The sequence below is a fragment of the Kogia breviceps genome, chromosome 9, assembly GCF_026419965.1.
Source record: "Kogia breviceps isolate mKogBre1 chromosome 9, mKogBre1 haplotype 1, whole genome shotgun sequence".
Taxonomy (NCBI): domain Eukaryota; kingdom Metazoa; phylum Chordata; class Mammalia; order Artiodactyla; family Physeteridae; genus Kogia; species Kogia breviceps.
The window spans coordinates 76,265,891-77,419,323 of NC_081318.1; the positions used below are offsets into that span (position 1 = coordinate 76,265,891).

The 1,153,433-nt window shown below is 39.1% G+C and overlaps 7 protein-coding genes, 1 long non-coding RNA gene and 2 pseudogenes across 32 annotated transcripts; 5 read left to right on the top strand and 5 right to left on the bottom strand.

The window, feature by feature from the left end:
* Positions 1–13,936: 13,936 nt before the first annotated feature.
* Positions 13,937–14,751, bottom strand: LOC131762543 (small ribosomal subunit protein uS5 pseudogene; annotated as a pseudogene).
* Positions 14,752–19,796: 5,045 nt separating this feature from the next.
* On the top strand, positions 19,797–140,599 carry ABCB1 (ATP binding cassette subfamily B member 1). 6 transcript variants are annotated; one of them, XM_067042687.1, is made up of 29 exons: positions 19,797–19,960; positions 20,522–20,595; positions 26,042–26,102; positions 37,710–37,881; positions 53,750–53,801; positions 57,280–57,471; positions 57,893–58,064; positions 67,932–68,056; positions 83,509–83,680; positions 85,301–85,414; positions 85,548–85,658; positions 85,841–85,966; positions 86,067–86,270; positions 86,945–87,115; positions 89,478–89,639; positions 90,723–90,899; positions 91,416–91,562; positions 93,858–93,965; positions 97,894–97,971; positions 100,856–100,939; positions 107,396–107,599; positions 113,743–113,843; positions 115,106–115,246; positions 117,697–117,853; positions 118,347–118,544; positions 124,999–125,205; positions 128,844–128,990; positions 129,781–129,954; positions 140,536–140,599. In XM_067042687.1, the coding sequence occupies exons 2-29, from the start codon at positions 20,528–20,530 to the stop codon at positions 140,569–140,571; spliced, it is 3,861 nt and encodes a 1,286-aa protein (XP_066898788.1). In that variant the 5' UTR covers positions 19,797–19,960; positions 20,522–20,527; the 3' UTR covers positions 140,572–140,599. The 6 variants fall into 6 exon arrangements, 5 of the variants coding, with proteins under 5 accessions (XP_066898788.1, XP_058930133.1, XP_066898791.1 ...); XM_059074150.2 differs by lacking the exon at positions 140,536–140,599 and having other exon boundaries at positions 129,781–130,395; XM_067042690.1 differs by lacking the exon at positions 140,536–140,599 and having other exon boundaries at positions 19,842–19,964; positions 20,490–20,595; positions 129,781–130,395.
* Positions 140,600–144,902: 4,303 nt separating this feature from the next.
* Positions 144,903–231,003, top strand: LOC131762377 (phosphatidylcholine translocator ABCB4). 9 transcript variants are annotated; one of them, XM_067042693.1, is made up of 29 exons: positions 154,327–154,350; positions 155,251–155,441; positions 156,832–156,920; positions 161,240–161,294; positions 163,328–163,478; positions 170,099–170,156; positions 171,398–171,589; positions 172,896–173,067; positions 174,669–174,793; positions 177,724–177,895; positions 180,373–180,486; positions 181,537–181,647; positions 181,870–181,995; positions 184,404–184,607; positions 184,961–185,131; positions 194,256–194,417; positions 197,660–197,821; positions 200,203–200,349; positions 202,688–202,792; positions 205,237–205,314; positions 206,872–206,955; positions 208,002–208,205; positions 211,689–211,789; positions 213,517–213,657; positions 216,463–216,619; positions 218,383–218,580; positions 220,018–220,224; positions 223,459–223,605; positions 230,750–231,003. In XM_067042693.1, the coding sequence occupies exons 3-29, from the start codon at positions 156,838–156,840 to the stop codon at positions 230,951–230,953; spliced, it is 3,831 nt and encodes a 1,276-aa protein (XP_066898794.1). In that variant the 5' UTR covers positions 154,327–154,350; positions 155,251–155,441; positions 156,832–156,837; the 3' UTR covers positions 230,954–231,003. The 9 variants fall into 9 exon arrangements, with proteins under 9 accessions (XP_066898796.1, XP_066898793.1, XP_066898797.1 ...); XM_067042692.1 differs by lacking the exon at positions 155,251–155,441 and having other exon boundaries at positions 154,307–154,350; XM_067042696.1 differs by lacking the exons at positions 155,251–155,441; positions 230,750–231,003 and adding an exon at positions 224,991–225,057 and having other exon boundaries at positions 154,307–154,350.
* A 4,116-nt stretch (positions 231,004–235,119) lies between these two features.
* Positions 235,120–299,683, bottom strand: CROT (carnitine O-octanoyltransferase). 7 transcript variants are annotated; one of them, XM_059073952.2, is made up of 18 exons: positions 299,189–299,683; positions 298,853–298,937; positions 296,188–296,323; positions 292,277–292,401; positions 290,648–290,829; positions 290,352–290,476; positions 282,658–282,766; positions 266,417–266,510; positions 265,653–265,778; positions 263,712–263,813; positions 259,246–259,329; positions 258,737–258,844; positions 258,380–258,510; positions 251,388–251,511; positions 249,810–249,888; positions 249,627–249,720; positions 249,386–249,505; positions 235,120–236,108 (listed from the first exon to the last, which is right to left on the bottom strand). In XM_059073952.2, exons 3-18 carry the CDS (start codon positions 296,300–296,302, stop codon positions 235,988–235,990), a joined length of 1,839 nt encoding a protein of 612 aa, XP_058929935.1. In that variant the 5' UTR covers positions 296,303–296,323; positions 298,853–298,937; positions 299,189–299,683; the 3' UTR covers positions 235,120–235,987. The 7 variants fall into 7 exon arrangements, with proteins under 7 accessions (XP_058929935.1, XP_066898807.1, XP_066898808.1 ...); XM_067042705.1 differs by lacking the exon at positions 235,120–236,108 and adding an exon at positions 246,253–248,569 and having other exon boundaries at positions 299,189–299,660; XM_067042704.1 differs by lacking the exon at positions 235,120–236,108 and adding an exon at positions 247,305–248,711 and having other exon boundaries at positions 299,189–299,660.
* Positions 299,684–316,063: 16,380 nt separating this feature from the next.
* Positions 316,064–318,073, bottom strand: LOC131762432 (heterogeneous nuclear ribonucleoprotein K-like; annotated as a pseudogene).
* A 13,772-nt stretch (positions 318,074–331,845) lies between these two features.
* Positions 331,846–353,834, top strand: TMEM243 (transmembrane protein 243). Of its 2 annotated transcripts, none has more exons than XM_059073567.2 (5): positions 331,846–332,039; positions 332,588–332,876; positions 350,270–350,320; positions 351,586–351,690; positions 353,220–353,834. In XM_059073567.2, the coding sequence occupies exons 2-5, from the start codon at positions 332,799–332,801 to the stop codon at positions 353,340–353,342; spliced, it is 357 nt and encodes a 118-aa protein (XP_058929550.1). In that variant the 5' UTR covers positions 331,846–332,039; positions 332,588–332,798; the 3' UTR covers positions 353,343–353,834. The 2 variants fall into 2 exon arrangements, with proteins under 2 accessions (XP_058929550.1, XP_066898811.1); XM_067042710.1 differs by having other exon boundaries at positions 331,853–332,416.
* Positions 353,657–396,058, bottom strand: DMTF1 (cyclin D binding myb like transcription factor 1). Of its 2 annotated transcripts, XM_059073564.2 has the most exons (19): positions 395,877–396,058; positions 386,311–386,433; positions 385,911–385,979; positions 384,998–385,114; positions 383,767–383,889; positions 378,280–378,374; positions 374,897–375,011; positions 373,936–374,012; positions 368,826–368,983; positions 367,674–367,706; positions 366,671–366,780; positions 364,376–364,604; positions 363,174–363,325; positions 361,642–361,851; positions 358,580–358,665; positions 356,744–356,899; positions 355,819–356,196; positions 355,093–355,240; positions 353,657–354,942 (listed from the first exon to the last, which is right to left on the bottom strand). In XM_059073564.2, exons 4-19 carry the CDS (start codon positions 385,104–385,106, stop codon positions 354,833–354,835), a joined length of 2,289 nt encoding a protein of 762 aa, XP_058929547.1. In that variant the 5' UTR covers positions 385,107–385,114; positions 385,911–385,979; positions 386,311–386,433; positions 395,877–396,058; the 3' UTR covers positions 353,657–354,832. The 2 variants fall into 2 exon arrangements, with proteins under 2 accessions (XP_058929547.1, XP_058929548.1); XM_059073565.2 differs by lacking the exon at positions 385,911–385,979 and having other exon boundaries at positions 395,877–396,020.
* On the top strand, positions 395,169–661,214 carry ELAPOR2 (endosome-lysosome associated apoptosis and autophagy regulator family member 2). 4 transcript variants are annotated; one of them, XM_067042702.1, is made up of 22 exons: positions 395,169–395,324; positions 573,809–573,929; positions 589,689–589,884; positions 596,063–596,210; positions 598,992–599,078; positions 601,309–601,414; positions 602,472–602,624; positions 603,248–603,336; positions 615,133–615,313; positions 617,007–617,135; positions 622,567–622,657; positions 623,263–623,365; positions 626,336–626,473; positions 627,971–628,234; positions 628,966–629,139; positions 631,180–631,369; positions 632,667–632,763; positions 633,314–633,415; positions 642,533–642,659; positions 647,097–647,275; positions 648,281–648,446; positions 657,817–661,214. In XM_067042702.1, exons 3-22 carry the CDS (start codon positions 589,721–589,723, stop codon positions 657,874–657,876), a joined length of 2,748 nt encoding a protein of 915 aa, XP_066898803.1. In that variant the 5' UTR covers positions 395,169–395,324; positions 573,809–573,929; positions 589,689–589,720; the 3' UTR covers positions 657,877–661,214. The 4 variants fall into 4 exon arrangements, with proteins under 4 accessions (XP_066898803.1, XP_058929542.1, XP_066898802.1 ...); XM_059073559.2 differs by lacking the exon at positions 395,169–395,324 and adding an exon at positions 473,965–474,345; XM_067042703.1 differs by lacking the exon at positions 395,169–395,324 and adding an exon at positions 540,883–541,040.
* Positions 661,215–666,264: 5,050 nt separating this feature from the next.
* Positions 666,265–910,125, bottom strand: GRM3 (glutamate metabotropic receptor 3). Its single transcript, XM_059073561.2, has 6 exons — positions 909,171–910,125; positions 770,983–771,594; positions 749,769–750,624; positions 691,042–692,108; positions 680,391–680,565; positions 666,265–666,828 (listed from the first exon to the last, which is right to left on the bottom strand). Exons 2-6 carry the CDS (start codon positions 771,448–771,450, stop codon positions 666,755–666,757), a joined length of 2,640 nt encoding a protein of 879 aa, XP_058929544.1. The 5' UTR covers positions 771,451–771,594; positions 909,171–910,125; the 3' UTR covers positions 666,265–666,754.
* On the top strand, positions 908,920–911,678 carry LOC136794863 (uncharacterized). The gene is made up of 3 exons (XR_010842273.1): positions 908,920–909,285; positions 909,762–909,887; positions 911,148–911,678. It is a non-coding gene; the product is annotated as an uncharacterized lncRNA (long non-coding RNA).
* The last annotated feature ends 241,755 nt before the right edge of the window (positions 911,679–1,153,433 follow it).

Genomic DNA, 1,153,433 nt, shown 5'->3' on the forward strand with positions numbered 1-1,153,433 from the left:
ATTTCCAAACCTTTCTCTTCGGTAAAGGTGTTTTGCTCTATGCGTAACTAAACATGATTAATTTGTACTTTTGTAACTTTTTTTTTTTTGGCCACGCCACATGGCTTGCAGGATCTTAGTTCTCCCACCAGGGATTGAACCCAGGCCATGGCAGAGAAAGTGTCAACTCATAACCACTGAACTGCCAGGAAATTCCCGCTTTGTAACATTTTTATATACAAAGAGTCATAAATCAAAAATTATTCTTTCGTGTATAATTATTTTATTTATAAATAAATAAAATAAAAATGTCCTGGTTTTTATTTGCAACATGTACACAAAACTGAGACTCAAATCTATATAGAACGGGGCTTCCCTGGTGGTGCAGTGGTTAAGAGTCCGCCTGCTGATGCAGGGGAAACGGGTTCGTGCCCCGGTCCGGGAAGATCCCACATGCCGCGGAGCGGCTGGGCCCGTGAGCCATGGCCGCTGAGCCTGCGCGTCCGGAGCCTGTGCTCCGCAACAGGAGAGGCCACAACAGTGAGAGGCCCGCGTACCGCAAAAAAAAAAAATATATATATATATATATATATATATATTAATGCACTATTTTCTTCATAGTCTCAGAAAGATGGGAATCTTTTAACTTCATTGAGTCTTAGTTTTCTTATCTTTGAAGGAATCTTTTTGAGAATGTCAAATGAACGTAGTGATGCTTTCCAGCTAAGATCTTGCAGTCTTGTTCTGCAAATGTGGAATGATGATTCAAAAAGAGAAGTGCCCAATATAATGAGAGAAAAAGCAAGGGGATGAGCAATGATATTAATTTAGTCATTCCTTCATTCAGTAAATATTTACTGAGTGCTCACTATGCTTCATTTGCTGGGAAACAGAAGAACAAAGCAGAAATGGCCTCCCCTTATAGAGCTTATATCTCAATGGGAAAGACACATTTTGTAAGGAGCAAAAATTGCAGTTGTGCACGGGCTTTCTCTAGTTGCGGCTAGCCGGGTCTACTCTTCATTGCAGTGCACAGGTTTCTCATTTGGGCGGCTTCTCTTGCTGCGGAGCACAGGCTCTAGACATGCGGGCTTCAGTAGTTGTGGCACATGGGCTCAGTAGTTGTGGCTCATGGGTTCTAGAGGGCAGGCTCAGTAGTTGTGGCACACGGGCTTAGTTGCTCCGCGGCATGTGGGATCTTCCCAGACCAGGGATCGACCCCGTGTCCCCTGAATTGGCAGGTGGATTCTTAACCACTGCACCACCAGGGAAGTCCCATATGTGCATTTTTATGAGTTACTTTGGCAGTTGTATGGAGAGTGAATTAGAAATGTTCTAGAATGGATATGGAGAAACTAGGTAGGAAGCTTTCATAGTAGCCCAAGTAAGAGAGTACAGTGGTTATAATGGTTTGGACAAGGCTATTATCACTGTTGAGAAGAAAATGGATTCAATTCTGACATAGAAAGTAAGGGAGACGGTGTGTGTGTGTGTGTGTGTGTGTGTGTGTGTGTGTGTGTGTGTGTGTGTGTGACAACGTTGACTCCTCCCCTCTCCCCAAGTTTCTGATACAAAGTAAATGGTGGTGCTGGGTACTCATATGCCCATCTGAAAGAGAAGCCAATCTGGGGACAGGATCAGTTCAGGGCTCAATGTGAGATGAATTGAGCCACCCAGGGAGCAATTCTAAAGCATGATCCTTAGAATTTATTGTCTTTAAGACTAACAAAAATGATGAAGAGTGAGAAAAACTGGACTTAGGATAGCAAGAAGGTTTGCCTTTGACCTGTGATGAAATGGTAATAGGATAATATGCTTGGCTTGGGTGAGCACTATTTGACTGTAATGCATAGTAAAATAAAAGGAACAAAGCTAGAGGTGATAGCAGAATATTAATTGCAAATTAAATTTCCAGTTCCCGGAAAAGAACACTGCAGTATGATGGCAATTAAAAGCAACCCAATAGGGGCTTGCCTGGTGGCGCAGTGGTTGAGAGTCTGCCTGCCGATGCAGGGGACACGGGTTCGTGACCCAGTCCGGGAAGATCCCACATGCCGCGGAGCGGCTGGGCCCGTGAGCCATGGCTGCTGAGCCTGCGCGTCCGGAGCCTGTGCTCCGCAACGGGAGAGGCCACAGCAGTGAGAGGCCCGCGTACCCACCAAAAAAAAAAAAAAAAAAAAAAACCACACAATAGCTACAAGGTCATGGCATGCTATGTCAAGCAACAGAGAAAATACAGTCAAATGTTTGGCAGAATTACAGAATTTCTCACTAGGAAGGACTAAAACAAGTGAAACCACCTAAAAGATAAGAATCAGAATTCATCAGTGTCTCAAGGAAAGGTTATGCGATAAATTACAAGTTTTACAATTTCTTTTACACTAGTGTGCTTAACATTATGTCCACATTTTCTAATAATATTAGAAATGTTAATATCATTTAAGGTATTTTAATAGATAATTTAATTATGAATTACAACAAACATGCAACTTGTAATGAGCAATATTTCTTTCATGCATTTTTAAGTATGCACAGTAAAATAAACCCTGGGTCTCAGTCGGCCAGCTTTAGAATCCCAGATAATTGGACTTCAGACAGTACTAAGGCAAATAGATAGAGTGAGGACTTCTCTGGTGGCTCAGTGGTTAAGAATCTGCCTGTCAATGCAGGGGAGATGGGTTTGATCCCTGGTCTGGGAAGATCCCATATGTCGCGGAGCAGCTAAACCTGTGCGCCACAACTTCTGAGCCTGAACTCTAGAGCCCACGAGCCACAACTGCTGAAGCCCACGAGCCCCAACTACAGAAGCCCACACACCTAGAGCCCGTGCTGCGCAATAAGAGAAGCCACCACAATGAGAAGCCCATGCACTGCAACGGAGAGTGGCCCTCGCTCGATGCAACTAGAGAAAGCCCACACACAGCATTGAAGACCCAAAGCAGCCAAAATAAATAAACACACAAACAAAAAAGTGTACTCTAGAACCTATAGGTCTTCTCCTGGGTCCTGAAAAATGATGATTAAAACAGGCAAGTCTATCTGAGACAGGCTGAGACCTGGGACCTGGGACACTTTGCTGCAGTGTTTGCACCTGGACAAACATCTTCTTGAGTAACAAAATACTAAGAAACTATAAGGGACTAAAAATAACTGCGTGCATGTGCAGTTGGGGTAAATTACAGACAACATGATACAAAGAGACCAAAAACCCATCTGCCACTTCTGAAGGGTAGGAAGCAAAAGCAGGGTACTATGCATGCCCCCTGCATACAGAGCCACCAAAGGGGTGGGCAAACTACCTAAGCCACCCCTCTGGCCCACCCCTGGACCCATCCCTACCCTCACCCCATGTAAGGAATAAACTCCCCCCACCTCAGGGAGCAAGCAAGCAAGCAAGGGAAGCTGTTACTTGTTTTCACTCCCCTCTGTTGCATCATGAGCTCCAATAAAGCCCCTCCTGAATTTCTTTCTTTTTTTTCTGTTTTTTTTTTTGTGCACTTGGGCTCTTCGTTTTGGTGTGTGGGCTTCTCTCTAGTTATGACGCGCAGTTTTTTTCTCTCTCTAGTTGTGGCGCGCAGGCTCCAGGGCACGTGGGCTCTGTGGTTTGTGGCACGTGGGCTCTCTCGATGTGCGCATGAGCTCAGTAGTTGTGGCGCGTGGGCTTAGTTGCCCCTCAGCGTGTGGGATCTTAGTTCCCTGATCAAGGATCGAACCCACATCCCCTGCCTTGTAAGAGGTGGATTGTTTACCACTGAACTACCAGGGAAGTCCCTGCTTGAATTTCTTGACGGGCCTCTTATCAGTTTCTATTGATTAAGGAGGGCAAGAACCCTGGTTGATAACATATCTGGTCAAGGACAAAAATAAAATCAAAGTGGAAGAAACTTCACACAAAGCTGAAGTAAAACAGCTAGAGTCTGATTGCACCTGTCCCACTAACATGTATCCCACACTAGCCAGTCTGAATCCTCACCGTTAGAATTCCCTTTCAGTATGATAGAAAGAACAGCAAAGTCAGTGTCAGAAAACCTATGTTGTTCTGAGTATACGGACTTCAGTCCAGTTCCTTAACATTTCAGAGACTCAGTGTAATAAAAGACCTGCATAAGATGACCTCTAAATTCTCTTATAAGCCTAAACATGCATGAGTCTAGAAAGAAACACTGGAGTGTGAAAATTACCCTACAGTAGAACCTATTTTATAGAAATAATTTTAAAAGCATTCATATTCAAAGATTCCCAAGATCTTAACTTCATCACTGAAAACCTTCCTCAGCTTCATCCTGTCTCGGTCACGTGAGGTCATCCTATTTAAAATTCTAATCTTTCCCTGACTGGCACAGTCTCCTTCCTCTGCTCTGTTTTCCTCCAAAGCATCCACCTTTTAACATACTAAGTCACTCATTTTCTATGCTTTTGTTGATCTGTCTACCCCTCCACCAAATGTAAGTTTTACCTGGGAAGGGATTTTGTTGTTGTTCCTGGATGGATGCCAAGCACATATAATACCACATGACATACAGAAGGTGCTCAGTTAATATTGTTGAATGGATGCACGAGTGAATTTTCAATACAAATGTGAAATGAAACATTTCCTAACTTAAGTTACAGTTGCAAAATCAGATCTAACCAACTACCATCAGTCTATTAGCACCATGTTCCTTCCATGTGGAAGTATATTTTAAGTAGATTTATCTTTTGAAATAATACAAAACCTTTTTGAAAAAATAAGTGAGTGAACATCAGCTTGTTGAACTGATTTGACCTTGTTCCCAGGAGAGAGTTCATTTAAGATCACGCAAGTTCAAAGTCAATGAATCATAAAGTAATTAAAAAACTATAAAAGAAATGACATTTTTTATGAACTCTGCAAGTTCAAAAACCATTTAAGGTAACATTATTATTGTGTTAGGAATTCCTCAGCACTGATGTCTGAGGGCAAAAGCTTTGGCTATAGAGTAAGAGAATGATTAAATGGATATATACTAGGAGTAATTCAACCAAATAAGCACTGAACATTGAAGGGATTTCCCTTTAGGAATAATCTTCAGAACAAATTTGCTAAGCATACAAGAAAATTGGGCTCGTTACTTTATAGCCATATTTCATTTTTAGCTGAAACTTCTCTCAAGGAAGTCACCTATTGGCCTACTAATAATGAGCATAACAGAAGTAAACATTCTGAACTTAGACATATAGGTACTAAGCTAACTGCTCTACATTCACTGTCTAATTTTAAAAATGAGGAATTTCCGTTGCAGTAAGAATACATACATTGTCCAGTGTCAAATGACCTGTTCTAAAACTTAAATTTATCAGCATAAGACAATATTTGCTACTATTGAGGACATTCAAAGCATATGCCAGTAGAATCTGAAGACAAATCTCCCCAAAAGTTCAAACAATGTTATTTCTTGGCAGGCATCATTGAAATTGGTTCATAGTCTCCTTGGGTACCTACTTTGAAGAGGATAGTGGTCATTTTCAATGTAAAAGTTCCGTTTTGTTTGTAAAAAACAAAAACAAAGCATCCGTCGTGTATACTAAAATTATGCCAATAAATTTCACCCCTGGAAACACACGTACACAACTTGAGGGACTCTGTGCTCCTTCCCTTTTCCATCACCAGCATCTAGCAAAGCCCCGGCCACACAGTGCTCAATACAAATTTTAAGTAAAGAAAAGAAGACTCAAGAAATAGATAGTTGTTCCAGTTAAGTCTATCTTTATTTGTTTGGATATGTTTTAAAATGTCAAATAGGGACTTCCCTGGCATTCCAGTGGCTGGGACTCAGTGCTTCCATTGCTGGGGGCACAGGTTCGATCCCTGGTTGGGGAATTAGGATCCCACATGCTGCTCAGTGCGGCCAAAAATTTTTTAAAAGACAAACCGAAAACCAAAAAATAAAAAAAGTCAAATAATGCTGTTAATGGGGATTTCTCTAAGTCCATTCAACAGACAGAAATTGAGTACCTACTATCTGTGCTGTGCTTTGTACTAGGCAGTAGCTGTATGGCATAAAACAAATATTCAATATCCTGTGATAAGCCATAATGGAAAAGAATATATATAAAAAAGAAGGTCTGTATGTGTATAACTGAGGGACTTTGCTGTACAGCAGAAATTAACACATTGTAAATCAACTATACTTCAATTAAAAAAAAAAGACACAAGACTTCTACCCTCATGGAGCTCCACTCTTCAGGGGGGAATGACAATTAAGTCCCTAAATCGTCTTTCCTCCTTATTACCTTCCTCAGGTCAAGGTATATGGTGGTTAGTTGGGAAAAGTAACTCTAGGTCTTTGATCTTCTCCATGACTTGATGTTGATAGTGAAGCAGCAATTAGATAAAATGTAGCCATGTTACATAGAGTGGATGGCAAAACCAAAGCTAGAATCCAGTTATTTCAGTCTACAATATGTTTTCTTACCACTTAAATAAATATCTCTCCATTTTCACCTTTATCTTTCTCCCTTGCCCCTTTCTCTCTTTCTTTAAAAACATTAAAGGAATTTTCAGAAATAGAAATTTTTGAAGAAATGTAGAATACTGGGAGTTCTCCATGTTACTTGTTTTAGCCAGTTAATTTTGCCCTTCACTAAATGTGGCTGTTTTCTCCTTAATAAACAGCAACCCCCCCTGAAAGATGGATAACAATAGCCAGGGTCCTGGAACCTCTTCTTTATTCCCATCTCCATGCTTTGCACAAAATACCACTTTTTTCATTGTAAAAATAATACACTTTTAGTATAGAAATTTGTAAAATACTGAAAAGTTTAAAGAAAAAAACTGACATAACTTTCATCACTATGAAACAACCATTCTTCACCTTTTGAGGTATGTTTTTCCAATATTACATCAATTCACTTCTTTTACATAATTAATATCATGCTGTCACAATTTTCCCCTGCCATTTTCTTTGCATATTAACATAGGTACTTTCCAATGTTATTGCAAATTTTTGAAGGTACATTTTTTTTCTTTTTTAAATTATTTTTATTGAAGTATAGTTGCTGTACAATATTATATAAGTTGAATGTGTACAATATAGTGATTCACAATTTTTAAAGATTATACTCCATTTACAGTAATTATAAAAATTGGCAGGCTTCGGGCTTCCCTGGTGGCGCAGTGGTTGAGAGTCCGCCTGCCAATGCAGGGGACACGGGTTCGTGCCCCGGTCCGGGAAGATCCCACATGCCGCGGAGCAGCTGGGACCGTGAGCCGTGGCCGCTGAGCCTGCGCGTCCGGAGCCTGCGCTCCGCAACGGGAGAGGCCACAGCAGTGAGAGGCCCGCGTACCGCAAAAAAAAAAAAAAAAAAAAGTAAAAATTGGCAGGCTTCCCTGGTGGCGCAGTGGTTGAGAGTCCGCCTGCTGATGCAGGAGACATCGGTTCGTGCCCTGGTCCGGGAGGATCCCACTTGCTGCAGAGCCGCTAGGCCCGTGAACTATGGCCGCTGAGCCTGAGCCTGAGCGTCCGGAGCCTGTGCTCTGCAACGGGAGAGGCCACAACAGTGAGAGGCCTGTGTGCCGCAAAAAAAAAAAAAAAAATTGGCTATATTCCGTGTGCTGTACAATATATTCTTGTACCTTATTCTATACCTAATAGTTTGTACCTCTTAATCCCCTACACCGCCCCTCCTACTTTCCCTCTCCTCACTGGTAACCACTAGTTTGTTCTCTGTATCTGTAAGTTTGCTTCTTCTTTTGTTATATTCACTAGTTTGCTGTATTTTTAGATTCCACATATAAGTGATATACAGTACATGTCTTTCTCTGTCTGACTTATTTCACTTAGCATAATGCCCTCCAAATCCATCCATTTTGCTGCACATGGCAAATTTTCATTTTTATTTTTGGCTGAGTAGTATTCCATTGTATATATATACCATATTTTCTTTATCCATTTATCTGTTGATGGACACTTAGGTTGGTTTCATATCTTGACAATTGTAAATAATGCTGCTATGAACATTGGGGTACATATACCTTTTAGAATTAGTGTTTTTTGTTTTTTTGCTATATATCCAGGAGTGAAATTTCTGGGTCCTACGGTACCAATAGTTCTATTTTTAGTTTTTTGAGAAACCTCCATATTGTTTTCCACAGTGGCTGCACCAATTTACGTTCCCACCAATGGTGTACAAGGGTTCCCTTTTCTCCACATTCTCAGTAACTTTTGTTATTTATGTTCTTTTTCATGGTAGCCATTCTGGTATGTGTGAGGTGATATCTCACTGTGGTTTTGATTCGCGTTTCCTGATGATTAGCAATGTTAAGCATCTTTCTCATGTGCCTGTTGGCCATCTGCATTTCCTCTTTGGAAGAATGTCTATTCAGTTCTTCTGTCCATTTTTAAATTGGGTTGCTTGTTTTTTGATATTGAGTTGTATGAGATGTTTATAAATGTTGAATATTACCCTCTTATTGGTCATATCATTTGCAAATATTTTCTCCCATTCAGTAGGTTGTCTTTTGTTTTCTCAATGGTTTCCTTTGCTGTGCAAAAGCTTTTGAGTTTAATTAGGTCCCATTTGTTTATTTTGTTTTTATTTCCTATACTTTAGGAGATGAATCCAAAAATATTGCTGAGATTTATGTCAGAGTGTTCTGCTGCTCTTTTCCTCTAGGAGTTTTATAGTATCCAGTCTTACATTTAGGTTTTTAATCCATTTTGAGTTTATTTTTGTATATGGTGTTAGAGAATGTTCTAATTTCATTCTTTTACATGTGGCTGTTCAGTTTTCCCAGACCACTTGTTGAAGGGACTGTCTTTTCTCCATTGTATATTCTTGCCTCCTTTGTCATAGACTAATTGACCATAAGTACATGTGTTTCTTTCTGGGCTCTCTATCCTGTTCCATTGATCTATGTGTCTGTTTTTGTGCCAGTACCACATTGTTTCGATTACTGTAGCTTTGTAGCATACTCTGAAGTCAGGGAGCGTGATTCCTCCAGCTCTTTTCTTCTTTCTCAAGATTGTTTTGGCTATTCGGGGTCTTTTGTGTTTTCATACAATTTTTTAAATTGTTTGTTCTAGTTCCATGAAAAATGCCATTGGTATTTTCATAGGGATTGCATTGAATCTGTAGATTGCCTTGAGTAGTATGGTGATTTTAACAATATTGATTCTTCCAAACAAAGAACGTGGTATATCTTTCCATCTCTTTGTGTCATCTTCAATTTCTTTCATCAGTATCTTATAGTTTTCTGAGTACAAGTCTTTTATCTTCTTAGGTAGGTTTGTTCCTAGGTATTTTATTCTTTTTGATGTGATGGTAAATGGGATTGTTTCTGTAATTTCTCTTTCTGATAGTTCATTGTTAGTATATAGAAATCCAGCAGATTTCTGTATATTAATTTTGTATCTTACAACTTTACTGAATCCATTGATGAGCTTTAGGAGTTTTCTGGTGGCATCTTTAGGATTTCATATGTATAGTATCATGTCATCTGAAAACAGTGACACTTTTACTTCTTCCTTTCCAATTTGGATTCTTTTTATTTCTTTTTCTTCTCTGATTCCTCCAAAACTATTGCTTCTCTCCAAAACGATGTTGAATAAAAGTGGCAAGAGTGGGCATCCTTGTCTTGTTTCTGATCCTAGAGGAAATGCTTTCAGCTTTTTACTGTCGAGTATGATGCTAGCTGTACATTTTATATCATATTTTCTTTAAGTGAATGCATCATAATTTGCTCAGCCATTCACATGTGGCTAAGTACCTAGGTTACTTATCATTTTTCACTGTTATCAAATAAAGTAGCAATTAACATCTTTGTGCCTGATATTTTTCCTGTACTTTGGATTTTTTTTTAAACTTGACACTACACTTTATTTTTTCTTTCAATATATATTTATTTTCCTTTTTATTTATTTTTTTGGGTTGCATAGCATCTTAGTTGTGGCACATGGGATATTTGTTGAGGCATGTGGGATCTTTTTGTTATGGCATGTGGTCTACTTGGGCTTCTCTCTAGTTTTGGTGTGAGGGTTTTCTCTCTCTAGTTGTGGTGCATGGGCTCCAGGGCACGTGGGCTCTGTAGTTGTGGAGCATGGGGTCTCTCATTGAGGTGCGCAGGCTCAGTAGTTGTGGTGTGTGGCCTTAGCTCCCCTGCTGCATGTGGGATCTTAGTTCCCTGACCAGGGATCAAACCTGCATGCCATGCATTGGAAGGCAGATTCTTTACCACTGGACCACCAGGGACGTCCCTGGATTATTTATTTAGAACAGATTTCCTAAAATTGAATTGAGTCAAACATTTAGAGTATATATTGCCACATTATTTCCTTATTCATTTTAGTAATTTTCATTTCCAACCTATTTTACTTCACTTGTGTGAACACTTGATAATCTCATTTTTCAAAATATCTTTGCTGTTTTAATTTGAATTTCTTTGTAGTTAGTGTGAACATTTAACTATGTCCTACTTTGTTCACCAAAGTACTTTGTTCACCGAAGTATTATTGCCTTTCTGTGTGTGAATTGCCTATTTGTGTATTTTGCCCAGTTCTATTTGGGCTTTTGAATATTCTTATACACTTATATGAACTCTTTAAATATTAAGAGTATTGATCCATTGTGATATTTACAATGAAGAGCTATTTGGTTAACTGTCGCCTTTAAATCTGAATTTATTCAAGATAATTTTTGTTTTTCTAGCTTTATTTCAAACAATTATTTATAATTATTTCCATATCATTATTTACTCTCAATGTCCATCACTAGCCCTTTTCAGACATTACACTTTTACTCTCAAGTTGTTAGTTTTTATTCCTGTTTTATTCCATTTATCATCTTTATTAGGCTATCTGAGTACTAATACTACTTACTCAATACCAAACACTTTTCAAGTCTTACCCAGTTTACTTCTTACAAAAACCTTAGATGTCTTCTGCTATTGTCTCCATTTTAACAACGCACAAATCAAGGTTTGAGTAACCTGTCCAAAGCCAGTCAGTCAACAAGTGATGCAGTTAGAATTCGAAGCCTCCTGAGCTTCACTTGATTCTCATCTTTCCCTTGATCTTACTGTCGTGTCCTCTCTCCCATTAATTCTGCAATTCATTTAAAAAATCTTCTTGTGCTATTAAGGGAGGTTTATTTTAATAGAAGACACAGAGGGATGATTCACTAATGGAGTTTTAAGGATGCCACTAGAGGCTGATAAAGGCTATAGAATTTTCAAAGCACCAACTTAAGCCATTGACCCACTGGTCTGATTTCTATAAAGCTGTCTCTGACATCAGACACTCAACACTTACTGGTCTCAACAAGTATGTGTTGAATCTTTATTTGTGTAAGTTGCTGTGCTATTAAAATATAAAAAGAAATGCCTAATCATATAAAACAGTAGTAATGAATACCAAATGAGAGGTATAGATAATTAGCCGTAGAATGGGGGTGGGTAAAAATCACTTCTGGTTACTATAGACAGAGAAGGGTTCTCAGAGGAGTAAAATTCAGGCTTCTATTTGTCATTGACTTGATACATGGCTAAATCACTTAGTTTTAAATTTATTTATTTTATTTTATTTTTATATTTGTCTTCATTGGGTTTTCGTTGCTGCATGCCAGGTTTCTATAGTTGTGGCGAGCGGGCTCTAGAGTGCAGGCTCAGTAGTTGTGCCGCAGGGTCTTACTTACTCCGCGGCATGTGGGACATTCCGGGACCAGAGCTCGAACCCGTGTCCCCTGCATTGGCAGGCGGATTCTTAACCACTGCACCACCAGGGAAGTCCAGTCACTTGGTTTTAAATTGAGTCAATTCGTTATCTTCTGATCACCATTTCACCCAAGTTAAGCCTGTTGCAACCATTGGTTAAACAAGGTCAGGAGAAATAACTTCCTTAGCAATATACTCACATTAAGAACTTCTGTTTTAAGTGCATGCATGCATAGAAACAATCTGATGTAATCCAGTGTGAGTTCAGGTACAATCATTCAATGTCCCCTGTCATTAAGATAGTCATACATCCTTTGTACATGAAGTTAATTACACATAAATGGGTGGAGAGTGTGTGGATCCTTGATTCTTGTTGCCACAGCTGTCATTGTCTTGCTCTTTGTACTGAAACTTCAGGTGTATTCTTTCTCCGGCTCAGGTCAGTGGAGTTCATCAACATTAATTTGCATTCTTTTTTATAGACTAGTGAACCTTGATTTCAGACTCAGATTGGCTAAATAGAAGAGGTGGAGAAATAGGGGAAATGAATTATTGGAGAGACCAGGGAAAGAAAAACACAGGATTTACAACAAAAGAGTCATGGGAAGAAGAACCTCCTGAAGAATTAAAAATTCTCTTCTTAGGAGAAGAAGGAAAAGTAGGTGAAAGCATAATAGATAAAATGTGAGTGGCTTGAAAAGATAATGAAGGTTTAAGGGAGCTAGGATATAAATGTTCATCTAAATATACAACCAGAGAGCCTTTACATTCTTCAGAATACATTTTTAGTCAATACTGGTTGATTGATAGAAACACATGTAATGGATTTTCTATTAATGGCGGAATTTAAAACTTCTGAAAATTCTACATTAAAGAAATAAAAATACTTATTAACACATTTACAGAAATTAAAAAGCAAGGAATTGGAATTAAGATTCATTTGTGAGTAGTTTAATGGGCTGTAAGATAAAGAGAACTAATGAAAGTAGCTAAAATACTGGTGGTTCCACATCTAACATCTAATATTTCAACTCACTGAGAGAAACTCACCATTTATGGGACTTATATGGCAAATACACTTTACATTTAAAATTGAATTGTCTGGAAATGTTAGTGAGGATGTGGAAAAAAGGGAACCATTGTGTACTACTGGTTAGAATGTAAATTGGTGCCATCATTATGGAAAACAGTATAGTGGTTCCTTAAAAGATTAAAAATAGAACTACCATATGGTCCCAGCAATTCCATTCCTGGGTATTTACCTGAAGAAACCAAAAACACTGACTCAGAAAGATATATACACGCCCATGTTCGTTGCAGCATTATTTACACTAGCCAAGATATGGAAACAACCTAAGTGTCCATTGATGGATGAATAGATAAAGAAAGTGTGGTATGTATATATATATACAACTCAATATTACTCAGCCATAAGAAAGAATGAAATCTTGTCATTTTTGCCAACATGGATGACCTTGAGGGCAGTATGCTAAGTGAACTAAGTCAGACAGAGAAAGACAAACACTGGATGATCTCACTTATATGTGGAATCTTAAAAACAAACAAAAAAACAAGCTCATAGATAGAGAGTAGATTGGTGGTAACCAGAGGCAGGGGGGTGGGAGTGGAAAAAAATGGGTGAAGGGAGTCAAAAGATCCAAATTTTCAGTTATAAAATAAATAAGTCATGAAGATGTAATGTACAGCATGTTGACTATTGTTAATAATACTGTATTGCATATTTGAAAGTTACTAAGAGAGTAAAGCCTAAAAGTTCTTATCACAAGAAAAAAAAACTCTGTAACTAAATATAGTGACAGACGTTAACTAATTGTGGTGATCATTTCACTATATATACAAATATTGAATCATTATGTTGTACACCTGAAATTAATACATGATGTGTATCAATTATATCTCAATAAAAAAAGGTTGAGCTGTTTGGTAGATCTTTGCATATTGTTTTGCTTGACGTAGGGTAAAAAGGTATGCTTCAGAAGAGGTTATTTTTTTTTTTTTTCTGGCTTCATTCACTTTATACTTCTCATATAAAACTATGTGGTCGGGCTTCCCTGGTGGCGCAGTGGTTGAGAATCCGCCTGCCGATGCAGGGGATACGGGTTCGTGCCCCGGTCCGGGAAGATCCCACATGCCGCGGAGCGGCTGGGCCCGTGAGCCATGGCTGCTGAGCCTGCGCGTCCGGAGCCTGTGCTCCGCAACGGGAGAGGCCACAACAGTGAGAGGCCCGCATACCACAAAACAAACAAACAAACAAACAAACAAAAAAAACTATGTGGTGGCTATAGCTGGAGCCTGGGTCCTCTGCACGGAAATTCTGGTGTGGGTCTTTACAAGATGGTCAGTGAATTCCTGATACGGAGACTTGGTAAACACCATCTCTCTCCAGAGATCAGGAGTGAGATAACTGTAGGTCTTGGAAATGGTATTAAAAAGTTGCCCAGGGTGGTGGTGCAGCCCCTGGCAGAGGTGTAGCTGTCATCAATTCCGGCCATCATCAGTAGCTTCTTGGGCACAGGGGCTGAGACGATGTCAGTGCCCCTGGGGGCAGGGATGAAGCACACCAGCACACAGCAACAGTGGCCAGTCACCTTGCAAGGGACGGTATGGGACTTGCCAATCTTGTTCCCCCAGTAGCCTGGCTGCATGGGGACGATGCAGAGCTTGGCCAAAATGATGACCCCACGGATGGCAGTGGCTAACTCCTTAGAGCACTTGACACCCAAACCAACATGTCCGTTGTAATCCCCAGTGGCGTCAAATGCCTTGAACCTGGTCTTCTGGCCAGCACGGGTCTGCTTTTGCCAGGAATAATCTTCAAGCCTCATCCTTGAGGCATGCCCTCCAGGAAAAAATCAATGATCTCAGCGTCCTTGCTGGGCAGAGAGAGGAGATAGATCTCCTCTAGGGACTTGATCTTCATGTCCTTGACCAGGCGGCCCAGCTTGGTGACAGGGAACCACTCCTTGTCCTCCGCCTTGCCTCTGCAAGCTCCGCGGCCTCCTCGGAAGCTACCGCGGCCTCCCATTCCAGGCCCCCTCGCCCCCACCTCCGGGCCCTTCCCCAGCACTGGCTTCATCCACCATCTGCTGTTTTTAAGGAGGAGAAGAGCGAGGTCAATGCTACTTTGGATGGCAAACAGTTTCAAAGAAAATAAGGCAACTAGCCTGACTATGGTATTTATGATATCTCTGCCACAGGAATAGCACTACATGAACTGCAGTACAAACAATAAAACACACAATCCCAGTCTATCTGGGCCAGAAGAACTTGTATAAATAAAATAATCTACAATCTCCCTGAAGGCAGAATATAATGTCTACACCATCTGTCACTACAATTTAGCACAGTTTTTGGCTTTTGGCAGGCACTCAGTAAATGTTTGTGGAACAAATATTGACTGAACTGAGGCCCAGAATTATGAGGAAATATCCCAGTAAGTATAAGCATAAATAATTTTTAAAAATTTAAGCAGCATAAAAATAAGACCCAAAAGCCTTTATATAATTTTATACTTAGTCCACGTTTTTCTGAGTCAACCTGCTCATTCATTTTTTTCTATTCCCTTAAAACATGTTTACTGAGCATTTACTATGTGCCAGACACTGTTTCTAGGTTCTGCAAACAAAATAGCTTGACATTTGAGTAAAGACCTGAAAAAATGAAGAAATGAGTCTTATGGTACAGCTAATTTAAGGGAGTCAAGACACACAAAGGGGCTGCTTTCTAAGGGGTTTCACTGGAAATTAATGAGGCTCAAAGAGTAAGTGTCTACTCCAGCTCTTTATTACCAGAAGTGGCTGGCAGTAATGTGAGATAGGAGCCAAAGTCCTTAAAGTCAAGGACTGTGGCTTGGGAGTACTTAGAACTACTACAACGCCCGGAGGAAGAAGCATGCTTGGATGATCAAAGAACAGAAGGCTGATAAGACTGGAAGTGAATAACCCAGGAAAGAGTAATAGGAGATGAGGTCAGAGGTGAGAGGGGGCCAGGTCTTGGAGGGACTTATAAGCTATAGGAAGTACTTTGGATTTTACTCTCAGTGAGAGGGGAAACCATGACTTGACCTACTCTTAACAATAGACCCTGGGGAGGGGAAGGTGGAGAGGGACTGTTAAAGAGGGTAAAGGTATAGAATTGTGCATTTTTTGGATTTCTTGAGTTTCTTTTCCTCGATTTACATCTTTGTTTTTATGGAGCACATTTTCCTCTTTCTTCTGAATAAATAGCACACGGGAGATGAAAAAAATAGGGGTAAAGGTAGAAATAGAGACCAATTTTGAAGTTATTGCAATATTTGTGGTGACAGATGCTGGGGAAAGTGGCAATAAAGGTGTGAAATGATACTGTATTCACTCATTTTCTTTATTATTTAGGTACTGTTTTTTCCCCTCTTTTGCTCCTTTGAAAGTAACAGGGAATAAATAAATGTAGCTACATACATGTGGTCTAAAGAATGGCAAGGAAGGGCAAAAATAGACTGAGAAGGGGATTTTATTACTAATATATAGCAATTGTTGGGTGTTTAACATGTTTCAGGCACTGAACAAGTCTTTTAAATACACAAATCACTTAATCTTGCAATAACTCTATGAAGTACCACTACTATTTTCTTTTCACCAAAGAGGCAACTCAGGGACTGGAAAGTTAAGTAACCTGTTCAACCTTACACAGCAAAAACAGCAGAAGTAGTACTCGAATGTAAGTCTGGGTTGTTTGTGGAGTCAGGTACCAAAAAAGAAAATTGCTGTAAATTAATTTAAAGATTTACATGTGGAAAAGCACAGAGTGAAAGAAAGAGCAAATCATCTGAGAGGTGAGTTGGGCTGAAATGGAGTGAACACCCATGGATGTGTTGGGGGCAAGGGAGGCAGTGTAAGGAAGTGAGGTGAATGAAGATATATAAGAGACTGTGCTACAGTCCTTAAAAGCCAAGGGGAAGGGCTTCCCTGGTGGCGCAGTGGTTGAGAGTCCGCCTGCCGATGCAGGGAACACGGGTTCGTGCCCCGGTCCGCGAAGATCCCACATGCCGCTGAGCGGCTGGGCCCGTGAGCCATGGCCGCTGAGCCTGGGCGTCCGGAGCCTGTGCTCCGCAACGGGAGAGGCCACAACGGTGAGGCCCGCGTACCGCAAAAAACAAAACAAAACAAAAAGCCAAAGGGAAACTCAGATATGATACAGTTTGTATTAAGGAGCCATTGCAGGATTTCTAAGACGGAGTCATAAGATACAAATGTTTCACAGGGTGGGGTGGGAGGCTTGAAAAGGCGGTGTATGAGAGTGTACTATAGCAGTGTACCATGGTGTACGAGTGGTTAAGAGTGTATTTATGAGGGCTGGGAGCTGAACTGCTTTCAAGTCCTGGGTCAGCTGCTTACCAATTGTGTGACTCTGGGCACACAATGTCAACCTCAGTTTCTTTCACTGTAAAATGTTAGTACCAATAGTAGTACATACGTCAGAGGATAATTGTGGGGATTAAATGAGTTAATCTCTTTCAAGTGCTTGGGATAGTTCCTAGTACATGGCCAGTGCTTACTTAACGTTAGTTATTATTATTCCCACAGGTATGTACAGAATAGACCGCTGAAGGGATGCAAATCTTGAGTGTTGGGAGAGTAGTACAGACAAGTTGGTGAAAGGACTACTTGCCAGTGGAGGGCAGGAAGGTACAGAATTATGGGGAAGCACACTTCAAAAAGGAAAAACAGCTGCTTGTATGAAGGTGTGTGAGTCAAGACTTGCAAAGGGGCTGCTTTCTAAGCGGTTTCACGGGAAATTAATGAGACTCATAGAGGAAGTGCCTAGTCCAGCTGTTTGATATTACCAGGATTGGCTGGTAGTAAAGTGAGACAGGAGTCAAAGTCTTTAAAGTCAAGGCCTGTGGCTTGAGAGTAGCTAGAACTGTCCACTGTTTCAGGTCCATTGTGTTTTATGTCCATATCTTCATGTCGGTGGAGCAAAGCAACTAAAATATATACATAACATATATATATATAGTAGAAAAACAGAGCTTTACTAAAAATTCTCTGGGCTATTATGATCCTTAAACTATGTATGTCCTTGATAGAAATTTTCACTTGAAATTCAAGCCTGTAGAAATAGTGCAATCAGCATAATATATGTAATACTTTTAAAAAATCCTGTTAGCCATAAAAAAGAATGAAATAATGCCATTTGCAGCAACATGGATGGACTTAGGGATTATCATACTAAGTGAAGTAAGTCAGACAAAGACAAATGTCATATCAGTTTTATGTGGAATCTAAAAAAATGATACAAATGAACTTATTTACAAAACAGAAATAGACTCACAGACATAGAGAACAAACTTATGGTTATCAAAGGGGAAGGGGGAGAGATAAACTAGGAGTTTGGAATTAACATATACACACTGTTATATATAAAATAAACAATGAAGACCTAGTGTATAGCACAGGGAGGTATATCCTACATCTTGTAAGAACCTATAATGGAAAAGAATCTGAAAAAGAGTATATATATGTAACTGTAATGGAATCATTTTCTGTGCATTTGAAACTAACACAACATTGTAAATCAACTATACTTGAATTTAAAAAAAAATCCTGCATTGTTTTAGGGAGGATTTAGGGGGGATTTATTTTCAAGGGTACAAAATATATAACAAGATCACATAAACTAAAGGTGGGACAAGGTAAAACAACTGGAAACAAAGAGCAGAGGCATGAATCAGATTAAAAACACATGGGAAGGGCTTCCCTGGTGGTGCAGTGGTTGAGAGTCCGCCTGCCGATGCGGGAGACGCAGGTTCGTGCCCCGGTCCGTGAGGATCCCACATGCCGCGGAGCGGCTGGGCTCGTGAGGCATGGCCGCTGAGCCTGTGCGTCCGGAGCCTGTGCTCCGCAACGGCAGGAGCTACAGCAGTGAGAGGCCCGCATACCGCAAAAACAAAACAAAACAAAAACACATGGGAAAAAGAGGAACTCTTCATACATTTGCCCCAGGTGGAACACAGGGTTGGTGTTACGCCTTTAAATAGTTGGGCCAATGCTGTACACACATATATACAATTAGAACACAGAGAAAATGAGTGGCTTGTTAGAGGGTGTAATTAACAGTTTGTAAAGAAAGAAACCTTATCGCATAGCTAAGAAAAAAAATCAAGGCAAGGAAAATCTGGAATAAAGGATGGAAAGAAAATTATGGCTTTGAAGTATGAGTTACTTAAAGTACGGAAAATACACTATGCAGTAAAAAATAAAAGGATTTTCTTCTTTTACACTTTTGCAGCGATCTGAGAGTAACTCCTGTAACTTGGAGACCGCAGACCAAAGGTTACAACATCCATTTCCCCTGGTTGATAAGTATGAAAAGCTCCGATGTGAGTTAACGCTGCTTTATGAATTTGAATTGTGAAGATTGCACTTACTTTTCAACAACTTGAGGAAAAGAGGACCAGAAAAAACTGTAAATGGTAACAGTAAATATGGAATTAAATCACCACTAACGTAATATGCTAAAATACACGATACTTTAAGAATCCGAATTAAAATATAAGAGTTTTAAAACGCCTTGAGAAAAACATGGGCATTCCCCTGATGGCTACAAGCCGAAAATATTACATTCTTTTAATTACATTTCCACCCTGAAATGTCCGTTTCGACTTATATGTTTTTTTAAAAAAATCTTCCTACTTCTTTCTATTTCTCTTCAAATAAACAGATACACCTTAGAAACTGTCTAACATACTAAAGAAAGACCTGCAGAAAAATTTCACCTGGCCTTTTTAAAGGTACTGCTTGGAAGGGAATTTTAACTCGTTCTAACTACAGAATGGGCAGTAGTATCTACTCGAGCCACAAGGAGCGAATTGTATATTCACATTTATATCTATCTATCTACACATACTTTGGTGGATATGGAGACTTGTTTGGACTCGTACAGACAGAACCCTATAAATGTGCAAGTCCTTGATGAGTCAGCTGATAAGCGTTCCTCTACTCGTCCTTTTGCTGAGGGGCAACAGAAGCGACGACATTTCTCAGGCAATTCCAATCTGTTTCGTAACTTGTGGAACAATCTGCGTTCAATCAAGCGGTCCCGAGCGGTCCTGCTGATTGGCTGGGGAGCGGAGCACCGGGGTGTGGTCTGCGCGCTCCCTCCTCGCTCCCTTCGCCACGGGAAACCCAGGCGCATTCGAGCAGCGGGTCCTCTAGGCTCGGCGGCGGAGCGTCCGCCGCGACTTTCCGCTGGAGTCTGAATCTCTTCTTCCAAGATTCACGTCTTAGTGGACGTTCCAAGAGAAAGCCCGAGGTAGGTAAGCGCAAGGCTGGGGACTAGAGGGAGACGGTTCGCGAGAAGGGTGCGCTCTCCAATTTCCTGAGCTTGGTCCCTGTGGGAAGAGGGCTTCGGAGGAGAGGGAGGGGGAGGTTCCACTTGGCAAGTCCAAGGGGACCAAGTGAGGTGAGACTTATTCTCAGTCGGGGAGCTCCTGGGGCACCCCTGCCCCTAGTTTTCGGTGCTAGCCACGCGTCCTGGAGTGTGCTGCCCTGGGCCCGCAGAACCAGCGCGGTGTCGGAAGCTGGGCCCTGAGCCCGCGGGCTGGTGGACGGCGAGGCGAACCACCGGGAGTCAGAGCCGCAGTGGAGGCGGGCGAAGTCCGGGCCGCGCCGCACCCCTTCAACTCTGCTCGCCTGCGGAGGCTGGATGCTGGGCGCGGAGGCAAGTTTCTGAGGGGACCATCGAGCCTACGAGCGGCTGGAGTATCAGGGCGAGGGCTCCGCCCTTCCGATCCTCGCGCGGGACTCAAGTTCAGCCTCACCTCTGCCTTCTGCGGATCTAGCGTTTGGCTGATCCGCTGTGGTTTCTTCTCAGGTCGCGATGGATCTTGAAGAAGGCAGCAGTGGAAGAGCAGGTGGGGAGAACTTCTTGAAAAAGGACAAGAAAAGGTAGTCTGTTTCATTTTCAAACTTTACATGGCTTGAGAGATTTGGGAAATTTGTTTCTAGCTTCCAGCTCTGAAATAAATGATCAGCTGATGATGATGATGATGTTTATCTTAAATGCAAACAGTTGCAGAAGTTCGCTGGCTGAGTTGAGCACAGCGTTTGCATGGTGAGCTTCTACCTCAGCTTTCTGGTCCTATACAGGCCAGTGCTCATTTTCTTTTCGGTGTTTTATAACCTTCTGCTTTACAAGTGATGTTGGTCGCCGACTAGCCTGAACTATGTGCTCCTTGTGTTCTGCTTTGTGGTGGTCCTTTGTTCCTTCTGGTAAAACAATTACATAAACATTGCATGTTTGTGGCATGGCAGATGGGACAGGAGGCCACAACTGCATTTAAGCATTTTTTTTAAATTTTAAGGCAATGAATAGCTGACCCTTGTAGAAGAAATTGTGAGAGGAGTGTACTACCAAAGAAGTTACTAGAATGGTGTGAAATTATCCTGATTATATATAGAGTTGGTACTGTAACCACATAGGTAAAATAACTATCTTAAGTGGATTTTGATCACAGTGCAGTGTCTGTACATGAAATTTAAAATTTTGCTCAATAAGCTTTTTGTTAGTAATAAATTGTAAAATAAAACAACTTAGTAAATATATTAATATTATTAGAAACCAAGCTTTTCAGTGTAAGAAAAGAGAAATACAAATGTCATGAAATAAGCTTTTTAAAAACAATGTTAAATTTGAATTAGAAACTTCAGTGTGATTTCATGATTTTTTTTTTTTTTTTTTTTTTTTTTTTTTTTTTTTTTTGGTATGCGGGCCTCTCACTGCTGTGGCCTCTCCCGTTGCGGAGCACAGGCTCCGGACGCGCAGGCCTAGCGGCCATGGCTCACGGGCCCAGTCGCTCCGCGGCATGTGGGATCCTCCCGGACCAGGGCACGAACCCGTGTCCCCTGCATCGGCAGGCGGACTCTCAACCACTGCGCCACCAGGGAAGCCCCATGATTTTTTTTAATAGTTCAGTTTCTGTCCACTGAAAGGATAGTGGCAAATTGCACACTTAGTGTCAGATCTTGGTTTCTCAATATTGTTCATTACAAAAAAGGAATCTGAGCCCCATAGAGAAAGGGCTAATACCAATTGAGCCTGAGCCTGGAGTAGCTTTGTGGTACCTGAAGACAGTTAGTGGAGTTCAGGGCAGTTGTCAAAAAGGACACAGGAGCTGGCTTGAAGGGGCTTCCACTGGCCGAATCTGGGACAGTTTGAGCGTCAAAAAGAATAATGACTGTACTTGATTGTGAAATACTGAATAAGTGAATTCTTAATAAAATTCTGAGAGGAGGAGGAGGAAAACTAAGGGTGAGACAAGTAGAGAGAGAGAGAAAAAAAAAACTTCTTTACAGAAAAATGCCAGCTATCATATTGAAACCTGCATTGTTATAATTGATTCGGGCAAGGATTGTTAATGGATCCTAAAGCACTCAGAGAAAGGCTGAATCTAAGAATTAGCCACAGTTCTTAATTGGAAAAAGGAAAGTGTGGTTTTCCACTGGAGAGATTTTGCGATTAGGAACCTTAACCAAGTGATCAGACCTGGCCCGGCTCATGGTGGAATAGACTTTAGTGACACGGCACCACCACGAAGTATGTTTGCAAATCATTCAGTGAATCCAATCAAGCTTCCAGACTAATGCTGTCCAATAGAAATATAATGTGAACCACATTTGTAATTATTAAGTTTCTAATAGCAACATTTAAAAAGTTAGAAGAAACAGGTGAAATTAACTTTGAAAATATATTTTAGGGATCCAAGTATATACAAAATATTATCATTTCTTCATGTAATCAGAATTATTAACAAGAGAGTTTACATTCCCTTTTTCATACTAAGTCCTCAAATCTGGGTATTTCATACTTACTGCACGTCTCAATTTGGACTAAGTTTGAAACAGACATATCCAAGATGTGGGACATTTTATAAGACATCTGTTTTTGTTCCTATAAAAAGTCAATGTTTGGCAGGGGTAGGTGGTGAGGAGAACTTCTAGATTTAAAAGAGAGACTAAAGAGACAAAACCACCAAATGTGATGTGTGAGCCTTTATTACATCAGTTCCAAAAAAGGAAAAACCTATAGAAAACATTCTTGGAAATTTTGGATGTGGATTGGATATTAGATGATATCAAATTGCTGTTAATTTTATTATATGTGATAATAGTAGGAAAACATGTGAAGTGCCATGATGTTTGCAGCTTACTTTCAAATAGTTCAGCAAAATTTTAACAGTTATATATTTTGTTATGCAGATAAAGAAAATATGGTCAAAATGTTCACAGTTGTTGAATCTAGGTGAATTTTTTATGGGTAGTCTTATTACTGTTCTTTGGATTTTTTTGGTTTATTTGAAAATTTGCATAATAAAAAATTCCCAAATAAACAAAAAGAAAATAGATTACAAAGAGTGGAAGGTATTTCCCATTTTGTTTTTTTATTATTTTTATTTTATTTTAATTTTTTTTTTTTGGTACGCGGACCTCTCACTGTCGTGGCCTCTCCCGTTGCGGAGCACAGGCTCCGGACGCGCAGGCTCAGCGGCCATGGCTCACGGGCCCAGCCGCTCCGGGGCATGTGGGATCTTCCGGGACCGGGGCACGAACCCGTGTCCCCTGCATCGGCAGGCGGACTCTCAACCACTGCGCCACCAGGGAAGCCTCCCATTTTGTTTTTTAAACTTGGTACCTTAAACAGCTATGTATTTTTGACGCAAACACTTAGGGATATTGGAGTAAGAAGTATTAAGGGTATGTGGAAGGAAATGATAGACATTTGACAGGTTGGTGGTTTCCAGAGGTGGAGGAAAGCGGGGCAAAATGGGTGAAGAGAGTCAAAAGGTACAAATTTCCAGTTATAAAATAAGTCATGGGGACGTAATGTACAGCATGGCAACTATAGTTAATAATACTATATTGCATATTTGAAAGTTGCTAAGAGAGAAAATCTTAAAAGTTCTCATCACAAGAAAAAATATTCTATGACCTGTATGATGACAGATGTTAACTAGACTTCTTGTGGTGATCATTTCACAACATATGCAAATATCAAATCATTTCGTGTACACCTGAAACTAATACAATGTTGTATGTCAGTTATACCTCCATTTTTGAAAAAGATGTTCAGTAAATATTTGTGGGACATTTACTTATATTTATTCTTCAGAAAATAAAAGAGCCCATATTTTGAAAAACAAAAAAGATTTGTTTGAGCCTGCACATACCTTCATTTTATTAATGATTCTTATCATGGCCTATAGACTTTTTTTTTTTCAAACTAGAAATTGTTTTTTTGGTTAAGTAGCTCTTATTAAATTGTGCTCACCATTACTGATTTTAATTTGTTCTTAATAAAACTATATATTTACATATATACAGTTTATTGAGTTTTGAGCAGTTTTATTGAGATATAATTGACCTACAACACCATGTAAGTTTAAAGTGTACAGCGTATGGTTTGGCTTATAAATATTGTGAAATATTACCACAAGTTTAGCTAACGTCCATCATCTCATATAGATAAAAGAAAAAGAAAAATTTTTTCTTATTGTGATGAGAACGTTTAGGATCTACTCTCTTAACTTTTATATACATGTATATATATATATATATATATCATACAGCAGTGTTAACTGTAATCATCTTCTTGTACATTACATCTCCAGCGCTTTTTTATTTTAAAACTGGAAGTTTGGACCTTTGGACCAGCTGCCTCTCATCCTCTCTCCCCCCTCTAATAACCACAAATCTTATTTCTTTTTCTGTGAGTTTTTTTTTTTAAACTATATTTCAAATTATAAAGAAGCACGTGGCTTTGCTAATAGGTTTAATGCTTGGGTAGTAGTACCATTTGGCATATTTGTATTTGTCAAGATTCTTTATTAAAATGAGGCTTGATAAGCAGCTTTTGCCATTTGTCAGCACTGTATTTGAGCGGATGGGGATAAATGAGTCTTCTAGGAGGGGTGAGAGTAAGTTTATATGTGCATTTCCTTGCAACTGAAGCGTCTCAGAATTCTGAGGTTGCACCAGATAGCCTGGTGTTTGGGAGTTAGACTTTTCAGTTTCAATCTTGGCTTTGTTCTAGTTGTATGACCTTGGACAAATTAGTTAACTCTTCTCACCTGCAGTCCTCTTGTCTTTAAAGGAAGGACAAAAATGTGCCTGCCTCACAGAGATTAAGATTAAATGAGGTCCTGTATGGGAAGTGTTTACTTAGCCAGTGTCTGGAACATTATAAATTCTTCAGAGTAGCAGCAGTTTTAGAGAACGAAAAAATAAATAAAAAGCTTAGAGCTAAAGCTCAATTATGTATGGCTATTTTTTTCCCTCTCATCCTGATTTCAGGGATACTGAAACCACACCTTTACTGGGAATAGGGTGGAACCAAATCTGAAGAGTTATGTTTGTGTATTTTGTGTGTTATGTCCGTCGAACATTACTCCAAAGCCAAATATGGGGTAGACGCTGGATTTTTTTTTTCTTTAGAAGTTGCTTCAACTCTTTGACTTTGCTTAGCGTAAAGAACAAAGATGAATTTACTTTTTGAACTTGAAAAGCTGTGTAAAAATAATGTAATTCTTCCCTGAAATAGTCTTTCTTTTATAAATATGAAAATGTAGATGCGGAGGCTAGTTTTGGTTGGTTTGCTTTCATATGCTAGGTGGCAGTTACATAGAATAGAAAACTAGTTGTAGAGTTTTGAATCTGCGCTCAAAATACTTGACCTTCCTATGTCTGCCTGAGGACCGCTTTTTTGCAGTTTACAAACCATCTTTTTTGATGGTAGTTTTTCTAGATTGTGTTTATTGCCTTAATGGTCCATTTAGGGCTCCAGACATCTTTTCAGAATTCGATTTACTCAAGGAAAGTGATTTAATTACCTTTCTCAGGGTAATTTATGCCCTGAATCTGTTTGCCACTGCTCTCCACTAGGTAAAGGGAACGAATAAGGATAATATCTAGGTAGATAGACTAGCTATCTGCTGCTAGAATTACTCAGGTAATAATTAAGGGGATTAAGTCTGGAGAGCATGAATGATTTTCTTATTAGAAGAAAAACAGGAAGCTCTCCTTTTTTAGTTTATTTTTTCTAATTGCAAAAGTCTTGTGTCTCTGTGTATTCACCATAGAAAATTAGGAAATACCAAAGGCACAAGGAAGAAAATATTTTGGTAGAAATCTCAACACCCAGTGATAACCACATGTATAGATTTCTAAGGTATATGTAAACATACTTAAACTTCATAAATGGGATCATATTATAACCTGTTTTTTAATAACATTATAGACATGTTTCTTTGTCCTATTTGTTATTAAATATAAGCTCTATATTAATTGGGTAATTAAAAATTTATATAGTTTTTAAAGTTTTATGTAATTCTATTGCTAGGTTTTTCAGTAAAAAAGATGAGAAGAAAGAAAAGAAACCAACTGTCAGTACTTTTGCAGTGGTGAGTTTGAATGTATTCACTATTCAAAGTGCTTTGGAAATTTGACTTCTGATATAGAAAAGAGGTATTTCATCTGGTATAATACTTTCTTGGAGAGAAATTTGTTTGTATTTGTTAATGGAGAGGTAAAATGAATTTGTTTAGTTTGTTTTCAGGGGAATGCCAATCATAACTTGCTGTGTACAATGAGCCTCCAGACTCACCCTTCCTAGCCTGGATTTCAGTATTCTCCTAGTTAGCTATGTCCCCAGTGATCTGTTACCTATGCAAGCACTTCTCCCAATGATGGTCTCAGCCCTCTAGATAGAAGAAACCAGCCACATGGAGTGTGGATCAAAGAAAAAACGGGGTACCCTGTCGACAAGGGCTCTAAATCCTGGCAGGTTTGAGGTCAAAGTCCCCCAGACACTCATATAATAGAAGTTAGCAATTATCTATTACTATGACTTAGTACATGTCATTATTCTTCTGTGCTGAATAACTGAAGATCTGGAATTTGAAAACCTTAATATAATTAATTCTTTATCTTATTTTCTGGTTTCACGGAATATAATTAATTATCTTAATTTCTGGTTTCACGGTAGTTGCTTAGAAGCTTTTCTTTAATCATATTTGGATTAAGACAGGCTGGTTGATGGTCTCTCTCTACCTGGATCCTTTTTTTTTTTTTCCTGAGAATACAGATTTAGGAGAACTGTGCAGGTAGAACCTGGAAGACTACTGAACCAGTTACGTCTTGTAGCGCACACTTTATAATTCAGGCATAACACACCAGACAATTCCAAAATGTGTGTGTGTGTGGTGTTGGGGGGGGTAGTCCATCTTGTAAAATGAATATTAGTAAATTGAACAAAAAAATGCTTATAGGCAGGGAAAAAGTGTTGCCTTTTACACTGAGCACTCTGGTTATCTTATAAGAACTTCATCTTCCTGCACTGCAGTTGCTCTTGCTAAAGTTCCACCTTTGAGTCTGTTTCCACTCTCTTTGGAATTTTGGGGAAATGAGGCTATGCACTTGGGTCATTCTTAGAAAGACTACTTGAATAATCAAGTGACAGTTTTTATTTGTTTTAGATTTCATTCTGATATTCTTGTACTAAAAGAAGCTTTGATGTTAAAATAGGGTTTATTGCCAAGACTTAATTTCCGTTCTATCGTTTGGAGACCAAAATATTTCTGTCTTTTGTAATTTTGTTTTATAAGTAACTTAAATTAAAAAAATTAGTCTTGGGCTTCCCTGGTGGCGCAGTGGTTGAGAGTCCGCCTGCTGATGCAGGGGACACGGGTTTGTGCCCCGGTCTGGGAGGATCCCCCATGCCGCGGAGCAGCTGGGACCTTGAGCCATAGGCCGCTGAGCCTGCGCGTCCGGAGCCTGTGCTCGGCAATGGGAGAGGCCACAACAGTGAGAGGCCTGCATACCGAAAAAAAAATGAAGTAAAATAAAATAAAATAAATAAAAAATTAGTCTTATGTTTTAGAAAATTTAACAGACCTAATATGTGGAAGTAATACTATCAATACAATTGAGCCCACAAAAGAATAAACATCTGGAGTTTGAAGGCTAATAATTATAACATAAATACAGCTCTTTATGCCATGTGTTGCAATAAGTACTTCCTATATGAATGAATTTAATCTTTACAACTCCCTTGAATATAGGTACTATTATTATTCTAATTTTACAGATAAAGAAAATGAGGTGAGACTTACTAACTTGCCCAAGAATCCTCAGCAGGGCCAAGATTCAGACCTAGGAAATTCATGTTGTAAATCACAGTGCTCAGGATGGCATAGAAGGAAAATATTCGAAGCCTTTTGAGGAAAAGCTGTACTATTTAAGTGGCTTTTTCTCATGCCTTTTTCTTGAAGAGCTGACATAGTTAACTGTGAACTTGTGTATAAAACCCATATAGACAGGGACATATTAAGAACATTTAACAGTAAAATGCTGATGCTATTGGCATTGCTGATTAATAAAAATTTCCAGCTAAGACAAAAAGTGATATGTGTTGGGGGTTTCCAAGAACCCCAGGTTTGTTGATTCACCTGGAGGACCCACAGGACTCAGCATATTGCCATACTTGTGGTTAAGATTTATAGCAAAATCAGCAATGGGCAAAGGAAAGAGGGAGAGGTCCAAGAGAAGCCTCCAGTGTCTCGTCCCAGTGGAGTCAACTTTATTCTCCCAGCCATGAGTTGTGACAACACGTGTGAAATGCTGTCTGTCAGGGAAGCTCATCAGAGACTCAGTGCCCAAGGGTTTTTGACTGGGGGCTGATCATGTAGGCACAGCGTGTACCAAAATTCCAGACTCACAGAAGGAAGGCAGACGTTCAGCATAAAGCACATTGTTTGTACAAATAGTTTGGCCACTGTTATCAGTGAGGGTGATGGTTACTCTCCCCAAAATGCAAATTCTAGATGCCAGCCAAGGGCTAACCTTGAATGCAGTCTCAGACTTGCAACGTTCACTGTTTTCTGTACACCATCCCTGTTAACTTCTTTCTAGTAGAAGACTTTTTGGCAGTCTTGAGAAAATGATGAAAAAGAGGTAAGGACTAGATTCAGATTTTTCTACTGGTTTTTATTTTATTTCTGTCAGGCTTTGTTTCAACATTTACAGAAACACAAAAGTAGGATAAAATCTAAAGCAAGTGAGGAAACGAGATGACTGGAATTAAGGGTGGGAACAATATAAGTTGGACTACAGTTCTTACACAAAGCGCTCCTTAAAGATTAAACACTCTTAAAAAAAAGATTATACACTCTTGCCGCAGATTCAACTCTGATCTTTCTACTTTATGTATCTTATTGAAACATTAATTTTTTTTTCTAAGTAGAGAATAGGTGGCAATGTTAAGTGCTTCCTCTGTGCCAGGCATCTGTTAAGCACCCATGTGTATTATTTAACTTTATCCTCACAGTGACCCTGTGATGTAGGAACTTGTGTTATTCTTATGGTCCAGATGACGGAACAGACTCAAGAGAGGTTTAAGCGATGTCTTCAGTCACACAGTCACATAGGTAGTAAGGGGAAAGGCCCAGAATTTTGCCAAGATCTGCTTATGCTACGTCCAGAGCTTTTAACAACTTTAATCATTTATGATAGTATATGGTTGGTTAAAATTTTATTTGCCTGGAATTGAAGGGTTCTTTGTTGATGCTATTATCTTCTGGCCACTTGGTCATTCTTCATTGGAGACTTTACCACCTTGTTCAGTGTCTCCCTCTCCACCCCTGATACTCCTACTATCTTGGGTGACTTTTATGGTGTTATAAGGATAACCACTCTTTGACCTTCACAGCGGCAGTAATTTTTCCCTCCGCTTTATTCCAGCCCCCCACTCACATCCTGGATTTTGCTGTTACTTGAAACTGTCCTACCTCCAAAGTACCATTTTGAAGCAGCCAGATTGAATTAGCCAGCCATCTCCTCTCTCTTCAATCTGCTCACTGTTTCCCTTGGATCTTGAGTCCACTGACCCATCAATTGCCCAGTCAGCCCCTTCCTGTTTCCATTCCCTTTCTTATCAGTTTAGAGCAATGGTCGTCACTTTAGTTTTACTCTTGCCCGAAGTATAAACTTCCTTTCACCTGTCACTTGTCATGCCCAGGCCAGGCAAAATCAGCCATCTGCTTTCTTGGTGCCTGAACCCTGACATCTGATTGGTGCTGGAGAAAAATCTCACAATAGGCTGTATCCCACACAGAAATCCTATTCCTCCTCTTCTCTCTGAGTATGTTAAAACTCTACTCAGATTTCCCACTTCTCCCCACCTAGCCCCAACTCTTGGTGGATGACCTCCCTTTTTATTTCACAAACCAAATGGAAGCCACCTGACAGAAGTTCCTCAGCTCTTCTCTCCCAGTCTAACAAACATACCTGTACCTGGATCAGTTGCTTCTTCCTTCCCTCCTATTGTAACAGGAAGCATTTGGTTCCTAAATCTAATCACCCACTTGTACACTGTGTTTTGGCTCCTATATCCTCTGCCTTCTCGAGGACCTTACGTTATTATTATTATTATCCTTTCTCTTCTGTATCCTCAATCTCTCCCTGTCAACTGGGTCTTTCCAGTTGGTATTTACATGTCACCTGTCTTTAATGTCACCAATGCCCTCCTTAAAGCCATCTCCTCTAGCTTGCTTCACAAATAGGAGCTGCCTTTGCTCTCTGTTTCGCCTCCAAATCACTTCTTAACATATTATAATTTGGCTTCTATCTCCAACACTTACCAAATTCAGTGGACAGTCTATCCTGACCTTTAAGCAGCACCTGACACTGTACCGTTTTCATTCCTCTTGTTTGCATCTGTGATGCCACAGTCTGCTCATTTTCCTCCCAGTTCTTTGGTTCTTTTCTTGTGTCATTTTTGCTTGTGAACTTAGAGTTCTCAGCCCCTAATCCCAGGGGCCAGTGATAGTGTTGGCAGTTCTCTAGTTTCACATGACCATTTCCAAATTGTTTTCATTCAAAACTCCATCCCTGTTTGAGTTTGGTTGTGGACAATTATAATATCTTCTATCCATTTTCAGTGATACCCTCTACTAATTTCTAGTTACTTTTGTACCTCCATTGAGGACCTTGTCATTTGATTGCTTCTACTTCCTTCGCCTATGCTCTCATCATTCTTCTATTTTGGTAACCTTATTAATGCCTCCTAAGCTCCACATTCTTTGACTTCTTCAATTCCAACAACCTTCATCCCTTCCTTCCTTTAGTAAATTACACTGTGGACAAAGACCTTTGGTTTATCATCTGGGTGGACTCCCACCTCTAATGCTGTAAACTCAAATGGATGTCTTCCCCCACCGCTTATGATCCTTCTTGCTTGGCCATTGTTCCTTATTATCCATTTTTTGACATTGTGTATTCATTTTCTATTGCTGTCGGAACAAAATACCGCTAACTTAGTGGCTTAAAACAACAAAATGTATTATCTTATAGTTCTGGGGCCCAAAGTCTCACTGGGCTAAAGTCAAGGTGCCAGCAGGGCTGGATTCTTCTGGAGGCTCTAAGAGAGAATTTGTTTGCTTCCTTGTTCAGCTTCTACAGGCTTCCTGCCTTCTTGGACTCGTGGCCCCTTCCTTCCTTCACTCCACCCTCTTACTTAGCATTTCTCCTACTACTGACTCTGATCCCCCTGGTTCCCTCTTATAAGGACCCTTATGATGACATTGGGCCCACTTGGGTAATCCAGGATAGTTTGCTCATCTCAATATCCTTAATGTCTGCAGAGTCATTTTTGCCACGTGAGGATACATATTCACAGGTCCCTGGGATTAGGACGTGCACATGCTTGGAAGCCGGAGCATTTTTCTGCCCTCCTATACCTGGTCAAGACTTCAGTCTCTCAACCACTCTCTTACCTCCTACGCTCCCCCTCCTCCACGTTTGCGCTTCTAAAACTTATTCTACCCACAATAGCCACATCAGATCACCTCCGTTCCATCCTTCAAACCCTCGAATGCCTTTCCTTTACACTTAGCTGGGATGTTGACAGTAAAACCAAACTTCCTCCTCTGGCTATAAAATACCCTCCATAATCTGACCTCTGTCTCATCTCTGGTTTCAGGGCAGGCAGATCTCCTTCACCCTCTTCTTGCCACAGTGGTAATTATGTTTGGTCCTTGAAACACACTGAGTTTGTATTCACCCCAGGACCTTTGCATTTGTTCTTTCTGTCTGGAACCTCTGTCCCCAGATTATCACATGACTTTTTCCTTCCTGTCACTGAGGACTCAGCTCAGATGTTACCTTTTCATGGAGATTTTCCCCGCCCAGCCAATCTGAGCCCGTTGGCGCTGCCTGTCACTGTGGCATATCACCCTGTGTGATACGTCTGCTGAGTACTTAACCACTGTCTGATTTCTTGTTTATGTTTGTCTTCTTTCTGAATCTAAGCTCCATGAGGGCAGGTGGTTTTGTGTGATTCCTTCCTTGCTGTGCTCCAAGTGCCTAGAACAGTGCCTGGAACTTTAATAGATACTTAGATATTGAATGAATGTTGACTGTGTCTATTCCCTCTTGTACTGTTTGCATACTAGTAAAATGTAATGTAAGTTTTATGATGACAGGTAGCTTGTCTTACTCAAGCTACCTGTGCTCATAAAGCTTGTCTTAGCTTGTCTTACTTGTTGCCAGTACCTAGAACCAAGCTTGATCCCTATTTGGTGTTTAATAAATATCTTTTGAATGTTGCATGAATGAATGAATGAATGAATGAATTCGCTGACTTCTGCCTCCACCCAGGCACCATAGTAAGATCATGTTTGCCCTCTTGCCTGCTGAATATTACCTAAACCACTCCCCTGCCAGCACCTTCTACTTCTTTGCCTTGGCAAGTCCAACCGTTGGCTTTCAGTGCTGAGCATCCTTCCTCCTGTGTGGTTCTGGTTCACCCCCTCTCTTCCCTGTCAACATCTGACCAAACATTTTCCATTTCCTTGTATTTAAAGGGCTGTGATTATAATGAAACTCCTGTTCTACATTTCACCTGATGTGTTACAACATTTTTTTTGGTCGACCTGCTCCCTCACTGTAAGCTCCTGAAAAGTTTTATTAACTTTTATGTTTCTAAAACCAATAACAGTACGTGCTTGTGTTGTATGTTATTATATCCTGTGCCTAATAAGGTTTCTTTTATTAAGTATCGTTTTTAGCCTCATTACAGCTATGTGAAGCTTTCTGTGTATATGAGTATTTTCCTCATTTTATAAATGTAGAAACTGAAGCTCAAGGTTATTAAGAGATTTCTTTTCCCCAAAGTCTCCTTCCTGGTATATAACAGAGGTGGGACATTGCACTGAGGTTTTTGTCCTACTCAGCATTATGTTACCACTTTCCTCAAATCTTCTTGCCACTTTCCCTCCAGAAATCAATCTTGCCTCACCTCACAAATAAGTATGAGGTTTGAACTGTCTCAACTTTGTCCTCATTCACAACCACTTGTTTGTACCTGTGTTCACTTTTAGCTCATTTCTTCTAGCCTGAGATGAAGAGACATATCTTTGCCTGTTGGAGAACCATCCTGCTTTTACAAAGTTTTATTTTGATTCTGCAAACGTATAGAAAGGTGCAGTAGTAAAATTCATATATAACCATTATCTATAACCAATAATGGTTAACATTTTGCCACACATTTCACCTGGAATTAGAGATTTCATGATGTTTTGTAAGTAACTACCTCTGTTTATATCTCTTAAAAATTTTCCTACCAAACATTTTCCTCTAAAACATAATACAATGATCATATTTAACAAAATGAATAGTAATTCTGTAATACTATCTAATAGTCAGTTATATTCACATTTTTCCAGTTAGCTCCCCAAAATGTCTCTTACAGTTGATTTGTTCAAAACAGGATCCAGTCAGTGATGATATTTGAATACTGTGTCTCCTGAGTCTAGGTAGAACACTTTTCTCCTCTTTTTTGGCGGGGCTGCACTGCACTGCTTGTGGAATTTTAGTTCCCCGACCAGGGATCTAATCTGGGCCCTTGGCATTGAGAGCCTGGAGTCCTAACCACTGGACTGCTAGGGAATTCCAAAGTTTTCTCCTCTTTTTAAATGACATTGACCTGTGAAAACGATGGTACCGATAGTCCTATAGAATGCTTCACTTTCTGGATGATTTTTATTACTTCCTTATGGTGTCATTTAACTTGTTTTTCCATACCTTGCATTTTTTATATGCTAAAAGTTAAGTCTAAAGGTTTTAATACACTCATGTTAAATATTTTTGGTAAGAAATTGTATAGGGGATGCTGTGTACTTCTTGTCTCATCACACCTGGAAACATCAAATGTCAGGGTATTCTACTTTTCTATGATACCAAGTTTGATCACTTGGTGAAGGTGATGACAGATTGGATCCCTCGACTGTAGAAGGATCTCTATCCCTTTGCAACTATGTGGGGTCTTGGGGCATCAGAGGATATCTTGTTTCTCTTAATAGTTATCCTGCCCATTGACGATCCCTCACCCCAGGTTCTCGAAATAATTATTTCTCTTATTTTCTAGGATGTTACTCCATCTCAGTTTCCTTCCTGTGTTTTCACCAATGGTCTCTTTGACTGATTTACCTATAAATGTGTATATGATTTCATCAAATAGTTCTCCCTTGACATTATATCCCCCCTCTAGTAACCATTCTCTCTCTTGATTTTGTCCCAAGATCATGAAAAGGACAGTCAGCATGCTATCTACTTTACTTCATCTCCAAATTGTTCTTAATCCCACTCATTTCTTGCTAGATGATCTTGCCCACGCCCATAACTTCTGCTACATATGCTAGTGTCACAAAAGTACTCCTCAAACTCAATTGTCTCCACGTATTCCCTGGATGGGCATGAAACAGGACCAAATGAGATTTCTCTGCCCCTTCTCTGTCCCCTTTCCCCCATATCTTTGCCTATTCTGGTTCACCCTGTCTCAGTGAAGGGTACTTGGTCAGTTAGCTTCTTCATGCTGCTTCTACACCTTACACCCCAAGCTTGGGAGACCCCAGTCTTCTCTGGGCACACTGTGATCGTTCTTGCCTCAACTTACCGTCCTTTCTGGTTAGAATGCCTTCCTCCTTGCTTTTAAGCCCTTGCTAAACTGTTAAAGCTGGGAGGAAGCATCACCTCTATGAAGCTTTTCCACAAAGGAGGGAATGACCCATTCGCTCAATTTTGTATCTGCTCTACTCTGTATACCATGCTGTCAAGGCATGCAGAATATATGTATTGAATATACTTTTTTTTTGCTTTGCCTTCATCCTTTAAACACTCTGGAAGCAGGAGTTGTAACTTTGGTTTTTATTTCTGGCTTTTTCCAGTCATTGAGTAGGCATTTAGTAAATATTTATATTTATGGCCTGCTTGCTTTTATTATAATAGCCAGTGTTATTCTTATATGCTAAAAGTTAAGTCTAAAGGTTTTAATACACTCATGCTAAATATTTTTGGTAAGAACTTGTATAGGGGATGCTGTGTACTTCATGTCTCATCACACCTGGAAACATCAAATGTCAGGGTATTCTACTTTTCTATGATACCAATTTGATCACTTGGTGAAGGTGATGACAGAGGTAACATGTCCTGCGGGGTTGGTGATGAGGGAAATCCTTGTGCATCAACCATCTTCTCTTCCTCTACTGAGGAATTTGATACTTTATCCATTTTATAGTTTCTGATAGAAGATACTAGATACTAAATGGTTTCTGCTCATCTCTAGCTCCTTTTTTTTTCCCCCTTGGGTGGATGAATGCTTAGTTAAGACAAAGTAAATAGTGGCAAAATTTAGCCAGTGTTTCAATGAAATATGAAAAAAAGGCAAAACATATTCTCCCTTAAAGGTTTTAATTTGTAAATAGGATGTTTTTAGATTATGGAAAATACATCATTAATTTAAGCTCATTTGATTACAAATCCTTCTTTCTTTCCTTCCTTCCTTCCCTCCCTTCTTTCTTTCAATTTGCCTGCAATTAAAGAGATTATGCACATTTGTACTGGTCTCTGGGAAGCATGCATCTAACTCATTCCTTTCCTTTTCCTTCTTACCATGGAGACCTAATTACATTAACATCCTTTCACATTTGTGATAATGCTGTTAGGCAGCAGATCTTTGACCCAAGCCACTTTTTAATTTATTTTTTATTTTTTATTTTTTATTTTTTTGCAGTACGCGGGCCTCTCACTGTTGTGGCCTCTCCCGTTGTGGAGCACAGGCTCCCGACGCGCAGGCTCAGCGGCCATGGCTCACGGGCCCAGCCGCTCCGTGGCATGTGGGATCCTCCTGGACCGGGGCACAAACCCGTATCCCCTGCATCGGCAGGCGGACCCTCAACCACTGCACCACCAGGGAAGCCCCAAGCCACTTTTTTAAAGCCACAACACATGTTTCCTCAATGGTGATTTTTCTGGGTTGAAAAATCTTGAGCTGAAAAGTCGCTTCCATTCTTGGAAATCAGAGTCACAAACACTATCTTTCTGTTATTGTGCCATTATAGATTTTTGTAATTTCCCAGAATGTCCCATGCTTCTCATCAAACGCACATATGTAAGAGAAGAAGGCAGATGAAATCAGGCATGTTCAAGGTGGTATGGCTGTAAATTGGTGCAGCCACTATGGAAAACAGTATGGAGGTTCCTCAAAAAACTAAAAATAGAACTACTATATGATTCAGTAATTCCACTATTGGGTATAGATCCAAAGAAAACAAAAACACTAATTTGAAAAGATATATGCATCCCAGTATTCTTAATAACATTATTTACAATTGCCAAGATATGGAAGCAAACAAACTAACTGTCTGTCAACAGACGGTTGGATAAAGATGTGGTACACACACACACACACACACACACACACACACACACACACACACACACACACAGTGGAATACTACTCAGTCATAAAAAAGAATGAAGTTCTGCCCTTTGCAACAACATGGATGGATCTAGAGTGTATTATGCTTAGTGAAATAAGTCATACCTGAGAAAGACAGATACTGGATATTATCACTTACATGTGGACTCTAAAAAATACAACAAGTAAATATAATAAACCAGAAACAGACTCACAGATATAGAGATCAAACTGGTGTTATCAGTGGGGAGAGGGAGGGTAGGAGGGACGAGATAGGGGTAGGGATTAAAGAGGTACAAACTACTGTGTATAAAATAAATAAGCTACAAGGATATATTGTACAACACAGGGAATATAGCCAATATTTTATAATTACTTTAAATAGAGTATAATCCATAAAATTGTTGAATCACTGTTGTACACCTGAAACTCATATATTGTAAATCAAGTAAACTTCAATTTAAAAAAAGAAGACAAGGGGCTTCCCTGGTGGCGCAGTGGTTGAGAGTATGCCTGCCGATGCACGGGACATGGGTTCGTGCCCCGGTCCCGGAAGATCCCACATGCCGCGGAGCGGCTGGGCCCGTGAGCCATGGCCGCTGAGCCTGTGCGTTCGGAGCCTGGGCTCCACGACGGGAGAGGCCACAACAGTGAGGGGCCCGCGTAACGCAAAAAAATAAAAATAAAAAAAGAAGACAAGACTGAGTCCAATATAAAGAAGCAGGTCAGAACTCAAAAAAAGAAATGAATGCCTATTTCTTTTCTTTTCTTTTTTAAAATTACCTCAACACATTTTTATTTATTTATTTATTTATTTTTGGCTGCATTGGGTCTTCATTGCTGTGCGTGGGCTTTTCTCTAGTTGCGGCGAGCAGGGTCTACTCTGTTGCGGTGCGCAGGCTTCTCATTGCGGTGACTTCTCTTGTTGCGGAGCATGGGCTCTAGGCATGTGGGCTTCAGTAGTTGTGGCACGCAGGCTCAGTAGTTGTGGCGCACAGGCTTAGTTGCTCCGCGGCATGTGGGATCTTCCCGGACCAGGGCTTGAACCCGTGTCCCCTGCATTGGCAGGCGGATTCTTAACCACTGCGCCACCAGGGAAGTCCCAAATGCCTATTTCTAATTAGGTTATCAGACCAAGGTGGTCACAGTAGTAGTCTGAGAACTGTTTAGATTTCAGATATATTTGGAAAGTAGAGCTAACCATCCACGAAATTGTGCTAATTGTTCCTCTTCTCTGTATTTTCTCATTTTTTAGTTTCGCTATTCGGATTGGCTTGATAAGTTGTATATGGTTTTGGGGACTATGGCCGCCCTCATCCACGGAGCTGGACTCCCCCTCATGATGCTGGTTTTTGGAGACATGACGGATAGCTTTGCAAGTGCAGGAAATTTAAGAAACCTAACTATTTCAGAAGTAACTAATGGAAGTAAGTATTGTTTGCTGTACTGATTTTGTTGGAATCTTTGCAGAAAAATCATTCGCTCAGAATGAAGTTTGTGGAGCCCTTACTACGTATGCACTAGTGTGTTTAGTGCTGTGGAGGGGTGTGAGCTATAGCTCATATTTGTAATGAAACCCAGAAGATAATATTCACAAGCATTAGAGTATACAGTGGAAGTGCTGGTAGAGATATATAAAAAAAGAGAAAGCTCTGTGAAGTCAGAAATATCCCAGGCAGCTTCTGCAAGAGGTATAGGAGCCTAATCTGGACTTTGAATGATAGCTAGGAATCAGTTGCGAGATTCTCTGACATATTAGATGTGGGTATAAGAGACAGGAGTTTAAGATGATTCAGTAGTTCTTAGCTGGAGAAACTGGATAAACTGAATGTAGTTACCATCAGTTGAGATGAGAAAGATGGAGGGGAGAGTATTTTGGCAGTAAACACCAGAAATTTAATTTTGGACATTGCCACAGCTTAGGCTCCTTGTTTTTTTAAAAACTGTTTATTTATTTGGTTGCACCAGGTCTTAGTTGTAGCCTGCGGACTCCTTAGTTATGGCTTACCAGCTCCTTAGTTGTAGCATGTGAACTCTTAGTTGCGGCATGCATGTGGGATCTAGTTCCCTGACCAGGGATCGATCCCAGGCCCCCTGCCTTGGGAGCTTGGAGTCTTATCCACTGCGCCACTGGGAAAGTCCCAGGTTAGACTCCTTGGAAACGTGAAAATGGAGAAATGAGGACAAGAGAAGTTGTGTGTGTGTGTGTGTGTGTGTGTGTGTGTGTGTGTGTGTTTTATGATGAGAGAAATAACAGCTTGTTTATATGCTAATGGAAATGATCCAAAAGAGAAGGGAAAGTGATGCTCTGCAAGAAAGGAAAGAAATTTGTTTGAGTGATAGCCTTGAGAAAGGATGGAATCTTATGCTCAAGATGGAATACTTGCTTGAGGTAGGAACACAAATAGTTCCCCCACAATGACTGGTGGGAAGAGAGAGTATTTGAGTGTCAGTGCCCAAAGGTGGGTAGACGAGGACATGAGAATTTGTGGAACTTTTCTTCTGATAACTTCAATTTTCTCAGTCAAATAAAAAATAAGATACTTGGCTGAAAAAGAAAGGAGACCAAAAACAAGTTTATGGGAATTCCCTGGCAGTCTAGTGGTTAGGACTCTGCGCTCTCACTGCTGAGGGCCTGGGTTTGATTCCTGGCTGGGGAACTAAAATTCCATAAGCCTTGTGGTGTGGCCCAAAGAAAAAAATTAAAACAAGTTTCTTAGGAGAGTGAGAAAGTGAATGGACTAGGGTGTCATGCACACACACTTTCACACTCTCAAACTTGATTGAGGAGGGACTGGTGGATAGCTGTGAGCTCCCAAGTCACCTTTGGTCAAGCATACCTGAAGACTTGCAGCCTGCTGTGCAGTCAAGGAGTAGAAACCTTGATAAGGCCTGTTTGAGAACACACCGGAGAATAAAGTGGTGTAGCTTTTGCAGGATCTGTAAGTCTCTGTTGAATACTGTGAATCCTTTCCCCCAGAAAATATGCATGCCAATAAATATGCATGCCAATTGGGGGTATTTATGGATCCTCTGATACCTGTCTGTGGATCCGGGGAACTCTTTTTTGTGGTTCTGAAGAGCACATTGTTTACCGTGAAGGGGGGACTGCTTCAGTTCTGTGAAGACACGTAATGAATTGGGCCAGAAAATTTTACAGTATGTTTGAGCTCTGGAAAATTCTTACTCATTTATTATGCCCCTTCACAGCTTTCAAAGGGACCTGGCAAAAGATGTTGTACCACGTTTGGACTAGCACCTTTCTTTCATACCGTTCACCAGAAGGAAGCACTTGGTGCTCTCTGAGTTCATTGGTTCCCAGGCATGCTATAATTTAGCAATACTCTTTGGAGTTGGTTCTCTCACTACTTTTCAGGGCTCTGTGGTAGCTCAGCTGACTTTATATGTACATTTATGCCTCCCACTCCTCCACCCCTATATTGCTCCCACACACACTGGTAACCACTAGTTAGTTCTCTGTATCTGTGAGTCTGCTTCTCTTTTATTATATTTACTAGTTTGTTGTGTTTTTATTTATTTATTTTATTTATTTTTGGCTGCATTGGGTCTTCATTGCTGCACGGGGGCTTTCTCTAGTTGTGGTGAGCGGGGGCTACCCCTCGTTGCGGTGCGCGGGCTTCTCGTTGCGGTGGCTTCTCTTGTTGTGGAGCACGGGCTCTAGGCACTCGGGCTTCACTAGTTGCCGCATGGGGCTCAGTAGTTGGGGCTCGCGAGCTCTAGAGCACAGGCTCAGTAGTTGTGGTGCACGGGCTTAGTCGCTCTGTGGCATGTGGGATCTTCCCGGACTAGGGCTCGAACCCGTGTCTCCTGCATTGGCAGGCGGATTCTTAACCACTGCGCCACCAGGGAAGCCCTGTTGTGTTTTTTAGGTTCCACATATAGGTGATAATGTCATACAATATTTGTCTTTCTTTGTCTGACATTTCAGTTAGCGTAATGCCCTCCAAGTCCATGCATGTTGCTGCCAATGCCAAAATTTTGTTCTTTTCTGTGGCTGAGTAGTGTTCTATTGTATATATCTACTACATCTTCTTTATTTATCTGTCAGTGGGCACTTAGGTTGCTTCCATATCTTGGCAATTGCAAATAATGCTGCTGTGAACATTGGGGTGCATGTTTGACTAGCCTTTTTTTAAAAAAAAAAAAAAACAACCAAGTACATTAACATATACATACATTATATCTCCATCACCCAGATGTTAATTGGCCTTTACTCTCATAAGAAAATAATTGATCTCTTTAAGTAGAGAAGTACTGACGATTCCTATGTCTTGGTGTTTGTTACCTGGTCTACCTTTAGACATATGAGTTGGACAGTAACCTGTCTTAGTTACCCAATAGCATACATAAGTTCTCAGAACGGTCCAGCTGTGGAGACTAGCTCCTCCTAGGCCTCCGCATTAGCTTGTAAGCTGGTGGTTTGTACTGCATCTTCATAAATGTCCGGATCATAGGGTTTCCAACGGGGGGGAGTAGTTGATGTTGCATTCCTTGCCAATCCTTCCCATTCAGTGCCCTCTTCCAATTTTGGGGAAAATTTAGATAACTATTTGGAAGTTTTGTCTCTGTCTGTGTCACCTTCTTGAGAGGTACTGTATTCAGTGGTTAAAGTGCAGGCTCTGGAGTTGGACTGCCTGGGCCTGAAACCCCACCTTTGCCCCACTTTTTAGTTAGGTTTGGGGAATTTTTTCATGCTTTAATTTCTCAACTTCAAAAGAAAGTTGGATAACAATACAACCTACTTCATAGAATGGTTGTGAAAATTCAATGGATTCCTCATTTAAGGCTCACGGAAGAGGATTTGGTCTTTAAAAAGTACGCAATAAATGTTAATTATTGTTACTATTATCAACAGGAAACTCATACTTCCATGTTCCTCCCAAATGAACCTTCATAACTTGCAGGGATAATTTGGTTCCTTATCTCATTTCATCTTTATAGAGCTCTGCGATACTACCTCAGTTTTCATATTTGTTGAAAGGCATAGCGCAAATCACTCAGTACCTGTGTTAGATGTGAATAATGATCCCTTTCAGCAGCATTTCTTTAGTAACTGTGGACTGCTAGGCAGGCCTATCAGGGAAGGCAAGGTCCTCAAACTATGGCCCGTGGGCCATATCTGGCCTCTTGCCTCTTTTTATGCCACTTGTGAGCTTCGAATGATTTTTTACGTTTTTAAATCACTGGGAAAAATTGAAAGAAGAATATTTTTGTGACACATAAAAATGATATGAAGTTGAAATTTCAGTATCTATACATAAAGTTTTAATGGAACACAGCCATGCCCATTCATTTGAGTATTATCTGTGGCTCCTTTCACAACACAGTGGTGCAGTAGAGTTGTGACAGAGACCATATGGTCCACAAAGCCTAAAATATTATCTGATCCTTTCAGGAAAGGGTTGCCAATCTCTGAGGCAGGGCATTGAGTAGGAGGTTATTATCTTCGATCAGTCCACCAGTGAATATGTACTAAAGCATTCTGTGAGCCAGCCATAGTATGTGTCCTAAGTATTCATTCCCAACCCCCAAGAAATTTAGCATAATGGGCGGAATGGACAAGGGAGCCAACAAATGCAGTTGGATATGATTAGTGCTATGATACAGAGATACACAAACTACTTGGGAAGGAGCGGATGGGTGTCTGGCTCCATCTAGGAATCATGGCAGGCTTCCAAGAGGAGGTGATAACCAAGTTTGGTCAGATGGTACCTCTCTGATGCACAAGGTAGACATGTTCTATGTGACAAGTGAAACCATTTAAAAACAAATATTAAATTAAAAAATACAGTTAATACCCTTCTCTCACCACCATTCCTGATTGCCACTCCCCTGTATATCCTTCTGTGTCTTTTCAAGGCTCCATGCTGTCTCTGTTGTAATTTTTACTCTAGAACACTCAGTATCTTGTCATAAATGTGTTTGTTTGTAGGTTCAGACTTCCAAATGTTCTGAAAGCTGCCTAGATGAGGGGAGTGGATGGCAAAGGTTTTGATGCTGGTCCTGGAGCCAAGGGCAAATGAGCTCTCTGATGCTTCTGGTGGGAGGGCCAGCCTACTGGGGCCTCAGACACTCTCAGACCTTTCTTCTTGCCCTTCCCCGGGTGGAACCTCATGACCTCTCTGTGAGGGTAGGCTGGGTACCAGAGCCTCCTTGTTGGACAGGAAGTATTCCTTCCTTCAGGAGACTTAGATTTGCTAAGGCTCCTGAAAGCCTGAGAGTTTTACACTACACATAGGATTTAACTAGACAGTTTGAAAAACTTTTTGAGCAAGCAGATCCTTTTATGCTGCTGTAATAGACCCCTCAACGGCTTTCTCTTCTCCCAACGCCTTTCTCTGATTATCAGACAGCAGCCTTCGTCCTGTTCTTTTTGTTGTGGATCTGATTTCCTGACATCCTACTCCCTTATATCTCTATCTTGTTAGGTTTTGCCTTTGCCTTAAAATCTCTGATGACTTGGGCCTTGCGAGGTCACCTTTGTGAAAGAACTTAACCACTGCTGAAATTCTGTAGTATTCTGTGAATTCTCATCTTCCTCATCAGACTATTCACTGCCTGCAAATGAGCCTGAAAAAAGGTGCTTGTGATTTTAGACACATTATGTTAAAGGTGACAAGTTGGGTACAGTGTAAATGGTAACCAGGCAGTTTAAGAAATGAGACTGAATCTTGGCATAAAGAATTGGACTAGAGATTTGACAACATTTGAGTTGAAGGAATGATAAATCTCCTGGGATAGGATATGGAGAAAAGTAAAAGGAATGGGGAGTTCTAAGCCTTGGGGAAGACTCAATTTTTAGCAGTAACTAAAGCTAATTTTTATTGAGCATTTAATATGTGCTGGGCACTATTCTTAGTGCTTTACATATATTAACTCCTTTATTTCTTTCACGGACATAAGGTTGATACTATTATTATCTATACATTACAGATGAGGAAACCAGGGCCCAGAGGGTTGAGTATATTTAAGTTGCCTGAGGTCATAGAGTTGGTAATTAGTCAGTATTTGAACCCATGCAGACCAGTCCCAAGTCCATGCACTGAAGGAGACAGAGGGACACCCAGAAAGGAAGACAGTGAGGATTATGTGTTAACTGAGAAATGAAAGTACGTGGGAGAGATCTGCCATGTCTCATTATGGGTAACACTCAGAAGTACTCTTCACATAAAATCTTCATTATTTATTGTCTCTGATGGTTCAGTTGATGGTACATCGACATGAATGGCTTCTCTCTTTCTCCATAACTATATCATGGTTGGTTCTGTTTAATCTCCTACCATATTGTGGGCTGAGGAATGGTGCAAATGAGATACTCAGATTCTAGTACAAGTTAATAATTAAGAGAAAAAGGGGAAATGTGGAAATACATTTATATTTATATGATATTTATAACTTATATTTATCATTTACCATTTCTGCTCTCACTTCTCTGAAACCCATAATGAGGAACATGGAAACTATTTGTAAAATGCCAGTTCTCAAAAATAATATCTATATTTTGCTGCTTAAACTATGAGCATATATATCATATGCAGATCTTGAATGTGTGTTTCAAGACTTTGGTGTTGTAAACAGAAAACATTGCCATCTGTGTCCTCAAGCCTAGCATTATGAGTATTCTCCAGACTAGAATGTTAGTTAATACTTCACTTCTAAGTACTTCATAAAAATTTCTGTGATGGATATTTTCTTTTCATTTGCTCAAGGCTTTCCTCTGTTGCTAACCATTTCATGGGAAAAATTCTGAGAGATAAATTTCTGGAGAATTGAGTACCAAATAATGACAGAATATTTAGAAGTGTATTGTTTAGTGTGGCAGTTTATTTATTGCATTATTTTAAAAATTGTTTATTTATTTATTTATTTGGCTGCACCAGGTCTTAGTTGTGGCACATGGGATCTTTAGTTGCCGCATGTGGGATCTTTAGTTGTGGTGTGCAGGATCTTTTAGTTGTGGCATGCAGGCTCTTAGTTGTGGCATGCATGTGGGATCTAGTTCCCTGACCAGGGACTGAACCCGGGCCCCCTGCATTGGGAGCGTGGAGTCTTAACCATCAGGGAAGTCCCAGCGTGGTAGTTTATTTTTAAGTTTGAGTTAAAACTTAAAATATGACAAATTTTTCTGGAATAGTAGTAGTAGTGTAGTATGGTCAGATTTTTTTTTTTCTCTTTTTTGGTTACTATTGGGGAAATGTTTCTTCAAACCAAAAAGTAGATTACTTAGAATGTAATCTCTACAATACATTATAAAAGTCAGCAAAAAAAAATGAAGATAGACAACACCTGACCCATTATAGATGCTTAAGAAGTGGGAGGAATAAATTAAAGATAGAATCACAGAATTTTGTAGGTGAAAAAGAGCCTAGAAAATTATCTGGCGCAAACCCATAATTTGATAGATGTAGAAACCAATGCTCAGGAAGTTGAGACAAAGTGACCAAAATGGAATTGCTTGTTAGTGGACAGAGCTGAGTTCCTGGGTCAGGAATCCTGCCTTTTATTCTGGTATTTTTCCCACTCTACTTGTGGTTTCAAACTCTGCCTAAAATTGAAGCAAACGCTAGTACTTTTCGCTTGGTCTTTTCTCTCCCTAAGGTGCCATCCTGTAGACTTACGTATTGGTATATCAAGCAGGTCAGCCCCAAGGCACAGCTCTTCACATCAGTGTGAAAGCAGCACACGTGAGGTGCCTGTGACTCCCAGAGTCACCTCTGTGACCTGCAGTCAGCTCAGCCACACTGAGTGTCAGGCAAGTGCCAGAGGGATTGATCTAGGTAGAAGGTCCAAATTCCTCTTGCTTGTGGTTTTTTTTTTTTAATTGGAGTATAATTGCTTTACAGTGTTGTGTTAATTTCTGCTGTACAATGCAGTGAATCAGCTCTGTGTATGCACGTACCCCCTCCGTCTTGGACCTCCCTCCTCCCCTCCTCCCCATCCCACCCACCTAGGTCAAAACAGCACGGTGCTGAGTTTCCTGTGCTTTATAGCATGTTCCTGCTAGCTATCTATTTTACATATGGTAGTGTATATATGTCAGTCCTAATCCTCTTGCTTATGTTTGATGGAGTTTCCTGCACAAGACTGGGAAAACTGGAATCCTAGCATTCTTGAGCTAAAACGGACCTTGCAGACTGTTGAAATCAGTGGTTTACTAACGTCTTTAATCAGGGAGTCCCTGGGTGAAAATTACATCTGTCGTGGATGCTTGCCTGGTAAAACAGCAAGTTTGCAGCATGCGGCATCTTTTAGTTGCAGCATGCAGACTTCTTAGTTGCGGCATGTGAACTCTTAGTTGCGGCATGCGTGAGGGATCTAGTTCCCCTACCAGGGATCGAACCTGGGCCCCTTGCATTGGGAGCGTGGAGTCTTACCCACTGGACCACAAGGAAAGTCCCTTACTTGGTTTTAGAAAAGGCTTTCCTTACCCCAGGTAGTAAGGTAGTGGTCTGCTCTATCTCTCTTTAATTCTACAACATGTGAGACACATACACAAAATAAGAGAATGGTTGGTTGGAATATTTTCATAAATGGTCTGCGTGTGTGGTAGCTCTGTGAAACCTTTGTACATCTTTGGGACAAGCTTGCGTACAGCAGATAGAACAGGGTGTGCACCGAGGGTACAAAGATAAATGTACCCTCCTGTTTTCTAGGAGCTCACACCAATGGGAATGGAAGGAGATGGATATAAACCATGGTATGTCTATTCTAGTGTTGATTGAGTAAATTGAATCATGTGTCAGTTACTCTGGAATCCTGTGAGTCACCCTGTTTGGGGGTAAGCCACTTGGGAGGAGGTCATATTGAGCTCATTCATGGAGGAGAGGTCTTTTCCAGGAGCAAGATCGTGGTAAAAGGGTAGAGAGAGGAGAATGAATAAAGGCTTCGAGGAGGAAAGCTGTCATCCCTTCTCTACTGCATCTTGTCTTAGTATGTGGAAAGTAGTTTTTAGTCTAAAAGGGCGGAGCTTAGTCTCATGAAATTTAAGCAAAATATTTTGTCGTGCCCAGTTTCCTCTCTAGCTCCCAAGGGCAAAGGCTTCAGGAACACAACAGTCAAGCAGAGACTTGGGCACTGTGTTCTTTTATGCTGCAGCTTCCCCGACCCTGAGATGGTGACTGTGCAGTGCCCTGGCTACCGGGTTGAGGAGATAGGTGTGGGGTTAAAAATCATCTGGAAAGTCACTGTGTGAGTTATTGTGGTAAGATTGCAAAGGGACCAATAGGACATGTGATGGATCTTGGACTTTATCCTTCATGCAGTGGGCTGTCATTGAAGGTTATTAACAGAAGCAATATAATAATATTCTTGTTCCCAAAGATAAAATCTGGTGGCAATATAAGGATCTGATTGGAATAAAAAGACCAGTTAGGGGGCTCTTGTTAGAGCAGAGGTAAAAGACGATGGAGACCTGAACCAGAGCACTAGCCATGAGGATGCAGAGCATTTTAGTGGCTTTAGGACAGATGCAGGAGTCACTGAAGCTGCAGAAGTGGTTGAGGTCATCCTGGGAGTGAGCATAAAATTCTGGGAAACACCAGCATGCAGAGAGGAGGGAGAACATGAGGAACCGGTGAATGAGACCAAGAGAGAGGAATCAGAGTGGTGGGAGAGCCAGGAGAATGAGGTTCTGGAAGCCAGAAGAGGAGAAAGTGGTCAAGAGTCTAACCACGTATTTGATTAAAATAAAAGCTACACTGAAATGTGTGCCTTTTCTTGTTGGGGGTGGGGTGGGGATAAATTAGGAGGTTAGGATTAACATACATGCACTACTATATGTAAAATAGAGAACCAACAAGGACCCGCTGTATAGCACAGGGAACTCTACTCAATATTCTATAATAACCTATATGGGAAAAGAATGTAAAAAAAGTACATGTATATATATATATATATATATATATATATGAATCACCGTACTGTACACCTGAAACTAATACAACATTGTAAATCAACTATACTTCAACTAAAAAAAAATTTGGTTTTAGGATTAAAAAAATTTGGCTTTTCTCTACTGATTATTTGGCTGATGTTGTTATACAGCCCAGAGAGTTTCTGGATTTTCTCACTGACAAATAATAATAATTTTTAGATACATTTCCAGTATTTTTCTTTATAACGGTTGGTCTGGGCAGTAGCCCTTTGACATCCATACAGGTAAAAAGTTATTGGACTATATGATCTTTAAAGTCATTTCAGCCTGAAAGTTTTGGTTTTCTGAAAAAAAAATGCCTCAGGATAAGAATTTTATGAGAGGCTCATAGAGGAAAGAAAAATCTCTGGGCCAGAGAGCTCTTAATTAATAAAAGTTGATGGGAGGAAAAGAAAACTTGATTAGAGGGAGTCTAAAGAACATATCTTGGGCTTCCCTGGTGGCGCAGTGGTTGGGAGTCCGCCTGCCGATGCAGGGGACGCAGGTTCGTGCCCCGGTCTGGGAGGGTTCCACGTGCCGCGGAGCGGCTGGGCCCGTGGGCCATGGCCGCTGAGCCTGTGCGTCCGGAGCCTGGGCTCCTCAATAGGAGAGGCCACAACAGTGAGAGGCCCGTGTACAAAAAAAAAAAAAAAAAAAAAAAAAAGAACATATCTTTATTTCATTCTTTGGTGAGTAGAGATCATCTCTGTCAGAGGACTTGAATGGTCCACTTTTTAATTTACTGGTGCACTTTGACACCACCGAAGCACAAATAAAAGGTACTTGGTGCAAGAGTTGGTTTCTGATGACTGAAATTTTATATATACACACACACATATATATACACACACACACATATATATATATACACACACACACGGAGAGAGAGAGAATATTGTACACATAAACATAAAGGACTCAGTTTTGACCTTGAACATAATTTTTACTTTCTGAGCTGAATAAATGTGATGGTAGACCTAGAAGCCACCATTGCTAAAGAATGTTTGTTCAAATTCTCTTGGTCCCTTATCTCTAGAATTGAGAAAACTGGTCGTAGCAATGAGTAGAAAACAGCGAGTTAGACTTGAAAATTTGTGTTGATTTGGTTGTGATACACACTATTGACATTTCCTGCCTAGATCATCTGCAATGAGAGATCTTCTGAGACTGATTTGGAGAAAAATCCTCACCCAGCTATCAATATTTAATATCCTGGTTTATCTTTGAAAATATGGAGCAGAAGCAATCTCATAACTGATGAGAAATTTATCTGTACACTTATTCCAGTTGCCATAAGATGGAAGCTGCGGAGTTTCTGTGCTGCATGTTTTGCTACATCTCTGCATCTCTGTATGACTTACTACTTTCTCTATTACTCTTTTTTTTTTTTTTTTTTTTCCGGTACGCGGGCCTCTCACCGCTGTGGCCTCTCCCGTTGCGGAGCACAGGCTCCGGACGCGCAGGCTCAGCGGCCATGGCTCACGGGCCCAGCCGCTCCGCGGCATGTGGGATCCTCCCGGACCGGGACACGAACCTGCGTCCCCTGCATCGGCAGGCGGACTCTCAACCACTGCGCCACCAGGGAAGCCCGGGAACTTGATTTTTAATCAACAGTATATCTGGGATTCTTCCCGTATCAGCCTATCTAGATCTACCTTATTCTTTTAAAGGGCTGCTTAGATTTTTATAGTATGGATAAACCATAGTAAATAAAGTAAAATAACTTTCAATAAAATTGAAGAAAGCAAATTACTTTATTTTTGAGAGAATAAACTATATTTTTTTAGTCTAGAGTATGTGAGCTTCCAAGGGTTTCATATGTGAGAAGATGCCCTGTATTTACATATAAGGAAACCATGTCCAGAGAGCATAAGAAACATACCGCAGGTCAAACAGTAAATTGTGTGCCGATGTCCTGTATTTGACAGCCTCCCATTTATGTCAGCAATGTGTGAATAAATTTGACTGAATTAAGGATGGTATAAAAGAAGAGATTTTTGAGCTGAATATATAGGTGTGATGAAACAGTATTTCTGATTAAGGAAAAACACACAAGTAAATACCTAATAGAGGGAGTTCCCTGGTGGCCTAGTGGTTAGGATTCTGGCCTTCCACTGCCAGAGCTCAGGTTGGATCCCTGGTGGGGGAACTGAGATCCCACAGCCGTGTGGAATGGCCAAAAAAAAAAAAAAACCTAATAGATATTATGGAATATAGGTTGTGATTGGTATTAAAATGAAATTGAATCATGAATGAATCCTTAAGTGACTATGACAACATGTTAGCAATTACCCAACATATGTGCAGCTACATTGCTTGGATAAATTGCCATTTTAGTGGCAAATATATATATATATGTATATGTATACACACATATATATAAATCTATTTAAATGATCTGCATTCCTTTTGCAAAGGATCGAACCCAACAAATTTTTATTGAAAATTATAATGAATGCTTCTTAATTCCCTATGATTAATATCTAAAGACACACTTTAGAGCCATGAAGCCCCCCCCAAAGGGGTAGGATATGTATATCCACAGTCCTTTCCCTTCCTGTCTGCTAACAAGATTCTGAGTCTGCTAGGTCGGCTCCTGGTCCTTTGCTAAGCTTAATCGGGGTAATGGTTAGAAAAAAAAGTAGATAACAGGAGTGGTAGATTAAATTGGAAAGGACAGCTTTATTTCTGGAAGAGAAAAGTAATAAATTCATAAAGGAAGGAAAGAGAAGAAAGTTTTTAAATTCTTGAAGAAAAGACAGATTTTTGTGGGCAGCTTCTGTGTAAATGAGGTGGGAAGATGGGGAGGAGTTTTTGCTGTACATTATAGGTGGGATCTCTCTTTGCCATTTAGAAGAGATTTTAGTATAGATTGGTAAACTTTTTATGATTTTTCAAATATGAAATTGGAGTCATTAAAGAATAATTTGAAAAATAGATTGAATTTGCCCAAAAGTATTTAGCATGCTGTATGTATAAGGGTGTATTAAATTGAACAAAACATCTTAAATAAACAATCAAAAAGAAATAGCAAGAACAGAAACAAAGTATTGGAAAAAGAAATACAAATGCATGAGAAGCCATAAAATATAATAAATACCAGGCTGAGGAGTGTCAGTTGGGAGTAATGAATTTTTAAATACTTCAACATGAAGGAAAAGGGCACATGATGAAAACTGAATTGTAAAAGAGTGAGTCTTTGAGCAAGGTACAGGATAGATGTAACTGAAGAGAAATGGAAACCATATAAGAATGTATTACCATGGAACAGGCATGATTAACTAATAAAGGGTTAACTGTTTCCTACAGGCATTATTAAATACTAACACTTTAAGATAACAGGAATTTAACTGAGTTTCTGACCTAACCTAAATTTATTAATTTCTGATCTAACCTAAATTATTAATTTACTAATATTTCCTGTGAGAAATATTAAATGTAAGGTAGAATTCAAAATATTATATGTAAAATGGGATTAGTAGTATATCCTAATGTATTTTTGTGGGTTTTTTTTTTTTTTTTTTTTTTAAATTTTTGGCTGTGTTGGGTCTTTGTAGCTGCGCGTGGGCTTTCTCTAGTTGCGGCGAGTGGGGGCTACTCTTTCTTGTGGTGCGCAGGCTTCTCATTGCGGTGGCTTCTCATGTTGTGGAGCACAGGCTCTAGGTTCGCGGGCTTCAGTAGTTGTGGCTTGTGGTCTCAGTAGTTGTGGCTTGCGGGCTCTAGAGCACAGGCTCTGTAGTTGTGGTGCAGGGGCTTAGTTGCTCTGCAGCATGTGGCATCTTCCCGGACCAGGGCTCGAACCCATGTCCCCTGCATTGGTGGGCGGGTTCTCAACCACTGCGCCACCAGGGAAGCCCATCTATTACTCTTTTTTTTTTTTTTTTTTTGTGGTACTCGGGCCCCGCACCGCTGTGGCTTCTCCCATTGCGTAGCACAGGCTCCGGACGCGCAGGCTCAGCGGCCATGGCTCACGGGCCCAGCCGCTCCGCGGCATGTGGGATCTTCCCGGACCAGGGCACGAACCCGTGTCCCCTGCATCGGCAGGCAGACTCTCAACCACTGTTCCACCAGGGAAGCCCCCATCTATTATTCTTAAATGTAGTCTTCCGTGGGGTGCTGTGCTTGGTTGTCATGTCCTCCCTACCTTCCATCCTGTCCTCACAGGTGAGAAGAGATGGCTTTCTTTCTTTCTTGAATTTAGCTGTGACCTCTAAGACGTGAGACTCCTACATCTTAAGACCTAACTCTGTCTAGAACTGGAGGGCCACAGTTTGAATGCTTGACATCTTCAATAGAATGTCCCAGGTACCACAGAATAAGGATCTTCAGAACTGAACTAACAATCTGCTCACATCTGCCCAGATCTCGTCTTTTTGCTGACTTATTATTTCCCACCACGACATCACCCTTCTCCCGTTGCTTAAACTCGAGGTCTTGGTCCTTTTTTATTATTACTCTTGCTACTTCTGTTCCATCGGTTGCTAGAACCTGTAACTTCTCACTTTCTAAATCTTATGGGTACTTTGCTTCTTTCCTAGTCTCATTTCCATCTGTCAGTCTCCCCCGTTCCAGTTAAACTTACACATTTCTGGTAGCTAAATCATCCTAGGCCAAACCTCTACTCTTGTCCTTTTCTGCTCAAAACCAGGGAATGCCTAACTAGTTTTTATACACCATACCTGTGGAGCCTAGATTATCTTTCAACCATATATCCACCTCCTTCTAGGCACACAACACACCCACAACCCCGCCAAAGCAGCTTATTCATTCTTCAAACATGCACTGAACTTTTGTCTATGATGTTCCCTTTGCCAGAAAAACTTTTCTTCCTCTCTCCCGCACCTGTCAAAATCACACTCATCTGACCCAGGCTTTCTCACGTTATACTGTAACTTTTGAAATAACTACAAGATTTATAGTGTGCCTCCCTATTGATCCAGTCATCTTGATTATGACAACTTATCCTGCAAAAATATTCACCATATTTAATATATATGTTCAGGTTTAAAATGCAGCATTGCTTGTAAAAGTAAGATATTGGAAGCAACTGAAATAGATGCAACTTAGAAAAAATAAAGATACACATATATACACACATACTGACATGGAAAATCGGCCAGAGTGTGGACTGTGATTCTCCCTTTTAAAATAAGCATGTATGTGTATACTTGCTTACAGAAAAGAAAATCTGAAAAAAATTCACCCCAGAATAATGAACAGTGGCTAGTGCATGTGTGTGTGTGTGTGTGTGTGTGTGTGTGTGTGTATTTAGGTGGGGATGTTAAAGTTTTAATGTACCTTGTCCCAAAACGTTAACATTTGCTAATACTGCATGATAAGCTGACTGGTATTTATGACATTTTTCTTTGTATTTTTTATATATATATATATTAACAATTCTTTTATTTATATTTATTTATTTAGTTGCGGCTCCCTGGCTCCTTAGTTGCGGCAGGTGGGCTCCTTAGTTGTGGCTCACCGGCTCCTTAGTTGTGGCAGGTGGGCTCCTTAGTTGCAGCTCGTGGGCTCCTTAGTTGCTGTTCACCAACTCCTTAGTTGCGGCCAGCAGCCTCCTTAGTTGTGGCAAGTGAACTCTTAGTTGCAGCATGCATGTGGGATCTAGTTCCCTGATCAGGAATCGAACCCGGGCCCCCTGCATTGGGAGCTCAGAGTCTTAACCACTGCACCACCGGGGAAGTCCTTGTATTTTATATTTTTTAAATAAAAATAAAAACTGGAGGGCTTCCCTGGTGGCGCAGTGGTTTAGAGTCTGCCTGCTGATGCAGGGGACACGGGTTCGTGCCCCGGTCCGGGAAGATCCCACATGCCGCAGAGTGGCTGGGCCCGTGAGCCATGGCTGCTGAGCCTGTGTGTCCGGAGCCTGTGCTCCGCAGCAGGAGAGGCCACAACAGTGAGAGGCCCATGTACTGCAAAAAAATAAATAAATAAAATAAATAAATAAATAAAAACTGGAGAAATGCAGTGTTCTATTTGAAATACTAAGTACTTTAGTGTCAAGTCTGCACTGATATTTATCAGGACAAAGCGCCTAGAAAAGATTTTTCTCTATGTCATCTTGCAGTGATATTTCATAAAATAATTTAATCCTGGGACACTGGGACTGACAGAGTCCTTCTAATCAGTGTGGCTTTCTTCTTGCAAATAAGCTTCATTGAATTTAGTGTGTGTGTGTGGTTGCACAGAGCTGGTAGTAAAAGATTTGAATGGATGCCGTGGTGCTTACACATAATTGAAATTAAATCAGTTTGACCTATTTTTGTGTAAATTGTTGTGACACAAGTTTGATTCATTTTAAATGGAAAACAAAGAGACATAATGATATATGCTTTGTGGTGATCTAGGTTTTATGGACAGTACGTATTTCGGCAAAAAACTGGAGGACGAAATGACCACGTAAGTAGATGTTTTCCTTACTATTGCTAAGCATTTCAGTCTCAATCCAATTGTAGCAATGTTTAAAATTTTGCATTATTTATAAGATTCAAAGTTTTGAGGAGAGCAACATCATTGTTTCTAGGAGGATACAATGTAGGATATTTTTTTTTTTAAGAAAATAATTTGCAGCATAAGATGTGCTAAAGTTGAGGTTAAGCCTGAATTAGACTGATGTATGCATTGGTAAATATGGAATATCATTTATAGGGAAATTAAAGGAGTTCAAAGTGGCCTTATTTATTTTTTATTTATTTTTGTATTTATTTTTTATTTTTTATTTTTTTTAACATCTTTATTGGAGTATAATTGTTTTACAATAGTGTGTTAGTTTTCCCTCTACAACAAACTAAATCAGTTATACATACACACATGCTCCCACATCTCCTCCCTCTTGCATCACCCTCTCTCCCACCCTCCCTATCCCACCCCCCCAGGCGGTCACAAAGCACAGAGGTGATCTCCCTGTGCTATGCAGCAGCTTCCCACCAGCTATCTAATTTACATTTGATAGTGTATATATGTCCCTGCCACTCCCCCACTTCGTCACAGCCCACCCCTCCCCCTCCCCATATCCTCAAGTCCATGCTCGAGTAAGTCTGTGTTTTATTCCCGTCCTACCACTAATCTCTTCATGACATTTTTTTCCCTTAGAGTCCATATATATGTGTTAGCATACGGTATTTGTTTTTCTCCTTCTGACTTACTTCACTCTGTATGACAGACTCCAGGTCCATCCACCTCATTATAAATAACTCAGTTTCATTTCTTTTTATGGCTGAGTAATATTCCATTGTATATATGTGCCACATCTTCTTTATCCATTCATCTGTTGATGGACACTTAGGTTGCTTCCATGTCCTGGCTATTGTAAATAGAGCTGCAATGAACATTTTGGTACATGAGTCTTTCTGAATTATGGTTTTCTCAGGGTATATTCCCAGTAGTGGGATTGCTGGGTCGTATGGTAGTTCTATTTGTAGTTTTTTAAGGAACCTCCATACTGTTCTCCATAGCGGCTGTATCAATTTACATTCCCACCAGCAGTGCAAGAGGGTTCAAAGTGGCCTTATTTAAAATGCAGTTAAATTAGGAATCACATTATTTGCAATGGCTCTGTAATTATTAGTTTGATTCCTGGATATTTTTAGTCATGATATGATGAGATCAGTCAACAGGATTTTTTTTTTAACACAGCATCTAATTCTAAACTATGAAACAAGGCATTCCAGAATAAATATAGTCCTTTTAACTTTAACTCACCTTGGGGAAGCTTTCATTAATGATTTACTTATCTTGGAGTTTGCTCTCAGAACAGCTTATAAAACATGTCCAAAGGTATTAGTTGGTGATTCAGAAGATATTGATTCCACATTATCCTATAAATTGTTCCATAGGTTTGAGGAAAATGGAGATATTTGTCCATATTTTGAAAGATGAGAATTACCTCCAAATATTCCTATAGAGAGGCATTTTAAAAATATTGGTGGAAAACAGAATGTCTTGTAATCATCTTATAAATGCTTAAACACAGGTGTGTTTTGAGTAAACATAGACTGACGGCCTACAATACATTAATTCATTCTCAAAGCACGCATTCTACTTCTTAAATGAGGTTTCTTTTAAACTATCTCTTGCTATATGATTAACACTTGGATAATAATTAAATATTGTTATCTATTAACTAAAATTTAGTATTCTAATTATACCTTCCCTGATAAATACATTGTAAATTACCAGGTATAGCTTGGGGAAGATATGTTTATACCAAGTTGCAAACATTGACATCAACTATCTGGTTATCACACTGCCATATTTTAAAAATTCAATTTAATTAATTTATTTTTTAACACCTTTATTGGAGTATAATTGCTTTACAATGGTGTGTTAGTTTCTGCCCTATAACACAGCGAATCAGCTATATGTATACATACGTTCCCATATCTCTTCCCTCTTGCGTCTCCCACCCTCCCACCCTCCCTATCCTACCCCTCTAGCTGGTCACAAAGCACCCAGCTGATCTCCCTGTACTATGTGGCTGCTTCCCACTAGCTACCTATTTTACGTTTGGTAGTGTATATATGTCCATGGCACTCTCACTTTGTCCCAGCTTACCCTTCCCCCTCTCCATATCCTGAAGTCCATTCTCTAGTAGGTCTGTGTCTTTATTCCCGTCTTGCCCCTAGGTTCTTCATGACCTTTTTTTTTTCGTTTTTTTTTTCTTAGATTCCATATATATGTGTTAGCATACAGTATTTGTTTTTCTCTTTCTGACTTACTTCACTCTGTATGACAGACTCTAGGTCCATCCACCTCACTACAAATAACTCAATTTCTTTTCTTTTTCATATTGCCATTTTTATAGCTTCTGCATGGTTTATACAAACATTTTTCTTTGAGGGTGGCAAGTAGTGAACTTTTAAAAATGGGAATTTTGGAATCTTGTATTTCATTTTAGCATGTTTGTCTTTACCTAAAATGTAAGTGCTTAGTGAAGCACATGAGTTGCTTGCTTTTTTCAGCATGAAGACTCAGATGAGGAAACACAAATTTAGCATTTCTAGATGGTCAAGGGTCTGGGTTTAGAAGATGCTCATGTTCTTTATTTTTAGAATTTAAACTGGAAGGACTGCTACTTGATTCATTAAGCATTTCAGGATAACTTATGATGGCCAGTTGGGCAGATGATATAAAAATACTTTTCATTTTCAATTGTCTCGTGACATCTAAGCTTTGCCAGATGAATAACCCAAAAGATCAGGGGCCCATTTCCATCTCTTGGTTCCACTTTCTGGCAAATTCTGTCACTTCTTTCCCTTCTCCAATGTGCAGAAACCACCCCAAGTGCTCATCAGCTGATACGGAGGTAATTCGAGTAGGCAGGATGACAGTGGTAGATTACCTGATGCCGTGATGCTTCAGGCACCACACAAGTCTTTCACAATAACGGGCATTCTCTGGGTGCTAACTATGTGCTGGGCATGGGCCCAAGTGTATTCATACTTTACTGTGTAACAGTTTTTTTTTTTTTTTAAGTGGCCGTGTCTCGCGGCATGCGGGATCTTAGTTCCCCAACCAGGGATCGAACCCGCGCCCCCTGCAGTGGAAGCGTAGAGTCTTACCCGCTGGACCTCCAGGGAAGTCCCACTGTGTTAAAGTTCTTATCTCCATTTTACCAATCAGAAAACTGAGGCTTAGAAAGGTTAAGCAAGGCTACACAGCAGTTAAGTGAAGAGCGGGGCTTTGAGCCGAAACAGAAACCACACTCTTAAGCATTACACTGTAACAGGGCAGCCATAGTTAGATGCTGACCATCAACTCTGCTTGTGAAGGAGGTCAAGATCGCCAGGTAACCAAAAAAGGCAGGATGAATGGTCTGTTGTGGAAAGGTGCACTGATGAGAAAGCAGGGCATGTGCAGTTTTCTTGTCGTTTTTCAGGTACGCCTATTATTACAGTGGAATCGGTGCTGGCGTGCTTGTCGCCGCTTACATCCAGGTTTCATTCTGGTGCCTGGCAGCAGGAAGACAAGTATACAAAATTAGAAAACAGTTTTTTCATGCTATCATGCGGCAGGAGATAGGCTGGTTTGACATGCATGACATTGGAGAGCTTAACACCCGGCTCACAGAGTAAGTACTTGGGTTTATGTCGAACTCCAATGTGCTTCGTACTCTGAAAAAATGAAAGAGAAGTCATCAGACTGTTAGGAGACGTTAGTGCATCACTCAGAAGTAATTATGAAATGAAATTCCTTCTGAGCCGCCCATCGTGTCTCACGCATCTTTTCATTCCCAGAACCCTGGCAGGGTATGAGGGGACCTGCGTGACTAGCAGTGAATGAGGTGTTGGACTTGCCAGACTCAAGAAAATCCTCTGGGAGCGTGCATTAGGGCAGCAACATGATGCTTGCTGGGGACATTACTGTGCAAGATCCTAGATGTAAACTAATTTACCCCACACTGAAACGAACAAAAAAACCAGCTAGATTCAGGAGAAAAGTTCTGTGTTCACAATTCTGATGTTTATTTCTAACACTGTCTCTTCTTTTAGTGACGTTTCCAAAATTAATGAAGGAATTGGTGACAAAATTGGAATATTCTTTCAGTCAATGGCAACATTTTTCACCGGTTTTATAGTAGGATTTACACAAGGTTGGAAGTTAACCCTTGTGATTTTAGCCGTCAGTCCTGTTCTTGGTCTGTCAGCTGCTATCTGGGCAAAGGTAGGTGAAGCCTGTGAATCCAGATTTTAAACTGTCTCTACTCCCGAAACACCCCATAACTCCACGCAGCGGAAGGCTGTTTTTCTCACTTGATGTCCCTGACTCTATATTTGATACTTGGTTTCGAACCTTCTCTTCACAATCAGTGGGAATAAGCAGGTGCAGTCTCACTGAGTCTTATACCTACCAGGACTCTGTGCTGTCCTTGCCCTGCAGTTATTTGGGGAAGGGATGAGAAAGAAAGAAGTAGCTGTCCCATCTCATCCTCTGCCTTCATGTAAAAGGCATGCTCAGCTTTTGGCGAGCTCTGTTCCCTGGTAGGCAGTTCCATATTCATAAGTAAAGATTCAGGAAGAGCTTCAAGTTCAGTGAACAACACATAGGTCCCATTCAATAACCATTATTGATTTGAATGTTTTTGTAGATTTTATTTAATTTGGAGTTTGAACAGTTTTGTCAGCATTATAAATAACTGTGTTTATACATACTTAAATCCCTTGGTGTGAAAACAATTTTTTAAAAAGAGCTATCTTCTAGTCCCATATGCATGTAAATCCAAAGTCTACAGTTCTTTCTCCCAGTCACAAAGGCAAAGCAGTACAAATGGCCCTCCGCACCTCCGCACACAGGCCTTTCTCTTTCAAGACTGGGTGTGGTGTTCATTTTAAACTGATTTCATGTAAGTGTGGGTGGCAGTGGAGAGATTGGCCCAGTACGTAGTTTCTTAGAGGAAGAAAAATTAGAGAAAGCACTACACATCCATGTGGCAAAAGGTCATAAAATAACGGAGGGCCAACCAAAGCCAAGCCTAACACAAAATAAATCAGGCTGTAAGTATTAAGAAATTAAAAAAACTTAACCCTGTAGGGTGGATATTGTTTTGTTATTGTAAACAATAACTGCCATGTTTTTAGTATCTACTGTGTCAGGCAAATACATATTTTTCTTTTTAAAAAAACTTATTTCATTGAAGTACAGTTAATTTACAATGTGTTAATTTCTGCTGTACAGCAAAGTGATTCAGTTATACATATATATACATTCTTTTTCATATTTTCCATTATGGTTTATCACAGGATATTGAATATAGTTTCCTGTGTTATACAATAGGACCTTGTTATCCAGATCCCACTTTTTAGGTTAAAAAATATCAGGGAATTTCAGAGAATAAAATAACATATTTTAATCTCCCCCAGAATTAGCAAATGGTATGCCTTTTGCAGTATTTAACTGTAATATTTTCTATATATGAAGAAAGAGGTTATAGAATATTACAGAATATTTTTCCCCTCACTCTATCATATTATCTTTTCTTCCTCAAAGGCATGAAATACATATTTTTCTGAAGTATAGATATTATCTCATTTAATGGAGGAAGAAATTGAAGTTCTGAGAACTCTGTTACTTGTTGCTGAGACTTACACAGTGTTTAAGTGGTGTTCCTGGTGGCTAAATTGTATCTCTGCATTAGTCTGTTGAAATATTTGGCAAAAGCTTTTGTGTTAATTGATTTTCCTGTTTACTAGGATATTAAGCAAGTCAGATGGCAGATGCTTCATATCAGTATTTGTTGAAAAACTTAAAAAATATATTCATGTTTGTTCTAGTTAAGTTATGGGAAAAAGCAGTAAGTTAATCTCTTAATAAGTAATTGTGTATTGCTTCAGATAGTATTTATTTAATAAATGGAGCCCTAGGCTTATTGCTGGAGACCTAAGTTCACTCTGCCATAAGCTTTTGGTATGGTTTCAAACAAATTTCTTAAATTATCTGGTTGTCAACTATATTAAAAAAGAAATGTGGCCCAGTTTAGGAAGCTCCTGTGAGGCTGAGGCTCTCTTCTCTAACCCAGAGGCACCAGTTCAAGAATGTAGAACAGGAAGGGACTTAGTCCCAGCAAGCTTCCTACTCCAGGAAGCCTCTTTTGATCTCTGCTTGCAACTCTCTGACCCCACCCAGAGACACTGGGTCAGCTAGAGGGCACAGGGAGGGGAAGCTACTGTATCCTGCCCCTACAAGGGATACCTGGTGGTCTGACCTTAAGAAACCACTTCCACTCCCTCAGGTAGCAGAAGCAGGGGCCCCAGCAACTCTAGATAAACCATGCTGGCAAAACATAATACCAGAAAGACTCTGAACGTAAAATTGCTCCTGGAACCACAGCTCACAAAAGTACATCAAGAATTGCATGCTAAACCCAAACAGGGTAACTGCTTGCTAAAATAAAATATTTATATAGGACTCAGAGTCTCCTAACATAATAGACAAAATGTCCAGGATATAATAAAACATCACTTTTGTCGTACCAAGAAAGAAAATCACAGCTTGAATGAGAAAAAAACAGTTAACTGACCACTCTTGAGATAATTCGTGTGTTAGAATTGTTTGGCATGGATTTTGGAGCAGTCATCATAAAAATGCTTCACTAATCAATTACAAATTCTCCTGAAACAAAAGAAAATAGAAAATACCAGCAATGAAAAATAAGTTATGAGAAAAGGACAGAATGAAATTAGAGAACAGAAAGATATAGCAGCAGAAATAAAAGTCATGATGGCTGGGCTTAATCTTGTTGAGTGGAGATGACAAGAGAGAATCAGTATACCTGGAGGTAGAACAATAGAATTCACACATACCCCCACCCCCACCCCCAAACAGAGAAAATGAGAAGAGCCTTAAGCACCTGTTGGACAATAACAAAAGATAGGATATTTGTTACCGTCAGAGTCCCAAAAGAAAGGAGAAAAGTAAGGCTGATGGAATATTGGAAGAAATAATTGCTGAAAATTTCCAAGATTTGTGAAAGATAAACCTTCAGGTCTGGGACTTCCCTGGTAGTGCAGTGGTTAAGAATCTGCCTGCCAATGCAGGGGACACGGGTTCGATCCCTGGTCGGGGAAGATCCCATGTGCTGTGGAGCAACTAAGCTCATGTGCCACAACTACTGAGCTTGCGCTCTAGAGCCTGTGAGCCACAACTACTGAAGCCCCTGTGCCTAGAGCCCGTGCTCCACAGCAAGAGAAGCCACTGCAATGAGAAGCCTGCGCACTGAAACGAAGAGTAGCCCCTGCTCGACACAACTAGAGAAAGCCCGCATGCAGCAATGAAGACCCAATGCAGCCAAAAATAAAAAAACAAAAAAACCAAAAAACACCCTTGAGATTCAAGAATCTAAGCTAACCTCAAACAGGATAAACTCAAAGAAATCCATGAGTAAACAAATCGTAATTAAATTACTGAAAACTAAAGACAAAGAAAAAAATTAAAAGCAGATAAAGAGCAACAACACGTTACCTACTAGGGAACACCAATTTGAATGACATATTTCTCATCTGAAACCACAAAAGACCAGAAGGAAATGGCAAAATATTTTTCAAGTGATTAAAGAACTGTCAACTGAATACTTGGTAAATGTATTTTTCAGGAATGGTGGGGAAATAAAAACATTCTCAGATCATGGAAAACTATAGAAGAACCTTCCATTAGCATACCTACTATTAAAAACTGGCTAAGGGAAGTTCTTCAAACAGAAGGGAAGTGATATAAGAAATATTGGAGCATCAGGAAGGGAAAAGGAGCAACAGAAAGAGCAGAAATGTGGGCTTTTTTTTCTCCAGGAGATTTCTAAATCATATTTGATGATTGAACCAAAAATTATAAGTGGTAAAATATTGATTTTTGTAAGTCACATATGAATATTTTAATATCCAGAACAACCATTACAAAACCTAAGCAAAAAGATATATTCAAAAACACTACAAATAAATCAAGATGGAATCCTAAAACTTGATCAAGTAACTCTCAGGAAGGCAAGAAAAGAGAAGCAGAGGAATGAGAAACAGAGGAAATATATAGAAAACAGATACTAAAATGGTAGACTTAACTGCTTACATATTAATTACCTTAAATGTAAATAGTTAAAATATACAAATCAAAAAAGAAATTCGCAGAGTTGATTTAAAAACGATGACCTACCAAGTATCTGCTGCTTACAAGAAACTTCAAATTCAACAACATAGGTATAGGGAAGTAACAGGATGGAAAAAGATATACATGCAAACATTACTTTCTTTAGGGAATGGCTATATTAATATCTGATAATATAAACTTCAGAACAAAGAAAATTAACTACAAAGAAGAGGAGCATTACATAATGATAATAGGGATCATTCCACCAGGGAGACATAATGATCCGAAATATGTATGCAACAAATAACAAAAGCCTCAAAATAAATGAAGTAAAAACTGTGAGAACATTGAAGAGAAAAATAGAAAAAAACGCAATTATTTTGTTATCCTTGCTCAGCATTGATAGAATTACTAGACAGAAAATCAGCTAGACTATAGAAGATCTGACCAACACAGTCAACCAATAAGATCTAATTGGCGTTCATAAAACATTGTACCCAACAACAGTAGGATACGCATTAAACATTCATCAATATAGATCATATCCTGGGCCATAAAACAAACCTCAACAAATTTAAAAGAATTGAAACCATCAAAGTGTTTTCTATGACTACAGTGGTGTCCCACTAGAAACAAATAACAACACTGAGAAAGTCTCTAAATATTTGGTAATTAAACAATACATGTTAAAATAATCCATGGGTTGTAAAAGAAGTTTCAAAGAAAAAAATAAATATAACTGAATGAAAACAAAACCATAAAATACCAAAATATTTGGGTGCAGCTGAAGAAGTGTTGAGAGAAATTATAGCATTAAATATCTACATTAGAAATGAGCAAGGATCTAAAATCAATAATGTAACTTCCTACCCCAAGAAACTAGTAAAGAGAAGAGCAACATAAAACCAAAGAAAGCAGAATAAGGAAACAATAAAGGTAAGAGCAGAAATCAGTGAACGTGAAAATAGGAAAGTAATAGAGAAAATCAAGGAAACAGAAAGTTGTTCTTGAAAAAAAAATCAATAAAATTAGCAAGACTGACAAAAAGAAGACACAAATCACAATATCAAGGTGGAAATACGGAATATTACTACAAATCCCACAGACATTAATAAGATAAAGGAAATATTACAAAAAACTTTATATTCATAAATTTGAAAACTTATAGATCAACTCCTTGATAGCTGCAAACTACCAAAATTCAACTAAGATGAAATAGACAATCTGCATAGCCCTATAATCATTAAAGAAATTTATTTTGTGACTTCAGAGCTCCTGAGAAAGAATTCTCCGGGCACGGATGATTTTACTGGAAAAATTTACCAGACATTTAAAGAAGAACTCCCCAGAAGAAAGAAGAATTTTTCTTCTTTCCCCCCAAAGCAGGAATGTTTCCCAGCTCATTTTATGAAACCAGTATTAACCTGATACCAAAACCAGACAAAGTTAATACAACAACAGCAAAAAAAGAAAATGGCAGATCAGTATCTTTCATGGGCTAAGAATAAAAATTCTTCAATAACATATTAGCAAACTAGATTTGGCAATATATAGAAAGAATAATGTACTATGACCAGGTGGAATTTGTTTCAGCTATGCAAGGCTGCTTCAACATTTGAAAATCAATCCATGTTATCTACCATATCAGTAAGCTAAGAAGAAAATGTGTGTGATCATATCAGTTGACAGAAAAAACACTTGACAATATCTAACACACATTGATGATGAAAAAAATAACTCTCAGGAAGTGAAGAATAGAAAGATATTACCTCAACTTGATGAAGATCATCTGTAAAAACTCTACAGCTAATATCATGCTTAATAGTGAAAGATTGAATGTTTTCCCCTTAAGACTGGAAATAAGGAAGATAAGGAAGACCATGCTCACCACTGTTTCAACAAAGTACTAGAACTTCTAGCCGCTGCAACAAGGCAAGAAAAAGAAATAAAAGGCATATAGATGAGAAAGGAAGAAATAAAACTGTAGATAATGTAATCTTCTAAGTTGAAAATCTCAAGGAATCTACAATTTCCTAGGACTAACAACTGAGTTTGGAAAGGTCAGAGGATACCAGATCAATTGCATTTCTACATACTAACAATGAACATGCATAAACCAATATTTAAATGTTAAATTAAAATTAATACCATTTAGAGTCACTCCAAGTAAAATGAAATGCTTAAGTGTACATTTCACAAAACATATATAGGATCTGTATGCTGAAAATTATTAAATGTGATGAAAGAAATGAAGGCTAAATAAATGGAGAGACATAGTGTGTTCATGGATTAGAAGACCGAACACAGTAAAATGTTGATTTCTTTTTTCAAACTGATCTGTAGGTTTAAGGCATTTCCTATAAAAAATTCCAGAAAGGTTTTTTGGTGGACATAGATAAGCAAGTTTATTTTAAAATTTATATGGAAAGATACAGGCTCTAGAATAGCTAAAACAATTTTGACAAAGAATAAAGTGAGAGGAGTATGTCTACCTGATACTAAAACTTACTGTATAGCTATAGTATATTGGTAGAGGGATAGACACTTAGATCAATGAAACAATAGAGAACCCAGAAATATACTTACACAAATGCCCAGCTGATGTTTGATGAAGGTACGAAAGCAATTCAATGGCAGAAGAATGGTCTTTTCAGCAAATAGTGCTGGAACAATTGGACATGCAGAGGTTAAAGAAAAAAAGACCAAAACTTCACAGTCTACACAAAAATTAACTAAAAATGGTTCGCGGATTTATACGTAAAATGTAAAGCTATAAAACTTGTAGAAAGAAAATAGGAGAAAATCTTTGGGATCTAGGCCTAGGCAAAGAGTTCTTAGATTTGATACTAAAAGCTTGATCCTTAAAAAGAAATTATAAATTAGACTTCGTCAAAATTTATAACTTTTGCTCTCTGAAAGTCATGTAAAGGGGATGAAAAGACAAGCTACACACTGGGAAAAAAATAATGTGAAAATCGTATATCTGACAAAGGACTAGTATTGACTATAATGTAAATATAAAGAATGCTCAAAATTCGATAGTTAAACAAAAAACCCAAATAAACCAGTTAGAGAATGGGCAAAGGACATGAACAGACATTTCATCAGAGAGGATATACACTTGGCAGGTAAGCACATGAAAGATTGTTTAGCATCATTAGCCATCGGCAAATTAAACTGCAATGAGATATCATTATACATCTACCAAAATGGCTAAACTGAAAAATAGTGAAACACCAAATGCTGCTGAGATGCAGCGAAACAGTGTCACTCATAGATTGTTGGTGGGAATGAAAAATGGTATAGCAACCTGAAAAATAGTTTGCAGTTTCTTATAAAACTAAACATGCAGTTACCATACAATCCAGCAAATTGTACTGGACATTTATCTAAGAGAAAAGAAAATCATGTTCATGTAAAAATCTATAGTCAAATGTTCATAGCAGCTTTATTAGTAATAGCCCCAAACTGAAACAACCCCAGATATTCTTCAACAGGTTAATGGTTAAACAACTGTGGTGCATACAAATTATGAGTACTATCCAGTGATAAAAAGGAAAGAAGTATTGATATACACACATCAACCTGGATGAGTCTCCAGAGATTTGTACTTGGTGAAAAAAGCCAATCCCCAAAGGGCAAATACCTTATGACTCTATTTATATAATATTCTTGAAATGATGTAATTGTAGATAGAGCAAATTAACGTTTTTCAGGGCTTAGGGATGGTGGGGAGGGGAGAAGTGAGGAGTAGGGAAGGAAGTGGCTGTGACTACAAAAAGTGGCACTGAGGGATCCTTGTGATGGAATTGTTCTGTATCATGACTGTAGTCATATGAGTCTACATAGGTGATAACACTGCTTGGAACTAAACACACACACACACACGAGTGCATGTAAAACTAGTAAATCTGAATAACGTTGATGGATTAATGTTAAATTTCTGGCTGTGATATTGTTCTGAAGTTTTGAAGGTGTTATTATTTGGGGAACACTAGATGAAGGGGGTATGGGCTCCGACCGTATCGTTTCTTATGACTGCTTTTATGCCTACAATTATCTCAAAAATAACAAGTTTAAAAAAATAAAGCATGTTTAAATTATCTCAAACAAAATAAAATAACCTACATTGAGAATTGGAAAAAAGGGACAAAGGTGAAGGTCAAAGCATCTGTGGTCAAAACTATTGCTTCTGACTATATTAGTTTGAACAATATAAAGTGGCCTATATTAGATTTTAACTTACAGGAATAACAATTTCATGTGTCTTGCACTAATACAATTAGGCCTTGTTAAGAAGTTAACAGCCTTTGGAATAAGGGATGAGTTAGTGATATTTTATATAGTTTATGTGGGTAATTGTGAAGTATCACCATTCTATTTTTTTATATTAGAGGAACAGCAAGTTGGCTTTCCATATCCCTGAGAATATTTTGGAGGTTATTTTCTTTCAACAGGCATGATATCTTAAAAAACAAAGAACAAAACAAAACACTTACTGAAGATTCTACCATAGTCTTGCCTAATCATATGCTTATAGTTATGGAAGGTTGTAGAGAAGCCAGGTATATTGAATCAATTGGAATGGTACTTGATTTTTTTAACAATAAATTAAAATGGCATGTTTTGAAACTCTTAATTCAAAAATATTTCGAGTAATCTTCCTGTTGTCAGCTGCTTCTGGTGTGGTTGATAGTTGTGGGGTGAGGTTTCAAAAGGAGCAGAGAAAAATAGCCAAAGCATATTGTATGCACCTCTTGCATTATGCAGACCTGTTTGTTCAGGAATAACAATGACCTCCCTGACTCAGCCCCAGCGCTGTGAGTGATTCTGGCAAGTGTGCTGGGGCAGCCCTAGGCAGGTCACTTCGAGAGGTCGGGAAGGTTTAGTGCATCAGTGGGTTGTTGTTTGGGATACCTTCTGACTGTTATTACGTACACAAACGAGTCCACAAATGCTGTAAATTATTTTTTGAAAGAATGTAATACTGTTTACTCAGAATTTTATTTGAGTTGCTCGTGTGTAATATTTAGTTAGGTGGTTGACTAGTCAGGTATTCCAGGTTAAAATATTAACCTTAGTCCTTTGCCCCTGCCAGTTGATCCAATTTTTATCACAGGGCCCTCTGGGATCCCAGAGGGGTCCACATGTCAGTGGCTGATTTTAGAGAGATTCACTCCAGTAGCTGTTAATTCATGCTTTGAAGCCTTGAATCCTGGATATTTCACATATTAGGAAATGACTTGACCTCTTCATCCCTCCATTTCCTCATGTGTAGAGTGGGGAAAATAATACCTACTTCACTGCGCAAATGAGAAGAATCAGTGAGATCCTGTGTATGTAAAGGACCCAGTATTGTTCCTTCCACAGAACAGATGCTCAGGGACCAAAGAGAAGGATCAAAGCACATCCATAGAACAGAGACCTCCCTGGTGGCTTAATGTATTGCTCAGAAACATCAGCAAAGAGAACTCTGCTTCCCCGGCATGTGAAACCTTCTTGAAGTCCTGTCACTACTCAGTACTTGGTCCCCTGCGTTCTTCTGGCCTCCTACCTTGATATTTCTGAGCTAGAGTACAATTAGCAATTGCTGTGTTGAGTACACACCCTATTTCCTTGATGTACTGCCCCTTTTGCTATATTGGTTTATGTTAATACTATACACCTCCTTCTGAGATTTAAAGTCCCAGATTTATTTATTTATATGAGGATCCATGAGGTATAGTGAGAAAATAAAAATGTTAATTTAATTTGTTTTATACCATCTCAGTCCAAAAAGAATTTGAAGTGGCTTATAATATGTATACTAAAAAGTAGGACATGATGATCAAAGATGAGTAAAAGATTTATATACAGTAACATACAAGCAGCATTTGTGTATATATTTACTTTTTCTTTACAAAAGATACAATTAACTTGTTAAATTTTAAATTATCTGCAATTGTGTTTTTTAAACAGATACTATCTTCATTTACGGATAAAGAACTCTTGGCATATGCAAAAGCTGGAGCAGTAGCTGAAGAGGTGTTAGCAGCCATTAGAACTGTGATTGCATTTGGAGGACAAAAGAAAGAACTTGAAAGGTGTGAGTCTCTTTTTTTAAGTTGGTAGAGATGTTAAATTCTGTCATCTTATATGCCCTGCCGGTTGACGGTGATGGCTATAAGAGTACTCTCTGATATATGTGTTTCCTTAAGTAGCTTCATGGATATGTTACGGTATAGTTAATATTCTGGAAAAGTGGTAATTCTAATTGTACTCTTCTTATATCTGCTTATTCAAAGCATTTTCTAGAGTCTTCTAGGTCATTAGTGACATAAAATAATTCCTTAAGGCTAAAACATAGTAATTCTTGATTCTCTAAGAATGAATGAGTATTTTGTGTTAGATCTATGGTGTCATTAAGTCAGAATAATGGTTACCTCTGGGGGAGATGAGGAGTTGGTGATAAGATAGGAACACAGGGCTGGGGGCATCTGTGGGTCTGATGGTTTGCTCAGTTGTGCACAGTGACCTCAATTGTGCTTACGTGGGTGTTCACTGTATATCCTTTAAACCGTACATATGTGTTTGGAGTACACTTTGTTCATATGATATATTTCATACCCACAAAGATATCCTCTGAGAATAATTTGTGATGGCTATGGACCTACCATAGTTCGAAGGAAAGTGATATCTGTGCTCTATCTCAATTTTTGCTAAGGTTTTTGCTTTTGCCTTAAAATATGTCTGACTAATAAAATGTGAAGTCTTGCTTAACTACCTGGCAAACATCCAATCAAATGACGCCCCTCTTCTCTTGGTGGTGGAGGCGACAGGTACAAACAACCACAAATGAACAAAATATCTAACGTACCAGTTGGGGTAGGTAACTATTTGGGGAAATGAAATACTCTATGAGAGTCATAGGGGGGTCTTTACTATTTAGAGAGATTATTCAGCAAAGTCCTTTCTGAATAGTTAATGTTTGAATAGACAAAGAATGAAGGTTTTTTTGTTTTAATAAATTTATTTATTGATTTTTATTTAGTTTTGGCTGCTTTGGGTGTTTGTTGCTGCACGCAGGCTTTCTCTAGTTGTAGTGAGCAGGGGCTACTCTTCCTTGCAGTCTGCGGGCTTTTCATCACCGTGGCTTCTCTTGTTGCGGAGCACGGGCTCTAGGCGCACAGGCTGCAGTAGTTGTGGCTCGCTAGAGCTCTAGAGCACAGGCTCAGTAGTTGTGTCGCACGGGCTTAGTTGTTCCGCGACATGTGAGATCTTCCTGGACCAGGTCTCAAACCCGTTTGCCCTGCATTGGCAGGTGGATTCTTAACCACTGCACCACCAGGGAAGCCCCAGAATGAGGTTTTAAACTTGAGATTTGTTTCCAATTTTCCTCAGTGGAAAGGTGGACCAGAAAAAGAATGTGTCCACCAGCACAAGGAGACAAACAAAGCCTATCTGCTTCTGCCTAGTTTTTGAGCTGGGGGAAAGCATCTCTCCATAGAAATCAAAGTCTCGGGCCTCACCTTCAGGCGCTGCTAGAGTCTGAATTTATAATACTCTGTGGACTTGGGAGCTATCTCTTCCTAAAACTGAGGATTTTGCATTAAAAATGAATCCAAGTCCAGTGCTACCACTAGGGTGTTCGGTAGAAGAAATTTTTAAATTGCTGAAAATTAATGAACCAAACAGCCAAATTAAGGACTTAGAAAAAGAACAACAGAGAAAAGGAAGTACAAGAAGGAAATAATAAAGATAAGAGCATAAAAATAATTTAATAGAAAAAAAGATTAGAAAACAGAGTTGACAAAAATCCATAAACTAATTCTTTGAAAACACAGTTAAACAATGAAGTAGTATTTTGCAAGTTTTAAAAAATTAATTAAATTAATTTTATTTATTTATTTTTGGCTGTGTTGGGTCTTCGTTGCTGCGTGCAGGCTTTCTCTAGTTGCAGCGAGTGGAGACTACTCTTCATTGCGGTGCAGGGGCTTCTCATTGAGAGGGCTTCTCTTGTTGTGGAACACAGGCTCTAAGCACGCGGACTTCAGTAGTTGTGGCACACAGGCTCAGTAGTTGTGGCTCGTGGGCTTTAGAATGCATGCTCAGTAGTTGTGGCACACGGGCTTAGTTGCTCTGCAGCATGTGGGATCTTCCCGGACCAGGGCTTGAACCCGTGTCCCCTGCATTGGCAGGTGGATTCTTTTTTTTTTTTTTTTTTTTGTGGTACACGGGCCTCTCACTGTTGTGGCCTCTCCCATTGCCGAGCACAGGCTCCGGATGCGCAGGCTCAGTGGCCATGGCTCACGGGCCCAGCCGCTCCGCGGCATGTGAGATCTTCCCAGACCGGTGCACGAACCCATGTCCCCTGCATCGGCAGGCAGATTCTCAACCACTGCGCCACCAGGGAAGCCCTGGCAGGTGGATTCTTAACCACTGTGCCATCAGGGAAGCCCTTTGCAAGTTTAATGAGGAACAAAATAAGAATGAATAAGGAAAAAATTGCTACAGATTTTTAAAAATCTATTTTAAAAATTAGTCTTATACCAATAAATTGTAAAATCCTGATGAAATAGACAATATCCCAGAAAAATATAGGTTAAAATTCTCTTAAGAAGAAAACTTGAGTAGAACTATAATCATTAAAGGAATTGAATCCAGTTTAAAATCTCCATCCCTTGCCTTTATATATACATACACACCAAGTAGAAACCATCAGGTCCAGATAATTTTACAGATAAGATTTTAACAAAACTTCAAGCAAGAGATAACCCCATCTTACACAGATTGTTTGTGAGAATGTAAAATATATATAGAAAGTTGTGAGTTCATTTTAGGAGGCTAGTATAACTTTGACACCATACCAGACAGCAGGTATATGAGAAAGGAAAATTGTAAGATAGTTTCACCTAAAACATAGATGCAGAAAATCTAGGTAAATTATTAGTTAAATGAATCAATGTGAAAAATATCATCAGATTAAAAAAAAAATCCTGAACCTGGTGGCTTGATCCCATAGATGCAAAGATGATTTAACTTTAGGAAACCTATTAATATAATTAACCACAGTAGCAGATTGAAAGAAATAAACATTTTGTTTTGATGGATGAGGAAAAAGCATTAATTGCATATGATTCTTGACAAAAATTTTCTTAATCGGATAAACCAGATACCTACAGGAAACTTTGTATTAAATGGTAAAATGTTAAAAGCATTCCTTTAAAATAATGAATGAAACAAGTATGTCCGCTAGCATCATTTCTATTCAGGGTTGTACTGGTATTACATAATAAAATGAAAGAAAAAATAAGAGTAAGAATAATAAATAAAAATAAAATGAAAAGCTCTAAGGGTTGGAAAACAAAAAGCAAAACTGTCATTATGTACAGATGGTATGATTGTCTACATAGGAATTCCAGTAACAGTATAGTAAGGTCTGCAGACCAACAATGTATGGTAAAGTCTCTGGGTACTTGATGACAATTCAGAAAAAAAAATGGCATTCCTGTGAACAATTAGAGAATATGTAGTATTTCATCAATTCTAAGATGCACATTTTTCTCTCATCTCTGAAATTCAGATAAATCCTACAGTCAGAGCCATCTTACAGCTGCTATGGGACTGAATTGAGAACTCAAGTACTGAGGGAAGGATTTGTGTTTGCTTCTGCCATTGACTGGGGGCACTATTAACCTGAAACCGATTTTGGGTCCCAGCTGTATATGGAGTACCCTATTAAACTCTTTTTTTTTTTTTTTTTTTTCATTTACTTCTCAGTGTGTGAGATTTCTTTTTTTTTTTTAAACATCTTTATGGGAGTATAATTGCTTTACAATGTTGTGTTAGTTTCTGCTGTATAACAAAGTGAATCAACTATATGCATATGTATATCCCCATATCACCTCCCTCTTGCATCTCCCTCCCACCCTCCTTATCCCACCCCTCCAGGTGGTCACAAAGCACTGAGCTGATCTCCCTGTGTCCTGTAACTGCTTCCCACTAGCTATCTATTTTACACTCGGTAGTGTATATCTGTCAGTGCTATTCTCTCACATCGTCCCAGCTTACCCTTTCCCCTCCCTGTGTCCTTAAGTCCATTCTCTACGTCTGCGTCTTTATTCCTGTCCTGCCCCTAGGTTCATCAGAACCATTTTTTTTTCTTTAGATTCCATATATATATGTTAGCCTACAGTATTTGTTTTTCTCTTTCTGACTTACTTCACTGTGTATGACAGACTCTAGGTCCATCCACCTCACTACAAATAACTCAATTTCAATTCTTTTTATGGCTAATATTCCATCGTATATATTTGCCACATCTTCTTTATCCATTCATCTGTCGATAGACACTTAGGCTGCTTCCATGTCCCGGCTATTGTAAATAATGCTGCAAAGAACATTGTGGTGCATGACTCTTTTTGAATTATGGTTTTCTCAGGGTATATGCCCAGTGGTGGGATTGCTGGGTCCTATGGTAGTTCTATTTTTAGTTTTTTAAGGAACCTCCATACTGTTCTCCATAGTGGCTGTATCAATTTACATGCCCACCAACAGTGCAAGAGGGTTCCCTTTTCTCCACACCCTCTCCAGCATTTATTGTTTGTAGATTTTTTTGACGATGGCCATTCTGACCAGTGTGAGGTGCTACCTCGTTGTAGTTTTGATTTGCATTTCTCTAATGATTAGTGATGTTGAGCATCCTTTCACGTGTTTGTTGGCAATCTGTATATCTTCTTTGGAGAAATGTCTATTTAGGTCTTCTGCCCATTTTTTGATTGGGTTTGTTTTTTTGATATTGAGCTGCATGAGCTGCTTGTATATTTTGGAGATTAATCCTTTGTCCGTTGCTTCGTTTGCAAATATTTTTCCCATTCTGAGGGTTGTCTTTTCATCTTGTTTATAGTTTCCTTTGCTGTACAACAGCTTTTAAGTTTCATTAGGTCCCATTTGTTTATTTTTGTTTTTTTTTCCATTTCTCTAGGAGGTGGGTCAAAAAGGATCTTGCTGTGATTTATGTCATGGAGGGTTCTGCCTATGTTTTCCTCTAAGAATTTTATGGTGTCTAGCCTTACATTTAGGTCTTTAATCCATTTTGAGTTTGTTCTTGTGTATGGTGTTAGGGAGTGTTCTAATTTCATTCTTGTACATGTAGCTGTCCAGTTTTCCCAGCACCACTTATTGAAGAAGCTGTCTTTTCTCCATTGTATATTCTTGCCTCCTTAATCAAAGATAAGGTGACCGTATGTGCATGGGTTTATGTCTGGGCTTTCTATCCTGTTCCATTGATCTGTATTTCTGTTTTTGTTCCAGTACCAGACTGTCGTGATTACTGTAGCATTGTAGTATAGTCTGAAATCAGGGAGCCTGATTCCTCCAGCCCCGTTTTTCTTTCTCAAATTGTTTTGGCTATTCGGTCTTCTGTGTTTCCATACAAGTTGTGCAATTTTTTGTTCTAGCTCTGTGAAAAATGCCATTGGTAGTTTGATAGGGATTGCATTGAATCTGTAGATTGCTCTGGGGAGTAGAGTCATTTTCACAATGTTGATTCTTCCAATCCAGGAACATAGTATATCTCTCCATCTATTTGTATCATCTTTAATTTCTTTCGTCAGTGTCTTACAGTTTTCTGCATATAGGTGTTTTGTCTCCATAGGTCGGTTTATTCCTAGATTTTTTTTTCCTTTTGTTGCAGTGGTAAATGGGATTGTTTCCTTAATTTCTCTTTCAGATTTTTCATCATTAGTGTATAGGAATGCAAGACGTTTCTGTGCATTAATTTTGTATCTTGCTACTCTACCAAATTCATTGATTAGCTCTAGTAATTTTCAGGTAACATCTTTAGGATTCTCTATGTATAGTATCGTGTCATCTGCAAAAAGTGACAGTTTTACTTCTTTTCCAATTTGTATTCCTTTTATTTCTTTTTCTTCTCTGATTGCCGTGGCTAGGACTTCCAAAACAGTGTTGAGTAGTAGTGGTGGGAGTGAGCAACCTTGCCTTGTTCCTGATCTTAGAGGAAATGCTTTCAGTTTTTCACCATTGAGAATGACGTTGGTTGTGCATTTTTCATATGTGGCCTTTATTATGTTGATGTAAGTTCCCTCTATGCCTACCTTCTGGAGGGTTTTTATCATAAATGGGTGTTGAATTTTGTCAAAAGCTTTTTCTGCATCTACTGAGATGATCATATGGCTTTTATCCTTCAGTTTGTTAATATGGTGTATCACATTGGTTGTTTTGCATATATTGAAGAATCCTTGCATTCCTGAGATAAACCCCGCTTCATCATGGTGTATGATCCTTTTAATGTGCTGTTGGATTCTGTTTGCTAGTATTTTGTTGAGGATTTTTGCATCTGTGTTCAGCAATGATATTGGCCTGTAGTTTTCTTTTTTTGTGACATCTTTGTCTGGTTTTGGTATCAGGGTGATGGTGGTCTCTTAGAATGAGTTTGGGAGTGTTTCTCCATCTGCTATATTTTGGAAGAGTTTGAGAAAGATAGGTGTTAGCTCTTCTCTAATTGTTTCTTGTGAAGCCATTTGGTCTTGGGCTTTTGTTGGAAGATTTTTTATTTTGCAGTACGCAGGCCTCTCACTGTTGTGGCCTCTCCCATTGCGGAGCACAGGCTCCGGACGTGCAGGCTCAGCGGCCATGGCTCACAGGCCCAGCCACTCCGCGACATGTGGGATTTTCCCAGACCGGGGCACGAACCCGTGTCCCCTGCATGGGAAGGTGGACTCCCAACCACTGCGCCACCAGGGAAGCCCCTGTTGGAAGTTTTTAAATCACTGTTTCAATTTCAGTGCTTGTGACTGGTCTGTTTATATTTCCTATTTCTTCCTGGTTCAGTCTTGGAAGGTTGTGCTTTGCTAAGAATTTGTCCATTTCTTCCAGGTTGTTCATTTTATTGGCATATAATTGCTTGTAGTAGTCTCTTAGGATCCTTTGATTTCTGCAGTGTCAGTTGTTACTTCTCCTTTTTCATTTCTAATTCTATAGACTTGAGTCTTCTCCCTTGTTTCTTGATGAGTCTGGCTGATGGTTTATCAATTTTGTTTATCTTCTCAAAGAACCAGTTTTTTGTTTTGTTTTGTTTTTGTTTTTTTTTGTTTTTTTTTTTTTAAGGTACGCGGGCCTCTCACTGCTGTGACCTCTCCCATCTGGGGCACAGGCTCCGGACGCGCAGGCTCAGCAGCCACGGCTCACAGGCCCAGCTGTTCTGCGGCATGTGGGATCTTCCCGGACCAGGGCACGAACCCGTGTCCCTTGCATCGGCAGGCGGACTCTCAACCACTGTGCCACCAGGGAAGCCCCAAAGAACCAGTTTTTAGTTTTATTGATCTTTGCTATTTTTTCATTCGTTTCTATTACATTTATTTCTGCTCTGATCTTTATGATTTCTTTGCTTCTGCTAACTTTGGGGTTTTTTTTCTTCTTTCTCTAATTTATTTAGTGTAAGGTTAGGTTGTTTATTTGAGATTTTTCTTGTTTCTTGAGGTAGGATTGTACTGCTATAAACTTCCCTCTTAGAACTGCTTTTGCTGCATCTCATAGATTTTGGGTCATCGTGTTTTCATTGTCATTTGTTTCTAGGTATCTTTTTAATTTCCTCTTTCATTTCTTCAGTGATCTCTTGGTTATTTAGTAACGTATTGTTTAGCCTCACGTGTTTGTATTTTTTACGGTTTTTTTTTCCTGTAATTGATATCTAGTCTCATAGCGTTGTGGTCGGAAAATATACTTGTTATGATTTCAATTTTCTTAATTTACCAAGGCTTGATTTGTGACCCAAGATATGGTCTATCCAGGAGAATGTTCCATGAGCACTGGAAGAAAGTGTATTCTGTTGTTTTTGGATGGAATGTCCTGTAAATAGCAATTAAGTCCATCTTGTTTAATGTATCAGTTAAAGTTTGTGTTTCCTTATATGTTTTCATTTTGGTTGATCTGTCCATTGGTGAAAGTGGGGTGTTAAAGTCCCCTACTATGATTGTGTTACTGTCGATTTCCCCTTTTATGGCTGTTAATATTTGCCTGTGTATTGAGGTGCTCCTATGTTGGGTGCATAAATATTTACAATTGTTATATCTTCTTCTTGGATTGATCCCTTGATCATTAGGTAGTGTCCTTCTTTGTCTCTTGTGGTAGTCTTTATTTTAAAGTCTATTTTGTCTGATATGAGAATTGCTACTCCAGCTTTCTTTTGATTTCCATTCGCATGGAATATCTTTTTCCATCCCCTCACTTTCAGTCTGTATGTGTCCCTAGGTCTGAAGTGGGTCTCTTGTAGACAGCTTATATATGGGTCTTATTTTTGTATCCATTCAACCAGTCTATGTGTTTTTTGGTTGGAGCATTAATCCATTTACATTTAAGGTAGTTATTGATATGTATGTTTCTATTACCATTTTCTTAATTGTTTTGGATGTGTTATTATAGGTCTTTTCCTTCTCTTGTGTTTCCTGCCTAGAGAAGTTCCTTTAGCATTTGTTGTAAAGCTGTCTTGGTGGTGCTGAATTCTCTTAGCTTTTGCTTGTCTGTAAAGCTTTTGATTTCTCTGTCAATCTGAATGATATCCTTGCCGGTATAGTAATCTTGGTTGTAGGTTTTTCCCTTTCATCACTTTAAATATGTCCTGCCACTCCCTTCTGGCTTGCAGAGTTTCTGCTGAAAGATCAGCTGTTAACCTTATGGGGATTCCCTTGTATGTTATTTGTTGCTTTTCTCTTGCTGCTTTTAATATTTTTTCTTTGTAGTTAATTTTCGATAGTTTGATTAATATGGTTCTCGGCATGTTTCGATTTGGGTTATCCTGTATGGGACTCTGCACTTCCTGGACTTGATTGACTATTTCCTTTCCCATGTTAGGGAAGTTTTTGACTATAATTTCTTCAAATAGTTTCTCAGACCCTTTCTTTTTCTCTTATTCTTCTGGGACCCCGATAACTCTAATGTTGGTACGTTTAATGTTGTCCCAGAGGTCTCTGTAACTGTCCTCAATTCTTTTCATTCTTTTTTCCTTTATTCTGCTCCCTGGCAGTTATTTCCACCATTTTATCTTCCAGCTCACTTATCCATTCTTCTGCCTCAGTTATTCTGTTATTGATTACTTGAAGAGTATTTTTAATTTCAGTAATTTGTGTTGTTCATCACTGTTTGTTTGCTCTTTAGTTCTTCTCGATCCTTGTTAAATGTTTCTTGTATTTTCTCCATTCTGTTTTCAAGATTTTGGATCATCTTTACTATCATAACTCTGAATTCTTTTTCAAGTAGGTTGCCTATTTTGTCTTCATTTATTTGGTCTTGTAGGTTTTTACCTTGCTCCTTCGTCTGTAACATTTTTGTCATTTAATTTTTTTTTTTTTTTGATGGGTAGTGCTGTACTCCTGTCTTACTGGGTGTTTATCCTGCATCATCCAGCACTGGAGTTTGCAGGCAGTTGGATAGAGCTGGGTCTTGGTGCTGAGATGAGGACCTCTGGAGGCCTCTGATTGATATTTCCTGGGTTCTGAGGTTCTCTGTTAGTCCAGCGCTTTGGAGTCGGAGCTCCCATCGCAGGAGCTCGGGCCCAATCTCCTGCACGGGAACCAAGATTCTGCCAGTTCATGGCACAGTAAGAAAACAAACAAACAAACAAAAAACCTTGGCTATTGGGTGTGGAGTTTAGGCGGGGTAGAACTTAGGCAGGGGTGGGGTTTAGGGTGGGGTCGGACCTAGGCGGGTTGGGGGGTGACGTTTGAGCATTTGATAGGGCCTAGGTCAGGCTGTGTTCAAGCTTAGGGCGGGGCCTCTGCTTAGGACCTGGTGGAATGGGAGAGGCATCACCCAAGGAGGGCTTCTGGACTGTGGAGTTCCGGAGTTTGGAGGTAAGGCCCTGGTGAGGGTGTGTGGGTGGGGTTTAGGCCAAGCTCCGTTGGAGGGCGTCTCTGAGTGTAGAGGTAGGGCTCTGCGTGGGGGTGTAGGGGCGGGGCTTGGGCTCTTCGTGGCAGGAGGGAGGCTCCGAGGGCAGAGTATTAGGCCCAGGAGCTCAACAGGCTTCCCGGTGCTTAAGTGGACAGGGAAAACGCTGGCCCTGTTACCTTATGTTACTTCACGGCCCTCCCCCACTGTCTCCCCCCGGATCTCCCCCATCACTGCTGGACCCCTAATGGTGGGTGGGTCCCACTGGGTGTAAGGAACTCCTCCCTTCCCCAGCCGCCCCTCAGGGGTGCTGGTCCCAGAGTTCCGGCCTTTATTTTTGCTCTTCCTTCCCACTCCCTCAGGACCTGCACAGCTGGAGGGGGCCTAGGTGTGCAGAGGATCAGGCTCGTGACCTCAACAGGTTCCTGGGGGTCCAAGTGGCAGGGGAAACCTGGCCACACTCCCTTTTGATCCTCTGCCCTCCCAGTGGTCCCCCATTTTCCCCTTTCGGGCGTTGGATCCCTTCCCCTCCCCCAGCTGCCCCTCAGGGGTGCTGGTCCTGTCCTGCCTCCACTTCTCCTCCCCCCTCACTCCTCTCATGCCCCACATCCTACCCAGTCGCAGGGGGTTCCTCCCATCCCCTTAGGTGTCCATGGTCCCCCAGGGGTGCCTGGTAGGTACCCTTTTTGTAAGGAGATGCGAATTCTGCGTCCTTTTAGTATGCTGTCTTGACTCCACCTCCTATACTCCTTTCTTAAAGCTATATAAAATAACAAAATTATAATACTTTTTATTTTTTATTTTTATTTTTTTGGCTGCATTGGGTCTTCATTGCTTTGAACCGGCTTTCTCTAATTGTGGTGAGCGCAGGTTACTCTTTGTTGCAGTGTGCCGGCTTTTCATTATGATAACTTCTCATTGTGGAGCACGGGCTCTAGGCACACAGGCTTCAGTAGTTGCAGAACGTGGACTCAATATTTGTAGCATGTGGGCTCTAGGTTGCGCAGGCTTCAGTAGTTGTGGCTCTCAGGATTCAGTAATTGTGGCTCTTTGGCCTAGTTGCTCCACAGCATGTGGGATCCTCCCGGACCAGGGATCGAACCCACGTCCCCTGCATTGACAGGTGGATTCTTAACTACTGCGCCACCAGGGAAGTCCCTATAATACTTTTTAAATTAATGGCATCCAAAATTTGAAGAACATAAGTTGAGAAGATATTATTATTAACGATGAAAAACGATAATGTATGTGATGTAACCTGGGTAAGGATGGAAAGGGCATAATAGGAGTCAAGTTGAAAATTCAGAACTTAGATAAATCTGATCATTTTAGTTCACTGAAATTTTTTTTCTTTTTTTTTTTTTTTTTTTTGGGGGTACGCGGGCCTCTCACTGTTGTGGCCTCTCCCGTCGTGAAGCACAGGCTCCGGACGCGCAGGCTCAGCGGCCATGGCTCATGGGCCCAGCCGCTCCGCGGCATGTGGGATCTTCCCGGACCGGGGCACGAACCCGTGTCCCCTGCATCGGCAGGCGGACTCTCAACCACTGCGCCACCAGGGAAGCCCTAGTTCACTCAAATTTTAAAGGAATTGAGGTTTTTTTAAATGGAGTGCTTTAAGTAATTAGGTAGAAATTTTTTTGTTGTTTCAGAGAAGATTTTGATCAACTTTTTATTATAAGAATAAGCAAATGGGCTTACACAGGTATATTCAGATTCATTTTAGGTGTAGAATCATTTCTTCAGAAGATATTAGTTATTGGAATGTATCTTTGAAAGGTCATTCTCCTCTAGAGACCTGGAAGTTAGTTTTGCCTGAAGATCAAGAGTAGACTGAATACTACAACCTGATGGCCTAAGGTTCTTTCCAGCTTGGACATTTCTTGAAAGTTCAATTCATTCAGCAAATTTATCCAGCATCTAACACACCCCATGCACTGTGCTAGGCTCTGGGGATATTTGCCTTCGTGTGATCCCCAGTCAGAACAGTAAGGTGAAGAAAAGGGAAGGAAGGGAGGCAGGAAAGTAGTAAGAAGATAAGAAAGAAATCATCAAAAGACATGAATTAAATCATGAATCTTTTAAATGTGCTATGAAACAATCAAAGAGTGTGCCCATGAGGGTAAGGAGGGCAAATTTACTTGAACAATGGTGGTCAAGGAAGGCATGGTGGATGTTTGAGGTGGTTTCATGGAGGCTGGGACTTGAGGGATGAGGAAAATCCTGCTTTAGTAGGGGTAGGGATGGTGGAGTCTTCCAGATTTCCTGAGGTGGCAAAGACTTTGGTATATTCTAGAAAATATCCTAAGGCTTGTGTGACTGGAGTTCAGTTGAGTGAGAGGAGATTGAGATGAAGAAAGGCTGTTGAGGGTGGGTGGGGGCCGGAACAAGGGGACTTGCAGACCCTGGTGAGGAGTTAGGATCTAACTCTAAGGGCGCAGGGAAGCGGTTGAGGGTTTTAAACAGGGAGTGACCATCTACATTACATTTTAAAACCATTTCTCTGCCTGTAATTGGTCTGGTGAATGTATGCGAGCCGTCAGAGATTTGCTCGGAAGACTGTGGAAGTAGTCCAGGAGAAGGGTGATAAGCACCTAGATTGAGGATTTAATTTGAAAGTAGAATTGTTAAAATTATCCTTAGACCAAGTATAATTCTTCAGTTTTCTTTCCTAGTTCTTGCTCTTCCCTTCTCTGCTTCCACATAGACAAGTAATTAAGGTCTTAGTCTGATTTTCTCTTGAAATTAGCAGGTATAGTAGGATCTCTCAAAGTCTCTCAGAATTTAGAGTGCATTTAATTCAGTAGTATATAATAGTTTTATTCTCCTTCATTTAAATATATTTTTCTCTCTTGTGTATCTTGCATATGTTGACCTGTTAGTATTGATTTCTCTTTGCTTAGCAAAAATTGTTCCTTGCTCTCGTAAGGGGCTATTTGCATCACTGATATATATTTTCATATTATTTAAGAATATTTTTTAATGTCATTGTTTTATTATGTAACTTTGTCCCTTTTAGGAAATCCTACATTATCATTTTCATACTAAAGCTTATAATGAATTAATGATTTTAATATCTGGTGTTATATGTGTATCAAAGCCTATGTGAAAGTAGTATTGTTTGTTTTTCCTTCTTCCTTACCCTCTTCTTTTCTTCCTTTATCTTTTCTGGCATCTAAATGATCTTCTTCCTTCTTTCTTCTGCCTGTGCAAAAGTTTCCTCTGGCTGCTTGGGACACAACATATCAGTGAAATGATTTCTACGTTAGTCTTGGTAAGCAAGAACTGAAATAAAGGAACTAACAGGGGTGACTCATAGCATTAAAGTTACTTAAATGTCATCATGTATAATTTATGCCTAGTAATACTTTCACATCGAATCACCTCGTAGAGTGGGAGGGATATGTATCAACCATTGAAATACATTTCTCAAAAATAATTTTTTGGTCAAAGATTATGACTGGCAAGTTTGGGATTTACATTTTTGAAGGGAGAAACTCTAATAATATATTACCATTTTATCACTATGAAGTTCTGTTTAAATTTGATCTTTAGGCAGTAGTCATGTAAATTTCATTTAGCCATGCTTTGGTAACTGGTTATTGGTGAAGTAGTTTTGTTTTTCTTTTTTTGTTTTGTTTTCTTTGCGGTACGCGGCCCTTTCACTGCTGTGGCCTCTCCCGTTGCGGAGCACAGGCTCCGGACGCGCAGGCTCAGCGGCCATGGCTCACGGGCCCAGCCGTTCCGCGGCATGTGGGATCTTCCCGGACCGGGGCACGAACCCGTGTCCCCTGCATCGGCAGACGGACTCTCAACCACTGCGCCACCAGGGAAGCCCGTGAAGTAGTTTTTAAAAGTCCTGCAGGCAAGAAAGAATGCATGCTCATATCTGAGTAAGGCTTGACCTCTGCTTCTACATTCTAACGAATGGGACAAATGCTCCAAAAAATAAATATAATACTGCATAATATTTACATAGTCAAGTGTTTATGGATCAAAGACCTCAAAATATACATTCTGTATGGAAATAAATTCTTTCATTTCAACAATTGCGAGCGCCTGTTCCTGCAAGGAGTTGTGATTAAGAGGATAAGGACAGATTTAAGGCTCAATTGTAATCTGTCCTATTTCTCTAATAATTTTACCATGATTCTATATTTGCAAAGATCCTTCTTTTTCTTTAAATTAGGGCCCCATTTACTTATCTCCACATCTCTCTTCTTAAGGAAAACCATCTGCCATGTTCCTTTCAAATAAAGGTAAAGTTACAGAGGCTATCTCCTTTACTTACCTTGAATATCAGAAATTAGCCAGTTTCCCAGAGTGTAAAAAGTACTTGAATTGCCCTTTGGGAGTAAGTGTTAAGTGATTAGAAAGAGAGAGAAATATCTGTCAATGGTCTCTAACATTGCTTTGGTTTTTGTTTGCTTCCTTGCTTTTGCCCTCTTTTGTGTAATTCCCTGTATTTGCTGGAAGAATTATTAACAGGTGTTCTCCAAGTTTGGCTAATGTAGTCCAGATTTTTGTGCTATGAACAGATTACAGGGTTATAGTACTGAGATCTTGATTTTCTCCGTTCTTGAGGCAGCCAGAAGGCCTTGAGTGGCCCAAGCCACCAGGGAGAGAGAGCCCCTCCCTCCAGCAGTGAGTAGCCATGCATGACAGGACCAATGTTGGAAGCATTGACAGAGGGGATGGGTAGTAGGCAATGTATAGAAAGGCTGAGGAGGGGGACACTGATATATAGTGATGGATTATTATATACTTTTAAGCAAATAATTTTTTCAGGTCAGTGATTTTTAAAATAAACATCTGTGGAAGTGAGATAAACTAGACAGTTTATTTACATCTAAAAAGTCTTAGATGGCAATTCAGAGCTCTTAAAATGCTCTCACACATGTATTTTCTCATTTGGTTCTTCCAGCAGGCTCAGGGGGAAGCAGGGCGGGGAGCAGACTTGATGTTCAGAGGTTTAAAGGACTCACCTATATTGAGCACTTTCTAGCATTATATCTTCATTTTATTAGTACATTTAAAACACATGCAGGGCTTCCCTGGTGGCGCAGTGGTTGAGAATCCGCCTGCCGATGCAGGAGACACGGGTTCGTGCCCTGGTCCGGGAAGATCCCACATGCCGCGGAGCAACTAAGCCCGTGAGCCATGGCCGCTAGGCCTGTGCGTCCAGAGCCTGTGCCCCGCAACGGGAGAGGCCACAACAGTGAGAGGCCCGCATACCGCAAAAAAAAAACAAACAAACAAACAAACAAACAAAAAAAAACACATGCAGATTTTAAAGGGAAAACACAAGTGTTTTCATAGCTTCTGTTTTGTCTTATGTATGAAATGATGCAAGTTCTGGAAGTTCGTTAAGTATTACTTCATTTATTTCACTATTGCTAAAGTCAGAGAAGGTGCTTTTTAGAACATTCCTCGACAAATTACTTAATTTCCCTAAGGCCTCAGTTTCGTCTTCTACAAGAAGGGATTAACATAATACTAACATCACAGGATCAGTGTGTGGACAAAAGGAGAAAATACATGTGAAACACCTCCCCCAGGCCGTGGCACATCCTGTGTACGTAATAACCATCATGCTGTATTGACCTGTTTCATAAGATTTATAGGTATGTGTGCTAATTTTTGTTACTTCTTCCAGGTACAACAAAAATTTGGAAGAAGCTAAAAGAATTGGAATAAAGAAAGCTGTTACAGCCAGCATTTCTATGGGTGTTGCTTTCCTGTTGATCTATGCATCATATGCTCTGGCATTCTGGTATGGGACATCCTTAGTCCTCTCAGAAGAATATTCTATTGGACAAGTACTCACTGTAAGTGATGTTATATTAAGAGATGACTCACTATTAAAATGGCAATGAAATTTAGTAGTGTTGGTTTGACTGTTGGAGAATATATTTTCGAAGAATTATTAAATAATGCAAAGAATAGCAAGCAAGAGCCTGGGATTTAACATCAGGCCATCTTGGTTCAAATTCCGGCTGTGCCACTTAGTAGCTGTATGATTTGGTTCAGCCACCTAGACTTTTCAAGACTCTATTACCTCTTCTGCAAAATGGAAGTGATAGGAATAAGGTGCCATGATTTTTAGTGTTGTTGTAAAGGACTAACCGAGAACATGAGTATAGAATCACTTAGCAAAATTCCTTCTATGTAAGTTGTTGGGTAATATAACTACTGTGTGATTTAGAAAGAAATGAATAGTGACATTAGTTCCCTTTAACCCCTGAAGAAAAACAGTATCAAGTCTACCAATAAGAAACTGATTGGGGCTTCCCTGGTGGCGCAGTGGTTGAGAATCCGCCTGCCGATGCAGGGGACACGGGTTCGTGCCCCGGTCCGGGAAGATCCCACATGCCGCGGAGCGGCTGGGCCTGTGAGCCATGGCCGCTGAGCCTGCGCGTCCGGAGCCTGTGCTTCGCAACGGGAGAGGCCACAACAGTGAGAGGCCCGCATATCACAAAAAAAAAAAAAAAAAAAAAAAAAAAAAACTGATTGGGCAAAATGAAAAAAAACAAACAAAAATAAACGGTTCATCAGACCTCAAAGAGAATACAATCTGCTGGAGGGCAGAAAGACTCCATCTGATACAGAATGTGTGCTTTATACTTCACAAAATGTTTTCATATATACCGTTTCACTTGATACAAGAACACTAAGGTTGCCCGGTAGGGGAAATAGATAGAATCTTGCCTGTTTTTGAAAATAAAGAAATTGAAGCCCAGAGATCTAGGAGAATCACCTGAAGACATAAAGCCAGTCAGTGCTCAATCCAGGATTCAGACTTTGGGCTTCTGACTCTCATAATAGGGTTTGTTTCCACTGTAGCCTACTGATGACCTAAACCAAAATTCTTGGCCATTGAAGACATATAAAAATATTCTAGTCATATAGAATTTATTGTTTCACTGAGCCAGTAAGACTAATTCAGCATTCTAAACTGAAAAGTACTTGAACCCGGGAATAAAACACAGACCTACTAGAGCATGGACTTGAGGATATGGGGAGGGGGAAGGGAAAGCTGTGACGGAAGTGAGAGAATGGCATGGACATATATACACTACCAAATGTAAATTAGATAGCTAGTGGGAAGCAGCTGCATAGCACAGGGGGATCAGCTCGGTGCTTTGTGACCACCTAGAGGGGTGGGATAGGGAGGGTGGGTGACGCTAGAGGGAAGAGATATGGGAACATATGTATATGTATAACTGATTCACTTTGTTGTAAAGCAGAAACTAACACACCATTGTAAAACAGTTATACTCCAATAAAGATGTTAAAAAAAAAAGTACTTGAACTTTAAAAATATTTTTAACAGCCAGTATTCATATGTTGCCTTTGCCATTTAAAAATTTAATTAGCGATGTTAGAAGAATTATGAAAAAATGCACTAAACACTAAGTAACTTGATGTTTTTCTTTCACATTCCTCAGGTCTTCTTTTCTGTATTAATTGGGGCTTTTAGTGTTGGACAGGCATCTCCAAGCATTGAGGCATTTGCAAATGCAAGAGGAGCAGCTTATGAAATCTTTAAGATCATTGATAATGTAAGTCTGGGCTGGCCATTTATCTATCTGTCTAAAAATTCAATTTTCTTTATCACTTTATTCAGCTCTCCACAGATGTCACTAAAAGTAGTTATTGTAACCTAGTCATCTTCTGAAATTTTATTCTGTTTAGAAACCAAGCATCGACAGCTATTCGAAGAACGGGCACAAACCCAATAATATTAAGGGAAATCTGGAATTCAGAAATGTTCACTTCAATTACCCATCTCGAAGCGAAGTTAAGGTACAGTGATAAACGGTTAATCAGTGATTCAACAATGTATTGGATGAAGAGTTTCTGATACTTCCCTTTAGAGATTGTTTAAAAAAAATGTGTATTTAAACCTAGTTTTGAATTGAACTGTCAGTTCATAGTCTCAAAATCTGTGTATTGCCTTTAAGTTTATTCCTCATTCATCATGATAGATCTTGAAGGGCCTCAACTTGAAGGTAGAGAGCGGGCAGACGGTGGCACTGGTTGGAAACAGCGGCTGTGGGAAAAGCACGATGGTCCAGCTGATACAGAGGCTCTATGACCCTGCGGAGGGTGTGGTGAGATGACTCTTGCTGAACTAGATGCTGCGGCACTGAGTTACCTTTGCAGATTATACGTCACACGGTGTGTGAATATCACACCTACTTTTTATTTCAGATCAGTATTGACGGACAGGACATCAGGACCATCAACGTAAGGTATCTGCGGGAAATTATCGGTGTGGTGAGTCAGGAACCTGTGTTGTTTGCTACCACAATAGCTGAGAACATTCGCTACGGCCGTGAAAACGTAACCATGGATGAGATTGAGAAAGCTGTGAAGGAAGCCAACGCCTATGACTTCATCATGAAACTGCCTGATGTAAGTCCTTCTCGATCTTTGTCATGCTAGAGGGTTATAAAATGCTGGCCTGCTGCATAGGAAGTTAGGAAATGACTATAAATTGCAGGAGCCTCCTAAGAAGGGAAATCAAGATGACTTCAGATTTTAAAGCTCTAGCAGCATCAACTAGTAGTAGACATACATATTTTTTAAAATTAGGGTTGGTTATTACTAAGTTTAAGGAACTGGACCATACTGCCTGTGAGGCTTGGGTTGTTTATGGGATTGCTTGCCATCCTTTTATTGATTGATTGATTGATGATTGATTGATTGGCTGTGTCGGGTCTTTGTTGCTGTGCACGGGCTTTCTCTAGTTGTGGCGAGCGGGGGTGTGCAGTCTTCTCATTGTGGTGGTTTCTCTTTGTTGTGAAGCACGGGCTCTTGGCACGTGGGCTGCGGTAGTTGTGGCTCGCGGGCTCAGTAGTTGTGGCTCACAGGCTCTAGAGTGCAGGCTCAGTAGTTGTGGCGCACAGGCTTAGTTGCTCCACGGCATGTGGGATCTTCCCGGACCAGGGCTCGACCCTAGGTCTCCTGCATTGGCAGGTGGATTCTTAACCATTGCGCCACCAGGGAAGTCCCTGCTTGCCATTTTATAATCTGAGCTGAGATAGCTTATTCTGTTGCTTAATCCTCCTGTGGTTTCTGTGTTGTAGAAATTTGACACCCTGGTTGGAGAGAGAGGGGCCCAGCTGAGTGGTGGACAGAAGCAGAGAATTGCCATCGCTCGGGCTCTGGTTCGCAACCCCAAGATCCTGCTGCTGGATGAGGCCACCTCAGCGCTGGACACTGAGAGTGAAGCGGTGGTTCAGGTGGCCCTGGATAAGGTGGGCGAACCTCATTTCAAACCTAGCTGATTTGTAAGCACAAGAACATTCCATTGTTAATTCTTCTTAATATTAAAAAAAAATCTCTTCTAAAGTGATTCTTTAAGCTATTAAAACCATCAGACCTCTTTGGGTCTGTTTGTTTAATTTCTCTTTATTTCTCTGGTATTTTTTAGGTAGAGATGAATAAGCTCTCATTGAAAGATACTTGCAATTTGTTTTTTTCTTTATTTTTGGCTGCATTGGGTCTTCATTGCTGTGCATGGGCTTTCTCTAGTTGCAGCGAGCGGGTGCTACTCTTTGTTGTGGTGCGTGGGCTTCTCATTGCAGTGGCTTCTCCTGATGCGGAGCACGGACGGGCTCTAGGCGCTTGGGTTTCAGTAGTTGTGGCATGCGGGCTCAGTAGTTGTGGCACACAGGCTTAGTTACTCTGCGGCATGTGGGATCTTCCCGGACCAGGGCTCGAACCCGTGTCCCCTGTGTTGGCAGGTAGATCCTTAACCACTGCGCCATCAGGGAAGTGCCTACTTGGAAATTTAAAAAATTGAACAGTGAGAAATAAAGACTCAGATGAGAATTGGTCTTCGTTGTGATGTTGAAAACTTATTAGCCTTAGCGATGACCCTGTTATTTAGGTTTTGTGAGTTTTTGCTGTTGTCAACGAGAGGAAGGTTTACCGTTTCCAAGATGTTAGATGCCTATTGAGACTCTGTGGGAAATGAGAAACCTATTATCTTCAGGAAAGTGCCGGAAAGCTGCCGATGTTGGAAACTTACCTGAGCCGTGAAATGTCCTTGACCATCAACAGTTTGACCTTCCAGCAGTTCTCGAGTCTGTGTGACTCATTCACCAGTTTGGACTTGAGTGCTCGTGCTGTGCCAGGCAGTGTGCTTGGTCTCTGGTGTATGATGGTAACCAGGCCAGCTCTGTGAGGACAAGGAACGGGGAAACCTTTTAACCCATAAGTGCTCTGAGTTGAAGTGTCCCAGTAGAATTCAAAGATGAACTCATATTTGCTCCTGTTCCTCCTCTCTGTAATAACAAAACAACGCTGTTTCTCTAAACATCCTGTCAGAGTGCGTAATAGATTGTTGAGAGAAGAAAAAAAGCAGGTCACTAAAACTTCTGTGAACCAAAACAGAAAGAGATGGGATTGTGGCTGCGTTTCCCCCCTTCACTTTGCTTATCTATAATTTCACATCTGTATTTTCTTATAATTCTACCATGGCACTATGTATTAAATTATAAATAAAATGAATTTAGAAATTTTGCATTTAAAAATACCTTTTCTTTAGCATGCACATTTGCTGGGGGAATACCACATCCCCAACTTTTGAAAACATCCATGGAGCTGATCTGTTGTCTTCTCTACTTTCTAGTTGCTACCACCTAGAGAGTATTTTTCTGACATGTATTTTGTTTTCTTCTCAGAGTTTTTCACTTCTCTTTCTCATACTGATCCTGATACCTTTTTTTTGTTAGTTTGTTTTGAGAATTTTATTGCTAGTTCCTGGAGAGAAATATAGAGTAACAAATATAAGCTCTGGAAGAGTTACAAAGGTTAAAGAAATCTCAGGCAACTCGAGTTCTAATTCTCTGGCTCTGTTCCATATGAAAATAAAAATGAAATTGGGCATTTAAAACATTTACATAGCTCTTCAGTTTTTCCATAATGCTTCTCCCTAGGAATAAGCATCATTTATTAAGCATTTACTGTGCACGTCACAGTGCTCCCTGTGCATTATTGTATTTAGTGATCACAACTACTCTAAAAATTAGCACTCTATTATTATCCCCATTTTATATATGAATAAGTTGAGCCTCACACAGGTTAAAAGATTTGTATAAGATCCTGGAATTCATAAATGGCAGAACTGAGATTTGAGTTCAGATCAATGTAACACTGAAGTCTGCGCTTTGTTGCTGCACATTTATTATTTGTCTTGATCATCCAAATGTCCTGTGAGGTAGGACGTGGTGATTCCCAGGACTGATGCTAGCTCATATTCACCAGTATAGCAACTGGCCTGTACCTGCTCTGATTGACCAATTCTTGGGCTGTAGGGTGTTGTACTTTGTATGAGCCCCTGATTATTACTATAAACAGGCTATGAGAGGTTGAGTAAAATACTTAGAGGCTTACATCATATTAATATGAGACTATCATATTTGTGTTTATAGTTATAATAGAACATCATTTTAAACCACTAACTGTACATTTACTGAAGGCAGAGACTATCTTATATAGCTTACATAGTTTTGCAATGTCCAAGGCATTGGTGGTCAGTAAATATAACTTGAATTAATGAATTTTTCCATATAGTTGTTCATGTATTCCCAAACCAAATTTTTTTCTCTTTAGGCCAGAGAAGGCCGGACCACCATTGTGATCGCGCATCGTTTGTCCACAGTTCGTAATGCTGATGTCATTGCTGGTCTTGATGATGGAGTCACTGTGGAGAAAGGCAATCATGATGAACTCATGAAGGAGAAAGGCATTTACTTTAAACTTGTCACAATGCAGGTATAGTCTAACTCTAGCATTTTCCTAAAGCACAATATGTTAGGCGTAAGCTGATTTTGCTGTGTTCAGTGCTATAAATAAATGTTACCGTTGATTATCTTGAGAAGAGGGAAAAAATACTTGCGTGGGAAGCTGGGCGATTCAAGATCTGACCAGTGTTTTTAAGAGGTTTTTTCTTTCTCTTGAAAGGAGGGAAAATAAAGAAGGATAATTAGAGAAAAGTAAAGTTAAAAAAGGCTTAAAAGTGAGCTATCGGGCTTCCCTGGTGGTGCAGTGGTTGAGAATCCGCCTGCCGATGCAGGAGACACGGGTTCGTGCCCTGGTCCGGGAAGATCCCACATGCCGCGGAGCGGCTGGGCCCGTGAGCCATGGCCGCTGAGCCTGTGCGTCCGGAGCCTGTGCCCTGCAATGGGAGAGGCCACAACAGTGAGAGGCCCGCGTACCACTAAAAAAAAAAAAAAAAAAAAAAAAAAAAAGTGAGCTATCCACTCAAGTAGCCACTAGCCACACGTGGTTATTGAGCACTTCAGCAGTGGTTAATCTGAATTGAAGTGTTTGTAAGGTGAAAGTGCATACCAGAGTCCAAAGACTTAGACTTAGTCCACCAAAAAAAAAAAAAAAAAAAAAGCGGGATATCTCAAAAAGTCTTTACACTGATTACATGTTGATCTAATACCTTGGATACATTAGGTTAGATAAAATATATAATAAAAATTGATTTTACCTCTCTTACTTTTTTAAACATGGCTACTGCAAAAGATTGTGGCTCACAATATGGTTTGCACTGTATTTCTGTTGATAACGGTGGTCCAAAGCAAATATGATTGAGCCAAAAACACCCACAAAAAGGATATGACTAGATACATGGAACGGATGCCATGTTGTTTCAGCATATTTTATGGGAATACTCATTTAGTGGTTTTAATTTTCAAATATAATCACACCAGAAAATAGCAGTTTAACTTTATCCTTTTCCTATATAAGGACTTAAATTGCCATTTCCTTGATATTTGCTGTTAGGTGATTAGTTTTTGTTGGTTAACTGAGCCTAACCAGCTTATGCATATTTCTTGTTTATTTTAGACAAAAGGAAATGAAATTGAATTAGAAAATGCAGCTGGTGGGTCCCAAAGTGAAATTGATGCCTTGGACATGTCCCCCAAAGATTTAGGATCCGGTCTAATAAGAAGAAAATCAACTCGCAAGAGTATCCACGGACCACAAAGCCAAAACAGAAAGCTTAGTACAGAAGAGACTTTGGTATGGTGGAGGCTGCGGACTTATGTCTTCACCAGTGGGCTAAGGCTGGGATACGAGTGGGAACAAGAAATGGTTATCCAGAATCCTCCTGTCCTATCCCCTAGCCTGTTCCACAAATCCAAATCTCAACATTTTAGACTCAAGTTGGAATTTATAGGACAAGAATTTTAGAATTAGAATTTATAATGTAAAGAGATAGATTATAGTGGGTCTTCAATTACAAACATTTCTGTTCTTTCATTCTTACTTATAAATATACTTGTCACATTCCAACTGTCAGGTCAGACTTAAATGTTTATGGAATCATCATTTATTTCTTAAGAAATAAAGAACAATATAACAGAATCTGTCAGCACTTTTTTTTAAAGGTAAATAGCCATCAGTTGATAAGGAAGTAGGAATAAGATATATTCATTTAAAAATTTTTGTGCATACAGAAGAACTGTACATCAATAAAATCAGTTAAGTATCAGTTCTTTTCCTGACGAGTGTGTTGTATTATTTTGTGTTCTCCAGGATGAAAATGTACCTCCAGTTTCTTTTTGGAGGATTCTGAAGCTGAATCTAACTGAATGGCCTTATTTTGTGGTTGGTATATTTTGTGCCATTATAAATGGAGGTCTGCAACCAGCATTTTCAGTAATATTTTCAAGGATTATAGGGGTAAGTGTTTATGTCCATTTTGGAGATTTACTTGTGAGCCCTGACTAAAGAATGAACTGTTTGTATTTGTAACTTTATGTAGAATCCACAAAAACATGCAGCTCACCTTCATATGACACTAAGCAGCTTGTAGATGTAGGAATAGAAGTCTTGTTTGTGATAGGAAAACTAATTTTTCAAAGCTTCCTTTGTCGTGGCAGTTGGTTTCTATCCTAGGGCCCTGGGAACGAGATCCCTGAAAAATAATCAATGAAACTGACTAGGTGACTGCCCCCTACCTGCCATCATTGGACTCTGAGTCAACCTCAGGACCGGTCCTGTCACCAGGGTGTGAAGAGAGTTCCTCGTATGTTCATCACACTGGCTCAAGAGAGAGCTGTTCTCTGACTCATGTGCTTGTCAGGACGTGAGCAGGCCGAGCGCTTGGCCTCTGTGAGATGTCCATCCCACGTGTTAAGATGAAAACAAATGGGATGGCTTCCAAAAGATTGAGGCTGACAGATGCTGGTTGCACCTGCTTTCCATTTTAGCATTTTCCACAAAAAAGTTACAATCCAGGCAGGAGTGCCCTCTGTTAATGGCAGATGTTCAGACATTAAGCTGAGGACACCTTTGCCATAACTGCTAGAAACGTTGTAGAGAAAGAGATGGATCACTACACAAAATATAGACCAAATGCTAACTTTTGATTATACTAAAAGATACATAAATATGCCGGTCCACCTATGCCTGGCTAACTTATTTCAGGTTGGCATTCACATGTTTGATGTAGTCCTTCAGGGAATATCTTCAGTGTCTGCTTTGTGCCACGTACTGTTCTAGGTGCTGAAAAAGTACCAGGAAAGAGAGGAAGTGTCTGATTCCATGGAGCATATGTTCTAGGTCAGGGGTTAGCAAACTTTGTCTATAAACGCTAAGAGAGTAGATATTTTAGGCTCTGCAGGCCAAATGGTCTCTTTTGCAAATGCTCAGCCTTTCCATTGTAGTGCACAAGTAACCATTTTAGAAGCAAAGGAACATGGTTGTGTTCCATAGCCACCATAGATTGGCTGGGGCCAGTCCCTGTTTTAACAATTGTCTTGCAGGCACAGAGGTAGACAGTGGCATCATCAGGGAAAAAAAAGGAATTGGATTAGTTAGGAAGAGGTTTGGCTGTGTATAACAAAAACTTACAAATTTTATGTTATCCTCATTCCTCATGTAACGATAGACCTGGAAACAGGTGGTCCAAGGCAGACACATTAGCTCCTAGATATTGGGTAGGCAACAAGCTCTCTGCCTCATTAAAGGTTTGTAACACAGAATTTAGGATTGTGGGCTCTGAGTTAGATTGCTTGGGGGTATAGCCTTGGGTCATCCCTTGGTGGCTGTGTTACCTTGAACAAGTTAATTAACTTCTCTGTGCTTCAGTTTCCCTTTATGTAAAATGGTGATGATAACAAACCTCAGGAGGTGGTTGTGGGGGTAAAGGGTAGTATACATGAGTTTGTTTAGAATAACGCCTGGCACAGAGTAAGAGCTCACTGGTTGTTAGCTCTTATTTTTGTTAGAATGACTAATCAAGAAAAATTAATTTAACTTCTTCCAAAAAGCTTTTTTTTTTTTTCCCTTTATAAGGGATAAAGTTGTCTGGGTTGGCTTAGGAATATGGCTGTCACAAGACTGATTGTGGCCCACTGTGAAGGGAGGTGATTTTCTTTCCCTGTGGCATGGTTATTGTCTGTTCTTCAAGCCCAGGGCATCCTGTAAGCTCTTCTAACCCAGGTCTCCACATGTGGTTCTAGGTCAGCTGGCTGCAGTTCCCCACTGGCTATCTAACTGGCCATCCTACAGAGGCTGGCTCAAAGAACCTCCTTTCTTTGGAGAGGCCTCGGGTGAATGAAAGAGCACCTTTCCTGGGTTCACCGAAACCACATCAGCAGATGTGTCTCCAGACACCTTGGGACAGTTGAAAATGTCCAACTTGTAAAACAACAGATCACCGTACAGTGTAGTTTCCCATCAGAGGAAGCAGAGAGTATTTGTTCCCAATTCTGCTGTGGTGGGTGTGGCGCTCCCTTTTGGCACTCCTTACTCCAAGAAGGAGTATGGAAAAAGAGCTGGATAGATTGATGAATGACAGGCCCACTCTTGGTCTCCAGGGAAGGCAGAATATGTCCCCCTTTAGGGAAGCCAGCCTGACCTCCACATACTAAGGCTCCCTTGACCCCGAATACTCTGCTAGATGCAAAATGGGTCAGACTTTGAATGATTTCTTCAGTGGTACTGAAAACCCTTTAAATATTTTCTTGACAGGTTTTTACCAGAAATGACGATCCTGAAACCAAACGACAGAATAGTAACTTGTTTTCACTCTTGTTTCTAATCCTTGGAATTATTTCTTTTATTACGTTTTTCCTTCAGGTAAGTGTCTACATTTTCACTTTGAGAAATGTACCATTGTTCAACTGGGGAATTTATTAAACATCTGTGTAATAACTTGCTTTTTAGTAGAATTGCTCCTCTAGTTGCTGGGCTGTTAGCAGCCAGTCGCTTTGACTGTTTTTTTTTTTTTTTTTTTTTTTTTTGCGGTACGCAGGCCTCTCTCTGTTGTGGCCTCTCCCATTGCGGAGCACAGGCTCCGGACGCACAGGCTCAGTGGCCATGGCTCACGGGCCCAGCCGCTCCGCGGCATGTAAGATCTTCACGGACCGGGGCACGAACCCGTGTCCCCTGCATCGGCAGGCAGACTCTCAACCACTGCGCCACCAGGGACGCCACCAGGGAAGCCCAGCTTTGAGATTTTTTAAAACAAACATGTTTTGATTCCTCTGGCTCCCTTGCTTCCTTCCTTCCCACCTTCTCCTCCCCCAACTGGAAATGTTAATGAGGTCAGAGGGAGAAGAGAGTATTCGATCTAATCTGGTGATTGGAGATGAAAGCTGGTGTTGACTTAAAAAAATGCACAATGTGAGAGTTGCGAGTTAAGTTTTTTTGGCTACGTTGGGTCTTTGTTGCTGTGCTTGGGCTTTCTCTAGTTGGCGTTGAGCGGGGGCTACTCTTCGTTGCGGTACACGGGCTTCTCATTGTGGTGGCGTCTCTTGTTGTGGAGCACGGGCTCTAGGCGCACAGGCTTCAGTAGTTGTGGCATGCGGGCTCAGTAGTTGTGGCTCACCGGCTCTAGAGTGCAGGCTCAGTAGTTGTGGCACACAGGCTTAGTTGCTCCGTGGCATGTGGGATCTTCCTGGACCAGGGCTCGAACCCATGTCCCCTGCACTGGCAGCCAGATTCTTAACCACTGCACCACCACGGAAGTCCCATGTGTTAAGTTTTATTTGGGGCAAAATGAGGACTGCAGCCAGGGAGACAGCATCTCAGATAGCTTGGAGAAACTGCTCCTAGGATGGAGAGGGGAAGGTCAGTATATATGTGATTTTGGTGAAGGGGGAGTACATTGCAATCAAGCACATATTTTTTTGCAGGTTTCTGCTAGTCACGAGGAGCAGTTGTCACCGTGAAGGGTTTTAGTGCTTTTCTAGATATGAGGAGATACAAGAATTGGGCTCATAAAATTGGCTTCTGAAAATATCTATCTGAAGACATGTTCTACCAGTTTTTCCCAGAGCACAGAGTGCCTCCTTTCTGCTCTCCACCCTGAACTCCTTTCAGGGGGTGTTGAAAGTCAGCAGCTGCAGCAGCACATGATTTAATCCTTGTAGAGGTAGATGGCAAGTACCAATTTGTTGCTGACACTAGGCTCTAAAAAATGGGATTTAGGGGAGCCTTGGACATATGTTTGGATATAAGTACTGTCAGTCAGTTTAAATACTTAAAGAAATGTCTTCCAGTGTTCTAAAAGCAACAACAAAACCCAGAACCCCATAAGCCAGTTACACTGTTTTTGAAAACGTTTGAAGAGTTTATCATTTATTTTTTGCTAAAGGAGAAGGAAGGCTTTTAATGATGGAAAAATGTCAGTCTTCAAACAAAAACTGTAGGAAACATTTGTAAAGAGTCAGATTTTACAAGTTGCAAACCATTTGGCTGAGATGAAATTGCAAGGAATTAAGTGCTCTAAAAAGCTCAGCATGGTAAGACAGTATGGGCTTTGGTGTTAGGCTTAGGGTCAAGTATGAGTTACTGCAGTTGCTAATTTTGTGTCCTTGGGCAAATAAGTAACTTAAACTGTGTAAGCCTCAGTTTCCTCACCTGTAAAATGGGGATAATGGTAGCTGATGCTTGATGATTAAAAGAGATGATAAGACTAAGTTCCTAGGTCTGTGTGAGGCAGTTGTAAACATAATCACTTATTAAATGAATGAAAGATTAGTCACATGTAATTTTTTAAGATAGAACTCTCAATAGGTCTCTTTATTTTACGTGGTGTAAGCATGTATTCGTATTTTGAACAGATAGAACACTTTTCTGGACATGATAGGAGGTCCAAAGCTCTGGACTCTTTTGTTACTGAGTACTTCAAGTCTCTTTGGGGAATTTGATCATACTAGAATAAATGTGACATATGTGAGATTGACTTACCAACCATTAATGCCATAGGAGTTGGGAGAAGGTAGAGATTGCTGAGGGTGCGGTTGGTTAAGAAATTTGGAGGGAGGTAGACTTTGAGCTGGAGATTTGAATTGGTGAAGCAAAGGCAGTTAAAGTGGTACCTTTGTCACATAATGATGCTCGGAGAAACTGGAGCCTGGTTTGCTTGGCAAACCAAGGTGAAAACAAAGGCTCTGAATTCCAGGACCTCAGAAGTGCAGAGGTGGCACAGTGCCTCACGGTGATGTTAGAATGCCAACTCCTCATTTAGAAATGCAAGGAAGGCGCTGACTGGGGTGAAATCCCAGGCTCTGGGTTCTCATTCTGGCTAAGATTCTTTTAGACGAAGATTCAGATTCCAACTCCGCCACCTTAGAACTTGAGCCTCTGGCAATTTACCAGCCCCTCTAAACCTCCATTTCTTCTGTATAGTGGTGATTATAGGTTTGTCCTGAGGACTTACAATGTTTGTGAAGTACTTAACAATGAAAGTTCTCAACAAAATAACAACAGTAATATTCCTGTAGTGGGCAAGATAGTTCAGATTTCATTCAGTCTAATAGCAGAAACCTTCATCTGGTCATTTCCAAGTAAAGTTGATCATTTTGGTAACTTCAGGCGTCAACTCAGTTGACCCAGGGTTTCTCCCTCTCCCCCGTCTCCCTGGATTGGTGTCTATTTTCGCAGAAGGGTTATGCAGCATTACAGCACTGGGCAGAGGGTGGTGGTCTGTGCACCTCCCCTGCCCCCCTGCCTCATGACCCGAGGGGCTGGTGGCCTTCCTTTACGTGGTGCAACCTGTCTTCCTTGGTCAGGACCGTGTGGAAGAGTGCCCTTTGCACATGTTTCTTCCCGCGCTCTCCGTAATGTCCAACACAGTAGGCTGTTATTAGGGCTTCTCCTCTTCTGATACACCATCCAGCCATTTCCACTCTGCTTTCTCCAGGCAGTTGTGCGGCAACTGCCAGTTCATCCGTGAACTGCCCCTCCCAGCGCTGCAGATGGAAAGGGGAGCGTTGCTTCCTTCTGGTCCTGTATCCCCAGACTCGCTGGGACGAGGGTCCGTCTTCGCTGCTCCCCAGCCAGGGCCCAGCATGGCCGTACAATCACGTCTTACTTTCTTCTTTCCCGGAACGCTCTTCTTTCCTCCCAGATACAGATTATAGGGAAAGGGGAAGGGCAATGCAGAACATTCTCTCTCAGTCAGTAAGCCTTCCTTTCCAACTATTTTGCTCCTAGACGTTGGCTTTTTTTTTTTTTTTTTTTAACTTGGAAACTAAGAATTTGATATCTTTGTTGTCTGTATCTTTTATGGCTGGGGTGGCTGTATATTCTTGTTTTCCCAGGTTGCACCTCGGGTCCTGGTGTAATTATGATACATCTCCCCTCCTCACGCTCAAAAATGTTCTCGTTTGGATGATACGTAATATAAACCCCCGGTTTAGAGTGCCTTCTGCCTTGGGAACAACTCCCCAGCTTCCTGAGTGACAGACCCTGGTTCACGGGGAGAAATAAGCGGGAGGGGGAACGGGGGACAGAGAAACCACCTCCTAATAAATCCCCGACGGGCCCACCAGCTGGCTGGGGAGTGGCGGTGTCGATTTCAACTCTCCTGGCTCTGCCAGCAGTGCGGCTACGCACCATAGCGCACTGTCACCGAAAGAGAAGCCAAGCCTTGAAATCGGGCTCTCCGACTTTGTCTGGTGTCCTGCTTTAGCGGTGACACCAAGTTCCCCTCCTGTTGTGTCATCAGCGGCTGGGTCTCTGACAAGTCTTTTCCCTCGGGGCGTGTTATTCTTCACAGGGCTTCATGTTTGGCAAGGCCGGAGAGATCCTCACCAGGCGGCTCCGATACATGGTTTTCAGATCCATGCTGAGACAGGTATGTCTGTTGAGGGCTGTGCCTGGACTATGCAAAATTCCCCGCTGGGCCCTGTGGGGAATCAGTGGGGCGCTGTCAGCTTACTCACAGCTCCTGTATTGATCTTCCTTCAATCGCATATCAGAGATGCTGCTGAACCGCCCACCAGGTCGGGCTCAGAGCCCTGCTCTGGGAGGTCTCCTCCTCCTCGGGGGGAAGACTGGGGTCTCTGCGAGACAAATGGGAGTCTCCAGGGCAGATTTAGCTCCAGCCTCTGTTTCAGCAGCTGTAGGGAGGGTACGTGGAAGCGATCTTCCATGCTTCTCATCCCTTTCCTCTCTTTCCTTCCTTCTTTCCCCTGGGAAACCCAGGATACTTGTGTTTCTTCCCACCAGGAAATGCCTTCTGTACCCTTTCTTTCCACAGATCAAATGTCATGCCCATGGCCCATTCCCTGCTGCTCAGTTTCTTCGCTGGGGCTAGACTGATAGATTAATTCCAGCTGCAGTGTTGCTAGCGGATGATTTAATGGAATGTGTCTCACACGCAACACCTTCAGAACCCTAACAACAGACAGATGTGAATGTTTTTCTGGGGAAAGGGGGAAGGGGATTCTGGACATGCAACCCAAAGCAGCCCAGTTCAAAGGGGAAAGTTTCTTTAACAATCATGCACATTTTGTCTGTGACTTTATAACTTTCCATTTTAAACTCACTAATACTCTGATGCCCCATCTGGATATCCCGGATATGGTGGGCGTACTTGAACCCTGGCCGGGGAACACCACTTGCCTGTGTTGATTTCTAGATGACATTCACATTTTCCCAGCTGTCTTCCGTTCTTCAGTCCTTTCCTACTCCTACCTCTGCCACTTAAAAAGAAGACATATTTATGGGGATTGCTAGCTTGTGACTGACAGAGCCAGGACTGAATCCAGTGAGTGAAAGAGCACTGTTTGGTGGAGGGCCCTGTGCTAGGATTTTCAGTCAAACCATATTTTATAAGTGACATTCTATTTAGAGTCAAGGCTTTGGTCCAGGGCTAAATGCCCCATTGCCCCTCCAGCCCCCAGGCCACCTCCTAGGTCCATTATTCTTTGGAAGCTGAGCTGATGATTTGTGTAATGCCCTCTCCATAAATTATTAAGTCCAGCCATCATGCATTAAGGGCCTTCTGCTTACAAGGCATAATACTAGGTATTGTAAGGCCTTCACATCAGAATGGTCCCTAGTACACGGAAGTTACATTTCAGTGGGGGAGGCACTTAAGCACTGAACAATTTTTAAAAGCAAATGGATACATACTATAAGAAATTATAAAGCTGTGGTATTTTCCTTCAATATTTTTGGGGAAAATGATAGATACTGCTTTAATTGCACATCAACCGTCGAGGTAACTTCTTAGGACCATAGTTATTTTTGTAACAGACATAAACTGGTACTTCAAACTCAAGTCTTTCTAGTATTTTTGTATTGAAAAGTGTAAGTGGTTTTCCAAAGAAAATCCTCTTTTATGTTGAATGCTAAATTTTAATCTAGATTTCTTTTGTTGATTTTTTTTTAAACCCAATCGGTTTATGCTGCCCTGAACCACAGTTATCTGTTGATTCGACTTCTCTATGTGAATGTCTGTTAAGCATTTCACACCTAATATTTCCAAAATTGAACTTCTGACTCTCCCCTCCCCGCAGGGCTTGCTCCTTTCCGAGTCCTCCCCCATATCAGTAAATGGCACCTCCATTCTACTGGTTGTGCAGGCTAATGACCTTGGAGTCGTCCTCGACTCCTCTAGTTTGTTTAATATTACAACAGCCTCCTAACTGGTCCTGCTACCTCCATCCTTATCCCAGTCCAGTGGGTTCATCGCCCAAGAGCCAGAAACATTCTTCTAAGATAAAAAGTCAGATCACCTCCGTCTGCCCCATACCTGCTGAAAGCTACCCATATCTGTCAGGGTAAAAATCTGGACTCTTTACTTTCTTTTTTTCTGTTCGCGCCGCACAGCTTATGGGATCTTAGTTCCCTGACCAGAGATTGAATCCGGGCCCTTAGCAGTGAAAGTGCAGAGTCCTAACCACTGGACCGCCAGGCAAGTCCCCAAATCTGGAATCTTTACAGTTACCTCTACGGTCACACACGATGTCGTCCCCACTACCTCTCAGACCTCATCTCCTGTAGCTTCGCCCCCTCTCCCACGCACAGTCTACTCTATACCCATTGGTTCATTGCATGCGGGTATGAGAGGAGGAGTGGGAGAGCCCAGTGAGGACAGAAGTCTGTCCAGAGGGAGAGGCGGCTTTACACATTCCCACAGAGGTGCTTTTAAGACTGGTGGCAGTCCTTAGTGCTTTCTTGCTTGTATGTGAACAGATCAAATATGCCTTTTCCTCAGGGCCTTTGCACATGCTCTTTCTTCCTTGTCTCATATTCTCATCCTTCTCTTCAAGTCTCTGCTCAAACGTCACCTGAGAGAGGACTTCTCTCTCCCCTTCCCAATCTATAAAATAGTGCTCTCCCTCACCTTTTTTTCCTTCTTACCCCAGTCTGTTTTTCTTCCTACCATTTATTATCACCTGGCGTGGTATATAGTTATCTGTGGTTTCCATCACTAGAATCTGGGCTTCATGAAATCAGCGACTTTGTCATTTTTGTTCACTGTTGAGTAGATCCAACACTTAGACATTATGTTTGGAACAAAGTAGACACTCAAAAAATTTCTTTGACAAATGAAATGGTCTCTTTATGACTTTGTCTGTTAAGTCCCTTTCTTGTCTATTCAGTATCAAATCCTGAATGCTTAATGTAGGAGGATAAGTGATAAATAAACCTGACCCTGTCACTGCCCTCCGAGCTGAGGGTCTCATGCATCGGGCTTTAAGACAATGAAATCATTTTCTGTGTCACAGGATGTGAGCTGGTTTGACGACCCTAAAAACAGCACGGGAGCCTTGACGACCAGGCTTGCCAAGGACGCTGCTCAAGTTCAAGGGGTACTGACTGCCTCCTTTCTGCTGTGACTGTCCTCATGGGCCATTTTGAATTTCAGCATGAAACTAATTTTCTCCCTACAGTTAATTCTCATCATCATTAAGAAAATGTTCAAACTTTAACCTATGCAATATATCATGTGCCTTATGGCAAAAAATGTTAACTATTTAAATATCATGTACTATATAGTGTATAGATAACTTATAAGCTTTGTTTTGTTATTTGCCATCTTATTCATGCTATTAACAAAATACATGTGGAAGGATAATTATTTAGAAAAGGGAAGTATTTATCATCGTATCATGAAAGTTCAGTCTGTGTTAATGCTTTGCTAATCCCCAGAAAATTATAATAGCTACTGAAAAAAAGAATGTGTGTAGTTACTGTAAGAAAGTTAAGGGGCACTAAAGTTCAGGGGAGAGCAAAGAGAATCTTAAAAAGGTTGAAAGAACAGATGAATAGATAAAGAAGATGTGGCACATATATACAATTGAATATTATATTACTCAGCCTTAAAAAGGAACAAAATTGAGTTATTTGTAGTGAGGTGGGTGGACCTAGAGTCTGCCATACGGATTGAAATAAGTCAGAAAGAGAAAAACAAATACCGTATGCTAACGCATATATATGAAATTTTAAGAAGCGGTACTGATGAACCTAGTGGCAAGGCAGGAATAAAGATGCAGATGTAGAGAGTGGACTTGAGGGCCTGGGGGTTGGGGAGGGGGAAGGGTAAGCTGGGACGAAGTGAGAGAGTATCACTGACATATACACTACCAAATGTAACATAGATAGCTAGTGGGAAGCAGCCGCAGAGCACAGGGAGGTCAGCTCGGTGCCTTGTGACCACCTAGAGGGGTGGGATAGGGAGCGTGGGAGGGAGACGCAAGATGGAGGGGATATGGGGATATATGTATACATATAGGTGATTCACTTTGTTATACAGCAGAAACTAACACCCCATTGTAAAGCAATTATACTCCAATAAAGATGTTTTTTAAAAAATTGAAAGAAATGAAAAGAGCATGAAAAAATTGAAACAAGGGTAGAAGGAACAACTCACTCAGACTGTAAAACTTGAATTCTGCTATCATGTGAATCTCTTTAAGGGATATAACTAGAAACTATTGAACCAGCAGATTTTGATTTGTGGATAAAGTGACAACTTCTTCTTTAACTACAACTGTTTATGACAGAAATCTACAGGATGATGTGGAATTTGGGGTCAAAAAAGCATGTGATCTCTGCCATGTCTTTCCCTCCCTTGAACCTTAGCAATCTTTAGCTTTTAATCTTTCTGTAAGAGTACTATGATTACATTTCTTATAACTAATATATGGGGCTTCTGTAAAAATAAATTAGATTATGAATGTGGAAGGAGATACAGTTATAAAATCTCTATAAACCTTGAGCTTTGTTGCTTTAATACTTAAAGCAAACAAATCAACAGAAATTGAGGTTTAGCTCAAGCTGTGCAGAATCTAACAGAACAGAACGTACACTGCCTGAAATAACTTGGAACTTCCTAAAAGAGACAACAGCCATGCCCTTCCTGAGCCCTTATGGGATGTCAGATTGTCCTAAGAGCTGTGGAAGAAGATGGCAGCAGGATATGCTGGTAGGGGCTTGCTGGTTGTGAGGGAAGGAAGGCCGCAATCTCGATGATGCGGCAACATATTCAAGAGGCATGAAGGAGGGAAAGATGCCGGCCCTATAGATGTCTATGGTGGCACATTCTGAACAGAAGGTTCAGCGAGTGCAAAGGCCCTGAGGTTGGAGCGTCTATTTCTACAACTGTTCCCAAAACAGCAAGGAGGATAGTGTGGCTGGAATAAAATGAGTGAAAGGGAAAGTCATATAAGAGTTGAGATCAACATCATATCTGAAATTATATGAGAAACCATTGTAGGATTTTAAATATAGTAGGGACGTGATCTGAAATTTTTAAAGGCTGCTGTGTGAATAGGCTGAAGGGGTCAGGGAGAGGCAGGGAGTCTATTGCAATCATCCAGGGGGAGGGAAGATAGTGTTTTAGACTAGGAGATTCATAGTGAAAGTGATAAGAAGTAATCAGATTCTGGGTATAGTTTGAAGGTACAGCCAACGGAATTTGTTGGCTGGCTGAATGTGGTATGACATACTAGAGAAAAGGGATTTAAGGATGACTCCAACTTTTTGGACCTGCACAACTGAAAAAATGGAGTTGCTTTTTAATGAAACTGGGAAACCTGTTGAAAGAGTTGTGTCTGGGACATGTTGAGTTTGAGATGCCCACAGTAGACATCCAAGTGGAGATGTCCAGACCGCAGGTGGATTTGCAAGTCAGGAGGTTAGCAGAGAAGTCTGGTCTGGAAAAACACATTTGGAGATTTTTCAGCACACAGGTAGCTTCTAAAGCCACGAGGCAGGAGGAGATAGCCAAGGAAGCGTGGGAGGATAGAGAAGATGGCAAGGTCTGGGCCCTGAGCTCAGGGCTATGAGATGACCCAGTGAAGAAGAGCGAGAATAAGTGGCCAGTGAGGGAGAAGGGCAGTGTCCAAGAACAACATGAAGAAAGCATTTTTAAGGAGGGAGCAGTCTAGGATCTCAAATACCGCTGATAAGCTTGTAAGACGAGCAAACATTGTACAATGCTGTAGCCACCCAGGGGTGCTTATGGTTCAAACAAGAACTGTTTCAGGGGTGTGATGGGAACAAAAGTCTGATGGGAATAGGTTTGCGAGAAAGATGGAAAGAGGATTAGGACACAGTTGGACAAATCATTATAGGATTTTCTGGTAAATGGGGCAGAGAAATGGGTTGGTAGGTGGAGGAGGACGTAAAGTATTACTCTTTTATTTTGTATTTAAATTAGCATGAGAATCAAGCTTGGGGTGAATCCATTCAGCTAGCTCCCTGGAAGAGCCTTTCCTGGGGATAGTGATCACCGGGGACAAACTGTGTCCTGAAATTTCCTCAATCCTGAATTCCCTAGCTAAACTTTGCTGTCATAACTTTAGTATCCCTTTCACATAGACCTTGTCTTGCGCATTCATGTGCTTTCACCGACACACACATCCCACATCCCATTTAGCACAGGGGGACACGTCCTGGAGGAAACACACTAATTCAGCCCCTTGCAGCCAAACCCTGAGCAGATGCTGTTTGGACACTGTGCACTGGCAGTCAGGCCTTCATAATTCCTCTAAGTCGTGTCTTTCCTGTGTTTGTAGAATTAATGCTCAGCCTTTCCCCTCTGCAGTGTTGTTTGTGAGGCCCTTGACCATATCCAGGAACTCCGTTCTGCTTAATTGCCTATCAGGGTCAGGTATCTGCTTCTCGCTTGTTTCCTCAAACTCCCACTTTCATGGCCCCAGTAGCACGGAGGACACCTGCACACCTTGTATGAGCCACTCTGAGTCAGAACTGTTCTCCAGAATGTAAAAACAGTGGCTAAAAAAGAGAGACCAGGGAAGAGGAGGCAATCAGATTGGGGAAGCATCATTGGAACCAGGAAAGCCCAATATAACTGTTACCACACATTGGCTGAGAGAGGACAGTTGAATCCCCTTTATGGCACCGGCTGACCTGTTTATGATAGTGGATACATGTGTGTATGTATATACATTTATACATATATATATATATATACACATACACACATGTGTGTATCTATTTCATAGTAGGAAGTAGTGTAATTTTTATATATATAAATACCTAAGCCAAGCAGTCCTGTCAAAGGTCATTGCCACCTAAAATAGGATGAACTCAAATCTGTGTGTACATAGTTAGTGATGATGTTTATCTAAGTTAAATTTTTTTCATATTTTACCATCAATGAAACATTTTCTCCAATGTATTTTTGAGCAAGTAGTTTAATCCTGCTAACCATAAATCAGAAGAAAATATATTTCAGTATTTTGCTTATGAAATTGTGGGCTTTTAAATTTAATTATTTTCATGTAAGGATTAGAATTCTGAGAAAAAAGCGAATGAGAGCCATATAGGAGTCAAAAGCAACTATGCATTAAAAAAATTTTTTTTTTCCTCTGGGAAAAGGTATTTGAGGAAAAGATGAAGTTAAATGTTCTTAATTTCAAAAGGAGTTTCAGGAAATAGGCTTTTTTTTTTTTTTTCCCAGTAAGCAAGCCATACGATGGTCCTTTGAGGAGGAAATAAATAGCCAGAGAGGCGGAAACAGGGAAATATGGGGAGAAAAATGAGTGGGAGTGGAAGTGTTACCAATATGTGATAGCACAGTGGGATAAAGACATTGTGAGGAGAGTCTTAGTGGGTTTCAGGTATTAAAGCATTTTGTCTTACCTTGCTTCACTCTTGGACTCTGGTTTTGGAGTCTTACCTACTCTCATTCTTACTTTCAAAATGAAAATAACCTGGCTACTACTAATAATCCATGCTCTCCCATGGAGCATTCTAGAGACACCTTCTCTGTGTGAGGAATAGAGGATGGGACAGTGAGTGTCAGTCTTTATTTTTATTTATTTATTTTTTTAAACATCTTTATTTGAGTATAACTGTTTTACAATAGTGTGTTAGTTTTTCCTTTACAACAAAGTGAATCAGTTATACATATACATATGTTCCCATATCTCTTCCCTCTTGCGTCACCCTCTCTCCCACCCTCCCTATCCCACCCCTCTAGGTGGTCACAAAGCACAGAGGAGTGTCAGTCTTTAAAGATTGGTAACCAGTGCAGTGTCACTGGAAGCATTAAATCACATTAAGCCAAGGGGCTTACTTTCCCTCCAGCTTAAGTTTCTAGGTCTTTTAGATCATCTTTCATGTACACTAAAGAAGAATTTGTCATCTATGATACATTTTACTTATTTCTGTGGCCTTGGCTACCATCCACAGCTGAACATTTATATCTGTGAAACCTTAGGTATCGGGGTAATTTGTCTGCTGTGAACTTGGGGGATGTTCTGAGTGCTTCTCTCGGGGTAATTCGTCTGCCATGAACTTGGGGGATGTTCTGAGTGCTTATCTCAGTCAGGTGCTGTGGGAAGTGAATTCTGAGTAGGACTTGTACATACTGAGCACAGGAACACTCTCGATAATCTCTGTGCCACAGACTTACTCCAGGTTGTAATCTTTGAGATTGAAAATGTGCAAAGACAGAGAGCTGGCTTTGAAGGCCACTGTGCTCTTTGACTTACACCAAGTTTGGCTAAGCATTCCTTTATTATAAGCGCAGTGACTGCATCAAACAAAAAAATACATGCTTTGTTATTTATGCTGTTTCTTTCAGCTCTGGTGCAGTTCCCTGGTACGGAATTTAATGTGTAGAGTTACTGGTAGTTTATTTTAACAGCGTTTTCCCCTAATTACTGGTTTGGTGTTTATATCAACATAGGTGTTGAATGATTTCAGAGGGTTGATATTGAGACAGGGGGCTTGTAAAGAATTCTGTCTTAAAAATTCAGAGCTGACAGAAGCTTTAGTTATTAATCAACGTACCTGCTCATTTTGGGGTTGGAAAGAATTTGTCCAAAATCACAGAGGTGGCAGTGACCATTCTAGACTGTACTCCATCATAATCTTTCCCTGAGACTGGCCCCCCTCGCAGAGGACATTTGGGGAGTGGAAAAAACATGGGCCATTTCCAAAAAAGCAGATCGGGGGGCCAGGGCAGGAATTTGGGAAGGCTTGAGGGCATGGGGTGTTTCCAGGGTAAAGGAGAGAAGTATAGAGGAGTGGAGTGAATTGACTTTATGTTTTGACTTCTGGCTTTTGAGTTGGAAATACCTGCATGCTCCTGAAAATCATGCTTCAGGCTCCCTCTGGCATATAAGCTGAAGGTTCTGATGCCTGCTTAATATTCTAAATTTAAATTCCATAACTTTCAGCTCTGTGTATTTTTTCTAAACACTATAAGCATCTCAAATAGGCCAAGAGATGTTGGGTTGGCCAAGAAGTTCATTCAGTTAGTGAATACATTGTTCAGTAAAGTTCTTCGTGAAAATGAAAAATGTTTTTTATTTTTACTTAAAGCTGAACGAACTGTTTAGCCAACCCAATGTTTGTATACCCTCAATGACAAATCCTAGGCTTAAGTTATGGGTAGTTATGTATCTATCTAACACTGGAAATTTCCAGCAGTCCCAGTTGAATATAACTGTCAGACTGTTTTATCCTGCAAGTTTGCAGAGCTTTGCATTAGGGAACACGGTGTCATTGTTTAATGAAAATTTTCTTGGTATTAAAAAATCAGATGAGAGAGAAATTTGTAATTGAACTCTGAATTATTGATCTACTTTTAGTATGTATTCTGAAGTTGTGGAGATCCTCATTTTAGAAACCAAATAGACTCACAAGTAAACCTTTACTTTTTATTTTATAACCGAGGAGATGAGATTTTCACAAAGCTGAATTATCATAATCCTTAAAAAAATATATAAGCATGGATTTTAAAGATAATATGAAAGTGTCTCTCTGACAGTGTTTTGTTTGTTTTGCAGGCTATAGGTTCCAGGCTTGCTGTAATTACCCAGAATATAGCAAATCTTGGGACAGGCATTATTATATCCTTAATCTATGGCTGGCAGTTAACACTTTTACTGTTAGCAATTGTACCCATCATTACAGTAGCAGGAGTTATTGAAATGAAAATGCTGTCTGGACAAGCACTGAAAGATAAGAAAGAACTTGAAGGTGCCGGGAAGGTGAGTCAGACGGAGTATAACTGCTGACCTAAGTAGAGTAAAATATTCTAATCAGTGTCTTTCTGTTAAGACTACTTCCTAAGCTCCGAGACTGTTTTTATAACCATTCCTCAAAGCGGTCTTATCTGACGCTTGTTCAGCGGGTTGAAAACTGAAGAAAAGTAGCAAAACAAATTCTTAGACTCACGGACTGACAACTAATTTTGCCAGGCTTTTCTAGTTTCAGCCAATTGTCTTCATACTCCTCTCCCTCCCTCTTTCTGTGGAGCAAGCAGAAATCCATTGCTTTATTGAGGAAAGGAGGCCCATTTAATTACATATGAGGGGGGAGATTAAAAAATGGAAAAGACTTAAAGGTATTTATTCTATCTGGCTTAAAATATTATCTTTCTTTCTCTTTCATACACCTCCTCCCTTCTTGTTATTTCTGTTTACCCTAACCCTAATACGTTTTCTTTTGAGGGGCGGTGTTGCATACTTGTCTGTCTGTCGTTGTTGTTGATTTGCATTTTGCATCTCCCTTTACTTTTTTTTTGTGGTATGCGGGCCTCTCACTGTTGTGGCCTCTCCCGTTGCGGGGCACAGGCTCCGGATGCGCAGGCTCAGCGGCCATGGCTCACGAGCCCAGCCGCTCCGCGGCACGTGGGATCTTCCCGGACCGGGGCATGAACCTGTATCCCCTGCATCGGCAGGCGGATTCTCAACCACTGCGCCACCAGGGAAGCCCTCCCTTTACTTTTTAAAGAATTTTTACTTTACACTGGAGTATAGTTGATTAACAATGTTGTGTCAGTTTCAGGTGTACCGCAAAGTGATTCAGTTATACATATACATGTTATCTTTTCTCTCTCAGGTTCTTTTCCCATTTAGGTTATACAGAGTATTGAGTGGAGTTGTTGTTTTGAACAAATGCTTATATGGCAGTTGCTTTACTTCTCAGGGTGACCCTGTGAGATGGGTTCTATTATAGCTCCTTTTTCAGGTGAGGCTGAGGCACAGGCAGGTAATGCCACCAGTGCCTTAGAGCTCGTGAGTTGTAAGTTTCAGAGCCAGGATTCAAACCCAGACGGTCGTGTTCCCAAGTTGTGCCTCTGTGAAGAAAGGAAGAGGTCTGCAGATGGCAGAACATAATCTGATACCATGTGATCTGTATCATTGTAGAAATGAGTGGTCAGAGCACCTCCAAAACTGGGCCTACCATCTAGGATAGGGATACATCTATCAGTGGACCCTTCAAGGTTCCCAAGAGTCAGGGCAGGGACCCAGGCAGATCCAGTGGCCCAGGTGTCTGAGGTACTTTGCCTCTGGACCAGGCAGCTCACGAATAGGATGATGGAGGGGGTCCTGGAGGTTGGTTATTACCACTCACACTTTGTCCTCCACCGCCCTGCCATTTCCGCAGACTTTTTACCCTGTGTCTTTGGGATTCCTTCAGGAAACTCCCCTGGACCAGCTTTAGTGCTTCTCAGTGATTGCCAATGACGGAAAGACCTCACGTGAAGTTTCCCGTCAGGCTGTCAGAGGCCCAGTCCTGAGATTCAGCAGGATGGTGCCCGCCCCCAGGTGTCTGGAGTCCATCCTGTAACTAGTTACTTCATTTAATCCTGTACTTTGTTGGTTTCTCCCCTATGGTGTTGACTCTTCATCTGATGAGAAGATGGAAAAACTGTGTATAAAAAGAAAGTGCATTACTGTTTTATAGTGTCATTGTTTACTGAGGTGTTCAAAATGTCCCAGAAAGGAGTCTTAGGTTGTTCGTAGGAAGCAGATGACCGATGGGAAGTTAATTCACTGCAAACCACAGATTGGCACCTTTGAAGTGGTGCATCAGGCTTAAGAATCTGGGAGTTCTGTCAGAGGGGACAGGGGAAGGGGTGCCGATGGAAATAGATACATGGGAGTGTGACAGGTTTTCTGGGTAAAGGTTGGGGGTGAGGTAAATGTTCTGCTCCATTGGTGGCTCATGAGAGAGGAAACAGCAGGTAGGGAAAGTGGTGGCTGCTGTACCAGCTGGTCCATGAAATAGTAAAAATCAACTCCCACCTGATCACCATTCTCAGGTTACCATTTATTGCCTGTTTATTGTATACCAGGCATCGTGCTAAGAGCTCTACATGCATTACCTCATTTGACACTCTCAATAACCCTTTTAAATTATCCCTGTTAGGTAATAAAACTCAAGGTTCAGAGAAGTCAGGTAACTTGCCCAAAGTCACACAGCAGCAGCCTAACTGATGTGTCTACTTTCTATATTCCTCTTACAGAAGCCACACTCATCTCTTACAAACACAAACAAAATCATGCTAACCTTTAACTCCTCCAGTGGCTTCTTTTTTTTTTTTTCACACACACACTGTATTTTATTTTTGCAAGAGATAAATGGACACCAAGCATTATAAACGGGTGACCACAACAAAAGCAACAACGATTGCAATTACCAAACACGAAACACACTCATACTGTCATAATATTGACATTCAGTCCAGTAATCCTCCACTGTAACAGCTCCTTTACTTTGCAGTGAAAATTGATTTGTATATTTTTTGCCTCTGAGTCCTTGTGGGATTTTTATTCAAACAGAAAGTCACAAAAATTATAATCATCCTCATCAGTTCGCTCAGTCCCATGTAATTAATTTTTTTATCTCTATCTTTTGTTAGCACTTTTATGAGTTCATCAGTTTTCCATTAGAGTTCTGAAAATGCTTATTCATTCAGTTCAGCAGTATAGTCAGTTACCAGAAACCTGTACTTGTCAGAGTCTTTTCCATGAATTCCTTGAAGATGAAACCCTTTTATAGGAACATTTTTGCAAAAGCATCAGAGTACATCCAGAACTGTCTGTAAATGACAAAAGACTTAAAAATGACCACGGTTAAAGATTTGATGAAAGTTCATAATAATGCAATTGACAAGGAAATTTAGTTATTTCTGAGATATACATTTTCAAGTAATAACTAGCATTATGACTTATAACATTATACCAGTGCATATAAGATTTTTAGAAATTTCATGTAATGTCTGGAACATTTATATTAACATATTTCCATACAAATAACCCAAAGAAAGTTTAGTATTAGTTGTTTTTTTGTTTGTTTGTTTGTTTGTTTATACTGCAGGTTCTTATTAGTCATCAGTTTTATCCTCCAGTGGCTTCTGATCACACTTGCAATAAAATCAGCCCTATTCATGCAGAGTTGGTATAAAACTCTGCATGAATCAGCCCCTGATGACTTCTCTGACCCTGTCTTGCGCTAATGTCTCCCTCACCCACCCAGCTCTGGCCTTATGGGCCTTCTTTCAGTTCCTAGAACACTCCAAGCCGGTTCCCTCTGGTCTTCATATCTCAGAATTATTACTCTTCAGAGAGGTCTTTCCTGGCACTTGAATTAATTCCTGACACTTCTCAGCACTTTATTTCTTTCCTATTTCTTTATTGATTAATGGTCTGTCTTCCCTACTAAAATGGGGGCCAGGACCGTATCTGTTGGTTTGCCTTTAGAGGGGCAGAGCAGGCCCAGTATTCCAGAGCAGGATTGTGTGATGTCAGAGCCAGCTGATAACCTTTACCTTGCCTGTGATCTGTGTTCCATCCACTTGTCACGTTATTATTGACGAATGAACATTTTTATAGAATAGATGCTTTTTCTTTTTAGAAATAAAAGCTGTAATCAGTTTATTTGAGGGTAGGAAGAGAAGTGTGAGTTTTTTCTAGAAATATATGTGTATTTTTTCCTTTCTTAAAAATTATTTAGTACATGATCGTTTCTGAGGAAAACTCAGTGCTATTTCCTGTTCTTGAATTACAAGTTCTCTCTCTTCATAGTGGTTACTGAATCTCTGTTTAAAAGTCTTGGAGCAGGGCTTCCCTGGTGGCGCAGTGGTTGAGAGTCCGCCTGCCGATGCAGGGGACGCGGGTTCGTGCCCCGGTCCGGGAAGATCCCACATGCCGCGGAGCGGCTGGGCCCGTGAGCCATGGCCGCTGAGCCTGCAAAAGTCTTGGAGCAAATGAAGCTGCGAGAATGCAGAGTACTAATTAATCCTTTTCCTAATTGCTTCATCGTGTGGCAAGATAAAGACAGCTGTTTAGTGATTATATTGTTTTACTCACTTTTCAAGGTCTGTAACTCATAAACTCTCATTTTTATTGGGCTGTTCACTCTAAAAAGCAATGACATTTACAAACCAATCACAAACAGAACAGACCTGCCTTAGAAGAATGTGCACAGAAAATATTTCTTAAAATCATTACGTTGAAATTTACAGTAAAGTCTGTTTTTCAGCAGACATTGTTATAGTTTGTTGAATTTTCTTACTAATGCAAAAAACCTCTATGTTTGAAGCCTTATAATTGAAAATATTTCTACCATGGGTCTGAACAAGGATTGTCTTTGGGGGTTTGACTGGAGGTTAATTTCCTCTAACTTTTTGCTTTATGCACTTTTAGCATTTTCTAAAAAGAGTATATACTATTTTTATAATATGTAAAGAATTTGTAAAATATTTTGACATAAATTGAATCTGGACATTTTCCTGTATTGTTAGTAGCTTATGGTAAACATAGTACAATCTTCTTGGACTGCTGGGTCAGAGTATAATATTTTTAACTTTATTTTTTGAATATGTTTTTGTTTTGAAGATTATGGTATTAATTTTTTTCTTCTAATATTTTTTGCATTAGTCTTTAAAACCAACAATGTCATATCAAATATCCACTATTATCTTTGAAGTTAGGTATTTGTGTACGGTAGGATTCAGTAAAGAATAAGTAAGATTTGGGGTTTGTGATTTTTTTATGCTGTAAATCACTCTCATGTAATTGAATGTGTCTGTATTAGAATCAGTTCCGACCAGTATAGAGGCCAGAGAAAGGAAGAACATCTTAAACAATAAGGATAATTTCTCTTACTGATTTATAATTTATACTTACAATTCTAAAAATTATTTCTCTTGGAATTAGAGTTAAAAGGGACTTCAGAGACCCTCTTGTTCATCCTCCTCATTTTACAGATGAAGAGAACGAGATAGAAGGGCATTTCAAGGTCTCATGCTGATGCAGGCTGAAATCTCATTTTGTACACTGATGTTTTTCGTATTTTCCATAGCCCTTTTACCCAGACTCCAAAAGGTGGTAAAGGATGTATTTGTCCTAGTCAAATAGACTTGTTGGAAGTTAAATTCAATTAAAATATAGATAGAAAGTTTCTGGAAAACCAATTGTTAATATGTGCTGTGCTCCTTAAAAAGTAGTTTATTCTTTTTGACCTAGTAATTTAACTTTTTAGAACTTCTCCTAAGAAAATAGTTCAATATGGACAAACATTTATGTATGAGGATGTTTATCACAGAATTATTTTTAATAAGAATTGAAAGCTTTGTTTAGTAATAAAGGACTGCTTAGCTGGCTGAGATAGTAAGTGGCCCTTTAAACATCCCGTTGTTAATGTATATTTAATGACCTTTGAAAAGTCTCTTTATTTGTTAAGGTAAAAAATAAGGCTATGAAGCCAAACATAGAGCTTGAGTCCAATTTTGTTAAACAGGTATAGTTTAGAAAATAACAACATGTAAGCTATTATGTAAAATACACCAGTATGTAACTTCTCATTACCTTCTCTGTCTTTTCAATATTTTCCAAATATTCTTTAGTTGTCTCAAATGACAATTATATAAGAAAAATATAAACATTACACTTTATAGGTATTTTAATAATATTTTAATTTAATGACATTATAATAACTTTTTAATATATATATAACATTATAAACTTAAAATGTGACCATCATAGAAGAAAGGGCACTGCAATGGAGATAAAATACTGAGTTCTTAGGTTAATTTTGCTACTGTAAAGCCATGTAGCTTTAGGTAAGGGCCTTCATCTGTTGAAGCTTCAGTTTCTCTTTCTGTAGAGAGAAGTTTGAATTAGCCCATCTTCCTTCCAGACCTAAATCTCGATTTGATAAATCACTTGGTATCCTTTTCTATAGCAAAGACGCTCAGGAGTCATAATAAATATTATTTAATATGTAATATGTAAATAATACATATTAATAAAATTAATTTTATGAATCTCCTATATGGAATTCAAACTAATTGCCACTGTTGGCCTTGGTGCCTTTAGTAACGGGGCATTCTCTGTTACAGATTGCCACGGAAGCAATAGAAAACTTCCGAACTGTTGTTTCTTTGACTCGGGAGGAGAAGTTTGAATATATGTATGCCCTGAGTTTGCAGGTACCATACAGGTAATAACCACGGAAGAGTGGGAGGGGAGGATGGGGAGTTTTTCAATCGTCAGATTTGTTTTCAGGAAGATTGCTTTGGCCAGAAGGTAGGGAACAAGTGGAGAGACTTCTAGAAGGGAACCAATTGGGAAGCAATTACAGTTAATCCAAGAGAGGAATCACAAGACCTGACCTAAGGCAGGGACATCTCTGAGGCAGAGCCTGTAAGAGCAGGTAACTGAGGGGAGGGGAGGGAGAGAGGGTGTTGAGAATGACTCTGATGCTACATTTGCATGATGATGCTATTACATGTTCCCACTGGGAATGAGTTTTTTGTGGAACATGAAATTTGAGGTATCTGTGGAGCCTGAGGGGGTGGTCTTCTTGGGTACACCCTTCCTTCTTCTCTTTACCCTTCTCTCGTGCATGACCTTCTGTTCTTCCTTTAAAGAACTCACAGGGAGGGCTCTAGAAAGTGATGTGAACATAAGCAAGCCCATCCTCTCTGAGTCTCCTTTCTTCTTTTATCCATGGGTTTTCAAGGTTTTTAAAATGAAAGTAGAGTCTTTTTTTATGGAAAAAAAATTCACTTGAAATCCCAGTATGTGAAACAGATAATAGCAGAAGTTGATCTGATTGAAGCAGGCATAGGCGGCCCATTCACCAGCCTCTCGCACCTCCACATCGCCCAGTTCCATGTGGATCAAAAAGTCCACGTGTTAACTCCTTTGCAGAGCCTCCTCTAACTCCCCTAGAGGGTTAGTGCTTCTCCTTTCTTCCTTTAACACGTGATTCATAAGGTACTTCCATTGCATAAATAACAATCCAGCTTGACTCCTGGGTCCCCAAAGGCAAGAACATGCCTGCTTCCTTTGTGTTGGCCCTTCACGGTCCCTCCAGCTTGTGGTGTTGGGTCAACGTGTGTTGAATGAATGTTTACTATAGATAGAGTACATATGTATTATATGTCCATGGGTGGGGGAAAGGGAAGGAATTTCTTAATCCCTAACAATCTCTTCTTGTTGTCTTTGGCTTATATTAACTTGACCTCAGTGCTTTGAGGTGTGGTTAATTCTCCATTAAAGATGAAGACACTGAGGTTCAGAGACTAGGCATTTTCCTAAATTCTCACAAGCGGTGATGTGAGGACCAACTTAGTGTTTTGGAGACGAAACACATTTTTGTCTGCTACACCTCCATACCCTACTGCTAACCCACGAAAGGTTACGTTTTAAGGACTGATAATTGAAAGTCAAGTAAGTTTCGGAATGCCTTCTTTTCAGAAACTCTTTGAAGAAAGCACAGATCTTTGGAATCACGTTTTCCATCACCCAGGCAATGATGTATCTTTCTTACGCTGGCTCTTTCCGTTTTGGTGCCTACTTGGTGGGACGTGGCATCATGGACTTTCAGGATGTTCTCTTGTAAGTATGGGGGTCGTCTTTACAGTTAAACTCTAGAAATCAAACCAAGGCGCATGTTTCATGCCTGGATAGAAAACCTTACTGTGAAGCTTCATGAAGAGATTTTGGTGATTCAGAAAACGACATTTTGCCTTTGAGTCTCCTTGTATTATCCTGGAAGCACCTCATTTCATTTGGGGAATCTGTGTCTACCCTTCTCCCCAATGCTGACTCACACATTTGACCTTCTTGAATCCATGTCTAGCTGGGGTAGTGATTCAATGAGGAGTTTCCAGAAGGCCTGGGTGTTTGGGAAGAAGCCTAACCCAGAGCTAAGTACCTGGTTCCTTTTAAAGGATTCTAAACAGGGCGGCCAAAGAATGGGTGTGAAGCACTGAGTTCTGAGAGCCCTGGAAGATTCCAGGATAAATTTGCTTTCTTTCATAAGAGAAAAGCAGTTGGAAGGTAAGAGCTGGAGAAATGCAGAAATGACAAAGGAAAGCTCGATTGGAGTATCTGCTCCATCACTGTGAATGCAGAAAACTGTACCTCAGTCAGGAGAAGACAGACCTGGACTTAACTTATATTTCTAAAACACTAAAGTATGCAGTTTGGTAGTGAAAAATACGTGTAATTTTTCTGAGTGTCTAGGTTAGGTGATGGCTGAGCTGCCCTTTGATACCATACCATAATTAGTGGTATTACATTTAAAGCAGCAGCATCGAAGCCTGGGAATATGTGTTAGTATAATATTTCCATCCTATTTAGACATTGACTTGTGCGTGCATTTCAGTTTTCTCAGGATGACTCCAACAGAAAATTTCCACTCAGCATCTTTCTGATTATTGTTATGCAGGTGCTATTTATAACTATAACCAAAAGATCAAAACCAGGCATCATTGGCATTGGTGCTTTGATTAGATAATTATTTGATATATTGCTTTACTCCAAGGTTAAGGTATTCAACTGATGGAAATTGCTGACTCTTGGACTTTCAGATTCGGAAAATCCATCTTCCAAGTAAGGGATAGGGGAGACCTGGCTGAAGAGCAGTCCATTTTAAACAGATTCCACAGGTCTAAATGATAACAAGCCCAAGATGAACCATCTGTGTGATTTATTTAGAGCTATTAAAAAGAAAAAAGAAAAAAACACTGTGCTCCATTAACTCAGGAATAGAGTCCAAAGGAATGGACCTGATGGACTCATGGCATTATTCTGGGAGATTCCTAATATTATGTCAGTTCCCGGTCCACTGTTTAAAAAGGCATTTTGATAAACATGTCCATAGAAGGGCAGCTGAAATGTTGAAAGTGAAGGGAGTTACCAAAGATGCAAAGGGTTTGAAAATAATATTCCAATACTTTGTAGGGATGTATTCTACAAAAGGAAGTACATTTTTCTTGGTTTGAAAAGGAACTTTTTAACAATAGACTTCCTCAGTCAAACTTCCTCTCTCCTAAAACCAAGGATGGAAGCTAGCTTAGGGGATGTGCCCTGGCACAGGCATCGAGAGCTGGACTTGACATTCTGCGAAGTCCTTCCCAACTTTAAGCTATGACTCCCATGTCATAGATTAAGAATACCGATGCAGGGAATTCCCTGACGGCCCAGTGGTTAGGACCTGGCGCTTTCAGTGTGGTGGCCTGGGTTCGATCCCTGGTTGGGGAACTAAGACCCTGCAAGCCGTGTGGCATGGCCAAAAAAAATAGAATGTCGATGCATCTTGAGAGCAGCATGATACCTGGCTCTTTAAGGAACTCTCTGCAGTACAGTTCACAGGTTTTCTAAGAATCTGATGTAATCCAGCAAAACGCCTAAATCCGTTATTGATTGCCACAAGTAATGCTGCATGACAACCACCCACTACCCCCCAGTGGCACACGATAATAAACATTTATTTTTGCCCTTAAGTTTGGGGGTTAGCTGGGCAGTTCTGCTGATCTGGGCATAGTGGATCTCAGCTGGGCTCGCTCTTGTGTGCAGTGAGTAACAGGCTAGTAGACTGGGGCCCACGGCACTCTTCTATCTGGGCCTTGTCCTCCCAGCAGCTGGGTGGGCTTGTGGTAGTGGCGGGGAGAGAGAGAAGCATGCAAGGCCCTCTGAGTCATAGGCTTGGACCTGGCAACAGTCACTTCCACCACATCCTGTTGGCTAAAGCAAATTCCAAGGCCAACCCAGATTCAAAGGGTAGGAAAACAAATTCTACTTCCTCAGTGAAGGAGCTGCAAAGTCACTTACAAGAAGGTGAGGGCACAGAGAGAGATGAAACATGGGGTCATTTTATAATCAGTCAGTTACACCGATATGAACTTATAAGGAAAAGTGTTTGTTTTTTGTGTTTTTTTTTTTTGAAACTTTTTGAGTAACGTGTTGTGACTCTTTGAGACAGTGCTCCCTGGGTGTAGGAGTGTCCCCTTTCTAGCATTGCAGTCCTAACTCTTTGCACGTTTTGTCTTTGTCGTTGGCAGAGTGTTCTCAGCCATTGTCTTTGGCGCGATGGCTGTGGGACAGGTCAGTTCATTTGCTCCTGACTATGCCAAGGCCAAAGTGTCAGCAGCCCACGTCATCATGATCATCGAAAAAACCCCTGTGATCGACAGCTACAGCACAGAAGGCCTAAAGCCGGTCAGTTTGATGTTTTGATTATATGATCTGCTCCTAACTGATGAATTTTAGTATTCTAAGTGGAAGTTTAATAAAATCTGTGCTTTTTTTATTTGGTGGTAATAAAGTGGAAGTTTCTCTGTCGTTTTAGTTCATTTTAGTAAATGCTGATAATACACGTTAATGTCTAGTACTTTTGTAGAACAAAGCCACACAGATGTAGAAATACTGCCCATTTTATACACAAATCCTACTAATCAGGTTTTATTATATGTAGGTTACCCTATTCTTGGGGAACAGATTTGAGTTTTCACATTTGTATTGTGTTAACGAGACATGCTGTGGAAACACTGACCCTTTTAGATCTTATGTATTTTACATTTTAGCAGTTACAAATGGAGGCTGACTGTAGTACAAGTTCACTACCTTCTGATACCTGGCGGTAGAGAGGGTTGGCTATTGTGAATTTTCAGGATTGCAACAATCAAATTTACTGTTATTGTTCTGATTTTAGAATACAGTGGAAGGAAATGTGACATTTAATGAAGTCGTGTTCAACTATCCCACTCGACCGGACATTCCAGTGCTTCAGGGGCTGAGCCTCGAGGTGAAGAAGGGCCAGACGCTGGCCCTGGTGGGCAGCAGTGGCTGTGGGAAAAGCACGGTGGTCCAGCTCCTGGAGCGGTTCTACGACCCTTTGGCTGGAACAGTGGTGAGCACACTTTTTTTCTTCTTTTAAAAAAAATTTTATTGGAGTAGAGTTGATTTACAGTATTGTAAATCACTCAGCAAAGTGATTGAGTTATACATATACATATATTCATTCTTTTTCAGATTCTTTACCTGTATAGGTTATTACAGAATACTGAGTAAGAGTTCCCTATACTATAGGGAACATATACAGTAGATCCTTGTTGGTTATCTGTTTTATATATAGTAGTGTGTGTATGTTAATCCCAAGATCATAATTTATTCCTCCCCCACCATGTTTCCCCTTTGATAACCCTAAGTTTACTTTCTATGTCTGTGAGTCTATTTCTGTTTTGTAAATAAGTTCATTTGTATTATTTTTTGAGATTCCACATATAAGTGATATTATATAGTATTTGTCTTTCTCTGTCTGACTTAACTTCACTTAGTGTCATAATCTCTAGGTCCTTCTGAGCACACTTTCTTATTCAGCTCATTTCAGTTTTTTCATCTTCTAAATGCCTAGATGTATTTTATTTTTCAGATTTTTTTTTTTGATGTGGACTGTTTTCAAAGTCTTTATTGAATTTGTTACAATATTACTTCTGTTCCATGCTTTGGCCTTTTGGCCGTAAGGCATGTGGGATCCCAACTCCCTGACCAGGGACCGAACCCGCACTGGAAGGCAAGGTGTCAACCACTGGACTGCCAGGGAAACCCCCGCCTAGATGTATTTAATTCTCAACTATAAGCCATGGCTTTACAAACTTTTAAACAGCGGTCCCACTTAAAGTCTGACATCCTAGATATAGTCTCCAAGCTGTGTCCACTGCCACAGCCAACTTCTCCAGCCTTTCCCTCAACCCTGCTACTCTACTTTTCTCTGCAAGCAGCCTTTTTACCAGCCATCCCCCCTCCCTTGGTTAGGTCTCAGTTTACATGAGCAGATGCAGGAAAAACAGCCAGAAAGACAGAGGAGGGGTGCTAAGAGAGACTAGTAAGCTGGAAGCCAGGGATGGGAAGGGTTTCAACAAGGAGAAGGTAGTCGGCACTGACAAATGCCACGGAGAGTTGAGGTAAGACGGAGACTGAAAACACATGGGAGGATATGACAATTAATGGGCTGCTTCTGACATTTCATAGGCTTCTCAGTGAAGTGACGGTGGTAGGAAACAGTTGAGCATGGCTGAGGTGTGGTTGAGAGGGGAAATTTTCTGTGAATTCTGACTTTATGCTTCAATTTTGTGGTTAAAGTTTGGACAGAGAACTCTCAGTGAAAACCTTGCTGACACATGAAGCAATCAGAGGAGGAAATTTCAGCTCTCAGACACTGATCGTGGTCCTTAAGAGACATTTATTAAGCAGTGTGTTAAATGTTGAGCTCTAATGAGTTATAGGGGATGGTGTCTGTCCTCAAAGATTTCAACTGAAGAGATGGGACATATCCTTCCATGAGTTCTGTTAAAGAAGAAGATAGGCCTAGAGCTACTTCTTAAGGGGTAACTGAAGCTGGTTGCATAAAGCTGTAAGGGTGAGCAATCAAGACATCGTTTGATGAAAGAGAGAACGTTAGCTGTGGCTGATGATTGATTTGTTCCCAATGTAGCATATAGGCCAGTTTGGCTGAAATAGATTGAATTAGAGTAATGGTTCTCAAACTTTTTCGATTATAACCCACTTAGGAAAGACCAAAAGAATTCCCCCCACACACACCCATATTACTCTCACAGGCACTGTAGTGGGAAAAAACACTTGGTGTTAATAGTGTTGGAGTGGAAAACAACAATGGTAAACATACGTGCAGTAATTAGACAAGAAGAAAGTAAAGACATTAATGATTATTCTCCATGTTCATAAATTTAAAACATGGACCGTATCAGTTATGGTTCAGTGTAGGAAACAGAAACTGCTCTAGGTATTTCAAGCAGATACATATTCAATAAGAGGAATTCGGTGCTTACAGAATCACTGGAAGGGCTGGAAGAGTGAAAGTAAAAGTAGAAGTCAGCACTCCCAACATTCAAATCACAGCATCTCAGCTGGGGTCCTGTGGCCAGGAGGTTGTAGGAAATTATGCCAGTGTCACAGCAGCTGCAAACCTGAAGTCACAAGACCAGAGTCTGGGTGTTGTAAAAACTCCCGTCTGCCGAGACACAGGTGTTAGTTTACCACGGCCTCTGTCTCCCAGATTTTGCACACTGCATCTCACTGGTAGAACCTCAGTTACTTCTAGAACCAGAAGCGAGCTTGGGAAACAGATTTTAGTCCTCCACTCCCTTGATATGTGGAAGGCCAGACACAGAAGAATATGGAATTGAATGCTGAGTGTATAGGACAGTAACCATCTCAAGACAACACTGATCATGCCCTGAAAACAGTGTCCTTCTCCGTTACAGGGAATATGATGATCTGCTCCTGTGCATTTACACTAGAGCTTCGAAATACTGCCAAGTGCTCCACAGCAGCCAGACTTCTTAGTGGAGGTGTCCTCAATAAACATTAGTAAATGTGCCAAGTTTTTTTTATGAATGTCAATTAGTGACCCTGAATAACTCAGTTAATAGGTTATTAGTGATTAGTTCTTTTTTTTTTTTGGCCACACTTTGTGGCATGCAGGATCTTAATTCTCCCACCAGGGATTGAACCCCCGCCACACACACCCCTTGCAGTGGAAGCTTGGAGTCTTTTTAAAAAATACATTTATTTATTTATTTATTTGGTTGGTTGCACCGGGTCTTAGTTGTGGCATGTGGGCTCCTTAATTGCAGCTTGCCAGCTCCTTAGTTGCAGCATGCAGTCTTCTTAGTTGTGGCATGTGGGCTCCTGAGTTGCGGCATGCCGGCTCCTTAGTTGTGGCATGCATGTGGGATTTAGTTCCCTGACCAGGGATTGAACCCGGGCCTCCTGCATTGGGAGCTTGGAGTCTTATCCACTGTGCCACCAGGGAAGTCCCAAAGCACATGGAGTCTTAACTGCTGGACCGCCAGGGAAGTCCTGCGATTTGTTCTTGTTGCCATAAAAAATGAGTCTATGCATTTGAGCATCATTTGATCATCATGATCATTTGAAGCAAGAACTTGACCCTGAGGGGTCGGGAAATCCTCATGACCATCAACGAGCCTCGAATCACACTGAGAAACATTGACCTGAGCGGAGGTTCTCAAGCTGGCATGGATCGTAATGGCCTAGAGAGCTAGTAGAGAACACAGCCACCCCGGCTCATTTAAGAAGGTCAGGGCCTAACCTTTTCATTTTTCCCAGGTGATTCTGATGCCAACCAGAGATGGAGAACCTCTGAACTGATAACTTTAAAAGGTTTAGATCAAATTGTGGCGAGTCTTGCAAAACCAAACTATGGAATTGTTCAGAGAGTGGAGTTTCCAAGTTTGGTGGGGCCTGAAAGTGGTACAATTTCAGGGACTCTACTTGAAAGAATACAAAGTTATGAACACACAATTAGATATGAAAGTGAATATTTCCTTCAAGTGAGAAAAATTCACAGCAAAATATTAAAACCTTAAAGATTCTGGTCCCTCTCCTTTTTAGGCAGGTTATCCTAAATGCTTACCCAGAAGACCTGGGCTCTCTCCCATCCAGAACACTGGTCAACTCCCAGCATTTGCCTGCAAATGGGCGTCCTTGAATCTTAAGTTCATTAGCTTCACTGAGACTCACTCTGGTTTGAGTCTTCCCCTGACCTTTCCTTTCTTCCCTTGCCAGCCCATGCTATGCGCTGCCACCAGAGTCCTCTCTCCCCCTTAGGACACAGTTAGCAGCCTGTTGTCTGGGTATTACCCAGTGGGTGCCTGGGCTAAGATGGAGACATTGCTCTTTTGAGGGAAGACAGAAAGTATTTTTCAATTCTGAGACACTGTGTTGCTAAGATCCAACCTGTACTGTGTAGATCCGATCCGAGCTCCCTCAATCACTAAGAGTGTGACCTTGAACAAGTGACTTAACTCTGCTCATGTCCTCATCAGTAAAATGGGGATTAAAGTCACATCTACCTTGCGAGCGTTGTCGTGAATATTAAATGAGAGAGGGCATGAGGTGTACTTACAACAGGACCTATGATATAGTCAATGCTCAATATTTTATCTATGATTACCATTTCAGAGTAAATACATACAGCAGGATAATACATATTTAACATCTGATGGTGCTATTGAAATCAGGTAGTAGATTTAAGTTTAGAATAGAGATAGCTTGTCATTTTAATTTAGCCTTTCATTGTTTTTGTTTATTTGTTTGTTTTTTGGCCTTTCATTGTTGTTGTCAATGTGTTACTTTAAGTTTTTGTTTAGGCCAGTATCTTTTTCTTTTCTTTTTTTTCCGCCGTGCCACACAGCATGTGGGATCTTAGTTCCCCAACCAGGGATCAAACCTACAGCCCTTGCATTGGAAGTGCAGAGTCTTAACCACTGGATTGCCAGGGAAGTCCCAGGACCAGTATCTTTTGAGCAGTGTTCACTGACTCCCTGGACTTCCTTGGTCTTCCCTCAGACGGCCACCCATGCCTCAGCCAGAGAAGCTCTGCATTGATCTTTTTACATTTGGTCTTCTAAACGTGTTTCCCCTAAGGAAAGGATTCTTTAGCAAACACAGGTTTTAAATAGTTTTGGTTGCTGTGTATAGCGTGGGGATGAGGAGGCCCAAGTGTCTTCTTGTATGCAGTGTGATGGAGAAACTCATTAAAACTTGCTGGGATCAGTCATATTTGTCTGACTGTATTCATTTGATGGTGTCTATTTTTTCTCCCAGGGGTATAAGCCTGGAAAAAAGTTTTTTAAAAAACTACTCTTTCTTTCCTCAGATTTCCGTTTTTCACACTGTTCCATCTAACAAGATCTGCTGTTTCGCCACATCCTTGTATGGTTTTTCCTGCCTCTCTTCACTCTCTACTTTCCACCTTCACTGAACACTGTGAGGAAGCCTGGAGCATAGATGCTTGGAGTAGTCTCCATGGCAACCGGGCTCGGTACTAATAAGGTCATGGGTGTGTTTTCCATCCATCCTTGCACCTGCCAGCTTCACAAACAGAAGCTGTCTTCCTGCAGCAAAGACTGTACCCTACCCCTGGCCAGCTGTCTCCCAGAGGCACCCAGCCAGGTACACGGGATTCAAAGTGTCTATATAGCTCAGAACATACTCATCACCACTATTATAAAAGCTTGAAGCTGAGTCACTGATGCCTTCTTCAGCGAGAATGAACAGCTCTCACTTGAATGCCAGCGTTCTCTTGCAAAGTAGATCTTTGGGGCAGACACGTCTGCATCAGAGAGTAAGGATTTTTATCGGCCAGGCTGTATGGGTACGCCCCAGGCTTCTGCAGGATAATCCAAGGGGAGACAGGTCACTAGAGAAAGGGCGGCCTCTCCCTCCTGCTCCTTTGGGTCAGCATCTAAATCGCAGACAGTCCTTCACATACCCTGTGCCCAGCACTATGCTCAGTAGGGTTCATACATGACTTCATTTAATCCTCAATTCTGTGACTTTAGGAATTATCATTCCCATTTTACACACAAAGAAACTAAGAGACGTTAATTCACATTCCTAAGATCAACAACGATTTAGAGATATGACAGCCACCTTCCGACGCTGGCTTCTGTTTCATTTAGGTCCTCAAAAACTTGATCCTAACTAACAGGTCAGATCAGAAACGTGACCTACAAACCTATTATATGGTATAGCAGTTAGTTCTTTCCAATCTAATGGTGGCTACTTTTCTTGTGAAAAATCAATACATAAGAATAAGGAGGTCAGAATACATCCCAGAATTAGAATGCATTTTATTAGTTTCCTGTGGCAGCTATAACAAATTACAGCAAATTTAGTGGGATAAAACAACACAAATTTATCTTAGAAATTCTGAAGGTCAGATGTCCGAAGTGGATCTCACTGGGCTAAAGTCAAGGTGTCAGCAGGGCTCTGTGCCTTCTGGAGGCTCTAGGGGAGAATCTGCTCTCTTACCTTTTCTAGCCCGTGGCCCCTTCCTGCATCTTCAAAGCCGGCAATGGCCGGTTGAGTCTTTCTCATATTGCTCCACTGTGATACCCACTCTCCTGCCCCCCTCTTGCACAGTTAAGGACCCTTATGATTATGTTGGGTCCACCTGGATAATCCAAGGTAACCTTGTCATTTTGAGGTCAGCTGATGAGCAACCTTACATCGTAATTCCATCTACACTTGTGGATAGCGTCCGCAGGTTTCATGAATGAGAACATGGATGTCTTGGATGGAGGAGAGGTGCATTATTCTGCCTACCACATGCATAGGGTTAAAACAGAAGAAATATGATGGTTCCTCAAAGCATACCTTCATGACCTTATTCAGTTAACCCTGGCAATCCAAACTGAAAACATAACAAAAGTCTCATAATAACTTGGCAATCTTAACGTATGCAATAACGATATTAATTTTGCTAAATTCAAAAAATGCGCTGGTTCTGAGGATGATCTGTGATCCCTTGTTTTCAGCTAATTGACGGCAAGGACATAAAGCACCTGAATGTCCAGTGGCTCCGAGCACACATGGGCATCGTGTCCCAGGAGCCCGTCCTGTTTGACTGCAGCATCGGCGAGAACATCGCCTACGGGGACAACAGCCGGGTCGTGTCACAGGAGGAGATCGTGCAGGCAGCCAAGGAGGCCAACATCCACCCCTTCGTCGAGACACTGCCTGATGTAAGTCTCTCTCCACATAAGGTGCCTGGGAGCCTGTGGCAGCCCCCCTGGCCTATGCTTGTGACTTCTAAAGGGATGGATCCCAAAGGTGAAGTGAGCAACTAAAACACACACCCACCTGTATACAAGCATCTGCCTGCACTTCCCATCCCCAGTGGATGTGACGTTTACCTGATCGCCTGCTTCACGCAGCCTGACCGAAATGTACATATGCCTGGGAGGCCTTTCCCTCTAGGTCTGGGTGCAGGGCCCACAGAAGCAAGAGTGACCCTCCCCCACCATTTCTCTCCCAACCTTCCTTCCTTCCACCTCCTTGCCGCTCTCCCCCAAGCCTCAAACCTCCCTCTGTGGAGTCGGGCCAGGCCAGGGAACTGGCCCCATGCCAGGAAGAAGGCTCTGAGTAAGGCTGAGCCATTGGATTGTCATCTCTCACCATTGCACATTCCATGCGCCCCAACCTCTGCTTGTAGGGCTGATTATTGAAACCTTCCCTGGGCTGTTGTCCCACGGATGCCTTCTGAATTCCTCCCGGGAAGTTAGGTAAATGGAACCTCTTGCCCTCTCTTAAGCCTCTTAGGTCCTGTATTTTGCATTGCAATCTAGACCTATCTTCTCGAACCCACCCGCCCCCATTATCACAAGTTATGTTCTTTATTTTAACGAAGTGTCCCCCTAAAGAATAAAGCTCAGTAGCCTGAAACTGGCAGAGAAGGTCCTCTCCTCATGGGGAAAGATGGCAATGCCTTATGGCCCCAACCCTCGCCCACGATTTCCTTTTCTGGAGGCTCTTCTTTGGATAACTGCTGTCACCACACATCATAGGCCCCAGGGAAGAGGCGTTGTCCCCTCCCCTCCTTTAACCTTCTAGCCCATCTGTGGATAATTGGCCCTTCCCAAGGCTAGAACATTTAAAGCATATAACTTTAATTCCCTTTACTCATGGCGAGGTCAGTGTTCTCAAAGTCTGGGCGTGGGCCAGAACATCAGCGTAACCTGGGATCTTGTAAGAAATGCAGATTTTCAGGCCTGACCCCAGACCTGCTGAATCAGAAACTTGGAGGTAGGATCTAGCAATCTGTGTTTTAATATCCCAGGTGATGCTGATGCAGGTAAAGTTTGAGAACCACTGGGCTAGGGGTTAACAAAGGCAAATACAGAGAGTAATTATTATCTAGCATATGAAATATACCTTGCCCCTCTCACATTTGTCTACCACTGGGACCTACCTTTCTGGGCTCTGTCTACAGAGCACACCTGTAGACATCATAATTCTTTCCCTCAATGTCTAGACCTGGAAAGAGAAGGCAAAACCACTTAAGTCCTATTTTCTGTCCAAGGACCTACCTCTTCACCTGAGTGGTTCACACTAGGATTTACCTCACCCTGCAGGGGGCTGCTCTAGTTTCCTCCTCTCAGGGGTACAGCCCTGCCTTTATCTCCCTCAACAAGATCGATACTGTGGCAGTGCAGCCTGGCAACCTCTACACCCTCATGGGACTTGCTCCAGTGCTCTGGCCTCCCTAGTGGCTGCAGTTCTGGGTTGGGCCAGTCCCTACCTAGCATCTGCTGGAACCTCCCCTGGGCTCGCTAACTCCACCTGCAGGTGGAGAGCTCTATGTTGAGTGCCATAGAACTAAGGTTGCCAGAAATATTAAGTAAAAACAGGTAACTCTACATAGAATGAATTTTTTTTTTAATTGAAGGATAGTTGATTTACAATGTTGTGTTAATTTCTGCTGTACAGCAAAGTGATTCAGCTATATATATATATATATACACACACACACACGTGCGCGTTCTTTTTTTAATATTCTTTTTCATTATGCTTTATCATAGGCTACTGAATATAGTTCTCTGTGCCATACAGTAGGACCTTGTTGTGTATCCATTCCATATACAATAGCTTACATCTGCTAACCACAGCCTCCCACTCCATCCCTCCCCTCCCCCCTTCCCCCTTGACAACCACAACAAGTCTGTTCTCTATGTCTATGAGTCTGTTTCTGTTTCGTAGACAGGTTCATTTGTGTCATATTTTAGATTCCAGAAATAATGTATAAGTGATATCATAATGGTATTTGTCTTTCTCTTTCTTTCTTTCTTTCTTTTTTTTTTTTTTGCGGTACGCGGGTCTCTCTCACTGCTGCGGTCTCTCCCGTTGCAGAGCGCAGGCTCAGTGGCCATAGCTCACAGGCCCAGCCGCTCCATGGCATGTGGGATCTTCCCAGACCGGGGCATGAACCCATGTCCCCTGCATTGGCAGGCAGACTCTCAACCACTGAGCCACCAGGGAAGCCCGTCTTTCTCTTTCTGACTTAACTTCACTTAGTATGATAATCTCTAGTTGCATCCATGTTGCTGCAAATGGCATTATTTTGTTCTTTTTATGGCTGAGTAATATTCCATTGTATATATGTACCACATATTCTTTATTCATCTGTCAATGGACATTTAGGTTGCTTCTATGTCTTGCTATTGAGAATAGTGCTGCTATGAACAATAGGGGTGCATGTATCTTTTTGAGTGATAGTTTTGTCTGGATATATGCCCAGGAGTGGGATTGCTGAATCATACGGTAATTCTATTTTTAGTTTTCTGAAGAACTGCCATGCTGTTTTGCATAGTGGCTGCACCAGCTTAACATTCCCACCAACAGTGTAGGAAGTAGAACATGAATTTTAAAGTCAAACTCTGGATGTCAGAATCAGAGTCCACAGTTTGACTAACATTTCAGCCTGGCAAGGGCCTGAAAATAAAAATATAATATGTTTTTTTTAGGTTACACATTACATTTCTGCTCTCCCCTACATACCCTATTAATTCCTGTCCTTATTGTCATATTGGATACTTAGTGGGCATTATCTACTCTGGGAAACAATATGTGAAAAATTTCAGGAGAACTCTGAAAACAGAAGTAAATCAGGAGATTTCAGCTTTTCAAGTTAGATATCAAATAGAGTTTCTTAGCATCCATTAAAATTGTTGAAGCTTTGGAGATAGTCTTATAAAAACAGACAACAAAAGGCTAGCATCCCAAGAATTTCTTCCCTTCCTCACTTTACTTTTTTTTAAAGGATATTATCATAATCAACATTTTTTTTAACATCTTTACTGGCATATAATTGCTTTACAATGGTGTGTTTCTGCTGTATAACAAAGTGAATCAGCTATATGTATAAATACATCCCATATACCCTCCCTCTTGCGTCCTTCCTCACTTTAAAATAATGCAGAGAGCATCACCTGCTGGTTATAAATAAAATGAGTTTCAATTATTTTATTATGCATAGCCTGTTAAAATCAAATTTCCTTCCTCCTACCAGTCTTTGTCCCAAATGCAATGAAACCAGAAGGCTGGAAGAGCCTCACATTGCAACAGTCATCTTCCTCATAAATATGTTGACCTGTCTACACTAAAGCATAACTTTTAAGACCCAAACGTCTGTTTTCAAGAAGAGAGGTTAATCCTGCCATTTAGAGCTATGTTGTTGTAGTTTAACTCTTCTTCAACCCATTCTTAGCTTCTGAACCTAAACTTTTTTGTGTATATGGAAGTGGTTATCCTATTTTCTGCAAGCAAACTCTCTTTCAGAACTTTATCACTTCTACTTTTCATAATAACAAAACCCTATTTACAGAAATATAACACCAGAGTAGGAGACAAAGGAGCTCAGCTCTCTGGTGGCCAGAAACAGCGCATTGCAATAGCTCGTGCCCTTGTTAGACAGCCTCATATTTTGCTTCTGGATGAAGCTACATCAGCTCTGGATACAGAAAGTGAAAAGGTAAGAATTTAATGTGGACTCATTCACACTTGAAGCAGTTGTCTCTTAAAAGGTTTAAATTTATGCTTCTACCTTCTATAGTAGAGAACAAAATTTAGCCAGATACTGAGTTTTGTTACTTTCAGTGGAATTTAAACACTTTCAGTAGCTGTCATTCAAGAGAACTAAGATGAAACAAGGCAGATTAGTCTTATAATGCTTGTGCTCCAAAAATCAGCCCCAGATCACTTTGTATTGATCTAAGAAGCTGCATTCAGGAGCCATAGTCCCATTTCTACTGGCAACATCTCCTCAGCAACTATATAAAAAAGTGGAAGCACAGAACAATGTTAAAAGCTGACTGTACTTGAAGGTAAATACTAGCAATTGTTTTCAGTTTGAGAAAAAGTTGAGTGTTCAGGTATCTGAAAGATAAACTCATTCTGAGTTTTTTTTATCTTAAAAATACCAAAATTCAAGGAGGCTGTGTTTGGCCTGTGCTCAGGCTTCCTGTATTTACTGCAGTGCTAGACCAGAAGGATGCCACAAGGCTGGGCACACTACTAAGTGCTTCTAAATGATTGCATAGGCTGTATTTACAGTCATAACTTCGAGATAAACCAAATTAGGATTCATTATTCTTCTGGTATGACAGATCCCTTGCTTTGTAAAATCTATGTTATATTCCATTGACACCACTGTTAGAGAAGCATGTATCGTTGGAGAAATTAATTGTGATGCTTGTTATGGAGGAGAAATTCAAGGGAGTGGATTATTATGATCAGAGTTAATTTGTGTGATTACTGAACAGGTTGTCCAAGAAGCCCTGGACAAAGCCCAAGAAGGGCGCACCTGCATCGTGATCGCTCACCGCCTGTCCACCATCCAGAACGCAGACTTGATAGTGGTGATTGAGAACGGCAAAGTCAAGGAGCACGGCACACACCAGCAGCTGCTGGCACAGAAAGGCATCTATTTCTCCATGGTCAGTGTCCACGCTGGAGCAAAGCGCTAGGGAACTGTGACCATACAAGCTATTAAATATTGCCTAATATTTGTGTTAAAATATGGCATTTAATCAAAATTTAAAAAGTGAGCACTTCCTGGGAAAACTATGTAGAGTTACTTATTTAACATTTCCTGCTGCAGTGGAAGATCATTCCACCCAGTTCAGAGTCTTCAGAGACTATAATTGAAGGAACAGAAAGAAATAGCATCAACTGGAGAAAAGTAATGGTTTTAATTACATTATAAAATTTATAGAATCATTCAAAGTAGATTTTGTTAATAAAGTGTATAATTTTTGTTTATATTTTCTTATTCAGACTGTAACTGACTACCTTGCTAAAAGATTATAGAAGTAGCAAAAACTACTGAATGTTTGCATAAAGTGCCTATAATAAAACTAAACTTTTATATGACTGGAGCATTCTTTCTAAAGTGCCTGTAAATCTATCATCTCCCAGTTGGACTACTGAAGATCATTTCTGCACTTTAAAAAAAGGACTTCTTTAAAAACTCTCATTGGGCTTCCCTGGTGGCGCAGTGGTTGAGAGTCCGCCTGCCGATGCAGGGGACACGGGTTCGTGCCCCGGTCCGGGAAGATCCCACATGCCGCGGAGCGGCTGGGCCCGTGAGCCATGGCCGCTGAGCCTGTGCGTCGGGAGCCTGTGCTCCGCAACGGGAGAGGCCACGACAGTGAGAGGCCCGCGTAACGCAAAAAAAAAAAAAAAACAAACAAACAAACAAAAAAACTCTCATTAACTTTTGTAAGAATGGTTGAACAGTGTAAGAATTCCTATTGTACCTATTGTATATGTCTCTTCATGTTGGGTTCTACAAAGCCATCTGGCTTCATTCTTCTTGGACTTGATCCTGCCGATTCTTGCATTTCCACTTTATGCTGGCTGTCAAACCCACCACATAGATCAATACAGGATTTTAGGGGCTGAGATGGGGCAGAGGATGGACAATTGTGAAGTGTATACTCTGATGTACGTCGAATATCTTGCATTGCTCTTATAAACGGCTCTTACAGGATTTTAATACTTTTGCATTTTAAAAAATATAATTCTTTTTCTGTTTTGATAATGCATCACTTTTCCCAGTAATTGGTCTCTTCCAAAGTTGATCCTTCTGGTGGCAGGTGATTAAAATGTGCCATAAGTTTAAATACATCATCATGAAAACATGATGAAAAAGGAAACTATCACCAGAAAATGATACTCTGACTATAAAAAGACAAGCCAAAAAGCACTATAAACATGATTGAAAGTCACAAGCTGGGAGCAATATTTGCCATATTTATTATAAATAATTGGTATTGTTAATATATAAAGAATTTTAAAAGGAAAAAATGCCATCACCTCCAAGGAGAAATTGGCAGAGGACATGGTCCAGTAAATCCCAAAGAAGAAATTCAGGAGAAAGAAAGTGCACACTCTCAGAGAAATGTAGATTAAAACAACAAACCCTTGAGGGGTAACATCAGCCCCATGGTGGAATAAGACATCCTTTGTTTCTCCCTCAACGACATAATTTGGCATCCAAGCACAGACAAAAGTACCTTTTTTGGGAGCTGTGGGATCCAGCATCATATGCCAAGGGACCTAAGAGGAGTCTTGCTTCCCCGTGAGTCAACTAATAGGGATAAAGACCTGGGTCCTGGCTGTGGACCCTGCAGTAGCCTGTGAACTGGCTCCAGCCCCCCTTGGCCTTGGTCCAGGAGCCCCTGGAAAACACTGTCTAAGACAATCACCCACAGTCCATAGAGGCTTTGTACAAGTCCCGGTTTCCAGATGAGAAGTTCCAGCACACCTTTGGAGCAAAAATACTCTGAGTTTGGAAGCATTGAGAGGACGAGAGGAACAGCTTGACCTGACTTGCACCACCCCTCCCCGCAAGGGGACACAGCTTAGGGCCAAGAGAGATCTCAGCTTGTGATTTCTCTCAGGGAAAGTGAGAGCCTGGGAGTGACACGTGGCTCATGGGAGGCTGCCAGAGGCGCTCCTTTCTCTCTCCCCACATCCAGAGTGCTGAAACATGAACTGCATGACTGAGAGGCAGGAAGAGATGGAGAATGGCACATAGCTCCCTCAGAGGGTGTTAAAGGGACACAGAGCCTGCTAACCACATTCAAGAAGTCTGCCCTGAAGCCGCTGGGAATGCCTCACCTGCAGATCCTCCAACGGGTGCAGGGGTGTTCCCAGCGGTGTCCCCAGTGCTTAGTATGCCTCACCCACACAAACCCCCTGACCCTGTGGCTGGCTCCCTGTGTGTGCTCCCAGCAGCAGTGGTGAGAGCAAGATCTGCAGATGGTGTGAGTGATATTCAAGCCCACAAAGAATGCAGGCTTGAATCTGCAGGCCAGGGAGAGACCACAAATGAGCTTTAGGGCCACCTTTGACAAATAAAAGGGAGGCAGCCAATACATGGCTTGGTGCATTGCAGATCAAGGGAAAGCATATAAGCTTAAGGATTCTGCCACAAGAGGGAGCAAGAAGTGTGGATCAGGTGTAACCAGAGAAGGCCTGAGAAAGCCTCAGAATCACTAGCAGGGCTGATGGAAGATACTTCTCTCCTGAAGCCAGTTAATAAAGACAGGAGGAGGTGACTTTAACTTCAGATGGGAAGACAGCAATGCAGAACTTCAAGGAATGTGAAAAATCAAGGAAACAAGACACCACCAAAGGGGCACAGTAATCTTCCAGTAACCAGCCCAAGACATGGAGATCGGTGATTTATCTGGTAGTGAATTCAAACATGCTGTTTTAAGGAAAGTCTGTGAGTTCAAAGAAAATACAAAGACAAGTCAACAAAATTAGAAAAACAATACACAAACAAAATGAGAAATTTAGCAAAGAGATAGAAAATACTAAAAGGAACCAAACAAATTCTGAAGCTGAAGAATACAGTGAATGAAATGAAAAATATAATAAAGAGCATCAGTAGCAGAATAGGTCAGTCAGAAGACAGTAGAGAAGAACTTTGAAGTTACCTAGTCAGAGGAGAGAACAAAGAAAAAAGAATGGAAGAGAATGAGAAAGCCTATGTGATATATAGAGTACTATCCAAAGAACCAATTTGTGAATTATTGGTGTTCTGGAAGGAGAAGAGAGGACAGAAAGCTTATTTAAAGAAATAGCTAAGAATTCTCTAGACCTGGGCAGAGATTTAGATCTCCAAATTCACAAAGCTTGTAGGCCACCCAACAAAATCAACCTAGAGAGATCCTCTCCAATACACATTATAATAAAACTGTTAAAAATCTAAAACAAGGAATCTTAAAAGCATCAAGAGAGGAAAAAAGCTTATAACTTTCAAGAGAACCTGCATAAGGCTATCAGTAGATTTCTCAGCAGAAACCTTACAGGCCAGGAGAGAGTGGGATGATACATTCAAAATGCTGAAAGGAAAAAAAAAAAAAGGCCCTGCCAATCAAGAATACTCTGTCCAGCGAAGTTGTCCTTCATAAACGAAGGAGAGAGAAAGACTTTCTCAGACACACAAAAGCTGACAGAATTCACCACCACAAGACCTGCCTTACAAGAAATGCTGACAGGAGTTCTTCAAGCTGTAATGAAAGGATGCTAATTAGTAACATGTAGTCAACTTCAGAATACTCTGATACTGTAATATGGTGCTGTATTAAAAGTTATAGGACAGTATAAAGGTTAAAGGACAAGAGTATTAATAATAGCTATAGCTACAATTTATTAATAAATACACAATATAAAGAGGTAAATTGTGGGCTTCCCTGGTGGCACAGTGGTTAAGAATCTGCCTGCCTGCCAATGCAGGGGACATGGGTTCAAGCCCTGGTCTGGGAAGATCCCACATGCCGCGGAGCAGCTAAGCCCGTGTGCCACAACTACTGAGCCTGTGCACCACAACTACTGAAGACTGCACGCCACAAATCCTGAAGCCTGTGTGCCTAGAGCCTGTGCTCCACAGCAAGAGAAGACACCACAATGAGAAGCCCGCGCACCACAACGAAGAGTAGGCCCCACTCGCCACAACTAGAGAAAGCCCGCGTGCAGCAACAAAGACCCAACGCAGCCAAAAATAAATAAATAAATTTTTTAAAAAGAGGTAAATTGTGACATCAAAAACATAAAAGGGGGGAGTAAAAGGTTAGAGTGTTTGTATGCAAAGTTGTTTTCAGTGTAAAATAAACTATTGTATCTGTAAGATGTTTTATGTAAGCTTCATGGTAACCACAAAGCAAAAGCCTACAGCAGATTCACAGAAGAGAAGAGAATCAGAGCATACCACTATGGAAAATCATCAATTCACAAAGGAAGGCAGCAAGAGAGGAAGAAAGGAACAAGGGAACTACAAAATAGCCAGAAAGCAATTAACATGATAGCACTAAGAAATCATTACCTATCAATAATTACTGTAAACATATGTTGATTAAATTCTCCAATTAAAAGGCATAGAGTGGCTGGATAAGACCCAATTATATGCTGACTACAAGAGACTTACTTCAACTTTAAGGACACACATAGGCTCAAAGTGAAGGCATGGAAAAAGATACTCCATGCAAGCAGAAAACAAATGAGAACAGATCTAGCTATACTTATATCAGAGAAAATAGACTTAAAGCCAAAAGCAATAACAAGAGACAAATAAGTTCATTATATAATGATAAAGGAGTCAATTCATCAAGAAAATATCACAGTTGTGAATATATATGTGCCCAACATTGGAGCACCTAAGTATATTCAGCAAATACTAAGAGATCTGAAGTGAGAAATAGACAATACTGTAATAGTAGGGGACTTCAATATCCTACTTTCAACAATAAAGAGATCATCAACAAAGAAATGTTGGATCTGAACTACACTTTAGAACAAATGGATTAGCAGGCGTGGGGAACATTCCATTCAACAGCAGCAGAATACACATGCTTCTCAAGTACACATGTAAAATTCTCCAGGAGAGATCATATGATAAGTCACAAAGCAAGTGTTAGTAAATTTAAGAAGATTAAAATGATACCAAGTATCTTTTTCAACCACAATGATAGAAACTTAAAATCAATGACAGGAGGAAAGTTGGAAAATTAACAATAATATGGAAATTAAACACTCCTGAACAACCCATGGGTTAAGGAAGAAAACAAAGGGGAAATTTTAAAAAATATCTTGAAGCAAATGAAAATGGAAACACAACATACCAAAACCTATGAAATGCAGCAAAAGATGTTTTAAGAGGGAAGTTTATGGAGATAAATGCCTACATTAAGAAACGAGAAAGATCTCAGAAAAGCTACCTTTACACTTCAAGAAACTAGGAAAAGAAAAATAAACTAAGACCAAAGTTATCAGCAGAAAGGAAATAAGATCAGAACAGAAATAAAGACTAGAAAAACAAAAGAAAAGAAGAATGAAATTAATAACTTTTTTTGAAAAGATAAGCAATATTGACAAAACTAGCTAGAAAGGAAAACAGATAAATCAAATAAAATTGGAAACGAAAGAGGAGAAATTACAACTGATGGCACAGAAATAGAAAGGTTCATAAGAGACTACTATAAACAGTTATACACCAACAAATTGGATAAAAACAAACTGATAAATTCTGAGAAACCTACACCATACCAAGACTGAATCATGAAGAAGTCAAAAATCTGAATAGACCAATAATGACTAAGGAGATTAAGTCAGTAAACCAAAACCTCCCAACAAAGAAAAACTCAGGGCCGGATGGTTTCACTGGTGAATTCTACCAAACATTTAAAGAAGAATAACACCAATCTTTCTCAGACTCTTCCAAAAAATTAAATAGGAGGGACCACTTCCAAAGTCATTTTACGAGGCCAGCATTGTCCTGATTAAAAAGCCAAGTAAGAACATTACACGGAAACGACAGACAAATATCTGTGATGAATATAGATGCAAAAATTCTTGATAAAATGCTAGCAAACTGAATTTAACTGCACATTAGAAGGATCATACAGCATGATCAAGGGGGCTTTATCCCTGGGATGCAAGGGTGGTTCAACATATGCAAATCAATAATTTATTAATAAATTAATTTTATTAAATAAAATTAATAAAATGAAAAATAAAAATGAGATCCTCTCAACAGATGCAGAAAAGAATTTGACAGAATACAACATCCTTTCATGATAAAAACTTTCAACAAATTGGTTATATAGGGAATATACCTTAACACAATACAGGCCATATATTGTAAGCCTACAGCTAACAGCATACTCATTGGTGAAAGGTTGAAAGCTTTTCCTCTAAGATCAGGAAGGAGATAAAGAGTCCCCACTCCCGACTCCTAGTCAACATAGTACTGGGCATTCTAGGCAGAGTAATCAGGCAAGAAAAAAAAATGGCATTCAAATCAGAAAGGAAGAAGTAAAATTGTCTTTGTAGATGATATGATCATATACACATACAGAATGTCCTAAACTTTCTACCAAAAAATGTGTCTTTCTCTGCCTGGCTTATTTCACTTAGCATAATGCCCTCCAGGTTCATTCGTGTTGCCACAAATGCAGGATTTCCTTCTTTTTATGGCTGAACAGTATTCCATTTTACGTATATACCACATTTTCTTTATCCAGTCATACTTTGATGGATACTTAGATTGTTTCCAAATTTTGACTACTGTGAATAATGTGGCAATGAACATGCAGTGCTGATTTCATTTCCTTCAGATATATACCCAGAAGTGGAATCGCTGGATCACGTGGTAGTTCTGTTTTTAATTTTTTGGGTAACTTCCATACTGTTTTCCATATTAAGCCACCAAATTTGTGGTAATTGGTTACAGTAGCCTTGATATAGGCTTCAAATCAGGGAAGCTAAATATAAGGCTTTATTTTATTTTATTTTTTTAAAAAGGAGTGTAATGAGGCTCTGAATTGGGCTAGCGAAAAGAGAGAAGAATGGGTGGCTGTGAGAAATATCCATAGTCTAGATGTGAAAGGTGGAGGGAGGAAAAAAATTGGCTAGGAAAATGCTGTGACATTGATGGAGGTGAGGAACTCTTAGGAGGAAGATGATGTGTTCATATGGCTTGAGGGTGACATCATAGTAGAAGGTTTTGAAAAGTGTGGCCCTTGGGTACTAACTAAACACAGATGGGTCCCCTGTGTGCTGTTTGCTTGAATTCAACTCTTATTTTCTTAGTTCCATCCTACAGTTCTCCAGCTCTGTCCAACTCTAAACAATGATGGTGGTTTTGTTCACCAGAACGAACTTCTGAATTCAGGCCAAAGTGTGTTTCTGTTTCTTGACACAAAAAGCAGCCACTTGTTTCCAGGTCTCAATAATAAGAAGTCTTTTTTTTTTTTTTTTTTTGCTGTACACAGGCCTCTCTCTGTTGTGGCCTCTCCCGTTGCGGAGCACAGGCTCCGGACGTGCAGGCTCAGCAGCCATGGCTCACAGGCCCAGCCGCTCCGTGGCATGTGGGATCTTCCCGGACCAGGGCACGAACCTGTGTCCCCTGCATCGGCAGGCAGACTCTCAACCACTGCGCCACCAGGGAAGCCCAAGAAGTCTTTTTGATTCATTTTTCATTTTCACATCTTCATTTCAGATGCCTGCTTCTAATTTGTGAACCTTTTGAGCAAAGGATTATGTCTTTGCATCACTTTGCTCTTTTGTCTGGCAACATTCTTAGTATATACTTGAGGTTCAGTGTCTGCTCTTTTGCCAATTTTTTTTTTTTAATCTAGTATGTACATTCCTCTGGGTCAATTTGGCTTTATCAAAAATTAACATCTGAAAAGTCATTTGTTATTATAAGATATATTAACAGTATTCTTATCTAAGGCCATATAGTTTTACATAAAAAATAGGGAGGGGAGCTCATCATTACCATAAGACCTATGACCCACCTTTACCTACTCTGCCAAATAAAAGGGAAAACTGTATGGGAATTGTGTCCATAATTTTGTAAAAGAAAAAAATGTTTTTAAGAAGTTAGAGTAGTCTGATAACAGTATTTTTTTTTTAAATTTTATTTATTTATATTTATGGCTGTGTTGGGTCTTCGTTTCTGTGCAAGGGCTTTTTCTCTAGTTGTGGCAAGCGGGGGCCACTCTTCATCGCTGTGCGCGGGCCTCTCACTATCGCGGCCTCTCTTGTTGCAGAGCACGGGCTCCAGACGCGCAGGCTCAGTAATTGTGGCTCACGGGCCCAGTTGCTCCGTGGCATGTGGGATCTTCCCAGACCAGGGCTCGAACCCATGTCCCCTGCATTGGCAGGCGGATTCTCAACCACTGCGCCACCAGGGAAGCCCTGATAACAGTATTATACCAATGCCAACGTCCTGGGTTTGATTTTGTATTATAGTTACTACCTGCTATCATTCAGGGAAGCTGGATGAAGGGAACACAGGACTCAGGACTCGACAATCTTTGCAACTTCCTATGAGTCTGATTATTTACCAAGAAAAAGTTAAAAGAGAAATAGGAGAATCATATGGTGAAACTTTACTTAGAGACTTGCTGCTCTTGGAATTATCTCGCAGTCCAGTGGTTAGGACTCTGCGCTTCCACTGCAGGGGGTACGGGTTCGATCCCTGATCAGGGAACTAAGATCCTGCGAGCCACATGCCGTGGCCAAGAGAAAAATAATTGCTGCTCTTGAAGTGATAATAATTTGTGCTAAAATCTGAAAAATGAGGAGTTACCCAGGAAATGGTGTGAGTGTGGAAGACAGGACATAGGGATGAAGGGACAGCATTTCAGGTGGAGGAAACAGCCTGTTCCAAAAGGATTTGAAGTACAGAAGGAAGGATGTTGTGGTTGGAGCTGGCTGATCAAGGCGGAGAGTGGCATGAGACACTCTGGCCTGCTACCTCTCGGAGCCCTGCCTGACATAGTGGAGTTTGGGTGTGTTTTACCCCTCCCTCTCAGAACGCAGACACTGTGCCATAAGAAGCAGCCCGAGTTACATGGGAAAGCCACTTGACTTGACTCAGCAGAGCCCCCAGCCCACAGCCAGTATCAAGTGCCAGGCACGTGAGTGGGTATCTCAGACATCCAGCCCAGTCAAGCCTTCAGATGACTGCAGCCCCAGCCAGCATCTGACCTTAACCTCATGAGATGAGAACCACCCAGCTGAGCCCAGTCAATCTGCAGAACCATAAGGGATCAAAAAAAACATTATTTTAAACCAATTGATAACTAGAATGAGTAATTACCCTTCTAGTTGCGGAGCCTTTAAAGGATTTTCGCTTGCCTTAACTCTCTTGATCTTCAAAAGTATGCTGTGGGCTGTAATGTCTTGGTGGGCATCTGGTTCACCGTTGTAATCCAACACCTCCATCAACGTCCTCAATAAAAATCTTTGTTAAATGAAAATGAAAAAAGATTTGTCAGTCTTAAAAAAAGATGAGACAAAAGATTTTCTGGAGCACCGTCTGTAACTGTAGTCCTTTGTCCCACTTGGAACTTCTAACACTAAGGTGAAAGACCTCTGCCCTTGGCGTCAGGAGAAATCAGAATAGCAAAGAGAAGAGCAGCAGTGCTTACAGATATGTGCAACAGGCAAAGATACATGATGAAATATTTTTACCAGGACTCTTTCAAAAGAGCCAGTTTTGGTCATAAGGAAAAGTGACCTTTGAATTGGAAACTGAACATTTTTGTTTTCGGCACTAGGCAGCAAAATTTAAATGTTTTCCCTCTTATTGATTGTTGCTTGTTATGTGGAGAAGCACCAAGGCGCTCCAGCGAGAAAACCTGGGTTTCTCTTCTGGCTGCCTGTTTGTTACACATGTGATTCTTTGGGCAAGTTACTTATTTTCTCTACACCTTTATTTCCTCACTGGGACTTAAGGAATTTCAATAGCTACCTCATTGGATGACTTGAGCACTAAATATTATAATAAAGTATTCAGGACAATACTCAACGGATAGAATATAGCAAAAGAAAAATGTTGGTTGCCTTCACTTCGTGTGTTTCTTGCTCTTCAAGGCCACCAATTCTCATGAAAAGGAAGTTCCTCATGAAAAGGAAGTTCTGTTTTATATTTATTCACCTAAGAATTATCTTAAGTGCCTGTGGGCTAGATATTAGCAGCCCAATGATAAGACAAGGAGCCACGGTTTAAGGAGACAGGAAATAAGTTTAGTAATGTGTGTAGGTGTCATAACACAAGACTTCTTGGGAAACTAAGAAGAGAGCCATCACTTCTCCTGGGAGTGCTTTGAGGGTTTAAAAAAAACTTCCTAGAGGACTGAGAATGTACTTGTCAGATGACCAGTAGACAAAATCTATGCATGTGGAGAGCAGTGTAAACAGCCTGGAAGGCTGGATCAGAAGTGACTGACGATGCTCAGTTTCAGGTGTTGGGTTTTGGGAGGAGTGGGTGGTGGCCACCACAGGGATGAGGCTGGGAAGTCAGCTAGGAACCAAGCCTGAAGGGTCTGGTGTGCCAGAATAGGTGTATTTTTATTCTTGCTGTGGTTTATTTGAAATAGTGAGAGAGTTGACATATGCCTTACTTTTGAGTGTGCACATTCCTACAAAGGTACCTGTGCAGTAAGATTTTATAAAATAAATCACATTTAACTTCTTTGATTTCTGTTATGCAGATGGACATATCACCCTTTTACAAACTCCTTAAGTAAAGGAAGAAAAGAACCCACTTTAGAAACCTACCGTGTAACCCTTGCACACGTGGGAAACCTGCAAGAGAGCTTCTGCGACTGGAGTATTTCAACCACAAGCATCAGGGGCCCCAACATCCTAGCATCTCAGGCCAGAAATCACACTGTTCTTTTTGGGAAGGAGGGGAAAAGCCAAGGTGAGGGAAAGAGGGGTGTTTTTTTTTTTTTCTTTTTAGTGAAGAGATAGAAAGAGAAAGCTAAATGATGTTATCGAGTCATACTTCTAATATTTATTTCTGTCATTAAACAGTCAGCATTTGAGGCTTTCCTGTTCTATCAGAATTTGAGTAGGACAGTTTTTGCATTTCCCAAAGAGTTCATTGTCCCTGTTCAATTCCCTCTTATGCAAAACATGTCTGTCAGTGTGGGCAATGACCCCACTACTCCCACTCTTTAGAGTTTAAATAGATGACTCAGGCAATGAGTCATTTTTCCATGGATTGTCTATGCTGCTTGGAAAAGTGGCAGTTCTAGCCAAGCTATGGATGAGACTACCTGAATTATTTGGAAAACACTATGGCCACAGTAATCTGCCTCCTTAGACTAAAAAAAAAAAAAATGGTATAAAATTCTTTGGGATCAGGGAGCCCAGGTCTGGAACATGTACATATAGATAAGACCTGGAGAGCAATATGCTAAAGGGAAATGGTTGGGTTAAAGTGAAAAAAAAACAATTTTATGGATTCCTTCTGTGAGAACAAATACTTAAAAGAGTGTCAGAGGCTAAATACAAAATACTGCATGTTTCATAAAAGTTTGCATTCATGAATAAGTCTTTTGCATATATTTCAATTCTGAAAGTGATTTTTTGTAGAAGCTAATTTTTTTATTGGCTATTAATAGATGAAATTAAATTTCAAGTACATTTTCTTTTTAAATTTTTAAAACAATTTATTTATTTTATTTATTTATTTTTGGCTGCGTTGGGTCTTCATTGCTGCACACGGGCTTTCTCTAGTTGCAGCAAGCAGGGGCTACTCTTCATTGCGGTGCACGGGCTTTTCACCGCGGTGGCCTCTCTTGTTGCCGAGCACGGGCTCTAGGCATGTGGGCTCTAGAGCGCATGGTCAGTAGTTGTGGCGCGTGGGCTTAGTTGCTCCGCGGCATGTAGGATCTTCCTGGACCAGGGTTCGAACCCGTGTCCCCTGCATTGGCAGGTGGATTCTTAACCACTGCGCCACCAGGGAAGCCCTCAAATACATTTTCAATTTTCAAAATTTGCATTTACACTGGAAATTCTACTTTGGCCAACAATTTTAGCCTTGCATATCAAGGCCAAGGTCATAGGTTAGCTATGCAGATTCTCTGCACCAAGCTCCCATATACTTTCTATACCTCTTCAAGTTTATGTTTCACACTATATTTCAAATATTTGCTTATTTTTTCTGTTTATAGGTATTTTATATACCTGAGGGCAAAGTCTTTATCTTGTAGTCTATACATCTTTTCTGTGCTCAGGGCAGTATCTTGTCCTAGCATGTGCCCTCTTCAAAAGTGTTGCGAGAATCATGAATAGACACAGCTAGGCAGGAAATGGTAGAGTTGCCAGTTTCCAGATTCTTCCACCTTGAGACGTGTCAAATATCTTCCTTTTGCCCTTCCGTATTTACTCTCCTCCCTTCTCTCCACACTACTCTCTGCCCTGGGAGATTGACTTCTGTGGGTTCAACTAAAGGGAAACCTGGGGGACAGTTGGAGGGGATCACTGTCCTTTTCAAAGCAGTTTTCTCTACATGACACTCATAAGGGTGCGGGGAGGGAGAAGTTCTGGTAACTTCTCCCTCCCTGCACCCATGCTGGCCTAGGAAAGGCAATGCCCCCCGACCCCACATTTTTGTGGCTCCAACATACTACACTATCCATTATGGTGTATCCACTATACCCTATGTTCTGCCCATACCTTTGTAAATAGTCACTTCATTAAATCCTCCTTGAATATCCTAATTCAGATGTGCCTTTTCTCTCCTCCTGGGACTTCAACTGATAAAAGACAGTTCCAGTTATTTCAAAAAGAAGCCACCATTCTTGACAAGGTAATGATTGCTTTCTAAAAACCTTCTCAATTATGTCTGTGAGTCTAGATTCCTCCTTAATAAAACCTCTCACATATCCCACCACATCCTTCCTTATCTGCCTTTTGCCTCAAATGAAGATCATACCTCCTTCCAGGGCTCCACTCTTCACTTTTATCTATTTTTTGTATTATTTCCCTGCTTTTGGACTTTTAGAATTATTTCTCTTAGATGTAACTTCATATGTGAGATTAGAGAATACGAATTTTGTATTTTCAATGCGTACTGTGGGCTGGGAGTGGAGGGAAGAAACAGACCTAAAAAAAGTTAGGGCTTCCCTGGTGGCACAGTGGTTGGGGGTCTGCCTGCCGATGCAGGGGACACGGGTTCGTGCCCTGGTCCAGGAAGATCCCACATGCCACAGAGCGGCTGGGCCCGTGAGCCATGGCCGCTGAGCCTGCACGTCCGGAACATGTGCTCCGCAACGGGAGAGGCCACAACAGAGAGAGGCCCGCGTAACAAAACAAAACAAAAAAGTTAAATGGCCTTGTTACTATAGAGCTCTCAAAGAGTTTGATGTGCCTCATGACCTTTGAGAGAGCAGCATGGTAACCAGCATTCCTCAAACTTATTTGGCCATGGAACCCTTGTTATAGGAACTCTTGTTATCTAAGAACCTGGTGGTACTCCTCAGGTCACAGTTTGGAAAAGCTTGCTCTTTAAAATCCATCCTTCTCTTCCTCCATAAATATTTCATAAACAAATGAACAAATATTGACAAAACTGGTCAGAACTCTAAGAGACGGGGCATGGGAGACAGGTTCCACAACCCTTTCTTTTTAATCCTTCGGTGACTGTTGTGTCAGAATCTTCAAAGATGTGTGTGGTGGGGTGGGAGGTAGCTAGCACTTGCTGCAAGATCTAGTTTGAGGTTCTGATTGATGGTACTTGGATATTCAATTAGAGGTCTTCTCCTAGCCTAGATTAATTGCGGGTGCAGTTTCTCCTTTGGGCTTTCTGCCTTAATTCCTGAACTAGCTGGGGGTGGGAAAGAGGTGGGAAAGAAGGTAGAGCAGAATGTTTATCAGGTGTTTGCAATGTGCCAGGTACTAAATTTAGTTCATCCCCTTTCTTTTTTTTTTTTTGCCGTGTGTGGGCCTCTCACTGTTGTGGCCTCTCCCGTTGCGGAGCACAGGCTCCGGATGCGCAGGCTCAGGGGCCATGGCTCACGGGCCCAGCCGCTCCACGGCATGTGGGATCCTCGTGGACCGGGGCACGAACCCGTGTCCCCTGCATCGGCAGGCGGACTCTCAACCATTGCGCCACCAGGGAAGCCCCATCCCCTTTCTTAAAGGAGCTCACAGTCTAGTAGGAAGAAAAAGATGTAAGAATAATTAATGCAGTATAATATATAATATAACATAACATAAGGCTATAATGAATAAAGAGCTTATACCCTGGTTTCTTTAGTGGTACCTCATTATTCTGTGGCAAGGTCGATAGTTATGGCATTTGACTTTATTCTTTGTTGCAGAGTAAGTTTAAGGGCAGACTGAGACAATGTCCACCTACCTGCATGTCTTACATAGAAAAACACAGATTTTTTTTTTTTAAAGACAGCAATTGTACTTGAATATTTGTTACTTTTTTAAAAAATTATTTATTTATTTATTTATGGCTGTGTTGGGTCTTCGTTTCTGTGCGAGGGCTTTCTCTAGTTGTGGCAAGCGGGGGCCACTCTTCATCGCAGTGCGCGGGCCTCTCACTATTGCGGCCTCTCTTCTTGTGGAGCACAGGCACCCGACACGCAGGCTCAGTAGTTGTGGCTCACGTGTCTAGTTGCTCCGTGGCATGTGGGATCTTCCCAGACCTGGGCTCGAACACGTATCCCCTGCATTAGCAGGCAGATTCTCAACCACTGTGCCACCAGGGAAGCCCAACACAGATTTTTATAAGTAGCCATGATCTGTTGGAGGTTACTAAGCAGGTGACAGAGTGTGGAGGAGGGGAATGAGTAGATAAGTTAGAGAAATGTTTTTATCTAATACTTCACATCCCTTTTTCTGTTGATGAACAAATACAAATATTGGCTAATTTGATTTTAGAATCTTCTTCCTTTGCCTCGGCACCCTATTAGAGAAAATGGATTTTTAAAATCTGGTAGCAACTTCCAAGAAGATGGAGTAGACATATTTTTCCCTATTCCTCCTGCTAAGTACAACCAGAAATACAGAACGTTATTTATAAAACAATCATAAGAGTACTCTGAAAAGTGAAGAGAAGAAGACAAACCAGCTAAGGACCTTGGAATCTAAAGAATGACATGGTGGTGAGTTCTTCCTTTTTGTTTTTGGCCTGTGGGTTTTTTTTTTCTTTTAATTGAAGTATAGTTGATTTATAATATTGTGTTAGTTTCAGATGTATACAGGAAAGTGATTTGGTCATACATATATATGTATATATCTATATTCTTTTTTCCATTATAGTTTATTACAAGATATTGAGTATAGTTCCCTGTGCTATACAGTGAATCCTTGTTTCTTATCTATTTTATATAGAGTAGTGTGCATCTGTTAATCCCATATTCCAAATTATCCCTCTACCCTTTCCCCTTTGGTAACCATAGGTTTGTTTTCTACGTCTGTGAGTTGGTTTCTGTTTTATAAATAAGTTCATTTGTACTGTTTTGAGATTCCACCTATAAGTGATATCATATAGTATTTGTCTTTCTCCGTCTAACTTACTTCACTTAGTATGAGAATTTCTAGATCCGTCCATGATGGTGCAAATGATGTTATTTCCTTCTTTTTTATGGTTAAGTAACATTCCATTGTATATGTATACCACTTATTCTTTATCCATTCATCTGTCAGTGAACATTTGGGTTGCTTCCCTGTCTTAGCTATTGTAAATAGTGCTGCAGTGAACATTGGGGTGCGTGTATACTTTTCTTAAAATTAATTAATTTATTAATTTATTTATTTTTGGCTACATTGGGTCTTCGTTGCTTCACGCGGGCTTTCTCCAGCTGTGGCAAGCAGGGGCTGCTCCTTGTCACAGTGTGAGGGCTTCTCATTGCAGTGGCTTCTCTTATTGCGGAGCATGGGCTCTAGGCGCACGGGCTTCAGTAGTTGTGGCATGCAGGCTCAGTAGTTGCGGCTCGTGGGCTCTAGAGTGCAGGCTCAGTAGTTGTGGTGCACAGGCTTAGTTGCTCTGCAGCATGTGGGATCTTCCTGGACCAGGGCTGGAACCCGTGTCCCCTGAATTGGCACACGGATTTCTAACCATTGCGCCACCAGGGAAGTCCCTGCATGTATACTTTTGAACCATGGTTTTCTCCAGATATATGCCCAGGAGTGGGATTTATGGATCATATGGTAACTCTATTTTTAGTTTTATTAAGGAACCTCCATACTGTTTTCCATAGTGGCTGCACCAATTTACATTTCCACCAACAGTGTAGGAGGGTTCCCTTTTCTCATTACCCTCTCCAGCATTTATTGTTTGTGAACTTTCGAAAAAAAATTTTTTATTGGAGTATAGTTGATTTACAATGTTGTGTTATTTGCAGACTTTTTGATGCTGGCCATTCTGACCAGTGTGAGGTGATAACTCATTGTAGTTTTGATTTGCATTTCTCTAATAATTAGTGATGTTGAGCATCTTTTCAAGTCCCTATTGGCCATCTGTATGTATTCTTTGGAGAAATGTCTCTTTAGGTCTTCTGCCCATTATTTGATTGGATTGTTTGTTTTTTTGTTATTGATTTGTATGAGCTGTTTGTATATTTTGGAAATTGAGCCCTTGTTGGTCGCATGGTTTGCAAAGATTTTCTCCCAGTCTGTAGGTTGTCTTTTTGTTTTGTTTATGGTTTCCGTTGCTGTACAAAAGCTTATAAGCTTGATGAGGTCCCATTTGTTTATTTTTGCTTTTATTACTATTGCCTTGGGAGACTGACCTAAGAAAACATTGCTACGATTTATGTCAGAGAATGTTTTGCCTATGTTCTCTTCTAGGAGTTTTATGGTGTCATGTCTTAAATATAAAGTCTTTAAACCATTTTGAGTTTATTTTTGTGTATGGTATGAGGGTGTGTTCTAACTTCATTGAATTAATTGTGGCAGTCCAGCTTTCCCATCACCACCTGCTGAAGAGACTGTCTTTTCTCCATTGTATATTTTTGCCTCCTTTGTTGAAGATTAATTGACCATAAGTGTGTGGGTTTACTTCTGGGCTCTCTATTCTGTTCCATTGATCTATATGTCTATTTTTGTACAGGTACCATGCTATTTTGATTACTGTAGCTTTGTAGTATTGTCTGAAGTCTGGGAGGGTTACGCCTCCAGCTTTGTTATTTTTCCTCAGGATTGCTTTGGCAATTCTGGGTCTTCTGTGATTCCATATAAATTTTAAAATTATTAAATTGTTCTAGTTCTGTGAAAAATATCATGGGTAATTTGATAGGGATCACATTAAATCTGTAGACTGCTTTGGGTAGTATGACCATTTTAACTATGTTAATTCTTCCAATCCAAGAACATGGGATATCTTTCCATTTCCTTGAATCATACTCAACTTCCTTTATCAACGTTTTATAGTTCTCAGTGTATAAGTCTTTCACCTCCTTGGTTAGGTTTATTCCTAGGTATTTTTTAATGTGATTTTAAACTGGATTTTTTTTTAATTTCTGATATTTCATTATTAGTGTAAAGAAATGCAACCGATTTTTATATATTAATCTTGTATTCTGCTACCTCACTGAATTCATTTATCAGTTCAAATAGTTTTTGTGTGGAGTCTTTAGGGTTTTCTATATAGAGTATCGTATCATCTGCATATAATGACAGTTTTACCTCTTCCTTCCAATTTCGATACCTTTTATTTCTTTATCTTGTCTGATGTTTTGTCTTGTTTTGCTTTATTCTTGCCTCGTACATCCCATACTTGGAGCTGAAGAAGGTGAAAACCCAGAAATGCCAATGTGCACAAAAAACAAGGAGCCCCAACAAAAGCCTGCTCTCTCTAACCAAAGGACCAGGAAAGGGGAAGCACAGCAAGACAGAAAATGTTTAGACATTTTCTAGCCTCTCTACTCTAGCCAAACATCATAGGAAAAAAACTATAGCACCATCCAGGCCCACGCCTGAAAAGGCTGAGTAGCAAGCGTTGACTTCTACCCTTGCGAGGCTGTAACAAGGCACCCTAACCTCACCATCTGAGCCCCACCACGGTGGTGTCAGAGAAAGCCAAGCAGGGAGCTGACTATTTATCCCCACCACAGGGATGAGGTACCACCTCCCCTCTCCTCTGGGATGGTATTAGAGGGGGCATAGTAGACGCTCAGGACTTTCCCTATTCAGCAGTAACAAGGCCACCTCCGCACCCCTGTGGTGTCAGTGAGACCATGTGGAGAGCTGTAACAATGCACTCCCACTCTGCCCAGCTAGGAAGGTATCAATGGAGTCTATTAGGGAGTCAGAACCCCCGCCTCTGCTCGGCAGTAACAAGGAGGCCCTCCCACCTCAGGGGTCAGTGGAGACCAAGTGAGGAATCTGGACTTCTACCCTCACTTACAGTAATGACACCCCTTTCCCTGGTGGATCAGTGTCCCCAAATCAAGGAAAATAGAAGGTTTAACTAAGATCTAGAATCTCACAACATAATACCTTAAATGTCCAGGTTTCAAGGGAATATTACTCAACAGACCAATATCCCTTATCAATTTGGACACAAAAATACAATATATTACCATTGGGGAAACTAAGAAAAGTGTACATCTGATCTCCCTGTATTATTCTTACAACTGTATGTGAATCTGTAAACATCTTAAAATTTAAAATGTAATTAAAAAGAAGACAGCAAGGGAGCAGGATAAAGAGAATTAGAGATTCTACCTAATATTAGTAGCGTTCCATAAATAATGCACAGATGATTGCAAACCCAAGTTAATTTTGCTTCCGTAGATTTCTGAACATTTCACAACACTCTTTAAAGTGATTGAAGAGCCCTTAAGATGCCACAATTTTAGGCCTGGGAAATAGTGCTGTGAGTAACTGAGAACCAACATCAAATGCCAACATAACATTCCTGTTCTTCTTTGTTATATTATCTATAGATATTTTAGTATGATATGAGCAAATATTTTAATCTGTAGCAAAGTACGTACAATGTTTTGAAAAGGTACGGTTTTAGAATAACCCTAAGAGTCAACATTAATGACCTAAAGCACAGTGACCCCAGCTGGTGCTTTTTCATTTAATCTCTGACCTTGGCACCCTTCAGCCCGTCCTGTCCACCCAACAGTTACCATAACTTTCACAGAGCACAAGAATTCCATTAGACAATGTGACCTTGGAACTCTCAGTGTGCCATTACTTTATCCTGGTAGAAATGATACGACACTGTGATTGATAACAAACTCTTCCCAACTGCTTTAAATTTTGTCGTGATACCTTTGCAAGCCTACCCTGGTTTAAGAGGGTATAAGGAAGAGTTCATTGGAAAAGTTCATTGGAACTATCAGTGAAAACCAGTTTCATTGGAAATCAGCATTACCCTCATCTTCAACATCTTATGAATGCCTTCCAAAGTGCTGGGGCCAAATTAGATGAGTTTTATAATGAGGAAAAGAAAAGTGAGACCAAAAGGAAATGATTTTTTAGGAGATAAGAAGTCAGAGGTGGAGAGGGATTTTTGTTTTGTTTTTCATGCAGGTTAAGAGGGTTTTGAAAAGAATTTGGGGAGAAAATTACAAGATGTAACATGGTTTGAAGGCCGTGAAGACAGGAGAAATCAAGATCTATCAACTCTGAGAGGAAGATGGAAGATTTAAGCAGAGGTATTGGTGGCAGAAAATTTGGAAACAGAATGTAGTAAAGTGTGGCAACATGCAAATATAATAGTCAAAGATAGCATCTAACCATCTCTCTTCAGAGATGAAAGGTCAGGGAATTGTTAGCCACAAATAAAATATAGTGAGAGAAAGACCAGAGAGCATATATATTACCATCAAGCTAAAGGTCAACTGGACAGAGAACTGAGTCCATCATTCTCCCTTCAGAGAAAACTGTTGCAAAGTAATTTATATTTAAATATAATATAAAATATATAATACAGTATATTCAATTATTATAATATAATATTACACTATAGAAAATATTAAATATTTTAAAATAACTTTGGTAGGTAGAGTTTGTTCTTCCCTTTGGCCCTTACTTATAGTACACTCTTTCTTACATATAAATCTTTTATGCTACAGCTTGAAACTATTGATCTATTCAGTACACATTTAGTGAGCCTCTAGTGCTGTGGGTACTAGATCCAGAGATAGGCATGGCCTCTGCCTGGCAGCAGTCTTCCCCAGGGTGTCCTAATTCCACCCACTTACTTTTTAGGAATTCCAGTTTCCACACCTTTAAACCGAGAATGATACCGCCTCACTTGTTTTCCTTAAACATGCTTCTTCTTTTGAGATTTGAATGAGGTGATATATATGTGTGACGGGCTCTATAACTTAATAAACACTATACAGATCTGATTTTTGTGCTGGCTTATTCTGAGTTCATTTTGAGGCAGGAGCTAAGCCCCATTTTTCTTCATATCCTCAAACCCTTGCACAGGGTCTGGTATATAGTTAAGTGTGGGCAGCAAATGTTGGATATCTCATTGAACAAAACAGAGGAAAATGTCTTTATTCTGGTGGGTCTTACATTACTAATGAGGTGACAATAAACAGCAAACAATCATTTCATAAATTGTATAGTATACTAGAAGGGGTAAAATGGTATGGGAAGAAAAATTGGGGTAGAGTATGGGGAATTGGGAGTCCTGGGGATAAGGGTTTTGTTTGTGGAACATCCAAGAAGCCAGTTTGGCTGGCAGGGAGAGAGGCAGGGAGAGAAGTAGAAAACGAGGTCAGAGAAGTTACGCGAGGGTGAGCCACTGCGGGCCACGGCTCCAGATGAAATGGGGGCCACTGGGGAATTGTGAGCAGAGGCGTCACGTGATCTGACTCACTTTTCAAAAGAATCACTCTGGCCGCTGCTTTGAGAATGGACAGAGGCAGGAGAGGAGGTAAAGACAGGAGCAGAGAGACCATTAAGAAGCTCTTGTAGTCAGGTGAGAGATGAGAACGGCTTGCACCATGCTGGTAGAACTGGAGAGAAACAAGTGGTCAGATTCTGGATATATGTATCGTTTTTAAAACTTTTTTTTTTTAAATGTGGACCATCTTTTTTAAAGTCTTTATTGAATTCGTTATGATATCGCTTCTGTTTTATGTTTTGGTTTTTTGGCCGTAAGGCATATGGGATCTTAGCCCCCCGACCAGGGATCGAACCTGCACCCCCCTGCGTTGGAAGACAAAGTCCTAACCACTGGTCTGCTAGGGAAGTCCCTGATTCTGGATCTATTTTTTTTTTTTTTTTTTTTTTTTTTTTTTTTTTTTTTGCAGTACGCAGGCCTCTCACTGTTGTGGCCTCTCCTGTTGCAGAGCACAGGTCCCGGACGCACAGGCTCAGCGGCCATGGCTCACGGGCCCAGCTGCTCTGCGGCATGTGGGATCTTCCCGGACCGGGACACGAACCTGTGCCCCCTGCATCGGCAGGCGGACTCTCAACCACTGTGCCACCAGGGAAGCCCTGGATCTATTTTGAAGGTAGAACCAATAAGAATTCCTGACAGAGTGTGGGCTGTAGAAGAAAGAGAAGAATGCAGGATGACTCTAATATTTTTGCTGATCAACTGGATGGCTGGAGGTGCCAACTGAGAAGGAGAAAAACCTGCTGGAGGGGCCAGCTTGGGGGAAAGGTCAGGAGTCAAGGTTGGGCACATGAAACATCCAAGTAGAGACGTCAAAGATGCAGTTATATTGATATATATGAGCCACGAAGTCAGGAAGGAAGTCTAGACTGTAAATAAAACATGAGAAATTGTTGGATACCAATGGTATTTAAAGCCCAGGGAGACTGGCTGAGATTACAGAGGGAGTGAGAAGAGACAGAGAAGTCTGAGCAGTGAGCCTTAGCACTCCAATGTTGGTTGAGAAGCTGAAAGAAGAGGAACAACATCAAAGAAGACTGAGAAAGAGTGACCAGTAAAGCAGAAGAAAATTCAAGAAATATGTGATGTTCTGGAATTCAAGTGAAGAAAATGTATCAAGGGAGAGAGATAAATTTGTCAACTGCTTGAATTTGTCGAGTCAGTTAAGGACAAAAAATTGACCTTTGGATTTAGCAACGTAGAGGTTATCAGTGACTTACAAAGGCAGTTTTGGTACTGTGAAAGGGTCAAACGCCTGATCAGAGTGTGTTTAAGGGAGCACAGGAGGACAGGAAATGGAGAAAGTGATAGAGATAACTTTTTAAGAAGTATAGCTGTAAAGAGAAGGAGGGAAATGTGATAGTAGTTGGTAAGAAAAGTGAGGTCAAGAAGATTTTTTGTTTTTAAGGTGGAAGAAATAACAGCATGTGTACCAGCAGGGCTGGGACAGAAAAGTTAACGATGCAGGAGAGATGGGGAGTAATGGCTCCTAATGAAGTCATTTTTGAGGAGGTGAGATCCATCGTTGACAAGTACAAACACAAGGACTGCCTGCATATAGACACATGGATAGTTCATTTAGAGAAACAGGGGGAAAGGCAGAGTGTTGGGTGCAGCCGCTGGAAAGCGGGCACATGTCCAGGCAGGAGACAATGGCAGTTCCCTTCTGAGCACCGCGATTTCCATCAATGAAGTAAGAAGCATGTGACGATATGGAATGTGAAGCAAAGGTGAAGATATGGAATGGATGATAGACGTTGGAGTAAAGAGGAACTATGAAATAATGATCCAGGAAAGTGGAAGAGTAAATGCACTAAGGAAACATTTGCTGTTGGGCAGCAAAGGTTGGGATATACTAGTGTATAAGACAGAAAAAAACCCCTTTGTTCATAGGAATCTTGCATCCTGCAGAGTGGACAATAAATAATATGCATAATAAATACATTAAGTATATAGTAAAGGGCCATTTAGTTTTGTGGTGGGACCATTCAGATGGTTTTGTGTTTTTCTTTAGCCATGTTCTGTTGCATGGTGGAAGCTTGTAGTAGTTGGATAATTTAAATAAGCAGGGTTGTAGTTTTACCAAGCAAGCCTGGTAAAGAGAGAAGGCAAGGGAGTTGCAGATGTTTGCAAGATTGGTGGACACAATACACCAAAAGAGTGAGGAAGAGTTAAAAGGTGATAAGATCGATGGATTGAAGGAAGAAGATGTCTAACCATCCGATACATTTGATCCATCTCCTCTATCCCCACTTCCCTGCCCTAGTTTAATGTGGTGGCTAAGAACAGTGCCAGGATTAGAATTCTAGCTCTGTCAATTACAAAATCTCTATTCTGTTTCATTTTAATTTTGTTTATCCCTGTCCAAAACACATTGCCTTAATTACTATAGTTTCATAATAAAAGTCTTGATATCCAGTAAGGCAAATCTTTAAATAATTTTTCAAATTGAAGGTGAGATACATTTTCTCAGCTTTTTTTTTTCCCTGAAAATTTATCACCAACTTAAAGGAAACACAGAAATGTTCTTTAGGTAAAAGGAAAGTGATCCAAGATACTGGCTCTGAGATGCAGGAAGAAATAAAGAGAAAGAAAATGATAATAAATATATAGATAAATCTAAATAATATTGACTATAAAGTAATATTCTCATTAGTGTCATAAAAGAAAAAATTAAAGTACATGACAATAGTAGTGTGTAAGTCAGAGATGGATAAATGAGGTTTGAGAATTCTAAAGTTCTTGCATTGTCCTGGAAGAGGAAAAAGTACCACTGATTAGTCAAAGATATGTCATAATCTCTAGGAAGGAGTTAACTGTTAAATAGAAAAAGAGAAGAATATATACTTAATAAATCAAGAGAAAAGAAACAGAAAAAGAATAATTAATTGCTCCTAGAGAGAACAAAAATTAAGATTAGAAAAGAAAGAACTAGTGGAACATGTAGAAAAAGTAAGACAGAGTGGGGGGAAGGACATTAACCCGACATCAACGAGAGCAAAGCAGAAGTATCTCAATATCCTACCAACAAAAGAAAGTTAAGACTTCTTACAGCCTGAGTATCACTGAGAAATCTCCAGTGTATCATAGTGGCTTAAATATTGTTTTTAAATGAACAACCAGCTGGATGCACCAGGTAATGTTGTTTTATTGTTATCAAATAAATATAAAAGTGGCCCTTGGAATGGGCTGTAACACAGGCAAAAACATAAACAGTCATGTGGACATGGCTCCTCTCTCCCCACAAACATGCCTCAGATGCAGAATACACGTGATAAACAATTCTTATAGGGACAACTTTGTGAATAGACTCTGAGAGACAGACAGACAGGCACACACATCTTATTCCTGGGTCCTTTTGTTTGTTTTTTTGTTTTCGTTTTTAGTTCAGAAGCTTCCTACTTTCTCACGTATCCGCCTTTTCTCTCCCTCAAGTTGTCTTTTATAGAAACTGAACAGGCTACCATCTCCTTATAGGCTCTGGAGTTTTATAATGTCCTTCAGTCACCACCAAGCTTACTTTCAAGCTAAACAATTCCAATTGCATTTTTAATCTCAGAGTATATTAACCTAGTGATCTGACCACCTGTTAGACTTGTGAAGAAGAGGGATTCTGGTTGATCAAAGAAGAGAATCCTCATGATTGTGGTAGACGGGATAAGAAGAAAAAATATTTTGAGGACAATCCGTAAGTAAATTCCTTTCTAATAATTCCAGAGCATGCCATAGTTATTTTTTGTTTGTTTGTTTTTTAATTAATTAATTTATTATTTATTTTTGGTTGCATTGGGTCTTTGTTGCTGCGCGTGGGCTTTCTCTAGTTGCGGCGAGCGGGGGGCTACTCTTTGTTGCAGTGTGCAGGCTCCTCATTGCAGTGGCTTCTCTTGTTGCGCAGCACGTGCTCTAGGCGTGCGGGCTTCAGTAGTTGTGGCTCACGGGCTCAGTAGTTGTGTCTTGCAGGCTCTAGAGCCCAGGCTCAGTAGCTGTGGCGCACGGGCTTAGTTGCTCTGCAGCATGTGGGATCTTCCCAGACCAGGGCTTGAACCCATGTCCCCTGCATTGGCAGGCAGATTCTTAACCACTGCACCACCAGAGAAGTCCAATGCCATAGTTTTAATCCACTCTCAGCATCTCTTCAAGTCAACTTCTGCCTAGCTCAAGTTAACAGGCAGAGCAGGATGGAGATGAGTGGCATATTTTTTTTTTTTTTTTTTGCGGTATGCGGGCCTCTCACTGTTGTGGCCTCTCCCATTGCGGAGCACAGGCTGCGGACGCGCAGGCTCAGCAGCCATGGTTCACAGGCCCAGCCGCTCCGCGGCATGTGGGATCTTCCCGGACCAGGGCACGAACCCGTGTCTCCTGCATCGGCAGGCAGATTCTCAACCACTGCGCCACCAGGGAAGCCCCGAGAGTGGCATATTTAAGTGAGTGCTAGAGCTGCTGGCTCCTATCTCAGTCTCTCCTCATAAGCCTCTTTTGATCTTTTAACTGTTAATGCTAGTTATCATTTATAAGGTACCTCCTATATGCCAGGCACTTTGCACACATTATGTCTAATCCTAACAACACCCCTGTTTTATGGTTTCAGAGACTGAATCAAGAATTAAATAAACTGCCAAAGCCCAGACAGCTAGTAAGTGGTAGAGGTGAGATTCATTCCAGGGTCTGCTGACAACACCACCTCTTATAGGATGCTCTGCCTTAAGGTTCTCTGGGAACCCAAGAAAGCCATGGGATGACTTTGTGTTAATAAGACAGAGCAGGAACAAGGACCAGCAGGTAATCCTGCTACCTGGTTGGGAGGAAGGAAAGCCATATTTATGGAGTGTGTTCTGTTTTAGGCTCAGTACTAGCTCCTTTTACCTTCTTAGTTCATTTATTCCTCACAGTGACCTGGAAAAGGAGATGTTTTATCTTTATGTTACATACGAGGAAACTGAGGTTTAGACAAGTGAGAAAGTGTCCAAGGTCACATAGCTAATAAGATGTGAAGCTCTGAGTTTGAATCCCACTGGCTTCAAAGCCATGATAACATATTGCTCCCTGTTTTAGATTCTTCCTTTGCAAAGGAGTGCGGAGAGGTCAATGAAAAGGGACAAGAAAACCACACGGGGGACTCAAGTGCGTGCTAGGTGTAGAGATAATTTAGCACAGGGAGAAGTCCAAGATCGGAGCAGTATGCCGCAGGAGGACACTGGAGACTGGACCCTGGTCTCGAGGATGCAGCCTCAGGCGGGACTTAACCTCTCTGGGCATCAGTTTCTTATTGTTTTTGTTTTTTTTTTTTTAAAGCGGGTTTTGAATTAGACGATCTCTAAAGTCCCTTCCAGCCCTAAAGTTCTGTGTCTCTAAGAATTAAGAGGGCACCGACAGAGAGAAGCTTAATGTGATGACTCCAGGTGGCCCTGCCCAGCTCTCGTCGTCCCTGGAGATGGTTGGGTTTGGTGCCCCGGGGACCAGACCTGGGGATGCAGAAGCGGGAGGCGAGCCTAGGGGTCTCTCTTGGTCCTCGACTGTCCCATGATTAGTGAGCGTCTAGAAACTGTCCCCCGCATGGGTTTAAAAAGAACACTGAGCGCCGAGGGAGTGTGACAGTCACTTTGGAGGGCTCGGGTGGCCCGCCGGGCGAGGCTTTCGGAACACCCGGCGGCACCGGCTTATCAGCAGCAGCTGGTGCAGCGGGCCCGGGGCTGGCTGCTCGCCCGGGTGGGCGGCGGCCGGCGGGGCACCTCCGGTGGCGGCGAGGGCGGCGTGCCGGGTCCTCCTCCGCGCTTGGCCCGCCGTGTGAGCCGGGCGGCCGGCGGGAGCGGCTCCTGCGGCCCGGGGGCCCTCGCCCGGGCCCGACGCGCGCGCGGGCGGTGGGGTGGGCGGGGGCGAGTCCGCCGCGAACAAAGTCCAGGCCCCGCGGCCGCAGCCCTGGGGCGCCCAGCAGCTCGGCCAGAGACGCGCGAGGTCCCAGGTGAGGGGAGCTTGAGCGCACCGGCTCCGACCGGGGGACTCCGGAGACAGTGGGCTCCGGGCGGCGGCAGCGCGACCTCCACGCGGCGTCCCCGGGCCCCGCGACCTGTCGGCCGGCCCCGATCCCTCGGGCAGGGTCTGCGAGGAGGCTGGTCGACCTCCCCGTGCTGGGGTGGGTGTTCTTGGACCTGAGACTGGGGTTTCTCCCTAGGCTGAGATGGATCTAGAGGCGGGAAGGCTCGCAACAGTCCGGACCCCCAAGAAAACGGAGGACGAATTGGAACGTGGCAGCAGCAGCAGGTACATAACCCGCAGCCGCCGCTTTTCCGCGACACGTGAATCAGCAGGGCCAAATCTGGATGAGGGAAGAAGTTGAGAAAATCTGATGATGCCTTTGGCCTTTGTTTTGGAGCTTCGTAGAGTCTTGTCTGAGGTTCTAAGTTTCCGTCCAGTCTTCAGCCAAGCTCTGTGTCAGTCACACACATGCACACATTTGAAATCTTGGAGTTTACACTGAGTTGCCCCAGCTCTGGTTCCCCTGGCTGCTCTGCGCCTTAGATCCCCTTTGCCCTACCTGGTCTGTTCTAGATGCCAGGGTTGGGGGAGGTCAGGTCGGGCCTCTGCCTTGGGGATGGGAGTGTGTTTTATTCTCCTCAGCTTGTTTTTATAGCTCTCCTTTGGGCTGGGGAGAGGAGGAGGGAGGGTCTGGATCTTTTTCCAGAGCTCCGTTTAATGTCTGTTTCCATGCTATGGTTGCATTTCTGTTTTCTATGAATGAGTCTGCATTCAATTAAAGAAACAACCAGGTGCAAAAAAAAAAAAAAGGCTCAGGAAGAAGAGGATGTGTTTAAAAGTGCCCGCTTCTCTTTGTTCAGGGTGACTCGATGAATATGTGGGGCCTAACATTCCTTGCGTTATGTAACTCAAAACTTTTCCGAAAAACTTTCATAAACATCATTTGATCTTTTATGCTTGCAGAGAGCATCAGACATCTGTCGTTGATGGTTGTGCTGTTTAAACAAGCATAGTGAAGCAGAAACCTCCTTCCTCCCCCTCGTTATTCCTCTTCCTCCTCATTTTACCCACCCCAACCCCTCCTCCCAGCGCCAGGCTGTACCCTCTTTCTCCCCTGTGGGTGGTGAGGGGTGAATGGGGGAGGGGGACCTGGAGCAGCCTCATTCCTCCTAACCTGTGCTTCCAAAGAAATTTTTGTTCAGATGCAAGGGGGGAAACCTCTTTCTTGAACGTCTTCCTTCCTGTGATGGCTCTTCGGTTCCCAAAGGCCCTTTTTGTTGCCCACACTTCACGGACCTTAGTAGGGGCAGGAGCAAACCAGCCAGTGACATGTTGTCATTGTCCCGCTTTCACCGTGGAAATAGTGAATCACTTTCGCCTTCAGCCTCGGTTTATAAGGCTGTTGTGGTCTCTGAGTTCCTGCCAAGCCACCCAGAACGAATTGACCTGTGTCATCCAGTGATCACCCCGAGAGACAAATTTTATCAGGTTCTGTAGTGTGTCCTCAAGCTGCAAGGGACCTGATTAGTCAACGGAAAACATGCCTATCTGGTGGTTCAACTGAGGCATTATTTTTGTCTGTTAACGTCTTCATACAGTGATCTTGCCATATTCCTTCTACGTACCATGGTGTTCATTCATAGAAAATTTGGCGTGCCACATAAAATTGGTATTATTTCTGCTAGAAAATAATTGATATTATTTCTACTAGAAAAATGTGGGTTTCGTCAGCTGACAATTTAGACTGGGATTGACTGTCAATCTATAAATAGATGGCATTTTCTGGAAGAAGGCTATTTATGTATTGCGCTGGCTGAACATTTGATGAGTGTACAGAGGGGTTTTCCTGCAAAAGATGCAGTGACATAACAGAACCCAAGGAAGTTCTCAGAAGTGGAGCTCACAGCCTTGTGTTGGAAAGAAGACAGTTCAAAAGAGAAATACAAAAAGCTAAGCATAAGTTGAAACTGTAAGACTATGAAATTAAGTGTAAGGAGACAAATATTTTTAAAAAGCAGACTAACGCTTACACATTAAAGGAAGTTTAGCTCACTTCAGTTATCTAGGGCAAATTGAGAGTTAGTTACATGCTTGTTCCAATCATGCTGTTACTGCCTATGGCACATTCTTTTGAACATATTTCATTGCAGATGTCTGTCCTTTGATTTTAGCGAATGTTCTAGATAATTTGGGATCGAGTCCTATGAGTAAAACTTTGTCACCTACCTGGACATCTAAGCGAAATAAATTCATTTTAGGTTTGAAAAAAAAAAAAAGCTCTCCTAGAGTTTGCATTTATCGTATGGAAGATAGATATAAATAATACATATGCTGAATATGTAAACTACAGCAAATGTTAGAAGGTAATGAATGCTATGGAAAAGCATTAATCAAGGCTAAAGAAATCAGGAGTGCAAAAAGGAAGTCGTTTGCAATTTTAAGTAGGGTGGTTAAGGGAGGTCTTATTGAGAAGGCAATATCTGAGCAAGAACTTGAAAGAAATGAGAGAGGTGTGTAGCATCTGAGGGAGACCATTCCTGGCAGAGGTAGTAAAGACCCTGCGATGGGAACATGTCTGGAATGTTCACAGAACAGCGACAACAGAGACACCAGGGTGGCTGGAGCAAAGCAAGCAGGAGTGGGAACGGGCACTGTGGTCAGAGAGGTGGCAAGGGAACATCATGTGGGGCCTTAGAGCTTGAGAAAGGTGGAAGCCATTGTAAGTCTTTGAGCAGAGGAGTAGCATGATACGAATTGAGAGTTTTTAAAAAATCTGCGTTATTGAAGTATAGTTGATTTACAATGTTGTGTTAATTTCTGCTGTACAGCAAAGTGATTCAGTTAAACATATATATGCATTCTTTTTTTATTCTTTTCCATTATGGTTTATCACAGGATATTGAATATAGTTCCCTGTGCTCTACAGTAGGACCTTGTTGTTTATCCCTCCTATATGTAATAGTTTGCGTCTGCCAACCGCAAACTCCCAATCCTTCCCTCTCCCCACAACCCTTGGCAACCATATGACTTGAATTTTTAAATGATCACTCTGACTACTGTGTTGAGGAAAGACTAAAGTGGGCACAAGTGGAAGTGGAGAAACAAGGCAGGAGTTCTCCTGGCTATTGGGATAGCCATAAAATTGGTGAGCAGTGATTGAATTCTAGATGTATTCTGAATGCAGAGTCGACAGGATTTCCTGACACCACTCCCTGTAATCATTCAGAAGGGTGGCCTTTCTAATTTTATTTTATTATTTATTTATTTAATATAAATTTTTTAAATTTAATATTCTTTATTTTTGGCTGCGTTGGGTCTTCGTTGCTGCGTGCAGGCTTTCTCTAGTTGCGGCGAGCAAGGCTACTCTTTGTTGCGGTGCGCAGGCTTCTCATCGCGGTGGCTTCTCTTGTTGCGGAGCACGGGCTCTAGGTGCACGGGCTTCAGTAGTTGAGGCTCACAGGCTCTAGAGCTCAGGCTCAGTAGTTGTGGTGCACGGGCTTAGTTGCTCCGTGTCATGTGGGATCTTTTGTGATCAGGGCTCAAACCCGTGTCCCCTGCGTTGGCGGGCAGATTCTTAACTGCTACGCCACCAGGGAAGTCACGGCCTTTACTAATTTTAGATCAATATGTATGATTTTAGCAAGTGAAGGATTAATTGATCTGGAGGACATTGTTTACACAGTCATCTTCCCTCTGTGCATGAGCTCTGCAAGACAGGTGACTATCTCCCGGTTATCCAGAGATTCCTATAGTAACTTGGATGGTTACCTTTGCACTTGGTGATTGCCTTGCAGTCGAAACTGGATAATTTCAACAATTTGTGGACATCACTATTTTATATTTGAAAGTATAATGTTGATATCCTGAGAAAACCATAATTCAAAAAGAGTCATGTACCACAATGTTCACTGCCACACTATTTACAATAGCCAGGACATGGAAGCAACCTAAGTGTCCATCGACAGATGAATGGATAAAGAAGATGTGGCACATACATACAATGGAATATTACTTGGCCATAAAAAGAAACAAAATTGAGTTATTTGTAGTGAGGTGGATGGACCTAGAGTCTGTCCTATTGAGTGAAGTAAGTCAGAAAGAGAAAAACAAATACCATATGCTAATGCATATATATGGAATCTAACAAAAAAATGGTTCTAATGAACCTAGTGGCAGGACAGGAATAAAGACGCAGATGTAGCGAATGGACTTGAAGACATGGGGGCGAGGGGGAGAGGAGGCTGGGACAAAGTGATAGAGTAGCACTGACATATAATCACTACCAAATGTAAAATAGATAGCTAGTGGGAAGCAGCAGCATAGCACAGGGAGATCAGCTCGGTGCTTTGTGACCACCTAGAGGGGTGGGATAGGGAGGGTGGGAGTGAGATGCAAGAGAGAGGGGATATGGGGATATATGTATACGTATAGCTGATTCACTTTGTTATACAGCAGAAGCTAACACCCCATTGTAAAGCAATTGTACTCCAATAAAGATGTTAAATATATATATATAATATTGAATATGATAACTACTCAAATTTATATTAAATTGAAATATTTTGTAACAGTTTTTAAATTCAGTCAATTATATTTTTTTACAGCAAACAAGATAAGGAAAAAACGAAGAAAGTAAATTTGATTGGACCATTAACATTGGTAAGCTGTGAAATATTAAATATGAATAATTCCTGCCTTCATTTAAATTTGATGTCTTGGATCCATAGTTATAGCAGTACTTTAAGACTGTCTGCAGGCAGCAGTAGGTTTTCCCTGCTGCATCTCTGCTGTCCTGGATTGGCTCATTGTAGTTAATGGCCCACATTCTCAATATGGACTTGTGTTCGTAGCAGCATACAAACCAACTGATTTCAGGAAAATGCATCTCAGCACTTGTTTCACAAAAAAACCCAAATTTAGTTTAAAATAAGCTTGCATATAGAGATTGTTAACTACAGAAAATTGTAAATGATTAAGAAATTTATTATGTTCATGTTGGCTTCCAGGAAAATTGATTAAATACGGAGTTACTATTATGGACTCAGATATGTTTACAATAATTCTCAGTGGTTTTCTGCTGGTCCAAGGCAAGCCAACATACTTTTGGAAGAAGTTGAATCTGTTTTTCATTTGTAATATGTCTTAGAGAGGGGACCCATGAAAGTGTTTGCCCACTGTTGGTGAATATGATGTGTTTCAAACTATGACGGCCATTTTTTGATAGCTGAGAAGTTGGTATTAAGAAGGCATGTCAGGGCTTCCCTGGTGGCGCAGTGGTTGAGAGTCCGCCTGCCGATGCAGGGGACGCGGGTTCATGCCCCGGTCTGGGAGGATCCCACGTGCCGCGGAGTGGCTGGGCCCGTGAGCCATGGCCACTGAGCCTGCGTGTCCGGAGCCTGTGCTCCACAACGGGAGAGGCCACAACAGGGAGAGGCCCGTGTACCGCAAAAAAAAAAAAAAAAAAAAAAAAAAAAGAGGCATGTCAGCTGAAACCTCCAACTTATTAAGTAAAGGATGAGAGGACACCAAAACGTCCACACTCTGGAGCATTGCTGCATTCGTCTCATGTCGCCATAAAGCCCCTGTTCATTCTCTTCTCCCTTATGCTTGTGATGTTTTTGTTTAAAAGTCTCAGTAAGGGTAACATTTTTTCAATTTAGTACTTTAGAGAATAAATTGTTTGTGAAACTAAATCTGGTTTTAATGCATAGGTTCTATTTTTATTTATTTATTCATTTATTTTTATTTATTTTTGGCTGCGTTGGGTCTTTGTTGCTACACGCGGGCTTTCTCTATCTGCGGCGAGTGGGGGCTACTCTTCATTGCGGTGTGCGGGCTTCTCATTGCGGTGGCTTCCCTTGTTGCGGAGCTCGGGCTCTAGGCACGCGGGCTCAGTAATTGTGGCGCACGGGCTTAGTTGCTCCGTGGCATGTGGGATATTCCCAGACCGGGGCTTGAACCCATGTCCCCTACATTGGCAGGCAGATTCTTAACCACGGTGCCACCGGGGAGGCCCTGAATGTCTTTTTAAAGGACATACTATGTGTGTGTATGTAAATGTTGTCTACCCCTAGCTGCTTTGTGTGTGTGTGTGTGTGTGTGTGTGTGTGTGTGTGTGTGTGTGTGTGTGTGTGTGTGTGTGTGTGTGTGCGCAGTACGCGGGCCTCTCACTCTTGTGGCCTCTCCCGTTGCGGAGTACAGGCTCCAGACGCGCAGGCTCAGCGGCCATGGCCCACGGGCCCAGCCGCTCCGCGGCATGTGGGATCTTCCCAGACCGGGGCACAAACCCGTGTCCCCTGCATCAGCAGGTGGACTCTCAACCACTGCGCCACCAGGGAAGCCCTCCCTAGCTGTTCGTAATTCACTACCTCAGGAGCTCTGGAAAATCAAACAATATTTCTTAATGGAACCAAACCTTCTTCCCTTCTGATTATATTGCACTTATCCAAATAAGATAGTGATTAAATGGAGTTAGATTGATTTCCTCACAGAATACAAAATAAATAGAATCATGAAATTAATCTGTCAGTGATTGGGTTGAAATTCTTTCTTCCCTAATACCTTTATTTGCAACCGTTACAAAAGTACTGACATTAAATAAAAATCCAAAGAACATATCATTGTGAAAAAAGAGAAATCCTGTTATACAAGCTAAGTATTCTTATCTTTTCTTTTCTTTTTTTTTTTTTTAGTTTCGATATTCTGATTGGCAGGATAAATTATTTATGTCCTTTGGCACTATCATGGCCATAGCTCATGGGTCAGGTCTCCCCCTCATGATGATAGTATTTGGAGAAATGACTGACAGATTTGTTCATATTGGAGGAAACTTCTCCTTTCCAGGTAAGCATTTCTCTATTTAAAAAATATATATGTATTTTATATATATGTTTAACTTAGTGGAAGATTAGAAATTGATTTTTCTATTCATCATCTACTTGCTTCATGGTTCGGACATCTGGGTGACTCCAGATATCACAGAAGGGGTTGTAACATTCTGAGAAAACTTCCTCAAATACTCATTTAAATTTCAACAAATAGGTGTATGCTATTTGACTTTAAATATAGAATAAGCAAATACCCATCTCAGAAAGTTTAGCATTTAAATAAAGTAAGGAAGTCAGTCTACGTGAGGACGGTGGAACTATAACAGAGTATGTCTGTGCAGTATCCACCCCATTAGTGATTACTGATGAGCTTCAGGATACATCAGTTTGCGTGGTGGTACTTCTTAGCTATGCTCAGCTTGTAGGTCTGTTTCTGGTTTTCTTTTTTTATCTCCACCCATCCTTTTGGCTAAAATTAGACCCGCTTTCTGTCTCTCTCTCTCTATATATTTTTTTGTGGTATGTGGGCCTCTCACTGTTGTGGCCTCTCCCGTTGTGGAGCACAGGCTCCGGATGCGCAGGCTCAGCGGCCGTGGTTCAGGGGCCCAGCCACTCTGTGGCATGTGGGATCTTCCCGGACCGGGGCACGAACCCGTGTCCTCTGCATCGGCAGGCGGATTCTCAACCACTGCGCCACCAGGGAAGCCCTGTCTCTAATTTTTGGATCAACAATGTTGACTGTTACTTGATGGAATACTTTACTAAAGAGTGAATGGACTCAATGTGATAATGATGTGCTTTGAAACTCACCCAAAGGACTATGATTACTGAAGAGCCAAAGGAGTCCCATAAGTTAGTGTCATCTATGTGAGAGGCTGTGTCAACAGCATTGGAGTGAGGTTTCAATGGACAAAGTTATTTTCATATTAGCCAGATTTAACATAGAAAGGAAGATGTTCATGCTTTCTACGAAGCATGATAGCTCAGTTCCTCCCAAGAGACCTGTGAGTACTAGGCTGGAGAAGACCAAGTGAAGCTTTACTGGCACACAGATGGTGGAATAGAAGAAAAACAACTGATAAAAGAAAGGCAGCTTTCATAGTAAAGATACCTGAGAAAAAGTGGACTCTGTAATTTAGATGACACACAGTAAGAGTTTTCAGTGTTCACTGATTGAGAACTACATATTTAGTTAGCATTGTAGGACTTAATTGTAATTACCTAAGAGAACATGATTGCTTAATTTATACAACAGGAAAAAAAGCTGTACTTTACACAAATATTGATGAATATTAATGCCTTTTAGAAGTCTAGTAAAAGCATCCTTCGAAAGTTAAATCAAGATCCTACAAAAAAAGTTTTTTTACTCTCCAGTACTATTGTCTCTGAGAAGAACCTCTTTATAATAAAAATAGCACCAATAATAGTAACCTTTCATTGTGTGTATCATGTGCTAGGTCTTATTTCCCTTAAGCCTCACAAGAACCATCCCACACAGTAAGTAATATTATTTTCTGTGACACATGAAGACACTGAGGCTTGTCCAGAGTTATACAGTATTAGGGCAGAATTCAAACCCAGGTCTTTCTGCCATCCCAGGCATGCTCATGACTATATAGATGATCCTGCCAATGTAAATAACTTTCTCCTTTAAAAAAATGTGTTTGGGAAAGTTTTTTTTTGTTTTTTTTTCATGGTACGCGGGCCTCTCACTGTTGTGGCCTCTCCCGTTGCGGAGCACAGGCTCCGGACGCGCAGGCTCGGCGGCCATGGCTCACGGGCCCAGCCGCTCCGCGGCACGTGGGATCCTCCCAGACCGGGGCTCGAACTCGTGTCCCCTGCATCGGCAGGCGGACTCTCAACCGCTGCGCCACCGGGGAAGCCCTGGGAAAGTTTTAAATGGATTACTTATGCTTGACCAGTGGCCAAAACTTCAACACAAACACCATAAAGGTAAAATTGGAGTAAGGTAGGATAGTTTAAAAAGCCTTCAAGGAAATGAGGAATTTTCTATTTGTTTTCCTTTTACTTCTTATAAGGTCTATAGATCTGTAAGACACACACACACATACAGTAGGGTGATGCCTATATTCGAACGCATCAATAAAAAATTGGTTTCAACCTAGGATTTTAAAAAATCAGATTAACAAATGAGTGGATAAACAAAATGTGTTATATACATACAAGCGAATATTATTCAGCCTTAATAAGAAGTTCAGACACCTGCTACAACATGGTTGAACCTTGAGGACATTATGCTAAGTGAAAAAGGCCTGTCACAAAAAGAAAATTATTGTATTATTCCACTTATATGAGGTGTCTATAGTAGCCAAATTCATAGAAACAGAAAGTAAGATAGTGGTAGCAGGCTTGGGGGAGGAGAAATGGGGAGTTGTTGTTTAATGGGCATAGTTTCAGTTGGGGAAAGATGAAAAAGTTCTGGAGATTGGTTCTACAGCAGCGTGAATATATTTAACACTACTTAACTATACACTTAAAATGGTTAAGATGGTTTTGTGTATATTATCACAATTAAATTTTTTTAAAAATCTGATGCAGCGCTCTTATCACAGGGGAGTTGGCGTTTGGTTTGGTTTTATTCGTCCTATCTTTGTTTTTGCTAACACCAGAGTAATTCCACAACTTTCTTATTTGGAGCAGTTTGCTTGTCTTTTCTGTGTTTCTAATTATTATGCAACCATATTGCTTTGAAGCTGGAATGGCAGACAGGGGCCATGTACTGTGCCCAGGGCTAAATTCAAGGTCTGTCTGGGGAATGGCAGAAGCAAGTCACTTACAGACCTGTAGTAGCTGGGGTGATAAACTCACCCGAATTGCCAGCTTAGTTTCAGTGGCCTCCAAATTAAATGACACTCGGTCCTCTACAGCCACATATGTCATTAGGCATATTAGCTGTCTTGGAGGGTTTGGAATGGGAAGTCCCTCAAATGTTATTAATTCCAATGTCCACTCTTTAGTAGTGTGTACAAATAATATTCCCATGCCTCTTTGGAGAAGATGAAATTGTTATATTTCATACTCAGAGAGCTCATTGGTATGTTTACATTTGTAGAGTTTAGCAAAAATCCTGGGGATTGAGAGGAGATAGAGTATTCATTCAGCTGTACTTAGCTGAGCTCGCTAGCTCATCTCATAGAGATGATGTTTATTTAGAGTCTGTTCTTTAGAATCGTTGGATTCTTGGACAGCTAGACTAAATGGGAGCCAAATAAGAAGGGAATGTTAGAAGAAAAAAAGGTTTAATTACAAGAGGGCCTGACAGTGACTTACTGTGAACAGAGCCCATCCTTGTCAACAGAATAAAGGCTCCGTGACAAGGTTGTTCCCTCACAATGACTCAGTTGTGCAGAAACTATGCATAAAACATTCCTCATGCAAACCTTAAGAATGGAGTCATAGGAAACAGTTTTTCTGCAGAGTATTAGGACCCTGATATTTTATGCCAAGTCTATGTGACTGTAATAATGTAGGAGATTCTGTGGAGAAATCGATATACCCTGCGTGCCCTTGCATTGCCACAGAGATGAGAGGAAAAGGCAGTTTTGAGCCCCAGTTACCTTAATTAATTACCCACACTGCCAAAGCTGCCTGGACATGCACCAACTCTGTCCTGTGCTGAGTGTTTCTATATAATAAAAGAAGTCCTGGGCAGAATCAAGGAAGGCAGACATTGATTTACTTTAAGACTCAGTGACCTTATGTCATGTCTCCCCATGTAATCCTTAAGGTATACATTTATTATTTAGGCCCTTCCCAGCTTATGACTTTGGGCAAATTACTTAACCTGTATAATTCCTACTGTTCTCACCTTTGAAAGGTAGACTTACTGATAGAATTAAATGAGACAATTTATGGCAAGTGTCTGGAACATAAATATTGGGGGAACACTAGCTGTAAGAACTTGGAAATGAAACAACCACTCTAAGATTCTGTTTCCCCATCTATAAAGTGGATGAATTGTATGGGAGCCCTCTAAAATGAATAGGCGGCTTCTAGAATTCCCCATTTCCTCATTATGGGAGGCATTCAGGCAGACTAGAGTAGGAGTTCTCCATCCTGGAACCTTAGAATCAGTTGGGGACACTTTTTAGAATTATGATCTAGACTCAGCCAGAGGTTCTGATTCAGCTGGTCTTGGATGGAGCCTGGGCATCTATATTTTTTCACGCTCTCCACGGGATTCTAACAGGCAGACAGCATTGCGAAGCCTTCAACCACATAACTACTTAAAGACTGTTTAGGAGACTTCAGCCTAATAGGTAGCATCTCAGAAGACAAAGTCGAGGCCTTTTCCAGAAGTAATTCCATGAGATTTCCAGGTTGAGAATTCCAGATTTCGTTCCATGACTCTTCCAGGAACGAGACATCAACACACATTTGCCTCACCTTTGTCGTCAGGCAGCAGAAACTCTTGGTTTCCTGAGGGCTTTGGGGCTCCTACGGTTACTAACCCAGAATTAGATTGCCATTCTTGGCCTGGGACTCTGAGAAAGGAGCAGATCAAACTTGGAATATTTGTAGATTCTTATTTCCTAGGAGGGAGGGTCAATCTGAGTTGTAATATTGGTGTTGGAGGAGAGTAAAACTCATTTTAGGATTTCACCTGATTTCTACGTTCAGGGGGAAAAAATAGCCAGGTACACATATATCTGCAGGTTTTCTGTGGTTTTGAACAATGGTTTCTACAAATACCACAGCTTTAGGATAGCTTGTCTGCCTCTAATTCGAAACATGGTTCCAATGTGGCATATCAAAGGTGTCAGATTTATGAACTCAGGAAGGAAATGAGCATGCAAAACTGAACGGATAAGAACAGAAGTAAAATACGGTCTGATTCCTCAAGGATCTAGTAACTGATAAAGAGCTAGACTAGTAAGCAGAAGCACTTCACTATGAACATCGTAGAAAGAACAATCCTGAGGGAAAAAATTATGCCACCATCAGGGCCACATGCCTGGTAACTGATCCTGACAGTAGTTTAAAATAAATTTCTACCTTATTTTCCTTTGGAGGAAGTTAAGAATGATAACACAGCACCCCAGAAAACATGATCTAAGGCTAGAACAAAGACTAGTTTCTCTCCTAGCATCATTGTAAATGGGAAATGCCTACCTTGGTGTGTTTTCTCATCAATGCTGTGGTGACATTTTATCCTATTATTTTGTGAATGCAGTAGATGTGGGCTGCTTTCTTTTTACTTTTTTCACTTTGTGTTTTTGAAAAAGTGAAAATAAGTCATTACCACATGAATCAATCACTGTAGTATAGTGTCAGGAGCTGTATGGTATAGTGTTAGGACTCTCAGCCTACTTGCTAGCTGTGTGACTTTGGGTAAGTTACTTTATCTTCCTGTGCTTCAATTTCTTCATCTGTAAAATGGGAATTTATGAAATAGTCCTACCTCATAGATTTGTTGTGAAACTTAAACGAAGTAATGCATGTAAAGTAAAGTGTTCAGAACAATGCCTGGCATATAATAAATGCTCAATAAATCCTAGCTATTACTAAAACATGTAAACCAGAAAAGGCACATTGACATTTTTACCAAATTAGTTCAAATTAAAAGACAATTTCTGGGCTTCCCTGGTGGCACAGTGGTTGAGAGTCCACCTGCCGATGCAGGCCACACGGGTTCGTGCTCCGGTCCGGGAAGATCCCACATGCTGCGGAGCGGCTGGGCCCGTGAGCCATGGCCGCTGAGCCTGCGCGTCCGGAGCCTGTGCTCCGCAACGGGAGAGGCCACAGCAGTGAGAGGCCCGCGTACCGCGAAAAAAAAAAAAAAAAGACAATTTCCTTCCAGTTAATACTGCTTTAAAAATACCAAAATACAGGACTGCTGATAACCAGCACAGGGGATGCAGGATGGTGACTGATTGCCAGTGATCCACTAACTTGTCTTTGAGCAACTCAGCTATTTTTTTTTTTTTTTTTTTTTTTGCGGTACGCGGGCCTCTCACTATTGTGGCCTCTCCAGTTGCAGAGCACAGGCTTCGGACGCGCAGGCTCAGTGGCCATGGCTCACGGGCCCAGACGCCCGGCGGCATGTGGGATCTTCCCGGACCGGGGCACGAACCCGTGTCCCCTGCAGCGGCAGGCGGACTCTCAACCACTGCGCCACCAGGGAAGCCCAGCTATCTTTCTTTTCTTTAACTTTTCTTCCTTTGCAATGAATGTAATTCAGCCTTTTTATTAGTTACGTCGTGAGGAAGCATGTAAGGGAAAACACACACATATAGTAAAGTAAGGGCAAAAGAAGCAAGTATGTGGAAAGTGCTTTGCACCACTAAGAAAAAAAGTGCTCCTTAAATCTTGTGTTTTCTATGTGGACCATTTCTTTTTTCCTCCTCTGCCTTCTGTATGCCCTCATCAGCTCCTCTCTGCTGCCTTAGGAAGCTGCTTTGCTAAAAGGCCCAAGACCTCTAGGAAGGGGGCTGAACCTGGGAGGGCTTCACTTCCCCCAACTGGACCTTAAATGCACCTAAACCCTTGGGCCCTTTACATGAGTCAAATGAAAAGAGTGACTTGAGAGTGAAAAGGAAAGAGAAAAAAGATTTTTAAAACCTGGCAGTGCCTTTCAAAAATGTCTTATTTTTGTTTTGTTTTGTTCTTATTTAGTGAATTTTTCCTTGTTAATGCTAAATCCCGCCAGAATTCTGGAAGAAGAAATGACTAGGTAATTGGCTAATATATGTATATATACATATGTACTTCTTTATGGTGTACTTTTAAAAAACATTTTATTTGAAAATAATTTCAAACTTATGAATAGTTTTAAGAATGTACAAAGAGTCCCTATATACGCTTTACCTTCTGTTAGACTCTTTAACCTATTGTTTTCATTTACTCCCCCTCCCCTGCCATTTAAATAAGCTGCACAGAGTATGACCCTTTACTCATAAATTCTTCAGCATGGTTCCTAAGAATAGGACATTGTCTTTACAACCCCAGTACAGTTATTAACGTCAGTACATTTAATATTGATACAGTACTTTGATCCAACCTACCATCTGTATTCCAATTTTGTCCATTGATCCAGTAATGTCATTTATGGCATTTTCCCCCTCATTCAGCCTTCTTCGTAGAAATCCCAAAAGCCTGTCACATAGCAGGCCTGAAAGGCTTCCGTCTGGCAACAGTTTGTAAAATGATGTAGAAAATATATTTGAGAGTATTGAAATTGAATTTATCACTTTTAAAGATAGTAACTTTTGAGACTTCCCTCATGGTCCTGTGGTTAAGAGTCCGCGCTTCCAATGCAAGGGGCACAATTTCCATCCCTGGTAGAGGAACTAAGATGGTACATGCTACGGCGCGTGCCCCCAAAAATAAAAATAAATTAATTAAATTAAAAAACAATAAAGATACTAACTTTCCTCTAATTTAGTTAAGACTTCACTCCAAATTGGTTTGAATTCATGACAGTTTAGCATTCTATTTTTAAAACACCTTTCAACTTCTGCCAATTAAGAAGAGGGTTTTTTGTTTTTTGTGTAAACAATACGGGAAAACTTATACTAAGAACCATTTTGCATGCTCAGTCTGTTTAGTCCCGTAGTTGCAATGTGGTGCACTTTTTAAGTACGTAAGATATGCAAGTCTAGAATATGAATTGTGAAAGAGTCAAATTGTGTTTACAAACTGTCAATATCAGTTTAAAAATGGTTCATGAACACCATTATATTTTTGCAGTTAACCACAAAACTTTATTTTACCTTTGGCTGATAATTCAAGTGGATAGATATGCCATTATCCTCTTATAATTTAAGAAAAGAGAAAAAAATTAATGTGTGTTTGTTACAATGTCCTACACGGTCTTTGTGATCTGTCTGTAAATTTACTAATTCCCAGTTCTGAATATTTCTCCCCAAAGAGATAAAGACTATATTTAAAGGAAACTTTTGAATTATTTTCCAGATATGCATATTATTATTCAGGATTAGGTGCTGGAGTTCTTGTTGCTGCCTATATACAAGTTTCATTTTGGACTTTGGCAGCTGGCCGACAGACTAAGAAAATTAGGCAAGAGTTTTTTCATGCTATTCTACGACAGGAAATAGGCTGGTTTGACATCAATGACACCACGGAACTCAATACTCGGCTAACAGAGTAAGTATATTGTTAACACCACACTTTCATAAAGAAATTAACTGCTAAGTATGTGAAAATTTGTCAAAGGAAGATTTTAAATGAAAAAAAAATTTTTTTTCCTAGATTAAGCATTTGGTGTGTATTGGGAATAGATCATCTGATAGCCATCTTTAGCAATTACAGCCTATGCCGAAGTATATTTTCCTTATCTGTTAGGTTTTTTTTTGCCTTAGTTATGTAGTAGGTGTATTTGAGGAATGAGCTTACATCCTTTACTTGTTTATGTCTCATGGAGATAAACAGATATTTATCACAGGTCTGACAGATATTAAGATGACCCTTAAGATGGATGAATGAGTGAATCAATGATTGAATGAATTCACAAAGAGACTTGTCTTAGTACTTGTTGACTCTTCACTTATTCAACAAATATTTGAGGGCCTATGATGTGCCAAACAGTGTTCTAGATGTTTGTGATATACCAGTGAATGAGACAAAGATCTCCATCCTCTTGTTGCTTATGTTCCAGCAGGTGGAGACAGAGGATAAGCTTTTTCTGACTGGAGGTCCTGGCAAGAGGGTAGTGAGCATATGAGATCCAAGAGGAGGGAGGATCAGATCATGTAGGGCCTGGCTGGCCTCAGCTTTGCCACTGGGCATTTTTTTTTTTTTTTGCGGTACAAGGGCCTCTCACTGCTGTGGCCTCTCCTGTTGCGGAGCACAGGCTCCAGACGCGCAGGCTCAGCGGCCACGGCTCGCGGGCCCAGCCGCTCCGCGGCATGTGGGATCTTCCTGGACCAGGGCACGAACCTGTGTCCTCTGCATCGGCAGGCGGATTGTCAACCACTGCGCCACCAGGGAAGCCCGCCACTGGGCATTTTTGATCTGAGGAGTAGCATGTTAGATTTCCATTTTCAAAGGATCACATTGGCTGCAGTATTGAGAATAGAGTGGGTTGAAAATATCATCAAGGGTAGAAGCAAGGAGCCCTTCCTTATTCCTGTTGCAATGCCCTTCCTAGCTCCTGCTTGGAAAGGAATTGACTCCTACGTTCAAAATGCTAATGTTCCTCTAACAGGATTAACTAATTGAATAGCATCAACTTTTAATGATATTAACTTCTTAGAAGCGTGAACTAATCCTGAATTTCTTCCTTTGTATGGTATTTAGGTGGGGAAAAATGTCATTCAAGAGGCTAAGACTGTGAAAGAGGCTTGCAGGAGTCTGAATGAGTGTTGCCTGTCTCTGTGTTTGTTAGATGTCTGCTTCACCTTTCTGACTGAAGACCTCCTGCCTGTAACCACTTAGGTGTGATCTTTTTTAGTGACGTCTCCAAAATCAGTGAAGGAATTGGTGACAAGGTTGGAATGTTCTTTCAAGCAGTAGCCACGTTTTTTGCAGGATTCATAGTGGGGTTTCTCAGAGGATGGAAGCTCACCCTTGTGATAATGGCCATCAGCCCTATCCTGGGACTCTCTACAGCTGTTTGGGCAAAGGTATGTGAAACGTGGGCGTTTCCATGTGTGTTAACCCACGCAGACAGAGTTATTTTCAATATGCAGGATTCTGGTACTTGTGCAGATCCATGTTAAATGTCATTTGAAACCACATCCAGGAGCATGTTGTTAATCTGGTGCTCTAATAAGGAAGATTGTTTTTAATGTGATTCAAAATGTCACAGTTATTACCTCAGTTACATTTCGTTTTTGGAACTGTTACTACTTTAGGTAAATCTTCTGGCATATTAATTTAAATTATATAAATGGTCATGTCCTTATTTCAGAAAACATAATTTAAAAATATGACATTCCTTCAAACTATTGCATGAATATAAAACATTTAAATAAGTTTAGATTTGTCCTATTTATTTTTAATTGTTACCTGTGACAGTTAAATGGCACTCTGACAATTTTGCCTTGCAGTAAAATCCACAAAACCTGTTCTATTTCAACCAACACTCCAGAGTTGAGAAACTTTACTGGCAATTTTTACTCATTCTGGGGTTGATGATTTACTTAGTAGACTCTGGCATCTCTTTTGTTTCGATTCTTCCTTTGCTGTTCTCCTGCAACATCTTGTTTAGCCATCTTATTCAGTAGAATGCCTGTTGAGTAGGTCTGGAAGTATGGTTGTCAAAGTGATTAAAAATCATGACACAATTTAAAAAAAGGATGGTGAATCCTTTCCAAGCAGTAAGGTTTTATTTTAGTTTATTTTTCAATTAACAGAGAAAAAAACAGTTGTAGATACAGAACTGGACACTATTCCCAAAAACACTATATAGAGAATTACGAGTGGATTTCCTTTTGCTGACTCTGTTACGGAATGAAGTCTGGCTGCTGCCGCTTAAAAAAAAATCAATACTTGCAAAAGTTGGTAGAAAGGAAAGTTACTTTTAATCAGAATGCTGGCAGTCTGGGGAGATGGTGGACTTGGTGTCCCCCAAAAGCCATCTCTGAAGATTCTGTTCAGTCTCGAAAGCTTTTCAATGGAAAAGGGGAAGTAACCTCAGTTAATTGTTGAGATAGGGGGTCAGAATCATCGCCCTCCTCCACTGCCTGCAGGCTTGCTGACCTCTTGTGATCTTTCTTTAGATGCTATCTTGTTCACACAGTTTGTTCACGAGATTATTGAAGGGGAAGCTAGGGAAAAGATCTGGTCATCTTACTTATTCTGCATTTCTACATCTTTGATCTATGGAAAGAACCAACAAGTTAGGCAAAGTATTGTATGATCAAAAGATCTGAAAGGTGTGCTAGGACCCGAGGTGAGTAGAGCATGGGGGTGCCTGGTTTAAGGTTAGTGACAAGACCAAGGGGCCTCCTGCAGAGAGCTCTTTCCTGCAAAGGGTGCTTTCCTGCCAAAAGCTGCTTAGGACTCCTCTTGGGGAGCATATCACCAGGGTGGATCAAATCCGCCCCTTGTAGGGAGTGGAAGCAGCCGTTGGATCGGGTACAGTGAGTGTGGTTTGCTTCATATCTACAATGTTTGATAAAGGACAGGGTTCGGGAAGAAAAAGTAAGTGAAAGAGTTGATCAGACTGTCTTTTAACATTTTTCCCCATACAAAAGGCATGCATGTTTTCTCTTTTTTCCAGATACTCTCAGCATTTAGTGACAAAGAACTAGCTGCATATGCAAAAGCAGGTGCTGTGGCAGAAGAGGCTCTGGGGGCCATCAGGACTGTGATAGCTTTTGGGGGCCAGAACAGAGAGCTGAAAAGGTCAGAAAGGTTCTTTGTCCACTAGTTCAAAGAACCCACTTTTACATTTTGTTACTTATTCTTTTGTGATATGTGTCTACTGCTTTCCTTTACCTACTATTAACCCCTCACCCACAAAATATAGGCACCCTTTACTGATGGCTAGAGTTTAACGTCAGACTTTACAGCAGGGTTCTGACCTTTTTATGTTCCATGGACTTCTTTGGCAGTCTGATGAAACCTATGGACTCCCTTCTTAAAATAATGATTTTCAATGCAGAAAACAAAATACGTAGGATTACAAAGGAAACCAATTATAGTGAAGTACAGTTATCAAAACTTTTAAAAACTGCCATGGTAATTACATATCTCTATTCTTAACCTATTAAATATTAAGAACTAAATACGGGTCACATATTTACTGTAATTCAAAGTAGGGTTGCAGGTAAAAGATACTTTAAGACATCTGTAACAATTAGAACAGTGGTATGAAAATGATCTAGGATTTCTTTTGGCAACAAAGTCACAGTTACCCCTAACCATACAGCAGTTTGTTGCCTGCCTTGAGAATTGAAGGAAAAGCTAAATTCCGGTTAGAGGTTAGTGAAATTAAATATGTAAATTTTTTCCCATTCAAGTTCCTTAACCAGGGATTCCAGGTGGAGTACCCCTGCTCTAAAGGAACTTGATCGACAAAAACCTATATGCCAGAACAAAGCCCCCTAATAAAGGCTACTCTGCTCTACTTAAATGCCCCAACCAGTTTTCTTTAAATAATAACATCCCCTAACATAGCTGAAGTATGACTCCATGTGAAGTATTTTCTTTTGCCATTCTATGGGACTCCTGATACCCACAACTCTTTGAAAGAGAAATTCTCTGGAAATTCTCCAGCCTTAAAAGCAAAGGTTCCCCACTCTCCTCTTCTTCATTTTCTGTTTTTCTGTTCCTTAAGCCCTCTTCAAAGCCAGCCTATGCCTGGTTCTCTAACTCTTCCTTTTTCTCTCTCACTGCTGCTTCCTGTGCACAGTAGCCCACACATGTCAGGATGAGTGTAATCAGTGTCTCTCCATTAGCAGCAGTAACTGAGCCGCCTCAGTGAAGGTAATTACAGCATGTCCGCCGCTGTCCCTGGAGCCCTGTGTCACGCTGGGGCTGACGTGCCCGCACCTTGTGGTCGGGCCCCCTGGGACTAAGCACAGTGCTGGGCATGGCGAGCTGGCTGTCTCCCCGGGGGCTCAGCTCAGCTGAATGTATGCATCGTCCAACACTGAGGAAACAACACTGGAGAGTAGGGTGCTTTAAATAATTGAAAGACATGATTTTTGGTGGCAACGTACATTTTAAAAAAATGAACAAATTCTCAACATCTTATTTGGTTAAACTGAAAAAGATATGATGTTGTTTATCTTTTGTTAGAAATGGAAATGCTCTAATGTATGTGGTATTTTCTCTAAAGTCTCATTGTATATCAGTGGATTTTTATTTTCTGATTTTAGGGAGCCAAAATCAAAATTTGTAGACTCTTTGCATCTAGCATGGAAGGCTTAACTGAAATTGATGGAAAAAATATTGTTATTTGACAGAACCATTCTAGACATTTATACCTTTATGTCAAATCCTAGAAGGCAGTAATATGAATTTTAATTAATATTCAAAAATATGACAATAATAGAATGAGTGATATTTAGGAAGACATTAAATTCTAAAACAATAGTAATAATAATAGGAATTGTCAGGTTTTGCCAACTATGCGCCAGCACTGTACTAACAACTTTCTATCATTATCTGTCAGCCTCATAATTGTCTTGCAAGGTAGGCATTAGTAACTCCATTTTATAATGCCATTTGCAGCAACATGGATGGACCTACAGCTTATCATCCTAAGTGAAGTAAGCCAGACAGTGAAAGACAAACATCATATGTTATCGATTATATGTGGATTTTAAGAAAATGATACACGTTAACTTATTTACAAAAGAGAAAGAGACTCACAGACATAGAAAACAAACTTACAGTTACCAAAGGCAAAAGGGAGGGGAGGGATAAATTAGGAGTTTAGGAATAACATATACATACTACAAATATAAAATAGATAACCAACAAGGACCTACTGTATAGCACAGGGAACTATACTCAATATCTTGTAATAATCTATAAGGTAAAAGAATCTGAAAAAGAATATATATTTTATGTATAACTGAATCACTTTGCTGTATACCTGAAACTGACACAACATTGTAAATCAACTATACTTGAATTTAAAAAAGAGTAACTCCATTTTACAAGTGATGAAACTAAAATCTAGAAAAGTTGAGTAAGAGCCTATATCCCATAAGTAGAGACCACTTTATAACCTTGTACCCAGGCTTGACAGTTGAAGGTCAGCCTGATCAAAACCAAAACATAACAAAAACCAAACCAAAGCAATACAAAAAAGCAAAAGGCCAAGTATAAGTACACAAACATGCAAAATTCCTGTCCCTCACCCAATGTGGCTGTGGAAGGAGGGTTTTCTCTGGAGAAGACAAATTGGCCTGTGTTAAGAATCTGTTTTAAGAGACCCAAATAGTATTTACATTTTGGCGTCATTCCTGGTTGGCTTGGCTTGGTTTCTCTTCTTCCACCTTTACCTTGACTTGTGATGCTGGCCATGAAGGGATGGTGAGGTTCTCCCAGGGATGGGAGTTCAATCCTGGAACAGCTATGGGAACATTGGTGGGGCTGGTAGGGACCACGGGAGATGGGTCCAGGCCAGTAAAGAAAAGGCTCAGATGGGTTCTAGTCCTGGCCGATCCTGAATTGGTTGAGTTCCCAGGAAGCTGGGTCTCACCAGGGGTTTCTGACTTTTATGGCTTTGAGCCTTAAACCTCCAACTATCAAGGAGGTGGATATGGCTCAGATTATGGATTGTTTTCTTTTTATCATGTTTTCCCCTCATTTTCTGGTAGGTATCAGAAACATCTAGAAAATGCCAAAAAGATTGGAATTAAAAAAGCTATTTCGGCGAACATTTCCATGGGCATTGCCTTCCTGTTAATATATGCATCATATGCGTTGGCCTTCTGGTATGCATCCACTCTAGTTATAGCAAAAGAATACACTGTTGGAAATGCAATGACAGTAAGTTGTTTTCCTAATATTTATGAAGAATCTGAAAATGTTGTTTATCCATCTACCTTTTCTTTCATTCTCCTCCTTTTTGAAGGATGAGCCATGGTTATAGGCTTTTTTCATTCTGTAAATCTTTGCTCTGTCCTGTGGGCAGAGCTGACCTTCTAGAATACACAGGGCATAACATGTAGATAGACCAATTGAGAAACATAAGGAGCATATACATTTTAAAAAATGGAATGAATTTATGAATGAACAAATATGCATTGGCGCCATCCTCATTCTGCCTTTGAGTTTCATTGTATAAGAAAGTAGGGCTTCCCTGGTGGCACAGTGGTTGAGAGTCCGCCTGCCGACGCAGGGGACACGGGTTCCTGCCCCGGTCCGGGAGGATCCCACATGCTGCGGAGCGGCTGGGCCCGTGAGCCATGGCCGCTGAGCCTGCGCGTCCGGAGCCTGTGCTCCGCAACGGGAGAGGCCGCAGCAGTGAGAGGCCCGCGTACCCACCAAAAAAAAAAAAGTAAACATTATTATACATAGGTCATACTATGAGAGAATGTTAAATTTACATGATATAAAACATCAGCTATCCAAATATAAGATGAAAAGTTATTTTAGTTTCTTTTTCTTTTACAAAATGAAAATAGCTTCATTTTTTGATTATAAAAATATATACTAGTTATACAAAGAATTAGAATAATTTTAAAAATTAGAAATTACTTATAATTAGAATTACTTATGATCTAATAATCCATATATACTTAATGATGACTTTTGGTGTATATCTTCTGGGTTATTTTCTATATGTGGATTTTTTTTCCTTTCAAAACTGGGATTGTATTATGCATACCTTTTTGTAAACGTTTTATAAACTAGCAATGTATTGTGACCTTCTTTCCACGTTAGTGACGGTCAGGGCAACACATAACCATTCAACTAGCTATGTTTTAAAATCTACACTTCCCTTTCTTTCTAAACAGAGGACATGGAGCACTGTTTGACCCCTTGATGCTGGCTTAGGGACATTATGAAAATTTATCATTTCAAAATGTTCTCTAGGGTGGTACCTTCAGACTGCATTGACGTTTGGAGGGCTGTTTGGCTGGCTGAGCTTTCATCACTGCTTAGTCTGTTTTTTCTCCTTTTGGTCTCCTCTCTGGTTGTCAGCTCGGAAGCTCTCCACCTCTCTTTACTTCCTCATTTGCTAAATTTTATGAAGAAAGGAGATTGAACCCTGACTCTGCCATTCACCCTTTGTGATGAGTGTGCCCTCTGTGCCCTGGTCTCCCCATTTGTACTATGCAGACAGTGACTTCTCCCAAGTAGGGCTACAGAGTGATACCCGAGATGCAGGGAGCCCAGCGATGTCCTCTGCATAAAGACTGAGAACTCTACTGCATTGACTTCATAGCATTGCTTTTGGTAGAGATGGTTTCGCTCTCTTACTGGTCTTTCTCTGTATTGCAGATAGTGGATTGATATTTGAGTTCTGGGTATGTGAAGTGTTACTGTTACTGTCTTCTGAGAAAAGACAGTAAGTAGATGTTTCAGCATGCCCAGAGATAAAGGAGTAATTTCTCTTCATTTATGTTTTCTTCAGTTAACGTTTGTTGATAATCTGGATTGCTGAAGCTATAGTGTTGACTTTTCTATATCAATTTATTTTCCTAGTGATAAAAATATAAAGGAAAATGTGTTTTGTGTGCTATAGTACAGAATAATTGTATAACGGAATTATTAATCATTGCACACAGGTGTGATTTAGTGTTTTATAATGTGCGAACTATTACTTTTTATATTAAAAGTCTTACATAACGTAGTACTTTTTTTTTTTTTTTTTTTTTTGGTACGCGGGCCTCTCACTGCTGTGGCCTCTCCCGCTGCGGAGCACAGGCTCTGGACGCGCAGGCCCAGCGGCCATGGCTCACGGGCCTAGCCGCTCTGCAGCATGTGGGATCTTCCTGGACCGGGGCATGAACCCGTGTGGCCTGCATCAGCAGGCGGACTCTCAACCACTGCGCCACCAGGGAAGCCCCCAACATGGTACTTTTTAAGGAAAATTTCATGGGGCCAAAATCTGTTTTATCTTGAACATTCTGTGTAATTCCATGCATAGTTAGAGAAAATCATACAGGACTGAAAAATACTACTGATGGAAAATGTTTTCCTCTGGTGACAGTAGCTTCAGAATCAAGGAAATAGGTTTGAAAAATCTTTCTGACTTTGTCTAAGTCCAGGAGAACAGCAACAGATAGTTTGGCAAGCTAGACAAAAAAAAAAAAATATTTTTGAGATTGAAGAAACCTGTTCATGCAATAAAAGGCTATAATAACCTTGTAAATTTTGCTCTTTTGCCAAAAACATTTTAAAGGGATAAACCTAATCACGATCCTTTGGGTAGTGTATGTTCCAAACAAATCATATTTGAGATGATGGTGGACTCCAGAATAGGACTTATAACTTTTCCTTGTGTTCTTTTTGCTCAGGTCTTTTTCTCAGTCATGATCGGAGCCTTCAGCATTGGACAGGCTGCTCCCTGTATTGATGCTTTTGCCAATGCAAGAGGGGCAGCATATGCAATCTTTGCTATTATTGATAGTGTGAGTCATTTATTATTTTAATGCCAAAAAATTCTTTGAGGTCTGGCTAATTAAATCTGGCTTTCAGTTAAATGTCATATGAAAATTATGCCAAGTGAACAACCTCTCCTTAGTAATGAATGAAATCAAATGCCTCTTATTAATATTTCTGAAAGTTTATCTTTAAATAATCAAATAGCACTGATCTCATTTTGGGAAAGTACATCTGCACTAGTGTGTTATTATTAGAGTTCAAAGCAAAGATGTTTGTCTTCCTAGTTTTCCTCCTTTTCTCTTTCATTTTGTAGCCAGACTAAGAATATTACGATTTGTATACAGGATGAGTGGATGGAAAAATTACTGGTGGGACCAAAATTGATAGTATTCTTTGCTGTGGGTTGCCCCCTGTAAAAAAAAAAAAAAATCACTGTGCATATGATATAATTTTGAATCAACTATATTGCATAAGTTGTACTGACTGCAGTGAAATAAAGAAAATCATTTTGACATAAGTATGTCACTGCATTTACACAGAGAAAATGCAAACTAGGTAACTGAAATGTGATTGTTTAATCCAAGCAATTCCTATTTCATTAATCTAAGTCATGAGAAAATTGTTCAGCTTCTGCATATATACAAAATTTACATCGTTCCTAAATAACTTGGCTCTAACCAATTGTTCAGTCTTCTCAACCCAGTCCATTACATTTGTTGTTTAGGAATAAGCTTATTTTCACTAAATGGTGAAATACCTGGATATATCCATGATAGTATGTTTTTGTTATTGCAGCTATAGGAATGTGCATGTTTGACCATTTAGAAAATTTATGAGGATATGCCAGAAACTTAACGTGAAATATCGTATGAAATGAAACGAATATATCCCTTACGTACTTTTCAAGAAAAGCTTATTTTCTGAGAAGGAATATTTCCTTAAACACACAAACACACACCGTCTTCAACTTGAGATGCCATTCTGGGTCCTATTTTTGGAATTTGCTGAAGCATATTCCTTAAAAATGCAGTTATTTGCCCTGTGATGGAATAGTCATTGAATTTTGTTTTATTTAGAATCCTAAAATTGACAGTTTTTCAGAGAGAGGACACAAACCAGATAACATCAAAGGGAATTTGGAGTTCAAAGATGTTCATTTCTGTTATCCAGCTCGACCTGATGTCAAGGTATTGTAAGTAATATTTATAGGAATTCCTAATTCAGACTGATTGTTTAATCATCTTAAGGAATCCGTAGTCTCTATTATTTTGATATGTATGTGCTTTTTTCCTTTTCAGATTATATTCCCTTATTTGATACTTCTTTTCCAAATTTAAAATTGAATCAGATTACTCCCCTTTTAGGCTTCTGTTGTGAAGTGTATTCTTTTTCTCTCTTTTCCCTCATAGATCTTAAAGGCCCTCAACTTGAAGGTAGAGAGCGGTCAGATGGTGGCCCTGGTTGGGAACAGTGGCTGTGGGAAAAGCACGGTGGTCCAGCTGATACAGAGGCTCTATGACCCCACAGAGGGCATGGTAAGTGGGAAGAGCCATGTTCTCCAAAGTGGGAAGCTGGATACCAATTAGCCCTTTGAAATTGTTTTGTTTGTTAACAAATTTGCATGTGAATCCAATTTTGGTAAAAAGACTATAGAATTGCAATGCATCTGGATAGTGCATTCAAAACCTTGAGCTGTTTTAACAAAAGTATTCAAGATGATAAAGGCCAAAGAAGCTAAACAACACTCTCCTCTGTTCCAGCTAAGCTTTTCATAACCCACTAGGTCACTGGAAAATGGTCATCCAAACCACTGGGAGGACTTACTAAGTTTGGTCAAAAATATTCCATATAGCAATTATTAATAACCTTGTGTTCAGGATGACAAGAAGTCTTAGGACAGTAATTAAATTCATCAAAGGCAGTTGAGTTTTCTTAAATGTTGGAATATCTGAAGGGGAAAGTGGGTTAGTCTTTAAGAAGCTTCTGGGGACATGGGGAACAGTAATGGCCTAGGGAATATTTTTTTGGCCTTTAAAAATTTTGTTATTAAATTCTAACTTATTTATATTTATTGGAGTATAGTTGATTTACAATGTTGTGTTAGTTTCAGGTGTACTGCAAAGCAGAATATATTTTCTGAGAAGAAGACATTCTCTTACATAATCACAAAACAATCATCAAAATCAGTAAATTTAATGTTAATACAATACGAGCCCACAGTATATATTCAGATTAACTCAGTTGCACCAACTTTTGGACGTTGAGTTTACCTGACATTGAAATGTGTTATAATTCAATAATAATGAAAACAGAAGTTTACAAGTTACAAAGAAAAACAAAAAAAACCTAAAAAGGCATTGAGACAGAACAGAGATTGCAGGAATGAATACAAAAGTTTTCTAGGATACACAAATTATTTATTTATTTACTTTAATAAAATTAACAAACCTTCTTTGAAAAATCTGATACACCAAGGAGGAACATAGGGCCATCCTCATTTCCTAAAGCAAACTCTAGGTTGGTTCAAGTGTAAACAGTTTTATTCATTTTTTAAAAAGAACATAGTAAATACTAACCATTGAGGATAAGCATTTGAAAACATCTTATTTTTAAAATTATTATTGGAGTAATACATTTTTTAAAGAAAACACACGTCAGCAGGGAAAAAAGTCTTCAGAAATTCTATAACTCAGAGATATTCACTGTTCACATTGTGATTTAGCAATTTTATTACTGCTGAAATAATAGAAAAAATGCCCAGTGGTACAGTTGACTGACTCAATTTTTCCTTAAATCTCTCCCTGTAAAAATCAGTAAAACTGGGCTTCCCTGGTGGTGCAGTGGTTGAGAGTCTGCCTGCTGATACAGGGGACACGGTTCGTGCCCTAGTCCGGGAAGATCCCACATGCCACGGAGGGGCTGGGCCCGTGAGCCACGGCCGCTGAGCCTGTGTGTCCGGAGCCTGTGCTCCACAACGGGAGAGGCCACAACAGTGAGAGGCCCGCGTACCGAAAAAAAAAAAAAAAATCAGTAAAACTATAATAAAAGAAAGCAATAAATTGGAACAAATAATTTATGATATATGTGGGAAAACTATTATAATCACTCTTTTAGAAATTAATGTGAATCTATCATAGGATATGAACATGCAAATCTTCCAAGAATAAATGTAGATTTGTAAAAAGTTTAAAGAAATGTTCAACCTCACTTATAATTGTATATGAATTAAAATAAATATAAGCTACCACCACACACTTATTAATTAGAAGAGATTAAAATGATAAAAGCTAATAAATTACAATAAAGCAGATATTTATATATTCCTGCTGACATTGTAAATTATTAAAAATCTTTTTAGAGGGTTGTTTATTCAACCTTTGATCAGCAAATAATAAATGCCCAACATATGCCAGTCATTGTATAAGTTAAGCAATTGTTATCAGAGAAGAAAAAATTAATCATACTCTTCGGCCTGGTATTTCTATGCTTTTACAATGATTGTCCTTCAGTGTTCCTTGAAGGAAGCCAGATATTCAGCAGGCGGGAAATGCTGAAGTAAATTATGGTATATTACATACAGTGAAACATCATAATGCCATCAAAATGATATGTAGACTAGGTAGGTAAAGGGACATTTTTATTCAGATTTAGTAATGGTAAGCAAAAATAATAGTTATGCCAAAAATGTATAACTGAATATATAATCACTTATGGAGAATAATCCATCCATAAAAGAACTGTATATGTAAGATAATAAATATCAAAAGAGAGAATACACTTTTTATTTTTAGTCATCCACAATGCTTTATTTCCAATTCTCATTTCTAACCACTGAAATAAGTTAAATATTAGCTAAGGCTTTTTTGGTAACAAATTAAAGAGTCTTGATACTTTATACATCAGAAGGTTTAAAACATTCAATGGAAGTATTTTGTTTTTTCAGATTACCATCGATGGGCAGGATATTAGGATGTTTAACGTAAGGTATCTGAGGGAAATAATTGGAGCGGTGAGTCAGGAGCCGGTGCTCTTTTCTACCACCATTGCTGAAAATATTCGTTATGGCCGTGGAAATGTAACAATGGATGAAATAAAGAAAGCTGTCAAGGAAGCCAACGCCTATGAGTTTATCATGAAACTTCCACAGGTAAAGCCTCTGTTAATGTAGTTGCCCTCAAAATGAGAATTTCAACTCATGTGAGTTCTCTCTTCAAAGGTTAAGCTAATAATGTTTGAGGTAAAAAGGTTGTCCAACTTTGCTAGGTAAGTCCCTTGAATTATCCAGTTGGAGCGTATAGCTTGGTACATGACGCATACAAAATTTTATACAGAGTATTTTAGTAGTTTGTCAGAATTCGATATTATTTATTTTATTATAATTTGTGACTCATTACGATGGTCAAAATGAAGCTCCCTGATGTCTTCATGAATTTCTAGACTCCATAGCTTTTTCTACTTGAAATACTTCATGAGCTCCACCATGCTTTCTTTCTCTTGTAGAAATTTGACACCCTGGTTGGAGAGAGAGGGGCCCAGCTGAGTGGTGGACAGAAGCAGAGAATTGCCATCGCTCGGGCTCTGGTTCGCAACCCCAAGATCCTGCTGCTGGATGAGGCCACCTCAGCGCTGGACACTGAGAGCGAAGCTGAGGTACAGGCAGCTTTGGATAAGGTCAGTGGACCCTAAACACCTGAAGGCCAGCCAGTTGAAACTTTTTTGAAAATTCTTGCCAATGCTTTGCGAGTCTAAGTTGAAAAACATAAACATAAGAGCAAATGAAGCTCTCCCGTGGGGCTTTCTTGGTTTCTCCTTTCTGTCAAGGCACATTGAAGAGAGAAGTGGGCAGCCCATTAACTGGCTTGCTTTGACCAAGGTGCAGTGAGCCCTAATCAAACTTGTGCAGTGAGCTGCTTAGCTTTGTTTTTTTCTTGCACATAGGCTAGGGCTTTGATCAAAAGTAGCTGTGGTAAAATGTACAAAGAAAAATCTGGTTACTTACGCAGTGGTCCAGCTGAAAACCAGTTCAGATATTTGCCTTATTTTGTAGGCAGTACATCGTCTTTATCTATTCATGAAAATGAATGGATGCTTTTCTGGAAATAAAGTTCAACGTGCATGTTTTTCTAAGCATATAAATAAGCAACACTTTTTTTTAAAAATTATTTATTTATTTTTGGCTGTGTTGGGTCTTTGTTTCTGTGCAAGGGCTTTCTCTAGTTGCGGCGAGCGGGGGCCACTCTTCATCGCGGTGCGCGGGCCTCTCACTATCACGGCCTCTCTTGTTGCAGAGTACTGGCTCCAGACACGCAGGCTCAGTAGTTGTGGCTCACGGGCCCAGTTGCTCCGCGGCATGTGGGATCTTCCCAGACCAGGGCTCAAACCCGTGTCCCCTGCATTGGCAGGCAGATTCTCTCAACCACAATAAGCAACACTTTTTTTTTTTTTTTTTTTTGGCGGTACGCGGGCCTCTCACTGCTGTGGCCTCTTCCGTTGCGGAGCACAGGCTCCGGATGCACAGGCTCAGCGGCCATGGCTCACGGGCCCAGCCGCTCCGCGGCACACGGGATCCTCCCGGACCGGGGCACGAACCCGCGTCCCCTGCATCGGCAGGCGGACTCCCAACCACTGGGCCACCAGGGAAGCCCTAAGCAACACTTTTTAAGGCTGCTGAGCTCATGGGCCCGGCTCAGAGTTTCTAAATCTCTCACTGTTATCTTTACTAAACTAAAGCTTCAAAGGAAGAACCTTATCTTTGGACACTTTCAAGGTCAGTGCTGAAGTCATGTGTAATAACAACACAGTCTTAAAACCAGAGTCAGATGACATCATGTAAATGGGTTTCAAACACATAAATATCATAAATATATTTTATTTGAGAAAGTTTAGTAATAAAATATGCAAGTTACTTAGTCTATCCAACCTACCTCTTGAAATTTTATTTTTTTGAATTGACCTATGTTATTTTATTTTTTGATTTTTATTGAAATATAGTTGATTTACAATATTGTGTTAGTTTCAGGTATACAGCAAAGTGACTCAGTTATACATAGTATCTCTCGTCTTGATATTTTAGACATGAACTGTATGAACCTTATTTTCTCAGGAAAATTTATACCTGAATCCTAAGTAAACACAGTTGCCTTGTGTGCTATAAGCTGTAGTTAATTCATGCTTCCTGGTTTATCAGATTAATATTTTGGCTTATCTTATATAATGTAATTTAATAATTTATGAAAGATTATGATAATTATTCCTCACAAATTTTTATACTCAATTACATTGCTTTCATGTATATTAAGTCTCACTATTAAGGAACCAAAATATAATACATAGGAGAATTATATTTGCTTAGTTAATTAGAAGTCACTTAAATGAAGAAATCATAAAAATAAATACATGCATAAATTAAACAATTAATTTTAACTCAAAACACATAAATGGTCATTCATGTGTCAATATAGACTTTTTAGCATAAAGTTAGGTAGGATAAGAGAGATATTTATGTGAAAAAAAAGTCCTATTCAGCCCTAGGACCCATGTCCCAATACTTTGTAGGTTACAAACATTCAATATGTTAGCCCTTGCTGTGCTAAATGAACAGAATTACTAGAGATGTTGTTTTTCATGATATGAATTCTGTCAGAAAAATTATAGCCTTGCAAGTTTTAATTCATTTTTGGACAGGTTACTTCATTCAGTTTTAGCAATTTGTGTTCTGTAGGATTATGGCCCACTCCTCAGTTGATAACATTTTACATATTGACTTTAAAAATAGCTGACGAATCACTCAGTTTTTTAAAAATCTCCAAGAAAAGCCATTAGCAGCTTGGGGTGGTGCTTAAGGGCACAGGTTGTGGTGCCAGGCAGGCTGAGGTGGCAGTCCTCTAAGCCTGAGATATTGCAGAATTAATTGGGGTGGGGGGCAGGGCAAGAGATAATGTCATAGGATGATTGAATAGATTAAATGAGATACTGCATGTAAAGTTCTTAGCACATACCTTGCCCATGAGAAATAATGCAATTATTCTGGTGATTACCATTACCATGAATTTTTTTTTTTTTTTTTTTTTGGTACGCGGGCCTCTCACTGTTGTGGCCTCTCCCGTTGCGGAGTGCAGGCTCTGGACGCGCAGGCTCAGCAGCCATGGCTCACGGGCCAAGCCGCTCCGCGGCATGTGGGATCTTCCCGGACCGGGACGCGAACCCATGTTCCCTCCATCGGCAAGCGGACTCTCAACCACTGTGCCACCAGGGAAGCCCTACCATGATTATTATTCCCTTTCTTGATTGCTGAATCAGTTACCTCTTGCTGCATAACAAACCCAAATTCAGGCTTAAAGCAATACTTCTGTAGATTGGCTGGGTGGATCTTCTGCTGTTTTTACCTGAGCATATGGCTGTATTTACCTGGAGGGTTGACTTAGCTAAAATGGTCCAAGATGGCCTCACTCATGTGCTGGCTGTTGGTTGGGCATCTCATACTCATGCTTGTACTCACTCATACAATAGGCTAACCCAGCTTCTTTACACAGAAGTCTCAGGCCAGTGTATCCAGAGGCAGAAGCTATAAGACGTCTAGAGGCTTAGACTCCAGAACTCACACAATGTCACCTTCACCATATTCTGTTGGTCACAGAAAGTCACAAGCCTAGCCCAGATTGAAGGAGTGAGGAAATAGATTCTGTTTCTTGATGGGTGAGCTGTAAAGGATCTATGACCATATTTAATCTTCCACAGCACACTCTCTGCCATAATTATTTACATTTCTCCCAAGTGCAAAATAAATCCACCTCTTCCCAAGACCCTCAAAATTTTCATACAGTTATGAGATCAGGCTCAAAGTCAGTATCTGAAGACGTGTATGTGGTCCAGACATGGATGAGATTCTTCATGTTAAGCTCATCTTGATCCAGAGAACTATGAACTAAAGAGACGTTATCTTCCACACATATACCCACCATGTAATGGTGAGGCAGGGACAGGCTAATTATAACAGACACTCCTATTCAAAAAGGAAAACAGGAAGCACATAGCAGTTACTGCTCCATAGCAATTTTGAAATGCAGTCAGATGCATGTTGCCAATTACCCCACTGCTCCAAGGAAAGGAAACATTCCTTGATTAAGGCTCAATTCTACCCTTAGTAGAATGGGTTCCCTAGTGCACTTTTTCTGCTTGGTTTGGGGCTCCAACCTCTGGGCTCTCAGATTCTCCCTCTGGGAGCTCTTTCCTTTCCCGTAAGAAAGGGCCTATGTCTACAGCTGAGTAAGTTTCTCAGCATGCTTTCTGCTCATAGAAATTTGAGACCCAGAGTCCTCTTTACATTTTTAATTTTCTCAGTCTCTTTTAGTCCAAGCTGATGGATTCTCTTAAAGACTCTGTGAGTTTGCTTAGAATTTGACTGTAGTTTGCTTAAGCCCCAAAAGTTACATCTTTAATTTTTTGTGGGGGCAAGCCTCTCTCTACTTTGGGCTGTATATGAAGCTGCCATTAGAAAACCCTTTAGAACCTTAGAAGCCCTTTTATGTAGCAGAGAGTGTCTACTAGAATTTGCCTTAAATTTTTCAGAGATTTTAACAAAAAAATCTCACACCTACACCCTGATTTGATCTTGGTCTCATTTGATTGGATGATTAACAATTCTTTTTCCAACCCAGCAAGTACTGGGTCTTCTTTGTAGCTTCTAAGTTCACCTTGCAAACCAAATGGCTTCTTCTTTAGCTCATCATTCTCTTCTCATACCTTATCATATACAGCCTGGCACTTTCAACATTCTATTTAGAGATCTCTGGAATCTCCTTAGTCAAATGTACAAGTTCATTAGATAAAATATCTTTCTTCCAAGTTACTACAGGGAACAGTTTTTCCAGTTATCCTAAGGTTATATAACACAGGTCACTGTCTTTCCAGCCTCCAATAGCAATTTTCTTACTTTTCTTCCAGTCTCCACTAACAGTATCATCACCTCCCTTCTAGTCACTGCCTGCCACTCAGATCCCAGCCCCAAAGCCAATGTCACATGTTTTAGGGTTTTGTTACAGTAGCATCCCAGTCTAATTACCAATTTCCATATCAGTTGCTTTAATCCAGCACTTAGTGGGTTGGCTGGTGTGATTCCTCTATTGGTTTCGCCTAGTCTCCCCATGCAGCTACTCTCAGCTCAGGGTTAGCTGGGCTGGAATGTTCAAGATGGCCACCCTCATGTGCCTGGAAATTGGTGATGGCTGTTGCCTGAGGCAGCTTGGTTCTCCTCTAGTAGGCTTCTCATCTTCAAGTAGACCAGACAAGCTTCCTTTCCAGGTAGCTTTCAAAGATGGCAAACACACAAGCTATAAGGCCTCTTGAAGTCTGTGCTTCAGAAATTGCTCAAGCATTAATTCCTTCATATTGTTGGTCAAAGCAAGTCACAAGGCCTGCCCAGATCTGATGAGGTGGAAAAATAGACTCCACCTCTGAAAGGTAGTAGCTGCAAAGTGTTTGTGACCATGTTTTATCTACCGTAGTTGCTGCAAATAGTTCATAATCTACCCAATTGACTCCATACATTGCAAGATAACTAAACTGATATGTTTTGCAGACTATAAACTGTGTCTTTAAAAGGGAAATCCTTCATTACTGTACTCCCCCCAATGATACTAGTCCGTCAGTTGGCTGGTCCATCTATTTATATACCACCTCTCTTTTAACAATGAAAAGTTGAATTTTGTAATTAATTATTTTTCCTCTGAGGAGCATAAGGATATACTACTATTATAGTTATTGTTTTTCCTCCCTTATTACCTAGCCTGGAAGAATAATATTTTCCTCTTGTGGATCCTTTATACATTTATCAATACCTCTTGTGGCACCAAGTTATTGTAGTTAGCTATTTATTTATATGCCTCCTCTCTCTTAGAAAGAATAAACCCCCTAAAAGGCAGAATTAATAAATGGTTCATGTTTGTGTCTCTGTAACACCTACTCCAGTGCCTTGCCCATAGTAAAGCCTAAATAAATTTTTACTGAATTGATTACCATGGCCAAGTTCATTGAGATAATACATGTCTACATTTAAAAAATTATTAATGACCATTTCTGCTTTTGGCTCAATAGATAGCAGCTATTCATCAAAATAAATAATAGGTTTTTCCAATATAAGATCTTAAAGAATAGAAAAGCAGACTTGATATTTTGATTTTTTGAAGAAAGTCAGTAATCACAAAGTTTCATACCTACACACACTCTCCTACTCATAGTGTTTCCATACTGGAGGGGCAAGAAAAGAACCAGAGTAGTGATTTAATGAAATGATCGCCAAAAGTTTCATTTTATGCTTTTTTTTTCAGAAGTTCCAGAAAGGCTCATGGAATAGTACTTCCTTTGTTTGGGCCTGCCTTTCATTCCTACACATACAAAATTAGTAGAAGTTCCAAATTTCTTAATAGTTGGTGTCCTTGAATCTAGGGTATTTATTTGCCAATGTTTTGCTCATCACTGGGGTGTTTGAAAATAGCCCTTTGTGTCAGATCTCCTCTACTCTGGCCAAAGAATCTTGGGCAAGGGTGACAGTTGCTAATTTTGAAATTAGTAACTTTGCATACTTTGTTTCTCCTGCACACCAGTCGTTTACTCACAAGTCTGACTCCGATTCCTCTGTTTTTTTTAAGTTGATATAGCATCAACCTGTTATTATCATAATGATAACCCAGTCACTGTCAGCAGTTTACTCATCACTGTTAGTATTATGAATATAATTAGGTTCAAAGTATTTGAACCTAAGTATTTCCTCTATGCCTTATTCAAAGTATTTCCTCTATGCCTTATCATACATGGACAAAGCCATGCAGCTTCCATATCAGTAAAGCAGTAAATATTTATGAATGTTTCTTTGGGGCCCATATGCTAAAAATCAAAGAACAGTCTTAAATGTTGTCCAATAGTTATGCCCTAGTCTCTCTCTCTTTTTATGATGTAACTCTTTTATATTTATTTAAACACAATTGATTCATCTGGTTATTTTAGAGTAAGGACTGAAGAAGAAAGACTACATTATTTTTTTCAAGGTGGCTACAAAATTGGCTCCACAGTCCACCTTCTGTCTATGGAGAGACAGCATATTTATTCATACTATCATACTAATTCTTAAATGTTTCATGTCTATTTCTGGACTCTCTATATGGTTCTATTGATCAAATCGTCTCTTCACATGATAGCTTCCCCTGGAATTTACTATTTCAATTGCTGTAGCTTTTTTTTTGGTTTTAATTTATTTATTTTTGGCTGCATTGGGTTTTTGTTGCTGCCTGCGGGATTTTTCCAGTTGTGGTGAGCAGGGGCTACTCTTCATTGCAGTGCGTGGGCTTCTCATGGCGGTGGCTTCTCTTGTTGTGGAGCACGGGTTCTAGGCGCGCGGGCTCAGTAGTTGTGGCTCCTGGGCTCTAGAACGCAGGCTCAGTAGTTGTGGTGCATGGGCTTAGTTGCTCTGCGGCATGTGGGATCTTCCCGGACCAGGGCTTGAACCCGTGTCCCCTGCGTTGGCAGGCGGATTCTTAACCACTGCACCACCAGGGAAGCCCTAATTGCTGTAGCTTTTTATGTTTTAGTATCTGGTGGAGATATTACCCAGATACTTATTAACTTTTTCAGAATTTTCATGGATGCTCTTTTTAAAAAAATTGAGATATAATTCAGGTACCATAAAGTTCACCCTTTTAAAATGCACAATTCATTGGTTTTTTTCAGTATATTCACAAGATTTTGCAACCATCAGCACATCTCAGTGCAGAATATTTTCATCATCCTGAAAGGAAACCTTGTACCGATTAGCAGTCACTCTCCATTCCACCCTCACCCTTGCTCTTGGCAACCACTAATCTGCTTTCTCTCTCCATGGATTTGCCTATTCTGGACATTTCATATAAATAGAATCATACAAGGCATGGTCGTTTGTGACTGACTTCTTTCACTTAGCATAATGTTTTCAAGGTTCATCCATATTGAAACACGCATCAGAATCTCATTCCTTTTTCTGGCCCAGTATTATTCCATTGTATGGATATACCACCTTGCGTTTATCTTTTGATCAGCTGATGAACATTTGGATTGTTCTCACTTTTTTGCTCTTGTGAATCTAGTCTTTTTTTTTTTTTTAACATCTTTATTGGAGTATAATTGCTTTACAGTGTTGTGTTAGTTTCTGCTGTATAACAAAGTGAATCAGCTATATGTATACATATATCCCCATATCCCCTGCCCCTTGCGTCTCCCTCCCACCCTCCCTATCCCACCCCTCTAGGTGGTCACAAAGCACTGAGCTGATCTCCCTGTGCTATGTGGCTGCTTTCCACTAGCTATCTATTTTACATCTGGTAGTGTATATATGTCAATGCTACTCTCTCACTTTGTCCCAGCTTACCCTTCCCCCTCCCCGTGGCCTCAAGTCCATTCTGTACGTCTGTGTCTTTATTCCTGTCCTGCCCCTAGGTTCATGAGAACCTTTTTTTAAATTTTTTTAGGTTCCATATATATGTGTTAGTATATGGTATTTGTTTTTCTCTTTCTGACTTACTTCACTCTGTATGACAGACTCTGGGTCCATCCACCTCATTACAAATAACTCAATTTCGTTCCTTTTTATGGCTGAGTAATATTCCATTGTATGTATGTGCCACATCTTCTTTATCCATTCATCTGTCGATGGACACTTAGGTTGCTTCCATGTCCTGGCTATTGTACATAGAGCTGCAGTGAACATTGTGGTACATGACTCTTTTTGAATTATGGTTTTCTCAGGGTATATGCCCAGTAATGGGTTTGCTGGGTCCTATGGTAGTTCTATTTTTAGTTTTTTAAGGAACCTCCATACTCTTCTCCATAGTGGCTCTATCAATTTACATTCCCACCAACAGTGCAAGAGGGTTCCCTTCTCTCCACACCCTCTCCAACATTTACTGTTTGTAGATTTTTTGATGATTAGCCTCTCATTTCTGTCTTTTTAACTACTTAGGTGAATTGGGCTATACTCTAATAACCATCCTAAGGATGTGGTTTTATTGCCTCAGAGTAGGAGTGGTCTTAAGAAGTTGTTAGTCTTGATAGGGCTAATGAGTATTTAAAAAAAAATAACCATTGTTAATGACATAACATGAATAGTTTGATGGGCATTTTGCAGGTTGTAAATGCCCGTTCATAAACTCACCAAGCCAACGACATGTGAGTTCAGGGAACTACTTAGGGGGGTGATTTGTAGAGTTCAACATCCATAAAAATCACCTGAAGCACTTGTTAAAAATCATAGTTAATGGCCCCACTCCAGGGTTTGTAATTCAGATGGTCTATGAACCATAATGTAAACCATCCAGATCCCAGGGTATGTTTTCACCTAAGCTGCCTGCATGTAGTCCATTAGAATTACAGTCAAAATCAGGCACTTCAAAAGAAATCCTACAGAAGTGCTCTGGAGAAGACTGTATGTGGCAACAACTTCTGAACATGCTTCTGCTAAAGTCTCTAGCATATCATATAACTCAGAACAGGGCTCCTCACACAGATATGAAAACATTTGAGAAGGGTTGTAGACCTCCAGAGTTATCCATCCTTATCCTGGAGGGACTGACCTCCTGTCTGGTCCAGAACTTAAGTCTCCTTTTAGCCATTCACAGGTGAGTGATGCCTTTGTTCCCTAATCACACGGGGATGGTGAGCTACTTTTGCATCGTCCACAAACACCTCCATCCAAGTGCTTAATTGTGTGTTAATTGACAGTGCAGGACATTGTAACCCTCCTGCCCTACATGTTTGTCCTTTTCCCCTTTAGGCCAGGGAAGGCCGGACCACCATAGTGATAGCACACCGACTGTCTACAATCCGAAATGCAGATGTCATTGCTGGGTTTGAGGATGGAGTCATTGTGGAGCAAGGAAGCCACAAAGAACTAATGAAGAAGGAAGGGGTGTACTTCAGGCTTGTTAACATGCAGGTATCTGCTTCCTGGGAAGTTTTTCTGCTGTTTTCTCCTCAATATAGTATTCTTTATTTATTAAAATATCACGTAGCTAATGCCATGTTGAGAAGACGTTTTCAGGAAGATGCCTACAATATACATCTGAGACTTTAATTCAGAGTTGTTGAAAGAATCTCTAAAGAGAAAGGTGAGGGGGGAGGAAAATAAAGGAAGGTGCCCAAAACATTTTGAACTTATTCTTTAGGACAGAGATTCTTTTTTTTTTTTTTTTTTTTTTTTTTTGCGGTACTCGGGCCTCTCACTGCTGTGGCCTCTCCCATTGCGGAGCACAGGCTCTGGACGCGAAGGCCTAGCGGCCATGGCTCACGGGCTTAGTTGCTCCACGGCATGTGGGATCTTCCCGGACCAGGGCACGAACCCGTGACCCCTGCATCGGCAGGCGGATTCTCAACCACTGCACCACCAGGGAAGCCCTAGGACAGAGATTCTTAATTGCCTGGGGAATGAACTTCTGGAGCAACTTTGCAAAATAAATAACCTAAAAATATGTTATTCTGTAAACATGATTCTTATATTTGTAAAAGTATATACATTTGCTTTGATATAACTGTAACTAGTATGTACATAATTTTGTTCTTTTTTCTTCACATTTCAGATACACATCATCCAGATTCTATCATTTTAATGGGTCCTCAGCATCTTTTCACATGTTCCTTGGCTGTTTGTATATTTTCCTCTGTGAAAGTGTCTGTTCCCGTATTAGGCTGTTTTCTGTTGAGTTGTTCATGATATTCTTATTGATTTATAAGAACACCTTGCATAAAAAGGAAATACACATTTCTCTTGCATGTATTGGAAGTATTTTTCCTGCTTTGTTCTCTCAACTTCACTTTGTTGTTTGTTTGGCTGCCATAAAAAGAGCTTTAAAACTGTATGTAATTAGATTATCATTTTTCGTCTCCATGTCTTCAGGATTTGGGGTTGTTCTTAGGATATTCACCCATATTTCCTTTTAACATTTATTGGGTTTTTTTTTTACGATTGAATATTTGAGGCAGCTGAAGTATATCCAGGTGTAGGAAATAAGGGCTATTGGTTTCAAATATATACCTTTTTTTTTTTTTTTTTTTTTTTTTTTTGCGGTATGCAGGCCTCTCACTGTTTGTGGCCTCTCCTGTTGTGGAGCACAGGCTCTGGACGCGCAGGCTCAGCGGCCATGGCTCACAGGCCCAGCCGCTCCGCGGCATGTGGGATCTTCCTGGACCGGGGCACAAACCCATGTCCCCTGCATCAGCAGGCGGATTCTCAACCACTGCACCACCGGGGAAGCCCCAAATATATACTTTTTATCAACTGGTGAAAAGTGGCCATCTTGGCTTTGGAGCTCAATGACCTCAGCCTGCAGTAAATGAGGGCTTTAGGTAAGGCACAGAAAAGTATATTATGAGATAGAGAGAGGGATTATACATTTGGTCATAGAAGAAGTCTAAAATCAGAATGGGCTTATTGGAAGAACTGTTTATTGAGATAGCATGGACAAGATGACAAAAGGAGAAAAAGATAAGAAAAGGATTGATGAGAAGTGGTTCAGTCTGACTTGCCATGTGCTAGAATTTGGGGGAGCCAGGCTTGAGCATGTGGTGGGGAGCCGTGGAAGATTGTTGAGCTGAGGTGTGATTTGAGCAGGACTGCCCTTCAGGAAAGTGACTCTGATAGCAGTGTGGGAGTGGATGGAAGTGAGGATGTGGGGACCAGTTACAAGACTAAGTCTCTAAGTTAGGTTGTTTTTTTGTTTTTTAATAAATCTATTTACTTATTTATTTTCAGCTACATTGGGTCTTTGTTGCGGTGCGCGGGCCTCTCATTGCGGTGGCTTCTCTTGTTGCAAGGCATGAGCTCTGGGCACACGGGCTTCTGTAGTTGTGGGTCACGGGCTCTAGAGTGCAGGCTCAGTAGTTGTGGCGCACGGGCTTAGCTACTCCGCAGCATGTGGGAACTTCCCGGACCAGGGATCGAACCCGTGTCCCCTGCATTAGCATGTGGATTCTTAACCACTGCGCCACCAGGGAAGTCCCACTAGGTTGGCTTTTGTTGGGAGATGGTATGAAACCGTTCCAGTGGGAAACAAGGAAGTCCACCAAGCAGAGCGTACCTGCAGTGGGGTTCAAGGCACAAGGGCAATATTCTGTCAGGTGCTGAAAGCACAACTGGAAAGTAGGATCAGATTAGATCCAGAGCTCAAGATAGACAGCCTTTGTGGGTACAGTAAGGCACTAGCCAGATAATTGCGTTTGGGGACAGGACCTGAAGGGAAAAAGACAATACCACAAGAACTGAGGTCCTGGACAAACCATTAAGATGTGGACTCAGACATGGCCGAAGCAAACAGAGAACAACGTTAAGACTCCAGGAAGGTTGGGTTGATAGTCCCTCATCTAGCATTGAGCTAAAGGTCCTTAAATTATCCCTCTCCCTGACCCTTTAAGGAGACAGTTGATCCCAAAGTGGGCAGTGAGGCTGAACCTGCAGGACTGTTCCCCTGGGGGGAGGTGTGGATGAATCTTTGCAGGACTCTGAGGAAAAAGATGATGGTACTCAGCCAGATTAACAGCCTCCCTCAGGCAGTGACCAGTTTTTCCTTGTTTGTGAAATTGAGCCCTTGGTAATATTTCTGTTTATTCTGCTGCCCTGTGGTGGTCTCTAACTTGTTCTCTGGATCCTGGCGTATTGAAGAAATTCCCAGTTACCTGCTGGATAGTGAAAACTTTGCCTTTTAATTTTTAGAGTTTTTTTGTTTTTTGGTTTTTTTGCGGTACGCGGGCCTCTCACTGTTGTGGCCTCTCCCGCCATGGAGCACAGGCTCCGGACGCGCAGAATCAGCGGCCATGGCTCACGGGCCCAGCCGCTCTGCGGCATGTGGGATCCTCCCGGACCGGGGCACGAACCCGCATCCCCTGCATCGGCAGGCGGACTCTCAACCACTGCGCCACCAGGGAAGCCCCTTTAGAGAGTATTTTTATATTCCAGGTTTCATATTGTTCAAATTGAATTTAACCTTTCTGTCCTTTGTAACCTCTTTTACTTCCATGTGTTGATATACTTCTTGACACTTTGCAGCTAACTTTGACTGAGAAGCTGTGATGGAATCTGAAAGTCTTGACACGTGATATTCAAATGGCTGTATGGTTCTAAATTTGGAGGTTATATCCATCTGGACACAGGTGCACACACAATTCAATGTTTTGTTCTTCTTTTAGACATTAGGAAGCCAGATCCAGTCAGAAGAATTTAAAGTTGCACTAACTGATGAAAAGCCTGCCATGGGTTTGGCTGGTGCCATAGTTAGGAGTTCTTTTCATAAAAGCCTGAGGAATTCACGAAAGTATCAGAATGCCTTTGATGTGGAAACCGTTGAACTTGTAAGTTGTTTTTCACTTAAATCTTTAGTTGTTTAGTTTTGCTGTTGAAATTCTTAGTCTTTCAAGTATATTGCAGGCACAGAGGATTCCTGCCATGAGCCATACTCTTCTTAAAAAAAGGAAATATCACATTTTAAATGTATTTGTCAAAAATTGAAATCAGTTCCAATTAAAATTGGATTTCCAATGAAAAAAGATCCAAAAACATAGTCTTTGTGCTTAGATGCGTAAAATTAAATCTAGATATTCCACTTATTTTTGAGGTCCAGAGATAAATAAGGCTGGTCTAAAGTAAGAGGCCCTGATATTTGCATGCTCTATTAGGTAGGATTACTTTTGATTTCTATGCTAGGAAACTCAGATTAATATCAGTTTAAGAAAATAAGAGGTTTTACTTCTCTTTCACATAAAAACTTAAAGGTGAGAAACCCAGGGCTAGAATGGTGACTCTGCCATGGTTACCACGGATTCAGGTTCCTTTCATATTTATCCTCACTATCCTGGCATGTACCTTCCATTCTCAATGATCAAAAATGGCTCCTGAAGTTCCAGCCATCACATCTGTGTTCCAAGCAGCAAGAAGAAACAAAGATTTTTCCCTAAGTCCGATACAGTACTTTTATTTATATGTCACTGGCCATAGCTTAAACACATGGCGCTACTTAGCTACAAGGAAGGGTAGATAACTGAATCTTTTTGCTATATGCATTGCTACTCTGAATAAGATTGGAATTCTCTTACTAAGAAAAAGAATAACCAGAAATAGCCAAAGTGTACATTCTTTAACGTTTCTCACCTGAAGACTTGGGATGTTATTAATTCAAGTTAACAGAAGCTTTTATAATATTGATAGAAAGGGAATCCATTCCAAGAAAAGATATTTTATGATTTTAAGAATTGGTTTGAGAATACCTTTTGATGGTATTTATTGATAAAAGCTGAGTTTATTTTTACTTTTGTGTTGGCCTGAAGACACTAATCCTACCGAGAATTCACTGCATCTGTTTTTCTCTGCCCACAAGGTTATTTACTGCAGAGATTACGAGGGCTCTCTCAGAGGTCTCAAATCTTGGTGTATTTATGGAAAGAGAATAACAATTGAATTATTGTGGAGCTGCATTATCATACCTAAGATAAATAATTTCCCCCTTTTGGCTGTGGAAGTATTTACTTCTCATTTCCTCATTTATCTGGACAGTTATGCTGCTAAATCTTTAGAGTCTGGTATTTTAGAGGAGCACTTGTCTTGGAGAAATGCACAGAGAAGAGTGGGAGTCAGAAAATGCCACATCAACAAGACTGTCCTAAGTGCCATCATAGAGGGATAAACGATGTGCCCAAGGAGCGGGGGAAATTAAGTCTGATTAGAAGGGCCTGAAAGACCTGTTGGCGTGTGAAGAGCAGCCTCAGCTCGTTTAACAGGCTGGAGACCAGGGCTAAAAGATGTTAACTAGGGAGGAAAAAAAAACCCTAAAACGCAGAGAAAATGAGTGGCTTGAAAGAAGAGGGCTGAATAGAAACTATTCCCATGTTCTCTTTTTCATAGAGACGCAAACATGACCTATTTAAACAACTGTAAGGCTATGGGATTCCACAGACACCTTTTGTATCTCGTTTACTGTTAAACCACCTCTGTAGTCAGAATATTCTCCTTTAGGTGACCTAAATCCTTCATGCTTGACCAGACATTGAGTTCAGCATTTGCTGAGAACCTGATGTGTGCCAGGCATTGGGCTATTTCTAGGGATATAAAGACATAGTCTTCACCTTAAAAACAAACAAGCGAGTCATGTAAACAAACGGGGTGGGGGGATCACAAAACAAGCTAAGCTATGAAATAGAAGTCCGCAGAGGGAACAGTGGTGAAAGAAAAGGGGAGTCGTTACTTTAGTTTTGTGAGTTGGGAACACGTCACAGAAAAGGCAGCGCTGGGCAGGGTTCCAGGGTGAGGAGACCAGGCCCAGGTCCTCAGGTTAATCATGGCGCCTTGTGTTGGTGAGGACACTTACCTATCTATTCATGGGTCTTGTCTCATGTGACCCCAGCATCATGCCGGAGCTGAATTGGACTTGAATTCGAGGGCATTTTGTGCCCAGATCTTCTGCCCACTCTGCTGAGGCTGGAATAGAGATGGGCTGGTCACACCATGAAGATCGCTCCTTGGGTGAAGGACTCATACTCGTCTTATGCTGTGTAGTCAATGGACATAGTTAACATTTGATAACATCCTGTCCAACCCTCTAGTAGTTTGCTGTAGCCTGGTCATTCTCTGCACCTAGTTTGCAAGTTCCTTGAGGTTGATGCCAGGCCTTCTCTATGTCCATACACTCCAGTGACGGTAGTGTTGTCACCTTTTTTGTCTTGACATGTACGTGTTCTAGGATGAAACTGTGCCGCCGGTGTCTTTTATGAAGATCCTGAAACTGAATAAAACAGAATGGCCCTACTTTGTGGTGGGAACTCTGTGTGCTGTTGCCAACGGGGCGCTTCAGCCGGCCTTCTCGGTCATCTTCTCAAAGATTATAGAGGTGAGTCTGAAAACACCACTGGACAGCTTGAATGAAGTCACTTCACCATTACATCAGTTCTCATGCCACCCTGGTCCATTTTGCAGTAAAGCAGCCTCAAATTAAACTAAGCCCAAGGTTGTAATTCCCTTTTGAGGAAAGCTATGAGGCAAAAGAAAAAATAGGCAAGTATGCTATCAATGAAATTAGAAACTGTAAAGTCCCTGAAGAAGGCATTCTGATTCCCTCTCTTCATTTGGGTGAACTGGTGTCAGGCAGTGATCACCATCCCGTTTGTGGAGAGGAGATGCATGTCTCATTGGGTGGCTGGGTGGTGGGGAAGGGAAAGAGTTCAAGTCTCAAGTGTTCAAGAGGCCAGGCTCTGGGGACAGACCGGCCTCATCACTTAATCGCTGTGCAAATTGGGCAAATGCTTTCCCTTGCTGTACCTCAGTTTCTTCATCTGCAGAATAAAGCTACCTCCTAGGATGGCTGAGGATTAAGAGATGATTTAGGTAACTGTTTAAGAGCGTCTGCCTGGAAGTAAGTATTCAAAAAGTTGCTACATCATTGTTTAGCAATTGTAGCAATGTTTAGCATTGTTTAGCAATTGCTACATCATTGTTTAGCAATCCTTACAAGGCTTGGGGAGGCTAAGAAGGAAAACCTACACTATCCAGTTGTTAAATTCATTGGGGGATATTTATCAGAAGTGATCAGAAATATCTAAGGCTCCATAAAATCCAACATTTATATTTTATAACCTTAGTCAATCTCTATTGTTATTGGAGAGACTTTTTTGTTAAAGATGAATTATTCTCCATCACATTACGACTTTATCACGCTGCTTTTTTTTCAGCTTGTTTTCTATCTTTATTTTTTGAGCTTCATATAATGTATTACCCTTCAAAGTTTTATTTTATTTCTTAATTTTTATTGGAGTATAGTTGCTAAGAGTATATTATGCTTGTGACTTTGAACATTGGTTTAAGACCACAAGCTAAAAAATAAATTAGGAAGAACCCTCCAACTGTTCTTACATTACAAAATAAGGCAATCCCTGGCTCTTCTGCAATTCAAGAGCTGTGTGGATTGTATTTATATTTGGGGGCATCTCCTTTGTGTCAAATGCTGATTTTGGAGATCAAGCAGCAAACAAAATAAACTAAGTCCAGCCCTCCAACAGTTTACCTTCTACTGGGACAGACACAGAACACAACCAAACAGCAAATATGTAATGTGTCACAGCATAGCAAGCATTTTAAAAGCAGCGTCTGGCAGTGCAGGGGCTGGAGCTGGAGGTGCTGTTTCATGCGGCTGGGTCAGGAGAGGCCTGTCGGGGCAGAGGCCCCGTGGAGTGGAGGGTGGTGAGCAGGTAGGGGGCAGGGTGGAGTTCAGACAGACGGAACAGCAAATGCAGAGGAAGAGGCACAAACACGGAAATGTGCAGCCACACACAGTCCGTAGGCAGTGCTTCAACCCATGTTAATAACTGCAAACAGTAAGTCCACTACGTACGAACTTTCCAGTTGTGAATGCACGTGCCAGCCCCTGTATGCCAGCTGCTGTACTGTACTACTGTACTTTTCAAAGTACTGTACTGAAAGATTGAGACTGTTTTCTTTATTTTTCGTGTTTGTTTTTTATGTATGTGTGAAAAGTATTATAAACCTATTACAGTACAGCACTATTGATATATACCCGATTATGTTAGTGGGGCACCTAGGCTAACTTTGTTGGACTTACGAACAAATCACACTTACAAACGCGCTCTCAGAATGGAACTCGTATTGTATTCCTCCGATTCATAGAGACAGGAAGTAGAATGGTGGCTCCCAAATGGCTGGGGGAGGGTCATGGGAGTTACTGTTTAATGAGTACAGAATTTCAGTTGTGGATGATGAAAGAATTCGGGAGATGGATGGCAGGGAAGGTGGCACAACACTGTCAGTACACTTAATGCCACTGACTAGTATACTTAAAATCTACCATTTAGCCTTTTTTTTTTTTTTTTTGCGGTACGCGGGCCTCTTATGGTTGTGGCCTCTCCCGCTGTGGAGCACAGGCTCCGGACGCGCAGGCTCAGCGGCCATGGCTCACGGGCCCAGCCGCTCCGCGGCATGTGGGATCTTCCCGGACCGGGGCACGAACCCGCGTCCCCTGCATCGGCAAGCGGACTCTCAACCACTGCGCCACCAGGGAAGCCTAGCCGTTTTAATGTTACGTATATTTTACCACAGTTAAAAAAAACACGTATTCGAAACCTAGTTTTTAAAATGTGATGCCCAAGCCATTGTTTATGGGAGGAATAAACAAAGATCATGTAATCCAAGTGGGTGTTTTAAATGTTCTTTTGTAGATTTTTGGACCAGGAGACGATGAAGTGAAGCAGCAGAAATGCAACATGTTCTCATTGCTCTTTTTAGGTCTGGGAATTATTTCTTTTTTTACTTTCTTCCTTCAGGTAGGTACCTATGATTTGATCTTCTCATTGAGTCTATATTCAGTTAGAGAATATAGATTAATTACCTATTAATTAGATTTTTGTTAATTATCTGTTAATATAGATTAATTATTGATTAATCAAAATCCAATAAAAGAAACAGGTGATCAAAACCTTAGCTTTGGTTTGGAACTTCCAAGTCTTAGATTGAAATGAATTGCAGACACAGTTGGCACAAGGCTCTTTGAGAGGGCAGTGTCCTAAGCAGGGGGAATTGTGACTTCCCTGTGTGCTAAATTACGTCATGTTACAGATTGGCCCTCAGCAAACATTCATTACCAAGGACAAAAGAGACGTGAACTCACAGGACAACATAAGTCCCAGTTAAACTCCACTAGTCATAAACTGGAGAAAAATCAGTACAATAGCATTCTCTCTCTCTTTTATAAAAATAAATTTATTTATTTTATTTTTTGTCTGCGTTGGGTCTTCGTGGCTGTGCACATGCTTTCTCTAGTGTGGCTGCTCTTTGTGTGGTGCACGGGCTTCTCACTGCAGTGGCTTCTCTTGTTGTGGAGCACGGGCTCTAGGCGCACAGGCTTCAGTAGTTGTGGCTCACGGGCTTCAGTAGTTGTGGCGCATGGGCTTAGCTGCTCTGCGGCATGTGGGATCTTCCTGGACCAGGGCTCGAACCCGTGTCCTCTGCATTGGCAGGCGGATTCTTAACCACTGCGCCACTAGGGAAGCCCAGCATTCTCTTTTTGTTACTCTTCATATAGTATCAAGTAACTTCTCTGATATTTTCTTCATTAATTGATGAACTGTTTGAAAGAATGCACATTATGCTGCATTTAGGTATTGTAGACCCGGACAAAATGAACTAGTAAACTGCTCTGGTTGTACTTGTCTACCTAGACTTTTACCAAATTTCTTTTGTCTCTAACTCACTGCCTTTCCAGTACACACAGCCCTTTCTAGTACAATCCATTGAGGCCACAGAATATTTCCTAGTCATGCCCAGTGTGCTTCTCTTTGATTATTGTTGAAACAGTGGTAAAAGTAAGCCTCACTTTTTATTTAGAAATCAGAGCCTTGCTCGTAGCAACTCAATGTCCAATGCAGCCGCAATCCCTGGCGTGTTAGGGAGGAGGGCATACATATGCTGCACCAACAGTGGGGCTGATAGACGGAGCTATGGAGCCCTCACGGGCCTTGAGCAATCTGCCAGCAAAGGCGGGAGGAGACCAAGGCAGTCTAGGCCTGGACCCCTGGGGCAGACTCACCCTGAGCACTGACCACCGATCCTCTTGGTTTAGTGAAGACCTGGGATGCATCCTCCCCAGAGAGCACCCCACGTGCCCACCCCAACACTCCGCGTGGCTGGAGGCTCACACCCATGCCAGTGCCTGGGAAGCAAACCCAGCTGTGGACATCTGGGCTGGTCTCCAGTTTGAACAGGGTAAAATTAGAAAGAGGGAAAGCGTCTGGCAAGGATGCTGGGGGAGGAGGAGTAACCTAATTGTTCGTTAATCTGATAGCAGGTGGAGCTGTGATGGGCAAGCTGCAAACGCATCTGGAGCTTGATACCCCAGACATCCTCCCTCCCTCTACACTACAGGAGCCAAAACGCATCCCTGCATAGAATTTTATTACTTCTTTTGGAGACTGATTTGCTTAAAGCATTAGGAACACACTGACGTTGTAATTAAGTACAGTATTCTTCTCACTGAGATGCTGTCCTTGAGAGTTTTGAAAAGGAAGTCTATTTAGAATGCTTCAGGAGCCAGAATTGGATACTTCTAAGGATTTTGGTCTTAGGATTCTATTGTATACCAATGATTTAGAAGTATATGAATTAGGGCTTCCCTGGTGGCGCAGTGGTTGAGAGTCCACCTGCCGATGCAGGGGACACAGGTTCGTGCCCCGGTCCGGGAAGATCCCAAATGCCGCGCGCGGAGCGGCTAGCCCTGTGAGCCATGGTCGCTGAGCCTGCGCATCCGGAGCCTGTGCTCCGCAACGGGAGAGGCCACGAAAGCGAGAGGCCCGCGTACTGCAAAAAAAAAATAATAATAATTAGAAGTATATGAATTTTAAAAAATTTTTAATAGAAGTATAGTTGATTTACAATGTGTTAATTTCTGCTGTACAGCAAAGTGATTCAGTTATACATATATAAACATTCTTTTTTTAATATTCCTTTCCATTATGGTTTATCATAGGATACTGAATATAGTTCTCTGTGCTGTACAGTAGGGCCGTGCTGTTTATCCATTCCATATATAATAGCTTACATCTAGCAGGACATGAACTTTAAGTTGGGACTTTGAATTAGTATCTGGTCATAGACTTTGTTATTTGAATAGTTGATTCATAAATAAATATTATAGAAATCCATGCAAATACACCCACTTTTGTCAGAACGCTTGTGATCATCAAAAGGGACAAAAGCCTTTCTTCTCCCCCAGGGCTTCACATTTGGGAAGGCTGGCGAGATCCTCACCACAAGGCTTCGGTCCATGGCTTTTAAAGCAATGCTGAGACAGGTAGGTGTGTGCTCGGGAGCAACTCTTTCCTTTCAGGCCTCTTCCTGTTCTGGCTGGTGTGCTGCCCTGCATGTTGTGTGTCCCAGGTGTTCATGCAAGTACTGGTCAGGGCCCTGCTAATTGTCCTGGTCCTTCAGTATCCAAAGACCTCTCAGGGTTTTCGTGGGAGTAGGCTTAATGTAGGTCACTTTTTTTTTTTTTTTTTTTTTTTTTTTTTGTGGTACGTGGGCCTCTCACTGCTGTGGCCTCTTCCGCTGCAGAGCACAGGCTCTGGACGCACAGGCTCAGTGGCCATGGCTCACGGGCCCAGCCACTCCGCGGCACATGGGATCTTCCCAAACAGGGGCACGAACCCGTGACCCCTGCATCGGCAGGCGGACTCCCAACCACTGCGCCACCAGGGAAGCCCAATGTAGGTCACTTTTGGGGCTTATTTTGCAACTATCTCTATCCCTGTGGATACTGTCATTTCAAGGACCTGTATCTGTTTTCTGGATTCTACGCAGGCCCTGGTGAGTCATTTGAGACTCCAGGATGCCTTTCCACAAAGGAAAGGGTGGTTGGCAGTGTTCCTGTCCCACAATTGACCATACTAACTATAGGTTTTACCAAATGTTGGTAATTGAGTTTGTTAGAGCTCTGCTTTCACATTAATTCACTTGTTAATTCACTCAGTCATTACCCACTAGGTACCAGACAGTGTGCTGGTAGCTGGGCCTATAAAATGCCTTATCTGCCCTCTTGGGAAGGTCACAGCCCAGTGCGGGACATGCGGGAAAATGTGCAAACATGAATTCTCTATTTTTATAGAGAAGGCTTAAGAGAGGGCCAGAATATTGTCCAACCAATTGATAGGAATTGATTACATTTCCTGTTCACAAAAGGGCACAGAGCAGGTATCATATTATGTGCAGCTCTGAATTTGCAGACCTCTTTCAGTGTCTTTTAAACTGTTGCTATGGAGGAAAAGTTACTTTATATGAAGCTTAAAGATGCTGTGGATGAGTGGCTTATAATTGAAATCATATCTAAGATAGACTCTTTTAATCCTTGCTTCAAACAAAACAAAACAAAAACGTGGTGAGAAACCAGGGCTCATGATCTCATGCCTAGAATTTGCAAGAAAGAGCCGTGTCCAGTACAACTCCACCGTGTCCAGCACAACTTTGTGAGAGACACCATCCCATCAGGATACTACGGAAGTGTCCGTAGTACAAGTTGTGAGGACTGGGTGATGGACCCACGTGCATCCACAGGCTTGAGCTTGGGCTTGGGGGAAGCTGGCAGCGAGCACAGCTGCAAACTGGATAAGCCCCGCCCCCCATCAGTGTGCTTTCCTGGCACAGGTGGGGATGGAGCTTGCATCCTGGTGGGGCTCCAAGGTGTATGCTCAAGGCAGGGACTAGAGCTCCCCACTGCATGGGAGGTCTCCCCTCAACTCCATCACCCAAGTTAAGTGTGGATATTTCCTCAGCATTGAATGTTTGGGATGTTTCATCTGATTTTCTCTGCTTGTTTTAATTTGGAATGAATTTAAAGGTGTATTTTGTGTCGTAGGACATGAGCTGGTTTGATGATCATAAAAACAGTACTGGTGCACTTTCTACGAGACTTGCGATGGATGCCTCCCAAGTCCAAGGGGTATGTAGACTGTACTCTACTACTGTTTTTCTTTAACATGTTTTGGAATAAACATACAGCATAGCTGCAACCTTTAAGCTCCCTTCAGCTGCAAGTAACAGAAAAGTCAAACTAGACTAAACAATAAAGGGGAAGGTTGGACTTCAGGGTTGATGGATCCACTGGCTCACAAGTGGCCCGAAGGACTCAGGCACCTTCTGTCTGTTGGCTGTGAGTGGCTTTCAGTCCTCAGGGTTGGCTTCACCCTGAGGCTCATTCCCTCATGGCCACAGGGCGGCTGCCAGGAGCAACCATAGCTACAAGCTTCCTTGTTTCCCATCCAGGGAAAGAGAGCGCACAGCTAGGCCTCGACTGCCAAACAAACACCCTTCTGTTACATCTAATTAAGACTAGTTTGGGTCACATGCCCAACCCTAACCAATAACTGGCTCCAGGGAGTGCCGCCGTCTTCCTGGCTTCCTTCCCCAGTTCTGGAGCTGAGGTCTGTTACCTCAGAACTCACTGCTTCTCCATAGTGCAGGAGAGCAGCAAGTCCCCTGCAGTGTCCCCGTGAGAGCCCTCTTTTTCTGACTGGTGCAAACAGGACTTCATCTTTATGCATGCTTTACGGGGCGGGGATGGTCTCTTAGGATCTGTACCCTTGGTAACAGATGGTCTCTTGGGGCTCATGAATCTCCCTCTTACACATTTGAAGCGAACAGGCATTAAAATGAGCGCAGTGCCCGGGGTGTGTTCCTCTTTGAATGTTGCCTTCATGAAAAAGTGTGCACCCCACAGCCTCTCCCCAAAGCAGAGAAGCTGATGACTTGCTTCTGCAGTGCTGAATCCGTATGGGCAGGAGAGAAAGGAGAGCTGAAAGGCACAAAGAAAAACCTGCAGAGCCTCCCAAGTTACCCACAGGTGTCTTGGGTTTATTGTAACAAAAGGGAGCAAATGTTAGTACAGGCGCAGATCCCTCTCTTGTGGTTCTGACCCGCAGGCTGAAGGCTGCAGCTCATGGATTTGCAACTTAAAATACAGCTGCCTCTCTTCTTTTGCTCTTCCAGGCCACTGGGACCAGGTTGGCTTTAATTGCACAGAACACAGCTAACCTTGGAACTGGTATTATCATAGCATTTGTCTACGGTTGGCAATTAACCCTTTTGATGTTATCGGTTGTTCCAATTATTGCTGTATCAGGAATTGTTGAAATGAAATTGCTGGCTGGAAATGCCAAAAGAGATAAAAAAGAACTGGAAACTGTTGGAAAGGTGAGTCAAATACGGCTTCAGTTGGTATAAGTATGGTTTTTAGACATGGGTTTTATTTGATTGATTCATTACAACACGCATGTTTTAATAATGTTAGTGCTCCTTACAACTAATAGTGGTCAACGCTGTGTATGAAATATTTTACTGTGTCAATGCCTAGAACTTGAAAATGGGATAATTAATGTAAAGTGTTTATCCTGTAGAAGGTGTTATATTCAGAAAATTTCTGAATTTTCAAAGTTCATTTTACCTTTTACTTTGTATACCAATGCCATTATTAGGACAAAAGTTACCCCTGTTTTACAGATGAAGAGTCCTTAAGGCAGAGAATTATAAGTGTATTGTTCAAAGTAGGACATTTGCCAGTACTTAAAAGACAGTCCTGTTCTTCTTGGCTGTGATTTCTATAGTTAATTGAGCTAGGCAGCCACCAGAGGACAGTAATGCTCTGATTTCTGGTTCTAATTATAATGGCAATTGGGCACACACTTAACTTTGTGCCAGTTATTGTTGTATTTATATGTACCAACTCATCCTCATAATAATCCTATGAGGCAAATACTAATGTTACACCCGTTTTACAAATGTGGAACCTGAGAATGAAACAAGTTAGAGGCATGGCTGGGATTCAAGTCCTGGTCTAATTTCAAAGTTCTTTACTATATTACCTCTTCATATGGGTTTAAATGTGTCTAAATCTCCATATAAACATTTTATTTACACGTACATGTATTTAAATGTTTAAATGTAGATAGCAGCCGGGAATTTTTTTTACCCTTATTTATGTAAATATTATACTATATTGAAACATTAGGAGGTGAAGCAGACAGTGTATATAAATTGTGATAGTTTCTATAGCACAACACTTGCAAAGCCCTTTCACAGACAGTACTGCATAGGCCTTAATACAAATTATGGTTACGCCAGGTGGGACAGATAGTATGTCTCGCTCATGGGTTAGAAAGCAGTTAGCATGATTCCCACACTTAAGCTCTGGTGTATCCAGAGTCCTTGAAGATCCTCTTGGCTGCTGGCCGTGGGTACTTCAGGGCAGCGGTCCCCAACCTTTTTGGCACCAGGGGCTGGTTTCGTGGAAGACACTTTTTCCACGGAGAGGGATTGGAGGGGTGGGTAGTTCAGGCGGTAAAGCTAGTGATGGGGAGAGGCAGATGAAGCTTTGCTCCGCTTTCCTGCCGCTCACCTCCTGCTGTGCGGCTCGGTTCCTAACAGGCCATGGGCCGGTACCTGGTCTGTAGCCTGGGGGTTGGGGAACCCTGCTTTAGGGCATCATTTCCTTGATTTCTTTCTTTTTTTTTTAAAAATAAATTTATTTATTATTTTATTTTATTTTTGGTTGCGTTGGGTCTTCATTGCTGCACGTGGGCTTTCTCTATTTGTGGCGATCGAGGGGCTCTCTTCGTTGTGGTGCGCTGGCTTCTCACTGCTGTGGCTTCTCTTGTTGCAGAGCACGGGATCTAGGCACGCGGGCTTCAGTAGTTGCGGCACATGGGCTCAGTAGTTGTGGCTCGCGGGCTCTAGAGCACAGGCTCCGTAGCTGTGGCGCACGGGCTTAGTTGCTCCACGGCATGTGGGATCTTCCCAGACCAGGGCTCGAACCCATGTCCCCTGCATTGGTAGGCGGATTCTCAGCCACTGTGCCACCAGGGAAGCCCATTTCCTTGGTTTCTGTTTGTCACAACTAACTACTGAAAAAACACCCTGTAGTGTTCGTTTCCTTTCTCCTCCTGAACCCTACTGCTTTTCACATTTCAGAAGGGAAATTGTCAGTAGGTAGAATGAAGATCAATTTTTCTTAGACTAGTCACATGAAAGAAAACATCTTGAGTCTAGTTAAGATAACAGGATCTTAATTCTATTAAAAATGGCTAATGACACTGAAAGCTGCCAGAGTTTTGGCAGGAGTAGGGCAGTTAGAATGGAGGAGCTTGACAAACAAAACACCACCTTAGACCATCCGTCCTGGCTTTGCGGCTGCTCAGTATATCATGCTGGAGAAGACCTCCCACTTCTCTGGTCTTCACTTTCCACTTCTGTAACGTGAGAAGTTGTACCAGATGATGTCCCGGGTTCCTTTCAGCTAATACATTGTCGTTCCAGGGATCAGAGAATGAATAACTCAGACTGATCAGTCTGAAATATTTTTAGTAACTACTTTAACCTGATAAGGGTTTGTATTTTTTAATGAGAGATTGGAAATTTTAAATGTTAATTATCAGCAATTCAATCATAGTTCAATTTTATTTACTCAGTCAACTCCTGATTAACCCAAAATGAGGGTTAGAAGGGTCTTGGATACCACCACCCCCCCCCCCCGCAACATCACTGTTTGTTCAAAAAAAAAAAAAAAAAGTTCTCATTGACCTGGGTGCAGATTAATCATGGTACAAGAACATGAGGATTTGGGATAACTTCCCATTTTCATTTTCCGGAAAAGGCTTAGTAATGAGGGTGTGATTGCTGGGCTGGGAGGAGGGGAGGGAGGCTGCATAATCACCCTCTTGACTCAGGCCCTGCCTGATGACTGAGATTAGGGGCCTGCTGAACCAGAATTAACCCTCAAAGCACTTAACCCGTGATCAAAAAATCAAGAGTTGAGTGTAAAGTCCTAACAACTAGTTTCTCCGTGAGCAAATTACAAAGCAGGGGAAGCAGAAGAGCATAATGGGTTAAGAACATGGACTTGGCATCAGATAGCCGTATAGGGATTCTATCCTGCCTGCTTATTAACTCTAGAGTCTTCGGCAAGTCACTTCACTTCTCTGTGCCTCGGGTCCTCACCTATGCAAACAGGAATAAGAACTAGAACCTCACAGTGTTGTCAAATGAGGTAATACCTGGCACAGAGTAAAAGCCAATAAGTACTCTCTAGCCTGGCTATAATTACTGTTAGATGTGTCATTTATAATAAAGATAGGGGGCTTTCCTGGTGGTGCAGTGGTTAAGAATCCACCTGCCAATGCAGGGGACATGGGTTCGAGCCCTGGTCCGGGAAGATCCCACATGCCACGGAGCAACTAAGCCCGTGTGCCACAACTACTGAGCCTGTGCTCTAGAGCCCGTGAGCCACAGCTACTGAGCCCGTGTGCCACGACTACTGAAGCCCGCGTGCCTAGATCCCGTGCTCTGCAACAAGAGAAGCCACTGCAATGAAAAGCCCGCGCACTGCAAAGAAGAGTAGCCCCCGCTCGCCACAACTAGAGAAAAGCCTGCACGCAGCAACGAAGACTGAACGTAGCCATAAATAAATTAAAAAATTTTAAAAAGATTTTTTTTTTCAGTTTTTTCATGGAGCTTGTCTTGAAGAACACATTATGCCTTTGCTTTCCAAATTTTAAAGGAATTGAAAACCTGTCAACATAAGCTTTGGGCTTCTTTTGACAGAACCCTAAGGCTCATATATTTATTTTTATTATTTCAGAAGTAAAAGTCCCACTTCTAATCATGATCTGTTCTACATTACAGATTGCAACAGAGGCAATAGAGAATATTAGGACAGTTGTGTCCTTGACCCAGGAAAGAAAATTTGAATCAATGTATGTTGAAAAATTGTATGGCGCTTACAGGTAATGAGAATATGATTGTTATTAAGAACCTAGTGTTTTCCTAGGCTGAATAATTGATTCCAATTTTTGTTCCTGCTGCAAACAATGATATGATTGTAAGGATGACATTTTTTCCAATAATTATCTCAGTGAAAATAAGTAACTTTTTGATGCAGCTGGACCACAGGATTGGATTTTTACATCTCTTATAAAAAACAGTAAGATTGGGTCTCTAAGAGCTAAAAGGTACAGAGGGCTGCACAAGTATTTGTTCACCACTGCAGGCGACATAAACAACCCATCTGGTGATTCAGGATGAACATTCTTTTAGGGAATCGCTCAAACCTTTATTTTTTTTGCATTGTGTAGACTGAACCAAAGATGAGATTTGTTGTTGGTTTAAAATGTTTCCTTTGTTCTCTGGGTGAGGACCAGATCTGTCCTACTCTGAAAACAAAGACACAGAGCCTATTTCATTGGTTTATACTTGAGCAATTCGACAAACCTCCAGCACCTATTTGCCACTTGTTTCCAACCAGGGCCTGTCCTTATAAATGAATATGTTTTAACACTAACAAAATTGAACACAATTTGAATTACAACTCCGTAGACTAGAACAATGGTTTTGAACACTTACATATTTGAACAGGGATAATTGAATTTCTCAGTGTATCCACCTTCCTAGTTATGCATACTTCATGCAGCTATTACATTTTTCTGGTCACTTGATGTCTGACATATATCTGTCAGTAGCATTGTAAATTGTTCTGTAACATTAAGTATTGTAACACCATGCTCACAGCACAGGAGTTAAAGTATCCAGATCAGTAATACTTTAAATTTTTCCTCTTGCCAAGTGCCTGCCTTCTAATCTGAAAATAAATAAATTAATGTTCTTCTGGAGGATTTAGAATAATAAAGTAGGGCTTCCCCGGTGGCGCAGTGGTTGAGAGTCCGCCTGCCGATGCAGGGGACGTGGGTTCGTGACCCGGTCCGGGAAGATCCCACGTGCTGCAGAGCGGCTGGGCCCGTGAGCCATGGTCGCTGAGCCTGCGCGTCCAGAGCCTGTGCTCCGCAACGGGAGAGGCCACAACAGTGAGAGGCCCGCGTACCACAAAAAAAAAAAAAAAAAAAAAAAAAAGTAAATAGAATAATAAAGTAAAATAAAGTAGCTAAACTAATAGAGGACAGCAAGAGGTCTAATTAGAAATGGTTCAAAACAAATTGTGTTGGGGTTGGTGGGATCTAGCTCCAGGAAGAACTTCTGATGTGTGTCTAGATAAACCTCGGTGACCCTACTTTTCTGAATCTGAAATGTGAACTTTGATATGAGAGACTATAACTCATCACAGAAGACAAGATAATATTACACAACTGAATTAGACAATTCAAACTTTAGTCCTAACTTTGACATCCTTTATTTTTGATAACAATCATGTTTGAGTTCCCAGATATTCCTGTGTAATAATAACAGCAACTATCATCTGAGCAACCACTATGAGCTAGGTACTGTGCTAGACATTTGTATTGTCTATTTAGATCTCAAAACAATTTTGTATCATACTGGCTATCCCCCTCTTACAAGCCAGAAAACTGATGCGTAGAGAGGTTAAGTCACTGAAATTAATTATAACTGGGGGCAGAATTTAAACACAGGTTGACTAGACGTAGAAGCTGTGCTCTTTGTACACGCCAGTGCTAAGAGAGGTTGAAGATAATGGTTACAGATATACTGATTTGCTTTTCAGGAATTCTGTGCGGAAAGCACACATCTACGGAATTACTTTTAGTATTTCACAAGCATTTATGTATTTTTCCCATGCTGGTTGTTTTCGGTTTGGTGCCTATCTCATTGTGAATGGACATATGCACTTCAGAGATGTTATTCTGTAAGTAACTTTTAATTTATTGAGATTATTCCATAATAAAGTTTCAATAGGTCTATGCAAAGGTTTGGAGTAGACCGAAAAACTAACTTGTTTTATGATGAAGTCAGAGAGTTGAATCTACCCCAGAAATCGAATGTTGTCGGTACTCCAAGGACAGTTTCATTATCCGAGTGGACTAAAATCAACCAAGCTCATGAAAATGATCATAAACCATAATTTCAGTAATACATAGAAGGACAGGAGGACAGCAAATGTTCTCAATGCAGAGATAAATCATAATTAGAAAACTGCTGGCGACCATGGACCCAAAACAGAGGTTATAATAGCTTACTATTAACGGGCAACCAAAGATGGCCTTGACAGTGAGATGGGAACACTTGACTGACGTCTGGTAAACACTCTGTTCCCTAACCAGCCCTGGGATGACCCTGCCAACTTTTGCCTCTTAGCCTTTCCTATTTTCTTGGTTTCCAAGCTAACCAACGGTCTTTCAAAATATGCTAAATACATTCAATTAGGTTGCAGTCTAGTCTTGCCAAAGAGAAGCCATTCTTTAAAGATCACTTTGGTGTATTTCTGCTCTGATGGGATGACTTTTAAAAAGTAGCGAATAACTCTAAGAAAAACCACCCAGGGTCAAGACGGACAGAGTGAAAGTGTTTAAAAGCTGTCCTTTTGTTTTCATCCAAAATTAAAATAACCATGAAAAAAGAATATATATCTTTGCATCAGTCAGGATCCCAGCAGGGAACAAATGGCCCTGCATATGGGGGAATGGAGGACAGTTTGCTAAAGGGTCTGTTTATAAAGGTGTGAGAAGTATTAAGGTCAGCAGTGCCCAGCTAGGCACCACTAAGACCTTACTTAAGCCTAAAGGGCAAGAGGAGGGAAAGATTTTCAGAAGCCAGCGCAGGTGCTTTCTGTGGTCTTTGGTGGAAGGACCCCAACACCACAACTTTCCAACACAACAAAGAGACCAACACAACAGACGGCCTGGTCCCACTCCTCCAGCCTCCTTCCCTGCTATGCTTTTCCTTGCCAAACCCCATCAGGAGCCAGAGGACCAGAAAAACCCTTCGATGCAGACCCTGAAGGTCAGCCTGTCAGGCATAGAGGAGGATGGTATAAGATAGAGATGGGAGAGTAGAAAGTGTTTTTGAAGGGACAGATGGAAATAGCCAGCTGGGAATTACCACTTGGAGACATTCATTGTCTAGAAAAATACCAATGAAAAAATTGGCCCTGCTTGTTTTGTTTTTATCATTAAAATGTTAAATTCTGGATAATTGGAAGATAGCTTTTAAAATCTTTCATACTAAAGCTGCATTACAGGCTGTACAGGAAAGCTAGGCAGCTAGCTACATGTGAGTTGTTCATCACTCTTCTAAAATTTGATTTTTGATAATTAACCTCATCAAATATTTAAGGGAGAGCCTTAACTCTACCCACCATTTCCCCCACCCCCGTGTACTTAAAATACATTTTAATACCTTAGATTTACACTTTGCTGCACAGCAGTAATTAATACAGCATTGTAAATCAACTATACTTCAATTTAAAAAAAAGAATTTGGGCTTCCCTGGTGGCGCAGTGGTTGAGAGTCCGCCTGCCGATGCAGGAGACACGGGTTCGTGCCCTGGTCCGGGAAGTTCCCACATGCCGTGGAGCGACTAGGCCCGTGAGCCATGGCCACTGGGCCTGCGCGTCCGGAGCCTGTGCTCCGCAATGGGAGAGGCCACAACAGTGAGAGGCCCGCATACCGCAAAAAAAAAAAAAAAAAAAAAGAATTTAAAAAATAATGTATTAAATTACAAAACAAGGAGCCAAATACCCTTACACCCAATCCAGAATTATTTATCTGGTCTGTATCAGGGATACAGAAGCAAAGCAGAAAATATTCAGTGCATGGAACTTATTTGATTTAATTTTTTCAAACTTGTGGAACTTTGGTCTCTCTTGTTTGAGTGTTGCTCAGAGACCAAAAAAAAAAAAAAAAAAAATAGTTTCCCCCAAAAATCTTAGATTTAGAAGTTTGGGGGAAATTGTTTAAAGTTCTCTATTAGAGATTTTCCTACCCTCCCCTCTCTCTAGGGAGCTCTGGTGCCAGAAGTAAATAGCTTTGTGGAGGCGTAAATCTCAGAATCTTTAGTTCCTCCTAGAAGTTATAATCCATATCCATTCTTTTAATTGGAGAACAGACCGTTAGCTTAATGTTTTTTCAGGGTCATAGCAATAGTTATTTTACTTGTAAGAGAAAAGCTATTTGTAGTAAAGGCTTATTTTGCTCAGTAAGAATTCTTTAACCACAGTGACAATGATTATTGTTTGTTCGGGGCTGCAGAAGAAACCACACTCTGGAGATCAGGGCTGTAGAGTCAGGAGGCAACCTCGCTCCTTGTCCGGTACTGATCAAGTCCCTTCAGCCCCTAGAGCTTCAGTTCTCTCAAGTCTAAACGGGGTATGTGGCTTGTTACTAGAATTACCTGAGATCACAACTCAAGATTCTGTTAGCAGATGCTTCCTGAGAGAGGAGAGCTTTACAAAGTTACATGAAATCTAGGAAATGAGAAGCTCTGTAAGGAAGCCAGAAGGCAGTAGAAAAAAAGGAAACCCTCAGGCAGTGGGTGCCGCCGCCCCTCCCGTCTCCTTTGGTCCTGGAATTTTCTAGCAATGTGTGGGGGAGGGAGAAGGGGGATGAGTAAGGGAGTGAAAACATCTGTACTGGCCAGCAGTAAGTCTTTGGGCTTTGAGACATCTCGGGGCTAAATTATATAAATTAATGTTTAAATTTCTTCTCCCATCTAGAGTGTTTTCAGCGATCGTGTTGGGCGCCGTGGCTCTAGGACACGCGAGTTCCTTTGCTCCAGACTATGCTAAAGCCAAGCTGTCAGCAGCGCACTTATTCAGCCTGTTTGAAAGACAACCTTTGATTGACAGCCACAGTGAGGAAGGCCTGAGGCCTGTGAGTTCTCTGCTGTCTGATCAGCACTTGGTTAATTTTTTCCTAAAGGTTTGCTGTCTGCTGCTAGATCATGTCGACCGGAAAAAAAAAAAGGCACAACGTGAGAGTTGTGAGTTAAGTTTTATTCGGGGCAAAATGAGGACTGCAGCCCGGGGGACAGCATCTCAGAGAGCTCTGAGAAACTGCTCCTAAGAGGGAGGCAGAAGGTCAGAGTTCCATAGGATTTTAGTGAAGGGGGCACGTGCAGTCAAGCACGCATTTTGGCAGAGCCTTGCTACTGGTCACAAGGAGCAGATGCCCCCATTAACGATTGTAGTGCTTTTCTAGGTACGAGAAGATGCAAGAAATTGGGTTCATAAAATTTTCTCCTGAAAATACCTAACTATCTGAAGGCCTGTTCTGCCAGTTTTTCCCAGAGCACAGAGTGCCTCATTCCTGATCTCCACCCCCAACTCCTTTCAGGGGCCGTCGTGCCGCAGTTTGTGACTTTGTCCTTGTAGGGGCAGATGGCAAGCGGCAATTTTTAGTTGGCAGTCGCAACCACAGGATAAATGTGTAGTGATTACACTGACATTCACTTCCCTGGCTTTGTGATAGTTACAAGGCTAATAATATTTGGCCAACTTTCCTGGCATTTTCAAATTTCATAGGGGGTTGCAAGGATGAGCACATCAAAAGTAAAGCCTCAAACCCAGATGTACTAGAACTGAATAATTTCCATGAAAATTGTGAGTCATTTCTGCATGGAAGGTATGTGCCTGTAGCCGTGTGTGTAACTGCATTAGCAATTTGGCTTTCATCACATGCTGTCATCACAGCGTTACAACTGGTGAGAAGGCCACTTTATTCAGGGTAGGAGGAATAATCCTTTACTATCCCCAAACTTAGATCTCAGTGTTCTTTGTGTTCCTTGCATAACACAAGCCGCTGCACGTTTTAATGCAGGCAAAGCAGCGTGGGTAAAGCGATGGGGACTTAACACAACCGTTTTGGAACTTCACCAGGTATTTCCTGTTCTGAGAAAATAGCTGTGCCCAGTGAGGGAGATAAAGAGGCCACCAGGGCTGCAGGCAAGGGCTGTCCACTGAGATGGCAGGTAGAAACTGCTCTAAATCCCCAAGCCTCTGAGCCTTGGGCCATGGACTTGGCTCCAGCCGCAAAATCATCAGTTGGGAAAACTAAATATTTGTCTTCAATGAACCAGAAATTTTGAGTTAACAACTCTGTAATATGACTCTCTTTAATTAACCTGTACCCCCGCCTCCCATCTTCATTTTGTATAACAACTTGCTACCAATACTAACTGGTGCCAGTACCTGTACTGAATATGAATTGTATGTTTCTCTGCTACAGTGTTTGGTAAAGCTTCCTTGAAATTATACTTTTATTTTTTAAATTTATTTTTGGCTGCACTGGGTCCTCATTGCTGCACACAGGCTTTCTCTAGTTGCGGTGAGCAGGAGCTACTCTTCGTTGCAGTGCACGGGCTTCTCATTGCGGTGGCTTCTCGTGTTGCAGAGCACGGGCTCTAGGTGCATGGGCTTCATTAGTTGCGGCTCACGGGCTCAGCAGTTGTGGCGCACGGGCGCAGTAGCTCCGCGGCATGTGAGATCTTCCCAGACCAGGGCTCGAACCCATGTCCCCTGCATTGGCAGGCAGACTCTCAACCACCGTGCCACCAGGGAAGCCCTTGAAATTATACTTTTTATTCCAGTCATTATCAGACCAATTACAATAGCAACATAAAAATACCTATTTTTTAGGATAAGTTTGAAGGAAATGTGACACTTAATGAAGTCGTGTTCAACTATCCCACTCGACCAGACATCCCAGTGCTTCAGGGGCTGAGCTTCGAGGTGAAGAAGGGCCAGACGCTGGCCCTGGTGGGCAGCAGCGGCTGTGGGAAAAGCACGGTGGTCCAGCTCCTGGAGCGGTTCTACGACCCCTTGGCTGGAACAGTGGTGAGCACACTTTCTTAAATTAGTAACTTGACTTAAGGCAGTATTTCAAATGGCTAAACCAATATTTCCATAGCAGAAAAAACTGGGTAAGACCTATAATCCTAACTGATACGATGACCCCATTCTGTAAACCCCAAGGTGGCACCCATAGTCAGACAAATATATGGGGACAGTAGGGTAGAACACCAGGAATTGAGTGTAGTTCAGAAAGTACTGAGTATGAAGTTGATCTGTGCCCTGCCCTGGGCCTTCTGAGCCAGCTGGAGCCTCCCGTGTGAACACTCACTCGCTTCCTGGGTTATAAAGGTAAGCCGCCCAGTCCTGCCAGAGTTCTGAGTAGACTCCCTCCCCTCCTCCTCCTGCCTTGCCATCTCTCTCTAACCCATGCTCCAGCCCTCTCATATTTGGCTTTCAGTACTGAGGTGGTGGTGTCTAGCCCCTGGCCCTCTTCCACGAGTGGAGACTTGGCTCTTACCGATAATGGCTGCACTTCCCATTACCTCGGGATGGTACCCACTGACCTAGCCCAGGAAGCCCACCCCCACTCAGACAGCCACCAGAATGTTAAACCTTGTTGTTTCTTTGGGGAAAATCTTATGCTTCCACTGTTACAATTGCTCTAAAGGTATGAATATGGGCAAACGAGCTCAACAATACTCTGTAGGTGTGCTGTGCTAATACTACAGTGGGAATTTCTTTTTCTAGAGGGCAAGACTGTTGGACTTGTATTTCTTCACCGTGCCCTTTGCATTGCTGGAAGCTGTATTCTCAGTTCGCACATCACAAGGCTCCTGCAGAAGCATCATGCCTCCTGCTTACAGCAAACAAAAAAATAATCAAAATCACCATCAACAAAGCCAGTTTTCCAAAGATAAAAGATACTGCCCTTTGAGCTTGTCCACTTTTCATTGAACTCTTGTCCTCAGTGCTATCAAGGCTGGTAGTTCTCAAGTGAAAGAGAGGTAGAGGTAGGAAAGGAGATAACCAACTTTCAAAATCTGGGGCCATGCTGCTGATCTGCTTTTTTTCCCTGGTGTGCCTGGAGGAGGGGGATACAGTCTAGGTGAAAGGTTGCAGTTGTTCAGGTGACAGCAGATATGAGCAGGACACCTAACTGCATACTTGTTAAAGGCAGAGGACAGTACGCTTGCCTGGATGAGGGCAAGTAGGAACAAAGAAAGTAATGTGGAAAGACAGGGCCAAACGTGCCACCATTTTTCCAGGTAGAACAAGAAAGGGATGGCCTAGTCAACATAAAAAAAAAAAAAAATCATTTTGTTGGCTGTGTTGGCCTCCAGCAGTGTAAGAGCTTACAGGCTGTGAGGGTTGGTATTTCACAAACTGCTAATGCCCACGTGCAACAGTCCTCCTAAGTAACTTACTGTTTAGTTATTTGTTTTTAAGCCCTTCTTATAGTTTGTGGACTTTGCTTATCAGCTCCTAGATGGTCAAGAAGCAAAGCAGCTCAACATCCAGTGGCTCAGAGCCCAACTCGGAATTGTGTCCCAGGAGCCCATCCTGTTTGACTGCAGCATTGCCGACAACATTGCCTATGGAGACAACAGCCGGTCTGTAAAGATGCCTGAAATTGTGAGTGCTGCCAAAGCAGCCAACATCCATCCTTTCATCGAGACCTTACCCAAAGTAAGTGAACTGGTGGCTTCCTAGGCTGATACCAGAATCAACTGCAAACTGTTTTCTTCCTCCAGCAGTTCCCAAAGTTATAATTCAAAGTCTTGTAACAGAACTTGCCTCTGTACTAGCACTGTGACCTTGGACAAGACACTGAAGTCCATGATACCAAGTTTCCTTACTGGTAAATGAGAAAATTAGGCGTGGTGTCTACTTCATACAAATGTCCTGAGAAGCAAACGAGGTGATGTTAAGTCACCTCAAACTGGTGGTTGAGGGCTGTGTTCGTACTGTAGCCATGTTTGCTTTCTTTCTTGTGGTACTTTCTTCTTTTTTTTTTTTTTTTTTTTTTTTTGCGGTACGCTGGCCTCTCACTGCTGTGGCCTCTCCCGTTGCGGAGCACAGGCTCCGGACGCACAGGCTCAGCGGCCACGGCTCACGGGCCCAGCTGCCCTGCCGCATGTGAGATCTTCCCGGACCGGGGCACGAACCTGTGTCCTCTGCATCGGCAGGCGGACTCGCAACCACTGTGCCACCAGGGAAGCCCAGTACTTTCTTTTTTAATTAAACATTTTATTTTGAGATAATTATAGATTCATGTGCAGTTGTAAGGAATACAGAGATCTTGTGTACCCGTGACCCAGTTTCCCCCAATGACATCTTGCAAAACTAATAGGGTATTGCAACCACGATACTAATTCTGATACAATCCACTGATCTTGCTCAGACTTCCCCAGTTTTATTATACTTGTCTGCATTTGTACACGTTTGTAGTTCTATGCAACTGTACTGCGTGTGTAGACTCATGTATCCACTACCTCTGTCAAGATATGGAACGTTTTCATGACCAGATTCCTCATGTTGCCCTTTTATAGCCACACACCCCTCTTCCCTGCCCGTACTCCCCACGAGCCCTGGCAACCACTAACTGTTCTCCATTTCTGTAATCTTATACTTTAAGAATGTTATGTAAACATATGTACAGTATATAACCTTGTGAGATTAGCTTTTTCCCTCAGCATAATTCCCTGAAGCTGTTGTGTATAACTGTAGTTCATGCCTTTTCATTGCTGAGTCGGATGGATCCATGGTCTGGATGGCCCGCAGCGTTTTACATTTTTATTGGGGTATAGCTGATTTACAATGCTGTGTTAGTTTCTGGTGTACAGCAAAGTGAATCATTTAGACATATACATTTATCCACTCTTTTAGATTCTTTTCCCATATAGACCATTACAGAGTACTGAGTAGAGAGTTCCCTGTGCTATACAGTAGGTCCTAATTAGTTATCGATTTTATATACAGTAGTGTGTATGTGTCAATCCCAATCTCCCAATTTATCCCCCTCCCCTTACCCGCTGGTAACCATGTTTATTTTCTACATCTGTAACTCTATTTGTTTTGTAGAGAAAAGGGAACTCTCTTGCACTGTTGGTGGGAATGTAGATTGGTGCAGCCACTATGGAGAACGGTATGGAGGTTCCTTAAAAAATGTAAAAATAGAGCTACCATGTGGTCCTCAGCTTTTTTAACTAGTCACCTGTTGAAGCACATCTAGGTTGTTTCTGTTTGGGCTATTAAGAGTAAACCTGCTATAAATACTTGTGTACAGGTTTTAGTGTGACCCTAAATTTTTATTTCTCTGCGATAAATGCCCAGGAGCACAATTGCTAGACCATATGCTAATTGCTTGTTTAACTTTATAAGAAACCGCTAAACTGTTTTCCAAGGTGGCTCTGCCGTTTCATTTTCCCACCAGCAAGTATGAGGGATACAGTTGCTCTGAATCTTTGCCAGCATTTACTGTTGCCACTATTTTTTCTACTATCCTGATAGGTGTGTAGTGATATCTTACTGTGGTTTTAATTTGCATTTCCTAATGGCAGAGGATGTTGAACATTTTTTTATATAGTTATTTGCCATCTATATTTCCTCTTTGGTGAAATGTCTTTTCATGTCTTTTGCCCATTTTCTAATTGGATTACTTTTTACTGTTGAGTTTTGACAGATTTTTATATATTCATGTTACTAGTCCTGTGTTGGAAATGTAGTTTGCAAATATTTTATCCTAGTTTGTAGCTTATATTTTCATCCTTTTAACAGGGTCTTTTTCAGAGCTCTGGTTTTTAATTTTGATGAGGTCCAATTCATTTTTTCCTTTTACAGACTGTGCTTTTTATGTCAAGTCTGAGAACTCTTTGTCTAGCCCTTGGTCCTGAAGATTTTTCTCCAGTTTATTTTCTAAATTTATGGTTTTACATTTAATTTCACACTCCATTTTGAGTTAATTTTGGTATAAGGTTTTCTTTAGTGTTTTATTTGTTTGGAGAGGACCTGTACTCTTCAATTTCCATGGTCCCCAACACTCCCTATTTATTACCTCATTATAGCAGCTATGACTATAGCCAAATTTCAGTGAAATCAATATGAATTTGAAAACTAAGAGTTCAGCGAAACAATTTCACAGTGACTAGTAACTTGATCTTATATTGAGTGCTGTGTATTCTTTTTCTCTTGATTATATATTCCTTAAGTGTAAGAACAGAGACAAATTCATTTTTATACTTCCCACAGTTCTGGCATAATAGGTAGCTCAGAAATATTTAAGTGAATGAATGAGTTTTAAAAAGGCTCTATGTGGGTCACTGGGCTCCATGTGGGTCATGTGAATATTTCAAATTAAAAATGTTATACCTTAAACATTAACATGGGCTTCCCTGGTGGCACAGTGGTTGAGAGTCCGCCTGACAATGCAGGGGACACGGGTTCGTGCCCCGGTCCGGGAGGATCCCATGTGCCTCGGAGCGGCTGGGCCTGTGAGCCATGGCCGCTGAGCCTGCGCGTCCAGAGCCTGTGCTCCGCAACGGGAGAGGCCACAGCAGTGAGAGGCCCGCGTACCGCAAAAACAACAACAACAATAACAACAAAAAAAAAACATTAACATGTAACCATTTTAGGACTCCAGTGACAGCAGATCAGCTGACATTTTGATAACGGTAGGAACTGGAGAATTTGTTGCAGCATACCATTGAAAACTAAGGTCATTAATTTTCTAGTTTGATTTTGAAAATGAATGTCCTGTTAAAATTAAATAGACTACTTGGTAGTTGTTAAAGAAACTTTTTAGTGATTCTAAGAAATTTTTCTTATAATCAGAACTGTCAAGTGTTAAGAAGTTTATTCAATATGTCATTAGAATTTTTCTGAGCTAGAACTTTATTAACTTTATTAATGGCTAACTTGCAGAAATATGAAACAAGAGTGGGAGATAAGGGGACTCAGCTTTCAGGAGGTCAAAAACAGAGGATTGCTATTGCCCGAGCCCTCATCCGACAGCCCCGAATCCTACTCTTGGATGAAGCTACATCAGCTCTGGATACTGAAAGTGAAAAGGTATGGCCTCCTACCTCATGTCCCATTTAATTTATAAAATAGAACTTTTTTGTGCAGTCAACCATGAAAAAAATAGATAAACACACAAACAGCTCATACAGCTCAATATCCAGGGGGAAAAAAAAAACCCAATCAAGAAATGGGCAGAAGACCTAAATAGTTATTTCTCCAAAGAAGACATACAGATGGCCAACAAGCACATGAAAAGTTGCTCCACATCACTAATTAATGGAGAAATGCAAATCAAAACTACAGTGAGGTACCACCTCACACTGGTCAGAATGGCCATCATCAAAAAGTCAACAGGGACTTCCCTGGTGGCACAGTGGTTAAGAATCCACCTGTCAATGCAGGCAACATGGGTTGGATCCCTGGTTCTGGAAGATCCCACATGCTGCAGAGCACCTGAGCCCGTGCCACAACTACTGAAGCCTGTGCACCTAGAGCCCATGCTCTGCAACAATAGAAGCCACCACAATGAGAAGCCCGTGCACCGCAAGGAAGAGGAGCCCCTGCTTCCCACAACTAGGGAAAGCCTGCATGCAGCAACAAAGACCCAACACAGCCACCCATACATAAATAAATAAAACATTTATTTTTAAAAAAGTCTACAAATAATAAATGCTGGAGAGGGTGTGGAGAAAATGGAACTCTCCTACACTGTTGGTGGGAATGTAAATTGGTACAACGATTATGGAGAACAGTATGGAGGTTCCTTAAAAAACTAAAAATAGAACTACCATATGACCCAGCAGTCCCACTCCTGGGCATATATCTGGAGAAAAACATGGTCTGAAAGTATACATGCACCCCAATGTTCATTGCAGCACCATTTACTATAGCCAGGGTATGGAAGCAACCTAAACGTTTGTCCATTGACAGACAAATGGATAAAGAAGATGTGGTACATATATACAACGGAATGCTACTCAGCCATAAAAAAGAACAAAATAATGCCATTTGCAGCAACATGGATGGACCTAGAGATTATTATACTAAGTGAAGTAAGTCAGAGAAAGACAAATACCATTATGATATCACTCAAATGTGGAATCTAATTTAAAAGTGATACAAAGGAACTTATTCACAAAACAGAAACAGACTCAGAGACATAGAAAACAAACTTATGGTTGCCAAAGGGGAAAGGTGGGGAGGGATAAATTAGTCTGCTTTTAAAATGTACATACTACTACATATAAAATAAATAACCAACAAGGACCTACTTGTATAGCACAGGGAACTATATTCAATATTCCATAATAACCTATATGAGAAAAGAATTTGAAAAAGAATATGTATATGTATAACTGAATTACTCTGCTGTACACCTGAAACTAACATACCATTTTAAATCAACTCTATTTCAATAAAATTTTTTAAAATAGGCAAGCACAGGGCTTCCCATGTGGCGCAGTGGTTGAGAGTTCACCTGCCGATGCAGGGGACATGGGTTTGTGGCCCAGTCCCGGAGGATCCCACATGCCGAGGAGTGGCTGGGCTCCGCAACGGGAGAGGCCACAACAGTGAGAGGCCCGCGAACTGCAAAAAAAAAAAAAAAAAAGGCAAGCACAGAAATAAATGTAGATAGTGGTTATTTTGAAGTAGAATATTTTTATTGAATCCCTTCCAGCATTTTCCAATTTTTCAAAAATGACCATGTATTACTTGTATAAACAAAAAAAAGTTATTTTTTGTACTTTTCATTTGCTTTAGCACATTAATAATGGAAAAACTGGGAAATAAAATACTCAAAACTGAAGTAGTTAAGTTTAAATCATTTTGTGACTAGTGTGAGAATCCATTTTTATTATAAAGAACATAACTATATGCAAGAGGGATTATGTAGCTACCCACCACCAGTCCCTCCCATCAGGAAACTTGCACAAGCCTCTTAGATAGCCTCACCCACCACTGGGCAGACAGCAGAAGCAAGAAGAACTACAATCCTGCAGCCTGTGGAACAAAAACCACATTCACAGAAAGACAGACAAGATGAAAAGGCAGAGGGCTATGTACCAGATGAAGGAACAAGATAAAACCCAGGAAAAACAACTAAATGAAGTTGAGATAGGCAACCTTCCAGAAAAAGACTTCAGAATATTGATAGTGAAGATGATCCAGGACCTCGGAAAAAGAATGGAGGCAAAGATAGAGAAGATGCAAGAAATGTTCAACAAAGACCTGGAAGAATTAAAGAACAAACAAACAGAGATGAACAACACAATAACTGAAATGAAAACTATACTAGAAGGAACCAATAGCAGAATAACTGAGGCAGAAGAACAGATGAGTGACCTGGAAGACAGAATGGTGGAATTCACTGCTGCAAAACAGAATAAAGAAAAAAGAATGAAAAAAATGAAGACAGCCTAAGAGACCTCTGGGACAACATTAAATCCAACAACATTCACATTATAGGGGTCCCAGAAGGAGAAGAGAGAGAAAAAGGACCAGAGAAAATATCTGAAGAAATTATAGTCGAAAACTTCCCTAACATGGGAAAGGAAATAACCACCCAAGTCCAGGAAGTGCAGAGAGTCCCATACAGGATAAATCCAAAGAGAAACACGCTGAGACACACAGTAATCAAATTGGCAAAAATTAAAGACAAAAATTATTGAAAGCAGCAAGGGAAAATCGACAAATAACATACAAGGGAACTCCCATGAGGTTAACAGCTGATTTCTCAGCAGAAACTCTACAAGCCAGAAGGGAGTGGCATGATATACTTACAGGGATGAAAGGGAAGAACCTACAACCAAGATTACTCTACCCAGCAAGGATCTCATTCAGATTCAATGGAGAAATCAAAAGCTTCACAGACAAGCAAAAGCTAAGAGAATTTAGCACCACCAAACAAGCTCTACAACAAATTCTAAAGGAACTTCTCTAAGTGGGAAACACAAGAGAAGAAAAGGACCTACAAAAACAAACCAAAAACAATCAGGAAAATAATCACAGGAACATACATATCAATAATTACCTTAAACATGAATGGATTAAATGCTACAACCAAAAGACAAAGGCTTGCTGAATGGATACAAAAACAAGACCCAGACACATGGTGTCTACAAGAGACCCACTTCAGACCTAGGGACACATACAGACTGAAAGTGAGGGGATGGAAAAAGATATTCCATTCAAATGGAAATCAAAAGAAAGCTGGAGTAGCAATACTCATATCAGATAAAATAGACTTTAAAATAAAGAACGTTACAAGAGACAAGGAAGGACATTACATAATGATCAAGGGATCAATCCAAGAAGAAGATATAACAATTATAAACATATATGCACCCAACACAGGAGCACCTCAACTGCTAACAGCTATAAAAGAGGAAATCGACAGTAACACAATAATAGTGGGGGACTTTAGCACCTCACTTACTCAAATGGACAGATCATCCAAAATGAAAATAAATAAGGAAATAGAAGTTTTAAATGACACAACAAACCAGATAGATTTAATTGATATTTATAGGACATTCCATCCAAAAACAGCAGATTACACTTTTCTCTCAAGGGCACATGGAACATTTTCCAGGATAGATCACATCTTAGGTCACAAATCAAGCCTCAGTGAATTCAACAAAACTGAAATCATATCAAGCATCTTTTCTGACCACAACGCTATGAGATTAGAAATGAATTACAGGGAGAAAAAAAACGTAAAAAGCACAAACACATGGAGACTAAACAATACATTACTAAATAACCAAGAGATCACTGAAGAAATCAAATAGGAAATCAAAAAATACTTAGAGACAAATGACAATGAAAACATGATGATCCAAAACCTATGGATCAGTTCTAAGAGGGAACTTTATAGCTATACCAGCCTACCTCAAGAAACAAGAAAAATCTCAAGTAAACAATCTAACCTTACACCTAAAGGGACTAGAGAAAGAAGAACAAACAAAACCCAAAGTTAGCAGAGGGAAAGAAATCATAAAGATCAGAGCAGAAATAAATGAAATAGAAACAAAGAAAACAACAGCAAATATCAATAAAACTAAAAGCTGGTTCTTTGAGAAGGTAAACAAAATTTATAAACCACTGGCCAGACTCTTCAAGAGAAAGAGGGAGAGGACTCAAATCAGTAAAGTTAGAAATGAAAAAGGAGAAGTTACAACAGACACCACAGAAATACAAAGCATCCTAAGAGACTACTACAAGCAACTCTATGCCAATAAAATGGACAACCTGGAAGAAATGGACAAATTCTTAGAAAGCTATAACCTTCCAAGACTGAACCAGGAAGAAATAGAAAATATGAACAGACTCATCACAAATAATGAAATCGAAACTGTGATTAAGAATCTTCCAACAAAAAAGTCCAGGACCAGATGACTTCACAACTAATTCTATGAAACATTTAAAGAAGAGCTAACACCCATCCTTCTCAAACTCTTGCAAAAAATTGCAGAGGAAGGAACACTCTCAAACTCATTCTATGAGGCCACCATCACCCTGATACCAAAGCCAGACAAAGATACTACAAAAAAAGAAAATAAAAGACCAATATCACTGATGAATATGGATGCAAAAATCCTCAACAAAATACTAGCAAACACACTCCAACAACACATTAAAAGGATCATACACCATGATCAAGTGGGATTTATCCCAGGGATGCAAGGATTCTTCAATATACACAAACCAATCAATGTGATACACCATACTAACAAATTGAAGAATAAAAACCATACGATCATCTCAATAGATGCAGAAACAGCTTTTGAACAAAATTCAATGCACATTTATGATAAAAACTCTCCAGAAAGTGGGCATAGAGGGAACCTGCCTCAACATAATAAAGATCATATACGAAAACCCACAACAAACATCATTCTCAATGGTGAAATACTGAAAGCATTTCCTCTAAGATCAGGAATGAGACAAGGATGTCCACTCTCACCACTATTATTCAACATAGTTTTAGAAATCCTAGCCACGGCAATCAAAGAAAAAGAAATAAAAGGAATACAAATTGGAAAAGAAGTAGCAAAACTGTCACTTTGCAGATGACATGATACGATACATAGAGAATCCTAAAAATGCCACCAGAAAACTACTAGAGCTAATCAATGAATTTGGTAAAATTGCAGGATACAAAATTAATGCACAGAAATCACTTGCATTCCTATACATTAATGATGAAAAATCTGAAAGAGAAATTATGGAAACATTCCCATTTACCAATGCAACAAAAATAAAATACCTAGGAATAAACCTACCAGGGAGACAAAAGACCTGTATGCAGAAAACTATAAGACACTGATGAAAGAAATTAAAGATGATACCAACAGATGGAGAGATATACCATGTTCTTGGATTGGAAGAATCAATATTGTGAAAATGACTATAGTACCCAAAGCAATCTACAGATTCAATGCAATCCCTATCAAATTACCAATGGCATTTTTTACAGAACTAGAACAAATCATCTTAAAATTTGTATGGAGATACAAAAGAGCCCGAATAGCCAAAGCAGTTTTGAGGGAAAAAAATGGAGCTGGAGGAATCAGACTCCCTGACTTCAGACTATACTACAAAGCTACAGTAATCAAGACAATATGGTACTGGCACAAAAACAGAAACATAGATAAATGGAACAAGATAGAAAGCCCAGAGGTAAACCCACGCACCTATGGTCAACTAATCTATGACAAAGGAGGCAAAGATATACAATTGAGCAAGACAGTCTCTTCAATAAGTGGTGCTGGGAAAACTGGACAGCTACATGTAAAAGAATGAAATTAGAACACTCCCTAACACCATACACAAAAATAAACTCAAAATGGATTAGAGACCTAAATGTAAGACCGGACACTATAAAACTCTTAGAGGAAAACATAGGAAGAACACTCTTTGACATAAATCACAGAAAGATCTTTTTTGATCCATCTCCTAGAGTAATGGAAATAAAAACAAAAATAAACAAATGGGACCTAATGAAACTTAAAAGCTTTTGCACAGCAAAGGAAACTAGAAACAAGACGAAAAGACAGCCCTCAGAATGGGAGAAAATATTTGCAAACGAATCCACGGACAAAGGATTAATCTCCAAAATATATAAACAGCTCATGCAGCTCGATATTAAAGAAACAAACAACCCAATCCAAAAATGGGCAGAAGACCTAAATAGACATTTCTCCAAAGACATGCAGATGGCCAAGAAGCACATGAAAAGCTGCTCAACATCACTAATTATTAGAGAAATGCAAATCAAAACTACAGTGAGGTATCACCTCACACCAGTTAGAATGGGCATCATCAGAAAATCTACAAACAACAAATGCAAAAAATTTCTAAAAATCTTATATGTTCTGGTATAATGTTATAAGTCATAATTCTAGTTATTACTTGAAAATGTGTATCTCAGAAATAACAATTTCCTTGTCAATTGCATTATTATGAACTTTCACCAAATCTTTAACCGTGGTCATTTTTAAGTCTTTTTTGTCATTTACAGACAGTTCTGGGTGTACCCTGATGCTTTTGCAAATGTGTTCCTATAAAAGGGTTTCATCTTCAAGGAATTCATGGACAAGACTCTGACAAGTACAGATTTCTGATAACTGACTGTACTGCTGAAATGAATGAATAAGCATTTTCAGAACTCTAATGGAAAACTGATGAACTCATAAAAGTGCTAACAAAAGATCAAGATGAAAAAACAACTACATGGGACTGAGTGAACTGATGAGGATGATTATAATTTTTGTGACTTTGTTTGAATAAAAAAAAATCACACAAGGACTCAGGCAAAAAATATAGAAATCAATTTTCACTGCAAAGTAAAGGAGCTGTTAACAGTGGAGGATTACTGGACTGAATGTCAATATTATGACATAGTATGAGTGTGTTTCGTGTTTGGTAATTGCAATCATTGTTGCTTTTGTTGCTGTCATCCATTTACAATGTTTGGTGTCAGTCTATTTATCTCTTGTAAAAATAAAATACAGTGTGTGTGTGTGAAAAAAAAGGATTATGTAAAAACATGCATAAAGCTAAAGATTCAACATGAGACAAGAAAGGTAATTTTCTTTTGTACATATGGTAAAATATTTAGATTTCCTTTACAGTTAAAACTTATTTCTACAATTTTTAAGATAAGGCTTCTGTTCTGATTTATCAACAGATTGTCCAAGAAGCTCTGGACAAAGCCCGAGAAGGCCGTACCTGCATTGTGATCGCTCACCGCCTGTCCACCATTCAGAATGCAGACTTGATAGTGGTGATTGAGAACGGCAAAGTCAGGGAGCACGGCACACACCAGCAGCTGCTAGCACAGAGAGGCATCTATTTCTCTATGGTCAATGTCCAGGCTGGGAAACAGAACTGATGAACTCTTGTTATAGTGTATCTTAAAAATAAATTCAAATCATTCTACAACTTTTTCTGATTTAGAGACTTCTTTTCTAAGTCATCATAAAATATAGGTATATCTTATTCCATGTCAATTTAGAACATCCAATTTGGGGTGGGATATTACAGCATTTGAAATTTAGGACTTAAAAGTAACATCTGGCTTAATGAAGTATGAAAACAGCCTAGCTCTGAGTTACCAAAAACATGGAGAGAATATCACTCAACCATAAAAATGAATGAAGTAACGCCATTTGCAGCAACATGGATGAACCTAGAGATTATCATACTAAATGAAATAAATCAGAGAAAAATACCAAATATCACGTATATGTGGAATCTTAAAAAAAAATGATACAAATGAACTTATTTACAAAACAGAAAAAGCTCAGAAAACAAACTTATGGTTAGCAAAAGAGAAAGGGGGGGAGGGATAAATTTGGAATTTAAGATCAACAGGTATGCACTACTATATATAAAAATAAATAGCAAGGATCTACTGCATAGCACAGGGAACAATATTCAATATCTTGAAATAACCTATAATGGAAAAGAACCTGAAAAGAAATATATATATATAAAACGGAATCACTTTGCTGTACACCTGAAACACTATATATCAACCATACTTGAATAAAAAAATTTAAAAATCATATGGAGGGGGGCTTCCCTGGTGGCGCAGTGGTTGAGAATCCACCTACCGATGCAGGAGACACGGGTTCGTGCCCTGGTCCGGGAAGATCCCACATGCCGCGGAGTAACTAAGCCCGTGAGCCATGGCCGCTAGGCCTGCGCGTCCGGAGCCTGTGCTCCGCAACGGGAGAGGCCACAACAGTGAGAGGCCCGCATACCGCAAAAAAAAAAAAAAAAAAAAAAAATCATATGGAGGAAGTGAAGAGCAGAATTTAGGAATATAAAAATGTAGAATTAAGATTCAATGCGATCCCTATCAAATTACCCATGACATTTTTCACAGAACTAAAATAATCCTAAAATTCATATGAAACCATAAAAGACACAGAACTGCCAAAGCAATCCTGAAGAAAAAGAACCACCCAGGAGGCATAACCCTCTCAGACTTCAGAGAGTCCTACAAAGCTACAGTAATCAAACAGCATGGAGGAACTTCCCTGGTGGGGCAGTAGTTAAGAATCCACCTGCCAATGCAGGGGACACAGGTTTAAGCCCTGGTCTGGGAAGATCCCACATGCCACAGAGCAACTAAGCCCGTGCGCCACAACTACTGAGCTTGCGCTGTAGAGCCCACACGCCTGGAGCCTGTGCTCCACAACAAGAGAAGCCACCACAATGAGAAGCCCATGCACCGCAACTAAGAGTAGCCCCCACCTGCAACAAGAGAAAGCCCGCCTGCAGCAATGAAGACCCAACACAGCCAAAAATAAAAATAATTTTTTAAAAAATACTTAAATGTAAAGGTTTAAAAAAAACAGCATGGTATTGGCACAAAAACAGACATATGGACCAACGAAACAGGATAGAGAGCCCAGAATTAAACTCACACGCCTATGGTCAATTAATCTTTGACAAAGGAGGCAAGAATATACAATGGGAAAAAGACAGTCTCTTCAGCAAGTGATGCTGGGAAAGCTGAACAGCCACATGTAAATCAGTGAAGCTAGAACACACCTTCACACCATACACAAAAATAAACTCAAAATGGCCTAATGACTTAAACATAAGACATGACACTATAAAAATCCTAGAAGAGATAACAGGCAAAACATTCTCTGACATAACTTGTATCCATGTCTTCTTAGGTCAGTCTCCCAAGGCAACAGAAATAAAAACAAAAATAAATGAGTGGGACCCATTCAAACTTACAGGGTTTTGCAAAGCAAAGGAAACTATAAACAAAATGAAAAGACAAGCTGCAGAACTGGGAGAAAGTATTTGCAAGCAATGTGACCAACAACGGATTGATTTCCAAAATACACAAAGAGCTCATACAACTCAACAACAAAAAAACAACGTAATCGAAAAATGGGCAGAAGACCTAAACAGACATTTCTCCAAAGAAGACATACAGATGGCCAACAGGTACATGAAAAGATGCTCAACTTCACTAATTATCAGAGAAATGCAATTCAAAAGGACAATGACGTATCATCTCACGCTGGTCAGAATGGCCATCATTAAAAAGTCTACAAATAACAAATGCTGGAGAGGGTGTGGAGAAAAGGGAACACTCTTACACTGTTGGTGGGAATGTAAACTGGTACAGCCACTATGGAGAACAGTATGGAGGTTCCTCAGAAAACTAAAAACAGAGTTACCATATGATCCAGCAATACTGCTCCTGGGCATATATCCAGACCAAACTCTAATCTAAAGAGATACATGCACCCCTATGTCCATAGCAGCACTATTCATAATAACCAAGACATGCAAGGAACCTAAATGTCCACTGACAAATGGATAAAGAAGATGTGTAACAGATATACAATGGAATACTACTCAACCATAAAAAAGAGCAAAATAATGCCATTTGCAGCAACATGGATGCAACTAGATTATCATACTGAGTGAAGTAAGTCAGAAAGAGAAAGACAAATACCATTGTTATCATTTATATGTGCAATCTAAAATATGACACAAATGAACCTATCAATGAAAAAGAAACATAATCATGTACATAGAGAACAGACTGGTGGTTGCCAAGGCAGAGGGGGTTGGGGGAGGGATGGAGTGGGAGGTTGGGGGTAGCAGATGTGAGCTTTTGTATACACAACGGATAAACTGTCCTACTGTACAGCACAGAGAACTATATTCAATGTCATGTGATAAACCATAATGGAAAAAAATATATATAACTGAATCACTTTGCTGTACAGCAGAAATTAACATTGTAAATCAACCATACTTCAATTAAAAATTAATTAATTAAATAAAACTGTAGAATTCGAAGAAGCCACAGACATAGGGAAAATTCTTATGGTCCTGATTCATTGGGTAGATAATAGGGTAGTTTGGGAACAATTTTCCTTGTTACAAAGTTAAAATATATTGTTCAATAGCATACTCTCTTCATTGGTAAATTTTCAAGTTATTCTATTAGAGAATTGAGGTTTTAAAAAACGGAATGTATTCCCAGCTTTATCATCAAATTCCAAGAGAAAATGGAATTGTCCTTAGACAAGCTAACTGTAGGCACACATTTGTTCCATATAAAGCAAGAAAGAGGCATATTTTTTAAATGTTTAAAACATATTAATAAAAACTGTACATTATCTCAGTGCAATTTGAAACATTTGAAAGAAACATCAATAAAATGCTGTTTCTATAGAACTGCATTACTTTTACAAATAATTTTATTTTCCCAGAAGATTAATCCACTTCAACAAGAAGGAATATGTTTAGATGGAGACCAAAAAGAAATATTCTAGGCAGCCCTTGGAAGCTAACCACTTTGAAATGTTTTTTCCTTAATTTACTGCAGCAATAACCATTCTCACTGCTGTGAAAGGTTTAGGTCAGTAATCTATCCAAATCAGGTCTTCCCTATGTAATAAATCATATATACCAAGGAATTTTTCAAATGTAACCATGTGTAGCAGTAGACTGAATTTCAGTTAACCAAGAGAGCAGTGGGGCAAAGGGTACATTACCACAGTGACTCAAGGTGAGAATTCAACCTACTCTTATGTGATTATTCTCAAACTTGCCTGATAAGGATCATGGGGCATTTGCTCCTAGAAATTCTCATTCAGTAGGTGGGGGTAAGGCCCAGGAATCTCTTTGTAAAAAGCATTCTTAACTTCGGGCCGGTAAGAGGAACATGTTAAAGCATGAGTGAAAAAAGGTTTCTCTGCAGGAGGTGATCAGCTTCTAAAATACCCAATTCTTTAGATATTATTTGAAAACAACTAAAGAGGCCTTACAACTTGTACCTTTCACTCCTGGGACATTCCCACTACCCAGTATGAAGTCCAGGCTAGAATCCTGAATGATCAAAGACCATGCAGAGAGAGTCCCAGCCAGTAAGTCCCCAGGTGGTGGTGAGGCTGTCTCAGACTTCCCAGCCTCACCCAGCAGCCTGGTGACAGCAGCGGCATACCTCACTCCGGCAAGACAGAAGCAGAGCCATCCAAATGGGCACAGTCAATGGACACAGTCATGAGAAATGATCATAAGACAGTACATTTTGCATGGTTTATTACACACTACATAACTGATCAGAAAGTACAAGGTCAAACAAGAATGAAGCACTTACTAAAACACTAAACAAGAAGCTATATGACTCTGAGAATTTTATTTTCTGAGAATAGAAACTACAAAACAGAACAAAGGAAAAATAAATCCTGAGAATCTGATTTAGTGTTTAATCCTTTTAAAGTCACTGATTTTAAATATAAATGCTTTAATTTCATATTCACAAAACTCATTATAACAATATACTATAATAAATTTTTTAGGGTTTTTCATGTATGTCAGAGGGTGTAAACCTCCTTACTACAACCAAATTCTTTTGTCTGTTCAACATAAACTTTTTCTTAGACTAAATTGTAGTGGTTTTTCCCAAACATGGTAGACTTATAACCCTGTGTTGAATGTGGAATCATTGATTTCAGGGAAATTAGCATCCAATCATGTATTTCATATCCTTTGGCAACTAGAAAATGTTAAAGTGCTTGAAAGATAGAGTCTAGGATGATGTTCAGAGAGAAGATTTATTACCTATAGAGTACCAACAAAGATATTTAAAAGTTAGATTTGCATTGTTAAAATCTGTAGATTTGCATTGTTGAGGCTAACCTTCAAGTTTGCATAGTTCTATAGTCATATCATAATTTGCATTGCTGCTGCATCAGAGGAAGCTTAAAAATATTTCTACTTTCTATGTCAGAATAAATTTAGAGAGCATAATTCTACTAATTTCTACATTCAACAACTTTCCTTCAGTCAACATCCCTTCCTATCTCACATCACCAACCCACACCCAGCATCCAGTTTTATGATATGTTTTGTTAAGTGCTTACTAAATGATTAGTCTCTAAAGACGAGCAATGTCCATCAGTTGCATCATATCACTGAAAGCACGAAAAGTCTGCTGAACTAGTTTTTCTGCATCAGTTTCTGGACATGATTTCCAGGCTGTACAGGCCACAATAAACCTGTGAAGCACAAATAATAAATGATGAAGTACAACACAAAAATCAACACAAAAAGGCTCCAAATAGTGATGGTGAATAGAGCCATGACCTTTATTCCATCTGGCTGTTCACATATGAAATATGATTTATTGCTCACATTAGGTAAATGTAACCTGACACAATAGAAAGTATAGCCATATTTATAATATAATGCTAGGAACACTTAATTTACTACGTGACTAGAGCCTAAGGACAAAAAGGAAACAAAAAACTGGCCAGAGCTCAAGACTGCTCTGGAGTCAGGTCTTATTGTGTTAAACAAACTCACCTCTTCCCATAAAAGACCTTCCCAACATGCCTCAAATGGAATAAGTGAGAATATGAATTCATGCCACTGTCTGCAATAAAATGTGAACTATTTTTAAAGAAGAATATAGTGCTTGAGGAGAGTAAAAAAATAATGACAAAATAGAGAAAGAAGAGGAGAGAAAGGCTGTTTCTAGAAAAACTAGAGAGAAACTCTCCTGAAACCAAAATATGCCTTCCACCACCATGTCCTTCTAGATCCTCCTGATGAAGAAATCCCCTATCTGGCAGGTGATAAAAGTAGTCCCAAGAAGCTGAAACAAACAGGAAAGAAGCGTGGCTTCTGGTGGGCTCAGAGCTGAAACCTCACTACTAAAACTTTTGGAACTAGCCTTCCCCTTTCCAGACACACAAATTTTCTACAGCAAAACATGCATTATGCTCAAGTTAAAATCAAAGTGTTGTGTAATGTAAAGCTTGTGGATGACCATGCAATTTTCACATCACTAAAAATTAAGACTGGAAAGTACATATCTTTGACATGTACCTTAAATTAAGCAAAACAAAACAAAAACATGTTCTGGTCCAGTATATAATGATGAAACCAATGTTTGAGTGGATTATATTTGCTGAAAGATACACAGCAACCTACAGAAAGTCCTGCCTTATTTTCACGTAGTGATGCATGATCAGTAGGCATTTTATAGCTATGTTGCTTCTCAAATATTTAGCAAGCCCTAAATATTTCTTTGCAAAGAGTAATGATTTCTATTTATGTGTTAAATTTTTTAAAAATTCAGTTATATTCTTAAATTATAGAAAGAACAATCATTCCTACATGAACAATTCACAAAGAATATACACAGATGCCAATAAACAAAGAGAAAATGTTTTGCTTCATAAGAATTCAGGTTAGGTTAGTTTTCCCTATAAAATTTGTACAGACTACTTTATAATGTCTAAAGCTGGCAATGATGTGATGAAATAAGTAAAGATATATTATTATTTGTAATGAGAAAAACTGGAAATAGTATAGAAGTGGTTAAATTATGAAATCCGTAAGACTAGACATTACTCAACCATTAAAATATCTCAAAGGATATTTAATGGCATTGGGAAATGCTTGAAGTAATATTAAGTGAGAGTGCAATTCACAAAAAGGACACTAAAATATTTACAATATGACCTAAATTTGTAATAATTACACACACAATCTATGTATATTATGGATTAGAAAGATAACAGTCTTATGTTTTATAATGGTAATGTTAACTTTATTTGTATATTTTTCCATATTTTAAAAATTTTTTAACATTGAGCATGCAGTACATTTCAAAATAAAATGTTGCACTCCCTCTTGCAAGAGTACTGGAATCACAACTAACTGATGAACAATCATCAACAGGAAGACACTGGAACTCACCAAAAAAGATACCCCACATCCAAAAACAGAGGAGAAGCTGCAGTGAGAAGGTAATAGAGGCACAATCACAATAAAATCAAATCCCAGAACCGCAAGGTGGGTGACTCACAAACTGGAGAACAATAATACCAAAGAAGTCCACCCACTGGAGTGAAGCTTCTGAGCCCCATGTCAGGCTTCCCAATATAGGGGTCCCGCAATGGGAGGAGGAATTCCCAGAGAATCAGACTTGAAGGCTAGTGGGATTTGATTGCAGGACTTCGACAGGATTGAGGGAAACAGAGGCTCTACTCTTGGAGGGCACATGCAAAGTAGTGTGTGCATCCGGACCCAGGGGAAGGAGCAGTGACACCATACGAGACTGAACTAGACCTGATAGTATTGGAGGGTCTCCTGCAGAGGTGGGGGTGGCTGTGGCTCACAGTGAGGACAAGGACACTGGCAGCAGAAGTTCTGGGAAGTACTCCTTGGTGTGAGCCCTCCCAGAGTCCGCCATTAGCCCCACCAAACAGCCAGGTAGGCTCTAGGGCTGGGTTGCCTCAGGCCAAACAACTAACAGGGAGAGAACCCAGCCCCACCCAACAGCAGACAAGCAGATTAAAATTTTACTGACCTCTGCCCACCAAACCAACTCCCAGCTCTACACATGACCAGTCCCTCCCATCAGAAAGCTTACACAAGCCTCTTAGATAGCTTCATCCACCAGAGGGCAGACAGCAGAAGCAAGAAGAACTACAATTCTGCAGCCTGTGGAACAAAAACCACATTCACAGAAAGACGGACAAAATGAACAGGCGGAGGACTATGTACCAGATGAAGGAATACAATAAACCCCCAGAAAAACAGCTAAATGAAGTGGAGATAGGCAACCTTCCAGAAAAGAATCCAGAATAATGACAGTGAAGTTGATCCAGGACCTCAGAAAAAGAATGGAGGCCAAGATGGAGAAGATGCAAGAAATGTTTAACAAAGATCTAGAAGAATAAAAGAACAAACAGAGATGAACAATACAATAACTGAAATGAAAAATGAAAAATACACTAGAAGGAATCAACAGCAGAATAACTGAAGCAGAAGAATGGATAATGACCTGGAAGACAGAATGGTGGAATTCACTGCTGCGGAACAGAATAAAGAAAAAAGAATGAAAGAAATGAAGACAGCCTAACAGACCACTGGGACATTAAACACAACAATTCATATTATAGAGGTCCCACAAAAGGAGAAGAGAGAGAGAAAGGAGCTGAGAAAATATGTGAAGAGATTATAATCAAAAACTTCCCCAACATGGGAAAGGAAATAGCCACCCAAGTCCAGGACACAGAGAGTCCCAAGCACGATAAACCCAAGTTGAAACACACCAAGACACATAGTAATCAAATTGACAAAAATTAAAGACAAAGCAAAATTATTAAAAGCAACAAGGAAAAAATGACAACATACAAGGGAACTTCCATAAGGTTAACAGTTGATTTCTCAGCAGAAGCTCTACAAGCCAGAAGGGAGTGGCACAATATATTTAAAGTGATGAAAGGGAAGAACCTACAACCAAGATTACTCTACCCAGCAAGGATCTCATTCAGATTTGATGGAGAAATCAAAAGCTTCACAGACAAGCAAAAGCTAAGAGAATTCAGCACCACCAAACCAGCTCTACAACAAATTCTAAAGGAACTTCTCTAAGTGGGAAACACAAGAGAAGAAAAGGACCTACAAAAACAAACCCAAAACAATCAAGAAAATGATCACAGGAACATAAATATCGATAATTACCTTAAACGTGAATGGATTAAATGCTCCAACCAAAAGACACAGGCCTGCTGAATGGATGCAAAAACAAGACCCATATATATGCTGTCTACAGGAGACCCACTTCAGACCTAGGGACACATACGGACTGAAAGTGAGGGGATGGAAAAAGATATTCCATTCAAATGGAAATCAAAAGAAAGCTGGAGTAGCAATACTCATATCAGATAAAATAGACTTTAAAATAAAGAATGCTGAAAGAGACAAGGAAGGACACTACAGAATGATCAAGGGATCAATCCAGGAGGAAAATATAACAATTATAAATATATATGCACCTAACACAGGAGCACCTCAGTACATAAGGCAAATGCTAACAGCTGTAAAAGAGGAAGTCGACAGTAACACAATAATAGTGGAGGACCTCAACACCTCACTTACACCAATGGACAGATTATCCAGACAGAAAATTTAAAAGGAAACACAAGCTTTAAATGACACAATAGACCAGTTAGATTTCATTGACATTTATAGGACATTCCATCCAAAAACAGCAGGTTACACTTTCTTCTCAAGTGCACACAGAACATTCTCCAGGATAGATCACATCTTGGGTCACAAATCAAGCCTTGGTAAATTTAAGAAAATTGAAATCATATCAAGCATCCCTTCTGACCACAACACTATGAGATAAGAAATCAATTACAGGGAAAAAAATGTAAAAAACACAAACACGTGGAGGCTAAACAGTACATTACTAAATAACAAAGAGATCACTGAAGAAATCAAAGAGGAAATCAAAAAATACCTAGAGATAAATGACAACGAAAACACGATGTCCCAAAACCTATGGGCTGCAGGTTCTAAGAGGGAAGTTTATAGCAATACAATCCTACCTCAAGCAACAAGAGAGGTCTTAGATAAACAATCTAACTTTACTTTACTCCTAAAGGAACTAGAGAAAGAAGAACAACCAAAACCCAAAGCTGGCAGAAGGAAAGAAATCATAAATATCAGAGCAGAAATAAATGAAATAGAAACAAAGAAAACAACAGCAAATATCAATAAAACTAAAAGCTGGTTCTTTGAGAAGGTAAACAAAATTGACAAACCTTTAGCCAGACTCATCAAGGAAAGAGGGAGAGAATTCAAATCAATAAAATTAGAAATGAAAAAGAGAAGTTACAATGGACACCGCAGAAATACAAAGCATCCTAAGAGACTACTACACGGAATTCTATGCCAGTAAAATGGACCTGGAAAACCTGGAAGAAATGGACAAATTTTTAGAAAAGTATAACCTTCCAAGATTGACCAGGAAGAAATAGAAAGTATGCACAGACCTACCATAAGTACTGAAATTAAAACTGTGATTAAGAATCTTCCAAAAAACAGAAGTTTTTGGACCAGATGACTTCACAGGTGAAATCTACCAAACTTTAGAGAAGAGATAACACCCATCCTTCTCAAACTTTTCCAAAATATTGCAGAGGAAGGAACACTCCCAAACTCATTCTATGAGGCCATCACCACCCTGATACCAAAACCAGACAAAGATACTACAAAAAAAGAAAATTACTGACCAATATGACTGATAAATACAGATGCAAGATGCAAAAATCCTCAACAAAATACTAGCAAACACACTCCAACAACACATTAAAAGGATCATGCACCATGATTAAGTGGGATTTATCCCAGGGATGCAAGGATTTTTCAACATACACAAATCAATCAATGTGATACACCATATTAACAAATTGAAGAATAAAAACCATATGACCATCTCAATAGATGCAGAAACAGCTTTTGAACAAAATTCAACATGCATTTATGATAAAAACTCTCTAGAAAGTGGGCAGAGAAGGAACCTACCTAAACATAATAAAGGCCATGTACGACAAACCCACATCAAACATCATTCTCAATGGTGAAAAACTGAAAGCATTTCCTCTAAGGTCAGGAACAAGACAAGGATGTCCACTCTTATTAAACAGTTTTGGAAGTCCTAGCCATGGCAATCAGAGAAGAAAAAGAAATACAAGGAACTCAAATTAGAAAAGAAGAAGTAAAACTGTCACTGTTTGCAGATGATATGATCCTGTACGTAGATAATCCTAAAGATGCTGCCAGAAAACTACTAGAGCTAATCAATGCATTTGGTAAAGTTGCAGGATACAAAATTAATGCACAAAAACCTCTTGCGTTCCTATACATTAACAATGAAAGATCAGAAAGAGAAATTAAGGAAAGAATCCCATTCACCACTGCAACAAAAAGAATAAAATACCTAGGAATAAACCTACCTAAGGAGGTAAAAGACCTGTATTCAGAAAACTATAAGACACTGATGAAAGAAGTCAAAGACGACACAAACAAATGGAGAGATAGATACAATGTTTTTGGACTGGAAGTATCAATATTGTGAAAATGACAAAGCAATCTACAGATTCAATGCAATCCCTATAAAATTATCAATGTTATTTTGTACAGAACTAGAACAAAAAATCTTAAAATTTTTATGAAGACACAAAAGAGCCCAAATAGCCAAAGCAATTTTGAGGTAAAAAACCGTAGCTGGAGGAATCAGACCTCCTGACTGCAGACTATATTACAAAGCTACAGTAATCAAGACAATATGGTGCTGGCACAAAAAAAGAAATACAGATCAACGGAACAGGATAGAAAGCCCAGAGATAAACCCACGCACCTATGGTCAGCTAATCTATGAGAAAGGAGGCAAAGATATACAAGGGAGAAAAGACAGTCTATTCAATAAGTGGTGCTGGGAAAACTGGACAGTTCATGTAAAAGGATGAAATTAGAACACTCCGTAACACGATACACAAAAATAAACTCAAAATGGATTAAAGATCTAAATGTAAGACTGGACACTATAAAACTCTTAGAGGAAAACATAGGAAGAACACTCTTTGACATAAATCACAGCAAGTCTTTTTTGACCCACCTCCCAGGGTAATGGAAATAAAAACAGAAATAAACAAATGGGAACTAATGAAACTTAAAAGCTTTTGCACAGCAAAGGAAACTAGAAACAAGACGAAAAGACAGCCCTCAGAATGGAAGAAAATATTTGCAAATGAATCAACGGATAAAGGATTTTCTCCAAAATACATAAACAGCTCATGCAGCTCAATATTAAAAAAAAAAAAAAACCAATCCAAAAATGGGCAGAAGACCTTAGTAGACATTTCTCCAAAGAAGACATACAGATGGCCAAGAGGCACATGAAAAGCTGCTAAACATCACTAATTATTAGAGAAATGCAAATCAAAACTACAGTGAGGTATCACCTCACATCGGTTAGAATGGGCATCATCAGAAAATCTACAAACAACAAATGGTGGTGAGGGTGTGGAGAATGCAAAAGTGCATTCCCACGAAATGCACTGTTGGTGGGAATGTAAATTGATACAGCCACTATGGAGAACAGTATGGAGGTTCCTTAAAAAACTAAAAATAGAATTACCATATGACCCAGCAATCCCACTACTGGGCATACACCCAGAAAAGAAACGTAATTTTAAAAAAACACATGTGGGCTTCCCTGGTGGTGCAGTGGTTGAGAGTCTGCCTGCCGATGCAGGGGACACGGGTTCCTGCCCCAGTCTGGGAGGATCCCACATGTCACAGAGTGGCTGGACCCGTGAGCCATGGCCGCTGAGCCTGCATGTCCAGAGCCTGTGCTCTGCAACGGGAGAGGCCACAACAGTGAGAGGCCTGTGTACCGAAAAAAAAAAAAAAAAAAGACACATGCACCCCAATGTTCACTGCAGCGCTATTTACAGTAGCCAGGTCATGGAAGCAACCTAAATGCCCATCAACAGACGAATGGATAAAGATGTGGTACATATATACAATGGACTATTACTCAGCCATAGAAAGGAAACTGCGTCATTTGTAGAGACGTGGATGGACCTAGAGACTATCATACAGAGTAAATCAGAAAGAGAAAAGCAAATATTGTATATTAACGCATATATGTGGAATCTAGAAAAATGGTACAGATGAACCGGTATGCAAAGCTGAAATAGAGACACAGATGTAGAGAACAAACATATGGACACCAAGGGGGGAAAGTGGGGGGGCGGGGGATGGTGGGATGAATTGGGAGATTGGGATTGACATATATACACTAATATGCATAAAATAGATAACTAATAAAAACCTACTATATAAAAAGAAATAAAATTCAAAAAAAACAATTATTGGCTGAATATCCACATGCTGGGTGTTCATTAATTCCTCTAATAAATAATTTTACTTCACAATAAACATGGCATTGTAGTTCTAAAAATAAAATAAAATAAAATGCTATTTCCAAAATAAACCAATATTCTTTAGGTCACACATTTTCAAGCTTAACAGTGAATGAAAAAATTCCTTTCACAGAATTTCCATGCATTGTTATTTCATTTCAAAACTAATTTGGCTGTATATATAGCAATGACTCATAAATGTACACTTCGAGATCTGACCTCTTTTCTGAGCTCCAAACATATATCCAACTGCCTACTGGCATATTCTCTTGTATATAAATTATAATAAATTCCTGTATTAGCAGAAATCTTGAAGTCACCATGTACAAAACAAAATTGTTGATTTTACCCTAACATGGCCATTTCCCCCCTAATCTTCTCCATCCCAGTAAATGCCACCATTGGAATCTGCAATCCATCAGTAAATCTTACTGGTTCTACCTCCAAAATACCTCTTAAATACCTCCACTGCTCTCCACCCTCAGTATAAACTGCCTCGTTCAATGTATCATCCATGCTTCCTGATTTCCTTCATCTCATTCTTGCTCATAGTACTGTCCACCTAATTTATATTGCACGTAACAGCCAAGGATCCTTTTCACATGTAAATAAAATGTACCTTTCATGCTTAAAATTGGTAAAATGCTTCCCATTATTTTTAGGAGAAAATCCAGACTCCTTAGCATGTTACAAGGCCCTACATCAACTGACCACCACAACAAAATCAGTATCTCCAGGAGTGATGTTTTTAAAGTTCTCCAGGTGATTCTCATGTGCACTCAGGGCTGAGAACACTGCCCTCCCTACCAGATTTAGCTTCTGTCTACCGCTCTTCAATCTCTTCTTCTACCACCCACCCACTCAATGTATAGCCATAGTGCCTCTGTCCCTTAAAATTCCAAGCTTTTCCCTACCCTCAGACCTGTACGCTTATGTTAAACAACAAAGTCATTGTGAAACATTTACTGAGTGTAACATATTTATGAGATATTGTTACAGAGCTGGGGATACAAAAACAAAGACCATGTTTGTGGGATTGTATTCTAGGAAGGAAAGATAGGTAACATGCAAATAAGTACATACAGATACACACACACACAGTGGTTAAAATGCAGCAGCTGTGTGTGGGGAAGGGGGAAAAGTGCTATTTTAGATGGTCAGGGAAGGCCTCTCAGATGACAGCAAATATATATATGAAATAAGGGAGTCATCCTTGCATGTATTTCAAGGAAGAGACTACTAAGCCGAGGAAATCATAACTGTGAAGGCCTTGAGGAGGGTGCTTGCCTGGCATGTTCAAGGTACAAGGCAATCAGTAGCAGCCTTGTAGGAGACAAGGTCAGAGAGGTAGATGAGACCTAGATCATGTAGGGTCTCTCAGGAGGACTTTGGATCTTACGTGAGTGAAAGAAAAAGCCCTCGGAGGGTTCTGAGTCGGAAAACAGTATGAATTGAGTTCCATTTGGCCATCAGGGCTGCTGTGTAGAGAATGATCTGTAAGGAAGGACAGGTGGAAGCAAGAAGACTGAAGAGAACCTGTTGCAGTGACCTAAGTGGGAGAAGACGGTGGCTCAGCCAGGGTGGCAGAGTTAGAGAGAGCAAGCAGGGATCAGATTCTGGAGAGCTGTTTTCCTGCCTATTCGTATGACAAATTCCTTCGCATCCTTAACATCTCAGTTTCATTATCCCTCCCCCTCAGACACCTTCCCTGACCACATACTATATAAAGCAGTGCTCTGTCTCTACCAGTTTGTCTCTATTACCACACAATTTGATTATTTGCTCTACAACATTCGTCACTATTTGCACTTATCCTGCTTATTTGTTTGCTCTTGTTCCTGTTTCCCAAGTAGAAAATACTATCTGTAAGAGAGGGGTTTTGTCTGTCTTGTGTCCTTAGCACCTAAAACAATCCTTGGCACATTTTAAGTTCTCATTAAATATTTCCTGAATAAGTGAATGGAAACGGTCCCAGGATCATTAAAAATGCATTTTTCAAAAAGTCAAAGAGCTGAGGCATATCTGGCTTAAACTCTTATCACTGCATGCAATGTAACATCCACGACTTGTCAGAGAATATGTTAGAATCCTTACTTATTCTCTGTATATGATGATGATTTTGGACCTGGTAAAGGATAAAACATGGCTAATAAGATCCATGTTTAACCTTTATCATTCAACCTTTGATTTATAGATTAATGTATAGAAACTGAATACTATGGGAATACGTCATCTAAGACTTAGATGCCAACAAATACAAGCACCCCTGGTATGCACAAATCACACTTGACATGGAGACAGATGATAAAATTTTGAAAAAAATAACACTGAGTGTAAACTCTTCAAGAAAGGAAAAATAGAAAAACAGTACCTTAGAAACTGAACTATGTCACTTTTTTTTTTTTTTTAAAGATACAGTTTATTAGAGGGAAGGGTCGCTGCCAGAACAGTGGGCTGACTTCCTATTCAGAACGTGTGCTATTAGTCAGTTTTTATAGCCAGAGAACAAGGGAATGGTCCAAGGTGAAAATTTTATTTACTGATTGGTTGAGGCATATATACCTTCCTTCTATAGAGTGGGAGTGGGACAGGGCAGATGCCTTTCCTTATTTGGGACAGGTCCCATCACCCAGGTGGGCTCAGGAATTTTGTAACCATCGCAACATGGTGGGGAGGGTGATTAAGAGTCCAGTAGGGATTGTGACACTGAAACGTTTTCAGGCAGGGTTGTCCTTTGTTCTTGAAGCACCCTTGTCCTTGAAGCACCACAGCACAGAGTCTTGCTCACTGGACCACCAGGGAAGTCCCAGGAGGCTGATATTTAGAGAGAAAATTCCGGTGGAACACAGATGTTTAAAGGGAATTGCTGTGATGTTTGCCATGTGGTATACAATGTCACTCTTCTTCCACACCTTCTCCAAAAAATCTTCAGTAAAATTTTATCGCTCCATCATGTACAGCAGACTGGAACGGGTCTCCTAGCACTGCATTTAAACACTGAATGCAGCCTCAGAGTGGACCAAGGGTGAGAGCTCTGGTTACCATTGGGGGCTTGTCACATCTGGCCACAACTGATTTTTTTTTTTTTTTTTTTGGCGGTACGCAGGCCTCTCACTGTTGTGGCCTCTCCCGGTGAGGAGCACAGGCTCTGGACATGCAGAATCAGCAACCATGGCTCACGGGCCCAGCCGCTCTGTGGCATGTGGGATCTTCCCAGACCGGGGCACGAACCCGTGTCCCCTGCATTGGCAGGCAGACTCTCAACCACTGCGCTACCAGGGAAGTCCAGATTTTTTTTTTTTAAAACATCTTTATTGGAGTAAAATTGCTTTACAATGGTGTGTTAGTTTCTGCTTTATAACAAAGTGAATCAGTTATACATATACATATGTCCCCATATCTCTTCCCTCTTGCATCTCCCTCCCTCCCACCCTCCCTATCCCACCCTTCTGGTGGTCACAAAATACTGAGCTGATCTCCCTGTGCTATGCGGCTGCTTCCAACTAGCTATCTATTTTATGTGTGGTAGTGTATCTATGTCCATGCCACTCTCTCACTTTGTCCCAGCTTACCCTTCCCCCTCCCCGTATCCTCAAGTCCATTCTCTAATAGGTCTGTGTCTTTATTCCCGTCTTGCCCCTAGGTTCTTCATGACCATTTTTTTTTTGATTCCATATATATGTGTTACCATATGGTATTTGTTTTTCTCTTTCTGACTTACTTCACTCTGTATGACAGACTCTAGGTCCATCCACCTCACTACAAATAACTCAATTTCATTTCTTTTTATGGCTGAGTAATATTCCATTGTATATATGTGCCACATCATCTTTATCCATTCATCTGTTGATGGACACTTAGGTTGCTTCCATCTCCTGGCTATTGTAAATAGAGCTGCAATGAACATTTTGGTACATGACTCTTTTTGAATTATGGTTTTCTCAGGATATATACCCAGTAGTGGGATTGCTGGGTCGTATGGTAGTTCTGTTTTTAGTTTTTTAAGGAACCTCCATACTCTTCTCCATAGTGGCTGTATCAATTTACATTCCCACCAGCAGTGCAAGAGTGTTCCCTTTTCTCCACACCCTCTCCAGCATTTACTGTTTGTAGATTTTTGGATGATGGCCATTCTGACCAGTGTGAGATGATATCACACTATAGTTTTGATGTGCATTTCTCTAATGATTAATTATGTTGAGCATTCTTTCCTGTGTTTGTTGGAAATCTGTATATCTTCTTTGGAGAAATGTCTATTTAGGTCTTCTGCCCATTTTTGGATTGTAGTGTTTGTTTTTTTGATATTGAGCTGCATGGGCTGCTTATAAATTTTGGAGATTAATCCTTTGTCAGTTGCTTCATTGGCAAATATTTTCTCCCATTCTGAGGGTTGTCTTTTCGTCTTGTTTATGGTTTCCTTTGCTGTGCAAAAGCTTTTAAGTTTCATTAGGTCCCATTTGTTATTTTGTTTTTATTTCCATTTCTCTAGGAGGTGGGTCGAAAAGGATCTTGCTGTGATTTATGTCACAGTGTTCTGCCTGTGTTTTCCTCTAAGAGTTTGATAGTGTCTGGCCTTACATTTAGGGCTTTAATCCAATTTGAGTTTATTTTTGTGTATGGTGTTAGGGAGTGTTCTAATTTCATTCTTTTACATGTAGCTGTCCAGTTTTCCCAGCACAACTTATCGAAGAGGCTGTCTTTTCTCCATTGTCTATTCTTGCCTCCTTTATCAAAGATAAGGTGTCACATATATTATTATTCCCATTTTTCACATTCCACCTGAAATGCCTCTAAGCCTGCTCTCTTCTTATTCATACGGTGCTATATGTAGTCCCATTATCTTAATTCCCAAGCTCTGACAGACCCCTGTGAAGAGATGGCCAGACTCTGTGAAAGGGGACTTTCCAAGCCTTTCTGTCAATTCGCTATTACCTTGTTCTCCACCTCTCTTTCCCCTACCAGGTTTTAGTATTTTGTTTCTCATTCTTTTCACAAATTTAAGTCAAACCACATACAACCAAAATGAAATGCATCAGAGTTGGTAAAACATCCTTTTCTGAACACAAATTAATTTACCTTGTCTGTTGTCTTAGTCTCATTAGTAATGTCTATGACTGCACTAACCACCACATATTTACAGATGATCAAATTTTATGTGAACTTGTCATCAAATACCTTGGGTAGAACAAATATGGTAATATGTGTACTGATTTTGGAGGATGATGGCAACGTGATCACTGAGTCAACCTGAAACAGTGCTCTGCACAAAACACCTAAAGGACTGATTTGACAAATGTCTCAAAAGCAGGAAAGAGAAACAAATACGCATTAAATGTCTAAGTGGTAAAAAATAACTGCCCATGCAGCAAGTGACAGATGACAACATAATCAGAATCATAGTGTAGGAAAGACAAACAACAAAACTGAGCACAGTTAAGAATAATAAAGATGTTTAAAAAATAAATAAAATACTATTCTAAAAAAAATTTATAGATGCAAATAAAATACGCTAAAATAAAAAATAAAAACAGCAGCCTCACCTGTCATCTCTGATATGATAGAAAAATCCATAGCCATTGTGTACCATGGGAACCACCACTCCCTGGACTCTTAAATAACCAATCAGACTTGTTGAGAGAACAAAGTTTCCACCTCCTCCACTGTATGGCACAAAGAAAGGATATTTTACTAGGCTTACAGAAGCTTACATTGTTTCTGAAAAGCTTTTAATATTCAAGAAGAAAGAAACTGACGAGGTTATAAAACACTACATTATATTACCTTCTGGAGAAAAGTGGGTCTGTAAAGAGTTCTGGAACAGGGAGACATTCCTCTTTTGCTATAAGTGAGAGACCTAACAGATGACGGTCAAATCCTGCAATAAAACCCCAAACCTGAAGTTAGAAAAATGTTTTCTGCACAGGAGAATTTTTTTTTAAGTCAGAAAAAAACCAGTGTAAGTACCTTTTCCAGTTGAACAATCTTTCATCATTTTATTATGTTTTGCAAAAGCTTCTAACATCCTGTGCTGCTGCTCAAAAAGCTGTGTTAAAAATCAAGAGATACTTCAATAACAAACTGTACAGAAACCAAACAAAAAACCTGAGCTCAAAGTAATGAGAATTTGGCAGGACTTCCCTTGGGGCACAGTGATTAAGAATCCGCCCATCAGTGCAGGGGATACGGGTTCAAGCCCTGGTCCGGGAAGATCCCACATGCCGTGGAGCAACTAAGGCCATGAGCCACAAGTACTGAGCCTGCATTCTAGAGCCCGCGAGCCACAACTACTGAGCCTGCGTGCCACAACTACCGAAGCCCGCACACCTAGAGCCTGTGCTCCGCAACAAGAGAAGCCACCACAATGAGAAGCCCACGCACCGCAACAAAGAGTAGCCCCTGCTCGCTGCAACTAGAGAAAGCCCGCACGCAGCAACGAAGACCCAACACAGCCAAAAAATTCATTCATTCATTAATTTTTTTAAAAAGTAATTAGAATTTGGGTAATTTTGGAGAGAAAAAAGATTCTGAGAAGATCTTGAGATGTATAACTTTTCTGTCTTTTTCCTCACTTCTTCCACTGCCTTTAAAAAAAAATTTTTATTTTATATTGGAGTATAGTTGATTAAGATGTTGTGTTAGTTTCAGGTGTACAGCGAAGTGATATAGTTAAACATATATCCATTCTTTTTAAGATTTTTTTCCCCATTTAGGTTATTATAGAATATTGAGCAGAGTTCCCTGTGCTATACAGTAGGTCCTTGTTGGTCATCTATTTTAAATATAGCAGTTTGTATACGTCAATCCCAAACTTCCAATCTATCCTTCCCCCCTACCCTTACCCCCTTCCTCTGCCTTATCTTTTCTATATGCCCTGCAACTTGATTATTTCTCTCCCAGAACAAGAAAACAGAAACTTGTGGGCAGCACTGAAGTGATATTAACAAGTGTAAAGACAGAAGCAATTACGATTTCAAAACTAAAGCACAGTTGTACAAAAATGATAATGAAGCAGCTCTATGAAATTAAAATAAGTTAACATATACATAACTATGTCAATCAAAACTAAAGAAACAAATGCAATACCAAAATAGCAGTGGGAAGGAACTACCCTTTTGTGTAAATGCTTTAAGTATAAAACAAAACATATAAAGCTGTACTGGTTCTAATATACAAAAAAAAAAAATCTGATTTTAAAAATGTTCAACCACATCAAGAAAAGCTTCCTTTTAAAGGCACTTTGGGAGAGTCTACATTTTATGGGTGTTATCTAAAGGTAGATCAACAGTAGTGAAATACTCAAGGTGTTGAAGTTACTTTGCCTAGAAAATGACACAAATGGGCTTCTTATCAGGTCTTCCCTGTTTCTTATTCTTTCCAAGTATATACACTTCACTGGCAAATGAAGAAATGTTTGAAAGTTTCCAGAAAAAAAAGGTCTGAAAATATTTTACTGATTCAGGGTTTGAAGAAGTTAGTTATTTAAGAGCCAAGTTTCCTTTAGAACAGACAAATTCTGTTAATTTTTTCTTTTCAAATACTCACACTGGTAGAAGGATCCTGCATGGACTGGCACCATCTGACTGCTTCTACGGTACATGATCGCACAGTCTCTGTACGGCCATGATAAAAGTATCTTGTCATAGCTGTTTCATAGCAGCAACCAGGGCTACAAGAAAAAATGAAAATAAGAGAATGTATCATGAGAAAGAAAATGCTCTAATGTTATTTCAAAGAGAGTTTACCTAATAAAGCTGGCTTTGGTCAGAGACTAAGTTCTACAATACACACGACTGAGATTTTCAATAACAAAGAGGCTGTTTTCAACATCAAAGAGCAAAATGTACTGCAGCCTGGTGTAACAGGAAATGTTTCAAAGGCTTGGCTGCTGTCAGGTTGTGTACATTGGCATCTGTGGCAGGTGGCCTCTGAGATGCCCCCAGTGATCCCTGCCTCCTGCAGATGCCCTGGTATAACCCCTCACGCTGCATGTGGGATGGATTTATTGTCTTCCTTCTAATGAAAGGAATATGACAAAAGTAATGAGATGTCACTTCTGAAATCAGGTCACAAAGAGAGCTCTCTCATCTCCTTACTCTGAGGAAAGCCTGCTGCCATGCTGAGAGTTGCCCTGTAGAGAGGCCCAGGTGGCAAAAAACAGAGAGGCCTCTGGACAACAGCTTGGGAGGAAATGAACCTTACTAATAACCATGTGAGTGAGACTGTACGCAGATCCTCTTAAAGGGGTGCCTTCAGATGAAGACATGGTCCTGGCTGACACCCTGACTACAACCTGACAAGACACCTGAAGCCAGAGGCACCCAGCTAAGCTGTGCCTGGACTCCTGACAGACAGAAAATGTGCGATGATAAATGTTTGTTTTTCTAAGCTACTAAGATATGGGGTAATAGAGTTCTTCGCCTTTAGCTTCCTCCTACAGAACATGAATGACTCTAGAATTAAGTAAAAGCATTATTTAAGAAGTTCCCTAGAATGATGACTGTTTTCCTGGGGTGGAGAATGAAATAACAATTTTTGGTATAAAGCTCTCTTTTACTTTCCTGGTGATAGGAATTTAGAGTTAAAGCATTCAAACAGAAGAGTAAAAGGTCTGAACGTGGGCAGTAAGAGGGCTCAAACAGTTTTTTTTTTTTTTTTTTTGGCCGTGACATGCAGCTTGTGGGATCTTAGTTCCCTGACCAGGGATTGAACCCAGGTCCACGGCAGTGAAAGCACCGTGTCTTAACCACTGGACTGTCAGGGAATTCCCGCAAACAGTTATTGAGCCTCCTCTGTTCAGTGTTTCTATAAGACTGTCTCCCTGAGCTGAAATAGTATCCTTTCAAAATGTGAAGGAGAAAGTGTAAATCAAAATTTAAACCACCACTAAAATAGCATTCTTTAAAAAACAAAGATAAAAGCAGTAAGAATGAATGACAAAATATCATTACTCTACAACCTGTAATGAAATAACAGATCTTGACAATGATCATCAATGGCCACTAAAACCATTAGGTAAAAAAATCAGGGAGAAAACTTTGTAATGGATGTTGGCTAACAACTGAACTCAGCCTCAATCTGAACAAGATATGATAGGAAACAAATAATATTAACTATTTGATTTACAGTTATAAAAATAATAAAAATAATCGATTACTAGTCTCAAGTTGCCAAATCTAACTACCAGTTTATAGGAAACATGGGAGATAGAACAACAATGTTTAACAGTTTTTTTACTTAGAGGGCAAATACATAAAACAGTAATATAAATTGATGTTAATGGACACACAATGTAAAAAGATGTAATCAGTGATAAAATAAAGAGGGCGGTACAGAGATGGATAAAAGCACAATGTTTGTATACTATTAAAAGTAAGCTGGTATTATTCAAACTAGGTTGTTATAAATTTAAGATGTTAAATGTAATTTCCAAGGTAGCCATAAAGAAAATGGCTTAAAAAATACAAAGAAAGAACAGGGAAATCAAAATGGTACACTATAAAAAAAAAAAATCAAAATCACTACTACCAAAAAAGAAAATAATGGAGGAATTGAAGAACAAAAACATGTAAGACCTATAGAATACACAGCTAAATGGCAGAATTCTCCCTCCTTATCAGTAACTCTCCAATCAAAGGCAGAGATTGGCAAGATGAACAAAAACATCATCTACATACTGTCCACAAGAGATTCTGTTTAGAAACAAAGACAGTAAGAGGTTAAAAGTAAAATGATGAAAAAAGACAGTAACCAAAAGAGAGCTGGAGTGGCTATACAATTTTTTTTTCCATTAGAAGTGGCTGTATATATATCAGACAAAATATATTTTAAGTAAAAAGGGTGAATGAGACAAACAGGACATCATTTACTGATAAAAGGTTTAATTCATCAAGATATAACAATTATAAAAATATATGCACCAAACAACAGAGCTATAAGATATATGAAACAAACACTGACAGAATTAAAGAGAGAACTAGACAGCTCTATAACAATAGTTGCAGACTTCAATACCCAACTTTCAATAATGGATAAAACACACAGAAAGAAGATCTAATAAGGAAAGAGAAGACCTGAACAACACTATAAATAATTACACCTAAAAGACATATATAGAATATGCCATTAAGGAACAGCAGAATACAAATTCTTCGCAAGTGCACATAGAACATTCTCCAGGATAGACCATATATTAGGCCACAGAATAAGTCTCAATAAATTTAAAAAGATTGGAATAATACAAAGTATCTTCTTCAATGGCAATGGGATGAAGCTAAAAAGCAATAGCAAGAAAAACTGAAAAATTCACAAATATGTAGAAATAAAACAACAAATTCTTAACCAATTGTTCAGGGAGAAATCACAAGGTAAATTAAAAAAACACCTTGTGATTAATGAAAAGTAGAACATACCACTATTTATGGAATGAAGCAAAAGCACTGTTCAGAGGCAAATTTATGGCTCTAAATACTTACATTAAAGAAGAAGATCTCAAATCAGTAAACTAACTGCACACTTTAAGGAATTTTAAAAAAGAAGAGCAAACTAGCCCCAAAGCCAGCAAAAAAAGAAATTAATTAAGATTACAGTAGAGATAAACAAAATACAGAAATGAAAAATAAAGTTAACTAAACCAAAAGTTGGTTCTTTGCAAAGATCAACAACATTGACAAGCTTTTAGCTACACTAAGGAAAAAAAGGGAGAAGACTCCAATTATTACAATCAACTATGAGAAAGAGGGCATTACTACTGACTTTACAGAAATAAAAAGGATTGTAAGAGAATATTATGAACAACTGTATATAATAAATTGGATAGCCTAGATAAAATGGACCTATTCTGAGAAATACACAAACTACCAAATCTAACTCAAGAAAAAATAGACATCTGACTAGCTGTATAACAAGTAACAAGATGAATGAGCAATCAAAAACCTCCCAACAAAGGTAAGTCCTGGACCAGATGGCTTAACTGATGAATTCTAATACTTAAAGAATTAACACCAATCCTTCTCCAACACTTCCAAAAACACTGGCAAGGAGGGACCATTTCCTTACTCATAATATGAGGCCAGCATTACCATGATACCAAAACCAGGCAAAGATACTGCAAGAAAAGACAATGCAAGAAAAGACACTATAGACCAATATCCATTATGAATATAGATGCAAAAATCTTCAACAAATTACTAGCAAACTGAATTGAGGAGCAGATTAAAAGGATGATACACCATAACCAAGTGGGATTCATCCCAGGAATGCAAGGATGGTTCAACATATGAAAATCGATGTAATATACTACATTAATAGAATAAAGAAAAAGACCTATATGATCATCGCAATTGATATAGAAAAAGCCTTTGACAAAATCCAACTTATCCCTATTCATAGATATGTGGTCTTATACATAAAACGCTAAAGAATCCACAAAAAACTGTCAGAGCTAATAAATGAATTCAGCAGTTTCAGGATATAAAGTCAACATGCAAAAATCAGTTGCATTACCATACACTAGCAATAAATAATCTGAAAAGAAAATCAAGAAAACAATTTACAACAGCATCAAAAAGAATCAAGTACTTAGGATTAAGTTTAACCAAGGAGGCAAAAAGACCGGTATACCAAAAACTACAAAACATTGAAAGAAATTTAAAAAGACATAAATAAATGCAAAGGGACCCCATGTTCATGGATTAGAAGACTTAATATTGTTAAGATGACAATACTACTAAAAGGGATCTACAGGTGCAACGCAATCTCTATCAAAATCCCAAAGACATTTTTACGAAAATGGGAAAATCCATCCTAAAATTCATATGGAATTTCAAGGAACCCAGAGTCACCAGAACCATCTTCTTTTCAAGAATGAAGGTGAAAGGGACTTTCCTGGTGGTCCAGTGGTAGAGAATCCACCTTCCAATGCAGGGGACGCAGGTTCAATCCCTGGTCAGGGACCTAAGATCCCACACGTCTTGGGACAACTAAGTCCGTGTGCCACAACTACTAAGTTCGTGCGCCTCAACTAGAGAGCCCAAATGCTGCAAACTACAGAGCCCGCGCGCCCTGGAGCCTGCACGCCACAATTAGAGAAGAGAAAACCCACATGCCACAACTAGAGAGAAGCCCGTGAGCCACAATGAAGAGCCCACACACCTCAAAGCAAAGATCCCGCATGCGTCAACGAAGGTCCTGCATGCCGCAACTAAGATCTGACACAGCCCAAAATAATAAATAAATAAATATAAATCTTTAAAAAAAGAACAAAGGTGAAGTATTCATTAGTTTCAGATTTCAAAACTTACTGCAAAGCTACAATAATCAAAACAGTGTTGTATAAACACAAGAAGAGACACACTGAACAATACATTGACCCAGAAACAAACCCTCACATCTATGGTCAATTGATTTTGGACTAGAGTGTCAAGACCACTCAATAGGGAAAGGACAGTCTCTTCACAAATAATGCTAAGAAAACTGGATATCCATATGCAAAAGAGTGAATTTTGATCCTTACCATACCCCCTACACAAAAATTAACTCAAAATGGATCAAAGACCTAAAGTAAGAGCTAAAACAATAAAACTCTTAGAAGAAAACATATGGGCAAAGTTTTGTAATACTGATTTGGCAATGATTTCTTGGATATGACACCAAAAGCACAGGCAACAAATGAAATAAACACAGATATATTGGACTTCAAAATTTTAAACTTTGTGCATCAAAGCATACTATCAAGAGAATGAAAAGACAACCTGCAGAATGAGAGAAAATATTTGCAAAACACCTATCTGATAAGGGTTTCATATCTACAATACATAAAGAACCCTTAAAATTCAACAACAAAATGACAACCAAATTACCAAATGCACAAAGGATTTAAATAGACATTTTGCCAAAGAAGATATACAAATGGCCAATAAACACACGAAGATATTCAACCTCATTAGTCATTAAGGAAATGCAAATAAAAACCACAATGAGATACCACTTCACAAGTACTCTGGATGGCTTTTTTTTTTTTTTTAACAGAAAAGTAAGTGTTGGCAAGGATGTGGAACAATTGTACAGTACTTTGTATATTGCTGGTGGGAATGTAAAAATGGTATCCACTGTGGAAAACAGTTGGGCAGTTCCTCAAAAAATTAAACATAGAATTACCACACAGCCCAGCAATTCCACTCCTAGTCATTGACTCAAAAGAACTGAAAACAGGGATTCAAACCAATACATGTATGTGAATGTTCACAACTGTGTTATTCACGATAGCCAAAAGACAGAAACAACCCAAGCATTTATCAACAGATGAATGGGTAAACAAAATGTGGTATATTCATACAATGGAATATTATTCAGCCATAAAAGAACAAACATTGAAAATACTATCCTAAGTGAAATAAGCCAGATACAAAAGGACAAATAATGTATAATTTCACTTAGAGGAAATATCCAGAACAGGTGAATTCATACAGACAGAAAGTGGATTAGAGATCACCAGGGGTTGGAATAGAAGAGAGAATAGGCAATTATTGCTTAATGAGTACAGAGTTTCTGTTTGGGGTGGTTCAAAAAAAGTTTGGAAATAGTGGTGATGGTTGCACAACACAGTCGATGTAATTAATGCCACTGGATTATATACTTAAAAATAGTTAAAATGGCAAGTTTTACTTTATTTATATTTTACCAGAATAAAAGAAGATAATTGACTGTTGAAGGCAAAAATAGTAGTGCATCATGAGGTTGTTAACATATGTACAAGTATAATGTATGAAAACAATAGCACAAAGAATGAGGTAAGCATAATAGAAGCATTGTTTTAAGGTTCTTTCATTATACTTTAAGTGGAAAATATTTGAAGGTAGATTGCAAGTTTAAAGATGTATTTTGTAAAACCCTACCAATAGAAAAAAAAAAAAAAACGGTAGCTGATAATGGAGATAAAAGGAACAATAAAAATAACTAGGAATTCAAGAGAAGATAAAAAACAAAGAAGAAACAAAAAACAGATGGGATAAAGAGAAACAGCACGACTGTAGTCTTAAACCCAACCTTACTGATAATTATATTAAATGTAAATGATCTAAACACCCCATTTAAAGATACATATTCTCAGGTAAAATTTTATAAAGGAAGATCAAAGAGCTTCCACTTCTGCTTAGGATGTAGAAAGTCATAACATACCATCTCTCCTATCCTAAAAATGAGTAAAGACTGTCTAATCTATAAAACCATACCTTTTCATGAACCCACTTGAAAACAGGCTGCAAGAAAACCAAGCGATCTGAATTCCAAAAAATGACAAATCTCTCTCAGAAGAGAGCAGGCACTTCAAAAGTATCAAGGTAATGAAAAACAAGGAAAGACTGTTAAAGTGTCACAGATGGAAACTCTAATAACACTGTTGATGAAAGTACAAATTACGGCACAGTGCCAACTGGGAAAAACGTAACAAAAAACACTGGGGAGTTACGACAGAATAGCTATAGTAAAGATAGCCTTGAACTTCAAGACTCTGAAAGTAGAAAATGAATGGTCCTCACCGTCCATGAAGTCTATAGTAGGCCAGCTGAAGTGCCAGCTGAACAAAGGTATCAGGGTGAAGCTTCTTCTTCTTGGTTAGCTTTTTGCCAAAAGACGTAAAGGCATAGACCAAAAGCTGCAGATCAGATGCCTAACAAAAAGAATTAAATACGAACAGTGAAAAAACACCTAAGGAGAATACCCCAAAGATAACCAAAATATCAATTGCATTAAAATAATCATCAGACATAAATAAAGGTATCAAAGTTGTAATTTTTAAATGTTTTATGCCGTCATACTTGGATGATAGCCAAATATTCATATATAGTAGTTATAAGATAAAGTATCACTATCAAAGAGAAAAGGGAAAAATCTACCTGCTTGAAATATTGGGCTTTAGCTTGGTTGATGTCATTTAATACTTTTTCATCCACAGTGAAAACAAGCTCCTCTGGAAGTGGTATATCCCGTACTTTATCTGAACCCTGAAAATAGGGAAAACTTAAAAAAAATTATATCTATAAAAATATGAGGAGGGCTTCCCTGGTGGCGCAGTGGTTAAGAATCTGCCTGCCAATGCAGGAGACACGGGTTCAAGCCCTGGTCTCGGAAGATCCCACATGCCACGGAGCAACTAAGCCTGTGCACAACCACTCAGCCTGCGCTCTAGAACCTGCAAGCCACAACTACTGAAGCCTAGAGCCCGTGCTCCGCAACAAGATAAGCCACCACAATGAGAAGCCCACGCACCGCAAAGAGTAGCTCCCACTCACTGCAACTAGAGAAAGCCCATGCGCAGCAACGAAGACCCAACGCAGCCAAAAATAAAATAAATTTATAAAAAGAATTATGAGGAGAAAGGGATGAAATATTTGTTCTAACATACCGTCCATCTTCCTTCACTCTCAAAAATTTTCTGATCAACATAATAGCTGATGCTTACGATAACCATTGCATCATAAGGAGCATGCTAAAATGAAAATACACAAGATTGTGAATAAGTTTTGTAAGTTAAAACCTGACCCATCCTTAAAAAACTAAAAACAGAAGTACCATACGATCCAACAATCCCACTACTGGGCATATACCCTGAGAAAACAATAATTCAAAAAGAGTCATAGGGCTTCCCTGGTGGCACAGTGGTTGAGAGTCTGCCTACCGATGCAGGGGACATGGGTCCATGCCCCAGTCAGGGAAGATCCCACATGCCGCGGAGTGGCTAGGCCCGTGAGTCACGACCGCTGAGCCTGCGTGTCTGGAGCCTGTGCTCCACAACGGGAGAGGCCACAACAGTGAGAGGCCCGCGTACCGGAAAAAAAAAAAAAAAAAAGGAGGTACACATATGTATATGTACAACACTAAAATGTTCTGGAATTGTAAAAGCACTATGGAAAAGCAGATGGGGGTGGCAGACTAAATCTGAAGGCTAAATGGAGGATGGGTATGAACTTCTTTTGGTAAACACACAGTCCACTAGGTAAGTATTTAATTACTTTTTATTCTTTTTTTTTCGGTACGCGGGCCTCTCACTGTTGTGGCCTCTCCCATTGCGGAGCACAGGCTCCGGACGCGCAGGCTCAGCGGCCATGGCTCACGGGCACAGCCGCTCCACAGCATGTGGGATCTTCCCGGACCAGGGCACGAACCCGTGTCCCCTGCATCGGCAGGAGGATTCTCAACCACTGCGCCACCAGGGAAGCCCTAGATATGTATTTAAAAGCATAATGATTTTGTGTACATATCTATAAGGGTGTTCAATGTGGCAGAAATAATTCTCAATGTTTAAATGTGGGAAAGATGCGCTGAGTTACAGGGGTGTCATAGTTTTAACAGCTGTATTTAGAGAAAGGAACTGTGGCTAGTGAATTTTCCCATCATTTATTCTGGAGGATAAACTTTTTGCCTTATCTTCTCCATGTTCCTTTGATGACAATTACATCACATGGGGTTTTTTCCCCTCTGGGTTAAGGCTACCACTTTACATTACACACAATTACGATTCATAAACTGAAAGTGACACCACTAGCCTTGGAGAGAAAGAAGGGAGGTTTAAGATATGAATCCAGCACACTTGGGCCCAGTTTCAGAGGGTGTAATTAGGTGTCTTAAATATCGCCTTAACACTACACAGCTTTGCTGCCCTGTACTACGGCCCCATGGAGCCTAGAAACACGGTATATCGTTACCAGGTAAGCAGCCACCAAAGCACCAGGAAAGGCTTACTAGGGAGGTCAGTACAAGATGCAAGAGCAGTTCATCCCGCCTGCCAGCAACAGCACGCATAACAAGACTCAAAGGTCATGGACAAGACCCTTTTCTAACAGCATCTCACAACTGTGAGGTACTTTGTAGCTTTACAAAGAACTTTCACAGATATTGCATATATTATTTCATTGAAGACAACAGTATTACACTGGAACCAGTAAGAAAGAGCATGACTGAAAGATATAAATCTCTCTGACATATAATTTTACCCATTCATCTCCTGGTGGAAAGTTAATCATCAATTAAAAAAAAAAATGTTAGGAAATAGAAAAAATTCAAACGCTTTCCTGATGCTTTATTTGTTCACATAAGTTTTATCTTTCTTTTTCATTTATATGGAGGCAATATGTGTAATATACTGTTTAATAGTGTGGACTTTTGTTCTGAGTCCAAACCTTACCACTTACTAGCTACATAAGTAACTTAAGTTCTCAAGTAAGTTACCTGAGAAAGTTACTTAATTCTTTAAGTAAATTGCCTCATCTGTTAGTAGGGAAAACAATACCTAGTCACAAACAGCAGCTGTGAAAAATAATTTTAATAATGCTTATAAAGTATTTACTACAGATCCTGGCCCACAGTAATAATTAGTAACTACAGTTATTAACAAATAATGTTTATTACATGCTTCCTATGTACTTCTACAAAAGCCTACAACAAAACCTATATAAGGAAAACAAAATAGTTGATCCCAGGATTTTAAATCCCAACAGGGAAATGCTATTATGTAGTATAATCACAAAAGTATATATTCAAGCACCAATGGAAGAGAGCAGCAATATGAATTTGGATTAAGAACTTAACTTTACAGTATATATACTTTACTAATAATGTTTTACATTGGTTAAACAGCATTTTCAGTAATCATCGTAGGTTGCAAGGGGAACCTACATGGAATTTTAAAAGCATACTGTCAAGTGGAGATCATCAGATCAATTTGATAAGCATATGGGTGACAATGCATACACATGAAACATGTCCATATACTTTACTACAGGAAAGCATTTCAGTTGTGCAAAGATATATGCTCATTATGGGACCAGTATTTTTATTCAAAGATAGAAACATCATTAAAGTTATTTTCTCCTGAATTTGAGCAAACAGCAGGATGTTGATGCCATCAGTAAAAATCCAAGTAGTGCAAGGTGGTTTTTTTAGGGGGTCGGGAGTGAGGGAGGAAAGCAAGATGATGAGTTCTTGAGAGTAACTAACCCTCACATAACAATGTAACATCCAGTTTGGACAATTTAACATATGGTGAAACAAAACTCTCAAGATGAGAATAGTAGGTAAAAACTGGAAAAATTTAACTGCAAGCTACCTATGTAGAAATGGTCAATGAAACTATTAAACCAGAGAAAAGAGCAGAGACGGGGAAAATGGTTATGAATAATAAGCTCAGTTTTAGAATCTGGAGACAGGAAAAGACTGTTAGGAGGTTGAAGGCAGTGTCAGATGCATATGAAGAAGAGGGTAATAAACTGCAGCTGACAAGTCGAGAAATGGAGGGAAGAAGCCAGAAGGTAGTTAGCTACTTTACAAAGGACAGATTCCAGGGAATAGTGAGACTATGAACCAAACTGAGGAGGTCAAGAAGAATCAAACGAGCTGAAGAGAAAAAAGCTGAGGCAAGTAACACAAAATCTTTTGTCAACACTGGACTCATAAGGAAGAGGACAGACAACAAATCTTTAAAATGACTCATGGCAACCTTTCACCCTGATGATTTCCTGTAGAAGATGTTCTATTACCTGCACATCAACCACACCACCTTCCTCGGCAATAACAGCTACTTTATTTTTCTTTAGGCAATCAGCACACATCTCTGTGGTGGTTTGAATGAGTGATTCTACCAGCTAGGTCCCAAGGTTTGGTATGTGACCCAGGCCAGGCGAATCAGAGCAGCTAACTCCCTGGAATGTGCATGATTCACACAGGCCAATACAACAAATGAGCATTATTCCCATGTCTTTTGCTGGAACCACTGGGGTTTAAAGAAAAAAAAAAAGCTGGCTATTTCCACGGAGAACACTAATCTACAAGGAGAGCTGTGAAAACATGAGACTGGAGGTACAACCATCACATGGTGTAGTCTACATAAAAATAAAGCCAAACATAGGAAAGTAATGCCAAAAAATGGAGAGAGAAATTTCTAGTGAAAGCATCTGGACACTGGAAGTCAGCATTACCCAAATTTCGCTGTACCCCTATGCCATAAATACCTTCACAAGCTAATGCCAGTTTGACTTAGGTTTCTATCACCTAAAATTGAATAAATACTGATTAATACAACTACTGAACCCAGATCAACGTAACAGGATTTTTTTTAGTATCTTACAGTCACTAAATATCAATACTTTGGAGGAAAGCCCCCAAATACAAACAAAAAATCTACCTCATACTACTTTATACCAAATCATATACTTTATGAAAAGTATTATAATGAGGTTATAAGTATATATTGCAATTGTGACTTAGGTTGATTTTTTAATTTTCTTGGTTCATAGACCTCCTGAATGTCCATCAGAAAATGGCAAAGTAGAGCTAATAAAGACAACCATGGGAGAACAGAAAAGAAACAAGTTGTGTGTGTGTGTGTGTGTTTTATGAAGAAAGTAAAAAGTGGTATTCAGTACCAGACATCTTAATATCCAGAAGTAAATAATGTTCCAAAGATCATGTGTTATTTTTTTAACAAGGTTACAAAATTACTAGGTAAATGTAGAAATATATCCACATACATTTCTCTGTGCATAGAACATATACTAATGCTGTATCTTTTAAAATAGGTTGTAATTTTCAACAACAGGTAACGGTGGATTTTAAAAGAGCTTATACTACATAAAAATGCATGTAAATTCCACTTTGCAGATACACACCACACTGTTATCCTGACTACAGATGAAAATAATTTGTCCTATACTCTATGTTCACTGAGAATTCATAACTAAACCTTTTACTCTAATGCCATAAAGCTAAATAAGTGTTTACTTATTCTACCACAGGACAGCATAAGTATTGTAGATTATTGCTATTAAATTAACCTAAAAGAGTAAAAGGAAAAAATAATTTCAGTAGTTTACTTACATCACAATTACAGCCAAATACTCCATTAGAAAAGGAAATCAAGTTATAAGATTTGTCACCCCAGCGTACTGTTGGATCTCCAGTAAGAACCTTTGTAGCAACCTAAAATAAATGTAATATTTCCAAATTTAAAGGATTTTAATATTGGCTTTTAAGTATTTATATCTTAAATACATACACACACACACAATCTCACTTTTCCTCTTCAGATAAACCAAATCTAATAAAATATTAGTTATACTCAAGAGATAATAAGTCTGGCCTTGACTTTAAACAGTACTCAAAATCCAAGAAATTCTACCAGAAAAGAGAATGATGGTACAACATACATTAATGTTTAGAGAATATACAATTGAAAGGACAAGGCTTTTTTGCAACTTGAATAGGATAAGAGGCATTGATAAGTTTAGTAACTGAAGTCTAGTTACAAGAAAAATATTTCAAGAATTCATATCTTACTAAGCCAGTTTCTCAAATGCTAAGTTTTGGCCATAGTGAGTCATGAAACCACAGTAAATATTCTTTACAAGAAAGAAAAAAATAGAACATAAATATCAGAGTACATCGCAGATAGTCAAAGTAATTATTACTGTTTTGTTAAACTTCTATTATGTATGTATGTGTAAGTGTGCACACGCTTGTGTGTGCGCGTGTGTGTGTATAATGGGCTGCAATCTAAATATGCCTAACTGTAGATTGCAGCAAAAAAGTTTGAGCAACACTTCATTAAAACACATTTTTCCTCAAGAAGCTTGTTGATTCTACTTAAAAAAAGAAATGCAGCTGAGGAAGAGGAATAATTGTTTTCTAGCTACAAGGTTTTTCAATCCTATATTATTTCATTTCTATATTTAATATTGATGAATGTACTATGAAGTAACTTAAGTGTTTTCAAAAGACTCTGAGGGGCTTCCCTGGTGACGCAGTGGTTGAGAGTCCGCCTGCCGATGCAGGGGACACGGGTTCGTGCCCCGGTCCGGGAAGATCCCACATGCCGCGGAGCGGCTGGGCCCGTGAGCCATGGCCGCTGAGCCTGCGTGTCCGGAGCCTGTGCTCCGCAATGGGAGAGGCCCACGTACCACAAAACAAAACAAAACAAAACAAAAAAGACTCTGAGATTCCTACAAATATGACTACTACCTTTTATTTTTTCCCCAGGAAATGATATTGCCCCAGGGAAAAAAAAAATAAAGGCCATAATTACCCTTAAATTCACTAAAGTCAGTGTGTTCTATAAAACCAAATGATAAAATAAATCTCAAGAATGATATAATTCTTAGGACAGACCTCACCAAGAAGGTATCAAGGCTCACTGGTATGGGTTATAGGTAGGTTCTCATGTCACCTTTGCTATGAAATCTCATTTAGCCCAGCGTCTTATGCACATTTCCTGTATATATATAATCAATAAAAAGGTTGGGAACCACTGACATCTGACAAGCAAATAACAGACATACTTCTTTAAACAACATAAAGATATGTCTAAATGGAGCTAAACAATGTGGCAAGAATTTACAGAGCATTATTTATGTATAATCTTCATTTGATACGAGTGTGTGTGTATATATATATATATATATATATATATATATATAGCTAAGAAAATGTTTTAAGAGCCCGCATTAAATATTTATATTTTATGACTTAGTATTTGCACTTTCTTTTCTTAGCTGCCCCATTCTAAGATAAATGATGTTTCCAACATACAGGAAACAACTGTCTTCACAATTATGTTTCACAGTGGTTTTATGGGTGTATATTTCAAACTCAGTAAGTTGTATACATTAAATATGTACAGCTTTCTGTATGTCAATTATACCTTAATAAAGTGGTTAAAAAAAAAAAGCCTGCATGTAACAAAATTCTTCTCATGTTCAATTTACACAAGAGTCCTCCAGAAAAATCTGTGGGAAGAAATAACAAAACAAGATAGTTAAATACCTGAGAATAATCTTCCGGTGTTACATGCGGACTGCCATCATCTAAACAAAATACCAGTAAACTGCTCTGAATTTTTTCTAACATAGACAAGTTCTCTGGATTGAGACTAATCAAATATTCTCGTGCCTAAAGGGCAAGGAGATAATAATAAAACGTTACAAATTAAATACAAAATATCCAGAATATCTCAATAGGTTCTCAAAAAGTTATGGAAAAGGTTCATCAAGAAAAGTGTGAATTCAAGGACCTCTCTGTTGACTCCTGAACAGGTTTTTTTCCTCCAACTGCATGGCTGGTCCCTATACTTGTGCTACTAAATGTATAAAGGTATAAAGTTATGCCACCCCCTAGATTTTCTCTAATAGTTTAATATTGTACAATGTATTTAATGCTGCTTAAAACTTAAAGCTGTCTGTCCATTTATCTTTATTTCAAAAATGTGAACAAAAGGCCAGCATATACTTGAGCTCAGTGTTTGAAATTTAAATGTAAATAAAATAAAAATAGCATACCCTCACCCCAAAAGTGTAAATTATAGTTAATAATATTGTACTGCATATTTGAAAGCTTCTAGAGAGTATATCTTAAAAGTTCTCATTACAAAAAGTATTTTTTAGTTTTCTGTATGGTGATGGACGCTAACTAGACTTATTGTGGTGATTATTTCTCAATATACACAAATATTGAATCCTTATGTTGTATAGTTGAATATAATGTTGTAAGTCAATTATACCTCAAAAGAAAAGAAAAATGTAAATTATAACCTTAGCCCATCGAGTTCGCTCCTCACTAGTTAACGCTGCTACCCCAGGTCCATCAGGTTCACTATGGCACTTCTTTTGGATGTATGTCAATTGCCTTTGGAAGATTAAATAAAGAGGATTCAAAAAGAGCACAGGCAGGATCACTAGATACTTTGGCCTTTAATAGGTTATAAAGTTTATAAGTATTTAAATGTTTTGATATATTATCCAAAGAAAGAGATTATGGTCTCAACAGCAATGGAGTTATTTCCTACCCATATATTTTTTTAAGTGGTTATGTGGCCTATTAATACCATAGGTATACTTGACAAATCTCACAAATATTATGTACATTTTATCTAACTAAAAACTATGTGTATATATTAACAGAGGACTTATTCTGTACCCAATTAATACTTGGGCTTAACCCCCAAAATAGAAATACCACGTAGTTAGTTTTAAATGTTTTCACATATGCCATTCTTACTTAAAATCATTACAAAGACTATTAGCTAAGGATAAATTATTTCCCCCCAGAGCATTCTATAATCCTAGTCTGATGAGTTTCATGTATCTTTAAACATATAGCAGGTAAATAACAGGGTTCTTCCACAAAGAAATTTTCATCAAAAATCTACAGCTTATTTTCATCCCTACTTCCTCATAACATATGCTAAGAAATTACCTCAATTTAAAAGCTTCCACAGGTGTCTTAGAAAGTGAGCTAATGTAGCTTAATAAATGGTCAAAAGGCACCACTAGTAGCCATCCCTTATTTGTGACTTTATCATTCAAGGAATGAATTCCTTGCTGCAAAATTCCTCCCTCTTTATTTGAAACTAATGGTGTCCTGTGGAGCAGATGAGGGCTGTGTCCTGTGAAGCAGAGGGAGCCTTCTATAACAATCTGCATCTATGGTGGGAGCAACTTGCCTTATCTCTTCCTGCTTACTTGTCTTTGCTAACTCCGATTTTGCTTCAATTACAAATTAAGCTTACAGAGTTGGTGGTTATATGGTGGCCATAGTAACTAGGATAAATTCTGAATGCTTAAGGAATAAAATCTACCTCACTGTTTTTCTCCATATGGTATGAGTTGCTGCCCTTCCCTTACCACCTGAGAGCACCAGTTTTGACTATGAAACTTTTCCCCACTCCCTGATATAGCCATTTTAATATTCAGTGGGAAAGGACCACGTCATTAAAAAAACAATCATTATCAGAGAGAAATCACCAGGAAAAATGTATTAAACCTGAAATGACATTTTAAGTTTGATAATAAAAGGTCAGATAGTAACTGCCAAATCTTCACCATTAAGAAGTCCATCCTACCTAAAGTGATCTATAGATTCAAGGCAACCCCTATTAAAATCTGATGGCATTTTTCACAGAAACCGGAAAAGAAATCCTAAAATTCATATGGTATCATAAAAAACTCCAAATAGACAAAGCAGTTTTAAGCAAGAAGAACAATTCTGGAGGCATCACACTTCCTGGTTTCAAAATATATTACAGAGCTTCAGTAATCAAAATAGTATGGCACAAATAACAGACATACAGGTCAATGGAACAAAACAGAAAGCCTAGAAATAAATCCACTTACATACAGTCAACTGAGGTGCCAAGGAAGTCAATACACAATGGAAAAAGGATAGCCCCTTAAATAAACAGTGTTGGGAAAATTACCACATACAAAAGAATGAAACTGGACCCCTATCTTACACCATACAGAAAAATCCATTCAAAATAGATTAAAGGCTTAAATGTAAGACCTGAAACAATAAAACTCCTGGAAGAAAACATGGGAAAAAATGCTTCTAGACATTGGCCTCAGCAAGCATTTCTTAGACATGATACCAAAAGCACAGGAAACAAAAGTAAAAACAGACAAGTAGGGCTTCCCTGGTGGCGCAGTGGTTGAGAGTCCACCTGCCGATGAGGGGGACACGGGTTCATGCTCTGGTCCGGGAGGGTCCCACATGCCGCGGAGCGGCTGGGCCCATGGGCCGTGGCCGCTGAGCCTGTGCGTCTGGGGAGCCTGTGCTCCGCAACGGGAGAGGCCACAACAGTGAGAGGCCCATGTATCACACACACACACACACACACAAAAACAGACAAGTAGGATTACATCAAACTAAAGCTTCAGCACAGTTAACAACTAAGTGAAAAGGCAACCTACAGAATATGAGAAAACACTTGCAAACCATACATCTGATAAGAGGTTAATATTCAAGGAACTCCTACAATTTAATAGCAAAAAACCAAACAACCTGATTAAAAAATGGGCAAAGGGACTGAACAGACATTTCTCCAAAGATATAAAAATGGCCAACAGGTATATGAAAAGGTGCTCAACATCACTAATCATCAGGGAAATGTAAGTAAAAACCACAATGAGATATTACTTCATTCCTGTCAGAATGGCTATTAACAAAAAGATAAGTGATAACAAGTGTTGACAATGATGTGGAGAAAAGGGAACCCTTCTGCACTGTTGGCGGGACTCTCAATTGGTGCAGCCACTATAAAAAACTATGGAGGTTCCTCAAGAAATTAAAAATAGAAATACTATATGATCCAGCAATCCCAGTTCTCTGTATATATCCAAAGGAACTGAAATCAGGATCTTAAAGACACATCTGCATTCTCCTGTTCCTTGCAGCATTTTTCACTATAGCCAAGAGGCAAAAGCAACTTAAGTATTCAATGAGGGATGAATGGATAAATGAGATGTGATATATACATACAAATGGAATTTTATTCTGCCTTAAAAAAGAAAGAAAACCCACCACTTGCAACAATGTGAATGAAGCTGGAGGACACTACCCTAATGAAATATGCTAAACACAGAAGGACAAATACTGCATGGTATCACTTATATGCGGAATCTAAAATAGTCAGACTCTTAGAAGCTAAATAGAATGGTGGGTGCCAGGGGCAGATCTATGGAGGAAATGAGGAGGCATTAGTCAAAGGATACAAAGTTTCAGTTATATAAGATGAGTAAGTCCTAGAGAACTACTGTACAGCATAGTTCCTGTACTTAATGATACTGTACTGTACACTTAAAAATTTGCTAAAACGGGAGAACTTAACGTAAGTGTTCTTACCACAAAAAAATTATTAAAAATAAATTAAGAGGGCAGGACACCTTTGGAGGTAATGAATATGTTTAGGATATAGATTGTGGTGATAGTTTCATCAGTGTATACTTATCTCCAAACTCATCCAGTTGTACACAATAAATATGTACAGCTTTCTGTATGTCAATCATACTTCAAAAGTGGTTTAAAAATAATTTCTCTATTCATATAAGAAAAAGAGGTACAGATTTGGTTAACAAAAATAATCCTTTTCCTTTAATTTGGCTATCTATGTACCTGTTTTCAGCTACACATGCAATTTTTTTTTTTTTTTTTTTTTGCGGTATGCGGGCCTCTCACTGTTGTGGCCTCTCCCATTGCGGAGCACAGGCTCCGGACGCGCAGGCCCAGCGGCCATGGCTCACGGGCTTAGTTGCTCCGCGGCACGTGGGATCTTCCCGGACCAGGGCACGAACCCGTGTCTCCTGCATCGGCAGGCGGATTCTCAACCACTGCGCCACCAGGGAAGCCCCACATGCAATTTTTGATATTTAAAAGCACAAAGATTTGTAATAACAATGTTTACATTTGAGAATCACACACTTTTAAAATATTCTACCCTTGATATGTCCTCACAATCTTGTTTCTGCCTTCATTACTTCCCACTCATTCTTTAATTTACCGTAATCGGGTTTTGTCCTTCAGTGATTATCCTGAAAGTACACTTCTGAATGTTACCAATGGCATCCCATGAAAACTAGCAGCTTTATCTCAGTCTTATTTTCCTCACTGCACAGTGTTTAACACCCAAGGAGTCAATATTAAAATTCTCTCTGCCTCGGCTTTTGTAGCACTGTTCCACTGTGCTCTCCCTAACTCACTGCCTACTTGGTCTTTTTCACTAACCATTTGTTCTCGTTCCACTGTCAAATGTGTGTTTCACCAAATTTCTCTCAGTGGCCTCCCCCAATCTCTTCTACAAGTTTCTCCTTTGGTAATTTCATCCACTGCTTTAATAGCTTCAACCATCACCTTTATATAAGAGGCAACCAAATATCTAACTTCAACCCCATTTTCTCTCTTTCTGGTACCAAATTTCCAAATGCTTATTGGATATATCTACCTCAATTTCTGTCAACATTTCCAATTAAATTTGGAATTTAAAAATTATCTCCCTGACCCCTCCTTATTAATACAAATGTTTAAAAAATTGATCTCAGAGGAAAACATAGGTATAAGTCTTTATGACTTTGGATCAGGCAATGGTTTCTAAGATATGACACTAAAAGCACAAGTAACAGGGGCTTCCCTGGTGGCACAGTGGTTGAGAGTCCGCCTGCCGATGCAGGGGACGCGGGTTCGTGCCCCGGTCTGGGAAGATCCCACGTGCCGTGGAGAGGCTGGGCCTGTGAGCCATGGCCGCTGAGCCTGAGCGTCCGGAGCCTGTGCTCCGCAACGGGAGAGGCCACAACAGGGAGAGGCCCGCGTACCGCAAAAAAAAATAATAATAATAAAAAAATAAAAGCACAAGTAACAAAAGAATAGATAAATTAGACTTGGTCAAAATTAAAACATTTGTCCTTCAAAAGAGGCCATGAAGAAAGTGAAGAAACAACTCTAGAATGAGAGAAAACATTTGTAATTTATATATCTGATAAGGGACTTATATCTAGAATATATAAAGAAGTTTTACAACTCAATAATAAAAAAGACAAATAACCCAATTAAAAATTGGCAAAGGATGTGAATAGACGTTTCTCCAAGTAAGATATACAAATGGTCATAGGCACATGAAAATATGTTCAACATCGTCATTATGGAGATGCAGCTGTAAACCACAATGAGATCCCACTTCATACCCTCTAGGATGGCTACAATCAAAAAGGCAGACAATAGCAAATGCTGGTGAGAATGAAAATAAATCGGAATCCTCAAATATTGCTGATGTGAATGTAAAATGGTACAGTCATTTGACCGTTCCTCAAACGGTTAAACACAGAGTTATGACCCAGCAATTCCGCTCCTAGGTATATATACCCAAGAGAAATAAAAACACATGTCCACACAAAAACCTATACACAGATGTCCAGGACAGCATTACTCACAGTAGCCAAAAAGTGGAAACAACTCAAATGTCCATCTGGTGAATGATTAAATAAAATGTGGTACAGCCTCAGAATGAAATATTTTTCAGCCAAAAAAAGGAAGAAAGTACTAATACATGCTACAACATGGATGGATGTTGAAAACATCATATATGCTAAATGAAGAATGCAGACACAAAAGGCCAGATAGTTTAAGATTCCATTTATATGAAATGTCCAGAATAGGCAAACCCATAGAAATAGAAAGTTAAGTGAAAGATAGAAAGGTTGCCTAGGGCTGGTGGGGTGGAAGTGTTTGGGAAATATGAGAAATGTCTGCTAATGGACGGGGTAAGAGTTGGGGAGCAAATGAGTTACTGCTTATGGGCTCAGGGTTACTTTTGGGGGTGACAAAAATGTTCTAAAATTGATTGTGGAGATGACAGCACAATTCTGAATATTCTAAAAAATGCTGAATTGTACACTTTGAATGGGTGAACTGTGTGGTGTGTGAACTGTCTCAAAGCTATTATTAAAAACAAGAGGGCTTCCCTGGTGGCGCAGTGGTTGAGAGTCCGCCTGCCGATGTGGGGGACACGGGTTCGTGTCCCGGTCCGGGAAGATCCCACATGCCGTGGAGAGGCTGGGCCCGTGAGCCATGGCCGCTGAGCCTGTGCTCCGCAACGGGAGAGGCCACAACAGTGAGAGGCCCGCTTACCGCAAAAAAAAAAAAAAAAAAAAAAAAAAAAACAAGAAAAAAATTGAGAAGGTACCTCCTCATCTGTTGCCTCCTCCTGTTACAGTACTATCTGCTTACTCAGTCACATTTAACAGCTTCCTTTCTTTCTAAATCCAGTTACCAAGTCATATTAATTTTATCTCCAAAACATTTTCTGCATTTATCCCATCTTTAAAAAAAATTTTTTTAAATTGAAGTATAGTTGATTTACAGTGTTGTGTTACTTTCTGAGGTACAGCAAACTGATTCAGTTATACATATATATATTCTTTTTCAGATTCTTTTCCATTATAGTTTACTATAAGATACTGAATATAGTTTCCTGTGCTATACAGTAGGACCTTATTGTTTATTTTATGTAAAGTGTCCCATATTTTAAAGTCCCAACCTCTTACTTTTTTACTGGATTACTGCAAATTTTAATACATCTCTTTTCAGGCTCCAACTCACTAAGATTCAGAATCTGACCAATCTATGTTACACTTCTAATATGTATCTTATGTTTCTAAATAAAATTTCCTAATGCATAGAACTGGCCTAATCACTCAATTCGCTCACACATGCACATGCACACACTTCTGCTTTGTATTAAGCAGAGGGAATTAAAAAAAGAAGACCTGGTAAGCAGTCTCTTAGAGCTCCATCTGCATGTGAAAACACAGAAATAAATGACTTCAATACAATTTAATAATCAATATAATAAACATAAACATGAGGCATATAGAGAGTCTAAAGGAGTCTAAGTCCTTGGGCCATGAAGAGAAGAAAGGGAATGGGAAATCATGAAATAGGACATAAAATAGGAAGTAGTGACCCTGTGGTGACCTATGAACAGAAACATAACTCACGAGGAGGAATTCTTACTTAAAAGTGGACAAGGCCGGAGAAGGCAATCCAAACAGAAAGCATGAGCACATGCAAGATCAAAGATAACTTAACGTATTAGAACTGCAAGTAAAAATGGGGTAGGAGTGTAGGACACACAGGGAGGAAGAGCAGGACAAGGCTTGAAGGGACAGGTGAAGGTCAAATCCAGACCGCCACTAAAAAACTGGGACTGTATCCTAGACCCAAAGAAACCATTCAATAATTAAGCAAAAGTAAGATAAAATCAAACTTGAATTTTAAAGTCACAGGTCGGATGACTGTAGAGCATGCAGGGAGGCAAAAAAACCACCTGTGAAGTTGAATCAACAGAGAGTTAAAAATCTGAACACTTTATTATTTTAAAAGAAACCAGAAATCCAAATTTTTGTGTGAATTCGACCAGAAATCCATATGTTTCTGTTAATTCTTCTGATTTTAAAATAGTAATGTAAATTCTCTGTTATCCAAGCAAAACAGGCCACAGGCTGAATTCAGCCCACAGATCACATGTTTCTGGGAGAGTGGCTTTCAGTAATACAATTAACAAGCCTGATCCAATAATTTTATGTCAAATTTGGAAAATTTAAAATATAGCTGGAGGGGCTTCCCTGGTGGCGCAGTGGTTGGGAGTCCACCTGCCGATGCAGGGGATATGGGTTCGTGCCCAGGTCTGGGAAGATCTCACATGCCGTGGAGCAGCTGGGTCTGTGAGCCATGGGTGCTGAGCCTGCACATTCGGAGCCTGTGCTCTGCAAAGGGAGAGGCCACAACAGTGAGAGGCCCGCGTGTCACCAAAAAATAAATAAATAAATAAATAAAATAAAATATAGCTGGAACGTACTGAAAGATTATCCAAGACACAAAAGCAAAACACCTAAAAGATGGATAATTATGCCTACATCAAAATTAACAATGTCTGTTCAATTACCAAAAAAAATGTTAACTGGAAGAAAATGTTTGCAATCTGTATAACTGATAAAGGACCAGTGCCCAGAAATATAATTACTACAAATCAATAAGAATAAAAAAAAATAGCCAATAGAAAAATAGGCAAGCCTGCCTCAAGAAACAAGAAAAATCTCAAGTAAACAATCTAATCTTACACCTAAAGGAACTAAAAAAAAGAACAAACAATCCCAAACTTAGGAGAAGGAAATAAATCATAAAGATCACAGCAGAAATAAGTGAAAAGGAAAAAAGAAAACAATAGCAAAGATCAATAAAACTAAAAGCTGGTTCTTTCAGAAGATAAACAAAATTGATAAACCTTTAGCCAATCTCATCAAGAAAGACAGGGAGAGGGCTTCCCTGGTGGTGCAGTGGTTGAGAGTCCACCTGCCGGTGCAGGGAACACGGGTTCGTGCCCCGGTCTGGGAAGATCCCACATGCCGCGGAGCGGCTGGGCCCATGAGCCATGGCCGCTGAGCCTGCGTGTCCAGAGTGTGTGCTCCGCAACGGGAGAGGCCACAACAGTGAGAGGCCGGCGTAGCATTAAAAAAAAAAAAAAAAAAAATGACAGGGAGAGGACTCAAATCAGTAATATTAGAAATGAAAAAGGAGAAGTTACAACAGACACAGCAGAAATACAAAGCACCCTAAGAGACTACTACAAGCAACTCTATGCCAATAAAATGGACAACCTGGAAGAAATGGACAAATTCTTAGAAAGCTATAACCTTCCAAGACTGAACCAGGAAGAAATAGAAAATATGAACAGACCTATCTTAAGTAATGAAATTGAAACTCTGATTAAAAATCTCCAACAGGGCTTCCCTGGTGGCGCAGTGGTTGAGAATCCGCCTGCCGATGCAGGGGACACGGGTTCGTGCCCTGGTCCGGGAAGATCCCACATGCCGCGGAGCAACTAAGCCCGTGAGCCATGGCCGCTAGGCCTGCGCGTCCGGAGCCTGTGCTCCGCAACGGGAGAGGCCACAACAGTGAGAGGCCCGCATACCGGAAAAAAAAAAAAAAAAAAAAAAAAAAAAAAAATCTCCAACAAACAAAAGTCCAGGACCACATGGCTTCACAGGTGAATTCTATCAAACATTTAGAGAAGAGCTAACACCCATCCTTCTCAAACTCTTGCAAAAAATTGCAGAGGAAGGAACACTCCCAAACTCATTCTATGAGGCCACCATCACCCCCCCCAATACCAAAACCAGACAAAGATACTACAAAAAAAGAAAATACAGACCAATATCACTGATGAATATAGATGCCAAAATCCTCAACAAAATACTAGCAAACAGAATCCAACAACACATTAAAAGGATCATACACCATGATCAAGTGGGATTTAACCCAGGGATACAAGGATTCTTCAATATATGCAAATCAATCAATGTGATACACCATATTAACAAACTGAACAATAAAAACCATATGATCATCTCAATAGATGCAGAAAAAGCTTCTGACAAAATTCAACACCCATTCATGATAAAAACTCTCCAGAAAGCGGGCATAGAGGGAATCTACCTCAACATAATAAAGGTCATATACGACAAACCCACAGCAAACATCATTCTCAATAGTGAAAAACTGAAAGCATTTCCTCTAAGATCAGGAATGAGACAAGGATGTCCACTCTCACCACTATTATTCAACATAGTTTTGGAAGTCCTAGCCACTGCAATCAGAGAAGAAAAAGAAATAAAAGGAATACAAATTGGAAAAGAAGAAGTAAAAGTGTCACTGTTTGCAGATGACATGATACTATACATAGAGAATCCTAAAAATGCCACCAGAAAACTACTAGAGCTAATCAATGAATTTGGTAAAGTTGCAGGATACAAAATTAATGCACAGAAATCTTTTGCATTCCTATACACTAATGATGAAAAATCTGAAGGAGAAATTATGGAAACACTCCCATTTACCACTGCAACAAAAAGAATAAAATACCTAGGAATAAACCTACCTAGGGAGACAAAAGATCTGTGTTTAGAAAACTATAAGACACTGATGAAAGAAATTAAAGATGATACCAACAGATGGAGAGATATACCATGTTCCTGGATTGGAAGAATCAATATTGTGAAAATAACTATACTACCGAAAGCAATCTACAGATTCAACGCAATCCCTATCAAATTACCAATGGCATTTTTTACGGAACTAGAACAAAAAATCTTAAAATTTGTATGGAGACACGAAAGACCCCGAATAGCCAAAGTGGTCTTGAGGAAAAAAGAAGAAGCTGGAGGAATCAGACTCCCTGACTTCAGACTATACTACACAGCTACAGTAATCAAGACAACATGGTACTGGCACAAAAACAGAAACATAGATCAACGGAACAAGATCGGAAGCCCAGAATTAAACCCACACACCTATGGTCAACTAATCTATGACAAAGGAGGCAAGGATATACAGTGGAGAAAAGACAGTCCCTTCAATAAGCGGTGCTGGGAAAACTGGACAGCTACAAGTACAAGAATGAAATCAGAACACTTCCTAACACCATATACAAAAATAAACTCAAAATGGATTAGAGACCTAAATGTAAGACCGGACACTATAAAACTCTTAGAGGAAAACATAGGAAGAACACTCTTTGATATAAATCACAGCAAGATCTTTTTTGATCCACCTTCTAGAGTCATCGAAATAAAAAGAAAAATAAAGAAATGGGATCTAATGAAACTTCAAAGCTTTTGCACAGCAAAGGAAACCATAAACAAGACGAAAAGACAACCCTCAGAATGGGAGAAAATATTTGCAAACGAATCCACAGACAAAGGATTAATCTCCAAAATATATAAACAGCTCATGCAGCTCAATATTAAAGAAACAAACAACCCAATCCAAAAACGAGTGGAAGACCTAAATAGACATTTCTCCAAAGAAGACATACAGATGGCCAAGAAGCACATGAAAAGCTGCTCAACATCACTAATTATTAGAGAAATGCAAATCAAAACTACAATGAGGTATCACCTCACAGCAGTTAGAATCGACATCATCAGAAAATCTACAAACAACAAATGCTGGAGAGGGTGTGGACCAAAGGAAACCCTCTTGCAATGTTGGTGGGAATGTAAATTGATACAGCCACTATGGAGAAGAGTATGGAGGTTCCTTAAAAAGCTAAAAATACAATTACAATATGATCCAGCAATCCCACTACTGGGGATATACCCAGAGAAAATCATAATTCAAAAAGACACATGCACCCCAATGTTCATTGCAGCACTATTTACAATAGCCAGGTCATGGAAGCAACCTAAATGCCTATGGACAGATGAATGGATAAAGAAGTTGTGGTATATATGTATATATATATATATATATATATATATATATATATGATGGAATATTACTCAGCCATAAAAAGGAACAAAATTGAGTCATTTGTTGAGACGTGGATGGATCTACAGACTGTCATAGAGAGTGAAGTTAAGTCAGAAAGAGAAAAACAAATATCGTATATTAACACATATATGTCAAACCTAGAGAAATGGTACAGATGAACCGGTTTGCAGTGCAGAAGTTGAGACACAGATGTAGAGAACAAACGTATAACACCAAGGGGGGAAAACCACATTGGGATGGGGATGGTGGTGGTGGTGGTAGTGTGATGAATTGCGCTATTGGGATTGACATGTATACACTGATGTGTATAAAACTGATGCCTAATAAGAACCTGCAGTATAAAAAAACAAACAAAAAAAACACAACTAATACTAAACTTTCTTTGGGTTATTTGTATGGAAATAATATAAATGTTTCAGACATTACATGAAATTTCTAAAAATCTTATATGTTCTGGTATAATGTTGTAAGTCATAATTCTAGTTATTACTTTAGGGCTTCCCTGGTGGCGCAGTGGTTGAGAGTCCACCTGCCGATGCAGGAGACACGGCTTTGTGCCCAGGTCTGGGAAGATCCCACATGCCGCGAAGCGGCTGGGCCCGTGAGCCATGGCCGCTGAGCCTGCGCGTCTGGAGCCTGTGCTCCACAAAGGGAGAGGCCACAACAGTGAGAGGCCCGCGTACCGCAAAAAAAAAAAAAAACCTGTATATATCAGAAATAACTAAATTTCCTTGTCAATTGCATTATTATGAACTTTCATCAAATCTTTAACCATGGTCATTTTTAAGTCTGTCATTTACAGACAGTTCTGGATATACTCTGATGCTTTTGCAAAAGTGTTCCTACAACAAAAAGGCTTTCATCTTCAAAGAATTCATGGAAAAGACTGAGAAGTACAGATTTCTGGTAACTGACAATACTGCTGAACTGAATCAATAGGCATTTTCAGAACTCTAATGGAAAACTGATGAATTATAAAAGTGCTAACAAAAGATCAAGATGAAAAAAAATTAATTACATGGGACTGAGTGAACTGATGAGGACGATTATAATTTTTGTGACTTTCTGTTTGAATTAAAAAAAAAAAAATCCCACAAGGACTCAGGCAAAAAATATACAAATCAATTTTCACTGCAAAGTAAACGAGCTGTTACAGTGGAGGATTACTGGACTGAATGTCAATATTATGACATAGTATGACTGTGTTTCGTGTTTGGTAATTGCAATCATTGTTGCTTTTGTTGTGGTCATCCATTTACAATGCTTGGTGTCAGTTTATTTATCTCTTGTAAAAATAAAATACTGTGTGTGTGTGTGTGTGTGTGTGTGTGTGTGTGTGTGAAAAAAAGAGGTTTCATAAATTCTTAAATTTTCTTTTACTAATTGCTAGTATATAGAAATATTAATTTTTTTTTTTTTTTTTTTTTTTTTTTTTTTTTTTTTTGTGGTACGCGGGCCTCTCACTGTCGTGGCCTCTCTCGTTGCGGAGCACAGGCTCCGGACGCGCAGGCGCAGCGGCCATGGCTCACGGGCCCAGCCGCTCCGCGGCTCGTGGGATCTTCCCGGACCGGGGCACGAACCCGTGTCCCCTACATCGGCAGGCGGATTCTCAACCACTGCGCCACCAGGGAAGCCCGAAATATTAATTTTTATATGAAGACCTCATATCCAGCTTGCTAAAAGTCACTTATTAATTCTAATTATATAGATCATTTTAGATTCTTTAATTATCTGGAAATAAAGTGTTATTTTTTTTTTCTATCTTTAAAAAAAAAAAAGAAAAAAAGGCAAGGGACTTCCCTGGTGGCCCAGTGGCTAAGAATCTACCTGCCAATGCAGGGGACACAGGTTCAATCCCTGGTCCAGGAAGATCCCACATGCCATGGAACAACTAAGTCCCTGCGCCACAACTACTGAGCATGCAAGCCACAACTACTGAGCCCACATGACACAACTACTGAGCCTACACACAATTACTGAAGCCTGCATGACTAGAGCCTATGCTCTGCAACAAGAGAAGCCACCGCAATGAGAAGCCCATGCACCGCAATGAAGAGTAGCCCCCGCTTGCTGCAACTAGGGAAAGCCTGCAAGCAGCAACAAAGACCCAATGCAGCAAACAATTAATTAATTAATTAATTAATTATTTAAAAAGAAAATATCTTCCTAACACTGGGTTAGGAAAAAAAAATTTTTAACAGTACACAAAAAGTACAATCTGGATGGTGAAAGACTGATAAATTGGACTACATTCAAATGAAGAGCTTTTGTTGATCAAAAAGACAGTTTAAAACCCATGAAAAGCTCATATCCAGAATATATAAGGAACTCCTACAACACTCCTACTGTTGAACACACTAGTTCAAGTGCTTACTAGCACAACTACTTTGGAAAGCTGGCACAACCACTGAGGCTGAACATATACATACACTATGACTCCCCAAGTCCTCTCCTGAGTGTAATCAGACAGAAGTGCATGCATGTATACGTCAAAGACCTGTACAGGAATTTTCACATCAGCATTTTTTTTTTTTTTTTTTTTGGTGGTACATGGGCCTCTCACTGTTGTGGCCTCTCCCGTTGCAGAGCACAGGCTCCAGATGCGCAGGCTCAGCGGCCATGGCTCATGGCCCAGCCACAGCAGCATTTTCTGTACTAATAAAAACTGCAAGCAAACTAAGTGATTATCCTTGAGAAGGAACAAAAGCCCAGTAACTAGGAAGTGGTATAAGGGGGATTTCTGGAGTAATGGAAACGTTCTGTATCTTGACCTGCATGGTGGCTGCATGAGTAATTAGGTATGTACTTCTGTATGTGCTTGTGTACATGTTTGTAATACTCAATAAAAATAATTTAAAATATATATACCTTCCAATAATTCAACATTCAGAATACAATCTAGAAAATATGAACAACTGATTGTACTGATATATTAACATACTAAAGAATCCTTGATAACTTTTTAGAATAAGCAAGTCATTAGGTGTGATAATAGTAATGTATATTTATATTTTTGAGACTCCTTATATCTTAGAGAGTCATACTATTTATAGTGAAAGGATATTACGTCTGAGATTTTCTTTAAAATAATCCATGGAGGAGTGACGGGAGGGGCACAGGAGGTATAGTTGAAACAAGGCTAGGAATTTATAACTGTTGAAGCTAGGAGTTAATAACTGTTGAAGCTGGGTGTGAGTACATGGAGGAGCTTCATTATATAATTCCTGCTACATCTGGAAATTTTTGCATAATACTAACTTTAAAAATATAAACATATGCAGCACTATTTACAATAATCAGGTCATGGAAGCAACCTAAATGTCCATCAACAGATGAATGTATACAGAAAATGTGGTACAAATATACAATGGACTATTACTCAGCCATAAAAAGGAACAAAAATGGGTCATTTGTAGAGATGTGGATGGACCTAGAAAGTGTCATACAGAGTGAAGTAAGTCAGAAAGAGAAAAACAAATATCGTATATTAACGCATATATGTGGAATCTAGAAAAATGGTACAGATGAACCGGTTTGCAGGGCAGAAATAGAGACACAGATGTAGAGAACAAATGTATAGACACCAAGGGGGGAAGGGGCAGATGGGATGAATTGAGAGACTGGGATTGACATATATACACTAATATGTATAAACTAGGTAACTAATGAGAACCTGCTGTATAGCACAGGGAACTTCACTTCGCTGTACAGTAAGAACTAACACAACATTGTCAAACAACTATACCCAGGACTTCCCTGGTGGTGCAGTGGTTAAGAATCCACATGCCAATGCAGGGGACACAGATTTGAGCCCTGGTCTGGGAAGAAGCCACCTGCTGCGGAGCAACTAAGCCCCTGCACCACAACTACTGAGCCTGCACTCTAGAGCCCGGGAGCCACAACTACCGAGCCCGCGTGCCACAACTACTGAAGCCCGCATGCCTCGAGCCTGTGCTCTGCAACAAGAGAAGCCACAACAATAAGAAGCCCGTGCACCACAACGAAGAGTAGCCCCCGCTCGTCACAACTAGAGAAAAGCCCATGCACAGCAGCAAAGACACAACGGAGACAAAAATTATTAAAGAAAAAACAAAACACATACAAAATAATACTCTCTCTGTATACACTATTATATGTACATACTATTTGTATATATGTAATATATACTACATATAAAATATACATATATGTTCTTTTTTTAAAATCTGTATGTGCATATAAATTCACTGCAACAGATCTGGAAGGGTAGAATATACCAAGCTAGCAACAGTGATTAATTTGGGGACAGGGAATGGGATGAGTAATATTTGTAATGTTTATCTCTTCTCCAAGGAGAATATATTCATATACATCCAGTAAAATTTAAAGTTAATTTAAATTAAAAATAAAATAGATGTTTAAAAATTAGCATACATAAAATTCTTATTTCTCACCTTACCGTCACCTTTTAAAAAGGTAATTTTGAACATTTATTTTTTAACTCAAGCAAAAGCTTAAGACCTAATGAGACTCAAGAAAGTAGTCTGAGGGACTTCCCTGGTGGTCCAGTGGTAAAGAATCCGCCTTCCAATGCAGGGGACGCATTCAATGCCTGGGCAGAACTAAGATCCCTCATGCCGTGGGGCAACTACTGAGCCCGCACGCTGCAAACAGAGAGCCCACATGCCACAAACTGCAGAGCCCACATGCTGTGGAGCCCAGGCGCCACAACCAGAAAGAGAAAACCCACACACCACACTAGAGAGAAGCCCCTGTGCCAGAACTAAAGAGAAGCTCATGCACCGCAACGAAGATCCCGTGTGCTGCAACTAAGATCAGACACAGCCAAAAATTAAAAATAAATAAATAAATAAAATAAAAAAAGAATGTAGTCTGAGAGATGAGGGACTGCCCTGGTGGTCCAGTGGTTGAGAATCCGCCTTCCAACGCAGGGGACACGGATTCGATCCCTGGTCCGGGAACTAAGATCCCACATGCCACGGGGCAATTAAGCCTGTGCACTCCAACTACTGAGCCTGCGTGCCACAAATAGAGAGAAGCCCGCACACCACAACGAAAGATCCTACATGCTGCAATGAAGATCCCGTCTGCCGCAACTAAGACCCGAAGCAGCCAAAAATAAATAAATTTTAAAAATATATAGAGATTTAAAAAAAAAAGAAAGTAGTGTGAAAACCTGAGAATCTCTGGTGGGGTCATCAAACATCCTTCATGCATTACATCGAACACAAAAACTCGGCCTCGACACATCACTGCAATGTGACTTGGGCAATGCCCTTCACTCTCTGGAAAAAGAAAAAGAACAACAGAAGACTCAAATCTTTCAAAGTTAAGCAAGAGTAAAGCTGCATATTTATATCCAACAGAAAAAAAATTCCTCCAATATTTTATCTATCATATATTCATCAAACATGTCACATGAATAAAAACACTTTAATAAGGTGATCAAATTTCAGTTATTATGTCATAAATACATGTTCCTGAAACCCATCCATGTAAAACATCTAGAAATCCATGAAAGTTTCAAATATTTGTACACCTTAAGAATCATATAAATTCCATACTATTGCAGGGCTTTCTAGTTTTATTTATGGATAGGATGGGAAGAGAAAAGGGTCGCAGAGAAATCCTGGAGGAGAGCTATTTAAGTTTCTTTGGGGGTTTTTCTATTTTTTTTTTATCATCTTTATTGGAGTATAATTGCTTTAAAATGGTGTGTTAGTTTCTGCTTTATAACAAAGTAAATCAGCTATACATACACATATATCCCCATAACTCCTCCCTCTTGCGTCTCCCTCCCACCCTCCCTATCCCACCCCTCTAGGTGGTCACAAAGCACTGAGCTGATCTCCCTGTGCTATGCGGCTGCTTCCCACTAGCTATCTATTTTACGTTTGGTAGTGTATATACGTCCATGCCCCTCTCTCACTTCGTCCCAGCTTACCCTTCCCCCTCCCTGTGTCCTCAAGTCCATTCTCTACATCTGCGTCTTTACTCCTGTCCGGCTTAGAGATTATTTTAATGTTTATTGATCATCACATAATTTAACTGCAATAGTATCTAGCTGTGATTTCTCAATAAAATAGTTTTCAGTAGAATAAGGACACTGTATGCCTGGGTGGCAAGGAGAAAGCATTTTGCCCAATCTGTAGCATTACTTAAGGCTCTGATGACACCTGGTAAGCCACTGATAACTGATTCTATGACTCATTTGGCACATCTTAACTCCCCAAGAACTATTTATTTTTGATATTTGTAAATCTCAGACTATTCTGATTTAGTCCCATTTTTCAAGTACTAGTTCCTTTGACAAGGATCTTCCTATAAGATCTCTGCTCCTTCCCTCTCAAAAAAGAAAGAAGAGGAAGAAAGTTAGGAAAGACATATACTGCCACTGGAAGTAAATTTATTGGTTGACATTACATACAAGGAACTGTGCTAAATGTTTTACACAGATTATCTAATGAAATCTATTCATCAGCTAAGAGGAAGAGCCATTTCCTGATAGCACTATTATTTTTTCTCTTATATCCTATTTCCTCAAGTCCATGTAGGTGAGGTATGTATTTCCTTTGTCCCTCATGGCTATTTCCAAACCACTTCTTCTTTCTTCCCCTTCAAAAACCTCCATACCCTTTTACATTTACCACCACTACCTTTTATTGCTGTCCTCTATTACCTAAAATTTCAGGCTGCAAAAGAAAAAATAAAATAAACCTGATGCCAAGTTAATCAATAAATATTTAGGAAGAGGACGACAGAAGGGTGTTACCACAGGATGAGCATAAGAGGGGATATTTGAGCAGAGAACAAAATGAAGCAAAGGTGTGAATACAGAAATTCCTGCAGGAAGAGAGTTCCAGGTAGAGGTAACAGCAAGTACAAGGGCATTAAGACAAAAATGAGCTGGTCTGCTTAAAGGGAAACAAGGTCAGTGCAGCTGCAGCAGAGAGAAATGGGTAGAATGGTAGAAAAAATTGGGGCCAGACCATATTGGCCTTAGAAAGGGCCTGCAATCTGAAGTATGATGGAAAAGAAGCCAATGGAAGGTTTTAAGCAGGACAGTAATAATGTCACCTAATTAATACTTTACAAAGGGCACTCTAGCTGCCATATGGAGAAGAGATTATAAGAGGGAAGAAAATATACAGCAAGATCAGTTAGGAGGTAACTGAAGTGGTCCAGGTGAGAACCACCTAAGTGAGAGTTGATGGTGGCTTTGACTGGGGTGTGACACTTGAAGAAAGCAAGAGGTTAATTTTTTCTTTTTAAGAAGGGAGATATTACAAATTGGTACAACCCGCTTAAGAGGGAAAACTGTTAATGCAGCACAGAGAGAAAGGATAATGCAGAAGCAAGGTCCTTGATTAAACAAGAGGTGGTGGAGCCCAGGGCACCTTACAGAAGGGTTATCCTTAGGAGTCAGAACCCTTCCACACTCTTAAAAAGAGAAGACAAAGTATATGAATGTGCAGTAGTGTACTGCAAGGAGGTTACAGAATGGGCCAATATTTGAATGAATGATTCTATGACCACTGTAATAAACTACCACTAACTTAGTGGTAAATCACCACTAACAACACAAATTTATTGTCTTACAGGTCTGGGGACCAAAGTCTGAAATGTGTCTCACTGGGCTAAAATGAGGGTGTCAGCAAGTCTGTGTTCCTTCTGGAGGCTCTAGGGGTGAATCTGTTTCCTTTGCTTTTTCAGCCTCTAGAGGCTGCCCACATACCTTGGCTCAGGGCCCCATTCCTCCTTTTTTTTTTTTTTTTGGCTGCCCCACGCAGCTTGCAGGGTTTTAGTTCCCCAATCAGGGAGCGAACCTGGACACCGGCAGTGAAAGTGCTGAGTCCTAACCACTGGACCGCCAGGGAATTCCCTCCATTCCTCCATCTTTAGAGCCATCAAGAGAAGATCATGACTTTCTCATGCTTCCACCCCTTTGGTTCTCTCCTCTGCCTCTTTCTTCACTTATAAGAATTCTTATGATTACTCTGGGCCCACCTGAATAATCCAGGATAATCTCAATATCTCAAGGTCAATGATTAGCAAACTTAATTTCATCTGCAACCTAATTCCCCTTTACCATTTAAGGTAACACATTCAGTCGGTTCCAAGGATTAGGAAGTGGACATATTTGGGGGTCATTATTCTGCCTACCGGATAGGTTGGCAACTTTGGTGATAGAAACATTGCTTTACATTTGTTGAGAAATAAAAGAGTTCACTAGTTGGGAATAAAGAAGAAGAAAGGCATGAAACAGTCTTCTCTGGAAGTGAGAGAAAAGCTTGACAGAAGAATACAGCAAGGTAGTGCTGTGCGTCCACTTGAGGTTTGACTGAGAAAAGTTAAGTGATGTTTTGTGGTTTCCTTTGGCCAAGTAAATTGCTAGGGTAGGTGTCTTTAATATGTAGAGGAAAGACAGAAGTCTGAAATTTAAAGTGTTGAGGCAGGGGTCGAGTGGGGAGGGAGCAGGTGAGCAAAGGTTTGAATGTATACGTAAGGAGTGGTGACAGTAAAGAACCACAGAAAGATGTGAAGATGTGGCCATGGGGAGGGAGAAATGAAACAGCGAAGAACTGCAGAGCAACTGAATTTTAAGTCAAGATGTGGTCAAAGAAATGGCTGAGGTGGACCTAAAGGAAGTGAGTTGTGAAGAGAAGGTGGAGGTCAGAGTAAGATGCCTACAACCACACTGTTAGAGGTGAGAGAGTTTTTGATTACAACAAGGTCTATGGCTGGGCCATGGGAGTGGGTGGCTGCTTGAGAAGGAGAAAAAGGAGAGGAAGGAAGGAGAAGCCATGGATCATCCACAAATGGAGGCTGAAGCCAGCAAGAATGTGACTGAGGGAGCAATGGAGAGACAGACAGTGAGACTGGTGCTAAAGCAATCAATGAATGAAGGAAAGTGACCAAAAGGGAAGTCACTATGACAATGACAAGCAGGAGTGACATAACCTGATAGCATTTTTTTTCAAGAGCTCAAATTGCAAGGGAAAAGAACATGTGAAAAGGGCAATAGGAAATAAAGAAGACACCAACATCTACTTGCCCTTCAGTACCAAAGTGTAAGAGAAAAACAAAATCCCCATCTGAGATGGTTATAGGAACAGCAGTGTAAAAAAATAACCAGGTTTCATGAAAAGCACCTTTCAAAAGGAAAGGGGAACTATCTGAGAAAAGGTGGAGAATATAATGGATTCTGCTGACCACGAGCTCTATGAAGTACAGCAGAAGGGTTTGGGGAAGGAGTGGAGGGTGGGTCCAGCAGTGGGGAACTTGAGTCAAATTAGGCTATGCACAAATCCATGAATCTAGATGACAAGAGATGACATTCGAAGTCTGAACTTCTTGGGCAAAATGAGGTGCACAGGATGAAAAGCAAAACTGAACTAGTCTTAATGGTCTCTTAAGGTAAAAAATCAACAAAAAACAAAACTAGGTCTAACTTGCCTCCTTACTGAGACTAGACTAGCCTCTTATCTGCAGCAGCCGGCATGCTGCCGTCCCCCTCAACACACATTATTTCTTTAATTTTCTCCTTATCCAGGATAGATTCTATAGCCAACATTATAATTTCTCCCTTGCAAAAATCCTCACTCCCTCTGCACCTGCCCCTGTTGCTGAAGGAAGAAACACAACACATCATATAGTCTAACTTTAAATTCATAAAAACACATCTCAACACTGTTTAGCTACCCTATGTTTCCACAGAATGTCTGCTTTTCCCACTTTCCAAAATGACCATTTCAAACCATCTCCTTTTTTTCTCAAATATTCCACCCCCACCTCAGTTCTTATTTCACCAAGGAAAACACAAGCAATACATGGAACAGCCTCGTCTTCCTACAGCAAGATCAGCCCATCTGTGTGCATCTAGACACACACTTTCTGCATTGCCTCTCATCCTTGCTCCTGCCAAAGGCCAGTTCTTCCACCATTTCTACTCTTACATTCTCAATGTCTTTGGTTCTTTATCCTTTCCCCTGCAAGATAATTTTTCCTTCTCTCCTATGTCATTCCTATGATGTATCACCCATCTTTTTAAAAAAAATAACACACACACACACACACACACACAATCTCCCACTGCACATCCAAACCTTTTTTGCAAGAATTATTTCCAAATGCTGCCACCACTTCTTCAGTTTGCTTTCATCTCCTCCAACTGAGCTCCATTCCCCAACTTCCACTAACACTGCTCTTGTCAGGGGCAGCCTCTGTCCACATCACTCTGACAAATCCAAAGGTCACTTTCAATTTCTACCCCATGTGACCTCACGGGAGCACTAGGTAAAACAGTTCTTTCTCGTGGCTTCTGGGAAACCATTGTTTTTGTTTTCTTTCTCCTTTGGTCTCTTTTGCTGGTCCCTCCTTCTCTGACCACCAAATACTACATTTGACTGTGATCAGGTCAGTACTGGTTCCCCTGATCATCTTCAGCTATATGTATTCCAAAAGTAATCTTACTGATTTTTATGGGGGTAGAAATGATTTCTGTGCCTGCTAATGATGACTCCTAAATCTTTATCTGCAGTCCTGAATTCTCCCCAGTACCCCAAACTCTGTACCCAACTTCCTATTTACATTTCCACCTAGATGTCTAAAAGGCATCTTAAATTCAGTGCAATCTAGGGAACTCTTTATTTTCTTCCCTAAATATTTCCTCCCAGTTTTCCCCACCTCATGAACCAACACACCTATCGACCCCGTTAGCTTCTCAAGCCCAGTAACTTGAGGTCATCTCTGATTCCTTTTTCTCTCACATCTCACAACCAATCTATGAATAATTCTGCTTACTCCATATCCAAAATATCTCCAGAATCTAGTAACTATTCACCACCTCCATGCTACCACCCTAGGACAAGTCATTGTTATGGCTCACTGGGACTACTAAAACAAGCTTCTAATTCATCTCCCTGCTGCTACATGTCTCTCTACTAAAAATTTATTCTTCAAACAGCAGGCAGAATTATCTTTTTTAAAAAACTCATACATAAACATAAAAAACATAAAAATGTTTTAAAAAACATTAAAACTGTTCACATCACTCTCTTTGTCAAAACCCACTAATAGTATCTAATCACATTTTAAATAAAAGCCAACAAACCTTAGTTGGCTTACAAAGTACTATATGATCCAGACTCTTACATCTTTACAATCCACCCCCTCCTTCTTGCCTACTCTGCTCCATCCACATTGCACTTCGAACATGCCAAGTTTATTCATGCCCAGAAGATTCCCCCCTCAACACACACACACACACACACACAAACACACCTCTACCTCCACCACCACCACCAAGCTGAACTAAACAAAAACAGAAATGAAAAGCAAACAAACTATGCAAGATCATCTTATTATTCAGATCCTCAGTGAGGTCTTCCCTGACTACCTAATCTAAAACAGCCACCCAGTTACTCATGTGATTTGAATTCTCTATATAGCATTTGTCACAAACTCTATGATATTTTTTCATGTTTACTGATTCCCTCAGCTTTATCCCTATTTGCACCTCTTCACCTAACTGTAAGTTCAAGAACATACTAACCATGACAGCTTAAACCACTGTATCAAAAAGTACATTATTAATGAATCCCCACCTTATGCAATGTAACTTAAAGAACTTACCTTATCTACAGACATACCTACTAAGCAATAAAAGATTGAATTCAAAACCAGGTCTACTGATAATAGTTCTTAACTAATATGCATATTATTTCTATTTCCTACTGCTATTCTCCTATCAATTTTCCCCTGTTCATCTTTTCAATTCACATTTGGACGTTCAGCTTTATGCCATAAATAACCAGGTTCCTAATTCTTTCTTTTAATTCTTTCTCTTGCAACATCAAGGTAAACGTGTCTGGGCTTAAGGACATTAAATATCTCAAGCTCCTACAGAGCTTTACATGCAAGAAGTTGAGTTCTACATGAAAGTAAACTTATACTTCTCACACTATAAGCAAAATTGGGTATTGAAATTTTACTTTTAAATAAAATTTTATATAAGAAAAATACTCATTCATAATGACATTCTGAAGTAATATGAACTATGTTATTAAATTTATAAGAAAAATTCCTGAAGTAATTGGAAACCAGCAGTTACTACAACAGAATTTTCCCTTTGAAGATATGGTAGGACACCAAGCAGAAAGTGCCATTAAACTAACTGTAAAACAAAAACTTTGATGAGTCAATCTGAACTCATGTGCCTTCAAGAAGATTGGTATCAGGCTCTTACCTCATATGAGGAAAAGGGGTGGGTTGAGGGGAGGAAAGCATACTCACAAAGACAAAATGGGATGATGAGCACATACAAACACTCAAAAGAGAATTCAGATAAGAAATGAGGGTAGAAAGAGAAGGATCCCGATCATATGCTCCAGATCTCCTAAAACTGATTCATAATTCTACTCTTTAACTAAAATTTAAACTCTCAAATGATGCAACATAAGCAACAGGTTTGTACAGAACCATGTAGAGTTTTAAAAAATCCATTCCCACAAATTACTTCCAGCTAATCGCTATGACTGAAAGAAAAGGTTCATAGAAAGCTTCTGATTAGTCAAAATCCAGTAAGAAATATTTTTCACAACAGTATTTTCCAAATTAAAAAAAAAAAAGTATGTTCCACAGTGCCATGGGAATTCCCTGGTGGTCCAATGGTTAGGACTCAGCACTTTCACTGCTGTGGGCCCAGGTTCTGTCCTGATCAGGGAACTAATATCTCGCAAGGCACATGGAGCAGCCAAAAAAAAAAAAAAAAAAAATATGTTCCACAGCATCACAGAAGAAGCTGCAGCAAAACTACCCAAATTCCAAAGCTTTTACCAGAAAAAGTACATGTGTTTGTTTTCTACTTACCAGTCCTAAAATAATTAATAACTGAATCTCTAGTAATTCCTGGAACCTTGCAGGTGGAAAACAGCATTCGGAATTGATTCATATCTAGAGGAGTATTTCCAACTTTATGAACAGGCAATTTTTCTCTATTAAAACAAACCAAAAAAGTATATTGACCAAGAAATCATTATAAAATTTATAAACCAAACAGTCACACCTATAGTATTCATCCCCAAATGAGTAAATTAAGCTTCTCAACATTGTGCGACCTGAGACCTTGGGTAAATATGTAACCAAATTGACATAACTAGCCTTACTTTCTTAATAGCTGCCAGTAGTTCAAGATATGCCAAAGACTTATACTTCCTCTTTCCAATTGTGTGCCTTCCTTTGGAGGCCAGTAGTGTTCAATATGGCTTGCAGGACCCCCAAAGTTGACATGCAGTTGTGATGGTATACGAACATCCAGGTAGGCAACGTTCAGCCACCAGTCTTCCAGCTAAAAGACATTAAGAACATCAGCCTAATGCTACTGATAATACTTCAGTGTGTAACTACTGGGGGGAAAAAAGCTCTATTTGTCCTTTTTTCTTTAATTAGTCTTCAACACTTAAAAACATGTTTCATTTTAAATCATCACAGATATTAAAAAACGGTACTGTGATCATTTCTTTCTTTCAGAATTATGGGATCTGAATTAAGTACTATTCAGTTCAGCTACATTATCAAACACATGAAACAAGAAAGCATTGAAACAAACACCTTCAGACCGATCATAGTGAAATCACCAAGTACTCAGTACCAGGAGTATCCAACAAAGTACTCTAGGTGTGTTTTCTCAGAGTACCTGGGGTACAATAGATATTCAACAAATCCTCAGTTATAACAATTATTAAGGCACTTATAATTTCCCTATTTCCTTTTTCATAGAAATATGAAAACTTTTCAGTAGGCTTAAAACTAATTTGGATTTTTCACTGACACCACATTCTATGCATCCCTCTTTCATGACATGCAATTGAATTTCATGTATAAGTAAGTGGATCTCATCAAATTACCTGGAGTTCTTTTTGAAGAATTTGATGTTATAAACTATAATCAATCATTTGGAAAAAGATATAAGTGAAAAGGATACAGGCAGAACAACAACTTCTTTACCTTTACCCTAATTTAATTAAAGTCACTCAAGATTCAAGATTGAGAAAAAGGGAATCTTGAGGTATAAAATTTTATTATTCCATCATAGGTATCAAAGGACAATGAGAAGATCAGCTTGCTCTTTATTTCTAAAACTAAATGACAGTTACAATCATTATTTCTAGATTAAAGTAATATCTTAAATTATGGAAACTCATCCTCTGGTTTGTACTACAGAAGCAGAGTAGTTAAGACGAAAAAGTCAAAGAAGATTCCCTGTGGCAAATTACTGAGACTCTCAGTAATTATTAAACCACTGTCTCCTCAAACTATCTAACTGAAACATAGAATACTCATAACCATTCTCCACTCCAGTTCTGTAATGCCCCTTTTCTCCTAGGTACTGTTTAAATATTTGTATGCCACCAATGTGATGTTTATTTTAGTGTTGTGGGACTTTGATTATCTGGGCAAACTGTTTTTCTCAAGCATGGTCTACAGATGACCTGCATCAGAACCACATGGAGTAGTTGTTAAAATAAGGATTTCTGGGCCCCCATTCCAGAGATACTGAATCAGAATCACTGGTCCCAGGAACTCTGCATTTTAACAAGTTCCCCAATATGAGAGGAGCCCACACACAACACTTAAAACTCACCAGAGTTGAACAATTCACTCATTATTTTGGATGATGATAAACACAACAATAACTGCAAGGATTTTACAGTACAGTAATAATTTAAAAATGAAAGCCAGATACACTTATTTTTCATTAAGTATCAATATTCTAAGTACGATAACATAAATACCCAATTTCTTTTTTCTTTTGCCCTTTCAAGTAATTTCTGCTGCAATTTTTCTCCAATACCATTTTGAAATTTTTGGACAATTGCTTCAGTTTTCTTATATTCTTCTTCATTTGCAAATGGCTTTACTATAAAGAAAAAAATATGCATTAAAGTACTTAGATATCAAGTACCACAAACTCACCTCAATTATTATTACTTACACAAATCTTGACTTAGTTATATAAAACACTTATGAATTAGAGCAGTCCACTAAATTATAATCGAGTTTACAACATGAAGATGGCTGAAAAGCAATAATGCAAAATACTGGAAAAAATAAAACAGTGAATACTATATAGTCTGATAACTACTTCCCCCCAAATTATTTAAAAATCATTCTAGGGCTTCCCTGGTGGCACAATGGTTGAGAATCCGCCTGCCGATGCAGGGGACGCGGGTTCGTGCCCCAGTCCGGGAAGATCCCACATGCCGCGGAGTGGCTGGGCCCGTGAGCCATGGCTGCTGAGCCTGTGCGTGTGGAGCCTGTGCTCCGCAACGGGAGAGGCCACAGCAGTGAGAGACCCACGTACCACACACACACACACACACACACACACACACACACAGAATCATTCTAGATGATGATAGTTAAAATGACATACAGCACTATCATCTAGCTACTAGTCCAGTACGAAAGTAAATCCTATTTAGCCATGACTGAGAGAAATTAAAGCTTCTTTCCACTAACGTTGAAGCAGAGCCTTAAACATTATGAATGTAAGTGCAATATGTATGTAAATTTAAGTGTAAAGCCTTCCCAGACCAGTGTAGGGTCCCTTCTGGCCAATAACGATTTCCCTTACACACAGACATACATACATACATACATACACACACACACACACACACACACACACACACACACACACACACAAAGTATACAGGGGTCCTAGTCCATGAAAACCAAGTGTTCTGAAAATTAAGCTATAGATGAAAGTAAATTAGAAATCAAGGGACATTAATATCTTCCTTTTGTTTTATTTTTGTCACTTCAAAGTTTTCTCCTAAGGTTAATTTAAATAGCTGCATTCAGATAGCACAAGTGAATAATCAGTGAATTTTTTAAAAAAGAAACTAGAATTCCAAGATGAAAGTAGGTGCGAAAAAAGAATTTAAAAAAAATCAGAGAGCTTCTAATTAAACAAAGGGAACTAAGGTCATAAATTTATCTTCACTTCTAGAAACTCACTAAAATGAGAGTAATTAAAAAGGCATAAATTCATAAGGACACAGAAAATGAAAGAAGAAAGGACAGCAGACAAGTTAACATTTTACAAATTAGAAAACATGTGGGGAAATGGGGACTGACCGCAGAATGGAGAAAGCACCAACAGCCTGGAAAGTGGAGTGTAGTGGGAGACAGGGGAGGGTTAGGTGCAAACCAACAAGCAAGCCAACTCCTGCAGCAGAACCCCAGGAAAGTTCAAGAATTCAAGACACATGGACTTGTAAAGGCAAGGGACAAAGTGAGGCTGGAGAAAGGACAACTGCTTCAACATCGGTAAAAGCGGAAGACAACCAGCCCATCCACGTACGTCCCTGTAGATCTTCTCCATCCTAGAAAGCCAGGCAATTCCTTCCCAATGGCACTAGAAATCTGAAGGTTTACTCTTATGACAAGCAGAATATGTGGATTCTAGCTGATATTTTAAAAAGAGGGATTACAATGAAAGTGCACACCAGAACAATGAGCCCTCCTGCGCCCCTCTCCACTCAGCTCCCAAAACACTAGCAGTCAGGCTTATGCCTTCACAACAAAAGACGAGAGAATTCTTCTTTGGGGAAGCTATCAATCAGTCCACGAGAAAGGAGTACTGGTATTTGGATATGTCCCAATGGAACTGCTAGATCTCTGCCCTATTACACTTCAAGGCTCATTATAAGGCTCACTTGTCGCCAAGGTCTACCCACGCACACGGAGCTCCCAGTCAGCTTCTTAGGGTCTGACTCAAACATGAATGACTAAGGATTGCCAGATATTTGAGGAAAGCCTCTAACATAACAGTCAGAGAGCAGAACAAACCAAAAAAGGACTAATGATATCAAACAGTAAATGGACCAAAAAGGGACAGGCACTAAAAATGAAAGGAAAACAATTTTTTAATTAAAATCTTCGCCCAGAAGGACCCAGAGCCAAGTAATAGGAGTTGCTCTCAGAAAGAGAAAAGAAGGGAGGAGAAAACTATCAAGGCAATGAAATTTTTAGAATTTCCTAGAACTGAAGAACATGACTTTTTAAATGGAAGGGACCCACTGACTGTTCAGACAAATAAGTGACAAAACCTACACACCATGGGACATCACTAAGATATTCAGAATAATAGGGATAAAGAAAAGGTTTCCAAACACATCCAGGGAGTGAAAAACAACAGGTCACATATATAGGATCAAATACCAGAACGGCATCAGATTTCTCAAGAGGAGCAAACGAACAGTGCCTTCAAAACTTAAGAAAAAGTCATTTCCAACCCAGAATTCTATACTTAGCCAAACAATCAAGTATGAGTAGCATAAATACATTTTTAGGTCATAACATTCTTTTCCTCCCAGACACCCTTTCTCAAATAGCTCCTGAAGATGTACTTCACCAAAATAAGGGAATAAAAGAGGAAGACAGAACCCAGGAACCACGAAATACAAAACAAGAAAGAGAGGTGAAGAGACCCGCCAGGATGATGGTTACACGAGAGCCCCAGGGTAAGCGTTGTCCAGCCAGCTTGAGAAAAGTGAATACTGGTTGGAACAAGAAGGTGGGGGGGCCCCAGGAGGGATGTCTCCAAGAAGAAATAAAACTGAGGGACTATCGTATGTATTTAAATGGATTCAGGGATTTTAGGTGTAGTGAAGTATTTGGGAGTGAATTAGTTGTGGATACAAAGCATACCAAACAAATGAAAAATGAGGAAAAACCCAAAAATACAGCAAAAAGGTAATCAAAGTACTGTACACTGAATGGGTCTCTTGTGAATAATTGCATAACCACAAACCCTCAATGGTTAGGTAAATTAATTTGGGTAAATACTGATTTAAATCAGGTGAACACTAATCTAACTGCAAATGGTGATTTCTTACAACTACACTGAGAAAATGAGAGGGAAAATGTGGATATGTTAGATTGCATAAACGTTGGGAAGCGAAGGTGGAGGTTAGGGGGTGTAAGACAGCTAAATCTACATCTTTTTAGGAACTAATTATATAACATCTACAACTAAAAAAAAACCCAAGAAATAGTAGCATAAGAATGTTAGTTTGGCGCTTCCCTGGTGGCGCAGCGGTTGAGAGAGTCTGCCTGCCAATGCAGGGGACATGTGTTTGAGTCCTGGTCTGGGGAGATCCCACATGCCACGGAGCAGCGAGACCCGTGAGCCACAACTACTGAGCCTGCGTGTCTGGAGCCTGTGCTCCGCAACAAGAGAGGCTGCGATAGTGAGAGGCCCACGCGCCGCGATGAAGAGTGGCCCCTGCTTGCCGCAACCGGAGAAAGCCCTCACACAGAAATGAAGACCCAACACAGCCAAAACTAAATAAATAATAATTTTTTAAAAAAAAGAATGTTAGTTTAAATCTGGAGGTAAACACAAGAAGCAGATAAAATATTGCAAAATGGTTGCCTAAGGGCATGGCATTGGCAGTGGGGGAAATGAGGCAGAGGACTACTACTTCTTATTGTAAGCCTAAAAGTACTACCTGGCTTTTTAAACTATGGAAAAATTAACATGAGAAAGACAGAAATGTTTTGGACATTTTAAGGATAATTTTAATTATCATAAGCCTAGAGGAAAAAGCAATTAGACCCTCATCAACTTCTAACAATTTCACAGTTTTCTAAGTTGCTAGCAATATTAAAATATGCTAAAAGATTACAAACATACCTGATTCAAGGTATTTCTTTAATGATTCTTCAAGTGAAGGAACAGGCAGTGATGGAAGAGAATCCTGGTACTGAAATGTTCTTTCTTCAGTTGATTTAGCCAACTGATTTTCCATGATGCGATCGCAATAGGAACACTAAAGAAAAAAAAAAAGCCCTCACAATTCAATTTCATAAATATTCTTTTAGATGCTAGTCCCAACTCACTACATCACTATTTAGTGACCACAGTATATCTAGGACTTGGTCCTAGTCCTTAGGAATTCATGAACTTGTCAGAGAGAGAAAACCAATTTTTTTTAAAAAAGTGTAGACTCAAAAGTGCTAGAGGTCAAGGAGTCATCAGTAAGACCAGTATAATTATCATTTATTGAGCACCTACTATTTGCCAAGTACTGCAATAAGTGTTATAGAAAATGTGTTATCTCTCTAATATTCATACTATCTCTGAAAGGTGGCGTTCTCTGCCATAAGTCAAAACTCAGAGAGATTTAGTAAATTGCCTAAGGTCAAACCAACAACTCAAATCCAGACCTGTTTGACCACAATCTTCCTCCCATACAAAGGCTACATGATAATGGGTGATGTCTAAATGGGTAGATAGAATTCAGATGTGTAGAAAAGGATAATGGGCTGAGAGAAAGAACTTTGAAGAGGAAAATATGAAGAGTTTTGGAAGAGTCATCCAACTATAGAGTTACAAAAAGTTACAGAGTACATAAATCAGGCTGCTGTAACCTAATCCTGCAGTGGTGTGAGGCCTAAACAGAATGACCTCAAGTATCCCAAAGCAATCTTGTACATTTTCCAGAGATGTATTAATTTTCAGAAAAATCAAAGTAATACAAAATGTGAATAAAGAGATTCCTCAAAGAAGCCTTTATAAATTATATATTAAAATAGCAGTTGAGAAATGAAGAAACATTAATATTGAATAAGAATTTCCTGTCCTTTCAAATACTACCTGTTAAAACTAATAGCAAAGCCAAATAAAATATTCCACTCAGAAAGTTACAGAATAAAACATTATAAAAAATGTGTGACAAAGACTGTTTTCAGCCAATATAACTTTTCTCCTTCTTTCTTAACAGAATCCTGAGTTTCAGCTGGGTAGATAGCCATATAGCTCTATCTTTCCCACTCTCCCTTGGAGCTCAGTACGGCTTTGCGATGTATATGTGGCCTCCAGATCATTCCCGTGTAAAGAACTAGAGGTGTTCTTCTGTGCTTTCTCTTCTCCTCACTGCCTATCAGGAAAGTCCCAACTGGAACAGCACTTTGGATCTATTTACGGGAGTCAGGTATTGAGGCTGTCAGAATCTTCCTACTAGCCCTGGACTCCTTCTTCTAGATGTATCAAAAAAAATCTTTTATTTATGCCATTGTAGTTTGGCTTTCTTTGTTAGGGGAGAAGAGCTTAGCCTACACCACTAATATAACCCAAAAATGAGGTACAACAAAGATTTCAATTCCTCTGCTTCTTCCTATCTAAATAGGAAGAAGCACTTCACTTTGACCATCTGTAAACATGCCTGTAGATCTAACAGAAATGTAGATCTGGGTCCAAATACCAACTCGCCATTTTCTAGCCATATGCCCCTGCACAAATAACTTTACCTGAATTTCTTCATCTGTAGAGAGGATACTTAAATAATCAGACAGAGTTGTTGTGTTAGGGTTTTGGTTTTTTTTTTTAATACCTGCAAAACTGCACTGTAAAAATAATCAAGTTTTGAGACAACCATAACAGGCTAGGTAGAATTTCTATGAGCAGCCCCCGTGATTCTGCCCTCTCTAATACACAGAACCTGTGACTATGAGATTATCACTTCCTTGACTGTGATGGTGTTATTGCACAATTGACCTTACTTGAAGTAGGGAGGTTATCCAGGTGGGCCTAATCTAATCACTTGAGCCCTCTGGAGCAGAAAGCTTTCTCCAGGAGGTGGCAGAAGACGAGTCAGGGAGATTAAAAACATGAAAAGGATTGGAGGTGCTATATGGCTTTGAAAATGCAGGTGGTCTTGTGGAACTGAGAGAGGCCCCAGCTGGCAGCCAGTAAGGAAAATGGAACCTCGGTCCTACAACTGCATGGAAATTAATTCTGCCAACAACTTCAATGAGCCTGGAGATGGATTCTCCCTCAGAAAGCCCAGACCAACAAACTTATTTCAGCTTTGTGAGATCCTAAGCAGCATACCCACCTAAACCTACAGAGACCTCCCATCTACAGAGCTGCTAGTTAATAAGTTTGTGGTTTTTTAACTGTTAGGTTTGTGATAAATTGTTATGGTAGCAATTGGAAACGAACACACATATATAGAAAAAAAAAGCTATTCTCTGTACACATCCCTGCCACTCAACAGACTCTAGGAATCTGAGACCACGACTACCAGTACCATACTCACTACAGTCTTAACTCACCAAAAGGTAAACAGTAAAAATAGGAATTATCAGAGTCTTTCATGGAGGGCTGTTTTGAACTCTCAATCACAAAGACTAAATAATACAATTCTAAAATAAGCTACAAATGCATTAAGAAAATGATGACGCTGGATTTAATTACAGTGGGCCTCCTGGGAGCAATAAGATGTAAACTCAAAGTAGAAAACAGAATCAGGTAAACAAGAAACACAAACAAGTAAAATAAATAGATTATCACTTACCGGTACACCGAGATCTTTAGGACTGCCAAGAGCGTGGTGCAACAAATCTGTTTTGGAATCACAGAGATTTGAACTGGGTTGGTGGCTGTGGGCAGGAAGAAAAACAAGTTTAACAATTGCAGGGGTAAAAAATTAACAGAAACTAGTAAAAGAAGGTGGAGGACAGACAACTTAGGGGTTGGAGGCCCCAAGCCTCAAACTTTCGGCAATCACAGCAAACACACGCCAACAGGCCAGCAGCCAGAAAGCTGGATAAAAATTACTACACTATTAACTAGGTTAACTACTAGGACAACTACACTCCCTTCCATGAGACAGTCCCCAGAAACGATGTACCTCCCGGTGCCCGGGTATCTGGTGCCGGCGCTTTGTCGCAGGGCTGCAAGTTCAAAGCTTGGCTCTAGAGACAGAAGGAGTAGAGGGCGACGGGAGGTCCGAGACTCCTCCCACCAACGCAAAGGCAGCTCCGCATACTCCAGAAGCCACCAGGTGAGAGAAATTCAACCAAGCACCACGACGGACCAGCCTAGCGGCCCAGCCTCAAGGATACCTCTCAGACCCCGGCAAGCGAGATGCCTGATGCCACCCCGCCAGTCCTGGCACCTCTGACGCTCTCCACTATTTAACGCTGTTCTAACGCCTTAACTTTTCCCCACCCCCGAAGGGTTAGCGGGGTAAGAAGGGAGGAAGAAGGGAGGGACGGAGGAATAAGGAGGGAAAGAGGGAGCGCTACTCCGCGGGCTAGCTAGTCCGGACCCCCAGCGGTTGATAAAACTCCGCCGCAGCGCACAGCTGCGCAGGCCCGCTTCCCCGAGGCCGCCCCGGACCGGCAATTGGACGGAGAGCCGCGAGGGTCCCGCCCCGCGGGCACCGGGTAATGGGGATTGGCTGGGAAGCCGCGACGGTTCCTCCCCCCACCCCCCCGGCGTACTTGAAGGCGGGGGTGGGGCGGGCCGGGCATGCGCTCTGGTCGACCTAGCTCCTTCTCCCGTCCTCCGTCGGGGGCAGGGTTCTAGGTTGCGGGGCTCGGCAAGGCTCGGCGGGGCGGACGAGATAAACAGTCCAAACCCAGCCCGGCAGCAGTCACCTGCTTGCTGCCGGTGGAGCTCAGCTCATTGCCAGGGACACAGAGGGCGCTAAGGGCCGTGCTCCGCTCACGCAGTTACCTAACCCTCTGGAACGGATGTAGGGACAGATGGCCCATTTTCACCTGTTCCTCTTCTAGCCCCACTTATGGCTTAGCAGCCGCTGTTACCCCGTTCCCCGTGTGACGCTTTTTGTAACCCTCAAGTAAGAATTTATACCAGCGCCTTTAAAAGGAATCCTATTTTTCACTCCGTGTCCTAGGAAGAGAACAGTTACCGCATAAATCCCTACTTGACCTCACTTTTCCTTCATCCACGGAGGCTGAAGTTTGCCCAGCGTAGAGGCTGCAGCCCTCTGCTCCGTCGGGGCTTCTCTACCTTTTCACAGGTCTTCATGCTGCCCAAGGTCCTCGAAGCCCCCAGGACTCTCACTGTAATCTTGAGGTTGACCTGATGGCTTTTACTATCGCACCAAGAAATAAAGTTTTTAACCAGAGGGAACTAGGCAAGTTCTAGAGGAAGATCATAATATAGTTAACTTACTTTCACAGGCAAATCATTTTTACATTTACCTCCTGAAATATACTGTTTGATTTTTCATTTTAAATACACTTTCATTTTTGTGGAAGAAAAGACATGGTTTACAGTGGCTCTGAACTGGATATCAAATATAAATAACTGGATTCCAAATTAACGTGTCATTACAGGTCCTTTATCTGTCTTTCCTAAGTCCCTTAATAGTAAAATCTGACCAGAAAGGAACTGAGGCTATGTATACCTGAATATTCACTTGGTGTGAATATTCATAAGTTCTCTACAGAAATATTAATGAGTTTGGTTACAGTGCAACTTCCGCACTTGCTGGAGATGTTACTTAATATGTGGCAGACACACTTCTCTGATAAAAGTTCTGAACTCTGAAACATATGAGGCCAAAAAAGTTTTCAGATAAGAGATTGTAAAGTTGTAGTAGTAATTTCTGAAGGTGTGGTAAAGAACTTTTCTCTCATAGTATTTAAGTTCTGTGTTCTGGATAATGTTCAAATTGGCTTAAAGATATTACTCTTAAACAGAATTTTAAAAACATTCAAAAAACCTTCACTGCATTGTTTTTTCCTTCCTACTGAATTTTGGCATCTCTTAAAATTTATGCATGTTTAATGACTGTGGGTGCTTTAGGGTCACTTAGCTTCACTGCCTCTCTCCTAGTCTTAATGTTTATTTAAAGAGAAACAAGAGGGCTTCCCAGGGCTTCCCTGGTGGCGCAGTGGTTGAGAATCCGCCTGCCGATGCAGGGGACGCGGGTTCGTGCCCCGGTCCGGGAAGATCCCACGTGCCGCGGAGTGGCTGGGCCTGCGAGCCACGGCGGCTGCGCCTGCGCGTCTGGAGCCTGCGCTCCGCAACGGGAGAGGCCACAGCGGTGAGAAGCCCGCGTAACGCAAAAAAAAAAAAAAAATAAAAAAAATAAAGAGAAAACAAGATATTTCTGTAAAGATTCCTGGATTCTTAGAAAGAGGAAAAACCTGTGGTACTGAGTGAAAAGGAGTGGAACAGAGACTTGGGTATGCAGGGGGAGAAAAGGTGATGTTTAAAAATATACTGATAAGCAGATGTACTAATAAGCCCCCAAAGCATATATTTTTAAATGATTTTTCTTCAAAATACATAATATGTGTTTTATTGGCAGATTCCAAATTATGTTCTGTTCAGGTTAAATTTGAACTAGTTTTCATCTCTTAGAGTGGAGTGGGTGATAGTGGCTAGTGAGGCACATGACATATTATTGATAACAAGAAGTTGTCCCAAGATTAAAAATTGATTGTTGAGTCAAAATATTTTTCTAGAGAAAAACTTGTAAGTATTACAAGTGGTGATAATAAGGTTTTTAAGTTGCCATAAAAGATCTTTCATTTTTACTCCCATGAGATCTTTCATTTTTAATCCTATGTAGCTCTTTCTCAGTATCCACAAATAGAAAAAGCTCTTTGTAGACAAGTCTATAGACAAAATCTTATAGACAAGTCTGGATAAGTTCCACCATAAAAAGTTTACATTTTGATCTGCATAGCTAGTTTACTGCTAAGACTTGTGGCTCTAAGAAGTAATGAGTTGCAGTATAAATAGCTCTAATCTATGAGACAGATCTTTAATCTACTTTCATCCCAATGTATAAAATGAACATATTGAAGAAATAATTCTGTGATATTTTCTTATTTTTAATGAAAGGATGGGGGCAGTAGACAGGTAGTCACTTCACAAAGCAGTTAACAGCAAATTAAAATATACTGGATGCCGAGAACTCCACCACCAACAGCAGATGAGCATACAAAGGGCCTCTTCTTAGTACTAGTCAGTGGTTTGGTCTTGCCTTTAGTGATATTAACTGTATATAAAAATTTACCACCGAAATCCTAGGGAAGAGTTAAGATAACTATTATGTCTTTATATCTCAGAAAAATTCTGTATTACTAAACAGAACATGAATTAACAGCTTTGTCAAGGTATAATTTACATACCATAAAGTTCCCCCATTTAAAGTGTATAAATCACTGGATTTTACTATATTCACATGGTTATGCAATCACCATAAACTAATTTTAGAACTTTTTTGTAGAATTAATTTTTTTAAATAAATGTATTTATTTATTTTTGGCTATGTTGGGTCTTCGTTGCTGCTCACAAGCTTTCTCTAGTTGTGACAAGCAGGGGCTACTCTTTGTTGTGGTGCACGGGCTTCTCATTGCGGTGACTTCTCTTGTTGAGGAGCAGGGGCTCTAGGTGCGTGGGCTTCAGTAGTTGCGGCACACAGGCTCAGTAGATGTGCTCCCGGCCTCTAGAGTGCAGGGTCAGCAGTTGTGGTGCATGGGCTTAGTTGATGGCACATGGGATCTTCCTGGACCAGGGCTCGAACCCGTGTCAGGTGGATTCTTAACCACTGCGCCACCAGGGAAGCGCCCTAATTTCTTCTTACCAGGATACTAGTCATATTGAATTAGGGCCCACCCTAACAGCCTTATATTAACTTAATTGTCTCTTTAAAAGTTCTGTCCCTAAATACAGTTGCATTCTGAGGTAATGGGGATTAGGGCTTCAACATATGAATTTTAAGGGATAGAATCGGTTCATAACAACATGAAAATAAAAGATCCACAGGTCCACTAAAGTACTGCTATTACTTGACTAGTACATGAGTACTGCCTGTACTAGTGAGGAAGAAGAAAGGATTCTATTAAGGTTTCTTTTTAAAAGACCTTAAGTTTGGCAAAGGATTCTTTGAAATGACACCAAAAGCACAAGCAACAAAGGAAATAAAAAAACAGATAAATTGGATTTCATCAGAATTAAAAACATTTTTGCATCAAAAACACTATCAAGAGGGTGAAAATATAACCTACAGAATGTTAGAAAATATTTGCAAATTGTATATCTGGTAAGGGTCTAGCATCCAAAATATATAAAGAACTCTTAAAACATGAGACAAAATTTTTTAAAAATCTGTCCGATTGAAAAAATGGGCAGAGGGTGACTTCCCTGGTGGCACAGTGGATAAGACTTCATGCTCCCAATTCAGGGGGCCTGGATTCTATCCCTCGTCAGGGAACTAGATGCCACATGCATGCCGCAACTAAGAGTTCTCATGCCACAACTAAGGAGCCCTAGAGCTGCAACTAAGGAGCCTGCTTGCCACAATGAAGGAGCCTGCCTGCTGCAACTAAGACCTGGTGCAACCAAATAAATAAATATATATATATATTTTTTTAAATGGGCGGAGGACTTACAAAGACATTTGTTCAAAGAAGATATACAAATGGCCAAAAAGAGCATGAAAGGATACTCAACTCATTAATCATTTGGGAAATGCATACCAAAGCCACAGTGAGAAGCCACTTTATACCCACTAGGATGACTATTTTTTAAAAAAAAAGAGCAAAATAACAAGTGTTGGGGAAAATGTGGAGAAATTAGAATCCTTGCACGTTGCTGATGGAATAGAATAGTACAGCTACATTTTTTAATTGATGTATAATTTATTTACAATGTTGTGTTAATTTCTGCTGTACAGCAAAGTGATTCGGTTATACCCATCTATACATTCTTTTTTTATATATATTCTTTTCCATTATAGTTAATCATAGGATACTGAATATGGTTCTCTGTGCTATACAGTAGAACCTTGTTGTTTATCCTTTTTTTTTTTTTTTTTTTTTTTCGGTACGCGGGTCTCTCACTGTTGTGGCCTCTCCTGTTGCGGAGCACAGGCTTCGGATGCGCAGGCTCAGCGGCCATGGCTCATGGGCCTAGCTGCTCGGCTGCATGTGGGATCTTCCCGGACCGGGGCATGAACCCGTGTCTCCTGCATCGGCAGGCGGACACTCAACCACTGCGCCACCAGGGAAGCCCCTATCCATTTCATATATAATAGCTTACATCTGCTAACCTCAATCTCCCACTCCATCCCTCCCTAATCCCCTCCCCTGTGGCAACCACAAGTCTGTTCTCTATGTCCTTGAGTCTGCTTCTGTTTCGCAGATAGGTTCAATCATTTCATATTTTAGATTCCACATATAAGTGATATGATATTTGTCTTCCTCTTTCTGACTTACTTCCCTTAGTACGATAATCTCTAGTTGCATCCATGTTGCTGCAACTGGCATTATTTCTTTCTTTTTTATGGCCGAGTAGTATAGTGCAACTACTTTGGAAAGCAGTGTGGCAATTCCTCAAAATGTTAAACATCGAGTTACTATATGACCCAGCAATTTCACTTCCAAATATATACCCCAAAGAATTGAAAATAGGTACTCCAACAATACTTACATACAAATGTTCATTGCACTATTCACAGTAGCCAAAAGGTGGAATCAAGTCAAAAAGTCTGTCAACAGACAAATGGATAAAGAGACTGGAATAGGGCTTCCCTGGTGGCGCAGTGTTGAGAGTCTGCCTGCCGATGCAGGGGACACGGGTTCATGCCCTGGTCCGGGAAGATCCCACATGCCGCGGAGCGGCTGGGCCCGTGAGCCATGGCCGCTGAGCCTGCGCGTCCGGAGCCTGTTCTCCGCAACGGGAGAGGCCACAGCAGTGAGAGGCCCGCATACTGCAAAAAAAAAAAAAAAAAAAAAGAGAGACTGGAATAGAAAGGAACAAAGTACTGATAAAACATGGATTAACCTTGAAAACATTACATTAAGTGAAAGAGGGCAAACAAAAATGTCACATACGTGAGATTCCATTTGTATGATTCCATAAATATTCCATTCGTAGAATAAGCAAATTCATAGGCACAGAAAGTAAATTTGTAGTTACCAGGGGCTGGGGGGTAAGCAGAAAGGTGAAAGACTGCTAGTGGGTGTGGTGTGTCCTTTTGGAGTGATAAAAATGTTCTGGAATTAGTGATGGTGGTTGCATAACCTTGTGAATATATATTTTTAAACACTGGATTTTATAATTAAGAGGATAAGTTTTATGATATGTGAATTATAGCTCAAATTTTGAAATTAAAAAAATGGATTATTAAATATAATCTTATGCACAATTTGTTTCTTCTCCTCACAAATTCTTATTTTTGAGTGCTAGAAATACAGGATAGAAAGAATGAAATTTTAAACTGATTAATTATCAGACTCACATTATAAACAATCTGATTCATAGGAGAATATAATTTAGATAGCAATTCCTCTTTTGTAGGGAAGAGAACATTTTTAGGATAATAAAAGGAGGTTCAAAAAAAAGGAGAGAAGCAGCCTATATCTCTTAAAGAAAAAAAATAATGTAACTGTACAGAGTTTGAATATGAAAGGAACACTTGAGACCAGAGATAATTATTTAATTAATAGGAATTTCTAAAACTTCAAGGGATGTTTCCAAAGCTAGTCAAGCTTTCAGTTACAAGACGAACTCATTCTGGGGATCTCACAACATGGTGACTATAGTTAATAATATTGTATCGTATACTTGAAATTTGCTAAGAAAGCAGATCTTAAGTGTTCTCACTGCCAACAAAAAGAAAAGAAAGTAACTATGTGAGGTGATGGATGTATTAATTAACTTGATTGTGGTAATCATTCACAATGTATACATATACTAAATCATCAGGTTGTATACTCTAAATATATACACTTTGTATTGATTAATTATACCTCCATAAAGCTGGAAAAAAATGAAATAAAACCAGTCATTCATGAACAGTTTTGCTGAACCTTCAGGATCCACGTTGGAACAAATTTTCATTTTGAGAGGAGCTTAAAAATAAAGGCAGTCAGGTCATTTTTCTAAAGGTGCTTCTGATAGAATAAAGAAATCCTGTTTCCATGGAAACAGAGAATTAAGCCTAAACAGAAGATGGCAAAGTAAAAGGACGTGCGCTCAACTCCCTCCTGTAAGAGCACCAGAATCACAACAAACTGCTGAACAATGATCGACAGGAAGACACTGGAATTCACCAGAAAACATACACCACATCCAAAAACAAAGGAGAAGCTGCAATAAGATGGTAGGAGGGCCCAATAACAATAAAATCAAATCCCATAAGCGCTGGATGGGTGACTGACAAACTAGAGAGCAATTATACCACAGAAGTCCACCCACTGGAGTGAAGGTTCTGAGCCCCATGTCAGGCTTCCCAAGCTGGGGGTCTGGCAATGGGAAGAGGAATTCCCAGGTAATCAGACTTTGAAGGCTAGCAGGATTTGATTGCAGGACTTAGACAGGACTGTGGGAAACAGAGACTCCACTCTTGAAGGGCCCACACAAAGTGGTGTGCGCATCAGGACCCAGGGAAAGGACCAGTGACCCCATAGGAGACTGAACCAGACGTACCTGCTAGTGTTGGAGGGTCTCCTGCAGAGGCGGGGGTGGCTGTGGTTCACCACAGGGACAAGGACACTGGCAGCAGAAGTTCTGGGAAGTCCTCCTTGGCGTGAGCCCTCCCAGAGTCCACCATTAGCCCCACCAAAGAGCCGAGTAGGCTCCAGTGTTGGGTTGCCTCAGGGCAAACAACCAACAGGGAGGGAACCCAGGCCCACCCATCAGCAGACAAGTGGATCAAAGTTTTATTGAGCTCTGCCCACCAGAGCAACACCCAGCTCTACCCACCACCAGTCCCTCCCATCAGGAAGCTTGCACAAGCCTCTTAGATAGCTTCATCTGCCAGAGGGAAGACAACAGAAGCAAGAATTACAATGCTGCAGCCTGTGGAACGAAAACCACATTCACCGAAAGATAGATAAAATGAAAAGGCAGGGGACCTATACCAGATGAAGGAACAAGATAAAACTCCAGTAAAACAACTAAATGAAGCTGGGAGATAGGCAAGCTTCCAGAAAAAGAATTCAGAAAAACAATAGTGGAGATGATCCAGGACCTCGGAAAAAGAATGGAGGCAAAGATCGAGAAGATGCAACAAATGTTTAACAAAGACCTAGAAAAATTAAAGAACAAACACATAGAAGACTTAAAGAACAAGCAAACAGAGATGAACAATATAATGACTGAAATGAAAACTACACTAGAAGGAATCAATAGCAGAATAACTGAGGCAGAAGAACGGATAAGTGACCTGGAAGACAGAAAGGTAGAATTCACTGCCTTGGAATAGAAGTTTTAAAAAAGAATGAAAAGAAATGAAGACAGCCTAAGAGACCTCTGGGACAACATTAAATGCACCAACATTTGCATTATAGGGGTCCTAGAAGGAGAAGAGAGAGAGAACGGACCAGAGAAAATATTTGAAGAGATTATAACCTAAAACTTCCCCAACACGGGAAGGGAAATAGCCACCCAAGTCCAGGAAGCACAGAGAGTCCCAGGCACGATAAATCTAAGGAGAAACATGCCAAGACAGATAGCAATCAAATTGACAAAAATTAAAGACAAAGCGAAATTATTGAAAGCAACAAGGGAAACATGACAAATAACATTCAAGGGAACTCCCATAAGGTTAACAGCTGATTTCTCAGCAGAAGCTCTACAAGCCAGAAGGGAGTGGGATGGTATACTTAAAGTGATGAAAGGGAAGAACCTACAACCAAGATTACTCTACCCAGCAAGGATCTCATTCAGATTTGACAGAGAAATCAAAAGCTTTAGAGACAAGCAAAAGCTAAGAGAGTTCAGCACCACCAAATCAGCTCTACAACAAACGCTAAAGGAACTTCTCTAAGTGGGAAACACAAGAGAGGAAAAAGACCTACAAAAACAAACCCAGCATAAATGTAGGAAAATAGAAATCTCTTATTATGCTCCCTGCCTTGTGTGGATCCTGGGTTTGGGGCACTGTCCCCTGCATCCTTAGAAACCACTAAGAATGGAAACTCATGCTCAGCTGGGTCACGTTAAAATCCTCAAGGTGAAAACCAGTTTTAGTTCTTTGCGTACTTCTCTAATTTTTAGCTTTACTTAGCTTTTTGATTCTGAGAAGTCCTTTCTTGCTTGCTAACTCTTCAATGCATTTTAAGTTGTTTCCCTTATTTAATTCAGCATAAAAAAAGAACTAGTGGAGTGTTTCTTAAAGATAGCTTGGGAATTCCCTCATGGTGCAGTGGTTAACAATCCGCCTTCCAGTGCAGGGGACACGGGTTCAAGCCCTGGTCCAGGAAGATCCCACGTGCCACAGGGCAACTAAGCCCCATGCGCCACAACTACTGAGCCTGTGCTCTGGAACCCGCGAGCCACAACTGCTGAGCCCAAGTGCCACAACTACCAAAGCCCACGCACCTAGAGCCTGTGCTCTGCAACACGAGAAGCCACCACAATGAGGAGCCCGTGCACCGCAACAAAGACTAGCCCCTGCTCGCCGCAACTAGAGAAAGCCCGCGCACACCAACGAAGACACAATGCAGCCAAAAATAAAATAAATAAATTTTTTGAAAAATAAAAAAATATAAGATAGCTCATCCATAATACTGCTGGGAATTGATTTTCATGTTCTTTTAAAAAGATTACAAGAAATCGTATCTGAGATTTGCTTTAAAATAATTCCATCCAAAAAGTAATAATACAAGGTTGGCAAAACGCTGAAGCTGGGTGTTAAGTACAAAGGAGTTCTTTATTCTACTCTTTCTACTTTTGTGTTTGAAATTTTCTTTACTGTTTTTTCTTAGTTTTTTTTTGAACTATAGTTGACTTAAAACATTGTGTTAAGTTTCAGGTATAGAGCATAGTGATTTGTGGTTTGTTGGTTTGTTTGTTGCAGATTATATTCCATTATACGTCATTACAAGATATTGGGTACAGTTGTCTGTGCTGTACAGTAGATCCTTGTTGCTTCTCCGTTTTATGTATAGCAGTTTGTATCTGTTAATCCCATACTCCTAAAATTATCCCTCTCCTCCTCCCTCTCCCATTTGGTAACTACAAGTTTGTTTTCTATGTCTGTGATTCTGTTTCTGTTTTGTATACAGATTCATTTGTATTTGAAAATTTCTTGAATAAAAAATTTTTAATGAGGCATAGAGAAAAAAGGAGAAATCAGATGGTTGATCACAAAATGTCTCCCTCCCTTTTCCTTTTCCCTCACGGTTGTCTAACCCTCACCACTTTTTAGCCTCCAGCCACAATGCTGAACCCCTTCAATCCTTGTACAGGAGCTAGTGGGCTTCATGCCCAGATACCAATGCCGAGGGAACAGTCTTTGCAGGGAGAAGAGGCTTTATTGCAGAGCGGCCAAGTCAGCAAACAGGAGGCAAACCTCAGATCTCTCTCCCCATCTGGTATTCCCTCACCCGTTACAGAGTTAGGCGAGGCGATTGGTATGAGGAAGTGCTGGCGGGCAGGTTTTGATTGGCAGGTTTTGGAATGGCAGGCCATTTATGGTCAGGTGCGGGAACAGGGCTTCAGCACCGGATCTTTCTGGACAGCGGACCGTTCGTTTCTGAAAGGGTTCCAGGGCTCAGGTTCAGGTCGTGTCTGGTCCTTAGGTTCCGTGAGGGGAGAAACTTTGGTTCCAGGTCTTGTATGAGGGCAAAATTGTCTCCTCTGTGCATACTTTGGCTGCATGACTTACAGTTTTGTTCTGTTGTCTCTAAAGAACAGCTCAGAATAGGGCTAGTTCTGTGGTTCCACTCTCAGTACATGTAAAAATAGAAATACATGAAAATAATAATTATAGTTTTACCAATAGCTATTATTTATTATCTTTGCTCTGGGTGAATACTCTCACAAAGAACCTAGTTTCATTAACAACTCCATTGATAGATGAGGAAACCGAAGCTTAACTAGATTCAGAGTAACTTGCTGATCATCAACCCTTCCATCAGTGGTAGAGCCACTAACTAAAAATCTGTGACTAAATAGCATTCTATGTCTGTCTGACTGACATAGACTGACTGACTGCCCGAACCACTGCAGGAGATCACCTCCCACTGCACAGACTTTACTGAAAAGAAAGAAAAAGACAAAGACGTGACTTCCTTCTCCTCCTTTTGGAAATCTTCCTCAGCTCAGAGGAGGAAGTGTTTCTCCTCCTTTCCCCTCCCCTGTTTTGTGATTCCACTGTCTGCCCTTCACTGGACCCTTTCCTCACCTCTTCCACCTTCAGGGTCTGTGTCACCAGCTTCCTGTGGGGAATTTTCTATCAGCCATGCCTCACAACCAGCTCCGGTAGCCATAACTTCTTCATGTTCACTGCCAGGACCCAAAGTGAGGCATGAGGCCTTGAATACTATAATAGCCTCCTAACTGCCTTCCCTCATCCAATCTCTTATTTCTCCAGCCTCCTCTGTATTTCCCCCAGGTTAGCTGCCCTGAAACACTGCTCTGTGTTGACTCTGTTCAAAAACCTTCAAGTCAACCCAGGACTCATAGCTGAAATGACAAACCCGTGTCACAGAAGAGACCTTCCATCCCCTGCTGCCGCCTGTCACTCTTACCCGACCACATGCACTAACAGACCCACGCACGCTCCTCTCTCAACTGGGTGCTCCTGGAAATCCTGAGACACTCTTCCTGCAGGTGGCCCGCAGCCCTGAGGGTGAACTTCTGCGTGTGGTCACGGCCCTCCCCCATAACACTTGCATTCTTCCAGTGAAATCTCCGTGAATACTTGCATGAACACTCTGTTCCAGCCAAGCTGCTCATTTTCCTTCTGTGGATATGTCTGGCACTTTTTCACCTTGGCTTTTGCTCTTTGCTCCTGTTGTTTCCCCAGTTTTGCTTCCCACAGACTCTTCTCTACCGGCCAGGTCAGCTCGGATTCTAACTTCAACACAAATCCCCCTTGATCGCCTCACCTGGACATGCCATTTCCCCCCTGTAAGCCTTTCTCCCTTGCCATGCCCTTCTCTCACTGCATGACAATGACCACTTAGGAGTCTTACTGTGTCTCTCTCATCCCATCCCTTTACCTCTTACACCCTATAGCTCGCAGGAGGTTGTTTGAAACACAATTGCATTGTTCTTAATTTCCCAGGTAAAGAAACGAAACTGCAGAGAGGTTAAGGGACTTGCCCAAGTTGACAAAGTAAGTTCGAGCTGCCTGGGTATTGAATGTCAATCTCTGGATGCCCTTCAGCATCATTCTCTCTACACTATGTTACTTCCTTCACCAACTAAAGGCTAATTTCCTGCAGGAAGAGCATGTTTTTTGTACGTTGTACACATACCCATTCCTGCCCTCGCTCATGCACACACACACACACACACTCAAGCTCACACACACCTTTTCCATGCCTAGCACACAGTAGTTTCTTTGTACACATTTTTCGATGATGAAAAGGCCATCCCATTTGGAACTATAGTCTTTGCATAGTCTCACAGATGAAAACAATTCTCTTTTCTTTGGGAAGGGGAACATTTGGACAAATAACCCCCAGAGAGAAGCAGTAATAAAAAAGAAATGTATTTAAATGTTCTTATGTAATCATCCAATTCTCAGACACACAAAGGAAGGACACCGCCTCCCTTTGCCCGAGGCCATGTTAAGATAGTTCGGAGTAGATCAATCTGATGTTTTCCCTTTTCTGACTGCTAGAGAATTCTGCTCAAAAATCCATTGCAGAAATCAGATGCGGTGCCTGTGATACTTAATTCAACTAAGATGTATTGGGACCAGTTGTGTGTAGGACTTGTGCTCAGCTAGAGTGGAAGATTCAAAAGTGAGACTTTCACAGATGAATGGGGACATAGTCACATGTAAAAGTAATTCAACATCAAGACACCCTCTCAACATGCTCTGCTGGAGAGTCGATATAAATAATGAATAAGCACTTGAAAAATGATTCTACATCACTAGTGATCAAAGAGAAGCAAATTTATACAATAATGGATATCATTATTTCCCAATCAAATTGCCAGGGCTTTTTGTTTTAAATCATAACACCTAGTGTTGACTAGAGTTTCTGGGAAATGGGCTTTCAAACACTGGTGGTAGAAGATCCTGTCAGGTAGATAATATAGCAAAATTCTTAATAAACCTTAAAAATGTACATATTTCACCTAGCAATTCTAGCAATGTCAGACTTAATAAAGTCTGTTTCCAAAGATTTCGCTACAGAAGTATTCATTGAATCAATATTTTTACTTGTAATTGTGAAAAACTGGACACAATCTAAATAATAATAAGTGCTAACATTGAATTGAGTATTTACTATGTCGTAGACACTCGTCTGAGCACTTTACATAGGTTGATTCATTCAGCCCTCCCAGACAACTCTGAGGGGAAGGTACTATTATTATTATCATGCCCATTTTACAGATGAAGGACAGAGGCACAGAGGTTAAGTCACCTGGTCACACACCCAGTAAATGGAAGAGCCAGGATTTAGCTCCAGCAATTTAACTCTAGAGCTCATGCTCTTAACCAGCCCACTCCACCACTGCGCCAATCTAAACAGACAGTAATAGGAAAATGGTTAAAAACAGTAATGCTCAATGTGTGTGTGTGAGAGAGAGAGACAGAGATGGAGCGGGGGAAAGAAGGAGGAGGAGGAGAAGAACGGAAGGAAGGAGGGTTGGAGAGAATGAATGTGTGTGTCACATGCAGGAGAGCTGTGTCCTAAGAGTGTATCAGAATCACTTAGGGCCTCTTGTAGTGACAGGACTGTTTTGTATTCCTTGGGAGTAAAGAGGAGAGAAAAATAAAAAAGAGACAGGACCCCCCTAGGTTGCATGATTTATAGCACATTTGTACAAATAGGACACAGTCATTAAAATTTTGATGTATAACTTTATTGAGTTCTAGAACAGTGTCTTTCAAATTCTTTTGACATGTCTGATATTAAGAAATAAACACGTTTATTACAACCATGCCCATCCATAACGGGCTGAGGATCAGCTGTCTCCCATCCGTTCAATTGTACTAGGTATTTACCGTGGGTGTCTATTCCTGTGTCATGCCAGTGTGTAAATTTTTTGAATATCCTATACATTGTTTTATACACACACACACCTGAAATAAGTTTCATGAAACAATACTCAATCATAAGAAGTGCGATGCACTCATATATTCTGTTCTATGCTATACTATTCTGTTTTGTTCCTTTCTGTTCAGTTCCATTCTGTTCTGTTCCATTCCATTCCACTCTATTTCATTCTTAAAATTCTGGTTGTCAGCCTCTAGTTGATGTTATCATCCTAAATTAATGCACCTGTAATTTGAAAACAATTCTAGAAGAAAATTATGGTGACTGTAATACCTAAAGTTTCCACAACAGGGCACCACAACTCTAAACAGAGACATTTTATAGGAAAGGATAAAGCGCGGGCCGTGGGGCAGGGGCAGGACACATCCAAACAGACCAGGAGTGGGCAGGCATCTGGCCCGAGGACAGCCAGTCTCTTGACCATTAACGTATCTGAAGTCCTGACACAAGAGTCCCACCCCTAAGGAGACTCTCAAGATCTATCAGAATCTCAGTCTTGTGAACCTGAAATGGAAACTGCAGAGAGATTTAAGTGGTTGACAGAGTGAGGCTAAAGGTGAAACTCCACCAGGTAAGGAGAGGCTAGAAGGGTAATAGTGGGTCAGAAAAAAGCCAAAGATTTTGATAGGTTGAAGTCACGGGAAAGAAGAAGCTGAAAAGCAGAAGCTATAAGGACCTGAAAAAGATACGTATGGCAGGGAAGCCTGTCAATATAAAGAAGAGGGCGCCGCCCCAATACACATTGATGTGTAGTCACTTCAGCGGTGGAACCCTAGAGGGAGCTTCTCAAGCTCCTGCTACCAGTGTCCCTTCTAGGGTCTCATGGATCCTGTATCCCTTAGTGCCAGGCATACTTACAGTAAACTCTTCTTCCTTCTGTTGACCTAGCAGCTGTTGAGTCTCTTCTGTTTATTCCTGCAATCTAATTTTAAAAAAATAACAAAAAAGAAAGCTGTTCCCAGTACATTAAGTTTTAAAAGGATATCATTTAGTAGCACTTCTTTATAATGTAATTTTGTTTTAAAATCTATAATAGAATATAAAGTCCAGAAGGATAGACATCAAGATATTAACAGTGGTTATAGATGAATATAGATGATATAGTGAGCATACTTTTTTCTTTTTTATTGCACAAGCTTTTTTCCTAAAATAAGCATATACTAATTGTAAAATGTTTTAAGTGCAATGCTCATTCAAAAGGAAAGAATTTGTTTTTTTATAGTTTAAGATTACTGTATTTCCTTACAAGAGGAATGTTTTAACAAATTTTCCAGGTGTCAATCAACCCTTGTTCAAACCCACATCAAATCTAGCATTATGAGAGTTTTATTTGGAAATGAACTTTTAACTATCAATACAAATGCCAAGATACTATACAAAACATCCACCGGAACTTTTTTCATCTTTTTTTAAAATGTTCACAAACATTTCCAACATTTCCAACACAAACATTTTCAAACATGACCCAACATATGACAGGGAAATGGTACATCTTTTTCTTTCAATTTGCATACAATGGAAAAACAAGTGTATATATATATATATATATATATATATATATATATATATATATATATATACTTTTTACAAAGTTTAACTAATAGACACTACCAAGCTGATGGTTTAAGTCTACAGGAGAAAAATTATCTAATAAAAAATAATCAGAATTTATTTAGCATCAGCCACTTCCATAACCAAGTATTATTCTGATTAATAAAACTTGCCACCATTAATTAGGCTTCTGGTATATACTTATACCAACTACTCCATCTGTTGTATTGCTCCCCACCTTGGTTCTTCACAATTACAAACAGAAAATTGTTGCAAGGTAGGGGCAAGCATTTGCAAAAACAAACAAAAATCCCCAGCTTATTATAAGCATGAATGTGTGGTGGAATTTCCTCCCAAGCAATGGACTTTGAAATCACTTAAGAAATCACCAGAACTGAATGTGTCAGGATATTTTGCCTAAGTCCAAGAAGAGTTGCATTAATTTATATCCAACAGAGAACAGAAAATTAAACGTAATGTTTAGTTTGGGGGCAGGTTGAGGGGAACTCAGCCATTTGAAAAATGACGGTCTTAAAAAAAAAGTGACCACCCAAAATAGGTTCACTAAATTTATTTTAAAAATCATAAAACGTGTCTTACAAAAGAGCGTTACATTGAGCACACAGCTCTGAATAGATGCCAGGGACATATGGACTACTGTTACTTTTCCTCCCTGTCCCTCCCCACCCCGACATGTTACAGTGACCACAAAGCAGAGAGTTCACAACAATTACATGGGGGGATTTTTTTAAAACACCAACAGTGAACAAAAATGAAAAGTCACTCACTCTGCTGCTGTTTCGAAATTTCAAAGTTAGTTTTTGCACACACACCCTCACCCCCCAACCCTGTTTGTAAGGAATTAAAATATTACACGTGGTGAACAGCAAAGATTTCACTACACCTCAAACGCAGAACACCTACGAAGCAGAGGAATGTTGCCTTTTAAACAGAAGCAGACTTTTAAAAATGATCTTCAGTTCTTCGTTAGTCTTTTTTTTTTTTTTTTTTTTTTCGGTACGCGGGCTTCTCACTGTTGTGGCCTCTCCCGTTGCAGAGCACAGGCTTCGAACGCGCAGGCTCAGCGGCCACGGCTCACAGGCCCAGCCGCTCCACGGCATGTGGGATCCTCCCGGACCCGGGCACGAACCCGTGTCCCCTGCATCGGCAGGCGGACTCTCAACCACTGCGCCACCAGGGAAGCCCCTTCGCTAGTCTTAGAAAAACTTTCCAGAATACTGCTTCACACTATAAAAAAGAAAAAAATATCTTGCGTTAGAATCCTTCAACATCTGCATACTTCTTCCCACTGTTCTGCAGCAAATACTATGCATTCTGTACCTGGTCCTGTGTTCCTGTAACGGTAATGATCCGATCTTTGGACCATTCTAAAGGCTCATCAGTTTTTTTTTTTGTTCTGTTTTGTTTTGGTTTTTGGGTTTTTTTTTTTTTTTTTTTTTTTTTTTTTTTTGTGGTACGCAGGCCTCTTACTGCTGTGGCCTCTCCCGTTGCGGAGCACAGTCTCCGGACGCGCAGGCTCAGCGGCCATGGCTCATGGGCCCAGCCGCTCCGTGGCATGTGGGATCTTCCCGGACCGGGACACGAACCCCTGTCCCCTGCATCGGCAGGCGGACTCTCAACCACTGCGCCACCAAGGAAGCCCAGCTCATCAGTTTTGATCGAAGCTCCTGACTCATGACGGATTTGTTTAATCAGCTGACCACCTTTGCCAACAATAGATCCAGCCATATCTTTGGGAATAGTTACTTGTGTAGTAATCATAGGTCCGCCAAGATCAGCATATGAGCCACGACCCCCAGCATAAGAATAATCACATCCAGAGCCACCCTGTGGTTCATAAGCCATCTGCCACTCTTATGGGCTCCATGTATCTACTGCAGAGTCCCAGGTTTCATCAACACTGAAACCAACCACACCATCATAACGGTCTCCAGGTCTCTCTCTTCTGTCATAGGCCATTAGATCTCCTCCTCTAGATGGTGGTGGAGGAAGAGGAAGATTCCGAGCTCTGCCACCACCTGGGGCCCCTCGTCCAGGAGGATGTCCTTGGCGAGGGCTCCTATCATCACAATCTCTTCTGGATGGAGGCATGGGATGCCCAACCCGACCAGGAGGCATTCTGTCAAAACCACCTCTTCCCAGCATGGGAAATCCCATGGGACATCCACGGCAGTCATGGAACATCATTTTAAACCACCATATTGGGCTTCCCTTGTGGCGCAGTGGTTGAGAGTCCGCCTGCCAATGCAGGGGACACGGGCTCGTGCCCCGGTCTGGGAAGATCCCACATGCCGCGCAGCGGCTGGGCCCGTGAGCCATGCATGGCCACTGGGCCTGAGCGTCCGGAGTCTGTGCTCCACAACGGGAGAGGCCACAACAGTGAGAGGCCCGCGTACCACAAAAAAAAAAAAAAAAAAAAAAAAAAAATTGAAACCACCATACTCATAGGTTTCGTCGTAAAAACTGGGATCATAAGGCTGAGCACGTCCTTTGATGGGAGACTATGATATAAGTTCAAGGACCATCTTTATGCACTCTACAACCCTATCAGGTTTTCCTCCAATAAAAAGGAGTCTGTCAGAGGATTGAGGACAGCATTCCTGGAAAAGCTTGATTGTTATCTGAGTGTTCTCTCGAAGTTCTTTGATTTTAGCAACTTTGACACCAATAATTCCTCCAGCCAGACTCTGATGAATCAACAGTCTCAACTCGCAGTCAAAGTCGCTTCCTTTATAGTGTTGGTAATTTAAGCATTCTACAGCATCAGATTCGAGTGGGAGCTGGCTGGTTGCAGTGGGTGATGGCAACTGCAGGCCCTCTTCCAAGGTAGGGTTGATTTTCTTCAGAATTTCTCCAACTGTTTCAATATCAGCACTGATACTCGGTATGCGCTCGGGGCCACTGCTGTCTGGGACTGAAACACTAGCGTTGCAGTCTGTATGGTGAGCCTTAATATTCTTGCCTCCTTTTCCAATCACTGCCCCAGCATTCTTGCTCCGAAGCAGAACATGCATAATTCAACCATCGGTGTTTCTAGATCTTTTAAAAGCTTGTTCCTCTTCCATATCTTCAGCAGGGGGTTTACCAAATTCGCCATTGGTTTTGGTGTTGGGGAAGGTTTCCTCTGGCTGTTCAGTTTCCATTTTCTTGTATTAAAGGGACACACCAATCAGTTATTAAATATATACTTGCAGGGCAGAACTGAAGTGTTCTGCGTGGGACCGACTGACACCCTAGTGCTGTAGCAGCCGGGCAAGGCTACCATCCCTATGCCGCTGCGCCGCCTCAGCCGGTCACAGCTAGACCTTTTAAAAAAAATAAATTTATTTATTTCTTTATTTATGGCTGCGTTGGGTCTTCGTTGCTGTGCGCGGGCTTTCTCTAGTTGCGGTGAGCGGGGGCTACTCTTTGTTGCGGTGCGCGGGCTTCTCATTGTGGTGGCTTCTCTTGTTGGGGAGCTCAGTTCTAGCCGCGCGGGCTTCAGTAATTGTGGTGCATGGCCTTAGTTGCTTCGTGTTATGTGGGATCTTCCTGGACCAGGGATCGAACCAGTGTCCCCTGGATTGGCAGGTTGATTCTTTTTTTAAAAATTTATTTTTAAAAGTTTTTGTGTGTGTTGGGTCTTCGTTGCGGTGCACGTGCTTCATATTGTCATAGCTTCTCTTGTCATGGAGAACAGGCTCTACGTGTGTAGGCTTCAGTAGTTGTGGCTCGTGGGATCTGGAGTGCAGGCTCAGTCGTTGTGGCGCATGGGCTTAGTTACTCCACGGCATGTGGGATCTTCCTGGACCAGGGCTTGAACCGGTGTCCCTTGCAATGGCAGGCAGGTTCTTAACCAGTGCGCCACCAGGGAAGTCACAGGAAAGAATTTTTAAAACCAAGATACGTTTAAAGATAACAGTACAAGGTTGCTGAGTATCTGCAGGAGGATCGTGTGATGTGAGCTGCACCCCAGGGCATTGCAAGGTACAGGTGTCTGGCAAATTTTCCTTGAAGGGACCACTCTGGTAAAGCCTGAGAGGCCAGTGCTTCCAGGGAATGCTGGGAAAGGTGGGGTTGGCGGGGGGGAGGACTGGCCTTAGCTGAAGCAGACAGTACCCTGAAATCATAAAAGACATATAAATTTGAATATATTTGGTGGAGATTATTTTATTTTTTTCAACTCTTAAAAATTATGCACTATTTGATAGATATTTTAAAAGATGTAATTTATATGTAAGTTATAAAGCATAATAATAAAACAACAAAAATATATCCATTACCCAACTTTAAAAAAATAGAACATAACTAATACCTTTGAGACCCCCATATACCCATCACTGAACCTATCAAGCTCTCTCTCTTCCAAAAATAACCATTTGTGTTCTTGCGTTTAAAATTTCCCTTATGGTTTTATTGCAAATGCAATAGGAAGAGCTAACAGTCTTTGGGAGCTTGGTCTTTGTAAGACAGTATTCTAAATTCGTTACATATTTTAACTCTAGTCCTCACAACCACCATAAAAGGTAAATATTGTTTCATCTCCATTCAGCAGATGGGGAAACTGAGGCACAAAGAGGTTAAGAGACTTGCTTAAAGTCACACAGCTAGTAAGTGGCAGACCCTGGTTTCAAACCCAGGCAGTCCCCTCTAGCTTCTGTAGCCTTAACCTGCTGCATCTGTTCTTTTTTTAAAAAAATAAAAATAAAATAAATAAATAACCGATTAATTCCATCATGACATGAAGGAATTTTATTCCAGAAAAACTTTTACTTCATTTCTCAAGTTTACAAAAGACTGACTTCTTTTCTCCTATATTTCAAGCAAAACAACCTATTTTCATAATACAAGTAGCAGCTTAAAAAAAAAACTGTGTAAGAAGCTGTTTACTTTGCAAGAAAATGAGACCTAAAAATCAGAATTTCCCCTGTACTTTGGAAATGTTTGGTAACAATCTCAGAATATACTTGGTTTTCAGAACTTAGCTACCCAAGTTTTTGTTTTTATCCAACAGAAAAGAACTCACATTCAGCTTTGTTATGATTCCTTTTCTAACTAATCGAAATTAAAACATGTATCTATTTCTAAATCATAACGTAAAATATTTACATTTGGCTCCTTTAATGAACTGCCCCTTTACATAAACTGATTCAGGTCAATACAGAAGACATATGAAGTCAGTACAGTAGGTCCTCCAGATGTGAAACCCACAGATACAGTGGGCTGACTGTACTACACCATTTTATATAAGGAACCCGAACATCCAGGGATTTTGGCATCCACTGGAGGTCTTGGAATCAACACCCCCCACACACAATTCCGCCCGCACTCTGGGATACCTAGGGACGACTGTATAAAGCCATTGTTCATCTCCTACCTTCTTCAACTACCATCCCATCTTTGCAGGCATACAGGTTAATGAAATATTCCAAAACTATCCCACTGTTTTTTCTTCTTTACTTTCATCTCCTAGGAAAAGCATGACCCACCACTAAGTCAGTATAAGTAGAAGCCTGTTATTCCTCCAAATTTAACATGGTTTAATGTGATTTTCAATTAACAGAATAAGATTATTTACATCAGGAATCCTATATGGAAACCTTATGAATGAAAATTAATAAAGACATCTATCTTAGAAACTGCTAACTAGGTGTGTAGCCTCAGGCCCTCGTTACCATTCTGTGGCTTCAGTATCTTCCCCACAAAGGAGGAAATTCTATTAGTTCAGAGATTACAAATATATGACGTGTGTGGGCTGCTACTCCCCCTCTGAACTACTAATTGATCAGAGATCAAATAAGAAATGGCATCTAAGGTGAAACTTGCTAGACAAGTGATCTAAGCTTCCTTCCCCTTCTAACAGTCTGTGACCTGCTTGGAATCAAATACATTTGCAGTGAACAGCTCAGACACAGATAGAAACAATATACACAAGCTAACTCAAGGAGTTAGAGCCTCAAAATACAGAAATTCTTTACCATCTTTAAATGTACAGACATTTTTTTTTTAAAGAATTAAGTCACTGTTTATATATTTCTCTACTTCAGATGTAAAATTCTGGAAAATAATCAAGTCTAAGAGGAAAAACCTTAAAATACTGTATCTTTCTCAATTTCCAAATTGTGTAAAATAGTGTTCTTTATCATGAACTACATTCTTGATACTCAGGCATGCTTGAACATGTCTGAAGACCTCTCTATGGGAAGAATATTGAAAAGCTTCCTGAAAATCAACTAGGAATGTTTGCCTTATTACTTATCTCAAGTAGGATGCATAGCCAGTTACAGATTTACACAGAACTCATAAAGGTGAACACCCTGACAGATGTTTAGACAATTACATAATTCTGTCAAAGTGTTATTTCTAGCACCTTCATGTGGCCTTCTGAATGTCTAAAACGTCCTCCTATAAGGCCCTCCCCACTAAGTGCTCCACTACAAATTTTCAGTTCCTCCTTCTTGGTTCCTATTAAACTCTCATTCCCTCAGTCTAACTTTCAACTGTTAGAAAAATATTCTGACTCAAGTGAAAAAAAAATTTTTTTTTGCTTTTGTTCTGGGGAGAAAGTTGAAGTCAGGGAGGGGGAGGGAAATAACAATTGTCTCTGGTACCATCAAAAAGTGAAAATTTGTAGAGAAAGGGTGATTCATCAGTCAAAACCGAAAATAAGTGCTTACTATGGGCCAATTATTTTGCCAGGCATGGGAGATACGGTAATCAAGATAAGGCCCACTCCTGACAGTAAACTAGCCAGGAAAAATAAGTAACTAAAGTAGTATCAATGAAACATAGGACCTGAGCCATATGGTCATAACACAGTCTTAGAAACCAAGGAAGGCTTCCTATGAAAAGATTAGCCGTGCTTCCCTGGTGGCGCAGTGGTTGAGAGTCCGCCTGCCGAGGCAGGGGACATGGGTTTGTGCCCCGGTCCGGGAAGATCCCACATGCCGCGGAGCGGCTGGGCCCTTGAGCCATGGCCGCTGAGTCTGCGCGTCCGGAGCCTGTGCTCTGCAACAGGAGAGGCCACAACAGTGAGAGGCCAGCGTACCGCAAAAAAAAAAAAAAAAAAAAAGAAAAGATTAGCAACATTTGAGAGATAACACAACATATTCGAGGAACTGCAAAAACTATAGTATACCTGACATACAGAGACAAGGGTTGAAGCTCAGAGATCATGGAAGGCCATGGAAGTCACTTTAAGGAACTGAACCTTATCTCAAAAAGTAAAAGTCTCTGAAGGAGACTTATTTGAGAAGCATAAGTATACCTTTACAGAAGTCTCTATCAGCCCAGTTCACCCATTGTTGTAAAGGCTATCAAGAAGGGGAAGGTGTGAGGAAATAACAGAAAGCGAGAGACTGAACAGTGCTTCAGAGACCTCAGAGTACACTCAGACATCTTAGGTTAGAGGTACAATGCTTGGAACACAGGTGCTCAATCATATGCCTCAATATGTACTACATGCAAAAAGGAATTATGGAGATGAAGAAGAATCAAGAGCTCCAACAAATTTATATTACTGCTTAACTGAGAAGTCTTATCAAGAACTGTATTTTCGTAAAATTAAAGATACAGCTCTTACTGTTTTTTGTCTACTATTTTTAAACAGTATTGGTTGGTAATTTTTGTTTTTAACTCAGCTCAGTTTAAAAGACACTATTCACCTTGTTATACATATATCTAAGCATGAAGTCCAGTAGAAATGATTTCCCTTTACTAAAAGCTCCTGCCACGGATACCTGTACTATGTTAAGATCTCCTATGTGCTCCTGTAGCAATATCTACTCCAAAGCTTCTTCATCAAGCTCAAAGTTACGGTCATCTTCATGTGCAAGAACAATCTGTACTGGACATGGTTTCTTCATAACCTCATCAGAGTTTACTAGATCATCATCTTCATAATTCTCACCAAGGAGGGTCGTGGATGAGACATGGTTAACCCCAGTGTTGGTTCGCAGCCCCTCGTGTGACTGCTGTCCCCGCATTGCCCCGTCCCCCTTCGCCATGTTTTTTTTTTGTACGCGGGCCTCTCACTGCTGTGGCCTCTCCCGCTGCGGAGCATAGACTCCGGACGCGCAGGCCCAGCGGCCATGGCTCACGGGCCCAGCTGCTCTGCGGTTGGGGAACTTAAGATCCTGAATTCTGTGTGGCACAGCCAAAAAAAAAAAAGATAGTGTCACACTTTTAATTTTTGCCAGTCTGGTTGGTATAAAATTATAAATAGTGAAATTTCTTCATCTTTTGAGGATCTATCTATCTATCTATCTATCTATCTAATTTTTTAAGTTAAAAGTCATGTGTAGGGGGCTTCCTTGATGGCGCAGTGGTTGAGAGTCCGCCTGCCAATGCAGGGGACACTGCTTCGTGCCCCGGTCTGGGAAGATCCCACATGCCGCGGAGCGGCTGGGCCCGTGAGCCATGGCCGCTGAGCCTGCTCGTCCGGAGCCTGTGCTCCGCAACGAGAGAGGCCACAGCAGTGAGAGGCCCGCGTACCACAAAAAAAAAAAAAAAAAAAGTCATGTGTATTCAAGTTCAGTATTCGTTCCTTTAATTGTAATTTAAATTGCCTAAGAAGACTGGATAATAACATTGGAATTGTGACTATAAATGAATGATATTGTTTTGCTTGCACAACCTGTATGATGCTTAACTTTAACTGTCAACCTGACTAGGTCGTGGGGTGCCCAGATATTTGGCTAAACATTATTTCTGGGTGTGTCTGTGAGGGAACTTCCAGATGAAATTAGTATTTGAATGAGTGGAGTCAGTAAAGCAGATTGCCCACTCCAGTGTGGGTGTGTATGATCCAACCTGTCGAGGGTCCAAATAGAACAAAAAGGTGGAGGAAGGAAGAACTTGGCCCTTCCTGCTGATTACTTGAGCTGGGCCGTCCACTTTCGCCTGCCTTCAGCATGCCTGGTGCTCAAGCCTTCAGATCTGGACTAGAACCTACATCATCAGCTCTCCTTGTTGTCAGATCTTTAGACCAGACAGAACCACACGAGCAGCACGCAGATGGCAGATTGTAGGATTTCTCAACCTCCAAAATTGCAGGAGCCCATTCTTTATAAATCAATGTCTCCCTCTCTCTCTCTCTCTGCCCCCAACCCCCTATATATGTGTGTGTGTATATATATATATATATATATATATATATATATATATATATATATATATAACTGGTTCTGTTTCTCTAGAGAACACTAATACAACTTCCCAACAGGTTCTAAATTCAATTACAAAAGAAGACTTTCAAAAGTGTGAGTGAAGGTAGCGACTTGAATTAGGTGCAGCGTGTAAGGATAGCATTGTAGGAAGACCCTAAAGTTCTCTGTGTCTATTAAAAATTCAGTGTCCTTATTTTATAGGGAAGTGTCATTCTCTACAGGCAATAGGTTTCTTTCTCTGTACTCCTACTTAATGGTTTTCTTAGGACCCTCTTCACTTTGGAACAAGTGGTCCTTCTAGGGGACTTACTACAGGAGAAAGCTTTGCCAACCTTATTAAATTCTTGCAACATCTCTAGTGAGAGAGGAAGCAGTTCCCAGTAGAAGTGCCCAGTATTAGTTTCGTAAGACTACTGTAACAAATAACTACAAACTGGGTGGCTGACAACAACACACATTTATTCTCTCCCAGCTCTGGAGTCCAGAAGTCCAAAATCAGGGTGTCAGCAGGGTTGTTTCCTTCTGGAGGCTCTGAGGGAGAATCTGTTCCATGCCTCTCTCTTAGCTGCTGGTAGCTGCCAACGTCTCTTGGCATCCATTGGCTGCATCACTCCAACCTTGGGCTTTCTTCACATAGCCTTCATGTCTTACAAGGGCGCTTGTCATCAGATGTAGGGCCACGTTAATCCAGGCTAATTTCATCTTGAGATTCTTAACCTTGATTTTACCTGCAAAGATCCTGTTTTCAAATAAGGTTGCTGTCACAGGTGTAAACACCTGTGTTTGGGAATCCACAGTGCAACCCAGAAGACACTGTTGGCAAGAGAAGCTAATTATATCAGATATTCAGAGGTTCTGCTCAGATTGCTCTTTTAGGGGATGGGGTTGAAAAATACCATGCTGGGTGTTATAGATGAGATTTCTTCCTTTGTGTATTCTGAGCGTTATTACCTTTTCCCTAAATAGAGGCTCAGTAACAGATGTCTGCTCTCACTGTAGGGAGTGTCAAGAAATCCAGCCAAGGAAGTGGTGCTAATATTTTCACGGGGGAGAATATAAATGACTCTCGAAGAAGGAAAAATGGGTGTGCTGTTGGATGGACACGTTGTATGAGAATTTCTTTACCTTGGTTGTTATTTATTTAATTTTTTCTTTTGGATCTTAATGTGTTTCTTTAAAAAAACAAAAAACAAAACAAAACAAAAAACTTCCCCAAAGTTCTTCCTGTAAAATAAACCTATTCTGTAATGTTCTATTTATTTTATTTAACAAGTCAGAAGAATGACAAAAGGTTAACTTTTTCATTTTTTTAAACTTTTCTGTATTTTTGCAATTAAAGTTAATTTGATAAATTTCCCATTATTAACAGGAGACATCATAGTTTTTTGGGGGGTTTTTTTGCGGTACTCGGGCCTCTCACTGTTGTGGCCTCTCCCGTTGGGGAGCGCAGGCTCCAGACGCTCAGGCTCACGGGCCCAGACACTTCGCGGCAAGTGGAATCTTCCCGGGTCAGGGCACAAACCCGCGTCCCCTGCATCGGCAGTCGGACTCTCAACCACTGCGCCACCAGGGAAGCCCGTAGATATTTTTTTAAGCGATACTATTTACTTCTTCAGATGTTTTTCACTATGAACCTGGATTGCTAAGCAATGAGGTAGTTGGATTCCTGTCTAGTCTCCCTTAAAAAAAATTAAAATGACATTATTCTAAGAAAAGAAGTGTGATTGCCCCGTTGTTAGGTCTATTTAGAGAACAATTTAAGCCACATGGGAAGGGCACCCACAGAAAGGCTAGCGGGTTAGGGCTTGAGCATGTGCGATGCTGTGCTTACTGCCCGAAAACTATCTAATTGTCACAGAGAAAATACCTTTGTGAAAAAGAATCTTAACCCTGACACCCCCAAAAGACCAAAAATATCCAGTGTCACTATATAAAAAGCTAATACAACTACACTGCATCTGTGAACTAAATTTATATTTTTCTTTCTTTCTCCTCTTTAACTTCAGGCCTTCCTCTTTCATGGCCAAAGGATCACACGATGTTAATGCCACAGATCTTTAAAAAGCGATCTGTCCCATCGTTCTCCTTTATAATGAGGAAATGAAACCTGTAAGGTTAAATAAAAAACTGAACGTGACACAATTAGTGACAAAGCCAGGGCATAGTATACACTTCTGCTAAAGCTAAATGCCTGAATTTTAAATAATTTACTCAAAATCATTATCAGGAATATTCTAAATCTTGAATGAAATGGTAACAAAAAATAACTGCCTAATGTCATTCCCATCATTTTTTCCTGAGCTTTCTTAAGAAATGTATTTTAGTTCAAAACTTAAAAAATTCTTTACCTTGTCCATGAAACTATGCTTTCAAATTCCTAAATCATGAAATTGATCAGTTAAAAACAATACACACACACACAGTTTAAAACTTAGAAGTTAAAATATTATAGGAACTTCAGTAAACTGTTCATCGGCTAAAAAATCTATTTGCTCCTATTCAAGAGGACTGGCTTAAATTAGTATATTTGTTTCATTGTTCTAATTTCTCTGTGCAAATTTTGTGCTTTCAAATTGAGAACAGTGTTTCAGCTGTGGGCAATAGACCCTGTTTCAGATTTTATCCACTTCAGGAGCAGTGCTAAATCAATTATTAAAACACCTAAAAAAGTCTTTTTATCATGTGTGACTCATTCCCGTGAATAGCACTTCGGAGTATAAAAATCAATTTCACCTACTATATCTCATTTAATTTTCACATCCTCTGGGGAAATTTATTTTCCTTAGTTTTTTTTAAAAAATTAATTAATTAATTTATTTATTGTTGGCCGCATTGGGTCTTTGTCGCTCTGCGCGGGCTTTCTCTATTTGCGGCGACCGGGGGCTATTCTTCCATGCGGTGCACGGGCTTCTCAGCGCCGTGGCTTCTCTTGTTGAGCAGCACCGGCTCTAGGCGCGCAGGCTTCAGGAGTTGTGGCGCACGGGCTTAGCTGCTCTGCGGCATGTGGGATCTTCCTGGACCAGGGCTTGAACCCGTGTCCCCTGCAATGGCAGGTGGATTTCTAACCACTGCACCACCACGTAAGTCCCTTCCTTAGTTTTTATTGGATATAAAACTGAGCCTCTGACAAAGCCACAGTTCTGTACTACACAGCAGCCTTATTTAAAAATAGGAAACTCCAAGTAAAGTGTGTGATTTAGTTAACAGTATTATAGCAACGCTAATTTCTAAGGTTTGATAAATGTGCCATAGTTGTGTAAGATGATAACATTGGGGAAAGCTGGGGGGAAGGGTATGTACTAGAACTCTCTGTGCTACTCCTAGAAGTTTTCTGTAAATCTATAAGCATTTCAAAGTAGAAAAATATTTTCAACATAGATCCTCCAGTTATCCTCACATTTGTTAGCATTTTAGATCTGTCAGGGTAGAATATAATCTTTCCTTTTACAGTTGAGGAATCTAGTGCCCAAGCAGACTTTAAAGCTCAGACCAGGCAAGTGACTCCCGACCACTGGGCTGGCTCTTTCATGACACCTGCCTGACTTGCAGGGGGTGTGTGGAAATCTCATTCTTCTATTCAAAAAAATGTTAGCAATAAACCCACAGATCCTATCTATTCCTGGGAGCACATTCAGACTGAAAGGTGCAATCTGCTGCAATGCCTAAATTCGTTATATTTGTGAATCCATTTTCCTATCACATGATTGTTCAAACTATGTGTGCCTTGTTAAAATTCAGCCGAGTAAATTTAAGGCTCAAATTGGCTTTTTTCAGTGATTCATGAATCGGGCATCCTCCCATGTAGCATCAGAAAGGAATGTCACCAAGTTGTAGAAGAGGAAAGGTTTTTCAAGGTGGAAGAAAAAGGAAATTATTAGCAAGGAATGCGTTGTCTCAGGAAAGGTCATCTTCCTAAGGGGAAGCCAAGGGTCTCTGGGGGTATTACCTCACCAGTGCTGACCAGGTCATTCCAGGTGGACTTGCTAAAGGCTACAGTCCTGGGGGTCAAAACTGCAATTAGGTTAGGTATCAAGTCTTGGTTCGTTATGTGGAGTTTAGTACAGGTGACTCCACTAGGGGCCTGTTGTCTCCTGTTTAACCTGAAAAGGCCCCCAGAAGTTATTTCCATCTGGTCCCCTGTGTTGTAGGAAGACACTTTCTCCCTCCCTCTTGTTCTTTTGTTGCTTTTCTTTGGTACTGCAGCCTTTATTCCATCTTGATTTGTTTTACCCCCTTACGTTTTTTCTGGAGTCGGCTGCATGAGGCTGTGACGGTCATACTCAGAGCAGAGTTTCGAAGATGTGTGCTTCTCCCATGCCCTGCCCTTAAAGGGACATCCAGTCCCACCAGACTCGCACGGATTCCCTGCCTCGCCCTCCTCTGGTCCCTGAGCCCTGGGAACAGGGAGAAACACATCTCTTCAAAATGAGGCTGGGCGACCCTTCCTCCATCCAGCTCTCGAAATCATTCTATGTACCATAAAGATGGGCTGGGGGTAATTACTTCATTCCTGCTGTAACCCACCTTGCTGACAGGTACTGGCTTCGGATTTTTTCCTAGTTCTCACTTCCTGGACTGACTTTGGACGCTGCTTCTCGCCTCATCCTTTCCTGACCTCCATCTAGTTCCAGTTTCTGAAAACTGTTGCCCTTGGCTATGAAGGAGCATATGATGCCCCTGTTTCTACTGAGCATATATTAAGGGAAGAAAGGAAAAAGGGAAACAAGAAAGAAGCACAAATGCATTATTTCCAGTGTTTCTATCTTCTCCAAAAGCCTGGAACTTCACGACCATTCAGGAAACCAGAGAAAGATTAATTTTAAAAAACTGTTTTTATGTTTTCCATGTTCCTTTCCAGGCTTAGATCACGTGCAAAGATATTTTACACAATTAGAGTTGACCCCTGAACAATTCAAGGGTTAGGGGTGCCACGCCTCTGTGCAGTGGAAAATCTGCGTATAAATTTACAGTTGGCCTTCCCTCTGCATCCCTGGTTCCACGTCTGAGGATTCAACCAACCACAGATTGTATAATATGTGTTTATTGAAAAATATCCACAAATAAGTTGACCGGTGCAGTTGTTCAAGGGTCAACTGTATACTATAAAGATTCTATTTTATATTTAGTTTTTCCCTTTAACATTGTCATATTCATTTTTTCCATTTTGCTACAATCTCCATTATGTTCATTGTAGTAAATGTGTAATATGCATAATTTACAGAGCTTTAACTATGTGTCAGGTGTTTAAAATATTTTATTTAATTCTCACAGAACCCTACAGGGCAAGTATTGTTTTGCTGATTTCACGGAAGTCCAAACTGAGGCCCAGAGGGGTTAAGTAACTTGGCTCAAAATCATGCATCTATTCTATTTACTTAGAATCATTGGACCTGATGTTATGACTGCAAAAAAAAAAAAGAAAGAAGTGCTTTTCACGTTTCAATGTGTGTACCAATCCCCTGGGGATCTTATTAAAATGCAGATTGTGATTTAGTAGATCTGGGGCGGCTCTGCATTTCTAAGAAGTTACCAGGTGATGCCATGCTTGTGGTCCAGGAACCACACTGTGAGCATTAAGACACTGAATAATCCTATCATTGACTTGATACATACATACTCTCTTCTTTATTTAAACAATCTTCTATCCTACCCTCCTCAAGGGAGGGGCCCCTAGAAAATATGTTCTACTTTGTCCCACCTGTTGGCTGTTTGGGTGGAAGACCTCATGCAACTTGAAATCAGTCCATCATCTGGACTCAGTCAATTGAAATTTCTCGTGAGAATCTGAACTCAAAGATAGAGACTACGCCCACTAAGCACCGGTGGGCACTGGAGTGATAAGATTCGTTTTCCCCGACTTTAGCACCAGAAACAAAGTAAAGCCACTGGCACGTTATAGTGTGGGGTGAGTAGTAGTCATGAGGAAGCTGGTTTTTAGGAAAAGCAATGGAACAGAGGCACAGGAAATTGATGAGACAAGAGAAGAAGCAGCTCTTGAGCAAGACGGTCACTATTCCTGACTCCACCTTCCTTTTCAAATACACCCTACACGAATATCTAGCCTCTCTGGCCTGTCTTCTTGACTCTCCTCCTCACCTTGGCTAACAAATGCTTTTCTTTGGGGGTCTTGATTTAGAAGGCTCCTCCAGGAGGCTTTCCCTGCCACCCGAATCTGGTGGGTGCCCTCCCATATATCTCCATAGCACCCCTAGTGTCGAGATCACAGCACTCATCACCATTGATGACAACTACCATTTGGATACTTACTTGCCAGGTGTCTGAAATATTCTCTATTAGATTATTTAAAAAAAAACACGGTTGAAGTTAGATATTCTAGTTCCATTTTTTACTATCTTCACTTTTTACATAGGAAGGAGCTTAAGAGAGTTTAGATGTCAGATAACTTTCCCAAGATCACATTGCTTGTAGATGGTGGCATCAGGGTTTGAGGGCAGATATGATCAACCTCAAAGTTTGGGCTATTAGTCACTCCACTGTACCTCCTCCTTTCTCTACACTGTAATCACGTGTCTCTATCTGCACTCCAGCCTCCACAATATGACCTTGACTGTCTCTTTTTTTTTTTTTCAGTATGCTTTTTGCAGTACGCGGGCCTCTCACTGTCGTGGCCTCTCCCGTTGCGGAGCACAGGCGCCAGACGCGCAGGCGCAGCGGCCGTGGCTCACGGGCCCAGCCGCTCCGCGGCACGCGGGATCCTCCCGGACCGGGGCACGAACCCGTGTCCCCTGCATCGGCAGGCGGACCCCCAACCACTGCGCCACCGGGTAAGCCCTTGACTGTCTCTTGATTACTGTATTACCCTGTCTGGTGGTTGCCTGGTACAGAGTCATAAGTATCTGTTGAATGAATGTGGCAGCATGTGAGTGACTTAAAATTATTTATTAGGTCAAACTTCTAATAGAACTGGGTGCAAGACTGTGGAGCATTCCTCTTAGAACAAACAGTCCTGAACAAAGAGAAGATCATTTATAAAATATATAACTGGTAGATCAGATAGGCACCATGCATGCCCAGTTCTACTCAGTGTTACAAATTTCACATCTGTAGCTCTGTGGCTCTTAGTCCCTTCCTAATCCCTTGTCCCAAACTCTAGAGGGACCACGTGGAATCTTTGCTTGGATTCTAAGTGTCACAGGGCTACAATATTGCAACACGGGCTCTCCTTGCAAACAAATGTAGTCACAGCTTTCTTCAGTGTAGGAGCCGTAGTGTCCAGGGTACCTAGCGTGGTTGCATTTGTTTCCTAATACTTATAAATGATTCCAAATGTAGAGTGACGCTATGTTGCCTAGGGGGCCTGTCCACCTCCGGTTCTCTACGTTCTCAAACCTGAAGAGGCTGACATAACGACGGGTTGGTTCTCTGTGGCTGCATATATATGCTTAATCAGCATCATCAGCAGCAGGATAAGTGGACAAGTCCAAGACATACCTAAGCACGTATTACCTCCCGACCGTCACTGTCCAGGACATAGGTTCCCTATCACAGGACAAACATACAAACAACCCTAAACCATATTTATCAACGACCCCCTTTCCGTGCTAGTGGTGCAAAGACTGGGGTGGTTAAAGCAGGCTGGTTGTTTTTAAGAAGTTTCAGCCCACTGCAAGGGTTATCTTCCGAAATGTGCTCAGCCCACGTGGGTCGCGCAGGCGCTAATTACTAAGAGGTTGAGAAACAAGGAGCGGAGGAGATCTGCCGCCCAGCAGCGAATAAACTGGCACCTCTAGAAATAAAGCTCCGCAGCCAATGCGGCGCCTCGGCACGCGCGATTGGCGGCCTCGGCCGTGACGTGGCCTGGGCGGGCCGAGTCGGTTTGCGCCGGTGGCCGCGGGTCCCGGCCGGAGGAGTGGCCCGCGCGCCCGCTCTCTGCCACCCGGCGAGGTCTTTCGCTCCGCGACGCCCCCGGAGTCTCTGCTCCGCCTCCCGGCGTTGGCGTGGACCGGGACCTGTGCTCCCCAGGGCGGCCAGGACTCCCCAGCGAGCGGGCGGTGGGGACGCCGAGGTTTGGCCTGCGGGCGCGGGGAGATTCCGGGAGGGTGGCCGGCCCGTGCCGGGCCGAGTCGGGATCCCCTCTTCCTGCCCCGAGAGCTCCAGTGTAGCTGCGGGAGGCGCGCCGGCCCTCGGGTACAGGCAACACCTGAGCGGGGATCCGGGTCGCTCGGCGCCGCCGCGACCTGATCCCAGAGCGCTGCGGGAGGGGCGCGCGGACCGCTCGCCTCTGCTCCAGCGGCTTCACTTCTCCGGCCGCTGGCCACTGAGGCGAGAGGGGTGGAGCGGTGCAGAGAGCTGGTAATGCCTTCTCCCAGGAAAACTACCCCCCCCCCCGCCCGTTGATCGTGAAGGGATCACTAGAACATTTAGAAAGCACGAGAAATGACCGTATCACGGAGAGGAGTGGCGAGGGCGGGGAAGCGGGGTGCTCCGGGGAAGCCGATTTGCTCCGTGAGCTGCGGCGCGAGCCCGGCGGTCCGGGCGCTGAGATTTGGGGAAGCGGGAGCCGCCGGGCGGGGCGGCCACGCTGTGTTTGTTTCCTTTCACTTCCTGCGGCAGCTGCTCAAGATGAGGAGGGGAGCGGGGCTCGGGCGGAGCGGCCTCGTCCCGTGGGTCTGAGCGTCCACCCCCGCCGCCGGGACTCCGGCCCCCCTGGGCTTCGGCTATGAGCGCTCGGTGACCGGCGGCGCCGCGAGTCGTAGACTCGGGACTTCGGGAGGCAGCGCTGGCCCGGCTTTGAGTGGTTTCGGGACAGTGAAGAAACCCTAAAATGGAGAACTTTTCCACCAGGACTTACGGCACCAGTGGCCTCGACAACAGACCTCTGTTCGGAGAGACGTCGGCCAAGGTGAGTGCGGCCCGGGACTCGGGGCCTGGGTGCTTGTGTTTGTGTGTCTGTCCACACCCTCCCCTTCCCCACCCCTTCCCGACCCCGAGCCCAGCTGGGCCCCTCTTGCGGCCCCTGAAGGCCCTTGTAGCAAGAAAGTGCCTTCAGCCCCACTTCATCCCTCTCAAGATACTTGCGATGTCCCTCGGCTTCCTCTTTGGGACAGGGTTGGCTAAGAGTCTTGAAGGCTGGGAGTGGAGAAAAGTTCAGAAAGTTCAGGGCTGCTGGGGGTCCGAAACGGTAGTGCGGAAGCCCTCTTCCCTAAGGCCAGGTGGTCATGGTGTTTGCACATCCGCTGGTCCAGCTGGAGTGCTGACCTTCAAGAAGCTTCAGGTGTGCACCTGAGGCTTCTGTAAGAGCCTAAGAGAGGTGCTTTTGATTCGTGTTTATCTAGAGCCCTTAAGAGTTTACCACTGAGGCAGCCGAGCAGAGAAAAAGAGGAGAGGCGTGAAATGAGGGCTTCTTCGATGGGACTCTGTTCCAGGAAGTGATCAAAGTGTCTCAGGCCCAAACAAGCTAGTACTACATTACTTTAGGCTTTTAAAAAGTATAATGTCTTCTTACAAGCTTAATCATGTGATGTCCTGGGCCAGTAATTGAAGAGAGCTCTTTTCCTGTCCCCAACATTAACATTCTGAGTCGTTTGGGCAAGATTAGCCTGTTTTGTTTGGTTTTTTTTTCACCTAGAAAGTGGCATTGGTGATCTTTGACCCCTGACAAAGTACTTTCAGCCTCTCGAAAAGTAGGGCACATATGGAGTCCAGAGCTTCTTGGGTTTCTCAGCTTCTTCAGGGACCTCTTTTGCAGAAAGGATAGGGAGCTTGTACATCCGACAGCCTGGGGCTTGACCCTGAATTTGGAAGCTGCCAGCCTGCCAGGAGACTACTACTTTATTTCTTTTTTTAACTCCATGTGGATTTTGCTTTCTCTTCTCGAAGGGACTTTATAAGAAAATGTTTTAAGCTTTATGTCTAGGAAGCTGCTGCTTGTTTATCCTGTGACTTTGCATATTCCCAACCCACAGTACACCTGGTTTTGAGAAGCACGGCTCTGGTCCAGTAGATACTCCTGTTTCTGCTAACATTTTTTATTTACTCATTTAAAAAAAATTTATTTTATTTTATTTATTTTTGGCTGCTCTGGGTCTGTTGCTGTGCGCGGGCTTTCTCTAGTTGCAATGAGCGGGGGTTACTCTACATTGTGGTGGCGCGAGCTTCTTGCAGTGGCTTCTCTTGTTGCGGAGCTTGGGCTCTAGGCATGCAGACTTCAGTAGTTGTAGCACGTGGGCTCAGTGGTTGTGGCTCGTGGGCTCTAGAGTGCAGGCTCAGTAGTTGTGGCTCACGGGCTCCGTTGCTCTGCGACACGTGGGATCATCCTGGATCAGGGATTGAACCCGTGTCCCCTGCATTGGCAGGCAGATTCTTAACCACTGCACCACCAGGGAAGTCACTAACATTTTATTATTTTTAAAAAATTTAATTTAATTTTTTTTGGCCACACGGCTTGTAGGATCTTAGTTCCCCACCAGGGATTGAGCCCAGGCCCTCAGCAGTGAAAGTGCCAAGTCCTAACCACTGGACCTCCAGGGAATTCCCATCTGCTACCATTATTGAGCATTATGTGATAGGCCCTGGGGCATCCAAGGAACCCAGGTAGATGGGGGAAATATGTGAGCAAAGGTGATGTGGTTGGATCTGTGCTACGAGAGGGCGTAGAGGGGGCGTGTTGCGGTACAGGGGAGAAAGTGGTCATTTTGGGAAGGTTGGGGAAGATCTTATAGGATGGATTCTACATTCAGAGTGTCTGGTAGCCTTTGGCTTTCAGATATGGATGCCCCTAAATTGGGGTTTGATTAGGAGAGGATTTGGGCCCTGTAGAATGGAGGCAGCTAGCTGCTTGAAGGGGTCGGACCCAGGACATCTGGCTGCCCAACTGTCCTGAGAGCCAAGAAGTTCATTGTCTCCTCTACATGCCTTGGTCCACAGGTTGGGCTTCTGGGTGATGCAGACCTCTGACCTCCTTTGACCCCTGAATACTGAGGTAGATGACTCCATAAGGGACTTGTTGATTTATAGAGACACTTAGAAATATTGATGTTTCTGACTCACTTGGACCTAAATAGTCAATGACTGTAAGTTTCCCTGTTGCCTGTGATCCATTTGAAACCCATCCAATAAATTGACTATTCCAAATGTATCTCTGTTTATTGCAGATTTATTTAATCCAAGAGCATACACCCCTAGCATTACTTAGGCAATTTTAGGCGTCATAACAGTAGAATCAGCTACTCAGGAAAAAAAAATAAGAATAATATATATTTCCAGATCTCTCAGAATTGCTTCCTTGAGCTTCCTCTATGGGGCTGACAGAATGATTGGACATACAGAAATTGTACAGAATGGAGAAAGGAGAGAGACTTCTGGTCTGAGGATAGGAAGAAGCATCATGTTTTGTATAAATTGAGATGCTGTATCTGACGAAGGAGAGGCGTCTGTCTTTATTTTTAAATTTATTTTTATTTATTTATTTTTGGCTGCGTTGGGTTTTCATTGTTGTGTGCGGGCTTTCCCTAGTTGCGGCGAGCGGGGGCTGCTCATTGTAGTGGTGTGCGGGTTTCTCCTTGCTGTGGCTTCTCTTGTTGGGGATCACGGGCTCTATGCACGCGGGCTTCAGTAGTTGTGGCTCATGGGCTCTAGAGTGCAGGCTCAGTAGTTGTGGCTCACGGGCTTAGTTGCTCCACGGCATGTGGGATCTTCCCAGACTAGGGCTCGAACCCGTGTCCCTTGCATTGCCAGGCGGATTCTTAACCACTGTGCCACCAGGGAAGCCCGAGGCGTCTGTCTTTAATGACAGCAAATGATTTTGAGGACCTGAGTGGGCAGCACACAGGGATGGGACCTCAGTAGTGAAAGGATAGGGCTTCCCTGGTGGCGCAGTGGTTGAGAGTCCGCCTGCCGATGCAGGGGACACGGGTTCGTGCCCCGGTCAGGGAAGACCCCACATGCCGCGGAGCGGCTGGGCCCGTGAGCCATGGCCGCTGAGCCTGTGCGTCCGGAGCCTGCGCTCCACAGCGGGAGAGGCCCCAACAGTGAGAGGCCCGCGTACCGCAAAAAAAAAAAAAAAAAAAAATAGTGAAAGGATAGGACATGTTACAGTGGAGCCATTCCACTGGAGGACGGTTACTGCCAGAGCAGGGAGGCTTCCCCGGGACCCTGGGAAACCCTTCACTGGCCCCTGCATGTGTGTGCTCCCAGCGCACTTTCGCCTCTGAGGAAGAGCATCCAGAAAGGGGAAAGCCCATTTCCTGTCCTATTCTGTCAGGTCTTCTGAGCTTTTAGTAATCTTATTTGCCTTTTAACAATTGACCAGAGATAGCCTCTTAATTTTAAGCCTAGAAAGGACCAGAGCTTTAGGTCCAGCCTCTCCCTCTATGGCCAAGATGACTGAAGTTCGCAGAGCAGAGGCTGGAGTGAAGTTGTGAAGTTTGTTTCCTCAGTGCCAGGAAGCATGCTCTGCATTCAGCGGTCCCTTGTTTGGTCACCCAGTTCTTCTGTGAGATGGGTGTTGTTACTGCTATTTCACAAGCAGGGAAGCTGAACTACAAAGCAGGCTACGTGGCTACACAACTGGTGCTCCTCTGGCGATGTTTCATGAGTTGACTACGATAGTAAATGGTGAGGTGACTTACACAGTCTGGGTCACATCCTCCAGAGGCACTGTGGATGTTCAGATACTTGGCCCTTCCACAGGAAGTAGGTGAAATGGTTTGCCCAAAGTCACGGAGTGAGTGAAAGATACTGGCATCTGCTATAGAAATACACAACCCAGTGGGCCTGGAGCAGCACCCTCGTGGGCAGTCCCTGAAGGATGCCAAACTCCAGATTTATTCAGTCTTTAGCGTGATGTTTAGGAATAACTTTACAGACACAGCCATGGAGCAAAGGTAAAGCAAAACAGTTTTCTGTTGTTACATAAGCATCTAAGGGATGATAGACAAGAAAAGGAAAGATATTCATTCCTTGATACTTTTGGACTTACATATTGATAGGTGGGCTGTCGCATCAATCCTGGTCAGAATATCCAGATACTTTTTTTGTCTGTTTTTATTCCATCCCCAGTCCTGGGATGTAATACATCTCTTTCATGGGGAAAACAAATGTGGCACAAATGCCTCGATAATACTATGTATCTGAGGTTTCTGAGCATGTGCCGTTGCTTAGCATTTTCTGAAGGACTGCTACGCAGTAGAGATATAAGATGAACCAGGTATGTGATTTTAAATGTCCTAGTAGCCATATATTTACAAAGTATAAACAGATACAGTTAATTTTAATATTATGCTTTATTTAATTCCATACATCTAAAATACTATCATTTCAATATGTAGTCAATATGAAAAGTGGAGATATTTTTCCATCCATTTTTTCGCACTAAGCCTTTGAAATGCAGCATGTATTTTCACTTAACAGCCCATCTCAGTTTGGACTAGCTACTGCAGGTGCTCAGTGACCACATACAGCTGGTACTCCCGTGTTGGGTAGTGCAGTTGTAAAGCAAGTGAATTATCAGTCACGGTGGTTGTATAGTCACGATCGTGAAACATTTTTCTTTGTTGTGGGACTTCTCAGAACCTTTAAAATGTGCTGATTTTCACTGAGACTGTGGTTGGAGAGGGAGGGTGAGTAATACTTCCTGTGCTGTTCGGGTAGCTGGCCTTTTGTCACTGGCACAGTCAGTGCCTTACTCCATTCTTACCTTGCACCCCCCTCAGCCTCAGCAGGTCTGAGCTGAGTGTCCACAGAACCCACTTCGGGAAATGTCACTCTAGGAATCTGTCCCCCGCTCCTCCCTTCCTAGTATGAACTATAATCTGGAGGTATTCCCCCCTCTCTTGTCCACGGCTGCCTTTAAAATTTCCTTTGGGCCATCTTTCTGTCTGGGTAATGGAAAGGCTTTAAGTTATCCTCAGGGCTTGTGAGTCGATCTTGATTTCTTGATTCGCTGGCTGGCTGCGGAATCATCCGAAATCAGTTTCAGCCAGTGGATTGGTGAACCTAGGGGGGAGAGGGAGGATGGTTCTCTTTGGGGAAGAGGGCAAACCAGTATCCAACAGCTACTGTGAATGGGCGAGGGGGGAATACTTCATTCCTTGGAATGTAGTGTAAGCCGGTTCCTGGACCAGCCTCTTCTATTGATTTTCACTAATAATAAGTGATTCATCCTCTGAGAAGGGTGATGACCATTCTTGTCCCTTTATTCCTACTTGGATGTGATGTAAGAAAAGTGAGTGACATTGGAGGAAGGCGCATACACCGGAGTCAGATAATATAGGGTGACCCTCCGTGTAGGGAGCAAGTTAGTGGGTCCTGAGGCTCAGATCTTTGGTTCCAAAGGTGAAAGTTCCATGCTCTAAAGCACTTTCCTGATCCTTTCCTTCCCTCCCTGCAAAAAAAAAAAGCAAATAAAAACAGTGAAAATCAAGGTATTTTGATGACCTGTAGTTGAATTCAGACCATTCAGAATTGGGGCATTTGGCTTCTGCAAATAGTAGTGTAAGATGAGAATGCTACTTCTTGCCTTTTTCGGGTTGGAGGTGAGGGTTGTTGCTTAATTAAGAGCAAAGCTGTGGTTAGGATTGTTGTGTCTGCCTGCCGCCCCTCCCCCTGCCCAGAGCCCCAAAGGCTGTCCTCCGAGGGGTTTCGGGCTTCCAGCCTCTTGACACAGCTTCTGGGTGATTCTCTGAGCACAACACCTGTCTCCCTCAAAGCAGAGCTAGTCGCCCAGGGGATCGGATCTGTTGTCCCCTTTTCCCTCTCATCCAGGCGGCCAAACCACTTTTAATTGCCATTTCTTGTGCTGGAGAAACAGTTCAGGATGATAGACGCCAGGTCTTTCTTCTTTCCTGCTCTAAGAAGTCTTTTCCTCCCCCACCCCTAGACCAGAGGACTGGGGATCTCTGGGGGTTGCGCTGAGGCATTTGTATTTTGAGAAGACTCTTCAGAGGATGCTGGCACATAGGGAGGCTGACATCCCTGGTCTTCACCGTTGCTCTGTGGATGCCCAGTCCAGACTGGCACCTCTTCACGGATACCTTTCCTTGAGCTGCCTTCCCTGCTCTTGGCAAATGCTCTTCTTCTTGCTGTAGCACCCTCTATTCCCCACATACCTGAATCCTGCCCAGTCTAATTTCCCACCTTTGAACCTCCCTCACAACCCAGCCTGCATCCATGCTTCCCTCCTCCGAGCCTGGTGGTCAGAGACGTCTCCTGGTATTTACTCCCTGTGCTGTGAGGGATTTGTATAGATCTTGTCTCCCCGGCCAGAGTCTAAGCTCCTTGAGGGTAGGAGCCAGTTGCCTTATTTCTCCAGCCTTTCTAGCACTCAGCACAGTGCCTTACCTAGTTCTGGATTTTATATATATTAAGTTTTTTTTTAATTGAAATATAGTTGATGTGCAATATTATGTAGGTTACAGGTGTACAGTAAAGAGATTTACAATTTTTAAAGGTTACAGTCCATTTATAGTTATAAAATATTTGCTATATTCCCCATGTTGTACAATATATCCTTGTAGCTTATTTTATACCTAAAAGTTTGTACTTCTTCATCCCTTGCCCTTATCTTGCCCCTCCCCGCTTCCCTCTCCTCACTGGTAACCACTAGTTTGTTCTCTTTATCTGTGAGTCTGCTTCTTTTTTGTTATATTCTTAGGTATATTAAATTTTAAGTGAAGTGAGCATCTAGCATCACTAAAAAGTAACGTGCTTTCTTGGGACATCCTAAACCATCAGTAGAAGACAGGGGCTCGTGTTCAGAAAGCGGAGCGCTGGGTACCAAAACAGGAAGGGGTGCTTCAGGCTTTCGTGCAGTTAAGGGCATCACTCTCTCCTCTCCTTGCTGAGCTTCAGCAAAGAGGCCATAAACATAACACAGTGCTGTATAAAAAACTTAAACTGAGGCCTGGTCTCTCAGAAGCTGGTGGTCTGCTGAGTTTTTCTCTCTGTAGACAAGGTTTTTGCAGCTCTGTGGTAATAGACTGGGTCTACTAGGTTGAGTCATTTTTTTTTTTCTTGAGGTCAAGTCCATAGTTCATGTGTAGGTATAATGACCATATTTTCTGCACTGCCATAAGGACATGTGGGTTGACAAACTTGAGTGTCCCTATGGGGATGATGGAATGCATTTGAAATGGGGGCCAGGGTCTGGGGCCCACTCAACTCCCACTCATCTCTGAGGACCTAATCTTGTTGGTAAGATGCCCCAATAGATGAGGTGGAAATAATACTAACGTGAGCAACCGTTTACTGACTCTACTAAATGGCACTCTGTTCTAGGGCTTTACATGTATTATCTCCGATTCCTAACAACATCCCTGCGTGTTCGACCATTGTACAAATATGGATTTATCTGTACAAATATGGAAACTTCGGCTTCAGAGTTAAGTGACTTACCCAAGGCCACAAGCAGGCATGTGGCGGGAGAATAAATGTAAATCAGGTCTGTCAGGCTCCTGACGTCCTAGTCCTCGCTCTAGGCCTCCCAGTTCTGAAGGTCAGAGCACATAAAGATCTGGCACTTCCTGTGCAAACTCTAGGGATCATTTTGGTCCTTAAACATGTGGAGTAGGTTTGTTTTGTATTTTTACTGTGATCTCATTTCCCTAAGTGATGCTTCAGTAAAAATAATCTATTTCAAGTATGCCTAACTGTGAGTAATATATTTCAAGTATTCTCCTCCTGTGGGGAGGAGAATCTGGCAGGATGGGTATGATAGAAATATTCACAACTGAAAGATGCTTGAGAATGTGAATCTGTGAAATAAGGGAAATGTTTCAAAGTGTCCATACGTGTACCTTCTCTGGAGGGACCCGAGGGAGAGGTCGGTGTTCAGAGCTACAGGCAGCCGTGGAGGCCCTGGAGCATTTGAGAGCTCAGAGCATGAGAGTGGGCGAGTATGGGTGTGTGTGAGTCTCATGAGCTTTCCTCACGTGCCGCTACTCCCAGGGTTCTCTGCAAAGCCGCAGGACAGCAGCCCTGTGACCCGGGCTCGCCATTTCGCAGAGTCAGCCAGGGAGGCCAGCTGTCTCCTTGCTTCACCCCGGGGACACTGTCTCCAGGGCTGCCTCCGGCCACGGCATGGGGGGAAGCTCCTGCCTGTTCAGGGCCACACAGCTCTGGGGGAAACGAGGAGACACACTGGCAAGGCCTGAGGTTTCTTGCTTCTGAGGGGCCCAAACCTCCTCCCATGTGTCACGTCCTCTCATTGTGTCTGCCCCAAGACAGCTGCCCCTTAGGCTGCTGACTGGGCCATTTCCAGAGCTTTCCTGACAAGACATTTTCCCCTGGGACTTGGAAAAAGAAAAGGAAAATCTTTTTTTCTTTTTAATAAATTTCTTTCTTTCTTTCTATTTTGGCTGCATTGGGTCTCTGTTGCTGCCTGTGGACTTTCTCTAGTTGTGGCGAGTGGGGGCTACTCTTCATTGAGATGGGTGGGCTTCTCATTGCAGTGGCTTCTCTTGTTGTGGAGCACGGGCTCTAGGCACGCGGGCTTCAATAATTGTGGCACGTGGGCTCAGTAGTTGTGGCTCGCGGGCCTAGTTGCTCTGCGGCATGTGGGATCTTCTTGGAGCAGGGCTTGAACCCATGTCTTCTGCACTGGCAGGCTCATTCTTAACCACTGTGACACCAGGGAAGTCCCCCCCTTGTATGTTTAATGCATGCTGATTGGATTGCCTTTCTTCTCTTTCCCTCACAAGAGAAGATATTCACTGTCTTCAGGGACCTGAAGATCTTGTGCACAAGGAAGATGAACATGGGGTCGAGCCCTTTAATGAAAGGAGGAGCAAAGTGCCAGGGAGCGTGGAGGAAGGGGATAATTCTACTGGGGACATCAGGTCAGACTGCTTTTGATTTTTAGACCCAGAAGCCAGGAGTAAGATTTGACAGGAGGAGGTGACCGGGAATCCCAAGCAGGAGGTCCAACTGTGTTGAAGAGGTGGGAGCAGGAAAGTGCCAGGAAGGGGGAGGGAACTGTGAGTGTTCCGTTGCAAGCAGACTCTAGAACTTGGGAAGGATGGTCAGAGGAAAGCCTGGGCTGGGGGAGGAGCCTTGAGTGCTGTGCTAAGTACACTTGTCTTCTGGAGGCTGTCGGTTGTTGAGTGTGCATGTGTGTGTGCTTTGATTCAATGCTTAATTGCGTGTGTACCGCGTCCTGGGACATGTGCCGTGTGCTGGAGAGGGCATCTTTTCTCATGGAGCATATATGTCCCACAAGGAGGATAGAAAGGCACTACACACATCCTGTCCTTCACTTTCTTTTCCTTACTAAGCTTCAGTCATCCTAGCTTACTTTGTCTTCCCGTTTCCGAGCTCACTCCTGCCTCGGGGCCTTTGCACTTGCTGCGCTGCCTGGTTTGCAGTACACTTCTCCTAGATCCTTGCATGTCTCGTTCCTTTTTCTTTAAAAGGTCCCTGCTCAAACAGGAGGATTCCTTGACCTCCTTTTTAAAAATAGCCCCCAGCTCCACTCTGGTCACTCTTCATTTACCCTGTTTTATTTCGTTCCTAACTTCCTCACACTAAGCATGTAAAAAGGGTGGAGAATGGATGCCAAACATCAAGGTGGGAAGCAGGATGGAGGGAAGGCTGTTCTGATGTTGGAGGGGTTGAGATTTTGGGGCCAGAGATGGATTCCATGAGGGAGAGATTCAGCATAGATATGAGGACAGAGATAAGTGATAAGGCCAGGGAATGGGTGCAGGATTGGCAGAGGAACAGGCTGCCCTCCGGTCCTCTTCAGGCTAGAAGGAGTGGAAATGGGTCAGGGGGAGTTACTCTTTTTCTCAGCATCATTTTTTTTTTTTTTTTTTTTTCTTTGTAAAGATGTCTGCTGATGGACAGGCTTCAAGAGTGAGACTGGGAACCTGAGTGGAGGTGGAGCTTCAAACCACTTCCTGAAGAGCGACTGTGAAAGTCAACTCAAAATAAAAGGCCATGAAAATACAGTGAAGGCCCAGCTGAATACATGAATTTGTAGTAACACAGTTAGTTTGTTTTTTCAGCTAATATTTGAATGTCTCATATACGCTGGGACTATTTAGAGGGTTGGCAGAAGGAAGTGACTGGTGTCCCTCCACCCACTGGTACGGTGGCACCTTTGTAGATTCAGAAGAAGAGTCTCTCCACTCTGGGTAGTGGCAGCTCCCACAGCCGCGTGGCTTGGCTTTGAGTGAGACAGGTGCTCCTGCCTCTGGGTGGACGCAGGCCCTGTGGGGTACACAGCTTGGAGGGTGCAGCATTGGGCTGGGTTTCAGCCATGGGCAGTGGCCCAGAACCCAGCAGTGAACAAGGAGGACATGGCCCTCAGCCTCCCTGGCCTTACAGTGTGGAGGAGGAGACAGACAAGTAAACTGGCAGTTAACAGGTAGGCTAGTTGAAAGGCTTCACAGCAAGGCTTAGCACCCGAGCCTGGAAGTGGCTGAGGGTTTGGGAGTGATTTGGGACTGGGTTTTCAAAGCATCAAGAGCAGATGAACACTCTGGGCATTGCTGAAACTGCCGATTCCATGGTCAGGTTAGGTCTTTGGTGTGACAGATTGGGAATGATCTAGTCAGTGGATGCCGGGGAAGACCAGGCTCAGGGACAGTGGAGGAGAGGGATTTGGCAAAACAGGTGCTGAAATAATTGAGCTTGCTGAGAAGAGGAAGGGAAGAAGTTGGCATGAGACTTCCAGGGACATACATCTTAAAAATAGAGGATGTTTTTGTCTGTCTGGGCTGCTGTAACAGACTGCGTGACTTACAAACAACAATCATTTCTTTCTTTCAGTTCTAGAAGTCCCAGGTCAGAATGCCAGCATGGTTGGATGAGGGCCTTCTTCCGGGTTGTAGACTTCTGTTTGTGTCCTCACCTGGTGGAAGGGGTAGGGAACTCTCTGGATCCTCTCTTATAAGGGCACTAATCCCACTTGTGAGGGCTCCACCCTCATGACCTACGTACCTCCCAAAGGCCCCACCTCCTACTGCTGTCAACATTAGCCATTAGGATTTCAACTACCAGTTTTGGAGGGACACAAACTTTCAGACCATAGCAGAGGATATTACTGAAACTGCCATCTCATTCCGGCCTGGGGAGCAGGAAATGCCTTGCCCACCACCACCCTACACCTGCTGACTCCTTCCTGGCCCAGTGACCCTGGGATGAGTATGTGGGTGTCACAAGCTCTGTTGGGGAGAAAGTTGAGAGGCAGAGGCAGCAGGGGAAGTCCAGGGCATGGGAGAACTCTTTGTGTGGTCCAGGAAGTACTTTGCTCACATGGAACGAGTTTCAAGGGGGGGTGGCTGACGGAGAACTTGAAGTTGCAGAGGGTGAAGGTTGACCCGGAGTGCACTTGGGGAGGGATGGGTCTGTAGGGCTGCCTGTGAGGTTGTCTGAGGACTTTGATGGAGTCCCAGAGGAAGGTAGAAGTAACACAAAACTGGAATTCTCAGTCTTCCCCCGCCCACCCCTCCCTCCAGGGCGTGTAAGGGAATGTTCTGGTGGTGTTGTCTATGCAGGGTTTTTCTTTCCCTCAAGGAGCTTTCTGTTTTGCATGGCTTCTCTCTGGGAGTGCTGAGCAGCACTGCCGAAAGACTGGCTCCTGGGCAGGAGTTGCTGTCGTGCCTCTGAAACCAGTACTTGCTGCTGTGGCAGGAAATGAGTGGCTGGGCTTCTGTCCTCAGGTTCGGGAAACCCTGACCTGGAGGTGCCCATGGTTTACTCTTGGTATTACCGTGGGGTCATTGGCCCAGGAGGCATTGTGAGGGCTTGGCCTCTTGGGCTGCAGGGCCAGGCTGTGGCTTCTGCCGTGGTGTTGCGTGTCTGTCCTGGACCAGTGAGGCCAAGCTGTCTTCTGACCAGAAGCTGAGATTTCTGAGAAGTCAGGCCCCGGATGAGTGGTGAATAGCCTCTCCTGGTAAGAGGCGCTCTAAGGAAAATGCTGTCGGTCACCTCCGTTTATGGTTCTGTTATTTAAGCATCATTCACAGAGCACTGGCCGGTAGTGTGCCAGGCTCCCGGCCGCCTTCCCCCCATGGTTAATTAACTGCCAGTCCTAATGGAGGAGACAGCCAATGAATATGTAAGTGTAAAGTCTGGCCCATGTGACCTGGGAGCCCTGAGGCAGGGGCATCTCCCGTCCTGAGAAGTGCCCAAGGAAGCTGTCCAGAAAGGGTTTACAGTGGAGGCGATGTTTGAGCTGCGCTCTGAAGGATGAGCAGTTAAATTGGGTGTGTGGCATTTCAGTCATCCTACTTCTCAGCCCGCATCTCACTCTTTTGGGGACATTATGCCTTCAGCTATTTTTACGTGTCAATATAAAGAAGCAATTATGTATGAAGTAGCTGCACTTTCTGCCTCCCAGAATTTGCATAGACCCGTGCAACAAACTCTTCTTAGATCCAGGAGCAGTTTGCGTGTTCTAATGATGCAGTGTGCTTACTGTCATTAGTGAGAGCTTTGAAACCCATTGTACTTCCTTCCTGGCTGCCAGGAATCTTAGTGCTAACATTTGAACTTAGAAACGTTTTCTTTACTCAGACTTTACCTTGTAAATCCTTTTACTCCTTCTTTCTAGTCCCCAGATCCCTTTAGGAATTTTACTATGCTCTTTTTACTGTTGCTTGAATGGGTTGGGGTTTTGCTGTGATAGCCGAAGCTTTAGATCCATTTTGGAAGCAGGCAAAACAAATTACTGTGGAAATAGATGCGTGATTTTACTTGTTAGTGTTCCAAGCTGCCCAGAGCCAGGATTTTTCCTGGTTGCTGAGGACAAATGCCAGCTTTTGGTTATTTGGGATGTTCCCAGAACCACCATTACCACCGGAGCATTTCAAATGAATTTGGAGATTTGTTTTGTATCAGGATGCTGGTTAATGACTGACCAAGTAGTTGCGGGGACTCCTGTGCCTTTTGATTGCTGGGGAATAGGTCTTCTACTCTGGCCCAGGTGCAGCCTGAAGCTGATGATCCAGAACCATAAATTGTTAAAACTGGAAAGGACCAGATATCGGCCCAGTCCTCTCATTTGATAGATCCAAATGGGTTAAGGGATCCTTCTGAAGTTAGCTAGTCAGTGAGATGAGAACCTTGGTCTCTTAACTCTCATTTCAGGGCCCATATGTATTCTAAGGATTCTTAGACCTTTTGAACTGCTCCCTAGGCTTGCGTTTTGCAAAGAGCATTGAATAGGAGACTTTTGCCATTATCTGGCTGTATGACCTGGGGCACATTGGTCTGACTGAACCTAGTTACTCATTGCTAAATGGAGATAACATATTCCTTACTTCTTCACAGAGTTAACCTTCTCTCATCCCAGGTACAGACACATTGTAGGCACAACCATCTTTTTCTCCTTCCCCATTTCAAAGGAAGACAAAGATGTGCCTCTTTTGGGCTCCGGCTGCTCTCTCCACCTGTGCATCACATCCCAGCCCTTTCCCGCACAGCTGCTTTTTTTTTTTTTTTAAACATCTTTATTGGAGTATAATTGCTTTACAGTGCTGTGTTAGTTTCTACTTTATAACAAAGTGAATCAGCTAATGTATACATATATCCCCATATCTCCTCCCTCTTGCATCTCCCTCCCATCCTCCCTATCCCTCTAGGTGGTCACAAAGCACCGAGCTGATCTCCCTGTGCTATGTGGCCGCTTCCCACTAGCTATCCTTGCAGCTTCTTGAAGTTTTTCTCCCCGGAGTCTTTGTGGAGTCCCTTCATTCTGAGCTCTCTTTTCTTTCCTCATTGCTCACCTGCTAGTCCTCCTCCTCCAGGTTTGACTTTCTCTGATAGTCTCTCCCTGATTGCCCAAGATACCTCTCCTTTCTCCTTCATGCCCGCTTGTGCTCTGCGTTGTGTGAACTTCGGGAGGGTAGAGATGGTTTTATTTGAGGTTGTATTTGCATCTGGGATATAGTAGATAATTTTTTTTTCAGCTTTATTGAGATACTTGAGATAACGTTTAAGTGAATAAATAAATGCCTTAAGAGGTAATATATATGCTGAGCTCCTCTCGAAACTATATATGTTTGTATATGTATGTTGTTGTGTTCAAGTGCTCACATATATAAATCCATGTACATGAGGTAGGACCGTCTCTCAGCCTGTTGCTGAGTAGATGTCTGTGGGAAGACAACTAATTCCCTGTCCTGTCATCTCTGTGGGTAAAGATTAAGGCTGATTCTGATCCTGCTGAACTTCCTTGGGAAGTGAAAATAAGCAGCAGTACAAAGTGTAAAGCTGTGGTAGCGAATGGTTTTGTTAGATGGAAATAGGGCAATAATAAAACTGGGGAGGAGACAGTTAGTTTTTGTGAGACATGGAGTAAGTGAGTTAATAGAAACTAGCTTCTGATATGGAGATAACTCTGGTTCTGACTTGGAGCATATTAGCTCTAACACTACCCTTTGAAATGGTAGTTGATGGGTGATTTAATTATTCTCTATTATTCTACCTTTGGAGACTGGGTGCTAGGGGAACTGCTAAAGCCCTGAAAAATCATCTGGGTCTAGAGAGGGGTCTCCACTCTGTGATTTGAACTAGCAATATTCAAAATGGTTTAGCTTAGACTCTAAACTTTAGAGCAGTACTTCACAAATTTAAATGTGCACACAGATCATTTGAAGCTCTTGTTAAAATGTACATTCTGATTCAGTAGATCTCGGGCAAGGCCCAAGGTTCTGCATTTTTTACAGGCTCTCATGTGATGCCGGTGCTACTGGGCCACAGACCACTCTGCGTAGCAAGAGTCTAGAAGGAAGTAGGAGGTCTTCTAGAGTTAACTCTGCTATTTCTTTGGTCTGGATTCCTGGTTACTTCAACAGCAGAAGGCCTAAAGCCAAGGCCTTGGCTTGGAGAAAGGAGACCCTGTGAGAAACAGTTCTGCCGTCTTCTAAATAGTTTGTCCCATCTTGGGAGTCCCAGAAAGACTGTATCCTAACAATAGAATACCTGATATTCATGATGATTTGGGATTCTTGACAGTGGACTGTCTAAAAGGCAAGCAGAGAAGTATTCATTAAAGATTAGATATATTTTCATGAATGATTGAAACCAGTTAGGCTTCCATGGATAAGTTCAACAATCTAAAACAACCACTTAACGAGGAAGTCTTCATTCCTGAAAGATAAACACTTTACTGTAGTACTTTGCTAATGGGGGTGCTCTTTGCAACTTGATCTCTTTGTCTAGACCAGCAGTTAGCATGCTAGGGTGCTGTTCACTGAGATGTATAAATGGAATCTGCTGTTGCATTGAATCCTGTTTCCATCACTTACTGGTATTGAGATTTTTGGCAAACTATTTCCCCGAGCCTGTGTGGCCACCTGTAAAATAGTCATTGTATCATTTCACCCCAGGATTTTTTTAGAAGATATACAAAAGCTTTTGGCGTAGGCACCATCTGTTCACCATTATACCCTTCTCCCCTCCCTATTTCGATCCTGGTTGGCAAACTTGCTGTACCATTTGGAGAATAGTGATTTACGTTGGCTACCTCTCACCTGAACCTCTTCACTGGCCTCTTTCTATTGGTAAGAGCTTTTGTGAGGTATGCAGACCTTTATAGACTGTTGCAAATACCTGGAGCTCATAAGGAGATGGGAGCAAACACTCTTGACTTCTTAGAATAGACCAGAAGAGTTGAGTTGAAACTTTTTCACAAGGCAGAAGCAATGGGGTTCTCATAAATGGATTGTCTGTTAACACATTTTATGTTAAATACACATTGTCTTGTGTGGGAATAAGTTAACAGTGATCAGTGATTTGTCCCTGGGTCTCTTGCCTAACAAATGGTCCTAGTTTCAGACTCTTGTGTCTGCTGTGTAGTTCTGAGCCCTCAAGTTTAGTAAGGGTGTGGCTGGAGTAGTTCAGCTTCCTTTGTCCTGTATAACATTTGAATTGCAATGGCCTTGGTCTGGAGTGTGGTTTAACCCTGGTGAGGTCAGAGACACCAGATATACCTGGCTTTGCTTCACTCTTCCCTCCCAGCTTTGCCTGCCTGGCTCTTCTTTGGATTCATGTCTTCAGAAGCAGACAGCTTGGAAATGAGTGCTCAGTTGCTGCGTGCAGGTCCCTGGGCCCTTCCCATCTCTGAGCTTCTGCTCTTTGGCTGCTCAGATTCCATATCCTGCTGTTCTTTGCTCAGGCGTCACCAAAACAGTCTTTAAGATGGATTCTTTCAAGACTTCAGCTTTGACTTTTCAATACTAAGATTACTTGATATTCTCTTTGGCCATAAGGTAGTGTTTCCTCATCAGGTCTTAAACCCTTACCACCTTATTCTGTAAGCTCTGTAAATAAGTTCTATCAACCTAATACATATTACGCATATTAGTATATACTACTAGTATTTATATATTACTGATACTTTAACTTTTCAGTTCCTATAACTGAAACCATCTAACCAGTGACCCCGATTTAGATATCCTATTTCAAAGTTGCTTCTAACTTGCTGTATGATTTTAGGCAAATAATTTAACAACACTCACTGGACCTAAATTTACCTTAACCTGTAAAATCAGGATTGGATTAGATCAGTTTTTCAAACCATTCTTTGTAGTTGGTTGGGGTAGGGACGGGAATAACAAGAAATCTCGACGGGTAGTACCCCAGGCTCCTCATTCAGTTGATTCTACGTTGCGTTTACTTTTAGATCATGTTAAACAAGGACACTTAAGCTGTATCACAAATAGGTCCAAACCCCTGATGGCACTTGCCGTCATCTAAGTCTGGTTTCTTCGTGCTCCCACAAAGGCTCTCGGCTGGCCATCCCAGTGCTCCTGTGCCTTTGCTTCTACTCATACTGTTCCCAGCAGCTTGCGGATTATTTGTAAGCCTCCCTTCCCCATCCAGGCCTTCCCAATCTTCAAAAGGCCCTAATGTAAAAATGTCCTGTCCCTTCAAGAAACCTTCTCCAGGGACTTCCCTAGGGGTCCATGGTTAAGACTCCGTGCTCCCAGTGTAGGGGGGCCCGGGTTCGATCTCTGGTCAGGGAACTAGTCCCACCTGCTGCAACAAAGAGAGCCCGAGTGCCGCATTTAAAAGATCGCACATGCCGCAACGAATATCACGTATGCCACAACTAAGAAACCTGGCGCAGCCAAATAAAAACCACAAAACTTCTCCGGTTGTCCATCTTCCCCAAATACCTTTTCTATTCTGGTGGCTCAGTACACTCTGCCCTTCTGGCAGTTGTTTGTGTGAAGCTCAGAGGGGCAGGATCCTGGTTCCTCCATTCTAAAACACCACAATGCCTCGCATTGTATCTTTCTGAAGTGCCATGGGTTTATCACATGGCTCAAAAACTCTTTTCTCTTTCAGGATCGAATCATCAATTTAGTTATTGGCAGCTTAACATCTTTGTTGATTCTAGTAAGTATCTTTATTTGTGTCTCACCCAGGCTCTTAGCCAAAGTTTTGAAAACCTTAATATTGTGGTTCAATCAACTCTCCAAAAAAAAAAAAAAAAATTAAAAGGGGCCACTACATGAGCATGTGAAATATTCCAATCATAGTTAAAGTAATGCTTTCAGTTTCGTTGACACTTAAACAAAACTGCACTTGGTCAAGTGGAGTAGCTGATTTCTACTCTCACCCTCTGGTTGAAGGTGAAATAGCACAAGTCAAATAACTTGGTTTTCTGGGTTCGCCTAGTAAATCTGTACTATGTCAGTGGTTACCAGTAACTCTGCTGTACATAACCCACAACTTCCCCATTTCTGCTAATGCCTTTACTTTTTTTTTTTTTTTTTGCGGTATGCGGGCCTCTCACTGACATTGTGGCCTCTCCTGTTGCGGAGCACAGGCTCCGGACGCGCAGGCTTAGCAGCCATGGCTCACGGGCCCAGCCGCTCCATGACATGTGGGATCTTCCCAGTCCGGGGCACGAACCCCTGTCCGCTGCATCGGCAGGCGGCCTGTCAACCACTGTGCCACCAGGGAAGCCCTGCCTTTACTTTTATTTTGTTCTTGAAGCATGTTCATTATCCTTTGGTTTTAAAAGATTTTAATTTTTCATCCTGTATACTACAGCTTGGTGCTATCACAATAAAATAAAGCTACATTTCCCAGTCTGAGAATAACATTTCTTTGGCACATTTTCATTAAATATAAGAGAATTTTATTGAAGTTTGTTTCCATGACTTCTTAATAAAAAGAATGGGTAAAATGTTATATCTAAGGTAGAAGGAGAACTATAGGATATTAGAAACCTATTTTTTAGAATTTTTCATGTTAAGCGAAAACAGTTTTGGTTATTTTTTTTGCTGGAGTATTCAAAATAACAAAAAGTTTAGAACTTTTCAGTATAGTTGTTAATCCTGGGGATGAGGTTTAAATGCTATCTAATCTTTGATAAAGAGGTTATTTTGAGGTTAGCTAGTTTTACTGTTCTGTGGTGGTTTGTCTCCTTTCATAAAGGAGGAAAAGGTTAGAAAGATTAAGTAGAAGTACTAAAAGAAATAACACAATTGAAGATATTTTAATATTTTATTAAATATTAACATTCCAGAAAGCAAATGTGGTGGTAGATATCATTTTACAATGTGGAGCATTTTATACTATTACATTGCCTAAATGCCAGTCTAACCAAGTCTTGGAATTACTCCTGAGGCCTGACATAATTTCTCTTCATACAGGTAACGCTGATCAGTGCTTTTGTTTTCCCTCAACTACCTCCAAAACCGCTGAATATATTTTTTGCTGTCTGCATCTCTTTGAGTAGTATTACTGCCTGCATACTTGTGAGTACTATTTAGAATTTAAATTCAGTATCCTTGAGGGCTGAAGGTGCCTAGGGCAGAACTCCCAGCTCTGGTAGACAATCTGTATAAAAGAGTGTCTCTAATTATATGCCACCCCTCTGCCCCAAAGCATGTCACAATTCTCAATGTTAAATTGCAGGGATTTTTGTTTTTAATCTGAGTTTACTTTTCTCCTAAATCCCAAAGTTGTAACCCTGTAACCCTAAAAGGAAACTCTGCTCCCTTGATAGCAAAAAAAAAAAAAAAAAAAAGACTTAGGTCGCCAAAGATTTGATTTTTTTTTTTTTTTTTTTTTTGTGGTACGCGGGGCGGGCCTCTCACTGTTGTGGCTTCTCCCGTTTTGGAGCACAGGCTCCGGACGCGCAGGCTCAGTGGCCATGGCTCACGGGCCCAGCCGCTCTGCGGCATGTGGGATCTTCCCAGACCGGGGCACGAACCCGTGTCCCCTGCATCGGCAGGCGGACTCTCAACCACTGCGCCACCAGGGAAGCCCTGATGTGATGTATTTAATTCATCTTCCGTCAAGAACTACATACAGAGCCCAACAGGCTTTGGGAAATGCCATTACTCCTCTGTTTCTAATAATTACAAAACTAGTCTGTTTTAATCTTTGAGCTTTATCTCCCCAAATGAAAGTAATTAACACCAAAATCTCTTTGGAAACCTAATGCTACAGTTGTACCCTTTTCACAAGAATGTTCAGTTTTACTACAAAGAAGCCTTTCTTTTAGGTAAAGAAATAAAGATGGTGGTGGACTCCCAGTTGGGTATTTGCCAAGTGTTCTGTCACTTCATTAGTTGGCTGTTGTTTTCATTTCCCTTGAGGAGAGGCAGAATCAAAACAGTAAACTCTTAAACATAATTGTTCTGACTCATATCAGGCTTAAATCATAATGGGCTTATCTGAGTTAAAATTAAACCACAGGACATTTCCCAGATTCAAACTCACTGATTCTGCTATATTCCTATGACCTGAGGAAAGAATTGGCCCATCCCACTTTGAGAGCCTTGGGAAAAATTTAGCTACCAGAGATGCTCTCCTCTCACTCCCAGCCAAAAGCCAGAAGTGACTGACAGTGATCTAGTTTAAACCAAATATATGCACGTGTAAAGCCCTAGTTTTGTTGGCAGTTTGAATCAGTTAAAGGAATTAAAAAGTTGTCCTCCCTTCCAGTACCTAAGAGCTATACGTTTTACTCAAATATATTAAAAATATCTGTCCTTGGATGACCTGCCAAATGACTGTGGACTCTTGGTTTAAACATTGAACAAAGTTAACTGAGAATGCAGGAATAAACTATGGTCTTGGATATAGAAACTCAGTTGGTACCACTTGAATTATAAAGAAAAAGAATAAAATTCTAGCTGCATTAGTCTCAAAAATTTAGGGGGCAAAAGTATATATGGATGAAATTGGTCACAGTGAAAAAGAATTAGTTGTATTTAAAATTTTTAATATTCAGCCCAGTGCTATTACTTAAACTTTTATTTAATTCTTCTTCTTTTAGATCTACTGGTATCGACAAGGAGACTTAGAACCGAAATTTAGAAACCTAATTTACTATATCTTATTTTCTATCATCATGTTATGTATATGTGCGAATTTGTACTTCCATGATGTGGGAAAGTGAGTCTGCCAAGGAGAAATACTTACCAGGTCTCTTCAAAGCTATATATTTGGACTTGAATAAGAACTGGATAAGGTATGCTGAACAATCTCCTGCATAAGTCTGATACATGATTTTCATGTTAATTGTAAATCTAAATTCCCTCTTGCAGGGGAGACATATCCTAGATCATTTTGCTTTTTTCTTTAAGGAGCTGATGTTGCACTTAAACATTCCCCCTTAAAGCTCAAACAGCACAGGTCATTTTTCACTTTTGAAATTAAAATTTTTTATAATGGAATTGCATGGCGAAAGGCTATGTAACAAACAATCTTGCATTTTAAGACAAATACTCTTTTATTTCTGTTAAACTGAATATACAATTATTGTTCCCTAGGCAACCAACTTTTGTTATAACTACAATTTCACGTTAACAAAAAACACAGACTGTGAAAAGACAACTTTGATTGTGTAGATCTAATTACAATAATAAATAAAATAATTTATACAAGTTTTTTTTGACTTTTCTATAGGGGTCATATTCATTAAAGCCCTAGAGGCTAATTTTGGCTTAACCTTCTCTGGTATAGGAATGACTCTTGATTTGTTTCCTTTCATTACAGAAGCAAAATTTTGTTTTTTAAAATTGCCTGAGAGGGAGAAGTTATATCAAACCCCCATCAGTTAATGCACAAAGTGAACTGCAAACTCTGATCCTCTCCTCAACTATTTCCTGGGTAACTTACATAGCAAGACATGTAATAAAAGGTCATGGCATAGATAGGCAACTTTACTTTCCCATTTAGTTTTACTTCAAAGTGCTAACTTTGTAAACTGATGACAGTGGGTTCTGAGGGGGTGAAAACTCTTAGCTCCTCGTGAATTTCCTCTTCCTGCTCTCACCCATACTAAAACAAGCCTGTAGTGAATTTCCTACTCTCCTAATGCCTCCTAATGCTCTCCTCTTTGCCCAGCCCCCACTGCCAGCAACGGGTAAACCCGAAGTAACCACGGCGCCCCAAGTCTCACACTACTTAGAAGATAATCTTTGTGGACAAGGTCACTAGTAAACTCTAGACCATGTTGATGTAACTTCTCTGAAATACAAACACAGGCCTATTTGAGACTGGAGAGAGTGCCATGTCTGATCTTTAGAGATGAATATTACTGCTTTTAAAACAGTAGTTAATAAGCTTTGGTGATTTTAAACTTCTCTCAGCTAAAGTGAATGAAATTCCCTGCTGACAAGTAACACTAATCACTAGGATCTATACAGTTAAGAAAGACCCCAGTGCTCCACTCAACTACACTGTCATAAGATTAGACCTCAGATGATATATTTAAAGGAGGTAAAAAGTCATAGCAGCAACACTGTATGTGGCTTGAGCACTGTAGCTATTTAAAAGCCAGAGGAATGGTAAATTAAGCCTCTTGGGGGTTGCTCCTATTTCTTTGGAGATGTTGTAATTAACAGTGTGGCTTCTTTGCCTGAACTACCTGTTTCTAAGAATTACCTAATGACAGTTTACCAAATCCTCAACATCTTTTGAGTCTTCTGAAACAGGACTGCCCAGAGATGATCCAATGATGTTTGATTCTTCTCGATGATGTTGGAATATGGGATCTGTAATGAGATGTTTCAAGTTAATCTTAAATGTATATATCCTCTAATCCATGTCAAGAATTTAGAGTAAGTGTTCTTCTACCAAAGTGACAATTTAACAAGAAGATTTCCACCTTAAGATTTATCAGGCACTCGAAGGAGTTACAGTACCTGTTAGTGTTGTCAAAGGCAAGACAGATTCAGTATCTATAACATCAGATGTCTGGATAAAGCCATGTGGTGAAGGAACGATAAGTATCGTTTCATCATCAATTGTTGTTTGATCAACTTGTTCTTCTATGGTAGGAGACCCTAAATCCTAAGTAATAATAATTAAAAAAATGAGATTCTGTCTCATATTCCTTATTAGTTTTCCTTAAGTCCCCAAACACATTTAGGCTTGAAGGGACTTAACTTTCAAATATTATCCCACTTTAAAGTTAAAATTAAAAGAAATCAAAGTTAAGGTCTTAAAATGGACAAAAGTAATAACCTCATACTCCAATGTATTACATACTAGCAAAAAATAATTTAAAAGAACCAGTTCGGTTATAGATCCTGAATATAGAAGAAACAATGCTGTAACACTGTGGGATGAGGTTCCTAAACTGAACCACAAAGACCTGTCACAAACCATCCTCAGGAAAATGCTTCCATGGGTTCCAACAAACATTTCTCAGTCTATAGGGGGTGGAGAAGGAAAGGTTTTAGTGAGGAACTGTGGTAAAAGCAACACTGCTGGTTGAATGATACTTCAGGTCAGGTAGGGGTTTGTGCTTTATTTTGTGTGTCTAAAGAAAATAGGAGGTACTGAGGACATCTTTCCATAACTGATTTCTAGGCTTTTCCCAAACTGCAGGTTTGAGGCTTAAGGCTATTTCCTTAAGTACAACTTACCTCGGTAACATAAGCCCGGGCTAAAGGGGAGGGTGCGTCCTCTTGTTTAAGGTGGGTGTCAGAGATTTCCTCTTCTGTTCTGACCATAACACTGTTCATCAGTTCTGTGCTATTTTGGTCACTGAATCTGGATATATGAGCATCATTAAATGATGGCTCTACAGTAATCTTAGGCTGATGAATTTCATCTGGGAAAGTGTCTGCTTCTAGGGCATCTGGAGGCTCAGGAAAATCAGATGAGTGAATATCACTATCCACTGTCAGTTCTGCTTGGGATATGGAAGAGGTGATGTCTTCTGTGGCAACTGTCTGAATGATGACTCTTGGTGTGTGACACTGCACTGTGACGTTGTCACTTGTGTTCAACAAATGTTCTGGCTATAAAATGTTAAAGAAAACGATCAGTGGCAAAATGAAAAAGTACCCACCAGACTAAAGTTATAGACAACAAATGATATTTATAAGTGGTACCCTACTGTGCCCTCCATGCCTCTCTCTCACCTTCGGAACTTCAGTGTTCTTATCACTGTTTTTCTAGAACCCCTATTCTTTACACAATGTGGCCTCTCCTCTCATAATATCCTTTTCCCCTAACGGAAGTCCATGCCATGTAAGGAGACCCAGGGAACAAGGGATGTACCCCAGTGAAGGTGTAAAACATTGCTCCTGGGACAACAGTGGTAGGAAGAATTGCTTACATAAATGGACTACATTAGTATTGGCTCTTAATATTCTGTATCAACTAATCCTGGTCCCTAACAGGTATCGATACTAAAGTGTTTGAACGGAGCTCAAAATTTATTTCCCCCTCCTCCAAGATACTGTAATTGAAGGCACATGAGTCCATCTCTGGTGGTACTTATCAGCTGGCGAGTCTTTTCTACAGAAACTAGAAAAATCAAGGAATTTATGTAAGATGACATACAGATAAAGCGTGAACAATGATGTGTTCAGGAGAAGCAGGAGCAGCAGCTGCCAGGGTTACTGTGGGACTAGCGGTCAGAGTTAGCGGAAGACCTTGGCTTGAGCTTGTTTGAAGCAGGTAGGTGCCTGGAGTGCCAGTGGGCTGTAAATGGAAAGACTGAAGGACGAAGAAAAATAAGATCAACACAGGTGCATCAAACCACTGAGTAAGTACACTTAGTACCCATTAAGTCTAGCTTTACATCCAAAACGGGGACTTTAATTTACTAGCCACAAATGTGCTTAGCAATCATGAAGGGGCAAATGATAAAATGAAGGGTATAATTTTCTGGACTATTTATCTGTTGTAAGTCATTTCTCGGCCTGCGGGTTTAACAGAGGAAAGGCCTGATCCTACTCTTCACTCCCTGTATGTCTATGGTCTGGTCTCAGCTATCTGTTTCAGGTCCAAGACATGGTCTCATAAGCCACTGTTTCTAGCACAGTAATCCAGCATGCCTCGTCTCCCCTCTTTATCCCTTCTCTGTAGCACATAAAAACTAGCAGTCTCCCAGTTAAAAAAGCTTCACATTTTCCAAAAGGCACTATGCCAGTGTTTACTTACTTGAATAGACTTTTTTCATAGTATAATTTTAGGAAAATTTTTAATGTTCAGAGAAAATGTACAGAAATACCAATTAGTGTTCGCTGAAAGAAAAAACTCCTAATTGAAAAGCTGTTTCACTGACAGTACGTTTATCTTTTGAGATCTTTTATGAAAGTGTAACAAAACTACTGAACAACACACGTTTCACAACCATAAGCTTCTACGTGATAATCTGAGTTTGGTTTACCCTAACACTCTGAAGGAAAAGTTTTTGCACTTAGAATAGAGCTGGAAGTTAAAGTCATATAGCCTGGGTTTTTTAGTCTGATGTGGTCTTGTGGACTTAGGCCACAACAGCTCTCCTGGCTACTGACTCACTGAATCTAGGTTTCTTTAATGATAAGGAAGAAATAGTAACTACTTCTCAGAGAAAGGTTTGTTGAGGATTAGAAATGATTGTGATGGTGCCTGGCACACACTGGGGACTCAACTCACTTTCTTCCCTCCCTCTCTATAATAAAGTGAAAGCTAACTTTTCCTAAAGGTTGTATTTATTAATCACATATGATCAGGCAGTATAATAAACACTTTACATGTACATGTATGTCATATACATGTATTTTATTTAATATGCTTAAATACATTTAATGCTCATAATTTTTTGAAGCTGAGGCACTATTATCATGTTTTATTTATAAATAAGAGTCTCTAAATATTTGATTGTGACCCTGTAAGTTAAAACCTGAACACATACCCTAAATATATGTGTGTGTATAGTTTATTAGGCCAGGGGGAAAGGGAGGGTGAGGTGGCAGAAAATGTAAAGCGAAGTTCTGTTTTCTACCTGTGGCAAATGCTCTTCTTACACATCCCTATTTTGGAGACCAGTGGATTAGGAAAGTGAGGCTTAAGTTAATCAAGTGGCCTAGAAGGAGTTCCAAAAGAGAACCTTTTGCTAGGTGGGCCATGCCTATGAGATTTGGCTGTGGATAGGATAAATAAATTCTTGCACTAATACCCCTTATGTTCTTCACAGCAAATAAATCTTGACATAATTTAAATAAAATATACTTTATATTTTCTTGTCTTCTAACCATCTTGGCTTTCAAAGCCATGGATATAGTTACACTTAATGACAATCAGGTTAATTTTTACATTTCATTTGCTTATATAACATTTCTAAAACTGATACCAACTGATCTTTCTTATGCATAAAATGGCCAATATCTGCTTTTTAAAGTAGTTACTCACTGGAAGAATCTCAAATGTCTGTAGTGTTCCACTGTTTAGTGTTATTGTTTCCGAGTCAACAGTAGCAGCAGGGGAGTCTGCTGAAGCTGTGGTAAGAACAAGGACAGTAAATAAACACTTTGTAAATTTAAATTTTCTTAGTGTACTCTACTCAATTATGAGGGCAATCTCATATTGAATAATTTGCCTAGAAACCTGAAGTCATTTAAATTTCTTGTAAGAGATAAGAAATCTAATGGACTTGTCTGGGATGGCACAGATGTAAGAGTCAGCCAACCATGACCCACAGCCAAATCCGGCCCACTATGAGTGTTTATAAATCAAGTGTTATAGGAACACAGTCATTCCTGTTCGTTTGTTTATGTATTTTCTACGGTTGCTTTTGCGGTACGAGGGCAGTTGAGTAGCTATGACAGAGACAATATTTGCTACCCCCTGCTATAGATCATAAAATATTTCTAATGTTAGGAAGTAAGAGGAATACACTAAGGCTAACCTGCAAAGAGACAGGAACTTGATAAAAAAGTAAGTTTTCCTGGACCTTCTGGTAAGAAGTATAGATGTCTGGAATATACAGGTGTCCTGTAACACTAGGCTTTAGTTGTAGTGACATCACTTCTGGCAATGTAAACCCGGGCAAATAACTTACTTTAACCCAAACTAATGTTCAGAGACTTTATCTGCGCTATCTACCTCATAGAGTTATGAGGATCAGAAACATGAAATATATGTAGTTTCAGATGACTGTACTAGAGAGACTAAATAGCACTTCAGAGATCAGACAGTATAATCTCTTTACAGATATGTCAGCTGAGGCTCAGACTTATCAGTGTCTGCTCAAGGTTATACAGAACTAGGGCTAACAAGAAGAAATGTAACCTCTTTTGGTGCTTTCAGTCCCACCTGTAGGTAAATCTATGTGAAAAATGATTTGAAATTGACTCTTAATGTATAATGTTTGTTTATTCTATCCTGACTAGAATGCTTCTCAGTTTAAAAGAAATGCACTGAATTCATGTTAGTTGTCTTACAATTTGATGGATTCTTAAAGATCATACCTAAAATAATTTGAAGTGATTTCAGATAAATAACCTAAACGACAGGTAAGCAAATTATGGCTGGAGACAAATGTGGCTCAAGGCTAAGAATGGTTTTTACATTTTTAAAGGATTGTTTAAAAACAAAAGAGAAAATTCCACAGAGATCTGTGTGGCCTGCAAAGCCTAAAATATTCATATTTACTGTTCTGGCCCTAACGTTTGCTAATCCCAGACCTCTAACCTAAAGGAAGAAACAATCGTGAGATTTTAGCCCAAATGCCAAGAATAATGGGTGTATTGTAAAACTCTTACTATACTCACATTTCTTGCTGGAAGAAATAAAATTATTCTAAGACTTAAAAAAAAAAAGCCATGCTGTGAACGATATTAAGGTACCATTTATAAAATGTTTGCTATTTTCCCAATAAGTATTGTCAACCCAATAGCCAAGGAAAACTGTAACATTCTCCATGCACAAAAATTTTTTAGCCAACAGTAGCTCTCACATTTATGGTGGACTAGTACTTTCAGTTGCTTTGCAATCCTCAAGACTACAAAACAAAACAAGCCGGGCTAAAGAAAATAAATTCTTCATGCTTTACTGCACTGGTAGAAAGCTAAAGCAAATAACCAAATTTAAATTAGAACTTTAAGAATAAGACAAGCATAGTTAATTTAAACATCAGAAATATAGGGTTTTGGGGCTTCCCTGGTGGCGCAGTGGTTGAGAATCCGCCTGCCGATGCAGGAGACACGGGTTTGTGCCCCGGTCCGGGAAGATCCCACGTGCCGCAGAGCGGCTGGGCCCGTGAGCCATGGCCGCTGAGCCTGCGCGTCCGGAGCCTGTGCTCCGCAACAGGAGAGGCCACAACAGTGAGAGGCCCGCATACCACAAAAAAAAAAAAAAAAAAGAAAAAGAAATATAGGGTTTTTGTTGTTGTTGTTGTCTGTTTTTTTCTGTGCTGCAGTTTGTGAGATTTTACTTCCCTGACCAGGGATTGAACCCACGCCCTGGGCAGTGAGAGCACGGAGTCTTCCCCACTGGACCGCCATGGAATTCCCAGAAGTACAGTGTTAATAATGCCACTAAGTGGCCCATTGATTCTCAAATGGGATCATAGAGTATATATGAAAATCTGTAGGGTGTTTTTGTCATACTGACTGGAAAGCACAGTTGGCATTTTGTGGGTGAGGTCAGGGGACCCTAAACATCCCGCAATGTGCAGGAGGACATCCTTGCCAAGAAAGAACTGTCCCACTTAAAATGCCAATAATCCCGATTGAGAATAATACCAAGTGATTGATAAATTCTTGGCAATGGCCTTTCCATAGGCAAATAACATTATGTAGGGGAAAAAAAAGTGAGGTAAAAGTGAAAAATAATATGGTTCTGAGAATTTTATCCTCATTCCTTTTCTGTCCCTCTGTAATGGAAAGGTAGAAAGATCAACTTGGCTTAGATCTTAGGAAATAAATTTCCTCTCCCTGTAACAATCACTGGGCTCTTATCTCATTAAGCACAATAAAAATGTCACAGGCTAAGGAAAAGAGAGGGGTAAACAAAACAGCTCCCGTAGGACACTGGTTCTTTACTCTCTGAAGAAAATGTTTTTCAACCTCACCAAAACCCATGTCTTCTACATTTCACTTCAAATCCATTCTTCATTTGTGTGTCTTCTGGTGAATTACTACAAATGATGTGCCATCCTAGGGACTCTCTTTCTTTGCTTAGTTGACTGTATTTTAGGTAGTTTTCTATTAACCATTAATTCTTTATAACACCTAGAAAGTAAGATGATTTAAAATGGTTTATAATGGCTGGGCAGTGAGTTATCAGTCTTTCCTGTCACACATTCATCCTTTGTGCAAATATTAATAAGCTAATAAACAAAAAATGCCTTAGATCTCCTTTAATTTCTCAACTTGGATAAATTTCTGTCAACATTCTAGAAGACTGAAAGGTGTCAGAGCCATTAACGAAATCATACAGTTCAAATAGCACGGAGTGTGGAGGTTACTTACAGACATGGGTGATCTGGACTGGAATCTGCAGGGCTGTCATGGGGCTTGGAGAGATGGCTGTATTGTCTTCCAAGCGGGCAACTCTGATCTGAACATGCTGTACGCTGGAATTGGAATTACTGTTTGGAACTCCAGATCCTGATTTATTCTCCAAAAGCGTTGGGTTGTTTTTTTGATTCTCATGTAACTGTTTAAGACCTTTTATCAAGACTGAAGGGAGATGGGTAGACAAAAAGAACATTGATTCTCCGACAGACCACCATCTAAGCAGCAAGGGAGGCGGGGGGTAAGGAGGGAAAGTATTTGGAATAAATAATTGTATACTGGATATGTGATCTTAACAAAATAACAATAAAAATATTTAAAAACTACAACCTGTCTGGTAACTTTTGGAAACATCCATCAAGAGATTTAAAAAATTCACAACATGATATTGTTTTTGCCATCAAAGATGAATTAATAGCTATTGTAAGGAACATGGAAATAAGACATTTTCTATGTCCTAGGACTTCCTGATAAAATTCTTATTATTTAGGGAGAATATTGGTAATGCTAATTAACTTATTTTCATTCAGCAATGAATAGTCTACTACTCTCCCTCCCCCAACCCTGGGCACTTTTTAGCCACTGCAAGAACATAATCAGTTGGCTGTGAGTCTAACTTACAACTCCAGAGTAGCAGCTGAGCTTTTCCAAACAGTATGCAACTGCCTTGAGTTCTTGTACAGGAAAGCCAACTCCTCTACTAATCATGATAAACTATATTAATCCTCTCAGGTAATGCTGCAATCTGGCTGGGTTCATGTTACGTTAGTATTCATTCACTCTCCTGGTTATACCAGAGTTTATAATTTTTAAAGTGTAAAATAAATTTATAACTGGGTATTTAAAGAAAAAAAATCACATTTTCATCAAGCCAAATTCCTCAGCATTTAATTTTCCTTTGCAAAAATGGAAGTTGGAGTACTATACCAATGGGAGGGAATCTGATGACCTAAATCATACAGACTGTACAATTTAGTTCCATGTCTAAGAACAAAGCAGACAGTGAAGTGGAAAGTATGCTATATCTCACTTAAGCAAACCTAAGATCTCTATATTTACATAAAAAATGAAATTAGAAATTTGCAAGCTTTTGTTCTACAAAATAAATTACCACAAAATTTCTCTAACCCAGTTAAGATATTTGAAATTATTCAATTTGTAAAAGTTGATTTAAATGTAAATTCTTACATCTTTGTAAACAGTGAAAATGTACATGTAAAATTTATTTCCTCTTCATAGTTTATGTGAGAGGATAAGAATGTGTGTAGATGTGTATAGTTTATCTTTGGTGCTTTGAGAATTACAAATCATATCAACTCTTCTCAGGGTAAGACAGTTACCCAAAGAAATAGGGCAGAGGTTGAAGTAAAAACCTACTATGATTCATATCTCTTCAGCTGAGGCAAAGAACTTCTAACCTCTTAATTCCCTGAGGACTAAATATGGTTAAGACAGAGGAAGGACTTAAGAAGCAAATAATACATTACCAGGAAATGAAACATCCTTATGGTTTGCAATTTGCCGTTTGATGGTCCACCATTTACTTCGAAGCCACTGTGGTGAACGGACACTGCTCCATCCCTCTGCTAACAGATCCCAGTTTATGTCATTTTCATCAGCTACATCAAGCTCTGCTATCCTACAAGTTACAAAATAGGCATCTGTTAGATGTTTGTTTCTCCATAAGAACCCTCCTCTAACTACAGGTGATGGCACTGGCAATAAGGGGAATGGCAGGTTGTGTCACTGAGATGCTACTGTTCAGGTACATAGGAAAGGATGGACTGCAGGAGTGCAGACCTGCTTCCAGAGCTAAGAGCTATGAAACATCACAGTAGCAGCCTTGTTAATGGTACCACCAATGGGCTGTACCTTAAATGGTCAGAACCAGATGAAGCACCGTGAAGAAAAGGGAAAAGCTAAAGGTTAGAATAAGATGAGGACAGTTTTAGTTGTACAGTGTTCTACAATGTTTTATAGTGTGTTATAATAAGTTATTTCCTAGATCTGAGCTTTTCCATTTGTAAAATAAAATTACTTAGAAAGCAACTATTTATAAAGATGACTAGCTGGAAAAAACTATATTAAAAACAAAACTCAAAGTGATAAAAAGATAAAAACAATACTCAGGCAGCAACCCAAAATTTGAGTTTGAGTCTTAATGGTTAAACCAACTAATGTAAAAAATAAACTTGGGATTATCTTAAAGCTATTTTTGGATATGTATGAAATGGAAGTGTCTAATTTGGTCCAATCTGAAGGTGTGGGGTAACTGTAGACTGGGCAATCTTAGCATAGTAGCCAAAGATTGAAGGGCATGGAGACTGATAGCCCTCTTACCCTCAACATGGTCCCTCTTGGCTAGGACTGAGGCACATTGGTGGGACAGTGGAAAAGCTGCACTGCCGCTGCCTGTGCCATACCTGTTCTGCGGATATAGAGAGGACTTCAGTCTCCACGCCTTCAATCTGGTACTTTACACGAGCACTAAATCCACTAAAAAAGGAACAAACACAAAACAAAACAAAAAAGAGCTCAATATGAAATATTTAGGATTTTAAACAGTGGCTCTCTATGGAAAGGATGCTTTTCAGACATTAGGCATCTATGGAAACCAAAAGAGGAAAGCCAATCTAGATAGCCACAGCAATTAAGCAGCTTTTGTTATTAAAAGATTTAGGACACAAACCTGAGGATGAGATTGATTTCATCTTCCTTGGTCCACTCAGTACCTCCACTCTGTTTCCAGTTCAGGTAGTTGAGCCACTTAGAACGACACTGCTTTTCTGAGCGAGTACCCACTCGCTCTGCCACAGCTGCCCAAGACACACCCTGTGTGACTATGTCACCTGGCTCAGTGCTCGTCAATTCATGAACCACCTCTGCAAGTCTCTTTTCTTCTTCTTCTGTCCACTTCCCTGAAAGAAGGAAATCATCCAGACTACCACTGCTACCTTCTCCTTATTCTGCAAATCAGATTCAGCCCTGTCTTTCAAAAGACTGATGGGAAGTATGCAGTAGTATTAGAATTATTTCTGAATGAAACATGGAAAACCTGCATATATACCTGCTAAGACAGTTACTAACCCAGTAAGGTTCTTAGTACTACAAAAGAAAATATAGAATCCTAATCGAAAGCACTGACTGACTCTTTAAGGAAAGAAAAACCACTCAAAACATAGCTAGAAAAAATTATATTTTCTCAAGTTATATTAAGTCCGAACTGGGAAGTGTTCCATTGATGACTTGATGGACACAAAAATTCATACTTTTTTCTTAGTCCCACCTAAGATTCCCTGCTCTGCAGAAGTGAAGTAATAAGCTCAATAGAGAGCATTATTTACAGGAATGAAAGAGGAGGGACAAGTAGAGTAACACCTATGGCTCCCCACCCATTTCAGTAAAAATAAAAACTAGGTTTATACCATCTCCTTTCCCAACTCCAAGCTACTGTGATAAAATTTAAGTCTGAGACTGGTAATCACACATATTTCTATTTCTGTTTTTTTGAACCCATAAACCCACTAATAATATCACATGTTCCTATTAGTCTTTTTCTTAGGAAAGCTTAAGCAGAAAAACAGGAAAAAAAAAAAAAAAAAAAAAACCTCTTAAAAATGTCTTCCACTCTGTTTCCATTTTGTTACTAGTAGCTGAAAACTTCTGGAAAATTTCAAAAAGGCTATGTGCTTGCCTTTCAGGCATTCATTCATTCAACAAATATATACCGAATATCTATGTGCTAGGCATAGTTCTGGATATCATGGATTCAAGACAAAGTCCTGCCCACCTATTTTAGCATGGCAAAAAAGGAGGGGGAAACTCAGACCGCCATCTCATGAAGTGGTCCAAAAAGAAAACTCCTGATCCAAAACGATACATAGCAACAAGGCAAGTTAACAGGCAGAGCATTCCCTCAGGCTGGAAATCAGGGAATGGCACAGTGTTTTTCCATTATGCTCACAAAACAGGTTCTATACTCAGTGTCTTACATGAACCTCTGGGGTCCCATCGTAAATCTAAAGCTCCCATTCCTGCTTCATTCATTAAGCTGTCATTCACTACAGAATTAGAGTTGGTGGAATTTATGTTTTCAGTGCCTTATAGGTAATAGTGCTGGTGGAGTGGTTAAGGAGGAAACATTCCTGATTCCACTTCAGCAGGGTAGGGGGTGAGGACGAAAATTATATTCCCTGGAAGCTCAAGCCTAGCTTGAGAACTATTTTTCTAATTAAAAGACTGAGCATAGATTATGGATCCTTCAGAAAAAATAAGACCTAAAAAGGGAACTGTGAAATCATCTATTCTAACTTCTTCATTTTATAGAGGAAACAGGCTCAGAAAGGTAAGTGAGAGTTGATGGTGGAGCGTAAATACTGTTGTTGGTCATAAAGGTTAGGTTTAACAGTATCTATCATCAATTAGTACATCTGTATACATTACAAATTGATCGGGCATCTGTTGTCTGGCCTGGAGACTGAAACACCAATCACGAGTTTTTTTTCTATGGAAAAATGTACTGTGAATTTGAAATAAGCAAAATACATACAAACCTCTGGAACACAGCTTCTTCCTTAAGTTGGGACCTGCCTAGAACTGAAGTTTTTCATAAATATGAGTTGATAAGCTGTTACCAACATAAGTTCAATAGTTAGATGGGCTTAAATTAAAATTACTTCCTAGATACATGCCTTAGTGACTTCCCCAACTGGAGCAGTGCTGAACTGCTACAAAATGGAAACATGCTAGACCTAAATAAAACCTTTGAAACTGAGGGGCTGTGTGCCTGTGAAAAATATCACCTTACTACACAGAGCACAAAAATAAAGGATTAGTTGGGTCTATCTGAAGAAAAAGGACACTAGAAAATAAAACCTCAACTACAATGGATGGCAAGTCTCTTTTCAGAACAGAAGAGAAAGCAGTATCTGAAGGGGCAGGGCGCTCAAATGGTGACAAAAAACACCAGTGGCACTCACAGTACCTGTGTTGCAAGTGTCCTTCATCAGCCGGCACCGATCTTTGACAGAAGAGGCACTCCTTCCTAGCGCCGCCCCTATTGTTGCCCAGTCATTGCCATGCTTTATCCGGAGCCTAAAACAAGAGTCTGCCAATCAGCATTTGGTTCAACTGTTTTCTCCCTTTTAATTTCATCATTTATTCTTCATTCTTCTTCTTCCCATTTGACTGGTTTGCAAGTTGTGGGCAGCAATACTTTGAGAGCCAAAGTTTGAAAGTGTGGCCTTTTTTTGGGGTCCACAGTTGTCTGTGGGTGAAAAAAAAACAGGCAGCAATTGCCTTTTTCCTGGGTCAGAGAAGAAATAAGTAACTTGGATATGTGTTCAAAAAAGACCAAATTTCCCCTCAGGTTATTGACACAATCTCCCAGGCAATCCCCAGATTTTTCCCTTTTGAGCACTCCTAACAAGCTCTTCTCAGACACCTGAAACAGTTTCACAAGTCCTTATTATCATAAACAGGATCAGCCTTCGGGTTTTTTTTCATGATCCATACAATCCATTAACCCATACTTTATGGTCCCAAAATTATGTTTCCTGCAAAATAAGACTGTATAAGGTAGAGTCAGCCCAGATAGTCAGTGAAACATTTGCCAACTCGCCATTCTAACGTAAGCCATTAGCACAACCCTGGTTTTGATCCTGGTATGTAAGTTCCCCAGACTTAGTCTTCAGGTCATCAAGAATGGCGATCTAATCTCTTTTGTAACTCCTATTAGTGGTCTAAGGATGCATTACATTTAGTTACTAACAATAAGAGAAGACAACTTATGGACACGGCTACTCTGTGCAGATAACAGATTTGATAAGTTCTTTACATGGTCAACTATGCTTAACAGCAGGATTAAATTATACCAGTCTACCAAAAATCTCTTGACATTTTCAAAGTAAAACTTTAGAAAACACAAAATATTTTAAAAAATTAAAACACAACTATCAGAATTAATGAAAAAAGAAAGTTAAACTTACTCCTTGAGCTTTTCAATTTCTTCAGGTGTGTATCTAGAAATTTAAAGAAATTTTTAAAAGATCAATTAAACAAAGAATACTAAAAAACTTAATAAAAATCAGAATTTCACTTAGGGAGCCAAATGTTAAGTCACTTAGCCTATTGATAACATTTTTTAAGTAACCGATTTCAAAGTAGATTAATAAAAATTAATAAAAATCAAAATGCCTCTATTAAAAAAAACCCCCAACAAATACTTTAAGCTATAATAAACGTGAGCACTGTAACAATTTCTCTAGGAAAATTCAACATTTAAAACATATTTTCCCCTATGCTGCCTAATTCTTGCGTTATTTCCAGTTAGGTTTAGGTACTCTAATATCATAGCTATTCTGAAAGACTTAGGATGACATGGTAAACTGGAGCTAAAAAGAAAATCTATGGTCAATTCTCACAAGTCACTGAAAAATTTTAAGTTCTCTTTATTTTCTCTACCCATGCATGGACAACTGACATATTCTTGCTCCATGTAAAGGCTTTCTTTTTAGTGGGTAAGTACTCAATATAGCCAATGCAATGTTCTTTTTAAAAGCAGTATCTAGTAAGCCACACTACTACCACCTAAAACTTCCAAAGAGAAATTTAAAATATGTCAACAACACCATATTATCATTGCATTGAAGATAAGATGGCTTCCCACAGATATTACCGATAACAGAAATCCACGCATTATATACAGAAATTTATTTTCTACTCTGGTTTTATTTTTTTTAAAAAAAGTCACTGACCTAGGAAATGTTACACTATAGAAATGAATAGGAAAAATGTTACCAATGAATTTAGAGTTCTTTTTACACTTCCTAAATCTTTAACCACTACTATACTTTTTCTAATGTTACTTTTCTACAAAGCAGACTTTGATGTATTAAGTCAGCTAAGTCTTAAACCTACATAAAGTAATTTAGATTCTAATTTCTAAAAGAGGCTTTATTGTAATTAGGTTTCACTGTATTTACAACATGGACCTGGAGAATAAAAATACTAACATCACTCAACAGTAATTCATAATTATCTCCAATTAAGGCTTTGATCATAATTTTATTTTAAAAAATAGTTCCTTAAATATTTCCCCTAAATTACATGAAAACATGCAACATTACAAGTTTTCATACTTTCCCACATGGTTTCTGTCATCATACATGCGAAGCACTCTTCTATAAACTGCAAACAAAGGCCGGTTCAGACCCCATGCTATAGTCCTGTAGAAATCTTTTCTTTCGTCTTTTGACATCTCAAAGATGATTTCTGTAGCATCTTTTATTCCGCGTGCCTAAATGGGTTACATTTCTTTGATTTAGGGATTTCTGATAAAATGCATATGGATATACTATGCTTCTTAAAAGTTTTTTTATGTTAAAATCATCAATGGCATAGAAAAATAACACATTGATAATTCATTAATAAGTCAAATATAAACTTTAAAATGCTGCAAGAGATAATACAATGATACTTAAATGTTCCAAAAATAAGTTGTATATAATTCAATAAAGTCCTGCCAACCCCTTTTAAAATTACAAAAAAAATCTAAATAGTAGAAAAGGAAGAAATCATAAGAATAAAATTAATATAATCAAATCAAGAATAGAAAGGATGAGCAATGCCAAAAACTGGTTCTTTGCAAAGATCCATGAGACTAAATAAAAAGATAAAATTATGGCAACACTTTAAAAAAAAAAAAGACAAAACAATATTAGAGATGAAAAATGACGCCTAAGGAGAGATGCTACAGAGATTAGATAGTTGAACATTATGAAAATTTTATGGCAATAAATTTGAAAACGTATATAAATGTATGAATTCCTAGAAAATGTCAACTTACCAACTGACTCAGGAAGAGAAAGAAAATCTAATAAACACAGACCATGAAGAAAATTTAATCAGTTATTATAATTTTCCCACAATGAAAACACCAGGCCAAGATGACTTTACAGGTAAATCCTACCAAACAATTAAGAGAAACATAATTCTGACTTTAAACTATCCTAAAGATAAAAAAGGGGTGGGACTTCCCTGGTGGCACAGTGGTTGGGAGTCCACCTGCCACAGCAAGGACATGGGTTCGAGCCCTGGTCCAGGAAGATCCCACATGCCGCAGAGCAACTAAGCCCATAAGCCACAACTACTGAGCCTGCGCTCTAGAGCCCGTGAGCCACAACTACTGAAGCCCGCGCACCTAGAGCCCGTGCTCCGCAACAAGAGAAGCCACCACGATGAGAAGCCCGCGCACTGCAACGAAGAGCAGCCCCCGCTCGCCGCAACTAGAGAAAGCCCACACACAGCAATGAAGACCCAACGCAGCCAAAAATAAAAATAAATAATTTAAAAAAAAAAAAAAGATAAAAAGCGTGGACAATTCCCCACTCATTTGATTAGGCTAGCATAATCTCAATAGCAAAACCAGACAAGGGGAGTTTCAGAGAAGATCTTCCGGGCCAAGCTCATTGATTAAAATAGATCCCTCAAATCCTCAAAATATTTTAGCACACTGAACTCAGTAATGTATAAAAAGGTTAATAATCAATGCAAAAAGTAAGCTTACTCCAGGAATATGAGAGTTTGTATTAATTTCAGAAAAATTAGTAATCACATGAAATTTATGGAAAAAGTAAAATCTCAATAGGTATGGAAAGAGCAATCATAAAATCCAAAATTCAAAAAGCATAGACTGTAATAATTATAAAGAGTATAACCTTTAAATATTGTAAATCACTATGTACACCTGAAACTTATATAATATTGTACATCAACTATACCCCAATTTTAAAAAAGCATAAACATTAGGAAAGAATCATTTACAGATGTGATATATGTAGAAACCCAAACATCTATAATAAAAATTATTCAAGAGTACTTAGCAAGAATGCTGGTTACAAAATCAATGAAGTCATTTGTATTTCTAAACAAAGCTCATAAAAAATCTTTAAAAATTCCTATTAATAATAGCATCAAAATTAAAAAAGCCTTAAGACTACATCTTAGGCAAGTTATGCAATTCCTTTATGGAGGAAACAAACTATCAACTGACATTAAAGAGGAACTAATTAAAACGGAGAGCTATAAAATGTTCTTAAAGAGGAAGTCAGAATATTACAAAGATGTTAATTCCCTTCAAATTGATTCAGATTCAATGTAGTCCCAATAAAAATTCCAACAGTTTTTCATTCTTTGCAGGTTGATTCTAAATTTATAATGGAAGAGCAAAGGGCCAAGAACAGCCAAGACACTCGTGAAGAGACCTGCCCCGTCAGATACTGGGACTTCTGAAGACAGAGCTGTACTGGTGCAGGTATGAAACTGAACCTAAGAACAAATTAGAAAACCTAGAAACATATCTGTGGAAGTTTGAGTAGAACAGAATGGACATTGTAGACTGGGAAAAGACTGACATTCCCTAATGATGCTGGGACAATTATCATCCGTACAAAACAAAACAAAACAAAAACAACCACAACCCAGTAACACAAACCCTATCTCATACCCACAGGAAAAAAATCAGTGTGAAAGGCAAAACTATATATGTGAGAATATCTTTATGCCCTTGAGGCAGGGAAAGATTTCTTAAACAAGCATGCAAAAATGCAGAAGTAAAAAAATGATAATTTTGACACTGGAATTAAGACTCTTCTTTCATCAAATGATAACTAGAGAGAAGGAAAAGACAGGCCACTAAATTGGGACAAGATATCTGTACCACAACCAAAAAACCATTAGCATCCAGCATACATTAAGAATGTCACAAAAATTAAAAAGATAAACCACCCCACAGAAAAAACTGATAAAAGACACAAACAGGAATTTCAAAGAGGAAACACAAATGGCCAACAAGCATATAAAAATATGTAATCAGAGAAATAAAAATTAAACCCATAATAAAATACCATTTACACCCAAAAGATTTGTACAAATTAATAGCAAAAAACTAAAAAGAACCCAAATGACCATTAACTGTGGAATGTGTAAATTATGTATATATATTTGCATAATGAAAGCTAAAAAAAAAAAAAAATCAACAGGGGATGGGTCTCAAAATCACAATATTGAACAAAAGAAGCCAGTTACATAATACCGAGAGAATGAATCAACTTACGTAAATTTCAAAACAGGTAAAATTACACTGATATGCATTTTAAACACTCTTCTGAATGTATTAAACTTCCCAGTAAAAACTTTAAAATTTTAGAATCTTTTCTAAAATTGTTTTACGCAGTTTCAGTTCTGCAAACAATTAAACCTAAATATTTACAAGTACCTACATGCAAGGCACTGTGTTGTGGGATGATATTATAGTGAGATGAGAAGATTTTTCTGCCCTTTTTTTTGTTGTTGCTTGTGACAGACAATACCTTATCCTTTTACCAAAAATATGGAATACATGACACCTAATTAATTGGTTTAAAAATAGCTCCACAATGTTCCTGTAAGAGCACCACATAATGAAAATCACAGTCAAAAATCAAAATCAAACAAATTAGCTTTTCCTAAGATCTGCACATCTTTTTGGACATTTCCTACTTCTGACAATTCTATCATCATTCTCCCAAACATCCTCAATTTAAAAAAAAACCCTTAATTATTACCACTCCTCATTTTCCTTCTTCACCAATATTCAGTCACCAGGCTTCCTTAGAGACTACTTGCTTATCTGCCTTTCCCTGCCAATTCTATTTCAACTACTGTAAAGTCCTTTACTACTCTCACCTGGTCACCTGAAATGGGTATCTAAAAGTCTTAATCATAAAGCTGAAAGAGTCCTTGGAAATCATTTACTCCAATCTCCTACACAAGAAACCAGCTTCTTAATTCCCCAAATTCAGTGTTTTTACCAATTTGTTGCTGCCTTATCTAAACCTGTAGCATTTTTCCAATTTTAACTTAAGTGTTTGTGATCAGTGGACAACTTTTAATACACTTCTAGATACATTTCAATGGTCACTATATTTCTGTATCTCTTAAAACAATTAGCTTCATGGGAAGGATCTTTCTTCACTAATAAAGAATTAAAGTTTTTACTCTTTATAATTTATAAAGTGTAGTTTGGGAGGAGTGCAGCTTAAAATTAAGCTTAGGAACATGTACATTCTAGGCAGCAGTGTATTTAAAATAGTAAAAAATTGTACATAAACTAAATATCAAACAGTAGGAGAATAGTTAAATAAACTCTGTACACTTTCCATTCCCAAATAATGGCAATGGTCTCCATTTCAAACATGCACTATTTGACCATAACTCCTTTACTGGGATGGTCAGCAAGTCTCTGGAAAGATTTCCTTGAGAGCACAGATCTACCTGACCGAACTCTCCCTAAACTGAGTTACAAGTTTTTCTCATTTCTTATAGGATAGAATTCTAATTCTTTGGTCTGGACTTCAAAGCCCAAGTTCTAGAAGCTAATTATCTTGGTTCGGGTTAAAGGGGTTAATTTAACATACTCTGGGTTTGAACTCTGAATCCTCAATGCTCATCATTTACTTAAGCTGTTCCCTCCAGCCCTATTCTACCTCTAACTCCCACCCTTCTTTAAAACTCAGCTCAAATCCTGCTCTTCCAAGTATTTTCCATAACTGTCCTAACCCTGAGAATAAACTCTTCCTTCTTTGTTCTCATGCAGAATTAACAACAAGTTATCACTCACAGGGTACAGAGCCTTATATCACTCTTCACCTGTTTTCAGAATTTCCACATGGACTGTTGGCAGGCATTTGAAAGCCAACACTATTTGTTAAAGCAATTCACATTTCTAGTGCTTCAAAAATTCTGTTTTCATCAGACATTTAATGAAAAGGATGAGTAAGGTAAAAGGATATAAGCCTGAATATGAAAATGAACTAAATTTTTTTTTAAAGGGGAAAGACTAGTGTGATGTCATAAACTCATTCAAAGAAGATGCATAACTTAGACTTTACACAACATAAATTTAAACCTTAATTTATAGCCTGCTTGAAAAGATGGGGCTTTAAGATTCTGAGAGGCTATTAAAATTTTGTCTAAACTTCAGGGTATTAACTAAAGCAATAAAGCTATTTGAAACTGAGAATTCAAAATGTGCTTAAAAATATACTGTAATCATACAACTGAGAATTATTAATCTACAACATATTAGCCAGTCATCCATTACATAATAACTGAAAAGCTCCTAAGTACTATATACAATATGCTGCTTTGATATTTTTTGCAATTGGCGATGAAAAAATTAGTGAAACAAAAAAATATGCCATAAGATACCTTCAAATAGCGTTCAATATTGTTCATCAAAATATCAATTTCTTCCTTGGACCACATCCCCTGCTTCCATTTATGTCCTTTAAAAGAAAACAAGTAATGCTATAGAAAATATTATTCCTTGAGAGGAATAAAATGTAGCTAATTTAATGTCTCACTCATCTGAAATCTGAAAAATCCCCAGGTAAAGCTGCTTTTGTGACCTCTGGTTTTTAAGAAAGAATACATTTGACCCTACTAAATAGAGATAAGGATAAGTAAAAGATTCATAAAAAAATATTACTTCCTCTTAGATACATCTCTTATCCTTTCAGCAGTATAGGACTTATAAGTACAAAAGCCAAATCACCCTCAAAACTTTCTGAAAAATTTCTCCAGTGAAAAACAAATTTTATGGGCAAAAAAACATGTATAAAAGATTCTAGGACAAGGTGAACATAATATATTGGATACCGAATGAATAATTTATTCTTAATGAGTACTTACTGTACAGTGGTTGAAAACAATCAATTTACTTACTTTTTGTTTCCTTTCCTTACTTCAGAGTGGCATATACACAACCTCCACTTTGTCGTAGTAACTTCCCAGCAATCCTTATGAGCACAGCAGCACTATAAACACTGTTACTTTAAACCTCTAAGCCACTTATCAGACCAAAGTTAGTAGCAGAACTTTGAAAAAAGGCTTGACTTCTACTCCCATAAACAATAACAGAATTGTCTTTTAAATGACACCACTGTGCATCTGTTTATAACCTACTTCATATCAGAGAACTAATGATCAACTATTGAAAAATGAATATTGGTTTCATGGTCCCATTCAGAGCCAAATTTAATTAGAAAGGCTCAATTACTGTAACTACTCAACCATAATTATGAAGGCCCAACTCAGAATCCTTATGACTACAAGCTCTTCTTTATGTCCATTTTTTCCACTGGACACTAAAATTCACAGTATCTCTTACCTTTGTTAGTTAGAGAATCCTTATCTTCTTTAGTTGTAAACCATGCTTGGCTAACTGCTGAAACCTCCTCATTACCCAAGGGAGATATGTCGTCTAGTTGCTCATTCTGTAGAATCTTGAAAAGGTAAAAGAGAAAAAAAAAGTAGCAGCCTGATTTAATACCCAACCTGATTCATCTTTGTTTGTAATGCTAAGCACTATAAAACTCTAATAATGTGAAATCCATTTGTTTTAGGTATAATACAATTATACTGAATTTATAAAGACAAATATTTTCTTACTTTTAGTAAGACAGTACGAAAACAAAATTATCTGCATTAACAAAATATGACCTTCATTTAAGCAAATAAGTCAGTACTAGTGGCTTGAATTTTAGAGAGTATTGGCTAAGATTCCACTAAGCATTTAAATTAATACAGGATACTCAAAGCCACTTGTATATTTATATATGTAAAACAAACTCATATATAAAATAAAATGGAAATGCTGGGGTTGATGTCATGATTATTCATGTCCTCACAGGTAGTTTGCTACCTAAATATATATAGTCATCTGTAATGTAATCTGTTGCTAAATCTAAAGGATTAACAGGCTAACTCAAAAGATGTTACTGCAAAATCATGATCTGCTTATTGTTTACTGACAACTTTGTTTCAGCCAACCTCTAGAGCTGATTCCTACCCTCCTTAATGTATCTTCTTTCAAAGAACTATATGGTACTACTTTCTATTATTATTGCAGTAAAACAGTCTCTATGAGAAATGTGTAGTTAAAAAATAAGCTTTACTGAGATACAATTCACACATCATAAAATTCACCCTTTAAAGTATACAATTCAGTGGCTTTCAGTATATTTATGAAGCTATCACCAGGTTCATTTTCTTTTGTTGTTTTTTAAATTTATGTATTTTATTTATTTATTTTTCACTGCGCTGGGTCTTCGTTGCTGTGCGCAGGCTTTTTCTAGTTGTGGCGAGTGGGGGCTACTCTTTGTTGTGGTGCGTGGACTTCTCATTGCAGTGGCTTCTCTTGTTGCAAAGCACGGGCTCTTGGCGCACAGGCTTCAGTAGTTGTGGCATGTGGGCTCTAGAGCCCAGGCTCAGTAGTTGTGGTGCACGGGCTTAGTTGCTCCGCGGCATGTGGGATCTTCCTGGACCAGGGCTCGAACCCTTGTCCCCTGCATTGGCAGGCGGATTCTCAACTACTGCGCCACCAGGGAAGCTCACCAGGTACATTTTCAATTAAGGACATAACTAATCCAGCAAATTCTGCAGGAACAAAGCCGTTTTTAAGAGACTTGGCCTTGGGCTAAAGAGAGCTATAGTGTAAGTGAAGAAGATGTAGCAACAGTGCTACCATATCAAGTATGAACCTATTATAGGCAGACCAGGATAAGGGGAGAGTCACATGCCTAGTGACCACTCAACCCAATTTTGTCTCTGGATTGGAACAACTACTAACCTATGTCACTTTCCGGAGGTAAGTCCTAACAAAGTTTGAACTGTTTTTTGAGTAGGCACAAACTGGATCTCTACTTTCAGGAAGATATGAAACCCAACTCACTTCAAAAACAGAGAAACTTTCCATGAACAATCAAAGCACAATGAGGAGAAAAGCCATGCTTCTACTGTCACCTACTTTATTTTTATATTTGGTGGTAATGAATATTTTGTATTTATAAAAATGTTGTTTTTTAAAACCATAGGCAAAAGCTAGAAATCACTGGAACAAACATGAAAAGTTTTATAACCCTGTATTTATGCATCATACATTTTAGATCTTTTTCTTTTAAAGATTAAGAGGATTTTATAAAGCTGAGAATTGAGACAGACTAGACAGATGATATCCAAGGCCTCTTATATTATGAAGATCACAATTCTGTAAGATTTGACACAGGAGTTGTTCATCAAGGGCAATACAGAGACCTACCAAAAGACCTTGATACATATAATACCTACTTTTAAGAAATGTAATGCAAAAAATATCCTGAGATGATCTCTTATATTAATTAGTTCGTTAAAAGAATAAAATCACTGTTTCCAAAGTGAGTCTAAATATACAGCAAAGCCCACTCTATGAATCTCACAAATAAACCTGTCATGCCAATTAATCGCTGTCTTTGGGCAAACATGTAATGCCTTATGGCTCTAATTTTTCTGAAGAAGACTTAAAATTATTACTTAAACCATATAATGTTAAACATGAAAAGCCATGAAATGAAGTAATTCTTATAATAACTGAGTTGTAAACCAAATCACACATATGTATATAGTTATTTTCAATGTGCTAAAAATGGAATGCAAGTGAGACTACATAGTCTTTGAATCTGAAATGAATTTGACAAGACCCATTTTGAATAAAGAATGTGCCCTATTATTTCCGAGGGTTTAGAAAAAAATTTCTGTGCAAATTCCCACTGAAACCCAAGGGTAGATTATGATATCTCCAGCCTGGCTCAAAGCTGTTTGAAGCATTTTGGAGACTTGCTTCTCTGGAAATCCTGTCATTCTGGAACCACTCTGAAGCTCCCCACTGCAAACCATTCACAGTACTCCTACCTGAGATGTCCTTAGTCCCTGATGTTACATATCAACTTGTAACTACTTTACTTCTTAACTGAAGGGTCATTGTGATGCTTCACATACGAAAAATAATGGTACAATGTCTACTGTCTACTTAAAAGTATTTTATTAAATGAAGAGATGAAGCAAAAGGACAAGCTAGTAAAAAGAAAGGACAATCAGCCAGAAATAAACTTACAAGTAAAATATATTTAAGCTGTTGGTTACTGAAGACAGCAAAGGATTCTGATTACTTTTGGCAGAAATAACTCTTGAGACAAAGTTCATGTAGGAAAAAGGGCTAATTATTATTTAACCTCTTAACATGCGGTAAAATGTATCTAGTCCTACAGACACGAAAAGGAACTACCTTAACTGCAACTGTTATAATTAAAATCTATTTGAAATAACCAGCTTTCATTCACATTAGGGCAGAGAACACATGGAGCCATTCTAAATCTGTCACTACAGGGTAAAACTTATTTAAAAAGTTTTATATCCCAATCAATATCATATATAACTGGTAGATAAAATTTAAAGTTATTTAACAGCTCAAATGAGATCACTCCAAGTGGATAAAGAATGCCCATGCATCATCTGCTTCAACAGATGTGAACCACTCTACAGGGAATGAATTTTAAAATTCTGTTGTTGCTTACAATTCTGAGACTCACATATGTGGGGACTGGAAATCTGAATGAATAAGTCCAACCTCTGTCTGTGGTTGCTCCTTTGTCAGACAGAATATATTCTCATCATTTTATCACCTAAGGTATGTGTAAAGGATAATCTTCTTGTATCCAGTAAAAAGACTTACTATACCTGGATCTGTGTCACAGTTCCCTCAGTAATCTCATCATCTGCCACCTCTGTGGTTGCAGTCATGGTCACCTCAAAGCTCTGATCATTTTCTGAAACTTCAAGAAAAAGGACAGTTCAACTCCAGAATAATAATGGCAGCTTTTAATTATTAAAAAACATACCCAAGGAACAAGTATGTGATCAACTAATTTCTTAACATACTCCTTGCCAATATATCCACACATATATATGTTTGTGTGTGTATACATTCATATACATATATTTGCTTAACAAATATTTACTGTGCACCTAATACATGTTAGGCATTGTTCTCGGCAACAATAAACAAAAAACCCCCAAAATTCTGCCTTCACGGCAATTAATAGCCTAGTGGGGAAGTGTTTGAATTTTAGATAGGAGGCCAGGAAAAGTCACCAACACTTGGACTTTATCCATAAAGTCCATATATCATATATCATGCAGGTATATACTGAGGAAAAGCACTTTAGGCAGATGGAAAGCCAAGTGCAAAAAGGCTCTGAGATGAGGGCCTGCCTAGATTGTTCATAGGCACAGCAAGGAGGACAGTGTAGCTGGTCAGAGCAGACCAAACAAGATACTGTATGGGGACTCACAGACCACTGTAAAGACTTTGGCTTTAACTCTCTTGCAATGGGTTGACCATTTGAAGATTTAGAGTAGTAGAGTGGTATAAACTGAGTTTTATTTTATTTGTTTTTTTTTGCGGTACGCGGGCCTCTCACTGTTGTGGCCTCTCCGTTTGCGGAGCACAGGCTGTGGACGCGCAGGCTCAGCGGCCATGGCTCACGGGCCCAGCCGCTCCGTGGCATGTGGGATCTTCCCGGACCGGGACACGAATCCGCGTCCCCTGCATCGGCAGGCGGGCTCCCAACCACTGCACCACCAGGGAAGCCCCTGAGTTTCATTTTAACAGGACCACTCTGGCTGCTAAGGGGAAAATAGCCTGTAGGGCACTACAGGCTGGAGGGAGATCAGTGAAGAAGCTAATTCAATAATCTAGATAAGAAAGGTCAGTGGCTTGGACTAGAGTGAAGGCAAGTGAGGGTGATAAGAAGTAGTTCAAATTGTGGATACATTTTGATGGTAGAGCCAATGGGATGTGCGGATAAACCAAATATGAAAGTGAAAAGTCAAGATGGAATTAAAGTTTTTTATCTGAGCTACTGGAAGAATGTACCTGCCATTAATGAGATGGGGAAGAATGTAGAAGAAGCAAGTTTAAAAATATAGGACGGGGCTTCCCTGGTGGCGCAGTGGTTGAGAGTCCGCCTGCCAATGCAGGGGACGCGGATTCGTGCCCCGGTCCGGGAGGATCCCACATGCCGTGGAGCGGCTGGGCCCGTGAGCCATGGCCGCTGAGCCTGCGCGTCTGGAGCCTGTGCTCCGCAACGGGAGAGGCCGCAACAGTGAGAGGCCCCCGTACCACAAAAAAAAAAAAAAAAAAAAAAAAAAAAAAAAAAAAAAAAAAAAGTAGGACGTTTCAGGAGCTCAGATTTAAACATACTCGTTTCAGATAGCCACTAAACCTCTAGAGTCAAGAGAAGTCTTGGAATAAATCTGGGAGTCATTACCAGAGACAGGACTTAAAACCATGAATTCTAGGGAATGAGTAAAAATGGAAAACAGAAGCAATCTAAGAACTGAGTCCTGGGGCACTCCACATTTAGAGGTTGGGGAGATGCGGACAAGTCAGCATAAGACACTAAGAAGGAATGGACAGAGAGAAAACTAGAGAAATGTCTTCCCTGGAAGCCAAGTGACAAAAATCACCATTGGATTTAGCAACAAGAAAGTGTCTGGAAAAAACTAAAAAGAAGAAGAAAAAAAGAAAGTGTCTGGAGACATGGGGAGAACAGTTCTGGTGTAGTGATAGAGGTGAAAGACTGACTGGAGTGGGCTTACAGAACAAGGGAAGAAGAAACGGAGGCAAGGATAGGCAATTCTTCCAAGGAACTCTGCTCTAAAGGGAAGGAGAGAAATTGGATGGGAGCCCAAAGTGGGCTAACAGGACGTTTTGAAGAAGAAATTATAGTATGTTTGTAAACGGTGATGGGAATAATCCAATAGAGAATGAAAAATTGATGATTCAGAGGAGAAAGGAAAGAATTGCTACAACTATGTCCTTGAGTAGACAAAAGGGGTGGAATCTAGTACATTGAAGGGTTGGCCTTAGCTGGGTGAAAAGACAGAATATATGGACATAGATACAAGTCAGTGTGTATTTATGGTAGTGGAAACTTACAGAAATTATTTTCTGGCCACTTAAATTTTCTAAGTAGGAAGCAAGGCTATCAGTTGAGAGTGAAAAAGGTGGAAGAAGTATTGGAGATTTCAGAATGCATTAAACAGTCATCTTAGAGTGGGAGAAAGAACACTAGATAAGTATGGTATGACTGGCAGGCAACATTAAGAGCCCATTTCAAGTTAATGATCATAAATTTAAAGTGAGACAGGTCAGCTTATTTGTGCTGTTTTTGTCCAATCTCTTTCAGTTAGCTGTACCAGTATAGACATAAATAGGCAGACAAATTGAACCAGGGTTGTGGTTTCATCAAAGAATGATGAAGTGAGGGGAGGAAAAAAGGATCTGAGGGTAAATGCAAGACAATGATTATAACAATTAATCATGAAAACTGAAACTAGGTAAGGAAGAAACAAGGATATGAGTGAAGAAGGAATCATTTAAAAGTGGTAAGGTCAATGGGTCCCAGTGGGGCAAAGGATCGCCAAAGTATGAGAGGAAGTAATCTGGAAGACAGGAATTAGTGGTAGGAAAACAAAATCTGAAGTAGATTACAAATAGACTCCAGTTAATATGCCATAGTAGGAGTGGTATGGGAATGACAAATGAGGCCGTGTGAAGAACAAAAGGAAACAGAGGCTTAGTAACTCCAACAATCCTCTAAACGAATAATCACCAAGAGTTTTAACAATGAATAGGTAATGGAATAAATGTGTGCAGATGATTGCAAAAAGAAGTGGTAAGTTATCTACACTGATTAACATGAGAGTTAAGAGAACTTTTAAGGCTCAGACAGATAACTTTTTATCAGTTTTACACAGCATGTAAAGAAAACCTGAATATTAAAATTAAAGTTAAATCATTAAAACTAATATTCATCTCCACGAAGTCCAGCATAAATTACTTGTGCATTCAGATGATGGTGATGGATATAGGACTTCATGCTTTTGAGTGACTTTTTAAAATGTAGAAATGTTCCTGATTTTTTTTTTTTTTTTTGCGGTACGCGGGCCTCTCACTGTTGTGGCTTCTCCCGTTGCGGAACACAGGCTCCGGATGCACAGGCTCGGCGGCCATGGCTCACGGGCCTAGCCGCTCCGCGGCATGTGGGATCTTCCTGGACCAGGGCACGAACCCTTGTCCCCTGCATTGGCAGGCGGACTCTTGACCACTGCGCCAACAGGGAAGCCCCTCCTAAGTTGATTTTATCAACATACTTTTTACAAATCCAGGGAACTTCAAGCCACTCTTCATAAATTCAGTCTTATTGTAAATCAGGCTCCAGAATGTCCTCTTTGGTGATGCTATGACCCAACATCAAACAGCTCATGTGCTTTTATGTCAACACACCATAAAATAGAACAAAATATTGTGTAGTTCAAACCTACAATAATGTTCAAGGCACTCTAACCAAATCAATTAACCAGTCAAAATTTACGTCAAAAAAAAAAAAAAAATCACTCAAAAATTCTGGCTTAATTAAATATTTTTACTTTATTTTATAACCTGTGGATGTACTGTTCAGCATGGTGACTACAGTTAATAATACTATACTGTATATTTGAAAGTTGTTACATTAGACCTTAAAAGTTCTTACCACAGGAAAAAAAATTGTATCGATAACTGTGTGGTGAAGGATGTTACTAGACTTATTGTGCTGAACATTTTACAATATATATATATATACACATAATGATTTGGTATACATACATATATATACATATGTATGTATACCAAATCATTATGTATACCTGAAACTAATATAATGTTAATGTCAGTTATATCTGAATTTTTAAAAATTCTAGCTTAGAAAATGTCTATATAGGATTGTATTTGTACAGATAGGCTAATCATGTTCTAAAATTGAGTCATAACATAATAATAGTCAAATTAGAGTTTTAAAAATCATATGAATCATCATTAGAAGGAAAGATCATTTAATTAGAAATACATTATGCTTGTATATTCCACAAGTGGAAGCAATATTAGCAATATTAACATTAACACCATTTCTCAACAGTCTCATAGTAAAGTTATATAATATGGTTTCTTTTCTGCTCAATTCAATAAGCAATTAACTCTAAATACAGAGTACATATCTGCTTATGAAGACATGATTTTCCACAATGAAAACCTAGTCTTAGTTTTCTTCCACTAGATGATGATGTGATCTTGCTTGATGCTGAGTGCAAAATAGAAGTTTGTGGATATTCCAAGACCCTCCTTTGTGCAGAGAGTGCCCCCAACAGCCCTGTGTCCCAACCCCATCGCCAAGGACTAAGATATCTACTCCAGCTTTGGAGAGCCACCATAGTTCAACAAGATCCCATATGCTTTACTAAACAAACCAGAAATATAAGTTAACATAATAGTTGGTGGGTTGTAGTCTTTCACCAACAGTATTCCACCCAAAATACAAAATCTTCTTAAAATCCAGTCTACTCTAAATGCTCTTGGAATATAAACATTTTAAGAAGTTTCTTTGTTTTGTGTTTTTTTTTCCTCTGGCTGCACTGTGTGGCATGAGGGATCTTAGTTCCCCGACCAGGGATCGAACCCGTGCCCCCTGCAGTGGAAACACAGAGTCTTAACCACAGGGTCGCCAGGGAAGTCCCTTAAGAACTTTCTTAATGAGAATAAACTTATTCAGCTTCGGTCTAACTTCCATTTAGCCATATACCACATGAAAAGAACATAAACTACAAGAATCGGAATGCCTGGGTATGACCTTAGACAAGTTATTACACCTCTCTATATCTTAGTTTTCTCATTTATAACATAGGGAACACTGTAGAGAGTGCTTTCTCAATGAGGGTGAATATGCTTCTTCGGAGGAGGAGGTGAAAAGATCTTATTCTCTTTATTAAGAAAGCAAGGACATATATATATATATATATATAGTACATTAAAAACAATAGTGTACTTGTGGTATTACAATTTCATGGGGGAGAGCATGATGATGAAAAAAATGTCTAAAAAGGCTCTCGGGAGTGGGGGGCAATTAAAAAAAAAGGTTGAGAGATTAAACTAGGCAATATATGTAAAAGTATTCAGAGCCATTCCTGGCACATAAATAAGCACTCATTAAGTGCTGGTTAAAAGGAGGTTTTTTGGACTAAGAGGAGAAAAATAATGGGTCCAAGTCTACCTTGAAATGCCAATTTAATCTCCTGGAATCTAAATTTTGATTCAGAAGGAAACTACGTTAATACTCAGTGACTTACGTGGAAGTGCAACAACTGATATGCAAGGAGTGGAATCATCAATACTTTGATCATCCTCAGAAGACAGACAAAGCCTTTTATGTGGAGGTTCAATACTATCTTCTGAGTCTATTTCATCGGCTTCTAATGAAACAAAACAAAAACAAAAATCTCAAAATCTTCAAACCAACAAGGAGAAAACAAAACCTTCAATAAGTAATGACTATATAATAATCTTCTTACTGATTTGCTATGTCAACTAAAGCCAGTTGTGCAAGTGAGACTCATGGTCCTGTCTACGCCTACTGAGGAACTATGAACAAAGGTGCCACTTTTTAAAACATCACACTTTTGTGCTGTTGACTACCTGGCTTTCCAAATATTTCACATGTAAAGACAAGGGTCAGTTATTTAATTCACTCACAACATTCACTGAATGCCTACCATTAGCTAAGTTTGAGAAATAGAACAATAAGAGATACCCTGGCTGTCAAGGAGCTCATAGTACAGTGCAGGAGATGACTAAACTAACAATTTCAAAATGGTGTAATAAGAACTATAAAGGTGGAATGAAGAGGCTGTTATATGAGCACACAGGCATTTAATTTAGACTGGAGATGGAGGGAGGTTTCTAGAAAAGGTGTCTTAAACTTCAAAAAGAAACAGAAGCCAGGGGAAAATTATCATTAACTGGCAGTAAGAGTAATACACGAAGTCATACTGAGGGCCGAGAAGCTTAAAGTACGTTAGGAATATAAAAATAGCTGCAGGGCTTCCCTGGTGGCGCAGTGGTTGGGAGTCCACCTGCTGATGCAGGGCACACAGGTTCGTGCCCTGTTCCGGGAAGATCCCACATGCCGCGGAGCGGCTGGGCCCGTGAGCCATGGCCGCTGAGCCTGTGTGTCCGGAGCCTGTGCTCCGCAACGGGAGAGGCCACAGCAGTGAGAGGCCCGCGTACCACAAGAAAAAAAAAAAAAAAAAAGCTGTGAACTGCTGGAATACCGCTACATGAAGTGTGGCAGAAAATGAGGCTGCAAGGAAAGCTGAGATGATGGGAGGCCTATGTGCCAAATTAAAGAACCTGAACTATATTCTTAAAAACCATAGGAAGCTTATTAAAAAAAGAAAAACTTCCTATACTGTGAGTGAATTAAAAAAACTTCCAAAAAGTTTGGGTTTTTCCATAACATCTTATGGAAAAACCCGAACTTTTTGGCTAACCCAATACAATTATGTCAGCTGGTTCTCCTACCATTCTGAGGGCAGTGAAGAATGAGGTTCCCGTCTGCGTCCCGAGTCAAAGTCACAGAGTTCACAGTTTCTACTGTTACTGTGTCAGAATCCTCTTCAACTGTGCTCATACTCAAATCTGTATAAGAACAGGTTTCAGATTAGGGTTTAAAAAATTATTTCCAAGTATGAACATAAAGTAGCCCACAGAACCCCGCCCCCCCAATTTGTATCTGCCTATAGTATTCTTTATGTGAAATTGCAATGATGCTTCAGGTTTCAAAACTTTTTTTCAGAAGTTTATACCAATTATTTAGAATTAGCTGTAATAATGTACAAGAATCTAAATGCGATGATTAATTAAAAACCTACAGGATTTACTTTTTTTTTTTTTTTTTTTAGGATTTACTTTTTTAAGAGTTGTTTTTATCACATCCAATGAAAGTCAACCTGTTCCAAGTTGTCTGTCATATCAGCAAAAACTCACACCATTTTAAAATTATTTTTTATTGGCAGCTTTGTGATATATTCAAATAGGTGTTTAACTTCTGATTCTTTACCAGAAGATCCATCACAACTTTTCTCTTAATCTAAGAATTACTTCTCTAAAACACTATTTACAAGTATTTAAGCTCTATTATTATCTGAAAAACAGGAACACTAAATAATTCTTCCTGCTGTTTTTTTCATATTGAACAAGTACATATAACTGTCATTGACCAAACTGTTTTCCTAATAGATATGGATCTAGGTCTTCTTTTGAAATAGAGAACTGGATTTTGCTTAAAGTGCCTTCACCTGTTATTTTACACATATATTATTTCCCTTTTGTTCAGACAGACTGAATAAGCAGCACTTTGAATACAGTATCTCATGGCTGATGGGGAAATGCCCTGAATTGTAATCAATGGCCTGAATGAAGTCTTCGGGCTTACCTTGTAATGTTCAATGAAGTTCTTGCCTCAATACTCAATTTTGGTCTTGTCCACATACTTTTTTACCAACTAAATAATACAGAGGACATAAGCCTTGATGTGTATTAATCATTCAATATTTATTTGGTTGCTACATACATTAGTCTGTACATATATTTGCCATTTACACAAATGCATTTTCCCTTAGCAGAAAAACTTAAGAACTATTAACATTTACATGGTGAAGATCTACTGATTCACTGAAGTTCTACTGTACAAATTACTGTTTTAAATGGACATCATTCATTTTACAACGGTAAAGATGCCATTCTCCAATTAAAGATAAGTGGAGGTCATGTTTTAGTTATGACTAAAATTTGCAAATCATGAGGTAAGGTCCCTGGAACAAAGGAATGCTTACCTAGAAAACAGATGGATCAGCTATAGCCCTTCCTACAGAATCGAGTTGCCTTCCCTTGGCCACCAGCATCACTTTCATGTTATCCAGATTGTTTCTCCTCCATGTTCCTACCTCTGCAACACTCTGAAAAAGTAACAGCATTATACAATAAGGCTTACTGAGAACAAACAACTGTGTGCTAGCAGTATGCTGATGACAATCTAGCCTCAAGCCTCTGTGATGTCTCAACTAGAAGAGGAAGGACAAAACCAGAATTCTTTGGTAAGTAGACCTTTTGGAAATCAGCCTCTGAAAGAATTCTCCAATGAAGGGCAGAAATGATGGGATCCTATGCCTACTAAGTCTGTTTATAGGCAGTTTCTCAGCCCAAGTTGCCCCTCATCAGGCAGTCAAACTTTCTCGGAAAAAACAGGTTGAATTACACCAGTGGTTCTATGAACTGTAGACCTGGGTACATGTAACATGACCTAGGGTGTATACCAACCAACAATACCACAAATATTACCAGTAATGATATTTTTCTTTAAAACAATTAACATCTCTCTTTAAATGTAGTACCATAGGTCATCTTAAAGCATTAGAAACTACATAATATCTGTTAACAGCTCTGCCCAGGGATCTGTGGGAGAAAAGGAATCCTAAACAATCAGGCCAGAAAACATAAATTACAAGAAAGCTTTTGAATGTATTGTGAAACTTACAAAATCTGAAATGATTTGATTTTTAAAGGTTTCTTTCAATAAACTTCTCATCTTCATCCCAAAGGATCAACCGAAAATTAAAAAGCACAGTAAGATTTAAGGTTCAAGGGGATGTTTCAGCAAAAACCAATGATTAAAATTCTCATTTTTGCAGTATTCTAATTAGAACTCCACTCTAGTATGAGTATCTTTGAGAACTGCTATATATAAATAAGTCTGCAGTGCAACAGGTACAGATCCTGCTAGAGAAACATCCAGTCAGTTAATAGATTTCATGTTGTTCTCACTTCAGAATCCATTAAAAAGTTTAAAAGCTTGTTTGTCAAGTATACCCACTGTAGAAGATGAAGAAATGAAATGTTAAAAAAAGAAGTTAAAACCACCCATAAACTTGCCAAAATCATACTTCACTCTTGGTTGATGTGTGTGTGTTTGTGTATGAGACTATACTGTAGAAGCAATTTTATATCCTGCATTTTAGAGTTCATTCACATTGAAAAATGTGAAGGAAACCAAGCTAGGTATTTAACTGAAGTTTTCTGTATTGTTTAAAACTTCCACTCCATAAAAAACATGACATTATCCAACAAATAGCCTATAACTGGACATTTACATTCTTCCCAATTTTTCATTTCCGTAAAACACTGAAACATTCATATACTATTTCCTTAAACAATATTAATTACTGAAAATTATTAGAGCAAAGAATACAACAAAATAAACTCTTAAATCATGCTGCAGTCTATTTTCCAGAAAGGATGTACAAATTCATATTCCAACCACTGAGGTGTAGACTCTACTCCTGGTAGTAAATAAAAAAACCTTGCCACTAGTATTTTTATTTAAAAAGAAACAACAAAGCAAAAAGAAAAAAAAACCCAGCACAACTCCTCATTTGATAGGTACAAAATGGTTACTGGTTTAGCAATTTAATGACTGTCATCTTAGGACCCAAATTAATCTAAAACTTCAGGAAAAAGAGAAAATAAAGGTGGATTTGAGAAGATATTGTAAGATACAAGGAAAGTTATCTTAAGGTAAGATACAAGGTAAGTACAAGGAAAAAGGAGTCTGAAATAGCTGGATGAGAGTATTTCATTCTTGATAACCTGTACTGGGGTTAGAGGTTGATCCCATGCAGTGTACTAGCTTTAAATCAGGAATCTAGGTTCATTTTAAAAAGTCTGATAATTCATGTTACAGATGAGTAAATGCTTCTACACTGCTTTGCAAATTAACTAGCATATCTGTTCAATCAACAAATATATCACATGTGCAATGTGCCAGGGACTCTCTAGGCACTGGGATATAGTGGCTACTTTTCTTAAAAAAAAAAAAAAATTTTTAACCCCCAAAGATAAGCTCTTGACTTACCTTCCTGAGGTTTTTCCCCTCTTGTACTTAGAGCTACACAATCTGGATTTATTAATATTTAAGAAACTCACCTAATTTTATTTTTAATTTACTTTTTACGGTAACACATTCACATGGTTCAAAATTCAAAAGGTAAAAAGGTGAAGTCTACTTTCCACTCTAGTTCCCTAGACCCTCTGCCTGGAGGTAAACAATGCTGTCAATTTCTCATGCCTCCTTCCAGTTATTTTACTCATATGTGTCAATATATTCCTCCATGCTACATACACTTTTTATAGAAATACCATCATACTACAAATAGGGAAGCTTTCCCTAATGGCTACTTTATATTGCTTCAACAGCAAGTACTGTAAGCCAGCCAACAGATTAATAGCAAAGTCCCCAAGGTGGGACCTGATTTGGCCTGGCAGGAGGGGATTAAAAAAGAAAGCCACTATGGCAGAGGCTTCTGAGCAAGAGGGAGAGTAGCTGAATTAAGGCTGGAGAAAAAGACAGGGGCAGATCTCACAAGGGCTTATAAATCCTTGGACTGTTTTAAATTGGGAAATATAATTTACATTTTGAAAAGATCATTCAGACTGCAATATGGAGAATGGATAAGGGAGTAAAGTCATGAAACAAGCAGCTGTCCAAGAGATCATAGTCATTTGGAATAGGTGGCAGAAATCAAAGAAAGGAGCCTGGACAGAGGATTTATTTTGGAGGTAGTGTTGACAGGTTTTGCTGAAAGTAGATTAAGAGATGAGGAGCTATTTCAAGATGATTCCTAGACTTTTGGCTTGAATAACTGACTGAGTTTGGGGGCATTAGAAGACATTTACTAAATATTTTTATTACTGTTAATATTAACAAGTTAAGATATACGGCACCCAAATGAAGATGTCAAGTTGCCAGTTGGAAGCTGGAATTCAACAGGTAGGGATTAGACCTGTAAATTTGAGTTAGTGGCATGCAAATTGTTTTTAAAGATCACCTAGAGAAGTTAGAGAAGACAGCCTAGAGTTCTGAAGCAGAAGTCAAGCAATGCACAAACAAGGAATGGAGACTGAGAAGGACCAGCCAGGGTTACAGGAGGAAAACTAAGAGATGTTACTTAAAAGGCCTTAGAGTGTTTTTCAAGGAGCATTAGTTGACTGTTAAATACTGCTGAGAGGATAAGATGGAGAAGTTACTACTTGATTTGGCAATAAGTAGAACACTGCTGACCTACTGGAATACAGAGAATTGGAAGTACGGAAGGTAATACAAAACAGGTCTTTTACAAGGTTTAGCTCTCAAAGTAAGCAGTGAGAAGATATATGGTAGAGTCAAGACAGCTGTTATTTATAGGAAGAGTACATCTGTATTTTAATATGACTATTAGAGTAACTGAAAAATGTTGGTAAATAAATCAACTTATGATAGTAACGTACAAAGTTGAGTAATTTAGGGCCTTGTACTGTAATTCATTATACGTGAAACTATGCTTAACTTCAAAACCCGTTCCCCATTTGGTTTAGTAGGGAAATATATCAGGAAGATCTCCAATTCTAACATCAAAATTTTGGTTCCCTTTGGGGCAAATAAACACACACCATCAGACTATTTTTTTAAAAAAACATTTTTCTTAAAAGACAATCTACATATTTATTTATTTAGGCCACGCCACGAGGCCATGTGGGATCTTAGTTCCCTTAGGGACCAACCCGCGGCTAAGGGATCAACCCGCGGCTCTGGCACTGGAAGCGCAGAACCTTAATGACTGGACCACCAAGGAAGTCCACCATCAGCCAAGTCCATCATCAGCCTATTTAAATCTTCCTTTCTTTCTCTCAAATGGGTTATACCATATGCACTACTTTTTTAAAACCAACTAGAAGTGAGAACATGAGAAGAAAAATTTTTAACAGCCATTTTAATTGGTGAAATGGCATTCTGGCACGTTTCCATCATTTGGTGGATATCTTAATACCTTAGTAAAATCAAGAAAAGAAGACCTAAACTGTGGTACAGAACATTTATAATACAGTACTTATATATACTCACATTTAAATGAGAAAAGCATTTGTTTACATTTACAGCTCCCAATGAACAAGATGACCCTACTCAATGCAGAACCAAAAAACCTACTACTCTTGGCTCTGTTACTTAACATAGACTTTAAAGACATGAATCTTTTATTCTACTCCATTCCAGTATAGATGTAAAGTTTTTATTCATCAGATTATCTTAAACTGTTATTTCCATCGAGTCTACGTAATTGTCCTGGTTTATCAGGCAACTGTCATAATCTAAAAACTAGATCGAACCAAGAAAAGTGGCATTTCTTCCTGGTTTTGGGACCAGTTTCTGTAGATAAATGTTTACTGGTTCCCAAGCACAGGACGAGAACAAATGGGGAAGGGTAGATTCTATAATTAGGGATCATGAGAAGCACAGAGCTAACACTTGCTGACCCTTGATGCTTGAAGATGTGATTCTTTATTGCAAGACGGGATGAGACTACATGGTGTGAAAAACATTCAGTATTATAAAATAGTTTTATAAGGGGAAATCAAGCAAGCTACAGAACATAAAGCACCAGAATTTTATTGGATGAGGCAAAGACTGAGAAACACTAGCTGATGCAAAGTTTTTGGCATAATTCAACTAAGGCAGTAAGACACATTTAGTTTTCAGATGTCTTTTTTCCTGCCCCAATATAATAAGAAAATTACTCATTTTCCTTTTTTTTGGTGATAGTCTTCCAAACCTTTCAGCCATATATCAACATACCTATTTTTAATTGTTTTTATGATACTGCGATCATACTGTCACATCTTTTATAACTTTTTTTTGCACTTAACTTTATGGGGAGCATTTTCCGATATTACTAGTTACTCTTCCATAGCACTTTAAATGGGTACATGGTACCTAAACTTATCTAACCATTAACCTATGACTGAACATTTTTGTTTTCAAGGTCTTGCTATTATAGACTCCATACTGGCCACTACCATACCTTAGGTGGTACGTAACTAACGCCTTAGGAAATGCTTATAAAGGGATTTGCTTAGTAACATACAATAAAAAATCTGAAAGATATGTTTTGAAATATCTTTATTTTGAAAGAATGAAAACTCTGCTAAATACAAAGTCTTAGTGGAAGAGAATAGGCAACAAATTCCTGGACTTCCCTGGTGGTGCAGTGGTGGGAATCGCCTGCCAATGTAGGGGACACGGGTTCAATTCCTGGTCTGGGAAGGTCCCAGATGCCACGGAGCAACTAAGCCCGCGTTCCGCAACGAGAAGCCACCGCAGTGAGAAGCCCGCGCACCGCAACGAAGAGCAGCCCCTGCTTGCCACAACTAGAGAAAGCCCGCGTGTAGCAACGAAGACCCAACGCAGCCAAAAATAAATAATATATTTTTTAAAAGTAAAAATAACGAAAGTTAATAAAAAGAAAAAAAAATTCCTATATCCTAAACATGGGGACATACAGGGATATCAGAAAACAGACAAAGCCACAGACATCTTAAATACTGATTTTATTAAATATAGGAATGGGGTCACGTCACAGTTCAGGTTGAATGCTTTGGACTATGGTCCCAGGCCCCTGGGGATTTGTTCTTCTGTATACTTTGTGGAAAAGTTTGAGAAAGAGAACTATAAATGAACATACAAGCATACTGAATTAAGGTACCTAACTAATGTTCATTATGGCTTGGTTTTAAGATAATATGACTATATACCATAAAACGTCAATAAAGATATTAACAGGGTTTATTATAACAGGTTTTAATTGTTTAAGATGTTTATTTCAATTACCAACTACTGAAAACAATGACATTATTAGAGTAAAAAAAAATTACTTGGTAGTACGATTCATTTCAAAGTACAGTATTTCATACCTGGTTTGGCAATACAACCATATTGCTTATTAAAAAACAAAAATGTTGTCTTTTATCCAGTGCATGATTTAAGAGCTATACAATGTGTATTTGGCTACATTTTAAGATTTCAGCCATTGAAAACTGATCCCTTTAAGCAAGGCATCATCAGAAGCTCTTTAAAGGGAATACATTAAATTATCACTATAGTTCTGATATACACTGAAGCCGATTTTTAAACCACACTTCTGCAACAGATACTAAAATACACATACAGAGTATATAAACCTAAAGAGCATTTTTTGCTGCCTAACACCTGATGGTCAAAAAGATTAGTTTTGACAACAGGTTATTTGGAAGAAGGGCTTGACAACACAGTGCACACAACTAAAATGACTGCTAAAAAAATGGCATAAGGTTAACACACACACACACACACACACACACACACACGTGCGCGCGCGCACTCCGCCAAACAAAAAGACAATTAAATTGTTCATAAAGAGCTCTTCAGTGTGCTTTTTCGTAACTTCTTTCTGGTGTTCATTCGTGGAATGGGATCTTTCTATAAACTTGAAAAAGGAGACATGATAGACAGGTTTCTTCTTTTATTTAAGTTTATCATTTACCTTTACGGACTCAAAACAAAAACAAAGCTTACTTGTGATTTCTATTACAAGCATCCTCTTCACAAAAGGAAAAAAAGTGAAGGGGAGAAATAATATGAAAGAAAATACTACATACATTTGATAACTCTCTGTATTTTATATTTAATGCCCTTGGCAATAGGTTTATCACTTCTCAGGTCACTGCGTAGCATTTAAGGACAGAAAAGGCTTTGGAGCTGAATTTGCAAAGCATTTAGAAGCATACCAATTCCTAAGGAATCCTCTTATATGCGGGGGGTGGGGGGGAAGGTGCTAAAAATGATGGTGGTAAGAGAAAAGGATTAAAAAAGAAAACTCCATTTTGACAAGGCAGGTTAACAAGTCAGTGTTAAAAAGACAGCCTCTATAGATGATATTAAAAAACTGGAACTCTTCCTCATCTTTTCAAAGTTTTGATGTCTTTGTAACAAAACACAGTTCCCAACCCCCCCTCAATATTTTAACATCTATGTGCCAGGCTGTAAATTCCTAGGGACACTTGTTTCACATTATCTTACTCATCCTCACAAGTGTTAAGTTAATGTTCTTAATGGAGCATGAAAACAACAACTGTTTAAAATAATGAGATGTTATTTTCAGGACATACAAGTTTATTACAACATTAATAAAAATTAGGGTCTGTAGTTGTTGGAGAGATAAATAAGTGAGCAGAAAGATAAATATTACGTGGGAAAAGGACTAGTTTTGTTTTTATTTCAATACTAACTAGTAACATCTAGCTAACCTTACAAATACACTTATCTCTCCCGCTGCCTTGGGGTGAAATGAGGTAACTTTTCTACATCTTAAAAAACGCCTGTGAAAACAAGAGAACTTGGGAAAAAGAAAAAAAAAAAAAAAGACTAAATAAGACAACTACCTTCTTTTGGGGTATAATTCTCTACCAGTAACCATTTCCCGTGACTGCTTCCCCTCAAAATACTTCTAAAACCTGAACACCCAGAGAAAAATGTTTATATAGCATATATTTATTCATATAATTGCTCAAAGTGTGGACTTAAAGTTCTATATAAGTATGCAATGCCCAGTACTTACTGATTAACTGTTGATGAAGACAGGGCAATAGCATTTTGGCTCCACCATCTAGCTCAACTGCAATCAATTAAAGAGATTCACGGAGAATATGCAGGTTCTAGATCAGTCCCCAAAAGCATATTTTGGGGTGAGCCTATCAACTAAAATAGTTAAAAAAAAAAATTAGCTTGTTTGGTGGCACATAAAATACTTAGTATATGGGAGTTAAAATAAGATGATTATCACAAAACATGAAATATTTTTTCTTCATAACACGTAATTTTTTCCCCAGAAATGATCAGGCTAGTTTTTGTCCCTTGTTAATGAAGGGAAAAAAACTTTATTCTCACACCAAATTTTAGTCAAACAGATTGACAATTTTTGTAACGGTAAGGAACATAAACTTAATTTCTTCCTGAACCTGAACTAAGTCTCTAAATCTTAACCTAATAAATTTATCTTACCACCACTACAGCATCACAGTAAAAAGGTAAGTTTTTGGTGTATTATCAGCACGGTCTTTAAACGTTTAAATGCTGGTAAATTATTCAAATGACTAAATAAATAAATAGAAAAAAATGCAGTGACACTCAAAGTTATTTGAAACACAAGTTTAAGAGCAGCTCAAAGAAAAAATATATGAATTAATGGAAATATATGAACACCCTTCACTGAAAAATAGTTTTTCTGTCTGTAAAACTTTCAACACAATGCAAGAACATCTTACTTGAACTGGAGCTTAAAAGCTATAAATGGTTGTCTTCGGGAAATCAAAATAAAGGTAAAATCCGTAAAAGATAAAATACTTCCAAACGGTATTATTGTAGTTTAAAATACTGAACATTAGAAAGTAATCCTACAGAATACGCTTTTTATCAAATGTCCCAACAAGCAGCCTCACCTACGGTCAGAAAGAAGGTGCACAACGATAAATCAAGTTACGAGAAAATAATCATTGAATGTGAATTTCCAAATTCAATCAGGGAAAGGGAGCCCTGACTTTTACATTTCACAGATTTATCACCTCTCCTTATCTACACCGAATTATTTTTATTCTAAAAACACATGCTGTACCATTCAACTGCATAGAATTGGCCACTTCTACCCTCAAACCTATGCCGCAGATTCCCTGAAGATTCTCAAAGTCTATTTTAAAGGACGAAGAAAATTTAAAAATTTTAAAACTTCCTCGGAACTCGTCAAAATACGACAATCCCTATCTTGCAGGCTCATTTTCCTGTTCTTTGCCGGGTTAGGTCTGTCTCCCCGCACTCCAGCTCCTATCTTTCCCTTGTAAAAGACACTCAGGCTGACAGAAATGGTTCGGCCAGCAACCCCGATTCCTTCCGCTTGGGCCATGAACAGCTGAGCGAGAATGAACCCCAAAAGGTGGGAGAAGAGTCGAAAAGGTAAGAGGAAAACATAGGGGGTGCGGTGGGGTGGCGCGAGACAAGCCCCAACTCTCTCGATCCCATCCAAGCTCACCTCTCCTTCACTGTACCAAATAAAACCTAAAAGGTAACAAAAACGTAAAAAAGGAACCCTACAAAAAAGCAAGGAGGGCTTCCTTACTCTCGGGGCTCCCGGCCCCGATTCTCTCGCCAAGCTCCCGGCCCACCCCACCCCCAGGGGTCCCGGCGCCATTTAGCTCCTCCGAAGCCGCCGCCATTTTCCGCCCCCGCCAGATCGCTAGCTGTGCCTCGGCGGCCGCTCGCTACCCTGCTCTGCAGCCCACGCCACCGCCGCAGGCCCGGCCCCGAGAGGGAGGCCCTGGCGTGAGCGTGCGGGGACTGCAGCTTCAGCGTCACGAAGGCCCAGATCCCACCCCGCCCGCGGTGCCCGAGCGCCGGCAGCTGGCGCCGGCCGGCGAGAGCAGGCGGGCAGCAAGGGGGCCGGACAGGCTCCACTGGGCGGAGCGGCCCTAGCGGCGCCTGGGACCTGAAGCCTTCCATCGCACTTACTTCCTGTTTTGGGTCCGGGCACTTTGGAAGAACCAGGATGGAGGCTCCAAAAAATACCAGGATGGAGGAAGCAGCCACGGGCAAGAGTGGCTGCAGCTGGAGTGAGCGAGCGCGACAAGCCACCGGAAACGGAGCTACGGCCGCGCCCCGCCCCCAGCCCCCGCGCGCTCCCCCGCCCGGCCTCCTCTCCCTGGGGGCGGCCCTGCGCGCCGGCCGTGGCGTCACTTCCGGCCAAGTCGGAGCGCGAAAAAAGGTCCCTGGTTATTTGAGCTTCGAGCCCCGTTTGAGTGGGAGTTGTTCGTTGTCTCCTCTTTTCTCCTCCTCCTACAAGGAAATAGGTACTGACTGATGCCATGAAGCAGGACCTTCTTTCTTTGGCGCAACTGTGGTTTTCCTGGCTCGGCGACAGTTGGGCCTCGCCAGCCGACTTTCGTAATTATTCTGGGCCTCGGAGCGGAGGGAGCCTAGCGTGTGGAACTGTTAGAAAACGGGGTCTGGGTGCAGACGATAACCGGGAATTGTATGTCTGGCTTTTCTGACTTGGTCTGCCTTGCCGTAAGCGCGTAGAGGTGTTACCGGTTGGGTGTATGATGCAGTTCTTGGTGAAATGTATCCTGTGTGAATATGCTGTTCTGTAGTGCACAGACGCCTTATAAAGCACGGCTTTTCTAAAGTGGATGCTCTTCAGTTAGCCTGGGGAGCTTTCAGGGAAGACCAATACTCGGCCCCGCCCCCAGAGAGTCTTTAAGCTTCCACAGACTCCTGCAGAGGTTTTTGTTTTGAAAGAGTCCTGAAATTTTTTTTAATTAATTTTTTTTTTTTTACTGGAGTATAGTTGATTTACAATGTTGTGTTAGTTTCTGCTGTACAGCGAGTCAGTTATACATGTACATATATCCACTCTTTTTTAGAGTCAGTTCCCGTATAGGTCATTACAGAGTTGGAATAGAGTTCCCTGGGCTATACAGTAGGTGCTTGTTAGGTAGCTATTTTATATAAAGTAGTGTGTATATGTCAATCCCAATCTCCCAAAGAGTTCCGAAGATTTAGTGGTCGGAACCCTGTTACACCTCTTCTTAGGATTCATTTCACTTGTTTATAAAATTGATTTATTGTACGCTGCTTTTCTTTTGCTAGTGGGTTGAGAGGACTTTAGAAATTAGATTTGACAAATGTTCTTGCATCCAGCAACTATGTGTAGACTTACACTACATTGTCATAGTGGGAGTATAGCGAGCATCGGTTGTAAAGGTCAAATGAAGGTCGTCAATAGTGTGTATACGTACGTCTTGAATTGGTCTTAACGAAGTTGATAATGCTTAATGTTTTCTTTTCCTCTCTTTTGGCTTTAAAAAAATTTTGTTTTTGCAACCCCAGTTTCTTTTGAATACAAAATGTAGTTGGAAGACTTCGTGGAAGTGACACTAATCACTGAAGAAAGGGGAAAAAGTACACACTGAAATGGGTTTAGTTAGATAAATATTTGTTTCGATTTTAAGCCAGATATACACAGTTTTCACCAGTAGTCCACATTATCTGTTCTTTGGGTTAACTGTCTCACTCATAAATGTTGCATTTCATAAAAGAGAGTGTAAAACAAAATACCATCACACACCAATTAGAAGTGCTAACATCCCAAACGCTGACAACACCAAGGGCTGATGACGCTGTGGAGCAATAGGAACTCTTATTCATTGATAGAGGGAATGCAGAATGATACAGCCACTTTGAAAAACAGTGGTGGTTTCTTACAGAACTAAGCATATTCCTACCATGTGATCCATTAATTGCTCTTTGATATTTACCCCAAATAGTTGAAACCTTACCTCCACATAAAAAGCTGCACAGAGATATTTATACCAACTTCATTTTAATTGCCAAAACTTAGAAGCAACCAAGATGTGCTTCAGTAGGTAAATGGATAAACTGTGGTACATCCGTACAATGGAGTATTATTCAGTGCTAAAAAGAATTGAGCTGTCGAGCCAGGAAAGGACATGGAGGAATCTTAAATGCATGCCACTGAGTGAAAGAAGTCTATCTGAAAAGGCTACCTACTGAATGATTCCAACTATCTGACTTTCTGGAAAGGGCAAAACTATGGAGATAGTAAAAGGATCAGTAGTTGCCAGGGTTTGAGGCCAGAGGAAGAGAAACAGGTGGAGCACAGAGGATTTTTTAAGGCAGCGAAATGATTTTGTGTAATGCTGTAATGGTAGATGCATGGCATTATACATTTATCAAAACCCATACAAGGTACAACACAGATAGTGAACCCTAATGTAACTCACGGACTTTGGTTGTTAATGATATGTCAATGTTGGTTCATCATTTGCAAATAAATGTACCAGTCCAGTGGGGTATGTTGCTAATGTTCATGTGTAGGGCAGGGATGATGTGGGAAGTCTCTGTATCTTCCCCTCAATTTTGCTGTGAATCTTAAACTGTCCCCCAAAATAAGGTCTATTTTTAAAAAAGAAAATATAAAAGGGCCTGGATTTGGACAAGTTTAGCTAACATTTTTGAGTGCTTATGTGTCATTTAAATGCTTTACGTATACTAAACACATTTAATGTTCACAAGTGCCAAAGCTTCAGTATAGTTATTACAAATGATTGCCATTTTAGACAAGAACCAAAAAAAGTGAAGGAACGTGTCCAAGGAAACACAGCAAGTAAATGGTAGAGTCAGAATGAAAGCCTCAGCTCCAGAGCCTATGCTCTGAACTACCCTTCTGCAGCTCAAAAAGTACACTTTGGCAACAGTCTTCTTATAATGAAAAATTATTACAACCAGTTTCCAGAGTCTTTACTGAACTGGAAGAAGGATACATTTGACCAATTTTCAGGAATAACTGTCAAGAGCAGCATTTTATTGCATCTATCTTTATTACCAGTTTGTGGTAATCTCTGCATCCCACTGTGGTTATGGCATATATTGTTCAATTTTTAAATGAGTACATAAATAATAGGTAACCAGCAACCACGAGGCAGGAGACTGTTGTGGTATAGATGTTGAAGTCAGACCCGAGTGTGAATCTTGACTTTATTGCTTAGTGGTGGGTATGGTACTTTGCATCTCTAAGCTTCGTTTGCTTTTGAAAAGTGGGGATACTAAAATCTATCCCCCAGAATAATGTAGGCAGCATGCTTTGCACAGAGCCTGTTGTATGTAGTAAGCACTTAAATATGGAAACTAGTAAACCCGTGAACCAGAAAAGCAATTAAATTACTCAAAGTGGAGTTCTAATGAGATAATATTTACATATGTAAAATTGTTAACATTACCATTTATAAGGAATTGGTTCTTAATTAGTTACATTTTCCACAAAGCATTACCGTGTAGGATTCTTTTTCACTGAGGCATAAGAGAGTGTTATCTAAATTATAGTTGCTACCCATTCTCTTCTGAAAAATCTTAGGTTAGTCTGCACTTCGCTGTTAATTCCCTAAAAAAAGTCAGGTGCATCCTCATAATTAATTCTTCCTTTCTGGGTGAGTTTCTTTCATAATTACCTATTCCCAAGGTCAATTGGTGTTTACTTGGGGACAACAAGTGTATTTTAATATTAGTTTAATACATAATTTTAAAAGTAAACCTATAATAGTAACACCTCTATATCTTTAACTTGAATTATTAATGTAAGACTATCCAAACATAAGTTTAAACCTAGAGCAACTTTCTGCAATTATAATTCCTGGTGTTTCCTACCTCACTACTTAGTCAGTATGTACCTAGGGAATGCATGAGATTTTTAATATTATCCTAGGATTTACCTAATTAGTAATTAAATATTTTGTAGAAAAATCGTGAAAAATAGTTGTTTCATAAATAGAAGGTATTATAAAAGTATAGCACAGTTATGGTATTTACTGCATTTGCTAGTTATGATTAACTGTTGAACTCCAGATTTTTTATAACACTTTCATGAACCTCATCAGCAATAGAATATTGATGAAATGACCTTCCTTTTTTGAAAGGTTGATATGTTAATATAGAAGTGTTTCAAATACTGAGAGGCAGGTTTTATTGTTTAATGATTGTCTCATGTCCTGGATGTCATGATTCAGAATAAAGAGATGTTTGCAAGGACTTCTGTTCAAAGTAAATGGAAAATATAATTATTGAGTAGCCCATTTTCTTTCTACACAGTCTCTGAGTCCTATTAATACAACTGATGTGTAAACACCGGAAGCCTTGCCAGAATTTCTGGCAAGCTGATGGGGATTCCTGTGCTAATAGAGGAATGAGCAAACTGTCCCTAGTTAGGCCAACACATCAGGCTCTTCCAAGTCCTCTTCTGTCTGAGATTCCTCCTCTAAGCTTTGGCCTGGGACTTACGGCACTCCGTCTCCTAACCCCGTTCCTGCTCCATTTCACGTCAGTGTCTCATCCGCTACACCTCTTTTAATCTTTCAGCCTGGTTACCTCTTCACTTCATTTTCTTTTGCAGTAGATATTTACTGAGGCCTATTCATGGAACATTAGCAAGAATTGGTTCTTCTTCCAGTTAGGAGAATGGAAAACTAAGACTTCAGATCTTCCCAGCAAGTGAGGATGGAGGTTATCATTCTTGAAAATTTTGTGGGCAAAATGAAACAAACAGTTAAGTTACTTTACTAAAATTGGGAGAATGTTTGAACCCAGATTCAAATATCTGTTCCTTTATAGTCTGGCCTAGAAGGGAGAGGGACCATATGTTGGTAAATCAATCGGTAATTGACAACGTGGTAAGTTCTAAACTCTGAAGGTGAACTTTATGTAGGGAGTTCAGAGCTGGGTTTTTGAGAAGACACTTGAGCAGGGCCTGGAAAGGTGAAAGATGACCAGAGTAGGGGGAGGAAGGTGGGAAGGCATTTGTTCAGCTAGTGTGGGAAAGAGTGTGTTTGTAGAAAGCAGCTGGGCTATAATGTTTATAAAATGGTGAGAGCACAGTGCTGGTAAGTAGTAGGCTCAGTCTCTTGCTGATGTTAACTGAGTTTAACCCCATTCCCCTAAGGCTGGACCATCTGCTCCCTCTGCCTTGTCTTACAGCTTCAGTTTGCCAGCATCTGGTACACTACCTTAACTTAGCAGACATTTAGATGTTTGTTGAGTTCAAAGATAATTGTGTCTTAAACCAGGAGATAGAAATCTAGCCATTTTTATTTTTTGGCAGGAGAGCTCAGTCTTTTTTCAGATAGTGTCACTACTTGGGCAACTCTGGAATGAAACAAACAAATGTTACCTTTATTATTACTTTAGTAGAAGGAGGTTATTTTAACAAGATGCCACATGTTTGGCCTTATTCTAAACTTTATTATCCAAATCTCGTCCATCTAGATGCAGTATTTTAAGGGTAGAAGTGTTGCATTTTAACCAGCAGATGTCCTTATTGTTCAGCAATATATATATATATATATATATATTTTTTTTTTTTTTTTTTCCTGACCAGTAGCTACAACAGTAGATGGGAATTCTGTGCCTTTAATTTGTTAGTGATAAGCTGTGGTAGACTAATGACAAGCCTCAACAATAGTAAAACCAAAGGGATTATGCTTTGAAATTCAAATGTGAAAGGCCCTCTCGCATTTAATGACTTGTCATTGATTAATTCCCTTCTCTTTTATTCGATGTATATCTAATTCCCTTGCCCAGAATATGCAGTGACAGAGAAAGAAACAAGGAACCTGTGTAACCTTTATAGCTTCCAGGAGTTTGCACATTTGTGATACACCCATTCCTTCCTTTCATTCAGTAGACCTTTGTGAGCATGTCCTTTGTATTGAGCAGTATCCTAGGCATAGGGGATAATGTAGTGGTCAAGAGAGACAAGGGATGGAAGAGCTTACATTATAGTAGTTTTTTTCTAACGTGTCTTTGTATAAAACTCTTGGTTAACTCTTGCAATTTACTAAATTATTGCAACTGCCCATGAAACTTGCTCATAATTAACAACTTAATGAGGGATTAAGACAAAATATGAATCAAATCACTTAGTATCATCAGATTGATCTAAATTGCAAATATTAGGAAAGATGGACCAATCTCTTGGTCTTGCTTCATCAAAGCACTTTGAAACATATCTGGCAAATAGTAGGTGCTCAAAAATGTCAGATATTATTATTTGTCTTTATCCATCATAACAAGAAATGAAAAGCAGGAAAAGAGAATTGTTTCCTTATTTGTTGAGTAGGACTTCTTAGGGCAACAATTTTATTTCAGTGAAGAGAATTTGGATATAAAATATTCTTTAATATATTAAGATTTATATTGAAATAATAATAGCTAGCAAGTAGTCTTTCTAGATATCTTTTAAACTTATTTTAAACTATGTTTCATAGTGGCAGTCTATTGCTGAAAGGTATGGAAAGGGATATTATAAGTTCCATTGTTTTACATTTTTTGTTTCTCTGAAACTGTTTCTTGGAAATTGGACTGTTTTCATGTTTCTGGGCAAAGTGTTTTAAGTACTAGAGAAAATGATATGGCCTCTTACTTAAGGGTGCATTGGACCCTTAATATATATGCAACAGATACATACAGACCATGCAGGGTAAAGGTTTTTCTTGACCTGAAATTGTTGGAGGTAAAATCTAAACTCAGTAGGAAACACTGGTTTTCAAACAAGCTATTCCTCCCCCTAAATTACCTGAAATATCAACACCTAGTCTTATAATACGTACCTAATTTAAGAATATCTACATTATGTATATATATATGTAAAAAATTTATTTAATTGAAGTATAGTTGATTTACAATGTTGTGTTAATTTCTGCTGTACAGTAAAGTGATTGTTATACATATATATACATTCTTTTTCATATCCTTTTCCGTTATGGTTTATCACGGGATATTGAATATAGTTCCCTGTGCTGTACAGGAGGACATTGTTTATCCCTCCTATATATAAAATAGTTTGCATCTGCTAACCCCAAACACCCAATCGTTCCCTTCCCCACCCTCACCCCCGCTTGGCAACCACTAGTCTGTTCTCTTATGTCTGTGAGTCTGTTTCTGTTTCATAAAGAATATCTTACATTAAATATGACCATAGTAAATTAAATTCCAGAGCATAATACCTTTGTTATAACAACTGCACCTTAAGTGGACAGACCTGGTGAAGACATGTAATATATAATTGTTAATTTAATGAAATTGGGAATAACAGGATTAGGAAAGCAGAGTTTCTATGGTCCATCTTTCAGACTTGTGAATATTATTATTATATATAATCATATAATTGTAGCCACTGCAGCAATATTATATTTATATTAGCAAACCTAGGGTAAAAGAAGATATGTAACTTCAGCAGTGAGAGTATCACTAATGTTTTCTTCCTGTGTCTTTTATGTTTCTTACCAGGTTACATTTATGCTGAATTTTAGTCTGTGATGGTTCAACTTGGTGTAGCAAGACATAAGGCTATTACAGCCTTTGTTACTCCTTTCTCTATTTCCATTATAATTGGATAAGCTCATTTTTGTTGAACAAGAGCCCGTTTTCACATGATACTGCAGTCTTTTCTCTCTTTTCCTTTACCAAAGAGCCATCTGCGGTGGAATCATTCTCTGTTGAGCACACTCTTGATCTTGAGCCTGTAATAAATTTTCACAAGAATCTCAGAGGAACCCATGCTGCTTTACCATTGTAGACCAATTGCAGGGAAATATGTGATACAACAGTGCCTCATATATAATGTTATAAATAACTATGTTATTTGAAAAGGTCATAGTAGGTATAGTATAAGCAGTCTGTCTCTTGCAATGGGTAAAAATGAAAATAAACCTGAAACCCTCTGCTTTTAGGCCTTTCCTACCTCTCTTGTCATCACAACTATACTTGTATAAAGTAATAAATTGAGTGAAGGATTTAGAAATTAGATATTCCTAGGATAGGTGGCTTATACCTAATGGTAGGATGCAATAAGTGACCAGTGTTTTCCTACCATTTCCATATTCATTTGGTAGAAAAATCTGATATTATCAGATATTTTATTTTTATTAAATTTAAAATAGGAATCAGAATGGTTGAGTTCACTTCTTTTTATTGTTTAAGCAAACAAAAGGTGCAGTTCAACCCCAAGTAACTTTTTTTAAAGTCATAGATTATGCACTATAGGTTTGCAATGAATGAGTCTGTCATTTCCTCAGCAACGGGCCTTCAGAGACCTCTTCAGACTCTAATAGCTATTCTTTCTACCGTCTCAACAAATGACCTTTTTTTTTTTTAACATCTTTATTGGAGTATAACTGTTTTACAATAGTGTGTTAGTTTCTCCTTTACAACAAAGTGAATCAGTTATACATATACATATGTTCCCATATCTCTTCCCTCTTGAGTCACCCTCTCTCCCACCCTCCCTATCCCACCCTTCTAGGTGGTCACAAAGCACAGAGGTGATCTCCCTGTGCTATGTGGCAGCTTCCCACTAGCTATCTAATTTACATTTGGTAGTGTATATATGTCCCTGCCACTCTCTCACTTCACAGCTTACCCTTCCCCCTCCCCATATCCTCAAGTCCATGCTCTAGTAGGCAAATGACCTTTACAGAGACTTTTTTATTTTTATTTTTTTTGCAGTATGTGGGCCTCTCACTGTTGTGGCCTCTCCCATTGCAGAGCACAGGCTGTGGACACGCAGGCTCAGCGGCCATGGCTCACGGGCCTAGCCGCTCTGTGGCATGTGGGATCTTCCCGGACCGGGGCACGAACCCGTGTCCCCTGCATCGGCAGGCAGATTCTCAACCACTGCACCACTAGGGAAGCCCTACAGAGACTTTTAAGCATTAACTTCCTCAGCAGCCTTCTGCCTCCACCCCTGCCCCTGCTTTTGTGCTCATCTGAGCTCATCCTAAACTCTTTTCCTCCAATCCTAGAGAAGTTCCTTCTCTTATTCAAAGCTAATCCCTTCTTTTGTGTTTTTTGATCTCATCTCCCTCCCAGGACTATGCTCATTCCTTCTTCTTTGTTTTCAACCATTATAGCCTGGTTTCTGCCTCCAGCATGCCTCTGAAGATCATTAACGACTTCCACATTGTTAAATCCATGAAAATATTGTTATCATTTATCTTAATTTTCAGCAGCATTTGCTCCTTAAATGACTATGTCATTCTTCTTTGAATACTCTTTTTTCTTTGCTTTGAGATACAATACTCTGGCGTTCCTTCTACCTCTCTAAATGCTTCTTAGCTGGCCTGGCTTTAAAATTTCAGAGTTCTTCATGGTGACCTGCTAGGCCTATATCTCTTCCTCACACTATCCTCTTTCTAAGTGATATCATCCACTCCAGTGGCTACAATTGCTCTCTATACACTGATGACTCCTAAATTTATAACTCTGTTAATCTGTTATTCAGATGCCTTGTTGGATGTGGTACTTGGCTTAAATGTGGAAGGCTTACAGTCTGGAACATTGCATTTTCTAAACATGGCTGCAACAGTATTTCCCATCAATTTGATACTCCTCCCATCAAGAGGTGGAGGTGTATGACTTCTCCCCTTGAAACTGGACAGGTTTTGTGGCCATTTTTAACCAATAAAGTATGTAGGAAGTGGTGCTATATGACTTCTGAAGATAGGTTATAAAAGACCTGGCAGCCAGCAAGTCAGCAGCCATCATATAAGCAGTCTAGCTGCAATACTGTGAGGAAGCCCAAACTAGTCCATTCAGAAAAACCACGTGGAGAGGCACTAAGAACATAAAAAAGAAGGATGATTGGAGATCCCCTAGCTGCTCCAGCCTCCCCTCCAAATTAATTATCTATTGCTGCTTAACAAATTATCCTAAAATGTAGTGGCTTAAAACAGCAAGCATTTATTATCTCACAGTTTCTATGGGTCAGGAATTCAAGAGGGCTTAGCTAGGTGATTTTCTCAGGGACTCTCATGAACTTGCTATCAAGATGTCAGCTGGGGCTTCAGTCATCTGAAGGCTTGACTGAGACTAGAAGATCTAGTTCCCAGATGGCTTACTCATATGGCTGTTGGCAAGAGGCTTCATCCTTGGCTGTTGGCTGGGGGCTTCAGTTCCCACTATGTGGGCCTTTCCATAGAGCTGCTTGAGTGTCCTCAAGCACAGGGCAACTGGCTTCCCCAAGAGCAAGGATGCTGCAGTGCCTTTAATAGTTTCAGAGGTTATACATTGTCACTTATATTTTAATCCATTTATTAGAAGTGAGTCACTATGGTAAACCCACACTCAAGGGGATAGGAATTGGGGTCCACCTTTTGAAGGAATTTGTGGGCACCCTCCATCCATTGTTACAGTGCCCACCATTATCTGACTGCAAAGGCATGAGACACCTGCAAGGTGGAACTGCATATCCCAGCCTTTTCTAAAATTCTGATCCATAGAAACTATGAGTAATAATAAAATGATTACTGTTGTTTGAAGCCACTATGTTTTAGAGTAATTTTTTTTCAGCATTAGCTAAGCAGAACATGGAGTCTTTTGGATTAAACCTTGAAAAGCCAGAAAGTATTCCCTTCTTCTTTGGCATCCCCACAGACTTACCTGGGGTTTCTATTTCTTTTTCTTCCTCTAACCTAGGATTTTGACTCCAAGAAGGAAGTAGCATATGGGGGCTCCTTCTCAGTTACCTATTAGCACTTGTTAGCTTATAAACATTTTAATTTCCTTTTGGTTGGAAAAACTGCCCTTATATCATTAACATTTTCCCCATGCTCTGGTTCATGATATAAACTCTGATCTAGGTGGTCTAGACCCTTCTCTTAACTTTTTAAATGAAAGGTTTTAGAATCCTCAAAAATCCTTTTTTTTTTTTTTCCTTTTTAGTTCCTGGCTCTTAAAGATGAAAAGTTCTGGATTTCAGTATGGTCTCACATAAATTTATAAAAATCCATTCAGAAATTTAATTGACTTCTTAGTTCTAGCCTGTATGTATGTTGTTCTTCCTCTGTATCAGAGCATGGAAAACTATCAAAGCTGTGTTTATGGTAGGGGAAGGATAACAGGTATAAGAAAGTGCAGGAAGGAACAGCAACTCTTTAATAGCTCAAAGATATGATTATACTAAAGGAATAATTAACATATAGCATTTATATTAAGTGGTATTTGATTTTACATAATAAAAGTTTGCACAGAGTATGTGTACATGTCATAGTTCATTATCTTTTTATCTATTTATTTATTTTTGATAGATTTTGAAATTTGGGAGGTATGGAATGTATACCCAGGACTGGAATTCCAATTTACAAAATTGTACCATAGGAAATGAAGACTGAAGGAAACATGTACCTGGAAATTACCAGTATTTTTAGTAGGCAAGCAACTCAGCAGAGTGCATTCCAAAGACTACAGAGATGTCAAAAGGCTAGAAGTGGAGTATCCACCTGAGTCCTTTCCAATGATAGGGAGATAAGACAGTGGCAAGAGGGCACAGAAGTGGTGATAGGGCACAGTTCAGAGGTGTTGAGCCCTCTCACAGGAGATGAAGGATTAAAAAGATTAGAGGGGCTTCCCTGGTGGCGCAGTGGTTGAGAGTCCGCCTGCCGATGCAGGAGACACGGGTTCGTGCCCTGGTCCGGGAGGATCCCACGTGCCGCGGAGCGGCTGAGCCCGTCAGCCATGGCCGCTGGGCCTGCGCGTCCGGAGCCTGTGCTCCGCAACGGGAGAGGCCGCGACGGTGAGAGGCCCGCATACCGCAAAAAAAAAAAAAAAAAAAAAAAAAGATTAGAATTTTGAAAATCTTATAGGTTAGAAGCTGAAAATTCTTGTTACATATTACTTTCAACATATTTTAAAATATAACTGATACAAGCACTTGCAAGCCATGGTGGTGCAGAAAAGAAATGTTGAGGCAATAGATAGTCCCATATTTATTACATTACTAATAATATGAAATAGTCATAGAAATTACCAGAATTCTACATGTCAGTAATTAGTAACATAGAGGTTACCTGAATATCTGGGCAGGAAATGGAAGTTCCACCAGTAGCTCTAAGAGGCAGAGTCATGTTCTGCATTTCCTGGTTGACCAGACATTTTTAACATCTCTTCTCCCACAGTTTACATCAGAAGGGCAGGCTAACTTGTTCCACAAGGAATTTCTTCTAAGAGGGCCTTCTTGTACCTGGTTAACATCTGGAAAAATGACACATGGAGGCTCACATAGGGCTTCCTGATGACTCTTGCTTTATGTTTATTTGATTCTAAAGAAACTTTCTCCATGAGAGCTTCTACTGGTGATGAGGCCTATTCAGCAACGAATTATTTTGTAATCAGGCATGTTGCAATCTGTCAGAAGTGCAGTTGTCCATCTGCTGTGTCATTTCCACTGATATTATAACCTATAGTCTATTTGGACTGTTTTGGAAAGAAAGAAATTGGCTAGTTCATCCTGTTTCCTTTACTGATGTCTCGGTGTCAGTACAGAAAATGTGGCTGAGAAGAAATTTAGGTGAAGTTCTTAAAATCTGTGATGGTTACATTTAGCCTACATTTCCGTTAAGAAAGTGATTCATACTTCATGTCTATTTCCAGTAACCAAAACTAACACTATGTTAAGCCTAATTAAAAGCTCTCTCAAATTGCTAACTTCAAAGTTGCTGTAAGTAGCACAGTTAGGAAATCTACACTGATTTTTTTTTTTTAAAGAAACCATGTTTTTTCAACCATGCTTAATCCTGCCCCTAGAACCTTTGTTTGTTTAAAAATTGTGGACTTTAAAAGGAGCTGTGGTACCTGCAGCTTTGTTCTTCTTTCTCAAGATTGCATTGGCTATTCATGGTCTTCTGTGGTTCCATACAAATTTTAGGATTATTTGTCCTAGTTCTATGAAACATGCCATGAGTATTTTGATAGAAATTGCATTAAATCTGTAGATTGATTTTCATAGTATGGAAGTTTTCACGATTTTAATCGTTCAAATCCATGAGCACAGTATATTTTTCCATTTACAATAAGTCCCCTATATACAAGCCTTCAAGATGTGAACTTGCAAAGATTCAAACATGCATTTGCGTGTCCAGTCATGTAAGTTAGTTCTATTTGAGGAGGCATTGTTAATATTTGAGGCGCAGGACTCGAACATAGAATACTACATAAAGGTTGCAGCAGCCGTTCAGAAAGCAATCCAATGCTACCGTGTCATCTACGATGAGAAAAAAGAGCTACTACCAGACATCACTGGATTGTTTTTTCAAGAGGGTAGATAGAATTGACTCCAGCAAGGAACCAGAATCTGTGTCATCAACGTCAGGTGTGAGTGAAGTTGCAACTTGCCCTCCATCTCCAATTGCTGACAGTCCTTCAGATCTACCATCTCCCACTTCCTCTTCCTCCTCCAGTTAGTAACTCTTCTTGCCTGTTCATTCGATGGCAGCCCCTTTATACCAGCTGTTGTACTGTACTACTGTACTTTTCAAGGTACTGTACTATAAGATTAAAAATGTTTTATTTTTTGTGTTTGTTTTTTATGTATTATTTGTGTGAAAAGTATTATAAACCTATTATAGTACAGTACTATATAGCCAATTGTATTATTAGGCTAACTTTGTTGGTCTTATGAACAAATGCATTCTTGGAACAGAACTCATTCATACGTAAGGGACATACTGTATTTGTGTCATCTTTAATTTTGTCAGTTGCCTTATAGTTTTCAGAGTATAAATTTATTCCTAGATATTTTATTCTTTTTGATGCAATTGTAAATGGGTTTTCTTAATTTTTCTTTTTGGTAGATCTTTTTTTTTAAGTTGCTTCTTTCTTGTTTCTTTTTTCTCTTTCATACTGGAGGTGTTCTTAAATACCTGGCCTTCCTTGGCTCTCTGTCTCATGAGAGCGAGACAATGAAAACCTGTGTTTAGAAGCTATATAGGGGGAGGAAGCAGAGGGAGAGATTATTGACTGATAGATTTTACTGTAGGGCTTAGGGTTAATCTGGCCAGGCTTGGTCAGTTTTTTTTTTTTTTTTAATGTAATTGTTATTTTATATTGGAGTATAGTTGGTTTACAATGTTGTATTAGTTTCAGGTGTACAGCAAAGTGATTCAGTTATACATATACATATGTCTATTCTTTTTCAGATTCTTTTCCCATATAGGTTATTATAGAATATTGAGTAGAGTTCCCTATGCTATACAATAGGTCCTTGTTGATTATCTATTTTGTGTTACTTTTTTAAAGATTTACTTATTATTTATTTATTTATTTTATTTATTTTTGGCTACATCAGGTCTTGGCTGTGGCACGTGGGATCTTTCATTGTGGAGCACATGCTCTTCGTCGTGGTACGTGGGCTTCTCTCTAGTTGTGTGCGGGTTTTTCTCTTCTCTAGTTGTGGCATGTGGGTTTTCTCTTCTCTAGTTGTGGCATGCAGGCTCCAGGGAACATGGGCTCTGTGTTTGTGGCACGCAGGCTCCAGAGCACGTGGGCTCTGTAGTTTGTGGCACATGGGCTCTAGTTGAGGCACGTGAGCTCAGTAGTTGTGGCACATGGGCTTAGTTGCCCTGTGGCACGTGGGATCTTAGTTCCCTGACCAGGAATCAAACCTGCGTCCCCTACATCATAAGACTGATTCTTTTTTTTTCTTTTTTTTTTGCGGTACGTGGTCCTCTCACTGTTGTGGCCTCTCCTGTTGCGGAGCGCAGGCTCAGCGGCCATGGCTCACGGACCTAGCCGTTCCGCGGCATGTGGGATCTTCCCAGACCGGGGAACGAACCCGTGTCCCCTGCATCGGCAGGCGGACTCTCAACCACTGCGCCACCAGGGAAGCCCAAGGCTGATTCTTTACCACTGGACCACCAGGGAAGTCCCTGATTATCTATTTATGTGTAGTAGTGTATATATGTGATAGTTTGGTGTTAGTGTATAGAAATGCAACCAATTTCTGTGTATTTTGTATCCTGTAACTTTACTGAATTCATTTATTAGTTCTAATAGTTTTTTTGTGGAGTCTTTAGGGTTTTCTATATATAGTATCATGTAATCTGCAAATAGTGACAGTTTTACTTCTTCCCTGATTTCAAACTCTACTGCAAAGCTATAATAATCAAAACAGTATGGTACTGGCACAAACACACACACACATAGGTCAATGACAGAATAGAGAGCCCAGAAATAAACCCATGCTTACATGGTCAACTAATCTATGACAGAGGAGGCAAGAATATACAATGGGGAAAAGAGTGTCTTTAATAATTGGTGTTGGGGCTTCCCTGGTGGTGCAGGGGTTGAGAGTCTGCCTGCCGATGCAGGGGACGCGGGTTCGTGCCCCGGTCCGGGAAGATCCCACATGCCGCGGAGCGGCTGGGCCCGTGAGCCATGGCCGCTGAGCCTGCGTGTCCGGAGCCTGTGCTCCGCGACGGGAGAGGCCACAATAGTGAGAGGCCCGCGTACTGCAAAAATAAAAATAAAAAAATAAAATAACTGGTGTTGGAAAAGTTTGACAGCTACATGCAAAAGAATGAAAGTAGACCATTTTCTTACACCATATACAAAAATAAACTCAAAATTGATTAAAGACTTAGATGTAAGACCTGAAACCATAAAACTCCTAGAAGAAAACATAGGCAAGTTGCTCTTTGACATTGGTCTTAGCAGTATTTTTTTGGATCCGTCCCCTCAGGCAAGGGCAACAAAAGCAAAAATAAACAAGTGGGACTGTCAAACTACAAAGCTTTTGCACAGTGAAGGTAACCACTAACAAAATGAAATGGCAGCCTACCAGATGGAAGAAGATATTTGCAAATGATCTGTCTGATAAGGGGTCAATATCCAAAATATTTAAAGAATGCATACAGCTCAATATAAGCAAACAAACAAACAATCTGTTTTAAAAATGAACAGAGGACCTGAATAGACACTTTTCCAAAGAAGACATACAGATGGCCGACAGGCACATGCAAAGATGCTCAACATCACTAATCATCAGGGAAATGCAAATCAAAACCACAATGACATATCACCTCACACCTATCGGAATGGCTATTATCAAAAAGACAAGAAAAAACAAGTGTTGGTGAGAATGTGGAGAAAAGGGAAGCCTTGTGTACTGTTGGTGTGAATGTAAATTGGTACAGCCACTATGGAAAAACAGTATGGAGGTTTCTCAGAAAATTAAAAATAGAACTACCATATGATCCAGTAATTCCATTTCTGGGTATTTATCCAAGGAAAATGAAAACACTAATTTGAAAAGTTGTATGCACTCAGTGTTCACTGCAGCATTATTTATGATAGCCAAGATATGGAAGCAACCTAAGTGTCCACTGGTGGATGAATGGATAAAGAAGATGTATGTATATTGTATATTATATTATATATATATAAAATATTAACCATAAAAGAGAATGAAATCTTGCCATTTGTGACAACATGAATGGACCTAGAGGGTATTATACTAAATGAAATAAGTCAGACAGAGAAAGACAAATACCTTGTGACCTCTCTTATATGCGGAATCTAAAAAACAAGCATAACAAGATAGAAAGAGACTCGTTGATACAAAGAATAAACTAGTGGTTGTGTGGGGGGCTGGGAGGATGGGTGACATAGGTAAAGGGGATTAAGAGGTACAAAATTCCAGTTATAATTAAGTCATGGGGACGTAATATAACAGGAAATGTCAGTGATATTGTAATAAGTTTGCATGGTGACAGATGGTAACTAGACATATAGTGGTGATCATTTCATAAGGTATAAAAATATTGAATCACTATGTTATACACCTGCAACTAATAAATATTGTAAGTCAATTATACTTTAATGAGAAAAAGAAAAAATGCTAACTTGCATTTTAACATGCATGGCAAATCTCCAAATAAATAGTGTTTCTATATTTCAAAAATAAATAATAAAATAAAAGGAGCTGTGGCAGTACTCACATCACCTAGGGTTTCTTGTCTCCTATCTCATGAACTCAGAATAAGATTGTTTCAAATGCCCAGTTCCAAAGTCTAGTTACATTGAAAGCTTTCGATAGTCTTCTGCAGGTTCTCAGAGTTTTATGCTATCATGGTTCTCTCTTCCTCTAATTCTTGCATCTGTTTTACCTTAAAGAATTGAGTCTCTTCACCAGTTATCACAGGGCTTCTAATTCCAAGATTTTAGTGGCATTAAGAGAGGAGTCATACCCTTCCAACATTTGCCTGGCTTCTTTTTCTCTTCTAGTCTCTCTCTTCTCAGAAAAAGCGAGTTCCTCTTGCCTCAGACATAGCATTTTAGCAGGCTAATATTCTTGATCTTACTTGTGGTGAAGTCTACTACTCATCCTCAGGTTTATTCTTCCCTTGTTCAGTAGTAATAGTAGAAAATTTGTGTGCCAAGATAATAATTCCTGGTAATAATTTTCTAGCCTCCTGTGCAGCCAGGTTTAATTGTATGACTGTCACTCTGGCCAAAGTGTTGTATGCAGCACTGAAGTTTACAACATCAGGGTATTTTCCCTAAAGGAATGAGCCTGCCCTCCTTTTTGCTTTCACCTCTTCCTTCTGGCTGGAATGTGGGTGTGGTGGTAATGAGTCATTTTTAACTACACAGATAAAGGCTATGGGAGTAGTGGAGTGACAAGTTGGATTGACATGATGGAGTTCCGCACACCTGACTTTTCCCATGCCTGTCCTTGACTGATTATGCCCTGTTACATGAGAGAGAGGTAAACTTCTATCTTCTTCTTAATCTATTTGTATTTTGGGTTTCTGTTTCTGCAGCTGAGTCTATATGCTAATCCATACAATGCCTTCAAGCTCTTACCCTTCACACCAAGGCATTTCTTAAACACTTTTTTTTTGTTGTTGTTGTTTTTTTAATTTATTTTATCTATTTATTTTTGGCTGCGTTGGGTCTTCATTGCAGCGTGTGGGCTTAGTTGCTCCGCGGCATGTGGGATCTTCACGGACCAGGGCTCGAACCCATGTACCCCTGAGCCACCAGGGAAGCCCTTAAACACTTTCTAAGAAGAACTCTGATGAACCAAATTTCCTCCCCTCTTAATATTTATATATTAAACTTTGTGTAGAAAGGGAAGATGAGTGACATTTCCTTAAGTAGAGTGTGAGAGTAAAGGTACTTTAGGTGGAGGGAGGTAATATTTCATGAGGTAATATTCAGAAAAGTGTAAAGCATTTCTAGAGAATTAAAACCCCGCAATTTCAGTGGACCATAGGGGAATTCTGGAAAACAAGGTTGGAAATGTGACTTCAGTGAGGTAAGGTAATGGAGGAGTATATCGGTGAGCCTTGGCTAATTTGTTGTGTAACAGAACACCAACTTTAGTGTCTTACAAAAACAGTTATTAGTTCACTGTTAATGGGTTGGCAGTTGGGGCTGGCAGCAGTTGGTCAGTTTCACCTGGGCTTACTCCTGCAGCTGAAGTCAGTTAGAAGATTAACTGGGGTTGGGTGGCCTCATTCACATGTCTAGTTGATAGGTTGATGGCTGGTGTGGCTTAGTTCTCCTCCATGTTGTCACTTCAGGCGTCTGGTTTCAGATTGTCCAAATGGCAGCAATGTTCCAAGAGCAGCAAAGAAGACAAGCCTCAATGCTCACTTTCTAAGCCTCTAGTTGTTTCATATTAGCAAGTCAGTGGCCAAGCCCATGTGTCTAGATAATACTTCACCTCTTGGTAGGAAGAATTGCAAATGATCAGAGGACAGTATTTTATAATCTGATAGATCCTTGAATACTAAACTAAGAAATTTGGAATTTTAATTGGTAGATAGTGAGAAAGGAAGGGCACACATTTAGAGACCAACCTTAGATGTAGCCAAAACACTCTCTTTTTAGAAAAGTTTTAGATTTATAGAAAAATGGAGAAGATGGTACAAAATCCCCATATACCATACATTTAGTATCCCTTGTTATTAAGGTCTTACATTAACGTGGTATATTTGTTACAAGTAATGAACCAATACTGATATAGTATTATTAATTAAAATCCATGCTTTATTTAGGTTTCTTTAGCATTTACTAATATCCTTTTTCTGTTCCAGGATCCCAGGTTACCATATTACATGTAGTTGTAATGTCTCCTCTTGATTGTGAAAGCATCTAGACTTTCCATGTTTTTGATGACCTTGACAATTTTGAGGAGTACAGGTCAGATATTCTGTAGGATGCACCTCTATTGGAATTTGTCTGATGTTTTTCTCATAGTTAGATTTGGTTTATGAGTTTTTGGAAGGAAGACCACAGAGGGAAAGTGCCAGTTTCAACATATCAGAGGTACATACTATCCTTATGGTTTCCCGCTGTTAATGTGAATCTTGATCACCTGGCTGAGGTAGTTTTTGTCAGCTTCCTCCATTGTAAAGTCACCCTCCTGCCAACACCCCCTGCCCCCATCCGCGTACTCTTTGGAAGGAAGTCACTGTTCTCAGCCCACACTTAAGTAGTAGGGTGTTATTCTCCCTGTTCTTGAGGATGGAATAGCTACATCAATTATTTGGAATTGCTCTACATGGGAGATTTATTTCTTCTTCTCCATTTATTAATTTACTCAGTGATGTCTTTATATCAGTATGAACTCATGGGCACTTATATACTTTGATTATAATCTGATACTAATTTTTATTTTTTTGCTCTAATTGTTCCACATTTGAGTTGGCTTCTGTGCCCCTTTGACATACCCTCGTCAATCATAGGCCAGTGTAGCTTAGAAAGCCTGGCTGCACCAGTATAGGGAGCAGGTTACATAAGGTATGGAAGGCAAAAAATGGAAGTTGCATGAGGACAGCTAAAGAGTGGTGGGAGTTAAGGAAATGCTTAACTCTTTTTTATTTTCAACTTCTTTAAAAAAATTTTTTTTTATTTTAAAATTTTTATTTATTTGCTTATTGGCTGTGTTGGGTCTTCATTGCTGTGCATGGGCTTTATCTAGTTGTAGAGAGTAGGGGCTACTCTTCGATGCGGTGCATAGGCTTCTCATTGTGGTGGCTTTGCTTGTTGTGGAGCACGGGCTCTCGCAGGCTCAGTAGTTGTGGCTCACAGGCTTAGTTGCTCAGCGGCATGTGGAATCTTCCCAGACCAGGGCTTGAACCCTTGTCCCCTGCATTGGCAGGCGGATTCTTAACCACTGCGCCACCAGGGAAGCCCAAGGAAATACTTAACTCTTTTTTCATATAAATTGGAGAAAATAAGAATTATTCCACTATGACAGATTTTAAGGTTAAAGATATCATCAGGGAAAAGCCAGATGTTGACTGTGTTATTATAGCTGAAAAAATACTTCTGGAAGAGTTTGAGGGTGCAGAGAGCTTTTACAATTGAACAGAGATGCCATAGAATGCAGTGGAAGGGGCTAGGAAAGTGCTTGGCAGAGGTGGGAGACTGTGGAAGAGGGAGGGGAAAAGATGGGGATTTAGGTTCATGAATCAAAAGGGTATTTATAAGATGTTACAATATATCAGTATGAGCCCCAGACTGAGGATTTGGTAGTTAAATACATGAATAAAAATATCTCTGACAAGTGGCAAATTAGTGACTAATAATTGTTTGCTCAAACAATTATTTGGGATAAGATGAATGAAGAGCATATGCTGCTTATTGGAGTTGTCAGTACTTAGCTGAGCTGTTGACCAAAATGGAAGGATATTAAATTAGAACCACTATCTCGGGCTTCCCTGGTGGCGCAGTGGTTGAGAGTCTGCCTGCTGACGCAGGGGACACGGGTTCGTGCCCCGGTCTGGGAAGATCCCACATGCCGCGGAGCGGCTAGGCCCGTGAGCCATGGCCGCTGAGCCTGCGCGTCCAGAGCCTGTGCTCCACAACGGGAGATGCCACAACAGTGAGAGGCCCGCATACTGAAAAAAAAAAAAAAAAAAAAAAAGAACCGCTATCTCACGGACTGTATTCAGAGAATACTGGAAACACTGGTGCTTTAAATATTTACATGAAAAAGTCATAATGTAAATGACTTTTTACAATATGTGAAAAAATTATAGAATGCTATATGGACTATGTCTTTATACTTTCTTAGGTTGGGGAAAAGGAAAGATAATGGTTCTGTCTTTCTCCTACAATACTCTACATTCTCAAAACATTTTGGTACATATCTCTCATTTGGGGTTTTCATTTGGGGACAGATGGGAGGTGGGAAGAATGCTCTGAGAAGCAGAGACAGAATTAAATTGAAGAAAAAGCATACCCTCCCTTTCTTATCTCTTACCTCCCCCACCCCGCCCCCAACCTTGCCACCACTGGAGAACTGGCTTAGGGCGACTTTAACCCAAAGAGATCAATGATCTCCATGTGCCTGCTTTGAGCAACACAATGAGAACAGAATCAGAAACTGGATTTAAACTTAACTTTGAAGGCAGAAATATCTGAAATTTTCGAGATGAAGAACTGGACAATTTAAAATGACCCAAAATAACAAAACAGAATTGTCTCCAGCAGGGAAAAATCTTTATAAATCTAGGCCAGAAGTTTGTATCTATCATTTCATGTTATCTTCTGTCATTGACTAGTTACTTGTTCTTGGGCAAGTTAATTCATACTAGGAAGGTTCTTTATTCATAGGGTTCTGAAGACTTAATCTATGGATAAAGGTTTTTCTCTGTAGTTTTGTTTTAGTTTTTATTTGGAATAGAATTAATCTCAAACTTACAGGAAAGTTGCATGTACAGTATAATTAACTTTTTTTCCTAAGCCATTTGAGAGTCTGTTGCTGACATGATGCACCATCACCCATGAATACTTCTGTGGGTATTTCCTACAGTGACATTTTCCTACATAATCATAATAAATATATTACTATCTAATCCTCAAACTTCACCTACTGTCTTAATATGTCCTTTACAGAAAAAGAATCCAGTCCAAACCATGTGTTGCATTTAGTTGTCATTGTTCTTTACTCTTCATCAATATGGAAGAGTTCTTTGGTCTTTTCCTTCACTTTTTAGACCTTGACATTTATGAAGATTACAGACCAGTTTTTTTTTCTAATTTTTAAAAATTTTTATTGGAGTATAGTTGATATACAATGTTGTGTCAGTTTCAGGTGTACAAAAAAGTGAATCTATACATATACATATACCCACTCTTTTTTAGATTGTTTTCCCATATAGGCCATTACAGAGTATTGAGTAGAGTTCCCTGTGCTATACAGTAGGTCCTTATTAGTTATCTGTTTTACATATAGTAGTGTGTATATGTCAATCCCAAACTTCCAATTTGTCTCTCCCCCGCTTTATCCCCTGGTAACCATAAATTTATTTTCTACATCTGTAACTCTGTTTTGTAGATAAGTTCATTTGTACCCTTTAAAAAAATATTCCACATATAAGTGATATCATATATTTGTTTTTGACTTATTTCACTTAGTATGACAATCTCTAGGTCCATCCATATTGCTGCAAATGGCATTATTTTGTTCTTTTTTTTAATGGCTGAGTAGTAGTTCGTTGTATATGTATATCCCATCTTCTTTCTCCGTTCATCTGTTGATGGACATTTATGTTGTTTCCATGTCTTGGCTATTGTAAATAGTGCTGCTATGAACATAAGGGTTCATGTATCCTTTTGAATTATAGTTTTGTCTGGGTATATGCCCTGGAGTGGGATTTCTGGATCCTATGGCAACCTTATTTTTAGTTTTTTGAGGAAGCTCCATACTGTTTTCCATAGTGGCTGTACCACTTTACATTCCCACCAACAGTGTAAGTCCCTTTTCTCTACACCCTCTCCAGCATTTATTCGTAGAGATCTTAGTGATGGCCATCTGACCAGTGTGAGGTGGTATATACCTTATTGTAGTTGAGCATGTTTTAATGTGCCTGTTGGCCATTTGTGTCTCTTCTTTGGAGAAAGGTCTATTTGGGTCTTCTGCCCATGTTTCAATTGGGTTTTTTGTGTTTTTTTGTTGTTGAGTTGTATGAGCTGATTGTATATTTTGGAAATTAAGCCCTTGTCGGTTGCGTCATTTGCAAATATTTTCTCCCAGTCTATAGGTTGTCTTTTCATTTTGTTTGTGGTTTTCTTTGCTGTGCAAAATCTTATAAGTTTGATTATGTCCCATTTGTTTATTTTTCCTTTTATTTCTGTTGCCTTGGGAGACTGATCAAAGAAAACTTTGGTACAATTTATGTCAGAGAATGTTTTGCCTATGTTCTTTTCTAGGGGTTTTATAGTGTTATATTGAAGTCTTTATGCAATTTTGAGGGTTTTTTTGTGTGTGTATAGTGTGAGGGAGTGTTGTAACTTCATTGATTTACATGCAGCTGTCCAACTTTCCCAACACCACTCACTGAAGAGACTGTCTTTTCTCCATTGTATATTCTTGCCTCCTTTGTTAATTGACTATAGGTGTGTGAGTTTATTTCTGGGCTCTCTATTCTGTTCCATTGATGCATATGTCTGTTTTTGTGCCAGTCCCACACTCTTTTGATTACTGTAGCTTTGTAATATTGTCTGAAGTTTGGGAAGGTTATGCCTCCGGCCTTGCAGAACAAACTGATTCTTAGTCTCCTTCAATGACTTTCAGATTAGCTTATTTCAAGTTTTAAGGTCCAAAGGCACTATAAGTTGGAGGAGAATTGACTTTAGGAAATATACTAATACCTCGAAAGTTAAAAGTTAACACATAGAAAATTTTTCTCATTCATTCATTCATTCACCAAATATGTGTCAAGCTCACAGGTTTGGGCAGTGCACCAGGCTAAGTGCTGAAAAGATACCACTAAGGGCTGGTACACAATCCCTTATCTACAATTTGGAAGTTTTCAAAACTGCAATTTTCTTCTGAAATTTTGTGCCAAAATTCATTTGGTTGCAAAACTAGGTCTCAGCTAACATGAGGCTCTTTATGGTCTTTTTTGTTTCCAGTCAACTTGAATGTTTATGTATGTCATTGCCAAAATATTTATGTATTTGACTGAAAGGTAAAAATCTAGACCCACTAAGGGTATTTCATCTTAATGATTTATGCATCATTTTACCTTTTCAAAAGGTTGGGGGGAAAATCTGATTCTGAAACATTTCTGACTCCAAGCATGTCAAATAGGGATGGCAAATCTGTTCCCAAGGAATTTATAGACCTTTGCACAGTTGAATCACCTGACCAGCTGTTAAATCGTGTCAGTACTCAATTGTCACTTAAGATCTTTTAAAACGGAAGTGCTGGGGTGGCCTCAGTATGTTTTTTAAACTCCCCAGGTAATTCTAATATGTATCCAGGTTCGAGAGCTACTGTAATTGACATATAAATGATGAGATACTGATTGGGTGACTTTGGGAGTACCTCCCAGAGTTCAGAATCCCATCCTTTAAGGGGTATGCTGAAAAAGTGCAGTATGTTGAGAAGAGAATGACCAGGAGAGTAGGGGGAGTGGACATTATGAGCTAAGAAATCATGGTATCAGAAAATAACTCAAGTAATTGGAAACATTCGATGGAGTAGAAAAGACTTAAGCAAAGTGTATATAATATCAGCCTATAGGATTTGATTTTGTTTGCAGGGTACCAGAAGATAAATCAAATTCTAGTTCAAAGAATCAGCTCTAGGTAAAAGGATAAACACAATTGACAAAACTCTGGCCAGGCTCACCAAGAAGAAAAGAGAGAAGACCCAAATAAAGAAAATAAGAAATGAAAGAGGTGAAATCACAACAGATACCACAGAAGTACAAAAAACCATAAGAGAATACTGTGAACAGTTATATGCCAACAAATTTAACAAGTAAAGGAAATGGACAACTTTCTAGAAACATACATCCCAACAAAACTGAGTCAAGAAGAAATACATAACTTGAACATACCAATCACTGGAAATGAAGTAGAATCTGTAATAAATAAAAAAAAAACTCCCTACAAACAAAAGTTCAGGACCAGATGGCTTCACTGGGGAATTCTACCAAACACACAAAGAAGAACTTGCACTGATCCTTCTAAAACTCTTCCAGAAGATTGAAGAGGAAGGAACACTCCCAAAGACATTCTATGAAGCCACCATCACCCTGATACCAAAACCAGACAAAGACACTACCAAAAAAGAAAATTACAGGTCAGTATCTTTGGTGAATATAGATGTACAAATTCTCAACAAAATATTAGCAAACCGAATTCAACAACACATAAAAAGGTCATACACTACAACCAAGTTGGATTCATTCCAGGGTCACAAGGGTGGTTCAACATATGCAAATCAATCAATGTGATACACCACATCAACAACAGAAAGGACAAAAACCACATGATCGTCTCAATAGATGCAAAAAAAAGCATTTGATAAAATTCAACATTCATTCATGATGAAAACCCTTACAAAAGTTGGTATAGAGGAAACATATCTCAACATAATAAAAGCTATTTATGACAAACTCACAGCTAACGTGATACTCAGCAGTGAAAAGCTGAAAGCCTTCGTGCTAAAATCTGGACCAGGGGGAGGATGCCCACTCTCACCACTTCTATTCAACATAGTATTGGAAGTCCTACCTACAGCAACAGACAGACCAGTTTTATAAAATATCCCACCGTTTGTGTTTGTCTCATATGTCCTCACCACTAAATTTAGGTTCTGTGCCTTTCTCAGAAATATCACAGAAGTAATGCCAGGTTCCTCTCATTGAATCCTATCAGGTGGCACAAAACTTTGATTTATCTCATTGTATTCATTGCTGCTGTAACAAATTAGCACAAATTTAGTGAGTTAACACCACAAACATTTATTTTACACTTTTGGAGATCAGAAGGCTGAAATGGGTTCACTGGGCTAAAATGGAGGTATCAGCACGGCTGAATTCCTTCCGGAGACTTTGGGGAAAATCTGTTTGCTTCCTTTTTTAGCTTCTAGAGGCTGCCTGCATTCCTCAGCTAGTGGCTCCTTTCCATCTTTTTAAAAAAATATTTATTTATTTTTGGCTGCGTTGCGTCTTCGTTAATGCACGTGAGCTTTCTCTAGTTGCGGCGAGCAGGGGCTACTCTTTGTTACGGTGTGCTGGCTTCTCATTGCGTGACTTCTCTTGTTGTGGAGCACCAGCTCTAGGCATGCGGGCTTCAGTAGTTGTGGCACTCGGGCTCAGTAGTTGTGACTCAGGGGCTCTAGAGCGCAGGCTCAGTAGTTTTGATGCACGGACTTAGTTGCCCCACGGCATGTGGGATCTTCCTGGACCAGGGCTCGCACCCATGTCCCCTGCATTGGCAGGCTGATTCTTAACCACTGCGCCACCAGAGAAGTCATTCCCTTTCATCTTTAAAAACAATAATCACATCACTCTGAACTCTGCTTTCATCATATCTTCTTCTCTGACTCCTTCTCCTGACCCCCTTTTCCACTTTTAAGGATCCTTTGATTACATTGGATTCACCTGGATAATCCAGCATACTCTCTCCACCTCAAGGTCCTTAACCTTAACCACATTTGCAAAGTTCTGTTTTCTATTTAAGGTAACATATTCACAGGTCTGGGAGTTAGGATGTGGAGTTTTACATAGGAGTACATTATTCTACTTACCACACTTATTTTTGATAATGTTCACTTTTATCACTTGATGAAGGTGATGCCTGCCAGTTTTCTCCACTGTTTCTTTCCTTCTTCCTCCCTTCCTCTTTCTTTTTCTTTTTAAAATATTTATTTATTTATTTAGGCTGCTCCGGGTCTTAGTTGCAGGCACGCGGGATATTTCTTGGCGGCATGCGGACTTCTTAGTTGCGGCATGCGAACTCTTAGTTGTGGCATAATGCGGGATCTAGTTCCCTGACCAGGGGTCGAAACTGGGCCCCCTGCAGTGGGAGTGCAGAGTCTTACCCACTGGACTACCAGGGAAGTCCCTCCCTCCCTCTTTCTTTCTCTCTCCCTTTCCTTCTTTCTTTCTCTTTCCCTTTCCTTCTTTCTTCCTCCCTCCCTCCCTTCCTTCTCTTCCTTTCTTTCTTTGACTCATGGGTTTTTATGGATTATAAAATAAATTTAAAATTGTTATTTATAAAAATTATAAAGTTAGTAAGCAAGCAAACAAACCTCTTTTCCAGGCTCATTTTGTACTTCCCTTGCCCCACTTTATGAATTAGCCATTTCTCCAAAAAGCTCTGGTTCTCTTTTAGTGGAGGGCAGTATTTAGAAGTCAAGAACTGGGCACCAAATGTGGTCATTACTCTTGGAACATTGCTGTTCCCAGGCCTCTCAGTGGACAGAAATTTATAGTGTCAGCACAAAGAGACTTGTATAAGAGTAGTTATGGAGCTTTATTCATAAAAACTCAAAGCTGGAAACAGCACAGATGTCTGTCAACAGGAGAGTGCATGAAAATTGTGGTATATTCATACAATGGAATATTGCTTAGCAAAAATTCAAAAAATAAATGAACAAATGATAAATGCTGTCACATGGATAAATCTCAAAATCATTTTGTTGAGTGAAAGAATCCAGACACAGACAAGAACACCCTGGATGAATCCATTTATATGAAGTTCAAGAGCAGACAAAACTAAACTATGGTTAAGTAGACCAGAATAGTGGCTCCCTATGAGGACTGGAGTTGAGTGGAAGATATACAAAGTAATTTGCTACCATTATGAATATATTTTCTCTTAATGGGAAGTTGGTTATACAGTACATCCATTGAATTGTGCATGTAAGATTTGTATATTTCACTGTATGTAAAATTTAACCCAACTTAAAAAAAAAAAGAACAAACGTAAGTGGTGGGCTGACTCAGCTCAGCAGAGAGCCTTTTATGCCTTGTCTTGCTCTTTCTTCCTAGGAACAATTATGTAACTTTGAGTGTGGAAGCCATGACATAACGAGGGCAGAATTAAAAGATGGAATGTAAGTTCCTTATAACTTTGTAGGACCACATAGCATTCCCCAACTGTGTACCTCCAGAATTTGTGTGTGTGTGTGTGTGTGTGTGTGAGAGAGAGAGAGAGAGAGAGAGAGAGAGACAGAGACAGAGAGACAGAGACAGTGAAACAGAGACAGAGAAAGAAGAGAGAGAAAGAGATTGAGATCCTAATGGGTTTTAGCTATTATAATTGAGCCTCAGTTCTAGCAGCCCAAACCATTTCCCAGTGGATACATTTCCCCTGATCTCTTTTTCTCTCATCTTGTTTGGTTAGGAGTACAGTATTTCTAAACCTAAATGTACTATAAGTCCCAAGGGAGAATTAAGCAGTTATTGCACATGACAGTAATTGCCTGTCCCTAAAGCATGATCCACAGAATGTCAGTGTTACAAAAGAAAGATATTTCATATCCAGATAAACTAGATGAGGCTTTTATGTATGAGTCATTATAAACTATTGAGAATTGTAAATTCCCACCAGGGGAATACATTCTACTCATTTCTGAAGTATTTCTTAGTCACTGAAGCATTTTTTCAATGGTTCATTGGGCTGGATCAGAATATATGTTTGGAAACATTGTCCAGTGTGAGATGTGGAATAAAATGCTAGGTGTAAACAGCATTTCTTGGGATTGGCCATCTTCCCCACCTACCCCTCCTCACTTCAGTAGGTTATATAGCTGGCTAAAATTTGCTGTCATAGACCAATCTTACTTAAAGAATGTGTTTCTTACCTTGGCAGAACTATAGAAAAGCTCCCTAACTAAGACAGAGAGATAGAAGAATTTTAAATCCTCTCAGTGCAGTGGCCTCACATCTGTCCTGCCTGTTTTGCCCTTCCTTTCAGTTCCTTAATTCCTGCTGATCTCGGCTTCTGATCTGATGTCCAGGGCTTCTGTAAATATTGAGCATGCACACAGCAAAACTGTAGCAGGTACCATTCATGTAGATGGTGATGTGAAAGGCACCCCCTGGAATGTACAGTGGGGCAGCCCAGTCCTACTCTGACTCTTGGTTCCTGCCTGCACTGTTTTCTCACCAACTCCATGTTCTAGGTTTCACTATGTATAAATTGTGACTTCTGTTCGCTTTTCTAGTTTCTCACTCTTTTTGGTTTTCTTATCCTTACTTTCATCTTGTATATGTTTTTGAGCTTCTGATATATTCATCTGGGAACAAACTATGGCTAATTTTTATTCCATATCCAGGTACTAAACCCTTCTCTATCATCCCCCTTTTTCTCACAAATTCTCTTCTGCTTAAAATAGTCTTTTGCCCAGATGACAGTTCAGAGACATCTGAGGGAAGGCTAAAGAAGGAGGAATTTTTGAAATTCAAGGTTTCTATGTGTTGTGAATACTTAGCAGGGAAGGTGAGCTCCCTTCCTTCTCAATAAGACTTTAGATTGTTTGTTGAGAATTAAAATTTTAAAAAGATCATAGGACAGAATAGAAAAATCTTCTCTAAAAAGGAAGAATGGTTGCCCAGCAGGTAACATTGAACTGTAACTTGATTGACTATATTTAGTAGCTAAAGAAAGAACATGACAGTCGGATGGTGTGGGGGCTTGGCCAGCCCTGAAATTTCAGAAAAGAAGCAAAGATTGACTGTGTGTAGGGACAGGACACCTTGGCCCAGAGACAGCATAGAACTGACACCACTCATTCCAAGGTATCGTCACCAAGAAATGTTTTGATTATAATTTAGCTTCACATGTATTGTTCCTATAGGTAAAGAATGTGTAGGCCATAGCACTTAGGAGCAGTAAACCTTTCCTTTGCAAATTAATATACTTGAAATTGAGTTTATGTGTCAGTCTTTATGAGCTGGATTAATGAAATGCTGCACGGTGTACTGACAAATCAGGTGTTTTTTTTTTTAAATTGAAGTATAGTTGATTTACAATGTTGTGTTAATTTCTGCTGTACAGCAAAGTGATTCAGTTATATATATATATATATATATATATATATATATATATATACATTCTTTTTTATATTCTTTTCCATTATGGTTTATCTCAGGATATTGAATATAGTTCCCTGTGTTAGTAGGATGTTGTTGTTTATCCATTCTGTGTATAATAGTTTGAAGTTACTGCATCCGCTAACCCTAACCTCCCACTCCATCCCTCCCCAATCCCCCTCCCCCTTGGCAACCACAAGTCTGTTCTCTATGTCTGTGAGTCTGTTTCTGTTTCACAGATAGATTCATTTGTGTCATATTTTAGATTCCACATAAAAGTGATATCATATGGTACTTGTCTTTCTCTTTCTGACTTACTTCATATGATAATCTCTAGGTTCATCCACGTTGCTACAAATAGCATTATTTCATTCTTTTTTATGGATGAGTGTTATTCCATTGTATATACATACCACGTCTTCTTTTTTTAATTAATTCACTTATTTATTTATTGGCTGCATTGGGTCTTTGTTGCTGCGTGCAGGCTTTCTCTAGTTGCGGCGAGCGGGGGCTATTCTTCCTTGCGGTGTGCAGGCTTCTCATTGTGGTGCCTTCTCTTGTTGCAGAGCATGGGCTCTAAGTGTGCGGGCTTCAATAGTTGTGGCATGCTGGCTCAGTAGTTGTGTCTCGCGGGCTCTAGAGCGCAGGTTCAGTAGTTGTGGTGTGTGGGCTTAGTTGCCTCGTGGCATGTGGCATCTTCCCGGACCAGGGATCTAACTGTGTGCCCTGCGCTGGTAGGCGGGTTCTTAACCACTGTGCCACCAGGGAAGTCCCTACTGTGTCTTCTTTATCCATTCATCTGTCAATGGACGTTTAGGTTGTTTCCATGTGTTGGTTATTGTGACTAGTTCTGCTATGAACATAGGGGTGCATGTATCTTTTTGAGTTATAGTTTTGTCTGGATATATTCCTAGGAGTGGGATTTCTGGATTATATGGTAATTCTATTTTTAGTTTTTTGAGGAATCTTCATTCTGTTTTCCATAGTGGCTGCACCAACTTACATTCCAACCAACAGTGAAGGAGGATTCCCTTTTCTCCACACCCTCTCTAGCATTTCTTATTTGTAGACTTTTTAATGATGGCCATTCTGACCAGTGTGAAGTGGTGCATCATTGTAGTTTTGAGACAAATCAGGGTTTTGAGCTTTCAAGACTGACAGACAGCTAAGCTTTGTGAGGCATTTACCAAGGTAACGCCACCTTGTGGGGAGCTGAAGGAGTAGCTAGCTGCTCTACCCTAGTCATCTTTTCTCCAACCGCTGCCATGCTTGTGAGCACATTTTCTTCAGATTTCTTGTCTGTGTAACTCTGATTAGTCAAGTGTGTAAGTATTAATGCCATACCAGTACCCGTGTACTTTCACCATCTCTGACTTTTTTCCATTTTGGGGTGAACATATCAACAGGAAACAGAGGGATATTATGATCATATGTGGGGAATTTAGATAAAAGAAAGGATTTCGTAACGTGTACTTTGAAAAGTTTTGTTGCTTTATTTTTATTTCAATGTTATTTTATTTCTTTATTTTAGAAAAAGAGTTTAGGTACCAGTTTGCATGAAATAGGTCCACAGATCCTCAAGTTTATTGTTCCCATTGATATTAAATGTGTGATTCTGAGCAAGGATCTCTGCCAGTTACTATTTAGGTTTGGGGGTGGGTTTTCTGTCACAAAATTAGGTGTGAAAATAGGAAATTGATGTTTATTTATTTAATTTACGTAACTTCCACTGAGTTTTGCTAAATTCCTGATTCCACATTGATAAGAGAAACCTAGGTAATTTCCTTTTATTCCAACCTTACTCTGTGGAGACATCTGAATCAATGTACAACTGTTTTAGTTGCTGTGATGTAGATAACCGGCCAGTCTCTTCAGCATAATAATCTGTCCTGTTTTTAGATTGCCAAAATAATTATCTTGACTGTGTTACTGTGTTATTCAGTGATATTTTATGACCATAATTAAATTGTTTAGATTTCAGTTACCCATAATCTAAGTGAAAAACAGAGTATTTGATGGATTAACTCATTGATGATTATAGTATTATTTGGATTTTTGAAAGGATCACATTCCAAATCATATGGGAGAATACTCTTAGGTTTACTGCCAGAAATGTTAAATGAAACTTTTAAACTTTAACGTGAGGTAAAGAAGTCCATGTGGAATGGCTACAAGAATAGATCTACTTCTAATTTTGTTAACGTTGAGAAAGTTAAACTTTCCACGTTGAGTAGCAATCATTCAGTGGTACCAAATTGTCACAGATCACTTTTGTTATACTAGGATCAAGAAAGCTCGTTACGGCAGCAATCGGACCAGGGCCTGCTTGCTGAGCCTTTTTGGCCTCCCCCCAGAGTCATGTAATTTTCTCTGGAAAGCTGTGTTAGCTCAGACTCCAAGTTGTCTGTATTCTGATTCAGAGAAAACCCAAGGAGACCAGATCATCACTCAGGTACTAATGCCGTGTAAAGTGTTTCTCAAGCCCCGGTAATATAAAACAAATCTCTTTCAGAGAAACCAGTTTCCATGGACCCTCAGTGATGACAAATATTATTATATAAATACAATCATAAAACTAGATTTAAGCTCTTTATGCATATAGATCTTGCACATTCATAATCTCAAAGTAAATTCACAAGTTAAATACAAAAAATAATGAAAACCAGTTCAAATTAACAAGACTTAATGAGAAAGATGCTATTCCTTTCCTAGAAGTACATGGTTATTTGCAACATAAATATGGTATTGAACCATATAATACACGTTCTTTTGAATTTAGTATGCCTATCATTTGATCACTCAATTCTTCTGCTACATTTCTCTATTGGAATCATTTTGCAACCTCAGATATAATCGCTGCTGGTCTTAGTGAGCTCCCTGGTGGTGTGACACCCCACCCTGTTTCCCAAAGAGTCAGAGTTCCCGATAATCATACCTTCCTCAGGCTAGGGTTGCTACACTTCTCCAATCATAGTCACAACTGGGAAAGAGAGAAACCAAGAGTTACCCAAGTGGATCCCCTAAATTTCACACTTATTCCTCCTTGCTGTGATTGTGTCACAGAACCCTACATCTCCTGCTGATCATGGTCTTTTACCTGTGGTGAGATGATGACTCCTCTCCATGTCTGTAGACACAAGAAGCCCCAAGAGCTCAGGTGGCATCTGTGGCTTTTAGTTCAATAGGATTCTTGCTGTGTTGTCTGGTAAGTGTGCTCCCCACAGAGCACGGAGTTGAGAAGATGAAATGCTTCTAAGTCCTCCCAGATTTTGGTGAGTGATGATGGAAAGTGGGGCCATTCCTGCCTCCACACTTGGTTCCTAAACCCATGTATTCTTATTGAGAACACAGAACCATGTAAAGTGCTCTGATTCAAAACATATATTGTGTCCTAGAAAAATAGTGCCTCAGAGGATATTACCTCTAAGCTTCAGCTGTGTCTTTACAAGACCATTCCGTTCCTCATTCAGGCTGACAACTTCCAGGTGGTGAAGTGTGTGATGTGACCAGTGTATCCAGTGCTCGTGGACTCACTCCCATGCTTCCTTTGCTGTAAAGTGTGTTCCCTGGTTAGATGCTATGTTGTGAAGATTCCATGCCTATGGATCAGGCATAGTGGTGCTAGCTGAATTCTTGAGGGCAGAAAAAGAAAATACATACTGATAATAGGTGTCTATTTCTTTTTTTTTTTTTTTTTTTTTTTTTGCGATACGTGAGCCTCTCACTGTTGTGGCCTCTCCCGTTGCGGAGCACAGGCTCCGGACGCGCAGGCTCTGCGGCCATGGCTCACGGGCCCAGCCGCTCTGCGGCACGTGGGATCTTCCCTGACTGGGACACAAACTCGTGTCCCCTGCATCAGCAGGCGGACTCTCAACCACTGCTCCACCAGGGAAGCCCCTTTGGTATTATTTTTGTTGCTTATGGTAAAAACTAAAATATACCAGCTATTATTTTTGTTGTTGGAAAATAAAAGGTTAGAAAATAGAGATTTGTTGACATTCATAGGTCAAACCCAAGAGAATTTAAACTTGCTTACATGCCAGTTTTACATACCCCACACTGGCATGTAAGCAAGCTACATGGATTAGTAGAACAATTGTTTACCTTACAATGGCTATAGTGACCCACTTCTGTGTACATATTACTTCATCCTTAACAAGAGGAACGAAGTGTGTTGATACGTTACCATTTGATACAGGGACTCTCTATTGGGCAGAGTTTTATTCTAAGTTTCTCAAAGGATTAGCTCTTTCTAATGTTCAGCTTACCGTGTCTGCTTTTAGCATAGACAGGAATATCTGGTCCAATCTGCCGCGTTCAAAATGGCAGGGTTGGTTGTGTTTGATGTACACAGTATAAGTCACAGCAGAGATACAAGGGAATTGCATTCCTCCCAAGAGCACAATGGGAATGGCAAACAGGATCTTGGCATGGACCATCTTGACAGGTATTTTCACTTGTAATTCTTGGCCGGACTTGGCTGAGTGGCTTTGCTGTAAGGTCTCTCTCTAGGTTGAAGGGGCAGTGGCTACAGAGGAAGCTCTTTTCATGGCTATGGGAAAGGTACAAGCAGAGGGACTTCCCTGGTGGTCCAGTGGTTAAGACACTGCACTCCCAATGCAGGGGGCCCGTATTCAATCCCTGGTCAGGGAACTAGATGCTGCCTGCTGCAACTAAGAGCCCGCATGCCACAACTGAAAACATCCCGCACATGGCAACAAAGATCCCACACGCCACAATTCTTCAAATACCTACTTCTTTTCCTCATCACCAACTAAGACCTGGCACAGCCAAATACATAAATAAATAATAAAAAAGAAACCATTTATTTAAAAAAAAAGAAAGCAAGCAGAAGTCTGCAAGGCACACTGAGACATAGGCTTAGAACTAGCATTCTATCACTTCTGACCCCTTTGTTGGCCAAAGCAAGTTACATGGGGTGGGGAAAGGTAGTCGGTCTCTATGATGCCATTAAAGCAATCAATTTACCCCCAAAATTAACAAAACAAATGAAGACTCTACATTAAGAAAATTATCAAATTTTCAATATAAAATCAAGGTCTGACCAAATTGAGAGGCATAGCATGTTCTTGGATGAGAAGATTTAATTATAAAAAACTATTCTCAAATCAATTTATACATTTCATACAATTCCAATTAGAATACCAACTTGGATTTGTTTTGTGGAACTGGACACAGTAACTGGAAAGTTCATTTGGAAGAAAAATAAATCTTAAAAATGTCGAGAAACGTATCTAAAAGAATAGTGAGGGAGACTTCACAAGTATCAGAACACAGTATAAAACCATTACAACCCAAGTAATATGAAGCTGGCATAGTAGACAAATTGTTCATTCAGACATAGAGTAGGAAACATTGAAATTTAGCATATGACAAGAGTATTTTAATTCAGGGAGAAAAGATTTATTTAATAATTGGTCCTGGCACAACTGGTCATCCATCTATAAGAAAATGAAATTAGATTCCTATGTTTCTCATATACAAAAGTAAATTCCAGTTAAAAGACTTAACTGTAAAATTTAAATTAAGAATTTTAGAAAAAAATCTAAGAGACAACATTTACAGGCTATGGGGAGAGAAAGACCCTACTACTACTACTATTACTACTACTACTACTACTACTACTACTACTACTACTACTACTACTACTAAATAAGCCTAGCATCTATTTTTTAAAAATCTACACTAAAAATTTTCTAGCATCTGTTTTTAAAAATTGATATATCTGAGCATATAAATATTAAAATTTTTTATGCAAAATAAACTATAAGCAATGCCTGCAGACAATTTGGAACAAATATTTGCAAAACAGATGATGGATTTAGCAAGGGTCAATAACTATAACATACAGAGAGGTCTTAAAATTTGACAAAGAAGACAAACAGAAAAATAAACAAGGGATATGAATATGCAATTCACAAGAGCAAATCCAAACAGCCAATAAATATATTAGAAGATGCTCTAATGTGCTAGCAGTCATAAAAATGCAAACTAAGATTGATACATTGCTTTACATCTCCCAGACTAGCAAGTACTATAAAAAAAAAAAAAAAAATCTAAAAAGGGATAACAGGTATTGCAAGCAGAGATAAAAAACCAAGGGTACACTCATCATGCTAGTAGAAGTGAATTTTCATAGTCCATCTCTTTGGTACGCCAGTGTCACATTTTTCTTCCCATTTAAACAACCCTCTCACTCTCTTTAAAGTCCAAGGTCTCTGGGTGATGTTCATTCCTTTCCATCTGGTCTCCTTGTGTTTGCCCAGTGTCAAATGATGTAGAAACTTAAATACAAGTTATTAATTTCAACACAGACATATGCAATAATTAAACATTAGCAGGAAAAATTGCAAAATAAGCTTCCATTTGAGAAGGGACAGAGTAGAAACATCCACCTGTCACTGGTCCACAGCAAACATTCAAACCCTGATGGGCAGGAGTGGCAAGGACTCTGTGGTGTCAAGGAAGTTGCTGCCAATCTAGCAGACCTTGTTTCTGTTTTCTGGGAAATCTCTCTGTCCTTCCATTCATGCCTCTGTTTCTTCCTGAGGTGGGAGTAAGGCATCCTCCCTGTCCATCATATTTAGTAACAAGGAGTGAGGTCAATTGCCTAGTTTTAACAGCTCACTTCTCGTGTATATGGGGGCCTGAGGATGGTCTTAGGGGCTGATTCATGAAACCATCAATCTGATATGAGGATGGGGGTTGGGGAATGGGGGTATGATGTAGATAGGAGGGTGGCGGGGGTGGGGGACCCAGAAAAGCAAGGAGTTTACCTGCTGGCTCCTTTCTGTGTCTCATCTCTCAGATGTAACCTTGAGTTGTGTTTATCTGACTCCTCCACTGGGAGCCCCAGAGTTCACGCAGCTCTTCTGAGCTGAGGTGGTGGGAAGAGCCAGAGCCTCAAGGGGTACCTCCAGGTCTGGGTGGGACACAGGAACTTCGGTGGCTCTGTTATGATGAGCACAGAGACAGCCTTATCAGTGTGTGACCTTTACTTCCAGGGAGGCTGAGTCAGCCAGTGGTGTCGGGAGACACTGCCAAAGGTGTGGGTAAGCCTGGATGCTAGTGCATCACTGTGCCATGTTGAGGCACAGGGAACCTGGAGAAAATCCAGTACCATCAACCACCACTCATTGAGAGGGCTAGGTCTCACATTATTCCCACCCATCTCATGCATATGCAAATTTTTAAATGGCTGTAACTGTAGGGCACATAATACTTAATATTTGCACACATGACTTTTTATTATTTGTGCAGGGTCTTACATTTTATCTCTCTTAATTTTTATTCTGTTAACTTCTCTGAAGAGTTGGTGAGACAGATAATAGAAAGGAAACCACCCACTCTGTAGTTCAGGCAGAAGAAGGAAGGGTGAGGAGCAAACACTTTTTTATTAGAGCTTGCTATGCCAGGAATTGGACTAGATTAGGCAAATATGTTAACTTGCTGGTTCTCAAGCTTGGGTATGTATCAGAATCACCTGGAAACTTTCAGCAAAATGCAGATGTTCAGGTCTTACCCTATTTCAGTGAGCCTCTGTATCTTGTACTAACTTTCTGGGTAGGTCCAGTATGTACCTAACTTTGATTTCTTCCTGCATTAACTAATTATGTCTAAGATTGCTATCATTTCTGTCTTTACAGAAGCCCAAGCTAGGATTCAGAGAGGTTAAGTAATTGGTTTGAGTTGGCTGGAAGAGAGGGAGAACTTAAAAAGTAAGTTTTGCCTGAATTCGTGGGGAGTTTAGAAGCTTGAAGATCTTAGTTGATATTAATATGACATTACTCTTGCTCACAGTCTGGAGAAGATTGATGACCTTGTAGACAGGTATGCTTAGAAAAAAGTATTGCACATTAAAAAAAGAAACAAAACATTTCTCAGCGTTGGTTTGCCACCTTACATTATTAACCCATTTTTTTCATTAAGCATTTCAAGTATTATTTGCACATAGTTAAAAAAACAATGGTGAAAAAGTTTCTCCCTCAATATTAGATGTTTCTAATGCATCCTAAGGACTGGCATGGGGACTGTTTATGCACTTTTTAGGACTTACATTTTAAATGTATGTCATTTGGAGTCATTTCTCTCATCACCCAATACCAGTTTTGTTAGTTTTCCACTGCATATAGAATAAAATGTAAACTCCTTTACATGAGCAACAACACTCTTCTTGATCTGGCCCTGCCTGCTTCTTCCACTATTTCTACCATTTCCTTTAACCATGTTTCACCTCACTGGTTGTGTGCTGTCTGAGGGTCTTGCATCAGATGGCTTTTCTGCCTGAAAAACTCTCCCCCGATCTTGTCTGGCATTCAGGTGTTAAACTTCGATGATCCTACGCAGTTCGTCCATTAGTCTGTTTTATTTTCTTATAGTGTTGATCACTATCTGAAAGTATCTTATTTATTTACTTGCTTACTCTTTTTGTCCTCCATTCACAAGTAAGCTGTATAAGAATAAGGACTTTGTCTTGTTCCTCTATGTTTCCACAATATCTTGAAAAAAAAAACAAAACAAAACAGTGCCTGGCACATAACAGGGCGTAATACATATTTGTTTTTTTTTTTTTTTTTTTTTTTTCGGTACGCGGGCCTCTCACTGCTGTGGCCTCTCCCGTTGCGGAGCACAGGCTCCGGACCTGCAGGCTCAGCGGCCATGGCTCACAGGCCCAGCCACTCCACGGCATGTGAGATCATCCGGGACCGGGGCACGAACCTGTGTCCCCTGCATCGGCAGGCGGACTCTCAACCACTGCGCCACCAGGGAAGCCCATAATACATATTTGTTGAACGAAAGAATATGCCTTTCATACAGAGGAACAGACACACACACACACACACACACACACACACACACACTCTAAGAAATTTGCAACAATGGGATCATGTTATCATTTAAAAAATTAATTATGTGTCTCCGAGATTTTCCCAGAAAAACACACACAGATCTACCTAGTTCTTTTTTTACGGTTTAAAGATCTCCAGGATATAAAATTTACTTAAAAATAAAAAAGCGAAGGGCATAACGTAATACTATTTTGTGGATGCACTGTAGTTCGTTTATTTAGACCCCCATTGATGGATATTTAGGTTGATTCCAGGAGTTTGCCATTTCAAAAATACAGAGATGAATATAATCACACTAGTGTCTTGGAGTACTTTTATCTCTCAATTTTAAAATTTTAATATTTGAGATGCATACATAAACAATATTTTATCAGAATCACCATATTATGTGACTGTTATTGCTGGTGGGAGGGAGATATTATTAATTAAAATGAATACCTAAGGATTTTCAAAGATTGATAGGATGATTAGGGAGAAAAGTTCTATTTACTTTAGCTCCAGATTTACTGTAAGTGATACTATATGTGAGATACCAATTTTTAAATAAATTTCTTGGAAAAGAAAAAATTATTTTCTTTATTACTCTGACTTTTGAAATAAAATCAAGAATTGGTTAATTTCTCAAATGTAAAATTCAGCAGTGCCCATGCTTGCTGACCCATGAGGAATTTGAAAAGGCTGGCTAATGCATTATTGATTGTACTTTTTCTACTAGTTCTAGGAAGTGGGCAGTCCTCGGGGTGGGGTGAAGGATGCAGGCCCTAGGTGGATCATGCTGTGTGTCTCCTTCTCTGCTCCACCAGTCTTGTTAATCTAGTGATATCAGGTCACAAGGAACACAGAAAGCGAAAAGAGTTTTTAAAAGGGCTACAGCCTGAGGATGGTACCAGGGATCGAGGAGAGGTACCATCCTCCAGCGGACCTTTGTGGGTGGGAATAAGATGCGCTTCTGAGAATAGACCGAGTGTATGTGAGACTCGGGTCTGGTTAGCCCGCAGAACCAACTCCTGCCTCATCCCATGGATGCTTCCTTGAATTACAATTCATCTTTCACAAAAGGAGAGGACAAGGTGGAGGACAGCTGGCCCACGGGCATTTATCTGATCCACAGTAGCCTAGGTCGGTGTTTCCCAGAGGGTTACGTTTGTACCTCTTTGGACCTCTGGACACATTCCAATTTATCAGTCTTTATTTTAAAAGCATTCATGGAAGCCTAAGCAGGGCCTCCCACCTGTTGTTCCCAACCCCAAACTATATCTTGACATGTCACTACCCTCTGGGCAGCCACAAGTTACCGTAGCGAGAAGCAATAACCAGTTCTCTAAGACCTGGAAGGACCTGCCTTTCCTTGGTGGCAATTCCAGGTTTATTTACACACCCAACCCCAAGAAGAAAGAAGGCCAAAAGAGCATCTGTGTGCGCCTTATGCGTTTAAATGCTTATACTTTTTTTTTTTTTTTTTGGCGGTACGCAGGCCTCTCCCGTTGCGAAACGCAGGCTCCGGACGTGGAGGCTCAGGACGCACAGGCTTGGCGGCCATGGCTCACGGGCCTACCCGCTCCGCGGCATGTGGGTTCTTCCCGGACCGGGGCATGAACCCGTATTCCCTGCATCGGCAGGCGGACTCTCAACCACTGCGCCACCAGGGAAGCCCAAATGTTTATACTTTTAAGGGTGGCCAAATGAGTACTTTGAGCCTTATCAATCTGGTTTAGTAATTCCTCCTTCCTTGGGGAGAAGATAGGGGTTGGCATAAGGTGGTTGGAGTGGCAGCTATATCTCCTCTTTTATATCTGGATTAAGTTTAAAAAGATTTTTTTCCAAGTAGAAATGCTAGAACTTGTTTAAGGAACAGAAGTCTGAAGATAGGGAATATTTTGAACCCACCTTGTTCTATGTTCCTCACCCTTGTGTTCTTCTGAATTGCTTTAATATAATATATATATGTAACATATATAATGTATATATATTACATTAAGTACATATGTATCTACATATTCATATATACCTTTTTCTTTAAGTAGATCTTGGGAAGTCCACATATAGATCTAAGTATATAACATGCGTGGTTATATGAAGTCAGGAGTATTCTAATCTATCTTGGGCCTTTTTCCAGTGCTAATGGCTAAGGTTCCATGAGCTGCCAGAACACCTCAGAAAGACGATGAGGTCACTGGCTGAGACTCCCTTGCTCCCCACCCAGGACAATATTTCAGAATTGTAGATGAAAATCACAGTGTAAGATTTTTTCTCACCCATTTTCTTATATCATGGTGTTTACTGTGGGAGGTTTTAATGGTAATTAGTGAAGTATTGAACTTTGAGGGTATAATGAAATGTGGACAGGTTTTTAACCTATGTATGAACTTTTGCAGGAATGTTTGCCTTTGAGCCAGGCTTGAGCATCTCGTTATTTATTCCCCTGATGCCAGTTGACTGAACTGCATAATAGTTCCAAAGATTCTGTCTGCCAGACTCTTGTCTATTTTCATAGTGTATTCAGAAGACTCTGAAAGGACCTGATACTTAGGAAGAAAGGGCTGGTTCAGTTAGTGGAGACTAGAGGCATTTGTTTATTTTCTGTTTGGGAAAATTGCCATTATTTCACCAAGATGTTATAATAAAAAAGCTACTTACTCATTAAATGATAATGTACTGTTTTCCCTTCAAAATGGGAAGACTGAATATAATTTTTTCTAAAGAACCCATTAATGTTAATGATTTATAGGTCCCTTATAACTTTGCTTACTGCTGATGGGGCAGTAGTGAGGTCTGAAAGTCCAGAACTTTACTCCCAAAATTATAGATATATTCCTTCCAATAATAACGGAAAAATTATTTATAAACATAATTTTATAAGTTTGTAAATGTAATTTTATAGGTAGTTGAATCATAATTAGGGCTCTGATGAATTATTCTATTTTGTATGTTTCCATTTATCAAGTTTTTTTTTTAAAGCTAGGTACATTTTTACTCTATTATTGAGAATATTTCACCTTAGAAAGGGATAGTCACAGCTCTTTTATCCTAGAAGGAAGGGACTAAAGAGGTGAAAATTACAGGAAACAGGAGTAGATTGAGTTTTATGACCCTCCTTGTAACAAGGAGAACCTAGAGCATATAGTACAAGGATGGAGCTACTCTTCCACGAAAGAGGCTATTTCTTGAGTCTGGTTTCAGATATCCCATCAGAAATAACGTTGTGAGCATACGTGAGCACAGTACATAGTGAATATATATCTTCTCTACAGGAATAAAATTTTACATCAAAGACATATTTTCGTGCTTAATTTTTGGTTCTATGCTCTATTTCAAAGCTCTGAAATGACTTTAAAATTATTTTTGACTAAAAGATTTAAAAGGCAAATTGTGCACCTGTTGAAGGTTAGAGTCAAAGAGCACGTCAGGCACTGGGAAATCACTGCAGACGATGGTAAAACGATTTCAGATCTACATCACAGCATTCTTATGCTTTGACTAAAACTAGATTGAGAGATGGTGGCGTAATGGGAGGGGAGAGCAGGTATGTAAAACTCGTCAAGGAGGCAACGATAATGGGACAGAAGTTTACTTTAAGAGGGGATATTTCATTCTCCCATCCTGAACATTCCAGAATAATGCTTTCTAGAGAATTTGCAAACAATTTATGAAGAATGACAACATTAAGATGTCAATGGTGACAAAGCTTAATACAAATCAGCATGGTAAAGGTAGTTGAGTAAATATGGAATATCCTTTAATACATAAAACAAAATTCCATGAGGGTTACCATGTCTAATTTTATGTTGTCATGAAAGGATGACGATAAAAAACAAATAACAAGGGGATAGGCCCACTTACTATTCTTTCTTAATTTTGTTGCTGTTCCTTCCTGCAAATCCCCTAAAAAAGTGAATGATACCACAGCATGGCTTGAGATGTCTCAGGCTTTGCATTTTTTTCTCTCATTCTACTTTTTCTCTTGGGCCAACATTATTTAATATTCTAGTTGTTTACCCCTTGAGTTAATTATCATGGGTTACAGAGACCAAGTTGTCCTATCTGTTGCATATCATTAAGTGGCTTCATTAAAACGTTAAATTAGGGCTTCCCTGGTGGCACAGTGCTTAAGAATCCGTCTGCCAATGCAGGGAACACGGGTTCGAGCCCTGGTCCAGGAAGATCCCACATGCCGCAGAGAACTATGCCCATGCGCCACAACTACTGAGCCTGCGTTCTAGAGCCCATGAGCCACAGCTACTGAGCCCACGCGCCACAACTCCTGAAGCCTGCGCGCCTACAGCCTGTGCTCCGCAGTGAGAAGCCACCTCAATGAGAAGCCCATCGATACAACTAGAGACAGGCAGTGTGCAACAAAGACCCAACGCAGTGAGAAAGAAATAAATTAATTAATTAAAAACAAACAAAATGTGAAATTATATTAGGTGAAAAACATTTGTCCATTCTGCTCATTTATCTACCATCCTTGCTAACTCTCTTTATGAAAAAACATTTGTGCAAAGATTTTGATGAGGGAAGAGAAGAAAGTCTTATAGATTATAGATTTTATAAAAACACAATTGATCACCTCCACCGTTGTTGGCTCAGTGTGAACTCCTTGGTACTCAAATAGAGTTTGAGTGAGATTATGGCCAGAGCTTCACTGCCTTGACCTTCATGGAAACTATGATCACACTGGCCAGGGAACATATACTAGTTTCCTATTAAGATTGTGTTTGTTAAGCATCTGTTAGAAAGTTACTGACTCAGCAGGAGTGCCTCTACAAAAGGGCTCCAAATTTATGCTCTGTGTAATTGGGCGGTCAGCGTGTGGGCAGTCTCTGTGAGCAGCAGAAAAAGGTGGTAGTGAGGTTTGTTTGGAGGGTCCTCTTCTGTGTCTGACCCTGGTTGGACTGGCTTTACTCTCTTTTGACAGAGCTCTAGAATTGGGTCGGAGATCTATATCCATCATGCAGTAGAGTTTCTTGTTTCAGGGCTCTGATGTCAGAGAGATCTGGATATAAATCCTGGGTCTGCTGCTTACTAGCTGTGTGAACTCTAGGCCTCAGTTTCCACATTTGTATTACTTTTTAGACCTTTCGTGAGGATTAAGTCAAGTCATGTCTGTAAAAGCCCTCAGTTAAGGCTGGTCATTGTTACTTTAGTGACGTAAGGCAAAAGTAAAAATGCAAATCACGATGCTTCCATTTTTTCTTAAAGACTGGATATGAGCTATAGGGAGTGGAGGATGAGTGTGTGACTGGAGATAGCATTGGGGTACCCCCTAGGATTTCCCATAGCTCCCGGGGTTCATGCTGCTCACTGGCTTTTCAACTCTTCTTTGCTTCCTTCTGTTCCAGAGCCTGAGCTGTAAGAGTCAGAAATAATGGACTGGTGAGTAGGTACTACTGAGGCACGTACAAATCCTCCAGCCTACGAGATATTTGCTTCTCAACAGACATAGATTTCATAGTCCAAATAGTCATAGCATTTTGTAGTCAAAAGGAAGCCAGAGGCTGTAAATCGATCCTGTTCATTGCTGAGTGCAGAGCAGAGATTCTGGGATTAACTGTGCTGAGGCTTCTAAAGGATACCAGACTAAAGCAAATAGAAAATTTACTAAACATGGTGTTATAGGTTGGATTCTGTCCCCCCACCCCCAGATTCATATGTTGAAGTTCTAAATCCCCAGTACCTCAGAAAGTGACTTTATTTGGAAATAGGGTGATTGCAGATGTAACTAATTAAAATAAGTTGAAGTCATATTGGAGTAGGGTGGGCCCCTGATCCTATATGACCAGTGTCCTTAAAAAAGGGAAAATGTGGAGACAGACATGGGCACAGGGAGAACACCATGAAGTCCTGAAAGCAGGTATTGGGGTCATGCAACTATAAACCAAAGAGCACCAAAGATTCCAGCAAACCACAGGAAGCTAGGAGAGAGACATGGAACAGAGTCTGTAGCACAGCCCTCAGAAGGAACCAAGCCTGCCCACACCTTGATCTTGGACTTAGAGCCTCCAGAACTGTGATACAATAAATTGCATTTCAGCCAGCCAGTTTGTGGTACTTTGTTTTGACAGCGCTAGTAAAGTAATACACACAGGTAAAATTATTTCCATTTCTCTGAAACAGGGCTGGAACTAGGGTGAAGCAAATGAAGCACCTGCCTCAAGCACGACATTTAAGGAACACTAAAAATACCCTTCAGTAATGAATATGCATAACATCTTCATGCAGTATTTTAAAAATTGGAATTAATGCAAAAAATCAATGCCAAACAGAACATCAAAAGTTTAAATAAGGATGGGAACTGTGGTAGCTTCGTGTTGAGCCTATCAGAGTCTGGGGCAAAAGGAACGAAAAATTAATAATAAGATCATATCTTTATTTAAACTTTCTATATTTTGTTCATCGTGGATTTTTTGGATACTTTTGATGTTCTAAAATATTTCATAAAATATTATGTATCTTGATCTCTGAGGTTTTTGGCACCTCTTTAATTTTACATCTCACTTGCCTCACCCTAGTCCTTGCCCTGCCTCAAAACCATCCACTGAGGATAGGACCCTACTTTCAACACAGAGTAGGCTGAAACCTGTGTGATTCCCACATTCATCATTTTGTTGTTAAACGAAGAAAGAGTGCTTGCCAGATAGTTCCGCCTGTCTTTCATGTCATCTCGAACACAAAGATTAACATGAAATTCAATTTCTCAACTCCAAAGTGATTCCCTTGCTGTCACCCTTTCTTCAGTTCCACTTTATTCTCACATTAATTGTGAGCAGAACTTCAGTACCATTATTAATTCTGCTGTCTCTCTTGTCACCATATCCAGTTGTTAAGTCAGGCTAATTCTTTCTCTATCTCCTAAGTAAAAAGGGCCTTATTTTGCTTTTGTAAAATAAATATTAAAGAATTCATTGAGATATAAGATTTCATATATTTTAACAGGTATAGAGAAGAGAGTAAAAGATTATCAGTATTCTCACCATCCAGAGATACCTTTTGTCAATATTGTAATGTACATTCTTCCAGGCACTATACATTTGTGCTTGCAAATATGTTTTCAAAAATGGGATTATACTATATATGTTTTTTGGTAGTCTTCTTAACTTGTTAATTGCCTTGTGAATTGTGTACGTCTTTTCATGTTCATAAATCTATGTGTAGAATATAATTTTTCATGGTTTCATGGCATCCAAATAAGTGGATGTACCTTCATGTATTTAACCAATATCCTGTTATAGAACATTAACTTATATCTACTTTTTACTACTATACATAACACCATGATGAATATCTCTATAATGTACACTTAACTGATGATTTCTTTAGGCTAATTTATTAGAAGTAAAGTTATTGGGCCAAAAATGTACAGATTTTATTATTTTATTCCTATTGCTAAATCAACAAAAGTTTCCTTTTACTATTGGTTTATGGAAGTGCCTCTTTCTCCTAGGTCTCATTTGATGTTTTGAATATTTCACTTATTTTGTGAATTGCCTATTCATGTACTTTATATATTCTCTCTTTTGGGTTGTTCATCTCTTTCAAAGTGTTTTTTAAACACTTTTATTAAGGATATTGTTTGGATATTAAGTCCTAGTAATGTTATATACATATTGCTAATATTTTTCCAAGTTCACCAGTTGTCTTTTAACTTATGCTGTATTTTACCCAACCAGAAATGTTAAGTTTTATGTAATCAAAAATGTCAATATTTTCCTTTATCTCTTACTTTGGAATCATGCTCAGAAACTCCTTCTCCACTCAGGACTATAAAAGAGTTTACCTAAATTTTCTTTTAGTACAGTCATAGTTTCATTTTTACAAGTACATTTTTAATCCATTTAAAATCCATGTAAAAGTTCTGATGATTCTTCCTGTCACTTTCTTTCTAATCTTCCTGCTACTGACCTCTTTTGGGCCCTGTATGATTGTAGCCATCTCCTATTTCTTGTCTTTTTAAAAAATATGTATTATTCATATGATCCTTTGGAAAAAAAACATTCTAGAGACTGTCCATTGTTAGGAGAAAAAATAAACAACCCTCAGAGCCCTCTAGCCAATTCTATTTTTCTAACCTTGGTACTCAGTCTTACCTCTCTACATGAGCTTTCTACTCAAGATGGGCTGAAATAATCCTTGTCTCCCAAATACATCTCCTTGCCTCCGTGCCTCTGTGTATGCTGTTCTCTCCTCATGAAATGCCCTGCCAACACCCAAACCATTCTTTTTTTTTAATAAGTGAATTTTTATTTTTTATTTTTTTATTTTTGGTTGTGCAGGGTCTTAGTTGCGGAAGCCAGGCTCCTTAGTTGCGGCTCTCGGGCTGCTTACTTGTGGCATGCGAACTCTTAGTTCCCCAACCAGGGATCAAACCCATATCCCCTGCATTGGAAGGCAGATTCTTAACCACTGCACCACCAAGGAAGTCCCCCAAACCATTCTTTAAGGCACCTCCAAGAAGTTGTTTCTGGGCACACTGTTCACAGAACCCTTGCCTGTTTGTGAAACTGCTATATCATTTATATGTTTGGGTCCTAGTTGTATGCTGGCTTGCTTTGTTATTTAACGTTCTACTTGTGTGTTTTAAAGTCATAGATTTAAGGGTTTCAGAGTTGGGAGAGCCTCAAAATATGTCATCCAATGTGTTATCTGACATCAAAACCCTTCTACAGTATTCTTGCTAAATAGTTAATAAACTCCTATTTAATTACCTCCAATAATGGAGAACTCACTATATCCCATGACTGACCATGCCATTCCAGTTACGACTTAATGATTAGGAAAATCTTTTCTTATTAAAAGCCCTTAAATCTGTCTTCTTGTGTCTTTTGCTCTTGGAGGGAGTTATGGAAAGAACAGTAAATGTAGGGTCTGGAAAAACTAGTTTTGAATCTTGACTCCACTCGCTACTTGTTTTGTGATCTTGGGCAAAATGCTCTACTTCTGTTGGGCTTCAGTTTCCTCACTTGTAAAAGAGGGCTGATACCTACTTCATATTGTGGTAAGAATAGCATTAACTGAGAATTAAAGTAATTAAATGAGGACATATATGAAAGTCTCTGGCATAGATCTTAGCACTGAGTGTTTGATAAACATTTATTGAATTAGAATTTGATTTATCTTCCAGAACCCTGCAGACAAAATCAAATCCTATAGGCTGATGTTATATATACTTTATGGAAGTCTTTTCTTCTCCATCTAATGTTTCCAATAACTTGAGTTATTTTCTGATATCATGATTTCTTAGGTCATAATGTCATCCCCTCTACTCTCCTGGTCACTCTCTTCTCAACATACTGCACTTTTTCAGTATACCCCTTAAAGGATGGGATTCTGAACTCTGGCAGGCACCCCCAAAGTCACCCAATCAGCATCGTATCATTCTATATATCAATTACAGTAGCTCTCGAACCTGGATATATATTAGAATCACTTGGGGAGTTTAAAAAAATACTGATGCCTCCCCAGCACTTCTGTTTTAAAAGATCTTGAGTGACAACTGAGCACTGACATGCTTTAACAGCTGGTCAGGTGATTCTAATGTGCACAGGTCTATAAATTCCTTGAGAACAGATTTGCCATCCCTATTTGACATGCATGGAGTCAGAAATGTTTCAGAATCAGGTTCCCCCACCCCCACCTTTTGAAAAGGTAAAATGTTGCATAAATCATTAATATGAAATAGGCTTGGTGGGTCTGGATCTTTCCCTTGCAGTCGAATACATAAATATTTTGACAATGACATACCTAAACATTCAAGTTGAGTGGAAACTGTAAAGACCATAAATAGCCTTGTGTTAGCTGAGATCTAGTTTTGCAGCCAAATGAATTTTGGCACAAAATTTCAGAAGAAAATTGCATTTTTGAGAACTTCCAAATTGTAGATAAGGGATTGTGGGTCAGTCTGTAGTGGTATCTTTTTAGCATTTAGGCTGGTGCGCTGCCCAAACCTGTGAGTTTAACACATATTTGGTGAATGAATGAATGAGACAAACTTTTCTATGTGTTAACTTTAGAGGTATTAGTATATTTCCTAAAGTCAATTTTCCTCCAACCAAGAGTGCCTTTGGACCTTAAAACTTGAAATAAGCTAATTTGAAAGTCACTGAAGGAAAATAAGAATCAGTTTGTTTTGTTTTTTGTCATCTCAGGATTTTTATACCAGAAATATATACATATCAAATGACTGAAGACAGATGGAGAGCTTTTCTTATATGGGATTGAAGTAAGTGAACCAGTAAATGTTTTTTGCCTATTATGTGCAAAGTATTATAACATATTCTGTAACAACTGAGAAATGGATTAGAGCACCGCTGGAAAAATCTAAGTTGCAGTAAGAATCACAATGAAGGAATCTGAAGAATATTTTGACTTTGAATAACCAACATTGTAAGTCTAATGTTTAATCAACATTAAACAAGGTAGAATGGCAGGAGTTTACACATATAAACAGAATTAAATTGTAAGAATCAGCAAGCATCAGTCAATTAACCAATCAGTCTCCAGTTCTCTTTGCTTTCAACATAGAAAGTCTCTGAAGAAATGAGATCTGTGTAGACATTTAGTGCAGACTGGGGTGCTCTCAGCCATTTAAGAGGAGACATTGGAGTGGCATTAAGATGGTGGTCTTTACTGAGTGGTTCCCTGAAACATTTTTACCAGCAGGAATCTATTTCCTAACTTAGACATTGTATTAATCAGGGTTCTCCAGCGAAACAGAACCAATAGGATGCATGTATATTCTGATTATGTGCGTAAAGAGATTTATTATAAGAATTTGGCTCACGCGGTTATGGAGGCTGGCAAGTTCAAAAACCTGCAGTGTAGGCTGGTACACCCAAGACCCAGGAGAGCCAATGATGCAGATGAAGTCCAAACTCAATCTGCTGGAGGATTCCCTTTTCCTTGGGAGGCGAGTGTTTTTGTTCTGTTCAGGTCTTCAACTGATTGGATAAGGGCCCATCCACATTATGGAGAGCAGTCTGCTTTACTCCACCATTTTAAATATGAATCACATTCAAAAATACTCTTTAAGGTGATACATAAAATTAACCATCACAGATACTAATGCAAAACAACCTCCCCTCATCTCAACATTTAACTTTAATTGATTATAGTTAGATTTGACTATAGATTTTTTTTTCAGAGTCCCAAATGCATATTGCTTTATTTCATAGATTTGTTTTTTGTTTTTGTTTTTGTTTTTTTTTAGATCTGCACGTGTCTACCAAGCTCCCAGGAGATGCCAGTGCTGCTGGTCTGAGGACCATACTTTGAGGACTCAGGGGCACTATTTTTTTTTTTTTTTTTTTTTTTTTTTTTTTGCGGTATGCGGGCCTCTCACTGTTGTGGCCTCTCCCGTTGCGGAGCACAGGCTCCGGACGCACAGGCTCTGCGGCCATGGCTCACGGGCCTAGTCGCTCCGCGGCATGTGGGATCCTCCCGGACCAGGGCACGAACCCGTGTCTCCTGCATCGGCAGGCGGATTCTCAACCACTGCGCCACCAGGGAAGCCCTCAGGGGCACTATTTTATGCTCCTACCTTCAGAGGGAAACAGTGTAGAGCAGAGACAAAGGAACCTTTTCCTGAGTTCTGAGTTTCAGAAGTTTAGGTCTTTGGGGGAAAAGGAAAGAACTTAGGAAAAAATGTAAAGATTGGAGAGAAGTCATGATACAGTTGGACTGGATTGCAAAGAAAATCAGTGTCCCTAAGAAGACCCCTTCTCCTTCCTACCCTCCCCACACCCCCTGGTTGGGAGAAGCAGAACTCCAAGAGAAATGTGGGGAATCTGTGGGGAGTTATAAGATTCATTCATGCCAGGTAGGTGGGAATTTATAAAGGAAATTAATTAGCCTTATATTTTACACATGTGAGATGTGTTTCATAAGTTTTTTTTAAAACTATGTTAATGATTTGTTCTGTGCTTACTCTGTTCTAGGTAGGGGCCAGCCTAGAGTTTTATGTATTTTATTATTTCATCCTCACAACAACCCCATGAGCCATGGGGTAGCTACTTCTATTATCCACATTTACAGCCGAGGTTCAGTGAGGTAAGGGGTGTCCTGCCTATCCCATGGTTAATAAGTAGAGGACCCAGGATTTCTGATGAGATTTTTGTGGGGATTAAGTGAATTGTATCTGTGAGCCAACTGTACCTGGCCCATAGTAAATATTATATAAATGTTAGCAATTATTGTTATGATTCCTTGATTTTAGATTTTAGAAGATCCTCTCCCAGTTCTTTCTCTTCTACTGACAGAGCTAGAGTTTTCACCTCTTTCTACCCCTTCTGCCAAAAGACCTGAGACCTGTGTTCACTCCTTCTCTAGCTGAGCCAAGAGGCTGGTAGAGAAAACTTCTGTGTTCAACATGATTTGTAGGAAGTAAGAAGACAGGGGAAGCAGCTTTTCAGAATATGGAGAGAATTGGCAACACCAGTAGGGTGAAAAGAGGACTGTAGGTATTGTTGGAGAGAAGGGAGAGAGCACGGAAAGTCAGAGCCCTGTGCTTGGCCTCCTTTCTCCAGAGGCCCCAGCTAGCAAAGAGGCCTCCCCCCTCTAAGTACAGCCATCCCTTGGTACCCCCTGGGGATTGGTTCCAGGACCCCAACGGATGCCAAAAATCCACTGATGCTCAAGTCCCTTATATAAAATGGCATTGTATTTGCATGTAACCTATGCATAATCTCCTATATAATTTAAATAATCTCTAGGTCACTTATAATACTTAATACAGTGTAAATGCTATATAAAAAGTTTCTTGTATGCAGCAAATTCAAGTTTTGCTTTTTCGAACTCTCTGGAATGTGTTTTCCCAAATATTTTCTATCCATGGCTGGTTGAATCTGTGCATGTGGAACCCTCAGATATGGAGGGCTGACTGTAGTACAAAGGAATGCAATTGGCACTTTTCACTTGACCCATTGAATAAAGAACTGCTGAAACTATCCTTAGGGTCTAGCGGTTGTATGCAGTTGACCCTTGAACAATATGGGTTTGAACTTCGCAGGTCCTCTTATAGGTAGATTTTTTTAAATAGTAAATGCTACAGTACTATTCCATCTGAGGTTGGTTGAATCCTCGGATGTGGAACTGGGGATATGTAGGAACTGAGGATAATGGAGTTACATAAGTCATACTTGGATAATGCAGTGCCCCTCAACCCTGTGTTGTTCAAGGGACGACTATATTTTGCTTGAGCATAGGTGGAAGAGGAGGTAACTGGAGCACGGGAGGTGGTAGGTCCCTTCTATATGGTCACAGGCAGACTATCAAGCATCAAGAGCAGGCACCTAAAGTCAACAACAGGCCAGAGCAATGAGGAAGAGCTTTTCATTTTTTATATTCTTCACCTGGATAACTGAATACCGGTGTACCTGATAGACACATATAGACAGATTTGCATGAACTAATGAATTCTGCTTTCTGCGTAAGCCAGTTTGAGTTAGGTTTCTGTCATTTCTAGCCACAAAGAATCCTGATTGGTCATGCAACATAATTTGAGAAATTAATTTTTTTTTCTGTTAAATACAAGGAACCTGAAGAACTGAATAAGTAGTAGATTTCATGTCCCTGATTTTAACGGGCAAAGGCTCAGGCGGTATTCTGGATGGACTAATTAAAAATGAGAAGATGAATCAGGATTTTGACACCAGAGTCATTCATGGAAGGTATTAGTATTTACACATATCTAAAGCTCTAAATGTAAAGGCTGAATTGGAGCTGAGGGTCAAAACTTCTTTTTGTTTACCCTCATGGAAGTCTGCCTCTAAAGAGAGAGCATGTGCTGATCCTATTGGCGTCATGCATTTCTAGTTTTATGGCAATTTTTAAAACTGTATAATACTAAGTGGTCATTTGGTTTTTAATGCTTCAGTCTCCTGAATTCATTAATATGAGTCTACCCTTGGGAGATGGCAGTATCCCAGTTACTTAGCTATTGTCATTTCACTCCACATTTAACCTATTTTAGTCTGCTCTGTGATGATGTAGCTGTGGCTTTGCAAACTACATTTCCCAGAATCCTTGGCCTGCCAGCTTCCTTGAGTAGCAGGCCTTTCAAAGAAATTGGAAGTTAAGAGGAGGAGAGAAGGGATTATCATCCGGTGGGTTTGCTATTCCTGTTAATAAGGCACCTACATGGGCATTTTGTTCCAGGCTCCAGCTCCTTTGGGTATTTAGCTCCTTTGTCTGCTTAGAGATACCTGGAGCAGCCAGGTCTCCCTCCTGTGAGATTCTAGGCTCTGATAATCTAAACTCTCCTTTGTATTTCCCTAGCCTAAGGGGTGGTAGCTATACTTATTATCTCTGGGTTACCTCAGTGTTTCAGTGTTCTTGCCCTTTCAGCCCACCAACACCTGTGTAACCAATTCCTTATATAATATTTAATTCCCTCTTGAAATATTTACTTTGGTGTCTGTTTTCCTAACTAGATCCCAACATGTAGTAATAGAAATGGTACCAGGAAGCATATCCTAAAAGGTGGAATTCTGGAGCTGGTTCGATTATGGTTTTGGCCTTGAATTACTTCTTAATGCTTTGGCAATAAAAAATGAGTTGTTAATAGTCCATGACATGCACTAGTATCATGATTAATTAAATGATCTCTTGTGGTTGATTATGATGAAGTGTTTGCTGAAGCAAACATCTTGGATACCAAGTGGCTGTCATACATATCTTTTTGGTTGTAGTGAAAACTATGAAATCCAGAAGGTAGGGTAACTCCTTGATTGAACTGATGAGCTTATGAGAGAAAATGATAAATTCAGACCTTTTAACTCTCAACTAGACACTGTTGGAGATTCAGAGAGTTTCTATGGCTACCCTAAAAGAATCTTTTACTTTCTGTAGCCACTAAGCTGACTTTGCTGAAGATCAGGCCATAATTTAATTGGTTGCAGTATTACAATAAAAGCTGGATTTATAAAGTGCCAATCTGTTACTTGAAAGCTAAGACATTGATTGGGAAGGAGTGGGACTTGGAGTGGGGTACCTGTATGAATTCAGATGGAGCAGAGAGTCTGGAACCCCTGAGTTTTTCTAAGTCTCCTTTGCCTCCTGCTGTAACTGAGGAAACTGGCTTTCCCTTATTCCAAGGTCCTGTAATCTCACCTAAGTTGGTTGCAGTAAAAAAGGATGCCTAGCCTTGTCAAGACCCACCAGCACCATCTCTGATGACCTCTACAACTCAAGTCAGAACAAGTACAGGATATGAGTACAAGGAGAGTGTAGCTGTTACTGAACTCAGGTCTGGCTGCTTGCTGCTTGAAAATCAATACCCAAGAGAGAGGCAAATGTTGGTAGAAAGGAAAGTTGCTTTTAATCAGAATGCTGACAATCTGAGGAGATGGTGGACTCAGTGTCCCCCAAAAGCCATCTCCTAAGATTCTGTTCTGCCATGAAAGCTATTAAAGAGAAAAAGGGAAGTAACCTCAGTTAATCGTTGAGGTAGGGGGTCAGAGTCATCGCCATCCCCAACCACGTGCAGGATTGCGTGCAGGCTTATCGACTTCTTGTGATCTTTAGCTGCTATCTTGTTCACACAGCTTATTCATGAGATTACTGAAGGGGAAGCTAGGAAAGAGACCTGGTCATCTGTTAATTACTTAGTCTTCATTTCTACTTCTTTGATCTATGGAAAGACCAACAAGTTAGGCAAAGTATTGTGTGATCAAAAGATTTGAAAGGTGTGCTAGGGCCGGAGATGAGTAGAGCATGGGGTCGCCTGGTTTAAGGTTAGTGACAAGACCAAGGGGCCTCCTGCAGAGAGCTCTTTCCTGCAAAGGGCACTTTCCTGCCAAAAGCTGCTTACATAGCTATGCTCAAAAGAATTTCAAAATTTGCTATTATATACTGGCAGAAATATGGTGAATTTATGTGGGAATGGATTTTCTGGTTGTTAGATTGAGATAGATGGACTATAACATTGGATTAGGCTAAGTTTATTGATATGAATTCGCAGAGTCTGGATTTAATGCATTGGTTCAAGCAACCGGAAGTGGCTGTAACAGTTTGCTTGGTTGATTGAATGAAACTTGGACTCAGTGGTTGTCTACGTTCATTGAGGTTGAGATGCCAGAATTTCCAGGCCTAATGTTAAGGAAGAAATTCAAAGTTTTAGGGAGGTGGGAACTTTGGAGTGGATTAATCATATGCAGTCTTATACTGCCCTGCTCCCTCCACTGTAATGTTAGAGGACACCCAGTGATTACTCCCTTCATTAAGGCATTAAGAAATATATTAGTGAGAGGAGCTCCAGCATCTATAAAAATAACTGTGTGGCTGTGATGGCTGTTCCCTGGAGGCTAGGGATGAGGGATTCAGAATGCTTTGACACACTTTACACAGGAAAACACTGAGGGCCCCCCAAAATTTAAGTTTGTTTGGAGTAGATGTAGAACAAGAGCCCGTGTATATTGATTTCCAGTCTGAGACTTCTTTATTAAACTTCATTTAGGCCAAAATTCATCACATTGTTTTGGTGTGTACTTGAAGACTCAAGACCACTTTGATTTTACACATTTATATTCATTCATACTTGCTTTCTCTCTCACATTTGACCCATGGGTAGAAAATCAAGAGACAATCCCATAAAATGCAAAAACAAAAATTGCAGTCCATTACAGTAACTCTGCTGCATGCATGTTTATGCTGCTTTCAAACTCCAAAGGCAGAGTTGAGCAGTTGCAACAGAAACCTTATGACCTTCAAAGCATAAAATGTTTACTCTCTGGCCCTTCATGGAAAAAGTTTGCCCACCCCTGCTCCAAAAATGAAAACATTGCAGATAAAGCTTAAGTTCTTCATGATCACCCTTCTTTTTGTTAATATAAATTCAATAATATTATGTTTTCATGTTGGTAGATTACTTGTAGATTTAAATAATCTATGATTTCTCTGTCATTAGGAAAGATGGGGCATCAGAAGACAGAGTAGAATGACTGTCTCCTAAAGAAAGGTAGGCTGCTTGGTCTCCCTTTTCACAGCATATTTTAAGGATTATAATTACTTCAGGGAATTTACAGATCACTGATGCAAAGTTGCCTCCTGATGATTAAGAGGTGACTTTATTTTTTCAACTATTGACATTCACTACATTAAAAAAAAAAACAAACCTTTCCTCACTAATTTTTTAAGGCCTGATAATTTGTCAAATTTAATACACATTCATTATGTAAAATTGGAAAAATATAAAAAGTAGAAAGAAAAAACATATAACTCTCTAGACCAACCACCTAAAGACAACCATTGTTAATTTGGTTTCTTTCTTAGCATTAATTTTAATTGAAAAATGCTCAATGAATAGAAAGAAAAAATTGATGCATCATAATTTTCTGGCTGTTTGTAGCTTAGCTTCAAATGTAATATTTATAGAATATTTAGTCAATAAATAATTAGTTGTCACCTGCCTCTTTTTACCTTGTGAAATGTAAGTTTGCATGTATTTTCCAAAAGTCAAGAAAAACATATTCAGATCTAAGACAGGCCATTATTTCCTAAATTACTGAAGTCACCCTGGAGATGAAGTTGTTTTGAGATGACTGATTTTTTTCATTATCCCACCAGCCTGATCACTGCTGTGATCCTTTTTCACCATTCGCACTTAAAAAATCTCTCAGGAAAAGGGGAACATAAAAAGCCCCTAGGACCCTTCTCCATTTCAGTGCCTCTGTCAGCAGGAGCCCTTGTCTAGCCTCTTTTCTCCCGTGGGAAAATCCACTGTGGCTGCTCAGTCAGATGTGTCTTCTGGAGAGATGCCATGATGGAGTGCTTCCTGGTAATGTCTGTCTGAAGACCTGTTTGACACACCTCTTCTCAAGGGATTAAACGGATATATTGGCTGAATCATAGTTTGATTCTTATGTCAGCCTTGCTTTTCTTCCCCAGGATTACCTTAACATTTTAAAAGAAATCTTCAGGGGCTTCCCTGGTGGCACAGTGGTTAAGACTCCGCCTGCCAGTGCAGGGGACACAGGTTCGATCCCTGGCCCGGGAAAATCCCACATTCTGTGGAGCAACTAAGCCCGTGTGCTATAACTACCGAGCCTGCGCTCTAGAGCCCGTGAGCCACAACTACTGAGCCTGCGTGCTACAACTGCTGAAGCCCGTGTGCCACAGCTACTGAAGCCCGCACGCCTAGAGCCTGTGCTCCACAACAAGAGAAGCCACCGCAATAAGAAGCCTGCGCACTGCAACCAAGAGTAGCCCCCGCTTGCCACAACTAGAGAAAGCCTGCGCACAGCAACAAAGACCCGACGCAGCCATAAATAAATAAATAAATACATAAGTGTATTTTAAAAAAAAATCTTCAGTGAACACTAGATTGGTCTCCTAGTATAGCTGCTGAAACAAATTACCTCAATTTTAGTGGCTTAAAATGACACAAATCTATTATCTTATAGTTCTGGAGGTCAGGAGTCTGAAATAGTTCTCACTAGACTAAAATCCAGGTGTTAGCAGGACTGTGTTCTTTTCCAGAGGCCCTAGGGGAGCATCTGATGTCTTGCATATTCTAGTGTCTAGGTGTCTCCTACATCCCCTTCCATCTTCAAAGCTAGCAATGGCCTGTCTGGTCTTTCTCATAGTGCATCACTCTGACGCTGACATTCCTGTGTCTACCACATTTAAGGTCCCTCATGATTACAGTGGGCCCACCCTGGATAATCCAGGATAATCTCCCAGGTCAAGATCCTTAATCACAGCCACAAAGTCCTTTTTGGCATCTAAGGCAACATGTTCACAGGTTCTAGGGATAAGGACATGGACATCTTTCCAGTGGGGTACATCATTCTACCAACCACAAATACTTTAACTCAAAAGAGTGGATAATGCCTGAAATGGGACAGAATCATTAGGGAGATACTGTTTTCCTTTTGCTATTTCTCAGTCATACTAGTTTACTACTTCAGCTGTTGTAGTGTAAAATACCTTTCAGGAGTAAAATTATTATTATTATTATTTTTTATAAATAAACCTTTATTGTTTTAAGTCACTGAGATTTGGGAGTTTTGTTACTGCAGCATACTCTAGCTTATCTTGATTAATTCAGCAACCAAGGTTTTTTTTTTTTTTTTCTTTTTTGCGGTACGCGGGCCTCTCACTGTTGTGGCTTCTCTCATTGTGGAGCACATGCTCCAGACGCGCTGGCTCAGCAGCCATGGCTCACGGGCCTAGCCGCTCCACGGCTGTGGGATCTTCCCGGACCGGGGCACGAACCCGTGTGCCCTGCACCAGCAGGCGGACTCTCAACCACTGCACCACCAGGGAAGCCCTATTGGGTTTTCTTTTGATCATTGATTTGAACACGTGTTTTTTTTTTAAACATATCTTCTGGATACTAATCATTTGATAGTAGTTTGTGATGTAACTCTTTCCTTTCAATTTATGATTTATCTTTTTCATTTTTAAAATAATTTTTTGGGGTAAACACAAGTATTAAATTTTAATGTAGTCAAGTTTATCATTGTTTCTTGTATAACTTGTGCTTACTGTGTCTTAGTTAAGAAACCCTTTCTATCCTAAGGTTGTAGAGATAATCTCTTACATGTTCTTCAAAAATGTTTTATTTTTCATTTTAGCATTTTAACCTTTAAAAAAAATTTTGAATTTATTTATTTTTAAAATTTTACTTATTTATATTTATTTTTGGCTACGTTGGGTCTTCATTGCTGCACGCGGGCTTTCTCTAGTTGTGGTGAGCGGGAGCTACACTTCCTTGTGGTGTGCGGGTTTCTCATTGTGGTGGCTTTTCTTGTTGCAGAGCATGGGCTCTAAGCGTGTGGGCTTCAGTAGTTGTGGCACGCGGGCTCAGTAGTTGTGGCACGTGGGCTCTAGAGTGCAGGCTCCATAGCTGTGGCGCACGGGCTTAGTTGCTCCGCAGCATGTGGGATATTCCCGGATTAGGGCTCAAACCCATGTGCCCTGCATTGGCAGGTGGATTCTTAACCACTGCGCCACCAGGGAAGTCCTGAATTTTATTTTATTTATTTTTTTATACAGCAGGTCCTTATTAGTCATCAGTTTTATACACATCAGTGTATACATGTCAATCCCAATCTCCCAATTCATCACACCACCACCACCCCGCAGGTTTCCCCGCTTGGTGTCCATACGTTTGTTCTCTACATCTGTGTCTCAGCTTCCGCCCTGCAAACCAGTTCATCAGTACCATTTTTCTAGGTTCCACATACCTGTGTTAATACACGATATTTGTTTTTCTGACTTACTTCACTCTGTATGACAGTCTCTAGATCCATCCACGTCTCAACAAATGACCCAATTTCGTTCCTTTTTATGGCTGAGTAATATTCCATTGTATATATGTACCACATCTTCTTTATCCATTCGTCTGTCGATGGGCTTTTAGGTTGCTTCCATGACCTGACTATTGTAAACAGTGCTGCAGTGAACATTGGGGTGCAAGTGTCTTTTTGAATTATGGTTTTCTCTGGGTATATGCCCAGTAGTGGGATTGCTGGATCATATGGTAATTCTATTTTTAGTTTTTTAAGGAACCTTCATACTGTTCTCCATAGTGGCTGTATCAATTTACGTTCCCACCAACAGTGCAAGAGGGTTCCCTTTTCTCCACACCCTCTCCAGCATTTATTGTTTGTAGATTTTTTGATAATGGCCATTCTAACGGGTGTGAGGTGATACCTCACTGTAGTTTTGATTTGCATTTCTCTAATAATTAGCAATGTTGAGCAGCTTTTCATGTGCTTCTTGGCCATCTGTATGTCTTCTTTGGAGAAATGTCTATTTAGGTCTTCCACCCATTTTTGGATTGGGTTGTTTGTTTTTTTAATATTGAGCTACATGAGGTGTTTATTTTAAAAATGTTTTATTTTTCAATATATGATTTTCTTGATATATATGGTGTGCTTTAGAAATATAATTTATTCTTTTCTATACAGTTAACCAATTAGCATCCCTACATTCTACACCAAATTGGGGTGCTAACACTGTCATATATCAGGTTTCATGACTTGTATAATCAAAAAGCCCTTTTAGATCAGATTCAACAACATTTTATTATATGGCTATGATTAAATGTGTTTTCATTGAAAAATAAAGTGTGGCTTAGGTGGGTTAATCTAGATCTGCTGAGCAGCAAGCAGGAAAGGTGTAAAAGAGAACACTGAGGCAAGGAGACCAGTTAGGAGTTTACCACAAGTTCAAGAAAATGAGGTTCTGAATCATGATGGTGATATGACAGTGGAAAGGACAAAAATGTGAGAAAACTTGCAGAAAAAGAACTGACTGTATTTGGTAAATAATTGAATATGGAAGGTAAATGTTAAGTGTGACTATAAGTTTTGAGATTGGATGACTCAGGTTTTAGGAAAAACAAGATTATTTCAATGTTAAATTTACTAAAATTGATATGGCTAGAGGTTACTGAGGTAGAGATTTAGGAAGTTTTTGTATATAGTTAGGTTAAATCTGTTGGAGGGATACTTTTAATAAACTTTGTTGGATTATGCATTCTTATTGTTTCATAGGAATTCTTTATATATTCTAGCTACAAATCCTTCTTCCAGGAATATCTTCTTCTGTTTGTGTCTTTTTGTTTGTTTTTAATCTTTTTATGGTATCTTTTGAGAAACAGAAGTTCTTAATTTCTATGTAGTCAACTCCATCAATCATTTCCTTCATGTTGCACATTTTATTTAAGAAAGTTTTCTGTGCTGTGGGGTCATGAAAATATTTTCCTATATTGTATTTTAATTATATTTTTAATAGTCACATAGATATTTAATCCAAATGAAATTGAGTGTTTATGGTATCAGGTAAGGATGCATTATCATTTTTTTCCCCTTACGGATACTCAATTATCCCAGTACCATGTTGAAAATTCCATTTGTCTCCCATGAATTTTTAAAACCACTTTGGTCATATATCAACTGATAAATGGGTGAGTCTATTTCTAAGCATTTCATTCTATTTCATTTCTCTAATTGTCAATCTGTGTAAACACCGCCTGATTTAAATGTCTATAACTTTATTAAAAATCTTGATATCTAGTAAGGCAACTTCTCCAAACTTTTTTTCTTCCTCAATTGAATTGTGTCTTGACAATTTTTTGATTCTTGAAACTCACTACAAACTTTAGACCCAACATGTTAATTTGTACACGCACACACATCTGATGGGATTTTTATTGGCACTGTACTGAATTTACATGACAATTACAGAGCTGTCATCTCTATGATATTAGTCTTTGAGTTCATGAGCATGGTGTACCTCTTGATTTATTTCGGTCTTCTTTAATGTTTTTCAGTACAGTTTTATATTTTTGTCCATAATAGTTTTGCATATTTTTATTAAGTCTATTTCTGAGTATTCCATAAATTTTTATTTTAGTTTTAAAAATATTTTTCAACTCTGTATTATTGGTGTATAAAATGTAACAGATTTTTACCCTGCAAATTTACTAAAGCCTTCTTATTCTAGAAATTATCTATAGTACTGTTGGATTTTCATAACACTCATATCTCTTGAAAGTAATGATATTTAAATTTCTTCCCTTCTGTTCTTTCTGTTGTTTATTTCCTTTTATTCCCTTTTGGTATTGGCTAGAAACTCCAGTACAAAGTTGAGAAAAATTGGGCATTCTAGTAATTGTCCTGATTGCAGAAGGAATGTTTTTATCATTAAGTATGATATTTAGTATTAGTTGTTTTTATAGATACTCTTTATTAGATAAGGAGAGTTTGCTAATTGAAAAAAAAAAAGGTTGAATTATTGAGCTGCACCAAGAGAAAGGGAAATAGAATGGGAAAGGAGAGACCATTGAGTTTTTTATTCCAGTTTTAATAGTTTTAATTTCTAAGTGTTCTATGTAGTTCCCACCCTCTTCTTTCTTTCCTTCTGTCCTTTCCTTCCTTCCTTTCTTTCTTCCTCTTTCCCTTCCTCTCTCCTTCTCTTCCTTCCTCCTTTCTTTCTCTCTCTCTAAAACCAGTTTTGTCTTTTTAAAATATATTCTCTTATTTTTCCCTTATATTTACAGGATCCTCTTAATTTTTAAAATAGATAAGTTTAATATTTGTATTTTGTCTTCTCATTCCAATATCTGGAATCTTTACATATCTAACTTTGCTGTCTGTTGTTTCTGTTACCTCTGACTCTAGGTGGCTTGGTTCCTGGTGCATTTTGTGAGTTTTTAAACTATAAGTTCATATGTTTGGGAATTTTATCTGTTTGAATTTTTTAAGCCCTGTGTTTGTAATTTATAGCTCCACTGACTATTTGCCTTTGCTCCTGCCAAATATTGGGGAACTTTACCAAAATAGAAACAGTTTAAAGTAAATTTTCTTGCTGGAGGATTTTTCTGGATGTATGAGTATATCCAGAAAATATGAGATTGGGCTAGTATGAGCGTGGGCTACAAGCTGAAGTGAGGGCCAGCTTGTGGGTAGGAATTCCAAGGGACGATTTAGTGTTTCCTTCTACCCAATGACACATTTTATAATAGACCATTTTCCTTGTTGTCCTCTGGATTTATTTCTAGTTCACATATACCTTGAGGGTGTAGACCTCTGGGGTACCTGATTTATTAAGGCATCGCCTATCAGACTCCTCATCTTAGTCAGGTAGCTCCCAGAATTGTTACCTGTGAAATATAGAAACTCAAGTTCACCTTCATGGGCAAATGTCCTCAAAGTGAAAGCCAGATTCAAAGCTCAGCTTACCTCTGTGGATTCCTACATTTACTTAGTTTTTGGTTTCTGAGGGTCCTTACTTTCTTGCTAATACAAGGTGTATTTAAAAATATTTTTTATTATTTTAATTATTTTCAGTGGAAGGGTTGGTCACAGTGTTGTGTGTCATATTACTGAAAATGGATTGTTTTTTAGTCTTTGAAAATAATATATTCCTATAATAAATTTAGATTGTCATGAAAAGAATGCAGGGGATCCTCTGAATAATAGATAACGTAAATGTAAGATCATAGACTAGACATTTATTCATTTATTCACTCTCTTATACATGTTTACTGGGCACTGTGAAATATGAGGTGCTGTGTTACACTGCAGAAGATGCAAGTAAGTATATTGAAAGGTCCCTGGATATCAAAGATCATTTATAGGTAGGAATAATAAATTCAATAAAGATGGTATAAACTAAATGCTCATACCCAATGGGGAACTAAAACAAGTAATTATTTTAAAAGTGTTATTTTAGGGGCTTCCCTGGTGGCGCAGTGGTTGAGAGTCCGCCTGCCGATGCAGGGGACGCGGGTTCATGCCCCGGTCCAGGAAGATCCCACATGCCGTGGAGTGGCTGGGCCCGTGAGCCACGGCCATTGAGCCTGCGCGTCCAGAGCCTGTGCTCCGCAACGGGAGAGGCCACAACAGTGAGAGGCCTGCGTACCGCAAAAAAAAAAAAAAAAAAAGTTATTTTAGCTTAATTTATAGGATAGACAGAGGGAGTTGCGAGGAAGTTCATTCCGGTAAATGACCAAAGAGCACGGACAAAGGTAGAGAGAAAAGTCATGGAACGGCTCGAGAGAACTATGTGTGACTGGATCATAAGCAGTTTTAAGGAAATGGTTAATGACAAGAATGGAAAATTAGGCTGAGGGCAAAGCAAGAAGGGCTGTGAATTCTAAGCCATGTAATTTGAGCTTAAATTAGTAGGGGGACTGAGAGTTATTAATAGATGCATAAACCTCTCAATGTTACACAGATTAAAATGTGTCCTAATAGAATCAGGACCTAACTAAACTCTAGCAGTTATATAAACAGGGGTAAATGAGAATGGGATGAAGTATGGGAGTGTGAAACATGTTGGTGTTTTATTCAGGGTCTGATATGAATAATCTCCATTTCTGACGATGGTTTGATGTGGTTTACATAATTACTTTCTTCCATTGCTTATAAAAAAATTTTATTTTCTGAATAGGTTTGAAACCACATCTTGGTTTTTCCTTCCATGAGTAAGATTCAAGCCTGAGTCCTAACCCTGAGGACACAATATTTAGAAACAAATTTCCCCCCTCATTTTAAAGAGGAAGAACCGGGCTGGTTCCTGCTCAGATAGTTTTGGTTATTTTATCTTAGTTTTTAGGTTATGATACTAGTTTAACAGAGCATCTCCATAAATTTCTTAGGCCACCCCATTTTATTAATAAGAAAAAGAATCATTAAATGTCAATCAGGATTTGTAGTATCAAAATTCAAGGTCTACTTTATAAATGCTAAGGATCAGAAAATTATCAAAGGAACACTAATAGGCATACTACAAATGGCTAATGTAATTTTTATTTCTGAATTGAGATGAAAAATGAGAATGTGTGTCTTTCTTCACTGTAGTACCAAAACCTCGTTAGGATCTGGCCAGCATGTGGGGAAGTGACACAGCTGAGGCTTTCTCAGGCAAAATACATTAACATTACAAATGAAACTTGGTCCGAATCTATCTGAAGGAGCATTTTCTCTCAGAGGTATAGTAAGAATTTCATTATTATTAATTCTGTGTTTTAGAAAAGGAAAGTGACCTTTTGTGTCTCTCATAGGGGTAATAGCTCTACAGATATATTTAAAATAAAACTAATTGGGACAGGACACCAGATTTACAAAAACATGTGAGGAAATTTGGTAATCAGTTGAAAAATACAAAGTATGTTGAACAAAGCATTTTATAATGTTAGATGTCTGACCTTTATTATTTCCTAATCAAATATCTTTATCTTCTGTTATAGCTTGTAGATGGGGACTGGAGGGTAGGAAAATACTGTTGAAAATTCTCAGTTTTGGGGGCTTCCCTGGTGGCGCAATGGTTGAGAGTCTGCCTGCTGGTGTGGGGGACACGGGTTCGAGCCCTGGTCTGGGAGGATCCCACATGCCGTGGGGCGGCTGGGCCCGTGGGCCACAACTGCTGAGCCTGCGCGTCTGGAGCTTGTGCTCCACAACAGGAGAGGCCGCGATAGTGAGAGGCCTGCGCACCGTTATGAAGACTGGCCCCCGCTCGCCGCATCTGGAGAAAGCCCTCGCACAGAGGCGAAGACCCAACACAGCCAAAGATAAACTAAAAAAAAAAAAAAATTCTCAGTTTTGTACTGCTTTGAAATATGGGCACAATTTGTCACATGAACTCAATAATTAGCATAACTATTGTTTTTCTTCAATTATCAGAGTTACATATTTTTCACATTTTGACATACTTGGAATCTGGGTGTTTCCTAAAAACAGTCAAGAGCAATATGCCCCAATTACTATGCTTCTTAGTGGTCATTATCTTTGTGAATAACATTACAGTCATATGTGGTAGCATTCGGATGCCTAAATTAAGTTTGCATCTGTAATGTTGCTTTAAATATTTTAAAAAGAGGTAACATTGTAGTACAGAACTGAAAGGAAACATGATTTTATACAAAGGACTATTAAATGCCAAGCAATGAAATCAGAGGTAGCAGAAAACTTCCATACCTACTGAATATATTATGGCATTTCAAAGCCCGGAAAGATTGTATGACAGATTCGTAGTCTTAAAGGATTATTACTCAGGTGCCAAGCATCTATTTATGAAAAACTTCTGGATGACTTGCAGGAGAAGGTAATTTACTTACAGTTAATGGGTAATTCAACTAAGGAAAAAGCAAAACTGTCAGCTTAACGAAATCCGAAATGTAAACAAAACCCTAAAATTATACTGCCAATCTTAAAGATGCCCAAGGGGTCAAGATCACAAGCATGGATTATAAAAATCAACTCAAGTCAAAAATCAACTCAGAAGACTGAGTGGGGAGACACTGGAACTCACACATCGTTTTGATCGTGGAGAAAACGCTATCTCTAATTACACGAATAAAAATATCGTATGAGCATGAAAGCAACTTCAAATATATTTAATTTAGTGTTTCATTTCTGAAAACATCACAAATACTTAGAAACAAATGGTGATCACTAAGATCCAAGATAGATTTACTATCTCTAAATTACTTCACACTAATATGATATTCTCTTGGTAGTGTTGTTAAGTTTGAGCTGGGATGAAAAATCTGTATTTCAGTAGGACACTTAACAAATTGTGTTCTTGTGGACAAAATGGAGAAATATGGCCTAGATTAAATAGTGTATTAGGGACTTCCCTGGTGACGCAGTGGTTAAGAATTCACCTGCCAATGCAGGGGACACGGATTTGATCCCTGGTCCGGGAAGATCCCACATGCCGCGGAGCAGCTAAGCGTATGCACCACAACTACTGAGCCCGCATGCCACAACTACCGAAGTCCACGTGCCTAGAGCCTGTGCTCCGCAACAAACCACTGCAATGAGAAGCATGCACACCGCAACAAAGAGTAGCCCCTGCTCGCCAGAACTAGAGAAAGTCCACACAGAGCAACAAAGATCCAGTGCAGCCAAAAATAAATAAAATTTTAAAATAAATAAATAGTGTATTAAAGGTTGAATGACTGGCTGATACGGTCTGGTGAGTGCATTGATGGCATCTGGAGAGAGGTTTCCAGTGGCTTGTGCATGACTCTTTCCTAGGTCTCCTTCCATGCAGTGTAATTTGTTGGTAATTTGAACACATGGAAAACTTTCCTATAAGACTTGCAGTTGGGGTTTCCCTGGTGGCGCGGTGGTTGACAGTCCGCCTGCCAATGCAGAAGACACGGGTTCGTGCCCCGGCCCGGGAAGTTCCCACGTGCTGCGGAGCGGCTAGGCCCGTGAGCCATGGCCGCTGAGCCTGCGCGTCCGGAGCCTGTGCTCCGCAACGGGAGAGGCCACAACAGTGAGAGGCCCGCGTACCACAAAAAAAAAAAAAAAAAAAGACTTGCAGTTGTAAAAAATGGAGCAGGGATAAAAATACTTTGGATCAAATCAGTATCTCTAAAAAATTTTGACAGTATAGACTGAATCTAGTAAGATTAATTTTATAAGGGATAAATAAAAATCCTGAATCTGGGTATATAAAGTGAACTTGTTCAGATAACCTAGTTCATCATTTCTAACCATTTTGTTATGCCCCTCTAAGCCTCAGTTTCCCTATGTGTAAAATGGGAATAATACTAGCTACTTGGTTTGAGGTGAGAGCTCGGCACAGTGCTGGCACATACTAAGTGTTCAATAGGTGCTACTACTTTTCCAGAAATCCTGGGATAGAATCCAAATTCTTCCACTTATGGGGTATTTGACCCTGGGTAGGGTACTTATTCTTTCTAAGCCTCATTTTCCTTATTTGAAAATGGTGATAAAATAGTATCTACCTCACAGTTGGACATCAGGAGAATTAAACGAGATGATGCATGTGAGGCCCTCTTCAAGGTGCTTGGCATATCCTGAGCTCCTAATGAATGTTAGCAATCACAGTGAACATCAGTGCAACTTTCAGAAAATCCCCCTGGACATGAAACTGAAAAGAAAAACAACTAGAGCCTCTCTAGAATATGGTAAATTATACTTCTCTCTTATAGACTAACTCTATGCTACTACTTCAGTTTAAATGTATACTTTCAAGAGGAATATTGGAAAATTGAGGTGAACGTAAAGTCAAATCATGTGAAAAATGATGGAAGAAACTGGTGACATATATTCTGGAGAAGAGAAGATTATGATAGAAAAAGCTATTGGAAGGGTTGTCATTGAAAGAGGAATGGGGCTGGCCCTGTTTGGGCCCCAGAGTTAGAACTGTGACAATGAGACAGATATTTTGTTCCCCTGAAGAAGGACTTCCTTACACGGCTGCCTGCGAAGGTAGTGATTTCTCAGTTACTGAAGTTTTTTTTTAAGTCTGGAAAGTCATTTGAGAGAGAGTTGGCGAGAGAATTCAGGGATTTGAGATGGGATTTGGCTCAGTGATCTTTAAAGGCCAGTCCTTTCCTGAGGTTCAGCTGTTGACTTCTTTACAGTGCTTAACATTTAAAACCTTAAAAAAAAAAATCTGCATCCAGTCACCTAGTCTTTTCTCCCAAATTATTTGACTGAAGCCTCTCACATGAAATAAGAATTGCATATCCCTGACCTTTAAGGGCTAAAATGTGTTTCCTTCCCTGCTCTTATGTGAGGTATCCGGGTAAATGGATTTGCAGAATCTGTGCATGCCAATCATACTTGCATTTCTTTTAAAGTAGGGAAGTGGATAAAATGATTAAAGAATTGTCAGGTCACAGGATTTCTGATGGCTCAGCTTTAGTTGCTAGCAATGCTCCTGTCCCCACTAATATCAATATTAGCTAATAGGCATGCAAATATTGAGTATATGGTTCACAGGCAAGCTTCTTATTGCAGAGGATTCTTGGAGCAATGTATGTCATAGGAAAAAATTGTATCGACATCTAGTATCTCACTCAGTGTAACAGTCTGCTTCCAAGTGGTTTAATTTTTCTTTGATTTTTAGTTCATGCTTCCTGGCCTTAGAATTATGTGTTGAAAAACTCAAGGATTGGTCCTCTGCTTTTATATTGATTAACAAATAAATCATGAGTGGCTCTGAAGGACAATGAAGGGAACTCCTCCTCTTCCTTCTTTACCTCCAAAACCTTATGGTGAACTTAACCAGGGAGATGACATGATGTCAGTTCTACACCAAAGCACAGGTGATAGCTAAAGGTTTGGCCATATAGTGAAGGAGTTGGAAAGAACAGGATTTGAGGCTTGCTGATAAGGAGGATTGGGGAAGAAGTATGGGGATGAGTCTCTTGAAATGGGCCTAGCATGAGGGAATATTTATGTCCCATGTGAATTTTCACGTGTTCAATAACCAGGTAAACTAGATGACTCATTGTTGATGTCAGTCACCTTCTTTCCCTAGTGACTTTACTGTGTCAGTGAGCTCATAAACAATGGTCCATCATAGCAGTGATGCTGACTTGCATATGCATCAATAAAAAAACCGATTGCCTCTCTCTGAGGCTGACCTGGCTCTCCCACTATGGCTGAATGCCAATCAGCCAGCCATGGAGACCAATAGGGAGCTCTTGATATTGCATAACATAATGAGGGGGCCAGCCTACCTGCTGGTTCATTATACTGGGTCCCCTCCATTATGGAGTGAACAGTGTTTTGTCCTCACTGGAATAAACACAATCTGGTTATGGTTTGTTTTCCTGGGCCATTATGCTGATTCTGTTGACATCATGCCTTATTACATCATGTTTTCTCACAAAATATTGTTTTTAATCAAGAGACTCATTTCACAGCAAAATAATTAAGGTCGCTACTCTTGGGGTTCACTGGTATTTTCATAAAACCTTCACCCCAAAGCACCTGACTTATGGCATAGCAGAATGATCCAAGGAACTGGTTTACTGTGTCAGCTGGGAAATAACACCTTTTGACATTAGGGTGGTATCCTTCAGGATAAAATACATTCTCTGAACTAGTGACTAATGTATGACGCTGTTTCTTCCCAAACTAGGACACATTGGTCCAGAAATTGAGGAGTAAAGTGTGGGTGGTATCTCATTATTACACTGAATGACCAAAGCACAAAATTTTCCTTCTGAAGTCCAAGTCCTGCTAGTTTGAAGGTCTTAGTATTCAGTGGATAAATATTCCAACAGGGGAGAAAATTGAACTGAAAGTTGGGATTTGAGACTGCCATTTGACTTTTTTGGGCCCCTCCTGCCAAGGGAACAGGAAGGAAAAAAAGTTTACTGTGTGGTTTACTGTAATTTTCTAAGATGGAGCTCAGGGATTCATCTGGAGTGCCTCCTAGTATTGTAATATCCAGTGCCAAAAGTTAATGGCAGACCACAGCAACCTCATACAGCTAGTATCACCAAGGTTCAGACCACTCAGGAATTAAGCTTCGGATTAGCTCACCAGCCAAAGAACCATGACCAGCTGAGGTGCTGTCTGAGCACAAAAGAAACTTGGAGGAAGAAAGTTATCAATACCAAAGATAATCTCAGAAGCATTTGCAGAAATGTAAGTGATTGTCCCTGCTCATATTTTCTTCCTTGTTCTAACATATTAATCTTTTCCTCTTTTGTTTCCCTATTTTTTCAAAATTAATAAATATTTAATGTCTATAAAACTTCATGTCAGCTTTAGTGGCTGATAACTTTAGTATTCTCTGAATTGTAGTTATAAAAAATAATTTTTAAATTATCATACAGGAAAATTGACATTTTTGGTGACTTTTTTTTGTGTGTGTGGTACGTGGGCCTCTCACTGTTGTGACTCTCCCGTTGCGGAGCACAGGCCCTGGACGCGCAGGCTCAGCGGCCACGGCTCATGGGCCCAGCCGCTCCGCAGCATGTGGGATCCTGCCGGACCGGGGCACGAACCTGTGTCCCCCGCATCGGCAGGCGGACTCTCAACCACTGCGCCACCAGGGAAGCCCGTAGTTCTATACTTTCAATACATATGTTGGTTTGTGTGACCACCGTCACAATCAAGATACAAAACAATTTCATCACCCCTGCCAAAATTTGCCTTGTGTTATCCTTTCGTAGTCACACTTCCCTACCACCACCCCTAACCCCCAACAAACACTGATTTGATTTCTATCATGATAGTTTAGTCTTTTTGACAATGTCATATAAGTGGAATCATACAGTATGTATGCTTTTGGGATTGGTTTCTTTCCCTTAGCATAATGCCTATGAGATTCATCCAAGTTATAAGGTGTGTCAATAGTTCATTCCTTTTTATTGCTGAAGAGTAATCCCCTAGTTTTTAATATATGGTGGATTGGTGATAATTTTAGAATTTATCTGATAGATTTTGGGATATCACAATGGGCTTGTCTTTGAGATAGAAGAGAAATGAATATCACTGAGATGGATGCTTCAATGCAGGAATAAGAGTGTTCATGCATGTTGAGTAGCAAGAGGGTGGACGGCTGCAGAATTGCAGTTTGACTCACTTCTCTGCAAACTGTCCCACTCTTAGTGTGCCTTTCTGAACCAAAGAGGTGAGACAGGTAAAACATTTTCAAGATTCCCTTATAGCTAGATTCTACATTAAAACTAGGTTTGCCAAGAAAATGTACTCACACAAGACTCAGAAATTGAGCAACATGAGATGGCAGCTGCATGAGCGAAGATTTATTTTTCTGACTGACACGGCATCAGGGGTATTTGGCTCTTCTGCTCTAGTAGGCATAGAGGTTTGTATGTTTAGTCCTTGGCGTCACATGCTCTGAGTGGTATGTGAAGGCTGCCGTGGAATTTCCACTACAGTAGTTTTGTGAGTGGTAGGGTATCACTCCAAGCTGTGTTTTACCTGGCTGCATAGATCCAAGCTTTGTTTACTGGCCCTCCAAGAAGATCTGCAAGGTACCCAATACTGTGTAATAAATTCCTTTCTCCTTATACTGAATAAACTGGATTCTATTCTCTGCAACTGATCCTTTGTTTCTGAAATTGAGAATTTGGGGATTCCCCCCAAATTGATCTTTGGATAATTTTTAGAACCTATTAAATTAATTGCTGTGTGTCTGAAATATTTCATATTAATGATAAAAAGTTAATTGCTCTCATTTATGGTGATTACATAATGCATCAGTGCACACAACATATTTAGTGAGTGTCTATGTACTAGATCTGAAAATAGAGCCATTAAAAGCAAACACAAATTCTGTTTTCATGGAGTTTCCATTTTAGTAAGGAGAAACAGACAAGTAAAATGGGCAGCATGTTAGCACTAGGGAGAAAAGTGAAGCAGGAAAGGGAGATAGGGAATGACAGGGATTTTAGAAAAGGTGGCTAGTGCTTACTGGTAAAATGACATTTGAGTAAAGACCCAAAGAAGGAGGAGCATTCTGGGCAGAGAGAACAAACAAACATAAAGGTTTTGAGGTAGAAGCATGTCTGGTAGGTTGAAGGAACAGCAAGGAGGCCAGTGTGGCTGGCCTGCAGGGAGTCAGGTGCCTTTGGGATCATAAAGTCAAGTGCAAACAAAGGTACTAACATTTCATGCTGAAGATTACATACAAGTAATCAAACTGTATATGTGAATATATATATATATAATATTTTCCTTATTATCAACAAAATGCAAATACAAAATATAAAAACTTTCAGAGAAAACTTCTAATCTCCTGAGAAGACATTGGAGGCACCCCTCCCTCACCTCTTCCTGGTGGTTTTTTGAGTCCAGTGGAGAAATACTGTGTAAATAGTTTAAGAAGGGAATATTTATAAAGAGCTACAAATATACCAATAAGCATGGTGATGCTTTGGGTACATTAACTCATGTATATTAACTCATTGCACACCAAGCCTACAGTGTCAGGTATTTTTAGCTCTAATTTACAGATGAGGAAACTGAAGCCAAGGGAGATTAGGCACTGTTCCCCAAATCATACAGCCAGTAAGTAGTGGAGTTTCAATTTCAAAAGCAAGTTTGTCTGACTCCACACTATTACTTGATCCGTGAAGGACATGGAGAGCAAAGGAGATTTCTCACTGGTGAAGGGCTTTCATGGACTTAGAGACAGTAAATCAAGTTACCCTAACCTTTCCGCACATGACCTATTTTCCATTTTTTGAATCATCTTTTTTGTTGCTTTTAGAATCCTCTCCATTTATCCTCACTAATTCCTCATTCTTCTCCCACAGTTATTTAAAATATGATGAACAAATTGATGTGTAATATACAGAATATGATAGAATAGCTTAAGTATCATACTTTTAAAATATACCCCAGCTTTCTTGTTTAAAAAATTGAACTAATATGTATTTTCTGTAAAACATTTGGAAATATGGAAAAGTAAAAAGAAATAGAAAAAAAATCACCCATATTCATCTTACGCAGAAAACACCCATTATTAAATCATTTGGTTTATTTTTAAAAAAATAATTAATTAATTTTTGGCTGTGTTGGGTTTTCGGTGCTGCGCGTGGGCTTTCTCTAGGTGAGGAGAGCGGGGGTTACTCTTTGTTGCGGTGTGCTGGCTTCTTATTGCAGTGGCTTCTTTTCTTGTTGAAGAGCACGGGCTCTAGGCACGCAGGCTCCAGTAGTTGTGGCCCACGGGCTTAGTTGCTCCGCGGCATGTGGGATCTTCCTGGACCAGGGATCAAACCCATGTTCCCTGCGTTGGCAGGCGGATTCTTAACCACTGTGCCACCAGGGAAATCCCTCATTTGGTTTATTTTTTCAGTCTTTTTAATATGGATTTTAAAACCTAGTTAAGCTCCTATTCCATATAATAATTTAAATTTTTAAATATTTCAAAAATATAGAAAAATACAGAGGGTGAAAAAACAACCTCCTAAATGGGTGAGTCCTAGAATCAGACTGCTTGTGTCTGAAACCTCACACAGTATCTTGCTGAGCAACTTGTGCCTTTATTTTCTCATCTGTAAAATGGGGATAATAAGAGTACCTCCGTTTCATCCTGTCTTTTCAGAAATAAAGTATTAGAGGTGAAAGTGAAGTCCCTTTTATACTCCTCCCCAATCCCACACTCCTGTCTTTTCCACTAGGCAATCACTGTCCTGAAATTGGTTCATATCCTTCTGTCCATGTCTTATACCTTTACTGTATTGAATGAATCTATTGTATATAAATTTTATGTCATGATTTTTCCCATTTAATTGAAAGCATTTTCATAAAAGCTTATCCCTCTGTCAGACACTTTTCTTAAAAATTCTTCGTGTTGGGATAATATACCATTAAATATCAGTATTTACTTAAAGTTTCCCTAGTATTAGATATTTAGGTTTCATTTATTTTCTTTTACCAATAACACTGGTGAAACTTTTTGTTCTTATATTCTGGTATACATCTTTGATGATTTTTTCAGGCAGGATTGATTGGCATTAAAGGATAGAAACTTTTAAAGTAATTCATAATGATTATAAAAATAATATATAATATTGATAATTATGGAGAAATTGAAAACATCTGTAAAAATGAAAGAAAAAAAGTCTGTATACCACCATTAAAAGATTATCACTGCTAACAGGTTTATCTTCTTCTAGACATATTCCTTCCATAAAGCATATTTCAATCCCCTCCTTTCCCCTGACACACACTGTACTTGGGAATATACTGTTTATTAAGATTTACATTAACATTAAATGATCCCATTTGCTCAATGCATTTCATATTCTCTGGGAAAGATGATTTTCAACGTCTGTATAATCCTACCATGTGAAGTAGCATAATTCATTTAGCCATTCTCCTATTTTGGGGCACTTAGATTACTTCATTTTGAACTGTATTAGACAACAGTGAGTATTCTTATAGAGAAACTTTGTGTGCTCCTTACTTAATCGGGTTTTTTTCGGTACGCGGGCCTCCCACTGTTGTGGCTTCTCCCGTTGCGGAGCCCAGGCTCCGGACGTGCAGGCTCAGTGGCCATGGCTCACGGGCCCAGCCGCTCCGCGGCATGTGGGATCCTCCCAGACCAGGGCACGAACCCGTGTCCCCTGAATCGGCAGGTGGACTCTCAACCACTGCGCCACCAGGGAAGCCCACTTAATTGGTTTCTTAAATGAGAGTCCTGGAAATAAAAATTACTAAATTAAGGATAACTATATTAAAGACACTTAATACATATTGTCAAATTGCTCTCCAGAAATACCTGTTCTCTTGAGTGTATAACCCATAACATACATTTGCCAAAATTATCTTTTGCTAATTAGATACAGAAAACACTTTCCATTATTTTTTTTCATTTTGACTGATTAAAATTGACTTTAAAAAAATTGCTACTTAGATTCATTCAGATTTTATTTTTTATAACCTTCGTGTGATTAGGCAATCTTTAAAAAGTTGGGGTTATTTTGACCAAAATCTGCTTAAAGTTGAAAAAAGAAAATAAATCTGTGTTTAGCATCACTGGGCTATAGCTATGGCTTTTGTTGATTGTTAACAAAGTTTGGTTCAATTTTCAGGTATACATGGCACAAAATAAAGTGGAAAATTGATGACCATCTAGTGACTTTTAACTTTTTAAACCTTCATAGTTGAACCTCTCCCCAAAAAATTCCATTGGGAATTTTCTATTAAAGTACTTAATAAAATTAGACTTTTAAGAATAAAGCTATTGGTCAGATAATCAGAAACCATTTGAATAATCTGCTGTTAAATTCTAAAATAAACAGCTATAAAGGAACCACAAAATTTTTTGGAATTTTTGTTTCTCTATCAGTCTGTATGCTGGTTTTAATTACTTAAGGTCAGCATGTTTTCTCTAGGTGAGAATCCTATGAGAAAATCATTTATTGACAGTGGCAAGTTGTCCCATTTAGGAAAATCTGTAATTGTCATTTAACCTAGGTTGACTAGGATGACCTTTGTTTTTACAAGGAAAGAAATTGTTTTCAATCCATTAGCCATGTTGTTAGGTTTCACTTAGATGACAAAAATAATAATGTAATGTGACTCAAATTCTTGATGGATTAAATTATAAAAGCATATAAAGAAAGTAATAACAAAATAAGAAAATATAGGCATCTATTTGATCTTGCAGAAGTACTGTACCTCTAAGCATAAAATGAAGAAATCACAAAAGGAAATAGTTGATTGAGTACATAAAAGTGACAATCTTCTGCAGAAAAGGTCACCAGAAACAAAATTAAAAGGAAGACTACAAACTGAGAAGAGTATTTGTGACATATATGGTAAGCAAAGGTATAATATATAAAACTTACAAAGATTGCTTACAAATCAGTAAAAAAAGATTGAAATTCAATAGAAAAATGGTCACAGAGTGCCAGTGAAAAATTCACACACACTGACAAGAGAAGGAAATATATAGCCAGGAAATATATATGAAAAATTATTCAGTGTTACTGAAAGCAGCTCTTTTGCCCCTTTCCTGTTTGTCCATTCCTGTTCCTCTCTGACCCTAAAAGAACATAATTATAGAAATGAGTTCACTAGGCAATTTATCTTTACTCCTGAGTTATGTTCTACTGAATGCACACCATGCCTTGGCTAACCTGTTGATTCTTTTCCTAGATTAAAAGTAGTAAGAATGAAGAATTAAGTAGTTAAAGAATGACCAGCTCTCTACCCCCAGCAGCCCCCTTTGCAATCCTGTAGGCAGATCACATGGGTAAGATAATGTCTGAAGAAAGATACTGAGGAGTCAGCCAGTCTGCACACAGTGGAGAAAGATGAAGAATCTAACCTCGTGCCTCGGTGATTCACTGAGATTCTTTCCCTCTTTTCTCTTTAAAAACTCTCATGGGGGCTTCCCTGGTGGCGCAGTGGTTGAGAATCCGCCTGCCGATGCAGGGAACACGGGTTCGTTCCCCGGTCTGGGAAGATCCCACATGCCGCGGAGCGGCTGGGCCCGTGAGCCATGGCCGCTGAGCCTGCGCGTCCGGAGCCTGTGCTCCGCAACGGGAGAGGCCACAACAGTGAGAGGCCCGCGTACCACAAAAAACAAAAACAAAACAAAATAAAAAAAAAACTCTCATGGCGGAGCAGAATCTGGAGAGTTGGTTCTGGGAAAGGAGTACACCTTCTCTCCAGAATGCTGGTCTTCTGATTAAAGCAACCTCTCCTTTCTACCAACACTTGCGTCTCCAGAACTGGCTTTTGAGCGGCAAGAAGCTGAACCTGAGTTCAGTAACATTACTAATTATAAAAATGCTATACATTAAAAAAATATTAATACACTAGCATTTTTCTCTTCTACCAAAATGGCAAATATCTGAAGTATTATAATCTAGAATGCTGTGAAATAAGTACTCATAAACTGCTGGTAACAACAGACATAAAAATTTTTTAAGGAATTTGTGCACGATTCATCAAAAACTTAAAAAATGCACATGCCATGTAATCCAATGATTTCAATTCTGAAAGGCATCATAGAAAATTAAAAGATGTATGCACAGATTATGTACTAGGGTATTCATTCTAGAATTATTAATAACATCAAATACTTGAGAAACAGTGCCTAATATCCAAAAGTAAATTACAAATAATCCAAACGGTAGAATATATTATATGGTTACTTAAGTTGTGCTGTCAGAGACTTTAATGACTTGAGAAAATATTAATGTTAAGGAAAAAATAAAATCAGGTTACAAATGATAATTCCAGTTTTGTAGTACACACACAAACACCAGGAAGGAAACTCCTCAACATGCTAATACCACTAATAGTGCCATCTCTGGGTGGTGGGATCCCAAGTGATTTTTATATTCTTCCCAACAGTCTTGAATAGTTTTCAAAATGTTTACAGTAAACATGCATTATTGTTATAATCAGAACACACGAGACAGGGGAGAGAGAGAGATTGAGAGAGAGGGAGAGAGAGAAGAGAACTTTCTCATTTCACGTGGAAATGTTTATTAAAAGGACATTAGAGGGACTTCCGTGGTGTTGCAGTGGTTAAGAATCCGCCTGCCAATGCAGGGGACACAGGTTCGAGCCCTGGTCCGGGAAGATCCTACTTGGCGCCGAGCAACTAAGTCCGTGCGCCACAACTACTGAGCCTGCGCTCTGGAGCCCGCGAGCCACAACTACTGAAGCCTGCGCACCTAGAGTCCGTGCTCCGCAAAAAAGAGAAGCCATGGCAGTGAGAAGTCCACGCACTGCAAGGAAGAGTTGCCCCCACTGGCCGCAACTAGAGAAAGCCTGCTCAACAGCAACGAGGACCCAGTGCAGCCAAAAATAAATAAATTAATTAATTAAAAGAAAAAAAAGGACGTTCGAGAATGTGCCACAGACAAATTCAAGTCAACTTATACTGGATCTGCTAGGTAGATTTCTCCAGGTGCATAATTATCAGAAATTCGGGTGCTCCTTTTGAACAACAAGATAACTCACCCATTCACAGAATTTTAGACGAAGGGACCCTTGAGATCCCTGACACTAACGAAGGCTTAATGTTCATCTTGCTTACCACTTGGTGCCCACCACGCGGATCAGTATATTTGTGAATGAAAGAAAAAAATGAAGCCTACCCCAGTCATTGTACAGATGGAGAACCTGCTTCCTGCAGAAACAAAAGGACTTACTTGCCCAAGTTTACATGTTATCCCCATGAAGTAACACCAACAGTAGCAATAATTACAGTTACTACTACTTTCAGTAAGCACCACATCTACTGCTTGACAGGCACTCTTCAAGGGCTTTACGTGCATCAACTTATTCAATCCTCATAATAACCTTATGGGTTAGGTATTGTAATTATTTTCATAAGATAGGTGAGAAAACGGAGACACAAACTGCATCTAAATTTCATCCCCCCTTTCTTCCCCGCCATTTCATGCAAATCCTAATCACCCCAAAATTCGGCCTGACGTCAGCTAGCTTGGATCCTTACGAAGGGATGCTCCTGCGGCGCATCCGTGTGTGTTTGTGTGTGACGCGGGAAGTAGGAAGATTTTAAACACCCGCCAGAAAACAATGTCCTGATGTCCTGGATTTTACTCTGGCTTTCCCCCCTCCCCCGGAGCGCCCCTCCTGGTGGGCCAAGGGGACTGGGGACGGGAGACACCACGAGGGCACCCCGGCCTCTCTCGCGTCATGAGGCTCCCCCCCACCCCGGGGGCCGCTCAGCCTCGCAGGAGCCGCCGGGCAGGGCCGCAGCCCCGCCCGCGCCACCTGCTCCAGGGCTCCCGCATCCCCGCCCCGCGTCCCGCCCCCGCGTCGCGCCCGCGCCCCGCGGTCCCTCCCTCCGGCGTGACGGGAGCACGGGCGCCGGCCGCCCGGGCCGCGAGCGCAGCGGAGCTGACTGCGGGCCAGACGGGCAGGGGGCGAGCGAGTGCCGAGCTGAGCGCGCAGCCCTCGCGGCCCGGGAGCCGGAGCGCCCCCCACTCGGGGAGGCTGCCTTCTTGCCGGCCGGCGGGCAGACCACAGCGGGACGGAGATGCTGCTCCCCCACCCGGGGCCGACGCGGGGGAGGGGCCGGGGGCGGCCGGCTGGGGCTCCCCGCTGCGGGCTCTCGCCTCCCTGGAGCCCCGCCTGGATCTGCTGTTGGGCGCTCGCCGGCTGTCAAGCGGCCTGGGCTGGGGACCTGCCCTCCTCCTCCGGACGCCCGCTTCCTCCTTGCCTGGAGGTGAGCCGCACCTGGTCTTTTACCTGGAGTTTGAGGGGGAGGGGTGAGGAGGGCGCGGGAGATGTGGGGTGAGGGTCGTGCCCGTTTACTGCTCTCTGCCTCTTTCCTTCCTTGGAGGACCGTGCTTTTCGTTTGTTTCCAGGGATGAAGTTGCCCGCCCCGGGAAGCTGGCCGAGAGAGGGTGTGTGGCTTTGCTGGCTTTTGGGGGATGCTTTTCGCGCTCCTGTGTTTTGAGGGCTCTGAAGGACTTTGCGGCGCCGTCTTGGAGTGCCAGGCTTGAGGACCTGGGGCCGAGGGAGAGCTTTCAGCAAGGGCAGGGGGTTGGGGAAGCTTCGCCAGTGGGATTTGGAGACCCCTCACTTCACAGCTTTTCCAGAGAGCCAGATACGGCCGCCGTATCCGCCGCGCTCCCCTCCCCCTCCCTCCACTCCCCAGTGTGTACAAACCCCTTCCTCCTCTTCCTCTGCTCTCAGCTTTCAGATAAGGCCCTGGGGACTTGCTAAGCCAGTGTGTGGTGTCACTTGGCATCCTTCTGGCAAAACGTGGATGTGAATTAGGAAGAAAAAAGTGTATTTAGGGAAGAGGTGGGTTGGTGATCTAGGAAATTAGAAAAGACAGTGCAATATGCACCTTTTGGGAGATGTTCATCACCTGGCTGAAGCATTGCTACTGTGTCTTTTAAAGTTTGAGAAGATTGTTGATATATAGCCAAGAAAGATAAATTATAGGTGATGTGATTTTTTCCCCTGCTTTTAGGGGAACTGGACTTAACAATGCCAAAAATTTACAGGGGGTGTCATTGGTACTTGTATTGGGTGTTTATCTTTCCCTTTAGTGTTCCAGAAAGTGCATCCTCTTAATGAAAACCAATGAGGGGAAGGAAGCAACATTTCTGACCTACTTTGAGTGATTATGTTGGGGAGGATATGAGGAGTGGTTACGGTTTTTAGGGAGATTGCTAAGAGTCAGGGTGATGGGTCATTTTAATTTAACATAGCAAAAATGGGTTAGCTAATAACCCCTCTGGGAAACAAGACCAGACCTTGTTCCTTTGTGTCACTTTTGAATTTTACCCAGGCTTGAATTATAGAATATCTGCGTTCTAGACATCGTACATCATCCATGGATTTCACCTTCCTCTCCCATAGTCTCAGTCCCAGGACAGACTGAAACGAAAGAGAATCAGATCAAAGGCATGTGTGCGAGCACACAGTAGTGTTATAATTGGGGAAATCAGGGCAAGAACTCAGTGAACAGCTGTGTTTCATTTCAGAGTTTATTAGGATAATTAGTTGTTTAATCTGTATTCTCCTATCACCTGGGAATAGTCCATTCTTCCACAGAAAGCTGCTTCTTGGGCATCTTCAGACTGAATAGTAACAGGACAAACTTAAAACCTTGCCTCCAGCCCCCAGTCCCAATATGCAAAACCTATTTTTTTTTTTTTCTGAAGTGAAAAGTCTTAAGATTCTTGTAAAATTAATTCGTAGTATTGGAGACTCTACTTGAAACAGGTGAAAGTCAGGGCCAGTGGGGGTGATGCTTGGCCACTATAGCTAGGCTGATCCTTTAGGTGAGCACATGTTCTACCCCTGTATACCCACGTAGAATGGAGTAAGACTCTGCCACCTGAGACAAATCTTGAAACCAGAGGCAGGGAGATGACGGAAGGTTCAGGAAGGCTGTGTTCAATTAATTGTAGTGACTTTAGAAATTGCATGCGACTCAGTTCCTTGAGGTTTCAACTTTGAATTTATGGAAATAAATAAAATATATGGGAGGATGCTCCGGAGCCTGCCTGTGGCTAGTTGTATTTTTAGAAAGGTGATGCACAGATCCAGTTATATTCTTCCTTATGACTGACAAACAGTCGGAAGATGATGGAGAGTTAGAGGTTCCTTTGGACATAGGAGAGGCCAAGGGGCTGAATCTGCTTCTCGGCATCCGGTCTAACCCACTGAGCTAATTAACAGAGTTGATCATTGTTTCTCTCTGTTTTTAAGAGGAATGTGAGAAGGGCAGGTGTTTTTCAGGTGTTGAGGGTAAGGGTCTGCTTCTGCTTACCGGTAGGGAGGGTCCTTCCTCTGAGATACAGCTGTGGAAATGTGGGCCAAACTCCTGTGAGCAAAGGCATAGTTAAAGTAACTCTCTGGTGCCCACTCCTGCCGGCGTATCCCTTTCCCCTCTTTAGTAACAGAAGAGGACATGAATGCCCCACGTAAGGGACAGCACCACGTGGTGGGGAGGACAGTGAAAGCCGTGAAAGTGAGGGTTCTGAGGCTGGAAACTAAAGCCAACTCTTAATAACAGGAGAGGATGTTGAAGGGAAAATCCGCAGGTAATTCTAAGCCTCCTTGCTGCCAGTAGTTTCAGTCTCGTCCTCATTTATCAGTATTTTTATAAAAGTCATCACGTTTAACTAAGTTACAGGGACTCTCATTTTCCTTGCCTGGTTTTGGAAGAAAGCAGCAAAAGGGGAAGCAGAGAAAACTGGCCTGGGAGGAATCTAGTTATGATTGCCTGAGTTCAGAAAAGAGACCCTTCCAGAAGACAGCTGGGATGTGGGTAAAGTTTCGCTTAGATTCTTTGCACAGGATTGGACTCTGGGGTGAAACTCCAATATAATACAGCTTCCTTTGTCAAAGTCATTGGATTATGGAGCTGAAAAGGGGAGAAAAATGATTACTTTGGAATGCTTAGCTGGGGATCCAGTCAGCAGGGTGGACACACAAGCACAAACAGGAAGGGGAGACAGCAATAAAAGTACAGTCCATGTGCCAGCAGTTGAAGGACAACAATAGGATGTGACTTTGATAAATGGTTTTTAAGCAAAAAAAAAAAACCTGAGGGCTGGATATCAGAAAGTACAGAATTAATTTTCTTCAAGCTGTTTATGGGGGAACTTATAAAGGATAAATATCCTCTGGGTTTCTGGGTATCTACTTTTTACTTGTAAAATGATAGTAATAAAAAGGGACCTGCCTGTCTCTATTGTGAGGATAAGATGGATAAAGATAAGTTAAAGGAAAATAAATCACACACACACACACACACACACACACACACATATGAGATTTGATGATTGCTAGGTTAGCAGACTTAGATCCTGATGTTTCAGGAAGGGTCTACAATGAGACTTCAGAAGTTCAGAGGATAGGCTTATCCAAGAGTTGAATGAAATGGAATTTTTGACTCATTGAAGAAGAGGACTTAATGGGGCTGCCAGAGGAAAAAAAGATAAAAGCCAACAGATGAATCAGAGTTGGAGTAAGGTATTAGAAGATAGACTGAGTGAGAGGAAAGTGCATAAAAAGAACAGAACTAAGTGGATTATGTATGCATCATTTAAATTTGGAAAATTAAATCACAAACTAGCTTGATTCTTAGTGCACTTCTCTACAGTCCTACGTAATGCGATTCTATTGGTCTTTCTGCATCTTGATTCAGGGATGACATTTTTTGCCAACAGTTTTTATTCCACAGTTACTGAGCTTAAACTTTGTGCCAGGTGAAATGTCAGCAGATGTGAAATTACAAATTAAAAAAATAAAATTTAATTGGCTAAGGATGAGCCAGATATGAAAACTAACATTTGCAGTGAAGTGATTTGGTGCTATGAGAGAAAAAGGGGGCCATAAGTCTAGTGGGGAGGGTCAGAAACGGCCCTGTAGAGGAAGTGAGTGAGCCTGGAAAGATGGGTAGGAATTTGCCAAGCAAACGAGGGTCAGATGTGAGGTTGGGCTGGTTTGGGGGAAAGATATTTCTGACGTAGAGCAGAAGTTGAAAATGGCAGAAGCACAGAACAGTCATGATGTAACTAGCTGTAACTGGAGTGCTGCGTGCTACGAGGAGCTTAATGAGATATGAGGCCGAGAGGCAGACGGAAGCCTGATCATAGGGGACCTTCTGTCAAGCGGAGAAGCTGGTCTTCATTTGGTAGGTGATAGGAAACAATAGAAGGATTTACGAATCAGGAGTAATGCAATATACCTTAGTTCGGCAACAGTATGGAGGTCCCATGAGAGGGGTGGGAAACAGAAAGAGGTGAGACCTGCCAGGAGCAATTGTAAGAGTACAGGTAAAGGATGACAGAACCTCAGTTGATGAGCAGCAGTGAAAATGGAAAAGAGTGATGATGTTAGAAGATAGCATTGACAGTGGGTGGGTGTGGAGGGTGAGGGAATGGAAGGTTCCACCTTGTCTGGAGGATGGTACCTGCACCCTCTGTGAGGAGGAGCGTGAAGAAGATGAGATAAGGAGCTTGGTTCTGGAGAGCTGACCTTCAGAGAGTTCACTAGGCAGTTAGGTAGCAGGTCCAGTTGGCTCAGGGCCACGGTCTGGGCCAGTGTGGAGATACAGGAATCACTTGAATGAAAGGCAAGGTTGACACTGCTGAATTGGATGGGGTCATCCAGGGAGTGAGAGCTAAGGATGAAAGATAGAACTTGGGTTTTACCAACATTAAATGGGGCAGGAACCAAGCAGCCCACAGAGGTGACATGTAAGGAATGGCAAGTTTCAGGGAAATGCAACAGTGTAGTTATGGGGAAAGGGAGAAACGCCTTCGATGAAGAAAGGGTTTGGTTGTGGTGTCAGTGTTCCAAAGAAATTCCAATGAGATGAGACCTGAAATGAGAAGATTGAGTTTGACAGTTAGCTCCCTGGTGCTTTACGCCCCAGTGGTTCCTGTGGAGGTATTAACTGGGGGGTGAGGCAGTAGTGATAGAGTAGATTTTATTATCATAGCCTTCCGAGATTTGGTAAGAATTTGGGTCTTCCGTGTCCACATAAGTCAGTAGACTTGTAAATGGTCATATCTTCTGTTTTAGACTTTGATGGGAATAGCTGAGAAATAACCTTTAGCCTTTCTGCAGGAAGTCTCTGAAGGTCATGGGCTGTGGGTTAAGGGGTTAGAGATTCTAAAGCCACACTGTTGCTGCAGAAGTTAAGACTTGGCCTCTGTTTTCAAGCTGTTAACATAATTAATCTTGCCTGTTTCGCTTGTGAAGGTAAATTTTCCATTTCAAGTTCTTATGCTCAGAACCATTTCTCATGTTTTAGGCAAATGTGAGCAAGTATTCACACCATCAATATTTACAATGTAAAACCAAGAGTTGACAGATCTGTGAAGTGTCATATTTTAGCGCAGGGGATGGAAATAGCAGAGCATAGTATAGAGTGGCACGTATTCCTATTAGAGTGTATTCCTCAGCAGTGCCTCGAATCTTAGAATAATTCTTGCTTGTCAGAAAACACCAGTTAAATTTTGGTGGCCTTTTCCTTCCCCCTGAAGAAACCATGACTATTTCTTGTCCCTTTTTGCCTTTCTTAATTGAAGTTATATGTAATATTTCAACGTTAAACACATATTTGTTATGTACTCATGTGCCAGGTGCTAGCAGTACAATGTAGAATAAAATGTATGGTCCTTCCCCATACTGAGCTGTATCATCTCATGTGGGCAGACTCAAAACAACACCACCTGTCAGGTATGGATATCATCAGATGGAATCATCTGTCATAAGTTCTGTGATGGGAACTCTGTGCAGTCGGCGTGTGTAGCCTTTTTAGTCTGGTTGGGGTGGGAGGGATTCCAAGGTAAAGATGTTTAAGCTAAGACCCAAAGCATGAGTAGGAGGTTGTATGTGCTGGTTTTAGAACTCCTCATCCAGAGGAAGCTTTTTGGCCTAGGTCGGCTCCTCTAGCTTCCTCTAACCTTTCCTGGAGTGCTACAGACAGATGTTCTCTTCTCTTCCCTGGATCCCAGTCCCAGCCCATTGTTTGCTCTTGGGCAGCCATACACTGGCCTACAAAGGCTTTGCACATGCAGGCCCGCCCTGTAAAGCTGGGTGAGTGGTTCCCACCTGTGGGGTCACGTAAGAGCTGGAATCCAGCCAGTGCTCAGGGTGCCCAGCCAGCTGTCTGGGCACAGGTCTGCATCCATCCAGAGGAAGGAGGACCTTTTTCTGGAGTCATATGCCCAGAGGGGGTGCCATTTTCTAAGTCACTCAAAGGTGCCATATGCCTTACCAGAGGCTCTAAACACCTGCCCCTCCCCTCACCTAACACATAATAGACTCATTAGGGTAGGAATTTCATCCTATTCAGCAAGCAGTGATTAACTGTCTTTTTGTTTAAGGCATTTTGGGGTTTTTAAAAATGAGTAAGGCGCAGGTCCTGTTCTCTGGGAGCACGAATCACTGCCTTGAAAATATCATAGAGTGAGTGGCTTCCACTTTTTTCGGCTATAGAAAGGAATTGATCTTTGTAATGCATTTAATCCTAATTGACAACTTCTCTCTTTTTTTTTTAAAACATCTTTATTGGAGTATAATTGCTTTACAATGGTGTGTTAGTTTCTGCTTTATAACAAAGTGAATCATCTATACATATACATATATCCCCATATCTGACACCTTCTCTTAATTGTACCAGATTTAAGACTCTGAAACAAAAGCCCAGTGATCAGAATATATTGAAGTTTATTCTCAAGTCAATTTATGGCTCTGGAGTTCAGGATACTATTTAACTTATTCAAAACTTCACTTTTATGAGGTTCTTTTCCCTTAGTCAGTGGTTCTCAAAGTGTGATCCTAAGACCAGGACTGTCAACATTCCCCAGGCCCTTGTTAGAAATGCAAGTTCTTAGGCCCCGTATACATGCTCCTGAATCAGAAACTCTGGGATTGAGGCCCAGCAATCTGTCACAGCCAGCTCTCCAGGGAATTACAAGGCGTGCTGAAGTTGGAGACCACTGCCCTAGGTATAAAGTGAGGGAGTGAGGGCTACAGTTTAGTTGCGTGAAACCCAGGAACCTGTTTTATTGCTAAAATTCCTTCAACTGTAACCCTTTCTGACTCTCTGCTTCTGCAGGGCATGTTAGAAACTCCTAAAATAATCCCATCAAATGGAGCTTGAGCTCCTCCCCCCACCATGAAGCACATCAGCAAACGCTGCTCAACTATCTTCTATGCACCAGGTATGAGGCAAGATGCTGGTGATAACACAGGATGCAGAGGATATGGTCACCGCTCTCTAGGAGCTTACAGCCTGAGAAAAGAAGTGAACATGGAAACGATTAAGTACCTCTCTCTGAGGTAGACATTAGACTAGAAAACATGGTAATATTAAGAGGGTATGGCTAACCTTCTTGGTAAATATTTTCCAGTGTTTGTTACTTATGGGGGAGGACTGTGGTTTACGTTTTGCTCCAACTGCAAAGCATCTCCTTGTTATAGTAGAAGTAGTCTTGAAGGTAACTGAAGAACTTATTCCAATCTGAGCCCTGTGTGGCCTTGAGCAAATGAACCTCTTTGAGTCTTTCTGCGTCTGCAGATGGAGATAGTAACTTCTGCCTCACCTCCATTAGAGTTGCTGTGAGGATCAAGCTAATGTATTTGAAGGTGCTTTGTAAATTTTAAGGCACTACTATATATTATTATTCTTGTGTAAGCTAAGAACACTATTTCTAAGGCAATGGATTGAGGTGTGAAGGGACTGGGATGTGGGTAGGAAAATTTATTTACTGGCAAAAGCATTTTATAGGCGTATTTTTTCTAACGATGGAAGTTGTGCATTGTGAAGAGTTTAGAGGAGCAAAGATATAAAAAAAGAAATGTCAGTTCTAATTCTTCCACTTAAGGATATCTTGCATGTAATGTTTCAGCACATTTCCTACCTATATATTTTTTCCTTTTTAAAAACCATGAGTCAGTGAGTGCATATTTTATGGAGCAGTTGTATCTTTTCCTCTTATTGTAAGCATTTCCCAATGACATTAATGTTTCTTTATAAGTATTTTGGTAATGTTTATAAAATTTTTTAATGTGCGATATATTGCAAAATATAGCATCATTTGAATATCTGCCATTGTTTACTTATGAGCCATTCACTTCAGCCTTTCACTGAAAATGCTCTTTTAGATCAACAAGGACCTCCTCTTTGCTAAGTCCGGCTGTCATTCCTCACCTTTCCCTGCCTTATTAGAACACCGGACCCAGCTGACTGTTCCGTCACTGCTGAAACATTTTCTTGGCTTCAAGCACACCATGCTCTCCTGGTTTTTCTCTTGCTCCACTGTGGTCCTTCTGTCTTTGCCGGTTCCGCCTCGTCTCCCTGACTTCTTTACATGGAGGATTTACCCGCCTCAATCCTTAACCGTCCTATCTTTTCTGTCACCCTGACTCCTCACACTTTTGGTGATGTCATCCAGTCTCTTGGTTTTAACTCCCATCTGCATATGGACCACTCTCAAATTTACATCTCCTGCGTGGACCATCCCGTGGCTTCCTGACAAGCACAGCCTCGACGACTCTGCCTGGTTAAGTACCTCAAACCTGTCACGTCCAAAACCAGGCTCCTGCCACTGCCCCAAGCCGACGCCAGTGTTGTCTTCCCCATTTCCTTGAACGCCAAGTCCTCCCTTCCAGTAACTTAGGTCTCAAACTCTGGACTCTCCCTGACTTCTTTTTCTCCCATGTCTTATAATCCAGTCTAGTAGCAAACTCTCTCGTCTCTGCCTTCAAAATAGTCAGAGTCAGAACTTCTCACCCCTTGGCCTGTACCTTCTGGGCCACAGCACCATAGTATCTTGCCTGGATTATGGCTATAACTTTCCATCTTGATCTCCAGTTGGAGCTCAGCAGAGCAGTCAAGAGGTCACATTAAACATAAGTCAAAAGCTGTTATCTTTTGCTCAGAGCTCTTCTAAGGCCTCGTTCAGAGCCAAAGCTCTGATGGTGGCTTGCAGGCCCCACATGATCTGGCCGCCTTTAAGCCTCTAATGTCATCTTACTACTCCCCCCATTCTTCACTGTGCTTCAGCCTCCCCGGTCTCCTTGCTCTTTCCAGAACGTGTTATGGAAGCTCCTTCTCAGGGTTTCTGCCCTGGTTCTTTCCTCTGCCTGCAGCTCTCTTCTCAGGTATCTGCTTGCCTTTCTCCCTCATGTCCTTAAGGTTTCTACTCAGTTGTCACCTTTACATAAGATGGCCACCTACTTGAAATTGCAGCCCCTTCCTGTCTATCCCCATTGCATGCTTTTGTTTTTCTCCGTAGTACTTTTCAGCATCCTTCATAATATACATTTATTTTATTATTTTTTTTATTTTTTGGGGGTACGTGGGCCTCTCACTGCTGTGGTCTCTCCCGTTGCGGAGCGCAGGCTCCAGATGTGCAGGCTCGGCGGCCATGGCTCACAGGCCCAGCTGCTCCGCGGCATGTGGGATCCTCCTGGACTGGGGTAGGAACCCGTGTCCCCTGCATCGGCAGGCGGACTCTCAACCACTGCGCCACCAAGGAAGCCCTATAATATGCATTTAAATTAGTTATTTTAAAAAAATTTTATTTATTTTTTATTTCTTTTTGGTACGCGGGCCTCTCACTGTTGTGGCCTCTCCCGTTGCGGAGCACAGGCTCCGGACGCGCAGGCTCAGCGGCCATGGCTCACGGGCCCAGCCGCTCTGCGGCATGTGGGATCCTCCTGGACTGGAGCATGAACCCGCGTCCCCTGCATCGGCAGGCGGACTCTCAATCACTGGGCCACCGGGGAAGCCCTTAAATTAGTTATTGATAGTTTGTTTTTATGAGCCCACTCGCAGCAAAGATACATAAAGACAAGGCAATCCCTCTCTCCTTTCCTTCCTTCCTTCCATCCTCCCTCCCCCCTCCCTTCCTCCCTTCCTGTTTCTTTTTTAAAATAAGCTGCTGTATCCCTACCACCTCAAACAGTATCTGGCACTGTGTTGAATGAATGAGTAAATTTAATTTTGGGCACTTAGATTGTTTTTAATTCTTTGTAGTATAAAAAGGTCATCATAAGCAACAACACAGAATGTCTGAATTTCTGATTATTGAAGATAAAATTGAAGCAGAAATCTTAGGTTGAAAAATATGAGCTATACCCTAGCCAACAGTGAAAAGTGTTATTTATTTTAAAAATTTATTTACTTATTTTTTAATTGAAGTATATAGTTTATTTATAATTTTGTTATGTATGTATGTATGTATCTTTTTTGTACATATGTATGTATTTTATTTATTTTTGTGTATGAAAAAATATTTTTTTCAGATTCTCTTCCCTTATAGATTATTACAAAATATTTAGTATAGTTCCCTGTGCTATACAGTAGGTCCTCGTTGTTTTATCTATTTTTTATATAGTAGTATGCATATGTTAATCCCAAACTCCTAATTTATCCTTCCCCCCTTTCCCACTTGGTAACCATAAGTTTGTTTTCTATGTCTGTGAAAAACCGTTACTTATTAATATTAATTTGATGGTGGAAAATGCTATCTCACTGGTATAATTTACATTTCTTTAATCACTGCTGAGGGTCAGTATTTTTTATGTGACTTAGCTTTTCGTATTTCACTTTCTGTAGAATTTCTGTTTAGGTGTTTTCACTTACATATAATATATATAATATATGAAGTCTTTCATGTGATTGGCTAAGAAAAATCCTGAAGCAACTGCAAAGTGATCAAGAATTCTCGGGCTTGGGTTGAGTCTTTGTTCTAAGAGAGTGCTTTTGAAATTTCAAGACAGCCCTACTTCATTCTGTCACTTCTTTTTCAGTGGCGATTCATATGTTAATTTGTTCCTGTGGCATTTAATGAGTTCAGGTCATGTATTTCTCTCATAGGTAAACTAATAATACGGAAGTCTATGATTATAGTAGAGATGGGTTAAGTGCTGTGGTGGAGTTATGGACAGAGTTTTATAGAAGCACAGAGAGGAGGGACTGCATCACACTAAGGAGCCCTGGTCTCAGAGAAGGTGCTGTTTGAGCTTAGTTTGGAAAGATTTCTAGAAGTGCTTTACAGGATGCACAGAGGCCAGCCTATCTTGGTCAAAGAAAACCGATTGTATGCACAGAGGGATTAAATCATATGACCATTTCACGGGCTAGAATGAAGGCACTTGGGTGACAATGGCAAGAGATGATTAGATTATGAGGAAGGTAGAGACTGAGGGTTTTGTGAGAAAAGCTTTGGGGAACCACTGACATCAGATTAGACAGATTATTCTGTTTGCGAGTGGAAGGATATAAAAGGGGAGTAATACTGGAGACAGGGAGATCAGTTAGGGGATGTTGCCTCTCTCATGGGGAAGAAAGAAATGTCAGAGGTAAGCAAATGACAGAATGGGGGGTAGGTTAGGTGATGGATGTGACAGCTGAGTGATAAATTTCAGTCTACCGGACTTCTAGGATTTTTGCCTTGGGCCACTTGGTAGATGCTCTGCCTTTCACCGAGACTGAAAATTTAGGAGGTGAATGAGGCTGCTGGAAGAAAGAGGATGAGTTCATTATTGGCATCCTGAGTTTAAAGTGCTCTCCCAGAGACAGCTGGATGTTCGGAAGTGTAACCAAGAGGTGACTTGGGAGCCAGGGGCACATAAGAGGTAGTTGAAGCCAGTGGTGTTGATGGGGTCACCTAGGCTGTGAGCATCACGTGTTGAGGAGAGGCCTCAGGGAAACACCAGCATTTAAGAGGCAAGCAGAGCAAGAAGCGATTGAGAATGAGACTGAAAAGGCATGACCAGGAGAGAATGATAGCACAGAAACTGGCTGAGGGTCAAAGGGATAGGTAGGTGACCAGTAAATCTGCAGTATGATACAGACACGTGATTCTTGATGTTCGGTTAGGCATTAGAAATATCATATCCCTGTGGACAAGATGCAGAAGTATGTGCTGAATGATGGTATAACTAGGCAGAGTCTTGGATATTTGAACAAATGTACCCTGAGGTTATTAATTTAAGGACTTGATGCTAAGCTGAAGGAAGTTTTCCAGTGTAATACCTTTGGTCTTAGTATCTAGTCTCTGTCCTGTTACTGTTCTGCTTTTACTATTGAATCAGTAGTTTGGTTTTGAGAAGGCTTAACCAAGTTTTGTCAAGTCAGAAAGCTGGGAAAGATGCCTAATGAGTTGGAAAACAGAACTGGGATTCAGATGATTGCAAAAGGCTAGAATAATGGACAAACATAATTGTTCAAAATGTAGACTGTCCTTTTTGGTTCTGAAATTTAGATGTTCAAGCATAAGGTGAGGAATTCTTGCTTAAAAGTAATTTTGAAGCCACAGATGTCATGTAGCTGCTAAAAGCAATGATGGGCTGGTGGGAGGGTTCCTAGTTTCTATTAATATGAGCAGAGTGCTTGGCTCATAGAAAGTGGACATTTAACAGGTCAGTAATACAACTTAGGTGCAATACTTGAAGAGGGACATTGAAATAGGGAGATGTTGGTTTAAGGTGTGAATTAGGAAGATGAACTATTTGGAGAGTATCTCCAAATACTTGAGGACTGATTAAAGGAACTGAGGCTGTTTAGCTTGAAGAAGACTTAAGGGGACCGTAATAGTGAGCTTCAAATAACAGTAATTGCAGTCATGCTTAAGGGGCATTGGTATAATGCTCATTTAGAGGACAAGATTAGGGTTAGTGGGTAATAGATAGAAGAAAGCAGAATTTAGTTCATCCAAGAAGGTGTTTTATATCTGTAGAGCCATGTGCTGCTGCTTTGAACTCTGAAAGTTGCAAGGTTCCTGTTTTGTTGGGACAGACTGCTGTCCTGGGTCACTGCTGTTCTGAGTTCTGGTTTATTGCACTGTGCCTGTATTACTGTGGTAGATTTAAGGGGCAGTTCAATGAATGTATACACATTCCTCCTGTAACAGGTGAGAAGATAAATCTTTCTCCTTGGTGATTGAATCTTAGGACACATTATTTCTTAATCTGTCATCCTTAGCACTGTATTCTAAGATTGCTACATTGTAAACATAAAGCAATGCCCTTTGATGTTTAACATTCTAAAATTGAGAACGGGAGGAATTGGCCATTTGAAATGTAAGTTTAGCACAGACTGTTCTATGATAATTCTTGGACATATCAATAAAGCATACTAGGAGATAACTTGAGCCAAGATAATCGGTAGATGCTTAAGTAGATCTGAGCTTGGTACCCTAGCAAGTGCTTCGCTAGCTAAAGAGCAGATAAATGCTAACATCACTTGCTCTAACGTTTTGTTTATGGTTTCACTTTACACATTTGACCTTTTTAAAATGAAAAGCAGTATATGTGCATTTTATTTATTTATTTTTTAAAATAAATTTATTTATTTTATTTATTTATTTTTTGGCTGCATCGGGTCTTCGTTGCCGTGTGCGGGCTTCCTCTAGTTACGGAGAGCGGGGGCTTCTCTTCGTTTGGGTGCGTGGGCTTCCCATTGTGATGGGTTCTCTTGTTGCGGAGCATGGGCTGTAGGCACACGGGCTTCAGTAGTTGTGGCTCGCCGGCTCTAGCGCGCAGGCTCGGTAGTTGTGGCGCAGGGGCTTAGTTGCTCCGTAGCATGTGGGATCTTCCCGGACCGGGGCATGAACCCGTGTCCCCTGCATAGGCAGGCAGATTCTCAACCACTGCACCACCAGGGAAACCCCACACCAATCTTAATATCTTAGTATTTGTAATAGGAATAACATAAAAAGAGCAATAGCCAGGTACAGTTTAAAGGCATTTCATGTATTAACTCACTTACCCAGTCCTCCAGACTCTGATGAGCTCAGTCCTAATACTTCCCGCATGGTTAAATTACTGTGAGCCCCGGCTAAGCCCCACAGTGTCCACACTCTTAACCATCTGGCTCTACTGCCTCTATCAAATATATCAGATATCGTAGCATATATTTCATTATGAATTTACATATATGTTGACAAAATAGGACTATTCTATACATACAGTTTGATAATTTTTTTTGCATTTAACAATATGCTGTGAACTTGTTCCCACATTTTAATTCATGTAGAATTTTATTCAGTGCTTGATGTTAGGTAGACCTTGGACTTTATCTTCTGAATAGCCAGTTTTCACAAATAGTATTCAAACAATCCATAATCCATCCTTTCTCCACTGATTTGTTTTCTATACCATCTATCGTATGTGTGTGTGTGTGTGTGTATGTGTATATATATATATGCACACACATATATACAGACATATATATTCTTTATAATCTATTTTATGTATAACATATGGCATATTATATAAACACACAAACATTTATTTGATATCTTTTGGGCTACTTTGTATCTATTGATTTTTTTGTACCAAGATTGCTTACAGAGTTTTATAATATGATTTTGTACAATACTTTTGCTTTTCTTTCCAGGATTTCTCAGCTGTTCTCACTCCATTTAGTCTTACAGTTCAACTTTAGAATAATTTTGAACAATTAAAAAAAATTCTCCCTGGAATTTTCTCTTGGATTCTGTTAAATCTCTTCATTTATTTGGGAAAAAATGTCATCTTTACAGTATTATTTTTATATTTGAAGGTAGAATCTGTTTCAGTGTTTGAAGCATTCTGTGTTTTTCACCAGCACAGTCTTTGTATACCTAACTATTTTTTTTGTTACTGTTTTCTGTGGCAGTTTCCCCTACCATTTTACCTTTTGACTTTTCCCTGTGTTGAAAAGCCATTGTGTTTTGAAAATTAAATGCATACCTAGTCCCGTACAAAGCAGCCTTGTTAATTCTAGTATTTTGTCAGTTAATTATCTTCGATTTTCTTGATAACAAGTGCCATTTATTGAGCAGTTAAATGTGTAAAACACTGTATATTAACTGTAATCCTGGGCTTCCCTGGTGGTGCAGTGGTTAAGAATCTGCCTGCCAATGCAGGGGATGCGGGTTCAAGCCCTGGTCTGGGAAGATCCTACATGCCGTGGAGCAGCTGAGCCCGTGTGCCACAACTACTGAGCCTGCTCTCTAGAGCCTGTGCACCACAGCTACTGAGCCCGCGTGCCACAACTACTGAAGCCTGCGTGCCTAGAGCTAGTGCTCCGCAGAAAGAGAAGCCACTGCAGTGAGAAGCCCGCGCAATGCAACAAAGAATAGCCCCTGCTTGCCACAACTAGAGAAAGCCCTCGTGCAGCAACGAAGACCCAACACAGCCAAAAATAAGTAAATAAAATAAATAAATTTTAAAAAGAAAAGAATCATCTTGCAAGACTAATTTAAAAACAAACCCCCCCCCAAAAAAAAAACCCCAGTAATCCTCACAGCAATCCATGCCTCTGCTTTTAGAGATGAGGAAACTGAAGGTGAAAGGCAATTAATAACTTGCAAAAGATGACAAAGCCATGAGGCTGGGTTGTATTTGTCTCCAGAGACCTCATTGAACCCCACTGCCTTCCACTCTGCCTACACAGAACTGGTCTGTACTTACAGCTCTCTACAGCTGCTTCCAAGAGGCTATGTACTGAATCTTATTAAAGTGCAGCAAGCAGCTATTTATAATTTTTTTCTCCTTTAGTCAATCATTTTCAGTCTGTTCCTTTTTCTCAAGGTATTAATCACCTTTTCCTGTGTTTCAGAAATCCACCATCTCCTCCAGGGCAGATGTTAGTGTTGCACATGTCTTCACGAGGGGAGGTCCCTGTTCCACTGAGTTTAACCCCCACACAGCTGTGTGCATGGCCATTAGTCCTCTTGCTTCTGGGATGCGGTGTTCCTAGACCAACTTCTGCTGTCAGGCACGCTGTGCTGATCAACTGAGGGGATCTTGTTCTGTCTATACTAGATTCTTGATGAGGAGAATGTTTTTAGAACTTTAAAGTAACAGAGCTGTCTGTAGCTTTTCCACAGTAAGCAGCACATGACAGGCACTGAACCTAGGGCATGTTCAGCCTCTATCTTTATCTGTATGGCCCTGGAGATGAAATTGCGGGTGAGGGGTGTTAGTCTGATGACATTTTAAACCGGACACCTGTAAAACTTCAAAAATAAAAGGCCAAACTCTGTTGTAAGAACAGTATATACCAAAGACAATTGAGAATAAAAATTGATGGACTGTAGTTCTGTCATTTTACCACAACTGTTTTAATGTTTTCCTTTCCTGTTTTTTTTGAATTTTATTTTCTTTATTTTTTTATCCAGCAGATTCTTATTAGTCATCCATTTTATACACATCAGTGTATACATGTCAGTCCCAATCGCCCAATTCATCACACAACCGCCTCCCCTCCCCCACTTGGTGGCCATACGTTTGTTCTCTGCATCTGAGTCTCAACTTCTGCCCTGCAAACCGGTTCATCTGTACCATTTTTCTAGGTTCCACATACATGCGTTAATATATATTTGTTTTTCTTTTTCTGACTTACTTCACTCTGTATGACAGTCTCTAGATCCATCCACGTCTCAACAAATGACCCAATTTCATTCCTTCTTATGGCTGAGTAATATTCCATTGTATATAGGTACTACATCTTTATCCATTCATCTGTCAATGGGCATTTAGGTTGCTTCCATGACCTGGCTATTGTAAATAGTGCTGCAGTGAATATTGGGGTGCATGCATCTTTTTGAATTATGGTTTTCTCTGGGTATGGGTATATGCCCAGTAGTGGGGGTGCTGGATCATATGGTAATTCTATTTTTAGTTTTTTAAGGAACCTCTATACTGTTCTCCATAGTGGCTGTATCAATTTACATTCCCACCAACAGTGCAAGAGGGTTCCCTTTGGTCCACAACCTCTCCAGCATTTGTTGTTTGTAGATTTTCTGATGATGCCCGTTTTGACTGGTGTGAGGTGATACCTCACTGTAGTTTTGGTTTGCATTTCTCTAATGCAAATCCAAAAAAAGTGATGTTGAGCAGCTTTTCATGTGCTTCTTGGACATCTGTATGTCTTCTTTGGAGAAGTGTCTATTTAGGTCTTCTGCCCATTTTCAGATTGGGTTGTTTCTTTTTTTTAATATTGAGCTGCATGAGCTGTTTATATATTTTGGAGATTAATCCTTTGTCTGTGGATTCGTTTGCAAATATTTTCTCCCATTCTGAGGGTTGTCTTTTCGTCTTGTTTATGGTTTCCTTTGCTGTGCAAAAGCTTTGAAGTTTCATTAGGTCCCATTTCTTTATTTTTCGTTTTATTTCAATGACTCTAGGAGGTGAATCAAAAAAGATCTTGCTGTGATATATGTCAAAGAGTGTTCTTCCTATGTTTTCCTCTAAGAGTTTTATAGTGTCCAGTCTTACATTTAGGTCTCTAATCCATTTTGATTTTATTTTTGTTTATGGTGTTAGGGAGTGTTCTAATTTCATTCTTTTACATGTAGGTGTCTAGTTTTCCCAGCACCATTTATTGAAGAGACTGTCTTTTCTCCATTGTATATCCTTGCCTCCTTTGTCATAGATTAGTTGACCATAGGCGTGTGGGTTTATCTCTGGGCTTTCTATCATTTTCCATTGATCTATGTTTCTGTTTTTGTGCCAGTACCATATTGTCTTGATTACTGTAGCTTTGTAGTATAGTCTGAAGTCAGGGAGTCTGATTGCTCCAGCTCTGCTTTTTTCCCTCAAGACTGCTTTGGCTATTCAGGGTCTTTTGTGTCTCCATACAAATTTTAAGATTTTTTGTTCTAGTTCTTTAAAAATGCCATTGGTAATTTGATAGGGATTACATTGAATTTGTAGGTTGCTTTCCGTACTATAGTCATTTTCACAATATTGATTCTTCCAATCCAAGAACATGGTATATCTCTCCATCTGTTGGTATCATCTTTAATTTCTTTCATCAGTGTCTTATAGTTTTCTCCATACAGGTCTTTTGTCTCCCTAGGTAGGTTTATTCCTAGGTATTTTATTCTTTTTGTTGCATTGGTAAATGGGAGTGTTTCCTTAATTTCTCTTTCAGATTTTTCATCATTAGTATATAGGAATGCAAGAGATTTCTGTGCATTAATTATGTATCCTGCAACTTTACCAAATTCATTGATTAGCTCTAGTAGTTTTCTGGTGGCATCTTTAGGATTCTCTATGTATAGTATCATGTCATCTGCAAACAGTGACAGTTTTGCTTCTTCTTTTCCAATTTGTATTCCTTTTATTTCTTTTTCTTCTCTGATTGCCATGACTAGGACTTCGAAAACTATGTTAAATAATAGTGGTGAGAGTGGACATCCTTGTCTTGTTCCTGATCTTAGAGGAAATGCTTTCAGTTTTTCACCATTGAGAATGATGTTTGCTGTGGGTTTGTCTTATATGGCCTTCTTTATGTTGAGGTAGGTTCCCTCTATGCCCACTTTCTGGAGAGTTTTTTTTTTTTTTATCATAAATAGGTGTTGAATTTTGTCAAAAGCTTTTTCTGCATCTATTGAGATGATCGTATGGTTTTTCTTCTTCAATTTGTTAATATGGTGTATCCCATTGATTGATTTGTGTATATTGAAGAATCCTTGCATCCCTGGGGTAAATCCCACTTGATCATGGTGTATGATTCTTTTAATGTGCTGTTGGATTCTGTTTGCTAGTATTTTGTTGAGGATTTTTGCATCTATATTCATCAGTGATATTGGTCTGTAATTTTCCTTTTTTGTAGTATCTTTGTCTGGTTTTGGTGTCAGGGTGATGATGGCCTCATAGAATGAGTTTCGGGGTGTTCCTTCCTCTGCAATTTTTGGAAGAGTTTAAGAAGGATGGGTGTTAGCTCTTCTCTAAATGTTTGATAGAATTCACCTGTGAAGCCACCTGGTCCTGGATTTTTGTTTGTTGGAAGATTTTTAATCACAGTTTCAATTTCATTACTTGTGATTGGTCTGTTCATATTTTCTATTTCTTCCTGGTTCAGTCTTGGAAGGTTATACCTTTCTAAAAATTTGTCCATTACTTCCAGGTTGTCCATTTTATTGCTTGTAGTAGTCTCTTAGGATGCTTTGTGTTTCTGCAGTGTGTGTTGTAACTTCTCCCATTCCATTTCTAATTTATTGATTTGAGTCCTCTCCCTCTTTTTCCTTGATGAATCTGGCTAATGGTTTATCAGTTTTGTTTATCTTCTCAAAAAAACCACCTTTTAGTTTTATTGATCTTTGCTATTGTTTTGTTTCTGTTTCATTTATTTCTGCTCTGATTTTCTGATATCTTTCCTTCTGCTAACTTTGGGTTTTGTTTGTCCTTCTTTCTCTAGTTCCTTTAGGTGTAAGGTTAGATTGTTTATTTGAGATTTTTCTTGTTTGTTGAGGTAGGCTTGTATAGCTGTAAACTTCCTTCTTAGAACTGCTTTTGCTGCATCCCGTAGGTTTTGGATCATCGTGTTTTCATTGTCATTTGTCTCTAGGTATTTTTTTATTTCCTCTTTGATTTCTTCAGTGATCTCTTGGTTATTTAGTAATGTATTGTTTAGCCTCCATGTGTTTGTGTTTTTTATGTTTTTTTCCCCTGTAATTCATTACTAATCTCATAGCTTTGTGGTCAGAAAAGATGCTTGATATGATTTCAGTTTTGTTGAATTTACTGAGGCTTGATTTGTGACCTAAGATGTGATCTATCCTGGAAAATGTTCCATGCGCCCTTGAGAGAAAAGTGTAATCTGCTGTTTTTAGATGGAATGTCCTATAAATATCAATTAAATCTATCTGGTTTGTTGTGTCATTTAAAACTTCTGTTTGCTTTTTTATTTTCATTTTGGGTGATCTGTCCATTTGAGTAAGTGAGGTGTTAAAGTCCCCCACTATTATTGTGTTACTGTTGATTTCCTATTTTATAGCTGTTAGCAGTTGCCTTATGTATTGAGGTGCTTCTGTGTTGGGTGCCTATATGTTTATAATTGTTATATCTTCTTCTTGGATTGATCCCTTGATCATTCTGTAACGTCCTTCCTTGTCTCTTGTAACATTCTTTTTTTTTTTTTTGCGGTACGCAGGCCTCTCACTGTTGTGGCCTCTCCCGTTGTGGAGCACAGGCTCCGGACACGCAGGCTCAGCGGCCATGGCTCATGGGCCCAGCCTCTCTGCGGAATGTGGGATCCTCCTGGACTGGGACACGAACTCATGTCCCCTGAATCAGCAGGCAGACTCTTAACCACTGTGCCACCAGAGAAGCCCACATTCTTTATTTTAAAGTCTATTTTATCTGATAAAAGTATTGCTACTCCAGCTTTCTTTTGATTTCCATTTGCATAGACTATCTTTTTCCATCCCCTCAGTTTCAGTCTGTATGTGTCCCTAGGTCTGAAGTTGGTCTCTTGTAGACAGCATATATATGGATCTTGATTTTGTATCCATTCAGCAAGCCTGTGTCTTTTGGTTGGAGCATTTAATCCATTCACCTTTAAGGTAATTATCGATATGTATATTCCTATGACTATTTTCTTAATTGTTTTGGGTTTCTTCTTGTAGGTCCTTTTCTTATGTTTCCCACTTACAGAAGTTCCTTTAGCATTTGTTGTAGAGCTGGTTTGGTGGTGCTGAATTCTCTTAGCTTTTGCTTGTCTGTAAAGCTTTTGATTTCTCCATTGAATCTGAATGAGATTCTTGCCAGGTAGAGTAATCTTGGTTGTAGGTTCTTCCCTTTCATCCCTGTAAGTATATTATGCCACTCCCTTCTGTCTTGTAAAGTTTCTGCTGAGAAATCAGCTGTTAACCTTATGGGAGTTCCCTTGTATGTTGTCATTTTTCCCTTGGTGTTTTCAATAATTTTTCTGTGTCTTTAATTTTTGCCAGTTTGATTATTATGTGTCTTGGCATGTTTCTCCTTGGGTTTATCCTGTATGGGACTCTCTGCGCTTCCTGGACTTGACTGGCTATTTCCTTTCCCATGTTAGGGAAGTTTTCGACTGTAATCTCTTCAGATATCTTCTCAGGTCCTTTTTCTCTCTCTTCCCCTTCTGGGACCCCTATAATGCGAATGTTGTTGCATTTAATGTTGTCCCAGAGGTCTCTTAGGCTGTCTTCATTTCTTTTCATTCTTTTTCTTCTGTTCTGCAGCATTGAATTCCACCATTCTGTCTTCCAGGTCAGTTGTCCATTCTTCTGCCTTAGTTATTCTGCTGTTGATTCCTTCTAGTGTATTTTTCATTTCACTTATTGCATTGTTCATCTCTGTTTGTTTGTTCTTTAATTCTTCTAGGTCTTTGTTAAACATTTCTTGCATCTTCTCGATCTTTGCCTCCATTCTTTTTCTGAGGTCCTGGATCATCTTCAGTATCATTATTCTGAATTCTTTTTCTGGAAGGTTGCCTATCTCCACTTCATTTAGTTGTTTTTCTGGGATTTTATCTTGTTCCTTCATCTGGTGCATAGCCCTCTGCCTTTTCATTTTATCTGTCTTTCTTTGAATGTGGTTTTTGTTCCACAGGCTGTAGGACTGTAGTTCTTCTTGCTTCTGCTGTCTGCTCCCTGGTGGATGAGGCTATCTAAGAGGCTTGTGCAAGTTTCCTGATGGGAGGGACTGGTGGTGGGTAGAGCTGGCTGTTGCTCTGGTTGGCCGAGCTTAGTAAAACTTTAATCCGCTTGACTGCTGAGGGGTGGGGCTGGGTCCCCTCCCTGTTGATTGTTTGGCCTGAGGCGACCCTACAGTGGAGCCTACCCGGGCTCTTTGGTGGGACTAATGGCAGACTCTGGGAGGGCTTACGCCAGGGAGCACTTCCCAGAACTTCCGCCGCCAGTGTCCTTGTCCTCACGGTGAGACACAGCCACCCCCGCCTCTGCAGGAGACCCTCCAAAACTAGCAGGTAGGTCTCGTTCAGTCTCCTGTGGGGTCACTGCTCCTTCCCCTGGGTCCCGATGCACACACTACTTTGTGTGTGCCCTCCAAGAGTGGAGTCTCTATTTCTTCCAGTCCGGTCAGAGTCCTGCAATCAAATCCCGCTAGCCTTCAAAGTCTGATTCTCTAGGAATTCCTCCTCCCGTTGCCAGACCCCCAGGTTTGGAAGCCTGATGTGGTTCACTCCAGTGGGTGGACTTCTGTGGTATAAGTGTTCTCCAGTTTGTGAGTCACCCACCCAGCTGTAATGGGATTTGATTCTATTGTGATTGCGCCCCTCTTACTGTCTCATTGTGGCTTCTTTGTCTTTGGATGTGGGGTATCTTTTTTGGTGAGTTCCAGTGTTTTCCTGTCAATGATTGTCCAGCAGCTGGTTGTGCTTCTGATGTTCTCGCAAGAGGGAGTGAGAGCACGTCCTTCTACTCTGCCATCTTGGTTCTGTTTTCCTTTTCTATTCCTCTTTCTTTAAAGACTTGAATTACAATTATATGAGCCAGACATTGTTCTAAGTATTTAGACATATTCATGCATTTAAAAATAATCATTTGTTATTAGTCTATTCATTGTTCATATGTAAATGATACTGCTTTAAAGTGTTATTCAGGTGTTTTATGGGAAGATTGAACAATTGCCTCAATCTGTTTTAAACTTTATTGGAGACTAATTGAAGTACATTAAGTGACATATATTTGAAGTATACCATTTGGTCAGTTTTGACATATGTATACGTTCATGAAACCATCACTATAATCAAAATAGCCATTTCCAGTACCCCCAAAGGCTTCTTGCTTTCCTTTTGTAATGCAGCCCTTCCTCTGCCCTGCCCCCAGGCAGCCACTGATATGCTTTCTGTCACTACAGATTCTCTTACATTTTCTAGAATTTTATATAAAGGGAATCATATAACCATGCAGTGTTTTTGTTTTTTGTTTTTTTGGCCTGGCTTTTTTCACTTAGCATAATGATTGTGAGATTCACACTGTGGTCTGTATCAATAGCTTGTTCCTTTTTATTGCTGAGTAACATTCCATCGTATTGCTCTACCACATACGGCCGTCTATTTTTAACATGACAGTTGTAATCACAGGACTTGATATTCTGAAGCTCCAGTATGATAATGTAATCTATGAATATCAAGAACTCATTAGTGAGTACTCCAAATAGGTTGTTTATAAAGTGCAACAGCAGCAGCCTAAAATGTAAGCGTAAGCACTAGGGGACTTTTGGTGTTCTGGGATATTCTGGGAGTTAATTGAGTTTTCTGTTTTACTCAGTGTTTAGTGCTATTTCAGACAAATCTTGATTTTTTGCAAGAGCTAATCATTTAGTCAGTCAGTTAGATAAACTTGTTGTTGGAACTGCTTCCACGTGCCTGCCTGTCTGCCTGTGGATCATCTCATTATCAGTTAACACACACATGTCTTTCAGAGTGCAGGTGAGAAAGGTGGACCTCCCACTGCTCATTCAGAGGCTAAAACGAGGGCTTTTTTTTTTCATTTATGGTTATGAGCATTTGCGGACTCTGTAGATAATGAGAACAGTCTTTGTATTCATTTGGAAGGACAACTAAATATACTTATTATTAGTTAGATTTTATTTATTTATTTATTTATTCATTTATTCGAGAAGGGACACCCACCGAGCTTCTGACCAGGTCAACGAACTTGACAGCAAACCTTGAAATTATATTTCTCTAAGCATAAGTACAGCAAGATAGCTAGGTTTAGTTGTATCTTTTCTTTTTTTATGGGAGGTGATGGGAATTTGGTTGACTAACATGTTTGCATTTAGAATAAGGTAAGAACTCTTTTGAATAATAGTGGCTCTGCAAATTCTGGTCTTTTTTTTTTTTCTCCAGAAAGACAGAAGGTACTGATATGAACTATGATTATGACGCTGGCTGACCTGTTTCATTTAGGGTTATTTCTTCTGTAGCAGTAGATGATGACTTTGGTAGGACAGAGAGACTGAATGTAACTCACTTGACTTCCTAGTAGTGAGTTCTGCAGTCTCCAAGATAGACACAGATAAAGGTAGGTTAGTCCTTAACCTGACCTTTTTTTTCAGTTATGACTTGTTTCTGACATTCCCTTCAAAACTAGACTCTTTACCTTTATTTCTATAATTTCCTACTCTCTCTTCAGCTCACTGTAGTCTGGCTTTTGTCTCAGTCATTTCCCTAAATTTTTTGTTATGTAATCATCTCCTGATTACCAGTGGTTTCTTTAATCCTCATCCTACTCTATTTCTCTGCAGCATTTGGATCTGTTTTCAGGTTGCTCCTCTGTTGTTTTCTGAGATACTGAAATCTTGTATCACTCAGTCTTACATCCTTATTCCTTTAGCTAGCTACTCTTCTGTTACTTCTTTCTAAATGCTGTTTTTCCCAGGTTTTTGCTTTTTATCTTCTTCTCTTTGCATGTATACATGTCCTCCCTGAATGATCATATCCATGTTTTACTCTGTTAATTCTTATTTTTCTTTAAATAGAAACAATACGTACTTATAAACAATTTGAGTAGTTTGAACAAGCAAAAAAGTTGAAAAATCACCTACAATCCCACTATGGAGAACCATTGTTAATATTTTTCATTCATCTGCTTGTCTTACCTACAACCTTTGTTTAAATGACTCTTAAATGCAACCTCCAGTGCTTGATTCTCCATCATGTTCCAAAAGCATGTTGACAACTCCTTGAAAGATGCTTCTAGTAGGATATCCTGGGCTACTTCAAATTAAATACATCCCAAACCAAATTCATTATCTTCCTCTCTACTGGAAACTAGTTTTTCTTCTTGCTTTCATTTTTGATTGGTTGATAGTGATTGACTTGATTTCATTGGTTGTCTTCTCATCTCTAAACTCCAGGTGGATCCAGTTAGTCATAAAATAAGTCAGTTTCATATGGTATACAGGGCTGTTTGTCATGTGGCCTTAGGCAACCTTTCTAGCTTTCTCTTTCTGCCTTTTACTCCCTGCCTGTTTCAGCCTCTTTCCTAATCTGCGGTCTAACCACAAATCTGTTTCCAGAGATTATCATGCACTGCCATCCTTGGTTGCTTTGCTCATGGCCATGTCTGAAAAGCCATTTCCTCTTTCCAGGACAGCTAACCTTTAATTATCATTCAAAACCTGGATTAAATGTCCTTATTTGTGGCTGAGATACACAGTGCCCAGCAGAATGAATCTGGAGCATAATCCTGCCTACATTTGCTTTCATTTGTCCTGACTAAAGAAGAAGCCCAATGAAAGGGCTCATTGTGATTGTTTTAAAATACATGACCAGCTACCTTCAGAGAATGGATTTCAAGTGTATTTCAAACAGCAGACCTGGGGCTAGTGAGTAGAGGTTCTAGTGAGGAACATCTTTCTTCAGATTAAGGAAGAATTGTAACCTTTAAAGATGTGTAGCAATGGAAAGGACTTTGTAAACTAGTTAGATCTTCATCCATAGAAGTAAACAAGCAAACACTATAAATGACTATTTCTCATGGACTCATTCATTTAATCAACATTATTAATCACTTTGCCAACCACTGTGCTAGAGGTACCAAAGATGAAAAAAAATCCTTCAAGAAACTTAAAATCTAATGTAGTGGTTCTCAACCTGGTTGCACATTAGAATCACAGGCTGATAATTTGTTTCTAATTTAGGAATCTCTGAGGACAGGGTCCAGGAAACAGATTCCAGTGTACAGCTGTGGTTAAGAATCACTTGTCTAATGGTTATTTTTCAAAGTGCCATTTATTTAATACCTACTCTTTGGCTGGCCATGTGATGTTCGTTTGCTGTTTGAACAAATATTTATCCAGCTCCTCTTTTGTTTAATTTCATCAGTGAACAAAAAAACAGTTTCTGCTCTTATGGAGTTTATAAAATGGTAGAAAATAGACATTACACAAATATATAATGGGTGGTGATAAATCTAAGAAGAAAAATAAGGCAGGTGAGAGGACAGAGGAGATATCTAAGAGGTCAGGAAAGGGATTTTGATGCTATTGCATTTGAGTGGCCCCTGGATGGAGAGAGGCATCAAGCCATGTGGACATTTGCGGAAGGGGCTTCCAGGCACATGGAGAAGCAAGGGCAAAGACTGTGAGATGTGTGTACTCTTGCCATTTTCAAAGGAGAGTGACCCCTTGTGGCTAGAGTGGATTGAGTGAGGGGGACAAGACAGGTGATGCAAACGCAGAGGACACATCTGGATGGGGCATGGCAGATGACATGGCATCTTTTAGGGCCCGTTAAAGACTTTGCTTTTTATTCTGTGCTCACAACCCTCCATGGGTATAACAAGAAGTGATATGCTTTATGTGTAAAAACATCAACTTGGCCGCTATGTGGAAAATAGATGCTGGAGACATGGGTGAGAACAGATCAGTTAGATGATCACAACAATCTCATGAGGCATTATAGCAGCTTAGATTAGGGTGATGGGGTGGAGTCATGGGAAGCGATTGGATTTGGTGTATATTTTGTGTACAGAATATATTTTTATGTATTTGAAAGAGGTGATAGGCTTTCCTAAGATCTCCTAGAAAGTGACTTTAGGTAGAGAAAGAAGAGGTCAATGACCAAGTGCTGGGGCACATCCGGAGGGTTCAGAGAGCTGATGGAGGAGAATGGTGTTCCGGGGGCCTAATGAAGAAAGTGCTGAAAGAGGGGAGAGTGATGGACTGAATCAAACACCGTTGTTGTCTTTAGTGAGAGCAATGTTGCGAATTGATGCTTGGATTTTGTGAAGTGGAGGTCGTCAGTGATCTTGAAAGAGCAGTTTTGGTTGAGTGGTAGAGGCAATCAGTCAGTCATCCAGCTTGATGGGGAGTGGGTTCAGGAGAGAGTGAGAAGAAAGGAGGCAGACGCGGTGAGAAGAGGCAATTCTTTCGAGGAGCTTTGCTGTTAAGGGGAGAAGAGAAAAGCCGCAGGAGCTGAGCAGATGGTTACTCGCCAACAGTAATGCTGAATGGACTATACTTAAGGTTCTTTCCAATAGCAAGATTTTGTTCTACGATTACTGACTCTGGTTTTATTTTTTATGTTTTAAGAATGAAGATGAAGCACACCTTTGTTTTTCTATCCTCTTGAACTTGAGACACTTTTTAATGTCACATGACTGTCCCTCCTCTCTAGCTTGGGGATATCTTTTTGTATTAGTTTTCTAGGGCTGCCATAACAAAGTACCACAAACTGGCTGGCTTAAAGAACAGGTATTGATTGTCTCACAGTTTTGGAGGCTGGAAGTCCTAAATCAAGATGTCGGCAAGATTGGTTCCTTCTTGGGAAGGATCTACTCCAGGCCTCTCTCCATGGCTTGTAGATGGTCATCTTCTCCATATGTCTCTTCACATCTGTCTTCTCTCTTTGCCTCTCTCTGTGCTCAAATTTCTCCTTTTTGTCAGGACATCTGTCATATTGGATTTGGGCCCACGCTAATGACCTCATTTTAATTTGATTATTTCTGTAGAGATTCTATCTCCAGATAAGCTCATATTCTGAGGTACTGTGGGTTAGGACTCACTGTAAATATTTGGGGGGGGGCACATAACACCTTTACTTTCCCATAGGCTCATTTCTGAAGTTTTAATCTGATAATATTTAACATTTTTCTGCTGGGTGGTATTTAGGCATAGATATTGGCTACTTAATCTTGTCATCCTGGTAGCAGGAGGTGTCACTTAGAAGAGTGGGGTGAGGAAGGTGGATTTCCTGATGTATAAAATGAACACGTGCTGAACTGGACCTTCTGTGAATCACCCTTTTGAAAAGAAATATAAAATGAGTTAGAGAGGTGGTTTTTTAAATACTTTATATGAACACGAGGTCAGACTTTTCTCAGACTCCTCATTTACTCTCATGTTTAAAGTAGTAGAACAAGTATGTTAGGAGATGCAAACTTTGTCTACCTTAGGGAGAAGAGATAAATCAAGGTGCCTTTTCTAGGAAAACACCTACCTTAACTCAGTGTATTATCTCCCTGGTGTTATCAAGATGGCAGAACAGCCTAACCCTAAATAAAGGCCAACATCTGACCCCAAGATGTATCACCCTTATACAGAGAAATTAAGTTGTTTATTTTAAGAAGTTTTGTGTTGCACGAAGAAAAAGCATCATATGAATTGTCTGTATTTGTGTATCTAGGTGTATGATCTAATGAAATGTTTCCAGCAAATTTCTGTCTATCCCGTTCTCTCTAAAGATTGCTTCTCTTCTAGCATCAGGCTTTAGTTGGAATATATGTCATTAAGATAGCCTCATAAAACAATTTGGGACTATAGTGGATTTCATTTGGAAGCTGTTAAAATACAGTTCATAACTAATGATTGCAGTTATTAGTACATGGACCCATAAGCTCTAAATTCTTAGCGCAGCAAGGGAGAAGTGTAAATTTAATTGAGAATTAGCAAATTTTTTTTGTGGGCTTATTACTTCCTTATAGTATTAAGGCAGAGAACAATGCTTTAAAATGAAGAAAAATCTGTGGCTGAAATTAGCGTTAAATAGAGTACTTATTTGAATATTTTTCAAGTTACTTTTTGGCTTGGAGACCTAACTTTTGACCGTGCCCTAAGATAACCACTGAGTGAATCTCTTGGAGACAGCCTTGATTTTTTAACATTGTATATTTGGTTTAAATAATTACAGCTTTTTTCATACTGTTTAACTTTAAACATTAAAAAAAACACAACCCTCTGAATAAGAAAGCTAGTTCTTCTCTAAAGTAAAATAGCATCAGGCCTCTCCTCAGTGGGTTTTCCACAAATTAAACCTGGCAGTAGTTCAAATACTAACCATATTATAGCAGATGATTCGTTAGGATGGATTCTTGTTCTGGCTCCACAGTTAACTTCATCGATGACCACAGCTCAGTGAAATCTGAATTCGATGTTCTTCTGCATTCACAAAATCACAACCCTTCCAGCTTCTCCCTTTACTTTCTCATGTTCAGTGACTGTAGAAAGACATGTTTTTCTCAGTGCTTTCTCAGTGCTTTCTCAGTGACTGTACTGATGTAATACAGAGAGCATATGGAAGCAGATATATGCGTAGGTCTTGATTTCATGTTTTGGTAGACTGGTTTATTTAAGCAAATACAACAGGAGAATATGTTTGTTTAAGGTTTTCCTTTGTACCAGCTGCTGCATTTTCTCTTTCTGAGGCTGGCCTGCCAGAAATGTACACCTTTATTCCTGCACTATTTGACAATTTCTAATTGATAATTTTTTCAGTGAATTAATTGGCTCCTTGAAAAATGTTATATGTCTAACATGTATATTTTAAGAATATTGAGGAGTTTTGAAGAATTATGCTCAAATTTGGTTTTGTTTGAAAGGAAATGTTTTCATTTTATTAAAATTATTTAATGATAAAGGCTTAGTGTTTCTTAAGTATTGTTTACAGAATCAGCCTTAATTTACAACTTAAAAAGCATAGTCTAATTTTAACTATTCAGAAGAAAGGCTTTCTATTTATTGCAATTATTTTTTGGAAATCAGTTAATAGGTATTGTTCAACTGGATCTTCATGCGCCAAGGTGTGGTGGGATAGTCATTGACCAAGGGAGTCAAGAGACCCAGTTATGGGACTTCTCTTGTTGCTAGTTGGCTGTGTGACCTTGGGTAGCTTGCTTTCTCTTGAACTTGATCTCATTTGGAAAAGGAAGATTGATTTAGATAATCTGTAAAAGCATTTCCAAACTCAACATTTTATGAATTTCTTTTGTCTAGTTTTATATTTTAGGGAAACAGGGATTATATCTTTGCTTCTTGTTGGATACTTTTGTCTGAATGTGGAATTTTTCATGTCCAGTATGGTCATACTGGGCAGAGAGGTGTAACTTGGTAGTTTTTAGAAAATAGGCATTGTCTACAAATAGTCAACAAGAAGGCTTAGTGAATCCAGCCTGTGCTACTTTTGTTTGACCCTGACCCAGACATGTGTTTGCATTTTTTACCAGCAGATGACTGGTTCTGTAATTTTCTTTGAGTCATCGAAGTCAGTTGGGTTTAGACATTGAGCATGAGATACTTAACTTTCCTTAAGAGAAGATTTTGGGGACTTAGAAGGTCTCTGCCTTCTGTAATTCTGTCTTGGGTTATAAGATGATCTAGAATAAGGAGGACTCAATCTCAGTGGTAAATTAAATCCAAGACAGTTAGCCTAGGATTTTTTTGCAGGAAAGGAGTCACAGGTTAGTGATGTGAGGCAGGCTTGGGTGAAATTTGCTTTTTTATTTTAATTCTCCTTAGTTTATTCACTGACCTATGGCCTTACTTCAACTGCTGAGACCTTGTTTTCTTATTGAAAATGATCATGCCACACCGGCATGTTTTATAAGAATTACTCCAGAATAGAGTTATACCATACTTTTAGACAAAAAGGCTCAATATGGTAAAGATGTCTATGCTCCACAAATTGAGCTATACTTTTAAAAGAATCCTCCAAGATCCAAATATAGTTTCCCACCACTGAAAGTGTGTGTCTTTTGGAGAGGTAGAGTAGGGAATTAAATGATCTTCAGGTTCTTAAGATAGAATATATCTTTGAAATCAGCTGGGAAAATTCTGTAAAAGAAGTGTGACAAGAGAAGTTACTCTGATAATCTACAAATGAGAGTATAAACTATTAAATACTTTCTATAAACAATTGGGTAATGTTTGTCTAGAACTTTAAAACATATTCTCACCAAGTATTTTATATCTACTTCTATAATTACCTTAAGTAAATTGGTTAACTGAACGATGATGTGTGGATAAGGTTGTTCATCTCAGCATTATTCATAAACAATCCAAACATAATAGGTGGCTTGTTTAATAGATTGTTTCTTCTATTAAATGGGATACTGTGGGACCATTAAATGTGACGACATAGCAGTGTAATTAATATATTTACATAGAAAAGGTTTACAATATATTAAGCAGATTAAAAAGTATGTTATACAGACTTTGATGTAGCTATTTAGATGTGTGTATTGATTTGGAAAACAGTGATTATTCCTGCATGGGAAGATTATGGATAGTTTCCCCCCAACTTTACACGCTTACCTCTGTTTCTAATTTTTCTACCAAGACCCATGGATTCTTTGAGAGGAGGTAGAACTCCGCAGCCAGTCTGGTTGGGTTTAAATCCCAATCCTGTCACTTACTAGCTGTCACTTGAGCAAGTCATTTTAGTTTTCTTTGCTTCTCTTTGTCATCTGAGAGATAACAGTAAATAACAATAATAATGATAATACCTACCTCATAGAGTTGCTGTGATGATTCGGTATACTTAACGTATGTGAACTCTTTTAGAACAATTCATAGTAAGTACCATATTTATGTTAGCTGTTAATATTTGTGTGATAAAAATAGTGAGTGAGTGAGGGACCAGTGGACAGACAGGCAAACTAGCATACCTGGAATTCACTGGTTGAGGAAATGGTCTCTTAGAGTATCAAGTGATTGAAACAATCTGGTAAACTTTAAGGAGGAATATGATGATTAGGTGTTTAATATTTTTCCTTTACTATTTTTTAAATTTTAAAAATAAATATTGAGGTGACATTTACATAACATAAAATTAACTGTTTTAAAGTGAACAGTCAGTGACATTTTTAGTATATTCATGATGTTGTGCAACCAACCTCTATCTAGTTGCAAAATATTTCTGTCATTCCACAGTAACAACCTGTGCCCATTAGTCATTTCCTCCCCATTTTCCCCTTCCCTGAAGCCCTGGCAACCACCAATCTGCGTTATGTGTCTATGAATTTATTTATTCTGGATATTTCATGTAAATGGAATCATATAATATGTGACCTTTTATGTTTAGTTTCTTTGACTTAGCATAATGTTTTGGAGGTTCATCCACATTGTAGCATGTATCAGTACTTCATTCCTTTTTACAGCTGACTGATATTCTATTTTATGTATGTCTCACAATTTGTTTGTCTATTCATCCACTGATGGACACCTGAGTTGTTTCCACACTTCGGGATTGTAAATAGTGCTGCTATGAATTGTTTATTTTTATTAAAAAATAGTTTCTTCTGCCAACAGTGGTTTATTTATTATAGAAAATTCAGAAAATACAGAAATGCAAATAATCCCAGTTTACATTTTGGCATAGGTCCTTTCAATATTTTTTTAATGCATACGTATATGCATATATATATAAAAACACAACTGTGTAAAAAAATAACTTTCTTGAAAGAGAAGAATTGGGAATCATATTATATATTCTGTTTTATGGCAGTATTTACCACCTAACATTTCAGAATATTTTCTGATGTCTGTAAGTATTCTGGTACATCATGATTTTTAATAAACAGAATTTTTTTGCCAATCTCTATTGTGATAAAAGCTTAGCTTTTGATCCCTATTTTAAGTAATGCTATGATGAATATCTCTTTATTTTTGTCAAATAGTGCTTAGTTACTTTTCTAAGGTTAAAATCCTAGGAATAGAACTGTTTTGTCAGAGTAAATATTTTTAAGGCTTTTGACGCACATTGCCAAATTTCTGCCCAGAAATGTTAGGCTGATTTACATTCCTACCAGCAATATTACAGTGTCTGTTTCCTCTTTTTTTGCTTGTTTAAAAAATTCATAATCATTGTCATTTTAACAAGAACGATAACTATTTATATTATATTTTTGTTTCTATTCATATAAAACATTTTACCATATTTACTGTTTTTGTCCTTTTTTGAATGCCTGCTTCATGGCCTTAAGCGAATGTCTTTTTCTTAATAACTAGAATTTAGAAAGTATATAATGAAGATGTAAGGCTTGATCTGTTACAATCTGTTACAAATGTTTTTCCCTAGTTTGCTATTTGTCTTCTCATTTTGTCTGTGGTATTTTGGTCACAGCGTACTTAGACGTCTTTATGTAGTGAAGTTCATCATTCTTTGCTTTTTTTGGTTTCTGCCTTGCTCAGATGTTTTTCCAGGTCTTTCTTAAGTGATTGGTATATGGTTTTGATAATGAGCAAAAATCCTATATTCTCTTGTATGAATGTGGCTTAACACTTACATATTGTTCACAAATGCTTCTTGTCTCAGTATTTATTTTGCTATATACAAACTTTCTCCAATGACTTAGAAAAAACTGCCATTAACTGAGAGCTTCTTGAACCATCTGCCTAGGATCTTCTGTGTTATACTTTAGAGACAGACATAGATCGCTGGAAAACAAGGGCACATCTGGGATTTATTCAGGGAACCCATTTCCATGGCATGTGTTCCAGTCAGAACAAATTCACTTAGTCTTTTCTCCATAGTTTCTCTGTGTCCAGAGTCTTATAACTTGCATTGACTTTTGAGGTACTCATATCCTCATTCATCAAAGACAGATTGAATTTTGTTCCTTATACTTTTTTCACCTGTAGAGGAAATTGAACTGATTCATTTTTGAGGGAAATTGTTTTTACACTTTGAAGATCATTGAACTAGAACACTCATTTCTTAGACATCTCAGTTGATTTGTCTTTATTATACGTAGGTAAAATATTCTTATATCTTAGGGAAACAAATTGTATGAATCGATGGTAACCTAGGTAAGCATTTAGCATTTTTCTTGCATTAAATGTCAGAATGGGAAGTGACTTTTCCGGTGGTATGAAATGGAACATCTGTTTACTGTAGGCTGAGTATGTTAATGACAAGTCATTTAGTCTTTATCTGCTCGTTTTTGTATTTTACTTCTGAATGATCTTTCACTTTTTTTCTTTGTATAAAAATAATACATGTATATTATAAAAGAGATCAGGAAATATAAGCAAGCCAAACATGCTGAGATGATTACTGTTAATACTTCTGTGTATATCTGTTCCATATATATGCAGTCACTCATGCATTTTATAAAAATGGAATCATGTTACACTTACCACATCATGAGCCATATTCCCGTATCAGGGGTAGATGTACACAGTTTGTAATGAGTACACAGACTTGCACTGTGCGGATGTATCAAAATATATTGTAGCAGTTCCCCATTGTCAGTCATTTAGAATGTTTTCCACTTCTTGATATTACAGTTATGTAATACACATTGTTGTACCTCTATCTTTTCTATATCTAGATATTTATCTTTAGATATTTCCTTAGGACAAATTCCCCCAAATGGAATGTAGCCAATTTCCGAATCTTACAAGTTTTTTTTTTTTTTTTTTCAGAAATGAGATTGTCTGGAATGGAGAAGTCTACACTAGGTGTCTTTTCAAATTTAATACATGAAATGAAATAAAAATTTCTCTTCATTGTAAAGACATTGTTTATCTTTCTACAGGTCTCTTTCTGGCAATTCATCTTCCACTGTAATTTTTTTTTTTTTTTTTTTGTGGTATGCGGGCCTCTCACTGCCGTGGCCTCTCCCGTCGCGGAGCACAGGCTCCGGACGCGCAGGCCCAGCGGCCATGGCTCACGGGCCCAGTTGCTCCGCGGCACGTGGGATCCTCCCGGACCGGGGCCTGAACCCGCGTCTCCTGCATCGGCAGGCGGACTCTCAACCACTGCGCCACCAGGGAAGACCTTCCACTGTAATTTATTTTCACTTCTGTGGAAAACAAATGTGAGGGGCTCAGTGGGATAGGAATTCTAGAAGATTTTCTTTCTATCTGTATACTTGTTGGAAAGTTGATTTTTTTTTTTTTTTTTGGTTACTTTTTTTTTTTTTTTTTTTGCGGTACGCGGGCCTCTCACTGTTGTGGCCTCTCCCGTTGCGGAGCACAGGCTCCAGACGCGCAGGCTCAGCGGCCATGGCTCACGGGCCCAGCCACTGCGCAGCATGTGGTATCTTCCCGGACCGGGGCACAAACCCGTCCCCTGCATCGGCAGGCGGACTCTCGACCACTGCGCCACCAGGGTAGCCCTTTTCTGGTTACTTTTTGAGGGCAAGTTTTTGGAATGGAGGTTTACATTCTTCTGACCATGTCTGGTCTGTCTCTTTGACGTTTAGAAAAGTTTTTACTGTTGGTGTTACAGTTTGCAGATGATTACCCACCTTGTTCTCAACTTTAACCTTCTGCTTTCCTGTGGACATGAAGAGCCCACCTTGTGCAGTAGCTGGTCAACATAATGGGGATGGAGAGAGGATAGGTTCTGCAGCTCAGGATAGTCACGTGATATGTTGTGACCAATAACTCAGTAGCGTCAGTTCTTACATAACTGACAAAAGGAATTGAAACATGAACTGTAAGTTATTTTGGCATTGCCTCACTGTTTTCTGTGATTTCTGTCTTGTGCCCCCTTCCTTGCAACTCTTAAAACTTTCCAACTTAGAACTTTATTATCAGTGATAAATAATCTCATTCCAAAAACAAAGATATAGTTTGGGGCTAACATATTCCTCTGCACCTAAACGCTAAGATACCGAACAGTGTCATTGTTATCAAAGTCATTGATAAATGGTGACTGTGTCTCTGCGTTTTGAAGGTTAAAGAATTTTCTACCTGTTTGCTTTCGTGGGTTTGGATTTGTTTGTCTAAGGTTTCAGCTTCACAGTGAATCATCAAGCACAGATTCCACTAATTTAGCAAAGACTTGAGAGTATGAGGGTAATCACACCTTCAGAGAGAGATGTGTTGCCAACAAAGGAAATTGCTGCTGTTATGTCCAGTGCTTTTATGAAGAATCTGGCCACTGCAGCCTGTCAGCGGACAAACAACCTACTTTAAGAACACCTGTTGTTTAAAGCACTCAATCTGAAATATGGAATAAAGGGATGTTGATTGATATTAGAAAAATATTTTTTATTTTTGAACGATTTGAAACGGATGGCCTTTCAAAACAGAGTTTTTGCTAGTGAGGAATTGAGTAGTTCGTGTTTGTTGGAAAAACTTTAGGCAGAGAGTAGGAAAGAGCTGGGAGTAAAATTGGTGTCAGAGAACTTCTAAAGCAGATATCCTGTTTGTGTCCAATGATCTTTAAAGTGTTGCAGTTCACAACCTATTGACCATCTGTAAATCTTCTTTGAAAAAATGTCTACTCAGGCTTCTGCCCATTTTTTAATCGAGTTGTTTGTTTTTTCGATATTGAATTGTATGTCCTGTTTATATATTTTGGATGTTAACCCCTATTGATCATATTATTTGAATTTTTTTTTCTCCCATTCAGTAGGTTGTTTTTGTTTTGTCGATGGTTTCCTTTGCTGTGCAAAAGCTTTTAAGTTTAATAAGGTCTCAGTTGTTTACTTTTGCTTTTATTTCTTTTGCCTTAGGAGACAGATCCAAAAAAATATTGCTGCGATTTATGTCAAAGAGTGTTCTGCCTGTGTTCTTTTCTAGGAGTTTTATGGTTTCAGGTTTTACATTTAGGTCTTTAATCCATTTTGAGTTTATTTTTGTATATGGTGTGAGGAAATGTTCTAATCTCATTCTTTGGCATGTAGCTGTCCAGTTTTCCCAGCACCACTTATTGGAGAGGCTGTCTTTTCTCCATTGTTTATTCTTGCCTCCCTTGTGATAGATTAATTGACCATAAATGTGTGGGTTTATTTCTGGGGTCTCTATTCTGTCCCATTGATCTGTGTCTGTTTTTGTGTCAGTATCATGCTGTTTTAGACTATACTGTAGATTTGCAGTATAAAGTCGGGGAGCATGATACCTACAGCTTGTTCTTTTTTCTCAAGATTATTTTAGCAATTTGGGATCTTTTGTGGTTCCCTGTAAATTTTAGGATAATTTGTTTTAGTTCTGTGAAAAAAGTTAGTTAGTTAGTTAGTTAGTTTAGTTCTGTGTCATGAGTATTTTGATAGGGATTGCATTAAATCTGTAGATTGATTTGGGTAGTATGGATATTTTAACATTATTAATTCTTACATTCCAAGAACATAGGATATCTTTCCATTTTCAAATTCTTTCATCAGTGTTTTATAGTTTTCAGAATATAAGTCTTTCACCTTCTTGGGAAGTTTATCCCTAGATATTTTATTCCTTTTTGATGCAATTTTAAAAAGAATTGTTTTCTTGCTTTCTCTTTCTGATAGTTCATTATTAGTGTATAGAAAAGCAACAGATTTCTGTATATTAATCTTGTATCCTGCAACTTTACTGAATTCATTTATTAATTCTAATAGTTTTGGAGTGATGACTTTAGGGTTTTCTATATAAAGTATCAAGTCATCTGCAAATAGTGATGTGTTTCCCTTTGGAAAAAATTTTGGATACTTTTAATTTCTCTTTCTGATATGAATATTGCTACTCCAGCTTTCTTGTAGTTTGCATTTCCATGAAGTACCTTTTTCTATCCCCTCACTTTCAGTCTGTGTCTTTAGCTCTGAAGTGAGTCTTTGTTAAGTAGCATATTGATGGGTCTTGTTTTTTTTTTTAAATCCCAACAGCCACACTGTGTCTTTTCATTGGAACATTTAGTCTGTTGATATTAAAGGGATTACTGATAGGTATGTGCTTATTGCCATTTTGTTACTTGCTTTCTGGTTGTTTTGTAGTTCTCTGTACTTTTTTTTTTTTTTTTTAGTTTCTTCCCTTGTGGTTTGATGATTTTCTTTAGTGGTATGCTTGGGTTCCTTTCTATTTTTTGTGTACCTTTTGTAGGATTCTGATTTGTGGTTACCATGGGGTTCATGTATGTTGACCTATAACTATATCTACTTGTTTTAAACAGGTAGTCTTTTAAATTCAGACACTTGCTAAAATATCTACATTTTTTACTCCCCTCCCTCACTTTTTGTGTTTTGATGTCATATTTTACATCTTCATGTTTATCCTTTACTGATTATTATAGTTATAGTTGATTTTACAATTTTTTGTCTTTTGATTCTTACTAGATTACTGAAGTGGTTGATCCTTAGCCTTTACTCTCCATTTGCCTTTACTAGTGGGGTTTTCCTTTTCCTATAGATTCTTATTTCCTGTTGGAGCCTTTTCTTTTCCACTTAGAGAAGACCCTTTAACATTTCTTTTAGGGTAGGTTTAGTTTGGATGAACTCTTAGTTTTTGCTTGCCTTAGAAGTTGTTTTAATTTCTTCTTCAATTCTAAATGATAATCTTGGTGGGTAGAGTATCCTAGGTAGCAGGATTTTCCCTTTCAGCACTTTGAATATATTATGCCACTCCCATCTGGCCTGCAAAGTTTCTGCAGAGAAATCAGTTGATAGCCTTATGGGGGTTCCCTTGTATATGATTGTTTTTCTCTTGCTGCTTTAGAATTATCTCTTTATTTAAAATTTGTTTTTTCCTTTTTAAAAATATCTTTATTGGATTATAATTGCTTTACAATGTTGTGCTTGTTTCTATTGTACAACAAGTGAATCAGCTATATGTGTACCTATATGCCCTCCATCATGAGGCTCCCTCCCTCCCTCCTTCCCCATCCCCCCCTCTAGGTGGTCACAAAGCACCGAGCTGATCTCTCTGTGCTACACAGCAGCTTCCTACTAGCTATCTATTTTACACATGGTAATGTATATATGTCAATGCTACTCTCTCAGTTTGTCCCTCTCTTTATCTTTAACTTTTGCCGTTTTGATTATAACATTTCTTGGTGTGGGTCTGTTTGAGTTCATCTTGTTTGGGACCCTCTGTGCTTCCTATACCTGAATATCTGTTTCATTTTTCAGGTTTGGGAAATTTTCAACCATAATTTCGTCACATACATTTTTGACCCTCTTCTCTCTCTTTTTCTCCTTCTGGGACTCCTATAATGTGAATATAGGTACTTTTAGTGTTGTTTCAGAGATCCCTTAAATTGTTCTCATTTTTTAAAATTTTGTTTTCTTTTCACTGTTCTGATTGGGTGATTTCCATTATTCTGTCTTCCAGATCATTTATGCATTCTTCTGTTATCACTGCATCTGCTGTTAATTCCTTCTAGTGTGTTTTTCACTTCAGTTACTGTATTCCTCAGTTCTGACTGGTTCTTTTTTTTCTATTTTCTAGTTCTTTGTTAAAATTCTCACTGTTTGTTCATCTATCCTTTTTCTTAATTCTTTTAGCATTTTTATTACTAATGCTTTGAACTCTTTATCTAATTGTTAATTTGTTTTGTTAGTTGTCTTTTCAGGGGTTTTCTCTTGCTTTTTCAATTGAGACAAATTCCTCTGTCTTCTCATTTTGCTAAACTTTCTCTTGTCTCTATGAAATTAGGTGAAATAGTTACCTATTGTGGTTTTGTAGGGCTGTCCTTAAACGGGAGTGTCTCTGTACAGTCTGCATGTGCCCAGTACCTTTGGTGGGAGACCTGGATTTGATATGAACACAAGTCACATCTTTCCTCAGGGTGTGCTGGCAGCTATCACCTTGGTAGGAAGTGGGGCTGGAAGTGGAGGAGCTAGGGCTGGAGCCATGTGTAAACCAGGGCTTCCCCTCTGCTCAGTGGCCATCACTGCCCTATCTGAGACAGGGTTGGATCCCAAGTTGCTGGAGCAGAATTCCTGAGGGTTGGGTCTGAGCTGGCTCCATGCCCTTTAAATGTGTGCTCTCCTCCCTCCCAGCGCCAGCACTCTTGACCCAGAGGGCAGCAGGGCAAGAAGGGCTGATGCCAGCACTCAGCTTGGTTGGGGTGTGGGCTGTGCTGGTCTGGCCGCAGAAAGAGATTGGTAGTGCTTCTGAGGCACTGCCTGTGTAAGCACCAGTAATGGCTGCCCCTGCCCTGCTTAGACTCTGCTTTGGGTCTCAGCCACCTCTGTGTCTTACAGCTGAGCTCTCACCTCAGCTGTGGCAGTCATTGCCACAGGGTGAAGCACACGTGGCTGGAGTGGTTGCATGGCTTAGGGTGGGGCAGGTGCCCCGGTGGTCATGGGAAACTGTCCAGCCACTCGTGAAGTCTAAATCTGCCTCTCTCCACCCTGTTTTGTTTTATGTGTGTTTCTGCTTAAAGACATTTTGTTTAATATATATTGTTAACTCATCAGTATTGACTTCATGGCCAATAACACTAACTCATGCCTAAAGCTTATCTAACGCATGTTTTTTCTCCATAAGGCACATCGCACCCTTCTAGGAACACTAGGCAGCACTTTCAGCACCGTGGTTGGGGCCCATTTTAAAGGGCAAAATTACCCATAGAAAGGCAAAATCACAAAACACTTGGCACAGCATATGCTATGAAAAGGACACTTGTTTACAGTATGAGAGCTGAAACAGGAAGGCAGAGCATCATCTTGTTTGACCTCAACTGGGAAGATAGATGTTGGATGATTCAAATTTTTGCCGCCTTGTCCATGTCTGTGAATGATGGCCAAAGTGCCATGAGTATTGATTTTGTCGTTACAGACAAATTTTAGTGAGTAGGAGAAGTTGCAAGTAAGGAATCTGCAAATAATGAGAATCTACTGTAGCTCTTTTTGGTAGAACTTTTAAAAAAATAAAACAGAATTGAACTTAATTTAAATTTATCTTGATGTTGTAGGCTCATCATTATGAAGATGCTTATGAAGTTAATCCAACATTTATTGAGAGTCTGTCATTGCTACTCCCACTCTGTACCCCTGGTTTATCATTATCTTCTTCATCACCTGTTCCTCCTTCACGCCATCACAGCTGGTACTTCTACATGTTGCAGCTTTAGGTAGCTAACCCCCTTCTTCCCTTTCTTGCTGCTCTTAATCTGCTGTCTCCTATAACCGAGGGAAAACCTGGAGATTTTAGGAGGAAGTAGAAAACCACTCTCATTGAATGATTAAGAATCATTTGTAGATATGAGTTAAACTCAATAAATGTGAGTGTGAGAGTGAGAGAAGGACTGCAGTATATTACCTTTGCGACAGCTACTTCCCTTCTGACTCAGAGCCTTTTTCTTTGTTAACATCGTTTTCCATGGTGTACGCGGTGACTTAGAATGTCAGTTTTTGCCATTAGATTAGTGGGGAGCATCACTCAAGCTTGGGTTAATATTTTGAGCACTGTTCTTTTCTTTTGGTGATTGTATAAAAACTCTGATAGCAGAGTCTTGGTCATTTTTGCATACATTCCTGCTTACAGGAACATTATCTGCATCTTATAAGACTAGATGCTGAGGTCTGGAAACACAAGCTAATTAGCTTAGAGTAATAGCAGAGCTGATGAGGAAGTTTGCCAAACACTTCTTGAATCTCTGTGTTTGTTTCTATGTATTAGGTGAAATAGCTGCCTCTCCCAGCCTTGGAGGAGTGGCCTTGTGGAGGAGGTGAAACTTATTGTTCAACCTTGCCCTAGCTCCTGGTGTCTCTCCACCCTTTGTGATTGTCCAAGCAAATTGATTTGTTGTTAATAACTCCTATTGGGTGAGGGTGTGCTAAGCCCCATCAGTGGTACAAAGGGAGGGATCTCAGTTGGCATCTAGTTTCAGGCTGATTGGAAGCCAGACCCTCAGGCAGCAGCTTTTACAAATATATCCAGTCCCATGGGACCACAATCATAAATCCTGCTGGCCTCCAGATCGGGTGATCTGGAGAAGTCCCCTGTGGGACAGTTGTAAAAACTGGGGGTCCAGACAAATGTAGAAGCTCTTTTTTGGGAGGTACCAGCGAGCTGTGGCAAAGCAGAGAGAGAGTGGAAAGATGGCATCCCCTGGCCTGTGTTCTCCGAGGGCATCTCTTGGCCTCCAGATGCATTCCAAACCTGAAGCTTGCCCCTCAGTCTGAACTCCAGAACAAGCAAATAGGCCTCTTTCACAGAAAAGTTGGAGGTGTGTTTCAGTCTGCTATCTGTGCAATGCTCTGGGGCTGGTAGCCTGCCAAGACCTGTCTCTCTGATTGTTACAGTCCTGTGGGACCCAGGAATGCAAGCCACATGGCCACAGAGCCAGGCCATCAAGGAGCATCCCTTGTGCAGCGGGCACCAAGACTGGACACCATATGTAAATACTGGGGCAGCAGACCCGTGTCAGAGCTTCCCTTTAAGAGATGCTAGCACAAAAGGATTGAAATACCTAGGAATAAACCTACCTGAGGAGGTAAAAGACCCGTACTCAGAAAACTATAAGACACTGATGAAAGAAATCAAAGATGACACAAACCGATGGAGAGATATACCATGTTCTTGGATTGGAAGAATCAATATTGTGAAAATGACTCTACCCCCCAGAGCAATCTACAGATTCAATGCAATCCCTATCAAATTACCCATGACATTTTTTACAGAACTAGAACAAAAAATCTTAAAATTTGTATGGAGACACAAAAGACCCCAAATAGCTGAAGCAATCTTGAGGGAAAAAAAATGGAGCTGGAGGAATCAGACTCCCCGCTTCAGACTATACTACAAAGCTACAGTAATCAAGACAATATGGTACTGGCACAAAAACAGAAACATAGATCAGTGGAACAAGATAGAAAGCCCAGCGATAAACCCATGCACCTATGGTCAGCTAATCTATGACAAGGGAGGCAAGGATATACAATGAAGAAAAACAGTCTCTTCAATAAGTGGTGCTAGGAAAACTGGACAGCTACATGTAAAAGAATGAAATTAGAACACTCCCTAACACCATACACAAATATAAACTCAAAATGGATTAAAGACCTAAATTAAGACTGGACACTATAAAACTCTTAGAGGAAAACATAGGAAGAACACTCTTTGACATAAATCACAGCAAGATCTTTTTTGACCCACCTCCTAGAGTAATGGAAATGAAAACCAAAATAAACAAGTGGGACCTAGTGAAACTTAAAAACTTCTGCACAGCAAAGGAAATGATAAACAGGACGAAAAGACAATCCTCAGAATGGGAGAAAATATTTGCAAATAAATCAACGGACAAAGGATTAATCTTCAAAATATATAAACAGCTCATGTAGCTCAATATTTAAAAAAAACCAAACAACCCAATCCAAAAATGGGCAGAAGACCTAAATAGACATTTCTCCAAAGAAGACATACAGATGGCCAAGAGGCACATGAAAAGCTGCTCAACATCACTAATTATTAGAGAAATACAAATGAAAACTACAGTGAGGTATCACCTCACAGCAGTCAAAATGGGCATCATCAGAAAATCTACAAACCATAAATGCTGGAGAGGATTTGGAGAAAAGGGAATCCTCTTGCACTGTTGGTGGGAATGTAAATTGATACAGCCACTATGGAGAACAGTATGGAGGTTCCTTAAGAAACTAAAAATAGAACTACCATATGCCCCAGCAATCCCACTACTGGGCATACACCCTGAGAAAACCATAATTCAAAAAGAGACATGTACCCCAGTGTTCATTGTAGCTCTATTTACAATAGCCAGGACATGGAAGCAACCTAAGTGCCCATCGACAGATGAATGGATAAAGAAGATGTGGCACATATATACAATGGAATATTACTCAGCCATAAAAAGAAATGAAATTGAGTTAGTTGTAGTGAGGTGGATGCACCTAGAGACTGTCATACAGAGTGAAATAAGTCAGAAAGAGAAAAACAAATACCGTATGCTAACACATATATGTAGAATCTAAAAAAAAAAAAAAAAGGTTCTGATGAACCTAGGGGCAGGACAGGAATAAAGACACAGATGTAGAGAATGGACTTGAGGACACGGGGAGGGGTTAGGGTAAGCTGGGACGAAGTGAGAGAGTGGCATGAACATATATACACTACCAAATGTAAAATAGATAGCTAGTGGGAAGCAGCCACATAGCACAGGGAGATTAGCTCAGTGCTTTGTGACCACCTAGAGGGGTGGGATAGGGAGGGTGGGAGGGAGACGCAAGAGGGAGGAGATATGGGGATATATGTATATGTATAGCTGATTCACTTTCTTATACAGCAGAAACTAACACACCATTTTAATGCAATTATACTGCAATAACGATGTTAAAAAAAAAAAAGGTCATTAGTGTAAAAAAAAAAATTCTTGGGTTTTAGTCTAGTGCCTCACTCCCTGGTCTCTTCAGCAGTGCCAGGCTGTGTGAATTTTCTTCTCTGTTATGAACAGTTGCAGATTTAATGCTACCTTCTGCCAACGGACCCATTTCAGATACAACTTTTGTATCTGAAACATATCCAGTTGGAATGTTCTTTTAATCCTTGCCTACATTAGATTTAGCTCCCATCATATTTTTGTTGCAGTGCAGTGTGTGTTCAGAGTGTTATTCATATTCTAAATGCAAAAAACAATTACTAACTCAGGATAGAGAGGCATGGTATAATTGAATAAAAACTAACTGATTACATGCAGAAAGTATAGCTCTGTATTGTTTAGTACTGTAGTCACTGGCCACATGTTGCTGTTGATCACTGGAAATGTGGGTAGTCCAAACTGAGACATGCGATCAGTGTAAAATACAGTACAAATAAAAGAATGAAGTTTTCCATGAATAGTTTTATATGATTACATGTTTAAATGATATTAGGGTAAAATATATTATTGTAATTAATTTGAACTGTTTCTTTTTACCTTTTTATCCTTTTAAAGGACATCCTTATAGCTCATTTATTTTATAACTGGATGTTTGTACCTCTTATTCTCCCTCACCTGTTTATTCACCCTCCTACCTCACTGCCCTCCAGCATCCACCTGTTTGTTCTCCGTATCTGTGACTCTGTTTCTGTTTTGTCGTGTTTGTTCATTTGTTTTGTTTTTAAGATTCCACATATAAATGAAATCATATGGTATTTGTCTTTCTCAGTCTGACATTTCATTTAGCATAATACTCTAGATCCATTCATGCTGCTGCAAATGGCAAGAGTTACTTCTTTTTATGGCTGAGTAATATTCCGTTGTGTGTATATGTGTGTGTGTGTGTGTGTGTGTGTATGCATATATGTACCATATCTTGTTTATCCATTCATCTGTTGATGGGCACTAGGTTACTTTTTTTTTTTTGCCAGCAGAGAAACTTGTTTATATAATAATAGAAAACAGAAAATCAGGATACAGAATGACTATCAATTTAAAATAGGTTACTTTCTTATCTTGGCTGTTGTGAATAGTGCTGCGGTGAACATAGGTGTGCATATATTTTCAAATTAATATTTTCATTTTCTTTGGATAATTACCAGGAATGGAATTTCTGGATAGTATGGTAGTTCTATTTTTAATTTTTTGAGGAACCTCCATACTGTTTTCCATAGTGGCTGCACCAATTTACATTCCCACCAACAGTGTACGAGGGCTCCCTTTTCTCCACATTCTCAACCACACTTGTTATTTGTTGTCTTCTTGATAATAGCCATTCTGACAGGTGTGAGGTGGTATCTCATTGTGGTTTTGATTTGCATTTCCCTGATAATTAGTGATTTGAGCATCTTTTTGTGTGTCTATTGGCCATCTGTATGTCTTCTTTGGAAAAATGTCTATTTAGGTCTGCTGCCAATTTTTAAATTGGGTTCTTTGTTTTTTTGGATGTTGAATTGTATGAGTCTTTGGTATATTTTGGTTATTAACTCCTTAGCAGATATATCATTTGCAGATATCTCCTGCCATTCAGTAGGCTGCCCTTTTGTTTTGTTGATAGTTTTCTTCATTGTGCAAAAGCTTTTTAGTTTGATGTAGTCCTGTTTTAAAATATTTGCTTCCCTTGCCTGAGGAGACATATCCAAAAAAATATTGCTAAGACTTATGTCAAAGAGCATACTGCCTATGTTTTCTTCTAGAAGTTTTATGTTTTCAGGTCTTACATTTAAGTCTTTAATCCACTTTGAATTTATTTTTGTTTATGGCGTGAGGAAGTAGTCCAATTTGATTCTTTTGTACGTGGCTGTTCAGTTTTCCCAACACCTTTTATTGAAGGGGCTGTCTTTTCCCCATTGTATTTCTTGCCTCCTTTGTTGTAGGTGAATTGCCCATATAAGTGTGGATTCATTACTGGGCTCTATTCTGTTCCATTGATTTGTGTGTCTGTTTTTGTGCCAGCCTCATCCTGTTTTGTTGACTGCAGGTTTGTATTGTAGTATAGTTTGAAATCAGGGAGCGTGATACCTCCGGCTTCATTTTTCTTTTTCAAGATTGTTATGGCTATTTGAGGTCTTTTGTGTTTCCACACAAGTTTAGAATTATTTGTTCTAGTTCTGTGAAAAATGCCATTGGTATTTTGATAGGGATTGCATTGAATCTGTAGATTGCCTTGGGTAGTATGTTGTTTTAACAATATTAATTCTTCCAATCTGTGAGCACAGTATATCTTTCCATTTGTTTTGTTCTTTTTACTTTTTTAATCAGGCTACTAGGGAACTTAAAATTATGTATGTGACTAACATCTGTAGCTTATATTTCTGTTGGATAGTATATAATATACAACTGGTATAGCTGTTATATGCTACATGTTTACAGTGTATAGACCCTATTTCTTATTTTCTTCTCTCATCTTCCCTCCCTTCTTATAAATATATTTGTAATGTTGTCCTGTTGAGGAGATGGTAAGAAATATAATATGCTTATTTAATGACCAACTCCCTAGTGACCCACTGACCACACTTCTCATTATAGGTAGTTGCCATGCACTTCTGTGAAAGCTACCAAGATACCAAATTAATAAAAGCTGGATAATATGGGACCATATTTTTTATGTGCTGAAGTTAAAAAGCCAACTGGCAGTTTTGAGAACTCACCGAAACTGGAAAACATATGTTGAGAATCTGGTAAAAGGAGTTTGAAATAAGTTTCAGCAATCCTTGTTTTCAAGTATGAATTCTTTTGAACCTTGTTACTATCAGTCAAGAGGAATTGAATATTACCAGAGTGTTGAGTAGTATTATGCATTTTAAAAAGCTGGCTGCTGTTTTCAGGTATACAGAGGTGGTGGATTCAGTCCAGGAACTGTTCTGCCCTTTATTATTTTGCTTGGTATAGCATCAAGCACATGGTTTATTTGCCAACTTGTTTTGTGGCAGTATTTTTAAATTTCTAAAGCCTTTATTATTGAAGTAATATTTTACTCATATGAACTTGGACAATGCAAAATTATAAGTACCTAATTTTAATGTAATGTCTCATAGTTATATGTATATTCAATATACTAATATATAGTTTTTAATAGACAATCAATAGAGCACGTGTAAGGACTTTTAGGTAGCAATGGAAATCAGTCTCTACTATTGGCTGGTGAATTTAATGTTTGGTACAATGTGATGGATGAAAACAATGTAACCAAAAAAAGAAAAGGTTCATCCACTTTCTGATTGTAGAGGGAAATATAGAGTACATTCTGACTCAGCAGTAATGTTGGTTTAGTGATCATTACAATGCTGTTTGTGATTTTTTTCCTCAGAGAGCTACTTTGATTTTTATCATTTCTTCTCAACAGTTTCATAAGGATGTCTTTGGATTTTCATTTGTTCTATGGGATTTGTTTTAGATTTGGTTAATAATATTAGGCACAAGTGACTTGGTACAAAATAATTGTTAGTTTAATTTCTTATACATCACAACCGATCAGCTTGGGTGCCTGTTTTTGTTTTGTTTTGTTTTGTTTGTTTTGTTTTGTGGTACACGGGCCTCTCACTGTTGTGGCCTCTCCTGTCGCGGAGCACAGGCTCCGGAAGCACAGGCTCAGCGGCCATGGCTCACGGGCCCAGCCGCTCCGCGGCATGTGGGATCTTCCCAGACAGGGGCACGAACCCGTGTCCCCTGCATCGGCAGGCAGATTCTCAACCACTGCGCCACCAGGGAAGCCCTGTTTGTTTTTCTCTATGCAGGATCAGTGTTTTTTGGAATGTCATCGAGGTAGAGTAGGTACAAAGTTAGACTCAGCACAGAGGTCTGAGTTGGTCCTTATTGGCTTTATATGGCTTTTTCCATATTTTTTTGGTCAAAGGAAGTGGGGGGTGACTTTAAAACAGTTACGTTTTGCCAGCTTTCTTTCTTTGATTTAATAACTTGATTTGATTAGTGTTCCCTCTCTGCAGCTGAACCCTTAACCCTCACCCAGGAATATTCATTCTCTTAATTTTTTTAGGAGGCCTGGGTAACTACATCTGTTAAATTAGAAAGTTTACATTTATTTCTTCATTAATAAAATATTGTAGTTGCAGACTAGAAGATATTCTTGAGAATGAAAGCTTTCTGAGTTCTTCTGGTCCTACCTATGGCTTTATGATGTTTAAGAATAATCAGTACCAGTGAATGCATATTTGGGGCAACATCTAATCTAATACTGTGGCTTTGTGTGAATTAAAAGGAGGAGGAGAAGGTGCCTTTTCTGAGGATACAGCCTTCACCAGGACACATGACTCTATCAGGGCAGTGCAGGCTGGGGTTTAAGACCCCACTCTCCCTCTCAGGAAGGTGTATTTATACAGTGTTCAAACTGCACAGCCTTGCAAGGATTCTCTATGGAGCATCTTATTTTTGTATACATTAGCTAATTTATCTTTCAGACATTTCATATCCACCCAAGCACCAAATCCAACGGCAGTTATTTATTTTACTAGAAATAATGATTTTTATTACCACTTGTAATTTTGATTTCCACAGACGAGGAAACAAATTCCGAGAGGCCGAGTAACTTGCACGGTTGCATAGTTACTTTCATAGCAGGCAAATGGCAGGCTAGGGAGTCATGCCTCGATTGGTGTTGCTAAAAGTCAGCACTCTTACCTGCTATCACCTGATTTCTGTACTAGTTTTATGGCCAGGAGTTAAGAGAAATAAAGATAGACAATCCACAATCATGGGTGGGATGCCATTGGTTACCAAATTATAGAACGTAATAAGATGAATGAAAATCTCTGTGATTCTTCATGCTTCCTTTTGTTTGAAAACTTTAAAGAGTGGCAGTATTATGTAATTGGTTTGATATTTATAAGCTGTAATAGCACCCACTTATGAACTATGTAAATTGTGTGGTAGTATTATCCCTAGAGAAATAATAAAGGTGGTAGCAGAATGAGGCTCTCTTTTCTTCTACCCTAAGGTTCATTTCTCATGGAATCTCCTAAAAACAGGAGAATTTCTCAGTGAATTCAAATTTTAAAAGCTCTTGGTGGCTTTCAATAGAAATGTATGATAATATATTGTTTAGCTTTTCCCAAACAAAAGTGAGAGTATGCTGGGCCTTCTCCTATGTAGCCTGTCATTTTAGTTCTTTGATAACATGAGCACAGGTGGAAGTTGTAGATAGTGTTTCTGCTAGTATCTTTCTACTCCCTACCTTGGAGTTTTATTTTACTCCATTTGTATTTGTAAAATCAGCTTAGCACTACTGGAATCCTAATTTCACGGATTTCCAGTTGCAAAGTTGGCAAAACTATTGGTGGGGCACGGGGGAGTATCAAGAATCCTGCTTTGAATTCCACCCTGCTCCCCTCCCCCCTTGGAAAGAATGTATTTGTTTATAAGAATTAAAGTTAGCTATGGAGGGATGAGATGTAGGAAATATTCAATGTGAATTTTACTGCAAAGTTTGACAATAGCCACAGGCATAGGTTTTATTTCTGAATCTAGAAAAAAAGACTTGGAGGAATGAAATGCTTTGATTTTAGGCTTTTCTTCTTTTTTTCAAAAAATGAGTTTCCTTGAAAAGAGACTTCAAAGGTAGTGTTTATAAAAAGAGTTTTATACACTGGATTTTTTTAAAAACATCTTTATTGGAGTATAATTGCTTTACAATGGTGTGTTAGTTTCTGCTGTATAACAAAGTAAATCAGCTGTATGTGTACATATATCCCCATATCCCCTCGTTCTTGAGCCTCCTTCCCTATCCCACCCCTCTAGGTGGACACAAAGCACCGAGCTGATCTCCCTGTGCTATGTGGTTGCTTCCCAGTAGCTGTCTATTTTACATTTGGTAGTATACACTGGAATTTTAAAGGATGTCCTTTAAAGCTTTTCCTAGGCTTATTGGAGAAAAACAGAAGAGCTAAGAAATCTGTACAAATAGCTCCATTCTACTGTGGAGACTGTTAATAGGCTGCTTTAAAGATGAACTTATAAAACGCTTTGTGAACACACTTCATGCTTATTAGCTCGCTTGACAGCTGGTGGTTACTTTGAGTCTTTTTATGGCTAGAGGTGAGAAGACCAGAGGAAGACTAAAGAACAGCACTCTTTCTCTGCCTTTCCTTGGTGCAGAACATTATGCCCGCTTTCCTCAACTCTTAGATTAGCCTCTTGCCTGACTTTCTGCGTGAAATAGCCATTCCTTCCCCATGATTCTTTTTTTTTTAAATTAATTAATTAATTTAGTTTTGGCTGTGTTGGGTCTTTGTTTCTGTGCGAGGGCTTTGTCTAGTTGTGGCAAGTGGGGGCCACTCTTCATCGTAGTGCGCAGACTTCTCACTGTCGTGGCCTCTCTAGTTGCGGAGCACAGGCTCCAGACGCGCAGGCTCAGCAGTTGTGGCTCACGGGCCCAGTTGCTCCGCGGCATGTGGGATCTTCTCGAACCCGTGTCCCCTGCATTGGCAGGCAGATTCTCAACCACTGCGCCACCAGGGAAGCCCCTCTCATGATTCTCTTTTTTTTTTTTGTAGTAATTATCACAATTCATCTTGTGTGTTGGTTAGTCTTATTTTTCCTGTAATGAAGATAAATGCTCTCATGTCTTGTAAGTCTTTTTTTTTTTTTAACCCAGTAATGCTTAACAAAAATTAGGGATGCAAATATTTTTTGAATTCATGAATCACTGAATTCAGTATGTTCGTCTTCCTCCCAGTTATCCTAAATTCAGTGTACTACTACCTGTATATATTGTTTTCTGTGTATTAAATAGCTTTTATATGGCTTACTCATGTTTCTCTGATTACTTTTATTATTTTAAACTTAAAGAAAAGTTGAAAGGATGGTACAAGGAACTCCTCTATACCCTTTATCCAGATTCACTAGTTGTTTACATTTTGTTCCAATTGCTTCATTCTCTCTCTGTCTCTGAACTTGGAGACATTGTGTCCCTTTCCTAAGAATAAGATCCTTCTCTGACACAACCATAGTATAATGATCAAAAAAGGATATTTTACATTGACACTTTATTCCTGTCTAATCTACAGTTCATAATCTGATTTCATCAGTTCGAAGAATGACCTTTATAGCTATTGCCCCCCCAATCTAGTATATAGTCTTTCATTCCAGATTGCCTCTTCTTGTCATGTCTCTTTAGCCTTCTTCCATCTGGAACAGTTTATCAGTCTTATCTTTATTGATTATGACATTTCTGAAGAGTACAGACCTGTTATTTTGTAGAATGTCCTTTAAATTGGGTTTCTGGGATGTTTCTTTATGATTAAATTGAGGTTGTATGTTTTGGACCCACATAACACATGTAATATTATATCCTTCCCAGTACATATTATCAGGAAACATGTGATTGTAGTTTCCCCCAGTGTTGATGACATAAACCTTGATCATTTCATTAAGTTGGCCAGGACCCTCCACTGTAAAATTACTGTTTCCCCTTTGGAATCAGTTAGTAATTTGTGGTTGATACATTTATACTCTGTAAATATGCTGGTCCTCACTGAACTTTTACCTGCTAGGTACAAACTGCTATGTATAAAATAAATAAGCTACAAGGATATGTTATAAAACACAGGAAATATAGCCAATATTTTACAATGACTTTAAATGGAGTACAGTGTATAAAAATTTTGAATCACTTTGCTGTATACCTGAAACTAATATAATATTGTAAATCAACTATATCTCAATTAAAAAAACACTTTTATTACCTACTTACTTTAGCAACGATTAATGGTTTTCTAACTTCATTATTCTTTCTATACTTATTAGCTGAGCTTCTGTGGATAAGAAGGCGTTTAATGGAGCCAGGAGTATACAGTGGGGAAAGGACAGTCTGTTCAATAAATGGTGATGGGAAAGCTAGGCAGCCACATGCAAAAGAAAGAAACTGGACAATTATCTTACACCATACACAAAAATTAACTCAAAATGGATAAAAGACTTGAATGTTAAGACCAGAGACCATAAAACTAGAAGAAAATGTAGGTATTAAGTTCTTTGGCAACAGTCTTGGATGATACTTTTGGGTCTGACACTAAAAGCAAAGTTGACAAAAGGTGATAAATAAGTGGGACTACATTAAGCTAAGAAGCTTCTGCATAGTAAAAGAAACCATCAAAAAATGAAATGGAATCTACTGAGTGAGAGAAAATATTTGAAAATTATATATCTGATAAGAGACCAATATCCAAAATGTATAAAGAACTCATACAACGCAATGCCAAAAAAACAATGTGATTAAAATGGGCAGAGGAACCGAATAGACATTTTCCCAAAGAAGACATGTAGATGGCCAACAGGTACATGAAAAGATGTTCAACATCGCTATCAATCATCACCATCAATTATCAGAGAAATGCAAGTCAAAACCACAGTGACATGTCACCTCACATCTGTCAGAAAGGCTGTTATCAAAAAGACAAGAAATATCTCTCCATCTATTTGTATCATCTTTAATTTCTTTCATCAGTGTCTTATAATTTTCTGCATACAGCTCTTTTGTCTCCTTAGGTAGGTTTATTCCTAGATATTTTATTCTTTTTGTTGCAGTGGTAAATGGGAGTATTTTCTTAATTTCATTTTCAGATTTTTTATCATTAGTGTATAGGAATGCCAGAGAGTTCTGTGCATTAATTTTGTATCTTGCTACTTTACCAAATTCACTGATTGGCTCTAGTAGTTTTCTGGTAGCATCTTTGGGATTCTCTGTGTATAGTATCATGTCATCTGCAAACAGTGACAGCTTTACTTTTTCTTTTCCGATTTTGATTCCTTTTATTTCTTTTTCTTCTCTGATTGCTGTGGCTAAAACTTCCAAAACTATGTTGAATAAAAGTGGTGAGAGTGGGCAACCTTGTCTTGTTCCTGATCTTAGTGGAAATGGTTTTAGTTTTTCACCATTGAGGATGATGTTGGCTGTGGGTTTGTCGTATATGGCCTTTATTATGTTGAGGAAAGTCCCCTCTATGCCTACTTTCTGTAGAGTTTTTATCATAAATGGGTGTTGAATTTTGTCAAAAGCTTTCTCTGCATCTATTGAGATGATCATATAGTTTTTCTCCTTCAGTTTGTTGATATGGTGTATCACGTTGATTGATTTGCATATATTGAAGAATCCTTGCATTCCTGGAATAAACCCCACTTGATCATGGTGTATGATTCTTTTAATGTGCTGTTGGATTCTGTTTGCTAGTATTTTGTTGAGGATTTTTGCATCTATGTTCATCAGTGATATTGGTCTGTAGTTTTCTTTCTTTGTGACGTCTTTGGTTTTGGTATCAGGGTGATGGTGGCTTCATAGAATGAGTTTGGGAGTGTTCTTCCCTCTGCTATGTTTTGGAAGAGTTTGAGAAGGATAGGTGTTAGCTCTTCTCTAAATGTTTGATAGAATTTGCCTGTGAAGCCATCTGGTCCTGGGCTTTTGTTTGTTGGAAGATTTTTAATCACTACCATGTTCTTGGATTGGAAGAATCAACATTGTGAAAATGACTCTACTACCCCAAACAATCTACAGATTCAGTGAAATCCCTATCAAACTACCACTGGCATTTTTCACAGAACTAGAACAAAAAATTTCACAATTTGTATGGAAACACAAAAGACTCCAAATAGCCAAAGCAATCTTGAGAACGAAAAATGGAGCTGGAGGAATCAAGCTCCCTGACTTCAGACTATACTACAAAGGTACAGTAATCAGTACAGTATGGTACTGGCACAAAAACAGAAATATTGATCAATGGAACAGGATAGAAAGCCCAGAGATAAACCCACGCACATATGGTCACCTTATCTTTGATAAAGGAGGCAAGAATATACAGTGGAGAAAAGACAGTCTCTTCAATAAGTGGTGCTGGGAAAACTGGATAGGTACCTGTAAGAGTATGAGATTAGAACACTCCCTAACACCATACACAAAAATAAGCTCAAAATGGATTAAAGATCTAAATGTAAGGCCAGAAACTATTAAACTCTTAGAGGAAAACATAGGCAGAACACTATGACATTAAATCACAGCAAGATCCTTTTGACCCACCTCCTAGAGAAATGGAAATAAAAACAAAAATAAACAAGTGGGACCTAATGAAACTTAAAAGCTTTTGCACAGCAAAGGAAACCATAAACAAGACCAAAAGACAACCCTCAGAATGGGAGAAAATAGTTGCAAATGAAGCAATTGACAAATGATTAATCTCCAAAATTTACAAGCAGCTCATGCAGCTCAATAACAAAAAAAACAACCCAATCCAAAAGTGGGCAGAAGACCTAAATAGACATTTCTCTAAAGAAGATATACAGATTGCCAACAAACACATGAAAGAATGCTCAACATCATTAATCATTAGAGAAATGAAAATCAAAACTACAATGAGATACCATCTCACACTGGTCAGAATGGCCATCATCAAAAAATCTAGAAACAATAAATGCTGGAGAGGATGTGGAGAAAAGGGAACCCTCTTGCACTGTTGGTGGGAATGTGAACTAATACAGCCACTATGGAGAACAGTATAGAGGTTCCTTAAAAAACTACAAATAGAACTACCATACGACCCAGCAATCCCACTACTGGGCATGTACCCTGAGAAAACCATAATTGAAAAAGAGTCATGTACCAAAATGTTCATTGCAGCTCTGTTTACAATAGCCAGGAGATGGAAGCAGCCTAAGTGTCCATCAGCAGATGAATGGATAAAGAAGATATGGCACATACATACAATGGAATATTACTCAGCCATAAAAAGAAACGAAATTGAGTTATTTCTAGTGAGGTGGATGGACCTGGAGTCTGTCATACAAAGTGAAGTAAGTCAGAAAGAAAAACAAATACCATATGCTAACACATATATATGGAATCTAAGAAAAAAAAAAGTCATGAAGAACCTAGGAATAAGATGGGAATAAAGACACAGACTTACTAGACAATGGAGTTGAGGATATGGAGAGGGGGAAGGGTAAGCTGTGACAAAGTGAGAGCCTGGCATGGACATATATACACTACCAAACTTAAAATTGGTAGCTAGTGGGAAGCAGCCGCATAGCACAGGGAGATCAGTTATGGGAACATATGTATATGTATGACTGATTCACTTTGTTATAAAGCAGAAACTAACACACCATTGTAAAGCAATTATACTCCAATAAAGATGTTAAAAAAAAAAGACAAGAAATAAGTGTTGGCAAGGATGTGGAGAAGTAGGGAACCATCATGCACTGTTGGTAGGTATGTAAACAGTATGGAGGTTCCTCAAAAAATTAAAAATAGAGCTACCATATGATCCACCAATTGCACTTCTGAATATTTATCTAAAGAAAACAAAAACACTAACTCGAAAATTCATGTTCACTGCAGTATTATTTGGAATAACCAGGATATGGAAACAACATGTGTCCGTCAATGGATGAATGGGTAAAGATGTGGTATGTAAATACAGCAAAATATTATTCAGCTTCAAAAAAAGAAGGAACTCTTGCCATTTGAGACAACATGGATAGACCTCGAGGGCATTATGCTAAGTGAGATAAGTCATGTGGAATCTTAAAAAAAAGAAAAAAGAAAAAAAAAAAAGCTAATCAACACAGAGAACAGATGGGTGGCTGCCAAAGGGAGGAGGTGGGTGGGTGAGTGTAATGGGTAAAGGTGGTGCAAAGGTACAAACTTGCAGTTATAAATAAGTCATGGGAAGGTAGTACACAGCATGGTGACTATAGTTATTAACACTGTATTTGAAAGTTGCTAAGAGTAAATCTTAAAAGTTCTCATCACAAAAATTTTGTTCTGTGGTAACGGCTGTTAACTAGGCTTATTGTGGTGATCATTCTGAATATATAAAAATGGCAAATCATTATGTTGTACACCTGAAACTAATTTAATGTTATATCAATTATACTGCATTTAAAAAGGCTTTATTTATTTATGGGCTGATCTTATTTTAGTTGGTAATTTTGGTTATTTATTTTCATTCATACATTGACCCAATTCTGCCAACATGCAAGCTAGCTACTGTGTCACTTTTACTGGTTCCATTCATTTTTTGAACACTTCCTTCCTGTAGCACAAGATGTTCTAGGCTTATTGTATACTTTTTTCTGCTTCAGCCCTTGAATTAGCTATTTCTCCAAGGAATCCTGATTCATTTAATGGAGGATGGTATTTAGAAACTGAGAGCTGGGAGCCAAGCATGTTTGTTCTACATTTTTTTTTCCTAGATCTTCTTAGTAGAAAAAGCTAGAAAATATGTTTGTGTGTATGTATATACATGCACATATATACATATATATCCTATTTATTTCTACATTTATCTGTCCATATTAAAAACTACAAGTTTAGGCGGCTGATAACTTCAGTTCCAATTAAACAACACAGAGTACATCCCACATTTTTCTCCTTTCTATATTTTTAACTCCCTTTTCCAATAGTGAGAAACCTGGTTTCAGTAGATCCAGTGTTTATACTCACTTGTTCAAGTCTAGAACACACAGAAAGTATTTCAGAATTGCTAGCCCATACCACTGTGAAAAAGCAAACCTACTAACTAGAGTTAAATATGTGTTTACTTTTTTGAGGTACAATGTACATACAATTAAGTTTACAAATCCTAAGTGTACAATTTAAGTTTTGGCAAATGCACGTATCATATGACACATACCTCTGTCAAGACAGAGGATATTTCTATCACTCAAGAAGCTCTCTTGTGTTCCTTTCCAGTTAATCCTCTCTTCAACACTGCTGCTAGGAGGCAACAACTTTTCTGACTCTAGAGCTTTATATAAATGCAATTATATAGTACATATTTCTAGAGCTTTATATAAATGCAGTTATATAGTACATATTTCTTTTGTGTGTCTGGATTCTCTCACTAAGCATCATGTTTTTGAGATTCACCTGCAGTGTTGTATATATCGGCAGTTTCTTTCATTGCTGAGCAGTATTCCCTGGTGTAATTGTATCACAATTTGCTTATCCATTCTTCTGTTGATGGACATTTGGGTGGGTTCTAGATTTTAGCTATTATGAATAAAGTAAGTGGCTATGAGCATTTTTTACAAGATTTTTTTTGGTGGACATTTTGTTTTTATATTTTTGGAGTAAAATCTTAGGAGTAGAATGGCTGAACCATTGGATAGGTGTTTATTTTACTGTATCAAAAATGGCAAAACTCTTGTTCCAAAATGGTTGTACCACTTTTCACTTCCATCTGCAGGATATGACTATTACATTTGCGTCACATCCTTGTCAACTTTCTGAATTTTTAATCTATTGTAGTTTTTCTAGTGGATGAGTAGTGGTACCTCACTGTGGTTTTAATCTGCATTTCCCTGGTGACCAATGATGAAAAAATTTTTTATATGTGTTTTGCTCATTTGTATATCTTTGTGAAGTTTTTGTGGAAGTCTGGGGCTGATTTTAAAATTAGTTGTTTTTTCTTTTCATTCTTGAGTTGTAGGAGCTCATATTCTGAAGGTGAATTCTTTTCCAGAAGTATGTTTCCAGAGTATTTTCTCCCAGCTTGTGACTTGCCTATTCTTTTTTCTTCATGTTATCATTTTTTGAGCAGGAATTTTTAATTTCAATGAAGTCTAATTTACCTTTTATTCCTTCTTTTTGAATTGTTGCATACTGTATCTTGCCAAAGAACTCTTACCTACCAGGATATTCTCCTCTTTTCTTCTAAAAGTTTTATAGTTTTTAACTTTAACATTTAGGTTTATGATCCATCTTGAATTAATTTTTTTATATAGCTTTAACCATAGGGGTTGAGTTTCGTGTATTTTTCCATATGAGTATTTTGTTGTCCAGCACCATCTGTTGAAAAGACTCTTTTTTCCCCCATTTAATTACTTTGGCACTGTTTGGGCAATCAGTTGCCTGTGTAAATGTGAGTTCCTGGAATAATTTTATGTACAAACATGGCTTTGATTTTCATTGAGCTGTTACTTTATATTTTAAGCAGCATTCATAAAAACTTTTACTCAGCTTTCACCTATAGGGATAGTTTGTTGTGGTTTGACCACTCTCTTCTTCAAATGCCAGGATAAGTTGGTGTGTGTTTCGCCCTGGGGTGACCTCTATCACTAGGATCTAACACATGTACCATTTGTTTCTCTCAATATTGTCCTTTCGCAAATGTAAAAGGATTCCTGGGTAGTTTCTGTCTCACCTTGTTTAGAAATAAAGACTTTAATAATGTAATAAATCAGTCTTTCATTTTATTTAAGTATTATATGCCATGATGCTTATAGTAAACAAATTTTTTAAAAGTAGAAGCAACTGGCATGCTCTTCACCCCCCCCCCCCCTTTGTTTTTGTTCGTTTATTCAGCATATATGTCTTGAGCTCCTATTGTAAGCTGCCTCACTGTGGGCCCCTGGGATGAATGGCAACTGGCCTTTGTGATCACATTTCATAAACCTTTGGAAACATTGTAGAGCACAGACAGCGCTGAAATTTGCCTTAATGGGTACCTGCACTCAGCCCATAAAATATGCACAGACATGCAAGTACATTCCCTGCGCCATTTGGAAGAATTAGGAAGCTGCCTTAGAGATCTCATTACTAGTAGCTCCAGGCTATTGCGAAGAGGAATCATAGCTCTCTCTCTGGCTTACTGTGTAGGATTCATTTTCCCAAGGTTAGCAGTTTTCTTTTGTAGTCTTTAGTATTTATTCTTCGGAGGATAATACTTGAAATTATCTCATTTTTTTTCCGTTTTAGACCTTTCATGCATAGCAGTTTTAGGGCTCCCTCTCCCATTAGTATATCCCATGGCTTTCATGGTGAAAATGTGCTCTCCGTAATTAGGCCTGCAGCTGATGATGGGCCTCCAGTAGCCATCAGCGCGTGACCTTGACAGTGTATGTTAGGATAACATGTGTTGGGTGACTGTTGTTATCTCTAATCTACTGCAGCTGAGCAAGAATAATAGCAAATGACAGGGCAGGCAGGCTCAAGGCTCCCAGGAAGAGTTGCTTTCTGCAGCATCTTGTGTACATAGGACCGTCAAAGATGCTTAGAGCTTGTGGTGACAGCCCTTGGCTGACAAGGCAGTGGCATTACGTTTGGAATGTGGACACATATTGAATTTGTATTAGCTTCTTTTGTAAGGCAGAATGCAAGTACATAATGAAATAAGTAATGTGTAGAAACATTGATTTTTATTTCATAGTGGCACACAGAGGCCAGGTCTGTTCTCAGATCTGATGTTTCAGTGGGGGCTGATCTTTAGCCCGCAGCTATTCTGCATTCATTTTGGAAACAAGCACATTCTTCCTTTGTTGTCCCCACCCATCCAGGAAAGAGGGGCATCTGTTGTCATATCCATTATTTATCTGTGAGAAACAGTTTTACTTAATTATCTTCTCTGCTGCTGGATGCCTGGTTTGGGTCTATCCCTTTTGAAAGGATAATGGGACTCAATGGTGTTAATACATTTCAATTAGTGAGCTCTTGGCACAGGCAGCGCCTCACACTTAGTTCTTAAGATGGCTTTGTAGATAAGAACCTCTATAGCAATATGAGAAGCTGGGAGGTGCCTGCTTCCTTAGAGCCACGTTCAACTCTCACAGCTGCTGAGCAAAGTGCACGTGTTCTCAGCATCACTATTCCTGTCTGACCCTGCCAAAGAGGCAGAGGCCGCTTTCTGGGTTATTTCATGTGGTTCCTTTGTGTTTTACCTTTCTCAGATTCGGAGAAAAACCAGCTCTTTACTCCAGCATAGCACGGCTCGCATTCGGAGAGAATGCTCTATTGAATGCTTTATTCTCAGAGCTCCAGCTCCTTCATTTTTTAAAAAGTTGAAGTATAGTTATTTACAATGTTGTGTTAGTTTCAGGTGTATAGCAAAGTTATTAGTTACACACACACACACATCTTCTTTTTCAGATTCTTTTCCATTATAGGTTATTACAAGATATTGAGTATAATTCGCTGTGCTATACAGTAGGTCCTTGTTGTTTATCTATTTTATATAAAGTAGTCTGTATCTGTTAATCCCAAATTCCTAATTTATCCCTCCCCCCTACTTTCCCTTTTGGTTATTATAAGTTTGTGTTCTGTGTCTGTGAGTCTATTTCTGTTTTGTAAGTAAGTTCATTTGTATCAGATTTTAGGTTCCACATAAGTGATATCATATGATATTCATCTTTCTCTGACTTCATTTAGTATGATAATCTTTAGGTCCATCCATGTTGCTACAAATGGCATTATTTCATTCTTTTTTAATGGCCAAATAGTATTCCATTGTATATACGTGCCATATCTTCTTTTTCCATTCATCTGTTGATGAGCACTTAGGTTGCTTCCATGTCTTGGCTATTGTAAATAGAGCTTCTGTGAACACTGGGGTGCCTATATCTTTCCGAATTAGAGTTTTCATCTTTTCTGGATATATGCTCAGGAGTCTAGCTCCTTCATTTGAAAACAAGGCATTTGAACCACAAAGAGCTTTCAGGCACTTTTGAGCTCTGAGTCTCAGTGCATATTGAGGTTCTGGAGATTTGTAAGCCATAACGTCAGAAATCCAGGACCCAAGGTACCAGTACCCAGATATCAGGACTGGAACCATGCATGTGTGCCCTTGGGAAAAGGGTGGGTTCAGCTGGTCTCTGCAGCGTTAGTCTGTCTTTGCCTCTGTGAAAATGTAGGGCTGCACCTTCCAACACCTCCCTTCTTCCTTACCCTTCTTTGAAAATAATCAGGGTGGTGTTTCTGTGTTGGCATATTCACATGTGTTTTTAAAACTTCATAGTTTTCAAAATGCCTTCATCAGTCTATGTCATATTGTGCAATTTGCAGGGCAGATGATATTATTCTCTTTTGAGGAGTGTAAACCCAGCCTCTGGGAGGTCAGGTGACTGCCCCACCTTTGTTACCCTGTTGGTACATGGTAAGGCTGGAGGTGAGCACCTAAGTTTCTAACCCCTGTTATTAAGGGTGTCACAGAATGATCTGTAATAACACTAAGAGATGCCCTTCCTGGTTCCCCTTTGTTCTGGAGTCAGCTCACAGGTGAGAGTGTAAGGAGATGCATCCCTTATATTTTAGGTCAGAGAAAGGACTGTGTTACCAGTCCCACAAAGCAGGGCCTGCTGAGAGAGGGCAGACCTGTAGAACTTTTGTAATTCTCTCTTCACTCGCCTATGTAGCAATAGAAACCCTGTGGAGAGAATGGGGTGGTGATGTAGTAATCTGTCTTTCCCTTCTCTTGGGGGAGTCATTCATCATGTTTTCCTCTCCAAAACCAAGCCCCAAAGCTGGGGAGAACATCTAGTCCAGTGTGTAGCACCGGAGGTTTTGAAGGAGGGTGGTTCACGTCTCATCTGGAGTTCTTCCTAGCTGGCAGCTCACAAAAGTGTCCTGTGCTATCGTGGCATGAAGGGCTGGAGGATGGGGCACTTAGGTGTGGAGAGGGTGGGTGGAGGCATCTAGCCCCACATGCCAGAGCTTTACAACATCTCCCCAGACTGGAGGTTAGGGGGGCTGTGATTTCCTCAGGACCTCCGTGTTAAGGATGGCTCAGTTAGACGAGTGGGGGGCATTGTTGGGCTTCTCTGGTAGATGCACCCCAGCTAAGTGAGGATGCACACGCTTGATGAGGGAGTGTTGTTCTTTTCACTGCTGGTGTCTAGAGGAGATGCACAGATTCCCCTCGCAGCATCTTGTGTGCTTTTGTGGAGACGACAATGTCTGGTGGCCTGCTTTGCCTACACCAAGAATACTTTAGTGGTAGAAAGCTTCAATATTTAGCACTCATATAGGGGGAGATGCTATGCTAATGGCAACAGTTACTTGTCACTGGCACAGGATGGAGAAATAGCAGTGACCAACGTGATGGGGCCCACTGCTGCACAAGCTGACCCTACCCCCTTGCTTTCTCCTTGCCGTCCTCAATGAAGCCGGCATGCGGGGCAGGGAGGGGGGAACGGACCCTTCCCTCCCCCATCAAAGCAGGAACGATTACCTGTGCACAGGTGCAGTCTGTGTTAGAAGGGACGGGCACCTTGGCTTTGCACTGGGTTGGACTGAGTTTTAGACTAGAAGTGACTAGAAACATTGGATTGGACTGAGATGTTCCTAATTGGAACGTTAGTTTGACCTTTGCCTAACTCATTGGATCCTTGACTTTGGGACTAGTAACATTTCCTGAAAAAAACACGGCACTGTGTTGAGACTCTTCAGCCAAATCTGCCAGAATAGATCTGCATTGACCTGTAGCTCTGGTGGATCACAGTTTACTCCATTAAGTTGAGATGTGCCCGGAAAATAAAGCGGCTTCATTTCTCCTACCGGAGTCTCCTCAGTCTGTTCAGTGACACATCTACCCCTTCTGGGACTTCAGCTTCACCGAGGAGGCGTTAGACACACCTGTCTCACCATTTTCCTGCACAGCCTCCTTTTCTCCTCACAATAATTTGGGAGCCTGATGTGGTGTGCTTCCTTCTTCCAGTTGAACCAAGATTTCCTTTTTGTCATTTCTTGGCAGTGTGGTTTCCAGGGAACCTCATTTATGGAGAAAAACAATACACAAGGCACTATTATCCCTGGTACACATTGTCTCATTTAACCCTCCCCCAGTGCTGAGCGACAATATTTCTGATAATAAATAATCTTTTCTAGATGAAGCTCAGCGAAGCCAAGGTCACCCATCTAGTAAGAGATAGAACTGAGATGTGAACTCGTCACTCTGTGGTGCTGACCCCGTTCTCCTCCCCAGCACATGCTGCTGTTCTAGTAAACTTGGCCAGAATTCAGCAGTGCAGCTGCTTTTTGACATGGGTCGGTGGATGATGCCTTGTTCTCTTCTTGAAAACGTTGAAATGATAGTGCTTTTCCTGGGTTTTCACTTCGCCAAGCTGAAGCTTGTAATGTGAAGCCGATAATGAGTGGGGTTCGTTCCCTCTGGTCTGTTCTGTACAGTATGTAGAATGTGGTTGGCACTTGCTTAGGTTTTTTTTCCGGGGACAGAGGAATGACGACAGTAGATAGCTGGCTCAGGTGCCCCAGCAGGTCGGGGACACTGCAGGGCTGAGTCAGATGCTGAGTCTGGGCCAGCGAGTGAATCCACACCGCTCTGTTTTTCTAGACTCCTTCAGGCATCTCTGGCATGAATTGAATTTACAGGACGCCTTGTTGACTGGGACAGGGGTTCATGGAGCTTTCTCTCTCTGGCTTGGAAAACCAAGCTTCAGACTATGGTGTGAGGACAACGAGGGGCTTTTCCTGAATAGTCACCTCTGAAGTCTGGAGGATGTCCCAGGATGTGCCACTTAAAAAAAAATTATTTGTTTGTTTTTGGCTGCGTTGGGTCTGTTGCTGCGAGCGGGCTTTTTCTAGTTGCAGCAGGCGGGGGCTACTCTTCATTGCGGTGCGTGGGCTTCTCACTATGGTGGCTTCTCTTGTTGTGGAGCATGGGCTTTAGGCGCGTGGGCTCAGCAGTCGTGGCTCGCAGGCCCTAGAGCGTAGGCTCAGGAGTTGTGGTGCACCGGCTTAGTTGTTCCATGGCACGTGGGATCTTCCTGGACCAGGTATCGAACCTGTGTCCCCTGCATTGGCAGGCGGATTCTTAACCACTGCACCACCAGGAAAATCCCCAGGATGTGCCACTTTGACCTCACAACTTCCTTTACAAATGCCTCCCTTTCGGGGGGTGGGGGAGGGATAAATTAAGAGTTTGGGATTCACATATACACACTACTGTATATAAAATGTTGACAGATAATCAGCAAGGACCCACGGCATAGCACAGGGAACTATACTCAATATTCTGTAATAACCTATATGGGAAAAGAATCAGAAAAAGAATAGATATATGTATATGTATAACTGAATCACTTTGCTATTCTCCTGAAACTAACATAACACTGTAAATCAACTATACTCCAATATAAAATAAAAATTAAAAAAATAAACCACAGAAATACCTCCCTTTCTGTCCCTTTTTAAAAAAAAAAGTGAGCCCAGCCTTTGTTGACGAGTAGTCACCAGGACAGTTTCACAAGGGGTGATGTGACGGCTTGCAGGGATGGGCATCCAGTGTCCCATGGAGCTTTTGATAGTTCACACGGCATTTTTGCCTTGCATATGGACAGTAATGTGTTCTCTGCAAGGGTAATCTGGCTCTTTTGGGTGTGTTTTTCAGTCAAATTCAGGAAGTTCCTTATGGCACTGTTTTTATTCTTGCATCATCTTTGCTAGGTATTGACCTTTAGACATCAAATCCGTCTGTTCTGAAAACAAATGCAGTGTGAAGAAGGATCAATCATATCATGGGTGTGGATCTTTGTAATGAAAATGCGAAGAGTTTATCCTCAGTGTTTTAGGTCATGAAATTATTCTCAACCACAGGCGTTCACATCGGGGAACAGAATCTGTTCTATGTAACCTAGATTCAGCCTCTTAAAACAGGCAAAACACGGTGTAAAACTGTATGAATGTTGTTTTCATAGACAGGGCTTGTTATGGCTGCGTCTTCCCTGGGGAGGCTCTGTGCTTTAGTAGGTGTTGTTGCTAAAGCTGGCTCTGCTGTTTCCAGAAGCAGTCGCAGAATTCTGATGAACAGAACAGAGAGGTGATCCAGCACACACGACTGTGGGAACTGACCTAGTCTGTTACTTCATGTTCTCGTTTCAAATCATCTGTATTCTTTACTTTGCATTTCATATACTCCCCTGATTTTTATCATTGAATAATCAAGCTGGTAATTGATAAAATATATCATTTACTAACATTAGTTAAGAGTTACCCTAGAGAGTTTACCGATGAGGGTATCCATTTTTCATTTTTCATGTCTCACTTCTAGGTCTTTTGTTAGGGAGGTTTCTTTATTCCTGTAGCAGAGCAAAGCGCATGACATTGTGATGAAAACAAACTCTGTTTCCAAAAAATGCTAGAGTATCAAAGTACTGAATACTCTGCATAAATCAAGTAGGATTACATGCTTGATGTTCTTAAGTGGCCCCACTGGGGAATGCCAAGGAAAGGCTCTTGGTACCAAAGTAGGGGCTTTGTCAGCTGTTTTTTTTTCTTGGCTGATATAGGCTGGGTAATTTATTAGGTGTCTCTTTTTTTCTCTGTTCCACAGCTGTCGAAATGGATAATACCAGAATTAGGAAGAGAGGGAATGGAAATATGAGTACTAGTTTGGTACTTTTATTTTTTGTTAACCTCACTAAAATGCAGATATATTTAAGAAAAAAATGTTTTTTAAACCATGAACGCTCCAGAACTCTCTGTTAACCACCACTCTCTGTTAACTATCACTTTCCTACACCTGTAGCTTGATGTTCTTGTTGGTTCTGAGGCATTATAGTTGCCTTAGGTTCTTTGAAAAAACAATCCAGAAGCTATGGAATACTAAAAAGTATTTGGTAAAATAGGTTGTTATAAAACATATATATAACATAAATATTATACATATGGTTGTAATATATACATATTTTACATTTGGCTTATGAAAAATTGATGATCCAATGAATCAGAATTGTCATATACTGTAAATATAGTTTCAGTTAACCTGAATAGAACTCCTAGAAAGTAGACTAGATGAGTGGCTGTCAGTGGTGGGTGTGTGAATTTGGCCCCAGGGGGTCATTTGGCCATTTCTGAGACATTTTTTTTTTTAACATCTTTATTTGAGTATAACTGTTTTACAATAGTGTGTTAGTTTCTCCTTTACAACAAAGTGAATCAGTTATACATATACATGTGTTCGCATAACTCTTCCCTCTTGAGTCACCCTCTCTCCCACCCTCCCTATCCCACCCCTCTAGGTGGTCACAAAGCACAGAGGTGAACTCCCTGTGCTATGCTGCAGCTTCCCAGTAGCTATCTAATTTACATTTGGTAGTGTGTACATGTCCCTGACACTCCCTCACATCGTCACCGCTTACCCTTCCCCCTCCCCATATCCTCAAGTCCATGCTCTAGTAGGTCTGTGTTTTATTCCCGTCCTACCACTAATCTCTTCATGACATTTTTTTTTTTTTTTAGATTCCATATATATGTGTTAGCATACGGTATTTGTTTTTCTCCTTCTGACTTACTTCACTCTGTATGACAGACTCCAGGTCTATCCACCTCATTACAAATAACTCAGTTTCATTTCTTTTTATGGCTGAGTAATATTCCATTGTATATATGTGCCACATCTTCTTTATCCATTCATCTGTTGATGGACACTTAGGTTGCTTCCATGTCCTGGCTATCGTAAATAGAGCTGCAATAAACATTTTGGTACATGACTCTTTTTGAATTATGGTTTTCTCAGGGTATATGCCTAGTAGTGGGATTGTGGGGTCATATGGTAGTTCTATTTGTAGTTTTTTAAGGAACCTCTGAGACATTTTTGATTGTCGTGACTTGATGAGGGGAGGCTTTCCTACTGGCCTTTGGTGGGTAGAGGTAAGGGATGCTGCTGAAACCCTGAAGTTCACTGGGCAGCTCCCCACAACAAAGAATTATCTGTCCCCAAATATCTGAAGTGCCACTGTTGGAAAACCCTGGACTTGATCCAGAGGTAGGAAGCCCTGGATTTGTGTTCTAGTTCCACCACCAAGAACCATCAAACATTAGGCAAAACTGCTTGACTTCTGTGCACCTCAGTTTCTTCTTTGTAGAAATACAGATAATGCTTCATCATCCATCAATTTTTGGGACTTGCAGTACAGGTCATTGTGAGTTAATGGATGTTACAATGCTTTATATATTTATTTATTTATTTATGGCTGCACTGGGTCTTTCCCGCTGCACGCGGCGTTTCTCTAGTTGCAGTGAGTGGGAGCTACTCTTCATTGTGGTGTGCGGGCTTCTCATTGTGGTGGCTTCTCTTGTTGCAGAGCAAGGGCTCTAGAGTGCAGGCCCAGTAGTTGTGGTGCACGGGCTTAGTTGCTCCATGGCATGTGGGATCTTCCTGGACCAGGGATTGAACCCATGTCCCCTGCATTGGCAGGCAGATTCTTGACCACTGCACCACCAGCGAAGTCCCTACAGTGCTTTATAAACTAAAGGAAAGATATGTACAAATTGCATGGTAATAGAATAAAACAAATTTGAGTGTTCTTATATTATCATCGTTTAACAAATACCTTCTTGATGAATTCAGAATTTTTCATGCAGTCCTCTCTCTTTTTTTTTTTTTTTTTTTTTTTTTTGTGGTACGCGGGCCTCTCACTGTTGTGGCCTCTCCCGTTGCGGAGCACAGGCTCCGGACGCGCAGGCTCAGCGGCCATGGCTCACGGGCCCAGCTGCTCCGTGGCATGTGGGATCTTCCCGGACCAGGGCACGAACCTGTGTCCCCTGCATCGGCAGGTGGATTCTCAACCACTGCGCCACCAGGGAAGCCCCATGCAGTCCTCTCTTGAAGGTAGAGTTTGCAATTACATTTCTTTTATATCCTCAAGGACAATGCCATGTGTATAAAGGAACAGTATATTTTTGTTAATTATGTGTATGTATATTTTAGACCTTCCATTAATGAAAATCTAGTTTTTCGTTTGTTTGTCCATCCTTGAGTAGTGCTGTTTAATTGTGTCAGCTCCTAGATAGTGGGTCTAGCTGCTGTCTGATTTGCTGGGAGATGTTAATCACATACCACGTGTTTCCTATATAAACCCATACTAAAGGCTTTTTCATAAACAAATGATTCATTACCCAAACTATGTGATTAGGTTAGGGTTTCTAGAGCAAATCACTTTGTGTGGTGCCACTGACTAGATGAACACGTGATTGAGAGTTACTTATGTGACCTGTTGGTCCACATGTGATCTAGAATGAACCCAGAGATAACCTTCGTCAAGTGCCCATGGTCTGAAGGGACACTGATGATACTTCTTCAGTCAGATCAAGGATTGTGATCAGTTTTGGAGGGATCTGAATTTTTTTGACTTGACCTGAAAGCCCGTCAGCTTCACAGACTGTTAAGTGAGGATGTTGATGATTCCATGTCTTCTCATGTCGGTTGAACTACTTCTGCCTAAATTTTCTAAATGCATGGAGATATAGGTGGATAAGTGAGATAGGAGCTTTTAATCTTGAACATTCAAATCATTCCTAGAACCACTTAAGTCTAGCAGTTTATTGTGGGAGACAGCGGAATAGTTAATTTAAGCATAAAGGATGAGCAGAGGAGGAGACTGGCAGCTTCTGATCTCTTGTTTCTTAGTTGAAATCAAATTTAGTGCTAATATGATAAACCCCTGGAGTACTACAGTAGCTTCTCTTTGTGATGGTCATCGGCTCTTATTTAAGTTTATATATGAATACCACCTACTCAAGGAAATGGTGTATTTAGGTTACTGTCTAGCTTCTTTCATTTGACAACCCTTTTAAAAAAAATCAATTTATTTCTGGCTGCGTTGGGTCTTAGTTGCGGTGTGCGGGCTTCTCATTGCGTTGGCTTCTCTTGTTGTGGAGCACGGGCTCTAGGCGCGCGGGCTTCAGTAGTTGTGGCATGTGGGGTCAGTAGTTGTGGCTCGCGGGCTCTAGAGCACAGGCTCAGTAGTTGTGGCTCATGGGCTTAGTTGCTTTGCAGCATGTGGGATCTTCCCGGACCAGGGCTCGAACCCATGTCCCCTGTATTGGCAGGTGGATTCTTAACCACTGCACCACCAGGGAAGCCCTGACAACACTTTTTGAAAAACTTATCCAGTACCCTCCCCTCCAATGCTTTATTCTAAACAAACACCCATATAAAGAATGACGTATGCAGAAAAATCCAAGTTTTGTTTTTTCCTTTCTGTGTATTGATTTAATTATAGCATCACTCACTTCTTGGAAAAACTAGTAACAGGCTCAGAGAGAGAAATTTGTAAAGTATATAAATATTTTTTAAAAGCTTTATAAAATTAAATGCTGAATATAGCTAAATTTGTGAATTTGCTTGAATATGAATATGGTTAATATCATATTGAAAATTGTTTCAGGAGATAGTCAATCAAAACTTTTGAGCTGGTCTCAGGGTCTTGTCTGTTCTATATTCAGATTATATCTAGGAGAAAGTAGATTAGTGTGATGGTAAACTGGATTCGGTCATGGAATGCTCAGACTTTTGGTCAAACATTATTCTGGGTGTGTCTTTGAGGGTATTTATGGGAGAAATTAACATTTGGATCAGTAGACAGAGTAAAGCAGATTTCCCTCCTTAATTTGGGTGGCCTGTATCCAATGAGTTGAAAGTCTGCATAGAACGAAAAGGCTGACCCTCTTGTGAGTAAGAGGGAACTCCTCTTAGGCCAGAGTTCTTGTTCTGGGACTTGAGCAGACTGCCTTGGTATGGGAAATGAGTTTTTTTCCTGTCTTTGCACTCCAGCTGAATCATAAGCTCTTTCTGGTTCTTGAGCCTACTGGTCTTCTGACTGGAACTGAGCCACAACCTCTTCTGGGTCTCCAGCTTGCTAACAGCAGATCTTGAGATTTGTTGGCCTCCATAATTGTGCGAGCTAATTCCTTATTATATCGTTGTCTGTCTATCTAGCTATCTATGCTGTTGCTTCTATTTCTGTGGGGAACCCTGGCCAATACAGTTAGTGTTTGCCAAGAATAAGAAGAGGAATGAATAGGGAGTGACTTGTAAGGGGTACGTGGTTTCTTTTTTTGGAGAGTGTGATGAAAATGTTCTGTAATTCTGTAGTGGTGGTTGTATGACCTTGTGAGTTTACTGAAAACTACCTAATTGTACACTTTAAATTGGTGAATGTTGTGGTATATGAATTCTATGTCAATTTTTAAAAAGTCAGAACATATCTGGAATTTACTAACCTAGGTCACACTACTTTCCTCTCTTGCCTGAAGAACTGCGCTGGCCTCCTGACTGGCGGCCCTGCTTTCATACCTCCACTTCCATCCTTTGGGCGGCAGCCAGCATACTCTTTAAGAAATGAAAATGATTTCAAATTGTCCTCCTACTTCAAACTCTATAATGACTTCCCATTGCACTGAGGACAAAATACAGAGTCCACTTGATTGTCTGCAAGACTCTATCTTGTGGCTTCTCTACCTCTTGTTTCATGCCACTCCTTTCCCAGTTTCTCCAAAACTGAGGTCAGATTGGCTTTCTTTGTCTTCCTGAAATGTCCCACCCCTCTTCTTCCTCTGGGCTTTTGTAGCTGCTGGTCTCTCTGCTAGAAATGTTCTTCACTCTGTGATGAGCTCCTCCTCCCCATTCTTGGCTGTATCTCATCCTTCAGGTCATTTCATAAATTCCACCTTCCGTGAGCACCCTGTCGAAAGTGACACCCTGTTTATTTCCGATTTTTGTCATAACCTTAATAATCTGTTATTTTAGTTGTTGATTTGTCTTTTTAACTAGAACAGGAGTTTCCCAAAGGTGAGGATCTTGTCTGTCTGATTGTCTTTCAGTTCCCTTACATTTAGCTCATTGACTGGTTTCATTGCAATTGAAGTTCTGGCTCAGGGAGGTACATAGCCTGGTTTCCCCATACTATCATTCTGACCACATTGCTTACACGTCTTCTTCTGTAACATGGGGAATCTATCTCATGGAATCATTGTGAAAATGCAATTAGATAATTCATGTAAAGCCTTTGGCATCATGTTTTAAGTGTTCAGTAAATGTTTAACTAGTAATAAATACATGCTTAATAGTTGTACAAAAATGAATTAATCCACAACAGTAGATTCCCGGGGAGAATCTCTATTAATGACTCCTCTCCTGTCTTTCAGCTTGATTTGCTAGTTACATTCTTTTTCTTGACTCTTATTTACTTTATGCTCTTTTCCTTGCCCCCATTCCCAACTCTGGGAGGAAAGTCACTTCATTGTTTTATTATAAGCCTTGAAAAAAGGAAAGAAATCACAGAAGACTAACAGGCAGCCTGGCCTTATGATGGAGCACAAAACAGGTTGTAGTGACCCAGTTGGTTGCTGTGTCCGTTTGCTCCCTCCTATCTTCCTTCCTTCCACCTCAGTTTTGTTTACGAGTGTACCATGTGCTTCTGGGGAAGTAACTATATATACAATTCCAGGAATACTTTCTGTTAGTATAAACTAGGAGTCAGCCAATTACATGAATCCAAATCCAGCCCTCCACCAGTTTTTGTAAATATAGTTGGAACATAGCAACTTTTACTCATTTATATGTTGTCTATTCCTGCTACGATGGCAGAGTTAAATAGTTTGCTGACAAATAGTCTAAGCCAATTGTTGAGATCTTCCCCTTGCTAGTGATTAAAAGTGGATATGTGATTCTGTCCTGGCCAGGGAGAAGTGAGGGAAAGTTTCCATAGCCAGAGGAAAGAAAAACTGAAAGAGCTGATTGTTTATTTTGTTTTTGGATATTTTGTTGTGTGAAGATGATGCCGGGAACTACTACAACCCTCTTATGGCTACTTTAAGGATGAAATGAACCCTGTTAGAAAGAAAAAATACAGTTGACCCATCAACAACACGGGTTTGAATTGCATAGGTCCACTTAAATACACATTTTATTTTTCAGTAAATATATTGGAAAATTTCTTGGAGATTTGCGACCATTTGAAAAAACTGGGAGATTAACCGCATAGCCTAGAAATATTGAAAAAATTAAGAAAAAGCTAGGTATGTCATGAATGCATAGAGTGTATGTAGGTACTAGTCTATCCTTACATAGGCATAAGGTGAATGGTATTTAATATAAAATTAATAATGTGTTATCTTACTGTTTTATAACTTTGCTTTCAAAGAATTACATGCCCATAGAGTATGCCTCTCTCTCATAATTGGAGAAAATATGTATCAGCATGTCATCACAGGTAAGTGGATTTTTTAAAAAAAGGTAACAATGTTTCTAATACTATACTATGTATGTGACTGTAAAGTAGGCTGTCTTTTCTCTAGCCTACTTTATTATAAGAATACATATAACATACCAAATATGTGTTGATGAGCTATTTGTATTATCAGTAAGGTTTCTGGTAAGCAATAGGCTATTAGTATTGTTATGTGTTTGGGGAAGTCAGAAGTTATACATAATTTTTCAGCTGTATTGAGGGTCAGCACCCCTAACCCTGCATTGTTCAAGGGCCAGCTGCAGTCTGAACCTGAGTCTTTGAGGACATCCTTGAGCCATTGAAGTTAACTTTGAAAAGTCTCCTATCTTGGTGACTTCCTCTTATGTGACAACATTCCGCTTTCTTGTTAAAACCAGTTTGAGAAGGTGTTTTCTGTTACTTGTAGCCCAAGGTATTCTAATAGTTTTATTAGTACTTAACATGTTGGAATGAATGAATGAACAAATAAGGTGTGCTCAGGAAGTGTAGCCCTATTTTTTTTACTCTGGTCCTGGAGGTGTTGATTTATGGGCTGACTGCTAAGTATGTCTATAATACTCAGATTTCTTTTTAGTACCAACTTAAAGGTCAACTTTTTCTTACCATCATTCTCCCATTTAATTCCTGAGACGCCAATCAGTTTTTTATTTTAGTTGTTTCTGTGTTGCTAGTGAAACTGTCTTGCACCGGCCCCCCCGCCCCCCACTCTCCCCGCTCTCCCCGCTCCCCTCAGTGACTGGGGAAATTCCTTAGAAATGGCTTTCTTGTTGTATGGTACTAGGGAAGCCCTAAAGGGAAATTTCATCTTTTTTTTTTTTTTCCTGCGGTACGCGGGCCTCTCACTGCTGTGGCCTCTCTCATTGCGGAGCACAGGCTCCAGACGCGCAGGCTCAGTGGCCATGGCTCACGGGCCCAGCCGCTCCGTGGCACGTGGGATCCTCCCGGACCGGGGCACGAACCCGCATCCCCTGCCTCGGCAGGTGGACTCTCAACCACTGCGCCACCAGGGAAGCCCTCATCATATTTTAGACAAGGATTGTTTAACCAGTTCAATTATTAAAAAGTATATGTGTTAGTGGAGCTCTTCCTCAGAGATGTGCATTTTATTCATGCTTTGCCACATCATTTAAGCATCTAAGTTGATTGATGAGGACCTTATATTAATTTGACAGCTTTTATATTGGAATTTCAAAACACTTGATAAATGACTTTGATTTACTCATTGTTATGCCTCTTAATTCAAGAGAATGTTTTATGCTTATCATTGCAACTCTGTGTGTTTAGAAGAAAGGAAAGTCTAATGTGGTTTCCTTGCTTCCCAAGTGGGCATCTCTTTTCTAGGGTTATTCTCCTGGCCTTCTTTCTGTGTTCAGGGTAAAGGGACATGACTGAAAAATTACCAATACTATGAAGTCAGAATTCACTGAACATCTGTGTTACTCTAGGCTCAGATGATACAAAGAGATATAAAACTTAATTCCTGCTTTCACGGGAGATTAAAATTTGGCCAGGAATCTAAGATTTGTAGTAAGAAAGGAAATCTGAGGAACCGTATCAAAGGTGCAGGTGAAAAAGCTAAAGGAGATCAAAGAGAGATTTTGATTTGGAATAGATTCCATTGAGAAGAGTGTTAAGTGGGTTTGTAAGAGAGAAGAATTCAGCTGAATGGAATGTGTGTGTGTGTGTGTGTGCACACGCACGTGCAAGCACACATGCACGTGTATATGTGAGGTGAGTTCATAATAGAGGGGGCAGATGAGCACATAGTACCTTTAGAGGTTAATGATTAGACCAGTTTGGCTGGAATGTTAGGGTTGTTTAAGAGCTGGATTTTGATAAGGCTTTGAGGGCTAGATTATGGTGGAGTTGGGATGATGGGCCACGGGTTTGGACTCTATCACAGTGTGAGATCCATGTTTGCTGTTGTAAACAATCATGATTTGTGAAAGACAATAGTCTAGTTCTAATTTAATATAAAAATATACTTATTGAAATAAAAGTTTTATCATCATTAGAACTAATTAGCTGCCCTCCAAATACTTGTAAGATTCCTCTGATTTTAATCACCAAGGTGGATGATTTCCTTCCCTCTTTTGAAGTTCTACACTCAGTAGTTATGGTATTGGATTGACCTAACTCATCATCTCTTGAATTCTTCCATTTGTTCTAGAGGAAGGGCCACGTCTCATTCACTGTTATGTTCCCAGTGGTCATTGCATGGCAGGGGTACCGCGTGGTAGTTGAAGTGAACTCAGGTTCTCGGTTCTTCATTTCATAGGATTTCATTTCTGCTCTCAAGAAATCTCTGTAGGTTTTACAGTTGTGGCATTTTTAAGATGAGAGAGGATCATGACATTCTTGGATTTAAAAGATTTTGGGTAGAGAAAGATACATACTGCATGGTATTGCTTATATGTGGGATTAAAAAATACAACAAACTCGTGAATATAAAAATAAAAGAAGCAGACTCACAGATATAGAGAAAAAACTAGTGGTTACCAGAGGTAGGGCGGGGCAGTATAAGGTTTGGGGAGGGGGAGATACAAACTACTTGGTGTAAGATAGGCTCAAGGATGTATTGTACAACACGGGGAATATAGCCAATATTTTGTAATAACTGGAAATGGAAAGTAACCTTTAAAAATAGTATCAAAAAAGGATTTCAGCGCTTCCCTGGTAGCGCAGTGGTTGAGAATCCGCCTGCGGATGCAGGGGACACGGGTTCGTGCCCCGGTCCGGGAAGATCCCACATGCCATGGAGCGGCTGGGCCCGTGAACCATGGTCGCTGAGCCTGCGCGTCCGGAGCCTGTGCTCCGCAAAGGGAGAGGCCACAGCAGTGAGAGGCCCACGTACCACCAAAAAAAAAAAAAAAAAAAAAAAAAAAAAAAAGGATTTCAGTTGCTGTTTTCAAATCGATGTAAGTTTTCCAAAATTAATATTCTGAAATTATTTTGGATCAGAACATCAGTGAAGACATTAGACAAACTTCACACTGGAATGGTAGACTTCTGTTCCCATAGCAGCATAAATAAGAATTTCACCTTTTCATTTAATGTGATTAGACAGTCTGTGCTGGGAGAGACAAAGCTTTTATGAGGGCTCAGTTGAAATTGCTTTTCCTAATTTTTCCACATGAATTTAGCTAAGGAAATAATGTGGGTCTCATTTCTTTAGGATAAGCTTATGGTAAATCTCCATTTTATTTGTATTTCATCCTGGTTAAAGATTCTTGAACTAAATCTAGGAACACTAGATTTTAGAAAAATCTTTCATTAGGAACTATATATATATATTTTTAGTCAGCTTTCAGTTGTAGCAATAGTTTATTTTCCTTTGTTGATGACACAATTTTTTTTTTATTCAAACAGAAAGTCACAAAAATTATGATCATCCTCATCAGTTCGCTCAGTCCCATGTAATTAATTTTTTTCATCTTGATCTTTTGTTAACACTTTTATGAATTCATCAGTTTTCCATTAGAGTTCTGAAAATGCTTATTCATTCAGTTCAGCAGTATAGTCAGTTACCAGAAACCCGTACTTGTCAGAGTCTTTTCCATGAATTCCTTGAAGATGAAACCCTTTTATAGGAACATTTTTTTTTTTTTTTTTTTTTTTTGCGGTATGCGGGCCTCTCACTGTTGTGGCCTCTCCCGTTGCGGAGCACAGGCTCCGGACGCACAGGCTCAGCGGCCATGGCTCACGGGCCCAGTCGCTCCGCGGCATGTGGGATCTTACCGGACCAGGGCACGAAGCCGTGTCTCCTGCATCGGCAGGCGGATTCTCAACCACTGCGCCACCAGGGAAGCCCCGGAACATTTTTGTAAAAGCATCAGAGTACACCCAGAACTGTCTGTAAATGACAAAAGACTTAAAAATGACCATGGTTAAAGATTTGATGAAAGTTCATAATAATGCAATTGACAAGAAAATTTAGTTATTTCTGAGATATACATTTTAAAATAATAACTAGAATTATGACATAACATTATACCAGAACATATAAGATTTTTAGGAATTTCATGTAATGTCTGAAACATATTTCTATACAAATAACCCAAAGAAAATTTAGTATTAGTTTTTCTGTTTTTAAAAAACTTTTTAATTTAATTTTTTTTTTATACAGCAGGTCTTTATTAGTCATCAGTTTTATACACATCAGTGTATACATGTCAATCCCAATCGCCCAATTCATCACACCACCCCCCACCTCCCCGTGGCTTTCCCCCCTTGGGATGACACAATTTTTATTTACACATTGGAAGTAGTTCCTTTCCAGTGTTTATTATCTCTTCTTCTTTAGTGACAGAAAGCTGGGCCGCCTGCATAGTTAAAAGACACTTTCCTAGGGGGATTCCCTGGTGGCGCAGTGGTTGAGAGTCCGCCTGCCGATGCAGGGGACACGGGTTCGTGCCCTGGTCTGGGAAGGTCCCACATGCCGTGGAGCGGCTGGGCCCATGAGCCATGGCCGCTGAGCCTGCACATCTGGAGCCTGTGCTCCTCAACGGGAGAGGCCACAGCAGTGAGAGGCCCGTGTACCGCAAAAAAAAAAAAAAAAAAAAAAAAAAAAAAAAAAAAAAGACACTTTACTAGGCTTCTTTGCAGCTTGTGGCCATGGACCAAATTTTTGCAAACGAGATATAAACAGGTGTGTCTGATGAGATTTTTGGGAAGTCTTTTTAAAAGGTGAGAGCACACATTCTCTCCTCTTTTCTCTTCAGTTCTTTTTTGTCTTGCTGACTGTCGTATGAGTAGAATGGCAGGAGCTTCAACAGCCATCTTGGATCATGAGGTGACGTTGAAGATAGAAGTCAGGAGGGATGAAGCAGAAAGACAGAAGTAGCCTCCTGACTTTATGGAACCTCCAAACCTGCTCTGAACTGCTTGTTTCTTACTTGCTTTTAACCTAAGAGAACAAACCCTGGCATAACAGAGCTGGGGCACATTTTCCCAACCGTCATTGATAATTTTGTAATTACATTTATAATCAGGAACATCATGCATGTGTTTTGAAAGAAGACTGTAAAATTTTCTCACCATCCACACATGTGATGATAGTCACTAGTCGTAAGGAGGTGTAGAGGTGAGAAGCTGTTTTCCTGGAAGGAGCGGCTGTGTGGTGTACTAGATTAAACATCAGACTGGGAGTATGGTGCCTTGGATGGTTTGCCCTGGTTCTGTCACTGACCAGCTATTCAGGAACAGTTATTTAATAGCATGGACCTCTTGTTTCTTCCACTATAGAATGAATCATCATCGCTCTCTCAATCACTGGATACAGTCACTTGCCACGTGTTTGCTCTGTACCAACTACGTGTGGGCACTTTGTAGTCCTTGGGACTTCCGTTAACATTTAATTCTCATCTTACCTGTAGCATTCATCACGTTCTATTATGATATATGGCAGATCTAGATATGATACCTTTTAAAATAAATCTGTGGTTACATATGTTGATCACACAGGGCTTGTGAGTTTATTTACAGCTCAGATGAATAAATTCCATTTTTTTTATGGTGAACGTATCCTATAGATGAAAGGAACAAGCATTGTTTATTTCGATAGATAGGGTTTCCAAGCTTTCTGGCTATAACATGCTGCATAGTTAAAGGTTATATTCCAGGGAGATTATATTAATTTTTTGTAGTTAGCAGATGGGGACCTTATTTCTTCTCTGCAAGCACTGAAGAAAGGAATTTTATGATGAGGGTCAGAGACTATATAGATTTAAATTCAAATGAGACCTTTACCTCACGTAACTCGTTCTCTACCTTTGCTGTCTGTTCAGTGTGCTCTAGTGGTCCAGGGGAAAGAAAGAATCTCTAACCTCTGTTTTATCCCCCTGAGAAGAATAACAGCTAGCTCAATACTTTGAATTCTTAAGGAACTAAGATTTGCAAGATTCTTTGCTCCTGTGGCATCTCTTAAAATACTATCTTGACCTATAGTTTCTCTTTTAATTTTATCCAAGGTAGAATCAAGTTATGGGGGCCTTATCATCTTGTTGTACAATAATAAGGAGGTACTATTTTCTTTGTACTTTAAATTTGTAAATTTTCTGCTCTTTGGGATCTCAGTTTAGAGAGCAGAACTCAGGGCATTCCACTTCAAATCTGAAGCCAAGAATCCAGACACAAACAATAAGCATCAGAATGGTGGTCAGAGCTGCCATGTGGCGATATAGTGTGGGCTAAAAACAAAGTCACCTCTGCCCTAGGAATTTCTTTTCAGTCACTTATGTCTAAGTGGTAGTAAGTAACATTGGCAATGGAACAGCAGTTTCTTTTTTTTAAATATAAAGGACAAAAAGTATGTGCAAATGTTACTTTTAAAATGAGCTGTGTATCCTAGGGTGCTTGTTTACATTTGCAATTGTTCCGAAGACTTTGAAAAAAAATAGCAGCCCATAGCCCACTGAACCTCATCGCGCTGGCTTGCTGCCAGCCTGTCTGCTTCAGACTCTCCTGAATTGTGAGCCAAGGTAACCAAAAGCTACGGAGCGAGAAATCTCCCATCTCTAAATAGGCACATTTGTATGTGCTATTTTACTCTCTTCCTCATGGCTAAACAAAAAGATATTTGGACCCCAAACATATAGCCTGCATAATTTAAAAGGGAAACAGGGCTTCCCTGGTGGTGCAGTGGTTAAGAATCCGCCTGCCAATGCAGGGGACACGGGTTCAAGCCCTGGTCCGGGAATATCCCACATACTGCGGAGCAACTAAGCCCGTGCACCACAACTACTGAGCCTGTGCTCTAGAGCCCTCGAGCCACAACTACTAAGCCTGTGAGCCACAACTGCTGAAGCCCGCACGCCTGGAGCCCGAGCTCTGCAACAAGAGAAGCAACGGCAGTGAGAAGCCTGCGCACCACAATGAAGAGTAGCCCCTGCTCATTGCAACTAGAGAAAGCCTGCGCACAGCAACGAAGACCCAACGCACCCCAAAATAAAATAAATAAATAAATTTATAAAATCCATTTACAAATTCTTTAAAAGGGAAACAAAGCCAAAATTGTTTAAAATTGCACATTTAAAAAATATCTACAATCTGTTGGTTCACTGATTATGAAACTCTCACGGATAGGTGATTGGTTAGCCTTCATGTGTTCAGCTTGCTTTTTAAAAATTTTTTAATTTTTATTTTATATTGAAGTATAGGTGATTAACAGTGTTGTGTTTTTTTCAGGTGTACAGCAAAGTGATTCAGATATACATATACATATATCTATTCTTTTTCAGATTCTTTTCCCAATTAGGTTATTACAGAATACCGAGCAGAGTTCCTTGCCTCAGCTTGTTTTAATTGCACGGGAACACTTCACTATCTATGAAGCGTCTTTGCGATTTTAATTTATAGTTATTTATGGTTTTCTAACACTGTGTTAAATTGGGTCAGTATCTACTTAAATTGCCTGTATGCATGAGAGAAGAGTAAATTTACTCACCTGGCTTTTCTCATCATTTTCCTTAACCTTCGGAGAGGATTTTGTTTTTGGATAAGTGGGAAATATTTTGGTTCATTGTTTCATGCAATACAACATGTCCTGTGGCTCAGTTGTGTGCAGTTTTAGGCTCAATGATAGACTTGGATTTATTGAAAGAAAGATGGCATCATCCCTTCCCTTGGGTTGCCTAGATTCTCTAGATCAAGGGAGACATGCACATATAAACATGTAGCAAGAATATGTTATCATGATTTAGATGCAGGCATGCGTTTTGAAAACCATGCTTAAACTGTTTTTGTAGTAATACTTCCAATAGTGGTTACTATGGCAGTACTTCCATAGTGGTTATGGTGACCCAGGCACTATCCTAAATACTTTAATGTATCAACTCATTTAATTTTCACAACAATTCAGTGAAGAAGATACTACTATAACCCCTACTTCACAGATGACAAGAACTTAAGCAACCTCCTCATTAATCAAATTGTGTCTAGTTTCAGAGCCTTGAACTTTTATCAACTACATAATTCTGCCTCTCGGTAGAAAGATAAATTACTGTAGCCAAGAACATAGTTGTAAATGTCTGATTTCTTTTAACAAAGACCTTAAAATTTAGTGCACAAGCAATCCAAACAAACCTATGGGTAGAAGCATTTTAATCACAACGTTAAAGGAGAAATTCACTTTTAAATATAATTTTTGAGAGGGTGATAGTTTCCACAGTATCATCTCTGAGTCAAATACTTAGCAATATATATAAAAATAGGCCATTATTGAAAAATTGTATAGCCTTTATTTATTTATTTATTTTGCGGTATGCGGGCCTCTCACTGTTGTGGTCTCTCCCGTTGCGGAGCACAGGCTCCAGACGCGCAGGCTCAGCGGCCATGGCTCACGGACCCAGCCGCTCCGCGGCATGTGGGATCTTCCCGGACCAGGGCACGAACCCATGTCCCCTGCATCGGCAGGCGGACTCTCAACCACTGCGCCACCAGGGAAGCCCATGTATAGCCTTATTAAAGCAGTATGTAATTTAATGATGTGATAGCTAGAGAAGAATTTTGAATACCCCTTTAAGTTCATTTTGATGAGGTTCGGGTTCTCCAGTAGTGGCTCTCTGGAGCCCAGCCACGAGCCTCTGGGGAATCACTGTCCAGCTCTTTTAGGCATGGAGCCTGCCCTGCAGCTGGTACTGCTCTCTGGAATTAGGAGGAAAAGACTGAACTCTTCCAGTTCTGAAGGTGGTTCTGGAAATTTGGAAGGAAACTCTATTATCATCTTGCCTGCAGGGGAGGAGATGGATTAAGTGACATTTCAAGATGCCTTCCAGTCATAGGGTCCTGTAGGGGGCTGGCTTAAGCGAAAGGTGTGAATGTGTCCTGGACCCAGATTTTCACTCATGATTATCGAGGACTCTGCCAGAGCTGAGTGTGGACACGGGTTAAATTTTCTGCTTTATCGTTGAAATGGCTAATTGTTAACCCTACCTTATTTGCTTCTGGGTAACTATGATCACAGATGATTTAGATGCCTTCTCATCAAAAAAGGGACTGGGGGTGGTTGTTTTGCTCTCTTATTTAGGTTCCATAATTTGGGGCTTACTTACATAGTACTGAGTGGTATAAAAGTAGAGTGAGTGGGGAAATATAAAGATGAACATTATTGTAATGTTGGAGAGTTGCACTGCTTCAGAGAATGTTTACTATGATTTTAAGAATGAACATTTGATTAGTTGCTCTTTATTAATGTAGCATAGAATTTGGATCCATTTTCTATTACAAGTTCTATAACATTATATTACTGTTAGAAATAATGGTTTCAGTCAAATGGCAACATTTCTCATTTTTAAACTGTCAGATTAATCTGGATCAGATGAATGAAACAGTCCTGCACAATGTGGATTGTCCTTCCCAGATAATTGAGAAATATTGACTGATAAATAAAACATCTTCACTTTGGGTATTAGACTTCACTCTGAAAGGGAAGAAATTATTAGAAAGTCAAACTTATATGCAACACTTTGGATTCCAGCCATCTAGTTCTTAGAGAGTTAATTCTGCTCATGAACCTCAGTGTTAGCTTCAGGTAATACCATTTATGATATTTATGCCTTATTGGGCTTACCCATTGAGAGATTTAGACTACTCAGTTGAGATTTATCAATTGGGCAAAGGTATAAATTCTTCCTTTTCTAATCAGTTAGTTAATATGTATTTATCTGGTGACACAGTGGGACCCGCTCGGCACTCACGTACAGGCAGCCTGCAAGTGGTGGGGAGTTAACATTCCTTGTGGCAGAACTTTGACCAGGGAGAGGAGGAATGAGTGGATAAATTCTTCTTTCTTCCTGTTTCTGGACTGACTGTTTGGAGATCCAGTAGCTTCATATTGCCTCTCGGAAGACATTCTGCCAGTCTGAGCGATCAGTTTGTGCGGAAGCCGTGGCCCGCTTGGCGATCCGCTCTCCTGTGTCTGCCTTCCTTTCCTTTCCTGCCTCACTCCTCTTCCGCTGGGATTGCGCTTCTCAATAAAGTGTTATCACGTAAGCGTGTTCCTCAAGCTCTGTGTTCTGGGGACTTTGGGGTCATTCTGCTCTGAGAGAGAGAATCGTTTGGTGGGATTACAAGGTCAATCACAATGATAAAATGTGATGAATGAAAGAGTTGTCTGCAGGGTCTGGGGGGTGCAATGAGGAACACTTAATTCTGGCTGGTGAAGGGTGGATGAGTGAGGGAAGGATTCCCAGAAGGAGGAGCTTCCTGAGTTGAGGCCTGCACAGTGACTGAGGGGTTCACTAGGTGCCTGAAGCAGAGAAGGACGTTCCAGGGGCAGAGAATCCTGTAAGAGGCCAAAGACAACTCTAGGGCCATTTGCTGGAGCACATAGTCTCATGGTAGATGGTGGGAGATGTCGCTGGAATAGAGCCAGGTCCTAAATGGTCTCGAATACCCTACTTGAAAGATGAGGTTAGCAGATTCATGGGAAGTAGGAGCTAGATCACACTAAGCTGAGGGGTAAATGAGAGACAGTAATGGGAGATGGTGAGTCTAGACCACCCTTTCAGGAAGCATGGCTGGTAAGAAATGGAAAGGAGCTGGAGGAGGACATGAGGTATATCACTCAGAGTTCCAGCAGAAAAACAGCTCACACAAAAAGTGCAACTGAATAGCATTTAATAAAGAAACTTTGTATGGAGGTGTGGACTGATTTTAAGAGAACCAACCACAGAGGCATCAGGGACCCGCAGGAACAGATCCGGAAGCTGGTAGCACTCAAAGGCCTGCCAGGGCAATGGGAGGGAGGCAGTGGTGTTAGGGAAGCTCTGTGGCTGTGGAAGGGGGAAGGGAGGGAAATACTTCCCCCTGATCTCTTGCTCGTGCCTCCCAATGGGCAAAGATAACCAGAATCCAGAGGACAAAGGCGTTTGAGTGATACAGTCTAGGGCGGTCAGCCTCTCTGGGCCTAACTTGGGGCAAATGAGGGTGGAGAATGGATTTGAGGAGGGAATGATGAATCATCAACACACAGGGTCAGTGGAGATTTGTTTGTTTTGAATAAGGGGAGAGATGTGAATAATTTATGTGTTGAGGGGAGAGTCAGAGAGAGGGAGAATAATTAATGGAACGTATTTGAGGAGAGGTTAAGGCTTCAAGAACAGTCAGAGATACTCGTTTGTGAAGTGGGAAGGATGCATTGTTCCATGAGACCCGAGGCAAGCAGGTTAAGGAAGTCTGTGCATGTACAGACACTCAAAGACGGAGACAGACAGCTGGGGAAATTCGTGCCAGGAGGGCTTTTCTTTTCTTTTTGAGGTCGGATGCAAGGTTATAGGTTGAGAGTGAAGGGACTGAGCTTTAGCATATGGCTTGAAAATATGAGTGTTAAATTTAGAATTGTTATGAGAAGAAAAGTAAAGTGAGCTGATTAGGGGAGAAGTACAGAAAGACTGCTGAGCAGGGGTGGGGCTCCAGCTGAGAAAGGAAGTGCTCAGTACTAAAAGCCAGTAATAAAAGAGGGAAGTACCCATAATATATATTAATAAGTAAATTGCTCACGTTAGGAGCTGCAATAGAGTGAAGACAGTTTTACTTGTGCTATTTTTGACTCTCAGCTCTGCCTTACACGTGCTGCTGGATCTCAGAAATCTTGAGTCTCAGAAAATTCTCAAAATACCCTATTTCTGTGATTCTAAATCACCATTTATTTTAAAAGGCACCAGAGTTTTATTAACTTTTTTGGAGGCTTGGAGAAATCTCCATTGTGTTAAAGGTACAGTATTTTCCCCCCAATCAACAATAGTATAAATATATCTACTTAATTATATATCATTCTTCTCTAATATCTCTGCCAAAGAGTGAGCCTCTGCCTTCACCTGAAATATCTAGATTCTTGTTAATTAGTGCTATCAGAGTCCCTGAGATGGGGTGATGTTTTTCTTTTCTAAACCTGTGCTCAAGATCCTGGTTTGTATTGGCTTGACCTGATGCAACCTCTGTCTTGCCTTCCATGACATTGATTTCTGCCTAATTTTCCTCTTTTATTATTCTACCCTCTCTCTTGCATTCTCTCCACATTCTGCCTTTTTTTTTCTGTTAAAGATTTGTTTATTATTTATGTATTTTATTTTTGGCTGCGACAGGTCTTTGTTGCAGCATGCAGGATCTTTGTTGAGGCATGTGGGATCTTCATTGTGGTACATGGGCTTCTCGCTAGTTGTGGCATGCAAGTTGTGGCACGTGGGCTTAGTTGCCCTGTGGCATGTGGGATCTTAGTTCCCTGACCAGGGATTGAACCCGCGTCTCCTGCACTGCAAAATGGATTCTTTACCACTGGACCACCAGGGAAGTCCCCACATTCTGGCTTTAATCACCATCAAGACTTCTGGTTTGTTGTCTCATGCCCTGGCTCAACTGGGTTTAGGAATCTACCAATTTATATACTTAGTTAGTTCTTAGGGTGTTACATAGTTAAGGCTGGACTTAACTATGGTCTCCTGTTTCCTATAGTTTCTGTTTAAAAAAAATTTTGTATTTTTTAATGTAAGTGATTTGAGCCCTGTTTTATAAATATCCTTAAAAGCTTCTTTTTTTCCTACTAGGTCACATTTATGGTTTTGTCATTTGTACTTAAACACTGTCTCTTTGGAGTTCTTCAGAAGTGTTTGGCAGTTAATATCTCAGTGACCGTCCTTCAGGATGCATGAAGAGGTTCTGTCCTAGCTTTTACACTTCTGTGGTCTGTTCTTATGGGCCACTTCCGCCTGATTGCATTCCCTCTTGGGCACAAGGTGGTCTTAGGTACTTACGGTTTCTGTGCCACATCACTGTGTAATTTTTTCTTCAGACCTTGTGAGCAGCAAATAAAGATAAAATCCAACTCCTGGGATACAAACAACTCAACTGAAGTGATAGTCACATGAGTGGATAGTTGACCTATTGTTCAGTTTGTACAGGCACAGGCTGTGAGTTACATCATTGTGCATAGTTAGTGACAAGTGTCTTTTGATGTGGATTTTCAGAAGTCTTCAAATTTGCATCTTAGAATTGAGGAAATGTGGTACTACCTCCCTCCCATTGTTGCCATGAGGATCAAATCAGAAAATACGTGTGAAACATCTTTGTCAACTGCAATGAGCTAAAGTGGTTCCAGGTCTTATTTTCTAGTGCGTAGTATAGTGGGTGGCCAGAAATATAATTCAGTTATAGCTTCCTAGCATGTAAACCTAAGTATTGCTATATCTGTGTATGAATAATCATGTCATATTTTATAGTGATTTCAGTTAGTTTGCTTATGCTCAACAGTCCTATCAAATAAGGGGAGGAGATACTACATTTTTATTACAGGTAGACAGGAAAATTGAGGAAAGCCATCTTTATATTTTCTAATTTTTCTACAGTAAATTATTATTACTTGCATAATAAAAACTTGGTAATATTAATGATATATAAATTTTGAAAATAAATATCTCATGGAAGACAGTTATAGCTTCTTTGAATTCTTGCTTTGATAATTCTAGTATTTGTGCATTTGGGGTTGTCATATGTTGATTGTCTTTCTCTTGATCATCAGTCAGATTTTCTTGGTTCTTTATATATCAAGTAATTTTGGATTGTACTCTGAATATTTTAAATATTATGTTGTGAGACTCTGGGCCCTTTTAAAAATCTTCTATAGAAGTTTTTATTTGTTTGTTTGTTTTAGCTGGCAGCTGACCTGTTTAGGTTCAGATCACAGATCACCTTCTGTGTGTGGTGGTTCCAGTGTTAATTCAGTTTTCAAAGCTTTTACTATTTTGTTTTGGCGGAGGCTGGGGGGACAGGGGGAGTTGTCTGCCCCTGGCTTGAGTTAGAGTGGTGGTTTATACTGTAGTTGAGTTCTCTGTGACTTTGCTGTGCCACTTTAATTATATTCCACACACGCCTAGCTTGAGGGTAAGCCTGGGAGTTGTGTGATTGATTCATACACACAACTAGGAGGTCCTCTTCTCCGTTACTCTGGTATATTTTCTAAGGGACTCCTTTCTGTATTTTGTCTGGGTACAAAGATAGATTACTGTGTAGTTTTGCCCACTGCTTCTCTTCAGTTCAGTTGACTGGGGCAAAGAGGCAAGAGAAAGAAGGGAGAAAAAGGATAACAAGGATAACCCCTCCCCTGCCACCGTCAACTCTTTGCACAGCAGGAGTTCCTTGTTCCAGTTCCTTTATCCAGAGAGACAGGTTTCCTCTTGGGGTATTAGGTACCTGTGTCGCTGTGGAAGCATCAGTGTAGTTCTGTAAGTGGTGCTGGCCTTGGGGCAAGGCTGACAGAGGAAAAAAGGGGAAAAAAGCACATTCAGCATCCGCCACCGTCCTGCCCTTATCTAGCTGACAGGGATCCCTTTTCTTGGTCTTCTGGCCAGATGATTAGATTTTATAATCCACATCTACTAGACAGTTCTCTGATCGGGCCCATTTTTAGATCAAAGCCAAGAGATAAAGGAAGGAAAGAAACCAGCAAACTCACTACCATTGTACTAGTTGTTATTCAAGTTCTGATATTCTTCTCCAGATCACTTGCTATTATTAATTTTGCAGAGTCTGGCTTTTTGCATTTTGTGCAGAGTGGGAAAAAGAAGCTGTAGTAGGTATTCTCCATCCTGGCCAGCACCCATGAATAGTTTATTAAAACTGGCCAGGTAACATTTCCATAGCAGGGCCTGGCCAGGGCTCGGAGTCCTGGGATTGGCTGCCCAATCAGAGCTGCCTAGAATCTTAGAAGAGGTCCTCAAAGGGTAATGAGGGCAGGAGTCACGCTGCTACTTGAAGAAATGGGAAAAGATGATAGCCGGACAGAACAACGGGCATCTACTCTTTCCGATAAAAAAGAAAATCTTTTAATAGATTTTGTTTTTTGATGTGGACCATTTTTAAAGCCTTTATTGAATTTGTTACAATATTCCTTCTCTTTTATGTTTTGGCTGCAAGGCATATGGAATCTTAGCTCCCTGACCAGGGATCGAACCCGCAGCCCCTGCATTGGAAGGTGAAGTCTTAACCACTGGACCACCAGGGAAGTCTCTAACAGATTTTTAAAGTTTGCTTTCTAGGAATGTAGTTATGACAATAGGCATTAGGATTATACTATATTTTTAAAAATATTCTGTTAATTTGAGAGATTCTTATAGGGTCAGTTGAGTGCAAAAGAAGTAACTAGCTTATTTTTATTTAGCTCACACAATTTGCAAGCAAAAACATGATTTGGATGTCAAAATTCTCATAGCCTCTTATCACCTATGCTATTTCTGTAGGCACTTTACAAGTAAAGCTCAATTTCAAGTGACAGCACTGACAAGAATTAGCTTTTGCTTTTAAATTGTATTTTATAAATCTTTTCTCTCTGAGCTCTGCCAGTGGCTTAGCTGAATTCATATGTGGAGTTTTCCCTTTCCTGAGCCAAACTGTGAAATCAGCAAACTGTGTTGTCAGAGTTCCTTCACTGTCTTGTTGTCTTTTCTCCTATCCAACGCTTCCCACATTTCCTTATCCACTTTGGATCCACTTTGAATCCTTGTATCTGCCTGTTTGTACAGTACTTAGCTCTGGGTCTTCTTTTCCATGCTACCTTTTACAGAACTTATAACCTATGTCTCGTGACCATAACCTATGTCTCATGACCTTTGTCCTTAAAGCCTTGCTAGTGATTGACACCCATCAGAGAGACTAATCTAGACTGAGCAACTAATGAATGATAATGGAATAATCCTGCAATAGTATCCTTTGAAATTTTGCATGTCCCATCCGGTGCCTATTTTAAAGTCAGGAGAAACAGGAAATTTTTTTTTTTTTTTAATGTCTTGGCAAAGCAACTACCCAAACTTAGGGGAAGTAGTACATTTTTTTGTTTGTTTGTTTTTTGCGGTACACGAGTCTCTCACTGTTGTGGCCGCTCCTGTTGCCGAGCACAGGATCCGGACACAGGCTCAGCGGCCATGGCTCACGGGCCCAGCCGCTCTGCAGCATGTGGGATCTTCCCAGACCAGGGCACGAACCTGTGTCCCCTGCATCGGCAGGCGGACTCTCAACCACTGTGCCACCAGAGAAACCCAGTAGTACATTTTTAACTGTAGAAAAATTTAAAAATACAGAATCCCAGAAGGGAGAATAAAAATCACTCTGTTCCAGGCTTTTCTGGTGGTGCAGTGGTTAAGAATCCACCTGCCAATTCAGGGGACACAGGTTTGAGCCCTGGATCGGGAAGATCCCACATGCCGCGGAGCAACTAAGCCCGTGCGCCACAACTCCTGAGCCTGTGCTCTAGAGCCCACAAGGCGCAACTTCTGAGCCCAAGTGCCACAACTAATGAAGCCCACATGCCTAGAGCCCATGCTCCGCAACAAGAGACAGCACCACAATGAGAAGCCCGCGCACCGCAACGAAGAGTAGCCCCTGCTTGCCACAACTAGAGAAAAGCCTTTGCGCAGCAACAAAGACCCAATGCAGCCAAAAATAATAAATAAATAAAATAAATAAATTTATTTAAAAAAAATAACTATGTTCCAAAACAACAAGGTGCTACTGTATAGCACAGGGAACTATATGAAATATCCTGTAATAATCCATAATGGAAAAGAATATGAAAAAGAATATATATATGTATAACTGAATCACTTGCTATACACCAGAAACTAACTCAACATTGTAAATCAACTATACTTCAATTCCAAAGAAAATCACTATGTTCTACACTCATTTCACTGCTGTCAATCTTTTGGTATACATACCTACACTCATTTTTCCATGTATTATTATTGTACATAGCCCCACCCATAAGTTCAGACATATTGTCTTATATAACCTTTATGTTATACTTAAATATGTTATAATTTTATCATTACATATGGCAGTGGCATTATCATTTTAGAATGAACTATATAAAATCCCATCATAAGTGCACAATAATTTATTAACCAGTCCCTTATTTGGTGCACATTTAGAGTGTTTTCAAGTTTTTACTGTTTTAAATAATGCTATGATGCAATCTATTATCATTTCCTTGGGTTATGTGCCCAGAAGTGGAATTGATGTTTCTTGAGTTATGTTTAATATGTTTCTGAAACTTTTGAACCAGTTTCTCTTGGTACTTGTTAAATAGTAAGTAGTTGCTCACATTTTGCAGAAGCAAAGTCACCTTTTCAGTTTCAGCCTGATTAGAAAAAATTTGGATTTTTATATTATATACAGATAAGCTCACAACCATATGTTATTAGACATAAAAATCAATTTCCAGGATTTGTTTTTTTTTCCCTTTTGGAATATTGGACTTTTATATACCACTTTACAGTTTTATTTGGGTGAGACCAAAAAAAATTAAAAATGAAAGAGGAAAAAAGAAAAAAATTACCTCTACCCAAGAACTCTTCAAAAAGTAGACCGATTTTCCTTCCCTCCCTGAAAATTCTGTCTTACAGAGTGGTAGATACCTTTCCTGCTGGTCTTTCCTTTGGATCTTGTTATATAAGAGAGATCAGGACTACCTTCAGACTAGGCAGGAGGGCCCCCCGCTTGTCTTCCTCTGGCTGTGTTCCTCCTCCTGCCTGGTAATCTATGTGCCAAGGAGATGTGCCCACCTAGATGTCGTGTTTCCTTCTTCCCCCGCCCTTTTATACCATACTCTGGCTAACATGACTTTGGAATTAAATGCTTAAAAGGCCCAGGTCCGCTTCCACGGCGTTTAAAGACTTTTCCTAGGTCCATCCTCCTGACTGTAGACTGTGTTATTGTGCGAGGGGCACTGACAGAGCTTGGATGTGCTGACTAGGGTCACCACTTATACGTGAGGAGGCTCTTCAAGGTGTGGGGTGAGTATAGAACATGAAAGGGCACCTCAGTGTATACTGTTGCCCTTAGTCTTGCAAAGCTTAGTCGTGGGCTTGAAGGAGAACCTGCTACATGGTGCTTTGTGATTATCAAGAGTTCTTTATGCTGTTACAGGGTCTGGGCGGAAAGAGAGCCTTCCAGGCTGAGCATAAGTCATGTTTAGGGCCTGGAGGGAAGGAAGAATATAGCATATTTGATTCCATTGTTTCAATGTTTCATACATGCAGAAGGTTGAGAAATGAAACTTGGAGGAGCAGAGAGAAAATGAAGGAAGAGAGGCCTTTCATGGACTTTGTCCTTAGGCTAATTTGAAGCTGTTGCAGGGTTTTGAGCAGGGATGACATAATGAGAACTGGCTGCAGTGTCGTGGATGTGCACAGGAGCAGGAAGCAGGATGCCAGTTAGGTTGTTGGTAGTCATTCAGGCAGCAGAAGGTAGTGATTGAAATAGGGCAGTGGCCGTGAGGATGGGGATAGGATACCTGCCTACTATGGAGGGCTGTGCTTTGGACCAATTCAAGTAGGATAATGTTAGGAAAATTATTTTGGAAAGCTTACAGGGGTTTGCAAATGTTGTTAGTGTCTTTATTAGTAACGATAATGATATTGTGGATAAAGGTTATGTTCCAGCAAATCTCATTTCTAGGGTAAGCAGATGTGAAAATTAGCTGAAATGAGAGGGGTAAGGGTCCTGAGGTGAGGTGTAACGAGGGCACCTTTGGGGAAGCAGGGAGGTGGCTGCTAGTTTGGGGGAGGTGATTCGGTTGGAAGGACAGTGGTGCTGGGCTGGGGTTTCAGCGTGGATATATGTTTAACTCTTTTTTAGATTCTAGTCTCATGTAGGTCATGACAGAGTATTGAGTCGAGTTCCTGTGCTATACAGTAGGTTCTTATTAGTTATGTATTTTATATATAGTAGTGTGCATATGTCAATCCCAATCTCCCAGTTTATCCCGCCCCCTCTTTCCCTCTTGGTAGTCATAAGTTTGTTTTCTATATCTGTGACTCTATTTCTGTTTTGTAAATAGGTTCATTTGTGCCACCTTTCAGATTCCACGTATAAGTGATTTCATATGATATTTGTTTTCCTCTGTATGACTTCACTTGGTTTGACAATCTCTAGGTCCATCCATGTTGCTGCAAGTGGCATTATTTTGTTCTTTTTTATGGCTGAGTAATATTCCATTGTATGTATGTACCACATCTTCTTTATCCATTCCTCCATCTCTGGACATTTAGGTTGCTTCCATGTCCTTAAAAAAGTAAAAATAAAACTACCATATGCTCCAGCAATCCCACTGCTGGGCTTATATGCGGAGAAAACCGTAATTCAAAAAGTTACATATACTGCAGTGTTCATTGCAGCACTATTTATTTACAATAGCCAGCAACCTAAATGTCCATCATCCTGGGCACTTGTATTCCTGCGAAAACATAAGCCCCACGAGAGCAGGGACTTGGCTACTTCATTCCCTGTGGTATCCCCAGCATCTACACAGTGGCATGGGGGAGCCGTGCCAGGAATGTGTATTGCAGGACAAAATGAATTGAGTACCTGTAAGGCCTTGTTTACAGAGACAGACATTGAACTCAGGTTTGAAACATGAATGTTTTCAAAATAATTTCTTAAAAGCAATCGTGTCTGCAAATGCAGAAAAGAGAATGTGTCATAAATAGATCAGATACATATTGCTTTACTTAGCCTTAGGTTCCCATGGTAACTAACTTCATGTTCCATTTATAAAAGAAAAATCAGAATATAAATGTTTCTGCACAGTGCTGTGTGCTCATGTACTTGATAATGTAGGCTAAGAAAGTTTTTATTATGTCTCGTGTATCTGCACTGAGTATTCTCCTGTTTTTGACCTTCCCACGTAGTAGGATGTGTGCCCTCATCCATTGGAATAGGAGTTGGAATATTTGTGCCAAGTACTACGGTTTCACGTTCTCCCTTTTTCCTTCGTGCTGTCTCGCTCTCTCAAATAAGAGTGCCACACACTTTGCTGAGCACTTAAATTTGAGGGCCTTGCTCCCAGAGGAGTTGCAGTCTCATCAAATACAGTGTTGACAAATGCTCTTGTCAACATTTCACATAAAAGAGAAGGAGCGTTATATGAAGAAAATGAATTCTGTTTGCTTTTTTTGGTCCCTTCCCTCTGTGTATGTTCTCTTAGGTATCAGCACTATTTCTTCTTCTACCTCTACTGCTTTTGACTCTGTAACCTTGTATTTGTGCTCGTCTATTGGATCATTATAATGAGCTGTGGTCAACTCTTAATTGACCACAGAGGATAGGCAGGGAGCATCAGGGAACTGATTTTCTCATGAAGGGTCACTGACGTGAACACATCTCATCCTACTGAAGACCAGGCAGCTCTGTTGGTTTGTTTGTTCTTTCATTAGTTCACTTACCTATCTGTCCTTCCATCTGAGGCTAATGTATTTCACTGCATATCTTCAGGCTTGGCCTCACCGTTTATCACACCCTATTAAACTAGCTAGTTATGAGGGAGCTGGTAAGCGCTAGAGTAGTTATAAACCCCACCTGTTTTTCAGGGCTTTCTCCTCAAAGCCTTTTCGGGTGGTTCGAGATTACAAAAATTTCCTCTGACTCTGAAATCATGATATAATGAGATCACATCATGCACATTTTACCATTTTTCTAGAAAAATGGTCCCTAAAATGCAAGCCATTTGATTGCTAAGAAATGGGTATCTGATAAGGGCTTAAGGAAAAATTGGCTGTGATGAGTTTACTGAGAAGTGGTACACATTTTACTTCATGGTAGAGTTGAGGGATTTTTGTGGGTAAGTTTTACAGGTAGTTTTTACTTGCATACTGTCTTGTGATGCCACCGTTCCACTTTGGTTCCTCAATCTTGATGCTTTCTTATAAAATTATGTAGCGTGTGTGTGTGTCCGTGTCTGTCCTGTGTGCTCCAACAAAATCATAAGCTTATTGAGTATAGGAACTATATGCTATATTTATTTTAAATCTCTCCCATAGCATTTAGACCATAGTACTGATTTAATAACGAAGTGTCATGTAGTAAAGAATGATATATATTAATGTTAATATACAAAAATGATATATATCGATACAGGTGTAAATCATGACAAATGATATATGTTAATGTCAGTATGTAAAATATATGTGTATTGTCAAATAATGTCGACATATATGTGCATAAATGCATGTTATTTTTATATGTGAAATTTATTTGAAACATTGCCTAGTCTATGTGTAGTTAAACTATAGCAACTGTCATCATAATTGGGAGATGATACCCCAGGTTTTCCTTGAGCAACTATGAGGCTTTTGTAGTAAAATGACTTTTGTGTTAGGGGGTGTCAGAGAAAACCAGAGCTGTTCAGTAGTTAAAATGGAAAAAAACAGATTTTATTCAGGAACTATTGCAGTAGGGGAAAAGAGACATCAGTACAGAACTGGGCTCAATTGCAAATACGGCATGAACAAGTGGGGATTTATAGTCAGGGAGCAGGGGAGGGTCGGTGGATGAAAATTACTAAGAGGAAACATCAGGGGTGAGGGGGGATTCTAGCTAAACTGACTTGACAGGATTCTTGATAAAACTGGGTGATGCAGAGATGAACATACAAGCCTAGAGGTCAAGGCTTCATTGGGAAGAGAGTTCAGAGGAGCCTGACTAAAGATTGGTCAAGGAGAAGGTCTTTTGTAGGGGGTTCTGTGGGCATCTCATATTTATCTGGGTGTATCCGACCTTTTCTGTTTAGGTGTAAGATAACAGTTTGAGAGTTTGTGCCTGTACTTGAGTTGTGAGTGAGTGAGTGAGTGAGTGTGTGTGTGTGTGTGTGTGTGTGTGTGTGTGTGTGTGAGATCATGATTTATATTGAGGGATAATCTTCCCTTAAGTGTTTGCTGATGTCTACTGAAAAAAAAAGAAAAAAGCACAATGTGAGAGTTGTGACTTAAGTTTTGTTTGGGGCAAAATGAGGACTATAGCCTGGGAGACAGCCTCTCAGGGAGCTCTGAGGAATTGCTCCAAAGAGGTAAGAGGAGAGGGCAATATGTATGTGATTTTGATGAAGGGGCTACGTCCAGTCAAGCACACATTTTGGCAGAAGGTTGCTGCTAGTCCCGAGGAGAGGATATCTCTGTTAATGATTTTAGTGCTTTTCCAGATAAGAGAAGATGGAAGAAATTGGGCCCATAAAATCTTCTCCTGAAAATGGCTAACTATCTGAAGGCCTGTTCTGCCATTTTCCCAGAGCACAGAAAGCCTCGTTCCTGATCTCCACCCTGCACTCCTTTCAAGGTGTGTTGAAGGTCAGCGAAGGCAGTGGCTGGTGACTTTGTGCTTGCAGGTAGTGAGCCACAATTTTTCATCCACACTGATCAGCAGTAACTCCATGCTGTATTTCTTTTTGGTTATTTCTTTCCTCGGTTCCCACATGTTTACAATGTAAGGTTTTCAGAAAATCCCATCATTTTGTTATTTGGGGCAGTGCTTTCATTCCCCCAATGTTTTGTGATTTGTAGACATGTCTGAATAACTGCCATCTCCTGAGTCGGGTCAGGCCAAGCACTTCCTCCAGTTTATAATTTGGAGATTGTGGCTTGTCAGCGGATGTTCTGTTGTTTAGAGTGTGCTCTGACTCACATCATTAGGTTTGGTGATAAAATGTCAGGAGCCCTGTAATGTTGGAAAAATTGTCAGGAATTTCCCCTCTTGTCAGGAAAAATGGTGAAACATGTTGAAATAGGCAGAAAAGATGACTGGCTGTCCTGTTTAGAGCACCTTGCTGAATGATCAGTTTTTGTAGGGGCCTGCATCTTTCTCTGTCTTTGAACTATTTTACAACACTGTGAGATGTAGGAAATTGATAGTAATACAAATGATTCTTGTCCATAGAAATGAAAATGCATTTTATACTTTGGAATGCAATTGATTGTTGCCCTCAGGATATTTCCCAGTTCTGCATCTCTTAGTTAATTCATTTCACTTTCCTGATTTCCTGTTTGTGTGTATCGTTGAATTCTCCTTTGAACTGATGGCAATGGCTAACTTCCAGATTGACTTGTTAGTTAATGACTTAAATAAAATCTTGGACATGTATTAATGTTATATTTGTGTTAGAAAATTTTTACCTTTTCTTTTTAATTGCTCTTTGACATCCAGAAAATTCCCATTTCCAAGGGATCAGTTTAGCTCAATGTTTTCTTGGGTCTGTGGCCAGAGTTATGGGGTATTATCTATAAATCTGAAAATGTATGTGCTATAGTTCTCTTTATTCAGTACCTTGAATACCATTCAGAATACTTTGGGGGCATATATTATATCTTTAGTGATTTTACTGCATCACACTATTTCTTAAATCTCTGCTGTGGGTTTAAGGGTTGACTTCAGAAATAGATGAAAAAAAATTGTTACTGGCCCAGATGAAATAGCCTATTAAATAATTAAAAAAATAAAACCCATCTGGCAGGGGCTACAGTCTAAATTCCTGACCCAAGTGATGCCCTCTGCATGAAGTACGTTTGCATTTCAGTGTTTTAAAATTATAAATAAACACATTATTGCTTCCTGCTGGAGTCCTAAGAATTTTGTAACTTAACAATAGCTGTGGCTCTTTAGATTTCAAGGGTATTCTAGAGGAGGCAGGTAGAATAAAGAACCACAAGAAAATTAATTGGCATATGACATCTGCCACTGCAGCCAGAAAACACAACATTCTTTTTCCATGTACTTACTGCTGTTCTCATCTCATAACTGGCAGCCTGAACAACACAGAGGCACTGGTGGCAGAGAGTTTTCTTCAGCTTACCTATTTTATTCAGAGGCCTTTCTTCATTTGAAATTTATGCCAGAATTCTCAGTATCATTATTTTGCAAGGATGATAACAAATTACTTGAATTTTACATATGGGGACCAGGATCTCTGTGGGATATGGAAATAGGAAAGTCTTCTTAATGCAGATAACTGGGAACAAGAAAGAGGAACTGGGAACAAGAGGACCAAGAAAACCATCATGCAATTGCATGCCTGGCCTAGGCTCTTCTTACTAGGAGATCATGGTAGGCCGAATACTATCCCACCACTCCCCCCTGCAAAAGATACCTGTGAGATTAATCCTTTGTCAGTTGCTTCATTTGCAAATATTTTCTCCCATTCTGAGGGTTGTCTTTTGGTCTTGTTTATGGTTTCCTTTGCTGTGCAAAAGCTTTTTAAGTTTCATTAGGTCCCATTTGTTTATTTTTGTTTTTATTTCCATTTCTCTAGGAGGTGGGTCAAAAAGGATCTTGGTGTGATTTATGTCATAGAGTGTTCTGCCTATGTTTTCCTCTAAGAGTTTGATAGTGTCTGGCCTTACATTTAGGTCTTTAATCCATCTCATGTAGCTCAATAACAAAAAAACAAACAACCCAATCCCAAAATGGGCAGAAGACCTCCAAAGAAGATATACAGATTGCCAACAAACACATGAAAAAATGCTCAACATCATTAATCATTAGAGCAATGAAAATCAAAACTACAGTGAGATATCATCTCACACCGGTCAGAATGGCCATCATCAAAAAATCTAGAAACAATAAATGCTGGAGAGGATGTGGAAGAAAGGCAACCCTCTTGCACTGTTGGTGGGAATGTGAATTGATACAGCCACTATGGAGAACAGTATGGAGGTTCCTTAAAAAACTACAAATAGAACTACCATATGACCCAGCAATCCCACTACTGGGCATATACCCTGAGAAAACCATAATTCAAAAAGAGTCATGTACCAAAATGTTCATTGCAGCTCTGTTTACAATAGCCAGGAGATGGTAGCAGCCTAAGTGTCCATCAACAGATGAATGGATAAAGAAGATGTGACACATATATACAATAGAATATTACTCAGCCATAAAAAGAAACAAAATTGAGTTATTTGTAGTGAGGTGGATGGACCTGGAGTCTGTCATACAGAGTGAAGTAAGTCAGAAGGAGGAAAACAAATACTGTATGCTAACACATATATATGGAATCTAAGAAAAAAAAAATGTCATGAACAGACTAGGGGTAGGACGGGAATAAAACACAGACCTACTAGAGCATGGCCTTGAGGATATGGGGAGGGGGAAGGATAAGCTGTGACAAAGTGAGAGAGTGGCATGGACATGTATACACCACCAAACGTAGGGTGGATAGCTAGTTGGAAGCAGCCGCGTAGCACAGGGAGGTCAGCTGGGTGCTTTGTGACCACCTAGAGGCATGAGATGGGGAGGGTGGGAGGGAGGGAGACGCAAGAGGGAGGAGATATGAGGATGTATGTATATGTATAACTGATTCACTTTGTTATAAAGCAGAAACTAACACACCATTGTAAAGCAATTATACTCCAATAAAGATGTTAAAAAAAAAATAAAGATACCTGTGTCATAATCCATGGAACCCGTGAGTATGACAAAAAAGGCTTTGAAGATGTGAATAAGAATCATGAGGCGGGGGGTTTTCTGGATGGGCCCTAAATACAATCACAAGGGGGAGGAGAAAGAAGGCAGTGTGACCACAGAGGCAGAGAATGACAGCAGCCACCAGAAACTGGAAGATGCATGGAGTGGATTCTGCCCAGAGCTCCTGGAGGGAGCGCAGCTTGGTTGACATCTTGATTTTGGCCCAGTGATATAGATTTTGATCTTTTTGCCTCCAGAATGGTGAAAGGATAAATTTCTGTTGTCTTTAGTGGCTACGTGTGTGGTAATTTGTCGCAACATCCATAGAAAACTAATACAGAAAGAGAGGGGAATCAAATGGTTTCTGCTTACCTGTGTATCTTGTAATTCTGTTTGAATGTGAAACATCCTTATGATTAATTTTAGACTTCTGTAACCATCAGGATTTTATATTCAAAACTTTGACCAATCCTTCTCTTTTAAAACAGTAACCTTCTATTTTAAGCACAGTGGCGTTGTGTAAACTGAAAACACTGGTCAGTAAACAAAAGGCTTGACTTCAGCTCTCAGCTATGCTGCTTACTAGCTGGGTATCTCTGAGTAAGTCGCTTATCCAATCTGAGTATCATTTGAACAATGGGAATAATATTACCTGTTTTTCCTAATCCACATTAATTATTATGAGTATTTAATGATATAAATACATGTGGAAAATAATGCTCAGCTATTAATTATGCTTCCTCAACCTATAGCAAAGTTATCATGAGCAATTTTGGCCATAAATCACTGAACACATGAAACATTTTTCTCCCTTAGATTAGATGCTAGAAGTGGAATTTGGGGTTCAAATTTTTGAACACGTTCAGGATCTTGGTACATATTGACTGTTTCTCTCCAGGAAGCCTGCACACTTTATTCTCATTGGAAGCACACAAGTGCTCATTTTACTGCACTGTTACCTCAGGGAGTTTAAAAAAAAAATATTTTAAATGTCATGCCAACTTGATGAAAATCATTATTTGTATTTCTTTGGCAAGGTTCAACTTTTTTTTATATTATCCTTGGCCATTTGTATTGTTCTTTAATGAATTGCTTGTGTTCTTTGACCATTCTTCCAATAGTTATTTGTCCTTTTCCTTACCGATCTTTAGAAACCCAGTATTCTTTTTATTTCATATTTTTAATTTTTAAAATTGTGGTGAAATATACACAACATCAAATTTAGCATCTTAATCATTTTAAGTGTCCAGTTCAGTGGCACTGAGTACATTCATATTGTTGTGCAGCCATCACCACCATTCACTTCCAGAACTCAGAAACCCAGTATTCTTAAGTTAGTTAACCTTTGCCATGTGTTTCTTCACCAGTTTGTTTTGTTGTTTACCTTTTACTTTTGTTCATGATGACTTTTGATGTACAGTGTTTAACATTTGTATGTTGTCAAATTTAGTGACCTTTGTTATGTTTTCCTCCCTCCCTCCCTCTCCTCTTTTCTTACTTCCCTTCCTCCCATCTTTCCCTCTGGAAAGCCTTTCCCATTTGGCAGCTTTTATTGATTTTTTTTTTTTTTTTACATATGTAGGTTTGTCCTCAGTTGGCAGTAAAACATATTTGAAATCTAGACTCTTGTCAAATAACTTAATCTTAAATCGTCTGTTACCAAACTTTGTAAAAAAAAAAATTTGAGTGGAAAAAATACTCTTCAGAGATGATTGCCTGCAGTATATACTGAATCTTAATTCTGGGGAGAGTCCTAATGCAGCATAAGGCCTTTGCTTCCATCCCGGTATTTACACCTTCTCTAACTCTCAGTCCCTTCTCATTTATCATAAGTGCGTGCAGAAGTTGAAGCAGGGGAAACAGAGACTCATGTTGTTTGTGCCTTATCCTGTTACCACTAGCTCCTTCCTCTGTATCATCCTCTGTACCCACATTGCCCTTCAGAAGGATAATAATTCTACCACTAATAAGTGCTAACCCAGTGTCGCTTAACATGCCTAACATTTTACAGACATTATCTCAATTAACTGCCACAAAAGCCATACAAGATAGGAAATACTATTATGGTAATTTTACCAATGAAAAAAATGGTTGCTTTGAGAGGTAAAGTGGCTTGTCCAATATAGCACATTGATTGTATGTGGAGGAATGAGATGTCAGTTCAAACTCAGACCTGATTCCAGAACCTACCTTTTAACTGGTATTCTTTCCATGTATATACACACACGCACATCACATATACACACACACATCACATATACACACACAGACTTCCCCACCTGGTTTCCTGATGGTTATGTGGCAATTTTTCCATTCACTCCTGTCATTGATACAGTAAAGGAGGCAAACAGAGTAGATTAAGCAGACTAGCAACTTCTAAGATACCGAACTGAAATATTTTGGAGTAGATTTATAACTTCTCTCATTCTTGAAACGTCTAATGACATTTTGTCCTCATTCCTCTCAGCTCAAGCATCTCACGGGTGTAATGTGCTCTGAGCAGGGGAGGTCAAGTGAAGATAGAGGCCAGAGACAAGTGGGTTGGTCTTATTTGGCGACTGTAATAAATGGTCTGTGTTACAGTCTGTGATTGAAGGCAGCTTGCTGTGGTGGGGGAGATTGAGCCTGGGAGAGCTGCTTTAAAAAGTGGTAGTCTTTTAGTTAGTATTTGGATGATTAATCATTCTACTTTCTGTTAAATTTTAAACAGAGTGAGAAATTAGGTCAATGGGAACCGTTCTCCTATTTCTTTCTTTGAAAAATTTGGGACAGTGACAGCCTTCACTTTCCTAGGGTTATTTTGCTTTTATATTCATATCTATCAATTATTTAGAGCTTAAGAAGCCTGCAAAAAAATAGGGACTGTGTGCTGTTGCCTTTTGGGGTGGGTGACAGTACAGTTCGCTGGTCACCCCGTGAGCGCCTGATGGTCTTGGCCCTCGTCAGATCTTCAGCGCCTAGTCAGTGCCTGGCCTGATACATTTTTGATCAAAGTACTGCTTGGTATGGATGGAGTGGGGGAAGAATAAGGATCAAGCAGAGAGAACAGTTTGGAACCAGGCTTCCAGGCAGGTTTGGGGATGATTGAGAAAGCGCAGTTGTCCCATTAAAATTGGCTCTAACAAAGGCTTGTGTTTGTGATTATTTGCAGGAAGATTTCCACTTTGAATATACAGAATGTGATAGCAGTGGCTCCAGATGGAGAGTTGCCATTCCGAATTCTGCAGTGGACTGCTCTGGCCTGCCTGACCCAGTGAGAGGCAAAGAATGCAGTACGTTTTGACTTTTTGACCATTTGTTTTCCTGATTAAACCATAAGCCCTTCATATGAGCCCGGGAAGTTACTTGTAGTGCATATAAAAGACCTTTGAAAAAAGGAACATTGATCTAGCAGAGCAAAAGCATCCTTTCTCAACACTCAGTGCCCTTATGTCTGATCTGTAACGAGACACAGGCAGTATTAAAGGGTGTTATTTTTATTTATTTGTTTAAAAAAATCTGGTTTACTGTCTTACTTGAAATTCTAAAGGGCAGAGTGGCAGAATTTCTATTTAGTAGATTTCTTTTTTTCTCTACATTTTAAGAGACTTTTCAAAGATTTTTGATACACGTAGTAACGTTTGGTGTGCATAATATTGTTAAACACATTACATAAAATGTACCATCTTAATCATTTTTAAGTGTACAGTTCAGTGGCATTGAGTTCAGTCACATTGTTGTGCTTTCATCACCAGCACACATACACACACTTTCATCCGGCAACGGATTTCTTTTTTCTTTTCCTTGCCATAGAAATATTATAATTTGACTTTATAGTGTAATGTACAGAGAGAGTAGATAATTGATGACTATCACATTTAACAGCTTGTCTTTTAGCAATTAAGCAAGTTTGAAGTGCAACATTTTGAATTAACAGAAATATGTCACGAAATTTATTTTCGTTTATAAAGTCTACTTTTTAAAATCCTTAAATTTGGTGAGTCACAGTTTCCTGCAGTGAAGTCATCTTGGGGTGTCCTAGAGTTCAAAGCTGGAATAAGACAGAGAGATTATTTTGGTTTTCCTACAGCCTTCCAAATGGTATTCCTAAAAGCTGAGTTCTTTTGTTCCCAAATGAAAGAGCAGATAAGCAAATTAATTAAACGGGGAGCTAATTCCTTCCTCTTCATAGAGAAACTGTATCTCTGTTACCGGCTGGAGGAGTTTTAGCATAGGTGTGGGTTTACTGATAAAAGAGAGGCAGGAAGATGGGAAGTCTTAGGAGGAAAATTAAGGAAGAAAGCCATATTTCTTGGTGAATGATATTAAATGAATACAGAGAGAACCTAAGAACCCAGGTAACCAGAGAAAGACTTGGGTCTAGCAAGAATCTTAAGAGGATAGTGGGGTCAGTGGATATAAAGATGATCCAAGGCTGGGGTATATGTCACCACCTGTGCAGAAAGAGGACCAGCTCTCAGTGAGGGAGGATTGCAGTTAAAAGGGAAACAGCCTGAGTATTGCCTGTGGAATTAGCTCATTGCAAAATTGCTTCTGTCACCCTCCTAGAAAATCCATATATCATTTATCTATATTTACCTTTTACTTGTGGACTAATTCCTTGGTTCCTTGTAAACAGCCCTATTGAGGTGGAGTGTGTAACCATTTTGAATCCTACTCTGTATCTAAGTGGTGTGCAGCTGTTGGCTGGCACTGGCTTTTGAGAACTCGTTGTTCCTTTGAAATGGGGCATGGTGGAGTATTTACACCATGTGAATTGGCAAACACTACAAAGGTGCCTCTTGAGAGCTGGTTGTTCAACACTTACCAGGACGCTAGTGATTAAATTTATTGGCCAAGGGTTTAAAAATCTGTTTCAGAACTGATGCTTCAGTACAAATTATTTCTATTTGAATGTTGCCAGGGATGTTTTTGCTCATTATTTACTATGGTCTTCCACAGATAATGTTATGAATTTGACATGCCAGCTTGAACTGCTCTAAGAACTTGGTCTAGTAAACTCACTATTAGTTGAGTATCACTTTAAACGATGATAGTACTTACTTTAAAAATGATACCCGGTAATGATACTGCTTATGTGATGGCTGGGGCACTTTTTATCTTGGTAGTATGTCTGAATCTTAATTCACACGTATTTTTGTGTCGTATACTTATATCAGCTCTGGAAGTTATTAGTCTGGCCTCTGATTGTGACTTTTTTTTTGTATGGTAGAGGCAAGTTATTTTGAAACTCACTGCTGAAGGCAGTTATGGTAATAACTGAATATTCTTTCAGTGGCTTAGATTTTCTACTGTTAATAATAGCTACTATTTCTCATATACAGATTACATGCTAAACATCGTGCTTGGAGCTTTGCATCATTTTCTGTTGTATCCTCACAACAATCGTCTCAGATAGCTAGTCTTAGTATTTCCACTTTACTGATGAGACAACTCAGACTTAAAGTGGTGAAATAAGTTACTGCCGGTCGGGTCATATACCCAGGACATGGCAGATCTGGGGTTCAAGTACAGACATGTTTGATTCCAGAGCCTGTCTCTTACCCACTGAGTTAGATTGCCACTTGAAGATGATGGCCTGGAGGAGCTTCCAGGGCCCCATTGGGGTGGGGATGGTATGGCATAATGCTCTGTCGCTGGCCATCGTCAAGGGAAGGTATTCGATGTTTGTGCTTCAAGGATAAAAGAGGATAAAAGTGTTGGGGTTCAGGAGTGGCATGTTACTTGCAAGCTGTGCCTGAGTGATGCCCAAACCTGTGATGGGGGGGTGATTGCCCACAGGCACTAGACTCAGCAGCTACATTTTGATGATATGGCCCAGCAGTTGGGCCACATAAAAGAAAAGAAAAACAGGGAACGCGGCAGCTTCAAGTACGTGAAAAATATTTAGGGCGATGGTTGTGTGAGACATAATTTCCCCAGATCTTAGTGTCTCTCAGTGAAGCAAAACCCAGAATGTGCCCTCGGTGCAAATTCCTACAGAGTCTTCAAAATGTAATTAGCTAGATCTTTCCCCCTTTCTCAGAAAGAAGCAGTAGAGGAGGCCTTTCCTTAGGAAAGGGATTATGGGAATGTTTATGTAGCACCTGTGCATCTTTTTAAACAGAATTGATGGGCAAGCTATATTATATCTTTATTTTTTAAAAAAATCATGTAAAATCTGGCTACAAGGCTCTGAGTGAAGTTAATGAGAAGTCAGGCATCAGTTTCTGCTGTGGCGGATCCCTGGACTGCATGTGAGCTTGAGGCTTGCTGCTCTCAGGAAGTGGGATGGAGAGACCTCTGGTTATTAACTGACACAGCTTCTCATTGTCCTGCTGTCCTCTCTGCTGTGGAAACCTCAGTGTCTTAGGCAGTGCTGCAGTGGGCCACTGAAATGACTTCATCTCGCTCCTTCTCTCTGCTGGCTCCAGGCTTAGCTCCAGGGAACTTTGCTGCTTCTTCCAAGCTCTGGTGCTGAGTCTTGTGTCCGTGGGCATCACTCAGGCACAGCTTGCAGGTAGCATGTCATTCCTGAACACGGCACTCATTGCCTCCTCCCAGAACGAGGGGATATAACCCCTGTTCTGACTCCATCCTGTCTCCGTCCCTTCCCTCTTGTGTAAGAGTTTAAAAAATCTTCCCTTGACTCTCTGGGTGTCCTCTTGACTTTCTTAGATTGTCAAAAACAATAGTCATTTTGGAATGGTTGCCTGGATGGGGTACCTTCTCTCTCTTCTCTCTTCTCTCACCAACCATAGAGGGGAAAAGGGACTTTTTGTTTCAAACCAAACCTTAGAAATAAAAGCCTGGCTACTAGGAGTGAGGAGAGAATTCCTTTACCTATTGCCTTACATATTTTCAGAAAAGTCTAGAGCACTGAAGGGAAATAAACATAAGCTATCTCTTCCTTTGGGGAGTGTGTACCTTCTATTGCTTACTCCTTCCTGTATTTCTCAGCCCGTGACTTCAACCTTAACACATCATTTTCTAATTGGGGATGACTATTTAAGATATTTGTAACCCCATTTGGTATGTTAGCATCAAGTTATAGTATTGTGGGCATTGTTTAATCTTGTACTTCAGTATTTATATAAACTAATATTTGGTTCTTAGATTAAGAAATGCTATATACAGATTAGAAAAAAAACCCTTGACTACAATTGTTTTCCTTTTTCCATTGTGTCTCTCTGATCTATTGCCATAACCTACATTTCATGGGCCTTAAGGAGTAAGCAGAGGTGACAGTTTGAGTCAACATCTTTTGATTCTAGTTTGGAGTTGAAAGAGAGGAAGGATTCTCATGGAAAGAGAGTTGGCTTTAGCTTCCTGGGTGGAATATTAAAAAATCCATTTTTGGGGGGATCATAGCCCTTTGAAATGTAGGCTCTTCCGCAGGATTCAATACCTAGTCTATTTCAGTTGTGTAGTGTTGTTAGTGGTATGGCAGCCAGTGCATCTGGGCAAATTGAGTACGTTGATATTGAATGGTGATTGCATATCATGCTGGAAGTCTGTTCTGTGGAATATTCATCCCAAGAAATATTTCATGTAAACAAAAAAAGCGTGTTGAGGTTTTTTGTCATGAAATACCAATACTTTTAAAAAATGGTGAATGCTGTATCCCCTTGATGGAGGGATGCAGTCCACATTTTCATAATAAAAGTCTCTGAAGGGCTTCCCTGGTGGCGCAGTGGTTGAGAGTCCGCCTGCCGATGCAGGGGTCACGGGTTCGTGCCCTGGTCCGGGAAGATCCCACATGCCGCAGAGCAACTAAGCCCGTGAGCCATGGCCGCTAGGCCTGCGCGTCCTGAGCCTGTGCTCCGCAACGGGAGAGGCCACAGCAGTGAGAGGCCCGCATACCACAAAAAAAAAAAAAAAAAAAAAAAAAAAAAAGTCTCTGAAAAACATGGTAATTATCTATAGAACATTTACTGTGTGTTAACTGCATTCTGTTTTACCCAGAGTTTCCCAGGTATATTTGATTATAGGACTCTTTTATCCAATGTGTAGTTGCACCCTTTTGCTAATTTCTGCATATAACGTTTTTGGAGGAACACAGATTTAAATACACATGGCAGGCTAATTTAGTATATTTTTATATGTTGTTACTTGTGCTATGATTTAACTAATTTCATACAATTTCTTTGCTCTGTAAGTCTCAATGGGAGCATTACCGCATGGATGTCCAGTCCCAGGCCTCCCACAGTTCGTGGTCAGGTGTGATATACACCTCAGATGAAACCCCAGATCTGCAACAGACTTGCATGTCTTGAGCAAAATATTTAGTCCACAGGTATTTATTGAGTTTTAATTCGTTCACTAAACATTTGTTGAGTATTTCCTAAATTCTTGATGATAGGGATCCAAAAATAAATGAACAGGAGATTCCTGTTTTTTCCAGGACTTTTTATTCTAGTAAGGGAGCCCGTGGGTAATAAATTATTTCGAGTATAGAGGTGAAGTGCAAGATAGATACAAATACCTAGGATGATCTTGCCGGGGAGGGAGGGAGTCAAGAGGACCTCACAGTGAAGCAGGTGTGAGTTTGAAATGCAGACTGAATCACTTTGGAAAGTTATCTGACCCCTGGCAGGTTGATGTGAAGAACTGTGCCCCGACTTCGAGTTGAGACAGGGATTAAATGCCATACTTAACGGGTTGTACGTGTTAATTTTCTGAGGATCTCTGAGGCGAACCCTGAAGGAAGGTCTTCACGCACTCGATGAAGCAGAGTGGCATTTGAGGAAGAGGAAACGCGGGCAGAGGTGCAACTTAGAGGCAGCACTGGGTTTTCCTGGGGGCTCTGGGAGGTCTGTGTGGATGGCACTCAGGGAGAATGTGAGCAGGAACAGAGATTCTGACAAATCTCATAGGCTCAGTGTGTTACACCAAGGACTTTAACCTGGAGACAGCTATTCGTAAGTGTTTGAGGGTCTTAAATGGAATGATAAATGTAATCTATAGTGCCTGGAGTCATAATTATATAATAATATAACTTAGTGAAAATAACAATAAAATGTATAATAGCCAGTCTTTACTTGCTTATGTCAGGCACAGGTGTAAATGCTTTACAGGCATTCGGTCAAACCCAGTCATCCTAACAACCTTGTGAAGGAGGCACTGGGGTACCTCCCACAGGTGGGGCAAAGGCAGAACCAGGATTTGAAACCGAGCAGTCTACCTCCTGGGTCCCTGTTCTTAACCCCTATGGTGTCACGCCTCTTTGGACAGGACTACAGTGTTGGTTGAACAAGTTGTTAGGCCCCTTCTTGAGGCATGGTGGTCACCTTACATTTACCTCTTGGTAGAAATATGATGCAAATCTCCTATAGGTAAGTGGAGTTTTTAAAAGATGGCATCTAAAGGCTCCGATATATTGCTTGGGGGTTTATTTTAATTGATTACTGACCTGCTTGTAGATTTTATTCTTAATTGTGTCTATTTTTCTGAAAGGTAAGGGAATAACGTTCTGAATGTAAGGCACATTTGTAGTTATATCCTCAAATACAATGAGTCGCTTAGCGTTTTTTTTTTTTTCTGTGTCTAGAAAACTGTAGACATGTCTAGAAAACATACATACAGTATGCATTCATTATCTAACATGTATTAGAAAAATATCGGTATTTTTTCAACTACAGAAATTCTTAATTTAGAATAGAGTCCTGTTTCATTCTTCCCAAGAGGAGAGGAGCTGTCATCCTCTCCTGGATCCTAAGGCAGCTTCAAACACTGGGATTTTTGTTGATTTAATAACCTTGGTGCCATCAAATTAGAGACTGCCTTCGGTGTTTCATTTCCATAGGTGAAACACGGAGATCTAATTAGATTAGTAAAACTTTATTCTACATATGAAGGGACAGAAACATTTTGTCTTCAATAGGCTTAGTTTGGGATATTGATGCATCAAATTCCAGGTGGGAAGAGTGTTGGAGTTAAATCTGCTCAGCAACACGCGGGTGGTGGGTGAAAGGCAACAACGCATGAGATTGTTAGGATAACAGATCAGAAACAGGCTTTACATCAATTGTGTTTGATGGGAGTTATGGTCGAGAGAGCTTCTTTGAAACAAGTGTTTTATGAGGAGATGAGAGAACTCAGCCCTCAAAACGGCAAAATCAAGGGCAGAGAAACTAACATGAAGTACAGGGTGACCGACACTTTCTAAGGAAGAGGAAAAGTTCAGGATGATAAGAATCAAAGTGTTGGGACATAATTGGAAGTTGAGAAAACTGATTTCACAGATGCATTGCTCTGCCCCCTTTGGTGACCTCATCAAATACTCTCAACATTTTCCTTCCCCTGACCTTCGCTGTTAGATTTTTTTTTTTTTTCCCATAAACCTTGTGTCATCCTGTGCTCCATGAACTGGAATTTGTCTTCTTCCCCATCAAACACCGAAGTCAAGAAGCCACAATAAAATACACTTGTGGGTTTTTTTTTTTTTTTTTTTTAAGATGGAATCTACCTTAGTTAGCTTTTGCTTGTAAAAAAGATGGGAAGTTTTAACCTAGGCTCCACTAATTTAATGGGGATTATAGCTGTGGTGTTACATGGATCAGTTTTCTATGTAACACCAGGAGTTGGTGATATTTTTTGGGGGGGTGGGGAGGAGGGGGAGCAGGTATTCTGGCTGATCAGTCTTCTCTGCAAAGTGCAGTGACTGTCATACCATCCTAGCTGTTAGGGTTCTGTGAGGACCCATTCACTGGAAAAAATGTTAGAGGTGAGTATTCATTTTCACAGATGGAGAGGCCGTCCTTTGACTGCATATTCTTTTCAGAGAACAGTGAATTAGAGAACATTGGCCAGAGTGGTTTGTATTAATGTACTGCTTTGTATGTCTCCTGTCTCCCTTTCATTTTTGTAAAATGAGAGGTGAAAATTATTTTTTCTCCCGTCTCTGTCAAAGCATTTCAGAAATCTGAACTTACAAACATCTCTGTGGCCTCCATCTTCATCCCCAAGTCTTAATGGAAAGTTAAAGGTGGTTATTGGTAGCATCAGGCTTTAAGAATTCAGTTCTGATCATTTAACTGTGCCACTTCAGACTTTGCACAGCAGCTCGTGTGTTAACTCCACATGTGGCCAGGCAGCCCTGCTGGAACTAGAACTCACGTCACTTGACTTCTGGGGCAGAGGTATGTTTTTTGAATGCTATTCTTCTTTACTTCACATACGAACAGTGGATTTTTCTTAGCTTAGCTATAATAAAATCTTTTGGCTCCATGGTACTGCAGGGAGTCTATTTATTAAGTAGAGAGTCATAGGAGTCATGAGACTCATAGATAGTGAGTCTGCCTGTGGTGACTGTAGAAAAGTTGAACTAAGATGCTCTAGATCACACAGATGAGGAAACTTGGCATCCATATCAGGAGGGTTTGTACCAGGTGATCTCGAAAGTCCCTTTTGGTCATTCTGATAGTTTTAAGTGTCATTACATATCATAATTTATTCATTCCATGATCACATCATGCCTTATATTCCATCACCTGTGAATTAGAGTGGAGTAGACCAATATACTCCTCAATGCTCATGAATATATACTCATAGGAACACTGCAATGTCTGCTGCTGTTAGAATTTGCATAGTGTTACCTTTTGTTATTCTCCTCCTACCTTATCTTGAACATGGCAGACAGGTGATTTACTCACAATCAGCCTGCATTGCTGCCTTGTGGATTTTGACAAGAAAAACACACTTATGACAAATAAAATCTCAGTGAAACAGAACAAAGATTCCCTTCAGCCAAGGGGAAAAAATGCCTTCAGTGAATAAGAACATCAGCAAGAAATGGCCTCTTTTTCTTTTTCTTTGTAAAAAGTTTTATTGAAGTAGAGCTGATGTACAGCATTGTGCCAAACTCTGCTCTACAGCAAAGCAGCTCAGTTACCTGTGTATATAATATGTGTATAATATGTGTGAATTTTAAAAATATTCTTCTCCATTATGGTTTATCACAGGATACTGAATATAGTTACCCGTGCTATACATTAGGCCCTTGTTGTTTATCCATTCTAAATGTAATAGTTTGCATCTACCAACCCCAATCTCCCAGTCCATCACTCTCCCGTCCCCCCACCCCCCTTGGTAACCACAAGTCTGTTCTCTATGAGTCTGTTTCCCTTTTGTAGATCGGTTCATTTGTGCCATATTTTTGATTCCACATGTAAATGATATCACATTTTGTCTTTCTCTTTCTGACTTACTTCACTTAGTATGATCATCTCCAGTTGCATCCATCTTGCTGCAAGTGGCATTATTTTGTTCTTTTTTATGACTGAGTAGTATTCCATTGTATATATGCACCACATCTTCTTTATGCATTCATCTGTCGATGGACATTTAGGTTGTTTCCATGTTTTGGCTATTGTGAACAGTACTGCAATGAACATAAGGGTGTATGTATCTTTTTGAATAGTTTTGTCTGGGTATATTCCCAGGAGTGAGATTGCTGGATCATAAGAAATGACCTCTTTTAATGTACTGTTTTGGAGTCTTCCTGTCTCACTTTCATTTTTGTAAAATGAGAGAAATTATTTTTCTTCTTTAAGAATTTTGCAAATAAGAACTTAGAAAAGAAAACGTCTGAGCGTTCTCCTTGTCACTGGCACTGAGGGAGGAAGAGCAGCCGGGATTTGCTGGATTGAAGCGGATGTTCACCTTCTTTTTAGATGCCATTTCTTACTTCCTTTTTGTTTTCTGTGGGAAGAATTATAAACCTGGCGGGCAGTTGAAGCTTTAAGTATCTGATCATGATAATTGACTGGCTAAATGATTGATGAAGGTAAAATTTATCATTTTTGAGACCCGCAATCTGTACATTATTTTCCCTGTTTGTACTTTCCTTAATGGCTGTGAATAATAGTAATAGTTGGAAGAGTGTTCTTCTTGTATAGTCAGTAATGACAATGCCTGCAGCTTTAACCTTGTTTTATTTATCTTATGTAAATGAAATGAGACAATTGAAGAAAATAGACATATTGGCTCATCTTAATTCTGGAATTGATTTAATTAATCATTTCCCCATACATATATGTAACTATTTTTATTTAGCTATTAACTTAGGTTAACAGATACGATAGTTTTACAGTGAATTTATCTTAGTGAAATGTAAATTCAGTCTATTTTGAGGAAGGTAAGTCTAGACTAGACTAGACTAGCTGCTCCATGAGAGTAGGGACTATTTCCATCTTATTCACCAAAATACCCTTGGTGCCTAGTGTTTGCCTACTGAATACTAGATAAGAAATATCTGTTGAGTGACATAATATAGTGTGATTCTCATATACTTACCTGTAATGAGAGTGCATAGGCTCCCTGTACCATCAACATCTCATTGAACAAGTAAACTGAAAATTTTAATACTGCTTCTTATTGCTGTTTACTGTTTAGAAAATAAATTTTAGTAATAACTTTGAATTAAAGTAGCAAAAATGGATGAATTATGAATAAAGGTAATTGATAGCCATCATCTTCCATAGCATGAGGTCTCTGAAGGAAGAAAAGCAAAACTAAGAGGTCCTTGTGATGAAAAGATTAAAAATAGATGTTCTTTATTGTTAGGCATAAATCATAGATTAATCAGCATATAAATGATTCAATTCAGAGACTATTATTTGGTACATTGTATGGGGTGGTTGCATGATGATAGTAAAGCTTTAAATTTTCATGTTATATTTTATTCTCAGAGTGGTTTTCAGTCTCTCATAGGACCACAGCAGTCCTGTGAGGGAGGAGGGGAAAGCCGTGTCATCCTTGGAATGTGAATGCATGGAGGCAAGGAGGGTTAAGTAAGTTGCCCAGCCATTTGCTGGTTGGGGACAGTTGGATATAAATGTTTTTTTCCACACCTGCATATTTCTATCTTTATAGTAGTATATAGTATATATACTCTATAGTATTTATACTATGTATAGTAGAGTATATATAGCTGTCCTAGAAGAGAACATAGGCAAAACATTCTCTGACATAAATTGTAGCATTGTTTTCTTAGGTCAGTCTCCCAAAGCAATAGAAATTAAAGTAAAAATAAACAAATGGGACCTAATCAAACGTATAAGCTTTTGCACAGCAAAGGAAACTATAAACAAAAGGAAAAGACAACCTATGGACTGGGAGAAAATATTTGCAAATGATGCGACTGACAAGAGTTTAATTTCCAAAATATGCAAATAGTTCATACATCTCAATAACAAAAGAACAAATAACCCAATCAAAAAATGGGCGGAAGATCTAAATAGACATTTCTCCAAAGAAGACATACAGGTGGCCACTAGGCACATGAAAAGATGTTCAACATGGCTAATTGTTAGAGAAATGCAAATCAAAACTGCAATGAGGTATCACCTCACGCCAGTCAGAATGGCCATCATTAAAAAGTCTACAAATAACAAATGCTAGAGAGGGTGTGGGGAAAAGAGAACCCTCCTACACTGTTGGTGGGAATGTAAATTGGTACATCCAACATGGAGAACTGTATGGAGGTTCGTTAAAAAACTGAAAATAGAGTTGACATATGATCCAGCAGTCCCAGTTCTGGGCATACATCTGGAGAAAACTATAATTCAAAAAGATATATGCACCCCAATGTTCACTGCAGCACTACTTATAGTAGCCAAGACATGGGAGCCACCTAAATGTACATGGACAGATGAACGGATAAAGAAGATGTGGTCTAAATATACAATGGAATATTACTCAACCATAAAAAAGAATGAAATAATGCATTTGCAGCTACATGGATGGACCTAGAGATTATCATACTAAGTGAAGTAAGTCAGAGAGAAAGACAGATACCATACATCTCATATCACTTACATATGGAATCTAAAATATGACACAAATGAACTTATTTATAAAACAGAAATAGACTCCCAGACATAGAAAACAAATTTATGGTTACCAAAGGTAAAAGGGGCTGAGGGAGGAATAAATTAGGAGTTTGGGATTAGCAGATACAAACTACTATATATGAAATAGATAACCAGCAAGGTCCTACTGTATAGCATGGGGAACTATATTCAATATCCTATAATAAACCATAATGGAAAAGAATATGAAAAAGAACATGTATATATATGTATAACTGAGTCACTTTGCTGTACACCAGACACTAACACAACGTTGTAAATCAACTATATTTTAATTTAAAAAAGTCTTATGTTGTACTGTAAGCGAATTTTAATGAAGAGTATAGTCCTTAAGATTATAAAAACCCTTCTAATTCAACTAAAAACCAAAGGCCAAGAAAGAGTCAAAGTAGAAAGTAGATGTGGTTAGGACAGAAGGTATAAGAAAAGGAAAAGCTGGTCCTCATTGATGCCTGCCTGAAGAGGTCGGTAGGGCCGTGTTGACATCATCTCATGGAGTAAAGTGTGTTTAATAAGAACGTGTGGCTCTTCCTTTCCTTTGACATGTGACTCTAGAGCTGGCTTCCAGGGTGGAAAAAAAGATTGAGGAGGAGGCAATAATTAAAATACAAAAAGCTGTAGACTCTTTAGCTCCTCTGTATTACTAAAGGCCCTATACCTATTTAACTAACTTTGACCATGTAATTATTCTAAAGAGATGTATAATCATCTATCCAGTGGCAGAATTCTGATTGTCCCAGACCCCTGAATTATATTATTAATAATTGCAGCTAACAATTATTATGTGCTTTATGTCAGGCACACTGCTAAATGTTTTATATGGAATATCTCATTTACTCCCAAAACTCTTGGAGATAGATATTACTATTATTTTCCTTTTATAGGTGTGGACATTGAGGCATATGGAAGTTAGTAACTTGCTAAAATATTTCGTAAATGTGTGTGTTTCAGCTATAATATATTACAAATTTCATAAGATACCTGGGGGTAGGGAATTGTTATTGCTTTATAATGCTCATGAATATTTTTTAACAGTTGAAGACAGCAAATGAAGAAATATATGAAATATAATAATGAATTAATTTGACATTACTTACCCTTTTTGCATTGATTATAATAATTATTGCTTAAATAGAATTTTCTTTGGACAGGAGCTTTGGAATCAGAGAGCTAAATTTGAATATCATCTTTGCCACTTGTTAATTGGATAATTTTCTAATAGGGTTATTTAAATGTACCGTGTGTCAGTTTTCACTTCTGGCGAATGGGCATAGTATCTTCCTTCTTCACAGGTCTATTAAAACACATCAATCCTGATTATTCATGGATTCCATATTTGCACATTTACCTACCTTAAAAAATTTATTTGGAACTCTCAAAGCAGTCCATGTAATACTTTCACTGTCATTTGCAGACATGTACAGAGTGGTAAAAATGAGTCATCCGACCATGTGGTCCCAGCTGAGGTTGAAGACGGTGACAGGCTGCCTCCTTATTTCATTTCGCATACAGCCAACAATGTCGTTTGCACAGTCTATTTAATGCCATGTTTTTTGCGTTCTTATGCTTTTTATTGGTAATCTTACTGTTTAAAATAGTGCTGAAGTGCTGGCTAGTGATCCTAAGTGCAAGAAGGCTGTCCCTTGCCTTTTGGAGAAAATTCATGTGTTAAATAAGCTTAGTTCAAGTATAAGTATTAGTGCCGTTGGCCATAAGTTTAATGTTGATGAATCAACAATATATTTTAAATAAGATGTTTTCTGGCTGAAAAACCCATAAAACAAGATATTGATGAAGGTGATACTGTGACTTGTTGATGAAGATATTGTGACTAGAGAATCACAGGAGCCTGAGCCTGTATTTTCCCCAGGAGCAGTGGTTCATTATTTGCCAGTTTAGTTTTCACAATAACTTTGTATAACTACTGTGAGTAAAAAAGAATTGGCTGTGTTATACTCAATACGTTTACTGTTAACGTTATCTCTCAGTTTTCCTTCTGACCTTAGAGAAATACCTCTGAAAGAGTTGGCGATATTCTTAATGACTTTAAAGGGCAATGGACACTCTCTGAAACAACACAAACACAATCATCTCCTTTTTAGAGTCTAGGGTCCCTTTTAACAACTTATCATAAAAAGTTACTTCTTACTATTTAAGTTAAAAGTTCAGTTTTGGACACTAGACTAAACTGTCTTCAAAGATAACTTTGTTTTATCAGAAAGTAAATATTTTCAGTTTGGCAGGCAGTGCAGTCTCTCTCACAGCTATTCACCTCTGCCACTGTGGTGTGAAAGTAGCTATAGACAATATGTATATGAACGGTTATGACTGTGTTTCAATAAAACTTTATTTACAAAAACAGGTAGCAGGCCAGATTTGGCCTGTGAGCTCTAGTTTGCTGGCTCTTGGTTTATGGTATTGTTTATCAGTTTGCTAGAAGACCTATAAACCATAAAAAGTAAAATAAATTTTTTTCTATAACTGTTTCTTGGTATGTTGTAGTGATCATAATCATGTATTGTGAGCATTTATTAAAGGCAAGGCACTGTGCTAACCACTTTATACTATTTTTTAGTTTCTCATTATAGCTCTATCAGGCAGCACTATGATTATTATCTTATTTTTTCAGAGATAGAAACTGAGACCCGGAGAGGTGACATATCTCACTCAAGGTCACAGATTTAGGGAGTGGTACAACTTGACCCCAAGATAGTTTTGACCTTGTAGCCAGCATGCAATACTTTTTGCCTAACCTTTCCTTATTTTCTGATGTTCTTCTAATTTAGGGATGTTGATTTGAGGGTTAGAAATTCATTGTACACCATTTTAAGCTTTTCTGAAGAAAAACATTTATTTAGTGGATAAGTAAGTAGATGAGTGTAGGTTTTAGCTCTGTATCTTTAATTCGTTTTTTCAAAATATATTCTTTTTTTTTTTTTTTTTTTTTTTTTTTTTGTGGTACGCGGGCCTCCGGATGCGCAGGCTCAGCGGCCATGGCTCACGGGCCCAGCCACTTCGCAGCATGTGGGATCCTCCCGGACTGGGGCACGATCCCATGTCCCCTGCATCAGCAGGCGGACTCTCAACCACTGTGCCACCAGGGAAGTCCCTCCAAATATATTCTTAAAGGGAGTTTACCTAAATGTGAAGTTTTGCTGCCTCGCTCTCTGGTGGGAGATTTGTTTTTCTTCATTGGATAATTTAGAGGTCTTATTTTGTTCTTGTTTCTTTAATATCCTGATTAAAGGATTAGAAAGCTCTTTGCTACATTTGAGTGACTAATACTGCTCTGAGCACAGAGCCACACTCTTGGGGGACATAGATTTGCATTTGCTGAGTGAATAATAACTTAGCGGCAGAATTGCCGTCTTTTCTATAACTGTGTCAGCTGTCCTGCGCATTGCCTGCGGCTGCTGTTTTCTGTTTCTAGTTCTGAGCATTAGCACAGAACTTGACATCGTCAGTAAAAAGAATGAGATTGTGGAGATGACTCAGTGGGAGTCGTGAATAGTGAAAACATGGATTCATGGTGGAGATACTTGTTTAGCTATTGCATGTGAAGCACTACCCTCTCATTATCCCCTTTATGTTTATGTCACTCACTGGTTCAGCCTTTTATTTGCACTCAGTATTTGCCCGGTACAAATAGGAATTCAAAAATAACAATGATCCCTGTTTTCTGGAAGCTGGAAGTCTCACATCAATTGATAAGTGATGTCTATCTATCCATCCATCTGTCTGTCTGTCTTTAAGGGGGGTATTATGAGAAGAGTAATGTAGGAGCACAGAGAGAGGCACAGTCGACTGCCTGGTGGGATAAGGCCCCATCTTCTTTTCTGAAGAGGGTTGTTTTTTGACTTAGGAACAGGAGTTTTTCAGGTGAGCAGATGTGTTGGTCAGCATCTCCGAAGAAAGACCACAGCGGCAAGAAAGAGGATGAAATATTCTGGGAGTGATAAGAATTTTGTTATGGTTGGAAGAGAATGGGTCAAGGGATAAACCTGGTAAAATAGGTCGGGGTCTGACTGTGAAGTGCATGCAGTGATAAGGGAGACTTTGGAAAGCTTTAATTAGGGTGTGACCTGATCAGAGCTTTATAAAAATAGTGCTGGTGAGGAAGGGGAGGAAATTGATGGGGGGTGTGATGACTAATGGATTATACATTCTTCTGCCTTCCAGCTTTCTCCTGTGCTTCTGGGGAGTATCTAGAAATGAAGAATCAGGTGTGCAGTAAGTGTGGTGAAGGCACCTACTCCTTGGGCAGTGGCATCAAATTTGATGAATGGGATGAATTGCCGGCAGGATTTTCCAACGTTGCAACATTCATGGACACTGTGGTCGGCCCTTCGGACAGCAGGCCGGACGGCTGTAACAAGTAAGAATCCAAAGGAGCCTTGTGAAGGGTGTGGTTGCTCTTTTCCAGAAAGATGTTGAGGATAATCTTGATAGTGATTGGGATTATAGATAAACTAATTGCAAATAGTGACAGTTTTTTTTAACAGTCCTTAGGAATAATGTAGCTGAACTTTCGTGAGGTTAAAATAGTTGCTCTTAGGACATAATAGAGACTGTATGCAAAAAATTCAATAAAGCTATTGAGAAAACAAATTAATTTTCTAATAATACATTTATAACTATATTAAAGTCAGTGGTGTTTCTACAAACCCTTCTCTAATTTTAATGAATAACTTCAATGTTTTTTTCTTTTCCCCTGAGAGAAAAAAATGTATAACCTTCGTTTTGACACTTGAGTGTCTCTGGTTAGAAGCACCTTGACTTAATTTCCACCTTTTTAATAGGAGATTATTAGGTTTGCCTGTGACAACATTGGAGGAATGATAAACTGTTTTGAAAAAACGCAAAATGTTTATCTTTGGGCTGTTACCCTTCCTGTTTTCTTGTGTTGACTATGTAACATTCCCCTTTCACATGGCCATGTTTAGGAGGATTTAACTTTAGGCCTCGGGCTACCTTCTGACAAGGATGGTTTCTCACGACTCAGTATTTTTACCGTGAGCTAAAGATGCTGGGGAATTATTTAGCTGTGATAACAGATGTGTTTGTTCCTCCCTCGTTCCTACCTTCCCTGCATTCCCCCTTGCTTTATATAGCTGTCTCTCTCTCTCTGCCAGGTGACATTTTTACTCTTCTGACAACAGTCATTTCATCACATAGGGTTGTGATGTTAGATAGCATTAACAGAATTGTTATATCTAATAATTCTAACTATATATAAAATGTATATGTGCGTATATATACATGTACGTATGTATATATGTACACACATGCATACACTGTTGACCCATGAACGATGTGGAATTATGGGTGCCCATCCTCCTTTGAGTTGAAAATCCACTTATAACTTAACAGTTGGCTTTTTATAGACATCCTTTGGCATCTGGTGGATTCAACCAACCATGGATCAAGTAGTACTGTAATGTGTCTTTAGTGAAAATAATCTGCGTATAATTGGACCCATGCAGTTCAAGATGTATATTTATGTATGTACACACACACACACACACACACACACACACACACACACACACACACGCATCCCTGCTTTTACCAAGGTTGCTTTATATCATTTCGCTTTTATTAAAAACCTATATTAGTACCTGTTTTTGCTAACCAAAAGAAATCTGAAGAGGATTTTCACTTTTACCAAAAAAAAAAAAAAAAAAAAAGTCAAAAAGCATAAATACTGTTCAGCATTGGTTTTGCAGCAATGGGGGCTGTCATACCGGCAGTGTGCACCACGGGCAGCCAGAGTGGCACCACCAAGCTCTTTCGTGGAACTACGTGCAGCATCTCAGCATCAAGCCACCGTAACTTTGAACTGTGTCTGGGATCTATGCTTTATCTTGATTTATTTTGTAAATCCATTAGTAAGATGTGTCCTAAGGTAATTGCTTCTTTGCTTTGAGCCATTTCAGCTTACGAAAGGTTTCATAGGAACACTGTACTTTTGTGTAACGGGGGAAATGTGTGTGTGTGTAATTTAATTCAATGTTTTTAAATAAAAGAGTTCCTTAGAGGAAGGTACTAGTAGGATGTTATGAGACCTCAGATCTTTGTCTTGGTGGGCAGGAGATATTGATGTGGCTTCTTTTTCTAATTCCAATAAACTTGGAATTGTTTATTCATTAACGAGATTGAATGATAAGCAGAAATTTTTCAGTGTATTGAGTATAACTGTCTCAGTGTAAATTTCAGCCTGTTACTTTTTTGCTTATCTCCCTTCCTCCCTCCCTCCTTTTTTCCTTTCTCCCTTTTCTCTGTCCACCCAATATTGTATTCTTTTTACTTCTTTTTAGTTGCTTGGGTCATATGGAAAGATGTCCATTGACCTTTATAAGAAACTGACTAAGAGCTTTTCAAAATGGTGGTAGCATTAGAGTCCAGCAGTGCATTTGAATTCTAGTTGTACATATTTACCAACATTTGTATTGTCAAGTCATGTTTTATTTTAGTCTTTCTAAGTGTGTGTATGAGAAATAATATCTCCTTATGGTTTTTATTTGCATTTCCCTTCTTTATAAAGGTGTTGAGCACTATTTATATGTCTGTCCATTGTCCATATGTTTTGTGCGTGTGTGTGTGTGTGTGTGTGTTAAGTGTCAAAATGTTTTACCCATTTGCTGTTTTTGGGGGGGTCACTTTATAATTGAGCTGTAGGAGTTCTTTGTGTATGCTAGACATGAGATCATGTCATGAATATATTTATATAATATTTAACATATACACATGCATGCAGAAATACATGTATGTGTGTGTAATATTTCCTTCCGTCTGTAGCTTTTGCCTTTTCATTTTCTCAATGGTGTCCTATGATAGACAAAAGTTTAATGTTTGAAAAAGTACAATTTATCAGTGTTTTCTGTTATGGTTAGTGTTTTTATATCTTCAGATCTCTTACAAAGGCCACAAATTACAATATCTATTCTTAAAGTGTTATTAGCATTATTATTGTACTTTTATATAATATGTAAGTTTTATGTAATACGTAAAGTTTTACACGTAAAGTGTAAAGTTTATACGTAAAGTTCCCTTTACACCCTCATCTTTGAGCTATGATTATATATTATACATAGGAACACATTATAAACCCAATAATACAATGAAATGTTTTAAAAAGAATCAATTGATTGGACTTCCCTAGTGGTGCAGTGGTTAAGAATCTGCCTGCCAGTGCAGGGGACACGGGTTCGAGCCCTGGTCTGGGAAGATCCCACATACCGCAGAGCAACTAAGCCAGTGAGCCATGGCCGCTGAGCCTGTGCTCTAGAGCCCGCGAGCCACAACTAATGAAGCCTGTGTGCATAGAGCCCGTGCTCCACAACAAGAGAAACCACCGCAATGAAGAGAAGCCCCTGCTCGCCACAACTAGAGAAAGCCCTAATGCAGCAACGAAGACCCAACACAGCCAAAAATAAATTAATTAAAAAAAAAATCAATTGTTTTTTAAAAAACTTAAGAGAGAAAAATATGCTTATTTACATATTTACCATTATTGGTGCTCTTTCCTCCTGTATATAGGTTGGCATGTTTATCCAGTATTATTTTTTCATCCTGTAAAATTTTCTTTATCATTTCTTATAATGCAGGTCTGCTGCTCACAAATTCTCTCAGCTTTTTTTTTGTTTAACCTATAAATATCTTTATTTTAGCATCAGTTTGGAAGAATATTTTGTTGGACGTATGACTCTGGGCTTTTACTTTTCTCTTTCCATGCTTTAAAGATGTTCCATTACCTCTGAATCTCTCCCTTGTTTGTGATAAAATTAGCTGTATTTTGTATGGTTAGTTCTCTTGTATGTAATATGTTTTTTACTTCCCTGACTACTTATAAAATGTTCTCTCTATCTTTGCTGTTCAACAGTTTGACTGTGATGGTGTGGTTTTCTTTGTATTTACCCTGCTTGAAGTTCACTGAGCTTCTTGAATTTGTAGGTTGATATTGTCACCAAATTTGGGAATTCTGTTAACGACTATTTCACCAATAATGTTTTTCTGCCCCTTTTTCTCCCTCTTTCTCTTCTATGATTCCAATTACATGTATGTTAGGCCACTTGGTGTTGTCCAAAAGTCACTGAGCCTCTATTTTTTTCCCATTTTTTTTTCTTAGACTTCAGATTACATAGTTTCTATTGCTGTGTCGTTGACTATTTCTTTTGCAGTCTCAAACTTGATCTTAAGCTCATCTGTTGAATTTTCAATTTCATGTATTGTAATTTTCAGTTCTAGAATTTCCATTTAGTTTTAAGAATGGTTCTTATTTCCCTTAAAATAGTTGAGATTCCTCATCCCTTCACTCACTGTATTTATCTTTTATTTGATGTTGCTGATTATATTTTAAAGAGCTGTCTTAAATACTTGTCTGTTTCTTTTGTTTTTTTTAAAAAAATAAATTTATTTATTTATTAATTTTTGGCTGCATTGGGTCTTCGTTGCTGCTCATGGGCTTTCTCTAGTTGCGACGAGTGGGGGCTACTCTTCATTCTAGTGAACAGGCTTCTCGTTGCCGTGCCTTCTCTTGTTGTGGAACACAGGCTCTAGGCTTGTGGGCTTCAGTAGTTGTGGCACGTGGGCTCAGTAGTTGTGGCTTGTGGGCTCTAGAGTGCAGTCTCAGTAGTTGTGGCTCACGGGCTTCATTGCTCCGCGGCATGTGGGATCTTCCCAGACCAGGGCTCGAACCCGTGTCCCCTGTATTGACAGGCGGATTCTTAACCACTGTACCACAAGGGGAAGCCCTTGTCTATTTCTTTTGATTATCTTTTTTTCTCAATTAAGGGTCATACTTTCCCACTTTTTTGCATTCCTAGTAAATTTTTATTGTATCTTGGGCATCATGAATGTTAAGATGTAGGGAATGTGGATTATTTTTTTCTTTCATTTAAAAGGTGTTGGATTTTGTTTTGGAAGGCAGTTTATTTACTAGAAGAATGCCTTGATCTCGTCAGGTCTGGTTTAAAAATTTTTTTTTTAGGGTGGCTCGATATTGGTTTCACACTTAGTTCTAGGTCATGGTCTTTACTCTAGGGCAAGAGTTGGGCACACTGTGGCCTGTGGGCCCTCCCTCCGTTTTTGTAAGTAAAGTTTTATTGGAACACAACTGCACTCATTTATTTATATATTGTCTATGGCTGCTTTTGAACTACAATGGCCTAGTTAAGCATTGCAGGAGAGAACAGATGATTCATAAAGCCAAAATTATTGACTCTCTGGCCCTTTATGAAAAAGTTTGCTGATACCTACCCTAGGGCATGGCCCTTATTCCTGAAGTGTGGCAATTCTGGAATCTCAGATGAATGTCCAATGGGGTTATTAAGTTTTCTCCTTTCTGGCTGGCCTGGAGCTCTAGCGACTGCCATAAAAGTGACCTCTCTGATTATGTCTTAGCTTTGCAATGGCTGTTCTCTGGTAGGCCTGCCCACTCCAGACCCAATCCTGGACCTTCAGAGAAACTCCATATGGACTTCTGGAGCCCCTGTTTTCTCTGCATCTCAGGCCTGAAAATTCCAGTTGTTTCAGCTGCCCCAAACATTCATCTCTGCTCCTTGGCTCAGTGAGATCACTGTGCTCTGCTTGGGTGCTATCTCCCAGTGCCATGGTCTGGAAAGTGTCCTGAAGAATGAGGTCAGGGTCAATTTAGGCTTTGTCTCATGTGTTTTCCTGCTGTCAAGAATCTCAGTCCTGCACTGCCTATTGTCAATGCCTGAACATGGCTCATGTGTTTTGTTTAGTTTACTAGATTGTTAAAGAAAAGGGAAAATCCAATACCAATTAGTGAGTCATGATGGGATGTTGAAGTCTCAGTCTTTCATTCAAATTTTTTTTTTCTGTTAGTAAAAAGAAAATAATTTGCCAAAATCTCTCGTATCATCCAGATAGAAAGTTAAATTTGAAGAGAAGGATAGTAAGTTGTGCTGTCACTGAGTTTGTTTGGAAATGTTTTTTGGCCCCAAAGTTGGCACGTGACTCATTATTGATTAATCTAAGAATTAGCTTACGGTTAGATTTACAACCCAACTTTTGTTCACTAGTGTATTTTCTTAATATTTCATTTTATTTTTTAGATAAAATTTCCAATCAGACTTTTACCCCTACTATGTATTATGACACTGTGATCTATATTTTATTTAGGTTCACTTTAAATTGGCTTTTTCTAAGACAATATCTTCTCTCATAATCAAGGAACCTCTGCATTCCCCTGCCAAGCATATGTTTGTAAATAAAACTTTAGATATTGTTTGAGAGAATAACTCCATCTAAGACAACTGAAATTAGTGATCATCTGTTTAGCAATCAAATTTTTGGTGAAAAATAGCAGTTACATAGCAACTTGATTGTATAACCATACCACCATTTAGGAAGTCATGTGCCACAAGAAATGAACCTTTTTCCAGCAATGGTGTTGGCCTGTGAGTTCCACATGAGCTTCAGACTCCTCTGCTGTGCTTTGTCGATGGATCCGCTTTTAAATCTCAGTTACAGAACTTGTGAAAAAAGAGGTTTCTGAATGCTGACATGAAATGGTTTTGTTTCCACAGCTCTTCCTGGGTCCCTCGTGGAAATTACATAGAGTCCAATCGTGATGACTGCACGGTATCCTTGATCTACGCTGTGCACCTCAAGAAGTCAGGCTATGTTTTCTTTGAGTACCAGTATGTGGACAACAACATCTTCTTTGAGTTCTTTGTAAGGGCTTTTATATTCTAGAATTCACTTTTTAAAGGACATTCATATAAAATTTCTCTTAATTACTTGTTCCCGTTCCATTGTATGCCTCCTTGGTTTTTGTGTTCACTGAAGCTTTCAATATGAAAAGAAGTGTTATTTTTTGTCTATAATATTTTCTGCTTAATATTGTTTCTTTAACTTTGAGCTCTCACCTTGTAGAGTAACATTGGACTTGTTTTCCTTTTGGATGTGATTATTAGGAGACCATTTGGTGGAGACTTTTTGTGTGACAGATATTTTCCCCAAGATTCATTAAAAAATTTTTTATAGCTACAGATGCTACTTTGTTTAAAAATATGTTTTTACCAATTTTAATTTTTGTTTAAAAGGCTTTTTTTCTCTTTGCAGTTTCAAATATTTGAGTTATTTAAGTGTATTCATGGGCAGTTAGGAGTGTCTGTGTGTTTCTGATTCTGCCGGTTTTGTACAATCCAATGGAATCAATGGATGAGATAGTTGATGTCTCTGACAAGAGATTAAATAACATTACAGAATATAGGAAAAAACAATAGTCTAACAGAATGGGCTGTTATTATGAACAATTATTTAACTATTTATATAAACTGTATCTAATCTTGCAAATATTTGTTGTGGCAGTGACTCAGATCCTTGAGAAAAACTTTTCAGGTTGACTTCTTAAACCAAAAAAAAGTGTGTTGTGCAGGCAACTGGGAAAATATCTTGTAAATGTTTCTGTGGTCCAGATTTCAGGAATAAATGTACTGATAATGCTAAAACAAATTTATATTGCTCTTGATAATGGAAATTTCTAAATCAAAAGTTTGCTAGGAAAAGATATTTTTTCCATGAAGGTGTGAGCCTTAGGCTCAAAGTCAAGAGATTCTGGCTCAGGTCCCAACTCTGCAATTGCTAGTTGTGTGTTATTGGACAATTAAGTTAACTTTCTAGCCCTCAGAATTCCTTTTTGTAAAGTGGATTGTAGACAAGACCTTTTAAGGAGCCTCCCAGCTCTAATATCCTTTGATGAGTTTAAGATGTTAAGCAATATTCAAACAGATTGAGTTTTTAAGTTGCATTTTGTTTGTAAGATACTTCTCAGACTGAATGATTCCCTATTCCGTTGGACATTTTTGCAATGTTACTAAAATAAAGTTAAGCAAGATAATTATATAATTGTTAGAATAAGCATTTAGTTTTGTGTTGTCCATTAAGTCCTTTGAGAGTTGTCAGTAAAGGTACTCTTAAGGCATGAAATTTCATTACTTCCTCTCAATCATACCTTTGTTCTTCTGGATGTAGACTGAAAAGGGATGGTGAGTTCATGTTCCTTCTTTTACTGATGTTTTAGCTTTATAGGTTGCAGTTTATTGACTCAGAGGGTCAACACCTTAGGGCCATCCTGCAAAATGGTTAGTGGGAAGGAAATGTCTGAAGACTGAACGATGCAGATGCACCTGTGAACAATTCATAATTCAAAGCAGTATTTAATTTTAGGAGTCTGGGAGTTTCATTCAGCTCTCCCCTCCACACACACTTTTTTTTTTTTAATGATGAAACTGAAATCTGGAGAGAATAAATGATTAGACCAAGGTTATACCTTTACTGGTTACTTTTAGAATAACAGGAGAACTCAGATCTGTGGAATGCCAATAGAATGTCACGATAACGCATGATATCTGATATCAGATGAAAAAAACCTTTCAGTTTATCTAAACATTGACCACCAAAGGTATATTCAGTGTTCCTATCTGTTTAAAAATGGCTTACCATTTCCATTAGGATTGTCATTATGCTTATAATATAAATATGACATTTGAATTCAGTTAAAGCAGATGTCCTCAGGAGCAGTACCAGTATTGTCTGGTATTTGGCTGTTGCAAGGATCTGTTTTCTAGTTAGTAAGTCTTTAGGAAATAACTTGTATGGAAAATATTTTAATGCTATCTGTGAAATTAGTCAGGGGGATGAATGAAGTGGAAAAATGATTTAGAGAAGAGAGAAATAGCCATTTGGGCAGAAGTATAGTTGATGAGATGTTATTTTAACCCTACTCCGTTGCTGACTTTTACACAAGACTGTAAAGATGGCCAAATTTTTGATGTCTAGGTATTCTTCATAGGCCTGGAAGAGTATGTCCCAACTCCTAGGTATTTGGGAAGAATTGTCTGAAAAGCACAAAGTGTTTGGTGCTGAAGATATTAGCTGTATTCATTTGAACTGGCATAGAATATCATGAACATCTGTCCCCAAATACCAGCTGGGGGCTTTGACTTTGGCTGTAGCCACTTATCTATACACATTTGGGTTAAGTCCTGGGGAAAGGAAGACAAAGCAGATTTCATTTATTAATTAAAAAATTTAACGGCCCCAAATCTTATAAAAATAAACTTTATTTTTATACTTTCGGGCCTGTATGGTGAGTGCAAGCTTTTACATTTTTGTGATGACTTTTTCCCCTTTATGTGGATTTTCAGTGTTAACTCTCTCTTCCTCTGCCTCTGACGCTCCTGCTTACCAACCCCCCGCTACCCCCGCCTTCTTAGCGGCCTAGTCTTTTTGTTACAATAATGAGTATGGTTTACTTAGAACTACTAACTCATATGCAGTTGTCACTTAGGCTCCAGAGGTCTTGGTACGTTTACTTGTTGAGAATTACTCATGGCCATTGTTTTGTAGACCTTGAAAGAAGCTCTTGCAGCCTGTCCTGTGCTGAGTAACAAATTGAATTAAAGCCATCATTCAAGAAGCTTTACTGGGGCCCTTGTGTTTCCTCCACAGATTCAAAATGATCAGTGCCAGGAGATGGACACCACTGCTGACAAGTGGGTAAAACTCACCGACAGTGGAGCATGGGGCTCTCATTCTGTAAGTCTCTCTCTGTCCTCCTCCTTCTTCCGCTAACCCCATCCTTCTCCTTCCTTCTTTTTCCCAACCCCCCCTTTTTTTAAAGTTTATTTTAAGAAAAAAAAATCAAAATTTTTTTTAATTTAGAAACTTCTAGTTAGCAAAGAAATTTTCCCTAAGTTTCATGGAGTCAGGCTCTTCATAGTATTGTTTTCCTGCCTTTCTGTTTCTTCTTCACTCCCCTTTCCTGCTTTTTCCCATCACACTCCAACTCTCCTCCTTTTATAAGGGGCATTAATAGGAAGTAAGTCTACTCAAAACTAATATACAGAACCTCTGAGTATGTAAGTTTACAGATGTGGCAATCACATGAAAGATAATCAGTGACTCTTGGCATTGGAAGGATCCTTGAGTTTCTTTCATCCAACTTTGTCTGCATTCTCCCCAGCAAATGATTTTCAAGATTGTCTTGTTGGGGACTGTGCTGACCCCATTGTTGGACAGCTCTGCGTATTACAAAATTCATCCGTGTCTGGAGTTGAAACCTGCTTTCTCTCTATCTATTCATCACCCATTGTTCAAAGTTCTACCCTTTCTGGTTGTGTCTGATAGACTAACTCCTTATTTCTTTAAGGACAACTCTTAAGTGCTTGAAGGCAATTATCAGGTAACACAGTCTCTGAATCTATTGTTATTTGAGGCCTTTGGAGTGAGACATGGATTTAAAATCTAACTTTGGTTTACAGTCGTTGTGTTTCTTTAGGCAATTGGCTTCGTCTCTTTGATAGTTCATAAGAGAAATGGGACCAATCTTGCAGAGTTAAATGAGATGATACATGGGGAGGGCCTAGTGTGGTGCCTGCAGTGTAGAGTGGACACTGTTTCAGTAAGTGACTGCCCATCCTTGCCTTTGTGTTGTAGCAGGTACCTCATCCTTTTTTGTTTTGTTTTGTTTGAAATATTTTTTTTTCTGCATTGGGTGTTCTTTGCTGCACGCAGGCTTTCTCTAGTTGCGGCGAGCAGGGGGCTACTCTTCCTTGTGGTGGGTGGGCTTCTCACTGCGGTGGCTTTTCTTGTTGTGGAGCACGGGTTCTAGGTGCATATGCTTCAGTAGTTGCAGCATGCAGGCTCAGTAGTTGTGGTTCGTGGGCTGTAGAGCACAGGCTCAGTAGTTGTTGCACACGGGCTTAGTTGCTCCACGGCATGTGGGATCTTCCCGGACCAGGGATTGAACCTGTGTCCCCTGCGTTGGCAGGCTGATTCTTAACCAGTGCACCAACAGGGAAGTCCAGGTACCTCATTGTTGAGTGATTAATATGATGCACCCTTTCAGAGTACTTTTTTGATCTGTATGCCTGGAAGTGATATTAGTACCTCTTAAGATCTATTCACCTAAGCATTCAGTCCGCTGGGCTTTGAAGGTACAAGTAACCCTTGGCAAGAAATATGCTTTCTCCACTTACAAAGACTTAACACAAAAAGAAAGTACTTAACACACTACTTCTCTGAATCTCTGGCAGGGTGAAGTCGTCAGATATGTTTTAATTTTATACTGCTTGAATTTGGCCAGCCAGAGACTACAGAGAAGAGTAGGGTGGCAAATGAGAAAGCAAGGCACACTTAACATTAGTTTACTTGACTGAATCAGCAGGAAACTGATCAGAAAAGTAGTTTGATTTATAAATATAAAAATGTTCTGGTGGCAAAGGAAGCAAATATTAGACGTGGTATCGTTTAAGTTCTGGAGTCATAGAGTTAAATTGGGTTATTCTATAAGAATAGACCTATTTTTCTCTTGTTGCTGTTGCAATGTTTTTTGTTAAATAATTTTAAAATGAAGCAAACTCATTCTGTTACCTTTTTGTTTTCAGAGCCCAAAGATCTACTTATGAATAGTGGGAGCCAATCAATATGTAACTGGGCTACGTGCCTTTCACTGTCTAAAATGAGTCCCTTTGAAATATAAACCGAGACTTCATGCAAATGATTTGAAAATCATTTTATCTTTTATCATGCTTGAAGAATTTTCTTTTCCTTTTATCATTACTATATTTTTGGGGTTGGCAAACTATTTTTTTTTTTAGAATTGAAGCAGAGCTTAGGTCTCAATTAACAGTAGATTTAAATTTGTGGGTTCCAAATAATGGTATTTCATTATAATGCACTGAAAAGTGTATAAGAGATTAGCTTCTAGATATGGTTATAGGTAGCATGGTTTATCTGACCTGAGTATCTTGTGTTCTCTTTATAGGTAATGTTGAAATCAGGTACAAACATACTGTACTGGAGAACTACAGGCATCCTTATGGGTTCCAAGGCAGTCAAGCCAGTGTTGGTGAAAAATATCACAATTGAAGGTATTTCACAGCAGTCTGCTCTGATAGTCTCCTGTCACATTTAATAGTTAGTTAAAATATTGATTACTTGGTTGGTTTTGCTGGCTCACGAGGATTTAGGACAGAAATTAATATGTTAGACATCATATAGGCCTAGAGACCCTGGTTTTATTCTTGGCAAATTGACTGGGATTTTTTTGTTTTCCTATCCCTAAACTGAATTATTTAATCTGTGTGGAAAAAATAAACATAATGGTAATTGTAGGTGTCTTTAAATAAAAGAAAATAATATTTATTAATAAGGTCCTACTATTCATTCGAGAAGTCTCTATTGTGCTGACATAGTGCTTATTCAGGTCACCACTATATCCCTAAAAATAACAGTGAAATAAATATCTTGGCCTGACTGTCTCCTATACCTTTTACCTCTCTGAACCAGCTGTGCATTTTCTGGCTCAGAAGAGTAGCCAGTAAACCCTGGCATGGTTCATTCTCAATTAAGGCTACTTTTAATTAAAGCAGTTGATTCTCCTTTATTAAAGTTTGGCTTAACGTTTTAGCATGTTCTAGGTACACCTGTTCCTGTGACGCTAACTCATTAGTCATAGGGACATCTGCTGGCAAAGGCTGGAATTACAAGCCAGAAGAAGAGTCGAGCCTTTCCCAGGGTCCCTTAGGTCTTGTCAGTTACGTAGTGAACAGTGGAGAAAAAGGGAGCAGGTGGCCACAAAGATGAGAGAATGGTATAGAACTGGAGGGAACCTTAGAGTTTATGCCACTTCTGATTAGTGGAGTTGTCTTTTGACAGCCGAGTTTATACATTGACTGTATACCTCTATCAAGTCTGAATCTCTTGTTGAAGTGTTTGCTCCACTTATGTGTTCAATTCAGTATCCAGCCCAGTTCCTTGCACATAGTAAATATGTTTTTGGTGTTGAATTAATGGGATATAAAAGACTTGGGCTAAGCTTATTGTTAATATTTCTCTCTCACTTCTGGTAGAGGCAGCAAGGACGCACTGATTTGCTTGTTGCTGTTGGGTCCTGCCTCCCATGCTTTGTTTCCCATTACCACACAGGGGTGGCATACACATCAGAATGCTTTCCATGCAAGCCTGGCACCTTCAGTGACGAACCAGGTTCATTCATCTGCCAAGTTTGTCCCAGAAACACCTATTCTGAGAAAGGAGCCAAAGAATGCATCAAGTGTGACGAGGCCTCCCAGTTTTCAGGTAAAATGAGTCTGCAATTTATACTCTTTGTTCTTTTCTTTCTAAATTTATGTTGGTTGAGAGTATGTAGTCATAAGCCAGAAATCACACATACGATGTGATGGAAACAGTGGGCCAGAAACCAAAGTGCTGAACGGAATCCATACTGAGTGGGTAAAATAGGACATCTAATTACCCCTTTCTGCAGGACTTTTCTCTTTGTCTGTAATGTTTTCTATTCCACCCCCACCCCTGCCAAGGTAACTGTTTTGGATATGTTTATACTTGTCTCAAAAGGTTCTTATTGTACTTTTAGATGATTCCTTGGCAAGGAGATGTACTTAGAAACTTTTAATTTGTTCCAAATTTACAACATTCTGTGATAATGGAGGAAATCTAATGTCTTCTTGGAAAAACTATGATATGCTCCTTGTGTATCATGGAAACATTTATTGCTCTAGGGAAAATAAACATGCAGGCCTTTATTTTCTTTAGACCTAGCTAGTTCTACCTAAATTCCTCTGGTGCAGTTATTTTTACTTTTCACTTGTCTACTTTTTGTTTGTTTGTCTGTTTTCATGTTTGCCTTTTCTTAGAGTCACAACACAAATGACTCATTTCTAAAATTCGTTTTCATGTTGCAGAAGAAGGATCCAGCAAGTGTAAGGAGCGTCCTCCCTGTACCACAAAAGACTATTTCCAGATCCACACTCCATGTGATGAGGAAGGAAAGGTACAGGCCGTGTTCAGTCAGCTCCATCCCACATTTATTCACCCTTTTCCCAATTTGAGCAGACTCGAATTTGTTCATGAGAGACTTAAATGAGTAGTAGATTTATAGTATGTGTGTGTAAGTAGCACGAAGGAAATTTAAGGTTTTAGACTCTGAAACCCACCTTCCCAGCTTTGATTTTTGTATCTACTGCTTTGTAGGGCTGTGGGCAAATTATTTGCTCTAAGTCTGTTTTTTCATCTGTAAAATGGGAATAATGTCAGTACCTACTTCATAAGGCTGCCATGAGAATGCATGAAATACTCAATTTAAGGTTCTTAGCATAGTGCCTGGCACATAGTGAGTGCCCAATCAATTACTGCTATTTTTAACAGTTACATTTTTGTCAGAAATAATAGCAGGAGAAGCAAGCCTTCAAGTGTGTTCTGCGACTCACAGGATGGAAATACTGTGTAACTTCTCTTTATTTGGTTACTCAGTAGGTTTGGTCAATAAAAGCCATGCAGCCATAGGCTGATTCAGTTATGGCAGATTGCTGTGTAATTGCATTTAGAAAATGCAAAGTCATTACCATATAAATGGCACTTAGCCAGAGGAATAATGCACACATGAACTCTGCAGTTGACCTGCCATTGTCTTAATTAAAAAGTTAGGGACTTCCCTGGTGGTCCAGTGGTAAAGAATCTGCTTTACAGTGCAGGGGATGTGGGTTCGATGGATCCCTGGGCGTGGAACTAAGATCCCGCATGCTGCGGGGCAACTAAGCCCTTGCACCACAACTATTGAGCTTGGGCACCCTGACTAGAGAGACCGCATGCCACAAACTACAGAGCCCGCGTGCCACAACTAGAGAGAGAAAAACCTGCAGCTACAACTAGAGAGAAGCCCGCGTGCCACAATGAAAGATCCCGTGTGCCTCAACGAAGATCCCACGTGCTGCCATTAAGACCTGACACAGCCAAAAATAAATAAAATAAATAAATCTTAAAAAAATAAAAAAATAAAAAGTTAACCATACTAGCCTATGTCAATAGGAGAAACTGAGGTGAAGGTGGCTGTGCTGCAGCATTCTTTGTGTGTTTTTTGCATCTTTGAAATAATGACATTTAATTTCTTGACCTAGTTTGTAACATGTACAGAGATGTCAGTATTACTTTTTTTTCTTAATTTTGTATCCTTAGGTTCTAATCTATAATTTTTATATTTATATAATTGTTAATCTTACCCTTAGTCCTTAGGTTTTTCTAAAAAAGAATTTACTTTTGAATACTTAAGACCAAGTATATTCTTGTGTCTACAGTACAGCGAGTACTTACTAACTCAGAATAAGTCAAAGGAAGGCCAGTTTAAATTAGTGGAAAATTTCAATGATTAGAAGTACATCTATTACTTTTAATAAGAATAGTAACTCTAACAGCTTTTAAGTGACAAGGAGTTATGAAGTAAGATCTTGAATGCCCTACTATAATGGCCAAGTGAGGCCTATTTCTATTTGGAAAATATATGTAGAGAGCCATTAAGGTGGGTTGAAAGTAACCTGGAATAATGTTTCTTTAAACTTTTCTTAGCTAAACTTTCCTTATTAATGAGTAAGGCAAATTAAATTTAGTTTATTTTATATAATAAATAATAGTCATTAATTCAGCATTACTGAAGCTTAAATGAATGAGATCCAGTATACAAATAGATCTTGATTTTGCTATAATGAAAGTATTCAAAAGTCATATTTTTATTATGTTAGTGAGTAGTTTTTATTATGTTAGTGAATAGAGTGACAAAATCTAGTTGACCTGGGCTTAATTAAGGAAGTAAAGCCATATATTAAAATATATTAAATGTAGAATACACACACATGCACACACACACACACGTATATGCACATGTGTATACCCACAGCGTATTGGGTACACACATACACACAAATTATGCTCTTTCTGTTGTGTCTGGGTAAACTCTGAACTTGTTCTTGGTATAGAACAAAACAGTGTACCAGCACACCATAAACTCAGACATTCTTTTTTTTTTTTTTTTTTAATTGGAGTAGAGTTGATTTACAATGCTGTGTTAGTTTCTGCTGTACAGCAAAGTGAATCAGTTATACTTATACATATATCCACTCTTTTTTAAGATTCTTTTCCCATATGGGTCATTACAGAGCACTGAGTAGAATTTCCTGTGCTGTACAGTAGGTCCTTATTAGTTATCTATTTTATATCAGTGATTCTTTAAAAACTGCTTTAAGACTTAATTCAAGGGAAATGTTTCTAGCTTCAGAAGTGAACAAAATGCAATGGGAACTTAATTAGATAACAGATATAGTGAAGAAGTGTGAATAACACGTGTGAATTTGAATTTTTTTCTATTTTTGTTTGTTTCAACATTTTCATTTGTTGTGGTTTCATCTTTTTAAGAGGTATGTTATTCTTGCTTGGAGTAGCCTGGTGATTTCCCGGTGGCTTAGTGATGTTTCCTAGGTTGTTCAGCAACTGTGTTTTGGCTCTTTTTGTCCTGTCATACTCTTTTTGATCTTATTTTCCCCGTGCTTGGAGAGGATCATCAAGGGAAGTGGCTCTTGAAGTATACAGACTTTGAACATTATAATTTATACGACACAGGAACGTTCGAGTTTTTGAAGCCTCATTGTTTGATTGCTTCCTGCCTCTAGGAGACATTTTTAAGGAAAATTTAAATTGGTAACTGGAAGCATTCTAATCCTGATTAAGAGACTCTCATTTACATCATGAAAAATGTGGAATGCCTACTTATTCACGCATTTATTCAGTGAATCTTTACAGAGCATTGGTTATATACAGAGTTGCTGAGTGATGAGAGCAGGGCCACGTAAGGATAGGGAGAAGAAGAAGATACACGTCTCCATAGATGGTAGAGCAGTGGTTGTCCAGTTTCGGTGAGGATCAGACTCACCTGGGGGTTCCTGTCTCAGATTTTCTGTTTCAGTAGATCTGGGGCAGGGCCTGAGAATGTACATTTCTAAGAAGTCCCAGGTAATTCTGATTCTGCAGGTCCAAGGTCTCAGCAATTTGAGAACTACTGGTCTAGACTTTAGAGGAAGAGGTAGTCTGTCAAAGAAAATGAATTATTTCTAATTGTTATTAGTGCTACAGCAGGGAAGTCTTGAGTTTTTTGGGGCTCTGATCAAATCAGGGAAGGCTTCAGAGCTGTGTAAAACCTGGGCAAGGGCATGGGAGGAGAGCTTTTCTGCAGGAGGGAGCAGGATGGTGAAGACATGACAAGGGAGGGAGCCTGAGTGTGACTAGAATGTGAGGGTATGAGTAGGGAGTCACCCTGGATGCCACAGGCTAGTGCTAGAGTAGGCATGCTTTCATAGTAGTGAGGTAGCTTGAAAATGTTACATATATTTTGTTTTCTAAAGGTTGCGTAGAGCCCACTTTTTACCTGTGTTGCATGAGGTACCCCCATATGGTTACATACAAGCACAGGCACAGATTCAGTGCTTGAGATTTGAGCCCAAAAGAATGTTGACCCGTGATAATGGACAAGTATTCTTCAAGAGAGGGCATCTTTTAATATTAACAAGATATTTGATGGAGTTTCTCGCTGTGGATGATCTCCGTATGGATAAGCTCTCTGTGGGTAAGACAAAGAACTGTGGACCCAGTGATATGGTTAAGTTGGATATATGGCTAACCCAAGAACTATATGTAAAATGTTTGATTTTATAATTGGATGGCAGCTAGGAGAATAGTTAATCTGGACTAGGAGTAATAATTTATTTTCATCATATTATTGAAAAATCCTTAACTTGCATGAAGACATTAGGGTTAAGTATACCAAATAGTAAATTTGTAAATAGTAAATAGTAAATTTGTAAATAGTAAATTTATAAAGCTGGGTCAGGAAGATCTCTGTGTTTGAAAAATGAGCTCAAATTAGTAAAATCAAAATTTATTTGTGTCCAAGAAAGTCTCAGATATAAAAGTATTTAAAAAAGAGAAAACATTAACTTGCTAAAAAGATTTATAAGAGAATCCAGGCTTTAGTAGACCCGGCTCAGAAAATTAAAAAATACAGCAGATATTTAAAGGGGAAAAACCTTTCAAGAATATAAAAATTGAAAATTGGGTTTTCATTTAAGCTGGTTTTTAAAAAATTTTTATTTTATATTGGAATACAGTTGATTTAAAATTTTGTTAGTTTCAAGTGTACAGAAAAGTGATTCAGTTATACATATACATGACTCAATTCTTTTTCAAATTCTTTTCCCATTTAGGTTATTATAGAATATTGAGCAGAGTTCCCTGTTCTACACAGTAGGGCCTTGTTGGTTACCTATTTTACAAATAGTACTGTGTGTATGTTAATCCCAAGCTCCCAATTTATCCCTACCACTTTTCCCCTTTGGTAACCATAAGTTGGTTTTCTGCATCTGTGACTCTATTTGTTTTGTAAATAGGTTCATTTATACCATTTATTAAGATTCTACATATAAGTGATATCATGATATTTGGCTTTCTCTATATCACTTATTTCGCTTAGTATGATCATCTCCAGGTGCATTCATGTTTCTGCAAATGGCATTATTTCATTCGTTTTCATGGTGGAGTAATATTCCCTTCTGTATCTGTACCACGTCTTCTTTATCCATCCGTCCATGGACATTTTGGTTGCTTTCGGGTCCTGCCTATTGTACATAGTGCTGCAGTGAAGGTTGGAGTGCACGTGTGTTTTCGAACTATGGCTTTCACCAGAGAGACGCACAGGAGTGAGACGGCCAGATCATAGGGTAGCTCTATTTTTAGTTTCTTAAGGAAGCTCCATAGTGTTCTCCATAGTGGCTGTACCAATTTACAGTCTCACCAACAGCATGGGAGGGTTCCCTTTTCTCCACATCTCTCCAGCAATTTTTGTTCGTAGACGTTTTAATGATGGCCATTCTGATTGGTGCCAAGTAATACGTCGTTGTTGTTTTGATTTGCATTTCTCTACTATTAACCGATGCTGAGCATCTTTTTCCATGTGCGTCCTTCCTTCCTTCCTTCCTTCCATCAGTGTGTGGGAAATTTACCTTTTGAAGTTGGCTTCTTGAGAGTCTGCCCTTTTACAAATTCTCTTTCGAGTACTACCCTAGGACATTTGTTGAAGACAGGTATCATTTAGAGCTCCACAGGCCTTGTGAATGTCAAGTGCCCATAAGCACTGGTTTTAAAGTTGTAGTTATGGCAAACGGCCACAAGGTAGCAGCATTTCTTCATGCCAAACTCGGGTTACTGGGGTAACCAGAGGCTTGGTGAAAGTCCTGTTCCAGGGTTGTAAAGGAGAGTGGAGTGTGGTAGAACAGACACCCAAGGGCTTGTGTTTCTTTACATCTTCCCCCTTCCACTACAACCCCCGTACCAATCCCAACCCCTGCAAAACTGTGCAGAGTTTGCTTTCATCCATGGGGGAAACGACTCTAAGGAAGAATGCTGGAGGTGGGTACCTCAGCATCAGGAGATGTGGGGACCAGGTGGCTTTTCAGTGCTCTTCCAGCCCAGACAGTCCACAGTTTTTTGGTTGCACTAGGCTTGGCATAGCTGTAGGAAGGTCCGCCTGGATCTGGAGATTGTGGTCCCATCCAGAGGGGACCAGGCACTACAGGTCCAAGGGGAGCTCCTTTGCTGGCACATCGTTCCCATCTTTCTCAGCGCCATGTGAGTCCAGCCTTGGGAACCAAGGCTACTGAGGCTCCAGGGCTGTGAACCAGCCCGGATTTCCAAGACCTGAGGGGCATATAATAGGCATTCGTTTTTTGGGTTTTTTTTTTTTCTTAATTTTTAGATCATATTGGAGTGTAGTTGATTTACAATGTTCTGTTAGTTTCTCCTGTGCAGCAAAGTGAATCAGTTATACATATACATTTATCTATCTTTTTCAGATTCTTTTCCCATATAGGTTATTACAGAATATTGTGTAGGGTTCCCTGTGCTATACAGTCTGTCCTTGGTGAATATCCATTTTATATATAGTGTGTGTATATGTTAGTCTCAAACTGCTAACAATTATCTTGTTCATCATATCAACAGAGGTTGTCTCATATCTGCCTGCAAAAGTCAGGGGGTTAAGGTAGTTTTGTAAAGGAATCAGCAACTTACAGAAAAGCTTAAGTTTTTATTTTCTTGGGTACCAAAACTAGACCGAGTAACTTTTTTTGGTCTGTTTTATTTCAGGGTAAAAAGAAGTCCCTCCTACCCTTACCACTCTTGGATGTGATACATGTTTCCTTTTAATGGTGGCAAAGCAAGGTGTCAGTTTTGCTTCTGTACTTGGGGATGATTAGAAAATTTAATGAATTTAAAAAATACTTTTCAGAATTGGAGTGGGAGGAGGCAGGGCAGGAGTCTCTTGACTCATGTGACTGGGAAATCATTGCAGAGCAAAGAGTTTTATCAAGACTTTCTCTTGCTCTTCTCGCTGATATTCTGAGCTCAGTTTGATTTCCTTCTCAGGTAGGTTCTTTGCTCTGGTGCCAGATACCCCCTGACATCTCTACCCAAACCAGTGTCACCCTCACAGCGTTTTATAGGAGGGCTGACCGAAGTTTCCAAAAAGACTCTGGCCCTGCTTGAATCACGAGCCCATCTCAGACCAGCCATTCTGTCCAGTAGCGTGAGCAAGTCTGGTTAGACAGCTGAGTTCACCTTCTAATCCCTATGGCTGGGGAGGCCAGACCATATAATCCAGTTCCTTTCAGCATCACACAAGTCAATTCCTAAAGAGAGAGAGATGGTGTCTGTTACCGCAGTAGAACGAGAGTGATCCTCTACGGGTTCACAGAACACGTCCACTCTTAAATAAGGTAGCTCTGGCAAGATTGTCTTGAAATACTGGGAATTCCCACATAATTTTGTACATACCTCTCTTGATACTTACATGGTGATTATAGTTTGCTAGTGTTTTGGTATGAGATCACTTTATTGCAAATACTTGTAAAGATGACTGTTTCCTTCACCAGAGTCTCTGCTTCCTGTAGACAGAAACATGTTCTTAATCATTAAAAAAAAAAATCTCTAGGCCTAGTAGAGTACCTGGAATGCAGAAGGTAGTGAAACATCTTTTGAATAAATTAGTGAATGAGAGAATTGGTGAATGAATGTATGATTAACACGTTTAGAGTGTTGTGTTCTGCCCTTGATAGAGGCTTGGGGAAATTTTCACAAAATGGGAAGAGTCTAGATAAAAGAGGCCAGGATATTAAACTATTTCATATGAAGTATGGTTGAAGTTTTTGGGAATATTTTTTCAGCTTGGAAGAAAGACACCATCGGATGGAGGAATCATGATCATCTTGCTGGTGTTTCCTAGTTGTCCCAAAGAGATCTGATCTCTTTCCTTTGAATAACCATGACATTTCATGTTTCTCTTGGAAATGATGATGATGACAGTAATAATAGTAATAGTAGTGATAGTATTAATAGCAGAAGCAGCTGTCCTTTACCTATTTATCTGCATGCTTGCTCTTTCTGTGTGTGAGTGTGTGTGTGTGTGTGTGTGTGTATTCACACATTGCCACCAGTTCTTTTTTTCAACAGCTATGTGATTAGACATTAATATACCCAGTTTGCAAACAAGGAAGCTGAGGCTTGATGAGGTTAAGTAACTTCCCTAAGGTCATAGCTACTCATAGCTATGTCTTAAGGCTGGAATTCTAACCCAACTCTGTTTCCAAATCTGATGCTTTTGTATGCTCTTTGTATATTTTTCTTTTTATATTATAGCAGTTTGTGAATCTCTCTTATTAAACTGTAACCTCCTTCAGAGCAAACAGTTTGTCTTATTAATATTTAAATTTCCTATAATGCTTTCTTCTACACATAGTAGATACTTAATAAGAATTTCCCAAATAGTAAGTTTAAGCATTTGAAGGGAAGTCTTAGAGAAAAAAGAAATAGACCTTTCTTTGTTATCCCATAAGGCAAAATTTGGTTTATCAGGCAAACTTAAAGAAGATAAATTTCAGTTGTATGTAATGATGTTCTGACAACCAGAGTTGCCCAGTTTTGGAACGGCATGTTCTGTTAAATTGGAAACTTCCTGGCAAAGCTAGAGAGTGCCTGGTAGGGAAGGTTGTTTTAGAAGGAAGCCTTCTTGAGAGGAGACAGCCGACCATGGAACGTCTTCATCTCTGAGTCTAGGAAATTGTTGGATCATAAAGGGTTTGCTAGTGTTTTTGTATCAGATTATGTAGTACTTTCTTTGCCCTTTAATTAACTTCAGTATTACACATTATTCCAAGTGCTCAATGTCTGTAACACAGTCCTTCCGAATTATAAAGCAGAAGTAAGATGGAGGGGACATTTAAAAAATAGGGTATAAAGGGATATGGGTTTTAGATTAGGCTTTCTTCCTATATGACTTAAGCAAGTGGAATGTACTTGGAGCCTGTGTTTCTTAATTAGGATGATAGGAAACAACATGGCATTTCTCAGTGACTAGGAATTTCTGAGTTTTATTTTATAAATTTATTTATTTATTTATTTTTGGCTGTGTTGCATCATCATTGCTGTGCGTGGGCTTTCTCTAGTTGCGGTGAGCGGGGGCTACTCTTTGTTGCGGTGCATGGGCTTCTCATTGTAGTGGCTTCTCGTTGTGGAGCATGGGCTCTAGAACGCAGCCTCAGTAGTTGTGGCGCACGGGCTCAGTAGTTGTGGCACACCGGCTTAGTTGCTCCACAGCATGTGGGATCTTCCTGGACCAGGGCTTGAACCCATGTCCCCCGCATTGGCAGGTGGATTCTTAACCACTGTGCCACCAAGAAAGCCCCAGGATTTCTGAATTTAAAATAAAAATTTCATGATAGTCTTCTTTAAAAGCTTTTCTTAAAAGAAAGGTTTATTGAGATGTAATTCTCATACCATATAACTCATCCACTCACAGTGTCAGTTTAGTGTTTTTTATTATATTTAATTTTAGAACAGTTTCTTGCCTAAAGCCCCAGCTAGAACCTCCGGTACAGTGTGTTTTTGTTTTTGTTTTTTCCCAGTACAATGTTAAATCCCCATGGTGTCTTCCACATAATGGAAGAAGAGGACCCAGACTTTTAAGCATTTAGGAAAGGGACAGGGAGGAAACCACAGGGGAAAACAGAAAACAGCAGAGGCTTCATAGAAAAGGAATCCAAGTGAATGCTTCTACGTAGAAGGGTGGGCTGAGGATGTGCTTAGCACAGATGTGATGTTAAGCCTGGCTTTGAAGGAGGGGTCAGACACAACTTGGCAGAATGGGGTGGTAATAACAAGAGAGACAAATGATGAGTGCCCGGTGATTTGCAGCTGGAGAGGATTGAGGTTTGAGAGAGGCAGAGAGACAAGTGATAGCCTGCCTGAGTGGGAATATCTGAGTTAGAACGTCATGATGCACAGGGCTGTTAGGGTGGAGTGACAATCAGTAAACCCTTTGAAACAACATATAATTTAGCTTAGATGAGCTCAGCCAGTCTACAAAGCCTTAGTGCATTTGTGCAGCGACTTTCGAAGAAAGCTGGCAACCATGGACAAACCCAGTCTCAAAATTGGTCTAAACTTCAGTCTTCCCAGTTTTGAATTTTATTTTTATGTGAAAACCAGCTTCCAATCGATACCCCCAATGCATTTCTTTAAAACATATTTTACTCATGCTTATATATTTTAAATATACCTGGAGACTGTAGCTCTTCTGTAATCTTAATGGCAATCTGCTCAGTTTTGCTCTGTTAGGGTTTTGGTTTCATAAAGCATTTCATAATTCTATCTCAACTTGCCGAAGAGTGACTTGACTGTTGGTTTTTCACCTGCACTGGGAGCCATCTGGTGCTAAAGATCATTAATATTAATTGTTATCTTTCCCCAGTCAGCTAGACTTGAAATCATCTGCCCCATTAGAAAGAGAGGCACAGAATCAATCTGCCATGTGGAGCAAGAGGCTCTGCAAAGAAAACTTTTCACTGTAGAGCATTTGAAATTTCAACGTTTAAATGTTTAAAGGTGGTGCATATTTTCTAATTTTTAAACATGTGCTTGGATTGAAAATCATGTGGTTAGCCAATCTATCAAAAATGTATTTGCATGGGCTTCCCTGGTGGCGCAGTGGTTGAGAGTCCGCCTGCCGATGCAGGGCACGCGGGTTCGTGCCCCGGTCCGGGAGGATCCCACATGCCGCGGAGCAACTAAGCCCGTGAGCCATGGCCGCTAAGCCTGCGCGTCCGGAGCCTGTGCTCCGCAACGGGAGAGGCCACAACAGTGAGAGGCCCGCATACGGAAAAAAAAAAAAAAAAAATCAGCAAATTTGTGAATGGCCTAGCCTTGGAAATTTATTTTTGATGCTTGTTAAGCCAGAACTTAAAAACGACAATCCCCCAAATCTAATGAGGTTTCTTTTGCTTAGTTCTCTGAGTTTTACATTGCCTTTCTCAGAGGAATTGAGAGCCCCTGTTGGATACAGGATCTGTTTACTTTTTTCAGCTGTTTAGGAAACTCCAGCAGGAATAGCCATCATTTGGCAGATGGTGAGCGAGGCAGATGGGGGAAGTGGCTGGTTAAGCTGTATCATGATGTAGGCCATAAATGCAGAGAGAGTTGTAAAAAGAAAAAAAATGTTGTTTTTACTTCTGTTGAGACTTCTACTTTTTAAACCGTGTTCTTAAGAAACCTTCATTAGATAAGGTAACCTATTCTTCCATAAGGGAATATTTGAGAATGAAATCGAGTGGCCGTAAGGGCTCACTATAGATGACTTCTTATTAACTGGAAATAACTATAGAGAATTGCCTTTAATTTTGGGTCTCCTGCTTCAGTATTAGACTTATCTTTGCAGAAGCTGTTATAAAGGAGAAACAGTACTTTCAGCCGACCATATGTCTAACGAGGGAACTCTTAGTCTCTTTTTAAAAACGATATTAAGCTATGAAAGAGTTGATTTTTCTCTTTGCATTTAGAATGCCTTTTATGTTTTTCACTGTGCATATAAATTTTGTTTTGAAATGGCTAACACAATGTTTCTGGTTCCAAAAGACAATGATTTTATAATCACAGTTTTCTGGGTTTGTCTGAATTGTAGCTACTTAGTTGTATCTTGTTTTGTTTTGGGGGGTGTGCATGTGTGAGAGAGAGGAAAAGTTGAAAAGACTACCCTCCATGAAGGTAGAGGTGATCCTAATCCTGTTGTTTGGAGCACAGGTTGACAGGGCCTAGAAGCCTCAGGAGGAAATATTTTAGCTACAGCTCTTGTAGTCCAACATCAGGTTATTGGAAAAGACTCCGAGAGCATCGACCAGGGTTTATGAAATAACAGGATTGCAATGTGAAGCTAGAGGTATTCTTTTAAAAAAATAACTTTTGTTTTGTGATCACTGTGTGCAAAGCATGATGATGTGTGTTGTAGATAGGGGAAAGGAAGAGAGTAGTGTGGGTCTCAGCGTGAGAAAGGGAGTCTGCATGGAAACTTAGGGCAGTTAGGGAATAAAGTGAACAGTGGCTAGAAGAGTCAGGGCTGCAAGCATGTTCTGTATATTTTAGAGAGGAATTTCATGATGAGGCCATGCTGTATGACATAAGGCCTCCTGCAGCCTAGTGTAAAAACATTTGGAGGTAATGGTCATTTCCCCACCGCAGAGTTTTTTTCTTTTTGTCTCATTTTGTTACTAAAGTTTTAGATTCTCTTCAGCTGGCCCTTCTATTCTATCACTGTTTGAACTTTACCTAGTCTTTACCATGTCAATTTAACATGTTCGTCTTTGGAATTTTAAAGCAAATAAAGCATGTTATGTGACTTGCAAGCCTTTTTTTCCCCCCCTCTCTCTAGACGCAGATAATGTACAAATGGATAGAGCCCAAAATCTGCCGGGAGGATCTCACAGATGCTATTAGGTTGCCCCCTTCTGGAGAGAAGAAGGATTGTCCACCCTGCAACCCTGGATTTTATAACAATGGATCTTCTTCTTGCCATCCCTGCCCTCCTGGAACGTTTTCGGATGGAACAAAGGGTACGTGATATCAATTGGTTCAAGAGTTGGACCTTGAGTAAAATAAACTTGTTGGACACCATTGACGTTGTCCTGAATTGTTTTTATGGAAAATTTTCTAAAACACATAATTTTCTTATCTCACAGACTGAAGAAGAGTTAAGAAATATAAGGGAATTATGAGACTGCAGTAGCTTATTCAACATAGCATAAGGATAGTTTTTAATGGCATTTTGTGTAACACACAACCTCTTAATGGAATGATGCTTTGTATATTTATAAGAAAATTCCACCAGTTTAAGTGATTATGGATAAGTGCTCCTTTTCCAGTGTGTGTGCACACATATATTGATACAAGCATAAAATACTTCTATTTCAACTGGAATAATCACATTTTATGCGATAATAATAGCAAAAATTGATTATTTTGATCAAATAACAATTAAAATAGTTCCTAAGTAGATTGTTTCAAAGTGTACGTTTGGGAAGAATTTAGTACTTACCAAACAATAATAAAGTGGTTATGGAATTTGTTTTAGTTTTACTAGATAAAGATTACAGTGCATTTTTGTGGCATGTATCTTACTTGAATATAGCTGTGCTGTCTACTAAATATCCAGAGCCTCTGAGAGCATAAAAAGGACTCGAGAGTTGAATTGACTTGGGTTCAAATCCACTTGCTGCAGGCTACCAATAGTGTGATTTAGCCACTAATTTGAATTCCATTTTCTCATTTGTAAAATTGCAGACAATAATATCTAGCTCGTCATCACTGAGCAGGTTATATAAAAATGTCTCCTCCAGTACTTGGGTACCAGGAAATACTTGCTCAATGAACATTTTCTCTCTCTCCCCTTGTTTTACTGATGTGATAATGCCAAGTGTCTTGGCTAAATAAAAAAATAATTGTAAGAGACCTTTTTATTTTGTGTCATAGATGTTAATTTAAATTAGATTTATTTATAAATCCCCCTCAGCTCCCATCATCTCTTTTTTTGTGTGTGTGGTACGCGGGCCTCTCACTGCTGTGGCCTCTTCCGTTGCGGAGCACAGGCTCCGGACACGCAGGCTCAGCGGCCATGGCTCACGGGCCCAGCAGCTCCGCGGCAGGTGGGATCTTCCCGGACCGGGGCACGAACCTGTGTCCCCTGCATCGGCAGGCGGACTCTCAACCAATGCGCCACCAGGGAAGCCCCAATTATCACTTTTAAGTATAGCCAATATTTTGAATTTCAAGTAGTCAGTCCATAATTAAATGGTGTAATAATCTGTTAGGTTTAGTAACTAGTAGGAAGGGTGGAATATTTCCTTATTTCTGAGGTAGAAGAAACTGATTCTAAGATCACATGTAAGTGAACTTATTTCAGAATCACCCTTCTTATGGAAGGTAATTTCAGTATTAGCAGTTATTCCCAGAAATGCAAGGAAAAATTATCTTAAAAGATTTTGTGTTCTTTTCCTTTTTCATGTTAATCAAGTATATATGTGTATACTCTATCCAGAATTATTTTTCTTTTCAGACTGCTCTTGAAAAAGTTGTTAATTCTTAAGGGAATTGGTGGTTTACTATCTCTCCTTTCCACTTGCCTCTCTGCTAGTTAAAGTAGTAGTAGTGCTAGTACTCTGCTAGTAGTAGTAGTGCTTGGAACAGAGGAAGAGGAAATTATCCAGATGTGATTTAATTGTAATTCTCTGCCCCATTTGTCTCCTGTAGAATGTAGACCATGTCCAGCAGGAACAGAGCCTGCACTTGGGTTTGAATATAAATGGTGGAATGTCCTTCCTGGTAACATGAAAACCTCCTGCTTCAATGTCGGGAATTCAAAGTGTGACGGAATGAATGGTGAGTTCAGAATCAGCCTTCACAGTGTATTTTGGTGGTAGAGACTCTTGGACTCACCTGTGTAAAAACACACTAAATATGGCTATGAGGAACTTCAGTCTTATCATTTGGCTACTTGCCTGTCTTTCCAGACCTCACAGAAAAATAGTAAATATAGTGTCATAGCCACATGACTGACCTCTAAGAATATAAACTGTTTTGCATTTTTTTGGAGTCAGTTTTGAAGTAGATGTTGAGGATCATCATTTATGGTTGTTATAAATACCAGAATAGATCACCAAGGGAAGCAATGAAATTTGTGTTGTTTGCCACTTGGAAGAGTCGTAGTGTATATATAACACTGTATGAAAGCATTTCTGCCTGGATTGGTTTTCTGGCTCAGCACTGAGCCATAAGGAGGGGTTACATCATCTCTAATTCCCCTTGCCTATGAAGTCTGTGATCGTGTTTACAAATGCATATGAACCCCACTTACTGAAAACTTGGAAATGTGGCAGAGTTCTAGAGGAGGGTTGCTGAATTTTATTTGTTTTTACATTTTAAGTGCATGGTGAGCCTACCACTTAGTTATTCTGCAATATTTGTTGGTCAAATGAATGACCATATCTATGTATGTGTTTTTAAACTTGACACTAGAAATAGGTGTTATAGATACTGGGGTTTTACACTAAAATGTGCCCTTTACTTTTATAAGCTCATTGGCATTTTTTTATCAGTTCACTTTTTCTCAATACTGTACTTTTGATCATTGTAAAAAAAAAAAAAGCTTTCTAATCACATCTGTTTTAAATCAGCACCTATCCGAAATAAACAGGCTTGGGATGTAGGAAGTGAGATGTACACATGAGTACTCAGGTTGACAAATCGTAGGTCCTTGAATAATTTTGGTTAAACAGATGCATGAAAAAAAAGCCTTTATATATAATGAACATTATGGAATAGTACTCTTTATCAACTAATAATCCTGCTTCTGGGAATTTATCCTAAGGGAGAAGAAAAAAATAACACAGCAGTAATTACCCGACTATAAGGGTTTATATTCCAAAAAGATCCTATGGTTGAACTCTAAGTTGAAGAAGTTTAAGACGTAAGAAAAATAAGAATGGGAATGTATTGAAAGCATTGATACATTTGTGTGTGTGTGGGCATGTGTGTGTATTCACTTATTAGTGAAGATTATCTGAAACTTTTATTCAGTCTTTTAAAGAAGTTACTCTTCGTCTAACTCTCATGACAATATTCGATTTAGCCACTTGCTTACTCATTCACTAGAGGCTGTAATTTAAATTTTTTCTGATTTTCAGAAATGTTCAATTATTAATTTAAAAAGTATACATCTCTGCAATATTTAGTATGTGATATTGAAAGAGCAGACAGTAATGTGAAAAATACAGAGGTAAAAGGTGATGTATATTTTTGTGACTGGTGGTTCAGTAACCAACCTTGGGAAAAGCAGTGCTCAAAATAATGGGGGTCAAACCGAGAGGCCCAGGGCAGACTGTCTCATGAAGTCGTTACTCCATCATGGAATTAAAGTGGATGTGCTTTGACCAACTTGACTGTGTGACTTGCAGTACTTTGAGGTTCTTTTGTATTGTCAATCTGAATTTACCACAGTTGTGGAATAGGTATGTAGAAGTACATCTTCATGTACTGGAATTTTGCCCAAGAGGAATTCAGAGTTGTAAACAAATTAGTGTTTATCCATGAAGCTTTCACTGAGCATTACCTATAATACTAAAAATGGAAATAATCTAAATTCCAGCAATATGATAATGTTTACAAAAGTTATGCTGTACTAATTGGATGAAATGTTATGTAATCATTAAAAATGACAGCATATGGAAAACAATTTGGCAGCATTTCAAGCATTTTAAATGGTCCCATTCTCCAACCCAGTAATTCCACTTCTGGGAATTTATACTAAGGAAACAATGTGGTGTAAAGAAAGAAATTATGTACAAATATGTTAATTTTAGTGTTGTTTATGAGAGTCAAAAATACGAGAAAACAAAGTTTTCAACAGTGGGGTATGATTAAATAAAATGATGATATAACCATACAACATATTTTTAACTCTTTAACACTAGATATAGAAAGGATTTTTAATGGGGAAGTATTTTTGATATAATGATTATTAGAAAATGAGAAAGTAATGCTAAATGAGAAACAAAATATAGTAAATTATACAATAAAACCTAAAGTATATTTTTAAGAAAGTTATGCACTAGAAAAAGAGTGAAAAGAAACACACTGAAAAGTTCAGTTTATCACTTGGGGGTGGGAGGTTTCTGAGAAGTCTGAATTACTTCTTTTTTTTTTTTTTTTTTTTTTTCGGTACGCGGGCCTCTCACTGTTGTGGCCTCTCCCGTTGCGGAGCACAGGCTGCGGACGCGCAGGCTCAGCGGCCATGGCTCACGGGCCCAGCCGCTCTGCGGCATGTGGTATCTTCCCGGACCGGGGCATGAACCCGTGTAACCTGTCGGCAGGTGGACTCTCAACCACTGCGCCACCAGGGAAGCCCTGAATTACTTCATTTTTTTCATTTAGTTTACTCTATTTAATAAATATTCCTCATGTATACACATTGCTTTCAAAATCAGAATAACAACACAAAATATTTGTTTAAAAATAAATTTATTTGACCCAGTAGTTCTTTCACTGGGATTCTTTTCTAGAAAAATACAGAAAAGCTTTACCCAAAATATCTTCATTATAGTGTCACTTCTGCTCGCTAAAAGGTAAAACAATCCAAATGGTTACATTGAATGTATGGTCGATAGGAGGTAAGTCCTGTAGTATGAGTGATTTAGTAAATTATGGGAATTAATTACATCTGTCTACATGATAAACTATTAATTTAGTCATTTAGCATGTCGGTGAAGACTTTATACATAAAAATGCTTATGCAATAATGTTCATTCATAAAACTAAATGTTTAAAACAAAATGTTATCAACAGTAAGATCTCAGTTATGTAAAAACATGTATGCATCAAAAAGATAGTGAAAAGAAACACCTCAGAACATTAACAGTAGTTTTTTCTGAGTGATGAGTTTATAAATAATTTTAGTTTTCATCTTCAGATTTTTCTGTAGCTTTCAAAATTTTATAATAAATATAAATATGATTTTTAAAACAAAAATAAATCTTAAAATAAAAATTGTGGGTCTTCCCTGGTGGCACAGTGGTTAAGAATCTGCCTGCCATTGCAGGGGACACAGGTTCGAGCCCTGGTCCGGGAAGATCCCACATGCCATGGAGCAACTAAGCCTGTGCGCCACAACTACTGAGCCCGTGCTCTAGGGCCCGCGAGCCACAACTACTGAGCCCATGAGCCACAACTACTGAAGGCCACGCGCCTAGAGCCCGTGCTCCGCAACAAGAGAAGCCGCCCCAATGAGAAGCCCGCGCACTGTAATAAAGAGTAGCCCCCGTTCGCTGCAACTAGAGAAAAGCCTGCACCCAGCAATGAAGACCCAATGCAGCCAAAAATAAATAACCAAAATAAATAAATTTATAAAAAAAAATAGAAATTGTGTATAGAAGCATGGAAAATGTGGGATTCATTCTGAGGGATAAAGCAAAAGACAAAGGTACTGTAACAATGTATCACAAACTGGAGGGTTTAAAACAACAGAAATTTACCCTCTCACTTTCCAGAGACTAGAAATTTGAAAGGCAGGTATGGGCAGGGTCGTGTTCCTTCCGAAGCAAAGCGTCTGTAGGAAGACGCTTCCTTGCGTCTCCTAACTTCTAGTAGCTCCAGGCCCTCTGTGGCTTGTGGCAGCGTAGCCCCTCTCTGCCTCTGTCTTCATGTGAGCATCTTTTCCTTGTGTCTCTGCGTCTTTACACGGTGTTCTTCCTGTGTGTCTGTGTCTAAATCTCTCTCTTCTCATAAGGATACCAGTCATTGGATTAAGGCTCACCCTAAGGACCTCATCTTAACTTGATTATATCTGCCAAGACTCTATTTCCAAATAAGGTCCATTCATGTGTACTGGGGATTAGAATGTCAGTATATGTTTCTTGGGAGCGGATACAGTAAAACCTGCAGCAGCAGGCAATGTTCAAGCATGAGAACTATTTGTTTCCTCTTGCAAGGATGTTGGTCCCCTCCAAACCTCCATGCTTATCATCCATGTACTCCTCTTTTTCTTTGGCCTTCTCTGCCATTCCATTGCTCCGCACGCCAGCTGAACACTAGGAAATGATCTTAGAGAAACCTTTGTAAATCCCACCTTTCTTGGGGTAGAATTCCTCCACGTGGGAATATCCCTCTCCCTGTGACCCCCACCACAAGTTCTCAGTCTCTCTACGCTTACCTGCCTCTCACATTACTTACCCTGCAGTCAAGGGCCTGGTGTCCCACTGGGTCAGACTGTTTTGTGGCTGTTCTACTCTTAGCACTAGGAAGTGATAGCTGCTTATCTCTCTTTTCAACCACATGAACCTTTAGAGAGCAAAACAATTGGCATTTCTCTCTTACTCAGGTAGCTTCGTACATAACCATTTTTCGAACTAGCTTGACTTACGTATATTCAACATATCACCTTTCTATGAACTGCTGATAACATTTCGAAAATTGCCGCATCACCAGTACAGCACTGATATTAATCTCTTTCCCAGTTTCTCTCTTATGCCTGTTAAAGTAGCAGATGTTGACATTTTCTTTCGGAGGTACAAGTGTCCATGTTAAGCATTGCCATTAGTTAATAACCTTGCCTGATGGTGTGTGAGGGCTTCATCTCCTTTCCTCATTTCACGGTGGCCATTTCAGCCCATGGCATCCTGATTGTTTCTCTGCAGAAGACAGACCTCACGTCACCTTTTATGTGCATCTCTATTACCTCATACTGTTAACAGTTGTTAGCTATGTCTCTCATAGTCTACTGATTCCATAGTGAGGGTGGACCCAGTCTTCTCTTTCTGTCCCTAAAGTAGGTCATGGTTCGTGGCATTCAGTGAAAGCCAGTTCAGTGAGTGAATAAGTGAGTGAATACAGAACAGGGGTTAAATTAGGGAACAACAATACAACAAACTCTAAGAAAGAGCTCCAGACCCCGCATCTTCATTGAGTAATTTGAAGTTTCTATTTCCCATTGGTTACCTGAAGACTAGGATGTTTTCATCTTAGTATATTGAAATGGATAAAGACCGTCTGTTCTAGTTAAAAAAAAAAATCATGCCTCATTGAGAAAACTGTTGTTAATTTGACCATTAAATACCTTTGATGCAAAAATATGCATTACTTGAGTCTTCCTGGAGAATCATATGCAACGTTTTTATTGGTATCTAGGAGTCTACCTCTGCATGCAGTTTGCACCTGCAGTCTAAAATTGGGAATTCTTTTTTTGTGGTCTTCTATAAAAAGATTGTTGGAAATCATTACTGGAATTTTAACTGACGAAGATAACCTTTATCATTTCTAGGTTGGGAGGTGGCTGGAGATCATATCCAGAGTGGGGCTGGAGGTTCCGATAATGATTACCTGATCTTAAACTTGCATATCCCAGGATTTAAGTAAGGAAAACCAATTCTGATTCCCTTCTGTAGGAATTCTCATACCTGTTTCCCTACAGAAATAGATGAAGTAGGGCTGCCTTTATAAAATATATTAATATTGTGATGTACATAGCAAATAACAAGCTGCGTAGGATAATGTATTATATTTAAGAATATCTATAGAAACTATAACTGTTAATTGTATATTAGTTAGATGAAGCCAAAGATTTTAAAAATACTCTATCCAAATATTACAAAAACCATGACTCTTGGATGCTTAATTCAGAGATCTTAGTCTAAGTCATTTGCAGGAGAATCTTTTGGTTTATTTATTTGTTTTTCTCGCAGTTCTGTCTGTAAAGTAGCATGTTACAAATTATTTAATCCTTTTAGTCCCCCATGTTGAATTGCCCAGCAGGAGTCTTTTTTCTTGCTGTAGGCTGGGTGGCAGCATTTATACCAGGAGATCTGAGCATATTACCATGGTTGTGTAGACTCCGTGCAGCAGTAGACTGCACGGAGAGGAGAGAAGAGCTTTCAGCTTAATGAAAACACTGACTTAACTTTTTCCAGGTTGTATTCAGAACATGCTGTAAATATTGCAATTTTAATCTGTTAAATAGACCACCGACATCGATGACGGGAGCCATGGGTTCTGAACTGGGAAGAATAACATTTGTGTTTGAGACCCTCTGTTCAGCCGACTGTATTCTGTACTTCATGGTGGTAAGTGGAAGAGGGGCTCTCAGAAGTGGATTTCTATGCTTAGCATTCTCTTTCAAGTGTGACCCTATTTATACAAATTGCGATAAGAATCCCATTTTTCTTCCCATTTTTAGGGTCTTCCCAAAACATTAAAAGATATCTGAGGAACTCATTAACCATTGTTTGGTGAAGTCCACAGAGAAAGTGTTGATTCGTTCTGGAGAGAACTGAGTGATGGGGCCTGGGTGACAGACAGAAGCCAGGAAATATTAATCCCATAGAAAAGTCCTTCAAAACAAAAATGCTGCCAGCTGAGTGAAAATTGTCCCCTAGTAACTATTCAGCAATTCAAACCATCAGGAGGGAAAAGCATGTATTAGTAAGTGAGGGCACAAAACAGTGGAGGTAGAGAGCTTTGGGAAAAATAACACTCTTCCTTGTTTAGTAAATAAATGTAGACAAAGGATTTTACTATGTACATGTCATAATTTTGCCCATTTTTTCCTAGATGTCCTATAAATCTCAGCTAGTAGCTTGAGAAAAAGTAGTAACACAAAATTTACTTAAGACCCTAGGGAGGTATTAGAAGGTTGTTGGCTAAGACTTTAATGTTATAATTAAGTCGTGACTTCATAGACATGATTTGTTTTTGCTTTTTTCCAACAATCCTTTAGTAGCTAGTTAACAGTCCATTAACAGTTTCCTCCATGATATACAAGATATATGGAGATTTAAATATTTGTTCATGATTACTAATAGCTTAAGTGAAGGCAGACTATTTCGTTGTAAAAAAAAAAAAAAAGGACTCTGTGGTAGTCAAAGAAGATGAATAATCTTCAACACGTCTATCTATGACACCGCAAATAACCAAGAAGTCTTCAGTTCTCTTAGCTCTCCCTCCTTATTTCTTCCTTGTATTAGTTCCTCTTCATACTGAGTGCCATTACTGACAATTCAGACTTGCTTTATCTCTCAGCAAGTCTCTATCTATTCTTCTCATCCCCATCCTCTCATAAATCCTGTTGTCAAACTTATCTTTATAAACATAAAAACAATAGTAGAGGCAGCCACAACAAATCTACCCCCTCACCCTTAGTGGCTTTTTATTGCCTGTGGCAGTGGTTCTCAAAGTGTGGTTCCTGGACCAGCATCATCTGGGAACTTGTTAGAAATGCACATTTCTGAGCCCCTTCCTAGTCTTAATGAGACACTCTGGTGATCGGGCCCAGCATTCTGTGTTTTAGCAAGCCTTGAGGTTGGTTCTGATAGGCAGTAAAGTTTGAGAACCAATAGCCTATGAATACACTTAAAATTCCTTAGCATGGCATCTGTATGGCTTTTGTACTCTTTGCTCAGCCTCTGTTACCAAACTGCTGTTGCTACTGACCCCTCTTTAGACACCCTGAATTTGTTAGCGGAACACTGTACTTTTTCACTTCTCATGCCTTGGCACACTCTAAGCTAGAATGACTTTCTTCATTTTGCTCTTTTGTCTGGTGAACTCCCGTTCATACTTCGAGGGCAGCTCAAACCTCACCTTTTCTTATTCCTTTAAGTAAAGTTAACCACTCTCTCCAGTGTGCTCCTAAAACCCTTTGAGAAAACCCTACTTTAGTTATGTGAATGTATTCATATATTTGTCTCTCTCTGTTGATCTAGCATTCCTGAGGGTAGGGATCATAGATATTTATTTTGGTAAATCAGTCTTAAGAGTTTTTTGCTCATAGCTGGATCCATTAGTTTTCTTTACTCTGTGATTTGATTTCTGCACAGCAATTTTTGAGATATCATCACCTAAATAACACAACAAAATGCTTTCAAAATCATGTAGTGTTTTACAAAGGTAAGGTGGTATTATTTGTAGTAATGCAGTATGTTCCGTTTATTATGGGAATAAACATCCAGAAAGTGTTCAGCAAAGCACTGTCTGTATATTATGAGCTCCTTTTAGAAAGTGGCATGTGTGATTGTTTGGTTGTTTGGTAATGTGGGGAATTCTGTAACGTATGGCAGACATACTCTGTTGTTCCTGCTTGTGGTGTGAACTCAAGACGCATATCTTTATAGCATATCTGATTACTTTATAACATGCTTGTCGTCAGCGTTTATATCATAGAAAGAAAGAGACATGTCTTGAGCCATGCCACTGTATTATCAACATCTCGGATAACTAACAAAAACCTATCCAGATTCCTAAGTCATCTATTAGGGTTTCTGCAGGGAAGACTAATTAGAAAATTCAGAGTTAGTCTTGGTTTTTCATTTCAAATAAATTAGATGTGTATTACATTATTTGCTTTACTTATTGCATTTGCTTTCTGACCATGTTAATGACATAATGTTGGTGGAATGTCACACATTTATATAATATTCTAAATATTGAATTTAGCTAAGGAAATCAGAAATAAAATGTTACACAAATTAATCTTTTTGGAATTCAAGTATAAGCAAAAGAAGTTTACATGAACATAAAATAACATTCTAGTTAATCTGCACTGGAAATTGCAAGTATAATTCAGGGAGAATTTAAAATTCCTGTGTAAGAGCTGCCTATCAGAATCCTTCAAGGGAAAAGATAAAAGATGGAAAGAAAGCCTTGTCATTTTATGAGGATCCTAGAAGTTTACTGTCAGAAGTTGGAGGAATTATGTTTCCCTTTCTGCATATATTTCCTAAGCTGGAGTCATACACATACACACACACACCACCCCTCCCTCCAACAGAAAAATTCCTTAAACATAACTATGACTTGAGACCTCTTTCACGTTATATTGATGACGTGGTTAATACATTGTGATTACTAAGCTAGTAAGTGCTTGTGTAGACTTGAAGGGAAGTTTTTGAGTGCTTCAGGGTTACGTGCTCTGCAGATAAATACTCATGAACGCTGTAGGGTTTACTGTAAATACAAACATGATTGTAATGTATATACATGTATATTAATACTGAGTTGGTGCTTTTTTGTATGTATTTTTTTCTACTATATTTTAGGATATTAATAGAAAAAGTACCAACGTGGTCGAATCATGGGGTGGAACCAAAGAAAAACAAGCTTACACCCATGTCATCTTCAAGAATGCCACATTTACATTTACGTGGGCATTTCAGAGGACCAATCAGGGTCAAGATGTAAGTTCCAAGCACTTAAAAAAAAAAAAAAGCCACAACGATGATTCTCCCTGTGGAGATTTGTACAAAGTGATCACTCAAATCTCCTGGAGGAAAAGGCTTAGCTTTTTCCTGATGTAGAATCAATCAAAGGCTTAGCTTTTTACTGATGTAGAATCAATCATTTGGTTACAGAGTAGATTGGTATAAAAATGGTATTTTTTTTTGGTTTGTGTTTTGAGAGCAAGAATGCATGAAATGGAATAACACAATGTATCTTCGAATTGTTCTACACTTTGAACAAATATAGTTGGTTAAAGCTTAAGAGCAAGAAAATCTTACTTTGTAGTTATTTAAAAACTTACTTTTCAAGCTTTCTGAGACTTTGGGAAGGTGGTGACTTTCTTCTCCTTCGTCTGAATGATCTGACATTTGTCCAGGAGGCATTATCTGATGTTGGTTTATTACTTCATACAGTAATGATTGTCTCCTTTTATAGCTGGGTTAGTGTGTATGTACACACTGTTGGGTTAACACACAGAACTATTCTATTTTACTTTCCCTGGTAGACTAGACCGTAATCCTCCCCTAAGTATTTTCCATTATATGCTTCAATTACATGTTATTGTCGATCTCTATTGCTGTGACATTCCCAGGGTGAGAACAAGGTAAATCATGGTTTAAGACGCTGCCTTAACATTGTGGTGGCAAATGTAGAGCATTTTCTCTTTTCTCTTCAGGTTTTCACAGGGGAACCCATTCCCCAGGTTTCACTTGCCTCCAGTTGCTCTTTATGAGTGCTGAGATTCCCACCTTGTGGGGAGTGAACATGCTGTGGAAAGCTTCCTTGCCTCCCTTTTGTCTTTGCCCCAGACAGGAAGCATTAAGAAGCGGCTCTCTGCTGATACAGTGGTGCTCACTGCTTGATGAAAACTAGACATTAACTGACTCAGTGTCACAAGAAAGAAAAGTATAGTAAGACCCAGGTTTTTACTCTCTGTTATGCATCCAGTAGAAATCAGAGTATGTTGGTTAAGGAAAGTGCTAGAGAGGGAGGAAAAAGGCCCAAAGAAATGATGTGATTGCACCACTATCACACAGTTAGTGTTTGGGTGAGGACTTTTTAATCCCTGGTCCAAGTCTTTTCCACATTGCCACACTGCAAACAACCTATTGTATCATGACATTTAGGCTTATGTCTGAATAAACAGTGATGGGAGCTAAGGTTGCTCTTGTGTTAAATCATATTGGTTTTTCCAGACATCAAGTCTATACATACGCCTGAATTTGTACCCATTATGACATAATTTCATGGCAAAATTCCTGGAACTCCATTACTGTGGAAATAAGTTTCTAGTGTTAAGATTTAATATATTTTTTAAAAGTACCAAAAAGGAATACTATTAATCCACTGGCTGGGACACTTTGCTTAGTTATTTTGGTGATACGGACATAAAACAATCTGGTTGTACAACTAAGCGCCAAGGCAGAAGTCATTACTTTCTGCTCTCTTTTTAGAATAGACGGTTCATCAATGACATGGTGAAGATTTATTCTATCACTGCCACTAATGCAGTTGATGGGGTGGCGTCCTCATGCCGTGCCTGTGCCCTCGGTTCTGAACAGTTGGGCTCATCGTGTGTCCCCTGCCCCCCAGGCCACTACATTGAGAAAGAAACCAACCAGTGCAAGGAGTGTCCACCTGACACCTACCTGTCCATACATCAGGTCTATGGCAAGGAGGCTTGTATTCTATGTGGGCCTGGGAGTAGAAGCACCCAGGTAAGTGGGTCTGTATTTCATTTATCCCCAGGAAAGCATATTTTAATAGACAAACTCAAAGCTTCCTCTTAATGTTTCTCTAAGAACTATGAAGTTGCTATTTTTATTTATGAATCGCTTTTTCATTCCCTTTCTTATTTTACCTCACGTTACATCTGTTGAGCACTTAATATGTGCCATGCAAGTGCAAATTACTGGGGGCATAAAATATTAAGAAGAGCAACCAAATAAGAATGCTTTCCAAAAACATTAAAACTGATTTCTTGTGTATTCCATTAAGGTAGAGCAAGTAAGGTGCCTCACTATATGTAGGCTGTAGGCTTATGTGGAGAACAGCAAGAATATCTCATAACATTTTAAGGGTAAAGATGGATGCTATATTATGAGTGAAGGAAAAAATAGTTTAATGTCTGTTTAGACTGGCATAACAGGACATTTTGGCTATTTATTAAAATACCTTTCTGTAAGAAACTAATCTTAGAATAACTTTACTCTGTTAAAATATTCTAACACTTCTGAACTTTGCCTAGAGAAATCTAGAGTTTAGAAATTTTCTGTATTAGTGTGGTAAAATATACCATAACTTAGACAAAATTACTGAAATAGTTTTTAAACCTAGAACTTTCTGGAAACACAGTTTTTCATAGCAGCTAATGCTTTCTTTCTTTCCTGCCATATTGTTTTTGCTTTGTTTTGTTTTGTTTTATACATTTCTTCATCTTTAATCAAAGGACCACTCAGTTTGCTACAGTGACTGCTTTTTCTACTATGAAAAAGAAAATCAAAGTTTGCACTATGACTTCAGCAACCTCAGCAGTGTGGGCTCCTTAATGAATGGTCCCAGCTTTACCTCCAAAGGAACAAAATACTTCCATTTCTTCAATATCAGTTTATGTGGGCATGAGGTGAGTTCTGGCTGGCAGGGTGAAATGGAGCTATGTTTCAGCTCTGACTGAGTTATTTTCTGTGTTGATGGACCAATAAAATCTCTATGGAAACGAACAACCAAATGTCAGAAACTGAGCTGTGACAGCTTAAATCCTCTGTTGCTTCCTAGCACGTTGGCAGTTTTCTCCACCAGGGGCAACCTTGTCTGGTTCTCAGTCCATCAAAGCACTTATCCAGTCAGCTGAACCCCCAAAACTTGGAGCTATGGAGCAAGGGCTTTGAGGATCTTTCATTTTTGTAAAAATGGGTCAGGCTTGTCAATTCCACCTATTTTTTAGGCAGGAAGTTAAGGTTTGAGAAAGTTTGACTGTTGCTTATATGGTCAAGTTTGTGTTTCAAAAAGAAAGGACTTTCCAGAGGAAGTTTGTCCAAAAATAAAAAGGACATAAGCAGGGCACAAGTGCCAGTTGATGCGGTAGCCTCTGCTAATAAATGATGGGATTTAATTTTCTTGAAGGGAAGAAGCAGAACGTGAATGGATACTGGTAATAGGAGAGTTACAGGACTGCGTGTCCAATATTTTTGTGGGCATAGAACGTCGGGGTTGAGGTGTATGTGTGTGTATTCCCCGTTAGCAAAGGTGAAAATATACTAAGGCCTTTCCTCCGTTTCTCTTTCCGTTTTAACTCCTATGTCTCTAATGGTCTCTGTTATGAAATGCTGTGCCAAAGGTTATGCAAGGGAAATAAAAAGACATCTCATGGCTATAGAAGTTCTCAAACGAAAAGATCTATACATTTTACATGGTATGACATTTGTCCTGTCCTGATTTTACATGGGGTGATCCAGCACACTCACCCGGTTGATCAGTCACACGGTTCACTCAATTAAAAAAAAATAAATGCCTGTTGGGTTAAATGCTGTGTAAAGCAGTGAATAAGATTGATCCCTCTGTATATCACACCTCTCAGTCTCATTCCTGTGTTACCACTGTCTTTGCTTTCCTCTTCTCTCTTCTTCCTTCTCCCCCTTTTTTCCCTCTTTATTCGCATTCCTTTCCTTTTACTGTTGTTTTCCTCTTCTTTTCCTCAGTAGTGTCTCTCTGCTCTTTTTCCTTGTTCTTCTCTTATGACGTCAAGAGTTTAATTTAAGCTTAGTAACAATATGTTGCACCTGTAATGTGCTGAGCAGGCTTGGTGGAGGCAGAACATTATATAGGTTAGGATTGCTCGCTGCCTTAAGGAAGAGAAGTCTTTGTTCTTTTCTTTGTGTCCATCTGTGCACACTCTACGTCTGAGACCAATAAAACAGTGTTTCTGTTTTTCATTATATATTTCTTCATAGAAATTGTAGAGTAAGGTATAGTCCTTTGCAGTGGGACTGTAGTATATTTAGACATACCATATTAAAAAAAAATCAGAGTCACACCATTTTATAAGTTATATCTTCTCACTACCCTCCAAATGATTAAAAAAGTAATCTCCTGTATACCCTTCAACGTACTGTGTACTTGAGCAGATCCACATCATTGAGTCTAAGAGTAGGTGAATAAAGACCCTTGTAGTGACCAACTGTTCAGTTGTTGTCCTAGGCTTTTATGTTTTCTTTTTCAGGCTTGACATTACTTTTCTGCCACACACACGCCTATACAGGAGAAGGAAGAGCAAGTCCTTTTTCTTGGCATTAAAACCTTCACCAGCAGTTTTCTGGTTTCTTTATGCGCATTTTTGTCCTAAGAATTGAAGATTTCACAGATGACTTATATTTCCTTAAGTCAAATGGCTTTCATCCAGCACAAATGATGCTTGTAGTTGGGGGGAGCAGTGCAGCCTTGAATTACTGTATTCATTATAACTTCAGTGACTCTCAACCCTGGTTGAGCATTGGAATTGTCTCAAGAGCTTTTAAAAAGTACTGGTGCCTGGGCTCACACCCGATCAATTAAACCAGAATTGTGGTGAGGAGAGAGCCAATGCTCTGCTAGAATCACTAGGTAGCTGAGATCCAGTTTAGAGACTGACCTTCAGTGAAACCTCTTTATGACTTTATTTTCCTAGGGGAAGAAGTTGGCTCTCTGCACCAACAATATAACAGACTTCACAGTAAAGGAAATGGTGGCAGGGTCAGATGATTATACGAATTTGGTAGGAGCATTTGTATGTCAGTCAACTATTATTCCTTCTGAAAGTAAGGGCTTCCGAGCAGCCTTATCATCACAGTCCATCATTCTAGCAGATACATTTTTAGGTAAGTTTAATTTGGTTCATATATGCATGCATGCATTTGTTCTAAAATTATGGTACTGATAACTTGTCATGGCATTGGTGCTTACCATTGATGATTAAAACCTACAGGTAATCCTAAACCATCACTTTATAACATGGTTAAAAAGCCCCTGCAAGTGAGATCTTTCGATCATTCTCAGGGAATACAGGAAGCTTCTGAATTTATGTGTTAACTTGTGTGATATGTTGTTTTCTGAGAGTCTGTGCCTTTCATCGGATTCTCTAGGAGTTTATGAAGCACAAAATAATAATAAACTCCCCAAACTGTGAACAAAAGAAGAGTAAACAAACACAGTATAAACCTAAGTAAATCATAATATCTGCCACCAGTTTTCATCATCTCTTCTCATACCAGAAGTAATCTGGTGACAAACAGCAAGAGTGAATGTGCTGAGTTTTATTCCCAATCTGTCCCTCCTGTCTTTCAGGTCTAGAAAGTTTAGGGAAGCTTTAAGAATAATTCAGGTCCCTAATTAGTAATTCCTAAAGATCAAGTTCATTAAAATATCTGGGGTAGGGATTAGGGATCTAACAAGGCATATGATAATCTAACAATGTAACAAACTTCTTAGATGGTTCTAATCTGCAGCCAGATTTGAGAACCATCTTGAGAGAGTCCAGGGGAATTTAGCTATAATTTTCAGCACCGAGGACAGGTACTGAGTTTGTGCTCAGCATCAGAACTCTGTTAGAACAAACGTTGCTGTTATTGCTTGCGTTTTGGCTCTGCTATCATTTTGCCTGGGGTGGATGGGTGGGGTATGCCTCACTCCTAGATGAAACAAATTTTGGAGTTTTTTTTCTGGAAATTATTAGGGCACAAAAAATTTTGTTTTGTCAGTTGTGTCTATAATGAATGTGAATGAATGAAAAGCTGCATTAGTAAAAGTAGCCCAGCTCATTTGACACAACTCACAAGAGGCTGAGAATGATAATAGTAGATTGTTGAAAAGTTAGAACTCGAAGGGACGGTGGAGATCATCTAAATTATTGCATGCATTTTACAAATTCAAGACATAAGAATCAGGGAAGTAAAGTGACTTAAGTAAAATTGCAAAACTAGGGAGTAGAATCCTTTATTTTCTATTCTGGAAACTTTGTAAAGTTTATTGTTCCTACCAAGAATGCATTGATTTAAGAGGATATTTCTGGTAAAATGACAGCATCAAAGTAAAGCCATTTTCTATTTAGATATACAGAGACTAAATAAGCCTAATTTTCCCATATTGCTTAATAGTTTCTTTTTTATTCTCGTCTAGGAGTGACTGTTGAAACCACATTGCAAAATATTAATATAAAAGAAGATATGTTCCCAGTTTCACCAAGCCAAATACCAGATGTGCATTTCTTTTATAAGTGAGTGAACATGCTGCTTCCGTTGACTGTTTTCTTAATCATAAGGACATCACTTCAGCGTGCCTAGCATGGTAGCTTATACCTGATAGATAGTAATTGGTTCGTAAGTGAAAGACTTAGTAAAAAATAGGAAATGGGGAATATGTAGAAAGCATTATGTCATTTTTCTCATATATATAATCTTCTAAATAAGGCAATAAAGAGACTCTACTTCATTGTCTGGGCAGTAATTGTAATTCACATATCAAAACATTAGCCTAAGTCGCTATGACCTCTAATCTCTTAAAAAATTCTTTTGATTCTAATTTGGATTATAATTACAATAGCTTTAAATCCTTTGATGATAGCATATGACTTTACCTGGGGAGCAGACAGCTTTTCATAGGCAGTGAAAGTAAATGAACTCAATATGTGTTACAATTCTAAATTAGCAAACTTTGATACATTTTTTCATTTATTCATAGAGCATAGGAGCAATTACACACAGGATATTTTTGTCTTTGAAATGTGTGTCATATATGTTTGTGAAATAGCATTTCTCTTCCAATAGGTCTTCTACAACTACAACCTCTTGTGTTAAAGGCCGATCAACTGCTGTGAAAATGAGGTGTAATCCCACTAAACCGGGAGCTGGAACCATTTCAGTACCCAGGTAGTCTTATTTCTATATGATTCTTCCATATTTGTGTTTATTAGGAAGAAAAACTCTCCAGAATCTTACTATTTTAAAACACGTTCTCTATGGATATAAAGCAGAAAGGGAACAAAGAATCTGTAGATTTTTGTTGTACAGACGTGCTGGGTGCCTGTTAAGAGGTATAGGCCCTTGCCAATCTCAGCAATTCCCCGTCTCCTCAATGACATATTCTCATCTGGTTTGCCTGAGTGTCTAATTGTCATGAAAATTATTTAAGTAATATATAACTATATTATTTGTATCCTTGGATTGAGTCTTACTATCTAGCCTCTACTTTCTTGAGAGCAGGATTAGGAACTTCCCTGGATTACAGTTCTTCACCAGCAATGGACCATCTGGATCTAGAATCTAGATTTTAGATTAAGCAGTCTAACCTGTGCGCCATAGTTTCTTTCTCTATAAGGGGATGAGGGTCAGGTTAGATGCATTTCCAACTCTTCAATTTTCTGATCACTGGTGGCGAAACCACCAAGGTAGAGTCTGACCTATACAATACGTAACACAGTTCATTTAACTGATTGGCACTGAGGCAACAGCTGTCCACAGTCTAGATCTGATTAATACAGCCACTTTGGGTGGGAATAGTAGGAGAAAAGAAGCAATTTCATGGACTCAAAACTAAACTTAAAGACTGTTTTCATGGCATGAGTGAAGCTTAAATGTCTTCTGATTTTTATTTTTTATAGTTATTCATAGTTAGTATGTAGATTATTTCTGATCTTTCTAGGGTTAAGGTACCTTTGGATTATAATTTGATTTGCACATTTTTCTCCATCAAGCTAGCAAAAATTTATCTTAAAAAAAATGATTGACTTAATTTTGTTTTTGATAGTTTCACCATAACCTTTTGTGAGATTTTAAGCTATCCTGCGTATGTTACATCAGGATTGGAAATCAGTGGTCTAAGCATTGCTCCAGTTACTTGGGTATCTTAAAAGTAATTACAGTGATAACATAGTATTTTGGGCTCATTTCTGTGCATAAAGGCATAGTAGCGTTCACCTCTTAGCAACGCTGTTGCTCTGGTTCTCGTAGATGTATGTATGTATTTTTCTCCTCATCTTTTCAAGGTGAGAGAAGAATGTGATGAGCACAGTACATAATAAAAGGTAATGGACATCAGTGAAAGAAACAGAGGGAGCCTGGGGCTCAAGGGCATCATGTGGTGGAGGATCTCTGTGCCAGTGTTCACGCTGGAGTTGAGGCAGCAAGCAGGCTTTCTTTATGAGAAGGTGTATCCAGAGATTCTTTCACTATGCTCTGATATCCCACTACATGACTTCGAGTTCAGAGCTTTGTTTTATTTACTATAGCACTTCTGAGGTCCTTTCTCGGACCTGGCAACTCACTTCTCTGGAGTCCACCTGGATGACTTCTGAAGCCTCCTCCAGGAGCCTCTATGACTTAAGCAGATAATGTTACTGAAGACTAACTCTGTCCTTTAGAAAATGTATCACTCTAACTCTCCCAAGGTGGATTCTGATGTTTTAACGTAATAAGAAAGTAATAGTCTCATGATGTTAAATGATGGCATCTAGAAACTCATTTTTTTCCTTGTGAAGACAGGAAAAGTTAAGTTCCTCCTTTGACCTCAGGCAGTTTTTTCTACTTGACAGTCTTTGCAAGGGTTTCCCAAGATCGTATGCAGCAGAATACCTTGGGGTGTCTATTTTTTTTTAATTTTAAAATTTATTCTTATTTATTTATTTATTTAAAGCAATCAATCATTTATTACTTTAGCTCACACTTTTAAAAAAATTCAAACAGAAAGTCACAAAAATTATAATCAACCTCATCAGTTCACTCAGTCCCAAGTAATTAATTTTTTTTTTCATCTTGATCTTTTGTTAGCACTTTTATGAATTCATCAGTTTTCCATTAGAGTTCTGAAAATGCTTATTCATTCAGTTCAGCAGTATAGTCAGTTACCAGAAACATGTACTTGTCAGAGTCTTTTCCATGAATTCCTTGAAGATGAAGCCCTTTTATAGGAACATTTTTGCAAAAGCATCAGAGTGGGGTGTCTATTTTAAAACTGATTTCTAGGCCTTCCCTGAAACATAAAGAATTTCCGAGTGCTTGGAACAGGAATATTTGTAAAAACACAAGACAATTCTGATACGTATTAAAATTTGAGAACCATTGGTCTTAACCCCCATTTTGGAGATTTGACTTTGTTTTCTGACATAGATTCTCACATGTTGTTTTGCATTTTAGTTTTCTGAAAAGCTAAATTAAAAGGTCGTGGTCTACAGGGTGGATGCCTTCACCCATATTTTGATGAAGCTCTGTTTATAATTATGATGCACACTGAAGTCTGAGGACCACGGCTCTAGGGAATGCTTTCAACCCCACAACCCAAATGTGCTGGCCTTTCGTTCTTTCTTTTCTTTTTTTTTAAAACATCTTTATCGGAGTATAATTGCTTTACAATGGTGTGTTAGTTTCTGCTTTATAACAAAGTGCATCAGCTATACATACACTTATATCCCCATATCTCCTCCCTCTTGTGTCTCCCTGCCACCCTCCCTATCCCACCCCTCTAGATGGTCACAAAGCACTGAACTGATCTCCCTGTGCTATGCGGCTGCTTCCCACTAGCTATCTATTGTACATTTGGTAGTGTATATATGTCCATGCCACTCTCTCACTTTTTTCATTCTTTCTTGAATCGATTTCCGTCAGGGCACAAGGGGGAGCTCTGGGATCAGAATCAGAACGTGAGAAACAGCAGCTTGTCCGGAAATAATTAGAATTTTTTTTTTTTTCTTTAAGCTGTAGGGCTGAATAAAGATTTCCTACTAACAGTAAAGAAATGTTAGCAGAGCCAAATTTACTTAGGTTACTTTTGAAGAGGACTTAATTTGCATTTTTCCTTTTTGAGCTTTAAGTTCTCCAGGAAGGAAAGAAGGGTGCTAACCAGGCAGTTGCCTTGCAGAAGTCTCATATGCTGACCAGGAAGTCACTATAGGGAGTCCTTGGCAGTTCGGAAGGGATGCCATCCCCTGGAATTCTTTTTGGCCAAGAATCTTGGCAAACCAGGCAGAGGCGACTTTGGCAGTAGTATTGTTGGCCGGGGCTCTGTGTCTTGGTGACTAGGGAAAATATCAATGAGAATGTCTTCACAGAAAGTGAAAGGGACAGGAGAAAAGGGGAACTGTGTGTTCTCCGTGCATCTCACATGCAATGCAGAAGGAGCGGCAGATATTCTGGGCCGCCTCCTAAACAGCAGTTGGAAACACCAGCCTGTCTGTTTGGTCTGGCAAATGCAGTTGGTTTCTAATTCCACAAAGTGTCTGGAGGGTGTGAGACATTTTCAATTAAACTTAACAGCGTGATGTCTGTGGCAGATGAAATCAGAGTCGGAGTGGACTTTTGAGATTCTCTACTGCAGTTTGTACTTTGGCCAAAGAATAAATTGCGAACACAATCGACCACTGATATCCGTACATAGATGCCTCTCCAGCTTCTGCCTAAAAGGCTTTCCAAACCCCTAATCATGATCCTACATGGTTAGAGGAATCCAAGATTCTCCTTTCATTAGGAGAAATTTAGACCTAAGCACGTGTTCAAAGTGCTCTTTCACAAACATGAGAAATTGCTGTTAGTTTTAACAGCAAAGTTTTAAAAAGGTTTGAAAAAGTTTTTAAAAAGCCTTATTCGAAAACAGGTAGAGGGAACCGTGTTTACTCTGGTAATGGAGATGTCATAGCACATTAGAGATCCTTCAATCAAACCCATTTACTTGATGCAGTAGGAAACACTGAGGACCCAGGTCGCATAGCTATAGAGTGGCACAGTCAGGATGGAATGGTTTCTTGACTGTGTCTGTTGTTCTTTTCATGCCATTGTGCTTTCATCTTGTCATTTCCCCATATTTCTTATGGGCAGAGATTTGCAAAGAAGCACACTAAACAGAGGCAAATAGCACACTTATCTGGGGGGACAGCTCAACTGATCTGCCAATTATTGGTGCCTTTTTTTTTTTTTTTTTTTTTTGCGGTGCACGGGCCTCTCGCTGTTGTGGCCTCTCCCATTGTGGAGCGCAGGCTCCGGACACGCAGGCTCAGAGGCCATGGCTCACGGGCCCAGCCTCTCTGCGGCATGTGAGATCCTCCCGGACCGGGGCACGAACCCGTGTCCCCTGCATCGGCAGGCGAACTCTCAACCACTGCGCCACCAGGGAAGCACTGGTGCCTTCTTTTTAATGACTCATCTTTCCTCAAACAGGGTCATCTTTATTAATGTTCTGAGTTAGAGGAAAATCCTCCTCCTCTCTTTCTTACAACTTAGGACCATAGTTAATTGCTTGGGTAGTTGATAAATAAATCCAAAATCGTTTTGTGAAAATCTCCTTCAAAATCCAAATTCATTTTCATTATAAGTGTAGCTTCTGAGGAGATTGTCTCTCACAAAAGGGGTGCTTCACACTTCTGTCCTGATAGTGTTCAGAGGTCGAGCACACCAGAGGTTTCTTCACAGGCTCTGATTTAGAGTCTCTCTATCAAAGTCACTGGATCTATTGGATGCTAGTGTTTTTGTTGGTATTTGGGGAAGGACTGTTAAAACCAAAACAGTTGTCTATTCATTTTAAGTTATTAAAAGCCAGAGGATAATTATTGGTAAAATGAGTTCTTTGTTTACTTCTTTTCTCTGCACCATTTATGGACAAATTACATATTTTTCAAATTCACATAAGTTAAATTAAAAAGGCAATAGAACTCAAAAGATTAAAGCCAAACATGTTCTTAGAACATTAAAAAGTAAGGAGGCATATGAAAGTACTGTGATCATAAGTGAAAACAACTAAAACCTGTTATGACCAAGAAATGGAAGGAGGAGGAGATCAAGTTGGAGGAGTAGGGGGACGTGAACTCACCTCCCTCTACGGACATATCAAAAGTACATCTACATATGGGGCAGTTCTTGCCGAAAACAAACTGGAGACTGGGAGGAGGAGTCATCTATGACCAGGACTGTAAAGAAAGATCCACATGGAGTCGAGTAGGAAGGGAAGAGAAGCGATCAGGTCGGGACCTGCACCCCTAGGAGGGGACACAGAAGAGGAGGGAGACATCACAGGCTTGGAGATCCTCCCTGAGGAGTGAGCTGTTTGAGCCGCATAGTGAACACCCCAGCCCTGGGGCCTGACACAGCCAAGGAAACCATCAGCAAAATGGAAAGGTAGCCTGCTAACTGGGAGAAAAAATTTGCAAGGGATACGCCTGATAAGGGGTTAATCCCCCCAGTATATGAACAGCTCATATAACTCAATATAAAAAAAAAAAAAAACAATTTAAAAGTTGACAGAAGACCTGTATAGACATTTTTTTTCCCAAAGAAGTCATACAGATGGCCAACAGGCACGGGGAAAACGCTCAACATGGCTAACTATTTGAGAAAAGCAAATCAAAACTACAATGAGATACCACCTCACACTGGTCAGAGTGGCCATCATTAAAAAAATCACGAATAAATGTTGGCAAGAATGGAGAAAAGGAAACCCTAGTATGATGTTGGTGGGAATGTAAATGGTTGCAGCCACTGTGGAGAACACTTATGGAGGTTCTTCAAAAAACTAAGAATAGAACTACCGTATGATCCAGCAGTTCCACTCCTGGATATAATATCCGAAGAAAATAAAAATACTAATTCAAAAAGATACCTACACCCTAATGTTTTATGGCAGTATTCTTTACAGTAGCCAAGTATGCTAACCAACCTAAATATCCATCAACAAATGAATGGATAAAGAATTTTCATTTTGAAAATATTTAAAAATGGACTGTGATCATTGCACATATTGTGAATATATTAAAATCCATTGAACTGTACACTTTTGTATCGTGAATTGTATGCTATTTGAACTATATCTCAGTACAGCTGTTTTTTTTAAAAAAGGGTCTAGATAGTGTCAGTAAATATAGTTTGTCCATGTCTTCATCAGATGCTGGCTTTTGCGAGTTAACCAAGGGTAGAACCTTTAGAAAGGGAGATTTTTGCAGGAGGCTGGTAAAATTTTATAGATCTAAGACTTCTAGGTCAAAATATCTTGTGTTCAGACTCTGTCATAAGTGATTTATGCTCTTCAGCCTTAGGGCAAACAGAATTAGAGCAAGATGCAATGGTGTTTTATGGACCCTACACCAGAAGGGTTTCTGCCAATGACAAGGCATCCTTGGCAGAGAAAGCCTGAGCTTCCTGAGATTCCAAAGCCAAAAGGAGTCACCAAGAGGTCAGAGAGCATTCCCTGTGCCAGAGGATGCCAGACTGTACAAACTCTGTCTCGTTTCTTTGAACATGTACTCATTGGTTTCTGTGGTGATCACATAGAGCAAAAGTTATATAGAAGCACAATTAGCGACACCTGTAAAAAGCTGGTTGGGAGGAAAAGATGGTGGTGACACAGGTCAGCAAGGCGAAAGGTATTTCACATATCTGGCAATGAAAGGTTTATCAATCTTACTACTTTTTTTCTTTTATCTTTTTTTTCTATTTTCATTTATATATGTAAGCACTGCTGCAATTATTGCTGCTTCATACATTCTTGTTATTCAGGGAAGACCTGATTCAAACTGTGACAATAAGGTTTATAACAAAGAATCGAATTTGGATGTTCCACATTTTAAATGATTCATTGAGTTAAAAGAATTGATTCTAAACTAAACTGCTTTTAACCTAAGAGTTTCTTTTAAAAAGTGAAGTCTGCCAAGGAAAGGCACTGAATCACTGTAGTATTTTGACATCTAATGGCAGCTGTATAAATTATATCAACATCTTGATTTTTGTTTGTTTGTTTGTTTCTTTGGCTCTACCAGTTCTTTAGAAAGTGATGTGCATTGTTAAGTCTTTTATATTTTGCAGTGCTTTAAACTTTATCAAATTGTTCTGTCATTTTATCCTTTATAACCACCCTGTGAATGCAGTATAGCAGGCATTCTGCTTTTGAAAAATTATAAAAGTGATATGATGGGGAGGGAGGTTGAGTCACTTATGGAAAATCACAGAATCATTTGAAAGTCTAGTTAGAATCGTAACCCAAGTCTTCTCTGTAGAGCTTTTTGCCAGTTTGATTAATTTTCACCTTTTTTTCATTTGTTGAGTTCTTTTTTCTCAAACTTTAGCATACTTACTCTTTCATCTTCCCAATATAAACAGTTTTTTCTCCTTTTAAAGTTTTTCTGTGTTGGAACAATATAATAGAATATAATTCAGGGAGGAAAGACTTGATCAGGAAAGCCTATGGTAATTTTTGCTAAATGATCAGAAAAGTGTAATTATTTTGAAAGTTCCAAAGCATTGTTATGCAAATAATGTGTTCTTGAAGAATTTTTCTAATTGATTACACAATTTTTTTCAAAAGAGCAATTTTGAGTTGCTTTTACTGATCTGGAAGGTAGAGGGTAGGAATAATTTTTTAAGTGGCATGGTTTTCATCTATTGTACTTTCCTTTAAAAAAAAATCTCTCTTTGCGTCTTAGTCTGAATATATTTATTATTCTCTTTTTACAAATAGAGAAATTAAGGCAGATAAGAGGGTCAAGTCATTTTTCCAAAGAGTCGCTCTTCACCATTGTTCTTAGTTTTGACAATCTGGGTCTCTGTTTCTGAAGTATGTCGTACAGAACATTGCTGTTGTTTACCTCCCACCCATGTCCACTTAGTCTGCAGTACACGGACACTTCAGAAAGGTAGACATGTAAAAATGCATCAATTTTCAGACATGTAAATTTGTTTCAATGTTCATATTAGGGTACCTTAGAATATATTTAGTTAACTGATAGTATGAAATTTTACCTTTCTGGTAGACTAAAAGTAAAGGTTTCGGTAGTGTATCAATCAGAAAGGCATTTGAAATTAAAACTTAAAAACGGATGTTTTTTGGATTCTCTCTATTATTGTGTGTCTATCATTTTGCTATTGTTTCAGGACACCTCTACTCTGCACCAGCTGAGGTCTGAAGGAGGTTTTCAGGGCAATGCCCTGTATTTACACATCTTGACTTAGGGGAAGTGTAGTAGGCAAACTAAGGGAACAGTATTCCCCTGGTTTTAATAAATTCATGAACAAAATAGTCATTCCCATTAGAATCTTTCCAAATAGTTTCTTGCTTCAATCAGTCAGGATTCACCAAGAAACTTTCTGGCAGCTTTTTTTTTTTTTGGTCATTTTCTGTACCTGTTTCTTTATAGAGATATAATTCACAGACCATTAAAATTCACTCATTTAAGGTGTACTGTTCTCTGGTTATTGTATATTCAGATATGTGCAACCATCACCATAGCCAATTCTAGAACTTTTTCATAACTTCACAAAGAAATCCCATACCCTTTAGCTATTACCTCTCTAAATCTTAGCCCCTTTCCTGATCCTGAGCAACCACTAACCTACTTTCAAATGTTGAAATCGAGTTCCCTGTTATGGACTTTCATCTGAATAACATCATACAATATGTGGAATTTTTGGTTGGCTTCAGTCACTAAGCATGATATTTTTGAAGTTCATCCAAGTTGGGGCATGTATCAGTACTGCATTCCTTTTCATGGCTGAGTAATATTTCATTGTATGGATATACCACATTTTGTTCATCCATTCATCTGCTGGTGGACATTTGGGTTGTTTCCACCTTTTGGATATTATGAATAATGCTGTTATGAACATTCATATACAAGTTTTTTTGTATGGACATAGTATTTTCATTTCTCTTGGATATTCACCTAGGAGTGGAATTGCTGGATCGTATGGTAATTGTGTTTAATTGTGTGTAGAACTGCCAGATTCTTCCAATGCTGCACCATTGTATATTCCCATCAGCAGTGTGTGAAGTTTCCAATTTCCCCACATTCTCACAACACTTGTTAATATCTGTTGTTTTGATTCTAACCATCTTGGTAGGTGCAAAGTAGTATTTTGTTGTTGTTTTTATCTCCTTTAGATTATTTTTCATGTGTTTCCTCAGCACCCATGCATTGCTTCCCAGTATGTATGCAGCATGCATTCAAATGTTGATTGGACTCAACTGAATGTGTTACAAAAGCTGTTGGTTTTGTTGTTTTTCATGTTTTATTTCAGCAAGTGTCCAGCAGGTACCTGTGATGGATGTACATTCTATTTCCTGTGGGAGAGTGCTGAAGCTTGCCCTCTGTGCACAGAGCATGACTTCCATGAGATTGAGGGTGCCTGTAAGAGGGGATTTCAGGTAAGGGGCAAACCTGTCTAAGCAGAACTGTGTCATGGAAAATATAATTGTTTAGTCCAGCATTGCTTACACCATAGAAACTGAGATTCAGTAGCATGGTTGAAGCTTATAGTTAACTTAATGAAATATTAATATGTATTTAAAATCAAGTTTGATACCTAGACTCCCATATGTTGAGGTAGCTGAAGATGTGTACTGGAATTGGGGAAAATGAATTATAGCAAGGTAGCTGTAGACTATGGATATTTACCCAGAGTATAAGGAAATGATATAATTAAACCCAAATATGGTTTATATAATGTAGTTATAGGTATAATTAAGATGAGGATGATGTAACTGACTCTCCACAAGAAGCATACATAAAGAGTGAATCTCACATGCACCCTCCCACATATATGTAAATCAAGATCCTACTGTATATTTTCTCTGCAGTCCTTCGTTTGCTTACTTGTTTTTTAAAGTAAAGTTGGGATTCTGTTCTCTGTATTTTTTTTGTTTCCATTATGCCTTTAATACACTTCCCTTGTCATTAAATTTTTTAAAAAAAACATGACTTTTAGTTATTGACAAATGTGCTATTATATATGCAATTTGGGATTTAATACTTCCCCTGTTGGACATTTAAGAAAAAATTGAAAACCATCTTTTTGTAAGTAACTGTGTAATGAACATCTTTGTTAGACATTTGATTATTTCCTTACAGTTTATTACTGGAAGGGGATTAACTGGATTCGAGGAGATGGACATTTTTAAGGTTCTTGATACGTGTTACTAAATTGCTTTGGTTGCATCACTTTGCTTTTCTACTAATAGTGTTTGAGAGTACCCACTTCCCTGCACCAGCTTTGACTAGTACCATATAAAAACCCAAGCTTTACCTCTTTGAAGATGATTTACCACTTCACTCTCTCCAAATTCCATTGAAATGACATTGAAGAAGCACAGATGAGAGAATAAATCAGTACCAGTGGTGGGGACCCTACTGGAGAATGGGCATCAGAGGATCAGAGATTCCAATGGGATTTCTGAGATCTAGAAGGTAGATGGGATAGGGCTGACTTTCGGGTCAGCATAGAATATGCGCGGGTGCTCACTGGGTAAGGGTATTGAAGAGGGGAGCTGTTCTTTCCAGGCAAGTCTTAAGGAGCTGGTAGTTGGCAGGTTGGAGGGTTGAAGAGGGAGAAAAAATCTGAATGTCCCCACCCAAAGCCATACATTCAGCATATTTGGAAGCAGTAGTGTCCACCTTTAAGAAAAAAAAAAAAACATTGAGAACTATTCTCTACATTGGTATTTTTCATACTTGAATGACTGTGAACCTGTAGTAAGAAAGACATTGTACATGAAGGCTAGTACACAAACACAAACTCAGAGACATAGAGATATGCCTAAAAATAACATTGTTTTATGGAACAATACTTATTTTCATATTTTATGATACAGTATAGGCATAACAATTTAAAATGTTTTTATTAATACTCTAATACAAAACAAAGAAGTCTCCAAATAGACAAACTAATCAGAAAATTAGGAAATGTTTAATTCAGTTAAATGTGCTTACCTGTAGATAGCTCATTCTGGCTCAGAGCACACAGATACAATGCTGCTCGCACATCGAGGGTACAGTTGAGCCAGTTTCTTTTCAACAGTTTTAAGTGGGTCAAGGATAAAAATTCCAGCCTCACAAAAAAAATGGTTTCCTTTTAATCCTGCTAATAATAATGATACATTTTTTATGCTTTACAGTGGAAATTAATCTTTATCTTTTCTCTAAAATTATGCTAAACTTACTATCTTAATAATCCTTTTTTTAAGAGTAAATCAAAAATAAAAGGTGCATTCCCTTCTTTGGCCACCAAGTTTAACTCAGGAGTTTTGGAAAGCTAAATGACCTTCTATCCAAACATTCTTTAATACTTCTCTTCTGGAAGGTAGTGATTAGAAGTTTAAGACAGTGGGGTGGCAACAGTTTCTCTAGTTTTATCTCATTCAAACTGTCTTCATTGAAAAACCTCAGCTGAACATCTTATAAGAATGTTAAGAACAGATAGTTGCGAGGTGATGCTTTTTAAATGTCTGTTTTTGCCTTAAAAATAATACCTTCTGGAACACTTCGTTGTGTTAGACATGTTGAGGTATGTAATTCCCCTCATACCCCACCCATAGTTCCAAATCTACTTTGAGAAATACCAAAATCAGTTAAATATGCCCTTCTGGTATACTTAGATGTCAATTTTGAAAATATTTGCCAAATGAGATCGAGCTTCAACTAGTACAATATGAAATGTCCTTCCTTAGGGTATTCCATTGCAAGAACGAAAAAATGGGTTTGATGCAGTAAGTGAGTATGTTCACCTCCAATCTCTGAATAATATATTTCAAAAAGTCTGCTCTTTGGTGCGCTTTCAACACGAATGACAACTTTCACTGCATTTTCCATTATGTCGGTGAACAAGGGTGGATTTCTTTGGATGCCAAAGCCTCAAGATAGAAAAAAACAATGATTGCAAAATATTGCGAAGAGTATCTTTTAATTGCTTTAATAATTCTGCGTTTCCATCCTATTGCCTGCTTCATGCTTTACAGTTTTTCACTTTATATTGACTGAGAGTCTGCTTTTCCAATTCTGTAAAGACATATAATCCAGAAGCACATGAAGTTAAATTTACACACTACAAGTCCTCCGCATACAGCTGATATAAACTAAAAGAGCTACATGACTTGTGATAAAAGCTCTTATCAAATTGGATCGCAAAAATCTATACCAGGTTCTAAGTATGTACTAAGCATTACTTCTAAATGTTATACAGTAGTAGGGATTTGAAGAGATACTATGTCATCACTGAGAGGAAAGTTTTAAAACTTAGCAACAAATTGATCTCACCCTGTTCACAAAATATCCCTACATGCTGGAAGAATAAGTTTTTCAGCTGCAGTGTCAGCCATTTTCTTGTTTGCCAAAGACATGCCCTAATGAAGGGATAAAGCTTCCTAATTAATAGAACGACTAAGAAATTCGTAGAATGGCTAAGTTATAGAATGACTAAGAAATTCTGCCAACAGCTTGATTTATTTTTTCTTTAACAATTTGAGGAACTTACGGAAAAGTTAAAAATTCTGGGTTTATAAGTATGTATCTTTTTAATTATGAAGTTTTAATGGGTTGTTTAGAAGACTGTCCTTGGGCATTACAGCCTGCCATTTGCATTGGGTGTGGCGTATGTGATACAACCATATAAACTCTTTCATAGTCCATTTTTCTTGTTCGAATGCCCTTCAGATGGAGAGGCAGCAGTTCAACTTGCTCATGCCTCCTCATTCCTCGTCTTTCTTATAAAAATCATGTGAGCCATTTTAAAAGTAATTTGTTCACACTAAGTTTCATGAAAATGTTACACTAAAATTCTTTTCAATTACTAATGTCCTTTCTAAAAAGTTCTTATCCAAAGCTTGGTTGAAAGTTTTCCCCAGAGTAAATGGGTATCTCCTGCACATCGTTCACTTCAGGACCAGCTGTAAAAGTGTGTGCATGTGTGTGACATTAAACATTATGGTGTTAGGCTTCTGTTAGGGTGTTGATAAATGACTGTCATTCACCAGAAAATTTAGGGAGGCACAATGAGCAAAAAATGTAATGCCTTGTGTCATTTAATGTCACTGGATATAATCATCATGCAGATTGCTACCTGTCATTGTGTATGTTGAAATATATAAGGAACCATGCCCTATACTCTGATTTTTGTTTCTAATCTGTCTTGTTTATTTTTAAAAATATTGCTGGTTGAGACCCAGTATATTGATTTTACTATTTACTAGTTGATTGCAGTGAGCAGTTTGAAAACATTGCCCTAACAGAATTGAGTCATCTGCTTTGGGAGGACGAGAGTAAGTTCCTCATGTGGGTAGTGATGACCCAGAATAACACCCTCCTTATTTTGGCGAGGGGAAGGGGGGGCGTGCAGTCTGTGTGCCTACCCCACACCAAAGCCTGCCAGTCATGCTGCACTTACATGTCCTGGGTCAGGGGTCTGCTCTTCCACTCAGGGGAGTGGCTTTTTGGGGAAATGGACCTACATGATGAGTGGGTGAAACCCGTTCTAGTCAGTTATATGAAACAATCTAAGCTTTCATTTAAAAACATGACTTAAGAAGTCAGGACTCATTAGAAATTTGAAGAAAATAGCTCAAGTGATATATCCAGATGGAGTCATTTTTATTCAACCTCCTCAGCATGAAGCAAGCCTTCTGATCTGACAGTTCATGGTTTTGTTACATTTTCATTCATCATTTCCTTTTTCTCTCTCTTCTGTATCCCTTTCCTCTCTTTTTGGAGCTTCAGTTAGATGAAAGCCGAATAATCCTCTTTGCCTACTGTGAATAATGGTTAGCAAAACGCTTCTCCTCCTAAGTCTCATTTCTTATGTCATTTTTTAAAAGGAAACCTTATATGTGTGGAATGAACCTAAGTGGTGCATTAAAGGAATTTCTCTGCCTGAGAAAAAGTTGTCAACCTGCGAAACAGTTGACTTTTGGCTAAAAGTGGGAGCAGGTGTGGGAGCTTTTACAGCTGTTTTGCTTGTGGCTCTAACTTGCTACTTCTGGAAAAAGAATCAGAAGTAAGTAACCTCTGTAAGAACTGAGAGATCTCTTTTGTTGTGAATATTTTAAAGTTAATCATTATATCCAACAGTTTCTCTCAGAGACACAAGAAATTTCTCCTAGTGAAGGAGTTATAGGAAAGGCCTTTAAGAAAGCAAATGGAAATGATAGTGGTTCTGATAACAGAGAGATCAGAGAACATTAGAGATAAGTGAATTAGATCCACTGTTTTTATAAAATAAGGAACAGAGGATCCTGGCTACTCAGGTAGATGGGAGCAGAGCTCAGAAAGGAAGGCAGATTTTCTCTGTGTGTGTGTTTTTCTTTTCATGACATTATGCTGCCTTCTTGCCCCATCTTTTCTTTTTCAATTTCTTGTGGGCAGATATTTGCAAAGAAACAGACTAAGTGTTTACTCCAGGACTTTAAGAATCTGAAGTTGAGTACTGAGTCTAACTTCCAATTGTATATTGATACATTATATGATTTGGCTCTTTTAAAATGATTTACATGTCATTGGGGCTGTGAAATTTCTCTACTGTATTTATCTAGGGACAGTTGTAATATCTGGGGTGGAGAGTAGAAAGGAATGAGAGTGATAGAGAGAAATAGTAAAGACCAAATCACTTGCCTATATAATATTCCCATCCTACCAACTAAACTTTGGAAAACTGCATAGTAAATTAGTTCCCAAATATTTATAAATTAAAAAAATGCGTTCAGACCTCTAATTTTCTCTTTGTTTTTCAAAAGTTTTTCATAATTGGACACTTGAATCACTGTAAAATAAGTATGATAGCGTTAACTGTATTGCACTGATTCTCTGAAATTCTGGAAACGATTGGTGTGTAGATGGTAGATTAATGAGAACACATAGTGTTATGGCCGTGGGTGAAGGGAATATGTTGGTGGAGCAGCTGTACTCCACGACGGTTTAATTAGCTGGTGGATGACCACCCCAAATAAGTATTAATTTATATTAAACAGCCACTTTATCTATTTATTTATTTGCCACTACTTAGACTGGAATACAAATATTCCAAATTAGTAATGACGACAAACTCAAAAGAGTGTGAACTCCCAGCTGCAGACAGCTGTGCTATCATGGAAGGAGAAGATAATGAAGAGGAGGTTGTATATTCCAATAAACAGTCGCTACTGGGAAAACTCAAATCCTTGGCAACAAAGGTGAGAGCAGAATTTTAACCTGGTATTTCTGTGTATTTGTAAATAAAGGGGCCATATTAACCTAACAGTAACAGTCATGCAAAACCTGTCATTCCGGGTGGGTATTTATCCAGTAGAAATACTCTTAGAAGTACAGAAGGCTGTAAATACAATAATAATCACTGCAGCATTGTTTTTGTTGGCTAAGCAGGTAGAAGCAACCTTAAACACCATCAATAAGGACTTAGATAAGAAATTCCCATATATCAAAGTAGTGGGATGCTGTGCAACTCTGCAGCTGTTAAAGATTGAGATGTCTGTGTGTACTGATATGTCAATGGGTCCAGGGTAAATGAAGCGAAAACAACACATAGACTATTGCATTTCTATTAAATATACATTTATATTAGTATTTGAATAAGAAACTACTAATGATAGCTGCTTTTTGAGAGTTTTGAATAAATGGGTGTCTTTAGTCTTTGAAGTAATGCAGTTTTATAATATTTGAATTTGCACAAAGATTATGTATTATAGTATTAAAAAAAATTTTAGATAAATAAAAGATCTCATTTATTTATATTTTTAATTTTATAACAAGATTTTTTCATATAGAGGAGGTAAAAAGTTATATAAAATGTTGAGATATTACTTATCAGATGCCATCACATTTGTCAGCTTTGAAATGATTACTATATCCAAACAGATAACATGAACCCTAAGAATTATTTGTAAACACATTTTATTGACATTCTTCACCATTGACTTAAAAGATGAAACATTATCAGTTTACCTACGCAGGATTAAAAACAGAATGAAACCAGAAAGAAAACCCGTTTCAAAGGATTTTCAGCAGGAAGGACATGTGGTGAAAGATTACATTTATTGAGAGTGTCTTAGTAATCGTTTCCTAATTTAGGCACATAACTATATCATAGGGGATCATTTAAAAATAAAACAAATAAGCCCTATTCCTCTTATACTAATGGTTATTTGATTTTTCTTTTTTTTTAACATCTTTATTTGAGTATAACTGTTTTACAATAGTGTGTTAGTTTCTCCTTTACAACAAAGTGAATCAGTTATACATATACATATGTTCCCATAACTCTTCCCTCTTTAGTCACCCTCCCTCCCACCCTCCCTATCCCACCCCTCTAGGTGGTCACAAAGCACAGAGGTGCACTCCCTGTGCTATGCTGCAGCTTCCCACTAGCTATCTAATTTACATTTGGTAGTGTGTATATGTCCCTGCCACTCTCTCACTTCGTCACAGCTTACCCTTCACCCTCCCCATATCCTCAAGTCCATGCTCTAGTAGGTCTGTGTTTTATTCCCATCCTACCACTAATCTCTTCATGACATTTTTTTTTTTTTTTTTTTTTTTTTAGATTCCATATATATGTGTTAGCATACGGTATTTGTTTTTCTCCTTCTGACTTACCTCACTCTGTATGACAGACTCCAGGTCTATCCACCTCATTACAAATAACTCAGTTTCATTTCTTTTTATGGCTGAGTAATATTCCATTGTATATATGTGCCACATCTTCCTTATCCATTCATCTGTTGATGGACACTTAGGTTGCTTCCATGTCCTGGCTATTGTAAATAGAGCTGCAATAAACATTTTGGTACATGACTCTTTTTGAATTATGGTTTTCTCAGGGTATATGCCTAGTAGTGGGATTGCGGGGTCATATGGTAGTTCTATTTGTAGTTTTTCAAGGAACCTCCATACTGTTCTCCATAGTGGCTGTATCAATTTACATTCCCACCAACAGTGCAAGAGGGTTCCCTTTTCTCCACACCCTCTCCAGCATTTATTGTTTCTAGAGTTTTTGATGATGGCCAATCTGGCCGGTGTGAGATGATACCTCATTGTAGTTTTGATTTGCATTTCTCTAATGATTAATGATGTTGAGCATTCTTTCATATGTTTGTTGGCTATCTGTATATCTTCTTTGGAGAAATGTCTATTTAGTTCTTCTGCCCATTTTTGGATTGGGTTGTTTGTTTTTTTGTTATGGAGCTGCATGAGTTGCTTATAAATTTTGGATATTAATCCTTTGTCAGTTGCTTCATTTGCAAATATTTTCTCCCATTCTGAGGGTTGTCTTTTGGTCTTGTTTATGGTATCCTTTGCTGTGCAAAAGCTTTTAAGTTTCATTAGATCCCATTTGTTTATTTTTGTTTTTATTTCCATTTCTCTAGGAGATGTGTCAAAAAGGATCTTGCTGCGATTGATGTCATAGAGTGTTCTGCCTATGTTTTCCTCTAAGAGTTTGATAGTGTCTGTCCTTACATTTAGGTCTTTAACCCATTTTGAGTTTATTTTTGTGTATGGTGTTAGGGAGTGTTCTAATTTCATACTTCTACAGGTAGCTGTCCAGTTTTCCCAACACCACTTATTGAAGAGGCTGTCTTTTCTGCACTGTATATCCTTCCCTCCTTTATCAAAGATAAGGTGACCATATGTGTGTGGGTTTATCTCTGGGCTTTCTATCCTGTTCCATTGATCTATATTTCTGTTTTTGTGCCAGTACCATACTGTCTTGATTACTGTGGCCTTGTAGTATAGTCTGAAGTCAGGGAGCCTGATTCCTCCAGCTCCATTTTTCGTTCTCAAGATTGCTTTGGCTATTCGGGGTCTTTTGTGTTTCCATACAAATTGTGAAATTCTTTGTTCTAGTTCTGTAAAAAATGCCAGTGGTAATTTAATAGGGATTGCATTGAATCTGTAGATTGCTTTGGGTAATAGAGTCATTTTCACTATGTTGATTCTTCCAATCCATGAACATGGTATATTTCTCCACCTATTTGTATCATCTTTAATTTCTTTCATCAATGTCTTATAGTTTTCTGCATACAAGTCTTTTGTCTCCTTAGGTAGGTTTATTCCTAGATATTTTATTCTTTTTGTTGCAGTGGTAAATGGGAGTGTTTTCTTAATTTCATTCTCAGATTTTTCATCATTAGTGTATAAGAATGCCAGAGATTTCTGTGCATTAATTTTGTATCCTGCTACTTTACCAAATTCATTGATTAGTTCTAGTAGTTTTCTGGTAGCATCCTTAGTATTCTCTATGTATAGTATCATGTCATCTGCAAACAGTGACAGCTTTACTTCTTCTTTTCCTATTTGGATTCCTTTTATTTCTTTATTTTCTCTAATTGCTGTGGCTAGAACTTCCAAAACTAGGTTGAATAAGAGTGGTGAGAGTGGGCAACCTTGTCTTGTTCCTGATCTTAGTGGAAATGGTTTCAGTTTTTCACCATTGAGAACAATGCTGGCTGTGGGTTTGTCATATATTGCCTTTATTATATTGAGGAAAGTTCCCTCTATGCCTACTTTCTGCAGGGTTTTTATCATAAATGGGTGTTGAATTTTGTCAAAAGCTTTCCCTGCATCTATTGAGATGATCATATGGTTTTTCTCCTTCAGTTTGTTGATATGGTGTATCACGTTGATTGATTTGCATATATTGAAGAATCCTTGCATTCCTGGAATAAACCCCACTTGATCATGGTGTATGATCCTTTTAATGTGCTGTTGGATTCTGTTTGCTAGTATTTTGTTGATGATTTTTCTTAATATGGTAGTTTAGGGAGGATACTATTGCTGTGGGACAGTGAATGTACAGAGATTGTCAAGAGCTGAGATTTTACCCTACTTGCAAGCTAACAACTGAGCCTTCCATGGTTTCATGGATACTTTGGAAGACATGGGACTTCTGATCAGAGACAAAGGACAGTTTAACCCTCACAGCAGAAGCACCAGCCAAAACATCAGCATTTATACCAGTTGCAAAGCCCCACTCCCTGCAGATGACTCTTGCACACACAGTGGTCTGCCTTACAGGAAAGGAACCTTAAGCTTTGGGAACCTGAATCTTGTAGAAAGGGCAGCAAGCATCTCTGTCATTTGTTCCAAAGGGAGATAGTGTTGTTCTTGTACTGGACAGGTAGCATGCCTGTTCATTGCTCAAGAGGGAAACACCATTTCTAAGACTGTAAGCAAGCCTGCCCTTTGCTCTGGAAGGACACAATATCTTTATTTTCAAAGGCTGCCTTCTATACAAAGTCCTTGGAAAAGGTAGTGTGGAAAAAAAGGGAAGTCAGTGTCTCACTCATAAGATAGGCAGAAGTGCAAGAGAACCATGCGGAGTTGTCTCCCAACAGATCCAAACCTCCTTCCTACACTATCTTGGCTGCCGGCAACTTTCTCATTAGGACACCATTCCACTGTTCACTCTGATTAATCTGACTGGCTGAGGCTGGAATCAAATCTGGTCAATTTGCTTCATATAGCACTTAAAAAATAGAACTACTCCCAACAAGACACCAAACAGCAAGATGAGGCCAACCTGTGTTATTAACCTTGATCATACCAGGTTTCCAGACTCAACTAACCAAACAAATGCCGTAAGTCATCAGGGTCCGCCTTAGAAAGAGGTGGCTTTCTTTTTAGCTCCCTGTATTGACCTTTCCACTCAGCCTGAGACCTTTCCACTGGCACTGAGATCTTTCCTCCATACGATTCAGATGGAGGAGGGTTAAGGACATTTTCAAAAATTTACAAAGACCCTGTACATCTCCCACTTTTGTCTACCTGGGCCATGGTAGGGGAACTTGGTGAGCAGTGTCCTCAACCAGGTGGTCATTATCCTTTTGGTCTAGGAAGATGGCAATCCAACAAGACAGTCCAGGCACAAAGAATTTTAGTGACTGTACAGATCGTGTCTTGGCCCTCAGGGAGGAAGTATAAGGCAATTATATTGTCCATAACAATGTATGGACAGTGGGTTGATGTTGACCTGAATGCCTTCAAAGGCGGAAGTGGTGTCATGGATTACTTCAGTTAGAGTCAGAAACAAATTTTGTACCGCCTTTTCTTTCTTTTAAAAAATATTTATTGAAGTATAGTTGATTTACAATGTTGTGTTAATTTCTGTGTACAGCAAAGTGATTCAGTTGTACATATATGTATTCTTTTTTATATTCTTTTCCATTGTGGTTTATCACAGAATATTGAATATAGTTCCCTGTGCTATACAGTAGCACCTTGTTATTCATTCATCCTATATATCAGTGTAATAGTTTGCATCTCCTAAACTCAAATTCCCAATCTTTCCCTCCCCCACTCCCCCTCCCCCCTGTCTGTTCTCTGTGTCTGTGAGTCTGTTTCTGTTTTGTAGATAAGTTCATTTGTGTCATATTTTAAATTCCACATAAGTGATATCATATGGTATTTGTCTTTTTCTTTATGACTGACTTCATTTAGTAATGTAATCTCTAGTTCCATCCATGTTGCTACAAATGGCATTATTTCATTCTTTTTTACGTTCTGTCTTTTCTAATTGAATAACTACCCATGGGGTGAGTGTGAATCACAAGTCAGTTATCCCTCTTGCGTCTCCCTCCCACCCTCCCTATCCCACCCCTCAAGGTGGTCACAAAGCACCGAGCTGATCTCCCTGTGCTATGCGACTGCTTCCCACTAGCTATCTATTTTACATTTGGTAGTGTATATATGTCCATGCCACTCTCTCACTTCGTCACAGCTTACCCTTCCCCCTCCCCATATCCTCAAATCCATTCTCTGGTAGGTCTGTGTCTTTATTCCCGTCTTGCCCCTAGGTTCTTCATGACCTTTTATTTTCTTCTTAGATTCCATATATATGTGTTTGATTCCCTATTTGTAAGGGTGGTATCTTACAATGAAGGGAGCCTTTAGGTGCCAGGAAATGCATTTAAGGGAAAGTCATCTCTGAGCTGAATCTAAAAGAATAAATGGGCATTATGAGCACTACCTAAAACATTAAGTGTTTCCTCCTATTACAGTACCTCTTCTTTTTTTAAATTATAGCCAGAGAAGTGAAAGCTTGAAAAGATTCTTGAAAACAGTCACAGGAAACAGGGAGGGTAGAGCTTTTCTGCCTGAGAAGGTTCAGTGTGCCACATTTTATTTGGAATAGCAATTTTAGTCAATGTAATGATTTTTTTTTTCATTTTTTAAGATGAAAATTTGAAGTATTACAGAAAAGTTGAAGGGATTGTGCAGTGGTACAACCATATATCCACCACCTAAATCGTACTCTTTATTACATATCTGTCCATCCCTCTATCCATTTATTGATCTATCTTTTTTTTGATGTGTTTCAAAGTGAGTTTCAGACTTCAATACATTTGATGCCTAAACACTTCAGTTTACATATAATTGATGAGAGAATTCAATATTTTGGTTTTTTTAAAGGCAAAATGTTTACACAGAGTAAAATGTATATTTCACAAATACACGATTTGATGAAATTTGAGAAATGAATATACCTGTGTAACCCTAAATCCTGTGAAGATATAGAACATTAGTCTGATGTCTGAAAGTAAACTCATGTCCTTATGTGTATACTCAATCCCCATCCCCCAAGGGAAGCTATTGTGATGGTCTTTTAAAACTATAGATTAGTTTTGCCTGTTTCAGAACTTCACATAATTGTAATGACAGAGTGTGTAGTTTTTGTGTAAGTTTTCTTCCACTCAGAAAAATCTTTTTGAGATTCTTCCACCTTGTGTTTATCTATAGCAGATTCCTCTCTGTGGAGGAGGAGTATTCTGTTGTATGGATTTGCCACATTTGTTCATCTGTTCTTTTGATGGACCCTTGTGCTATTTCCAGTGTTTGACTGAATAAAGCTTCTATGAATGCCATTGTACAAGTTTTATTGTGTCCCACTTTTAAAACTTTTTTTACTTTTTATTTTTAAATTTTTTTTATGTGTGTCCCACTTTTTAAAAAGTTACATATGATTTCATGGAGCAAAAAAATTTAGGAATTTCTTAACTACTATGTCAAGTAAGGTTTACTTTGTCTTATATATATCCTTATTCATGTTCTAAAGGCCATACTTCTTTAGTATTTCCTTATGCACTGGATTTGTGGGGTTTCATTTATAGATTTACTTTACTTGACTTTTCTTAACAATTAAAAAATATCTTCAGTTGATTTTTTTTCCTTTTTGTTTTGTTCATGTCACAGTCATTTATGGGATACTATCTGGTAGACACTCCACCGGGTTTTTGGTGAGATGTCATATTAGACACAGTTAATCTCAGAGACTAGTTTATTGATGGAAGACACATGTACATCAAAACACACACATTCATGCACACATACAACCCACATACACAGGATCATCTGGTATGACAAGAGTATTGAGTAGGGTCTCTTAGAGTACAGAAGAGAACACAGAGTACAGTTAGGTGGGTAGTGACAAGCTAAGGAGAAGCTTCTGGGAGAAGTTGGATTTTGAGTAGATTCTTGAATTTAGAGCTTAAAAAGATCATTTTGTATGGCATCTTTATTTAATGCATGAGTAAACTGAGACCTAGGGAGGTTCACTTATTTGTCCAAGAGAGGGTGAGATAGGAATTAGAAACCATGTATTCTGGGTTCCAATCCAGGTTTTTTCCTTCTGCATGGTGGTGTTGCAGTACGTTTTCACAACCACTGATTGACAGCCAACCATGTGCTAGGCCTTGGGTCATATTATGGGAATTAAAAAGATATAATTAACAAGATATAATTCCTGCCATTAGGAAGTCCCAGTCAGTTAGTAGTGTTAACTACACACACACACACACACACGCGCGCGCGCGCGCGCGCATGGGTATATATCCCACCACATCAGCCATAGGAGCAAAATCCCATGTGAACACAGAACACAGAGGACATGGTAACGAAAGCCCTATGAAGCCCTAATAACATGACTGTTTTCAGTGTTTTACTTGAAATATTATTTTGAAGATAACCAACAGGTCTTTGCCTCCCCTTCCTGAAGAACAACTTGAATCAAATCTTTTCAAGGCGGGACCACAAAAAGCTCAGCTTTCTCTTATAGTTCATGGCTGATACTCTAACACTCTTTCCTGTAATACAGTGTGAGCTCCTTGAGAGCAGACGTTTTGTATCCCATAATGTCTAGTCCTGTTCCTGTAACACATGGGTGCTTAATACATACTTGATTTATCGATGGTTATTCCTAGAAAATTAAGACTGGTAAACACGAGACTTCAGGCAGGCTCTCCCAGAGCCAGTGGGTTGGGGTGCTGCGATCTGCAGGCTGCTCTCCCAGGGGCTTGTCATCTCGGCAGAGGCAGGGTAATGGGATATGCTGGTGCTCATGCTGTGATTTTTTTCTGTAATCCTGACCTTGTGGCCTTAAATTGATCTGAAGTCTCTGATTTCTCCACTCAAAAGAGAGAAGACACAACAGCAACCTCATTCTTCCTGACAGATACTCAATATCTATTTCCTGTTGTTTTCTCATTTCACTTCTCTGCTTTGGAGACACATCCATGTGCACCCAGGACTGATCTGCCTCATATTTCTTTTATTTTAAAAATAATCCTAGTTCTCTTCATCTTTATTCTCTTCAACAGCATAGTTCCCCCACCCCATTCCAACAGCCTTTGGAAAGCTTTGTCTTAACAATGAAAACATTGGGAGAAACCTCACCTCTTATTTCTCTTTTTCCCCATTAAAGAAGAATAATTTATCTTAACAGGCTACATTTTGAAGGTATTATATAACAAATGCCAGCAATGATATATTTGCATTAAAATTTTGATTTATTATCCGAGATGACTTGTTTTTAACATCTTTAGTAGGCATGATTCCCAAAGATTTTCCTAAAACATATCAGTGAACCCAAATGATCTTGTGTCTTATTGGTGTTATCTTTATTTCTGCTCTCCTTTTTTCTTATTATTTACCCTGTGTTATCTTGAGAATATTTAGTTTACTGTCTACAGTTTGCTTGGATAGGTCATCTATTTCAGTACCCAGATCAAATATCCCCCTTGCATGGGTCTCAGTGATTTCTTCACAAGAATCACAGCTTCATCTTTTGGTGTCTATTGCAGTCATGTGTTTGCTTCTATTTTGGATTGTGTGTCTTATCCCCTGGACATCTGTTTGGGATTGACATGTGCACACTGCTATATTTAAAATGGATAACCAACAAGGACCTACTGTATAGCACAGGGAACTCTGCTCGATATTATGTAACAGCCTCAATGAGAAAAGAATCTGAAAAAGAATAGATACATGTATATGTGTAAATGAATCACTTTGCTGTACACCTGAAACTAACACAACATTGTTAATCAACTATACTCCAATATAAAATAGAAAGTTAAAAAAAAAAGGCATCATTCAGGGTAGGCCTGCTATCTGTTTTATATCTGCCACCCTCCTTTAAATGTAAAATCCTAATTACAAGTGGCAGGTACATAGATTAAAATGATCAGAACTTACTTTCTGGATATGTAAGATCCTAAAATCTTATTGGAATTTTAGTGAGTTGATTTTGTCTTAATATTTTTTCCCCCATAGGACAAAGAAGACCATTTTGAATCTGTTCAACTGAAATCCTCAAGATCTCCAAATATGTGAAAGACAGTGCTGTAGCCTTCAGACTAATGAACAAAGAAACCTGCTCTCTAGTTTTACAGGACCATAGTTTAGAGCCTGTCCTCGTATCCGGCACATTGGTGATGTCACAGAGGAGGGCCATGCCGCTGAAAAGGGAAGGAGGTTGAAATGTTAGATTGCCTTATAACATGGTCAAGTGTCTTGCCAAAAATAAGAAAGCAAATGTTTTGAGTCTCAACTGAAGATGAAGCTCAACTCAGGAAGAGATTTATCTGTATATACAAATAACTCAAAACCAAGGTTAAGCCCACCAGCGCACTGCTGATGCATGCCATATAATTAATGGGTAACTTTTCTTCTTTATGAATTCTATATAAAAGGTGTGTTTGGAGGGCTGATGTGAGCATTATGCATTGTGATCCCATTTATGTCTTTGTTTATATTTTGGGGAAGATTTGAAAAAATTTTTAGGGTACAGTTATTTTTTCCCATTATTTATTTTCCTGACAGACCTTAAAACATGTTTTCTATTAAAAATGGTGAACAAAGAAAGACAATAGATTTTTCATTTTTCCATAGGGTATCCTTGTTGATTTCAGAAGCCTAAGTAAGCAGTAATTCTTAATGAAGAGTCAGCATGTGCTTGGGTTATCTAACTTATAAACGCCTTTGAAATTCCATCCTTGTTGGAACTGGTAAGAAGGGCTTGACTGAAAGTGGGATTCTTTTTTTGTTTTGTTTTGTTTTGTTTTTTTGTGGTACGCAGGCCTCTCACCGCTGTGGAGCACAGGCTCTGGACGCGCAGGCTCAGTGGCCCTGGCTCACGGGCCCAGCCGCTCTGCGGCATGTGGGATCTTCCCGGACCGGGGCACGAACCCACGTCCCCTGCATCGGCAGGCGGACTCTCAACCACTGCACCACCAGGGAAGCCCCTGAAAGTGGGATTTTTACAAAAAAACCCAAAAAACAAAAAAAAGGACAAGGAGAAGCCTTGACTTTCCACTGGTACAAACAAGCTGACGCTATTATAAAAGTCAAATGGCTTGAAACAATTTATGTAATACTTGAAGTATAATTTAGAATGAGTAGGAAAGCTTGTTTATCAAATCACTTGCAAAATCATGAGAAGAAAGTGGGCTGGCTTGTCTATAAGTACAAACAACTGTACAAAGGTATTGGGATAATTTCATGGTCCCCAGAAAATGACAGTGGGACATTTACCCTATGTCAAGCATCAAAGGTTATATGCTTATTTTCCTGCTAAGGACTGTAAGGATTATGACTTCCATGGAAGTTTTCTTTTTAAGTTAGCAAGGCAGGGATTGAATTTTAGAAAATTGCATATAACTGTATTCAGAATAAGAATGTGGTTGTCCCATAAGCAGTTATGAAATAAGTGTTGTTGCTCTTATTCAAAAATGATCCAGGTAATTGTGAAATTTCCTATGATGGACAGGTTATATTGGTATTAGTGTGACTTAAATGTTGTTGGTTGAAAGAAGTTTGAATGAAGCTGGATTTGACCAATTTTGTGTAAAACTTAATTGTTTTAGAAGTGGGAAAGAGGGAAGTTTCCTGACCATTTATAATCTAAGGTGCTCTGGTTTGTTTCCAATAAACAGTGATCTTTATAGGTTTTAATCCAGATTTTTTAAAAGCCTGGTGATTGGCCGAGAGAGGCAGGGCATAGGGGCAAGTTTTGTTGAATGTTTTGCCCCAAGTCTGTCAATGAGGTATGACTTGTAACTTTTGATTCAGCAGGTCATCCTTAGTTTTGTGGCAAATGAGATAAAAATAAATAATTGAATTTATTTGACTGGTGTAAAACACTGGACCATTCTGTAATTGTTGAATGAATGTTTGTTTTGTGTACATCACTACTGTTGGATTCGTGAGTATAGGTGAAGTTGCCATTGTTTTATTGTTTGTTGTGAAATTCACGGAGGGCATTGCTTTACATAAACGTCTTCCACGTTTAATTTCTTAAATTTTATTATAACAAAGAAATTATTTTGGCATTGCTCATTTTTATCCTGCCAACAGTGCTGATGAGCCGTTCCCCATCTTGATCAAAATTTAAACAAAAATGAAAATACACTTGAAGTGCACCCTTTTAGAGGAACCCTGGCAAAGTCATACAGACTGGACAGAGTCAGGAAGTTTCCGCATAGTCACCTGTCACCTCTCTCTTCATCTTTGCTGTGCTCAACATGTATGTTCCAAGCCATAGAGATAATTGGGATTTGCTCCCAGGTAGCTTCTTTCTTCTCCTGTCACTGGACTAAAATCTCTGACGTGTCAAAAATGCCTTACATTTTAATGAACTCTCTGAAAATATAGTTGGTATTCAAGGATATATTTATTTTATTTCTAATTTTAGATATAAAATAGATTTTGGCAGCTCATTCCCATCTTTGGAAAGAGCTGACTTTTTCCTTTGGATCCCAGTGGGTTGTCATTTTATTCCAAGCACTGAAGAAGTATGACAGAAGGAATATTGTGAGGAAAATATTCAGATCATTCCTGGCTATAAAACTCACTTTAATTTTATGTCTTTCCTTTGCAGAGCTCAGTGGAATGTTGAAAGGCATAAACAAATTAATCACGTTTCTATGATTTTTAACTGACAGTTGTTATTTCCTTTCCCCTCTAAGTGGTAGAAGAAGTTATTTGTTAGTTTTCCACAAGGCAGTTTTGAAGGCTTAAATACTCCATTAAGTCAGCTGTTACCTATAATATCTCTTAGCGCTCTGTCAAAACATTTAAATCAGCTTTCCACTGAATGAGACTATGTCTTCTATGGATAAATTATATCATGCCATTTAACTATGTTGAGCAATTTGATATGTGTTCACTTGATTTAAAAGATTGAGTTGTATTCTTGTTGACTTTTCCCCTCTTTGGTTACCAGTAATCAAGTCCTTTCCAGGATTAAAAATGTTTCGTAGTATTTTTGTGTAGATTTTTGTCATTATTTTCTTCCCCAGGAGAGAAAAGGTGGTTTAAATGGTTATGTTGAACAATTGCTTGGGTCTAGTCATTTACCATTTGGGGTCTCCAGGTTCCCAGGTGGTGGGTCATCGATTGACTCTAGTTCTTCAAGACAGATCTGGTCAACTGTCATCTGACATGTGTCAATAGAGTTACTTCCTGTGACTCGTGGTCATTCCTAATGGGAGGCTAATATGCAGATCATTTCTCTCTTCGTAACTAAAGTAAATTTCCTGGGAGTCGGGGTGGGAAGATGATTTTATTGGCAAGTTTATTTTATTTATTTATTTATTTTTAGGTCTGCATGAGTGGTATTTAATCAGCTTTACTGAGGAATGATATACAAACAATAAACTCCATCCATTAAACATGTGCAATACGAGTTTTGAAAGTTTTATATACCTGTTACATCACTACCATAATCAACATACAGAACATTTTCACCACACCCAAAGATTTCTTATAGCCTTCATTTCTCCTTTCACCTCCAGCCTCCAGGCAACCCCTGATTCGATTTTTAACCATTACAGCTTAGTTTGGATTTTTTAATAAACGAAGTCAGGCAGGAATGTAGTCTTTTATGTCTGGCTTCTTCAGCATAATGATTCTGAGTTTCATCCATGTTGGTGTGGGTAGCAGTAGTTACTTTTTATCTATTCATGGATGTTTCCAGTTGCATTAGAGTTTTTACTATCAACTTAAGAGTGCTGTCTACTTCAGTGCAGACAGGACCAGTTTGCATTTCTTAAATACAAAAGAATCAAGATATTTTAGTAGGTGAAAAGTATCAATTGCCTCATCTGGCCCATTCCTTGATCTGATTCTGTCTCAGAGGTCCTCATTCTTGAACTCAGGTCTCAACACAGTCAAGACACTTTTCCATTACTTATTTTTCATTCTATTGGCATGTTTAAGTCAGTGTATTGCTCACATTTACCTTTTGACAGTAAAGATGTGTAGAGTAGAACTTCTTCAGAGGACTTACATATCCTCACATCTATTTTCTATTGACCATGAGCATTATCTCAGGTTTACATGCCCAAGTCCTAAATTAAGGTCACCCTAAAGAAAAGGACTCAAGGGGAGTAAACTGAAAAAAATCCTCACATCTGACTTATTCCTTGTATGCTAAAATGGAGTTCACCTTCACAGTAACTGGCCAGAGATTACACTCTTGCTGGATTTTATTTTGGTTTAACATTTTCAGATGAGTTCATTTTAGTGTCATAAATGAAGGAAATAAAAGATAGGGGCAAATAATTGAAAATTAATTGATACTACTATTGCAGTTGATATTAATTGATGTTACTCTTGCAATTGTCTAGATCAGAGGCCAGCAAACTTTTTCTGTAAAGAGTCAGATAGTAAATATTTTCAGCTTTGCAGGTCATGTGGTCTCTGTTGCAGCTCTTCAGCTCTGCCATTGTAGCATGAAAGCAGCCACAGACAATATACAAACAAATGGGTGTGGCTGCATTCAAATAAATGTACTTTATGTACGTGGTAATTTGAGTTTCATTTATATTTCACTTGTCATGAAATGTTACATTTCTTTTGATTTTTTCCCCCAACTATTTAAAAATGTAGAAGCATTCTTAGCTCACAGGTTTTATAAAAGCAGATGCTAGGCTAGGATTTGACCTGTGAGCCGTGGTTTGTTGACCACTGGTTTTAGTCACTACAACCCACAAGCAAAACTATTTGGAAGAATCTGTTTGCACAGATTTTTTGCCCTTTAGGAGTTTATACCTTCAAAGCTTCTCAAGTCTCTAGAGAGGATCAAGAAAAAAAGAACCCATCACACTCCCTTGATGATTTAATCACCCACTAGGTGACCAAGCTAGGTACTCTTCTGAGTTCCTTTTATAGTTCTGGGACTTGATTGTGGATATTGATTAGGAAACGATAAGACTAAAACAAGTGAATTGGTTCAAAGTCAACCAGCACAATTGATTTAAAAGCCTTTTCTCATTGTGGTTTCTATAACATATGTTGCTAAGGTAACTGGATTTGGAGATCATATTCAATTTTACATACAGATTTATTTCAAGTAACTATGTGGAAGTAGTGTATATTGATGCATATAGTCTCAGCCTAGATTCCTGAGCTCTGGCGCTGGAGAGGGTCCCCTGCCAGCCCTGGAGGGTCCATTGCATGTGTTTAGGCTGTGCACACCTCAGTCCACACACGTTTACCAAATCCTATTTTAAGACTGACTGAACTGCAAAAGACACGTAGGATCCCTTCAGTGATTGATAGTTCAAGAAACAGACCTCCAGTCGCCTTGAACGAAATGTCCCAGTTTGGCTTTTCATTTGCTGGAATTTTCCTCATCTTATTAACAGTGACTCTTGGATGAAGAGCCTTGTGTAAAATAGCTTGTGGATATTGGTAAATTTGGTTTGGAGGGGAATAATATTTCCTTTATCTCAGATGGGTGATTTCAGATTACCATTGCTTGGCTTAAATGAATGAGTCCAACCAGTGAGAAATGTGCAAATCTAAGCTTTCTGTCGCAGAACAGGAGTGATAACTGCCTTATTCATGGGTTTGGGCCTTATTAGGGCTGTGAAGGTTAGAATCCATACTGATGTTCCATCTTCCTGGCGCCTCACTTTTCTTGGCTTCTGCATGTTTCTAGCCCTTTGCTAAAGAGCTCTGGCACCCAGAACTCCCATGGTGGGTGCGTGGATAAAGAGGGGGCAAGCTGAGAGGCAGTGTGGTGTGCATACTGTAAAGGTACACTGGCTGAATAAACTCCTTTCAGGCACTCTCCTAATCTGTCCTCTGTGTGGTCTGCAAACCAGCTTGCCTCACACTTTGAAAACGGGACCTTTTTATTTTACCATGAGAAGCCTGAGTGCGCAAGAGAATCTATTAATACTTGAACTAGAGAGGACACAGAGCATTCCAGAAACAGTAAACTCTCAGGAATCCAACAATAATCAGCCATATCATTAGGTTCTGATATGTTTTTTATGAGTGGGATAGAGCATTCTGCTTGAGTTACTTAAATTCAGGATGTTTTTGCAAAGATGGATCGGCTCAGTGAGTTTTATATTCTGAGAGAATGAAATGTCATTACTGGAGTTAAAAAAAAATCAATCCAAAGCGTATTTGTTTGAAATGCCTCATGTAAAGAAGATTTTATAGCTGCTATTTTCCATACAGATGCTGAAAGTTCTTTAAAAACTTACTTCTAGGGATCACATGTTAGGGGATGCACTTTTGAATAGGAAACAAGGTACGAGGCAGGGGAGAAAAAGGTGATGAGAGCCGTCGGTCAATGCACTTTCAGGCCAAAGGCAGCGAGTGAAATAGAGCGGCCATAGATAGAAACCCAGCTCTCAAAAACACCCAGTCAGGATTCACCCACAGCCCAATTGTCTTGTTTACAAAGATCCATGATCCATTTGATTACTTTAGACATTAGCTGTGTCTCTGAACAACCCAACTGATATTGCCTTCCTTAGCCTGTCACATCCCATCAGTGGATTGAGTTTATTTCCTCTCCCATCGGCCTTGCCTTTGCCTTGATATTGAGCAGATGCTCATTCTGAGTACGCTTATCTAGCACTCCTGCCAGTTTCCATCACAACAGACTTCTTTTTCGCCATCTAGTGCTGTTGAATCTGTTACTCAGTCTGCCCCCACCCACTCCCCACCAGTCCAGGTTCTTCTTTGAATATGAGAGTTTAGAGACTGTTTGCGCTGTTGTCTTTGAGCATCTGGTGAGTTTTGGACACATTGATGAGGAAGCTGATTCAAATGCATCCAGAAGGAAGAAGAGAATTTCTAGCATAGGACTCCTCACTTCATTTCCTTCAAGGCCAGTCCTGTTGGCTTTTATGCACCTGCTCATTATTTCTGAATATTTTAAAAGTAGCACCGGTCTTGATTAACCAGGCCCTGGTTATTGAGCCTGTGGGTCCCTCATAGCCTCCTCTTCCTTCCTCTCTCTCTGTCTTCCTCAGCTGCAGTTCCCTCATTAGCATATTTTCCAGTCTTGTTGCTTCTTAAAGGCAAGCACTATGTGTTAATCATCTTCTTCTCTGTCGTGGGTTGAAGAGTGGCCCCTTAAAAGATAGGTACACATCCTAATGGTACTTCATTTCAAAAAAAGGGCTTTTGGGGGCTTCCCTGGTGGCGCAGTGGTTGAGAATCCGCCTGCCGATGCAGGAAACACGGGTTCGTGCCCTGGTCCGGGAAGATCCCACATGCCGCGGAGCAACTAAGCCCGTGAGCCATGGCCGCTAGGCCTGCGCGTCCGGAGCCTGTGCTCCGCAACGGGAGAGGCCACAACAGTGAGAGGCCCGCATAACGCAAAAAAAAAAAAAAAAAAAAAAAAAAAAAAGGGCTTTTGTAGATGTCATTAAGGATCTTGAAATGAGATCACCCTGCATTATCCCGGTGGGCCCTAAATCCAATGACAAGTGTCCTCATAAGAGACACACAGAGGAGAAGGTGACACGAAGGCGGACGCAGAGGTTAGAGTGATTTGATCTCAGGAAGCTGCCAGCCACCAGAAACTAGAAGAGGGATGGAATGGATTCTCCCCTGCAGCTAAGAGGGTGCAGCCCTGATGACACTGAGAGTCAGTTTCTGTTGTTCTAAGCCACCCAGTTTGTGTTGAGTTGTCAGATGAGTTACAGGAAACGAATTCTCTGTCCATGGTATCTGGTGCAGGACCTAGCAGATAGGTACTCAGCGAGTTTTTCTACATTAATCAATGGTTTGTGACTCAAGAATTTACCAGGAGAAATAGGACGGTGCTGGTAAGAATGAGCCAGTTTTAGCTTATCCATGCTTTCCCTGTTTGCTCCTTTATTTAGGTTAGTAAAATATTCAGGTTTGGAGACGAGTATGTGTGCCTGAGCATTGTTCTTGGGACTTTGGAAAAGCATTGGAAAAGAAGATGTACTACATTTTTGTTGCTACGTTCAGCTATGAACCATGACAGTGATTTTCCAATGGAATAACAAGATGCTTTCCCAGGCTCCTTTCTAGTAATTAAGGTTGTTTTGGGAAATGAGAGCCATCAAACCTCCCTGGCCGGCCAGCCTCTGCAATCAGAGGAATGCAGGAATGGAGGAACCCACTCTTTGCCTCAGAGCCATATTTGGACAAAATCTGGGCTGCCGTACAGATGTGGCTCAAAGAAACCAACAAGGGTATTATCATCTGGCCACTGTAATCCCCTGATATTTATGCTGTCATCAGTCAAATTCTGATCATGCGACCTGCAAAGAAGGCTACATCTGCTGACAACTCCCTCGTAGGGTGACAGCTTGTGTTCAGTGTATCTAGATGTGAAGAGAAGCACAGTTAGATCATTTCTTCCAACATTAAAAAAGTAGAAATGGTCTACAGTCAACATACTCAAATTACCTGGAATGATTAATAAAAGTACAAGCCATTATCCACCATGCTGGAAAACCCTGAAGGTTTTATTCTCAATATCTTTGCATTAATACAGATGCTTTTTACTTTGTGCTGAGAAAAACAATCTGTTACACATAATGTAACTTTAATATACAACATAGAAACTCATCCTAAGTTAGTTACAACAAGGACCTACAAAAAACTTCATAGGAAAAAAAGTTACCTAATATCGCCACTGTATTTTCTAATAGACTGACCCTGTTAGACCTTGTCACCAATGCTCAGCTCTGTAAACAATGGTTATTTCCATGTTCTGGGGACTTGTTAATAATAGGGACACTAAAATCAGTCTAAAAAGTTCTAGCACGTCACTATATACTGTACAGTCCTTAAAAATAATTTATTGTACTGTTTCTAAAAAAAGGTACTAGGGGTGTTCTTTTGCTCTGTTTCCACATTCCGGAGCTGCACGTGAGCACTTTCATCTAACAGCCTAAAATCACGAGAACTGAACTGCAATTCACAATCACAGAGATGAGGTGGTGGAGTCGAGGACTTCCCGCCCGTTGCACACCGTTGGCACATACGTGCTTGCAGAGGCTGGAAAACAGAGCAGGACAGAAAATTCTGGGTTAATCAAGGGGGCCACAGAGCTACTGGCATGGATAATCCTAGACACTAGTTAAAAGTAAAAAACTCATTTTAACTTGGCTTTGGAAAATGCTAGGTGATTTAGTGCTGTCAACTTTCTAAACGTGCTCTGCTCAAAATTAGTTTGTATCCTGGAACTTACCTCCATTACTGTCATACGTCTTGGAGAGATTTGATAAGCATAATCACCGTTGAAAGAAGCCACTTGTGGGTTTAAAATTAGCTTTGGTAATCTTTAAACTGGTTAAAATACAGTGTGCAGAATTGAAAGCTCACTGCAGTTTCCTTAGACTGTTAAATTAATTACTGTTTTCAATACCTTAATTAATTTTGTTCTCTCTGGGCAGGGATGACTCTACGTAGTGCCATAAGTCATCTGTGAACTCTACTTAGAGAATGGTTTGCTATATTTTCATTGTTCAGTGGATAACCTCAGTGAAAATTCTAGTGAGGGCTGTGGTGCTAAGAAGTTCGATTTCATAATAGTGTGCAGACAGGAAGACATTCCAGAGGGATGATGCTCTTGTTAATGACAATAGTGACGACAGTGTCAGGGTGTGAGTATAATACGGATATGTATATTCATTCTTTTTATGGCTTGTCGTCTTCCTAGATAAAATTCCTAGCTCCGAACTTGTTTTAAACAAAAGTTTTGTTTTTGTGAGAAATCTAGGGACAGTTAAGTTATACCTGTTTTGCCCTGAAAGCTTTTTCCTTTTACTGAATGAGAACAAAAGCAAGGAGCCCCATCCTCCATAGGATGAAACTGTATGGCCAAGAGAATCAGTTAGCGATGGCCTCACGTTACCTTTTGGAGCTGATGACATCCCATCGCTTGACCTGTCCATCTGGACACACTCTGCCCGGGAGGAGCTGATCCTCTTGGCTACCTGACCACAGCCCAGGTTAAGCTGCCCAGTCAGCTGTCCCATTCTTGAAGGGCATAGCTCTTGGTTAATAATCAGATAAAGTAATTTCATGTCATACTAAAGTGTTCGTGTTCACTATCATAGTGGAAATATTCTTGCTCAATGAAATTGCATTTTTCATAAGAATTTCTTTAAACATGAAGGAAAAACTAAGTATGAAATTTGATACTACGTGGCATTAAGTGGAGGAACATTCACCATCTTTGGGACACTGAAGCCTTTCAGCAGACACCACCCCAACTAGGGAAACTCCAGCCTCTCAGTTTTGCACTGATTACTTGTCTAGGTTTGTGAGAAAATTATAAAGTCAAGTCTGTGTGGCTGCCTAAGGTTACAGTGGAGACATGTGACATGGTAACGCTTATGGAGATTTTTTCCTTTTATCTTTTTTAGAATGAGGTTCAGTTTTTGTTTTTTTTTTACAATATGAGCCCACTAAAAGCTGCAATATCTTGGGGGACAGAGATGACATAATCTACATTTCCTGAAACTTCTACAATGAAGACATAGTGTGTGCCAGATAAATGCTTGATGGAAGGTGATAGTGATAATAATTCCAAATGTGAGGGCATTAATTTATTCTTTGCAAAGCTTCTTAGTATACTTTATCTAATTCTCGCTTCATCAAAGCTAGGTAAGGCAAGAGAAAGAACAAGGTGAAACGGAGTACAAACAAGAGTGCTCCTGGCCATTCAATATGTGCGTTCTCTGCAGCTTCCTTGTAACCAACTGTCTACTTGGCATCTCCATGTGGCTGTTTAATAGACATTTTAAAATCAAGTGGCCAACACATAACTTTTGATTCCCTAACCTGTCCCCATTTAGTCTTCCTTTCCTCCTTGAATGGTCTCACCATCTGGCTAGTTATCCAAACCAAAAGTCTAACATTTAAGCTTCTTTCCTTTTTTGTCTCTCCTCGGGTGTCAAACCCATGCTCCAGTCCAATCAACTCAGGCTCCATCTCCAGCTACTTCTGTCTCTAAATCCAGCGCCCTGGTCCAGGCCAGCATCCCGGCTCTCTTGGCCACTGGAATAGCTGCACTACTGGGCTCTCCGTGTCCACCCTTGCTTCCCGGCAATGCTTTCTCTATACAGTAGCCAGAGTATTTTAAAATGTAAGTCACCTACCTACACACCTTCTGTGGCTTCTCGCTGTGCTCTCCTTACTCTGGTTTATAAATCCCAGTGCGATTCAGACCATGCCTATCTTTCTGAATTCACCTAATTCTGTGCTCCCGCCCCTACGCTTTTTTGCTTTTGTTCTCAAACACAGAATACCTATTTCTCAGTTTCTGGCCTTTTGTAATAGCTGTTGCCTCTGCCAGGAAAGTTCTTCCCTCTCTTATTCACATATCTGGCTCCATCCTGTCATCCACGTGTGAAATGTCACCCTCTGAAAAAGGCTGTCATTAGGCCACCTAGTCTGAAGTAACCAGCCAGTTTCTCTCTGTGACGTTATCCCATTTTAAAGCTGAGCTTTTTCCTTGCCTTTTTTTTTCTTAGTGTCTTACGTCTTATACTCTTTTTTTTTTTTTTTTTTTTTTGGTACGCGGGCCTCTCACTGCTGTGGCCTCTCCTGCTGCGGAGCACAGGCTCCAGACGCGCAGGCTCAGCAGCCATGGCTCACGGGCCCAGCCGCTCCGCAGCATGTGGGATCTTCCCAGACCAGGACACGAACCCGCGTCCCCTGCATCGGCAGGCGGACTCTCAAACACTGCGCCCTCAGGGAAGCTCACGTCTTATACTCTTGACTAGAAAGTATGCTGGGGCTCTGCTTGTCTTTTTCATTATTTTATCCCTACTGCTGGTCACGGAATAGACACTGTATAAATATTTTCTGAATGATTGTGTGAATGGTTGCCTTTCAAAGAATGGGGGAACCAAGAAGTTTAAAGAAAGGAATAATCTCTTATCCTGACGAAATGACCAGCAAATATGAGGCCTTTCGGCAGCCTCATTTTGGAGCAGGTTGGCTTTTCTGCTTCTCAGGCCACATGGTGGCATCGACCATCACCCATGTCTGCAAAGACCTGGTTGGGGCTGTGAGCATCCCATAGCAGGCATGCTGCCTTTGACATTTTGACTAAGCTATTCATCTTTTCCAGGATCAAGTGTTAGTATTTCTTGCAGGTTTTTCACTTTCAGAGGGTGAAGAGGAATGATGTGTCGCGGGGGTAGCATCTAGGAGAACCGGGATTAGTGTGTTCGTGCTCCTTGCTGTCGACCTGGAACTAGTCTAATCCCCTCTCTACCTGCACTTTTCAACACGGCATCAGAAACCGACTCCGATGTTCCCCATGCTATTCTGGAATTTAGTGTAATTCTCTTCTTAAGTGTGCACTTACGATTTGCTTGCTCACTGCATTCTGAGTTCTTAAAAATTGGGCGTATTTTGACCATGTAGGTAAGAAGTACATGGGCTGCAAAGATAGCCACATGGAAAATCCTCAAGCTTCTTAGTGTCACATAATCTTCGACTAAACACCCTGTGGACATCATTATGGAAGGTTACAGAATAACCTGGAATAATCGACCTGCTTTGTAGGGACATTAAAGGGAACACCCTATGTTAGAATGTCTAAACTCTTTGAGAGGAAGATAATGCAAATTCAAGGTCTTCTTGCAAGGAGTAACAACAGCAAAAAGCCCCACAAGACTCTGCAATTATTATTTTTTTCCCCTAAACGCTTTTTAGTGTATTGAAGGGGATTGTAACTTGTATTTTCTGCTTCTCTTTTTCTGTTTCATCTGTAGCTTTTGCCAGTGCATTTTTTTATTATGTAAAAAATATTCTCGTTTTGGTACATGCTGCTGAATATAGCAGAGGAAATTACTGTTTTATGAGTTTACCATCTCAATTACTTTGCCTTTCATAAATATTTCACATATGCTCCTGTATTAGCCCATCTGTTATTCCCCAAGGTAGTAAAATATGTGAAAGAGGAAAGTGCTGTCATTTTCGTGTGTGTGTTTGTGATGAGCTTTTCTATGATTTTAGTGAAATTCTCACGAGATTTTTAATGGCGTAAGTTTAACCTATTTTCTTAAGTGAGGTTGGGCAGATTTCTATAATCATCCTTTTTGTCAGAAATAAGAGGTGTGCAGGCTTATTTTTGGCTTTTCTGGGAGTGGGGGTGAGTAGCAGCTGTTAATCTAGGCTAACGTGGTACTTTTTGCTATTTAAAGTGAAAAGTGAAGATAGCTGAAAAAGACCTAATAAGTTCCACAGCTGACCACAGAAGAACACTTCACACCCATCAAAAGGTACGTTTTGCTTCACAAACTTGGTGAAGCTTTAGAGATCAATGCAGCCAAGTGGCAGCTTTGTCTAGCACCGTGAAATCCACTTTTCTTGTACCAGTAAAGCAGAGACTGGCCAGGCTTTGGAGAAAATGACCTGATTTTTTCTAAGTAACTGGGCCCTCAATCAATGCTAAACATTTATTTAATAGATTCTTATGGATGCCAAGTCTGTTAGTCAATTTAGTGACTGAGACTTAGTTCCTGAGAATCAGTGTGTTACACTGTGTAATAGATCAGACTTGGAAAAAAATAAAACAAACATTTAAACAGAAAAGACATTCCAGTCTGTTCCCATCTGTTCCATTTCCTCGCTCCTGGTGACCCCAAATAATTTCTCCCAGCATGTCTGTTTGTTTAGATATTTTAATTCTGTGGTCATGGAATACAATTTCCATCCGTTATTTGTTGCCTTGTCTTCCTGCTTTGTCATTGAACCTGGTTTTTTACTCATCACCTTAATTTACCTGTGCTAGGGCCCCTTGGTCCCATTTCCAAAGAAGTATATGTGTTGATAATGTTGTCTGGGCAGATGTGACACTGCTAGCCACTTGTTTGGTAGACTTGCTATGTCAGAGATTTCTCAGTGGGAAACTGATAATCCATTATTAATAAAAGTGGGCTAGATTCTCAGGGGGTGTTTCCCCCTTTATGACCAAAGTAATTGTCTTAAATTGTTACTAGTAATCTTAAGAGGAAATCATATTCATTATGATGTTGGATAGAAATCTGTAAACATAAGATTTAGTTTCCAAGTGTGGAGTTAGAACTTACGAAAGCAAAGACTTCTACATTCGGTGATTCATTTCTTAGGAGACAAGGTTCATGGGAAGAGAAAATACGGCATGTACCTTTTTATAGACTGCGATGCAACTTAATTACCTCATGAACAGAAACTCCACTTGGTCTTCAACTTAATACCTCAGTTCACTGTTGCCACGTCATGCTGTCCTTTCCAATCGTGTTCTTTTATTCTCTCTTCCCTCCCCCAAGAAGTACCAAAGTTGGATGCACAATAATTTGTAAATAAAGAGACTCAAGAATTTTTTGTACTATTCTACCTATTTTTCATTCTTCTCACATCCTCTTAGTTGCTGAACATCTCCTGTCTCCCCTCTTTTCTATCCAAATGTGTTTTCAGGCAAGAAGCAGAAACTCATTCACCCCAAGGCTCAAACAACTAATAGGAGCTATAAGTGCCACTGCATCTAGGGATCCAAATCAAAAGCCAAAAGGGTTAAACTCTAATAAAATAATGTCAGGCATTACTCCTCCCTTCTAGTGGAGCTGATCCTGTTAGCCTCACCTTCCAGTTATCCACAGCATCTGCACACTGTATTAGCTTCCATTGCTACCAAGCTGATTTAAGCCACCATCATCTGGGTTAGGCAGTAGCCTCCTAAATGAGGTCTCTGCCTGCTTGCTGTCTTATATTCTGCCCACACAGCCAAAACCATGCTTTTAAAGTCAGGTCCTGCCACAGTTCCGATGAAACCCTTCAAGTGTTTTCTCAGTTCTTGCAACAGAAAAGTAAAAGTCCTTACAGTGACTTCCAAAGTCCTACAAGATCTGCTCCATCTTTGTCCTCATCTCCTGTCACTTTCACCTTTATTCATTTCCCTCTAGCCTCATTGGCCTCTTTGATGTTCTTCTAACTTTGGACCTTTGCATTTGCTGTTCCCTCTGCGTGGAATGTCTTTACCCCAGATATCGGCCTGGCTCCCTTCTTTCGTTTCCATCATGTCTCTGTTCAGTGTCACCTTATCAATTCCTTCCACTCTATAAAAACAGTAACTCTCTGTATCCTCAGTCCACCTTATTTGCCTATATTCCATATTCTTTTCTTCATATCACTTATCAACACCTGAGTTATTAAGCATTGTCGGTTTGTCTGTCTGTGCCCCCTCTTGCCTGATTAGAATGCAAGCACCATGAGTGTAGAGTTGGTCTGTTTTGTTTATTACCACATCTCCAGTGCCTAGAGCTGAGCCTGGGCACAAAAGTTTCTTCAATGAAGGAGTGAATTATCCATCAAATTGGTCACATTTACTTGGGTAGTGGTTTCTCTCCCAAACCCTCTGAAATTATTCCAGGTAAGGCAGACATGTTAAAAATTCTTTTTCCATATGAGTAGGCATTTTCCTGCTATAGGCACAGAGATATTTCCATGTATAGATGTACTCCAGAGAATTTCACTAAAAATGAAAAGGAAGTCATAAAAATAGCATATAATAAATTAATGTTAGACCCTTTGCTTTGTTTTAAGGTTTTGATCATCTGAGATCAATATATGGACACTATTTGATTAAATACATATTTTCTTTTTTCTTGACATATATACATAGTTCTCAGCATGGTACCCTGTTCCCAAAGGCGTTAATAAATTTGGGGTTACGTGGAAATGCAGATGACTATACGTATCTCTCATAACAATAGCAGACTCGCTGGTTTAGGAACTCTCTTTGAACTACTGTGTTTACATTCTGTTCTGATGTACAATACAGAAGAGAAACTGTACAATGTAATGTAATTCAAGAAAGTGATGCTTTTAAAAAACTATGGAAATGAGAGAAATTATATCTGACATAAACATTAACTATATTCGTCTTCATCAAATCACATTTTCTAAGAAGCTTAGTGTGTAGCCTCTTTGGAATATCAATGCCACACCTTGTCTGTGTGCAGCCTGGGTGTGGGGATACCGGGGTCTCAAAGAGACATGATTTATGCTGTTGAACTCCCTGGTATGGGCTTTTGAGAGGAACACAAGTCTGTCCTCATGCTGGTAGAACGAGATGCTGTCATTTGTGGTGCTTAAGAGAAAGCTTTTAACTTGAAAAAAATCATTGCATGTGCAGATGCTAAGCTTCTCACTGTCAGAATTGTCTCTGAGATGAATTTTGTAACTGAGCTGGGGCAAAAAATCCAGAGGCCACAGGAGCCATAGAGCAGCTTTTGAGAGTTTTATCTATGACTTCAGTTATCAAATTCCTTAAATTACCTAATAGATGGGACGCTGGTTTTCTCATCTATAAGTGTGTTTGTTAGAATAAATGATCCTTAGCATCCCTTCCAGCTCCAGTCTGTGTATTAAAGAAGGTGGGCTAGAGCTGCTTGGGGAAAACCAAGCAAAATAGTAGATGTAAAGAGAAAATGATTTAAGGGTTGTTTAGAGTGGTTGTGAGAGAAGTAAATGGAAATGTCAAATAAAAGAAGGAGAGGTATTAAACATCAATTTCCTAATGTATATAGGATTACCTTTTATAGCTGGAGACTATCCTCTCATCCTCAATGAGGGAATGAAAGGGAATAGAAAGAATGAGGTTCTCAGGAGTGCTGTGGACTTTGCTCTCTTAAGGGAAAATGGATTGACATCTATCTGATTTGGATGTACTAGGTGTATTCTGCCTGGAAGCAAATGGCTCAACTTGCTGAAAACTCTAGGCTGTTCCTACGTTGGTCAGAGAGGATTTATGTTTATAATATACTTATGCCTGTGGCGAAGAAGACGTTCATTTCAGTCTGGGTTGCCAAATAACTTCCTAATTTGCTGGCCAGTTATCATGGGACTCCCTGAACTGTAAAGTGCAGGTATATTATGCTGTTTTTCTGGACTAGCACTGTAGAGAAGAAACTTGGCATTATGTGCTTTTTTTTTTTTTTTTTTTTTTAAATTCCTGTTCAGAGTTGAACAATGGCTTGCCCCAGCAACTGAGGTATCTTCAAAGCTTGGCCATTGATAAGTACAAAAGCTTGTCCTCATGCACTTGATTTCTGTTGCTGAAGCTCTGTGGCAAATTATACTGTGAAACTAGAAGACGGTTCCCTCGATCTTTTTAGACTGCTGCTTTCTTTTTATAATGTGCAAATGCTTAGTGATAAAGAATAATTCTATTAATTGAGCAGTTCACACATTACCACCTAGACAAGTGACTTTCTGAATAAGGTTGTGGCAGACAAAATCAATCTCCATATGCCCACGGCTCCTCCGGGACCCAAATCTGGGCATCATTAATTAGCAGAAGCCTCTTGGCTGATCTTAATGATAATGACATATATATATATATATATATATATATCTGAATGATCACCAAGAGCAAGAGAAATATGCATCCCCGTAGGACCACGTCTGGGTACATAATAGCTCTGAAGACTGTTGGACACACTCCATTTCTTTCTTCTCCCCACCCGTCGACGCTGATGCAAACCCATATTAGTGTCAACAATATTCTGACCTGTGCAGGGTCTATAGCACTTTATGCTGCCAAACCTCACGTGTGCATCCAGCTTGTCTCCCTCAAACTGACGCCATTCGCTTACACTCTGCACCCATGCTGGTAGAACAAGATGCTGTTGGTGTAGTGCTGAAGGGAAGGCTTTTAATTAAAAAAAAAAAAAAGATCATTGAATTTGCAGATGCTAAGATTCTCAGCATACGTTCTTGATTGCCTGTCTTTGGGAATCAGCTGTGGGAAGCTCCTTTGCTTCTAAAGCTGAACAAAACAAAGAATGACCTCTTTTTTTTTTTTTTTTTTCCTCTTCCAAATTCAAAGGATGTTTACTTATGTGTGTGGGTGTGAGAGCAGCATTATAAATATGAGCTTAGGATTTCAGGGTCTCTGAGTTGTACTGCTATTGGAAGGTACATTCCCACCTTCAGTAAATGTTTCTTGAGTGGCCAGTTGCTTCTATGGGAGAAATGCCTTCTGTGGAGGGTTCGGACAGCAATGGGGGAAATGCCTGTGCTGGGATGTGGCTGTTGGCATCATGAGGCAAAGGATGGGACTTCAAGGGCCTCCACTTCTCTGAACCCAGGGCCTCCTTTCTCTTTGAGGGCATCTAAGTGGAACTCCCTGCTCTGCACTGATAGCAGTGGATGAAGCAGACAGAATGGTTTGGGCCAAGGTTCTCAAACCGCTTTCCTTGGAACATCTCTGTTGAACCAGCTGGAGTATCTGTTACCGACCAGACTTCTGGCCTTTACCAAGACCCCATGATACAAAGGGTGGGGCCTGGGAATCTCCATTTCAAAGAGGTTTTTTTTTTAAATACACAAATATTGGGGACAACTGGCCTATGGGTACACTGAGTGGGGAAAAGTTACTGTTTCTGACTCCCACTGTATGTAATCAGATACAACTAAAATTGGTCTCTTTTGCATACAGCAATATGTAAACATTTCTCAAACGGTGAGGTTTCCAAGACGTCCTTAACGATGTTCTTTCTTCCATGCCTGCTTCTGAGTTTTGCCATGCTTTTCTATCTTTTTGGAGCAACTTCTCAGATTTTAAAACCCGCTAACTGATCTTCTTGCTGCTGTCAGCCACTTTAGCTGCTGTCAGGGAGCTCACTTAGACTCCAAAGTGATGTGGTATCTCTACTACCGTCTCGCCAGAGAATTAACCCTGAATTAATATGGCTGCACCTTCCAGTCAAGGTGACTTCTTAGTATTGCATAAGGTTAAGTGTGTCATGTCACTTAATCCCTGCTAAGAGTGCAGTACCAGTTGGATTTGGGATTTGGAGAGTGCGGCATAATAAAAATGGCCACGAATTCTTTTAGCGGTGGAGTCTGCCTCCCTCCCCTTGAATCTGGGTGGGCTCTGTCCTGCTGTCTGGGTCCCTTGTGGAGAGGCATCCCACCAAGGCACCATGTATGAGAGTGAATCACTGTGGCCCCTCCAGATCAGTTCAGTCTCAGCTGACACCACAGAAGGACCCCAGTCAAGGCCTTGCAGAACAGGTGGACTGCTCAGTCAAGCCCTGCCTGAATTCCTGATCCACTAAATCAAGAGAGATAACAAAAGGGATTTCTTTTAAGCCACTAAATTTGGGGGAAGTTTGTTATGAGGGAATAGATAACTAAATGTGTCTGTGCGGGGGGTAACGCCGTTGCTATACCAGCTTACTCTCGTCCATACATGGGGTTTTCGTTTTTACCTCTGGAGGCACTAAGTCAGAAAAATAGCGGCAATGCTGGTAACAATAATCCATTGGAATAAAATGCCTGCAAATACTTAACCAGAAGAACGTAAATTATGTACAACCTAAGGAAAACATATGCTGTACTTAATGAATGCAGAGCAGTTTAAGGATTTTTCTTGATTCTTTAAAGAGTACTTCCCAGTATTTAGGAGGGAAATGGATATTAACTGAGCTGAATCTATAATGGAGGAAACAGGCACTGAAATATTAAACCAGTTGCTTAAATTTTCATCATAGTGGGTCAGTAACACGTTTATACATAGAACTAGATCCCATAGGCAAGTGGCTTTCAAATATCTTTGATTGCAGTTCATAGAAATAAATATTTTACCTGAACCTGGTACCTATACGTAAACTTGAGCAAACTTGGTGAAATACTATTTACCCTGTTACATATGATGCACTCTAAGATACTTTATTCTCTTCTATTTTTATATTATTATTATTATTTTTAAACGTCCAGGTCAGTTTTATTTTATTTAATTAATTAATTTGGCCATGCCGTGCAGTATGCAGGATCTTAGTTCCCTGACCAGGGCTCGAACCCGTGCCCCCTGCGTTGGGAGTGCAGGGTCTTAACCACTGGACCACCAGGGAAGTCCCTCTATTTCTGTTTTTAAAAAATGCTGGTCAAACATATTAAATAAATTTCATGACCCATTAATGGATTACATTCTACAGTATGAAAAACACTGCCCCAGACACTAACCTTCCTGGGGCCAGGGATTGTGTCCTATTCACCACTGTGCTTAGAAATTTCTGGTATATAGAAGGCATTCAGGCATTTAATGACTTTAATGAATTTCATGACAGTGGCTCCAATTGATTAAAATGGGAAGGGTACTAATCACAGGTCAGGAAATCCAGTGTCAACTCTTGAATCATTGTATATCCTTGAGAAGTAACTTCTCTTATTTTCTCACCTATAAAATACAACTTGTGATATCTTGTACACATGGGATAAAATGAGCCCACAAATATTAAACTATCGTGAGTAAAAGATAAAGAATTACAAATAAAAGATCAATGGATTTGTTACTTATGCACTTTGAAATGCCTAGAGATACCACTCAAATACTTCACTTTGTTACTTTACTGACACTTCTTTAATTTGGATTAATTAGGGAAAATTGTGGGAAAAATGAGATCTAAATTCACTGAGTAACGAAGTAGTCCTAAAATGTTGGGCTGGATAGACTCCTACCTTGAAGTATTAGTTGGGCCACTAGCAGATTAGATACTGAGTGACAGCTTAAGCAGGTCCATGGCAGTTGCAGTACATTGTTTTTGTGTAAATGGACGTTTCTGAAATTCTGAGGGGAGACTCGATTGGGTAAAGTGTCCTTGTTAACTCTTCAGGAATTTATTAATTCCTAGTACATACATTAGAAAATGCCACCATATCTAAATTACTGAGGTTTGGATGTATGAGATCTGAAAAGTGTCTATGGAAGACTTTAGGGACTCTGCTAAATTGTTTTAATAACAGCCAAGAGCTCTAAGCTATCAAAAAGACTCTTTCTACCCAGAGGTAAATCATGCTGCATAGCCTAGGGTAATTTTCCTTTTGTTCTCTCTGGAAAGTCTACCAAGTACGTATGTAGTTCATGGGAAATTTTGTGGCTTGTTTTCTGGATGAAGTAGCAAGATAAGGTGGTTTGGTGCCCTGGTTTTGAAATCAGAGAAACTGGCTCTTAAGTTCTGGTTCTGCCACTTTCAGTACGTGTGACCTTGGGTAGATCTCCAAGAGCTGTGAGCGTTAAATAAGCTATATCACGTGTGCATACATGTATGAAGTATTTAGCACAATGCCCAGCACAAAGGAAACAATAAATGATAGTTCTTCTTAGCTGTATTATTGTTGTTTTTATTAGTTATTATTATTAGTTATATGCCAGTTCTTTCTGGTCTGGACTAGCTAGCTTTTAGAGTTCAGCTGCTGGAAAAGAGATTTGTTTGCTCAAGAAATAAGCAGGTTTCTTTAAGTTTCAAGGAAAATTATTTCACAAGTTTTACCAGGTCCTGGGACTCAGCCCTCGTGACACCTGTAAATTTAGCTGAAAATGCAATAAGGTCTCCATCTCTATAGCAGCTGAGACAGAGGAGTGGTATACACAGTGCATCACTGAACATGTGCTGTCAGCCATCAGCCTTCCCTTTGTTTGCTAGGAAAAGGGCAGCCCTATAAAATTGTGCACTTTGTTGGAGAAACTGGGGCACTAATGTGATTGCTCACTTTGTGATGCTGAGCTATTTCGAAGTTTCCTTTCTAATCGGCTAGGGGCAAAATTGTGAAGTAGTCATTTGTCTCTGTCACTTCCAGTTCTCCTTCCCCCCACCCCCTTTCCCCTTCCTCTCCCCCCCCTTCCCCCTCATCCTGTCAGTGAATTTCTCCTACTTCATACCATAGATTAGCTGAAAATGGCTTAAAAGATTGTCCCCTTTAGCTACGTTTGTGCTTTAGATGCCTCTAAAGAATTAAATGATTCTCCAAGGATACCGTTTCAGATATTTGCAGGCCAGAAGGTGAGAGAATTCTGGCTGGGAGTTACCCTGGTGTCTTTCAGTTAGCACTGCCTTCTCAGCTGAAAAAACACTGTGTCTTTTGTCTTTGAAATAGGAGGAAGATCTATTCTAGCATTTTCCAAAGTGTATTCCATGGGATGTGCAGTTGATTTTACTGTGATCAATTACTTTTAAGAAACTGTAAATAACAAAGTGAAACAGGTTTCCCTGCTGTAGAGATTCTTAAAAACCTTTATCATGCTCATGTCAAAGGAGGTGCTTTGAACTTCCAAGTGGGTATTTAGGATGTAGCGTTTTCCACCTTATTTGATTATCTTCCTCTTTTAATTTTTATGAAGCACCTTCAGCATCTGTGTGACACAGAGCATACTTTACAGAGCACCAATCTAGTCCAACCCTCTAGGCCACCTAAGGAAGGAAACAGTAAAGTGATGTGCTCAAGGTTACCTGTTGACCTAGTTGCAAAGTCAGGACTAGAAACTTGGTTCTCTGGCTCTACAATTTGGTCAGAAATCGCATTTGTGGTTATGGATTTAATGTCTGTCATCCCTGCTAGACCGCATACTGCCCAAACCGAAACTTGACCTCTTCTGCTGTATCCTTAGCACCCAGCACAGTACCTGGCACACAGTGATCAAACCAGCACTTACTAAATTGACTTGAGATTGATTATGGGGATGGACATGTGTTGCCTGTTTCTGTCTATGTCTGTTGCTTCTCCTTCTAGCCTGCTCCCTACTACAGTGCTATATATGAAGGGGTCATACTTACACTGAGAATACGTGGTCCCAGTTCCACTGACACTGAACCTGTTCAGGTGCAGTCTGTGTGTGACCACATTCTTCTGGGGTTGAAACAGGATGATGTGCACCTTGGGTGCAAACAAACAGCCCAGGACCACGAATCCACTCAGGCTAACCGAGATGCACATGGTCGTTGTCTGCACCTATAAGAAAAGATTGCCTAGTTAAGTGTCTCGACTGTAAATTCAATACAGTGGCCCACTCAAGAGAGCACTGGTAAAAGAGCAAACTGAAAAAAAACAAATCATCCACAGTTCTGTTCTTATTCTAGCCAAACCAATACAGCAATTATATTGGATCTTCTGAGTTTGGGATGTACGTGGAAACATTGCTTAGGATTTGTAAGCAAACACTCTTCCTGTTTGGTGTCCCGAAGGCTTGCCAAGACTTCGCCTGGATTTTCTTGTTTTGTTTGTTTTCTTCTTTATTTTGTGTAAAGATATTTCTGCAGAGCCACTGAAGTCAGAATCTTCAAGAGTAAAATATCAATATTCAATGATGAAATGACCAGATAACAGATCATTTGAGTCAATCAACTTGGCTTGTTTAAGGTTTACTATATTATGAACAAATCTGGTCCTGTTTCATATTTCCATTTCTCTTTCTTGCTGGGAGCTCTATCAGCTCTTGGTTTCCCTACTCAACACTGGGGGACATTATCAACTTTCTTCTCGGGTACCTACTCTTTTAATTATTTCATTAGCATCTCTCTGGAATTTTGATACATCAGGTACTCACTGTTCCATCTTTCTGTTCTCCAGGCTTCTATGCACCCATCCTTGACAGAGAATTTTCCCTTGCTCCCTCTTTGCTTCCCCTGAAAGCAGCCCTCAGAACTAGGTTTTATCATCTCTTCTTTTCATTCCATTGCCTGCACTCTTCATCTTCTCTGCTCTCCTCATTTATCCTGGCTTCAGATCCCATAGATTTTCTGGAAAATCCCAAATTAGATTCTACATATTTAATCACTTTCAGTATGAAAAATGGAAATTAATTATTTCTTCTATCAGTTTCTACTCAGAGTAACTATGGTAAATCCTAGAGTCATTTTAGAGTTCTTTTTCCTTTTTCCCCAGCTGATGCTATTACCAGATAGCAATAATTTCTCATGCCCTGAAGTGTCTGACCTTCTTCTGTAATCAAAGGAAGCTGAAGACTGAACAGTTAACTGGAAGAGCCACGTAACTTTAGAAGACTTCTTTCTGTTTTTGATTTTTAAAAAATCAGGTTATGCTTGTATCATAATTCTTCAGACTCTGGTTTTACTTTAATTGCTGAAAGTAAATCTCTCCTCACTATCTTTTTTTTAAAATGTAATTTTATCTTTGGCTGTGTTGGGTCTTCGTTGCTGCGCGCGGGCTTTCTCTAGTTGCGGCGAGCGGGGGCTACTCTTCGTTGCGGTGCGCGGGCTTCTCGTTGCGGTGGCTTCTCTTGTGGCGGAGCACGGGCTCTAGGCGCGTGGGCTTCAGTAGTTGTGGTGCGCGGGCTCCGTAGTTGTGACTCGCGGGCTCTAGAGCGCAGGCTCAGTAGTTGTGGCTCACGGGCCCAGCCGCTCCGCGGCCTGTGGGATCTTCCCAGACCAGGGCTCGAACCTGTGTCCCCTGCATTGGCAGGTAGATTCTTAACCACTGCGCCACCAAGGAAGCGCTCTCCTCATTATCTTAAAGCTCTTGCTCCCCTAACCACTCCAGTGCTCTCCAACTTGGTCCCCAGTTTCAGGTTCTTGTCTCTTTTGTCAGCTTCTCAGAAAAGTCTACTATCTAATTCCATGATGGAAAAGCCTAACTATGTTATTTATAGCAAGTCCATTACTGACATAATTTTTTTTTACATATATGTGTAATATGGTATTAGAACTGTGCTGTTCCCTGTCTTGGTTTTGACTGTGGTGCCAATGTGAAAGCTATCAGATATCCTAGTGAGGGTGAGATCAGTTCAAATGTGCACATTTTCAAGAAAACCTTCTATAACTTTGAATCTCCTCACATACTTTAAGACATTACGAGGAGAGGAGAAGGGAGGCTTCTGTGAGGAGATCTTGCCCAAAGCTGTGCTGTGAATTCCATGCCCTCCACCCCTTAGGGGGATTGTGTCCATCTCTTCACTTAAAGCCTACAGAGGAGGGCATCACTGTGGCCCTTCACAGAAGGTTTGAGGTTTTTCTGTGGTTGGGCGGATGCTCTGGCTGGGAGCCTGATTCCTGTCTTGAAAATCTAGAAGGTGAGAAATGGCTAGTCACTTTTGTATCAGAGCAAGGAGACTTGCTGATGTATTGAGATAGTCCTTTACTCTAAAAATTTATCAAAACAAACGCTATGTGAGTGATATGCCAGACAAGATGAGCCATTGTGGGTCGTCTAGGGCCCATATGGAGGGGCCTGGAGTCCTTCTCAGAAGGAGGCTAGAGGGGAGTAGTTGGACTGTGACAACTCAGAGTAGCGAATTGCCAGCCAACTCACTCAAGGGCTTGCGGGAGAAAAAGGCCAGCAGGACCTTTCTGATGATCAGGTGAAAACACCCTTTAATCATCATCCAGGTTATCCCAGGGATGTGTCTTTAGTCACGGTGGACTTAGAGATAATAAAGTCATCCTGTTATGTAAGAACCATCCTACTTCTTCCTTATTATTCTCTAACCGGGCCTGAGAGGGAAATACCAACTGGTGGACTGGGGAGTGTGAGCTGGGAGAAAGGGGAAGCCAACCACTGCAGCTCCAAGGCAGGCCAGACCTCAGGAGAAAATGATACTGAATGTTAAGTCATGATATGATTTGATAACTACATAGGACAAGACATTTGAATATCCTACTAGAGACTTTTTTCCATTGAAAATGATTGTAGGACCTTATGTTTGTCACCTAAGGGCAGACAAATTCATGGGCCTACCAAGGTCATGAGAGTTTTCGTTCATTGATGTATCCCCAGCACTAGGATGGTGTCTCACATAAGGTGAACCGTCAGTGTTTGGATGTATCCACTGGAATTTCCATCCATGGGTGGAGGGGTGACTAATCTCACTAACTACTAAAGGGACACTGGGAGGCATAACTAAAGGTGCATTTTGGTCATAGTTTATGCTGCGTATTTTTCAGTATACCTGTTTTAAATTTGATACCTTTTAATTTTTTTCAAAGCCCAAGTATCAGCCTCATAGTTTCAGTTGCCCAGTCCCCTCTATAACTCACACTATAAAGAGTCTGTATTTATCTATAATTATTTGTCCTGCGTCTTTGAACACTCCGAGTCCATGCTGCTTTGTTTTCATCTTCCTCGAGCTCCTAGAATCACTTGACATGGTTAATCACTTCCTGGATACATCCTTCCCTCAATGGACAGTTCCTTGTCTGAGTTACCTTTGCTGACTTTTTCTCTTCTACCTGAATTCTAAGTGCTGGAGTGTTTCAGAACTGTTTTAGACACTCTTCTCTTTACCATTTCATTGAGTTCCGTGGCTTAAGTACCTCCTATGTGGATGATATTCATATATGTAGTACTAGTTCCAACTTATCTTCTGGGCTTCCAGACCAATACATTCAACTGCCATCTTGGCATATTGTTGTGGATGTGTAGTAGGCAAATCAGAATGAATATGTAAGCAGAGCTTGGTCCTTTCCTCCGAGTATCTCCATTTCAGTATCACCAAATGCCACTCACTTGTGCAAGCGAAAAACCTGAGAGTCATCCTTCATTTTGCCATTTCTCTTACACCCACACATCCAATCCAATAGCAAGTTCTGTTGGTTCTTTTGGAAGATAATCCTTGATGGTCTCTTGGGCTTCTGTATGTCTTTCAAGCAGCAGCTCTGACTGCCTTTGTTCTGGACTTTCTTTTCAATGGTATTTTTATAGCAAAGAGCCCTAGAAGGTAGTGGTAGTGACTGTGGAACAAAGGACCAGCATATCACTCATTAGAAAAGATTCAGGTTCCCTAATCTAACTGTTCCTCCCTGTAATGCCACCGCTGACTGTGCCGTGGTCAGGGAACCAGAGCCAGTGTGGAACTCTGGCTACGGCTGTTGCTTTGAGGGATAAAGTCCTTTTTGTCAGCGTCAACAAAACTGTGGCAGGCTCACATGTTAAGTTAGAATCAGTCAAGTAAAGTCTCAGACTCTTCGGTCTTTGACAGTTGTGACAGTGAGATCAGAAAGGCTTTCTCAAAGAGGAAGAATGAGGGCCTTGTGGGCTGATGAACAGGACTTGAGAGCAGGCCATGGGGATCTGTAGCAAACAGGCTGACCAAACTGTACGGCCAACCAGGCAATTAATAGTGCTCCACTTTACTGCCATTAATGAAGAGGATTTGGGGAGTGGGTCGCAGGCTGAGTAACAGGAAGTAGATTCAGATAGAGCTGCTAGACCTGTACTGAAATTGTTGCTGACTCACCTCTGGGGGTGGTGTGGATTTCCTCCAAGGACCTGATTCAGGTCCTTGGTGGGCAGAAAGTTCTACTCTTTTTTCACATAAAAGTTGCAGAGACAAGCACCTACACTGACCCTGAAAAGAGAAGCCTTCAGAGAAGCAGAGACCAGGTGAGTCATTTGAACTTTGGCTGGCTTCCTTGGGAAATGAGGGAAGAGAGGGCAACTAGTGCTTGTGAAGGAAGAATGGCAACAACTAGGCCCTCTTAGGGCTCATCCCTTGCTATAGTCTCTCACGCCGAACTTAGATCCATTCTGAGATGACAGAGGTCTCAGTTTTTTACAGTGGAACCTGGCTGCAGAAAAGGAGCTTTGGCCCTCTCTGTCAGATTGCCCTGAAACAGGATAATGCTTTGGGAAGCCATAGATGAGGCACTGACCAGTACTGGGGCTCTTCCTGACCTGGAATGGGTTTAAAATGCTGACAAAAGTGCTGCAGCAAAGAATGAGAGACTGACGCAAGGAAATCTGGACTAATTCTTGCAGTCAGCTGCAGACCTGGAAAGCTTGCTTAGCCCTTATGCTAAAACCAGGCAAGACGCTAAGAGATGTTATCACGATGAGACAGCAAATGCCCTGGATTAAGACAAACTCCTTGAAAAAAGTTGCTGCTGTCTCTGCAAGTCAGTGGCGAGTGAGCTGAAATACACAAACCACGTGGCCCAGGCAGATAGCTACTGATATCTGGCTCTGGCCTCTGAGTCAAGGGGTCCCCAGAGCTGAAATGAACAGTGACAGTAATGATGACGTTGCCGTTCAATTCAGGGTTTTGGGTGCTCAGAAACATTGGACCTTCGTTTGGTTGAGCCATGCATAGCTGCTGCATGCTTGAAACACAGAGCAAATGTGCCTTCCTTCCTGGCATGGAGATGTCCATGCCGCCTGATTCCGCCCTTACTCTCTCCATCCTGATTGTAGCTGCCTTAAGAAGAAAGGAAGGATAGGAACAATGTCTCCCCATCCCCAAGGGTGGCTGCCATCCATACGCACCAGACCCAGTATGCTGGGAAACTCTGGGGAGGGAAGGACTCAAATTTTTATGCTCTGTTGGTTACAGACAGTCAAGTTACCATCCTACCCAGACCTGTTAGGGAGAAGGCAGGGCTGGGACCAGAAGGAGGCAAATGAGGAACTTGCTTGAGATACACATTTAAGAAGGCACCCAAAACTCAGTAATCAAGACAAATAATATTTTAATGCAGTATTTTTTAAAAATAAAAATTCGTGCTAAAAGCCTACGATGAACACAATACCAACCTTTTAAAGAAGGTTAAGGTTGGTAACAGTGCTGGGCTGTGATGTATTCAGAGTGAAGGCAAAAAGAAAAATCGGCAATACTGATCTTACCATGATGACTGCTCATGCAGATGTTACCAGGCCCACTCTGCACTGCCTAGTGGAAATTGGGACTTGCAGAACCTACACAAGTGTTGATGTTCTGGCTACGGTGGTGGCTGCGAGTAATAAAAGTCCTTTGTCTCTGAGTTAGGAGTCTCATGTCTTCTGTCAGCATCCCTGAAACTGTGGCGGGCTAACCTGTTAGATTGCAGGATGGATTAAAAACCCTTCTCGGTCCCTCACAGGTTCCGTCTCCATCACTGACATCCTACCCTTGGCTCTGGCCACCATCGACTCTGACCTGTCACAGTCACCTAACTGCTCTCCCCACCCCTGCTTTTTCCTTTTTGTCGTACGTTGTCTTCAGCAGCTTGATTTTTTTTTTTTTTCCTAAAATGTGAGATCACAAAATATGAGATAATTAAACTGCTCCATTTAAAAGTATTTCAGTGGTTTCTTTTTCCATAGAGAACAAAATCTAAACTTTTTGCTGTGGCCTATAAAGTCCTATGTGGTCTAGCTGCCCACCCTCCCAACTGTCTACCAATCATATAAACTGCCTCTTCCATCTACTCATTAAACCGTAGCCAGGTACACCTTTCTTTTCTAAGACATTTTTGCCTAGGGGTGTTTGTGCTTGCTGTTCCTTCTGTCTAGTGGGTAGAATTCCCCTGGTTGGTTCCTTCCCATCTTTCGGTAGCGTATTATGAAATAGGCACTAGTAGGGGTGGCAAGTATTTTTTGAAAGAATGAGATGCGATACATTTCTTTCAATCTTCAAAATAGTCAACATGGGAAAATTGAAACTTCTCTGCAAGTACTTAAAGCTTGTAAAAATTCTAAAGTCACCTCCAAGTCTGCCTAGGCAAAATGCTTTGCCTGCACCAACCCCAATCCAGCATCTTGATACCGAGAGTACGATCCTTTGCCTAGCAGCCTCTCCATCATCTGTGAGCTTGCTAGAAATCCAGAACCTTGGGCCTCATCCCTTCTTACTGAATCAGGATCTTTAGCAAGATTCCCAGGTGGATGCGCCTTAAAGTTTGGGAAGCACTGCAGTAGCATAATCCTGCTCCCTTCCAGCAGAGCACTCACCACTGCATGAGTTATCCTGAATTTTCACTAGTTAATTATTTACTCACCATCTCTATCCTCCTTTCATTCCCCACCAGACTGTAAGTTATAAAAGAGGAGGGGCTTGTCTATGTTGATAGCTGTATCCCCAAGGCCCATAATAAATGCTCAGATACTTTTGGAAGACGTGAATGAACAAAATACTCAGTAATTACCATTGAAACTTTTTGTGGTAAACTTTCCACCCAAATGTGACCTAGTTTTTCTTTACACCATTTGAACTATGTATTGGATCCCTGATGACTCGGTGTTTGATTCTTATGCTCTCTGGGATGGTTTTGTTGTGATACAGAAGGAGGCAGCCTGGAAATTTCTCCAAGATCCTTTGAATTTTTGGATTCTTACCCAAGTTTTTGTTTGCTCTGTCTTGATGTCTCTTAACAGCGTTGACTAGTCTTGCTTGTTCTAGGCTTTATTCCTACAAGTCCATTCTTCATATTAAGGATAGATAAGTGTGTGATATAGTAGGAAAGGCATGGATTTGGATCCAAAAAACTAGTCCTACTATTTTTTAACTGTGCCACCTGGGAAGTTAATTGTCCTCTGAGTCTATATACTCATCTTTCGAATGGATAATGACATTCGCTTTCCAGGGTGCTAATGAGAATAGTGAGCTCAAGTATGCAAAGCACTTAGTAGAATAAGGTCTTGGAATTTGGTCAGGAAGACTTAGTTCCTTTCTTTCCCTCTTACCTTAATCATGTCACTTTTTGCCCAAGTGAACAAGCAACCAAAAGAAAACAAGAAAAATTTAACAATCACAAGACCTCAAAGCCCTTAAACATTATTTAAATGAATTCCTCTACCTGGTATAATCTGACCAAGCTGCCAGTTCCCAGTAATTTCTCACCAGACTCCCCCTATCTTCCATTTGAGCACGACCGATATTATTGCATTCTTCTTGGTTCATTTCTGTTTTGCCTCAAGAATATTCCCTGTAGGTCCTATATACTCTAACTACCTTACTTGCACTTTCCTACCAAGGTACAGGATGAAATCCCACCTCTTTAAGGAGATTCCTGGAAAGACCAAGCTCTTACAGATCCAACTCTTTTTTGAAACAAATAGGCATTTAAGAGTTTATATCAGCAATTTAATTATAAACTATTCTGTGTTAATCTTGAATTCGTTCATGCTTGTTATTTTTTTCCCAACTGAGATGTAAGCTTTTTGAAGACCAGAATAGTGCTTTATATTTTTTTATAATTCCCAGTGGGTGGCAAAGTACTGAGTCATAAACCTTGTTGACCGATGCCCCAATTCCTAATGCTGGTACTTAGATTATTACTGGGTACTTTTCTAATGCTGCTGATTCTATCCGAGCCACGTGGTTTCCCTCCAGGAAATTTTAAATCGCAGTCTAAAACAAGGGTCCTGAGTTCAGATACCTATAGGGCTATGCAGATTCATATGTGAGGGTAGCCAGGTGTAAGAATTCAGGGGCTGGTGGGAGATGTAGGCAACACGAGTGGGAGTGCTCTGTCTAGAGGCCTAAGCACTACCCAACCAGCTAATTGTGGGCCCACATGTTTTATTTTGTTAAGAGAAGCCAAGAATCTAGATAGTTATGTATAATTTCTCAATTTTCTTACTTTGGCAAACATTTCAAAGAATTTCAAAACAGTGCAGGCCAAACTAGAGATATCTGTGGGACAAGAAGAGCATGTGATTCATTAGAGCAGCGATTTTCAATCCTGGTTGCAAATGAGAGTCACTTGGGGGAGCTTTGAAAAATCCTGATGTCTAAACCACAGATCAGGCCAATTAAATCAGAATATCTGGGGCTGAGCCCCAGGTATCAATATTCTTTTTCAAAGCTACCCAGTTGATTCAATGTGTGGTTGAATATGAAAACCTCTGTGTTGGAGGCTCTGGTCTACTGTCTCATTTCTTTTGTAAATTTAGTATTGGGATTATTTGCAAGGATAAGTGAGACCTCAGATGATCTCTGTGGGATTCATTGCCTTAATTAGCATACCCCTTAAAACACTCAACTCTACAACCTCTGCCCCATTTTCCTTGTAACTTCTGCCATGTGGTAAAACTTCTGGTATCTTCAGCTAATTTCATTTAATCATGATATTGCTATCATGTTAAAGGAAAAAGTCATTTTTTTATGTTTTAGGAATAAATGCTAGTTCATTCAATAAAATTAAATTTTATTCTCAGTAGTATTTTTGTTTTATTTTTTCATTAGCTTTTTTGAGAATGAATAGTTTCAAATCATACGTGAGGGTAGAACAAATAACATTGTAACTATTTTGCAGTTCCAATACCCCAAGTCCTGTCTACTAAGGATGGATTCCTAAGAACTGAAAAAAAAATCCTTACAGATCTATAGGAGGAGGATGTGTATAGAAAGACAAAAGATAGAATTGGGGGCATTAAAATGCATTAACTGTAGTTCTCCATTTAATCCCCACACTAGAAAGGTACGAATTCCTGTGTGCATATAATCTGACCTTTGATTTTGTTGATTTAGTTATGAAGTCTTCTCTTTTGACAGATTTTCAAAAATTTTTATAGGTAGTCTTATAGAAAGCCTGACCGTTATCCCAACATTGAATGTATATTCTTTATTTTTCTTTCTGCTCCTTTAATGTGGTCCATAGGTTTCAGTCACAACGTTGTGGATAATTTACTAGACTAGACACCTCAAGCTTTGCCAGTCTCTTGATCTCTTGCGTTAAGTAGCTTTGTCTTATTTTTGAGCTGCAATATTCAAGAGCTTGGTAATATAGGAATTGCTGGTAAACAGAAACATTTGAGGACTATTCCAACCTACAGAGGCACTTTATTTTGTGAAATCATGTTGTAACAAGGAAACCATAAGGCCTGTGGAAAACTTAATGACGAATTAGAAATATAGAGAATAAAAACCAATTGCCTTAAGAGGAATAAATTCTTATACTCACTCATTGGAAGATATGAAAATCAGAATTATAAGTGTGAGAGCAACTGATTGATGGTTTCAACAATTTGAGAAATTTTGATGGAATCATGAACTGTTTCTTTCAGGAGAGATGGTCATTATATTGAAGCCCAGAAATCTGAACTAAATATTACTGGAGACTATATGAATAATGACTTAATTAGGTTACCTGGATATAGACAGTAAAAGTTTTAACTGATTCAGGGATTACATACATATACCACACCTACAGGAAGTAAAGGTGTAGAAAAAGTATAACAAATATCGCATTTTAACTTGTTTTAGAGAAATAATGATGCTTATTTGAAGCTTGAGTGAAAGATTTTAGATCTTTAAACTGATCCTGGCTTAATGTTGCAACTCTGCTTTAATTTACAGATGGATCTGTGGTAGCCAGGTCCTCTCGTATCTAATTTAAAGTCTTATTCTCTTGTCATTCACTTTCTAAATTAAATTAAAAGTTTTAAGGGGCGTGTGCGTGTGTGTGTGTGTGTTTGTGTGTGTGTGTGTATCATACTTCTCTCCCACTAGATTATAAATTGCTTGAATGACCATGCCATTTACATTTATCTTCCTCTCTGGGCCTAGCACAATGCTTTCCATGTAGCAAGCCTAATTAAATGTTTTAAAACATATTGAATTAATTTCCATATACAATATGGCGGTTCATCATGTCATTTATAATTTAGCTACCTAATTGCTGAGATGAAATAAAAGGAGTCTCTTTCAAATTATACATAACAAAACAGTGGCAGGATACAAGAAGAAGGAAAAGGAGAAACCATTCTGAGACTTACTCTGTAGTCACTTGATGTCACATAAAATATAGGGAGGAAGGCCAACCAGATGATGCATGTGGTGTACATGGTAAAACCAATGAACTTGGCTTCATTGAAATTTTCTGGGCACTTCCGCGTTTTGAAGGCATACACAGTGCATAAGATGACCAGGACCACATCGTAGGTAAGTGAGATCAACATGCTGGAATCTTTGACATTGCATTTTAAGATGACTGTTTCCCGCTTCTCTGGAAGGGTATACCGCCTGGTGCCTGGAACCTCCAGGATGAGCCACACAGACACTACCACAATTTGCACCAGTATCAAACCCAGGCAGATGAAAACCTGAGAACTTGGGCTGATGAATTTTGGCCTCTGAGCGCCATTCTTTACTCCATCGAAGACACGGGCAATGCAGTTTGTCTTCGTCAGCAGGGCTGAGTAACAGACAGCGAAGGAGGTCCCCAGCCCTAGTCGGCGCAATGCGCAGATGACTGGTGACGGCTTGGAAATGAAGAAGAATGTCATGCAATAGGACAGGCCAACCCCAAACAACAAGATGTAGCAGAGCTCTCGGCCTGATGCTTTGACCAAGGGTGTGTTGTTGTGCTTGATAAAGACAGTCACAACCACGCATGTACACATAAAACCCAGGCAGGCAATGGTGACTGGACCAATGGCCCAGGCATCTTGCCACTTGATGTAGTCCTCAGGAAGGTCAAAGCAGCCAGATAGGTCTGCAGAGGGCCACTGCCCAAGGCCGCAATCCATACAGGTAAACTCGTCAACCAGGTATTCGTAGGGCTCGCAGGGGATGCAGATCCAGCAGCAGACATCCCCTGGTTGCATATTCTTCATTTCATTGGGTGCACAGGGGTCGCTGCACTGGGACGTGGGGATTGAGTTCCGGGACCAGTGGATAGAGTCGACATCTACTGATAAGGTTTCTGCCCAATGACCAACCTTCAAGTAGGAATACTTGCCGCCCATGTACTGGAAGTTGAACACGTTGTAACGTCCCATTCCGTCTCCAAAAGTGTCAAACTTGACAATGCTATCTGCGCCTTTATTTGGGTTGAATGGAGCTGTGACATGTAAAGTAAAAGAAAAGAAAGAAAAAGAACACTGTTTAGGTGTCTTAAGTGTGATCGGTCAATGACTTTATATCATACACTTAGCAAAACTGAAATAACAGGGAACAGGGATTCCAAGGCTGAGATAATTTATCAATTACCATTGAATTTACATATTAAAAACTACTGGAGTCTTCAAGCATTCATAAATTCATTCACTTAACATTCCTGAGTGCCTCCTGTGTTCCAAGTGCCAGTGATAATCATGAGTACAATACAGTGTCTGCCTTCAAAGGAGCTGATTATTTAACAGGGGAATCGGTGAACATGTAGTCATATCTTATGTGGTATATAGATATTCATTTCTTGAAAGATTCCACAATAGGAATTGGACAAAACTTCACATCTCATTTCTATTATGTTTTTATATATTTATGTATAGAAATTAAATATTTTCATGAACATATATAATTAAAAGGAGGTATTTTTCTCCTTCAAATCAAGAAAAATTTTTTCATTATAAATGGATGGTATGTTTCTTTTAAACAGTTTAGATAATTCAGAAGGAAAGAGAAAAGGAACACTCATCCATAATCCTTCAACTGTAGTATTTTCATGTTTTAGAGGCTATTCATTCTGACTACATATTTGCATGTGTCTGTGTATAGCATACTCCTATCCACATATATACAACCTGAATATTCTGAAGGCACCTACAGTAGAAGCTAGGTAATTGCTTTAAAGTTTTGTTCTTAACGGTACAGGATCGGTAGCCCTCTACCCTGTCCCTTTCTTATAGCAAGTGCCTAAGAGCAGCGCCTCTCTTAGCATCTCTGGTTCCTCTCTCCTCTCTGAGACAGCACATCCTGTCTCTCTTGCCAACATCAGCTGCCATTCTTTTCACCATTTTTATGCCACCTTCTCTGGTCTACTCTGTGCCTACTATTTCACACTGCCGACCTTTATTCTTTCCTTAAATGTAGAAGAATGAGGCTGATGTCTCTGATGCACAGACAAACTTTATTAGTCAGGGTAGGCTTGCCTCTGTTGGTAAATAGACCCCAAATTGTTTAAGGGCTCAAACACAATGGAAGTTTATTTCTCCCTTGTGCAGTACGCTAAGGTTTTGGACGGTGGGTATCTTTCCTCCACACAGTGATTCAGGAACTCCGTTCCTTCCACCTTGAAGCTGTACCAATTCCTAGGGCCTCCTTCTCATCGGCATCAATGCAGTGGAAGAAGAGTATGAATTAGGTACACCTGCTTCCTAAAAGTATAAACCTGGAAGTGGCACATGCTTTTATTCACATTTATAGACTAGAAATTAGTTACAGGGTCACACCCAACTTCGAGAACAGCTGGGAAATGTGGCTTAGCTGATGTGCCCAACTACAGCTATGGATGAGGAAGGGGAATTTGGAGGACACTGCAGTCTCTTACTCTGCAGGTCTTTGCTGTCTTTACTACCTCCTCCCTGAGCTCCGTTCTGTCTTCTCTGGGGCTCATGTTGTTCCAGCCAGCGGGAAACAGCTTACTCTTCTTGGGTCTAGTTATTTCATGGAGGAAAGGGTCCCTCAATGAGTTGCTTGGGTCCTTGGTAAAAGAAAACCTCACGTTTCGCTTAATAGCTCTCGCCTAAGTAGGATGCATAGATGCCCCTAGAGTGTCAGGCTTGGTGTTTCCAGTAATGTGTTGTACCACATATAAAGTCTGTTAGCAAATGTAATTCAATATGCCACATTTATTCCTCACTTATTATGATTTATTTTCTTTTAGTGATCTTGTTATCTCACTTACATTTGACTTTCCTAAACTTCACCTAGCTTTCTGCCACATTCTTCAAACCCATCACCTTTGTCTGTGTGTGTCCGTCCTGAAGTTGGGGATTGGCTTCAAGTTCATAGCAAGACACGCTGTAGTTGTAGATGAGTGCATGACTTTGGATTTAGATGGACCATGTGTGATTCTCATCTCTGCCTTTTAATAGTTGTATGTCCTTAGGCAAGTTAACCTTTCTGACTCTGTTTCCTAATCAACAAATTATAATATAAATATAAATTATAAATAAATATAAAAATGCTAAATAAATTGATCATTTTCTACTGGTTTATAACATTTGCCAGATATTAAATTGTGGGATAATTCATTTCTCGCTGTTATTTGTTGTTTCTCTTGATCTTTTCCACAGCAGTATGATCTTTTTTATAGCTACTACAGCTTTAGACTATGTTTTAATATGTTAGAACGAATGGACATAGGAGTTGAAACATTATTGCTATATTTTCAGGAGTAGGAATCAATATCACAATTCTTAGATCACATAAAACTAAATTTATTTAGTCCATGCTTAGAAAAATTTCATTAAAAATTTTAGAGACTCCTTTCACATGTTACAAATAAAATATTGAATATTTTAACATAGTTCACATCAAGTATAAGAACCTCAGATGTGTTATTAATTTTTTTTTTTTCTCAGCTACACAGTCAATCTCCACCAGTGTTCAGTGGATGTTATTAGGTCATTCTAGAAAAGTTTTGTAAAATAAAAATGTTTTATAGCTTTAAATAGTTCCCTGTTTTCACAGCTATTCTTGAATGTAAAGTTTCTTAAAAATAATATATTTGAAAGGTGAGAAAACTGGTTGTTTTGCATAATCTGAGCCGGAGAGGGTTATTGATAAGATTGTTGGCATGTGAGATAATAATATGAACACTAAAGATGTAAAATATTCCTTTTGTAAATCTTTTTCGGAAATCATCTGATATCATTAACTGAATATTGGAACAGACTGGTGGCCTAGTTGAGAATAACAAAGCTAATAACACATCTAGGGTCTTAACACTTGATGTAAAATGTTTTAAAATAGTCAACATTTTACTTATTTGTAACATGTAAAAGGAATACCTGAAATTTTTTTTTTTTTTTTTTTTTTTTTGCGGTATGCGGGCCTCTCACTGCTGTGGCCTCTCCCGTTGCGGAGCACAGGCTCTGGACGCGCAGGCCCAGCGGCCATGGCTCACGGGCCCAGCTGCTCCGCGGCACGTGGGATCCTCCCGGACCAGGGCACGAACCCGCGTCCCCTGCACCGGCAGGCGGACTCTCAACCACTGCGCCACCAGGGAAGCCCTCTGAAATTTTTAATGACTCTTTTCTAAGCATAGAATAAACAAACTTAGCTTGATGTAACATAAGAATTCTGGTATTGATTCCTACTCACGAAAATCTGGTAATAATATTGCAATGCCCATTTTTTTTCTTAATCGTTTGAATATACAGAGCGTTGATAGGTTTTTTAAAGAGCCTAAATGAGGACTTTGGCTCTGGCTTTTACAAAATATAGGCATTTTCTTTTAACTGGAGTCAATTGCTTTACAATGTTGTGTTAATTTTTGCTGTACAAAGAAGTGAATCAGCTCTATGTATACATATATCCCCGCCTCTTGGACCTCCCTCCTCCCACCTCCTTCCCACCCATCTACGTCATCACAGAGCACAGAGCTGAGCTTCCTGTGCTATACGTCAGGTTCCCATTAACTATCTATTGTACACATGGCAGTGTATATATGTCAATCCTAATCTCCCAATTCATCCCACTCTCGCCTTCCCCTCCTGTGTTCACTCTTCCATTCTCTATGTCTGCGTCTCTGTTCCTGCCCTGCAAATAGGTTCATCTGTACCATTTTTCTAGATTCCACATATATGCATCAATATAGGTTTGTTTTTCTCTTTCTGACTTCACTCTATATAACAGACTCTAAGTCCATCCACATCTCTACAAATGACCCAATACCCTGAGAAAACCATAATTCAAAAAGACACATATACTCCAATGTTCATTGCAGCACTATTCACAATAGCCAGCATGTGGAAGCAACTTAATGCCCATTGACAGATGAATGGATAAAGAAGATGTGGTACATATATACAATGGAATATTACTCAGCCATAGAAAGGAATGAAATTGGGTCATATATAGCCACTAATTTTCATTAGGCTATTTTATTTTTAAAATTTTTTTGAATTTTATTTATTTTTCATACAGCAGGTTCTTGTTACTTATCCATTTTATACATATTAATGTATATATGTCAATCCCAATTGCCCAATTCATCACACCACAGCCCCACACCCACCACCAATTTCCCCCCTTGGTGTCCATATGTTTGTTCTCTACATCTGTGTCTCAATTTCTGCCCTGCAGACCATACCATTTTTCTATGTTCCACATATATGCATTAATATACGATATTTGTTTTTGTCTTTCTGACTTCCTTCACTCTGTATGACAGTCTCTAGATCCATCCACATCTCTACAAATGACCCAATTTCGTTCCTTTTTATGGCTAATATTCCACTGTATATATGTACCACATCTTCTTTATCCATTCGTCTATCGATGGGCATTTAGGTTGCTTCCATGACCTGGCTATTGTAAATAGTGCTGCAATGAACATTGGGGTGCATGTATCTTTTTGAATTATGGTTTTCTCTGGGTATATGCCCAGTAGTGGGATTGCTGGGTCATATGGTAATTCTATTTTTAGTTTTTTAAGGAACCTCCATACTGTTCTCCATAGTGGCTGTATCAATTTACATTCCCACCAGCAGTGCAAAAGGGTTTCTTCTTCTCCACACCCTCTCCAGCATTTGCTGTTTGTAGATTTTCTGATGATTCCCATTCTAACTGGTGTGAGGTGATACCTCACTGTAGTTTGATTTGCATTTCTCTAATAATTTGTGATGTTGAGCAGCTTTTCATGTGCTTCTTGGCCATGTGTAGGTCTTGTTTGGAGAAATGTCTGTTTAGGTCTTCTGCCCATTTTTGGATTCGGTTGTTTGTTTTTTTAATGTTTTTTTTTAAACATCTTTATTGGAGTATAACTTTTACAATAGTGTGTTAGTTTTTCCTTTACAACAAAGTGAATCAGTTATACATATACATATGTTCCCATATCTCTTCCCTCTTGCATCACCCTCTCTCCCCCACCCCTCTAGGTGGTCACAAAGCACAGAGGTGATCTCCCTGTGCTATGCGGCAGCTTCCCACTAGCTATCTAATTTACATTTGATAGTGTATATATGTCCCTGCCACTCTCTCACTTCGTCACAGCTTACCCTTCCCCCGCCCCATATCCTCAAGTCCATGCTCTAGTAAGTCTGTGTTTTATTCCTGTCCTACCACTAATCTCTTCATGACATTTTTTTTTTTCCTTAGAGTCCATATATATGTGTTAGCATACAGTATTTGTTTTTCTCCTTCTGACTTACTTCACTCTGTATGACAGACTCCAGGTCCATCCACCTCATTATAAATAACTCAGTTTCATTTCTTTTTATGGCTGAGTAATATTCCATTGTATATATGTGCCACATCTTCTTTATCCATTCATCTGCCAATGGACACTTAGGTTGCTTCCATGTCCTGGCTATCGTAAATAGAGCTGCAATGAACATTTTGGTACATGACTCTTTTTGAATTATGGTTTTCTCAGGATATATGCCCAGTAGTGGGATTGCTGGGTCGTATGGTAGTTCTATTTGTAGTTTTTTAAGGAACCTCCATACTGTTCTCCATAGTGGCTGTATCAATTTACATTCCCACCAGCAGTGCAAGAGGGTTCCCTTTTCTCCACAGCCTCTCCAGCATTTATTGTTTCTGGAGTTTTTGATGATGGCCAGTCTGACTGGTGTGAGATGATATCTCATTGTAGTTTTGATTTGCATTTCTCTAATGATTAATGATGTTGAGCATTCTTTCATGTGTTTGTTAGCAATCTGTATATCTTCTTTGGAGAAATGTCTATTTAGTTCTTCTGCCCATTTTTGGATTGGGTTGTTTGTTTTTTTGTTATTGAGCTGCATGAGTTGCTTATAAATTTTGGAGATTAATCCTTTGTCAGTTGCTTCATTTGCAAATATTTTCTCCCATTCTGAGGGTTGTCTTTTGGTCTTGTTTATGGTATCCTTTGCTGTGCAAAAGCTTTTAAGTTTCATTAGGTCCCATTTGTTTATTTTTGTTTTTATTTCCATTTCTCTAGGAGATGGGTCAAAAAGGATCTTGCTGTGATATATGTCAAAGAGTGTTCTTCCTATGTTTTCCTCTAAGAGTTTTATAGTGTCTGGTCTTACATTTAGGTCTCTAATATATTTTGAGTTTATTTTTGTGTATGGTGTTAGGGAGTGTTCTAATTTCATTCTTTTACATGTAGCTGTCTAGTTTTCCCAGCACCACTTATTGAAGAGACTTTTCTCCATTGTATATCCTTGCCTCCTTTGTCATATATTAGTTGACCATAGGTGCGTGGGTTTATCTCTGGGCTTTCTATCTTGTTCCATTGATCTATATTTCTGTTTTTGTGCCAGTACCATATTGTCTTGATTACTGTAGCTTTGTAGTATACTCTGAAGGCAGGGAGTCTGATTCTTCCAGCTCTGTTTTTCTTTCTCAAGATTGCTTTGGCTCTCTGGGGTCTTTTGTGTTTCCATACAAATTGTGAAATGTTTTGTTCTAGTTCTGTAAAAAATGCCAGTGGTAATTTGATAGGGATTGCATTGAATCGGTAGATTGCTTTGGGTAGTATAGTCATTTTCACAATATTGATTCTTCCAATCCAAGAACATGGTATATCTCTCTATCTGTTGGTATCATCTTTAATCTCTTTCATCAGTGTCTTATACTTTTCTGCATACTGGTCTTTTGTCTCCCTAGGTAGGTTTATTCCTAGGTATTTTCTTCTTTTTGTTGCAGTGATAAATGAGAGTATTTCCTTAATTTCTCTTTCAGATTTTTCATATTAGTGTATAGGAATGCAAGAGATTTCTGTGCATTAATTTTGTATCCTGCAACTTTACCAAATTCATAGATTAGCTCTAGTAGTTTTCTGGTGGCATTTTTAGGATTCTCTATGTATAGTATCATGTCATCTGCAAACAGTGACACTTTTACTTCTTTTATTCCAATTTGTATTCCTTTTATTTCTTTTTCTTCTCTGATTGAGGTGGCTAGGACTTCCAAAATTATGTTGAATAATAGTGGCGAGAGTGTTCCTGATCTTAGAGGAAATGCTTTCAGTTTTTCACCACTGAGAATGATGTTTGCTGTGGGTTTGTCGTATATGGCCTTTATTATGTTGAGGTAGTTTCCCTCTGTGCCCACTTTTCTGGAGAGTTTTTAACGTAAGTGGGTGTTGAATTTTGTCAAAAGCTTTTTCTGCATCTATTGAGATGATCATATGGTTTTTCTTCTTCAATTTGTTAATATGGTGTATCACATTGATTGATTTGCGTGTATTGAAGAATCCTTGCATCCCTGGAATAAATCCCACTTGATCATGGTGTATGACTCTTTTAATGTGTTGTTGAATCCTGTTTGCTAGTATTTTGTTGAGGATTTTGGCATCTGTATTCATCAGTGTTATTGGTCTATAATTTTCTTTTTTTGTAGTATCTATGTCTGGTTTTGGTATCAAGGTGATGGTGGCCTCATAGAATGAGTTTGGGAGTGTTCCTTCCTCCACAATTTTTTGGAAGAGTTTGAAAAGAATGGGTGTTAGCTCTTCTCTAAATGTTTGATAGAATTCACCCATGAAGCCATGTGGTCCTGGACTTTTGTTTGTTGGAAGATTTTTAATCACAGTTTCCATTTCATTACTTGTGATTGGTCTGTTCATATTTTCTATTTCTTCCTGGTTCAGTTTAAGAAGGTTATACCTTTTTAAGAATTTGATCATTTCTTCCAGGTTGTCCATTTTATTGGCATAGAGTTACTTGTAGTAGTCTCTTAGGATGCTTTGTATTTCTGCGGTGTCTGTTGTAACTTCTCATTTTCCATTTCTAATTTTGTTGATTTGAGTCCTCTCCTTTTTATTGATGAGTCTGGCTGGTTTATCAATTTTGTTTATGTTCTCAAAGAACCTGCTTTTAGTTTTATTGATCTTTGGTATTTTTTTCTTTGTTTCTATTTCATTTATTTCTGCTCTGATTTTATGATTTCTTTCCTTCTGCTAACTTTGGGTTTTGTTTGTTCTTCTTTCTCTAGTTCTTTTAGGTGTAAGGTTAGATTGTTTATTTGAGATTTTTCTTGTTTCTTGAGGTAGGCTTGTATTGCTATAAACCTCTCTCTTAGAACTGCTTTTGCTGCATCCCATAGGTTTTGGATCATCTTGTTTTCATTGTGATATGTCTCTAGGTATTTTTTGATTTCCTCTTTGATTTCTTCAGTGATCTCTTGGTTATTTAGTAACGTATTTTTTAGCCTCCATGTGTTTGTGATTTTTACATTTTTTTCCCTGTAATTGATTTCTAATCTCATAGCATTGTGGTAAGAAAAGATGCTTGAAATGATTTCAATTTTCTTAAATATACTGAAGCTGGATTTGTGACCCAAGGTGTGATCTATCCTGGAGAATGTTCCATGCACACTTGAGAAGAAAGTGTAATCTGCTGTTTTGGGATGGAATGTTCTATAAATATCAATTAAATCTATCTGGTCTATTGTGTCATTTATAGCTTGTGTTTCCTTATTAATTTTCTGTTTGGATGATCAGTCCATTGGTGCAAGTGAGGTGTTAAAGTCCCCCACAATTATTGTGTTACTGTTGATTTCCTCTTTTATAGCTGTTAGCAGTTGCCTTATGTATTGAGGTGCTCCTATGTTGCGTGCATATATATTTATAATTGTTATACCTTCTTCTTGGATTGATCCCTTGATCATTATGTAGTGTCCTTCCTTGTCTCTTGTAGCATTCTTTATTTTAAAGTCTGTTTGATCTGATATGAGTATTGCTACTCCAGCTTTCTTTAGATTTCCATTTGCATGGAATATCTTTTTTCATCCCCTCACTTTTAGTCTGTATGTATTTGTATGTATTCGTGGGTCTCTTGTAGACAGCATATATATGGGTCTTGTTTTTGTATCCATTCGGCGAACCTGTGTCTTTTTGTTGGAGTATTTAATCTGTTCACGTTTAAGGTAATTATTGATATGTATGTTCCTATGACCATTTTCTTAATTGTTTTGGGTTTGTTTTTGTAGGTCCTTTTCTTCTCTTGTGTTTCCCACTTAGAGAAGTTCCTTTAGCATTTGTTGTAGAGCTGGTTTGGTGGTGCTGAATTCTCTTAGCTTTTGCTTGTCTGTAAAGCTTTTGATTTCTCCATCTAATCTGAATGAGATCCTTGCTGGGTAGAGTAATCTTAGTTGTAGGTTCTTCCTTTTCATCACTTTAATTATGCCATGCCACTCCCTTCTGGCTTGTAGTTTCTGCTGAGAAATCAACCGTTACCCTTATGGGAGTTCCCTTGTATGTTATTTGTCGTTTTTCCTTTGCTGCTTTCAGTAATTTTTCTTTGTCTTTAATTTTTGCCCATTTGATTACTATGTGTCTCCGCATGTTTCTCCTTGGGTTTATCTTGTATGGGATTCTCTGCACTTCCTGGACTTGGGTGGCTATTTCCTTTCCCATGTTAGGGAAGTTTTCTACTATAATCTCTTCAGATATTTTCTCGGGTCCTTTCTCTCTCTCTTCTCCTTCTGGGACCCCTATAATGTGAATGTTGTTGTGTTTAATGCTGAAGCAGAGATCTCTTAAGTTGTCTTCATTTTTTTTCATTCTTTTTTCTTTATTCTGTTCCACGGCAGTGAATTCCACCATTCTGTCTTCCAGGTCACTTATCCATTCTTCTGCCTCAGTTATTCTGCTATTGATTCCTTCTAGTGTAGTTTTCATTTCAGTTATTGTATTGTTCATCTCTGTTTGTTTGTTCTTTAATTCTTCTAGGTCTTTGTTAAAAATTTCTTGCATCTTCTTGATCTTTGCCTCCATTCTTTTTCTGAGGTCCTGGATCATCTTCACTATCATTATTCTGAATTCTTTTTCTGGAAGGCTGCCTATCTCCACTTCATTTCGTTGTTTTTCTGGGGTTTTATCTTGTTCCTTCATCTGGTACATAGCCGTCTGCCTTTTCATCTTGTGTGTCTTTCTGTGAATACGGTTTTGTTCCACAGGCTCCAGGATTGTAGTTCTTCTTGCTTCTGCTGTCTGCCCTCTGGTGGATGAGGCTATCTAAGAGGCTTGTGCAAGTTTCCTGATGGGAGGGACTGGTGGTGGGTAGAGCTGGCTGTTGCTCTATAGGCTATATTAAATCATTGGGTGCACAATATCAGTAGACTTTCATCAGTTTTCTTTCCTTCCTACCTTTTTTTTGTTGTTGTCGTTAGTGACAATTTTATTTTATTTTATTTTTTATTTTTAGGTTTTAATTTTTTTATACAATTTTTACATGTTACTTTCCAGTTACAGTTATTAGAAATATTGGGTATATTCCCAGTGTTGTACAACAAATCCTTAAGTCTGTCTTATACCCAATAGTGTATACCTCCCACACCCCACTCCTATTTTGCCCATACCCTGCTGGTAACCACTAGTTTGTTCTCTCTGTGAGTCTTCTTCTTTTATGTTATATTCACTAGTTTGCTGTATTTTTAAAGATTTCACATATAAGTGATATCATACAGTTTTTGTCTTTCTTTGTTTGACATTTCATTTAGTGTAATGCCCTCCACGTGCATCCATGTTGCTGCAAATGGCAAAATTTCATTCTTTTTTATGGCTGAGTAGTATTCCATTGTATATATATACCACAGCTTCTTTATCCAATCATCTGTTGATGGACACTTAGGTTATGTCTTGGCTATTGTAAATAATGCTGCTATGAACATTGGGGTTCAAATTAGTGTTCTAGGTTTTATTGGATACATACCCAGGAGTGGGATTGCTAGGTCAACTACTTTCTGACCTTTTTATTTTGAAAACTTTCAAACCTACAGTAATGATGAAAGAAAAGTATAATGGACATGATTGCATTGGAATCACCTAGAATTAACAAATTGTGAACGTTTTGTCACATTGTACGATTCTTGTACATATGTACCAGGAACGTAAATGAATGTTGGGAGTACTGTATATAAGTGAAAAAAAAACTGGAATCAACCCCAGTTTCCAACAGCAATCACAAATTATTTTGTGGATTATTAACGATATTATATTGTTGTGAAATTAAACTAACAACAGATAAATGTATTTTAAAAGCAATAATGTATGAAAAGACAATGTAACTCCACTTTCATAAAGTTCTAAGATAAAGAACCCTAAATTGTAAGATAAACACATCCAAACATATCATTTGGGAATACATATAGAAGTGATAAATGAATGGTAATGAATAAACTATTTGAATGATAATGACAAAATTCAGGATAGTGCATATGGGATGGAGTGGTAGTATGCAAAGGATGGGATAGGGAAGAGCACAAAGGTGGATACCAATTTATTTTATTCTGTTTCTTGTTTGGATGGGGTGTTTTTCATGGATGATTATTTTATTGTTGTGTTTCATAAATTGCACTGTTAAGTATATTCTTTGTATGGTTTAGTATTTGATAATAAAATTTATTTATTTATTTTTTTTGTGGTATATGGGCCTCCCACTGTTGTGGCCTCTCCTGTTGCGGAGCACAGGCTCCAGACATGCAGGCTCAGCGGCCAGGCTCATGGGCCCAGCTGCTCCATGGCATGTGGGATCCTCCCACGAACCCGCGTCCCCTGCATCGGCAGGTGGACCCTCAACCACTGCGCCACCAGGGAAGCCCATAATAAAAATATTAAAAAATTAAAATTTGAGGATATACTATTCCCAACACAAATAAAATATATTAATTAATCTTGTCATTCTAGGGGATTAATGCTGCAAAATTTATTTCTCCTGACTCTCCCATGTGGGGATTGGGAATGTAGTAATGATCAATTGCTTCTGTTGATACAATGAATTCCTAAGAGATTTGCTAAGATATATTAGAAAAGATGGTTTATATATACAAATTATAATCAGAAAGAAAACATTCCACTTAAATGGCGTCAAAAACAATTTAAAAAAAACTCAGGATAAATTTAACAAAATAAGTGAAAGACCTTTGTGAATACTAATGCTGGATTCAGTGAAAAGACATACCACATTCTTGGATAGTATTCAATTTTCTCTTAGTTGATTTTAATAATAGTAATGATGATAGTAACAATATATAAATAATAAATTTCAATAAAAATTCCAACTTTTTATAAAAACAAAATAAGTTGACCTCAAAGTTCATATGGAAAAATAGTTCATTAAGAATAGCCAGGAGGGGCTTCCCTGGTGGCACAGTGGTTGAGAGTCCGCCTGCCGATGCAGGGGACACAGGATTGTGCCCCGGTCCAGGAAGATCCCACATGCCGCGGGTGCTGAGCTTGCGCGTCTGGAGCCTGTGCTCCACAAAGGAAGAGGCCACAACAGTGAGAGGCCCACATACAGCAAAAAAAAAAAAAAAAGAATAGCCAGGAAAAAGAAGAGCAGTGAGGGAGCATTAGCACTACCAGATATTAATACATATTATAATGCCTCGATCATTAAAACGGTGTGGTCCTGACTCATGAATGCATGGTAAAGAACCAGTGGAGTTGTATGAGAGATCCATAAATAGACCCAGTTTACCTGAAGACAAGGAATACTATACAGCTCTGAAGAGAAATGAGGAAGTGTTCTATGTTGCACATATTTTGAAGCTATAAAAAAAAACTAAAAGTCACACGATTATCTGTAAAACAAAGTATAATACAGTTAATTTAACATTTAATATGCTATCTTTTATGTAAATGGAGAAAATAGAAGAGTCTATTCTTTTTTCTCTTCTACGCATAAAGGAACTCTGGAAGGATGCCCAGGGATAGCGGTTATCTATCAATGGCAAGAGATGCGAAGTGAGCAGATGCATGGCAAAGATGGGAGGGAAATTTTTACCAAATTCTTTTATATATTTTTTGCATTTTGAAGCATATGATTTTATTACCTATTCAAAATATAATAATAAAAAAGGAAAACATACATTTACGGTCAAGGATCACCAATATTTGAGTAAACTTCTAACCTGAAAGAGAAAGACTGAAACAATCAGAAAAGGAAACTTGGATAGAATAGAGGCAGTGAAGGGAGCAAAAGATGAAAGCTTTAAAACAATAGTGAGCTCAGAGAGGTAAGAAGATGCTGCGTGTATGAGATAGGTACAGTCTATTCTTAAAAAGGAACATGCAGAGAACAAGAACGAACTTTTGGAAATGAAAGCAGAAATAGAAATTCAGTATAAGAATTGAAAGTTAAATTTGAGAAAACTCTTAAAGTCTGACAAAAATGCTGAGAAGGAAAGTAGAAAATAAAACAAAAAATTGAGAACATTCTGTGGAATTTCAACATTCAATCAACAGACCTTTGAGAAAGACAGAAAGAGAAAATGGAGGACATTATCAAAAGAGTCAAAGTAAATAATTGAACGAACTTGGCCTGGGAAAGGGTGACAAGAGACTATTGCTCTTTCTTATAAGCTTGTCAAAGTCATGTAAAAAAATTATGTACTTTTGATAAAAATAAATTATAAAGTTGAAAAAAGTACAAAGAATAATTGAGCTAGGTCAGCTTGCAAAGTAAATAAATTAGGAAAATGATACTGCTGCAAATATTATCACAAGTGCTTGACAAGTGGGTAGTGAACAAGCAAATAGTCCTTTGGTGGAGTTTTGTTTTTTAATATAAATTTCCCCCTTACTAAATTTGTCTCATTAAATATCTAACAAAATGTGGTCGTCTAGTGTCTAAATCGTTTAAATCAAGAAAGCATATTAAAGTATTTCAAATGAACACATTACAAATTTTAAACAAAAATCCATTGTCAGCAGAAGTGTCCTGATCTGTAGTTTGGAATAAAGGGCTGCTATGTCTATACTTAGAAGGAAAAAGAATGAAAGGAGAACCTAGAAGAAAAAGGTAAACCACGTTGGTCAAATATTTCACAGCAGAGAATAGTCATCCTGTACCTGAATGCTGATCCAAACACGACTGGCCCAAGAGGCAGGTAGGAAAACCAAGCTCTGTCTCAGGTGCTGCTGGGGTGACTTGAAGTGACAGAGCAGCATGAAAGTATTGATCCTGTCGCCTTCCTGATGCGCTTAGCATTGCCTCTGAGTCAAATGACTCATCTGGGAAATAGTTCAAGTCCAATGAACCGGAAGCATGGTTCTCTGGAGCTGAGCTGTACAGGAAGCTCTGGAGTTTCCTATTTCTCCAGTTGAATCTCCCCATGGGAGCAAGCATCACTCAACACGGAAAAGTAAACCACTTCACCTTCGTTGTTGTAACAGCACGAAAAAATCCAAACTAAAGGGGTGGGGGGAAGAACTGGAAAGATGGCGGAGGTTTGTTTTTTTTTTCCGCAAAGACTTAGAACCTCTCCAAAATCTGCTTCACTGCCCCTAGTGCCTCAAAATCAGGTTCTCATTTTACAGAAGGAACTTGATCTGGTCTTGAGTCAGGAGAATGACTTCTCAGTTTAGTTCATCAACCAATTAGTTCTGACCCCAGTTTCAAATGGATTTATTTGAGAAGTTTTGTACCAAGGTGACCAGCCCTCCTAGGGCTCATTTCATAGAGACAAGGCAAGTCTATGCCTTACAAATAGCATAGGTCAATAGCAGGAGAAAATTAAATCAGTTATTTTTTTCCTCTCAGACAGAAGTCCAGTTAAGGAAGGACAGTAATGTGGCTCTTAATAGGCTCTCAGTAATGGGAATATAACTGCCGCATCCATAAATACTAATGAAGATTGCAAAAGCTACCAGCAGCAACATGGCTCCAATTTTACAACCAGGCCATCACTGAAATTTCCGTGAACTATTTTGATGGATTGGAATAAAGACATAGATGAGAAGACAGAAAATGGCTTTTCCTTTGAAAGACCTTGTTAGGGGTCAAGGGGTGAAGAAATCAAAATCCTTTGGCTAGAGCCAACAGAATCTTTTACAAACATCATGCGGCAGGAAGACAGGAAAGAATAGAAATGAATCCTCGGCTATCTGTAATTAATTCACCTACCGATTAGGAACACAATTGCTGAAGCGTCTCCATGGTTATTTATCAACTGAGAGTAGTTGCTGGGGCAGAGCACCATCTAGATGTCTGAGGTGCTGTCTCACACATGAAAAATGCTCGGTAAGTACCTAAGGTGCGAGCGAGAGTGAGTGTTCTAGAAAAGCTGTCGAAAGAACAAGCGTGTTTTAGGGTGTTAAGACTTTGGTAAAGACTTCTCTTCAGTTCTCCTGAAAAGTTAGCACAGATAACACTTCTGATGCTTCATTATGTATTTTACTGGTTTCCCTACCTAGAATCTACATATTAAGGCTGAAATGTTCAGCACTCAAGGCAGCTCAGAAAGGAACAATCTACTCTTAGACTAAGAATGAAGAGTGTGGAGGCAAGGCACAGAGAAAATAGCAGTGAGTGGAAATTAGTGAGATTCCAATCTCCCTCAACCCCAATTCAGGGAGCAGGCTTAGGGCCTGCCTTTGCTTAGTTTTTTCATTTTAGCTGGAAGGTTCACGGTGGCCCCTGAATGTTTGGTTAGGGACCCTCTTTAATGTGAGCTAATGTAACAATCACATCTTTTTCTACTCATTCTTTCCCAAGTCCTGATCTCCATTACATAATCTACTGCTTTTCTCGCATTGCCCTATGATGAGATTTTTAAAAACTTTTACTGGAAATACATACACAGAAAAAGGGTAGAAATAAGAGAATTATCACAAAGTGAAAACTCCTATGTAACATTATGGATTTTAGGAAAGGGAACATTACCAGTCCCTTTGTTCCTGTTCTACCCTTCCTTTCTTCCCAAAGATAACCACCATCATACCTTTTAGGACCATGAACAAGTGTTACCTGATATTAAACTTTAGATTAATGTAGTAATCATAAAGTATGGATTATGTTATTTCTAATATCTTTTGCTCTAAATTAAGTTGGGTGAGATTCATTCAAGTAGTGTTAAAGTATATTTGGTTTACTTTTAACGCTGTATAGCGTTTTAGTATATAGATGTGCCACAGTTTATTTAGCCGTGTTTCTGTTGATGGATGTGTATTTTCTTTTCTTTTTTAAGTCTTTAGCTTATATGAATAATGCTGCATCTTTAGCTGGGTTATCCCAGAAGTAAATCTTAAGACTAGATTTGGGTTCAAATAGTTGATTTAGGAGTTTATAGGGAATTGGAGAAATAAGATATAGACAGGAATGAATCCAATACAGAGTATGTGGATGAGTGCCAGTGGGCCTCATTCTCCCTGGGGTCCTTTGGGAGAGAGCATGGAATGGGGGTTGGGACAGAATACCACAGGTACTCACTTGCTTGGATGGAACAGCTCTTGTCATTGGTTGATGGCTGCTCCAGGGTTTGTAACTTCAGGCCCTTTCAGCTGCTCTAGATAAGGCACAGCATGGCCCTGTGGCCAGAGAAAGCTCCCTGGCAGAGAGTCACAGATTAGGAAGCCCTTGACATGTATGAAAACAGAGTGCTAAGGGGATTTGGGAGAGGCACAGAGAGCATCTCCTACATGCTGTGACCGTTCCAATCCATGTGTGCATTTCTGGTGTGTGTGTGTGTGTGTGTGTAGGTGTACGAGTGTACATATATATGTACATGTATGCAGTAGTGAAACTGCTATGTACGTGAGCTCCAGTTGCTTTACTTCCTGCATGTTGCTGCTTTTGAACTTTAGCAGTTCTGGTGGAAATGTAGTGATATCTCAAACGTTGTGCCATTAGGCTACCAGTTCCTCCTCTGTGCTGACAGAGTGTCCTGAACATTTAACTTTAAGGAAATTGAGTACTTCTTGGGAAAGTATCTACTGTGTGTCCATCTCTTCACTAGATCCTAAGCCTCTTGAGGCTAAGGACAATGTCTCTTTCATCTTTGTACTCTCATGATCTAAGGCAATGCTGGGCACGTAGTAGGCATTCAGTGATTGTTTCCTAAACTGATAATTAGACTTATTAGACTGAATAGCATCATTTTGGGAACTTCAAACACATGCCAATGACTGAGCCATACCAGAGACCGATTAAACATTAATCTTAGGAAATGGGCCTGCACTTGTGTTTTGATAGTTTACTGTATTATTATGCAGCCAAGGTTAAAAACCAGTGGTTCTCAGCCAGGGGTGATTTTGCACCCCTAGAAAATATTTGGCAATGTCTGGAGACATTTTGGTTGTTACGGCTCAGGGTGGGGGCTACTGCTGGCATCTAGTGGGTAGAGGCCTGGGGTGCTGCTAACCTGTCCACAGGCACAGAACACACCCTCACAACAAACAATTATCCGGCCCCAAATGTCAACAGTGCCAAGATTGAGAAACCCTGGTCTAGGGTAATAGGTGTCTGGATTTTTAGAAATATTTTGATAATCTCAAACCTCTTTAAAAATTGAAAACACCCATGCCAGAGAAATTCTTTATTGGTGTTGTAATGTTGAGGTTATGACTATCTAGTCTTTTTTTTTTTTCTTCCTACAGTCATTACCAGCTTACAAAGTCCTTTCAGCCTTCTTCGAAGTCCTCTCCTTTTCATGTTCGTCAACAGCCTTATTGACCCCTGTCCTCATCTTCCTCTCACCTCTACCACAGACCCCATTTCATACAGATCTCCGTGATTTTCCTTTTATCCCTTTTGAAAAACCAGTCAACCTGGCTGGGTGTCTCCTTGCCGTCAATCACCTTGTAGGAAAGCAGCACTCTCTTTTGTGTCTCAGGGGTGGGTGTCGTAGACCCTTTTAGAGCAGACTCACAGCAAGGAGAGATGTTGGTGGGGAAAGTGGGAAGGGGGGTCCCTGCGGGAATTTCCTCCCCCTTTAATGTCATGTCTCTGGAACAAACCTAAGCACCCAAGAACACTGTGACTTTGCAACACTTACCAAAGGTTTTCAATTTTGTGAAAAGAAATTCTGAATTCTGAGGACAAATTTAATCTGTCCTCATGTTTTTAAAGGTGACTATGTCACATAGTAGAACATAGATTAAAGATATGCTTCCCCCAAAACAAAGTTGGATGCAAGTACAGGACCGTGACTTTGTAAGAAAAGAATGCACCCATTTCCCATTGTCCTGCCCTTAAATCACTTTGCCTGCTGGGCTCTAGTTCTAAATCCTGCAGGAGAGTGAAACGTGATATGGACAGAAGGTGAAGACGGCTGAGAAAATCCCTTTCAGAGAGGTGATAGTAAGTCAGCAGTGCACACTATAAAAAAAAACTCATTTGAAAAATAGTTGCAGAGCTAATATTCTGAAGAACGTAATCATGGTTGCAAGAATACTTGATAAAAGGAGCTTTTCATTCTTAAGCAAACAGTATACTACATATAAAAAGCTGAACAGCAGAAACTTTATTCAGCTTTCGAGGATGAACTTCCAAAGATAAGCACAGCAGCTTAGCATGCAGTAACTGCAAGTTCTATGGGGGCAGCAAATTAATTTCTAGTCTCTTGCCTTATGCATGCCTGGACATGCATTTGACTCTTTGTGTGGTATCCTGCAAAGAGAAAACAGGGAAAATAAATTACTTCTCCTTCCAGCATGCGGGTCTATTGTTACGTTGTCATGTTTTTCCTCAGCCACCGTAGGATAGCTGGGTCTTCATCTTCACTGAGAGGGCTGCGTCATTGAACTGCCATATTTTAAGTGACCTTGTCAGGGCATCAAGCACTTTCACACATTGTTAAAAATTCCAAACCCACATCTCCCTGAAAGGGTTTCTGTTCCGCTGGAAATAATTAAGGTGACAAAATTGAAAGTAATTACTTTAAATTTTCACCCCAATTTGTGCTATAATTTCTATTTTGAATTATTCTAAAAGTAAGGGTGCAAAGGGTATCATAAATCTGGTTATTTTGTTCCTTCTTAGAAAATATTCCTAGAAATTAATCAACCTCAGAAATCATTTTAATTCAGATGTCTTCCACTCTTCCTCCAATTGTGTTAAAAGTAATAAAGTAGACTAAAGTAACTTGCTGATAGAACTCTAACATATCCCTTATATTATAATTATATAATATATTGATATGTAATTATCAATTATATAATTAGACAATATAATATAGTATCAATAGCATTTATTATATAACATTAATATATACATATATAATGTATAATTGTTATGCTTAAGTGATATGTTAGGATTCTATCACCAAGTTAATTTTATCTATTACAAAATCATATATATAAACTTTTCTTGCATAAATTCCCACATTTCCCAGATGGTATTTTTACTGAAAAACCAGGGGATGGAGCATTGTTAACATCCAGGACTTTACCCAAAGTCATCCTTGAAATCGATGGAGAACATGATAGTATTTGCATATCAGCATCTAAGCAGGTGTGTAATTATGAAGGAGACACAAGTGTCCTTGGGGCTCTTCCATTTCCTTTTTTTCTTCCTCTTCTTTTTCTGAGCATGCCTTCTTGTTCCCAGTACCCCAGCTTCCCATGTAGCCCTAGGCAAAACCAATTCCCATCAAAGTATTGTATTAGATTCTGTTTAGGTTACCCCTTTCAGGGCTATCCATATTGAAAGAGATCATGGATACATTATTGGTGATGGAATCTGATATCTCAGTGGAGAAAGAATTTTGTGCAGAAGGTTTGTCCAGCTTTCCTAAAATAATATCCTTTGGGGAAAAAGGAATTCTTTTGTTCCCAGATCATGTTTTAGCCTCAGCCCTAAGAAAGGGGAATTTCTGCTCCTTAGGTTACAACCTTTTTCATTGTATGTTTCTCCTCCACAAGAGAGAATCTGTGGGTGTGATTGGCAAAGTCTGACATTCATGGATTGTCTTTCCCTAATTGGCAGAATCGCAGTGATGAAGAAAGACAGGAAGGTACTCTTCTCCCTCCCATGGCCAAATGATGGAGGGACAACCTCTCATGGCCGGCCTGGGCCATCTTCATGCCCATGTTTGCACTTCTAGTCTCCAGGCTATGCAGACACGGTGGCCCTTCCTAGCAGCTCTGACCCTCCTCCAAACTCTCTGTTCCCCCTGTATGGGGCGGGGTGGGGTAGGGGGGAGGGTGGAGGAAGTCCTGATAGTTACTCCTCATGCAAATGGATGATGGATGTTTGGATAAGTAGGCTTGGAATCTGCTCTAAAGATCTAGCTATTTAGAGAGGGGTTGTGGGAAACCAAAGCCTTTTTTCTGCTTCTGGCCTCTGCCTAGTAGTCTAGCTATAATATCAGAGTAGTCTTGTAGGGAGAGAGGGGTGTGGGAAGGAGATCAAACACTAGCTCACTTATTAACAAAAATTGAAGTTTGTTTCCTCTTGGCTATTGATCCTTATGTGTTAGAACCCAGGAGAAGAAAAGGAGAAAGTAGGATTTGGCACAGTTAATGACCCATTTTCTCTGTTAGTTTTTAGCTTATGACGTATCTTAAAGAAAGGGCAGAGAGCAATAAAGAGAGGGGAATGAATCTCAATTATTGGAAAAATGGTTTAATGGCAGAGTTCAAATGTCAAATGTTTGTTTTCTTTCAAATGAAGTTACAGGGCACATGCACCTGTGCTAGGGGGAAAAAGACAGGGAAACATTATAGAGGAAGCTGAGACCATGGGAAAAGAGGTGTTGAATAATGGTTGATCTATTTTTTCCCTGAAACTGGATAGTGACTGCTGTTTTTAACCTTAATTCTGGCTCTCATTACAATATGTACAAGATGAACAGCACCTCGTGTGATATCTGGCGCACACGGGGAGTGCTACATAATAGAAAACCATTACTGTTACTATGGACTATTGAGATTGCCTCCTAGATGATTTTCTATACCAGTCTCTCCCCTTTTTCCTGGTTCACACTCCTCTTACAAGGTCTTTAAGGCATCACAACCACCAGTAACCCATCACTCCATGGCATGAAGGCCTAAGTGGCTTTCCTGTTGCATCCAGCAACATTGACGGAATTTTATTTTGTTCCTTTTGGGGTAAAAACGAATGTTCTAAGAAAGAAAAGTTCTATGATCAAATAATAAGCCAGGTTAACATAGCTAAACAGATTTCATTACTAGATGCAGGGGTTAGTTCTTAGAGCATCTAACTTGTGAATCTGTTTTAAGAATCATCCAGAGATTGATATGGTATATAGCCTTTCCCCAAGTTTTGGACTTCCAAACTTTATTTTATTTACTTTATTGAAGGACGCCTAACATCTTGTGTATTGCTGTATCTTGGAACTATAACCTACAGAATAAAGTATGACAATGAATTGCACAGTCCTGCAGAATCCAGTCTGCCTCACCATTTGTATCTTTCACTTTACCCCTTCACAACCCCAAAGAAGCCCTAACAACCCTCTTTCTCTTTGCCATGATGCAGCCTGCATTTTTCCACCTGTGCCGCTTAACTCACCCATCCCTGTGCTTCATACGCCCTTTCTTTCCCGTAAGTGCCTGTAAAATTGCTCACATCCTTCAAGGCCAGCACAAATATTGCATCAGCTGCCCTTTTCTGGATCTCAGCCAAAAGTGTAATTCCTCTCTGTGACGTATAATGTTCATTTTCTTTGGAACTTCTCATCTTTCTCTCACATATACATTTTTTTTCTGTCTCTCTCTTCCATTACTATCTTATCACTATGTTCTGAGCTCCTCAATGGCAGAAACCAAACTTTAGTAACTTTCAAATAGGAATTGTAACCTGAGATCTATAGACTAAGATCAGCCTGAGAAATACATTGTATTTGTCCTTCACTGTATTTTCAAACCACCTGAACTAGCATCCTTTATTAAAATATTGAGAGAAAAGTTTAGATTTTTTTCATCTCTTGAAACAGAGAAAGACCAGGCAACCCTGGGCCTTAATGAGAAACAGCTATGGTTGGCTGGAGTTGCAGTTCAAATACATACTTGAAGTATCTGAACTTCCACCCCTCAAACAATGCCTAATACAGAATAGGTTCTTGAAAAACAATTGTTTTAAGCCAGGTGTAATTACCTCAACACATGTCAAGGGAAAGGGGAAAGAATCCTATTAAGTTAGAAAGAAAATTTTAGATTTTAAAATTTGTTTTCTTTTCAAAGTGAGGAAAGAGGGAGTAAATGAAGGAACTCTGTGGGTGGAGAATGCAAATAAACAGGTGATGCTTGACCATATGTGAACTCTCTTCTGGGGTTCCAGCGCCCGTGGGTACACCTCTAGCAGAGAATGATTCACAGTCAATAAGTTGTTTATTTGCTCTGGGGCCCCCATCTATACTGAGAGCCCCATGTGGACTGGGACTGTGTCATGCATCATTTTTCCCTGGAGCCTGCCTGCCTACATTGGAATCTTGGTTTTATCACTTACTGGTTACTCCACTTACTCGTGTTTCAGTGACCCACAGGATTCCTGGGAGCATTATTGATAGTACTTAGGACAGTGTCTAGTGTATAGACAGGCTCCATAACTCTAGACTTGATTATTAGAGTGTCTGCCCTCTGGTAGGTAGTCAACAAATGTTTGTTAAATGAACGAATGAATGAATGAATGAGTGAGTGAATCAGTGTCCACCATTGTATAGCCACTGTGTTGTCAGCCAGCTGGTTCTCTGAGCCTTGATTAATGACTTAGGTCTGTTCCAGTAATTATGATAGGAACCATAGCTAATCTAAGAACCGTAGTTCTTTAGATCGCAGACTGCATTGACCTAACTTAGACTAAAACCACCTGTTTATAACATAATCTATTTCTTTCTAGTTAAAAAACCCTTTGCTCTTTATTCAGCCTGATACCGTGGAGTATATTATCTGTAATATTGTCCTCCTTTCCAACTTTGTAAATTGCTTATGAATTAGCTGAATCCCACCCCACCCCCCTGAAGCCTCACCTGATTATCTCTGTTCGAACTGGGTGTCAACACACACACACACACACACACACACACACACACACACACACCTACACCCCCCCCCACACGCCCACACTCACACTCCCACACACAAAGCTGGAAGTAGTGAAGAGATGTTGGACCTCATCTGCAGGACATAATTTTCGCTATGGAAATGAGGAAGAAAGAACCCGTGACTCTATCCCTCTGCACCTCTGGAGACTTTTTGCCAGAAGGTGGGCATTGGGGATGTTGAAGAGGAAAGAGCCTGGGAGGCTTGAAGCATTTGCTTTGGAGAGTTTGTTCTGGTTCTGCTTTCCTATCTGTCCTTTTCTTTCAGAGAACCTATAAAATTTTGGATAGCAGGGATTTTTGTCTTATTAATTGTTATAACCTTTGTACCTAGCACTTAAAAATATGTTCCAGAGGAATGGATAAAAGAACCAGAAAAAGAAAGAAAGAATGAATAATATGAGGCAGAAAGCAAGGGACCTCCCCAAACATCAGCGGATAAGTTGATAAAATTCTTACAAACATATATGGTAATAGTATATATTATTACAGTATATTATTATGGTGCTATAAATATGGTCACAACACTCTGAAGAAACTTTGTATATTTAGGGTTAATACTTCAAAGCTTTCATCTGAATACTGAAAAATGTTTGGAAATGAAGTAGATTATCTGCTTGAATAAGGTACTTAATATGTACTATCTAATGAATTTATTTGGAAAAACCCAATTTAAGGTTTTAATTCATTTCCGTTATCTATTTTAAGATAATGACTTAGAGATAAGGTAACACCTCCTCGCCTCTCCACGCAAGACCAAGGCTGAGATCCAGATGGAAATCGGAGAGCACTTGGCCATGCCCTAAATGCAGGTCTGGTCTATTCCCATCAGGACGAGCCACACTCATAGCCCTTTCTAGGCATTGGCATTGAATGTCAATTGAATTGTGACTACCTAGTTTTCTTTCCCACAACATTTATACCCTTTCTATGTGTTATGAGCCCGAAACTTTCTCCACATCAAAACTTCCCCCCAGAAAGGGTGTGATTATTGGTTATAGAGACTGGAGTATAAATTTAAATCACTGTAAGAGTTCGATCATATGTTCATTTTGTAAGAGTCTGCAATCATGTTGTAGAAAATGAAGGCTTTGTTCTAGTTAATGGGATTGAATATGGTCATCTGGGAACATAATTTTTGGAAGGGTGGGAAGAATAAATTCAGGGGCAGTGGGGACTCTTTCTCATCACCAGGTTTACCTAGAGTTTGGCAAATCCCATTTTACTTTGATTTCAGAGTACCTTCTGTGGAGTGTGGAGTGGAAAGGGATTTGAGTGTGTGTGTGTGTGTGTGTGTGTGTGTGTGTGTGTATGTGGGTTTGCTTTGTTTTTTGTTTGCGTTGTTTTTTAATCTCTTTTGGTTTTGACTATTTTCACTGTAGCAAGTGCTTTCCACTTCAGAATTAATGACAGACAGCTTTGGAAGGAGGCGGCGATGACTTGTGATTTTGGCATTCGCGGGCTAGAACATTATACATCTTTGATCAAAGGCCTCTGAGTAATTGCACAGCAGAAATTGCAGTTTGGAGGCGAGTTCATTGTTTGGTTGCTTATCATAGCTGTTGTGATGTGTTTGTACCCCTGGGCCTGCTGGGCAGCCTGGTATCAGCTTCACCTCAGCCCCTCCATCTCTGATTGCTGCTGCTACAGTGGCCAGTTTTCAATACTTTTCTTCAAACAGGTTCAAAATTGTCCTTGGAGCATTTCTTTTGCTGGCTTTCGGGTGTATGATTGTCCTTAAATGTACTATATGGTAACTCATTTGAAGCGCAAGCAATAAGCAATAGCATTTTCAAGGTAGCAATTGGAATGAATGTAAAGTCCTTTTTTTTTTTTTTTTCCCCAAAGCTTCTCTTGATAATGTATGATTTGAGAGAGAAGAAATTTGCAAAAACTTCGTTGCAGGAATAAAGGGGAAAGATGGGAGACTATTTTTTTCCTGAGATTTACTGCTTCCCACACATGCATAAAGACATACAAACAATGACAGCTATTACTCTCTTTTTCATTTTCATCCTATGAATTCAGCAAATGGCATCAAGCATCTCTGGCTGTGATAATTGCCACAGAAAGTGAAGTCTTCTTTCTAGTGGAGTAGTTGGAGCAGGCTCGGCAGGAATACATTTTGCAGGCAGATACATCTTACAGCAATGAAGTTGGAGACAGATGTTTTGGGGTCACTGTGTGATGGCTGGGGGCCCTACGGCATCTTTGCCCAGTTCCCGTCAGAGGTCTGGTCAACAAGATAGCGATTTGGTGCCAGGAAGAGAAGCTTACGGTCAAAAGCATACATCTGCATGTCCAGGAAGCTGACCACATCGTGTGGCATTGCTGGGTCAGACCTTCCTCTTTTATTGGTAATTGTTGTATCTAGTTTCTGGATTGTAGGTGCTGCTGGGAAGTGACTAAGGCTGCAGGCTTCTTCTGGACATTGAGGCATTTGGCATACATGCACCTTCTTTTACTGAATAATAAATGCCCTTGTTCTAGTACCTTCTCAACAGTTCCTTCTTATACTCATGTAAGGAAGGAATCATAAATTATATTTATGATTACTGCTGCCTATGCATCTATTTGAGTTGTGCTAGGTATCCACTCTTGTGCTTTCCATACATCATCTCATTTAATTAACCCAGTAAGGTGGGTCCTTATTGATATTTACAGATGAAGGAAGTGAGCGTGAAAGAGGATGAGTCATGAGACTAGTATGTGAATGACTCAGAGCCAAACCCTGGTCTGTATGACTCCAGCACCTGTGTTGTGAACTATGGTCTATGCTATCTTGGCTCTGCAGTCCAGTTTACATATTTGTTCATGGTGCTTCCATAAACATTGAGTTCATCTACCGTGATTTTCGCATGCTGATTTAGTTGTCTTGAAGGCAGAAACCATGTCTTATTCATCCTTACTGTTTAGCACAGTAAGAGACACATAGTGAGCATTTCAATAATTGTTAAATGAATGATTAGGAATGACAAACCAGGGAGTTTAGGCAAAATAAGCAAACACCTTCAGAGTGTGATTTGAAAATTTCTATAAATGGGACATTTGAGAAGGAATTCATTTTTCTCCTGTCACCATGGAAAGCAGTGATCCAGACTAGAAATACTGTGGTCTGCAATAGGAGAGAATGTCTAAGGAGACAGCCATGGGTTGTGTGTGTGTGTGTGTGTGTGTGTGTGTGTGTGTGTGTGTGTGTGTGTGTGTGTGTGTGTGTGTTGGTGCAGGGAGGAGAGGTGAAAATAAAGACCTTTGAGTTGGATATGCTAAACTTGAGATATTTTTTGGCTATCCAAGATGAGATGTCAAAGAAGTCATTAAATATACAATTCTATATGCCAGAAGAAAGGTCAGGGATGGAGAAAATACATTTTTGAATCATCATTACATCGATGATGTTCAATGTTAGGGATTTGATGAGATAACTCTACAGAGAGGATTGGTAGGATGGAGCTTTTGGGCGTCCCAGTATTTAGAGTCTGGACACAGGATGAGGAGAGGAAGCCTGCCAAGGAGACTGAGAGAGAAGGGCCAAAGAGGAGGGAGAAAGACAAAGAGGGTATGGAATCATGGAAGTCATAGAAGAATTGTGTTGTGAAAAGAAATAGAAGCCCCATAGAAGCCTAAAGAGGAATGAATAAGGAAGTGAAAGGTTGATTGTGTCCACAGTAGGGTAGATTTATCACACTGTATTGTAGTCACCTCTTTACTCATGTGTATTCTCCAAAAGATTCTAACTTTCTTGAGGGTAGACATTGACACCTTTCTAGCCTCAATGTGTAGGTACCAGGCCTAAACATGTACTGGATGCTTATTAAATATTTACTGAGTGGACAAATGAACACCGAAGCCCTAACAAGACAACAGTTGAACTCTGACTAGGCTGAGGAAATCTGAGAAATATTTGCTGTTCCTTGCACTGACCTCTAGCCCAAGTTATACTTTAAATTTTCTGTAAAGGTTAACATAAAAAGAAATCAGAAGCAGGCCCCAAACAGCTCATTGAATAAGATTCATTAAAAAATGATGGACAGCATGACAGGTTATACCATACAGGAGGGAGTTGGGGGAGAATGACTGAGCTATATTTTGAGGTAATTTTATATTCATAAATAAGATTGGAATTGTAGCTCTGCTTTGATTTGCCTCACTGAAAGTGAAAAGGTAGAACTGAGTATTTCCCCATGGGAAATCTAAAACTGAATATAGCATGGATGGCAATAGTGTTTTTGCTTAATTTTCAATAATGTATCATTTTATAATTTAATAACAGTCCTAGGGAAATACATTAGAAGGGACACACAGAGCATTTAGAGTTCCTTGGAAAAAGGTATTCATAAGTTTAAAATTATTGTGATAATTATTGGATAAGGAGGAAGCTTAAAGCTACATCTGATCTACACCTTGACAAGCTTCATTTCTTCTGAGCTCTACCTACATTCCCAAATTGGAGAGAAGAATGAGATATGTTTTCTTTTTGTTTTTTGTTTGTTTGTTTTTTAACATCTTTATTGGAGTATAATTGCTTTACAATGGTGTGTTAGTTTCTGCTTTATAACAAAGTGAATCCGCTCTACATATACATATATCCCCATATCTCCTCCCTCTTGTGTCTCCCTCCCACCCTCCCTATCCCATCCCTCTAGGTGGTCACAAAGCACCGAGCTGATCTCCCTGTGCTATGCGGCTGCTTCCTACTAGCTATCTATTTTACGTTTGGTAGTGTATATATGTCCATGCCACTCTCTCACTTCATCCCAGCTTACCCTCGTGTGCTCAAGTCCATTCTCTATGTCTGCGTCTTTATTCCTGTCCTGCCCCTAGGTTCTTCAGAACCTTTTTTTTTAAGATTCCATGTATATGTGTTAGCATACAGTATTTGTTTTTCTCTTTCTGACTTACTTCACTCTGTATGACAGACTCCAAGTCCATCTACCTCACTACAAATAACTCAATTTTGTTTCTTTTTATAGCTGAGTAACATTCCATTGTATATACCTGCCACATCTTCTTTATCCTTTCATCTGTCGATGAACACTTAGGTTGCTTCCATGTCCTAGCTATTGTAAACAGAGCTGCAATGAACATTGTGGCACATGACTCTTTTTGAATTATGGTTTTCTCAGGGTATATGCCCAGTAGTGGGATTGCTGGGTCGTATGGTACTTCTGTTTTTAGTTTTTTAAGGAACCTCCACACTGTTCTCCATACTGGCTGTATCAATTTACATTCCCACCAACAGTGCAAGAGGGTTCCCTTTTCTCCACACCCTCTCCAGCATTTACTGTTTGTAGATTTTTTGATGATTGCCATTCTGACTGGTGTGAGGTGATACCTCATTGTAGTTTTGATTTGCATTTCTCTAATGATTAGTGATGTTGAGCATCCTTTCATGTGTTTGTTGGCAATCTGTATGTATTCTTTGGAGAAATGTCTATTTAGGTCTTCTGCCCATTTTTGGATTGGGTTGTTTGTTTTTTTGATATTGAGCTGCATGAGCTGACTGTATATTCTGGAGATTAATCCTTTGTCAGTTGCTTCATTTGCAAATATTTTCTGCCATTCTGAGGGTTGTCTTTTCATCTTGTTTATGGTTTCCTTTGCTGTGCAAAAGCTTTTAAGTTTCATTAAGTCTCATTTCTTTATTTTTGTTTTTATTTCCATTTCTCTAGGATGTGGCTCATAAAGGATCTTGTTGTGATTTATGTTATAGAGTGTTCTGCCTATGTTTTCCTCTAAGAGTTTGATAGTGTCTGGGCTTACATTTAGGTCTTTAATCCTTTTTCAGTTTATTATTGTGTATGGTGTTAGGGAGTGTTCTAATTTCGTTCTTTTACAGGTAGCTGTGCAGTCTTCCCAGCACCACTTATTGAAGAGGCTGTCTTTTCTCCATTGTATATTCTTGCATCCTTTATCAAAAATAAGGTGACCATATGTGTGTGGGTTTATCTCTGGGCTTTCTCTCCTGTTCCATTGATCTGTATTTCTGTTTTTGTGCCAGTACCATACTGTCTTGATTACTGTAGCTTTGTAGTATAGTCTGAAGTCTGGGAGCCTGATTCCTCTAGCTCCATTTTTCTTTCTCAAGATTGCTTTGCCTATTCGGGGTCTTTTGTGTTTCCATACAAATTGTGAAATTTTTTGTTCTACCTCTGTGAAAAATGCCATTGGTAGTTTGATAGGGATTGCATTGAATCTGTAGATTGCTTTGGGTAGTATAGTCGTTTTCACAATGTTGATTCTTCCAATCCAAGAACGTAGTATATCTCTCCATCTATTTGTATCATCTTCAATTTCTTTCATCAGTGTCTTACAGTTTTCTGCATACAGGTCTTTTGTCTCCTTAGGTAGGTTTATTTCTAGGTATTTTATTCTTTTTGTTGCAGTGGTAAATGGGAGTGTTTCCTTAATTTCTCTCTCAGTTTTTCATCAACAGTGTATAGGAATGCAAGAGATTTCTGTGCATTAATTTTGTATCCTGCTACTTTACCAAATTCATTGATCAGCTCTAGTAGTTTTCTGGTAGTATCTTTAGGATTCTCTATGTATAGTATCATGTTGTCTGCAAACAGTGACAGCTTTACTTCTTCTTTTCTGATTTGGATTCCTTTTATTTCTTTTTCTTCTCTGATTGCTGTGGCTAAAACTTCCAAAACTATGTTGAATAAGAGTGGTGAGAGTGGGCAACCTTGTCTTTTTCCTGATCTTAGAGGAAATGGTTTCAGTTTTTCACCATTGAGAATGATGTTGGCTGTGGGTTTGTCATATATGGCCTTTATTATGTTGAGGTAAGTTCTCTCTGTGCCTCTGTTCTGGAGGGTTTTTTATCATAAATGGGTGTTGAATTTTGTCAAAAGCTTTTTGTGCATCTGTTGAGATGATCATATGATTTTTGTCCTTCAATTTGTTAATATGGTCTATCACATTGATTGATTTATGTATATTGGAGAATCCTTGCATTCCTGGGATAAACCCCACTTGATCATGGTGTATGATCCTTTTAATCTTTTTTTTAAAATTGTTGCCATACCAGTTAATGTTTTGTTTTTGTTGTTCCTTCAAGAATTTCTTCATCCTATTTCTCAGTATTAGAGTAAGTCAGGTTTGGTTCTGTGCCTTTTCCTCTTTCCTCTACATTTTTTTCCCTAAGCCGTCTTATCTGTTTCCTGTCAATTTAAATATGCTGATGAGTCTCAAATTTATCTGTAATTCAGAAATGGCCTTTGAAATAGATACGTTCAAATCCTACTGCTTTCCAGCCTGTGTGTTCTTTTTTTTTTTTTTTTAAATTTATTCATTTATGGATGTGTTGGGTCTTCGTTTCTGTGCTAGGGCTTTCTCTAGTTGTGGCAAGTGGGGGCCACTCTTCATTGCTGTACGCGGGCCTCTCACTAACGCGGCCTCTCTTGTTGCGGAGCACAGGCTCCAGACGATCAGGCTCAGTAAATTGTGGCTCACGGGCCCAGCCGCTCCGTGCCATGTGGGATCTTCCCAGACCAGGGCTCGAACCCGTGTCCCCTGCATTGGCAGGCAGATTCTGAACCACCGCGCCACCAGGGAAGCCCCAGCCTGTGTATTCTTGAAGGTAAGAATCGATGTCTGTTTTATCCATCAGTGTGTCCAAGGGTGTTTGATACTTAGTAAGCTTCAAGAAATGTTTGTGGAAAAGCAGTATTAATGATGTGATGGGGAAGCACTATACTTTTCTTGATTTGCCCCATTACTTATTGAAAGCTGCTGTCTTTACTGGAGTGCCCACTCCCCAAATCCTGCTTGCCTTTCAAAGCTCACTTCAAAATTCTGCATCTTCCATGAGATAGTGTATCTATTCAGCTAGAAGGGATTTAAATCCCTTCTACGTTCTCATGAAACTTTATCTGGCCTTTCCCATGGTATTTAGCCATGGATGAATTAATGCAAGAAAAACAGAATTGGAAAATTTCAGTGCTGAACCTACCTGTGATGAAAACCCAAATTTTTCTCCTCACTGCCTCAGTCTGGAACCTTTTCACTGTGCTGGATCATTTCAACTTTTAATCTTTGTTCTTCGCTAACATAAGTTGGCAGTAGATAGAGACTGAGAGTTGGTTTCTGTTTGTGAGATCAGGTCACCTCTGACTAGAGAGACAATTTATTCTGAATTAGCCCAGGACAGTCCCAGTTTATGCACGTTGTTCTGCTGTAATTATTCACAGCACTCTCTTTCACTCTCAGAAGTGTGTGTGTTGAACGATAAAGTGTATATTTACCCAACTTATAAGGGTGTAGAAAAGCACAGCTCTTGACAAATTTCAAAACGGTTTGTGTATGGAAAAAAAGGAGAATAGTAATATGGAATTCTGTAAAACATAAATAATTTCCCCAGAATCTGCATTTGCACGTGATGGTGGAAACTTGACTGCCCTTATATCCTTTTGCATAAGGGAGGTCCTGTTTATTTTCTTAGGGTCAATTTTGCTTATTACAACCTGTAATGTTACATTTGAATAGGGAATATAGCTCAAATTCAAACATACCGACCAATGGTTATCTCTTACGGGGTGTTAAAAAAATCATCAAAGGAGGCCATTGGCATTTGAATACAGCTGAGAGATGTCCCACAGATGATCCTCCATGTACATCTCATCTCCCTAATTGGTCTTCTAAAGCATTTTCCTAACTGCAGGCAAGTTCCTAAAAGGATATACACGTTTTGTCCAGCAGATGGTGTGTTTGCAGCAAATTGTCATTCCTCCCCGCCCCCACCCCGCCCCCACCGCTAAGGAAATTAACCACCAGGTTTCTGCCAGAACCTGCCATATTCAGGGTGATGTATGATGCTGTTAAAATAAAACATAAAGGTTAGAGAAAGATCAGTAATAAGTCCTAAATTGAACATAGATTTCAAGAAACAACCTCGAAGAGAGTCGAGAAATTAATAGTCCATAATATGATGAAAAAGCCCAGCTGACATCAAAGGAACCTCTTGCCTTCTTTTTAAAGAATTCTGTTTAATGCATAATTCACTGAGCCCATGAAACATTCTGGGAAGCTTTTGGATGGATATCAGCCTTTTAATTCAAAATTATGCACTCTGGGAAATGGCTGGCACCGAAGGTGGCAAGCCTACTAGGTAATTTACACCAGCGATCGAATTGCAATTACAAAGAAGATTAAAACATGACTTTAAACAGCCTAACTCCACCCTCAGGGCTACTAGCTGTTTGGTAAACATAGCAAGGGAGCCTGTAATTAAAAATTCCAACTCTCTTCAGCTTTGTTAGGGTGACACTATGAAATTCCAAGGGAAAGGGAAGAATGTTTCATTTCAAGTAGTCTTTGGAGGGTAGCTTTATATCTTCAAGAAGGTGTATATCTTCTGATATTATCTACCCCATCCTCTACTTGTTGTTTTTTGAAGTTTATATTACTCTTGTTTCTTTAAGCATAACTTGAAAGCTTTTCAAATCTGGAGACAATATAGAGGGGGCGAGTACATTCAGACTGTGACAGTGACACAGCCATGTAATTTGAGGTGCTAACACCTAGGCATGCATGGGCTTTATAAAAAATCATTGTCATTTGTGCACATCTTTTGATTATGCTTAGATGGTTTATAGTCTACTTTCCCCTGAGGAGCTTTAAAAAGCCATCTGGTCTGGATTTGGGGGGAAGCCCAAAGTAGAGGGCTAGGCAAAATGATTCAGTGGGGAAGGGGATCCTCTTGCTTCTCCTCCTTCCTGGGTACCAATTCCTTTAGATCCCCTCTCCATGTACATTCCTTCAGGATCTTGCCCTCAGCAGCTCACACACAACTAGGGTTCTAGCTGATAAAATGCCATATCTCTTGGGAGGTCTTCAATTGCCAAAGTATTTTCCTCAATAGAGGAATGAAGTTAACATGATGGTGTGGCAGGCGGTGCTGCCAGAGTCTTAGCCAGTAAGACATGTCCATACACATCCTACCTAACATTTGGAACTTTAATAGGGACCAAGATGCGGCCTATTAAATAACAGCACATCTGTTTATTTTTTCTGCACTTTCAGTGCTTAACTCATGCTTTATTAATATCTTTGATTTCAACCAAGCCAGTATGCTAAGCTGACCCCAAATGAATGGCCACTTGAATGTTAACAATGCTTGAAAAATGAGGTTGATTAAAAATTCAATTGGTGTTATCTGAACCCTGAGGTAAGTAACTGGTTAAATGATGAGGATATAAAGGACTCACATTTAGCTCTGTTTCCTTGTAGGAACTTGCTGGACTCTAAGCAGATTGAGACATTAAGATATTTTGGATGAATCCCAAGATGTTTCATTTCTAAAGACCCAGGAAGCTAGAAAAGTGTTTTCAGAGACTCTCAGAAACATAATTAATTACTAAGTTAGGCCCTTAAAGACAGGAACTGCTTCAAGCCTGATATGGACCTTTTATCTAGTTAATTAGCTTTATGGGGAGAATTTTGCACATTTAGCAGATGAGTAGAGATTTTTATGACTTGAAACACAATATAATTTATTTTTATGTTGTATTTTTAAATTAGGGGAAAAAATGAAAATAATCTCAGAACTTGGAAATAACTCAAGAAGTTCTGATAATAATGAGGGCCACTGTGATTAGACTTCATTCTGTCAACCAAATTGTATCTCCAAAGGAAAATAAAAATTTTAGTGCCCTTCAGATAGACCAAATCATTCAAGATAAGGGGGGTTTAGTGTTACTCAGAAATTAATTTTTTCATTGTATAGAGCAAACTGGTTCTCTATAATATGAGATATATTAATATTATATTCTCTGTAATATAACTAGACTCCCAAAAGCTGTCCATAAATCCTTTGATCCTAAGTCCAAAGTGACTGAGGGGAGTTTATACCTACAGTCCCATCATTTTTACTAAACATATGAAGTGGTAAAATGGGCATATTATTCTCTTCCCAAATAGACCGATTTTTCTGCATCAAAAATCTGCTGGGATGGGATAACCCTTGATGTTACCTGCGAATGCTCTGAGGATCTTCTCAGCAGCTATATTCTCCCTCACAACTTGAATGCTCACTTTGATTCTGTTTAGATTCACATGGGCTTTGAAACCAATGAACCATCTGCAGCTTGGGACAGAAGTTTCAACAGCAATGCTTTTATGAAGAGTCAGTTTTCAGTGATCAGAATCTTAACATCTTTTTTACAAATCATCACAAGTTTAATAGGCATCAGAGATAAATTACCAATTCTGTAGCCTCGCACTCTAAAGTTTCCCCTCTTTGGTCCCTTGTCTCTTGATGCACAACTGCATCAGCACAAGGACGTGCACTTCCCCAGTCTGAGTCATGCTGTCTGTGAAAATCAGCAGAAGTTGATCAGCGATGCTTGATCTCATATGTGTGTTGCAAAATGGGTCACTTTTCTCAACACTTAAAAAAATGATCTCACACCTATTTTCTCTTACAAATATATCTCCTTACTAGCTGTTAACATTCTTGCTACATTTTTTTTTTTTTTTTTTTTTTTTTTTTTCAGTACGCGGGCCTCTCACTGTTGTGGCCTATCCCGTTGCGGAGCACAGGCCCCAGACGCGCAGGCTCAGTGGCCATGGCTCACGGGCCCAGCCGCTCCGCGGCATGTGGGATCTTCCCGTTCCAGGGCACGAACCCATGTCCCCTGCATCGGCAGGCAGACTCTCAACCACTGCGCCACCAGGGAAGCCCTCTTGCTACTTTTAACCTTTCAAAATGGGGTAAACGCTTTTCATAAAAACACTTCAAAGTAACAAAGTGCAGTGGTTGTGGACATGATGGCCACATGCAATTGCTCATGACCTCATTTGATGGTGATAGAGTGGGTAGAATTTTTATTCCAGATCATAACTTTGCTAATCTGAATAAAAATTAAGAAGTTTAAAATCTATAAGTAGGGAAGCTCTTATTTTATATGTCCTATATTATATAATGTATCAATGGAATATATATTTATTATACAAACTTTCTATTATTGATTGAAATATATCTCTGGTTTCCTCGTCTACCAAATGACTACAATGAACTGAGGAGAAGGAAGAGACAGGAGGCAGGCTATCAGATGGGTGTCAGGATTCCTAGTGCTTTCTGAATTCAATCAAAGTGACTCCACTTTTGGGCTTCCCTGGTGGCACAGTGGTTGAGAACCAGCCTGCCGACGCAGGGGACACGGGTTCGAGCCCTGGTCTGGGAAGATCCCACATGCCGCAGAGCAACTGAGCCCGTGAGCCACAACTACTGAGCCTGCGTGTCTGGAGCCTGTGCTCTGCAACAAGAGAGGCCGCGATAGTGAGAGGCCCGTGCACTGCGATGAAGAGTGGCCCCCGCTAGCCACAACTAGAGAAAGCCCTTGCACAGAAATGAAGACCCAACACAGCCATAAATTAATTAATTTTAAAAAATTATATAAAGTGACTCCACTTTTATCTGTCTTCAGTATTGTATTTCTTAGTATAATACTGTTTAAGAAATAGGTGAATTTTTAAAAAGAGCTTGAAAACTTTGAGTAATCTCGAAGGTTCCCTCCCATTTTGCTAAAAGAATCCACTCAATGCGAGTTCTCTGGAAGGCTCTCTGCATGTGGGATCAGATGGATGTGAGGTAGCATCAAGAACATCGTTCAGAGTTTTTGCCTGTTTTGCCTCCTATTTGCCATGGAGGCATCAGGTAGGTAGAAGAGTATCATCCACACTGCTGAATCTCTCTCACTAATCTACCTTCAGCAGTCCCTGGAGATGATACTTCCTGGAAATTGGGGACCATGCAGGAAGGGAAAATCAAATACCTAGGCTAGAGAAACAAAAAATGGTTCATAGAATGATTTAGTTGCTTTTATTTGTTCTTTTAGGACAAGCTAAAAATGTCTTAAAGTTCAAAAGTTGATTGTTTATTTTAGCAATCTGAAAAAAATTTGAAGACATAAAGCTACATGTTTTTTTTTCCAGCTTTTCAGTAAATTTACTGTTGCCCCTGACCATGAACCTTTACTCTAATAATGACTTATAAAGCATTCAAATGGCACCTCCTGTGCTATAAACAAAAATTTATGGTTGAAATGAGTTGCTGTCAATTGCTGGTCTGCCTTCTCTACTTCTTACCTGCTGTTTCCCTTATGGTGAAATTCACATGAAAATGGATATTCTGGGCAATTTTATTTTGAACTCCAAACAAACAGGAAAAATGACATATTGGCCAGGGTCGATTAAAGATGCTCCCACAGGATGAGAAACAGTATTGACTAGATGAAATTTTGATGAAGTGGGAAAAATGATCCATTGTTTCAGTGGTACTAAAAGATAAAGTAAAGAAAGTATTCTGTGGTGATTTTGTGAAAAAAAGATGAGAACTTATTCCAATGGGTGTATTTGTGTGTGATGTATGTGTGTGTGTGTGTGTGTGTGTGTGTGTGAGAGAGAGAGAGAGAGAGAGAGAGAGAGAGAGAGAGAGAAATGAGGGTTTTAATTAAAATTTTCTTTAAAAAAAGAAGGTTCTTTTCAAGAAAGATTCTTTTATTTGATATATGACATAACTGAGGACCAGAGAGCTTGTAACTTGCTTCAAGACCTCAGGGCTGGTTAATGTCACAACTTGGGGCAGAACTCACATCTCCTGATTCTCTGTTCAGTGTATTTCATTTATATCACAATACTTGGTTATATGCAGTTAACCTTCAATTAGGGTTACCTTCTAGACAAAGTTATTAAGCAAAAATTGGCCTTGGGCGCTTCCCTGGTGCGCAGTGGTTGAGAATCCGCCTGCCGATGCAGGGGACATGGGTTCATGCCCTGGTCCGGGAGGATCCCACATGCCGCGGAGCGGCTGGGCCCGTGAGCCATGGCCGCTGAGCCTGCGCGTCCGGAGCCTGTGCTCCGCAACGGGAGAGGCCACAGCGGTGAGAGGCCCGCGTACCACAAAAAAAAAAAAAAAAAAATTGGCCTCGGGAAAGAAGTCATTTCCCAACTTACAGAGGAAATATTTTCAGTCAACACATTATGTGAAGTAGTTTCCAATTTGGAGGAACCAAGCAAGATTACCTTGTCATTCTCAGTGAAGCAGAACCAGAATATGAAACTCTTGATGACACAAGATACATCAACAGTGTTTTTCTTCATGATAAAAGCAGTATTTATAAATTTCTAGCAGAATGTCTTTGTTGAAATTTCACTTATACCAATGTTGCTCTTGAAGGCAAAGTTTGTGCTTGCTAGGTTCCTGAATGTTGATGGTGACCACAATCATATAATGAGTTTCAGTATTTTTTCTTAAGAAATATTGAGCAGAAGTTTCTAGTATCTTGATCTTTTGACAAAGAGTGAGACTGAATCAACCATCACAGGCCATAATCTATGCAGTTTTCCCCAGAATAGAGAATCCAAGGTCATCACAAACCAAAGAGCAAGAGATTCCATCCTTGGGTGAGAAGGCAATGGCTTTAGCTTCGGGATTTTTAAGGTGTCTTACATATTACACTTGTGCAAATATTTACCCAATTTTAAAATGTCTTACTCTTCAAGTTCCTCTTGAGAGGGCTTTCTTGAGCTAATCCTGCTCTTTTCTCAATCCCCAGTTGAAATTTGCATTACCTTCAACTGTGTTTAATAAGCACAGTTCATTTGCAAACGGTATAAAAATCAAATGAGATACTATATGTACAAGTATGTTTTTAAAATGTAAAGTACCAAACAGGTGATTTTATTGCCTTAATACTTATAGCCTTTACTGCATCCTGCCTTCATGTTATGTTTCAAGATACATGCTTGCCTCTTGCAGCTGATTAGTGGTTGTTCAAGGGTAGTAATCACATCTTTTTATTTGTCCCCTTTCCAGTGTCTGACATAAGAAAGATGCTTCAATAATTGTAGTAGAAATGACTTAATACTTTGACCAATGAAGCCCATAACATTTTATGATGGTCCTATCATTAATAATAAATATTATGGAGACAGAAGTAGGCCACCTTCCTATTGACTCAAGTCACACAATTGGAGTAGGGGACTTGTGCTGTGGGGAAAGACAGGTTTGCAGAGAAAAGAATATCCTCTTATCACCACGACATTCACGGCTAAGCAAGCATTTCTCTGTGATTTTTTTTCTTTTTGTAGGTATAATCAACAGTTGTATGGTAGGAAGTCTGGTTGGAGAGAGCACACATTTCTATAGAACCACATTGTTATTTGGGTAAGTACTTTTGTCCAGTTTTGAGTGTGGAGTATAAAAATCACAACTTAATATGAAAAGTAAATTCATCTGTGCTTTGTTGGTAGTGTACAACAGAAAGGATTCTGGTTCTAGTTGAGTACTTTGAAGATTTTAACAAAAGGTTTACTCTTGTGAAATTAAAATGTCTTGGAATCTTCCGAATTTATAGAAGATAGGTATTAGGATTCCAACCTTGACAGGCCTCTGTAAGTTTCTTTATTAGCTTTTCTGATGGGTAATCATCATTTTAAAAATGTACACTCTTCTAAATCTTCTCTGTGGCTCCTGTCACCTCTCTCAGAGCCTCCTGATGGCTTCTAATCTAACTCAGAGTAAAAGCCAAAATCCTTAAAAGGTCCTCCAGAATCTGTACCCCACTGCCTCCCTGACCTCACATCCTCTATCTCTTCTGTGCTAACTCCACCCAGCCACCCCGGCTTCCTTGCCTTTTTTGAATACTTCAAGCAGACTCTCGCCTCAGGCTTTGTTATTTGCTTCCTGGGAATGCTCTCCCCGTGTGTCCACATGGTTTGCTCCCTTGCTTCCAGGTCATATATGAAGTTTCCCCTGACCACCTAATATAAAACAGCAACTACCCCCTCACACACCTGGGATTCCATAGTCCCCTAGCCTTGCTTGATTTTCCTCCATGTGACATAATATATATTTGCTAGCTTATTGATGGAACATCAGCTCTACAAGGGTAGGGCTTTTGTTAGGTTTCATCGCTTGATTCGTAGCGTCTAGAGCTGGGACTGATGTACAAAAGGTCAGCAATTAATATTGAATGACTACATGAAACTGACGTGGTTTTTTGACGTCCACTTCCTTCAGGAAGTCTTCCCAGTGTGAGTGGAATGTGGATTGCCATCCTCTTTAACTACAACCCCAACTTTTAATCCTCCCAGATACAGGAACACCTTACTCATATGAAAGGTCAAGGACAAAAATGCCATATATCTGCTAGTTCTATTTGGCATCTAATACATCTGTAGTGTTTCTAAAATATTAACAGATGAGTCCTGGAGTGGCTATATGGGATTTGCCTTAAGTCACAGAGCCATGCAGTGGTACATCCAGAATGAATATGAACTTGGTGGATTTAGAGTCTCTTGCTCAGATTAATGCTCACAATCTCTAGAGATTCTCCAACAACGAACATAAACAGGCTGGTTTTGCCTCCAGTCACATTTTTTTTTTTCCGCTTTGTTATACTGCCTTTACCTTGGAAGCTGAGGGAACATATCACTGAATAATGATCAAAGGACATGAATTCTAATCTAGGAGGGGTTCTTTTTCTTTGACCTTGGGTGAGAGACTTCACCTCTCCCATCCTCCATCTTCTCACCTATAAAATGATAAATAATAACATCTACTCAACCTAGTTCGTAGGATCTAGTTATAGTGTGTTTAAAAGTGTTTTAAAAATAATGGTGTTAAATGACATACATCTTCACAACTATTATTAGGATGTTAGGATTCTGAATTTTTGGCAAAGTCTTCATTTTTAGCTTCTTGACTGAGTGAGCCCTTGTGATGGGCCATCAAACATGAGGGACAAGAAACTAAACTCCTTGCCACACTGTGGCTTGAGACATGGTAAAAAGGGATGAGCCCATGCACTCATGGAATTGCATTAATTCATCCAATCCCTGGTCTAATAGCTTGGATGACTAAATTTAAACTGAAGAGACCAGCAAAAAGGAGTGGATATCTACTCCTGGGATATCCACCTCTTGTTTTCTTACTTCTGTTTTCAAATGAATTGATCTTACTGCACTTCTAAAAGTGTCTGTCAGAATCCTAAATATTGCTGCAGCATTTTAAATAAAATTATGATATAATGTTCTATAGAAAAATAAAGTAGACTTTCCCTTACCTTTTTTTTTTTTTACACTGTTTAGCTACTGGATTAATTCAGCAGTAAAATACCCTTGCAAGAAAAAGAACTTAATAAATTTCTGCACTGAAAAGGGAGGAATTGAATGAAGGAGGAATTATCCATAGGATATACTTATAGGAGAATTTAGGTAGGCAAAAGCAGTGCAGGAACTCATCTCTGGAAGTTGGCACTCTTGCTTCCCTTTTAGAAATATTTTATATATGTGTTATATATATATACACATATATATATATGTTGACATATAGTTGACACAGAGTTCTTAATGAATAAAAATGAAGAGGCTATAAACAACCTCATTATCCAAAAGCTTTTTTTTTTATTGTTGTTGTTGTTTTTTTGCGGTACGTGGGCCTCTCACTGCTGTGGCCTCTCCCGTTGCGGAGCACAGGCTCCGGACGTGCAGGCTCAGCGGCCATGGCTCACAGGCCCAGCCGCTCCGCGGCATGTGAGATCCTCCTGGACCGGGGCATGAACCCGTGTCCCCTGCATCAGCAGGCGGACTCTCAACCACTGCGCCACCAGGGAAGCCCCCAAAAGCTTGTTTTTTGATGATTGAGACATGATAAATTTTTTTTGTTTTCTATTTTTATTAAAATTGAGATAATCAAAGATTAAGGTTTTATTAGACTATAATATTTTCGGGACAGAGAAGATTTTTTAAGTATCCCAAGAAGCTGGTATAGTGCTACCATGTGATCATTGGTGATCGGATAACCTATAAACAAATTTTGTGACAGAAAAATTCTTAAAAATAAAAAGTTGTAATTTCTGAAAGTACCAAAGGTATATTAAAAATTTTTAGAAAGAAAATCTGACTTGTGATGTGTGCTACAAAACCACCACCACTACACAACAATAAGAACACAACAGGGCTTCCCTGGTGGCGCAGTGGTTGAGAATCCGCCTACCGATACAGGGGACACGGGTTCGTGTCCCGGTCCGGGAAGATCCCACATGCCGCGGAGCGGCTGGGCCCGTGAGCCATGGCCGCTGAGCCTGCGCGTCCGGAGCCTGTGCTCCTCAACGGGAGAGGCCACAACAGTGAGGCCCACGTACCGCAAAAAAAAAAAAAAAAAAAAAAAAAAAAAAGAACACAACAGGAAAAACATGCAAGTACATGAAACAAATCAACCCACAAAATTATTATGGTCTGGGATGGAAATTCTGGAATGGTTTCAGACCCAGTATTTTCCCCCTTTCTTTTACCAATTTACTTTTAATTAAGTATTAAGGTTTATAATTAGAATGAGACAGTGGGGTGACAGGAAAGAAAAATACAGTCCTAAAGAGCATTTCAGACACAGTGACCTATAGGCTGATTACTCTTTTTTTTTTACAATTTACTATTGATTCTCAGAAATAACAGTATGATATCATGAATTTTGATCTAGTGCAATTTGATGCTCTCAGAGGAAGGAGTGAAGTATATAATCGGAGGCTTCAGCTAGTCATTCTTTATTGATGACACCATTATGGCAATTAATGAAAGAGTTAACAAATTCATTTTTGGAGAAGGAACATTTTGGAGCAATTTTTTAATTATAACTGCAGCTGCACACAGTAAGCTGAGCCAAATGATAATGGGGCTGCCTCCTTTTTCTCAGTGCAAACTTACTTTTTTCTCCTTCGTAAGCAATAGTGGAAAATTGTGTGTGGTTAGGAAACAGTCTTAGGTTGGCTTTGGACGCTACTTAGCTTTGCAAATTTGAGAAAGTGATTTAATTCCTTTGGGTCTCATTTAAATCTTTAAACTTGGGGAAATAATATCTACTTAGCTGACAGGATTTCTGTGAGAATTAATGAATGAAATATAAAATGGCTATTGTCAGGCAGGTAGCAATCAATAATTTCTGGTTTCTTTTTCTTTTCATCCCTTCTTCAGATTAACACTTTACTGGTTTTAGCTGAAGTTCAGGGTTAAGGTAATAGGATGGTGATCACAAACAATGTGACTTGGGAACATTTTATGCATTTTTATAGAAAGAGATTGAAAAGGCAGATTTCAGATTTAATCTAAAAAATCAGATCAATACTTGACTATTTAATTTTAGTTTCCAAAAGAGGTCTGAATTTAATGCAAGTTAAACAGAAATGACACATTTAAAAAGTTATTAATATGCTGGTGTGGAATGATTGCTTCACCCGGAAAATCTTCTTTTCCCCCTCCACTTCTAACGAAATCTTAGTCATATCCAGTGTTATGTCTTTTAGGAAGCCTTTTCTAAACTCCTGCTCACTGTTGATTTCTCCTTTGTACCTACAACACTATTCTACTTGTTCCTCTTTTAAAATGCCAAAGATAAAATGCTGTATGGTATAAGTTATATTCTCTTACTGCCTTTACCAGTCATGAAGCTACTTGAGTGCAGAAAGGACTTAGTTACTCATTTTTTGCATCCTTTTCTGTACCTGACACTAATTCACCCTGAAAACCAAAGTTTTTCTGAAAAGTTTCAAAATTATACTGTTTTTTAATACAGCAATTATGTTTGTCAAAGAGCACAAACTTCCAGTTATAAGATGAATAAGTTTGGGGGGAATCTCATGTATCCGTACAGCATGGTGATTATAGCCAATAATACTGTATTGTATACTTGAAAGTTGCAAAGAGAATAGTTCTTAAATGTTCTCACCACAAAAAAAGTAATGGTAATTCTGTGATGGGTTGGAGGTGTTAGCTAAGGCTATGATGGTAATCACATTGTAATATATATGTATGTCAAATCAACATGTTGCACACTTTACACTTACAAAATGTTGTATGTCAGTTATATCGCAATAAGCTTGAAATGTTTTTTTAAATAATAAAGAAAAATATTAATGGCCAGTCTTAGAACATCTAATCATACTTGGGTCAGTGGCTTAGTTTGTGGATGAACATAAATTTGTATTTGAGATGTTATTTTGCAAATTTAATATAGGGTGCACTCTGTGCTAGTAAAATTGTTTATAGTTTTTGGATGGAATTGAATATTTGAATATTATGAAATGTTATTTAGTACTATAACTTCTGGGGACTGTGCCACCTTATCAAATTCTAATTTATCTTAGACAGTGAAAAGAATCCTTTAACGATCATAGTTTTGGAATGAAACACACCTAAGTGGAGTGTCTTTGTTACCTCAGGTACAATGCTAGGTGTTTGGGGAAAAAATGTGAAGGATGACTATGTACTCTTGCCTGGTGACGTCACATATAGTGACTAAAGATACTGTGGACATTTGTTAAATGTTTAAAGTAAGAGGGAGGTCACCCTCCTACACTGTTGGTGGGAATGTAGATTGGTACAGCCACTATGAAGAACAGTATGGAGGTTCCTTAAAAAACTAAAAATAGAGCTACCATATGATCCAGCAATCCCACTCCTGGGCATATATCCGGAGAAAACATGGTCCGAAAGGATACAGGCACCCCAATGTTCATTGCAGTGCTGTTTACAATAGCCAAGAGAAGGAAGCAACCTAAATGTCTATTGACAGAGGAAGAGAGAAAGATGTGGTACATATATACAATGGAATATTACTCAGCCATTAAACAATGAAATAATGCCATCTGCAGCAACATGGATGGACCTAGAGATTGTCATACTCAGTAAAGTAAGTCAGACAGAGAAAGAGAAATATCGTATGATATCACTTATATGCACAATCTAAAACAAAATAATACAAATCAACTTATTTACAAAACAGAAACAGACTCACAGACTTAGAGAATGAACTTATGGTTACCGAGGGGAAGGGTGAGGGGAAGGGATAGTTAGGGAGTTTGGGATTGACATGTACACACTGCTGTATTTAAAATGGATCACCAACAAGGACCTACTGTATAGCACAGGGAACTCTGCTCAATGTTATGTAACAACCGATGTGGGAAAAGAATTTGAATCACAAACTGAATCACTTTGCTGTGCACCTGAAACTATCACAACGTTGTTAATCAACTATACTCCAATATAAAATAAAAAGTTTAAAAAAAAATGAAGAGGGAGGTCAGGAGAGTGACCTGTCCTTGAGTTCCTTAGCCATCTCCTCAGTGCCTACCTCAGCATATAACGTCAGTTTCCTTAATCTTCGGAAGCTCTGCTCACTGCTCAGGCATTATGAGAGTTTTGCTCGGTTCCTAGGACGGTTTACTAAACCCAACTCGGGGAGACTTCCCATAATCAGCTGCTCCATTAGATGACAGTTTAATCTTTTAAAATTCCTTTTAGAACAGCCTTCTATTTCAGTATATGATTGCCACCCTAGTCAGGAATTATTTTCTGAACCCACTGAAAATACTTCCTTTCTCTATCTTGGCATTCCAGTGTTGTGTTGTGGATGAATATTAGCAGAAATATATATGAAAGTGGAAAAACATGTATTTTCAACTCAACTGTGATAATATTTCCAGTGATTAGAAGCATTTAGAAGACTAGGTTATTGTGGGATAATACTGGGTGTCCCAAAGGTCACGAATGTTAGTTATATTTTTTAAAAAACACTCTGAATAGTTTCTTCAGCCTCCAGACACCTTTACTGGTGATGTCGTTGTAAATACAGTGTCCCGAAGTCTGGACACATAGAGGAAACAGCATGTTCATTGTACTTTTTTTTTCCAATTAGCAAGGTGGGAGAATCCATTTCTTTCATACTTTATTGGGGATGATTATGTTTTTCTTCTTCATAGACAGGATGGCTTTTCAAATGGATCAAGAAAAATTAAGGATTATGAAATAATAATCATAGTAATTACAGTAACAACCGTATGGTCATAATAACAAGCAGCAGTAGCAGAAAGCTCAGGCCAAAGTGGAAAATTAGGTTTTCTAGAGGCTCCTTTTCTCCATTGTGTGACCTTACAATGAGAATCATTTCTCAAGCTTCTAGGCTACCAAAGCACAGATGCATGATGCATAAACAAATAAGTAATCACATGAGTGGTGTCCTTTGGGGGTTTAGATCTTATTCTGGTGACCCCAGGAAGCTGACCAGAGAGAAAGGGGCAAAAAAAAAAGTACAGGATATTTATCTTTACGTTTTTGAAAATGCTTTTGATCAGCAGAGCTGGAACAAGTTTCTGTGCTTTTGTGGGAACTACAAATGTTCCAGGGGAGGAAACGAGATCAAGAGCAGTTTGCTCTTTCAGGAACTTCAAAGCCCATTCATCTAAAGATGTGGCCATTACCATTTTGGCTTCCTCACTGTGCCTTGGATGGCCCTGGACTTTTCAAGAGGAGAGCCTTGCTGGCTTGGGGCCAGCTCACACATATTCCTTAGAGTGCAGTGTCCCAGAAAAATCTGCCCTTCCCAGCCTGTGCTCTGTGATTACCCCTCCAACCAGGAGTGAACCTTCTACCTACGGGAATGAGTCAGACGCAGAGGTGAATGGGGCAGCAAGGCTGGACTACCCATTTTCTGCCTCTGCCCCTCTTTTAGGTATGGACAATTGTAAACATAAGAACAAAGCTAGACCATGTCCATGAGGCTCCGGGCCTCTGATCTCAGTAGTCTGTCTCTTTGCTGGTACCGGGAGATAAGTGTGCCACACACACAAAAAAATAAATAAATAAAAAAGAAAGAAAGAAATAGAGAAAGAAAAGCAACTAACAAATGAATGAGCAAAAATCCTGTCACAGCTGTGTGTCCTACTATCCAGCCCATTATGACTACCAGGTCCAGCAGTAACAGGGAGATGCCCTCTTCACTTATAATTCAAGCCTTGGGAATAAGGCTTGAATTAAGATTTGTTCAGTGAATTTAGATTTATTCTGGACATAAGATACACAATGATTTTCCAATCCAAAGCAAAACTCAAAACCAAAATAGAACACAAAATTTAAGGCAAGACCCTACTATTGCAGCTCCACTAATTCTTTTTTTAAATTTTTATTTTATATTGGAGTATCATGGATTTACAATGTTGTGTTAGTTTCAGGTGTACAGCAAAGTTATACCTATACATATATCCATTCTTTTTCAGATTCTTTTCCCATATCGGTTATACAGAATATTGAGTATAGTTCCCTGTGTTATACAGTAGGTCCTGTTGATTATCTATTTTATATATAGTAGTGTGCATATATTAATTCCAACCTCCTAATTTATCTGCACTCCCCGACCCCCTACTTTTCCTCTTTGGTAACCATAAGTTTGTTTTCTAAGTCTGTAAGTCTGTTTCTGTTTTGTAAATAAGAACATTTGTATCATATTTTTAGATTCCACATATAAGTGATATCATATGATATTTGTCTTTCTTTGTCTGACTTACTTCACTTAGTATGAAAATCTCTAGGTCCATCCATCTTGCCACAAATGGCATTATTTCATTCTTTTTTATGCAGCCCCACGAATTCTGCTTCTGTACTTTGAGAATGTTCTGTGGACTGGCTGCTGGTATAAGCCCCATGAAGCTGGGACCCCGTCTGTCTTGTTAACTGTGGGGTCCCCAGGTCCCAGCAGAAAGTCTAAACTTATCTATGGAATCAACGGCTACATTCAGGACCTTATGGTTTGCTCTGTCACCTATTTATTATGGGACCTTGGATAAATTTCCTGTTGTGTAAAATTCTTAGTTTTTCCATCCTCAGACATTTTAGCCCAGGCCTGCAAATCATGCAAAGGAATGTTATGAGTGTTATTCCTAAGATAATGCATCCTCGACGCCGGCTGTGTCTTGGAGCACTTCTGGCAGTATATGCACAGTAAGTGGGAGTGATTTCTTTTTTCTTTTCACTTGGGTGCACTCTGGTTACCACGTCACCCTGACAGTTGAGTTCACTTTTATGTGCTTCAGTAAGTGAAGATCATAATGCTGACATCCTGAATTTCCACCTCTGTCAAGTAAGGAGTAGAAGCAAGTTCATCTTTCAGGAAGGCCTTTTGTAACTCTATGATTTTAGTCTATTCCATTTTCTGGAACTCATCTCAGAATAAAAAGTGAGAGGAGTTATATTGTACTGAGAACACATGAAATGACAGTGACATTGCATTTCTTTAAAAGTTTAATAGCCCTCTCTGTTTTCTCTGTTTGTAACTGCCTTGGGTAGTTTAAGCTTTCCTTTTACATGATGAGTGCATGGAATTTTATTCAAAATAATTTGGAAAAGTCTCATGCCACGAAACATAATTCTCATTTAAATATTTATTTTATAATTCAAGATGACATGTCTCTTTCAGATGGAGAAATTTTACTAACAAAAAATGCTTTGAAGTTTTTTTTTTTTTTTTTTAATATCCTAAGGTGTAGAGTCTAAGCTCAGCTTCCAAAGTTTGGGTGTTTTATGAATCACCTTAGCTCCACATAATTGAGAAAGTGTCCCAGGAGCATTAAAGGGATAATAAAAGGGAGCACAACAAGAAACCTATTTTGACCTTATTTACTGATCGTCTTTCATTCCTTTAATAAACATTCCATTAATAGTGAGAGTATGTCAGAAACTGTGTTAGGTGTTTGGGATCAAAGTCCTCAACTTCCCAGAGTTCTTGTGTTACGTATAAAAGCAGCACTGGATCTGATGACTTGGATTTCAACCTTGTTGCCTCCCACTAACCAGATGATGATCTTGGGCAAATCACGTTCACTTTGGGGGCTTCATCTATAAAACAGGGACAAACAAGAGATCCACTGCTAATGCTCTTTGGTTTTAAATTTGCCTCAAATACGAAGATAGAACATAACTAATGGACGGTGCTTAGGTTAAAAAAAAAAGCCAGCCATTCTAGAAGGCATATACTTTTCTTTCTTGAAGAAAATTTTTTTTCCTTTCATTAATTTGTTAATGAAAAAAATACACATTTAATTTTCACAAAAAGAATCACATTATAAATCTATCGACTGTTTTTCTCATTCTGTATTCCTTCAGTAAACATTGATATAATGTGCAACTCTGTACCCGAAAATGTGTTGGGTATTTGAGATCAGAGATGAAACATATGTTCTCTGCCTTGAAAAAAAGCTCACAATCTAGTAATGGAGATAGAGAAGGAAATATGAATTTGGGTGTTAAGTGCTATTTATCATCAACACATATTTACTGAACGTTATTATGCTTGGGCTACATCAGTGAATGAAACCGACAATAATTTCTGTTTTCACGGAGTTTGTATTCAAGTGTGAAGATCAAACAATAAAGAATAAACGTGAAAATGTTCATGTGGTATGAGGGAAGGTGAAAAAATCATGGAGTAAATAAAAGTAGAGCAGCTTAAAGGGAAATAGGGCACATGTGGTGGGTTTGGAGGCAGTGAGTTGCAGTCTCAAGAAGGATTGCCAGGTGGGTCTCAGTAAGAGGCTGGGGTTTAAGTAAAGCTTGAGGGAAGTCAGATGTCTGGGGAAGGGGCATTACAATCAGGGGGAACCTAAGTTTGGAAACAAAGGTGGCTGGAGTGAAGTGAGCGAGACGGAGAGTAAAAGGTGATGACAGAGGAGCAGCAAGGGAATGTGGGGGGAGGGCAGATCAGGTGGGACCTTGTGGAACACTGTAAGGACTTTGAGTTTGACTGTGAGTGACATGGTGGAGCTCCCTAAGAGGTCTTGAGCAGAGAAGTGACTCGCTCTGGCTTTTACACTATAAAAGGGCATCCTGGCTGTTGTGTTGTGGCTGTGTTGGAGGTGTCCAAGAGTACATCAACTTGGAGACTATTCTAGGGATGCAGTGTTGGGGTGTTGCTGGCTTGGACCAGGGTAGTAGCAGTTGAGATGGAATAAGTGAAGGTGCTAGATAGGGCAGAAGGGGCTGGGGTGAGAGTGTTTTAGGTGGAGGAAACAGCATAGACAGAGGGCACAAAGGCAAAAGTAAAGGGGTGTGCTTGGCGAACTGCAAGTAGTCTTAATGGAAGGAAGGGTGAATGCTGGGTGTGTGGCAGGAGATGAGTCTAGAGAGGTCTTTAGATCTTACGCCAGGAGAATTTACTGTTTAGAAGAATCTTTAGCAAAGCATAGTTCTACCAAATCTCTTTTGCAAAAGGAATATTCATATTGGCTTAACTTCAAGGAATACTCATGGTGGCCACTGCTGGAACTTGCTAGTAGGGATATACCAAGGGACAGAGGAGTATTCTCAGGAGGCTTAGCTCTTCCATCTTGAGAGGGCTAGAGCTCTAAGGGCATTGGCTACAACTCTCTGTCTGAAGAATCCCGGAGTAAATCTGTGGACTACAAGCAGCTGGCTAGAAAAGGACTTTTTTGATCTGAGCAAAGATTGTGTAGTGTTTGCTAAGCGTTCACTATTGTGCCTAGTCCACTACCTCAATATTCAAGTTAGAAAATCAGAGATACTATTTCAGAAAAAAAATGTAAAACAGACCTGCTTTTCAATAGCTGACTAGGTTAGCCTTATTATTTAATATACATGTTTAGCTAATTCATCATCTCAGTATCCTCCCATAGTAAAGCATTTTCTTGTCCAAGTCTCACTGCTATGCATATGTACCTGGTGGCTGGTCTAAATTCCCTATTTTCTGTAGTTGCAGTCTGTTTTTCACCCTTCTATTCTCTTCAGAGATGGAGAATGATTGGCAATGTCGAGCAAATTGAGAAGGCGAAAATAGCACTTTGTGGTCAGGTCTGCACAGCTGAACTAAATTGTAGAATCAAAGTCAGTAATTGAATAAGTAGACAAAAAGAAGATCCTGTTGGGTGATCCTCTCGGCCTGAACCAAGATGGCAGAGTAGAAGGACGTGCTCTCACTCCCTCTTGTGAGAACACCAGAATCACAACTAGCTGCTGGACAGTCATTGACAGGAAGATGCTAGAACTCACCAAAAATGATACCCCATGTCCAAAGACAAAGGAGAAGCGAAAATGAGATGGTAAGAGGGGTGCAATCACAGTAAAATCAAATCCCATAACTGCTGGGTGGGTGGCTCACAGACTGGAGAACACTTATACCACAGAAGTCCACCCACTGGAGTGAAGGTACTGAGCCCCACGTCAGGCTTCCCAACCTGGGGGTCTGGGAACGGGAGGAGGAATTCCTAGAGAATCAGACTTTGAAGCCTAGTGGGAATTGAGTGCAGGACTTCGACAGGACTGGGGGAAACAGAGACTCCACCCTTGGAGGCCACACACAAAGTAGTGTACGCATCGGGACCTAGGAGAAGGAGAAGTGACCCCATAGGAGACTGAATCAGACCTACCTGCTAGTGTTGGAGTGTCTCCTGCAGAAATGGAGGGTGGCTGTGGCTCACTGTGGGGACAAGGACACTGGCAGCAGAAGTTCCGGGAAGTACTCCTTGCTGTGAGCCCTCCCAGAGTCCGCCATTAGCCCCACCGAAGAGCCTAGGTAGGCTCCAGTGTTGGGTTGCCTCAGGCCAAACAACCAACAGGGAGGGAACCCAGCCCTACCCATCAGCATTCAAGCAGATTAAAGTTTTACTAAGCTCTGCCAACCAGAGCAACAGTCAGCTCTACCCACCACCAGTCCCTCCTATCAGGAAACTTGCACAAGCCTCTTAGATAGCCTCATCCACTAGAGGGCAGACAGCAGAAGCAAGAAGAACTGCAATCCTGAAGCCTGTGAAACAAAAACCACATTCACAGAAAGATAGACAAGATGAAAAGGCAGACGGCTATGTGCCAGATGAAGGAACAAGATAAGACCCCTGAAAACCAACTAAATGAAGTGGAGATAGGCAGCCTTCCAGAAAAAGAATTCAGAATAATGATAGTGAAGATGATCCAGGACCTCAGAAAAAGAATTGAGGCAAAGATCAAGAAGATGCGAGAAATGTTTAACAAAGACCTAGAAGAATTAAAGAACAAACAAACAGAGATGAACAATACAATAACTGAAATGAAAACTACACTAGAAGGAATCAATAGCAGAATAACTGAGGCAAAAGAATGGATAAGTGACCTGGAAGACAGAATGGTGGAATTCACTGCCGTGGAACAGAATAAAGAAAAAAGAATGAAAAAAAATGAAGACAGCCTGAGAGACCTCTGGTTCAGCATTAAATGCAACAACATTAGCATTATATGGGTCCCAGAGGAGAAGAGAGAGAGAAAGGACCCAAGAAAATATTTGAAGAGATTATAGTCAAAAACTTCCCTAACATGGGAAAGGAAATAGCCACCCAAGTCCAGGAAGTGCAGAGAGTCCCAGACAGGATAAACCCAAGGAGAAACATGCCGAGACACATAATAATCAAATTGGCAAAAATTAAAGACAAAGAAAAATTATTGAAAGCAGCAAGGGAAAAATGACAACATACAAGGGAACTCCCATAAAGTTAACAGCTGATTTCTCAACAGAAACTCTACAAGCCAGAAGGGAGTGGCATGATATACTCACAGGGATGAAAGGGAAGAACCTACAACCAAGATTACTCTGCCCAGCAAGGATCTCATTCAGATTCGATGGAGAAATCAAAAGCTTTACAGACAAGCAAAAGCTAAGAGAATTCAGCACCACCAAACAAGCTCTACAACAAATGCTAAAAGAACTTCTGTAAATGGAAAACACAAGAGAAGAAATGGGCCTACAAAACCAAACCCAAAACAATTAAGAAAATGGTCATAGGAACATACATATCGATAATTACCTTAAACATGAATGGATTAAATGCTCCAACCAAAAGACAGAGGCTTGCTGAATGGATACAAAATCAACATCCATATATATGCTGTCTACAAGAGACCCACTTCAGACCTAGGGACACATACCGACTGAAAGTGAGGGGTTGGAAAAAGATACCCCATGCAAATGGAAATCAATATAAAGCTGCAGTAGCAGTACTTATGTCAGATAAAATAGACTTTGAAATAAAGAATGTTACAAGAGACAGCAAGGACACTACATAATGATTAAGGGATCAATCCAAGAAGAACATATAACAATTATAAATATATATCCACCCAACATAGGAGAACCTCAATACATAAGGCAACTGCTAAACAGCTCTAAAAGAGGAAATCAACAGTAACACAATAGTAGTGTGGGACGTTAACACATCACTTACACCAATGGGCAGATCATCCAAACAGAAAATTAATAAGGAAACACAAGCTTTAAACGACACAACAGACCAGATAGATTTAATTGATATTTATAGGTCATTCCATCCAAAAACAGCAGATTATACTTTCTTCTCAAGTGTGCACAGAACATTCTCCAGATATGATAGATCATATCTTGGGTCACAAATCAAGCCTCAGTAAATTTAAGAAAATTGAAATCATATCAAGCATCTTTTCTGACCACAACACTATGAGATTAGTAATCAATTACAGGGAAAAAAACGTAAAAAACACAAACACAGGGAGGCTAAACAATACATTGCTAAATAAGCAAGAGATCACTGAAGAAATCAAAGAGGAAACTTAAAAATACTTAGAGACAAATGACAATGAAAACAGGATGATCCAAAACCTATGGGATGCAGCAAAAGCAGTTCTAAGAGGGAAGTTTATAGCTACACAAGCCTACCTCAAGAAACAAGAAAAATCTCAAATAAACAATCTAACCTTACACCTAAAGGAACTAGAGAAAGAAGGACAAACAAAACCCAAAGTTAGCAGAAGGAAACAAATCATAAAGATCAGAGCAGAAATAAATGAAATAGAAACAAAGAAAACAATAGCAAAGATCAATAAAACTAAAAGCAGGTTCTTTGAGAACATAAACAAAATTGATAAACCATTAGCCAGACTCATCAAGAAGAAGAGGGAGAGGACTCAAATCAATAAAATTAGAAGTGAAAAAGGAGAAGTTACAACAGACACCGCAGAAATACAAAGCATCCTAAGAGACCACTACAAGCAACTCTATGCCAATAAAATGGACAAAGTGGAAGAAATGGACAAATTCTTAGAAAGCTATAACCTTCCAAGACTGAACCAGGAAGAAATAGAAAATATGAACAGACCAATCACAAGTAATGAAATTGAAACTGTGATTAAAAATCTTCCAACAAACAAAAATCCAGGACCAGATGGCTTCGCAGGTGAATTCTATCAAACATTTAGATAAGAGCTAACACCCATCCTTCTCAATCTCTTTCAAAAAATTGCAGAGGAAGGAACACTCCCAAATACATTCTATGAGGCCACCATCACCCTGATACCAAAACCAGACATAGATACTACAAAAAAAGAAAATTACAGATCAATATCACTGATTAATATAGATGCAAAAATGCTCAACAAAATGCTAACAAAATCCAACAACACATTAAAAGGATCATACACCATGATCAAGTGGGATTTATCCCAGGGATGCAAGGATTCTTCAATACACACAAATCAATTAATGTGATACACCATATTAAAAAATTGAAGAATAAAAACTATATGATCATCTCAATAGATGCAGAAAAAGATTTTGACAAAATTCAACACCAATTTATGATAAAAACTCTCCAGAAAGTGGGCATAGAGGGAACGTACCTCAACATAATAAAGGCCATATATGAGAAACCCACAGCAAACATCATTCTCAGTGGTGAAAAACTGAAAGCATTTCCTTTAAGATTAGGAACAAGACAAGGATGTCCACTCTCGCCACTGTTATTCAACATAGTTTTGGAAGTTCTAGCCACCTCAATCAGAGAAGAAAAAGAAGTAAAAGGAATACAAATAGGAAAAGAAGTAAAACCTGTCACTGTCTGCAGATGACATGATACTACACATAGAGAATCCTAAAAATACCACCATAAAACTACTAGAGCTAATTAATGAATTTGGTAATGTTGCAGGATACAAAATTGATGCACAGAAATCTCTTGCATTCCTATACACTAATGATGAAAAATCTGAAAGAGAAATTAAGGAAACACTCGCATTTACCATTGCAACAAAAAGAATAAAATACCTAGGAATAAACCTACCGAAGGAGACAAAAGACCTGTATGCAGAAAACTATAAGACACTGCTGAAAGTAATTAAAGGTGATACCAACAGATGGAGAGATATACCATGTTCTTGGATTGGAAGAATCAATATTGTGAAAATGACTATACTACCCAAAGCAATCTACAGATTCAATGCAATCCCTATCAAATTACCAATGGCATTTTTTACGGAACTGAAACAAAAAATCTTGAAATGTGTATGGAGACACAAAAGACCCCAAATAGCCAAAGCAGTCTTGAGGGAAAAAAATGGACCTGGAGGAATCAGACTCCCTGCCTTCAGAGTATACTACAAAGCTACAGTAATCAAGACAATATGGTACTGGCACAAAAACAGTAACATAGATCAGTGGAACAAGATAGAAAGCCCAGAGATAAACCCATGCACCTATGGTCAACTAATCTATGACAGAGGAGGCAAGGATATACAATGGAGAAAGGGCAGTCTCTTCAATAAGTGGTGCTGGGAAAACCAGACAGCTACATGTAAAAGAATGAAATTAGGCCACTCTCTAACACCATACACAAAAATAAACTCAAAATGGATTAGAGACCTCAGTGTAAGATGGAACACTATAAAACGCTTAGAGGAAAACATAGGAAGAACACTCTTTGACATAAATCACAACAAGATCTTTTTTGATCCACCTCCTAGAATAATGGAAATAAAAATAAACAAATGGGACCTAATGAAACTTCAAAGCTTTTGCACAGCAAAGGAAACCATAAAGAAGAGGAAAAGACAACGCTCAGAATAGGAGAAAATATTTGCAAATGAATCAACGGACAAAGGATTAATCTCCAAAACATATAAACAGCTCATGCAGCACAAAATTGAAAAAACAAACACCCCAATCCAAAAATGGCAGAAGATCTAAATAGACATTTCTCCAAAGAAGACATATAGATAGCCAAGATGAACATGAAGAGCTGCTCAACATTACTAATTATTAGAGAAATGCAAATCAAACTACAGTGAGGTATCACCTCACACCAGTTAGAATGGGCATCATCAGAAAATCTACAAACAACAAATGCTGGAGAGGGTGTGGAGAAAAGGGAACCCTCTTGCACTGTTGGTGGGAATGTAAATTGATACAGCCAGTATGAAGAGCAGTATGGAGGTTCCTTAAGAAACTAAAAATAGAATTACCGTAAGATCCAGCAATCCCACTACTGGGCATATACCCTGAGAAAACCATAATTCAAAAAGACACGTGCATCCCAATGTTCATTGCAGCACTATTTACAATAGTCAGGTCATGGAAGCAACCTAAATGCCCATCAACAGACAAATGGATAAAGAAGATGTGGTACATATATATGATGGAATATTACTCAGCCATAAAAAGGAACGAAATTGGGTCTTTTGTAGAGGCGTGGATGGATCTAGAGACTGTCATACATTATGAAGTAAGTCAGAAAGGGAAAAACAGATATCGTATATTAACGCAGGTATGTGGAACCTAGAAAAATGGTACTGATGAACTGGTTTGCAGGGCAGAAGTTGAGACACAGATGTAGAGAACAAACGTATGGACACCAAGCGGGGAAACCTGCGCGGTGGTGGTGGTGTGATGAATTGGGAGATTGGGATTGACATGTATACACTGATGTGTATAAAATTGATGACTAATAAGGACCTGCTGTATAAAAAAATAAATTAAATAAAATTCAAAAATTAAAAGAAAAAAGAAGATCCTGTTGTTTTATTTATCCAAATAATGGCCTTATATTTTCACTTTTCTTTGCCATTTAAGACTCAGTTAGTGAAATGAAAGAAAATATTTTGCTTACAGAAAACACCTTGTAAAGGCTCTCTGAAATCCAAGAGGTTTCTTTCTATTGGCTGTTGATGAGTGGATATATTTGTATATTTGCATACTAAGGAGTAATGAACTAGAATAACAGAGTTAATTAATATTTGCAGTGCATAAAGATACATGGTTACCCCAGGGGTAGTCTGAAAGGGGAGAAGGGTGCTAACCTTATTCATCTTTAAGAATTAAGTGCATTGTAGATGCTATTTATAGATACCTGAGAGTTCATTTCTATTTAGAGTAAAGATATTCTTTTTTACTGACTCTATGGTCCAATCTTATATTCTGGAGATGTTGGTGTGAACTGATCTGGGATTTCGAGATAAATCCTGAATAAATAAATAAATATATGGAACACACACACACACACACTCCTATATGGAATATACCTGTGGGAGTACGGGGCACAGGAAAGTTGTAATCTTTACCATTTTCAGTGGTCATTCTAATGATAAAGATGGTATCCATCAGATGAATAGGAGGGAGTAATGACATAATTGATCTCTGCTACTTTTGGCTCCCTCTGGGTGGAATGAAGAAAGGACGTGCAAAAATGCAGTCTGGTAATTTTTGTGCTTATTTTCAAGGCTAGTTTAGGGGTTAGAGTTCTAGAATAGGAGCCAATTGTCATGAGGTCTTTTCTCAGTATTACCAGTGATTTTTCAGGCCATTTGACTTCTGAGTGATTATCTGTAAGGGAGATGTGAGAACTGCCACTTGCTCCAATGATAGTATGATTTGAGCATACAAACTTTCATGTCTTGGATGATAAATCAATTGAAACAGACTGCAGACTAGAATGATGCCCTAGTGGCATGGGAGATGATTAGCAATTTAGACACTGAAAGCATTTTATCAGTGTAATACTTTTGGCATCAAAATCTTTTGTGCCCAATAATATTACTTACCGTTTTAGGATTTATGATCCAGCTACAATCCCCAAAACTAGTACCTTAATGCACTGATATCACATGCACCTTAGAAGAGAATACAGTTCTAAAGATTTCTTGCTTTTTATATATTAGTAGTGCATTAAAACACAGTGCTATAGGGCTTCCCTGGTGGCACAGTGGTTGAGAGTCCACCTGCCGATACAGGGGACACAGGTTCGTGCCCCGGTCCGGGAAGATCCCACATGCCGTGGCGCGGCTGGGCCCGTGAGCCATGGCCGCCGAGCCTGCGTGTCCGGAGCCTGTGCTCTGCAACGGGAGAGGCCACAGCGGTGAGAGGCCCGCGTACCGCAAAAAAAAAAAAAAAAAAAAAAAAAAAAAAAAAATCAAAAAAAAAAAAACCCCACAGTGCTATATTGAGAAATGTTTAGACCATATTTATAAAGAAGTGAGGGAGCAACAACAGCCACTTTGGATGTTCACGTCTGTATCAGAATGACTTCCACATCAGTCTTTAGTTTGATTAAAATCAAGCTCCCTGGAAAAGAGTTTCATTTCATAACATCATTTGAGAAAATCCACAGCTCTTAATACTGACACGGAAATGTTGCTGTACTGCAGAAGACATAAACTAAAATGCCTGGAATCACCATGCTCTGAGTATCTTTCCCTCTCCCTCCCTAATTAGGCTCTGGGAAAAGAGTGACTTTTTTCCCTCCCCCACTGAGAAAGTTATGAGACTCTTTTGGTCCAATCACCCAGAAGGAAAGCTTGGAAGTTCATGTTCCTTAGAGAGTTGCCAGTTCTGCTAAAGAAGATTAAATGCCCATATCATATCCTACAGCTAATCCTAAATGCCCTAAGTATCCTAAATGCCCATGTCATATCCTAAATGCCCATGTCATATCCTACAGCTAATCACAAGAGAGAGAATAAATGTAGCATGGCCCGCGTCTAGGCAGCTACCACACATCAGTTCAGCCTAGGGGGCCTTTCAATTTCATGTGGTGTACCAGCCAAGATATTCACTCAAAAATAAGTAAGAACATCAAAAAGCCATTGTATTGCATATTGGAATATTTCACAGTTTGAACCCCTTGTGTAGCTCTGAAAAAAAAGATTTCTGAGTTGGGGGCAGAGGTATTTGATTCCTCTTTGATTCACTGTTCGCACCACAGAAGATGATTAAAGACTCCTCGCTTACCTGTGAAGTTGATTTTCAGCAAGTAATCCTTGTACAACTTCTTCCCGTCCAGGATCCTCATGGCGTCGCAGAGCTTGGTAGTGTTGGGACAGAGGGTGCGCTGCATTTTGTGCAGGGCGTGGGCCATGGCGTATACCGCGTTCACCACGAACATGATCTTGGATTCTTGCTCGTAGTTGCTGCTGTCGATGGCCAGGTGCTTGTCGCAAGGGCGCCGGTGGTTGTGCTTGTTCTGGAGGCTACACTGGAACTTCTGCTCCCAGAAGTCCCGGAACCAGGGGTTGCGGTGGTTGCTGTAGGGGCTGAGGCTCTGGAAGTAGCGGTCGAACTGGCGGATGCGCTGGGAGGCTAGCTCCAGGGTGATGGCGCCGTCGGCCACGTGCTCGCTTCCCTTGACGATGCTCTCCTGCGCGCCCCAGCCGTCGCTCGCCACCCAGGTGAAGGAGGCGTTGGCGCGGCTGGCTGCGGCGATGAGCTCGCGCGAGTCGTCACTGCGCATGAAGAGGACCACGACGCGTGCGTTGGGCTTCTGCTGGAGCTCGCGGATCACGCTGTCGTAGGACTTGCGGATGTTGGAGCGCCCCACCTTCTCCGACGTGGCGATGCAGATGTTGCGCAGCCGGGCTTCCTGCTCGAAGGCCTCGATCCCTGTCTCCCCGTAGTCGCCCTCGGAGGCCACAGTGGACACGTAGGTCCAGTTGAAGAAACGCAAGATCTCGGCCATGGCTTTGGCCTGGTAGAAGTCGGGGGGCACGGTCCTGGCAAAATAATCATAGCGTGACTTGTCGCTGAGCTTGGCACTTGTGGATGCGTAGCTTATCTGCGGGATCTGGAACAGCCTCAGCAGGTTGGCCACCTGGGGGAGGGAGACAGGGGAGGTACCATTTTTAGAAACCCGGAGGTAACTGACTGCACATGAAAGATGAAGGATAGCAGGCCTTTACCCAGCTCCCTTTTCACCTCTAGATCGCTAAGCTTTTCTGGACGCTTTGCCAGATACTTCCCCGGGTACTGTATTTGGAGTATTAGGGAGTAGGTTCCAAACAGGTAATTCAAGGGTGGGGAAAAGACAAATAGAAATGAGAAGGGCACTTCTCTTTCTCTCCTAGACTTTATCGTAGACGCTGGACCTGGATCAATCCTGTTCAGGTGTCCCAGTGAGGTTGTTTTAAGTTTCTGGGGTGCTCTTATAACTCAGTCTAACAATGAACTACACTGAATTGGCCAAATTAGGTTTTTAGACAACTTGGCTGTGGTTGTATAGAAAGAGGCTGGGTGTTGTCTAATTCTCACTTCCCCCTCTTTTGCTAAAAACAGCAGTCTCTGAAAGAGTTTAATTTGGGAACTGTATGCCACATGGACGGTCCACATTGGACATTTATTATCTAGGTTAAGCCAAAACAAAAAAAAAAATCCATTTTTTTTGGTCCATGCCAAATTTTAGGCATATGCCTTTCTAAACTTCTGATGAGCTTGACCAACATTTACTTTGCCTTCTCAACATTTTGTTTCTGTTTGGACTATATATAGTCCAAGGATACAAATGCTATTCTTATGATATTTTTGATTAAAAAGCAAATAAGGGGGCTTCCCTGGTGGCACAGTGGTTGAGAGTCCGCCTGCCGATGCAGGGGACACGGGTTCGTGCCCCGGTCCGGGAAGATCCCACATGCTGCGGAGCGGCTGGGCCCGTGAGCCATGGCCGCTGGGCCTGCGCGTCCGGAGGCTGTGCTCCGCAACGGGAGAGGCCACAACAGGGAGAGGCCACAACAGTGAGAGGCCCGCATACCGGAAAAAAAAAAAAGCAAATAAGGAAGTATCGAGGACCTGGTCAAAAAGAGAACCATTTACTTCAAAATGTTTACTTATTTCGAATAAAGAATGTAAAATTGTTATAATTTACCTGTCAATAATATTTCACTGTTTTTATTTATTACAGAATAAAAAAAGGAAGTGACACTAGAGTATCAAGGAGCATTTTATGCTTAGAGTATTTGTGAAATTTATACATTTTAAAATAGATACACAGATTATATGTAAATCTAATAACAAGTTTGTTTTTGTTTTTCCTGGCTACCTACCTCACGTATTCTGAACATTTCTATCTCTCCACTGACTTTAGTTACATAATATACTAAGTGGACTTTAATTGGAAACAACATTGAATATTCCAATATACTCTATGAGTACTTTGAAGTTTCCCTTCTGGAAATTGTGGTTTCAGGTTTATATTTGACATGTAGGAAGCACAGCTTGAAATAGACAGCTGTTAGCAAAGAGCACAAGTGCTATCAAACAACTGACAGCTGAGTCCTGATTAATCATCATTTCATCTGGCAACAGAAACCAACAGCCATGTGGCATGTTCTTAGAGATTGGGCCTGCTATTAAAACCAACCCTTAATGTAGCCCAGAGCTATCAAAAATGTTTTCCATATCTTTTCAAATACTGGTACCTCTCACGTAACTTCAAAGAGAACAGCAAGAAAATCTGGCGCTTAGCACACAATATAATGCAAATTTAGGATCCAGGTATTTTTTGCATTTGGTAAAGACTCTTTTTAAATATATATCCTAGGATGTGAGTGAATTTTGGGGAATGGAGGTGAGTGGATGGATGAAGGCTAGTATGCCATTTACTTTTTCTTTTCTCACGCCTAGACACCCTGAACAAAATGACCTCTATTGGTTCATTTGAACAGGGGGGTGTTGCTTGTTTACTCAGCCTGATTGAGATGGCACTGAGCCAGTATTGTCATCACTTCTGTACTGAGTACCTGGCTTCTTTCGGATGCAAGTACCACTGTGGCAGACTGGTGATAAGAGCCCTGTCTGTGCATGGGCTTGGCTTGATTCTGGAGTTTCTGGGTGACACTGGGAGAGGCCATCTCTTCTGTATGCTACAGTTTTCTAATCTTCAGGTTCTATTCATCAGGACCTGAACCCCTCAGGGAGGCAGAGAATGAAAGCACCTGAAAAATGCCCAGAGACATCATTTTCTGGCATCTAGGAACCACAGTGAAAGGGTCCTCAACTGCTGAAACTTTTTTCTCCCAGAGGGATACGAGTAATGAAAAGCTGCTGAAGAAAAAAGTTCTCGTCTTTTGACAGATAGGGTCCTGTGGCTTCATTCTACCTCTCCAGTATATCTGAGAACAATTTACAAACAAGGCAGGCTGTACAAGACAGTGAAGTAACCATAGAATGATGGAAATATGGAGAAGATTCTCTGGGCTGGGAAGGAGCCCAGTGAGCTGTAGCATGGGTGGGAAGATGGTGGGTTAGAATAAAACTGCAGCCATTACCATAATTTTAGGAGTAGTTATCTGATATACACACTACTGTATATAAAATAGGTAAACAACAAGGACCTACTGTATAGCGCAGGGAACTATATTCAGTATCTTGTAATAACCTATCATGGGAAAGAATCTGAAGAAGAAAAGATATACACATATATATCTGAATCACTTTGCTACACATCTGAAACTAACACAACTTTATAAATCAACTCTACTTCAACAATAAAAAGAATAGTTATGTGTGTGTGTTTAATGAGGATACTACGACCTACTTTAGAAAAAGGAGGCATATTTAGTGAGCTAAACATGAGAATGGAACACTCATAAAGAAGTAAGTATAACCTCAATTGTATTACCTATATTAAATAGCATGGAGCATCATATAGTCAAAATTATGATATTCAGAGTTACATTAGAAACACATGTGATGTACATGAATGATAGAACAAAGTGTTGACGTCCTTTTGTCATGGTGAACTGATCATTTTAAAACTCATTTCCTTAGATTATAAGAGTAAAAATGGTTAATGTAAAAAGTAAATACTACAGAAATCAGCAGATTATAAATTTCCCTTCCTTTCCCTCCCTCACCCACCCCAACCTGATTTCTAGAGAAGAATAAAGTTCTTTGTTTGGTTTGTGCATTTTCAAAATGTATTTATACTGTTGTAAAACCAGTTGCTAATGTACTGGGTATTTATGTGTATATTTTCTCCTTTGATATTCACAACTGCCTTTTATGATGGATATTGTTTTCTCCATTTTAGAGATGCACAAACTGAGTTCTGCTAGTTGAAGAAACTTGTTCATAATGATATGATTAGAAAGTGAGGGCAAAATCAAGATTCAGAAGCAGGTCTTTTGACCTTAAGGACCATGGCTGTCCTCTCATAACCTCCTGTCTGCTGTCTTCTGTGTGACTTCGAATCTGAGGTCACCCAGGTAGGAAGAATAGGAGGGAGAAACTGAAGCAATGTTGTGGTTTACTCCATGGATCACCTAATTGCTACTAGGAGCTTCCTTTTTAACACAAAACTTAAAACTAGGGTTGGGGGATAGCCAGATAATTGTCCACTGGGTGTTTCCTATCTCATTTGCCTAAAAACTGGGTATCTGAAGTGTTCCTGACTTGCTTTACTGGCCATATGGTTTCTTTTGTGAATCCATGAAGAAATAAGGGGACTCCTACATTGGACATCATTTTAAAAATAAAAGATCATTTTAGGATGGGGAAATAATGTGGACTTTTGGAAGAAAGTTACCCAATTATAGTTTTAGTAGGAGTGGAGGAAGAAAAAAGATCTAGTTATATCCTTTAGGAAAAAAACACTTTAAAAGTCGAGATATACTTCTTATGGTTAGAAACTCTAATAAAAAGGTATATAGCTTAAGAGCAATATGAAGACTTAAAAAATAATTCAGACAACACATAATAGTCTCAGTAAGACAGAAAAGACAAGACCTCCAAAGAAGCCACTGGGTTGCTAGGCTCCAATGGGGCATTTGAGTGTTGAAAGGACTAGTGAGAGCATGAAAGCTGTAGGTGTGTTAGGTCCTTGGGCAGCCCCGGGGACAATGTAAAAGATTGGCAGGAACCTGTGAGGATTAGGGAGACTAAAGCACGGAATGTGAAAATGGAGTGATTTTTGTTGTTACTTTTTAAAAATTACATTTTAGGAGAAGGTGTGGTGAGAAGAGATAGAATCGCTGGATGGGAGAGCAGGTTCCATAAGAGTGAAAGAAAGACACTGCCCAGTGTCTTTCTTGCTCCTTAGTGAGAATGTTTCTTAATCTGGAAATGGTGAAGCAAATATATGAAAAAGTTCTCTCACACCCAAGTAGGAGAGAAGACCAAAAGAAAAGCCCATAATCAATTAAGTTTGTCTCCAGTTCTGAGTTCTGGAAGAAATCACAGATTAAATTAGATAATCATTATTAATAATTTCTGAGAAACCAATAACGGGAGGACTGTCAGAGGGTAAAAATGGAGGAGTAAGAGAAAGTTCAGCAAGTATAAATCAGGAATAAATATAAATCAATAACCATGATACAGTTTGGTAATTTTCTAAAATAGAGTTTCCAGCAGAGAGCAAGCAGGCACTTAGAAATGAACGAGACAGTTACAAGGAATCAGCATGGATTCACTAATAATGAGTTTTACTAGAGTCTTTTCAACATTAGTTGAACCATTTAGGGAGGAGTTGTAGCCATGGCCTGTGACTTCAACAGGTATTGGTGACATTACTTGGACTCCTGTAAAAAAGGGGAAATGATAGGAATTGGATGAAAAAGTTAAATATACTAAAAGAGAACAGCTTGGAAGAAAGTCTGTATGAGGTGGTCAAGTGAGATTAAATTTTTATCAATGACTTTGGAAAAAGATATAAATAAGCTATAAGATCATAACATTTTAGAGCTAGAAGAAGCCATGAAGATAACGTAAGCCTTTTGCTTTATAGGTGAGGAAACTGAAGCTCACAGAGTGAAGTGAATTTCCAAAATTTACACAACCAATAAGCAAAAAATTAAGATGAGAGCCCAGTCTCTTGGTTTTTCCAAAGGTCTAGTCTCTTTCTCTGGCAATAAGGTGGTATTACTTAGGGAGAGATGTATGTTTGTGGATTTAAGTTAAAATTACACAAGTGGAGAAAGACTAAGAAAACTAGGGGAAAAAATGAGGATACACATGCAAAGTTGAATGTTGCAAAAGTCCACCAGAAATCCAAGGGGGGCTAAAGTCAAAGAGGGATTATTAAGCTGTTTGCTCTCTTTATATATGAATTTAGATCTACTGTTGTACATATATTATCTTCTTTAATCCTCATAACAATCTTACGAGGCTGATACTACTATTATCCCATTTTACAGATTGAGGGACTGAGGCACAGAGCACCTAGGGATCCTGCTGAAAAGCCCCTAGGTGATAGAGACAGGATCTGATCCCAAGTATCTGACACTATGCTCAACTTCCCACACTTATTCGATCCATTCCGTAATTCAAGCTCTTAGCCTCTGCTGTATGGGATTCCTCTCATTACAATATAGCAACGATATATTTCAAGTTATAGTATGTCTGCCTTTTTTCACTTCTCAAGGCACTAACTCCTTGATTGGAGGACCATGAGCAATCATTCCTTGTTATCAAAAGTATACTTTTTCATTTGTCAGTCTATACTTTGAGATGGTTCCGTAGACGTTTGTTTACTGACTGACCATCTAGAGAAATAAGAACGGTTGTCTAAGAAACCAGGGGACATTTCAGCTGGGAGTTTGAAAGCTTCAAGCTATAAATATCATGATCAGGTTTGGCTTTATGATTTATGTGAGAAACACCAAGACCTTGTGGCAGAGCCTGTCATTTCCTACGGCCTGAGAGGCCACATACAAGTTTGGCAGAAACCCTTCCTGCATGTAGCATGTACTACAGTTTTATGTTCAATGTTCAAACACCTTGGGGTATCCACTTTCTGGGTGGTTTGAATTTATTCCAGACTATGTTGTGCAATGTTTTCACTGTAACCTCTCAAGTCACAAATGTATGACTTTTTTTTTTTTTGAGTCGAGGAGAAATGCTTAAGGTGTTAGGCTTGGCCAGCTACTATTATGTTTTCCAGTAGCTGCTGTGGTCTGAAATGAGTATTTTTGTCTTTGTCCCATTTTTGCGGTTTTAAGCTGGAGTTATTTAGGATGGCTTTCACCAGCAATAGTTGTCCACCACACCAATGGTACATGCTGTTGAACTTCTGCTACCATTTTCCCGTTATTTTCCCCTCCAAATGAACTCAACTCTATATAGTTATTTCCTCAAATCTATGTGCCTTTGCATGTGTTGTTCCTTGTGCTTAGAAAGACCTTTACCACTTGTCTGTTCAGTGAATCCATTCAAGGACCCCTTCTCTGAGAAACCTTCCTTGATTTGTCACTTCAGGCCAAGTTGTGTCCCCATCTTCTGAGACTCTGTCACTCCTTTATGTATTTCCCTCATGGCACTAATCAAAGTGTATGGTTACTTCTAGATCATTCACTAATTCCTCTACTGGAGCAAAAACTCTGAAGAACAGGGAATGAACATTGTTAATCTCTGTTTCCTCAATGCCTTGCAGAGTAGAGAGATGCTCCATATTGTTTGTTAAATAAATGAGTTGATAAATGAGTTGATAGCTTGCTGCTCTTTCATGTGACCTCTTCTAATTGCAAGGATAGTTTCTGAGGGAACTCCCCCGCCCCCAAACTACCCACCAGCAAGCAGTGTAAAGCTCCTCTCAAACACTACCTATAAACAATATTCTGTGCAGTGTGGATCCTTCACTAATCCTTGTCAAGTTTTCACCAAAATGAGATGACACATAGACAATTGGCTTAGACCTTGAGGTAGCTGAAGCAAAGGTTTTCATACCATTAAAACCAATTTCTCCAAATTATCTGTGTAACTAACTAGGAATATACAAAAGGAAGTCAATATCATGCCAACTGGATCTGGCCCTTGCACCAATTTCCTTTGAGCTACAAGTGCCTTTTTGTCTTAAGGAAAACAAACTAAGGTCTTACCATGGAGCCTTAGTCCTCAAACCACATAAACCGAAAGCAAGAATCATATAAACATATACCTAAGGGAAGACTTCATCAAATGAACGCTTACTAAGGTCTGCTGATAAGGTAAGGTTTTTCTGAAGACAAATGCATTATGTACAAGATATGTAAGCAGCCAAACACTCAGCGCTCACATCAGTTGCTCAGTTCTTATTCTTTCTTGGGAGTGTCTTTCCCATAGTCAATAGCCAGCTGTGAAGCGATGCTACTGTAGGCATCCAAACCATCCTTATTCACTGTTGGGAATTTTGAGTTAAAGAACAATTTATTTGGGAGTTTTACTTCTCCCGACATTTTTTAGCAAGGCACAGGGACTCTTTAGAATTTCAGGTGCCATGCTTCATTTCAGTGATGTTCGATCATGGGAAAAAAAGAAAGTAAACTGTGAGAAAGAGCTCGGGTAGTCTATTCTTTGAGGTTGTGGAAAAAGGGAATATGAATTGGAAATTTCAGAGTCACCTGTGAACTCTCGCATCCTGTGGTCACTCTTCCTATCAGGTTATCCATGATGTATCCATTTTAAACGTGAGCGTCATGCCTTCTGTGGTGACACAGTGCCAAACATTTTTTTTCAACAGAAGACAAAAAGGCGTATGTACATCTAGTGTCCAGTAGAAATAAGTTTCCCACTAAAGTAATTGTCCAAGAAACGTGCTATCTGCAAAGATGAACTGTATACATTTGAAAAATAAGCCGTTGCTGCTGTCCTGGGAATTAGGAGACTTGATAATAACCTCCATGGGTTTGCCTTTGCATTCGATGCTATTCCCATATTGCTTTGGGGCTGTTTTCTAAGAATAAGCTTATACCTTTAACTGTTTTATCACACATGCAGTGCTGATTGCTTTGTTTCATTCTTTTAATGAAGTGATTATATATAGGCCCGGAAGAGTGCTGTACTTGAAACCATCTGCTACCTTATAACCCATGTTATTACATAAAGCCAATTCTAAAAGTTGTGATGGGAAGAAACCTCAGTGACCCTCCTGTTCAGATTGATCAAGCGGCACTATTAGCTGTACGAAATCCCAGATTGGCTTGGATTTTAAGCTGAAACTGGAGGTGATGTGTTGTTGAGAAACTGCCTGAGGAATTCAAGCTGTTCACATCACATGAGTTATCTGCCCATAAAGGATGCCAATCATATTGTTATTGCAGAAAGGATTAGTCACTTTTTTTTTTTTTTTTTTTTTTTTTTTAACCACACTGCCTACAGCACATCTGGGAATATTTTACATGAAAAGAGTTGACTGGAGCCCATGTTCGAAGGTCAGAGATTAATCTGGATTTAGGAAATCATGTAATGGAGGGTAGCAAATCTCAGTTTTCTCAGTTTAATCTGCAAAAGTCACTGATTCTTACATGCCATGAGCATGAACAATGCCCTAGTCAAAGATTTACTCTGCCATTCCCATTAATGGTATGACTCAGTCCTGATGATTTTGCAGGAACGTTCCAGACAAAGGACTCCTTAGTCATGGCAGAAACCTTCATAAATGGCTTTCAGTAACTCTGACTTCTATCCCTCCCTTTCCTGAAATATTTGCACTCAACACCTGTGGTTTGCAACTCAGGCACTTTCATTTTCTTCCTTTGTGACAAAGGAATTTATGAAGAGCAAGGTTAGCCATTTGGGTGTTCTCATCGCTTATCACTGAGGCCGAACTGCTATGCAGACCATATAGGATCCCTTGGATCACATTTTTCCGGGAGACTGGCATCATCAGACATGTCAGGTTTCTCATCATAAGAAACGCATCTTCGACAAGGGTCTGTCTTTCTCCCTTACTAACAAGGAACCATCTCAGGAATGACTTTGCTTCCAACTAGACTTAGCAGGTACTTAGAAGAGGAACAAGATGGTATTTTGCCCACTGAATCAGCCTGTATCTGGTCGTTGCTCCTCTTCCCCCCGTGAATTAACTTTCAAGAGAAATCATAGAACTGAACTGGCTTGAATTGCAGTCTCTAACAGTAAGATCAGAAGGTCTGTGGCATATTTGGTCCAGCGTGCATTAGTGTTTGGCAGTGACACCTGAGAAATGATGACTCCAAGGATAACTTGACACCAACACACCTGTTAAAAACACATCCTTTAGTGCCTTGGATATTGATTTTTGACAATGCCTCTTGAGGATTTAACAGAGCCACAGTTGAACTAATATTTTTCTGTGGCCCCTGAAGTCACTTGTATAACATAATATGATAAATTTAGTCCTATCAATAAAAAGGCACTCCTATCCTTTTTGACTGCTAGCCAAGGTCCAAAAGCTGTTGGGTAAGCGTGGGAAGAGCTAAGGGCTGTAGCTTAATTTTTAAAAAATGATTAGTATTTATTTCTGAGGTCCTGTGCAATAATTTAGGGCAGAGGGCTATATACCATATTATTTGTAGCAAATAGAACTATGTTATTCATGGTTTTCCTGTTAACTGTTCCTTACTTCAACAGAACTGGCAGGTACAAAAGCAAGTAGTATAACCATTTGGTGCATAGGACTGGAATCAAACCAGCCCCTTCTCTCACTAGCTGCATGAATTTAGGCAAGTTATTTTAATTCCTTAAGCTTCAGTTTTCTCATCTGTAAAAAGGGATTAAGTAGTCTGTGGTTTATGAATTTATTTAAGGATTAAGTGATAACACATGTGAAGCACTTAACTCACTGACTAGCACATAGTTAATGTTCAAAAAGTGTTGGAGGTCATGAGAATGGCTAAGCCAGCAGTCATTCATTCAGCAAACTTCAATCAGTGCTCATTATACAAGGTGCTATTCTCAAATTTAGGTTGTCCTAAGCTGAGTAATGTATCCCCACTATCTCCTAGGAAGTTGTAGTCTCTTGGGGACAAAGAAACATAACAAGGATAAAATTTTGAGATAAGTGTACACATACTTATACTAAAACACAGGTGAAGGAGCAAGTCCAGGTGAGTCATGGCAGGCTCCCAAGTAGAAGTAACATTTAGACTTGATCTTTTTTTTTTTTCTTTTGCGGTACGCGGGCCTCTCACTGCTGCAGCCTCTCCCGTTGCGGAGCACAGGCTCCGGACGTGCAGGCTCAGCGGCCATGGCTCACGGGCTTAGTTGCTCCGCGGCATGTGGGATCTTCCCGGACCGGGGCACGAACCCGCGTCCCCTGCATCGGCAGGCGGACTCTCAACCACTGCGCCACCAGGGAAGCCCCCTAGACTTCATCTCGAAGAGAAAGTGGACAGTTATCAGGCAGAGGAAGGGAGAGGAAGTTTTCAGGCAGAAAGAAGAGCACAAAGACAGAGATGGGCAAACGCACTTTTGCTTTAAGAGCAGCAAATGGTTCAATATTATCAGGGTACCCAGTGCCCTGTAGGGATTAGCAGGGTGAGGAAAAATAGAAGGACTGTTTTTTATATGCTATGCTAAAGAGTTTGAATTTTTCTTCTTTAAGAGATAAAGAAGACATTAAAAATTTTAATTAAGAGAATGACATGACCACAGTTATGTTCTACAAAGGCCACAGTGGATGACATCCAACTTGAAAAGAGTCAGGGAAGGGTAATCGGGTGGACGACATACTCATTCTGACTCAGGCTGTGAGCTCTTGAAGGCCAGGGACCTTGTAATCCCAATAACAGTGAGGCAGTTAATAATAGAAAGGACAAGATCAGAGGTTTAAATAAAATTTGAGTCCACTTAAAACCATTTATTTGGTTGGTGGTAATTACTCAAGTACTCGTGTCTTAATTTGTTCTCCTGTTTGTGTCATTACAGGTCACCCTGAAGTCTTCTTGGAAAGAAGCAGGTCATAAATAATTTTCATCGTTGGAGACTATAAAACGGCTAAAGAACTTTTAAATTCCTGGAAGCATCTCAGAAAAAAGAGCGTGAAGACTTTCTTCAAGGTGGAAACAAAAACTGAGGGTCAGGTAAGTAAACTTTGATAACAGTTGAAATTCACTGGATGGCACCAACCTGTATTTATTGTCGCATTTCTTTAAATCTCGTATAAACAATATTCCTTAAAACTACTGTGTCAACATAGGTAATGTGTACTTAACGCACATGGTGGTTTTATTTCGATGGAAAGTTACTTTTTTGTAGAAAAATTCTGAACAAATTGTAGATTATGTGTTCCATAACATCTGTTTTCCACACTGGGAGAGCTTAACTGCATGGTTTGTATTCTCTGAGGCCTCATTGTGAACCTAATGGCAGCTACCCAAATTGGAGGCCCAGTGCTTGGGCGGGGCCGGCTAGCCCCTGGGATGTGTGCCCTGCAAATTCGACCCTATTAAGTGATGGCAAGTGTCTCAAGATGCTTTGCCATTCTGACCACTTGGCAAGGAAACCTGATCTGTGTTTTGAACGTAATTTTTGAAGTTTTCTTCCTATTGTATTTTCCCCTGTGTTACAGTTCCCTCTGCGGGAATGTAAAGTCAAGGAGCTGGCATGAATCAAGACTTTGTCACTCGTAACAGAGAGATTTCCATAGTATACCAGGTGGTGAAGTCAAAAATAGCGACAGCACAATTTTAGTGTTCAAAGTCCCACCGCTATCCTGCCTATAGTAGCAACGTTTACTTAGAGTTTAACTGCAGGTGTTTTTGGAACATATTCTTAGATTTTCCAAGGCCACTAATTGGAAAAATACTCTGTAAGTTTTCAACTGCATTTTTCTCAGACCAGTAAAAGCACTTCTATTACATTAAATCAATGGACTTTGATTATTATAAACTGCTAAGTGTTGGCTCTCTGCATATCGAAATACTGAGCCTTGTACATATTGCTCTATTACAAAGACACATATTTAATGGTGATTCGGAAAGAGAACTTTGTATTGTTAAAGCAAAATCACAACTTTGTTTTAACTGAACGTATCAGCAGTCCTACGTCGATGAGCTTACTGATTCATCTGTAATCATATTATAAAACACTGGCTGATCTTTCAGGAATGCCTGTGTCCCTTGATTTTCATTTCATGACCTCCATCACAGATGTGTGACCACCACAAAAGCTGGTTCTCAGCCATGGGCCATTCTATTGCCCTGTGGACAGTAGTCCTGAGAGTAACCTCTTGTTTTTCACGAGTAGTTTCCAAATAAACACATGACAGAAGGAGAAATAATTAAGGAATAAATTAACTCCAAAGCAAAGGAAAAGAAATAGTGCATCTTAGATAATTACATCTGGCGAGAAATTTCTACAATGAAACAGTGTTAACAGAAACATTTTTTCCCCCTTAGCTATTGTATTTTTAATTTTTGAATTTAATTTTATTTTTTTAACATCTTTATTGGAGTATAATTGCTCTACAGTGTTGTGTTAGTTTCTGCTGTATAACAAAATGAATCAGCTACACGTATACATATATCCCCCTATCCACTCCCTCTTGCATCTCCCTCCCATCCTCCCTATCCCACCCCTGTAGGTGGTTGCAAAGCACCCAGCTGATCTCCCTGTGCTATGCAGCTGAACAAAAGCATTTTTGAATTGCTCTTGCTGTTGCCTCTCTCTCTGTGATAAAGTCCTTGAGCAGCATTGCCCTTTTTTGGAGGAGGAGAAGCTGGAGCAATGGAAAGAGTTTTCAGAACATCAGCTTTGTGAGATTGCTTTTGCGTGAAAAGTCTGGGAAGGAAATAAAAGATTCTATCAGAGATAACTGTTGAGTCGTTTTTTTCTGAAGCTTAGACTACGTGAGGGGGTGAGGCAGTGTCGGAGGCAAGCTCTCCGATTTTAATGTTGTAAAGTGGCAGAAGCTTGAACTTGGTATTTGACCTTCATGAACCTCAATTCCTCTTGGAACTACTCCTCTTGCACTGCAGATGTTAAAAGTTAAAAAAGCTAACAGATAATATCTACTAAAATCTAAAATGTTTAATTCTCATTATGTGTGGACCACTATTTTTTTAAACTGTTTTTCATGTATTTTCTCATTTAATTCATGCAGTAGCCCAGTGAAACAGATACTATTCATATCTCAGTCTTAGTCATGAGGAGAGAGGTAATGAAGGATCAAATAAATCTGAGGTAGTCTGCATCCAGAGTTGTAATCACTGAGCTGAACTTTTTAAAGAAGGCACAGTAAAAACGTGTAGTTGTATCCGTGCTGTGATTGTTGTATTTGAAATATTAAATTCATTAAAGGCAACTATCATTTTTACTTTTCTAGTGATAGAGACACTAAAGATAGATTAGTAAACGGATTTCTAATGCTGTCACTCTGCTTTTCTTAAGTACAGGATGATGTTTCCTTCTCTTTTGCGTTAGCTCCAAGCGTGGTATCTGGCCTAGTCGACACTCTGCATATTCTTTATGTGCAGAGGCTGCAGAGAGCTTGATTACAGTAAGGATGGGGCTCTAACCTAATCTGGAATGGCCCTGGGTGCCCAGTTATGCTGAGTCTCGGGTAGTTGTCTCTGGGAATAGTCAGTCTCAGGACGAGTGGAGTGGAACCCTTGCTACTCTCAGATCAAAGCGCCTTTTGTGGCACACGTGTAGGCAGTGGAGGTGGGAGGGTGGGGGGACTTCTGTCCCACGAGCTCACTTTGCTACTTCATCTGTCTTTCATATCAAACACAGTTTTCTGTGGTAGGAAAATGCTGATTTTTCATTTACGGTCTTCCAGACTGATCTAGAATAGGTAGGTTGTGGTTGTGAACTGCAACCCAAGATTCATTTAGGGATGCCTTCTGGACATGCAGCAGGATATCATTCTGTGAGTTCTTTCAATTCATTCAAAAAGCATTTACTCTCAACCCGGTAGAGGCATTGTCTTCGGTGCCCTCAACACAAAGACAAAAGATGTGGGTTCCAAAATCAAGTAGCTTATAGTTAGGTGGGAAAATAGATATACAAAGGAATAATTATGGTTAATAAGCTAGTAATGGAAGTGTGTGCTTAGGTCGTGGGTGCTTGGGCAACGTTTCTCAAAAGGGATAGGGTTTGAGCTGAGAACTGAAGGAGAGAAGGATTTGGCAAGGCCTACAGACAGCTAAGGGACAGTGCATTCCATGTGGAAGAAACACTGGTCTCCTTTTTAGGAAAGAGTGAGCAGGTAGTATACATCTATAGACGGGAAAGCAACTTTCCAGGGACACTTCAAAGGCAGGCATTCTATTCGCACGAATCTAAAAGTCCTTTTCCTCTTCACCTCTGTTCCTTTCTGCTCATTCTATCATTCTCTCTGGTCTCCTAGTACTTATGTCGTCAGCTGATCCTCTGGTCTTACACTTGTACCTGTTTTATGTATGGATTTGATATTTCCTCATTTGCTTATAGATGCCTCAGGGGCTTATAAGATGTCTACTATTTATAAATTTTTTTACTGAAGTATAGTTGATTTACAGTGTTTTAGGTGTTACAGCAAAGTGATATTCTTTTTCAGATTCTTGTCCCTTGTAGCCTATTATAAGATATTAATATAGTTCCCTGTGCTATACAGTAGATCCTTGTTGTTTATCTATTTTATATATAGTAGTGTGTCTCCGTTAATCCCAAACTCCTAATTTATCCCTGCCCCCCTTTCCCCTTTGGTAGTCCTAAGTTTGTTTTCTGTTTTGTAATGATATTTATAAATTTTATTTTGCATGCTCTCTGCTTCACATTACCTAGAGTCTACATAATAGTGTTCTTGCTGAACCTAAAATGTATAAGCTTAATAAATGCTTATTTTCTGGTGAAAAATAATTTTATGAGTGCCCTAGTGGTAATTAGTACACAGTTGAGATGCTCGATTCACCAAATTCACACAAATACTACCATAATCAAGTGAAGTAACAACTGATTGGAGTTCTTCAAATTAATCCTGATGGAAGAGAGTCTGTAATTTATTTTGCTTCGTGTTTTAGACACTGCCTTTATAATCACTCATCCTAATAGAGTATTTTGCTTGAGCGACGTATGATTATAAAATTAAGAAATGCCCTTAAATGCAACATAGTTCAGATACTAATATGTTGCTTCGGTCTCCTCAGTTACAGGCCAGCTTTTGTTTGAATAAACTCCAGTGACCGAGGACTCATTTCCTTACATCCTCCTCCTTCAGGACTATCATATCATTTCTAATAACTCTTCCCTAAATATGCCCTGCTCTAAATCAGTGGTTGTCAGAGGGAAAGGGGGATAACTTGGTAATTTGGCAGTGTATAGGAACATTTTGGGATGTCACTATTTAGGATGCTGTTGGCATGTAGTCCAGTGGGGAGGGACCAGTGATTCTGCTAAACATCCTGCAATGCACAGGGCAGCTCCACGCAACAGGAGTATCCAGCCCAAGAGTGACGACGTTGAGAAACTCTGCTCTAGGTTAAATTTATTTATCCACAGAAAAAGCATTATTTTGCCCTCTGTAGTCTATCTGATACTCGGACACAGCTAACCGTATGAGGCCTTTTGTAACCCCAAGTCCTTCAACTATTTTTCTGACGCTCCTATAACAAGAACAGCAATTCATGTGTGATTCTTCCCCACAGCCTTTGCATTTAAAGGAGGAATGGATCATTGAGGGAGAGCGATGTTTAATACAAACTGACCAGTACAGGTCCACTTTCACACTGTGGAATTAGGTGGAGGAGGAATAATAGAGTGGTGAGTGTCTTTGGGGGCTTTTCTTCGTACCCCATGTAGATAAAATCTGGGAAACTTACTGCAAGGGATTTAGTTTGAATTATTCTTCTCAGAGACATGATGTGAGCAATGCGTGGCATGTCCAAATCCATGTCATGATAAATGATATAATGGCTACCTCCCAGGGTCAGGAGTTCCTGGGATGTGGCTATGGCTAAAAATTCTGAAAAAGGGTCTGTTTCCCAAGCTTGGGAAAGAGGTAGTAAGGTCCTTTCAAGGCTCTCTTCTGCCTCCTTTATGAGCTATGTAACCCAAACACCCTTTTGTCACTGAGGCCACTTTAACACTCAGGGACACAACAATAACTGGGTCAATTAATGCCTGTCCTCTTTTTGGTAAGGCAAGAAAGACTGAGGAAATATACATCCTCTGAAAGGAGAGAGGAACATTTGGGGGAACATCTCAAGAGACATTTTTTTTTGTTTTGACTGAACAACTTAGGAGCTCTAACTACAGTCTGTTTGAAAGAACACAAGCATAAACACTGCTTCAAAATAGTACCATGTAGACAATTGCCTCATTAAAGGCAACCAACCTGATTCTCTTTCTGAATAAATACTACTTTCCCTCAAGTGGGTGGATTGCAGGCTTACAGAAGAGAGCAGAATACAGTCTTTAAAATGCCTTGAAAAGAAGCTTATTCACCAGAGGGGGTGAATAGACCCCACGTATATTTGCTGATAAAGAAGGATTTTGATGCTAGTTTTCATTGATTACCAAATTTAAAAATCAGTCCTGTTGCTTTAGACAAGGGACCACCACAGAGTAGTTTGTCTTACTTAATAAGAGTGTTGGGAAAATATCCCGGTTTTCATTAATGGTGATACAGGTTAACTCAGCAAATCGTTAAGAATTTCTCCTTTCACGCAGTTGTCGCTCTCTGCAAACTGCCTGTTGTATGAACTAATACAGCAGAGGATTTCTCCTCTGCTGACTTCTAGGAGCATTCTTCTTTAGTGGGAAGATAATGAGAGAAGCGGAAACGGGAGAGAAAAGTGCCAGCTGAAGCATTCCCATCAATAAAGCTATTCAGGCCCAATGGGGAGATGATAAAGTCTAAACTGATCCACCACAAAAGAGAAGATGCACAAATTTTATCATTTTTGATAATTCTGTCTCTCAAGAGACAATTTTGTGACTGAAAGCTCGGTGCTGTGGTTTGGGACTTGATGCAACAATTAGATGAGTGGAATCTGAAATTGTGTGGTAGATTTCGTACTAGTAGATTTTTTTCTACAGTTTAACCCTCTTTTCTTCCCCCAGCTTAGTTCAAGCACGGGCACTTTCCAGTAAATATTTAGGAAGTCAAAAGTAGTTTAAGGGCTTCCCTGGTGGCGCAGTGGTTGGGAGTCCGCCTGCCGATGCAGGGGACACGGGTTCGTGCCCTGGTCTGGGAAGATTCCCACATGCCGTGGAGCGGCTGGGCTCGTGAGCCATGGCCGCTGAGCCTGCGTGTCCGGAGCCTGTGCTCCGCAACGGGAGAGGCCACAACAGTGAGAGGCCTGCGTACCACAAAAAAAAAAAAAAAAAAAAGTGTCTTAAAATCACCATTAGGAATCTATTGCTTTGGATTGCTGTTGACTATTCTTTTTTTTTTTTTTTTTTTTAAATTCTTATTAAAAGACATGTGTTTCACAAGGATAACACACTTAAATTCTCAGCTGTATAAGAGCCCCTAAGACCTCTTTTCATTCATGGTGCTTAGCTGGAAGCAAGGCCCTGTGGCGAAGAGTTCCTTGGAAGGCTGCCTGGACATCAGTGTGTAGACAGATGGCTCCCCCTCCCCTCTTACTTTGGCCGAGGGGACCAGCGTGAGGCCTTATCAGAGCCTGAGCGCCTGAGGACCATGGAGCGGGGAGTGAAGCCCTCTCTCTCCTTTCTTCTCTAGCTCATCTCCTTACTCCTAGACTTCTGCCATATCTTTCTGATGGGTTTCTTCAGATCCAGCCTTTCATTCACACTGTGGCTCAATTAGCTTTTCTCTAGTGCAACTTTCATTCTCTCAGTCATCCTCAAAACCTTCCTAAAGGTCATTTCTTAGTTTGTGAACCCCATGAATGTATTGTGAATTGTAGTCACTGTTATTTCATGATAGTACCTGTACCCACAGCCAGAATTCACATTCCTCGAGGTCAAGGCTGTGTTCTCTGACTTCAGGGGTCTCGCTAACCCCTGCAACAGGGCAGGACGTACACAAGGAGCTTTATACAGATTAATTGATGGATGAAGCCCATGGGGAACCAGCAACGGTTTCATGGGGCTGCTTCGCCGCGGAGTTGTTGTTAGATGTGGCTCTTCCGCTGCTTTTTCCTATGATTTTAGGGCCATAATAGTTACTGTTTATTGAATCTGTTAGTTTTTTGGTAAGGCATTTCCCACAGATTCTCTCAGTGTATCCTTTCAACAACTTTTTTTTTTTTTTTTTTTTTTTTGCGGTATGCGGGCCTCTCACTGTTGTGGCCTCTCCCGTTGCAGAGCACAGGCTCTGGACGCGCAGGCCTAGCGGCCATGGCTCACGGGCTTAGTTGCTCCACGGCATGTGGGATCTTCCCGGACCAGGGCACGAACCCGTGTCTCCTGCATCGGCAGGCGGATTCTCAACCACTGCGCCACCAGGGAAGCCCTCAACAACTTCTTAAAGTGGATGGTTTTTCCTTATTTTACAGGTAAACTAGTAAATGCGGGGGTTGGAATTCAAACCCCAGTCTTGCTGATGCCAAAACCTTTACCGTATAGCATGATAGTTTTGGTTTCTTTATTTATATTGTGGAGACAAAAGCCATATCAGCATTTGTGACTTTATATGATATGGACCAGATAAGTGAAATAATAAGCCAGGTCCTTTGACAATTAAGAAGTGGCTTTCTCCCTTGTGAACAAGTGCAGGGTTTTAATAACCTACATTTTTTTTAAGGGACCTTTTTTGAGGAGGTTATAGGTAATAAAAAAGTAAAATTAGATTAAAAATCTATTTGCCTAGCATAGTTTGTTAATTATTTTGGATAAATAGATATTTACACATCTGCAGTGGAGTGCTATTTACTGCATTGGGAGAAACTAAGGTCAGAAAGACATACTTATAATTCTTTACTAGTGGTAATATTGAGTATAATATAAATATTTATAAAATGTTTGGCACTCATCTGGTGAAAGTATTATTGAAGTATGACAGATATACATATTTTAGTTCTCTCTTCTTAAATAGCAAGTTCCATCTTACCTGATCCAAGTATAGAAACAGTGGCAAAATTAACATGATATGCTTTGAGATGTGCAGTATTTTCTATCCATCTAATGAAGTCAAAGGGTGTTTATGAAAAACCAATTATCCTAATTACTCATAATATGAGTGTGTACACTGTAGAAGGAAAAAATTTGCAGTAGTCATTTAGAACAGCACAGAATTGCAGGTAGAATTTTAAATGCCACGAATCTCTGATATAGAAATAAGGTTATTCCAGTGCAGATAGAACCAATTTAAGTGGTTGGCGACATATACGGACAACATGTGTGTATTATGACTTCCTTTAGTGCTTCGGGCTTTGATTATAGTCATTTGGTAGGAGGCAAAGTATTCAATATGTGACTCTTATCTTATGGACTTTTATTACTGCCACATTCACTAGGAAAATATTGAAGTGACATATAGAAATCACATAGGACAGTTGAAAGAGCCCCAAAGCACAAAAGATCTATCTGAGTTCCGTTCATGTGCTACCTACCAATGGGAGTTTTCCTGAAACCAGTATTTACGGGGCTTGGGAAAATGGGAAGTTTGAGGAGGATGAATTCTCAGCTCTTTTCCACCTCTAATTCTGTGACCCTGTGAGCATTGCAAGAGTTTGACTAATACGTTCCTTCTTTCCCTAACAAAATGATGAGAACCAATTATCAGCTTTTTATCTAGTTTAAGTTATGTGCTAAATTGTTCCCTGTGTTTTTTTTTTCCTTTGGTAGTAATTATCTGGCTTCTGTGCGTACATTTTCAGGTTTACACCATGAGAAATTGTTTATAATTTATCTCTGAATAAAACAATGCTTCGGAAAAAATTAGTGTGGAAAAAAATAAAGCTCAGTGATTTTGTACTTTCTAGTGCTTGATTGTATTGATGACTTCCAATGATGACTCTGCCGTGTATCCACATCCTTTGTGATGTAACTTAGCAGCATGTGTATTGTGGGTAAGCACATATTTCCCTGCTCCTGGATTCTGGGCTGAGCCTTGTGAGTTGTTTTGCCTGGAGGGATGTTCACAGCTAGGAGGCATGCAGAAGCTTGGGAGGGGCCTGTACAGTAAATTTGCATTCTCTTGCATCTCAGTCATCACTGAGGAAAATATGCCCCAGCTAGCTCATTGATTCCAGGTGGAGGATAAGCGACAAAGGAAGCAGAGCGACCTGCAGCTCAGCCTGTAGCCTTCATCAGCTCACTCCAGCCAGTCTTCAGACTTATAAACTATAATAATCAGGAATTGTTATTTTAAGTCACTGAATTTGGGGGTAGCTTGTTACGCTACAGTAGCTACCTGATATATCTCTAAACCATTTTCATTGCTAAAGTACTGTTCTGTCTGCAAACCTATATTATCAAAGACCCATAGCAATGAACAATTGCATGGCTAATATCATCCACTGATGAAGCTCTTAGGATATTCTTCTCTTGTTCTCCCAAGACATAAAACCAAAGAGGTACAGTGTTTTATCAGCTGCGTTGCCAATCTTACCTGTATGGAAACACTGCTGTAAGAGCCGCCAATGACTCCTGCAATGAACAGTGGGATATTTTCTTGAATGGCATAGGATCCATCAGGACACATATACTCAGCTTCATCCACTTTAGTCAAAGAAGCCCTGACAAATTCCAGTGATTGCTCTAATGCGTAGGTATCCCTCGAGCATGTATCCAAAATGTGAACCCCCAGCTTCACTCCTGGGAGCAAGTAATCGTCTTTGTTAATTTCATCAATAGCAAACAGCATGGCTTCCAGGCGTTGGATCCCCCGATCTTCATTGATTCGCCCACATTCTTCAGTTCCAGTGCCTTTTTCATTAATAGGAAATAGGCCCCCTAAAACGAGGTCACCTTCTATTTTAATCTCCCTCCTCAGAAAGTTATGGTCCCCTAAAGAAAGTAAAAGTCCCTTTGAAAACAAAGCTAAGGTAAGAATTTGGAGTCTTGTCAACATCTTCATGAATCCCGTATCTGTACCTCTGGGAGATATCAGTGGACGGCGCCAAAGCTGCGCACTAGTCCTCCTCTCTCATTTCCAGACTGGATCTTTGTTCTGTCCTTCATATAAGGGAGGAACAGACTAGCAGAGGCTGTCAGCAAATTCCTAAAGAGATGATAAAAATTAAATGAACAACAATGGTAAAGAAAGCAACAGTGATTACATTGATGGTCTCCATTCAGACCTTTGGTGGGATAATGACTCAGATTACCTTCTGCTAAACACATATGGACCATTGCCCCAGGCACGCTCCCAACAAGTATTCTCGCCCAGTCCTTACAACTCGCTGTGATGTAGCTCTTAGTAGTCTCACCTCCCAGAAATGGACACTGAGGACTAATGAGATAAAGTGACCTGGCAATGTATACTTAGAAGGGAGTTGGTGTTCAGACCCTGGTTTTTCTAATGCTAAGTTCACTTCACTCCCTCTTCTGAGTCATTTACTTTGCTATTGGTAGGGCAGCAACTTGCTTATGAGTCTTTATTCCTTGTCTTTCAACTATAAACAACTCCTTCTTACCCACTCTTCCCTTGCCATTTGGAAATAAAACAAAACACAGTGGTAACTCTGGCCCTGTGTCTGCATCTCTGCTGCCATAGCCCTGTCCTCCCTTCATAGCTGACCTCTTCACAAGGATTGTCCGCAGTATTGTCCCCACTTGCTGTCACCCCAGATGCTCTCAGTCACTGCAGCCAAGGCTCTGCCCCCACTGTTCTAACAAAATGGTTTTGGAGAAAGCGACTACTGATCTCCTAGTTTCTAATTCCTTTAACCCGTTGTAACCCTCATTTTACTTAATTGAAATCTTAACTCTTCTCTCCGTGTTCCGACTTCCTAGGCTTCTGTTCTCATGCTGCATGTCTGACTACATCTTAAATTCCTCTCCCCGAGGTAGTCCTGGGCTACCTTAATTAGTATTCACGTTTCAACGACCACTTAACGGATTCCTAGGTTAATTGCCTGCTAAACAGCTCAAGGGACACACCCCTCTGACCCCTCAGGGTCTATCTGTTAGAAACTCCCTTTTATCTCTGTTAATGGTTCTTCTCTGTACCCAGGCTATCGAGCCAGAAACCTGCACAGAAGAGCCCTTCCCATTTCCACATTTCCTATTTTCTTCCCATCAGCCACAAAGTTCTGTAGAGTCTACCTGCTGAACATCTTTCAAAGCCACCTTCTTTTTTTTTTTTACCCACGAAGCCAGGCTCTTGTTATCTCTAGCAGGACCATAGCAATAGATTCCTAGGGAGCTGATACCAGCCCCCAAAGCACCGTTTTGTGAGTTAGGGAAAGATAACCTTCCTCAAGTGCAAAATTCTAACATTTGTTATTGCATAACCTGTAGCATAGTTGTAACATCAGTGATGGAGAAGGTGCAATGCCTGGTGGCTGTCTCTTCCAGCTGGGGTTAGGCAGCTCCTGACATGGGCCTCACATTTCAGGGAGCATGGTAGGCATGAGTTCTGGGGGTTGCACAGGACGTTGGAGCTTAGGACAGTTTCATAAATCAAGCTTCTTTTTACATGACAGGCTCAAACAAGTGCATCTTTTAGGAGTCAGGCAAAGCCCTTCCGGGGGGGATCATGTTACCCCAGGGAACTTTCTAAAATCCTGGTGTGGAGCTGTCTGGTCGCATGCGCACAGGAACCAATGGACCAAGTGTTGCACCCTTGACACCCGGCTCCCTGGCAGTAGAGGACACATGGGTCAGCACAGTCACTCTGTTTGACCACCCCCTTGGCCCCTAGGTGACGTAAGTTTACTACATTCAGAGTCAGGTGAGAGATGGTAGCGCAGGGACTCCTGGAGCAGTCTCCTGACAGGGCACGGGTGCATGCTCTCGTGTGTGTGGTCATGTGTGCCTGTCTGCTCTCCCGCTTTTGTGCATGACTGTGTATTGGTGAGGTTTTATGGAGGAGGGGGTCTCTCCTGGCTGCTTCTTGGCTCAATCAGGATGCCTGAAAGGCACGCCACTGGCGTACTCTCAGGTGTACTAGGAAATGTTAGCAATCTGAATGGTGCCCTATTGGAGGAAGTGCTCTATCTAACGTATAATCCTTTTTTGTTTGTTTGTTTTGTTTGTGTTTTTTTGTGGTACGTGGGCCTCTCCCTGCTGTGGCCTCTCCCTTTGCGGAGCACAGGCTCCGGACGCGCAGGCTCAGCGGCCATGGCTCACGGGCCCAGCCGCTCCGCGGCATGTGGGATCTTCCCGGACCGGGGCACGAACCCGCGTCCCCTGCATCGGCAGGCGGACTCTCAACCACTGCGCCACCAGGGAAGCCCTAATGTATAATCTTAATTGCTGTTCAGAGTGCCCATCTCCTGTTAATCTATACTGACTTCCCCTTGCCTCTAGGTTGAAGAATGGTCTTGATCTTGGAATGCTCCGTGATCTTGAACCTGGCAAGCTCTCAAGTCTTTCTGTTCACCATGTCCATTGACTTCATCCCACATCTACCTTCAAACCTTATGCTTCTGCTCGTTGAACTATATTCACTTGAGAGGATGAGTTAGATGGTGATGACCCCTCACTTCTGCTCATGTTGTTCCCTTTGCTGGGAATGCCCTTCTACACCATTTGTCTGGTAGGCACCCACTTAGCGTCTAAGACCTTACAGTCAGTACCCAGGAAAGACCAAGAGTTTTTTCCTATCTTCCTTCCCAAGTCAAATTGTTTACTTCCTGCTTTGTATTCCTGCTGTAGCTAATTCAAGAAATATTTTGTGATTACAGTTGATATTTGTTTCCTTGTCTGCTCATTAGGGATAAATGAAATGGCACAACTTTTAGGATTTTGCAGGTTTGAAGGAAAAAACAAAACTCAGCAAAAATATCCAGACAGGAACTAGTTCAGTGTTTACTTCAACATTTTTGACATTTCTCCCTTCTCCTGTTAGCAGTGCCCTTTAAAACCTGGCTTTCCACATGCTTTCTGTTCCTTTTTCATGGGGCAAGTGATGGGTTGTTTTCTTGAGACACACAAGTCATCTAGGTTTGGTTTTGTTTATTTAGGTGTGCACCTCAGCACTCAGAGCGGCAGTGATTGGAAGGCTCAGTGTTAACCTAGAGCCTCTCTGGGATATCTGCCACAGGGCACCCGAAAATCTAATAATAATAATTTTTAAAGAGGTTGATACTGTAGTAGAATTTTTTTTGTTGTTTCATATCAGTTTCTGGTCTCTCTTTGATTTTTATGTGCAATTCCCTTTGAAGCAAAACTGCCATGGAAGGTAAAAGACACTGCGATCATTATCACTAATAATAAAGAAGCTGAAATTGCCTCTATAAAATAATTGTTTTATGTGCCTAATAAAAGAGAATAGTTAATTAAAAGAAGGTCATCAACACAGTCTTAACCATCTATCTATAAAAAATGTAGATACCTCTTGAATATGAAGGAATTTTGACTACACAAAGAGCAAAGATGACCATGTAGTTTATGGAAAGCTTAATTCTCGCTTAAGAGGATGCTCTTAGCCAAAGAAGACTTCAAATGAAACTTCACATTATGCTGAAAGTAGTATGTGTCAGTCTATCTGTTTCACAAGTAGAGGCTGTGTTTTATTTATCTTTGTGTATCCAGGGCCTGGCATAGTATCTGCAATCCAGAGGGTATTCAATAAATATTTCGTGAAGGAATCCAGACATCCATGATAATGCTGTTTGCAAATGACTCTTTACGATTTTATTTGTGGCGTAGAAAGCGGGAATTAATGGGAATTAATGATCTTCCCCTATTATGCTCTTTGATGGTAGGGCTGCCAGCAGGTAGTACTTTTTATACATGGAGGAGAAAATGGTGCCTTTGAATTTGAAAGTTGTAGCTGGGTCTGTAAGAAGCCAAGAAAATGTGGCCTCAAGTTGACCTACATTTACTTAAGTTTTCGGTTGGGAGAATACTAAATAAGGAACATGCCTATTTTCCTATTTCAGAGCTTCAGAGACGCATTCACTCATTAAATATTTATTGAACACCTACTTTGTGTGTGCCGGGCCATGAGCTGGATACCTAGGATAGAAACTTTAATTGTAAAGAAATGAACATTATTCCTGCTGTCAAATAATTAAATGTTTGTATATTTTTATACAGAGAGTGATGGAAACGTACTCATCTCTGCTTCTTCCAACTATCGGCACCATTTGTGAAAATCTTCACAGTAAGTTTGCAATTACCTTTAACATGGTAATTGTTAAGTGCTTGATTCAAAAGCAATTCATGACATATCACATATATTATGTACGTTTAAAAATTAGATATACAGAACTTAAAAACAAGTTGACTAACAACGTCATGTAAAATAGTTTTCCTTAAGCCCTCCCACAGGGTGTCTTTAAGTAGCACTTAATGCAGTCTTAGAGAATTACCAATTAAAAATCAATTAGAGTAATGTTTAAATACAGTCTTAATATTTTCTTATTTACCTTTTCCTTAAAGCAGAATTTGAAATGATTAAGACTGTAGGGGCATGCATAATTTTAAAATACTTAGCATTATTTAAAACGAAGCCCTAAGAAATTGAACGAACAGGGAATTGAAACTTATCGTTGAAAAATAGGCAAACACGCTTAATTCAAGGCAACTGTTTATCTCTGTGTAACAGTTTATCAGATTGTGGGAAAGGGCATCCACTACTTCTTTTCAGGTTCCTTTCATTATAAATCAGCCAGCAGCACATTCCCCAGATAAACAGACTTCCTACTGCAGCCACATTCATAGGCAGCCAGAGAGTTCCAGCTCTACACTCAAAAGTTCTCCGTTCAGGGACGATGAGTGATGTGTCGACCATAAACAAGCATGTGTAGCCCTCTCTGTAGGCAACCTGCTCACCAGTGTTTTATTAATTGGTGCATTAATAGAATCTTAGGGGTTTGCTGTGAATATAACCCCTGAAAGATGTGGGCAGGAAGCATTTCTTTATTCTGCATATGCTAATACCTATTTTCCTTCCTCTCTTGACTTCGCCCAGGGACTTAGTGTTGGAAATGCAATCCAGTTTGACTCAATGAATAAGTAATTTATCCAGGGGTGATCTAATGTCAGAACCACTCTTACTCTTTCCTAGAAATAAGCCCTTGAGTTGCTGAAAGGCTTCTGAGTGTGCTCAAAGCCTGCACACCCAACTGATCTGGAGAAAATTTAGGGTTAGTGCTAGCATGTACAATTTGGCTATACATTTGATTATAAAGTTTTCAGCTGCCAGAATTGTAGGCAACAAGAGACATGGCCTTTGTTCTTAGACTACCATTTTCAAATGGGTAAACAGAGACTGTAGCCATAGTGGCGTTTTTAATAGCAGGATGTATCACTGAACCATTCTACTTCGTTTAAGACATTATTATGAGAAACTGACAATTTAATATCCAATCATTCTTAGCAGATCTAGCTTAAAATTTCTATTCCTTGTAAGCCTTCTGTATTACTTCAGCTGTAAAGCGGCCTAATTCCATTTGCTTAATTTCCTTATAGTTTGTGCTATGTCTATTATGATGATCATATTTTGTTTTATATTTATTTACATAGTTTTTAAAAATTGAAATCTAACAATTGGAATTTGTTCTTCTTTCCTCATTAGATTGTAAGCTACTGGATATCAAGGTCAATGCCTTAGGCAATGTTGTATTTTCCACAGCAACTAACGTACATTATTGCCAAATGATAAATTCTAAATAGCATCTAAGTTTTTGAGAGATTGATCAGAAGACTGGAAAAATGATTTGGAAATTCCATTCAGAGAATAAAGAAGATAGCTGAAAAGATCCGTTTTATTTTTTTTCAAAATGATGCTATCATAGGTCAAGATTCAACTTTGGCACTAGAGAAATTTGGCCTCAATAGCTCTGGTCTTTCCTTTAAATTGCTGATTTTTAAGGAAAAATAATAAAGTAAAATTGGAAAAGTTGAGAGCACTTGGAGAAATTAGATAGATTAGGAAATGCACTGTCCTTCTGAGAGAGATTAAGAGGAATGGAAAGCAGCACACCAAATAACAGTGTATGTTCCATGAAAGTATGAATGACAAGGCAGAAGAGTGGAGGCCAGGCCTATGTATTAAGATTTGAAGTTAGGGAGTATAGTTCTGCTTTCTCTCAAGTTTCTCTAGTTTGAGGAAGCTTGAAATGCCACCATAAATAAAAGATTTCAAATAACCAAGAACTTAAGTCGAGAACTGGGAACAAATTGATCAGATCCTTTCCTGTGAGCCTGTTTTATTCATAGAGAAGATAAAAGAAGCCCAGGAACCCTACGTGACTACAGTGAAGAGGGGGACACTACCAACTGGGATGATGAAGCCAGAAAGCGATGCTGATGCTGCCAAAAGGAGACATGCCCACTTCACTAAATGGCCTTGCACAGCCCTCCCCACCTCACAAAACATCAGGTCTCCAATCTCCTTTATCTTCTGAATTTAGAGGGAAGTGTCTTTATGAGGTAGGAAAACGTTGACAGTTGTGCTAAACTTTGGTCCTTAGGGTAATTGCTGGTAATTTACTTAAACAATAATATTAACTTGGGTTGGTCATTCACTATATATTATATTAAAGATTCATTTATTTCCCTTCAAAGTAAATCTTTATTTTTGTAAATATCAAAGGGTGCATTCTTTTCCTGTGTGTGTGCGTGCATGTGTGTGCGTGTGCGTGTGTGTGTGTGTTGCTATTTCAGCTGTTTTCTCATCCTCAAGTTTCCTAACCTCATTACAGGCCTTGGAATTGGAGCCTCCCCAAAGTCCCTGCAGTGTACCTTTGTCCTTTTCCTCTTAGAAGCTGCCAAGTCTACTAGAAGTTACAGGTTTGTCAGTGTGAACAGACAGTACAGAAACTGGATTTGTCAAAAGCTTTCCTTCTAGCTCTGGACAAAATAGTGAAGGGGAAGAAATGGAGGAATATTATTCACAGGAGAACATTTTTACTTATTAACAATATGATCCATCAAGTGGATAATATTAGTAATGCCCTGTGTGTATACTGTCCTTCCTCTTGAATAATGTCAAAGTGTTTTGCACAATGAATTAACTCTTATTGCTTCCTGAGTAGAGAGAGAGAGAAAGTAGGGCAAATTACTCAAGATAGTAGTGAAAAGTAAATACAGAATTAGGATTTAAGAAGACTTTTATAATTATTTTTCAATCAGGTCTTAGAAAAGAGAATGCATATCACACGTGTTTCTGCAAAAATGTCACCCCCCTCTATCAAATTCTCCTCTGTATGTAAATGGTAAAATGTTTGAAACAGCACTTCTTTGCCTGGTGCTAAATGAACTCTTTAGAGAATCTGTAGCCAGCTTCTGCTTCTGGCCATGTCATAGTAACTGGTATTAGATTTGCCCTCCTGCTGAAAATAGCTATAAAGCTGGACAAAACATACAAGGCAAACTATGATCTTTGAGAAAAAGAATCACACAAGGCAAGTGCCATGATTACCCTATTCCCCAACAGTCTGCATGGGAGTGCTTTTCTGCCATGGTGCAATGGCAGCCTTATTGGCCCCCAGAGGCAGAGACTAGAGTTCTTGGCTTCTGAAGTGGTTGCAATTTGTGGGGCAGAGAGCCGCATGGAAATGGTGAGCCTAAGGTCTGTGTTGTGCAAGGATTAGGCTGGTTATACACAGAGTGAGACTCAGTGAGGCCTGGCAGAGATCATTTTCCTGTAGCAGGGTTGAGAGGGAAATATCAATATCAGAGGTCATGCATACAGAGAGGTATTGGAGTTCCAGACCAGTTGGAGTAGAGAGAACACAATGGGCATTATTGCACTTTCAATAAAATTCCCAGAAAGTTTACCCTACAAGAGTGAGAATCAAGCTCTGGAATAAGGGGCATGCCCTAGGACTACATCCAAAATACACCTGCCTTAACACAGAATAAAACTAAACTTAACAAAGCTAAAATGAGCCACACTTATTTAAGTACCTGCTAAGGCAAAACTGAAAACTCTTAAAGGAAGTTGACATATTTGAGCCTGCCTGCAATAGAATTCCTCAGTATACAACCAAAAATCACTTGACATGTAAGAAAACAGGAAAATGGGACCTGAAGAGAGAAATCCTTCATTAGAAAAAAGTCCCAAAACTTAGCAGATAAGGACTTTAAATAGTCTATTATAAAGATAAATTTGTTCAAAGACTAAAAAAAATGAATGAGTGGATGAGGAATATCAGCAGAGAATTGAAACTATGAAAAAAAGCTGCAGAAAGTTTAGAACACAAAAGTAAATATCCAAAATAAATATTTAATTATCTAGTAAATATCTGAAATAAAAACTTCATTGGTTGTATGTAGGGGAGCACAACAGATTGGAGATGGCAAAATAGTCAGTAAACTTGAAGATTGATGAAAAGTAATTATCTAATCTGACCTAATAGAAAAACACTGAAAAAAATTTAACTAAAGCTTCAGAGTTCTTTTGAATACTAAGTGGTCTAACACAGGTATAATCTGAGTTTCATAAGTAGAGGAGGAAGAAGAAAAAAATACTTGAGGAAATAATGGCTGAAAATTCCCCCAATTTGGTGATAAACATAAGATTACAAAACCAATAAGCTCAGCAAACCCTAAGCAGGATAAATACAAATAAAACCCATGTAGGCAAATCATTGCCAAATTGATAAAACCAAAAATAAAGCGAAAACTTTGAAAACAGAGTGGAACAGCCCAATTAGTGGGTAACAATATGAATGAGGGATCACTTTCATCTGAAACAATGGTGGCCATGATGCAATGGAATCTTTAAAGTTCTGGGAAAAAACTGGTTAAGTATCCCAGAATTCTACTTCTAGTTCAAATATACTTCAAGAATGAAGGTAAAATTAAAACTTTTTTCCAGGCAACTAAAACTGAGAGATTTCACTGCCGGCAGATTTACAGCAGAGAAATGCTAAAGGGATTACTTCAAAGGAAGAGGAAATGGCACCAGATGGAAAATCAAATCAACAGGAAAGAATGAAGAGCACCAGAAATGGTAAATATGTGGTTTAATGTAGAAGAATACCTGTAAGTCTAACTATGAAGTATTGTCACGATGAGTTCATGAAAATTATATTTGTCACAAATTTAAAAATGGTAAGAAAAGATGAATTCCAATATTATTTGGTTTATCTTATAGTCTGATTTTACTTCTCCCTGTGTGTATATGTTTGCATTTATCCTAGATCTTTCTTTTTTTTAACATCTTTATTGGAGTATAATTGCTTTACAATGGTGTGTTAGTTTCTGCTTTATAACAAAATGAATCAGCTACACATATACATATATCCCCATATCCGCTCCCTCTTGCATCTCCCTCCCACCCTCCCTATCCCACCCCTCTAGGTGGTCACAAAGCACTGAGCTGATCTCCCTGTGCTATGTGGCTGCTTCCCACTAGCTATCTATTTTACATTTAGCAGTGTATATATAAGTCCATGCCATTCTCTCATTTCGTCCCAGCTTACCCTTCCCCCTCCCCATGTCCTCAAGTCCATTCTCTACGTCTGTGTCTTTATTCCTGTCCTGCCCCTTGGTTCTTCAGCACCATTTTTTGTTTTTAGATTCCATATATATATATATATATATGTGTTAGCGTATGGTATTTGTTTTTCTCTTTCTGACTTAACTCTGTATGACAGACTCTAAGTCTATCTACCTCACTAAAAATAACTCAATTTCATTTCTTTTTATGGCTGAGTAATATTCCACTGTATGTATGTGCCACATCGTCTTAATCCGTTCATCTGTCGATGGACAGTTAGGTTGCTTCTATATCCTGTCTATTGTAAATAGTGCTGCAATGAACATTGTGGTACATGACTCTTTGAATTATGGTTTTCTCAGGATATATGCCCAGTAGTTATCCTAGATCTTGTTAGTGGAAAACATTTTTGCCCCTTCTGGAGTTCTGCTAAAAGAACAATCTCTTAATTCAAAGGCATGCTTCTGAATGTAAGATGGGTCATAGCTGACAGCACGTTCTTCTTTATGATATAGCTGCAAATAGATTCAGTCAAGGTTGAAACCCTGGTGGTACACACTGGTATAGTTGTTCTAGTTGTTAAAATATTGAAGTACTTTCATCCAGGTGGTGAATAGTCAAGCTACCAAGCCCTTTGAATATTCCTCCACTTCCCTGCCTACTCTCATTCCCCCACTGCCTCCCTCAATTCCTTCATGGCACAGCTAGAAAAGTGTTCAATTCTGGCAAGGTCGGGTCTTTAGGTTCCAGCTCCAAGAGGTATGGTTGCTGTTCATTTTCTTAACTTGATGCCAGTTGTTAAACTTTTTGCATATCACCCCTGAATTGACTTGCTGAATAAGATATTGGAAATCTGGGGAGTGTTTCAGTTTTAAACAGAATTCTTATCAGCTTGAACAAAACTGGATTTTTCCTTGTAGCTTGATGGATTAGCATCCATTTCCAATTTTTCTGGAAACCATACCACAGTTTTCCTTTGGGAACCAACACTTATGTTCATAAAGCAAGGTGAATCCATTTCTGGCTTGCTAGGTGGCTTGTGACACACATGACTAACCAGAGTGTGATATGTGCCTGACCACAGCAGTTCATTCCAGAATGAGCCTGTGACCAAATCATTGCTAACCAGGGTTAATGTGAGAACATTTTCTAGGACCACCAGGAGAAAAGCATCCTCTTTCTGTCAGAGTGACGTAGAGGAATGGATGTAAGCCTGGAGCTGCTGGCAGCCACCTTACCACCATGAGGCAAGGGCCTGTCTGAGATGCAAAGCCAAGAGATGGAGAAATAGTGAGACCTGACAGTCCTGTACATGCTATTTAATCCAGCTAAGATTTCCCAGTTATGTGAGATAATAAATTCCTCTTTGCTTATGTCAGTTTGAAATCTGTTTTATGTCATTTTTCATTAAATGATTCCTGAATAGAACCTCTCTTGTTTTCCCATCTCCTCCCTTAAAGATACTAAAATTTATTGAGCAACTACTCTGTGCCAGAAACTATAATGTTCTAAATAGATTATTTTATTTAATCCTGTAACTTTCCTCCTACTCAGTTATGTCCCTTCCACAGATGCCTGATGCTGTCCTGCATCTCAAATGGTACCAGGGTTTGTGATGGTTTCCATTGTGTTACCCTATTTATGATGGGTTTTCCTAGAAATGCAACTAGTCCAAAGCCATCCATTCCTTCATACTCTTATCGGAATTCCCATTTTCTCAATTCTGTTACTTACCACAAATAAAGTCATCTGATATCTTAAGCCATCGGTTTTTAGCACGTTAATGCAAGTTACTTTGTTACCTATTTAGGAATGGTCAGAGTTTTAAATGAGCCAAAACATTGGCTTAAAAAAAGAGAAACATTTTTAATCATGGAATTTTAGATACCTCAGTGTACAGACAATGAAGTGTCAGGGCCTGATTAATATTCTTCAAGTTATAATAGCTAAGAACGCCATGCTCAAATAGAAACAACTTGGATATATATATTAGGCACTGTGGGGTTGTGGGCTTAGACTAATTGCCATGAAATAGGCAATTAATTATCATTGACAAATCATCTCCAACACTTCCAGTCACTGACATGACTTTAAAAACTATTTTCTCAGTTCTTGCTGAAAATTTTGGGGAAGTGTATTGGTGTGCTTCAGTTGGTTGGTATGAGCTCTCATGAGCTATTCATCCATATTTCTTCCCCGGTCCATGTTCAGCGATGTCATGTTGATAGCTTCAAATTGGCCTCGGTGGGAGTATTTACAGTGCAGAAATCAGCAAATGGTAATAACCAGTCCCTTCACAAGTCCCAAAGATATAGTTGTTAAACATTTGCCAGCACACCACTGGTGGTAAATTTAACCATGGGGTTGTAAAGTCTATTCCTAGAGAATGAAATAAGAAGAGCCTGGGAAAGCAGTAGAGCATGATGCTTTAGACAGTGTTTTTCTAACTGCAGATCACAAGCTATTCATGTGTCATGAAATATGTGAGTGAGTTGTAATGAGCATCTTAAAAGGAAATAGAAAAGTTTAAAATATATTAGTAAATATCAAAACAATGATCTAAAGCATGGAGTAAAGGTGAATATTATTTTCTAAAACTTTTTTCATGTGTATTTATGTGTGTATGCGTGTATGTTCTCGGCTACCGCGTAAACTAATTTCTTTCTGGGTCATGGTAAAAAAAAAAAAAAAGGCTTGAAAGCCACTGTTTTACAACGTGGACTCTGTTGTCAAACAAATGTCAGAATCTACTTCCTGGCCTTAGCATATGGCCCTCTCTCTGCCTCATTTTACACACGTGTAAAATGGAGACAAAATTAGCACCTATATCTCTGGGGCTGTTTTTAGGACTAAATGAAATAATTAACATGTAACATTAGCTCAATAATTGTTAACTACGATTAGAATCATAGTAGTGAGGATAATTTGTCAACGGCTCCAGTGAATTGGGGAGGTATTCTGGGCTCTCTATATAACCAGCTCTAGTTCAAGGCTACATTGATCCAGGACTGGATACCTTTAACTACCTAGTCTATTTCCTCCTTTGGTGAACAGACCACCTAGTGCTAACCCTCAGGCATCCTGTCAGTTCTCCTGGGTGATGTTAAGAAGCGTTGTCACCTTGGGGAATTGCTGGCTGCCTGAGTGATGCAAGGTGGGCCCTAGCTTCTAAGATGTCCAGTGAATTCTAGATTGTTCAGTGTTTATGTGTGCTAAGGACCAGAAAATGCCTGGAGAAGATGGAAAATGACCACCTAAGAAAAAGACGCAGGGTCACAATCGGCTGACAGCCGATTGATTTATTCTGCTTCTTCCGAAAAACCTGTTTTCGTACCGGCTCCCTTGATTCTCTCCTGTCATATAGAGTTTTATTGGGAGGCACTGGGAACCTCTTACTCTGGGTCAGTCCGGACTAGGACGTTAACTGATTTATATGCCAAGAGCAGATAGTTACTAAGATTCTGCCAGCAAGACTGTCTTAATTTTCACGATCCCACAAGCATTACGGGCCTCAGCTACGGAGGGTTTGGGCCCTTGTGGCTGTACTAATGGTGTCTTTAAATTCCACGGCAGCTACTCTGCCTGTGCCAACAAGTCTGCACTGCCTTCTGCCCCCGTAGCCAGTCCCTGCCTGCCTTTCAGGGAGAAGTGATCCCTCTTAGTCCCCATCCAAATGCGGGGAGCTGCTAACACACAGCTGTAGCTTGAGTCATAGATTTTCAACTAGCTGGACTCACGTGTCTCTTGGGTAGCTTGAACTTTCAAACTGGTTCTAACAACCTTAATCTGTGTTTTAAAAAAAGACCAAGTTTAACACAAAGTCTTCCTATAACACAGCCTCATGCTTTCCTTTCCTTTCCTTGTATACTGCCCGAGTTACCAGCATGAAATTTTGGTGCTCTGTTGTTACACAAAGACCCATTTCCCCAGGCAATAAAGGGATGGCGAGACACAAAAGAGTGCATATTGTATGAATTTGCTTATATAAAAGCCAAAACCAAGCTAAAGTCATCTATGGTGTTGGAAGTGAGGATGGATTTCACTCTTGGGGATGTGGGAAGTCAATGTCTGGAAGAAGCATCAGAGTGCTTCTTGAGTGCTGGTAACTTTCTGTTTATTGATCTGGGTTCTTGTTTCACCGGGGGAGTGTTCAGTTTGTTAAAATTCATCAAGCTGCACAATTATGATGGATACACCATTAGGACGGATGAAGTGTATGTAGATGACACTGCAGTGAAAATTTGAAAAGAGAAAGCAAGGCTAAAGTGAAAAAGAATGGGGAACGCGGCTGCTCATTTTAAAAAATGATTTTATGACAAATTGGCCACAGGGGTACTGACATAAACTTATAGATGTGGGCTTTTTGACAACACGAGCCCTGATGAGAGAATCCCTTAATGCCTGTTGAGAGGCCCTGGTGGAAAATGAGGTGACTTAACTTTATCGAGAGTGAGTGTGGGCGATGCAGAGAGTCCTTCTCATTATAATAGGAAGCCAGGCACTTTGTTTTCCTTTCTGCATTTAAGCAAAAACCAGGAATCGGAGTGTACTTGACACATACACCAGTCCTAAGTAATCTGACAGTCGGTACCTGCAATTGAACAGCTCAGGCTAGACGGGACCAGAAAGGTGAACAGTGAGCTCCAGGGAGAGGAGCTGAACTTCAGGCGCATTGTGAAGTGAGGCAACTGAGGCTTTCATAGTCCGAGTTCTGAAAAGCAAAGGGAACTAATCTTTGGTTTTCTAATGTTCCAGTGTTCAATAAATTCTGTTTAACATTTTAAAATAAATCACTTACTGTATCTATTACATGCTAGCCCCTCTGGTAGGTTCTAAGGATACAAGGATGAGTGGGACAGCATCCTGGCTAAATAGAGGAAAAATATGGTTTCTTGGGACCGTGATAACCATCAAAAGCTAAATTTGGAATGTAAACCAAATGGATTTCGGCAGAGCGCTCCAATGTGCTAAACCTGATGAGGACCTAAAGACTCCTGCCCTCATTGCCATAATTGTTTGCTTCTCCCACACAGGTTGTGATAGATTACCATTTCAAGGTAGGATGGGTAAAGCACCTGGTGGAGTTCCAAGGGCTGCAGGAACCACTGCCTTTTCGATCGGCAGTTAATCTTTGAGTCTGATCAACCTGCCTTCTGTCATGCCTGGTGCCATTTTAGACAAGTGCAAAACTGATGCCCACAGAGACCAATTCGTGGCCCAAGATCAAAATGTGAGTAAGTAGCAGTCCTGAGAATATATCTCCAGGCATTTGCTTCTATTATTTTCCTTATGCTCCATGTTTTTGGTTACCATGGGCTTTCATATTTAAAAAGGTCACAAATAATTGTATGGAAAGTTGATTTTAATTATCCTTCTCATCCCATCTTTTAGGTACACATTATTTTCTCTATGCTCAAGCCTTCGCCGAATCCCGATTGCTGTTTTGATCACAGTAGCTCCAAAGTTGGCTTTCTTTTCTCTGTTGCTACTGTTAGATGACGTCAACCTTCTATTGATCTTTGCTTCTGACTGCCACAGCTGCCTTCTAGTTGGATTTCACACACCTCTCTTCTCTCCACTTCCGTCTATTCAACATATTGCTCTAAACTTGTATTCTTTACCTGTGGTCACTTGAACAGATTGAGACATCACCTGTCAGTGTAAGTTTAGTGTTAGCATCACCAGTTTCAATCGCTTTACCCATTCACTTCTTTTCTCTTCTCTTTTACAGACCATTTTCTTTAGCTCCTAGGAAGCACCAACATAACATTTGATGCTTTCTGTTGTCATTCTTAACTCAGCATAATTTTCTAGTCTGGACAAGTTAATTCAGTTGGTTAGCTCATGGCACTTAGCGAAGTCTCCATCATTTGATTTGTCCCAGGTGCATTATTCTAGACGGAACTTGTGTCCCATGTTTGGTCATAGTCTGTATTGCAGAAACCTACTATTGGTCATAAAGTAAACTGTTGGACACTCTTCCTGGCAAGCTTGAAATAAACCAGTCATCGTAGCTAAACTTAGAACTAGCAGATCTGTGTCGGTTAGTGTGGTCTTTTCTAGCAATGGATGATGTATTGCCAGGCAACACGTAGCAGGTGCGCCAGAATGATTTGTTGGCTATAAATGACTATTTTCTCGTTTCTTTCACACTTTACAATAAATCGCAGTTTTGTTTTTTTTCACTACATCCTCATTCCTGAATGGAAAATGTAGTTAACATTTTTTTGAGCTTATTTGTAAGTTGTGCTCATTTACTCTTCCCAAGATTTCTGTTGTAAATAGATGAAGAAGGCTGGTTTAGGGGCAGACTTCAGCACCTCTTGCTCAGGACTCTTCGGTCACTGAGCAGTAGAACAGATCTGTCTGATGCCCAGTTCTTTGGCCTTCCTTTTATTACTCCCTGCCTTTGAGAATTGTGTCCAAATATCCCAGGGAACAGATAAGAAGAGCGTGAACTGTAAGACACCTTCAAGTGGCTTGAGTGTCTTTCTTGTGCTTCTCTTTCTTTGAATGCATTTGTGTTGGATTCACTTAGATTCCTAAAGTATTATTGCCTCAAAATATTTTGTCTCGAGTCTGTACAGGTTCTAGTTTAGTTTCAGGAGACCCTTTCCTCTAGGCCGTGACTCTTGGAGATGATCCTAACTAGGGAGGGGACCTTTGAACATGAATATGTTTCTACACCTGGCACCCACTAGCCTTCTCACCATGGCCATCTTTGGAGCCAAGTTCATCCAGTGTCCAGATGTTTCTTTAACTTGTGGCTTAGCACAAGCCATTTCTACCTTACTGTTTAGCGAACATATCAAGTAATAACCTTGGGGCATTTCAAAAGCCCTGAACTGCAATTCCTGCAAAATTATCCCAGTGGTGTAGATGCTGAACTAGCCAAGCATCTCCTCCACAGCCTGCCAGTGACCCATTTCACAGTGGGAGGGCTGCCACTTTATAAGGCCTGCAGTGGGACACACAGATGCTACCCAGAGGATGGTATGTCACATGACACCCAGAAGAAAACTGAATGCCCAGGGAAAGCAGATTTTGTTCAAAAACTTTATTTCTTCATTAGGTCGGAAACTTGTAGTGTAGTAAGAAGTAGAAACTGAACTCTGCTTTTATTGATGAGAAATAGCACCTTTAGTTAAAACTGCACAATGAGTAAGCATATGGTGTTCCTTAAATATTACTGACGTTGCACGGACTTTATATGAAATCCCTCACTGGACCCTTAGCATCTGAGTGTGTTCAATGCTGTTTCCGTGTTGATCAAAACAAAGTTGTCCTCTAATACTCCCCTGGGATGCATTATTTGAGCTGTGAAGGCTTGACAGATGAGAGTCAAGAACAGTGAAGGTATCTTTGACATGGGTGAGTCAAAAGAAGATAAGGGTTCTTTCTGGGGTTTTGAGTGGATTCTATGACAATCAGTGAACAGGACAGTAGCCTAATTCCATGAAAAATTTCAAAGTATACCTCTTTTAAAAAAATATGTTCTTTATTTATTTTCTTTATTTTTTTGGCCGTGTTGGGTCTCAATTGCTGCACGTGGGATCTTCATTGAGGCATGTGGGGTCTTTTGTTGTGGCACGTGGGCTCTTCGTTGCGGCACCAGGCTTCTCTCTAGTTGTGGTGTGCAGGTTTTCTCTCTCTAGTTGTGGCTCATGGGCTCCAGGGCGTGTGGGCTGTGTAGTTTGTGGCACACAGGCTCTCTAGTTGAGGCACGCAAGCTCAGTAGTTGTGGTGCACGGGCTTAGTTGCCCCACGGCATGTGGGATCTTTGTTCCCTGAGGGGAATCGAACCTGCATCCCCTGCACTGGATGGTGGATACTTTACCACTGGACCACCAGGGAGGTCCCATACCTCTTAATGTACTAGCTCCACTGCTTCTTCCTCCAAATAGCCACTATCCTTGGCAGCACCTTTCATGTTCTTGTTTTTAATATGTGTGAATATTTGTAGATGATAAAATGTTTCAATAGGAAAGCTTTAGAAATAGTCCACATTGACCCTTGATCTTCTCAATATTTCATATGAAGAATCTGAATCCCATGGGGTAAGGAGATCCCTATTTTAGGATCTTGACTGAACACTTAGTTAAGGGCTCTTGCCCTAGATGAAATCTAGTCCGCATGTGGTGCCTATTTCTGTGGTTGTAACACACTGCTAGAGTCTTCCAATATGTTTTCTTTTTCTACATAGAGACCTGTTACTTTCCCACAAATGATTTGGAATTCCTGCTGATATTTTCCTTCCATTAGACAGTGCCGTGCCTTCCTGAGGGAACAGTTTGTTAAAGAAAGAGTCAGGGATACTAGCTGGGTGAGCCAAGGCAGACAAAGAGGTCTTCCATTGTTAAGTCGAAAGGATGGATGGCAGCTAGTTGTAGGAAACATAAGGTGTGTATTGGCCACATGCTGTTGCTCTGAGAACAATGGTGAAAAAGTGAAAGGTTAAGACAAAAGCAAAAATCAAAATAATAGATGTGTCCACAGGCTGTCTGACACCAGGTAGGGAAAAGGAAAAGGATGTTGTCTGGAGGAAGGCAACTACTTCTGTCTACTGAGCTTTTGAAAACGGTGAAGTTAACCACAGGGCGACAGGGAGAGCAACAGTGGGGAGGGCAGGCTAACAGAATGCTGACTGTTCCTCGCAGAAACGTGAGCTCCAGGCTGTGCTGCTTAGTGGGCTGTGAAATCGCAATTAACAGAGCAAGCCTTTTGTAAGTGAGCTGAAACTGCTTCCAATTACATCCTGCTATTAGCTGCTTTTAGAACAACCACATTGAACAACTCCATGTTCATCGGACTGTGATATGGTCTTGAAGAAACCATTAATAAAAACGGTCGATGATAGTTACCCTCACTGTGTTGATATTTTAGATCTTGGCCATTTCGGATGTTTGCCAAGGTGGGCTGCCGAAGCAGGAAATGGGTTGAGTAGAATTGGCAGCCAGAGCTGATGGTACCAAGATATTCCAACAGAGTCTGCCTGAGGTTTTCATTTATCTGTTTGTGTACTTCTGCTGAGATTATACCTGGATTCTGTTGAATGTAATTGAGGCTAAACCTCTGCAGTACCTAAGATGTAGACAAATGAGTGGGAGCTCAAGAACACAATGAACCTATAAGGAAAAAGAGGCTTTGATTTATGTTGAAGATAAAAGATATTAAATTTCACAATTGCCCATGTAAAAGCCTTTTTAGGAAATAAAATGAGCTCATAGAAAATATGATCTAAAAAAAAAAAAAAAGAAAAAAAATCCCCTGTCAATTTTCTCCTGAAATAATGGCTTTAAAAATCCTTTTTGACCCCTAAGATATTAGAGGGTCCATTATCATTTCTGTTTTGAGACATATTAGGGAGGGTTTAGAAGCTGTAAAGGAGAGCACATTTTATGGATAAAACATTGTTTTGTTGAGTGGAGTGAAGATTAATTAAGCTGATGTAGCAGCTAACTTTTTACCACACGGCTCAAGGGTGTCTGCTGAAGTTTTTCTTAGGGTAATGGGATGTGTAATGGAATCATGGACACTTACATGTGGAAGTGAACTTACAAATGTCTCTTCCAGTTCCTCTGAGGACCTGGAGCAGTGAGTAGTCTCGTCTGCCTTATTAAATCACTTGAAATCAGAGCCAAGACTAGAACTCAGTTTCTGACTTCAAAAGTCCTCTGAGCATGTTGCCTCCATGGAACTGAGTTGGTGGTCTTTGCTGTACTTGATCTACAAAATCAATGCAAAGTTGACACTAGAATCTGAAGCCCATCTGAGATACTCAGCTCCTTCCAGTTTTTGTCAGGCCAAAGTTGTGTGATGTTTGCCAACCCACATTTGGAAGCTGATTCCAAATGGTCTGCTTTACCCACGAATCACTAAAAGTACTACTGGCTCTCTGTCCAATATTCCTTTTGAGTAAAGTGATATAAGCCCTGTGAAATCTGGCCTTGGCACATGCACCAGGCTAGGGATTCATCTTGGCTTAGAAGGTGAAACAAATGTGATGAAGGCCATGGCTGGACTCTGATGAGTTATGTGGCCTTGGGTAGTCTCTGAGCTTTAGTTTTCCAGCGTATAGAACCAAAGGGTTGAGCTGAATGGTCTCTCCAGTATTCTCTTACTTGCACATTTTGTTTTCCATCCTAAATTCAAGGTTGAAAAATATTTCTGGAATTCTAGAGGTCTATCTACTTAACAGCACTTCTCTCTTTTCTCATATACAGTGTAGAAGTCTATGGAAGTCATTCAAAAATTTATCTTTTTTCTGTACATGGCTGACCCTCTACTAGTCATGTTTTTGGTTTTGTGTCCCAGTGTAGGGCTACATTAGACCTATCCTGCCATTCTCTCATTTGTCCACTCTCCTCCCCCTCCAAGGATGGAACTCAAACACAGAGGTGCAAGAATTGAAACAAAGAAGTAAAACTATCTCTATTTGAGGATGGTAGCTTGATTCCCAAAAGAATCAGTGGAAAAACTACTCTAAACAAAAAGAATTTAGTAAAGTAGCAATTTATGAAACTATCATACAAAAATTAAACAAAAATCAGTTCTGCAGGTAAATATATATACAATACGCAACAACATTCTTTTTGCCAGTGCCTCTCCAGATTCTAGAAAAGCACATTTTACAGTAGGAATTCTCAGGAAGTGCTGATGGAACAATATTTATCCTAGTCTTACATGTTCATGACAGTTTTCTTTCTTTTTTATGGCAGTTATACTTAAAGGTCAGTTTGAATGGATAGAAAATATTTGGCTCACATTTGCGTTCTTTGAGCAACTTAGATATATTACTCAATTGTCTTCTGGGAAACCATTGCTGTTGTAAAGTGTAATGTCAGTCTTTTTTTTTTTTTTTTTTTTTTAACCCTTATAAGTGACTTAGTCTGTTTGCCTGAATCTCCTCCCTTTTCTTTTTAAAATGCCCCATAGTTTTACTGGACAGTGTTTTGATATTGACTGCCTGGTTTGCTTTTTTTTCCCCAAGTATACAAAATGCCCTTCAAAAAAAGATGGAACACAAACAAATTAGTTTTAAAATAAAGGTTAGGAGGCAGATGAAGAAAACATTAGAAAAACATTCTCAGGAACTCAATATCATTGAAAGATATTTAATGTTTGCTGCCTACCTAGAAACAGCTTTGTATTTTTAGCAACATTGGAAGAAAAGGAAGGGAGAAAAAAAGAAAAAAGGAAAAAAACTTGAGGGCCTACTTTGTTTTAAGTATGGGACTAGGCATATCCCTATAGTTCAAGTTGGTCCTCTCCATCATTCATTTCAACCAATATTAATCAGTGCACTTACATGCCAGGCACTCAAGATACAGAGGTGTATGAGACAAATACAGTCTTTGTCCTCAGTGAGCTCACCTAGGTGGATTTTTTTTTTTTTTGCAGTACGCGGGCCTCTCACTGTTGCAGCCTCTCCCGTTGCGGAGCACAGGCTCCGGACGCGCAGGCTCAGCGGCCATGGCTCACGGGCCCAGCCGCTCCGCGGCATGTGGGATCTTCCCGGACCGGGGCATGAACCCACGTCCCCTGCACCGGCAGGCGGACTCTCAAGCACTGCGCCGCCAGGGAAGCCCAAGGTGGATATTTTATCTTCAACTTTACACAAAAGTTCCTGTGCTTTTGTCAAACTATAGATTTCATTTAGAAACTCTGGAAATACGGCCCCTCTTTAAAAAATTCCTCCTAGCCATGAATGTCAAAAAAATGGGTAAGTATACATTTTACTATCAGAATGACATAGCACATTTCATCCAAAAAATTCTCACTCCAAAGGTCGTTTTTCTTAGTCTGCTAAGTTCTTGGTGAACAGCTCTGTAGGAAGGCATTCATGTCATGTTGAATTGGAGGTAGAGCAAGCCCATGTGACTTCTCCAAGGTCACTGAGTGAGGTGGCAGCAAGTCCTTGATCCAAGGTATCTGCAGGTGTCTGGGGAAGATTTCTGAGTATATTGTTTTCACCTACCTGACTGTTCAGTCAGATTTTTCTGGTGTGCAAGTTGCCAGGTTTGGAGGCGTTCTAAACCTAAGTCTGCCTTCTCCAAGGTAGGCCAGTGCTAAAATGAGAGAGGCCTGTCTCTATCCTTGGGCCAAGGCCCCCTTCTCCCCCAGCAGCACAGCTGTGAATAGTTAGATAAAGCGCCCCTCCCGGTACCCTCGGGGGCCTTGGGCACACCTGCCAAGTCAAATGCACTTTATCTCAGTCAAGCATTGTCTGGCCCTCTGCTGTGGCCAAACGCCCAGGCCGTTGGCTGCTGTTTGACAAAGCCAACCGGAGAAGGAAATGACCCCAATGCCAGCCCTGGGAGAGGTATGGGATGGAAAGGAAATTTCCATAAGGTAAAATATGCAAATGAGAAAGCCTGGCTTTTCTCCTCCATATAAATCAGCCGCTTATCACGTTGGGCCATGAAATGCCAAGACAGCAAGTGTACCCAGATTTGGCCACAAGAAAGGGACCCAACGTGAGCAGTTGGCTAGCAGTCCAGGGGCCTGGACGTTGAGGAGTAAAGCAGAGCCCATATGCTTCCAAGGGAGATATTGGGTATCATAAGGCACATCCCATTCTGTACGGTAGAGAATCTATCCCTGCCCTTGTTTTGGTCCCCATGCTAGAGTTCTTGTAACTTCCTTGGTGGCACTTTCGGCTCCTCATTCATCTGTTCATGCCCCAGAATGCTGCCACACCTAGCAGTTTAACTCTTACCTCTGAGATGGTGGTGCTCATCCACACCCCCATGTTGCTTTGGGAACAGGAGGTTGGAATCTTCTCTGATGCCCTAGTGGAAACTGTCGGCAAGTGGTTTGTTGGGGGCTATCTTTGCGCCTCACGATCCTATGGGAACCATTTCCTCTCGTTGGGGCCTAGCTGTGGGAAGTTCTTCATGCTCTCCATTGCAGAAGAGAATCAACAGCTTAGCTCTCTGCAGTTTTTGCAGGGGCCCAGACTGTCTGGGAGAGACACCCATATGACATTAGGCTGCTACAGAGGGCAAGAGCTTCTGGCTCCCCGTGTCTGCCGTAGCCCTCCTTGAAGAAAAGCTGTAGCATTCTTGAACGTGATCTTAAACAGCTCCTGCTGTCTCAGTTTTCTCATCTGTGAGATAATGCTAATAATACTTCCCAATGTTGTTGGTAAACTTGAATGAGACAATGCTCAGCCTTTTACTAAGCCTTCAATTCTACTATGAGATTTGTTCTTTATACCTATGGGTCTCTTATTATAATATAAATTCCACTGGCAAGAACAAAATTACAAACTTTTTTTTTCAATCAATAGAGGACATTTTAAGTACTTAGGGGTGAATAGTTACTATAAAAATTCTAAAAACAAGCATTGTCAACCTTCTGATTTGTCCCTGGTCACAGGGATATGGTGTGGTCAAGGTTGCAGACTGAATTTCAGAATAAGAAAAATAATGCGATTTCAAAAGGGAAAAAAAAAAGAGAGATGTCAACACTGTTTTCAGTAGAAAGGGAATAATGAAGGACCATGCAATCTCTACAGATTCTCTCCGCTTTATTGAAGTTTTCTTTGGATTCTTCAGAGGATATGCTTTTCTGAATCATTGAGGTGCATCTCTATGTGTGGTGAGGGAGAGGATATACATCTTACAGATCATGGTAACTTGGAATTTAGCTCCTGCCTTTCAATTTTCTCTCAAAAAGTTCTTATTCCAAGCCCAAAGCAGAAACTATTATTTGAATCTTTCTGTTGCTTTCAGTTTCCATTGCCTGACATTAAAACATACATAGAGAGAAACTACTACATCATTTATCTTTTTGCATGACACATATAATGTTTTATAATTTCCACCTTCAAAATGATGAGGCCACCTGGCATGACATAGTGAGAAAGTCCACGCTTCATAGTCAGACTTGTGTTTTAATCGTGGCTGTGTGGATTCTAAGCTCTTTGACTTTGGGCAAGTTATTTAACATTTCTGAGCTTCAGTCTCCTCATCTGGAAGGTGGGGATTATAATATTAAACTCTGATTGTTCTTCTGATGTTTAAACAAGATAATACATTCGAAATGTCTGGCATGTGGTAGATACCCAAAGAGTTCGCATTGTTCTCCTTTTTTAAAATTTATAGCTGTAGAAATGGAGAGAGGTCACAGAGAAGGAACAGAGCTCAGTTCTCTAGGCCTATAACACACTTTCCCTAGTGCGCTTTGCAAAGCTCACCTTTATTTCCTATATGTATCTCTTTTGAGGGTGGAATTCCATAAGAATCCTTTGCTCAAAGAAATCTTTGCTCAAAATCCTTAAGTGGCTCAATTTCCTACCTAAGCATGTCTAAACTCTTCTTCCTGATTTTCAAGTTCTTTTATAATACTCTTGTATACTGTGCCTTTCCAGTCCAATTTCTTACCATCCTCCCCTATTCTCCGTCACACCTCTTCTGCTTTATTCATTGGTATGGCAGGTTATATTTTCCCCAAATATTTCTGGTCCTACATGTTCTTCCAGAAACTTGCTACTCTCTCAAGAAGCGGAGTCTATTTTCCATCCCTTTGAACCTGGGTGGAACTTTGTGACTTCCTCATGAAGAGAATGAGGTGGAAGTGACAGCTGCTGTGTGACCTTAGGGTGTAAAAGGGACAAGGCTTCCTGCTCCTGCTGATTTTCCTCTCTTAGGATGCTCACCTTTAGAGCCCGAACCCCTTGCTGGGCAGAAGCTGAGCACCACATGAAGAGACCATGTGTAAGAGTTCCAGGTGGAGGAGAGGTGAGCTGTCTCCACCAAGCTCTGGCAAAATGGCAGCTTCATGAGGAAAATTAAGGCCATCATCTTAAGCCATTAAGTTTTGGGTGATTTGCTACTCAGCAGTAGGAAACCGGAACAACTTGGGAGTACTGCTTCCCATTTATATTTACAGATTTTTGATGTTAAAAGGCATTTCTTCTCATCTTTACTTGGAGTACAAATCAATGCTGGGCATACAACATATAAAACAAAAATGGTCCTTAGTGATCATCTAACGGAACCATTACAGAGCTGAAATTTTTGGAAAATAGATATCCTGGGCCTTATTTCTTGTAATTCTGATGAAGAAGATCTGGGTGGCACCCAGAAATATAGTTAAAGGCTTCTGATGAGTATCCAGATTTGGAAACCACTGATACAGTTTACTCTTTTGTCCTTAAAGATGCAGAAATAGGCCCAGAGGCAGGATTAACTTGTTTTAGGTAGCAAAGCAAATGGGCAGAGCTGAACCTGGAACTCAACTGTCCTGTCCTTCACCCTGGCTCGTCTTTGGAAACACCTTTCTTTGTGGATAACGCAACATAGTTGGCTACAGATATTAACTTACTTCCTGTACAACCTGTTTTTCTGAGTAACTGTAACACACTTATCTCTGCCCTCTAACACACACTTTATTCTTTTTTTTTTTTTTTTGTGGTACGCGGGCCTCTCACTGTCGTGGCCTCTCCCGTGGCGGAGCACAGGCTCCGGACGCGCAGGCTCAGCGGCCATGGCTCACGGGCCCAGCCGCTCCGCGGCACTTGGGATCTTCCCGGACCGGGGCATGAACCCGTGTCCCCTGCATCGGCAGGCGGACTCTCAACCACTGTGCCACCAGGGAAGCCCCACACTTTATTCTTTTAAATGCATGAACTGTTTCTATGCTTTCACAAGGTCTGAGAGGAACGGGCTCTGGAAAACACAGCAGGAGGGGGAAAATGGTGGGATCGAGATGACTGTTTCCTCTTTACATGACTGCCAAGGTCAATCCACACTTCTACGTATATTTCTGCCTTCATGTGCCTGCAAAGGTTGAATTAGACATGAACTGTACAGGTTGATCTCTACCTTTGCAGTTGACATGCTCACAATACGCTAAAGAATAGAACACCACAGGGACAAATGGATGAAGTGAAAATCATTTCCATTGCCCTGGGAGGAGGATGACAGATCAATCAGGGCAGGTTGTGGATGAATGAAGTCAATGAGTTGGAAGTCCTTGCAAAGGGCTTCTTTCTGCTTTTCCAGGTCTTCAGCCAGTTAGACGATTGATTTTTGAAATAACCCAAGAATTTTTAAGAGTGTTTTTGCTTCATTGAAATAAACTCTCACTTACTTCTGCCATAATTTGAATTTTGAATCTTGAATCATTTCTTGAAATTTCCTTGTGAACTTAAAAAAAACTGTTGGGTTTCAGGTTACCAACTTTCCTCTGAAACTTTATTTTGGATAGGCAGAGGTTTTTTTAATCCTGTTTAGGTCTTATTTTATGTTTTTTCATTGGCAATAAAGCTTGCTGTTTGGAAAGTTTTCTTTTGTCAAAAATTCTTGCTTTTTAAAATGGCCTTGGTGGCCATTTGTGAACCAACACAGTATTGCTGTGGAATATTTTATCTCATCTTCTGCACCCCAGTCTTGAGTTTCCAGGTTAAGAGAGCATGAGTTACCCCCAGAATGAGTTACTCCAAGGAAGGGCAGGTTACATTTACTTTTTCCTCCTCAAAATTGAAGCCGGACTAATGGAATGCTTATCAGATCTCATTAACTACCTCTCCAGCTGTTACTCACTTCACAATTGGGAAATTTTCTCTTTTTTCCCCAGTTTGTAGTTTTTCACTTATAGTTTGTGTACTCTTCTTCCTCATTTATATTTGGTTGCTTTTCCTCCTTATTTGTAAATTCTCTCATTTATGTTTGGTGTGCTTAAATTTGATTATCCTTGTGGACATTTTCTTGAGGTTTGGATGTTTTGGTTTTAGTGTTAATTTGAACTTTCATAATAGCTAATATTTTTGAAAGCTCACAATTGTGTCAGTCACATTTTATGAATCCCAACATTATTTTGGCTAATCCTCACAGTTTCCTGGTGGACTAAATGATATTCTTCCCATTTTAGAGATGAGGAAACTGAAGAAAGAAATGAAAATATGTAAGTTCTGGAAAGATGCAAAACTGGTAGAAGGGACTTAATCATTTACTCTTGTACCCTAGGTAATAAGTCTCCGTTTCCTTTCTTCTATGTGTACTTTTGGCTCTGATTTTACTTTAGTTAGGATTGAAAGGTGCTTGTCGGTTGTCTTAGTTCGATAGTTATCAAATAGACCATGATCAGAAGCACCTGGAGGGCTCCTTGAAACACAAACTGCCAGGCTCCGCCCACAGGGTTTCTATTTAAGGAGATCCGGCCTGGGCCCCGGAACTTGAATTCTCAACAAGTTTCCAGCGGAGGTGGATGCTGCTGGTCCCGGACAGCTCTTTGAGAATCACGGGTTTAGTTCATTCCCTTCAGGTAAAGTTAAGACCCTTCTGCTTTCTAATTCCATTCAAATGTGGCAAGTTGGTATATGCATATCTAGTTGGCCCTTGCAAAGTGTGGCTTTTAACTCTGTGGGTCCGCTTGTATGTGGACATTTTTCAGTAGTAAATACTGTACTATTACTTGGTCTGTGGTTGGCTGAATCCTCTGATGTGGAGGAATTGTGGATGTGGAGGGCACACTATCAATTATACGTGGATTAACCTCTGCATTGATTAAGGATTAACTATCATCAATCAATTTAGGAATTTTTTTCTCTCTCTTTTTTTTTTTTTTTTTTGCCTCCTAGAGACAGAAGTATGCATCATTTATGATTTTTCCTTTAGCTTTCTAAGGACTGCTAGGGTGTCAGCTCTGACTAAAGCTGTTTCCTCAAGTTTAAGTGATGCCTTTGGCTGAATGCACCACAGGAAGCTCATACCCAGAGACCTGCGTGAAAGAGAGTCAAGGTGCTCTTCAGGGGCCATGTGCTAGTTCATTCTTCCTGCAAGCAGGTGGTGAACCTTAACTCATTAAGGAGGGAAAGAAGGCAAGTTCTAAATCAATCTGATTGGCATCCTTGCCAGAGTTTGTGAGACATTTATTAGTTTGATGTAACAAACAAATCCCAAGAGGGATAATGTCCCAACACAAAAGGAAGTTATATTTTGCTCAAGTAAATTCCACTTGCTGTTTTTGTTGGAGGGATAGCGGTCCCCTGAGCATGATCCAAAGAGACCCACGTACTTTTCGTGAATGGTTCTGGGATACTTTTCAGGTGGCTTCCGAGGTTTCCGTGCTTGCCTCCAGTTCAAGGGAAGGAAAAAGAATATGGAGGTTTACAGAAGCCATATCCCACTCATTTTCCATTGATTCTTCCGTGTTCTTGGTTGGGGACAGTCAGAAGCCCATCACATCAACGGAAGTATCTAATTCTAGTGGTTCAAAGACTACAGGCTGCTGCTCTGTAAGCTTAGCCACTTTCTAGCTTTTTTGTTACAATCCTTACTTATGGCAGATGTTTACGTATAGCATGGATATGATTTCACTGGGAAGTGATGATTTACCAAAGCCTTTCTAGTCTCTGTTTTCAGTTTATTGACCTTTCTCATTGTTGGCCGTCAGTTTTTATCAGAGCCAGCTGTTCTTGTCTCGCTGTTACATTTGGTCTGTTGGTAGAACCTTGAGTTGATGGCAGTTAAATGATTTATTATGTCAAGTGTTCAGGAAAGATGTGAGGACTAAGGAGACGAGAGGTTCCTGGGAGATCCAACTACATGGTGTACGGGTCAGAAGGGCAACATTCGTATAACAGGTATCGCAGAATAAAAGGCCCAGGTGTGCCTCGCCTGCCCTTAACCTACAACCCCACGATCTGATAAATGTGCGGTCAGGAAATGGTGATATGATTTAAAATGTAGGTACATTCTGTAACTCTGAGGAAGTATATGGTGTTCTAGGCTACTTTTAGTACCATGGATCATGCAATTATAAGGCATTGAGTTGGCAAGTTCGAAAACCTTCCAGTATACTCCAGTGCCTACTGCATTAGGAGACTGGATTCAGAATAAAAATGAGTTGTGCTTGGATGCTTGTGAAACATGTGATCTTGGGCAAGTCATTTAACTTCTCTGAGCATTCATCCATGAAATGAGGACAAGATCATCTGCTTCACGGGAAAGTTGTGAAGATGAAATAAAGTTAAGTGAGATAATGAACAGCAGAGTGTCTGGCTTTATATTTGACTTTCAAGTTCTGTCATTACCTGATACTCACATGAACTCAGCTCTGTAGCTCACATTCTAAAAAGTGACCTTTGCCCTAGTCAGACTGGTTTCCTGCCAGTGCCATGAACATAACACTCTGTTCTCCTTGACTTTGCTCAAAAGCATCCATACATTTTACTTGCTGAGCCAAAAATGGCTCAAAAATGGGGAAATTGGGCATCTCCCAGGATGGTTTCATTTTCTGTTCTTTCTGGGAGCAGAGGAGGGGGAGTGACTGTGGATACAGAGTCAGTGGGAAATCACTCCATCACTGGTTTCCGACCCTCTATTCTCTGTCCATCCCTGTCGTGGGCACTGAGCATCCTAAAGAAAGAAATATACGGCTCCTTCCTGCCCTTAGCTCCTTGCCATTCATCCAGGGGTGCTAACTGCTCTGCCACACTGCTGCCTACAAAATATTCCCAGCAGAGCAGAACTTCTAAAGCTGGGAAATGTTCTTGTGTCAAAACTGACAAGGGAGCATCTAAGTGGTGGGGAAAATGTGTACCATAGATTTCATACAGAATGAAGTGGGGCATGCTGAAATCATAATGAGAGTATTTATCTTTCTTGTCTGGTCTGCCAGCTTATAGATTGATGGACCAGCCAATGCTGACTGTTTCCTTATGAATTTACCAATATATTTCATCCTCTTTTCTTCCATAGATGTTTTAAAGATCATATTTGTTTTGTATCATGTCCTGTCCCTGCAGAGGCTGTGTGAACCATTATTAACTACTAGAAAATCTGACCCTTGGTAAATTTCTGGAGATCTCTGTGTGCCGAATGGATGTGTCATAAAGAATATTTTTATTAGATTCTTCTCAGATATATTTTTTTGAAGGTGAACAAAGTAAACTATGGTAGATAGGAGCTCATGCTGAGAGAGCAGTTTACTTTGCTTAATAATAAGTGTAACAAATCAAGCCTTTCATTATGTGCCTGGCATTGTGTTACGTACTTGCTCATTTACTGTTTGCAAGAAACCTGTGAAGTAGGTATGGTTACAAGTGAAGTAGCCAGCGTTCAGAGAGGTTCAGTAAGGGTGAGAGGAGCACAGGACTGGAGTCTCAGGCTCTTTGTCTGAGCCCAGTTCTGTGTTCGATTCTGTCCTTGGGCAAGTGAAGCAAGCCCTAAACTTGTTTCAGCATCCATGAGATCCACATTGAAATTGTTGTTGTGAAAGTTAACTGTGATTATACACGTGAAGCGCTAAGAACTGGCTTGGTCCTTAGCACTTACTAAACATTAGCTCTCACCCATAAAAGGCGCAGTCAGGATTCAGATCTGGATCTTTCTGTTTCCTAAGTCCATCCTCTTGAGCCCAAGGCTATGCTTATTTCTGTTTCCATGCTGAACTAAAGTCTGATCTAGCAGGTGAATATAGCTATTTATGAAAGAACTACAGCAACTATCATTTTTGAAGTGGAATTGGATGGTTTCTATTCTTTATGGGCCTTAATAACAGTGTTTCAGGACTTCTGTCACAAGAGTAAAAATAAGGATGTCTTTTTCTGATGAGCCTTTTAGGAAAATTTCATTAGGTGTGGATTCAATTCGAAAGAAACACACAGAGGCAAATGTTGGTTGAGTTCTGGGAAAGTGTTTTAGTCATTCACCAAAGCTAGTTTCTCCTCTCCTTGGGTGCAAAGGAAGGTAATACACCTCACTCTCCCGTGATTGAATTCAGCCGATGGAAAATGAGTGGGATGTGGTTTCTGTAAACCTCCTCATGAGATAGTCTCCACCTTCTTCTTCCTTCCCTTGACCTGAAGGCAAGCACGGGAACCTTGGAAGCCACCTGGAAAGTATGGCAGAGCCATATACGAAAAGTACGTGGGTCTCTTTGGATCATGCTCGGGGGACCGCTATCCCTCCAACAAAAACAGCAAGTGGAATTTACTTGAGCAAAATATAACTTCCTTTTGTGTTGGGACATTATCCCTCTTGGGATTTGTTTGTTACATCAAACTAATAAATGTCTCACAAACTCTGGCAAGGATGCCAATCAGATTGATTTAGAACTTGCCTTCTTTCCCTCCTTAATGAGTTAAGGTTCACCACCTGCTTGCAGGAAGAATGAACTAGCACATGGCCCCTGGAGAGCACCTTGACTCTCTTTCACCTTCACCTACCTGCTAGCCCCTAAGGATGCTCACACACACCCCCCATAAGAATCAGTGTGTATGCATCAGCTTTCTCTCCCATCCTTGTGCTGTTCAGACTATCTAGGCGTTCTTCTGTATTACATATCATCACATCATATCATACTGTATCATATCAGGACAAATCAGACAGAATTTGAAACTTAATTCAGCTCACAGCGGCTTTAAACACAGTGGGGAAAGTAAGCTGGGAAGACCTGCAGACTCACTGTGCTTCCTTAGTGACCACGTAGCCTCGGGCAAACCTCCTTTTCTGTTAAACCCGGTTTCCTTGTCTGTAAAATGTGATCAATGCCTGTGCTGCTTCTCTCCTGTGATGCTTTGAGGATGGACATACCGTTTATGAGAGTGGGTTTTTTTTGTGTGGTTTTTTTTTTTTTTTTTTTTTTTTTTGTGTGTGTGTGTGTGTGTGTGTGTGGCACGCGGGCGTCTCACTGCTGTGGCCTCTCCCGTTGCGGAGCACAGGCTCCGGACGCGCAGGCTCGGCGGCCATGGCTCACGGGCCCAGCCGCTCCGCGGCATGTGGGATCTTCCCGGACCGGGGCACGAACCCGTGTCCCCGGCATCGGCAGGTGGACTCTCAACCACTGCGCCACTAGGGAAGCCCTATGAGAGTGTTTTAAGGAATTGGGAAGTGCTCTGCACGGCATTGTAACTATTATTTATATGAAAATGTGCACCTCAGAGACTTTACATTAAAATGGTAGTTGTTTAGTCCCATTACCAGATTTATTTTTATTTGTGGAAGGCAGTGTGCTGTATTAAAACAAATTGATAGCTTTGTGAGAATCTTACATTCCAGTGCTTACTAGTTGTATGAACTAGGAATTCATTGAACTAGTAGCTCCATGACTTGGTTTTGTTATTTGTGAGTTTTGGTTAATAATGCCTACTTTGCAAAGTGTTGGGAGGCCAAATGAGTGCTGGCAAGTTAGACGCTGAAAGATATAAAAAATAATATATTTCATGGGTTTGCTACAGGTCAAGATAATTCCAGTATTAGTAACGGTTTGCGTGCATGTTAGCAAATACTTAACAGTGGAGATAAGGAAGCAGACAAACAATATTGAAGAATTAGAAGTCACTGTCACTTGGAAGGCAGATGAAGCATCTTAGAGAGCATAATGCTAGCCACTGGGCTATTATTTTGTCTGACTTTCAAAATTTCTAATTGTGTGTGACGTTCATAAGAACGAACGCTTCGCACAGAGAGTTTCCTTGTACTGAGGAGTGCGGTGATTGACAGCCAGGCGGCTCTGCCCTTCAGTGAGGAGTGAGGCCTGAAAAGGACACAGGGACAGCAGGGCAATCATGTTGTCATCATCAGCCACATGTGCTCACTCTTTCCCATTCCAGCTATTTTAACATAATTTCTCTTCAGATCCCTGTGGTCTCTTGTAGATGCAGCTTCACTATCACATTGAAATTTTGATCCAGTTTCATATGCAAATAGAGAAACACCGTCCTCCCTGCTCCCTTTATTTCTTCCCCTCCAGTCATTTTAACAAAATGTGTGAGACCATTACCGATAGTAATTATGATAAACTTTCACATATCGTAGGTTTGGGAAAAGCTTTTGCAGTGTCACAGATTATTCTCTACTGAGTATAGTGGAAGGAAATGTGACTGTGTGTATAAGAGAATTGTGGCTCTATTTGAGCCAGTGTGTGTGTTGATGGGGGGAGATGCAGGGTGGAGGAGGAGGGGAAGACGAGGGAGCTGTGGCAGGGGAAATACAAATAAAAATGATCAGAGAGGAAAGATGGAGGAGAAGAGGAGGATGAGAAGAATTTTACCAGGTATTCCAAACTAGTCATGATCGGAAATATATCTCTGTGTGTACCTTTGTCTGTGAAGGACATTGTTAGAGGGCATTGTTCTGGAATGAAGCTGCCTGCAGAGAGATTACCTGTGTGACATTTATGGGCATATGAGGTTCTTTTTCTTTGCAAGTAAATATTGGAGTTATCTAACCCTAACATGTCTGTGAAGAGATTTATGGCTTCTGACTCATTCCATGTTACTGATGGGGAGAAATAGGGGAGAGAAACCGAATCCAGAAGTAATCTCCAAATTTCTTTTCTCTTTTTTTTCTTTTTTTTTGCGGTACGCGGGCCTCTCACTGGTGTGGCCTCTCTCGTTGCGGAGCACAGGCTCCGGACACGCAGGCTCAGCGGCCATGGCTCACGGGCCCAGCCGCTCTGTGGCATGTGGGATCCTCCCGGACCGGGGCGCGAACCCATGTCCCCTGCATCGGCAGGTGGACTCTCAACCACTGCACCACCAAGGAAGCCCTCCAAATTTCATTTTAAGCCCTCGTTTCAAATGGTAGAACTGTTAACCAGCAGCAGAACCGATGGATTTAGTGTCACCTCCTATCTGCCTGGAACCTCTCCCAGTAAAAGAACTAATTCAATAATGAAATGGCTCAAATCAGTGAACAGTAGAGGTGATGGAGGGATCAAAGGCCTTAGAAAGAGGCACACTGTATAATTCATGCTGCGCTGATGTTTAACCTGTCCTTTTCATTCTTGAACAATTAGTAGTTAGAGGTAGAAGAAAATGACTCTTGAGTATCTCAACTATATATGGCACTGTTTATCCTACCAGATGCTGTATGGAGTTCCCAACCCCTACTTTCTTTAACTACTTTCCTAAATAAACACTTGGTCTCAACAAAACTGCTTCCTATTTCCCTGTTGCGTCTTTGCTTCCTTAGAAATCGCTTTCTCTTGCCCAGTTTTCACAAGTCTTTCTGCTTCTTGAATACCGAACTCAACTCTCATCCGGGAGGCCCTTTTATAACCCAATGTGGGTGCACTTCTAAAATGTGACCTATCCCTCTGGAGTGACAGATGCTTCCTATCTGTAGGCTCAGGTCTACCTAGCACTTCCAGAAGGGAAGAATGACAAGAGCCTCAAGTCGACCATTTTCTGGATTTAAGCTCAGTCTTTTTTCCTTAGACTGGGAATCCAGTGTTTTAGAGAGTGAGCTTCTAAGTCTCAGCCTTAACTGTCTCCCCATCCCCTTTTCCCCTGTGGAATCTTTTATGTACTCTTCTGCCTCAGTTTTGTTGCTTAGCATTTGTTTCCTTCTCAGTCTGGATGCCCATGCTATCTTCGGAGTCCATAGCACTTACTCAGATCACGCTAGCCTGTGCTTTTGCGAGTGCCGTGCTGGATGTTACTTCAGCTGTTTCTCTATTCTGTGAAATGGTCACCCAGGATGATCTTCCACCTTTCTTTAAGAGGTGCTTAATTCCTAGTCTCCAGCTACCATTTACTCCTGCTACCTGAGTGACCATTGAAAAGTAATTGCAACTTTTTAAGCCTTCCTTTCCTCCTGTGGAAATCGGCATAGTAGTAATACTTACTTCATAGGACTGTTTAGAGGATGAACTTAGTTAATCCTTGGCACATTGCCTGCCATACAGTAAATGCTCAAAAATATTAGCTGCTATTATTGTTTATGTTCTTAGTATCATTATTTATATGCCATATCTGTTGAGGTATAGTCTCTGAATTAAAATCTTCTGTTTGAACCACACCTGAACTTGCCTTGCCCTTTGGACGTGAACTACTACCTCTGTAGCCAGGTTCATTTCCTTAACCCTCATTCTCACGTGCCTTAGATTTTTCTTCTCCTCTAGCTTGGATCTGCCCCATACTTGGGTGTACTTGAGTCCTGACATTATAGGACTTTGATATTTCTGTTCTTAAGACTCCTAGTACACATTGCCTTAAAACTTAGTTATTGATTTTATTCCTTCTCTGCTAACTTGTAGACTTTTTATGGTCAGAGATCTTATCAATTACATTGTTGTGTCTTCTAGTATATCTTACATATGGAAGGGTCTCAGTATATATATTTTAAATAATTGAAAGTTTGTCCGTACAGAATGTAATACCCATCTAAAAATTTAATCTTTCCAATACATACAACCCAGTGTTCATAGCAGCACTATTTACAATAGCCAAAGCATGGAAATAACCCAGACGCCTCTTAACAGATGACTGGCTTAGGAAGACACTATATATATATACATATATATGTATATATATACACATATATATACATATATATGTATATATATATATACACATATATATACATATATGTGTGTATATATATACACACACATACATACATATGTGTATATATATATTTAAATATACACTGTAATATCACTCAGCCAAAAGAATGAAATACTGCCATTTGCAGTAACATGGATGGCGCTAGAAATTATCATACTAAGTGAAGTGAGCCAGACAGAGAAAGACAAATATTATATCACTTATGCAGAATCAAAAAAATAATACAAATGAATCTACATACAAAACATAAACAGACTCGCATAGAAAACAAATGTAGGCATCATGTTTGTTAGCTCCTGGCAAGATTTTCTTATATTGGAATAACAACATGGAAGCCAGTAGCCAGGAAGGATGTTGGTGCCAGTGCATACATGAGTGAGCATGCATATGCACACGCACGCGGTAGATCAGTGTGGAGAGATGCTCGGGTGGGGAGCTTGTTAGGAATCAGCTTCAGAAGTTCAGGAGGGAGTTAATGTTGGTGGTGGTCCTAGAAACTGGAATGAAAGGGTTGTAACTGTGAGTCATTTCATGGAAAAAATAAAAAGAATTCGGTAATTGATTTGTGTAGTGAGTAGAGAGAGAGAAAAATCAAAGATGATTCCTAGGATTCAGACCCAGGTGACCAAAAGAAAGGTGGAATTACAAACAGAAAGTGGAAGGTTAGGAGGAGGAGCTTGTTTCAGGAAGGAAAGGTGACATGGTGAGTTTAGTTTTGGAATTTGGCCAGCCAGTATTTAATCAGTAGCATACAAGAGATAGCTGGAAATCTGGACTATAGATCTAGAGGGGGTGTGAATGGAATCAAGCCTGTGGAGGTAATAATTGAAACCATGGCATTAAATGAGCTCACTGAGAGAGATGACATTGTACAGGATGTAGGTCAAAGATGGAAATTTAGGAATGCCTAGATTTGAAGGAATGTGTAAAAGCGCAGCCAGGCTAGGAGACAGAGCCAGAACATTCAGACAAGTGTCATCATAGAAAGGAGTTCGTCATGATCTAGTAGTGATGAATGACTCTATCAAATTGTTTCGGTGGATTTAGTGAAGATGAGGGCAGAGAGAGGGCCATTTTATGAGTATTTGGTGTTTGGCAATTAGGTTGCCATAAATGACCATCAAAGGAATTTTTGTTTTTTCTGTATAGTAGTTACAGTGGAAGATAGAATGCTAAGGTTTAGGGATTAAGTGATGAAAAAGTAAAAGCAAGGAGTGTAGGCTACTTTGCAAGGCAGCCCATTTTTAAGATCTAGGAGTCTAAAACGGTTGGAAGAAAGTCGGTCTGACCAATGCTTGTTATTTAATTATTTTTGGAGTGTGTTTCTTCATATGTATATGCATTTGAAGGTTCAGGAAAGATTCAAAGTCCTGTCCTTTCTGAAAATTTGGCAGAAATTAGACGGTTTCTAGAGTTATTAAGGGGAAAGACAGTGTGATTTCCAAAAATCTACTTTTCCTTATGAAAGTGCACAAAATAAATGGAGTAACAAGTATGATCTACACAAATGAGCCTCTAGGAGACAGGAATACTGGGCCATTCCTTTCCAGTGAGATCCATCATATTTTTTTTTGTGTGTGTGTGGTATGCGGGCCTCACTGTTGTGGCCTCTCCCGTTGCGGAGCACAGGCACCGGACGCGCAGGCTCAGCGGCCATGGCTCACGGGCCCAGCCGCTCCGCGGCACGTGGGATCTTCCCAGACCGGGGCACGAACCCGTGTCCCCTGCATCGGCAGGCGGATTCTCAACCACTGCGCCACCAGGGAAGCCCCATCATATTTTTAAATAGCTTTCCTCTATGGCAACCAGACACACAATTTTTTATTAGTAATTTAGATATTCTGGGTTATTGAAAGAATGCCCTTGATCTTATATGATCAAAGCAATGAGAGAAGTATGATGGGAAAGAGTTTTTTCCATGTGGCTTGTGGAATTATTTCTGTTGTTCTATAGTAACATACACAAATACCTTGCCCAGAGTCGGTTGGAAAACTCATACACATACACGTATATATAATTTTATACCTGTATATATGAAATCATAGTTTTCCTTTCAGTGACAACCAAGATATGAGCCATAAGTGAATGGCTCCATTGCTAATGAAAAAGGATAAAGTTAACACTTTAGAAATCTTAGCTTTTCTCCACGACAGAAAAGAGTGCTTGGAATCAGAAGCATAAAGCAACATTTTGTTCAAAATTATTTTTGTGCCATTAAGGAGAGGGTCCCTTTTATGCTGGACAAGGTGTAGCACAGGGATACTCTCTAGAAAAAGAGATGAATCTAGAGTGAGAAAGAATACTATTGGCACACATTTCATGGCAGGCACTATTCTAAGAGTGTTAGATTAGATACGTTAACTCACTTCATCCTTCCGACATGCTCATGTGTAAGCCCTATCATCATCATTCTACAGGTGAAGAAACTGAGGTATACAGATGGGAAGAGATGATTTTGCTCGAAGTTGGTAGAGCTGGGATTTGAACCCAGGCAGTGCAGCTTAGGAATAGAAACTCTTAACTCTTGGGCCTTGCTACTTATAAAGGCCATCAGCATCCTTCAGCTAAAAAAATCTGCTTAAAAATGATTTCACAATGGGAAGCTAACTGGAAGTAATTTTGGGTGACTGCATCCAAATTCACTCTATGAAGATAGAATCAGAGCAGATAAAGAGAGCTACTTTCATTGGGAATAAATTGACTGTGACAACTGTAAACTCCTTATCTTGGAAGGTACTATTTTTATACTAGGAAAAGATAGCCTAGCAAAAAAACCTTCTCTGGAAACAAAGGAATTAAGTTTCTTTGGGCTCTGTGTATCAGTATAAACCCTGTAATAATAATTGTGTCTCTCCACCACTGCATTTCACTGTGCGAAGCCTGGGCTTAATTGTGGTTACCTTACCAGTTTCATTGCCTGCTCATTAGCTAAATAATAAAATCCTGACCAATGGAAAAGATGTGGACACGCATGCCCTGCTCTGTGTGTGGCAAATGAGGGACAGTAAACATGTGGGGAAAGTCACACCTGCGTACTCACAAGTGATGGGACCAGCCGAAGCCTGTGCGGAGGAGGGGAGAAGAGGATGTGAAGGGCTGTCAGCTCAGTTGGAGGGCAGAGTGCCAGAGCCAGGGCTCCGGAAGACCTCAGACCTGATAGCTGATTGGATGAGATTGATTGATTGATGTGCTCAGCAGCCCCGCTGCCTGGGGAAGAAGGGGATGAATCTCTGAATGCTACTGGTTCCCGAGTTCTCAAGACAGTCAAGTTTGTGCACGGCATGCTTGCTGCAAGTAGATTGAAAAAATGGTGGCCAAAACTATGAGTAGTCCAAATATATTTGACTTTCATTCATCTTTTATCTGGCCTATCTTATGGGCTCATTACAAATTTCAAGGACCTGGCTTTTTAAAAATTTGATTTACAATGTTGTGTTAGTTTCAGGTGTACAGTAAAGTGATTCAGTTATATATATTATCCATTATATATATTCCTTTTTGGATTCTTTTCCATTATAGGTTATTACACGATACTGAATATAGTTCCCTGTGCTGTAGAGTAGGTCCTTGTTGTTTATCTATTTTATATACAGTAGTGTGTATCTATTAATCCCAAACTGCTAATTTATCCACCCCCCCGCTTTCCCCTTTGATAACCATAAGTTTGTTCTCTATGTCCGTGAGTCTGCTTCTGTTTTGTAAATAAGTTGATTTGTATCATTTTTGGAGATTCCACATGTAAGTGATCAAATGGTATTTGTACGGACTTCACTTAGTGCGACAGTCTCTAGGTGCATCTATGTCGCTGGGAATTCATTAATGTTTTTATCGGTAGTCCACGGAAACTGCCTTCCTGTCATATACACTTTCTCCTTGGTGGTCTGTGTGAGGCGGAAGGACTGCTGATGTTCCTACTAGTTAGTTTTTTGTGTCTTAATTCTAAGTTCCTAGAGGGCAGAGTCTACATTCTTTGTACAGTGGCTACTGTAAGAGACTGAGTAAGCAATGGAGGTAGCAGGTATGGAATAGGGTCTGGGTAGGAATAGGGTAATACAGAGTAGTTAGAAAGTACATGGAGGGCTATTCATAGGAAAATGGGTTTTTGTTTTTTTTTTTTTGGAACCAATATAAATTGTCTCCAGGATATAACATGCCGTTTTGAGACCTTATACTTTATCACTCTGAACATTACGCATCGTGGGCTGGCTAACTTTTTCTGTAAAGGATCAGATAGTATATCTCCTTGATTTTGCAGATCGTGTGTTTTCTGTTACATCTCTTCAGCTCTGCAGTGGGTATGAAAGCAGCCATGGATAATACAGAAACAAGTAGGTGCATCTGTGTCCCAGTGAAACTTTCTGTACAAAAATAGAAGGTGGGCCAGATTGGGTCTACAGGCCAAAGTATGTGGACTCCTAGTTTAGTTCGTGTACACTCACACTCATATACATAGACCTATGTGAAGTGAAAAGCAGTAACATCTCACCATCTTTTCACTTAAAATGTTTTTCACTTTGATCAGACTTTTGACCTGACTTCGGACTCTCATTTATTTATTCAACATCCATTTGGTCAGTGTTACAAGGTGTCAAGCATTGTACCAAAACATACAGGGGTAAGGAGGAAAAGAGTAGCTTCTTCCGTCAAGAACATTACTGGCTGATGAGGAAGATAGGTAAATACAGATAAGTGCAGAGGCACCGGCATATGTACCGTGACAGCTTTATGTATAATAGGCTGAGGGGAGCACAGGGGACCAGTAACTAATGCCTTCTTCTGAGAAAGAGATGCCTGAAGGGCGTCTTCAAGGACTGGTGGGATTTCAGAATTAGGTAAAGAAGGGGATGGGGCACGGGTGAATGGGGGTGAGGGGTGTAGGGGGAGGAGTTACATCTAGGGACCATAACAGACTTTGTATGTCTTTCCAGAGAGCTTTTCTCCTCAGAGATAGTCTTGTTTGGTTAAAATTACATACCTTGCATTAAAATTTCCTGTGAATCTGCTTATGTCTTTCTTGTGCTATATCACCTTCTGCCTCGTGTTATATCTTGCACTTGCCTTCCTCACGCATGTTACTCAATTTTCCTAGAAAAGAAGGAAAATTTTGGATTCTCTCCTAATCTATAGGTTTTATTCTTGGCTGGATCTTGAAGTATTGTTTACCACTTAATTTTGATTAAGTGGTAAACAATCAATCAAAACACTTAATTTTGATTAAATGTGATTCCCACTCAGGTCTTTTTTTTTTTAAAAGAAGATGTTGGGGGTAGGAGTTTATTAATTTATTATTTATTTTTGGCTGTGTTGGGTCTTCATTTCTGTGCGAGGGCTTTCTCTAGTTGCGGCAAGTGGGGACCATTCTTCATCGCGGTGCGCGAGCCTCTCACTATCGCAGCCTCTCTTGTTGCGGAGCACAGGCTCCAGACGCGCAGGCTCAGTAGTTGTGGCTCACGGGCCCAGTTGCTCCGCGGCATGTGGGGTCTTCCCAGACCAGGGCTTGAACCCGTGTCCCCTGCATTATCAGGCAGATTCTCAACCACTGCGCCACCAGGGAAGCCCCCCACTCAGGTCTTTGCTTCCCCTGCCTCAATCCTGGCTGCAGTTTCAAGAGAGACACTTCATTGTCTGTTTCAGTATTGTTCCTTATTCCCAGTACTCAGATCTGGCCCCTGACACATAGTTATGACTCCAGAATAGTCAATATTGACCAGTTCCATGAAGAAGAGTGGTACGAGAGAAAATGATTGTGTCAAAATGCAGTAGATTGCCAGTTGCGGTGCACAGAGAATGTAAACAGTTAACTGGAGCAGGAATTCTGAAATTTGCCGTTAAAATGTCTCTTAGTACTTTCATTTTTAATTATGTACTTGAAAAGTAACTTACTTGACATGAGGAAGGAGAGTGGAAAGTGGTGCTTTTGGAATTGTAGTTTCTGTTGTTCTGGATAAGCAGAATAGGCTATTAAATGTCCAAATGGGTGAAATATGGAGGGGAAGGATTAGTGATGATGAACTAGATTCAGTAAAGAATCTGGAGAGGACGAGAAGTGGTGTGAGAACACAAAGAATGGAATTGAATTCTTGCAACATGCTGGAGTACCAACTCCAAACCACATTCTGCAATGTAATCCCAATCTAGAAAATGGAGGCTGATAGGGCCTAAATTCTCTCAATAATGCTGCAATCTTCTATTGATGTAACTCTGGAAGACCACACCCAACACAGTGTTTGGTGGAGAACAAGTGCTCGTTAACTGAATGCTAAATTGAATTGGCTTTTTCAAACGATCTAACTCTGGCCACTCAAGAGTATTCCGTGACTCAGCAGCAGAGACATTAACTAGGATCTTGCTAGAAACAGACTCTTAGGCCCCATCACAGGCCTATTGAATCAAAATCTGCATTTTTAACAATATTCCCAGGTGTTTGAAATGCACATTAGAATTCGAGGAACAGAGATTCAATGGATTTTAGTCCTCACTTAGGAAAACTTCCCAGCAAGGAGGGAGTTGGGCTACTTGCTGCTGAGTTCTGCAATGTGAAGAAACTAAAAGAGCTCCCAGGAATGTGATTGTACAACATGGAGATTGTGTCTTCAAGTAAGGCTTTTTAGAAGCTATACAGAGAGATGATATGAGCTCTGAAACCTGGCAGTTACATTCTGTGCTAATGAAAGCTATTAGCACTTTGCCGGGAAAATGATCTCCTAAGTCTTTCCCAGACATTCAGTGCTAGTGAGCAGTCTCTCAGGAAGGAAGCAGTTTGATAGACTCCGGGTTTGTAGAGGGAATCAACAACCGTTTGGCTAATTTGTTTTCAAGCAATGTCAGGGGGATCTATTTAATATATTTATCTTTATACCTTCTTGATACCATTGGTTCACACACACACGACCTATCCATTCCTGTGAAATGGTGAGCAAAGTACCTCTTAGAGGAAGTCTAGAAAAAAAAAGCATTTTCTCCTTAGATTTACCTCATGTATAGTTAATGACCTGCAGTACTGATCTATAAATTTAAACACCTGTGATTTCAAATCCGTTTGCTACCACACACACTGTCCTGGACACACACGTTGCATTATGCATCAGCCAGGAGGGTTCAAGAAAGCAGTACAGCTCGGTACAATCTGCGACGCCCAAGAGGAGCATGGATGTGAAGGCACAGCTGGGGAACAAGGTAAAGACTCCGGGGCAGGGGGGGCGGGGGGGGGAGCAGGGAGCAAAATCCTGAGTCCTCAGCGTTTTCTTTGCTTAATGGTGATGACCAAATGTCATTTAATTACTAAGCGTCCAAGCAACACCTTCAGCCTCCTTCTAAGTACAGCCTTGCAGCCCCAGGCACTGGACCGTACCACAGCTTACATCCCCACAGTGAGATGCAAATATATGTTTAGTTTTTTTAAAAAAACTCTGGTAGTAGAAAGTCCTTTAGTGAATGACTATTCCTACTCTATTTTGCTAATACGATCCTACGTTTAGCAACTTTTCTTAGCATCCGTTCAACTCCCTTTTAAGGTTAGCGCTAAGAAAGGAATGGGTACTTAGACCCGTTCTTTTTTTCCTGCTGTCAGTACCAGGGGGGCTCAGCCAGTCACCATTCTGTGTGTAGCGTTGTCCCATGTACTAGAAGGATCGCATCACTCCCCAGCCTGCTCTTCTCTAGACTTGCCAGTTCCAATTTCTTCTACCTTTTTCACAGGTGTTATTGTCATTCCTTTAAATTTTCATTATGGCTATCATCTGAACCATATTCCTCATGTTATTTATTTATTTTTTTATTTTTTGTGGTACGCGGGCCTCTCACTGCTGTGACCTCTCCCGTTGCGGAGCACAGGCTCCGGACGCACAGGCTCAGCGGCCATGGCTCACGGGCCCAGCCGCTCCGCGGCATGTGGGATCTTCCCGGACCGGGGCATGAACCCGTGTCCCCTGCATCGGCAGGCGGATTCTTAACCACTGCGCCACCACGGAAGTCCCTTATTACATTTTTTTTTACATTCCCATATTGTTTAGTTTTCCATGCTTTTGAAAACTTTATGTAAATGGTATCATATTGCATGTATTCTTTTGCAATTTTACTTCACAGTTGCGGCCATTCACAGTGTGGTATTTCTTTTTGTGTGTGTGTGTGGTACGCGGGCCTCTCACTGTTGTGGCCTCTCCTGTTGCGGAGCACAGGCTCCGGACGCACAGGCTCAGCGGCCATGGCTCACGGGCCCAGCCACTCCGTGACATGTGGGATCTTCCAGGACCGGGGCACGAACCCGTGTCCCCTGTATCGGCAGGCGGACTCTCAACCACTGCGCCACCAGGGAAGCCCCCTCGTGTTATTTAATTTTGTTGTTTTAATAATGTAGAACTCAATGGGAGATATTATAGGGCATAGAGTTCTGTCTATATTGAGAATAATGGAGAGATGACCTCTTTGGGGTTCATTCAACAAACACCATTTCTATATTCCCTGTGAATTTTTATCACTGTTGGAAGAAGTAATTTGCTTCAGGTACAAAATCAAATTTCATGGTGTGGGTAGTATTAGTAGTTCTATTATTTGGAGCTGTTATGACTGCACTAAAAAAGTTAAACTCTAGGTAGTTGGTTTTTTTTTTTTTTTTTTTTTTTTTTTTTTTTTTTTTGCGGGCCTCTCACTGTTGTGGCCTCTCCCGCTGCGGAACACAGGCTCCGGACACGCAAGCCCAGCGGCCATGGCTCACGGGCACAGCCGCTCCGCGGCACGTGGGATCCTCCCGGACCGGGGCACGAACCCGTGTCTCCTGCATCAGCAGGCGGACTCTCAACCACTGCGCCACCAGGGAAGCCCTAGGTAGTTTTTTTAATTGGGTAAATAGCAGTGTAGTAGAAGTAAATTGAATTAAGACCAGAAGTCCTGACTGTAATGAATGAGCTCTGTGACCTTAGAACTAGCATTTTAAGACTACCAGTAAGCGCCTCTCAATGTAGGCAGCATTAACAAAACTGCAATGTGAGCCTCCTGTTCCGGGTAACTCACACTTGGGGTATTTTGTTCCTGAGCCATTTTTCTAGCGTCATGGACAAGTTAGGCCTTGCTCAGAGGCCACTTCCTTGGGGCCGGGGATTGCATCCTAGCCACCCTTAGAGCTTCACATATAGTCCCTGACATGTATCACGTGCTCAGCAGTGCCTTCGAGAAAAAAGTAGTGAATTTATTAACCAGATAGTGGCAAGTCCTGGCACAGATGAGTTCATGCAGAGCTACGTGATAAATTAAGGGTCTAACAGACAGACTTCATACATCATCAAGAGGAATCTTTCTCACATTTGCTAGATAATAAAAAGCATTTTTTAAAAAAGTACTTTCTGAGGATAATTCTAGATATCATGAGTGACAATTGGTGGTAGGGGCGAGGAGCAGGGGCTATGAATTTGTATTTTTCACAAGCACCTCTGAGGATTCTTCTGACCAATTAAGTGTAGGATAGAAGTCTTAAGGAGATGATAAGGTCATTACAAGAATGGCTTGTAATCATTTATTTAAATGTAATTTAAATGTAATTATTTATTAATTAAATGTAATTATTTATTTAAATGTCTAAAAGATATTTATTTCTTTCTAATAGAAATAAATATCTATTAGACATTTAACCTGGTGGTGCATTAATAGGGAGTGATTTTATGGTTCCTCTTAAATCTTATGCTACAGCAGAGTGCTGTGCTCAAATCCAAGTATGTATATATTTTAATGCTTAATTTTAGGTTTAATCCAGTGGCTTAAGTTTAAGATTTGAAGTACCAAAGTGGAATCCCAGAGCAATGATAAACTTATTTATTATGAAATGAGGAAGATATGTGTTATAAAGAAATATGGAGATATTATTTGATCAGATTCCTTTTTTTAATGTGTGTCAGGGAAGGGCAGAAATTTCCAGGTTTTTAGGGGTCAAATAAATGCCTCCTAGATTTTTCCCTTACTTGGTATTTCATCCAAGAGGCCATGAGGAAGAAATTAAAAACTCATCAACAAACCAGCATGAAGGCTGGGATGCTGGAAGCTTTCATCTGTTAAATACGAAGCTCCTGAATAACCCCTTTAGAACTCTTCTGCTCAGTGCATTAATTTGCTACTGATTTGGTTCTGAGCAATGGGGATTCTTGGAGGACAGCTGTCTATATAGCCAGTGAGCGTGAATATGAGAGCGTAAGCAAGGAGCATTTCAGTGACCCCAACAGCTGATACGGTAGACTGTCAGTTTCCCCTTGAGGCCTGAGACAAGCATAGGCTTGACCAAACTACTTATGTCGGCCCCCTCCCTGGTCCTACAAACTTTCTAATTCCTCTCATAGCACACAGGACTGGCTTATTTTATTGTTGGTCGGATTTTCTCTACCACAAGGTATGTGCTGAGAAGCAGAGTTTTGCTCAGTTAGGTTTCTTGAATTTAAAAATACTTGCCACATAGTAGGTGCTCAATGACTGTTTATTGAAAGAATGAATGAATATTTTCACACAGATCCTACTGTGTGGACCTGCTATTTTCAGTGTTGAATAGTTGTGATATACACTGTGATACACTGTACTAGTTCATACTTGATTTGCCACTGTGCTTGGCTCTGTTATGGCTCTCTGTGGTAGAATACAAGTTGAGGAGTGGATGTATAATTCAGAAAGAGGGGCCGGGCTCTGTCATACACATCTCAGTGCATGGCCAAGGCCCCCAGACGATCGCCTCTCCAACTTTCTCTTATTTCTTTGTATACTATATCTGTGTGTGTGTGTGTGTGTGTGTGTGTGTGTGTGTGTGTGTGTGTGTGTGTGTGTCTGCACGTGTTTTCCATTTTCACTCTTCAAGTTCACTGTCATCCACTCCCATGACTTGACTTGTTACCTTCAGCCCAGCTTCCATTCATCTTTTGATGCCTAAAGCTGTTGTCACCAACTGTTCGAGGGCACCGTCATTTTGGTGCCTCACCGCCACATCAAATTCAACACGCTTACCGTGATGCTCTTGACATTGCCCCCTTCCATGTGAATTCAGAAATGTTTTTGATTCTACCTCCAGCCAGCCAGTGCCATTCAGAGCTCAAAAGCAGTGGTGGCTCAGTTCTGATCTCATTTGGAGAACATAGGAGGTCCTCAGCTTTTCTATCAACACAACAGTCCTGACAAACCAAAGAAATTGAAAATTCTGAGGTTTCTCCATGAATGATTATTCCAGCTTCTTGTATTTAATAGAGGACGTCAAGGCCTTGAGGGGTTACGTGAGTTGCCCTTGGCCACAAACTAATTAATAGCATTTATGCTACTGGCCCCCAGCTGTCCTGATTTCTAGTTCTATGCTCTTTTCTCTACACCATCTCTGCCACTAGGGAGACTCGCCTTCATAGAAGTGGGAGGTTGCTCTGGGAGAATGTCAGGACAATGGTACTCAGCCCCAGTGTGGTGGGCAGATAATACCCTATCCTCTTCTAGCGAACCAGCAATTAGTCTCAAGTGTTTGGAAACCAAAGGACTATTTCTAGTAGAAATGATGTCTTAGATTTACCAGAGAGATGTGGAAGTGTCCTTTTATCCTCCCCTTCTCTCTCTCTGTCTCTGTCTCTGTCACTCTCTCTCTCTCTCTCCCACACACACACACACACACACACATATACCATGTGTCATTTTTATTCAAAGGGTCATATTGTAATAAATCTGAAACCAAACAGTGCCCTGTTTGTTTTTCAGTGTTTATTTAATTGACTAGGTCATTACATTCAAATCTTAGGTGGTGGTTAGTTGAGATAAACTGCGATGTGGAATTCATGCACGGATGAGAATGCTTGCTTTACAACCCTAAGATAAATACCAGACTGAAATAATGACTTAAGGTCAGATAGGCTGAGGAATGTAAATGGTAGCAGATTTACATTTTCATTTTATTAAAAAAAAATCCTAATAAGGCATATGTAAAGCCTAAAATATCACACTCAGCAATGAAGACATTCTCTTTGCTTATACAAAACTATTCACACTTGTAGAATTTCTGACGGTTTCAGGAACCCAGGAGAATTAAGAGGTCTCTAGCAAATGACTGCACATCAATAAAATACCCTTAGTGAGGTGTTTTGTTTTGTTTTTTTAAAAAAGCTGATCCTGTAATTTTCCCCTTACTGTCACTGACTGGAAAGGTGGTATGTGCACTGTTTTACAACGACTTTTTGGTGTTTTCTTCCTGTTCTGAATATTCCCTTTGTGTTTTGGAAATCAAAAGTGCTGCAGAATTTTACTTGTTCTTTAATATTTCAAAAGCCCTTTCCTCTGTGGCTGTCTTTTCCCCCCTAGAGTTTAGTAAGCTTTGACAAACTCTTTTTTTCTGTGTCTTTAAGTAGCTTGAAGGATTTCCCATTGCTCTGGTTTGCTTTTAGAAGGTGAGGCATTTAGAAACAACTAGCCATACACCAGTACCCCTACATTTTAGAGAACTTGATGCTTTTTAATTGTTCATATTTTTTTTAATTTTTAAATTTATTTTTATTTATTTATTTTTGGCTGCATTGGGTCTTCATTGCTGTGCGTGGGCTTTCTCTAGTTGCGGCGAACGGGGGCTTCTCATTGCAGTGGCCTCTCGTTGCGGAGCATGGGCTCTAGGAGCACGGACTTCAGTAGTTGTGGCACGCGGGCTCAGTAGTTGTGGCTTGTGGGCTCTAGAGCACAGGCTCAGTAGTTGTGGCGCACGGGCTTCGTTGCTCCGCGGAATGTGGGATATTCGCGGACCAGGGCTCGAACCCGTGTCCCCTGCATTGGCAGGTGGATTCTTAACCACTGCGCCACCAGGGAAGCCATTGTTCACATTATTTTAAGTGAACAAGAAGCACTTGAAAATACCTTGATAATAGTTTCATAAATTTATATCAGTGATAGCAGGCAAAAGTTCTCCTTTGTAAGGAGAGATTGATGAAGAAAAGTGGACAGAAGAATGAAACAAGACCAAATGATGGCCATTTGCTGATCATTATTCTGCTGTCTGTCTGTATCTATCAGCTTGGAGGTTGTAAATGCCATTATGAATTGAAATAGAAGTCAGTGCTCACACATACTTGAATGGAAGTAAGAGGGAACAGTTTGGTATGTTCCACCATGGGGACATGGTGTTTAAAAGCAATCAAGTTCATTTCTTTGGCAATGACATCTCGTTTTGATCAAAACGAAAATGAATCCAGTCTGTTCTGTGGTGGATAGTAAGACTTTGTGGGTGCGTTAGCATAGTCCACTAATGAGAGAACCAGACTTAAGAACTAAGCAAGTGATGCACTTTGTAGTAAGACTAATAGCTAATTTTTATTTTGCACTTACTATGTATTTGAACATGTACTGACACCTAATCTTCATTATCACCTTCTGACATCTGTAGTACTATTATGCTCCATTTTACAGATCAGAAAACTGAGGCAGGATATAACTATAACCAGCCCAAGGACACACAGTTCATAAGTGGGGGAACCAGAATTTGAACCCACATCGTTCAACTCCAGGGTTCTATGTTCTAACATCTACCTACACTGGAAAAAATCAATCTTTGATCTATAAATCTAGAATAATCATTAATCCCTTCAACAGTGGTGGGATATGAAAGGTGAAACTAAAAGTTTGATTTTTCCTGACTGGGATAACTCCCAACTCTTCCAACAGGGGAATTGGAGATTTTTTTTTCCTAATTGCTTTATGCAAACTCTAAGCCTAATATTAGGCAAAGGAACAAGCAGAAACTCTTCACACAACATCTGGAACAGAGGCCAGCTGGGTTATACCCTTTCACAATCTCATTTGACTTACATGTGCAGATGCACACACACATGCTCACTCCTGCCTGGTATAGTCAGACAAAACTGGGTTTGAATCTCAACTTTGTCATGTACTGTTTGATTTGGACCAACTCCTTAGCATTTCTCACCCTGAGTTTTCTCACGGTAATACCCAAACCAAGGGTTGCCTTGAGAAGTAAATAAAATAATGCATGTAGTATACTTAGGAACATAAGTATTCAGTAAATGTTCTCTATTCTATTTATCTCTTCTCTTTCTGATTTCTTTCTCGTCTCTTTCTTATACCCCACCACTGAACTGATCTTTTCTTTACATCTTATGATCAAAGAAGGTCCAGTGCTATGAGCATAAGTTTGGACACCGATCTTTTTTTTTTTTTTTGGACACCCATCTTGACCATTACTGCATTTCTTGTGTGACATTGGAAATGTATTTGAGTCTCTATCTCCACATATCCAGCTGTCAAATGGTATCAGTTTTCCTCATTTGCATGGAAAGAGTTTGATAACAGTTGATCCAGAGCTTTGAAGATGAAAATTGCCATGTAACTGCTTGCTACTATAATTTATTAAATCTGTGCTTTGAATGCAACCCTTTTGAAAATGAAATTACCATTGCTTTCATATATTTTCTCTTTCCCTTATAATCTCCCTGGTTTTCCCATTGTCACACCCTATCTCACCCCTAGTCCTTAGGCCTTTCCTGCTAAAATGCCATTGCAAGGTGACAAATCAAAATTTTCTCTTTGTATTCTAAACTTATGTGCATTGGCCTTTTCGAGTAAGCTGGAATCTTGGAATTAGGCCCAAGAGTTATTAGAACTGCTTTTATGAATCATGGATGAAGATAGATTTGGTCTGGGAGGTCACCATGGGAATTTTCATCTGGAGGGTCCACTGTCTAGATTACAAACCATTCATTCATTCATGCTATAAACATTTACTAAGCATCTCTCTTGTGCTGGGCACTGTGTTATGTGCCGAGGCTATATGACCTGGAAATGGGTCTGGAAGGAGCCGACAGCCTGGTAGGGGCGGTGGACTAGTGGTGATAGTAAGAGGCATTTACTGAGCCCCCATTTATAATGCCTCATTTAGTTCTCACAAAGATCAGGTAAGGAAATGGAGGTTCTGAAAGGTTCAGTGATGTGCTATGGTCTGAGTCAGTCAGTGGTAGAGTAGGATGCAAACCCAAGTCTGTCTGATTGTTAGAGCCCATCTTTCCATTGTTCTCCACTGCTTCCTCACAGATTATTTTGATACTGTGCAGTATGTAATCGAGGTGTAACCACGAGATGGTTCCTGGTGTTTGAGACTTCAACAGCAGCTGTTCCCATTCATATTTGACCCCCTCCATGTCCTCATGTAGGTGATTGACAAGCATCGAATGGCACCTTCTAGGGGCTGGAGAAATGCTTGCCCCTTCTGTTCTATCTAGCTATTTCTGACCAATACAGTAATCATCGGGGTCCTGGCAGAGGGAAACTCATTAAAGGGAATGATTCTAAATCAAGAAAAAGTTATAGGAATGGGGCCAGGAGAGGAAAATTTGATCCAGAAATAGTTCTTGTGACAGTCAGGTGGTAAAATGGTAGTCGAGCTTGGAATCCTTCAGGAGTGGAACCTTAGCTCAAATAGGACTCCTCTTTTTAAAAATTTCACATCTTGGGCTTCCCTGGTGGCTCAGTGGTTGACAATCCGCCTGCCGATGCAGGGGACACGGGTTCGTGCCCTGGTCTGGGAAGATCCCACATGCCGCGGAGCGGCTGGGCCCATGAGCCATGGCCGCTGAGCCTGCGCGTCCGGAGCCTGTGCTTCGCAACGGGAGAGGCCACAACAGTGAGAGGCTCGCGTACCGCAAAAAAAAAAAAAAAATTCACATCCTTAAAGAGAAAAGAGTGTTCTTTTTTTTTTTTTTTTTTTCTTTATTATCATGGCCCAATGCCTGGCACATGGTTGTGTCTCAAAGTATATTTGATCAAAGAAAAATTCAGGAATGTCTGCAGCAGCAAAAACTGTATTCCTGAATCATTGCTATGTGCAGTGTCCACACTTATCTTAGACTGTTTGGGAGTTTTGGGCCACTTTGAGAATAGCTGAGCAAACAACAAGGTGAACCTTGGCAAATTTTGAATAGATGCAAAGATTGCAAACTTACATAAATACACTTGATTTAGGAGGTTAATTACTTAGCAGCATTGTATAGTGGTTAAAAAGATATGCCATGAACATAGATTTTATGGGTGCAAGTCCTGGCTCTATCTTTTATTAACTGGGTGACTTTGGGCTGGTTTCTTAACTCTCTAAATCTCTTTTTCTCCTCTTGAAAGATGAGAATAATAGTCACATCTTTGGGCTTCCCTGGTGGCGCAGTGGTTGAGAATCCGCCTGCCGATGCAGGAGACACGGGGTCGTGCCCTGGTCCGGGAAGATCCCACATGCCGCGGAGCAACTAAGCCCGTGAGCCATGGCCGCTAGGCCTGCACGTCCAGAGCCTGTGCTCCGCAACGGGAGAGGCCACAACAGTGAGAGGCCCGCATACCGCGAAAAAAAAAAAAAAATAGTCACATCTTTCTCCTGTGGTCATATGAGAGAATGCTTGCACACTAAAAGTTAACAGTTGTTGTTGTTGTTATCTGAACTGATTGTTAAAGCAGCAACTGAGGCAAGGTTTCCCTAGCATAGAGTTTAAAAGGAAAGCTCAGGAAAAATGTGTAGTCATGTCAGATAGGAAATTGACAGTCCTGGTCCTCTGAGAGGCAGAGGCCAAGATGCGATTAAATGTGCAAGAACTTTATTAGGGGAAATAGCTGTGTGAGAAAAACAGGGAGTTAGCTGGATAAAGCAGGGGAATTCATCAGACTGCTACCAGTTTTTTTTTTTTTCATATTTTTAAAAATTGAAGTATAGTTGATTTACAGTATCATGTTAGTTTAGCTTCAGGCATGCAGCACAATGATTCAGATCGATCTATCTATATCTATATTCCTTTTCAGATTCTTTTCCCTTAGAGGTTATTATAAAATATTAAATTTAGTTCCCTGTGCTGTACAGTAGGTCCTTGTTGTTGGAGTCAGAAAGGCCATCATTAAAAAGCCTACAAATAATGAATGCTGGAGGGGGTGTGCAGATTGGTACCAGTTTGATCCACAGTGAAGGAGAGAAAGAAGAGCCATTGGGTGGGTGTGCCCTTGACCCCTGTGTGACATAAGAGGGCTCAGCAAGGCCGTCTGGGGGCCCTTGAGTGGTAGTTGGCTGTCAGAGGAGTTCCATGTCTCCCACGAATGGGCCTGCCTTAGTATCCTGGCCACACTCAGGGGCCGTAGACCCTCTTTGATTTTGCCTCATTTGGGACAAAATAAAGTCTGCATCATGTCTGAGTTACTTGGGCCTGGGTTGCATAAGTTGGTCTTAACCATCTTTGTATCTCCCACAACTTCCAGCGAAGTAGCTCTAAGTACGTAGAAAATGTCCAGATGTTGAACTAATGGATTAATTTCTGTGGCAGCAATGAGAATGAACTTTTCAGACTTCCAAATACAGGGAATGTAATTGACCAAGTTCCCCTACTGCTGGGTTCTGAACTGTAGGGGGCATTTGCAGTGAGGCCACACTTCCCAGAGCTCCTACCAGCCCACAGCTGGGGAGTTCAAAGAACAAAATAAGTGGACTATATTACTTACATTTTTAATTGGTTGCATTAGCATTATGAAAAAAGGAAAAAGAAACTATAAGTGAATTTAATTACCAGGATAATAAAAGAAGATGGAAGCTGCATTCCCAGCCTGTTCTTATTATGAACAAATGGTCTGTCGATTATTGTACAACTATGGGTATAAGGCCATACTCAAAACTGGCTTTTAGATAGAAGAAAATGCTCATTTCTAATGACAGGATAATATGAGATGCTAGTTCTGTTTTTTAATACCAGGATACTCTATGCTGTTGGTTCCTCAAATGGGTTATTTCCTTTGCTTGTCTACGCATTTAACACCTTGGAGGGCAAATGCTGTTTTCGCGAAACCATCCAAAGATAATTCACCCTTTTTCCATGCTCCCATCCTACCGTTGTCTCCCCGTCTCCACCTAGTCTTAGAATATCCTTTTTGGTTTGAAGTTTTCAATGAATAGACATTTATGGTAAAACTCAGATACGTATCCTAATAGTCTAAATCCCAACATTTCCAGGTCTATAGAACTTAATTTTTTACTCTGATATCTACTAATAAGATACCACTTCAAAGTCTAAAGTGTCCCCTCAGGAAAACAGAAGACTTGCCTAACCGACAGGTCTGAGCTGCTTGCAGAGGCTGAGTTGCCCTTCTTTGGTGGGAGATGAGAGGAAAGGTGACTCAGGCCCACCTGTGAAGGTTCCCCAGGGATGGGGCCTTACAGAAGGGGTGTTGTCTCCTGAGGTTAAGGGAATGTTGAAATAAAAGGGCCATATGAAGCTGACAGTCAAATGGGAAGCCTCATTAGGTATGCCAGAGAATTCGATTCACAGGGGTCACCAGGCTGAGGGCCCAGAAGCAGAGTCTCTCATGGGATCCGTGATGAGATGCTCTGAGAGGGAGGAACTGGGCAGTAGTGCGTTCTGATGGGTGGGGAGCATAGATGTCTGGTGCAGCTGTGGAGCCGCTGGGTTAGGCTGGGTTAGGGAGGCAGAGGTACTGGTTGAAGTTACAGGGACTGGAAGGGAGCCAGAGAACTGGAGTAGCTGAAAAACCTCAGCATGCAAAGAGCGATGGGGATTAGGACCCAGGGTCTGGAATTAGGAGAGCAGGGCCCAACTCTAAATACACTCGAACCAAAGCATGTGGGAAATCGAAGCTTAGGATTGCGTTGACTATAAATGGAAGATGAGACCTTGAGTATATCACTTAGATGATAGTTCAGGCACTGAAGCAAGATAACCTCTGTAGTTTTTTAAAAAGGCTAAAAATTAAGACATTTGTTTTTTCTTTTTTTTAAATTGAAGTGTTGTTAATTTACAAAATCATGTTACTTTCAAGTGTACAGCACAGTGATTCAGTTATATATATGTATATATGTGTATGTGTGTGTGTGTGTATATATATATATATATATATATACATACACATATATATTCTTCATATTCTCTTTCCTTATAGGTTATTACAAAATATTGAGTATAGTTCCCTGTGCTCTACAGTAGGTGCTGGTAGGTTATTTTATATACACTAGTGTGTATATGTTAATCCCAGCCTCCTAATTTATCCCTCCCCTCCCCTGCCTTCTCCTTTGGTAACCATGTTTCTTTCTATGTCTGTAGTCTCTTTCTGTTTCAGAAATAAGCTCATTTGTCTTTCTCTTTCTTTCTTTTATTTATTTATTTTTTTGGTTTCCATGTTTAAGAGATATCATCTAATCGTTATCTTTCTCTGTCTGGCTTCCTTCACTTAGTATGATGATCTTTAGGTCCATCTGTGTTGCTAAGACATTGGTTTTTGAATAGTACTGTGTGTGGATATGAGAGAGAGACAGGGAAGGATTGAGATTTGAGGTATCTAGTAAACTGTCAAGGAACTCTCCTACACTCTGTTTTTATGGAGACAAAGCCTTTAAACCAAGATGATCAATATTTTAAACTCTGAAGGTTGGCTCAGACTAGACTGTGGCCAGCCTCAGTCATGTTCTGGTCAGGAAAACTCCCTAATGATTCATTGTTAGGAGTTATGCCCTTTGTACCTCGAAACTGATGGATGAATTTCTTTAGCTGTCTTCCTCCAGTAGTGGGCTGGGCAAGCTCTTGCATAGTATTGAGGGGAAACGTGTTTAAAGCCAGCTCTGGGTTGGATGGGTTGATGGGGTGTCTGTCCTCTGCCAGGTGTCTGTCCCAGCTAGCAACCTCCCTACCTCCTTTCCAGTGGTGGCTGTCAATGCCGAGCTCCTGCCAGGAGGAGCTGGTCTCTTCTCCATGGAGGGCAACATGTCCTCACTCAGCATTTAGATCCTTGTGTGAAGACATTCACAGATGAAATGCCCCACTGCTTCTCATCTGCCTTCTGGTTTTGGAATTTCCTAGACATCTCCTGAACTGTGTGGTCAGTTCAGGATGGGGAGCTTGGAGGAGCCTGACGATTCAAACCAGAGAGGCCACCGGGCAGGGAGCCTGAATGTTTAGAGACCTTATTCCCACAGATCTTCCACATCAAGTTGGGGCTTACGGTGCTTGGCATGTGACACAGGAGATTGCATGAGAAAAGGGCCTATGGGTTGAACGTTTTCCTTTCTTGGAAGCTACATAGTGCCATGGTTAAGGGCATAGGTTCTAGAGCCAGAGAGCCAGCGTTAGAATCCCAGCTCTATCAGCCACTAGCACTGGGACGGATTCATTGCCGTGTAGTCTCTCAGTGACACACAAGAATCACTCTTCCCATTTGTAAATTGGAAGAAACAACAGTACCTATTTCATAGGGGTCTTGTGAAAATTAAATGAGCTACTATTTGTAAAGTGCTTATAACAGTGCCTGGCACTTGGTAAATATTGTATAATTGTTTGGTTAAGTTAACTGGGTTCATGTCCCTCAGGTTTAGTGAATGAAAACAAATAGTGATTACCAGAGAGGATAAAACTGTTCTGCTTGAATACTAGAAAGTAATATCTATAGTTACCACTTGTTGGCTGTTTAACCTGATCTAAATAGTATGCCAACCAGTTTACATAGTACTGATGAAAATGTACCTAGCCCTTGCATGTCCCAGGCACAATTCCAAGCTACTTGACTCCTTTGTTCCTCGTAACAACACAGACAGGAGTACGTAGATGCCAATATTATTATCATTCCTATTGTACTGATGAGGAAACCGAGGCAGGATGTTTGCTAGCCTGCTCAAGATCCCATAGCAAGGAGCTGAACACAATTTTGAATCCAGGCAGGATGGTTTCAGAGTCTGCTTTTAACCACAATACACAGTGCCCCTCGTGGAATCCCTCCTTGATTTATCACAGCAATCTTCTGAGGACGTATTAGTATTATCCTCATTTTGCAGAGAATGAAACTAAGGCTTAGGGAGGTGAAGAAAGTTGCCTGAGTGCACACTCAAGTAAGTGAGGGAATACTTGGATTCAAGACAACTTGCTAAAAATACAGAATCAAGATAAATCTGACAAGTCTGAGTGTCCTGAAGGTGACGAGGATGGGGGAGGCAGAGAGGGGAGAAAGACAGTAGAAGAAAATCTCTGTTACCAGCGTTGCTCTGGAAAATTCAAGACGTGGAGCATTTGCCATATGCTTAAGGACCTTCCAGAGAAGTGTATTTCTAAAAACTCATCAAGAAATAATTTCTGTTTTTAGCTACTCTTGCTGAGACAAAATTCTTTTCAGTGTCTGCTTTTAATCTTGAGTAGCTATTGCAGGTCTGATTCTGTCTTCTAGGGAAATGTATTTCCTCAAAAGAAGGTTTTAAAAAGCAGCAAAAATATATTCGATGTTAGAATGTTCAGTGAAAAAAGTCTGAGTGCAAAATTGTATGACAACTTCTAGGTAAAAATATTCAGCCATATGGACAAATCCCTAGAAGGGAATACAAAGTAATGAAATTACTTGTTTTGTTAAGGTGGTGAAATTCTGATTTACGAAAGTTTTTTCTTCCAATACTGCTATTATTTGATAATTAAAGAAGATAATTTAAGAAATCAACCCTTATTGTCCATACTGGCCTATGGTCAATGTCCATAGTTCAAGAGCACCGCCTTGGAGTCTGAGAGTAACCTCTCATCTCTCCCTCATTTACCTACTGGGCACCTGACTACCAGGCCCATCGGCCCCCACGTGACCCTTGTACTTCTCTGACTCTACGTTTTGCATTAATGTCATCAGTTTGATTTGTATCACCCTCTGTTTCATCATTTGAAAATAGCTACTGCCCTCCATAAGCCCTTCCATAAAGGCTTCTTTGACCAAAACCAGCTGGAAATGATCTCCCCTCCTCTGAGCTCTTAGCATCTGTAATGGCCATGCAACACGTGTGGCCTATGACGTGTCCATCCTCCCTGTCCTTTTTATTTTATTTTATTTATTTATTTTTTTAAATGACTTTATTTATTTATTTATTTTTGGCTGCATTGGGTCTTCATTGCCGCACGCGGGCTTTCTCTAGTTGCGGTGAGCAGGGGCTACTCTTCATTGTGGTGAGCGGGCTTCTCCTTGCGTGGCTTCTCTTGTTGTGCAGCATGGGCTCTAGGCACGCAGGCTTCAATAGTTGTGGTGCACGGGCTCAATAGTTGTGGCTCATGGGTTCTAGAGTGCAGGCTCAGTAGTTGTGGCTCACGGGCTTAGTTGCTCCACGGCGTGTGGAATCTTCCCAGACCAGGGCTCGAACCCGTGTCCCCTGCATTGGCAGGTGGATTCTTAACCACTGCACCACCAGGGAAGCCCTCTCTGTCCTTTTAGATCATAAACTTCTTGAGACTGTAGACTCTGGTGAACTCTTTGCAACTTACATGATAGCTTACAAATGGCAGAGGAAATCTGGATATCATTTTGTTGATGGAGTTAACAATGAGTTAGGAAAAAGGAGGTGCTCTGTTCACTTTCAACTTTAAGGAATATTTCTAGCACTACATTGTGCCTTCATCTTGAAGGATAAAAAAAAATTCCGAGATATAAAAATGTCAGAATTGAAAGTGGTCTACCATTTCAATGAAGTCATTGTAAATTATATCTCTTGGTAATTTTCACTTTATCCTTAGAATTAGAAGTATAACGTTTAAGTTTTGGTTTAAATGGTCCAGAGATCTGTGTGAGAAAAGGGTAAGTTTTATTATCCTGAGTAGATGTCCTTCAGATGGGCTGAAGTCCAACGCAGCATTTCTGGTACTTTGCCACTTTTGTGTTTGCTTTAGTCTTTTGTAGTGTCATCTTCCAGTTTTATATTTTAATAAACTTCATCAGCAGAATCTTGCCTTGTGATCTTGAAAAACAGAATAGAAATTAATGGTTTAGACACAAGTTTTTTCCAAAGGAGAGAGATGAGATCTAGCAGATGATATTTATGCCTTGTATGCCCGGTGGTACAAAATTTGTTAGGGGACCTCAAAAAGAAAAATGAGAAACTTGACAGAATGATTTCTATTTATTTCATATTTTTTTTCTCTTGTTTGCAACAGTTTGTCCAAACAGGAACTTCTCAAAAAGATGTATGCAAAACAAAGGAAAAACTCTGGTGTCCTTTTTATTGCCAGATTTGATAGTATATGTGTTTGGACATGGGTCAGTATTCCTTTTTTAGTTTTTTTCTTTTTAAAACTTGTAGACCTTTGTCGTCTTGCTCACTTCTCAGTGTAGAGATGACTTAGACCATGCTGCCAGTTTCGCCTTAGCCCCCTCTTTCAGTAAAATGACCATTTGATTTTCAAATCAGTTATCCTTTGTGAAGAATCTGTCTCAAAGATGGGAAATCGAGATGACTTTGAGCCCTCCAATGAGGGAACCTATATGTTGGTGCCCATCGACCAGCACACCTCTTGTCTGAGATGTAATGAAACCCATTCTTTGTGTTTCACTTTAATGGGAAAATAAATGGTCCAAAGATTGAAAAATAAATGACATTGAAAGAAAAAGGCAAGGCAATTTAAAAGGAAGAAGGAAGGAATGAAGAAAGCGGTAGCTGGAATATCTAATTGCAAATGGTTTTCTAACATTCACTGGTATGTTAGCATTGCCTACCAGGCTCCATATGCATATCAAAATATTACTGTTTTGTATGTTTGTTTGTTTTGCTGCACTGCGTGAGGGATCTTAGTTCCCAAATCAGGGATTGGACCCGTGCCCACTGCAGTGGAAGCACGGGGTCTTAACCACTGGACCGCCAGGGAAGCCCTTATGCATATCAAAATATAATCTGTGTTATGTACCGGCTCCCTTATTAAATCTCTCTTTTTGATTTCAGAAGCATGCTGCCGCATGTATGGAGGGAGCAAATGTAGCTGACCAGGAAATAGATGGCTGTGTGAGGTTAGCCTAACAATATATTCAACACTGTTCTCAGCATGAAAGGAGTTCGTTCATAGTTTTAACATTGGTTGACTTGTCCGTAGTTCCCAGACTTTTGCACACCAGAGGTTTCTCTAAGCCCCAAGCCTTTGAGAATATAGAGAGAAGGAAACTATATTAATGGCTGTTTGGTACAGTCAGAACTGAATGAGGAAAGGTAATCTCTAAAGAAATTTCAAAGAAACAGGAGAAAAGAATGTTAATTTCCATGTAAATGGATTCAGAAGTCTAGGCTTTTCAGTCTTTCAAGGGGAAAGAATTAATTATCAGTTTTCAAGAGCAAAATTTATTCACAGTAAGAGGTATAGCAATCAGAAGCCTTTAGGTATAAAATTCATGAAATTAATCTTGGACTGACTTAAATTAAATAAATCACGGTTCTGTTCTTTGTTGTACTGCAAACTTCCAAGTATTTGATGTTACCCTTTGGTATGTTTGTGAACAGTATTTAAAGGTTGCCTTCTACATTTGGAGTTATAAAGGAAGAATTTAAATGTGTTCTGGTTCATGGTAAAAACACATTGGAAAGGATGATTTCTTTTTGTGACCCAATATGACGTTCTGAATCCTTAAAGAACTATTGAGGTGTTAATGAAACAATATCAGTGTTTGTATCATTGACAATTATGAATATACTCTTAAAAATTAATTACAATAATACTTGGTCAACTTCCAAGAGATCTAATAAAAACTTAAGAAAAATTCATTCTACTTTTCTTATCTATATCTATAAAATGGTATTTAAATTTAAAATGTGTTTTAATACCCGTGAAGGAATGAGAAAAACACTGGTACTTTTTATTAATAGGGAGTATGAAAATATTTGGTTATACTGTTGAAATGAGACTGCCGTGTGAAATCTGAGCAGGGTCAGCATTGATAGGCTAAGGAATATAGAGTATCTGTAACCATCACTTGAGATAGAAAGATGACTTAAGACCAACAGTAAGAGAAAATAATGGGATTAGATAACTTTATCAATAGAGGCAAATCAGGTAAACTTCAGGGATGGGGGTTTATAAAAGTCTCAAGCTTTAGTTTGTTTTAAAGGTCTTAGAACATACATGACTTACGTCCTCTAGGGCAGGTTAGGACTAGAAAGGACCTTTTATAAAGCTATGAACACATTTTACTCTTTCATTTGCCTGCTTCAATTAAAGGCATGGAAGAAGAAGTTGTGTTTCAGTGGAACACCTTCAGTGGAACTGTGATTTTCCGACTGTGCCATCAACTTTTAATGTGTTTCCTGATGAATCATTTCACTTGGCTGAGTCAAAGTTTAATCAAAGTTGAATGGGGGGCTTCCCTGGTGGCGCAGTGGTTGAGAGTCCACCTGCCGATGCAGGGGACACGGGTTCGTGCCCCGGTCTGGGAGGATCTCACATGAAGCGGAGCGGCTGGGCCCGTGAGCCAATGGCCGCTGAGCCTGCGCGTCGGGAGCCTGTGCTCCGCAACGGGAGAGGCCGCAACAGTGAGAGGCCCGCGTACCGCAAAAAAAGTTGAATGGGGATGAATGAATGAATGCACTTTCCTAGAGAACAAAGTGGAAATTTCTCTCCTCGTATTCCTTGCAGTTGTAATACAGGGTATGGATATTCCGTAAGACCCAAATGACATTTCACTCCTGGGCAGCGGTGTGAGGCAGGCAAAAGGTATTGCTCTTTTCAAATTGAGGCTTTGATTACACCATTATTTTCTCTTTAAGGGGTAAGTGGTTCCCTGTGCCAAATTAAAGTCATAGTTTGAGTTTAGGCTACCCAGACACTTCATGTGTGAGAAGAGACCAGGAATTTCAGAAGAGGTAGGTGAAAAAGAGTGGGAAGAGGTGAGACATTGAGCATTCATCTTTGTAGGATAATGACTGAGCCAAGCTGAGCAAATTGCTGCTAACTGCTTAAACCTGGATCTCCCCCATGGCTAGACCTGTCCCAGTTACACATCCAAGGAGGGCCAAGGTCTTACTTGGACACTGATGTCTTCCTTTTTTTTGGGGGGGGGAGGGGGCTGTGTTGGGTCTTTGTTGCTGCGCGCGGGCTTTCTCTGGTCTCTGGTTGTGGGAAGGGCAAGGCACTGGCTTTAGGTGTGTGGGCTCAGTAGTTGTGGCAGACAGGCTTAGTTGCTCCGCGGCATGTGGGATCTTCCCAGAGCAGGGCTCGAACCTGTGTCCCCTGCATTGGCAGGTGGATTCTTAACCGATGTGCCACCAGGAAAGCCCTGCTGTCTTCTTCTGATTTGTTCCTATGGCTTGTGGAGACAAGCTACCTCTCCTAGCACACAGTTATAGCTCTTTCTCTTCCGTCTACTCCATCTCTTTGCTCCATAATCTGAGGTTGAATTTCAAGAATGTTGTCTGAGAGAAAATCCCCCAAATATGTTGAAATCTCATGAAACTTGCCTACAGCAACTTAATACAGGGCAGGTTCTCCCACCTCTTTGAGGCAGTGGAGTATTAAGATATATTGGTGAGTGGGATATTGTAAAAGTGGTCCTTAACAAACAAAGGCTTTGCCTGTCTCAGCATGGAATTTCTTGGGCATGGTTTGAGGGTCTGGGCTTTGATATAAAGTCAGATCTGATGATTACACAATCGATATTAAATTTTATAAAATCATTCACAAGGGAAAAGCTCAGATTCCAAAAATATCTTTATAAGACATTCAGCTAGTGAAAATGAAAAACATATTTTGTCTCATTGTCAAGGTTTAGTGAGGAAAAACCACAGGTAATCATTACGATGTGTCCCCAAAATAGGAAAACAAAAGTTCATCTCTAGGATTATTTGTTTAGCTCAAGAAAGTTTATACAGCTTGTGGGAAATCATTTCCTAGGAGGTTGTTCTCTTTTATGTTTGTTTTGCCTGATTTTTCCTCCAGAAGAATAACTTTAGTGTCCCTACCATCAGTTACTTTTTTTTCTCCTAATATACATATTTTTAACATCTTTATTGGAATATAATTGCTTTACATTGTTGTGTTAGTTGCTGCTGTATAACAAAGTGAATCAGCTATACGTATACATATATCCTTATATCTCCTCCCTCTTGTGTCTCCCTCCCACCCTCCCTATCCCACCCCTCTAGGTGGTCACAAAGCACCAAGCTGGTCTCCCTGTGCTATGTGGCTGCTTCCCACTAGCTATCTATTTTACATTTGGTAGTGTATCTATGTCCATGCCACACTCTCACTTCATCCCAGCTTACCCTTCCCCCTCCCTGTGTCCTCAAGTCCATTCTCTAGTAGGTCTGCGTCTTTATTCCCGTCCTGCCCCTAGGTTCTTCATGACCATTTTTTTTTAGATTACACATATATGTGTTAGCATATGTTATTTTTTTCCCCTTTGTTTTACTTCACTCTGTATGACAGACTCTAGGTCCATCCACCTCACTACAAATAACTCAATTACATTTCTTTTTATGGCTGAGTAATATTCCATTGTATATATGTGCCACATCTTCTTTATCCATTCATCTGTCGATGGACATTTAGGTTGCTTCCATGTCCTGGTTATTGTACATAGTGCTGCAATGAACATTGTGGTACTTGACTCTTTTTGAATTATGGTTTTCTCAGGGTATATGCCTAGTAGTGGGATTGCTGGGTTGTATGGTAGTTCTATTTTTAGTTTTTTAAGGAACCTCCATACTGTTCTCTATAGTGGCTATATCAATTCACATTCCCACCAGCAGTGCAAGAGGGTTCCCTTTTCTCCACACCCTCTCCACATCAGCTACTTTTTGTTACATAGGCTCACTGTTGAACTTGGCATCATATTATTTTTCTTTTAGGGAAATGCGTTCAGATGATAGAACTACCAGGTACCCAAGTAAACACCAGGACCAAAATGCTTTCTAAAGAAAGATTAAAACAAAAGAAAGAGGGTAAGATGAAGATAGAGATCATTCTGTTCACTTTTGCCTAGTCTTTGATTTACAGTGTAGAGAGTGTTGGATTTTGTAAAGAATATTGGCAAAAGGAAAAATATTGAGTTCTTTAAGGAGTCTAAACCTGATCTTCAGCTCATGTTTCTGATCTTTATCAGAACGTCATTGGAATATGAATCCTATGCCCATAAGCACTATTTAGGAATCTTAGATTCTTGAAAATACGATAACCTTGTGTTCTCCATGTGTCTAAATAAACATTGAAGGCTTGCTTGTTGAGGGCATCTAGCAGGGATATGCAGCTACTTATACAAGCCTGACTTAATGGTCCTCTTCTACCTGGGCACACTGTGCTCTGTCCCTAGAAGAATGGACCCTACCAGTAATACAGGCCTCTTCAGCCACTTCGATCAAACTTTACCATCCCTGAGCCTATCAGTGTTTCAGCCAAGGAGTGAAGCAAAGGATTAAGACAATTGCCTAGATAATCTAGGAATTTATCTCTTTTTCCTTTCTGTTGTATGGCCTCATACTTACTCCACTCAGATAGGCTTAGTATCTTCTACTTTATGAGAATAAGAACTGTGAAAAGGGCTTTTGTAGACCACCTGGGTCTAGCTCATGCTCTGTCAAATATTTCCTTGCTGTGTGACCTTGGAAAAGGCTCTCTCAGTTCCTCTGTGTCCTCAGTGTAATGAAGCAGGGGTTGACTCTATTATGTTGCTCTTACACTACTGTTGTGGAGATTCAATGTGATATACAAAAAGGAAAATCTGTACAAATGAGTTGTCAATTTTCTGTAAAATGCATACTTCTTTTTAATTCAGGGAAGCCAACCCTAGCCTCAGCAACAGCAAATATAACCTTAAAACAAATGGACATTTTTGGAAATTGTAAAATTTATAGATGTATAGATTATTGTTTCCTATGAGAATTTTCCTTTTGGGTCCAAAATTTAAAGGTCAGTGAATAAGTTTGAGTAATTATAGTTGGATATCTTTCCTACTTTGAGTACACTGGATTTAGCAAACACTGTATGAAGGTAAAGTAGTTGGGCAAATTATGGGTGATTTGAAATAACTTATTTCACTTTAAGTTCAAAACAAAAGGAAAGAGAGATGTGGCCAAGATAACAGAGTAGGAAGACTCTGAGCTCACTTCCTCCCATGGGTACACCAAAATTATAACACTTTAAGAGTAGCTTTTTATGAGAATGTACTGAAGACTAGCAGAAAAGATTTTCCACAACCAAAGATGTAAAGAAGAAACCACAATGAGATGGATAGGTGGGTCAGAAACACGGGATAGTCGAGATACTCCCTGCCAGGTAGGTGAACCGCAAACAGGAGGATAATCACAATAGCAGAGGTTCTTCCCAAGGAGCGAGGGGTTTGAACCCCACATCAGGCTTCCCATCCTGGATGTCCTGCAACAGAAAGATGAGCCCCCAGAAAATTTGGCTTTGAAGGCCAACAGGACTTGCTTATGGGAGAGCATGATGGCTATAGGAAATGGAGACTCCACTCTTAAAGGGAGCACATAAAGTCTCAAATGCTCTGGGTCCCAACCCAGAGGTAGTAACTGTAAAGGGCCTGGGGAAGACACACTTGGTGATCTCAGAGGGCCTCCCAGAGGGTCAGGGGACAACTGGAACTCCTCCTGGGGAGATAGAAACTGGCAGCAGTCATTTTGGAGATCTCTTTCTACCAGTCTACCATGAAGACAGTTGTATTTGCAAGTATCATTTTGGAGTCTTCCCTCTAACCTATTAGCACAGGGACCTAGCCCTGCCCACCAGTGGGTGGGCACCAGCCCTGGTCCTCCCCTCTGCTGGGTTCTGCAGCCAGCTGCCCTCAGACCCAGCCCCTCCCACCTGCACGCTGGCACCAGCACTGAGCCCCACCCAGGCCACACAGACAGCTATACCAGGACCTGGCTCCAATTACCAAAGGGTTGACACCAGCCCCAGTGGCCCCTAGGCTGCTCAGCTAGTCAGACTGGAAGCCAGCCCTGCCCACAGTAGGCCAGCAGCTATTACACAAGATAAGGCCTGGCAGTCAATTGGGCTGGGGGCCAGCCCCACCTAACAGTATGCCCACAATAGTTGGGCTCCCTACAACATAAAGGCCTACACAGCCCATACAGGAAGCGCCCCTAGAGAATATAGTTCTGGACCAGAGGATAGTGTGCTGCTGGGCCCCATAGGAAATCTCCTGTATTAGGCCACTTCTCCAAGGTCAGGATATGGAACCAACCTACCTAATACATAGAAAAAAAAAAAAAAACACAGAACTAGGCAAAGTGGAGAGAAAGAGGAATGTGCTCCAAATGAAGCAACTAGATAAAACCCCAGAAGAAAACTAAGTGAAGTAGAGGTAAGCAATCTACCTGATAAAGAGTCCAAGGTAATGATCATAAAGATGCTCAACAAACTTGGGAGAAGAATGGATGAATACAGAGAGAAGTTTAACAAAGAGCTAGAAAATATAAGGAAGAACCAAACAGAGCAGAAGAATACAATAACTGAAATTTAAAAATACTCTAGATAGAATCAACAGTATATTAGGTGATACAGAGGAATGGATCAGTGAGCTGGAAGAAAAGAGTAGTGGAAAATACACAAGCTGAACTTAAAAAAGAAAAAATAGTTTTTTAAAAATGAGGAGTTTAAGAGACATCTGTGACAACATCAACTGTACTAACATTCATATTATAGGGCTTCCAAAAGACGAAGAGACAGAGAAGGGGACAGAGGACTTACTTAAGACATAATAGCTGAAAAATTCCCTAACCTGGGAAAGGAAACAGACATCCAGGTCCAGAAAGCACAGAATGTTCAAAACAAGATGAATACAAAGAGGTCCACACCAAGCCATATTATAATTAAAATGTCAGAAATTAAAGACAGAGAATCTCAAGAGCTGCAAGAGAAAGGCAATAAGTTACATACAGAGTCTTATGGGAGTTCCCATCAGCTAACTTTTCAGCAGGAACTTCGCAGGCCAGAAGTGAGGGAACAATATATTCAAAATGTTGAATGAAAACTACAATCAAGAATACTCTACCTGGCAATGCTATCATTCATATTTGAAGGAGAGATAAAGAGTTTTACAGACAAGCAAAGCTAATAGTGTTCAGCACCACTAACCCAGCTTTACAATAAATGTTAAAAGGACTTCTGTAAACAGAAAAAAAGAACAACTAGAAATATGAAAATTGTGAAAGGAAACATCTAATTGGTAAAGGCAAAAATATAGTAAAGGTAGTATATGTCACATATAAAGCTAGTAAAAGGTTAAAAGGCAAAAATAGTAAAATCATATATATCCACAATAAATAGTTAAGGGATACACAAAATAAAAAAGATGTAAAATATGTCAAAAACACTAAACATAGCAGGGGGAATAAAATGCAAGGTTGTTAGAACGTGTTTGAACTTAGAGATCATCAACTTAATCATGTATATATAATCTATATATATATGTATGTATATATAGATTGCTATGTATGAAACTCGTGGTAACCACAAATCAAAAGTCTATAATAGATACACACACACAAAAGAGGAATCAAAATATATAAAGATAGTCATCAAATCACAAGGGAAGAAAGCAAAAAAAGAGGAAAGGAACAAAAAACAACTACAAAACAACTAGAAAGCAATTAATGAAATGCAATAAGTATTATATATACATATCAATACTTAGTTTAAATGTAAATGGGCTAAATGCTTCCAATCAAAAGACATAGAGTGACTGAATGGATACAAAAACAAGACCAATACATATGCTGACTACAAGAAACTCACTTTAGATCTAAGGACACACAAAGACAAAGTGACAGGATGGAAAAAGGTATTCCATGCAAATGGAAATGAAAAGAAAGGTGGGGCAATACTTTTATTAGACAAGATAGACTTTAAAACAAACACTTAAAAAGAGACAGTGAAAGACATTACAGAATGAAAAAGGGCTTATCCAGGAAGAAGATATAACAATTGTGAATATATATGCACCCAACGTAGGAGCACCTAAATTCATATGCAAATTATTAACAAGCATAAAAGAAGATACTGACAGTAATGCAATAATTGTAGGGGACTTTATAACACTCCACTTACATCAATGGATAGATCATCTGGACAGAAAATCAGTAAAGATACACTGGCCTTAAACAATACATTAGATCAGATGGAGCAGATGGATGGATAGTCTTTGGAGATAGATCATAGGCTAGGTCACAAAACAATCTCAAATTTAAGAAGATTGAGATCATGTCAAGCATCTTTTCTGACCACAGTGGTATCAGACTAGAAATCAATTACAAGAAAAAAAACCTACAAAATCCACAAACATATGGAGGGTAAACAATATGTTACTAAACAACCAATCAGTTGTTGAAGAAATCAAAGAGGAAATAAAAGAAATACCTGGAGATAAAAGTTTTCTGGAGAAAACAAACACAATGATCCAAAATCCATTGATTTTGGTATGCTGCAAAAGCAGTTTTAAGAGGGAAGTTTATAGTGATACAAGTCTATCTCAGGAAATAAGAAAAACCTCAAAGATCCTAACATTACACTTAAGGGAGCTAGAACAAGAAGAATGAAACCCCAAATTAGTAGAAGGAAAGAAACAATAAAGATTTGAGCAGAAATAAACAATATAGAGACTGAAAAAGATAGGAAAGATCAATAAAACTAAGAGCTGGTTCTTTGAAATGATAAACAATATTGATAAACCTTTAGCCAAATTCATCAGGAAAAAAACGAGTGCCTAAATCAATAAAATCAGAAATGAAAAAGTTACAACAGACACCACAGAAATAAAAGGATCATAAGAGACTACTACAAGCAACTAACCACCAATAAAATGGACAACCTAGGAGAAATGAACAAATGCATAGAAACGTAAGTTCCCAAGACTGAATTAGGAAGAAATAGAAAATACGAACAATTATCAGTAATGAAATTGAATCAGTAACAAGAAACTCCCAACAAAGAAAAGTCCAGAACCAGGATAAAAAAATGCAGAAAAAGCATTTGACAAAATTCAACACCCATTATGATAAAAATTATCATCAAAATTGGTATGGAAGGAACATATCTCAACATAATAAAGGGCACTAATGACAAACCCACAGCTAATATCATAGGTGAAAAGCTGAAAGCTGTAGGTGAGAAGCTGTAAGTTTATCCTCTAAAAGCAGAAACTAGACAAGGATGCCCGTTCTTCCCAGTTCTATTTAACATCATATCATAAGTCCCAGCCACAGGAATCAGACAGCAAAAAGAAATCAGTAGAATTCAAATTGGAAAGGAAAAAGTAAAACTGTCACTGTTTGCAGATGACATGGTACAATACGTAGAAAATCCTAAAGATGCCACCAAAAAACTATTAGAACTCATCAATCAATACAGTAAAGTTGCAGGATAGAAAATTAATATAGAGAAATATGTTGCATTTCTGTACACCAACAGCAAACTATTAGAGAAATTAAGAAACCAATCCTACTTAACGTTTCATCAAAAACAGTAAAATACCTAGAAATAAAACTAAAGATGTGAGAATATTCTGTGCCCATGGATTGGAAAAATTAATATTCAAATGTCCATAATGCCCAAGGCAATCTTCAGATTCAATGCAACCCCTATCAAAATTTCAATGGTATTTTTCACAGAAATGGAACAAACATCATAAAATTCGTATGGAACTACAAAAAAACTTGAATAGCTAAAGCAATCTTGAGAAAGAAGAACAAAGCTGGAGGCATAGCAAGCCATGATTTCAAAGTATACTACAAAGCTACAGTAATCAAAACAGTATGGTACTGGCACAAAAACAGACATAGATCAATGGAACAGAATAGAGTCCAGAAATGAACCCACACTTATGTGGTCAATTAGTCTATGACCAAGGAGGCAAGAATAGACAATGGAGAAAAGACAGCCTCTTCAATAAATGGCATTGGGAAAACTGGAGAGCTACAGGCAAAAGAATCAAACTGGACAACTTTCTCACACCATGCACAAAAATAAACTCAAAATGAATTAAAGACTTAAATGTAAGACCTGAAACCATGAAACTCTTAGAAAAAAACATAGGCAGTATGCTCTTTAACATCGGTCTTAATGATTTTTTTTTTGGATATATCTCCTCAGGCAAGGGAAACAAAAGCAAAAATAAACAAATGAGACCACATCAAACTAAAAAGAATTTGCACAGTGAGGGAAACTATCAACAAAATGAAAAGACAGCTTACTGAATGGGAGAAGTTATTTGAAAATGATATATCCGTTAAGGGGTTAATATCCAAAATATATAAAGAAGTCATACAACTTATAGAAGAAACACTCAATCTAATTAAAAAATGAGCAGAGGACTTGAGTAGATATATTCCTAAAGAAGACAGATGGTCAACATGAAACGATGCTCAGTATCATTAATAAGCAGGCAAATGCAAATCAAAACCACAGTGAAATAACTAATATCTCATACCTGTCAGAATGGATATTCTCAAGAAGATAGCAAGTAGCAAGTATTGGCAAGTGCACTGTCAGTGAGAATGTAGATTGTTATAGCCATTAAGGAAAAGAATATGGAGGTTCCTCAAAAAATTAAAAATAGAACTACCATAAGATTTAGAAATTCCACTTTTGGGTATTTTTCTGAAGGAAACAAAAACACTAATTTGAAAAGATTTTTGCATACTAATAATCACTGCAGCATTTTTTTACATTAGTCAAGATATAGAAATAACTCAAGTGTCCACCAATGATGAATGTATAAAGAAATTGTTTTATACATATATAAAATGGAATATTATCCATAAAAGAATGAAATCTTGCTCTTTGTGACAACATGTATGGCCCTAGAGGGTATTATGTTAAGTGAAACAGGTTAGACAGAGAAGGACAAATGCTGTTTGATTTCACTTCTGTGAGGAATCTAAAACACAAAACAAATGAACAAACATAAAACAGAAACAGACTCATAGATACAGAGAACATATTGTTGGTTGCCAGAGGAAAGGGTTATGGGAGGATGAGGGAAATAGGTGAGAGAGATTAAGAGGTACAATCTTACAGTTATAAAGTAAGTAAATCATAGGAATGTATGTACAACATGGGGAATAGTCAATAATATTGTAATAACATTGTATGGTGACAGATTGTAAGTAGACTTGAGTGGTGATCATTTTGTAATGAATAAAAATAGAGAATCACTATTTTGTACATTTGAAACTAATATACTATTATAAGTCAATTATACTTCAATTAAAAAATAATAAAAACAAAGGAAATATAGCATGTAGAAAATAAAGGAGAAACAGTCTTAGTGACAGTATACAATAAAAGCAAACATAAACTGCTTTAAACTTGAGGACCACTGGAGAGGAGATTTGCTCCCCTTTTTTCATTCTCAGTGTCTCTACCAATCGGAGTTTGTTTTATTTTATACAAAAGAATTTAGTCTTTAACTGTAGTCTCTGGATTCTGAGTTCTGAGGCCCTTAAATTCATTCTTCTGAATCACTTCTCTATTACTGTAAAGTTTCTCTTATCCAATAGATATGAAAATTGTTGTTCTTGTTATTATAATGTCCTAGGCAAGAGTTACCATGTTTGACATTCAAAAAATAAGAATATAATAAAATGCATGTAAAGTAGGCATTGTTTACCTAATTATATTTAATTACTTAATAGGCCTCAGTTTATTATGATGAGAAACAGTGTTAATGAAAACCTGTGTTTTCCAGTTGAATTGTGTATAACAGAATGTATTTATGAGTTGAGTAGTAATAAAATTTTATGAAATTGGATTGTGTCTAGGATTACAAAAATTCATAAGTATAGAATAGTTAAATTTAAATGTAATTGTATTTCATTTAAGTTCAGTTAATCTCAGGTTAAATCATACTTTCCAAATTAGTGGAGGATAAATTAATGGCACTGATGCTACCCAGTAAATTGAATGCTTTTGAATTCATGTATCTCAGAACATTAGTATTTATTTTTTTTCCCAGCCACCAAGAAGGATATAAGACAGTAGAAACAATAATTTCTTTTGAGTGACCCCAATCACATTACATTATTATAGAAATGCCCAGTATCCTCTGGAAAACATCAGGAAAATCATCCCAGTATTGCTTAGTGCTCTACTTTCTAGCTTCCTTAATTGCATTGTGTCAAGATATTGGGACATAAATAAGATAACTGGCTTCACCAAATAGTGTGAGGCAATTTTTGCTCAGACTGAGAAAGGTAGAAAGCACTTTCCACGGCAGCTTCAGGGTTGTTAATTAAAACACAGGGCAAATTAGAGTGAAAAATTAAAGTTATGTTTACTAGTTGGCGACTGACATGAGGCTTCTCCCAAAAATTTGAAAGTAAGACTGTAGGCTCTAGTTTCATTTCACAATTAAAGATTAGAACAGAAACCTCCCATATTAACCATTTCAACAGAAACTGAAGAGGCTTTGCAGAGCAATTTGAAAACTGGCTTTTAATGAATACCTTAATTTTAATTACCTATCTTAGTTTTGAATTCTTGCTACCTAAAGTTGTTTTCTGATTACGAACTGCCTCCCTGATCAGGTCTGTCTAAAAGCAGCAGTTGGGCTAGTTGTGCAGAATTAGGTACTCAGGTCTCGAAGACCGTTGTTTATTTTTGCGGTTAATGAAATGACGTCAGACTCTTACACATCAGTTTCATGAGCTTGGTTAACGGGAGCCCCACTTACAGGTGGACCTGCCCTCAGTGTGTGGGAAATATCTGCAGCATACAGCTGGCCTCTGGACTGTAGTAAATTCACCAAGTTTATGAACACCAGGCGGTGAAGCCTGCGCTCTTAGCTTCCCGTCAACCAGAGATCTTGGCAGCACAGGCATTCACCGAGGACTCTCAAAAATAATAAATTAACATTGGATCAGATCAAGCTTTTCTTGCCCCCAAACAATGATGATGTTAATAATGATCCGTGTGGTGTTTTTTGTTTGTTTTGTTTTTTTTACCCCCTTCACCCCTTCGGAAATGCTGATTCTCCTCATCTCATGACACAGACCTTTTTTTTGACACCGAAATTTTCCCTTGACCACATTCCTCCAAAACCATTTTGTTAAATTTTGGCTGAACTGGACTTTGTAGTGAGCTCTGTTGGCATTCTATTTCAGCATGGGGTAGAATGTATAATTTATGTTTATGTTAAAAAATAACTTTTTTTTTTCTGATTCAATAAGTAAAGCATTTTCAAAATTTGGAAAACAAAAAGAAAATGCAGATTCCCTCTAATACCATCACCTGTAGGTACCCTGTGCTTTTTAAAACACCCGCTTGTTCCTTGTGCTTGGTATTACATTTGATGGCTCCTATCAGTATGCTTTGTCATTCCATGGGAGACATGATGATGACCTTAGGTAAGGAGATGGTATTTTAGGAGTAGCCATTAAGGGTGCTGGTTGCTCAGTTATTAAACCACCAGAATAAACAGCCAAAGAACCACCCAGAGTCAGGTTCTGGGCGAATGATCATTCCCACATAAGGGGTAGAGAAGTGAAGATTTCAGATGAATACATGTTGTTTCTAATTGTCACCTACAAATTGATAGATGGCACTTACCATCTGTCTCTACAAGCATTAAATCATGAGCTGTTGCAGCTGCTGACCTTCAACACGCCCTGAAAGGAGTTCAGAGTGGAGAGCAGAAGTGAGGCACTCTGTGCTCGGGCAAAAACTGGCAGAACAGGTCTTCAGACACAGATTTTCAGGAGACGATTTTATGAGCCCAATTCTTGCATCTCATATCTAGATAAGCACTAAAATCCTTCCCGGTGACGTCTGTTCCTCGTGACTGGCAGTAACCTGCACGAGACTAGCAGAGACGTGCAAAAAATAGGTGCTCGGTTGCATGTATTCCCCCTTCACCAAAATCACATATATATAATCATATATACTGACCTTCCCTCCTACCTCTTTGGAGCAGTTTGTCAGAGCTATCTGAGTTGCTGTCTCCCAGGCTATAGTCCTCATTTTGCCCCAAATAAAACTTAACTCACAACTCTCACATTGTGCATCTTTTTTTCCCAGTCGACATAATCATCCCATAGAAGCTGGTAGGTTTCAGCCTCTACTAATCAAGTGGATTGAGAGAAAATTCCACTGAATCTATTAAGGTAGCTGATGTGATTTGAGTGAATTTTCTCTCTGTGAATGTCAGTCTCTCTTAATTAATAAGCAGGTCACAGCTCAAGGGTCACTTTCCTGAAGCAGTCTAATGCCTTTTCCCCCTGTATTTCTCTTTTATGGTTAAATGTTCATTTTTGACTTTAAAATCTCTGGCTTTGTTTATGTGATTTAAGATCTTCAGAGACTCGTAGAGATTTCATTAGTGTCCCTTCTCTGGGTAATGCCCTCAACACATTTACATAACTGAACAGCTTCCTAGTAAAGAAACATACCTTCAGGGGGGCCACGTTTTCTGAATCTCAAGACATGTGCTTTAACAAGGAAGACAGGACAGAATGTGAAATGGAGCTGTCTTAGGACACTTAGGAGAGGAGGAAGCTGTAAATACAGTCACCAAGACCCTGTTCTGGAGAAGTGTTCTCAAGGGCTCTTCTGGTTTGCAAAAGTCTTAATCAGTTATTAATTCACACTTCAGTAGGCATTCACCATTTTTTTCCAGTGTTTGAATAGAAAATTGGAAAATGTGCATTTATGCTTTAGGGTTCCAGGTATTTTTTTGTAATTGAAGTTGATTTGCAATATTGTGTTAGTGTCAGGTGTACAGCAAAGTGATTCAGTTATACATATGTAGATGTATATATCTATATTCTTTTTTTCAATTCTTTTCCATTATAGTTTATTACGAGATATTAAATATAGTTCCTTGTGCTATACAGTAAATCCTTGTTTATCTATTTTATATATGGTAGTGTGGGGTTCCAGGTATTTTTAAATTAAAAAAAAATTAAGAGGTTTCAGGGAAGGAGTTTTGATGCCAGGTAGAAGAGCTATGGTAGGGGAGGGGACTTATTTCTAAGTTTTCTCTGAAAGGATGTTTCTAGGGACCCTTGGCTCTCAAACTGTTAACAGTAGATTGTGGTACAGACACAACAGTTCTTTGTCACAGAAATGTGTTGATACTTGCTTCAGAGAGGAAGGGCCATGGAAACCTCAGTAAATCAGTAAGTCCCCTAGTACAATTGTTTTTTTTCAAGTAATCAAAATGTTTGTTATTATAGGAAATGAATGGAGAACAGGAAATTATAACTAAAATATCTGTTTCAGTTTAATCCTCTGCCATGGAACAGACACATTCTTAGCTCAGATTCAGTTTTTCTATGAATATCTATGAGAGTGGTCACGTTACTTAAATCCTCTGAGCCTTGGAGTCTTCATCTGTAAAATGGAGATAATAAATTCCCCTGTAGTATTTAAGGATTAATGAGAGACATAGATAAAGTAGTCAGGAGGGTTCGGGTCAGTTCCCTTGCTTTTCCGTCCCCAAACATTTTCTACATCAGAGATGAGTGCTGTTGCCTATTTTAAAAGAGCTTTATAATTCCACAGAGGGAGTTATTGCCTCTCAAAGCTGGCTAAATATCATGTGATGCACTGTGTATAGTCTATGAAAGTATGCCTTTAAAGGATTTCAGTTTTTTAGTAGAGAAATCATTTAAAATTTAAGTACTATTTATTACCTCTAAATTATGAACTTAAAATCAGGAAGAGTTATTGAATTACTTTAAACATTTAAAAAATTATCTTTATTTTAGTTTTAATTCTGATCTTAAACTTTTAGGAAGATCGTGTGGAAAAGGCAAAGGTTAAAACCCCTCCTGCATTATGCTAAGTGAAATAGCTCAGACAGAGAAAGACAAATACTGTATGCTATCACTTACTTATATGTAGAATCTAAAAAATAAAACAAACTGGTGAATATAACATAAAAGAAGCAGGCTTACAGATACAGAGAATGAACTAGTGGTTAGCAGTGGAGGTGGGTCAAGGCAATACAGGGGTTGGGGAGTGGTGCGTACAAACTATTGGCTGTAAGGCAGGCTCAAGGTTGTATTGTACAACACAGGAATATAGCTAATATTTTGTAATAACTGTAAATGGAAAATAACCTTTAAAAATTGTGTATAAAAAAATACCTCTCATTTTCTCACACTCCCCCGCCGAGAATGAACAAAGGCTTTCCATCCTCTGCAAATCAGGTCTCAACTCCTCCTGGCAGTTAAGCTTCTTAGAAAACTGACCTCAACTTACTTGTGTCAAACTTTCTATCCTTTCCTAATTTAAATTTGCTGCTTGAGTCAGGTTGGTTTTTCCATTTGTTCGGCCTACAAGCTATGTCTCTTTTTATCTTTTTGGGGGGTTTATGCTTAATCCTACACTATGTATATCCTTACTTCTCTTCACCTCTTCAAGATAGTCTCAACTTAAAAAACACCTGCGTGTGAGCAGACGATGACGTTTATTTGGGGATAGAGTTTCAAAACTTTTCTCTCCTCTTCCCTCCCTATCCATTTCTCTCCTCTCCTCCCTTCCTTCTCTTTTCCTAGGTGTCTGTGTCCTTAAAAATAGCATCATTGTTTACACACAGTTATTGGTCAAGGTCTTCATTCTTGAAAAACCTCACTTTGGAGAAATATAAGAAATAGGCATCTTTCCCGATTTCCACCTATGGGATGGGGATCTAAGAGTAAGGGAGAGAAGATGGATAGAGGGAGGAGATCCAGAACGTCATAGTGGTTAAAATAATGAGTTTTGGCATGAGATAGTCCTGGGCTAGAATCCTGGCCTTCCTTATCTCATCTGTAAAATGGATTTAATATAGCACAGTGTAGGTAAGATGTCTAACTCAGTGTCTAGCACAGCTCAGGAGCTCTATAAAGGCTATGTGCTGTTGTTGTTATCATTATTAATACAAAAGAGCCAAAAGCAAGGGGTGCCTTTCAACTTTATAAAACAGATGAGCTGTCAACAGTGTAGAGACGCATTGATGGTGTATTGGTTTCCTATTGCCACTATAATAGCTGACCACATATTTGGTGGCTTCAAATGTCATACAGTTCTGGAGATCAGAAATTTGAAATGAGTGTCATGAGGCTAAAATCAAGGCGTTGGCAGGGTTCTTTCCTGGAGGCTCTAGGGGAAAATCTATTCCCTGTCTCTTCCAGCTTTTAGAGACATTCCTTGGTTTGTGGCCTCACCACTCCAATCTGTTACAGTTGTCACATGGTTTTCTCCTCCCTCTGATCTTCCTGAGTCCCTCTTATAAGGAACCTTGTAATTGCATTGAGTCCACCTGAATAGGATAATCTCCCCATCCCATATTCTTAATTTAATCACATCTGCAAAGTTCCCCTTGCAGTGTATAGTAACATTCGCTGGTTCCCGGAATTAAGCCATGGGCATCTTGTGTGTGTGTATGTGGGGTAGGGGATTATTCAGTTTACCTCAGACAGACTGAGCACTTAGGTGCAAAGAAGCAACAGAGGGCGGGAGGTAACTTGCCCTTTCAGCAGAAGAGCCGCAAGTGTTTATAGAAAATTAGTTAATCAGCTTTGATAGCAGAGCGGACTCCTACTCCACCAGGTCTGTTTGCTCTTTATAAGTGGAAGTTAAAGTAATATGTAGTTTTCTATTTTTGTATGAAAAGCTTTATTCATGATGGGTGATATTGGTTTTCTCTGAGGAATTTCATTGTTGCTTTTCTACAACTTGAAAATGTACCATGGTTCTCTTAATGGTCCCTGCCTTAGATTCAGGTATCGTGTTCTCTGGGGGAAGAGGACTGTCTTTTTTGAACACCGAATAAAGCTGGCGCATTATCTGTATTATCTCCTTTAATCTGCTCTATAGTTATTTGAGGTAGGCATTATTACTCCCATTTTTCTGATGAGGAAACCAAAGTTTAGAAGCCTTAAGTAACTTGCTTACAGTATCAAAGCGAGTAAATGACAGTTTATCATTTGAAGCCAGAGCTCAGCTTTCTCTCCTTTAATGTGTTGCCTTCATAGAGTGAATGACTCAATTCATTTGATGCAGATTAAGTTGCTACATTATTAAGAGCAGGGCTAGGATCTAGGTGTCTTCATCCCATGCCCTGTATGGGACTCTTCTCTAAATCATTTTGGTAAGTGCTACAAATTCAGAATTGTGTTATATTTACTGCAGTCCTCTCTAGTAGTCATACTTCATTTTATTGTTTTTAATTGTAAAAATTACCTGTGCTGCTTGAGGGCAGAGTCTGGTCTTATGTTGTCTATCCCTTGTACCCTTTTCACAGTGTAGCATCGTGTTACCATATTAAACATAAGAAATAAATGCAGAAATGAACAGAATAGAAAGATTTTAATTCCAGGCCTTATGTAATTTTAATTTTCAGAATTGAATCAAAATCTGCTCATCCAGCTCTCAAGTTATATTCTCTTTATAATGAACACCTTTCCAAAATCTTTCATCTATTTATAGGAGAAAGGAAAGAGTTCATTTTCCATGACAACTTCTCTATTTTTAATCCACCAGCAATTTCCTTGTCTTTCTCGTCTGCAGTTCAGTGAACTTCAGTTGGGGGAAAAAGGGATAAATAAATCAGCAAGGTAATTGAAGTACATTTATGGACTTCTTTATTTTAGGTGATTTGTCCAGGAATCAAGCAAATGAATACCTTTAAGGACTTGATAAGCATTGGCACAAACCACTATTGCAAATGCTCTCTCAATGCAGTAATTAACTTTGTAGACATGAAAGGGGACCCATGATCTTCTTTCATCACCCAACATAAGTGCTCTGAAAAGAATTAACATGAAAGTAGCCTGTGAACAAACATAATGTGTGAGGAAGTGAAGATACCAGTTATATCCCCACCAATCCGTAGATGAGCAGTCATTGTATAGCTCAGTAAACAGCAAGCACTGTTTTGGGATAGCAGTTTTCCTCAGGAAAACAGCAGAACCTGAAGAATGACCTAACTTTCACAGCCAAATAAAGAAGTTACTTCTTAAATGAAATCAAATATTTAAAAATAAATGTACCCTGCATCAGTGTTTAATACTTTTAATGTAATTCTTCCATTTCATGCATTGTCATTTTTTTTCTTTTTAAACAGATGAGAGAAGGAAAAACTGGGCTCACTTTTGTCTCTCCTTGTGGTTTTTGAAGTTGGTACAAAAGTAGAGAACTTTATGCAGAGGGACAGATTTTCAAGCCTGAGTTTATTTCTGAGAGAATTATTTAGGTAGTTGTTGTTACAGATAAATCCCATTCTTATTTGCAAAACTGCGTACGTCTAGGTGAGGAAGATAACTGCTGTCAATTCAAATCAAGAGTTAACTGCTCTCCTCCATAATCCATATTGGTTTAACAACCTTTACTATCATTCAGTGGTCTTCTATGACCGAGTGTTAATGAAAACCTCTGGAATTCATAGAGTGGAAGTGATTGATGAACTTAATACACAACTACCTATGTGAAACAGCAGAGCTGTAGTGAAAGGGAGATTATCTTTCATTTCCAGTGTAATGACTTGAAAATAGGCAATGTGGTTATTGAACAACATGCTCTTCAAGTTCAAAGCTCAGCTGTGGTTAAAAGAGTCAGAGAAGATAGTTTGTATTTCTTGGTGCTGTCAGGTCCAGCATATTCTGTAAAGAGTAGGTGCTCAAAAGATAGTAATTGCAATGAACTGAATTTTTATAATAGTCTAGCTCTTTTCCTAGGTCCCCTTTTTCTCTGAGATCATTTGTGTGCTACCAATGGCGTTATGCCACAAGACAAGCCAGGGACGATTCTCAGCTGTGGTTGTGAGGGATTTCAGGAATTCTAAATGCAGTTGCACATTAATCCCAAGACAGTTCTGCTCTAACATCATGCACTGGTTTTTGTTGCTGAGCTCTTACATTCATTGTCATCAAGCCCTTTTCTCTCATTAGAATTTTAGGATCCTGTCTTCTTATTTTTCTAAGAGTTGACCTTTTTCTCTGGCCCTGATGACTTTGGTGGCTATAATCCTGCCCTGTTTCTTTCAAGTGCTTAGCTTCACTGAGTTTTCTTACTGAACCCTTGTCTATGGTCTGTGTTTCTGCTGTCTACGGGTGGACATCCTCATTATAAAGTATCCCTGCTTGATGACATGATACTATACATAGAAAACCCTAAAGATGCCACCAGAAAACTACTAGATCTCATCAATGAATTTGGTAAAGGTGCAGGAACAAAATGAATTCACAGAACTCTAATGACAAACTATACACTAACAACGAACTATCAGAAAGAGAAATTAAGGAAACAATACCATGTACCATTGCATTGAAAAGATTAAAATACCTAGAAATAAACACACGTAAGGAGATTAAAGACCTGTCCAAAACTATAAGACACTGATGAAAGAAATTAAAATGACACAGACAGATGGGAATATATGCTGTGTTCATGGATTGGAAGAATTAATATTGCTGAAATGACCATGCTACCCTAGGCAATCTATAGGTTCAGTGAAATCCCTATCAAAATACTAATGGCATTTTTCACTGAACTAGAACAAATAATTTTAAAATTTGTATGGAAACACAAAAGACCCTGAATAGCCAAAACAATCCTGAGAAAGAAGAATGGAGTTGGAGGAATCATGTGCCTTAATTTCAGACTATACCACAAAGCTACAGTAATCAAAACAGTATGGCACTGGCACAAAAACAAACATAAATCAGTGGAACAGACTAGAGAGCCCAGAAATAAACTCATGCACTTCTGGTCAATTAATCTATGATGAAGGAGGCAAGAAAATACAATGGAGAAAAGACAGTCTTTTCAATAAGTGGTGCTGGGAAAACTAGACAGATACAAGTTAAAGAATTAAATTAGAACATTTGCCAACACCATACAACAATAAATTCAAAATGGGTTAAAGACCTAAATGTAAGACTAGAAACCATAAAACTCCTGGAAGAAAACGTAGGCAGAACACTCTTGGACATAAATCTTGGCACTATTTTTTTGGATGTGTCTCCTAAAGCAAAGGAAGTAAAAGCAAAAATAAACAAATGGGGCCTAATTAAACTTAAAAGCTTTTGCACAGTAAAGGAAAGCATTGACAAAGCAAGACCACCTATGGAATGGGAGAAAATATTAGCAAATGATATGACCAATAAGGGGTTAATACCTAAAATATATAAACAGCTCATACAACTTAACATTAAAAAAAAACAAACAACTTGATTAAAAAATTGGCAGGATACCTATAGACAGTTTTCCAAAGAGGACATGCAGAGGGCAAACAGGCATATGAAAAGATGCTCAACATCACTAATCCTCAGGGAAATGCAAATTAAAACCCCAAAGAGATATCCCCTCACACCTGTCAGAATGACTGTCATCAAAAAGAACACAAATAACAAATGTTGGTAAGAATGGAGAAAAGGGAACCCTCCTTCACTGTTGGTGGGAATATAGGTGCAGCCACTGTGGAAAACAGTATGGAGGTTTCTCAAAAAACTGCAAAAAGAGCTACCACATGGCCCAGCAATTCCACTCCTGGGTGTGTATCTGAAAAAAATGAAAACAGTAATTCAAAAAGATATATGCATCCCAATGTTCGTAGCAGCATTGTTTACAATAGCCAAGATATGGAAGCAACCTAAATGTCCATTGACAGGTGAATGGATAAAGAAGATGAGGTGAAATACTACTCAGTCATAAAAAAGAGCAAAAATTGCCATTTGCATCAACATGGATGGACGGGCATTATGCTAAGTGAAATAAGTCAGACAGAGAAAGACAAATATTGTATGATATCACTTATATGTAGAATCTAAAAAATACAACAAACTAGGAAATACAACAAAAAAGAAGCAGACTCACAGAAACAGAACAAGCTAGTGGTTATCAGTTGGGGAGGTGGGGCAATATAGGGGTTGGCAAGTGGGAGGTACAAACTATTGCGTATAAGATAGGCTCAAGGATGTATTGTACAACATGGGGAATATAGCCAATATTTTAGAATAACTGTAAATGGAAAGTAACCTTTAAAAATTGTATAAAAATTAAAAAAATTTTCAAATAAAAATATTAAAAGGAAAGAAGATGTGGTACATATATATATATACAATGGAGTACTGCTCAGTCATATTAAAGAATAAAATTTTGCCATTTGCAACATTGATGGACTTAGAGGACATTATGCTAAGTGCAATAAGTCAGACAAAGACAAATATTGTTTGATATAACTTTTATGTGAAGTCTAAAAAACTAGTGACTCTAACAGAAAGGAAACAGACTCACAGATAGAACAAACTTGTGATTACCAGTGGGAGAGGGAAGAGGGGAAGGACAAGATGGGGGAAGGGGATTAAGAGGTACAAACTACTATGTCTATAATAAATAAACTACAAGAATGTATCATATGACATAGGGAATATAGCCTATGTTTTATAATAACTATAAATGGAGTATAACCTTTAAAAATTGTGAATCACTATGTTGTACACTTCTAACTTATATAATATTGGATACCAACTATACTTTAATAAAAAATAATAAAAAATAAAATGTCCCTGCTTGAGCATCAATCTCCTGCTGTGTGTAGGGGAGGGTGGGGTAGTGGGGAGCAGCAAAGATCAGTATGAAGTGCATGGATTTCAGACCAATCCATGTCCTAATGCAGGCTGTGCCACTTAACTAGTCATATGCAACTTTTACTTCCTAGAGCCTTGGTCTTCTTATTTAAAAATAGGTGTTATATTACTCACCTCAAAGGGTTTTGATGAAGATTAAGTGAGATAACATAGCCAAAGTGCCTGGTACAGTGCCTCATATGGAGCAAGTTCTCAATGAATGATAGTGGTCTGACCCCCAAACTGTCCTTAATCCATGTCCACTACTCTATGATACCCATTATCAGACAGTCCTTTCCGATGACAGCAGCCCACCTGTCTGGATTTGTTCATATCTTCAGCCGCCAAGGGCTGCCTGGATTTTCTGCCATTTCATGATGCATCGGTCCAATCTCCATGTCCTGACCCAATGTGCCTTCCCTTGTCCTGCTCCCAGGTATAGCAGTGCTTTACTATTGCTTTCTGGAATTACTTTTTAATTTTTTTGTCTCTTATGAAATAAGAAACAGTGTTTTAAGAAAGTAACATTTTCTTTTTGAGACAGTGCTATTTAGTGTCTGTGCGATTTCAATCATAAAATTTAAAAAAATTTATTGAGTGCCTATTATGTAACAGGCACTATTAAAAGTACTAGGGATACCTTGAAGGATAAAAGAGGCAAAAATTCCTTAATATTCTAAAAAAGGAGATCGAAAATAAACAAGTAGAAACATAAAGAAATGCTATTACATCATACCATGGTGAGCTCTATAGAGAAAAATAAGAGTGATGGGATGGAATGTTGCGGCAGGTGTGGTTTTATGTATGTGTGTGTGTGTACATGCACACGTGGGCATTTGAGCAGAGACTTGAATGATGCAAAGATTCAAGCCATTGCCAAATCTGGTGTAAGAGCAGTAGGCAGAGAGAAAAGGAAGAGTAAAGGGCTGAAGAAGGCATGTTTGAGGAACTGCAAGATCAGTGTGGCAGGATCATAATGATTGAGGAGTTGAGTAGAAAAGATGCAAACGGCCGGCTTATGTAGACTCTGAAGTCCATGGTAGGAAATTTGTATTTTATTCTAGAAGAAAAGTTTTAAAATAGGGATAGAATCTGATTTATGCTTCTTAAGAAAAATTATCACAAACTTGGAAACAAGGCCAAAGGATGGCTTTGAGTGCTTTGATTATTATACGGGAACAGTGTGCAGTAGGCCATTTCAAGGATTATTTAATTCTCTAGGGGAACATATCTTTGTTTGACATTCTTTCTACCTTTGTTTAGGGCCCCGACTCTGTGACATTACATTATGTGTGAACCTGGAGATTTTTGTCCATTAGAGATGCGAGTGATTTTTGACAGTAAAAAAAAATAACCCCAGAGGTTATAGTTTCATTGACTGCAGGACATTAACCAGTTTTACGTCTAAATCATCAAACTTATTTCAGTATGTTTTTTGTGTATGCCATGTTTCTCCAGCTATCTTGTGAACCAGCTTCAAAATACTGGTTCTGTCATTAATTGGTTAAAAATCTTTGACGCATGTTGATTCTACATTTATACGGAATTATGGTTTTAGCTTTTTGAAAATTATACACTTCGACATGCTAATGGCTGTTGAATGGAATGTGTGAAGGTATGGGGAGAGTTGTCAAGAGTGGAAGCAGGAAGGCAAATGGGAAGGGTGGTGCAGAGCCGTGGTGGAAATGGTGAGAACTGAGTAATTGGATTTTACATTTGGTTTGGAGGAAGAGACAAGACGTGCCAAACGGATACGAGGTGTGATAAAGAGGAATCTAGGATGTTTGTTTGTCGAACTGGGAAACAGTGGTAGAGGAAGAGCAGAATTTTCAGAGAAAATTAAGTGATCCATGTAAGATGTGTTAATGTGGTACACAATCTATGGGTCTTTAGTAAACTTCCTTATGGTGCCAAGGTCAATGACTCTGTTTTTGCAATAATCAGGCAAATCTGTTTTTTAACAAATATGCATACTTATGTATATGTTCTTTATACATGGATGCTTATGAACACGTATATTCAATCCATCTGATGTTTAAGTATGTGTGCATGTACAATATTTGGCGTAATTTTCCATGGAATTGGTAAAAATACTCCCATTCGCCTAAAATTAGAAAGTTCTGATTCAAGCATTAGCGGGGTCAAGCTATTTCCTGAACTAAAGCTCCTTCTGACTCTAAGAACTTTTTACTCTGAAGTGTTACAACTCATTACTCAACTGACCAAAAATTGCTTTAAAAAGAAAACATCAGTTCCTTAAACTTACAGAACCTTATTTCCTTTATGAGATAACAATTTCTGTCCTATTTCAATATATATTTAATTTATCCATTGAGACAAACAGTAGCGTTGAAAACTGAAAGCACTTTTAGACAGATTATTTTTATGTATTATTATTTGGAGAGAACTTTGCTGATAATTGTTCTTGAGTATCCCCGTGAGGTCCATCCTGACCACCCTGTTTAAATTGCAACCCTGCTTCCTGTACCCTGGCAGTACTGATGGCTTTCCTCTGACCTTTTGTTTTTTTCTCTTTCCATGGCACTTATCACCTTATTTTAATTTCCTGTTAAGCTAGGTAATATGTTTATTATTCATCTTCCTCCATTAGAATGTAAGATACCTGAATGTAGGGTTCCTTGTCTCTTTTATTTACTGAAGTATGCTAAGTGCCTCTAATACATAGTAAGTTCTCGATAATTTGATGAATATATGTATAATATATATGAATGAGAAAACCTTTCTGCAACTGGGAGAATGCTTTATGATCGTGATCAGTGGAACATAAAAAAGACAATTCAATTTGACTACATACAATTTAGAATAATGATTTACATAATAAATTCATCCTCCTATCTTTTTTGTAGGCCAATGTTAAAATTATATTTAGTGTCCTAAATACATTATGTCTAAAGTCTAATTAAACAGCCACAAGTACGCTTGGTGAATAAGGAACAAGCAGTTTATTAGGTACATAATTTAATCTTGAGCAAGAGATTTAACAGCTGTTTATCTCTGTCTATAAAGTGGAATTAGTAATAATAACGCCTACTTCATAGGGTAGTTATAAGAATTAAACAAAACAGTATATGAAATACTGTAGAACAGTGTTCCAGTGCATAGTAAACATTCAATTAAGATAATAGTTACGATTATACAAATCAGTAGTTTATTGTAGTAGAAGATATAAATAACTGCTACTTAGATCCATGAAAATTACACATTAAGAAACTTGGCAAAATGGATATAAAAACAAACAAAACTCACATAATAAACCCCAGGGTGAAACACTATTTAAAATATACACATAATCCAGGAAAATGACAGGAATTTTTGCATTCAAGAAAAGCAGCTTACATATTAGGATGGTTTTTGAGTTAGCATTTTACTTTCTTCCTTAGCTCTAGCTGTTCAATTTTTAAGAGTTAAGGATTTTTGAAAGAATTTGTCCTCTTTTTGACGTTAGTTTCTTTCCCAGCTTTTGTTTCAGAGCTCTCTGATGGGAGAGGGAATGGAAATACTAAAATACTTAGTCTTAAGGAGGTGAAAAGACAAGTAACCATCCAACAATATGGGGATACTGCAGATGGGAATCATGTCAGGTCAAAACTGCCTCCCCCGGGCTTCCCTGATGGCGTAGTGGTTGAGAGTCCACCTGCCGATGCAGGGGACGCGGGTTCGTGCCCTGGTCCGGGAAGATCCCACATGCTGCGGGGCGGCTGGGCCGGTGAGCCATGGCCGCTGAGCCTGCGCGTCCGGAGCCTGTGCTCCGCAACGGGAGAGGCCGCGGCGGTGAGAGGTCCGCGTACCGGAAACACAACCAAACAAAAAAACAAAACAAAACTGCGTCCCCTGGGAAGTTTCATCTTAATAATAACTTCCAAATCTTAGAATTTCATGGAAGGTAGTTTTCCACTTTTGTCCATGAGGAATGAAGAAAATCCCCATTTAACTATATGCTGGTATGCAAACAAAGTGGACGTATAACCAGGTGCAGTTCTTTGAATGTGTGTATTCTGCCCACATCCTTCATACATTTAAATAAAAATGGTGCAGATATTTCAGGTATATTCTTACAGCCACGTTTTCATCCTTTTCCTTAATGTTTAATCTCTTCTTTGGAGTAAGGGTGGGCTTTACTCCTGAAAGAGGTTTAACACCCTTTCCTTGTTCTTTGAAAAATTTGAGATATCCAACCAAAGCCTTCTGTGTTTCACAAAAGGGCAAATCACACATATAAGGGAAGGAATGGGGTCAAGTGTTCTGAAATCCTCAGAATGATTTCTCATTTTATATATGCAAATTCCACTCTTTAAGCTTCTCACCTAAGCCTTCTTGTTCTTAAATTCAATATTTTTCACTAAAATTTATCATGTTCACCATAAGGCTCTTGATTCCCACTCTGCAAAGCTGTCCTTTCCCTTTCTTCCCTCACATCCAGCCTTCTTAAGCCCAGTAAATTGTACCATTACCTGCATGGATGCTCCAGGCAGACATTTATGAGTTCATCCTTCTTTCTCCCTTTTCCTCACCCACTGTTTGTAGTATATCAGCAAGGGTGATTGAGTCTACCCACAAAATCTACATTTTTGAATCTGACTGCTTCATTTGATTTTGCTCTTGCCCTCATTCCATGTGCTCTAGTCCCACAGGCTTTCTTTCAGTTCCTTGACTACTCTCTAATTTATTTTTTCGTTTCTTTTTTTTTTCTTCTGGCCATGCTGCAGGGCTTGTGGGATATTTTAGTTCCCCTACTAGGGATCGAACCTGACCCCCCAGCAGTGAAAGCACCGGGTCCTAACCACTGCACTGCCAGGAAATTCCCTTGACTGTTTAATTTCTTTTCTGACTCGAGTAAGGCCTGATCTCTCTGCCTGGGACACTCTCCAGTCTGCTTGTTCAAACGTCAACACCTCAGTGATGGCTCCTGTGACCCTCCATCCAAAACAGGTCCCTTGCCTGCTGTCATTAGCTTATGTCTCACAAACTTGTTTTTCTCCTTTGTTGTACTTCCATAATTTATTGTTATTTTTATTCACTTTACTCACAAAGTCTTTCTGGTTCACTATTTTATCCCCAACACTTAGCTCAGTCCTAGAACGTGGAATACACTTGGTGGATAATTGTTAAATGATGGATGATGAATTTACAAGGTATAGTCTGTCAGATGTTTAAAAAACTTATTTATGAGCAAAAATATAAGGGCTTTTATTAAAAAAACTAATAAGCTAGTGGTAGACTTCTTAGGAAGAGCTAAATAAGTTTAAGCTTCAGATTTTCTAATATCTATTGTAAGGCCTATCAAGAGACTTCCGTGTGGGTGATTTCTCACTGCTGCTTTTTAAAAATCAGAATCTTTTTTTTATTTCAAAAGTTATATCTTGTAGCCATTCATTGACTCTTTTGGCTGGTATCTTATATCTTCTTCAAATTGTATTTGTATTATAGAAAAATATTTGTCGCAAATTTTTCTCTAAATAAGTGTAAAATATTAACATTATGCTACCCTAGCAGAGTTATTTTGGTCCAAAACTTTCAAAGTTATACGGTAAGCAACAATTTTCTTGAGGAAAAATGTAGCATTTCTTTTTCCATTATAAATTTATCTGTAGGCTCTTACTATTTATAATTAATTTTTCTGCTACATTTCATTAGTGTATTCAATCTTATAATAAGATAGCATTTGTCTGAAATGGCACTAATTTTAGAATAAATGAATTATCTATTTATTGGCTCTCCCTCCCCCTTCTTTTTTAAAATCTCAGAAGGTTATTGGTGACTTTCTACATGTCGTAACTGGAATGTACACCTGTTGGGATGAAGATAATAGAGTTGACTCAGAATTAAATCCTAAGAATTCAAGGTTTTGAATAAATGCAGAAACAGAATTAATTGCTCAAGACTATATCATGGTATGCTAGATTCTTGGAAAGACTGACTTATAACTTTCTTTTTATTTCTTAACACTTTGTGACTGTAAAAGACAAGATCCTCATTTTAAATTTAAAAAACTATCTTTAAAAAAAAGTTATTATATATAATATATTATATGTATATATATATATATTCATTCTACAGTTGTTGGGTGTAGTGTTGTATAAACCAAATTAGGTCAAATTAGTTAATAATGTTCTAAACTTCTCTATGCTTAACTGATTTTTTTTTGTCTGCTTTATTTTATTAGTTACTGAAATAGTGTGTTAAAGTTGCCTCTGTGTCTGTGGATTTGTATATTACTTCTTTAGTTCTGTCAACTTTTGCCTTATATAATTTGAAATTTATGCTATTAAGTATTTACGAATTTATGATTTTATAGTTTCCTATGGACTTAACCCTTTTATTACATTGAAACATGCATCTTTATATCTTATTATTCTAGTTAAGATCTATGTCCAATATTTATTTAGCCATATCATTTTTTCTTTTGGTTAATATTTACATGGTATATCTATTTTCACACTTCTGTGCTTTACTTTCAAATGTGTCCATGCATTTAAAGTTTATTTATAAATACAATATGCCTGCATTTTGGTTTTTATCTAATGTGACAAATTTTGTATTTTAATTGGAAAGTTAAGTCCATTTACACTAAATATAACCACTAACTTAACTCCTTTAAGTGGACGATTTTGTTATCCATAGTATTTATACTATTGGTCATTTATCCTTTCCCTCCTTTATTTGGCTTCATTTATGTTCATCAAGTCATTATTCTTCATTATTATTCCATTTTTAAATTCCTTTAAGATTTTAACTTTTACATTCTTCTATTACTCTTTTACTGGTCACATTATTGATTACAACATACTTTTACTACTTCCTGAACATGTTAAATACAGCCATTTAATTCCATTTCTCCCCTTCCACCTTTTGTCCTAATCTTGTCATATCTTTAACTTATATAGACTTCTATTATATTTACATCTATATTTTGTAAATTCCACAAGACATTACAGTTGACCCTTGAACACCTCGGGGTTAGGGGTGCCAACCCATCCCCCTGCCATGCAGTTGAAAATCCATGTATAACTTTATAGTCTGCCCTCCATATCTGCTGCCCCATATCCACGATTTCAACCAACCCTGGCTCACGTAGTATTGTAATATGTGTTTATTGAAAAAAAATCTGATAAGTGGACTTTAACAGTTCAAACCCATGTTGTTCAAGGGCAAACCATATATATTTTTATTTTAGTAGTCAATATGCACTTAGTTTTTACCCATAAATATATCCTTTGTTTTTTCAGCCTTCCTGAAGTTCTGTGTTTCTCTGAGATCATTTTCTTTTAGTCTCAGAAGTCCTGTTAGTATTTTTTGTAGTGCAGATTTGCCTGTAAAAAAAAAACCTCTGTTTTTATTTTTCTAAAAATATATTCATTTTGTCTTCATTGTCTTAAAAAATAATTTTGAGAAGTGCAGAATTCTTGGTTAGCAGTATTTTTTTTGCAGTATTTTAAATATGTCAGCCCATTGCCATTGTTTCTACTTTTTTTTCTACTGAAGAGTCATATGTCAATGTTAGTTCTTGTCTTTTACTGAAGATAACATATTTTCTTTTACTAAAGATATACTACCTCACTCTAGGTACTTTTTAATGTTCTCCATGCTTTGATTTTTAATAGTGTTACTACAATGTGCCTAAGTGTGGCTTTATCGATATTTCCCCTACTTAGTGTTTGCACAGTTTTAAAAATCTCGAATATATGAAGTTAGACATTTTTCATTAATTTTGGAAAATTCCTGGGCAGTACCTTTCAAATATTTGTTTTATTATTCTGTCTCTTCTCCTCCAAGTATTCTGATGACATGTATGCCAGACCTTTTCTTTGAATCCTACATTTCTCCTATTTTTTTCCTTATTATTTTTAATCCTTTTTTTCTTCTATAGGTGTTAATTTGGGCACTTTTTATTATCATATATTCAGTTCACTAAATTATCTATTCTTCTTTTTCTAATCTGTTATCGAACCCATCGCTGAATTCTTGATTTCAATTTTTATGTTTTTAGTTGTGGAATTTCGGTTTGATCCTTAGGGATTTCACATTTCTACTGAAATTTTCCATCCACCTCTTTATTTACTTGAATATATTAATCATGACTATTTAAAAATCTGTCAGATAATTTTAATATCTGAAACACCTGAACATCTATTTCAATTATTTGTGTTTCTTTTGGCTTCTAGTGATTTTATTCTGTTTTTAGCAAGCCTTGGTTTTGAATGAACAGTGAATTTTATAGACATCAGATTAAGTATCAAGTTTCCTTTGACCAGTCAGGTGCAGTGGCCATGGGTTAGTCTCTTAGATGCCTGCCTTTGCCCTACTTTTAGGTGAGGCTTTTTGGGTTCACAGCACAAAGATCGATGTATTAACCCAGCCTTTCTAATTTGGAGGGGCTTGAATACACCAGTCTCTGTTTTTCCAGCACGAGACATCTCTAGAATATCTGCCCTGCCATCTTGCCCCAACTGTTGCTTTGGGTTGGGTTTCTTGAAGCTCCTTCCCATGTACCACTAGAGAAAAATTTGCCACCAGGTTTTGGGTTCTCCTTCTGGGCTCCTTTCTTTCTTGGATTTTGCCCCTTAACCTCCACATTCTCCGGCAGCCCTGCACTCTGACTTTTTGTCTCTTCAGTGAAGCAAGACCTCGTCTTCCTGACTCAGCTTTATCCCCTGCCAGTGCAACCTGGGAAGAGTCTATGGAGAAAACACCCACATGAAGTATGGCTCTTCCTTTAGGGTCGTAGCCTCTCAATTTGCTTTTGCTTTAGTTGCTCCTCAGGGACTGCAAACAGTTGTTTTTTATATTTTGTCCAGGATTTTAATTGTTTATAGTGTGAAGGTTAGTCTGGCATAACTAATCTATCTTGTTCATTATTTAAACTGAGGGTTATTATTTTTAAGCTACGTATATTAAGCATTCATTGTTTGCCAGGTATGTTACTCAGGGATTTAACTGTATTATCTCATTTAACCCTCACAGCAGCTTTTGAAGTAGTTATTCTCAATTTTATAGACAAAGAAACTGAGACTTAGGATAATTAACTAGCCCAGATCATACAGTAGGTTGTGTACCTAGATCTGTCTGATACAGACAGAGGGAGGGGAGGGGGCAGCGGGCAGAGAGCACCAGAGCTTGTTTCAGGCCCTTACAAGGAACACCAGGGCTTGCTTTACTGTTTTCCTGACAGATGATGCTTTATCTCTATTGTCTATTTTACTTCTGATTAAGAACTGAGCTCTATAATCTTTACTGGTGATATGAAATAACAGCAAGAAAACAAGAAAAACATGTTTATTATGTTCTCCAAGCTTTATTTAAGGACACTTTTGAGGAAACGATGTATGTCATACCAACTGTCTTTGCTGCTTTAATTGGTACTTGAAGAAATCTTCAGATAATTCGATAAACCTTAAACCACTTTCTATTTTGTTTTCTGCAGTTTATTAATTGAGGCTAGAAGACACCCTGCAAGTAGAAGCAAATTGAGGTGTTTTAGATAGAGAGGTTGAACCTAGCTGTAACTTGGCATAAAAAAGACAACACTAAGTAGCCAAGTGTGAATAAATGCATAGGAAGTAAATGGGAACTATGTTATGCTTACTTTGTGCCAAGTGCTGTAAGCACGTACTCATTTAATCCTTGTAGCAGCTCTCTGATGTAGATTATTGCCATTTAACAGATGAGGAAACTGGCCTAATAAATAGCCCAATGTCACGAAACTAGAAAGTGGCACAGGTCAGATTTAAAACCTGGCTGCCGGTCTTCTTAGCTCTTCTGCACAGGAATGCAAATATTCAGCAAAATCTCAATTAACTTGAATTCTTGAAGAACAGGATATTATTAATAATTGATTCTCTGATTAGGTTAAGCACCATTACCGTAGTTCTGAGTTTCATACTACTTAGAAATTTTACTAAAAGAAATCAGTCCACTTCACAGTATAATTTCTCAGATACTGCTAAGGAGAAAGAGTGTAGCTGAAGGCAAAATGTCTAGGAATTTTAAATAAAATTTTGATGGAAAAGAAGAAAATTATGGATGTAGAGAATGCCTAGCTATAATAGGTTGTGAATGTTTCAAGAATTAAAAAAGAGTCAGAAAACTGTTTTAAACAAGTGTCCCTGTGTGATCGTTCACTTATCCATGTATTCATTCATTCTGAAAGCATTTATTTGTTACACACTGCACGTTGAAAGAAAACTAACCATTACCGAATATTTACCACGTGTCAAATAATTTCCTGGGTAGTTTTAGAAACATTATCACATTTAATTCTCACAGTAGCCCTCTGTGGAATATTTTATTCCCACTTTCGGTTGAGAAAACTGTGGCTTAGTGGCCATTAACCATTTGTGAATTGTTCAAGAAACTAACAGCTGAGCAAGCGGCTGGGATGGACTTTGAGTCCAGGACTGAGTGACTCCAACAGCAAGACTGTCCTGCTGTGAGGGGCTGGTCCAGGCACTGGGGAAGGGGAGAGCAGCCCCAAGGCAGATAACACAGAGTTTGGGACCACAAAGAGCTTTACTATCTGGTAAAAGAGATAAGAAAACAACAAATCCCATAGTTAAGAGAATGTGGTACATATCATAATTGAGATGCAATATTTAGGTCTTCAAAGGAGGGAGAGATTACTTGCAGCTATAATAATGGAAGCAGATTTCTGAAAAAAAGAGCAGTTAAGTAAGGATCTGAAGAATACCATATAAACTAAAAACCATGACTGTGTGTTCATACAACAGCCACTGCAGTATCTCTTCTGTGTTTGAAAAGGAAATAGCTGCTCCCTCCTCTGAGCTCCTGAATACTGATCTGAACCGTTTCTTTAAAGGTATCTGTCACTTTCTAGCCTGTATTATGATTACCTATGCATGTGCTTTCTCGATGGCCTCATTCAAAGCAGAGACTCTTACTCTTGGGGTGAATCCCCACAGTGTCTGGCACGATGCCTGCGCCATAGCAGGTCTTTTTCAAAATCCCCTCTCCCTTGGTATCAGTGACATTATATCTCCTGGCTGTCTTGCTATCTCTTTGGACTCTCCTTAGGCAAGAGGCTGTGTCCGCGGTGTTCAACCTCCTGGCACCTACCTCTCACACAGCACCTGTTGAAGACTTCATGCAATCAGTGATATTCCATGTGCTGATGCCCCCCATATCAGCAGATATCTCTTCTAGGCTCTAGATTGGTTTGTACAACTGCCTGGCATCCATCTCCATCTGTATGCTCCTCAGGCACTGCAATGTCAACCTACGTCAAACTGAACTTGTCTTCCCCACCTCCAGACCTTCAGTTCTTTCTACACTTTCCATCTCAGTGAATGTTATGGCAAGACCACCAAGGCACCCCTTCCTCTTCTCCTCTCCTGCTAATTTCCATCTACTCGGTCATGAAGGTCCTTCACAGTTGAGGAATATTTCTGCAATCTCTTGGCTCCCATAAATCTCCATGGCCCCATCAGAACCCATCATTTCTCATGTAGATTACTTCAAGTCTCCCAGACATCCGGCTTGCCCCCTTGTGATCCATTTTTCCTAATTGCTACCCAGAATGATTTTTTAAAGGCAAATCTGAAAATGCCACCTCCTTTAATATCTTGACTCTTCAGTGGGTAAAAATTAAATCACTCACCACGGGAGGTATAAACAAACTTTTTCACCATTTTATCTCTTGCTTGACTCTGCTTCACACCAAAGTTCTCTCCTTGTTGAATTGCACTCTGCTCTTCAGCACACTAGCTCCTCATCCACCTGCAATACTGACTTTTCTTCTCTATTTGGCCAGCTCAGCCTTCAAAAATAAGCTTAATAGTCACATCCTCCAGGAAACCTTCATAACATTGCCTGCAGTTTTGGTTAGCTGTCTCTCCTATTTGCTGGAATAGCACTCTGGACTTACCTCTATCATAGTGGTTATCACACTGGAGCTTCATTTTTTACTGAGCTATCTTCTTTCTAAGTATTTTGAGAGAAGGAACCTTACCTTCTCTCTCTAGACCATCTCATTCTCTGGCACATTGCAAGAGCTCAGTAAACAGTGGTTGAAGGACTGATAAAAATGCTTGATGAGTAACCAAAAGTGTAGTCAGAGAATCAAGAGTTCACCTCTTTTCAGATGAAATTTGAACTCGGTTTGGTTTCTGGATGTTCTGTGTGATTTTCTACCTCATGACGGTATGCCTTTGATTTCCTCATCTCATACCACTCCGCCAGAATTCTCCCGAAACAAAAAATTATGCAAGTGTAAACTAAAACACAATCCCAAACCCAAAAGAATAAGCAGAATTTCTCTTAGGTATGCACTAACATGAATCCAACGGTCATTACTTTCTTTGCCATTTATTTTATCTTATTGGGTGCATAGACTTGCAACCCTTACAAGCTGTGGATTATGTAATATTGTAATGGCTTTCATATAAAATGCAAATGCTATATAGTCATGTTTATGGCATGCATTATATTTTAGTTCTTTTTTTCGTGACATTGTATTTTTGCTTTTTTTGTGACACAAGATACTGATGTATATGAGATGTCTATAGATATATAGATAAACAGATATCATATATCTGGATATGTGTACATATGTATATGTGTATCTATCTATGTATCTATATGTTGATGTTATACTCTCTGCTCTGCAAATACTCTAGTTAAGTGTGAGAACTGTTTAACCACTCAGTCTGGTTATTAAAAAATCCTGAATGTGTTTTTCTTTCAAAGATACTGGACTCCCAGTTTAGAATTACTGAACTGAGGCTGTAAGCCTATTGCCTCAGCTTGAGGCAGTGTCACTGATCTACATAGTTTGCTTTGTCATTACCTGTGATTCTTCACTTCTGACACAGGTATGTGAATGTTACACACCACCTACTTATCACGAGAACTCTTTTTCTTGTGAATACAACCTAACTTCATGCTTTCAAATGGGTTATTTGTTCTTTGAAATTCAGGTCTAGTTCTACATTTAGTTCAGCTTTGTCAGTGTTTCTGTGCTCGTTGAAATCATGGTGATAGAATAGAAGAGTATAAAGAGAAGATAGGGTTCAAACCAGGAAAACCCAGAGGAAAGATATTACCCCAGAATTCAAATGTCTACCGGAGAATTTATAATATTTCCTCAGGCATATGTTAAATATTGGGCCATTACTCCATTCATTCATGCTTGCAGCTGCTGTTGGCATGAATTTCCCATCCTACTCTACTCCCTGGCCACCAGAAACTTCCCTAAAATAAAAATGGAGCCATTGATAAATAATGTAGACACATAAAAAAAGACTGTGTTTATTACTAATTGATGCTAGGACACATCAATGTCATATTCTTTCTATGTAATTCCATGAATGTGACATGGTATAAGAAATATCCAGAGAAAAAGGAACTGCAGATGAGACATAGTATCTTTTCATCTTAGTTTCTAAAAACTGACAGGATATTAAAATTAATCTAGATGGCTTAATCCTCTTGGCCAGTGTGGAGATTCCCTCTGATATAAATGAATTGTGGGTCCTATAACTTGTGCTGAAAAGCTTTCTATAAAGGGGAGTCTGCTGTATGATTTCATTACAGCTCTAATTGATGGAAGATATAGTGAGGAGAACACATCCTGTTTACTGTGTGGGTGTGCTATTCCTGCTATACATATGCTATGCTAATTGTGCTGCCTGAAGGTGTAGTTGAATCTTGGACCTGCATTGTGAATTGCACTGGAAAATAGGAAGAGAGACCCTAGGTGGAGAAGAGAGAGTGTTTTGTTTCTCTGGATCTGGGCTGCCAAGGACAATTGTACAATAGTGCCTGTTACATATAGGCAGGCAAGGACTTGTGAGAGGTCAAAGAGAGAGACCTATGCAATTGTGTTTGTCTTTGGTGGCTCAAGTGTGGCTAATTCCTCAGAGCATGTCTAGTGGTAGGGTTGTGGGAGCTCTGAGAACAGGCCAGTTGTGTGAGCCCAGAACCTTGGGCTTCTTACTTACACAGATCTTATAGTCTCTGTGATCATTCTCATTTAACAAAGTCATATTAAAAGCTTTAATCTGTCTAAATCACACTAAGGAAAAAAGATTTTGTCCAATACTGTGTATTAAAGTAGGATGTATTACACTGGGAAGCTGCCTCCTTGTGGAGGCAGCTGGAAAGAAGTAGAAAAGAACTGTTAGGGGAAGGTGAAATTTAGGAGAGTAGAGGCCGTAGTGCTCTGTTAGTTGTCTTATCATCCATCAGTTTGTACTCTTCAGACTAAATGTTGGAGGTTTGTTTATATTTATTAAAATAGGCCATATTGTCTGAAGATTGTTCTTTACAACTTTCCTATATGTTGTGCTCATTAATACTGTTCATCCTTCTGGAGGTCTTCTGATAAAGCTAATAGCAAATACTTATGAGTCTTAAAATGTGTTATGCTACTTAGGAGATTCCTCCTAAATCTTTTCTTTCACAGTGACCATAGCTTCTTCAGCAGTCCTCATGCTTTGTGGTTCCAGTGTGCTTGATCATCATGATGACTTATTTCTAGAACCTCATATGCCTTTCAAAATGTAGCAAGCAGATCTGCTCCAAAATACTGGCTGAGCAGTAGGGCACGGCAGAGGATGGGGGCACCACTGCCTTCCTTGTTCTGCACGTGCAATTTCCATTAGAACAAGTCTATTTTTTTTTGTGGCACGCAGGCCTCTCACTGCTGTGGCCTCTCCTGTCGTGGAGCACAGGCTCCAGACGCGCAGGCTCAGCGGCCATGGCTCACGGGCCCAGCCGCCCCGCGGCATGTGGGATCTTCCCGGACCGGGGCACGAACCCGTGTCCCCTGCATCGGCAGGCGGACTCTCAACCACTGCGCCACCAGGGAAGCGCAGAACAAGTCTATTTTAAAAAATCTTTGGATTTTAAAAAAATATTGTATTGTAATGATCTTACCCTGTGATTTTCTTACCCTGTAAAAGAAAGAAAGTTCACACTGAGTATATTTTGTTTTAAATGTATGGCTTTGAGTAAATAAGTTAGAGATAAAAGATGTCTGCACTGGTTAACCTGATCTAGCCACCAAAAGAATCTTATTCTTATTTTTAGGTAACTTTGCCTTCCTTAGAAAAATAAGTCACTTGAATAAATAGGAACTTCTCTGGGTATGTTTTGAGAGTCATAAGGTAATAAGGTGTGAGCCGTGGAAAGGACAACCCAAACAGAAGATCCAGTTTCTGATGGACAGGTTCAAGGGCATGGGTGAGGGAGAGTCGGGGGGGGGGGAGGGGAAGGCTAGGAATAAGGGGTGGGCAACTGGTGCCAACACCATTACTTCTTTCTCTTTCTTCCTAGTTTTCTATAAACAATAAAGATCTGTATCTTCTTTTTAAAAATACTGGCTGTTTACTGTGTCCATTTGCCCATGTGGGTGAAGTAGGATTTGGTTAATTGCCTGTTACTTGCCCCTCCTTCCTCCGTCCTTCTGGATAGTTCAGTGTGATCACCCACCAGCTGGATCATACTTGTGGCTATACTGACCATGCAGATCACGAAAATCTTTAGGCCTTTCCTTTTCTATGGGAAATGCCTATAGAAATGAAGTTCCTTCATTCTGTATTTTCCAAACTTATTTTTTTTTAAAGGCACAGCTCTTTATATTTAATAAAAATATTTATGTGTATGTGTTAGCTTTGTCATATAATTATCACAGTCTTTGAGAATCCAGATGAATTTATTTAGACATATTTCCTTCTACAAATTAACCTCTATAGATATTATAAGCATGTCATCTATGTATTTATCATTCTGATCATATCAAGTGGTTAGCTAAGAGATTAGAGTCCCATGGCAAGTCACTACAGAGAGGGAGTGAATCAAGGGCTACATGATGTAATCAACACAATGTGGGACATTTTTCCAGCCATTGATATGTTTTTCTAGCTTGTAATTTTCTAGTCTTTGTTCATCCATCTTGCCTTCAGTGATAATAAGAGACTTCCGAATGCCATGTGAAATCAAGAAAACCATTGTTGACCATGGAATTTCAGAATTAGAATGGAGTTTAGGAATTATACCATATTCTTTTCACCTTTGATAAAATATTGATCTACTAACTACATTTTACGTTTAACTGCATTTGCCTTACCCTGCAAATATTCTGACTCACCTTCTAAGGAATCAAAATCTCCTTAAAGGTCTATTCTCAGAACAATGTTAAGATCGCTATATATGGTTTTCATAATACATCTCTTGTTGGATAAATGGATAGACATTGGTCCATTTCCAGATTTTTCTCACCTCTCCTAATTGCTGTGATTTCTCAGAGACAGTGTCTGGAATGTCATGATTATATCTGTAAATTCCTTCCAGACAGTAAAATTTCTTGAGCTTGGAGACATGAAATCATTTAACTGGGTTAGGCGCTTCCTGACAATATTTTTAGCTGCCCTGGAATCCCGCACTTAGCCATGAGCTGTCCTTTACTGTTATGATTTGCTTGGACACAGAAAAAGAAACAATGTTAACATGACCCGTTCTGTTGGGAGGAATGACTAGAGTTCATTCTTCTTGTTTTAAACATAACTTTTGAAATTCTTTTCATCTTCCTTAGTATTATTCATAAGCCTGAGTTATTGCTTCTGCATTCCTGACACTGCTTTTTAAAGGTTTGTACTGTTCTTTTGTATTCCATTTGTAGTTGGGGGCTCCTTTTTCCACATTTTGCACGTGGCCTTTAAAATGCTTTTTATTTCTGTTAATAAAAGGAATCTTTAGTGAAGAAATTTGGAAGGCCAGAGACCAGTGTAAAGAATAAAATAAAAAATAAAAAATCAACTGCAATTCCACCACTTAGAAATGATAGTGATTCATATTTTAACATACTTCATTTTTTATGCATATGTCTTCTTTAGTTAAGGTCATATTTATATTTCTATCCTGCCTTTTTAATTTGTAAGATTTTTCCATAGCATGCAATAGTTATATACAACATCATTTTAATTGTTTCAAAATATTTTGTTATATACATTAAAATTCACCTACTAGTCTCCTTTTTGGGAAATGTAGGCTCTTGTAATATTTTGCTCTTACAAATAAAATTATGCTGAATATTCTTATGCTTTAAAAAAACTCACGATATTGGAGAGTTCTCTGCCCAGCAACAATAATTTATTGCAATGATTTTTATTTTTTCTTATGAGCTTATTTAAAATTGTGCAGTCATAATTTAATTTTAGTTTTTCTCATCCCTAGTGAGCCATTTTTTTTCATCTAAAAGTTTTCTGCTATGTCTCTGAAATTTCAGAAACATTCTTTCCTAGATTAGAGTTTATTTATCTGGCTAACTGATATATTTACCTTCTCCAGAGTCACACATGAATTCCCCAGCGAGTTCTTCCTTCTCAGCCAAACTTAAAATTACAGAATAGTAAAGTGTTAGAGTTGATAAAGATCTTAGCAATTTTCTTTTATGATCCCCTCGTTTCCAGATAAATATATTGTTTTCCTGTGGTCTTCTAAAAGAGCAAATTAATAGCAACTGACGTGTCTTGTACAGGCTGGGTGACAAAACGTGCTTGACCTCGTCAGGAGTCCAGTGGGACAAGAGAGAAATCTGGAACTACAAAGCATGGTTTGGTCAAGTGAGGGGAATAGAGTCCCCAGACACTGCTAAGGAGAGTTAATATGATTGTTCTCTCAGTTTTAAGCAGGGCATTGGCTGGCAACTAGAAATGTAGGGGTCTAGGACTACTACTAACAGATACAGTTTTACAAGGTGTCAAGGTGCCCACTGGTTTAGAGCGTAAGCTAGGAATCTTGTCCCAAGTAGGGCCTTTCATGGTAATTGGTGATTAAGTGAAAGTCGAGTCATATAAATGAGGAAATGCAGAATGGGTTGGAGAAGACTCAAGGATAGTAATTAGGCCAGATACCTAGGGCTCCAGCCAGTTGTCAACACTGAGTTTAGAGCTACTGGTGGGTGTGAATTTAATATACATGATCTTTCCTAATTAAGACTGGCTTAGGGACTGTAAGAGGCTGGGAAGGCTGGTTGAAGGTTTTGATGCCTACTGTTGTGAAGGTCTAGGCTGGAGAAGAGGCAGGAGTGACCAAAATCAAGGCATGACTATAATAGATACTCTGATTTTGACCAAAACAGATTTCCAGCAGATGAAAAGATAAACAATGTCTCTTTGTCATTACTTTATCCCACCTCTGTGCAAGGATTTATTAGAAAAGCTTTGTTTGTATACTTCATCTAAATCTGTTACCTACATTTCTGCTCAACACCCAATAACACTTCTGCCTCTTTTCTTCTGTTTACCCAAGTAGATTTTGCTACTTTTCCACCATTATGTCTGTGATTTTTAGTGATTGTCTGCATCTTCTTAAAAGAGAAGCTAATCTCTGACCCATTTAAATTTTTTCTAACAAGGTATATCTTTTAATTTACATATTCTCATTATTAGTGACACTGTTGAAATTAAAATACACCTGTGAGATTTTAACAGTTTCAAAACAAAACTTATGTTTGTTAGATTTATTCTCTCTGCCTTGGTATATTGACTTGAAGATGTATTTTTCACATTTTGCTATCCTGCTGCTTCTTTTGTAAGACTTACTTGGTATTTCCTCCTTAATGTTAGTTTCTTTATATTATTATATATATTGTTTTCTATGCTATTCAGTCTTTTATTGGGATATTTTTCTCCTCTTCATATTTTAAGCTAAAATCTTCTTGATCAGATCAGCAACTCTTCTAGCACACATTTTTTTTCAAGGTCCCTGTGAGATGTACTTTATCCCTTTCCAGAAGCTGCATCAGATACTTTGGTAATCTTTACAGAATTTCTTGGCTTGGAATGATATAAACATATTGATGAAATTCATACTGCTTCTGTTGAGAGCTTTAGCTTGAAAAAACAACACCTAAGGCTTAAGAGGTTTTTTTCCCCTCCTAATGGGACAATACTGTACTTAATGCAGTCATGTCCTTCTTTTGATATTTGAGACCTTATTTATTGCTGCTTCTATCTTTTAATACTTCCTCTTGTATCTTTCTAATAATTAAAAGAATAACAGAATAAAGATAACTTTTAAATTAAAAAGAATTTAAATCTCAATATTTTAAAAAGTCTATATTATGAATTATTTTTGGATTTTTTTCCTTGAATATATTTCAGAGGAAAATATTCGGAGACATCTAAATCTGTGGGAAAATTTGAAATAAATACAATGCTTCCTTCAGCAAGAAGAATCTTGGTTTCCTCCTTTTTTCTTGAGATTTAGATGTCTACCCAGAAAATGGGGGAAACAAGTTTGACAAGAAATCAGTATAATCATTATTCTATTTAGAGGATAATTCTTCAGCCTAATGGTTTCTGAACATTGATCACAATAGTTCATCTTTATTCCTAACCCCATCTGCGAGCCTACCCAGGACATGTTAAGCCCAATTCTGTCTGTCTGTTGTTAGTACTACTTTGCTAGGGCCCCTGGTAGGATATTAGCTTTCGGTACACTTGGATTTGTTTTTCTGGTTCTCAGCCTAGGTTTACTTGAGTTTCACCTTCTAGTTGTCTTGAGGCTGCCAAATCAGGCCGAAGCAAAACATTCTGGAATCAGGGATGTGGTGTTTTGCTTAAAGACTTGTAATTGAGCATGGCTCACCACTTCTGGTTCTCTACAGAGGCTGGCCTAGGTCTATAAATCCTACTTGAAGAAGATAGTATCTTTTCAGGAGGGATGATTATTCTATCCAGCAAAGGCCAGCCCACCTTAATTGTATTCTTGGTTGTTCAAAAAGCCTGGAGAATGAAGTATGTCATCAAAACACCTACACAGTGAGATTTTAGGAGCTATTATAGCAACTAATGTTACCCTAATTTAAAAAGAGACACAAGAGAAGTAATATGATGCCCTCAGCAAGCTTATATTCTATTCATATAAAGAGAATATGCCTTGGTTATTATAATAGAAAACAATTACTGTAATGATAATGATAGGGAAGTAAGATGAGTCCTGAGCCTGAAAGTGGGAGTCATTTCTAACAAGGCTTCCTAGAGTAGGTGATGGATAAGTTAGGTCTAAATAAGTAAATATAATTTAGTCTGTTACAGAGGGCAGGAAATTCTCTGAAGAAATTGTAGCCTGAGGAAAGTCTTCGGATCAAGATACAACATAGTGTTTAGGGAACAAAAAGCAATTTAGTGTTTTCAGAAGATACTATATAAAAAGAGTGATGGGAACTGAAGTTGTAGATATACTTAGGGTTCTGATCATTGAGAGTCTTAGAAGCTATGTGAAGAAACTTTGGAGCCTGTGGGTGATAGAGGCATCTTTTAGATTTCCAGTAGGTGAGGTGATAGATTTGATAGATTTGCAGTTGTAATAAATTCACTGGCTCTGGAAAAGAAAGCTGCCCTATTGTGAGGATATTAGGAAGCCTCAGGAGAGGCCCACATGGTAAGGAATGGAGGCTTGCTGCCAGAAGGTATATGAGAAGACCATCTTGGAAGTGGATCTTGCAGTCCTGGTTAAGCTTTCAAATGACTATGACTGTGACTTCTGGAGAGACTCTGGGCCAAAACCACGCAGTTAAGATGCTCCTGAATTCCTGACCTACTGAAAGTGTGTGAGATGATAAGTTCTTGTTGTTTCAAGTGACTGCATTTTGGTGTAACATGTTCTACAACAATAGATTAATGCAATGGCTTTTGACAAGGACAGAACTTCAATGCAGGCAGATAAGTTAGGAGGCTGTTGTACTTGAGGTTAGAAATAATAAAGTTATAGCTTAGGGGAGATAAAGATGGCTAGGAGGGAAAAGATATAAAAAATATTAGGAGTTAAAAATCCCTTGGACTTGGCGGATGCTTAAATAGAGAGAGGTGAAGATAGAAGGAGGGGTCTTCATTGATTCATATATTTCTTGCTTGCAGGACTGGGTGGATGGTGGTTCTGAGCCATGGAGGAGGAACATATTTTTGGAGTGAGAGTAGATTGAGTGTTGGACACTGAATTTGAGATGTCTATGAGATGTCCAGGTGGAATGTCCAGAATAGGTCTATCAATGAAGAAACAGGGATTTAGGAATCATCAGCATAGGGACAATAGCTGAAAGAATAAATACAAAAGTGATCATTTAAGAAAGGTGTATAAAAAAACAAAGTCCTACTGTATAGCACAGGGAACTATATTCAATATCCTGTGGTAAACCATAATGAAAGAGAATCTATATATGTATAACTGAATCACTTTGCTGTAGAGCAGAAATTAATACAACACAACATTGTAAATCAATTATACTTCAATATAATTAAAAAAAAAGAAAAGAAAAGTGCATAGGGTGAGAAAAGCCATTGTCTGAGGAATCAACCTGGAAGCAGATGGCATATAAAAGACATGACAGGCACTCTCCAGCCATTTTTAGGCCAGCTTGGAAACCTTTCCTGCCCTGCTCGTACCAAAATATCTCATTATATAAATACATCAGAAATACATCTACACGTGGAACTTCTCCTATAGAACACCCACCGAACACTGGCAGAAGACCTCAGACCTCCCAAAAGGCAAGAAACTCCCCACGTACCTGTCCGTGTGGATTAAAGGCTCTTGGCACTCCAGCCAGGTGTCAAGGCTGTGTCTTTGAAGTGGGAGAACCAACCTCAGGACACTGGTCCACAAGAGACCTCCCAGCTACACACAATATCAATTGGCAAAAATCTCCCAGAGATCTCCATCTCAACACCAAGACCCAGCTTCACTCAAGGACCAGCAATGAACAGTGCTGGACACCCTATGCCCAACAAAGAGCAAGACAGGTCTACAGCCCCATCCATTAGCAGAGAGGCTGCCTAAAATCATAATAAGGCCAGCAACATCCCCAAACACACCACCAGACGTGGACCTGCCCACCAGAAAGAGAAGATCCAGCCTCATCCACCAGAACACAGGCACTAGTCCCCCCAACCAGGAAACCTACTCAACCCACTGAACCAACCTCAGCCACTGGGGACAGCCACCAAAAACAGCGGGAACAACGAACCTGCAGCCTGCAAAAAGGAGACCCCAAACACAGTAAGATAAGTGAAATGAGAAGACAGAAAAACACACAGCAGATGAAGGAGCAAGATAAAAACACACCAGACCTAACAAATGAAGAGGTAATAGGCAGTCTACCTGAAAAAGAATTCAGAATAATGATAGTAAAGATGATTCAAAATCTTGGACATAGAATAGACAAATTGCAAGAAACAGTTAACAAGGACCTAGAAGAAATAAAGAGGAAGCAAGCAACACAATAAATGAAATGAAAAATACTCTAGATGGGATCAATAGCAGAATAACTGAGGCAGAAGGACAGATAAGTGACCTGGAAGATAAAATAGTGGAAATAACTACTGCAGAGCAGAATAAAGAAAAAAGAATGAAAAGAACTGAGGACAGTCTCAGAGATCTCTGGGACAACATTAAATGCACCAACGTTCGAATTATAGGGGTCCCAGAAGAAGAAGAGAAAAAGAAAGGGACTGAGAAAATATTTGAAGAGATTATAGTTGAAAACTTCCCTAATATAGGAAAGGAAATAGTCAATCAAGTCCAGGAAGCACAGAGAGTTCCATACAGGATAAACCCAAAGAGAAACACGCCAAGACACATAATAATCAAACTGTCAAAAATTAAATACAAAGAAAACATATTAAAAGCAGCAAGGGAAAAACAACAAATAACACACAAGGGAATCCCCATAAGGTTAACATCTGATCTTTCAGCAGAAACTCTACAAGCCAGAAGGGAGTGGTAGGCCATATTTAAAGTGATGAAGGAAAAAAACCTACAACCAAGATTACTCTACCCAGCAAGGATCTCATTCAGATTTAATGGAGAAATTAAAACCTTTACAGACAAGCAAAAACTGAGAGAGTTCAGCACCACCAAACCAGCTTTACAACAAATGCTAAAGGAACTTCTCTAAGCAAGAAACACAAGAGAAGGAAAAGACCTACAAGAACAACCTGAAACAATTAGGTAAATGGTAATAGCAACATACATATCGATAATTACCTTAAATGTAAATGGATAAAATGCTCCCACCAAAAGACACAGACTGGCTGAATGGATACAAAAGCAAGACCCGTATATATGCTGTCTACAAGAGACCCACTTCAGACCTAGGGACACTTACAGACTGAAAGGGAATGGAAAAAGATATTCCATGCAAATGGAAATCAGAAGAAATCTGGAGTAGCAATTCTCGTATCAGACAAAATAGACTTTAAAATAAAAACTATTACAAGAGACAAAGAAGGACACTACATAATGATCAAGGGATTGATCCATGAAGAAGATATAACAGTTGTAAATATTTATACACCCAACATAGGAGCACCTCAATACATAAGGCAAATACTAACAGCCATAAAAGGGGAAATCGACAGTAACACAATCATAGTAGGGGACTTTAACACCCCACTCTCACCAATGGACAGATCATCCAAAATGAAAATAAACAAGGAAACACAAGCTTTAAATGATACATTATACAAGATGAACTTACTTGATATTTATAGGACACTCCATCCAAAAACAACAGAATACACATTTTTCTCAAGGGCTCATGGAACATTCTCCAGGATCGATCATATATTGGGTCACAAATCTAGCCTTGGGAAATTTAAGAAAATTGAAATCGTATCAAGTATCTTTTCTGACCACAATGCTATGAGACTAGATATCAATTACAGGAAAAGATCTGTAAAAAATACAAACACATGGAGGCTAAACAATACACTACTTAATAACGAAGTGATCACTGAAGAAATCAAAGAGGAAATCAAAAAGTACTTAGAAACAAATGACAATGGAGACACGATGACCCAAAACCTATGGGATACAGCAAAAGCAGTTCTAAGAGGGAAGTTTATAGCAATACAATCATACCTTAAGAAACAGGAAACATCTCGAATAAACAACCTAACTTTGCACCTAAAGCAATTAGAGAAGGAAGAACAATACCCCCCCAAATTTAGCAGAAGGAAAGAAATCATAAAGACCAGATCAGAAATAAATGAAAGAGAAATGAAGGAAACAATAGCAAACATCAATAAAAGTGAAAGCTGGTTCTTTGAGAAGATAAATAAAATTGATAAACCATTAGCCAGACTCATCAAGAAAAAAAGGGAGAAGACTCAAATCAATAGAATTAGAAATGAAAAAGGAGATGTAACAACTGACACTGCAGAAATACAAAAGATTATTAGAGATTACTACAAGCAACTGTATGCCAATAAAATGGACAACCTGGAAGAAATGGACAAATTCTTAGAAATGCACAAGCTGCCGAGACTGAACCAGGAAGAAATAGAAAATATGAACAGACCAATCACAAGCACTGAAATTGAAACTGTGATTAAAAATCTTCCAACAAACAAAAGCCCAGGACCAGATGGCTTCACAGGCGAATTCTATGAAACATTTAGAGAAGAGCTAACACCTATCCTTCTCAAACTCTTCCAAAACATAGCAGAGGGAGGAACACTCCTAAACTCATTCTGTGAGGCCACCATCACCCTGATACCCAAATCAGACAAAGACGTCACAAAGAAAGAAAACTACAGGCCAATATCACTGATGAACATAGATGCAAAAATCCTCAACAAAATACTAGCAAATAGAATCCAACAGCACATTAAAAGGATCATACACCATGATCAAGTGGGGTTTATTCCAGGAATGCAAGGATTCTTCAATATACGCAAATCAATCAACGTGATACACCATATCAACAAACTGAAGGAGAAAAACCATATGATCATCTCAAAAGATGCAGAGAAAGCTTTTGACAAAGTTCAACACCCATTTATGATAAAAACCCTGCAGAAAGTAGGCATAGAGGGAACTTTCCTCAACATAATAAAGGCCACATATGACAAACCCACAGCCAGCATTGTTCTCAATGGTGAAAAACTGAAACCATTTCCACTAAGATCAGGAACAAGACAAGGTTGCCCACTCTTATTCAACCTAGTTTTGGAAGTTCTAGCCACAGCAATCAGAGAAAAAAAAGAAATAAAAGGAATCCAAATAGGAAAAGTAGAAGTAAAGCTGTCACTGTTTGCAGATGACATGATACTATACGTAGAGAATACTAAGGATGCTACAAGAAAACTACTAGAGCTAATCAATGAATTTGGTAAAGTAGCAGGATACAAAATTAATGCACAGAAATCTCTGGCATTCTTATACACTAATGATGAAAAATCTGAGAGTGAAATTAAGAAAACACTCCCATTTACCATTGCAACAAAAAGAATAAAATATCTAGGAATAAACCTACCTAAGGAGACAAAAGACTTGTATGCAGAAAACTATAAGACACTGATGAAAGAAATTAAAGATGATACCAACAGATGGAGAGATATACCATGTTCTTGGATTGGAAGAATCAACATTGTGAAAATGACTCTACTATGCAAAGCAATCTACAGATTCAATGCAATCCCTATCAAACTACCACTGGCATTTTTCACAGAAATAGAACAAAAAATTTCACAATTTGTATGGAAACACAAAAGACCCCGAATAGCCAAAGCAATCTTGAGAATGAAAAATGGAGCTGGAGGAATCAGGCTCCCTGACTTCAGACTATACTACAAGGCTACAGTAATCAAGACAGTATGGTACTGGCACAAAAACAGAAATATAGATCAATGGAATAGGATAGAAAGCCCAGAGATAAACCCACACACATATGGTCACCTTATCTTTGATAAAGGAGGGAAGGATATACAGTGCAGAAAAGACAGCCTCTTCAATAAGTGGTGCTGGGAAAACTGGACAGCTACCTGTAAAAGTATGAAATTAGAACACTCCCTAACACCACACACAAAAATAAACTCAAAATGGGTTAAAGACCTAAATGTAAGGCCAGACACTCTAAAACTCTTAGAGGAAAACATAGGCAGAACACTCTATGACATCAATCACAGCAAGATCCTTTTTGACCCACCTCCTAGAGAAATGGAAATAAAAACAAAAATAAACAAATGGGACCTAATGAAACTTAAAAGCTTTTGCACAGCAAAGGATACCATAAACAAGACCAAAAGACAACCTTCAGAATGGGAGAAAGTATTTGCAAATGAAGCAACTGACAAAGGATTAATATCCAAAATTTATAAGCAACTCATGCAGCTCAATAACAAAAAAACAAACAACCCAATCCAAAAATGGACAGAAGAACTAAATAGACATTTCTCCAAAGAAGATATACAGATAGCCAACAAACTTATGAAAGAATGCTCAACATCATTAATCATTAGAGAAATGCAAATCAAAACTACAATGAGATATCATCTCACACCGGTCAGATTGGCCATCATCGAAAACTCTAGAAACAATAAATGTTGGAGAGGGTGTGGAGAAAAGGGAACACTCTTGCACTGCTGGTGGGAATGTAAATTGATACAGCCACTATGGAGAACAGTATGGAGGTTCCTTGAAAAACTACAAATAGAACTACCATACGACCCCGCAATCCCACTACTAGGCATATACCCTGAGAGAACCATAATTCAAAAAGAGTCATGTACCAAAATGTTTATTGCAGCTGTATTTACAATAGCTAGGACATGGAAGCAACCTAAGTGTCCATCAGCAGATGAATGGATAAAGAAGATGTGGCACATATATACAATGGAATATTACTCAGCCATAAAAAGAAATGAAACTGAGTTATTTGTAAGGAGGTGGATAGATCTGGAGTCTGTCATACAGAATGAAGTAAGTCAGGAGAAAAACAAATACCATATGCTAATACATATATATGGAATCTAAGAAAAAAAATGTCATGAAGAGATTTTTGGTAGGATGGGAATAAAACACAGACCTACTAGAGCAGGGACTTGAGGATATGGGGAGGGGGAAGGGTGGGCTGTGACGAAGTGAGAGAGTGGCAGGGACATATACACACTACCAAATGTAAATTAGATAGCTAGTGGGAAGCTGCCCCCATAGCATAGGGAGATCACCTCTGTGCTTTGTGACCACCTAGAGGGGTGGGTTAGGCAGGGTGGGAGGGAGGGTGACGCAAGAGGGAAGAGATATGGAAACATATGTATATGTATAACTGATTCACTTTGTTGTAAAGGAGAAAGTAACACACCATTGTAAGCAATTATACTCCAATAAAGATGTTAAAAAAAAAAAAAGACATGACAGGAAGGCATAAAGGAAATGAGAAGAGGTAGTCAGAGAAACCTGAAAAGGTGGATGGTTTGGTTTTAGACATTAGCTAGGAAACCTTACCCTTTGACATTGGGTTGAAAAAGGCAAGAATGGGTGTGACTTAGGTAAGTTTTGAGATGGATGGACAGTTGGAGAAATCATCATTGATGGCACAAGTTTTCCAGATGAAGTAGGAAGCAAGATCACCTGCTGTGGGTAATGGTGGTAACAACTGAATAGAGAAGAGAAGCTTTGAAATAACTAAAGAGGAAAAACAAAGAACAAGATGAGCAAGAGTAATGAAGGGAATGGATGGATTCTGCTGAGTCCTCAGCTGAGGTTTGGAGATGATGTCTTTGAAGTAAGTGATCCCAGTAGGGAAATAGGACAATATATACAGCCTATATATGTAGGCTCTTCCTGTTTCGCTTTGGCTTCAGCCCTAAAGCTGAAAACAATATTGTAGATAACAGCTTATCTACGCAAGGCATGCTGAAAGATTGTGAAACTGGTTTTGTGACCCTCAGTTCATCAACTTTCTTCAGTCTAAGAGAGACGTCGCTGTTGATCTTAGAGACCGTGAAGAAGAGGTCCTCTTTTAGAGAGTGTTGTTGGCTGTCAGTGTGTTGACTGCTCTCAGTATACCCATAGAGAGAGGTAGGGTGCTTCTGTATGTTATAAGCCAAGAGGAAAAAAGACATTTGAGAAAACTACCCAGAACACTTGACCTGAGTCTGCTACAGTTTAGGGGACATAGTCAAACGTTAAGGACCTGGCTGGAGCTGGCAAAGCAACAAGACTATGGAATGCTTTGAGAGCTAGTTGTGCTGTGAAGTTGTACTTCCCATTTACCAAATGTGTTCCCTAACAAGGGAGCCAAACCATGGTCTCCTTACAAGGAACCCTGCCCTAAGCAACCACTTGGGATGAGCTGGCATCTGGAGGAAAGGCACTGCCACATCCAGGAAGCTGCAGACATCCCCACTGTGAAGTCAGAGGAGGGTAAACAAGAGCACAGTCTTCAGTGGAAACTGCAAATGTGCACCATAAGTCACCTTCGGGTAAATGTTATGTACAAAAGAAAGTGATGCCAAATCACAAATGTACCTGCCAAGATAGACTTTTATTGCCCATTTGCCTCTTTTCCCTACATCCCTACCTCAGCCCAGTTATGGAAGGGCCAAGGCAGGACCTATGGAATGAGGGAGGAAGCAGGGTAGGAAGATAAAGGGTGCTAACTGCAGTTCCTCCTCCACTGCAGGCTTCTCATGTGTCAGCAGTCCTGAGAGGAGGAAGGAAGAAGCTTTATATTTACCTAATTGATTTCACACTGCACTGGACTGGATGGGATGCTCTTTAGAATGGACTAGATATCGTATTACCTAGCATTGATTAGAAGATCTGTGCAACCTGGCTGAGGTTCTATCCAGGGGTGGGGGTAGGGAGCAAGCAAATCAAATCAAAGCAAAAACAGTAACAACAAAAATCTCAAGACATGTGGCAGCAGTGGGAAAATGAAGGCTTCTTTCTATTTAAGTCAAACTTGTTTAATAAAGGTAAGCATTGTTTTTTTTGTTGGTTGGTTGGTTAGTTTCTAGTAGTTCCACATGCCTGGATGTCCCTTGGGCAATTTTTTTTTTTTTTTTTTTTTTGTGGTGAGATCAGTAAATAGATGAGGACATAAAGGAATCAAGGGTGCCAGTAGGAGAATTGTTGAGTTGATTAACCATAAAAATTCAGATTGAGTAAAGAAGGAAACTAGTAGGGTTAAGGCAGGGCTAATAAACTGAGAGAAATGAATCAAGGATTGGAATTTTCAGGAAGTTGATGAGTGAAGGGGAACAAAATATACCACCCCCAAATGTGCTTCTTTGTTTTATTGAGTATTTTGAGTAGGTTATTATTATTTTTTTTGTGGCACGCAGGCCTCTCACTGTTGTGGCCTCTCCCGTTGCGGAGCGCAGGCTCCGGATGCGCAGGCTCAGCGGCCATGGCTCACGGGCCTAGCCGCTTCGCGGCATGTGGGATCCTCCCGGACCGGGGCACGAACCCGCGTCCCCTGCATCGGCAGGCGGCCTCTCAACCGCTGCGCCACCAGGGAAGCCCTGAGTAGGTTATTTTTAAGAAATGGAAGACACGGGAGAAGTTTGGAAAGCTGAGTAGATTTATCTTCTTGTAAGAGACATTTACATTTGTAAGGGAAATCTCTATTTATAAGGGTCTCTACCAGGAAGAGAAGGATGATTCTAAATCTCTAGAAACTCTTATCAATGGAGAAGGCAACTAATTTAAATCTGCGTAACAACCTTACTCATGTTGAGTGTGCTTTTCCTGGTAATCTTCCAGAACTAGTCCCCCTAACATCTTCTTTCATTTTTGACTATAGATAGTATTTAAGGTGGTGGCTTGGGCCATTTCAGGGAGTTACTCACTTTTCCTGGGTATCTCCTATGTATGTAGGGGGTATACATGGTACTAAATTTCTGTCTGTTTTTCTCCTGTTAATCTGTCTTTTTATTATGGGAGAGGGGCTCATCCCAAATCCTGGAAGTAGAGAGGGAAAGTTATTTTTCCTCCCCTACAATAAGCAATTGACATGGGAACCAGAAAGTGAGAAAGTTGAAAGGATTGGAAGTGTTGCAGCAGAAGCTAGTTGAGCCACCCCCATTAGGTTAGCCCTTATTCAGGCCTTATTCTCTCCACCCATTCAACCTACAGATGCTTTTTTTTTTCCCCCTCTCTTTCTTGTCTAATCAATCTGAGAATGATTGCCCTCTAGTTAAGGTTATACTATGCACCTGATGTTTATTCCTCCAAGACAGCACTCCCTAACACTCCTTTCCTCTGGGAGTGTTCTTCATTCTAGAAGAAATGTCATGGAGTGATAACCTCGAGGACCACCAGAACCTGTTCTGGAATCACCTGATGCCAGCCCTAATGATCTCAGTGCCCCCAGGAGGAGAGGAAGAACGCAAGACTACATGAGCCCAATCCTTATCTACAGCCTTATTTTCCACCCTAAAACTATGAGACCTCTTCCAACTGCTGGGAAGCAGGGCACAGTCTTGAGAGCGTTAGCTTGCTGTGGCCCCCTTTGCCTGGCAAAGTAATAAAGCTGTTCCTTTCTACTCTTCCAAAGCTCTGTCTCCGTATTTCTATTCAGCATTGGTGAACAGAGGCCGGGTTTTTTTTGGCAACAGAGGTAGTACTGAGACCTTTAGATTAAAGCAGTTCCCAGTGTTGACACATCCTAAGTTTTCTCAAATAACCCAAATCAGTCAGTTCATTTCAGCAGATATTATTGAGAATGTGGTGAGTAAGATGGAGTCCACTCTTAAATAACATGTGAGAGTGTAGAGGGGAGAAATTAGGAAACTGAATAATAATTTTGTTAGGAACAAAAATATAGGCCTGGCATTTGCTAAAATCACATAATTGAGAGGTATTTAAGATTAATTGTGCACCCCACTAAGTACTTGATAGTGTGCTAACTTCAACGGATAAGGAGATGAGAAAAAAGCTATTTACCCTTGAATATTGAAAAGCTGGTGAAGGATTGATACTTGAGGATACATAGTTACCATACAAGGAAGTAAGTAGTGCTACTAAAAATGGTTGCAGAAACACGTGGAAAGGAGCATGTAGGAAGCTGAGGGATTAAAAAAAGAACTTATTTTGGTTTGGGTGACATTAGATTTAAGTGGGTTTTAAATTTTTTTTTTTTTTTTTTTTTTGCCAAGAAATGAAAGATATTTTGTATTTCACTCAGAGGTTTGAACATATTTCATGAAGGCTGCATTTGAGATAAACCTTGAGGGAAGGGTAGGATTTTTGAAGGAAGTGATGGGAGAGTGTATATTTTGTCCTGAGCATAATATAAGCAATGGAAATACAGACTGTCTTCTGAGAATAGGGAGTTGTCAAGTGTTGAAGGGAATTCGAAGATGAGCATGGAAATGTAAATTAGGACCACCCAATGAAGGAGCTTGAAGGCTTGAATAACTCAGTAGGAAATTGGGAGTTACTGAAAACTTTAAGCAGGGGAAAAACATAATTGGAGTAGAAGTTTAGGAAAACTGATTTGAAAGTTGGGTGTGGGATGGGGAGCTTGGGATAAACTAAGCTGGAAAATCTGACAAGTTAAAAACTCTAGTGATATGATACTAAAGTGGAAATAATGTCCTGAAACAGGATGATGACTGAAGAGGTAGAAAACAGGAATGGATTCAAAAGGCCATTTGGGAATAGAACCAAATGGATTTTTTGATTTAAGATGTGGGCACAGAACTTGTTTTAGCTTTCCAAGGCCATATAACTGGGCATATGGGAACATGAGACTTCCATTAAAAGACATAAGAAAGTCATGAGGGGGTGCTGGTCGATGAGGTAGGGTGTGATTATTTTGAGGGGCTACCTGTACATTCTGTAGAATTGCCTGACAGACATTTGGAAATGTAAACCTGGAATTTGGAAGGGAGATGATAGGTATAGCCCCAGAAGTTATCAGCTTAGAAGTTAATAGTTGAGACCACAGGGGTTGATAAGATTCCCAACTGAGTGAGTTTATTATGAATTCTTTACCCTATTTGAGTTGTGAAATCCTTGGAGAATATGATGAAAGGTATGCATCTTCTTGCCAAAAATATGTGCAAACACATAGCCACAAAATTTTGTAGACCTTAGTTTCAGATTTCTTGGTACCAAAAGAAAAGAGAATGGAGGAAAGAACTTGGTAAAATACTTAGGTGAAGGGGACAAAAATCGGGAAAAGATGACACAGCAATAGAAAACAAACCAGTGTGATGAGGATGGTTTAAAAGATGATTTAAAGTAACTAGTGCTACAGAGTGTTTCAGGAGCCTTAGAACTGAGGAGAAGTTGTTGGACTTGGTGATCGTTGGATTAGGAGTTCATTGTTAATCTAGGACCAGGAAGACATCATTCAGTAGAGTGGTGGGGACAGAAACCAAATGACAGAGAGCTAAGGAGTAATACAGTGTTAGACTAAGTGGAGATACTAAATGGAGAGACTAAGTAGCTCTGCTCTTATATTATGTTTAAAGGTTAAAACAGAGCAGTGAGTTGAAGGAATATGCAGTCCCAGGAAGAATTTTTGATATAATTTTAAAACATTGGACATGTTTATAGATGGAAGAGAAGGAGATGGAGAAGATATAAGAAAAAATTGGATGATCATTCAGAAATTTCAATTATTATTTAAAAAATGTTTACCTACGCAATGTTACTATTAGTTATGGTTCCCCTTTTGGAAGACGAAATAAGGATCATGCCACAATGATAGTCACTCACAGCGAAGTCTTGTAAGGATCCACTTATGGGGCACAAGGAAACATTGGAAAACAGAATTGTGTAAAGAAGAGTAGGCAAGTGTGAGGATTTTCTTGCTCTAGACCCGGCAGATGTGTTCCTACAAAAGAGAGATATAACATGGACAGTGTTGAAAAGAGGTGCTCTCAGCAGCGGAGCCAACTGTTGTGTCTCCGTGCTCTTGGTTGTCAATACTTGTTCTTTCCTTGGTCTGTAATGTCATGTTTCTCAACCTTGGCTGTTCATTGGAATCATGCTTTGAATAATATCAGTGCCTGGCCCCCAACCCCAGTGGTCCTGATGTTTAATCATCCTTGGGGGGGAGTGTGTGGCCATGGAGATCTTTTGAAGGTGATGCTGACATGCAGCTACTATGGAAACCACCGCTTCAGCGTCTTCAGTTTGGATGTCAGTTTCTCCATTGGGGAGGATAGCCTCCAACTAGGTATTTTCCAAAAGTTGCTTGAGGAAGGTATGGATGCTAGTTAAGGTCTTGAGACCCTCAGGAGACACCATGGAGAATACACTCACTTCCCTGGTGTAGAAAGATGAGGGTTTTTTTTTTTTCCATATTTCACCTTTTACCCAGCTTAATCAAGGCTTTTCAGCCATGATTGTGAAGAAGCAAGCACTAGCAGTAGCTTAGTCTTTGGACATTTGTAAAATTCATGTTCAAGGAATATCCACTGGATAAGGCAAGGCTCCCAGGAGACAGGCTTCCTTCTTTTTCTGAAATCACCACTTGGTGATTAACCAGGCTGCAGAAAATCCACTGTGGTTTGCTCTGAGTACAGCGTGGACAGTCTGTACGTGAGAGGTAGGAAGGAGTCTCTTCTTCAGCAACACTTATTCTTCCAGAGTGAATCTATTTTCAAGGTAGGTGTACACTAGGCCAGTAATTCACTTCTCTCTCCTCCTCTCTCTAAGATTTACTGCTCTCTAAAGAAGAGGTCATTGGCAAGTGTGAGAATTGTCCAGGGATTATGTGAAGTTGCAAAGTGAATGCTTCATTAGCATGTGAGAGAAAAGCCTGAACAACAGCATCAAAGGGTGTTGAACCCATCCAGTGGGGTGGGGAAAGGGTGATTGGAATTAATTTAAACCGTTTTAAAGCCAATATGAATGAAAGGAGAATTATTTCCCTGAGAGCTAAAACTCGGCCTGCATGTGACTGAAGGTGTGTACATTTTCATGTGAAAACAAGCTTGCTGATTACCTAACTTGGTTCATAACTGATGGCCTATATAATAAAAAATATTTTGTCATTTCAGCTGTTTTTTGAAACCAGAAGAACCCTAAGAAAGCAGTAGTAGGGAGAAAACTTGCCAGGAGAATATTTGAAGCAGCATATTATAACATGCTCCTGTTACTAGCATGGTGGACAATTGAAATCACCAAGACATGCAGAAACAGATCAACAACAATATGGCAGGCAGACCTGAGTCAAGAATCTAATGAAGTCACTTGCCTTTAATTTGTGTCTATAAACCAGGCAAAAAAATTTCACCAAACAGGGTCAGACTTGGACGGTTGCGGGAATGGGAGTGAGGGAAGTAGGGGAGGTATGAATGAAAAATACAAAGAGGAAAAGAAAGGCTCTGATTAGCTACCAAAATTTCCCTCCAAGCCATCAGTTTGGCTCCCTCCAGTGTCTGCTTAAAGAGCCTGCTGTTTACTGATTGGGTGAAAGTGACGGAAAGGTTTGGTGGGTAATTGTAGCTTGCAGTCAAAAAGCAATGGATAGCTACTGGGAAGCAGCCAGGTAGCACAGGGAGATCAGCTAGGTGGTTTGTGACCCCCTAGAGGGGTGGTATAGGGAGGGTGGAAGGGAGAGAGACACAAGAGGGAAGAGATATGGGAACATATGTATATGTATAACTGATTCACTTTGTTATACAGCAGAAACTAACACACCATTGCAAAGCAATTATACTCCAATAAAGATGTTTTAAAAAAAGAATTTACAAGAAAAAAAAAAAAGCAAAGCCAATTGTTATAACAGACTTCATACGTTTCTGTTCTCAGGAGCAGAGCACTTGAGGAGCTGAAAGCTGCCTCAAAGTTTCCAGGTGGTTTGGGCTTAGGCAGAGGTGACTTTGATATAAAGACTGGGGCCGAGGTAAATGAGTGATGGGTAGCCCGTTGCTTTGAGCATAGTCAGTTTTGCCTCTGTTATCCCTACTCTGGGGAGCATCCTCAGAGAGAAGAATAAAGCAGCCTGAACCTCCACTCTCCCCAAAGGTGGCTGAAATGTTAAGCTGTTGCTCTATGGAAAAATAGGTCACATCAATGATATGATGGGTTAAAACTTTGCTAAATGTCTCTTGAAATAACCTTCCTCTCCTGATGAAATCAGAAAAATGCGGCTAGCACAGCAGGCTAAGGAAAATACTAAAGGATAACTTAGGATTCTTACTGAGATGTGCACTGGTTTTTCTTAACTAAAAGCAAAGTACTCACTACTTGAAATCATGTATCACAAAACACAGGTATTTCCCCCTCTTTCTGCTTTAGGAACCTGGTTGAATCATCCACTTTCCTCTGCCCTTAATTCTGTAACAATCTGGGCCAGTCAGGCAACTCTACTATTTTGGTCAGATGTGAAAGTACTACCTTGTTAGTTACCTGGGAGATGTGGAACATCAGTTATTTTACAAAACAATTTTGAGGGATTTTGACATATGCACTAGAGAAGATCCACTAGTCTTTGATTTGTTAAGTTGCTTCCTGCTGCCTCCTTCCTGTCAGAGGTACTGAGCTCAAAAAGAGATCAAACTTCCGGAAAGAAATACACTTTATATAAATGTTCCTACTCGTATTATTTCATTGTCTCCTATGACAACCTTAGCGTCAAAGATTTATTCTGGGTAGTTAAGTTATACAACAAAATATCTGGTGTGAATTTTGGCAAGAAATTCACTAAGTGGATCACTTGCCAGGGACAGGTATCCATATGGAATAAACAGCAGTAATGAGAGTAGGTAAGAGTGTGCTCGCCAGGGGGGCTGCAACTCTGAATTCATTTCCTAATTTGCCCTAATAAAATATCATTAAGGTCACCAGTGCCTTCATCTTATCTTTTTAGTAAAATGTGCTTCATGAATAAGCTAATTTTCTCATTAAAAAAAAACCCCAAATAGCTGGTTTGGATACTACAATTCATTAGGAAAAAGGGGTTCTGAAACTTGAAGGGCTCTTGGGGAATGAGAATAAGAAAGAAAACAAAATTTGCTCCAAAAATATCAAGTTCTCTCTTCCAGTGAGAGATATTCACTTCTAAATATAAAACCCCTCATTTAGCATTGCTCAGGGTTTAGATGGAAAGAAAAGAAAACCACAAACATATTGATGATTATACATATTAGCTGTAAAGAGCTTATTTGAGTTTTCTTAAGGTTAATTGTGTTAAGCTGAGAGGCGATGTTTTGGGAATAGAGTCGTGTTTTTGGCTGTAAAGAAGCTGTGTGATTTCTTGAAGCATCTTTCCATTTGCTTCCATGAATAAGACATTTTCTGGAGTTAGTGTAGAGAAAAGAAAAGCTAATCAGATCGTTGTGCTTGTGAGATGCAAGCTTCTTTGTCTCTATAAAATGGGTCATTAATTCCCCAAATTTTATCCTAGCTTCCTCTGCCTAGTAAGTGAAGCTTAAAATCCCTAAGGAATTATTTGACTTTCAATATCTATGCTTTTGTTAAAATACATTTCAACTTGCTCCTGTAATTAACATTAACATCAAGTTCTTATTTCTGACTTCACGCCTCTCAGAAAGCAAAGATTACAGTACAATTTTGATAAAAATGATGAGAGGCTAAAGAATCTTCATAAAATGTGAATAACAGAAAATATGTCTAACAGCCCACGTTATTGTTAGCCCTCAAACTTGTTCTTCCTAAGATTTTGCCGAATATAAGTGCCGTCTGACACTCTGAGTTAACGTTTAAAAATACGCATTAGTTTCATAATCACTGCAGTGCAGAAGTTATTAAAGCTACAGCAGTTCAGCCTGAAAGAAGCCAGGAAATATTCTGCATTATTTTGCTTTCTCCACCAAATGATAATTTATATGAAATCTTCATTTTCTTAAACTTAGATCACACACATAATCTTCATAAACATAAGAAATAGAACATCTGGTTTATAGAGAAGACTATAAAATTCATAGAGGGATCTATATAGAAAATTCCAAAAAGATAAGTAGAAATCATTTGATGAATGAGTCTATTTTAATTAATATCCATACAGGCTTATCAAAAGAAGGTTGAATTAGATGGATAGCAGGGTCCCGTTACTATTAGAATGAAGAATAAGAATCTTATGTGAGTGGATATTATTCTCGGGACAGAGGTGATTCAGCCTTGGTAAGATTCAGCTAACATTTAATGGGCACCTACTAAGTGCCAGGTCCTATCAGGTATTTTTATATTTGTTACCTTCCTTGATCTGAACAACCTTGTGAAGTAGACAGTATATTGAGGTTTGGAGAGATTGAGTATAGCTTTCAGGATAGCACAATTTACAAATGATAGGATCGGTGTTCACAGCAGGTTCTCCCAGCATCAAGTGTGGAGCTCGTCTTCCTCACTTTGTTTTCTCTGTTAAATATATTCAGTTTGGTAACAGTGGAAGAAAACAGAAGTAAAGAATTGATTTCCTCATGTATCAGATAATAGTTTGACTAATGAAAAATGTGTCCTTCTAAGCAGACTTTAACAGCTACCATAATCAATACTGATACTGAGAATACAATTCTTGCACTGTAAGACTCGTTAGACTTATTGTGAAGTCTTAGCCATCTTTCCCAGAGAGTTGAGGGAGAGAGACATGAGAGTTTATCTTTGTGATATAGTATTTGAAAATCAGTCACTCTCACTGGTGTTTGTATGATGCTAGCCAGGCCTCCCCAAGGTTAATGCTGTCACTGCGCCTCAGTCATTAAGAGCGGAATTTATGGTACGGGTGACTTTGGGTTTACTAGTTCTCTGGTATCAGGAGGAGGTGAGTATGCTGTTGAATCTCGCAGTTGTGTTGGTGATTCACCCTTGATGGGCTTCTCAGCCAACTGTAACTTTCATCAGCTTGCACCATACTTGTGCAGGCTGTGCTGGGTAGAGATGATTTTGTCATCCCTTTTGGATGAGCCTCGAGTAGCTTCTGAATGCACCGTTTGTCCCCAGATCCCTAGGACACAATGGATATTCATCAACAATGGCTTGTTTCTTTTTAGTGTGTGAAAAACAATTGAGGTAAACAATGTCTAGAATCCGATCTCTATTTCTAATGCATAAATAATTTCAAGCCTTTTCTGTAAAAGGAATGATAGATTGCTGTCATAGTGGGCACTCGATGAATCCTTATTGATTGATTCACTGTGAACAACTGTATAAACATCAAGATGATATGCAATATCCATAACCCGTATATCACCATCCTTTCACTTTTTTTTTTTTTTTTTTTTTTTTTTTTTTTTTTTTGCGGTACACTGGCCTCTCACTGCCGTGGCCTCTCCCGCTGCGGAGCACAGGCTCCAGACGCGCAGGCTCAGCGGCCGTGGCTCACAGGCCCAGCCGCTCCGCGGCATGTGGGATCCTCCCGGACCAGGGCACGAACCTGTGTCCCCTGCATCGGCAGACGGACTCTCAACCACTGCGCCACCAGGGAAGCCCACCTTGTCATTTTTTTCATGGGAGTCTGACTTCTGTGATATCAAACCCTCTTATTATGTGCTCTCACAGCATTGTATATCTCTTATTTTTCGCATGCATTTCAGTTGCAATTTTATATTTCTTTGAGACATTTGATTGATCTCTCTCTCCCGCAGTAGATAATAAGTTCTTCATGGCTTGAACTTGAACGGCTTACCCTTACTCTAAGCCTAAAATCTTATATACAAAATTCTAAACAATATTTATAAAGCCTTTTGATCTGGCCCCAGTAGTACTTCAATCTCTGCTTCAAGGAATTATGTCATATAATTCAGTCAATCTGAAAACAGTATTGATATGTTATAATCACACAATATATTGTATTTATTGAAGAGCTATAGATTTCCTTTCGACCCACATTCTCCTCCAGCTACTATTTCATTTCCTTGCCCACCATTACTGCAAAACTGTATGAATGAGGGGGTAATCACTGTTTCTACTTCCTCAAATCCAATTTTCAACTCAGTCTTCTCCAAACAGTTTTCTGTCTCCCTACTCCACGCTAATTTCTAATGGCTTTTAAGATGCTAAACACACTGATCTCAATCTTTTCTAGGATCAATATGCTAGAGCATTGGTCTCATACATTTTCTCAGCTAAGTTGCCCTCCCAAGCCGCATCAGTACAGTTTTCCACTGCCTTCTTCTGGGAAAACTTTCCTCTCTTTGTTTTGATGATCACCACTTTCTCTGGCTTGCCTCTTACCTCAGTGACCACTGCTTCAGTGTATCTTTGGTCCTTTTTTGTGTGTGTGACCTGTAAATAGCAGTCTCTAGGACTTGATCTGAGATCATCTATTTCCCCCTATTTACATTTATTACTCAAAGTGATATTGTTGGTAAAATGGTCTCTGCCATCAGATAATACATAGTTTACAAATACATTTTGAATTTCTAGTGAGAGGTTTTTGAGCATTTGCAAAAAAAAAATACTGTTTAACTTCATTTGTTGTATTAAAATATATTTCTTCGCACTAGCCCAAAATCTGAGCCAGTTTTTTTTTTTTTTTGAGCCAGTTTTTAAATTTAATGTGCTGCTTTAACTCAACAGAGTAAAAACTTCAACAAAAATGGGAGTCTCTAGTAAAGCATATGAATGGAGAAGTTCAGTATAGAGACAAAAGGCTAGTTTTAGCTCTCATGACTATTGGGGGTTAGATGGGCTGATGATAAAGTATAAAGGCAAGGATACATTAAAAAATAATTTAATATTAGAGTATGTGCAGAAAGTAATCACAGAGAAGGTTGTATTTCATAAGAAGTTTATGTCTTCAAAAATCCATCTTTAAGATAAAGGTTACTCAGGAGACGTTCTTTAACAGACAGTATCACAAAGATTGTTGGGTATGTGACAGGGATGTTTGAACAAAAGACTGAAATATCAAGACTCTTAAATATATACACCTTAGCTATGCATGAAATTAAGTATTAAAATAAAATTTAAAATCATTAGCATTTATTAATTTCCTCTTTATGGTACAAAGGCAACCATTACAGAAGAATATTAAAACTTTATCACTGAATTATGGCAATATACCCTGTCAGTCAACATAAGCAACTTATTATAATTCAACACATTTATTGAGGGCTCATTGTGTCCAAGGTGTTTATTCTTACACTTCTTCCTCCAGCCTATCATTTATTCATTCAACAATCATTTACTCTTTTTAAGGCATTACTATAGACTCCAGCGATATAGAAACGACCAGGTTATGGCTTTCCCTACAAGAAATGTATAGTGATTAATAAGACACTGTTCTTATTTTCAAGCAAGGATAATGAAGGTATTGAGAGACAATTTCTGACTCTGATAATGAGGTGTTTCAAAGCAAGTGATTTTGGATTTTGAAAGTGTATGGAAGAAAAGAGTTTATCATTCCATTGGTAGCAAAGTGTGAAGCATTTAAAAGTAAATTTGGTTAAGATATTTGCAGTTATTATAGAACATATAGTTTATAAGACAGGCAGTTAGCGTGCTTGCAACTAATGTATTTCCTTAGCTCTGATGCCCTCCATAATAAGATTCACCATGAATTTAAGAACAACTTTTGGAAAAAAATTATTACATAAAGTATGCACATAAATTGAATTATATCACAATTGTAGAAACATTAAACTGTGAAAGGAGAGTGCCTATTTTGCTTTATGGAGGAATTATAATAGATAGTAAGTCAATTTACTAGCTAGTGTGGTTTCTAGCCTCAGTTGACTTATTGATTGGTTTAACAATTTTTGATAAGTCATTTAAAAAACACACTTTGCAATTAATTTCAGAACAACACTGGCAGCAAAAATGCCTTTTATTTTGTGAAATTCAAACTGGTCCATGTACATTTCCCAGTGCCATTTGACTCAGATTCCTTTGTTTTTTTAATTGTCAGAGAATACCGTGCCTCCTTAATTAGACCAAATTCTTTCTAACCTCAGGAAAAGAACATTAGAAAATATGGTTCTTTGAGTCTACACTCCATTGAGTACGTGTTGAGTTTTTTAAAATACTGAGCATATGGTCATTAATAAGTTAGACACTATCCATGTGACTTAAAATTTTAAGTTCCACACATAGGACCAGAAGGTCAAATGTACAGATCCCCAGCACTTACTGCAGGGTCAGGCGCGTACAGAAGGTGCTTAGTTCAAGTTTCTGGGAAGAATAGATTGATGTGTGCCAAAAATATACTAAGTTAAAGTAAATGGAGGCAGTTATACACAGACCAAGATATCACGGACTCAACCCCCAGAGCATTCCCTCAGTTGTCATCTTTGTATTTTACATTGCAACATGTTTTTCTCTATAAAAGCATTAAGCAAACCTTGGTACTAAGAAAACAGGAAAGGTACTTTGTTTGGGGTGACTTTTAAGCCTCTGGCATTGTTTCAGGGAAGCCCAAGGAAGCAGATGCAGTCCCGATAGCCTTTATTGACTAATTTTGCCTGAAATATTAGATGAAAGACTATGATGCCACTCATACTTAAATAAAACTTAAAATGTAGAGTTTTGCAATTGTACATAAAGATCTTTGAGGGCAAGTACCATTTTTTTTTTTTGTCTTTGCTTGCCAGTGCCTAACCTAGTACAAATTCAATATATGTGCTTAATAAACAGTTGCTGAATGGATGAATAAAAATGTCATGGTTAAATGGTGGAAGCTATAGAATTAGCATCATAAGGGTAATATTAACTAACTGAAATGGTATGTACATGCATGGAAATATCCAATTTGAGGAAGTTAGAATTGTAATGCTCTGACTTTAACTATCACAGTTAGTGCTTAGCAGTGTTGCTATTTATCAGCAAATGCTCAAACCTCCTTTTTGCTAGACCTGCATGGACTAGTTGATATACCAAGAATAGACAAAATTTTCACTAAGCGCTTTTATAATCAAAGCAACTGATGAATCCATGTAAAGCACAAGCCTTATACACCTTCATTGATGAACAAGTTTGGATTTTGTCGTCAGACTTCTGATGTCACCAGGTTTGTTCTCAGGCATTATTTAATATCAAATGATCAAAATAAAGATTTTTTTTCAAGCGTTCTATTTTCTATTTTTTCTCTTTTCCCTTTTGCTGATGGATTATTTTGTTCAGCTTTCCCTCTTTGTTTGTTTTGGGAATTAGGGCTTTCCAATGAGCCCATGTAGTGTGAAGAACTACCTCTAGATACTGAGTTTACATTACAAACAAGCAAAAATTCCCAGTCTGTCAGAGATCTCCTCCTAGGATACCAGGGAAAGCAAAGTTCAGCTAAACTGCACAATTAATTCGCGATCACTTCTGAATAGAGAGAAAAGGTTGCTTTAAGCTGTTCTGTTCTCCTCCTAGGGATTTAAGGTCAGTTGCAAGAAGCAAAATTACTATTCTTTCAAAGCTGTCTCTCTTGATTTGTATTCCTGTAATTATCTCCTCTGGACCTCTTTCTCTTTAGCTTGTAAACTCAGCTTAATAAATCAATTCAAGGATTAGATACATGTAAAGATACCTACTCTGAGAGCTGGATGGACAGGAGAAGGAATAAAGTAGGACAGTTTCCTTTCTTGACCACTGGTTTCACCCATGTATCAATTGTTTTTGTTTTACACAAAAGAATCTGAGATCTTTTCTTTCTCCCCAAAATAAGAGAAGTGATTTTTTTCTTTTTTCTTTAAATTCTCTCTCACTAATAAAAAGATTAAAAGCATTGTCAGTCTGCCTTTTCAAGGAGTGGGCAAGTTCTAGAAATCAAAAGAACAAATTATTTGTAAAGAAATAAGGCCTTAGAAGTGGTTCTTTTAGTTTTAGCTGACTCTCAAGCTACTGGAATTAGAAGGTTTTAGGTGACAATAATAAATGTAAACAGTTAAACATACTCTGTTAATAGTATTAGCAATTTGGGCCAATATCTGACTATACTACTGATTTTTATTTCTCACAAAGAGCTCAGAATGTTACCAGGTTTTGTATTGTTTTTCAAATCAAGGAATAGAAGATAGTTATTCCAAATGTTTTTTGCATATTATACATTTTAGTTTGGGGATGATTTCACTAAAGAAGCAGTATAGTCAGCTGGTCAAATTCATGAGCTAAAACTGCTGGGTCCAAATCTTACCTATGCTGTTACTGTGTAAACTTATGTTAGTGCCTCAGTTTCCTCCTCTGTAAAATGGGAATAATAATAGTACCTACCTCATATGGATAGATATTCTGAGGATTAAATGAGTTAACATAACTAAAGCAAATAAGCAGTACCTAGCATATAGTAAGAATTCAATAAAAGTTATTGTTATTCACAGTTGGCTTCTAATTCTCCTAAAAATGCTGTAGAGAATATGTGTGTGAGCCACATTTATTTTATTTTTGAGAAGTATTGTGAGCGAGATTGCATTAAATGGAACACCTTGAGGTGTTATTCACTGGAGCTGGTGGAAATTAGTATTACCAAATGAGATTTCTGCATTCTCTTTTATGAAAATGTCTGAAATGTGTTTCCATTTATGAGAATTCTGGGGAAGAGGAAATCTGCCTGGAAGGTGACTTTCTTGGGAAGTTTGCTCAACTCTCAGTTTTTATGGTTATTTTTCTCTATCTCTTTTTCACCCAGATCTCACTGTTTAAGGTGCAGTAAAGAGGAGAAAGGTTTGCAGAATGAGCACAGGTTGAGGAATAGGGAAAGATATCACTAGCATTGTTATTAATGATTTGCTACTTATTTATTTTTTAATTGACATATAGTTGATTTACAATGTTATGTTAATTTCTGCTGTACAGCACAGTGACTGTTATACATATATATACATTCTTTTTTATATTCTTCTCTATTGTGGTTTATCCCAGGACATTGAATATAGTTCCCTGTGCTCTACAGTAGGACCTTGTTGTCCATCCATTCTATATGTAATAGTTTGCATCTACTAACCCCAAACTCCCAGTTCTTCCCTCCAATGACTTTCCTATTTAAAAAGCAATTAAAATATAAATTTATAAATAGGACTCACTGATTTTTTGAGTATAGTAGGATACTGACTCTGACTTGGGATGCTGAATTCCGTCCTCTTTATTGACAAAGGTTACTTGTAGGAACTATATGACTAAAAGAAATTTTAGAGATCAATATCCGATTTTTTAAATGAGGAAAATGAGCTCCAGAGTGATTTAATGAAATGCCTACTCCGTTGATTCAATAAATATTTATTAATCTTCTACTATGTGTGATTTGCTCTGCTGGGTAACAGAGATACAGCGCTGAATAAGCAGGCGTGGTCTCTGTCTTTTTAGTACTTACAGACCCCAGTGGGGAAATAGACGATTATCATAAAGCATGATGAAGAGAAGTACAGGAAGCTTGCAGAGTGCATAGCAGCAAGAACTAACCTATTATACTATAGGTGGTCAGAAGTGATATAGAATTCTAATGAAGCCCCCAGAATTCAAATTGAGTGTGCCCAGGCTCTGGGACGTTGCCCAGCTATGGGAAGGCCTGAGGAGAGAGAGGGCAAAGCATTGAAGCCATTCAGTTTGATGGAAAAAAGAGGAGTGAGTTGAAAGGGGTGGGACAGAAAGCTGGAGAGGTATGCAGATCATAGGGGGTCAGGTAAAGCATGTTTTGATTAGCCTGAGGGCAAGGGAAAATCTTTAGAGAGTTTTAAGCAGAGGGAAACATGCTCAGATTTGTATTAAGATATTTCCAGCTCTAGCCTGGTGGATGGATTTAGAAGGGGAAGACAAAAGTCAAGGAGGCTGGTGAGAGACCATGGTGGCTTAACGTGCTGTCTGTGGATAAATGCTATCAAATCATAACCATGTAGAAAATACTGATTTCATCTCTAAGTCTTGTTTTTAAATCGTCAGTACTTTGAATATTACATTTTTTTCCACCCAAGTTCCTGAAAAATAGTCTTTTAACCCTTCCTCCCTTTCCCTTTATTAAACCAGGGCTTTGATATTGCATGACCCCCTTTCTGTTGTAGGAGAAAGATGACTAGCTTAATTGTTTTGGCTGGACTTTTTCACCCAACAGCTATTTCTTACCTACCAGGCACTATTTATCTTTGTGTCAGATTCATTCTGTGTTTTCTATTCCTTTTGCTGCTGCCCTAGTTTAGGCCATCATTACCTGAACTGTTGCCATAATGACCCAACTCATCTCCCTGACTCGCAAACCTTTATTTCCTCATATTTATCTTCACATTGTGCTTTAAGATTCCCCTGCTCAAATGCTTTCAGACGTTTTCCTTGGCCTACAGGAGAAATGTTAGCCATTGTCCCATATACTCTCAGAGCTTTACCTTCCCCTGGCCTGCATACCCTCTACTCTTCAACTCAGGTCACACACTGCTCCCCCAAGAGCTACCCCCTCCCCATCTCTCTACCCTTGCATAGGTCTACAGTGGCTGTCTCCACTTTCTGAAACCTTAACTATTTTTCAAGGTCCAGGACAGAAGCAAATTTTTCACATGGTACTTTTTTTTTTTTTTTTTTTTTTGGCGGTATGCGGGCCTCTCACTGCTGTGGCCTCTCCCGTTGCGGAGCACAGGCTCCGGACGCGCAGGCCTAGCGGCCATGGCTCACGGGCTTAGTTGCTCCGCGGCATGTGGGATCTTCCCGGACCAGGGCACGAACCCGTGTCCCCTGCATCGGCAGGCGGATTCTCAACCACTGCGCCACCAGGGAAGCCCAACATGGTACTTTTTATAGTTATGCCAACCACAAGTATTATTAGTCACTCAAGGGTTTCACGGGTGAGCTCCTGAATTTTCCTGTTACTTTAGTTACATATATGCATAGCCTATCTCTTTTATAAGATTATACATTCTTAGGAAGACACGGTAACTTTTTCTCCTCTGTATCCTCCTCAGTACCTTGCCCAGTGCCTTGAAAACTGTGGACATTCAGTAAGGATGTATTTAATTCAGTTGATGTCACTTTTCATGCCCCAATTTAAAATTTTTATATGGCATTATTTTGTTTGGGATGCAAAGTGCCTTTAGGAAAATGGTATAATTTATGGATTAAAATTAATATTTTAACAGTAATTCTTATTTTTAAAGTGTGAGATATGAAGGGGAGAAATTAATGTTAATATTTCAGCATGGAATATACCCAGTGAGAAGGAAAAAGTCTCACCGTGCGTGCGCGCGCGCGCGCACACACACATACACACACACACACACACACACACACGCGCGCGCGCGCACGCGCACACTCTATCAAAGAGAGAGTAAGGGTCGTCCCTGGTGATGCAGGGGACGCGGGTTCGTGCCCCGGTCCGGGAAGATCCCACATGCCGCGGAGCGGCTGGGCCCGTGAGTCATGGCCGCTGAGCCTGCGCGTCCGGAGCCTGTGCTCCGCAGCGGGAGAGGCCGCGGCAGTGAGAGGCCTGCGTACCACCAAAAAAGAGAGAGAGAGAGAGAGAGAGAGTAAGCCTTGAAAATCTGGGGGCCCACAGATTGTGGAGCTTGTTAGATAAGAACTTATTTCCCATGTCTCCTGCCTATGGCCACCCTTCCCCCTCCATCTTTGGAAGAGTCAGAACTTGAGTTGGTAAGTGGGACAAGAAAGGGTGGAAGAGAATCTTAGGAGCGTTGGTTCTTTCTTTCTGAACTTCTGACCTGAAATAGGCTCCTTCTGGGGACAGAGAGGAGATCCAACTCTGAAGTTCAAAGTTTTATTTATTATATTGGTTCAGGCATACTAAGTTCGCAAATGGAGACTCCTTTGCAATTAAGGTTTCTTGTTTTATTACATCAGCGTGTAATATATAGCTTACTAAATGCATTTAAAAGGTGCAATGCGAAACAAAATTAATTTGCCTTCTGATTTTATTCTACAGATTGCTGTTCTATCTACCTATGTCTCAGGACAGAACAGTATTTCATGATTCAAGCCCCCAGATGATGAGGATCACATGAATATTTTGGAAAAAATTTGCCTTGGTAAGACACATGAAAACATCATTAGTATGAACTTAGATGAGGTGAGGTTTTTAATTGGCCTTTAAAGTTTCGGTTTGTAGAAAGGAAGAAGAAAGTGCATTCTAAATGAAGTTCTGACTTACAAAGATACTCAAAGTTCTCTTTTGTGGGAGAAATCTGAGTAAAGAAATCTGAGTAAAATCTGAGTAAAGGAGAGGCTCATATTGAGGAAGAAAGGTTGGAAATATACATTAGGACAAGATCTTTGCTTGTAAAAGATCTTGATGGCCAAGCTAGGAAGCTCTAACTTCCTTTTAAAGTAATGAGTTTATCTGTAATGCCTTTTAAACCAAAGAATGGAATGGCAAAGTCAGTTATTCCTCACGATCTGGTAGTAATGTTGCCTTTTCCATCTTCCCCCCTTTTCTTACATCACATCATTATATTTTCTCCATAGCACCTTAGTTCCCTTCTTTATTGTCTGACTCTCACGATTTAGTGGTAGCTGAATGAAAACAAAAATCCTTGTTAATTTTTTGTTGGGGGGTTGTTCACTGCTGTAACATCTGTAGAATAGAGAGTGGACACGTAGTAGGCACTCATTAAATATCTGATAAGTAAATAATACATGAAGAGGGAGAGATTGGAGGAGATTACCTGTTAGAAAAGTTTGAGAGGCAAGTGCTGATATCCTGGGTTAAGGTTTTGACAGTAGTAGGAGAGGAAAGAGCACAGTGTACAGATGAATTATGAAGTTGGAATTAACAGAGAACCAAACAGAATGGAAACGTCATAGGCAATTCCAAGACTGGAACCGTCTTTCTGGGAAAATGATGGTGTCCCTTCTAGAATCTGGAAATCTAGGGTAGTGATGGGTTTTTAGCTTTGGCTTTTAAAAAATTCAAATGTTTCTTAATGGTTGGGAGAGTGGGGGGGTGTGTGGTCTATTTTTTATTGCTTTTCTCTTCAGGAAATCTGTTAAGTGTGGAAAAACAGTGAACAAAAAGTTGGCCTAGACCCCCTAGGAAGTAAAGCCGGTGGTCCCGCCTAAGCATCACCCTTCCCCCCTGCTGCCCGCCCCTCCTTCCACTCTCCAGCACTTTTCCCATGTGGCTCTGAACGCTGCTTAGGAAACTATCTTTGGCAGTATTTGTGAGGATTGCTAGCTTCAGCTAAGCAACCAGTCACTTGAATGAAGTAGAAGCTGAAGTTTTGCCAAATGAAGTTTTGTTTTGTTTCATTTACTCCTGCTCTGCAGATCCGGAGGGCAAAGGGGTAACTGTGACCAAACAACGTTTCCCCACATCCCCTGGCTCACAAGGATCTAGTTCCAAAGACAATTTGAGTTTGAAGTCTGCAGTTACCAAACTGGAAGCATTTCTATTCTCAGAAATAGAAATAACATTTTCCTTGATGATCCTCTTCCAACAGCAGTAACTTCCCTTTCTAACATCTCAGTATTGCCGTTACAAGATACAACACAAGGGAAGAGATATGGGGACATATGTATATGTATAACTGATTCACTTTGTTGTAAAGCAGAAACTAACACACCATTGTAAAGCAATTATACTCCAGTAAAGATGTTAAAAAACAAAACAGAACAGAATACAGCATAAAAGTTCAAAAATGACGAAGTTTCCTAATAAGAATATCCAAAAGATAGGTGTTGTATGTGTTTGCATTCTCTTAGAGGAATTTCCTTTAGGTAATAGAAGAAAAATTCCTTTGCAGCGACAACAGTATGAGTTTTCCAAAAAATGAATCTATTCACCCAAGTCTTGGAGACTGTGCTTTATCAGCTGAGCTTAATTAATTAATTCTCAGGCTCCCAGAATTGATTTGAGGCCACTGGTTATTCTAATTAGAGTGGACTTGCTGTGGGGAATAATTTTGTACTGTGATTCCCTACACTCCTGTGCACCAGATTCATAAGTTGAAGCCCTATCCCCAATGTGATGGTATTTGGAGATGGGACCTTTGGGAGGTAATTAGGTTTAGGTGAGGTCGTGAGGATGCGGGCCCCCGTGATGGGATTAGTATCTTTGTAAGAAGAGGAAGAGAAACCAGAGCTTTGCTCTCTTTCTTCACCACGTGAGGACACAGTGAGAAGGTGGTCCTTCAGGACGCGGGCTCTTACCAGGAGCCCAATCTGCTGGCACCTTGATCTTGGGCTTCCCACTTTCCAGACGTGGGAAGGCAACGTCTTTTGTTTAAGACACGCAGTCTCTGGATGTGATTCTAGCAGCCCGAGCTGACTGAAACAGTAGTGTTTCTCAAACTTGAGTATGCATAAGAGCAACTTGGGCGCATATTTAATACATGCATTCCTGAACCCCAACCTAAAGGAAATTAGTCTGGAATGCATCTGTCCCAGTATTCGTCATTTTAAGTAGACTTCAAGGTGATTCTGAGGTAGGCTCTTCTGGGCAATAATTTGATAAACACTGTTTACAGCGAGGGGAGCGGATGACTGTTGTTTGCGCACCAGCTGTGAGGGTGGAAAGGGAAGAGCGAAGGGGAACGGCTCTGAGTCTCTTGGGGTTCTTTCTCTACTTCATACACCCCAACCCTTTCCCTCTGAGGACCATACTTATTGTCATTAGATTCCCTACCTACACCATGTAGCAACAAATACACATTTAGAATTTTAGAAGGAAAAAAAGTGGGGAGGGTGAGCACTCTATAACACCTCAATGGCTTTCCTAGCAGGGAGTCCTTTGTTCAGTAGCTATAGGAAAGATTGTTTTCCTCTCAAATTTCTGCATCATGTTTGTTCAGGAATTCAGAGCCATCGAAGGGCTTTACTTAGGCAAAATTGTGAAATAGGTAAAAATTATAATTGTTCTTTCTGCTACTCCCCACCAAACTGGAAGAAGTTAGCTTTCCTGAAAAAAAATGAACATTTAAATCCAGTGTGTTGGAGGGTTGGTGGACCCTCCACCAACTACACGGACCTATAAATATATAGTCATTTATATTTCTTGGGTGAAATACTTTAGGTAAAATTCAGAGAACTTAAGGAACCAAGACAGGTACTGGAAGAGATTCTTTTGGAGGGAGTTGGGGATTTAACATTCTTTAAAAGATCTTTGCCAAGGGCAGGCCTTGAGCAAAGTCTATGGAGGATATGTGTTAGGATATAAGTCCCATGACTTGACTCCTTATTATTCTGAAGTGAGGTATGGTCTGGCCACCAGTATATCTGGATTTGACAGAAATCACTGGGATTAAGGCATTAGCATGTAGAGGGTCTTTGCTTTTTTTAGGAAAAATAAGATGCTTCAAAATAGAAACTGTTAATTATATTCTCCAGATCTCCTTTTCTCCTTGAGACATAAAAATTCCATTTCTGACCTTGTAGTGGCATCTCCCAAATTGGCATGTATTTCGACATATTTTGTGAAAGCAGTTTCTGCTATGTTATATTCACCAACACATGGTGCATGGAAACTGTTAAGCAAAATACACAATATTACTAATAATCTATCTGCTATGTATTATTAACAATCAAAAGAAACTGCCTCCATCAGATGGAGGGACAGATCTGTGATATCCATTTATGATTTATGTCCATAAAATACTCTAGGGCAAATCCCAAATCAGAGAAAGACTTTCAAGTAAAGACTCCTATTTCAGCTCTTTGGTTGTCTGAAATGAAATACAAATTCATGCAACCAAGACAGCAGGTTTTCTGCCTGTGGGAAAGCACCCAGGTCAGAGAATTACGAGGTCTGTGGGTTTTCTCAGGGCCACCCTACTGACTGAGCCTTTGGAACCTCTGGCAGGTAGCTTTGCGTCTCTTGTTCTTAGTGTGTTTAAAATTTGAAACCCTCGAGCCCTTCCTTTTTCAAGCTGTTGTCTATATTATGAATAAACGCCCAAATATGTGAAATGCTGAGAGTTTCTTAGATACAGATGAAGGACTATTTCAGCTGGGTAAAGAAATTTCAAATTTGTACTAGTCAACAAAACATTTTCACCAGCTCATTTTCTTGGTGGGAAGTAGTTAGGTCTTAAAGAGAGAAATGTCGTCATTTTAGCCTTAACAAGCCGAAATGCTATTCACCTCCTGGTTGGCTATTTGTGAGACTGTATTCTTGCCACCTGGATTTAGCTTTGCAGATTGCAATATTCACTGAAATCAGACCCTAGGAAGTGTATTTCTCTCACATTTTCACACCTAATGTTTATTTCTCAGCTTGTTAATAAACCTATCATCTTCATAGACTTTTCTGATTCTCATTTTTTCCCCCTTAGTTCTAGTTAACTGTAAATAATTTCTTAGTTTATTTCTTCTGTTTGTGTTTCTTCACCCTTCAGAAGAGATTGTATCTCTCTGGGGGAGGAGGGAGGCTGAGCCTGTTGAATTCTGTTCCGGATTCCATTTCTCTCACCATGTCTGTCTCTTTGTCTGTCTGTCTCTCTTTTTTAACCAAAGTATGCCCCTCTACTTGGAGCTCAGAAAATATTTGGTGAATGAAATGAAGTCCCACATAAAACATAAATTGGGAGGCAAGTTAGCTTAGTAGTAAACAGAATAGTACCTGGGATAAGAAAGTAAGTTTTGAATTCTAGTTCTTGCCTTGTTAACTATCCAAGCTGCAGAAAATGTGTCTCTGGGCCTCCATTTCCTCTTCTATTAAGTGGGAATCATAGCACCTAACCTCATAAGGGTTTTTGTGAGTATCAAATCAGGTACTGCAATATTTCCGCAGAGGTCTCAGAACATGGCAATTTGTCAATAATTATCTATTATTATGACATTATGACAGTTTCATCACCTTACAGCATCTGGCACAGTGTCTCCATAGGGTAATAGAATATCTATATATGGAATTTAAAATCTAAATACATCTTTTAAATAAAGGAACAGACTTTTTTGTTCAGTTGATAATTCCGGTAACGTCTTCTCTAGAGTTTCAAGTTTGATTTTTGGAATACCTTCAACATGTTTATGAGAGTTTGTGTGTGTTTTAACACTTTTTGTGTGTGTCCCCATTTGTATGTCCTGAATCTTGTTTTGCTTATACTAGGTCCTTAATAATATTTACTCACTGGTTGCTTCCCTATTAGCTACCTTTTCTTTAATGTAATCTCTTTTTAGGGTAATCTAGTCAAAACGTTATACTCGATAGTACTCCCATGCTACATATATGCAAGTTGTAATTTTTTTTCAAACTATGTGTCTAGTATCACGGCTTTGAAATTTTCTCTCTGTCTGGTGCATACCTATATATTTCGAACTGAATTTACTGAAATGTCGTGTGTGTGTGGTGGGTTGGCAAAGGCAATATTGTGCAGAGGCAATGATAGCGAAGTAAATTCTAGTAAGGACTAAAAATGTGAGCTTTCTGTGGGGATACCGCACTAGATATGATTTTATTTCCAAATATAATGCTTTTGTCTATGCTTGTATAGATTCTGTTTCAGTGTTTTCAAGATCCTTTTCTCTGTTCCTTAAAGTTCAGTGTACGATTTCCAGCTCAATAAAAAGATTACTCATTTGGTGGGGACGTAATACATTCTGTGTAGATTCAGACTTCTTAGAATGCCTCTGTCCCAGGGAGAAGTCACAAGTATATTAATGGCCTACTTTTCCTATATCAAGAGAATTTCCCCTTTGTTTCTAAGGAAAATCATTTTGAGAGTACTCACCACTATGTGGTAAGTGGCACTATAAAAACACTTTGGGGCTTCAGAAGAGAGAATATCAGTTTTAAAGTTATTTGTTTCATGCTGTCTAAGTTTATCCCTCTAAAGCTATTTTCAGTTTTGGAATGCCACTTCTGCTTTTTGTTTCCTTAACAATCCATGTAAATGTTTCTACATACGATCTTAATGATCACCAAGCCGTAAAGGAACAGCACTAACTTGTGTTTTTAGCTGCTGATTCACCTCACTCTTGATTCTGTATTTTCTGGACTTGCCAAGTGTAACCCGGGAGCTGATTTCCTGATTCCTATCACTCTTCTACTGTCTGGCAGAACTTGCCTTTCAACGCTTGGGACTTGAAGAAACATTTGAGTGGGATGGTGAGTCTACCAAGATATTTGCTCAAGACTCTTAAGGAATCCTACACAAGGATGTCTTGGAACCAGATTGTAAGTGAACAAAGTGAAAACCTGTTCCTCTCTTGTGGTTATTTCAGGCTTTTCTATTTTTAAAGTAACCTTCACATATGGTACCTCCATATAAGTCTAAATAGATTCCATATTGATGTATGCATGATTTGAGCTTACTTTTCATGATACAGCATAGTGATAAATTCAAGCTTAATTCTGCTGGCTTTTCAGATTGTTTTAGCAGGAAGGGGCTACTGTATTCTAACAGAATTGCTCTATCATGTTAATGTGTGCATTTAACTATCAATATATACACTATTATATTCCTAGCACCTTCTATTAATTATGGAAATGACTTGCATTTCAATAGTGAATTTACATGCCAGCAGCTTCTGGGGCTCAGTGGAGGATCAGACCAGCAGGTCACAGAACTCCCTTGTAGTGTGGGCATTGACAGGGTTCTGTTGACATCACATTTGCAATGAAAATGTCTCATAAATGTGCATCCACATAGAACATTACTTATCTCAATATTCACCTAGGTCATGAATGTCAGAGATGAAAAGTTTCCTCACACTTACATTACTAAAATAAATTATTGGGAATATATAATCACACACATACATATGAATGACCTGAAAGATGTGTCTTAAATATTTAGAAAAGATGTCCAGATATAAAACTGTCACCTTTGTGTTATCTCCTGTAACTCTATAAAGCTTTTGTATTTTACAAGTCCTGTATAAAGGGTGGATGAAGACTGTAAATCAGTCAAGAGAATGGACTGGTCCAGAGGGGTTATAATAGGGAATAAGTAACAAGATCAAATGGGACCAGAGGAAAATTAGGCTGGATATCACAACAAAGTTTTTGATAGGGAGAACTATTAGACTGTGAAATAGCCTTTCAAGGGTGCTAGAAGAAGTCATTACATGAGCCATTTAAAATCAGACTGCACTCCAAAATATGGTGCGCTATGGGGACCAAGCCTACATTAGAAGAAGAAGGAGGGGGATGTCCTAATAGTTTCTACCCTCTCCATGATTACTATGATTGTACTCATTTTGTGTGTACAGTCTTGGTGGATAATCTTCTACAATTTTGTGCTACTTCTTGGGAGCAATTTCAACAAATTCATGTAACGTAGAATTTAGCAGAGTCTCTGAAGAGACAAAAATGCACACTAAACTGAGTGTAAAATAGCAAAGTGAGACAACTATGAGTAAACATTACTACTTTTTTGGGGAGTAAACCCTGGAGAAAACAAGTCTTACCCTGGAACTCGGGCCATATTCAAACATGCATAAATGCATACTGTGCTGGCTTTCAATGGAGATGAGGTAGTAATTTTCTTTTGTTTAATGGTATCTTGGGACCATGTTGAGTGCAGGACAACAAAATGAAACATTCCATCCCCAAGGTAATGGGCTACATTTTGGCAGGTGGTAGCTACAACCCTGGAGAAAGAAATCAAGTACCATATTGTGACTGATATCTATTAGAATGGACAAGAAAGAGAAAATGGTTTACTTTGATAAAAAGAGCTTGACATAAAAGGAGAAAGAGAAAAAGTTACCCAGGGAAGTTGTAAAAATGTGATTGCTGGGAATCTTTCAAAATAAGACTGTCCTTGCTCTGTGTGCTTCTGGTTGATCACCTGTCATGAAGTAGAGAAGTGAGACAGGTGACCTTTTGCCAATTATCCTAGTTCTTTCATTCAAAAAACATTAATTTTAGTGTGATTAAAAATAAAGATCACTGCATTTTATGCTATCTTTGCATTTGTTTAACTTACCAATTTTAACTGCAGTGACATAAAATCAGAGGTGGGCTCATTTTGATGTTCGGTAATTGTAGGGGTAAATCATCTGACTTACCCTCATTTCTTTTCATGTGTACACTGCAACTTTTAAAAAAGACCATAGGATATATTTTCATTATTTATAATATCTTCTTTTTTGTAGCCTTCCATACCTTTTCTCAATGTATTGATTAGATATTTCTGAAGTCTGACATTCCATTCAATTAAATCAAGAGGTGACTCTCCCTGTCTCCGAATTTAATCTATTCCTTATGTTGGCATACTTTTCTGCAAGTTGAGTTTCACATTTCCTAGGCATGAATCTAGCTCACAGAACAAGAGGTTTTATGAGTAGGGTGTTTTTGGAGGGAGAGGGAGGGGCTTATCAATTCTAAAAGTTATTTTTACCATTTATCATTCTCTTTAGCCCAATGAATGTAGATACTATGAAATTTTCATTGTCTTATTTGTGAAAATATAAATTTCAAGACTTCTCCTGTTTCCATCCTGAGCACCTGTGTTACTCTGAACAGAAATCAAGACAGCCTTAGGGGCAGGTCTATTCAGAATACCCAGGTACCTCCTTCCTTCTGGGTGATCAGAACTTGAAAGGATGAACAGCTAAAACCTACAGGTGTGAGAAATCTTTGTAAATACCAGACACTCACATGATGGAAGGGATTAGCTCACTTTATTAAAGTCTGGTGTATATAACTTCCAAAATCTATTCAAATTCTTTTGGGCTGTTTTGAGGAAAATGTGCATAGCACTATAGAAGTATTAACAAATAGAGTATCCTAAACATCTTTGGTAGGAAGTGTGTAATCTACCTGAGTTTAGGGTATTGGCAGTCTAAATGGTTTTGTCATGCCTATATTACATATATATATACATGAACAATTAGAGTCCAGGTAACAGCCTTAAATAAAATATGTGATCAGATAAATCAAAGCAGACTTAAATTTAGGAAAATGAATAATATTTCTCTACAAATCGATGCTTTTTTTCTTCCAAAGAAACACAACATAGCTCTAGTGAACACTTCTAAGATCATGTAGCACAGATAAATTTAAGCAAAGAAACTTACAGTAATGAAGTGCTTCTGAGATCCTTAACTCACACTAATCTCAACTTTGAATATACTGATATGTAACTATCTCGCTGTGTATGTCAAACATATCACTATTCAAATAACAGTATAAATAACTTTATTAGTAAATTAGCTGGGCACTTGAGCACAGACCGTTAGAAGTATACCGTTTTATTGTTTGTTATCAAAATTTACAATGCTTTAAAATACTTAAAAGGCAGGAGCTGTCCCCTTAAGATGTCTACCTGAGAGTGCTACACCTTTGGGAATCTACGTCTGCTAATCCAGGGAAGGAAGTAGAAGGAAATCTAAATGAAATCCTTAAGAAACAAGCTTACTGGATATATTTCCTAGTCTATTACTGGATCGCGAATCTCCCGCCCTCTCCGAGTTATCTCACTGTCAGATAAGAAACTGGAACAGGATCAATGAAGAGATAGGCTCCCCGTCTGGCTTTTCGATTTTTCGCTCAAGCCAAAAGGAGCGAAGGACATCGAGTTAGAGATCCTCGCCAAACGTGCTTGCAGGAGAGCAAACCTCTGGCCGCCTCTGGCAGCAGAGCGTCTCCCAGAAGCGACGCGGACCAGGTCCCACAGATCGCTGCCCGCCTCGCCTGGCAACCTCGCACCCACAGGAAACCGCCCTTGTGGCAGCCAGTCATCGCACGGTTTCCAGTGCACAAAGCTGACGGAATCCCCGAGTAGAAACCTATCCTGAGCCCAGGGCAGGGCTGGAGGTGGTTGGCTGACGAGACTGCTGTCCCTGGGCGTCTGCGAGCGCTAGTGAGTCCCCTCCACCTCTGCAACCCTGGGCGCCCTGACCGCAGATCTGTGCCCCGAGCTCAGCCTCCCTCCCGGAGACATAGACGAGCGCGCGCACACACAGACTCTCACTCACGCACGCCCACCTTGCCTCTGTCCCCGGTCCTCCCCACCCCCGGCAGAACAGAAGGGACTGGTCCGGGCTCTGCCTCAACTTTCCCGGCTGAGCCTGCGCCACGCGGCTCACCCGAGCCTCCGCGCCCTCGCCGGGCGCCCTCCCGAGGGGCACGTCCTCCTCTGGGCCCCTTACCTCGAACCGCCAACTCCCGGCAGGGGCTGGAGCTGACCGTGGTGGCGGCGGCGGCGGCCGAGCCTGCACCCGGGCTCCGGCTCATGGTTGGTCCTCCTCATCCGACACAAAAGAGGTAGCTTGCTGGCTTTGTCCTTTCCCAGTCCAAGGGAGAACTTATTTTGCCCCCGAAATGGCCAACTTGTGCGCGCCGCTTGCTGTCACGGTGCCCCCTGCCCCCGCCCCCTCCAGGCTGCGCGCTGGACCACTGCCTGGTGGTAGAGCAGCCAGGCTTCCGAGTCAGGGGGAGTGCGAAAAGGGAGGGTGGGAGGAGAAGAGAGAGACGCAGGAGGTTGGGAACAGGGGGACCCAGTGGTCTTCCGACGAGGGGAGGGGAGCAGTTCCCGGCTGAGTGCCTCTCCTTCTCCGTACAGGCAAAGCCACTTCCCAGGCTTGGAAGCAACTTTCCTTCGCCTTGGCCGGGCTGAATTCTTCGCAGCTAATTGGGACTCTCGGCAGAGGCACGGACCTTCTGGCCTTCTCGCCTTCTCATTTTCTCTTTCTCCTTTCCTCCCTTTCCCTCTTCGTCCCCCTTCCTCCCTCCCGTAACAGGGGTGTATCTGCAGAGTCTTCAGTGAGCCAGGGTACCTAGACGAGCAGATTATTATACAGAAAAGCCAGGGCGGTTTTGCTGGCTGCTTCACGTCTGTTTGAAAGCCTTAGGCAGTGCCTGCAAAGGTTGGTGAATTTCGGAGGGGTTGGGTGAAGGGGAGTGGGGCGGCGGGGAGGTCGTCGGCTCTAACTTTGAAGCTCTGCTAGAGCTCTTGGCCCGCGGGGGGAACCAGGACTGTCAGACCTGGAAGAACTCTCCTGTGGTCCCCCAGCAAACGGAGGACCGCATGTTGGAGGAGAAAGAGCGAGCGAGCCTGGGAGGCCGATGTGCAGCTCTGCCCCACACGCTGCTCAGCTGCACATTGCGAGCCCCTGGAGAGGGCTTGTGCAGAACAATCTCTGGGTCAGGCGGGAGGGGGACGCTCCTGTTTCCTAGCAACCCTCATCAATCTTCTCGGGGTATCTCCCTCTGAAGGAATTCGATTGGACAGCCCCTGGAGGGAAGCCACGCCCCTTCAAGAATGCTGGGCTGCTGCTTTTTCGCATTCTCCCAAATTTCTTGGGTGGAACAAGATTACACGGGAGTGCTGTATAATCTTCCTTCTTATCATCCGATGTTGCCACACCGCCCCGCTTGCAACGACCCTACCGCCCCTCCCTCCCATTAGTCCTTTTCTAGTCCTACTTGTGTTCAGCAGGCACAATGCTTTCTACAGAACCTCTTCTTTCTTCTTAAAATTAAATAAATAAAAACCTTAAATCGGTGACGTAGGCACAAAAGAGAAAAAGGCACACGGAAATAGCCTTAATAGGCTCCGAGCTGCAGATAAAATCCTAAAGGTAAAATTCCAGGCATCTTTCTATGTTTAGAAATACATTGTGTTTAATTTCAAAATGGAAACTTCACTGTCATTAATTTTTCCACCCTGATATACTAACTTTGTGTTCACCAAAGACTGAGTTATATGTAGCCAGAGACAATTAAACTTAATACTTTAATGCTACATTTATTCTTTAACATTTAATGTTAACTTGTTAAACAACTGCCTGCTTTTGTAACCCAGCCAGAACATCTAAACTACAGAAACAATTTTACCACTGATTCTTTTACAGAGCCAAGGCTATTAAAAAGACATGTGTGCTTGTATATTCCATTGTGAATGTCACTAAAACTAGAAACTTGAATGTATTAAAAATTAAAATGTTATTAAATAATGAAACTCTAAAAAGGCTAGAAGTTCCCCTTCCAACACCATTCTTTGTGGAATGCAATAGGAGTGCCCAAGTAGAAGCAAAATCACTCTTCCTTTGTATTTCATTACTATTATCTTACCACAAACACATTTGACTTTCATAAGAGAGAATTTCACAATGTCTTTCCAATAGACAACTGTACATCAAGGAGCAATGACACAACGATGGAGAAGATAAAGGTGTATACAGTGCAAGGGCTTCGGATACCCACACGGAGCCACGTTGGCAGCTTTTTTTTTCCTTTTTCCTCTGGGATGTTCCAGAAGATACCCTTTTGCCTTTCCAAGAGTTTATCAGAATCAGCTGAAATTGAGAGAGATGATTTTTTAATCTCACTGAAAAAGAAAAGTAGCTGTGTTCACACAAAAGAAAGCAAGCACTGATGTATACGCTGAACTGCATTGCCATAACCTCTGTCTAGGCTGTTTAATACACTAAGGTTGGTGATGTGTAGAGGCTGAAATTCTGAAGCAAATTATCAATCTGTGACCAGATCTCCCCTTATGGGACACTTTCCCTCTTTCCTCTCCCACACATGCACAAAGAACTGATGAATGTAAGGGCTTTTCAGCCTGGTAGAAGCATGCTCCCTGAATTTGAATCTCTAATTGCTGTCACTTCCTAGCGTTGTGACCTCGGACAGGTTTACTTAACCTCACAATATCTGGGTTTCATCATCTGTAAAATGTGAATAATAATTTCTCATCCCTCAGAGTTATTTTGAGGAGTAATAGCATGTAAGCTGCATGCAGCTAACTATTAGTTACTATTATTGGTCTCTAGTTTATAGTTAATGAATGGTATCTTAATTGTTGAGCCATGTATAATGTTTAATTGAAGGCAGTTAGTCTTATGCTTAATTCTTCCTTTTTAATTTAACTTAAATTAATCAACTGGGAACATAGCTTTAACTTTTAATGTTTATTTGGTGTGTGTGTGTGTGTGTGTGCATGTGCACGTGTGTGTGTATGTTTCCAAGTTCCTTTTAAAAGCTTCAAGGGATGGAACCAAAGTACCACTTCTAGCTAAATGGCATGCCAGTTGGGAAATGAAATCTCTCCCTTTCCCCCATCCTCCCTTAAGTATTCTAGCTGGGCTCCAGTTCTAAACAATTCTAGTCCCCTGTTTTAAGTACCTTGGTATAGCATGTTTATCTGTATCAAATGTTTTCAAGTCAAACACACGTGTTTGGACATCTAGACCACTCTTTCTAGTTTATGGTTTTTATTAGTTTAATCAATTTTTACTAATCCAACTGTATTTATTTGAATGATTAATCGTGATATTTCTTCTTAGGTTCCTTTACAGCTAGTGTCCTGACTTCTGGTGTAATGCCTTTCGAATATGGTCCATAAAGCAGACCATCCTTCATTCAGAAAGAACATTGAGAGTTGACGAGCTGTCATCATTAATTACAAATTAAAATGCTTTCCATGTCCCCATTCTGATCACTCTCACTAATGTTCCTCTTGGAGTGAATGTCCACTGATTGGCTCAATTTAGAAATCAATTTCATTGTCGGTTTCTACTACCAGTCAGCAGTGTGCAGTTATTTTGATTCATATATATCTGTGTCCAGTCTGTCTGGAACAGTTCTGGTTTACGTCTGTCAGCTCACCTTGTTTCCCCAAAGTGTCAGGTTTGGGTATTAAATTATATGGCTACCTGAACCCTCTAATCATCTGGGCAATATCTCTTGCCTCAGACTTCCCTTGCTCATCTGCCACGTGACTGTTAAATTCCTCTGTATAACTCTTTTTCCAGAATAGGACTGATCAGTTCTGGAGGCCTCATACACACATCTCTATAACTACATAATACACATATTTAAAATATTAAAATTTACATTTAATTTGCTTATAAATATTCCTTTTTTCAACTTCTTTCAAAATGTTTCTCCTTGGAGCTCCTGTAAATTCTGATTTTAATTACTGTTACACAATATAAAAATGAAAATATTCTAGTCTTAATTTTGATTGAAGCTCCAAGGCAAAGGGTGCCAACTACCCCATATTCCAAAGCAAGAATTGCCAAATGCCCTGTGCTGGATTTGAACAGAGTATCTCTAAACCATGTGGATTACAAAAGAGTTAAAGTCCAAGAAGCTGAGAGAGGTAGGAAATTGGAGTCTAGAGAGTTTTTGGTGTGCTCTGCATGCACAGGTAGAGGATGTGTGTGTGTGGGGGGGAGGGGTGGGTGGGGCGGGAGGTTATGCACTGTCTCCTCACTTCACCTCCAGTGAGGGGTGCTGCTGCTTCATGGAAACCGTTGCTGTGTTCCCCTGGAATTAGGGTGATATAATAGATTGCTTTTTAATTCACAGCAGAAAACCATACAATGCAAGAGGCTGGGTGTAGGTCTGTCTCCCAAAGGGTTGGAAGAAGAAGCTGAACTTGGCAGGCAACTGCACTGACACCTGTGACAGGTAGAAGGGCTGGGTTTTCTATGCACTGTGTATGGGGGCAATGAGCACGCAGAGCCGATGTGTTTGCTTAGATCCTACCGCAAATGGCCTGGTGGAGAAACTTTGAATGCCCTGTGGACAGTCTGAGGAGGGCGCAGGGCTGCGGCTATGTGATTGTGAGGTTGTGCTCTGCAGAAAAGCGCCCAGTTGAAGGGTGAGAAAGAACTGCCGGCCTAGTGCTTATGTGCAGGGCTGTGTCAACCTGGTGGGAGGGTACTTCCTGCAATTCAGCAATCTAGAAGAGGCACCTTTTCCTAATTCATGTACAAGGGGCTGGGCGAAATCTGACGGTGATGTACAGACACCCAGGGGCTTTAAGTAGGGTAGTAAGTGTCCAGTCACGAAAGCCTCACCAGAATCAGGTCACACTCTGCAATTAGGAATCCTCCCAGAGCCCAAGGCTCTTCAAAGAACTGATTAAAATGGGGTTAGAAAAGACAGCTTTAGGGCTTCCCTGGTGGCTCAGTGGTTAAGAATCTGCCTGCCACTGTAGGGGACATGGGTTTGAGCCCCGGTTTGGGAAGATCCCACACGCCTTGGAGCAACTAAGCCCGCGTGCCACAGCTCCTGAGCCTGAGCTCTAGAGCCCACGAGCCACAACTGCTGAGCCTGTGTGCCACAACTACTGAAGCCTGCGTGCCTAGACTAGCCCGAGCCCAGCAACATGAGAAGCCGCCGCAATGAAAAGCCCGAGCACCGCAGCGAAGAGTAGCCTCCGCTCGCCGTAACTAGGGAAGACGCACACGCAGCAACGAAGACCCAACGCAACCATAAATAAACAAACAGACAAATAAATAAAAGAAAGAAAAGACAGCTTTGAACACTTACTAAACCCAGGAAAACGCAGTGCTAAATGAGCACTGGTCAAATAGGACTCTTGTCCGGCCGTGTCTTCTATCTCTGACCTGTTGGACTCATATCCTGATTGAGGTGGAGGGGGGCTGAGGGTGCAGAGCTAGCTGAGCGGAGAAGAGACAGCCTGCCAGGTCCCATTGCAGGCTTCCCTCCTGTTCCTGCTGCTTTCCAGTGCTGGAGGAGGGGAGAAACTTTAACTCAGATGGGCATTGGAATTTTGATCATTACGTGGAACCTAATTCTTTGTGAGTTTAGTGGGTTTTTTTTTTTGTTTTGGTTTTGATTTTTTCTTTTGGTACTAAAGAGAAGGAAGGAATTTTTATCTGGGAACAATCTAAGAGTCAAAGCACTGGCTTTCAATGACATCCAAGGGGATAGAGACGAACATGCTCCATAGGCAAGAAAGGCAAGGGCAGTGGTGAGAAAAGAAAAAAATTGTTTTTGTGGTGCATTATGAAACTCACTTGTGAGGTATATAAGTGATATGATCAGTACTTTGGATTCTTTTGCATTTCCTCTTGATTTTCCCAAGGGAAAAAGAAAAGAAATAATCCTTGGATGTTTATTATGTGTTTCTTTTTTGTCCTGCATATTGTATAGTTAATAACTGAATTAAGGTTCTAAACTTGAATGTTCAAATATTAAAATACGCATCAACCACAAGTAGCTTCTATGGAAGATTTTAATTTTTAATTATTAGAATAAATATTAATAAAAATAAAATAAATTTTAAAACAAAAATAAATATTAAAAATAGTAGATTCTTTGAAGATACTCATCACAAGAAATTCAAATACTTGTTTCTTTGTCTTCCTTATTAAACTGGAAGTTTCGCTATGGCTGCGTGTGTACCATTGTGTGCTGGTACTTATGGAGATGATGCGTGTGTGCAGGATGGGGGCTTGGAGAAGACTTTCTTAGTAGACATTTGTTGAATGAATGAATTAACCTTTAAAGATTAAAATATCATATCGACTTTTAGAGTTGAGTAAACTGAGTCCTGGATATAGCATGTGTTCCCAAATTTCTGTGTAAGAGGAGTTTCGAATCGTTAATCTGGTTCATTAATCTGGTTCATTGATTGTTAACTTGGTTCACCCCCTTTATGAGGGGAGTGGATGTTTGTACAATCACTTATCTGTCTCAAATTCCTAAAATTTCCTGACATGTTATAAAGCTTAATAGGCCCCTGATCAATAAAAGATTAAGTGGTTGGAAGTCCTTCCTAGGGATTTTGTCTGAATTCTGTATTTTCATGATAAACAAATCGTTTTTAGTTTTAGGTCTTTTTGAAAGTAATTTTTGGGGGGTGAGCAGGGATAATGGGATCTGATGAAAGTTATGAGCTTTTGTTTTGTTTTGTTTTTGGCGGTACGCTGGCCTCTCACTGCTGTGGCCTCTCCCATTGCGGAGCCCAGGCTCCGGACGCGCAGCCTCAGCGGCCATGACTCACGGGCCCAGCTGCTCCGCTGCACGTGGGATCTTCCCAGACCGGAGCACGAACCCGTGTCCCCTGTATCGGCAGGCGGACTCTCAACCACTGCGCCACCAGAGAAGCCCCAGGTTATGAGCTTTATAGGTTAATGGAAGCCTCTTGGCATAGCCACAGCTTGGGGGAGTTAATTTATACAGATTATTTGTGGTTAGAATCACTCCTTTTACTCTGGACTCATGACTCCAGTCTCAATAAATGATGCAGAGTGCAAATGCTAAAAGGAGTTCAAAAGAAGGAAAAATATGTGAACTGGGTTTACCTTGTCACCTATAAATTTAATCCCAGAGATTCTGGCAAAGGTTTACAGTGTAAATCTTTGGTGATACTATTTTGGTCTTGTGTTGATTATTTCCTTCCTGAAAATTGAAATCTATTTTTCATACCTGGAAGCAATGATATTCTGAGTAGGTCATCCCTAAGTCAGCCATTCAGTTCAGAGCAGGCTCCAATTAGTTATGTGTATATGTATGTATGCAATCAAGTAACATTCACTGGAAACTATCATGAGCCAGACACCAAGCCAAGTGCCTAGGATTCCAAAGATAGAAGGTAGGGACTCTGCCCTTGAAGATTTCACTTCTGATAATGGTGAACAGAAATGTCAACAAATCATTAAAACTACATGATGGATTATAATAGAGATGTCCTTTAGGAGGAAGAGTGACCTAGTGGAAGTGGCCACTATATATTAATAAATGCAAATCCGGAGCTCATGTCCTTTGAATATAATGACTCACAACAAGAGCCTACTGTTCCACAAATTCTCCACTTCAGGGCTAAACTTTGAAATACATAAATGTGAGAAAGGGGAGCATATCAGTTAGAAATGCTTTTTGGTTGCAATTAACACATTGCCTAACAAACAATGGATTAAACAAATAATACTTTTCTAGTTTGTTTATTTTCACATATCAAGACTATGCAAATGGGCAGCTTTGGTATTGCTTAAGTGGCTCAGTGTTGTCAGATGCAGCATTTCTGTTTTTTCCTTCATGTTGCAATGTTGCTATTCCAGCTCCAGCTGTCACATCACTTACTCAGGAGGCAAGAATAAGCAGGACAACAGGGTAGCTGTATTCACCCTGGGTGTACAGGATGCACAATCTTTCTCAAAACCACATAGTAATATTATCATTTATGTCTAAGTGGCCAGACCTTTTCATATGACTGCCCCTAGCTACATATTAGGTTGGAAAAGTGTGTAATTCACTCCTCCAGCCTCTTTAGTGTAAGGCATCGAGAAAGAGGGTGAATGGAATTGGCAGTTGGGTCAGCCAGACAGCAGTGTCTGACTCTGGGAATAATCTCACTGCTTCCCTCTTAAACCATTTCTATGCTGGAGATAGTGTTCTAGCCCATAGTCTAATTTTCTTTTAATTTTATTGAAGTATAGTTGATTTACAGTGTTGTGTTAATTTCAGCTGTACAGGAAAGTGATTCATATGTATATACATATATACATATACTTTTCCATATTCTTTTCCATTATGGTTTAACATAGGATATTGTATATAGTTCCCTGTGCTCTATAGTAGGACCTTGCTGTTTATCCATCCTATAAATAATAATTTGCCTCTGCTAATCCCAAACTCCCAATCATTCCCAATCATTCAAGTCTACTTTTGACTTGAAACTGGGGGACACAAATAGATCTATGGAAGGGAAAATTTTTGTAGTTACCTATTGAGGGCATTCACTCTTTGGTCTTTTATAGGCTGTGGCCAAGTGACATTGTAGGGTCAAGGTCAACTATAGTTCCTGTTACTAACTCTCTTAGTACCTGGCTCACTCTTTATCTGAAAGCATTATGGATCATTTAAGATTTTAGGGCCTAAAAGTATGTTTCCTTTTAAAGAAAATCCTAAATTGCAATGCAAACTATTTGTATTGATAGGTATATGTACAAATTCCAAACAATGATGCCCATTAGAGCTATCTTTGAGAATGTTCAGTAAATATTAAATGCATTTTAAGTATGTAAAAAAAAAAAGTTGTGTTGACTCCTGAAGCATGAATGTTGTGCACTGAGATATACCTCTAGTGGTTCTGTTTTGGGGATTCATTCAATAATAAATATTTATAGAGGGCCTGCTCTGTGCCAGGCAATGTGCTCTATGCTGGGTGTTGGGATAGATTAGTTCAATATAGCTCTGGATGTTAGGGAGCATATAGCCAGAAAAATGCTTTTAATCAATATAAGCTTTATTTTTAGGAAAGTTCCAACTATAGCCCTTATGACTATGGGAGATGTTACAAACTCTCAGTATCATATTTCAGGTTATTTTACTTTGATCCACAGTATTCTGCTTTTACATTTATTTTACCTTGCTACTTTGGAAATATTCTTTTCATTAAAATTAAAGGCAAACAAACAAAAACTTTCTTCCCCTATCTCTGTACTTCCTCCTTTAACCTTTTATATGTTTGAACAATAATAACTTCAGGTTTATAAGCACATTCTATTTTAAATGTGAAAGTCAATGGACCTACTAGGGAAACCTTTTCCATAAGGAAAATCATGGTCCTGAATAATAAAGAACTTTTTTTGTCTGATCTAGTGGGAAGACAGCTTAAGAGAAGAAAGATTCTAGGTTGAGATACCACACAAATGTCAATGTAAGATGTTAAGATTTGCTGTCATTTCTAGTCCAGAATTTAATGAAATTAATTCAAGATTTCAGGAAAGTTATTTCTCAGGCACAGCATAGTTTGCTGCAGTTACTGAGTCAAACCCTTAATTAGGCAGCTGTTTTTATTCTCTGGTTTAGTTTGGTAGTGGAGACTCAGTCACTGAGGGCGCGACATTTCAATTAGATGTAATGTCAAATTAGTAGCAGCATCTAAAGTCCACACTGTTCAAATTAGGATCTCTCAGACTGAAAAGAAAGGTTGGATTAAAGTTTTGGAGGAAATTTTTATTAAAATTATGTGTTAGTCGCAAGTCTTTACTTTTGTGATTCATTATGTTTCTTAAGGCATAATTATTTTGATTCCAAAAGTTGTAGCATTAATGTGCTCTTATTAGTTGCAATGATTAGAACGTAGTGAAAAGTTGTGGTTCTTAAGGTTTGCAGAGAAGAAAGTGCAAATCCCGTTTTCTGCCTTAAATGAATTATTTTTATCCCTTAGAGTATTGCTCCAATAATAAAGTTGCTCTTACCCATCTATACTCTAAGAGTATGATTTCCTAAACTGATGTTCCAGGAACACATATAGATCAGCGAACAGCTGAATAAGAACAGCTTACTTCTTGGCTTACTGAGAAGTCAGCTGATGGAGTGCTTCTCAAACTTTCTTTTCCTGCCCAGGTCCCAAGAAGATGTTCCAGCTGGTTGTCATTCTTGAAGGTGTATCTCAAGTTATTCTGAATTATGTTGTCTGCTGTAACTCAATTCCTTTTTCTTCCACTGAAGCACTACTGGAATGCAGGTGAGTGTCGGAATGAATTATTGAATATTTGGAATACTCCAATAATGGATATTGGAATGAACTATTGGAAGCAGGTGAGTAGGAGTGACAGTTCTAAGAGTGCCCTTGTATCCCAGCTAGTTGACATAGAAAGTAAAACATTCAGGCAAAGTAAAACATTCAAGAGCCTTGTCTCTTTATCATAGAAGAGAAACTATTGACCTCCCTTACTTTCTCTCCTGCAGAAATAGTTGTGGTGAATTTGTGAATCTCATTGATTGACAATGTGTTAGTTTCTGCTGTACAGCAAACTGATTCAGTTATGTATATAATATATATTGTTCATATATATTATAATATATATAATGTATATTCAGTTATATATATATAATATATAAGTATATACACATACATACACACATATATATTCCTTTTCATATTCTTTTCCATTATGATTTATTACAGGACATTGAATATAGATCCCTGTGCTACACAGTAGTACCTTGTTGTTTATCCATTCTGTAAATAATAGTTTGCATCTGCTAATCCCAAACTCCCAAATATTAACATTTTTCCTTTGACTAACACTTCTGTTTTTTCACAATGCTTTCACGTCTAGATTTTACCTAGATTTAAACTCTTTGAGTTTTTGTTTTCTTAAAAAAACTCTGTCTGTATTTTCTAGATGAGGAATCTAAGGCAGAGAAAAGTAAAGTGACATATTCTAGGTTGTATAGCAAATGAGTAGTAAAATCAGAATTTCAGTCAAGCTAATGGATTTTAAATTCAGTATGTATTCTAAGATCCTAGCCTGCCTCTCATTACTCCTTATTCACTGAATGATGCTTTTCTGCTTCACCCATTTCACCGCAAATCACCCTGTGCTTATGGATACTCTACATTTAGGTTGTTCCTTATATGCCTAACCTTTAATCCCCTTCAAAATTCTGTCTTTCACAGGGCTTTTATCTTTAGTAGCTTTGCCATGTATAAAGTGTGTTATCAAATAAACCGTCCCTACTAAGGGCTTAACCAGGTAATGATTGCCTCTCCCAGGTAAGTTTTAGCTTTAAGGAGTGATAGAATGAGATTTTCAGATACTTCAGAAATTAATAAGATTCTAAACCTATTGTGACTGTAATAATTGGGAGTATGTGGTGATAGATCTCTATATAATTTAAAATTAAATAAGCCAAAATTGTAAGAGAATTTTTTGGTTACTCTCTATGATCTCCTCCTTCCCCCAAGAGTCAGTCAACTTCATAATGAACTATGAGGAAAGGTACTATGTCTCCTTGTTCAGTGTTCTCTGCCTGGAACCTAGCACAGTGTCTGGAACATATTTGTTGAATGAATGAACTTCAACAAAATTGCCAACATCCTTCTTGGCCTGATAACCATAGAAGGATGACGTAGGACATATAAAGGTTGATATTATGACAGTGTAATTATAAAAACATGTGATTATTAGAGGTGAGATTAATTAGGTGTGTTTGTCAGGACTGACTAAATTATGCTGCACTAATAACAACCCCCAAGCCGCACTCATAGTACATGTTGATTGAGGGTTGGCTAGCTAGGAGCTCTGTTTTATGTTGTCCTCGCTCTGGGATCCAGGCTGATGGAGCAGCCACTCACCATATGGAACATTGCCAGTGTGGCAAAGGGAAAGAAAGATCTCTAGGGACCCACATTCATATTTAATTGGACTGACCAGCAAGAGACACACATAAATTCTACTTACAGCTCATTGGACAGAAGTAATCCCAGAAACCATAAGGGGCCAGAGATGCAGTTCTATCCCGTGTCCAGAAGGCAGAGGACCTGAAACACCTGGAAAACAGTATTCATCTCATGTGTGAGCTGTAAATTTCCCACAGTAAAACTTAAGTATTTCTATTTTTTGGAGCATTTTGTATGGGTCAGGCACTGTGCTAGTGGTTTACATACATTGCCTTCTAATTCATACAACAATCATCAGAGGGAGGTACTGTTATTACTTTACATAGGTGAAGAAACTGAAGTGAAGTGAGCTTAAGAGGTTTGCCCACTTAGTAAGTAGTAGGGTTAATGTTAGAGGTCAGGTCTGTCTGATTCCAAAGGTGATGAACTTGACAACCATGCAATATTGCTTTTATATAATACCTCTGATGCCTTCAGGCTCCATCATCATTCGGCTGTTTATTTGCTTTTGGTGGTCATTCTCATCAGGCTCCTAAATGCCCCTTTCTCTGTAATACTGAGCTAGCATGCTTTTAGTCAACTGAAAGTTGAAAATCAGCAATCTGTTCTTGCTGTAGAGACTAAGACTGTAATATCTCTGATTTAAAAGGAGAGTTACAATGAGACCATTCAGATAAATGAACAGTCAGGACTGATGAAACTTATTAGACGAAACATGAAATGATGTTGTTCTGATAAAATCAAGTTCTAGATCCTATTTCCATTGATAGCTTAAAATGCTGGTTCAATGCTTGAAAATTGCAAATAATAGCTCCAAAGTATTTACTGTGCTCCAATTATTCTCTTAAAATTGAAATTGGCACATAGTAATATTGTTTCCAATCCTTAAAAATAAATATTAACTTCATATTTAGATTTTTTTTCCCTGTAGAACCTTTCTTCTGTGAAGGACAAGTTTTTTTATTTTCCATATGAAAAGTTTTCAAGATTACTTTTGGCATCGTGTCTAGTAACTCTTGCAAATTCTTTGAAACAGAGCATTAATTTTTGGTTGAGTGAGGGCATCTCTTTTCTCCTTGCTTCATACTTCCAAGCATTTAAGAATTAGGATAGCTCTGCCGCCCTTTCTGCCCTCTCACTGCTCCTCAGCAGAGGAGTCCATCATTATATTCACGTGCATGTGCAGCGGGATGAAAAGGGCTCATGCAGCCTGACTGCTTCTCCTTGTTTAGTGTGGGGTCCGCCAGCTTGTACAGATCCTGTTTCATATTTCTTCAATTCCAAGACACATTGAAAAAAATACTTTTACTGAAGTATAGTTGGTTTACAATGTTATACAGTTTCTGCTGTACAGCAAAGTGATGCATTTATATATATATATATATTCTTTTCCATTATGGTTTATCATGGGATATTGAATAGAGGTCCCCATGCTATACAGTAGGACCTTGTTGTTTATCCATCCTATATATAATTGTTTGCATCTGCTGACCCCAAACTCTGATCCATCCCTCCCCCACCCCTTTCCCCCTTGGCAACCACAAGTCTATTCTCTATGCTAAGACACATTTTTAAAATAGCTTAGCATCTCTGAATAAACATATATCTTATGACTAATGGTAAGTCCTAGTTTAAATGACAAGCAGGGTTCATTTCTTTCTTAGTGGTGCATAAAATAATGACACACCTTACAAACCCAATTTTTAAAATTAGATGAGGTTGGTATCCTGTTTTTCTCCCTAACACATGGTAGGTAGCCCGGCCGTGAGGTGCAGTGTTAGGAATTCAGTGTGGCTGCATGTGTAAGTTACTACCTACCCCAACAGTTTTCCTCAGTAATAAAGGGGGCATCTCCATCCTCCTAACCTTTGGATCAGCTCTCAGTTGCTTCTGAACTTCGGTAAGCGGGGGAAGAGTGTTATATATTAAATATGCAAGCCTCTGAATCTTGTGCATTACATCAGATACCTTGACAATAGGTAAGGAGTAGAAGCTGGGAAGGAAGAGAACTGTGGAGCTAGAGGTACATTACTAAAGCGAGACCCTAAAGGAGCCAAGAGGGTTTTGGTTTACCAAGCAGTAGTAGGCGTGGGAGTCATGGTTCTTTGACTTTGGTAGGTGGCAACTCCCTATAGCATGCCATATGGCTGTTTTACTGTAATTTTATTATTGGCTTTTAACTCATACTCCCTTGGTGGGTGACATTAGGCCTCAGGCTTTAGTAAATTGGCCAGGTGGGATTTTGACTTTGATGGGTCACCGAAGCCTATAATAACTTTGTCCCAGGAAAGTGACAGATTTTATTCAGGCAAGACTACAGGCACATGTGCCTTAGAGGCACTCGGGCTGTGCAGGTGACTTCAGCCTTCCTGGATGTAGATGCCTGTATGTAAGACTGTGAGAATAAGACCTTGAGATTCATAGGCACAGCTTGGCCTGGTATTTCAGGTGGAGCGAAGGTTAGTCCTTTCTGACCTTGGAAGGAGTAACAATATTTGTTGTTTTAAAACTGCAAGGCATCTGAATTTTGCGTGTTCGACAGAATACTAGTGAGGTTCTAGCTTTGTGCTGTTTGTACCAGGGCTGCTGTGGGCAGTGCTAGACTAGCTGACCAACATTCTACTCATTCCTGTGTCACGTCACCCGCTTTCAAGGCCAAGAAATAAAACTAGAGTAGGAATAAACTATGTGGTCTCAAGTTGACTTGAGACTTGTTAGCTGAATAAACTTTCGCTGTGGATCCTGATTTCACAGACCCAAACTATGGGTTTTCCCGGGAAAATGTGGTAGATTTTTATGAATGGATAACTAAAAATGAATGGAAGCTCTTTTAATGAACAGAATATGTTATCCTCTTGGGATAAGATAATATCATAGCTCAGAGTTACATTGTTGCAAACCCACTGTCTAAAAAGGCAATTAAAAGTTATAGCTTTTAACTCTAGAAAAATTAAGTTTTTTCAGCCAATTAAAAAGCAACTGGAATGATTAGCTAAAAACAAAATAAAGGAAGACTGGCTTAGTGAGTTGGAGAAAGAGAGTTGCTTATTAGAAAAGCTGATATTTTAGCTCACAGACTAGACAAATGTAAAGGGGACAATAAGATCTTAAAGGCCAGGAGAGTCAGATACAACAGGGAAAGAACTGAACCTGAGCCTAATTGTTCTAAAGAAGATAAAGGAGAAATATTGGTTTAGTTGTTACTAGGACAGAAAAGATGACTGGGACTCAAAGGATTCTGACAGAAAGAGAATAGCAGGATTACATAACTGTGCTGTAAGGAACTAGGATCCAAATGGCTATGGAGAAAAACTTCTTAAAGCTGAAGATAGAGAATTCCTTGTAAGAATACTCATGTCAATACGCCTGGAGGACTGGGATGACTGCCATTTGGTTACAAGGAAATTTGGATACATTTATGAGGAGGAATTTAGGAATATGAGTGCAAAATATTCATACCATTAGTTGGTGAATAATTACAAGCAGAAGTCAGGTATTCCATTTGTCCTGAGGGAACATGCTTGAGATTTATGGAATTCATATTCTGTAGAAAGGCACAACAAAGGTGAGACAGATAGAACAACAATAGACTGGGGCTTTGACTACATGTCAGTCTAAAGAGGAATGTTCTCATGGTGGGAATTACCCAACAAAAGAAGAGAGAATGGACAAAATAATTTGGACAGACCCAGACTCACTGATTTTATATCTCTTACTATGGGCGGCTGCAGAAGAGACAATCTAGAGAAGTGAGAAAAACAAGCTTCTTGACTAAAAAAACCCATGGAAAGTCAATGGAAAGAAGTCAAACTCAGCGAACTCTACTAGGACATCAGATAGAGAAAGAAAGAAACCAACTCAAGTAATAGTTGAATTGTTACCAATACTCCTTAGAACAGTCAAGATTAACAGAAACAAGGAAATTCAGAAATTGTCACAGCCAAGAGGAGCCTAAGGACACATGAGACTAAATGTAATGTGGTATGGGAGCATCGAATAGAAAAAGGACATTATGTACCAACTAAAGACATCTGAATAAAGAAAGGAGTGCAGATAATATATTAATATTGGTTAATTATTTGTGACAAATGTACCATACTAATATAGGATTTTTCTAAAAAAAATTATTTTATATTAGAGTATAGTTGATTTGTTGTGTTAATTTCAGATGTACAGCAAAGTGATTCAGTTGTACATATACATATATCTGTTCTTTTTAAGATTCTTTTCCCATATAGCTTATTGCAGAGTGTTGAGTAGAATCCCCTGTGCTATACAGTAGGTCCTTGTTGATTAACTGTTTTATATATAGTAGTGTGTATATGTCAATCCCAAACTCCCAATTTATCTCTCCCCCCTACATTTCCCCTTTGGTAACCATAAGTTTGTGTTCTGTGAGTCTATTTCTGTTTTGTAAATAAGTTCATTTGTATCATTTTCTAGATTGTGTGTGTAAGTGGTATCATGATATTTGTCTTTCTCTTTCTGACTCACTTCACTTAGTAAGATAATCTCTAGGTCCATCCATGTTGCTATAAATGGCATTATTTCATTCTTTTCATGGCTGAGTAATGTTCCATTGTATATCTGTACCACATCTGCTATGGATTCCATTCATCTGTAGTTGGACATTTAGGTTGCTTCCCTGTTTTGGCTATTGTAAACATAGTGCTGCAGTGAACATTGGGGTGCATGTATCTTTTCAAATTGTGGTTTTCTCCAGGTATATGCCCAGGAGTGGAATTGGTGAATCATATGGTAGTTCTCCTTTTAGCTTTTATTTATTTATTTATTTTTAAACATTTTTATAGGAGTATAATTGCTTTACAATGGTGTGTTAGTTTCTGCTTTATAACAATGTGAATCAGTTATACATATACGTATATCCCCATATCTCTTCCCTCTTATGTCTCCCTCCCTCCCACCCTCCTTATCCCACTCTTCTAGCTGGTCACAAAGCACCAAGCTGATCTCCCTGTGCTATGCGACTGCTTCCCACTAGCTATCTATTTTACATTTGGTAGTGTTTATATGTCCATATATATACTACCACTCTCTCACTTTATCCCAGCTTACCCTTCCCCCTACCTGTGTCCTCAACTCTGTTCTCTAGTAGGTCTGCGGCTTTATTCCCATCTTGCCCCTAGGTTCTTCATGACCATTTTTTTTTTTTAGATTCCATATATACGTGTTAGCATACGGTATTTTCCTCTTTCTGACTTACTTCACTCTGTATGACAGACTCTAGGTCCATCCACCTCACTAAAAATAACTCAATTTTGTTTCTTTTTATGGCTCAGTAATATTTCATTGTACATATGTACCACATCTTCTTTATCCATTCATCTGTCGATGGACACTTAGGTTGCTTCCATGTCCTGGCTATTGTAAATAGAGCTGCTTTGAACATTGTGGTACATGACTCTGTCTGCATTATGGTTTTCTCAGGGTATATGCCCAGTAGTGGGATTGCTGGGTAATATGGTAGTTCTATTGTTAGTTTTTTAAGGAACTGCCATACTTTTCTCCATAGTGGCTGTACCAGTTTACATTCCTACCAACAGTGTATGAGGGTTCTCTTTTCTCCACACCATCTCCAGCATTTATTTTTTGTAGATTTTTTAATGATGACCATTCTGACTGGTGTGAGACGATACTGCATTGCAGTTTTGATTTGCATTTCTCTGATGATTAATGATGTTGAGTATTCTTTCATGTGTTTGTTGTCAATCTGTATATCTTCTTTGGAAAAATGTCTATTTAGGTCTTCTCCCCATTTCTGGATTGGGTTGTTTGTTTTTTGATATTGAGCTGCATGAGCTGCTTGTAAATTTTGGAGATTAATCTTTGTCAGTTACTTCATTGGCAAATATTTTCTCCCATCCCAAGGGTTGTCTTTTCGGATTGTTTATGGTTTCCTTTGCTGTGCAGAAGCTTTAAGTTTCATTAGGTCCTATTTGTTTATTTTTGTTTTTATTTCCATTTCTCTAGGAGGTGGGTCAAAAAGGATCTTTCTGTGATTTATGTCATAGAGTGTTCTGCCTATGTTTTCCTCTAAGAGTTTGATAGTGTCTGGCCTTACATTTAGGTCTTTAACCCATTTTGAGTTTATTTTTGTGTATGGTGTTAGGGAGTGTTCTAATTTCATTCTTTTATGTGTAGCTGTCCAGTTTTCCCAGCACCACTTATTGAAGAGGCTGTCTTTTCTTCACTGTATATTCTTGGCTCCTTTATCAAAGATAAGGTGACCATCTGTGCGTGGGTTTACCTCTGGGATTTCTATCCTATTCCATTGATCTATATTTCTGTTTTTGTGCCAGTACCATATTGTCTTGATTACTGTAACTTTGTAGCATAGTTTGAAATGCAGGAGCCTGATTCCTTCAGCTCCATTTTTCTTTCTTAATATTGCTTTGGCTATTTGGCGTCTTTTGTGTTTCCATACAAATTGTGAAATTTTTTGTTCTAGTTCTGTGAAAAATGCCATTGGTAGTTTGATAGGGATTGCATTGAATCTGTAGATTGTTTTGGGTAGTATAGTCATTTTCAAAATGTTGATACTTCCAATCCAAGAACATGGTATATCTCTCCATCTATTTGTATAATTAATTTCTTTCATCAGTGTCTTATAATTTTCTGCATGTAGGTCTTTTGTCTCCTTAGGTAGGTTTATTCCTAGGTATTTTATTCTTTTTGTTGCAATGGTAAATGGGAGTGTTTTCTTAATTTCACTTTCAGATTTTTCGAATGTGAGATTTCTGTGCATTAATTTTGTATCCTGCTACTTTAGCAAATTCATTGATTAGCTCTAGTAGTTTTTTGGTAGCATCTTTAGGATTCTCTATGTATAGTATCATGTCATCTGCAAACAGTGACAGCTTTACTTCTTCTTTTCCGATTCGGATTCCATTTATTTCTTTTTCTTCTCTGAATGCTGTGGATAAAACTTCCAAAACAATGTTGACTAATAGTGGTGAGAGTGGGCAACCTTGTCTTGTTCCTGATCTTAGTGGAAATGGTTTCAGTTTTTCACCATTGAGGATGATGTTGGCTGTGGGTTTGTCATATATGGCCTTTATTATGTTGAGGTAAGTTCCCTCTATGCCTACTTTCTGGAGGGTTTCTATTATAAATGGGTGTTGAATTTTGTCGAAAGATTTTTCTGCATCTATTGAGATGATCATAAGGCTTTTATTCTTCAATTTGTTAATATGGTGTATCACATTGATTGATTTGCATATATTGAAGTATCCTTGCATTCCTGGGTAAACCCCACTTGGTCTTGGTGTATGATCCTTTTAATATGCTGCTGGATTCTGTTTGCTAGTATTTGTTGAATATTTTTGCATCTATGTTCATCAGTGATATTGGCCTGTAGTTTTCTTTTTTTGTGACATCTTTGTCTGGTTTTGGTATCAGGGTGATTGAGGCCTTGTAGAATGAGTTTGGGAGTGTTCCTCCCTCTGCTGTATTTTGGAAGAGTTTGAAAGGATAGGTGTTAGCTCGTCTCTAAATGTTTGGTAGAATTCACCTGTGAAGCCATCTGGTCCTGGGCTTTTGTTTGTTGGCAGATTTTGAATCACAGTTTCAACTTCAGTGCTTGTGATTGGTCTGTTCATATTTTCTATTTCTTCCTGGTTCAGTCTCGGAAGGTTGTGCATTTCTAAGAATTTGTCCATTTCTTCGAATTTGTCCATTTCTTCCAGGTTGTCCATTTTATTGGCATAGAGTTGCTTGTAGTAGTCTTTCATGATCCTTTGTATTTCTGCAGTGTCACTTGTTACTTCCCCTTTTTCATTTCTAATTCTGTTGATTTGAGTCTTCTCCCTTTTTTCCTTGATGAGTCTGGCTAATGGTTTATCAATTTTGTTTATCTTCTCAAAGAACCAGCTTTTAGATTTATTGTTCTTTGCTATTGTTTCCTTCATTTCTTTTTCATTTATTTCTGATCTGATCTTCATGATTTCTGTCCTTCTGCTAACTGGGGTTTTTTTGTTCTTCTTTCTCTAATTGCTTTAGGTGTAAGGTTAGGTTTTTTATTTGAGATGTTCCTTGTTTCTTAAAGTAGGATTGTATTGCTATAAATTTCCCTCTTAGAACTGCTTTTGCTGCATCCCACAGGTTTTGGGTCATTGTGTTTTCATTGTCATTTGTTTCTACGTATTTTTTAATTTCCTCTTTGATTTCTTCAGTGATCTCCTGGTTATTAAGTAGTGTATTGTTTAGCCTCCATGTGTTTGGTTTTTTTTACAGATTTTTTTTTCCTGTAATTGATATCTAGTCTCATAGCATTATGGTCAGAAAAGATACTTGATATTATTTCAATTTTCTTAAATGTATCAAGGCTTGATTTGTGACCCAAGATATGATCTATCCTGGAGAATGTTCCATGAGCACTTGAGAAGAAAGTGTATTCTGTTGTTTTGGGATGGAATGTCCTATGAATATCAATTAAGTCCATCTTTTTAAATGTATCATTTAAAGCTTGTTTCCTTATTTATTTTCATTTTGGATGATCTGTCCATTGGTGAAAGTGGGGTGTTAAAGTTCCCTACTATGATTGTGTTAGTGTTGATTTCCCCTTTTATGGCTGTTAGTATTTGCCTTATGTATTGAGGTGCTCCTATGTTGGGTGCATAAATATTTACAATTGTTATATCTTCTTGGATTGATCCCTTGATCATTATGTAGTGTCCTTTTTTGTCTCTTGTAATAGTCTTTGTTTAAGGTCTGTTTTGTCTGATATGAGAATTGCTACTCCAGATTTCTTCTGATTTCCATTTTCATGGAATATCTTTTTCCATCCCCTCACCTCAGTCCATATGTGTCCCTAGGTCTGAAGTGGGTCTCTTGTAGACAGCATATATATGGGTCCTGTTTTTGTATCCATTCAGCCAGTCTATGTCTTTTTGTTGGAGCATTTAATCCACTTACATTTAAGGTAATTATCGAAATGTATGTTCCTATTACCATTTTCTTAATTGTTTGGGGTTTGTTATTGTAGGTCTTTTCCTTCTCTTGTGTTTCCTGCCTAGAGAAGTTCCTTTAGCATTTGTTAGAAAGCTGGTTTTGTTGTGCTGATTTCTCTTAGCTTTTGTTTGTCTGTGAAGGTTTTAATTTCTCAGTCAAATCTGAATGAGGTCCTTGCTGGATAGAGTAATCTTGGTTGTAGTTTTTTCCCTTTCATCACTTGAAACATGTCCTACCGCTCCTTTCTGGCTTGCAGAGTTTCTGCTGAAAGATCAGTTGTTAACCTTATGGGGATTCCCTTTTATGTTATTTGTTGTTTTTCTCTTGGTGCTTTTAATATTTTTTGTTTGTATTTAATTTTTGATAGTTTGATTAATATGTGTCTTGAATTGTTTCTCCTTGGATTTATCCTATATGGGACTCTCTGTGCTTCCTGGACTTGATTAACTATTTCCTTACCCATATTAGGGAAGTTTTCAACTATAATCTCTTCAAATATTTTCTGAGTCCCTTTCTTTTTCTCTTCTTCTTCTGAGACCCCTATAATTTGAATGTTGGTGTGTATCATATTGTCCAAGAGGTCTCTGAGACTCTCCTCAATTCTTTTCATTCTTTTATCTTTATTCTGCTCTGAGGTAGTTATTTCCACTATTTTTTCTTCCAGGTCACTTTTCCGTTCTTCTGCCTCAGTTATTCTGCTATTGATCCCTTCTAGAGAATTTTTAATTTCATTTATTGTGTTGTTCATGATTGTTTCATTGCTCTTTAGTTCTACTAGGTCCTTGTTAAACATTTCTTGTATTTTCTCCATTCTATTTCCAAGATTTTGGATCATCTTTACTATCATTATTCTGAATTCTTTTTCAGGTAGACTGCCTATTTCCTCTTCATTTGTTTCATCTGGTGCGTTTTTACCTTGCTCCTTCATCTGCTGTGTGTTTCTTTGTCGTCTCATTTTGCTTAACTTACTATGTTTGGGGTCTTCTTTTCACAGGCTGCCGGTTCATAGTTCCTGTTGTTTTTGGTGTCTGTCACCAGGTGCTAAGGTTGGTTCAGTGGGTTGTGTAGGCTTCCTGGTGGAGGGGACTAGTGCCTGTGTTCTGGTGGATGAGGCTGGATCTTGTCTTTGTGCTGGGCAGGTCCATGTCTGGTGGTATGTTTTGGGGTGTCTGTGACCTTATTATGATTTTAGGCAGCCTCTCTGCTAAGGGGTGGGGTTGTGTTCCTGTCTTGCTGGTTGTTTGGCCTATGGTGTCCAGCACTGTAGTTTGCTGATCGTTGAATGGAGCTGGGTCTTGGCATTGAGATGAAGATCTCTGGGGGAGCTTTTGCCGTTTTACATTATGTGGAGCTGGGAGGTGTCATGTGGACCAATGCCCTGAACTTGGCTCTCCCACCTCAGAGGCACAGCCCTGATGCCTGGCTGGAGCACCAAGATCCTGTCATCCACATGGCTCAGAATAAAAGGGAGAAAAAAAGAAAGAAAGAAAGAAAGAAAAAGACAAAATAAAATAAAATAAAATAAAAAAGTTATTAAAATAAAGAACAAAAAATAATTATAAAAAAAGTTTTAAAGTAATTCAAAAAAGAAAGAAAGAACAACCAAACCAATGATCAAATCCACCAGTGAAAAGAAGCCCTGAAAAGTATTTCAGAACAAACAAACAAACAAAACGGACAGACAGAACTCTAAGACAAATGGTAAAAGCAAAGCTATACAGACAGAATCATACACAGAAGCATATACATACACACTCAGAAAAAGAGAAAAAGGGGAAAAAAATAATATATCTTTTTTTTTTTTTTTTTTTTTTGCTGTATGCGGGCCTCTCACTGTTGTGGCCTCTCCCGTTGCGGAGCACAGGCTCTGGACGCGCAGGCCTAGCGGCCATGGCTCACGGGCTTAGTTGCTCCGCGGCATGTGGGATCTTCCCGGACCAGGGCACGAACCCGTGTCTCCTGCATCGGCAGGCGGATTCTCAACCACTGCGCCACCAGGGAAGCCCAAAAAATAATATATCTTGCTCCCAAAGTCCACCTCCTCAATTTGGGATGATTCATCGTCTGTTCAGGTATTCCACAGATGCAGGGTACATCAAGTTGATTGTGGAGCTTTAATCCACTGCTTCTGAGGCTGCTGGGAGGGATTTCCCTTTCTCTTCTTTGTTCCCACAGCTCCGTGTGTTCAGCTTTGGATTTGGCCCCTCCTCTGCATGTAGGTCGCCTGAGGGCGTCTGATCTTTGCTCAGACAGGACGGGGTTAAAGGAGCAGCTGATTCGGGGGCTCTGGCTCACTCAGGCCGGGGGGAGGGAGGGGTACGGATGCGGGGTGAGCCTGCGGCGGCAGAGGCCCGCATGATGTTGCACCAGCCTGAGGCGCCGTGTGTTCTCTGGGGGAAGTTGTCCCTGGATCCCGGGACCCTGGCAGTGGCGGGCTGCACAGGCTCCCGGGAGGGGAGGTGTGGAGAGTGACCTGTGCTCGCACACAGGCTTCTTGGTGGCAGCAGCAGCAGCCTTAGCGTCTCATGCCCGTCTCTGGGGTCCGCGCTAATAGCCGCAGTTCGTGCCCGTCTCTGGAGCTCATTTAGATGGTGCTCTGAATCCCCTGTCCTCATGCACCCTGAAACAATGGTTTCTTGACTGTTTGGCAGCTCCAGAGATTTTCCTGGACTCCCTCCCAGCTAGCTGTGGAGCACTAGCCCCTTCAGGCTGTGTTCACGCCGCCAACTGCAGTCTTCTCCCTGGGATCCCACCGAAGCCCAAACCTCAGTTCCCAGCCCCCGCCCGTCCCGGCAGGTGAGCAGACAAGCCCCTCTGGCTGGTCGGCATCGATCCTCTGCGGGAATCTCTCCGCTTTGCCCTCTGCACCCTGTTACCGCTCTCTCCTCTGTGGCTCTGAAGCTCTCCCCTCCGCCACCCGCAGTCTCCACCTGTGAAGGGGCTTCTAGTGTGTGGGAACCTTTCCTCCTTCACAGCTCCCTCCCACTGGTGAAAGTCCCGTCCCTATTCTTTTGTCTCTGTTTATTCTTTTTTCTTTTGCCCTACCCAGGTACGTGGGAGTGTTTCTTGCCTTTTGGGATGTCTGAGGTCTTCTGCTAGCGTTCAGTGGGTGTTCTGTAGGAGCAGTTCCACGTGTAGATGTATTTCTGATGTATCTGTGGGGAGGAAGGTGATCTCCACGTCTTAATCTTCTGCCATCTTGAAGCTCCTCTGTCGTTTTAGCTTTTAAAGGAACCTCCATACTGTTCTCCATAGTGGCTGTACCAATTTACATTCCCACCAGTTGTGTACGAGGGTTCCCTTTTCTCCACACTGTCTCCAGCATTTATTGTTTGTAGACTTTTTGATGATGGCCATTCTGACCGGCGTGAGCTGATACCTTATTGTAGTTTTGATTTGCATTTCTCTAGTAATTAGTGATGTTGAGCTTTTTTTCTTGTGCTTTTTGGCCATATGTGTGTCTTCTTTGGAGAAATGTCTATTTAGATCTTCTGCCCATTTTTCTATTGGGTTGTTTGTTTTTTGATATTGAACTGCATGAGCTATTTGTATATGTTGGGTTTTATTCCCTTGTCAGTTGCATTGTTTGCAAATATTTTCTCCCATTCTGTGGGTTGTCTTTTTGTTTTGTTTATGGTTTCCGTTGATGTGCAAAAGCTTTTAAGTTTAATTAGGTCCCATTTGTTTATTTATTTTTTTAAAATTTTCATTACTCTAGGAGGTGGATCAAAAAAGATCTTGCTTCAATTTATGTCAGAGAGTGTTCTGCCTATGTATTCCTCTAAGGGTTTTATAGTATCTGGTCTCACATTTAGGTCTTTAATTCATTTTGAGTTTATTTTTGTGTATGGTGTTAGAGAATGTTCCAATTTCACTCATTCTAAGCACGTGCGGCTCAGTGTGCAAATCTCTACCCACTCCTAAAAGGTAGTAAATGTGAGCAGCCTCCTCTGTGTGTGCGAAAGCACAAATGATGTAAGAATCCAGACAGATGCAAGGTCGAGACTCAACATGTGCCAGGAAAATCCAACTACAGGTGGGATGATGAGCGCTGTGAGAGTTTGGGGCCAGAAAATGTCTGGGAATTGATTGAAAAAAAAAGTAAGATGTTAATAATAGAAGAAACTGGGTGTGAGTATATGGGAACTCTGTACTATCTTTGCAACTTTTCTTTTAAATCTAAAACTATTCTAGAATAATAAGTTTATTTTTAAAAATTGAATTGTTAGAATGTCTGATGAGCCTTTTTTGTGGTTGCAGGCAATTGCAAAGGGAAATACTAGGAAAGACTGTTTTTTCTTACTGAGATATAATTGACATATAACATTATATTAATTTTAGGTGTACAACCTAATGATTCTATACTCATATACCCTGTGAAATGATCACCACAAACGTTTTGTTATCATCTGTCACCACACATAGTTACAAAATCTTTTTTTCTTATGATGAGGACTTTTAAGATTTATTCTCTTAGCAACTTTGAAATGTGCAGTACAGTAGTATTAACTCTAGTCATCATGATATACATTACATCCCCATGACTTATTTATTTTATAACGAAATTTATACCTTTTGACCCTTTTCACCCATTTCATCCATCCCCAACCCCCTCCCCTCTGGCAATCACTTCTTTGTATCTATGAACTTGATGTTTTGTTTGTTTGTTTTATTTTTTAGATTCCACGTATAAGTGAGATCATATGGTATTTGTCTTTCTGTCTCTTCCTCTTTTGACTTAGCGTAAGGCCCTCAAGATCCATGCAGTTGTCACAAATAGCAAGATTCCAGTCTTTTTTGTGGCTGAATAGCATTCTCTTTGTATACGTATACCATATCTTCTTTAACCATTGATGGACACTTAGGTTTTTTTCTATTGTAAATTATTTACTATTGTGAATACTTGTTTACAATATTGTTTCTACTGTAAATTATTTACTGTTGTAAATAATGCTGCAGTGATCATTAGGATGCTTATGTCTTTTCAAATTAGTGTTTTCATTTTCTTCAGATAAATACCCAGAAGTAGAATTGATGAATCATATGGTAGTTCTAGTTTTAATTTCTTGGTGAACCTCCATACTGTTTTTAATAGTGGCTGCACCAGTTTACATTCCTACCAACAATGCCCAGGAGTTCCCTTTTTCCCACATCCTTGCCAGCACTTGTTATTTCTTGCCTTTTTGCTAATAACCATTCTAACAGATGTGAGGTAAATGACAGTGTTTTGAGAAGCGCTGCTGGTTCTCACTGGCTGCCAAGAGCAGGGCACGATTATCAACAGCAAACTTAATACAAAAATCTATTGATGATTAGTTATCTGAATCATCTGTGGGGAAGAAGAAGAACCCTTTCTTAGACAGATTTAAAGCCTGTTTTCTATAAGAGACAGTAGTAATAGATAATGAGGCACAAGAATGAAAATATCCATTACAAGTTATTATGGATGTTGCATCATGAAACGCTGCTGACGATTCAACACTGAGGTGCAAGAAATATAGAAGTCAGAGGAGAAATGAATTTTAAGAGGGTTCAAGTATATTGAATAGGATAAAAAGGGCTTCAAATGACTGAGCCTGCTGATATTGCATTTTCCAAACAATGCAAAAACAAACATACAAAAAAAGCAACTTGAGGATGGAGATGGCATAGTTGGACGATTTTCCCCTGATAGACTTATTGCTATCATTACCCCGTTGGTGACACTGAGTTTAATCTCACAGGTTGTGGATTCTGAGCATCTCTGATAAACTGACTGGTATTTTGACCAGACTGACACCAAAATTCTCTCTATCCACCTTCCCTCTCTCGATACCACTGATGCTCTACTGTGATACTTGGCATTATTGAGTACTGAATTTAGAAGCATAATATTGAGTGTGATAACTTTTAGGAGATGGGTAATATTTTTTTCCCTAAATTTCATGGATATGGGACAAATACCATGATAATATTGTATGTCCTGTTAACTTTTTAGACCCTTTAAAAAGGCATCTCATGAGAAACTTAGTGATAAATATATTCAGTCTTGAGTATCCAAAAGAATTACCAAGGCTGTGGCCTCTGAAGGCTGTTTCTCTCCAGTATCGAGAATTCAGCCTGTTCAGGTTGAGTGGAATAAGAAATTGAGGAGGATTGATTTTGGACTACTAATTTCTTAGGGATTTTAATGCATAAGGCCAATAGGATTTAATTTCTGTTGCCTGTGAATTACAAGAGAATTTCTGTTTTTTTTTAACTGTAATTTTTTTCCTAAGAAATTTTAACGAGGGTTATATTTAGGTTGGGACATATCTTTATTTCTATTGTAGAGTTGGAGAATCTTAATGTCATTTAGTCATATCTCTATGGAAAGTACTGAATACAGTGGGATGGGTAATAGAAAAGCATATCAACTTTCCTCAAAAAGCGGCAATGTAGCTTGAGATTAATTTAATTAATGCATTGTCAAGACACCTTTAAAATCTAAAATCTGTTATCTCCCATTATTGTGGAGAAAAAGTATATTATGGGGGCAGGTGGATACTTTACCTGAGTACTCAAAATCAACATTGGAATAGCACTTTAAATTTTATGAAGCAGTTTCATGCACACTATCATTTGATTAATTCATCTGTCTGTCCATTCACCTACCCACCTATCCTTCACCTGCCTTGAACATATACCTGTATATTTCCCAAGCAAATGAAGATCTTTACTTCAAAGTTTGATTGGCACTAAGCGAGCAATAATATTTGAATGAGGAAATAAATAAATATGTTCTGTGATAAAAATATAATTACCTATACTTATAAAAATACATATATGTAATTTATGATTAATACCGTTTTACATTTCTATTGTATAGTAAAGTTTTAAGAAGTTATTCGAAAGAATGAGAATCTGCTGCTAAATAACATCAGGTGACTTTTTAAAGGTCACACTGCTGGTACATAGTGGACCATGGAACTCAGATTGCTTTTTTTTCTCCTAAATAAGGGCCCTTTCCATTACACAGTACTACCTCTCTGGAAAACATGATTCTGCTCTCTTTTTTGTGGTTATAGTTTCTTTTTTAAAAAAATTATATCTGTGAGGATATAAATCCAAAGGAAAATACTTTCTGACTGGCAGTAATTTACCTTCCTTAAGGTGCCCAATGGTGGCATAATTGATTTTGTTGCCATTGATTAAAAGCTACATTAAGTTGAAAACTGTCAGCTGAACCCAGAGATAACATTTTCATAATGACTTTTAATAAACATGGAAGAAGTGATTTCATTGCATTCATAAATTTGATTAATGATATTTTCCCAGGGCCAAAATAAATGAGCTGTTCATCTGCATGCTTAATTGTTGTGTTCCAGGTCGATTTTCCTGCAATACGGATTTGGGACAGGAGAGGAGGACTCCATAGATGAGCTTAGTAAACAACTCTAAAAATGGATACTTTTAGTAACATGAGAAATCTGAAAATGGTCATGTTTCCATTTACCTAAAAAAGAGAAGAATATTTGGATTCACTCAAATTTTTACTATGGTTAAAATATAGATATAATATCTTTTTATCTAAGAAGAATTGTTTTAGTAGACATTTTTGAACTCCTGACATGCACCCTCCAAGACCTCTTTCTCTCCGCATGTTCCATATCTTAGTAAATGGCAACTCCATTCTTCCAGTTTTTATTCTGAAAACTTTGATTTAGTACTTAATGCTTCTCTTTCTCCCCTATCATCTCTACCTTCCAAGTAAAACCAGAATCTGTCCACTTCTCCTCACCACTAGTCTCCCTGCTTCTGATTTTCTACATTTTCAGACAATGTCAACCCAGTGACCCAAGTGATCACATCATGTTAATCTTCTGGTCAATATCTCCAATGTTTCTCCTTTCATTGGAGTAAAACCCTAAGTCTTAACTCTGTAACAAGGCTCAGTATGACCTGTTCCTGTCTCTCCAGTCACACTTACCCCCCAGATTATGTCTCTTACTTGGTCTCTAATTACTGCCCCTCACTACCACTCTGCTCCAGCTGTATAAGCCTACCAGACATCTTCTATCCTCAGGGTCTCTGCCCCTGTTTTTCCCTTTCTCTCCAGGTCCTCCATGACCAATTGCTTCACTTCCTTCATCCTTTGCCCCAAAGTTCCCAGACACGCATCTACCATGTCAACACATTATCTCTTACTCTACTTTTTTCCTCTTTAATATTTCCAGTTATCTAACATATATATAGTTTCTTTAAAATAATATTTGTGAGGGCCAAAAATTTTTCCAGTTTTAGAAAAACTAGACAATGCATGTTTGTCTCATCTCTGAAGCAAGCCTGATTTTCATAGTTGAAAGTCCTTACAGAACTGCCCAGATTACACTGATGGGGAAACAGTTAACCAGAGAGAATGCTTTCACAGCGGGGACTAGGTGAGGCTGATCTTCAGAGGTTTGACCAAGGGCTTGTGGCTTTAAAGTCTGATGAGGTCTCTATCCCATAACTGGCAGGTAAATACTTTAAAAAGGTGCTCAGCTCATCAGTGGGGACTGGATTCTCTGGATATGAGAGAACATATCTCTCTCCCTCACTCTGTGATTCTTTGCACCTAAATACCTGTGATTTCCTGGAATTGCAGATCACAGTTTGGCTCATACAGTCCCGCACAGAACTCATACTGAGCCTGCTGCACGTGTTATTGAGAGTATATGTGGACTACTTATCTCTGCTTCATCACATAAAATATTCTTAAAAATAAAAATATTGCACACAAATGGTTAAAAAATCAAATGGCACAGAAACATCAAATGCCAAGCAGGGCAACCTCTTATAATTGTTTCCTTGTTTGGGGGACCTCTAGTATCTTGAAACAGTTTGCTTATACTGGTCTTTCTTGATTTATCAGTTCTAGAAATGATTATTTCTTTTCTATTGTGGTAGAAGAGGATTAATTCACTTCTATCATTTTCTACCTGCCAATGCCCCAATGTTGTTATTCCATCATTTTCTAAGTTTCTTTCTTTATGAAATTTCTAATTGTATAATATAAAGAGTATCTATAATTATATATATATATATATATAATCCTTTCAATTGTAGGCAGTATCTCTTGGCTCTGTACATTTTATGAGACTATCAGTGCTCCTGTTCTTTGAAAAATATTTTGAATTAAATTGTTTTCTTCCAGTTTTGTTGAGATAATATTGACATAGAGCACTGCCTAAGTTCAAGGTGTACAGCATAACGATTTGACTTATATACACCATGAGGTAATTACCACAATAAGTTTGGTGAACATGCATCATCGCATAGAGATAGAAGGAAATAGAAAGCCTCTTTTTCTTGTGTTAACTCTAATGATTTACTCTCTTAACAACTTTCATACGTAACTCGAAGCATTAATTATCTTCAGCACATTGTACAGTGCATCCCTAGCACTTATTTATTTTATAATTGGAAGTCTGTATTTTTTTTTTTTTTTTTTTTTTTGCGGTACGCGGGCCTCTCACCGCTGCGGCCTCTCCCGCTGCAGAGCGCAGGCTCCGGATGCACAGGCTCAGCGGCCATGGCTCACGGGCCCAGCCGCCCCGCGGCATGTGGGATCTTCCCGGACCGGGGCACGAACCCGCATCCCCTGCATCGGCAGGCGGACTCGCAACCACTGCGCCACCAGGGAAGCCCAGTTTGTATGTTTTGACTGCCATTATCCAGTTCCTCCCCTCCCCACCCTTGTCCTCTGGTAACCACAAATCTGATGTCTTTTTCTATGAATTTGTTTATTTGTTTGTTTGTTTTTGAAGTATAGTTGATCTACAACACTGTGTTAGTTGCTGTTACACAACAGTGATTCGTTATTATTATACATTTCAAAGTTATCACCACAATGAGTCTAGTTATAATATGTCACCATCCAAAGCTATCACATAGTTATTGACTACATTCCCCACGCTGTACATTTCATACCTGTGACTCATTTATTTTGCAGCTGGAAGTTTATACCTCTTAATCTCCCTCACCTATTTCTTTTCTCCCCAGTTTGGCAACCAGCTGTTTGTTTCCTGTATTTATAACTCTGTTTCTGTTTTGTTATATTTGTTCATTTGTTTTTTAGATTCCACATATAAATGAAATCATATGGTGTTTGTCTTTCTCTGACTTATTTCGCTTAGCATCTTTTGTTTACCTCTCTTGAGATTTGATGACTATCCTAAGTGTTATGTTTGGATTTCTTTCTCTTTTTTGTGTTTGTATTTATTACAGACTTTTTGTTTGTGGTTACCATGAGGTTTATATATAGGTTCATATATATATATTTAGTTTTCCTGTTATTTTGACCTCCTAATTTCCCCATTCCTATCTACTAACTTTTGTCAGACATGTCTTAACTTCTACATTGTTAAAGCAGATTCTTTTTATTTTTTAAACATGATGTTTTGTCGATAGGTTAATTCTAAATGTTGACACAACTCATAAAATTTGCTTATGGTTGTACAAATTTTGTTCAGGGAAGAGAAAATTAATTTGCTAAATTTATATCCTGTTTTCTGAATTCCAAAGGTATATCCCTATGTCTAATAGCCAATTGAAATGTATTTTTCCTTTTTGAATTCTACCCATTGCTGAAAACCTTGCCACATTTTAGTTTGCATGATATTCTGAAAGCAGTCTTCTTACACAGTTTTTATCTGCTGGAGTTTCTGATTGCCTTTCTTTTTTTTTTCCCTGTGGACAGGACACACATTTGTCTTCATTACTGTTTCCTTGTTATCTTTCAGCTTGTTAATCATTTTTGCCTCTGTATTGGAGTACATTCTATTTTTCTTAAAGCTCACTTAATCTAATTTGAAGTCATTACCTTATAATTGAACTGTGACTTCTATATAGATTCTTGCTCCTGGAGTTTCTAATTTTCATTTAGTTTGTATCTTTTGTATGACCATTTCCCGCTCAAACTCTCAATCATAACATTGACTCCACACAGTCACCCCTTCTCCCCACCTTTTTGTTTTTGTTTTTGTTGAGAAGTGTCCCTTTAGTATGTTCCCTGCCCTCCTGGAGCTAACATTCTGTTGGGAGATAAAAATGATCAACAAGATAAAGGCATTTCATAGTTTTATGTATTGATTCTACTTTGTATTAGGGAGAGGATATATAGGAAGTGGGAAGTTCTAGCTATTACTTTAGCAGGGGATGATACATTTCTCAAGTTCCACGTTAAAGCTCCGTCATTTATTTATTTGTGAAAATCAGTATTTAAAATGGTGTTTCTCTTCTTTAGTACTTGTAGAATATGCTATATGTATTAAATTAGGCACTAAGTAGGCTTTAGTGGCCTCGCTAGAGCTAAATCTAGCATTATTTTTAAGCAGAGAAAATAATGTATTCCAGGTTTCAAACAGTAAGATTTGCAAGTGAACTTTTAAAACAAAACCTATTTGTTACAACTCATTGGTTAAGTTGGCAATTGACCACTTTGCAAAGTTATTCTAAATGAGAAATTATTTTTTAGGCAGAAATCTAGGCAGAAATCATAGGTTTCTTTTATTACCTATAGGTGATTTGGCACTTAAAACTCATTATTAATTTATGAGAATTATATAACATTGTCAGGGTGTAAGCCTTTTGAAGTGTTGGCTATTTCAATATATAAGGAATCTGATGTGTCCTTAAGTTGACCTATATACTATAAATGTCAGCCTAGGGTTGTTTTCGGTAAAGAGTCAGAACCGTTTTTTGTAGTTCCTTCTTTTTTGGTCTATTACGTATCAAAAGGAGATAAAGGTAAAAAAAAAAAACCGTATCCAGTGTTCTCATTAATTCAAGGTGTGAAGTTCCCTGGAAAGAAATGCGGTTATACCCTAGAGGCAGCCAGATTTCTGAGACTTAAATTTGCCACTTTGGCTGTTTTAGCTATTTTGTTCTGTTTATTTCAGATTTCACTCACACAGAGAATCCATCTGTATATACCGGGGTCTAAATATTTAACCAAGATTTTAGTTTACTACTAGTTGAAATGAAAAGCTACATTTCTAGGCAGGTTTAGTTTATGATTATTTTTACTTTTGTTTTTATTTACCTCATGTTTAGAAGATTTCATGAATCTAAGGAATATAGTGTAGCCAAGACTACAAGACTAAACTGTAAAAATTAAACAATAACCTTAGCAAACGCTTATCACTTATACCCCTTATTACTGCAAACCTTGGAATAAAAAATAATTTATTTTTTGTCAGGTTTTGTATGTCTGAACAAGTCTGTATTTTAACTTTATTAAAGAGATTTTCACTGGTTTAAGAATTATAAGTTGACTGTTTTCTCTTTTAGTTCTTTAAAGATGTTGCTTTAACAGTCTCCTAGTTTGCATATTTTTTTTCTGATGAGAAATCTGTCATTGTTATCTTTTTTCTTCTGTATGGCTTTTTCTCTGACTCCTTTTAAGACATTGTCTTTATTGATGGTTTGAAGCAAATTGATCATGATATGCTTTTGTGTAATTTTCTTCATTTTTCTCATGAGTTTTTTTGGTTATGGTTCTTGAATCTGTGTTTATAGTTTTCATCACATTTGGAAAAGTTTTGGCCATTATTTCTTCAAATAACTCTTCAGTCCTCCTCTCTTTGGGGATTCTAATTCTATATATTTTTAAGTGCTTAATGTTATTTTACAGTTCCCTCATTTTTTCTTTCTCTTTTTTTCTTTTTCTTCTGGGTTTGACTTTGGATAATTTTATTTTTATTTTAAGTTCATGCAGCATTTCTTCTTCAATGTCTAATCTGCTATTATAGCCGATCAGTATATTTTTATCTCAGGCATTTAAGTTTTCATCTTTAGAAGTTCAGTTTGGTTCTTTATTTTATACCTCCCTTGCTTTTCTTGAGGAAAGGTATACAGTCTTTCTTCATGTGTCCTGAATGTAGGGATGGAGTTAGAATAACTACTTTATGTTCTTATCTACTAATTCTATCATCTGTATTATTTCTTGGTCAGTTTCAAATGATTGCTTATTCTTTTCATTATTGGTTGTGTTTTCCTGCTTCTTTGATGTCTTTGTATGTGATTTTTCATTGTGCCAGTCCTCGTGAAATTTACCTTTTGGGGTATTTTTGTATTTCTAAAAATATTCTTGAGTTTTATTCTGGAGTACAGTTACATGTAAACAGGTTAATCTCTTTGGGTCTTGCTTTAAAAGTCTATAATTAATTTTTCCACACTGTAGAGGCAAAACCCTTGTTAGTACTACATGCTCTGTGCATTATGAGGTCTTCTACTCTAGTCGTTGCAAACAGGCATTATTCCCAACCCTATGGGAGCTCCAAGCACTGTTTCCTGTAATCCTTTCAGGTGATTCCCTACTCCTCCTCACATATGTGGGTAGTTTTCTCACACGTGCACTGAACAGTAGTTTAATGAATTACTTGAGGGATTCTCTGCACATCTTTGGGGTTTTCTCTCTGTGCATCTCTCCCCTCCATTATCCTGATTTGCAGACTCTAGCTTCCTTCGACACTCAGCTCTGTCTCCCATTAGGGATACTGTCAGGTTTTTTCTCCCTGAGTCACTGCATGCAAACTTATACCTGGCAGTAAGCTGGAAAAATCATAAAGGTCATCTCATTGTCTTCATTGCCTAATGTCTGATGTTTTGAAAGCCTTTGTATTTTTTTAGGTGATTCAGGTAGGGTAGATCTGGTCACTGTTACTCCATCTCGGCTGAAAGAAAAGGTCAACCTTGTTTTTCTAATGTCTACAAATATTCTACTGCATTACTTAAATCAAAATGTATTTAACTAGAGATTTATTGAAGAATGTTACCCTGATACCAAAGCCAGACAAAGGCACTACAAGAAAACTAGAGACCAATATCCCTTATGAACATTGATGCAAAAATCTTCAATGAAATAATAGCAAACAAAATTCAACTGCATATTAAAGGATTATACAAAATGACCAAGTGGAATTTATTCCTGGAATGCAAGGGTGAGTCAATATATGAAAATTGACCAATGTAATGCAACACATTGACAAAATGAAGGAAAAGAAACCCACATGATTATTTCAATTGTTACAGAAGAGGCATGTGACAAAATTCACCACCCTTTCATGATAAAAACGCTCAATAAATGAGGATTAGACAGAGACTACCTCAACGTAACAAAAGTCATATATGAAAAACTCACAATGAACATCATACTCAATAGTGAAAAATTGAAAACTTGCCCTTTAAGATCAGGAACAAGGAAAGGATGCTGGCTTTTGCCACTTCCAGTCAACATAGTACTTAAAGTTCTGGCTAGAGCAATTAGGCAAGAAAAAGTAATATAAATAAAAGGAATACAAAGAACTGAAAGCAGGGTCTCAAAGAGGTATTCATACATTCATATTCATAGCAGCATTATTCACAATAACTAAAACATGGATGGAACCCAAGTATCCATTGCTAGATGGACAGATAACTAAAATGTGGTTTATGCATACAATGGAATATTATTCAGCCTTAAAAAGAAAAGGCAATTCTGACATATGCTACCATATAGATGAAGCTTAAGGACATTATGCTGAGTAAGATAAGCTCGTCACAAAAAGACAAATACTGTATGATTCCACTTATATGAGTAGTCAAAATCACAGAGACAGAAAGTAGATTGGTGGTTGCCAGAGTGGGGCAGCAGGGAGAATGGGGAATTATTGTTTAATGGGTACACTGTTTCAGTTTTACAAAATGAAAAGTTATGGAGATGGATAGTGGTGATGGTTGCACATCATGAATATATTTAGTACCACTGAACTGTGCACTTGAAATGATTAAGATGGTGTATCTTATGTTATGTGTATTTCACTACAATTTTAAAAATTGGAGAAGAAAACTACATTTTCTTTAAGGATGAATTAGCTGAGTTTCATAAATTTTAATTTGTATACTTTTATTATCCCATTGAATATACTTTCTAATTTCCTGGTAACACTATTCATCTTCAAGTCTTTTTGGTAGACATTAGTATAGTATAACAGGTTTCTTATGATCAATACTTGAATGGTAAATCTTTTTAAAAAGTCTTTTAACTTTCAAATTTGTCATACTTTTCTGTTTAAAGTATATTTATTTTTCATAAGTAACCATGGTTGAGTCTTGCTTGCTTTTTAAATCCTACTTTATAGTCTGTGTTTCAAGGGAAGTGTTTTGTTTGTAAAATTTAATATAATTATTGACATACTTAAATTTCATACTGGTATTTGATTTTTGATTTTTTGCTTTTGGTTTCATCCATTCATTGTCCTCCAGTTGTTTCCTTTTTGTCTTTTTTTGGAGGTGTATAAATGTATTTTTAGTGTTCTACTTTATCTCATCTTGTTGCATTTTAGTTATTCTGTTTTGTATTTTTTGGGGGTGTTTCTTTAGATAATAAAATAGGCATATTTAATTTATTACAGCATACATTAAAAATTCTGTTACTCCTCTCATACAGCACTAAAAGTTCTACTATTTAAGGAACAATTTAAGAAATTTATAACAATATATTTTCAACTGTCTTTTACTTATAAATATTCTGTAAAACCCATTTTTGTTATTATTTTTACTTTTTTTTTTTTTTTTTTTTTTGCCGTACGCGGGCCTCTCACTGTTGTGGCCTCTCCCGTTGCGGAGCACAGGCTCTGGACGCGCAGGCTTAGCAGCCATGGCTCACGGGCCCAGCTGGTCCGCGGCATGTGGGATCTTCCCGGACCGGGGCACGAACCCGTGTCCCCTGCATCGGCAGGCAGACTCTCAACCACTGCGCCACCAGGGAAGCCCTATTTTTACTTTAAATGGCTAAATGTCTTTAAGGAGACAACAAAAAGTATGTGTAAGTATAGGAATAATAATTTCAATGGCCCGTAATATTTACTGAGTGTTATTTTTTTTTTGATGTTCTTCATCCCTTCTTGTAAAACCAAGTTTCTATCTGATACCCTTGTCCTTTAGCCTGTAGAAATTCTTTTAGTGTTTCTAGTGGTGGAGATTAATTCTTAAAGGTTTTCACTTTCTGAAAATGACTTCATGAGAAGTAATATTTACCAATGAAATTGGCAAAAGTAAAGAAAAGTCTAAACTGATTCACTTTGTTGTAAAGGAGAAACTTACACACTACTGTAAAACAGTTATACTCAAATAAAGATGTTAAAAAAAGAAAAGTCTATTGTTTGGTGAACTTCTTGAAAAAGGGTGCCTCATACTGCCATTCTGAGTAGGAAATGATGGAACTATATAAAATTGTCTTTTGGAAATCAAATTTAAAAAATTTTTCATGCTTTGACTTAAATATTAAAATTCGTGGAATTTATGAGAAAATTCACTTGTGTGTAAAGATGTGTTCACAAGGATGCACACTATAGCTTTATTTTTAATAGCAAAAAATTAAAATAACCTCAAAGTTATTTAAGTAAATAACAATACATCCATATAACGAAATAATATTTAGCTTCTAAAATCTGTATTGAAGAATATATTGCTAGAGCTGAGGAAATGCTAAAAAAATCTACAGTGTAACTGCAAAAATACATATGGTTTTGCCTGCTAGAAAAAAATGACATACATCAAATTTTAGCAGTGGTAAATTTTTTCCTTTGTGCTTTTTTTGTTTGTTAGCTTTTCTGCCAAGACTATTTAATGAGGCTGAAGTCCTATAATATTTATTCAAGGAAGAATTATCAAGGACAGTAGGAAATATTAAGTATATTGTAGAATAGAAAACAACTAAAGAATTCCTACTGACCTTTGGGTCTAGATAATTCTCTAGGGAGTAGAGTTGTCTTTTTTGCCTAAAGGGCCAACAGTAAAGCCATTTAATTCGTGTTTCATACCTCCCCTTTTCCCTGCCTAATGAACTGTGATAAAGGGATAAAAGTTGAGAAAGACATAGATGCCCGATAATGTAATCCTGAATTTTAAAAAAAGGTAATTATAAGTGGAAGTGTCATTAAATTTTACAACACTAATGAAAAGTCTGGTTTATACTTTGCAGGTTTCCAAAATGTTTTGAAGGTAGTACTCTATTTTCTGGAATGTGTTAGAATTCTTTTTACTAGAGAACTGTAAACTGGAAATTGTTAGCCTAGTGACCTGAAATGAATTATTTTGGCCTGAAGCTAGTTGACCTGTCAGGCAAGTGACAATCAATGGAAGAAGGGTGTGTTCCATATGACACTTTAATTTCTATTTTTATCTATGCACACATGCATTATCTTAAGAAGGGCTGTGCTTTTGTGCATCTTAAGGTCATGGAGAACTATGGTAAATTGGAATTTAGCTCTTCTGACAATAGGTTAATTACCAAATCATTCTCTTGGTGAAATAAAAAGTATAGAAGACTTATATTTGAAAAAGAATTGTTAAGCATGCTTATCTTACCTTAATATATTTTGATTATTTGTTATACTATTCAAATGTTACTTAGCCCTTGATGGCTGCAGGTAGACACAGCTATGATCTAACTACTTATTTAATGACATTACTTCAGTTTCTAGTAGGAGCAAATTAGAAGCATTTATGGTAGATCTGGGAAGGAGTTTATAGAAAATCTTAAATATGATCAGTGTAGGAGAATATACATTTTATATTCTCTCAATTTAACATTTTATTGTGAAATATATATATATATATATATATATGTCCCACTTAACAATTTATTCTGACCATTCTCTATGGTAATAAATATTTTTCAAAAACATTATTTTCAGTGTGTATATAGGATTCCCCTAAAGGAAGAGCATCTTCTTTCTCCATCAACTAATAGATTGCTGCTGAAATATCCATTCTTTGTTCCAGGGCAGTATAATATCATAAGACTAAATGAGTTGTAAGAAATAGTTTTGTGAAACTCCCCAGTTGATAGTGTTCATTCCAGGAGATTACAAAAATAAGGTAATTGCTCTTTAGTCTCTGATTAGATGTGCTTTTTCTAAGCAACTGCTTATTTTTAACTTGTAGATACTCTTTGTCCTATAAATGACTATATTTTAAATCTTGCTTGCTTGAAGGCTTGGATAAAGGTATATCCTAATTCTAGAATCTGGAATATATAACTTTATTTAGTTTTACTATACCTCAAACTCACTTACTGTAAATTTATTTTAGCTTATCATATGTATGCGATAGGTTAAATTTGTTGGAACATTAGCATATAAATAACAAATCAAGAGCTATAATAACTATTACCACAAAGAAATAACCTGGTCTCTCTAAATATTGTTTCCTAATCTGAAAAATGTGGATAATTATTTCAGTGTATTAGGGTAGAGGCATCATGAAGTTTAAATTAGATCATTTAAGTGAAAGCCTACTATAGAGCCAGGAAAAGAGGATGTGTTCGAGAAGTGTCTTCCATCCTTCCTTTAGAAATAGAGCTAGTACACAAGTTCCATTTTCATTTAGCTAATACACATGCTAGTGGAACCATTCTGAAACCATACCAAGTAGATGATATCCTATCCAATATTACCAATGTCTTGGTATTTTAAATTGAGCAACTTCATATATAAAAACCATTTAAAAATGCTAATAAAATTAAAAATCTTTTTCAGTTTTCAAATGATTGTTTTGGTAACATGTAGATAAATTCTGTTTTCCCTTTACTATAGGAAAGGCTAACCATACCATTTCTTTACCAATATAATCTAAAAATATACTAGACTATGGCTTTTATATATAATTTTATACAAAAGAGTTAGGATGCTTTACATTTTAAATATGTATGAGAAAATATGTCAGAAGGATGCAAAAGTCAGTGCAGAGTCCTCCAGGTACTAAATAATGTACAATTTATTATCAACAATAAGAATATTACTTATAACTCAGGGATCACTATATTTATGAAGAAACATTTGCCCCACTAAATATGTTCATATTAATTTGCTTTTCACATGATGTGTTAATAATATTTGATTTGTTTAAATTGTACTTTGCCTTTAAAATATCATTAAAATTTGTGATATGTATTTAATGCAGTTGTGATGACTTAATCTTGGTATTGGGATTAATGAGGGAAGTTGCCTGTGTTATAGGGATATCTCACAAGATGCTTTTATTTTTTCTTGTTTAAAATTTTAAAAGTTCCTAATGTTCATAAATAATCAGATTTTGAAATTTGGGCTAAAAAATATAAATAAAAGATAATCTATTGTGGTCAAAATGTCTCACCCAGGGAAGAGACAATTTACTATTAAGAACACATCTTAAAGAAAAATCAACTAATTGAACTGATAGTAGTTGGACAAACCGCCCTTTCCTGCTCTATTTTCTAGTCCTAGACGGAAATGGAACAATGAGAAATAAGATGTGACTGAGAAGGAGTAGAGACATACAAGATCTGAGTTTCTGTTATAGGAGTTTTCTGGCTGTGAGTGCCCTATATCTCTTCTTTTTTGATAACACCTTGATACCCCAATCTATTCTTTCATTTCCTTTTTGGGCAAGAATTCTCAGAGGAGATCCTTTGCCTAAGAAGAGTCATTAACAAAGTGTCCTACCAAAAGCCATACATACTCAAAGAAGAACCACCAAGCCCATGATAGTCTTCTATCCTGGGGCAAGAGACATAACACCAGAAAGAGGTGATGGGGAGTCATGTTATTTCTACCTTCTTTTTGTTAATACATACACAAATTTTCTTTTCAACAATAAATAAAAAAGAAAACTACCTGAAGAAATTTGAAAAACACATGAAAATCCCTAAATGTTATCTGATGTAATTATTAGTCTTTGCTTTTGCCTACAGCAAAGGTCTCTTTTATTTCTTAAATTGAGAGAGAGAAAAAGAGACACAGAGAAATATCCTTTAAAAAGAGAAATTTTTTTTCACTGCTTAGAAAATGAATGAGACCATAAAAATTTATACCTAAATTAAGTAATAAATGTTACCATTTAAAACTTGCATCTTTATTAAGAATGCTAAATTTATGCCTTAAAACAGCACTATAATTATGATCTCAATTTGTTGAGCTCTTGAAAATAACCTAGGAATTATGCTTGATTCCTGCATTTTCTCTATTAGTGTTTATTATTTAAGTAACTGTGATACACAAACACATCTTGATGATTTTTGTTTTCCTGTAATATTACTGATTTGTAATTTTAAAAAGAAAATATGGCCAAAATGAAATTTCCTGAATCAACAAATTCTTAGTTTATAAATTAAGACCTGAAATTATTTGGGTACTTTTTCAGACCTCAGAATTTTCAGTACATTAGTAGTGGCTTAAAAAAAAGGTACCATTATCTTTGTCAGAGCTACCAATATTTATAATAGGTGATTGCATATGATGAGCCTATGGCAGGATTCCATAGTTTTCTCAGGCCAATGAATACTATTTAAATATCATTGGGCCAGTTATACTAAGTTGGCTTCTATCAGTCAACAAACGGTCAGTAAATATTTAGTACATGGCTTCCATGTGCTCTGGGCATTGCTAGACTAGGAATATATATGCATAAGACATGGATTTCACTTTTAAGATACTTGCATGTGAAGCAACAGTAATTACACATAGGAAATAATGGTGAACTGATCACACATACAACAATGTGGTATTTATTTCAAGTGTTCTAGGTATTCAGACAAGGAAGCTGGATCTCTTCTAACCTAGCCATCTAGTCATTCGGGTTAAGAGTGGGGGAGATGGGTCATAAAAAAGCCACCACTACAAACAACCCAATGAATACTTCCTGAGACAAGTAAAAGTTGATTACATTAAGATATAAAATACCATTCCTTTAGTAGATAACATTCTTCTTTCTTTTAGTTTACAGTTGCGAGATTGTAAAATGTTTGCTGGTAATATTTGTTATGGGTATCCCTATATGGACTCAGAAGAAATTTCCTTGTGTATTACCTTCCTCTTGGAGTCCATGCTACTGGAATATAATATCCAAATTTTACTCTTTGAATTGCTGTAAGGCTCATATGTCTAGTGAGTGAGTAACTAATAAATATCTGACGCTGATATACATAGGCCAGCTAAAGATCGGTCAAAGGTGTTATTTAAGAGATTTGTTTTCTATTGAATAAAACAGACTTGATTACAAATATAAGCAGGCCGTATGAGCAGGTTGCCTTGTAAAGAGGTTTTGGAATCATTATGGATTTTAACCTGGATCACAGGAATTTTAACAAATATTTTTCTTTTAATACATTTATTTATTTATGGCTGACTTGGGTCTTTCTTGCTGCGCGCTGGCTTTCTCTAGTTGCGGCGAGTGCGGTGCGTGAACTTCTCATTGCAGTGGCTTCTTGTTGCAGAGCACGAGCTCTAGGCGTGTGGGCTTCAGTAGTTGTGGCTCGTGGGTCTAGAGCTCAGGCTCAGCAGTTGTGGCACCCGGACTTAGTTGCTCTGCGGCATGTGGGATCTTCCTAGACCAGGGCTCGAAGCCATGTCCCCTGCACTGGCAGGTGGATTCTTAACCACTGTGCCACCAGGGCAGCCCAACAAATATTTTCATGGGAGACTTACTGGTGACCCATTTTATTTGTATTGAGTGTTCTTGAAAGCAGTTGTGAATTATGTATGGTATTAACGAATAACAGTTTGACAAATACTGTTTAATGTACTGAAGTATTTTAAATTCTGAAGCCTGTTTCAGGTACTGTTTCAGGGGCCTTTTCATCTTAAATTTTAGTATTTTACATACATACAGATCATTATCCTTCTACAAACCAATAGTGAGCACAAGAGCAGTGCTATATGAATAACTTTAATGACAACATCCTTAATATTCTTGATGTTAATATCCCGATTTAATTTTAGTTCACTAGCAGTGTAGATGTCATTGTCTTGTATTCTAACTTTATGTGTTAGACGACCAAATGATACTTTGGTTAAGACAATCTAATCTGTAATAATCAGACCCATGACCAGCAAATATCAATACATCATGCAACGCTTAATGAATTGCTTTTGGTTGCTGCTATTAAGTTGATGATATTGTCATGAACAAAGTGAGTCATAATACTTTATGACTTCAATCTAGCACCTTTTCCTGGGGGCACGCTCCAGCACAGTCAGGAATAGATGTTAAGTAAATCTTTGAGCTTGAATTTCTCAACGTACATCTCCCAATGTAAAGAACACACACACGCACACACACACACGCACACAGGCTGAGGATGCAAAGCAGGGTGGATGAAATATAGATATTTTTCCAAATTATCAGATTGATTTTATTTGTCCTATGGTAATAATCCTGCCCGTATTACACATTCATTATCTGAAATGATTGTAACTCTATAACTAAAGTGAATTAGAAATTTTAATATAATAGACGATTAATGTATAAGTAAATGTAAGTGGAATTGATTTAATAATAGACTAAAATTTTAGAATATTTTATAAATTTCAAAAGCATTTCATATGTATTAACTTCTTTAGGACACAGAGTAGCTTTATCGATTGTATAGGCCTTGTTAATTCATTTTACAAGATGAACAAACAAAGATTTAAAAAGACTGTGTAACTAATTGGTGTCAGAACCAGCACTAAAAATCTTCCTCTTGATTTCTACTGCAGGGCTTTCTCCCTTACAATTACTTAATATTCATAAACCATGCTTATGAGGGGAATATTTTCAGTTTAATAATTTCTAAAAATTCTGTTTTAAGGCTAGATGGCAGGTAGACAAGAGCTAGGTTCATTATAGTTCTTTAAAGTGTTACTTCAGTTTTTCTTTATTGTTTCAAAAAGTATGTGTTCACATGTGTAGGAGGATAAAGTAAGTACTAGATAAAACAAAACTGGTAAGTTCCAGGTCTCAGATGAAATTCTAGAAAATATCACTTAAATGAAAAATCTAAGTAATTATAAAAGAATGTGAAAACAGAAAGAGAACCTATTTTTAAAAATAATTATTAGAATACTACACCATGGGGATTATATGACCATAGATTACCTGTTTTTTAGTGCAACATTTGACAGAAGTTTCCTATGAATTCCTTAAGGTTAAAGTGTTTAAATTTGAGTTAGATAATGTTATTAACAGTTTTTACATATGTACAGCTGATTAATCTAAGGAGTACTGATCTATGACAATTTGGGTGGAAATTATACAGGTGTTTAAAGAAGTGTTTATAGAAAGTGTATAAACATCCCTTTGTTTCCCTATTTAAAAAATTGCTCCATTTTGGATGATCTCTCTTCATGTAATTTGAATGTCTAAGCAAATGGCCATGGAGGCAAAACACACACACGCACACGCACACGCACACACACACAAATGGCCTGCCATCACCACCACCACCAAAAAATATACTCATGACTTCTTCTGAGGCCTTTGGTTTCTGGATATTAAATCTGATGAGATTTATCATCAAGTAAGACACTAGAAGGATATCTACCTATAAATATTTTAGAAAATCAATAAATTCTCCGAGGAAGAAAAGCAACGAACTCTTCTTGGATTTTAATGAAATAGCTGACAGCATTAAGAAAAATTAACACAAAAATTGATCTTTCCTCAAATTTTCCATACTTTAGAAATAATTAATCATACCTCCATTTCAGGATCTCAGTAGAACATAATGTTAACTAAGCCATACTATTACTGTAGTTCTATAAAGCTTGTAGTGTGATTTTTTTTTTTTTTTTCCGAACCAGAACAGATATCCGTCCATTGCTGTTTACAAAGTGAAAAAGTGAGTTTAGCTCTCTAGCTTATCTATTCCAAAGGCCATTAGGTAACTCTAAATACCAAATGCTGAGTCCAGGCCCTGGACTTTATTAGCCAAGGAGATGTTTGCAAAAGATCTTTTGGTCTGATATTCTTACTTTTATATATTTTCACGATAAATGCAATGTCTGAAATATATAAAGGAAGATACTCAGGAATGATTCAAATACCATTCATTTTTCTGACAGATAATTTCAGCCTTGCTCACATTCCTCCCAAAGGTTTATTTATTCTGGATGCAACACCTTTGCAAAAGGGAACATCTTGTGTAGTACATAAAATAGAACTGCACACACAAGAAGAATGTATGATAAGTGATTTTATAATGCCTTGGTAATATAAACAACCTCTACCAATTGTACAAAATAAATCTGCTGTGTGGTTTTTAATTCCTGAAAGTAAGGGATAATGACTGTTTGCTTAGGAAATTGAAAAAGGAAACCCACCAGCATATTTAATAAATTATTTCAAGTTTTCCTTGAAATATTTTTAAAGGGTAAGATCAAGAAGAAAAAAATCTAATGCATCCATGTTGCCCATATGATGGGGACTGGTCTTACAACCCTGGTATTATCTGCCTCTATAGTATGTTAGTAGGACGTAAGATGGTCAGAAATATCTTCAAGGACAATTGGCCAAAGTCAGAGCTGGCAAAACAATGATGAGTATGGTTTACTTCTACTAGAATTTTAAACTCTCTGCTAGATTGTGGATTTGTAAAACAAAAAACCTTCACGAGGAGGCAAAGGGGTATTTGATTAGCAGTTTCCATGTGATATGTTTTTTTTGTGGCATGTGCTTTTAGATGAAATGTTTTTCCAAATAATCCAATTCCTTTTTTTCTGATTCTCCATTTGCCAAGCCAGTTTCTTAACAATTTGGCAATATAATTTAAATATTAAATATTTACAAGTAATTTGGTATTCTAGATATCTTGATACTGGAAATGATGTGCTCTAAAATCAGAGGTTAGCAAACTACAGCCTGTGGGCCACTTCTGGCCCACCACCTATTTTTGTATGATCCATGAGCTGAGAATAGCTGTTATATTTTTAAATGGTTGAAAAAATTCAAATAATAATAATATTTTGTGGCTCATGAAAATTATATAAAATTCAAATTTTAGTAAATGTATAAAACATTATTGGAAGACAGCCATGCCATTCATTTACACATTGTTTTTGCTACTTTCACATTACAATGTATATTGGAATAGTTGCAAGAGAGATGATATGATCTGTAATGCCTAAAATATTTACTAAAACATTTGCTATATGGTCCTTTACTGAATGCTGATCCCTGCTCATGATTATAGGAATGATTATTTCCATCTGTTGGAAAAGGGATTGAAAATGAATATAACATCTTTTTTATTTAATACATCTTTATTGGAGTATAATTGCTTCAGAATACTGTGTTAGTTTCTGTTGCACAACAAAGCGAATCAGCCATATGCATACACATGTCCCCGTATCCCCTCCCTCTTGAGCCTCCCTCTCCTCTTCCCTATCCCACCCCTGTAGGTCATTGCAAAGCACCGAGCTGATCTCCCTGTGCTATGCTGCCGCTTCCCACCAGCCAACTATTTTACATTTGGTAGTGTATATATGTTGATGCTACTCTCAATTTGCCCCAGCTTTGCCCTCCCACCCCTTGTCCTCAAGTCCATTCTCTATGTCTACCTCTTTATTCCTGCCCTGCAACTAGGTTCATCAGTACCATATATATATATGTTAGCATACAGTATTTGTTTTTCTCTTTCTGACTTACTTCACTCTCTATGACAGACTCTAGGTCCATCACCTCACTACAAATAACTCAATTTCGTTCCTTTTTATGGCTGAGTAATATTCCACTGTACATATGTGCCACATCTTCTTTATCCATTCATCTGTCAATGGACACTTAGGTTGCTTCCATGTTCTGGCTATTGTAAATAGTGCTATAATGAATATTGTGGTACATGTGTCTTTTTAAAAAAAAAATAATTTATTAATTTATTTATTTTTGGCTGTGTTGGGTCTTCATTTCTGTGCACAGGCTGTCTCTAGCTGCAGCGAGTGGGGGCTACTTTTCATCGCAGTGCACGGGCTTCTCGTTGTCGTGGCCTCTCTTGTTGCAGAGCACAGGCTCTAGATGCGCAGGCTCAGTAGTTGTGGCTCACGGACTTAGTTGCTCCACGGCATGTGGAATCTTCCCAGACCAGGGCTCGAACCCATGTCCCCCGCATTGGCTGGCAGATTCTTAACCACTGCACCACCAGGGAAGCCCCATGTCTCTTTCTGAATTATGGTTTTCTCAGGGTTTATGCCTAGTAGTGGGATTGCTGGGTCGTATGGTAGTTCTATTTTTAGTTTTTTAAGGAACGTCCATACTTTTCTCCCTAGTGGTTGTATCAATTTACATTCCAACCAACAATGTAGGAGTGTTCCGTTGTCACAACATCCTTTCCAGCATTTATTGTTTCTAGCTTTTTTGATAATGGCCATTCTGACTGGCATGAGGTGATACCTCATTGTAGTTTTGATTTGCATTTCTCTAATAATTAGTGACATTGAGCATCTTTTCATGTGCCTCTTGGCCATCTGTATGTCTTCCTTGGAGAAAAGGCTATTTAGATCTTACGCCCATTTTTTAACTTGATTGTTTGTTTTTTTGATATTGAGCTCCGTGAGCTGTTTGTATATTTTGGAGATTAATCCTTTGTCTGTTGTTTCATTTGCAAATATTTTCTCCCATTCTGTGGGTTGTCTTTATGTCTTGTTTATGGTTTCCATTGCTGTGCAAAAGCTTTTAAGTTTAATTAAGTTCCATTTGTTTATTTTTGTTTTTATTTCTGTTACTCTAGGAGGTGGGTCAAAAAGATCTTGCTGTGGTTTATGTCAAAGAGTGTTTTTTCCTCTAAGTTTTATAGTGTCTAGCCTTACATTCAGGTCTTTAATCCATTTTGAGTTTATTTTTGTGTATGGTGTTAGGGAGTGTTCTAATTTCATTTTTTTACATGTAGCTGTCCAGTTTTCCCAGCACCACTTATTGAAGAGGCTGTCTTTTCTCCATTGTATGTTCTTGCCTCCTTTGTCTTAAATTAGGTGCCCATATGTGTGTGGGTTTATCTCTGGGCTTTCTATCCTGTTCCATTGATCTATATTGCTGTTGAACGTAACATCTTTAAAGGAAAAATTGCTGGAGGAACAGGTGGGGGTTATAAAGTGACTTAGAATAAATAGGGTTATTCTCCTTTGTCTAAAATTATTTTTAGCTTCATTGTGATCTATTTAAATTAAACACAACCCTGGAAAACCATTTCATCATCTCAAAAAGTTACAAAATCTGAAAATTTTGAACTCCAGTATTTATGGTTATAACTTTATTTTTTAATTTAATTTTTATTTTATATTGATAACTTTAAAATAGCAAGTTCTCTAAGACAGCAAATAAAGCCTCATAAACATCCTTAATACCTCTCTTTTACAATTTGTTATATCTAGTAATGTAAATATAGATTTCTGTTTCTAAAATTTGATCTCTCATTAACCCCAATGAGCAATTAACAGTCAGGGCACCCTGAAAAAAGCCATGCTGTATCAGAAGCCTGAGCCAGAAACTTAAACTGGCAGCCTTGGGTCAAATTCAACCCATATATATATATATATATATATATATATATATATATATATATATATATATATATATATATATATATATTTTAACCTTTCTTTCTGTATGTTGTCTTTGAAAAATTTGAAATAGTTGCCGATGTATAAAAATCGGGAGATTTCACTTAAAATTTTGCCTTCCCAAATTCTCAGAAGTTCTGACCAACCTCCCCACGTGGGATCACGAGTTACAGCTGAGTAGCAGCTGCCCTTTTTATAGGAGGCACTACCTCCCCCATTAGCCACAGTCCTCAGCTGTGTGGCTTCCATTGTCTCTCTGGCCTAGAAACTTCAGAGCGTGAAAGGCTTGCACCTGGCCGGGAGCCTTGCGTGAGAGCTGAAGAGAGCGTCTCTGGCAGGCGCAGAGTAACATCCTCAGGCATCTGGGAGGAGGCCAAGGGTTTTTTGTTGTTGTTTTTTTTTTTTTTTTTTTTTTGCTGGACGCGGGCCTCTCACTGTTGCGGCCTCTCCCGTGCCTCTCACTGTTGCGGCCTCTCCCGTTGCGGAGCACAGGCTCCGGACGCGCAGGCCCAGCGGCCATGGCTCACGGGCCCAGCCGCGGCATGTGGGATCCTCCCGGACCGGTTCGTGTCCCCTTGCATCGGCAGGCGGACTCTCAACCACTGCGCCACCAGGGAAGCCCATGGCCAAGGATTTTTTGCGAGGAAGGAGGAGACCTGTGACTCACAGCGACGTGCTTCACTAGATAACAGGTTGGTGGAAATAGTGAATCACGAAGAGACTTCATCTAGTAACAAATATAATGATTACGAATATTATCGTTACTGTGTTATCTCTATATGAATTTGAGTCATGGTCCTGCAGCCTTACACTGACTGAAAGAGCTGCATCAATGACTTGAGATGAAAATGTATGGCTTTATTTTTGTGGCTCTATTAGATACAGTTAGAACATAAAGCAAGAAGTTATAGAAAAGCACGTTTTAGGTGAGTCAGCATTTCAAAGACAGACCAGCTGTTTCAGGTTATAATGTGTTCCCTGTTACTGTAGGTGTTAGCAATAGGGTGGATGAACTGTTGATAGGTAGTTTTGCCCAGGAAGTTTAGTCATCGCTTGAGTTGTCAAATTAGATGCTGTTTTCCTGTCTTATTCAGAAAAGCTGCAATTTTCTGTTCCTTATGCGATTAATCAGTTGATGAAAGTACACACTCGTGTGTGTAAATATGTGCGTGTAGATGTGCATGTTATCTACCTGTCTATCGATCATCTTAGGTTGAACCATAACACATATATAGAGGAGGATCTTTGATATCATGGGTAAGATAACTCCCTTGTTTTGTGTTTAAAGAAAATGAAGACGAACTTGGTATGGTGTCTAGAACTTGAGGCTTTTAAATCCCAGGTTACTGTTTCCGTCTTCTCCCTCCTTTCCCCTCCCTTCCCCTCCTCCTCCTCGTCAATCAACACCACCTCCTTTTTCTTCTTTGTCATATTTAATGGCTTCCAAATGACTGGAAAAATTTTATTCAGTTTATCATTTGATGTATTTTTTTAATTTAGAACTAAGATCAGTTATAATTAATCAATAAATTACTAATTATTTTTTCTACCAAGTGAATGACATTGTCCTACTCTGAAAAAAAAGCAGTGAATAAGACAGAAAACAGTACCTGTTCTCTAGATGTAATGAGAATTCTCTATTGATATAATCAAGTGCAGATGAAAAACATTAAAAATATATGAAATCAAAGCCAAGATTTTGGAATTTATAGGCATTAATCAAAAGAAACCCCACTGTGAATTAGAGCCTATGCCATATAACTAAACTAGTACCCAGAGGAAAATTTGTCATCTTAAGAACTTATCAAAAAGAAAAAATGAAAATCCATGTATTAAATATTGAATTAAATGAACTAGGTAAAGAGCAATGTAAGTTTAAGAAAAGGTTAAAACAGGGATTAGAATTCAAAAGAGCAGAAATTAATAAATTTAAAAATAGAAAAATAATAGAACTGAAAATATTTGACTGGCAATAGTTCAGTAGTCTATACCTTTTAAAATGTAAAGTGTCTATTATGTTTATACTTTAGATACTCAAATTTATATTACTGAACATTGGTATTATACTTTGAACTTTTATTATAGTGGGAGGAATGACCTATAGACAGACGAAGTTCCTATCCACAGAGTCATGAATCCTTTTGCTGTTACAGAATTTTTCCACTCTATGTATATTGGACTGGCCAAAAAGTTTCTTCGGGTTTTCCATAGGATATTACGGAAAAACCCGAACGCAGTTTTTGGCCAACCCATAATTATTTAGAACTTTTATTTTGAAATCAAACATATTTTGTTTATTTATTTACTTTGCTTAAAATCTATAGTTCTGAAACAAGTTTCTTTGAACTCTTTTAGATCTAAATAGTCATTTATCAGAAAGACACATTTCCACCTGTCGGTAGAAATTAGAAGGCAGGAGTTGATTTCCTCTTCAGAAACATTCATAGAATTATTAAGAAGTGATCTGTACACAAAAGTACTTTGCATAAATCATGGTTTTCTTTCACACCCTGGAGTTTTATTTTCGAGTATTTACCTTGTTTCTGTCACCATAGTGTCATTCATTCATATTCCTTGTCTTTATCCTATTAATATTCTCCGCAAGAGTTGATTGTATAAATGTTTAAAAGCAAAAAAAAAAAAAAAGCCTCAAATGAAGTAATTGTAAATTTCCTCTAAAAGGGAATTCCATCAACATGCTTAGGTAACAATGGGGTATTTACCAAGACATCATTTTACAAATTAATGAGACATTTAAAGATCTGAATAAGTTACTTGTTTTACAGTTCTTACCAAGACTTTTTCATGTTTGCTCTGTTTCATCTATTACACACTGGTTGAGTACTTACTATATACTAAGCACTGTACCCAGTGATTTATATTTAATATTTAATCTTGAGAACAGTTTTGTGATAGACATTTTATATATGAGTAAACTGAGACACGGAGTGGTTATCTCCTCGCTAAATATCACTCACTGAGTAAGTGGTAGAACCAGAATTCAAACCTAGGCCTTCTGATTTGTAATCACTATGCCTAACCACTGCTCTTTACCTCCTGTTAATAGAGCCTCTCTAATACATTTTATAGTGTTTTCCCCTTAACTTTACATCTTTCTCCTAAAAAAATATTTAATAGATGCTTTCTCTGTTTTATCTTTCACTTTTCCAAAGACATAGTATCATCTTGTTTGTATCATGCTATCGCTTGAATGATTTTTAATGTTATCCCTTTCTTGAGTCCAAAGAGAAAGATTTGGTTTCTTTAACACTTTGATATATCCGGACATCTTTTATCTTCATTGTGTTGCTTCACAAAAAAGCCACTTGACCACACCCAGCACTCCCTTTATCCATAGTGGTTTGGAAACATACATTCATGAAACAGTGAAAGCACTTTTTAAGATGTGCCAATGACCTGTAATTAGACTTCTCTTTCTTCCCTGGAGTGTTTCCCTTTTTTGACCTTGGTTTTTATCTGAAGGAATTTTTACATTTGTAATTTCAGTGTGTTCTTATTTTTGTCTATTTTAAGAAAAATATGCTCAAAAATCTGGTCCTTTGAGTATTAGTATTATTATTATTTTTTTCCCGGCAGCAGTTTGCTGTGATCATTCTTTTTCTTCACTTTTGCTTTACTTTTTCAAATTGTTACAAATTTTCAGCTCTGCCCTTTCTTCTTTCCTCCGAGTTTCTTTCATAACTCTTTTACTTTTATGCTATGTCTTTCTTGTACCAGCTCTTCTTTTGTTGTGTGATATTCTTTCCATCCCTGTTGTTTGTATTTTTCTAGTTAGGCTGTCTAATGTCCCATTTTCTTTTTCCTCTCTCTGTCCACTTGCTCATTTTCTTTGGCTTATGCATGCTTGCTTTGTTTTTTTTCCCCTTTGCTTTGAGTGTTACAGATCAGTCAGCATTTTTCTTTGCTTACTACTATTAACAGGCACCATCTATCCTTTCGGGTGAGTCAAGAAAAATAAGAGAAGGAAAACAATAACAAGAAAACTTCATTTCAACTGCTCCATTTTCTTGGTTTTTACTATTCCCTTCTGTATTTTTTAATGATCATTCTAATTATTTCAGGTGATAAATAGTTTTGAATTGATACTCATACTGTGATAAATTACCTAGCAAATTTAGTCAAGTACACACATCCGTGTGCCTTAAAAAGAAAAAAAGGAATTACACATGTACCCTAAAGACAGTCTTTCTCTTTTTCTGTTTACTTATGAGGATACTAGGGCAAACAAATTTTTTTATCTTAAAATTATATTTTTTGTTCTTTGCTTTCGTATCTTTTAGGATGATTCCTAAGATTATAATGCATTATAGGGAAGGTCTTGTCTGCTAACAAATCAAATTGTTACCTCACAGTCCCCTGGGATTTTGTTATTTTCAACATTATTCAAAAATAAATTGGCTTTAAGTTGAGGCTGGCAAACATTTATATGACTGCCCTTTTCATTCTGAAAGTATGTGGAAGAGCACCGGCTCTCCTTCACCAATTTGAAGATTTTTCAAGCTAGTTTAAATGGTGTTCAAGAGTGAAGCACAAGTTCTAATTTTTGTTGTTATTGCCGTTGGCAGACCTTGCTGTGTGGACCCCGGGTATCTTACTAATATTCGTACCTCATACTTCTGCTATGCTCCCTCTACAGCTAGCACATGTGCTAGAAATAGAGCTGGTGATCTCAATAATAAATAAATTAAAAAACCCTCAAATCCCACGTAAGTCCAGAAGTGGAACTATCATCCTCTTTGGAACCATGAAAGGAATGGATGGGTAGGATGCACTTTGCTTATACAGTGCTTGAGAGGAAGACAAAATAATAGTACTCATGATAACAGTAATACTAACAATGATACAAACTGACATCTATTGTATGCCTGCTGAACTCTGATATTTATTAAGGGTTCATTAGTAATACATTGTATTGAATATCTACTATTAAACAGGTTTTGTGTTAAGTTCTTCATATGTATTTTCTTTCTTAAGCTTTATAAAGTCCTTTTATTTTTGAAAAAAATTGGCTACAGCTTAGTAACTTGCCTAAGGTCATAGAGCTAGTATATTGGAGATAAATTTCATATCTATGCTTGTCTGAGTTCAGAGACTAAATTACTCAATTCCTCACTATTATTCAGTACCTGCTCTTGAGTAATTTATCTCAAACATTGGAAGATGTCTTCCTTCCCTTGTAAAAAATTATGGGGTATTGGTTATCCCAATTTTGTCATACATTTTAATTATTGAATAAGACAACATTTGGAATTCTCTGAGAAAGAAAGAAAAAAATTATTGCAAGTCATGAATAAATTGTACAAATTTCTTCACATCTCCTCACCCCCTTCAATCTCCTTAATTATCACATGCACACAAATCAAGCAAAAGAGCCTGCTTCTCCTGTTTATTTGAAATTTAATGCATGGCACTTTTCTTCAGATAAAAAATTTGTATTCTAGGAGTTTAGATGCTTTAAATTCTATAATTTGATTACATTTTAACTTCCCCTAATGTGTCATCTAAGAAAGTAATATCTATACTCTTGCTAGTGGGGAATAACGAGATAGTAAATTATACAGAAGCCATGTAAGAGCCCCATAGAGCATGAAGAAAACAAACAAATCAGGGAAGCATAATCAATTTTCTGTACAATGAAAGGCTAATGTTGTTCTAATAAATAAGAATTCCTTCCTATTACTTTGCGTGCTGTAAGTACTGTGACTCACTCTGTCTGCTTTTGTTGTTCATTCCAAAGTGGTATTGCCGTTAGAACTTGTGCAAAGTAATAACAGTTTTAAGTTCAGTTTCATAAAAGTAATTAAACTACATCACTTCTTGTTGATGCAACAAGCCAAGCAGTAAATGGAGTGAAAAGGCCACAAACACAAACTTTTAACTCAAAATAATGTAACATTAGCATCTTCTGCACCAAGGAATATGCAGATAAAGTACATGAGATTAATCATGTTTAAATAACAAAAGAAAATATTTAGGGAAAACAGTTTTATCTCTTACTGGTTACAGAGCTATAAGAACATTATTTAAAATAGCAAAAGTCATGCTATTAATAGCTTGTACTTTAGATAGGTTACCAAACGTGAGAACGATGCACTCTTTAAATGCTTCAATTTAGGACAAGTTGCATCCGTTGGAGAAGTTAAGATATTTCTAAAATTCATCACTCTGGCTTACTCCATAAAGGAAGAGAAAGGTTGCATTTTTGTGTTGAAATACACACTATATCTGAAATATACATTACATCTCCTTGAAGGGTATGTTGCTTTTATAGAGGGAGTGGAGGAAGAACAAAATGAAAATATATATGGATGGTTGCTAATTTTGTAAGGCAAATAACCTGTTTCTAAGTGATGTTACTTTTGTCGACTAGAATTTCATATTCCAGCGGACTTTGTGGCATAGGCTTTAGTGTAGGGACAAGTGTTAGTACATGTGTCTTTGTTACCTAATAAGCCTTTATTTTAGGTTTCTGAATTTCCACTTAAAAGTTGACATGGTTGGACTGAAATTAAATTGATCTTATTGTGAATTTGTTCAAACATCACACTTTTATGTACAGAACAAATACATGTCATACATAGTTATACTGAGCATTCCACCCTAAAGCTCACCTTCTAATTTAGCCTTTCTAAAATAAACAGAAATGTATTATGAGGCTCCTCTTTGATAATTATAATACCACCACCACTAATGCACACAACACACTTCCTAATCAGTTTTTAAAATTATTGTACCGTTACTAAAGGAGTTATATGAAATTACCTTTATTTCAATAGATAGTATATATTGTTGAATAAATGTAATGCAAAGACTTCAGAGGCACACATAGCCTTTTGCTCTATGTAGAGAGAAGTGTTAGAAGCATATTCTATCAATGACTAATAATAGTGATGATGGTAAGAAATGATCTGTGTTTTTGTAAATGATTGCCTGAAATACATATGGCATAATTAAACAAGTTTTTAATGATTTACTTAAATTAAAGATACTGATTATTCTTCCAAGGAGCTATCACTGTACAAGTGTGTTTAAACAATTTAACTTTAGGTATCTTCTCTATAAACTGCTTTCAACACACTTAAATGGAGCAGCATCTAACAACTTCTAAAATATGTTATTTCTTTTGGGAAGCCTAGAGAAAAAATTCAGGGGGGAAAAAGTCTTACCTAATTTTAGAGAAAGGAGAATAGAACATCTTATGCTTAAAAAAATTCACTGAGTTTTTCGAGCACTTTTAGGTTCACAGCAAAATTGAGTGGAAGGTCCAGAGATTTCCCATATACTCCCTGCCCCTACATATGCATTACCTCCCCCCATTATCAACATCCCCATCAGAGTGGTACATTTATTACAACTGATGAACCTACACTGACACATTGTAATCACCCAAAGTCCATAGTTTACATTGGGGTTCACTCTTGGTGTTGTGCATTCTGTGGATTTGGACAAATTACAATGATGGTAATGATGAGTGTCCACCATTATAGATAGTATCATACAGAGTATTTTCACTGCTCTAAAAATCCTCTGTGCTTCCCCAGTTCATCCCTCCGCCCCTCAGTCCCTGGCAACCATTGATCTTTTTACTGCCTTCATTGTTTTGTGTTTTCTAGCATGTCATATAGTTGGAATCCTGTGGTATGTAGCCTCCTCAGAGTGGCTTCTTTCACTTAGTAATATGCATTTAAATTCCTTCCATATCACTTCATGGCTTGATAGCCCATTCCCTTTTAGTGCTGAATAATATTCCATTGTCTGGCTGTATCACAGTTTATTTATTCATTCAGCAAGAACATCTCTCTTGCTTCCAAGTTTTGACAATATTGAATAAAGCTACTGTAAACATCTATGTGCAGGTTTCTGTGTAGAGATAAGTTTTCATTTCTGTTGAGTAAATATCAAGTAGTGTGATTGCTGGATTGTATGGTAAGAGTATGTTTAGTTCTGTAAGAAAGTGCCAAATTGCCTTCTAAAGCGGCTGTACTTTTTTGCTTTCCCACCAGCAATGAATGAGTATTCTTGTTGCGCCACCTCTTTGTCAGCATTTGTTGTTGTCAGTGTTCTGGATTTTGGCCATTCTAATAGGCGTGTAATTATATCTGATCGTTATTTTAATTTGCATTTCCCTGATGACATGTGATGTGGAGTATCTTTTCATATGTTTATTTGCCATCATATGTCTTCCTTGGTGAGGTTTCAGTCCAGGTCTTTGGCCCATTTTTGAGTCAGGTGGTTTTGTTTTCTTACTGTCGAATTTTAAAAGTTCTTTGTATATTTTGGATAACAGTCCTTTATCACAGCGGTCCCCACCCTTCGTGGAACCAGGGACCAGTTTCGTGGAAGGCAGTTTTTCCACGGAAGGCAGGAGTTGGTTCAGGCGGTAATGTGAGCAATGAGGAGCAGCAGATGAAGCTTCACTCACGAGCCGCTCACCTCCTGCTGTGTGGCCCGGTTCCTAACAGGTCCACGGCCCAAGAATTGGGGACCCCTGCATTATCAGATGTGACTTTTGCAAATATTTTTGCCCAGTCTGTTGCTTGTCTTTTCATTCTCTTGACAGTATCTTTTGCAGAGAAAAGGAATATTTTGCTTTTAACCATTAAATCCCCCAAAGGCATAGCTTCTCTAATCTTTTTGTGGTTAAGGTTGAATTCCCTTTTCATTTCTTCTCAATGGCTCAAATAATTTTGGAAAAAATACAGTGTTCTGTTTTACTTGGGAGTGTGGAGAGGAACCTGAGAGAAAGAGAGAAGAGACTGATTTAGGAAGAAGACCAGAAAATGCATCAAAATGTTAATAGTAATTCGAAATTCATTTATGGGTAATTTAAAATTTTCTTTTTTTTTATTCTGTATTTTTCTGAATTTCTACATAAGTAGAATTTTTATAGGGAAAAATTACTAAAATGAAAGCATTCTGGGCAAACTTAAAGACAGTTTAAAACATCTTTTAATCTGGAGATTAGGGAGAAAAAGTTATCCATACATCAGTGCTATCCATCAGAAGTATAATGCAATCACACATATGGAATTTTAAACTTTCCTGCAGCCACATTAAAAAGGTAAAAAGAGACAGGTGAATTTTTTAAAAATATAACTTATTTAACTGAATATGCCAAAAATTATTTTAATACTTAATATATAAGCAATATAAATTTATTAGTGAGATATTTTACATCTCTTGTTTTTTTGTAATAAGTCTCTGAAATTGAGAGTATGTGTTTACACTGTAGCACAGCTCAAGTTAAACCATACATTTACATTGGAAATATATGATCTGTATTTAGGTTACATTTGAAAACATAAATCTACCTACTCAAGTTGTTTCTAACAGATTTTTAAAATTTCAGTAAGTGAATCAAGTACCAAAAAATCATTTTCTTCAGTATTCACATCCACATTGACAATACTCACATTATTTTAGAAATGATTTGACTTTGAAAAATATATCTCAATCAAAACACCTTTCCATATCAAGAAAATTCACTAACTTTTATATTAACAGTATTAATAACTTCAAAAGATTATTGCATAAACTAAAAGAAAACCTAAGTTTATCAGCGTCAACAAAGCAATCATCGAATTTTATTATTTTGGTGGCTTATTTACATAATGCTATTAATTAAAATGGAAACTTTTTGCACATTGACTCATGTTAGAAAAATATGTTAAAACATTGTTTTTGATAACTACTCTGAGAACTTTCAGTTCAACATAAATTCATATAGTTCTCCAGCTAGGTCATAAACCCACTTTCCCTTTCCTTGGAATGTCAAGTTTAGCTCATTCATAGACAGTGTAATATTGATGAGAAAATAAATTGCATTAACACTTTTTTTCTTCTCATATTGAACGGTGAGCTCCTCTTTTGTTTAGAGAAATCTTGAAGTGGAGTTGACAGAACACCACTTGGTAAACTTGTTCAGAACTCAACCAATGTGCATTGGCAAGGGAAACAGTCATTAAATTCATTATATTATATATTTTTTCATAGTTCTGCACACTGGCAGTGATTCATAGCATTTGTACACACACATCTCTTTGTGTATTCAGAAATTATAGAGTCTACTTTAAAAAAAATGCACAAATATTTTCACTATGCATCACAGAGTAGAATAGAGCAATGCTGGAAACATTAGTTTATTGTCTTAAAATTCTAATAAATGCAGATTTTGACCTAATGTAGCTTGAACACCATCAGTCGTGATAGGAACAAACTTTTTTATATTTAGCTATAATTCTTTGACAGATGCAAAAGATTCAAAATTATTCCAGCTTGGATTGTTTTAGGCAGTGAATTTACTATTTTTTTTTCAAATTTTAAGTTTTTTGTGACAAAACCACCTGAAAATATTTGTCAGACAGTATGTCTTATACTGTATAACAACTAAAGCTAAAGTGCTCACAATTAAAAAAAATTGAATTAATTGATTTTTCTACCATAATTATCCAGTGACCTAAGTGAAGAACTTTTACTTGTGTAAATATATTTTTAGTGATAATTTCCTTACAAAATTTCTATGGCTAAAATAATTTCTTTTACCATCTTACTATTTAAGGATCACTTCTTTGCTTTTCAACAAATCAAATCATTCTATATATTGCCAAAGTTATAAGCTCAAATTTTGTTTAAAATCATTTAGAATTTTTTTACATGTAATTCTGATTTCAGATATTTTTGAGAGGAATAATCAAATTACGTTTTTGCTAAAAAAGTATCTTAATACTGTCTAATTTATTGTCTTTATTTTTTATAGAGTAAACAATTTCCTTTTATTCTGATAGAGCAAATTCCAATTGACACTCATTGTGAACATGCAACCTACTTTCTTACTATTTCTCATCGTAATATCAGCTTCTGAATCTTCACTTAGGTATGCACCAATATTAAACCTGCACTTAATTATTTAAAATATTATTTATTAAACTCTAGTTGATTTACAATATTATGTTAGTTTCAGGTGTATAGCTTCACATTCTTTTCTATTATAGGTTATTAAAAGATATCGAATATAGTTCCATGTGCTATACAGTAAAACCTTGCTGTTTTACTGTATAGCACATGGAACTATATTCAATAGTATATATTTACTATATACTATCCCTTTGACAAGGTATGTTTACTGTGTTACTCGTCATTTCCTGAGAATACAAGTGCCCATCTGCTTTTAGTATAATTTTCCTATCTGTGAAATGGGGATAACAGTATTATTAACTATCTCGCAGAGTTAAATGATAGAGTGAATATAAACCACTTAGAACAGTACCTAACACATAGCAAATACCCAATGAATATTATGTGTTTAAATTACAGTAAATCAACAGTACAATAAAAAATAAATTGAAAAAATAAACTACAGTATTCATTATTATTACTGAATGTTTTCCTTAACATCCAAAGGCAACAAAGTGCCTCTTACTTTTAGTGCAATTACCTCTAATAACTTTAGTTTCTTTTTTGTTTCTGTTTTTCAAACCAATTCTAATTGCGCTTTGAATAAAATTACATGATTCTGAGCAAAGAACTGAACATTATTTTGATAATCAAAGAACGTAGGTTTAGAAAATAGTTGACTTAGTGTTCAGTTTTGAATATGTTTTCAGATATCTGAGATTTTGCTAAGTGGTTTTCAGATAGATAAAACATTGCTGTATTCTGATACTCAAGAATAGTAAATGATTGGTTTCCTATATAGGAATATTCAATGGTTTATCATATTTATAACAGAAAAAACCTTGAAAACAACTAAAATGGGACTTCCCTGGTGGCTCAGTGGTTAAGAATCCGCCTGCCAGTGCAGGGGACACGGGTTCGAGCCCTAGTCCAGGAAGATCCCACATGCCGTGGAGTAACTAAGCCCGTGTGCAACAACTACTGAGCCTGCGCTCTAGAGCCCAAGAGCCACAACTACTGAAGCCCTCGTGCCTAGAGCCCGTGCTCCACAATAAGAGAAGCCACTTCAATGAGAAGCCCACTCACCACAACGAAGAGTAGCCCCCCGCTCACCCCAACTAGAGAAAACCCGTGCGCAGCAACGAAGATCCAATACAGCCAATAAATAAAAACAAACAAACAAACAAACAAAAAACAACTAAAATGTCCAAAAGATAAAGAATTCGTAAATGAATACTAACACATAGTGTTCCAACAGTGGAATACTAAGAGGGCCTTGATATAGTTTAGATTTGTATTTGTTGATACAGGAAGATGTGCATGATATATTATTTAATGAATGATACAGATTAAAAATAATATATACAGTATGATCTAATTTGTAATATAGACAGATTATGTGTAGAAAAATTTGAAAGGCTATATACCAAAGTGTCAACAAGAGTTATTTCTGGATCGTTCCCAAGGTATTAATGTGTTGGATTATGGTGATTTTTTTTATTTTTCATTTTAACAGTGGCCATATATTGCTTGAATAACAAAATTATACATTATTTAAGGGAGCATTTACAAAAACCTTTTGGAAAATTCTATTTGTTTTTCCTTGGCCTCTACCCTTTTCTTTAGAATTAGGTCTTCTAAAATGATTTAGGGCTACTTTCAGATAAATAGTTTAATTTGCAGGAGAGAAATTTCTTAGGAGACTTGAAAAATGATGAGTCAATGATCTGTGGATGGTTGGGCAGTTGAGATTTGAAACAGGTGATTTATTTTTTTCATAAACAAATTTTTATTATAATAAAAATACTGCATTGAGATAATCGTTATGGCTAAAACTTTGTGTATTTTTTTAAAACATCTTTATTGGAGTATATTTGCTTTACAGTGGTTTGTTAGTTTCTGCTTTATAACGAAGTAAATCAGTGACAAATATACATACATCCCCATATCTCTACCCTCTTACATCTCTCTCCCTCCCACCCTCCCTATCCCACCCCTCTAGGTGGTCACAAAGCACTGAGCTAATCTCCTTGTGCTATGCAGCAGCTTCACACTAGCTATCTATTTTATATTTGGCAGTGTATATATGTCCAGGCCACTGTCTCACTTTGTCCCAGCCTACCCTTCACCTCCCCGTGTCCTGAAGTCCATTCTCTAGTAGGTCTGTGTCTTTATTCCCGTCTTGCCCCTAGGTTCTTTATGAACTTTTTTTTTTTAAGATTCCATATATGTATGTGTTAGCATGTGGTGTTAGTTTTTCTCTTTCTGACTTACTTCGCTCTGCATGACAGACTCTCGGTCCATCCACCTCACTACAAATAACTCAGTTTTGTTTCTTCTTATGGCTGAGTAATATTCCATTTTATAAATGTGGCATATCATCTTTATCCATTCATCTGTTGATGGACACTTAGGTTGCTTCTATGTTCTGGCTATTGAAAATAGAGCTGCAGTGAGCTTTTTGGTACATGACTCTTTTTGAATTATGGTTTTCTCAGGGTATATGCCCAGTAGTGGGATTGCTCGGTCGTATGGTACTTCTATTTTTAGTTTTTTGAGGAACCTCCATACTGTTATTCATAGTGGCTGTATCAATTTACATTGCCACCAACAGTGCAAGAGGGTTCCCTTTTCTCCACACCCTCTCCAGCATTTATTGTTTCTAGAGTTTTTGATGATGGCCATCCTGACCGGTGTGAAATGATATCTCATTGTAGTTTTGATTTGCATTTCTATAATGATTAATGATGTTGAGCATCCTTTCATGTGTTTGATGGCAATCGGTATATCTTCTTTGGAGAAATGTCTTTTTAGGTCTTCCCATTTTTGGATTGGCTTGTTTGTTTTTTTGATATTGAGCTTCATGAGCTGCTTGTAAATTTTGGAGACTAACCTTTTGTCAGTTGTTTCATTTGCAAATCATTTCTCCCATTCTGAGGGTTGTCTTTTCGTCTTGTTTATGATTTCCTTTGCTGTGCAAAACCTCTTAAGTTTCATTAGGTCCCATTTGTTTATTTTTGTTTTTATTTCCATTTCTCTAGGATGTGGGTCAAAAAGGGTCTTGCTGTGATTTATGTCATAGACTGTTCTACCTATGTTTTCCTCTAAGAGTTTTAGAGTGTCTGGCCTTACATTTAGGTCTTTAATCCATTTTGAGTGTATTTTTGTGTTTGGTGTTAGGGAGTGTTCTAATTTCATTCTTTTACATGTAGCTGTCCAGTTTTCCCAGCACCACTTATTGAAGAGGCCGTCTTTTCTCCCTTATATATTCTTGGCTCCTTTATCAAAGATAAGGTGACCATATGTGCATGTGTTGATCTCTGGGCTTTCTATCCTATTCCATTGATCTATATTTCTGTTTTTGTGCCAGTACCATACTGTCTCGATTACTGTAGCTATGTAGTATAGTCTGAAGTGCAGGAGCCTGATACCTTCAGCTCCGTTTTTCTTTCTCAAGATTGCTTTGGCTATTCAGGGTCTTTCGTGTTTCCATACAAATTGTGAAATTTTTTGTTCTAGTTCTGTGAAAAATGCCATTGGTAGTTTGATAGGGATTGCCTTAAATCTGTAGATTGCTTTGGGTCATATAGTCATTTTCACAATGTTGATTCTTCCAATCTAAGAGCATGGTATATCTCTCCATCTGTTTGTATCATCTTTAATTTCTTTTATCAGTGTCTTATAGTGTTCTGCATACAGGTCTTTTGTCTCCTTAGGTAGGTTTATTCCTAAGTATTTTATTCTTTTTGTTGTAGTGGTAAATGGGAGTGTTTTCCTAATTTCACCTTTAGATTTTTCATCATTAGTGTATAGGAATGCAAGAGATTTCTGTGCATTAATTTTGTATCCTGCTACTTTACCAAATTCATTGATTAGCTCTAGTAGTTTTCTGGTAGCATCTTTAGGATTCTCTATGTATAGTATCATGTCATCTGCAAACAGTGACAGCTTTACTTCTTCTTTTCTTTTTTGGATTCCCTTTATTTATTTTTCTTCTCTGATTGCTGTGGCTAAAACTTCCAGAACAATGTTGAATAATAGTGGTGAGAGTGGGCCACCTTGTCTTCTTCCTGATCTTAGTGGAAATGGTTTCACTTTTTCACCATTGAGGATGATGTTGCTTTGTCACATATGGCCTTTATTATGTTGAGGTAAGTTCCCTCTATGCCTACTTTCTGGAGGGTTTTTATCATAAATAGGTGTTGAACTTTATCGAAAGCTTTTTCTGCATCTATTGTGATCCTATGGTTTTTCTTTTTCAATTTGTTAATATGGTGTATCACATTGATTGATTTGCATATATTCAAGCATCCTTGCATTCCTGGGATAAACCCCAGTTGAACATGGTGTAAGATCCTTTTAATGTGCTATTGGATTCTGTTCACTAGGATATTGTTGAAGCTTTTTCTATTTATGTTCATCAGTGATACTGGCCTGTAGTTTTCTTTCTTTGTGATATCTTTGTCTGGTTTTGGTATCAGGATGATGGTGGCCTCGTAGAATGAGTTTGGGAGTATTCCTCCCTCTGCTATATTTTGGAAGAGTTTGAGAAGGAAGCCATCTGGTCCTGCGCTTTTGTTTGTTGGAAGATTTAAAATCACAGTTTCAATTTCAGTGCGTGTGATTCCCCTCTTATATTTTCTATTTCTTCCTGGTTCAGTCTCAGAAGGTCGTGCTTTTCCAAGAATTTGTCCATTTCTTCCAGGTTGTCCATTTTATTGGCATAGAGTTGCTTGTAGTAATCTCTAATAATCCTTTGTATTTCTGCAGTGTCAGTTGTTATGTCTCCTTTTTCATTTCTAATTCTATTGATTTGAGTCTTCTCCCTTTTTTTTCTTGATGAGTCTGGCTAATGGTTTATCAATTTTGTTTATCTTCTCAAAGAACCACCTTTTAGTTTTATTGATGTTTGCTAATGTTTCCTTCATTTCTTTTCATTTATTTCTGATCTGATCTTTATGATTTCTTTCCTTCTGCTAACCTTGGGGTTTATTTGTTCTTCTTTCCCTAACTGCTTTAGGTGCAAGGTTAGGTTGCTTGAGATGTTTCTTTTTTCTTAAGGTGGGATTGTATTGCTATAGACTTCCCTCTTAGAATTGCTTTTGCTGCATCCCATAGGTTTTGGGTTGTCATGTTTTCATTGTCATTTGTTTCTAGGTAGTTTTTGATTTCCTCTTTGATTTCTTCAGTGATCTCTTGGTTATTAATTGGTGTATTGTTTAGCCTCCACGTGTTTGTATTTTTAACAGATTTTTTTACTGTAATTGATATCTCGTCTCATAGCGTTGTGGTCGGAAAAGAAACTTGATACGATTTCAATTTTCTTAAATTTACCAAGACTTGATTTGTGACCCAAGATAGGATCTATCCTCGAGAATGTTCCATGAGCACTTGAGAAGAAAGTGTGTTCTGTTGTTTGTGGATGGAACGTCCTATAAATATCAATTAAGTCCATCTTGTTTAATGTATCATTTATAGCTTGTGTTTCCTTATTTATTTTCGTTTTGGATGATTTGTCCATTGGTGAAAGTGGGGTGCTAAAGTCCCCCACTATGATAGTATTACTGTCGATTTCCCCTTTTATGGCTGTTACTATTTGCCTTATGTATTGAGGTGCTCCTATGTTGGGTGCATAAATATTTACAATTTTTATATCTTCTTCTTGAATTGATCCCTTGATCATTATGTAGTGTCCTTCTGTGTCTCTTGTAATAGTCTTAGTTTTAAAGTCTATTTTGTCTGATATGAGAATTGCTACTCCAGCTTTCTTTTGTTTTCCATTTGCATGGAATATCTTTTTCCATGGCCTTACTTTTGGTCGGTATGTGTCCCTAGGTCTGAATTGGGTCTCTTGTAGACAGCATATATACGGGTCTTGTTTTTGTATCCATTCAGCCAGTCTATGTCTTTTGGTTGGAGCATTTAATCCATTTACATTTAAGGTAATTATTGATATGTATGTTCCTATTACCATTCTCTCAATTGTTTTGGGTTTGTTATTGTAGGTGTTTTCCTTCTCTTGTGTTTCCTGCCTAGAGAAGTTCCTTTTGCATTTGTTGTAAAGCTGGTCTGGTGGTGCTGAATTTTCTTAGCTTTTGCTTGTCTGTAAAGGTTTTAATTTCTCTGTCAAATTTGAATGAGATCCTTGCTGGGTAGAGTAATCTTGGTTGTAGGTTTTTCCCTTTCATCAGTTTAAATATGTCCTGCCACTCCTTTCTGGCTTGCAGAGTTTCTGCTGAAAGATCAGTTGTTAACCTTATTTGGATTCCCTTACATGTTATTTGTTGTTTTTCCCTTGATGCTTTTAATATGTTTTCTTTGTATTTAATTTTTGATAGTTTGATTAATATGTGTCGTGGCGTGTTTCTCCTTGGATTTATCCTGTATGGGACTCTCTGTGCTTCCTGGACTTGATTAACTATTTCCTTTCCCATTTTCGGGAAGTTTTCAACTATAATCTCTTTTTTTTTTTTTTTTCTTTTTTGCGGTATGCGGGCCTCTCACTGTTGTGGCCTCTCCCGTTGCGGAGCACAGGCTCCGGACACGCAGGCCTAGCGGCCACGGCTCACGGGCTTAGTTGCTCCGCGGCATGTGGGATCTTCCCGGACCAGGGCACGAACCCGTGTCTCCTGCATTGGCAGGCGGATTCTCAAACAGTGCGCCACCAGGGAAGCCCAGATGTTTTTCTTTTCTTTTTTTTTTTTTTTTTTGCATCAACTATAATCTCTTTAAATATTTTCTCAGTCCCTTTGTTTTTCTCTTCTTCTGGGTCCAGTATAATTCGAATGTTGGTGTGTTTAATATTGTCCCAGTGGTCTGTGAGACTGTCCTCAATTCTTTTCATTCTTTTTTCTTCATTCTGCTCTGCTGTAGTTATTTCCACTATTTTATCTTCCAGGTCATTTATCCATTCTTCTGCCTCAGTTATTCTGCTATTGATCCCTTCTAGAGAATTTTAAATTTCATTTATTGTGTTGTTCATTATTGTTTGTTTGCTGTTTTGTTTTTGTAGGTCCTTGTTAAACGTTTCTTATATTTTCTCCATTCTATTTCTGATATTTTGGATCATCTTTACTATCATTACTCTGTATTCTTCAGGTAGACTGCCTATTTCCTGTTTATTTGTTAGGTCTGGTGGGTTTTTACCTTGCTCCTTCATCTGCTGTGTGTTTCTCTGTCTTCTCAATTTGCTTAACTTACTGTAGTTGGGGTCTAATTTCACAGGCTGCAGGTTCGTAGTTCCCATTGTTTTTGGTGTCTGCCCCCAGTGGCTAAGGTTGGTTCAGTGGCTTGTGAGGCTTCCTGGTGGAGGGGACTAGTGCCTGTGTTCCTGTGGATGAGGCTGGATCTTGTCTTTCTGGGGGGAAGGTCTGCCTCTGGTGGTGAGTTTTGGGGTGTTTGTGAAGTTGTTATGATTTTAGGCAGCCTCTCTGCTAATGGGTGGGGTTGTGTTCCTGTCTTTCTAGTTATTTGGCATAGCCTGTCCAGAACTGTAGCTTGCTGTTTGTTGAGTGGAGCTGGGTCTTGATGTTGAGATGGAGATCTCTGGGAGTTTTTTTCCGTTTGATTTTACCAGAAGCTGGGATGTCTCTTGTGGACCAATGGCCTGAACTTGGCTCTCCCACTTCAGAGGCACAGCAGTGACACTGGGCTGGAGCACCAAGATCCTGTCATCCACAAGGTTCAGAATAAAATGGAGAATAAAAGAAAGAAAAAAATAAAATAAAATGAAATGAAATAAAATAATTATTTTTTATTTTAATAACTTTATTTAAAAAATCTAGAAGTATTTTTTTAAAAAAAGCAAGAAGAGAGCAACCAAACCAAAAAGAAACCTGCCAATGATAACAAGCACTAAAAAAAACCCAAAACCCAAATGATGGACAGACAGAACCTTAGGACAAATGGTAAAAGCAAAGGTCTACAGACAAAATCACACACAGACGCATACACATACACACTCAGAAAAAGAGAAACAGGGAAAAAACTGTATCTACCGTTGCTCCCAAAGTCCACCTTGTCAGTTTGGGATGATTCATTGTCTATTCAGGTATTCCACAGATGCAGGGCCCTTCTAGTTGATTGTGGAGCTTTAATCCGCTGCTCCTGGGGCTGCTGGGAGAGATTTCCCTTTCTCTTCTTTGTTCGCACAGCTCCCGGGGTTCAGCTTTGGGTTTGGACCCGCCTCTGCACTTAGGTCACCTGAGGGTGTCTGTTCTTCGCTTCAGACAGGACGGGGTTAAAGGAGCAGCTGATTCGGGGGCTCTGGCTCACTCGGGCCAGGGGGAGGGAGGGGTACGGATGCGGGGCGAGCCTGCGGCGGCAGAGGCCAGCATGATGTTGCAGCAGCCTGAGGCGCGTCGTGTGTTCTCCCGGGGAAGTTGTCGCTGGATCCTGGTACCCTGGCAGTGGTGGGCTGCACAGGCTCCCGGGAGGGGAGGTGTGGAGAGTGACCTGTGCTCGCACATAGACTTCTTGGTGGCGGCAGCAGCAGCCTTAGTGTCTCATGCCCGTCTCTGGGGTCCGCGCTGATAGCCGCGGCTCGTGCTAGTCTCTGGAGCTCCTTTAAGCAGTGCTCTGAATCCCCTCCCCTCGTGCACCAGGAAACAAAGAGGCAAGAATAAGTCCCTTGCCTCTTAGGCAGGTCCAGAATTTTTCCTGGTCTCCCTCCCGGCTAACCGAGGTGCACTAGCCCCTTTAGGCTGTGTTCACGCCGCCAACCCCAGTCCTCTCCCTGCGATCTAACTGAAGCCTGAGCCTCAGTTCCCAGCCCCCGCCCGCCCCGGCGGGTGAGCAGACAAGCCTCTCAGGCTGGTGAGTGCTGGTCGGCACCGGTCCTCTGTGCGGGAATCTCTCCTCTTCGCCTTCCGCACCGTTACCGCGCTCTCCTCCTCGGCTCCGAAGCTTCCCCCCTCCGCCACCCGCAGTCTCCGCCGGCGAAGGGGCTTCTAGTGTGTGGAAACCTTTCCTCCTTCACGGCTCCTTCCCACTGGTGCAGATCCCGTCCCTGTTCTTTTGTCTCTGTTTATTCTTTTTTATTTTGCCCTACCCAGGTACGTGGGGGTGTTTCTTGCCTTTTGGGAGGTCTGAGGTCTTCTGCCAGCATTCAGTAGGTGTTCTGTAGGAGCTGTTTCACATGTAGGTGTATTTCTGACGTATCTGTGGGGAGGAAGGTGATCTCCGCGTCTTACTCTTCCGCCGTCTTGAAGTTCCTCTCCCAGGCGTGATTTTTAAAACATGAAAAGTTGCTATCACTTTGTGCCCTTCTTTCAGTTTATTATGACTTTTAGCCAAATACATAATTTTGGTGTTCCCTGATCCCTTATCTTACTACTCTTGCAGTAAGTTAGTGGTTAAAGGATGCAGCTTGAGAAAGTTCCCAACAGTGTGGAAATTCAGAGAAATATTTAAAACTATTATTTTAAAGACAGTTCTAAATTTAAATAAGACTATTAACTTCTGCCATAGTTTCATTTCAGTGGTTCTGAGGAAGTTCTCTGCAACTCCTAGCGCCCCACCCTGCGACATTTTTGGTGAAGACAAATTCCTTCAGCAGAGCACAAAGCATTTAATTCCAACTTGATTTAAGGCTTGGTAGTTTCAGACTAAACTAAACTAAGGGGCAAATGACTGAGAGTAGACCCTTGTCTGGTTTTAACTATTTGGAGAGTTAGAGGAAGTTGAGCTTATAAGGGTCCATCAAAGTCAGAATTAGGCATAGAAACAGGGTAGGTGGGGAGATGGCAGGATGCTGATGCATAACTGTACCTAGTTCACATATTTTCCTGCGTCCTCTCCAATGTCTCCTCAAGCTTGGCACAAAAGGAGAAGATTGGAAAAAACTTTACGTTTTATTTGTTCATTAATCTTCTGAAAAGAGCTTAGCAAACCACCGAACTTCCAACTTTCCCACAAACAACACAGAACACCATAGGTAGATCAGTGGGGTTGAGCATGTGGACCAGGGAAAGAGCTGCTTTACACCTCCAGGCCCTATTTCACTTAGTCAGTTCTGTGTCACTTGTTTAATCTGTTTTTTTCTGCAGTCCTGTATATATATGATTTTTGTATAATTTTATTTTCTTTTTTGTGGTACATGGGCCTGTCACTGTTGTGGCCTCTCCCATTGCGGAGCACAGGCTCAGCGGCCATGGCTCACGGGCCCAGCCGCTCCACGGCCTGTGGGATCTTCCCTGACAGGGGCATGAACCCGTGTCCCCTGCATCGGCAGGCGGACCCTCAACCACTGTGCCACCAGGGAAGCCCAGATTTTTGTATAATTAAAGAACATGTTTAGGTAGGATGATCAGGTACCATCCTGAGATTACAAGGTTGGGGAGTCATAGAAGGCTGGGCTAATTGCTCCCTTGGTGAATGGGGTACATTCAGTCCCTGCCTAAGGCTTCACATGTGGCTTTGAAGCACACAGCAGAGTTCACAAACACACAGTTGGTTGTCGATTATTGAAAAAGAAATACTCAAAAGGAATATAACTTTCATACTTGTTGTGTTCTTGTGGCCAGGTTTATCCATAGGAAGCATAAACATTATAGGAGACATATTTTGATTTTGCCTGTGTGTCACCCTTTACTCTGTCATTGTTAATAGTGCCCCCTCTTTCTTTTAAAAATTTACCTATGTCCATTTTATGGGTCATGACGGAATTGTCACTGACATGTACCGATTTCCCGTGCGCCCCCCACCCCTGGTCCCACTGGCCCAAGTACCCACATGAGATTCAAGTTAGGCTGAACTGATTGCTGGGATTTTGAGTCTAATGTAAGTAGCTCACTAATGGAATGAATTTGGAATTGAGTCTTTCTGATGTCAGAGCCTCAAAGATATTTCCTTTGACATTTGATATTTTCCCTTAATACCCTTCCTAAAAGCTATTTCTGAGTGAGGTCTCCAGAGAGGTCTGGGTTCCTGTCTTCCTCAAGGCCTGGTTGTCCAGGTAGTTTTCTGATTCTATAGGCTACACACTGGTAGCTAATAATTAAAAAAAATGTTATTGACATAGAATTGATTTATAATGTGTTAATTTCTGCTGTACAACAATGTGTTAATTTCTGCTGTACAACAAAGTGACTCAGTTATACATATATATATATATATATATATATATATATATATATATACACTCTTTTTCATATTCTTTTTCATTGTGGTTTATCACAGGATATTGAATATAGTTCCCTGTGCTATACAGTAGGACCTTGGTATTTATCCATCCTTGTATATACTAGTTTGCATCTGCAAATCCCCAACTCCCAATCCTTTCCTCACCGCCTTGCTCCCCCTCGACAACCACAAGTCTGTTCTCTATGTCTGTGAGTCTGTTTCTGTTTCACAGATAAGTTCAACTGTGTCGTATTTTAGATTTCATATGTAAGTGATATCATATGGTATTTGTCTTTCTCTTTCTGACTTACTTTGCTTAGTATGATAATCTCTAGGTCCATCTATGTTTCTGCAAATGGCATTATTTCATTCTTTTTTATGGCTGAGTGCATTGCATCTTCTTTATCTATTAACCTGTCGATGGATCTTTAAGTAGTTTCCAAGTCTTGGCTATTGTGAATAGTGCTGCTATGAACATAGGGGTGCATCTGTCATTTTGAATTGTAGTTTTGTCTGGGTATATGCCCGGGAGTGGGATTTCTGGATCATATGGCAACTCTATCTTTAGTTTTTTGATGAACTTCCATATTGTTTTCCATAATGGCTGCACCAATTTACATTCCCAACAACAGTGTAAGAGGGTTCCCTTTTTCCACACCCTCTCCAATATTTTTTATCTGTAGACTTTTTAATGATGGCCATTCTGACTGGTGTGAGTTTGTACCCCATTGTAGTTTTTGATTTGCATTTCTCTGATAATTAGTGTTGATGAGCAGCTTTCCATGTGCCTGTTCACCATCTGTATGTCTTCTTTGGAGAAATGTCTATTTAGGTTTTCTGCCCATTTTTTGATTGGGTTGTTTTTTGTTATTGAGTTGTATGAGCTGTTTGTATGGTTTGGAAATTAAGCCTTTGTTGGTCTGATCATTTGCAAATATTTTCTCCCAGTCTGTAGGTTGTCTTTTCATTTTGTTTATGGTTTCCTTTGCTGTACAAGAGCTTACAAGTTTGATTAGGTCCCATTTGTTTATTTTTGCTTTTATTTCTATTGCTTTGGGAGACTGATCTAAGAAAACATTGGTATGATGTATGTCAGAGAATATTTTGCCTGTGTTCTCTTCTAGGAGTTTTATGGTGTCATGTCTTACATTTTAGTCTTTAAGGCATTTTGAGTTTATTTTTGTGTGTGGTGTGAGGATGTGTTGTAACTTCATTGATGTGCATGTGGCTGCCCAACTTTTCCAGTACCACTTGCTGAAGAGACTGGCTTTTCCCCATTGTATATTCTTGCCTCCTTTGTCAAAGTTTAACTGACCATAGGTGTGTGGGTTTATTTCTGGGCTCTCTATTCTGTTCCATTGATTCATATGTCTGTTTTTGTATCAATACCACACTGTTTTGATTAATGTATGTCTGTAGTATTGTCTGAAGTCTGGGAGGGTTATGCCTCCTACTTTGTTATTTTTCCTCAGGATTGCTTTGGTAATTCTGGGTCTTTTATAGTTCCATATACATTTTAGTATTATTTATTCTAATTTTGTGAAAAAATGTCATGGGTAGTTTGATAGAGATCACATTAAATCTGTAGATTGCTATGGGTAGTATGGCCAACTTAACACTATTAATTATTCCAATCCAAAAGCATGAGATACCTTTCCATTTCTTTGAATCACCTTCAGTTTCCTTCATTAATGTTTTGTAGTCCTCAGCATATAAGTCTTTCACCTTCTTGGTGAAGTTTATTCTTAAGTATTTTATTTTTTTTGATGAGATTTTAAAAGGGATTTTTGGTTTACATACACTTTCTGATGTTTCATTGTTAGTGTAAAGAAATACAACTGATTTCTATATGTTAATCTTGTATCCTGCTACCTTGCTGAATTTGCTTATCAGTTCTAGTAGTTTTTATGTGGGGGTCTTTAGGGTTTTCTATATATAGTATCATGTCATCTGCATGTAATGACAATTTTACATCTTCTCTACTAATTTGAATACATTTTATTTCTTTTTCTTGTCTGACTGCTGGGGCTAGGACTTCCAATACTATGTTGAAGAGAAGCGGTGAGAGTGGGCATCCTTGTCTTGTTCCAGATTTTAGAGGGTGGGCTTTCAGCTTTTCACTGATGAGTATTATATTGGCTGTGGGTTTGTCATAAATAGCTTTTATTATGTTGAGATATAGTCCCTCTATTGCCACTTTGGTGAGGGTTTTTATCATGAATGGATATTGGCTTTTATCGAATGCTTTTCTGCATCTATTGAAATGATCATGTGGGTTTTGTCTTTTGCTGCTGTGGTGTATCACATTGATTGATTGTCGTATGTTGAACCAACCTGGTGACCCTGGGATGAATCCAACTTGGTTGTCATGGTGTATGGTCTTTTTAATGTGTTATTGGATTTGGTTTGCTAATAATTATTTATTAGCAATTAATTATTGGTAGCTAATAATGTTAGTAAATTTAAAAAATTAAAATTAACCAGAATTGTTTTCTAATTTAAATTTGACTGCTGAATTGGTACATATGTGGATCACTGGTATCATCTCATCCCTGATAAGAGGGAGCGTCTGCCTCTGAGTGAGATCTTGTGTGTCCAAGTTCAGGTTAGGCAAAGTGAGAGAGTGAATGAATTTTACCAAAGGCAGCAGAGCATGGTTTTGAGGCTAAGATGTGAGATATCTTTCTGTGAAAAACCTACAATCCAAAACCTGGCCAACCCTTTATTAGAGTTATTGATCCAAGGAGTTATGCAGGATGAGAAAAGTGGAAGCATGAAACACAGCAGCAAGAAGGCAGGAAAAGGGAGGTGTATCTTTACTGAAGAAATATTCTGAGTCTTGTTATCGAGCCAAAAGATATGTTTTACAGTTGACCTATGCCTTCTCTCTGGCCAAGAGAATTGTTCTGTTGGCTGTTATTGATCCTGCTCAGAGAATATACTTCACTTAAGTCACATTGTACCAATGAATTTCTGCTTAATTTTGTACTCTTTTGTACTCTTCCCCCTTTGCCCCATTCCTTTGCTTGGGCTATTTTTTCTGTGTGAATTTCACTTTTCACTTTGTGCAATGACATACTCATCCTTTGAGATTTATCTCTTCTGAGAAAGCTTTTTTTGATTCAGCAATCAGATATTAGATTCAGTTATTCATTACACTGCAAAAAAACCTTCTCAGCATTATTTTATAGTAAGAATTAGGGAAAGTGGTGGTTGTGAGAGTACTCTAAGCAAATGAAACAAAGCATTTGCAAAAAGCAGGAGCTGAGAGAGTTCCTGGCATATTTAGAAACCTAAATATGTGTGTTCATTACTTATAATTGGAACTTAGTTGGTGATGGGGTGGAGTGAGGTTGCTTAGCAGAAGAGACTGGAAAGGTTGATAAGGTTTGCTTGAAATTAGTGGACATAGTAAGGGCTGTTAGAACCAAATGTTCAGACATTAACATATCACAGTAAGAAAAGTAATGCAGGGCTTCCCTGGTGGCGCAGTGGTTGAGAATCCGCCTGCCGATGCAGGAGACACGGGTTCGTGCCCTGGGCCGGGAAGATCCCACATGCCGCGGAGCAACTAAGCCCGTGAGCCATGGCCGCTGAGCCTGTGCGTCCGGAGCCTGTGCTCCGCAACGGGAGAGGCCACAACAGTGAGAGGCCCGCATACCGCAAAAAAAAAAAAAAAAAAAAAGAAAAGTAATGCATAAAAAATGACTCGAAATTTCTAAATAAAATAAGTAGTCACAAAGTTTAAAAAAATGATTCAGAGGAGGGTAACTTCATCAAAAGAGTTTCAGCAGCTAAGGTGCAGTTGAGAAAGATGACTGAAATGAGATTGGGCAATTGCCTAGGATAGTGGTTCTCCAATTTGGTTGCACATTAGAATTACCTGTGGAGCTTTTTAAAAATTGAAATAGCCAAGTTACACCCCACACCAATTAAATTAGAATATCTGGGGTGCTGCCAAGTGTTAATATTTTTAAAGATCTTTAGGTCATTAATACGTGCAGCAACATTGGGAAACCAGTGGCTGACACCAACATTTACTTCATTTTATTTCCTAAGGTTCATTTTGTGTAACAAAGCTTTGCAGTCAAAAGAAAAATAGTGAGAGAGGACATTTAAATAAATGTACTCATGAATCCTGTTGTCTGTACCAGACACTGGAATGCCTAATGGAATTCTAGAAGCATATTGAAAGTCAAGTTGCTTTTCTTTTTTCTTAAATTGTGAAAATACTTATGCTATCTTGTCTATCATCATATACTTTAGGATAAGACATGACTGATAACTCATTATGTGCTGAAAATCAGAGGTGACAGTAATGTATACAAAGTATTGTTCACATGGCACAATTCCTGGCACCCCTAAGCCACAAGAAGATGTTCTTGTGAATTCCCACTTTGTCCGGTTTATTGCCTGGGACAATGACCTTACCATTCTTTTTATGAAAGAGGAAAGTGAGATGCAAGGAACTGTAGCTAGAATCTAGGTTTATTGATTCTCATGCCCCAATTACATCTGTTGTCCCTGCACTACCTGATAGACCAAGCCAAAGCTGGATGCTCACCATGATGAAAGCTGGATGCCAGAAATGCTCTTTTTAGAATAAAAAGTGGCAAGTTGAAAATTTTGCTTTGAAATCAATCTATTTACCCCAAAGGCATCGTATTTCCTATGAAACAGGTGGAGATTAAAGACAGGTCAGTGAGAAGGTAATGCTTAAAATATGAGGTAGGGAAGAAAGTTTATTATTCCTGAGGATAATTCCAAGTATGTTTTCTTAGTCTGGGCTGTTGTAACAAAGTACCATAGATGAGGTGGCTTATAATAACAGAAATTTATTTCTCACAGGTCTAGGGGTTGGTGGTGTGAGACTAGGGTGCCAGCATGGTCAGGTTCTGGTGAGGGCTCTTTGTGTGTTGCCGACTGATGACTTCTCATTGTATCCTCACATGGTATAAAGAGCAAACTAGCTCTCTGGCCTCTTCTTACAAGGGTGCTAATCTCATTCATGAGGATTCCATCCTCATGACCTAATTGCATCCCAAAAGCCCCACCTTCAAATACCATCAAACTGGGTACTGGATTTCAAATACGAATTTTGGGATGATACAAACATTCAGTCTATAACATGTATTAACCTACAGATAAACCAAGAAGTCTTTATTGTACATCTACAATGACCTTAACATGCACCAGGCATTATGGTGCAAATAAAGAGTTGGTAGTTTCTTGTATAAAGAGATTGCAACATATTGGTGAGCTATGACAGCACTTGCTATAAAGTAATCATGTCTAGTGATACAGGATGTAATTGTTTGGTGAAGCTAAAGCACCAAAGCACATTTAGCGTCTTCTAAGTTACTCCTTATTTTATAATATTTAATGAAGAGGGGAAGAAAAAAACTTTGAATGTGATAAAATCTCTTTAGCTAATAAACTCCTCCATCAGCTGATCCTCCACCAGCCTGTGAGTTCCTTGTTGTAGAGATTTTTAAAATCTTTGATTTCTCTGCACAGTGTCTTGCATATAAAAAGAATTTGATAATTGTAGAACTTCCCTTAAACTAAGATAAAAGACACACAACTAACATCAAACTTAATGGTGAAAAACAGGAAGCTTTTCCTCTAAGATCAGGAACAAGAAAAGGAGGCCCTCTCTCACCATTTCTATTCAGCATAGTAGTGGGACTCCTAGACAGAGCAATTAAGCAAGAAAAAGAAATAAAAGGCATCTAAATTAGAAAGAAGTAAAATGGTCTATTTTTGCAAGTGACATGTGTTATATATATGGAAAATACCAAACACGACCAAGAAACTCTTAGAACTAACCAACAAATTCAGTCAAGTTACAGAATACAAAATCAACATACAAAAAAATCAGTGGTTTTTCTGTACACAAACAATGAACTAGGGAAATGAAAAGGAAATTTAGAAAATCTCATTTAAAATAGCATCAAAAAAATAAAATACTTAGGAATAAACTTAACCAAGGAGGTGAAAGCCCTTTACACTGAAACATACACAAGAAATTAAAGAAGTCACAAACAAATGGCAAGACATCCCATGTTTATGGATTGGAAGATTTAGTAATTGTTAAAATGTCCATACTACCCAAAATGATCTACAGATTCAATGCTATCCTCATCAAAATTCTAGTGGCATTTTTTGCTGAAATGGAGAAAAATCCTGAAATTCGTATGGAAACATGAAAGACCCAGAATATTCAAGATGATCTTGAGAAAGAAGAACAGATCTGGAGACATCACATTTTTTATTTCAAAATATATTACGAGGCTATAGTAATTAAAATAGTATGTTATTGGCATAAAGACAGACATATACACCAATGGAACAAAATAGAGAGTCCAGAAATAAATCCATTCATATGTAGTCTGTGATCTTCAACAAGATACCAAGAATACACAATGGTGAAACAATAGTCTCTTCAATAAATGGTGTTGGAAAAACTGGATATCCACATGCAGAAGAATAAAATTGGACCCTTATCTCATACCATACAAAGATCAACTCAAAATGGGATTAATGATTTAAATGTAAGACCCCAAATTGTAAAACTACTAAAAGAAAACAAACGGAATTAGCTTCTTGACATTGGTCTTGGCAATGATCTTTTTAGGTATGACACCAAAAGCACAGGTAACAAAAGTGAAAATGGACAAGTGGAATAATACCAAACTAAAAATCTTCTGTACAGGGAAGGAAACATCAACACAGTAAAGGCAACCTATAAAATAGGGAAAATATTTGCAAACCATTTATCTGGTAAAGTGTTAATATATAATAAAAACTACAACCAATAGAAAAAACCAAACAATCCAATTAAAAATGGGCAAAGGAGTTGAATAGGCATTTCTCTAGAGAAGACATGCAAATATGCACCAGGTACATGAAAAGGTGCTCAATATGGAAATATGAATCAAAACCACAATGAATTATAAATTCACAACTATTGCAATGGCTATCATCAAAAAGACAAGAGATGAGTGTTGGTGAGGGTATGGAGAAATATGAACACTTCTACATTGTTGATGTGAAGGTAAAATGGTACAGCCACTATAGAGCACAGTATGGAGGTTTCTCAAAAAATTGAAAATAAAATTACCTTATGATCCAACATTCCCACTCCTGGATAGATATCAAAAGAGGTGAAATAAGGATCTTGAAGAGATACCTGCACTCCCAGATTCATTGCTGCATTATTCACAGTAACCAAGATGTGGAGACAAATGTCCATCAACAGAAGAGTGGATAAAGAAAATGTGATATATACATGCAGTGGTATATTATTCAGTATTCTAAAAGAGGGAAATCCTACCATTTGCAACAATATGAATGACCCTGGAGGACATTAAACTAAGGAAAATAAGGCAGTCACCAATGGACAAATACTGCAGGATTCCATTTGTATGAGATATCTAAAGTAGTCAAACTCGCAGAAACAGAATAGAATGGTGGCTGCCAGGGCCTGGGGGTAGGGAAAATAGGGAGTTGCTGTGCAATGCATATAGAGTTTCAGTTATACAAGATGAATAAACCTAGAGATCTGCTGTACAACATAATGCCTATATTAACAATACAGTACTGTGCACTTAACATAAGATTTACCCTCTTAACAGATGTTTGTGTTCTTACTACAAAAATGAAACATTAAAACAAAAAAAGAAAAGAAAGCAAAACCAAAAAAATCTAGCAAAGGGAAACGACCCTTTTGGAGGTGATGGATCTGTTGATTACCTTGGTTATGGTGATGGTATTGCAGGTGTATCATATATCTAAACTCCGCAAATTGTATACATTAAACATGTGCATTTTTTGTATGTAAATTACATCTCAATAAAGCTGTTAAAAATTGAGAAAAAAGGTAGTGAATCATTAGTTACGTTGTTCTTGGTCCACCCATTTTATTTCACATTTTAAATTTCTCTTCAAATTACAGTTCCTGAGATCATTGACTTTGGGCTGTATAGAGCAAACTGCAGATTTAAATTCTTCATTCTGCTACGAAGTTTAAATCTTTTTACTTATCATTTAGGTACTTTGACATTGTATAGGTGCATCTTATATGAAGGTATTTTAGAAAATAATGCATTGAAAATTCGCATCACATAAGGTGGTCTCAATGTGAATGAATTTTACAACACAAGGACGCATACATTTGCTAAAACAAGCCTTGAAAGTGCTAATAGAATACCACCACGTCTGAAATGAGGGAGGGTATTTTTTCTATTGTAAATTCAATTATTTATTTAGTTATCTTTGTCTACTTTAGAAGACCTTTAAATGTGTATTTTTAGCTCTGCCTTTTTCTATTTCTTAGAATGTATAAACTCTGGATCTTAAATGAAAAATTGCAGTCCTCTAGTTTTGTTAACCTTCTCTAATGGATCACTGGTTTTCCTTTATGTAGTGGCAATGGGAAGACATAATACAGTGATACACATCATTGAATTTTTAAATTAAACTGGAAAAATTAAACCTTTAGTGAATTTACTTTAGGGTTGATGAAAATCCATTATACTCAAAGAAAGTTTAAAGGTAGTATAACTTGTTTTTACATGGTGTCTGTTAGACAATTCCTAAACATGGATCAAAAATAGAACAGTATATTCTAAGTGTAAAAATAAATATATCTACCCGTGTACTCTAATATTACTGAATAAAATGTAACTGATTTTTTTGAATATCTACTCTGTGTCAGGAAATGTATTATTTTGTTAACCATATAGGGAAAATAATTCAGGGTGGGCTAAAATGATTCATTTACAGAACAAAAGTTAATTTGACCAGATTATTAGGTATTGATTGTTGTTATTTTCCATGTGCCTATTTTAAGTGTCCATTCCTGTAACCCCCACCATAATTAAAATATTGAAAGTTTTTATTACCCCTAAAAGTTTCTTCATATCCATTTATAGAAAACTTTCCTCCAAACCCAGGCCCAGGCAACCACTGATCGCTTTCTGAACTTTCCAGAAGACCTAAGCCACAGGAAATACTTTCTATGTTTTGCATTTACTTGAATTAAATATAAATAAAATTATACAGTATGCATTCTTTTATATCTGGCTTATCTGTCAACATAATGTTTTGATATTCCTTTGTGTGTGTCATTAGTTTGTTCGTTTTTATTGCTGAATAATATTCCATTGAATGGATATACTGAAATTTCTCTCTACATTCCCTTGTCGATGGCCATTAGGTTGTTCCCCAGTTTGGGCTATAATGAGTAAAGCTGCTGTGAGCATATGTTTTGAATTTCTATTGACTGAATACCTAGGAGTGGAATAGTTGCATGGTGGGAGTAGTACATGCTTAACTCTTTGAGAGAATGGCAAATGATTTTCCAAAGTAGTTGTACTGCTTCACATTTCCAGCAGCAAGCCATGAAAGCTACAGCTAGCTCCACTACATCCTTGCCGAAACCTGTGAAGAGTCTTTTCACTTCTAACCGTTCAGGTGGATCTCATTAAATTCATACTTCATACTTAATACTTATTTCCCTGACCTGATGTTTTTAATCATCTTTTCATGTACTTAACTGGTCATTTATATATCTATTCTTGTGAAATGTACATTCAAATTTTGCCAGATTATATTGTATTTTTCTTATTAATAGTCGTAAGAGATTTTTAAAATATATTCTGGGTACAAGTTCTTGTTGAATATATGTATGAGAACACTGGGAATTATCCTTCAGACTACGGATTGTTTTTGTTTTTCATTTTAATGTTGGCTTTCAAAGACCAAAAGTTGTAAATTTTGATGAAGTGTGATTTTTTCAATATTTCAATGGTTGTATTTTTTTCTTTTCTAAGAAGTTATTATGTAACCCAAGTCTGTCTTCTATGTTTTTTGGGGAGCTGTAATCCATTTCATATTTTTGCATGTAGTGTGCAGTAGGGTGAGTGTTCCTCTTTTCCTCTTATGGATATTTAATTTTTCTAGTATTGTTTGTTAAGACTATTCATTCTCCATTGATTTACCTTGGAACTTTTGCTGAAAATCAATTTATTATATATGCATAGTTCAGTGTTTGAACTTTCTACCTCCCTAACTATCCTCATATCAGTAATGCACTCTCTTGATTATTATACCTAGATTATTTCCAATGGTTATTTATCATGGAAATGGAAATGTTTACCACTTTCCTTTATATTCTATTATACTCCATTCCTAGGTTTTTTACACTACATTTACATAAATTTTAGAATCTGCTCCTCAAATCCTTGAAAACCTACTAGTTTGATTAAAATTACATTGAATCCATTATTCAATTAAGGGAGAATTGATATCTTAATATTAACAAGTTTCCTAATATAAGCTTTTGGATACTTTTATAATATTTTAAAAATATTTTTCAACTTTTTGTTGTTAGTATATTGAAATTATTTAACGTTTGGGTGCTGTTCTTCTAGGCTGTAACCTTGTGAAAATCACTTATTGGTTGTAGTAGCTTTTTTGTGTATTCCTTAGGATTTTCTATATGCATGATGGTACGAAGTGTGAGTGAAGAGATTTTACATCTATCTTTCAGTCTTCCTGTCTTTTACTTCTTCTTATTGCCTTACACACTGTCTAGACTTCCACTGCACTGTTCAGTAGAAGTGCTAAGAATCAATATTCTTTCCTTTTTTTGATCTTAAGAGGAAAACATTCAGTTTTTCATCATTAATTTTTTCATATATATCCTTTATCAAGTTGAAGTTTATATTTTTAGTATCTATACTTTCTGTTCTTTTCTAGGGAATACAAAGGCTTTTTCCCCCCAATTCCTAGTTTCTATTCCTAGAAAAGCACTTGTCTGTAGTTTCCTTTCTTCTTCTACTCCAGTATTTTCCCAGACCTCTGTATTATTTCCTCCTCAAATGTTTGATAGGATTCACCATGGAAGCCTGTGGATATTGTTATTAATTGTACTCTGCAAATGTTGATGTGTTGTTGACATATTTTTATTACCATTCATTTCAATACATGTAATTTTCTTCTGTGACTTCTTAGACTCAGTAGCATTATTCAATAATGTGTGGTTCCCTTTCCAGATATTTGAGGATTTTTCTATATTTGTTAGTGACTTCTACTTTAATTCAGTTGTTGGAATGTTTAATTAATTTAAAATGTATTATGACATTTTAAGGCCCAACAAATGGTCTGTATCCATTACTATTCCATTTAAACTTGAAAAGAATGTGTATTCTGCTGTGGTTTGGTGGAGTTTTATCACTGTCAATTAGGTCAAGTTGATTGGCAGTTTTGTCCAAGTCTTGTATATCACTACTGATGTTACATCTACTTGTATTATCAATTACTGAGAGTGGAGCATTGACATCTCCAACTTAAAATTTTGGATTTGTCTACTTCTCTTTTTTTTCCCCATTATTGCTTCATATATTTTGAAGCCCTATTAGTGTCACATAAATTATGGTTTGTGTATCTTCTTGATGAATTGACCCTTTATTACTATAAAATATCTCTTTTTATCCCTGGTGATATTTTTGTTCTGAAGCGTACCTTTTTTTCTGAAAATAAAACAGCCACTCCAGCTTTCTTATGTCTGGGGGTTTGTGTGGTATGTCTCCTTCCATTCTTTTATTTTTAACCTGTGTCTCTATTTTTAAAGTGGGTTTCTTACAGATAAGGTATTGTGGGTGCTGATTTTTTTCTCCAATCTGAAAATTTCTGCTTTTTATGTAATTGGAATGTAGATCACTTACATTTAATGTGGTTATTGATATGGTTATGTTTAAGTTTATAATCTTGCAAGGTGTTTTCCATCTGTCTTATCTGTTCTTTGTTCCACTTTTTTTTCCTCTTTCCTTGTTTTGTTTTAGTTTTTTTTTTTTTGGTATTTAATTTTAGCTGCTTAATTAGTTGTATCTCTCTCTTCAAAAAATTTTTCAGTGGTTATATTAGGGTTTACAATATGAATCTTTAACTTACCACATTCTACTTTTGAATAGTATTATACCCCTTCACATATAATGTAAGAAACTTAAAACAGTATAGTCAAAGACAAGATGGAAAAATTAGATCTGTTGCTGTGATAGTTTTATTTCCACATAAGATAAGCTATAAACTCCACAATACATTATAAGGTGGGTTTTTCGTTTGTTTGTTTTTGCTATATCCAATGATCTTCTAGAGAAATCTTTAAATTCAAAAATTTTAAAAATATTTTAAAAATATTCACACATGTTTTCATCATTCTGTAGCTCTTCATTCCTTTTGTATAGAACCAAGTATCCATCTGGCATCTCTCTTCATGGAGAACTTTCTTTAATATCTGACTCCTTCTTCATTCCCTACCCCTGTCCCCCCATTGATCCCTCTTTCACTAATTTCCAAACTTTCGTTGAGTATGAAGTAATTGGACTTGTTATTTGTAATAATTTAATAACAGCTAACTAGTATTCCTAATGCCAAGGCCTTCTGTTTATAAATTTAGATTTATAACTAGGGAATGCATGGAAAGATAAGTTATGTTTTGCTGTGGTTGTGAATTAGATATACATTATGGTCTAAAATATGAAATGAAATCTTTCTGGGAAAAACAAACCTTTATTGAACTTACTTTAAGCTTGTTGAAAAGATTTAAAGAATAGGCTTTTAAAAAAATCTCAGGAATACATACTAGGAGAGATGTTTCTTCCATTTAGATAACTAGTAATGCTCTAGGCATTTTTCATGATGTAGATTGAGCTTACCTGGTAAGGTTCTCAATTCATGAACTAACTGCAGTACTGAGTTTATTTTTTCTTTTCCTATTTGGTAACATGTGTGTCCCTTTGGTTTCCACTTAGGAAAAATCGTAACAAAGGCTCAGCTCTAAATAGGAACATATTAATGTGAAATTGCTTCATAGTGCATTGCTCTCAGGAAATAGAAATAATCATTTTAGATGAATTTGGGGTAAGTTTTTATGGGGAGAGAAAAAATAAGGACTGTAAACCTAATATAGTACCTAGAGATTTAATGACAGCTGAAAAAATATGTTTGAGAATTCCTGAGCTGGTTTATTGATGGGGAGAATCTAGTTACATACTTTTCTTTTCTTGTTCTTTAAACAATCTCAGTTTATTTGTTTAGTAATATTAACAGTTAAGAAAATAGAAGAAAAATATGCTAAGATTTTATGTTATCTTAGTTAATTCCCTTGAAAACATCTTAATAAAAAGTTGATAAGTACTTTTAGAGACATGCAAACTGAAGGTCAGGGAGTTAAAAATTTTGCCTAATAAATGGAAGAAATAGTATACAAATTCAGCTCTTTTCTTTCCACTTATACCACCCACAACCATGTAATAAAAATGTATAATTTAATGCTCAACTTTTTTCATCTAATTTTCTTTTACTTTCTCCTTTCTCATTGTCTCCATCTCCCTGTGTCTCTGTCTCTGTTTCTTTCTTTCCCTGCACTTATAAAAATGGTTGATGAACAGAATCAGTGATTTATCAGGTCTAAAACCTTGGAATCTTCCTTTCCTCTTCTTCTTCTTTCTCACCACACAGCCACTTGGTTAGGAAATCATGTTGGCTTTTACTTCAAAATATCTTCATTTTATGACCATTTTATGACCACCGTTAGTTCTTCCCTGGATTACTGCAATAGGCTCTTGTTAGTAGTCCCTGTTTCTGCATCCTACTTTCAAGATAGTAATTTGAAAACTTAAGATGGATCATGTTAATATTATTGGATTCCATTGTTTCAGAGTAAAAGCCATATTCCTTACAGTCGTCTCTAAGGCACTACATGATCTGACTCACCTCTCTAGCTTCATCTGCTATTCTTCTTGTTGATCTACTTGTTTACTCTCTCCAAGCTTAAGGACCTTCTTTATATTCCTAGAGCATATTTGCTTTATTCCTGCCTCAGGCTTCTCTGTTGGCTGTTACCTCTGCTTAGTTAAGTTCTTCCCTCATAGGGATAATTACCTCACCCCATCTAAGATTTATTTAAATGTCTTTTTCTTTCTACCAAGCCTAACGTGACCACTGTATTCAAAATTGCAATCCATATTGCCAATCTCCCTTATCCTTAATTTCTATAGTATATATTACTTTCTAATAGGCTATATATTTTAAGTTTTCATTTTCTTATTTATCTCTCTACATTCCCTTATAGATCTTTATTTCAGTCATTGATCTCTCCAATATCCAGGCAAGGCTTGGGACAGAGTATATGCTCAAGTAAAGAATGAATAAATAAGTGCTGTAGTAGAGGGAGTTGTCATAGGTAGGAGTGTGGGATGGTGGGGGGCTGGAAGGCAGGAAGAGTGGGAAGATCAAGGTTTAAATCCTGAAGTGGGTAACATAGTTCCAAAACATATCTGTGTAATTTTGATCGAAAGGGATTATAACTGCTGCAATGCATAGACCCTCAAAGGGCCATGAAATAATAGTGATTAAGAGAGATGTCTTCTTTTTTAGATGATCGGTTAAATATTAGTTCTTAAAGAAGTACTAAATTCTAACAGGGCCTTTATTCAACCAGCATAAGGAAGGATTGGAATACTGAAAAATCTCCTATGTTTAGCTTAGATTATGGCTGACAGAACATCTTATGTCCTAGATACTTTACCATTCAAAAAAGCGGGATGGGGGGAGAGATTTCTTTACGGCATCCAGAAATAAATATTTTGTCTTTTTAGTACTTTTGGGTGATAGGCTTGTAGGAACACAGGCACTCCTCTGACAACCCAACAGATTTTGTGTGTGGGGGGGGAAGAAACCACGTACAAATGAAAACACTTTATTCCTGACTCTCATAAGACAGATCACAAGATGCAGTTTTTGAGACTCCTCTGGGGTCAAGAGGTCAAGAAAGTGTCCCTGGAGGCAGATTGATATTAGTTTATGTTCCTGGGCCATAGCTATTCCGCTAAGCAAACCTATCATTCACAGACTCAACCGGGGAAGAAAAGTCAAGTGTGTTTTATTTCTAATTCAAAATATGCCCTTTTCAAAAGGAAATGGTTAGTGAAAAATATATTAAATTGGATTGACTCAAAAAATGGCCATATTAAAACATGGACCTCAGTCTAATTAGTAGTATCATTTATTAACCCATTTCAAAACCCAACTGAGAGGTGGTGCTAAACCCATCCTAAACGATGAAAAAAAATAGACTATTTATAATTAAAAATACACTTTGAAAAATCTAGTGCAATATTATTTGAATTTCATTTTAAGTTACCTTTATTACATGTCATTTACAAAACTGAGAAAACATTTCCTATGCATAGCAGCAACATTTAGATACTTATTCCAATATTTTGTACCTGAATTTGCATATATTAATAGGAATCAATTTTGAACTTACAAGTAGAAATTATTTTCCTTTATCTTAACCTCTTATTTTCCAAGGCCTAACACAACTTGCAGGTGAAATATTCCCATCATTTCATCTTAACTTTACAGAATTTCCAAGAAATAAACTTATACAATTCTGTACCTCTCACCCTGTTTTGGTTGACTATATGCACAGATTTTTCAACTTCCAGATCTTGAACTTCCATATGTATTTGTTCCTAAAATTGATCTTAAAACTGTCTGAACAGCAACTGTCTGCAAAATAATTTTTCTCCCATTTTATGGAAGATAAACATATCCCTCTTCTACCCCAAATCCTGCTAATGGATGTTACCCCAGGGTTTTAAAATCTAAAGAACAGCAAACTAAGAAAATGCTTTTTAAACCTCTCTTTCCCTGCGTATATATATTTCTGCTAAGTGTGAAGCCTGGCTTTAAAAACAGGATATTGAAACATGTAGGGTATGTCTGAATTCACATATGTGTTAGAAATATGTGGTGTGATAGAAGTCATGAAAAATTCCAGTTAGCAACTATACCTCTTCCCATCCCTAGATGGAAATGTCAAAAATGCCTGGCTTTAGAGCAAAGCAAAAACAATGATAAAAAATGGTAAATGCTAAAAATATCCCTTTACCATGCTTAAGTATAATTGATACTTGTCAGTTCTCAATATTAATTTCTAAAAATGTCATAAATTAGTGATGCTGACTCTTTCAAATATAACTAGAATGATTTTGGAAATACCAACTTTTTTTTTTTTTTTTTTTTTTACAGCACATTGGATAAAACGTATAGACAAAGTTTTGTGTAATTTCTTTCAAAATTTACATGTGTAAATTCTGTGTAAGCTATAAGGTAGCTAAAACAATTTTATTAATCATGTGATAAACTATTAATACAAATTTAGTCAATTCTTATTTTAAGTTATCGTGTAAGATATTTAACATTTTCTAATTCCTATGAACCAAACCTAACATTTAAGCCACCTGCCAGATTGCTTAGTTTTTAGCTACACATATCGTTCTCTTCATTAAATAAAAAAGCAATATTTGTTCTTGATTTAATTCCGTTAGTTTTTTCATATTTTTGATTCTTATTTTTGGTTCTTATTTAAGTAATCCCCAAAGGGTTACATACACACATGCAGTGACATCTCATTGTGGTGTTAATTTGCGTTTCTATGATGACTAATACTTTTGAACTACCTTTTCTGGAATTTTTTTTTGCTATTTGGATATCCTCTTTTAAGATGTGCTTATTCAAGGATTTTCCCCATTTTTCAGTTGAGATCTTTTCTGTTTCTTATTGATTTGTAGAAATGCTTTAAATATTCTGGATATGAGTCCTTGATTTAATACATGCACTGAATATTTTCTCCCAGCTGTAGCTCATCTTTTCACTCTCTTAATGGAGTCTTTTAATAAACAAAAATACTTAATTCAATGAAGTCCAATTCATTATTTTTTAAATTTTTATTTCTTTTTGGTATCCTTTTAAAGAAATAATTGTATTACCCCATGTGAAGGTGATATCAAGAATACTTATTATTTTGCCTTTCACATTTAGGTCTGCAGTAAATTGTGAACTAATTTTTCTGGCATGGTGTGAGAAAGGAGTCAGGATTTTTCTTTGATGTAACCATTGTTCCAATAACATTGACTGAAAGTACCATCCTTTCCCAAGTGAATTATATTAGTTTCTTCTCTGCAACTCAGCAGCTATGCATATGTCTTTTGCTGAACTTTCTATTCCTCACCGATCCTGGAAAAATACTGAACGATTGAAAAGTAGGTATATTCACATGCACAACACTATTTTAACTTTAAAACTGTTGTTTAGATCCCAAACAGAATATTATAATTTTATTTTTCTGGATTTAATCAACAGAAACTCATCAATAATATTTTTTAAAACTTGTTGTTTTGCTTATCTCATTTTCAGTTTTGAGTTGTTAGTTAAAATGAATGAATGTAACTTGTTTAAGTATAAACTTTATCAGGAGAAGTAAATATAATTCCTGGATATTTCAACTTAAAATAATGCTGTGAGTTCTAATATACGTACTTTAAATGTTTTTCAGTATTTTTTCAATTACTCTCATGTTCTGGAGAAAACCTAGTTAGGAAATACATAAAACATGTATATGGCTCACATTTTTCCTTTTGCCTCAGGCTCCAATATGGCTTGGCACAGCATTTTTTGAATCCTTTTAAATTTATGTATTATGTTCATCACGGACTTTTTTGGCATTAATTATGACTTTTAGAATATTGTTTTAAAATATCCTTTATCTTGATATTGAGTTTTTTGGCACCCCCTTAAATTTTGCATCTGAGGCCAAGTCTATCCGGGCCCTAATGTAGCACTGTAGAGTTTTTACCTCTAGAAGTTTAATTGGAGTCTTTTTAAAAATATCTCTCATGTCACTAACACGTTTTAAATAAACTTCTTATTTTAAAGTAGTTTTAGAGTTTTAAAGCGCTTATGAAGATAGAAAAGAGAGTTTCCAATACTCCACTCCCAGTTTCCCCATTATTAACATCTTACATTAGTACATTTACTGCAATTACTGAATCACATTATTATTGACAAAAGTCCATAGTTCGTTAAGATTTCCTTGCTTTTTACATAGTGTCTTTTCTTTGTTTCAGGATCCCATCCAGGTTATCACATTACATTTTCCCACCTTATCTCCTTAGGCCCCTCTTGGTTGTAATAGTTTCTCAGACATTCTTTATTTTTGGTGACTTTTGACATTTTTTGAGAAGAATTGGTCAGATGTGTATAGACTGTCCTTCAATTGGGATTTGTCTGATTTTTTTTTTTTTTCTCATAGTTAGGCTGGGGTTTTTGGAAGGCAGAACACATAGGTAAAGTGCCATTTTCATCACATCATATCAAGAGTACATACTGTTAACCTGCCGTGTCACTGTTGGTCTTGATCTCAGTCACCTGGCTGAGGTAGGGTTGGTCAAATTTCTCCTCAGAAAAGTTACTCTTTTTTCCTTGTGTCTACACTGTACTCTTTGGAAATAGGTCACTATACACAGCCCACACTTAAGGAGAAGGGAATTATGTTCTCCTTGAAGGTGGGGTATCTACATAAATTATTTGGAATTCTCCTAAGGTGACTTCTCTACTTTCTCTTATTTATTTATCGAATCATTTATATCAGTGTGGACTCCTGGGTGTTTACTTTATACTTTGGGTTATCATCCAATTCTACTTTATTTATTTGCTCAAATTGTTTTAGCTTTGACCACTGAGGACTCTTTAAGTTAGCTCCTGTCTCCCTTTGACATATGCCCATCTTTGTGGGTTTTTCATTTATAATTTTCTTACTTTCTGGCACTCTACGATGCTCCAGGATCATCTTGTGTATTCCTTCCCTGAGTTCTAGAATCACACATTTATGCAGGGAGTCCTGGTTCCTCTTAAAGGAGAATGTTATTAGAAACCAAGATCTAGGCAATAGACGTGTTTGTTGCTATAGAGTGATAATGCTTGCTTGACCTCTCAGCTAAGAGCACGAAAGTTTATGTGTTTACCAACTCATGTATATACACATCTCTAAGTATTGCTATATGTATTCATCTGTATCTATATTAAGCTAACCCTGAGTTCTTACTGAGTTGCCTAACTCTGATCATTTACCAAATGGATCATTCTAGCCTCCTCCTTTTTTGCTGATCTGTGAATTCACACTCCAGTGGTGAGGGATCTCGTTCCCTTCATCCTCCAAACATGCACCTCATTGTACAGCTCCAGATCCGTGTATAATCATTTCAGAATTGTCAACCTGCATTCCCACTGTAAACAATTTTGTGAGCCAGAGTAGAATGCTTATTTAGTTTCTGTCACCTTTACTCTTACAGTCTCAACTCATTTTCAAAGTTACTTCCAACAAAGTCTTTTTCTCCCGCCCTTTCAGTTACGTTATTTCATACCTTTGTAATAGAATTAGATTGTGTTGTTACTGCCTGTATCATTTCCTGGGACCCCCTTAACCTCCTAACTAGATTTAAAATTTTTCACACTTTAAAGTTCCCTTCTTCTGCTGTAAAATTTTATGGCTTTTGACAAATGAATGGTGTTATCTGTCCACCATTACCATATCACGCAGAATGGTTTCACCACCCTCAAACTCCCCGTGCTCCCCTCTTTTATCCTTCCCTCCATCTCCCAGAACACCTGCAATCACTGATATTTTCACTGTCTCTATAGTTTTGCCTTTTCCAGAATATCATACAAGTGGAATCATACAGTATGCAATATCTGTGTCATGTCTAAGTCTGGTTCTGCTGATTGCTTTGTCTCTTGAGAGTATGTTTCCCCTTGCTTTTGATATGCTGTATCATTTTCTGTTGAAAGCCAGACATGTTACATTGGGTAATAAGAACTGAAGTTAATAGGCCTTTAAGGATTGATGTTAATATGGGTAGGGCTGTGATTAATGTTTGTGGAAGCTGTAGGTTCCAGAGGCTTCAATTCCTCTGGTGTCCTTGTTTTCCTCCCCTGTTGATGTCAGGCTTCTTTATGTGCTCTTCATTAGACGGAGTCTGGGTCCTGCAGCTTCTTCAGCTGTAATTTGTAGTTAGTATGCTGCAGCCTGTTGCTATGGTGGTAAAGTGTGTGTATGTGTATGGGAAGCAATGTATAATCTTCCAACGAAGCCTCAGTCTTTTGATGGACCTGTGTCTTGGGACTGTAGTCTTCACAGTTGTTTTCTTCAGTGGTATAGCTTTTATTCCCCCACTATCATCTACTTCTTTCCTTGGCTGCAGTGTTCTGATCTGTGTTAATTCTATTTCCCACCAACCCCCTTAGATGAAATATAAGGCTATAGAGGCCTGGAGTGGGGAAAATTTCCCTTCCCCTACCCCCACCTGGCATAAGATTTTAGAATTGTGCTCTGGCCAAGTTCTTATTCTTGGAGAGAAGGCCTCTGATATGGAGAAGGACCTGCATGTGTTTCCCACTGGTTACTCTTCCCCAGTCCCTACCACGGCCACAAGGAGATCATTCTCTACTCCTCATGATGAGACTTGGTCCAGTTCCTGGAGAGAAAGCCCACAAAAATGTAGGGCCCCCTAGGATCATCCCCCAAGGAGTTTCTGGGTCTCTTACTAGTCCCCATTCAGCTTCTAGCAATTCATCAAACTTATTATTTAAGTGTTTCTGCAAGTTTATGGCTCCAGCAGCTTCTTCTCCATGTAGGTAGATTTCAGTTGTGTCTCTGCATGCACCTGTCTCTTCAGATTTCAGGGTGATGGTTTGTCCTGCGACCTCAGTTCTCTAATGTGCAGGACAAGTCATTGATTTTCTATTGGTATCAGTTTTTCTTGTTTTAGGGACAGGAGTGACAACTTCCAGGCTTGTTGAATCTGAAACTGAAAGTCCCTCTCAACTTACATTTTTTGAACTTAATATAGTTATAACTGCTCTCATGTTTTTGTCTGCTAAATCTTAGATCTGTGTCCATTCTGGGTTTATGGCAGTGGATTAATTTTTCTTCTCATGATGGAACATTTTTTTCTTGCTTCTTTGCAAGCCCCGTCTTTGGAAGCCAGATGTTGTGAATTTTACCAGTTTGTTTGCTGCATGTTTTTGTAGTCCTGTAAATACTCCTGACTTTTGTTCTGGGATGCTCCTAAGTTACTTGGAAATAGTTTGATCCCTTTGTGTCTTGTTTTTTAGATATTTTAGCAGGGACAACAGCAGTGTCTATTCTAGACCTAATTATTACCCCTGCTGAAGCAAGACACTTCTGTGTATTCTTCTTGATGTCCATTAAATCTTGAGATTTTCCAACATGGCTGGTGGGATTGAGCACTGTTCCTGATGTGTATGAGTGTATGTTTCCACTCATCTTTTTATGTGATTCTTTGTCTGACTTATCTAATTTCCTTACACACATGTGCTGATGCCCTGAAGATCCCTAGGGTTCTCTCTCTGTGCAGCCTTCTCCTCTCTGGTTCTCTTTCTTGAGGCCTGTACCTACCTTGCTCTCCTTGGACTCCAGGACCCTTTCTCAATCAGAGAGTCTGCTGAACTCCTCTGGGGTTCCCTCTCCCTGGGCAATGTCCTGGAAACTGTCTCAAGACAGTAAGCTGGAGCAGTCATAGGGCTAACTCACTCATTTCTCATCTCTAAGGAATCCCTGTCCTTTGTTCCCTAATGGCCAGTGTCTTGAAAACTATTATTTCACATATTTTTGTCAGGTTTGTAAGTTGACAGGACGGTAATTCTGGTCCTTGTCATCCCACCTTGGCCAAAAGCGGAGGTCCACATGTAGCTAGTGAGCACTTGAAATGTGGGTAATGCAAATCAAAATGTGCTGTTTGTGTAAAATACACATCTGATTTTGATGTCTTAGTACCAAAGAATGATGTAAAATATCTGGTTAATAGTTTTATAGTGATTATATTTTCAAAGAACAGTTTTGGATATTGGTTAAATAATACACATGTAATTAAAATGGGTTTTACTTGTTCTTTTTAAAATGTGATCGGTGAGGGCTTCCCTGGTGGCGCAGTGGTTGAGAATCCGCCTGCCGATGTAGGAGACACGGGTTCGTGCCCTGGTCCGGGAAGATCCCACATGCCGCGGAGCGACTAAGCCCGTGAGCCGTGGCCGCTAGGCCTGCGCGTCCGGAGCCTGTGCTCCGCAACGGGAGAGGCCACAACAGTGAGAGGCCCGCATACCGCAAAAAAAAAAAAAAAAAAAATGTGATCGGTGAAAATTTTAAAATTATTTATATATTCCCATTATATTTCCATTGGACAGTACTGATTTAGACATTCCACAGAGCATCATGTTCATTCACTGTAAATTAATAACAACATATTAATAATACTGGGGGAGCAGGAAGTGCTTTGGATTTTGTGTTACAATACGTATGCTCCAGAGAGTGAGACATACCATGTTAAAATTTCAGGACCGGCTACCATGATGAATTTTGCAGGGGCCAATGTTCTGCTCACGGTCACACCTTCTGATGGGTTTTTATGACCAGAGGATAGACGTGGAAAATACCTGGGCCTGGTTCATAGATGGGTTAGCTTGATAAGTTGGCGTGAGCCAAAAATGGACAGTAGGTGTGGCCTTAAGGGCAGTGTTAAAGGGAAATCCTGCTATTGGAAATATCCTTAAGTAATACACTTGGTCTTTTACTTGACATGGAGAGAGCATTGGTCTAAAGTAAAAAATACATGTGGAATAGTCAGGAGCCTGGATGGAAAAAGATTGAGACAATTGAGACGGAGAGTTTTGCGGAAGGGTAGGCTCATGGGAGTGGCTCAATGCTTGCAGATTTTTGTATCCACGGCAGTGCGTAGGGTTCAGCATTCACTATAGAGGAGGCACTGAATAACCCGCTGGATGTGATGATCTGTCCAGCCTCTGTTCATAAATATACCAGTGATTTTTTCAGGACCACAAACAGAGTGATTCTGGTTGCAGAATGGAGACTGCATTTAAGCCCAGAGCCTGAGTTCCCCAACACAGGTTCGTCTAGCTACTGCTTTAGCTGAATATTGACCTGTCAGCAGCAGAGACCACGACTGAGCCATTGAGGAGGCCAGCCCGTCCCTCTGGGGCAAGTAGATTTCTTCTGTCACATCCCTTCTACCTTAGAGGAAGGAGGTGTTTGTCTTTTTGTGACTGACATGTGTTCTGGGTATGAATTTTTTGTCCTTGCCTTCCGTGCTTCCCTTGGCACCACTATCTGAGGGCTCAGACATTCTGGATATTTACTTTATCATCGTGGGACCCCATATGACATTGCTTACAATCAAGTGACCCATTTTGCAATGACAGTCTGACAGTGGGCACATGACCATATCCATATTAACCAGAAGCTATGGACCTAATCATTTAGAGAACTTTGATCTGATCCAGTAAATCAAAATCAGGTAAAATAAGGGAAAATCTTCACTGCTGATGGAAAAATACTGCAGTGGCTCACTTGTAGTGGGTCAGCGGTGTCATCTTCAGAATCAGGACCGTGCATTACCATACAGACCTACCTCAGGGCAGAAAAGTAGATGCCCTGATTTCTTGAGATTTCTCTTAGCCTCCGATCAAGAGAAGAATGGCATTCATATTCATTTCCTATCCAAATAATTGAATGCACAACCTTGAATTTTCTTGTTTACACAGGTTATGATCAGGATTTCAGGTTACAAAATGACAAGCCTCATAACAGATGGTTTAATATTGTGCAAGCTAAATTATCTGAAATACATACTATAGTCTAATAGCTAAATTTTATTTGCAGGATAAATTAAATCATCACTTTTATACTTATGATTTTAACATTTACTTTTCTTTGGTACAGATTTCTTTTTCAAGCAACTTATAGATAGAAGAGCCTGTTATTCAGCATGGCTCTAAATCAAATAGTGTGCAATACATTATAATTACTTTCTGGGCATATGTGTGTTCCAGAGGGTATGTGAGAAAATATGATAGTTTCATGGAAATGGTAAGAGTGAGGTTGACCTAGCACAGTGGTTAACGCTATCCTCACAGAGTCCCATAGATGTGGATGGATGAAGGCATGGATTTGAGAACTGGGGATGCATCAATTCCAGTATTATTTGAAAGGAAAAGGACTCAGTCCGAGTTTCTTGTGTTACAGAGTGCTAATCTAAATTATGATTTTTATAAACATATTATATCTGGAATTTAGGCATTTCCAGTTATGTCCAAAGCAATAGTGGGGTGTGGTTCACTCAGGACTTATTTCAGTAGGACTTAAAGATCTTTCAAAGACCTCATTCTCAGGGAATAGTCATGAAGCCACAAACTTGATCTGAGCAATATCCTTCAGAATTAGAGGAGAGGGATGGTGAACTGTATTGCAAAATATATATCATTCAGATCATTGTTAAAATTATTCCAATGAACTACTATCTGAACCTTCAGGAGATGATAGAGTAAACATGAAGGAAGCATATACTTCCTGAAAGAGAGGAATACAAAGGCAATACTGCTTTATAACTCTTACTTAAGAGTGTAGCCTGTTGGTGGTGAGAAAAGGAGGTGAAAACTTGAAAGGTATTTCCCTCATTTGGTAAAACCTAGAACAAATATTAATTGCCCAAGTGTAAGGCTGAACCAAAATATTTAGACAGTATATGTAGTAGTAGTAGCACAGCAGTTGCAGCAGCTAACCCTTCTGTTACACTTTCCATAACCATGTACTACTCTAAGCTTTTTGGTAAAGCAGATTTTCACAGAAGGCATTAGAGCACCAGAGAAAGATACCGTTGGCAGCCTTAGAGAGCAATTGGTGCCTGCAAGTCACCCTAGAGGCATGTAAGCCTTACCAGAAAATAAGGATCAAATAAAAGGAAAATGATGGAATCATAAGATAGTAGAGAGAATTGTGTGCATGAGCACACGTAAAACATACCTTGAGACATATGGTCACCTCATCTTTGATAAAGGAGGCAAGAATATACAATGGAGAAAAAAATTCCTCTTCAGTAAGTGATGCTGAGAAAACTGGACAGTTACATGTAAAAGAATCAAATTAGAACACTTCCTAACACCATACACAAAAATAAATTCAAAATGGATTAAAGACCTAAATGTAAGGCCAGACACTATAAAATACTTAGAGGAAAACATAGGCAGAACACTCTATGACATAAATCACAGCAAGATCCTTTTTGACCCACCTCCTAGAGAAATGGAAATAAAAACAAAAATAAACAAATGGGACCTAATGAAACTTAAAAGCTTCTGCACAGCAAAGGAAACCATAAACAAGACGAAAAGACAACCCTCAGAATGGGAGAAAATATTTGCAAATGAAGCAACTGACAAAGGATTAATCTCCAAAATTTACAAGCAGCTCATGCAGCTCAATATCAAGAAAACAAACAACCCATTCCAAAAATGGGCAGAAGGCCTAAAAAGACATTTCTCCAAAGAAGTTATACAGATTGCCAGCAAACACATGAATGGATGCTCAACATCACTAATCATTAGAGAAATGCAAATCAGAACTACAATGAGGTATCACCTCTCACTGGTCAGAATGGCCATCCTCAAAAAATCTACAAACAATAAATGCTGGAGAGGGTGTGGAGAAAAGAGAACCCTCTTGCACTGTTGGTGGGAATGTAAATGGATACAGCCACTATGGAGAACAGTATGGAGGTTCCTCAAAAAACTACAAATAGAACTACCATACGACCCTGCAATCCCACTACTGGGCATATACCCTGAGAAAACCATAATTCAAAAAGAGTCATGTACCACAACATTCATTGCAGCACTATTTACAATAGCCAGGACATGGAAGCAATGTAAGTGTCCATCGACAGATGAATGGATAAAGAAGATGTGGCACATATATACAGTGGAATATTACTCAGCCATAAAAAGAAACGAAACCGAGTTATTTGTAGTGAGGTGGATGGACCTAGAGACTGTCACACAGTGTGAAGTAAGTGAGAAATAGGAAAACAAATATCGCATGCTAACACATATATATGGAATCTTTAAAAAAAAGGTTTTGAAGAACCTAGGGGCAGGACAGGCATAAAGACATACACATAGAGAATGGACTTGAGGACATGGGGAGAGGGAAGGGGAAGCTGGGATGAAGTGAGAGAGTGGCATGGACATATATACACTACCAAATGTCACATAGATAGCCAGTGGGAAACAGCTGCATAGCACAGGGAGATCAGCTCGGTGCTTTGTGACCACCTAGAGGGGTGGGATAGGGAGGGCGGGAGGAAGACACAAGAGGGAGGGGATATGGGGATATATGTGTGCATATAGCTGATTCACTTTGTTATACAGCAGAAACTAACACACCATTGTAAAGCAATTATCCTCCATTAAAGCTGTTTAAAAAAAACCCACATACCGTGAGGACGGTAGAAATAGTTACTGGTAGCAATCCTAAAGAGGGGGTTCAGAGGTTCTATCATGGTGAGTGAGCGTTATTTACCTTTAGGTTGACAGGATGCTGAGATAAATGTTATGTGAAGAAAAATGCTGGAGAAAAGTTCTGAGCCAGGAACTAACACCCTGTTCCACTTGTCTGGAATTGTAACTTCTCCATATTCGATTCAGATCTGGAAATGTTACAGTGGAGACTGAGGATGCCATCTGGGTTGCTCCAGCCTTGTAGTCTCCTAGCTCTCTGCTTTATGTCTATTCCTAGTGAAAACAGTACTAATGGTTGTGATAAAGACAAAAAGTAGCTCCTATATATTCTCATTTACATGAAATAATCATTAAAGGGTGTTAAATATCTATACTGCTAATTATCTTTTTTGGCAACAACACTGGTCAGCTGCTCTGGAAGTTGTCGGCTATTTTTTTGAGGTACCTCTAGATTCTCCCAAAGTATAATTTCAGTGTACCACATCGTTAATATGTAAGACAAAACATCCAAAGTTTACACTCTAATTTGGTATAATCCAACCCAGTGTTTTCTGATAGTAGTGTAATGAATAGATAAATAGGAACTTAATTTATATATTTATTATATGTAATACATTATATAACCAGATGACTAAGTGAATTGCCAGAAGAACTGAATTCAACATGATGAAGTATTTGAAAATTTCCTTGTTCTTTGGAAACTTTCCTTAAACTTGTATAAGGCGAAAGACAATAGGTGCAAATATTTTTAGAATTATTGTTCTGAGACGTACAGAAGTTTTCTAATATAATAAACCACTCCAATGCTAAACCTAGCCAAATTACTCTTTTCATTTGACTCTAAGATTAAGAAAATGATTCTTACAAAAAGTATAGTGAAGTGATGGATGGGAATGGTGTGTTACATTGGAGATAAAGTGAATTAACCACAGTAAAATTACAGGCTTTCATTAGTGTATATCTTTAATGAATGTTCAGTTTACAAAATCATAAGGTTAATGACCTTTTTAATCAGAGAATAGTTAAGCCCATAATAAGCAATAAGTATGTTTCCTGTCACCCTCGCAAAGAAGAGTTATTTATAACTTCTTGGAGCATTTGGACATTCTAATGGCATTTTCTGCTTTTGCTGAAAGACTCCGCAGGAAATAAGCTTATCTGCAGTGCCATTGGCTCAGTAGTTGGACAGGTTGATTTGCTTTGCATGCATGTGAATTTGTCCCCAGCCACAGGCTGTACCCTTAATCCTCAGTCTTTGCCCTTGTGGCTTTCTTTGAAATGCTCTTTCCTTAAACCTTCAAAAGGCTGACTTCATGTCATTCATGTCTCAACTCAAATATCAGCTGCTTGGTAAGGCCTCCACTAGCTCCTCCATCTAAAGTAACTATTCTAGTCACACTATTACACTATGTTGTCTTGCTTTTGTTCATTTCATTAAATATTAATTTATTCAGCAAATATTTTTTGGATACCTACAATGGGTCAGTCACTATTGAAGGGTCTGAGGATAATGTAGCAATAAAAGGGGATAAATCCCTGCTTTTCCAGAACCTATATCCTGAAATTCTTTTAGTTTATTTGTTTACTTATTACTCTACTTCCACAAGAATGTGTGCTCCATGAGAGCCGGGACCTTGTTTTTCTTGTTCTCTGTTACACAGCCAGTTTCCAGAATTGTACCAATCAATATGTCAGTAGGTGCTGAATACACTGTTGAATGAGTGAAACCAATTTGTAAGAGTGTTTAAAACTTTCTGCTTCACTGATTTACCAGCACCCAACATTATTCATTCCTTCCATAGAAAAAATAATACTGACTGAAGACCCTGAAAGTACCACAGTAGTGGATTATTCTTTAATGTACTTGATTACTCTGCCATTCTTATTTGAGCTTATCCCGAATTAATTTGCTTTCTCTCAAACTTGTTTATGGCAAATGTATTAGATTTTTGTTGGTGTATAACAAATTACTATAAAATTTGTGACTTGAAACAACATACATTTGTAATTTTATAGCTTCAGTGAGTCAGAGGTCTGGGCATAGCTTAACGTGTTCTCCTATCGAGGGCTCTCATGAGGCTGCAATTAAGTTGTTAGCAAGGGTTGCAGTTTCATGTAAAGGCTCATCCAGGGAAGGATGTACTTTGCAACCTCAGGTGGTTTTTGGAAGAATTTACTTCCTTGAGAATTGTTGAAATGAGAGCCTCATTTCCTAGCTGGTTATTGGTTGGACATCACCATGACTTCATTGATGGCATCTTGTTTCATCAGAGCATGTAAGCCAAGAAGGCAATAGAGTGTGATAACAAGAGAAAAGTCACAATTTTATGTAAATTCCTCATGGAAGTGACATCCTGTCTCCTTTGCCATTTTATATTGATTAGGAGCAAGTCACTAAGCAGCCCACACTCATGGGGAAGGAAATACACAGCACTGTGAACACCAGGAGGTTGGGGTCATTGAGGACATCATAGACCCTGCCTGCCATGACAGTTGTACACACGCTATTTGGATCTTTTGTTTTAATTAATGAAAACTATGATAGACGAGGGGGAAAAGAGAGTTATTGGCATAAAAACTGTGTAAAGACATGATAAAGTAATTTGGCAAATAAGATGCTTTTGAATTATTTGTGGGCTAGAAGATTGTTAAAAACATTAGCAATGGGTAATTTTGTATATAGGTTTGTTCACAAGTGGCTAGTTTCTTATCTTATTTTAGAAATGCAAATCCAAATTATAAATTATAATTGATCCATCGTGGATGTTTCTTAGGCAGCAATGTTGAAATTTCATTAACCATACTCAAAAAGGTCCTGCCATTGTATCAAAAATATGGGTAGCCCAAATATTTTTAATAAACGGACTTTAGTGTAGCTATTGGGGAAGAAAATCATGGGATCCACATATTGACCACCAGCTAGGAGAAATTACCTGCTGATATGCATGCTGTTCAGAGACTTGCAGGAGAGTTAGTCACTTATCAATAGAGAAAACTGGATTAGAGAGTAACTCTACAAAATTGGAAAAACAGATCTAAATGAGAATATGTCATATTTACTTACAAAAATAATGGCATAAAAACCAGTGTATGCAGCATCTAGAGTCAGAAATTCAAAGAAATCACAGCAGTGATGTAGCTTATACCCAAATCGCTGTTTTTTTAATCAGCAAATTCTAGAGCTTTTAAAACATAAATATTTTATCTTTACCAGTTTAGTGCACCTCACAAAAATCAGCATGGGTGGAGAGTGAGTTATTCAAAGAAACACGTGAAAAAAATAAAGTTACATGAAAAGCTAAATTTTTTTAGATAACACATTTTCATAACTCAATTTGAAAAAATTTAAGGTGTAATAAAGACTTCATTTTTTTCTTGAATATGACATTCTTGATTCAGCCTAAGCATTCAGGAATTCTATAATATTTTAAGAAGATGATGAAGGCAGAATTGTTCCTGTTTTGGAAAAAAAACAAGACAAGAATATATGTCTTATGGAATCATTAGCATTCATTAAACAGAGACTGTTGTATTATTATTATGGGTTTAAATTCATACTCTAGCCTTTGATAAATATAGATGAAAAATAATCACCTGATACACACACACACACACACACACACACACACACACACACACACACACACACACAGCGAGAGAGAGAGAGAGAGAGAGAGAGAGAGAGAGAGAGAGAGAGAGAGAGAGAGAGAGAGAGAGAGAGAGAGAATAGAGTACTATAATAAAGCCCAAACCGCAAAAAATAGTTAACACTGTAGAGTATTAGCTGATTCTGAGCCAGTTAAAGAGTGCAAAGATTTTCTGGAAGATGATACATAACAGAGGGTTTGTGGTAAATGTTCTGGCAAATTAAATTATTGAAAATGCAGAATTCCTACATGTGTTGACAGAAAAAAACCCAGTTAAATATGAAGAAGTTATGAAATTCAGAACAAAAAGCTGCACATGGATTACTCAAAAAAATCATAGATGTAATTATACATTATATTGACTTACAACTGAATGAACCAACAATATTCTGATAAAATTTTGGAGGGAGACTCCTAGAAAAGTATACTCCTTCTTATAAATAACTTAAAATAATCAATATCATTAAATAATAAGGGGTTGCTTCATCAGGGCTGAGGTGTCAAGTTTAATAGCACTGAGCTGATCTCCCTGTGCTATGCGGCTGCTTCCCACTAGGTATCTATTTGACATTTGGTAGTGTATATATGTCCATGCCACTCTCTTACTTCGTCCCAGCTTCCCCTTCCCCCTCCCCGTGTCCTCAAGTCCATTCTCTATGTGTGCGTCTTTATTCCTGTCCTGCTCCTAGGTTCCTCAGAACCTTTTTTTTTTTTTTTTTTGATTCCTTATATATGTTAGCATACAGTACTTGTTTTTCTCTTTCTGACTTACTTCACTCTGTATGACAGACTCTAGGTCCATCCACCTCACTACAAATAACTCAATTTCATTTCTTTTTATGACTGAGTAATATTCCATTGTGTACATGTGTCACATCTTCTTTATCCATTCATCTTTCGATGGACACTTAGGTTGCTTCTATATCCTGGCTATTGTAAATAGTGCTGCAATGAACAGTGTGGTACATGACTCTTTTTGAATTATGGTTTTCTCAGGGTATATACCCAGTAGTGGGACTGCAGGGTCATAAGGTAGTTCTATTTTTAGACTTTTGAGGAATCTCCATACTGTTCTTCATAGTGGCTGTATCAATTTACATTCCTACCAACAATGCAAGAGGATTCCCTTTTCTCCACACCCTCTCCAGCATTTATTGTTTGTAAATTTTTGTTTGTTTGTTTGTTTTTTTGTTTTTTTGTGGTTCACGGACCTCTCACTGTTGTGGCCTCTCTCGCTGCGGAGCACAGGCCCTGGAAGCACCGGCTCAGCGGCCATGGCTCACGGGCCCAGCCGCTCTGCGGCATGTGGGATCTTCCCAGACCGAGGCACGAACCCGTGTCCCCTGCATCGGCAGGCGGACTTTCAACCACTGCGCCACCAGGGAAGCCCCTGTAAATTTTTTGATGATGGCCATTCTGACTGTTGCAAGGTGATACCTCATTGTAGCTTTGATTTGCATTTCTCTCATGATTAGTGATGTTGAGCATCTTTTCATGTGTTTGTTGACAATCTGCATATCTTCTCTGGAGAAATGTATATTTAGATCTTCTGCACATTTTTGTATTAGTTGTTTGTTTTTCTTGATATTGAGCTGCATGAGCTGCTTGTATGATTTGAAGATTAATCCTTTGTCTGTTGCTTCATTTGCAAATATTTTCTCCGATTCTGAATGTTGTCTTTTCATCTCGTTTATGGTTTCCTTTGCTATGCAAAAGCTTTTAAGTTTCATTAGGTCCCATTTGTTTATTTTTGTTTTTATTTCCATTTCTTTAGGAGATGGGTCAAAAAGGATCTTGCTGGGGTTTATGTCATGGAGTGTTCTGCCTATGTTTTCCTCTAAGCCTTTGATGGTGTCTGGCCTTACATTTACGTCTTTAATCCATTTTGAGTTTATTTTTGTTTATGGTTTTAGGGAGTGTTCTAATTTAATTCTTTTACATGTAGCTGTCCAGTTTTCCCAGCACTACTTATTGAAGAGGCTGTCTTTTCTCTCTTGTATATTCTTGGCTCCTTTATCAAAGATAAGTTGACCATATGTGTGTGGGTGTTTCTCTGGGCTTTCTATCCTGTTCCATTGATCAATATTTCTTTTTTTGTGCCAGTACCATACTGTCTTGATTACTGTAGCCTTGTAGTATAGTCTGAAGTCAGGGTGCCTGATTTCTCTAGCTCCGTTTTTCTTTCTCAGGATTGCTTTGGCTATTCAGAGTCTTTTGTGTTTCCATACAGATTGTGAAATTTTTTGTTCTAGTTCTGTGAAAAATGCCATTGGTAGTTTGATAGGGATTGCATTAAATCTGTAGATTGCTTTGGGTCATGTAGTCCTTTTCACAATGTTGATTCTTCCAATCCAAGAACATGGTATATCTCTCCATCTGTTGGTATCATCTTTAATTTCTTTCATCAGTGTCTTATAGTTTTTTGCATTCAGGTCTTTTGTATCCTTAGGTATGTTTATTCCTAGGTATTTTATTCTTTTGGTTGCAATTGCAAATGGGAGTGTTTCCTTAATTTCTCTTTCAGATTGTTCATCATTAGTGTCTAGGAATGCAAGAGATATCTGTGCATTCGTTTTGTATCCTGCTACTTTACCAAATTCATTGAATAGCTCTAGTACTTCTCTGGTAGCAGATTTAGGATTTTCTATGTATATTATCATGTCATCTGCAAACAGTGACAGTTTTACTTCTTCTTTTCCTATTTGGATTCCTTTTATTTCTTTTTCTTCTCTGATTGCTGTGGCTCAAACTTCCAAAACTATGTTAAATAATAGTGGTGAGAGTGGACAACCTTGTCTTGTTCCTGATCTTAGAGGAAATGGTTTCAATTTTTCAGCATTATATGGCCTTTAGTATGTTGAGGTAAGTTCTCTCTGCGTACTTTCTGGAGGGATTTTGAATTTAGTTGAAAGCTTTTTATGCATCTCTTGAGATGATAATATAATTTTTCTCCCTCAGTTTGTTAATATGATGTATCACATTGATTGATTTGTGTATATTGAAGAATCCTTGCATTCCTGGGATAAACACCACTTGATCATGTTGTATGATCCTTTTAATGTGCTGTTGGATTCTGTTTGCTAGTATTTTGTTGAGGATTTTTTGCATCTATGTTCATCAGTGATATTGGCCTGCAGCTTTCTTTTTTTGTGACATCTTTTTATGGTTTTCATATCAGGGTGATGGTGGCCTCATAGAATGAGTTTGGGAGCGTTCCTCCCTCTGCTGTATTTTGGAAGAGTTTGAGAAGGATAGGTGTTAGCTCTTCTCTAAATGTTTGACAGAATTCGGCTGTGAAGCCATCTGGTCCTGGGCTTTAGTTTGTTGGAAGATTGTTAATCGTAGTCTCAATTTCAGTGCTTGTGATTGGTCTGTTTATATTTTCTATTTCTTCCTGGTTCAGTCTCAGAAGGTTGTGCTTTTCTAAGAATTTGTCCATTTTTCCAGGTTTTCCATTTTATTGGCATAGAGTTGCTTGTAGTAATCTCTCATGATCCTTTGTATTTCTGCAGTGTCAGTTGTTACTTCTCCTTTTTCCTTTCTAATTCTATTGATTTGAGTCTTCTCCCTTTTTTTCTTGAGGAGTCTGGCTAATAATAGTTTATTAATATTGTTTATATTCTCAAAGAAGCAGCTTTTAGTTTTATTGATCTTTACTATCATTTCTTGCATTTCTTTTTCATTTATTTCTGATCTGATCTTTATGATTTCTTTCCTTCTGGTAACTTTGGGGTTGTTTTGTTCTTTCTCAAATTGCATTATGTGTAAGGTTAGGTTGTTTATTTGAGATGTTTCTTGTTTCTTGAGGTAGGATTATACTGCTATAAACTTAGAACTGCTTTTGCTGCATCCCATAGGTTTTGGGTCATCGGTATTCATTGTCATTTGTTTATAGGTATTTTTTGGTTTCCTCTGATTTCGTCAGTGATCTCCTGTTTATTAAGTAATGTATTGTTTAGCCTCCACGTGTTTGTATTTTTTACAGATTTTTTCCTGTAATTGATATCTAGTCTCATAGTGTTGTGGTCGGAAAGGATACCTGATATGATTTCAAATTTCTTAAATTTATCAAGGCTTGATTTGTGACCTAAGATATGATCTATGCTGGAGAATGTTCCATGAACACTTGAGAAAAATGTGTATTCTGTTGTTTTTGGATGGAATGTCCTATAAATATCAGTTAACTCCATCTTGTTTAATGTATCATTTAAAACTTGTGTTTCCTTATTTATTTTCATTTTGGATGATCTGTCCATTGGTGAAAGTGGGGTGCTAATGTCCCCTACTATGATTGTATTACTGCCGATTTCCCCTTTTATGGTTGCTAGCAGTTGCCTTATGTATTGAGGTGCTCCTATGTTGGGTGCATAAATATTTACAACTGTTATATCTTCTTCTTGTATCGATCCCTTGATCATTATGTAGTGTCCTTCTTTGTCTCTTGTAATAGTCTTTATTTTAAAGTCTATTTTGTCTGAAACAAGAATTGCTACTCCAGCTTTCTTTTGATTTCCATTTGCATGGAATATGTTTTTCCATTCCCTCACTTTCAGTCTGTATGTGTCTCTAGGTCTGAAGTGGGTCTCTTGAAAACAGCATATATATGGGTCTTGTTTTTGTATCCATTCAACCTGTCTGTGTCTTTTGGTTGGAGCATTTAATCCATTTACATTTAAAGTCGTTATCAATATGTATGTTCCTATTACCATTTTCTTAATTGTTTTGGGTTTGTTCTTTTAGGTCTTTTCCTTCTCTTGTGTTTCCTGCCTAGAGAAGTTCCTTTAGCATTTGTTGTAGAGCTGGTTTTGTGGTGCTGAATTCTCTTAGCTTTTGCTTGTCTGTAAAGGTTTTAATTTCTGCATTGAATCTGAATGAGATCCTTGCTGGGTAAAGTATTCATGGTTGTAGGTTTTCCCTTTCATCACTTTAAATGTCTTGCTACTCCCTTCTGGCTTGCAGAGTTTCTGCTGAAAGATCAGCTGTTAACCTTATGGGGATTCCCTTGTATGTTAATTGTTGCTTTTCACTTTCTGCTTTTAATATTTTTTCTTTGTATTTAATTTTTGATAATGTGATTAATATGTGTCTTGGCATGTTTCTCTTTGGATTTATCCTGTATGGGACTCTCCGTGTTTCCTGGACTTGATTAACTATTTCCTTACTCATAGTAGGGAAGTTTTCAATTATAATCTCTTGAAATATTTTCTCAGTCCCTTTTTTTTTCTCTTCTTCTTCTGGGACCCCTATAATTCAAATGTTGGTGTGTTTAATGTTGTCCCAGAGGTCTCTGAGACTGTCTTCAATTCTTTTCTTTCTTTTTTTCTTTTTTCTGCTCTGTGATAGTTATTTCCACTCTTTTATCTTCCAGGTCACTTATCCGTTCTTCTGCCTCAGTAATTCTGCTATTGATTACTTCTAGAGAGTTTTCAATTTCATTTATTATATTGTTCATCATTGTTTTTTGCTTTTTAGTTCCTCTAGGTCCTTGTTAAACGTTTCTTATATTTTCTCCATTGTATTTCCAAGATTTTGGATCATTTTTACTCTCATTTCTCTGAATTCTTTTTCAGGTAGACTGCCTATTTCCTCTTCATTTGTTTGGTCTTGTGTGTTTTTACCTTGCTCCTTCATTTGCTGTGTATTTCTGTGTCTTCTTATTTTGCTTAACTTACTGTGTTTGCAGTTTTCTGTTTTGCAGGCTGGAGGTTCGTAGTTCCCGTTGTTCTTGGTCTCCACTCCCAGTATGTAAGGTTGGTTCTGTGTGTTGTGTAGGCTTCCTATGGAGGGGACTTGTGCCTGGTTCTGGTGGATGAGGCTGGATCTTGTCTTTCTGGTGGGCAGGACCACATCTGGTGGTGTGTTTTGGAGTGTCTATGAACTCCTTATGATTTTAGGCAGCCTCTCTGCCAATGGGTAGGTTTGTGTGTTACTGTCTAGCTAGTTGTTTGGCATAGTGTGTCCAGAACTGTAGCTTGCTGGTCGTTCAGTGGAGCTGCATCTTAGTGTTGAGTTGGAGATCTCTGGGAGAGGTTTCACCGTTTGATATAACGTGGGGCTGGGACGTCTCTGGTGGGCCAGTGTCCTGAACTAGGCTCTTCTACCTCAGAAGCTAAGGCTTGACTCCCGGCTAGAGCATCAACATCTTGTCAGCCATGTGGCTCAGAAGAAAAGGGAGAAAAGAAAGAAAGAAAGCAAATGAAAATAAAACAGTTATTAAAATTGAAAAAAATTATTAAAAATAAATTAAGAAGGAATCTAAAAAAAGAAAGAGAGAAAGAAGGAAGAGAGCAAGCAAACCAAACAACAAAGCCACCAATGATAACAAGTGCTAAAAACTATACTAAAAACAAACAAACAAAAAAAAACGGACAGTCAGAACACTAGGACAAATGGTAAAAGCAAAGCTGTACAGACAAAATCACATAAAGAAGCATACACATACACACTCACAAAAAAAGAAAAAATATATGTATATATAAATAAAATAAAAAATGGGAGAGAGCAACCAAATCGATAAACAAATCTACCAGTGATAATAAGGTCTAAATACTAAACTAAGATAAACATAAAACCCAAACAAATTAGATGCAGAAAGCCAACCCCAAGTCTACAGTTGCTCCCAAAGTCCACCGCATCAATTTTGGGATGATTCGTTGTCTTTTCAGGTATTCCACAGATGCAGGGTACATCAAGTTGATTGTGGAGATTTAATCCGCTGTTCTTGAGGCTGTTGGGAGGGATTTCCCTTTCTCTTGTTTGTTCGCACAGCTCCTGGGGTTCAGCTTTGGATTTGGCCCCGCCTATGTGTGTTGGTCGCCTGAGGGTGTCTGTTCCCTGCCCAGAGAGGACCGGGTTAAAGTAGCAGCTGATTAAGGGGCTCTGGCTCACTCAGGTCGGGGGAGGGAGGGGTATGGATGTGGGGCAAGCCTGTGGCAGCAGAGCTCAGTGTGATGTTGCACCAGCCTAAGGCGCGCCGTGTGTTCTCCTGGGAAATTGTCCCTGGATCACGGGACCCTGGCAGTGGCGGGTGGCACAGGCTCCCAGGAGGGGAGGTGTGGAGAGTGACCTGTGGTTGCACACAGGCTTCTTGGTGGCTGAAGCAGCAGCCTTAGCATTTCCTCCTTGTTTCTGGTGTTTGCGCTGATAGCCATAGCCATGGCTCGTGCCTGTTTCTGGAGCTCATTTAGGTGGTGCTCTGAATCCCCTCTCCTCATGCACCCCAAAACATTGGTCTCTTGCCTCTTCGGCAGGTCCAGACTTTTTCCCGGACTCCCTCCCGGCTAGCTGTGGTGCAGTAGCCCCCTTCAGGCTGTGTTCACACTGCCAACCCCAGTCCTCTCCCTGAGATCTGACCGAAGCCCGAGCCTCAGCTCCCAGCCCCCGCCCGCCCCGGTGGGTGAGCAGACAAGCCTCTCGGGCTGGCACGTGCTGGTCGGCACCGATCCTCTGTGCGGCAATCTCTACACTTTGCCCTCCGCACCCTGTGGCTGCACTCTCCTCCGTGGCTCCAAAGCTCCCCCCTCTGCCACCCGCAGTCTCTGCTCGTGAAGGGGCTTCCTAGTGTGTGGAAACTTTTCCTCCTTCACAGCTCCCTCCCCGATGTGCATATCCTGTCCCTATTATTTTGTCTCTGTTTTTTCTTTTTTCTTTTGCCCTACCCAGGTACGTGGGGAGTTTCTTGCCTTTTGGGAAGTCTGAGGTCTTCTGCCAGCTTTCACTTGGCATTCTGTAGGTGTCGTTCTACGTGTAGATGTAGTTTTGATGTATTTGTGGGGAGAAAGGTGCTCTCTATGCCATCTTGAAGGCACCCCTAATGTACCCTTTTAACCAACATTTTTCATCATCTGAACAAGTACTACTCCATGCAGTACTGGATATGAGCACTTCTATTAAAGTAGCTTATAGTCAAACTGGACAGCTGCCTCAGCTGGAGCCTTAATGACTTTTGTGAAAACAATGCCTCTGCATTTATCTTAGTGAAGGTGGTTTAGCTGCAGGAAATACAAGGAAATTATGCTTTTGATAGGAATAGTAGTCTCAAACCTGATTCCATAATAGTGGCTAACTGAAAAATAGCAATGTTGAAATGATCCTTTCTATTGATCAATGGAGAAAAAAGAAAACATATTTTTGGGGTACTGCTATTTAATTTGCAGTGATTGGTTAAAATCTGAAGCATAATACTGGAAACGCTATTAAACTGTGGAAATGGCATCATTCACATAAAAAATAAACAGATGAATTGGTTGCCTCCTTATCGTCTATTCTGCCTTTGGTCTATTGTTTTGATAATAGCCACACAACCACTCAGCAAAATCACATCCCTCTTGCAGAGTCATTGATAAGGGATGGGCTTGTAACATAAAAGAGTGAAGCTCAGAGCTTTTGATCTGTGATTGGGGAAGAGAAGCTTTCTGTCTTCTAGAGGATGTGCCATGTAGTTGGTGGGACTTGATACTGTTGCTACATGATAGACAGTAGACTGAAAATGAAATGTTCATAGATGAGACTAGAGCAGAGAGAGTCAAAGAGAAATGGAGCTTGATGGAGTGATAAAGCATGCCTATCTGTGAATGTTTCAGAAACAAAAACCAAAGCATGTGTAAGGCAATGTAAGTTGTGTTTTCTGTTACATGCAACAAAAAATATCCTTATACAGTAGACAAGACACTGAAAAAAGTTTGTAGGGTTGAAGACCAACTCCTAGAGTCTCCCACAGTGACATTAAAGATGGTGGTAGCTGTGTTTTGTGAGCAGCAGAGGCTTCTGTACAAGTGAACACCATCACCAGTAAGTGTCTGGTAATGACGATGCTGACAGAACTATATCTCTGGTGGTGCTGCTGCCATTGAAAGCTGATTGGCTTTTTATATTAATGGTCAGTTCTGCTGATTACATGGAGAGTTCTTCACTTCAAAAAAACTGCACTTCTACTTGTCAAAGCTATTTTCTTCCTCACCCTGATCATTTTTGGCTAAAGACATTAAATATTTACTGAAGTTACATATAACTGGAAATTATTAGTGATTGACCACAGCTATAACCCATGAAATATTAATTATATAACTTTAAATTATTGATTGACATTACAAATGTACAGCCATCATAATAGAATAAAAGTTGAGCATATTTTTCCACTGAGAACAATAGAAATTCTTTACTCACATTCTTTTTTCTCCTTATGGGAAGCTGACAATATTAATAAATTATATATTTTTAACTTCCTTCGATATCTTGCCAGATATCAGTAATCCTCTGTGAAAGACTTATGGGTAGATTAATGCTAATAATGGCAAATAATAAAAATAATAACTGACACTTCTGTGCCACTTACCATGAACCATATACTATTTTAGTAGTTTCCATGTGTCAGCTCATATACTCCTTTTGACAACTCTGGGAAGTACATACTATAATTATGTCTCTCTTATAGATGGGAAAGTTAAAGCACAGAATCAAGTCACTTGATCAAGAAGACAGCGCTCAAAGATGGCAGAGCTGGGATTTGAACCCAGGTGCTATAGCTCCAGAGCCCATGCATTTAACCACTATAGCAAACTGCCACTATACTCATAATGCTAGATGTTACTAGATATTGGAGTGAAGACACCTTCAAAAGTCTGGTCTTTATTAGAGCTGATCTACATAATTGTGAAGCATAGATAAGAAAATTAACATTGTGCTTTCTAGCTAGAAATGTATGAAGAGCATATACACTTTCTGTGTTCTTGACTTTGGCCCATAGGAAGTTTGTGGTATGGCAGTAAATGGAAATTTGAAAGAAAGTGAGCAAGTCTTTTTCAAAATTAAAGTGAACAAAGAAGGTACATTTTGGAATATTCAGAGGTGGGCAAAGTTTTCATGAAGGTAGGTGTGCTCCAGAATGGATGCTCTGAGGAATGGAAGTCTGACACTCAGCTGCCGATAATGCCAATGAGGAAGCAGATGGGAAGGCATTAGAAGCACCAATTTGACTTCACAAGAAGCCACCCATCTTCAGATTTTAGAAGATCATGTGGCTTCAACTGCCAATTTACATATTTTTAGGAACCCTGAGTGAAATCTAGCCAAGATTTCCCTCCCAAACCCTGGCCCATATATCCAGCTGCCTGTTGGTTACTTCCATATGGTGTGGATTTACTCTCTTGGTTAATGGTATCACATCTTTCAATTTCCACTTAAATTCTTTTAGGCTTTATCTGGCTGTATAAATTAAAATGAGTTTGTGTTTTCCTTTAAATGTACTTAGTATAAGCATTTTATAATTTTGTATAAATATTTTATCTAAATATTTTAATAAAATGCTTTCCAACTCCATTTAGTATATTACTTCCCAGTGGATTGGTAGAATTGTTTTTTTTTTAATTAATTAATTTTATTTATTTATTTTTGGCTGCATTGGGTCTTCGTTGCTGTGTGTGGGCTTTTCTCTGGTTGTGGCGAGTGGGGGCTATTCTTTGCTCCGGTGCATGGGTTCCTCATTGCAGTGGCTTCTATTGTTGTGGAACACGGGCCTCAGGTGCGCATGCTTCAGTAGTTGTGGTGCGTGGGCTCAGTAGTTGTGGCTCACAGGCTCTAGAGTGCAGCCTCAGTAGTTGTGGCTTGCGAGCCTAGTTGCTCCATGGCACGTGGGATCTTCCAGGACCAGGGCTTGAACCCATGTTCCCTGAATTGGCAGGCAGATTCCTAACCACTGTGCTACCAAGGAAGCCCTGGTAGAATTGCTTTGTATTGACTAGCAAAACTTGTTGCTTATGCCATTTGCCTCAGGATTGCAAATTTACGTAAAATTTACTAGTCATGCCTGAGAAAAAAAGGTGAGATGAAGCCTGGCCTCATCCTTGATGCCTCTCCCTGCTTCACCAACCAAATCAGATTTGACTCTAATTCTGTGTATGTCTCAATTCTGACTTTTCTCTAGAAGTTTACCACCTTAGATTAGAACCTCATCATTTTTCCCATAGATGATTGCAACAATCTCCCAATATATCCTCCTGCCTCTTCTTTTGCTACCATTCAAACCATATTTTCCTTGTCATCAGAATGATGCTTATTTATACCAATCTTTATTTTCACTCTATAGGTTCTGAATAGAGTCAGCACTCCTGCAGGTGACACATAGAGTACCTTGATTTGGCTCTTGTCCAGTGACCAGATTTACCTGTCACCATTCTGCATCACCCTCTTTCCTTTCTGAAAGCCATCCTCCAGCGAATTGCTAAAGACTTATTCCTGCAAACTATGTCCTTCTCCTTTTTTCACAGTGAATGTGTGTTTGTGTGTGTGTGCATGCATACTTAATGGTACATTGGGAGTTCTCCCGTGATTATTATATGTCCTAATGAAATTTGTGACTTGAAGTATTCTTCGTGGGGACCTAGGATACATTTCCTGTGAAAGCTCCCCTTCTGATAAAATCATATCTAAAGCAATCTTTCGTCTTTGGTGCCAAATTGTATGGAATAAATCCACAAACTAGAGCAGAAAAAAAAAATGAGAAGTTTAAAAAAGATTAGTCTGGCTGTTCTCAAGATAACACCCATCCAAGGGGGTTGAAGGCCTGTTTTGTAGATGAGAGCTTTGGCTAAATTTGTAGCCTCTTTTTGTATAACTTGGGAGAAGTCATTTGGGATAATAGATTGTAGAAAGATGTTTTGACTTCATAAGCTGGCTTGTGAGGAAGTGTTTAAGTGGAGACACTTGAGAAGAGAGGGAGGTGACACTAAAACGACACCCCATGCCTCCTTTCCATCTGAATATTCGTTTTGTATCTAATTCCTTTTTCACCTTAAAATGGTACATTTGACTGCCTTAGTGCATCGATCAGAACCTCCATTCTGGTACCATCGACAATCAATTAAAAATATGTATGTCTTCACCTATTTTTTGAGAAGAAACACCTGTGGGCCTTACTCAATTTCTTATTTTCTATGTGTTCAGATTGTGATCTCACAAACTCTATGCTTTTCCCTCTCACATCATTTAGCTAATAGTCTCTATAAAAGTTGATTAATTAAGAAATTGCCTCCATTAAATTCTAGTGTTCCCCATTGACTATATCATTTATTTTTAGATAGTATTGATTCTTAAGCTTTAAGTTTAGTATGTCTAAATAAGTCTTTTTTGATTGTTTGGTCTTTGACTATTAGCTTAAATTTTCCTCATTTCAAATATTTTAGCTACATCTTATATATCTAAATATTGTATGTATGTTTTTGGTATTACTATATTTTAATGAACAGTTCCTTTCTGAAATAAGCATTTTAGAAAATAGGAAGTAATGAAGAAGTAATTTAAAGATCACTTTTAACTCTTCCACTTGGAGATAACTATTAACAAATATTAATTTTGGTATATTTGTTTCTAGTCTCTTCTTGTTGGCATATATGCTTATCTTAAAATAATTGCTATTTTATCTTATTTATAAGTTTGTATCCCACTGTTTTTAGTTAACGGTATATTATGTGAATTATTACATGCTTCCTAAATATGTTTTTATTAATTCTCGGTTATTAAGGGCACGATTTTCTGAACAGTTAAGCTTTAAAAATTTATATATAAATACCTTTATCCAGAAGAATGGTTGGGAAATGGCTGCTCGGTAGCTACCATTCTCACTAACTTGGGTAAATACAATTAGAGAAAGATAAATTTAGGAGAGAAAGCTTACATCAGCCATGAACTATGTAGGATGTCACTGATGAATGCCTAATATCCAGTAATTTCTTCTACTTCATTTACATTAATTTTAGCCCTGTCTCACCTTTAAAATTCCTTGGTTATTAACCTATGGCTCTGTCTCAAAAATCATTTCACTTGACCTATTTTTCTTCTAAATGCTACTTATATTTCATACGATTAAGCAGAGTTTTCTTGAATCATGAGGTCCTAAATTAAGGATAATTATTGGACAACAAATCTTTTCTATTACTCTCTAAAGATAGAGAAATCACCAGAGATTTAAAAATTGCTTCATTCTTATCTGGATTGTTGGCTCTGAAAGAAGGACTGCACAGTTTATCTCATATATGTTAGCAGCTTAGCACATTGAAGACACTTACCCCATAGTATTTAATAAAATATCGTAATTAATTTTTTTTGTTTTGTTAACATGCTATTAAAAATGAAAGAGAGCATAGAAGAAAAAGAGACAAAAAAATTAGAAAATGAGTAGATCAGATGAAAGTTGGCTTGTGGATGTTTTGCGGCATCGTCTTGAACATATTTGCCTTCCTGGGTTCTGCAAATGTGTGAATCTAACCAACTAAGATGCATAAGCCAAATCAACTCAACTTAGCTCATCTTTCCTAAGGTAAAAATAGGACAAATCATTCCTCTTTTAAATTTAAGAATGCAACAATTAGAAAAGTATGGATAAAATTAGTTTTACATTGTTTTAAAATAAAAATAACATGTAGTTTTAGAAAACAAATCTAATATAAAAATGTGTATAAATCATTTCAACTTATAAAGTCAGTTTGGATATAATCTACCTTCCCATATATTTACTGGGGGAAAATTTGGAAAGTGTAGAGATCACCTGCAGTCATCACCTAGAAGTCAGCGATGTTAACATTTTCTAAATATCCTTTTTCTTTTCCCCATATATATGCTGAGGCACATTTTCCCCACTGAAATAGATTGTATCACACACATATTTCAACCTGAAATTTGCATTTTGTGTATTTCAAGTATGTTCTCATAGTTTTATTAAATAGCCTTTTTGTACTATTCTAAAAATAATCTTGATTTGATATATTAAAACCAAGCTTTGCCAGCCTGAAAATGATCTATATCTTAATTTTGATCACAGTATATTGTGCCTTCAAGTTTTAAGGTATTTTATTTTCCTCAGGAAATTTACACTTTTTAGTTGGTTAACAATGTTGTTAGTTTCAGGTGTACAGCAAAGTGATTCAGTTATACATATACATGTATCTATTCTTTTTCAAATTCTTTTCCCATTTAGTTTATTACAGAGTACTGAGCAGAGTTTCATGTGCTATACAGTAAGTCCTTGTTGGTTAGCTATTTTAAATATAGTAGTGTATACATGTCAGTCCCAGACTCCCTAACTATCCCTCCCCCACACCCTTCCCCCAGGTAACCATAAGTTTGTTCTCTAAGTCCCTGAGTCTGTTTTTGTTTTGTAAATAAGTTCATTTGTATCATTTTTTTTTTTTTTTTTTTTTTAGAATCTGCATGTAAGTGATATCATATGGTATTTTTCTTTCTCTTTCTGACTTACTTCACTTAGTATGATAATCTTCCAGGTCCATCCATGTTGCTGCCAATGGCATTATTTCATTCTTTTTAATGGCTGAGTAATATTCCATTGTATGTATGTACCACATCTTCTTTATCCATTCATCTGTTGATGGACATTGTTTTAAGGTATTTTAGATATTAGATTAAAAAACCTTTTCAGATAAATTTTATGATACCTAAGAACAAGTGAAGTATTTGTAAATACTAAATATCCTTAGTATTCTTTTCTGTCTCACATTTGGTGGCAGGAACAATATGGACATGTAAGGTGAAATCTGAATTTGCAGCATAGAGCCATGCCTAAGACAGACTGGTGTGAAGAGTGAAACATTCAGAAATCTGTAGTTATTGCTAATGGTTAAATTAAGCAAATGAATAAACAAACACATCTCAATACACCCCACCCACACACACATACATATGCACAGACACACACAATACCAGTGAACAGGTGAGTCACCTATACTGCTTGACTGAATTAATTACAGCTCTCCATGTGAAAAGCCAGTCTAATAACAGTAGAGTCTTCTGCACACCTAGAACTGATATTTTTTTTTCTGTGAACCGAGTATTTCAACCTTGGCCAGATTTTAGAATTAACCAGTGAGTTTCTAAAATACAGAGTAGTCTAGCTCTACCCGTCAAAAACTGGTTAGTGGTGCAGCCTGGGTATTAGTTTGTTTTAATAAGTTGACTGATGATCCATATTTTTAGCCAAGGATAAGAAGTATTACCCAAATGATAGTAAATTGCAAAAGTGAGTTTTGAGTGAGTAAAATATAATTTTCTGATTAAAGAATAAACAAAAAGAATAAGATGAAGGCTATTAACAGTGTAAAAATATATTTTAATTTTTCATGTTCACCTGGGCAGATACTCGCAATGCAGTGTTTAAAATAAACAAAGAACATTTGTCTCTATAAAAGTTTAAATTTAGCCTGCAAGTTTTTTCAGAATAATATTACATATGTGTTAATATCTGTTCTTTATTGATGGAAAAATCCAAAATGCAAATAATTTGCTCTTCATATTAAAAAATAAATCTATATATTTCTAATGGAGATGGTTAACTGCATAGAGTCTCATATTTATTTACTGACAGCAAAGTAATTACTCAGTTTTTTGATATTGTGAATGTATTCCAAAATAATTATTTTAAAATTTACATTTCATATATTACATAAAACAATCATCTATTTTAAATTTGTGAACAGCAGACAGAGGTAATGTCAAATAATTAAATCGCTGTTTTGGTTAAAATTTGATTAAATCGACTAGCCATTTTAAATTGGATTGGTTTAAATTAAATCCCTTCTTAAATCAAGATAATAAAAATGTTCCAAGCTGATTGTAAATCCATTCTGAGAAATACTGGTAAATCCCTCTGTAATTAACTTACCTAAAGCAAGTTCAGAATGAAATTTGCTTTCTGGTTTCTCTACCACTGCCAGTAAAAATAGCCCCAACTCTGATTAACCAAATGTTGTTTGCCTATATTTTATATAAAACCTTCTACCTGACATACTTTCCATATGTCTTATTTCATCAACTGTTCTTGAATATTAGTGTTCAGAAAGAGTCATTTAGGGGTGTTAGTTAAAAATTCAGATGCCTGGTCTCCAACCTAGAGATTCCTAGGGATGGAATCTAGGCGTCTGCAACTTTTAAGCAAACTTCACTGTCTATTCTGATGTAAATAATTCTGGCTCTCACTTGAGGAAATGTTCATCTCATTATAATTACTCTCAGATGTTTTGGGCTCATGATGCTCTGAAGTATACTTCTCAGGTGTTTGGAGAAAAGTTCATTGGCTGTTACTTTTATCCCCTTTACACGTCCAGAGCTGTCCTTAACAAGGAGTAGGTCATCACCTGTGCCCAGTGATTTTTTAAGGCAATGCCTACTTTTTCTCTAAGGATTTATACTTCTTCCCTTTGTTGATATACTTTATATCCAAAAGGTAAAAACCTTTAATGTGTGTTAGAGCTAAGGCTTAAATTAGAAATATCTATGAGAAAAAGGAATCACACTTAAGTATAAATGAAAGGAATCTTTTCTAGAGAAAGAAGTGCAATGGAAAAGAAATTTAAGGTTGTAAGGGCACTGACACGGGACATCGAGCAGGGGTGGGGCTTTACCAAGATAGGAAAAATGGCTCAGCAAGCAGTCTGCCAACATTGAAGAAACCATGCGTCTAACAGATTTACTCTGTTTAGGGTGTGGCATTCTCTACCTATCTACTGATATAAGTTTTTGAGGATAGGGTCTTTCTTATACCTTGAATTTTTCTGAACCTTTTTTGTATTTGACACCTAAACGGAAGACAACAATCACCTGATTTTAAATGATAAAGGCTCTGGGTCACTTTAAACTTCTTTCTCTCCGTCTTACTCCCTACCTTTAAGCAGACAGTGTGTGCTGCTCTCTCTTAAAGATTTTATTGTGACGTCTACTGCCATTTCCTTACATAGAGCTGTAGTCATTTCCTGCCTGGCTTCCCTGATGGAGGCTTTTTTTTTTTTTTTTTTTTCTTCTCAAATTTGTCTTCCACTTCAAAAGCAGTGTTACCTTCCATGGCCTCCAATAGCATTCTCTGAATTGTGTTCCTGAGGACACTTATTTCCAGAGATTGGAGCTCTTTTTGAATTTGTCTATTCAATTATGTTTGAAAAATGGTTTCTTTTCATTGTGATCCTGTAGAGCCCTGATATGCAATGTCCTTTCCAAGGCGTTGTGCTAGTCACGACTTCCCAAACTTATTTGACCAGCAGTTCATCATCATGGAGCATTTCTTGGCCTGTAAGAAGAACTATCCATTCCTTACCATGGCATACAAGCCCTGCCACAGCCTTCGTGTCTGTTCTTTTTCACCAGTTTCTCCCATATGTTCCACAAACAGCAAAACTGAGATTCTTTTAATTTCTGAGACAGGATTTTAATTTCACATGCCTGTCCATGCTTTGTGGAGTCTCATTGCTCTGCATGGCACGTTACTTGCCTTTAGCTATCACCCCAACCTTTACTTTTCTCTTATGTCTTTATGTTTTTAAGGCTTCTGAGAAGGCTATATTTATTATCCACCTCTTTTTACTACATTATCACTATATCTGCTATGTGTCTTCATTAGAGCACACGACACAATCTGTTTTTTATGGCTACTTGATCTTCTCTAGAGTAAACTTCCTAAAGCCAGCAACATTCATATTGGTCTTCCAAGAAATGGTCCTCAATATATGCCAAATAATAAATTTTCAGCTCAACTGATACTGGATTACTAACCAGAAATTCTGAATTAAGTGAAGTTTGCCTTTATAAAACTTCCAAATTCCCCTTGTATCTAGATTAATATGATTAGAACATAGGAGGTTTGATTCCAGGTTATTCACATCATTCATTCAAATGTCCACTTGTTTCAACCGTTGTCTCCTGGACAGTCCTGGAGTGCCCACTATGTTTCTCTTGGATGTAGATACTCTTGGAAGAGTGTGCTGTGTTTGAGAACAGATTAGTTATTTTTTATAGGACTCTGAGATGGAACACTTATGATTATTAAGTTCTCCTTTCTCTTTTATGGTTTGGTTTCTTAAAGAAAAATACCCATCTCAGAGAGCTCTCAACCTCTTTATTTTATTCTTATTTAATCAACACATATGGTATATACTATGTATTAGTTTCTAAGCAATTTAGAGATATCAGCTTGTGTAATTTTTATAAAAACTCTACCAGGCAGAAACCCATGTTGTCTGTATTTCACAGGTGAGGAAACACAGGCACAGGAGGTGAAGTAAATTAAGAAGCAAGAATAGAATTTGATTCCAAGCCGTGTGGCTCCCAGGGTTGGTACTCTTAAGTACTCAGCCATGCCACCTTTCACTGTGCTCGAAGTTTGCAATATTTTTCAACTTTGTGCGGAAGAATCCCTGAGCAGTTCTTAGGAGCTCATACCACTTTACTGAAGTTGCTTAAATTTTCTGTGAAAAAGAATATATTTTAAGCTTAGCTAGTTGCTAAAAAGTATATAAATCCGTAAAGAAATGTAGGGGTTATTAATAGGATAGGATTTATGTTTCCGAATGTAACCGTAAGGACTTCTGAAGTCAAGAAAGTAAAAGATTTCTCAAATGGGGATATTTCAAGTCAGTTATAAAATATTTCTTTAAAGATTAAAAAAATATATAACTGGTTTAGTTATATTAATGGATTTTATCTGAGACTCAGTGATCTTAAAGAGCTTAAGCCAATGCCAGAAACCTTTACGTGAGGAAGATGGACAGGTCTGTTGGCTGCAGACTATTTCAATGCCCAATAAATCTTTCTAATGTTAAAATAACCAAGGCCAGGTAACTTCAAAAATACAGGATGCCGTGGTGGTGAGGAAGAGTGGCAGAAAATAATAGAAGGAGGAGAGAGAATTATAAGCCGTAAAAGGGCTGGGCTCCATCCTTTCATTCACCTATTGTCTATGTAATATAGTCTATATAAGAGCAAATAGTTGGAGTTCAATACATATGTCTTAAAAGAATGTTTAAAGGCAAGGGAAAATGAAATAAATGGATATAAAACAAAGAGGAGAAAAGAACTGACATGGAGATGTAAATGTAGGGAGATAGGTAAAGAATGGGTAATAAAAGCAGCTACAATCACAGAACATTCAGTATCAATGAGGAACTTTAAGTTATCATCTTAGTTAATTACTACCATGGCCCATGGGGTAGATGCTATTATCACATGTTATTACTTAAAGAGGCAGAGCCATGATTCACACTCAGCTGTTGGGCTTCAGAGTCAGTGCTCTTGACCACAATGCTATCTTAGTTCTGAGAGGAAGGGGCCTGGAGGCAACCACATGAAGGTAGAAATCAAATAACGGCATCTTTCTTGGAGTTCATTCTTGAACTAGTTACTAATTACTTTAAAACACAGCAGCTGAAAGCATCAACTATTTGTTATCCCACAGAGTCCAGGGATTAGGAGGCTAGTTGGGGTTTGGCTAGGAGCCTCTGGTTCAGGATGTCACGTGAGGTTGCAGTCAAGTTGTTAGCCAGGACTGGAGCTGTCTCGGTGCCCGGCGGGAGCTTTAGAATTCTCCTCCTCACTCACTCACAGAGCTGCTCCGGGTCTCCCTGGGAGTATTTCTTCCTAGCTCACTCCTGGGGGCACTGGCGGGCTTTACCACCTGCTCACCCTGTGGACCTCTACATAGGCTACCTGAGTGTCTCTACAGCAGCGCGACTGGCGACTCAAAAGAGGGATAGAGCAAGAGTGTGACCAAGATGAAAGCCACAGTCTTTTTGTGACCTTTTCTTGGATGGAACATTTCAGCACTTTTGCATGTTTTATTTGTTAGAGTGAATTGATAGGCCTAGCCCACGGTCAAGGTGAGGGAATTACCCAAGAGAAAGGATTCAGGAGGTGGGGGTCACTAGGGAGCACTTGAGAGTTTGCCAACCACAATTGTAATGGGCTTATTAGAGACTGTTCCTTTTGCCTGAATCATGTTTCTCATACCTTCCAGATTCTAACAGAGGATGCTTGGAGTTGAAAGAGTTAATGTGTATCAATCTAATGTGTATTAAATCTAAGTTAATTACTTTTAAAACCAGACAAGTATTCAGTGTGTTTTTCTCTGTAGTGTCATTTTTAAGTTTTGTCACAGTAAAAGAATATAACAACGTGTCAGGTATCTCACGATTAAAAATAGGATAAGAAGATTACGAAAACCTGGATGTACTGTTCTGTGAGGTTGACAGGCTTTTTCTTAAAAAAATGTGTCTTTTGGTTAGTACAAAGAAACAGCTTGCACCAAATAATTTACTGAATTCATTTTCATAAAGAAAACTTAGCAGAAAATCAAAGCTGGAAACATAGTCACATATCCTGGTAGCTTGTAGAGAAATTTCATGGAATGAAAGAATTATTGTTTCCTTTTGAGGGATACGACAGTAATAACATCTAATTAATATGCATGTAGGATGAGTCATCTAGTTTGGAATTTGGGTAAAGTATGGTGAACATCATTCATCTCAGGAGATCATTGATCAAAAAAGTTTTTTGAGACCCTCTTGTGTGCAAGGCACTGTGGAAATGTCAGTGAGATCCCTGAACCCTCAGGAGTTGCAGTTCCTTCATTCATACTTACTCATCCAGGTGCTAGCAGAGAGCCTACTGTGTGTGCAGAGTAGTAATAGTAGGGTGGACAAAGGTGTTTAAAATCCATCAGTCTGGGCTTCCCTGGTGGCGCAGTGGTTGAGAGACTGCCTGCCGATGCAGGGGGCACGGGTTTGTGCCCCGGTCCGGGAGGATCCCACGTGCCGCAGAGCAGCTGGGCCCGTGAGCCATGGCCGCTGGGCCTGCGCGTCCGGAGCCTGTGCTCCGCAACGGGAGAGGCCACGACAGTGAGAGGTCCGCGTAACACCAAAAAAAAAAAAAAAAAAAAAAAAAAAAATCCATCAGTTTGATTCCTGCCTTCCAGGATTTCATGCTCTCAGATTTCAATCTGAGTCATCTTCGTACATTTTATAGCTCAATTACTGCATTTTGTTCCTGGTGGAAATTGAGTAGACCCATGCTGAATTATCTATTAAGCTTCTTTCAGTTCATCAATGTGTCATACTCTGGGCACTTTCTACCACCCTTCTGGAAGGTGCCTACTCATTTTCAGTTTTCAGTTTAGCAATCATTTCCTCTGGGAAGTTTTCTCTGATCACTTCAGGCTGGGTTTCCTGCCCTTCCTTTGTGTGTTCCTAGCCATGTGGACTGTTCTTACATCGTTCAGTGCCCATTTGCTTTTGAAATCCATGTATCCTATTCTTGTTGTCATACCCATCTTGTTATCACTGCATCCCCGTCTATTCAATAATATTTATTTGGTGTCTGTTATAGGCCGACCACATCTCTCGGCACTGGGAAAGTAGCAGTGAACAACATATAGATTCTACTTCTTTCTGTTCAGCAGAATGAGACAGACAATAAGTAAATAAATGTTTATTTACTTGAGTAGTGCAAAGTGCTATGAATACAAATAAAGAAGGGTAAGGCAACAAAGGGAGTGGATTTGAGGGAAGGCAGGGCTCTTTTATATAGAGGTGTTAGAAGTGCTCTTTGAAGTGATGATGAGCTGAGAACTAGAGGAAGGGGCAGAGTCTTCCTGGAAGAGGGATGGTGCGTTCCACAGGCCCTGAGCTGGGAGTACATTGAGGTACTGAAGGGGCAACCAGGAGGCCTTTGTCCATGGAGCCAAGTGACTGCCAGCGGGTGGGGCAGAGGGTGTTAAGGTGTTTTGTCAGAAAGATTTCCAGAGGTCAGGTCCCATAGGGCATTGCAGACCAGGGCACCTGCAGCACCTAGCCCACACAATAGATGTTGAATGAGCATACACTGAATGTTGTTAGATTAAGGTTGGGAGTATAGGAGCAGTATTGTCTGATTATATATTAGCGTTATTCTCATGAAAGTACTTGGAGTAGTGGATTGAAAGCTTTGCTGCACATTAGAATTACCCAGGGATCTTTTAAAAAGGCTGTTTGATTCTAGGTCATGGGGCAGGCATGTGACATCAGGATCTCTGTGGGTGGCATCTGTATTTTTAGAACGTACTTACAGAACAGAGAGAGACCCACAGACACAGAAAGCAGACTTAGGTTACCAAAGGAGAAGGGAGGGAGGGATAAATTAGGAAAACGGGATTGACATATACACACTACTGTATATAATATAGATAACTAACAAGGACCTACGTTATAGCACAGGGAGCTATACTCAATATTCTGTAATAACTTATAAGGGAAAAGAATCTGAAAAAGAATAGATATGTATGTATAACTGAATCACTGTGCTGTACACCTGAAACTAACGTGACACTGTAAATCAACTATACTTCAATAAAAAAGGATTAAAAAAATAATAAAGTTCCTTAGGTGATTTCAGAGAAGCATGAGGATCAGTAACTTAGATCAGTGGTTCTCAAAGTGTGCCCACCAACCGGCAGCCTTGGAGATAATTAGAAATACAGCCCCAACTCACTCATTGAATCAGAAACTCTGGAGGTGACAGTAAGCAATGTGTGTTTTAAGAAGTCCTCCAGGTGCTTCGGCTGTGTGCTCAAATTGGAGGACCACAGTCTCAGAGAAATGGGCCACATGCGGACAAGGGCAAAACAGATGACAGATTTTGTGATGTTAGTTGTAGAGGGCTGTGTTTCTGTATGTGTGCCCTGGCAAGAATACCTAATATTTTACCATTTGAGAATTATTTCTTTGCATTAAACTTTCTCTCATATCCCTTTGTTTAAGCGAACCATTTCTCTGGGTAACATATCAAGCCATGGTTATTTAGTAGCACTTTAATGTAAAGGAGCATGTTAGAATCATTTAGCTGACATAGTGAGCCATTCTGAATACAGGAATGGCTGCAGCTAGAAAACGTTTCTCAACAAGGATGGAGATGTGATAATGGCACAATTTTCCTGTAGTCTCGAGAGTATGATTAGTAATCAGTATTTCATAAGATTCAGGAAGTATTTAATAAGATTTTAAAATAATCTAAATATAATTTTCTAGTATTTACTCAGGGATATTTTGAGAAACATATTTACTTCTCTTTTAGCTAACTGTACACCCGATTCTGTATTACCTGAGTCTGGAAATGATGATTTAGATGTTTGCAAAGTTGAAGTAATACCAATATTTGTAATAATTTAAGAATGGGGGCTTCCCTGGTGGCGCAGCGGTTGAGAGGCCGCCTGCCGATGCAGGGGACACGGGTTCGTGTCCCGGTCCGGGAGGATCCCACATGCCGCGGAGCGGCTGGGCCTGTGAGCCATGGCCGCTGAGCCTGCGCGTCCGGAGCCTGTGCTCCGCAACGAGGCCACAGCAGTGAGAGGCCCGCATACCGCAAAAAAAAAAAAAAAAAAAAAAAAGAATGGAATATTTGTCTGGATGCCTTTTTTTTCCTTAAAGAAATCAAAGTCTTGCTGCCTAAGTTTCTCACTGGCATCACTCTTCAAGAGATTTCCATGTGGAAACTCATCATCATTCATCCAGAGAACGTTACATTTCCTTTCACAAAACTCGACTATTGATATGTACGTTAGAGTTTCTTTTCCCTTTCTTTTTATCTGAGAATAGTAATGAAGGAGCGGGAGTGAATTACGTGGCTTTGGGGCACTGTTGAAAGGAAAGCTTGAGCAAAATGCTGATTCTTGTTTTTTTTTTTTTTTTGCGGTACGCGGGCCTCTCACTGTTGTGGCCTCTCCCGTTGCGGAGCACAGGCTCCGGACGCGCAGGCCCAGCGGCCATGGCTCACGGGCCCAGGCGCTCCGCGGCATGTGGGATGTTCCCAGACTGGGGCACGAACCCGTGTCCCCTGCATCGGCAGGCAGACTCTCAACCACAGTGGAAGCCCTGATTCTTGTTTTAGTGTCCTTATTAAGCCAGCAGGTTCATTCAGATTTAAGAATGTGGTGTGAAAGTCTTTTGTTGTCCTGCTACACAGGTTTTCTCTTTTATAGACAATCAGCTTTTTCATAAAGGCTTAACCAGAGGCCATACTCTATACTGTCTGCAAACTGCAAGCAATATATCTTTGAAGCAATTGAATAATAGTAGTACCTTAGCTGAGAACAGGAGAAAAAATAATCTATAAAAATAAGGATAATATAATTTTACAAGAGAACCTTCTCATGCCACAGGATTTCATTCAGCTTGGTCACAAAGGACTCTAAATATAAGGAGTGCTTGAGATGGAGCGGATGTAAATGTAGAAAGTATGTCTCGATATCTCCGGTTTTTGTCCTCATATGTTCCCGGTGTGTCTCACTGATCAAAACATTCCTGAGGGGCTTCCCTGGTGGCGCAGTGGTTGGGAGTCCACCTGGGGACACGGGTTCGTGCCCCGGTCTGGGAAGATCCCACATGCCGCGGAGCGGCTGGGCCCGTGAGCCATGGCCGCTGAGCCTGCGCGTCTGGAGCCTGTGCTCCGCAACGGGAGAGGCCACAACAGTGAGAGGCCCGCGTACCGCAAAAAAACACAAAACAAAACAAAACATTCCTGAGATCTGCAACCACACATCAAAATCTGTTTGCAGGATTTAAGCAAATGTTTTTAATTGAAGTATCGTGGATTTACAATGTTGCATTAATTTCTGCTGTGCAGCAAAGTGATTCAGTTTGTGCTATTCAGTAGGATCTTGTTGTTTATCCACTCTATCAATATATATAATAGCATAAATCTGTTTGCAGGATTTTTAAATGAACAGTTTCCCTCTATATCATTCAAGCAAGCAATGTGCTTTTAAAAATTTCCTTCATATCATTATTTTGTTAAGGTAAATCTGCACCCTTGCTGGGGAGGTGAATGTCGCCTCTGCAATGTTATGTTGCCCTTCTGGGAACCCTTCTGTAACAAAACAATGTTTCCTTAAATGTCAAATTTGTCTTGTTGACTATTTTTGCATCAGAAGCCAACTTTAGCAAAACTGGAATCGTTTTTTTCCTTCCCCTATTTCTTTTCAGCCCACCTAAAGCAGTGTCATTTAATGTAGCATTCCATAGTTAGATGTCTTAAATCTGAGTTCTCCAACTGTAAGTAGCATAAAACTGTCAAATGTCCTTTCTCTTTTGCATGTTTAATGGCTTTGTTACTACATTTCATCAATCTTTGGCATTTATTAGAAGCCATCAGTGGCCTCACACTTTTTATTACTGGATCACAACGGACAAGTGGAGATGTGTCAATATACCAGTAACTCTTCCCACAGTTAATGTAAGCTCTATCCCCCAAACCACATAAAGGTAGTTTTTATATAACAAAACATAAAATCATTGTACAACTGATTGGAACTACAGAGTTAATGAAGTAGTGATACAACTGTATTAATTCATCATCTAGAATTATCTATCTGTGCTTCCTACGTAAGACTAAATGACTCATTCTTACAGATTGCACAGAATACACACGGTACCCCTACACAGAGACACATGTATTTTTTCTTTCTTTTATATACATTGTGGATCAAATGCATCAGGTCTTAATATCTGTCACATATTATCCAGATATTTACTCATCAATTTTTTTAAAAAAATATTTATTCAATTAATTTATTTTTGGCTGCGTTGGGTCTTTGTTGCTGCCCACGAGCTTTCTCTAGCTGTGGCGAGCGGGGGCAACTCTTTGTTGCGGTGCACAGGCTTCTCATTGCGGTGGCTTCTCTTGTTGCAGAGCACAGGCTCTAGGCGCGCGGGCTTCAGTAGTTGTGGCACGCGGGCTCAGTAGTTGTGGTTCGTGGGCTCTAGAGCGCAGGCTCAGTAGTTGTGGCTCACGGGCTTAGTTGCTCCGCGGCATGTGGGATCTTCCTGGGCCAGGGCTCGAACCCGTGTCCCCTGCATTAGCCGGCAGGTTCTTAACCACTGCGCTACCAGGGAAGCCCTACTCATCGATTTTTTTTTTGTTTGACAAGTATTTATTGAAGACAGGGTTCTATGCTTTGGATATAGATGTCTGTGCATACAGGTCTGTGTGCTCAGGGAGCCTATTTTCTAGTGGATGAGGCAGAAATAACCAAGTAAACAAATAAACAAGGTAAGAAGAGGTTCTTAAGAGGGATATTGAAAACAACAGAATAATGTAATAGAGATAGGATTGTGTATGTTATATTAGATTAATAAATACGCACATGTCTACAAATGGCAGGACATTTGAGGTGAGTCCTTAATGATGACAATGAACCAGTGAGGAGAAAGCCTGGCAGAAGAGGGAACACATTCAAAGTCTGTAGGTGGGGAAGAGCTGGGTGTATTCAAGGAAAAGAAAGAAGGGGTGTGGTGATCAAGGCAGGACGTGCTCTGAGATGATAGTGTAGAGGTAGTTAGGAGCCAGACCCTCAAGGCCTTGTGGGCCAAACAGAGTTCTGGGTTTTATTCTATGAGCAACAGTGAAAATCTGGAGGGACCTATATAAGTTTCTTGGTGTTAGAAGATAAAGGCTTGGACAAGATTTTTGAGAACAAACATACCAAAGATATATTTTAAAGTTAGAAAAAGATTGACTATTCACAGTTCCCATACTGGTTTCCTTAATTATTATTTTTAGATACGCTAAACACAGCACAAAGGATGTTGCTTTTGAATGTCTAAAATATTACCTTGGAACAAAGATTGTTTAACTCTCAAGGAAGTCTTTTTTTTTTTTTTTCTTTTTTTTGCGGTACGTGGGCCTCTCACTGTTGTGGCCTCTCCCGTTGCAGAGCACAGGCTCCGGATGCACAGGCTCAGCGGCCATGGCTCACGGGCCCAGCCGCTCTACGGCATGTGGGATCTTCTCAGATCGGGGCACGAACCCGCATCCCCTGCATTGACAGGCAGACTCGCAACCACTGCGTCACCAGGGAAGCCCAAGGAAGTCTTTTTTATAAAATCAGTTATTTAATGAAGATAGTAGGAAATGGACAAAAAAAGCTTTAATTTAAGGCCAGATATTTCACATACAGCTATTAACTTTAGTGTCCCATATCATGATAGAGTCAAAATATTGCACAGGAAAAATACAGTTTTAAACACACACACACACACACATGCACACACATCTGTGTTTTATATTCACCTCATATTTATGAATGGGAGCATCATCACTTGTTTCAAGTGATGATTTCAAGAAGTGTTGTGTTCACCTCTGCTATGGACTGTATATTTGCCTCCGCCCAAAATTCACATTGAAATTCTAACTCCCAAGGTGATGGTATTAGGAAATAAGGCCTCTCTGCAGTCACATGAGGTTACAGTGAGAGGAGAGCCATTAAACATCAGCAAATTAGAAGTGGTGCTTTTAACTTTTGACAGTTGTTACAAACAGCACATATCTAGACTAACTCTGAGAGGGAGAAAAATCATACATATCCTTTGGAATGTGGTGTCATTGTCCAGGGGCAACAGGCTTATATTACATGCTGACGACCTCCTGGGAACATTAGTTCCGATTGACAAGCCAGGAAGAAGTATATGATGCATAAATGGAGGAAACACAACCCAGTTGTATTAATTTGATAAATAAAAATATGACTGCAGCATAAGAAGGGATCATGTGAAGTACATGAGAGCACTGGCTTTGGGCTCACAGAAACCTGGGTTTTATTCATGACTGTAAAACCTACCTAGTTACTGCATGATTTTAAGCAGCTTGCTTTACCTCTTTGAGCATCATGTAGGTCATGATACCCCAAGACTTGAGGAAAAAAAGGAAAGAAACAATACACGAAAGTGCTAGCAAAGTTCAGGTGAAAGTTCTCCCAGATGACCTTATTTAAAGTTGTAATTCTTTCACCTCTCCCAGTGTTCTCAATCCCCCTCACCTTGCTCTACTTTTTCTTTTTTTATATAGCACTTTATCACCTTTTACTATATAATGGGATTTATTTGTTTATTGTATTCACTGTTTATTGTTCTCTGCTGGATAATCTAAGCTTCACAAGAGAAGGGATCTTTCTTTGTTTTGTTCACTCTATGTTCCAAGACACTAGAACAATGCCTCACACATCATAAACACAAATGAGTGTATTCAATGAACATACTAAAATCCAGCTCATAAGTAATAATCAGTGTTGACTCATTTCTACTCCCCCTAGACTCTTACTCTCCTCACAGGGAGAGTCCAGCTCCCTGCACAGTAGGAAGAGAGCAAAGAGAAAAATCTAAATCAGTGGTTCTCAGCCTTGGCTGCAGATGAGAATCACCTAGGGAGCTTTAAAAAAAAAAATCTAGATTTTTCTCTTTTAAAAATTTTCCATTATGGCTTATTACATGATATTGAATATAGTTTCTTGTGCTATACAGTAGGACCTTGTTGTTGATTTATTCTAAATATAATAGTTTGCATCTGCTAATCCCAAACTCTGAATCTGTTCCTCCCACATGACTGTGGCAACCACAAATTTGTTCTCTATGTCTGTGAGTCTGTTTCTGTTGCATAGATAGATTCATTTGTGTCATATTGTAGACTACACATATAAGTGATATCATACGATACTACTGGCCTTTCTGACTTACTTTACTTAGTATGATAATCTCTAGGTCCATCCATGTAGCTGCAGAGGGCATTATTTCATTTTTTATGGCTGAGTAATATTCCACTATATATATGTACCACATCTTCTTTATCCATTCTTCAGTCGATGGATATTTAGGTTCCTTCCATATCTTGGCTACTGTAAGCAGTGCCTCTATGAACATTGGGGTACATGTATCTTTTCGAATTATGGTTTTCTCTAGATATATGCCCGGGAGTGGGATTGCTGGATCATATGGAAACTCTTTTTAGTTTTTCAAGGAACCTCCATATTATTCTTCATAGTGACTGCACCAAGTTACATTTCTACCAACAGTGTAAGAGGGTTCCCTTTTCTCCACACCCTCTCCAGCATTTGTTGTTTGTAGACTTTTTAATGATGGCCATTCTGACTGGTGTGAGGCGATACCTCATTGTAGTTTTGATTTGCATTTCTCTAGTAATTAGTGATGTTGAGCAGCTTTTCATGTATCTCTTGGCCATCTGTATGTCTTCTTTGGAGAAGTGTCTATTTGGGTTTTCTGCCCATTTTTTGATTGGGTTGTTTGGGTTTTTTGTTGTTATTGAGTTGTATGAGCTGTTTGTATTAAAAAAATCTAGATTTTTAAATCAAGAAAACCAAAGTCAGTAGAGATGGGAATCAGGCATAATCATTAAAATTTTTTTCTATATTTCACTGTATAGACAAGCTGGAAAACCACTGATGTAAGCCACAGGCTGTTACAGTTGCTCTAATTCCCAACCAGTTATTCTGGTCAATGAGACCCATCATTTCCCATGCCACTTCCTTCTTCCTGAGCAAAGAGTGGAAGGGTGATGGTAAGATAGTGTTAGCTTGCAAATTCTTGACATTTTGATATGACTTTTAAGCAAATTGATGGGATAAACAATAAATATGGTGAGGACCCAGTAGCTGAGAGCATGCATACTCAATTTTAATCCTTTTTAATTCAAATTCTTTCCTGTCATTATTTTACCCCTTCTTAAGAGATGTCTCTTCAGATTTCCTCCAAGTTAAGACCCCTGTATCTCTGATTCAAATGCCTATTTGCTTTACCTGCATGTGATTTATCGCATTGCAAGACTGTTATGACAATGCGTGGTGACCTCATTGTTAGGACAACTGGGAGTGATGTTTGCTCACCTTAGCTGAAGCTTGATTCCCCTGGGTCAGCTGTTTTGTTGGTTATTCTCAATTCCACCCATCCAAAGATGTGAAAACCTCTGTAGTGCTGCTAGCTTTCCTCCTTGTTTTGTCTGTTTTGCCACAAAGAATGAGTGAATGATACATTAGTTCCCTTAACTTGTATTTCTGTTTAATATATAAATATGTTAAAAATTTGAACTAAATATTTACTTTACCTGCAATATTACTGTAACTACTAATGAGGGAAATGTGATTTGCTGAACTTCATGTAGTCAGTGGTAGGATTATAGCTAGAACTTAAGCATTTTGTTGAAAGATGAAAAGAAGAATTATTCAATTCCACATCCCTATGCATAACATAATGAATGTTGAAATTTTATCTGACTCCTATCTCTTTATTGTTATCATTATTAATCAGATATACCCCCAGAACCAAGTGTGGCAAAGATTATCTAGCTGCTCACCAAACCAGATTGCTCTTCTTCCTGAGCCCGTAGATTACATTTCCTAAATAGACTTGCAGTTAATAAGCCCATGTGACTGAGTTCTAGCCAATAGAATTTGAAGAAAAGTGATGCATACCATTTCCAGGCTTGGCCCATAAAGACTCCAACACACAGTTCATTCTCCTTCTCCGTTCCTTGCCAAATGCACATAACTCTGAAGCCCAAGAGAAAGGAGCCATAAGATAAAAGGGTCCGGAGCATGACCCCTTGGAAGGCTGTCCACCCATCAAGGAATATCTGTTTTGGACTTCCTGAGAGCAAAGGAATAAGCTTCTGTTCTGTAAAGCCACTGAGATTTGGAGGTTTATTTATTACATTCATTCAACAAAGAAGTTATTCCAAGTAATGATCATGATTTTAAGAATGCCCAGTGGAGCTTAATGATAAAAGTGCCCCCTTCCGTAGATTTCTTTACATTACAGTGTTCTCTGACATTCTACTATTCTGTTCTTCCTTTTTTTTTTTTTTTTTTTTTCGTACTCTTCCATTCTCTATGGAGACAATCTCCAAAGAAATTAATTCATGGTTATCTGTTCTTCCTATTTTGGAAATATCTTCAACACTTAAGAACTCAAGTAATCTTTCTACTAATGATTCACAAATCTGTCGTATTTAGCCAAACCACTCACCCAACACAGATGAACACAAATAATAGTTTCTTAACTCACTAAATCTAGTCTTTCTCCCATTGATTTATTACTTAATTGGTATGCTATTCAATTTTTTTTGCATGTTCTACTCAAGAACTCTCACACTTATTAGCTTTATATTAATTTTAGAATTTATCTGCCTGGAATAATTCTTACCTAATTTTATAATAAGAAATCTTTAGGTTTGGGTAGCCTGGGCACTACATTTGCTCGTGTTTCTCCCTTCTCTCTTCTCTTCTACATCAGTGCAAATTTTATTTTATTAGCAGAGGTACAAATTTTACACATTCTTCTAGGTTTCAGCTCATGTTCTAATTTCTCTCTTAGTACTTTTCTTCGATGTAGTCAATATTTACTGTGAATAAATCTTGGAATTTGCTCCATCTAGATAGCTCTCTGAGGGCAGGGGCTCAGTGTTACATTTCTTTGGTTATAGAAAGTACAAATACACACGAAGTAGAAGCAATAATACCAAAACCCTAATGGTTTTAATATCTTTGCTTCCTCAAAAGCTTTCATTTAATTCTCAAGGTTTATATTCACTTTCTCAAGACAAACCTGAATTAATATGCTCTGTACCTAGAATGTTTCTTGACCTTGAAATCATCAAATTCTAGTTTTTTTGGGGTATACAGTTAAAGTGTTTATACATTAGATTGATTACACTTCCACTAGTACTTTTCACAGATCATACCAAACTGTATTATTTTCCCCTAAATCTCTGGATTATAAATATTGTCTACTCTATCCCTGGTGAGGGATCTCTGGGAAACTAGATTTTTACGTGTAACTCCTGGTTATAACTGAAGAAATCTTTTTGAGAGGAAAGCTCAATCTCTGCAATTAAAACTAATGTAAGTTTATCTCCTCATGAACTCACAGAACTAAAATAAATGGATTTCCTAATGCTTCTCTGAAGTTATGCCGTGCCAGAACTTCAGTTTCTTTAGAATCATTCATCCAATTTAAAAGCTGTATCAGGCTCTTTCTAGATTATATTGGACAGTTACCATGGCTCTGAGCTAAAGATAATCATAAAAACACATATTTGCAGGGCACTTTCCTTGATAAACATATCCTTCTCTTTGACATTGCAAATTTTGGAAGAACTTGTTCAGTGGAGGAGGTAAAGAGGTTGTATTGTTTGAGGAGTTTATGTATTTATTTTATATCTTTATTGGAGTATAATTGCTTTACAATGTTGTGTTAGTTTCTGCTGTATAGCACAGTGAATCAGCTATATGTACACATATATTCCCTGAGGAGTTTATTTAAAAGTTCCGTAATTAACGGCATGATCTCAGCTGACGATCAACTGTAGGTAAGCAAAATTTAAGCTGCCCTTTAGTACATTATCAATTGATACATGTTGGAGAAAAAGTAATTACTAAAGAAGTAATTTTCAGTCAATTCAGTTTCATCAGCTCTTGGTGCTACTTAGGCAAGATCCTGGGTTGATTCTTGTATGGGACTCGTGAGCTGTACAAGCTATAGATGATGTCTATATCCAGTTTATCCTTTAAAACCTTTTTACTAATAAGGAGACACCGACTGGGGTTGGAAGGAATATTTATCACATTGAGATTCATCACAAAGACTAGAAAATCAAAAAAGTCCATTGAATGTCTGGCACAGTATGTCATTTAAGAGGCCCTCAAAATGCTCCATTGAATGTGAATTCATTACAGAATGTCAGTGGCTTAATCACCTCAAATAATGAAGTAGCTCAAGGTAGAAGACATTGTCTGAATAAAACCTCCCATAATTAGTGGATTAAAACAAGTTGTTTTTGCAAATTTGGAAACTATATGCAGAGAGTCACATGAAGTAAACAGGTATGCATAAATTTTTTAAAAATTGAGCTTCCTCTCATGTTGTTATATTATTGTTTATTTGCTTTCATATATTTTCATCAAAAGAGGTGCTGAAATAATAATGCTATGTCTAACTGAGTGCTGGACAAATAATTATTTGAGCCTCACAATTGGAATACTACCTTGCAGTGACATAGAAACCTCAGAATGAGGTAACCGCAGATTTTATGTGATAGGAACTTCACCCCAGTGACTCGGGAGGGATTTGCTGGTCCTTTTTTTTTTTATTGAAAGAAATAATGAGAAGATAAAGTAAACTAAGAGAAAGACATGCATATTGAGAAGAAATTAATTTATGGGAGGGTGAAACCAAAGTGTAGTTTTAGAGACCTTCCTAATTTGGCATTTCTATTTTTTTAACATCTTTATTGGAGTGTAATTGCTTTATAATGTTGTGTTAGTTTCTGCTGTATAACAAAGTGAATCAGTTATATGTATACAGATATCCCCATATCCCCTCCCTCTTGCGTCTCCCTCCCACCCTCCCTATCTCACCCCTCTAGGTGGTCACAGAGCACCGAGCTGATCTCCCTGTGCTATGTGGCTGCTTCCCACTAGCTATCTATTTTACTTTTGGTAGTGTATATATGTCACTGCTACATTTTCACTTCATCCCAGCTTACCCATCCCCCTTTGTGTCCACAAGTCCATTCTCTATGTCTGCATCTTTATTCCTGTCCTGCCTCTAGGTTCATCTGAACCCTTTTTAAAATTGTCTTTTACATTCCATATGTATGTGTTACCACACGGTATTTGTTTTTTTGTTTCTGACTTACTTCTCTCTGCATGACAGATTCTAGGTCCATCCACCTCACCACAAATAACTCAATTTCGTTTCTTTTTATGGCTGAGTAATATTCCATTGTATATATGTGCCACAACTTCTTTATCCATTCATTTGTCAGTATACAATTAGGTTGCTTCCATGTCCTGGCTGTTGTAAATAGAGCTGCAATGAACATTGTGGTACATGACTCTTTTGGAATTATGGTTTTCTCAGGGTATATTGCCAGTAGTGGGATTGCTGGGTCATATGGTACCTCTATTTGTAGTTTTTTAAGGGACCTGCATACTGTTCTCCATAGTGGTTGTATCAATTTACATTGCCACCAACAGTGCAAGAGGGTTCCCTTTTCTCCACAACCTCTCCAGCATGTATTGTTTGTAGATTTTTTGATGATGGCCATTTTGACCAGTGTGAAGTGATATCTCATTGTCATTTTCATTTGCATTTCTCTAATGATTAGTGATGTTGAGCATCCTTTCATGTGTTTGTTGGCAACCTGTATATCTTCTTTGGAGAAATGTCTATTTAGATCTTCTGCCCATTTATGGATTGGGTTGTTTGTTTTTTTTGATATTGAGCTGCATAAGATGCTGTAAATTTTGGAGATTAATCCTTTATCAGTTGCTTCATTTGCAAATAATTTCTCCCATTCTGAGGGTTGTCTTTTCGTCTTGTTTATGGTTTCCTTTGCTGTGCAAATGCTTTTAAGTTTCATTAGGTCCCATTTCTTTATTTTTAATTTATTTTTATTTTTATTTTTGCGGTATGCGGGCCTCTCACTGTTGTGGCCTCTCCCGTTGCAGAGCACAAGCTCCGGATGTGCAGGCTCAGTGGCCATGGCTCAAGGGCCTAGCCGCTCAGCGGCATGTGGGATCTTCCCGGACTGGGGCACGAACCCATGTCCCCTGCATCAGCAGGCGGATTTTCAACCACTGTGCCCCCAGGGAAGCCCAACATTCTTTATTTTAAAGTTGATGTTGTCTTATATGAGAATTGCTACTCCAGCTTTCTTTAGATTTGCATTTGCATGGAATATCCTTTTCTATCCCCCCACTTTCAGTCAGTATGTGTCTCTAGGTCTGAAGTGGGTCTCTTGTAGACAGCATATATATGGGTCTTGTTTTTGTATCCATTCAGCCAATCTATGTCTTCTGGTTGGAGCATTTAATACACTTACATTTAAGGTAGTTATTGAAGTGTATGTTCCTATTACCATTTTCTTAATTGTTTTGTGTTTGTTATTGTAGGTCTTTTCCTTCTCTTATTTTTCCTGCCTAGAGAAGTTCCTTTAGCATTTGTTGTAAAGCTGGTTTGGTGGTGCTGAATTCTTTTAGCTTTTGCTTGTCTGTAAAGGTTTTAATTCCTCCATTGAATCTGAATGAGATCCTTGCTGGGTCGAGTAATGTTGGTTGTAGGTTTTTCCCTTTCATCCCTTTAAATATGTCCTGCCACTCCCTTCTGGCTTGCAGAGTTTCTGCTGAAAGATCAGCTGTTAACCTTATGGGGATTCCCTTGTATATTATTTGTTGCTTTTCTCTTGCTGCTTTTAATATTTTTTCTTTGTATTTAATTTTTGATAGTTTGATTAATATGTGTCTTGGTGTGTTTCTCCTTGGATTTATCCTGTATGGGACTCTGTGTTTCCTGGACTTGACTATCTCCTTTCCCATATTAGGGAAGTTTTCAACTATAATCTCTTCAAATGTTTTCTCGGAGCCTTTCTTTTTCTCTTCTTCTTCTGGGACCCTTATAATTCGAATGTTGGTGTGTTTCATGTTGTCCCAGTGGTCTGTGAGACTGTCCTCAATTCTTTTCATTATTTTTATACTTTATTCTGCTCTGCAGTAGTTATTTACAGTATTTTGTCTTCCAGGTGACTTATCTGTTCTTCTGCCTTAATTATTCTCCTATTGATTCCTTCTAGAGAATTTTCAATATCATTTATTGTGTTGTTCATCATGTTTGTTTGCTCTTTATTTCTTCTAGGTCCTTGTTAAGCATTTCTTGTATTTTCTCCATTCTATTTCCAAGATTTTGGATCATCTTTACTATCATTACTCTGAATTCTTTTTCAGGTAGACTGCCTATTTCCTATTCATTTGTTAGTCTGGTGGGTTTTTACCTTGCTCCTTCATCTGCTGTGTGTTTCTGTCTTCTCATTTTGTTAACTTACTATGTTTGGGGTCTCCATTTCGCAGGCTGCAGGTTTGTAGTTTCTGTTGTTTTTGGTGTCTGCCCCCAGAGGGTGCGGTTGGTTCAGTGGATTGTTTAGGCTTCCTGGTGGAAGGGGGACTGGTGCCTGTGTTCTGGTGGGTGGGTCTGGATCTTATCTTTCTGGTGGGCAGAGCCACATCCGGTGGTGAGTTTTGGGTGTCTGTGAATTTAGTATGATTTTAGGCAGCCTCTCTGCTAATGGGTGGGGTTGTGTTCCTGTCTTGCTAGTTGTTTGGCATGGGGTGGCCAGCACTGGAGCTTCCTGGCCATTGGGTGGAGCTGGGCTTTAGCGTGGAGACAGAGATGTCTGGGACAACTCTGGCTGATTGATATTATGTGGGGCTGGGAGGTCTCTGTTGGTCCAATGTCCTGAACTCAGCTCTCCCACCTCAGAGGCTCAGGCCTGACACCAGGCTGGAGCACCAAGACCCTGTCAGCCACACGGCTCAGAAGAAAAGGGTGAAAAAAAGAAAGAAAATAAATAAAAATAAATAATAAGTAAAAATTATTAAAATTAAAACAAAATAATAATAAAAAAAGAGAGAGCAACCAAACCAATAAACAAATCCACCAGTGATGACAAGCACTAAAAACTAAACTAAGATAAACATGAAAGTCAGAAACAAATCAGTCGCAGACAGCAAACCCCAAGTCTACAGTTGTTCCCAAAATTCACTGGCTCAATTTTGGGATGATTCATTGTCTTTTCATGTATTCCACAGATGCAGCGTTTATCAAGTTGATTGCATGGATTTAATGCACTGTTCTTGAGGCTGCTGGGAGAGATTCCCCTTTCTCTTCTTTTTTTGCACAAATCCTGTGGTTCACCTTTGGTTTTTGGCCCCACTTCTGCATATAGGCCACCCTCAAGCATCTGTTCCCCACCCAGACAGGAGGAGGTTATAGCAGCGGCTGATTAGGGGGCTCTTGTTCAGTCCTGCTGGGGGGAGGGAGGGATATGAAATGTGGGGCAAGCCTGTGGGGGCAGAGGGTGGCATGATGTTGCAACAGTCTGAGGCCCGCTCTGTTTTCTCCTGAGGAAGTTGTCCCTGGATCACGGGACCCTGGCAAGTGGCAGGCTGTGCAGGCTTCTGGGTGGAGAGGTGTGGATAGTGACCTGTGCTCGCACACAGGCTTCTTGGTGGCAGCATTAGCAGCCTTAGCGTTTCAGGCCCGTCTCTGGGGTCCGAGCTGATAGCTGCGGCTTGCGCGCATCTCTGGAGCTCGTTTAGGTGGTGCTCTGCCTTCTGTGGGCAGACGAGAAAGGAATCTCCTCTCCTCGTGCACCCCAAAACAATTGTTTCTTGCTTCTTCAGCAGCTCCAGACTTTTTCCCAGACTCCCTCCTGGCTAGCTCTGGTGCATTAGCCCCCTTCAGGCTGTGTTCATGCAGCCAACCTCAGTCCTCTCCCTGGGATCTGACCTCCGAAGCCTGAGCCTCAGCTCCCAGCCCCCACCCAACACAGCAGGTGAGCAGACAAGCCTCCCAGGCTGGTGAGTGCTGGTTGGCACTGATCCTCTGTGTGGGAATCTCTCTGCTTTGCCTCCTGCACCCCTGTTGCTGCGCTCTCCTCTGTGGCTCCGAAGCTTCCCACCCTCCCCCCGTCTCCACCAGTGACAGGGCTCCCTAGTGTGTGGAAACCATTCCTCGTTCACAGCTCCCTCCCAGAGGTGCAAGTGCCATTCCTATCCTTTTGTCTCTGCTTTTTCTTTTTTCTTTTGCCCTACCCAGGTACAGGGGGATTTTCTTGCCTTTTGGGAAGTCTGAGGTGTTCTGCCAGCATTCAGTAGGTGTTCTGTAGGAGTTGTTCCACATGTAGATGTATTTCTGATGTATTTGTGGGGAGGAGGGTGATCTCCACGTCTTACTCCTCCGCCATATTGATGGTCCCCCCTGGCATTTGTTTTTAATTGGTGTGGAACTTCTATGCAATTTATATCATAGAGTTTGCCTGAATGTTGCATAGGCAAATTCAAGTTTAATTCCTGAGAATGTATCAACTGCACCTGAACAACATTTTCACTTTCTGCCATTTCTAACAAAAATTTTTCAAAGAAAAGATACCTAAGACATTCAAAGTTACACGAGGTTAAAAGACATGCTTTTTGCTCCTTGGTGTGTAAAATGTTTTGTTTATTAGTTGATTACAACTGATGTCCACTTTCACTTACCTATTGAAAGCAGAATTCTTCATATCACTTTAATAAATACTGAGCAAAGCACTGACTAGAGTCTTGGGGCATTAAAAGATAAGTGAGACACAAAATCTGCCCTCTAAGAGTCACAATTTAGTGGGTGCTGAAAATTACTCCTCAGAGTGAATAATCTGTACTGCAAGTGTCAAAAGGGAGATGGGACAAGATTTTATGGGTGGGAGAGACTGTATTTAGCTGATGGGGGATCAAGCAATGCATGAAGGTAGCAGCGGCATTTAAGGTACGTCTTGAAAGAGTAAGTGACACGTCAAACGAGGGAGAAACTCATTGAAAGGTCAAGGCAAAATGTCTTAGTGAACACTAGGCATATTTGGGAAATCATAAGTGGTTCTGTTCTGGAGAGTAACCTGAAATACAATACAGAGTATCATGTTTATTTTGAAAATGTGAAGAAATCCACTTACAAGTTTTATTTTTTTCTGTTAAAATTTGAAGTAATTATGGACTCAGAGCAGGTACCTAGAAGAAAGTCTCAGGTACCCATCCCTCAGTTTCCTCCAATGGTGACATCTGTTGGATGAGGTGATAGGATGTGACCAGTGGTTGCCCCACGAGTTGGACCTGGCCGTTCGGAGTCTCCTCCCTTCCTCTCCTGTCCTTGGAATGTACACTGTGCCTACTGTTCCCCTAGTGGGAGCTGTCCCAAGGAGAACAATCTTGCAGCTGCCTAAAACAAGCCTCCTCAGTAAGTTCGCTGGGTCATTAAACCTGCCACCTACCAATCTGGAGGGGTCTCCTTCTTTCTTTGGTCCCTTCTTGCCCTGTGTTTCTGAGAGCTAGTTTGTGAACGAAAAACATATTATCGAGCTATAGTGTAATGTCAAAACCAGAAAATTGACTTTGGTGCATTACTGCTAACTAAAATTGCAGACCTTATTCAGTTTTCACTATTTTTTAAAAACTTCCATTCTTGTGTGCGTGTGTGCGTGCACGTGTGTGTGTGTGTGTGTGGTGTTTTTACTTTTTAATCAGGCGAAACCCTTGAACAACACAGGGGTTTGGGGTGCTAACCCTCCCTGCAGTCAAAAATCCAAGCATAACTTATCATCCGCAGTTTTTCCACATCCATAGTTCCACATCCCCAATTCAATCATCCATGAACCCTGTAGTACTATAGTATTTAATACTGAAAAAAATCTACTTGTAAGTGGACCCTCATAGTTCAGTCCTGTGTTGTTCCAGGGTCAAGTGTAACTAGATTTGGGCTTTAAGAAGATTATCTGGCAACAGTATATAGGCAAGCTTGGAAACAGAAAGACCAAATCAGAAATAATTATAATAGAGCAGAAGAGGAATGATGGGGCCCTGTAATGAATGATGCACAGCACAGTGCTGGATACAGGGAAAGTGCACAGTGGCTGAGTAAAGACTTGTATTTTCAGACTGCATTTTTCAAATATAAGGGACAAAAATGTGATTTCTTTTCAATTTGACAAGATGCGTGCCCTGGCAGAAGTCAGAAGAAGGATAACACATAGAACCTGGGGAAGCTCTCAGTCCAGCACAGTGAACAATATGCTGCACGAGTCTAATAGAGGGAGACTGGAAAAACAGGACCGTTCTCAAGTGGAATGAGATGAATGGCACAGGTTAGAAAACGATCAGATCAAGAATCCCAGGTCACACAGCACTGTAAATCAACTATATCCCAATAAAAATTTACAAAAAAGAATCCCAGGGCATAAGTCGGCAATTAGAGTGGTGTTGTGAGAAAAATGAAGAGGCCTGTGATTCCGACGCTAATTGCTAGTTGATCATTGTTTCTATCTTAGCTTGCTAATAGCTAGTTGAAATTTCAAAATCAAAAATCTGCTTTTTAAATCCAAGACCTTTAAAAAATCCTATACCCTAGGGGAAAGCTCAGATATGGTTTCTTATTAATGCTAATAACATTTTCCAATAGTGCATTTCTCTTGCATTATTCCATATAAGGATTGGTTAACTTTGTTTCCCTTATGCCTCACAATCTCTTATGAAGGTCAATATTTGCTGGGTAGGCAAACTGGGAGTTACAGAACTTAAATACGTCTTTTGCTGGCTGAGGGATTAGGAGCAAGTTATTCAAACATTTTCTAAACTTGATGACCTCATCAGTAATACAAAAATGTTGGCGTCCAAGGGCCTTTTCCATCCTAACACTCTCAAAAGAAATCTCATCTTATTAATTCCCACATACCTTTTTATTGCTGTTCAACTTTTGTTCAGCATTTAGCGTGGTGACTGGTGACTGGCACGGTATTCAGTGCATGTTTTCTGAATGTGATATTTGAAGAAACTTAAGTACAATAAAGCTTCCCTCAAGAATTTTAAGTAGTTTTTAGATCTTAATAGAGTAAAATTGTGTAAGCTTGAAATCTTTACAACTTTGCCTTTTTGTCCTCTATTTTTTATGTGTTTAAAAATATGAAAGTCACTTAATCTCTTTTGGACTCCATGTTTTTCTCTGAAATATGAGAACTGAGCTTTAAAAATAGCTTCTATTTCCACAAATCAATGGTATTAATTACTGGAAAAATTATGCACATCACATGTAGCAGAACTTCAAATGAAATTCCACTTCATTCCTTAACTTCTTTTATAAACTGCAAATGTACTTTTAATAAAATTTATAAAATAACACATTTAAATTAAATTTGTCTAAGCATTTAATCATGTTACTTTATAATATGTATAAATATAATGAGCTAAAAATAAGAACTAACATTTAGTGAATCTTTTGCTGAATTCCAAGCATTGAGGTATCACTTTATGCATTTTACTGATGAAGAATCCAAAGCCATAGAAGTTAAATAACCTATCCAAGGTCATACATCCAATAAAAGGTGTATTTGGGATTTAATATAAGGGGTTTGGCTCCAGAGCTGTGTGGTTCAGTATCACTGTACTTCGTATGTCACTATATGCCACTTCCTAGATGGAGAAAAAGGCCCTGAACAGTATTTTTAAAAATTTTTATTTTATATTGGCATATAGTTGATTAACAATGTTGTATTAGTTTCACACGTACAGCAAAGTGATTCAGTTATACGTACGTATACACTTATCTATTCTTTTTCAAATTCTTTTCCCACTTAGGTTGTTACAGAATATTGAGCAGAGTTCCCTGTGTTATACAGTAGGTCCTTGTTGGTAATCTATTTTAAATATAGCAGAGTGTGTATATGGGAGAAAATATTCGCCGATGATGTGACCGACAAGGGATTCATCTCCAAAATTTACAAACAGCTCATGCAGCTCAATATCAAAAAACAAACAACCCAGTGAACAGTATTTTTTGAGTTTGGAAGCAGGCAGGCGTTGAACATTTTCTTGGTAACCCACAATAAATTGAACTCTAAAATTTTACAGTCAGTCTCCAACGACTGACCCTAGAATCTTTGGCTGTGCTGTAAACCCAGTTTGTATTTGGAGGACAGCCGAACTATGGGATGAAGATAATTTAATAACCCTTTAGTTTATCTTAAGGGCGAATCTTTCATAAGTACCTGCTTGCTCTTTTACCGTCAGAACTCTTTATTTAGTGTCTTTATTTGTCCTGAATTATCCCTCTTCTGAAACATAATCATATACCTGGCAAATTATTTCAGTTATTAATCATGAGTCTCTTTTCAATGGATACAAAATTTCCTAAACACTATATGTTCCACATTGACTTGCTACACAAGAAGGTAGATTTCGGCTGAGAAGTTTGAGAAGAAATAGTTTATCTGTTTGTGAGCCTTCTAGGAAGTATGGACCTGGTTTATACCAGGTTTGAGGTATGCCCTAACTGTATTCACTATATACATCTATAAAACAGAGTGATTTAATTCTGTTCATGCCATTAAGTCACTATATGATTCTGTGTCAACAATTCAATCGTCAGATATTAGCATGAGAAACCAAGTGTTTTATTTAACAAAGTAGTTTTCTCTTGGGGGCTCTCTGGCTGTCTTTTTCTGTCTCCTCAAAGAATGATTCAATTATACTATATTGACCATTTGGTTCTTAATGATGTGTATGGTAACACAATACTGAGTAGATTGTCTTGAATGTGGATTTCAAGTTTTCGACACATGCTGGATTCCACAGATAGCTTAATAGTAAAAGAATTTTTTAAAAAGCATCCAAGTAAAGAAAAGAAAACAAAACAAGTACCATTACACTCATTTTGCTCCCTAGAACATTAAATCCTGAAAGCATTACATAGAAAAATAATTCCCTGGACTCTTAACAGATATTACTCCCAAAGGTTTAAGAGACTGGTTAAATAAGGTTGAACAGATTTCTCTATTACAGAACTCCACACTGTCTTTAACATCTAATGTGTTTAATTAAATGCTTTCTAAATCTCATTTCCCCATGAACATTTTATGGGCATTGTTTCATGGAACCCTGATAATAATTGAGATCAGTAGTTCTCAAACGAATCTGGACATTAGAATCACTTAGTGCGTTTGTGAAGCATATCCCTGCCAGGAGCAATTAACTCTGCGTCTTTGGAGGGTCGGAGCCTGCAGTAAGCAGAATAATGGCCTCCCAAAGATGTTTATGTCCTGATTCCTAGAACCTGTGAATTCCTTACTTGCCAAAGGGGAATTAAGGTAACAGGTGGGATCAATGTTGTTACTTGGCTGACCTTACGTTAGATTATTCTGGAATATCCAGGTGGGCCCAATGTAATCAGAGGGATCTTTAAATGGGGTGGAGGGCAGGAAACTGATGAGTCAGTGGTAGAGTGATATAGTAGGGGAAAGGCTCAACCGTTGTAGGCTTCGAAGAGAAGGGGGCCACCAGCCAAAAACTCCAGGCAGTTTCTGGAAGCCAGAGAAGGCAAGGAAATGAATTCTCCCCTAGAGCCTCTAGAAAGGAACACAGTCCTTCTGACATCTTCAGGTTCGTCCAGTGGGACTCATTTTGGACTTTTGGCCTCCCGGACTGTAAGTTAATACATTTATGTCAATTTGAGCTGTTGAGTTTGTGAGAATTTGTTACAGCAGTAATGGGAAATGAATACAGGGTCCAAGCACTGTTTTTTTTTTTGTTGTTGTTGTTTTTTTTTTTTTTTTTTTGCGGTACGCGGGCCCCGCACCGCTGTGGCTTCTCCCGTTGCAGAGCACAGGCTCCGGACGCGCAGGCTCAGCGGCCATGGCTCACGGGCCCAGCCGCTCCGCGGCATGTGGGATCTTCCCGGACCGGGGCACGGACCCGTGTCCCCTGCATCGGCAGGCGGACTCTCAACCACTGCGCCACCAGGGAAGCCCCCAAGCACTGGTCATTTTTAAGAGCTACCAGTTGATTCTCAGGTGTAGCCAAGGTGAGAGCCCTGGGTTAGAGGAATACCTGCTCACTGGAATCACCTAAGAAGCCTTTTATGAAACACTAATGTCTGGCACCCACCACTAGGGATTCAATTCACCTTCAACATACTAGCTTATTTAATCCCCACAACTTCTTCATAAGATCGGAATTGTTATTATCAAAAGCACAGATTTTTTTTTTTTTGTCTACTATGACCCCGCTACTAAATGGTGGGCTTCAAACCCATTCAGGATGGCTCCCGTAACCTGCACTGCATTAACTTAAACTCTTCTGTAGAGCCCAGTTAGTCCTGTTTTAAACACGATCATTAAAATTATCAGCTATTTTCTGAGTTTCTTTTTCACAGAAAAAGCAAGAAGTTGGAAATGAAAGGTGCCAGTAAAAATAAAAACATACTTGGTGATAAACTAATGATCAACAGACTAATAGTGAGAGCTGAGAGTAAAGAATATAAAATCCATCAGTGTTTAAAAATATAAACACCTGAGAGCTTTGGGGGGGTGTAAATGTTACTACATGCAGCAATATTTAGTGTTATTTGAAAGTATTACTCAGAGTAGAATTCATTTCAATAACTGATTTAATTAGAAAGGTTCATTTTTGTTCTGTGTATTTCCTTCACAAGAGGAGGTATATATTTATAATTTCCTAGTATGAATGTAAGTAAATAAATGTTGAGACTGTGAGAAATAAGCATTAAATGAGTATTTAATAGGTCAGCCAGGAGTTTTCAGAAATTCAATAAAATGTATTACGTACATATATTAGGTATCGTATGGAAAGCCTGCCTGTTTGCATCTGAGACCTATTCAGTTTTTTAAAAGTTAACGGCCATTCAACATCAACTGAAATGTCAACATACTTTGACATTTTGGTGACAGACTTAGGAGAGGCACAGAGACACCAAAACAAAGCTATAAAATCCAGCATTTATAATGCATTCAGAATTTAAGAGTGAGGAAGGCAAAGATAAACAGCAAAACCAATTCCCTTGTGCTCAGGTATTTGCCATTTCTGTTCATCCCCATTAAAGACTATAATCCTGGTATATATTAAATCTTGAAAATTTTCAGCCCTCTGTTCCTCTGAGTGTTCTAATGAAAAGAGCACTGAAGTAAAGGAAAACACTAGCCAGTTGTGTGACAGTGAGTATAAGCCATAAAACCAGGGCAGTTTTTCCATCTGTAAAGTGAATTGTTCACTTGCTTTTTCAATCACAAAGGATTGTTAAAAGTCAAATGACAATGCATGGAAAAGTGATCTTGAAAATAATAAACCACCATGTAAATAATTATTCCATGCATAATTTACAGTCAGTCTGGACTGCAAAAGTTATTTATCTCTGCATAGTAAGTTACCCCAAAATGTAGTGGCTTCAAACAACAGTTATTTCATAGTACCTTAGGGTAGAAGGCTGCATATGGCTTCATTCAATCTCCTGCTTCAGGGTCTCTCACAGCTGCAGTCAAGGTGTCTGCTGTGGTTATAATCATCTCAAGGTTCAAGTGGGGAAGGATCTGCTTCCAGGCTCAGTTCCTCCCAGATGATCTGACTGAGGGCCTCAGTTTCTCACTCACCATTGGCTGTAGGTGGCCCATAGTTCCTTGGTATATGGGCTTCTCCAATATGGAATCTTGCTTCATCAAAGTTTGCAAGCCTAGAAGGCAGTAGGAAGAATACAGAAAGATGGAAGTTAAAGTCATTTGTAAGCTAACTGTAGAAATGACATCTCTTCACTTTGGCCTTTCTCTGTTCCTTAGAAGTAAGTTAGTAGGTCCATCTCATAGTCAAGGGGAGGTGACCATATGATGGTGTGAATATTAGGAGGTAAGGGTCATCTTGAAAGCTACCTCTTATGTGGACTGTCTCTCATTCCTTAAATATATCCTGGGCTTGGCTCTCCCTGAGTTAGTGGTTGAGGATTTCTGTCTTTCTTTAAAAGTTCCCTCAAACCCAGCTCAGTGTTCAAGGTCCAACTCAGTTATGATAACTTTAACGTGTGTGTGAATTCCCTTGAATCTTCAGTTAGACGGGATCTTTGCACTATCTAAATTCCCAAAGCATTTGACATTCATCTCTTGCTTATCTCACATAGCATCTCTTGATTTTTTTTAACATAGTCATAGCTTTCAGACGTATCCATTTATAAGGGCGCTAAAGGCAGGAATTGGGTCTTATACCTCTTTGTATTCTCCCACAGGGCCAAGGACAATCAAGACTACAAAATGAGCAATCTATACACATTTATTGAAATCAGGCAGTGTTTTAAGGAAAAGGTTAAAATCAGCTGTATTTTGATCTTCTTTCTGATAAAGGCTTACATGCAGCCATCAAGAATCGATCAATAATATCAGTTCTGAAATAGTTTAAGTTCAGGGATTCCTGCCAGTTTCTTGTTGTTTCAAAGGACATCTGTGGTCTGCCCTTGAAATGGCTTGACTCATTGAGAGCATGGCCCTCAGGAAAATAATGGAACCATGTGACCTCAACAGGAAGGTCCTCAATTTTCTGGGGCCTATGCGTGAGAAGTGCACCCTTCTGTTCCAAGAGTTTTTCTGTGGCTACATGCTTCGTTATTACAATGCTCTATAGCAAGCTTAATCTTAAGGCAATATTTCTCTTGAGCCTGAAGTTTCAATAAGAAATCTTTCATTGACATTAACTTATTAAAAAACTTATTATATGGGTAATATTTTTTAACCATACCCTATTTGTATGTAAATAGACCTACCCTCCAAAGAAATCACTTAGGTAATAGCCTGGATAAAAGAGTGTCTGGGGATACATACAATTATATTGGCACAGTGGACCCTGAGCCAAGATGTCTACTTCTTTGGGGTATTTATTTTTATATGAAGTTTGCCCCAACATTCTTATTGTTATTATCTTACAAGGGAACGGAAGAGTAATTCGTTTCAGTTCAAAAGATTTCAAAGGTTTCACTGGCCTTTACTCCAGAACATTTCAGTAGCTTGATAATCTGTTGAAATTGGCCCCCAAGGGTTTTGGTTTAGACTCAGTCTACTCTTAGTTTTCTTTTCTAAACTCAATCCAAAGAAGGCTTGGGGAGAGCATATTTCAGGGCAACTCCTGTTAAATTCTCTACAAATCCCTTCATAAGCCTCCCCGACCGCACTTGCTACTTGTCATTACCATTTATTCTGGGGAGAATTTCAGGAGGTCTGGGCTGAGTTTGGCTGTTTTTCAAGGCTCTCCTCCATCAGTAGTCCCTGTGTAGGAAGTGGCCAATGTTCGCAGTTAAATTTCTGGCTCAGCACATAGGACTTAATCCATTTGTTCAGTGGTCCGTGTATTCTGAAGCATCATGGGGTTTGATTCAGTGTGCTGAGCGCCAAGTCACAGGAAGCAGGGTGATATTTCCCTGCATTTTATGCTTCAGTGTGTGGGAGAGAAAAATTGTGAACTGATGAGAAAAATAGGGCAGAAAATTGAGAGAGTTTTAGTGCAGGCCACATTCATAACTTCATCAGTGATATAATCATCCTTTCATTCATTTGCTGAAAAATACTTGGGCATTACTGAGTCTAGTACTGTTTTAGGCAGTGAGATCAAGCAGTGAACCCAGAATGTCCCAGCTCTCATGGATCTTCTATGTAGTCCAGAAGTGGATAATGAACAGATAATCAAGTATACCTACATTAGGCCAGATGGTGATAAGTGGTGTGCAAAAATAAATAAGTAAATAAATCTTGTAAAGCAGCAGAGTAACAGTTGGAGATGGGGGTGTGTGCTATCATAGATAGGGCAGCATATGAGCAGTGACCTGAAGAAAGCGAGAGAGGAAGTTTATATGAGTTTGGGGAAAGGGGAGGTTCTGAAAGCAGCAGAAAGTACATAGACACTAAGGTGGGGAAATTATGTGTCTAAAGAGCGTGAAGAAAGCTGGTGTGAGCAGTCCCACTACTGGGCATATACCCAGAGAAAAGCATGATTCAACAATGTTGTGTTAATTTCTACTGTACAGCAAAATGAATCAGCTATACATATACATATATCCCCTCTTTTTTGGTTTTCCTTCCCATTTAGGTCATCACAGTGCATTAAGTAGACTTCCCTGTGCCATACAGTATGTTCTCCTTAGTTATCTATTTTATACAAAGTATCACTAGTGTATATATGTCAGTACCAGTCTCCCAATTCCTCCCCTTTCCCCCTTGGTGTCCATACATTTGTCCTCTATGTCTGCATCTCTATTTCTGCTTTGCAGATAAGGTCATCTATACCATTTTTCTAGGTTCCACATTTATGCGTTAATATATGATATTCGTATTTCTCATTCTGACCGACTTCACTCTGTATGACACCCTCTAGGTCCATCCACTTCTCTACAAAGCAACTATAGTCCAGTAAAAGTTAATTTAAAAAAATAGAATTATACTTGTACACTTAAAAAAAAAAAAAAAGAGGAAAGCAAGCTGGTGTGGAGATACAGAGAGAAGAGAAAGAAATGAAATCAGAGAGGTGGGGCGTGGATGTGGATCATATTGGGACAGGTAGACCATTATAATGGAGATCTTTGAATTAGATTCCGAGTGAGATAGTAAGCCCTTGGGGAATTTTAAGCCAAGAGGTGATTTGTCTTGAAGCATAAAAGGATCAATCTGCCTGTCATATGGAGAACGGACTTCCAGAGAACAGAGACATCAGGAGGCTGTAGTAATAATGCAGGTGCAATAATAGTGACTCTTGGATGGAGGTGAGGTTTAGAGAAAGTGAAGTGTCAAGGATGCCCCGAATGCCACGGGTGGAGGGATGAAGTGGCCATTAGTGTAGATGGTAAGACTGGGGGAGGGACAGATTATGGGGAAGCCAGGGGGCTCCGTTTTATACATTTTGATTATGAGATAGATTATTAAATGGGAGATAAATTCATAGTTGAATACATGAGTTTCAGACTGAATAAATACAAGCGCCCTCAGCAGTTAGATAGTATTTAGAGTCAAGGGACTGGTTGAAATCATCTAACAAAGAAGTGAATCAATAAAAAAGCTCAAGGACTGAGTTCTGGGGCAGGCTAACGTTTAGAGATAAGATAGATATGGAAGACTTCATGAAATAGGGGAAATGAGATGATGTGTAGAGAATTTGAAAAATGTATTGAAACCCTAATGTATAGGAAGCACTGTGATAGGTACTGTGGTTCAGTGATGAATAGTTTCTGCCCTTGAGGATTTCACAGTTTACTGGCACTTTAATAGTTATTTATATAGAGAATTATATAGAATGTCCTCTGGGCTCAGGGAAGACTAAGCTGCTATCTGTGCCTTTGAACATCAAAAACGCTTCAGAAAAGAGGGGACATTTGAGCTGGCAGAGAAACATGAGATGGAGTTTTCCACGTAGATCAGGAAATGAAGGACGTTCCAGGTGTGATGAATGGTGTGTAGGAAGGTGCAGAATTGGAGCACCTGTGTGTTGGTGAGGGTTACAAGGAAGTGGCATCGTTGTAGAACTAAACACAGGCATTGGAATGTCGGTCAACTGGCATCTGTCACCCAGTGGCTGTGTCATTTGGGGCAGCTTATTTACCTGCATGGCCCTTTGGTTCCTTATTTCTAAATCATGCTAATACTGTCTTCCTTGCATGGTTCCAACGAGGATTAGGAGTCAGTGTCTCTAGTCCTTGCCTCCATAGTTACAGTACAGGGTGGTTCTGCTGATGTTATTACTGTATCTCCCATGTTCTAGAAGAGTTGCATCGAGAGCCAAAACTGAAGGAGCTGGATATTTTATCTTCACTGGAGAGAATTTGAAAAATTTAAGCCACAAATGTTATGGGCTTTTGTTACGTGAAAACACCTATCATAATTGAAAAGAAAGAATTAGAAGGGGAAGGAGGGAGAAATGAGGATAGAGTAAGTGAGAGAGAGAAAATAAAGGAATAGTCAAGGAAAGGAGGAAATAGTGAAAAGGGGGTGGAAGGAAGGGACGCACAAAAGAGAAGAAAAAAGGAAGAGAATGTTTCAGTGTTTATGGTGTGTCATTCGTTATGCAAAATGTCTCATCAGACATGACCCAACAATTACGTGAAATAGGTATTACTACCCCCATTTCCACATCGAGGAAACAGATTCTCAGAGAGGCTAAATAATTTGCCTAAGTTTTCCCAGGTAGTAAGTAGGGTGGAGGCTGGAGCGCGGGGATTGTGCAGAAAGCCAGCATTCAAAACAAGGCTTGTCTAGTATCCTATGATATCACTGCTATGTGGAATCTAAAAAAAATGATACAAATGAACTTATTGACAAAACTGAAACAGACTCACAGACTTAGAAAATAAACTTGCAGTTACCAAAGGGGAAACCTAGGGGGGAGGGATAAATGGGGAGGTGGAGGTTAACATATACTCACTGCTGTATACAAAATAATCAACAAGGACCTGCTGTACAGCACAGGGAACTCTACTCAATACTCTGTAATAACCTATATGGGAAAAGAATCTGAAAAAGAATAGATATATGTGTATATATAACTGCATCTCTTGGCTGTACACCTGAAACTAACACAACATTGTAAATCAACTATCCTCCAATTTAAAATAAAAATTAAACAACAACAACAAAAAACAAGGCTTGCCTGGCTCTAAGCACTAGCCAGAAACATGAGATGGCTCTTTACCGTCAGCGAGGTCCAAACTAGAGCCGGCAGGGTCAGTTTGCAGGAAAGGGGATGATTTGGCAGAGAGATCCAAATTATATCAGCTGAGGCATCGCCAGAGTAAAAGCTGTGTAGCTTGAATAATAGATTGGATCGTGATGATTTCATTCATTGAAGAAAAGAGGGAGGGACATTAAGGGAAGTGTCAACTTATTAAAATTACACCGTCTGTGATGGATCAAGATGATTTATTTACATCAGTTGGATCAACTAAGCTTTTTGTTTATTAGCTCCATTAAAAGTCTGATATTTGGACCCCTGGAATTTTGATGAAGACCATAAAATGCAGAGTGCTTTTTCTTCAATTTACTGACAATTAAAAGGACTCAGAGCCCCTGGAGTTCATTTAAAACTTTGAAATATCTCAGCATTAAGCTTTGAAAGCAAGTCTCACCCCCTTTCACACCCCCCTCCACATCCTCCAGAATAGCAGCTGTACCCAAAGGTAGTTCTCTCCAGGAAAAGAGGTCATAGGAATTTAAATTCTGAGGATTAGGAGGATGCAAGGGAAGATAAGGCTTAAGCAATAAAGTGATTAAACTGCCTTTTGATTTTAATTACTTGAAAATTTCTGAAGCTTGAAGCTGGAATTTTTTGGGGGTACAAAGCTCAAGTTGTAATGCTCAGACCGTTCTCCTGAATTCCAGGCCTGAATATCTTTCTATTGGGAGGCTCTATGTGAATGGTCCCCAGGAAGCTTGCATGCCTCAGAGGCATTTAAACTCAACATGTTCAAAACTGAACTCACCATAGTTTTGTAAGATTTCTTTGTTTTTTTTTTCCCCCCCGAAAAGCCAAGTCAGTGAAAGGTAGCAACATCAAGGCAGGCAATCAGAACACTTCAATCGTTCCTTGACTTTTCCATTCTCTTCCTCCCTCCCTCCCTCCCTCCCTCCCTTCCTTCCTTCTTTCTTCATTCTCCACATCCAGTCAACTATAAAGGTCAGGCTCCAGTTTTCCTAGCGCATGGTCAGCTTTCCTAGTTTATCCAAATCAGGATGAACCCCTGTCCTGAATGCCCACCCTTAGAGTCCTTGTCATATGAAGTGTCCATGAGTAAGGTATAGAGTCTACATTGTGTGTGTGTGTGTGTGTGTGTGTGTGTGTGTGTGTGTGTGTGTGTGTGTGTGTGTGTGTCGGGGATGGGGTTGGACCCATACATATATTTTGTGTCCCTTACTCATGAGAAGAGATGTCACTGTCTGAAGATTAATAGGTCTCCTATAGATCCACTTTGCTCTTTCCATGAGCTTCCCTGGGGAAGAAATTGAGGTGATCTTTAAGGTTACTTAGAAAAACAGCAAAAGGCCCTTAGAAGCTTTTATAATTCTTCTAGGCTATTCAGAGTTTGAGAGATTAAGTGATTTATATACACAGTCATATATTAAAATATTGTATTTGGCTTTTTATGTTTAATTGATTATTATTATTAACAGTAATATTTGCTGTAGCCTCACCAGGGTAGCCAGAGTTTTTGAGGTCTGGGCTCTTCTTGCTCCAAAGAAAGTATAAATGGCCTTTTGGGATTTCTGAGAGAGAAGTGTTCTATGTCGTATATGGGAAAATTAGGCAGACACGTAATCCACGTTTTTTTTTTTTTCTAAGATGGTGTAAAGTATTGGTCCATTAAGCAAATTGGTTGAATGTTGAGAGACAGGAGGGAAGGAAGGAGGAGAGATATTTCTGTGCTTTGAGGTTTGGAGGGAAAAGTTGCCCTTCACAAAGAGGTGGAATTCCTGAGACTGGAATATGGGAGACAGGAGGGGTGGAACCTTGTGAAATTTGGAGAATTGGTTCTTGAATCATTGAAGCATCCCTGAAGTGACCGAATTTTGAAAGTGATAGCTGCGTGGGATCCTGAGGAAAGTGTGTGTTGAGACCGTAATTCAGGGGCCTTTGAAAAGGCCCATGGTGTGATGTGGAACTGACCGGAGGAATACAAAGCAGCTGTCTTCTCATCATCCCTCAGGCCTGAGCAGGGGCCAAAGGCTCCAGTGACCGACATGAAGGAGAAGGGCTTCACTTAACTGCACGGTGTAAACCTCAGTGTTCTCATCTGATCAACAGTGAGGAGCAAGACTTGAAAATGGATTGACAATGGCTTTAACTGTGATGATTGGCAGCTAGAATTCAGTTTTGATTTGATTGAAAATAATAAAGAAATGTGAGGTATCTGGCATTCTGAATGCTGTGGATGAATTCATGCTTATTATACACAAATTCACAGTGATCAGTAGTTCAGCTGAAATCTGATGTCTAGAAAAATAAATGACTCATTTTAAATGTTGATGGGATATTTGATAACATGAGCTCTTGAGATTGTGGTAGCACTGATAATGTTTTAGGGCCTGAGGAATAGTGAGAATTCAAGCTTTTGATGCTGGAAAACAATTAACCCTGGATATTGTCCAGGAATCATACTGAATTCTTTCCAATTTTACTTCATTTCTGAACCTCCGTAAATGAGTATCCTCAATGCAGATGAATTGGTTTTCCTACTTGATGGTCATGGCTGAAAACTCCAAGTAGTATTTCTTAAGATACCTCTTTGCAGAGTGAGTTAATAGAATAGAAAATCAATGACTTGCTTGCTCATCTTGGAAATGAGGTAATCTTTGCAGTTCAATTACACAAATATATATTGAGTGCCTACTCTGTGTATTCAATAGACTAGGCAGTACGATCTAATGTAAAGAGCATGAGAGGAATTTACTGGAAATGATAGTATCTGGGTTTGTAATCTGAGCCCAAATACTTACTAGATGAGTGTCTATCAGAAAGTCATTTAACTTTATCTTCTACATTTATGTAGAAGATACATTTAAAACAGCGATGTCTATCTCACAATGTTAGGACAATTTTCAACATATAATTTTGCTTCTTATTTGTTCAGTCTATAAAATGAGGCCAAATTATCACCCCCAGTAGTTCCTCTAAATTCTGTGATTCCCACAAAAAGAAAATACTTTGGAAATTCAACAAAGAGTTATTTCTGAGAGCTATTTATTCAGGAGATGTAAGTCTGTTCAATAAAAGGGTGTTTAGCTTAACTCATTGCATATGGGATCTATAATGATCATCTAAAGAAAATAAATAATGGTTATAAATGGAGATATTAACAAGTAAATAATTAGTTTAAAATCATAAAAAAATCATAAAAATCAAAAAAAATCATAAAAAAGATGACAAAGACATAATTGAGCCAGTTATATTGTGCCCCCCACAAGGTTAAGGATTTCATTTGTTTACATGTTTTCAAAATAGTGAGCATTTGATCAGTTGTATTAAATCAAGGCAACCCTCAATTTTCAGCTCTTTTTTTGGAACCAGTAATTCTCAAACATTGCCTTCAGTGTGATTCAGCATCGCCTGGAATGGCTCATTAACATGCAGATATCTGGTCCATCCGAGCATTTGATTCAGCAGGTCTGATAATTTGTATCTCTAACAGGTTCCCAGGTGATGCTGTTCTTGCTGCTCTGAGGAACACACCTGAGAACCAGTTCTTCTGAAACACCAGTTCATGCACTGGTGAGATAGAGAGGAATTACCTGGAAAGACTTTATTTATTTATTTAAACATCTTTATTGGAGTATAATTGCTTTACAGTGGTGCATTAGTTTCTGCTTTATAACAAAGTGAATCAGTTATACATATACATATATTCCCATATCTCTTCCCTCTTGCGTCTCCCTCCCACCCTCCCTATCCCACCCCTCTAGGTGGTCACAAAGCACCAAGCTGATCTCCCTGTGTTATGCGGCTGCTTCCCACTAGCTATCTATTTTACATTTGGTAGTGTATATATGTCCATGCCACTCTCTCACTTCGTTCCAGCTTACCCTTCCCCCTCCCCATAACCTCAGGTCCATTCTCTATGTCTGTGTCTTTATTCCTGTCCTGCCCCTAGGTTCTTCATGACCTTTTTTTTTTTTTCTTAGATTCCATATATATGTGTTAGCATATGGTATTTGTTCTTCTCTTTCTGACTTACTTCACTCTGTATGACAGACTCTAGGTCCATCCACCTCACTACAAATAACTCAATTTCATTTCCTTTTATGGCTGAGTAATATTCCATTTTATATATGTGCCTCATCTCCTTTATACATTCATCTGGCGATGGACACTTAGGTTGCTTCCATGTCCTGGCTATCGTAAATAGAGCTGCAATGAACATTGTGGTACATGACTCTTCTTGAATTATGGTTTTCTCAGGGTATATGCCCAGTAGTGGGATTATTGGGTCGTATGGTAGTTCTATTTGTAGTTTTTTGAGGAACCTCCATACTGTTCTCCATAGTGGCTGTATCCATTTACATTCCCACCAACAGTGCAAGAGGGTACCCTTTTCTCCACACCCTCTCCAGCATTTATTGTTTGTAGGTTTTTTGAGGATGGCTATTCTGACTGGTATGAGATGATATCTCATTGTAGTTTTGATTTGCATTTCACTAATGATTAATGATGTTGAGCATTCTTTCATGTGTTTGTTGGCAATCTGTATAACTTCTTTGGAGAAATGTCTATTTAGGTCTTCTGCCCATTTTTGGATTGGGTTGTTTGTCTTTTTTGATATTGAGCTGCATGAGTTGCTTGTAAATTTTGGAGATTAATCCTTTGTCAGTTGCTTCATTTGCAAATATTTTCTCTCATTCTGAGGGTTGTCTTTTCGTCTTGTTTATGGTTTCCTTTGCTGTGCAGAAGCTTTTAAGTTTCATTAGGTCCCATTTGTTTATTTTTGTTCTTATTTCCATTTCTCTAGGAGGTGGGTCAATAATGATCTTGCTGTGATTTATGTCATAGAGGGTTCTGCCTATGTTTTCCTCTAAGACTTTTATAGTGTCTGGCCTTACATTTAGGTCTTTAACCCATATTGAGTTTATTTTTGTGTGTGGTGTTAGGCAGTGTTCTAATTTCATTCTTTTACATGTAGCTGTCCAGTTTGGAAAGACTTTAAAATGGATTCTAGGCCTTAACCTCAGATTCTGTTTCTGTGGGTCTTTAATGGGACCAAGGCATCTATGTATAGATGTGTCCCAAGACACATTACTAAAGCAGTTTTGGAAACTCCTTCTCTATAGAGAGCTAAAGGCTTGTTGGGTTGGTAAGAAGTACTTGAGCTTTTCTTAAGTTTGAAATTTCAGAATAAATCTAACAATAAAAAATAATAAGACAGCATTCTGATACAAAGGGAGAGAGCAATAGAGTTAGTTCTTATTTAGGGAAATATTGGTATATTTGATTTTGATTCAGTTGAAGACAACACAGCATTTATATGGAATATAAATTTCCTTCCAAAGGATGATGACATTGCTTTGGGTTTCATGTCCTTAAAAGCATTTGGAAGCCAGATTTCACATATATACAATGATATACATGGCACTGTATAACTGACATGATTCTGCTATGATTCTGCTCTCTATCTCTTTAAAACTTATTAAACAAAATTATTACAGAAGGTATTTGGTTGTTTCTGAATTTATCAGTTATCTGCTGGAAGACTTAAACAGACATTTCTCCAAAGAAGATATATAGATCGCCAACAAACACATGGAAGTATGTTCAACATCACTAAACATTAGAGAAATGCAAATCAAAACTACAGTGAGAATCACCTCACACCGGTCAGAATGGCCATCATGAAAAAAATCTACAAACAATAAATGCTGGAGAAAAGGAAACCCTCTTGCACTGTTGGTGGGAATGTAAATTGATACAGCCACTATGAAGAACAGTATGGAGGTTCCTTAAAAAAAATAGAATTACCATATGACCCAGCAATCCCACTACTGGGCCTATACCCTGAGAAAACCATAATTCAAAAAGTCATGAACCACAGTGTTCATTGCAACTCTACTTACAATAGGCAAGACATGGAAGCAACCTAAGTGTCCATCGATAGATGAATGGATGAAGAAGATGTGGCACATACATACAGTGGAATATTACTCAGCCATAAAAAGAAATTGAGTTATTTGTAGTGAGGTGGATGGACCTAGCGTCTGTCATACAGAGTGAAGTAAGTCAGAAAGAGAAAAACAAATACTGTATGCTAACACATATATACGAAATCTTAAAAAAAAAAAAAGGTCATGAAGACCCTAGGGGCAGGACAGGAATAAAGATGCAGACGTAGAGAATGGACTTGAAGATACGGGGAGGGAGAAGGGTAAGCTGTGATGAAGTGAGAGAGTGACATGGACTTATATATACTACCAAATGTAAAATAGGTAGCTAGTGGGAAACAGCTGTATAGCACAGGGAGATCAGCTCAGTGCTCTGTGACCACCTAGAGGGGTGGGATAGGGAGGGTGTGAGGGAGATGCAAGAGGGAGGGGATATGGGGATATATGTATGGCTGATTCACTTTGTTGTAAAGCAGAAACTAACACACCATTGTCGAGCAATTATACTCCAATAAAGATGTTAAAAACAATAAGTTTTCTGCTGAACAGTCATCCAAGACATGAGAGATGAGGCAGGTAAACTCACATAACATTCTGATGATGAGTTGTACTCAGTTACCTGCTAAAGGGTGCCACACTTAATCATTTTTCATGGCCCTTTAAACCTTCACTGTTTATGCTTCTCCATATCAAATGTCTCATCTACATGCAAAGCTGCTTTTGTTTCATAACCAATAGTTTTATAAACTCTACATGGCAACCTCAAGCATCAAACTTTATCTTCTATAGGATATCTTTGGACCATAAACATTCTCAACCAGGATTTAGCTGCAAGCTTGGCAGATAACGGAAGAAAAAAATCTAAGCTGAGTGTTCTGTAACTATTTCAGTTATGTAATACAGAAATCAGTAAATGTTTATTTTGGTCGATAAAGCAAGCAGGTGTGGCTTGAAGATAGGCTGTGGTGAGCTAAGTTAAATTATAAGGTGGTAATTTTACAAAATTACTTTCCTGACCACCATGAAAATTTATCCTGCACATTTGAGATTAAAGGTTTTTCACAGAGACCTAATCCAGGGAAATTTATTTTCCAAATAAAGTATATATACTTTCTAGTTTTATTTTTCAGTTCACACATTCAGGTAGGATGAAACTTAAAATGACATTTAAAATTTCTTTAGATCTGCTTTTACAGTCCATCTTAAAAAGAAGAAATCTGGCCTTGCAAGGAATGGAATCTTTATAGTGCTAAGGACCCAAATTTGCCATGAATGTACTTGAATCATGTGAAAACACTGAAAAATATGATTTATGAAGCGTTAGAAGACCATGCCTGGAAACAGTTATTCAATAAATGTTTGATTCATTTTTATATAAAATAATTGGGCTAAATTCAGAATTAAACACCCCTAGCAAAGGGTCTCACACATCAATACACCCGTCAAGACATCAGTAAATCGCGTATTTATGGGCCACAGGCACAGTAAATGCTGAGGCAACAGAGAGATAGATGTAAAGGTAAAATCCTTGCCTTTAAAGAGTTTAGCTTCTAGAAAGTAAGGCAGGTGTGCAAAAGGGCAGTCAGAATGGGACCAGTTATATGACAAAGTGCCATGTGTCAGATTGACTAGGAGTCAGTGCAGGCTTCATGGAGACATAACTATAAAGTTAAAAGATGTGGGAATGTTCAGTGCAGCCAAGATGAGTGAGGGAATTATGTACCAGGGAAATTCCTGTGAGAATATGGTGCATTTGGGTAACAACAACTTAATCTTTATGAAGGTCAATTGTTGGGGGTAAGTTGGATAGTGGGCAGAGAAAGATCAGATCTCAAAGGCCTCACCTGTACATTAAATATAGGTGCATTTGTGTTTATCTCTTAAAACCTGGATAATCTTATATTCACATGGTAGAAAGTCATTTGCCAAGCTTTTGCTGGCCATTCCCAGTATCATGGTTTTCTTTGCAGATGTAGTCAGAATGCACACACGTGTAAATGCTGCCAAGTCACGTGTGACAAAGCAACCACTAGGTGGCAGAACTGTACCAATTCTGCGGCCAAGGCCAGCAAGCTGATCCTTTGACACCTTCGTCCTAGTCTTTATTCAAAGCCAGCTTGGCTCCACACTGACGCTAGGAGTCTAGGTTTGTCTAGAAGCTTTGCTGAAGATGGCACAGCAAATTTTAAGGAGCTTTTGTCACTGCAGACAACCTGCAGCCACCAGCCCTGCTCTTTTTCTCTTCCCATTGGACATCAGTTGTCAGATGAATGCAGCATGGAAATATATCTTAAATTATTTCTTTGGTTTAAAAGCATAATCAAGACCTATATATTATCAACAGTCACACGCCATATTTCACATATAATTAGCTCATAACTATACTTAGCAGTGTGCAAAAATAAAATGTCAATCTAATTTCTGTTCTGTAAAATTTTCCTGCTGCCAACAGAATAAATCCATCACCATATGGCCCATCAGTTCAGCAGAAAACATGGGGTCTAATGGTATTTTGTTAGCAAACTCTTGTAATTGATTTATTTTTCTAGGCTACCAGCTGGGTTGTTGTGTGTTTTTGATTATTTCATCAATAGATATACTTAATTGCTTTTTTGCTGTTATTGTGGTTCCTATTTTGAAGAACATATAATCAGAGTTCAAGAATTCTACAGTGTAGATTTGCCAGTTTAGAATGGGAGAATGTCGATAATGTCGATAAAGTTTATTTTGCATGGGTGTACAAGCATACAAGTATGAGACTTTCAAATATTTTTCTTTAGGTGGGACACATGTTAATATTTAAAATATAGCTTTTTCTTTAACCATAAATTCTGTAAAAACTGTTCTCTATTTAGACTTTTATGGATGGAGAGATTGTAGACTCTCTCCAAAGTCGGTTAATTTGTAGTAACGATTTGAAACAAGCACACACATGCACGCACACACACCCCATCCATTTTGAGTACAATAGCCCCAATATCTTTATGACCAACCAGCAATTCATAATACAGACTTTCAAATTACATACGTCACTGAAAATAACTAGAATGTAGCACTGAAATATAAAACTGGTTATGTTAAAACATTATTTATTCTGTTCTCTTGCCTACTATATGTCTTAGGGAATCGTTATGTCTTGCTAGAAATACATAATTATACAAAGCTTAGATATCTCAACAAAGAACAATGTAAGGTGAAATTGTAGAGCTGTACGTCAGCATGGTCTCCTATCATAATCTTTTTCTTTTTCCTTTTCCTCCTTCTATTCCTTTCCCTTCCCTTTCTTCTTTTATTCATGTTTTGCTTTCTATAATCAAGAAAAAAAAAATTGAATTGGAATGGAAAACGTGTATCCCAAGTTTTTCCCCTCTTACCTAAAATAGATACAGTATGCTGAAAGCTTTATAAATTATTAACAAGCAAACTAGGTATTTAAAACTTATTTTAATAAATGCTATATGAAACACAAATCTTCTAAGGCCATAAAATAATACAACTTTGTGAATTCAGAGTCTCTACAGGCTGGAATTTTAAAGCAGATTTTCTATTACAGCTGCATAGTACTCCACTCTGAGGACAAATTATAGTTCATTCAACCAGTTCCCATTGTTGTATGAAGATTCTTGTACATAAGCTTCTTAAAAATTTTGGCCAGCGTACCTCTGGAGTTGATCACTAGAAGAATTGCTGGGTCAAAGCGTCAGTGTGTTACCAAACCAAGTTCCTTTGCTGGACATGAAGCAAGCCAAACTCTGAGATGCCAAGGTTTGCAGCAGGAAATGGTTTATTCACAGGGCAGCCAAATGAGGAAACAGGAGAACAAATCTGCCTCCCCCAAGGCAAGGGGCTTAGGATATTTATGGAATAAAACTGAGCCATAGGGAGCCTGGAAAAGGTAATTGGAGATAAGAAAAAGGTGAGGTAAATCATCCTTCTATGCAGGCATGACTAAGCTACAGGCTTCTTCCTGGGACATGTGCTCAGAAAATGATGGTGTGAGCTTGTTCTTAGGGTGGAGTTTTGGCCTCTGATGTTAAAAGTTCACTGAGTGGACATTCACGCATGCCCAGTTGGAGGACCTGTGGTCCTAACCAGTCTTAACCTGCTTGACCTGGAACTGGACAACTTGGGCAAAAACATCTTATTGTTTAGGCTACATGACGTTTGGAGGACACACGTTTTTTGTAAAAACAAAGCGAGCTTAATCAGTGAAGGCGGGTGACAGTTTAGTATATATTAATGGCAAACTGATGACTACCATTGGTTTCAAACGCTTACATAATTTTGCCAGGTGTTGCCTCATCAAATTCTTTATCATATGGGTTCTACGACTTTGCATCCCTACTAGCAATACCTGAGAATGATTATTTTACCCAACCCTGCCAACAAAGTATAATGTCAAAAGTTTTGATATTTTCCAATCTGTAAGTGAGAAATGGAAACTCAATTTAGTTTTTTTAAAAATTAATTAATTTTTTGGGGCTTCATTGGGTCTTTGTTGCTGTGCTCAGGCTTTCTCTAGTTGTGGCGAGTGGGGGCTACTGTTCATTGCAGTGCACAGGCTTCTCATTGCGGTGGCTTCTCTTGTTGCACAGCATGGGCTCTAGGCGCGCGGGCTTCAGTAGTTGTGGCATGTGGGCTTCAGTAGTTGTGGCTCACGGGCTCAGTAGTCGTGGCTCACAGGCTCTAGAGCGCAGGCTCAGTAGTTGTGGCGCACGGGCTTAGTTGCTCCGCGGCATGTGGGATCTTCCTGGACCGGGGCTCGAACTTGTGTCTCCTGCATTGGCAGGCGGATTCTCAACCACTGCACCACCAGGGAAGCCCTCTCAATTTAGTTGTAATTTGTGTTCAGTTAGGATGAATCATGTGGAGTATCTTCTCATCTGGTTAAGAGAGATTTATAGTTCCTTATCTGTGAACTATACATTGTTACACCTAATTTTTCTTTATTTTTAGAAATGTGTACATTTTAATGACTTTAGTATTTTGCCTATAAGTTGGACATACATTATTATTATGTAATTATGGGGTTTTATTTCATATGCCACTACGGTGGACTTTTTTTTGGCTTTGAAACGTACTTTTATTTTTACATAATCTACTTTTCAAATTTAACAATCATTTTCTTTTGTGTATCTGGATTTGAGTCCTTGGGGAAGTATTCCCATGGCTAAAGTATAGAAGAATTTACCTATTTTTTGTCTAATGTTTATATAGTTTCCTTTTTTCACTATTCAAATTTCTGATCTCTGAGGAATTTATCCTTCTGAATGGTATAAGGAATGGATCTTCATTACTTCATGACTATAAAAACATTAATTACATCATGGTATATGAAATTTACATACAAACTTGGATCCATTTAATTTTAATTAAATAAAAATTGTAAGTTATTTATAGTGTACAAAGTAATGATTTAATATATGTATTCATGTAAAAGGATTCCCCATTAAGTTAATTGACATATATGTCACCTTACATATTCCCCCCTTTTTTTTCTGTGAGGTCATTTAAGTTCTACCCTCTTAATTCTCTTTGAATAGTCTGTTTATTCACGTGTTAATACTATACAGTTTTAATTATGGTGGCTTCATAATATTTATTAATAACTGGTGGAGCTATTCCTCTATGATTGTTTCAAGGGGGGTTATCTCAGGAAGATACATACATACTTGAACTTTTAGTATTTTTAACCCCTGTTATGTATTTTAAACTCCAAACCCTAGCTGCTCTTAACACACAATGAAAGTCTTAAATGTAAATGTCTATAGTTCAAGGCGTTAAGCTCTAGTGGTTTCTTTTAGCTTGCGTAAACTTGTATGTTGGAAGAATTAAGTTAGTTTTAACGGTTCTCTCCTATAGACTTTTTCATCAATTGGGAAATCGTTTGTGGCATGGAGAGGCAGAAGACCTGGATTTCAGAACTGGCTCATTAATTAAAAATAGAGGGAAAATAAATAAGTTCTAGGGACGTAATATACAACATAATGTACTTATGTAACACTTCTCTGTTTATATATGTGAGTAAATCCTAAGAATTCTCAACACAAGGAGAAGAATTTTTTTTTCTATTTCTTTAATTTTGTATCTATATGAGATCATAGATGTCCACTAAACTTCTTGTGGTAATCATTTCATGATGAATGTGAATGAAATCATTATGCCGTATATCAAACTTACATAGTGGTGTGTGTCAATTGTATCTCAATAAGACTGAAAGATAAAAAAGGAAAAGAAAGTAGAGGGAGAACTTAGTGAAGGAAACCATTTAACTTCCTTTGCCTTCCTCCTCTTATCTGTAAAAAAGAGATTTTGTAGAGGGATTGCATGCATCATTTAGGAATAAGTACAGGGGCATGTAAAATTCCATGTAATCAAATATGGTGTTTTGTGTGTTTTTTTGCATAACAAAAAGTTCAGAATTAGAACTAGAATTAGTAGCTCCAGGAAGCCATCAGGGCTCACTTTTAACTCCATCAACTTTAGAGTTGTTCTTATGCTTTTGTTCTTAGCTTTTAACCTGTGGTTGCAAGATGCCTTCTCTGATTCGCTTCTGTGTCTCTACTTAAAGGAATCAAGAAGGGGAAGAGCACAGCATAAATATCATATCCAAAGTGCATCAGCCTTTATTAACACTTTTTCATAAGCTCTGCTCATCCATTTCTGCTTAGATCTAATTGACCGAAATTGTGCCCTGTGGCCATTCCTCATTCCAAAGGAGGCTGGAGAATTAAGTGGGATTATTGTATTTATTAATGTGTTGGATTTGCAGCTGAGAGCGATGCTGTACCAAGAAAAATTATTATTCTGTTAATAGAGAAGAAGGAAAAATATAAATTTGCCACAGTGGATTATAAAGGCCCTTCTATAAATATCACAATAGAAATAAACAAAGAAAATATTTACCTCTTTTCCTCTCCCCCCCAATATTTCTTTACTCATTTATCAAAAGGTCTTTCCTATAAATAACTCAGTTTTTCAATGCATTGAACTTCTAAACTGTCCAAATAACTTACAGGTTATAAGCAGTTTTAAATGTTAGAAGTATGAGAAGACAGTCAAAGGAACGGGGACAGGAAGAATGCTGTGCACACGAGGGAAAGCGAAATGGAGAAAAGCAAGAAATATTCAAATGTCAGATCAATAGAACAGGCTCCCTTTGTTTTCTAGTCATAAGTATTGCTGAGTTTGCTATTTTAAAAAAGAAACAGATTATGTAAATAGTTGTTCAAAGGCATATGAAAAACTGCTTTTGAATTGCTCCAAAATCTACAAGTTACCCACCTATTTGTTGTTAACTTCAGTGCGGTATAGTCTATATATAGTAAACTGCCCCATTTTAGGTGTGCGGTTGGATGAGTTTTGACAAATTATACGCCTGTATAATAACTACCCCATTAAGAGTACAGATCAAGTCTGTTATCTCCCAAAGATTATTTATTTCCCTATGTAATCTGCCTCTCTAACCCAGGAAACTACTGATCTGCTTTCTGTTGCTATAGATTAGTTTGCATTTTCTAGAATTTCATATGAAAGGGCTAAACATCACATATTCTATTGTATTTGGCTTCTTTAACCCAGCTTAATGATTTGAAGATGGATCCATGTTGTTGTTGTATCAGGGGTTCAGTCATTTTATATTGCTTAGTAGTATTCTACTGTACACACACACACAAGCCACAGTTTGTTTTATCCATTCATGTATTAATGGACAGTTGGATTACTTTCAGTTTTGAGCTGTCATGATTAAGTTGCTATGAACATTCACATACAGATCTGTGTGTGGACCTGTTTTTTCATTCTTAAGTAAATGTAAGTGTGATTGTTGGGTCATGTGGTAATCGGACATAGCAATTTCTGATGCTGCCAAATTCTTTTCTAAAGTAGCAGGACAAATTTATATTTTCTCCACCAATGTATGAGGTTCTAGCTCTAGTTGTACTACAGTCTCACCGGTGCATAGTATGGCCAGTCGTTTTAAATTTTACCTACCTCATGTTTAAGGGAATGCTCTGAGTTATAAAAGCAGCAAACTCACAGTTCCCTTCTGCACATCTGTCTTTCAAGGGTAGATTCCTCTGGTCTCTAGTTTCCCATTAAGCTTCAAGAGTTCCTCCTCATGCACGAGTAATTTCACTGTCAGCCAGGGATTCGAGCAGGGTTTATACTGAGATTTTGGACCACATTCCTTCAGTTGTCTTGCTGCCATGATTTCTTCACATTTCCAGCTGTTCTTCCAGCCCTGAACTCTGTTCCCTGGCATCTTGAGTTGCTGAGGCTGAGGTTTTCCATACCTCCTGTAGCTGTGGTGGTCGAGGAGACCCCTTTTGTCCTTGTCTTTGTATAAGAGCTTGAACCTTTAACATTTGCCCACTGCTCTCTGAACCCATGCTCATTTTTCTCCCGCACAGTTGCAGTTTATAATCTCTTCTCTAGCTTCTGTTAATTAAAAAAAAAATTTTTTTTCTAGTGCCTTTAGACATTGGGTACACATTCCCAGAAAAGTCTCCATAATTAGGCTTGAAAGCAATGTCCAGAGCCCTAATAACCGATAATGAATGTACCTGAAATAAAGGATTTATTTAAAAATCTAACCCAAATTCTGGGGGCCATGCAGTTTAAAATGACAGCACAAAAGAAGAGTTTCTTTACTTTCTTGGGTCAAGGATGGTCCAAAGAACAAGCTAAAATTTAGCAAAAGTTTAACAGTGGTACTTCTCTATTCCCTTTCTGCTCTCTTCTACTTCTCTATGTACGCGTGGATACTATTTTGTCACGCTGTATTCTCAGTGAACCCATGTTGAGGTCTGACTTGCCTCCTTGAGTTTTTCTCAACTCCACCCTGCTTTGATGAGAACTCCATTTCTCCAATGCAGTTCCTCTCTGCTAAATGTTAAAGAGGCGTTTCTTCACATTCCCGGAGGCATTTTCATTTTTAGAAATAGACATTTAATATCTTAAGTTTTTAATAGAGAACACTTGATGATATAGCAGAATATAGTAAATTGTTCAGTTCACATGGGAAAATGTATTTGGGGCAGAGGGCAAACATGTAGGCATGGGAATCTTGTAGGAAGGGAGATCTTTACTAATGGTTAGCAATTCTGGAATGTTTCCGATTTCTTTTTTATCCTCTTCTTACCTCTTTTCATCTTTAAATCTAGAGATTTGTTAACAGCTTCATGTATTCGGTTGTATGTTTGGTTGGTTGATTTCAAGTAGCCACTGATGGCGGTGACTGGGGATTCACAGGTGGTAGATGGCAGGCAGCAGGAGTATTGAAAGACTTTTTTTTGCTAATAGGTGAACTTGTCTCTGAGACTTTCGTATATTCTGTTCTGCTGCTTTTCTCAACTTCCCATTCCCCTCTCTCCAGGCCCTCAGTGGATGAATTTCTCCTCATTGAAAATAAGAGTTTTATCAACTATACTTGTATCTGATCAAGTCTCAACATTTCTGGAGGTTGGGTCTCTTTCCAAGTTTAGTTTGGTCCTTCAAAATTTGACTCTCACCAGTGCCTCATGCAGGTAAAGCAATTTAAAACAGAGCTGTATGCTCAACCATAATCTTTCTTTGTCTATAATAATTCCGAACTTTTGCCTTAATCACGTTTGCTTTTCAGACAGCTTCTAGATTATTGACTTTCATCATTGCAACTCGCTGTTTCTAATCTGTTTAGCAATTCTTGATTAAGTTTGATTTTCTTCTTTAAGGTCTCATGGCACGTTACCTTCTTTGGTTCTGAGAAGCCCCTCTGAGTTCTCATCCTGCCCCCAGAATGCTCCAGCCTTCTCTTTTCTCAAGTCCCCGCTTTATGCAGTTGGTGAATTCTACCTGCTTTGAGCATTTACCTGTTTTGTCCTATGAGGATTGAATGCCGTCCCAAACACATGCTCTGCTACTAGCCTCACATGAATCCTGTTTTTTCATAGCCTGAAGAATATGATGACAATGAATCCCTTCTTGCCACATATGATGCAACACATTAATACCATGTTTCAGAAGTACTAAGCGGATTACAAATATATTTCACATATAATAACAGAGTGCTTCAGGCACTCTTTTATACACTTCATTTGCATTGCTCATTTAATCAATTGAGTAATTAGGTAGATACTGTAAGAATTTCCTTCTTATGCAATAAAAACCTAAGCAAGGGGAGCCAAGTGAGTTAATGGATTCCACAAAGCTGTGAGTTAACAGAAGGAGATTCAAGGTCAGGTACTTTGGCTTGGAAACTTGACCCTGACCTCTTACACTGTTTGGTATATGTGAAACTAATTGCTCTAGACAGCTGCCCCGCGGGGATGCTGGTATTAACACCATTTGTAGTTGAGGAAGTGGCTACCAAGTGAGGTTAGTTTATTACTCCTTGTTGCCTGACTAAAGCAGTTCAAATGGCCCTAGAATGTGAGGCATCAATTCCTTTGGAAAAGCCTGTTACTGCCCAGAGTTGATGTTGCTTCTCTCTCTCTAGATATCCTACAGGAGACAAGAGAGACAATAACAACATCAAACTGAGGTTATCTTGTTTTAAGCCTTGGAAGCAACAGCATTTGAAGGGTACAGAAAGAAAATTAGAAACATGACAAATGCATTTATTAAGAACTGAACCAAATTCCCTCCGCAAACACTGTTTTCCCAAATGTTAGAGCAAATGCTTCAAAGCCTGCCAGTAACAATCACTGAAAAAAAATACACTGTGTAGCACAATGCCTAGTTAGTTGTCTTTTGGGACTAAATATACATGAATGTTTGAGAGCCATGATCTGATGAATGAAGCAAGTGGAGCATTCAGCCCTAATGCCACTCGACCACAAAAGTGATGCTTATCCCGGAAAGTTTACCTTAGGAAATCCTTCATTAATTAAGGATGTTTTCTCCTGTGTAAATATGTGCACTCCTTGGAGGGAAAGCATTTTAAGTCTCACTCATGATTCAGGCTCTGGTGGAACTAGTTAATTCAGTCACATTGATGGCCAATAGAAAGTCTGGATAAGGGGATAGAGGGAGAGACTGTGCCCTGTGCTGAAAAGACATAGGTTTTAAGGTCAGCTAAAACAGGACCTGAATCCCTATCTCTCCCTTAGAAGCTGGGTAACAATGAACAAATTGTGAAACCCCAGCTTCCTTATCTGTGAAATGGTTATGATGACACAGCCAGGAACTTGCAGTTGTGTAAGATGGCATACATAACACACCTAGTTTATAATATCTACTAAAATGTTAGTTCCATTTTCTCCTAATGCTTCTCTGGAAGATGTGTTGTAGAGGGTGAGCAGTTAGGTCGCTTCTGATTCCAGAGGGCTGGGCTGCGGGGAAAGGAGGAAGAGGAAGGACAAATAAAACAGGAGAGCTTTGGAAGGAGGTTATAGTCACCAAAGGAAAAAATTAAACTATTTTGAGCTTCTGTTCGTGACTGGACCTGATTTATTCTCTCTGTGTGTCTGTCTCTGTGTCTTTCTGTCTCCATGTCTCCGTCTATCTGTTCTCCCTTCTCTCTTTCCTTTGTACAACTCTCTATTTTAAAATATTACATTATAGGTAGGATCCCCATAAATAATTCTCAAAACTTCAAACCCTTAGTTGCTACATTGGTAATACTTTGCTATTATAGAGATACAAGCTAAATCCCATTCATGAAGTTACATTTTCAAGACTGGTTAGTTTAAACACAATACTGGATTTTGGAAGGAAAGAAAAACTGTGTGTTTGTGGGGGGCAGAAACTATCTACTTTAAGGAGCAAAAGGTTAGGTAAAATTTGATGGCATTTTGCTTCAAGCTCTGGAAATGGTTGAAGGCTATACATGCTGTCATTGTACTATAACTTTTATTTGCAGTGAAATTCTTGCATCCATCACCTTTTAAAACAGACTTGCATGTTGGAGAGAACAAAACAAAAGACCGAAAGCATCCCTAGCAGTTTCTTCACTGCTTAGCTTTAGAGAAAAGAGAGAGAGAAAAGTTAACACATGACTGTGTGAAGTGTTCTTTTGAATCTCACCAGCCACTGTATTTTATACTCAACCCTTCTAGTTTTTCTTGTTTATTCCTCCCTCTTCCATAAATAAGGTTACTCAGTCAAATTAAGGTCACAGTTCCTCCAGGGGCTGTTACTATCACCAGGGAACAGAGACTTAAGCTAATATGAATGAGATGAGGAGTACTGAGGTGATGGGAAGGTTTCTGGATCAGGACCTTCTGTGAAATTGCCTTCACAAAGGCAGCAATCATTTCCACCTGGGTGCTTTGTAACTGGTTCTACAACAGTTGACTAACCACTGCTTCTATTTCAGCTTTTCCTTCTCTCTTTGATTCTTTCATTTTCCTTTCTCCTAGGAAGCTGAGCAATTTTAGAGGAGACCCAGGTCTTCCCAGAGGCTTTCCTGAAGGTAAAACTTCTGATTATATTTGGGAGTTTAAATGCTAAGTTGACCTAAATGATATCCATCCTACATGATATTCTTTCATTTTTGACCTTACTATATTTATGACTTTTGTCATATATTTGACAGATATTTCTGATACTGTTTCACTGAAACTGAAGAAAGCCACTTAGGTAAGTTCTAGAGAGAAATCCTGCAGTGCAGATTCAGAGACATGTACTCGACTAGCTCCTGAGGAGATCAAGGTGAGTTTGCATCAATTGCTAGTGTCTTCATTCCCTTAGGTACTGTTCCAGGTTAGTGTTGGTATGAAGATGCTCCCCCCTGATTCTGGTCTAACGTTTTAAGAGAATATGAAGTGTTGGAGAAGATAAGCTCTCGAGTGGTCCCCAACCCTAACCCACATCCCCAAATACATAGCAAAAGCAGACATTGTGTGCCTTGTTCCCCAGAGAGATGGGTCAACTCAAAGACATTAAAGATTAGACATAGAAGGAATGTTTTACTGTGGTGATAATGTGATATACTTCTGTACTTTTTCTCTTTCTTTTGATTGTTATGATTGTTAAGACAAAATTTTGTTTTGTAGGGGGGAGATAAAATAAGTTTTTTCAATTCAGTTGAAAAGCATACATTTAAAAAATTCTAACTGAAACATGGTAGCTATGTGAAAGTAGCCAACTGTTTTCATTCATTCAGGAATGACGTGAGCATCTTCTGTGTGGCCAGCCTTGTTCTAGGGGCTAGGATGCAGGGATGGGTAAAGCAGATGTCTACATCCTATTCGCTGACATTATTAGGGGGAGAGAAGCAGAAAGTAAGCAAGTTGACAAGTAAGTCCACGCAGATGATAGCATTTCAGATAAGGAAACATTTTTTTAAAAAACTAGAGAAAGTAAAGGATGAAGTAACCTCTCCACGGAGAGGGGCTACTACTTTAAACTGGGTAGTTAGAAAAGGCTTCTCTGAGAAGGCAAATACATAAGGCATAACTAGAAAGTATCACCAAGAATTGTGTTTAACTATACAAAGTACAATGCGATATTCTGATAATTTATGTAAGTTATATAAGTAGTTGTTTTGAATTGATCTTGATATAGGAAGATAACTTTTTTTTTTTGCCTGTTTTAAATGAATAATTTAGGCATTTGCCTCCAATCTCTAAAATTCATAGGTAGCTGTTATATGCAGCGTTCTTTGGCTTTGCTCCATGCAGTCTTTAGACTTTGCTCAATCCCAAGTAGAAATTGTTGGGGAATATTGCTTTGGGTGCCAAAGTATTAGCCTTCCAGGGAATATGTCTGTGTGTCATGATTGTGCTTTAATGGGGTAGAAAAATATAAAAGCAAGTTAGAGGTTTAGAACTTAGTTTTTTCTGTAACGTGGTCAAGTAGATTCTGCATCTGGGATGATTTTCTGACTTTTAGTACTTCTTTTCTTATACCAGGTGATAACTTTTTTTTCACTATTTGATACCCGCCATTATTTTTCTTGAGTAAATGTCTAAAAAAGACTCTGATATTGAACATGCTCTACTTAGTTGACCTAACCATTAAAATGCCCATCTTAAACTAGCTATCTGGTCTCTACCCGCATTATTTATTGCAAAAACTAGATAATAATTTTCACTAAAGATAAAAGGCATTGTGTGGTGGCTTGGCTGAAGATATTAACAAAAATAATTTAGCACGGTGTTGTGACTGTAAGTGATAAAAGATAATGAACTGGAACTTTCCCATTCAAGTTAAATTCCTCTGAGACTTATTGGTATCAGTTGTAATGGTGTATTTGTTTTTGATATGGGCACTTACCCACCATCCTAGATGGAGCTGATGCATTTCACACAGGCTGCCAGAGAGCTGTGTGTAAGTGTTTCCCCTGTCTGCCAACTAGCAATTGGTCAAATGGTTCCTGCAAGCCTAAGGCTGTTCCGTCTGTTTCTGGGGCCGAGTAACAAGAATAAATTAAAGTGCTGTAGCATGAATAAAGGAAAAATCAGACTTGTAAAGGGCTATGAAAACTAGAAGTTAAAACATCAGAAGAAGTGCCTTTTTGCAATGTTTGAAGTGTCTCAACATTAATCAGAGCATTAAAAAAAGATGTTGTACTTTTTTCCCCCTAATGGCAGAAACATGTATGTTTTTCTAATATAAATCAGTGACTAAAAGGGAAAAGAAAATGCTACAAGAATGTTGTGAGACACCTGATTGTGGAAATCTTTTGAACATTCGTGTGGATTTTTGACGTTGTAAACACATCCACGTGTAGTTTTTAATGGCAATATATGCAGAAGTGTTTTAAGAGCAATGGACTATGCAGTTATCCACATAAATTTTTATTACATCTCTAAGAATAAGTCCAAACTGTGTAGAGAAATTCCATACAAGACATTATAACACCAAACCTAAGTACTTGTAACAGTGTGCTCCAATCTGAAAGTCCAAGGTCAGAGGTGTTTTGCTAACACAGAGTTTTAAATATTTCTTAGGCAAAAGGAACCTGTAGAATCTCTAGAAGCTTGGTTTAAGGAAAGATAATTTTAATTAGAAACAATCCTGAGCTCTTAGAAATAATATCCCCCCAAAGCAGTATATTATAGCTAGCATTTAATTTGATTTTTCTGTGTTTGTACATAGATTCATAATTTATGCCTATAGAATAATTTTTGCTAGGTTGACCATGTGCTTCATAAGCAAAGTCTAACTAATCTTCAACACATCTATATATATTGGGGATGGGACCCTGGTTTATTAGGTCAGCTTAGCAAAGGGAAAATGAATTTCAAAGGAATTAGGTGACTCCAGTAAGGAAAGTTCCTTCTACACCCCCCAATATGGCTGTTTTTCAGCAAAAAATAACAATTCAAACAAATGATGTTGCCTCGTGGTACCTCTCTCTGATTCTGTTTCTTTCAAGGATTTATCGTAGCTCTTTGTTGCTTTATATATATATTTGCCTGGTTTATACATTGTCCAGCTCTGCACATCATTGAAATATGACTTCCTATATCATTTGGTCTTTTAAAGACAGACAGTTCATTTTATGTTGTCACATGATTTTGTCGAGGATTCTTGGTAAAATCATATTAAAAATACTGTTTTGAAAACGGGTTGGAACGTGATAAATCCATTTCTGCTTCATCACTGAGAACAATCTGATCACTTCTTGGTCTTGGTTTTCTTAGGAAATCAATGGATGTGGTTTACAAAAGGCCAACTGTGACCTTTCATCTACCATCCCACCAATACCTTCAAATCTGTAGGCCGTTTGTACTTAGTAGCGCCGCTCTCACTGTAACCTGGGCGTGACTAAACATAAAGTTCCCTCCTGTATTCCTCCTCTTCTACAGGCAAAGCAATATGTGTTTCTCAGCAAGTCCACTGGTAGCTAACATTCCACTGTCAGAGACCCGAACTCCCTTAAAAAGAATTGCCTTTGACTCTAATTTCCCTCTAGCAGCTCTGACTAATGTGTCTCCAAACTCCGATATCCTAAACTGAGGAAATTTCTCTCCTCCTATTGTATCCCCTCTAGCCCTTGAACCATGTCTCTCTGTCCTGAAGGCTCTACACTTTGTTAGGAGAATTGTTTGCACTTCGTGTTTCCAAGTCTCACCTTCCATTTACTTTTTAACCTCCTGCAAACTGGCTTCTGTACCAGGTAATAGCTAAATCCAATAGAACATTTTTCATTTGTACCCATTTGGATTCCTTTACTGAATACTTTTAATTAATCCTTCCTTTTAAAGACCCTCACTTCGTCTGTTTTCATGACCTGTTAGCCTTTGGTTTTATTTGTATCCCTTTGTCTATATATTTTTCTTATATTGATATGCATGCATTGAATAGGGTCCACGAGGAGTCATTTGTATCTGCTTCCTGCTGTCGGTGATGTGTCCAGAGATGGGACTTTGGCTCAGAGACATGAGGAGAGTTAGCCATTCAGGTGTTGGGAGGAAAGCGACATTAATAGACGAAAACATGAAAAGTAACAGAGGTTTAAAAGAATATGATGCGTCTGGAAGAGGTCTGGCGTATCGGTAAGATGAATGTGGTGGTGCATCTGTGGGTAAAAATAAAAAGGTGAGTCAGAGTCAGATAGTTATCTCAAATGCTCTGCGAAGGGTTTGGACATTGTACAGCATGCTGCTACCACTAGTAGATTCCCGGCAGTGAAGTGATAAAATCACATTTGAATTTTAGAAAGACCACGCTGGTGAAAATTTGGAGAATAAATTGAGATCGTGCAAGATTTGGAACGGAGACAATCTGGGTTGTCTTAAAATCGTAGGAAATTAATGACGAGGGTCTAAACCAGAACTCTGGCAAGGAGATGAAGAGAATGGACTAAATTCTTTTGGGGTTGCAGAACTGACAAAACTTGGCCGTCAATTGGATATGGAGTAGGGCTGAGGGAGATAGCAGTTGAGGATGAGTCTCACAGATGACTAGTATTGGAGGAAGGGAAAGGAGATGACATTTTTGAAAGAAAAATGACAAATTTAATTTTGGTTATGATTATCAATTACCTGAAGAGCAGCCAGATAAAATTGTTAAGGAGGCATGTAGAAAATGCATATAGGGCTTGGGTGATTGTTCCTGGTGGTGAAAAAGATTTTGGGGGAGGAAATAATTAACATATAGGTGGCAGCTAAAGCTATGATTACAGAGCTAGAGAGTAGGAATAGAGTGGGGAAATACGCTAGCTCTGTCAGTCCTTGTGGATGTGCTTATGCTATATAGCACAACACCCTCAAACCTCAATGATTCACAGTAACAAAGCTTTACTTCTCTGTTTTGTTACATATCTATGGTGGTTGGGATTTGACTTTAAACTATCTTTGGGATACAGCCCTCCTGAACAACTTGTATATGGAACCTCATTCATCATTATGCAGAGGGAAAAGAGAATGAAGGGATAAAGCTTGGATGGACCCTTACCACTTCTGCCTGTAACACATGAATCTTCTGCTTACGTTTCCATGGTCAAAGCAAGTCACAAGTTGTGACTTCTGAGGAGTTTAGAAGTATAATCCTCTCCCAGGATGGAAAGCAGATATTTGGTAAATAAAAATGAAATTTACCAGGATTGCCAAGTCAGAATCTAAGAGAACATAAATGTTTAAGTTTCTCTTGGAAAAAGGAGTATTTTTGAAGAAAGCTGAAAAGGAGTGGCCAAAAATATAAGTGGAAAACACAGATGAAGTGTTTTAATCGAAATAGACTAAATTTTTTTTCTTTTTAAATTCATTAATGATTTTTGAAATTTATACACCAAAGGTATATTTGCTTTTAATGATTTATATTTGGAAGGGAATGGGGGTAAATGTTGTTATTATCTTAAAGATTACTTGCAGAGAAACCATCCTGCAAGATGCATTGCCATAGGCAAATGTAAAGTGCAAAGAGAATGCCTTAACATAGGTTTTAAATACACTCTCATACAAAGGTCGAAATACATTCCAAATTTCTCTTCATAGTTAAAACATGTGTTTTCCTAGAAAATATAAGGATAGTTTTAAATTTCTCATACTCCACACGGTTGAAGGCCTTTAAACTGGTTCTTAAATTCGCTCTTTCCATTTCAGGCAAAATGGAAGCTCCCAAAGATGGAGGTAACATTTATATCTTTGATTTTATGAAAGATGATGTTCATTTTTTTTTTTTTAGCATGTGAATAAAGTACTAATCCCTGCTCTATTGTGAAGAGCTGGGCAAACTTCCAGTACCAAGACCTGAATTTGCTGTCAATAAAAGAACAGTGAGACATTACGTACTGAGGTTGGTTCTGTCTTATCTGAAATTAAATGTGGAATTAAGAATCAAGATTTTAGTAAATCAGAGCTCTCTGAAACGTTAATTGGCCTTAGGTAACTCTGTGGAGTCACAATTAACTCATGAACTATTTGTGGATCAAAATCCGTATTGAGTCTCTATGGGGATCAACTGTGAATAGAAGGTACAAGGCCCCTCTCCAACATGGAACTTACATTAAACTTGGTGAAACATGTTAATCCAATAGTCCCCGCCTTATCTGAGGTTTTACCTTCTGTGGTTTCAGTTACCCATGGTCAGGTATGATCTGAAAATGGGAAATTCCAGAAATAATTCATAAATTTGAAATTATGTGCCATTCTGAGTAGCGTGATGAAATCTCTCAATGTCCCATTCCATCTGCCCCGGATGTCAATCATCCTTTGTCCCGCATATTCTGCCCATTAGTCACTTAGTAGCCTTCTTAGTTACCACATCAACTGTTTGGGGTATTGCAGTGCCTATGTTTCAAGTAACCCTTATTTTACTTAATAATGGCCCCAACATGCAGTGATGCTGACTGACAATTTGGATATTCTCATGCTGTGCCTAATTTATAAGTTAAACTTAATCATAGGTATGTATGTATAGGAAATAGTATATATAGGCTTTGGTACTATCCATGGTTTCGGGTATCCACTGGAACCAGGGGTCCTGGAATACAGACAAGTGGGGGGACTACTATAAATAAACTGTACAGTTAATAACAGTTATATCAGCATTAAGTGTCAGGAAGGAGATGACTGATTTCTCAAAGATGAGCTGACCTAGTGTGATCTCGTTGAGAAATGATCTAGAGTGGATAGTTGAGGGAGAAATAGGCATTAGTAGGTCAAAAGAGTAGGGACAATGTGTGGGTTAGGGAGCTCTCTAGATGGAGAGGATCACAATTGTGAAAGTGATGAAAGCTCAGTTGCCTAGGGGATTTGAAAAAGTCCAGTCTGTGAGAGAAATCGGGGAAGATATTCCTTGACCTGGGTTGGACTTCATCTATAGATCCTGGAGGGCCTTGTGGTCATGACAATGATCTTGTATTTCATTCCAGGGACCATGAGTCATTTTTTTAATAAGACAGGGGAGACATATTCACATTTGTGTTTTCAGTAGATTATTCTGGTGGCTGTGTGGGGAATGAATTAAGGAGGAATCAAAGTGGCCGTGGCATAATTTGCTATAGTTCACATAAAGGATCACGATGACTGGGAATGAAAATGGGAAAACAGGGATAGGATCCAGAGACATAGCTCAAAACAAAGTCCAATGGGATCCACGATTGATTAGATAGATGTTGAAAATGAAGTTCTAAGAAGGATAGATAAAGGGTGAATGCAAGGTTTCTGGCTTATGTAACTGTAGGGGTTAGAGTCACCATTTACTGTGGAGGAATGCTGGAGGTGGATCAGATTTATGAGAGGATATTTTGATTCTGTATAGTTTCTATGCAAAGGCATTACTATTGTGCACACTGGCCCTGGGTAAGTGCAAGTACCATTCAGTTTAGAAGAGAGATCTAGAGACTGTGTCTCTTTTTGCTCCAAGATCAAATTTTCTGGGTCCTAAGGAAGATCAATTAATTATGAAGTTCCATTCTATAATATCAAGTTAGCCATTCTTGGCCTAGCTTATTCTTACACAGAAAGGATGTTGAGGGAATATTCAAAATGATTGGGCCATTGGGCTTTTGGGAGTAGAGCTTTCAGTATTAAGCATTTTGCTACTGACCACCTATACGTTTATCCATGGCACACAGTAGTGATGATAACGATGCTTAGTAGACACTTGAGTCCTTACCATGTGCCACATGCCATTCTACGTGCTTTATGGATATTAATCGATTTGCCTCCTAACACCCTAGGTACTATTATTACCACTATTTTACAGATGAGGAAAATGAGTCATAGAATTCTTACATACTTGCCTCAGTGTATACAGCTGGTAAATGAAAGAACCAAGATTTGAATCCAGAGAGTATAGCCATGCAGTAGGGGCTCTTAAACACCCCACTAGAGAACTGGGCTGTCGTGAATCCTACTGTGCAGAGGCTCTAAGAATTTGACTGGAAAAAGGCAAAGGTCATGGAATGGGGTTGTGATTTGGGGACAAACTGCTTTCACAAAAAGCCAGGAGTGCCTTGTAAGGTATAGTCCTAGGCCTGTTATTAAAGCTGATGTTTCCCAGACTGAGTGGCTCTGAGTGGGAGGCTGGTGATGATTATTCCCCAGGAGTCAGGAAGAGTCCAACCCCTTAGGGATCTTTAGGCTACAGATTGTGAGATCTTAGCATGAGGAAACTATACCATATTCATCTTTGTATTTCTAATGTCTGAAAGGAGGCTTGAGGAATTACAGATATTAAGTGTCTAGTGGATAAAGAAATGAATCAATCAGTCGATCTTGTAGTTAAAAGTAGTTCCCATGTGTCTTTTTTTTTTTTTTCCTGGTAAAGTGTTGAGGAAGGAGGTAAACTGTGTGAAGCTGAGGACTGAGTCTTTAGGTAGAAGTCTCTCACGTTATTCAGAATCTCATCAGGTATAAAGTAAGAAAAAGGCAGGCAAAAATAAGAATAACAAAACATCCGGTTATGATGAGCCTGTGGTAGATTCCAAAGAGAGCTACAGATGCTTTAATGATGTATAAGGGTTAAATTCACTTTAGGACGATTACAACATTTTGTCATCATTTATAGATATTTTCCCCTTAAAATCTTCACTCAAACCCCACATCATCTGCTGAGATGCAAGGGGAGATGAGATTATCATCTGTTTATAAAGCAGATACACAGAGCAAGTAGAGGAGAGGTGATTTGCTCTCTTAGTGAACTGAAAGTCGAGTGGAATTCATTCATCCCATGAACCCATACCAGGGTTTTAAATTCCTAGTTGACTGTACTGAATCTTGAGTAAAAGATACTTCCCACTGTCATGCACTCTAAGAAAGCTATTAAACTGCTCAGTTTGGTGTAACTTGTCACTTTCATTTTTAAATGCTTCAGGCCTGTTCATTTCTCACTTTACTGGCTCCACTGAATCTGCCATAGATTCCGGGGACTGTTGGACAGTGACTTCTGAGTTAAGTCAGATCTTTGAAGCTTGTGAGTTGGTCAGGCTTAATATCAGCAACTATATATTTTGAATTACAATCTTGCAATATCAGTTTATTTTTTTAAATATGAGAATTATATACTGCTTATCTGGTGTGAGAAAATTATCCAACTAGAATTTATTATAAGAGCAAATAAAAATTTTCTTCAAATTTACCTTATCTTGTTCAAAGATCTTGTAGTTCCTAAAGAGTTCTACCAAAGTTACTAGATGTATTTTTGTATCTTACTCTGTGAGCGAAGTCACGTAATGCAGTTGGTATGCTTCTTTGATCTTGTTTGGGAAATAGATTTGCCTTTCTGCTGATACAGATTTATTGCTGTAATGTGTTTTAAATTCAATCAATTTTAAATTCAGTTACTCATTGATTTCCTATTGAAAGCTTTCTACGGGACTCGTGTAGTGCTGTGTTTGAGGTCCTAAAAGAAATACTACACCTATAGGCAGCAAGAAAGAGAGGAAGAGAGAGGAGAAATGGAAAGATAAACAGGAAGTAAAGTATTTCAATTTTCCTAAATGTAATTTCCCTAAAGGCACATTAAATGATGTATTTCATTGGATGTCCTGTTACAAATTACAAGCTTGTTTGTCTTAAAATTTAAACAATGTTTCCTCTCTTCAATTCTGCATGTATTGGATGTTGATTTTATGTTAAGGCCAATTACAGTATTATTAATCTACTATAGACTTGAGTTATTTCCATGTCTTTTAAAAAATGATGTAGCAGTTACATCTGTGGGAAGAATTGTATGCAGTATTGGAGAAAAAATGGGAGATGAATTCTGTAATTGACTTAGGATTTGCTGATCATTAGAATCGAGGGACATTAAGGACAAATTGGGAAGAAAGTTGAGTTAATGGAGATAGAGGCTGATTCAAGATATGGGTACTGTGATGTACCATTTGCAGTGAACTTGACTGCTTGCTTTAGTATACTTGCTCATACACCACGTATTGGTTTGTTAAGTACCTTGGATTCTGTGACTAATTTCTTATCCATACACTGTTAATAGATACAGAGAAAAATTTGTCTTGTGACCCAATTCTAGTTTTCCCAATTACTTGAAAATACATGGCTTAGGAACCATCTAGAACATTGCTTCTTTGCTCTGGAAGTGATCTTTTTCAAACGAGGGGGATGAAATGAAAGGAAAAACAAAACCGTTACCTGGATCTGTGAATTTTCATGGTGCTAGACAACTTTAAGAAAGAAAAGTAAGAGGTTTGGTAAATAAAGGCCAATTTAACATGAGAAATTTTACCTGGCAGTACTGTTTATCTCACCAATATAATGGCCTAGTTAAGAGGTTTATTTTAACACCCTATTTATTTTAGCAGTACGTATACCCTGAATGGGTTTGAAAAGTGAGTAGTCTTTTTTTCCAGCAAGTTCTAAAAGTACATAAAAATTTAATGATGTGTTCAAAAGTCAAATAGGCTTTATAATTCACAAAAGCCTTTTTCGCAGTTGAAAAGAGAAGGCCTCACCACCTCTACATTTGTTAAAATTATAAGAAAACCTGTACGTTAATCTTTGTAGCTATTTTAGAGGAACAAGGAAACTGCTGTTTATAGTGATGCAATTTTAGACCAAGAGATGACATGTGGGACTTGGCTAAAATGTAGGTGGTTTTGTTTAAATTGAACAGTAGTTTTTTGGTTGTTTTCCCTTTGCAACACTCAGATCTACTGAGAAGTCAGACTGTGTTCTATCTATGATGAGGTGGTAGGGGAATGGAGTAATTTCATTCAGAGGTGGTCACTTGCTCCTGATGAAATGCTCATTTTTAGAAAGTATAAATGTACTCTGAAAATTGAAGGCCAGATGTCATGAGCAATATTTCAGGTATTTTTTTTTTTTAAGATGTAAGAGTAAGAAAGAATAAAACAAAAAAGTCTTAGAACTTTGGTATGAAGTAGGCTGAAAAGTAAAAGGTAGAGAATTTGGGACAAGTCTTTGAAGATGAGATTGAGATCAGTGGTATCATCATAGTTTGGGTTTGGCCAGAAGTAGATGTTAAAATGGAGATTATCAAGCAAGTAGTTGGGTAAGAGGGACTTGAGGGACCAGCATCTGTGAGCGAGTGAGGAGAGCAGGACTGGGCATGGGGGAGGAGTTTGAACTGTGACAGTTGCAGCGGAGGCTTCATCTGGCACAAGTGCAACTCTGGATCTGGGATAGTCCTTCAGAGATGCCCCAAATTGAGGTAAGGTTGTCAGAACTCTCGGTGCAGCTGTCCCTGAAAAGAAGGTGTAAGCTTGGGTGAGGCAGAGACCTTCCTCCGAGGGCAATTCAGCTATGAGCTCAGCAGACAATCATCTGTGCAGCTGGGGAATGAGAGGTGGCAATTCATTGGGGCTCTTGCTTAGTCCCCTTGGAGGAGTATTTACTTTTTATGAGAATAAGACATCCAGAAGTGCAGAACCTAGAATTTCAGGAACTGGAAGCACTAATTTCCAAAGAAAGAAAACCGGGATTGTTAAAAAACCATGATCTCTTCTACATCTACCTTCTTGGTTCCATGTATTTAACCTGGTAAAGAAATATAACTGTAATTGATTTGCGGTACATGCTGGGTCCTGGACGATGATGCCTTATATGCTCAAGATGATAATTTCTAATCAGGTAGCTGCACCTTTAAAAATCCATTTAATTGTTCTATCAGGCCAGCAGCTTCTGCATAGTATGTTATAGAACCACTCTATCCCATGATCATGTTCCCACAGCAATTTTCCTCTGCTGGGAAGAAGTTGTTTAATATTCAGTATGGTGTTATATGGATCTCATATCAGGGGAGCAAACGTTCTGTTGACCTTTACGTAGATATTAGTGCTCACTGAAGCCTTGTGGGTAGGAGAAGCAGCCAGTGATGGAACATATACATAATTATTGATCTCAGTGGAGATGATTCACTGTCTATTCCCGGATGAAAAGTTTCCAGTGTAATCAACTTGCTACCATGTTCCTGTTGGTCTCCTAGAAGGATGGTGCAGTAGTGGCAGTGTTGTGCTAGAGGTGGCTTGAGTTGTGTCTCAACTGGTGACTGTGCCCATCTCTTCAAGTCTCTAAGCTCAGTAATGTCCTGTTGGTAACTTCAAATTCACCATGCTGAAAATATTACACCACAGAGATAAGGGCATTTTTTTTTCTTTGATAACCAGTTGTTAAATAGTTACTAATGCCCTACTGTATTTTGGAATCTGAGATTTGATCTCTGTTGCTGAAAATTTAGGCATTCAACATGGGTAGTGGCTAAATCAGCCTTAGAGAATGGGACCCCATGTTACTGTTCACAAGTCCACAGCACTGTGATGGCCAATGACAGAGGCTGGCAGATACCAAATGACTGACTCATTCTGTCTATGTTATTGGTGCCATTTCTTTGGTGGATGCTCTTGGGTGGCATTTCACATACAATACCAAGAAGTTCCCATAGATCTATACATACATTTCCCCCAGCCCTTCTAGTTTTCCAGCCTTTATCTTTCCATGTCCCTCACCTGATAGCCAAGTCATTCACTGCTGCCTATGAGATTACAAATATTCTTACTTCAGGCCATTTTCCCTGTATGAAGTGGATGGTCTACTCTGTCCAAAGCTCTGAGCATTCCAAGGACTCTCCCCTATGGCTGACTTTCACCGCTGACTTTCACCATCTTTCCCTGGGTGAAGATAACCTGCATTAGCAGTTTTTCACATTCACATACTGAGCTGATGTATCTATGATCCCAGGTTGATTTTTTTTTGTTTTTTGCCCCCATCATCTAGTTTTAAGGGATCCCCCTGACATAGTCATAGTTCTGAGATGAGAGAGACCAAACTCTGCTTCAGTTGTTAGTGAACCCGATCCTTGTACCTTCTGTACCCACTCATGCCCCATCCCATGTTCCATGTGATCTTACAAGGTGTTATTGTTGGGTCCACTCTACATTAGGACGGAATGCAATTCATTATGAGGCATTCTGGCTGCACGGTCATTTGCCATATCTCCACCAAGGCCCAGAAGGACAATGCAGGTCACTTTTCAAATGATGCTTCACTCTCTACTGCAGATGGCATGGCCTTGATCAAGGAGTCTAGGAGTCTGTGTTGTAATTTTACTGCTGGAGAATTCTCTACATTGCATCTTTTCCCACGTACATAATTCTAAAGCCACAGGGTATGCTGGATCATATGGTCCAAGAGGCGGAGATGCTTGCACTGAAAACTGGGCCTGCTGTAAAGCTCTATTCTTTCCTTGGTCCCACTCAGTGCTGGAAGCCTTTTGTGTAATCCAGTATATGTATTTACTGGATTTGGAGCAGAACTCCCAAATCTTGCCTCTAGATCCTGAAGAGTCCAGTCAGATTGTGTTTCCTTGGTTGTGGGATATGTGATATAATAATGTCCTTTAATTATTTTGGTATTTTTCTAACTTTGTGAAGTTCAAGATTAATAGAAGTACATTTAAAATTAATACTTATCTGTTAATAAATTGTAATAGACTCAAAAAAATTAATAATCTGTCCTTTGTAAAGGACATGTCCTGGAATGCCCCAGACCATAAGATATATAAAATTTTCACTGATATTAATCTTCTAGAGTATATATACTTTATGAAAGCCTCCAACATATTTAGGACAAAAGTATATTTTGGTTTGATTAACATGCTTTCATTTCATTTGATTAACCAAACTGATGAACCAGTAATCTTGTTTGATTAACATGTTGTCATCGACCTACGGACTAATATAATCTTGTGAAGATGATCTAAACGTTGCAGAGTCCTTCAGACAATATAATAGAATGCAGAAGGGTAAACCTAGCCCTGGGGGGGAACTTGAAATATATACTGTAGTCAGTCCCATGTGAATGTGATCTGCTTCTTGATAGATTTAGGAAAAAAATACATTCTTCAAATTCATGGTAGTTTATCTCAGGTCTGTTGATCTAGCAAAAATAGCACATCAGGCTCAGGAATTGCAGTTGGGGTTACTGCCTTATAGAGTTTGCAATAGTCCATTGTTATCCTTCAATCCTGTTTGGTCTGTGTAAGGACCAGCATGGAAAGTAAATGAGGATATGATGGGACCATCAGCCTTCTATCTTTTAAATACTTAGCTAGTTCTGTTTTTTTTTTTTTTTTTTTAACATCTTTATGGGAGTATAATTGCTTTATATGGTGTGTTAGTTTCTGCTTTACAACAAAGTGAATCAGTTATACATATACATATGTTCCCATATCTCTTCCCTCTTGTGTCTGCCTCCCTCCCACCCTCCTTACCCCACCTCTCTAGGTGGTCACAAAGCACCCAACGGATCTCCCTGTGCTATGCGGCTGCTTCCCACTAGCTATCCACCCTACGTTTGGTAGTGTATATATGTCCATGCCACTCTCTCACTTCCTCCCAGCTTACCCTCCCCCCTCCCCATGTCCTCAAGTCCATTCTCTAGTAGGTCTGCGTCTTTATTCCCGTCCTGCCCCTAGGTTCTTCATGACCATTTTTTTTTTTTTTAGATTCCATATATATGTGTTAGCATACGGTATTTGTTTTTCTCGTTTGGACTTACTTCACTCTGTATGACAGACTCTAGGTCCATCTACCTCACTACAAATAACTCAGTTTTGTTTCTTTTTATGGCTGAGTAATATTCCATTGTATATTTGTGCTACATCTTCTTTATCCATTCATCTGTCGATAGACACTTAGGTTGCTTCCATGTCCTGGGTATTGTAAATAGTTAGCTAGTTCTTCTTGAGATACAATCTAGGTACTTAATTTCATCTTGGCTGGAAGTGGGGTTAGCTTCAGAGGCTCCCATCTGGCTGTCCCCACTATGAAGCTCCTGCCTCACAAACCATGGAACCAGTGTGGGAATTCTGACAACTATACTATGCATCCATTCCAATTGTACATTTAGGGACTAAGGAAATTACCATAAAATATGTTTGTAGACCTAGTTGGCAACTGTGTCCTGGCCTGGGTCACAGGCCAGGACACAGTTACTGCCTGGCTTCCACATTCTCTCATTATAACAGTGCTGGGGATATGGAGTGGACATGTTGATACTTCAGTTTTCTGGGTATAGTTCTCAACTCAAGCACTGTGTCCAAGAGTCATTAAAAACATCTACCTCTTCCCTTTTCCTCAATGTGAAGTTACTTCAGTAAATGGACATAAGTTCCTTTGGTAAAGTGCTGGAGAAAATTTTACTACACACCCTTTCTGTAGTAGGACAGAGTCCTTCCTCCTGGGGACCTGACCAGTCCTTTAATCAAGGGGTTCTGGATCTGCAAATTGGCTCAGGTCTGCATCCTCTGCAAGGGATTGTGAGTTTTATTGTGGTAGCCACTCTTAGTCTCCCGATCATCCATCCTTCATTCCTGTGTTTGTGTTGATGGAACAGTACCCTATCTTTCCCTAGGAACACTGTGTCCTATTAACCATTTCCAAGGCATTATGAGTCGGGCCACGGTGACTGCCAGTTCAGCCTTGCTGCTTATTAGGATCATTGCTCCAACTTTGTCTCTGATGGTTAAGAAACACCATATGGCCTTTACTCTTTGGGAGATGATATCGTCCCCACTGCTATCAGAGAACTCATTTCTGTAACAGCAAATCCTACTGTTATCCTTGTCCTACAGAAGACAGCCACCAGTGAGCTTCTTAATAACGCCGGTGCTCTCCTCACAAACACATTTCTTAGCACTTTGCTAAACAGAGCGTCCTCCATGTTTCCTCTGTGAAACACAGTTATCTTGTGAATTTTTTACTTTTTTGACTTTGCATAGCTTTGCATAGCTACTATAGCATGTCTAATTTCTGAGCCTTTTGAACTCTTCCAGAATTTTTCATAGCATTTTTGTCATTTTTATTTCACTAAGTATGAGCCATTGTTTTTTCCATGATTCTAAGAGCTATCCTAATAGAATGTTAGCATCTGTCTCTGAAGGTCCTTGCTAGGAATTTAAATATGGCATCATGAATAATGACCCCCATATCAGTAAATTCGAACTTTATGTTCTGGCAGTAGGAGGAACACCAGCCATTGGCAAAGAGCAATGAGCCACTTCTGCAGGACCAAAGGGTTCTGGAGCAGGTGGGGCTTTTTGTCTGTAAATAAAGATTTTCCAAACTTAATAATTTTAGATTCCCACTCCTTCCCAATAATGAATCTGACTTTGGCATAGATTTGCTGGAGGTGAGAATTCAATCCTCTTGGGAGCTTTTCTACTCTTAAGTTCTGGGTCTGATCCTCAGTCTTTACTCTCTCTAGGATGCAGTAGATATGATACTTTTATATTTTACCAGGGAGATCTTCTAGCTTTCATACTTTGCCTTGAATTAGTAAATAATCATCCTCTACTGTTCTTTTTATATTTTTCTCTAATGCATCAGTAGCATCCAGCAAGAGCCATTTGGTTCTATAGTAATTATAAATGCCACTTCCCTGAAACTCTGGGAATGTCTGAGACAGCGTACTCACCAGAGCATTCCCTTCCATGATATCCTATTCTAATTCACCAGTGGAGAAAATCACATGCCAGAGACACTTTGTTTTATCTAACACCAGTGATGGATGGTATCTGAACAGTGGATGATATAGTTATAAAATCTCATTTTAGTGCCTGTTTTCCAGCCCTAATTTTCATAGATCATTTTCCCCAGGAAATAGATTCCACGGTAGACATTTACATGGTGTAGCTACATTAGGAAATACCAGTAATTCCTGTAAGAGAGTCAGGGAAGTGGGGCTGGGCAGAGGGGGAGTTTGAAAAGGGTTGTATTTTTAGCACAGGCCTTACCAGACCCCAGTGGAGGTCTGAAGCTGTAGGCATTCAGGGGTATTTGAAATTGTGGCAAGGAGGTCTGGGGGATAAATGCTTCAGCCCTAAAGAGAAGATCTGGGTGGCATACCACAGCACCTTCTACAGTGTCAGAAAAATCCATTCATATTGACATTATGGTACATTTGCTAGCATTTTATATTTTCCCAAATAAATGAGAGCAACTGCTCTAATATTGAGCCTTTAAACATTTCAAGACAAAATTTTGAAATTGGCATTGTATTTCAGTACATCGCTATTTTTCAAAGGGTAATATCCATGAAAGTCATTCTTGTTTATGTATTCACACTGTCATGAGGTTGTTTTTATCTAGAACACTGAAATAATAATTTTTTATAAATAAAAATAAAGAGGGGGCTTTCCTGGTGGCGCAGTGGTTGAGAGTCCGCCTACCGATGCAGGGGACACGGGTTCGAGCCCCGGTCTGGGAGGTTCCCACATGCCGCAGAGCGGCTGGTCCCGTGAGCCATGGCTGCTGAGCCTGCGCGTCGGGAGTCTGTGCTCCGCAACGGGAGAGGCCACAGCGGTGAGAGGCCCACGGACCGCAAAAATAAATAAATAAATAAATAAATAAAGAATTAGAAACTATTATGAACTAGTCATTTCTATGTAGTAATTTAAACGTTTGTGAGACAGTATTAACACTGTTTAAAGGCAAGGCGTACTAAGGACAAAATAACCACTGTGAACAGCATAGGTGAAAATTTTATATCAGAATAATGCAATTTATATATACATATATATAATTTATTTAATGTTTTACAGTAGTAAGATCCTACTGGTCATTTTTCTTTGAAATAGGGGTATCCTACATCATACAGAGAACCCAGTAATAACAAAAGAAAAAAATGATAGAAAAAATAATAGTGTCATGATAGCCAAAGCATTGCAATGAATAACTGATAATTAAATGCTAAGGACATCTCATTAAAATTACAGATGTCACATTTGTCTAAAGAAGATCAAACTTGGATAAAATTAAATGCAGATGGGTCTTTTATATATATATATATATATATATATATATATATATATATATATATACACACACACACCACATTTCCACTGTGTCAAAAGAATTTTGTCTGATATGTTGCAATGTCCCTTTTTGATGTTGACTGAACATCATTAACTTGTTCTTCCAAGCAACACTGTTATCAAACGTAACACATTCCACTATGAGTTTTCAATTTCAAAGGGTAAATTCAGGCCAAGTTTTATGCTTTCAGCAGGTATGGCTGTCCTCCAGCAATAACTACTGTGGATACTACTCTGGTATAAAACGCACGGGTGCTTAGCAGCAATTTATTTTTAGTATTAAAACAACCTGAAAAAAATAAAGGTTTTTTGTGGATTATAAAAAAGGTCACATCTTTTAATGAAAAATTCCAACTTAACATTTAAGAAAAATCTTTTTAAATTTTTGGAGCACCTGGTGTGTTTTTAAGCAAACTAACGTACATAATGACAATACTTGCATCCCACTTAGGAGTTTCAATACAAAAGTAAAAATAAGATCTATCTTATTCTCTATCATGAGAAATATCACTGTCTTGATGTCACTATTTTCATGAAATGGACTTTATTTGTTCCTTTATTCAGTCTTTATACAGCCCTTCATTTAAAACTCTTCATGATTTTTGTCACAGATGTACAGAACAAACTTATGGTTACCAAGGGGGGAAGGGGGGTGTAGGATGAGTTGGGAAATTGGGATTGATATATATACACTACTACGTATAAAATAGATGACTAATGAGAACCTACTGTATAGCACAAGGAACTCTACTCAATGCTCTGTGGTGACCTAAATGGGAAGGAAATCTAAAAAAGAGGGGATATAAGCAATGTATGTCTGTTTCAAGAGGATGTGACAGAGCTAAAAAGCAAACATTGTTGGATTTTTCAGAGATTAACACATGAATCCCAGTCTATCCTGAAATGTTTAGCTATGTGACCATACACAGATCAGTGTTCATATCTGCTTGGAATTGTTAAAACATATTCTCTATCATCAAGACTGTTAACCTCAACGTTAATATCTATCACTAGAGAAATAATCTTGTAATCAGAATGATAAGTGCCTTGGCTGAACTGATTTACCATTTAATAAGACCTCAAAGAGCTGTATTTCAATATTCTCTTTGATTTCAAATTGAATAGCATTGAGCACTAGGTCTATGATAGTATTTTTTTAATGAGTAATACAAAAGTAATATTGGATTCCTTTAGTATTACTTATTAATTATTGGAAACTTGTTTTTCTAAATAAGTCCTACTACTACTAATAAAAAGGTGACAAAGCAAATATGCATATGGATTTCAAAACATGACATATATATATATATAAACCCAGAATGGGAACCATGAGATGGTTATAAATTCATGTTAAAAATAGGTACTAAGATCCCAACCTTCTACTATTTGTAAAACCTTCTATGTCTTCCTAAAGCCTATTCTGAATAACAGAAAGTAACCAGCTGAAAAAAAGAAAATAAAAAAATATAAAGCTCTCCATGATTTTTGACTTCATCTGACTTTCCAAATGTAGTAGCTTCATAAGTTCTATTTTACTACCACAAATGTTCCCTGTTCAGTTTCATGACATTGCGTATGAGGTTGTCTATTGGAGATTAACTGAGTTGATGGATTTAGGGGTGAGTGTCACTGTTACACCTGAAATGTCAAGACCTTCACATTTCCAAGTGGTGGGGGTTCTGCAGTTAGTTCATATTCAATTTGGAAGTTACTCTGCCCAACAAAAGAAGTAGGATATAAAACTTTTTTTTTTCCCATCTCTGCTGTGTAGGCAGAACCCTGAAACAGATGGGTGGAGAAAACAATGTCCTAAGATTAGAGACAGAAAAATTCAGGTCCCCCCAAATAGAAAGAAATCAGTCTACAGTAACAAGTGATACAGGCCAGACATTTTGTAGAGCATAACAGAGACGAACAAAACTAGCTTAACCATCACTTTGATTAAAAAAAAAAAAAAAAAAAAGTACTTAAGGTGACCTTAAAGCAGAGACTGAAAAAATTCTGCGATGCAAGGATGACAACACTCAGCCCAGAATGGTGTGGCATGAGGACAGTGTGAGAAAGAGCACTGAAGCCCAGAGCAGACATCCTCTTAGAACATGAACAGATTATTCATCTTAATAATCCATGCAAAAGACTTTTCTCAACTCCTGATCAAGTGGGAAACGGACATAGACAGGGCTCTGTTCTTTCTACTGTGTGATTATGAAATGATATTTTGGTTGATTTTATATAGTGCTTATTGTTAGGTATGAATTCAGTAATTCTTAACAAATCCACTTATTATCTATATTAAGTGCTGAGGTAAAGAGGGCTACCTGGATTGGACAGGCTCTCCTGACACTTTGAAGTACCCGGAGAGAACATAGCAAGTGGCAGTAGCCTTTGCACCACGTAATCTGAACCATTTTCCCTTCGACTAGCTTTACACTGACTTGCATGTACTCTGCTTTCCTCCTCGTGCCTGGGCTCAATGTACGTCATTTCCTGGAACAACCTTTCTGCCATTTGCACAAATCACGACCTTTCCTATCTTTTTAAAACCTAGCTCAGATGTCATATTCATATTTATTCATTCATCCTCAGACGCACTGAATACCTCTTAAATTCTTAGGAATCAAATGATAGGAACCATAGAGAACCATAGAGAAAACAATAAAACAACCATTTATTTTATTCAAAAATAAATTGGGTGTGTAGCCCTAAAATTGTTACTTTTTTTTTTAAAGCTTGCAGGTCACTTTTATTTCTTATTTTATTGAGATATAATTTAACATGTAACATTATATTAGTTTCAGATGTAAAACATAATGATTTTTTGTCTCTTTTTGGCTGTACCGGGTGGCATGCAGAGTCTTAGTTCCCCGACCAGGGATCGAACCCATACCCCCTGCATTGGAAGTGTGGAGTATTAACCACTGGACTGCCAGGGAATTCACTGTTACTGTTTTTTTTTTATTGCATATTAGTCAGAGGAAGTGAGGAAAAGGAATGAAAGAGTTTTGTTTTCTGCAGGAGATGACACATAATCTGTGTCTGAAGAGATGATGTTAATTAGTTAGAGGGGGTGGGAAAGTATAAATGAATAGAGAAACATGAAGAAAGTCAGAGTAATTGGAAATAACCTGATATTTGTGGAGAACTGCAAATAATTCAGTCTGAGCAAAAACCAGTGAGTGGAGAAACAGTGAAAGCTGAAACTGGAGAGGTAGACAAGGTTTAGTACATGGAGGTCCTGGAAGATAGAATTCAAATTCCATAATACTAACTTGTAAGTTATTGGGATTCATTAAAGTAGTTAAGCAAGAGAATGGCAAGGTTGACGTCTCAGCAACAATTACTCTTATAGCTAAAGCAGAGGAGAAAAAATGAGCGTGTTAGACAGTAGTAGGTCAAGTAGGAATCAGTTCTATACCTACTGAGGTAAGGTACAGGAGGAGAAAAAGGTAAGAGAGCAAGATTATGAGTTCAGGTTGAACAAGTTGATTGGAATTGCCTATGCTACAAAAGATGAAAATCTCAAACAAAGTACACTTATGGAGTTTTTAGACAAAGCATTTGCTAGAAGATATTTATTTAGGAGTTAACAACTTACAGATAGAAGTTAAAATAATGAAAGTCAGTGAGATCACCCAGGCTGAACAAAAAGAATAAAATTTTAAAGCGAAGGTGGAAGAAGTTCTTAAATTGAGTTAAAAATATTTACAGTCAAGAATGCTAATACCATTTTGTCAGGCAGTAAAGGGCCCTGCCATAGGTCATTTGGCTGGTAACAAAAAGTGAAGTTCATATGTAGGACTTGACACTGCCAACATTTGTGGTCTCTCCTGCGTAGCCATGTGCATACTAGAATCACAAGAAATTCAAGTAAAATTATTTTTAAGTAGAATATTTTTGGAGAAATAATAAAGTTTTTAAAATTTACATTTAATTTTCCAGTGTAGAGTAAGTCAAACATCAGAACTAAAGGAGAAATGAACATTCTAACCTTGGTTCTGAATTCAGAGCCATAATTTTTATTTCAAGCTGAGTGACATTTTTGTTTTTTTCAACTCATAATAATCATTTGGATGACCTTGAAAAGATAATATATCTTGTTTACTTCGATTTTAAAAAATATAAATGAGTAGTTGAATCACAAGGGTCATATTTATTTTAAAAAGCAGTTACATGATGGAAAAATGCAGTTGAAAAAAATACATGTAAATTCCGAGGAGAGAAACGTTCTTTATGTGCTGTTAGTAAGATGATTATTAAATTGTTTGATTTTGTTCCTATTAAAGTTTGAAGGAATCATGAAGTAGAGTGAACATGTGGATTGAAAAAGATAAAATATACTTCTTATCTACATGCTTTATATATTTATTAAAGACAGTAATATATTAAGAAATATATATATATATTGTGTGTGTGTGTTTCAGTTTAGTTTTAAATTTTTCAGTGACCATTCGGTTATCTATTCGAAAACTCCATACTGGGCACATAAAAATATCATACCTGGTAGTAGGGTATATTGAAGGCATCCTCAAAGGATTTGCCAACTATTTAAATACACAAAACTATACAGAGGAAATAACTGTATACCTAGTTAAGACAGTCAGTGTGGTCTATTAATTCTGACCTAAATACAATCCTAGAGCCAAATCAAGCTATGAGAAAAGATAAAGTAATATTACCTGAAATACAATAATATAAAAAATTGTGCTAAATTAACACAGCACCAATGTATTGTGTACTGCTCTGTCATGACCTGTAGTGTTGGGTTTATTTTGGGCTCGTGTTACTACAACAAACAAATGAGAAACATTCACATAACAAAGATAAAAGCCTGGAGTTGTGAAGGATTAAGTGAAGGGCCAATCCTAGCATTTGAATTTTGGGGAGAGAACTGATGATATGTAGTTGGAACTAACAAGACTACTGAAGAGTGATACTTCTATCCTCCAAGAGTGGAAGGGCTGTTACTTAGAAGATATTATGCCTTTTTTTTTTTTTTTTTTAAATCATCCTGGAATCTAGGTCTGAAGGCTTAGAGTAAAGGAAAACCCTAGAGTGAAACAAAGGTCTTTTTGACTCCAACACTGAAATGGATTCAGAGTAGTTTTCCTAGAATATATTTAGGGGCTGTCCCCTTTGTTTGTACCTGCTCCTGGGTACATACATCCTCTGTGCCTCTTCTGTAGATTCACTTTTGACATTTTGTTCCTATAAGTCCATTTTGGTTCTTTAACTGTTTTCCCTTTTCCCTACTGTCGGGGTATTCATGGTTGAATTTCACTTTTGACCTCCAGCACCTTGAACTTTGCTGTCTGATTAGAAACAGTAGAGACAGATCTTTTAGATTCCTATAGAGAGGACATTGTGGCCACTAGAGATGTATTTTACTTTTCTCTATATCAGATAAATATGTCATGTGACTTTAAGGGAGAGTTCAAAGTTGAATGTACGTTCCAAATCAGTAATAAAAATCTGAGATTGTTACCTCAAATTCTGGTCCAATAGCATCAGCTTCATTACATTTGGCCTTAAATAAAATTATAGTTGAAATCGGAAGGCATCAACCTCAGTGGGAAGGTCTATGTAAATTAAATAACAAATTCTGGTTTAGTCATTAGACAGTTATTATTTAGATAAGAAAGAATATTACTGTCTATATAAATTACTGTGAAATTTAAGTTAAACCAGTACTTATTCTTGATCAAATCATTACTAAGTTGAATTTTTGCCTATTAGCAGGGGCAAAGAGCTTTGCTATAGTATTAAAATACATGTTATAATTGAATGACTGTTGTCCTGTAACCCTAAAACTATAAATATTTGTTGGGGAGGGACATCCTTTGTGGAATACTGGCTTTAAATGATTGGGTTCTTATACCTAAATTAAAAACATTTCTGTCATAAGAAGCTTATTTTACAAGGCAAACTTGAACTCTTTCTGATTTCATTAGCTAACTAACAAATCCAACTGATATAAAAGACTATGTGATTCCCTTAAAATTAAAATTTGAAAAAAAATATTTTATAAATAAAGATATTTTCCTTGTACAAGTAAAAATTAGTTTACAAGATTACAGTAGATTCACTTTAAAACCCAAGTCGGAATCTCAACTTTCCCCAATGGAGAGTTTTTTTTTTTTTCTTTCTTTTTGCCAACAATGCAAGTTTTTACTTGCATACCAAGATAAAATTATTTCAGTGATTATTTTACATGCGCATGATTTACTTCATTTCCTTAAAGAAGTTAACAACAGATATTGCTTTCTCTTGCTGATCATATGTCTCGGTCCTAAGACAGGCAAGTGGAAATTTTGTATTACCTTAATATGTAGGTGAAATTCTAGGTCTCAAAAAAAATGGAACCTTAATTCTTGTCTGTGGGATGAGCAGGCCTTCATAAGAGCATTTTTCGAAGACTTAAAATAACTGGACAAAATAGACTGTGCAAAAATGGTTAAGTTTTAGGCCAGTAAAACAACAAACTAAAAAGAATGAAAGTATAGAAAATATGAAAGCAGTAGTAAAATGTACCTCAAGGGATGATATTACCACAGCAGTATTTCTTGAACATTTGGATAAAGCAATTCAGAAAACTGATTACTGAGAAGGATTTTAATGCCCACCAATGTGGTAAGTAGTACTAGATGCATTCTAGAAGTTTCAATTACTGAATTATTTTTACCCAGTACCATTTTCATCACACTGGATATAAATATTTTATATAATAACTTGCTTTTTCCAATCATGATTTTGCTAGCCACTTGGGTAGACATAAAATAAACTCTGTTACACAGCTGAGAGTTCCAAACTGTACCACCCAGACTATTCTGACTGGTAATAGCATCTTTTCAACTAAAGCAAAGGTTCTATGATTTCCAGATGAGGACATCTTGTTATCTAAGTATGTTGGTAGTTTCTTGAGACTTTGATTCTCTTTGAATTGTCCAATTACAGCAACTAAAGTAACTTGTTGAGAAAAATGTGTGTTTCCTCTTCTGTGCAAAACTTTTTGTAAAGAGAATGAATTGACATAGTGTTAATGTGTGCTTTTGTCATCAGCTTAGATATCTGCATTCTTTCAGAAGCTGGAGGCTTACAAAGGTGTAGAAGGGTTAACATAAAAGTTCCCTTTAAATTTAGCAGCCTGTGAGTTTTCTAGGCAGTTGGCTTTGTAATCTAAGTTAACCAAATTTCTTTGTTTTTTTTTTTTAACATTTGGACTTTATATTTTGTTTCTCCTCATGGTTTAAATAAATATTCCTTGCTCAAACTGTAAGACCCAGTTTTAGATAATCATTGTACAGAAATCTTCCATCATGCTAGTCTATATTTATTCCCCTTGACACATTCACGATCATATAGTTTAAGTTCAGACTTCCATTTGTAAAATCCCTCATATTTATTTAGTAGCACAAAATATTTTAAAGCCTATCTACATGTATTAATCATCAATGTGGTTCAGAAATTCCTAAACAATCAGTCTGTGCAGACTCCAACTACTTGATTCCTTTTCAGTACTGCAATCTAATTGTCTAGTATTTCAATTATGCCCCATATATTAACTTAAAATACCTCAAGAAATGTTATCATTGTTATCCCAGTTAAATCTTTGGAAAAAAATGTATGATATGAGCTAACTTAAAAGTACAGTTCTAAAATCATATAATGCATCTTCAGTCATCTATTTTGTCTTTCATTTAGCTATACTTTTGCCTGGTTCAAAGTCTAAAGGTTTTATAATATTAATGCCAAACATTAGCATAGAGCCAGATATAAGATAAAATAAATATTTAGCATTTCTGAATCTTGGAATGGCTTCAACTACTGTTTTTATTTTAATTTTTCTCAAAATTTTAACAAATACAAGTTTATAACTTTACATAAAGATCATGAACACAGAGAATGACATTTTATTACAAGTCAAAGCTATATGGAGTAATGAGGAATCGTCACAGAATTGAGTTGAATAGTAGACAGGGCTGTTTTTCCAGGACCTAAAATAGTTTTGCTATGTATATGTTGCTAAATTCTTTAGGTAACTTTTCATACCCAAATATTTGACTGTATTGGTCTCGATTTTGAAGTACAAAAACTTGAATCGCTTTGAAAGTAAACAAAATTATTATATGAGAACTTGTCACTACATAAAGTAAAAAACACTTTGTTCTGTTTGAAGGTTTACTAAGCATTTAGGACTCTAGCATAATGTCTTATAATGTTATTGAATAAATACTGTTGTAGTGTCTCAACACTGAAGAGACAGCCTAACTGTATTGTGCTTGATAATGCTTCAGTAGAAATGCAAGTAAATAGTCTCTCCTATGAGTTTTTTTTTCCTCCAGAGAACCAACTCATCATTCCAGTGTACTAAATACACTGTGAATATGAATAAATACCTCTAAATCAAAATTTAATTACTGCAGAATATTCTTGACAGAGTAGATCAGTCAATGACAGCTACAGGCAAATATATGACATCCTGCCTGCCTTGTTCTCTGCTCTTGACAGTGTTCTACATGATCCTTTGTGGTGGAAACTAATCGAAGGATCATGTTTTAACCATGTTTTATCTTTCTCTTTATTGCTATCTTGTCTGTGCCCTCATTTTCTCCTCTACATTCAACTCAGAATGAAAGACATTAATTGTTCTGAAGTAGGCTATTATGAATTGATTATCTTTTACTTCATATAGATCAATAGAGCAGTCTGCATGTTTTCCCTCTCCTGAGTTACACTTTGTTAGGCTCCTCAGAAAAGAGATTTGTATTTTATTACAATAAGTGACAGTGTTTCGATGTATACTGTACCTATTTTTTGGTATTTCAATCAACTATTCAGGTAAGCACCTGTCTCTCTTCTATTTCTTCCTCATAGCAGGAATTTGTTTTTATGAAGCCCCATGTTCATCAATTTCAGTCACTGTTTTTCACACTAACTCATGGAATGACTCAGGGTTGACTTGTACATGGCTTAGAAATTGAACTAGTCAGGTCACTAGAGACCAAAGGGAGCCCGAGCTCTCAAGTTTTAGACCATTTTTCAGGAATTGTATTTAGAGTTTAGAAAGTGCTCATCATTATTCAAAGTCTACCTTGATTACTAAGTGTGGATAGAAAACTATAACTTCATTTTGAGAAAGAGTTATTATAAAGTTTGCAGTTATTCCTGGTGCTAATTTGAATCTCCAGAATAAGAGTCTTCTTTTATTCTGAAATCGTACTAAAGTTTACCTAATCCTAAACATCTTTATGTACTATTAGACTCAGTTTTACATAATTTCTGCCACTCCCAACAGTATAAATGTTAATTAAAGTGTTGAAAAAAACGCATCATGCTTCTCCCCTTCTTAGGGAGAAACATGTATGTCAGGCTGTTCCAGTGCTCCAACCCACACACAACTCCTAACCAACCAGGGGCACGCCAGGGAAGGAACTCAAAGATTTCAGACCATGTGCCCTATTTATATGATTATGCTCTGAGCTAATATCATAATTCTGGGCCCCATTCCATTTTCCTAGTCCCTAAAGAGGACTGGAGAATAGGAAAAAGAAATAAGACTCATTGTTGTGGATTATCATTTTGTTTTTAATTTTAAACTGCAAGTTCACATTCTCCTTTGAGTATCCTCCACCACTGAGTTCTTTCTCACAGACACTTGGGAAATTTCAAATGCTGAGTCTGCTTTTCTAAAACACGATGTGCTGAAGTAAACATGGGGCAAACTGAAAGGACTTGATGAGAGACTAATACATTCTTTCTTCTAAGCAAATGCATGGGGCATTGAAAGTTAAGACTAATCTATGATAATACCATTCAATCATAGTGAGTTTCTAACAGAAAGACAAACTATATAATGAAAGGAAAATATATCATTGAATATGTGAAATTCAGAACGTGAAGTGGTTTTTGGTGGCGGTGTTGTTAGTCTCAAAATCTGTAAAACAATAAAGAAAAAGAAAAAAAAATCAGTTTGTTGGAGTAGTTTTCAGACAAGGTAGGAGTTAACAACTTAAAGGTCTGTGAAATTGCCTTAAGCTCTGTATAATGTTGTTTTAAATTTCATTTTATTTTTATTTATTTTAGGGCCAATTTTGAACAGAGCACCACCCTCCACCCTCAACACACACAATTCTAAGGTATAAAGTTTTTTGCCAAACAAATTTTACTCTCACCCATTTTAATTATTTATCGATACTTCTACAGGTGTGGAAGTCCTTTTTTTTTTTTTTGTCATGATTTCTTGATAGAATAGAAAAGTTCAGTTGGGAAAAAATCAATATCAATGTTAATATTTCTTTTTTAATATCAAAAAGAAACTTCCTGCCAACAATGAATAATGCTTTGTGTTTTGCAGGCTTGGTATACAGGATACTCTAGATTACCCTGAAGGTTTCTCATGAAAGAAAGCAAGCTATAATATTTCTCCTTTATCTTAGTTTACTTAAATATTCATGTGCCAAATACAACTTCGCATACATTTAAGACAGGAGAGATTCAGCTAGAAGTCAGGATTATTGTGTCAGCATGTTTGCTATTAAAGGAACAAGAGGCGCTTCCAATAATTATGACATGCCTTCCTGAGCAAGCAAATGTTTCAAGCTCTGTCCCAAGCTTGTGACCCAGTATCAAGCCAAGATGTATTTGTAAATTTTAAAAACCAAGAGAAAATAAACACAGGTAGCTTTTGTCTCCTCAAAAGCAACCATGACCAAGTGTAAATGTCCAAGCTGTCATGGGTTCATGTAGTCAGTTGGCAATGGACTGAAAAAAAAAAAACAAAACACAATTGCAGGTTATATTGCATTCTGATGTTTGCAAAATGAACTGTGTGGACTTTTCAACAATATATGAACATATCAACGTTTCTGACCAATCCCTGGAAGACGGATGGCAATAAAGCTTCCTAGTAGAATCTTTTGGTGAACTAAATCAGAGCCTATATGGTCATGATAATAAAGAGTCTGGGCATCAAAGTCAGACCACAAGGACCTGTAGCATACTCTACAACTCACTGTGACCATGGCAATCGGCTGCCCATAACTGACTCATGATAACTTCAGTGAGTTGTTATGGGCATTAAATAAGACAAGTACATATTCACTTTTGTATGGAGCTTGACCCCTAAAGGGATCAATGAGATAGGGCTCAATGTATGTGCTGCCGGTGAAGATGTTCACCCAATCTAAAAGTGGGGTGTAGTTCCCTCCCTTGAATCTGGGTTTTTCTGACCAGTAGATTGTGGCAGAAGTGATACTATGTGTCTTAGTCCATTCGGGCTGCTATAACCAAAAACCATAGACAGAGAGGCTTATGAAAATTATTTATTGCTCACAGCTCTGGAGGATAGGAAGTCCAAGATCATCAGGGTGCCAGCAAGGTCGGGTTCCGGTGAGAGCCTGCTTCCTAGATTTCCCTTTTTTTCACTGTATCCTCACATGGTGGAAGGTGCCAAGGAGCTCTCTGGGGCCTCTTTTATAAGGGCACTCTCTCGTTACTAAAGGCTATGCATTCATGACCTAATCAAGTCCCAAAGGCTCTGCCTCCAAATACCATCACATGGGGCATTAGGATTTAACGCTAATTCTGGGGGAACGGGAATGCTCGGTCTATAGCATTGTGGTAGTTAAAGAACTAGTATCTACTGCCTTCATCTCTTGGAACCCTGACCTACAAAAGAAAAGAAATTTAAGCAACTTCTAAAGATAGAGGTCACAGAAAGGGGCACTGAAGGGCCAGGCATATGAGTGAAGAGGTCATATTGCATGCACATCTCGGTTGAATCTTCAGATAACTCCAGCACCAAGCTTTATCTCACACTGGCACTGGAGACCCCCAAGGGCTACTGCACTATTCCAGGGATTTAGCACTAAATGAAACAAAACTGCTCCCTTCGTGAAGGCTGCAGTGTAGCAGCACTGGAGCTCTCTAGTATTGAGTGTTCTGTGGTAGAATGTTCTGTGGTGGACTTGTTTTGACTGTGATAATAAGTTTATTCGTGGACAGAGATTCAGGGTAGAATGTGAAAGTGATATGTCAAGGATCAGAGAATCCTTGAATAGCAGAAGTGGTTTGCTGTAGAACAACAAGAACAACAACAACAAAAAACAGAAAAAAAGAGAAATGAAGCTTAGGGTTAATGTCCTGAGGAAAGACAGTTCACCTTGATATTGTCAATCATTTATGTACAAAAGAATTGTCATTGATAATACTTTCAGTAAGTAAGAGTACTCAACACTCTTAAAGTGATATGAAAAATGCAATTTTAATAGTGGGGAACCAGGTTCTTTTTGGTGAAGAACCAGTGTGTTCTACTGAGTTAATAGAGGGTGGAAGATAAGCTCCTGAAGAAGCAAGTTGGGAAACTGTAGGAAAGATATCCAAACACTAAGAGATGAATGTAAATTCAGTGATGGGGGTAAACAAATGAGAAGAATGAAGGGAAACAAATAGGGGAAAAAGGCATAGCAATGGGGTTAGGGGCTGAACCTTGAGGAAAAGCATGTCCAGGAAGAAATTTCCCACCCTGGATGGGCAAGGGAAGTATAGGAACAGGAGTATGTATTGTTCTGATTTCTTCCATCTCTGCAGCATGTACCTCTGTTGCTTATTAATTAGTTTTTTGGTAGAAATCAAGGGTAAGAAGATTTTTGGTATGGGGATCCACATGGAGTTGAGAGAAACACATGACGGTAGATGGTGAAATGTAAGGGAATTTGAGAGTTCACTGGGGCAGAAACTAGTGTCCAGTCATAACCATGAATGTAAGCTCTTAGGAATTTGCTGAAATTTTAGAGAGGGCATTGGATTTTACATAAAATGTGATAGAGAAGAGTAAGATAATTTTATCTAAATATCCAAAGGCAGGATGTCATTAGCTTATACCTGTCAGACATCAAATACGAGGGGACATAAATGATGGGCCCTATGAAAACTAACCCTTGAGAGAAAAGTTTGGTAGTGGGGGGTAGGAGTGGTAGGCAGGAAACTAATATTTATTGAACACCAACCAGGCACTAAGCTCTGTGCTAGGTGCTTTGCTTATTTTTATCATTTGAACTTAACAGTGACTCTCTATATGAGTTATTGTAATCTCCATGTGGCACATAGGAGCTAAAAGGCTGTGACATAGCTAGTAAGTGATAAAAATTGGATTATTTGCCTTTAAAACCTTTGCTCTCTCTATTATACCTCATTCTATATGAAGTAAGAATATGACTGCAATTCCAAGAGGCCTCTGAATGCAGACTCACCTAATTCTAGAAAAGTATTCTCAAATATATTCTTTCATCAGACGTTGGTATCGGATAACGAATAGTGATATTACTGGTATTTTTAAATGGCAAAGTCTATAGTAATTCTAAGTAAGTGGGACTTACTGTCTGGCTGGATGTCCTCCTTGAATTCCTCCCTCTAATGCCCTAATGGGAAGCTTTAAAGAGGCTGCCTTGAGCAAAATAACACAGTGGATATAATTTATTATTAATTTATTTTTCTTCAAAATCTTCACATCTCCTCAGCAAATGTTCTTTTCTTCCCTCTTTCTCCACTACATCAGTATCAATGCTCTCAACATCACATTTTATCAAAGCCTGGCCTAAGGTGAATAGAGTGTCTGACTGTGGTATTTCAGGCATCATCCAGTGCTCTGGGGTATTATGAATAATCGGGACTCTTTTTGGTGCACACAAACTCCAATTTAGAATTACCAAAAAGGATTAAGTAGAAGTTAAAATACAAGCACTAGAGCAATAGAGAAGAGAGAATATTCATTAAAAGCATATACAGCAAAAATACTGAAATAGAGGTTAGCCCTTTTAACTGTTGACATTCTGTTTGTTTTTATTGTAAATTCTAGGAGTATTCTCAGAAAGGCTTCTTTGCCACAGTATTAAAATGAACAATAGACAACATTATAGGCAATGGAGTGTTTCTCTGAGCATCTGGCACGGACATCTGTTGGAGATGGGACACCAGCTCATTGCTTTTTCCTTATGTGGAAGGTCTAATTAAGTAGCAGACAACCCAAGAAGCCCTAGAGTGTAGTTCAGATCAGTATCCAAAGGTTTATATGTTCTCACAAACCTCTTAGATCAGTAATACTGAAGTGTGAGTCTTGGCAAAACTAGCCCAAACTTTCAGGCCTAGCACATGCAGAAGTTGAAAGAACTTTTATGAGGCACTACGTCTAGCTCCAAGATGTGACAGAGAATGACTAAGCTAGAAGGAACTTCAATAACTCAAGTTCTCAGCTAAGGCTGCTATTTAAGAACATTTAAACTGGATCAGAAACAGAGCTGTTTACACTTTGCTAAATAATCACCAGTGGCCGAGATTCTGCATTAATAGCTCACAATCTTTAGAATCAGGACTTTTGTCTATTCACTAAATTTTCCTCCTATCTTTTTACTGTTGTCTCTTCCTCTCTTTCTCCTCCTTCCCTCCCTCCCTTCCCCCCTCCCTCTCCCTTTCCCCTCCCTCTCCCTTTCCCCCCTCCTTCCCTCCCTCACTTCCTCCCTTCCTTCCCCCTCCCTCCCCTTCCCCTCTCCCTATCTCCCTCCCTTCCTTCCCCCTCCCTCCCTCCCTTCCTCCCTCCCTCCCTTCCTCCCTCCCTTCCCCTTCCTTCCCCCTCCTTCCCCCTCCTTCCCTCCCTCCCTTACCCCCTCCCTCCCTTACCCCCCTCCCTTCCCCCTCCCTCCCCCTTCCTGCCTTCCTTCTGCCTCCCTCCCTCCCTTCCTTCCCCCTCCCTCCCTTCCTTCCCTGATTCTGATTGCTGTTTACAGAGGAATATATATTTGACTCCATATATCTAATTGTCTTTTATCAGTCCTCCTTCTGTTAGCTCATCTTTACTTTAAGGAATTTAATTTGTTTTCAACTTCTTTAGGTTTTGCTCGTAGGGTCAATTTTCCTAATCTCTGTTTGCTCCTTTTGGGGGGGGGGACCATCTAGTTTACATATTAGACCTGGACAGATTCTCTTAATGTTCACAGAGTTAAATCTTCCGTCTGCTCTTTCTTTCTGAACTATCACTCTCTTAGAAATTGGATTGAAAGGTATTTCTATTTTAAATTAGTCAAAATATCACTTTGATACATGGGAATTTATTTTCCCTACAAATGGATATTATTGAGAAGAAAATAAAAGGTTTTAGTAATTTTATATTTTATAAATTGAACTTTGGACTAAAAATGGAAAAGATAAAGGAAATTTATGAATAAATGTGAAACTATAGACCCAGTTGGCTCCAGGTCTCCAAGTGGCCAATGGTGTCTGGGAATTCACCTCCGAGTGGCACTTGGGACTAAAGAACAGCACTCATGAGATGAGAAAATAAACCTGAGTCACTCATGAAACCAGTGCCTGAGTGATAACGACCACTGCTCCCCATCAAAGGAAAGGAAAGCAAACTAATGTCCTATAAATGCTGCCTATACAGAAGTGTGGGCCTAGTGACACTGGAGAACCCAGATATACTACTTTTAAAGCTAACATTGCTTCCCTTACTGCATGTACTATAGAGTCAAACTTTGTAAAAGTCAGTCTAAACCCCTATTTTAAGATCTGCTTCTTAACTTAGAGTCTGGGGAGGTTGAGGTGCTGGAGGTAATTTCAACATGACCAGACCCAGAAGGATGTGCAGGAAGTGAGGGGAGAGGGCAAGAAAGAAGGGAGAAAAAACCCTTCCTGTGTAGAGCAGGTTCCTGTAAACCAAAATTCCATCCCTCATAAAGACAAAGGGTCTAATGATGATAACACAGATATTTTAACTTGGTGAATTAACACGGGGGAGAGATGAAGAAAGAGCATGCTAAATGAAGCAGAATCAACAATCAAAAGATAAATTTACCCTAAATGAAATTGATTTTATAAAACAATCTAATGTTCAAAAGGAGCATGTTTAGAGTTTATTCGAAACATATCACATCTGTAGAAAAAATTGTCAAGCAAAATAGAAATGAAACAAGAAAACGTGGGTAGGAGAGAGAACAAAGTATCTCAAAATTAAACCAATATATTCATTAAAATAAAATATTTAAGAGGCAGGAAAAGCTCTAGACTGGACATATACCCTGAGAAAACCATAATTCAAAAAGAGTCATGTACCAAAATGTTCATTGCAGCTCTATTTACATTAGCCAGGATGTGGAAGCAACCTAAGTGTCCATCAACAGATGAATGGATAAAGAAGATGTGGCACATATATACAATGGAATATTACTCAGCCATAAAAGAAACGAAATTGAGTTATTTGTAGTGAGGTGGATGGACCTGGAGTCTGTCATACAGAGTGAAGTAAGTCAGAAGGAGGAAAACAAATACCGTATGCTAACACATATATATGGAATCTAAGAAAAAAAATGTCAAGAAGAGACTAGGGGTAGGACGGGGAAACAACACAGACCTACTAGAGCATGGACTTGGGGATATGGGGAGGGGGAAGGGTAAGCTGGGACGAAGGGAGAGAGTGGCATGGACATACATACACCACCAAATGTAGGATGGATAGCTAGTGGGAAGCAGCAGCATAGCACAGGGAGATCAGCTCGGTGCTTTGTGACCACCTAGAGGGGTGGGATAGGGAGGGTGGGAGGGAGACACAAGAGGGAGGGGATATGGGAACATGTGTATATGTATAACTGATTTACTTTGTTGTAAAGCAGAAACTAACACACCATTGTAAGGCAATTATACTCCAATAAAGATGTTAAAAAAATAAAATAAAATAAAATGAAAAAAATATTTAAGAGGCAGGAAAAGCTCTAGACTGGACATAAAACAGAAAATAGGAAATAGGAAAATGTTACCAATGAATTCACTTCAGTACACATCACTGTTAAAGGGACAAAGAGTAAATGAGAGTCTTGGGAGATATGTCAAGATTCTAAGAGATCTTGGACATAGAAACTAAGAAAGTGAGAAGCAGTAGTATTGGAAGGGATAAGAGCTGAGAGTTTTCAAGTGTTAAAGAAGGTTTGATCTTCACCTTAATGTAACTCCTAGACTTTTGGGTAAGAAAAAGTAAAAACACAGAAACAACTATAACCTAGACACATCACAGTTGAACTGCAGACTATCAAGATTAAAGAGAACATTTCAAAAGCTGCCAGATGACTGACAAAATAAATGAGAATTAAACAGACAACAAAATTCTCTTCAGCAACAACAGATACTGGAATGCAGTAAAACAATATTCTCAGTTTTGAGGAAAAAGAACCTAGAAATGTATGCCCAGCTAAATTACCATTCAAGTGTAAGAATAAATTGAAGATAATTGTGATATTTGAATAACCGGAAAACGTTGTTAAAGAATTATTTTAAAATATACTGCAGTGAGAAGGAAAATGAAGGCGGAGGGAAGATGTAGGATATACACAATAACAGAGTAACATGACAGTTAGCAATTTTTTGGTGAATTTACTTTATTCCTTTTTTTTTTTTTTTTTTTTTTTGCAGTATGCGGGCCTCTCACTGTTGTGGCCTCTATGGTTGCAGAGCACAGGCTCCGGACGCACAGGCTCAGCAGCCGTGGCTCATGGGCCCAGCCACTCTGCGGCATGTGGGATCTTCCCGGACCGGGGCACGAACCCGTGTCCCCTGCATTGGCAGGCGGACTCGCAACCACTGCGCCACCAGGGAAGCCCTAATTTATTCTTGAGTATAAAAATACTCACTTCGTAAAAAGATACAGCTAAAACTAAGCAAACAGTAAAGTAGGATATTCAGTGTGTGAAACAAAGAAGCTAGCATCTTTATGTTGAGGAAGAAAATAGCTTGAATGATTTTAGCCTTTAAAAAATAAGTATGCAGGTTAAAATGCAAAGGCATGCATCAAAACATTAGAAATAAAATTTATATTTCCAAAACATCTGTTTAGAAAATAGTATTTTGCTCTCAAAAGGCAGAAAGGGGGAGAAACAGAATCAGAAAAGAAGATGATAAACATAAAAAGTAAGATGTTAAAAGGAGGTCCAAATGTAGCAGTTATCAAAAGTAATGAAAATAGATTAATATTATCAAAACCCTTAAGATCCTTAAGTTTGGCACTAATTGATCCTACCCAGTCCAGAATGTAACACTGCTTTTGATTTACTGTTTTAGGTATGTGAGGGAAATTTCAGAGGCTTCCACCCACTTGTGTTTTCCACTACAGTAGCTCTTACCTCACATGCTAAGGACTCAATGTGGGAATTGCATCAATTGCCAAGTATGTCAATCCCTGTTACACATTCAGGAACTGCAGAAAGCTTAATGAGTGGGTCCACAGGTTCAGAACACCCATCATAAATCAGACCTTAGCCAGGATTCTCTTTTTTCCAGATTCCCATATACTCTCTGCTGTAGCAGCAGGGCCAAGGTGACACTGTTTATCCGGATATTAATATCAACTCACATCCTTCCTCATATTCCTTGAAATAATGGGTGTTTTGTTCTTCCTGAAATACAGTTTCCTAACTATATGGCCATGTGTAGCTTTGGGAAAGGACTGAGGAAACACGATCACTTGTGGTTTTGCAGGATCCTTCTTTTGGAGGAGGATGCAAAGGTTGTCAGGTGTGAATGCATTTGGTTCTAGCAAAGGGTTCTAGGTGTAAAAACTGACTTGGGTCTGTAAAGTTGGTCAAGTGTCAAGATTTTTTATGGGAGTGACTGGTCTCAGCCGCTCTGTCATCCCTGTACATGCTGAGCGATACTCTTGTTGGATGACCATCCATTTTGCCCCTGGGATTGCTATGGTTCTGTTAGCCTATTTGATAACTTTCTAGTTGTGGGACCTCTTTGGCTGCACCCTTATCAATCAATAAGACACTTGCTTATATCCTTCAAACTCAGCTATTTGGCTTCTACTGTTAAAGTGTCTGTGATCCTGGTTAGTATTAGCAAGCCAACTTCTGTAAAAGTCTCTCTGATCTTCAACTTTTGTATGTAGTAAAAGAACCATCAGTTAACTCTTCGGTTAACGTTTTCTATTTTTTTGTTTTTTAAAAAATTTTAAATATCTTTATTGGAGTATAATTGCTTTGTATAACTGATCCACTTTGTTATAAAGCAGAAACTAACACACCATTGTAAAGCAATTATCCTTCAGTTAACTTTTTATGCCTCTTTCCAGCATCATTTCTTTTGGCCTTGTGTCTTCCTATGGAAGAAAATCATCTGGTGGGTGTTCTAAACACATAGAGTATATTTATTGAAGAATGCCCAGTTATCTGAGCCTTTGGATTTTTTCTTTCACCATCTGCCAGGGCAATTCAACTTTGCTTAATACAGACCTTCTCTTCACTTCTTTTCTGTGTTATGAGGAACTGTTTCTTGAAATCTTTGTTGTTTAAAATCCCGTATCTTAGGAGAGTGCTTGCAAATTTATAAACTCTTCCCTGTCCACCTTTTTGTTTTTGTTCTGGATCCCTTGAACAAGCACTCTTAGAATCATTTCCTATGCATATTCCTCCAGCTTCCTCCTGTCCGCTAAATAGGTCTGGTGGTTCCTTTGGGATATAAGATTTTGCCTTGCTTAACAGGCCTGGTATGTCCCCACCTAGTCTATACCATGACTTAAACCTAGCTATGTGCCTAGTTAGTCGGGAAGAAAGATGGGACAGATCCTTGGGGGGAAACTGTTGCCTTGATGGAGAGAGGCGTGCCAGCATGACGGAAGTGCTAGCTCTTAATAGAGGTCAGTCACTCTGTAGGCTCAGAAGGTTCCGCGGTATCTGGGGTACCCAAAATCTTAGAGGATTTCTCCCAGATGCCTCCTTTCCCTATGTCAGACTCCTAGGTTTTCCCAATCAGGACTTTTATCGTGACCTAAAAGACTTACCTGGCTAGAATATTTACCCTTCTGAAGCTCAGCCCCTCAGACTATTATATCCTGAGCTTGGTCTTCTGTCCAGGATACCATATTCTGTCTGTACTCCTGACGTAGCAGATGAGGGCTTTGTATGCTACCAGAAAGGTCCTCTGGCTTTCATACTTGGTTTTAAAATGCTTGATCACTGCCTTCAGCATTTCATTATTTTTCTCCTCAGCATCAACCTCAGTGCAGTTTAGCAATAACCGTCCAACGCCTCTGCACTTGTAATTATTCCCTCTCTAAGTTTCAAATGCCAGCTAATGCATTCCCTTGACCAGCATACTAGCCCAATTCACCAGTGGTAAAAGTTTAACAAGTAGAAGTGCATGAACTGTTTGTGTTCCACCAGTGATTTGGGCAGGTGCAGAGGTAGAGGGGGAGGGGAGAGTCTTCATCTAGGCAGGGAATGATCCAGCCTCAAAATACCAAATTATTATCTATACTTTTGAAGCACCCCTAGACCTTAGCTTCAGGGAGCTTAGGTGCTTGAAAAGAGTTTCCTCTGGCACAGACATTTTTCTGGATTTACTTTTATAAAACATCTTTGCCTCTGAGTATTGGCTCCTCCTGGCTACAGAAGTACGTCCTCAGCCTGGAAATTCTGAAGAAGAGAGTAATATGGGATTTGCACTGCAGCGAAGCCTAAGTCCTGCTCAGGAGCTGTCTCTCCTGCTGATGTTCTAGAAGGAACATCATGCTTTAAAGACGGATTTTATTCTTGCACTTGTTCCTTTAACCTGCCTGCCTCCTGTCTCAAAGGTGATGATCAGAAATACAATCATTTCATGTTTCAAAATTTAGATATTCTTGAGAAATCTCTGAAGATTGCCAGGAGAGACATTCTATGTCCCAACTGAAATGAAAAAAAGACATTTGAAAGCATATTAGCTGTTTTGGCTGAATACACCTTTCAGACAGCAGGTGATCTTTGCTACATCTGACAGAACGCCTTTAAAATGGGTTCTGGAGTTTTAATTGTTTCATCATGCATGTGGATAATTGAATTGCAGTTTGCTAACTGAGACAACACTAGTTGGTGTCATGTGTACCATTGTGACATTTTAAAGGCATCCTGGGTTTCTTTAGCCACTGAAAAATAGGATACTAAAGGCAGAAGGTTTCCAGAAAGTGGACAAATTATTACAGCTTCAGTGAGAAGCTCTTAAAAGCTTTTCAATGTTCTGCAAATCAGTTTGTTTTATTTCTCTAGAGTCTGGATGATATGCTCAAAAGCAATGCTTTTAATTTTAATAGTAATACGGCAGTACTAATAACTTATTGAACACATACCATACCCTATGCTTTAGTTAGAACATGATATACATTGTTCCATTTAATCTTGTTTTACACTAGAGGAAACTGAAGCTTAGATAATTTGAATATTTGGCCTATGATCATTTAGGAGGGAAGGGTGATGGATGGTGAACCCAGGTAGTGTGCAAAAAATCCAGTGCTCTCAACCACTGTGCTAAAATATTCCACATTGACTCTAATTCCTGTTTAAACTCTCAGCTGTTAGCACAGCATCTGAGACTCAGGGAATACTCAATAATGTAGAAAATAAATGCTCATAGAATTAAATGGAATCTTAGTTTTGGGAATGGCCGTTACTGTATGTAATGTATTGTATGAGAAGAATTACTTGGCTACACTAAGCCTGTTTTAAAGAACTATTCGTCGAACTTCCCTCTCAACCTGTTTTTTTTGAAATGTTTTGTTTTCCTAATTTTTGTTGAATACAATTAACATACAATAAATTGAACATATTAAATAGCATCATTTGATAAATTTTGACATACGTGTACACCCATGAAACTAAGACCACATCAAGAAGTGAACAAATCCATCATCCGGAGAATTTATCTGGACTAATTTATACTCTCTCTATCCCATCCCTCCCCATCCCAGACAACCACTGCAGTTTGTCAGTATTCATTTTTGTGTGGATTATACTCATCACAGTAATTTGGAGATGCATCCATGTTGCTGCATATATTGACAATTTAGTTCTTTTTACTGTTGTAGTATTTCCTTGTATGGATGTATCACAATTTCTTTATCAGTTGACCTGTTGATGAACATGTGGCCATAACTAGAAGCAAGAAAATTATGAAGTGAAAAAGCTCACTGGTAAAGGCAAGCATAGACTAAAGGTAGGAAATCATCCACATACAAATCTAGTCGGGAGGTAAAAACACAAAAGTAGCAAAATCATCTATATAGGCAATAGCAGTTAAGGGATACACAAAACAGATGTAAAATATGATATCAAAAACAGTAATCAGGGGAGGAGAGTACAAATGCAGGGTTTTTAAAATGCATTTGAAATTAAGAGATCAACTTAAAACAATCATATATATATATATATATATATATATATATATATATATATATATATATATATAGACCGCTATACAGAAACCTCATAGTAACTGCAAAACAAAAATCTGTAATAGATATACACCCAAAAAAGAAAAAGGAATCCAAACTTAACACCAAAGATAGTCATCAAATCAAATCCCAAGAACATGGCTGTTTTTGATGTTGACTATTACACATCAAGCTGCTATGAACATCACTGTACACGTGTTTGGATGGATATATGCTTTCTTTTTCTCTTGGGTGTATCAGATGGATGATATGATACCTGCATATTTAACTTTTAAGGAAACTGCCAGATTGTTTTCCAAAGTGGTTGTACCGTTTACAGCAAATATGTTGAGAGTTCCCACGCCTCTCTCCTCAACAGCACTTGATAGAGTCAGGCTTTAAATTTTAGACATTCTAATAGCTATGCAGTGTTATTTCAAATGGTTTTAACTTACATTTTCTAATAAATTGTGTGGGTAACATATTTTCTAATGAATTATGTGGGTCATGTTTTTTTGAGCTTATTTGCTGTATAGCTTTCTTTTTGTAATGAAGTCCATTTTCAAATGTTTGCCTTTTTTTTTTTTTTTGGTATGCGGGCCTCTCACTGTTGTGGCCTCTCCCGTTGTGGAGCACAGGCTCCGGACGCGCAGGTTCAGCAGCCACGGCTCACGGGCCCAGCCGCTCGGCGGCATGTGGATCTTCTCGGACCCGGGCACAAACTTGTGTCCCCTGCATTGGCAGGAGGACTCTCAACCACTGCGCCACCAGGGAAGCCCAATGTTAGCCCATTTTAAAAACTGGTTTGTTTTCTTGTTACTGAACTTTGAGAGTGTTTTATACATTCTGAACACAAGTCCATCAGATATACGCTTCTCAAATATTTTCTCTCAGTATGTGGCTTGTCAGTTTATTCTTTTAATAGTATCTTTCAAAGTGCATACGTTTCTAATTTTGATAAACTTCCATTTATCAATTTGTTCTTCTGTGGTATGTGCTTTTTATGTCATAACTAAGGAATCTTTCCCTCACCCAAGGAAGCAAATATTTTATCTTACGTTTTCTTCCACACGTTTTATAGTTTGAAGTTTTATCTTTAGGCCTATGAAACAAACTGAGTTAATTTTTGAATAAGAAATAAGAAAAAATTATTTTTATGTATATGGGTATCCAATTGTTCCAGCATCATTTGTTGAAAGATCTACCTTTTGCCAATCAATTGCCATTGCATCTTTGTTGAAGGTCAGTTATCCCTATAACTGTGGGCCTATTTCTAGATTCTTCTTCTTGTTCTGTCAATCTTTTTATCTATATTTATGTCAGTACAATGCTGTCCTTATTATGTAGCTTTACATAAGTCTTTAACATACATGGTGTCACTCCTCCAACTTTGTTTTTCTATTTAAAAGTTGTCTAGTCCTTTGCATTTCTATACGGATTACTAAATTTCATCAATTTCTTCAAAAACAGCTGCTGGCATTTTGATTCAACAGGATTTTATTGAATCAGTAGATCCTTTGGGAGAGTTGACATCTTAATAACAGTCTTCTGACCCCTGAAGATACAGATGATGTCTACATTTGCTTAGGTCTTTAATTTCTCTCAGCAATATTTTGTAGTGTTCAGTAGTTTCACATACTCATTCAGATTTATCCATAAGTATTTTGTATAACTTGATATTATCAACAGGATTATTATTTTCAACTTCTAATTGTTGTTAGTGTATAGAACTCCAAATGATTAATGTATATTGGTATTATATTTTGCAACCTCGATAAGCATATTTATTAGATATCATGTCATCTGTTTAAAGACAGCTTTACTTCTTCCTTTCCAATCTAGATGCATTTTGAAACTTCCAATAAATGTTCTGTCAAACTGGGGATGGCAGACATTATAGTCTTATTCCTGAACTTAGGGGAAAGCATTCAATCTTTCACAATTAAATATGATGTCAGCTGTAGGTTTTTTGTATATGCCCCTTATCAGGGTGATGAAGTTCTCTTCTATTTCAATTTTTCTGAGGGATTTTATCAGGAATGGATTTGGATTTTGTCAGTGCTTCATAATTGTCTGTTGAGATGATCATGTGATTTTTTTCTTCTTCAGCTTATTGATAGAGTTAATTAATTTAATTTTTAAAATAAATAAAATAAATTTATTTAATTATTTATTATTTTTGGCTGTGTTGGGTCTTCGTTGTTGTGCACAGGCTTTCTCTAGTTGCAGCGAGCAGCGGCTACTCTTCGTTGTGGTGTGTGGGCTTCTCACTGCGGTGGCTTCTCTTGTTGAGCACGGACTCTAGGCGTGTGGGCTTCAGTAGTTGTGGCACATGTGTTCAGCAGTTGTAGCCCATGGGCTCTAGAGCACAGGCTCAGTCGTTGTAGCGCACGGGCTTAGTTGCTCCGAGGCATGTGGGATCTTCCCAGACCAGGGCTCGAACCCATGTCCTCTGCATTGGCAGGCGGATTCTTAACTACTGCACCACCAGGGAAGCCCTACTTAAATTTTTGAATGGATGAACCACACTTCTGACATTATGTATATCGTGCAATTCTATGGGTTTTGACAAATGCTCGTAATGTTACATATCCGTCATTACAGTATCATACAGAATAGTTTCAATGCCCTAAACATCCACTGTGCTGCACTTACTCATCCCTCTTCTCCTCTCTCTGACCCCCAGCAACCACTGTTCTTTGCACTGCCTCTATAGTTTTGCCTTCTCCAGAATGGTATATAGTTGGAGTCATATTGTTTGTGGCCTTTTTGAACTGGTTTCATCTAGTAAAATGTGTTTAATGTTTCTCCATGTATTTCCATGGCTTCATAGCTCATTACTTTTTTTGTTGTTTAAAACTATTCCAGTGTTTGAACTGCAGTGTACTACAGTTGATTTATCTATTCACTCATTGAAGGACATCTTGGGTGCTTCCAAGTTTTGGCAATTAAAATAAAGCTCCTCTAAATATTCATATGCAAGTTTTTCTGTGGACATCAGTTTCCAGTTATTTGGTAAAATACCTAAGAGTGTAATTGCTGAGTTGTATGGTAAGACTATGTTTAGCTTTTTAAGAATCTGTCAAACTGCCTTCTAAAATGCTATACCATTTTGCATTCTCACCGGCAGTAAATGAGGGTTCCTGTGCTCCATGTCCTAGTCAGCACTTGGTACTGTCAGGTTTTTTGGATTTTAGCCATTCCAATATGTTATCTCATTATTGTTTTAATTTGCAATCCCTTAATGATGTATGATGTTGAGCATCCTTTTATACGTTTATTTGCCATTTCTCTATCTGCTTTGGTTAGTCCAGATGTTTTGCACTCTTTAAAATTTGCTTGTTTTCTTATTGTTGAGAATTAAGTGTATTTTGCATGTTTTGGATACAAGTCAGATTTTAGATATATGTTTCATAAATATTTTCTTTCTTTTCTTTTTGTAAATATTTTCTTTCAGTTTATTTTTCTTTTCATTCTCTTAACAGTCTTTGCAGAGCAGAGACTTTAAATTTTAATAAATTTTAATAAAGTCCAAATTGTCATTTTTTTCTTTCATGGATTATGCTTTGGTGTTGAATTTAAAAACGCATCACTAACTATAAGCTCAATCAAATTTTCTCGTAAGTCTTATATTCTAGAATTTTTATAGTTTTACATTTAGGTCTATGATCTCTTTTGAGTTAATATTAGTGAAAAGTGTATGATCTATGTCATATTCATTTTTTGGCATGTGAATGTCCACTTGTTCCAGCACCATTTGTTGAAAAGACATTCCTTTTTCCATTGAATCGCCTGCTCCTTTGTTAAAGATCAGCTCACTGTATTTGTGTTGGTATATTTCTGGCTTCTCTATTCTGTTTAATTTATCTATTTGTCTATTCTCTTTTTTTGGAAGAAATACACAGCAATTGTAATTTTCTTACATTGTTGGTGTGAATGCAAAATGATATAGCCACTTGAGAAAACAATTTGGAAATTTCTAATAGTTAAACACACACTTACCATAAAACTCTTATTTTTCATTCTTAAATATTTACCTCAAAGAAATGAAAGCGTAATTACACACAAATATCTGTAGTTTATTTGTAACAAGCTGAAATCTGGAAATATTCCAAATGCATGTCAATGGGTGAATGGACAAACTGTGCTACAACCACACACTGGACTCCTCAAAAACTAAAAAGAGGGCTTCCCTGGTGGCGCAGTGGTTGGGAATCCGCCTGCCGATGCAGGGGACACGGGTTCGTGCCCCGGTCCGGGAAGATCCCACATGCCGCTGAGCGGCTGGGCCCGTGAGCCATGGCTGCTGAGCCTGCGCGTCCGGAGCCTGTGCTCCGCAATGGGAGAGGCCACAACAGTGAGAGGCCCGCAAAAAAAAAAAAAAAAAAAAAAAAAAAAAAAATAAAGCACCAAGCTGCTTTATACACATTAAAATAAAAAAAAAAAAAACTAAAAAGAAAAACTACTCATAAATACAATAATAGGAATGTATTTCAAAAGTATAAGTTATATGCAGCATAATTCCATTTATTCTGGATAAAGCAAAACCATGGGTAAAAACATCAGATCATTGGTTGCCAATGGTGAGGATGTTGGGGGAACTGACTGTAAAGTGTCACAAGAGAACTTTTTGTGGTGTTGAAAATATCCCATATCTTTAATGTGTTTGTAATTAGCAAAGTGTATACATTTCTCAAAATTCTCTGAGTTCTACACCTAAAAATATGAATTTTAATGTATGAAAGTTATACTTCAATATACCTGATTTTTGAAAAATTCATCAGTTATTCTTGATTTTAAAAAACTTCAATAAATCGGGCTAGATATTTTCTTAATATAATTAAATATTTCTTAGCCCAAGTTGAGCATCATTTTTTTTAAAAACAAACTTTAGATTTTTAAAAATTGAAATATAGTTGATTTACAATGTTGTGTTTGTTTCAAGTGTACAGCAAAGTAATTCTGTTATACAGTACATACATATATATATTCTTTTTGTACATTCTCTTCCATTATAGTTTATTATAAGGTATTGAGTATAGTTCCCGGTGCTATACAGTAGGTCCTTGTTGGTTATCTGTTTTATATATAGTAGTGTGTATATTTTAATCCCAAACTCCTAATTTATTCCTCCCCCCTTTCCCCGTTGGTAACCATAAGTTTGTTTTCTATATCTGTGAGTCTGTTCCTGTTTTGTAAATAAATTCATTTGTATAATTTTTTTAGATTCCACATATGTGATATTATATATTTGTCTTTCTCTGAGTTACTTCACTTACTGTGATAATCTCAAATCCATCCATGATGCTACATATGGCATTATGTCATTTTTTATGGTTGAGTAATATTCCATTGTATATATGTACCATGTTTTCTTTATCCATTCATCTGTTGATGGACACTTATGTTGCTTCCATGTCTTGGCTATTGTAAATAGTGCTGCAGTGAACATCGGGGTGCATGTATCTTTTCAAAGTATGGTTTTCTCTGGATATATGTCCAGGAGTGGGATTGCTGGATCATATGGTAGCTGTATTTTTAGTTTTTGAAGGAACCTCCATACTGTTCTCCATGGTGGTCGTACCAATTTACATTCCTACTGATAGCAAAGGAGGATTCCCTTTTCTCCACACCCTATTATCATAGATCAGTAGAGTTACTGTTGGAATTACCTTTAGGGACTTGATTCTCCGTCTTAATTTGTGGGATGATATACAACATTTTGCTGTATTTTAATTGTGTCTTAATCATAGAAAGCTAATGCTTTATAAAACTTGTTCTCTGCCAAGTAACATTTGAAGTATCTTAGGTATAGCAACTTAATTAATGTTAAAAACAATCTGATGAACTGGGAGATTGGGATTGACATATATCGACTAATATGTATGAAATAGATAACTAATAAGAACTTGCTGTATAAAAAAATAAATAAAATTCAAATAAAGAAACCAAAAAAACCCCAATCTGATAAAGTAAGCACAATAATAATCCCCATTTAAAATTGAGAAAGCAAAGGAAAAGAGAAGCTAATGTATTTCTCTGTTAACCAGCAGAGTCAGAATTCAAACCTAGGCAGGATGACTTGAGTCTCAACAGCTAATGAGCATTCATTTCTGCTTACTACAAGTGGTATGTATTAGTATTAACAGCCCAAGTGAATTACAGACACTTTGAACACTGACTGATATCATGAGGGCTTCACTGTTAAGACATCCTGATCTATTCAAATACTTGCCAACTAAATATTTTGCTTTAGAATTCTTGAGGATGATATGCTTTATGGAGTAACACAAGATGAGGCTGGTGCAACAGAAGCCCACAAAGGTTTTGATAGTCTGCAGCGAAGCCCTGATCCTACTCTGACTCTTTCTTCATTCAGCCTTTCTGTTTGTTTTTCTATAAACTCTTCCCGTACTTCCCAAATTGTGTGGGAGAAATATATTCACTCAGTATAAATTTGGAGGTTTTAAAAAATACCATTTAGTGAGTAGTTAATAATTGTTAGTTTTTCTTAGAATATACATTTATGAAATGAATGCCTTCAAACGGGATCTATAAATTGTACTGAATTTGGCTGTGAAATATCAGGGAGATGAATGGAACAATCTGAGACTTGAGTATGTTCAGAGAAATATGGGGAATTTTACCAAAGCTTTTTAAATAAAAGTATAAAGACTAGCTAATAAAATGAATGCTCTCTGACATGCAAGTGAATTATGTGGGCACACTTTAAGGAATACAGTATTAAATGAAGAACATAGGAGAGACTTTTGTAAAGTCAACTACCTGCATTTTCAAGGTCTCCTTGACACTTTACATAAAATAATCTCATTAATTAATGAATTAATTTTCTTCAATAATCTCACATACCCAAGGTTAACTGCAAGTAATAGTTAACATTTGGAAAAACTATTCCCCTTTAAGTCCAGAAAATATTCGGCAGCAGCATCTGTGGTGTCTAGGAAAGGTGACACATCCTTCTGATGACCTCAGTGATAGCTTCATTAAACATTTCAGTCCGCACCACTGACTTGCAACTGATTTCCTCTGAGGTTGGAGGGTACCACTAGGCTTTCATCAAAAGGAACTTGATCTTCTGCCCAGCTCTCCACACGCTGCTTCGACCCTGTATGCTGTCACTTACATGGGAATTAGAACTGACTTGAAGAAACATTTTGCCAGGGAGAGTTAATAATTTAAGCCCAAGAAGGGGGGAAAATGCTGGCAGTTGTATTTCATGAGCCTCTAAAAATCAGTAGGATCTGTATAAATTGTCATATTGTAGGTGCACAGGTTAATCTAGAGCCAAGGTATCTGCTTGGCACTCCAGTTTTACATGGGTACCTCGGGGCTTTGTCAGGCACCACCACCTATATCAATTCCTGCTCTTAACGGGTCTGGCTGTCATTGAACCTTTTTACAGTCCTGCTAAGTCATTAGCACCTGGGACTCAGGAAAGCCACAATGTACAGCTGCTGAGTTGCCCTGGAGTTGTGCAATGTGGCATCCTTTCTGTGCTCTACTGTGTTCTAAGCAAAAGGAGAAGGTCTCACCCTCTTTTTGTGTTGCACTATGTTAAACAGGTACATGACCCTGTGTCTTTATGATTAAAATCTCCCAGAGTTACTAATGAAAAAAAATCTTCAATTTTTCTTTCCTGCAGCCCTAATTCTAAAAGGAAGGTAGGGTAAACCTAAGCCCGAGAGGCTTTATCGCATGAGTCCTGACATACATTTAAGTTTATTTTTTCATCTTTATATGTTCTTCCTTAGGAGCTTCTTAGTCCTTTATTTAGTGTCAAATGGAAATGGTTGAGATGATCCACCTATGTAGTCACTATCTCTGATGATGGATATTGGCAACCATGATTTGCAGTTCACAATTATTATCTATCGTTGCATCCTTCTGGATGATGTGATTTAAGAGTGCACCTTCAGTGTGCTGGAATGGGGAATGATAGCAGAATTCTTTGACTTTGCCTGTGGATTAACTGTTGTCCTTTGTATGGAGATAGTGTAGGTTGACCTTTTAACTTTGGAAATGTGACCATATTTTCTAAGAGTTCAGATAAAATATAGAAAAGAAGAACGCTTACAAACACCAAAGCCAGTGTGACCAAGGAACCACTGAAAAAGAAGGTCAAGTAACTGTGTTACTTTAATGACAGATGGAAGGACATATATAACTAGGTTAGGGAGAGAAATAACAGAACATTTGTTATCGGGCATGGTGCAGAAGGAGAGGTGAAGGCACATATGGAGACTGCATCTCACAAGTCGTGGAAAGATAAGCAAATACATCTAAATAAATCAAAAATGTTTTGTTTCCCCTAAAAGACACCAATGCTCCGTTGGAAATAGTGGCTGCTAAACTAGCTTGGGAACATCCCACTGATGAACATGCAGTATCATCTTGTTGCCTCGATTACTGTGTGAAAGTCAGTGAGGTTACATTTCCTGATTAAGAAATTGCAACTAAAATGCTCTGTGGGAAAACAGAAGGGGAACTTTTGATCATACATAGGTTACCCCTTTACATTATAAAGTTCATTCTGTCAAATCTAACTAGCTGGTTTCCTTTTTAGCATTGGGAATATTATGACCATGTTTTTATTTTCATTTTAAAAAATTTCTTTATTTGAAGTATAGTTGATTTACAATATTGTGTTAAATTCTGCTGTATAGCAAAGTGATTCAAATATATATATATATTTTCTTTTTCATATTCTTTTCCATTATGGTTTATTACAGACTATTGAATATAGTTCCCTGTTCTGTACAGTAGGACCTTGTTGTTTATCCATTCTATATATAATCGTTTGTACCTGTTAGTCCCAACCTCCCAATCCATCCCTCCCCGACCCCCCTCCACCTTGGCAACCACAAGTCTGTTCTCTATGTCTCTGAGTCTGTTTCTATTTTGTAGAAACATTCATTTGTGTCATAATTTAGATTCCACATATAAGTGATATCATGTGGTATTTCTCTTTCTGACTTACTTTGCTTAGTACAATAATCTCTAGGTCCATCCATGATGTTGTAAATGGCATTATTTCATTTTTTGTTTATAGCTCAGTAGTATTCCACTGTATTTATATACCACATCATCTTCGTTCATTCATCTGTCGATGGACATTTAGGTTGTTTCCATGGCTTAGCTATTGTACATAGTGCTGAAATGAACATTGGGGTGCATGTATCTTTTCGAATTATAGTTTTGTATAGATATATGCCCTAGGGTGGGATTGCTGGATCATATATGATCATATTTTTTATGTGCATGTATGTGCCACATTGAAACTATTTTTTCTCATATTATGCTGGAGGCATTAAGCTCATTCACATTTATTGGTAGGTTCAGTTCAACTGCATTGTAATTTATAATTATGGGCCTTTTGTTATATGTGCTATGTTTCTTTATAGGATGTGCATTCTCTGCTCTTTTATAAAAAAAAAAAATTGGGTATTGAAGAAGGTTGAATGGTTTGTGTAGGGGCTCCCTTGGTACTTAGATCTCCTCTAGTGACTAATTCCCGCCTTTCTTTTATTTATTTATTTATTTATTTATTTTTCTTAACATCTTTATTGGAGTATAATTGCTTTACAATGGTGTGTTAGTTTCTGCTATACAACAAAGTGAATCAGTTATACATATACATATGTTCCCATATCTCTTCCCTCTTGCATCTCTCTCCCTCCCACCCTCCCTATCCCACCCCTCTAGGTGGTCACAAAGCACTGAGCTGATCTCCTTGTGCCTCAAAGCTGCTTCCCACTAGCTATCCACCCTACGTTTGGTAGTGTATATATGTCCAGGCCACTCTCTCACTTCGTCCCAGTTTACCCTTCCCCCTCCCCATATCCTCAGGTCCATGCTCTAGTAGGTCTGTGTTTTATTCCCGTCCTACCCCTAGCCTCTTCATGACATTTTTTTTTCTTAGATTCTATATATATGTGTTAGCATACGGTATTTGTTTTCCTCCTTCTGACTTACTTCACTCTGTATGACAGGCTCCAGGCCCATCCACCTCACTACAAATAACTCAGTTTCATTTCTTTTTATGGTTGAGTAATATTCCATTGTATATATGTGCCACATCTTCTTTAATCCATTCATCTGTTGATGGACACTTGGGTTGCTTCCATGTCCTGGCTATTGTAAATAGAGCTGCATTGAACAGTTTGGTACATGACTCTTTTTGAATTATGGTTTTCTCAGGGTATATGCCCAGTAGTGGGATTGCTGGGTCGTATGGTAGTGCTATTTGTAGTTTTTTAAGGAACCTCCATACTGTTCTCCATAGTGGCTGTATCAATTTACATTCCCACCAGCAGTGCAAGAGGGTTCCCTTTTCTCCACACCCTCTTCACCATTTATTGTTTCTAGATTTTTTGATGATGGCCATTCTGAGCGGTGTGAGATGATACCTCATTGTAGTTTTGATTTGCATTTCTCTAATGATTAATGATGTCGAGCATTCTTTCATGTGTTTGTTGCCAATCTGTATATCTTCTTTGGAGAAATGTCTATTTAGGTCTTCTGCCCATTTTTGGATTGGGTTGTTTGTTTTTTTGTTATTGAGCTGTATGAATTGCTTATAAATTTTGGATATTAATCCTTTGTCAGTTGCTTCATTTGCAATTATTTTCTCCCATTCTGAGGGTTGTCTTTTGGTCTTGTTTATGGTATCCTTTGCTGTGTAAAAGCTTTTAAGTTTCATTAGGTCCCATTTGTTTATTTGTATTTCCATTTCTCTAGGAGGTGGGTCAAAAAGGATCTTGCTGTGATTTATGTCATAGAGTGTTCTGCCTATGTTTTCCTCTAAGAGTTTGATAGTGTCTGGCCTTACATTTAGGTCTTTAACCCATTTTGAGTTTATTTTTGTGTATGGTGTTAGGGAATGTTCTAATTTCATACTTCTACAGGTAGCTGTCCAGTTTTCCCAGCACCACTTATTGAAGAGGCTGTCTTTTCTCCACTGTGTTTCCTTCCCTCCTTTATCAAAGATAAGGTGACCATATGTGTGTGGGTTTATCTCTCGGCTTTCTATCCTGTTCCATTGATCTATATTTCTGTTTTTGTGCCAGTACCATACTGTCTTGATTACTGTAGCCTTGTAGTAGAGTCTGAAGTCAGGGAGCCTGATTCCTCCAGCTCCATTTTTCATTCTCAAGATTGTTTTGGCTCTTCAGGCTCTTTTGTGTTTCCATACAAATTGTGAAATTCTTTGTTCTAGTTCTGTGAAAAATGCCAGTGGTAATTTGATAGGGATTGCATTGAATCTGTAGATTGCTTTGGGTAATAGAGTCATTTTCACAATGTTGATTCTTCCAATCCAAGAACATGGTATATCTCTCCATCTATTTGTATCATCTTTAATTTCTTTCATCAGTGTCTTATAATTTTCTGCATACAGGTCTTTTGTCTCTTTAGGTAGGTTTATTTCTAGATATTTTTTTCTTTTTGTTGTAGTGGTAAATGGGAGTGTTTTCTTAATTTCACTTTCAGATTTTTCATCATTAGTGTATAAGAATGCCAGAGATTTCTGTGCATTCATTTTGTATCCTGCTACTTTACCAAATTCATTGATTAGCTCTAGTAGTTTTCTGGTAGCATCCTTAGGATTCTCTATGTATAGTATCATGTCATCTGCAAACAGTGACAGCTTTACTTCTTCTTTTCCTATTTGGATTCCTTTTGTTTCTCTTTCTTCTCTGATTGCTGTGGCTAGAACTTCCAAAACTAGGTTGAATAAGAGTGGTGAGAGTGGGCAACCTTGTCTTGTTCCTGATCTTAGCAGAAATGGTTTCAGTTTTTCACCATTGAGGACGATGTTGTTTGTGGGTTTGTCGTATATGGCCTTTATCATGTTGAGGAAAGTTCCCTCTATGCCTACTTTCTGCAGGGTTTTTATCATAAATGGGTGTTGAATTTTGTCAAAAGCTTTCTCTGCAATCTGTTGAGATGATCATATGGTTTTTCTTCTTCAGTTTGTTGATATGGTGTATCACATTGATTGATTTGTGTATATTGAAGAATCCTTGCATTCCTTGAATAAACCCCACTTGATCATGGTGTATGATCCTTTAAATGTGCTATTGGATTCTGTTTGCTAGTATTTTGTTGAGGATTTTTGCATCTATGTTTTCAGTGATATTGGCCTCTTATTTTATCTTTCACTATCTGCTTTATCACTTTTTTTGGGGGGGTGGCATCCTTAAATACATACTTATTGTCTATAAACAATGAGTTTTTTGTGGTTTTCTTTCTTCCTCTCCCTTATCCTCCCAAATTTTAGCTGCATTATTTCTGTTATCAAAATACATAACATGAAGGTAATCAAAAGGCACAAGCTTCCAGTTATAAAATAAGTTCTGGGGATGTAGAGTACACCATTCTGACTGTAGTTAATATTGTATATTTGCAAGCTACTAAAAGAGTAAATCTTAAAGGTTCTCATCACGATGAAAAAACATTGTGACTGTGGTGATGGATGTTAGCTAGACTAATAGTGGGGATCATTTAATAATATATGCATAGTTGAATTATTGTATACCTGAAACTAATAAAATGTTATATGTCATTATCTTAATTAAAAAATATATAACCTTTTTACAATAGTCTCCCACTTCTCTCTCCCTTTATGGGTATATTCATGTTTTTAAAAAAATTCTTGCTATCTATCCTTTTTTGAAAATTTCACAGTCATAATTTAGTTGGGTGAAGCTTGTGCTTTTTAAAGAAATCCATTTTGGCTTTTAATATTTGATTTCTGATCCTGTGACTTTTCATATGTTCAAATGCTTGTTTCAGTATTTTTAATTCTGTTCAGTGGGTAGATTTATACTTTTTGGGTTGATGCTGTTTTTGTATATGTGGGAGTGGGGGGGTGCCTTATTTAAGTTGCATGTAAGTTTTTTACTGATTTTCTGCAGTACATCTCTGTGGACTTTTCTTGTTTTCATTCTGAATGATATCCAGATATTTTACATGATTTTTACTTTAATGGCACCATTTTCTGTCAATCTGGCAAAGAGTAATTTAGCAGTGTTTTGTTGTTTGGTTTTGGTGTTGGAGGAGAGGTTGACAGCCTTTCCACACGTAGAACTCTGCATTTTCCACTTTCTCTTGCTGTTTTCCCTTTCAGTACTTAATTGACAGAGCTCATGCCTTCCTTTCATTTTTTCCTGTTCCTGTTCAGGAGCTCTGTGTTGGGAAGACCTTTTTTTTTTAGTCATGCCTTTTGTTCCCCCAACACAGCCTTGGATGAGACAAGAAAACACATCTAAATAAATAAAAAATATTTTGTTTCCCCCAAAGACACTAATGATCAGTTAAAAATCGTGGTCACTGAACTAGTGAATCAGTTTGGGAATATCCCACTAATGAACAGACATTATCATCTTGTTCCCTTGATTATTCCATGAAATTCAGAAAGTCACATTTGCTGATTAAGAAACTTGCCCCATTAAGCAATTTACCTCTTTAAATTGGATGCCTGAAATGGAGTGTATCTTTTTAAATCCTGCACCTGTCTCTTTTTATAGTGTTTGGCTCTTTAAGAGCAAGTACTTTGCAATCGCCTTCCTGGAGGTTTGTTGTATGATCCTCTTTTTGCTTTTTCCCTTTAGTATCTTCCAATTTAGTGTCGATTTCATCTTTCTCTGGTTGCTTCAACTCCCCCTCAGGCTCCTTAGTTAGCGTCCCTCCTCTGTGTTTCTCTGCCACAAAGCACTGAGGTGCCTGGGGATGGTTGGGAGCATTTGGTACCGTGGTACTGATCCTCCAGTGCTCTTTCTCTTTTTTATTAACACTACATTTGCGTTCTCCACCTTCAGGTAATGTTGAAGGTGTGACTTTGCCTAGACTTTTCACAGGTAAACAGTGCAGTTAACCCTGTCCTCTGGGAAAAGACTCAGGGTGATTTTTCATACACCGTCTCCATGGTCATTAGCCCCTCCAGAGCTTTTTCCTCTGAGTTTATAATTTCCTTGGCAATACAGATCCCTTAAAATTTAGTAAGCACCTAAACTTGTGCTTCCAGCCAGTTCAATTTTGCTTTTTGGTCCCCTTGTCCTCCCTTAACCGAGCAGTGGCCCTAAAGAAGCAGATGTGCAGGCCACTCTTTTACTCTGGTTTTGTGATCCTTGATTCACTTTATGCAAGTGAGGGTCTTTTCTGGCTCTTTTTTGCTCAAATCCATTTAACATTTAATCTCTTTGGTTAGGGTCTGAAAATATTCAGCTTTTCCAGTTCTTCAAATGTCTGATACTTCTCCTTTTTACGTGCTGAATGACCCCTTCTTTTTTGTTGAGCTCTTTTTAGTATTAGCAAGAACACCTGAAGTGCTAGGATTTTAAAGTCACTTTTGCTAGACCTCCTAACCCACTAGGCACATGGTTGACCTCTAATATCATGACAGCAAGAGTTTGGCTAGAAGTTTTGCTGCTGTATAACATGGATCACAGCATCTCTATCCTTCATTATCAATTTCCTTTTCACACTGTAAGCCATGGTTCAGCAAATAACTACCTGTGGGCCAAATCTGGCCTTTGGCCTGTCACTGTAAATGAAATGGTGTTGGAACACGGCCATGTTCATTCATTTATGTACTGTCTATGGCTGAGTACAGGATTGTTGAGCAGTTACAGCAGAGACCATAGAGGCCTGAAAGCCTAAAATATTTACACGCTTGTCCTTTGCAACATTTGCTGACTGTTGCCACATACGTTATGGTTTTGTTACAGAAGAACACCTCTTCAAAATACAAATTTCTGGATTATTTGGAGCGAATGAGTCATTCTTCTGTAACTGATGAACTGAAATCTCGGGGTCTTGACATAATAAAAGTATATTTTTTCACTAATGTGAAGTCCACTGCCAGGTGGATTCCTGGGCAGTTTTTCTCCACATGTTGACTTGGGATCCAAAGTTCTTTGATCATGTGACACTGACATTTTGGAGTTTTTTTTTTTTTTTTTTTTACTACCAGCCACATAGGGGAGAGAGAAGAGGGAAGAAGACATGATGGATAATTACTCATGTTGGCATGGAAAATATACCCACTGCTTTTATTCATATTTTATTGGTCAGCATAGTCACATGACTAAACTTACTGTAGGAGAAGCTGGAAAATGAGTTTGCAGGTATATTTCATGTTAACTCTCTAGGTTTCTTTAACAGGCAGATACCCAGGACAGCTCCTTTACCTTTCCCTTTTGCAGTTTTTAATTTGTTTATGGCCACACACAAATTGCCGTGCTTTGGAGATCAGCCATAGCCTTAAACGTTTGTGTAGTGGTTTTAAAATATGTCCACACAGTCTTTGGTACTCTTTCTTTTACAAGGTGGAGTTTAATTCCCATCTACTTGATTGTTGGCTGTGTGTATTATTCTAGGTGTCTCCAGTATTTGGAGAGTATCTCATATGTAACATATGTTTCTTGTTGAACAGAAAACAGCAGAATTTTGCACAATTTATTGAAAAGCGTGCTGCCACAGAACTTGATAAATACTGTACTCAAAGTGAGCTTCACATAATTGCAGATGGAAAACTAAGACAACTCTGTAAATAGTAATAGATAACTAGAAACAAAAAAAAAAAATAAAAATGTACAATGCAAGGAACAAGATGGCCATGAAAAAGAGAAGAGGATTAGATGAACCTGGACAAACAGGCGTCCAGAAACAAAAGGAAAAGTGGTGGTTCCTTATTCATGCTGCATAAAGAATCTCACCAGATGCCTAGAGAGAAACTAAATATCGACATCTGCGTGCATTCATGACTCGTTGCATATATTAATATTTAATTTAATTGTCATCTTTATAAAACTCCAAGTTGGAAAATACGAGCGTTTTTCACGTTAGCTTGTGTTAAGCATAAAGCAACATTTAATAATGTTGGTGAATAATGTGTATAATTGAGATCAGAGCTATTTTATATAAAGCGATCAGGAAAGGCTTCTCTGATAAAAAGTACTTTTGAGGTTGAGTTCAGTAGGAACTGAGGAACCAAGGTTTGTGGGTACCTGGAAAAACAGTGTTCCAGCAGAGGGAAGAATAAGTACAAAGGTCCTGAGGCAGGAACATGTTTGTCATGTTTGAGGAAAAGCAAGGGATCCAGAAAAATAGATGGAGTAACCAAGGAGAGATTCATAATTACTTAGGTCAGAGGAATAGTAAGGGTTATCCCTTGTAAAGCTATGGTTAAAAAAAAAATTAAGTGAGATAGGAAATTTGAAAACATTACAGTGCTTTGAGCAGAGCAGGGAAAATATTTGGCTTGTATTTAAAAAAAACATTTGGGCAGTTCTGTGAGGACTATAGAGGGAGTTAGGATGTTTCTGCATTAGTTGATATAAAAAATGATAGTGTCTTCTACTAAGGACATACTAGTGAAGCAGGAAGAACATTAGATTCTTATTTATCGTCTTACAATATCATCATCCACAACTTAATTACAGTTTATTCCAAAACACAGAGTTCATAGGTAATCCTGTAGTACTAAGAGATTGTCACTTCCACAAGAGAAGGCATCTCAGTACCTAGAATAGTTTCTGTCATGTGTGAATTCTTCAGTAAATATGTGTGGAATAAATGAATAAATAAATGAATGACTGAAAGAATGAGTAGGTGAATACCACATACTTTATACTTGTTGCAACCAGTTATATCAATATTACGGTCGCATCCTAGGCTAACTCTGTGTAACATGGCTAAAATATATTTATTTCCATTTCTCAACTCTGCATTTCTTTTCGCTGTCTTGACTGTGATCTTTATAATTAAAGGTTACAATGCCCTTTGACCAAGAAATAAGCTGCATAAGTCTTACTGAATTTTACATAATTGCTCACTGTCTCACTAGATCTTTATAAGCAAATAATATATCTTCTGAGGGGACTTGACTGCAAGGGCACTGTAATATGAGTTGTATGCAAGCTTTCCTTTTTTGTACGGACTCACATAAAACTCATCCAATCCATTTAAATCATTCTAGAAACAAGATGAAGTATAAATCAATATGCAAAAACTATTGATAATAATGAGTACTCATTTAAAAGACTTTTATGTAATGAGAGTAAACCCCTATTGAAAGACAGTTATGTATCCATAAAAATTTATCTTCCTTTCACTCTTTAGCAGCTCCAATCCTGGGAAAAGTTTTCTTTTTTGTATCTGTTACATTTATTAGTTTACATAATTCTCATCACTGCTGAGGTTCCTGCTTATTTGTAGGGAGATTATACTTTGCATCGATTCCATATCCCTTTTTGTTTTAAAAGAAATTATTTCAAACGATTATCAGGTCAAAACATATGAAATTTTTTAAGGGCAAAATGGTAGAATACTGGTGATTTTATATAGTTCAGCCAAATGTTTCTCTTTGTCCAGCAATGAATTCATGCATTGTGGTCCCATAACTGCTGAAATTTCAGGCTTCATTCAAGGAGAAAGGAAGTTTAAGCCATAGCTATTTTATGGTCTAGCTCATCCTTTATTCTACCCTTCAGAGACCATAAGATTACTGGAGCCGTATCAGAGTTGCAGGGATCCTGGGTATTTAATTAATCTAGAGCCAGGCAGAGAAAACTGAGGAATTAGCATTATATTAATTATATTCTCTCAATTCCTGTTGACTTCTTGTAAGCTAGGATTAATTTTCTGCTGGGAAGGACTGACCTTGTCTTATAATATAGCAATACTCTTTGCTAAGGGAAATATTCAGTTAAAATCCAAATAACCATAGCAACAATTGTACCAGTAAAAAATACTCTTCACCAACATCAAAATACCTATTGCATAAAATTTACTCTTTTTTCCTGGAACTCTTTGCTGTAGTGTTTTGCAAGATCTTTTATGTCAGTATAGGGCTATGTACTGTATTCTTTCAAATATTGTAAGCTGAAAAGTTTCTTAGGATGTGCAGATTTCTATTCGGTAAATAGTCAATAAGCCATAAAATAAACATAAACAAACAAAATGAAAACCAACTGATGTAACAGTTGCTAAACAGTGATGAGAAAACTGGTAGATATCAGAGAGGAAGGATTTATATTCTGTGATTTACCTTTTACCAATCCAGTTTTTATGATTTGTCTATGTTTTACATTCCACATAACAGAAATTACTTATTCACAAAGGTATTGAGTGACTATATTGTGATGGATTTTTTTTTTATTTTATTTTTTTGCGGTACGCCGGCCTCTCACTACTGTGGCCTCTCCCGTTGCGGAGCGCAGGTTCAGCGGCTATGGCTCCCGGGCCCAGCCGCTCCGCGGCATGTGGGGTCCTCCCGGACCAGGGCACAAACCCGTGTCCCCTGCATCGGCAGGCGGACTCTCAACCACTGCGCCACCAGGGAAGCCCTATTGTGATGGACTAAAAAAATTTTTTTTTCAAAGTGAAAGATCATGTAGAGCATTTAATTAAACTAATATTCATCTGTGTTTAAGACATTTTAGTTGATGCTTTGGGGGACGGAAAGAAAGGACTCCCCTCAAAGAAACTGTAATAAAATTTGGAAGACGGGCCCAAAGCACAGAAGTGAAAACCTGCAAAACTACAAAAAAATTTTAAAATATTTCTTTTCAACATGAGAGGGCATATCACATAGTAGTGGTGATTAATCATAATTAATTTTGCAAATAATAACTCCCTTAAAATCTTAGCATTGGCAGAATTTACTTCAGGTATGTGGTCAGTGGTGACAGAAATTATAAACCATAGCAAAGTATTATATTTGCAATACATCTGCCATATCTCATCCTAAGGGTATGAATCCACCTGACTGGGAAAGCATGGGGACAATTTTATAAAAAGATGTGAGTGGTTTTTAAGAAAAACAGACTCTATATTCATAGTTTTATAGTGCCTGCAGAAACTAATAAAATGGGGCTTATCTTGTTACCTACACTTCTATCACTGACAGGGAAGAACATGGCAGGGGAATGGAGCCTACTGATTTGAAGATTTTCAGCGTTCTTCTCAATCTCCTTGAAAACTGAGGTGTAAAAACATTTAAGTTAGTGTCTGCCTGTGGTTCATTAGTGCTAAAATCCTAATTTAATTTAAAGGATAATTGGTCTACTCTTTATCAGAGTTGATTTTAAATTCTATCTCCATAGCTAATTCTCATAGTGAAGGTTTCCTGTTTGTTTCTTCATTTAAGCAGGCTGATATAGTAAATAATTTTCCTTCCTTCTCTGATGTAAACTTGAAACTCTTAATTATTTTTCCTTATTTTGCTATGATTTCATGCCTGCTATAGATGTAAATATAAGAAAAAAAAACTCTTGAAGCAGATGCCTAATATAGACTGGGTTGGTCCATTGCACATTTTCAATCAGATTATAATAGTTTCAATAAACAGATAGCTGTACACAGCTGAAAACCTTACACAAATTTGATGACAGTCAAAGTAAAATAGTCAGGGCTGTGCAACTGATTTCTGTTGCCTCAGATACAGGAAAGATCATGATCTGAATGCTCTACAGATTCAGTCAGATACAGGAGGCCACCTTTTCTCCAACCTAACTGCCCTCCTACTGGTAACTAAAGAAAGGTGACTTCAGTTTTTACCACTCAGGGCTTGCTTGATTAAATGGTATTATAGTTAAGTATTCTCTCATGAGAATCTCACTGAAGTTAATTTATAAAATCTATATATAAGTACAAACTTCTCTGGCAAGTATAAACTTATCAGACAGTGGAAAACAATGGAGTAGAAAATGGCACTTTGACTGCCAAAAAGGTCTTCTGCATATCTTTGTTTCTTTTGCTAGATTCTTTTCACTACACTTCCCAGTATTCTTTGTGACTAAGAATCTTTATCATGTACATGATGAACTTCTTTAAGCAGATGCTACCTTTGATACTTGAAAATCCAAAATGAAAACAGTATGTGCTGCTCAGGAAGGCATATATTTCTGCAGCAGGCATCCTGCCGTCTGTTCCCTGACTTAAAAACTGTCCAGCAGTAAGTAGCTTCAGTAGAATTCTGTTGAATTATGAATAGTCAGAAAAAAAAATACATTAAAGAAAAATTGGCTAGCTATTTGCCTTATCAGTGTTCAGTCAGATTTGCTATTTTCCATTTACATTTGTCCACATATTCTCTTAATGTAGGTGAAACACTGAATTTCATCAGAGTAGAATTATTTCCAGCACAGTATTAGTTCTCTCATAATATGGACTAAAAAAATGACTAAACTCAGTTAAAACACTCCATAATGCGCTCTGTGAGGGCTAGTTATGCAAAATAGGAACTTATGCTTTATAATATATTTTTCATTTTATATATTTAAATATAGCTTACTAGGAAATTTCTAGGAAGATTGGTAAAAAGTAATCTCAGACATAATCCCCAAAGGGCCCAGCAACTTCATGGCTTCTTAGTGAAGTACTGTAGTTTCAGCAAAGAGAAATTAGTTAAGACAACTGTATCATATGGGTCATGAACTTTGTAATTTTGATCGAAGATAGGAACAGGGTGATGAAAATGACATAAGGATAGTTATAAAGCAACAAGGCAAATAGAAAATAGAGTAAAATCCCAGAAAATCATGCTAGCAGTCCCAGATTTGAAAGCCTGAGGGCCAGAGGTGAATATGAACAGTGTGGGAAAGATGGTTATCACAGATGGAGCCCGTTTTATTGCCGTGGAGTAGAAAGTTCAAAGACTGTAGCAGCAAGGATATAAAAACCAGTACGAGGCCATGACAATAATGTCTGACCTGGCTTTCCAGTGTGCACTGGGGGTGAGAAGCAAGGGGATAGGGTAAGCCACAGGAAAACAGAGCACACTGCTAAGAAACACTTTTAGTCTATAGTTTTACAATCAGAGATTTCTGTATATGCACTATAAAAAGAGAAAAAAAACTGCAGATAAAAGAGCATGCTGTTTGAATTTTTATGATCAGAGTTCCTTTAAAATTGGAAGTTTTATGTCAAGATATGATGGAACTTTCTAGAAAAATATTGATTCAATAGGCAGAAATTAGAGGAAAGTCTAGAAATACCTGTGCTATCTACGTGCAGAATAGAGAATACAAAACTAAATATGGAAATACGGCATTTTGAGAAATGGGTTTAAGGAATAAAAGTAAATATGTATAGAACAACATTCCTTTCCCATGAATGCCTAAGGTCTCTGCTGCTTCTCTAAATATAGCAGGAGGCAAAGCAGCTGAAGTGATGGTACCAAATTTCATCACCAAGACCTACACGAATTTTTCTGGTAGCCTGATGCCTATGTTGTATCTAGAGTAGAAGAAATTCCTAGATTTTGTTACTGTCACTCCAATTCACCACCTACTTGCCTGTGAATGTGGAAGAGATCAACAAAAGACAATAATCACACGACTAACTTTTCCTGAGAGAAGTGGAGACTTGGGACAGCAGGACCAGTGGACTTGATGCCAAAAATGCGGCCTCTGTGAACCGGTGCTGAATCAAATTTCAGAGACCAAGTTTTCGGTGAAGTAGAAAAGAATAGCTTTATTGCTTTGCCAGGCAAAGGGGAACACGGTGGCTCATGCCTCAAAAACTGTGCATCCCAACCCGGAAGGATTTGGTGAGGAGTTTTATAGCAATGGTTCAAGGGCGGGGTTGCTGATAAGATTTGGGTGTGTGCAGGGCCTGCACTCCTTTAATCTGGTCCCAGTTAATCTCTTGAAGAGCTTCTCTGGTTCCTTTGAACTGGCCTCAGGTGGTCTTCTCTGGAATGAAGAATGCTACAGCTTCCATTTGTTGGGGGTTTTAGTTTGTAAAGAGCTCAAAGATAGTGCTATGTGTATCCCTTGAGGTGGAACCAGGACCCTGCCCCAAGGCTGCACTATTGTTTCTTGACTGCTCCCCTCTTGTTTTTGCATCCCCTCCCTTCCCTGATTAGCAACTATTTGAATCTGCCCTTTGGAACTCAGGGAAGGCCATAGAGGCTGGAGGCTATTCCCTACAAACAAGAAATGGGGGACACAGAAAGGCATCTGTGCCCAGGAGCCCCACAGGGTCCTGCTTGGTTTCAGACTCACCTTGCATTGGGAAATGGGTATTAATTGTGAGGGCACACAATGGCTCCAAAGCCTAAATATGCATCCAACTTAGAGAAGAGAGCCTTGTATAGCAGTTAAAACAGAATTAAAGAGCAATATGATATTTTGCTTCTGGGAAGATGGAATAGATGTTCTTTCCCTTATTCTTCCAGCTAATGACAACTAAAAACTCTGGCCATTCTATGTAAAATGAACATTAAAAAGACTGAAAGGTGGAAAGAAGATGTCAGACAAGCTAGGAACATCAGGGTCCAAGAAACAGCAGGGCTGCAGGGATGTATCAGTGGAGGCCTAGAGGGGAGCTGAGACTCCCACCAAGGACAAGGAAGATTATGAGTTAAGCATTGAGAGGTCGCATGTTAGAGAGGGCTTCTTTCTACTGCTTCTGTTTTGAGTCAACTTAAGTAATAAATACTATGTAATTGCATATCTACATTTTCCACACTCCTTCCATTCGATATCACTTGAGATGTTGGGTTCTCCCAGCAGGCAAACTACATCAAGCTGCCAGCAGCTATCAGGGTGTCAGAACCCACCATCATTTGACAGTGATCCATACTGGAATATATCCAGAATTTTCTGACCATCAGTAACAAGGAATGATGTCATGAAGACTGCACCCCAAAAAAAAGAAATTTTTTTTAACTTAAAAGAGAAAAAATGAGACTATCTTCCATCTTCTCCGAAGCCAAAAATTGGTTAGGGAAGATTTAAGAGACAGAGGAAGCCCTAGTTGATCACCTGGTTGGCCAAGTATATTCCTCCCTGCCCCAAAATATTATAGCAGCTCTATCTCCTTCTGATGTTCAGGGTCAGTTACTCCTGTCCAATGGTTACCCTTTTCCTTGCCTTCTTGTGTGCCTAAGATCAAAGTGACCGTGCAGTGGGCTGGGCAAAACTTAAAATTTAATGTAACATTTACAAAAATTCTGGTGCAAGTGATTTTCCTCGTGGGAACAAGAGACACAAAGCACAAATTCTTCAAGTTAAGTCATAGGAAATGATTATAAGCAGGACGTCGCTGTTTCCAAACTCTGGTTCCCAGAACCATGTATTTTATTGGGAGCACCGTATATATAGAATAATGATTCTCGACTTAAAGAGTATAGACTGCATGCTGGAGGATGGTGTATCAGGAAGGTTGGTAAAGATCATAGGCAATATGTCTAACTTGTCCTTTGTGCTGCACGTTCAAAAAGCAGTCTCATCACTCTATCAAGCCAGCAGCTGCTGGTGGTAAAGTATGTGATAGCACCAGTGTATCCCATATCTGCTGTCCCCCATTTTCTTTAAATTGGGTGCCTTATGTTAGATTTATGCAGTACGTCAGGTTCATGGACAAAAACACTTTGCGTATCCTTGGATAGAGGCACTGGCTGAGTGGCTGTATATGCAGGAATGTTGCACATAGACCCATACCCAGAATATTTGATTCTAGAAGAATCACTGCTGCTTCCACAAAAACACAAGGTCCATGTAATCCAAAGCCACCCTCAAAGGATGGTATCACATGCTGGGGGCTCTGTACCCGGTAAGTTCAACTGTCATCAGTAGCAATAGCTAGATTAGCCAAGGCAGACAGGAGCCATGCTATCCCTTATTGGCTACATTTTCAATGTCTATAGTATAATATCCAACTCAAGGAACTGACATTGGTATAAGGTACCTGTGTAGTTTCAAGTAACTTTATCACGTGTAAATCCATGTAGTAACCACTGCAATCAAGATACAGAATTATTGTCTTACCACAAGGATGTCCCTCATAATACCCCTTTATAGACATACCTACCTCTTTCTACCCACCATTCTCAATCCTTGCAATCACTAATGGGTTCTCCATCCCTATTTTTTGTTGTTTGGAGAATATTATATAAATGGAATCATGCAGTATGTGACCCTTTGGATCTGTTTACATAATAAGATGTAACCAATAAGGGATGCAGGGTGAAGGTTACACGGAAAACTTTCTATACTATCTTTGCAACTTCCTATTACTCTAAATGATTTCAAAATTTAAAAAATAAAATATATGTTCAAGTTTTGATAATACATTTTATTTTTGAAAAATAAAGAAGCTCACTGTCTAAAGCCTTATTTTCCAGTATAATTTTAACTAAATGAGGAATTTATCAGGAATATTTGGAAAGAGAGATTGAATAGAATTTTTAGAAACTAAGCTATAATAAAAGAATAAACAGAAAGGACTTCAAGATTTTTTTCTTTCTTAATTATTTCTATCTTTTAGTTAATCACACAGTAGGTAGGTGTGATTAACTAAAAGATAGAATGGGGCTATATATGGAAAAATGTTTTAAATGTTCCACACTTGACACATACACACTACTACATATAAAATAAATAACAAGAACTTACTGTATAGCACAGGGAACTCTACTCAATACTCTGTAATGGCCTATATGGGAAAAGAATCTAAAAAAAGAGTGGATATGTGTCTATGTATAACAGATTCATTTTGCTGTACACCTGAAACTAACACAACATTGTAAATCAACTATACCCCAATAAAAATATTTTTTAAAATGTCCCATACTTGGTCCTAAAGAACAAAAATAAATATGGCCCAATGTATGTTATAGGTTCTTTGTGAATCTCTGTATATTAAGTAAAAGATACGTGAAGTCTATATTGGTAAAACACAGTACGTATAGCATAAAACACTTGAGTTATGGAAAATCCAGATTCATTTAAAAATTAAAGACGACTTTCCAAATAATGCGGTTAAATCATTTTGATTAATCTTTTAATGATATAAATTTAATTACTTGTGATCTCCTTTGGCGACTTGTATTTAAGCTGGAAAGTCAAAGGACTGGGAAACCAGGCTATACAGTTTTTTCAAAAAACAAATCAAAAACATAAAAATGCTCTGCTATGTATTAAATAATGTATTGTTACATTTACTTTTCATTTGAATTTTCAGATTTATTTTTTGTCCCCAGAGTATATTTGTTCTGATGTCTGAGTCCTTGTATGTCTGGTGCAATCAATGGCAACTGGCCACGCCGTGCTGTTCCTCGGTCAAAACTGAGCCATGAGCAGTAGCGGCAAGTGTATCACAATTGTGGTTGGGCTTTGAGGGAGGATCCCTAAAATTTGGGTTTCGTTCTTTTAATCTACATCATAAAGAAGGCCTCAACATATTATTTAAAATTATGAACAGAAATTCTAACATTTTTTCTGCAATCTAATGGATCATCTCGTACATCTTCTTTGGGCACCATTTATTACTTTTATGTTATGATTTGTCATTTGCTGCCAGTTTCGCTTCCTGTTTATTTAGACAACAATAACAATCTGACATGAACACTCATGTTTATAGTAATGAAATTTAAAAAAATCAATTTTAGATATGTTACACAGCTTGACATTTTGTTTTAAATGGTATCTGATAGAAGAAAATGGAATGTAAATTGTTTGGACATTAGATCAATTTTATATTCAGATTCAAATAACATTTGCTGAGCAGTAACAAAGAGATTGCCACTGTATGTATTAAGCACTCCACATAATCTATTAAAAATAACCGTTATAGTATCTATGTGAGGTCTTACTAGCATCTGATTTTATGCATAAAGAAATTGAGACGAGAAGAGAAATAATTTCTAAGTATCTTAAACATAAGAAGAAAAGCAGCCTTTTAAAATTTTCCTGATTCCTGAAATGTATTTGATTGCATGTTTATGTAAACCTCTAATTTCCGCCTTATACAAGACATAATTACAATAATGCAATGAGACTGATTTGTGACTGCAGTTTACGGAAATCAGACTAACTACATTTAAACCACCAGCTGGAGAAAAGACATATACCTCTATTTCTGATGTATGATTTACTCACAAAAGGCATTTGATAGAAAGATATCTCTATCTGTGTTTATTTCTTTGCAATCTAGAATTAGTTATATATCTATTTTCAAGTAAACTTGTGAACTACTCTTATTTAGGACTGGTCTATTAAGGAATCATCAATAGGTATCAGTTTTCAGCTTTTAATAGTTGCTATAATATCACATTCAAAGACTCCCTTCAGATCCTTTTGCATTTCACTTCATCTTACTCTCATTAGTCTTGCTTTAATTGTTCTGTGTTAAAGCTGTTTTATGTATTTGTTTCAAGTTTTAAATCCATCTTGAATATCTTATTAAATTCACTCATGCATTGTCTTTGGTCAAAAAAAATAACTAATAGAAGTGGTTTAAAAGAGCTTAAAATGAGTAGAGAGACTTTCAAAATTAAGTGCTATTACTAACATTTAATAAGAAATAGAGATGCAACAGAAAAAATTAAATTTTTTTGGCAAAGATTGTTTTCAAAAATGGTGTCAAAATGGAGAGTCTGCAACTTTATACAGAATAAAACAAGTGACTTAACTTGAGCATATGCAACTTATTCATTTCAAACTTGAATGAATGGCCAGTGTTTAGGGAAAAAAATAGTAAAGATATATAAAAGTAGCAACTTGAGAAGTAGGACAACAGAATATAATTCCTCTGTATTTTAAAATACAGGTATTTCTTAAAAAACACGTTTGTCCCATTTGAAAATGGGAAAAATGCATTTGGTGCCATACAGACCTTTGAGATAGCTCCTGTTTCTAAGAGGAGGTTGAGAAACTATGAGCAGAGCAGATCTTCTGGCCAGTTTACTGGGATTAATGGACAAAATTGGTGATCAACACCCTCTCAGGATGAGGGCGTCTGATTCATTACCCATGCTTTAGGTTGGTTTCCAAAAAGACTACACTTGGGAAATAAAGATGCATTTAGAAATACAGTGGTCTTAAAGTCCTATTTTCGAAGTATCTCAAAACTTTTTTTTGTTAATTTTTATTTTATATTGGAGTATATTTGATTTACAATGTTGTGTTAGTTTCAGGTGTACAGGAAAGTGATTTAGTTATACATATATTCATTCTTTTGCACATTTTTTCCCATATAGGTTATTACAAAGTGTTAAGTAAAGTTCCCTGTGTTATACAGTAGATCCTTGTTGATTACCTGTTTTATATTTAGTAGTGTGTGTATGTTAATACCAAACTCCTGATTTATCCCTCCCCTCCACCTTTCCCCTTTGGTAACCTTAAGTGTGTTTTTGAAGTGTGTGAGACTATTTCTATTTTGTAAATAAGTTCATTTGTATCACTTTTTTAGATTCCATGTATAAGTGATATATTTGTCTTTCTCTCCCTTACTTCACTTACTATGATAATCTCTAAGTCCATCCATGTTGCTGCAAATGGCATTATTTGATTTTTTATGGCTGAGTAATATTCCACTGTATATATGTACCATGCCTTCTTTACCCATACATCTGTCGATGGACACTTAGGTTTCTTCCATGTCTTTGCTATTGTAAATAGGGCTGCAAAGAAAGTTGGGGTGTATGTTTTCGAAGTATGGTTTTCTCTGGACAGATGCCCAGGAGTGGGATTGCTGAATCATACGATAGTTCTATTTTTAGTTTTGAAAGGAACCTCCATACTGTCCTCCATAGTGGCTGTATCAATTTACATTCCCACCAACAGTGCAGGAGGGTTCCCTTTTCTCCACACACTGTCTAGCATATATTGTCTGTAGACTTTTTGAGGATGGCCATTCTGGCCTGTGTGTGGGGATACCTCATTTAGATTTGATTTGCATTTGTTGAATAATTAGTGATGATGCACATCCTTTCATGTGCCTATTGGCTATCTGTATGTCTTCTTTGGAGAAATGTCTCTTTAGATCTTCTGCCTATTTTTTGATTGGGTTGTTTTCTTAATATTGAGCTGCATGATCTGTTTGTATATTTTGGAGATTAATCCCTTGTCAGTCTAATCATTTGCAAATGTTTTCTTCCATTCTATGGGTTGTCTTTTCATGGAGTTTATGGTTTCCTTTGTTGTGCAAAAGCTGTTAAGTTTAATTTGGTCCCATTTCTTTATTTTTGTTTATATTTGCATTACTACAGGAGGTGGATCCAAAAAAATACTGCTGCAATTTATGTCAGAGAGTTTTATAGTATTTAGGTCTTTAATCCATTTTGAGTTTATTTTTGTGTATGGTTTTAGAGAATGTTCCAATTTCATTCTTTTACATGTAGCTGTCCTATTTTTCCAGCACCACTTACTGAAGAGACTGTCTTTCTTTTCTCTATTGTATAGTCTTGCCTCCTTCGTTAAAGATTAGGTGACCATAGGTATGTGGGTTTATCTCTGGGCTTTCTATCCTTTTCCACTGATCTATATTTCTGTTTTTGTGCCTGTACCATACTGTTTTGTTCCAGATCTGCAAAAAAATGCCATTGGTAACTTGACAGGGATTGCATTGAATCTGTAGATTGCCTTGGGTAGTATAGCCATTTATGATAGTAACATTATGAGAGGATGGGGAAGGGAATCATCTGCACATTTTTTTTTTTTTTTACAATTTTTGTAGGAATTACAACTCAAATACAAAAATGAAATATGAAATAAAGCATTGGGACAAAGATACATTGTACAAATATTAAACAGAAAATTGAGTATAGCTCTTTCATAGTGATTAAAGGGGTTAATTCCCAGGAAGATATTGTGTTTGTGCCCCTAGTAACATACCCTCAAAAGATAATACTAAATTTAATCAAAGGAAAAAAATGGCAAGTCTAAAATCATAAAGACTTTATTATACCTCTTTAAATGTTTGAATAGGAAGTCAAAAACTAAGGATATAGAAACTTTGAAAAAGATGTATCAATATAATTGAAGTATATAGAATAGGCTTCAAACTCCACTCCCCCCTGCCAAAGTGCAAAACAAACACTCATTCTTTTGAAGTGCATCTTTTGAAGTGCATTTGGCATATTTATACAACATTCTAGGCCAAAAAGGGAATTCTGAAATAAATTCTAATAATTACACAATCATTCATACAGATTATATTTCTAGTCCCATGGAAATTAAGGTAGAAGTCAGAAATAAAAGATAACTACACTATCTCTTTATTGGAAATTAAGCAGTATCATTCTATGTAATCAATGTGTGAAAGAAATGTAAGGGGTAAAAGGAGCAAATACGATCTTGAAGGGGGAAGACGAGACGGAAGGACTTATTCTAACAGGTATCAAGAATTATGAAGGTGGTACAGTGTTTAAACACTGTGCTTTTGGTACAAGGATATACAGCAAGACCAATATAGAGTGTCCAAGTAGACTTTGACAGACACTGGATTTATATAAAAAAGAGGGCATTGAAGAGAGGTGGAGAAAGATCAGTTTAAAAAGTTGTGTGCTATCTATCACTTGGATATCTATATATGAAAAAAAAGAAATCTGACCCCTTTCCCCATCTTCCTTCCATGCTCAAAAATCAAGTTGAGGTGAATTATCTAAATATGAAAGAAAGAGTAAAACAGTAGTCTTTAGGAAATAAGAGTGGAAAATAAGTTCACAAACTCAGTGCAAGGAAAAACTTATAGTTAGTTAGAAGTTTTAATCTCAGGTTTAATAAAGGAAATGATAGATAAAATAAAGCATTTATATGAACAAAGTTCTTAAGAGATTAAAAACATAAGACCTACAGTGGGGGAAGATAATAACAGCATATATAATGATGTCATACAAATTAGTAAGAAAACACATAATTACTACACACAAATACTATACCAGAAAATATGATTTTTTTTTTCGGTACACGGGCCTCTCACTGTTGCGGCCTCTCCTGTTGCGGAGCACAGGCTCAGCGGCCATGCATGGCTCACAGGCCCAGCCGCTCCGCGGCATGTGGGATCTTCCTGGACCGGGGCACGAACCCGTGTCCCCTGCATCGGCAGGCGGATTCTCAACCACTGCGCCACCAGGGAAGCCCCTATGACATTTTTTAAACCCAGAAATGTATGGAATCATTAACAATGGTATTATTCGTAATAGAATTTTAAAACATTCCAAATGACCAGTAGCCAATGGATAAATACACTGTAACAGTTATACAAATCGTATACAGCATCTACAAAGGAACATAAGAATAGAACATAAAACAAGAATAACACAATATTGAGAAACAGAACACGGACACAAAAAGATATCAACTGTGTGATTCTTTACATAAACAGTTCAAAAACCAGCAAAGCAAATCTGTATTGTTACGTTTCAGGATAGGGGTTACTTTTGGAGAAGAGGTTAGCAGCAGAGAGGAAAAATTGGGGCTCTTCTAAAATGATGGCAAAGTTCTATTATGTAAGATTTACTTGGTGGTAATTTGTACTGTATACTTGTGTACCTTCTATTGTTATATATCAGTATAAAAAAAAATTTTCTCCCTACAAGAAATACAAATACTGAAATGTAATAAGTAATCTTCTAGATAAAAGTCATTCATAGGTGAGGTAAGACAGACAAAACAACACTGAGGGGTTACTTTTTTCACCTATTATTTTGAAAAGAAACATTTTGGTAATGCCCAGTATGGCCCAGAACATGGGTTAACAGGGCATTAAGGCTTTAGTGGTAAGACTGTGCCTTTGTGCCACTGGTTTGGAAAACCATTTAGCAACAGCTACAAAATTAAAAATGCATAATATATAGGTTTGGTTAGAATCTCCATTTCTAGGAATTTTTTCTATGGATATACTCACACATTTCTATAGAGTCCTATGCACATTACATCATTGTTTTAAAAAATAAATGAAATCAACTTAAATCTTCAAAGATAACAAGTTAAATACATTTTGCTTAAATACCCTACATCCCTTTAAAACTACTAACATTTCCGTATTTGAACAAAGGAATTATAAAACAAAGTACTCAATTTCTACGAAGATAAAGGGAATAGAACTTTTCAGAACTTTGATTCTGTCATATGCAGGTTCAGGCCTGTGTACAGGACAGTTAAAGCAGTTGATCATGAGGTAAAGAAAATGAGTAAAATATCGATGAGTTTTAAACTACCCTTTGCATATTTTGCCTACTTGATAATATATATTCAAGATGACGATCTAACATTTAGCTGGAGTTTACTGTCTGAATTTTAAAGTGTTTTGGGAGAATAAATAAATTCTTATATTTTGTAGTTTCTGGCATATTTTTCTCATTGCTGATAACACAGTGGCATTTTCAGTGATACCAGTTTAGAAAGATCCGGCAAATTTAAGATCTGCACTAAAGTGAAAACAGTGCTATTTTCTTGAACACTTAGGGTTTTGTTAGATGCTCTCATAAAAACTTCTGAGACTACGGCAGCAGTTGCGGTTACTACTTTGTTATTAACACAGCGTATTGATATAGTCTCGTAGAGATATTTTTATATATATGAATTGTTATGTATCATACATATATATGTAACAAAAGCCCGAGGGAAACACTACCTGCCACTTGAGGTGTCCTTCAGCTGTTCAAGCTTCAGAAGTGTCTTAGCTTTCTTTGTTCCTCAAGAGGCTTACTGGTATCACAGCACACTGTGCCAAGCTATAGGCAAATCCTTTATCAGCACATCCCTTTGAAACTGTCACCGAACCACATGGACCTAAGGAGTGATAAGCATTAATAATACCCTGTTGCTTTTATGCCTTCTGCCTTTCAGGTTGCTTGCCAGATTCTTTATCTAAACTTAAGTTTTACAAGCCAGACAAATGCAATTGCCCTTGTCTTCAAAAGTGGTGCTTAACCTAGCTTCTACAGATGTAGGATTTTTTTCCTAAAATAATCAATACTTTCTTGTAAATGACCTTGAGCTTTACTTGGAAAGTGTCAGTATCATGGATCACAGAACATGTGAAAAGAAACACATCATATAAAAAGGCTCTCATTCCCCATAAATTACTGGATATGTTTCTATGCATGGTAAATTGCTGTTACATGTGGCTCCTTTGTGTGAAGCAGGCACGCATACCTGCAGACACACTCATTTACAGGCTTCATGCTGTCAAGTGCAAAGTAACTTGTGAGTTGCTTGAATTGCCTCTGGAAATGGTTAAAGGTTGAGACATGAGAAATATGTCTTCTGAGGCTTTTTTTGGTTTGTTACGTGAGAATTTCAAAATTGTAACTTTATTCTCATCAGTATTTTTATATTTTAGGTATCTTAAATATAAAATATATATTGAAAACCGCAATATACAAACCGCTTTACTTTTATATAATTATACATTAAACATGAAACAATAAGGACTTGGTTTGAAAGACTGTTTTTTGTTTTCTTAGATGTAAAATCAACACTACAAACACTGTATAAAAATATTTTCCCATTCTCAGATATTTCTCATGTCAAACATGACAGAATTATGTATACTTATGAAACTAAATTGTATTAACCATTATGTCACAGTGATAAGATGTCATAAATCACAAGACCATCTAAGGGATCTATTATTTTCAAATTCTTACAACTTTTGTTGAAATCAGGCTAAGGATTAGATATAAACCTTTAAACATTTCTAATTATATACAGATATAAAACAGGTAATTTAAATAAAAAAACATACCCAAACTACCAATGGTAGACGGCCTTTGAAAAAAATAACCAATTTTGTCTGTTCCCTATCTTTATGGATTCTCCTTCTTTAGCATATGCTTAAAAAGGACTTTCTTTGAAACTGTCTTAGCCTAAGAGTATGCATGTGTGTGTATGTATATATATATGTGCTTCACAGAAGCAGGGGCTGTATTGCTAAGAGATAAGTAACCCTAACAAATAGTTCTTTCCTGAACACTCTCTCCTACTGATCCTGGATCCACAATCTGAAACAGTACTCTATCTAAAATTCTTGATACCTTTGTATCTCTTTCCTCCAGCCATACCTTCCAAGCAAAACTGCGATCAATGCTGAAATTAAACTTTCTGGCTTCTAATAAAATTCGTAAGACTATACCTCAGTTAAAAGTGTAATTAACATAACAGTAGTTTCAAGTGTACAGCAGATATTTGTATATATTGTGGAATTTTTACCACAGTTAGTCTAACATCCAAGGCTATACTTTCTAAATGTATCAGTCAACTTTGTAAACATAAACCACTACCAGTTCATGGTCTCCAAGTTCATCAATACCATTAGCACTGCCCAATCCTTTTCTTGACCTTTATTAGCTATAGATCATACCGAGTTCTTCCCTTCTGGCTAAAAAACTTCACTTCTCAAGGTCACCATTCTCCTCCTCTCTAACCAAACTTGCTTGCTTCCTAGTTTACTGAGAAAATTGAGAAAGCCAACATCTCTCTGAGCTTCCTGCCCTACCTACCTATGAATGTATATACAACCATACCCTAATTTCCCTTTTTCTGCTCTGGAGGAGGGTCTTGAACAAGGGCAACCATCCCAGTTAAGCTTTCAACCTAATTCCTTCCCCTCAGTCTTTCTCTTCTGCATCTTCACTAAGTCTCATCTCTTCTGGAATATTCTCCCTTTACCCTTTGTGCTTGTTTCTCTTGTCATGCAGACTTCTCAAAAATGTAGTGTATACTTACTGCCTGTTTCCTTACTTCCCATTTATGTAAAGCGCAGTAAAATCTGACTTTTGACCCAACCACTTTACTCCAACTGCTCTTGGTAAGGTCATCGATGGCCTCCTCTTGTTTCCATTCCTACCTTATTTGCCTCTCTGGGAGTATTTGACAGTTACTCATTCCCAAATGGATACTTCCTAGTTCCTTGTTTTAATTTCAAAACATATATATATATATATATATATATATATATATATATATAAAATTTTATAGAATAATTTTCACTCATTTTCTTTGTAAACCTTGATGATGTTTAGTAATTATATGTCTAACCGTCACCCTCTAAAGTTTCTGCCCCTTTTGCATTCCATGCACTTGCTTGACCCTGGTCCCAGGCAACTACTGATCTAACTTTTGTCACTATAGATTTTGCCTTTTCTAGAATTTCGTTAGAATTTCGTATAAATGGGCTCAAACACTATAAAGGCTTTTGTGTTGACTTCTTTTACTCAGCGTGATGTTTCTGCTATTCACTGTGCTGCGTATATAGTAATATTTTGTCCCTTTTCATTGCTGAGTAGAATTCCATGTTATGGATACCAAAGTTTGTTTATCCATTCATCATTTTGTTGTTTCTAGTTTATTATTGAGTATTGCAAATAATACTTCCGTGAATATTCCCCTACAACTTTTGTGTGAACTTATGTACACTTTCATTTCTCTTGGGTAAATATTTAGAAGTGGGACTGCTGGATCATATGGTGTACATCTGAGGGTTCCATTTGCCCAACATCAGAGTTTCTCGTCAGCAGCACTACTGCCATTTGGGGCTGAACAATGCTGTGTTTTAGGAGAACCTCCTATGCATTTGAGACGTTATTATAGTAGTATCCCTAGCCTCTATCCATACTGGATTCCAGTAGCAGAGCTCCCAATCCCCCAGCTGTGATAACCAAAACTGTCTCCAGGTAATTTCTGCTGCGAGGGAACATCTGGCATCATCTCCGGTTGAGAACCACCGCTCTGCGTTCTCACTAACACTTGGAACTGTCAGCCATTTAACTTAATCATTTGAGTGTGTGTGGCACAGTAGCTCCTTGTGAGGATAATTTGCATTTTCCTTATGACTCCTATGGAAATAAGCAAAGACCACCCAAAAGAGGAGGAGCTATAACAAGGGAGTAAGCCACCAGTACTTGAACTGGGCAGGTAGAGAAGTATAAAGGCTTTCGAGTGGAAAATTGGAGGGCCCTGATCAGAGACTGTTGGCATGGGGAAGATAGAGGCGGGCTACTTGGTGGGGCATCTTGTGTGAATAGTCAAGAGAGCCTATTTGGCTTTCTCTAGTTGGTTCTAAGTTAGAAATAGAGGCAACAAGTAGGGAAGCTGGGGCAGTTTTTGATACCTCAGGAAACAAGAAAAATCTCAAATAAACAACCTAACCTTATGCCTAATGCAACTAGAGAAGGAAGAACAAACAAAACCCACACTTAGTGGAAGGAAAGAAATCTAAAGATCAGAGCAGAAATAAATGAAAGAGAGACAAAGACAACCACAGCAAAGATCAATGAAAGTAAAAGCTGGCTCTTCTTCGAAAAGATGAACCTCTAGCCAGACTCAACAAGAAAAAAATGGGAGAGGACTCAAATCAATACAATTAGAAAGGAAAAAGGAGAAGTTACAGCTGACACAGCAGAAAGCATCCTAAGAGACAACTACAAGCAACTTTGTGCCAATAAAATGGACAAATTCTTAGATACGTACCATCTCCCAAGACTGATCTAGGAAGAAATGGACAACACGAACAGGCCAATTACCAGGACTGAAATTGAATCAGTAATTTTAAAATTCCCAACAAATAAAAGTTCAGGACCAGAAGGCTTCACAGGTGAATTCTACCAAACAATGACAAAAGAGTTAACACCTACCATTCTGAAACTGTTTCCAAAAATGGCAGAGGAAGAAACACACTTCTCAACTCATTCTGATACCAAAACCAGACAAAGACATCACAAAGAAGGACAGTCTCTTCAATTAGTGGTGCTGGGAAAATGGAATAGCTACATCTAAAAAACTGAACTTAGAATATTTTCTCACACAACACACAGAAATAAACTCAAAATGAATTTCAGATCTAAATGTAAGACCGAGATACATAAAACTGCTAGCAGATAATATAGGCAGAACACTCTGACGTAATTTTTTTGCCTCAGTTACCTAAGAAAAAAGAAACAAAAGCAAAAAGAAATGAGACCTACTTAAAAGCTTTTGCACAGCAAAGGAAACCACTGACAGAATGAAAAGACAACATACTGAAAGTGAGAATATCTTTGCAAATGATACGACTGATAAGGTGTTAAAATCCAAAATATATAAACAGTGCATACAACTCAATATAAAGTAAACCTGCTTAAAAAAAATCGGCAGAAGACCCGAATAGACATAATTACACAGCAGAAATACAGATGGCCATCAGGCACATGAAAAGAAGCTCAACACTGCTTATCATCAGAGAAATGCAAATCAAAACCATCAGATATCACCTCACACCTGTGGCTGTCATCAAATAGTCTACCAAAAACCAATGCTGGTGAGGATATGGAGAAAAGGGAACTCTAGTACACTGCTGGTCGGAATTTAAAGTTTTTGCATGCACTATGGAAAACAGTATGGAGTGTCCCCAAGAAACTGAAAATAGAACTACGATATGATCCAGCAGTCCACTCCTGGGTATGTATCCAAAGAAAATGAAAACACTTATTCAAAAAGATACACACACCCCTATGTTCACAGCAGCATTGCTTACAATTGCCAAGCTAGGGGAGCAAACTA

Bases quoted from the DNA above. Each gene is read 5' to 3' on its own strand.
- ABCB1 (XM_067042687.1), top strand. From the start codon at position 20,528: ATGGATCTTGAAGAAGGCAGCAGTGGAAGAGCAGGTGGGGAGAACTTC. The intron at 57,472-57,892 runs GTAAGTACTTGG...CTCTTCTTTTAG, and splicing joins CTTAACACCCGGCTCACAGA to TGACGTTTCCAAAATTAATG. The intron at 128,991-129,780 runs GTAAGAATTTAA...ATTACTGAACAG, and splicing joins TGGATACAGAAAGTGAAAAG to GTTGTCCAAGAAGCCCTGGA.
- LOC131762377 (XM_067042692.1), top strand. From the start codon at position 156,838: ATGGATCTAGAGGCGGGAAGGCTCGCAACAGTCCGGACCCCCAAGAAA. The intron at 170,157-171,397 runs GTAATTGGCTAA...ATTATTTTCCAG, and splicing joins CTGGAAGAAGAAATGACTAG to ATATGCATATTATTATTCAG. The intron at 181,648-181,869 runs GTATTGTAAGTA...TTTCCCTCATAG, and splicing joins CAGCTCGACCTGATGTCAAG to ATCTTAAAGGCCCTCAACTT.
- CROT (XM_059073952.2), bottom strand. From the start codon at position 296,302: ATGGAAAATCAGTTGGCTAAATCAACTGAAGAAAGAACATTTCAGTAC. The intron at 292,402-296,187 runs GTATGTTTGTAA...TTTTCTTTATAG, and splicing joins AAAGAAATACCTTGAATCAG to TAAAGCCATTTGCAAATGAA. The intron at 290,830-292,276 runs GTATTTATGTTA...AATGTCTTTTAG, and splicing joins CAAAAGAAAAAAGAAATTGG to CTGGAAGACTGGTGGCTGAA.
- TMEM243 (XM_059073567.2), top strand. From the start codon at position 332,799: ATGGAGAACTTTTCCACCAGGACTTACGGCACCAGTGGCCTCGACAAC. The intron at 350,321-351,585 runs GTAAGTATCTTT...CTCTTCATACAG, and splicing joins TAACATCTTTGTTGATTCTA to GTAACGCTGATCAGTGCTTT. The intron at 351,691-353,219 runs GTGAGTACTATT...TTCTTCTTTTAG, and splicing joins GTATTACTGCCTGCATACTT to ATCTACTGGTATCGACAAGG.
- DMTF1 (XM_059073564.2), bottom strand. From the start codon at position 385,106: ATGAGCACAGTTGAAGAGGATTCTGACACAGTAACAGTAGAAACTGTG. The intron at 367,707-368,825 runs GTATGAAAACTT...TTAAATTTCTAG, and splicing joins GACAGAAACCATGTGGGAAA to ATACACACCTGAAGAAATTG. The intron at 366,781-367,673 runs GTAAGTTTAACT...CTCTTGTTTTAG, and splicing joins GAAATTGAAAAGCTCAAGGA to GCTCCGGATAAAGCATGGCA.
- ELAPOR2 (XM_059073559.2), top strand. From the start codon at position 474,157: ATGCTGCTCCCCCACCCGGGGCCGACGCGGGGGAGGGGCCGGGGGCGG. The intron at 589,885-596,062 runs GTAAGAATCCAA...TTGTTTCCACAG, and splicing joins AGGCCGGACGGCTGTAACAA to CTCTTCCTGGGTCCCTCGTG. The intron at 632,764-633,313 runs GTGAGTGAACAT...CTCTTCCAATAG, and splicing joins GATGTGCATTTCTTTTATAA to GTCTTCTACAACTACAACCT.
- GRM3 (XM_059073561.2), bottom strand. From the start codon at position 771,450: ATGAAGATGTTGACAAGACTCCAAATTCTTACCTTAGCTTTGTTTTCA. The intron at 692,109-749,768 runs GTAAGCGAGGAG...TACATGTCACAG, and splicing joins GCTGAAAATCAACTTCACAG to CTCCATTCAACCCAAATAAA. The intron at 666,829-680,390 runs GTAAGTATGACC...TCTGTTTTCCAG, and splicing joins TGGGACCACGTATTCTCAGT to CCTCTGCAAGCACGTATGTG.